This window comes from Paramisgurnus dabryanus, chromosome 9 (assembly GCF_030506205.2).
Source record: "Paramisgurnus dabryanus chromosome 9, PD_genome_1.1, whole genome shotgun sequence".
NCBI lineage: Eukaryota > Metazoa > Chordata > Actinopteri > Cypriniformes > Cobitidae > Paramisgurnus > Paramisgurnus dabryanus.
Genome location: NC_133345.1, coordinates 39,827,553 through 40,827,552, shown reverse-complemented (window position 1 = coordinate 40,827,552; position 1,000,000 = coordinate 39,827,553). Strand labels below are relative to the sequence as shown.

Here is a 1,000,000-nt window from a genome sequence, read left to right as displayed (position 1 = left end):
GCTTGTAAATACGGCTTTAATGTCCTAATACAAATAGGGCCTAGTCTTGAATTCATCTTAACCCTGTCCAAATAACTGTCCCTTAATGTAATGTTTAACAATGCAAAACCTAAAAACTTTTATGTGAAATGTTTTTCTTGAAACATGTTTTTCTATCTTTCCAATGTTACGTTTAACGTCCACTTGTCCAACGTTATGACATTTATAAATTTTTATGTGTGATTTAAATGTTTCTCCGCAGTATAATTTAGCGTAACCTGACAGTACCTGTATGTCTTGTGTGCAGTACCGTCAGTGGCTCCTGCCAGTGTAAGAGGAGGAAACGGTCGCAGACACGAGCTGGTCATATCCTGGGAGGTACGTTTGAACTCAGCATGCACACTGAACTCCCTACTGTGATCTCATGCTATGCTAATGAATATGGCATAAAAGACTCGCGGTTCCCAGCCAAATGGATTCATGCAGCTAATTGACTTGAGCGTTCGTAATTATATTCATGCATAATTGCCACCATTGCAATTTGCCTATTGAAGAATGGCTACAGTTAAAGAGTTCACTAAACCTACAGGAACAGATGAGCAATTATATTCTAAAGAGAGTTTTATCTTTTGTGTCAGTACTGCTGGATAGACAAAGGATTTAACACTGCTATAGGTTTATGCTAGACATTTACCTAGCAAAGGTTTTTGTAATTAGTTTGGCTGCAGGAAACAAATTGACTTCATTTGTCAGAGGCTGAATAGGACACTTTATAGTATAGATACATACATAAATAAAAGCAGACGTGGGTCATTCAAATTTGGCTGGGTGGTTAAAGGGATACTCTAGCCAAATATCAAATTTTACTCTCATTTGTTTGCAGGCTACTGTTGCCACAGCAGCTGACCAAAGCGAACAATGAGCGGTCTAGTTATTTATTATGTCTATTGCTTCAGCATAGTGAGTGTTATTATAGTTTATTATGTTTGAAAAATATATATATATATTCTAATAAAATTCCATCGATTACCCGCAGAAGACCTTTATTAATTTGATATAAATTTTATCGCTTTAATAACACATTATTTTGTGGTGTGACAAAGTGAGAACACATTTATTATTGGACTTTACACGGACTTTAAACTTAGTTTAGGTCCTTGATGCTGATTGGTCAATTCAGTAACTGTGGTTTATTAAGGGGGCAATCATGGCCTAATGGTTATAAAGATGACCATAGATGACCATTAACTTAATTTATCTGTTTTCTTTACTGTTTATATGTCAGGGACTATGTCTTATAATGAAAGGATGACATTTAATGATTATACTTACAAAAAATGTTTTATTATGTGGTAACAAAGGATTAAAGGGTTTTTATACTTTTTACTTTTTATACTATTGTTATTATTATACTTGATTTTTTAATTAAGTGTATATACAGATAAAAGTATGAATTTCTTTCACTGGCATAACTAGAGCTAATTAAAATGATTAGCCTACCTTAAATTCATTTTTTAATAATGAATGAACTTTACTGTTAAGCTGCTTTGAAACCACATGTATTGTATAAAACACTATATAACTAATTATGACCAAATTTAGCTCTGCCTTTAAAATTCTTATTCATCTCAATGGCAGCAACTCCATCATTTTAAGTCGTTATGGTTTGGATTTTGTGACCTCAAGAATGAAAAGTCAATGAAAAAATGCTTATAATGATAGTATTATACTTTCTATTCTGAACCATTGCAGAGATTTATTCATTAACATGTTGGCTAAGATTTTCTTTTATACCTTAAATGTGCTACTGGTTCAAAGTGACTTCATTTTTAAAATCGAAGGTTGAGAGGATATTTTGATGGCCTTGTACTTTTGTGGCCATGGCCCAAACTGAACACTTGATGTGGGCTGAGTATAATGCCAGAGTATATGATGTTTAATATATTATTTTTATTTGCTTGTTTCTTGTGTGTGTAGTATAAAGTTTGGTGTGATGTGTGCACAGTAACACATTCAATGTGGTCTATATATACAGTTAATATATGTTTTATTAATCACTGGAAGCAATGTTTGCTTTTAGCATTATTCTTTATTGAAAGTTAGCAGTTTTTCCATGTTTGTACGTCTTTGGTAGTCAATTAAATCTGTTGTGTTATTAAATAAATTATAAGTTTGGTTAAACAAGAGCGAAGTAAATGACAATTAACCTTCAGCATTTAAAATGCTTCCCCTGCTGCGGATGGATGTGAAACATCTGTTTGTAATCTCAATCCTAACAATGCCGGAGCAAACTCCAATCAGTGTTTCTCACCATTTAAAGATAGGACAAGCAGAAAATGGTTGTTAATAGTCAAATCACCTTTAGCTCTGTGCAGTGCAGATACACATTTAAAACCGAGAAAATAACAAGTTATCCAAATGAGGTCAGTTAAAGGTGCCACTGTCTGGTGAGTGTGGAACAGATGCAGGCTGTAAGTGACGGTTATTAAATGCTCAGACGCCAACTGTCGCCATCTAAATAACTTTCATACGGAGACAAGTGTACCTCAGTGGAAAATTAAAAAAGATAGGGTTCATTCCACATGCAATAGAATATGCTTACCGAGATGACGACCCCTTGAGAAAGCCATGAAATGTAACTACACAATAATTGTAGTTTTAAATTGTGCTTTTGTGCCAAGGGTTCGGTAATACGCCCAGTTTGGTTATATGCTCAGAACATGGTTAATGTGTCTATGGACAAGGGACGTTTTATGTAGATGTTGTTCAGAGTCATTAATATGTTTCACGTGTAATATTTGCCTTTTAAATGCACATGAGGCTTGCCATTATTTCTCCTCTGCTGTATCACATTAAGAGACATTCTAGTAGGTATCTTGACAGGGGCTTCAGGTGCTATTTAGAGACCCATAGTACATCATATTAAATTACATATCATTTAACGTGCGCTTTTAAACCCAAAGCATTTGCTGTGCATTAATTGGACTGTCCCTCTGGAGCCTAAGTGCTTTGCTCAAGGACATAATGATGACTGAGCTGCCTTACGAGTTTTGTAATTCCTCAGTAATTTAGTAATTCTCTGAGGTCTCCCGTACCTGAATTTAACCCCTAACCTGTTTAAGCCCAGATCCTTAACATTAACCATTAGAGCACCATCACATGCATCCCTTTTGAATGGATGGTATCACTGTCACTGCTGCTATGGAAGTATTTGACTCTTTACCTAACTCCAACACTCCAACCAGCATTTCCTCAGATCATTTCTCAGATCATGCGATTTGTTTACTAGATGTGTATTATTACTTTATGAAAACAAAAGACTTAGATTAAAGGTCACATTCTTTCTGAACTCGATACGTATTTACGTATTGGGGTAATGCATTACAAGTAATGGGCATTACGTAATAATATTACTTTTCTGAAGTAATGAGTAAAGTAACGCATTACTTATTAATCAGATTAATATTTGAGTTACTTTAATAAAAAAAAGTAATGCAAGTTACTTTTTTAGTTTAATTAATTCAATAAAAAATGTACTGAATTAAACTAAACGTAGTCACATTATGCACTCTATGCGTACACGCCTGTGTGGGAACAGTTTGAGTCTGAAACTGAGATGGCAGGCCAGAGCTTGACATTTTTGTGATGAAATATGTAATTTCTGAATGAAGAACTTTTCAATCATGAATAAACACCTGCAAGGCCTGAAAGAGATTAAGCCTCAGCCAAGAAAAAGTAATGTAAAATGAACTAAAAAGTAACGTAAGCATTACTTTCCATGAAAAGTAACTAAGTAATGCAATTAATGGGAGTAACTTAATATTGTAATGCATTACTTTTAAAAGTAACTTTCCCCAACACTGCGTATTTCTGAAGGAGGGACTTCTTAGAACGAGGAAGACATCAGCCCGTTTTGAGGACAGTGAAAACAACAAGTAAATTGTGTGGAAAAATACCACGTTTTTTTACATGTGAAACATGAACACATGTTATAGTGCGCGTTGTAAAAACAATTAAAGCTTTAAAAACACAGAAAGAACAGGACCTTTAGAAGATTGACTTGAAATATGTAACAGATATGTCTAGTGTGTAAACTTAACTCTTTGTTAGAGCTCTCGACTCCCATGCCAGACTGATCGCCGGTTGGAGTCCCACAGGGGTTTGAGATGGGGCCGCTAATAGTCATATCTTGGGATAAGATATCTGGGCTCTTCTTGGGCTTTAATGCAGATCCTACCTAACAAACATCTTGTAAAACTGATGAATCACATAACCACACCCTCAAAAAACCACTGCGATGCCTTGGCAGCCATGAATAACATCATCATGGTGTATTACAGTATATATCTACTTTATGTTAGTTTACTATTTTTTCTTGCATGTTTTATTCCCATTGCTAATAATATACGTCTTTCAATTGTATACTTTGCCATTAACATTTCCTTTTTTCCCATGAGGCTTTGGCTGAGGTCACAGAGAATTAATTTAATGGATATCAGTCTGTGTGATCTATATTAACTGCAGCTGATAGATCATTATGTCATGGGTAACCCACCCCCTAGCATTTTAAAAGACCTAATAAGCCCATCTTTGATAAATCATGACCACTGAGATTATGTAGAACATCACCTTCTTTAGATCATTCCCATATAGTGTTTCAGCTCCGCCCCATTTATCTGCAGTCTGGTTAACCACTTTAGGGCCATTGAATTGGCTCAGCATTTCCAATCAACGTTGATGAATATGGGACGATACAGAGCAGAAGAGGTGCTGCTTTGGCAGTCAGGACATGTGAGCTGGCCGCTGTGCTGCCTCTCCAATAATCTCTGGGTGGTTGTTGGAGACTCGGGCGGCTGGGCAGAGCTCTGCTTATTAAATAGGATGAATGACTAAACAGCCCTGCACGGCTGCTCATTAGCCGCTGCAGAGAGAGAGAAAGAAAGAGTATTACAAGCTCCAGAAGCGATGGACTGAACCATAACGGTCGCCCTACTTCTGCGTGACGTCCACCATGCATGCCAATATGAGACTGCCGACAGACTTCATTGCCACCGCGGCTGATGCCTTTTCTATGGCCCAAAGCCTTTTTAGATACTTCCAGTTCCAGTCCACTTTGTAGCCAAACTGATTTCTTTGTTTTAAAACAGCCCTTTATTGGTTGCCTCATGCAGAAAACCTCAGCAGGCGGCAGTATGGTTGGTATTTGCACACACTCTAAAAAATGCTGGGTTGTTTAAACCCATATGTGGGTTATAAATAACCCTCTGCTGGGTTGTTGTTACCCAACTATAGTTTAAATCAACCCAGCATTTTTAGAGTGTGATGTCTGGGAGCTACAATAGACAAAAATTGCCTCATCCCAGTCTCGTGCATTTGGTTGAGACGACATTTCATTGTCGGTCTGCGGTCCGTTTCCCGAACAATGAAATAACTCGCTAACTAACTAACTACCTACTCAAGACTGTTTCCCGGAAACCATGTTCAACAATGTAGTTGATGATGTCACTTTGGAGGTGGAGTACTTATTACTCTGTTTAAATCGATTTATTACCTATTGGTAATAAATAGGTAGACCTATTACCCATGTTTTTGTGCATATTAAAGTAGAATAGAAGAAAGTTAAACCTCAAACAAAAATGACAAATTTCCCCTTTAATTAGTGCTGTTTACACAGTGTTTAGAGTGTGATGGTACAGCCAGTTCTCTCCCATCATTCCTCTGTCTCATTTTGGGTGTCGCTGTCAGGGGACGAGACAATTTGGAAGCGGGTGAATCAGTCAAATTATGGCGTGACGGACAGATTCATTGCCAGAAATGGAAGAGAATACAGGTGTTTGTTAATTATTAAATTTGCCCAAGATTTAATTCCACCAACTTACATTTTAATTAAATTTCAATCTCCCTTAATAGATTGCATTTCATTCTATTAAACGCCTAGCAGGTGTTTCAGACAGAGTTTCTTATGGACTCACAGAGAAACCTCAAGCAAACGTCAAACTTTTTTAAAAGAGAAACGGAGGAAATTGTCAACATCTGGACAGCCAAAATCAACAAATGTGACCAGCAGACTGTACACACATTTAGAAAATTAGTAATTTGGATGGAAGTTATCTTTGCTTGCGTAAAGATTGATTTATAGTTCTGCGCAGGACCTACACTGGAAAAAATTACTTTCTTACTTAGATTATTTGTACTAAATACAAAACAAAAAAAAATATTAAATCGAGATGCTTTTTTTCTTTAGAAATAATCATATTCAAATATCAACAAGCTTAAAACAAGCAAAAAATCTGCTTATGGGGTAAGAATTTTTGGTAACACTTTACATGAACATGAAGGAGATTTATGCACATTTATTACAACTGTCATAAAGGGGCTGTTTACACTTGGTATTAAGTTGTGTTTTCATCGATCGGATCACAAGTGGACGAGAGAGACACATTACGTTTACACCTGGTATTTAAATCCGTCTCCTTTATCCACTTTCGACCGCTTCTATCCTGAATACTGTGAGGGGGTGGTCTGTGAGACGGTGGGCGAGTCTCTCTGCTGTCATTCAAACGCGAGCGGGAGTAATTATGAGTTTATATGGACGCAAACTAATATTATGTCGGAGTCCACTGCTTGTTTAGCAAGTAAACATGCTGCACAGAGTTTTGTACGTGTGTATGTAAGAACTTTCTCTGAATTTTCAGCGCAATTGATGAAATAGGATCGCGCAACTTTCACACGCTTTCAAAACGAAACTATGGAGATCAGACGCTTTAGTTTTATCAATGAAAGGCTAAAAATAGCGCTGTTCACCGTATGTTCACGCCAGAAGTCGAAAAAAGACGTTAAACTTGTGTTTAATACCTCAGATTAGGTAAATGGGTGGAGAGAAGGCAGTCGCGTGTGGCTGTTCGAACGCATTCAACCACATATGCGTTCCACAACTCCAAAGCGATCCGATCGAAAGTGGTTTTGACTACCTCTGGATGTGGTTGAAAGTGGTCGAAAGTGGACGAGCTCAAAACGTTTTGAACACCGTTTACACCTGGCATTAACGTCGTCCACTTGTGATCCAATCGACGAAAACGCATGTTAATGCCAAGTGTAAACAGCCTCTAAGTGTCATTTGTTAAATTATGTTATTTTTCATGGAAATATGACCGTAGTCCCTCTCACACATGCAGTCTTTACTGGTAATTTACTGGTAAATTGCAGTTTACAGATTATATGTGAACAGAAGCTTTCTGGTAATCACTGCTGCCAATTTACCAGTAAGAGGGGTTGTAAGATTACCGCTATGTGTGAAACAAAAATATAGATTAGCGGCATTTAGAACGGACGATGTCATACCTCGCTGACAGCTTCGGGCTAACCATAACGTTTTGATACAGATGACGTGTTTACCCCCACATTGTTTACGGACGTTTCCACACACACGCTGCTTAAAAGTCGACCACACCTGAAGTTAACGTCCACATTTCTTCACCAAAGTTGTTTAAAACAGTTTACCATCTATTTGCCCAATTGCTGATATCCTTAGCACATTCTCTGTGAAGCCTAATGTGCGAACAGTACTGTTGTTTAAGACACCGTTTTCGTTTGATGTTGCCTAATGCGCAATGTTGTTTGGTCACGAGCAACTTCGCAACCGTCAGCGTTTGCCATAGCGTTTGGCATAGTATTAACACTTAATGACATTTAAATGACAGTTTAATGTAATGTTAACCCATACAGCTAGGTAGTTTCTTAAAGATGCAATTTGTATGATCTGTGTGCTAGATGGCGCCAGATCAAATCAATAACAATGGCGTTGTTTAATGAAGCTCTGAAGCAGCGTGGAATTATTGGATTTGAAGTCTTAAACTCAACCGCTGATGGCCATCAATCAGACGCGAACGAGAAATCACGTAAGGTAATCAAGTCTTATAAATGTTGCGTTTGATGACATCGTTTATTTCATTATGTAAGTTAATATGTAATGTTCAAAACGAAATTGTTAGTCATAGTATTAGTCCAAAGTCCACAGTATTAGTCCAATTCGATGGTTAACACAGCACAGAATTAAGTTTTCAACTTACAATCTACAATGATTTTTCACAAAATGTATTGACAGTACAAATCTTATTGTGAAGTGTCTTAAAATGACCATTTATATTGCTGTACAATACCTTTTGATGTGCATATCGTCCGCGGGAAGACGCGCTAATGTTGTGATCAATATAATAGCATACGTTTTTTGAAGGGTTACGAATCAAAACAACTCACCCATCGCGTAAAACACAAGCAGGATCAGAATCTCTGTCTAGTTAAATGTTGTCGCGAAGCTCTCTCTATCCAGATGCAACACCAAATTAATCCTCATTCTTTCTCTCGTTTTGTTCCAAAGTCTTCTTGGGTCATTTGGTTGGCCCGTACGCTTACGGGAGCTGTCTTTGCTGACAGACGGTAAAGAGTAATCCATAGTCCATATGGCAAGCGCGTAGCCCGACAGGCGCAAATGCATAGTTCCGCATTGTCCACGACACTGGCTGCGTCCGAAAACTCAAGGCAGTGTTTGTTGCCTCGCTGCCTCATGAGGCCATGATTTCGGAGGCATGAACGCAGCTCAGAGAAAGGCTTTCAGACGCACTTCAAAGGCAGCGTGTTTGAAATATAAACAGAGAGCGCCTTTGTGATAACTAATCACATATTTGAAAACTACAATACTAATTTCTCGCTAGAAATGCCATTAAAATGTGTAAAAAGTGAAAATATAAGTTTATTTACACTAAATTTGTGCTCCAGTCGCTTCCTTGGCCGCCATTTTATTTTTTCGAGCTCGACCACTGTTGTCATGTGGTTTTTACGTCAGTAAAGGCAGTGACAAAGGGTCACATGGATATAAACGTCATTGACATGAGACTGCACTGCCCCGTGTCAATGTTTTGAATGGAAATTTTCTCACGATTTACAAGTAGTTGAAAACATTACAGATATTGATAGTAATCAGCTGGACAAAATATATAACACTGGCCTAGTGGTTTTTGGACATTTTACTGCAAATATCTTACAAATTGCACCTTTAAGTTTGATAATTATTCTGCTATTTCAAGTTGTCACAACAAAGAAATTTCAAACAATGTAATCTTTGTCAAAAAATGACATAATTGAACAAATGACGCTTAATGACAGTTATCATAAATTTGCATAAAATCTCCTTCATATTATAAGTGGTGTCTTGTTAGTTCTATGAACTGACTTATGATTTAAGTAAAGAAAAATACTTAAAAATAGTTTACATGATTTTATTATGCACTCTTTGTTTTAGGACCATGCCGAAATGTTACCATCACACTGTGTGAATGACAAATGAGAGTTAACCAAGTAGATTTTAATTTATATGTCAACACTGGTCTCTACATAGACATTATGGTATGGGATAAACACAGTATACTTGGCTGTTTTACCAAATTTTTGCCACTGTATTTTCACAAAGATTTCAACATTGATTTTCAAGAGTGAATGGTAAAGGACTTCAACCTTTAGCAGAGCATTGCAATATACGGTTCACTTTCACCAAGTGATTTTCAGAATTACTTCCAACGGAGTGCAGATAAATTGATATCACATTTGTTATTCACAAAGCGTCGTCACCCGAACAGCATATTTACCAGAGGGCCCGAACCAAACCCCCTTGACATCCCGTTGATAGGGTTCAGAGAACAGTGCCAAGCTCTGGCTTTATGGCGTTTCTTGGATGTGCTGGATTAGCGCATGTTTAATTGATGTGTTTAGGCTTGGCATCAAAGCGCTTGACATTCACAAGTGATTTGTTTCATTACAACAGAAAATCTCCAGGAGTCTTTTGGGACTGACTGACATTTAATGTAATTCTCTGCCATTTACTGTTCCTTCTTTCTTAGAAACGGCAAAACAAAAGATGTTATTTAACTAGAAAAATATGGAGATTTAAATTGTCTACTGAATACATTTAAAGCTTCTGTTTGTTTTGGCAGCGTTATGGTAGAATTAAAGCTTTGTCGCTCCGTCAAAGACTGAACTGATTTGAGCATAAAACACATTAAGTTTAGGTTATTTTCAATGAGAACTATATATCAAAAAAATCTGTAATGGAAATATCAGAAACTGTAATGGAAAAATGCATTTCTGAATTAAAAGTTGCATATTGATTGTTGTTACAGTACACAAATTTGATGCTGGGAGAATAAAAAGGAACAATGAGTGTTAATGTATCTTTCGTGCTCTATGACAGTCAGGGTGGACATATAATAACTTGACATGTTTAATCGGAGTGATTTCTGAAGTTATTTACGCCTGCCGGCTGTGTACGAATGTTGCTATGTTCCTCAGTTTGTATGGAAGTCTATGGGAAGTCTAGTTTGTTTTCCCCCAAAAGTGGGTTTGAACCTGTTCACAGACATTCTATGACATTGTGTCGGTTGTACATATAGAAGAATGGTGAAAAATTCCCATAAACACACTCCTAAACCTTGTAGAAAGTCTTCAACAAAGAGTTGAAGCTGTTGTAGCCATAGATATGTATAAAAGCTAGATGTGTTACGGTGGGGTCTCTAACGTCATCACCTGGTGGCCATCTTACCTCAGACAGCTCGCTCACTCGTAGCATTGAGTTTAATGGTGCAGTTACTTTTAAATGACCATAACTTGCTCATTTTTTGACCAATTTTAAACGGTTTGGTTTCTTACAAACGTTATTAACGTGGCAATAATTCTGGATGCTTTTTTTGTATAAGTATGCAGTGTCATAGGTACATCTTGATGTTTATAACAAACCACACATTAAGAAAAAAAATTTAGAAAGTTATGGTCATTTAAAAGTACCTGCATCGTTAAAACTCGATGCTACGAGTAACGAGCGCCCTGTGGTAAGATGGCCGCCAAAATGCGGACGTTCCACTCAATTGGCCAGCAGCATGGGCAAGACATCTAGCTCCATATTAAACCTTATGGATATAAAAGTAGGTGTCCCAATTCCCCACCCCAAAAAAAATAATAATTGTTTTACTTTAATAAAACATTGTATTTTTGTGATTTTTTAATTGTAGCTTCAAGGAGAAACATTGCAGATTTATTTTTGCATATTTCTTTGCTTATCTTTACCAAGGGCGCCAATATTTTTGTCCACAATCGTAGACTGTGCCAGCTTAAACTTTTTTAAACTGTTTTTAATAAGAACTAATATTTGAGATATCAGCATTTTTGCATTTCTGTCTGGACATTTCAAAGATTATATGAATGTAACAGTCAGTTCCATATAGGATATTTTGGGTAGTCTGTATCTAATTTAATTCTCAACTCTAATTCAACGAAACAGCAGAGCAGCCAGACTAATGCAAAACTTGCAAGCGAGATGCCTCGGACAAAACTTTAATTTAAGCTGAACTGGAAAAAGTTATGCTGCCACAAATTTTCCACAAATAAGTATAAATACAAGGCCGTCCAGACTACATCTAGAGGGCTGATAATATCCCCTGCAAAAGTCTTCATAAATTACCTACTGCATGGCCGCTTACCCTGCCCTCATTTCACCAAGCTCAGCTGGCTACATATTATTAAGATACTTTTCCAATTTCACTTGTCTCTTTGCAGAGAAATGTTTATTTCCCTCAGCAAATTGAGATATTTGGAGCAATGTTATCAGAAAGAATGTAAACAATGTTTATATTTAAATGTAATCGCTTCGGAAATAAATCAACGGCCCACGTTAATGTGTATTCTCTCTCGCCCTCAGCCCGTTTCTGAAGAATTCCAAAACGGGGAGGGTTTCGGCTACATCGTGGCATTCCGGGCCAATGGGACGCGTGGATGGAAAGAAAAGATGGTGACCTCGGCAGACTCCACCACATATAAGTACAGGGACGAGACCTTCCCCCCTCTCACCCCATTTGAGGTGCGGGTGGGAGTGTATAACAACAAAGGCGACGGACCATTCAGCGAGGTGGTCACTGTGTTCTCAGCTGAAGGAGGTGAGAGACCTCCGGAGTTTATTGCTATATTACGTAACTTCAATAACAGGCAGCTCAACGGTACGAAAATAATATCTCAAACCTTGAAAGACATCACACAACAGCTAAGCCAGGGCTTTGAACGGATGTACTGTCTGGATTTGTGTCTGGATTTTGAGACATTGTGGCTGACGTTAAAATGCAAAAGTGTCAAACATAACATCAAGGAATTTTAACCTGATGCCATCACCTTTATGTCATTAAAGGAAAACACCACCGTTTTTCAATATTTTACTATGTTCTTACCTCAACTAAGATGAATTAATACATTAGAGCTGTGACAATACATCACATTCCCCATTAAAAAGACCTGCCTGAAATCGATTCTGAGTCGCAAGGCTCCGATTCTATGTTTTATGCACAGCTTGTGCGTGTACTACACTGTAAAAAAAATCTGTAGAAATTACAATGTTATTGCAGCTGGGTTGCCGGTAATTTACCGTAGATTTAAATGTATGTTATTTACTGGCAAGAGTTTGTTCAAAGTTAAATATATTTTAAATATTAACAAGTCTTTATCTTTACAGAATAAAACTATACAATAACAGCCTCATGCAAAGCATTCTGGGAACCAGAAATCATCATCAACCTTTTTCTGTTTTTTGCTTCAAATTTTGTTTCCCAGAATGATTTGCTTGATGCTGTTTTTTTACTTTTACTCTGTAAAGACAAAGACTTGTAAACGTTTAATGTTCATTTAACTTTGAACAAAAATGTTGCCAGTAAAAAACATAAATTTAAATCTACGGTAAATTACCGGCAACCCAGCTGCAATTTCTACGGAAATTTTTTACAGTGTACGGCTCTGTGATCAGTAGAAAGTCCTTATCAATCTAAAATCACTATGAGTCAGAGTTGTTTATAATGTGAATTTAAAAAAGCAACACTCGTCAACACAATCATTCAAAACATTCTTTATCAGGGCTCAAAATTTACTTTTTTATTTGGTAGCACTGGTGCTCCCAACTTTAAAGAGTTAGGAGCACCAGAAAAAAATTAGGCGCATCCATCCAAAAATTTAAAAGCACCACAACTACAATGTATATGTTAAAAAATTTATTTTATTTAAAATAAAACACCACCATCGAGCTTTACACATCCTATGGCCAGCATTTAAAATTTGGTCTTCTATTTTATTTATTTATTTTTTGCTGCATAGTTTCCTAAATTAATATCCAAATGCTGTTTAAATAGTATAGCAGCAATAATAATTTAACAATTACAGGTAACATGATTAAGATTACAATAGAACATCTAGCAAACACATAAAACACTGATTAATTTTGACATTACAAAAGTGACCTTATAGAAAGCTAATATATTGGTATTGATAACTGCATTACCAGGATGCTATTACTACTAAATAGGCAATGTTTTTAAAAATACAACAAAAACATACCATCAGCATTGTCGTGTTCCACATCAACATGGACCACAAGGATGTTTGCCGGATGTCCATTCATCAGCGCATGCGCACTTACACTATCAAACACTATTTGATAGACAGGTCGGTGTCTCCATCAATAATGAACACATCTGTAACGACACGTCTTGTGTTTTTGGCACTTTCGCCATGTTTAAGCAAGGTCTGGCGCTTTAAATGTTTTGACTCCGTCACCAACGCCGTTTTACTGGATTTACAGTAAACACAGTAAGTTACATTGAGCCATTTTCATAGCGGAGACACTCGAAATCTTTAAGCCACTCTCGCTGAAAGGTTTAACGTCAGGTCTTATTTTCTGGTAGTGGAGTCGCATTTGAATCCGGATCATCGTCATTAATTACAGTAGTAACATTGGCTGTAATCGGCTCGTTCTTGTCATGCTCGCAGTTCGTCTTTTCACATTTTCGCGCTTCACGTACCAACTTAGCACGGCAACAAGGAATGACTGACGCTCATATTAGCCAATCTGCGGCATGCAGCATCACAATGTAAATCAAGTCGAAAAACAGCAAAATGGAAAGTCGCACAAAAGCTCCCAAATATATTTTAAGATTGTACAGATTCAATTTCGGTCACATATGCGACAAAACTAGTCGCAATTTCGAGCCCTGTTTATTATCATGAAAATACCTGAAACAATCTGTGGCACAAATGGCGTTTCAACACAAGAGCGCCCTCTGGCTTTTGGATGTGGCAGCATTTCACGTAATTCATTCAAATTCAATCATTGAGAAAACGCGCATTTGCACGATCAATCGACACAGCCCTATAGTTCATACCTATTTTTTTCAATGCATGCACTTTTAATCTTTGTAAAGTGCTTCTTAAATGTGTTAGCATTTAGCCTAGCCCCATTCATCCTATGGTTCCAAACAAAAGTTTTATTTTGTGCCACCATACTTACTTGTGTAACTACTCATGTAACAGTCTTTAAATTGAGAAAACATGGAAGTGTTTGGTGGCTTCTATTCATCCCTGTTTGGATCCTAAGGAATGAATGGGGCTAGGCTAAATGCTAACACATTCACAACGCGCTGTACAAAGATTAAGTGCACGCATTGAAAATCTAAGTTAAGGTAAGAACATAGTAAAATATTGAAAAACAAAAATGAAAGAAATGGATATTCTTGAAACCTTTGACAAAAGGTATGAGGCACCTTTATTTATAATTGCGTATATTACTTCATTATTAAGGAGCCCCTAAGGGGACATGGAGCAAAAATTAAATAAAGTTTAGTTTCATGTGCTTACGTGAAACTTTCATGTGCTTACGTGAAACTTCCATGTACTCACGTGAAACTTTCATGTGCTCAAGCGAAACTTTTTATTTGCTTACGCGAAACCTTCATGTGCAGAATTTTTTTTTAAAGTTTAGTTTTGCGTGCTTACGTGAAGCTATCGCGCAAGCACGTGAAACTATCGCGTGCTCACCTGAAACTATCGCGCTTTGTGATAGATTCACGCGATAGTTTCACGTGCGAAACTAAACTTAAAAAATAATTCTGCACATGAAGGTTTTGCGTGAGGCACATGAAAGTAAACTTTAGATTTTTTTACTCCAATGTCACCTTAGGGGCTCGGTACATTATAATCTGGTCTTGTCTACCTTTTTATTAAAGTATATGTAAAGTTTACACAGTTTGGTCTTGGCAGACTGAATCTGTTAACGTAAAGTTTGCTAACTAAACTAATAATTTGTTTTCGCCTTTTTGTCCTTTGAAAAATATCACTGGCCAGATGGAAATGATCAAGATGGCCAAACAGTTTTTTTGTGTGCTCACACCATGTCAGTCTGTTTTGATGCCAGGCATCAGAGATCTGTTTCCTGTGACTGCTGCTAATGTGATGGATGTCCTGTGTCCCTGTCAGTCTTCAATCTCGCAGCGTTTCTCTCATCTCACTCTCCTCTGGGCAATAATCTCCATCACGCCGCTCCACCATTTACATCTGTTTAGACTCTTCACACTTACGGTTAACACACAAGAGATGAAGTTTGCGTCCCAAATACATCATCAGCCATGTGTGCAGTTATTTGTTCTGTATAGAGACGATTTTGGTGAGGAGTCTGAAATGTGCCGCTTTTTAATGCAGAACCCAAGGAGCCTCCTACTGACCTGCAGGCGATTGCAGTCTCCTCCTCAGAAATGAGAGTGATGTGGAAGCCGCCCGGTCCCGGTCCTGGAAGACCCCAAGGCTATGAGGTTAGAGAGAATGAGAGAGAAATAAATTGATCGATGGCTCCGTTCCAAAATCTGATAAGCTGCCTAGATGGATAGCATTTTTGGGCATCATAAGGCAACGCAACATTGAGGCTGTACCAATAGTTATGCTGAGAAATGTCACTAAAATGTATTGATAGAAATTAATTAATGAAGATAATCTGGTACAATATTTATATTTGAATCTCTGAGGTTTTTATTGCAGACTTTGCAAGGGGTAAGACATTGCTATTGACACATGAGTAAAATCTAAACTTTCTCACATTTCTGTTATGAGAAACACATTTTTTTATTTATTAGATTTGTGATTTTTATCTTTTATGTGGGCATGTAGGCAGTTGACAGCTTTAGAGGAAAGCAACATTCATAGTCATGACCCCTCACTATTCCTCATTAGTGTCTTCTCAATAGTCAACAGTTATGCTTTCTGAAGAGAGAAGGAAATTATTCAAGGCAACAAAACTGTACAGTTGTGCCTCCAGAGAGAAAGATTATTGTGTTTCATCGCCGGGAGATATTACATGCTCGGCTATTATGCTCTTCATGCAAAATGTATGATGGTTATTTAAACCAAATGATACAATATTGCGTGAAATTGGCGGAGCCCTGCTTTGTCATTTATTGAGGCACCTCAATCTTGTTTTCTCATCGCTGCGAAATATCTTTGAGATTGAGGAACATTTCCTTGTTGGGTACAGGTGACTTACTGGAAGGACATGGAGCAGGAGGAGACGGGGAAGAAAAGGAGGACGGTGGGAAATGAGACGAGCATGCTTCTGTCAGGATTGGAGGGAAACACGCAGTATTTGATCTCAGTTAAAGGCTTTAACAGCGTCGGTCAGGGCCCATCAAGTTCGCCCATCAGAATCAGCACTAGAAAAAACGGTGAGTCCCGGCACGACTTGTATGACTTAGGACCGGTGTTACACCAAATTCTGTGATTCCAGAATTATATGACTCTTATTTGATAATAATTTGTTACATTTTAAATAACGCTTTTCTGCAGACCTCAAAGCACTTTACATATCAAAGGGGGATTCCTCTCAACCACCACCAATGTGTAGCATCCACCTGGATGATGCGACAGCAGCCATATTGTGCCAGAACACACCAGCTTATTAGTGGAGAGGAGACGTTTTAAAAAAGCATAAAAATATCTTCGTCCACACACGACCATAAAAACATATTTGTCTAATAACAGTTTACCTTTAGTTCATGTACTGTATGTAGCCTAGGGGTGTGCGATTTTGGAAAAAATACATATCTGGACTGGATCATTTAGCCTGTATGATAACAGACAATATTTTGTATCCTTCAAAAATGTGTTTGTAAAAAGTCTTATATTGTTCTAGCTCCCCCCTACAAACATTATTATGATCAATATGTTAATGTTATTAAGGTCTTTGTGATTTAAAACGAAAGCATTTAAATAAAGAAACAGTAGCATATATAAAATACTGCAAATGCAAACTTCCATCAAACATAAGAGTTGATGTATAGCTTTAGCCTATGCAAATGCTTATTGTTTTAATGTAGCGAGTTAAGCCATTTCACGCTGTTATGTTTATATTAATTCATTGTTCAGAGTTCATACTGATGATCTTGTAGTCTAAAATTGAAAAATACCAAAAAACTTATCTTTCCTTTACCTGTCGCTGTTCTTTGTGCGTGTATGGTGTGTATTCCCTCAAAAAAAGCATGGCCTGCTAAAAGTATTTAAAATTAATATGACGTTAATTTTTAAAGTGCGCCACTAATTTTAAGTTTATTAATCTTGATGCAAATCAATTCAAATCACATTTATACATTTCAAAGGATTCACCCATTCCACAGAATTCACACATCACTGTTTGGCAAGCTTATTGTCCTCTATTTATAATGCTAATATCACCTTTACCCCCACCCCACATTCCAGAACATTATCACCTGGCCCTCATGCAGCAAATAGATATTTGAGCAAACAAAGCCCGGACAAGAAAACGATTAGATACAGATAGTTTAAAATATTGCCACATAATTACTTTCATAAATAATTGATTTCCTATAAACGTATTAAATACTCTTAAAACTTTGATTAAAACTCAAAATAGACATTTAACATCAATATTATATTTTGTTGCTACAAAAAATGATTAAAAAAGTAAATTTTTTACAGTTTAGAAGTACAGCAAATTCGTGTAATGTGCAAGGTGGACAGATAAATTTTGTTACCCTTCAGACCCAACTTTGTAAAATTACAACATTGACATAACAAGCTCAAAATCTAATATAATCAAAACATTCAGCTGTATCTTAAAATGTACATGATCTAGACACATTACTAATCACAGAAAAATTGTTATATTTATATTTACGTATTCATTTTAATTTGTGTCAATCATGGTTAAACATTAAATTTGTGTAACTATACTAACCTTGCTTTTTTATTTATTTGTAGTTAGTTAAAGCATGGTTAATTTTCGCAAGGTTTTGTCACAGTGCTGTGTCCATTAAAGTGGGCATCCTATAGCACTAGAGTAAGATTGATGTACTGTACTGTATGTATAGAAAATACGTGTGGAGAGATGAAAAATAAATAGAAAATTTCATTGAATGTGTGATCATTGCACATTTCAGACCTTCCTTATTTAATAGGTATTTTATTTTTCTCTCTTGGTAAATTTCACTTACACTCTCTCTCTCTCTTTCTCTCTACAGCCCCTAGTTTACCCCCAGGCAACTTAATGTGGATTCAGGAAGGGAACAATGTTTCTTTATCCTGGGATCCAGTGAAAGCCAGGGACAATGAGTCAGATGTCATCGGTTACAAGGTCGGTCACGCACACATTGCTGATATAATGCTGAATTCAACATTGCCACACACGCATCTATTGTTTCCGTTTCACATTGCAGGTGTTACTGCGTCAGGAGGGGCGTGGCCACAGCCAGGTCACGAGAACTCCAAACTCGGCCATCGTTTTGACCCTTCCTGAGGGAGGGACGTACATCATCGAGGTGCGTGCGGTGAGCGATGGAGGCGAAGGGGCCGCCAGCGCCCAGGTCAGACTGCTTACTTCTTCTGGTAAGTGTACACTGCTGTCACATTTTGAAGTTTAGCACAGCATGGTTGACCTGACTGCTTTTCTTTAGCTCTTGTTAAATTTCCTCCCCATGCACAAGCCAATTATCCAATCCAATTCTCAAAACATAAAAAACATGTTAAGTTTACCATCATTATACCACTAGGACTAGTGACCCATTATAGTGCAAATACCATTAAGTTCCTTTCTGGATTTCTTTTTCTACCGCGTCGTAATTACAGTCTTCACAACCTCTGGTACAAATCCGTCTTGCTGCTTTTTCCGCTAAGCGATTTTTCCCTTCCACACTTTTCTGCAATTAGTTCAGCTCGAGCCATTAACCATATAGCTACAGACTCCATTCAAATGTTGTTTTGTAGATAATTTCAGTCTTAAGATCATTTCACGCTGACCGAGATTAAATTGCTGGAGATTGTTACGTTGTTAAGTTGACACTGTTTTTATATTTGCATTAATAAAAATAAAAGTCCCTATAAATATTTTTTTAACCTTTTCTTTTTGTATAACCAAGTTAGGCTTAAAGGAACAGTATGTAGGATTGTGGCCAAAACTGGTATTGCATTCACAAAACTTGTGGCTAAAACTGGTACTGCAATCACACAACTGGTGGCCAATACAAAAAATGACAACATAAACATCAGTTGAGGGCTGCAACTCCACTTTTTAAATTGCAATATCCTGGCCAGACCACTGTTGTCAGTGATTTAAGTATTTGAAATGAAAATGATTTCTTAATGTCTAGTAACACATCAGGGCCATTTTATGATTAATTGATATAAATTTCTTACATACTGTTCCTTTAAGGAACTGGTATGATCTAAAACGCTAAACTCTATTAGAAGATATAAGCATTCAAAACGTACAATTTGGGTGCCTCCCAATTCAGGGTCTGGATCCTTTTAAGGCAGGGATGGTCAACTTCGGTCCTGGAGGGCCGGTGTCCTGCACAGTTTAGTTCCAGCTTGCCTCAGCACACCTGCCTAAATGTTTCTTGTATGCCTAGTAAGACCTTAATTGGCTGCTTCAGTTGTGTTTAATTATGGTTGAAGCTAAACTCTGCAGGACCGAAGTTGCCCATCCCCGTTTTAAGGCTACGGACTTTGAAAGTCGCAAAGCCATGACACCTTATTATCATGCATTCTTGATTGTTGGCATTTTTACTGTTGATCACCATGTGGCACCATTAACCCTTTAGTAGGCCTGTACAACAGAGCTTAATTTCACTTTATGTCTCGCAAACGCTTGTGTTTTCCTTGTGGACATACAAGTCTACCTTTAAAACCCACTGTCAAGTTATTCATCCTAATGTTACTATATTAGTCTCATTTCCCCCTCTTTTAACTTTATTTCCAGGAGTGCGTGCAAAGAATGGGCAGATCTCCGTTCATTATCTGCCTGCAGGCTTGGCGTGGACTTCTCTGTTCCTGTCATTATTGGTGCCTTCTTTTCCCTTGTGAGGCTACTGAGTATCCTGAAATCTTCCCATCGCCTGCCCTGCGACAACCACTCCCAACTAAGCCTATATGAAGGGAACGGGCCTGCCTGCTGTGGCCCGTACCATCGACAGGACCTAAAGGCCAGCCAAATGGAAGTGCTTCTTTTCCAGGCAAATATCACGAACTTCAACTCTGGACGACTTCTCTGTATTTTTTCTGTTTCCGGGTTTCTTTTCAGGACACGTTTGTAGTATTGTGCTGTGCAAAGTTCAGAGACGACTGTCTGAAATCGTGTACGCCACGATGCCGTTAACAAGACATTTTATAAAGTAGGGACTTCCAGAGAAGTTTGCAAAGCTGCTGGGACCGTCCGCTGCTCTGTGCGAACGTGGCTTCCCTCATTACGTTACCGCATCCATTTTTACCCTTCGGCTGCCTAACAAGCGACGCAGAGTAAAGCTCAGTAGAGATAAGTGCATTGTTTTCTTACTCACAAACGGAGCGAGAAGTGAGACATTTTTATAGTGCTGAAAATCTTACTATTTCCAGACTTGCTTTTTGTACATTGTGTTACCTTTAGAGAAACAAACAAACAAAAAAATACAGTGGTGTGTTTCGGTCGGCTGCGTCAAAGTTTTTGAACTTCCGTTCACGTTTTTGTTAAGTTCGTTGGCTTTTGAGAACCAGTGAGGTTGCTGGGCAACAGTGAAGCTGATGGAGGATCTGAACTCAACTTGTCGTGCCCAAACACTTCAGTAGACAAAGACCACGGCCGATCTGTGACAGTTGAAATAAATGTGATGTATATTTTTAAAGGGCTCTTGTGTGTGTCTGTTCTGGGTGAAGATCTCTTGATCTGATTGCTATCGATTCGTTCTATCAACAGAGTTTGTTGCGGCCAAAATTGAGTTGGAGACAATTACATTGGTCAGGAATGATTCTGTTCTTACTTCAGCTGCTCAGAGATCCCAGAATTCAATAGTTACCCTGAAGCATCGCTTAGAAATCTGCTCTGGGCTTTATAAAGTCTATAGCCAGAGGAGCAAATAGCAGGTGTAAATCATTTGAGAATGGGATGCCAAGCCAATATATAGTTAGCTCTTGAATAGATTCAGTCATTTTGAAAGGCTTTTATTGAAACAGTATGTTCTGTAACCTTCAAATACTTAATACTATTCAAAAGCACTCAGCTTGAATAAATACAGTTAATTATGCATTAACTTGTTAACTACAAATATGTAAGAATTTGTTTTAAAACTGAATCCACCAGAAATTTCTATTCATCACTGTTTGCAGATTTTAAAGAGCACCTATTATGCAAAATCCACTCTTGCGAGGCGTTTGGACATAAATGTGTGTTGGCAGTGTGTGAACACAACAATCAATCCAATCTCATTAGACATGATGTTTTGATTATTTTGTTAATGTGATGTCACACTGATAAAGCCCCGCCCACGGCTACTGACTGACTGGTTAATTTTACCCAAAAGCTTTTCTAAATGTGTTTGTTGGCACATTGTAGCACTAATGCGGCTAAATATACTGTCCATTGCACTCACTTTGCGTTTATAAGGGAGTGAGGAGCTGTAGCTCATTTGCATTTAAAGGTACACACATGACAACTTTTTTGCTCTTAACCAAATAGGGACATTTTGGACATGCTATAATAAAAGATGTGTGGAGTGTTTTGAACTGAAACTTCACAGACACATTTAGGCACACCTGAGACTTATATTACATCTTGTAAAAATTGGCATAATACATAGGGGAGAGCGGGGCACAACCTAACGCTTTTTGGTTTTGTCTCAATCATTCAAAAAATATTTGAGTTTGAATAATTATATTTTTACACAAGCAACACACACATCTCTGCTACAAATGAACATTTGAAGTTTGTTTCTAGTACTTAGCATTCTTGGACAATTACACCAAACATGACAGAAGTGCAAACGTTACAACTTACCCCATAGGTGGGGTTAATTGTAACAGGCAGGGGGTTAGTTGTAACGCTTGCTAAAAATTAAGTTTGCAGGCAAATATTTCAAACTATTTTGTCTATATACTTAAAGTGGATATTGTTTATCTATCTGTCTATAATAGACAGGTATCCACACTGTATTCATTCATCCAGCCGTTTTCTAACAATAGTTCAATTATAAATGAATACAAATGTCTAAATATGTGAGAAAAAGCAGCACAATTATGACAAAAAAATTTTATATGTGACCCAGTCTGTAATAATCATACTACAGTTTCAAAAATCTAATTCTGAGATAATGAGCCTCAAAGTCTGATTTTAGCCATTCATTTCATTATGATTTCAATCTTTGATGTGACCTTATTCAATCAATATTAAAGATATGAACAAAAATACATTTGACACACAATTTTTGAAAAGACAGACACATTTATTTTGTTGGCAGCCAGCAATCATTTGTGTGTAGCCTATTTAAAACAACAGCAAGAATTACGCTAGCGTTAGCGGTTTTGATATCGTAAGTGCAGAGGGGTTAGTTGTAACACAGCGTTACAATTAACCCCGCTGGGACAAAATATTTTCAAGCCCACCAAAAAAGTTGCTAAAGGCTGCAGACATATTTCAAAATAATGCTATGTTTTAGTCAACAAGACACTGATTAATATGATATAAATTTGGTTTTGGTATCTTACACACCCATCTCAGAAACCGAAAAAAACATATGATGAAAAATGTACTTAATGCCACCAAAACACTCGTTCATTAATAACTCTCTGGAAAAACATGATACATTTCCATAAATAAGCGGGAGCCCATCTTTTGGCAGCATAAAAAACAATACCGAATAAAACTCGCTCCACCCAGTGCTACAATCTAAACAGTCCATGATACAATTAACCCCGCGCACTCCTACCCTTTCAAACAATCATCATCTTGTTTAAGACTGGTTGAAATTTAATTTTTTTTACGTCTTGACGCTGTCATGCTTAGCTCTGCTTCACTGCCAATCCCAAGATCCCTTGCATGAACCGCTGGCTCAAGTCCAACAGAAAATAAGTCGAAAACTTTCGCTTGTCTCTGCACCAATGCACAAATACGGTAAGAATCAAAATAAGTGACTCAAACTGAAGCGGCAGTAATGACTTCAAGTTTTATTCTCATAAATCATTTGGCCAAGAATATCTAAACCGGAGATTTAAAGGCCTAACCTGTCCTCCATTTCAAAATTGGTAAATCTTCTATTTCATTATGCTTTCAAATGACTTTACCCCCAACTGCTTCATACAAAAAATATTGATTTGTTTCTTGATTATTCACATTGCTGTGCACTCTCTGTATAATAATAAATCCTCCAGGTGGTCCATGTCATGTTGTTCATGCAGTGCATCTCATTGTATTCCAGGCATGGGGCTCAGAGATCAGCTGGTCCCTACAGTAGCATTAATGATTGTCTTAACTTTCTGCCTGTATGTCTCAAAGCTTCTTAAACTTCCCAAACATTATCAGATCCCCTATGCATATAACAAGATGTAGGAGCTTTAATAATCGTCTCCAACGTAAATCTCTTTTCTTGGACTACAACAAACACATGGATTGTAGGCAACAGTTTACTTCCTGCGATTGGTGATGTAGAAAAGACCGACATTATCATAATTCATCCCACTTCAGACTCACAGCCTATAAGTTAAGTCCTTTTAGCATTGCATTGTTAGCGAATCTTTGAAACATGGTAAGGAGCGTCACATTTCCGGCTGACGTCAGAGGTATTCAGACCAATCACAACGTATAGATTAGCTGGCCAATCAGGGACACAGAGCTTTTCAAACCAGTGCGTTTCAGGAAAAGCTTACAATTTTGGAGCTCCAAAAATATAAGGTATGTGTAAAATGTATTTTTAACCATAAACCATGCAAACACTTTGCATTATACCAAACACACAAAAATTCATTGTTTTTTAGCAATGAAATAGGTGCTCTTTAAGACTTTTCATAATTTCCTCAACCCCATGAGTTGTTCTGACAAGCACTTTCTTTTCCTGCCTTGACACTTTTAGCAAGCTTTGACAGGACATTACTTTAAACAGCCATTACCCTTTAGTTTACGGCAAGTTGGTTTTTGCTACTGCTTGTCAGAGACAGCAGAGTGAGGGAGATTCTCATTCTCCCATTTTACTGGAGATAAATTAAATCCATGAGGGTGTATGATTTGTCCAAAGTGTCCACGATGAGTCAGTAACATTTTTGATATGGAAGAGAAATGCGGCATTCTGTGTTGAAAATCTCCTTTATGTTTTGTTTATTATGTCTATTTTTAAGAGCACACTGGCAAATGCAGTATAGTAATAGGCGTAAAAGTTAATAGACAAAAAAGAAAAGTTCTGTCTTTGTTTTATTTTGTAAACTTTAATGAGTACACTAGCATATTCAAAGCGTACTAGCATTTACAGTAGTATGCCTAAAAGTAAAAATTAGATATAAAAGTGAAAATTTGTTTATTTTGTAAATATTTAAGAGTGCTAGCATATACACTCACCTAAAGTATATTATTATTATTTTTTCAATTATCTAATCAACCAATCACATGGCAGTTGCTTCAATGCATTTAGGGGTGTGGTCCTGGTCAAGACAATCTCCTGAACTCCAAACTGAATGTCAGAATGGTAAAGAAAGGTGATTTAAGCAGTTTTTTGCGTGGCAAGGTTCTTGGTGGCAGACGGGCCCGTCTGAGTATTTCACAATCTGCTCAGTTACTGGGATTTTCACGCACAACCATTTCTAGGGTTTACAAAGAATGGTGTGAAAAGGGAAAAACATCCAGTATGCGGCAGTCCTGTGGGCAAAAATGCCTTGTTGATGCTAGAGGTCAGAGGAGAAAGGGCCGACTGATTCAAGCTGATAGAAGAGCAACTTTGACTGAAATAACCACTCGTTACAACCGAGGTATGCAGCAAAGCATTTGTGAAGCCACAACACGCACAACCTTGAGGCGGATGAGCTTAAAAGAGGCTACACCAAAATTTAACAGTTGAAGACTGGAAAAATGTTTCCTGGTCTGATGAGTCTCGATTTCTGTTGAGTCATTCAGATGGTAGAGTCAGAATTTGGCGTAAACAGGATGAGAACATGGATACATCATGCCTTGTTACCACTGTGCAGGCTGGTGGTGGTGGTGTAATGGTTTGGGGGATGTTTTCTTCGCACACTTTAGACCCCTTAGTCCCAATTGGGCGTCATTTAAATGCCACGTCATTTAAATGCCATGTCGTTCTCTTCATGACCACCATGAACCCATCCTCTGATGGCTACTTCCAGCAGGATAATGCACCATGTCACAAAGCTCGAATAATTTCAAATGGGTTTCTTGAACATGACAATGAGTTCACTGTACTAAAATGGTCCCCACAGTCACCAGATCTCAACCCAATAGAGCATCTTTGGGATGTGGTGGAACGGGAGCTTCGTGCCCTGGATGTGCATCCCACAAATCTCTATCAACTGCAAGATGCAATCCTATCAATATGGGCCAACATTTCTAAAGAATGCTTTCAGCACCTTGTTGAATCAATGCCACGTAGAATTAAGGCAGTTCTGAAGGAGAAAGGGGGTCAAACACAGTATTAGTATGGTGTTCCTAATAATCCTTTAGGTGAGTGTACAATAGTAAGCCTCGAGGTTATTAGACACAAAAGTCAAATTTTGTTTATTTTGTCAAAGTTTTGTTTTAAGGGCATCATAGCATTTACAGTATTAGGCCTAAAAGGTAACATTTTGTTTTTCGTGTAAGCATACTAGCATTTACAGTAGGCGCAAAAGTTATTAGACAAAAAAGTCACATTTTCTTATTGTATACTTTGAAAAGCATCATAGCATTACAGTAGACCAATTTTTGTTTTTGTATACTTTGAAAAACATACTAGCATTTACAGTAGGCCTAAAAGTTATTAGACACAAAAGATCACATTTTGTTTTACTTTGTAATTTTTAAAAGCGTATTAGCATTTATGGTAGGCCTAAAAGGTACAGTAAGACACAAAAAACTCAAATTTTGTTTATTGTTGCATTTTGTCAACTTTTAAGAGCATCATAGCATTTACAGAGTAATATGCCTAAAAGGTAAGTGCAATGTAAACATTTACTGTAGTTATGCAGCTGTTTGCCGGTAACTTACTGTAGATTTAAACAGTTTGTTCAAAGTTAAATAAACATTAAACATTAACAAGTCTGTATCTTTACAGAATAAAACTAAAATAACAGCCTCATGCAAAGCATTCTGGAAATCAATTTTTTTTCCTTCAGATTTTGGTTCCCAGAATGCTTTTCATGCTGTTATTTTAGTTTTATTCTGTAAAGATAAAGACTTGTTAATGTTTAATGTTCATTTGACTTTGAACAAACTGTTGCCAGTAAAAAACATAAACTTAAATCTACATTTATTACTGGCAAACAGCTCCCAGTAATACTGGCATTTCTACAGACATTTTTTACAAGCATTTAAAATGAGAATAATGATGAGACAATAATAATTGTTTTAAATAACGTATCAAAACCAAATAAACACATGGTTTTATTAAACAACAAAATATTGAAATATATAGTGGTGATTTCACAGACAGGGTTTAGATTATTCCAGGATAAGGCTTTATTTATATTAGGATATTTAAGGAGTAATATTAATGTACAGGTTTATTTTTTGATGGGTCTGCACGTGACGCATGCATCTTGAGAGAGGGAGAGAGAGAGAGAGAGAGAGAGAGAGAGAGTGAGTGAGAGAGAGCACAGGCAAGTGTGTGAAAGGAGGAACAACACTCATTTGTCATCTATTACATGTACGTAATTATTTGAGACATAGAACAGCGAGTTGAAGACTTTTTAAGACCTTAACTTTTGATAAAACCCTCTCAAGGAAATTACAACAAATATGTACTGTGATTTTACTGATCCCAGCTGTGAAATTTAAGAAAACCAAAAAGTGTCACCATCCACCCACACAATGCAATTAAATGGAAGTAAAGAGCAGAACAATAATAATTATGCATGCATTAGCTGATCATTTGGAGGTTTCTGGGCATAAATGTCATTTATCATTGTTTGTGAGTGGACCTGTTTTAGGCCACAAATTTTACCGTATTTTCCTCACTCGCCGAACGACGCAGGGTGCCTCTACGTTGTTGCTAATGTGGCAACCTTTAATTATTCATGCAACACCTGTCTATGTTAGTGATTCTGATTTATGTTAATGGATTATCTTCCCCGCAAAGAGGACTGCATGTTTTCGAGGGCCGAGAGATGTGGCGTCAGCAATTAGAACAGCTTTCCCAGCGGGCGCGTGGAGGATCTGGAAATGAGTAGAAAGTAAGAGCTACTGTAAGGCACGGAGTGATGCTCTTCAGACACTCATCAGAGCCCGGCATCTGAAACAGATGTTATATGAACGAGACTAATGCTTTCTGAAAGCACCTTCACAGCGGGGGCATACTGAGACCAGAAGATGTTTTTTTGCATAGAGTCAGGTGGACACTACAGCTCTTGATTGGTACAGTTCACCTCAAAAATAACATGCTTTACTCAGTGGGGCATACAAGCAACTATAGTATTTCATACAAATGGTTTCTGATTTGCAACTTTCATTAACTTTTTTAATCATTCGCAAATAAAAAGGAAACCCGGTGCACACGGTAAGCAGCTGGTGTCTGATTCGACGGCTTCGTCTTCAACTCCTCCCTCGACTGCAAGTGGCAAACCTCCCAGATTGGTCTGCGAAACGCTGCATGAACTCAAACACCCCTATTAACAACCATGATTGAATAAAAAAAAAGTCACATGGGCTACTTTTAGGGTGCTTTATGTTGGTTTCTGCTTTGCTTTATAAAAGAAGCTCCATAAAATAAATATCACAGAATATGAAGTGATGGTGAGTAAATGATTACAGTATTATTGCTAGTTAACAGGTTGTTGTATTGAGTGCTTCATTAAAAGGGAGGGGGCATGCTGTTCGATAAACTCACCATAACTTTATGCAATCCAATCTCATTCGAACTCTGCCTCTAACTCAATTGAATATTCAATATTTCTTAATTAGCTTTTGCTAATTGTTTGTAATTAGTTTTTATGTCCACTAATTTTATAAATGAAAAGCTCAGCTTCTATGTAAAGCCTGTTACTATAGGGGAATGTGGTAAAGTTTAAATAAAAGTCAATTCACGGCTATTAAACTTTCTGTAATGCAAAGTACTTCTACTGGATATTAAGTGAGACATTTTTTGCTTTTAGACATCAGAAATTGATTGAATCATGATAAGTAAGTGGACATTAAGCTATAAGTTTTATTGCATAAAAATTGTGTTTAACCACGCAATGTAGTTCTTCAGAAAGAGTTGTGGGTGCAACAAAGACAGACGCAGCCACAAAGAGTGGATACCTTGCTTTAATATGATGCCACTTAACACGCAGGTGTGACGGGCTAAATGCAGCGGGCAACGCAGAGCAACGCTTCACTTATTCATGCAAGCAATCTGAGTGCATCACCCCCAGGCAAATGCTGCAAGCGTGGCTGAGATAACCGAGCAAACAAGCAAACCCATAGAGAACACACACACACACACACAGTTGCACAGTAATACTGATGTAATGTGATCAGAAGTGTGGTACGAAGCCGTTGTAAAGCACCCAAATTAACCAATCAGAATCCAGGATCATAACTAAGTTTTTTAAATTGCAAGATTACAACACTGAAAAAATAAAGGCTGGATTTACTTAAAAATATAGTGCATAATTTTTGCATCCATTTTTTTGTAAGTTTTACATGGAATTTAACTTAATATAATTGCATAAGTTGTTTAAGTATTATTATGTAATACTTAAAAAAAAGTTGAAGCAAAAATGATGCACTATATTTTTAAGTTAATCCAGCGTTTAGATTAAAACTTGAACAACTGTTGAGCTACAAGTTGTATTTTGAATTACTAGGTGACATTTTTTTTAAATAATATGCACTTATTATACGTGTATTATGAATATAAAGAACGAGTATTTCATTTTCGTAAACCAAACTACCTGGTTGGGAAGATGGCAGGGGGCATGTACTATTAAACTTGCACAGCTGAATATGCAAATGTACTCAGGAGGTGGCAATCAAAAGTTTTCTTTTGTGAATTTATTAAATAAATACTTTTTGTTTGTGACCTCCTTCCCAAGGCAGTTTTGAAGACATCCAGAGTCAGCATGGGGTTTGGATAATACAGATGTGTATTGCAGGAGAAACACTGATGCAGAACAATCAAATAATCTATGGGGCTGTTTACACTTAGTATTAAGATGTGTTTTCATCGATCGGATCACAAGTGGACGAGAGAGACACATTACGTTTACACCTGGTATTTAAATCCGTCTCTTTTGTCCACTTTCGACCACTTCTGTCCTGAATACTGTGAGGGGGTGGTCTGTGAGACGGTGGGCGAGTCTTTCTGCTGTCATTCAAATGCGAGCGGGAGTAATGATGAGTTTATATGGACGCAAACTAATATTATGTCCACTGCTTGTTTAGCAAGTAAACATGCTGCACAGTGTTTTGTACGTGTGTATGTAAGACCTTTCTCTGAATTTTCAGCGCAATTGATGAAATAGGATCGCGCAACTTTCACGCTTTCAAAACGAAACTACGGAGATCAGCCGCTTTAGTTTTATCAATGAAAGGCTAAAAATAGCGCTGTTCACCGTATGTTCACGCCAGAAGTAAAAAAAAAGATGTAAAACTTGTGTTTAATACCTCAGATTAGATAAATGGGCGGTCGCGTGTGGCTGTTCGAACACATTCAACCACATATGCGTTCCGCAACTCCAAAGCGATCCGATCGAAAGTGGTTTCAACTACCTCTGGATGTGGTTGAAAGTGGTCGAAAGTGGACGAGCTCAAAATGTTTTGAACACCGTTTACACCTGGCATTAACGTCGTCCACTTGTGATCCGATCGACGAAAACGCATGTTAATGCCAAGTGTAAACAGCCTCTAATAGCAGTTGGCCAGTCCTCTGAGATTAAGAGAGTTGCAGAGATGTAATATGTGTACCTACTATTTAACTACATCAAAGTTTTGTTTACTGTGGCACCACCATGAAACTACCAAAACGTGTTCTTCCACAGTAAATGTCCAAAATACCATTAGACTGCCATGTACATTTTAATACCATTTGTTGTTAGATGGACGGATCCAAAGACAATGCTGTTTGTAAAAATAGATTTTTATTTAGTATATTAAAGTTTCAAAAGTTTAATTAAATAGCAATGACTTTATGAAGAATGACTTTTGCCTAGGTCTCCAACCAAGATGTTTTCTCCCGAGTAAAAATACCCCAGTAATGTTACATTTACATTGATGTTTTCTAGCCATTGTAATTTGTCATGCAATGATCATCTACAGATATTTGGTAACCACTCCAACTGTGAAACATTAAGTAAACAAATTTAATCTTAAAAATCCACATGGGGTACAAACAATGTGTCCAATTTGTCTTTGTCCTTAAAGATTTGTCTTTAAATGCATTTTGCTAATGGAACTGATCAGCAGGGGACCTTTACCTCTCATATGTAAATAAATGGCAACAGATCCCGTGTGGATAATGTTTGCAGGATAAAAAAATATGCTCACACTGAAAAAAATTATTCGTTCAATTTACTAATTTTTTTTAAGGTAAGTGGTTGCAATCAGTTTATTTAAGCTACATTTAAACAAAAAAGATTAGTAAAGTAAAATAAAATAAAATAAAAAACGTTTGTTTAAATGTAGCTTAAATAAATTGATTGCAACCACTTACCTTAAAAAAAAAAAGTGTAAATTGTATGAATAATTTTTTCAAAGCATTTTCCAGATCTCCTAGAGTTAAACATTTCATTTTTATCTTTTTGGAATCCATTCAGCTGATCTCCGGGTCTGTCGGTACCACTTTTAGCATAGCTTAGCATAATCCATTGAATCTGATTAGACCATTAGCATTGCGCTAAAAAATAACCAAAGAGTTTTGATATTTTTCCTATTTAAAACTTGACTCTTCTGTAGTTACATCGTGTACTAAGACCGACCGAATATTAAAATTGCAATTTCTAGACAGATATGTCTAGGAACTATACTCTCAAACTGGTGTAATAATCAAGGACTTTGCTGCCGTAACATGGCTGCAGCAGGCGTAATGATATTATGCACCTAAAAATAGTACTCTGCTTTTGAAAGTTACCAAGGGGACTATATTCGGGCACTGCGTAATATCAACTACAGAAGAGTCAAGATTTAAATAGGAAAAATATCTAAACTCTTTGGTTATTTTTGAGCGCGATGCTAATGGTCTAATCAGATTCAATGGATTATGCTAAGCTATGCTAAAAGTGCTAGCGCCAGACCCGGAGATCAGCTGAATGGATTCCAAAACGGTAAAAATCAAATGTTTAACTCTAGGTGAGCTGGAAAATGAGCATATTTTCAAAAAAGCCATACGTCCATCTGTCTCGTGCTAACCTTCTGTTCTGTCATTTTGATAAAGTAAAATACTCTTCACAGCCTGTAAGGTTTTTCAAAGAAGTCTGTTTAATGTGGTCTAGATTGGGACGGGAGTTTATGTCTGACTCTTTCTACATTCTTAGTAAATGTGAGGACATTAGCATTCTAATGTGTTTCTCTTGTGTTTAGTCGAGTGCTTCTCTCATACGCACTGTCAACAACAGCCATAACATCAGACAAATGTTTTTTGCATAATAGAAAATGCTCTTATGCAAATAGGTATGTCCAGAAAAAAATTTATAGATCAATATTTTTATACTCACTTTCCACTGATACACTAAGGGGGTGTGCGCACCAAAACTTTTAAATGCACTTTAAAACACCTGGAGGATGCCGAATGCCAGTTGTTTTTCAACTGAGCGCTTTGGTAGCTGTGATACTTCAGCTGTGAACCAGCTGGTTGCTGTGATAATGTCCTGCCCTTCCTCCACAGTGATTGGACGGCCGGGTAAGAACGGACATTGACGAGCGGAGCTTTTCACCCAAAGTTGAATATTTTTCAACTCTCGGAACTCAGCGCTCACACATAAAAAAACGCTAGCTGCTGGCTTATTAGAAAAACGCTGAGCTTCCATTGGAAACAATTCAAAACATTCGCCGGCCGCAGGTGTATAAGCTTTGGTGTGCACGCCCCCTTACTCAGCATTGATACCAAGGTATAGTTTACTGTGAAATGAAAATGATCAAAAATGGTGGCACGCCAGCTAGCTCCATGTCAGTATAACAATTATTGGTTTCTGCAACAATTATTGGTAGCATAGCTTGTTATCAATTCAATCACACGTTATTAAGTCAATGTTCATATCTTGAAAAAAAAACATAACAGAGAAAATGCATGAGACACACTCTTATGATCTATAGACCAATTTAGAGTAGACGTCACAGTTACGTCACTGCAAGCTGCGCGCGCAATGCGGTTGCAGAAAAACAGTGGAAATGAATTAGACACGAGTGAAAAGAGCAAGATAACTCACTGGAAAATGTCATGTTGTGCTGTTAAGTGTCAGAATAAGAATGCCAAAAAAGATGGCTTTCATTTTTATAGAATAACATCGTCAAAGACATCATTTGAAGATAAACGTAGGTGTTTATGATTACAATAAGCCCTTAAACGGACAGAATGGAGGGAGGAAATCATCTGGAAATCTTTTAATAATTAGAATAGAAAATAAGTAGAGAAGATGTCCGGTGTTCTGTCGAAGTCTGTTCCCTCCATGTGTTTTTATCATGTTACAATTATAATTTATTAAGGAAGAAATAATAAAAAACAGGAAAATTATGAAATATTTAATAAACGCTATTATATATAATACATGATAGTATTGCTTTTACATGTACTTTAGCGATTCAGACTGTAAAAATATTTGATTTAGCAAAAAAGAACAATACATATACATTACATACATGCATATCAGTAGCCAAGCCATTTAAACTTTTGATCTATCTAAAAAAATAAACGTAATGTGATTAAAACGCTATAAGAAACATTGCACTAAAGGGAAACATAAAGGAATCAGACTTCGACAGAACACCGGATCCATCAAAATCACGGTTAAATGCTAAAACACTTCACAACCCTACTGCGGAGCAGTCACTTTCTGCAACCAGTTTGGCTCCGCCCACAAAAAATGTCATCTCTGTTTGCAAACACGAAATTGGTCTATACAAACTGGAGATTAGTACTTAGTTGTTGTCATAAAATAGTGTATTGTTGCACTATATTTGTGTCATAAAATAGTGTATTGTTGCACTATATTTGTGTTTTAAAGAAAAGTAAACTTGCTTACAACATGAGAAATTAGCGATTAGCCAACATGCTAATATCCAAAACAGATATAACACACAATTCGCTATTCTTATCTCAAATTAGGTCATATGTCCCTTCTAATTTTAACCATCCACAATTTCCAAGGTTCTTGTCCTGTGGAAATTTGTCAAATATTTTCTGTGTTTTGATGGCTGAATGACCAGCATCCCGGTACAAAACAACAGGTTTAAAGTGCACGCTCTGGACGTCCATCGCTCACAGCCTCGCTTTAGAAACAACATGGCAGCAGACTGAGATGTATGGTAGTCTTAGGGATGTCCCGATCAGGTTTTTTTGCCCTCGAGTCCGAGTCATTTGATTTTGAGTATCTGCCGATACCGAGTCCCGATCCGATACTTCTATAATACATAAAAAAAAAGAATAAAGAAGAGCGAAAAAAAAGAACCAGTCCAGGATGTTCCTTATGTCATGCCGCACGCATTGCTGTTTCTGTGTGGAGTCAAAAGAGTCTAACTCTGTGCCAGCGCATAACTACAGATGTGTTAAAAAATAATGAATATATAGTATATATGTTCAGGGGTTAAATTGGGGTTTGTTTTGTGGGGAGGCTCTGTTGGGAGGGAGGGTTCGAGGGGTAACATGTTTAATCCTGATGACAGCAAAGCCACTGGGTGTGTTTCAATGACATTTTGTAGCTCTGATAGGATTTTATAAGTTTCAGTTTTAAAGCTGTGCCACATGTTGACCCAAACTTTAAAACCTGAACTTTAAATTATGCAAATCTATGAGTCTGACACCCTATATGCATTTGGTGCACATGTCATTATGCACAATTGATCAAACTTTGAATGAAGTTATAAGACTTAACCTCCTTGACTCATTCTAGGCATAAGATAGGCTACCCAAAAAGACTCAATTAACAAGAAAAACAACATACTGATTCAGCAATATGTCTTATAAATTAGCCATAGAGATTCCCTAAGCTGGTCAGCAGTTAGTTATAAAATACCTATAGTTAGGTCGTGATTCATTTGTATAATCAAAATACATTATTTTATTAAACTATACAATCAGTTGTATCCAGTTATCTAGTTAAAGGGACACAAGGCAGCATTTTTATGTTAATAAATCATCTTCGTAAGTCGGTATATGGTTAAATGACTCATTACATGACGAATGAAGACTCTCTCGCTCGCCCCTACCGTTTGTAGGAAGAATACCCCACTTGCAAGTTCGCTGTATCCGACCCGGTGTCCTTCAGTCTCCTGTCTTAGATATAGAACGCATTTACTCCCAGACACTAGGGGGAGCTAGTAGAGACATAATACTCAGACTTGCCTTGTGTGCCTTTAACATTTTGTAATGAGATGAGTGACATGGCTATACATACTTTAATACTTTGTTTCTAGACTTCTATTAAGTTTTTTCGACATGGGCACCATTCTTACCCCTCTCTCTCTCTCTCTCTCTCTCTCTCTCTCTCTCTCTCTCTCTCTCTCTCTCATCTCTACAGTAATGTCAAATGATCCTGCGCGAATGCGCGTTCTTGAGGTTCTGAGTGAGATGCGGAACTGCGTCTGAGCACATGTTGACAATAACGATCAACGCGTCGTTTAAATGAGCGGTAAAAACGCGGTTTTGTCGTGGGTTCCTTGCACGCACGAGTGTGAAGCCTATGAGTGAAAGCACATCAATAGGCTTGTTCGACTTCATGCGGCGCTGCAACAATCGACAGCCGGATGACGTCAAACTACCGGGAGAGTGATCCGCGAAATCATACGGAGGAGTTTGCTTTTAAATCGTTCTCGCGGAACTTTGACGTCATGCAGCACCACAAGAACCGGCAGCCGGATGAAGTCGAACAAGCCTATTCTCTTCAGTTCACACGCACCAGCGCAGCGCGTACACTGGCGCGGAGCAGAGCGAGAACTTAATGGATTTTAAACCCTGCATATGTATCCGAGTCCTGATCGGGAGGTAACGTCCGATTCTGATCGAGTCTGAAACCACGTGATCGGGGCCGATTTCAGTGTTGCCAGATCTTGCGAGACAAATAAGCAACCAGGCCTGTGAAAACAAGCCCAAAACAAGCGACTTTTCTACACCAACACCCCCCCCCGTCCGTAAGCCTAAAAAACACAAAGCTGATATATTTGGTCAAAGCTGTGAGTGATAAGCACGCGAGACGGCAGAACGTTGCTATGGTAATTTCTGTGTCAATCATGTCATTCTCGAAAGTTTGCAGTGTGTACGAGACCATTGAGGAAAACGGGGCTGCATTTTTTATGTTTCTATGTGCTATCATCATGTGGTACGAGGTCCGCATGGTGTGCACGTATTTCACACTTAACTGATATTCTGCACAGTGCTTTGAGTCGTCCAGCACAGGTTGAATCCATTCTTTTACTCCTTTCTCTTTCTCCCAGTCTTTTCCCACTTTGTCCCAGGCATTTGTTCCTCCAAAAAACTCTCCTACAGTCCAGTCAGTTAACATCAGTCGCAACTCGCGCGCATTCATTTAAAGTTTACATCACTCATACTGACTACGTTATCCTAAAAACAGGTTGCCCTGCTCTGCCTTTGATTGGCTAGTACTCGTTGCCATCTGGGTCAGAGCCAATTAGAAACAGGTGTGGGTGGGAAAAACTGGTGTCTCCTGTGTGTATGGGGAAATGGGAGAGACGGAGAGAACAGGCTAGACAAACTCCTACGTTTAAGTAACATATAGAAAATATCTGATTGACAACTTATTATGGAGCTGGGATCAAGCCCAAATAAGCAACTACACTTTAGAAACAAGCCCAAAATAACGCGGCCCGCGACTACCAATATTTGTAAGGGACTTTACAGAAAAGCAAGCCCAAAGTCGCTTATAATAAGCGGAATTGGCAACACTGGCCGATTTCCGATCACGTGATCGGATCGGGACATCCCTAAATGAGAGCAAGGATTTTATTACTAAAATTGGTTTACTTTTAAACTAAAATACTTTTTCTAATTTCCAACAACTGCCTTTGCTCTGAATCTGAATCATCAATGTTTGTTTTCTATTAGACAAAGAATATATAAAAAGATAACTATTTTCCTAGGGAGCCAAGCTTCATTAATTCACCCTCTGAATTTTTGCAAGTTGGTAAAAAAACTCTAAAAAAATAAATAAATAATAAAGTATGATGTCTCTCCTGTCTGACTGCAGAATGTGCGCACCGCCTTCCAGTGCCTCCCTACACCTCTTACATCTTCATGGTTTAATCTAAAGTAAAACCTTTGTGTGCCAGTTGTGCATCTGATTTGAGTCATCCTCTGGGCCTGCAATAGAGACAGTTTAAGCTTTTTATCAACGACCTGACAAAATAAAAGACAGCATGTTGTTATGGTCCAGAACAAGTTGGATGGATTACAGTTCTTATATGGGTCGGATGTAAACTGACTTTGATTTGAGATTGTTCGGTAGCTTGATAATAATCCTGCAGAGAGCAAGACTTTCATAATGTTGAACTCTCTGCTATCTACTCGGAAACTATCGTATTGATTTGACTACAAAAACACCACCGTTCTGGGCCGACCCTTTGATTTGATCAAATCTCTCCTGCGATGTACTGTGAGTAAAGAATTTTCTTACTAAAGAAGAATCAATATCACCCCTCCAAAAAACAATGTTTTCCTATTCATCTCCTGTATCTATTCATAGTGCTCCTGTATAGCTCAGTAATATGACAAAAGACACAAAGTGTCATAATGTAAATGCATAATCTAAATGAATTTGTCTGGTTTAAATAAGATAACCTACTCTAAAAAGTGCTGGGCTGTTTTTAACCAAGTGTTGTGTCACTATTGTACAGAACACACTGCTGGGATAAAATGACCTAACTGCTGGGTTGTTTCAACCCAACTGCTGGGTTATTGTCAATAAACCAGTTGAAACAACCCAGCAGTTGGATCATTTTAACACAGCAGTGTGTTCTGTCCAATAGTGACCCAACCCTGGGTAAAAACAGCCCAGCATTTTTTAGTGAGCTGCCTTGCTTTCTACCATCATCCTAAATGAAATAGGCAGCTTGCTAGTTTTTGAAACACCTATGGCGTTTTTGCTAGACCAAGTGCTAAAGTCACTTTGAAAGACAGACTGAAATGAATCAAATTGAACAAATCCGAGTCTGTGATCTATATCAGGATAGAAATTTCAATCAGTTATTTTTTGGCACTATGAATCACTCCGGGTCAGGTCACGCAGCTTAGCGCCAGTTTCACACTAGAGTGAATCTGAAAAGGGACCTGGAAATGATTTTGTGCTTTCAGTCCTGTCCATCTTCACAAAGCCTTCAAGATGAAACTTGTCTCTATCAGGATGTGATGAATGACCGGATCTGCTCAACTGACCGTTTGAAGAAATCAATTAAGAGCATCACATAAGAGCCTGCGGGTCCTGCCATCGTTCATCCTATGATACCTGTGTGATAAATTGTCATTGTGTTAATGTCCATGCTTTTTGATGCGTCTATATTGGGTAAGCATTATAAGATTTGGGGCTCTATCATACACTAAATGTCTTTTGCTAATTTCGACCCGGCGCAATAATCATTTTCACGTTTAGCGCCACGTTGTTTAAATAGCAAATGCATTTGTGCCCATTTTTGCTGCAATGGGCGTTCTGATCTAAAAACGAGGTGTCTTCAGGCGCATTTTTGGCGCGTTGGTATTTTGTGGCAACTAAAATAGACTACGCCATTGACCAAATAAAACCTGGTCTAAAGTCTAAAGTCTATGGTGCAATATTGTTTTTGTTATATGATGAGCGTGTTAGTAAATATGCGCTTAAACGTGATGAAAACGTGTTTGCTCATGGATGCGCAGCAGCACACAACCCTTTTAATAATATAAAAAATTAAAGGACTAAAATTTAAAAGATTATTATTGAGTCTCTTGGACATAAATGAGGACTGATTATGAGACGTAGCTGGTAAGTAAATAAGTGCTTTGCTTTAAACAAACGCATGTATTTTTAAATGTTTTTTAAATGCTACCTCACAGATTTGGTGGTCATAAAGGGATGGACAATGGTCAGAAACAATGCTCAGGTAGGCCATGGCATTTAAATGATGACCAATTGGCATTAAGGGGCCTAAAGTGTGTCAAGAAAACATCCCCCACACCATTACACCACCACCATCAGCCTGCACAGTGGTAACAAGGCATGATGAATCCATGTTCTCATTCTGTTTACGCCAAATTCTGACTCTACCATCTGAATGTCTCAAGAGAAATCAAGACTCATCAGACCAAGCAAAATTTTTCCAGTCTTCAACTGTCCGGTGGGGTTTTTTGCTGTTGCAGCCCATCCGCCTCAAGGTTGTGCGTGTTGTGGCTTCATAAATGCTTTGCTGCATACCTGGGTTGTAACGAGTGGATATTTCAGTCAAAGTTGCTCTTCTATCAGCTTGAATCAGTCGGCCCATTCTCCTCTGACCTCTAGCATCAACAAGGCATTTTTTTGCCCACAGGACTGCCACATACTGGATGTTTTTTCCTTTTCACACCATTCTTTGTAAACCCTAGAAATGGTTGTGCATGAAAATCCCAGTAACTGAGCAGATTGTGAAATACTCAGACCGGCCCGTCTGGCACCAACAACCATGCCACGCTCAATATTGCTTAAATCACCTTTCTTTCCCATTCTGACATTCAGTTTGGAGTTCAGGAGATTGTCCTGACCAGGACCACACCCCTAAATGCATTAAAGCAACTGCCATGTGATTGGTTAATTAGATAATTGCATTAATGAGAAATTGAACAAGTGTTCCTAATAATCCTTTAGGTGAGTGTAATATAATGTAAATGTAATGGCTGTATATATTTCAATAAGTTTACTTTTTTTCTTAGTTAATTAAAAACAAGAATATAAAAAATTCTAAACCCATTGGAAGATATTTTGTATATTTTTTGTCTACAAACTAGACTCATTTTACTTATCAAGAAAATGCATCTTGATTTAAGAATTTTTTGATATTTCTACTGAAAACAAGACAAAATACTAAGTAAAAAGTATTTTTTGCAGTGTAGGTTGAAATTGCACTTTCTGGACGTCCATCCCTCACAGCCTCGGTTTGGAATCATTATGGTGGCGGACTGAATAACGTGTATACTGTTTTTTTAGTATTTAGCTTTCCTACCACAAACTCTACCCTGTTTCTCCTGCAGTATGTAACACATTTATCATTAAAAGTAGGCAGATGACACCTAAACGTAAACAATTTCCTTGTCAGATCTGCCATTTAACTGCAATGCAAACCATTTACCAAATTCATTTATTTCTCAATAGAAAACTGCTTAAAGAAAATGCTTCAGACATAAGCAACAAGACCTGGTGCAATTAGATGCTTCAATGACACTCGTAGGATCTATAGAGGATGTCGATAAAGAGGCGTGGAGGGGTCGGTCAGGTTTTAATGAGTTTTGCTAATGGCAACGGCCATTTCCTTACTTGGACAATGAAGCACTCGATGAATCAACGCGATCTTCTGCAAAACTGAGCCAACAAAATGGTCCTTTCTTTGGACTGAATGAAAATATCAAATGAAGCCATCTTAAATAAAAGACTTTATATCTCAGCTCAGAACATTTACTACGGACTGCCAGGGAGAGTGTTTTTTTTTGTAATGATGTCTTACCGAGGGCCCCCGATGGCCCCTGTACTCAGCAGTGAACAAAATACTGAGAATCTCTCCACTCATACATAGACATACCTGGAGCACAGTCGAACCTGACAGAAGTGTGTGCGCTTAGCAAATGTAGTCATTTAAATGTGAGACTGTAGAGGTTTATCACCCGGTGTGAATGTGAATCAGCTCTGAAGGCAAACTAAAGGAAATTCAATTCAGATTTAATGAGATGTGGGATGGGAATCAACATGGCTTGATCCTACTCCCTGAAAACTGGCTGATTAATAAAAACCTTTTCTCTCTACTCAGAAGTTTAGTGTTTTTCTGAGAAATCACATCTTTGTTATACGCAACCAAGTGTTTTCTCAGAATAAAAAAAAAAACGGGAATACCCCAAAATAAAAATTCTGTTACTTACTCACCTTCATGTTTGACTGACTTTCGTCAAATCCAACTTCAAAATATTCAATATATGTAGTAAAAAGTAATTTTTAGTAGAAAGAGTAAATGTATAATTTTGTGTCTACACTCTCAGAAATAAATGTATAAAAGCTGCAGCGGGGGCGGTACCTTTCAAAAATGTACAACTTTGTACCTAAAGGGTTCATATCAGTACGTCAAAAGGTACATGTTGGTACCTAAAGTACATATCAGTACATATATCAGAATCAATTCTTAGGTCCCAATTTGATTTGAAATCAATGCTTGATGTACCAATTAGCATATTAGTGATGTCATTATGTCATATTTGCCCTCAAGGTCAGACAACTGTTTGCACAAACTGCTTTTGTGGAACTAACACAACTTCCGGTAAACTCCGCAAAGAATCAATAACAACAGAGTCCTTTTAGAGTAGGTTATTTCGGATAACAAGCAAAATAAACATGTTGATTACTTTAAAAACTACACGTACAGCAGCTAACGTTACTGTGTAAAATGTGTATTATATAATGTATTCAATCTTAACTACAGATCAGCTGCCAAACCTCCCTTCACATAGCAGTGATCCATGATCACCATCTCCCCTCATCTTTAGGAAACCAAAACATTTGTTATTTTCGACGAGGTATTTGTTCCGAAGTTCAGTTTAGCCACAAGCCAGACCATTAAACAAGCAAGATACCAGAAGTGAAGTTAAAGCAACACTATGTAGTTTTTTTACCTTTAAATAATGTCTCTAAAATTATTTCAGTGATAGAACAACTTTTAACTGGACAAATTGTACTGTTGCTGCAACCTGAGCAGCCTCCTAGCTGCTACAAGCACACTCTGAAAGTGGCGGTGGAGGGTAGGAAAAACAGCCCCGCCCCCTCCCCCGGCCTGCAGAAGAGTGTCTGATACCAGGCACTGTTGCGCTTTTCAACCACATGGGGGAGCTGTAAGTCATTTTTACATGGAAACTACATAGTGTTGCTTTAAACCGCAACAACGGACGTGCATCCGATGAAATCGTCTATACTGTATTGTAATGCCACTAAGTGCTCAACAATGCCATTCTCATTGAGATACATATTTTGGGTAGCAGTTTATTCTAAAGTATGTGTACTTACCTTGTACATATATGTAAATATGTTGTAATTACAGACAAATGTGTGGTACTGACTTTTGAGTATCCACATGGTAATTAAATGGTATCATTACTGTAATTACCAGTGGTACATGCTTGGTACAGTACATGTAGTTATTATTTAACTCTAGATAAGTACTGGGTAATGCCAGATACATACTTATAGTGTAGGTATACTGTAACTAACAAGAAACACTACTGTACTTACAAATGAATGTACAATTTAAGTTTTTAGTACTTACAGGCAAGTGTGGGTTAATGACAGGTACTTATAGTGTACATATATGATAACTAAAATAAAAACAAACACTACTGTACTTACATATTGTAATATGGTAGGTGTATAGTACTTACAGGCAAGTGTGGGTTAATGGCAGGTACTTATAGTGTACGTATATGATAGCTAATATCAAACCAAAGTGTGTGGTATATGCAGGCAAGTGTAAGTTAATTGAAGAATTGTAATGTCGTGTACAAATGTAAGCTTAGACAACATGTGTGAGAGTGGTCAATATAATAAATTAATTTACCCATTCAAGTGTGGCAATGAGTTCCAGTATTATTCATACGATTCAATACTGTTTTGTACAGAATAATGTTCATACACACACAACACACACGCCACAAGTATATGTACATGTGTAATAAAATGTAAATAAGACAACTCACAAAAAACCTCTGGGGTTCGAACGGTCTCACACTTAAAGTGAAGTGCGCACGTGACCAAGCAGAAAGTTACGTGTCATTGTTACGTGATTCTACGTTAACAATATAAGCTTCGAATTGAGGTTTCATCTGGAACGCCAATTTTTGCTTGACACAAGCTCTAGTAGTTAGTTTTTCCAACTATGGTGGTTCAGCAGCGGGTTACATCATCGTTTAGGAAACGCACCCCTGTTTGGTAAGACATTTGTAAAAGTTTTTTTTTCTTTTCTGGCATCCTGATTTTTCTTGTTTGCTCATTATACGCATGGGGTTGAATTTAACACATTGAAATGACTCTGCTTCTTTCCATTCAGATGAATTCGCTCTCCTTCACAACCAATCAATCACAGTGCTTTGTATTGTTTCTCAACAACCAATCAAATCTTGCACGTTGTGTGCATGTTGTGCTCATGGGAGGCATCCATAGACGTGTATTAAGTGTGTCAAACAGAGAATTAGCACTGAAACACATTATTATTATTATATTAAAGCATAATTTCAAGATCTTCAAGGGCCCCTTGCATGCTAGGGCCCTATGTCCTCAGCCATCCGGATCTGGCCCAGAGTCGTCTGCTGTCTGGGTTGAAACCCTGGTTTGGTGTGACTGTGAGCCTCAAATCATTGAGCTATTTAGATCTCTAAGCATTGCATTGTGTTGGTTTACATGCTTGAGTGAGAATTTGATTAATTGTTTAAAGCGAGACTAAAGTTTATTGAATTTCTTCTGTTTGACTTGTTCACAGACTTTTAGCATTTCTAGTGTGAAAATCAAAACCATTTCAGGGGTAAACGCTCACTGAAGCATTCATGCGATGCTTTCTCTGTCATTTAAAGGAATGCAGTTACGTTTTATGTGGAAACTCAAATAAAAATATCCTCCACCAAAGGAGTGAAAATAGGCCTCAAGAGATCGCCCTCGGATGTTAGGTGTTTATAAAGCCAAAGATGGAGCCATAAAGGATAACAATTTTCTTGAAAAGCCCCTCTGGGATCAATATTGTTAATGTCTTTTCTGATACTTTCATGGGTTATAATAAAAGATCAAAAGTGCAAACATTAAAGTCATTAATAAACTGCCTCCATATGATAACAGTGATATGGTCAGTATAATGAAAGACAAGACCTCTGTTATTTTGATGATTGTGGTAACATTAGACGGAGCAGCTATGTTTAGATTGTATCATCTTCGGCATGTTTACATATCAAGGCTTTCTTTTGGGACTTTTCATGTAATATTTTCTTTCTCCCTTTTATTGAATAAAAGGTTTTCCAGGAGACTTATAAATAATTCAGCACAATGGGAACTGTGAGTTTTTCTGGTTAAGGATAAAATGCTCAAATTTCATAAGATGCTCTGAATAATTTCTATCAGATGGACAATGACTGTGGCTTTCATAGAGGCATCACCAGACTAAAGGTTTCCATGGATACAGATCAAGAGTTTGGCACCATCTTTGTACTGTAGTAGTAAGAGAAGATGTAAATGTGCAGTACGGAGATCACAGGAGAATCAGATTTTAAAGATTCAAAACTAAAGCAGGTGCCCAGACATTGAAAAATTAACATAATGAATAAATAGTGGCTAGTGTCTGGGCTCTCCTCCACAGACTACCCAGCATGTCAAATCCCTCACAGACTCTATTGTTTCACCAGCCATGGGAAAGAAGCCAAGGTTTGGATGTTTGGGTGGAAAAATCATCTGTTATCATCAGTGTATTTGTTTTCCTTCTGTTGGAGATATTGTAATATGCAGATGTCAATTCCACAATTTTGGGCTCTATCATACACCCGACAAGGTGCGACGCAAGTGTTTTTTAGCCCAGCACAGTTATCATTTTTACGACAAGCGACACATTATTCAAAAAGCAAATGCATTTGTGCCCATTTGTGCACCCTTGGGCGTGCTGGTCTGAAAACAAGGTAAGTACAGGTGCATTGTTGGCGTGTTGCGATTTTAAGGCAAGTCATTTTTTTGTTATTAGTAATATGCGACTATAAATGGGACGACACAACACACACATGGACACACAGCAGCAAACATTTTTAAATATGAAAAATTAAAGGATTAAAATGCAAAAGATTACTAATGAGTCTCTTGGCAATAATTGAGGACAGTTAACAGGACTTTAGAAAGCATGAAGAGCTGCTTCACCTGTAGCCTGGTAAGAGTGCATTTATTTTGATTTTTTAAATGCTACCACATGGATTTATTTTATATGATGATTTTGTACCTCTAGATATGGTGGGATGAGAACCATTTTTTATTTTATTTTTTAACAGGGGTGCAAACTTGTCACCTTATAGGTCATTCTTGTGATTTGCTAGATCCGATGAGTTTTTGAAATGAGAGGTGAGGGGGGTCTGCGACAGGGTCGCAGTAAATGAAATTATGAAAATCATGTGTAGCTATTGTTGTTTTACAATTTATAGTCACCTTATTTGCTGCCAAAGTTTAAGCAGTCTGTGCAGATTGAGCGCACACACTTAAGTCATTTGAGGTTACGCGCCCACGTCACATTTGTCTTAAAGGAATATTCCATTTTCTTAAAAGAAAAATCCAGATAATTTACTCACCACCATGTCATCCAAAATGTTGATGTCTTTCTTTGTTCAGTCGAGAAGAAATTATGTTTTTTGAGGAAAACATTGCAGGATTTTTCTCATTTTAATGGACGTTAATGGACACCAACAATTAATACTTAAATCAACACGTAACAGTTTTTTTCAACGGAGTTCCAAAGGACTCTAAACGATCCCAAACGAAGCATAAGGGTCTTATCTAGCAAAACGATTGTCATTTTTGACAATAAAAATAACAAATATACACTTTTAAAGCACAACTTCTCGTTTAAATCCGGACGTGATGCGCCAACATGATCCCACGCAATACGTCATGACGTCAAGAGGTCACAGAGGACGAACGCGAAACTACGCCCCAGTGTTTACAAATGTGTTGAAAGATGAGCGTTCCTTCTTTGTTGTATGTCAACTGATACTAATTAATGTCTTTGTGTCAGTTTATTGTTTACAATGGTCCGCAAATGTGCGTTTTATATATGTAACACGTGACCTCCCTACGTCACTACGCATTTACGTTAGGTCACGCTGGACCGGATTTAGACGAGAAGTTGTGCTTTAAAAGTGTATATTTGTTATTTTTATTAAAGTCCATTAAAATGAGAAAAATCCTGGAATGTTTTCCTCAAAAAACATAATTTCTTCTCGACTGAACAAAGAAAGACATCAACATTTTGGATGACATGGTGGTGAGTAAATTATCTGGATTTTTCTTTTAAGAAATTGAACTATTCCTTTAAATGGGAAGTTACCACATTAGTAAATGCATTATGAACAAAAAATGGACAATGTATTGTATATAAACATTTATTAATTCTTGTTTATGTCTTTACAGTAATTGATGTTAGTTAAGGTGTATTAATTAATGTTAACAGTTTCAATTTTGATTAAAAAATTAATAAGATATATATACACACTCACCTAAAGGATAGTTCAATTTCTCATTGATGCAATTATCCAATTAACCAATCAAATGGCAGTTGCTTTGATGCATTTAGGGGTGTGGTCCTGGTCAGGACAATCTCCTTAACTGCAAACTGGATGTCAGAATGGGAAAGAAAAGTGATTTAAGCAATTTTGAGCGTGGCATGGTTGTTGGTGCCAGACGGGCCGGTCTGAGTATTTCACAATCTGCTCAGTTACTGGGATTTTCACGCACAACCATTTCTAGGCTTTACAAAGAATGGTGTGAAAAGGGAAAAACATCCAGTATGCGGCAGTCCTGTGGGCGAAAAAGGCTTGTTGATGCTAGAGGTCAGAGGAGAATGGGCCGACTGATTCAAGCTGATAGAAGAGCAACTTTGACTGAAATAACCACTCGTTACAACAGAGTTATGCAGCAAAGCATTTGTGAAGCCACAACACACACAACCTTGAGCCAGATGGGCTACAACAGCAGAAGACCCCACCGGGTACCACTCATCTCCACTACAAATAGGAAAAAGAGGCTACAATTTGCACAAGCTCAACAAAATTTTCTGACCATGTCCATCCCTTTATGACCACCATGTACTCATCCTCTGATGGCTACTTACAGCAGGATAAAGCACCATGTCACAAAGCTTGAATCATTTCAAATTGGTTTCTTGAACATGACAGTGAGTTAACTTTACTAAAATGGCCCCCAAAGTCACCAGATCTCAACCCAATAGAGCATCTTTGATATGTGGTGGAACGGGAGCTTTGTGCCCTGGATGTGCATCCCACAAATCTCCATCAACTGCAAGATGCTATCCTATCAATATGGGCCAACATTTCTAAAGAACGCCTTCAGCACCTTGTTGAATCAATGCCATGTAGAATTAAGGCAGTTCTGACAGGCGAAAGGGGGTCAAAGACAGTATTAGTAGGGTGTTACTAATAATCCTTTAGGTGAGTCTATGAATACTTGTGTCTTTGTCACCTTTTTCACCCCTGATGTGATGAGTTTGCACCCCTGTTTAAACACCCAGAGCTGAAACGGCTCTTCATACGTTTGCAAATTCTTGTTTGTTACAAATATAAAGTATTTATACTTTGCAAATTATTCTTATAAAACCATTTATGAGATTACAGTGATCATGCATCATACTTTATTGGCTTATGTTACTTATTACTGTATGACTGATATAACGACTTTCAAAGAAAACCAATGCTTTAACTACAAAATAATAATTTGAATATTTATAAAACGCAACACAATTTTTTACATCAATCTTAAACTGGTGGTCTTCTTCCTCTGCTTACAGTTTATCCGCTTACAACTCTCATTGGTTTATTGCACGTTATGCCCAAAATACACCCAATACTCATTACGAGAATAGGAACAACTATTTTATTCCTGTGGTTAAACTAGCAAAAGTGGATTCAGACCCATTTTAAGTGCACTTGCGCCATGCTCTTTAGACCATGCACTTAGATTGTTAAAATAGGGCCCTTTGGGTTTAAGGTTAAAAGTATTTAAAATACAGGTTTTAAAGTTTAAACTTTTCATGGACAAGTGATAATAATGAATGATCTGCAAAAACTTCAGCGTTTTCCATTTAAAAAGCAACATGCACATTAATCTGTTTGACCAAATATGTATAATCTGCAGCTTTTGTCGGTCACAAGACGACTCAATCAGAGGCCTACAAAAATCTCGGTCTTCGTTTGAAGAAACCACATCATCTGCTTCAGAAGATGGTCTTCACAGCCCAAGAGATAAATTGTCATTTCGAGAGATTCTCAGGAGGCTAACTTGGAGGCTGGCCGACCACAGCTTCTTATCTGGGTTTAGTATTGGCAAACAAAAGCCAGTCTTTAGATATTTAAGCTGAAACAAGCTTTACAAGCCTCGAGTCACAGCCTCTGTGTGTTCATCTGCTCCGGCTTTATGCTTCGGGCCCAGAGGTTTGCGGTTCAAAGCTCAGACTCTGAGCTCTCAGCTTTGGTACTTCATTGACCGTCACCTAAATATCGTGTTTACATAGCTGATGCGGTAATCGCGTGATTCGGCAGTTCTCTTGTGTTCCCCAATGGTAAAACGCTCTTAGTAATAATGCCAGTTACACTTGTAAAAAATGTTTGATGTTAGCTAGACAAGCAAAGACAGTTTTTAGTTTGAAAGAAATAGCATGGGTCATTTTGATAAAAATGATGTAAGAATGCTTATTATCTCAGAAGGTGATATTACTTTTTTAAACAATTTGGCATTATTAGAGATTAGAGTTGGTATGTTAACATAAAGCAAATTTTTAAGTTTGGTACATCACCATGCAGTTTATTAACGAAAATAAAACTTTATTAACGTAAATAACTACCTTCCGGTAGCGCCGCCATCTTAGTCGCGTCCGCATTCAGGATGAGAGCTTACGCAGCTTACAGAGGTTACTCTGCTGCTGCTCTGTGCCCCCGCCCTCCGAATTTGTCATACGTCACTAAGAAAAGTGCGTACACTACGCTAATACTCTCTCCTGAATACAGAGGATTGTAAGATGGTGGCGCTACCGGAAGGTATTTATTTTCATTAATAAAGTTTTAAATATGGAAATTTCTACAACAACACCATGCGGATTACCCTCAGAAGACCTTTGTTTTTATCCTGGAGCCTTTTGGATTTTATTTGTGAAGGATGGACGCACTTTTTTTGGACTTGAAGGTCATAGACCCCGTAACATTTAATCAACTGAAAGATCTAAAACATTTTCTAAAATATCAGAAATTGTGTTTGTCTGAAAAACGATGGCCATATGCAACTCAGACAGCTTGGGGGTGAGTAAATCATGGGTTTAATATCATTTTTGGCCGAACTATCCCTTTAAAGGGTACCACCCAGGTACCAATGACCCAAGAAAATAAGACTAGTTTTTAGATTAAAAAAAATATCAAATTTAAGTGATTTTGTGCATAAAACAAGCAAAAAAAAATCTGCCAATGGGGTAAGCTATTTTTTCTTGAATTTTTCTTGAATTTAGTGTTTAAGGAAAATGTTCAATAATTTTGTGCTTTTTTCCAGATAAAGCATCTTAAGTTAAGTATTTTTAGATATTTTTTTACTGAAAACTTGAAAATATTTTTTTGCAGTGTAGTCAGTACTATTGACCTGAATCGTTTACTGGCTGGTTGTCTGAATTGTGTAAACTTGTATCTTCCCTTTAAATTCAAGAAACAGAAACTTAAAACCAAACAATTGGATTTTGCAGACTGAATGTTTTGGAGTAATGTCCTGCATTCGACAAATTTCCATTACATAATTAACAAATATTAATAATAAACTTCATTATAAACTTACCTCAATCATAGTGCTGGCCACTCTATATGACTTTTCACGTTGTGTTTTCTCCAAAATATGCGAACACTCATTGCAGAGCATTTTTATACACCCATCTGGGAAAAGGTTTGCGGAAAAGGATTTATAAATTGTGTGATAATTCATCATGTTAATGATTATATCTGTGTGCCCTGCTAAAGATGCCATTGCCGTATCTGCTTCCCCAGCCTTAGTAAGACTCAGTAAGATTGTCAGACAGAAAAATTGATCAATTCCTATTCTTCTTCTTTTTATTATATGAAATAAATTGCAATACGATTTGTTTTTTCGTTTTCTGTTTTTTGATTTTTAAACAAATATGGAATGATTGAAAAATACCCTAAATTGTCTTTTATTTCATTCTTCTTAAAACTAAAAGATGAAAATCTTAAATAGCTCCAAAGAGTTTCATTTTCTCAACTATTGGCAAAGATGACAGGAGCAGCAAAGCAAAAAAAAAATGAATGCTGGTCATTTATTATGGGATCTATAATAATTTGATTATTAAGAAGGGTTAAAAACAGACCTTTGAAATATTTATCTTATAATAGACTGTTTTTAAGCCTAATATGACTTGTATAAGAATACATGATCCATTTGATGGCACTATTCATTGTGATTTGTGAATTCAGGTGACCTAATTCTGGTTTTATTTTTGAAACTATATGTTTAAATATTCAAACCTCAAATGGCAGAACGCCTTTTATGAATAAAAGGACCATCACCTTGACCAGTTTGATTTATGAAAGTTTTTGTCCATTAAGTCTCAAGTCTGCGACTGAGGAAGGATGGCTATTTCCAGTGAACATGCATTAAGAGTTCCTGCCGGTTGACTTGTTTTAGAGGATTTGTGAAAACTTTCAGACACATTTGGTCACATTTAATATAACTTTACAACTCTATCCCCACAGAATTAAAAACACCCAACTGTGTCTGTTGATAACGGCCCATGCCATTAGATCAAGACCATCATGGATTGTAAATTGTTTTACAGTATATCACAGACCAGTGCTTCTCAATCTTTTTAAGCGTGCGGCCCCTTGTGTACCTTCGTAGACTCTTAATGTACATTTATGACATAACTTAAAATTTGAATTAAACAAGGGGACATTTCACAAGACTTTTTTAAGATGTCAAATAAGTCTTTGGTATTATAACATGTTAAAACTGCCAATTATAGCACTTGGAAAAAGTCAGATTTTCGTAATATGTCACCTTTAACTTACAATGCAGTGCGGTTGCTTAATAGCCTTATTTGTCTGAATTTTATTTGCACAGAATTTATGCTAAAATCTATGGGTTTTATTAGCTCGGTAATGCTTGATTCTGATTGGCTAATCGCAACATTACAAGGTGTGTAATTCTGAGATAACAACCGACTAAATCTAATAACACATGGCAACCCAGATGCTAAATACAGTTGATACAGTTTAATATTACACAAAAAATATGACTTTTAATAACATGAAATTATATTTACTAGTGATTCAACCAAATAGGGTGTTCATAACATTTGGCCTTCTTGTCTTATTTTAAAACCGAAAGTAAATGTGTTTTTTGCGGAAGGTCTGTGTTAAATAAATGAGCAAAAAGAAAGACATTCCAGTTCAAGTTTATTTCCAGTTGAAACTAGATTTGTGAAACCGTTTGTTGCTTTAATTGGATGGTTTCACACATAGGCATGTTCTGTTGACAAACACAAAAGAATAAAGCCTTATAATGCTTATATCTGACTCAAACAACACTCTATGCTGATGTGCGAGTTGTTTCACAATTCAGTTTAATTCTTTAAACCTTGCTTGAGTTCTTGCGTCAACACTTTACCAGTGTTACATCCTTCACAGTTCATTAGCATTAAACACACGAGAGAACAAACCCTATAGTTTCAGACTAGATTTTAGTTTAGTAGATTTTATTTCATTCTTTCAGTGGCTTCACATGCCTACAGATTTATTCTGTAAAATAGTGAAGAAAAATACTAATCTAGACTTTAAAAAGGCTTACAATTCCTAAAACTGATGACCAGTTATGAGGATATACAAATATATATAAATATATTTATAGTTTTAAAAGGGAATTTTTTTCTACATTTCTTTCTGAATTTGAACAGAAAATACACAAATTGACCTGATAATTTTAAATTCTTTAGCGGGGGTTTATTATGTTTTGAATTTATTGCGCCGAATGATGAATTTTTCACAAGTGTTTATAGTTTTGGCATTTGAGATTGACCTGCTTAAGCCATAATTGCTACACACTAGATAATTGTTAAATAATTATCACAATTTTGTTTGCTTCTGACAAAACCATTCTTACGAGGATATTAAGAAAGCTATTTTCACCTCGCCATTTTAATACAAGCCCAAATGGATTTGAGTTAATTAAGCAAGAAGTGAGCAATATTAGATAATTGCTCCTCTAACTTCCCAAAAATAATTTAATTAGATAAGACACTCGAGAGATAACTGAGATAGGTCTTGATCAACATATGTTTATAAACTGTTGCTCAATTTCATATTTTTAGTGTCCTTATGATCTTATAATTCAATGTGGAAATACAGTCATTCTTCACAGAGACAAAAAACACAGACAAACAGTAATGTACTAGAACTTTACAGTATGTAGCAGTGTCACTAATCAATATTTTCGGTTAATTTGACTGAGTGTCAATTAAGGAACATGAATATAAAGTATATTGTTGTACATGTTTGACCCTGCATATAAAAAAACCCATGATCAGGGTCACATGTGTATTTATAGTTTATATTTCCATATCTTGAGCTTCAGTGGTCAGTTTAATGGCTCAGATAAAAAAAAGAGACATAAAAGCTGTGATTTTATGTACATTTCTTCTTGTAATATTGACATATTATGTGTTTCTGTATAGCTTGGTAGTAGCATTGCTTAAGCAGCTAAAAAAATTCATGAGTTTAAACCCAGGGAACAAACATACTGATTACATCAGTATAATATTATGTATAATACACTGTAACTTGCTTTAGATAAAAGTGTCAAATGCATACATTTATTAATTTAGCTGACATTTATTCATTTAGCTGATGCTTTTATCCAAAGCGACCTTCAATTGCTATATATGTCAGAGGTCGCACGCCTCTGGAGCAACTAGGGATTAAGTGTCTTGCTCAGGGACACAATGGTGTGTCACATTGGATTCGAAACCGGGTCTCTCACACTAAAGCCATTACCACTTCATAAATTAAACATTTGGATGATTGTGTGTACAGTAAACTGACATACAGTATATGTCTGTATAGCTATTTAAAGAGTTAACTTTAGACTTTATGGGCCCTATTTTAAAGATCTAAGTGCATGATCTGAAGTGTATGGCACATGTGCACTTAATGCATGTCTGAATCCACTTTTTCTAGTTTAACGACTTGCAGAAACAGTCGGTGTGCCAGGCGCATGGACCAACATAGTTGTTCCTATTCTCTAAATGAGTCATGGGTGCTCTTTGGGTGTAATGTGCAATAAACCAATTTACAAAAGCTAAGACTGAATGCTTCTCCAAAGAAGAAATGTCCCCTGGATTCATCAATACTTCAAATTTGTGAAACTCATATTGGCATCTGAATATTTAATTAAGTTTGAGCAGTTTACTTGGTGTAAAAGGACAAGGGCGCGGCCTGCGGGTGCTGCAGAATTCCCAGTGTTGCCAGATCCAATTATTACAAATCCTCTTTAGACGTAGCGTTTTAGCATGTGACACTTTGGGATATTTATAAAGTGATGATAAGGTGTAGATTAGTGTTAGCAGTTTCTCTGACTTATTTCCAAAAGACTTTAAGGTTTAAACTTACTTTGTTCTTTATGGCCTATTATTTTTGTACTAATATCTGGCAACACTGGTTGACCAACACCTAAACTGACAGTTATCAAATAAGGCTAATTATTTAGAGCGGGCAGGTGATTGTTAACAGGATACTACATTCGATAAGACAAAAATATTGTTTGATGTAGAACAATTAGGTTTAAATTAAATATGCCAAATATATTAACACCCCAAGCATAAAACAGTAAAGCTTATCTCAACAAAAAATGAGCATTAAGAATTCCATGTTATTTCATTCGATTTAGGAGTTAACCTTTAACAAAGTCATCCTGAAAACATTCATAAGAGCACTAAACAAAGCTCTTGTTTAGTATCTTGTAAAGTTCTTGTTAATAATATTGCTTAATAAAATGATTATAATAATAAGCATTGATGCATGGAAAATAAATAAATAATTCACCCTTAGTCAACAGTCTATCCCCATATTCCAGTCTATTTTACACAGTTATTACACAGGAACCAGTTCTCAACAACAATGCATCTTATTTTAAGGTCTTACTAGTTAATATAATGCACAGTGGCATATGTATACTATGCTAAGGTATATCCTAGGTGGTAGTTCCTAAGTAATAACTAGGGATGCACCGATACCACTTTTTTGGAATACGAGTACGAGTACTTGCATTTCAGTTCTTGCCGATACCGATACAGAGTACTTAATAAAAAAACATGATTTAAATTTACAGGTAACAGCTTTTAAATCAATAAACATGATTTAAATTTACAGGTAACAGCTTTAGTCATATAATTTAACAAAAAAACAAGGGACTAGTTTTCCAGGTTGTTGTAAACTCTGCCTCTTTGGACAACACAAGAGGCATTAACCCCTTACACGCCGCTCAAACATAGACATTTCTCAGACCGTGGTATCGATCCCTGGTATCGGGGGACTTTTAACGAGTACTTTAGAAAATGTGGTATCGTGCACTGTTAACGATTTCCCTGTATTTTTACAGTACGGTACTGGCAGCACGGTTGCCAGTAAGTTACTGTATTTTGGTTTTACAGTACTGTACTGTAATACCCTTTTACAGTACACAAACTAGTACTGTATAGTTACAAAGCAGTACTGTACTGTAATTTTACAATATTTTATTACAGTAGTCTATTTTTACAGTAATTTACTGTAATGTCTATATTGACCCATAAATACTATTTATTACTTATTACAGTTAATACAATAATATTATATAAAATAGCTAGAGATTTAGGTTTAAATCTATAGTTATTAATATGGTAAAAATGCTAAATTAAAACATAATGAATTAAAAGGCAATCCAAGCAATTTATGTATCAAAATTTTATTTAAAAAAACATTTAATTGAAACAAACATATTTAAAACAAGATTTTAAACAATAATAAACATATAATCAAGTAACAAAATAAAATCAACAAGTATAAACAAGTTTGGAGACCCCTGCTGTAACATATTTAACTCTGGCAAATAGAACACTGGTCCATAGTTTGAAGTTTTCAGTTTAAAGTCCATCATCGACTAAAAGGTAACATTTCACTGTGGTAAAAAGAACACTGGCCCATAGTTTTAAATATTCTACTTAAATTTCATTTAACACTAAAAATAAATGCATTAAACTGTGGCAGACAGACCACAGTGGCCTTTACTTTGAAGTCGTCCATTCGAACTCAATCAGGGACTGCATGAAGCTGTTCACATGGGGGTTAATGGCCACAGCTTTTCTCTGCACCAAGTTCCTTGTCTTTTTGCTTGCTCCTTGTCTGGATGTGCACTTTTTCCCATCTTTGGAATTAATTCTATCCAGAAACCTGTTAGAAATATCATAAACATTAAGTCAACAAATATAAGATAGAAAAAGATTCTTAAAAAAACTAAACTCAGCCTTGAATTTACTCCTATTCTGAAACCTTTTGCTCTTATTCTACTGTTCCACACCTAATTACATAAAAATACAGAAGATTCACTTACCTCGGAACAAACTCTTTCCTCAATGGACAGCATCCACCTGGATCCTGTCATGATTGAATGTCCTGAACAGAAAGTACAATTGTTACTGATTTGGACACAACTTTTTATTCTGAAAACAAAATATTTTGTCAATAAAGTCCAGCCGTAATACGGTGGCTCATTGCTGCCACATACATATTATTTTTTTCACTCAGTTATGTCGTTATAACGACATCTTTTCTCGTTAAAACGACATCTTTTCTCGTTAAAACGACATCTTTTCTCGTTAAAACGAGATATTATGTCGTTAAAACGACATCTTTTCTCGTTAAAACGAGATATTATGTCGTTATAACGACATCTTTTCTCGTTAAAACAACATCTTTTCTCGTTATAACGAGATATTATGTCGTTATAACGACATCTTTTCTCGTTATAACGAGATATTATATCATTAAAACGAAATCTTTTCTCGTTATAACGAGATATTATGTCATTAAAACGAAATGTTTTTCTCGTTATAACGAGATATTATATCATTAAAACGAAATCTTTTCTCGTTATAACGAGATATTATGTCATTAAAACGAAATGTTTTTCTCGTTATAACGAGATATTATATCATTAAAACGAAATCTTTTCTCGTTATAACGAGATATTTTCCCTTGTTAACGACGTCATTTTTCTCACGCTGTTTCATTATCATTTCATTTCAACCATAACAGAGCAGCTTTTTGGAGTCATGGCGCATTTAACTGACCTGATTTACTTTTACTTTATTCTGGGTTTAAGTCACGCAGACATTTTATTGGCATTAAGTCATATCGACAGAATTATTATTAGCATGCGTACTCTGCGTCGACATCTTAAACAACTGAGACTGTATAGACGTAAGAATCACACGGACCTATTGGAAGTTGCGTTATTCCTTGTGGATGAACTTGCCCGTTATGGGAAGCTACATGGATATAAACTACAACATCTGAAATGTGTTCAGGCTGGATTTGTTGTCAGTCAAAGTGTAATTCGACATTTATTAAATATCCTGGATCCCTATGGAGTGCAACTGAGAAGGAGAAATCGCTTAAGACGTCGGATGTATCTAAATCCTGGCCCAAATTTTATGTGGCACATGGACTCCTATGACAAACTGAAACCTTTTGGTGTCTGCATCAATGGCGCGATTGATGGATTTTCTAGAATGGTAATTTGGCTCCATGCCTATACTACTAATTCTAACCCGAAGGTTATCGCGGGATATTTTATTAATGAAGTTGGACTGAGAATGGGGACACCAGCCAGAGTGAGGTCAGACCTGGGAACAGAGAACTGTTATGTGGAGCAAATGCAAAAGTTTCTACGCTATGACCACCGTGACGAATATTCTGCAAACTGCTACATTTACGGTTCAAGCAACCACAACCAGCGCATTGAGAGCTGGTGGGCATTCCTGAGAAAACATCATGCTCAGTACTGGATAAATCGTTTCCAGGATTTGAAGGATAATGATAATTTCACTGGTAGTTTCCTAGACACGCAATTAATATCATTCACCTGTCTGAATATCATTGAGGTAAGATGTTAGCAAGCTGTTTGATTCTGGCGTGTACTTTCGCGTCCATTCATTTTTCATTTTTTTCCATGACAAGAAGCATAATATAAATGGTTGTTGTATTTTTAAAATGCAATGTTAAAGGTTAAATTTAAATTACAACTGTATTCAGAACATTCTAACAAAAATATTGACGTATTTTCAGATTTTTGTTAATGCTTCATGCACATTCATTATACATTTTAAAACTTCACAAATAAATATTGAAAAAAAAAGATGTGGATTAAATCCGTGTATCGTTCGTTCAATCGATTTTTCAAATTAAAAACAAAAATAAAACGAATAACGACTTGTTTTTCGATTTATGGATTGTGCATTCAGATAAAAAATACAAAATATGAATAACGGGATTATTTTTAATTTAATACCTTAGCAGACATTTGCCAATGAAATCATTTTAAACAGATCAAGTAGGCCTACTATTGTGGTAACAGATTACACACATTTTAATAAGGTTGTGCATATGACAGAGCAACGAGCAATCATACTCTCGTGTAGTCTTATTCTCTTACACAGTCCGACTCTTGTAGGATTCTTGTGGTCCCAAAGATGCACGTGAAACGATCGCTCGCAGCTGGGTTTTAAGTGCTACTTACGAGTCGCTATCCGTTTGTCAAGTGCTGAAATGTCCCCAATAGAATGACTCAAATTTGTAGCAGAAGCTTGTTTAGGCTAATGATCTTTAGCCGATGTGCACTAATATTTTTTATAATATTTTTATTATTGTTCAATGACTTTTTAAATGTTTTAAAATGTTCATAATGAAATATTATTTTCCGTATTCAGTTAGGACTCGTCCCACTGCAAAATGCCTTCTGCATTTTATATTATAGTTTAGATTATTATTATTATTTGTTTTTATTATCTATGTTTATTTATTATTAGGGATTATTGCATTGTACCGTAAATATTTATTTGGTTTCTTAAATCAGATGCCATACCCTTCAAAACATTTTTTTACTGTAGCCTAGATGAATTATAGCAGCAATTGGTAGGAACCATTTATCCATTTGCTAGTACCAACTTTTACAAAAATTGTACCAAATACGTTTATCTTCTTTATTAATTTATGTTTGGTCATTTAAATTTGATTTCTCATTTGAATTTTAAATATATTATATTAAAGTAATTTAAACAAATAAACAATAATGCTTCCGATGCTTCCGGGTTTCCCAAAAGCATCGTAAGGCTAAGTAGATCGTAAAAACGATCGTTAAGGTACACTTAACCAGGCTTAATGAAGTATGCAGCCAGCATATGCGACCTCCGGATGCTGCAGCTTTCTGTTTAAAAAAAACGGCCAAAATCTTTAATGTTTTTTTTTAAATGTTGAGTAGTAGCGGTGCCATTGGGCCAAAATGTTGTTGATTATCCAAACAGCGTTTTAAAAACCTCACGTAACAATTTTTTATAATGGGTCATTTTTTATCAGCAATAATACTATGGAAGCCTATATTTTAGCATCATGTAACGCCGGTAGGTGTCAGTATAAGCAAGTACTACTGCGGGCAGAGTTTACGGAGTATAGCTTCTTACTAACTGTAAGAAATAAATGATCAAAATATTCTGTATAAATAAGTAAAAAAGGTAACAAATACAAATGATAATAATAATAATAATAATAATAAACAATAATGATATATCTATACAGTATGGAGAATTTATAATGCAACCATAATGGTCTACAACCTAACTCCTATAAAGTTGTCTTCAAGCCTGTGCATTATTTATTTTTATAGTAAATGCCTATTTTATAGTATATTATTATTATAGGCTAGTATAATTTATTGTGTCCTTCGCTACCTAAAGTGTACTGCGACATAGCAATAGCAACCAATACGTGATAACCACAAGAAAACAGGAATTCGTTATATGGTCACGAAAAAACTCGGAAATTCGTGATAATATAACGAAAAAAGAATAAAAAATGTACGTGACTATATCACGAAACCTTGTGAGACTGGGTAGGTACCTGCTTATACTGACACCTACCGGCGTTACATGATGCTCAAATATAGGCTGCCATATATTATTGCTGATAAAAATTACCCATGATAAAAATTGTTACGTGAGGATTTTAATAGGATAATCAACAACATATTGGCCCAATGGCACCGCTACTACACAAATTAAACATTTTTAAAAACCATTAAAGATTTTGGCCGTTTCTCAATCTGACGGCTGCAGCCTCCGGAGGTCGCATATGCAGGCTGCATACGGTATCAAGCTTGGTTTATTTAAGTTAATAACTGAGCATTACATTCGCAAGTCATACGCACATTACAACAATTTATTGACTAAGAATAATAGTCAACTTTATAATTGTTAATATTCTGAAATAAGTCTTGATGACGTATGCAGCCTAGAAATGTGACCACCGGAGGCTGCAGCCTTCTGATTGAGTTTCTTACTGACTGTAATGATCTAGCTAGCATGTTGTATTAATTAGTAAAAATATTTAACACATTCAAATAATAATAATAATATAATAAATGTACAGTATGAAGAAGCCTATGGGCTGTTCTATATATATAGTATATTATTATTTTTATAGTATAATAATGTTAAAAACTCTACTTTTCGTGATAAGGTTGACATTTGCATGGATTTGCCCAACTTATCATAATGAATAGAATGTGATGATGTTTTGCATAAAGCAGCATGCTTGCAGATTCAATATTTATTTGTGAATTTTTAAAATGTATAACAAAGGTGCATAAAGCTATTAACAAAAATCTGAAAATACGTCAATACTTTTTGTTAGAATGTTCTGAATACAGTTCTATTTTAAATTTTAACCTTTAACATTGCATAACATATGTTTCTTGTCATGGTTAAAAAGGAAAAATGAATAGATGCATAAGTACACAGACCCATTCTATACTACTAAATCATAAAGTATGTTAATGTAATTTCCTGTTATAGGAAGAGCTGCAGCAAGTTCAGCATTTGTGGAACACTCACATAATTCGCCAGAGCCGAAATGCAGTGGCTCCAAATGGCCGTCCACTCATGATGTATCACCTGCCACACCTTTTTGGAGTAAGAGATTACCTGAAACAGGTTACTCATGAGACTGTGGAAGCCTGTAGAGAGGAATGTCTTCAAAGAGGGCCATATTCATGTGATGAGACAGTTTTTAGTTTATCATGTCTTCTCATGGAAGAGAACCATCTTCATCCACCCACATCACCAAATGAAGCTATTGAATTGTATCTGTTCCTTAGAAGCTGTATAATTGCACATTTGTAAGCAACAATTGGAATCATCCATGCTTTAATCTTTCTTCTTTTTTTCTAATTTGCATTTGTTGTATATATAAATCTATAAAGTACCATACTTTACTGTACAAAGGAAAGGTTTTTGGTCATTTCAATTAATGTTTACCCATCTGTAAACAAGTAATTTAAGAAGCAACTTTTATATACATTTTAATTTGTTTACGTAAAGCATAAGAACATTTGGATTGTAATGAAACTATACACATTAAAAAGTCAAACTGTAATAAATGAAAAAAATGACAAATTGACTCATTGAACTGATTTCTTTTTATTTATGTCACAGTAAACTGAACCCTGACCATTCAGCATCTTTTAAGGAAATATGAACTGTTAAAAGACATTTGAATGTATAAGTACACTAGTTTGCAGCTTTAACCAAATTACATAGTTATTAGAAGGTATAAAAAAAGTAAATGTAAATGCCATGAAAAATAAAATAAGCAATGACTTACAAACTAATGTAGCCATTATTCAATTACCTCTAACCATGGACGTAAGTGAACACAAGAGCTAATAAAATTCTTAAAACAATTAACTCAAATATTGAAATCAATAACAAATCTTAACTCTCATAATGCATTTTTGTTTTGGTGAAATCAAAAATAAATCTTAATTCTCATATTTCTTTTTGGTGAAATCAATAACACATCAAAACTCTCATAATGCATTTTTGTTTTGGTGAAATAAAAAATAAATCTTAACTCTCATATTTCTTTTTGGTGAAATCAATAACACATCTTAACTCTCAAACTGCATTTTTGTTTTGGTGAAATAAAAAATAAATCTTAACTCTCTTTTCTGCAAATTCAATAATAGAACACCATATAGCATTTATTATGATTTAAACAATGTCCATGACAAGTGCATGTGCATTGGACAATATACTTTCCAATTCAGAGCGCAGCTCTGGGTAAGAGCTGTAGGTGGAAGGAAGCTCTAGAACTGGGCCACAGGTGTGAGCGACTGGCCGTCTTGCCAGACCTTCCAAAGATGTAAAAATCACTTGAATTTTTTTGACGCAGACAACATCAGAGCCTGTAACAAATCTAAGCATCTTTCTCAATCCCACTCCATCCAATCCCCTGATGTACTGCTGTAAAAAACGCAAACACTTGCTCTCTGCTTGATTTTGAGGTGAGACATCCAGTAACTTCAAAAACCTTCTTGTTGTGGGTCTTTTGTCTTCATACATCTCTAGCACATCCACTGGATTGTTGAAGGTTTCTCTGAAAATCAAATTGGCCTCTCCAGACATGTTGTCTAAGGCATATTTTGGCAGTTGAATGATCTGTTTGTGGGCAGCTTTAAGCATCAGTTCTTTTAATGTTTTGTTGTGTTGGAATGGTGGTCACACCCAAACGATCCAGAAGATCCAGCAGTTCATCTTTGTCATCACCAAGGAGATTTTCTTTGAAAGCAAGGGAGACCAGATCCCTCTCCGATTGACTCAGATATAAGAGAAATGAATCAATCATAATTTCATCTGTGACTGAATGCTCTCCAAAAATGAGTGCCACTGTGAAAGCTGCAGCCAGACGAGTTGGAAAATATCCTTGGTCTTTAAATCCTTTGGCCAAGATCCTTCCAATTGACTTCCAGTCCTCCTCTTGCCATTTTGGAGAGAGTGATGGCACTCTCATATCCTCACCTTCTGCTGCACGATCCAAAAATTCAGACCAGAAGCCTGCGTACACATCTCTGGACACACCATCTTCATCTGATCCTTTCTCATCTATGATGCTGTACTTCAATTTGTATGTCATGATCCTTGAATCTTTAAACTGGCGAATCATCTCATCCAAAAGAGTGATCCTATGCAGCTTTAGTGTTACATGTAGGAGTTCATATGGAGTTGAAGACATGGCCCCATTAGCTGTAACATCTACTTGATGTACGTTAGTACTGAAAGAATCCTCTGCAAAACTCAAATCAATCATACTGACAGCATCATTTGTTGAGGGATAAATGACATTAGTTATTATCAAGTCAGAGTCATGTGTGACAGGCAAGTGCATGGGTTCATACACCAAAGTGTCTTCCAAACTGCATGCCATAGGTTCACCTGAATATGTGCCTATTATAACTTCTGATGATGACTGAGATAAAGAGTTGATTGAATCAACAGAAATGACAGGAGTGGCACATTGTTCCTGTGGTTTATGCATTTCTGCTTGACCCTCAGTATCACTTGCATGAAGTTCATCATCATTTGGGATACACGTTGTATTCAGGTAAAATCTTAGCACTCCCATTTTAAGTACTGTGTAGAGTTCTCCAACACTGACATCATCTTCAAGCACTGATTCTTGAAAATCATAAACGTCATGACTAAAGTTCTCCCATGGTCCCTTTTTGGACACACCTCGTGGAAAGAACAGTTCCTTAGCTTGACTTAAAATGTCAGATTTCTTTGCATGTTTACAAATATTGACGGTTCTAGTTCCTCCACCTGAACGCTTTCTTACTTGTTTACCTTCATGAAACCATCCTATCTCAATTTTTCTTGTTGTTTTTTCAGCCATCTTGTTGTTCCTCAAATGTTGTCTACGTTTAGGTTCAAATTCCTCAGAAGAACCAGCCTCTGTTCTGTTATTTATTCCCATCTTCTGTTTTAACTTTTCAAGTAGAGTCTGTCTTGTACGATTTGAATCACTTTTTCCACCATTTTCCTTGCAGAAGCGTCTTGCAGCAATCCTGTCACCATAGATGGGAATGTAACTTGACAAGCTGTCATCATCAAGCTCCTCTATAGCGCTATCATCTATCTGTTAAAAAAAAATATATATATATATATAAGATTTAATAGGTGTAGATCCACAGAAAATAAATGTCAGACCACATTAAATAATATATTTCAATGGTAAGCTAAGTTAAAGTAACAGTAACCTTTTAACTAAATTTGCCAATGTTGTAGTGCTGTTTTGTATATGACAATAGACATATACACACATCACTATTAATTGTGTGTAACCTCAACATATCACTTACTAGTTTACACACATTCTACAGAATACTGATTTTTATTTTTCAGTGCAAATATTATACTCAGCAGCATTAAGAACCGTAGCATTTGCATGATGTTATTTTCTACTCAAGGGGGCGCTGTTGTTTAAGCTGACTGATTGATTGAAATTTACATTGCTACGTATTATGTTGCTACGGTAACTTAGGCCTATACACAATAAAACTATACATATCGTAAACAGTACAGTTTGGCTTGTGTGACAATTGACTTCGATTCATTCAATTTCTAAATTTCAAATGTTCAGATTTTTTTTTAAATTATGGAATTCACATAATGTATAAAAAGATTAAATGTGTTTTAGATCAATTTTTGCCTGTAAATCGCGCATAACGAACTAACGTCCTACTCGAAATATGTAGGAATTGTTAGATTTAGCATGAATGAGAAAACTTACCTTGTCCAGTTTCATTTTTTGAATATATTCCCCAGAAACCCCGCGATTCTGAAGAAAAGTCCAGAAATCCATGTTGACCTTATTTTTTATTTCTTTAAACACACTTTATCATCATAACATGCGTTCGATCTGATGAGTGTGGCTGCTGTAAGTTAGACTACCATACAGCAGGACGCCAGGACCGCGTGGTTCACCAATGAAGCTGCTGCAAAATTATGGCAAGCGAAAAGGGTCATATTAACGCAATAAATGAATCGCGTTTACATCCAAACGCCGTATTTAACGGCGTTTAAAACAGAATTTGCGCCGCTAAATACGCCGTCGGGATTCCAAACGCCGTAAAAACCGCGCGAAAATCGGCAACAACGCCGTTATTTACGGCGTTTTATAATCCAATCAATGACGCCGTTTTGAGACGCCGTTTGTCTTGCCATTTACGCCGTAAATAACGGCGTTATCTTCTGTCAAAGACGGCGTAAAAAGCGGCGTTTGCTAGTGGTATAATGAGCCCCTCCCATCAATTTCCACAGCCAGTAGGTTTGAACCGTTCTTACCCAATCAATGATGAACTGAGTCAGGCCAGAGCAATTCTGATCATCCATGATGAAATAAGTGTTTAAAGATTACATGCATGCGCAGCATATCATAAATGGGCAGCAAATTATAGTTTTTTCTCTAACGTTACTAAGATTAAATATATTACTAGCTTAAGGAAAATACTGCATCTCTGTATCATGTTAAAATAGGAGCGGTAATAGCACACCAACCTCATTTAAGGTGTCCCAATTATTAAGTAAATACATTTACCCAAGACATTAAGTAAGGGGTTGAAATATTTCACAGCTTTGAATAAACATGAAATCCCACCTGGTCTAACAGATCAACTGTATTAGTCGATTTATGAACTGTCTCAGTTAGCCTGGTGGTTAGAGCATTCGGTTCTAATGTCGATGCTGCTGCGGTTCAAGTCCAGTTTGGAGCGGATTTAAATTCTTTTAATTTTGTTTTGTTTATCAACATCGCTTATTTTTTTAATGGCTGTCAATAAAAAGGAACGCATAGAATAAGAGATTTTTAATGTTCATGCAATTTAGCAATTTCGTAAATAGTCTATAAGTGATATTTCAAAAATATTTTATGCAAAAGTGACAACAGTGCAAAGTGTATAAAAAACAGACTAGAGAGCAGACGTTTCAATCCATGCTTTCTTCAGTGCTCATCATGAAGTATGCGGACAATTACTGGACTTAACTAACTTTTTGTTCTTCCTTAGTCATTTTTGTTCATTTTGAGTGCATTGTACTTGAAAAGTAATTTAGGCAAATTCAATAGGCAAATTTATGTGTTTATATTTATGTTTATATTTATGCATATTTAAAACCACCGAACTTACGGGAATGCCCACACCTCCGCTGACTTTCTTGGACGAACGGCCAGCGGGTGTGCATGTTTCTAATAATTTGATCGACTGCTGTTCCGTTTAGGCTATACTATCCACCGCCATATGCTGGTTCAAGACAATTGTAAGATTTTTGGAATGAAATGCTTTTGTTGGTATTGCTTTTTTATGCATCTCAAACGCCATATAAGCCATGTGGAGAGCGAGAGAGAGAGAAAGAAAGATGGAGAGAGCGCAAGAGAGCTGTGTTTACATGTATAATATAATGAGACAGAACAAATATTGGTAGGCTATATTCGTATATGAATTATCTGCAATAATATATAAAGAACCTATTTGAACTATATATCAACATGTATTCACTAGTTCGCCTGCGCATTCAGGTCTTAATGATTAATGGTAAACAAACTTGGCTTGCTGTCCTCGAAGGGAGCTCTGTACCTGAGCTCTGAACCTTCAGAGAGAGCGAACCTGAGGCTGGGGCTCGAGCCACAAGTTCAACCCCCTGCAACTGAACTGCAAAGAGGAAGAAGGAGAGAGTGAAGGAGGAGATGGGGAGGAGGAGGGATGTCGGAAAAGAAAGCAGCTGGACAGGAAGGCCTGAAGGCTGCCTTATATACGCCCATGATGATGATGATTGACAGGCCTGAATGTTTAGGCTCCTCCCGAACCTACGTTTAGAACTGCATTTCACTAGTTCGCCTGCGCATTCAGGTCTTAATGATTAATGGTAAACAAACTTGGCTTGCTGTCCTCGAAGGGAGCTCTGTACCTGAGCTCTGAACCTTCAGAGAGAGCGAACCTGAGGCTGGGGCTCGAGCCACAAGTTCAACCCCCAAAAGAGTGTTTGATGGACAGCAAGTTGAGCAGGAGCCTGCGAGTAATTAAGGTCTGTAAGATTTATCCTCTCTCTCCCCCCCAAAAAATGGGTAGAATATCATCAAACCATTTCTTCTTCCTCTTACTGAATTACTACTGCGGTAGTAAGAGCGAAGATGAAATCACTGCTGCGGCAGTGAAAGAATTGTACAGAAAAAGATGTGCAAAGTTTCAGCTTAAGACTCCTGCGGGAGTCAATGGGAAGCGTGCGGCCTGGGGCTCCTGCGGGAGCAAGGCTGAATCACTACTGTGGTAGTGCAAGCGTTATGAAATCACTGCTGCGGCAGTGAGCAAAGTTATACAAACGAAGCTGTGCGAAATTTTGGCTTAAGACTCCTGCGGGAGTTACTGGGAAGCGCACGGACTGGGGCTCCTGCGGGAGCAAGGCTGAATCACTACTGCGGTAGTGCGAGCGTTATGAAATCACTGCTGTGGCTGTGAGCAAAGTTATACAGAAAAAGCTGTGCAAAATGTTTGGCTTTAGACTCCTGCGGGAGTTACTGGGAAGCGAACAGACTGGGGCTCAAAGGGGAGCAAGGCTGAATCACTACTGCGGGAGTGCGAGCGTTATGAAATCACTGCTGCGGCAGTGAGCAAAGTTATGCGGAAAAAATGTGCAAAATTTGGGCTTATTTTAGCTCTAGCTATAGACACTATATGCTACGCATCAGTTACGGGCTATGTATTGTAACTGTGTTTGCTTGTATAGTCCCTGTCAAATAAACAAATAATAACTCCTGCGGGAGTAGGAAATGCGCTGTCTGGGGCTTCGGAGCGAGCGGGATAAGATCACTACTAAGGCAGTGAGAAAAAAGGTTGCGGCAACTGTTAAATAAGAGCGCGATCGGCTGGGATCAATACTGTGGTAGTATGAGCGGGACAAAATCGCTGCTGAAATCAATGCGTATCGAGCGAAAGGTTGTTAGAGGCTGATTGTGGTTGATAATTAGCCAACATGTTCATTAGATTTTTGTTGACAAATAACTGCGCAAAAAACACACGAACATTGGAAACAATCGTGAACACGTTTTTTGGAGCAACGGACTATATTATTTAGGATAAATTTCTATAGGAGGAAAAACGCAAAATAAGAACATCTTGTGACTATTTTGTGGGCTCGTCTGCTTACTTTAGAGAACTGTGTTAAGAGGTTGGTATCCGGTGGGACCAGCGGGACCCAACTCGAACCTTGTGGGAGCATGCAGCTTACCTTTGCTGCGGGTGGGACTGGGCAGATAAAAAAGCTAGTGGTCCCAGGGTTTCTCTTTGATATAAGTGTCAACAAATAAGAATAAAGAATAAAGAATAAGAATAAAATTAAAACTGGAACGGAAGACTGACATTTTTTGTTACATCGCCTTGCAGATGGCTCTGCGAGGCGATGCATAAATTGAAAAAGCGTGAATATGTATAAAAAATATATGGACGTTATAGAATATGCATCTGCGGCCGGTCAGTTTATGGGAAAAAAGCAGTGTTTCTCGATTGTTATAATACGTGAGATCAAAGTCCAAAGACGTGATCCACTTAGCTTTGCAGCTAGCACGGCACCCTTTAATCCCAGATAGCACGGGTACGACTGTAAGATGTCTGATAAAGATCTGGAGAAGTGGAATACATTTGGTGTGTTAAAACATCTTATAAAGGTCTTAGAAAGAGCTGCTTTACATGAGCACTTTACATACATTATAAATCAAAAACATCTTTAATATGTCTATGACATCTTTTAGGAAACGTCCCAGAGACGTATTGCAGATGAGCAAACAATCTAAATAATGTGACTTGCAGATGTAAACACAGACATCAAATAGACATCTTTGAGATGTACGTGTGCTATCAGGGATGCGTTTGAAATGACACCTCTGGACACCTAGACAGCACGGGTACGACTGAAAAAGCATGATAAGGATCTGGAGCTCTGGGGAAAAAAAAAAAATTTGGGTGAGTAAACATCTCATAACAACCTGGAATAAAATTTCACGGCAGCCTGCCGCCAAATTGGCTTGCTGCCAGCCAGCCGCTTTGCTTTTATGAACCAAAGTCAAACTTTCCGAATTTGGCATTCAATAGAAAAATCGTTGATCAGTTTCACGAGCAGAGCATTCGCGTCGCGCACGCACAACATCTCTGCAGCGGGTATAGTGAGAAATTTGAGAAGGGCGAGTCATGTATTGCAGATGTGCAATTTAATCATCAAAAATTACATATTGCAGGTGAAAATGTAGCGTAGACATCAAATAGACGTGTATGTGTGCTATCAGCAATGTAGAAGCACTCTCATATGAAAAAATTATTACAAACGCAAGAGCAAGCGGCTCGTTTGCAGACTATCGACCGGTACACGGAGACGCACCCACATACATGAATACTGCGGCTCAGCCATTGTTGTAACTTTGACTGTGCCCTAGATTGCAAACGTAAGGTGCTCTCGTTTTGTGAACAATTGATCTTTAATCTGTGATCAATTCTCAAAAGTAAAGTTTAGCTACACAAAACAAAAAATCCAAGAACGGAGCTAGAAGTTCATAAACTATATTTAAGACTGTCGACGACAGGGGAAAGTTCCCTCTCGCCCCTAACATTTTTTAAATTAAAGCTTATTGAAAACTGGCCGTGAGGACGAAGGCCAGGATCTGCTGCGGTAAAGAGAAATAAAAATTCTGACAAATTATAGTGAAGTAAGCAGCCGAAATCATTGCTGCGGCAATGAAGTAAAATTTATTTAAAAGTTGGGTGCTAGGACGAAAACAGAAATCGCTGCTGTGGTAGAGAAATTTAAACATTTTCTAACAAATTATTGTGAAAAAGCAGACGAAATCATTGCTGCTGCAATGAAGTAAAATTTATTTAAAAGCTGGGTGTGAAGACGAAAACGAGGATCATTGCTGCGGTAGAGAAATATAAAAATGTTCTCTGACAAATAATCGTGAAAGAAGCAGCCGAAATCATTGCTGCGGCAATGAAGTAAAATTCATTTAAAAGCTGGGTTTGAGGACGCCAACAGGAATCACTTCTTCGGGAGAGAAAATTAGAACATTTTGTGCCAGATTATAGTGAAAAACCAGCCGAAAAATAAATAAATGCTGCGGCCATGAAGTAAAATTAATTTAGAAACTGGGAGTGAGGACGAAAACAGGAGTCACTGCTGCGGTAAAGAAATATAAAAATTATCTTTGACAAATGATTGTAAAAGCAGCCAAAATCATTGCTGCGGCAATGAAGTAAAAATAATTTAATCAGCTGGGTGTGATGAAGAAAACCTGGATCACTGATGTGGTGGGAAAAAAAAGTTATTTTCTCTGACAATTATCAAGGGAGAAACAGCCGAAATAATTGCTGCGGCAATGAAGTAAAATAAATTTAAAGCTGGGTGTTAGGATGGAGGCTGGATCACTACTGTGGAAGAAAAATTGTAAATTTACTCTGACGAATTATTGTGAAAGTGGCTGAATTCATCGCTGAAACAATGAGGTAAAATTAATTTAAAAGCTGGGTGATAGGACGAAACCGGGATCACAACTGCAAATAGAAAAAATTGACAATTTTCTCTGACAAAGTATCGTGAGAGGACGAAATTACTAAGGTGGAGAAATATCAAGTTTAACTGGGGCTGGTGAATGATCGGAGTCCGGGAACACTGCTGCGGCAGTGAGAAATGGATTTTAACTGGCGCTATTGCGGTTGATCAGATAACTGCTGTTGGCCTTGAGATTGAAAATGAAATCAAGTGCGGGAGCGGTGTTTGTGGTTGCTGCTGCGGCTGAGGGAATGAACTTTAGGTGAGACAGGTGGAAATTATTCGATGGTAAAGAATTATGTGCGCTTCTAGTAGAAACCGGCGTTTAGGGATGAAGTCCTGCAGTTGGTTACGAGGTGAGTTAATACAGACAAATCTTCTTTAGTCCATAAGTCTATAAAGTTTATTGGCATAACTCCGCGGCGTGATATTTAATGACCTGATATCAATTTAATGGTGCGGCGATGAGAGACAATACCGAAGAACGATTTCAAATTGCGAAGCGTGTTTAAATGTTTTAATAAACACTGTGGTTTGGCTGTTGGACAAATTGTGAATAGCAATGAGACCGGGGTTTGGTCGCCTGTTAATTAAGCACTAATTAGCATCAACCGAACCGCGTTTTTTTTGAGATGTTCTAATCAATTATGAATAATATTTAAAGCAATGAAGAAGCAATATATTTAACGAATAAACATTATATGCTTATTAGGTTGATGAAAGTGGACTAGCTTACCGTGATAGTGCGAGCGGCGGTTCTGTAACGGAGAGAAACGGAGATCCCTACTGCGGTAGAGATAAAGCGACAGAAAGATCAGCTTTAAATAATACTTAACCGGACTCGTGGCGAGCCCGTGTGAGCAGGCAAGCCTGCAACAAATCTCTTTGATTGATCCATACAATACAATGCTATTTAATGTATATGCGTCTTTACTATGAAGTATAGAAACGTGCCATTTAAAACACGAGATAGGCTATCTTATATTTATAAAGAATGTACCCTGGATGAGGAAAATAACTACAATCCGATTTCTGCATTGCTTGAAAAGTAAAAACGTAAATGAAATGAAAGTTTAATAAAGACATATTTATGAGATTGTTATTTTGTTCATGTTCTTATATGTGTCAAGTTTTTGTGTTACAACAATAGGGTTGTTCCGACAGACGACTTTTTCTATCCTTAGCTTTGTGTTGGGTTTTTTGAACTCAATTGCTCGATGCTGTCGGTTCAAAGAAAAGTGCATCAGTTAGCGCGTCATGCCTTTCGCCTTTTGGGCTGCACGCGGCCGCGGACCCTCTCGATGACGAAAATGACGTCATGCGGACGGCGCGCATACGCGGACGTCCCTAGTATACTTTCGGCTTCGTGTGCGCGAAAGCGGAGGCTCGTTGTAGACCATTGCGTGGGATCCTTGCCCGTCCGCGGAGACTGTCATATCATGTATGCGTGCGGGGCCAGTGGAATGCGGTGTTGCCTTGGATGGAAGAACGCGGGAGCGTGTAGCGAATTCTTCTACAGAGCTGTGAGAAAAATATAAACTATCGAGAAGAACGAAAAAACGAGCAGTTTGATTGAATTTACAATAAGGTAGGTTTCACTACGATTAACTCTGGATTATAAAGCTCCGATAATTGTTAGCTTTGATGGAAAATGGATTAATAAACGCGAAAACAAGTGCAACACAGTCCTGTGGGCCGCCATTGTTGTTTTGGGTCGATCGCGCATGCGTAGACGGAATTAACAGAAGCGCATGATGTCACGTCGCCGTTGACAAACAGCGTTTGCAATCGAGCATGCGGTTGTCGTGTAAAAGAACATCCGAAATGCAAAAATATTGAGCACAGCCCCTGACATCAACTACAGCGGTAGTGAGAGCGGGTACTAAAAAGCTGCTGCATTGGTATTTAAAAATATATTTCCCAAGTTAGTAGGAGCTGGAGCTCGTTGTGTAGACGTGATTCCGGAAACGGGCGGGGCCAAAATCCGGAAAAGAAAGCAGCTGGACAGGAAGGCCTGAAGGCTGCCTTATATACGCCCATGATGATGATGATTGACAGGCCTGAATGTTTAGGCTCCTCCCGAACCTACGTTTAGAACTGCATTTTATTTATTTGCTGGATTGTATCAGCACTAATCAGCATTCAGCACTAAGCGAAAATTGATGGAAATATAAACATGCGGTCCAGCAAAACTAAATATATTCAGTTTACGTGTAGGCCTAAATGTATGCTAATATTTTGACTATTATGTGCACTTGTAACCCCTTGTCTCAAATTAGTGTAATTAATAACTAATTTAAGTATTAGGAAATGAGATCTGGGCTAGTATCAGAAGCTCTACGGAGCCTGAAATAGTAAAAGGTTAGCAGAAAACAGACAACACAAAACAGGTAAATTTGAAAATTTATTATAAAGTGTATTATAAAAAATAAATTAATTATTTACATTCCCTGCCTACCTAAGTCGGCTTCCTGAGTGCACAGTGCACAATACACTCAAAATAAATAACTCAAATGAAGAATGAGTCCATGGAATTTCTCAGTGTTTCTTGAAGTATATGTTCTCTTCACTATCTGTTTTTAAAATGAAGGCAAAGGATGATGATGATAGGTCCAAAGATGCCACGGCTGGCCACACCAGGCTCTTGGTCCATTCACTTCTGCGGTTGGCTCACCACTGACCGCCAGGGTAAGATTCAGATCTATCCCTTTCTAAAAAACCAATCGGAGGTATCTTGAAAAACTCAACATCCTGCAGCTTAACTTTCTCTCTCACAGCTTTCAAACAGTTCTTGATACTTTCAAGCAACGTCTTCAACCGGAGGAAAGTGTGTTTGTTTACTAGTAGGTTGCCTGGCAACCTGCAGGCAGAGTGATTTCCCTGCGCTAGCTGCAGGCGATAAAGAGAATTGCACTCCAGTAACCTTGTGTGTTGTGTGGGTTACACATTCGTTAAAACGATGCATTTTATCTGACACTCAGCACTTTTGTAATACGCAGAAAAAAAGTCTTATAATTTTGTCATGACAAAGTATTGGCACGCTCCTTAATGAACAGGTTTGACTAATAATTTCCGTGAGTACAAATTAATGCTACAAAATATTTCACACACATGTGCTTCTTATTTTATAACAACAATGTATGGCCTTTTTCTACTCCAACATGGAAGGTTATATTACAACCAAGGTCTAAAAAAAGTATTGCTTGAGTCTGTGAAGAACTGGTCTGCATAAAACTCAGACCTGAGCTAAAGTTTTCGATCAGCGCTGCAGATTATTACTAAAAGTGATCACAGTTTTAAGAATTTTTAAACAATAGCCATTTGTGTAATACACTTTAAAAACTTTTCATTTATACACTTAAAAATATGGAGTAAATTTGAAATCTGTTCATTTAGTATATTTCAATAATTAAATGTATTTTCTATCACAAAAAATTGAGTATATGTAATCAAAAATCCTAAAGAAATGTTAAATAGATGTAGACATTTTTGTGAGTATTATTTAACTAAAAAAATTTGATTTACTTAATGTGAAGCTTATTAATTTCATACTGAACCATCAATTATCAATGATAAACAAAGCGACAGGTTATTTTATTGAACATTTATTTGTCAAATTTGACAAGTTAAACACATGCACCTGCACACATTGAAAAGGTAACGTTATTTAAATGAACATGTTTTAAATGCAGTCAGTGGAGAGTCATGAAGAGACGGGTGAGATCAAAGCTTGTCGCAAAGCAGGAGTGAAACGCGTCTGAAGGGCACACCAGACGAAAAGCGCAATGTAATTTAAATACAAACACATTATTTTCTATATATACACACACTGGGGGCAACTGACGGCGGCTGTCTGTTGTGATTCTGGACGTTGCTCAAATCCCTGTAGCGCCACAGAGCGCCACTCTCACAGTTTAACATTAAATAACATATTTGTCCAAAATCCTTAAGCTGCATACAGCCACATTGTGCAGTAATAAAACGATCAGAAATTGATTATTTGACACACATTTTAAGTAGCACAGCTGTATTAACAATTTGGTGACCTGAATATATACGTAAAATAAAACGATTATTCTAGCAGTATGTGCAAAAAAGCTGCTTGTTACTGTACAGGTAATATTACAGAATCCGAAAGTATTTAGATAAATGCACCTTATGTTGTATACGCAAGGAAACAGACAATATTTCATTAACAAAATAGACTACATATTGTAAGGGTAAAATTACTTTCCTGCGGTGTTTGTTGTCCAGCAAGAGGCGCAGTTTGCTGCTGATTAAAAACCTTTGGCCCTGATGTGATTTTTAAATTAACATATGATCTACTTTTTTTGCTTCCTTCATTTACTCAAATAATAAAATGTTAACATGTTTAACCAAAAATATTTAATAAAAATCATAGTTAAAGTTTTTTTAAGTTGATGTTAAATACAAATAATATTGATTTTAAATAAGCAATTATTACAGTTTTTAAAACTTAAATAGGCTAAGTGTGACATTCTCAAATATATTGATTAAAATACAAGAAATTTACTTTACAAGTAATCGAGTAAGCTGCCCGGAAAGACCAAAGATATGTGGACCAAAAGTATTACTTTATTGTACAATAATAACCCATGTATTTTAACAGTATTTAAACAGGTGGACTCCATAAATTATCCATATTGTGAGCAGTCTGCTGTGTTTTTTTTAAATAGTTCAATGAAGTTTGGATTTTATTTAAGGGAGAGCAGTGACGAAAGTACAATTTTTCAGAAAAACGTGATGTTAAAAGAAAATGTTTTAGACAGAGAATATTTTTGCTGTTGTCAATAACTCACAAGAGTGTAAATAAATATACATGACTATGACATTGTTAATATGTAACTGCAAACATATTTTGTTATATTCTAATGCTCCCCGAGTAATACACGAGCAGGGCCGGCCCTGGCCAATTTGCTGCCCTAGGCAAGATTTCACCTGGTGCCCTTTAGAATCACAGTTGTGCTCCAATCATTTTGTTCATAAACTTACACAGAAACAAACTGCACAGATTTGTCTTGTTTTTCTTTATTTTGAAAATATTTTGGAAACACACACAAACACACAAACACATATACAATAGCTGTTACTCAGGCATTTGATCTTGACATTGTTAAAATCTTTTTTTTTACATGTTTTAACACTGTACATTTAACTTAAAATATTTAATTGTGTACAAGAAAACAGCTCTTATTAATGAATTATTAGTAGCATGTTGTAGTGTCTCGGGAGATTGTGCTCATTGTTAAATAGCTTTGTGGCTATACTGCACTGAAGCGGCAGTTTAAAATATAAACCCAGAATTCAGCGAAAGTCAAAAACAAGAAAAAAACAATAAGGCCAAGACGCGGGTGGTTACGTTACACGGACCATGTATAAATTTCAATGTTTCTGGACAGAAATACCAACTTTGTCTGGTATTAATAAGCTGCACATTGGAGTGCTGGCTGCTCCCCGCGGTGCTGAAGACGCGTGATGGCACATAATACACAGATATCTACGTGCGATCTATTGGAAAGCGGAGAAGTCATTAGTTGGGTTAGTAAAATAACGAAATTACAGCTTTTAAATATAAGAAAAAAGTTTTTTTGTAAAGAGATATATATTTTTAGTTTAAAAGTGCAGAACTCTTCTCAAGGGGAAGAAAGCTATACTTTTGCCCTTACGTGCAACCTATCGGAAAGCGCAGATGAGTTAGTTGGGTTAGTAAAATAATGAAATTATAGATTTAAGTACAAAATAGTATTTATATAAAGAGAAATATATTGAAATAAAAAGTGCAAAACTCTTCTTAAGTGGAAGTAATAAAGTAAAATAACGAATAATAATTATATAATAACGAATAATAGTTTCCAATAGTTTGCACGTAAATATCTGTGCTGCCACCAGTACTCCGTCCGAGCGCGTCTTCAGCACCGCGGCCAGCACTCCAATGCGCAGCTTATTAATACCAAACAAAGTGAACAAGTTGGTATTTCTGTGCAGAAACATTGAAATTTAAACATGGTCTGTGTAACATTATGTAAATTCCGCGTCTCTGTCTGATTGTTGTTTCCGTTTTCTGGTTCTTGACGTTCGCTGAATTCTGGGTTTATATTTTAAACTGCCGTTTCAGTGCAGTATAGCCACAGAGCTATTTAACAAGCACGATCTTCCGAGATAATATGCTACTAATAATTTATTAATAACTGCTGTTTTCTTGTGCAAAATATTTATATTATAAAATATATAAACATTTATAGTTAAATGTTTATATACATATATAAAAAAAATTGGGGCGCACGGACGCCCCAAGGGGTCAGAGGCGCCCTTAGCATTTGCCTATTCCGCCTATGCCCAGGGCCGGCCCTGTACACGAGTAATATTTTCACATTTCCATCCAATTGCTAGATAATACAAAATGCTCTATGCAATGATATTTAAAACTATTACACAAATGGCTATTCTTTGGAAAATCTCAAAACTTTGCAGTAATAATCCGCAGCGCTGATCGATTAAACTTCAGCCCAGGGCTGGGTTTTATGAATGTCAGTTCTTCACAGACTCAATCAATCACATTTTTTATCTTTTTAAAAATTTTAATCTTGTATAATAGAACCTTCCGTGTTAGAATAGAAAAGGGCCATATATTGTTGTTATAAAATAAGAAGCACATACGATGTGTGAAATATCATATTGTAGCAATAATTTGTACTTACGGAAATGATTAAAGTAACCAAGATGCGTCCCATCACAAATGCTGATTGTCAGATAATGCATTTATTTAACAAATACACTTAATAATTAAAATATTAGCCTACATGATCTAAAAATATTTAGTTTTTTGGCTGGACCGCATATTTCCATCAAGTTTAACTGACATGACAGAAATACTGCGAGTCCGCCCGTTCCATTTAAATGGCAAACTTTAAAATCAATAAAAACATGCAGATTCATTTGATAAAATAAAGCATTTCCAAAACAAATATAGAAATAAATACAGTGAATTAATAAAATTGTTTAATAGAAAAAGAGACCGAATTAACCACTGATAGCTGGGGCACACTAGTTCATTTACTTATTGCAGTTCAGTGTTAGTAATTTTTCGCTTAGTGCTGATACCATCCAGCAAATGAATAAATACATGTTGATATATTTCAAATGGATTATTTATTGCCGCAGATAAATATTATAAATATTCTCATTATATTATTATACAAAGTTTGTAGCCTCTTACAAACACATGTAAACACAGCTTGCTCTCTCTCCATCTTTCTTTCTCTCTTTCACACGGCTTACGGCTTTATGTATGGAGATTAAGATCCATAAGAAATAAGCAATACCAACAAAAGTATTTCATTCCAAAAATCGTACAATTGTCTTCAAACAGCATATGTCGGTGGACAGTAGCCTTAACTTTTGCGTATGATAAATAACATATTTTTGAAATATCAATTATATATACAAACTATATTATACTTATTCTATGCGTTCCTTTCTTATTGACAGTCTCATTAAAAAATAAGCGGATAAACAAAACAAAATTATAAGAATTTCAATCCGCTCCATACTGGACTTGAACCGCAGCAGCTTCGACATTTGAACCGAATGCTCTAACCACCAGGCTAACTGAGACTGTTCATAACTAATCGACTTATACAGTTGATCTGGGCTCTGTTACACCAGGTGGGATTTCATGTTTACTCAAAGCTGTGAAATATTTCAACCCCTTACTTAATGTCGAGGTATTTACTTAATAATTGGGACACCTTAAATGAGGTTGGTGTGCTATTACCGCTCCTATTTTAACATGATACAGAGATGCAGTATTTTCCTTAAGCTAGTAATATATTTAATCTTAGTAACGTTAGAGAAAAAACTATAATTTGCTGCCCATTTATGATATGCTGCGCATGCATGTAATCTTTAAACACTTATTTCATCATGGATGATCAGTATGAATTGCTCTGGCCTGACTCAGTTCATCATTGATTGGGTAAGAACGGTTCAAACCTACTGGCTGTGGAAATTGATGGGAGGGGCTCATTATACCACTAGCAAACGCCGCTTTTTACGCCGTCTTTGACAGAAGATAACGCCGTTATTTACGGCGTAAATGGCAAGACAAACGGCGTCTCAAAACGGCGTCATTGATTGGATTATAAAACGCCGTAAATAACGGCGTTGTTGCCGATTTTCGCGCGGTTTTTACGGCGTTTGGAATCCCGACGGCGTATTTAGCGGCGCAAATTCTGTTTTAAACGCCGTTAAATACGGCGTTTGGATGTAAACGCGATTCATTTATTGCGTTAATATGACCCTTTTCGCTTGCCATACAAAATGACCTATTATTACAGTGTAATTTTACCGAGAAAAAGATGTCGTTTTAATGACATAATATCTCGTTATTATGAGAAAATATGTCGTTTTAATGACATAATATCTCATTATAACGAGAAAAACATTTCGTTTTAATGACATATAATCTCGTTTTAACGAGAAAAGATGTCGTTTTAACGACATAATTATCTCGTTATAACGAGAAAAGATGTCGTTTTAACGAGAAAAGATGTCGTTTTAACGACATAATTATCTTATTATAACGAGAAAAGATGTCGTTATAACGAGAAAAGATGTCGTTTTAACGACATAATATCTAGTTATAACGAGAAAAGATGTCGTTTTAACAAGAAAAGATGTCGTTTTAACGAGAAAAGATGTCGTTTTAACGAGAAAAGATGTCGTTTTAACGAGAAAAGATGTCGTTATAACGACATAACTGAGTAAAAAAATAATATGTATGTGGCAGCAATGAGCCACCGTACAGGGACACCTCTGCTAAATAAATACAATTATTAAATTTCTTATAACCAAAGTGTGAATATTTCTGTTTGTATATTTCTACATGGCAAACTAAGACAATTGTGTACATGTTGTGTATGGTCGTGTTACAGTGTTGTGTGTGGGAATTGTGAATGAGTGTATACATGGGTATTTAAAGAAACTGTAGTGGTAAAGTGCAAACTTACCGAACATAATGTGCTTGGTGTGTGTCTGGTATCACCCGTTGTGCCTCCACATCTGCCTTAACTCCTGATAAAGTGCAATGACACTCATGTAAACTACAAATAAAAAGTCAGCCACATTCCTGTGTAATTTTGCATGTGACGTGAAAGCATTTAATATTGCAGTCGAAAAAATACATGACTTGTAACTGTACATCATGTACTTGCCTGGTGCCTTTAAAGATGATCCATCTTACCCAATCCAGCTTACAAGCAATGGTAAGACTGTAAAAAAGACAAATGTTACAAAATCTGTTAGCCATAGAAATAAGTAGACATTGTGAAGGAAATGGTAAAAGAAAATTTAGTAACACTTTACTATAAGAGTTTATTCCTTAACATTTGGTAATGCCTTAGCTAATATGAACTAACAATGAACAATATATTTTACAACATTAATAATATTTGATAATGTTCATTGTGCAGAGACAAAGTGATTGATTTAAAAATTTATGAAGTGTTTAAATCTAATATCATGCTATGCTAACAAATAAAACATTACTGTAAGTGTTTAGTCAGTTGTAAAACAAATATATATATATATATATATGAAGAGTTTGGTTCCAAAACGCAATAAATGCCATTTTTGAAAAAAATGAGTTACTGCCAGAATCAGTATTATATCAGGTCAGTATTAAAAAGTAAATTCTTAATTTGACGCAAAATCCATTATCCGCCATGTTATTCTGTCATCTTTTCTCCCTTTTTTTCCAAAATGCAATAAACGCCACTCCCCCTTTTCTACAGAATGCCATAAATCCACTCCACAGATTGCAGCGCACCATTCACGCAATGTAAACAAACAATGGTGGCGCGCTGAGTACACGGAATCCTAGTTTTCCTCATCTACTATGTACTTCCTGATCAGCAAACAAACAAAAACAAAATAATACTTTAATTGCATTGATAAACCTGTGATGGTTTTCTGTGACGGGAAAGAAACGTAAGCCATCAACATCTAATAATTTTCGCAAGAGACGGGTGCTTGTTTGTCCGGGCCGACAGCATCAAGTTTCTGTCATGATAACACATTGACCCCATGGGATCTTATGAAAAACTTTCCATAATTTTACTCAAAGTCAATGAAAATCGAGCAGGACCAAAACATTTTACAGCTGATCGCTGTGAAAAACGTTAAGCCACGACGTCATAACCGCAGCAATGACAGTGTTCTTAATATGACAAAGTAAGTGTTTTGATTAATGACATTAATGTTTATATTTTTAATTAGTGTGTACAACTAGTCAACTAAATGAATATAACATGGCAAAGATGAATGCACATTTATATATTGATTCAATAGATTTATAGCATTTTGAATAAAAACTTGTTATGGATTTATTGCATTTTGTGGAAAAAATTATCAGTTTTTATAATAAATCTTTGAAAATCAAGTTATGGATTTGAATTTTTTATGTTTTTATAACCTAAAGATGCTATGTGAAAGTTTGTAACAGAAAATAGTGGTTTTCATCTTGTCACTTTCTTGGTATAGAAAACACGTTTTTACCAAAATTTGTCAAAATGGATTTATTGCGTTTTGGAACCAAACTCTTCATATATATATATATATATATATATATATATATATATATATATATATATATATATATATATTAGTTGTTATATTATATATTATATCTAAATATCTAAATAAGTCTTTTTTTAATTATAACATCTTGTCTACAGAAAATCTCTGAAAATGTCTCGTTTAGTGCAGAAAATAGCGATTTATAGTGACAAGGTAAAAAGACTGTCCCTTTAATGTTTTACCCGGACCGGCTGCGGTGTAACACGCTATTTCACGCAAAGTTTTTTAACAAGTTAGTAGCTAGCTGCTCACTTTAAAGATAAACATGATCGCCTAAATCTGAGCAATCCTGGTGATGCCAGTTTCCTACACGATGTTATAATGGACTATTTTACATCCAGAGATGAAGGATCAGATGACAGAGACGAGAAGACAAAGGTACGTAAATGCGGAGCCCATTCTCTTTTCGTGCATTGATTTGATGTGTTTTGGAAACTTATATATACTGCATGTAATGCATCTGAAGTGGTGGAAACAATATGCCATAAAAATGTATTGGACAACTTACTGGACGTGTAAAACGCTTTAGAGAAGATATTCTCTGCTTTTGCGGATATACCGTAATATAATAACAACAACAATACGTGCGGCAATCCCTTTCGTTCATCTGATATTAAGATGGTCTGAATGATATTTGGTCGAAGTTAAAGCTGCGATGAGTTCGATGCATGTATCCAGTTAAAAATGAGGTTTCTTGTTTTCACTTCTGTGGAGGAGTTCGGTATGCTGTGTACGGCGTGTCAAGTCCTGTCTGTTTACAACCACAGCCTTACCAAACAGTCGAACTTAATACTTTTCTCTGACGCTAACTGAACGGATGAAACGCCGAGATAAACGACCGTTATGCTGGGACCGCAAGACCGCGCTGGCGGGTTGTCTTTGTCCATTTCGTTAAAAATAGTTTCATTGTCACCACACTTTCATCACAATATAAACTCACCAAAACCCTCATAATTTAGTTAAAACAACCCTATATTCATTAAAAAAGGTGTAAAGCGAGTTAAAGCAGCGGTAGACATCTGTGTGTAACGTTAGCTTACTTTCTGAGGGAGATTGAAACTTTGTTGGCGACCGTTTTTTTCTCTCATTGCACGTTTAAAACAATATTGTGACAAACTATTGACAACATTCTTAAACTAAAAATTAAGTTTTCATGAAACAGAAATATTTCAAACTTACCGAACTGCCAGAAATCAATCGTCCTCCTTCAGCTGCAGCCAGGAGTTGTGCTCTCTCTCCCTCTGTGTGATTTGACTCTGGCGCACTTTCTCTGATTATTGCAAGTACACCTGGCACATTACAGCAATGGCTACAGCAAGGTTACATCAAGACCAAAATATACTGTAAAATTTTCCCGCTCAAACAAATTTACCCAGAATGCATTATGAACTGCAGTACTGTACTGTAATGTATACATACAGTATAGTACTGTGGATTTTTACAGTAATGTACTGCTAAATCTACAGCGACATCTAACAGTGTGGCTGATACCAGATACCCTAGTAATAACTGTTTAAAATGCAGCACTTTATTTTACAGTCCTGTTTCCATGCAGTTACTGTGTACGTACTTGTGAATGTACTTAATAGTTATGTGTACAGTATTCAATGGTTGGGGTTGCCTCACAGTGGCATATGTATGCTATAACTTAGGTCGTAGGTACTGTGTAAAAACTGTAAAATGCAACACTTTATTAGGTGCCTTTTATTAACTTCCACTTGCCTGCATGTACCACACACTTACCGTGTATATACACTTTGTAAGTACAGTAGTGTTTCTCATTAGCTACAGTATATACATACATTAACCCACACCTGCCTGTAAGTACTAAATACTTATATCGTACATTGTAGTACAAAATTAGTGCCCGAAAATAGTATCATTTACTAATAGTACTAAGTGTATTTTGTTAACTCTTAACACCCCACCCTGGACTAATTTTCAAACCCTGGCTACGGCCATGCACATATCTAATTCTGATACATGCAATGACTATCCATTATTACATGTAGGCATTTTTGTCTTTATGTACACAAAAAAATCTTTTCCATTGTTATTGTAAGGTTAAGGTAGACGATAATGTTAATGTAGCTGCAAAGTTACTTACAGTCAGTTGAATTTATGTTAATGGATCAAAACAATACAGTGTTAGTAGATATAACGCAGGCAGTCCACTAATATTTCATGTAACACAAAGGGTCTGTGGTGCTACAGTATAAAACATTCATTTCAACATGAATTTCTTTTTGCCCAAAAACTGAAGCCAAGTGAAATGTTTGAAACTTGTAAGAAAAGTTGAAATCAAAAAAAGTATATTTTATATCAAAGCCTGCATTTGAACAAACGAACAAATCTAATGAAAGAAAGATCGGTTTGCAGCCTCGCTCTTGCACAGCTCAGTTGATAAGCCTTGTGTTGAGAGTTAAGCCTCTGCCGATGCACCACTGCCATGTCTAATATATCACACAGCAAACTCAATTAATGAGCAGCCAGGCTTCAACACTCCCGAAACACAAGCTTAGTTGGACTCCTTACAGGTTTGTTTCACAGCATGAACCACATGGCTCCAAGTGCTGACCGTATCAGCTGTCCACTGAGCATCAGGAGTGAACATGGGGTGAATGAAAGAGAAGTCTGTCATCCCACAGTGCCTGATACATCTTACGATCTTCAACAGACTCTTGCTCGGACCATTTGATAGTGGATTTCACTCAGTTGTTAAAGTACTGCATGACTTGAGTTCTTATGAGGTGGAACATGTAAAGAACAACTACTGGACATTTGTATGTTTTGTGACATCATTTTTAATGACATTAAACACACATAAATAAAATTAAGCATATTTAACCCTTTAAGGTCACTGTTAAAAAATTGAAGTGAAAAGCACAATACAAGTAAAAAAAAAAACTTCAAAAGTAATTGTCATAATATAAAATAGAAAAAATTCCCAAAACAACATCCCGTGGCCGTGACTTCCATAAGATTTAGCCTAAGAAAGAGTGACTGAAATAGTTGCCGTTTAAGAAAGTCGAGACGTTTTCACAAACCAAAAACAACAGCAAAAAATACAAATGCATTTTTTTTTAAAGGGGACATGTCACAAGACTTTAAGATGTAAAATAAATTGTTGGTGTCCCCAGAGTACGTATGTGAAGTTTTAGCTCAAAATACCATAAAGAAAATTTATTATAATATGTTAAAATTGACACTGTAGGTGTGAGAAAAAATGTGGCGTTTTGGGTGTGTCCTTTAAAATGCAAATGAGCTGATGAAATTCAAACACTGATCGCAATGATGGTGGTTTGTTGCAATTGAAACTCAATTGTGCTGTCAATTATTTTCTCTCTCTATCTTTCGCTCCGCATTAAATGGCTGTGTCGTGGTTGGATAGTGCAGATTAAGGGGCAGCATTATTATAATAAGATCTCCTTCTGACATCATAAGGAGAGACAAATTTCAATTACCTATTTTTTTCACATGCTTGCAGAGAATGGTTTACCAAAACTAAGTTAATGCATTTTAGGAAGGATTGTTCCAGTGCACCTATATACCCATTGTAGAGGTGGGAGGTGATAGAACAAACACCCCAAAATTCTCGGGCCAGCATCATATGTCCAAATTTCAGTCAAAACCGTTCTATTTCATCATAAACAATCTGAAAACAGGGCTTTAAGTGTAAAATACCGAACTTGTCCTTTAAACATGGAAAAAGTCAGATTTTCATGCCATGGCCCCTTTAACACTTCCCTGTTTTATTTATATATTTATTTTAATTAAATGCTGGAAAACTAAACCACTTTACTGAAAAAAAATGCCTTCATAAATAGCGAAAGCGATGTAAAACATAAAAGCCAAACTTTCATGTTTCGTACAAAACACGAATGGCACTTTGAAATGTGTAAAGCTTGTGAGTTGAATGCATACGGTGGCAAGTCTCTGGAGGACGCTTTGTTGTTCTCGTTTCTGTGGAAAATAACCATTTGAGATTTCTGTGAAGTAAGGTAACTTGCTTTTCGATAGCAGTCATGATTGTTGAAGACAAAGTTTCACATCTGATGTAACTAAGCATCCAGCCGTCGTATGCGATTGAGGACTGCGTGAAATAGCATTAAAATCAGTACATTCAGTAGCATTGGCCAAGAGATTTTATGAGCCTTGGAAAAGATCAACCGTGTTAGACTCTGTCATAAGAGGCATCAGCTAGCACAATTTACAACAATCATAACCGAACACGTACACCGTGTTAAACATGCAAACATATGAAGTGTGCTGCTCAGGAAAAAATGATTTTCTTCAAATGATCCAATCAAAAACGGCATTTACTGCATGAATACATTTACTGTACAGTATTTCTTTAACATGGGCACTAATGTGAGTAACAGCTATTGTAGCTACTTTAAGTAGAGAATTGGGAGAAGAAGGAACCAGCTTTGTTTAATTCAGTTTTAAATCTTAACATGCACAGATCAGCACTTCTGTCTACAGTATCTTGTAAGGAGATGTAAATAATGCAAGCTGCTCACTTAAAGTACTATCTCTGGAGATATGCTGCAATGTGAAATCCATTGTTCGAAACTAGGAAATCTTTATATCATTATTAGCGGCTTACTTTTGCACTGGTTTAGGGCTGGAACGACGCGTCGACGTAGTCGATTACGTCGATTACGTAATTACGTCGATTTGCCGGAAATGCGTCGATGCGTCGCACTGTTTACATTTTGAAATGAAGGCGGCTTCAGCTCCAACCGGGTGATACAAGTGTTAGACCAAACAGACAGAACGCGATCAAAAGTGTGGGAATACTTTAAGCAGAGACCAAATAAAACACATACTGTGTAAAACTGAAATGGCATACCACAGCAGCGCAACACCTGTGTATGATCATCTTAAAAGAAGAAAACCTGGAGCTCTCCGACCTCAAAATGACGAGACGTCAGCGTAAGAATTTGAACTATTACAGTAAGTTTTTATACTTACTCTATAAATAGAATCAATACATATTGTGCTTAATACAGCTGCGTTTACATCTTCGTTTAATACGAGCTGCGAGACGCCTGACAGACGTGACATTGCATCGCTTCTGGGCAGTATGTTGAAACAGTAAATAAAGAGCAGGACATGTTTTTATATTAAGAAGTTATGAAATAATAAGTTACTGTCACATTGAGAACTGATAGGCATGTGCCCGCGTGCACTGAAAGCCAGCTGGCAGTGCGGAGTTCCCAATGAACGTCTTTTTTGCGAATATGTGCGCAGATATTACAGAAGCTCGTCTTGTAAGGTATTCCTGACATGCGTTTATTTAAAGTAACAGCGGCGTAAACGCTGTTTATAAAATATTAGAAGATCATACTAACTGAACTTGTTTTTTACCCGGAAGTTAAGAAAAGTTAAATGTTAAAGTTAAATGAGAATGCAGTACTACTAATAGTTATAATATTAACAGTAATAATATAACCATTACATCTTATATAAGGGTTCATGAATCACAATGAACTTATTTTTACTTCAGTCTGAACTAATGCTGAGTTAATGCATGTACTAATCATAAACTAATGTTTAAAATATTAATATATGCCTATTTTATTGTTTAAGGTGAATAATGCCTCTTTTAAAGTGACACTGCCACTTTATTTTTCATGTTGAAAATTTTGGTTTGTGTGTTTGTTTAATTAAGAAAATGCTTAAATAAAATGTTGGCGTTAATGGCAGATGTTACATTTATTATTTGTTGGGGAATTATATGTATAAAAAAATCATTAGACTATTCGATTAATCGAAAAAATAATCGATAGATTAATCGGTTGAAAAAATAGTCGATAGTTGCAGCTCTACACTGGTTTTAACCTTTACTGGTTTCAGCTGAGAAATGAACACAATCAGAGAATCAACAGATTTTACTTTAAGACCTGAAATTTGTTGCCTATGACCCTCAATTTGAGAAGAACATACAAATCCAATTAAACTTATTTTTACTCCAACCAAGTGAACTGACTTGAACAGCGGCAACACCGTTATAGGGTCTACAATGGGTTACAATACCTTGGCATTTACATAAATCTTTAATTGTGCCCTGTCAGTCACTTCCATTGTGCAGTGCGGCTTCTGATGTCAAGCATGAATAAGTAAAGTCCTTAACTAAGCTTTTTGTCCCTCTGTTAAATGTCGTGCCCTTGAGACATTCCCAGCTCTTGTTATATTACAACCAGTGGGTGACTCAGACGTTCATGCAGAATGTGCATTATAAGAAGGAAGGTCTCATCGAGTGTCCCGCCAACAGTCTGCTAACCGACCATCTGGTTCATATTGCGCACAAATCTGGAAATCACTTTTTCAATCATGAGCTTCAATTTGATGGGTGAATTCTACATGACGTTTGGTTAGGCGAAAGCATTAATAGAAAATAATCGAAATACCAGCGAGTATTGGCCAATGACATCTTACGTGTACCCAAAGTAAAGAACATACTGAGTCTGAGTTTAGTCTGGCGTCATTTGATTAATATACAGAACATGTGAGAGGTCTGCTGTTCGGTTACTACCGCCATAATCAATCTGGTTTGCTCCTCCATTAAAAGCTTTTTGTCAGAAAACCGCCATATGCAATCTGTGAGCTCAAGTGTCCGATGACTACTTAAAAACTCTTGCCATGTGGCAAACCCCTTCTGTGGTTTTTACAGGGTCTCGGAGGAAGTATCGTTTTAAAGATAAATGGGTGGTGAAATTGCTAAGGGACCTTTAATGGCGAAGTGACAGCATAATCCACACTTGCATTTTCAAATGGCACAACGGGATGTTTTTAGCATTCCCTTACGGTTTAGCGTAACGTTTAAATATGCACGCAGAAAAAACATCAGCACACTTTCACCGAGGTGCACTTATCAATCCGAAAAAACTTCGAACATCAAAAACCATTATGCTATTGATTCGCTATTTAAAAGGTTGTAAATCGGACATCTTGTCACAATATGATATTGATTCTCTATGATAATCATGTACAGTTTCATTTGGATTTAAAGTATTGATTTAAAGATATTTAGACAGTATCCAACACAAAGTTTTCAGCGTCTGTCTTTTCACTGCTACCATGCATGATTTCATAATCCCCACATTTTCGTAGCAAAAATCAAATATATCTTAGCAGAAAGTTGAAAAATGTTGCATCTACGTCACACAAGTGCAGCCATGTCCCCTGTTGCCATGGGAACGTTATGAAGTGGCGTAATTATGTGATGTGAACATCAGTGGAAAGCTGCAAAAGCAGCAAAGCAAGTTCCCGCAATTTTTGCAAGTTCCCGCAATTTCATCGCATAAAATTGCATTAATATCCCGCATATTACAAATGAATTTTTAAGAAAATGTGCCACAAGATCAAGGGTTTTTGCCCGCAACAATCACAAAAAAATGTGTTTTTCTGGAAGGACTGATATATGATGTAAACAAAGTCCTGCAAAGGGACTCCAACCCCAATCAAACACAGCTGAAGCAGCTAATCAAGGTGTTCAGAGTTGCTTAATAATTACAGACAGGTGTGTTGGAGCCGGGTTGAAACTGAAGTCTGGAGGACAGTAGCTCACCAGGAGCAGGGTTAGAGACACCTGGCCTATACAGAGATCTCATTTAATGACAGTTCTGCACATCTATGAGGAGAGACTGATTACACGTTTAAAATCTTTAACAAATCCCTCAAGTTTCACAAGGAAAGCCGTAAGAAGCAGATGGATGTGCCTCTGTATGTGTGTGCGCTCCTCAGCTGCAGAGCGAGATACGCAGAAACAGAGATGAAAAGGCACATGATTTGATATACGACCCCGCCTATTCCTGGCCAAATTACAGATATGCCGATTTGCACTAGACTAATATTATCACAGGACCTCGGTGTTCAGCGAAATATGGTATGTCATTTGCAGGGGAATTTTTACTTTGCAAATTACAGACATGGCCGATTCGCACGGGATTAAGATCACAGACAACCTCCGCAATTATTACAAATCAAATGAGGTCCCCAGATAATAATAATCTTGTGCGAAAAGGGCTTTAGTCACATAGTTTTGATTCTCTAATCTGTTTGTGATTGTGCATGGTGGTATTTGGGAGTTGTGTGAGAAAAATAAGCAGATTTTTTGAAAGTCAAAGTGTCATTTTCTGTGTTTCTAAGCTTTTCTGTTTTCAGTGTGTGTGAAGCAAACAAAAAGTAAATCACTGAAAATTCGAAAGTGGAGCTTTGGCGGAGAGATTGACAAATGTTTTGGGAAAATTATTATACTTGACAAATGAGAACTGGTGTTTTGGCTCCTGTCTGAACAACTTTTGTTGTTGAGAAATGTAACTCTCCAAATTTGGTCTAATAATTTATTATTTACAAAATGTTACAAAATAATAAATGAATACTAATCGTATTAGTATTGTCATATGTTCATTTCAGTTTTTCCATGGTACCATCGAGCCTGGACTTCTGACGCTGTAAATAAATCTAATGGCGCTTTTCCATTGCATAGTACCCCACGGTTTGGTTTAGTTTGGGTCGAATCAGCTTACTTTTGGGGGCTTCTCCATTGGATGCAGTACGTAGTACCCAATACTTTTTTTTGTACCACCTCGGTTGGGGTTCCAAATGATCCGAGTTGATACCAAATCGTGACGCGAAAACACTGTAGATCACTGATTGGTCTGAGAGAATCGTCACTACCACGTCATCGCTATTATGTAAAAGATTAGCTTTACCTCAGTGCTAGCTTACACGTTATCATCTGTGCTCTGCTATAAGTTCCCAAACTCCCTTTTAGCGATGAAAAACCACAGGTTGATAATCAGGGACACCAAAACAGTTTTTTTCCAGACTTCCAGTTTGTGGCAAAACATTCGCGACGAGCACGTCAGCATTATATACGTTTAAATGCAACTTAAATGAGGCTCAGCGGAGCGCCATCAACTGACCCCACGGATGTTTGAACAGAAACTGTCATGTGAGACATAGGTAGTGATAAACGTGATCTACAAACATCTATTTGTGGTGGCCAATTTTAATTTTGTGGCAGACTGAGAAATAAATAAATGTATGGGAATGTACAATGATGTATGATGTCACAGCAGTAGGCAGCGCAAATATAACGACACGCCTATAATCCCTCCCACTCCGAAGTGTTACTAAACTCAATGGAAAAGCTAACCAAGCCAAAGTAGGGTGAGCTGACCCGACCTGACACAAACCAAACCGTGGGGTACTATGCAATGGAAAAGCGCCATAAGAGTGATGCGAGTGCCTGCTGCAGTCTACTTCCTAATGTTCTGCTTTGATCACAGATATTTTCACTTTAAGTGCATGAAAAGAAAAGTCGTCTGCATTTATCTGTTAGTTTACAGACTTTCAGACAGTCTAACAAAGACTTCATCAGTCAATTGTATTCTTTAGAAGTGCCAGAGGGATAAATTCCAGGCCACGAGGCTTACTTAGGCTTTGTTGTAACTTCACTTCATAAAAATCCATTATGTGTCTGTTTTTACACCTACTGCTTCAGTTGAATGTGTGTTACAGTTATTGGCTTATTAAAGCATTTCAACAGAACGAGCACAGAAACACGAGGTTAGGCTGAATGAAAAGCAAATGCCATCCCTATACATCGCTTGAAAGACTGATGTGGCTTTTTAAGATGCATGAATATATTTAAGAGCACTAGAACAGAGCCACTTACAAAATGTACCACTTTAAATGACCTTGTCCTGAAATATGCACTGAAATCCAACAAATGGATGTATGTGTCTTCATTCACACCTGTGAATGATGTCGCATCACCTTAAACTTTTTTCATCGGGTCCTCATTTGATGTCACCGGCCCCTCAAGTCCTATTGCTCCGAGTCGGTGACATCATCTTTCATTGTTCGGGTGATGTGAGCACCGAAGCTTTCATTTATCTGTTTCACCCCACGAGATTAAATGCACTTTTCCGACAGGGTGCTAGACAGGACGCTAAACTAATAACCCATAAATCTGACCATGAGAAGAAGTCATGATTAAAAAGTTTGCAGAAGCCTCAAGGCTCAGGGACACCGAGAAAGTGGCCTACGGGGACGAGCAGAAGGGGCTAAAGGCGCCTTGTGTAATTCTGTGGCTGATGAAAACTCCTAATGCCATTTCTATCTTATCAAGGTCCTCTTCTCATTCCCGGCAATAGAGTCATCGTGTGAATGCTAATGTGGTGGTATAAGGGCACGCTAGACTTCTATTAAACAGAAAGAAATTCACCGCACACCTGAGCTGAGTCAAACTCCTCATCAATTACAGCACTGAATCCCCAAACTCTCTTAATTCTCGTCCTGCCAGGCTGACAGATTGACAGTAAATTGACTTTTTATGATTGTTAGGGAAGAGAGAGCTGTGATGACGGGAAATATACAGAATATTGAGCTTTTTAATGTTTTTGATGTCATCTTTTTATGAGATCAAACCTGATGCAACTCTAAAGCCCTTCGGGATTCTCGTCCCTGATTTTTAAGGTCAACATGAAACGCTGTTCGTAACCTTACTGGGGAAGGTTTTCGGAAAATTAGCAGTATTTGTGTCAAGGATTTGCTGGTTGGTTGAAATGATTAGCTGGTTAGTTGAGGCGGTTTGCTCCTCCTTGTACACTGTAAAAATTCCTTGTTGCACTTACGGCCAGGAGCCATATCACCCTGTAGCCTAAGACTGGTTGCACACTAAGCTAAGTAGGGTTGAGCCTGGTTAGTACTTGGATGGGAGACCTCCTCAGAAAACTAGGTTGCTGCTGGTAGAGGTTAGTGAGACCAAAACCCCATTCACATAGACCTTTGGTCCCAGAAAATACCCGTAAAATTGCCAGACAAGCGTCTGTGTGAACACAAACTCCCGTTAATCTTCTGGGATCGTTGCCGGAAATAGGACCTAGTCAGATACACGGAAAACCCTCTGTTTGAACAAGAAGCCGAAAGAATGCCGTAATGGGCGTGTTGTAGTGAGGGCGCGTGCATCATCACAACACAAGTTATGGTTCAGCTCCTTAAAACAAGAGATAACATGCATATAAACATCCACCACGAGAAATGTTGCAAACTATTAAAGCAGTTATCAGGAAATGATAAATGAGACTCATAAACAATGACGTACGTGCCGTAGTGAGGACGCGCGTGTCATGGCAACATGAAGTTGGTTCAACTCTTTAAAATGAGGGATTTACAACATTCATGAAGAGAAATGTCAGCAAACTGGACTGAAGCAGATATCAGGTAATTTAATAGCTTGTCACTTACTGCGTTGAAACGGAGATCATTCAGCAGCATAAAAGAATATCGCGTCACATGCTCATTTGAGCTATAATAAACGAAGATGCCCGCGCGTCATCCCAACAAGATATATCGTTCAGCTCCTCAAAATGCGGGTTTTAAATGCATATAAACAATCATGATGAGAAATGTCTGAAAACTGTATTAAAGCAGAAATCAGGGAGCTTGTCAAATATCCACTCTGAAGCTGAGATCATTCACCAGCATAGAACTGTGCGTTCACGCGCTCCTTTATAATCTTATCATAAACAAAAATGCACGCAAGTTGTTTCTGAAGAGAGAAATAATAAATAATATGCAAACAAAACAATGTCTGTGTGAAAAGGGCTCAAGTGTCCTTACAGCTGACTGGGACACTATATTGTCAAAAGGTCCTTCAGATGAGACATTAAACTGAGGTCTTGACTCTCTGTGGTCGCTAAAAATCCCAGGATGTATTTTGAAAAATAGTTGGGCTGTGCCCTGCATCCTTGTCCAAACTTTCCCATTGGCCTACTAATCATCCCTCATTTATTAATGGGCTATACCACACTTTAAAGGGGACATGTCGTGAAAATCTCCTCATTGCTTATCAACGTAGAAAATGTGAAAAAGATCAACCCAGTAATTTAGTTTTGATAAACCATTCACTGCAAGAATGTGAAAAAATAGGTAATTGAAATTTGGCTGTCTTTGTGATGTCAGCAGGGGATGACACGGCCCCTTAATCTGCACTATCCAACCACTGCACGGTTATTTAATGCAGAGGTCAGCTCATTTGCATTTTACAGGACACACTGAAAAACAGCACATTTTTGCTCACCCCTACAAAGTGGCCATTTTAACATGCTATAATAAATTATCTAGATGGTATTTTAAGCTAGAACTTAACATACGTACTCTGCGGACACCAAATATTTATTTGACATCTTAAAAAAGTCTTGTGAAATGTCCCCTTTAATAAAATGCAGCTTATGTTACTTTAACTTAGGAAATTTACAGCATTTTGAGGAGTTGCTAAAAAAACACTTGAAATAACTTAAGCTAATTCAACTTTATTTCTATAATTTATAGCAACTCCTTTAATCCAGAAAGTTTAAATGAATTGTAAATTCAAGTTAATTAAACTTAAAAATGTAAGTGCAACATTTTTTTTTACAGTAAATAAGGGGTTTTATCATTGTTTAAAATGTAAAAATACATAAAAAAGCTAAGCTAATATAAAAAATCTAATAAATAAATATTACAATTGAGGATTATTGGTAGAATGTGCTTTGGCGGGCAACTCACAGACTGTTGGAGACCACTGGTGTAGATGCTTTAACTTTCTTATTCTCTGTAAAAGGCAATTGCAAGGCATTGTTGATCATTTAAAAGCATCTGTGTATTCCAATACAAATCTATATCTAGCGTTTCGTTATATATAAGGGGGCGACTTGGTCCTATTGCTTGGAAGACATTCAATAATGCAATCAATCACATTTAAAATTTAATTTGTATTTCAGTAGCTTTCATTAGTGTCATTCTCCAACAGAGCATAAAGCACATATACATTAATCACATTAAAGCAGGTTTTAATTAATAATACTGTTAAACGTAACATAATGGCATAGCAGAATCTTTCTGTATCTAACACCCCACCTGATCTAATACCACATACTGGTAGTCACTATAAAATACTGTTATTAAATATAAAAGATAAACCAGTCAGGATCGGTGTCTATGGGATGAAATCTGCTTTAATCCGTATGAACATCAATGGAGTACGAGTTCTATAAATGTTTCTCCAGATACAGTGTTTCCGCTATATGCATTCAACCGTGGCGGCCCGCCACGCCTAAAACATCCCCGCCACGCCTGCGGTTGTGGATAGAAGGGATACAGCAAACGAAATCTCGCCGGATGAGGACTGTTTAATCCTAATCCTTCACCCAAACCCACCTCTAAACACAACATTTCACAGGATTGTAGGATGTATGTGTATCTTATGTAGCCAGAGCCGCTGTTTTCATCCTAAAAATCCTACCTCCAAATCTAATCCTAAACTTTTTGGCATTTTCTGTATCCCTTCTAGACAAAACCCGCGGCGGAAGCTCGCAAAATAAATAAAGCTATACCAAAATGTCCGCCTAGCAAGAAAGAAAAAAATTCCTTTCTGGATTCGCGTTGTTTACTCATTTATAAATAAATCTCCTAAAATATCATAATTTCCCCCATGGGTTTAGTTTCATGCACAAATAGATTTAAATCAACGGATGATGATTAGGCTACGTCTCTGTTTTGAGAAATAATAATAAAATAAATAAGCCTACACGAAATATGTTATAATTATCAGATTGACAAAACGAATAAAAAAAGTATTTGAGTTTCTGTTCTTTTTTTGTGATGCGCTGTTAAACCAAAGCAGCAGAAATCACGTCATGTTTTTAATGATTTTAAATAAGCACAAGGTTTTCTCCTTATTGTGAGTTTACATAAATAAAAATACACAATTTACAGATTCGAATTTTATTTTACTTTTATCTGTCTGGCAATAAATTAAGGGTAATTTAAGTTGCAAGGTCATCACGCGTATGCTGTTCACAGGCGCATGTACACGGACGCAGCGCGGGGCTGCGAGAAATGACATTTCGATTAAACATATTAAGAGGTTTTAGGACATTAATTTGTAATCACTGTACTCATATTATCAACTTATCTGGCCATTAGTTATTCAGAATATAGGCTATAAGCGCAGCGCGCTGCTGACCGCTCAGCTGTCAGTCAATCTTCTGTGCTTTAGATCGACACTCACAAAGTTTCACATTAAATGATAAGATGTTTGTCCAAAAACAAAAGGCTAAATACTGAATACAACTCATATAGGACTGCAAGACATTAGTCGAATCTGTTTGGAAGGAAACTTATTCCCGTGGAAGAGAAGGACGTTGGTAATAAAAACTGGAGGCAGACGGTGAGACTGTTTCATCTGTTTTCAGACGAAACAACAGGGTCGGGGTACCCGCGGGTGAAACTTCTAATATTTGATGTAACGGGTGTAATAATATTAACGTGTTATATGCGTTGTAGATCCAGGTCGGGACTCAATATGCGAGCGTGAACTGCGGGTCTAACATCCAAGAACAGAATTCGACTCGATTCCGACAGGTAACAGTTTTTAAATGTCCCCGTGCTTATTTGTGTTTAAGATCTGTCTGCGAAGAGCATAAAGGTTTCTATAACTGCGCGATTTGCAGTATGACCAGGTCGGGCTCTTTATGTCAAACAGCCCGGGTGTGGAATAAATTGCTGCAGATGTCGGGTGTTCTGTCAATCACAGCGGTTCGGATTATCAGACAGTACTGTGCGTGACTTTGCAACAGCTCTGTAACGCTAAACCCGAGCACGAACTTGCACACTACATTAAAACTACAATGAAAGATCCGTATGAAGCTATAAAACTTACGTATTTTTTAAGGAAATACAGTTTAGATCAAACATAGAAAAGCAATATGCTATAAATATAAGGAAAAGTAAATGACAGCATGAAAATGATAAAAAACACATGTTAGTTTACTGTAGCCTATTTTCTACATTAAAAAAATAATGTACATTTATAATCATCATGGGCGCCCCCTGCCGCCACAGCTGGAAAAAATCCTAGAGGAAACACTGAGATATGCTTCAGCAAAAAAATTGTTTCAGCACCAACTATTCCCATATCTAATATTATCAATCACCTTTCAAATTCAGATCAAGCCGCTTAAATCGAACCTGACTAAATGCATTTTAAACAACAACATTTTTAATTAAGTAAAAGGAGCTAAGGGATGTCAGAGTACAACTGTAAGACAACGCAATCTCACAGCAATCCATAACTATATTTCATAGCGGCTAATTCATACAGTCTTCAGTACGATCTGCTTTCACCCTAGTTACTTTGGGTTTAGAGGTCGCTTCACATCTTACAAAATCTTTCAAAATTGCCACCTCGTAAAATAGCATGGGCGTCGGAACCATTATACGTGGGTGGGACAGGACCCACCCACTTTTTAAGACCAATGATAATGGACCCACCCACTTTTTCTCTAATTTAGCGCATTTGTCTGTTCACTTATCAAAGCGCTGTTAGTCCAAATCCATTCCACTAGAGCAGGGATCCCTAACCTTTGCTTTTTTACACCGCGGACCCGTTTCAGCTTTTAAACATAATTCGCAGGGGTGAGTGGACGCTGAGTTGCTGTTCGAACATAGTGCTGAAAAGCCAAATTTGCTTAATGTTTTAAACAGAAGTAAATGTCAAACAACCATGCATTAGGAAAATTTATAACTGCTTTATTTATAGTATATTTTCTATAGACGTGTAAAACCATATTATAGCGGATTATTTTACTTTCATTGTTTCACGAGTTTGCCTGCCCATTTAGTCTTAATAATTAACGGTAAACGAACTTAGCTTGCTGTTCTTAAAGGCAGCTCGAACCTAAGGTCGGACTCGAGCCCCAAGTTCAAGACACAGAAGAAAAAAAGGAGGAGATGATGAGGAGAGATGCCAGAAGAATTGCGTCTGTCGCGGAGGCACAGAGACTCCCGTTTTGCTTTTAATGATAATTAACACAGCACTAAATGTGGTTCCTTTCAAACGTTAAAAGTGTAGGCTAATCGTTAAAATATTATTACTGCTGTAAAATAGTTTATTTTGATTATGGTCCCACGATCGCTGGATAATTTTCAAGTTTTTTTTTACAGAAGCCTGCAATTACTTTTCATTCGCGATATGAACGTCTTCACGTATTGTTATTATTTGCGAGGTACATTTGCAGAATTCATAAAGTCATACCTCTGTTTAATCGATTGTGTTTTAGAAGTACACATGCTCAAACTCTTATGACAGCATTGTTTCCCGACGGATACCATAAAATAAAGTGATCTCATTTCCAGAATCTCACATTTATATTTCTCCAAGAGAGAGAAAGAGAAATTGGGTATAACAAATAAAAAAGGTATACAAAAGTTGTATCAGTTTACCTTCATTCGTTTTTCTTACCTTTTATTTCCTCAAAATAAAAAATAAACATTGTAGCCTACTGTCAGCAGAGTAGAGAAAAAAAATGACACAGAGAAAGATAAATGAAACATGACAGCTGTCATTATTTGCAAAATATTTAAAGGGCTATTACCAGAATTTCGACCGTAATAGGCTACTGTCTTTAATTTAATAAACGCAAATGTTCAGGCTAATTAAAAGGAAACATGAAAATGTCATCTATTGCAGTAAATGTATTTTTCGGGGGGGGGGGGGGGGGGTTATGTGGGGACCCACCCACTTTTCATTTGCTTCCGACGCCCATGTAAAATAGTGTCGGGTTGGGCCAGCCAACAGAATCTCATATTAATTTGCACGTATTTTACGAGGTGGCCAACACGTGCAAATTTCGTATGGTCTCATTTGTACATTTATTGCGGTTTGCATTCACCCCTGTGAAAATGAGGTTAGGGGTTGTGCTTTTTATTGCTTTTTTCTAGTAATTGTATGCTTTTGTACGATTCACATTGTAGAAATTCATATGATTTGGCCACCTTGTAAAATACGTAAGAATTCTTGGGAGACCAGGTTGGGCGAGTCTCAATCCTTATGAAATAAACAGAAGGACATTTCACATACATGCATTGCAAGCTGCCGTTGCAAATACAGTATGGTTTGTTTTTGTTGCAAAAGTGTTTTGGTAGACGTCAGCGGAGTGTCATAATGTCACAGACTGTCAGCACTGGTGATGGATTCTGCACAGAACCTCATATTGTACCTTGGTCACGCTGTCAGTCCATATCCGATTTTGGTGCATATCCGATTTGACAGACTCACTGTCCATATTGTGTATCACAACTGTTCAGATCCGATCTGTGCGTCCTATAGCGTTCTGCCATGTTCTGGAATATCGGCACTGTTTCTATGGCAATGACGTCACGCTGGCATGACAATCTGCCTCGACATCAAACGTTATTCCCAATACATGACTTTTCCAAACACCCCTATGATTTAGTAAGAAAGGGAGTGTTTCGAAGTTTGCGCTGGGGTTGCGTTTATGTGACCTGTCAGCATGACGTACACATAAAGCTACACAAATGCGATCAGGGCAGTCAGACTGAATTAGATTTCCGGAAATGTGATTTGAAACGAATTTCAAACCACGTCTGGATGTAGCTTGAAACGGATTTGAAAAAACGCATTTCATGGCCGTTCACACGTTGAATTCCAATCGCATATGCACCAAAATCGGATTTGGACTGACAGTGTGAACAAGGTCTTAGTGTTCTAGTATTTACACTCCCTGGCCTCCCATACAGTAGGATAAAGATGCCATCCATGCTATCTATAGATATACAACTTGCAAAACTATTAGTCCAATGACACTTTCATTTACAAAAATGCAATAAAAAGCACATTAAAGGAATATTCAATTTTCTTAAAAGAAAAATCCAGATAATTTACTCACCACCATGTCATTTAAAATGTTGATGTCTTTTTTTTTGTTCAGTAATTATGTTTTTTGAGGAAAACATTGCAGGATTTTTCTCATTTTAAAGGACTTTAATAGAGCCCAACACTTAACACTTAACTCAACACTTAACAGTTTTTTTCAACGGAGTTTTAAAAAGACTATAAACGATCCCAAACGAGGCATAAGGGTCTTATCTAGCGAAACGATTTTCATTTTTGACAAGAAAAATAAAAAATATGCACTTTTAAACCACAACTTTTCGTCTAGGTCCGGTCCAGCGTGACCGAACGTAAATGCGTAGTGACTTAGGGAGGTCAACAACGTAGGACATACAACAACGTAGGAACGGTCCTCTTTCAACACACTTGTAAACACTGGGGCGGAGTTTCACATTCGTCCTCTGTGACCTCTTGAGGTCATGACATATTGCGTGCGATCACGCTGGCGCATCACGACCGGATCTAGACGAGAAGTTGTGGTTTAAAAGTGCATATTTTTTATTTTTCTTGTCAAAAATGAAAATCGTTTCGCTAGATAAGACCCTTATGCCTCATTTGGGATCGTTTATAGTCCTTTGAAACTCCGTTGAAAAAACTGTTAAGTGTTGAGTTAAGTATTAAATGTTGGGCTCTATTAAAGTCCATTAAAATGAGAAAAATCCTGCAATGTTTTCCTCAAAAAAACATAATTTCTTCTCGACTGAACAAAAAAAGACATCAACATTTTGGATGACATGGTGGTGAGTAAATTATCTGGATTTTTCTTTTAAGAAAATTGACTATTCCTTTAAAATCATTTGCATCAAAATGTATTGGCAACAAAATGATCAACATAACCCTGTGAACAACAAACAAAAATGAGGTATCAAACATAAATAAATTCATTAAATCACTGTAAAAGTCTGCTTTGGATTTAATCTGTGATATCGCTAAAGTTTGACAAGATGTATTATGCATATTTTTCGTTCATACCTGAATCTATTTTCTATCTGAAGGGTGAAGGGACAGTTTCAAAAGAGAGATTTGTTTGCATTTGAATAGACAAGAACATCTCAGAGACCTCCATTATTTAAAGTGCGATTATGTGGAGATTCGGTGTTCGTCAGGAGGATATTAAAAATGTGGATCGTCTGTTTGCTCTCTGATAATTGGAAATATCTGGATGGCTTTTTTGACTTCAAAGGGATGTAACAAGAAACCCGAGCTTCTATTGCACAGATCTGTCACTGCGTCTGTCTCAACTGAAAAGAAGAAACATCGCCCCCTAGAGGTTTAGAAGTGAACTGATTAATGCACATTAACATTGCACATACTGTAGCATGTAATATTTTAAAAGAAATCATTTCCTTCTCAATTTAGTAATGTCTTCCCCCAAGAGACTACTGTATAAAGTCTACACACTTTTCATTTAAATAAATATTAAATACTTAAGTTTAAAACCCTGCAGACTCTGCCAGGTGTCTGCTACACACGGTCATCCATTCCACGAAAGGTTACCTCAGCTATTTATCATCACAGCCTCGGATTGGCTCAGGGGGCCTGAAGCAGACGAGCCCCTCGATGTGAGAGTCATGATATGAGGTAAAACAAAACTGCAAACACTTTTAGGTCAAACTTCTCCTTGAGCAGATCTAAAGGCCTCTAATTACTACATCTTTATAGTCTCGGATGCATTAACGCAGAGAACAGTGCATTTGCTTTAAAAGCCAAGAGGGAAAAGAGAGCAAAGGCAGTCTTGGAGTAATTTCCGTTCTTCTTCTTAATGTCCTTTAAGGTAATAGATCAGACTGTGAAAGTTTACTGCTGAGGGGAAGGCAAGCAGCTTATAATGTATTTCCGTATGGCAGGGTGTTTCTCTGGACGCTCTCTCAAAGTGAAAAGCAATAAACACAAGCGCTGTTCCAAAACCTAGCAAGTAGCCTACCTAGGCATCATAGCCACAATTTTACACAAAGGCTCAAACTGAATGCATGTGTTATCACAATCGATTGATAAATAAGCTCATGAGGAAGTCACATACACTTAGAATGGCATTAAGGCGAGTAAATAAAGGGATCATTTTAATTTTTCAGTGAACTTGGCTATAACTATGCTATGCAATGCAAGTATATACTTTGCAGGTGTATTGTATGTGCATCACCCAAATAAAATCAAGGTCTGATTCACAAATTCAATTTCCTTATATTTTATTGCTTATCTTTAACAGTGTGCCATGTTTGCATAACATCCTGCACTACCATTGGTTTCCAGTCTACCAACCCTACTCTGTTTTCCACCCCGTTTCAACCATTAACCCCCATCAAACCCTTTTTCAACATAGCCTTTTGTGTCACAAACAACAGTCTCTTTTTCTGTGGGAAAAGAACTTGGTTAGTGTCAAGACACGAATAAATGCGGGTGCTTGCGGGGGAAACTTGTCCGCTAGTAAATGCCACCCTCTAATTGATAAGAAATGAATCTCAATCAGGGTCATTAATCAAAAGGAGAGGCAACTGCTGACAGGCTGGGAGCTCCGCATGCTGCCGCAGCAGAAGAGTTGAGCGCCGGAAATTGTGAAATTACCTTAAACGTCAAGCCGTGGAAGAAAATGCGATGCTGTCAGTGACAGGCGCCAAGACGATACAACCTGGTTGTAAGATTGCACGATGTTACAATAAATCTGCGAAGAGGGACTGCTGTGTTTACGCGCATGAGTTATTTGTTTGTTAATCAAGGGCTTTTGTCGTACAGAGACTCACGTGTAGTGCTCTGTAAATAATTGAATGCAAATACGGTCTGTGCAAAGTGACATTGTTGGCATGAATTAACAAACAGTTTCTTTACAGTGTTGATCTTTGAAAACTGCTCATTGCTTGAGGAGCCAAAATTAAAAACTATTATTCATATATTCATACTTCATCAAAGGAAATTAAATAAACTAAACTTTAACAGCCAATAACAAATCACTGTAGCAAAAGCACCAGAAAGAAACAAACTTTGAAAAAGTAAACCATATAAAAATGACAAACAACTTTCAAGTTTTAAAGTGCACCTATTTCATTGCTAAAAAAAAAATATTTTGTGTATTTGGTATAATACAATGTGTTTGCGTGGTTTATGGTTAAAAATAGTGCTGGGAAAAGATTAATCGCGATTAATCGGATACAAAATAAAAGTGTTTTTTGCATAATATATGAGTGTGTACTGTTATGTATATATAAATAAACAAACACATTCATGTATGTATTTAAGAAACATTTATCATGTGTATATATATTTATTTATATTTTTAGATATTCTATATTACATATACATTTTAAAAAAGTATATATAAATTAAAAAATCTGAAATGACTATATGTATGTGTGTGTGGTTAAATATACATAATAATTAGTACACACACACATATTATGCAAAAAATCACTTTTTTTTAATGCGATTAATCGCAATTAATCTTTTCCCAGCACTAGTTAAAAAACACATTATTTTCCACATACCGTACATTTTTGTAGCTCCAGATTTCATTCTCTTCCTGAAACGCACAGATTTTGTACAAATCTCATTTATTTGAAACACTCTGTGTCCCTGATTGGCAGGACAATCTGTACGTTGCGATTGGCCTGAATACCTCTGATGTCAGCAGGAAATGTGACGCTCCTTACCATGTTTGAAAAATTCGCTCACAATGCAATGCTAACAGGAGTTAACTTACAGGCTGTGAGCTGAAGAGGGAGGAATTATGATAATGTCGGTCTTGGCTGCATCACCAATCCCAGGAAGTAAACTGTTGCCTCCATGAAGTAAACTGTTGCTCACTCTTGCTCTCGCCTTTTCTCTCGCACTCTCTCTCTCTCTCGCACTCTCTCTCGCTCTCTCTCTCTCTCTCGCTCTCTCTCTCTCTCTCTCTCTCTCTCTCTCTCTCACCCTCTCGACTACAGGGGATACAGCTGCGGCCAAATCTTGCGAGATGTTGGGTTTAGGGTTAGGTTTGGAGGTAGGATTAGAATGAAAACAGTGCTCATCGGGCGAGATTTGGCAAGATTTTGGCCATAGCTGCATACCTTCTAGCCACAACCTTAGTGGCTGCATCCAAAACCACCAACTTCACTACAGATATACAGTAGTAGGGAAAAAAGCAGTAGGCGAGGCGAGCAGTATGTCTGAAAAGTAGGGGGAAAAGTACCCTACTATGATTCAAAGTATGCATTCGATGGACACTTTACTATCCTGTGAGCCCAAGGGAGAGGAGTCACCAACAAAGAAGTAGATGTGTTGTCATATTCAAAAATATCGGAAAGCGGTAACACGTCTCTATAGGAAATTTATTAATTTGCACTTGTTCAACATGATACAAGTTAATGGCTGCCCTGTTGTTATGACAACGTATGTCACATAACGTATCAACATGGCGAATGTAGTATGTACCCTACCGCCTTAACTAGGTCGTAAAAAAAAATCGCTGCAAAAAAGGCCGTGAAGCGGGCAAGCGAAAACATTTACATTTAATTAACATTTAATTTATTAATAATCTAGTATGTGTTCATTTTCTGTCATAGTTACTTCAAAATTAAGTTTTATTTGAGTGTTTTAAATAGAAATATTTTAATTTTCCTCATAACGTGTACGCCCCACCCCTTTGATTGCCACGCCCTCCGGCCCCGCCCCCTGTCCAACCCTACCAGCTTAACTAACAAATTTTCTGCTGGAAACCCTGTATGTCCAAATTTCATTTACACTTCTCATATTCATACTATATAGAACATCATGTTTTAACAGTCAACAAGTAGGTAGGCCTACTTCATCTAATTAAGTACATACTGTCATAGTATGCGGTTTGACTGCAGGGTCTCTCTCTCTCTTTCTTCTTCTGGATCTAATTTGAATAAATGTGCTCATAACTAGTTTTGCAAGCATTTGAGGTCCAAAGCCTGATAAATGTATATTTGATAATTGACTTTAACCAGCATTACTACACTGGGTGTGATTTAATTTTGAAATGGTTTTACAGTTACTCAGTAAATGGATTTAAAGTGACAGTAAATATTTAGGCTAATTTATTAATATTCTCAACTACCAATAAAAGCAAAGAACTAATCAAAGTTTCCCCACATCTGCAAAATTTAGTAGACGTTTCCCCACATTTAGCATGAAAAATAAAGAATGTGCAATTTCCATTTAGGCTTTTACTAAAGAAGACACAGAAGAACGTTATCCGGTAGCATTCTCGTTCATCTCACTGTTGGGCTTTTATATCTGCTGTTTACAATACAGTCATTAAAGCAGTTGCAAGGAAGTCACACTTCTTGATCTTTCCCCAATCTGCCTCCTTTACGCCTCTCACTGAGCATGACAATTAAATCTGTGCTAAAGCCTCTTCACTGACTCATAATTTCTTTGCTCATTACATTGATGAATCAAACAGGACCCCTGGGACAGCGCGCCCACACAAGACCATTCACACAGGAGACCCGATAAAGCCTGTGATCACACACCTCAGCCAGGATGCTAAATAATGCATTGACGCCTGAGGAAATCTAATCAGGAGCTGCTTGGCTCGCAAATAAAAGATCCGCACGGGGAAGCTAATCAATGCGGTTTCTGCATGGTGCATTGATATCTCACCACAGTGCACGCACGTGCCTTATACAAAATAACGGAAGGATTTTGGATGATTATGGGGACGGTGAGCCTCTGGTGGTAGATGACGTAAATGCACCACTCCGAGGGCCAAAAGCATCCATCCACATCGATGGGCTTTAATAAACATGTGCAGACAAAATTCTGTCCTCTGTCAACTGAGCAAGTACTACGATGATTGCAAATGCTGATGGTTAATTCTCTCCAGTTATTACAGACCTGTCTGACTTTCACCGCATTCTGCCTAGAAATTAACGGTGATGAATACCATTCGGCTACACAGCGTGGGTTTGACGTGGAGTGTGTTTGTGCATTCTGTTCTTATTTGTACAGTAGATATGCATGCATGTGGGTGTACTGTAAGTGTGATCTCTGTGGTATTACAGTTCGGTTGAAATGTTTGACTGTGTGTTTGTGGATTAAACAGGCTATAGTTGTTTCCTTGCTGGTTATCATCCTAATTAAAGGGAACTGCTTTAAAAGACACTGCAGGCAACCGGGCTATACTGCAATTAGCCCAGCCTCATGCCGCTCGCCTTTTGCATGATTCCTCTTTAAATTATTTTTACCAAGCAAATTTTTACTGACTTCTCCTCTAGGCAACACAATTAGATTAATGCGTGTATTCACAGAGCAATCTGTCAGCCGTTATCCAATCACGAAAGATTTTCTTTGCTTCAGGGTCTGAGAGGGTCTCATCTGAACAAGAATGTTTATGTACAACACACTTAAATAGCTCCACTTCAGCCAGTCAATAGAACTAACCATTGCATAATCAAATAGACGGTATACTCATTTGTGATCTGCTGAACCTTTAGCGTAAAGAGTTGGATTCCTAGCTGAGTTACGTTATTACTTATAGGCTACACGGCTGGTTGCACTTAATTTTTTTAATTAAAAGTTTAATCAATTTGAAATTACAATTCATTTTAACCTTCTTGACTAGTGAGGAGTTACTATAAATTATAAAAATAAAGTTGAAATAACTAAAGCTTATTCAACTTTTTTTATTATTTATAGTAACTCCTCACTAGTCAAGAAAGTAGAAAGACTGACATGACACCTTCATAATCATGACATGACACATCTCATAAACATGAAGATTTTATGCACGTTTATGATAACTGTCACTAATGTCATTCGCTTAATTGTGTCATTTTAATGCAACAATGACATTGTTTGAGATGTCTTTGTTATGACAACTCGACATAAACCAATATATCATAACTTGTCATAAATCTGTCATAAACATGACCTAGCAGATTAATTATCAAACTTAAGAAACCACCTAGCTTTACAGGTTAACATTACATTAAACTGTCATTTGGTCGGTTTTTACATTGGCTGTCACGAGGCCATTATAATTGTGTCATTAATATTTTTCTGAGGTGATAAAAATTGAATTTGTCATTAAGTGTTAATACCCTGTCAAATAATTTTATAACAGCGTCATGAATATTCTTCGTTGGATAATGTTTTCTGCCAGGTGTTAGAGAATAAAATCAATCATCCAATAATAATACTAATTAAAATTGATTAAAGTTTATTTTTATTGCTTTCACCTGAAATTTAATGAAAACAGTACAATGGTGGGTTAAGCCAAACGGCCTTTGGTCCACATCGCTGCAAAAAACAGTTATTTACATTAAATAAATTGAATTAAATTTTTTTTTCTTTTATGTCAGAAAATTTCGGAACTCTCTGTTTGAGAAAAAACAAGTAATGCAAGTTGTCCGTTTTTATGTATTGTGCACATACATAAAGTTTATGATAGATTAGTTGTTGTTGTTTTTTCCGTGTCTGTTGCATTTTGTTAAGGTATTTAAAGTTATTTGACATAGTATTAACACTTAAGTTAAATTTGTACCACATGCAGTAGTTGAGGTCAAGAAAAATATTCATGACGCTGTTATAAAACTATATGACAGGGTATTGTCACTTAATGGCATGACTTTATTTTTATAATTTAAATTCCTCACAAGTCATGAAAGTTTAAATACATTGTAAATTCCAGTTAAAATTTAAAAATGTAAGTGCAACAAAGATTTTTTTACAGTGTAGTTCTGATTCCTGTGAATACAGACTAAGACAGCTGCATTAACACTACAGTGTGCTAACAAAACCATTTCCAAATGCTTTTGAGAACAACAAACAAGTCAGTCAAACCTTGAAAAAGTGGATTTTGCATAATATAGGAGCCCTTTAAATAACATTCTGGCTCTTTTTAGCAACACAATGTGATTGTATAGTGCCCTAATTTTAAAAAAGGGAACCTGCCATCAAAAATGAATCAATACAGTCTTTCTAGATAAAAAATGAAAAAGGAATGTAAAGAAACACATTCTTTTTTCATGTTTTGTGGGGACATTCCATATATGTAATGCATTTACAAACTGTATATTCTATTCTTTTCCACTAACCCAAACCATCACAGAAAACTTTCTGATACTTCACATTTACAAGAAACATCATTCTGTTTGATTTATAAGCTTGTTTCCACATGGAGACCTCAAAATGTCCCCACAAGGTCACAAATTTACTGGTATTCCTATCTTTGTGGGGACAATTGGTCCCCACAACATGATAATTACCAGGTACACACACACACACACACACACACACACACACACACACACGCACGCACGCACGCACGCACACATTGCACTTTATAAACTACCCTACAAAACTAAACCATGTTTTTGTGGTAAAAGTGTAGTAACCATATTTTTTGGGTGCATTGATTACTATTAGCAAAAGCATGGCTTTACCAGTAACCATGGTGTAACTATCTGCAAAATCATACCCAGTAGCTTGAAATATTAATATTGATATAAGCTTATCGTTGCAAAAAATCCTTGAAAATGAGAACAATAATGTAAAGATTTTCCACACTCATGTAAAGAAAAATTGCCAAATCGCAAACGGTTGCTTTGTTACTACACTTAGAATTTTTGCTTTTTTGAGGGGGGGTGGGTGGAAAAAAACGGGGATTCAGGTTAACAACTAAGAGATTGTCTGTGATGCTACATGCTAGCTCTGCTAATTGCATCGTTGCCTATTTCTGCAATCTCCTCCAGAGTTGTGCATGTAAATGAGATAGCTAAAGTGTTTGAAATCATTCTTCCTGCTTTGCGTCGACTAAACGCTCGGTATTTGCCATCATTATCGTCCCTATGTGCCCTGTATTTTGTGGCCGAATCTACTGGCTCCAATTAGACTGAAGTCTAATTACTTTCATTTAGCAAGGTATTAATTCAGAATTCACCCTCTCCCCACTCTCGTTAGTTCCGGCACGATCTATCAGACAGTATAATTACAGTCTATGTTTGGAGTAGAACGAGCGCCTTACAGTAAATACTGCCCTGTTTGACGTGGCCATACTCATTGACTGACATAAAGTATAATGTGATCGCTGTGACTTATAGTTCAATTTTGTTGTTTTATTTCCTCACTGGACATTTTTGTGATTTTGGCAGTTTTTACATCTGGGTTATAGATGGTTCGAGTGAACCGTATAGCCCTTTAAGGAATTGTAGGGAGGTCTGCTTTATTGTAGCCACATATGTCTCTCTGTTCCATCAGACCTTGAGAAATGCTGCAGGTCATCATCAGACGTCTGGCAGCTTTACAGATGTCACGTGCAGATAAATCTAGCCTGCTGTATGGCCCTTCAGGCTGTACGAGCTGTTGTCAAAGCAATGCAACAGATATGCTGCTCTGATTCTCTGTCTCTTGCTTTATTGGGATCAGGTAATTTACTTCTTTGTATTTTTGTTTAGGCATAATGTTTTGTACTTCCATATGCGATCAGGCCAATGCATCTATTTGTGTTAGGTTGTTGTTGTCGTCACTTTAGGCCGCATATTTTAACAATCAACAGAATGAGCTTGCACATACAATGCTTCCAGTTCACAGGGATTACAAACAATAAGGCAAAGATATTAATAATTATAATGATTGATATCGATAATTTAATATGATTAATGTAGAGATGGTTTTAGCAGCAACAACATCAACAAACGGCTTTTGTGGACTAAATGCGACTTCCTGTAGACTTCCACATAGAATCAATAACAACAGAATCCTTTTACGGTAGTTTATTTCTGAAAAATATATTAAATGCGTATCAACTATTACATTGAAATAATGTTACTGTGTAAAATTGATGTGTACAATGTTATTCTGCACTACTTCCTGAACTTCAGCCAGCTCCTTGTTTCCTGTCTGCCATTATTGGACAAACTGATTAACTGAGGTCAAACTGAGGTCAGGCACAGCTGGATTAATCAGTTTGTCCAATAATGGCAGACAGGAAACAAGGAGCTAACTGAAGTTCAGGAAGTAGTGCAGCTGGGCATAAAGCCTATTGTCGCCTGGCGTTGGGGTTAGAATTGGGTTTGGGTAGGGATGTCATTTCATGTAAATCTAACCCTAATCCGAAGCGAAAATGGTAAGATAATAGGACAAAACAGTTGAGTAACCAGAACCTAACCTGGTCGGGAGCAGGTTTTATTCCATAAACTCTGAGTTTCTGTCAGTTTCCTCCCCTTTTTAAATGATTAGCGTTGTTTAACTATCTCGTTAATTCATTTAGTACATTTATTCACTGCATAAGTTAGATTTTTATTATGTACACTATAAAACATTTTTAGCTGTCTTTAAGTTATAATCAAATTGCCAGTGCAAATCATTTTAACTTACCACTTTATATTTTTATATATACAATAAACTTTCAACTAAAAATTTTAAACAGTAAATTAAAATGACTTGTAAAGCTAATATGAAATACTTAGGGGCAGAGACTGTCTAAGTGACTAAAATTTCATGTGCTTTTATAGAGGATCCTGTCGATGATGATGTTGCATCCATTTGTAGGAAGTTAGATATATGTCCCGAGTGGATTTTGAGACATATCCATTTGCATTTATGTGAGTGGTAATATTATTATTTTTTGCAGTCATTTTAGATATATAAATATCCTTAAGTGACTAATATCAGCCTTTGTAGCTGTGCTCTTATATCTGAACAGTTGCCTTTACATTTCTTATGAATCTACTGATCCGAGCTCCTGGTCTAGTCTGTAGTGCTGTGCGTAGTGGTCAGGGCAGATGTACTATTGGCAACGTGAGTTTGAATACCGGCTTGGCATATTTCAGTTTTATTCATGACAAACATTTGTAAAGTTTGTAGCCTTTTATGTCTTAAACCTAATTTCAGCTGAGCTGCTGTCATATTCTTCTTGTCCATTGGATTGCATCTGCATGAAAATGAATACACTCTAAAAACAAACGGCGCTAAATAGCACTAAAAGTGGTTCTTGGCTCGTAATCATAGAGGAACCATTTTTAGTGCCATATAGGACCTATAAAGCACCTATGAAGAACCATACGGGGGTCATATAGTACCACTGTAGCACCACATATGGTTCTACATAGCACAATACGGTTCAACACAGGTACTTCATCAGTGCTATATGGCACTTAAAATGGTTCCTCTATGATTACGAGCCAAGAACCACTTTTAGTGCTATTCAGCACCATTTGTATTTAGAGTATATAAGGTGTAATAATGTACAATCCAGTTTATTTACTTCCGATATTTTAACCGTGATGAAGAATTATACGCATTTACTAGAGTAGCAATTTAAAATATGCTCGTAGTTGCTGTACACTTGCAGCAACACTTTCACTTTTAGTAGTAAAAAGGATTTAGACCTCTTTGTCATGTGCTGTTGCCATGGTGAATCGTAATATTTGGAGCTCCATTGATGATGGCTTTTCATAGTGGCTGTGCACGCGCTTAACTCAGAGTCAGCCTACTCAAAGTCGATTGAACTAACTCAGATCAGCTGTTCTGTATCCGAAAACTCAGTGTTTCCCATCCCAAAGTCAGTCAACTCAGAGTTTAAGTTTTAACTCAGAGTTGGTTGATCCTCCTTACTGAAACAGGCCTCAGATTAGCCACTAGCAAGACTGATAAATAAATACAGACATAAAGTTCACTTTAGTTCAAGCCCGTAACTGCGTATAATGAAACCCTCTATAGAAAGAAGCATATTTTAGCTTGATGTATTTACAGTACTTGATTCTGATTGGTCAATAGCTGTCCTTTATTTACCATAAAACACAGCTATTCACATACATCCAATGATTCTGTGTATCTGTGTATTTAACAGTGTAAACATGTGAAAATGTTCACTGTTGGTCAGGGACTATGTTTGAAGCAGAAGAAAGGCATTTAGAAATTTTCTTCATGAAAGTTGTTAGTCCAGTCTGTCATTATTTTCTCATCCTCATGGGGTTCTAAACCTGTATGAATTTCTTTTTTCTGATGAAAACAAAAAAGATGTTTTGATAAATGATGGCAAGCACGCAGCTGATTGTAACCATTGACTTCCATGGTAGGAAAAATAAATATTGAATTTACTGTGTGCTTACCATCATTTATCAAAATATCTTATTTTATGTTCATCAGATTTCATACAGGTTTACAACCACATGGAGATGAGAAAATGATCACAGAATTTTCATTTTTTGGGGAAATATCCCTTTAACATTAGTATTCCCTACTAAAAAATCCAGCTAAGACCAGCATAAGTTGGTGAGCAGGTTTTAGCTGGTCTCCCAGCTTGGTTTTAGCTGGTATTGCTGGTGTAGCAAGCTGGTCTAGCTGTGTTTTGGTCACTTTTTTAAGCTGGTCTAGCTGGACTTAGCTGGTCATGCTAAAAAGACCAGCGGACCCACCAGCTTGACCAGCTTAGACCAGCTACTGCCACCTTAAACCAGCTAAAACCAGCAACCAGCTTATGCTGGTCTTTCCTGGATTTTTAGTAGGGTTGTGTGGTAACTAGGGATTGGACGGTATGAAAATTTTAGATCATGATTATAGTGACCAAAGTTATTACAGTTATCAATATGATCATAGTTTTGTTAAAATGAGATGAAAATGTTTTTCATGTTTTTTAATAATGGTAATCAAACTCGGTTGTAATGATTTTTAAACTTTAAGAGATAAAACTAACCGTCAGGTCATTTTATCGTGGTTAATCGTGAACCCGGTAATCGTCCCATCCCTAGTGGTAACCATGGTCAGTTATTCCACATTACACCGACCACAGCCTCCCACACCTTATTGTTTAAATATGCTACTGTATCTAATAAGAATCATTGCTACACAACCCATGCAGGGAATAACACATCACCTCCAAATAAGGATAAATATCAAATGTAGTAATAAATAAAAACTAGATGTATATTAAAAAAATATAATAAAATTAATGTACAATATAATATAATAACAATATAATACAATACATTTTTTTAAATATAATAAAGTGAGTGAGTGAAGTGAGTATTTGCCAATGTATGTTAACCCATACTTGGAATGTGACCTCTGCATTTAACCCATCCAGTGAATAGTAAACACACGCACTGCAAGTTGTGAACACACAAACACACTACACTTTTACATAATATACACTTTACATAACAATACACTTTTATATAATATTTATATATTTATAAATTTTATATTTTTTTATTTATTCCTCAGATAAGCATTTATTTAGAGACAAACTGGATCTTAAACTATTATTATTATTATTATTATTATTACTACTACTACTACTAATATTACTATTATTATTATTATCACTGTTATTATTATTATTATCATCACTATCATTATTATTTTCAATTATTGTTATTATTAGTATTATTATTGCAAAAAACAAACAAAAAAAAAAAATCCGGATTAATCAGGTACAGCAAGTTAACCAGTACTACTTATATGTTTAATGTATCACTCCGCTGTCTCTTTTCCCATACCTGTATTAACATTACCAAAATAAGTCCCGCCAAAATATTTCAAATCAATGTCTGTCTAAATATTTACTCATGTGACAAGTAGTTGTATTATAAGCAGGACAACCGATCTCCAGCAAAATTGTTATCACAAAATGAACAGTCCAATATTAATATGAAAAATCAAAGAGTGAACAAATGCAATGGCAGATCAAACAAACAAAGGGGGGGAAATATTGTGTGTTATTAAGACGAAGAAGGCTAAAAAACCTTCAGAATGTTTTTATCTAATGTAACCACCAGGGGTCTCGTGTGCTCAGCTCGAGCTGTTAGAGAAGTTCAACTTTAGGAAAGTTTGCGCGGAAGTGAAGAGAGGGAAGAAAAACTTTCACAGAAAAACTTTCGGCGTCATGATGAGGATGATAGTGATGATGATGAACCGGATCAGCCAGACTCTCTGAGAAAACATTTTGCGTTGCGTTTACTGTTAAGACTTTGCTACAGATCTCATCATCATGGGATTGCCGACTCTGGAGTTCAGTGACTCTTTTTTGGACAGTCCGGACTTTAGAGAAAGACTCAAATGCCATGAAATCGAGCTGGACCGAACCAACAAGTTTATTAAAGAGTTGATCAAAGACGGAAACCAGCTGATCAATGCGCTTAAGAGTAAGTACACAACACATCAAACTACAACGTGCATCTCATAGCGCTATGAGTGTTGGTTTGTGTCTTAAAAACTAACGAGACGCCTAAGTTACATAGACAGCACTGCAGGGCATCATATAGCCTGCAGTAGGCGCGTTTGAATTTTGATGATGGTGTCCAGTTAAGCAGCTGGACACAAACAGCATTTGAACTATATTTTTAATGATTTATTCCTATTGTGACAACGTAATGTACGAAGTAAAGTTAACAATAGGCTAGTTATTTATGTTCATTCACATTGCCAAGTATTTGAAAAGTATAATAAACTCTGACAACACAGAAATATATATGCCATAATATAATGTAGTGTCATTATTAGCTTTGGTTCTATTGTAGTACAGTATATGTGCGCACGCGTGTGTTGTTGTATGTGTGTGTGGGGGATGCACGTCTATTTCAGTTCATGCTTGAGTGTTTGTGTGGTTGTATCTGTTCTTGATTTTTCTGAGCTTATAAATGACAAATGGTTTACAGATCAAGGTCACGAGAGGCTACTGTGACTCTCGTTGTAGTTTGTCACTGTCAAGCATTGGTTTGTTGTTACCTGGTTGTTGTTGTTGTTGTTTATTTGTGGTCACGGTGAAATTATAATGAAGCAAAGTCCTGCTTCCCAGTTCTCACGGTATGCTGAAGATAGTTTTCCACAGGTGTTTGGATGGTAAAGCATGTCCTGTGAATTTTAAAAGTGTGATATTTAGTCCTATATCGCCTAATTTAGTCCTAGTGTTTCTCAACTCAGTCCTCGGCCCCCTCCCAGACTTCCCATGTTTTAGATGTCTCGATGTCACCTGATTTACCTCATCAGCTTATTAGTAGGCTTGTGGCGCCGAAAGAAATGACAGGCGTATGACGTCAAAGTACTGCGAGAGCGAGTTGAAATTAGACTTCTCCGTATGATTTCCGAATCGCTCTCGCGGTATTTTTACGTCATTCCCCTGTCAGTTCTTTGGGCGCCGCGTGAAGCCGAACGATCGGACGTAACTTACAATGCATGTGGATAGGGAGCAGGGTAGTACATCTCCATCCATATTAACATAATAAAAGCAGTACATAACATAACATGGTCTCGCGCTATATTGATTTCAAGTTTCGAATAATTTAAATAATTATATGAATTTAAATGATTGTTTACTGAAAATACTGCCATTCACTTTCTTTGTGTGGAGCTAGACATTCTGATATTAATGACTCCTATTGTGTTTCACAAAAGAAAGTGTGCATTTTTTTATTGTTATGCATTGTACAGTTTGCATCCAAACACAAGAAATAAAAAGGTCTGTGGTAACAGGACACAATGTAAATCACATGTGTAGTAAAGTCAACAGAATGTTACCCAGCAGCCAGGGACTTTAATGGGATAAACTTCCTATATCTTCAAATATTGGGGACTGCTAAATGTGAATGTGTATAACTTGAATGCATTGTAAGTTGCTTTGCATGAAATGATAAATGAATGAATAAATGAATGTAAATGTGCTATGTGTTGGAAATGTTATTCTGGAGGGGTTGTGGGTAAAGATGAACCACTGCCACCCATCAAGGCTCCTGGAATATCTTGTTTGTATGTCAAGGGCAAGGCCATGAAAACGCTACTGCTTCTAATGATAATATAATACACCAATGACCTCAGACTGAGAAACAACAGATAACAATTAGACTTTCTGTGATAAAATAAACACAACAGACAATGCAGCAACTGTTTTAATGACGTATAGACGGTTGCCTGAAGTTATCTTAACATTGTTTTGTTTGTTTTTGAGCCGTGCTGTACTAGACTGGAATAATACAAAGGACTTATTATGCTAAAAAGCTTTGTTTAAAATATGTTTATGATCAGAGGTTGTGCTATAAACATTTCCAACTATTTTATTTGTCTGCGTACATTGTTTAGTGTCAAACAGCAATGGGAAATAAGAGATTATCGATGCTTTCGACATTCTGTAAATGTTAAAAAAAAACTTACAGTAAAGGCTATTCACAAACACCCTCATTATTTTTGAAGCTTTTTACCTCAAATGCATTCAAACATACAGTATTTTCCATTTAAAATATTTTCTTCAGTCAAATTCAATACTGTGACAGTGCTATTTTTTACTCACTTTATTTCAAAGCAACAGTGGGGTGCATGTTTTTGGAAAGGTCACGTACCTTGTGTTTAACTGTGACACAAAGTTCCTGAAGTTTAAATCTGTGTGGCTCTGTTGCATTTTTTAATACAGTCATTGTGCTTCTAAAAGCTCACATAACACTCGCTGTTTCTGCTCATCCCATGTTAATAATGAGTACCTATAGAGTAGTATTAAATCCTTCATATATCCAAGTGTCTTTAGTTTGACCAGATTTATAAAAGAAAAATCAGCTGTACAGATTCTTTAACCCCCTTGAGGCATACCATGGGCAGAGCGAGTCCCAAACACAAAACAAAATCTCACTATCTCTGGACAATTGATGATTCACTCCATGTTTGTGTCGTTTACATTATATGCACTTACGCGCCAAATGGCAACAAAACACAGACATTTGATGCCGTTTTACTTGCCACCTGCAGCTCATGGGCCAGTTGGGACCGCCCCATTTCAACGAAATCCAGCGTTAAACAAACACACGCACTGATCCCCCGAATAAACAACCTGTATCCACTGACACTGATTTTGTGTCAGCCCTTGGTTGCTGTGTGTACTATTCCAGTTAAATGCATGAAATACAATGTCATGCAGTAGAACAATTACAATTTATGAAACATTATATAAAAAATAATAATAATAACTGATCACATAAATAGTGTAGTAATAACATGAATCCATTTAAGATATAATTCATGTTATCTATAGTTTACAGGTTGTTGTTATGCAACCATGGGTTATATCAACCCAGCAGTTGGGTTAAAACAACCCAGCATTGGGTCAATTCATTTTTAGAGTGCGTGTTTTAAAAGCAGGTAGAAGTACCTGTGTGCCCCTGACACAAATCAAACTTTGATGCAGACATGTTCTCCATTATAAGATATATATCTAAGGGTGAATATCAGTGCATGTGCTGGTGCATTAGGGCCCTTCATAAATTGTTGCTTGGAGTAGTAATGAAAGGATAGGGGTCCTCTGTTTCACTGCTTAGGACTGCTGGGAGTTGGTAATCCTGGCCTTTCTAATTGTATCTTTAGCTGTGTCCCAATTCAAGGGCCTGCAACCTTATAAGCATGATACCTTAAAAGGTGAGCACTCTGCCTTTCAAGGTGGAAGCCTCAGAAGTTTGCGAAGAGAACTGAAATGAGACGGTCCAAACTTCGGACGACCCATAATTTGCATCACCTGCTGCACGCGCCCACCGCGCCTGTCAGCAGGACACAGCGGAGACGTTTCTGACTTATTAAAATAACTATGAAATCAGAAAAATATATTAATTAATTTAAGAAAATATGACACGTTGATGTAGATTAAACTATTTAACAGTATATCAAATTAATCAACCTTAGAAATATACGCAACATAAAAATAATAATATTAACACAAAACATAACTTATAACACTAAAAATGTGAGATTTTTTTCTGATAAATATACTTTTATTTAATAAAGGTTTTAATTGTTTATTTTAGAATATTTACCCATTATAGGCTGCTGTTGCAGACGCGCAATGACTGTTAAGGATCCATTCGTTCTATCCTTAACAGCGCGGAGAAATGAGGACGCATTTTGAGGCTTCATTCCTTTGAATGCTTCATTCCTTTGAGGCCATCCCCATCCTTTGAATTGGGATGGCCTAAGTAGCCTCAAGTCGCGCTGCTGTGACGCGGTCTTAAAATACGTCCTTAGAAGGTCGCAGCCTTTGAATTGGGACACACCCTTTGTCTTATCTTGTTGACACTTTAAGTTAGATATCTTTGTTCTGATGAGCTTTCTACAGACTTGATCGGATTATTTTTAATCCATATTTAAATAAATTAACTTCATAAAAAGCAAAACTTTCGTTTGAGTTTTAATATATTGGTAGACATTAGGGCTGGGTTTCGATTCAAATTTGAAGAATCGATTAGATTCCGATACTCAAGTTCTTGAATCGATTATCATTATTTGATTCGATTCGATCCGATCTTCGAGATTTAGATAAATGTTTTTGAAAAAAGCTTTTTTTCCCAGCTGTTACCTGAATTACAGTTTTCAAAACAACCGCTTTTGTTGCTTAACGTTACTGACCGCCATATTCGTTGTTTTAATGTCCTTCCATCTCGCGCGAATGCATGAATTCAATGACGAGGCAAGTTTAAGTTATTAATTATTAAGTCGATCCTCTGAATTACGGATCGAAACTAAAGCTCCTGTTCTTTTTGAAGCTTTGATTGTGTTTATAGTGGGCAATATAACATGTGTTCATGTTTCACGTGTAAAAAGACGGGGTATTTTTCACACAATTTACTTATCTGTATAGTGCTGTTTTCACTGTCCTCAAAACAGGCTGATGTCTTCCTTATTCTATAAGTCCCTCCTTTAGAAATACGTATCAAGTTCTGATTGTGTAGTTTGATTAGTGTGTTGTGATTCGATAGCAGCTTAGCTTAGCAGAGCCGTTTGAGCCAAAGCTGGTGACTGACATATTCATGTGGGCGGAGTTTAGTAAAAAAAAAAAACGTTTTACTAACGTCATTAAAGCAGGAAATGGAGGGCTGTAGTCCAAACCAGCCGTTCGTTGTAGGCTTTGAAAGAGGAATTCTATTGAAGAAAATATATCACCTGGCAGTGAACTTTGAGCTTTATCATTTTACAGGTATAATTTATCCTATTATAGCAACATTACACACTAACTAGGGTTTAAAAATGGGATCAGGAAGAACGGGACCTTTAATATGAAAATCGATTCAGAATTGGTGAATCGATTTTTTTTTCAACACAGCCCTAGTAGTATATTTAAATATTCCTCCAATATAAATGCTAGAATAGGTAAGAGAATAATAGTAGTGTTTTTCATAATATCCTTTAACAAGTGTTTAAAAATTGGAGACATATTGGTTTTGCCGGTTGTTAATGAATAACTGTGAACTATCACAACGAGCTTAAGCAGTCACCTTACAGGAAAATTAGTGAACGGTGTCCCAATGTGAAGTGAACTAGGGTCCTTGTGCCCGAACCTGTGTACACAATATACTGATTCACAACCTTAGGAATTAGGGAGCTGATTAAGACACACCCATAGTGACGAAATACTCTCTGTAGAGCAGTTTGTACGTTTAGGGCTACTGTAGAAACATGATGCTGGGAAATGGAGACTTCCTTGTAAGGGGACCCATGATTTTTTTTTAGATAAAAATGTCTCATTCTAAGGCAGGGGTGTCAAACTCAATTTCATCCCGGGCCACATCAGCATTACGGTTAATCTCAAAGGGCCGGTTGTATTTGAAAGACTGTATGAATGTATCAACTCTTTTATTACTGTACATTGCATAATTTTCCCTGCATTTGCTTACTTTTGGTTTTGCTAATAACTCAATTAATACCTAGCTTTGAAAGTAGAAGCCCAGGCAAATAATGACAAAGTGTATAGAGTACAACTATTCTACAGATTATTTTAAAAATAATTGTTGTGACAAAAACACATGTTGTATGTGAGTACAGTACACTCAAAATATTCTGTTATCCTTCATTGTGCAGGTCAGAAAATGAGAGGCATTTTAGATACTAATAAAGAGTTTTACAATCTCCACCACAAAATTATGCATTTATTAAACACATCTACCCTCGCTTGTCATTTCTTGCCCTCTTTACAAAAAAGCTGTGATTTTTTTTACCTGGCTTTGAGTGTCTGACTGAATGACGTCTCATGAGTTCAGTGTTGTAGGCTACAGATCAATAGTTTCAATCGTTTATTAAAAGTAATCAGTTCAGATGAGTCATTAGTTCGCGTATTTAGCGGGAATAGACGCGTTGTAAACTAATCCCAACTGGACATCGCGAAACATTTCTGTACACGAGACGGAAAACGTTTTCTCGCTGGATCCGCGTGAGCGGGCGCGAGAGAGGGAGAGAAAGAACGAGCAGATAGTGAGTCCGTTTCCATGCGGAGGTCGCATAAGCAGCATCATCAAGCCTGGTTTATTTAAGTTAACTGACCATTACATTCGCAAGTCATACGCATATTACAACTATTTACTATAAACAAAGAATAATATTTAACTTTATAATTGTTAATATTCTGAGTCTTGATGACGTATGCAGCCTGGAAATGCGATCTGCGAAGGCTGCAGCGTCCGCATTCAGACACGCCCACTCTAGTAGTTATAATAACAATAAAATAATCTGTAAACTCTCGCGGGCCACACAATAGGGCTTGGGCGCCGCGTTGCATTCTGGGACGTCGCGGCCATGTTGGTGGCCTCGCGAATGTAAACATACAGCAAGTTGAACGAGGAGAAGCGGCGGAGTTGGGAGAATTAAAAGAAAGAAAAAAGATGTTAAAATCCGGAAAAGGATGTGGAATTTACTGGGATACGTTAAACAGGGAAGCAGGGATTTCATGTAAATAAATGTTTTCATGTAAATAAATGTTTTCATGTAAATATTTTCCTGAAATTCAAACAACAAATGATGTTTTGAAGCTTTTTATTGTAGCGTGACAAATTGTAGCTGCCAAAAAGTACAACGCCCAGCCCACTGAGTGACATTAAAACAAAGCTAATCCAGCTCCACTTCAAAGCTTTATTTCCATTCTCATTTGCTCACCTGGCAGTCGAGTTTAGAAATAAACCGCGGTCCTTCTGCAAACATGATTAGCCTCATCTCATTTCTGAGCAGAGAGTCTGTCAAGGTAATTATGGGGAGATCTATCTGAAGGGACTACTTACCGCCCTAATGGGTTAGAGGTGCCGCCTGATCAAAAAGCCTTTTGCTTTATGAAGATGATTAGTGATCTGCAGCTCAGAATAAGAATGATGACAGGGCAGGATTTCTGTCTATGTTAAATATAATGATGTGTGTGCAAGTAGGAGAGGAAGTTATGAGAGGAGCTTTAATATCCACACTCACTGAAATGCATTTATGTTTACCCTGCGTGATGTATTCATTCAATAATTAAGTAATCTGTGTTCTACGCAAGTAAAGCTTTGTCAAGTGCGTTTGTGATGTGCTGTCGATTACGACAGAAAGCAATTTCTTACACATGTCAGGTTTTTTTTTTAAACGAACAAAAATTGTTTGTACAGGAAATTGTGGATATCTTTCAAATAAACAGCCAATAGTTTACAGGATGATAAACGTGGCTGTTTGTTGTTTGTTTGGAGACCTCTAAGACAAAATGATCTTTTATTATTTCCTGTCTGCTGACATCACAGGCCTGGTTGGTCACTAATGTGCAGGACTGTGTGCGTTCTCACCAGCCAATCAGCATTGACGTCATATTCCTGTGATAGTGATTCTCTTATTGTACGATAACTCAATTTGTGCTCACATAAATAAAAAAAAATGAAAAGTTTTATGATCTATAAAATCGCACAGATATTTTGAAACAAAGATTGCGTTATGTTTATTATGAAAGTGTCAGTTCTTTATGAAGCATGGTATTAACAGCAGTGTCCGAAATCACTCACTCATTTTCTATCACATTTTTTCCATCCTATATAGTAGTGAACAAGTGAGATGTTTCGGACACAGCATTTGTCTCTGTGGCTTCAGAGTCACATGGCATTAACGGCTCAGGTAATTCACTACACAAACATGGTCTGTCTAGTCAGAGATGCTATTGAAATAAATGGCTAGATGGATAGATCTCTGTCACCTGTTGTCATTTCTGAATGCTATAAAAATGAGGATGATGAGATGCAATTATTGTGTATTATTGTCTATATACACAATCTATGAAGATTTTAGAAGCAGCAGATACCCCAAAACATTGAGAGAGATAGACAAGTGGTGTCTGTGCTTCCTCACTTTTGTGTACCAGTAATTTTCTCTCTTTCTCTTCTCTCTCTCTCTCTCTCTCACTCCTCCCCTCTATGCATTAGTAAGATATTTGTTTGGATTTCACTATTCTTCTGGGATCTATGTGTGTTTATGTGAGAGAGAGCATCACTCCGGGGGCTTTGCCACAGGAAATGCACTGTAAACAATGTTGTGTAACCTTGTCCTCTCCTCTAGCTGATAACTTTTCTTATTAACATTGACTGGGTTTTTGTGTTTGGGTATGTTTGTGTATCAGTAAGACTCAGGATGCTGGGAACTAATTAATCAGAAGGATTTAATTGTGGATGGAGAAGCTGTCACGATCCTGACATTTCTGCCGAAGATTAATTATACAATTATGATGAACGATTGAATGGACGTTTTTGTGCATGCCATTTAACCTATGCACATACTCTATACATTACAATCAATTACTGACATATTCAGATTTTTTGCAATGATCTATCAAATATAAACATATATCATTCAATATCATACAACAGTATCATACAATGTAAATTTTGTTGCAGGTTTTGCACATACAAGTGTAGGTAGAATAAGTAAATTAACGTTTACCCACATCATCATTTAAGATACTGGCCTTCATTTATCAAACGAACATAGAATCCAGCGTACATTCAAGCGAAAATATCTGCTTACTACAACGCTCACTTTTCACAATTCATTAAAGTTTTGTATGCAGCCAATTCTGTCGCTCAGTTAAATAATCGTCATTCAAATATTATGCCCATATAAATGAAGCCTCGCCCCTAGAGTTACCAAAATTAATAAACGTAATCGGGATATGCAAAAATACGTCTCCATGAATACTGAACTTTGACCAAACGAAATAGATTGAAGAGCAAAATAAGTCGGGAAAATGCATTTTGGAACCAGATTATGAAAGAAAATCTTATGTTGAAAATGTTTGTAATTTCCAACGATTAACACATTTATTGAGTATTAAATGTAAAAATGTATATTTACTATGGTACATTTTTAAGATAATAGTGTTTTAGACTTCTATATTAGGTCTGTGTTGTATAATCATTTTTATGATGAAATATTCTGCATCGATGCATACAAATATAAATAAATGTACATAAAACACATACAAGTGCAGGTAGAATTAGTAAATTAGTGACAAATTATATAAAATGTGTTTATCTTTCTTTTCAGATAGACTGTAAAACAAACTCTCTTTCACTTTCTCGCACAAAGGATGCGTGTAAATTAAATACAGTCTTATATATTTCTGAGCTTGAAGGCCTGTTTAAAACTGTTGTTAAATCATTAAAGCGCTAACTATAGTTATTAAGGGCCCTATTTTAACGATCTAAGCACATGGTGTAAAGTGGCGTCTAAAACATAGTCTAAAAGGGCGTGTCTGATTCCACTTTTGCTAATTTAACGACGGAAAAATGGTTTGTGCGCCTGGCACACAGTCTAAAGGGTTGTTCCTATTCTTGTAATGAGTAATGGGTGTGTTTTGGGCGTAACATGCAATAAATCAATGAGATTCTCATCTCCCATCCCCATTAAACGGCTCTTGCCAGACCGATTCCCTATTAAGATGGCAGAATTTGTAAATTTTAAAGAACTAAGCGAATTAAAAAAGACCACCAGTTTTAGATTGATGTTAAAAAATTGGGTTGTTTTTATTTGTATAGAAATTGATATTTTTTGTACTAAAATCTTTGGTTTCTTTTTAAAAGTCGTTTTCTTCCATGTATGGATAGCCTACATGATCGGTGTAATCTCAAAAAATAATGTAAAAATAATGCAAGAAAAGGTTATACTCTAAAAATACTTTATCTTCTGTTTGTTAAAAATAAAGAATTTACAAATGTGTGAAAAGCTGAAATGTTTCAGCACACAGTGTCGTGGTTCTGAAAAAAAAAACATTTCAAAATATTTTTTTAAGCAAAACATTTAATTACTTTCCCAGTCTTAAGGTGAAGCAGCTCTTTACGCCTTCTAACGGCTCATAATCGGTCCTCATTTATGTCCAAGAGATTCAATAATAATCTTTTACATTTTTATTATTTAATTTTTAAAATTTAAAAAATTTTAGTTGCCTCAAAATAGCAACACGGCAACAATGCACCTGAACACACCACGTCTTCAGACCAGAACGAAGATATCAAGGTTGTAGGATGATTTTATGTGATAAACAGTAAGTCACAAAAAATAATGACTTGCTGAGCTGTCACAGACTGGGTCACAAATTTTCAAGTCATCCCATTAAGCACATGACAATTCCAGAACAAATAAAAGTAATAATGTATAATTGTTCAATATCAATACAACTGTTTTCTTTATTCTTTGATATTAACTATTAAATCAATGTTTTTAAATACTGACAATTACATCAATATTCAGTTTGTTGCTTGTTTTTGTCTGAGGATTTTTTAATTCTGCTGTATAGTTTTGACTAAATCAGGTACCTTAGCAGGAGCTCACAAAGTTTTATAAACAAGGTATATTACTATTCAAAATGAAGTTACTCTTTTTTTCTACTGCTTACACAGCATTTGTCTTTTTGTGCTGTTATTACGGCATTTCTAATATCGGCGACTCCATATGATTTATCCCTTGTGTTTGAGTTTTTCATCATTTCGAAGTCACCTTGGAAAGTGTTTTCTAAATGAATAAATGTAAATATATTAAAACATTCTGTACCCTTGCTACTCATCAAAGTCAGTTTTATTGTCAATTTTTACATTGCAGAATGACAGACAAAAAATAAAAAGGGCAAGCAACTAACATAAAGTAAATGTTACTTACACTAACATGTAAATTTGATATTAAATTATACAAGCACTTTTACTAATGCACATTGATTTAAAACAGATTCCCTCAAAAAAATGTGTAAGTCTTGTTCAACTTCTGACTATGGCAGAACCAAAAACTCAATAATGTGTTAGTAGTGGAGAAAAAAAACATTGTAGAAACAATTTAGGATCATCCCGCCAGAAACACAGTGTCATTGGCAGTTAAAAGGTCATTACAGTCATATTTCAGAAGATAAATGTAATATTAATAATAATATATTATTCCATTATTACATTTAATTAATATTCATAACATTGAGAGATGTTAGAGATTGTGATATAAGTGAAGTATTTAGCTTCCTCACACAAATTAAAAGATTTTATTTGGCTAAGGGCCAGGGGCGTGCATACCAAAGCTTTTACGCCCGCGGCCGGCATACGTTTCAATTGTTTCCAATGGAAGCACAGCGTTTTTCAAAAAAACTAGCAGCTAGCAGTTTTTTTCTCCATTGAAAGTTGGCGCTCGGTGGGTCCAACTTTTTCAGCCATGTTTAAAAGCTTTGGTGTGCACACACCCTAAATAACAAGCTAGCGGGATTGTTAAATGAGTCAGTTTAGTTGGTATTTTGATAAAATCAAAATCTCGTATATATAAATGCAACGACTAATATAATGACTAATAGACACTTTGTATATCTCCGCCTCACATGCACACTCCATGTCAGAATAAAGGTTTCATTATCATCAAGTGTTATTTTTCTAGTTCACCTTGATTTCCGAATCGTTGATAGGCTGTTTGTTGTGATTATATCCAAGACGCATACGTCGTCACTTCCAGCTTGGACTTGCGGTGCATTTTCAGCAAAGATAATTTAAATATGGGATAGCAACCTTCGGTGCCATTAGAAAACCCGTAACGGTCAGATGCCAGAAAACAAGCACGCCAAATGAGCCAGGTGTGAAAACAAAAACACCACTATAAAATCTTTTCTTTTCTGTTTATGTATTTCCTGTTTGGGCAACAATACAGGAAGTTTGGGCAACAATACCAAACAGCATTCAGGGTCAACAAATGACCCCTTTGTTGTAAAATAGCCAGTAGGCTTTAGTTTATGTCATAGTCATAAACCATGATTTACTACTCAGTTGTTGGTAGTTACAGGGACAGACTTTTCCAGTTTTATTGGAAAAAATTGTATACAGCCTTAAGTGCAAAATGAGTCAGCAATACACTGGTCAATTTTTCAGAAAAGCAAGATGTAAAGTTTAATTGTGTATAACTATAAAGTTTATTATATCAATATTTATGAGCCCACACCAGCATATAGATGCCTTTAAAGCCGAAAAATATTTATTAAATGTAAAATTTTCATCAGATTTAATTTAAATTGGTGCCCATTTTAAGTTTTTATGTTTCTTGAACGATTATCCCTGTGAGACAGATCTGTTCAGTCATTAGTAAGCAGCACATTTCCATCAGGTCTCGCTGAAGCCACCCGGCCACATCAACTTAAACATCATTAAATCTTTATTTCCTTCACGTTTCATGTTGGTCAGGTTTCAAGCGCGTGTTTTAGGGCGTTGTCATTACGGAAATGCGACTGGCGGATCAATGCTCAGATGCGTATGATTTCCTCCTGCAGACATGTGCGCATCTCCTCTGAGACACTGATGAGCGATTGTCATCTTTACGTGAAGCTAGACTCTTCTTTTCTCGATCCCCTCCGGGTGAAATCAAAGGACAGGATCTCCTACGGTTAGATGAGAGAACAATCCCCTGTCTCTTGTTAAGATCGGGGTAGAAAAGGGTCTCTTTGATGGCCCTCAGTCACTGCAAATCAGTATGGTCTTCCAGTCAAGAGCATCTGATTGGGCATCAGAGGAATACAAGTTCTCACTGAGTCATACCCTTACAGTCTTCAAAAAAAAAACAGTATAGTTTGGTGTTTTTTTCCATGAGTTTTAAATGAACCTCAAGCTGTGAAAAAAACAGTAATTATCCCTTCACGTGAGTAGTGCATAGTCAGTAATGGACAAATAAATTATGTAATGAGCAGGGCTTGTGGTGGAAATAGACGGACGTCTATAAAGTGCTGTGGAATTTGACCACAATATTTTAGCACTTTAGTTTTTTTTTTTTTTTAGAAAGGGTTAAGTGCCTAAAAGTGGTATAATCATTTTTACTGACTCGCAAATGGTTTGACGTGAAGTAATTTCAGAAATGCATGTATTTAGATTATGCAAATAAATGTTTTATTACGCAGGCTTTTATGGTAATTGTCTGAAAAGTCAAATAAAAGGTGAAAACCATTTTTCTTATTTTCACAATTAAAACACGGCTTAAGGTCATCCTGTATGAAATGTTCTGGTGATGCATTTGTCCTTCCTATGTTGACTTTCCTGATGTCCTCCAGACATCTATTAGATGTGCGTGTTTATATCTAAAAAAACACAACTTTTTTTATTGGCAAGTCGCCTTTTTTCCTTGTCTGTAAATGTTAAAGCATTCAGCAGATGCCAGCCAAAAGGTTTTCTGTTTAGTATACATGCAAATCTTAACATGCATACAATGTTTGTTAAAGGATTAGTCCATTTTCTTAAAAAAAATCCAGATAATTTACTCACCACCATGTCATCCAAAATGTCGTAAAGAAATTATGTTTTTTGAGGAAAACATTGCAGGATTTTTCTCATTTTAATGGACTTTAATGGACCCCAACACTTAACAGTTTTTTTCAACGGAGTTTCAAAGGACTCTAAACGATCCCAAACGAGGCATAAGGGTCTTATCTAGCGAAACGATTGTCATTTTTGACAAGAAAAATAAAACACATGCACTTTTAAATCACAACTTCTCTTCTTCCTCCGGCTGTGTGAAAAGAAAGCGCAACCTCACTTTATTGCGTAGTGACGTAGAAAGGTCACGTGTTACATATATGAAACGCACATTTGCGGACCATTTTAAACAATAAACTGACAAAGACATTAATTACTATCATTCTACATACAACAACGTCGGCACGATCCTCTTTCTCCACACTTGTAAACATTGGGGCGTAGTATCGCATACGTCATCACATCAAGAGGTCACGGATGACGTATGTGAAACTACGCCCCAGTGTGGTCGCGCTGGTGTATCACAGGACCGGTTCTAGACGAGAAGTTCTGGTTTAAAAGTGGAGATTTTTATTTTTTGTGTCAAAAATGACAATCGTTTCGCTAGATAAGATCCTTATGCCTCATTTGGGATCGTTTATAGTCCTTTGAAACTCCGTTGAAAAAAACTGTTAAGTGTTGAGTTAAGTATTAAATGTTGGGCTCTATTAAAATCCATTAAAATGAGAAAAATCCTGGAATGTTTTCCTCAAAAAACATAATTTCCTCTCGACTGAGCAAAGAAAGACATCAACATTTTGGATGACATGGTGGTGAATTATCTGGATATTTTTTAAGAAAATGGACTATTCCTTTAACTGTTTGTTTACAAGAATCTTTAATGTCTGCTATCTTTCTTGTTAAAAGAAAAAAACTGTATGTAAGGTCGATAAAGTTTTACATTAAACTAAGTATAATGCAACATTTTAATTAGTTTTTACCTCAATCTCTCATTCTCAATTCACCATCGCAAGTGTTTTTCTGAGACTTGTGTGCGAGACTATATTAGCACTATAAAAGGTGCGATTTGCCTTATTACTAGGCGTAAGATTCCAGCTGATGCAACATCGACTAATAATAGCAATAAAATGCCTCTTTACAAAGCCTCGCACTCCCACGCTCGTGAAAAAACATATATGCGTATCCGAAGCCACCATTCGCAATGCGCTATTAAACACAAAATGCCATCCGTCTCTTCTTCTGTACGGGTTGTTGTTGTAGCAGAGACTGGAGGAAAAGTCACTTTCCTAACAGGCAGTGAGCGGTGGAGGCACTTGTCCATGGCATGTGTGGAGGTGTGACATCAGATGAAACCTGTGATAGAAGCAGACTGGAGGCCTGTCATATACTTAATGCACACTGTCAAGTTTTAAAGCATGGCCTGTAATTAGGCTCTCAGAAAAGATTACATGTAAAGATGTAAATAAACATGCTTGTTAATGTCATAACAGCAATGTTCCTTTGGTTCCTATGTGCACGTCTTTACCATTTGCAATTTAAATTGTCTTGTGTAAAGAACAGTTCATCCCCAAACCATATTTGCCAAACTTGCATGCTGTCTTTTTTATTATTATCAGTTTTCCTAAAGCAACAGTTGATATCTTTGGAGAAATGTCACATTAAAGGCACATTTGCAGAAACACATCATCACATGTCAAATGTAATGATCATTATGTGATAAACATGTCACCAGTGTTTCAAATGTGACATATTTTTATTAATACAAATATTTATTTTAAACAAACAAGCACTTTTAACAAAAGCACACAAACAGTTCACTGAACTGTAAACAATTACTAAACTTCCATAACCCTGACATTTTTACCTTTTTTTTTTTTTTTTGATGGAAAGTCATTAATTCAAATCTGTCCAGGTATAACACAAGGATAATTCTTATAAAATGTAAAGCAAATGCTTTGAGAGAGAGCCAAAATGCACGAAAGAGACCAAGTCTGTGCGCGCGAAAGAGACAAAATGCACGAAAGAGTCTGAGTCTGTGTGTGCAAGAGAGAGAGAAAGAGAGAGAGAGACAGACATAATGCGTGAAAGAGAGAGAGACAAAATGCACGAAAGAGTCAGAGTCTGTGCGCACAAATCCGGCACACAACATTAAAACTACAATGAAAGATGGGAACAAAGCAATGTAATAAAAGTATTTTTAGGAAATAGATTTTAGAACAAACATAAAAGCAATAGGCTAGGGAAAAAGGAATCACGGCATGAAAATGATTAAATACATGTTAATTCATAGTCTGTACATTTAACCACCATGGGCGCTTGAAAAACTGGGGTGTATAATGCAATGCAGTAAAAAAATTGGGTGCACCTAACTTTTGTACTGGTGCACCTAAGAAAAAAAGTTTGGCGCACCGGTGCAAAAAGTTAGTGTAGAGCCCTGATAAGTGTATCTTTTGCACGTTTTTCTTATTTCTCTTTTCTCAGCACACGATGGGTTAGGCTAGACCTTTTCTCCCCCTAGATAGTTTTCATAGATTAGAAATCTGTTTCCTACTTCACACACTTTGCATTGGACGCTTTTCACAGACTGTGTCTGCGTATGACGGAAGAAAGAAACTGTTCATGACTTGCTCTCTGTGTATATTATGTCATATGCAGATCGATCTGTGCAGCGCTGCATAGAGTCGAATGCACCACCTCTGGTCTTGGGGGCAGGGTGCACGCTCCTTGTCCCAAACAGGTGACATAAAATTAGCTGTAAAAATCCCAGTCGCACATTTCCTTTATTTTTCCCCCTCTGCTAAATTGCGCCCTAGGAGGCCGCACATCATACCCCGTATGATGTCTCCCATATGACTCCCACCCCCTTTCCATTTTGTTACTTCTCCCGGAAAACTCCCGTAATTTAAACGGCCATACCTCATTATATGTATGATCACATTAATATACTATTCTAAGGTTGTCCAGTTGCCAGATCTTGTTTAAAACTCATCCTACTTGCACAAAAGACACATCATACAATTTTTAAAGGGATAGTTCGGCCAAAAATGATATTAAACCCATGATTTACTCACCCCCAAGCTGTCCGAGTTGCATATGTCCATCGTTTTTCAGACAAACACATTTTTGGATATTTTAGAAAAGGTTTTAGATCTTTCAGTTGATTAAATCTAATGTTACGGGGTCCACCCATAGTCCACGACATTCAAGTCCAAAAAAAGTGCGTCCATCCTTCACAAATTATATCCAAACGGCTCCAGGATGATAAACAAAGGTCTTCTGAGGGTAATCCGCGCAGTGTTGTTGTAGAAATATCCATATTTAAAACTTTATAAACTAAAATAACCACCTTCCGGTAGCGCCGCCATCTTAGTCGCGTCCGCATTCAGGATGAGAGCTTACGCAGCCTACGGAGGCTACTCTGCTGCTGCTCTGTGCCCATGCCCTCCGAATTTGTCATACGTCACTAAGAAAAGTGCGTACACTACGCTAATACTCTCTCCTGAATACAGAGGAGTTAGGCTATATAAAATCCATCTTACTGTAGTTGAGGCATTGGGAGGTTGCTGAAAGTGGAGAATATGCATGATATAATTTTAATGTCATAAAATCGAATGCAAACAGTCACTCTGCAAACCCCCCTACCGATCCCCCCCCCCCTGTTATGAGGTCTCCCTGATTTTGGAATCCAAATGTTGACAGGTATGCCGCACATGTTGCCCAAGCCTGAATCAGCCACTGCATGTGATCATGTGTTTTTGCACATGTGAAATTTATATGAACATGTAATGGCTTGTGAAAATGTGAATTTCATGTGGTTTGTCTGTGCGGGAAATAAAAAAAACTGAGTAAAAACACTCCATAAGAGTGGCTAGTATATGACTTTTTTAAAAAGGGTTAAGTGTCTAAAAGTGGTGTAATCATTTTTACTGATGTACTGATGAAATGTTTTATTGGGTAATTGTCTGAAAAAGTCCAAATGAATGTGACCACATGTTTGTATGGGAAATCAAAAACTGAGTGAAAAGATTTAAGATTCAAAGCATTTATTGTCATATAAAATACACCAGGACTAAACACACATACACGAACTATACATGCATACATACATGCAATGTAGGAAACATAATAATAAAAACTATTAGAAGCCTCCATAAGCAGCTGTTATGACATCAGAACTCATGCTGTGTGATTATTTTAAAATGGGTGACCCTCACAACGAGTCCAAGACGTGCACTTGCGTACAAAAAGGAATTCTCTCTTTATAAGCTCTCCACGTAAAGTAAAGCCCACAAGCCCTCATGCGAGGAAAAGCATGCAAAACTATGATGATAATAATAATAACCACCACTATTGTCATGACTATCGCCATGAAAGCCTGCCATTGGCGATATGTCTGAAGATCGCCGATACACAATACTATCTTCTATCGGCACAACCCTATACCGAATAAATTCTGACGTTATGAACGTACCCATGTGACTGATCGTCTAACTGTATCAGCTGGCGTTGTCTTTACCTTATATGGAGCTCGAGGTCATCGTTATGCCCTTGCGGCTAGTGCCTGCATCAAAAATGCTTGCATTCCTTCTTCCGTGCACAGCATTCAGTTTGGCAATTACAAGCTGCACTGCTAGTAAAATTGTAACTTACCCAAACATAACTAAATAAATTTTTGTCTCTATTTAAAACTAAGCGTGCCTTGTTTTATTTACTGTTGGTTACTAGATTACCATTACCGCTAGGGCTGCACGATTAATCATTTTTAAACCGAAATCGCGATGTGAATGGATGCGATTTTCGAATCGCAAGAAATGCGATTATTTCGATTCAAAACTATTAAATATAACAATCATCTAGTACGCAGTTTTTGACAGTTCGCTTCATGCGCATTTTACGTTTGATGCAGTTTAGACCAATACAGTGCATGAACACTGAGGTGCTGACTACACGTCATCACACCATTTGGAAAACATGAGCGCGAGCAGCAGTTCAACTCCTCAACAAAGTGTACGGCCATATGATTTCCGCGATGCGGAAAACACGGACAGAATCGCGAAATGCATATAAATGGAATTAACTGCACAACGCGGAATGTCATGAAGTTGGCAGATTTTGGATTCAGTCATTTCAAAAACGCATTATAACTCATTAACCGGCAAATGAAAGGACAGAAATGCGCGAAAACATTTCCCTTTTGTGTAATGTTGGACTTAAAGAAAGGTGTATATACGTCCGTTTCTTGTCATGCATCGCAAACAATGGCAAGCGCCTCATCAGACTATAAGCAGGTTTCATTAAAGCCCGGAACACAGCAGACGAAACAGGTACATTATACTTTCTTGCACGCGCACATCTGCACCGCTTTGAATATTTACAGGCATGAGGGTTCATGAAGCGCGCACACAGAGAGCAGTCAGCACACGCGTGATCACTAAACTTAAGTTTTCTTTCTTGTCTAAGTGAACATAAACAGCTGGATGTTTATCAGTAGGCTATATTGAAGCAGAGCAGTTTAGCTGTCTTGTGTCTTAAAGTGACAGTAACCTGGTGCTTTCTGTGTCAGAAATGTTTATTACACACCAAAAATTAAAATCAGTCCTTACTCTTAACTGAACAAGCTTCTGCAGCTCCACATTTAAAATCCTACAGTGAGGACTGTGCAGTCTTTTATTTGTATTTTTTGCTTATGTTAAATCATAGATTCTAATAACTAATATATTTACACTTATTACAGATGCCTGAAAAGTAAAACAAGATGAGTATAGTCTTATGATTAAAAGAAAAACTAAACATTTGCTTGTCAGATGCATTGTTGTAGTGACAGCCAAAATACATTGGCCTATATGTTATTTTAAATAAAACTTTCAAAAAAAAATTTAAATTGTATTTTTTTTAATGTTCTTAGATTAAAAAAAAGTGTGTCTGCAGAATAGCAAAGTCCTGCAGACAACTTGGTACAATGTTTAAGAGGTTTTAAATAAACAGTAGCACAGCATCTTTCTTTGGTGCTATTAAAACCACCACAACAAACCTGGATGTACCTCTTTTATTATATACTAATGAATCGCACTTTAAATCGCGAATCGCAATTTTGATCAGAAAAATCGCAATTAGATTTTTTCTCCGAATCGTGCAGCCCTAATACCGCAGCATTCTCTCAAACAACTTGATGGAAACGCAACTAAATCACATTTTATTCGTTTTTCTTTTATGCAAATTTTGAAAAGATTCGCGTCACGTTTAGATGGAAACTCCATATAGGTGGTGTATTTAATGTGAGAGCTTCGATGAAGAGGAAGTATGGCTTCAAAGGATTACGGGAGATTCTTCCAAATTTCTTTTTTTGTGTTTCACCAAATCAAATAAACACTATATAGGTTTGAATCAACCAAAGTAACATAAGTCAGGTAGGGTCTGACTCTGAATAGGCAGCAGGTAAGATGTCTGTGACCTTTTGTGAAATGTCCTCGAAACATTCCCCTTTTGCTGCTCGCTGGTTTTGCCCTTTGAGCTCTGATTGTTTTGTAAAGGAATGTTTTTTATGTTCTTCCCTGCAGCTGATACACACACACACACACACACACACACACACACACACACACACACACACACACACACACACACACACACACACACACACACACACACACACTGTATATGTGTGTTTTACGGTGTGTGTGTGTGTGTGTGTGTGTGTGTGTGTGTGTGTGTGTGTGTGTGTAGTATATTAGAGTGACTTCTTCCAGCTGGGTTTATGTTGACTTGCAGTCTGTCTGAGTCAGTTTGAGTGTATAATACATTGTGACAGCTCATACTGATCTGTCATCATTCTTGCATCCAGTATTCCATCTTTCCACAGTCATTTGTTATTGAAGGCCGGTTGGAACATACGTGATTACGCATACTTGCAGGCGCATGTCCCATCGTGCAATGGTGAGAACAGCTAGCGTTACTCTACTTTACACCAGCTGCTTTCTTCCAAAACCTCATTATTTGACATCATACAGTATGAGACAAAGATTGTGCCTAACAGTGAATGTGATTTAGATGAATGGTATATGTGTTCCTGGATCAACATACCTGCTTACTGGAACAATATACAGTACCTGTCAAGAAGACGGACTTAATTGGACCCTTAGAGGAAAATGATAGGTTTAGAAGAATGTTGTTGATGTCCCAACCCAAAAATCAAATCGATTTTTGTTATAGAACAAACAAGAAAAACCTCACGGTGTTTGCAGTGGTTAACAGGAAATTCCAAACCTCAGAATGTCGCAACTTACCAATCAAAATCAAGCATTCCAGAGTACCATATAATAAACCAATGCTATTTCGTGGAAAAATTACTTTACGAGTTGGCTAATTTATCTTAATTCCTACAGCCACATTCGTACATTTTTTTTTGTATGAATGATTTGCCTTAATCTGCACTATCCAACCACAGCACTGCCAGTTAGGGATGCACCGATACCGATACTGGTATCGGGTATCGGCCTCGATACCACATTTTCTAAAGTACTCGTACTCGTTAAAAGTCCCCCGATACCAGGGATCGATACCATGGTCTGAGAAATGTCTATGTTTGAGCTGCGTGTAAGGGGTTAATGCCTCTTGTGTTGTCCAAAGAGGCAGAATTTACAACAAACTGGAAAACTAGTCCCTTGTTTTTTTGTTAAATTATATGACTAAAGCTGTTACCTGTAAATTTAAATCATGTTTTTTATTAAGTACTCGGTAACGGCAAGTACTGAAATGCAAGTACTCGTACTAGTACTCGTATTCCAAAAAAGTGGTATCGGTGCATCCCTACTGCCAGTGCCATTTAATGCAGAGAGAGAGAAAATAATTGACAGCACATGCTATAATAAATGATTTATGGGGTATTTTGAGCTAAAACTTCACATATGTATTCTAGGGACGCCAAAGATATATTTGACATTAGGGCTGCAGCTATCGATTCTTTTTGTAATCGATTAATCTAGCAGTTGATCGATTAATCGATTAATCTGATAAACTTTTTGTATGTGTTTTTAAACAACCAAAACAAATAATGCATAACGAAAATGATGTGGCTGTAAAATGATCAAGCATTTGGCTTTTATTTCTAAAAAATAGAAATGCCCCCACTACTTGAACCGGCCCTATGAGGCAATTTAATTTTTTGTAATTGTTTTTTGGAAAGTAATAACATGTTCGCATCTGGTATTTGTTGATTTTTAAAGTAAAAAAATTATATTTTTGTTATAAAATTAACTATATGCTCGTGATCAAGCGGTGACAGACAAGCACATGCAGATAACTGTCACAGAACTGGAAGTGTTCAGGACGGCAAAATAGCTAGCGTTAAACGAAAAGTTGATAAGAGAGTTTTCAAAGAACAGTGGACCAACGTAAGGACCAAACTCAGCTTAATCAGGCTGCTGTCCGAGCTAGCTATAAGGTAGCTTACCTACTAGCTACCCATGGAAAGCCGTTTACTGATGGGCACTTTGGCTGTGCCAGGCCTGTAATCTCTACTGCTGATGGTCATACAATTGGTCTGGGTCATACAATCCTATATAGCTGACCCGGCCCCCCATCACAGTCAGGAACGATAATGTGGCCCCCAGAGAAAAAAGTTTGGTGACCCCTGACTTCCATTATGCCAGTTTTCTTTCCCATCGCAAAAAGAGTACATACCATGGTTTCTGCAGGTTTCACAAAGTCTAATTTAAGACCTTTTAAAGACCATTATGAATGAAATTTAAGACCTATATCACAACAATGAAATCCAATTTTATAGTCCAGTGTGCCTCAGCTCATGTGTTTTTTAAGACCTTTTATCTTTCATGACAAAAAAATAAAGATGTATTTTCTTGGGGTGGGTCGAGACTCCTCAAAACGAAACTAGACATGAGACTGGGTTCACAAAAATAAGACAAGAATAGCCTTAGAATAGAAAATAGCATTTTATTTAACTGAAATCACAAAATTTTTAAACAATCTAGGGTTTTCACTAACAATTATTTTGGTGATCAATAATGATCAAGTAATCTGATCTTTTTTGGTAATAAAAATAGGCATAAGTGGGCAATAGAAGTCCAATCACGTGATTCATTGAGACTTTGAAATACATTGAGTTAGTTTAGATGTTTTAAGACCCTGCCAAAACCCTGACATACTTTTAGTTGATAGTACTGTATAACTAGGCGAACTTGGACGCAGCATATGTGTGATGCACGCATAAGTGAACTTTAATGGAGTGTGTGTGCATAAAGAGCATTTAAAATCAGTAACTTGTGAGGTTTCATGATTTTAGATAGTGAGGCAACTCACTACAGGTTGGAACGTAGAAAAAAAATCCCTGTTTACAATATAATTCTGTAAGAGATTCCCAATAGACATGGCGGCTGTTGGTTGGGAACTGCAACATGTTTTATGCTGAATAGGCAGGATAAAAAATAAACAGAGCAGCACTATGTGACAGGGGATCTCTGTGGAGATGGATAGCCGATCTGTGACCCATTACCTGGAGAAAGAGAGAGACAGTTTGGACAGCTGTGATAGACAGGATGGAAAGTGGCCGATTGTTGAAGAAGCTGCCTTGTAAAGAAGATGCACACTGTTCTCCTGCCACATGGAGATCATCCAGGAATGCTTCAGATGTTATTTTTTAGTAAACTGGGCCAGGATAAATACTACAACACTTGGACCAGACTTAAACTGTATAGGGCGACTGTTAATGTTTGCATTTCTCTTCATTGTCTGTGCAGAAAACACACCAATGATCAGTTTAACACCTTATGCACATCCATTGCTCCTTAATTATGTGCATGAAAAAATGCATTTACGCATTTCACAGATGCTTTTATCAAAAAAGGAAATTTAAGGTGCATTCAATCTGCACTTTTTAATCAGTATGTGTGTTCCCTTGGGATCAAACTCACTATACACAATCTGATTGAGCTATAGAAACACTGTATGAAAAGTATAAAAATCATTCACGATTCCTTCATTGACATCATATGTTTTGAATCACGAATCATGTGAATCACAACAGAAGGAAACATCCCTCTACCATCCTCACCACAGGACATCCATTTCCACTTTACCCGAGCTCTGATCTGAGAGCAGCCAGGCCTCTTAGACGTTAATGCTCTCACTGAAGGTTTGACGGAAAGCGAAAATACCCGTGGCTCAGAAGATGATGTGTGTTGGTTCGAGAGGTGAAGGCTGCTGCATTATTGATGGGTCTCATTCAGCTTGACTGAGCAAACTGACAACTCAAACAGATTATTGACCAGAGTCACAGAGCTGATGCATGCCATCAGATGACGTTCTCAATACATCAGCGCATAACCCCGTTATGGGCCTTCAGTGCTGTGGGAGTCACAGAAGGAACCTGTTACTGGGGTAAAACCTTTTATTTTTTTGCCAGTTATTATATCCAAGCCGTATTATTATACGGCTCGAATTTCTCTATCGACGTAAGTCTGGGAAATTTTATCACCTGTTTTATTGCCCACCAGTGCAATTGCTTAGGAGTAACACGACACCTTTTCTGACCTCGGCAAACCCCATTATTGAAAGCATAGTTCGAGACTATAGCACAAAATAATGAGAAACACAATTAGAGAAGACTTATTTTACAGTATTATGATAATTTAAAATAAAAATTCGATTTGTGCACTCGGCGCAGATCCTTATATCCAAAGTGACTTACAATACATTAACATTTCATCAGATTTTGTGTTTCTAATATATTGAATCCATGACCTTTGTACTAATAATAAAATGCTTTTGAGCTGCAGAAGCAATATAACATACTTTATTCTTTTTTTGCTTCATATGCATAATTTTACAGAGACCTTGTAACAGACTTTTTGCATATTGCGTTGTTTGAAAATGTCACATTTTGACATGAGCCCAGGGCTGGACGCTATATTGCATGGGATTATCATGCGCATCTCATCAGATTTCTTATATTTCTTATTTTATATTCTTATTAACGCTGGATTTGTTCAAATGGGGCAGTCCCAAGCAGGTCATGAGTCGCAGGCGGTAAGTAAAACTGCATCAAATGTCTGTGTTTTGTTGGCAATTGACGCATAAGGGCATATAATATAAACAATCCCGGCGCCGTGGGCACCCTGTGAGTAACTAGTGCCTGACCTGGAAGAGCCTGAGGTCTTCCTTCACCTGTTCACCAGCTCCATGTCCCACCAACCTGCAATCCTTGCTTGCTTGCACTTTTTTACTGCAGTATAATAAGTGAGTTTAACTCACTTTGTGTTTGCTGCGCTTATTGTAAATACACTCACCTAAAGGATTATAAGGAACACCATACTAATACTGTTTTTGACCTCCTTAACTGCCTTAATTCTACGCGGCATTGATTCAACAAGGTGCTGAAAGCATTCTTTAGAAATGTTGGCCCGTATTGATAGGATAGCATCTTGCAGTTGATCGAGGTTGTGGGGTGGGATGCACATCCAGGGCATGAAGCTCCCGTTCCACCACATCTCAAAGATGCTCTATTGGGTTGAGATCTGGTGACTGTGGGGGCCATTTTAGTACAGTGAACTCATTGTCATGTTTAAGAAACCAATTTGAAATTATTCAAGCTTTGTGACATGGTGCATTATCCTGCTGGTGGTCGTAAAGGGATGGACATGGTCAGAAACAATGCTCAGGTAGGCCGTGGCATTTAAACAATGCCCAATTGGCACTAAAGGGCCTTAAGTGTGCCAAGAAAACACCCCCCACACCATTACACCACCACCACCAGCCTGCACAGTGATAACAAGGCATGATGGATCCATGTTCTCATTCTGTTTACGCCAAATTCTGACTCTACCATCTGAATGTCTCAACAGAAATCGAGACTCATCAAACCAGGCAACATTTTTCCAGTCTTCCACTGTCCAATTTTGTTGAGCTCATGTAAATTGTAGCCTCTTTTTCCTATTTGTAGTGGAGATGAGTGGTACCCGGTGTGGTCTTCTGCTGTTGTAGCCCATCCGCCTCAAGGTTGTGCGTGTTGTGGCTTCACAAATGCTTTGCTGCATACCTCGGTTGTAACGAGTGGTTATTTCAGTCAAAGTTGCTCTTCTATCAGCTTGAATCAGTCGGCCCATTCTCCTCTGACCTCTAGCATCAACAAGGAACTTTCGCCCACATGACTGCCGCATACTGGATGTTTTCCCTTTTTACACCATTCTTTGTAAACCCTAGAAATGGTTGTGCGTGAAAATCCCAGTAACTGAGCAGATTGTGAAATACTCAGACCGGCCTGTCTGGCACCAACAACCATGCCACGCTCAAAACTGCTTAAATCACCTTTCTTTCCCATTCTGACATTCAGTTTGGAGTTCAGGAGATTGTCTTGACCAGGACCACACCCCTAAATGCAATGAAGCAACTGCCATGTGATTGGTTGATTAGATAATTGCAATAATGAGAAATTGAACAGGTGTTCCTAATAATCCTTTAGGTGAGTGTACATTATGATAAAGGATGCAGAATCATTACGGCATTTTGGTGATTGTTATTGGTGTTTTAATCAGGCTAGGCTACTAATTATAAGTTATCTAGCTATACGCTTTATCAGAATGTGTGTTACCTGGAAAACAAATCCATGAGCAACCCATAATGCAATGTTGTACCGGTTGAGCTACAGGAATCTCTGCTTTATCCATACAGAATCTGTAACTGCACCATCCATTGGAAATGAACCCTAGAAGTGAAATATTTCTGTTGTTTACTCTCTAAAACATTTGGAGGGGTTTATTTGAAGTGGTGCATTCTGGGAATTTGTTTGTTGCCATGTGCCATTCAAAGCCAACAGAAATGAAATTTTGGTCTATTGTTGTTGTTTTTTTTTTTTTGTCAAAAGCAGGCACAGAATGACCACAAATTATGCTTTGATGCGACTTCAAATAAGTGTAAAATAGAAGAAAATGAATCTGACAAAAAGTAAACTTACTTATGTAAAATTCGGTAGGTGTAAATGAAGCAATGTTGCCTCGAATAAAACCCTTTTGTTCTCATTTTTTATGCTTTTCAGCTTTTTTAGCACATTGTCAACCGTAAGCATAAATTTAGCATAATGTGTAAAACATAATGGCCCAAATTGAACTGAGACTGCACTTAAAAGCAAAACAGCCTTGGTGTTGTGGATGGTACGACAGTGAACTGTTGATCTGTCTGCAATGACAAGCTTTAAGACCTGTGTCAGTCGCTGTGTCAGCTCTGGTCTATGTAATAAGCATTACAATGCTTTCTTGTGACCTCTCTTGATGGATGTCAATGAGAAACTCTAATGTTCTTCCCTGACAAATCTTGTGCTTTTAAGTTCAAAAGGACGATTCTCCATCTCCCAAACCATGCGTTCACCCAAACAGAAGATTGAGGGGAAATAATGAGTCTACCTTGTCAGTTTTGGAAGACTTGTGGGTGTTTAGAGAAGCAGTCTGGTCTATCACCTCTTTAAAAGATGATGAAACGGCTTTCTGCTTATGTCTCATTACCGTTTTTGATTGAGTTGCTTAGTGATTCCTGCTCAAGTTTTTTCCACCCACGGCTAATGACTGAGATTTACGTTTAGAGCTGCAAATGAGATCTCGTTAATTCTCAACAGGGACACAAAGATTATGCACTACTTGCTTTTATGTACAGACCCCCATACGAGAGAAAACATCTTTGAATAAAATATTGCAATACTGTACTGTTTTCTTATCGTTTCTTTCTTATGTGAATCATGCTGTCTAATTTTGAGCTCCAGGTAAAGAAGGTATACATGTTGGTTTTGGTCGAAATAAAGTTTTTAAAATAAATACATTAAGCCCTCGTCTACAATCCCAATGCTCCAAATAGTCATTAAACATTTAAAATCATCTTTATTTGTATGTTTTCTGAGCGATGTATCATCCTAAATGCTTAACCTATTCAAAGATGCGTGTCCATCCACATGTGCGTCTCACATTTTGGGATTGGTTTTAAAACATGCAGGAGTTAAAAAATAAAGTGCAGGACTTGATTGATGTTAAATGAGTTATGAAAAAAGATAAAGTTTGGGACCTGACTAATGTTAAAAGAGTTATTAAAAGTAGGGATCGACCGATATGGATTTTTCAGTGCTGATGCCGATACCGTTTTTTGTTTCATCAGCCTTAGCTGATGACCGATACAGGCTGACGATTTTCTTGAGCCGATATTTGGAGCCGATACTGCTTTTGCTCACTCAATTTACATCATAAAAATGACACAATGATGATGCCAAATGTTACAAGTCTCAATTAAAAAAAGTTACATTTACTGAACTTAAAAAAACAATATTTAACAAATAGTAAAAACCGGTGAGGGTGCTATGGAACCATGAACTGCACAATGACGGGGAACTATCAGCAAATATTGATTTCTAGCACTTTACTACTACAAATAAATATAGGGGTGGTTTCCTGGACAGGAATTATCTTAAACTAGGACTAGAGCTTAGTTTAATTAGGAAATATAACTAGTTTTTACAAAATTCCTTACTAAAAACATTACTTGTGTCCATTTTGAGGCAAAACACAGGGCACTGATGAATTTTAAGATATGTTAAAAACAGATGTTATTAGTTTGGACAGTTCTTACATTTATTTTAGTCTAGGACTAGTCTAATCCCTGTCAGGAACCCCCCCCCCCCCCATAGAGATGAGAAATAAAAACCCGCTTTGTTCAGCTATAATCAGCCGTTAGGCCGAGCTTTTGATGTTGTCATAGAAAGGTTGGTTCATTTTAGTCACATGACCTGCAATCGCTTGCGGCTTACAGCACTCTGTCTGTAACTAATGTCGAAAAAAAAATTGGCGAACACGGCACCACGTATTGACAGATGCCGATATACATAAAACTCGCAAATATCGGCCCGATATATCGGCCGGCCGATATATCGGTTTATCTCTAATTAAAAGTGATAAGACATGTAAACGACCTTCCTCGTGCTGACACATCTGAACACAGATGTGCGAGTGTGTGACCCTGATATATACACAGATTTACAGCTTTAAAAATATCTTTTGACAAGAATTCACGCAGATATAATCTCTTATGTCTTAAGTAAATGTTTCTTTAACTGTTGGGGAAAAATATCTGATAACATTATATTAGATCCTTGGGCAACACTTTATTTTACTGTGTCTTTGTTACACATGCTACTTGTAATTATTATAGTTATAACAGTTAATTTTGCATAGTTACATGCAACTTACCCTAAACCAAACCCTAATCCTAACCCAAACCCTATAATAAGTACATGTTGTTAATGATTATTACTTAGTACTTAAATGTATAATAACACTGTAATAATAATACCATACAACAGGGGCGGACTGGCCATCTGGCAAACCGGGCAGTTTCCCGGTGGGCCGACGTACTTTTCGGGCCGATACATCTCATACTATATTTGTCTGAGCAGCCCAGTTAGCGTCTTTTTTTTTTTCAAGACAGACCGGCCCACTGACATTTAAGCAGCAGCCCATTGGTTATTTTTTTTAAACGACATTAAGCTGGACCAATGACTGACCAGCAAAGTCATCATCCTTTCTTTTCCTAGATAGACCGGCCCTCTCACATTTAAGCAGCAGCCCATTGGTTATATTTTTTGAATGACATTAAGCTGGCCCAATCACCGCTTTGGTCTCTGTGCAAGCGAGCGTGCATCGTCGGTCAGTTCACGTGTCAAAACAGAGAGAGAGAGAGAGAGAAAACGCAAGGAGGCGCAGAAAAACTGCGCGACAAAAAGAAGCAAGCCCTTCATCAGACGCTGCAAAATGTGTTAAAAACACAAAAATATTTTCTGCGGCAGCAAGACCTTCATCTCGCATCGCTGGTGATGATGATGATGGTGGCGGCGGTGGCACTGGCAGCACCAGCACGCAAAGTGTCAGTGAGGAGAGGGAGAGAGACGAGGGAGAAGTAAGTGTATGACTGCGGTAAGCAGAACTGCTTTCAAAACACAAGTTTAGATGGATACCCCTTGATAAAGCTGAGTCAAAAACACAAAATATGGTGATAAAGCTCCAATAAAATAATTGCACTCTTTGCTCTGTGACTACGAGAGTGTATCTGATTCATAGATTTTTCGTTGATTGTCTGTTTCAAAACGTATGATTTCTCTTCAAGCAAAATCAAACAATTCAGGAGATCTGCTTACAGACAAATATATGTTTATTGTATATAACAACACACTTGACAGATAATGTTAAAAATCTCTATTACTGTAATCACACTACTTTAGTTCAGTGAATGTAGTGAATACTTTGTAAGTACCTGTAAGTACTGCAAGTAATAATCAGTTTTCAATATTACTGTAAGCAGCACTTGTATTTTGTAATAAGTTAGCAATCCAATGGCAAATTTTGCTAATTGCATGAAACTTGTTTTAGGGTTCATAAGTGTGGATTATACAGTTTTATTGCATTAATAAATAACACGTTCTAGAAGTGTTTGTTGTGTCAACTCTCACTCTTTTCTACCTGCTATTAATTGGGTTTAGTGCTTTTATGGAATTCGAGTTGCTATTGCTATACATATTTAAAGGCGTGCAAAGATGGGTGGTATTTGTAATTATACACTGCAAAATTATTTTCAAGAAAAAACATTCTTAGTATTTTTGTCTTGTTTTCAGTAAAAATATCTAAACATTCTTAAAATAAGATGGTTTTTCTTGATTAGCAGAATGACCCAAGAAAATAAGTCTAGTTTTTAGACCAAAAATTTTAAATTTTAGTGATTTTGTGCATAAAACAAGCAAAAAAATCTGCCAATGGGGTAAGCTAATTTTTCTTGCATTTAGTGTTTAAGAAAAATGTTCAAGAAATTTTTGCTTACCCCATTGGCAGATTGTTCTGCTTGTTTTATGCACAAAATGACTTAAATTTGATATTTTTGGTCTAAAAACTAGACTTATTTTCTTGGGTCGTTTTGTTCATCAAGAAAAAGCATCTTAATGAATTTTTAGATATTTTTCTGAAAACAAGACAAAAATACTAAGAACATTTTTTTCTTAAATCATTTTTTGCAGTGTATGTAGTGTGGGCCGGTTTGGGCCAAAATGCCAGGGCCGAATTTTTGTCCCAGTCCAGCCCTGCCATACAATAAAGTCTGACTGATCCTTGCATTACATTAGATCTTAGCTGTCTGTCTCAATGTCAATAAAACATAAATAAAAAGTTGAACAAATATTTTTCCTATAGGTTTTGTTTTCGACTTTGTGTTTGCCAAATCTATTCGTTAAATCCAGTCATTTTAAAGTATGGATGTGGTGATTTTTTTAACCCTCAAAAATCTTAAAGAATTATTCCACTTTCATAAAAAACTGATAATTTACTCACCCCCATGTCATTCAATATGTTTATGTTTTTTCAGTGATAAGAAATTAAGTTTTTGGAGGAAAACATTCCAGGATTTTTCTCCATATAGTGAACTTTAGTGGACCTCAATGGTTTCAATGCAGTTTCAAAGGGCTCTAAACGATCCCAACTGAGGCGTATGGGTCTCATTTAGCAAAACGATCGTCATTTTTGCCCCCCAAAAATAAAAAAGAAGTACTTTTAAACCACAACTTCTCGTCTTGCACTAGCTTTCTGATGCATGACGTATGTAAAACTACAGCTCCAGTGTTTATAAGCTTGGAGAAAGAGGACTGTTCAGACATTTTTGTATGTCGAATGATAGAAAATAATGTCTTTTTGTCACTTTATTGTTTAAAATGTGTGGGTTTCACATATGTAACGCGTGACCTATCAACGTGAATGCGCTATACGTAAAGTCGCGATGGTGCATCACACGGCTAGTGCAAGACTAGAAGTGCAAGTACTATTTTTTGTGAAAAGATGATAGTTTCACTAGATAAAACCCCTATGCCTCATTTGGGATCATTTAGAGCCCATTGAAACTGCAAACTGTTGAGGTCCACTAAAGTCCACTATATGGAGAATGTTTCCTCAAAAAAAAAAAAAACATATTTTCGACTGAAGAAAGAAAGACAAACTTCTTAAATGACATGGGTGAGTAAATTATCTGGAATTTTTTTCATGAAAGTGGAATAATCCTTTAAATCAATTTTACACAAAACTGACTTTTTTAACTATATCAACTAGGGTTGGGCAATGTCCCCTAAATTGGCAGTCGATGATGGTTGCATTAAACCATCGCGATAGACGATGATATCGTTAGGTGCGGGGGTATTTTAATTTTTCGTTATTATATAATTATTATTCCTTTTTTTAAAATATCTCTTTACATAAATATTTTTTTCTATTTAAAAGCTATAATTTCGTTATTTTACTAACCCAATGACTCCTCCGCGCTTTCCAATAGGTTGCTGGTGAATATCTGTGCATATGATCCACCATTACTCCATCAGAGCGGGTCTTCAGCACCGCTGGGAGCAGCCAACACTCCAATCCGCAGCTTATTAAAACTAGACAAAGTGAACAAGTTGGTATTTATGGCCAGAAACAACGAAATTTAAACATGGTCTTTGTATGTAAATCCCGCGTTTCAGTCGGAGTGTTGTTCCCGTTTTCCTGAATTTTGGGTTTATATCTTAAACTGTTGCTTCAGTCCAGCATAGCCACATGTAACAATGAGCACGATCTCTCGAGACACTAATAATTTTTTAATATGGGCTGTTTTCTTGTACAAAATTAAATATTTTAAGTTAATTGTACAACATGTTAAAAGGCAAGATTCCAGCAATATCAAGATCAAATGCCTGACAGGATATTTTCACAGACTAACACACGTCACGTCTCAGGCATAGACTACAGTATTCAAAATAGCATATATGCATTAGTTATATTTTCAATTTAATTTTTATAGAGCAATTCCCGCAAAGATTTAAGGTTAACTATAGTCTATAGAAGAGAGTTAGTGTATGTCGACTCGCAGCGGAGTGGGGGCGTGGCATCATGATGGTGTCTCTCCATCGTGAAGTTCAGTGAACCATCACGATGGACGATGATATCGTCCATCGGCACAACCCTAATATTAACTTCAAACAGATGTAGCTCTGTCATTTTTTATAGAGAATGTCAAAATATAAATAACAAAATTTTTAAATAAACTCATTCTGACTCAGTTTGCCGGTATGGGTCACATTTTTGCACCTTGATGGTTCCGTATAACCATCGTATAACCTTCACATTTTTCTTCAGTGTTACGGGAGATACAGTCAATCTCCAACTCCTACTAGTGGTAGATTTACAATGAGATTTCAGAGTATTTTCTTGTTCTTTCTGTTTCAGGCCTCTCTTCAGCGGTGCAGAAGTTCTCTCAGTCCTTACAGGAGTTCCAGTTTGAGTGCATCGGTGATGCAGAAACAGATGATGAATTAAACATCGGTGAGTGTGCTCAATAGGCCATTGTTCTGGAAATAGATCGGAAAGAAAGATTTCTTCATTATCTTACTTTTTTCTCCAGCATTGCAATGGAATATAATGAAGAATTTTTTTTTTTGCTTCTCAGATGTTTTTTTCTGATCTCATTATAGACCTCTTTCATGCTTCTCATTTGGATTTTCAGACGATAAACTCAGAAAAAAAGTTTAGATTTGGCAAGATAAGTCAAAGTTCTTAAATTTTAAATTTAGAGACAAAGTGGATTCTTCAATAAAATGTATCTGAGAACTCCATTAAGCCGTCTGAGCTATGAAAGATGCAATAAAATATACCTCTAAACCCATTATGAGACGGTCTGCTTAACCAATCTAAGATCAGTTTAATGGAAAAAGTCCCCCTAATGCTCTGAGGAGATGTTTCCCCTCCCTTCCCCGCCCAGATCTCCTGCACACTGAATTTTTTCCGTACCAGATAAATGGGATTGTCGTTTTAATCAGGTGCTATGCGTTGAAATTCCATACGAGTTCCTTGGAAGAGTCGCCTCTCTGGAGAGCTACTGCGGGACTTTAGGCCATTGATCACAAACTTTCTTAAAGTCTTCGATGTGCAAGCTGTCTTAGATTTAATGGTTTTGATTAATAAACATATTCCAGTATGAAAATTAGCATCTAGCGCAACGACATTCTGTCCCATTCCGGATTTAGCACAACAAGCTGAAGGCTCAGTGAGACTGGGCCGGCATGCATAATGTATTGTATTGATTTGCTTACATTCCAGACGGAGAGGTCTCTGCTTAGCCCTTTAAGAGATCAGAGTAACTAATTGTGTGATTTGTATCAGAGATTAAGGAAAATGCAGACCGCTCACCCTCAGCAGGCGCAGAGCAGATGTGAAGAGAGTATATATGCCCTGATGGGTTGATCACTCATCCTGTTCTGTCTCTTTACACACCCATTCATCTCTCTCTCTTCTTATCTCTCTACCTTTCTCTCTCTTTCTGTCCCTTATGTGTCATTACTTTGTTTATTATCTTCCTGTCTTGCTCTGTGCAATGTGGGCTGGCCTGACACCCGGACCATCTGTATCTAACAATTGGCTTCCTGCCTTTTGATCGCACGATTGCCGCTTGTCGTTTAGCCCGGTACCTTTTCCCTTATATCCAAGCAGTCTTGATCAGAAAAAAAGAGAATTAAATGTGTTGATGTGCTCATAATGCAGCATCTAGTGCAATTTGGCCCTTTTTCTGCCCACGTCTGGTCGCCAAATAGGAATGTGATGAATTTCGCAGTTGTTCCTCTGTTGTCTGGTTGAAAGTGATGTCGGTGGTTCAGCCACGTTGAGTTTTTTGGACGGCAGCACTGTAAAGGCATTGTTACAGCTGTTTAGCTAATGGACAAGTTTAACCATTGTGCATGGTTTTGTGATTCAGAACATGTTAATGGGTAATTGTGCTGTATCCATTGATTTACACAGGTTATGCTGCAGAATGATCTTTGTATAGATTTCATGGATGAAATCTGGCTCTGCGTGTTAGTGCCTCTTTGATATGGATCCAGTCCTCTGTTTTTTGGGATCTGCCAATCCAGGCTTAAAAAATAAGAGTCTTGCCCACCATCTGTTAATTGACTAAACTAAAATGATTAGCATTTAGCAAAAATGGCTCCAGTGTTCATGTTAATGCTCAAACGTATGCCTAGACAAACACTACTGAAATAGTGATAGATAAATACTGCACCAATCACATTATGGTCAAAAATAGTCAAACACACAAAGTGTGAGTACTAGGGCTGTGACGGTATGGGATTTTTTCTTTGGTGACCCATTTTCTTTTGATCTTTTGTGACCCATTTTTTTGTAAAATACATTTCATAGAATAACAAGCTGAGAAAGCTGTAGAAAGAACATGCCAAGCTCAACATTGCTTCTGGTGAGTTGTGCAAAACTAAGATTCCTAGTTTAAGCATTGTTTTTTGGGTAACAGTCCGTGGATATAAACTCACTCCTCTAAACGCAACTTGTGAAACTTTGAATAATTTATTGTACAAAAAATGGGTTACAAACAATCACAGAAACTGTTCCATAATTCATATTAACCTCAAAAGAAATCGAAAAACATTTAATGTTATTATTGTGTAATTAGATTTTTTAAAGTGGATACGGACTGCAATAGCCTATTGCTTCATCACATACAGTAAATAACTGGGCAAAACTTAAAGGATTAGTCAATTTTCTTAAAAAAAATTTAGATGTCAACCACACTGTCATCCAAAATGTTGATGCTTTCTTTGTTCAGACGAGAAGAAATTATGTTTTTTGAGGGAAAACATTAAAAAAAGTGTGACAATGATGACCTCAGCACCATGGTAGGCATCTCATTACTGCGGAGATGTATATAATTAAATTTAATCACATAATTTAATAAATAATCACAACACCATCTTTGGCGGTGGCCATTTTAAAACCCATGCCGGGTGACCACTGGAAAGAAGTTCTCATCTATCACACTTCACAAAAAGTTTTCAAAGTGTCTGGTATTGTTGTTGTGCTCCCCTAGTATCCAGCCCTAAAAGGGTAAGATTACTCTTACAGAAGAAAAATGTAATTGTCTTTTGGAATCAATCTGGTCATCGATGAAAGCGAGTGTCTTGACCGGACCCCATGTGTGCGGTGGGACCAGAATCTTGATGCAGCCGTGCTGCAATCTACTTTGAAGCTGCAAGCAGCTCACGACGCATCAGCGGTCTGTCTGGGTGTATAGACGGGGTCAGCTGACCTCCTATCGATTTCATTCCATGACTTCCTGCTGTGACATTCACAATCCACACCAGTTATCCTGAAATCAATCCCACAGAGAGATTGATGTAGCTATAGAAATATTAATTGTCCTCAAAGTACAAGACTGGCTGATGAGACGATCTCTTCCTATCTTTCTCTCTGTTTAGTTTCTCTATCTCATTCCATTACACAATTTCTATTTACTTCGTTTTTTTTATTTAAATTTCTTACATTCCATTTGTACTAATTGTTTCTCAAACAGATTGTTTTTCACCTGGTGCCCACTAAAACTTTTATTTTAACTTTGAGGAGTCTCCAATGCAATATCAAGTGGACACAATAACATCAGCTTGATTCGAGACAGTAACCACCTAGCAACCATCCGAACAACCGTTTGGCACTTACAACCTCTCACAACACTCTAGTATCTTGATAACAGGTTTTTAGCATCTTGGTTTTACACCTACATGCAACGTTCAGATTTTCTTCCTAAAATGGTTTTAAACTTGACTGGATAGTTTAGTTTTTAACTTAAAGGCGCCGTATAATGGAAAACTGTATTTACATAGGCATAGATAAATATGTACATGGTAATGACATTGTGAGCCTTGAACATGATTGTTTTCTCCTCCTTATATAAACCTTGTGCATGCAAAAGTCCGCTGGAAAACAGGCCAATCTCAACATAACACTGACTGTAACATTACAGCTGAGATGTATCACCTTAACATTAAATTACACATTTCATTTAGTACAATGTTGTTACAATGCTAAAAACAAAGTTGTGACTGCTGAGTTAGCGCTATATGCTAGTTAATGCTATATGCTAGCGTTTAGGCTGAAGTTCTACTATTGACGTTACAGTTACGTTTTGCAGGTTCATTCTGAAAAAATAAATATATAATAGACCTTTTTATTCTGGGAAGAAATCCTATGGTTGTAAATGGACATGTAAAACCATCTCTGGATCTTTTTTGCACTTAAAGGTCACGTTCTTCCTGATCCCAGCTCAAAGTTCACTGCCAGTATGTACTGTAGATATCAGAGAACAATGTAACGTTTTATTTTAATGCATTCTTGGGCACCTTTAAGCCATAATATGTATGCTTTTTTAAATGAAATGTCCAAAACCACTTGTAAAGTGTGATGTATTTTAATGCAGTTGTGTACCTGCATTATCCCAAAAGTTTACAAGATAGGTAAATCTAGATAAATTCCTATTTAGAGGATTAGTCCATTTTCTTAAAAGAAAAATCCAGATAATTTACTCACCACCATGTCATCCAAAATGTTGATGTCTTTCTTTGTTCAGTCGAGAAGAAATTATGTTTTTTGAGGAAAACATTGCAGGATTTTTCTCATTTTAATGGTATTTAATAGAGCCCAACATTTAATACTTAACTCAACACTTAACGTTTTTTTTCAACAGAGTTTCAAAGGACTCTAAACGATCCCAAACGAGGCATAAGGGTCTTATCTAGTGAAACGATTGTCATTTTTGACAAGAAAAATAACAAATATACACTTTTAAACCAAAGAGCAAACTTCTCGTCATGTAGATCCGGTCGTGATGCGCCAGCTGACCCCACGCAATACGTCATGACGTCAAGAGGTCACAGAGGACGAACGCGAAACTCCGCCCCAGTGTTTACAAGCGTCTTGAAAGAGGACCGTTCCTACGTTGTTGTATGTCAACTGATACTAATTAATGTCTTTGTGGCAGTTTATTGTTTAAAATGGTCCGCAAATGTGCTTTTTATATATGTAACACGTGACCTCCCTACGTCACTACGCATTTACGTTAGGTCGCGCTGGACCGGATCTAGACGAGAAGTTGTGGTTTAAAAGTGCATATTTTTTATTTTTCTTGTCAAAAATGACAATCGTTTCGCTAGATAAGACCCTTATGCCTCGTTTGGGACCGTTTATAGACCTTTGAAACTCCTTTGAAAAAACTGTTAAGTGTTGAGTTAAGTATTAAATGTTGGGCTCTATTAAAGTCCATTAAAATGAGAAAAATCCTGCAATGTTTTCCTCAAAAAACATAATTTCTTCTGGACTGAACAAAGAAAGACATCAACATTTTGGATGACATGGTGGTGAGTAAATTATCTGGATTTTTCTTTGAAGAAAATGGAATATTCCTTTAATTAAAGGCTGCGCCTTGTCATTAGCTGCATTTCTATCAAAGATTTGAGCAAAACTTGGCGTTATTTTATAAATATTGACCCTTCATACGGCGCTGCGCAGACCAACATGCAGATGACAATTGCGCAATTTGAAAGGTAATGGAAATGCAGCTACTGTCGCCTATCAATAAAATAATATCCACGCTATCTTCAGATATCTGGTTTTAAAAACTATGGCAACATGTGTTTACAAATGCGTAAGTGGTGGTTATACAGCATCTAGCACTAGGGCTGTCACTATAGCTACTTTTCATCGGTCGGTTAATTGCCCCAGAAATAATGGCGATTGTCGATATTGACCATTTTATGTCACTGATAAAAAAAATTGCATAATAATTCAAGAACATCCTTTCTAAGAACACAACTTTGATTTTTAAGAACATTATGATGAAAAATATGAAATATTAATAAGAAATTGAAATGAAAGAAAAAAATAATATTCTAAATCAATGTTTCCCAACCTTTTTTCTACCACGGCACAGTTTTAATAAAAAATCATACGGCACATCACTTTCACAAGAAGCATTAACAGATCTGCACAAACATGTATTGCAATGCTTAAATTATTTGTTAAACTGGAATCTGTAAGGAATAATTGAAGACGGGCCATTGAATTATAAGAAAATAATGCACACCCAAGGTGCAATGCGCGGAGTGCCGTTACACCGCGGGTGTGCATTATTTTCAAATAATTCAAAGGACAATTATTCCTTTTGTACCACGTTTAACACAAACATTGCTGGTGCCTATTTTTAAGACACTTGACAAGTTAGGTGTGCGGTTATCAGAAATTAATGCATACCCACATTTCTCAGCCAATCAGAATACAACATTCAACAGACCCGTGGTATAAAATACTGTATTAAACATAGTATTCACATTTAATGTGAAACTTGATCTTGTTTTGATGAACACAAATGAGCGCTTTTTCAAACACTGTGGCAGTGTTATATTTCCACGGACACTACACAAGTGGTCACGGCACATAAGTGTGCCGCAGCACAGTGGTTGGGAAACACTGTTCGAAATATTAAAAACATAAATAGATATTATAAAATATGCATTTCAATTTAAACTGCTAATAGTGATTGTTCAGGGTAAATCCCAGCTTTACAGGGTTAATTGATTTAGACGAGTGTTACTCTGATCGCATCTGTGAGTATGCGCCATTACGTGCAGTCACAATTATAATAGCTACACCTCAGATAAAAAAAAAAACACTAGATGTTATGGTTGTTTTCATTGCCTCAGTTTTTGAACAGAGTAGAAATGCTAGCTTGTTTACTTTAATTTCCTCTCCTCACTTCGGAGATGCGGGTTGTAACTTAGCTTTAAATCCAATTCCAGTCAGATGTGCCACTCTTCGTAGACAGACAGCAGGCAGAAATAACAGAGGCAATCGCGATCATCTAAAATGCTAATGATATTAATTTATTTTGCACATAAACACACATGAAAACACTGTGGTAATATATCGCCTCTCAAAAACTAGTTTTTTACCGACGTCGTGTTCACCTATTGTTCAACAAGTCGATAAAGTCATTGTTGCTAAAGGCCTATCTAGCACGCAACTGTTGTGCCTCGCAGCTAATTCATTAGAATGGCATAAAAAAATGTGATTTAAAAAAAATCATAATCTATGTTATTGTTTTGAAAGTGTGACCTCTAGTGGTGAAATCCTACATATTGTGTCTTTAACACTACAACACATAATTGCACCTTTTTAAACAACATCTCGTTGAAGCTCTGTTTCATTTCAGTCTTGATTTATGGAAAACACATGATGGGTTTTTAAATGAGAGGGCTGTCTGTTACAGTCTGTCTCATCAGCCTATTTCAAATGTGTGCACGTCCTAAGCCAGAAGCTCATTTCTGAGATTGACTCATCAGATCTGTCATTTTCCCCATTAACCTGTGAATGATACTTATGCTTTTCTCTCATATATCCTGCCTTAAGTATCTCATCTCGTTCAATGGCGCGTCCATCCTCGGGTTCTGTCCTCATCTTCTACATCTCAATTTCTCTCTCTCTCTCTCTTTCATTTTCAGTCTTTCTCTCCTCCTTTTTAAAGGAGCAGTATGTCATTTTTTTATGTTGCGAGACTCTCTCCTGTCCCAGTTTAATATGTTGCAACAAGCCATTCATGGGTTCATTCATCCCAAAAGTGTAAACAGTGCATCTCTGTTGAGCTATCAAAACCATTGCTGTGGTTTTTAGCATTATGACCAACCTATAATAAAAACATTAGTTCAGCCAGTGCCGTGAGATTAGGATGGCGCCACATGTTAGTACGACCAAAAGCAGAGGATACATTATTTTCATTATTGTTTAATAGATAGAAATGCCTTCAAACCTAAATAATAATACACATGAATCTGCATTTTTTGGAATCACCTGAGTTACCTGAAGAGCATGTCATTATGCATTTTTTATTTATTTTAAATGGCTTATTTAAGTGTAAGGGCCCTATCTTGCACCCAGCGCAATTGACTTTGTCAGTGACACATGTATCATTCGCATTTTGCAGCGGCGCACAGCGGGTTTTTCCCTCCACAGACGCATGTCGGCAAACTAGGGAATGAACTTGCGCTCCCTGGGCGGTTCAGCGCAAAAAAAGGAGCCGTTTTTGATGCTATTTTGCAGTTTCAAAAAACAATTGCGCCACTGACCAGATAAAACAAGTCTAAAGTCAGTTGCGCATTGTTCATTATGCTATTTTAAGGGTGCATGCTTGACCATAATGTATAGCGTGCACAACGCGCACACACTTTGCTTATCTAATCTACACAGATGCAACAGTTATTTTTGCAAATCATAAATTGTTACAATAAAAAATATTAACACATGAGATAAGGGAAATCATAGTGGTGAGCATTGTGGTGATAGTTTTTATTTATTGTGTGGCTGCGTTAAAAAATTATCATGCAAATAACGATTAAAATATTTTCATACGTTTGTTGTGTGGCTGTATTACGTTTATTTTATGTAAATAATAATTAAAATGTTTTCATAAGAAACCTTAATGTATGTGAACTTGATTTGTAAGTGTACTTTGGGGTTGGACTGCTTGCGTTTCTTGGCTTTCAGCGGTGAGGGTGGACGCAGCGATGTCCTCTGCTGGCGTCAGGTCATGTGTAGAGGCAGATCCACCTCCTGTTACACGACGTGGCCAATATATGCTGGCAAGCTTGGGATTCCCCCGTCTCCTGACATCATTGTAGCGCTTGCGGCGCAAGGTCCTGGGGATGCCAGCTGATGAGACAATTGCGGCTATTTCCTCCCACGCCTGTTTAACCTACGCTGATTCGGGCGGGATTCTCCTATCCCCATACAAAACAACTTCTCTGTCTTTGACTGCTCTTACAAGAACGTCGGTCTCCTCGGCTGTGAACCGCTCCTGGCGTGCGCCTGGTAAATCCGTCATAATAATAGCAACCCGCCATGGAACTAGCGCCCTTGCGTTTAAAGGGAATGTTGGATGACATTCTGATTGGTTTATTTGACGTTACGCCCAAACCACACCTATGATTAATGAACCTACTTCAGACCAACCCCTTCTTGATTTGCGCCTGGCGCAAGAGTTATTTCTCCCACCAGGAAAATAGCAACAGCGCCCAAGATCCGCCCACAAAGTCACTTGCGCTTTGCGCTTCTCACTTGCGTTTCAGATCGTTAAAATAGGGCTGTAAATATTTCTCTGTGATTTCTTTTATTTGTATCGCTGCAAAGAAAATTATTAAATAGCATTATTGTTTATTATTCAGTGTGAAAAATTGCCCAGCACTAACAGTAAGTCTACCCTTCGTTCAGGAATGAATGGGTATTTTTGGAGCATTTTGAGACACGGCATGTCTGGGTTCAGCTGTCCGTAGTCACTTAAAGTCAGAGAGCGTAAATGCACAAAGAGAGATGGGTTTGCTATCTGTACCGCTGGTATGATACTTATGTTGGCATACTGGACATGACCAAATGTCCAAGCCCAAGTCCATCCAGGGAAAGAGAGCCGCTATCGGTTTCCAGCACACCCTGTGAAGCATTGAATGGCACACAATTGCTGTTCTGAGCTTTCATAGGCTGCCATGAAAGAGACAGAGGCTACTGCCATTTTACATTTTAGTTTACATTTTAAAGTACTTGGTTATGTGTCATTTAGTGTACATCCAACCATTTTTTTTATACCATGGGTCTTCAACAGGGGGTTTGCGGCCCCTTGGAGGTCTGTGGTGGTATTACTGGGTTCCTGCATCCATTACATGGGGCCGTGCATTATCATGCTGCAACATGAGGTGATGGATGAATGGCACAGCAATGGGCATCAGGATCTTGTCATGTTATCTCTGTGCATTCAAAATGGCATCAATAAAATGCACCTGTGTTCATTGTCCAGTGTTCATAACCTGCCCAAACCATAACCCAACCGCCACCATGGGCCACTTCCACAACGTTGACATCAGCAAACCGCTCACCCACACAACGCCATACACGCCGTCTGCCATCTGCCCTGTACGGTGAAAATGCCATTGAATGTAAGGATTTGCCCTCTCAAGTCAGTTGCAACAACGAACTGCAGTCAGATCGAGACCCTGATGAGGACGACGAGCATGCAGATGAGCTTTCCTGAGGCGGTTTCTGACATTTTGTGCAGACATTTTTTGGTTATGCAAACCGATTGTTGCATCAGCTGTCTGGGTGGCTGGTGTCAGATGATCTTGGAGGTGAAGTTGCTGGATGTTGAGGTCCTTTGCTGGTGTGGTTACACGTGGTCTGCAGTTGTGAGCCCGGTTGGATGTACTGCCAAATTCTCTGAAACGCCTTTGGAGACGGCTTATGGTTGAGAAATTATCATTCAATTGCGGATTGCATTCTCCCTCAAAACATTTATCCTGTCTGGGGTCACATGGAGTGCTATCTTAAAGCATAGAAAGGGAAATGTCTTGTACATGATTCCAAGCATATATTGTTATTTAAAGTAGCTTATATTGCACTAAGTCCATGTGTACACAAAAGCATTAAAGCACGGCTGGAAACGGCAGCCACACCTCTAAAAATGACGATTGTGGGTTCTTGGCAGCGTTTTTATAAAACTTGGGTGCTATGATACTCTGTGCCTGTTGGTTGGCATATGGCATTTGTCCCACCCCTCTTACACTGTGATTGGACAATGTAAAAAGTTCAACATTTTTAAACTCTAGGTGACCGGTTCAAAATGCAAACGGTGTTGCCATTTTTTTTAAACATGGCACTCCCTTTACAAACATCAATTAAAAAATACACTGACCTCTGGAAAAAACGTTGGTGTACATATGGCCTGATTGCGGCCCAAGTCTCACTGCTATAACCAGTGATTAAGTGCTTTACTCCTGCACTTAATGGGGATTGTGGAAATTAAAGTAATTTTCAAGTAATAAATCTCCTACCCCCACCTGACATAAAACCTGCCCTCAAAGCAGCCGTACAATATATGTAATGGTATGTTGTGGGAGGATTACTACATGTATGAGAAACTAAAGGAAAAATAAAAAAGAAAGCAGTGTCAGTTTTTGTGGTTTTTAAGAAACCTTTTGGTAAAAGAAATTGAACTAAGTATTTTTCCCACTGATAATTATGGCTAATGTGCATGTATGAAATAGTAAACTGCTATGTTCTTATCTTATCTTGTTATAAACATTGTAAAATGAGCTGGTCAGTCAGTGAATCTGAAAGGTGAAACCTTTAGCACCTTTTTAAGTGCACTGTTTAATATAGATACATTATTAAATACTGCACTTTCTTCATTTTAGGTGGCCGAAAGTGGACGGAGGTCTTTTTATAACTGTGCTATATTGATTCAAATTCATAAAATCGTTTCTATTGTTCATTCTGCATTCGCCTTAAACGCTGAATCATTCATATAAATAACCATGGCAATAAATCAATGCTTACCGCGTCTACTTAACCGCATTTCTATTGACCCACATGAATCAAATTATTATATGTTTAAACTTTAACCGGCAAATGCAAATGGATTAATAACTATATTTTTCTGTTTCAGCTCAATCCTTTAAAGAGTTTTCCCAGCTGCTGAACACCATGGAAGAGGAGAGAAGACGACTGGTAAGCATTATGACATTATGCAAAATATCAGCACATTTGCAAAGCTTAATTTACCTGGTCATTGTGATATACGCACAACCGGCGCAACGTCATAGAATGTTTCTGAACAGGTTCACGCCCACTTTTGGGGGAAAACAAACTAGACTTCCTATTGACTTCCATACATAGGGGAACAAAGCAACGTTTGTACACACCCGGCAGGCATAAATAACTTAAGAAATCACTCTGGTTAAACATGTTGAGTTATTATCCGTCCACCCTGCCTGCCATAGAACGCGAAAGATACATTAACACATTTAATTTGGTCAATATAGAAACATGTCTCTTTCATTCTTACTGCGTTTAGATGGGACTTGGAGAATTGTCAGGTTTCTCGCAGGTAGTGACGTCACCGCCTATAGTACATAACAGTCGTTAAAAAGCCGACGGCATATCTGTCTTAAGCTATACTGTTGTATCTCTTATCATGTCTGCAGAACCTGTAAATGTAACAGGAGCTTTTATTTTCACAGTTTTTCTGCCAACTGCATGAGTCGAGCGGAGACTTTTATGCGTTACTTTGCGCTTACTTCCACGTGTGACATTTATCTTTCACACGCGGAGACATGCGCACATGGATAAAACCGTGAGAAAGCCGGTTAAGGTGTTTACATGCCACACGAAATCGGGGTAATGAGCAAAAAACTATCTGTGCCGATCGTTTTTTGCTTACGCTGTTTATGGGCTTTCCCCCATAAAAGAAAAAAACGTTTTACCCGTTTACATGGCCCCACGTGTTATCAGTTTATTAAGCATAATCGGTGTAATCGATTCTTTCGATTCCAAAAACAGGAATCGTAATTGAAATCGATTCTGAATTTTTTCAGCCCTACTGTTTATGTACAAGCCATGTGCAGTATTTGAACATGCTATAGAAACACACAGTACATTGGTAAATTCGCATAGTACCACCACAGGACCTATTTGTAAAGAATGATACACAGAAGTGTGTTGCTGTTGTTATCTATTATCAGATTAACACCTCACAGCATCACTTTGATTAACTGATGTGCTAATGAGAAAACAAGCAAACAAACATGTTTATTTTTTCTCTGATTGGTCGGTAAATCAGCAGGCGGATATCAGCGTCTCTGTGTGTTTTTAATCAACACATTGTAGTTGACAGGTGAATGTGGAAGAAGGCTTTTAGAAGGCCTCATAAAACCAACAACTTACAATAATGTTAGTCTCTGTAGTACATTGTATCTGGATGTTGGTGGGTGTTGTGCCTTTGAATGCTCAGAACAGACACTTCATTGAAACACACTATTCCAGTAATACAATGAAATATTACAGCAATTTGAACATATTAGTGTATATTTTGACACAAAGGGCTTTTGATTTCATTTGTATCCAGTTCAAGCTTCTTTTACATTTAAATAGTCTTGTTAGCATTCTATGCGCGGTACTGTGCAGTAGTGCTGTGTTCAAAATATTGATATGGCGATACATTGTCATGAACTCCTGGTGATGCGAGCATCGATACAGCACCTTTCGTATGGATCCTGACACACTTTTAAAGGCAGCGTGAAAGGTCGTATAGTTGATCCGAGATCATATGGAAGTGACGCGGAGCTGAACTTTTATCCGCTCTCTTATAATACAGTAACGCATTTGGGAAGAAAGACAAGAAAGAGCTGCAGGTGTAACGTGTGTCAATAATAATCTTTTACATTCTATCCTTTAATCTTTCATATTTAAAAGCGTTTTTGTGCTGCTGCGCATTAGGCATGGGCCGGTTACCGGTTTCAAGGTATACCGAGGTTTAAAACAGTCAAGGTTTCAAAACCACTAAAATGTTCTGTGATACCGTCTCCAAGGTATGAGCTGTGCTTATACAAAATTCATTAAATCATGAAGTCATGTGATTGATTTGATGTTTACATTTAATATACATTACGAAAATATTATATGTGTTGAAAGCATATTATAATTTAAAGGCTTTATTGTACCTGGCATTTGAAAATAACACATTTTAGTGTTGCAATGGCAAAACCGCAACACCGTGAAACCGTGGTATTTTTGCTAAAGGTTATCATACCGCCAGAATCTTATACCGGCCCATGCCTACTGCGCATTCATGTATGTGATAAGCAAACCCGCGTTGTCGTCACATTTATAGGCGCATATTACTAATTACAAAAAACATATTGCGCCATATTAGTCTATTTTAGTTGCCTCAAAATAGCAACGCACCAACAAAGCACCTGAACATACCTCGTTTTTAGACCAGAACGCCCATGGAGGGCGTAAATGCATTTGCTATTTAAACAATGTGGCGCTAAACGTGAAAATGAAAATTGCGCAGGGTAAAAACTAGCAAAAGACTGCATTGCGCCTGGTGTAAGATAGAGCCCATAATGTTTCTAAATAAAAATGTAATTAAAAATTTTCCTGTATCGTGATACGGATCATATTGTGACCTAGTATCGGGATACGTACCATATCATGGAATTGTTTTTGGTGATACACAGCCCTACTGTGCAGTAGAGGTCTTCTCAGGTCCAAAAAAATGTTCCCAACCCAAAATGTCCTGAATCAATTTATACCCAAACCCGACGAACATAAATATTTTATTTTTGAAGAAAGACCCAACCCGAGAAAAACATGAGAAAATTACACTCGACCAGAACCAATGGCAATTTTTTTAACCCAAGTGTAAAACGGCACTGACGTGCAGCCCCACACCGCCTCCATCCCCAGCTCCACATGCCCAGATCTGTTTACACAGCAGCAGTAGCATAAACAAATTTAGCTCTGCCAATAAGAAATATATCTGCATGTCCACAATACCATGCCAAAACTTTCCTCCTTTATTCTTGTCATGACTGAACTACTTTGATGAGCTTTACTTACTGTAAAAGCTCATGCATATCTGTCAGAATGTACGTGTTTCGTAAATGTCAAGACGATAAGTAATAGGGGATAGGGTAAAAACAATGACATTTCAGTTTTAAATTCATCGCATGACTCCAATGATTTTGGATTCATTTTGGATTCAGTTGCTGCACGACTCCGGGTTGCACATCCCTGATGCAACAATTATTTTTAGTGGCTGTTAGTGCTAAAAATACTACTTTGTGAAATGTACAAAAGTAAAAACGATCAAGGTCATCTGATGCCGGCTCTTAAAGGGTAAAACACCCAATAAAGCTATTATTTTGCTATTACGCAAATTTTTCCAGCACGTTCTTGTGTCCTGGTAGCAACTTGTCCATGACCCAGTGGTTGGGGACCTCTGTCCTAAAGTATTTAAGAAGATACAAGTGAGACAGATTTAACCCCTACATACATATTTAAGGCTCTAGTGCAGAGGTGGGTAAACATTTTAGACCAGAGGGCCACATCATGTTTTGGAAACCAAGTGAAGGGAGATAATAAATTTGTAATAAATTCTTAAATTGTATTTACAATGGAGGTATGCATGAAAATATAGCCAACCATTTGAACCATTAAACAACAATTATCATTTAATATTTATTGTTGAATCAACTTTACATCAGACATAATCTCATGTGCACTGCTATTACTACTGTAGTACATATAGGTCATCATAAAACTATGTCTGCTTAAAGCTGAGGGAGAACCTTTTACCTTTCCAAGCCATGCTATGAAAGTGTTAAGGCCAGAGTATAGTTTTTACATGTATGCGAACTTTTAATAGTAATATGATTCAAATAAAAGAACTAAACATTTGGTTGTTTATCAGTAGCATGGTTTGGTTGTAGTACATTGCAGTTACAGTGACAGCCAAAATACATCGGCCTATATGTAATTTTAAATTAAACTTTTAATAAATTTTTGTTAAATTGTATTTGTTTAATGTTTTCAGTTGATAAGATATGCTGATAAGTTATGCTTTTTGATTACTAAAATTTAATGTAACTATTATAAGCAGAATCCAGAAAATGTAAATGGAAAACACAGAATAAAAAAATAAATCAAACGGAATTTGGAGAAAAAAATTAAATTGATTTCATAGGGCCCTACTATTTGTTTAATTTGATTTGCGGTGGGATTTGCTGTAGTTCATGACTGGGTAGATTTGTTCACACATACAGGATTGTGTAAAAGTCTTACCGTGGGTAACACTAGCCGCGTTTGAGGCATCAAATTCGCATCTACGCGCATGGCCGCGGGAAGTGGGGGTGCTGAGGTTGCTGTAGCACCCCCTATTGGGGGGAGGGAAAATTTTTTTAAGTAAAATATTTAGCACAATTTATATATTCCTAATGAATATTTTAGGAAATTATTTTGACACATGTAGGCTATTACGTGTATTTTGGATTTTAATTTCATTACTGTCTGTGCCTACCCATCTCCGTGGCCTCATCTGAGCGCACTTTCTCCACCTTGCGTCTTTTGAAGACTTCATCTCCACAACCCCTGAGCGCACCTCAACATTTGGACACCTGTAACCAGGGCACCACATCCTCAAAGTAAGAGGTGCCGCCGCGCTTGTAGCATTTATTTTTAAAGATCTATATAAAAATATATTAGGTATGTTACTGTGAGAATAATTTACCACCAAATTCTAGTCATCGAGACATTCACGCTAAAATTCGCGTCATGGGAGGGGCTTCTGCGACTCTGCTCGCATCCTGTAATCACCTCACTACTAGAGCAAGCTCGTGATTGGTTAACGTGGCACTTTCTTCTGCCAAAGTTCAACAATTTAACTCGTGCGTTTGCCGCGGCAACGCTCAATTTTCGCAATTCGAGCGTTCTAGATGTGAAAGTGAGGCAGAATTGGGTCTACCGTGCCGAGCTAAACGTCTCATTCACCCTGCGAGACCTCATTCACATTAGGCCACCATGCTACCATTATATTTGTTGTTTTTGCAATGTTATAGTGATCATATAAGTATTTCTCAGTCTCTTTATAAGAATACATCCAGAAAATACAGGAAACTGGTATGCAGTATAAAAAAAAGTATTAAAGTATAAGCTGAATTGTCAAGTATTTAGGGTAAACTCCCCTTCCACTTGAGCAATAGCAGGCAGCTGCAGGATCTCTTACACATAAATAAAATTAAATCCTAATTTCTAATTCTAATCAAATGATTTCAAGACTTCAATCTCCTCAAAAAAGCTCAAGATGTGTTTATTGCCAATTTTGTGTACATATACCCTGTATTTTTTTTTGTATCTTAATAAAAAGAGTGAAAAATAAACATGGATAGATATATAAAGTTTGCCAAAACAGTTTGGCTGGTGGTGGTGGCCTGAGACTTTTGCACAGTACTCTATACGTAGATCCAAATAAAACAAGCATTCTTTGGGAATTTTCTTCATCCAGGATTGAGGTGAGGAACGTTGCTATCTCACCTTTTAGTTTTCAGACAAAGTGAACACATTGCAGAGGCTCAGCCAGCACACATTTGAATGATACAAGAGGTCATGGTGCTCTGCCTCTGTTTCGTTAAGCAGCTGAATGAATTACAGATGGTTTCTGCCCTCTTGTTCATATAAAGTTGACAAGCTTCACAATCACTTTGACAACGTTTTCTTGCTTCAAAACATTTTTACACAAGGCTTTCCGGTGTAAAATCCAGTGAAGAAATATTCGCTTTTGTGATATTGTTTCATCCTTTACTTTTTCAGCAGTCTAGTGTTTTTACTGGTTAGAGTTGGCGATCCATCTGTTGTGATTCTTGTAGCTCTTATCCACAGCAGGTTATTTTTTCCAAGCAGGTGGACACGCTCTCATCCAAACCACGCCCCTGATCGTTCCCTACATTCATTCCATCCTGAGTAGTTCCTTTGTTATTATGAAATTTTTGTTTATTCCTTTGACAAAAATCTAAAGTTGAGCAGTGTCTGTGAAGTGAAAACCGACTGAAGTTGTCTATTTTTTTAGTTAAAAGAACATATTTTCAGCAATCACTTCTGCATGTTCTTATTATTTTTATTGTTATTATTTCCTGAAATTGTTCTTAGCGATAAGCTTATTTTTTAAAACGGGCTTTTAGAACCAGGACAAGGTATGTCAGCACTCACCCATATAGTCTTTAACAAATTCCCCATCTGAAGGCTTGCTATGCTTTGCGATTTTCATGTGCCAGTACATAACTAGCTTTCGTTACAGATTCTTGAATAGAGCACTGTTTTGTAATTGTATTTTGCTGGGCTTTTAAGTTAGTGGCAAGTTTTAAAGCCCTCTTTGCCTTTTCTGCAGATGACAGGTTGACAACATAATTTGAATTCTTGCTTGAAAAATGAGACTGAGGTTATATTCTTTAAAAACTGCAGTACTTTCTTGGCATATTAGACACACCGCCTTCTGTCCAATACTGGTGAAGAAATATTTTTATGGGAGTCAATGCCAACTTTACAGTAGGTTGCACCATGGCACCTCTCTTTTATGTGCACGCTTGCTTATATTTGAAATGTTTAATGCATTTCATGCGAGGTGAGGCAAAACTATCCCACGCATTTAAAATATTAATAAAGTATTAGTAGCTCTAAAGACACAAAGATCCTCTTTTGTCTTTAAGTCCTTCCTGTATTTCATAAATCCCTCCAGTGATAAAAAGTAAAAAAAATTCCTGTAACCCATCATGACAAAATGATCCGGCCATGCAAGGACGCAGCGAGTTCGCTGAGAAGAGCTTCAACTGATATTTTTTCGAGGGGGAGTAGTGGACATCGGGATCTGCGAGCTTCGATGTCCCTTGGAGCTGACTGAGAGGTATTGCTTGGAACTCCAGGATGGGCTCAAGCTAGCGGTTGCCATGCCAGATTGGTTCCCCTGTTGGTCGAGTCTTCTGGGTCCATGCTCGATTCGGTTTTTGGGACAGCCGCCATGCTCAATGTTTTCCCCGGCATGGTTGTCGCCGTTTACCAGCCTGTCTCCCCGAGATGTTCTGAGTCGGTTCCCGGGTGTATTGGATCCCCATCGGTTCCCAGGAGGGTGGAATCTCCAGAGTCAATTCCAGAGATGGCCTCTCCAGTTTTTCCGGCTTTGCTCCGGCTTCCTGTCCTGCCAGTTTCAACCCGGCTCCCTGCCCTGCTGGCTTCATTCCGGCTCCCTGCCCTGCCGGCTTCGCCCCGGCTCCGCGGAGGTCTCCAAGCTCTCTGTCCCTACCCCCAGACTCACCTTCCCAGACTTGTTTATGTTTGGGTGGTGTCTGGAAGCCACTCTTTAAGGGGGGGGGGGGGTTATGTCACGGTTAGTCCGTGTTAAATTTAGTTTCTGTTCCGATCGTCGTCACCTGGACATTCATTGATTATTCATTGATCTGTGTGTATTTATATCTATGTTTGTGCAATACTCACTGCCGGATCATTGTCACCGTTCCACGTCTGTTCCTTTATTTCCTGTTCATGCCACAACTATGATAAAGATACAGTGGACAATATCGTTTGGATCACTTTCTGAGCGATTTTGTCCCACCTGCTGAACGATAAACCATTGACAGCCAATCAAATCTATTTTAACTTTAAGTGCATGCAAACTTGAAATGACAATAGAGAAGCTCATTGCTATAACATAAAATTACCTCAGGTAATGCTTTTACCCTACCACACTGACTACGCCAAAAGGTAAAATTAGATTACACAAACGACTTTTTTCACTGTTTAGTTACGCGAAACGCAGCGTGCTGAGGTTACCCGCTGTCTGCAACAAGAACAGCATATTTACAAATTCAGTGACATGTAAACAATTGCAAAAAAGTTTTTATTACAAGAAATATCCAATATTAGGTAGTGCCATTAAAGGCAAGTGCTTAGCATGAATTTATCGTTATGATGTGGTCACTAATATATTTATCGTTATAGTTATCGTTATAATGCCCCTTAAAGGAACAGTATGTAAGAAATTTATATAAATTAATCATAAAATGGCCCTGATATGTCACTAGACATTAAGAAATCATTTTCATTTCAAATACTTATATCACTCACAACAGTGGTCCGGCCAGGATATTGTCATTTAAAAAGTGGAGTTGCAGCCCTCAACTGATGTTTATGTTGTCATTTTGTGTATTGGCCACTAGTTGTGTGATTGCAGTACCAGTTTTAGCCACAAGTTTTGTGATTGCAATACCAGTTTTGACCACAAACCTACATACTGTTCCTTTAAGGGTTTTATACGCTGATGTCATGTTATTTAAGCTGTTTACGTTTAAAAAAATGTGTGCATAAGGTACGTGACTAAATCAAATGCGCACTTCAGTAAGTGCGGTATAAATGCGCTTAAAGCGTTTACGTGGATGCATACTGCGATTAAAATGACGTATGCCACCTCTTTTAATATGATTATACTTACAGCGATTATGAGCTTAATTTTGGCATTATTTTTCTCAAAGTATCGTGTTTACATGAGGTAAAGTATAATCGCAGTGTTGCCAAAATCCCATTATAATCGCATGTTAAATATAATTGGGATTATGATTTTTACTATAATCGAGCAGCCCTACTTTACAGCAGAAATAAATATGTTTACACATTAATTTTTTGTAACTCGTCCATTTAAATTATATTAATCCTTAAATTTCTGCAAAATCAAAGGCGTGGCCACTTGATTGACAGGTGAACTGTCACTGCTGTCACATCCGTTGAGATAGGCGGGTGTGGTTATCTGCGAGTGATGCGAGGTGACGTGCTGCCCACATGCTGACGGCAGGCTCCACCAACTATTAGCTTCAAAAAAGCTCTTCACAAACTTACAGATGACGTCACAGACACTACGTCCACATTTTTTGCAGTCTATGATCCAGACACACAGGCTGTTAATATGTTTAAGCTGCCGTCTATAATGTTAACTTTTGTGCTAATACGAATGCAGCATCTCAGATATCCCACAATGTTTCACGATGCATTTTAGGACAGGAGGGGGAAATCTGAATATCATAACTGAAAAGTATGCAAACGTCATACCAAAATTGAGTCCATTCTTTCATGCAGTTCTCACTAAGTGGTATTTTTAATCCTGCTTACGTACAGCTTTATAAATCGGTCACTTATAAGGTTACATTTCCTTATAAGTTTACATGCCCTTAAAAACAACTGACTATGTAGGCAGGAGACAGCTCGGCTATAGGTTTTGGAACAAAGCCATTGCCTTTTGTTTGCATTGTGTGGCTCTGTTTCAACAATTGTCTATCCTTACGGTTTAATCAGACCGTAATCCAGGGCCAACCGTGGTTAATGAGAAACCACGTGGAATGTGACTGAAACTTTAACTCGCTGTTATTCACGTTGGGTTAGTGTTTCCAGTCAGCTCAGTGTTTCATCACCTCAGCCTACATAACTTTGCCTTTACTAGGATACAATTGCTGGTCGGCAAAAAAAGTTTTCTTAAAAGTCTGAAAGGGAGATTCAAGGTGCCCTCATCGTGCCATCTAACAACACCTTGCGTCATACATTTTTGAAGAGAGAAATATGAGAGGCAAGAAAGAGATTTTCCAGATATTTTCCATGGTGGAGTGCAATCACATACGATCCACAACATGCTCTGCTGTCGGACCGAATTCAAGGAAGCCATTTATACAGGCAAACTGTCAATTCTCTACAGTCACGTGGGATGAAGGCCAAGCCATTCTGATGCAACAATGCCAACCAATTGACAACATCCCACCAGGGCAACATTGTTCAGAGTCTAGTTTAATATTTGATTTCTGTGAAAACTGCAATGATGTGTCAATGGTTTGGGGGATTAACAAAAATGCAAACCCAAACATTTCAAAATATCTGGCTTTGCCCTTGGTGAGCTGTGTGCTTCCACAAAAGATTTGAAACGCAATCCTCTGCCCCCCAACCCCCCACGTACCCCAGTCACATCTGGACTCAATCTACGGAAAGACAATGAATGATAAGAAGCTGCTTTCACTGGCAGCCCAACCTTCCACATCCTAACTGTGATACATGTGTCTCAAATTAGTGCCACTTCCTCTTTGAGTGCTTTATTAACTAAAATATATATTTCGGTGCCAGTGCTAATTCCGGAGAACTCTTGGAAGAAGGTTTGGAGCGAGCTTGGAGAATTTGCGATGCTCAGATGTGAAGGTTTTATTACCCTCACGATGGTTTTGTTGGCTCGCAGCCACGTAAAAAATCAGTATCCGTGCGCTTGTGCCAGCCACCCAAGTGTGTTATTGCGGAGTACAGACTTGTCAAATTCCACCGTTTTAAAAAGCAGTCTGGTTTAATTCCCTCGGTGCGAGAGAGCGAGCTTCCTCAGCAGAAAGATAGATGTGTGTGTGTGTGTGAGATAGAGAGAAACAGTTTAGTGTTCTGCAAGGATAGATTGTTCAAGGCCACTGATTTCTGATGGTATTCAGGGGCCAAGGGCCCGATGTTGTGGCACTTTTCAAAGCTGATCATATCCTTTTGGGAAATCCTCTCCAAGCTTTTCCAGAACAGATCTGTACCTTATAGATGATAATGTTTTGAAAGCAAGCGAAATTCCGCTCTCCTTTCGACAGCATCTTTTCTCCGCACACCCCGCTCGCTCTACACTCTTCCTCTTAGCTTGTTCTGTGTTTTAAAAATCTCCAAACGTGATTTTACATCCCGTCTTGCATTAAGAAGACAAGCTCTCAGCTGCTTTTGTTGTTATTTTATGTCTGGAGTTACAGGAAATACTCACTGACATGTTCCGGCCTAAACCACTCAAACCTCATTACTGTACATCCTCGCATCCGTATTAAGCATCAAATGGACCGATTTGCATTTGAAGGCTCTCTTTTCAGGAGATCAGGTTTGTCGTGAAGCTGTATTGATGTTTAAGTGAGTGTTAAGGTTGAATCTCACAAAGCAGGCTATACTTTACTATACCATACTTCCCTGGATAAATACAAGCAGATCACTGATGACACATTTGTGATTACATGAAATGTAGGGCTGCATAACTACTAATCGTAAATAATCGTTTGCAGAATAAAAGTTTTTGTTTATATGTGTGTGTATAATAATTGAGTATATATAAATACACACACACACACATGCATGTATAAATGTAAGATTTTTTTATATATTAAGTATTCATTTTTATATATAATATAAAATATATATAAATATACAAATGTATATACATATGTAAATATTTTTTAAATATATACAGGCATGTGTCATGGGTATTGTGACCCGTCACGGAAACCAGTGACACAAGTCGGCAGCACAAGTTTCGAGCAAATGAGAAACAAAGTTTTTTTTTCAAAATTTGTGATTTTCGTTTTATTGCAGAATCTGTTAGTTGAGATCACGAAGAAGCCTCTCCATGTTTGAGATAGCAGTTTTGTATATTTAAAAGGGTAAATTTTGCGGTTAAAATCGGCTTGTTTTTCCGGAGATTCTAGCGTGCAGCGGGGGGGCGTCATTGTCTGTGTGTATATTTACATACTGTATAAGCTTGTGTTTTCGCCTCCGCCCCCACAGGGAACAGCGTGACTACTGAATAAGGATAGTTCGCCCAAAACTAAAAATAATGTAATTAATGACTCACCCTTATGTCGTTCTAAACTCAGAAGACCTCCGTTCATCTTCGGAACACAGTTTAAGATGTTTTAACGTTAGATTTAGTCCGAGAGCTTTGTGTCTCCTCTATTGAAAATCTATGTACGGTTTCCATGTCCAGAAAGGTAATAAAACATCATCAAAGTAGTCCATGTGACATCAGTGGGTCAGCTTGAATGTGTTGAAGCATCAAAAATACATTTTGGTCCAAAAATATCAAGAATTACGACTTTATTCAGCAAGTCATGTGGCTGTAATGACGCGGCTGACCTGTCCATCAGACATGTTTGCTAAGTTTTTTTTTCAAATTAAAAAATTGTGCGTCTCCCCAGACTTTAAACAAAGCTCGGGCGCACAAAACAAAAGAAAAATAAAAGAAGCTGGGGCGGAACAGATAACAGTCAGCCGCCTCGTACGTCAGTCGCGTCACTGACTTTATGCGGCGCCACAGTTGGATGACGTCAAAGTACCGCAAGAGCTCTTCAAGAAATCTTACGGAGTAGTTTAATTTCGACTCGCTCTCGTGGTACTTTGACGTCATCTCTCTGTCAGTTCTTGCAGCGCAGCATGAAGTCAAATAGATAATTTACACAGATTGTTGAATTCTTTATATAATTGGCTACATGTTTTGTCTAACAATATTTTCTATGAAGTCATTGGCTGATGGAGGAATGAGCGCGCGATTGGTAACATCTCTAAAGGACGTCACGTTTTCGACGGCGCTGTTTGGATGATCTATTATACTACCTCCCTATTTTAAATACAAACTTTGAGTGTAATATCATATACCCTTACATGTTACGATGTAAATAGTCCTCAGATTGTATATTATATTGTATTACCATACAGTCATGCGAAATCTGATGTAAACAATAGACTATAAATCTATATTTCACGGATTATATGCATTTGTGGACAAAAAGATCATTGGATGATTCACACATCTGAAACAGACTGGATTCGACTTGTGATCCCCACAAAGGTAAAAAGGGTCATGTTTATTTTTGTTTGTTGTCATACAGACTTCTTTCACAAAATACTACATATGATGCTAGAACATCTGTATCTCATAACGGCTTTACAGGGGGTATGGCTTAGCTAAATGAGATGTAAATGAGCCCTATTGTCTCTCCAGCCAGGGAAAAGTGTTAACTCTTCTTTCTCAAATTTCTCAGCATTCTCTTTCTTGAATGTGTTACATTCAAATTCAAACTTCTCCAAAATCTTATCAGATTTTCATGTGTTACACATCGTTGGAAAGCTTAGAAACTGCACTTTCAGAATCTGTGAATAACTCAAAATGCCCCAGACTTGTGTCACTACTTTCCGTGACTGGTCACTTATATTATATACAATGCACAAACATATATGATGTAAACAAAAACTTTTATTCTGCAAACGATTAGTTGTTATGCAGCCCTAATGTACTGCCTTTTTAAAATGTATAATAAAAATGATTTGATATTTGACTTGCAGTTTCGGTGTAGCTTCAAAGGGCTCTAAACGATCCCAACCGAGGCATAGCTGTGGGTTCACACCAGCCGCGCTTGAGGCGTCAAATTCGCGTCTACCACGTCTAGTTTGCCGCATGAACATTTTGAGTTTACTCGCTTTGTTTGCACATGAAATTCTAGTCATTGAGACATTCACTGGGAAATTCACGTCATGGGAGGGGCTTATGCGACTCAGCTCACTTTCCTTAATCACGTCACTACTAGAGCAAGCTCCTGGTTCGTTAACGTGGCGCGTTTTTACACCAAAATAAAAAAAATCAACTTTCCCGTGGCAACATTCAATTCGTGCAAACCGAATCGCGTCTACCGCGATGCGCTAAATGCCTCATTCGCACCGTGAGACCTCCAGACGCGGGTCAATGCATCTTCACATTGACTTAACATTGAAATCACTCGCGCTTGACACCTCTACCACGGCTAGTCTGAACGCACCATAAGGGTCTTATCTAGGAAAACGGTCATTTTTGGCAAGAAAAAATACACTTATAAACCACAACTTCTCGTCCTGCACCAGCCGTGTAATGCACCAGCGCGACCTTATGTATTACGTAATCGCGTCGAAAGGTCAGCGCATTATATATGTGAAACGCACACTTGCAGACCATTTTAAACAATAAACTGACACAAAGACATTCATTATTATCATTCCACATACAACATTAGCCTCTTTCACACAGTAATACTGGTAAATTACCATGAATTTACCAGAATGAATTTACCAGTAAATACAAAAATGTGCTGTTCACACATGCAGTGACATTCCGTCTTTTTACCAGTAAGACATCATTCACACATCAGTATCAAAATACCGGTAAATTCGTTGAGAAAGCGGAAGTACCTGTGGCGCGCGGCAAGCTCAGTGTTGTATTTGTAAAAAATCCACGTCGTTCATATCCACGGTCCGTATTTTGTTGTTTTCACGTCTGTGGTAAACTCTGACAGTCGCGAAGTTGCTCATGACCAAACAACATTGCATGAGGCGACGTCAAACCGATGGCGTTTTAAACAACAGTACTTTTTGCACAATAGGCTTCACATAGGGCGTGCTAAGGACGTCGGCAATTCGACAAGTAGGTGGTAAGATGTTTTAAACAATTTTGGTGAAGAAATGTGGACGTAAACTTCAGGTGTGCTCGACTTTCAAGCACCGCATGTGTGGAAACGTCCGTAAACAATCTGGGCGTAAACGCGTCATCTGTTTTAAATCATTATGATTGGCCCGAAGCTGTCAGACGTCGTCCGTTCTAAATGCCGGTAATCCTATATTTTTCGTTTACACATAGCGCTTACCGGTAAATTACTGGTAATCTTACAACCTGTCTTACTGGTAAATTGGGAGCACTGATTTACCGGAAAGGTTCTGTTCACACATGATCTGTTAACTGCAATTTACCAGTAAATTACCAGTAAAGACTGTATGTGTGAAAGGGACTAATGTCTGAACGCTCCTCTTTCTCCACACTTGGAAACACTGGGGCGGTAGTTTCGCATACATCATGTGTGAACTTTCGACTTGATTACTTAATACGTAAATTCACTCTGGCGCGTCACATGGCTAGTGCAAGATGAGAAGTTGGGGTGTAAAAGTGCGTATTTTTCTTTTTCTTTCCAAGTGTTCATTTGGGTTTCTTTTTTTCCATATTTTTTGCTCAGATATTTGCTTTTTGCAGATAAACTCCTGTAGCTCAAACTCCTGTAGAGCATTTCAGTAGCAGCACAAAGGTCATGGGTTCAATTCCCAGGGATCACATCTACTGATGAGAAATGTATGGATTGAATGCACTGTAAGTCGCTTTGGACTATGGCATCTTTTGGGATTATAAATTGATATGTTGACAGTATTTGTGAGATTGACCCACGGTGTTTCATCAGTAGTAAAGCAGAGCTCACATGCCTGTATAGTCTACAAGTGCTGAATCGTCCGGTATCATTTTGCTTTTGTTGATCTTCATTGTAATTGGGTTTTACTGTGTGCTCAGGTCAGTCTTATGGAATGTCACATCGAGCGTGACTACAGGGAGGGCGGTAGGACTTAGAAAAGCACCAATTGTTTCCAAGGATTGTTAATGGGACTCTAGAGGGCCTTTGACGGTGAAACACACATGAACTTTACCGTCTCCCACCACGACTACAAGAATCAGGCTGAAATAACTTCTCTTTACAGCTAGAAGCAGACATCCAGACTTTATTTGAACAAACTGTATCTACAGAAACACCTCCATTAAACAAAGGGCACCACATGCCTCTTACAGTTAAATAAAACTGAGGTTACACGGTTATCTTGTCAAACACTCAGAGGACACTTTTATTGCTTGGAAGTTTAATATGCTTCTCAGATGTGTATCAACCTTGTCTCGTGTTTCTCTAAAATAGATACATTTGAGACAGATATATAACGAAATATATTAAAGGTATGCAGCATTAAATAAACGTAGATCGTACATTGCAAAGATAATATGGTTTGGGATAAATCTGAATCATACTGAAATCCTAAAATGCAATTATATTAACATATGACTGCTGACTGCATATCTGAGCTTAATTTGTGACTCTTTTGAAACTCAAGCGGAGATGTATTTGTGATTTTTAGGGCATTTTCTCAGGATGTAGGAGACTTTACGTGTGACGAATTTAAGTCTGCCTACACTTACAAGTCAAATAAACTATACCTTGCACTGCGCTGTGCGTTCAACCGTGCGCATACCTTCGGATACATGTAAAAAACTAACTATACTCCGGGCTTTACATTAGTAAATTTTTCCATCTGCTTTCCATTCAATCTAGGTCTGTCAAAATGAACACGTTAATAATGCGTTTACGTAAATTAATTTTAACAACACAAATTTTATTAACTCTTTCCCCGCCATTGACGAGATATTCCGTCTTTCCGCAATACCGCTATTATCCACCAGGTGGCGCCCTTCCGCAACTTTTTAAAACCGGAAGTATTGCTCTATGGCAAGCGGCTGCATGTCCGTGTCTGTTTTAAAGATCGCTCTGAATGGGATCTCTATGAAAAGTCCGTCATAAAAATGGAATTATATCTGCTTTTTGCTCAAAATATGGTGTTTTTGCAAAAACCTACCCATATTCAAAAGCTGATTGCAAAAGAACCACTAAAGGTAGGATGAAACGGTTTTTTTTGTTTGAAAGCAGAGGGTCTGTTCTTTCATTTGGTATATTGTATGTTTATATATTTAAAGAAGAACATTTTCTGGAAGGAATTAAACTTTGGTGAAAATCATGAAAAACGCTGGCGCTGGCTGGCAACTTTTTTTAAAAACGCTGGCGGTGAAAGAGTTAACGTACAATTAATGTGAAGAGCAATTTCTGACCCTAGGCATAGAACATTGTTGCCAGTACTGTAGACAGTAAATTGTCATCAAACGTCTAAAATCATCTTTATTTGTACGTTTTCTGAGAGGTTTACGGTCCTAAATGCTTAACTTATACAAAGGATGCTTGTCCATCCACTTGCGCGTCTGACTTTTTGGTTTTAAAATATGCAGGAATGAGAAAATAAAGTGCGGGACTTGCTTGATGTTAAAAGAGTTATTAAGACAGATCAAGTTTGGGACCTGATTGATGTTAAAATAGTTATTTAGTGCGATAGGACATGAAAACAATCTTCCTTGCATTGACTGGCAGATCTGAAGCATTTACACAGGCACGCGACCCCGATATATTACACATAGACAGAATTACAGTTTTAAAAATATCTGTTTTGACAATAATTTACGCAGATATAATCTGTTATTTCTTTTGAGGAAACATATCTGGGGCCCTATCTTGCACCCAGCGCAATTGACTTTGTCAGTGACGCATGTATCATTCGTATTTTGCACCGACGCACAGCGGGTTTTTCCCTCCACAGACGCACGTCGGCAAACTAGGGAATGAACTTGCGCTCCCTGGGCGGTTCAGCGCAAAAAAAGAGGCGTGTTCCAGCGCATCCCTGATGCTATTTTGCAGTTTCAAAAAACAATTGGGCCACTGACCAGAAAAAAAAAGTTTAAAGTCAGTGGCGCGTTGTGCGTTGTTCATTATACTATTTTAAGGGCGCATGCTTGACCATAACGTATAGCGTGCACAACGCGCACACACTTTGCTTATCTAATCTACACAGATGCAACAGTTATTTTTGCAAATCATAAATTGTTACACTTAAAAATATTAACACATGAGATAAGGGAAATCATTGTGGTGAGCATTGTGGTGATAGTTTTTATTTATTGTGTGGCTGCGTAAAAAAATTCTCATGCAAATAACGATTAAAATATTTTCATAAGTTTGTTGTGTGGCTGTATTACGTTTATTTTATGTAAATAATAATTAAAATGTTTTCATAAGAAACCTTAATGTATATGAACTTGATTTGTAAGTGTACTTTGGGGTTGGACCTTGCTTGCGTTCTTGGGTCCGATTTCAAAGCCCTCAAACCCTTTCAGCGGTGAGGGTGGACGCAGCGATGTCCTCTGCTGGCGTCAGGTCCTGTGTAGAGGCAGATCCACCTCCCGTTACACGGCGTGCCCGATTTATGCTGGCAAGCTTGGGATTCCTCCCCCCCGTCTCCTGACATCATTGTAGCGCTTGGCGCAACGATGGGGATGCCAGCTGATGAGACAATTGTGGCTATTTCCTCTCACGCCTGTTTAACCTACACTGATTTGGGCGGGTTTCTCCCATCCCCATACAAAACAACTTCTCTGTCTTTGACTGCTCTTACAAGAACGTGGGTCTCCTCGGCTGTGATCCGCTCCTGGCGTGCGCCTGGTAAATCCGTCATAATAATAGCAACCCGCCATGGAACTTGCGCCCTTGCGTTTAAAGGGAATGTTGGCTAGCGTTCTGATTGGTTTATTTGACGTTACGCCCAAACCACACCTATGAATAATGAACCTACTTCAGACCAACCCCTTATTGATTTGCGCCTGGCGCAAGAGTTATTTCTCCCGCCGGGAAAATAGCAACAGCGCCCAAGATCCGCCCACAAACTCACTTGCGCTTTGCGCTTCGTACTTGCGTTTCAGATCGTTAAAATAGGGCCCCTGATGTGTAACATTATATTAGATCCTTGCATTACAGTATATGTCAATCAAACAGTTAGAGAAAGAAAAAGTTTCTTAGATGGAGTTTTTGGCTTTGGGTGTGCCAAATCTATTAGTTTACCCGTGATTTTAAGGTATGGATGCGTTAATTTATTTTTGAACCTTAAAAAAATCTTCAACTATATATGTTTTTATTATTTTTGCAGACTCTTTAACTAATAATAAACATACACTTGCATAAAGCATCCCTAAGACTAAAGTATTATAAACTTGAAAAGTGTTAAATTAAGGTAAAAATGTGCGATTAGGTTGCAATTAATCAAGAGATATCTTATGACAATCATACGATTAATCTAGATATGGGGGGTTCAATGGTATTTCATGCATTCTGACTTATTAACACAGTTATAGAGTTGTTTCCTCATGCTAAACATAGTTTTCAAAAACGTAGTTGGGCGTGTTACAGAGTATTTCTGTGCCGAATGCACTTTGCCAGGGTTTGTACAAGTTTTTTCGATTACAGGTCCAGCTGACGTTTAGGGTTTTCTATACGTATCACTTCTTTTTATGGGCGCTTCCCCCTGAAAACCCCGCCCACCCGTCAATCAGCGGTATACGCTAGAACTTACAAACATCTTATCACGCATCACAGCTTTGTTTAATTTCAAAACTCAACAATGGCACGAAGAAGTGTGTTTTTGGATGTACTATAAGGAGAAGAAAGCCAGCCTTATGGAACAATGGATATAGTTTATTATTCGGGGTAGCAGCGGAGTTTTGCGTGTGTTTGATGCACTGGATTTCATTGAAAAGTCCCAAACGGGTCATGAGTTGCATGCGGTAAGTAAGACTTCTGTCTTATGTTGGAAATAGTCGCGTGCATATTATATAAATGACACGAACATGTAGTGAATCATCAGTTAAACAGTGTTGTATAGTGTTGCATGACTCGTACTCGCTCCTCCCGCGGTAGTAACTCATCCTTCTTCATTGTTTCGTACGTTAGTGGAAAGATTCGGTAAAGCTAATCTTTTTTTTATAAATCTGATTAAACTAAAGACTCTTCGGAGATATAAAGGATGTAATACTACTCTATAGGTACTCCAGAAATGCAGAAACAGCTTGTGTTATGTGAGCTTTAAATATTTTAATCGATTAACAGCCCTAATTCAATCTCATTACAAGCTTCAATTCAGACCTTATTCTGCCGAAACTTTTAGGCGAATGGAATTTCAGTGCATCCAAATGAGTAATGTTAGACATAAACACTTTGGTTCATTTGGTCCAGAGGGAAACTACCTGCCACATTTGTCCATTTTCCTGCCCCATCTTTTAGATCTGACAAAATCACACACATTCACATTTTACTCCTGCCCAGGAGAAATATGAAGGCAACTTGCATTATCTTGACTTGGGTCGGCCTTGTGTTTTAGAAAAGAAAACATCTTATCCACTCATCTAATCTGTCTACAGATTGATACCCCCGAGTATCCAGCATCTGAAAAATGTGAGCGTTTGTTCAGGAATCAGGTATTAGACCTTATCATCGCCTGAGGTACTGAAACAAGTCAGCTCGCTGAGATTTGTCTTACTGAGAGCGCACTTAGCTTAACAGCAACATAATTGATATCTTCGAAAAATGCCGTATTGAAAAATCAATACGACTTCATCATAGAAATTAGGTTTACCTTGACGGTAAAATGCCTTATGGGTAGTGCCACAGAGCTGAATAAACTCTCCCTTCTTAAATTTATCGGCAGCGTATGTACTTTGAGATCCGCTGAATGCCATCCAGATCATTTTAGAAGACATTCATTTTTTTTACATCAAAGAAATGTTTTGCTTTCTGGCACCAATTATAGTTAAATATAGATCACAGAGTATAGCAGGGTCAACCAGGTAAAAACACTTTTCTATGTTTACTTTGATGTTTTAAAAAAAGTTTTTATGAGTAACTTTCTGATGATCTTATGATTAATGCTTGGCTAATTACCAACATCTTCATATATTTTTTATTATATTTCAAAGACAGAGTTGAAAGTCTTAAATTAATAATTGATCACAGATTTCATATTTAGTGGATGTGGTAAGGCACGTGTTCATAATAATATTGCTCATACTTAAGGTTAAGAAATGAATCTTTGACCCTTAAGAGTTATTTCTGAGTAAAACTCCTACATAAATTGTGCTACAAACACAATTACCTTAAATTGCGTGTATTTTGAAGACGTGTAAGCAGTTTGAGTTTACTGTAATGATTTTTACATCACTTGCATGCATTTATAAATAAAATAAAAAACTAGGAATTTTTTTGTCTAGGTATGTTTCCTAGGGATTCAAAAAAGTTTTCAGCAAGAGCAAAGAGTTTAAAGGGCACATATTATGCCCATTTTATAAGATGTAATATAAGTTGTACCTAGAAAGATTCTGTGACGTTTCAGCTCAAAATACCCCACAGATCATGTCCAAAATGCCTCTATTTGGGCAATATTATCCAGCTGCAGCCCCGCAGCGCCACGATTCAGGGTGCTCTTTTCAGGGCGGAAGTGGGGGCGGTGTCGTGAGCAATCCAGTCCCCCCGAGCAATTCTGCCCCCCTAGGACCCCAATTGGTACCTAGCAGTAATGCCTGGTCAAAAACTTGTCATCGCGATATCTTGATGCTAATGGCTAATCGAAGCTGCGTTAGTGGTGTAGCAAGCTAGGTACTTTTTACAAAATAGAAGCATACAAAATATTTTTAAAATAAAAGCTTACAAAAATAATATAATTAATGAACTAATATTCATGTTGCAAACACGTGAGCAGCACGTAATGACACACGTAATCGCCTAAAAACCCAATTAATTGCCTTACACAACAAAAACACATTTCAATTTTATGTTATTGATTACTAAGTTATCTGAACGTGAAACATATTTTTTTAAACCTCAGGATTAAAAAAAATGACATTACGTTATTACGGTGAGTGCAACTGGTGTTTGTGTTAAGCTATTTTACCCGATAGCTGTATGCTAAGCTGGTACGTCACGTTAAGCTAATTAAAAAAAATCTAAGAACGAGATTTGGTAGATCTCACCACCTAGAGCATCAGTTATATACTACTATATTAAACGGATAATTTAAAATAGACCAATTGTAATTTTAACAACATTCTAACGATATAAATCATCACGAAATTTTGAAGGAATTGTAATAAGGCGCTACAAAGGCTACCCATGAGGAGTTTTTTCAGCCAATGGAATTACGCGGGGTCCTAGGGGGGCAGAATTGCTCGGGGGGACTGGATTGCTCATGACAGCGGCACCAAAGCACGCGATTCAGGACAAGCGCGGTTTGTTTATTATTATATTTTTTATATTTGATATATGTATTTGATAGTCTGTTCACTGTTCAGAATATTGGATTAATAATAATAATTTAAAAAAGGACAAATGTGGAAGTGAGGGACAGTTGCAAAAACCTAACAGCATGGCGTTTTTTTTTTTTTTTGTGGTGCAGATACATTTACTTAGGAAATATATATTTTATTTTATGTTGTTGAAATTCTAAAAGAAATAAAGTTTATTTGACATTCAAAAATTATGCTCTTTGTCAATGTTTATTTTGTAACATTTACTTAGGAAATATATATTTTATTTAATGTGTAGTTGAAATTCTAAAAAAATAAAGTGTATTTGACATTTTTTTAAATTATGTTCTGTGTCAATTTATTGTCAGTAGCAAATATTTATTTATTTTGTAGCAAATACTTAAGTAGATACTGATAATGAACATGAAGTAAATGTAATTTCTTTATATGAAATGAAAAAGTATGTAGTGACATTACTTAATTATCTACATTAAAATGCATGTTAATAAGAAATATTTATATTTGGCTATATAATTTAGCGAATTTTCATGTATTGTTTTTAATTACCATATATATGCTTCAAATGTTTAGTATTTCTATCAAAATCCATGAGAAAATTAATAATTGCGCAAATAAATGTTGGTTTTCACGACTTTAGACCGGTTGCGCCAAACCATATATGGTTCGACTTCCGCCCTGAAACGAGCGCCCTGGAACGTGTGCCCTGAACCGTGGCACTGCGGGGCTGCAGCTGGCTATATATCTATTTGGGTGCGAGCAAAAACATGTTGTTTTCATGTGTGTACCTTTAAATGCAAATGAGCTATGCCTTCTCACTCCCTTACAAACAGGCAGTGAGTGCTTTCAATTCAAAATAGATCTGATTTCTGTGAATAGAGTCTGAGACAATAGTAGGGATGGGCATGATTAATCGACAATCGATAATTGATCGTTAAGAATTTAGTCGATGACGTTAATTTGTTATTGATTAATCGAATACTTTTTTTTATCTAATGCAGGTTGCGTTGCCTAGCGTAGCGTGTGTCTTGAAGCAATTAATTGAATTTCACTGTGTGGCAGCAATTCAACATTTTACCACCAGGGTGCAATATTTGACACCATACTCCGTTATCTGTGACTTTCCGTTTTGATTTCAAAAAAATAATTATTAAGAGGTCATGATTTTTTGGAACAAATGAGGTCTCTGTTTAACTCTTTCCCCGCCATTGACGAGATATCTCGTCAATTAAGAGAAAACGCTTCCCCGCCAATGACGAGATTTTCCGTCTTTCCGCAATACCGCTATTATCCACCAGGTGGCGCCCTTCCGCAACTTTTTAAACCCGGAAGTATTGCCCTATGGCAAGCTGCTGCATGTCCGTGTCTGTTTAAAGATCGCTCTGAATGGGATCTCTATGAAAAGTCTGTCACAAAAATGGAATTATTTCTGCTTTTTGCTCAAAATATGGTGTTTTTGCAAAAACCTACCCATATTCAAAAGCTGATTGCAAAAGAACCACTAAAGGTAGGATGAAACGTTTTTTTTTGTTTGAAAGCAGAGGGTCTTTTCTTTCATTTGGTATATTGTATGTTTATATATTTAAAGAAGAACATTTTCTGGAAGGCATTAAACTTTGGTGAAATTCATGAAAAACGCTGGCGCTGGCTGGCAACTTTTTTTAAAAACGCTGGCGGTGAAAGAGTTAAGAATGCGGCTCGCAGCTGCAGGTTCCGCTGCTTTAGAGCACCGCATATTCAAGCGTATATATGTTCCGTTTGTATAAATGTAGTTTAACTGTTTGCCACAAGTTGATCTTGTAATAAAGGTCTCATGGAAGAAAACACGCTGAATTTTTGTATTCAACATTCTTGAATTATAAAACTTAAATAATTCTTTTTTATTATAAAAATATTAATGATTAATCGATAGTCGATCGTTAATTCTCCCGACAATTGACTAAAAAAATGTAATCGAATGCCCATCTCTAGACAATAGTATCTTTAGCCACGTTAGCTCTACAACATGCTGACAAACACATTAAGAAAACTTTTGGGTAAAATTAATTAGTCAGTCAGTAGCCGTCGGGGGCTTTATCAGTGTGACATCACATTAACAAGCATGTCGTGAGACTGCTTTGGTTTAATAGGGTGAGACTGCTTTGGTTTAATAGGGTATTAAAAAAAGGAAATGGTGGATTTTTGTCATCATATAGGGTTGTTGTGTTCATACACTGCCAGCACACATTCATGTCCAAACACCTTGTTGGTGGATTTTGCATAATATGTGCCCTTCAAAATGTTCACTACGTTTTTACTTTGTAACACATTCAATTCAGTAACTGCTTCAATCACAACCAGTTTACAGGGAATTCACGGTACATCTTATCAGTATTTGTGCTAGCTGAGAATCAAATCCATGACCTTGGTGACCCTAAAGCCAGTCCAGCTACAGAAAAAGCATATTTTACTGACCCAGGCAGGTTTTTAACCCAACGCTCTATAAGGCAAGAGCTATTCAGCTCCACAGCCCTAGCCAGAAAAAGTGGAAAATACATATAGCAGGGGCCAAAAGTGATGTCCAAAATTTGTACAATATTTGCTTTTAATGCTCCCTCAGGTTAGATAAATCCATCAAAATATGATGTGTATGGTACAAAATGGACAAAACACTATCCTTTGAAGGTATTAGATCAAATACGTTTGCAAAAAGGCAAACCACAGTGTGTTAGGAAGTATGTTTTTTTTTTAAAAAGACAAAAAAATGCAGAGAAAAGCAAAAAGCTCACAAGTAATAAAGCATATAATGACTAGTTATTTTGGGGGTATGATAACAATAGTTTCATGGTGTTGCGGTATTGCCATTGCAACACTACAATGTGTTATTTTCAAATGACATGCGTATACAAAACTTTTCAACTGGATACAATACATTTTATTTTAACATACAACAAGTATGACATGTAAAAATAAAGACTTTAAATGATATTATTATTTCAAAGAAAATGTATATATATAAAGGTGACAGAGAATGAAAAAAAAAAACGTTTAACCTTGTCTTAGTTGAATAACGGAAGTCTAAACGCATTCACGAACATACAAATGACACTCTGGACATCTCAGTTTCACAGAAATTCCTCCTTTAGAAATGTCCACCAGAAAATGGCCCAATCTGAACAACGGATACATATCCCCCCACTCTATTAAAGTTTTTTTTAGATAATTCCTGCCTTTAAGTTTGATTTTTTTTTGTAATTGTAATTTTGTGGAACACAATGGAACATGACTTTATTTCCCAGAATGCTTTACTTTAACCAAGTATTCAAAATGATTGCCAAACAATTTTCCAAAGTAACTTTCCTAACCCTGAACACTGTAAAACCTAAAAGTTAACTCAACTCAAACCATTTAAGTAAACCGGTTGCATTAGTTTTAAAACACATACATTTGAGTACTGTGAACTTAAAACAAATTGAGACATATTAAATATAAGTGTATAATGCACATGACTCAAGTTCACAGTACTTAAATGTATGTGTTTTAAAACTTAAATGGTCTTATGCAACCGGTTTACTTAAATGGAGTTAAGTTAACGGTTAGGTTTTACAGTGAATGTATGTGAAATTATTTCTGTTTTTTTTTTTATTTAATTCCACTTCCTGTCATTCCAATTCCAATACCAATTCAACTTCCTGTAGGGCGGAGTCAATTCAATTCAATTCAAATTCCAGTTCATGAATTGAATGGAGGCCAATTCTGTAATTCTGAATTGTGCACAAGCCTGATGTGTTGTGTGTATTTTTTGCCAAGCCATTTTAAAATTCTTCTTAAAGGGACACAAGGCAGCATTTTTATGTTAATAAATCATCTTCGTAAGTCGGTATATGGTTAAATGACTCATTACATGACGAATGAAGACTCTCTCGCCCGCCCCTACCGTCTGTAGGAAGAATACCCCACTTGCAAGTTCGCTGTATCCGACCCGGTGTCCTTCAGTCTCGTATAGTCTTAGATATAGAACGCATTTACTCCCAGACACTAGGGGGAGCTAGTAGAGAAATAATACTCAGACTTGCCTTGTGTGCCTTTAAAGCTGAGTTTTATTTTATACTCCAAACTCACTAATGCAACCTGCATATAAAACTTTTAATGTATCTTTAATGAAATATTTGAATAAGGAGTAAAGATGTGAATTGTTCAAAGTTGGACATCACTTTTGGCCACTACTGTACATATGCATACTTCAGCAACACCCTGACAACCACCCACCTCATCTACAGAGTTTTGCACAGACAATAATTATTTTCCTGTGAAAATATAAATATCTAGTTTAACAATACTATGGCATCCAGCCACAAAGCACTTCCCATGCCTACAAATATCCTACAAATATTTATTTTTTACAAACATTTCACATTCTATTTGTTGCTAAATAAAGACTCAGGGTGTGATGTATTGTTTATTTCTTAAATTGTTTTAAGGAAATGAAAAAAATCAAAGCTATCTGTAATTTTTTTAAAGTTACAGTAAAGTTTTTAAAGTTAAGTCTGAAAGGAAACTTTAACATGTGACTCACTTCATGATAAAGTAATTATTTATTTTTTATCGAAACCATTTTTTGATGTCCCTGCTCGACACTGCCTGCCCTACAGGTGAGACGTTCTTCAAAGGCCAAGTCAAGACGCTCCATTCCTGATAAGAATGATTACCTTTGCTCATCCTGAAATGAATTCCACATGTCCTGAGAACTGCCTAGTACCATTTTCCACAACTACAGAGGGAAAAAATGCAAAACCCTTTACTGTTGATCTCAAGTAATTCAGATTCAGATTAGCCACAGTGTCTGAGCACTGCGTCGTAAAATGTTTTGGTCTTCAGCACGGGAAGTTGCATGAAATCAACCGTGAGGACGTTCCTATCAAAATAGGTAATAAAGTGAAGTGAAGGTGCCGGTTCAGCTCATGCATTAAATTCAGCTCCATCATATAGATGTTGCCCTGTCCTGTGTACACACAGAGAGAGAGAGCTGTAGCCTCATTCTGCATAGCCCCATTTGAGACATACGCATAGTTTATCCATTGATCATTGACTAATAATTTAGCTTTTTATTGAGTTATACTTTTTAGTTACCTGCATATTTGCCATAGGGACGACATTGGCATCATAATTCATCAAATGTTTTGTATTATTAATCCAACCAGTAATTTCTTAGATTAAGTTATTGTTTCAAACTTTGAATTTTAATGGATAGCAGTGAGTAGGGTTTGCAGCTGTTTCAATGCAGATGAGTTTTGCTTGCCTTTGCCAGGCACAGCTGAGGGTGACCGTGTGTTTCGAGGGTTTTTTCAAGACAATGAAAACAATTCTCTTGATTTATGAGTGGCGAAGGAAGCTCTCCGGAGATGGTGGAGGAAAAGGATTTTCTAAAATTAGAGCCGGTATTATGGGCCGTGTTATGGCTTTATCTCACATTCTCATAGTGCTGAATAACCAGTGTGTTAATCAAACCGAATGTCGTGTCACCCCGCCACTCAAGAGACACAGATGTGCGCATCCTGACCTGATTTGTGTGTTTTGGGGTTTGAAGCTGCTTAAAGTCGACCTGAAATCATTTGCATTAATGTATTTTTGATAGATGCTGTCCACATCCCTGCAGAAGACAAGCGGGTTCAGATGTGGATTTGTGTTTATTTTTGACAATCCACTTCCCTAGCAGAAATTATGTTGGCTATACAAACTTTGCAACTACATGTCAACTTATTCTACTGATCCAAACCAGAAGTCTTCACAGGTCCGACAGGTCTCGTGTTTGTGCAGTCCTTTTCCAACTCCTCCTCTGTGATGTTGTGTGGCTGGCTAGGGGTTAATTAATCCAGACTATATACGTCAGTGCCGTTTACATTCGGGTCCAGTCAGGTTACAAAAAACTGCCACTTGAGTTGGGTCGGACTCGGGTCTAATTTTGTCTTGGGTTGGGGTCTTTTTTTTTAATATATTCATGCACGTTCGATTCGGGTAAAAGTGATTTGGGTCATGTCAGGTCGGGTACATTTCTTTAGACCCAAGAAGACCTCTAAGCCAAACACCTACCCTACCTAACATTAATAAAGCCTGGAGTATAGTCTGTTTTTTTTTTACATTTATGCAAATATTTGTGTTGAAACCACAGCCTTGCAAAGCATAGTTTATTTGACAGATGTTCGACTCATGCACATTACGACGAAATGCAATGCATCTCCTGTGGTACATACTACATTTTTCTAGTATGTTACGTGGTTACGAAAAGCTATTACGTCACATGTACTCTACGCGAAACCTTACGTATGTGTAATAACAGGACTATACTTCTAGCTTAAGAGTTAGTTAACATGTAGTTGCCATGTTATTTATGGTTACTAAGGTGGACTATCGAAATAAAGTGTTACCTTACAGGGCTCTACAGTGCGAGTATTTATTATAGAGCACTGAAAAACAACGTAATGTTTTTATATGGAGAGACTGTGGTAGCCTTGTCCAACCAGACTCTCGTACATTCATTTCATTTGTACAGAGAGTCTGGCCAGGCTCCATTGCAAAGCGTTACTTCCGTTAAGGAGGGTCCTCTGTTGAAGTTTAAAACTATTGGATCTGCCCAGAGTCACTCAGGATCTGCCATAGAAACCGGCCAGAAACAACAAGTCAGAATACTCAGACCAACAAAACTTAGCAAACCTGGTTCTTGCTCCGGCTTTAACTTCTGTATATTCGGCAGTTTTGCAACAACGGACAGAATAGCTTTTCTCACGTCTTTCTCCGCTGCCATTACTGAACTACAACTCAAACTGGCGCACAACCTTAACGTCATCGTTCTTAGCCACACCCATCTGTTCGCTGATTGGACCTGCAGATTTTTGCAGGAGAAAACGAAAATCTACACAGCAGTCCCAGACGTTGTACTGAAGCGAAATGAAAATTAAGCGGAAGCACGTAGGAGGGCGGAGCCAGACTAAGACTGTGGGCCTGTTTACACGCTCTAGGGTAAAAACGTACAAATATATTATCGGATGTGCCTTTTGTTTACACGGTGACGGCGTTTTGGTGGCTTAAAAACGCAAAAAAGTGAAACCACCCTCCAGAGTGGAAATCTTAAAAATGATCTACCCTCGCATTCCCATCTAAAGGGTAAAAATGCAAAGTCTGCTCACGGTGGCTCTCGTCACGTACGCTTTAACGTCACAGGCATACGCCAGTTCAGGAAAATGACAACAAACATGTCAGATTATTTCCATACGTCGGACCTTCAAGTTGCCATAGCTAGTATTACTGATCAGAGAAGGTGCATTAATTACATCTAGCAAATTGTCGGTGCGCCAATTCGTCAGCAGTAAACCAGACGGCTATGGACGAGACCTGGGAGAAAAAGGAAGAGGGTTGAACGCATGCGCGCGGACTTGGTGTTGTTTTGTGTCAGTGCTTCACATTGCCACCTAGCCGCCTGGAGTGCATCAAATATCACACACATTTGCGTCAACATATGCACGCAGATTTCCTCCTCAAAACGCCCATATAAACGCGGAATAAAAAGTGATAACGCAACGCCACTTTTGCGTTTTCTTTTCAGATCGTTTCCGTGTAAACTTAGCCTGTAGCTGCGCCGTTTCCAATTCACCCTAATTTTTTATCCAAATATATTTTTGTTGAGTATTACTGATTTTTATCCGTATGTGTGTTCCCTGTGTTTGAATTCATGACATTTCACTAATTCTTGAAACTTTGGCAAAAACATGTCCCACTAAGAAAAGTGCTAATTCTGTTGGAAATCAATAACATTTTCATGAAGAAAAGGAATCAATGTTATAATCAGGGGGTCCTTTGCACATTCCTTTATAGGTTTATTTTTATTTTTTATTAATTTAATGATTATATGCCGGCCCATTGCCTACAAAATCAGTTGTGCTTGGTTAACAGATAATCATTTCAACTTGATTAAAAAAGCCAAAAGTAATAATTGAATTGAATAATATATTTACCACATGAAAGAGTACATTGTAATATGTACTAAAAACTACAAACAGTGAGTTTTGAACAATATTTACTATTATTTTGTGATTGCTCAAAATCTGTCCCACATATTCGTCACCACCGTCAGATATTTATAAAAAGCAATAAAATCAGACAACTACAGGGTCAACTGCATTCCTGAGGACCCCATTTTCAAACCTTCAGCTCTACTGCATCCTTCAAGATCACTCAAGCTCCTGTATGTTTGCTATTTTCTTTTAAACTTGTTCATATTTTTGGACAGTGCTACTGTGACAACCATAACATGTCAACACCATCATCTTTGTAAAAAAAATATTAGATTCGATTATGAAATAAATGTATCATTTTTAAGAAGAGGTCTGAATTAGCTAGCAACAGAGGGGAAACAAGATGGCTAATGTGAACAACTCATCTATTTTTTTAATCTATATTAGGTTTTTGTCACCACCGTCAGATGTCACCACCGTCAGGTTTTCTGTCTTTTCTGTCAGGTTTTATGTATTTTAGGAGAAGTTATGATTTGATATTTGTTCATCACAGTGCTCAGGATTGTTATTTTTTAACCAAATATTTACATAAAGTTTAAGTAAGAAGCCATTGATTTGAGTGGTATACATTTTGGAATAATGAGGCCAATGTCACCACCGTCAGATTATTGTCACCACCGTCAGACAGAGTTTTATTTGTTTTAAATGAATTTGCTTAAAACATGTTTCTTCAATGCTGTTGAGTTATTAAATTAATAGTCTCTATTAATACAAAAATATGTTTATTAAATAAAAAAATCATTACTTTTTCTATTTAGGCTTAAAGTAAATGTTGTATGAGTAATAACTGGAAAAACGCCTATTTTATGAAAAAAATACGAACAGGGGAGGTTGCACCAGTAAATTGCTGAACAGCCAAGACCTTGGTCTATAATGGTATACCTTCATATTTTGTAATTTAACTAACTTTTTTTTCCCCAAAATTTAAAGCTGTTTTATCCAAATTCCCAAGAATCAGTGATTTGTGCTACTAAGGCTGTACTTACACGACAACTATTTTTTTTCTTTTGCGTTTATGCATATTTCATATACAAAGGACAATGCAGGAGTAAAATTGCTGTATTATGTGAGCTAGGCCAGTAGATGGCGATGTAACTTTGTAATGAAACACTCATTTCGGTGCACGTACACATCTCTATACAGAGCAATACATACAAACAGTCAAGAAGGCAAAAATATATTATTTGTTTAAACAAATGACAAAGTAGATTTATTATTACAAGTGACCCTGGCAACAAAATTGTATAAACTTTTTTGTAGGGATAGGTGCGAGTACTCGAATGTGTCATTAACAATCGATCACTAAAACGATGATCACATGGGTTTAAATTGTTGTTGTTGTTGGTTAAAGCGGCATTTATGGTTAGCATTACAAATGCTTGTTGACTATAGTAAAGACAGGGGATGTGTTTGACTTCATGCTGCAGTTTGCAAACCGATCATCATATGACATCGCAGTACTGCGAGAGTGAAAGCACATAGAGAATTTCCGCTTCCAAAGAAACATCATTCCAACCAATCCAGCTGGATTATAGTCCCTCCCTACATTTTGTCCCCTTAAATGTGCCTGTTTCACTCTCCACATTTGATTATGGGAGTGAAATGGATTGCGAATGCAGTTTCACATCAACTTTAATGATACGATTCTGTTCAGCTCAAACTCTGGAATGATGCACACAGAAAAACGCGCACAGACGTTTGCCGTAATTGACACAATCTTCTGTTGTGCGTACAACGTCTCTGTGGCTCAAATGAGCATGTGATTTTACCCCGAGGGTCTTTTACAGTTCACGCAGTGATACCCGCCAATATATAGAGAGTAAAAACTCATCCCCGGTTGTTGATGGGCGTATTTCTCTCCGCTCTGTCAACCTTCATAGCCCTTATAAAACAAAACGCCATTTTCTTTTTTCTTCATTATTTGATTTCATGACATCTGCATTAGAGCCCATTTTGCTTAATTTTCACGGCCGATCGGCTGTCGGTGTCCCCTGAAGCTCTCATTAAACGAATGCTGATGAATCAAATGGCATCGCTCTCATCATTACTGTTCCTCTAAAGTGTGAATGTTCTCACAAGGCCTGCGCAGAAACAAACTCACATCACACATTTGCTCACCATAGCGAGCTTGTTAAAATTCTGAGCCTTGTTAATGAAGCTTTTGCTCTCTAACTTTCATTTGAAGTACATTTTTAATATGTCGTGTTTTCCTCAGATATCTTGATCTGTTTGTGTTTGATCAATTGCAGATACAGAATGCAGATGATGTTTTGATCACTCCTTTGGAAAGATTTCGGAAAGAGCAGATCGGAGCAGCCAAAGTAAGTCATAACATGGTATGACCCTGGACCACAAAACCAGTCATAAGTTGCACAGGTATATTTCTAGCATTTGCAAACCATATGTTTGGGTTTTATGGGGTAATATGTTTTGCTAAGGACTTAATTCGGACAACTTTAGGCGATTTTCTCAATAAAGATTTTTTTGCACCCTCAGATTTTCAAATAGCTGTATATCGGCCAAATATGCAGGGTTCTCATGGGCCCTAGAAAGTTTGTGAATCTGGTGGGGGGGGATTCAAAGCCTTGGGAATTTTTGAAAATATACATACATAGATACAGGTCATTGAACGTGCTTAAATCTATTTTATGCAAGAAGTTTTCTGGAAAAAAAATCTATTCCCTGTGTAGTGTAGGATAATATCATAAAAATTCTCGACTTTTTAAGCACACATACTAAACTGTTCACTTTAGATGCTTATATCTTCTGTATGCGAATGTTGATTCATACCAAAATGCTTTTTTGCATATTTGTGTTTGACACATGAAAACATCTCTGGTTACGTAACTGTTGTTCCCTGAGAAGGGAACGAGATGCTGCGTCTCCCTTGCCATGCGTCCTGCGTCCCTGTCTTTGTGAATATTTCAGATAGTGATATACTTCCTGGCTCCCACGTCACCCTGTCTTTGTCGTTAAGCCTCACCATTGGTTGAATTTGATATACACATTCAGACGCACTTACCCCAGGAGGCATCCCCAAAGTGTCACTGCAGTGACGCAGCGCTAGTTCCCTCAAAAGAGAACTGTAAAAATGTATCTTAAAAGGTAACACAATGTTACCTTGCTCTCACTTGAAATGTGTCCCCATATTTAGTCCTTGAATTTGAGGGAATTGGACCTGGAAAGTCTTTGAAAGGTCCTTGAATTTGAAGTTAACTAAGGTCTGGGAACCATGAATATTGTCCTATCCTAACAAACCATACATCGGTGGAAAGCTTTTTTATTTAACTTTCAGATGATGTATAAATCTCAATATAAAAAAGGCCATTATTGACTGGTTTTGTGGTCCATGTTCACATTTACATTTTATTTTTACATTTACATTTTTATGTATTTAGCAGACGCTTTTATCCAAAGCGACTTGCTGTGCATTACAAGCTATACAGTTTATCAGTATGTGTGTTCCTTAAATATCCAACCCACAACCAGTGGCGGATTTTGCAAATTCGGGGCCCAAGGCGAAGGTATGTATGGGGCCCCCCTATCCTATCTATAAAAGTTTTTTTAAAGTTTTATTAAAAAGAAAGAGTTTTACTTCTAAATGAAGATGGAAAGCAGAGAACACAAACCAATAGAGAATAAGTTAATGGGGCAAAAACAGCCATGAACAGTAAATGAGGGAGAAAAAAAATGAAATCTGATGCCGCACAAAAACTAGCAATGCATCAAAGCCAATGTTGTTACTAATCTTTTACATGCCCAAGATTGTGATAAAAGGTAAAAAAATATAAAAGGTAAAAAAAATCCAGTCCACAATCACTTTTTATATTGAGAATAAGTAATTATATTTAAGTAAATCATTGGCAATTAAAAAGTAAATTTTTTGGATTTTTTTATTAAACATTTAGCAGTTTTAATCAGGACAGATTTATGCAAAAAAAATGTAAACCAAATATTTATCTGATTTTTACAGCAGTTTAATTTAGTGGATGTTTTCTTCACAAACATATTGAAAGGGTTGTGAACTTGCCCACGGTTTATTTTTAAGTTTTTGAAAAATATTCAATGCATTTTCCCAAAATATGTGTGAAAATAATATTTGTCACCCAAAATCATTCCATTTATTAGGTTGGTTGGGGCCCCCCTAATTAGACCACTGGTAGGGGGCCCCAAGCAGCCGCCTACCTATGCCTCTAAGTTAAGACCGCCTTTGCCCACAACCTGGCTTTCAGAGATCATGGACCCCGCCTTTAAATCATTTATAAATCAAAAACAATAGTAAAAGAAGAAGTGCAATTTAATTCAAATTGAGTTAAATAAAAGAAACATTCACGTGGTTTTACATTTTACACCAAATTGCAATACCATGTGACTTATTTGTACACTGTGGTACCAAATGATGGTTTATATTGTATGGTACTATGGGGCGGTTTCCCGGACAGGGATTAGACTAGTCCTAGACTTAAACACTTTTAAGAGCTCTCCAAACTGAAAATAACTTGCACTGACATATCTTAAAATACATCAGTGCCCTTTGTTTTACCTCAAAATGCACACAGGTAATGTTTTTAGTAAGGCATGTTTGTTAAAACTAGTTATATTTCCTAATTAAACTAAGGCCTAGTCCTGGATTAAGCTAATCCTGGTCCGGGAAACCGCCCCTATATGTATTGCTACTGTAGGTAATTCAAAGACTAATGAAATCAACAAGGTAACGTGGCATTACCATGGTACCAAAAACCATGTGAACAGAGTCCAGTTGCTACTTTTTATCAGACGTATAAAGGCAGACTCGTAATAGTTGAACATTCATAAAATATTATTAGCTTCTGGTATTTACTACATTACATCATGCTTGCAGCATTACAGCAAACCATATACGGTATATTTGAAAGCATAATCTAAACATATACTCTCCAAATATGCACACACACACACACACATCACTTCTCTGACTTTCCAACATTAGCACACGCTCAACTTTTGGCTTCATTTCTCAAAGGCGAAAACTCGTTGCACATTAAACTTGGCAACATCAAAATGTTCGACTGGGGTCACCCTTCCACCCGCGGTGCTAAAAAGATCACACACACATATTCAATCACACGTGTGAACACGAGCACTCACACCTACATAAATAACAACCTACACACACGCATATGCCGCTTGCATTTCTTAAGGCTGGGTGTTGGGTTCACTCATCTGTACATAACCCCAACCCTTTGATTTATATTCCTACCTCAAAGCCACGTTTGATTTATTTTGCATGAAAAGGCCATGAAAAGGGTTTGTGCTTGTGGATGGGGCTTTGTGAAGGTTCACTCGAGGGACCAGGGCACCAGGATTCGCGTAGCTTTTCAGCGGATGGGTGGACACACTGTAAGAAGAGACAGATGCTTATAAATCGAGATCAACCTGCGTGCCTCACGGTCGTGGGTTGTCCAGAAGCTGGACATTTAAAGAAACGGTTTACAAAAAGTGAAAAATCAATGACACACACGTAATTGTAAACCTTTTGTAAACCTGACTTTCTTTTATGGTACACAAAAGGAGAACGTTCAATGCTTCATGCTGCTTTTTCTATACAGCGGCCTCATTCACAAAATTACATTTCGTATTCCTTCAGAACGAATGAAAGAAATTGTATGGAGTAGTAATCTTTTTTTTTAGGCATTTTAGAGCTCATAGTCACTTTTTGTCTTGGTTGTATGGAGCTCATTGTATACAACCAACATCTCATTTATTGTTTTATGAAAAGAAGACACAATGGGGTTTAAGAGGATTAATAATTGTGTAAATGAACACAGAATTTTCATGTTAGGCTAAATTATTGGTTTAAGTCTGGGACTAGGTTAAACCCTGTCTGGAAAACCACCCCATATTGTTTTAGAGGGCACTAATCCCTTACACGTACCTTGTTGTCGAATTATGGTGCTTTGCACAAACAAACTATTATTTGTCATTATTTTTGGAGGACAGTCTCTATTTGCAACCTAGGCACTATTGCCATATCTCTGCCTACATTTCTGCATAGCCTAAAATACGTTTCTCCAGGTATATACCGCTGCATCTTTCAATGAAATGTTCACTAGAAGTGTTTGTTTATTGTCCATTTTGATTTTTAAAGTTACGAAGCAGACCCATACCAAAGAGTATAGAAGCACAAGAGGAGAAACTCTGATTTGTTTTTGGCAACAGTCACTACATGGCACTTCAGCAGCGCGGCCGCCATTTTGGAATGAAAATTCTCACAGCCAATTCATTCTCAGCGAATCTCACAGCCAAATCAGAAGCGCAATAGTAAGTTTCTTAAATTAAAATTTTGTTCACCTGCTACACCTACACGAAATGCTGTATTGTCTTGTATGTATGTGTTGTGTTGTTTTTGTTATCAGTTGTGGAATCCAATCATTAAATAGATAATGATTTTTTTTTACTTAATCCATTTCGAGCAATTCACAAATGTATATTTGTGTTGTGTGTATGTATATTGAGCCGAAATATTATGTGTGGATGAGTTTATGTCGGTATGTATGTATGTAAAATTAGCCTATATAAAAGTGGAAGACTTGTCTAAATATCTGAAAATAAGCTGTAAAAAGGAATTAATGATCACTGGTTTGATTGTATGTTATTCTGTGTAATCATCATTCAGTTTGAATTTGATCTTTTAATGTACAAAGTAGCTGATATTGCCATTACTTCTAGTTGACTCCCGATTCGCTTTCATTCCAAAATGGTGGATTCGTGGGGCTGCTGCTGGGCGCTGGTGTTGCAATGGAACGTTCTATTGAGTTTCCCCTCTTGTGCTTCTATACTCTTTGCCCATACACAGATTAAAACCTGCTTGTCTTTGTTAAGTAGATTTGTGCCGTTTGGTACTTATTTATAGTCATGTGTGCTAGGGATGTGCATTTATGTCATTTTTTCATTTCGATTAATCCATAGGTCTGAAGAACGAGTACTCGATTAACTGGGGGCGGGGCAATCAAAGGGGCGGGGCGTACACGTCATGGTGAAAATGAAAATATTTTTATGAAAAACACTCAAATAAAACTTAATTTCGAAGAAACTATGACAGAACAATGAACACATACTGGAGTTTTAATGAATTAAATGTTTTTAACAGAAACCTCTAACAGGAAAAGCTGCGTGATGGAATGAAACTAAAGGGTTAACAAACACAAACCGAAGCGCTCTGCATAATATTAAGCCTTTATACAACATAAATGTACAACGTGCATCTATCTGCATAAATGCAAGACTTCAACTAAGTTTTCAACTAAGTTATCTAAAAAAAAGAAAGTTTAACTCCCTTTGTGGATGTGCATCATAAACAGCGCACTTTTAAACACGTCCAACGTCCAGTCAAAGCACAAGCTTCATAACATTAAGCAGCTTTAAGTGTTTTGCTATCATTTTAGCATTTAGCTGTGTCGTGTCGTCCTCTTACCTCAGTCAAGATGTAATGTAAATGCTCGTATGGCTCTCTGGTATCTCTTGACATTTGATGTTTAAATATGAGATGATAACCCATTGAACTTTTGACGGCGCTGTACATTTTGCAACTGACTGACTGTATTTCCGAAGATCACGGCATCCTTTTAAACCATAGTGCCTCCGTGATGTGAGGTGTGACCGGCTTCGCGGGCTCGCGGGCTGCCGCGCATTACGCAGACCGGCGGGTTGCTGATGCGCGGTCGCGCGGAATCTGTTTGTTTTTGAATCACGCATGGTAATGCTACTGATGTCATACGTCGGTCTGCGTAGCTCGACACGACGTCAAACACGCATCTCCAGACCCAGTCTTTACTACCACATGCGCTCGTAACGCTAACCAGACACCCAAATGCCGCCATATCCACAATAAATAAATAAATACACCCACATGATCATCGTTTTCGTGATCGATCATCGATGCCACGTTCGAGTACTCGAGCAATCGAGTACTCGTGCCCATCCCTAATGTGTGCACCAACGCGTGGCATGCCTAAGTGACTTATGCTGTCCCTGCGGTTCAATTTTAATAAAAAACAGCCGACTAAAACATACAGATGTATTTTGATCATTTACTACGGTCCCTTTTGTAAGGCGCCACTGTGCTTCCTGTAAACAACGAGTTCTTGACATACCTCGGCCGAACACGATCGATTCTGACAGTAAAGGCCTCTGCCACGGTTACACAAGCATGAACTGAAGAATATACGCCAATAGTGTTCAGTATTGTCTGCTTTCTAACCTTGAATAAACCCACATCAAAACAGAGAAAAAACAAATGACTTCAGTGCCTCTACTGCAGGGCTCCCCAACCTTTTTTAAACCGCGGGAGGGGGGATGCTGGGGTGCTGTGCGAGTGAGACTCACGTGTTACACATACCTGCTCCATCAATTATTTTTAGTGGCTGTTAGTGCTGAAAATACTACTTTGCCAAATGTATAAAGTGAAGTGAAGATCAAAAAACCATAAGAATGGAAGTAGAGATTGTCTTACTTTCCCCATGGTGACGTATATCCAAGTGAAATGGCTTCTGAATTGAAAAAGATAGGGCGAGACTTGAATTCGTCTATCGAGAACTGATTAGATCGTTTGAAGTTGGGCATGTTGATATTTGCTAATCGCAGCGATCTTCTCCCGGACCCCGCCCACCTGCCATACCATATGAACAGAAGTAAAAAGTGATCATTTCGAGGAGGAGATTTGCTTTTTTGATTAAAAATTATGAGGGCACATAAATAAAAAAATTTAAGCTCACACATAAATCATTTGTAAAAAAAAACACAATATTCCAAAAAAAATTCTTCATTTTTCATTTCAATATATCATTGTGACTAAATAATGGCTTTATTTTAGTAGAAGTGCCGAACCACATTTTGGCAGAATGTGTTTACTTTCAGTGTTTCACAAGTTCATATTCAGTCGTAATAATCAACTGTAAACAAACTTGGCTTGCTGTCTTCAAAGGCACCTTGAACCTGAGGCCGAAGTTCAAGTAGCAGAGCTGCAAAGAGGAAACTAATGAGGAGATTGGGAAGAGGAGGGATGCCGGAAAAATTGCCACTGTGCGGAGGCATCGAGACGCTTATGTGCTTTTAATGATGATTGACACAAGACTGAATGTTTAGGTTTCTCTAGAGCCTACGTTTAAAGTGTACCCATTAAACTATAGTTACTGCAGTAAAAAGTGTTTTCCAGAAGCAGGGGTGATGCTTTTCAGTTATTTGCGATGTCACAGAGTTGAACCTCTTCACGTAGTGACGTATTCGGATTTGCGTGGTACATTTGCAAATTATTCATACAGTCATAGCTCATTTACATTTAAACTAATCTATTGTATTTTATGTTGTTGGCTATCACAAAACGGAATATATTATGAAAAAGTACAGCGGTTTGTAATGATTCTCCTTTCCCCCACAACGCACTGCATTACTGTACGTCACGTTGGGGAGAGAATTTACCAAAGCCGCCTTAAGAGCATTGAGAGTGACTAGAGAGATGAGTAAAGTACAGTATTCAGATTATAGATAAATACATAGATATAGATAGACTAGACAGACAGATAGGCAGGCTAGTATAGAGAGATAGGCAGACAGCCAGATAGCATAACGTTAGCATAACTTTGTGTAGATAGTAAACAAACAGTAAACATACTCATGCGTGCTGGCTTGAGGGGGACCATAATCCTGCTGAAATGGGTGTATGCGATCTTCAGCACAAACGAATTCAGGCAGCATGACTCAAATCCTGGAAGCTGAGTGAGGCGTCACGTCGTCACATCTGGTCGCAGAGTAAGCGCCTCGAACAGCGACCAAAACGCACTCACTTCCTTACAGCTAGTAGTGGAGTGGCATCGGTAGATTCGGGACTTTCCTGGTGTTTTACATTGTGAGTTATTTTAGCAACACCGTCTGGCGGCGTGATGTGCGACCGCTTCCCGCAGCCTGCTGGTCAAACTGTGCAGCCTCTCTGCTCAACAAAGTATAAAAAAGTGATAAAAGTTATAAAAATATGGGGATCAGTGCCAAATGGCATAGCTTGTCGTCCGTTGATGTAAAAGCCGGCAAACGGCTGTTTATTGCAGTATGTATGCGGTCGGATCCGAGTGCGCTTCAGTTGCTGATCGCTGCTTCTGTGTATAAAATGATTGTGTGATTCGTTAAGATCGCATAAACAATATAACAAAGCATCATTTTTTTTCATAAAACAATATATTTTAGATATTATTTGATAGACTATTAAGTATGGATTAAGGATTTTTAAAAATCTCTAGCCTGGTGGTCAGGACATGAATGGATTGAATCAGCAGATTTGCAAAGTTTTATTTATCTCCACAGATATCATAAATAATCATTAGCATGGTAACTTTGCAGTATACCACATTATATATTTCCTATTATGTATATGATTTCCATATTATATAGATAAGTATTAAACGGCAATAAATGTCTCATCTATCTCTATGGCTCTGGCTGAGGCTTACATCCACTTCTCCCCAGCGTGACGTCATCACCAAATTGAAAAAAAAAAGTTAATACCATAAAACATAAAAAAATGGTCTTTAAGACCATTTTTGAGACATTTTAAAAATGATATACATATCTTGAGTGATTTATGTACCCATTAATCCACAGTGGTGGTTAACCTGCAACACGCCCTTTAAAGGGTTAAACACCAGATAAAGCTATTACGTAGCTATTATACAAATTTTTTCCAGTATGTTCTTGTGACCTGATGGCGAGTCGGTTGTTGCGGACACTCCAACCCAAATATGTAGCGAAATGTACCAGGAGAAATGTATTTATGTAGGCAGAGGGATTTAATTTCAATGAGTTGTATAATTTGTCTGCCTCAATTAATTGAATATGAAAAATAATGACTCAAACTCTCCCCTTGTATCCTGATGTTTGGACAAACAGCCACTTTTGCTTTTTTGGGCCTGGTCAATCTAACAGAGAAATGTTTTGTTACCACCACAGAGCAGCAGTGTTTACACTTTTCAACCTACAAATGGCTTACTCATATTTGTCATGGGTATTATGCTATAAAGAGTTTAATTTATAATAAAATGACACTACGTTTCAGATCATCTTTTATGTGTGACCAACCAGAGCGTAATGGTGTCACGCATCTTTGTATTGTGCATTTTGGCCTGTTCATCTCAGTCTGTTACTATAACAGCAAAGCAAAATACATCCCATCAGATTTATGGCACTTTAACCTCCCTCCATCTCCAGAAAGGGCACTTATCAAAACCATCACCCGTACCTTTCCTTTTTAACCGTTTCCCTCTAATAGCTTATCTATTTCTCCTTTGCTCTAAACGCACATTTTACCGAAGAGAAATGATGAGATCGTGGACCTCACTAAAGGATTATGGGAATGTGGATGACCGGCAGGTTGCCAGGCAGTTTTTAGGCAAGCTGGGAGGTGAAAACTGCCTTATTTTGGGAATTACAGCCCTGCTGCAAATCCAGTTGGTTAACACGGTGAGGTCCGTAGCTAAAATCCTTGGGTGTTTATTTCCTATTGGCTAAACTTTACCTTCTACCTTACAGACAAACCACGTTAAAAATAAAGGTGCTTTGTGATGCTATAGAAGAACCATATTTGGCCATTTTGCAAACTGTATGCCTTTTAATAATTTTAATATACATTATTTGAGTTTACAGTGCAATCTTCGTATCAGAACTGTTTAGGTCAGTTGACAATGCATTAAAAGCTGCAAACCAGAAGTGTTAAGCATTGTTATGCAGTGTTATGCTTACGTGGACATGCAAAGCATAATGGGTATTTTCAAATCTTGTGAAAAGGTGGATAGGCCACAGCTCCAGTGCAAATTTATAATGGTTTATGGAGAATAATGCCGATCCATTCAACCTGGAAAGTTGGACTACTTCTTTAGGCTACTGATCAAGCAGATCTCTCTCGTATCCGACTTTACAACCAAACATTAATGCCATAAAATATTATGTTATCCTAAAATGAAAATTGACTTACTGGTGTGTTTTGTTCTCAGTTTTCATAGCGGTTGATTTTATTAATGATTTTGAGTTAATTTCCTTTTTGCCGCCTTCTGCAAATGTCATGAATCTACCCCAGGACAGAAGTTAATGATCTCAGGCATGCAGTCGCAGCGAGACTGACTTACTGTGCAATACTCCGCCAGCCAGACCTCGTAAAACTCACAACACCCTCGAGCTGGACCCCAAACTTTCAACATATGCCGATACATTTATTACTGTGTTATCAGGACCGTAATGTATTATCTAGACCATTGAACCAGAGACGGAAAGCACTCTTTACCGTGGTCATAAAATAGGTTTGCATAGTTTATAGATAGTAAAAATGGCACTAGAGAAAGTTACCTGAAGTTATGACATCATTCTTGCTTACTGAGAAAGATTGATGCTGGCCAGCGGCTGTCTGACGTACAGACGCCTGGAGACATGAGGAACGTGTGCGCACCTGGTCTGAAAAAGGATGGAGCAGATGAAAGAGAGCAGGAGGTGGATGAACATCTGCCCTGACTGGGACTTTGCTAATGAAACATGTGGTTATGAGTCGTGCTAAGTGGTTAGCCAGACAGTTTTGCCTCAGAATAAAACCTATAAATAACCTTAAATCTGTTAAGCGGATACTGCTTTTAACTGGTTATCAATTAATACACAATAATTGTGACGCAGCCTCTGTAAAAAAGTCTTATTTTGTAATTTCCAGTTGTAAAAATTATTTATTGTAAAAATATTTTTTTTATGTTATACTGATTTTCTAATTTATGATTTAAATTTTTCAATTTATACTTTTAGTTTATATATATGTATATTTAATCTATTCGTTTTCCACTATACACTATTAAAAGTTAAAGTTGGATCTATTTAAAAAAATCACTAACATTGGTTAAACACTTAAGAATTTTAAGCTTTATCAACTTAATTTTTTACTTAAAGAGTAACTAAATCCCTGTTCAGAGCCTGACTCCACCCACTGGCAATATTTGAAAAATGCAAGAAAAGTGGGCAGACCCCAATGGAGATAGAGGGGACGAACTAAGCTCGTACCAAGGGTGTGGTAAGATCGTAATAAGGGCATGGTAAGCTTGAATCCTGCTTATGTAGGATTGTACCGCTTACATCGTGCGGTACCGCAACATCCAACAGGAAAATTCAACTGCAGTAGCCACCGTTAAACCTGAAGAGGGCAGCACTCAGACGTTTTTACACCAAGTATTGTAGCATTGAAACACTTTATACTCACATGTCAAAAAAGTTACTTAAATCAATGAACAGCACTAATAAAGCCCTATTCTTACAGATCATTAACCAAAAAAGTTGGTTCAGGGTACTCTTTAAAGTGAGAAAATTTAAGCTGAATTTCTTTTTTTCGCATTACCAATTGAAGTATTTTTTTTAAGTTGATGCAACTTAAATCTGACTTTAAAATCTGACATTTTACATTAACTTTTTACATAACTTTTCTACTACAACAATTTTTAGGGTTTGAAACACAGAAAACACAAAGTGAAGCTTTCATTTCAAATAAATATTTAAAGCGGCCATTTTTCGTGATCACATTTTTCAAACTTTAGTTTGTGTGCAATGTTGCTGTTAAAGGAATAGTCTACTCATTTTCAATATTAAACTATGTTATTACCTTAACTAAGAAGAGTTGATACATCCCTCTATCATCCTAGTGCGTGCACGTAAGCGCTGGAGCGCACTGCTACACTTCGATAGCATTTAGCTTAGCCCCATTCATTCAATGGTACCACTCAGAGATAAAGTTAGAAGTGACCAAACACATCAACGTTTTTCCTATTTAAGACGAGTAGTTATACGAGCAAGTTTGGTGGCACAAAATAAAATGTAGCGCTTTTCTAAGCGGATTTAAAAGAGGAACTATATTGTATGGCGGAACAGCACTTTTGGGAGTACTTCGACTCGGCGCAGTAACACTCATTATGAGAGGGAGAAGGGGAGCAGACTTTTCAGGCGAGTTGAACGTTTGTCAGATTTTATAGCCTGGATGTCCCTGCCTTACAAGCACAGGTCTTATCGGCTTAATGATTCACGCGACTGCGTTTCTGTATGCCTTCACGGTGCGTTGCGAGCTCACCGTCATGGCTACCTATTAATAAATCATGCACAGCTCGCGGCGCGCTCAGGGAACCCGCAGTCTCGTGCTCTATTGTATATGCATCATGGTGCGTTTAGAAACTTCACTGTATGCGTAATACTGTCTCATATTTGGTGGTTACACTTGCGCTCGCTAGAGCTATGTATATGCTGGGTTAGGGCCACATGCAGTGTCTCTCCGGTAAGGGCAGCTCAGTCCGTTGTGTATGCACGGCGGGATGGGATTACGTTCCCCCATAGCGTCAGCAAACTGACGCAATGCGAAGTGAACCGTATTGAAAGGGAACGCTTAGGTTACTCACGTAACCCCGGTTCCCTGAAATAACGGGAACGAAGCATTGCGTCGCTGGCCGTGCTACAAACGTCTACGCAGCGAGTGTTATTCGGCTGCGCGCTTCAGTCGAATAATAATATATTTATTACTTATATAGAGACGTGTGCCACGCCCCGCGCGGGCTCAAACGTCATTGGTCTGTATTTTCTACAGACGTTAACCAATAGGCTTCAATCACGGAGTAAACAGGAGTTTCCCCCCATAGCGTCAGCAAACTGACGCAATGCTTCGTTCCCGTTATTTCAGGGAACCGGGGTTACGTGAGTAACCTAAGCGTTTTTTTACACACAAAACATGAACATGTTATATTGCGCACCATAAACACAATCAAAGCTTCGAAAACATAGGAAAAACGGGAACTTTACAGTACTGTTTGCATCCTTAACCAATCACTTCTTAACAGAACCTCACACCTTTAACCTCAGCAGACTTCTCACTTCCCTACACAGACACATACAGTACACGTACTGTATCTGATGACAGACCACAGAATTTAGTGTAACATTTTGCAGTCAGTGAAAGAAGTCTGCTGTAAATGGTTTGGTCACTTTCCCGACCACCTATTTATCATGAACAAGAATTGCAGTTTATGAGCAAAACAGTCTGCACTGTAAACCCGAACAGTACAATGTACTCATTTAAAATGAGTGAACTGTACTCAAACCAGTGAAAAAAGTTTATTTAACTTAAAAGTTTTATGTTTGTTCCATGATTTCACCGCTTTGAGTTCTACCATAAAGACTCAGAAGGCAAGTGAACGTTTGAATGACATTTATTCCATGTTGAATTAAAAGACAGAAATTCAAATCAATCTCAAAATTAAATAGATGCTTAAGTCTCGTATAGATTCTTTTGGCGTATGCCCCGCCTTTCGTCCGGGTCTAGCTGTAGTCCGGCAGATCCTGCCTGATGTTGAAGTCAGGGGCGGTGCCTACCCCCGGACAAAAGAACAGGGAACAACCTGGTGGTGGTGGGGAGGATGGAGGCGAACTTCAGCTACGACACCTACGGGGCAGCAGGAGAGAGTGTTAGTTCAGCGTTTAAATAGTCGGCATTGAGCTGTGATTGGTAAGCCGATTTTATGAATGAATGACGTGGTATTAGAGTCTTCCTGGTAGAACTTACGCTGACGCTTTCATTTCCACAAACTCAAATAAAATCAGTCAAAGAACTAACTCAAAACTTTATTTATTACTTCCAAGCGGAGTCATTTCAACATAACAGGCTTATTTTTAACAAACACTGCAAATAATTGCTAACTTTTGGTGGTTTATGGCATTCAGTCTGCCAATTAAGCTAAGAAAGAGTCTGGCACTGCAAATGTATTTCATTTTAAAGTTAAATCAACACGATTGTTGAGAAGGATTTCCAGTTCCTAGCATGCTTTGCATGAGCCCGCATTATAAGAACTTTTTTTTAATTAAGTGATATTTTATGTCTGGAAGTTCGGGGAGGAGTCTCTCCAACCATTTCCTTCTTCATAATCTTTATTTCTTCTTCTTTCTGCTCCAAATGAGTGCACATGCAATTTGTATGGTAGGCGTCTTGTTTCCTTCACCTCCCTTCTTGCGTGTGTTTGGTTGTGAGACGTAGTTTGCGGACCGGGACAAAGTTGTCGGCGATTTTTCCAACGGTAAAGTCATGCAGTATGAAAACCCCTGTCGCCGATCCATCATGCAGTCTGAAACAGCAGCGACTGAACGCTACCCCAGATAGTCACGCAGTGTGAAAACATCTGTGACCCGACTAGTTTGAAAATCATGCAGTCTGAACTCGGCATAAGTTACATGGTCGGGTTGGAGCACACAGACCCGCTACTTACACCCCAGCAGGCTACCTACTTCTTTGTTGACATGGTTTTCGAATGACCTGCCCACGGCGAGGCTATACAACAACAGTTTTTATAACACTGATAACAGACAATTGCACTTTTCAACCACACAGGGAGCCATGATCCGTGCAAATTCTCTTTTTCGCATCTAACTAGGTTTTAAAATGTATCTAATAATCTTTATGTTGGAAGAAACAGAGATGCCTCTTGAATCTGACGTTTGTTTGTTGACCTCCTCTAGAGTTTTAAAATTGATAATGAAAGGGTTTGTATGCGGGCATCTGGACAGCATTTCAAAAGCCTATGTATCTCTAATGCACTTCCCGTCTAGTGCAGAATGCTGTGCATTGTGCTTTTCGATCTCAACGGGGGCCGAGAGATTCAAGGATTTCTGAAAAGCTGCATCAGAATGTGGGCTGTCAGCGGAGCTTCTCTCCACCAGAAATAGACTCAAAAATAAGGGGTGTGAAGTTAACCTTTCCCCTCTTGTGCTTGGCTAGAAACAATAGCTTTTATGTCTCAGAGTTAGATCAGTCACTGCGGGATGAACAGTTTTTCAGTGGTTTCTGACATAAAATGAGAACTGCAATCCACTGTGGTTTGTTAGCATTCAGTTCTCTGATCGCAAAATCCTCGTGTTTGCAATTTGAAAACAGCTTTGTATTTCGGATCAGTTACTCACCCAGATTAAAATTTTTCCTTAAAGTATCAGTTAAACACAAAGAAATAACTTAATGCAAAAGCTGTAATGTTATGTTCTTATATGGTGCTTAACATTGTGCAACGATGCACATAAATCCATTATTAAAGTAATCCAAATGACTCCAGTGCGTTAATATTTGCTTTCTGTAGTGAAACAATACATTTTATAATTGGTTCTACAGTAGTGTCTTTTTCGCTTGTGTTCAACTAAAACATAAAAATCAAACACATCTTCATGTCATATATTAAATTTCACCTGCTGCCAGTAGAGGCACTAATTTATTAAACGCTTCTGTGGGTCGTATTTGGGGGAACGGAAAACGACCTACAGTCAGATTGGTTTCTACAGTGGGGATCAAAGTTTGGACACCCTTGGTAAATATGAAAATCTTTGTTTCATATGTCCGCAAAACCAAGTCCTATTTAACTCATTCACCGCCATTGACGAGTTATCTCGTCAATTATGAGTTAATATTTAACTAATAAATATGCCTTTCTGGACGAATTTCAAAGTGAAAGTGCTTTTATCCACTAGATGGCGCCAAACCAAATTTATCAAAAACGGAAGTTAAAAAGATTTAATGATTTATTTTAACTGCCTTTATGTTTGATAGTCATTCTGAGTCTGATCTCTAACATAAATTCCTTTACAAAAACGCAATTTTTTAAGCTTTTTGCTCAAAATGTTGTATTTTTGAAGATAAATATCCATATTTCAGTGGTTAAATTAAGTGGAAAAAGTAAATATATAATGAAACGTTTTTTTCCCCTTTTTGTTTGTTTGTTTGTTTGTTTATTGTTTGTTTGAAAGCAGAAGGTGTGTTCTTTATTTGGATATAATTTGTATGTTTATATATTTATAGAAGATAATTTTTCCTGCAAGGAATTTTGTGAAACTTTTGTTAAAATCACAAAAATGCAGGTGGGCAACTTTTCTCAAAAAGGCAGGTGGTGAATGAGTTAAAGTTCCAGTTTGGCAAATTAAATAGGACTTGGTTTTGCGGCCATATAAAATAATAATGAAGAAGAGTGTTTTTGGCAGTAGGAACACAATATGGTTTTGGTGCACACATGGATTAAAAAGTGCTCCATGTCTACAGATAAATATACTGTGCTGGATCTTCATTGTTTTGAACCTACTTTTATACCAGAGGTCCTGGACATCAGACACATGGCTTCATGAATTATATCAAATACCAACAGATAAAAAAGTCAAAACCTGACTTGCTCTGCTAGAAATCTTATAATGGGTCATGGTAAAATGTTTCATCAAGACATTGGTTTAAAACCAACATCAAAAGCAAATCACAAAATCAGGGTCCTGCCATATCCATCCCAGTTCCCTGACCTGAACCATACAGAAAATGACTGAAGAGTAGAGAGCAGCAACATATGAAGGGTCTGGAGAAATTATGTATGGAGAAATAATCTAAGATCACCTGCCATGATTTATTCAACTTCATCAGACATTATAAAAGAAGACTCTGAGCTGGTATCCTTTCAAAATTGAGGTAGCAAAGAGGATTAAATAAATGGGTGCCCATATTTATGTCCTGTGAGTATTAGAGAAAATAATTAATTTGTAATGGAATTTCCCCTTTACTTTCAATTGTACATTATATTTTTGATATTTTGAAACATGATATTTGTTTATATCGTCACGGCTGTGATTAGGCCAGAGGAGGCAATCACAGCCGTGACGATATAAACAAATATCACACGACTCCGAGAGCGGTATTGCTTTTATACAACAGTTCGACGGCACACGTTTTAAAAAAACTAAAACTAGAAAACAACAACTGAGTTATTTTAAAACCAGTAGGTGGAGGAATGACACAAACGGTGAAACGATTACTGTTACGTTATCAGTGCAATACCACACGCCTTTTAGCCAATCAGATTCGAGAACCAGAAAGAACTGTTGTATAATATCACATATGATATGTTTTGTTTACTACACTGTTCTTTAGTCTGTTAATTAAAAACTGACTGTCAAGTCCTTTATGTTAAAGTTTTGTTTGTGTTTGTCTTCTTCTCATCACTACGTTCTTCCTTTTCCTGAGAGAAGAAAGTGCCTGGAGTATATAGGCATCAAAATAGCTTATCAAGACGAGGTGTTATCGTTTAATTACCATCACTGGACTGTGTCCAATTAACCGTGCGACAGTCTAAAAAAGAGCTGTTGCTTTCTAAAACACACACACAGAGAGAGAGCTTGAGATGTTTCCAGCCCACTGCTCAGGCTCTTGTAACGTCCTACCAGCTCTTATTTGGTAACTGCGGAGTGATTAGTTCTTAATGAGTGTAATTGAAGTGTTATCTGAAGATGTCACAGCTCATCATGAACCTCAGCTCTCCAGAGATCACATCAATACAAAGACTTTCAGTTATTCATTCTCTCACATCTTCTCGTCGTTTCTCTCAGCTCTTATGCTCTTGTTTTCTCTTTTCCTCTGTTCTCCTCTTTTCTCGCTTCATCTTGTTGACAGTGTATCGATTTTGTCTCCACTTTTTTCATCTCCTCTCTGCTCTCTCTTACTGTATCTCACTTCTTTCCTCATCTCATTGTTTCTCTTCTTTCAACCTCTGTTCTTTTGTTTCATCCTATCCTTTCTTCTGATCACATCTTGTTGTTTTCATCTCCTGTTCTACTTCCCTCTTTTTTTATCTCATTCCCTCTCCTTTTCCTTCTTTCTTTACACCTTATCATATTTACGCCCCTTATGTCATCTGCTCTTCTTCTCTTCTCTCAAATCATCTTTTAGTTTTGCTCCTCTATTCTTGTTCCCATTTTTCTGTCTTTTTTTCTCATCTCCTCTCTCCTCTTCTCACTTCTCTCCATTCACCCTTTGTGTTTTTGTTTTCTTTCTATCCTTTCTTCTCATCTTCACTTCTTACCTAATCTTGTTGTTTTGCTTCTTCCATCTCCTTTGTTTTTTTTCTTTATTTTCTCTCCTCTTCCCTTTTCTCCACTTTTCTCATCTCCTTTTCTCTTATCTCACTTCTCTCCTCATCTCATTGTTTCTCTCCTTTTATCCACTGTCCTTTTGTTTCCACTTGTCTTTCTTCTCATCCCTTCTTACCTCATTTTGTTGTTGTGCTTCTTTCGTCTCATCTCTTCTTCTCTCTTTTCTCTCCTCTCCTCTTTTCTCCACTTTTCTCATCTCCTCTCTCCTCTTCTCTTTTATCACTTCTCTCCTTTTATCCTCTCTGTTGTTGTTTTCTCCTATTCTTTCTTTTTATATCTTCTTACCTCATTTTGTTGTTTTGCTCCTTCCATCTTCTTCGTCCTTCTCTTTCTTTTCTCTCCTCTTCCCTTTTCTACACTTTTCTCATCTCCTCTTCTCTTATCTCACTTCTCTCCTCATCTCATTGTTTCTCACCTTTCATCCACTGTTCTTTTGTTTCGACCTGTCTTTCTTCTCGTCCCTTCTTACCTCATTTTGTTGTTGTGCTTCTTTCATCTCATCTGTTCTTCTTTCTCTTTTCTCTCCTCTCGTCTTTTCTCCACTTTTCTCATCTCTTCTCTCCTCTTCTCTTTTATCACTTCTCTCCTTTTATCCTCTCTGTTTTTGTTTTCTCCTATTCTTTCTTTTTATATCTTCTTACCTCATTTTGTTGTTTTGCTCCTTCCATCTTCTTCGTCCTTCTCTTTCTTTTCTCTCCTCTTTCCTTTTCTCCACTTTTCCCATCTTCTTTTCTCTTATCTCACTTCTCTCCTCATCTCATTGTTTCTCTCCTTTCATCCACTGTTCTTTGTTTCGACCTGTCTTTCTTCTCATCCCTTCTTACCTCATTTTATTGTTGTGCTTCTTTCATCTCATCTGTTCTTCTTTCTCTTTTCTCTCCTCTCCTCTTTTCTCCACTTTTCTCATCTCCTCTCTCCTCTTCTCTTTTATCACTTCTCTCCTTTTATCCTCTATGTTTTTGTTTTCTCCTATTCTTTCTTTTTATATCTTCTTACCTCATTTTGTTGTTTTGCTCCTTCCATCTTCTTTGTCCTTCTCTTTCTTTTCTTTTCTCTCCTCTTCTTTTTTCTCCACTTTTCTCATCTTCTCTTATCTCACTTCTCTCCTTTTATCTTCTGTTCTTTTATTTCCACCTGTCTTTCTTCTCATCCCTTCTTACCTCATTTTGTTGTTGTGCTTCTTTCATCTCATCTGTTCTTCTTCTCTCTTTTCTCCACTTTTCTCATCTCTTCTCTCCTCTTCTCTTTTATCACTTCTCTCCTTTTATCCTCTCTGTTTTTGTTTTCTCCTTTTCTTTCTTTTTATATCTTCTTACCTCGTTTTGTTGTTTTGCTCCTTCCATCTTTTTTTGTCCTTCTCTTTATTTTCTCTCCTCTTCTTTTTTCTCATCTTCTCTTATCTCACTTCTCTCCCTTTATCTTATGTTCTTTTGTTTCCACCTATCCTTTCTTCTCATTTTTTGCTCCTTTTCTCATCTTTTAGTTTTTCTCATCTGTTCCCTTTTTCTGTGTTCTTCTCTTTTCTTTTCTCATCTCCTCTCTCCTCTTTTCTTACCTCACTTCTCTCCTTTCATCCTCTGTTCTTTTGTTTCCTCCTATCCTTTCTTCTCATCACTTCTTACATCATCTTGTTGTTTTGCTCCTTTTATCCACTTTGTCACTTTTCTTTCTCTCCTCTTCTCTTTTGTCCACTTTTCTCATCTCCTCTCCCCTCGTCTTTTATCTCACTCATATCATTGTTTCTCTCCTTTCATCCTCTGTGCTTTTGTTTCCTTCTATCCTTTCCCCTCATCTCTTCTTACCTCATCTTTTTGTTTTGCTCCTTTCATCTCATCTCATTTCTTCTTTCCTCTTTTTTCCTCTCCTCTTTTCCCCACTTTTCTCATCTTCTCCTCTTTTCTCATCTCCTCTTCTCTTATTTTGCTTCTCTCCTCATCTCATTGTTTCTCTCCTTTTATCCTCTTTGCTTTTGTTTCCTCCTGTCCTTTCTTCTCATCCCTTCCTACCTCATCTTGTTGTTTTGCTCCTTTCATCTCATATGTTATTTTTCCCTTTTTTCTCTTAATTTCTCTAATTTCATCTCATTGTTTCTCTCATGTCATTCTTTTGTCTTCACTCTTTTCTCGCCTCTTATCTTTTCTTCTCTCTCCTTTTCCTGTTCTTGTCCCCTCTCTTCTCCTCTTTTTTCCACTCTTCACATCTCCTCTCTTCTTAGCTCATGTTCAGGGTTTCCCGCAGCACTTTTCAGGTCGGGCGGCCCACCTAAGCTGGGATAGCCTACCACCTTAACAAGGTCATCCAAAAAAAAAAAAAAATCACTGCACAAAAGGCCGTCAAGTGCATCTCGGAGAATAGCGTGGACGCACTTCACACTGCGAGCGGGCACACGCCACATGGCCGAAATGAGAGAAAGACATGGTCCGTCAATGTCTGGAGGATAACTAGCCTGTTGATAAAACATTTAATTCATTAATAATCTAGTATGTGTTCATTTTCTGTCATAGTTTCTTCAAAATTGAGTTTCATTTGAGTGTTTTAAATAAAAATATTTTCATCATGATGCGTATGCCCCGCCCCTTTGATTGCCACGCCCCCGGCCCGCCCACCTGCACAACCCTACCACCTTAACTAACACATTTTCTGCAGGAAACCCTGATGTCATTGTGATCTCATATCCTCTCTACTCTTCTCTCACTGTGGTAGTAAATCCAGACATTGTTATAATACAGTCCTAAGCAATTGTAAATAAAGACAGATATTTAGATGTAGGGAATGCTAATGTATTCGCAAGGCAGCAAAAGCAAACAGATCTTGAAAGTGCAAGAGCTAGGGCTGTTTGTGCTGAGATCCTTCGGTAGGTTGGGGTGGGGTTCATTTGTTTCCCCCTGGAGCTCTCAGTAACCGAGGCACTGATGGCTGAGATTCAGTGGCATCAGTCCGTCTGGCCAGGTGGCTACGGCATTCCTTGTGCTTGTCCATGCACATATGTCTGTCTGCCTGGCTTTATTGTCACTCTGTGGGGAATTTGAAGTCTGTCTGTTATGTAGGGTCCCTTCTGTGGTGCAGTGGTCTTTAACCTGGCCAAAATCCCAACCGTCCCCCTGAACAGAGGTTGTGTGAGGTCATTCAGAAGTAGATGGCAGTAAATCGTTGAAAGTCTGAGAAGAAGCCCTGGTGATTACACCGATGGTCAGGAGAGACCCTGCTGGGACAACAGAACAGAATCTCACTGGATGTCTTGGTGCATTATGGGTAGTCCTGTGTGGAATCTTCACCTACCAAAAGATGCACAGATTTACACACATTTCAGAAGTGCACTGTTGACTAAATTTGCACATCCATCTAATATAATATGATTGTGAAGCATGTATAGAGCTGTTGTATGGAGTGAGGTAGGCGGTGATTTATATAAGTGACCCATCTATGAAAACCCAGATGAAGTCAGTTTTTGTTTTCAGAAAATCATCGTAATGCAAAGAAAATTCTGTGACAACATAACCTTGATATATGTAATACTGACTGACTAAAGTCATGTCAAAGATTAAAATTTATGTGAAATCAATAAATGCAATCAAACTTTAATGCTCTGAATCTCATCATTAGATAATGAGACTGGATTTTACGGATAGGATCTCATTAGCTTGTTCTAGCATTGTGATTGGTCAGATAATGTAAAGATTACAGTATGATTATGTAAAGATTATCTATATAGCCTACTGTCTACAAACATTAATAATATTAACATTACTATACATCATTTAAAAGGTCTACGGGTTTAGCATCAGTGTATGGTCTCTGTTTTGAGATACAGATGCTCTAGCATCATAAATGTAGTATTTTGTGACAGAAGTCCAGATGACAACATGCAAAATAAAAACAGGACGTCTTACCTTTGTGTTGATATAACGATCGCGAGTTGAATCCAGTCTGTTTCAGATGTGTGAATAACCCATAAAAACCGTCTAATAGAATACATCCAATGACCATTTTTGTCCATAAATCTGTTTAATCCATGAAATATAGATATATAGTCTGTTGTTTACATCAGATTTCACATGAACGTCTTGTAATAGAATATAATATACAATCTGAGAACTATTTACGTCGTAACACTGTATATGAGATTACACTTTAGGTTCCGCTAAACACATAAACCCGCGTTCAAACTTTGTCTCTAAAATTAGGCAGGACTATAATACATAATGTATGCATGTAAGAAAAATACTTTTATTTTGGGGCTAACTGGCACTAAGAAAGGCACTAGAAGATGTTATGCACATTTTTTTATTCCAATGTACTTCAGCCTCTCTAACTTTTTTAATTTGTAACTTTATGAATCATTTTGAAACCTGAAAAAATAATGCCCAAGGTGTCTTCTTTCTAATAATACCATAGTTATGCTTATACTCTAAGGGGTGGTTTCCCGAACAAGGATTAGCTTAAATCAGGACTAGGCCTTAGTTTAATTAGGAAATATAACTAGTTTTAACAAATATGCCTTCCTAAAAACATTACTTGTGTGCATTTTTAAGCGAAACAAAAGGCACTGATGTATTTTAAGATTTGTCAGTGCAAGTTGTTTATAGTTTGGACAGCTCTTACATTTAGGACTAGTCTAATTCCTGTCTGGGAAACCACCCCTAAATGGTTTAGTAAAACAACCCTTTTAGTGAAAGTAAATCTTTTCATGGTTTGGGCTAGAGTGGAGGTGCTTTTCAAGATGTTAAGAAAAAAACATTTGCATGAAAAGAGTTTTTATGATTATCTGTAATACCGTGATATACGCACTTACCCAATTTATAAAAAACTGAAGCAAAAATGTTTCTATTAATTTTACACTCCGTGTATGTTTTGATAATCGTTATGAATCTGATCTCCAACAAAAATGCAATTATTTAAGCTTTTTTCTTAAAAAAAATATTTTTGATGAAAATACCATATTTAAGAATTTATAAGAAGAGAAAAAATATAGATAGGATGAAATGTTTTTTTTTTTTATTTTGTGAAAGTTTTGTAAAAATCACAAAAAGGCTGGCGAGCAACTTTTCAAAAAAATGCTGCCGGGGAATAAGTTAAATGCTCCTCCTAAATTTTTGTTTTGAGCCCCATTTAAGACCATTTCACAGATTTTTCCAAAATGTCTGACTATTTGCTCAACTAAAGAAAGGGAACATCTGACATTCATTCCTTGCCCCTTGTGTGTTTGTTTATTAAATAAACTGAATTAATTGTATGCTTTCAGTGTATATGTGTCTGCTGTATGTTAAAATGTAACATTATGTAAATAATTTCTCATAAGTTTGCCAATTTTGCCCTAAAACCAGTGCAGAAAATGACAAAAGTCTATGTTAAGTGTCACATATGTTTGTTTATTTTTGAAAGACTTCAACTGTATGTAAATGGTTATAATAAACTATTTTGGTGTCTTTAATTGCTCTGTGAGAGTAATTGTAAAATCCCATTACAGTACATTTCAAGCTTTTCAGTTGAATTCATTTATAGCTTTCTGTCTGTCTCTCTGACTCTGTGTATAAGAGAAAGAAAGAGAGAGTGTCTGTGTTCATCATTCAAGATTTTGCAACATTCAGCTCAAAAGAAAAATATCTTTAGACTCACAGATGCTCTATATTGTCTCTCTGTCATCCTCCTATATAAAGCCGGTAAATCAGGGGGGAAATCTATTGCCTGTCATAACACGGTCTAATATATTTATTCATTTATTTGTGTGTTTTATTATTTAACTCATATCCCATAACGTCTTTGAGATGTAAACTCAACAGTTTTTTTTTTCTTCTAAAAAATATATTTTTCCCAGACACAGTATAGCAAGCTTGTAAAGAGGCGATGATAAAATTATTGATTTCGGTGAGGACTTTGGCCGTGTTCATAAGCTCAGTGGATGATACTCAGATCTGTATCCTCCCTCATTGATGCAATCAGTTCAGCGACGTCATGTCAGTAGCACTTTATGAAGTCAAGGGTTAATTCAGGGCCATGGGAATGAAAATACACACAAGCTCGGGTTTCACTGGTCATTTCCTTTCAGCTTTGCGTAACTGTCCATGACTTTGGATGTTACAGATGTGTTTAGAAGAGCATTTAGCTGTTTCTGCCATGCAGTAGCTACTGTATACTGTACAGTCCTACATTAAAAATGTGTTTTATTCAACAAAAGTGTAGGCTATTTATTGTTTTTTAATTCTTATGTATATATATATATATATATATATACACATTCCTACATTTCCTACATTTCAATTTCATATTAATATTTCATATTTTTCATCATAAAATTCTTAAAAATCAAAGTTGTGTTAGAGAGGAAGTACTTGCATTATTATGCCATTTTATTGTCATATCTAATCTGTGACATAAAATGGTCTTATCGACTATCGCCATTTTTTCTGTGTCAATTAAAACCGACTTATGAAAAGTAGCTATCATGCCAGGCCTAACGTGGTTGCACCCTAGTATTGTTCATTGTTAGTGCATGTTAACTGATGCATTAATGCATTAACAAATACAACTTTATTGTAAAGTGTTACTGATTTATCAAATTGGGCTGCTTGTTATTAAAAAGTTTTTACTTAATACACGCAAAAGACCTACGATTTTCACCTGGTAGCTGATAAAATGTAACAAAATAACATGGATTGCGGAAAGCGACCTGGGGGTCAGTTAGAAATCACCTAAGGGATTACTCACACTATCCAAACCGTACTGCGCCTGAGCGTGTTTGACTCCCAATGCCTGGTTCGTTTAACTAGTCTGAACGTGTACCGTGCCCGGGCATGGTTTGGTTTGGTTTATCGCACCCTGAGAAGAGTAGGGGAGCCTGATGTGAGTGAGCCCTAAAATTCAGAACCCTGTCACCTTAAACATCTTGTTTTTATGTTTTTGCACTTTATTTTTATTATAGTAGTACAATAGAAGGTGAACTGAAAATAATGATTAAAATCTGTACACAATGCAGGCTACAATCAAACTTTCGTATTCTGCATAAGCACCAGAGCTTAACATGTTTAAAGCACACCTAACCATTAAAGCTATGCCTCCAAAAAACTAACAACTCTCTGTTACCTCGAATGCTCTCAGAGGAGCTCTTGAGATGCAGTAAAGATGTACTGCACTTTGAAATTTACATATGACCTTTGAATACATATACGATAACTCTAAAATTCACAAATTGTATCGCAGTGTGAACGGCCTCGGGCGGGAACTCAGTGTCTGAATGCAGACAGGTCCATTTGAGGATGCCGTTTTTCTCATCTCATAAAGTTTTTCCAGCGTGAAAAAAGTTTCATACCCAGATATGAAGTAGTACTTTTAAAAAGTAATGTACACAAGTGTAGTGTACATTTATTTTGTCATAATGTATATGTATGTGTGTGTATGTGCATTATTTACCATTAGTGTTTGATAAATGTACTTGTTTGATTTATTGCACTAGTTTACTAGTTTAGATTTTCATCAATACGAAATACTTTTGGTTTTAAAGAACACGTATTGGCCGACTTACGTTTTTCATTTCCTTTGGTGTGTAAGTGTGTATTAGTACATGTTAACCGTATGCAAAAGGTACAAGGCACAAAGTAATCGATGACGTGATCGGTCATCGTTTACAAATCACTATGTAACTCCAAGGGCCCTATCTTGCACCCAGCGCAATTGACTTTGTCAGTGACGCATGTATCATTCGTATTTTGCACCAGCGCACATCAGGTTTTTCTCTCCACAGACGCACGTCGGCAAACTAGGGAATGAACTTGCGCTCCCTGGGCGGTTCAGCGCAAAAAAAGAAGGCGTGTTCCGGCGCAAACCATCCCTGATGCTATTTTGCAGTTTCAAAAAACAATTGCGCCACTGACCAGAAAAAACTAGTCTAAAGTCAGTGGCGCGTTGCGCGTTGTTCATTATGCTATTTTAAGGGCGCATGCTTGACCATAATGTATAGCGTGCACAACACGCACACACTTTGCTTATCTAATCTACACAGATGCAACAGTTAATTTTGCAATCATAAATTGTTACAATAAAAAATATTAACACATGGGATAAGGGAAATCATAGTGGTGAGCATTGTGGTGATAGTTTTTATTTATTGTGTGGCTGCGTTAAATTACTATCATGCAAATAACGATTTAAATATTTTCATAATTTTGTTGTGTGGCTGTATTACGTTTATTTTATGTAAATAATAATTAAAATGTTTTCATAAGAAACCTTAATGTATATGAACTTGATTTGTAAGAGTACTTTGGGGTTGGACTGCTTGCGTTTCTTGGCTTTCAGCGGTGAGGGTGGACCCAGCGATGTCCTCTGCTGGCGTCAGGTCATGTGTAGAGGCAGATCCACCTCCCGTTACACGGCGTGCCCGATTTATGCTGGCAAGCTTGGGATTCCCCCGTCTCCTGACATCATTGTAGCGCTTGGCGCAACGATGGGGATGCCAGCTGATGAGACTGTGGCTATTTCCTCTCACGCCTGTTTAACCTACACTGATTTGGGCGGGTTTCTCCCATCCCCATACAAAACAACTTCTCTGTCTTTGACTGCTCTTACAAGAACGTGGGTCTCCTCGGCTGTGAACCGCTCCTGGCGTGCGCCTGGTAAATCCGTCATAATAATAGCAACCCGCCATGGAACTTGCGCACTTGCGTTTAAAGGGAATGTTGGATAGCGTTCTGATTGGTTTATGTGACGTTACGCCGAAACCACACCTATGAATAATGAACCTACTTCAGCCCAACCCCTTATTGATTTGCGCCTGGCGCAAGAGTTATTTCTCCCGCCGGGAAAATAGCAACAGCGCCCAAGATCCGCCCACAAAGTCACGTGCGCTTTGCGCTTCGCACTTGCGTTTCAGATCGTTAAAATAGGGCCCCAAATCTCTTTACTGCTATATTTTCGGTTAAAGAGAACTAGATTCTGTTTTATATTAGCAGTGCCTTAAATGGAAAAAAAATCAACCATATGAGTTAGTCCAGTAGTCAATGCAATGTGCTGTGCATATCTTTAAAATAGATAATGAGATTTACACCCTGAAGTGAGGGATATATCATTATGTATTTTTAATATAAAATGATAAGACTACTTTCATACCTTTTTACTTTTGGGATTTGTCAGAAATGGTCATTAACACCTATCGCTGTATATAAAAGATCCCACTGAAGATTTTACAGAGGTTGGCAATGACATGAGGGTGAGAACATGATAATGAAATATTCATTCTTTACCAATCCTTCCCTTTAATGAGGCTAATACAGACCTAGCTTTCTGTCTCCACCTGTCAGGCAATGAAATCTTATTAAAAGTTGACCGTAAGACCTCAGACGAGTTACACTCAAATGGCAGTCAAGGTGACTGCCCGTATTTTCAATATGAGATTTAAAGGAAGTTTTAGGTTTTGCTCTTCTGCAGTACATCTGTACTGAGAACAGGGAGCCATTCATCTTGTGAGCTCATGAGCATGTATGATGAAGTATAATATCATCTTTAAGCTTAGTTTGTGTCAGTTTATTTCCTTCGGGGTGACTGTTCACTTATTTGCATGCAATACATCAATTATGGCTTAAACTGTATGTATAACACTACCTACTTATCTTACTGGGGTACAAGAAGTGTTTCTACTGTGTGATAGTGATGAAGCATTAGAGTGCCACCTAATGGGCTGGTAGGCACATCGCAGGCATACACTGGCCCTAAAACGTAAAAACAAATGTGCCATTGCATTACACAACAAAATATTAAACCAGGTGACATTTATTATAAAGTAAGGTGTGCACACATTGCAGGCTAAACATTACACAAAATAAACAATGAAGTCATGGTAAAAGAAGTTCTTAAAAACATAACATGATAACATCTAGTTCGATATTTAGTTATCTGTGACTTTTTAATAGGGCCACTGTGTATGCATGTCTTATTTTATTATAATGTGTTCAATAATTTTATATAGAGCTTTGATTTTAGACTTTTAAAATGCAACATGTTCTCTATTTTATGTTTTTTAAAAGGAGGGGAAGAAGAAATTTGACAAGGAGACAGAAAAGTATTACTCCACACTGGAAAAACATCTTAACCTGTCATCCAGGAAAAAAGAAACAGCTCTCCAAGAGGTGAATCATACAGCAAACACTAGATTTATAAGACTAGATTTGCATTTCCTAAAGGAAAATGCCTGCAGGCAGCAAAATGATAGTGTTTAAGTTTTGAACTTTTGTTTAAGCGATGGGCTTTGCCTTTAGACTTTAGATTTGTATAAATGCAATTTTGCACAAAGACTGCACACAGGAATCTCCGTACGGTGTAGTGGAGGCTATTGTTGGTTAAAGACAATAAGAATTCAGTTTGAAGATTATAAAGTCATTGCTCATGTTGGATGAATATAAACTGAATTTAAAGAGCACCTATTATGCAAAGTTTGGACATAAATGTGTGATGGCAGTGTGTGAACACAACCATCCTACAATAATTAAAAAAATCTATTCACCCCTTCTTTTTTAATCCCCATTAAACTAAAGCAATCTCATTAGATAGGCTGTTTTGATTCTCTTGTTAATGTGACGTCACACTGATTAAGCCCTGCCCACGTCCACTGATTGACAGTCCCTCATTACCATAGCTTTAACCCCCAGCGAGTTGTACGCTGTGTGCCATATCTCAATAGTGATACTATTGTCTCACACTGTATATATGGGAACCAGATGTATTTATAACCAAACGTGCTCACTTTTTGGTAAGTGAGTGAGTGAGGAGCTGTAGCTCATTTGCATTTAAAGGTACACACTCGTAAACAGCACATTTTTGCTTGCACCCAAATAGGGGTGTTTTTCACTTATTAAATGATCTGTGGGAGCTGAAATGTCACAGACACATTCTAGGCACACCTAAGACTTATATTACATCTTGTAAAAATGGGCACAATAGGTGCCCTTTAAATAAATAAAAAATACTAGCATAGTCAAAATGATCGACAAAAACAAATAACAATACAGTTGTGCCCAGTAAACATAACAGTGGTGTTTTATACAGATTTACAATATATAGATTTACAGATATACAGTAAAGTTGCAATATCTGTAGTATCTTAGCTGAAACTATGGTAAATATGTGTGCGTGCATTTGAGCATGTTAAAGCTTTAGTTTGTGTGTTTTGTCTTGATTCTTTCATGTTCCCAGATCAGTCTGTTTAGCCCAACATAATTCCCTACACGGAAAATCCTCTTAAACCAGAGCCAGACATTCTCAGATGTAACCATTAACCAAAACCCAAACACATCCAAATGAGTGTGTAAGCTGGGCAGTCATCACTTCTGTCTGTTTCCAGAGTAACAGAGCTCTGTCTTCACTTTGCAGGCTGACGCTCAGATTGATAAGGAACGGCAGCTCTTTTATGATGCCTCACTAGAATACGTCTTCAAAATACAGGAGGTTCAAGAGAAGAAGAAATTCGAATTTGTTGAGCCGGTAAGATCTTTACAATTCATTATATTGACAGTTTTTAAATATTCACAAAGAAATATTCTTTAAACTCTTTTAGTCTTAACCTCATACAGATAGACTCCAACAATGTGTCCTATATATGATTAAGGGTATGTCCTTATAGACGATCAGTTATAATGATTTTTATTTAATGGTGGGGTGCATGATCTCTGAAAGCCAATGTTGATATTTGAAAACACCTAAACAAACACGCCCCTACCCCAATAGAATCTGGACCTTCTTTTGATAGACCCGCCTCACACATACGCAACCCATGCAACGATGTCTGTTAGTAGACACGCCCCTTACTGATAATTGGTTACAAGTGTGTTTTAAAAGTCTGCCCGATTCCATTTTCCAAAGTGTTTTTCAAAAATCATGCATCTATTTCATGCATGTTGACTTATTAACATTGTTTAAGAGTTGGAATCCTTATGCTAAACAGGCAAATTGTCAAAAAAAAAAAAACGCTGGACATGTGACCGAGTATTTCGGTGCCGAATGCACTTCACCAGGGTTTGTACAAGTTTTAGAAAGATTTGAAAAAGATTCATACGTAACTATCTGGCTTTATTCATTTTAAAGACAATTTCAGTGCAGGAAGTAGCGGAAGTCCTTTTATGGGCAATTTCAATGCAGGAAGTACAGTGGAAGTCCTTATATGAGCCCTTTAATCGGAATAGGGCACGCACTAACCAAAGAGTTTTTTTTTACCTTAAAATAACGTTGCCAAAAAGGTTTTAGTGGTTCTTCCACTCAAAACAGGGTGAATGGCACTTTCACATTCGCTTTGCAGCCCTCTATCGGCCAAAACCGCACTAAAGAAGTTTCCAACCGTCGGGTAGTGGTCCTGTAGTTCGAGTGAACACTACAAAAACTTGCTTTACGGCAGACCTACAATCCAATCAGAGCCAGCTATGCTGCAGTATTTACGACAGTGCTAATGAACAATTACGCGTCTAACCTGTAGGGGGAGCAAAGAGCAATAACTCTTTAGTGTTGCTTTAAAGCTGATCTGTCTTTGGACTCTTTGGATATATAAAGGATGTAGTACTACTCTATAGGTATTGAAGATTAACATGAGATAAGCAGAAACAGTGTGTGTTACAGTATGTGAGCTTTAAACCTCAGATGTCATCACCAAGCTACCAAGACCCTTTATATAAAAATGTGCATGACCACATTTTAAAGCATTTTACGTTACTGTATTCCTGTCCCTGGTATTAGACCTACAGTAAAACAACTTTAGATACAATTTATCTCTTTCTTTTTCATTTGTTTTTATATTTAAAATTACATGAAGAAAGAATGCACCAGATGTCTAAATTCCCACTCAGCAACCTGGCATATGAGCACTATAGACATAACTTACACAACTCATTTCGGCATTAAGCGTATTTATGCTTGTAACTGAGAGGGCTGATGTAAGCCAGAGAATGTGCGGTGAAGATTTAAAGGAGGTTTTAAAGAGTTTATCACCTGGCATGAGGTAAACAACACACTTAATCTCCCGGAAGCACTGCGGTCGGGTCTAATGTCGAGTCTCTGGGTGTGATTTCCACGTCTTTGAAGTATTCAGTGAAAACTCTGTATTGCAAAACTGACTGTAAGCACTGTGATGAAAGTCTACCTGTGTCGAGGCCGAAGAATTTGAAATGAAATGGAAATGCTAATGAAAATGCCTAAGCTTGTATTGTCAGCAGAATAATACTAGATTATTACATCCTGCTTGAGAATATTTGGATAGATTGTAAGACATCTATTTATCTGTGACACAGTGTCGATTACTGCAGTAAATTAGTTGAACAATAAACTACTTCTATTTAAAGTCTATTCATTGCACTATTTTTTTTTTATTAACCATGGCTGCAACAATGCATATTAAACAGACCGATCTTGTTTAGACATTATGTGTACAGACAATATAACGTGTGTATGCATAATTGTATCTAAAGATGTGGCATTAGTAGTAAATAATGTTGTAAAAGGCATTGTTTGAATTTTAATTCTGGGTATTATATTTATTTACTTGGAAATTTTAACATGGTATTTTTTTGGAAAACTATATTGTAAAAGTTTGAAATAATTATGTTAGAAGTTACTAATAATTTATTGGCAAGTTAGCAAAAGGATTTATCAGCTAATAAAAAAGCATTTGATTATACGGATTGATTCATCGACTAATCAGAAAAAGAATCAATAGATGTGTCGACTTCTTGGAAAAATAATCAATAGATTAGTGGACTAATCGGAAAAATAATCAATAGATTTGTCGACTAATCGGAAAAATAATCAATAGATTTGTCAACTAATCGGAAAAATAATCAATAGATTTGTCGACTAATCAGAAAAATAATTAATAGATTTGTCAAATAATCAGACAAGTAATCAATAGATTTGTCGACTTGTTGGAAAAATAATCAATAGATTAGTGGACTAATTGGAAAAATAATCAATAGATTTGTCGACTAATCGGAAAAATAATCAATAGATTTGTCGACTAATCGGAAAAAAAAACAATAGATTAGTGGACTAATCGGAAAAATAATCAATAGATTTGTGGACTAATCGGAAAAATAATCAATAGATTTGTCGACTAATCAGAAAAATAATCAATAGATTTGTCAAATAATCAGAAAATTAATCAATAGATTTGTCGACTTCTTGGAAAAATAATCAATAGATTAGTGGACTAATTGGAAAAATAATCAATAGATTTGTCGACTAATCAGAAAAATAATCAATAGATTTGTCAAATAATCAGAAAAGTGATCAATAGATTTGTCGACTTCTTGGAAAAATAATCAATAGATTAGTGGACTAATTGGAAAAATAATCAATAGATTTGTCGACTAATCGGAAAAATAATCAAAAGATTTGTCGACTAATCGGAAAAAAAAATCAATAGATTAGTGGACTAATCGGAAAAATAATCAATAGATTTGTGGACTAATCTGAAAAATAATCAATAGATTTGTCGACTAATCAGAAAAATAATCTATAGATTTGTCAAATAATCAGAAAAGTAATCAATAGATTTGTCGACTTCTTGGAAAAATAATCAATAGATTAGTGGACTAATTGGAAAAATAATCAATAGATTTGTCGACTAATCAGAAAAATAATCAATAGATTTGTCGACTAATCTGAAAAATAATCAATAGATTTGTCGACTTAGATTTGTCGATTTTTCCGATTAGTCAATAAATCTATAGATTATTTTTCTGATTGAAAAATAATCTATAGATTTATTGACTAATCGGAAAAATAATAAATTTGTCGACTAATCGGAAAAAGATTCAATAGATTCTTCGACTAATCGGAAAAATTATCGACAGATCCGTCGACTTATCAGAAAAATAATCGACAGATCCATCAACTAATAAGAAAAATAATCAATAGATTTGTCGACTAATCTGAAAAATAATCAATTGATTTGTCGACTAATCGGAAAAAGAATAAATAGATTTGACGAATAATCAGAAAATGTATAGGCAGATCTGTTGATTAATCAGAAAAATAATTGACTGATCCGTTAACTAAATGGAAAAATAATCAATAGATTTGTTAACTAACTGGAAAAAATAATCAAAAGATTTGTCGACTAATCTGAAAAATAATCAATAGATTTGTTTACTAATCAGAAAAAATAATTGATGGATTCGTCAACTAATCAGAAAAAGAATCGATAGATTTACTGACAAAAAAGGATAATAATCTTACAACCCTGAAATAAACACTTAGTAAAACACAAGACAAAATTTCTAACATCACAGCAGAACCTACATGACATAAAGAGACGAATGATAAAAGTATGCAATTTCCTCTCAAATCTGTCCTGAAACTTTAAAATATAAATCATTATTATATAATATATGCATGAAATTTCTTATGATTTTTAAAAGATAAATTCTTATGTTTTCTTATGTTTGTTGTTATAAAAAATTAAAACAACCTGCTTTGAAACCCTTCAGAATGACTTATCCCAAATGTATTACCATGCTCATTTTTGCTCGTTTTTACAAACTAAAAGATGAGTCAAAACTATTGTCCGTAGTAAAGTCCCTTAGATTAGTAGTTTTGTTTTAAGAACATCACTCGAGCCTGGAGCTAAAGTTTTCTTTAAGTTTTTTGAATAGATACAGCATGTCACCCCTTCACTTACTTACAAACTGACACAAAGCATTGTGAAATCCTTATTTGTGCTGAGAAAACGGGAAGAACTGTGTTATATTTGCTGCTATGTTGTGTAACATAAATGTCATGTCTGAGTTTTCTACATGTTTTTCCCCTTGCAGCTTTTGGCCTTTCTGCAGGGCCTGTTCACGTTCTACCATGAAGGTTACGAGCTGGCCCACGAATTTGAACCTTACAAACAACAGTTACAGTTTAACCTGCAGAATGTAAGTACACACATCTCCTATACGAGTCCCACATTTTCTCTTTCATGTTTTCACTTAGGCACCTCTGTGACCAGAAATGTGTTAAAGTGCTTTTGAAAATAATCACAGAGATGCATACATATACTGTAAAGGGGTCAATGACACAACATGCATATTTTTGTGTCCAGGGGCTTTATGTACTATAAAATAACTTGATATATTTATGAAATGTGTCAATTTATTCCATATAACCTATTTAATTTTAATACATTTTCAGTAGATTTTAAAAGCAAATATTTTGGTATCTCAAACTTAAAATGTCAGGTGGGGCAACTGTTCATACAAATAAGCAATTTAAGGCAACTGTTAAAAATGGTGTTTAGTTAAAAATTCAAAATAAGATACTTTGGCATTATTTTATTTTTTTATAAACAAATTTTACAAATATCAGTAGCTGTTGGGATGGTTGGATAATTGAAAAACTTATTTCCAACAATCTGGATGTTTTCAAATGGCAAGGTGGTACAACCGTTAACATAAGTATGAACAGTAAACATGATTTCACATCATCCAGAGGACCGCAGGTGCTCTTTATGGCTGAATAAAAAGTGTGTAGATTTCTCTCCGAAAAATACTGAATAAATAGCTACTTTAATGTAATGGTAGTCTGGTACACTTTTTGTGTCAGGTGGTACAACCAATGTAAAACTGGAAAAAATGCTATTTTATTAAACACATTTAAAAAAAAAAGTATATTTATGAATTTGATATCGCAGGCAAAGCTGCAAGTAGAAGTCTGTTAAATGTAAATTCATTGCGGAGGTCAGGTGGAGCAACCAGAAAGTCAAAGGGTGCAACTGCTTTGAATGCCTCTAAAATAATAATAATAAAAAAAAACATTAAGCTGTATCATTTTAATAAGCTAACTTTAGTTTTAATAAATGGAAGTTAAGGTTGTCTATAATTGTTATTATCCTTTTTTAAATCATTGTTCTTAAATGTAAGTTTTATGGTAAAGTTGTTTTACACTTTCAAACTATTTTCAGGATTATAATTTTAAATGCCACTATTAAATCAACAAAAAAATCAGCCTGACACAAGGAGCGCATTAAAACTTATCTGGCAAATAGACAATGATTGGTTGTACCACCTGACGGTTCATTAAAAATATTGTGAAAAAATCCTTAAAATGTACTGAAATGTTGTTCAATAAACAAAACTTTTTAAATGCATAGTTCCTGACAAAAAATATGCATTCAATTATTTTTAAAAGATTTTCTTAATACATTTTCAGGAGCTTTTTTGTCAATGAGCTAAAGGACAAACCTTAATATGACTGTAGGTTCCTTACAATGTTAACCATTCCACAGAGAAAAATGGTGAAATATAGGCCTATTCATTTTGTTTCTTTCAGCAACCTGTAACAGGTTGAGTATTAATGCATCTTATATTAATGGTTGTCATTAAATCTGGATCTTGAATGAGAGCAAGATGCATTTTGTCCAAAAATTTTTTTTCACAACCAAAAAATATTATCCTATCATAATTATTTTGTCTGACTGTCAGCGGTTCTAATTACACTGAATTTATGATTAATTTATTTATTTTATAAAATGTGAGATTGTGCCAGGGCCCCCATGATACCATCTCAGGGCGCCCCAGGGGTCCACGGCCCCCAGTTTGAGAACCACTGCTCTAAGGGTGGCTGATATTAAAGTACCATGATGTCATCATCATACCATGGTATCACAACAGTATGCCGCCTTGCTAGACAGCATTATAAGTCATCATAAGTGCACTAGTTATAGCACGTTCTGATCAACACGCTTGGCTTGTCTCATTCAGTATGACCCTTACGTATGTTGTTTCTATGTGTCGGTTTCTTTGTGGGATGAAGACAAGGAACAACTTTTTGAGCACAAAGCAGGAAGTTGAAAAGCTGATGAAGAGAGTTCGGTCTGCAGATCAAGACCAGAAGCCCCCGGGACAGTGGACCATGGAGGGATTCCTCTACGTCCAGGAGAAACGTGAGTATTTTACTGAGAGTCTGCGAGCAAACAGGTCTGTGGCCTTCAAGTCCAGACACTTATCATGTGTTGTTTTTCATGTAGATTTATTTTTATCTTTTATAAATGACCTTTAAACAGTTTCCTCAAACTGTAGAGGAAATACCAAAGTAAAATTGCTGTTCGCATATAAACAAGATTAGATTACATTGGGTAATGATATCATTTCAGATGAAACCGCCTGGTCTATGAAAGAAAACATTGCCCCCTGGTGGACTGATGTATATTGCAGTCAAGTCTTCATAGCATGTATATGGGAAATAACAAATATATTTGCACAATTAATTATATAAAATAAATTAATTTTGAGATTTGGAGCATCAGAGTTTGATTTCAGTCATGATATGATCTTTCTCAGTCAATATTAAAGATATCAAGATCGTATTTTCACAGAATGTACTTTACTTTTCGTACAAAACAATAAATGACTTGACAAAAAATTACTTTAGGTGGGTTTTTTCCCGCAGGGGTGACATCTTTTTTCACTCTATGGACATTTCAGATTTTTGAGTATGGAAAGATGCACATTAAAATATTGTATGTTACACCTACATGTAATGTTTGTGCTGCAGGACCTTTGGGGTGCAATTGGATACGGCATTACTGTACATATGAGAAGAGCCTTAAGGGCTTCAGCATGTGCAACACCGAGACGAAGGCCACCAATAAACAGGTACAGAACTGATCGTGTGACTGTCAGCTGTAGGACGTTATTGTATCGCCTTATTATTGTATCATCTTATTGTCTTTTATCAGAATGGAGTAACAGCGAATCTCCCAGAGACATTCAAACTGAAGTCCTGCATCAGGAGGAAGACAGACTCCATTGATAAACGCTTCTGTTTTGATATTGAAGTGGTCGAAAGGTGGGTGTGGTCGCTGAATACACAGTAGCTTTTTAAGAAACATTTCGTGTCACCCAAAAATTACAGTCGACTGCAGAATAATTCATGACATAGTTTCTGATCCCTTTCATTTCCTGTTTTAAGAATGGCCTGTGTATTTTTTGCATGGTCCATATGTTGGTTATGCACTAACTAATCATATATCGTTCATTTTTTACTTACATAAGGTGACAAATAGTGTATGTACTGTACAGTATGTGTATAACAACCACATGTGCACTTATTTGTTTGCACACTTGTGCATATTAACACTCGACCAATCAGATCTGTGTTGGTAAGTAGCATGCAGACGTTCATTGTGTTTGTGTACATTGCCACCTAGTGTTTCGTTTTCTGACAGTTCACTTTGTATGTACCTTGTATGTCCCCTGCCCCTTCTCTGTTTATTTCAATGTAGAAATGCCACCTATCGTGGAACACTTTTCAGACAACTGCAATTTTTCTTTAAAGCCCGGTATGTGACCAGCCCAGTGTCTTACAGCGCAGATGCATGCCGAAACTCCGATCTCTTGCATTCTTATCAAATCTCACCCAATCACTTTTAAAGGATCGCATGTTGAAAACCCACCCCCTGCACCCGTAATTGATGCAATAACAATGTGATTTCATTTAACTGGCTGTGTGTGGTTTAACCCTTTCACCATCACGTACAGTATGATTTTAAAGCACTCACTTGACGTTTCTTATCAATGCAACAGGGTGTTCGGCCAGGCAAGATAGTAAAAAATATTATTTACAGCATAAACTCTAGGTCACTAGGTAGGCATCACAGGCCCTTTCCGAAGGCTTTTCCAAGGATAAGATATCTCATTTGGCAGGTGCTTTTATTCAAAGTAAATGTAAATGTGTTTTTTTTACACATACCATCACACTGCTCACTTTAACAAGCAGGATGGTAAAATTTAAGCTTTAACTGAGCATATAGCTCATTTATAGACGCTAAGACATTAGTGACAGCTGTTAAACAGGCCTGGTCGGGCTGCATGTGCAGCGAGAAATGCTTTAATGGCTATAATCTTACCTTACAGTTACGGTTTGCACAAATGCTGTCAAATCAAGTGTGATCCAGCGTGATTTATACCGTATTTCCGGGTGACTTAATTGGTGCTTGCGATTCAAAATGGTGTGAAACCGAGAGCCGAGATATATGGAGACTGATAATTTGACATTTATGTAAATGAAGTAGCACTTAATTTACATAAAGTAGCACGGTGTATATTGCAGCGCTTCTCATTTCCTCTAGTTTGTTTGATTTTGATGTAACCCTTTGAGGATGTGAGATTGACATCACATGATACATTTCAAGCCGTGCTTCTCACACTGTGCCAATACATGATGTGGCCTCTTCATGTGAGAAACTTACATTATTTAAAAATAATGGAATTGTTTTTTATTCAGATACATGTTTTTGGATTTTCACATCTTGTCTGTTTTTGTACCGATTTAGAAGACGGATTTGTTCACTTTTTTACACATTTGTGTATCTGTTTTAGTCTCTGACCTTATAAAATCTATAGCCGATCGTCCAAGACAAGATTAACCAGGACATGATTTCATGCATGATATCAATGATGTAACCAAACATTATTCCGAACAATCATGAAAGGTTTGCAGATTAAGAGGTCATGAACCGAAGAGTTAAAGCTGGTTTAAAGTTATTTGGTTTCCCTCAGGCATGGCATCATTACCCTGCAGGCACTGTCCGAGTCCAACAGGAGACTTTGGCTCGAAGCTATGGATGGCAAAGAGCCGGTGAGATCGAATTTTTTATTTCTGTATTACTTCAAAACACCCAGCCATGGGTCAAAAAGGGACAAACCCAGCCGTTGGGTTAACATATTCATATATGACCCAACAATGGGTTAAAACAACCCAGCATGGGTAAAATTGCAATCTAATGGGTTGGGATTGTCCTTCTTTTTAAAAAAATTCCCAGCATTATACAGGGTTTCCACAGGTCCTTGAAATCCTTGAAAGTTTGTGAATCTGGGAGAAAAAATTCAAGGCCCTGGGAAAGTCAGTTATTTTTTTGAAAATAATATACATACATAAATAAAGGTCATTGAAAGTGCTTGAATATATTTTATGCAAGAAATAAAATTCATATTATTCCCTGTGTAGTGTAGGATAATATCATACAAAATTCTAGACTTTTTAAGCACATGTGCTAAACCGTTAGCTTTAAATGCTTATATTTTCTGTATGCGAATGTTGATTCATACCAAAATGCTTTTTTGCATAGTTGTGTTTGACACATGAAAACGTCCTGGGTTACGTATTTAACTGTTGTTTCCTGAGAAGGGAACGAAACGCTGCGTCTCCCTTGCCATACTTCCTGCGTCCCTGTAATGACGTCTTTGTCAATATTTAACATAGCGATATACTTCCTGGCGTCCGCGTCACCCTGTCTTTGTCGTTAAGCCTCACCATTGGTTGAATTTGATACACATTTAGACACACTTACCCCTGGAGGCGTCCACAAAGTTTCACCGCAGTGACGCAGCGCGAGTTCCCTCGAAAGTGAACTGTAACAATGTATCTTAAAAGGTAACACGATGTAACCTTGCTCTCACTTCAAATGTGTCCCACATTTAGTCCTTGAATTTGAGGGTATTGGACCTGGAAAGTCCTTGAAAGGTCCTTGAATTTGAAGTTAACTAAGGTGTGGAAACCCTGATTATAAGAGTGTAGCTGGCAAACTTCAAGAACACCATAGAAACCATCAATCACTCCCTTAGCAACCATCCATAACAACCTACAGTCGCATCGTGATAAAGGATGTTTGCACAAGCAACCACCGCTTCATGCATCTTCTTCAGGATTTATAAATCTTGTTTTGCATTTTTGCAACAAATTAAAAATTAAAATAATTTTTCTTTTAGATCTACAATCTGCCTGCTATTCTAAGCAAAAAAGAAGAGAGTAAGTATTCATACTGTCATTTTCTATAGCACTGCTACAGTTTGATATCTTATTTTAAGTTTATATTATTGTACAATGCCTTTACTTTCATGGTATTTAAGTTTTATGGTGTTAGACCTCACATACTCCATGTTTAACACATTCAGATTTGTGTTCTGTTTCCCTACACTACATCCCTTATCTGTCTCTACTCTCTTACTGTATTTCTCTTCACAAGGTCATTATTATTACATTGTGTAAGGGCAGAATAAGCCGTATCCCCTGAGTCTGACACCAGCTAAATCCACCTATTGAACATGTTGCTTTTCATTTGCTTGTCTTTTGTAGCATCTTTAAATGAGGCTGGCTTTAATTTTGTGAGGAAGTGTATACAGCTGGTGGAGATGAGAGGTGAGTTGGGTGATGATAAATTCCCTCAACGTTTTTGTTGCATCTTTATTAGTACTACAGAAAGAGAGGTATACTTTTACTACTAGTAGCAATAATAATAATAATAGCAATTACAATAATTAAAGCATTTTATTTTATATATTTAGTAAAAGGAAATATAAAACACTGATAAAGATGTAAAATTACAGATTTAAAAACACTATTCAAAAAAGTAAAAGTACACAAAAAAACTACTCCATTACAATAACGTGAGTAAATGTAATTTGTTACTTTCCACCTCTGTTTATTAAAGCAATAAGCCCCAAGAAGCAGTGGGTTACCAGTTTTCTAACAGCTAAGGGGTGTTGTTAGTGCATAAAACCCCCTTAGCTGTTATAAAATGCACTGTAACCCCACTGCTTTGCGGGGCTTATTGCTTTTATAAAACGGTTACTTCATATGCATAGCAGGATTTCATAAAATAAAACACAAATAAGTTGTAATTATATTAGTACACATATTACTCTTCCGCCAAACAAAGTAGTTCCTCAGAATCAAGTGTGACTGAAACAGAGCGCAGTTCCCAACCAACAGAGATGCACCAAAGACACAATGAAAATATGATTTAAGACTGTGGTGTTTATTTTATAAATCACCATTCATCTAATTTATACATTAACATTTATATTGTGCATCTGTTGAAGTGATGATCAAATATGCTTGGAAGCATGCTGAACTCTTTCCCCGTCAGCGTTTTTTTTTTTTTTTTTAAGTTGCCACCCAGTTTTAGTTTAATGCCTTACAGAAAAATGATCTTCTTTAAATAAACATAAAATATCAAATGAAAGAACAGACCATCCGCTTTCAAACAACAACAACAACAAAAAAAGTTTCATCCTACCTTCAGTTGTTCTCTTATCACATCTCAAATGTTCAGCTAAAAGCGGAGATAATTCAATTTTTGCAAAGAACTTTTGTAAGAGATTCAGATCAAAACTTCGGTGTTTTTAGTGTTGAGTGAATGCGTTAGTGTTTAAGTTGGGTAAGATCCCCACCCAGTGGATAACGGAAATATGAATTTGAGGTAGAAACTCCTCACGGAACGTTTTCTCTTTATTGACGAGATGACTCAACGATATTTATTGACATTATCTGGATATCGCCATTAATTGTGCAATTGTAGACAAATTAAAAATGTGATTAAATACTGAGGTGTTTATTTTCATTAATCAGATACTTCTGTAATGCGGTCTGAACCGTGGGTTTACCAGGGTATTTTATCACGGCTTAAAACGTGTTTCCACCAATCAGAACGAAGAACCAGAACTGCCCGTTTTATAAAATGCGTTTTGCCCTTTAGGCACCGACTAAGATAACCTCATTTTCACTTTTGAACCGGGCCGCTCTCACTCTCTCTCCCTAGGGCACCTGTGATCACATAGCTTTGCTGTTGTTATAGTTTGAACATACTTCTAAAATACAATCGATACAAGAATTGACAGGAATGGCTCCATGAATCATTTTAAAAGTTATCCCAAGAAAATGTCACTCCTGTTGGCAGTTTTCCAGCGGTAGCGGCACCAGTATGAAACTAAATCTGCATTGTATTTCACTTTAAATTTGAAACAATGAAAGTAAAAGCAATCTGCCAAAACATGGTTCTACATTTCTAGTAAAATGAAACCATTTATAATTTTCCTAATTTATGGTTTAATGGTTGCAAAGGAGTATTTTCAACACTAATAGCCACTTAAAACAAGTTAAAGATATGAGGCATTTGCAATATGCACTCGCACAACATCAAACCAACCTGCAAACCACCCCACCCATTTTGCAAAAATAAAAAATAAATGAAACGGTAAACAGTCCACGGTGTATAAAAGTTAGTTGTGAGTGGGATGATGTGAATATGTGTTGTGTTAATGTGTGTGCAAAATTTTCCTCTCAGCAGGGCTCAGCACTACAGGTTTGTACAGAGTTGGAGGAATAAACTCAAAGGTGCAGAAGCTCATGACCACTGTCTTCTGTAAGTCCTTTCTATTGTTAATTCATTATCTAATAAATGATTTATGCATTTGGTAGACACCTTTATCCAAAGCAACATTTCAGCATGCCCCCCTGAAGTGTATTGCTGTAAATTGCTGTTGGTTAGTAGCAATAGTACAACCCAGCATAGGTTTATTTATTAACCCAACATGTATTCTATTCAATATTTACCCAATTATTATAAAGTAGATATAATATAGATAATATTTTACTTTTTATTTGTTTATTGCTTATAAAACAATATGTTTAAATATAATCAAAATATAAAATACAAGGAATACAAATAACAGCCTGACGTATGCACACGACTAACATTTCCTGTGTGTTTCCCCTACAGCACCCAAAGCTCCTCCAGATATTGATCTTGACCCAGAAACATGGGACAACAAGACCATTACCAGCGGCCTGAAGAACTACCTCAGGTTAGCATGTTCCTCGGGTTACACACTGACATTATTGCTAGTTAAGGAATACCCTGTGCTTTCTTCTGTTGAGCAGTCATGAGATGAAAATGTGTTTTTGAGAGAAACTGTTCTTGTCTCTGTCCTCTAGATGTCTTTCTGAGCCTCTTATGACATACAAGCTCCATTCAGACTTTCTTATGGCTGTCAGTAAGTTACAAAGCAATAATGTGAAATGTATTATCCATGGAAAAAAATGTTCTGTTAAGGTTATTGTTTATGTGGTGTGTCGTTTGTTTGTCTATTTTTTTTGTACAGAATCTGATGATCAGAACTACAGAGTTTGTGTGGTTCACGCGCTGGTGCATAAACTACCTGAGAAAAATAAAGAGATGCTGGAGATAATAATCAAACACTTGCTCAAGTATGTCCAAGCCTTTAGCTTTATTCTTATCTACATTTAATAAAAATACATTTTTTCTTATACATGAATCTCCTTAAATGTACTTTTCTGTTACATTTGTATAGGATACATTTCCAATCGCTCTATTGTCACTGTGTGTCATTCCAGTCATTATAATGACCATTGTGTTGTATTTATTTTTACAAGTCCTATAGTTTATCTAAATTAATATTCAATTCAAATAAATGTATTAAAGACATAACCAGATTCCCAATTTAGCATATTAATATAAAAAATGTCTATCATTATATATAATATTATAAAACCATTTTTTAAGTTAAAATAGAATCATATTTTTCCAGTAAATAATATTGAAGTATTCGTAGTCCGTGTAATAAGCTGTTTGTTTATTTATTATTGTTTTGTTCCTGCAGTGTGTCCATTCACAGTGATCGAAACATGATGACTGTGTCTAATCTGGGTGTGATCTTCGGCCCAACACTGATGCGTTCACAAGAGGAAACGGTCGCTGCCATGATGAACATCAAATTTCAAAACATTGTGGTAGAAATACTTATAGAAAATTTTGAAAAGGCAAGTGATATTTAAAATAACAAATGTGGCACTTACAGAAATGTTTAGCACTCAACTTGTTTTTGCACAGAACCATTAAAGTTTAAGTGTTAGCTTTTACACCAGTAAAGAATGAGAAAAGACATTCAACTTGGGACACTAACTAAAACAAAGCCACCTTTAAGACGTGCATTGAATTTAAATGCATGGTCAACTTTTTCCCCGTCATTGACGAGTTATTTCATCAATTTAGAGAAAATGTTTCTCTGCCAGTGACGAGAAAACGTTTCTCCGCCAATGATAAGTTTTTACGGTAATCAATTTTTCTGCTGTTATCCACTAGGTGTTGCTCTTACACAACTTCTAAAACACTGAAGCATCCACTGATCCAAAAACAGTAAAAACTCTGTATATTTTGATCATTGCTCTGAATCTGAATCTCCTTTAAAATGCAATTATCTCAGCTTTTTGCTCAAAATGTGGTATTTTGAAGAAACTTACCCATATTTGAGAGCTGATAAAAATGAAGATAGAATAAAACGGGTATTTTTCTTTCAAAAGCAGAAAGTCTGTTCTATCTTTTGATATATTGTATGTTTACATATTTAAAGAAGAACTTTTTCTGAAAGGCGTTAAACTTTTGTTAAAATCTTTTTTTTAAAGGCTGGTGCTGACTGACAACTTTTTTTTAAAATGCTGGCGGTCTACCAATTGATGTCTTAATTGCATTAACTCTTTCCCTGCCATTGATGAGTTATCTCGTCAATAGGCTTTATGGCCAGCTGCACTACTTCCTGAACTTCAGCCTGCTCCTGGTTCCTGTCTGCCATTATTGGACAAACTGATTAATCCAGGTGTGTCTGATTATTGTTGTTGCGACCATAGATATGTATATAAAGGCTAGATGGCTCAAGGCGTAGTCAGCTGTGTCGTCACTTGGCGGCCATCTTAGGTCAGTGCTGCCATAGTGCTGCTCCCTGCTGCTGTGGACGGAAGGTGAGTGACATACGCCAAATAAAATGCTCGTAACTTCCTGAATTCTTGACGGATTTACAAACGGTTTGGTTTTTTACAAACGTTATTAACGTGGCTATAATTCTGGATGCTTTAACATGTTTCATGAATTTTTTATTTATTTTTAGTATACGTATTCAGTGTCATAGGTACATCTTTGACGTTTATAACAAACCAATCCGTTTGAAAATCGGTAAAAAATTAAGCAAGTTATGGTCATTTAAAAGTACCTGCATCATTAAAACTCAATGCTACGAGTGAGCGAGCGCCCTGTCCTAAGATGGCCGCCAAAATGCGGACGTTCCACTCAATTGGCCATCAGCGCGGACGAGCCATCTAGCCTTTATATACATATCTATGGTTGCGACTACTGAGGTCAGGCACACCTGGATTAATCAGTTTGTCCAATAATGGCAGACAGAAACCAGGAGCAGGCTGAAGTTCAGAAAGTAGTGCAGCTGGCCATAAAGCCTATTGAGAGAAAAAAATGCATAAAAAAGTGTTCCTGATGAAGTTTTATAAAAATCTGTAATACCGCCAGTATCCACTAGATAGCACACTTACCCAATTTATAAAAAAAACTGAAGCAAATTTTAACTCATTTTAAACTCTTTGTATCGTTCTGAATCTGATCTCTAACAACATTTCTTCACAAAAATGCATTTTTTTTTTCAGTTTTTTACTAAAACAAATTGTATTTTTAAAGACAAATACCCATATTTAAGAGTTTATAAGCAGAGAAAAAATATAGATAGGATGAAAGTTTTTTCCCCCATTTTGTTTGTTTGTTTATTGTTTGTTTGAAAGCAGAGGTATTGTTCTTTCATTTGATATAGGTGTATGTTTATATATTGTTAGAAGAAAATTTTTCTGGAATGCATTTTGTGAAACTTTTGTGAAAATGGCGGGCAACTTTTTTTTTAAAAAAAGGCTGGCAGCGAATGAGTAAAAAATACAATGGGTTCGGTCGGTTCCCAGGGAACACCAATACTGATCAAATGTATAGATTGAATGCACTGTGTGCTGTTTTGGATAAAACACGTAACTGTTATGTTTTATTTATTTGAAACCTAAAAAAAATATATTTTTGTGAAATGTTTTACTTAAGTGCTTGTGCTAAAAATTTATTCAAACATTTGCTTAAACATTCAAATGCATTTTACCACTGTATATTACACACCAATAAGAAATATTTTTTGTCAGTTATTAAGTTCTTTTTTGTCCTCACAGGTATTTCACCAGGCTCCAGACCCCAACATCCCCTTGCCACAGCCTCAGTGTCAGGGTGGGTCCCGCAGGACCAGAGCCATCTGCCTCACGACTGGACCACGTAAACCCAAGAGTCTCTACACACCATCAATGTGTCTGGCAGATGCAGACAGTGAGTCTTACACAACCAGTGCTCTTTTCATCAACATCCCTTAAAATAAGATAACGTGGTGTCTGTTGGTCATGCAGGTGACACGTTCAGCAGTAGTTCTGGCAGCACTCCAATGGGAAGCATGGATTCGCTCTCCTCGCACTCCTCGGAGCAGAACAGCTCCTCCAAGACCCGCTCTTCACCGCAGCCCAAAGAAAAACCCCCCTTCCCCGACCTGCGACGGAGCCCTTCCTCCCTGTCCTCCGGTGAGCCACAAGCTCCCACCTGCACCAGCAGTCCAGAGCCCAACTCCAGAGAGGATGCGGGCCGTGGGGATGGAGACTCAGAGGATTCCCGAAGCGTGGGATCAATCCCGGCCACAGCCAGGTCTTTATCGGCACCTGCCAAAGCGCCTCACTTGGAAATAAAACTCAGATCGGCACAGCTTAATCGCTTTAGTGCTCCGTCTTTGAGGTCCTTACACACCACTGCTGGTAAGACACAAATATACATGTATCTGCAATTTACACCTAGATACACTAGTAGTAGCCACTAGTAGAGCATCAAGATACTGTATATATAACATATATAACAAAACCAAGATCATGGCTTACCAAATGTGTACATGTGTGACAGTTAGCATTTAAGCAGAAGCGCAAATAAAATAGATATATACAATAAAGATATTTAATGGGGTACAAAGTTATGAGGTAGAGAAGCAGAGACCAGCACCAATGCAAATGACTATCAGGTGTACATGAGAAATAAGATCCATTTAAACTGCATTTTAAATCTCTTTTTCTTTGAAAATCTATGTAAAAGTTAAAATATGTTGCTCTGCATAAAAAAATGAAGTCTTAAAGGTCATTTAAAGGTCCAGTGTGTAGAGTTTTTGCGACATCTAGTGGTGAGATTGTGAATTGCAATCAATGGTCAAGTCCACAGCTCACATAGAAAAGCTATGTAGACAAAAATGTCTCATTCAAAGGTAATAAAAACAAAATAGTTTGTTTTGTTGTTAACCACTGACAATATAGTTATCAAGTTTTAAATAAAAAAATATCACAACTCTTTGGTTATTTTGAGTGCGATGCTAATGGTCTAATCAGATTCAATGTATTGTGCTAAGCTATGCTAAAAATGGCAGTCAGACCCGGAGATTGGCTGAATGGATTTCAAAATGTAAATAATCACATATTTAACCCTAAGGGGGCTGTAAAATTAGCATATTTTCAAAAAAAGTGGAGTGTCCCTTTAAAGGGCCAATGTGTAGATTTTAGCGGCATCTAGTGGTGAGAATGTAAATTATAATTACTCACATAAAGAAGCTATGGTAGCCGCCACAGGACAAACATGTGGCCGTCTGTAATAATGTGATGTCAAAATGCACCCTATAGAGCAGTTTGTTCATTTAGGGCTACTGTAGAAACATGACGGCGACTTCTGTGTAAGGAGACCCGCGGTGTATGTAGATAAAAATGGCTTATTCAAAGGTAATAAAACAATACAGTTTATTATGTAAGGTCTTTATACACCACTGATAATATAGTTATGTAGATTATATTACATTTCTGTCAAGAGATCCTTCTGAAAGTTACACACTGCATCTTTAATACCAGTTAACAATATCATTAAATTTATCGCAAAAATATTTTTTTTACATTGGCCTCATTTATTTCCTAAAAGAGGGTACTGGTGATTCATTTATGTTTATATTTAATAAAAATGTTTCATATTGTCTGTAATTGTATTTTTTGTTAAGGCAACATCTAATAATTTGTCTTTCTTCTGTGGATTCTGTTCAGTTCGTAGGAGTTGTGTGGGCTCTGTACAGAGTCTAGCATGTGGGGAGCATAAAGATGTCAACAGGGCCATTAACTACCACGATCTGCCATCTAAAATGGTTCTGCGTCGAAAGCAAGATGACAACAAATCCAGCAATGGCTATCAGAGGCCAGGATCTGTGTAAGTCAAACTATTCATCTGTATTTAACCGCTGAAGCTAAAATGTGTCCAGGATTTGTTTTTGGACATTCTCTTCCCTGTGATCAAGATTAGTTGATTAAAGCATGAATATCTTATTTGTATAGTGTACGTATGATGTTAGAGAAGACGTTGTGTTTATTACTTTTGATAAAATCAGACGTTTATGGGTCAGGAACAAATAAGGATGTCGAAGATGATGAAGGGAAGTACTGTAATATAAATCTGTAAATAAAATCTCATGTAACTGTCATATAACAGACTGAAGCCCTATTCGTACGGTAATTGTTTCTCATAAGGATGTCAGTCAAAGTACATTTGCATGGCTCTTCAGTGATAAAACTCCTGCGTTGGGATAAAGATTAAATCAGGGGGATTTGCGAGCCTATAATTCTGCGAACCTGGAAATGCCTTTCTCATGTAGTTAATCATAAGATTATAATGCTATAAACATGTGTCCCTGTAAACAGAACGTAAAAAACATAATAAATGGTGCTTTTTCATAGATTTGAGACGGCAACAGGTTTTTGTGATGGTTGGGGTTAGGGACTGGGGTAGGTGTGTGTGTGTGTGTGTGTGTGTGTGTGTGTGTGTGTGTGTGTGTGTGTGTGTGTGTGTGTGTGTGTGTGTGTGTGTGTGTGTGTGTGTGTGTGTGTGTGTGTGTGTGTCTGTTTGTGTGTGAAATTGAATACATTTTAAAATTGTATTTAATACCTGTTGCTGCTATGATAATGGGTCATTTTAAAATGTTTTTGTACGTTTTTTTCTTTACTTTATCAGCTCCCACTTGCTGTAGTGGAGCGATGATGAAAGATTAGCGGGTTAGTGACGTGACGTTAATTATTTGGTGTCCGTATGGTTCAATTAATTGTAAAAGGGTTAAAATTTCAAAATAAATTTGCAGATTACTAGCACACATTCTTTTTTTTTTTTGAGGAAGAAATATTTGAAAGAATATTTGGGGGATAATTGCAAAAATTAAAATGTAAAAAAATTACATGTAAAATTAAAATATAAATATATTCAGACAAAATGTGTAATAAAATATAATCATCTAGTTTAGTGTAATATGATTTTTTTACATACATTTCTACATCATTTGTCAAAGATTATTTAGAAAACAGAGCTGTTTTCAGCATATGTCAAGACAAACATTACAAAAACTCATTAGAATTTACATTTAGAAATGACTCCTAAAATTATATTTTAAAATGATTATTATTTTCTTTTTTTAGGGCTGGGCATAGATTAATCTAGATTAAATTTTTTGCATAATATATGAGTTTGTAAATATTATGTATATTTAAACACACACAAATACATATATATACATTTAAGAAATGTTTTATTTATATATCATAATTTATTTAAATATAATATGGAATATATAAAAATATTAATAAAAATATAAATAAATATATATACACATGTAAATGTTTCTTAAACATGATTATGTGTGCACTTTTATTTTGAATGAGATTAATCTAGATTAATCTATGCCCAGCTCTACTTTTTTATGATTACGCTTATATGCCATCAAGGTGAATAAAATATTGGATATTTCTCATTCTTTGGCGCAATTGGCGGTTACACCATTTGAAATTTTTAGGTCCATTCAGTCTAAACTTTCATAAAAATGGTGCAAATTTATTTTTTATTGTATAAAATTAACATAAATACACTATGGGCTCTATCTTGCACCCAGCGCAATTGACTTTGTCAGTGACGCATGTATAATTTCCTATTTTGCACCGGCGCACAGCGGGTTTTGGGAATGAACTTGTGCTCCCTGGGCGGTTCAGCGCAAAAAAGAGGCGTGTTCCGGCGCAATTCAGTTTAAAGTCAGTGGCGCGTTGCGCGTTGTTCATTATGCTATTTTAAGGGCGCATGGTTGACCATAATGTATAGCGCGCACAACGCGCATACACTTTGCATCTAATCTACACAGATGCAACAGTTATTTTTGCAAATCATAAATTGTTACACTTAAAAATATTAATACACGAGATAAGGGAAATAATAGTGGTGAGCATTGTGGTGATAGTTTTTATTTATTGTGTGGCTGCGTTAAAAAATTCTCATGCAAATAACGATTAAAATATTTTCATAAGTTTGTTGTGTTGCTGTATTACGTTTATTTTATGTAAATAATAATTAAAATGTTTTCATAAGAAACCTTAATGTATATGAACTTGATTTGTAAGAGTACTTTGGGGTTGGACCTTGCTTGCGTTTCTTGGGTCCGATTTCAAAGCCCCCAAACCCTTTCAGCGATGAGGGTGGACGCAGCGATGTCCTCTGCTGGCGTCAGGTCCTGTGTAGAGGCAGATCCACCTCCCGTTACACGGCGTGCCAGATTTATGCTGGCAAGCGTGGGATTCCCCCGTCTCCTGACATCATTGTAGCGCTTTGCGCAACGATGGGGATGCCAGCTGAAGAGACTGTGGCTATTTCCTCTCACGCCTGTTTAACCGACGCTGATTTGGGCGGGTTTCTCCTATCCCCATACAAAACAACTTCTCTGTCTTTGACTGCTCTTACAAGAACGGGGGTCTCCTCGGCTGTAAACCGCTCCTGGCGTACGCCTGGTAAATCCGTCATAATAATAGCAACCCGCCATGGAACTTGCGCCCTTGCGTTTAAAGGGAATGTTGGATAGCGTTCTGATTGGTTTATTTGACGTTACGCCCAAACCACACCTATGAATAATGAACCTACTTCAGACCAACCCCTTATTGATTTGCGCCCGGCGCAAGAGTTATTTCTCATGCCGGGAAAATAGCAACAGCACCCAAGATCCGCCCACAAACTCACTTGCGCGTTGCGCTTCGCACTTGCGTTTCAGATTGTTAAAATAGGGCCCAATGTGCATTGAAATAAACCTGATGCATGCGTTTAAAACAAGTTTTTAAAAGATTTTTGAATTTCTCATCTTGCCAAACGTTTAATTTTTTTTTGTCACTGACCCCACAGAGATTATGGATAATGCTTCCAGGATTTGTCCGGGATCATTTGATTTTTGGTTTATTCACACAGGGTTCAAACGGGTCCTTGGAATCCTTGAAAGTTTGTGAATCAGGGGGAAAAAATGTAAGGCCCTGGGAAGTTTTTGAAAATATACATACATAGATACAGATCATTGAAAGTGCTTGAATCTATGTTATGCAAAAAAATCCATATTATTCCCTGTGTAGTGTATGATAATATCATAAAAATGCTAGACTTTTTAAGCACACGTGCTAAACTGTTCACTTTAAATGCTTATATCTTCTGTTTGCGAATGTTGATTCATACCAAAATGCTTTGTTGCATAGTTGTGTTTGACACATGAAAACGTCTCTGGTTACGTATGTAACGTTTGTTCCCTGAGAAGGGAACGAGACGCTGTGTCACCCTTGCCATACTTCCTGCGTCCCTGTAACGCCGTCTTTGTCAATATTTCAAATAGCGATATACTTCCTGGCTCCCGCATCACCCTGTCTTTGTCGTTAAGCCTCACCATTGGTTGAATTTGATATACACATTCAGATGCACTTACCCCTGGACGTGTCCACAAAGTGTCACCGCAGTGACGCAGCGTGAGTTCCCTTGAAAGGGAACTGTAACAATGTATCTTTAAAAGGTAACACAATGTAACCTTGCTCTCACTTGAAATGTGTCCCCATATTTAGTCCTTGAATTTGAGGGTATTGGACCTGGAAAGTCCTTGAAAGGTCCTTGAACTTGAAGTTAACTAAGGTGTGGAAACCCTGTTCACGATTTGATTCAGAATCGATTCTTGACGTACTAATTTGCATATTTGTGACGTCATTATGTCACATTCGCTCTCAAAGCCAGGTTAATGTTTGCGCTTTTGCTATTAGTCTCTGAACTGATATACTGTACTTTAATGCAACTAAGTGATCAATAATTTTATTCTTATATACATATATTGTTTCTGTTGTAGAACACTAAAAACCAATAAAACATCGTAATTAAACGTGACATTAATTCTATAACGAACTGACTAATGTTAAGCATCTAGCATCATCATCATACACAGTGATTGGCAGTATTACTGTATTTATATAATGCAGCGCACCCAGCGACTGAATAACAAACTATGTGCATATTTTTACAGAAGTATATTCATGTTATATCTAAACAATCAGCGGATGGTTTAGGAAAACGCTGTTTTCACAGTCAGAAGAGTCATTAAATTAAATGCGCTGTTTCTCCCTTGCACTCAGTGATCAGAGAAAAGGCAGAGAAAGACTATCCCAAAGTGTTTCTTGCAGTTTAGAATGAGTCAAACAGGGCTGTTCTAGATTTTATTTATTTCTCTTCTGCTCTTGTAAGCTCCGCTCTGGGTGCTCGTGCAGTGCGCGCTCTGTTAAGTTGTCCGTGTGCAGCACCCTCCCGCAGTTGAGTTCCACCTTTGGTTCTGATAATAACGTCATGTTATCATTTTGTAATCGATTCTGGACATTTGTGAATCGATTCAGAATCGGTCACGTCCGCATCGCGATGCATTGAAGAATTGATTTTTTTGTCCCACCCCTAGTTACTAAGTCCTCTTTACGGGAGCGATCCCAGAACACAAGACATGTTTGTGTTCAATTTTACGGATATTTTCTGGCATCAAAGTGCTGTGTGAATGGGGTTATTGTTTTTCCCTTAAAAGTTTACAAATCACGAGCTATGATCTCAGAAGGAAATGGGGCATAGGGATGATCACTTCACCCACTGATTCACGACCTGGAGAACTGATTGAGAGACACAGGGAAAAAAACTGCCCTTTAAAAACAGCGTTTGTGCAAATTAATGTGTGAGCCAATATAACCATCCGGTCTGGGGTGAGATTTGTCCAGTCGCTCAAGTGGTTCAAGCCTCCCTTTGTCACGCCGGGAAACAGGAATCAGGACACATACGCAGGGTTCACATAAAAGGATAACATTTAATATAAATAACATAGAAAACAAACACGGGAACCAAACAACGGGCATAATAAATAAACATGAACAGACAGGATGGAGACAAATGGCGACAATGATCCGGCAAGTGAGTATAGCACAAACAGGGGTATGAATACAGACAGACTAACAATGCACAGGTGTGATGAGGAAGGTAATTAATCAATGAATGTCCAGGTGACGGTAATCGGAACAGACACAAAACATGACACGGATTTAACCGTGACATTACCCCCCCTCAAAGAGTGGCTACCAGACACTCAAGACAAAAAAAAAGTCTGGTAGGGTGGATCCAGGGGAGGGACGGAGGGCTCGAAGACCACAGCAGAGCCGGCGGAAACTGGGGCGAAGCCGGCAGGGTAAAAGCCGGGGTGAAACCGGCAGGGCAGGAAGCCGGGGCAAAGCCGGGAGAACCGTAGCGGCCATCTCAGGGACCGGCTCTGAAGACTCGATCCTCCTGGGAACCGACAGGGATTCGATAGTCCTGGGAGTCGACTCCCACCATATCGGGGAAGCGGGCTCCTCCACGGTAGCGTCCATCACGGGGAATAATCGAGCATATGGCGTCCGTGCCGAGCCCTAAATCGATCATGGCGGTGGACCTCCCAGGAACCCAGACGACTCGACCAACAGGAGAATCACAGGAACCGATTCGACCCTCACATAACCCAGCTTGAGTGTCGCGGCCACCACCCCGGGGAATGAATCGGGCGTGGCGACAGCTATCTCGAGCCCGGCATGGAGTTCTGAGCATTCCCTCACAGTAAGCTCCAAGGGACCTCCTTTTTGAACCCGCTGCGTCCTTGAAAGGCCGGATCATTCTCCCCGGGGTGGCTACCGAGAGAGGGTCTCCGTTTCCGCGAGGGGATGGGAGATGACTTCCGGGGGCAGCTGATCGTCGGCGATTCCCAGGAGGGGGGTAATTCGTCTGCCTTGGTTCTCGGAGCGATCGCTCCGGTTCTCCTGGCGCAGTCCGGCCAACCGTTCCTGTTGGTCTCATCCCGGCGGCTGCTGGCTTCGCTAGGGTCCCCAAGCCCTCCACCCCTCCCTTGGACTCTCGCTACCAGACTTTGTTTTTGTTTTGTGTTTATGTGAGTGTCTGGTAGCCACTCGTAGAGGGAGGGGTTATGTCACGGTGATCCGTGTCATGTTTTGTGTCTGTTCTATATTGTCATCACCTGGACACTTGTTAATTATCACATCATTCATTCCACCTGTGTGTCATTAGTCTTTGTGTATTTATACCAGTGTTTGTGTCACACTCATTGCCGGATCATTGTCATTACAACCCTGTCTGTTCCCTGTGTTGGATGTTCCTGTTTTACTTACCTGCCTGTTGTTTTACTCCTCGTGTTTTGTTTCCTGTTTTATATTAAATGTTATTTATTTCATGTGAACCCTGCGAGTGCGTCCTGATTCCTGTTCCCAGTCGTGACACCCTTACTCTAAAGGGGCCTCAGTTTTATGACGTTTTATAAAATACATTCATTTTTAAAATTTCTGTGTGATAAAAACCTCTTTTATATTATTAATTCAACTTAAAATTAAAAAAAGTTTCATACATTTTCTTTGGGGGGCATGAAGCAATGCACCGCACACAAGGGGGGCCGCACGCCAAAAATGTTTGAGAGCCTTTGCTCTAAAATAACCAGTGGTGGAATGATACAAAATGGTAAAGTGGTTCCCATGATGATACTGGCGGAATATGGCATGGCTGGAAAAGGCTCTCAGCCAATCAGATCTGAGAACCAAAAAGAACTGTTGTATAATGTTGAAATTCTTGATTTTGATTGGCTGGAAGGTATGAAATAAAATCTTTAATTTACAGTAACTAAAGAAAATAACTGTAATTTCTACCCATTTCGTCAAATACTACGCCGCAAAGAACAGTACTAGTTTTAACATGTCTTTTATCATGGAATAAGCGTGATAACTAACGGCATGCCGTGCATTAAAGGATTTTAAATGCACTTCACATCATACAGTTAAAAATCTATAATGCATGGCAAGCCATTGATCATTCCTTACATATGACACCTTTCTGTCCATTATTCATGAATATCAGTCATGTGACCTTTTATGTCATTCCCATTGCCTGCCGCCATCTTGAGTACCTAGCATTGGCTAGCTTGCTACGATTTACGGATTTCTTATCTTTTACTGTCTATGATTATAACGGATACAGTAAAGGGCTACAAAAGACAACATTTCGCACCTTGACTGTCAAGAAAAAAAACGTTACTTTAAAAAAATATCTTTGTTAGGGTGTGATTCCTACTCGATCCCTGATGCGTTCTTCCAGCTGCTGTTCGCTGCTACCAAACTACCACTATTTTTACAACACTAAGAAGCGCGACACAACATGAAACTTTGCTCGAAGTATCACCTGTGTCTCTACACATGAACGCGAGCATTGAGAACATTCGTTATGGCGTCCGCTCGTCATCTTTGAATGAATCTTTTATGAGGTTCCTTTTTCAACCAGAAGGTCAATATTGTTTTTCACTTTATCCATGCATTTATATGGAACTATGCTTTAGGAGCTATCCATCTTTACTCTCCTCCCTCCTTACGTCGTATTCGGACTGGCAAGATGGCGGCGAGCGGACGCCAAAACAGCTAAAATCTGTTGTTCAAACCTTCTTTTTAGTAAACTCTGTGTACACAAACAATGTTCTCAATGCTCGAGTTCACGTGTAGAGACACAGATGATACTTTGAGCGAAGTATCATTTTGTGTTGAGCCTTCTTAGTGTTATAAAAATAGAAATTTTGATGCTCACAACATATTGAAGGCATAGCTTCTCTTTTGCGAGCACTTCAGGTCCTCAAAATGGCGGAAGATAAGTTTGAGATGTGAGTGACGTCAGCTGATATTCATGTATAGGTTGTGATATATAAATTTAAAGCAAGAGAAATACAAGATAGATAAGTTAACATTAGGATGTAATTACTGACCATACACTTTTAGAAAAAGGTACACAAGCTGTCACTGGGGTGGTACCCTTTTCACAAATTACACACTTAAACCTAACTTATGTACTTAAAATGGACCTCAAAGGTACATTGTGGTACCAAATGTATACATATACCTAAACAATACATATTATCAGTGCACATTATGTGTTAATCATAAAAGTCATTCCCATGTACAATGTCAGTCTTCCATCCACTGGACAAAATAGTCCCTGATTGGCTGTGAACAGCAACATAATGTTTCTCATATTGTTTACATTGCCAAGGGTGCAGCGCAGTGATACACAGAATCGGTGTTTTGGCGTAAATGATGTTTTTACAGTACAGTGAGCTATTGAATGCAGGTAAAACTGATTCCTGAGGAACACATAAACACGATGACACATATCATTGTGTAGTATTTTATAGTGTATGTTTTGGCTCAGAAAGATAGATGGAAGTGATTGATGGTTGTTTCCTTTGTTGAAGTCAGCTGTAATTACACTGTGAAAGGGTTGATGTGACCCAGCGCTGGTTTTTACAGCCTCTCTCCTGGGAAAGATATATTGTTTGACTTGTTATGACCGAGAAGAAAATGAAACATCACGTCTCACTCAAGTGGGCTCAGTTCAAACGCATCTATGAGCTACACAGTTTCAAGTGTTAGGAACACGTTGATAGGAATTTTGTTTTTCTAAAGACTTTAAGGCTAACTGTTATCAGTCTGTGAGTTTAAAACATTTCTGTTGTACCCCTGAGATTCTGAGAAGTTTGTTGATTTTTTTGTGAACATACAATATTGGGTTGCATATATTGTCAGTCTAATTCTTGACAGAAACTGTAAGACGTGCTTGTATTTTCCAGGGTGGCAGCCAGAGCTTTGCTTTTTGAGAACCCATCAGCTGTAAAAGCTCCTCCTATTGGAAGGTAAAGCACTTTGAGTACACACAAAACATCATTTCACGGCATCATGTCTTTAAAAAACAATGCCAACACATTTACTTAGGATATTTTTGTACACCTCATGAATGAATGCCTAGAATGTTTTTATTTGTGATTTTCTTTTATTTATTCGCAGAGATGCCAAAGCGATATATTCCTGTAAAGCTGAGGACCACAATGAGCTGAGTTTCCCACAGGGGGCGCACTTTTCAAATGGTAAGTTTGTATTCACTAAGTGATTTAAAGCAGAACCAAAGTTGTGTTCCTGCTTGGCATTGACTTTAAATAAATCGTATCTGCCAATGAACCTTCAAAAATATGAATAAACTCTACATAATGTAAAGAACATTCTGTGATAATATAACCATGATATCTTCAATATTGACTAAGGTCATGTCAAAGATTTGTTTATATAGCTTTCTATGTTTTATTGCTTAACAGCAGCTTTACAAGCAGGACGAAGAAAAATGTACAATCAGTGATTAAAATTAAACTTTGATGCTTGCAATATCATCATTAGATTATGAGCCTTCAGCCTGGACTCCAGAGATTGATATTGTATATATTTTTTTGGATGCCATATTAATCACAAGTAAAAGGGTGTCTTTTAAGGGTCTTAGGGTGCTTTCACACCTGCCTTGTTTAGTTCGGTTGAATTATACCAGAGTTTGAACTCTGGTGCGCACCAAAAGCGGACCGAGACCTCCTTGAAGAGGTGGTCTCGGGACACTTTCAAATGAACTCTGGAGCAGTTAGTTTGTGGTGAGAACATGATCCGAGATCGAACAGACCTAACTGCAAGAGTACTGCACATTTTTGGACCAAACCAGCTGCCATAGTCAGAAGGTTGGTGGCTTCGTTGCTTGCAGTGCATTAAAACTTTGTTTTCAAGTCGCATCCGCGTTTAATTCTGGATGCTATCAGGATGTGAGGAAACTTTTGATGTTTTTAATGTTTCTGGATCAAATCAGTTACACTGCCTTTAAGCCCATTTAACTTTAATAATTTTTTTTTTAATACCAACCACTCACAAGTCAAACATTTAAGTGCAATAAAGAATTATTTACAGTTTAGAGGATTAGTCACATAATTTCCTTTTCCGGTATAATCTTTAATGCAAGACTATTGAAATGTCCATTTCCTGCAATAGGGTTGCATTTCATGCAAGCTATATATATATATATATATATATATATATATATATATATATATATATATTATTCAGGGCTTGACATTAATGCGGGTAGATTTCGGCTGTGGCGGGTAAGACAGCCAATCCCACTAGCCACTTTGGCAGGTTGAATGTAATTTTTTAATGGTAGTTTTCTTAAAAGTTATGCGAAATGATAAATTATGCGCAATGCGACACTAGGAAACTACAACTCCCATGAGCACTCCCTGCACCCAGCACAACGCACAGAGACCGTTTGTTGAGACGTGCGCGCGATCAGCGGAGCGTTGCGGACCAAAGTGCCACCTCCCAGAGAGCGCGCGAGAGCTGTTGGATATGCAAATGCACAAGAGGATGCGCGCAGTTTGAGTCGATGACTTCTTTTTTCGAGGGCGCACAAAGTTCGTCACATGTATGTAGCCGTCATGTGTTTGGTTCGTAATTTCAAAATATGTGTTCTGCGTGCCGAGAGATCCTGTGTGCATCAAGTGTTTTGTCAAAATAAGTGCCTGCTGCAGACGCGTCTAAAGGGTTTATGATAAAAGAGACGCTCGCGTTTGCCAGATACTCACGTGATGCACATAATTCACATGACTTAACAAACACAGATTTTAAAAACACGAGCAACACATATTTTCAATTTGCGCCCCTCAAAAGAGCACTCACGAGCCGCCAATGCCGTATTGGTAGATTTTGCTACATACCAAAATGTTAAGATTGATAAAAAGTGTCGCATTTTGTTTTGTGTTCTGTGCAACATCTGCTGTTAATCCTCATCTTTGTCAGGACTGTTTTATAGCCTGTTGCATTTTCCTCTTAAAATAAAGCTGGCTGGGCACCAGGGTATTCACACAGGTCACAGTAACCTCATGAAGGCAACGTCTTCCCCTCTCGAACACTCAGCAAACAGTTACCGCAAACACAAACCACCTCTTACCGAATGAAGAGAGTTAGCTTATTAAAAACCAATGTAGAGATTTTTTCTGTTTCGTCTGTCTAATGCCTTAATGTCTAAACAGACACTTTGCTCACTCGGTGTTAAATGTTGAGTCATTAAAGGGTGAGTCATTTGTGGGGTCCTTTTAAAAGCTTTTTAGGGCTAATTTATAAGAACACAGTGACCTGGCTTGATTTGTCATTTAGTAAAACCCTGTGTGTTTGATTCAATGCCCCCCTCCATTGCTTGTTATTGTTTTGGATATAAAATGAAGGTACAGTGCTGGATGCTGGATAGCGCAGGTTTCATTGTTTCTTTGCACCGTCATATCCTTAACATTTATACTGTTTAAATAATTCCTTGCCAATAAATGTGACCCAGTCTGTGAAAACCCAAGTGAAGATATAATCAAAATATTAAATATAATCTTTGACTGATTAAGGTCATGTTAAAGATTAAAATCAATCTTTAGATCATTAGATAATGAGACTTTAATTTGGATTTCACAAATCTTCTCCACATTAATTTTCCTTTGTTGTTTGTGTTGTATTTAGTGTATCCCTCAGTGGAACCCGGCTGGCTCCAGGCGACATTTGAAGGGAAAACAGGACTCATTCCTGAAAATTACGTGGTCTTCCTGTGAAATCACCCAGGCGAAGACGAGTATTTCATGGTATCCATGGCAACATCACTTTCCGATCTAAAGCTTTTAGTATATCACAAGCATTAAGGGATCAATCATAGCTCATGTGACATCAAAAAGTGATATTGAATAATAAGAGGTTAGGGCCCGGTTTCACAGACATGGCTTAAGGCTAGTCCCAGACTAAAAAGCATTTTTAAGCTGAAAAAAACACAACTTAAAATATGCTCAAAGTGCATACCAGTAATGTTTTTTTTTCAAGACACATATATAAAATCAAGGTACTTAAAGCAATTATTGGTCTCATGAACAATAAAATTCTGTAATTTACTCACCCTCAAACCTGTATAAATTTCTTTGTTTTGCTAAACACATTCTTAATAAAATAAATGTTTATAACCAAACAGATCTGGGGCACCATTCACTTCCATAGTATTATTTTGTCCTACTTTGAAAGGCAATGGTGCCCCACATCTGCTTGGTTGCAAACATTCTTCAAAATATCTTCCTTTGTATAATAAACCAGAAAAAAGAAATTTATACAAGTTTGAAGCAGCTTAAGGGTGAGTAAATTATTTTTTTCGGTGAACTATCCCTTTAAATGTCCCAAATTAACTAAGGCCTAATCCTGGCTTAATCTTAGCCTTGTTTGTGAAATCGGCTCTATATACTGTATGATACGCAAGCTTTAATTGTACAGCACAAGAATGTGTAATGTCTAAATCACAGCTGTAATTCTGCATAAATACATTTTAAACTGTAAGCTGCTTGTTGGAGCCAAACTGAATCCCGTGATGCTCTAATTTGCATACATTAAGATCAGGACGTGTTAACGTGTGAAGCACCTGTTCTTTTTAATTCTGCTGTCTGTTCAAATACTGTAGTTTAGTCATCAAATGCATCAGGTTGGAGAAACTGGTTGCTTTTTATTTTAGTTAAAGTGCCTTTACTGTGTTTATGCATTATCGTAATTAACACTGATTTGAGATGACAACACATGATATTCACATCCTTGTTTCTGTAGCAACAGTAACAATATTAAATACATAAAATACTGTAAAATACATAATTATAACATTAAATTACATTTTAATGCTTCTGCTAAATATTACATAGCACAGAAAGTGCAAAAGTAACAGTAATGGCATACTGGAAGTGCTTCCGCATGGGTTGCTGCGGTCATGTGGTACAAATCATAGCTCTCAGAAAACTCCCAGTTCACAAGCTGTAATTACCAAGTGTACGAGGACACGAGCGCTTTATACACGTTGAAAGCTTGTAATTACGATAATTATGATATGGCGCGAACGCACCACTTTTTGCCTAACAGCTGTCAAATGAACAGAAAGACGTTTAATTGAAACCTCAGCCGTAAAAATGTAAGATGATTGACACATTTCACTTAAATCAAAGCATCCTGCCATGTGAGCATCTCTGAAGGTCTACATGACAAATGTTTGTAATGTCTTTTCAAGGAAAAATATTCAATTATTTTAATTTAACTGTATTTAACACATAGTACAAGGTCACCTGCAAAAATGAATGAAAAACAATCAATGAGAATTTTCTTTAACCATAATAATCATTATTTATAATTGCAATCAGGGAATGAAGACAAAAACGGAGTTGAAATAACGTAAGCTTTATTTTTATAATTTATAGCAACTCACTGTAAAAAGGGAAAAGTTGGATTAACGTTACTTAATTACTTCGGTTGGTAACACCTAAACATTATATATATTTTCAACTTATATGTGAAAAATACTTTAAATGAACAATTTAAGTTGAATTTTTTTTTTGAGCTGTTACTAATTGAAGTAATTTTTAAGGTTGATCTTTTCAACTTTTTATATCAACATATATTTTTATGTTCCTTTAACTTAAAAAAAGTTAAAATTCTTTAACTTAATTAGTTAAGTTATGTCAACTTGTAAGGGATCCCAGGTTTCAGAAGGGGAACAAAACTGCAATCGTTCCCGGGTTTCTGACACAATATGTCTGAGAGCGTTGCTAGAGTACGAATATATTGTATTGCAATATGGAGCGTTTAAGTGTTAACACTAAATCAAAACTAAACAACAGATTTGTAAATGAAAAGGTTTAATTACAGTACTGACTTAAAGTTACAGTTGAAATGGTTACACTATAAATGCATGAAATGGTAAATAATACAAACAATTGACTGTTTCCAATGTATGTGAGATATTACCTGATAAAATAGAGAACAGAGAAAGAAAGAAAGTTTAGAAGAAAGAGAACTGGAACCTGGGCCTAATGGCCTGAACCCCAGTGAAGAAGAAAGGAAAGGGAAAAGGCCAATGCAAAAGCCAAAAAGCCAAAGCAAAAAGCCCAGAGCTCATAAAAACATTGACCTTTATCCTCTATCTCTTGACCATGTGACTAAACCTAACTTGATACATTCAAATTGACCAATCAGAAGATCACCTTTAACCCCCACTGTACTTGACCAAACCCAACAAAATACATTCAAATTGACCAATCAGAAAACCACCTTAAACCCCCACTGTATTGGATAAACAGTTGTGACAATAGTCTTTGATCACTATCAGCATGGGGGGCTGTGACAAGTTGTGACCAGTAATAAATTCCTATATTTATTTTTAATCTTACAATCCGCCCTTTGGCAACATGGGCCATACATAGAAAGATCCATGATGACACAGTTCATAAGATTATGCTTTCAGTTGTGTGGAGTGGTCATCTTCAGACTTATTGTCCAAACTGGTTGCTGGTTGATGAGACTTGAAGACGTCCTTCTCCTTTCAGCCCTGCATGAAAGGCTTCATCGAATAGAATTGCACCTTTCATAGTTATGCAGATTTCCATCGATACTTCACACTTTCACAAGAACAGGCCCTGAAGGGGGACTTCACTTTTGTCCTTCTCTTTGAGGCAACACCCAAGATGTAAAACAGCAGGAATCCTCTGATTTAAGCAAATGGCACAACATACAGCAAAGCATATGGCATTTGTTACTCAACTTTTAAATGGTCAGATTGGTCTTCAGCCTTAAATCCCTGTCAAATACATTAAAACATGGTCAAGGTGAGAATAAAAGAAAAACTAATAAAAGCTCTTGCATTGGTTTTAGAAACATGTAAATGAAATGCTTCTTTTTAAACTTAACCAATGTTAGTTTTAACAAACCACTTTGTCATAAGAAGCAATAACAACAATATATTCAGTGTAACCACATGATATTTAAAGATCTTAATTTTCCAGTGTAACCATTATAAATGAAATGAACAAAATAAAAACAAAGAACATGATAGTTTTAAATGTCTTACATAAAAAGCAAATTAAATGTCAAAATAATAGCAAAATTAATGAAATTATTAAACATAAAAAACTCTTTATCAGGATTTCAATACTTGAGACATAAAACTTATCAAACTTTATGAAAAGAAACCAAAACAGATGCTTGACATCAGACAGTTTAAAATAATGACTGATGTGAGGCAAATTTTGTTTGCTATGGGATTGAATTTAACTGAGGCTATGTGTGAATACCATGCTGCAACAAAGGTGAGAAAGATAAAATTGTGATGCAAATTTGTTCCTGTTGTTAAAACAGGGAGCCAGTTTGATATTATAAGTATGAGATTGTAATCTGGCTCTGTAAATCTTCTCACACCCGTATTTTTAGTTAGGAAGCATGATAAAAGTGCTACTGGATCCTGTTGTGAGGTAAAACATTTTCATTAATGCAATTATATAACACAATGTAGCCACATGGCATTTTTGTGCTCCTCTTTAGGGTCTTACTGCAGCTATACAAGGAATAGCAGAGTTTACCACTTAGGAGACAAATCTTTCAACATAGAAACACATACAACTTGAAACTGGTAGACAATTTCAAGAGCAACAGTTATTCCATTAACACAAGACGACTGGTCTAGAATACATGTAGCTTCAACAACCTCTCACTTAAATGTTTTGTCTAACACTTACAGTGGAAACAGTCAAGTGTTTTAAGAAATTAACTTCATTAGCCTATGTGTACATACAGTACAACAAACAACTAGAATTTGTGTTCTATAGAAACAACAATGCATTACGAGCAATTACAAATCAGAAAATGCAAACAGGATCATCTATGAGAATGTTAAACACATGCTAACTGGCTGCTAAGCCACTAGCAAGTGAGGTTAACAGCTGGAGTCCTTGCATGAACAATGCAGTCAACTCAGTAAGAGTTTTACCTGCAAAACCAGATTGCTTACATCTGTCCTTAGAAAGTGATTTCCTACATTTCAAATAATAAGGTGGAGGTCTGCCCCTGCCCAGTGACCAGCATTTCTCCTCTGTATGGCCTATTTTATGACAGGAATTACAAAGCCTGTTCATTTTGCCACCGGGTTTGTAGCTTGGTTCTACTGGAGTTTCAGGAGGTCTGTGACTCTCTAATGCTTCATTCACATCATGCGGTTCTGTTCCAGCATGTTGATGCATCACCCCAATTGCTGAAATAGGAACACTTTTCTGGATTCTGGAAAATACATTCTCTTTAGTACAAGTAGCATCTTTTTTAGTCCCATTGCTGTTAAGCGTTTGGGGAGACTTAGTGTCTCGCACAATTAGTTTAGCCCTTACATCTGCAATAATGTCTTTATATTTCTCACACTGTTTAGCCAGGGCTAACTGCTCAGATGATAGTTGATCTATCTGAGTTTGAAGATTTTGGATCTTTGCCTCTGACTTTTGTAATTCAGCATTTTTGGTTCCCAATTCATCACTTTTAGCATTCAGGGTTGACGTAATAATTCCAGTATTTTTACGTAGCTGCTTGCACGTCATGAAATTCAAAGCCTCAATGGTGTCAGCATGTTTGGATTTTCTTTGTTCAACACCAACCATGCGCCACCATGTGAGAATATCATCAGTGGTAGCGTAGTAATCCAGACCCTTTCTATATAATTTATAAAGTGTAGATTCAACTTTCTCGCTCCATAAATCAAACAATATATCATTACTGGAGTTACTCCCTTCCATCCCCGAGGAGATAATCTGAAATAATCTCTAACTGTACAACAATGTTAGGATATTTAAGGTCCTTCTTCTGTTTCATACAATTCATGCAAATGGAGATTTCACTAACCATGCCATGAAACAATTAAACAGACTTACCCACTGTGTGGTCAGAAGGCCTTCAACACATTCACAGGATTAACCGTGATAAAGTCCTCATTCAGTTGATCAATCAGAGTAAAACTCAGAAAACTCACCGCAAGGGATCCCCGTACGGGCCACCAAACTGTAAGGGATCCCAGGTTTCAGAAGGGGAACAAAACTGCAATCGTTCCCGGGTTTCTGACACAATATGTCTGAGAGCGTTGCTAGAGTACGAATATATTGTATTGCAATATGGAGCGTTTAAGTGTTAACACTAAATCAAAACTAAACAACAGATTTGTAAATGAAAAGGTTTAATTACAGTACTGACTTAAAGTTACAGTTGAAATGGTTACACTATAAATGCATGAAATGGTAAATAATACAAACAATTGACTGTTTCCAATGTATGTGAGATATTACCTGATAAAATAGAGAACAGAGAAAGAAAGAAAGTTTAGAAGAAAGAGAACTGGAACCTGGGCCTAATGGCCTGAACCCCAGTGAAGAAGAAAGGAAAGGGAAAAGGCCAATGCAAAAGCCAAAAAGCCAAAGCAAAAAGCCCAGAGCTCATAAAAACATTGACCTTTATCCTCTATCTCTTGACCATGTGACTAAACCTAACTTGATACATTCAAATTGACCAATCAGAAGATCACCTTTAACCCCCACTGTACTTGACCAAACCCAACAAAATACATTCAAATTGACCAATCAGAAAACCACCTTAAACCCCCACTGTATTGGATAAACAGTTGTGACAATAGTCTTTGATCACTATCAGCATGGGGGGCTGTGACAAGTTGTGACCAGTAATAAATTCCTATATTTATTTTTAATCTTACAAACTTATCACAAGTCAAAACTTAAAAAGTATGTTAAATTGTTGAAATGAACTGTAAATTCAAGTTGATAAAACTTACAAACTTAAGTGGAAAGAGTTTCTTACCATGCAGACGCACATTCACACCTTTAAGTTAGAGGTTGTAATGGGTTGTGTAATTTGTGTAACTGAGGGTTTTGCTGGACAGTTGTGATAAATAAGAATTGGGGTGGTTAAAAAAGTTTTGGCATTCACTATTTTTGTATCCATCAGTTTTTACTAATGCAAAAAAGTCCAGTTATGTTTTTAGATTCAGTTTCCGTGTTTGTTAATCTTCCAGCTGTCTTAACATTAAATGTGGTACGGTCCAAACATCCCCCTTTTTTAAATGTGGACTACAGTGTGAACTTATGTGATGTCATCTGCACTGTACAGTCATACAAAATTGTATCATAAAAGCAATATACATTTGAAATGTTCAAGTTTTATATATAAATATGATTTTTTATTTTGTGAATCATGTAATTTTTGTCCGCCAATAAATTTGTTTGCAAAATGAGACTCAGTTCTTGACTCGCATGAAAAAGATGCTAAAGCTAAATCAATATACGTTCTCCCTTAGCAGTAAAAGACGTCAGAAATATTTTGAATCGAGGTTATTGCCAAGATCTCGGTGTACTTTCCAATCAAAAGCACAAGAGCTGTGTGACCTTGACTGCTAATGATGCTCTGATACTCCCTTCAGATACATCAACAAGGTTAAGCTCCAAAATGCTATCAGCTCCAAAATGCTTTCCAAATGTAATCTCTTGTTTTTTTTAATAGCGCTTCCTATTCCAATGGGAATGTTTTAGTCAGTTGACATGTATACAGTGTAAAACGTTTATTACTTTTAACAGTACATTACAGTATGTACACTGCAAAAAAAATGACTTTCTTAAGTAGCATTTTTGTCTTGTTTCTAAAAAAATCTAAAAATAAGTTTGTGTTTCTTAAAAGCTTAATTCAAGAAAAAAATTCTCACCCCATTGGCAGATATTTTTGCTTGTTTTAAGCACAAATTCACTTAAATTCATTCATCTTGATTTAAGAATTTTTATATATTTGTACTGAAAACAAGACAAAAATACTAAGTAAGAAAGTCATTTTTTGCAGTGTACACAATATATGATCTCTAAGCTCCTGTGCAATTGAATTATATTGCCAGTCAGATTACACAATCATTGTTTTTATTTGACAAAGTAAATGTACAATCACAAGGCATTAGGAGGATATTTGAAGGTTAGTTTTGGATAAGTTGTAAGATCAGACCATAAAAAATGTGAACGTTCTCTTTTACTGTATAATACATGAGCGATAGATCATATTTCCTTATCCTCACACTCGGGAACTTTTCCAAGATGCCTACATTACAATAAAATAACATTAACAACAAAAAAAGTACATTTAAAAATTAAACCGAATGATACAAATGAATAAAATGATATGTGTGCACAATTATGACTATATATATATATATATATATATATATATATATATATATACTGTCAAATAAAAATTCAGAAATATTTTTTGCAAGTGTCTTAAAAGCTAAAGCAATTTAATACTATAAAAGTTATATTCTGTCTTTATAATTTAGACTATGGTAAAATATCTTTAGTTTGGTAAAATATCTATGGTGTTTTTTTTACAAAACAAATGTCTGGTTTGGATTTTCTGCTTCGATTAAAAACTCCTGTATTTTTGCTGGTAAATTATGGTGATTATCATTATAATACATGTATATATTTTTATTAATTATCAATTCTAAAAAACTGAGCACTCGCATACCTACTAGAAGTTCAACCTGAGACCATAAGGGATTCAAACATATATGATTTGGAGACCGGGGCTAGTTGTCACACTGATTTTTTTTTATAAATGCTTATTTGTGAACATTAAGGTTATTTCAGTTTTATTTCTATTGACTCTTGCTGTCATCACAAATCAGCTGTTTCACATCAACAAAATGGTGTTTTTTAGCTAACAGATATTACTGAATTGTGTACAAACACATGACATTTATTTAAAGAAAAACTTTTTTTAAACACAGTTGACTGGTTTAATCATGTTTGCTTGTTTACCCAACAACTATTAGAAAATTCTGATGATATTGGGATCTTATAGATAAAAACATTCATAACAGTTCATGATGGATTTTTGGATGCAAATTTTTATAGACAGTTGTGTAACCTGACTTTTAACTCAATCATTATATTTTCATAGATACTGGCCCCAGTCTATACAATAAACATTGTAATAATTAATATATAATAATAACTCTTCCCATTATCAGTTGGACTGGTCTGCCAATTTTTTGGGTGCAATTGCAATAAATATACATTCATCATAGGGTCATCCAGGCACAGTGAAATAAATACTGGTACTGGTAGGCCTCCTCTTGAGTAAATGTAAATTAGGATTAAAACGATACACCAAAGTTGGGTGTCGTACACATAAAGCATTGTAAAATAATATATCTGGATGTTATGACATCACTTGTGAAAGAGGAGGGGTTTGACCATGCCGGCCAGAACTTTAGGCAGCTGTGATGCGATGACCTCTGACATCATCTCAGGAAACTCCACCTTCATGGCGTCTGCTTGGATGTATGTGCTCAGACAGTAGAGGTTGACCTTCTTCACAATCTACATGAAGATAAAGACGAGTCAATGTCACAGTTAAAGCTATCCTATCATGTTTTGTGACTCATTAGTGATGTGCTGTGACTTGTTGTTTTATATTATAGATCTGATAGGTGTTATATAATTTGGGGTGTTATCGGTTAGTTTTACTTTAGTTTGGGTTTGTTGTTAACAAGTACACTGAGGTCAAATTAATATTGTTTGTACTAACATCACACATCATTTGTGTACTAAAGTAAGTGATTAAGCTAAGGTGGCACTTTTTCTTGGCATTACTACAGACTGCAGTACAGTACATAACAAGATTTCACTGATCTAGACTAGATCATCTATTATACAGTAAATAAAATTAATTATTTTTCCTAATTCCGTGTCCGCCCCATCTGCCATTGGTCAGACACCAAAGATGGTCCCGCCCCTGACTCACACTATTGGCTACGCTGTAAGATTACATATCAGACGGAGTTGCATATTAAACTGGAATAGGAGAAAGTATTTTACATTGAAAAAAAATTAATCAAACAAAATAATTCTCACCTCAACACATTAACCCATAATGGAACACTAAGCCCTTACAGAAAACAGCTACAGTATTGAACTATGATCATGTGATGCCAATGTTAACAAGCTGTGCTCACGTAGCTGCACTGAGACTACAAACCACTTATCATCGGGTATCTGATATCATTGCATTAAAAATAGGAGTAAATTGCCAATTGCAAACCTTAGTAAATCGCATTGGCAGTGGAATTTTTTGCCCAAAAATCTAATTCCTTAATAACCGGTACAATTGACGATAGAGCTGTCAAAAGATTAATCGCCATTACTTGCATTCAAAATAAAAGTTGCATAATACATGTTTGTGCACTAATTATTTTGTACTGTATATATACTGTGCATGCATGTATTAATACAGTATATATTATTTATTTATTTATTTTTGATATTTTTATATTATAAATAAATTATAAAGATACATAAATAAAATGTTATACATTTTTTATATATTTTTTTAGTTTATATCAGCAAAAGAGGCTTTTGCACTTGTGCAAACTGTAACTAAATCTGTCCATAAATGTTTTTCTCAAAATAATTTGGTACAATGTTTCAAAATTATAATAATATGCGTTATTTTTATATTTGATATTTTCTTATGCAAGACAATTACAGATTTGTAAGAGTGGCTAAAGATATCCTGTACTGTATATTTATCATTCCTTCCAGAAAAATGCTTTTTTGTGATTGTTGCGGGCAAAAATCCTTGATCTTGTGGCAAGTTTTCGTAAAAAATATTGAATATGCCGGATATTTATGCAATTTTATGTGATGAAACTTAAAAAAATTGGGGGAACTTGCAAAAACTGTTTGCAGCTTTTGGAGCATTTCAATTATGTTCACGTCACGTCACATAACCATGTCACTTCATAACGTTACCATGGCAACAGGATACATGGCTGTGTGTGTGTGTGTGTGTGTGTGTGTGTGTGTGTGTGTGTGTGTGTGTGTGTGTGTGTGTGTGTGTGTGTGTGTGTGTGTGTGTGTGTGTGTGTGTGTGTGTGCGTGTGTGTTACTTATGCTATGTACCTCATGCATAGAGTCCATTAGTTTGGTCAGATGGTAAAATCTCTGAGAACTGGCCACCACTCCTTTCTCCTTCAGCTGGATGGCTTTAGTCAGCTCACAGATGTAGTTTTGTCTCATCTCATCAAACTGCGACTGACTCTTTAATCCTTCAAGAGGAACTGACATACACATTGGAAACATTACTGATGGAGGTCATACTAAAGCAATACAGTGTTATAGATTTATTAAAGTAATATCAGTTGTGATCCAATTCTGTCTGGTTACAAACATTGCTCAAAATATATTTTGTGTTTAGCAGAACAAAGACATTTATACACGTTTGTAACAACTTGAAGTAACTTATGACAGACTTGTCATTTTTTGGGTGAACTATCCCTTTAAGACGCCTACATAGCCAACCCTTTATCTTTGTTGCAACAATTCCAAATCTCTTGTTTTACACGAAATACATGCGGAGACAGGCTGTGCTTCGCCATTTTGCTTGGGAAAGGTTAACTAGGAATGCATAACTAACTTTGTTTGAAACCTATAAACAGCCGATTTCAAGTTCTGGCTGTCCATTTGCTGAAATCTTATCAACAGTTCTGGTCAGTGAGAGTTGTATTTTGTTACCAGTATTGAGCAGCATTAAGGCCTTCATGCACAGAAACTCTTCTTTGGTCACTTGCAAGTTGGCAAATTCTTGTGGAATGAACTGCATGCCCAAACACAAGTCATAGATCGGAGATCTCCTCAGCTGATCACTGAAATTAAACAGCAATATGAACATATTCAATTGTGTTGGTTTTTGTGTTTATTTGTAGCCATCAAGATCCGTGACAAAATGCCAAGGACTTTCTATCACAGTACAAAATAAGACTTGAAATACAAACAAGTAAGAAAGTATCAGTAAATGAAAGTTCAAGAAATGGTGTTTGTCCAAGTCGAGAGGTCAAACTAAATGTTAAACATGCCTTTTTAGTTTAAATGTACTTTATCAAAGTCCATGTAAAGTGATATTAAGTATGTGTTCTGGCTTTGTCACACCACAGAAAAATTTGTTATTAACCACCCAGACACATTTGAATGATAAAAAGGCTGTCAAGTAAATAAAATATGCTATTAAAATCTTGGAAAAACAGGCAGGATTCTCTGCTCTCAAACTTTGGGGGCGTGTCCACGTTCTCGCCCACTTGCGGGAAAGCTGCCGTCTATCTAAACCTTTAAATACCACTATAACCTTAAAGGATTAATCAATTTTCTCCAAAAAAATCCAGATAATTTACTCACCCCCATGTCATCCAAAATGTTGATGTCTTTCTATGTTCATTCGAGAAAAAATTAAGTTTTTTGAGGAAAACATTCTAAGATTTTTCTCATTTTAATGGACTTTATTGGACCTCAGCAGTTTACAGTTTCGATGCAGCTTCAAAGGGCTCTAAACGATCCCAACTGAAGCATAAGGGTCTTATCTAGTTAAAGGATTAGTCAATTTTCTTAAAAAAAATCCAGATAATTTACTCACCACCATGTCATCCAAAATGTTGATGTCTTTCTTTGTTCAGTCGAGAAGAAATTATGTTTTTTGAGGAAAATATTCCAGGATTTTTTTCATTTTAATGGACTTTAATGGACCCCAACACTTAACAGTTTTTTTTTGACAGAGTTCAAAGTACTCCAAATGATCCCAAACGAGGCATAAAGGTCTTATCTAGCAAAATGACTGTCATTTTTGACAACAAAAATAAAAAATATGCACTTTAAAACCACAACTTCTCGTCTATCTCCAGTCCTGTGATTCGCCAGCGTGATCTCACGTAATTGCGTAGTGACTTAAAAGGTCACGTGTTACATATGTGAAATGCACATTTGCGGACCATTTTAAACAATAAACTGACACAAAGACATTAATTAGTATCATTCGACAAACAACAACGTCAGAACAGTCCTCTTTCTCCACACTTGTAAACACTGGGGCGGAGTTTCGCATACGTCATCCGTGACCTCTTGACGTGATGACGTATTACGTGAGGTCGCGCAGGCGCATCACAGGAACGGAGATAGATGAGAGGTTGTGTTTTAAAGTTTCATTTATTTATTTTTCTTGTCAAAAATGACAATCGTTTCGCTAGATAAGACCCTTATGCCTCGTTTGGGATCGTTTATAGTCCTTTGAAACTCTGTTAAAAAAAATGTTAAGTGTTGAGTTAAGTGTTAAGTGTTGGGGTCCATTAAAATGAGAAAATCCTGGAATGTTTTCCTCAGAAAACATAATTTCTTCTCGACTGAACAAAGAAAGACATGGTGGTGAGTAAATTATCTGTTTTTTTTTAGAAAATGGACTATTCCTTTAATTAGTATCATTCCACATACAACAACATCTGAACGCTCCTCTTTCTCCACACTTGAAGACACTGGAGCAGTAGTTTCGTATAAATCACGCTTGACCTTTTGATGTGATGACGCAGACCCAGCTGGGTCTCAAACCGGGGACCTCCTTGTTGTGAGGCAAAAGTGCTACCCACTGTGCCGCCCTATTCTGTGTATTTAAAAATATAAACAAACACAGGGACTGCATAGTGCTCTTATTTCAGCATCCCAACAAGCCAGGGTCCACTATTGGAATAAGTCTGGGACGTGATGGCAAATGGGGAGAGGTTTGAAAAATTTGTTGTAAATATTTTGGACATTCTATTTGCAGGGATTGCAAACTAACACATGCCATAAATTACACTTTTTGATGGGAAACGCCAGCAAAAAATAATCTCAAACATATCAGTGTAAATGTATTCAGATTTCAGAATAACATGTAAGGGTTGGTTAAGTTTCATTACTCACTGACTTAAGACGAGATCTGGAGCAAAGTACATATAATCTGTGGTGACGTTTTGAAACGTCCTCCAGCCCAGTGAGAACACCATCAAATTCATCCAGGAATACTGGATTAGTGTCATCTGATCATTAATGTGCAAACTGCGAAAACCTATAAAGATAAACATAAAGAGATAAATAAACGTGTTTAACCCTTTAGTACTGCATTGCTTATTTGAAATGAGATGTTTATTTGGGTACCTGGAAGAGACTTGGACCACCTGACAATCCAGAGAAGCTGCCTCTCGCAAAGTCTGTTAAGACTGTTGAGGAGAAGGTGGGGAACCTCCGGTTGCGAGTTGTCAAAACCAGAGTAAACCACCTGCGGTTCAATGCTTTCCAGAATACTGATCATCTGTGGAGACAACTGAAGCTCACGGAGGGCCGGGAGACATGGCAGGGAGGACACGGTTTGAAAATCGGTCATCAGAGACAAAGGACTCTGAAACATCAGAGATGGACTCAGACCCATCACCTTTAAACCTCCGAAGCGTTTCATCTTACGACCTGAAACACACCAATGTGCTTTAGTGAGCATACAAGGTTTCGGTGGTTCAAAACAAAGGCTTGATTATTTTATCACGCATACTGAACTTCAACAAGTCACTACAGGTTAAAACAATCTCCTAACTGATCTTAAATTAACGTTTCTTGAAATAAATGTGTTTATGTATAGCTTCTTGTGTAATTTAGGAAATAATATATTTTACACAATAATATAAAATCTTGCATTGCCTTTTAGAAAATTGGTACCATATTATGTTAAAGAAGCTTAAGAAAATAAGTGGTTGTGTTTGTATGAAATAAAAGAGTGCATGGTTTAATACAGGAGACACTGACCAATCAGAATAAAGTATTCCAGAGATACGTGTATGAAACATTTTCCATATATTATGTCTAATATATAAACAAGAGGTTTATTGAAAACTATCAAATATACCTCCGAGCATCATTCCCGCCTGGTAGCACTTTCTAAGACGACACGCAGGACAATTTTTCCTCCGGATTTTATCAACAATGCAGTCATTGCGTCCGGCACACAGGTAATTATGGTGACCTACGCAAAAGAAAATCCAGGGAAATATATTTATGATGTACAAATGAAAGTGTGTAAAAAATAATGCGACAACACAAACACACAGAGAAATAATTTCAGTATTTTTAAAGAAACCATGATCATATGGGCACTGAGGGAGAGAGGAAAAAGAGCAAGGAGGTTGAGTGAATTGGTTTGAAGGCTGACAGGGCAGAGTGACATGGCCATGGTCAGACACAGTGACTCTTACATATCTATCCTCAAAGATAAGACGAATAACAAGGGTTTGGGAGGAGGAACATTGTGATCGGTGGTTCATATGATAATTACCGTCTGCTGGGAAACTCTATACAGTATGACTCATGATCACTGAAACATGATATTAAACTTGCGGTGTAAAACAATATGTTACCAAACACTGCAATTATTCATCCACTTTGATACATTATGTAATTTAGCACACAAAAACCTTTGTTCTCACCCTCCACGGCTCTCTTGAAAAACACCTTGCAGCTTCCACAGGTAAGAACTCCATAGTGGCAACCGGACGCTTCGTCTCCACATATGACACACATTCTTTGAGAGGTTACCCTAAATGTAAACAAGACGACAATGTTGTCTGGATGGCACTGTACAGCACAATCACAAAACAACTACTTAGATCAGATGATTTAAAAGGAATTGAATAAATGATTAAGAAAAAAGCCACTTCGTTGTTTTTTTTTTGTCTAATGCAGTCATCCTAAAATGAAACCTCATTATGTGATTACTTACCCATCTGACATTAAATCTCCATGGCTCTCATTAAAATTCATAAATGGAAAGTTATGCAAAGATTTTCAGGCAATAACAGTAAGTTTGGAGCATCATTAAATAACAGCAAAATTGTTATTTTAGGATGAACTATTATGTTAGGCACAGGCATACATTTGGGGGGCATTTTTGCATAAATAAAATTTTATGGGCTGCCTGCCACAGAGTTAAGTGGGCAAATAACAAGAAGAAAAGTAACAGATTTAGTAGACGCCCTTTGCACTTTTGGTGTCTGCCCCCTAATGGCGTGTTTGCTTTTACGCAGCAACACTGTGGACCTCATCATAATTGTGGCAGTCGTGAAGAATTTGAAAGAAGATATTTTGACAAATGATGGTAATCACACAGTTCACACAGTTTGGCAAAATATCTTATTTTGTGTTATATACTGTACAACAGCATATACAAATTCATACAGATTTACAACAACATGAGGGTGAGGAAAGATAATTTTTGGGATGTTTTGCACGTTCTGACCTTTACTCCAAATGCACCCCTGGGGTTTTTATAAACTTTTGGATAAATAATGAGATGGCCTTCAACCATAATCCATTTAAAATGAATTTACTGCTTATGAAATCTAAAATGTGTTAATGTACATATTCAATAATGATGAAGTAAATGTACTATAAAATGTTATTCTTACCCTGGGAACAAACTGTAGGCTGCCTGTGAATGCTGAATGAAACCATCTGGGGATGAGTAGCCTGCGTGCTCTTCATTCGTATTAGCGGACTGATACCAGAACTGAGAGTCCGCAGGAGACTGCTGGACCACCCATTTAGAAATGTCCGTTTTGGACATGATTTGAGATGCGCTCGTACCATTGAAATTGAGCATAGCTCTACCGAGAGAAGGCGATGCTCTCCTCTGAGGTGGCAAAACCAATGCGTTAGACTGACTCACGTCCAGTTGAAAGTTAGAAGAACTGTCCACTACTACCTGTTGGGCACCTTGAGATGAAAGCAACGCTGTTGAATCTTCAATGTACCCACACTGTTGTTTGTTTTCGGGTTCGCAGCAGCTATCCAAAGCGCTGAGGTCGAAGTCATTGTTGGGGGGCTCCATGATTAGGGATTGCTCCTGCTCGTCTTTGATAAACGCGCTCATCCCGGATGAGCTCTCCGGTGCAAATGTCTCTTTAAGGGCTTTGTTTGATATTACGCTCCACTGTCCGGGTTCGACTTTTAGAAAATCATCCATGTGATCGGTATATGGTTTGGTGCCGAGGGGCAAATCGAGGACAGAAAGATGAGCCACGGGGTCGATGCTTAATCCAGGCGCGCTGCTGCGTAAAGACCCCGACTCTCCAAAATTACGCACGGAGACTTTGGCGTGCGCCAGCATCTCGTCCGTATATTTCTCCATTAAATCACTTACCTCCCTCATTTCTGTGGAATCGGCGATGGAAGTGTTTACAGTGTCCATTTTATTATGGGTTTTTCGTGTTTTAGTCAGAGTTAAAACCGCAAATCTGCTCGACGAGATGCGTTTTCAAGATTCGGTCGGAGGTTATGATGTGTTGCGTAGCAGTATAAAAGCTTCTCCAAGTATTCCTCCTTGTGGTGGGAGGCTGTACAAAATTGTTCCTGTCACCTATCCTTAAATCTACAATCACTCAACAATATACTTTATAAATCCTTAATACAAAAAGACTGCATTTTGACATTTTGATATCATATTGAATGTATTTATATTTATATGTTCTCAAATTTTCCTCAAACTGAAATCAAAATAATTGTCTACCTTTAAAAAAAAGTAATTTTTAGCAAATTATACAAAAACCTCTCAACCTTTGAATAAAACTCACTGAAATATAATCAAACCCAGTCTGGTGTTGAAATTTGATGGACATCCAGTTAAAACACAGAAATGTCATTATGGAGAAGCAGTGGTTATAAATGATGTAATAAAATAAAATGGTGAAATGTCATCCAACATGCCCAGATATTCCTACAAGGTCCACGGAGGGTGTTCGGCACATAGCCTATGGGAGGGGAAAGCATGTCCTTCTGCTTTTATCAGCATGCTGTGGCTTTGACAATCAATTTGTAATTCATCATTTTAGGATGAAATGCATCCATGCAGGCGTTGTGCTGTCTGTGACCTTTGTGTCTGTTTTTTTTTTTTTAAATAAGAATATGGGCTGGTTTTACATTCATCTCTGTCTGAGCTCACTCATTAATGTGAACACCATGTACTTCTGTGCTTAGTTCCAGAAGAGCAGTTAAGACCTCGCTTTGCCCTTTGAAGCCTATTTTACTCACACCAAAGCATCATTTTCCACCCATTTTCACAACAGGCAATTTTCCACACTTAAGGATTATTTACATATGTTAAAACCCAACATAAAATTGAATTAATTAAATAAAATCATTGCAAATTGGTAATCAGTAATAATCTTACTTTTTTTATGTTTGACTAATATAAACAATGTTTTGTGATATCCTAGTAAATTGTCGAGGAAATCATTGACAAGTTCTATCTCTGTTTTAGGCCTTGTGAAAACCTAAATTATTATAATCATTAAAACTATAACTGCAACAAGTAAAAAAAATCTAGTAGCCTTAATGACCTTAGTTCAACTCTTTGATAAATGTATCATCAGCTATAGAAATTAATGTTACTGTGTAAAATTAAACGTAGGCTAGGTACTGTATATATTTGTTAGCTGATCAGAGGTCGCTTTAAACTAAACTTTTGGGGTTTGGCGGAATTTTTTAGCAATCTGAAAGCATTTTGACAGATTACATACATTTCAAACCTGTAAAAGCTATTCCCATTCCTGTCCAGCTGGTGGCACGTGCGTATTTTAATTAATGCAGCACTGCGCAAACTTATCTACGTGAAGTTCTGTGAGAGAGCACTGATCTCGAAACTCTCTCGCGATACTTTGATGTCATACACTGATACATCTGTGCAGCGCTGCTAAAGCTTAACACACCAGCGCGAGAGAAGAACGCGGAACACTAAAACTGCAACAAGAAATCGTCTGTCTGAGGTAAAAACACGAAATTTAATGCCAACGCCTTGATGCGTTTATTACACAAAGACGAGCAGTCAAGATTAAGTTTCTGGGAAATTAAGTGTGCTTCAACCATAATCCATTCAAAACACATCAAGTTGGAAACATTGTGTCACTGCATCCGATGAAACTTCCAAAATTATTATGCACATGCCATTTTGTTTATTTTTCCAATACAGTCAGTAAGTTTACAAATTTTATTTTACCCTCGGTTATATGACAGTGTGGATGTTATTCTATTTTAATCAAATAAATGTTTAAAAGGTATTTTAATACTTTGAAAAATATACAAAATATGCTGTTCCAAATTATTAAGCAAGTTGTACTTCTCAAGCAATATGGGTTATGGGTATGAAAAAAAAGATCTTTCTAAAGAGAGTAAAGTGTGCATTATTTTAAAAATCAAATTATTTCCTATAACATATTATATTTGGTTGACCTAAACAAAAATCAGTGAACTATTATATACTACTAGGCAAGAAATTAAGTTATCCTTGGTCACTTTTGAAGGCTTATTCCGCCGATTTAACTCCTTTGAAATAGAATAAAATTGTAGTTCAGGGTTTCTCTGACGACTGTTGTTACAGCCAACATCACAACATATCCCGGGCAAATTGTAATCTTGTTGTGAACCTCCTGGAGTGTTTTATTGCTCTTTATCTGGTTGTGGCTGCCTACTATAGAATAAAACAGAATGCGCAGCTGTGACCGGACACAAACAGCGACGACACACAGTGACGTCACGTGGTCCTGGTGAATAGGGAATTAAGATGTTAGGTCCCTTTAGGGTCCCTGAGGGGGTCAAAATGACATCAAGAGGATGTTCAGGGTTCTTAAAAATATGTTTTTTTCACATTGGGATATGAAGGGTATCATGTCTTCTGAAATAAATTTACTTTGATGGAGGATAATACACCATCCCATGGTGCAAATAGCACCACTGACTATTTTAATTAATATGGGCATAAAATAAGACAGAAATCAAGGTATTACCACCATCATCCTCTGATCTTAGTCCTATTTAAGAGCCTGTTGTGCATCATTAAATGAAAGATCTGTGGGATGGACAGCATTCAAAACATCAACTCTGGGATGCAATATACTAGCATCTTCAAGTGAAATATAGACAAAACCTATACTCGTATACTTGTTACCTTATGTGTGTGAACTGATCTTTTAGTTTACCGCATTTACATTTAGACAGTAACAGACACTTTTATCTAAAGTGCCTTACAACAATGAGGAAAACATAAAAGCCTTAGTTACTGTTAACAGTTAGGCTTGGCAGCATGATATCACCTACGTCACATGATCACCACAATCACTATCGCTGTAAGGACCAATAATCAAATCTTTTCAACAGCTTCTAATAGCGACCGCCCAAATCAGACTGAATTTTCCTGTGCCCAAAATCTAATTCAAAGCCCCTTTCTCATACACTTACATCTATGTCTTCTTCTGAGTGGGTCAAAGTGACCAAGGATGATGTTCCCGTCCTCCTCCTGCCTGTACAGATATTATTTCTGGTCACCTTGACAACTGATTCAATGAGATACCCGCATCAAACTCACAAAACACACAAGAAATGCATCCTATGCTACAAGATTAGAACATTTTCATTATGTGGGTTTAAAGGGATAGTTCACCCAAAAATGAAATGAATTTATTCTTCAAAACCCAGATGCAGATTATTTTATATTCTATTGGGTATAACTAAGCTAAACTCCACTCGTCTTGTGCCATATATTTAAAATGTCCTGAAGGCATAGAAAATGTTTTTTTATTCTGGTTATTACTACAAGACTCAAGACAAGATTACAAGACTTTTATTCTGGTTATTATAAAAAACACTTAAAGCAACATAACATATTCCTTTAAGTTCATATTATAGCTTATATGAATAGACAGAATATGACTACAGGTATTACAGCTATGTAGTAGTTTTCCAGATGTGTGGTTAGTTTCACACCATCACTTACGGCCGGTGGCCTCTCTTGTGTAGGATGCATCCATCTGCGGCTCTCTCAAAGAAAATTCATGACATGAAACAATCTCAAGTTTTAGAATTTGAATGAAACAAAACATATAAAAGTATACAATGTAGTGCTGTTGGTTAATTTTACACTGAATTTATGATAAATTAATGTCGTTTTTAAAAAATGTCAAAAAACCCTGCACCATCTCATAGCCCCCCACAGGGTCACAGCCCCCCGTTTGAGAACCACTGCGTAAGCAATGGTCAATGTTTAAAAAGCCTGTTCGCTGAATCCTGCAATTGAACAATATGAATACGGTATTACAGAAACTGTGTAATAACACAAAATAAACACTGATACAAAGTGAATATATATATATATATAGTAATATGAGATTCGTGTCCCTATCTAATCTGTTATACAATAGGTAATCACAAGCTTTCGTGTATGTTTTGGATGAGGTCATGCATTTCTCAGTATTTCTTTAAATGACGTATGTAGTCAAGCAGCGTGCTGTCGAGGTCACAGCTGATAAAAGCTCTTCACCTCTGCTCTCCACTGATTCTCATTCATTTCCAGGCAGAGTAATAGCACCGGCTAAATCTGATCTGTATGTGGGCCGCGCACGACACACCGGTGGCAGGTGAGAAAACAAGGTGTGAGACTCTTGAGAGGTCAGGTTGAACTAAGAAACAAACAGCCTTGCCTGTTACTGTGAGACTTGAGTCAAATACTAAACTGCAGTACCCACAGCAACCGGGTTTCAAATAATCACCGAAAGACATCTATTCAAAAAGAAAACTCTGGCCCAAAATATACAATAACATAACTGTGTTGAAACTACCTCCAGGATTTTTTTTCCAATAAACTATACATGTGGAGGTGCCACGCACTCTGGTGCACGAAAAAAAAACAGTAAGTAGAATTAACTTAATTTTGTTACTCAAGTTTTTGCACTAATATTTTTCAAGTAAATTTCACACATATTGAAATTATGTAAATCTACTTAACTAAGTAAAGTAAAATCACTTTGGGTTTACGCTGTACAAAAAAAACAAAAAACAAATGCAATACTTGAATAGGGGCATTTTGTTTACACAAAAGAGTTGCCGATGCACTGTAGCGTCTATGAACATAAAAAATATCACATTACAACACAGATTAACTGCATACTGTACATATATGAAATATAGCTGCAATTAATATGTGCTAATAGACAATAAACAAATTGTAGTAATTTACCAACATTTTTTATTTGAAAATTAACCTATAACATCAAAGAAATAATATAGGTAACAGGACAAACAATTAGGATTGCATTCACAGCCATAGCATCAATATCATAAAATATACAGAAAAGAAAATGAGAAAAGTAACTTTTGATCTTCACATGGCCATACGAAGAACCAGATGATGTCACTTCCTCTTCAAAATGTTACTTTTCAGAGAGTGGAACTTGTTGGGTGAGTGAAATCCTGGGGCCATGATTAAAATGTGAATTTTATCTAAAATATAATGACTTTTTCAATGTTAAAAATATTTAAAGCAAAGTTGCAAAAATAAAGATATCTAAAGAATTTTATGCTTTATATTTAAAGGAACAGTATGTAGGATTGTGGCCAAAACTGGTATTGCAATAACAAAACTTGTGGCTAAAACTGGTACTGCAATCACACAGCTGGTGGCCAATATACCAAACGACAACATAAACATCAGTTGAGGGCTGCAACTCCACTTTTAAAATGACAATATCCTGGCCGGACAGCTGTTGTGAGTGATATAAGTATATGAAATGAAAATGATTTCTTAATGTCTAGTGACATTTCAGAGCCATTTAATGATTAATTGATATAAATTTCTTACATACTGTTCCTTTAAAGGTAAAGTATCGAAATAGAGGGCAGGGATGGAAAAATATGCTGTTTTTCATTGTTCTTTGTAGTTTTTATTCATGTTTTAAATTATATCGTTTAAATTTTAGTGTTAGATTAACACTTTGCTTAATAAAATGTATTTTAGAGTTAGTTTTCTTGCATTTCGGTGAAATGGTCCATATATCACACTTTCACTTATTTAAATGTTCTTTCTATCTGGTCATATATGGATCCAGAGCTCCTGTAAAAAAGCACACTTGGCCAATAATGCTCATTTTGATTCTATTATAAAATCCTTTCTGCTGTGTTCATGTGGTACTCCACTAATGTAACATTAGTTATAATGCAACATGTTGATAATGGTTGTGCTGTTGAATGATGTTTGGAAACTTAATGTGTTTTGAAAATCATAACATTTCACTAGGGTGAACTAAACTATTATATATTTATAAAAAGCTTAAATGAAGTCTACTTTGGTCACTGCTACAAGTGGAGAAATCTTTGATGAACATAAACTCAGAACGTGCATTTAGAATAGATGTAGTTACTTGTAAACATTATACATATATTTACAGTAGTCATTCAACAATTTAAGTAGCCTTTGTAAGTCAAAAAGTATTTTATTTTTGAAAACATAAATTAATCTAGGACAAAAATGTCCTAAAACATTTGAAAAGTATTGAGTGAACAATACCTGTCCATTTTTCTTACATTATAAATCAACAAATGACTATTGTATAACACTAACAGACTAATCTGTCAAATAAATAAATAATTTTATTAATAATGGATAATTGTGCATGTTTTGTAGAATTTGTAATAGACCCTGATACAACAACATTATAACATCAAAAAGCATTAAAAACACAACAGCAGATGGCAGCATCATCATAAATAACAATTTACAAAAACTTCAAATATTTCACATTGTACTTCCAATATTGTCTTCTGCATTTTTCAACCCAAAAACTGTGCACTCACATACAATTTTGAAATGTAATGAAATATTAATAAAAACGTAGGAATGTATAATTATTAATTTTGTCTGAATAAAGATTTGAGAAACACTAGAGGTTGTGTTGACTGCTTAATCTCTCTCCTAGTTTTCTGATAAGCTCTCCTAGCTCCTCGGTCTGTCTCGACTTCTCCTCCAGGAGCTCATAGCGTAAGCTCGAAATGTCCTGCTTTATCTCCTTTAACTCACCTGCAGGAGACAAAACAGGTCCTCTATAATGAGTCAAATTTTTAGCTTCATTAGCACTAAATCAGACGTCCATGCCTACGTTTAAACATTTTAAAACAACTGAAAACTTTTATCGGTGTGATCCAATACCACATAGAACCCACAACATTGTAATTTCTACTGCCACGTTCTACAGTAGAAACCAACGTATATCAGTTTCCTGGTCTTAAACTGATTCCTGTAGCTCAATTTGGAGAGCATTTGGTTAGCAACAGAATTCAATTCCTATGGAAAATATGCTGTAGTAAATGTATAGATTGATAGTCTGCCAAATACATAGATGTAAATGTAATGCCATCTTTACTAAACTCAAATGACCACAGCATGTAGACATTATTTATTTACTTAACACCTACACACTATGAACATTGAATGTGAACACATTGAATGTGTGCTGAAGTGCAACAAAAATGAGGTCACACTGTTCTGTACGGTACCTTCATTCACTTCATCTCCCTCTTTATCAGCTTGTGCTTTTATAACGTATCGTTTGATGAGGCGTTTGATGATCTTCTGTGGTCAGAAAAGAGAACAAGTAAAGCATTTTTAATAAGTGTGTCAGAACAGATGCATTTAAAAAAAATCAATAGTTGTATTTATAACCTGGTATCGACTTGGATGAGGTGAATTTTTCTCATAAGACTCCTTCTGTTTCTCTGACTAAAAGTTTGGGAAGTAAAATGATTGTTATTAATAAACTAATATTTTCTTCTTTGCGTTATTGCACAATCTGAACATAAGAGGGCGCCAAAAACCAATAACACGACATAAATAAGCAGCTCAATTTAAAGGGGACATTTCACAAGACTTTTTTAAGATGTCAAATAAATCTTTGGTTTCTCCAGAGTACATACGTAAAGTTTTAGCTCAAAATACCATATAGATAATTTATTATAGCATGTTAACATTGACACTTTGTGGCCATGAGCAAAAATGTGCTGTTTTAGATGTGTCCTTGCAAATTTAATTGAGCTGATCTCTGTACTAAATGGCAGTGCCGTAATTAGATTAAGGGGCGGTATTATCCCCTTCTGACATCACAAGGGGAGCCAAATTTCAGCTATTTTTTATGAGCTATTTTTTTCACATGCTTGCAGAGAATGATTTAACAAAACTAAGTTACTGGGTTGATCTTTTTCACATTTTCTAGGTTGAAAGAAGCACTGGAAACCCAATTATAGCACTTAAACATGGAAAAAGTCAGATATTCATGATATGTCCCCCTTTAAAAATCAAACAGATCATTATTAACTTTAGTTGTTTTTTGCAACTCTTATTATTTTTCTGTAATAAAGCAGAGTATTAGTGAGTTACTTGTTTGACCAGTGTATGTTAAAATCCATCAGCGTGTTTAATTTTGAGTCTGACCTCATTGAGCTCAGTGTCCTCCTTCAGGTCCTCTTTATGCCTGTGTAGGGGTGTAGGCAGCAGTCGTTTGAGTTTCATGGCCAGGCTGATGATGGATTTGGGGCTGGGGATGAGGTTGAATGGCACAGGAAGTGTTCCCCCTTCCTCAAAGTAAGAGAACCACAGCTTAGCCCTGGCAAACTTCCACTCCACATCTGCATCGTCCTGTCACCAATCACACAGTTATATGTCAGATCATATATATATAGTTGAGTGGATATCTTTACATACACTTTCCTAGTTGTATATGACTTCCTGTCTCATAACTGTGGCACACTGTGAAAGTATGTACTGAATTAGATGAAGTACCTACTCATCGACCGTTAAAACAGTAGGTACTATATAGTATGAATATGTTATGTATAGTATGAATGAATTCAGATGTACTAGATCTGCCATGTTGATTCACGTGACATACATCGTCATAACAACAATTTAGTCGTTAACTGGAATGGAAAGGGAAAGCTGTAGATATATTTGCATTTGAATAGAGCCGTGTTACCTCTTTCAGGCATTTTTAAATAAAACAACGCCATCTGGGTACTTTTCCCTAACTGTTTTTGGAATACTGTGAATTTCGCCTACTATATAGACGGTTTCAGCAGTAACAACATAAACAAACGGCTTTCGTGGAACACACTTCTGGTTAACTCTGCTAAAAATCAATAACAATAGATTCCTTTAAAAGGAGTTTATTGTTGTTTATTTAGCACAAGCACAAGTAAATTACCTTAGTTATCATAGCTAAAGCGTATCAAAACTACATTGAGCCAACATTACTGTGTAATATGAATGTATACAATGTTAACTACAGATTCACATCCTCCTGTCAACCCTCATGGCTTTGGGTGTCTCTGACACAGCACTTCTATGGTTCAAGTCGTACCTCTCAGATAGGTCATTTCGGGTATCCTGGAGAGGTGATATCTATGAACCCCAACGTTTCGATACCGGTGTGCATCAAGGCTCTGTGTTTGGACCGCTGCTCTTTTCGATATACATGACATCCCTGGGTTCTGTCATTCGAAAACATGGCTTTTCCTACCATTGCCACTTGACGTTTAACCCTGATGATCCCACGGTTTCTTCCCCCATCTCAGCATACCTAGGGGACATCTCACTCTGGATGAAAGATCACCATCTTCAGCTTAACCTTGCGAAGACAGAACTGCTTGTCATATCATCTGAATCAAAGATTCAGCACAACCTTTCCATTCAGCTAGGTTTCTCGACCATCACACCTTCCAGGACAGCCAAAAACCTGGGAGTGGTCATTGATGATCAGCTTAGCTTCACAGAGCATGTTGCCAGCACCGCTCGCTGTTGTAGATTCATCCTCTACAATATTAGGAAAATAAGACCTTTCCTAAATGAGCATGCTACGCAGGTCCTAGCCCAAGCTGTTGTCCTGTCCAGGCTGGACTAATGCAATGTGCTACTTGCTGGACTTCCAGCCTGCACGACCAAACCCCTACAAATGATTCAGAACGCAGCGGCAAGAGTGGTCTTCAATGAGCCAAACAGGGCGCATGTCACTCCTCTCTTTGTCAAGTTACACTGGCTTCCTATAGCAGCTCGCATCAAATTGAAGGCTCTGCTTCTGGCCTTTAAAATCACCACTGGGTCAGCACCCCCTTTCGTTCACTTGCTTATAGAGCCTTATGTACCCTCTCGATCCCTGCGCTCTGCCACCGAGCGACGGCTGGTGGTGCCATCTCAAAAAGGGAAAAAAAACACCAACCCTTGGCTATATATACTGTGTTGGACTTGATGAGACTATTTCCAGTGCACTTATGTATTGCTGTTCTTGTGTTGCTATAATTGCTTCTATTGTTTACCTCATTTGTACGTCGCTTTGGACAAAAACGTCTGCTAAATGACTAAATGTAAATGTAAGTGCTAGGAGGAAGTAGACTTTTTAACAGCATGATTGATATATCATCATATAAATGACTTTGTAGCATCGATATATTGGTGTGTTATTCAGATTTTTCTCAAATAAATCGGCCTACAATAAACTGCAAATGATGCTTGTGGAAAATAAAATGTATTAAGAGGCAATATAACAGTGCACTGTGTTGCCATGTTATTAATGTTCAAATCCCCAAATGGCTATAAAATCCATTAAATAACTTTTCTGTTTCCTGTTACCTCCTCTGACCTCTTTTATGGATTAATAAAGATACTCTTGGTTTGTAGAAACTATTTGTTGTGCATTTCATTTAATGCATGATCAATTTATACCTCATACCGATCTATTTTGATGGATGTTATTAAAATGTTAAAGGCCACGAGATGTTTTTCTTTGGCATACACAAACAGACTGTAATTCAAAACATTCAAAAATCTTTAAGTGGTGTAACCAGGATGCAGGACTTTCCAATTGCATGGCAACAAATGTCCATATAAAAGTAGCATAGAGGGTAATACGTATCTCAGTTGTAAAGGAATATGATTGGGAAATGATGGGGTCTGGACATTTACTGTATCTCTGGCCTGTCCTATCCCAACGCCTGCTTGCTCAAAGATTGGATTTTGGATTCTGATTACCTCAATTTCCTGAAATGAGCTGTTGATCATTGCGATGAGCATATTGAGTAAGACGATAACCATGGTAACGTTGTAGACTCCGTACAGGACATAGCCGATATTCTCAATGAATTTGTGCCCGTTGTTGATGACGACAGATTTGACCTCAGAAAGGCCAAAAATAGCCCAGAATAAAGTTTTGAAGCTTTCTTCAACACTGGAGAGAAAGAGATGGTGGGGTCATGTGTCAGCATTTTGATTTTGCATCAATCACACGCAAACAGATGTACAGTATGTATTTGCATATACATACATAGCCTACTGTATATACAAAATATAACTTTTTACAGTTTTTTGGTTTAATTAAAGTCTAAATGTTTTTGATGTCAAAGCTCAAATTTGTCTAACTTATTGTTATCTATTTCCTGATACCCTGAACCTCTTTAAATAAAGAGTGACATTTTCCGCAGTTGTCTTATTCGCTTTCATGTCCACATGGACATGGTCGTGGTGTGGTGTTCATGATAATTGAATTTGCCAAACGCCTACAACCAGTATGTCCCTGTGTATTGTTGCCAGTGGCTATGGACGTTTTGTAATCGTATAACAGATAAAGGCTGGGGTATGATATGATTATAAAGAACAAGGTTAACTATCATCAAAGCAGACTCAAAAAGATGCATTCAGTGCTTACGTCGTGAAGGCGTTGTTCAGCTTCGCTCCAAGATAGTACGAATAGAGATTAAACATCCCTATCATGAAGGCCACGAACACCATTATAAAGATTACCATGAATTTAAATATGTCTTTTACAGTCCTGCCCAGAGAGATCTGCAGGGGTCCAAAGCTCTCGTTGGCTGGAAGGATGTACGCGATTCGAGAGAAGCTCAAAACTACAGCGATGGCATAAAGTCCCTCGGAGATCAGCTGAGGGTCCGAAGGAACCCAGTAGATACGAGCTAAAATAAATCAAAAGGATTATTCAATAAGAGGCTCATGAAAAGTCTTGATTTCTACTTGTAGCTGTACAGGTTTAAATATAAAAATGTTCTCAAACAGGTTTTTCCAAACTGTATACCACTGATCAGACACACAGATAATCCTGTACTAAACACACACATCTGGTTAAACCAATATTGCTGGATTATTGTCATGACACTGGCAAAATATTTTTTTTTATTAATATTGCTTACCATGGAAGTTTTTAACATGCCGTAATATCTCCGAAATGTAATGTTGCATTGTGCAGTTAATGCATTAATATATTGTATTTTTCTTTAGATTTTAAACAGCAGATGTTATATCTAGTTTATCTGCACATTTATTTATTTTATTTCTTTGGCCAAAAATATATTTTAAATATAGGTGCTGGTTATTATAATTAGAATATCATCAAAATGTTGATTCATTTCACTAATTCCATTCAAAAAGTGAAACTTGTATATTATATTCATTCATTACACACAGACTGATATGTTTCAAATGTTTATTTATTTCATTTTGATTTTAATATAACTGACAACTAAGGAAAATCCCAAATTCAGTATCTTAGAAAATTTAAATATTGTGAAAAGGTTCGGTTTTAAAGCAACACCAAAGATATTTTACCTTAAAATAACGTTTCAAAAAAAGTTTCAGTGGTTCATCCACTCAAAACAGGGTGAATGGCACTTTCACATTCGCTTTGCAGCCCTCTATCGGCCAAAACCGCACTAAAGAAGTTTCCAACAGTCGGGTAGTGGTCATGTAGTTCGAGTGAAAACTACAAAAACTTGCTTTACGGCAGACCTACAAATCCAATCAGAGCCAGCTATCCTGCAGTATTTACGACAGTGGTAATGAACAATTACGCTTCTAACCTGTAGGTGGAGCAAAGAGCAATAACTCTTTAGTGTTGCTTTAAAAAGACACCTGGTCCCACACTGCTGACTTGACAGTTGTCCAAAAGATGACCATTGACACCTTGCACAAGGAAGGCAAGGCACAAAAGCTCATTGCAAAAGAGGCTGGCTGTTCACAGAGCTCTTTGTTTAAGCACATTAAAGGTGCTCTAAGCGAATTGAAGCGTTTTAGACCATAAAACATTTTTTGTTACATACCGGAAACATCTCCTCACTATCTGCTTGCTGCCTGTCCGCTGATCAAACTGTAAAAAAACGCGATCTCTGTAGACAGTCCAGGCTTCACAAACGGCAATATCAACAAATGGCCAAACCTACAAACAGAAACCATAACAAAGTGTTCCAGCCAATAAACGACAAGAAGGATTTGGGGGTGGGGGTTGGGCGCGTTCATGAAAGCACGGAAGGGAGGGGGAGGGGAGGAGTTAGCTACGCGCTGTCTGTTTGAAAACAGTTCAAACATCAACAGGAAGTGACGTCGCACATTATTCGCTTAGAGCGCCTTTAATAGAGAGGCGAAGGGAGGGAAAAGATGTGGTAGAAAAAAGTGTACAAGCAAAAGGGATAACCACACCGTGGAGAAGATGGTGAAAGAAAACCCATTCAAAATGTGGGGGAGATTCACAAAGAGTAGACTGCAGCTGATCACTATGCACAGACATATACAAGACCGGGGTTTCAGCTGTTGCATTCCTTGTGTCAAGTTACTCTTGAACAACAGCGTCTCGCTTCTGGACTGCTGCTGAGTGGTCCAAAGTTATGTTCTCTGATGAAAGTAAATTTTTGTATTTCCTTTGGAAATCCGGGTCTCAGAGTCTGGAGGAAGAGAAGAGAGGCACACAATCCACATTGCTTGAGGTCCAGTGTAAAGTTTCCACAGTCAGTGATGGTTTGGGGTGCCATGTCATCTGCTGGTGTTGACTGTGTTTTCTGAGGTCAAAGGTCGATGCAGCCGTGTACCAGGAAGTTTAAGAGCACTTCATGCTTCCTGCAGCTGACCAACTTTATGGAGATGCAGATTTCATTTTCCAACTGGACTTGGCTCCTGCACACAGTGCCAAAGCTGTTTAAGGACCATGGTATCCCTGTTCTTAATTGGCCAGCCAACTCCCCTGACCTTAAACCCATAAAAAATCTATGGGGTATTGTGAAGAGGAAGATGCGATATGCCAGACCAAACAATGCAGAAACTCTGAAGGCCACTATCAGAGCAACCTGGGCTCTCATATTTTTTTTTTTTTTTTTTTTTTTTTATTTGTCAGGGACAATGCAGAGAGACACACATTGTAACAGGTTACAGTAACTTGAACAAATGTGTTGCACACAGGGTTTCTAACCGAAGCTAATTTGCAACCCCTGTCCCTGTCATAACACCTGAGCAGTGCCACAGACTGATTGACTCAATGCCACGCCCTATATACATGCTCATACTATTCATGATCATACTTTTCAGTTGGCCCAGATTTCTAAAAATCCTTTCTTTCTATTGGTCTTAAGTAATATTCACATTTTCTGAGATACTGAATTTAGGATTTTCCTTAGTTGTCAGTTATAATCATCAAAATTAAAAGAAATAAACATTTGAAATAAATCAGTCTCTGTGTAATGAATGAATATAATACACAAGTTTCACTTTTTGAATTGAATATGTAAAATAAATCAACTTTTTAAAGATATTCTAATTATATGATCAGCACCTGTATTTCAGTATATATATTTTTGCCATTTTTTTTTGTATATTTTGAAACATATTTTTAAATTACAATTTGAAAATATATATTTTTTGTCGTATGGGGTAGCCTACTGCAAAAATATTATTGATTTTTATAGATGAACATTGTATTATTTGTCCTATCAAAATTCACTGAAAAAGTCATACTCACCGAGTCGATAATACTCTATCTCAAAGGGCAAGGTTAGGTTTGATAGATCTGTGTAGTGTTTGTCAACATAACTCTGTGCAAGATATGCATGCCAATATGCCATAAACCGAGCAATGAAAGAAGTCACAAAAATGGCCAACATTCCAAAGTCCAGCAGATTCCAAGGCTCCAGCAGGTATTCCCGAGGACCCTGAGACCAAATCTCTTTACATTCAGCCCAGATCATTCCTTAAATCGGAAAAAAAACATATCATTAGATTGTATACCTTTCTTACAAAAGAAAAGAAAAATACCTTTATATAACACTAAAGGAAATAATTTAGTGTTAAATTTCGTTTAAAGGGATAGTTCACTTTAAAATGAAAATTCTGTCATCATTTACTCATCCTCATGTTGTTCTAAACCTGTATGAATTTCTTTTTCCTGATGAACACAAAAGAAGATATTTTGAGAAATGATGGTAAACACACAACAGATAGTGACCATTTACTTCCATAGTAGGAAAAAAATATTTTGGAAGTATTGTTATAAATTATAAAGAAAATATTTTGATAAATTATGGTAAGGACACACTTGACTGTACCCATTAGATTCCATCATTATTTTTTATTCCTACTATGGAAGTCACTATCTGCTGTGTGTTTACCGTCATTTCTCAAAATATCTTCTTTTGTGTTCGTCAGAAAAAAGAAATTCATACAGGTTTAGAACAACCTGAGGATGAGTAAATGAAGACAGAATTTTCATTTTAAAGTGAACTATCCCTTTAAATTCCAAAAGATAAAAAAATCTGTGACTCGTCTATCAATCTATTCATTAAATGTATGTTGACATGACAATATGTTAAAAGTAAAAAAAATTCTGCTGTAAAGTTGGCCATTTTGGGTTAAATCGACAGCTGAATTCCCGTTTGTTGGCTTCATCAGGGAGATTGGAAGGTTGCCCCTCAATTAAACCATGCATACACCTTAAAATCAATGTTAAAGGCAAAAATGTTATTGTAATGTAAAGTTGTACAGTATAACACAATGAGACATGATGTCTAACCTATGACCCAGGAAATTATCAACATTTCCATCCATGTGAACGATGTGGTTTTCATGCGAAACAGCTGTGAGGGGTGATCGTGGACGGTCATGTTTGGCAGGAGAGATGTTCCCTCAAAGCGGTCGGCAGCATTCATGATGAGAAGCCCAAGAAAGATGGTGAAGGAAGCTGCATGTGCCACAAACTTCAGGAAAGGTCCACGTATGATTTTCCCCAACTACAATTATGTAATAAAAAAAATAAAAAAAAATTTAACATTATTAATGAACTTTGGTTGATTGTGTTCTCATTTAGACTACACTTATTCACCAGTTCAGTGATATTACATAAGAAAATAAAATTGCCCATGCTGTTCCTGAATTTTCAATAAGTTAAAAGTGCAGGTTATCGCAGACAGACCTTGCTTGAGGGTGCAATCCAATACAGTAAAGCCAAGATGGGAAGTCCAACCACCACCCCCAGAACCACCAGTAACTTCACAGCCGTGGTCTGCTGCCTTAATCCAGATAGATTCTCATACCATATAGACAGGAGCTGCTGTTGACAGTTTGGATGAGCTACAAACTGTGTGGAAAAACATTGGAACAGGAATGCAGATATTACAGTATTGTGATATAACGTATACTACACATCCATCCATCCATTCAAGCACATTTGTGATTCAAATCTGTTTCACTAACAACTGGATGACTGGTGAACCAGCTGTGTGTGAATGTTTGATGTTTATTCACCTTTTTCAGCTCGTATTTGATGGCCAGTTTTAATCTAACTAGACTGGGTCTGCCGCCGGTATCAAAGTGGCCACCTGTCTCTGTGTCTCCATTTAAAATGGCTTCCACCTCCTCTGTGTTTCTGCATAGGTCCAGAAGCCCAACTACAAAATCTTTGCATTGCATAGACAGCTTCTTGTAATCATTCTGTAAGAGCAAACACAAATCCATACTGTATAGTTGGTCAATTAAAAGTATGATGCATATTTTTTTGAAAACCTATGCAGTTGTAACTTGGTACAGGTGAGCATCATGAATTGGTTACTCACAGTACATGAATGACTTTGGATTGTTGAGGGACAAATATAAAAATATCTCTACCTAAATAATACAAATTAGGACGTTTTTAAAGGGTACTGCCCCTATGACAGCTTAGGGCCAGTATTTGACCATTTTCTTCTGATAGTGTGCTGCCAAGGTTACAGACCACCTTTATCAATAAATGATAAAGTACAGTACAGTCACAGTTTGACATCTTTGTTAAGCAATATACAGTAATGTAGCTGCTTTGGCAGGCAAACATTTTTTTTTTTTTTTGAGAAGAGCAAACATAGTGCCATCTGTTAATGACTGAAGCTTCACCCAAACCTTAAGCTAAACAATAATGATGTAGCACGCAGAGCTAAGTCGCCCACTCCACGTCAAAGGCTACAGATCAGCTATCATACACTAACTGTCAGGCAAAACTATACACCCACATACATATGCACTGAAAACTTACTAAAAACTAAAAAGAGTCATGACTCTTAAAAGTCACGTTCTTTCTGACCCTTTTTTTCAAACTTTAGTTAGTGTGTAATGTTGTTGTTAGAGCATAAATAATACCTGCAAAATGAGTTCACTGCTAGGCGATATATTTTCTTTAACAGAATTCCTCTTTCAAAGCCTACAGCGAACCACCAGTTTGGACTACATCCGTCTACTTCCCTGTTGAATGACGTCAAAAAAAGAGTTTTTGACTAAACTCCGCCCACAGGAATACATCAGTTGCCAGCTAAGCTAACGATAGGCTAAGCTGCTGTCGAATCACAACACACTAAACAAACTTGTTACGTATTTCTGAATGAGGGAAATCATAGAACAAGGAAGACATCAAGTAGGGTGACCATACGTGCATTCTTCCCAGACGCGTCCTGGCCAGGATTTGTCCACCGCATACGTCATAGAGGATTATTATTATTATTACAGAAAAGCAACCGTTACATTTTAAGGTAAGAATGAAACTACGATTGTATGTCATATGTTTTTAACTGAATGGCGTATGCGGTCAACAAATACGACTTCCGGAAGACGCACCAAAATCCTGGCCATGACGCCACCGGGAAGAATGGCAGGTATGGTCACCCTACATCAAGACCTCCTTTTCAAAGCGCTTGGGTGCTCCAGAGCGTCTGCCGTTGCTAAGTAACCTAAACATTGTTTGACCTTATGATGAGCACCCATCGGCAGAAATCGGCGCCTATGAACATGCATCTTTGTTAAGAAACATATCTGATCCTTGTTTACATTTTTATATTTGCCAGCTACTGGCCTTGTTTCATAATGCAGCATTTTAGTTGTCTTCATGGGTCTGTGTGAACTGGGATTGTTTTGATAAAGTTGTTATCTGTACCTTATGTGAAAACTTTTCAAAAACATGACAGATACTTTTTTATGCTTTAGTATGCTCTAATAAGTTGTGTAAATGTACCCTGTGTATACTGAGATTGTCTATCATTAAATCAAATTATAGGCACTCCATCTTCATTGTTACTACCTTAAACTCTTTCTCTATGTTGGCCAGCACAGCTAGTTCATTACTAAGCTCTAGAGCCGTCAGCACTGGGTCCTCGCTGGATAAAGACAGGTAGGCGGGACTGGCAAGCCCTTTATAGGCATTGATTCTTGAACATGAATGGCTGAAAGAGTCATGCCTCTGGTGATAAAGGCAGCTGTTACATTTGCAGAAGTACTCATGTGGCCGCTCAATGCAGGCACCCTTCCGTAGAAGAACGTGCACAATCTCGTATTCTTGACAGTGAGAAGCTAGTATAAGCGGTGTGATATCACGGGAAAACCGAGTGCCGTCCTCATCATAGGCGAAGAAGTCGTCTTGCGTTTCTGCCTGGAGGGGGCCACTGGTGAGTTTGGTTGTGTCTGCAAAGGCTGGGTGACCCAAAATGGCCTCCACTATGCGAATGTACCCTTTACTTATGGCTAAAAGCAGGGCATCGCCTATCCGGGCCAGGTTGTCTTTCCTTAGCAAGAGTTCTGTCACTTCCAGGTGCTCATTGGCAACCGCAAGCTGCAATGCATTCTGGTCCATGTAGTCCACACAATTGACATTGAGTTCTGGTAGTTCTTCAAGCATTCTGCGGATGACAGGAATATTTCCATACTCGGCCGCCTCTAGGAAACGCTCCTCTGTTGAGGACAAACTATTGTAGCAAGCTTTAAACATGTAGGTCGGTCTCCGTGTAGCCATGCGCCGGCTTTTACCCAACGCATGCCTGTGAACGTCATCGTTGCTCCACCTACAGTATATCAACAAAGAAGAACAGTTGTTCAAAACATGCTTATATTAAATATGTCTATATTTAGCCAATTGCAAGTTTTTCCTCCAAAAAAAATCCCCTCCACACATTCTCGGTTTAAAAGATATCTATGTCCTCTCATAAAAAAGCAAAAACATGCTATCAAGCACTGTCAAGAGCATGCCACACCAGCAGGCGACGATATAACTCAAATCGTAAAGCCACCTTGGCCAATCAGAAGCTGAACAAAAGTGATGTGGCAAGGCAAAAATCCCGGTTTAACTGTTTACACCAGTGGTTCCCAAATTTTTTCAGCGTGTGGCCCCCCTTGTTTACGGTGCATTTCTTCGAGGCCCCCCAAAGAAAATGTGTGACAAAAAACTGTTCTAAAACTCAACATTTTAATAAAAGAACATTAAATTATACAAAAAAGTAGTGCTTTTGGTTAGTAGCCTTATTTTTTAAGTTTAATTACACAGAATTCATGATAAATTAATGTATTTCATAAAATGTCATAAAACTGGGGCACCCCGGCACCATCTCACGGCCCCCAGTTTGAAAACCACTGGTCTACACGACAACACTGCAACCGCAGTTTCTTGAAATACTCACCCTGGCAGGGGTTTCAAAAATGTTCGGTTTCAGTGCTACTGCGTTTTCGAACCGCCTAAAAAAAGTCACGATTATAAAAAATACCCGTGTCCGTGTGGACAAGGCCTTAATCTTAGGTTTTTTTGGGGGGCCAACATAATTTTAGGGGAGAAAGCCACAAACTGTCACGCCGGGAAACAGGAGTTAGGACACATTTGCAAAGTTCAGATGAATAAATAACATTTATTAACAAACAGAAAATAAAACACGAGAAACAACAACGGGCAGGTAAGCACAACAGGAACACTGACATGAAGCACAAGAACAGACGTGGAATGGCGACAATAATCCGGCAGTGAACATTACACAAACAAGGGCTTAAATAGACAGACAAAATGACATACAGGTGTGATGAGGTAAGTAATCAGTCAATGAATGTCCAGGTGACAACAATCGGAACAAATGCAAAACCTGTCACGGAATATGGTGACACAAACAAACATTTTAGGTTTTTGATGATCTTCCTTCATTTAAGTTAAATGACACTGAACTTTACAGGTTTTAGAAGGAAGATGATAAAGAAGCCTCTGCTTGAGTCACATCTGATAACATAATCTACATCCAACTGATTCACTGTCATTTAATCCCCATCTGACATGATGACACATATCAAATGGCACAAGTCACCAGCTTCTGATTTTCTAAGTAATACTAGATTACAATTTATGATCTGAATCTTGAAAGCATCAGTCCCTTTTCTAAATAAGTTAGTTTTTGTGATTTACTGTTTTCTAAATCATCCAGACTAGTGGTCTCCAACCTTTTGTAAGTAAGGGCTACCACAATGAATAAAACAATCTGGAGGCCTGCATTTTTTATATAGTCTACTCAAAACATTTTTCATTTAGTTGTTGATTTTATTTCATTCTACTTGTTGGTATTTTTTATCATTGTTTAAAATGTTAACATACATTAAAGAAGCCAAGCTAATATAAAAATATGTTATAAATAAATATTAAAATTGAGGCTATTAATAAAATGTGTCTGCAGGCACCATGCTGGAGACCACTATAGACTATTCTATGAAAAACCTTGATATCTTAAATATTGCAAGATCATTTCAAAGATTGAAATCAGTATGAAGTCAATCATTTAAATAATTTGACTATGAGACTTTACCCTGCATTTACAGACAGGATCACATTTCTTTAAGAACATTGGTGACAGTTTATCATTAAACCATACTTTATAAATAAAACATACTTACATGACGCACAAATAAAAACACACTGTAGAAACACACTAAAATAGTCACATGTCATAGATTTGTTGTCATTAATTTTGCAACAACCATCATCATTGCATGACAACGTAACCCAGACGTCTGAGGTTGTGGTCGTAAAACTCCAAACACTCTTAACGTTGTTATACAAGGCTACGAAATTAACTCACCTCTTATAAAATCGCGGTAAATGGTTGCTGTCAGTGTTGGTGTTCATCTGTTGATGGACAAAAGTTTGTTGACCAGAAGTGCTGTGATCAGTGGACATTTGTCGGCTGTTTTCTTCATTAAATCTCTTTCACTCTGACTGATGCGCCCAAGAGCGCAAAGCGCGACACTCACATGAGCGCGCATGCAAAGTTCATTCTTGGACTCTGAGAAGCGATTTCTGTTTTTGGGGTTTATTGTAAAAGTACATGTTCATTCTTGGGAAGGTTTTGGACGGTTCAACATCTCTAAAGGGTAATGACGTCATGGATACCTTTTTGTCTTTTGTATTTCATAGGCTACTGAACCCCGTGTTCTATAAGGCAATGTATGACGATAATAATTTGAATAATGCAAAAATAATTAATAAAATAAATATTTTTTTTTATAAATTACTCATCTGATATATTAGGCTACTTTCAATTATGAAATAAAAATGTTTAAAAATAAACATTTTAAAAACAAAATAGCCTGTGAACTTTAAACTGCCTAATGCTTTTAATTTTATGCTTACTTTACTTTCAGTGTATTATAAGGCAGCTACTGATAGTAATATAATTTTAGTAATAGAGTAATATAATTTTGATATTTAAAAATTTTTTCATTTCAAACAGAGCTGGCCTTTCATGGCTAGTGGCTTGATTTTCGTCACCTGGCTTTTATTGACCCGACAAAAAAGCATAAAGTAGCCTATATTTATAAAGGTCATGCACTAAATTAACCTTGAAAATCATCTTTATGATGAAAAATCTCATTTGGTCCGTATAGGCCATTTATGCAGTTTCTATGTGATATGAGAAAATGAGTTATTAAAAAAAAGAGAGAAAATGAGTTATTGGTTACCTTTAAGAACAGCGTTTCTTTAAAAAAATAAATAATTAGGACAATGGACAAATGGTGAACATTAACATGACTTAATGAATTTGAATACACGTTTAAGAAATCCAGTCAGGGGCCTGTCCACTGACAGCTCCAGCGAGAGACCGAACTGCTTGTCTGCAGACCGGAGTCTCAGCCATTTTGATTCTGCGCCTCTTCGCTATGGCGGAGATGGACGACGGCGACGAGCCGAGTTTAGTTCACACGCACAGCGGTTCGTCCGGGTCCAAGTCCGGAGCAGATAAGATGTTTTCCCTTAAGAAATGGAATGCAGTGGCGATGTGGAGCTGGGATGTTGAGTGCGACACCTGCGCTATTTGCAGGGTTCAAGTAATGGGTGAGTGTTTTTTAAGCTAACCGGCTAACTCAGATAGCATTGCTGTATTTTCATCTTACTGTGCGTGCTTGTTAACCTCTTGTCATCAGGCATACACAACAAACTATAAGGTCACTTTTCTAGAAAAGTAAGAAACGTGGTTGAATATGAAAAAAAACAGTAGATTTAAACACGACTGTTTTTCAAAATACCAAGTTGCCGACCTAGACAGCAGCACCTATAGTGACGAATGTTAAAGTTACAGCGCACCTTTGATGTCCCCAAAAGGGTCTTTGAACTCATCAACGCAAATATGATTACCAAACATCCACAATTTAATGCTTTAACACATCTTAAATATCTTATTGTATCTAAATCAAATGTTCAAACTTTTATACGATGTGTATTAAATATTGACACGAGCACGTTTATGGAGCTCAAAATGCTGAGTCAAATGCTGTTAAATGTCAAACATTTAAGTATCAGATGCAACAGAAATGCTGCATAAAATGTGCAAATGCACAGCTGATGCCCAAAAATGCTGAAGGGGGTGTTTCAATGCGCCAAATGATGGCAAAAAAAAAAAGAATTGAACCTTTTAATACGCTTTTGGATCCCAAACACGTCTATTTAATGTTTAAACGCCCTTACCACACAGAAGTTTGATATTGCTCATGCCATGGTTGCCCAAAATTATAAATGTCTAGATTAGCATTAATAAAAAATAAATTGCGTGTGCCTGTAATGCACAATAATATGATTGAACAATTTTGGGCATGTACCAAGTTAATGCTTATGAATGCATAAATGACCAATGTTGTTTAGGTAGGTGGCTGGATATGATTCATGCAGTGAGTGTTTTTGTGCGTGAATGTGTGTGTATGCAGCAGATCATAACCTCTCTGAATAAGTCGGAGAGTACAGCATAGTCTGTCCTCTGTAAATTTAAACAAGGTTTATGACTCCGATTTCACTTAGATCTCATGTAAGATAATATATTGAATGTGCTGAGGTTGTATTTTTTATTTCATGTATTTTTAGATGCGTGTTTGAGATGCCAAGCTGAAAACAAGCAAGAAGACTGTGTTGGTAAGTTAACCATAACATCATTGCAAGTTTGCTGATAACCTAACAAATAATTAAATTACAATAAGCCCCTTAAGACAAATGGTCAACACTGTCTTATCTGATGTTTCCTTTAATTCATACATTTGCACTTGGCATTTATTAAAAAAAAAGTCAAGTCACCCTTTTTTATGTAGCACTTAATAAAAACAGACTTCATTCATTTATAATGCAAACGTTATTTAAGCATAGCATGGTTACATATAATAAAAATATCTTCTTTTGTGACTATAAACGTTTACACCTGTTATGAACGGTGTACCTTATTCATATGTTGTCATTTGCTGGGTATTAAAGGCTGGATTTAAACTGTAAATCTTGATGCCCAATTCCAATTTGTTGACACTATGCGATTTTTTTTAACGACCGCTTTAATTCATCTTTTAAAAGCTACTGGTATCCAATATCAGCATTTACACTAAACACTTAACGAAACAAAAGGTAGGCATACTAACCTGGAACAGCTTAAACCACAGAGGAAGTAAAACGTAGCGATATGCAATGGACACAGACGAAAAGATTATAGAGCTTTATTTCAGTAACAAGAAATAAAACTTCAACAATACTCCACCAAAGATGAGAAGAGTCATGTGATCATGGGTGGTGTCCACCTGAGTTAACGTCATGTGCTAACATCGCATTTTCAATGATGCACGAAACGTCTTGACATGGGAATATTCGATTTGTCCGCTTACAATGAAATTGAGTCTTACTTCAAACAGCCAGTGTTAAAGGCGGGGTGCACGATCTTTGAAAGCCAATGTTGACATTTGAAATCACCTAAACAAACATGCCCCTACCCAATAGAATCTGGACCTTCTTTTGATAGACCCGCCCAACACATACGCAACCCAGGCAACAATTCCGGTAGGTAGACACGCCCCTTACTGCTGATTGGCTACAAGTGTGTTTTGGTACTCTTTTCCAAAGCGTTTCTCAAAAAATCATGCACTCCGCCTTTAATGCGACCTTAGGGGCTCAAACCATTACCCATGCCAGTGAACATTCCTCTGACAAGCATCTCTGTTTATTTCATATTTTCTGTCTTTCTGTTTGTCTTTCAGTGGTATGGGGAGAGTGCAACCACTCTTTCCACAACTGCTGTATGTCGCTCTGGGTGAAGCAGAACAACAGATGCCCGCTGTGCCAACAGGACTGGGTAGTACAGAGGATCGGCAAGTGAGGATTTCAAGCCTCGTACCCACACCTCCTCCGTCCACTTTGGCACCGCTCTGTCTATGGAGAACAGGACTGATTATCAGAGCATCTCTCTTGCCACTGAATGTGTAGTTACACCTGTGTGCATGTATGTTACTGTCAGAGTGAAATCATGGATGTAGGGAGAAATTCGGGTGACGCTGGTGTGTTATACCCCTCGGTCACTGAATACAGCATTAACTTGAGCCAGCTTGTGGAGCTCCGGGTTTGTAGCATCACGTGATGAACTGAAGAACCGTTGTACTATGAATGTGTGTTGTAAGTGTGTTAGAAATAAATAAAATACTCAGTGTATTATAGGTGTGCTTTACTTACCGAATGTACAACAGTTATTGGCAGAAATATTTTAAATATACTGCGGGGTGAATAAGGTATATTCTGTGCACAATGCATTGTGTTTACATTACAGGTTGTGCCATTCATAACCATTTCTCACCATACACATCCAAGAATGAATGTAAACACCTGAAATCTCTTTCAGACTTTTTATGCTGTGATGTCATTATCCAAAATTGCCCTCATTATGATTAACCTAAAGGAAAACATCACCATTTTTCAATATTTTACTATGTTTTACCTCAACTTAGATTAATTAATACGTACCTATCTTTATTCAATGTGTGCACTTTCAATCATTGTACAGCGCGTCGTGAATGTGTTAGCATTTAGCCTAGCCCCATTCATTCCTGTGGCTCCGAACAAAAGTTTTATTTTGTGCCACCATACTTACTCGTGTAACTACTCATGTAACAGTCTTTAAATAGGAAAAACATGGAAGTGTTTGGTGGCTCCTAAATTCATCCCTGTTTGGATCCTAAGGAATGAATGGGGCTAGGCTAAATGCTAACACATTCACGAGGCACTCTACAAAGATTAAAAGTGCATGCATTGATAAAAGATAGGTATGTATTAATTCGTCTAAGTTGAGGTAAGAACATAGTTAATTTGAAAAACGGTGGTGTTTTCCTTTAAAACTGAATTTTCACTGTTAATACATCTATTTTTAATTATAGCACTTTTTCCATATACCTTAATTTTACATTTTGTATCTTACCATCTCAGTTATCAACTAGAAGCAGCTATAATAGGACTGTCTGTGACCTCTTGGCACTGATATACCAGTACACAAGTTTGGGCTAAATGTGGTCATGAGGGCATCTTACGAAGATGTTTACACCAAATGAAAGCTTATTGTCACTTCATGGCTGTCTTGTGCTTGTATAATGAGCTTTGAAAGCTTTTTAGATTCATACTCTCCAACAAATGTATCGTCATATAAAAGCATTGCGTAAATCTGGGCTTATTGAACTCACACAATCACCTTTTGCTAGATGTGAAATTAGATGTGATCTAGTTTTATGGTATTTGTTTGTTGTCTACTACTGTATGCAAAAAATATGATTAGTGAAAGTGGGTTGATTGTCAAGTATGCTAGCCCTTTGTGATTTAAACCCATGATCCCAGTGGTAAGCACATACATACACTTTGTATATTAAAAGACACCTATTATAAGGTATGAGAAGTTTTAAAGGGCCATATTATTCCCATTTGTACAAGATGTAATATATGTCTCCGTTGTGCAGGGCTAAACCCAAACATTTTTTTTATACTGACCCAGTCCAGCCTGTCGTTCAGGTTTTCACTTAATATTTCAGTCACATATATTTAAAATAATAATTAAAAAGTCAAATATAATCGAATACATTTACGTTTTATTCATCATTTGTTAAGATGATATCCTGCAAAGTTTAGATCTAGCCTATAACCTGAAGGTCATTTCCAAGCAATCCTCCAGCCTTTGATTAGATTTTTCAGGTGTGTTTGATTAGAGTTGCAGGGCTAGAGCTAAACTGTACAGGACAGTGGCCCTCCAGGACCAGGAATGCCCACCCCTGTGTTAAGACAATTGGCAATAAAGTTCAGTGGACCAGATGAAGGGCAATCGGCAATCCTTTAGACACCACGGACACTATGTGCTGTCGGCTTTTCTCATGAGTTTCGTGTTTTGTTCATGTTAAGCCCTTTTCACACAGACATTCCGTAAAATACACGGGAAAGGCATCCTGGAATTTTCCAGAATCGTTAGATTTTTTGTTCATTCACACTGCCATGATTACCTGGCATGTGATGGTCCCGGAAAGACACGTGACTTATAGAAAGTCCTGCCCTCTCTTCTACGCAGCGTCTGAAGTTTGAATATTATATATTATTTCTCTCTCCAGAAACCACTCACGTGCATTTTTGTTTATGATAAGATTATAAAGGAGCACGTGAACTCATTTTGAACATTTTGAGGAGCTGAACGATATATCTTGTTGGGATGACGCGCGGGTATTTGCGTTTATTATAGCTCAAATGAGCACGTGACGCGATATTCTTTTATGCTGCTGAATGATCTCCGTTTCAACGCAGTAAATGACGAGCTAACTTACCTGATATCTGCTTCAGTCCAGTTTGCTGACATTTCTCTTCATGAATGTTGTAAATCCCTCATTTTAAAGAGTTGAACCAAATTCATGTTGCCATGTCACGTGTGTCCTAACTACGGCACGTGCTTCATTGTTTATGCGTCTCATTTATCATTTCCTGATAACTGCTTCAATCTAGTTTGCAACATTTCTCGTGGTGAATGTTATATGCATGTTATCTCTCCTTGTAAGGAGCTGAACCATAACTTTTGTTGTGATGACACGCACGTGTCCTCACTACAACGCCCAGTACTGCATTCTTTCGGCTTCTTGTTCACACAGAGGGTTATCCGTGTATCTGACTAGGTCCTCTTTCCGGCAACGATCCCAGAAGATTAACGGGACGAGTTTGTGTTCACACAGCTGCTTGTATGGCAGTTTTACGGGTATTTTCTGGTACCAAAGGTCTGTGTGAATGGGGTTTTAGTTGCTTGTTCCAACGACAAAGGCTCCCTACTTGTCTGCTTTACCTGAAAACTGACGGCAAACTGCATAATTTCATTTGTCGTGTTTACCCAAGTAAATGTCTGCTTTCAAAATTATATTTTCGTTTGGCCTCCTAATTAGAGGTCGCCGCTGTCTTAATGTCTCTTTGCTCTACAAGCTGACGTAACACACAACAGTGTCCACAACAACCAAAAAGGTAGGAGAAACCTCATAGCATTGCTGAAAAGTTAATGTTTGCAATGCTTAAATTTGTCTTGATGGTAACTACAAAATATATTTCATTGACTAAAAGCATCGTGCTCTCACAACAACCACGCTGTTTTCTTAAAAAAGGCTCTTTATTCACTCTTTTTTCATATGGATCCAAACCGTTAATAGTTCTGATTTTGTCCACATACCGGTCCCTGCTTCCCTGTTTGGCGTATCCCAGTAAATTCCACATCCTTTTCCGGATTTTAACATCTTTTTTCTTTCTTTTAATTCTCCCAACTGCTGCTTCTCCTCGTCTGACTTGCTGTATGTTTACATTCGCGAGGCTATAAACATGGCCGCCACATCCCAGAATGTAATGCGGCGCCCAAGCCCTATATGTCCCTTTAAAATAAGAGTGTAAATATAATTCAATATTTTTACATTTTAAACTGATTTCGATATCATTATTAATCATAAAATCTGATTTCTTAAGCATCTTCTTTATCTCTCTTTATGCTTTCTTGTCCACAGTTCCTTCTCTCCAACATGCATGCAGCAAGCATCAGCACTTATATCGTATTTCACTTTGTGGTTAACAAATCCTCTTGAATTGCATACCTTTCCATAAGCAGCATTCATGAATTAGTTTACAAACCGCTTCCTTAAGAGAACATCCCTATTGGGATTTTTCATTCTGACCGACTAATTACGTGAATGGCCCGCAGAAGATCTGACCCTGCTGTACTAACACCTCAAAAGTGATACGAAGCTTCAAATAGGCAGTTCATCTAAACCTGCACTCCAGTACACTTCACTGTCACAGAGTTTCTGGATGAATCAAGTGTCTGCAGAGGCAGGTGCGGAGGACAAAGCAAGACAAAACCTCATCAACAAATATTGCAGCTGATTCCAAGAGCTTGTCTTATCTCACAGGGGATGTGGAAGAGAAATGTAAATCTGTCTCAGAGAATGACTTTGAGGAGGTGAAAGACATCATGCTGGAGATTCCCAAAGGAAAGCCTTTCGCTGAATATAAAAGCAGGAAATTATTTGATAGATTTGTGTATTGGAAGGAATTTAAGAAGCAGGCGATCACTGAGAAATCCTTTGATGAGTTCAGGACTTTGGGGAAAAGAGGATTTGGAGAGGTGAGTGTTTGGACCTCCTTTCTTCCAATGCCAACATTTGGGGCCTAGAGGAGATATCGTAGCATCTTGATGAAAGACACTCTCCTGTAAGCGTTAGCCGTGTTGTTAACTTTTAACATTTTATCGGGTTAGATCAAATCCTACTGTCCTCAGCCAATCTGAATGCCTAAAATGAGTGCCTAAGCATTAGCTTGCCTGTGATTTTTTAGGACACCTACCTGTCAAATACAGCTACAGTAATTCCAAGTATATGGGCTTAATAGGAAGTGCATAAACTCGGGTAAAAGACCAAGTTGCTTTGCAGGTATTGTGTGTGCTTCAACATGAAGACTCACCTGTGTTTGGTCATGATGACTCTGATGAACAGAGGAAATCTGAGGTATCACATCTACAGCAGTGGAGAGCTTGGCATTAAGATAAAGCAGATCATTCACAGACAGTCCAGTGCACCTACATTCCATGGATATTGTGTACCGAGACATGAAGCCAGAGAATGTGTTGTTGGACAGTCACGGTCAGTGCAGGTTGTCGGACATAGGCCTGGCTGTGGTGCTGTCGAATGGGAAACTAATCTTTTTTGTTTAAGTTTTTGAGTGCATTCTCTATAAAATAATGTTTTATAAATCATTATACAGAAGCAACTAGAAAAGTTACGGAAAAGGAAATAGTTTTGGAATTCTGATTTATGTTTGGGTGGTGCCGCCTAGTTTTTATGACCCTGGTGTCCTCAAAACAAGATCAGGGACCTAATTTAAAAAAAATCTTATGATAATTTATCAAAAATGCGTCCGTGTGATTCATAAAATGAACGTACGCACAGAAAACGCATGTACCCCTTTCTCTAATATGTAAAATCTGTAAATTGCAAATGATCTTAAACTTGTGCGCAGCTGAGCTCAGCTAGCCTGGGTGCCAGCCGATCTTAGCCCCGCCCACCACATTTTGAAGAGGGGAAGATCGGTCTGGGGTTTTTCCGTTGAGGAGATACTATGCGAGTCCCAAAGCTGGTCGAACCAATCAAATTGTGAGAGCGGGCTTTATACGATGATGGACAGATGTTTAACAGTAACGTAATCAACCGCGTCACCAAAGAGCTCGTGTGTTAATCTGTTTACAACGAAATGGCTGCCGCTGGAGAATTCAGATGTGTGGATTCTGACATTGAGTCTGATCTAAAAGATATCGACAGAGCATTGATTTAAAAAGAGGAACAGAGAAACGCGAGCAAGGCATTTGTTTATGTTTTTGCCGTCTTTCCTACGCGATTCGGAAAAAGTTGGTCGCACTTATGGAGGACAAAGTTAAAGAAGCAACTGAAATGAGTGTCACGGCGATGCAACGCGGCGTGCACGACGAGATGGATATAATTAGCGGTCGTTGCCAGCTTCTTTTCGGAACCCCGGAATCGTGACTGCTGAATAAGTGGAGGGACTTGCTAGTCTCCGATATTTTTTTCAAGCCAACGTAACGTTAATGGGTATCGTTGTGGATGAAGTTCACCTAACATACAAATGGTAAGAGATAGTCTTACTGTATGACTTAGTAAATACTTAATGTTGTGATATAAATGAAATGTTGTAAACATAGTAGGTGTTGATGTACGTTCGCTAACTCAGACTTAGTATAATCACAATGATGTTAGTATCATTGTAGCGAAATAACTAGCAGTTCGGTCAGGCTACAAAAGACGACATTTCAACATACGTTACACACTCCGTTGCTCTGATTGGTCGTAGGTCTATCCAATTGAGTGGAGAGGCATTTTTCGGTTGAGACACGCCTCATAATTATAGCTCAATGGAGCGGTATCAGACTCAAATTCTGACTAGAATTGAGTATGACAACGTCAGGCTAGAGATCAGCCTTTAAATGATGTCTAATTAAAGGACAAGTTCGGTATTTTACACTTTTAGCGTACCGCGACGCTCATTTGCACATCTGTTTAAAAATCAGAGGTTTAATTTAATCATTTGGCTGCGCTGCTGCTTTTCAGAGCGCCCTTAATGTACGCTTCCTAATTCGTCCCACCGCGAGCAGAGACTACATTACCCATACACCCTTGTTTGTGTGTGAAACGCGCAACCATAGCTGCTCGGTTAAAATGAAAATACAATGAACACATAATATGCCCTCCTTGTTTTAGACTCTGAGTAGTAAAAGAACAAGGTCAGAATCCGAGGACTCGCTGACATCCCACGCCAGAATTATAGCTGCAGGTCAGACGCAAGCCTTGTAGGTACGTGATAATCTCTGTCATATACTGTCAGTTTGGTTCCCCTCGAAGCAACTTCGGATTTCCTCAGGCGATGTGCAGAAAACATTCTTGAAATTGTAATATACATTTAGTTTAATTGCTAAACTACAAGTAAACGAAATTTCAATGAATTTGAACGACGTGCACAGTAGTTTTACCACCAGCAAAATGGAAAACAATGGGACAAAATAAATGACTTTAGAGTTTCAAATGGCCAGTATTTTGTTATTCTTACCCCATAGACATGGTCTTGGTGTCATTTTAAAGCTTTCTATCTGAACAACTAGTTTTAGCATTTAACCATGCTGAAAATTGTACTCACATATCTACCTTTTGCACATTTTATTTATGTTCAAAAGCTCTTTCTACAGTAGCTCTTTCTAATGGTATTTTTTCGAAATCCTTTTGCACATTTTATTTATTTTCAGTAGCTATTTCTAGCTCAAGTAAATCCACAAATTTATAAAATGATTTATTATTTTTTACAAGGTCGTCTGTTGACTGCTGAATATAAAACCCCTTCAATATAGGAGTCGAGTCAGCAAAAAAAAAAAAACAGAGTACCGGCACCAGAGTAAAGCACTGCTTAAAGCCCTGTTTTCAGATTGTTTATGATGAAATAGAACTGTTTTGACTGAAATTTCGACATATGATGCTAGCCCGAGCAAAAATTGCTGCAAAAGACGCATTCCAAAAGGTTTTATCGTAGTTTTGTCCAACTCCATTGACTTGTATTAGATGTGCTGTGAGGTACGGTATTACTCTGCGCCGGGAACTTTGTTTGTATTCTTGCAATTGACAAAGGCGGATTATCGCATTCGCCACCCACTGGGCTGGAGTGTCTATTATTCAAGCTCTCAACGGAAGAATATATGGGTGTGAGGCGTTTGGAAAAATAGGTCCACAAGTAACAAGAATGCTAAAACACCAAGCATCTTTGCAGTGATTTTTGTGTGAACATATCAGTGAACACCCCTGACCACTCTGTGAGTTTCACGTCTTTGTAAACGAAAGTTTGATGCATTTTAGGAAGGATTGTTCCAGTGCACCATTAAACCCATTGTAGAGGTGGGAGGTGAAAAACAAACACCCGAAAATTCTCGGGCCAGCATCATATGTCGAAATTTCAGTCAAAACCGTTCTATTTCACCATAAACAATCTGAAAACAGGGCTTTAAGTGTAAAATACCGAACTTGTCCTTTAATTTAAAAGACATAAAAAAGAGTTCTTGTCAATGTCTAGCAGTCGGACAAGCAAAAGTGCGTACACCTGCTCAGACCTTGACGTGGCGCTAAGCTCTTTTCCACATCAAAGACAGTTTTTATAAATATGGACTTTGCCGTGGATTTTTGCGTAAGCATGCTTTACGATCAAATCTGTGCATACGCACGCTTTATAAATGAGGCCCCAGGTGAACTATCCATGCAACTCAATATGGTACTGAAATATAAAAATAAATAAATGTTGGATATCATTTGCTTCACTGTAAAAAGTTGGATGAACTTAAAAAAATACTTTAATTGGTAACGCTTAAAAAAAGACAACAAGGAAAAAAGTTTTTTTTTGTTTATCCAACTGTTCAACACTGATGTTAAAGGAACAGTGTGTAGGAAAAAACTGATATTGCAATCACAAAACTTGTGGCCAAAACTGGTACTGCAATCACACTGGTGGCCAATACATAACATGACAACATAAACATCAGTTGAGGGCTGCAACTCCACTTTATAAATGACCATATTTTGGCCAGACCACTGTCAGTGATATAAGTATTTGAAATGAAAATTATTTCTTAATGTCTAGTGACATATCACTGTCATTTTATGATTAATTGACATACATTTCTTACACACAGTTTCCTAAAGTTATTAATATTTTACCAACACAATAAAATTGCTAAATATTGCATTTCCACAAAGTATAAATTGATCATTTTCAGTAGAAGGTGCCATTATTATAAAAATTGTATTATTACCATTTTTAGTTATTTTGAATTTTTTTAACAACTTAGGCAACTTGGGCATCGTAGATTTACTTTATGAGCACAATAGTATTCTCGTTGCTTCATGATATAAAGATTGAACTATTGTAGTCACATAGACTTTTTTAACAATTTTAACAGGGTGTGTTATTTATGGGGGCTTAGGAAGCTCATTTGTGTTACAAAGATGAACAATGCTCTTAAATGTGTGAAACGACACAAGGGAGAGTAATTAATGACAAAATTTTCATTTTGAGGTGAACAAACCATTTAAAAATGATGGAAAGTGCTTATTCTAGACCACTGACTGTTTTAGGTTGACAGTTCTTCCAAAGCTATTTTTCTCATAACCTCTCCGTCTCTCCCATACCCTCTTGCCTCTCTTGTTGTCTTTTCCATTGCAAGCTGGCAGCTGCCAATTCTAAAGCAGGAGCTTTATTGTACTGTATGTCTGTGAACTGGTGACCTGTAGCATCTATGAGATGGTTTAGACCGTCTGCCTTTTAAAGACCATAAGAAAAGGTCCAGAAAGAAGAGTTGATGAGAAGATGAGTGCACATTTGAACACAAGGGTTTCATCGCTTCCACAAATAAGTTGGAAAAACAACGCAGAAGAACGTCTCAGCTGCAATTAAGAAGCAGGGATTCTGTGTTTCGTGGCAAGAGTTTCCACAGCAGGTCATTATAAAGACACAAGCAGTCCAGCTCTGCCATCTGCCTTCCAAACATTGAAGCAAAAGCGTTCCTGTGTCAGCGCTCCTGTGCCAGTGTGGCAGCAAATCTAAGAAACAGGCTTTCTCAGTAAGAGCGTTGGCTGTGGGCTTGAAGTCTAAACAGTGGGTTTAGATGGAGACAGACGTGAATGTTAAAACATATTAGCATCGGGTCTTTTCATGCTGTGGGTGAAAACACCAAAAGAAATCCAATATGTATTTCATTCCACAGGCACATGGTTAAATGACATATCATCATAATATTATTCCAAAAGTCACTTGGTGAAATGATTTTAGCCGATTATAACATCTATTTTAGAGCTGGTAAAGATACAGTTTATCCAAATTAATAAAAACTTTATTAATTGCTCACCCTTGTGTTGTTCCAAATCCATTAACCCTGGAGAACCCACAATTTGGCCAATGTTAATTGCTGCTATCCAAAATCTTCTTGGGTTCTTAAAGCTGGAAAGCACACAATGGGGTACAGTTCATACATGCACAGATAGAAAGATTCTCTTTTATTATATATTAACAGTTTTAAATGTCTAAAGTATAATTTTAAGAATTGTATTTGTCCAGTAAAAAACCTTTTGTGTTTTTTCAGAAGTAAATGTATAAAACACTTTCAAAATATCTCAAGAACCGAAAAGTTATAATGTAAAATAAAAGTATATGCAAGGTTCTTTACTATTTTTCAGGACGCTAATCAAATTCATTTAAATATTTTTTTTTATATTTTGACACACACAATGGATCTTTTAAAGTAAAAGGGGACATACAAATACTACAATAAATTATTTTACATTCACTCAAATTGTTATTGTAATTTGTATTCAGTTAGAAATATAAACTTTATTTGTGGTCTTTGACTTTTAGTCCATATTTGCTCCAAAATCAATAAGTTTATATAATTTTTGCACATATTTAAAGAGCTTAGTGTTTAAAAGAACCAACTCATGTTCTAACATTATTATTACTTTTTTATTATTAATATTTTACAGATTTTAGAATAATACGAGATGAGATTTACGTAAGGGATAATGACATGCAGCCGGTTGTTATCGCAGAAATAAACCCATGATTAGCCTTTGGTCTTGTATCACCCTGAAAGGGTTTATTTTGTGATAATATCGGCTGCCTGTACATTATCCAGCTTAATACACGGCTATTTACCTCATAAGTAAGGTAAGGAACATTAAATATTTATTTGAAATATTTCACTTGCTCATTTTTAAACGAATGCAGACCTTCCACAAGGAAAACCCATTTATTTGGTTTTACAATAAGACAAGAAGTTCATTTCATGAACACACTACAGTATTTGGTTTAATCATTTGTTAATTTAATGTCATTTTTAATACAAAGACATATTTTTATTATATGTCAGTGTAATATTAAACTGTACCGGTCAAAATGATTTGAAACATCCTATTGAGTGGTTGTTACATGGGAATAACAAACCGGCAAATGTTGTGACTAGCCAATCAGAATCAAGCATTCCAACGAGCCGTGTAATAAACAGTGTTAGTCTCTTATTAACCGCTTTACTGTCACCCACCCCTTTTGACTGTGGGGGTGAAAAATTGATTTGAACATTCAAATGAATCTAACTCTGGCATTTTTCATTTTTTTACTAAAGTGTCTGGAAGTGAAAATATTAAACAAAAAAATTTGTTATAGCAGTTAAATTTATTTTAGTAATAAAAAATAATGCATTAATATGTATTTATATTTAAATTATATTTATACATTTATTATTTATTTTTATAAAATTATAAAAATGTAAATATTTCACAAAATAAATGATGTTAACATAAAGCCATAAGTCTCAAGTAGTTATGATCCAAATTTCAAGTAAAAAATCACAAAAATTGTAACAGTTTTAGTGGTTTTACCAACAAAGGCCACTAGGTGTCAACGGTTTCCTGCACACTCTTGTCACAAATTATTAAATGACTGTCACTGCATTATAATTACTGCTAAAAGATTTTGAAATGTACTGCATTCTTACAGCTTTACAATGATATATAGTTTGTCAACAACTTATATTAGAAATATAGTGTTATAAATATATACAATTAATATACATTCCTATGGGGGGCGGGGTCATGAAACATAAAAACTGTCACTACATCATTTCATACATCAAATCATCAGATGACCTTGAAATATGAAAACTACATTCTGAGAGCTTTCCAAGGATATAGTTTGTCAAGATTGTTTAGGTTTACAACAGGGTATTAGTGATCCAAATATGTAATAACAAATTGGGCCCACCTGTGTCCCATGACATTTTAGAAAGTGACTCTCACTACATCACAATTTTCTGAAATTAGTGATGAAATATGAAAACTAAACTCTTAGAGCTTTCCAAAGATATATAGTTTGTCTAATTGTTTAGGTTAAGGATAGGCTGTTAGTATTATAAAAACAATGTGGGCTCGCTTAAAGGCCCTGACCTTTTAGAAAATGACTCGCACTATGTCAGTCTTTTGCCAAAATGATGATGATAAATGTATACTACACTCTTAGAGCTTTCCAACAATATATAGTTTGTCATGATTCGATAAGAATTCACATGCAAAACACTGAAGTAATTGTAGGCGTCCCGCTAGCAGAACAGTGATATTTAGCAGGAGGATTATTATGTTTTAAGGCACATTCTTATCATAAATGAATCGCTTGCTCTCCTAACATAATTTATTTTATAAAAATCTGAAGATATCTGTATTCTAGAGGCTTAGGTCTTTCCAACAATATATAGTTTGTCATGATTCGATAAAAACGTACATCCAAAATATTGAAGTAAACTTCTTGAGAGGAACGGGTGACAGTTTAAATCCAATGCATTCAGTTCAAAAACCTTTACGAAGTTTAGCTTTCTAATGAAAGAAATTAATATGGGGGTAAAATAATATTTTTGTTGTCTACAAAACTAATTTGAAACATTTAAGCATGCAGCTTCAGATCATGAGAAACATTGCACTCAAGTGACCCTAAACTTTTGAACATTGTGGCCAACAAAATACTTTTTATATAAAGAAATAAATGATGAGGTTAATGCCTCTGTTTATTGCGGTGTTCTCTGGTAATGAATCAGCCAGAGCTCACTGGAGTTTCATACCACTGTTTACCAGTGCAAACATGCTTGCCAAACAGGTGTTGTGTAGAGACTTTACTGACTGCTATTATATGACTAACCAACAGAGGTCACTGTTCACAATGAGATACTTATTTAGACCACAATGATGAGTAACACCACTGATAAACCTGTACAAGCATAAGACCACTTATCTTTTTATATTTTTATGCATTAAATGTTTTCTTATGTAGATCACGAATCCAGTCATGGGGTGTGTTTATTAATGTCATGATGAAGGACGGGGCAGACACAGCATGGGAAAGAGAAGCCTGTGGTTTTGGACAGGGTACAGATATCTGCCCTTCTCCTCCACGTTCCTGGATGACACTTCAGCTGTGAGATAAACAGGCTTTCCTGAGGCGGGTGGAAAACTGTGGGTGCGTCCCGACCCCGGCGCGATGTGGTCTGGCTGAACTTTCAGGACCGTTGCCCTTCACCCTATACCACACGCCCCTGTGCTTTGTCCTCTGCCACTGGGCATCAACTGAAATAGCCTGTGGTTTCATTAAGAAAATAAGCCTGTGTGTTTGTATTATGTGTCAAAGGCTGATGATTTTACACATTCATATTTTATGCTTCGCACTTCATCACCACACAGACTGCTCTGAAGTTTATTGACTCTGATCATCTTTTGAGTATTTGAAAAGAAAAAAGGATCACAGGTTACAATCTCCTACATTACTGCTTTTTGTAAGTCATAATAAAATTATATTATAACAATGCAGCATCTTTATAAATAAATACACTCTTGGAAGTATACAGTATATCCGGGTCCAACTGCTCATTGATTTCATAGAGAAATGAAAAAAATCACGGCTATAATACACTCGTATCATAATGAAAAACGACCCAAAACACCCGATCCTAATTTTTATCTCCATAACAAAATCCAAGATGACCAGACATGGATTTATGGATGTGTATTTTTTATGAATTATTAATGTATTTCTGTCTTTGATTCTGGGAGCTTGAGGGGCCAATCACACCAAACGCGTTTATGGCATATTCTATTAGCAGTGAGCGTATGCGCTCTGCTTATTCCCGCCGAACGCCTTGCGTGTGCGGCGGTCAGCGCTGTAGAAAACCGCTAGCTGCTGGCTTATTTGAAAAACGCAGAGCTTCCATTGGAAACAATTAAAAACATGCGCTGGCCGCGGGCGTAAAAGCTTTGGTGTGCACACCCCCTTAGACACTCACTCGCGAACTTCCCTAAACACTTCCCCTCGGGGGAATCCCTGTCACCATTTTGAAGTGCGTTCCACTTCGTCAAGTGAACGAGGGAAGTTTATATGGACAGACCCTCGCTCCATCAATTTTGACACTTCAGGCAGCTTCATATACCACTATGCAACACGATTGTGACGTCACTTCAGCAGCTCACGCTTTGCTCAGTTCAAATGATGGAGGGGGCGATCTCCACTTTCCATTCAATCAAGGGCTTAGGGAGATCCATTTAAAAACACTTCGAGTCTTCCAGCAGTAGTCCATCCAGACGTACATCCGAGTGAACGAGACTGAGGGAAGTTAGCGAGGGAAGGTCGCAAAAAAAGGAACTGGTACGCATAGCCGGACTGACTCCACTCGCTCACTCTCTGCTGCGTGTTTGTGCTCCTCTCACCCTCAAACAAGGTCAGAGAAAGCGCCCTCTTTTTAAAGTTTCTGCTAATATGACAGTTAACAGCAAAAGAGGGCTCACGCTTCAGTATTTGATTGACAAGACAGCTGACTCGGTGGTTGCCTAGCAATAAAAAGTCGCGCCTTGCGTTTCCAAGCGTTTAATATGTGTTTGGTGTGATTGGCCCCTGAGACTGAATAAAATGTTCCACTTAAATGTGTGATATGTATAAATAGTGCTCATAGTCGGCTGTTTAAATAATATACTCTATCGAAATGAGTGGAGGTTTGGACCCCTAAACCGTATTCCTTACGTCATCACTTAACAAGCAGATAACATTTTGATAAAATTTTAATGTGTGTTACGAGACCAGCATCATCCCTACAGTATAATGTGAAACTATTCAGTAAGTTTGACATTAAATGACATTGTGACCGTACCCTTGAGTTTGATACCATTCTGCAGCTACTAAGCTCATGAAGCAATTTAGGGTTCGAACTTGTCCTTATTAAACTGGCAGAAACACAAGAATGCTTTATATGAATGCAGACACTCTCTCCAGAGATCACTGACATATCTTACATCTCCAGGACTTTAGTGTGGTGTCAGCACCTCTCGCAAATGATCTTGTCTGGTCTAATGCTTGTTGAAAGCAACCGATCTAGCTTTTTTGAATACAAAGGCCATACTTGTGAAACCGGACGTGCGTGGAGATTTTGCTTGTGTTGGACTAATTCGCTGTTTAGTGGTGTGTTGTTTGCCAAACCGCCGTCTGAAGGCCCCCTATTTCGGTATCTTCTTTTACAATGAAATGATGAGGTTCAGATTTCACCTCTGTGGAGCTCTCTAATCTCTTTTAACAAGCTGACATATGGCCGCTAACACAGTACTCTCATGAAACTCTCCACCAGAGCCTCCTGCCTCACACTTTGACAGACTGTGTCCGGCACTATAGCATTACATGTGGTGTTATAGATGGGTTAATGTACATTTATGTGCATGCACACAGGTTTAGATACTTTTATTATGTTTGCAAATGATTTAATGGTAATGTGAGGCACTACAATGAATTTGGCATAATGCATTACAGTTTACTTTGATGCGTTTACTATGAAAATACGTTTTCCACACATGCATCATACAGAACCAGTGAAAATGTCTAGATACCAACTTTATATTTCTTGGTGGTGCTTACGGCATATTGTACCGAGCCCCTAAGGTGACTTTGGAGTAAAAAAATCTAAAGTTTAGTTTCATGTGCTCATGTGAAACTTTCATGTGCTCACGCAAAACCTTCATGTGCAAAAACTTTTTTACCGTTTAGTTTTGCGTGCTGACTTGAAACTTTCGCGTACGCACGCGAAACTAAACTCAATAGTTTTTACATGCGCACACGATAGTTTCACGTGCACACGCGAAACTAAACTCAATAGTTTTTACGTGCGCACATGATAGTTTCACGTAAGCACGCAATAGTTTCACGTGCGCACATAAAACTAAACTCAATAGTTTTTAAGTACGCACGTGAAAGTTTCACGTAAGCATGCAATAGTTTCACGTGCACATGCGAAACTAAACTCAATAGTTTTTACGTGCGCACACGATAGTTTCACATGCGCACGTGAAACTAAACTCAATAGTTTTTAGGTGCACACACGATAGTTTTTACGTGCGCACGTGAAAGTTTCACGTAAGCATGCAATAGTTTCACGTGCACACGCAAAACTAAACTCAATAGTTTTTACATGCACACACGATATTTTCACATGCGCACGTGAAACTAAACTCAATAGTTTTTAGGTGCACACACGATAGTTTCACGTTCACACGCGAAACTAAACTCAATAGTTTTTACGTGCACACACGATAGTTTCACGTGCACACGCTAAACTAAACTCAATAGTTTTTACGTGCACACACGATAGTTTCACATGTGCACGCAAAACTAAACTCAATAGTTTTAACGTGCACACACGATAGTTTCACGTGCACACATGAAACTAAACTCAATAGTTTTTACATGCGCACACGATAGTTTCACGTAAGCACGCAATAGTTTCACGTGCGCACATAAAACTAAACTCAATAGTTTTTACGTGCGCACGTGAAAGTTTCACGTAAGCATGCAATAGTTTCACATGCGCACACGAAACTAAACTCAACAGTTTTTATGTGCGCAAACGATAGTTTCACTTGCACACGCAAAACTAAACTCAATAGTTTTTACGTACGCACACGAAATTTTCACGTGCGCACCTGATAGTTTCACGTGCGCATGCGATATTTTTACGTAAAAAACTAAACTTTATTACATTTTTGCACCATGACCCCTTAGGGGCTCTGTACTATTGCATAGGTCATAATGCATAAAATGCCTCTGATGATAGAATTGATACAATGATACAAAGAATTTTTTTTACTTTGCATTAATGGAGGAATCTAACGACTGAGCTTTCTTCATCCGCACCAAAAAGCTTCAGTACTACAGTAACCACCCATAAACATTTAAGCAACCACCCTAGCAATGGCATATAGTGGCATGAAGTTTTGCATGGACAAGCACTAATAACATATTCAACGTTCAGAAAAAAATTATGCAATAATTTTAAAGGTTAAAGAAACATCTAACTTATATTTTAGCTTCTTTGAAGTTTTCACTGTTTGCAAAGATTACAGCTCTACACACTCATTAAATGTCATGAGGTGCATCATGGGATACTTTATAGTGGACATCTGTTTTGCGGTGGATCCATAAAACGAGTACATTTGTAAAAAAATATTTTATTTTTGTTCACTAATTGAATCATTCAGATATTACAGAGTAATTTCAAGCATGTAAGCATGATCCTCCATGGCAGCACACATTAAAGAATGTATTTATAGTTTGAAACATACGCTACAACAAGAGGAGATCATATGCACACCGAAAGTATTTTAATGTAGGCATGCACTGAAAGATTAGTTTCTGATTAGGGTTAATGGGGCCAGAGACTCGTGTCCTCTAAAGTGTGCGTGTGTGAAGGACAAGAGTGCTGAGAGTCACACTAATGTGTCCAAAGATGTGAAGACGGAAATCCAAGATGCCGCATTTAGGCTACATAACCAGCGGGACATCTGTGGCTGTCGATGTGACAGCTGTGAAGATCTCAAGACGTCTTTCCCATGCCTGGTGTGTGAAATTGTGATACTCTTACAGAGACCGTCTCTCTTGAAAGTTGTTGATCGAGTAACTAGAAGAACGTTGGTGTTGCTCGTACACCCCCTGTTCTTCCACATACACACACACGCACTGAAGCACACATTCACACCTACTTGTATATAGACACTAAATGTTTACTCTCTCTCAGCATGCACTCTAAAATGTGCAAAAATCATAAACACGTGCACGCTTTTAGCCGCTTGAACGTTGAGATCAAAGTGACAGTGAGAGCAATTTAGGAGTCTTGTTGGAGACATGATCTGGCTTCACTTCAAAGAGTTGAATAGTGCTAAAGCTGCACCTCACCGATCTTCAGATGATAGCAGGAGAGTCTCTTATATGGTTTGGTACGTGATCATGCCAAGGGCAGAGAGAGAGGAGCATGTTGTTCAGATGGGTTTATATACCCGACTTGTGTGCGCTTGCATATGGGTTAATGATAAATAATTTATGTCACATATTATTAAATACATTTTATATTTTCTAAAACATTTCAATACTTCCTTTAAATATGTATTTTAAAGCTGCAATCTGTAACTTTTTAACGTAATAATGAACGAAAATCAATTTGTTCAGCCAGGTCCAATTTCATTAAAAAAATTGAAAGAAGGGGTCCTGGTTACTATATCACATGCCTGTATTGCTGGTAAAGAGTTTGTAGTTTGTTGCTTAGAATTTAAACTTGTCATGATGGTGGTGCATTGTAATGGCGATCCAATCTAAAATTCTTTATTCACCATTTCCACATTGTTGATGCACAAAGGATTTGACGCGTGAATCGTTGCTTAACTGTTTACTTTTCTTGTAGTCAGAACACGAAATATGAAAAACAAACTTATTCAAAAAACAAATACTTATTCCAGTTTCAAATTATTCTATTCCACTTTTTCACGGTCAAAAGACTGTCCAGCACCAACTTATCTTCTTCGTAATTCTACTTCCTATTAGCTCCGCCTTCGCAACACTTAAAAGTCACGTTATATAAAATAAAACACAGAAATATACATTTATACAAAATATAACTACACCTAATATAAAACAAATCCTTAACATATAGTTATGGCTCTAACACTCCGGCCCCTAATTGTCTATGCCGGTAGCATAACAATTATTCCTTTTTTATAGAGTCATAACCCTGATTCCTTTTCTTTGAAATAGATCTTAAAGAACTTATAATGTCCATATAACCTATATACACAGTCTTTATGCTAACTTTAACCTTCTGCTTCCTGCAGTAAGCAGAGTTTTGTGATTGGTCTGTCCAATTGACAAGTTTTTGTTTGAACACAAGCACGCCGAACAACACCAGAAGCATCTGGTATGGTATTGAGGATTCTTCCCATAATCCAGGAGTTTCTTGGAGCAGAATTATCCACAATGAGAACGATGTCTCCTGGCATCAAGTTTCTATTCAACTTCTGCCACTTCTGTCGCTCCTGTAACAATGGCAGATACTCCTTAGTCCATCTAGACCAAAAAAGGTCTGCCATATATTGAATTTGCCTCCATCTTCTGCGTGAATAACAATCCTGTCTGATAAATACTCCTGGCGGCAAGACTGGTTGTTTTTTCATAAGCAGGAGATGATTTGGGGTCAAGGGCTCCAAGTCATTTGGGTCATCCGATGCTTTCGTAATTGGACGATCATTTATGATGGCTTCGACTTCACACAAAATTGTGTACAGTCCCTCATCATCCAACACCTGTTGATTCAATATGGAATTCAGAATCTTTCGTACTGAACGAATCTGTCTCTCCCACACTCCTCCTTGATGTGATGCGGTTGGAGTATTAAAAATCCACTTTATTCCTTTTTGTACAAGTACTTCCTCTATTTTTGACTGATCCAGTTCTTGAATAGCTTCTTTAAGCTCTCTTTCAGCACCAATAAAGTTTGTGCCATTGTCAGATCGAATTGTACACACCTGTCCTCTCCTGCAGATGAAGCGTCGAATGGCATTTATGCAGGATGAAGTATCCAGACTGTTTGCCACTTCTATATGAACTGCTCTTACCGTAAGACACGTAAACAACACTCCATACCTTTTGATCATGCTGCGTCCACGTTTTATGAAGAAAGGACCAAAATAATCTACACCTGTATGTGTAAAGGGAGGATTATCTGGCAACAGACGATCTCTTGGTAAATCAGCCATTTTTTGTTCGTTGACTTTGGCATTTACTCTTCTACATACTGTGCATTTAGAAATCAGCTTTCGTATGGCTGTGTTTGCAGATGAGACCCAAAACTTACATCGAAGCTTTGCAAGCATTTGATTTCTCCCACTGTGTCCTGTGTTTTTATGTATATCCTTCAGAATCAAAGAAGTTATATGTTGCTTTCTATCAAGAATCGCTGGATGCTTAGCAGATTCTGGCATTGCAGACTTATTCAAACGACCACCTACTCTGAGGATACCATCTTGCACCACAGGGTCCAGTTTGTACAGAGGACTACTTCTTTTGACACCTTTGCTGTTCTGCAAACACTTGAAATCATCAGGAAATGTTTGTTTTTGACTGTAACGAATAAGACTGAGTTCTGCCTTTTCCAGATCTTCAACTGAAATAGATTCTTTGGTCAATGTCCGTTTCAGCTCGAGCATTTGAGTTTGCAAACGATCTTGTTGTTTGCTCGGATCATTTTCAGTTTGCCTTATGGTAGCTTGCATTTCGTGCCTCTTTTTTGATAGCCGCCAAAGGATTTCCTTGAGCCTTAACATCCATGCGATTGCTCTCTTCAATCTGTACCAGTCTGAATAATACTCAATCAGTTTATCCAGAGGGTTTGCTTTTCCTGTAGCACTGATGCAGTTAACTACAACTGGCTTTTTCAATTCAACCTCTATTGCACATGATTTGTCTGGTCGCGATGGCCATTCACTCTCAGGTTTACAAATGAACTCTGGTCCTTGTATCCAATCTTTCTTTTTCATAAAGTGTTCCACTTTTATGCCTCTGGATGCCATGTCTGCTGGGTTCAGTGAAGAGCTAACATATCTCCACTGTGAGGGCTCAGAAGCTTCTCTGATGAACGAAACCCGATTGGCAACAAATGTTTTAAACCTTGAGGATTCATTCTCAATACATTGTAGTACTGTAAGGCTATCTGTCCAAAACACAGAGCATTTAAGACTTAACTGCAGCTCTTGTTTTAGCATTCGGTCCATTTTTGCTGCAACGACTGCTGCAGTCAACTCCATTCTGGGTATTGTAATTTGTTTCAGAGGCGCAACTCTGGATTTTGCCATTACTAATGTACAGTGCTTTTGTTCCTGTTCATTGGTGAGTACTAAATAAGAAACGGTTCCGTATCCATTTTCACTCGCATCTGCGAAATGATGTAACTGAGCAGACTTACTGTGTCCGAAATTGTCTGGCCTGAAGCATCTGCTTACTTTGAAGTCTGACAGCTGTTGTATGTCGTTTTGCCACGAAACCCATTTCAGTGCCTGCTTCTCCGGCATGTTCTGATCCCATCCTATCCTGTCCTGGCACAGTTGTCTCAGAATGAGCTTTGCAGGAAGAATACAAGGTGCTACTAGACCAAGGGGATCGTATATAGAGTTCACAACTGAAAGCATTCCTCTTCTTGTTGCAGGTCTGTCTTGTACATTTATAAAGAATTTGAATGTATCAGATTCTGTGCACCAACGTACTCCTAAAGCTCTTTCAACTGGTAGATTGTTCTTGTTGAAATCCAAGTCCCGAATCTCTTTTGCTCTCTCTGCTTCTGGAAATGACAACAGGACTGCTCTACTATTGCTTACCCACTTATTCAGATGAAATCCGCCTTTAGAGCATAGAGATTTCAAACTTTGTGATAGTTTGATTGCTGCATCCTCAGAGGTGACAGATTTTAAGCAGTCGTCCATGTAGAAGTTTTCTAGAATGGTGTTGGCAGCTTCAGCTGTTTCCTCTGTTTTTCCGTCAATTGCGGTCTTTCGCAGTGCAAAGCATGCACAACTGGGAGATGAGGTGGCTCCAAACAGGTGCACCTTCATTCTGTATTCCTCTACAGGCTTAGTAAGATCCCCATCAGGCCACCACAAAAATCGCAAAAGATCAGAATCATTGTCTGGAACTCTTACTTGGTAGAACATTGACTCTATGTCTGCCATAATAGCAATGGGTTCTTGCCTGAAACGATTCAGAACACCAATGAGAGTGTTAGTCAGGTCTGGTCCCTGCAACAGCTGGTTATTCAGAGAGACGTTTTGGTAGGTTGCAGTGCAGTCGAAAACAACTCTTATTTTGTTCTTTTTTGGGTGATATATCCCATGATGTGGAATATACCACACTCTGTCTGCACGTTGCAGTTGTTCTGAAGGGACTTTTTTAGCATAGTCCTTTTCAATTATGTCTGCCATGAACGACTTATAGTCTTTGTGGAAGTCTGGATTCTTGCTGAGCTTTCTTTTTAGACCAATAGCTCTTTGTTCTGCAATGCATTTGTTATTGGGCATATTGACAGGATGACTCTTAAAGGGTAATGCAATATAGTAATGTCCATCCTTAAGTTGTACTGACTGTTCAACAGACTGCAAAAATCTCAGGTCGTTGTGTGACATTTCAGTTTTGTCGCTGTAGTTGCGTTCTGGGAAGTCAGCATTGAATTGTTCTACCAACAGCGTTTCGATGTCTGCTACTGAAATCCTGTTCACACTGAAATTTAGAGTTCTGTTCTGTTCGTAATCTGCATTCACGTCGGTTCGCAAAGGTCCATTAACTATCCATCCAAGTGCTGTCTTGATAGCGTAAGGTCCGCTTCCTACACTATTTATTATTTGCCATGGTTCTGTAGCTCTATGTGCATTAGCACCAATCAACAGGCCTACCTCCGCTTTGAGATGAGGAAGCCTTACTTGTTTTAAATATGGCCATTTTTCCAAGTCCTGTTGTTGAGGGATATTTTCCTGTTTTACTGGAATCTCTTTCTGAGTAAATACTTTAGGCAGTTCTATATAGTTTTCACTTTCCAAACCGCTTATTTCCAGGTCTGACAGAATGTGACTATGTACAGGTTTTTCTTGTCCCATTGTACGAAGAAGAATCTCCGTCTTTCTGCCTTTCAAATTCAGATCTCTCATTAAAGACTCGGTACAAAATGTTGCCGAACTTCCTTGATCAATGAAGGCATATGTCTTTACCGTTTGGTCACTTTTCTTTGATTTTATCTTCACTGGAACTATAGCAAGAATGCATTCGCCGTTTCCGGCCCCAGTGTATCCACAAGTCTCATGTTCTGTGGAAGTGGTTCTTGTGCTAGTTTTGTTCTCCTCAGAATTGCCAGATGGGAAACTGTTTTCATTTGTAATGTGCAAAATGCTTGGGTGCATCTTGGAACATTCTTGACAAGTAAGCCTTTTCTTGCAATCTTTGCTTAAGTGTCCTTGTGTGAGACATCCAAAACACAGTCCTTTCATTTTCAAAAACTCAATTTTGTCCTTGTGTACTTGTTCTTTAAACTTGAAGCAAGAATTTAAGGCATGATTCCTCTGACAGAAAATACATGTGGCCTGATCTGCTTTGTCAACTTGAGGTTTTCTTACTCTATTTGTCTCCTTATCTCTTTTTGTTTCAATACAAGCACTTGTAACAAAACTACTTCCCTTGGTTGCAACATGTTTTTGTTTAAAGTCAGAAGCTTTGCTTTTCTTGCTCATGTCAGCACTTGCTAGCTCATGGAGATCTCCAAACAATGGGTCATTTTTCACTTTGGCTTGACGGTCGATATATTGCACTAAGTCTCCAAATCTTGCTCTTCTACCTGTCTTTTCATGGATATCATATGCCACGTTTCTCCAATTTTCTTTCATTTTGTAGGGAAGTTTGGATATAATAACCCTCATGTTGGTAGGGTTGTCCATCTCAGCCATATAATCTACATCCTGCATTGTGTTGTGACATCCAATTAAGAAAAGAGCATATGCACTTAGCATCTTCCCATCTTCATATTTGATTTGAGGCCATTTCAGTGCTTTCTCAATGTATGCTGAGGCTATTTTGAGTTCATCACCGTAATGATGTTGCAACAATCTTCTTGCTTCCTTGTATCCATTTTCTACACTCATATGTCCGCAACTCCTTACCAAGTCTTGGGGCTCACCACAAGTATATTGTTCCAAATAAAACAGTTTGTCTTTAGCATTCTCTGTTTTGCTGTCTATGCTATTGTCAAAGGCTCGCATAAATGCTATGAAGTCAAGAGGATCACCACGAAAGACTGGAACATCTCTTTGAGGTAGTTGTGAAAGATTTTGTTGTTTTACCAGCATTTGTGTGATTTCATTTTGTCTTTTCATTATTTGAAACAAATTATCCTCTGTATTTTCAGATTTTGGAAAATTTGAAGCAACACTAGTGTGCAGTCGAAGTTGATTGGTAGTAGGTGTTTGATCTCCTTTTGTTGCAGATGTAACATCATATCTGTCATCATCATCAGGATCTTTTTTAAATTCTGACTTTCTTTCTTGTATTACTTGTTTTGGTTGTACACATCCTTGCACTGATCCACCAGAACTTTCATGTTCCTCATACACTTTCAGTTTTGCATTAGAAATTGCAATTGCTGTCTGCAGTTCTAATTGTTCCAACCTACTTTTTAGGTTTACTTCTTCTATCTGTAAGGCTTGTTTCTTTTTTAAAGCAGCAGCTTTAGCTAACAGGGCAGCTTTCTCTGCCTCTGCTTTCATTCTCAACATTGAACTTGAACTGGTGTTTGATGAGGCAACAGAACTACGTCCAACTAATGAACCTGTTCTACTCTTTTTTCTCACAACAGAAGCCACTTCAGAAACACTATCACTTGGAGAAATTTCCTTATTTTTAGCAGCACTTGCATTCCTTACATGTTCAATCCACTGTTCAGTAGTAAGAATAAAATCTCTGATGTTTGATGATTTGGGCTCAAACCAGATTCGCTGATCATCCTCCTTTTCCTCATCCTGCAAAAGCTCTTGTAGCTTTTCATTTAACTCCATGAACTCCTGATACAATTTAGTAAGAGTAGAAAGAACTTCTTGTTTAATTTTTTCCACATTTTCATCATTTTCTTTTAACTTGTCAATTTCTTTCATTTGTATGGTAATTTGAGCCATTTTTGACTTTCTTAAATTGACGAGCCTATTCAAACGCTCCTCCAGTGCCTTTTGCGTGTACTTGGGCTCCCTCTTCTGGCCATCTTTATCTGGGTCAGCAATTTCTTCTGCGTCATCCATCATTTAACGAGGTCAGCACAATAAAAAGATAATGTAATAGCAAAGTACAAATTACCTTTCAAAAAGTCCAGCCTCAAGAAACAAATGAAATGTCTCTAATTATCCAATGAGTCCAGAGAAATTTGCGCACCTGACTCTTCTTTGCTTTCACTTTCGTCCGTCGTCATCCACTTTTTGCTTCGCTTCCACCGCATCTATAATGTTCCATTTCCAGAAATCCTGTTATAGCTTCACGCAATTCCAATGTGAAGTAGTCTTTTGACTAAATGTAATGGCGATCCAATCTAAAATTCTTTATTCACCATTTCCACATTGTTGATGCACAAAGGATTTGACGCGTGAATCGTTGCTTAACTGTTTACTTTTCTTGTAGTCAGAACACGAAATATGAAAAACAAACTTATTCAAAAAACAAATACTTATTCCAGTTTCAAATTATTCTATTCCACTTTTTCACGGTCAAAAGACTGTCCAGCACCAACTTATCTTCTTCGTAATTCTACTTCCTATTAGCTCCGCCTTCGCAACACTTAAAAGTCACGTTATATAAAATAAAACACAGAAATATACATTTATACAAAATATAACTACACCTAATATAAAACAAATCCTTAACATATAGTTATGGCTCTAACATGCATTATCTGTAAAGTTTTAAGCGACAATCATCTGTTATCATCTGGAATCATCATCATTTTGTGTAAATATGTCCGCTCAAGCACAACAACATGAACTCGGGTAGCGTGCTGTTTTGACAGTTTGTGCGTATTTGCATGCTGTCTGAAGCATTGAGATGCGGCTTTCTGGGCACACGCCTTAGAGATTAACCATGTTTTTTGTGGTAAAAGTGTAGTAACCATGTTTTTTAGGTGTATTGATCACTATTAGCAAAAGCATGGTTTTACTACAGTAACCATGTTTCTTCTAACTGTATTAAAACCATGATTAATTTCCGTAAGGGATGCACAACAAAAAAACTGACATTTTTTTTTGTTGAATTAACTCAGATTTACAAGTCATTTCAACTTACTATTATTTATCTTGACTAGTGATGAGTTGTTATAACTACAGATGAGTTGTTATAACTTATAAAATGAAGTTGATTTTTTTCAACTAGATTTTAAAGTTGTAGCAACTCATCTCTTGTCAAGATAAATAATAGTAAGTTGACATGATTTGTAAATCTGTGTTGATTCAACAAAAAATTTAAGGCAGCAAGTTTTTTGGTAGCACTTTATTTTTTATTTTTACTACACTGTAAAAATTGAAAAGTTGGTTACACTTAAAAAGTTACTTCTATTGTTAACACCTAAAAAAATTAAAGTTTATTCAACTTAAATGTTTCACCTAAACTGAAACTAAAGTAATATAAACTTACATTTTTAGGTTTTACCAACTGAAGTAATTTTTTAAGTTGATCTAACTTTTTACTTTTTACAATGTACTTAAAACTTAATAGATAAATTATAAAAAATAAAGTTGTAATAACTTAAGTCCATTCATTTTTTATTTATTTATACCAACTCAATAATCAAGAAAGTTGAAATGACTACTTAATTCAAGTTGTTTAAACTTAAACATTTAAATGCAACAAGGAATTTTTACAGTGTATGTTTACTTACCTTGTACATATATGCTAAATAAGTTGTACTTACAGACAAATATGTGGTACTTACTTTGATTATCTACGTGGTAATTAAAGGTATCATTACTTTACTTACCAGTGGTACATACTCAGAGGTGGGTAGAGTACCCAAAATCTGTACTCAAGTAAAAGTACAAGTACTTATACAAAAATGTACTCAAGTAAAAGTAAAAGTATCAATCTAATTATTTACTTGAGTAAGAGTAAAAAAGTATTAGATGAAAAAACTACTCAAGTAGTTAGTTAATCCTTACTTCCGATCTGATAGAGAAGTAGCGCAAAAGCACTGAATTTCAGACTACTTGGAGGATTTTAACAAACCTCTCCTTAAAAGTCTCATTGTTCTGCTTATATACAAGTAAAGCAGCCTATCTCAGTCCTGCAATGGGTACATTAACATCACATAACGTGTCATTTGTGAAAAAATCTCAAACACACACAGATGTTTTTCTGACGGTTAACTCTGTATTTATTTTCATGTTCACAACACAAACTTGTCAGCATCTGCTTTTAAACATGCAAACAGTAAAAAAAAAAGTTTACTGAAAACATGTTATCATGTTTTTATATGAATAGGTTATTTTCATTTCCATTAAAGTGCAATTACTGAACATAAACAGGAGCTTAATAAAAATGATCATTTTAGAAAATCTGTTTGTGCAAATCAACTCTACATTTATTATAATATATAATACATGTTTCTTTAAAATCAAACTTTATTTTATTCATTCATTCTTTAGGAAGGATTTAAATAAAATACAATCCCGTTTTTATTTGAATGTATTTTCTACACATTAGTGAGGTGTCCGGATTTGTGTATAAATGCAAGACGTCCTTACATTTTGCTATTCAGTTTGTTTAGTTGTGGGGAAATTATACGGAAATGTGCAGATGAACGTGCTGTTTGTATGGTTTAACTTACACTAGGTTTTGTCATCGCTTGCACAAGAGTGCATATGGCAAAAAAAACTCGGACAGTGTGTGAAATGACCATTAATAGTGTTCAAATAGACAATACTGTGACACTTACTTCAGGTTGGATCTTGAATTCCTGTACGCTGAGATGTCAGCTCGTTTAGTGAACAAAGCATGCATCGCATCATGAAACTATTCTTTTTGACCTCTTGGAGTGAAAACATAGACCGAACTTGAAGCCGCCTTGCATGATCTGCCTCCGATATCTCGCAGAAGCACACGTGCCTTTATGTGCTCCTATCATCTACGCGCGGCCGCGCGCGCTAAAGAGTGACCGCGCGGTCGCGCGCGCTAAAGGGTGATGCAGCCTCGCGAAACTTTCGAACACGCCCTATAAACTTTTAAAAATATATATATTCATTAATTATTACCATTTGAAAGTAGCGCAGTAACGCCGCCGAATGTAGCGAAGTAAAAGTACAGTTTTTTCACTAGAAATGTACTTGAGTAAGAGTAAAAAGTGCCTATCCTTAAATTTACTCTAAAAGTACTAGTTACACAAAAAATGTACTCAAGTACATGTAACGAAGTAAATGTAATTCGTTACTACCCACCTCTGTACATACTTGGTAGTTATTATGTAACTCTAGATAAGTACTGGGTAATGCCACATATTTATGGTGTATTTATAGTGTAACTAACAAGAAACACTACTGTACTTGCAAACGAATGCACAATATGGGTTAATGACAGGTACTTACAAGTGTGGGTTAATGACAGTTACTTATAGTGTACATATATGATAACAAATAACAAACACTACTGTACTTACAAATACTTAGTTATCATATAGGTACACTATAAGTACCTGTCATTAACCCACACCTGCCTGTAAGTAGTACTAAATTATTTTTTTTTACTCAAATTAATTTAATTACTCAAAAGTAATTTATTTAAACATATTTACCATATATGTACAAGGTAAGTACACATACTGTAAAATAAAGTGCTACCAGGTTTTACAGTGTTCTGTTACCCTATAATCAGACTTTTTTTCCACTAGGGTCAATTTGGGCTCCAGAGAACACAGATGTTACAAAATGTTTAGAGGACATTGAAAAATATCATCATGTACATTTTAGGTTTACCGATCTGTCCTTATTAAATAAGTAAAAGTAATTGAATCTGAAGCAAAAGAAAATTATGTCAATCATGTATTTGCACACGGTAAACTTTGAATGGGGTCAAAATGACCCCAAAGATAATAGGAGGGGAAAAGGGAAGGCCTGAAAGCATATGAAATGATAAACCTCTGTGACGATGCAGCACTGGCTCTATCAGGTGTTTGAAATGTGTTTAAAATGCATTATTTTCCCCATAATTAATAAATCAAATTAATGTGTTAAATTAACAGTTAAAAATTTTTTGTTTTCATTTAGTCAGAACAAACGAGGGCAGATATATTTCTTGTTCAGATCACATTTTTCGGATACATGACTTTTAGGATGTAGCCTACTTTTAACTATCATGTGGATGTACAGTATAATGACAGATTGGTGTTGATGCGGTGATCACAGACCTCAGATTCAACCGCACAAAATAGCGAAGTGCAGCACAGTGCATGTACAGAAAAATACTGTGCAAATAACTGCAATTTTATGTTTTAAACAGAGGAGGCGGTATAGAGGCAAATGTTACAAATTGCAGCTTTAACCCTTGTATTGTGTTTGATTTCTGTTATGTTTCCTTTCACACATAACAAATACTTAATATTAAAAAGAAAACCAACATTTTTAACATATGTTTTAACAAATGGACAAAACAACTGTTTAACGTTTTGTATCATTTTTTTTTTTTATTTGTATGTTTAAAACATCCTAAATAAACAATTTAATATTGCTGTGAAATAAACAAAACATTCAGGCTCATCTTTTGTTTATAAGACTCACTGATCAAATTCACTCATTGTTGACATGATGTGTAAGGATGTGATGAATTGCTGTAACTGTATCTTTATAAGTTACAGTAACTTATCACTAGTCAAGATAAAAAATCAAAAGTGCACCATTTTTTTACAGGAACTACAAGAATGAGATTTTTCATTTTATGGGTTAGTTAAACCCCTTAGACCCAGGAGAGGATAACAGATAGAAATGGAAAGACACAAGACTAAATTAAATGAGTTGACAGGCCTGAGTTTTGCTGCTGCTTGCTTTATTTTTTGTGTTTGACTCTTATTGTAGAGTCCATTACTTGAATTTCCACAAATAAGTGAATTCCATAACTGAGGCCAAAAGCAACACAAACACTGGTATGTTTCTCTCTCTCTATCTTTCTCTGTCATACACTGGGATTAGCATAAAGAAACAAATATAGCTTGTCATGTTCTCATACTTTCTCTGCTAGATGTTAATCTACAGCATGAACCCTCTGACTGAACCCTCTGGTGACACCACCAACGTCTCATAGTTCTGAACTTCATGATTTCTAAATGAGTTTAAGTCAAACACATTTTCCCCATAAGCAGGCAGATTTTGAAGCATTTGAATGAGTTTTCGTTGGTTATATAGAAACATCCAGAACATAAATGTTCATTGTTTCTGAGGTCAAAGTGTTTATAGCAGTTAAAATATTGCAAGTCTGTTAAGTAAACCTTGCTATCACTTACTTGCTAAAAGTGAAATGTTAAAACAAACAATTTCAAATCTGGACAATATGTCCTCTATTTCTGTCTTTGTCTGATCATTTTTGTCTGTTTGGTTTGTTTTTCCTGTATTATCGTACCACTGAAATGTAAAGATCCCGAATCACAGAGATATCAGTTGTTATACTAGCGAAATGCAAATGCCTTACGCTGCAAATATTTCAAATAATGGAGTCGTGCAGCCAAGCAAACTACGAAATGAATGGGAATATTTGGAAACCACACACAATAATTACACGGTGTTACATGCTGTCAAACCTAGCACAGAGATATTATTACATTGCAGATTTACTCAAAACAAACTGCTGTTTCCCGCTTATGTGGTCCAGAGGTTTGGCAGCGCTTGTCTGCGTGTCGTGTATGTTGGAAACAGAGAGATGATAACAGAAAGATAGACATTAGCCTATTATTAAAGCAGATGTTAAAGGGGTCCTTAATTATGATTTCATTTTTTTTATCTTCAGCTAGTGTGTAATGTTGCTGTTTGAGCATAAACATCATCTGCAAAGTTACAACGCTCAAAGTTTGACGGAAAGGGAGATTTTCCTTAACAGAAATCACTGCTAAAAACTGCAAACCCAAACTTTCTGGGTTAATGACATCAGGAACACTCAGCCAATGGGGTGAGGCCATGTTCGTCTGCTTTTTATGTTGTAGGTCTTCTCAAAACATACACAACAAGTTGCTGTTTCTTCTTCGTTTGTGCGTAAACTTTCCATGCTTCTTCTTCTCTGACGGACGCGCTGCTACCGTGGTTACATGCGCGGTTACTGCCTACCAGCGGTTTGCGCGTGTGTTTGCACTTGACGCGGACGACGACGCAAAAGTATAAATGAAAACCGACGCGGAACCTATGCTGTCACAGTTATGCCGTAGGACCTATGCACAACTATAAACCGTGGTTTTACTACAATAACCACGGGTTAACCATGTTTTTTTACTAGAGTAGCCATGTTTTTTTTACTGTAGTAAAACCATGGTTAATTTTGTAAGGGCGGCCCACTAAACATTCTTTTTTGTTTTGTTTGGACACTGTATATAGTATGTTTTTTTGCTTAAAGAGTCCGTAAACCCATATGGAAAAAAATGTCTCTGTCCAAAAATGTATTTTAAATATATGCTAAATACATTTTGTAGAATGTTATGCTTAAGATATTTAGTTTTAAACTTCATATATCAACATATATTAAAATGTATTTCAAGGGTAAGCAAATAAGGAATTTTACATCCTATATGGCAAAAATATTATCCCATATTTTTGCCTAAATATATTTTAAATATATGCTTAATGCATGTTAACTTTATAAAGTATATTTTAAAAGTTGAAAATATATTTAATTTGAACCTTTTAAAAACTTTTATGTTTACAGGTTCATAACATAAACACAGTTTTTTCTTCCAGTGCAACGCGAATACATTTCCTTACATTTAAATACATGGAGGGGGGCTACATATATTTGTATATTTTTAATGCTTTAAAATGTATTTACTTTTGAAAAATGTCCAAAAAATGGAGATGGTCCTCACTGCGGAACACAACATCCAGGGGGCGGGGTTGGATCTAGATCCAACTCCTCCCACTTTATATACTTTGTTCCGCCAATGAACCAGTATATTTGCATTGTTGCAGCCCGCAATTAGTTGCAACCTGTGGTCGCCAACGTTTGCTCTTATCAATTTAAGTGTACATTTGATTAATAATATAGTTGAGAAAGATTCATAATTTAGAAAGTATTAGGTGTAAGGAGAGGTACGGACACGTTCCCGACAGTTTGATATCACTGAAGGGATTTATTTGTACATTATCCCACTTATTACACAGCTATTCCTATAAGAGTAAATATAAAAACAAATTTATTTGATATCTTTTATTAGCAAATAAAAAAAGTAAACCATCTACGAGGGAAACCTGTTTCCTAATGGCTGTAAGCAAAGACGTGTTAAAACAAGTTCAAAGTCCATACAAGATAAACATTAAATTTATTAATTTCTAAATAACATGCCATAGCCTATATATTTTAATAATTATTAATATAGGTCTTAAACTGCATGTGGTAAGATTACTCATAGTAGGCTTACCCGAAATGTTTTACTCCAAAACATTATAGCAAAAAACTTACATTTCACCCTAAAGGCACTACTTTTATTGTAGTCATAAGTAAAGTTAGTTTTTATGTCAAAATAATGACTTAATTTAGTTACGACTTAATGCGGAACTGGTAACGCCGCAACACGTGTATGACGTGTCTTGTGGTAAAACTGCCGACCAATGGGATCTCTGGATCGGGATCCAGCTCCGCCCCTGGATCTAAATCCAACCCCGCCCCCTGGATGTCGCGTTCTGCAGTGAGGCGCTACTGAAAAAATGGTGAGAAATATATTTTTGTAAACATATATTTCAGTAAATATATTTTTTTGGCCGTATAGGAAAAACAATAATGATACGCCTCCCCTAACCCCAACATCACAGGGGTAAAAGCAAGTCATATAAAATACCGTAATACAAATTAGCCACCTCATAAAATACGTATAAATTGGCAAGAGATTGTGTTAAAAGATCCCACTTGTACCACCTGACCACTTTCAACATCATGAAAACACTAAAAATGGCATCGACTTCGAGAAAGAAATATATTTATCTTAAAATATTTAGGTTGAATCAGATTCTATAACTGACTCTTGTCAACTTACAGGTCTTAATGCAAAATTAAAGGTCCCGTTCTTTCGGTGTTTATGAAGCTTTGATTGTGTTTATAGTGGGCAATATAACATGTGTTCATGTTTCACGTATAAAAAAACGTGGTATTTTTCACACAATATCCTTATCTGTATAGCGCTGTTTTCACTGTCCTCAAAACAGGCTGATGTCTTCCTTGTTCTATGAAGTCTCTCCTTCAGAAATACGTATCGAGTTCTGATTATGTACTTTGTTTAGTGTGTTGTAATTCAATTGCAGCTTAGCTTGCCGTTAGCTTAGCTTGCGACTGACGTATTCCTGTGGGCGGAGTTTAGTCAAAAAACTGTTCTACGGACGTCATTATAGCAGGAAGTAGAGGGCTGTAGTCCACACGACGTTCGCTGTAGGCTTTGAAAGGTGAATTCTGTTAAAGAAAATATATCGCCTGACAGTGAACTTTGAGCTTTAGCATTTTACAGGTATTATTTATGCTATATATATACACTAACTAAAGTTTGAAAAATGGCATCAGAAAGAACCTGACCTTTAATGTAAACATAATGATAATATAATAAAATTCATGTTGTTGCCATAGAAACACAATTATTTAAATCCGATAACAGCACCCATTTTGATTACGAACACAGGCAGCAATAGTACAGTATAACTCAGTTGAAAAAAAAAACATTAAACAATCATGAAAGATTGATTGAACATAAAACTAGGCTAGACCAGGACCAACAAAGATTTTGTACTTTAGGAGCTGGGAGACCAGCTAAGCAATGATATCAGAGAATCGACATGGAAATAATGTGTCAGAGATCAAACATACGAAAGACGAGAAGTAAACTATGACAGCCAGGCAAGATTCTTCTTCAGGTGTGGAAATTGAGGTATCAAATGTTAAGCTTATCATACAGCACTTACATTCTTTCTCAGTGAAGTCATTGTAAGCAAAGTCTAGAGGACTGGAAACGTCTCAAAGCCATTAGCATCGCTGTCATCTGTACATCTGCCTTCACTGTCTCACAATCTGATGTATTATGTCATTATTAGATTTAACGTGCTGTAATATATTACCTGAGACGCTTGGTTTTATCTCTCCTCTTTTTTTCATTCTTCAACCAGATAGATTGAATTATAGCTGAGTGAAAATTATACTGTCATTCACCTCATTCTCATGACATTTTTATATGGCTTTATTAATACAGAATACAGAATTGTATTATTAATACAAGAAGAGACATGTTGATGCTGCTCATTTTCAATACAGTCAAATTGTATTGTCTATAGTCAAGTCTCACATAAACAGACTTTTGACCATCTGCATAAAATCTAGTTGACTTTATGTTCCTAACCTAATGTAAATATACTCAAATACATGGCCATTCCTTTGCTTACTTCTTCAGTCTACACAACCATAACACCACTTGAAAAATTAAAGGAATCATTTTGGATGTTTTTCAACAATGATTTTAATGTTAAACTCCTTTTTAAATAGTTAAAAGTATGCCTCGAGTGTCATGTGAATAGACTGCATGGTCGGCACAGCCAGTATGAGTCCGTAATGCCGTTTGGATGATCAGAGTCCCATGTGTCTATTAAAAATGCTTAGCTGATGAGACCTATGTTTAGTGCTGCAGAAAGTTAATATGTTGGTCATATTTTTAGGTTTCTCTGATATGTGGTCATCATGGTATTTGCTCTTTCACAGCAGTGTCTGCTTGGCCCCTGCGTGACCACTGGCACCCCAAAGGAATGTGACGTAAGTCATGACAGTCAAAGTATCAGAAATATATGATGAGAAAGACATTTATGCTAATGTTGCCCTAAACTGAGACAGCATGACAGAAATAAGGAGACCACCGAGACTTGGGACATTTTAAGAGAAGGAAAAATTTCATTGAATTCCACAGCGTTTTGGTCTGGAAACACACACACACACACACACACACACACACACACATAAATGTTGCTGTAGGTCTGTTTAACCGCTGTGGGCCATTGACATTCACTATTCTGCTACACAAAGGTCCTGTGTCCACTTTTCCACTGTACCATTATCCACACATACATACATTTACCTGGGCTAAATGTCATAGACTTCTGCTGTTTTCATATGAAACTATTGCAAGTGGGCCTGCTACTAACTTACCATTCCACTTTTTACATAGCAAATAAATAATAACAAATAAAATCAAAAGAACAAATTATTAACAGATAATTTGTCTCCAAATAAAGGTTTTGCATTAGACATACAGTATAGGAAGGGGATACGATATTACAAGGAGAAGAATATAAAGACTGAGATGAGCACCAGAGCTCAATAAGCAAAATGCTAGGCCATGGATCCAGTGTTTATATAAAGGAAAGGAAATGTTTCTTATTTTAAGGTTCTGGTTCATTGTGTTTATTTTCCCTGTGCTTTTACAGCATGACATTGGCTCCCATATTTAGGTCGAGTGAATACACCATGACCTTCAAGTAATCTGTTTAATCAGGTCATATAAACACACGGGCGAGCTGTGCAGCGTTGGGTCACTCTCCAAAGATGTCCTTTCCAAGTGCAATGCAATGCAAAAACACTTTTGAAACTTACCGTATGTCTCTTCTTGAGCTCTAAACAAGTGCACTATACTTGCTATGGTCCTGGAAAAAATTGTTATACGATCACGAAAAAACGCGGAAATTCGTGATAATATCACGAAAAAGAATAAAAAAAATTCATGACTATATAACAAAATTTTGAGAGACTGGGCTGACAAAAACTGTCTTGAAGCCGCACCTGATTGAGATTCACTACAGTAAAATAAATCTCAGTCATTCATTCTTATAGGGAACCTTAAAAAAGTACCAGCTGGGTAATGACCACAAGGGACACTGGAGAAGCACCAGGAGGATGCACCACACACCCCTCATATATTCACATCATTGGTCCACATTCAAGTTCAGTTATAACCCCTTTATAAGTTCAGTTTTCTAAACATTTTATCTGTGGGTGTATAAGAGCAGGCAAATGGATCGTCTCCTCTCACTTAGGCCTCAGTCGGCACTGGGTCAGGTCATCATTCTGCCCAAATGAGACAGACAGACAGACAGACAGACAGACAGTTTTAAGTTTCTTTTCCTAAATGTTATATTTTTTGCTTTCTTTAACATCCGTTATCTATTATTTCCCACAGTTTTTTTCCTTTTTGGCCTAAATTATTTCTAAGCACCCCTTTCATATTTATTTTCATCATCATGTTGACACCACTGGTACCATTAACTGAAAATGACTCACCTAATGTTGAAGTTAAAACATTTAAAACTGCTGTGACTGCTTAAGATCAGGGTTGCCAAGTCCATGGTTTTCTTGTGGAATTGGGCTTCTTTAACACTGTTACCACAAGCTGTTTTTCATGTTCACGGTTTAAAGTGACCCCACTAAAGTGATATTTAACACTCAATTGGTCCTTGGGGTCTATATGACCTCAAATGACATTTCATTAGTTAAAAAAAAAAAGGTTCCCTTCATCTCAGAGATGTACAACTTTGTGACTTTTCCTAAATAATCTATCTTTACATACACAAAAAAAACTGAGCTTGATTCGGTTGTTCTAAGTATATAAAATTTTTTTTTTGATCAATCTGTCCCTTGGGGTCAATATGACCCCAATTGAAAGTGAATGGGTAATGCAAAAAAATTACTTTTTTTCCATTTGTCAAAAAATAAATAGCAATAAATCCAGCATAAATCTGAATATTTTGACATAGAAATGAAGGCCTGGTACTTGTGCACAAATGCAATGCAAAAAACACATCCTCACACAAATACACACACAAACACACACAGTTATGACTGCCACAGAGAGCATTTGTGTGGAATTTGGCAAATAAAAATCAGTCACAAATGCAGAAAATAACACATAAAGGGGTGTGACCTAATGCAAGCACATGTACACTCACAAACACGTACACACGCACGTACACACGCACACACACGCATGCACGCACACATACACACACATGCGCACACACACGTACACACACAGACACACTTACACTCAGTCAAATTTCTTTGTTATTTTGTAAAAACAGACATTTCAAAATGCATCAAAAACTATAAAAAATGACTATTTTAAATAATATTGATTTTTAATATCCTTTCTAATGTTTACATAAACATACATTTCCAAAATGTATCAGAAAAGTAATGATTTGAGCAGTCGTCCCTATCCAGGAAAATGAATGGGTCTCTATGGAAATCTGCTGGTCGAAATATTTTATGTTTTTTTTTTCTAAAAAGCGATGCCTGAATTCAACACCTCACACCTATATCAATATCTGAAAACAATTTAAATCAAATTTAGATCATAATTAATGTGAATTTTCATAAAAAAAATGATATTTTTCAGGCAAGCCAGTGGTGTAGTTGAGGAATTTAGTGGTAAACAGGTACAAAAGTACTTCAAATCTCTCAAAACACAGCTTTATGGTATAGATAAGAAGTAAACAAAAATGTTTTTATACATTATTTGTAATATTGAAAATGTATTATTTTTCTTACAATTATGCTTTCAATTTTGGGGTCATATAGACCCCAAGGGCCAGAAGTGTAAACAGAAAATGAGGAGCGTTTGAGGGTTAAATGAATTTAAGCAGATAAACCCTGCTAAAAATGCAGATTTACCCCTAAAATGTAGTTTTTACCAAAACCTGGCAACCCTGCTTCCGCTCTACAATACAGTTCTTTCTCCATGTGTCACCAGCTCCTTTCAATGCAGAATATTGTATACAGAAGAATGCTGTAGTATTTGCAGCAGCAGTAATACAAATGTAGGCATCCTTGGCAATACTATTGTCAATCATTTGGAATTTATTATTTGAGATTATAGACTGGATTTATAGATAATAGACTATAAGCAAATTTTGTTTTTTATTTCATTCATGTCACACCCACCATAAAAACTGGTCTAAGCCCATCCTCACACAGTGTCAGATTAAATGTTCAGATTGACTTTAGTTCGTCTGCATTCTTATCTGCTCTTATATGAGTCTGTGTTAGTTTAGATCATCCACTTCCAGTGTAACAACCCACCCATTCCTCATTCATTATCTGTGTGTTTGTGCAACACAGAATTCTGTCAGAGTTTTTCAAATAATCCTGTGTAAATAGACTCTGTGACAGGATGATGTATGCATCCAGGAAACATTTTTCAATGTTTCATTTTCACTGCGGTCAAGTCGAAGTTAGCTGGAGTTCATCTTATTAATGTGTTCTTAGTGGTCCACGTCTGTAAATTGTATAAGAAATACTGTAGGTGTGCTACAGTAAGACTAACACTAAATGCCACATTATGAATAAGTTACAGCTCTCAGATATATTAAACTGATATGACATTGTGCTTAAAGCGGTTGGATATAAATGGCTCTTTTACATTAACATGAAAATACAGAGAAAAATATGTACTTTATGGTTTACTTTGTATATTTCTTTAAAACAAATCTTGTAATATGTTCAAAATAACTTTTTTGCTTTCAGCGGGTCATGGATATTTTCAATACATTTTGTACAATTATATCTAACATTACATGGATGAGAAAAATGATACATTTTGTGTTAATTTACCCCAATGATCGGGTTGACCAAATAACATTGTTACCAAGAACTCAATTGCAAACCCAACTGTGTATTGTTTTATTTAACAAAATATATTTTAATTACTAAGTGTAAATATAAATAAAAATACTTTTGCTCCTTTATAGAAATCATCTAAAAATGATAAGGAAATACAAACAGTGAGTATAAGTATAATTTTATTTAAAAAGTAAAATAAAAAATATTTGTGAAACATGATCGCATTTACTATTTGAGCAAAATGTCATTTTAAGATACGTTTTAAAATGCTTTAATGTTTAAACTTTCTTGGTTATTATTTTGGAAGTTTTTCATCATTTCCACCTGTAGGATATTTCTCTAAATATTTTAGTTTGAGCCATGGCAAAGTAAAACTGTTAAATCTTAAATAAACAAACATCTCCATGTGTATATCATTAAGCAAAATGATTCAGTCTAAGTTATTACATTTGGCACAATAACTTTAATTTTAGTATGACTTACAGGAGTGTCCTCATTTCACTTCACACAGAGAGTGAATCAGAAATATAAAAGCAAACTGTGCTATTTCAGGACAGCTCACCGCAATGTTTTGTTTGAGACACCAAAAACTCATAGTCAAAGATCTGTATCTCTAGGTGGATACATTTCAAACCACAGACCTACTGTATAATTTCCCCTTTAATCTTCTGACATGAGACCTCTATACAAAGACCTGTGGGCCTTCCTCACATGCATACTACTAAATAAAATGTCCAGGTGAACGTTCAGCTCTGAATACAGAACAGTTGTTCTGCTTTTAACCCAGGAGCGTTTTATACCCAGACTACAAAGCAAGCTACGTGTTATAACTTTAATTCAGAATGCATGTTTTAACTTGCCGCAAAAGAGTTTGCATAAGGAGGTAACCACTGCAACAGTTGGCTGATAAAAATGGTTTTGTTATTTAGCACTGTTTAATACATTTATACTGTACGCACACGAAAAACATACAAGGTGTTCAAGATACTTGACCTGCAGATGAGAATTAACTGGAAAGTTGTAGAAAGTTCATTTAAAAAACCTAAACACTGAAGGTCATTGTAAACAATTTCACAACACACTACAAGATTATATTAAACATAACTTTAATTATCTTTTTGTTTGAGTTATGAATTTTCGTGGAGCCAGTAACTCAATTCAGTACAGTAATAGCCCTCATGACTGGATAGAGGATCCATTCCACACCCATAGATTGCAATTGATTTCAATCTTTGATCTTACTCAAGATATCAAGGTTATATTTACACAGAATGTTATGATGTAGGATAATTTTATGTAGAAAACATTAAATCACAAAAAAAACTACAGATTGAGTCACAATCCCTCTCACTGTTATTATCGCTAATATACATAATATTTCCTTATTAGCACTATAAATAAAATGTTTAGTTTGCAATCATATAGATTATTATTTTTATTATATATTATGAAAAATATAAATTTGTATTTGCTCTGATTAATTTAACTGACTGATTGCAAACCACTAATATTTTGGCAGATGGTATTGCTAATGTAAATTAATTCTGCAATAATACCATGAATTTCATTAACCTCTTATTTGTCTTTTTATTTACTGTAAAACTGCTTTGCAACAATTTTGCAAATTATGAAAAGTGAATAGAAATTAAAAAATGAATGTTGTGGGCTGTGTTGATAAAACAATATCAGCAAGCACAGTTTATACACCATCTCATGGCAATTTATACGTATATTGCGAGGTGGCTAATTCAAATGAATTTGTATGACCACATTTATACATTTTTTGTACGATTTGCCTTTGCCCCTGTGACTTTGGGGCTAGGGGTGGGTCTATCGGATGGGTGGACAATTAACTTCATATGAATTTATACGATTTGGCCAACTCGTAAAATATGTAGAAATTCTTGTGAGATCAGGCTGGTATATAATGTACCACACTTTTTTATTATTTTTTAATTTTCTTATATGTAAAGCAGTATGCAATATGCAACAATTAACATTTCAACTGTAGTATGCTACGTTGTCCTCATATGACTTTCCCACATTGCATGTTTATTATTGTCATGCACTGCAAAAAATGATTTTCAAGAAAAAAATTCTTAGTATTTTTATCTTGTTTTCAGTAAAAATATCTAACAATTCTTGAATGAAGATGCTTTTTCTTAAGGAGCAAAACGACCCAAGAAAATAAGTCTAGTTTTAGGCAAAAAATATCAAATTTAAGTGATTTTGTGCATAAAACAAGCAAAAAAATCTTGAAATGTTTTCCTAAACACTAAATTCAAGGAAAATTGCTTACCCCATTGGCAATTGGTTTTATGCACAAAATTTTTGGTCTAAAAACTAGACTTATTTTCGTGGTACATTTTGCTCATCAAGAAAAAACATCTTAATTTAAGATTTTTTTATATTTTTACTGAAAACAAGACAAAAATACTACGATTTTTTTTTTGAAAATCATTTTTTGCAGTAAAATGACATGAATTGCTACTCAAACCTAGCCAAATCACATTTTGAGGGGTGGTCTTTTGGTAAAAATTAAATTTCGGCAGTAAATCTGCATTTTTGGCAGGGTTTATCTGCTAAAATTTATTTAAATATCCATGGACTTGAAAAACAGCTTGTGGCATCAGTGTTAAAGTAGCCCAATTCCGCAGAAAAAACATTGACTTGGCAACCCTAAGTATGGAAGATCTCAGCCTTATGCAAATGAGCTGTGATGTGATGCAGCGACCACCAATAGAAGTGCAGATAGTGACCTCTGGTTGAATAATGCACATTTTAATGAACACCATACATACTTGTGCACTGCAGTAGCCAGTGAAGCTATTCAGATCCCAGCCGAGGAATACTGGATCGAGGAAGCGAATGAGACGGGTGCTGTATATAACACAGTCCAGGCAAAAGGCCTAAAGACCCAGAGGGAGCGAGAAAGTGCCATTAAACTCTGGACTGAGAAACAAATTCATAACTCAATACTCATTTAGACCCGGTCCCCTGTTTACACACGACAGCAAATTTATCTCATATAGCATTAAAAGAGAAGGCCAACTGGAAATTACTGATATTTATAATAGAGAAGATACGACTGTAAGCCAAAGAAATAAAACTTGCAGATAGCGGGTTATTTAAAACTTTTATGAGTTAGATAACTCTTTGGATTAAGAAGCCAATGTTAAACTGAGCCCCTGCGTGCCTTATTGCAATCCAGTTTTGTTTGAAACCCATAGTATGGACACATGCAGACGCAGCGCAGAATACTGTATGCTGATTTAAACACAGATGAAATTCATGACTACCCCAATCCAAAATAAGCCTCTGTGTGGGGCTTTGGTAATGTGGTAATGAGATGTTGGGTTCAGCACTCCGTAATTTTGCGGTCATCACTTTGTCACTAAATCTACCACATTGCGTCCACAAGTCAACGCAGTGACACACGCTTATATAAGGACTTGAGTTTGTCTTATATGACATGAAGACATGTCATACATATAAAATAATTTACACATCTGAAATGAGTATAGCATATATACAAATGAAATGAGCGAATGTTAAAAGACAAAGGTTAGAAAAACAGAGAGCATGAATAACATTAAAGACATGTTAAAAAGATAATATGAATACATTTTATAGAAATTACAAGAAAACATGTTACTCAAATTACACATATAAAGACTTTCGGACTGAAATATAAGTTTACATTTCTTCAATGTCATGCCATTATGATTTAGTAACATACAGTACAAAAGCAGTTTAATTATTTGTTTTCACCTCACGACAGCTATTGAGAGATGTCTATTCAGATAGTGTTTAAACATGCATGATCTTCCACCAGTTAAAGCCGACAAGTACAGACACGTAAACGCTTTACGTGGCAGGTCTGTTCTTTTATCAAGAAAAGGTTGTAAACAGTTTAAAACTCCATTAACAATTTATTTCCTGTTACCCTGATTTACATTTGTTGTACTTGTAAATGCACTAAGTGTTGAAATTCAAGTTGCAGGTTGTTTAAAGTATAAATAAAGTTATATTGCAGAATACACATAACATAAATGATGTTAGTGATGCACAAAAGATTGCAAAAGTATAATGATTTAAACAGTTCAAATAAACTTTGATTTTTTTTTTTCAAATCTTAAGTACAGTGAGTCTGCGGTTAATCATGTTTGGGCTGTATTACTTCCATATATCTCAAAAACATCTAGCCATAAGATTGGCATCTTACAGTAAAGGCAAAGTACGATAAGGCCATCTGTGAAGCAAAAATGCATACAGTCAGACATGATGCTATCATGTTAAGATGTAAGGTGTATTTTGAAAGCTCCAGGCGTTTCCACACGCCATATGCAAACATAGATTAACATAACAGGTATTTGCCTTACCTCCTGTATTTAGGGGTTTTGTTGTGAATGCATTTCAAAAGATATCAAATACGTTGTACGGTTAAAGGAATAGTCTACTCATTTTCAATATTAAAATATGTTATTACCTTAACTAAGAAGAGTTGATACATCCCTCTATCATCTTAGTGCGTGCACGTAAGCGCTGGGGCGCGCTGCGACACTTCGATAGCATTTAGCTTAGCCCCATTCATTCAATGGTACCACTCAGAGATAAAGTTAGAAGTGCCCAAACACATCAACGTTTTTCCTATTTAAGACGAGTAGTTATACGAGCAAGTTTGGTGGTATAAAATAAAACGTAGTGCTTTTCTAAGCGGATTTAAAAGAGGAACTATATTGTATGGCGGAACAGCACTTTTGGGAGTACTTCGACTCGGCGCAGTAACACCCTCCCTCTCCCATTATGAGAGGGAGAAGGGGAGCGGATTTTTCAGGCGAGTTGAAGTACTCCCAAAAGTGCTGTTCCGCCATACAATATAGTTCCTCTTTTAAATCCGCTTAGAAAAGCGCTACGTTTTATTTTGTACCACCAAACTTGCTCGTATAACTACTCGTCTTAAATAGGAAAAACGTTGATGTGTTTGGTCACTTCTAACTTTATCTCTGAGTGGTACCATTGAATGAATGGGGCTAAGCTAAATGCTATCGAAGTGTCGCAGCGCGCCCCAGCGCTTACGTGCACGCACTAAGATGATAGAGGGATGTATCAACTCTTCTTAGTTAAGGTAATAACATATTTTAATATTGAAAATGAGTAGACTATTCCTTTTACCCTAAACTATAATGGAAACAACACTTATAAATCAATTTGTTGACCAGATTATGTTACAGCAATTCTAAATACACAATTTGCACCAAACAGCTAAACCATACCATATTATCCAGTCTCAGATCTGTTTTTATTGTAGTCCCACAGTTTCTGTTTAGTTGTACCCATTCAGCCCAGTTTGTTGACCTTGCTACTGAACCCTCGGTTGCCCAATCAGTGGTCTGAAAACACTGTGAGGTTTTCACTGTGAGTAATCTTGAAGTTTTTGTCAGATGTAATTGCACTTCCGACCCCAACCCCCCTTCAATCCAAGATCTCCTTTCTTTCTTTCTCTCGCTCTCTTTCTTTTCAAATCACTATATTGTCTTATTGTTTGCCTCTTTGTCCGTCGAGGAAGTCTGTGGCAGTTCCTGAAAAACAAACTCTCACTCGCAGACACACCTTATCGGTTCTTTTATCTCTTCGATCTATTTCCTGAGGAGAGGATGAGGGCTTTCTATCGCGCTCTCTGTTGACTGTGTTTATGAATGAAGGGAGCATATGAAGGCAGGTCTGAAATGGTCTTGTTTTGAACGCCTGAACTCCTCCGCTCAACAGCGGCTTACAAACGTTCTTCTATGAGCTGTGACATAATTGCTTACAGATTTTACGGCACAACACTGTAACATCCGCAGCGGAGGTCAAGCTTCAGTTCTGTGCTGAATAAAAGAGACTTTTGAATGCGTGTTTCGTTTAATGGATTTGAGGTTTAGGATGAGGTGGGTACTCAAAGGGATGTGGGCATTCTCTCACTTTTTCTCTCGCTCATACCGGGATTTCCTGTTATTTGGTAGAATATGGGACCTGTGGCTATGGAAATGTAGAGGATTATATTTCCATTGATCTACATGATACATGCCTATATACATATATACATATATATATATATATATATATATATATATATATATATATATATATATATATATATATATATATATATATATATATATATATATATATATATATATATATATATAGCGGCATGTGATTTTGATAAGGTCAGATGTGGGACCAGGTGAATGATGGTTTTTCTATGTAACTGTATTGCTTTGATCATGGATCCTACATGTTTGTACATAATAGCTCTGCATCATAAGGGCAATTGTTTTTGACATGAAGTATGACAAAATGCATTTTAGAAAATCCATTCACATTTATCGCAATAAATTGGAGTATAGCAAAATATCGATTTTACATATAGTTCACAATTTAGGTATTTACATGCTTTTGTCCAAAGCAACTTACAAAAGCGAGGAAAGCATTTATGTAGTTAAATATATGTTGTTTGGATATAATAATATTGCACTGTAAAATATGATATCAAATCAAATATCAAATCATATGTTTTTATGTTACTTTAAAGGCGCAAAGAGACTGTGTTTAGTTACTGGAGCGTGCATGTCTCTCACAAGGATCGTAATGGCAGTGATTGACAAGCCAGAGGGCCAATCGCTTATGCGATGACCGCATGAGCAATTGGCTGATGTTTTTAAGGCCCTATCTTGTGCACAGATGACGTATATTAATAATATTACTTTCAGTGCAGCTAATAAATAGTCTTTTATCATTTAGTAAAGACAGTTTCAAGTATTATTGCAAAAATGTATTAAACAAACATCCTCTTATCCACCTTTAACTTAACAAATTTGTTTTTTATAAGTTATGTCAAGTTATCACAACTAGCCCCAGCGCCAGAACATTTGAACGGGGTGCGGGGGGTCTATGCCTCCTGCATAGGGGGCACACAGTGACAATGCCGAGGGGCAACCTTCTAATCTCTCTGATGAAGCCAATACGGAAGTGACTTAAACTGCAATTCATCAAGTGGCCACTTGAGGCTGGCTCCAAAAGAGAGTCAATTCCCATAGACCTTCATATTAAAATGGCCAACTTTACAGTAGAAAATAATATGGTTACAGCCTGGTACAAAAAGTGTTTATGGTCTTTATAGCTAATTTTGCCCTTCATGACAACTGTGAGGGAGTGAATATTTTTGTAACTGATCCGTTTAAATTATTTTAAGCCTTAAACTTCTACATAATTAAGGGCATGGCCACTTGAGTGACGGTTGAACAGCCACTGCCTTCACTAGAATCGAGCTAGGTGGGTGTGGTTTCAGCAACCAGCCACCTCAGCTTCACCCATGTCCCACCTCTTTACCCATTTTCGGTTTTCCGCAAGTGATTCGCGGTGACTCGCGGCCAATATGGCGATGGTAGGCAACACCTACTTTAAGCTTCAAAAACAGTTTTCACAAACCAATAGGTGACGTCACGGACACTACGTCCATATTTTTTTACAGTCTATGGTCAGTGCCAGTGGACGTTTAGCAATTACATTAGTATTTTTTAATTTAAATCAATTAAGTCCCGCACTTTATTTTCTATTGCACATTCCTAGACGTGCTTTACTTCTGATGGACATGTATTAATATGTAGGTCTAACGGATGTACTTTATTTAGTCTACAATAAAGCTGTGCATTTATATGTAATATATGCATTTTAAATTATGTTTTTTAAAAGTCAATTCTTTTATTTGTATGCATTGATGTGGAATCGACTAATTTTGCCTGGACGAATTGCAATCAGAAGTGATCATCCGAAAGGCAGTCAACTCTTTGGATTTGTCACTCAAAGGCACTTGCCAATATCCCTTACAAAGATCAACTGTACTCAGATATTTTGCTTCACCCAAGCGTTCAAGCAAAAGGATCGCCCAAAGTACAGTGTGAGTGCATGATTTTGGGGAGTAGGGAGGGGGGACAATGGTGCTCAGGCACGGTTCGGTTTGGTTGGGTATGATATGAGTGAACGCTTGCAGAGTTGATGCCTATTAAAAACTGTAAGGCTCAATGACAAATAGATGCTGCTTTAGACGGCAGATGCTGTCAGACAGCGATGCAGCTCACACAGTTTTCAACCTGAGCTCATGTGCGCACAGAGAAAGCAGTCTAAACTATTCAAGCTAAGAATCTATTTCTAGTAAAACCTTGGCTCGCTAAAAATATTTTGCTAAATGTACCATGTTTCATGTTTCAATTCATTATGGTTTGTAATGCATATGTCTGGTTTGTTTGAATTATTATTCGTTTATTTTACACGTTTACATGAAATGAAATTAGACGTTCAGCAGTGCATTTATCCTCTAGTGGCACCATCGGCGGTTTTGCCTGTCAAAGCAAAGTATTCGTTTTCAGTGTGAGGGATTTTTCATGGTGAAATAGAGTTTTTTCAAGGACAGATTATAATTTTGATAAGTATACCCTTTATTGTCTTGTATAACAATGCACAAAAGACTTGATCTAAGCGCAGCTTGCCCTGCACCCCTGTCCTTGTTTTTTTCATGCCTGGGTTTCTTTTTCCAGTGGTTTGGCAGGGCCGACTTGATGGTTGTATAGCGGGGTCTGTGAATGGGTGAAAAGTAGCAGCAGTCTTTGGGACAATTACAAGAGAAACAGCCGGCGGCTCCTGTGTTTCATATCCCCCCCTAAACTCCTGCAGGTCTGCGTCTAGCTGGCCTGTAGTGAATGGCTGCTTTGTCTTCTCACACCTCACGTAATGAACTGCTGCATTATGGACTCAGTCTCCACCGAGTGTGGAGGTGTCCACACTCACAATATAGCACACAAGATGTCAATTACCACCGCGGGCCGAGCTTGCATTCATGCTTTGTATTTTATTTATTTTCGTTGGATGCAATTATTTTTGACACAGGCTTCATTGGCATGATTCGTGCAGCGTGGCTATAGGCTGCGCTGTGATTGGCTGTTGACAGGGCTGGTCGCTGTGTCCTCAGGGACCTGGGCTGTGTCACATTTCATCTTTGGTTGTGAAATTGACATGTTATTGTTCTGCGGAGACTCAAAGTTTGGTAGCTGTACCCTGCTGCCTAAAGTTAGAAACAACTTAATCTCAGTCTTCCTGTGGAATAAATTTATGGTCGAGGGATTTGTTTGGTTAAAATATAGCAGGGTACTTATAAGGTATATTGGATTCGGAACAGGGGAGGCACAACAGTTTTATCTGGGATATTAATGAAATATAAACATACTTTTTTATTTGTCTTTCCTAGAGACTAATAATAGTACTGAAAGTCACCATTGTGTCCTCCAAAATACTAGAGCCCGACCGATATGAATTTTTTTGGGCCGATGCCGATACAGATATTAGGGAGTAAAAAAACACCGATAACGATATATCGGCCGATATTCTTTATGTGTATATTATAGTACAGTACACATATACTAAAGTATATTATACTACAGCAGGCTACTGTACATATAATACACTATATACATTAACAGAATATACTATATATAAATACTTTTTTTGCAATGATCACTCACAAATGTGGTGATCAAACACTTAAAATGATGTGACAAAGATATGTAATATAGGCAGGTGTGTTTTACAAGTTAACAATAAACTTTATTATCCAAAATGACTCTGATATAAGTGCACAAAACAGTAAACTTGAACTAATTATAAATAACTTTAAAACACAAACAAAAAAAAATACATATAACTTAAATGATTGTCAGTTTTGACGAGAATAATGTTATATTGGGCTTATTTGGAAAATGGAAACGTATAAAGTCATTGTTTATTTGCTTTACAGTAAGTTATGTACTTCACAAATTAATTAGAAACGTACCGTTAAGACGACAATGCTTGACTTGCTGACAACATAATGATGTAGGCTTATGTTTAATGTACTGCACAACGTTTTTATAACACGAACCCACAGTGTTCTGCCGGGACTTTAAACTTTTATAAAACTAAAGCGTCTGCTCTCCGCCTCTTTAATTTAGCGAGGGTGTAAAGTTGCGCGAGCTTATTTAATCAATTGCTTTGAAATGAGCATGTTCAGTAACAGCACAAGCAGCTGTACTCCCACAGACTGCGCGGCAGTTAAAGCGCGTCCTTTCCCCGCCTCGCGTCATTTCTTCCGCTTGCGTTTTAAACAACTCGCAAGTGGACAAAAGAGACGGATTAAAAACACCAAATGTAAACCGGAATGTGTCTCTCTCGTCCACTTATAATCCAATCGACCAAAGCGCGTCCTAATATCAGGTGTAAAATGTTGTGAAGAAACCGCGTGACTGCCTCCACCTGAACTGAGGGACTGACTGAAGTGAAGGGGGTGGGGGATTGGCTGGTGTCACTACAGTGAGTGACCTGGGTCACCATTAGCAACCAGTAGGGCGCACTCTGCTGGACAAACAAGTACTTACATCTTTCAAAAGCATTTAATGTCTTCTGTAAGGAACGTTCATATCGGCTTCATATCTGCGGCTTATACGCCGATACAGATATATCTGCGACAGGGTCATATCGGCCGATAAAATCGGCAAAACGATAAATCGGTCGGGCTCTACAAAATACCATAGGGTTTCTTAAAGGAAAAGTTCACACCTGTTTAAACCCTCTTGACTTTCATCCTTCTATGATTTTATTGTTGGCCTTAAGGGATGATGATTTAATGCAATAATTTTATTTATACTTATTTAAATGAAAGATTTTGACACCCCTAAATAGCATCAATGAAGAGATTTTGGAAACAACCCCACATTTTGTTTTTTGAGTGTACATTAGTTAGCTTTTTCTTGGATTACAAGAGATAAGGCCATCTTGACAAGTTCACCTCAATTTTAAAATGAAACAATTTTTTAATTGAATTACACTTTTTATTTAAATTTATTTACATTTACAACACAGTGGTTCTTAAACTGGGGGCCGCAAGATGGTGTCAGGGGGCACCAGTTCTATGACATTTTATAAAATACATATATTTATCATAAATTATGTGTAATTAAATCCAGAAAAATTGGGCTACTAACCAACAGAACTATATTTTATATAATTTAATTTCATATGTTTTGTTTTGTTTAATTAAAAGGTTAAGTTTTCTTTGGGGGGCCACGAAGGGATGCACCGTACCCAAAGGGGGCTGCAGTCTGATGGTACTAAAGTTTGAGAACCACTGGTTTAACATACACTACACTATCTGAAAAAAATGGTCAAAAGATTATCTTTAGCTGTCACTGGAGTGGTACCTCAGGCAAGCTCTTTTGGGTACCAATATGTACCCCTGAGGTAGCCTGATGTTGTCATACTCAAAATTCTAGTCAGAATTTGAGTCTGATACTGCTCCATTGGGCTGGGATTATTGTGGCGTGTTTCACCGAACCAGGACAAAACAATGCATCTGCACTCAATTGGATGGACCTACAACCAATCAGAGCAACGGAGTGTGTGATGTATGTTTAGCGACGCTTACTTGTTGTCAACAGAGCTCAACTGCACGCTGGAAGTAGTTTTTTTAAAACTACTGTTATTGTTTGGTTGGCAGATGCTAGCTATCAGTCAAAAGAAGGCTCCTAGTAATGAGCGGTCAAGCAATTTACTTACGTGAATGTATTTTCCCTAAAGTACAACAACAAAAGCACTTGAACACAACACACTGGTAAATACCAGTTCATAAATGGAAATTATCATCTTTCCAAAGCACGTGAAGGCAGCATAAGTCTGAGTTAGCAAACGTATATCGACACCTACACTGTAAAAAAATTCAGTAGAAATTGCAGCTGGGTTGCCGGTAACTTACCGTAGATTTACATTTATGTTTTTTACTGGCAACATTTTGTTCAAAGTCAAATGAACATTAAACATTTACAAGTCTTTATCTTTACAGAGTAAAACAAAAAAAAACAGCATCAAGCAAAACATTCTGGGAAACAAAATCTGGAGCAAAAAACAGAAAAAGGTTGATGATGATTTCTGGTTCCCAGAATGCTTTGCATGAGGCTGTTATTGTATAGTTTTATTCTGTAAAGATAAAGACTTGTTAATATTTCAAATTTATTGAACTTTGAACAAACTCTTGCCAGTAAATAACATAAATTTAAATCTACGGTAAATTACCGGCAACCCAGCTGCAATAACATTGTAATTTCTACGGATTTTTTTTATAGTGTACTATGTTTGATTCACATCACGACATTGTGACTTATTTACTGAGTCATACAGTCAGACAATCTCTTACCATTTGTAAGTTAGGTGAACATCCACGACGATACCCATTACTTTGGCTTGAAAAACATCAGAGTCTATAGCATGTCCCTTCTTATGCAACAGCCACGATTCCGGGCTTCCGAAAAATCAACGACTGCTAACTATATCCACCTTGTCGTGCACAACGGGTTGCATCGCCGTGATACCCATTTCAGTTGCTTGTTTTTTAACTTGGTTCTCCATAAGAAAACAGATTCAACACACGCTCTCTTTGGTGACGTGGTTGATTACGTTACTTTTGATCATCTGTCCATCATCGTATAAAGCCCGCCCTGACAATTCGATTAGTCGAACAGTTTTTGTCCGAGCATAGCAGCGCCACAATGGAGAAACTCCAGAACGAACTTCCCATCCTCAAATGTTGTGGGCGGGGCTAAGTTCATCTGGCACCCAGGCTACCCCAGAGGTACTCTTTTGGTGCTTTCCGATTGCATCGTACCCCACGGGTTGGGTGTGGTCATCTTACTTTTGGGGGCTTTTCCACTAGTTACAGTACATAGTACCAATACTTTTTTATTACCACCTCAGAGATTCCAAGCAAGCTGTGCTGATACTAAAATGTGACGTGAAAACATTGTAGATAACTGATTGGTCTGAGAGAAGTCTCATTGTTTAATGCAAGATAACTTTATCTTCATGCTTGCACTTCGTGCTCAAACTCTCTTTTAGAGTTGAGAAACAGGAATACCATACCTGTGTTTTCCTTGCAGTTTGTGGGAACACATCTGGCACATCTGACTGACTTTACGAGCAGTGTTGGGGAAAGTTACTCTTAAAAGTAATGCATTACAATATGAAGTTACTCCCAAAAAAGTAACTAATTTTTCAAGGAAAGTATTGCTTACGTTACTTTTTAGTTACTTTTGCTTTACTTTTTCTTGGCTGAGGCTTGATCTCTTTCAGGCCTTGCAGGTGTTTTGCATTCTGCATTCAGAAAGTACATATTTAACTAAAAAAGTAACTTGCATTCCTTTTTTTAAAAAGTAACTCAAATATGAATGTGTACATTTAAAAAGTAATGCGTTACTTTACTCGTTACTTCAGAAAAGTAATATTATTACGTAATGCACCTTACCTGTAATGCGTTACCCCCAACACTGTTCACGACTATTTATACAGAAACTTCAATGTAAGACAGAGGTAGTGATAAATGCAATGTGCAAGCACTTATTTGTTGAGGTCAATTTTGATTTTGTGGATGACTGACAAATTAATGAATGTATGGGAAACACTGCATTCCAACAATGCTCGCTCATTACCACTTTTTGTATGATGTCACAGCAGTAGACAGCGCAAATATAATGACATGCCTATAATCCATCCCACTCTGAAGTGGTACAAAACTCAATGGAAAAGTTAACCAAGCCAAAGTAAAGTGAGCTGACATGACCTGACCCGTGGGGTACTATGCAATGGAAAAGTGTCAATTGGGTACAAAGCAGTACCTTTAAAAGGGGCACCGCCCCAGTGGACATTTTTTTACAATTTTTATAAAAGGAGCTTCCCAAAACGGACCTGTGGTAGCTTTGTGTTTTGTTTTACCTCTTAAAATAAAGCAGACGATTAACAGACCTCATGCTGATAATCATCCATTACCTCCTTTAACTTTACTGTATCAGCATGCTGTCATGCGCTGTCCTGTTTATTCTCACTGTGTCTCTGTTATCTAATCCTGTTATCTTTGCACTGTATCATCCTCTGACCTGGTGGTGCTTGTTTAATATATGTCTGCTCTCGGTTTATTGCTGCCTGTTGAATGATCTTAAAGGGATTTGTGGGTAAAAATGACTCGTATGATGCTGATTTTGTGTAATTTTATTTTCCTGTAGCTCGGTGGTAGAGCATTGCATCAGGGGTTCGATCTTAGGGAACACACATACAGGTACTGATAAAATGTGCACCTTGTAATGCACAGTAATTCACTTTGGATTAAAGTGTCAGTCAAATGCATACATTTAAATGCAAACATGTCTGTTTCTCTCAATCATTTGCACATAGAAAACAGTGGAAAGAGTAAAATATTTGTCTCTTTTTAGTATTGTTTCTGCAACAGCACAAACATGATTGCAAAAATAATGTGATTGCAGATTGTGTTGAGTTGCTAGATGGCTCAAATTTTCAATGTAAAGCTATGGTGTTGTTAAAGCATTAAACCAGGATAGCAGGCACAAGATAACACCCCGTCACCCAGCACAATGACACGCTCTGCGGAGTGTCCCGAAGACACGCTCTCGCTCTACCATCAAGTCTTTTGGTTCGTGACGTGTGTCAAGTTTCCAGATTGTACCTGGTTTAAGAGAAACTGCTGTCAGCCTGGCACCAGGCAGCCTTATATAAACATCACCACCTGGCACCCAGCAGTGAATATGAGTCGTGAAAGCTGCCCTTTTTTCCAACCACGCATCGCAGACAAGCAGAGACAAATCCTGGAGCGCTTAAAGGAGACGCATAACTATTGATGCTCAACATTACAGTAGCTTAACTCATCATCAACTACAGTAGTAATACATTTCAAAACTTTCATTAATAATACATAGTTTTGTACGATATATAATAAACATTAACATTTAAAAAAATAAGCTACAGTGATAAAAACAACTAATCTCAATGAAGGTGACAACACAATAATCTAACTAATAAAGCTCACTTATATAAATAAGAAGAAAATAGAATAACATAACAGTTAAGTTACTGTAATTAAACGTTAGTTACTGTAAGTTAGTCGCTTGCTGTTTTAAGTTAGTTTTTTTAATCTTGCAGGAGAACAAGGAACGACAGTGTCTCGTTGGCCACCATATGCCAAAAATTATCATACAGGTTTGCCTTTGTATCCATTTTTAACACGCGAGACAAGAATTGAGCCTTTATTCGAACCGGGGTTTCACTGTTTACCCCTCTGCCTTCAGGGCCAAGGGGACAGAAAAAGAACGAGAGACTCTGGTTTGAGTAAATGGAGGGAAAGGTAGAGCTACTGTAAGGTACTGAGGGCAAAAAAGGGGTGGAGGGGAGAAAGAAAAGAGCTCTTTGAGTGACAGTAATTTATAAAAACTGTGCTTTTTTATGAGTTTCCTGGTCTTAGCAAAACATTCACAGAGAGCGAGAGAGAGAGAGAGAGAGCGAGAGACTGATTTAAAGTGCATAGGACTCTAGTCGGCTCTGTATATTTGTGTATGCTGAATTCCTGGGAATTTTGTGTTGTTTGCGTCTCTAGAAATACTTTTTACAGCGTTATATACGTATGTGTTTGTTGTTGTTTGGGGTTAAGGATGTGTATTTTTGTGCCTGTTATGTGTAAGTGTGGTAGTGCTGTGTTTGACTTTAAGATAGATGCAGTACAATGCAGTTAGCTTTTATATTTATGATTTTTATCTGTTTTTGAAAGTAAACCTAAAACAATATAGCCTTTGCAGACCATATTTGGGGAACAGAATATTTAAGCAACCTCTAAAAAGACCTTAGCAACACCCTGGCAACCATCCACAACCCTTAAACTGCGGCTGCATCCAAAATAGCCCCTTATTCGCTATTCCCTACATTAGTCCACTCCAAAGTAGTAAACGAAAACGAGGGAATTCAGACACTTAAAGGGGACATATCATGAAAATACTTTTTCCATGTTTAAGTGCTATAATTGGGGCCACAGTGCTTCTATCAACCTAGAAAATGTGATAAAGATAGTATCTTGGTTTTGGTAAACCATTCTCTGCAAGCATGTGAAAAAATAGGTCATTGAAATTTGGCTCCCCATTAGATGTCAGAAGGGGATATTACCGCCCCTTAATCTGCACTATCCAACCACGGCACTCACATCAGCTCATTTGCATTTAAAAGGACACACATTTTTGATCACACCTACAAAGTGGCCATTTAAATGTGTTATAATAAATGATCTATATGATATTTTGAGCTAGAACTTCACATATGTACTCTGAGGACAGCTCTGGGGATTTATTTGACATCTTAAAAAAGTCTTGTGAAATGTCCCCTTTAAACTTGACTGAAGTACTGCCATCTTTCGGGAGCCTCAGTGGACGAGTAGCGGCTAGCTGTGAGTGTACATCAATTATACATTTATTATTGCGGTGCATTGTGGGGTTGAATGTGTGCACTCAAAAATGTTGAAATATGATTTTGGACACCACTAAAAATGGATGTTCCCTTAAATAGTGCACTATATAGGGGTATATGGAGCTATTTTGGAGACAGTCTGTTTCTCATTTTGAAGTCTTATTTGTTGGCACTCTGATTTTAGGAAAAAACATTATAAAATTAGCATTTATTCATCGTAAGACATATCGTTGTAGTTTCCATCTTACTTTGAAATGCAACAGTTGCTTTTCTGAAATAAGACCTGAAATAACAAACCTTGATGACGCATGCGGCCAACAAATGTGACCTCCGTATAGGACGCAGCCTTCAAACATGACGCAGATGATAGTTCACCCAAAAATGAAAATTCTGTCATAATTTTCTCATCCTCGTTTTGTTTTAAATTTGTTTGAATTTCTTTTTTCTGGTGATCACAAACGAAGATATTTTGATAAATGATGGTAAGCACACAGCTGATTGTAACCATTGACTTCCATAGTAGGAAAACAAATATGATGGAGTTCAATGGGTACTGTCAACTGTGACAAAAGTTTCATTTTTGTTGTGTTGGCAAAGTGTGTATGTAAAAAAATCTTGTTTGTTATGATCCCTATTCAGTTATATTTCAATGTAAAAAATTGCTGTAATTTTGCAGCTGGTTGCCAGTAACTTACTGTAGAAGATAAAGTCTGAAAATATTTCATGTTCATTTAACTTTGAACAAAATGTTGCCAGTAAATAACATAAATGTAAAATCTACAGTAAGTTACTGGCAGATAGTTGCCAGTAATACCCAGTAATATTGTAATTTCTACAGAAATTTTTTACAGTGGTTATTTGAACTGCTGTATTAGACTGTATTTATTTACAAATAAATGTATTCCTAAATTGATGCAAATTTATTCCCAAAATATTTGAGGTACACATTAATCTGAGAGTTTATGTTCGTTTGTAGTGTGATTGACAGGATTAGATGAACAACACAATGTTTGAATGAAATGTGATCTTTGACACATATGACGCTCAAACTGATTTTGCCAAGTGGTTGATGTCCTCAGGGCAACATATTGTGTTGACCCAAGGACAACATTTTTCTAAATAAAACCTAAACCCACCCCAAACCCCAACCATAACCAAAACCAAACCCTAAAATCAGAGGGACATGGTAAGTGAAAACAATGCTCTAGAGCTAATCCTGGTTGTAAGCTTAAACTTAAAACAAACTGTAAACTTATTTCTGAAATCTAATTGGTTGATTGAAATGTTGTCCCAGGGTTGCCCTGAGGACATCAACCACTTGGCAAAATCAGGAGAGCCGTCATAACACACAGCACATCTCTTGATTACATCTCTTGTGACCTTGGCGACAACCATCATTGTCCGGCCAAGAATTCCATCTCTAAATGTTATAAATAAAGACTTTCCTATGTATAATGTAACACGAGGAGGAAGTAAACGCTTTAGTTTAGTGGTTTTCCACAATACTTTCAGCTACATAAAACAACACAATTCAACTCCAAAGCTAACAGTTGGTCCGTTGGAGGGAACGCTGTGTTAAAGCTGTAAGAATGACTAATGAGATGCTGCAGGCTTCCAGCTCTTAATGCCTCCCTTGATTGATTCGTATTTTCGTGTTCAGTAAGGAGACACAGTTATGAGGTTGTTCTCTCTTGGGGTCTATATGCCGAAGACCAGGAAGAGTTTGTGGATTTGAGGTTTTGAGAACCTCACTGACCCAAACTCCCCCATGTTTCCAGGCCTCAAGTTGTGTTCCGTGAAAAGCAACGCTGGATAAATGATCACCCGTTCTGAAGGCAACCTTGTTCCTAAGAAGGTGGGGAGAAAAAAATGAACATAGTGATATTTCCACAAGGGTTTATTTTAATTTAAGACACTCTATGTTCTCATGACAGGATTGATGGAGAGGCTTTAAAATGTTTGTGTGTACAAGTTTGACCATGACTTGGGAGGAAATTTACGCAAACGTAGCATGCAAAAATTGGGTAATACATAGGCCAAATCATGTTTTGTATAAAAACAATAAATATGTCACTAATATATGAAATCCAAAAATGCAAGCTAAAAACATTTCACTTCTCAGCATGTTAAAGTTCAACTTTGGAGAACTTTGACCTGTGAATTCATATTATGTGAAGACAGATGACCAATAAATGATCGATACATTACAATGTTCCTAAGCCCCTAAGGTGACATTGGAGTAAAAAAAATCTAAAGTTTAGTTTCGTGTGCTCATGTGAAAATTTCATGTGAAACTTTCATGTTCTCACACTAAACCTTCATGTGCAGATTTTTTTTAAAGTTTCGTTTCGCGTGCGCACGTAAAACTATCGCGTGTGCACGTGAAAGCGAAAGTTTCACCTGCACATGCGAAAGTTTAATGTGTGCATGTGAAACTAAACGCGCTAATTTCACGTGCGCACGCGATAGTTTCACGTGCTCACGCAATAGTTTCACATGTGCACGCAAAACTAAACTTTATTTAATTTTTGCGCCATATCCCATGGGCTTCGTAACAACATGACCTTTTGAGGTGGAACAAACCCAAACAAAATACAACATTTAATAATAACAAAATCTACCATAACAGCACAAGCATGCAAAAAAATGACTTAAGAAAATAAATCTAGTTTTTAGACAAAAAATATCAAATTTAAAGGAACAGTATGTAGGATTGTGGCCAAAACTGGTATTGCAATCACAAAACGTGTGGCTAAAACTGGTACTGCAATCACACAGCTGGTGGCCAATATACCAAACGACAACATAAACATCAGTTGAGGGCTGCAACTCCACTTTTTAAATGACAATATCCTGGCCGGACCGCTGTTGTGAGTGATAGAAGTATTTGAAATGAAAATGATTTCTTAATGTCTAGTGACATTTCAGGGCCATTTAATGATTAATTGATTTAAATTTCTTACATACTGTTCCTTTAAGTAAATTTATGCAGAAAACATGCAAAAAAAATCTGCCAATGGGGTAAGCAAAAACTGAAATTTTTTCTTAAACACTTATTTCCAGAAAAATTTGCTAAGTTGGAAAAGAAATGTTGTGCTTGTTTTAAGCACAAATTAACTTAAATTTGATATTTAGATTTTCTTAATGAGCAAAATGACCTAGGAAAATAAGTCTAGGTTTTAGACAAAAAAATTAACTTTAAGTAAATTGGTGCTTAGACTGCGAAAAATTATTTTCAAGAAAACATTTCCTAAGTCTTTTTGTATTGTTTTCAGTAAAAATATCTAAAAATTCTTAAGATTAAGATTCTTTTTCTTGATGAGCAAAACGACCCAAGAAAATAAGTCTAGTTTTTAGACGAAAAAATCAAATGTAAGTTATTTTGTGCATAAAACAAGCGGAAAAAAACTCCCAATGGGCTAAGCAAAAAAATCTTAAAATTTTTTCTTAAAGCCCCACTGTGTAGGATCTACTCCCATCTAGCGGTAAAGCTCTATATGACAACCAACTGATTATTAGTTTCTAGCCCCCCCCATTCGGAACGCGTTTTAACTAGTACGGTGGCCCTGTCATGCCAAGGTTAACATGGCTTCCAGTAGCTAAAGCAAAAGCAATGAAAAAAAATGAACAATTTGCATTGTCCTTTGCCTGTGATCCGTCAAAGCACACAGATTTATGTTAAACATGTAAAAAGTCTGATTGTCATGATATGTCCGCTTAAAATCACATAAGTTACAAAAAGCAATCATAAACGTAGCTTAGACACTCCTTTTTCATCCACGCGAGGAAAAATATCACAGGGGCTGTTAAACTTGGTATTAAGATGTGTTTTCATCGATCAGATCACAAGTGGACGAGAGAGAGACATTACGTTTACACTTGGTGTTTAAATCGGTCTCTTTTTGTCCATTTTCGACCGCTTCTCTTCAGATTACTGAGGAGATGGTCTGTGGACCAGTTCCTCTCCTGTCATTTACTCATGAGCTAGAGTAATGACGGGTTTAAATGGACGCGAACTAATATGTCAGAGTCCAATGCTTATGTTTAAGTAAACGTTACATGTCCGTGTATATGTAAGAGCTTTCTCTGATATTGGTAATAAGATCGCTCAACTTTCACACGCTTGTAAAATGAAACGAAAGACGCGCAGATCAGACGCTTTTATCAATGAAAGGCTAAAAATAGCGCTGTACACCGTGTGTTTGTGTTAGAGTTCAGAAAAGATGAAAAACATTTATCTCAGTACCTCAGATTACATAAATGGGCAGAGAGACGGCGTGTGGCTGTTCCAAGACATTAAACCACATGAACGTTTACACTAACAAGTGTTACGCATACCCATGCTATAGTTAGCCAAGGAACTATAAAACTTCAAGTTTACAACATAAACTGTATAGATGTAAACGAATATGCTGAATTACCTGTGGTGAAGATAGAAAGTAACTTGAGTCCAATGAGCCCCATCTTGGAAAACTAACTCCAATAGTGACTTTGGTCTTGATGTTTTTCCTGTCGCGTTGTCGTTTAAAATCCCTGTTTCGCTTCCTTGGCGACTTGTTTTAATGTCCTCGAGAATAGTTCTTCAACAGGCTTTCAAAGCATTAGATCGCAGGTTTATCACGGCGTGCGGCCGAAGGATTCAGTCTAATGCAGGTCGCATATCCGGGCTGCATACGTCATCAAGCCTGGTTTATTTAAATTAACTGAGCATTACATTCGCAAGTCATAAGCATATTACATCAATTTACAATTAACTAAGAATAAATGTCAGCTTTATAATTGTTAATATTCTGAAATAAGACTGTCTTGATGACGTATACCGCCTACACATGCAACCTCCGTAGGCTTCAGCTCGCGGCCAGCTTGAGTGTGCTCTGAAAGCGCGAAAGGCGGAGCTTGAATTTCAGGAATGTCCCTCGTCGGCGAATGTATTTCAAAGATGGAGGCACAACATGGATTCAGCCAGAGAGCGCTACGGCGGTATGCATTTTAAATAGCAGATTCTACACTTACGAGAATACTTTGATTAGTGGGGTGGAAGTAATTACACATGAATGAGCACATACTTTTGGAAGAAAACATGGGTTTTTGCTAAGAATTAACTAAAAAAAGTACACACTGGAGCTTTAAACACTAAATTCAAGAAAAATTAGCTTACCCCATTGGCAGATTTTTTATTTTTTTGCTTGTTTTGTACACAAAATCACTTAAAGGAATAGTCTACCCTTTTGCCGTATTAAACTAGTTTTTACCTCAACTTAGACAAATCAATACATATTTATCTTTTTTCAATTTGTGCACTGTACAGCGCGTCGTGAATGTGTTAGCATTTAGCCTAGCCCCATTCATTCCTGTGGTACCAAACAGGGAAGCCACCAAACACTTCCGTGTTTTCTCTATTTAAAGACTGTTACATGAGGAGTTATACCAGTAAGTATGGTGCCACAAAATAAAACTTTTTTTTGGTACCATAGGAATGAATGGGGCTAGGCTAAATGCTAACACATTCACAACGCGCTGTACAGTGCACGCATTGAAAAAAGATAGGTATGTATTAATTCGTCTAATAACATAGTTTAATATGACAAAAGGGTAGACTATTCCTTTAAATTTTATATTTTTGGTCTAAAATAAGGTGACCATATGTGCCATTCTTCCCGGACGCATCCCGTCCAGGATTTTGTGTTCGTCTTCCGGAAGTCGTATTTGTCGACCGCATACGTCATAGAGGATTATTATTATTACAGAAAAGCAACCGTTACATTTTAAGGTAAGAATGAAACTACGATTGTATGTTTTTAACTGAATGGCGTATGCGGTCAACAAATACGACATCCGGAAGACGCACCGAAATCCTGGACGGGATGCGTCCGGGAAGAATGGCACGTATGGTCACCCTAGTCTAAAAACTATACTTATTTTCTTAGGTCATTTTGCTCCTCAAGAAAATATGTATACATTTAAGAATTTTTTGATATTTTTACTGAAAACAAGACAAAAATACTAAGTTAAGTCATTTTTACAGTGTACACGTGGTACAACTACAACATAAAGTGTAGTAAAAATGCACACTTATTCTCATGAGATCACGTTGCACTCCGAGTGACAGCTTTGGTACCAGTTCATTTCTTACAGTATAGATATAAGCAATAGTAACAGTAATGCTTGCCTTAACATACACCATAGAGACACAGGGCTGATACATCTGCAGCTTTTTTGCAGAATTGATTTATCTGCATCATTACGCTGACATGACATACAGACATGAAGTGTCTGGGTCAGTGTTTAATATAGTTATGACCGCTGAGCTGGATCCTGTACTGACAACATAAAGAGCTCTTAACTGTGGCACCTCTCCCGGCCTGTGATGCAGGTCAGCAGCGACTCTCTGGATCTGTCTGAGAGGCCGTTTGTCATTCAGTAACTGAGCCGTGGGCCGTCCGTCCTGTGATGTCTACCCCCGGGCCACCTGACTCTGCCATCCATCCACACATTATTAATAGGACTTGCATGGCTCGACAGAACCGCTAACAATCCACAAGAGGGTGGGGGTGTGTGTGTGATGGAGAGGTCTTACATGAAATGCTGGGGTACGTTATGAGTAAAGGGTGCAGACGGTCATGCATATTCAAATGTGTGTGTATTCGGAAGGGGTCATTTATTTTGATCTCTATCTTTTTAAAGATAGACACTATCACATCACTTATGTCCTCCAAGACTGTACTGGCCTGATATACACACAACACTACACTGTCTGCACGCTTCTGATTTATCGAAAATCTTTTGGCAACATCAGTAAGTTAACGCTAAGGTTTTGGGAGTTGCTATGGTATCATGAGCCCAAGTCAATGCATCTCACTCCAGCATCTCTAGGATATTTTGGTCATTGGATATGGCTCAGATTTTTCCTTTAATGTCTAAGGGTTATTTAGGTCTCACATCTTTTATTGTCCACCCAAAGTAACAGCACTACACAGCAAGGTCAACTATTACATTTCTCATTCATGCATTTACAGATTGGGATTGTGCTGATGCTTAACTGATCTCTAGTCCAAATTGAAGCTCCAATAAGCTAACACAGTGGTTTTCAAACTGGGGGGTACGAGATGATGCCAGGGGGGCCCAAGTTTTGGGACAATTTAGGACCTACAGAAACATAGCTGCATGCCAACATACACACCCAGTGACATTGACCAGGAAAAGAGAGTCAGTCTACTTGTTTTCCCATGTTTCTGTCTTATTTATAGCTCTCTCATATGTGTGACAGCGGTGGGCAATTGAAATGTGGGTGTGTGTGTGTGATATAGACAAAATACAGATAGCGCAGTCTCTCTCTCTCTCTCTCTCTCTCTCTCTCTCTCTCTCTTTCTCTCTCGTGTGTCTCAGCACCAGCTGCTGATGGGTGTTGGAGGGCAGAGATGATTGGCCGTTATTCATGTGTCCTGACAAGCACTTTTTTGATTTATGCTGTGGCCTCAGCGCCGAGATTTGCCTCCCGCTTTGACACTATATGTAATGCTGATCAAAGGAGCTGATGGAAAGATGAGATATACACAAAGAGTGAGAAAGAGAGAGAAGATGCAACTGACACTTGCTGTTATCTGCTACTGTCAGAGGAGGCATCGGCCTGACACATAATAGTATAAATATCCACATTTCTCTTACATCACTGTTGCTTTAGTTTAGAGTTAGGATTCATGGATAACTCATTTCAAAATGTTAAAAATCTTATAGACTTACATTAAAACAGAGCATACCTGTCAACATTGGGATTTGAAAATAAGCGATTCTTCCCAACAATAAACCCTCCAACCACCCCATGGGTTGTTGTGAAGTGGTTACCAAACTTTTTTATTCCATGGCCTACTTAGACACCAAAATATTTTTAATAGAGATGCAGAAAAAAATACATTTAGAAGTACAAAAAGAAATTTGTTCTGTTTTGCAAGAGAGTAGTTTATATTTTCAATGTATGAATTAAATGTATACGTTTAATTTCAATCCCAAACTATCTGACATCAAAACCATTGCTATACATTTTCATTAATAGTACAAAACAGTGACAAAAACGGTTTGGCAGGATGAGAAATTCAAAAATCTTTTAAAAAAACTTGTTTTAAAAGCATGCATCAGGTTTATTTCAATGCACATATTTTCTTTATGTTAATTTTATGCAATATTTTTTTTTATTTGCACCATTTTTATGAAAGTTAAGACTGAATGGACCTGAAAATGTCAAATGGTTTAACCGTCAATTGCGTCAAAGAATGAGAAATATTAAATATTTTATTCACCATATTGGCATGTAAGCGTAATCATCAAAAAATTATAATTATTTTATTAGTTATTTGTAAATCTTAATTGTAATGCTTTTGTGTAATATTTGTCCTGACATATCTGAAAACTACGGAGCCCCTAAGGGGACATGGAGCAAAAATTAAATAAAGTTTAGTTTTGCGTGCTCACGTGAAACTATTGCATGCGCACGTGAAACTTTCGAGTGCGCACATGAAACTACCGTGTTTAGTTTCGCATGCTCACGTGAAACTTTCGCGTGCACGCATGTGAACCTTTCGCTTTCACATGCACACGCGATAGTTTCACGTGCGAGTGCGATAGTTTCACGTGAGCACGCAATAGTTTCACGTGAGCGCGCGAAAGTTTCACGTGAGCGCGCGAAAGTTTCACGTGAGCACGCGAAACTAAACTAAACGATTTTTTTTACTCCAATGTCACCTTAGGGGCTCGGTAGAAAACAGCTCTGTTTTCTAAATAATCTTTGACAATGATGTAGAGAAATGTAAAAAATCATATTACACTAAACTAGATGATTATATTTTATTTATTCATTTTATTAATTTCCACATTTTTATTAATATATAAATTTTTCATTTAAAAAATACTAGTTACACCAATTGACACAGACCGGTTACACCACATTGACATTTTTGCAATTATCCCCCAAATATTGTATATATGGAAGTAATCTGCAATTTATTTTAACCCTTTTACATTTAATTGAACCATACGGAAACAAAATAATTAACGTCACATCATTGACCCTTTTGTCTTATTCACTACATCATCCAAGTGATTTTGCGCAATCCACTAGATCAGGGGTCTTCAACGTTTTTTGGGTCTGGGACCCCTTAGATGATGCCGGCTTAAAAACGGCATGGAGCAGGGACCCCCTAATACTAAATGTGTAAAACAGAGATATTTAAGTAAGCAGTAAGGTACGAGAGGCTGCTTTTTCGTATTAGGCACAACGCAAAGTGGAGTAAAGTACAACTGATGACTAATCAGAATCAAGGACTGGAACTGTTTTATAAATAGAAACAAACCATATTGTCACACAGCCATACTATATTTACATGCATATTTTTTTTGTTAAAGTAGATTTCTTTTTTATATTAATAATAATAATATTATATTATTTTAAGGTATTTGCAGTGTAATATATTTTCATTTTACTGTGAATTGGACAAGGGCTTTCAGTTTATAAAGACGACTGATCATGGTGAATGGCACAAAGAGAGGCTGTGATACTTCATAATTCTGAGGTCTGCCTTTCTCGTGTATCATGATTGTCACTTTTCATTGAGTTTAAGTAACGCAGGTTTATTTTCTGTATAGCTTCATATCAGACTCAGGATAACAACATGCAACGATCGAGTCCGAGCGCATCTCTTTGGGGAAACTTTTTGAGAGGCGGATTTCAACCTGACTATGAATCTTGCACCATTACGGCATGCGATTCATTAATTTTTAAATGCGAGCGATAGTTTTGTCACAGTTTAAAATGCAGACGCGGTGTGTTGTCATTTGCCTGTTGAATTAGCGCTTTAAATCTGAACCGCGTGAAAGCCGTCCAAGCTCAGAAATATTGGTGAGAACATGTCGCACTGATTCTAAAATGACAATCTGAAAGATATTTTATTTTGGTCTGCTGGCTAAACTGAACGCGCGCCTTCAAACTTATGCGGCCACGCACGTGCACAACTTAAAGGGGACATGTAACGTTTTGTACATAAATTTTACGTTTTAAGCAAAAAAAGCTTGTTGTTAAACATCATTTGGCGGACCCCCTGCAGTTCCGTCACGGACCCCCGGTTGAAGACCCATAATTTAAAAATCCCCTGAGAAGAGAATGGATGTGGGATACCTTTTTTCCTTTGTTTTGTGGCTTTCCTGAATCTGCAAAGGACCTACGCAATCTTTAACACCTAATAAGTGTATTTGTAAGCTTAACCAGTGTGATTAATTTTATAATGTAAGATTCAGATCAGATTTCACCACAGTAACATTGTGTTGCATGCCTATTTTGTTAGTAAACATCAGTGGTGGAAATGACTCAATGACTCCCATATAAAATCTGATGTAAACACTAAATAGCTTATATCAAAACTTTGTATATACATCAGGCCCACCCTTGTGAATTAATTGTCTTATGAAAGCTTTTGTAAGATTTTTTATAAGTAGGAAAAATAAGAAAGTTATATGTAACGTAATCCATGTAAAGGAATTTGTAGCGGGATAGAATGGTAAAATACAGGACAAATCCTGGAAAAACCGGTATGAACCAAATCATTTACATTTAGTCATTTAGCGGATGTGTTCAAACAACTTACAAAATGGTAAGGATGAATCATTTTACTACAGCAATGATAAATCCTGTAAGCATGGTGTCTTACACTTACGGTAAGTTGCTGTGCAGGGAGTTGGCATCGGGAGTTGGCATCAGGGATTTGGAAATATCTCTTAGTCTGTGCATGGCTGGACATTGCAGATTGCAGTGTTGTCGTCTCACACAGGAAGTCTTGAACCTGTAAGTATTGGCCTGAACCTGTGAAAAAATAACACTTACATGGTCACTATGCCATCAAAAAAATCTTAGCTATGTTAGGAATGAAACACAAGCACACTGCTTACTGAATACTGTGGAGTATTTATCACATGCTACCTAATGTTTTTTATATAGCATGTCAAACTTTATACAGCATTGATGTGTTGCATGCTTAATTCAGTGAGCGGCATTACGTTACCAGCACAAAAAGTGATAGGTTTGATTTTCAAGGAATATGTATACTCCGGAAATGCATAGGTAATATGCAATGTATGGCACTTTGAAAAAAAAGCATGTAAAAATGAAATGTAAAAACACAATTTAAAAAAATCTGATACGTAAGTGCATTTTTGTAAAACGTACAATATTCAGACAGAACTGGCTGTCCTATATGCAGACACACACTCACACACGTGTCCAGCTACGGTAGTCGAAATTTCCATTACACAACCTCTGGGAGGTTAAAAGCAGTTGTGTGTTTGCCCAGAAAGTTCAGCTTTTTAAAACAATAAGGTGAAGGCTAACAGCAGTAAACACTCGCTCTCTCGTTTATTCAGTTCATTGCCTTTTTCTCCTGAATCTCTCTCTGAGCTCTGGGAGTCTTGGTTCAGTATTAAATACCTGTTTAAAGGACTTCCCAGCTCTTCCCAGTAGCATTGATATTCATATATTGTGCTTGTGCGCCTGAGAACACAGATATTGGGGTAAAATGCCCAAAAACTAAAAACCATCCATTTATTTTTCAAAATCCCTCCAAGATATTTACTTTTCTCAGTTTAACACATTCTGAACATATATTACCAAAGCCATACTGTGTGCAGTTTTTCCTTTCAGGCCTTTACAGAGGTAGATACGAGGACCTGTGCAGCGTTATTTCCCCGTTTACCTTTCACTATAATGTTGTAAATGCTTTTGTCTGTCCATGTGATGGGTAGAATGAGTGGAGAGACACATTTATCTCTTTCACCCTCCCTTTCTCCTTTTCTTGGCCCTAAATACACGTTGAAGAAACTGATTGCTTATCAGCACACAACTCTAGTGAGTGACGGACGCTGTGCAAACACACTGATGATGAGGAACAAACTTTCCCTAACTGATCTGAGAACAGCTCTGAATTTTCTTTTACTTTGGAGGAATGCCCTGACTGAAACGGCTTCAAATGAGCAATATAAGATCAGATGGCTTATTATTTATAAAGCATGCATACTCACAGATTGATCGTAGAGTGCGCATACGCCAAAATTCATGACAACGTTCACATAGAAACAGTCTTTGACGTGAAAAAGTGCTTAAGTTGAAAGTGAGGCGATTTCGATGCGTATGTTCATTCTATAAATCACACATATAGCCTTTGAGAAATTGTCGTAAGATCATATTTAGGACTGTTTCTACCTACCCGTTCTCACCAAGTTGCGAACAAATGACACGCAGTGTGATTATCGTGCAATAGATACGCCAAATTCCGATTTTGCGTGCATATGATACGCCAGTCCTTCCCATTCACTTATATGGCGAATCGTTTCGTCACGTTTTATTTATTGTTTTCTCATTTGTTTTCTGTTTTTTAAACCATTTTCGCTTGGGTTTAGGGTTAGATTTCAGATTTGTTTAAGTAGGTTATTTAATATACAGGTTTCTCTAAGTTTTTATCTATATTTAAGCCATGGTCGCTTGGAGTTGGGGTTAGAGTTGGGGTTTGGGTTAGGATGTCATTTTTATATAACAAAAAGTTGTTCTAACCCTAAACCCAAGCGAAAATGGTAAAAAAAACAGAAAACAAATGAGAAAACAATAAATAAAACGTCACGAAACGATTCGCCATATAAGTGAATGGGAAGGACTGGCGTATCATATGCAGGCAAAATCGGAATTTGGCGTATCTATTGCACGATAATCACACTGCGTGTCATTTGTACGCTTTTTGGTTTCTACGCAGAATTTTATAAATGAGGCCCATGGAGTTCTTCTGTTGGTAAACTGGAAAAAAAAATAATTCATTCAATTTACTCAAGGTAAGTGGTTGCAATCAATTTATTTAAGCTACTTAAACAAAAAAGATTAGTAAAGTAAAATAAAATAAAAAACTTTTGTTTAAATGTAGCTTAAATAAATTGATTGCAACCACTTACCTTAAAAAAATTGAGTAAATTGAATGAATCATTTTTTTTTCAGTGTAAACATTTTGTTTCAAAAGATGTCTGTAATAGCTTACTAGCATTCAAAGTAGTAATCCACAAAAAAGTGAAATCTTTTAGGCCTTGTTTACATGAGAACGCTCTAGGGTAAAAACGTAAAAATATTTTTTTGGATGTGCCTTTCATTTACACGGCAAGGGCATTTTTGGGGCTTAAAACGCAAAAAAGTGAAAACACCCTCCAGAGTGGAAATCTTACAAACGCTCTACAGTCACGTTCCCGTCTAAAAGGTAAAACACAAATCTCTACTCACGGTGGCTCTCGTCGCGTACGCGTTTACGTCACAGGCACATGACAGTTCAGAAAATTAACAACAAACATGTTGGATTTTCCCATATGTTGGACCTTAAAGTTGCCATAGCAGCTCTGATAAATGTACAAGTGTTACCAGCAGTTGTACGAAATATTCACAGCTAGTATTACTGATCAGAGAAGGTTCATTAAATTGTTGATGCGTCAATTCTTCTGAGGCAAACCAGTTGGCTTTGGACGAGACCTGGGAGAACAAGGAAGAAGGTTGTACGCAGGTGCGTGGACTTGGTGTTGGTGTGTGTCAGTGCTTCACATTGCCACCTAGCCACCTGGAGTGCATACTACATCAAATATCACACACTTTTGCGTCACCATATGCACGCAGATCCCCCCCCCCAAAACGCTAGTATAAACGCGAAATTAAAAGTGATAACGCAACGCCACTTTTGCGTTTTCCCTTCAGATCGTTTCGTGTAAACGTAGCCTTAATTTTGCTTAGTGTTTCTTTTCCAACGCTATCTCACGATAATTCGTACATATTTCACGAGTTGGCTGATTCGTATTCATTCATATTCCTGTGACGTTGGGGTAAGGGGTTAAGTTTTGTTGTTGTTCTTTTCATGAGAAACGTATGTTTTTGTACGATTAACTTTGTATGAATTCATACAAATTAGCACACTCATAAAATATGTACGAATTCTGGTGAGATCAGGCTGTCTTTTCCCAACACAATGGCAATTCGTATGTATTACGTGATGGTATTTTTTCGTACTACCGCATTCGTACGTTTCTGTATGGTTTGCTTTCGTCCCGTGATGTTGGGATTACGGGTGGTGTTTAATTATTGTGTTTTTTCTAATAATCATACAATTTTGTATGATTCACTTTGTACGAATTCATACAAATTAGCCAACTCGTTAAATACATACAAATTCCCATATGATCAGGCCCCCTTTCAACTTTTTGAAAAATATAAAAGTATATTTTTTTTTCAGCTAATGATGCTTCTATATATAAGACCAAATAAAAATAATACAAATTTTAACTCTTTAAGTGTAATTTTTGTCCATTTCACAAATTAACACTTACAAATAAGTTTGATATAGTTATTGGAATGCGCATTTGGCATGCTGTCCGAGGAGAGGGCTCAGGGCTCGACATTAGACCCAAACCCAGAATATCCCCCCTCCCTGTTCTGGGGTGCTTTTCCCAAAAATTTTGTTAGTTAACTAACAATACCATTAAACTTTATTGGTAACGACAGAACTTGCAACCATGCTTTCGGGAAACGCAACCCTGGTTATGAAGGTGACCAGGCAAGTGTGAGGAGATTGGGTGGTGGAGGGATGCTGAAAATATCGAGGAACATGAGTGAGTCGATTCCCAGTTTATATGAGGTGGTTTCCTGGACAGGAATTAGCTAAAGCTAGGACTCGGCCTTAGTTTAATAATGAAATATAACATGTTTAACAAACATGCCTTACTAAAAACATTTCTTGTGTGCATTTTGAGGCAAAACAAAGGCCACTGATGTCTTTTAAGAAATGTCAGTGCAGTTGTTTTCAGTTTGGACAGCTCTTATATTTATTTTAGTCTAGTACTAGTCTAATCCCTGTCTGGGAAACCACCCCTATATGTTTACATTAATGCTGATCATTTGATTGTTGACAGCTGGTCACAATTACAAAGTGATTAGGTAGATTATTTGAATGTGTTCCTCCCAAACTTTGTTAATAAAACATAATTGACGTCAGGTCAAAAAAGTAGTACCTTACTTCACAAAAATTTACCAACATAAAATAAAATAATAAACATAAAAATGGTTGCTATATACTTTAAGCTTCTTCTCAATCGTCCAGTCTCATGGACTTCAGACTTTAGGTGAAATGCTCCAGAAGTAAAAAAAGACTGATATCCATCGAAATGGATGCAAGGTCCAATTAAAGACAAAAACCACATTAGTCTCATAATCAACGTTTGATTCAATCAATAATTTTACATTAATTTTAACAAGACAGGTGTCCTAAAGGAACAGGGTTGGAGACCCATGATGTAGGATGATTTATGCATAAAAACAGTACAACATCACAAAACCAATTTAGCTGGGACTGTGTCACATATTCAGATGTGGTATGTCAATGCGTGTTGATTTACTGACACCACTTTAGCACTTCCTGATGTGCATTACTGGAATGTAATGGATAAAAATAAATGTGTGTACTACATTTTAAGAAATAACAACTTGAAAATGATGCTAATGATGTAGTTCTGCTTATTTCAAAGGAAGACTATAAACCACAATGTTTAGACAATAATTTTACATAGTTTTGTGATTGATCAAATGAACGGAGTCATCATTACTTGGGTATTAGTGCTGTGTAAATAACTTCAAAATGATGTTGTTGGTGCATCACTAATGTTGAGCCAGTCTCAAAACAAACACATCCCACAATCCTTTCCTCTAACTCCCTGCCACCAGCTCTGGAAGAAAACTTCCTTGGCATTTACCTGGAAACATGTCACAGCAACCAGACTACGCAATTTATACTGCGGGACTGTGCGACTTGAGCAGACCAGAGGCAATTACATAACACAAGCAGAAACAGTGTTAGTATTGTGCTTTGTGTGTGAGTGTATGTTGACTCCAGATGTGAGAGAGACGTTCTCCTGTTACACTCGGTGTTAATCACACCAATCCATCAGTTTCTACCACACACGCTCCTTCACACATTTACTGTGAGCGCCTGACAGAAACAGAGATATATAATCATATGGGATAGGATGCAATTACAAAAACACCTCCATTGTATTAGTATGTGTACGTCATTTATGAGCAACTATGAAATCAGATCCCTAATTTTCTGATAACAAAATGAAATCATCAGAGTTTAATATGAATACTGCCTTTTATTTGATGGGCTCGTTTATGAAGTTGTAACAAAGTTATACTGTATGTGTTGGTGCATGTTAATAATGTGTCTGTTATGACATAGCAAAGACCCATGCATGGGTGAATTATATTTAAGTACAAAATCAACAGAAAAACTAATACATTTAATTTATTTGCATGAATCATATTCAAGGGTGTTTACACTGTACAAAATTCCTTATTGCACTTAAATGTTTAAGTTTAATCAACTTGAATTTACAATGAATTTTAATAAAAGTATAAATTATCAAAGTAACATTGAAATACTTACAGTAAGCTTAAAGGTGCAGTGTGTAAATTTTAAAATAATCTTTTGACAGCAATGCAATATAATATAGATAACTATATTATTTTCAGTGGTGTATAAAGACCTTATATAACGAAATTTTGTCACTATGTTGTCTCAGATGATAACATGTCTGTCCTGTGATGGCTATCGTAGCTTCTCTATGAGCTTCGAAAGGGAGAGGTGCAATTCACAACCTTACCACTAGATGCCGCTAAAATCTACACACTGCACATTTAAAGGAACAGTATGTAAGAAATTTATATCAATTAATCATAAAATGGCCCTGATATGTCACTAGACATTAAGAAATCATTTTCATTTCAAATACTTATATCACTGACAACAGTGGTCCGGCCAGGATATTGTCTTTTAAAAAAAGTGAATTTGCAGCCCTCAATGACGTTTATGTTGTCATTTTGTGTATTGGCCACCAGCTGTGTGATTCCAGTACCAGTTTTAGCCACAAGTTTTGTGATTGCAATACCAGTTTTGACCACAATCCTACATACTGTTCCTTTAAACTTAATTTATAACAAATCCTCACTGGTCAGGACAGTTGAAATCAATTTTAAATTCAAGTTTAAACTTAACAATTTAAGTGCAACAAGGAATTTCTTACTACACTGTCAGAGAAAATAGTAAAAATATGTTCCCTAGCTGTCACAGGGGCAGTACCTTTACAAAAAAAGTACACCTTTGTAACTAAAATGCTTGTCCATCAATGCTTATAGGAGTCCCGGGATCACCTCAGCAAGCCCATGTATTTAAAGATAATGTTTTGCATCAAATTTGCTTACCTGCGCCACCTGATTTGATATTTACTTGTTAAAAGCAAAAATTTAATAAAAATGAATTTGCATTATTCATTTGAACAATGATTATATTACGAATCACTGAATTACAACAATTTTATGTAATTTATCTTCATTATGGGAAGTGATATTGTTTGGTCATAGTTTAAAGGGACTGTAAGTAGGATTTACCCCCATCTAGTGGTGAAATTGTATTTTGCATTCAAACGAACATTGCTCTCTAGCGCCTCGCTTTTCCAAATGTGTGCTGCAACTACGGTAGCCGTTATGTACTCACTGATCTCCTTGTCCGTGGCAGCTGGTTTACGTGATTGAATGAAAACGCATTGTGGAAACGCATTGGTAGGCTTGTGCTTTTTGTCCCTCTCATAGTTTACCAATACGGCGGAACGACATGGAAGCCTCCTTGTACTTAAACGTTCAATATAAGTAAAGAGAAGAAATTCTAAGCTTACAAAGAAAAGTCAGATCACTGGCAGAGGTCATTTGACACCAACGAGGAAATATTTATGAATAAAGACATTGATTTTGATTAATAAAATACTTAAAACCCTACTTACTGCTCCTTTAAGAATAGCAGTGATCGTTCAAATTAGACTTTATTTCTTTGTGCACACCTTCATTTTACATTTCTTTTTTAGATATTGGAGTAAAATATGACCATATGTATTTTGACAGATATAATAGGATTAGCGACCTGTGTGTGTGTGTGTCTAAGCAATATTTCCCCACTTGTTTCTATAATGAGACCGCCCACTGCTCTGTAATCACCTTGCGTCTTATTTAAAATATCACTATGAACACATTGACAACTTGAGTTGATTTTGTTTTAGGGAGCTTTAAGAGATAATCACATCCCTCTGTTTCTCTTTCCTCTATTCCATCATCTTACGCACAACTGATTTTGGCTGCCGGTCTGCAATAACCTGTAATCCCATCATTTATTTCAGGACCTCGGTCAAGACACAGAGGATTTAAAAACTGGAGTATAATGAACTGCTCTTTGATTTTCACTTAGGCCACGTTGACACCGCTGTTGAATGTGACTCAGATGTCATTATTTTTTCCTTACACATGTGACACACATCTGCTGACAGTATGAACAGCAATTGAATTACATTCAGAGGAAGAAATGCATTGGATTAAATCAAAAGAACGTTTGAATACCCTCAGGTGAGAATATATGATATTTTCACCTATTATAAGATGAGATTTGAGAAGTTTCCCCAATAGTATGGTGGTCAGTTTAAAAGCATTGTATTCAAAGACATGTTAAATATAATAGTTATTTTGAGCTATTTCCATATCTTAAACTGCACACGTATCTTGAATGCACACAAATCTTTACACTTTAAATACATTAAAGGGGAAATATCATGAAAATCTGACTTTTCCATGTTTAAGTGCTATAATTGGGTCCCCAGTGCTTCTATCAACCTGGAAAATGTTAAAAAGATCAACCCAGTAACTTAGTTTTGGTTAACCATTCTCTGCAAGCATGTGAAGAATAGGTTGAATTTGGCTCCCCTTTTGATGTCAGAAGGGGATAATACTTTACCTGCACTATCCAAACACATCACTGCAATTTAGTGCAGAGAAAAAGAAAAAAGAATAATTCACAGCACAATTGAGTTTCAATTTCAACAAACCACCATCACAAGACATTGTTTGGTTTGGTGGTTTGTCCTCCGCTGCAGTTGGGTTATGTTTAGCTCTGTCCTCCAGCATACAGTACTTAACCCAATGGAAAGTCGTTTAAGTGCCCATCTGCCCACTCCTAATTCCATTTGATGACATTTTCTCTATCCCTCTTTTATCCCGGTCAGACCTTACTCCTTTCAGACATTGATATCTTACCCTGCCACGTGTCGGACAGCCTGACACATCTACACCACCCTCAGCGGTCACATTGTCCCTGCAGACAGCGAACAGTCTTGTGATTTCCATCATATTTTAAGAAGTACCCTCCCGCACAGGGAATTACACTTCCATTATGTCAGCGTTCCCAGAGCGAGCCCATAATAATCTTTCTCCATTCACGTACAATGGGAAGAAAAGTGAATGCCGACGACGGAGCTCTGTTGACTTCCAGTCACAGAGGTTGCAGACCATTGCAGCTTAGTCAGAGGACGCGGTGACCGTTTGATAAATACTGACAGCTAAAGTGCTCTGAGTCCCATTAGCCTGAGTGAGAGAGATACTGCCATGGCCTGGCTTCTCAAACAGGATATGATGTCATGAAACAACATCACATCACTTTAATTCGTTTGGCCGAGCGCTAATTAAAGCTCCCATCTGTCACCCGCAATTTGTAAAGTTACTTTTTGGCCGCGTGGCCCTACTGCTCAGACGATGCCGCCTCGGAGAGCCGTGTTCGAGTTCAGCATTTTGCGTCAGTGGTGAATAGTGAGGTATGTCTGAGTGGTGAGATAAGATTAAGAGGATGGAAATGTTTCTGATAGGTGGCACGGGAGTCACGTTACCTGATAAAAATCTCATATCAGTCTTGGTAGGCTCCATCATCGTATGGCACCTGAGACCCTCTCTGTCAAATCTCTTTCAAGTTTCGAAATAGCATGTATGTTAAATGAAAGTGGGCTGGATTGAGGTCTGACGTGCAAATGTGTATGGTGATAAAAATCGCTCTGTCTGGTATGTATTTCCTTCACAGTTGGAGGGGTATCGGGCTCGCTCTGCGCTCTTTCAGGCTAAGTGAGGCTTACTGTGCCAAATCCAAATCTGATAACTAGTCACAATCTAACACCACGGGTGAAAAGGTTTAAATGCCCACTGTAACCACATCAAAGGAAAGGGATTTCTAACCTACCTTTTTTTATTGTGATCAAATGTTTTGGCTTGAGAAGTGCGATCAGTGTCGGGTTGGATAAGTGAGATTTAGTCATTTGTTCAGCATGTTCTGATGATATAACTTTATATAAATTCTTTACTGCTGTGTTATATTTGTAAATCAAGAAAGGTATTTGAAAACTTCAGTAACATTTTTATGAATGTCTTCACATTTGATTAAAGCTCACGTAACACACGCTGTTTCTGCATTTCTGATATTAATCTGGAGTACCTATGGAGTAGTATGACATCCTTTATATCTCTGAAGAGTTTTTAGTTTAATCAGATTTATAAAAGAAAGATTAGCTTTACCGAATCTTTCCGATAACGTACGAAAAAATGAAGAAGGAGGAGTTATAACACGGGAGGAGCGAGAACGAGTCATGCAACACTATACAACACTGTTTTAACTTATGATTCACTACATGTTCGTGTCATTTATATAATATACACGCGCCTATTTCCAACAGAAGACAGAAGTCTTACTTACCACGTGTAACTCGTCACGAAAATCCACCGCATCAAACACACACGCAAAACTCCGCTGCTAATCCGGATAATAAACTATATCCATTGTTTCCATAAGGCTGGATGTCTTCTCCTTACATCCAAAAACACACTTCTTGTTGTGCCATTGTTGACTTTTGAAATTAAACAAAGCTGAGTGGCGTGATAAGCTGTTAGCAAGCTCTAGCGTCTCCCGCTGACTGACAGCTGGGCGGGGTTTTCCGGGGGAAGTTTTCCGGCGGAAGCCCATATAAAGAAGTGATACGTATCGAAAACCCCTGAAACGTCAGTTAGAACCGTAATCGAAAAAAATTAGCCGAAACTTGTACGAACCCTGGCGAAGTGCATTCGGCACAGAAATACTCTGAAACACGCCCAACTGCATTTTTGACACTTTGCCTACGTTTAGCATGAGGAAACAACTCTTAAACTGTGTTAATAAGTCAGAATGCTTGAAATACCATTAAACCCCCCCTTTAAAAAAGTGGCATAAAGATAGCAAGGCCTACCTTTAAAGTTTCATTTTTTGCCTCGTCTTTATGAAAGTGTTTTACATTGTACTGCCACTAGATGGTAATAATTATCTTTTTGATGTGAAATCTTCCATTTAAAAAAAATCAGTACAAATAAAGTTTAACAAAACACAGATTGATTATTTTCAGAATTAAAGTTGCTTTTCTTTCATTAACGTTGGAATGGACTTCATCTCTGAGTCTCAAAGGGGTTAAGTATCACACACTAGCCTCACAATTTGCTTTTTTTTAAACTTTGTACAAGTTGATCATCAAGTGCACAACATCAAAGCAAATTCTCATAATTTTGGACAAATTGCAAATGCTTTGGGATTATTACATGTACAATTGTCTGCTGTTTGCTACATTTTCATCAAAATACATTTTACTGGTTTATGTAGTCTTACACTTCAAAACATTTAGGAATTAGTTCATCGTACGAGTCATGTCATACAAAATGTTTGACCTTTATGTCATAATCTGTTACTGTTAGCATGCTTTCCATAGGTTTTTGTAAATGTGAACTGAATTGATAAATCTTTTTAAGGTGAATCTTAAAATTTTGAGTTCAGTAAATTTGACATTTCTTACAGTGTACAGTGAACCTTTCTAATTTTATTTTTATTTGTGCTGTAAAATATGATTTTTTTCAACACATATAATTTTGTACACTTGGTATGCTGACAGCATGGCTAAATATTTTCATGTTTATGAACAATGACACATAGACTTGCATTGGGATGAGACTGACAAGTTCACTGATGTTAAAATGTACTTTTAAGAGATGAACAAAGGATTTTGAACACATTACAGGCTTTTGCTGAACATGATTTTATGCAGTTTTAACAAATTGTGCTGAGAAATGCACGCATTATTTTATATGCACATTTTAAAAAACGATTTGAGAAATGCTGAAAAACCATAATTCATTGCACCTTAACTTTCATCAGTTTTACTGCCTCTGCCATAGGGGGAAATTTAATATAAGCTTTAATTTGTGTTTAAAATCTCATATGCATGGATTTACAATATTTTCATTCATGATAAAGATTGCAAATGATAAATGAGTTTAATGTCTGATTAAACAAACCATTCCATGTTTTGGAAATGTTAAAGTTTCCAATAAATTATAACATACTACAGTTATTGTAACTAATTGTTTTTTCTCAAAAAATAGACACAATATTTAAAAGTATGTTATAACAGTATGTATATATTACATAAAAATATACATTGTTTATTTTAAAATTATGTTTTTACTCTATAAACGATAAATAAGGTATTTTTTCATTTATTACAGTCTTACAATAACAAAACTATAAAATGTCCCGGTATGTCTAATGTAATCCTTAATAATTTCAACCTGTAGTTTTTACATCACGATAATAAAAGCAAACCGAATAGTTTTAGCGCCTCTTCTGTTGTAGATGGGCGGAGTTACACTATACGCTATGTATTTTAAGTTGTAAGTAGGCGGAGCTCGATCTTTGCATCAACCATTGTTCAGTATCGTGTGGGCGTGGTCAGACGAGTGCGTCGAGAATGTCCCGCCCCCGCATTAGAGCGCATTGAGAGAAGAGGCGAGCGAGAGTTCAGTGAGCGCCAGTAGAGATGAGAGGAGAGCGCTGAAAACACCCTGCGTGCTTCACAACGACCGTATGCTTTTCAGAGGTTTGGAAATAACCGGAGATAAGAAGAAATGTGTTGTTTATCTTGTTGAACTCCTCCACGATGCTGTTATGATTGCAAATGCGGCGTTGACTGACGCGAAATATCACTTATTTTTCCGTGACAGTGCACGCGCGCGTATATGACGATCCTGGACTTAAAGCATCGTATTGTACGATGTGAAGACTTTGTTTGAAAAGGAATAAGAGGGATATTCAACTTTCTGGCGTTTTTTAATTGGATGACAGTCACTGAAACACTGTTAATGTAAGCGGGGTCTATGGAGCTATACAATCACTCATAACTCACCACCTTTACAAAATTATCTTCACTTCAGACTGTTTATACCAGGAAAGTTTTCTCATTCAAAAAGAGTGACTGAAAATCCAGCATGGGACCTTTTATAATTTTGCTTTCTCTATGGTGTCAGCTGGTTATAGCTGCCTACAGCCTTGAAATGAGCTCTTATGACCTGGAGAGAGGGAGACCAGCTAAATGTGAGCCTATTACCATCCCCATGTGTCTAGGCATTGGGTACAACCTCACGCGGATGCCCAACTTTATGGGCCATGATAGTCAGAAGGAGGCTGAGAGAAAACTCAATGAATTCTCCTCGCTGGTGGAGTACGGCTGTGATGTGCACTTGAGATTTTTCCTCTGCTCCCTTTATGCCCCCATGTGTGCGGACCAAGTGTCCACGTCCATTCATGCCTGTCGTCCGATGTGCGAACAGGCACGTAAGAAGTGCTCGCCCATAATGGAGAAGTTTAATTACGCCTGGCCGGATTCGTTGAACTGTTCGAAGCTGCCCACCAAAAACGACCCCAACGCCCTGTGCATGGAAGCGCCGGAAAACGATACCAAAACCGAGACCAAGAAAGGAGAAGGTATGTTGCCCGTGCCACACAGACCCAGGCAGCAAGGCACTGTGAACGGACGCACTGGGGGCGGCGTAGGAGTTTGTGAGAACCCGGAAAAGTTCCAGTACGTGGAAAAAAGTGAGACGTGTGCCCCACGCTGCTCGTCTGCTGTGGACGTGTTCTGGTCCAGACAGGATAAGGACTTTGCATTCATCTGGATGGCGGTGTGGTCGACTTTGTGCTTCATATCCACAGCTTTCACAGTCCTCACCTTCCTTCTTGACCCTCATCGCTTTCAGTACCCAGAGCGGCCCATCATCTTCCTCTCCATGTGCTATAATGTCTACTCGGTCGCCTTTATCATTCGGTCCGTCGCCGGGGCGGAGAACATTGCGTGTGACCGTGAGAATGGGGAATTGTACATCATCCAAGAAGGCCTGGAGAGTACAGGTTGTACCATAGTCTTCCTCATACTCTATTATTTTGGCATGGCAAGCTCTATCTGGTGGGTTATCCTCACCATCACCTGGTTTCTGGCCGCTGGTAAGAAATGGGGTCATGAGGCTATCGAATCGCACAGCAGTTACTTCCACATGGCTGCGTGGGGCATACCCGCACTGAAGACCATCGTCATCCTCACTATGCGGAAAGTCGCAGGCGATGAGCTCACCGGACTTTGCTACGTGGGCAGCATGGATGTGGGCGCACTAACAGGCTTCGTCCTCGTCCCGCTCTCCTGCTACCTCGTCATCGGAACGTCTTTCATCCTGACCGGCTTCGTGGCGCTCTTCCACATCAGAAAGGTGATGAAGATCGAAGGCACCAACACGGAAAAGCTGGAAAAGTTGATGGTGAAAATCGGCATCTACTCTATCCTCTACACGGTCCCTGCCACCTGCGTCATCATATGCTACTTCTACGAGCGACTCAATATGGACTACTGGAAATTCAGAGGATTGCAGAGCAAGTGCACCACATTCCCAGGCCGCAGGAACGAGGACTGCTCCCTGGAGTCTTCGGTACCCACGGTGGCCGTGTTCATGCTGAAGATCTTCATGTCACTGGTGGTGGGCATCACCAGCGGTGTGTGGGTCTGGAGCTCCAAGACATTGCAGACTTGGCAGGGACTGTGCAGCAGAAAGTTGACAGACAGGACTTGCAGGAAACATTGCAGTGGGAGTTGCAGCACCAGTCACTGTCACTACAAAGCGCCTGCCGTCATACTGCACATGTCTAAGACTGATCCCTACTCGGATAGTCCCACGCATGTATGAGCGCAGCTCATGGATCTAATCTATGATGTACTGTATAGAGGCAGAACCCAGGCCTCTCTCTTTCTCTTTGTGTCGGACTTCAAGAAAGGCAAAGTGTGTGCCGTGAACTTAAAACCTAATGGATTGATTATCAGTACTTGTTATTTAATAGGGGTTTGTTTCATTGCTTGCCATAGAAAAGCAAAAATGAGAAATATTTACACCTGTTCACACAGTCTAGTCAGTTTTTATCTACAAAGCCAGTCATTCTTGCATGGAGATATTTACTTAAACTGTTACTTCAAACTGCTTAATTTCTTGTTAAAATGACTTTTATTTATTGTAAATATATATATATATATTTAATATTTTTCTGTCTTGGTTTCTCACAAGATGGCATTCATGAGTCTTCAGTCTGTTAAAAAGTGCCTTTTTGGAGAAGAAAATAAAGTGTTATATATTTTCAACAGTTGTCTTAAATTTTTTGCAGTACTAAAACTTTTTAAAAGGGTAAAGTGCTCCACTTTGCGCTAGTAGAAATACACTATTGTGTTGTGCTGTTGCTACAGTAGTCAAACTATTATTTTAATTGAAGGCGAGCAGTTGTTGGCCGACAGTTTCAGGTTTTGTTTAGAGGAGGAAGTTGAAAAGCAGCGTCATGGTGAGACTTTTCGCATGGATTGGAACGAGAAAATGCGTCAAAGCAATGCAAATATTTTGATGAAGAAAGCTACGTTTGCATCTGAAAGGTTGCCCCGGTTCAAATGCAAATCGATCCTTGAGGGACTCTTTCAGAAGCCCTCAATAGGCCCGGGCTACCCCCGAATAACACTTTATGTGCCGCGGTCCTGTGGCTTTGTAAGCCCCTGACAGAAATAAATCTCTGTTGACCGTTTTTAGGGACTAAGTTGTCATTAATCGTGTGGATTACGCTTGTACGGCTTAAACAGATTCAGGCACTTTACCGTTTATAATGCATCACGTTGTACTCCATGTTCACTTCTTTTCTTTCAGGCTTTTACTCTGTTTTCTCTTTATTTTACCCCTGTATGACAGACCTCCATTGAGCGCGTTTGCCAAAAAAAGAAATCCCTGGTGATTTTCTCCACTTCATCCTCAAAAGGAATTGTTGAGCCGAGCGACAGACAGTAGCATGGATTTCACATCATCACCTTTAAATGTAAAGGTTGTTCTGGAATTATATTGCATTAATGAGGGACAACACACACACACATCCAGGTTCTCCTATTGTTGCACGTCGCTTTGATGTCAGCCACTCATGCAAATAAAGGCACTTTTCTCCGACGCTTGATCTGGAGCATGCAGAGCTCCGATAGCTGCTTGAAATGTATTTTCTTCACCCAATCCAATCCCCCAATGCTTGTAACTTGCAGATCCAGGTTTGATGATTTGTTTATATGCCATTGCATGCCTGCCTCCACTCATTTTCTTATTTATTGGCTTAAAAACACATTCACTCATTTGCCAAACCAGCAGATGGGTATTCATGCATAAATATTTAATACATCTGTGACCTATAGGAGTAGCTACATTACAAAGCCCTTAAACCAGCGGTCTCCAACCTTTTTGTGAGCAAGGGAGGGCTACTTTTTTTATTAGGTCTTCTCTAAACTTTTTTGTTTTACTTTGGTTGATTTTATTTACTTATGTTTTATCATTGTTTAAAGGGTTAACATACATCAAATAAGCTAGACTAATATAAAAATATGTGATAAATATTAAAATAAGGTTATTTATAGAAAAACTCACAGACTTGCAGGCAACCTGATGCCCGCGGGCACCATGTTGGAGACCACTGCCTTAAACAAATTGGTTAGCTGGATACTGTTTGGATATTGGTTGTAGGGCTGCATAACGATTAATCTTGACTAATCGTTTGCAGAATAAAAGTTTTTGTTTATGTCATATATGTGTGTGTACTGTGTATAAAAATTAGGTATATATATAGATACACACAATTATGTAGAATTTTAAGAAAAAAATATATATACTAAGTATTTATATTTATATATAAAATAAATGATGTATAAATATAAAAATTATATACACAAGTAAATATTTCTTAAATATTAACATGTATATGTTTGTATTTATATATACATAATTATTATACCAGTACACACACATATATGACGTAAACAAAAACTTTTATTCTGCGAACGATTAATCGCGATTAATCATTATGCAGTCCTAATTGATTGCAATTCCAAGTACAAAAAAGGGGACCAGGATTATTATTATTTTTAGAAGTGTTTAAATGTTTGATTATTGGTGACCAATTAATGAAACAGTCCATGTCTTGTTCATTCATCCTAACTGTGTCTACTTTGTTTTATAGGCCCACCGCACATATGTGATGCTGCCAGCTATAGTAAAAAAAATCTAAATAAATTTTACTACATTTAAAGAACATTTTGTAAAAATATAACCATGATATTTTTACTATTGACTGAGTTTAGATTATGTCAGAGATTGAAATCAATGTGAAATTAACTAGGGCTGGGCAAATTTTTTTTCGATTAATCGTTTTTTAAAACGTGGTCCATTAAAAATCGATTCTCAAAGATCAGAATCGATTTTTTTTTCATATTTATTTCCGCAAACATTGAATAGAGGTATGGAAGCATTTTAGATTTCGCAAGCAAGACGTGTTGTGGCTTTTAATTTCTTTTTATTAATTACCCACTTGTAAACTGCTGTTAAGTGTTTTTTTTTTATTAATATAGTATTTGTATTAAATCTATATTCATTGGGTTGAATCGAGAATCGAGTATAAAAACCTACCTAAGAACCGGAATTGAAATTAAATCGAAATTGAATCGATCTGGAACATCTGAATCGATACCCAGCCCTTAAATTAACTATGTCACAGATTTCAGTAAATTGACTACAGTTCATGTAAATAAGGATATTTTTCACATATGATTCAGTAGAGTGCCTACGTACTGGTCTTAAGCATATTTCTTGTATAAAAATGTTTCTAACCAAGCATGCTCTGTAAGAGTAAACACACACTTTAATAACACAAGTTGCCCAGTGACTCTCACTGAATTTGGCTGTACCTGACCCCAGTAAAGCCTCTGTTTGCTTTTGACTAATGTTTCCCAATCGTACACTAAAATGAAGTCCATGGTCCATTTAGCAACATGTCCAATAGTGCCTCAGCATTTCCATGTAAATGATGTTTGTTTGCACATCCAAACCTTATTCAAATATATTCCCGTTACACGAGCCACGTACATTGTATGCTTTGTTGTCGAAACTGACAGCTGCATGTGTCATTTACGCAGTCATCAAAACAGGTACCAGAGTACCTCCTCTGAGAAACTTTTGGCATGTACACGAATCCTTTCAGCAGCCATTTGTTCAGAGCGGGCCGCTGAGCTCTGTTAGTGTTTTATGACAGTGTTTTTAGGATTTTTCTGCTCAGGTTGCCTCTCTGGAGTCAGCAAACGGCATCTGGTACGAGACTAAGTGTGTGTGTGTGTATGCGTGCGTGTGTCCAGAGGTCTCAATTAAAATGACTCAGTCCATCGGCATACATATGAAGGCACCTGCCCAACCACAAACATGTGATCAATGCTGGAGCAACACATGCATTTAGATTTACTCACATCTTATTCACTTCTCTCACACAGACACTGAAAATAAACACAGCATTTAAAACAAAAAAACAGCCTAGCAAGCAAATGTTAATTTCCCAAAGATATCCAAAATTCTGGCATTGTTTACTCACCCTGTGTTTCAGAGGAGCACCCTTATATTTTGTTCAAATTATTTTCTTGCACTTCAGAAACTGTAGGGTAGTTTTGTGTGAGGAACAGACTTTTTATAGGGTTAAGCAACTTCCCAGCAAGCAATTTGGGCTAAAACCAGGCTAAATTTGGGCTGTCAGTGAAAATCTAATAGACGTCTACCATAGCCCAAGAATAGACGATACGTATAAGTTTAAAACAAATGAAAGCAAACACCTTGAACACCTGTTGGAATATCATACATCTTCAAGTCATTTTGGCAAAAATGGCATGTAACCAAATTCAAAGCTATTTAGGGTAAAAGTGGGTTACTCATAGCCGGTCTATATTGGGTCTACAGTTAGCCGTCATTTCAACGTCTTGGTTTTTGCTTGCTGGGTTTTAAGCATCATTTTGCAGATGCAACATACAAATGAGGGAGAATTTAACACCCTTAAGAGCCGACAAAAACAGTTTAGATGCAAGTTTAGAAATAACAGCTAAAATCTAAATATCTTTACCTTTACACTTAACTATTTGAGATGAAGAGGATATTTTGTCAGTTCTCTGTCTTAGCAGAGTAACCACAGATGTAGTTCAACAGATTAACTGTTCATTTAATGCTTGAGTACCAAAAAGCAAATGTGAGTGCTTATTTTTGTAAAATATATATATATATTTTTAAACTGTGCTTTGTATTGTTATGATATATTATCTAACATTGTACCACGGGTCTGTTGAATGCTTTATTCTGATTGGTTGAGAAATGTTTCATGGGCGTTGATTATTTTTCAATAACCGCACAGATTTAAAATGTCTTAAAAATAGGCAGCAGAGCAATAATTTTGGTAACTGTGGTATAAGAGGAATAATTGACTCTGGTCCTTTGAATTATTTAAAAATAATGCACAGCCATGATGTAACCATAGACTGTAAAAAAAATATGGACGTAGTGTCCGTGACGTCACCTATAGGTTTGTGAAGATCGTTTTTGAAGCTTAAAGTAGGCGTTGCTGTTGCTTGCCGTCACTATCTTAGCCGCGCGTCACTGCGCATCACTCGCGGATATCCGAAAATGGGTAAAGAGGCGGGACGTGGGTGAAGCTGAGGTGGCTGGTTGCTGAAACCACGCCCACCTAGCTCGACTCTAGAGACAGCAGTGGCTGTTTAACCTTCACTCAAGTGGCCACGCCCCATAATTATGCAGAACTTTAAGGCTAAATATAATTTAAACGGATTAGTTACAAATAAAATCACCCCCCTCACAGTTGTTATGAAGGGCAAAATTAGCCATACAGACCAAAAACACTTTTTGTACCAGGCTGTAACATATTATTATCTACTGTAAAGTTAGGCATTTTAACATGGAGGTCTATGGGAATTGACTTCCTTTTGGAGCCTCTAGCGGCCAGTCGATGAATTGCAGTTTAAATCACTTCTGTATTGGCTTCATCAGAGAGATCGGAAGGTTGCCCCTCGGATGTAACGGTTTAAAACCCTGGGTGTGCATTATTGTCTTATAATTCAATAGCCCGTCGTCAATTATTTTAGGTTTATCATATGTCTCCAGATATTTGCTGTATGTGGTGGGATGCGGTCGGTGCTCTGTCCGTCCATCCGGCCGAGTGTGAGAGAGCCTGTCCGGTCATGTGTTTGATTAAAAGAGGATCTTTATGAGATGTTTACCCCACCTCCACCCGAACCCCAGCCATGCTTATCAGTCCACATCCACCCACCCACCCCTCAGGAAAGAAGAAAGCGAGTGAGGGAGAGCAAAGAGAATAAAAGAAGCCCTCATTACGCTCATCCACCCCCTCCACCCTCCCCTGCCCTCCAGAGAACTATCCCTTTTCTGCACTGGTTTGATGTGTAAATGAGCACATTGAAAACCTGCAGGCCTAAAAGACGAGCTTTCCATGAAAATGTGCAAGTGGGGTTCACACATAGATCCACTTGCTCTCTCAGCGCTGATCTTTCAGTTTTACCCAGACATATATAGTACACACACAGGTGTGGGGCATTTTTAAACATTATTTTAAACTGATACATGTTTAAACATTGATCACATGTTATAAAATAAACATCTGATCATGGCCTAGACTAGATTTTCATATCCCTCATGATGTCGATGTTTGACATTGTGATTGATATAACTGCCATTAAAGGTCACGTTCTTCCTGATCCCATTTTTTAAACCCTAGTTAGTGTATAATGTTGCTATAATAGCATAAATAATACCTGTACAATGATAAAGTTCACTGCCAGGGGATATATTTTCTTTAACAGAATTCCCTTTTCAAAGCCTACAGCGAATGGCCAGTTTGGACTACAGCCCTCTACTTCCTGCTTTAATGACGTCACTAGAACAGTTTTCTGATTAAACTCCGCCCACAGGAATACGTCAGTAGCCAGCTTAGCTAACGGCAAGCTAAGCTGCTATCGAATCACAACACACTAAACAAACTACACAATCAGAACTCAATGCATATTTCTGAAGGAGGGACTTCATAGAACAAGGAAGACATCAGCACGTTTTTAGGACAGTGAAAACAGCGCTATACAGATAAGAAAATTGTGTGAAAAAATACTGTGGTTTTTTTACCCGTGAAACATGAACACGTGTTATATTGCCCACTATAAACACACACAAAGAACAGGAGCTTTACATTTTTCACTTTTTTGCAGAGACGGATAGCCAAGCTTTGAAATTGTTAATACAAGCTCCATACAGACAGAAATGAACTGATTTTTATTAAATTTGCTGTTATGAACTTCAGTATCATATCAACCAAATGTTAACCTTCATGGAAACGTAAATGTTATCTTACGGCTGATGTGATGGTAATGACAGCAGTAATGGGGACACCAATTTTTATATTAAAATAAATGACTCAGTTAAACATATAAATGCCAGTTTTATCACAGCAGACGACTGTGGGCCGGAACCACACTGGATCTGTGCCGAAGACAGCAGCTCTGGTGCGACTCTGGCCTGGAATCGTCTGCTGTCTGGGTTTTTAAAATGATTTTTAAAAAAAACTACAAATGTGAGGGTCGACCACAAAGCCATGTGGTCACCTAGTGGCCACAAAATATGAAAAATGGTAGTTTACAACTACTGCAAATTTAAGTTTAATATCATGAGAGTGGTCTTGTTAGATCTCATAAGGCATGACGAGTCAGTTGATACCAAATGGTTTTCGGTTTGCCATTTTGGTTGTCGGCCATTTTGAATTTTGTCATTAAAGGGATAGTTCGGCCAAAAATGATATTAAACCCATGATTTACTCACCCCCAAGCTGTCCGAGTTGCATGTCCATCGTTTTTCAGACAAACACATCTTCGGATATTTTATAAAATGTTTTAGATCTTTCAGTTGATTAAATGTAATGTTACGGGGTCCACGATCTTCAAGTCCAAAAAAAGTGCGTCCATCCTTCACAAAATAAATCCAAACGGCTCCAGGATGATAAACAAAGGTCTTATGAGGGTAATCCGCACAGTGTTGTTGTAGAAATTTCCATATTTAAAACTTTATTAACGAAAATAACTACCTTCCGGTAGCGCCGCCATCTTAGTCGCGTCCGCATTCAGGATGAGAGCTTACGCAGCCTACGGAGGCTACTCTGCTGCTGCTCTGTGCCCCCGCCCTCCGAATTTGTCATACGTCAATAAGAAAAGTGCGTACACTACGCTAATACTCTCTTCTGAATACAGAGGAGTCTAAGATGGTGGCGCTACACGAAGGTATTTATTTTCGTTAATAAAGTTTTTGTTTGTCATCCTGGAGCTGTTTGGATTTATTTTGTGAAGGATGGACGCACTTTTTTGGACTTAAAGGTCGTGAACCCCCTAACATTACATTTAATCAACTGAAAGATCTAAAACATTTTCTAAAATATCCAAAAATGTGTTTGTCTGAAAAACTATGTACATATGCAACTCGGACAGCTTGGGGGTGAGGAAATCATGGGTTTAATATCTTTTTTGGCCAAACTATCCCTTTAAGTTTCACGAATGCAATAACGCGCCGCTAAGAAATTTGGAATGATTCATCAGAAACATGGTCTGAGAGCACTTGCAAACCTTTAGGCCGGTGCCTCCTAGTGGTTACGAGATGTAAATAAATGAATAAACTGTTTATAGCATTTTATTAAATATCTGTCATAAGACTTCACTTTATGCATTATTTTGCTCATGCTGAGTACGGCACCAAATATGTCAGTCAAACCTACTTTCTGTCCGCCATTTTGAATTATATTTTAAAGAGGGTATGCATCAACGTCACTTTAACACATGAACATGCCCCCTTAGAAAAGAATGAGTGGCAAAACATTGAACAAAATGCCTGGGTTTAATAGAAAGTGGCAGTAACTGACAATTATAATCATTAAATTGAATTTAGTTGGCCTTGACAGCGACCCTAACAACTTGCCAAACAACCATGTATAAACGACTATTTGAAAATCTGGAATCTGGGGGTGCAAAAATCAAAATAATGAGAAAATCGCCTTTAAAGTTGTCCAAATGAAGTCCTTAGCAACACATAAAACTAATTATAAATACATTTTTTATATCTTTACAGTAGGGAATGTACAAAATATCTTTATGTAGCATGACCCTTACTAAAATTAACCATGGTTTTATTACAGTTACAAAAAATGGTTACTATAGTAAAAAAAAGTTTGCAAGGGGATCTCTACTTAATATCCTAATGATTATTGGCATTAAAAAATTGATAATTGTTTGTGACCCATACAATGTATTGTTGGCTATTGTTACAAATATACCCGTGCGACTTATGACTGGTTTTGTGGTCCAGGGTCACAAATGATATCAGATGTAAAATTTAAGCATTTTATAAACGCTTGTGTGTGTGTAACAAATGTAGTATTTTTTCAGTTCTTTCTCCTCTGAAACCCTCTTCTCTATTTCCAAATTACCTTCAATTTTTCAACCCTGAAGAACCAACAGAACTGTAAATGCCACAGTTTAGTTCAAGTCAACTCACTGAATTCAATTAAACAGGTGATAAAAACACACATTTAGCAATAAAATCTTGATGAATGTGTTGCAGTGCATTGTTTTTGGGTTATCGCCAGTGCTATCACACTCACATAAACTCAAATATTGCATTGTACACCCAAAAAAAACATAACCTACTGACTGAGTTCATTTCTAAAGCTGCCAAAGGTAAAACAGCCCAGGATTTGTTGAAAAAAAGTGGTCTCTTCGTGACAGGAAAATATGCGTGAAATATCCCCAAAATATTGTTTAAACAAACATTGAAATTTTCTGAATAACACGAAATCTACCCAGATTCCAAAACAGTGAAACAGTGCAGTCTTTGTCAGAGTTAATGTTAACGAAAGACCCCAAAAATGTTTCAGAAACGAACCACAGTAAAGAAACTTTAGTGGATTTAACAGACCATATCACGTCTACCTCATTGCTTATAACCACATCGTTCTTCTCATGTGCTTGTTCAAGTGTAACTCTCTTGTTTGTAATCGGGCACAACGTTTTGAACTCTTTGAATCCGACTGACGCGTCTTTATTAAACCACAATTAATCCACTAAACCTACATTAGATTTTACTAAGGCGTTACTGGAGACGGCACAAATACATATGGTTTCCACCACCTTGACTCAGAAGCCCCAAAATACACAAAAATAATTGCAAAAGCTTGCTTTCATTTGTCACTGTATGGGTCTGAATTCAGGTACATGGTGCATTCTCAGTGTTGCCACTAGGGGAGCAATAGCTGGAATATGTGTATCATAATATAAGGGATAAGTGTTTCTCTGTTGGCAGTTTTACTGTCATAAAACAGTTTGATCATTATTTAATACCTTAGTTACATCAGTTCTGGAAACTTTGCATTTAGATGTGTTTGTCTGATTATTATCTAATTAAATACACAAACACAGCAATTTAAAGGGCACCTATCATGTCAATTTTAAAAGATGTAATATTAGTCCCAGGTGTGACCAGAATGTGTCTGTGAAGTTTCAGCTCAAAATAACCCATAGATAATTTATTATAGCATGTCCAAAATGTCCCTATAGACCGTTTCATCGGACGCACGTGCAGTGATGTGATAAGCGTCTGGTCTGTTTTCTTGCGTGTGACTTTAAATGCAAATGAGCTACAGCTCCTCACTCCCTTTCCAACGGACAGTAAGCCCTTTTGGTTAAAATAGATCTGATTCCTGTCAATACAGTCTGAGACAATAGTATCTCACTATTGAGACATGCATAAAACTCACTGAGGTAATGCAAGACTGTCAGTCAGTGGTTGTGGGCGGGCTTTATCAGTGTGACATCACATTAACAAGAGTTATAGTCACGAAAAATGTTTATTTGTGTCCATGAAATTCAGCTTTTTTCGTGCCTTGAGCACGAATGTCTTTTTCGTGTCAGTCGCACAAATTTCTATAAATAGTTTTTCATGTCGGTGGCACGACTTTTTTGTGTCATTTTATGTATTGTTTTCTCATCATTTTTTCCTATTTTCTTACCATTGTCGCTTGGGGTTAGAATCATTTTCTGTTACATTTTTAGACATCCTAACCCAAACCCCAACTCCAATGCATAAAATGACACAAAAAAAAAAGTTGTGCCATGGACATAAAAACATTTTTTTATAAATTAATGCTGAATGACACGGAATAGACATTCATGCTCAAGGCATGAAAAAAGCTGAACTTCATGCCATGGACACAAATAAACGAATCAAATTTTTTGTGACTATAACATTGGAAATGTAGCTTGTTGTTGAAAAGGCTTCACTATTTTGAAAACAGGTACGATACTGTCATGTTTCTTAAAAAGGTGTAGTAAAATTTGCATTGACAATAATTTTAGTCATTAACCCTCTTAAGGTTTCATTATACTACATTAGTGGACAATGCACAATGGTACCACATAATAAACAATCTATTTATTTGCCAATTATTTGCATCCGTATTTGCAAACGAGTCTCTGACATTACCACAACTTTAAATGTTTTTGCCATCCGTCTAAGTGATGAATTGATTTGCATGATCTCCATATATGCGAAACTCAGTAAATCAAAGATCTGCGTCTTTAAAAATCAGCCTTTCATCTTTTCAGTCGTTCTGAAGAACCGGATTAAAAGGAACGTAAAGCTTAGCACAAATTTGCAATCTGTTTCATCATGTGGTTCAGAAGCGGCAATAAATAGCATAAGATATGCCAGGGGTTTGTCAAGAGATTTGCGAGTGCCATCTTTATGTCTTCCCCATCCCTGAGAAAACCCCTTGTTCTATTTTAGTATTTAACTGTATTCAACTGTCGCATTTTAATATCAGCGTGAGATATTGTTTGTCAACTCTTCTACGTTTTACACGTAGCCCTCAGGAGTACAGATCCATCAGTGACTGCGTTCGATTGACACGAGGTTGCTGTTTCCTCTCCCTGCTCCTCAAAGTGACGCGAGCGCACTGCGACGGCAGCCGTTTGCCGGTGTGACAAAGTGACGGGAGCTCGACGACGCCTTCCATCGTGGGTTGTCGTGAAGCATGATCACAGGCGATGTGTTATCTAGGTCAGGCGTTTTAGACACGCAGGCCTCTGCCATTTTGATTTCAGTTGCTAGGCAGCAGACCTCTCTAATCTCCAGTACCAAAGTCTCTCCAGAGAGAGCAGGAATGGGAGAGATCAACAAAGGCTGAAGCAGCAAGGGGCTGTAAACATTGCGTGTCATCGTCTGCTTTTAGAAAGAGAGCCAGGGATTGGGGGTCAATGGTGTGAAGATGCAAAAAAAGACTCTCATCTTAAAATACATCTCTGGACCTTTTAGTGATATAGCTCACACAAACTTCCTTAACATGACTGACAATTAAGATGTAACTACATTGCCATTTTTAAACTAGCTGCTTTTCAATCATTCAAGCCTTTTATGAGTATCCAAAAGTATCCAATCCCAGGTACATGCTTAGGTCTATTTACACGACAACCTTAATTTAAAAAAAATTATGCGGTTTGGCTGTAAATTTTAATTTTGGGGTCATAAAAAACGTCTCTTTAAGATAACAAAAGTTTTTGAAAAACGATGCCTTGTCGTCTTTGTGTGAACTACGTAAACGCAAATCTGTGATAACGTTGACATCATGCACGTGTGTTAATTCAGTCTAAAGGCATCCGCGAGTATAACTAAAACAACAATGGCGGCCTACAGTACATACTGTACATACAGTCAATCTAAACAAAGGAAAAACTTTTTTATTTGTCACTATACATTTTTAGTAACATTAGTTAATGCTACATACACACCAAATGCGTTGCTCGCTCTAGATCACTCGCGGGATTTAACTTTGTATCATGCAAATTTTTAGCTGGAGTTGAATATTTTCCACTTGCGCTCAGGCGCGTTTGAGGCAAGTAGTGCGTGTTTTCGCAACAATCGCGCCGCCCAATTCGCGTTATTCGCATCGCCCCGCGCGAGGACGCATTTGATCGCGTCTTTGCATTGACTTTGTATGTAATCTACTCGCGCAAATCGTTGAACTTGCGTTTGGTGTGTATGCCCCATTAGACAATATGCATGTTGACACCCAAGACTACTCTCAAGACCCTTTTTTTTTTGTTTCAGGTGACAACTCAAAGCAGATGACTGTCCAGCGAAGTCAGCGAATCTGGTGTGGATCTGGTGCGGATCAGGTGCAGCTCTGGCCCAGAGTCATCTGCTCTCTGGTTCAGCATCAGGGGCTTGATAAGAGATTAAACTAGCCAAACTATCTCCTTGGTTTCTCTCTTTTCTCTGTCTCTAGAGATCACTCACATATTCTCTATATATATGTGTGAGTGGAAAGTGAGGCCAAGAGAGATCGAGAGCATGCGCTTGATGATGCACTTTAATCTTTTTTTTCTGTTTCATGAAAACGTGGTTCAAAGCAGACTATTTTAAAGCCATGAAGCGCACATCAGTTAAAACTGCATTCAAAGGGAACTGAATTCACTTTAAACTGCACCACTGTCTCTCTGTACTTATTTCACATCAATTTAACAATGGATTGCAGCAGGAAAATATATAAAGACATTTTAAGGCATTATGACACTCAACTATACTGAATTTTACTGTACTATACAGTCAACAGTCTTTAAATGAGAAAATGATCTCAATCCACTCTCTATTTAACATTAATGTTATCTAGAAGAAACATTTAAGATATTAAAGCAATTTCACTTTGATTTGTTTTGTGGGTTAAAGTTCATGCATGAGAGTGAAGTCATCTCATCAAACAGACATGCGCTCATATCCGAGTGAACGCTGATGATGGATATCCAGTCCTCCTCACATTGCACCTCCCTCTTTTTCATTTAAAGCCAACTTTAAATCCACTAAAGTTTATTATCTTCATTGTCAAGGTCAGAGTTGCAAGAATCTGTTATGAGCACAAAACTTATTTTATTGCACAGACATTTTGGACAAAGATAGCGTCCTTAACAACATTAAAAGATAATGTTGTACTCCCTGACTGTTCATGTTTTAAATAATTGTACACATTTTGCAACTTTGTTTCAGAAATTTGAAACAGGTTTCATAGGTTTTAAAATATGCAGAGATGTTGTTCACTTTAAACACTGCAAAATGTGACTTTCTTACTTAGTATTTTTGTCTTGTTTTCAGGAGAAATATCTAAAAATTCTTAAATTAAGATGCTTTTTCTTGATGAGAAAAATGACCTAAGAAAATAAGTCTAGTTTATAGACAAAAAATATACAATTTAAGTAAATTTAAGCTTAAAACAAGTAAAAATATCTGCCAATGGGGTGAGAAAAAAAATCTAAAAATACGTTTTCTTTTTTCTTAAACACTTAATTTAAGCAAAAATTTCTCACCCCATTGGCAGATAATTTTGCCCCTTTTTAAGCACAAATTCACTTAAATTATTAGTTTTTGTCTAAAAACTATTTTCTTGCTCATCAAGAAAATACATCTTGAATTAAGAATTTTTTGATATTTCTTCTGAAAACAAGACAAAAATACTAAGTAAGAAAGGCTTTTTTTTTATTTGGCATCCAGCATTTTATAGTGGTGTCTGAAATCTGAGTGAACAACTTCATTCCCTACATTCGTTCACTACTTTTTACCCACAATGCACTCTGATTTTGAAGGTACATTTGATGTACACTCGCTCACTCACTATTTCTCATGATACAGCAGGAGATGGACGCATAACTGGAATCAGCTATAGGATACTGACAGTCAACATCACAAATTTACGTTTATACAATTTTCTTAGTTCTGTTTAGTTTTTAAAAATAAGCACATTTTGTGTGATACCTTTTATTTAAAATATAATACTATTAAAACTAAAATTAAATATAATTAATAAATGCAATAGTAAATAAACATGACAAGCAGTTGTTTTGTTTTCTTTATTATCAACTAATACAATAAACAATGTGACAAATAGTAAGAAAGTAAACTGTACAGTTTCACAGTATAATCCATTAAGCCTTACACAGGTGTAAGGGTGTGACGAATCTCTGCGACAGGTATTTACGTCTAGGGCTGGGTATTGGCAAGGGCCTCACTATACATATCACGATACAAGATGATACGTTGCATGTTTTGGTACATTGCAATACTTTTTCTTTTTTTTTCATATTAAAAATGTAAAAAAGTGCTTCCACACGTCGACTTTAAAAGCTGCAGATTTTCTGCCATTTTCTCACTCCCGCTAACTTCTGAGACATTGGTTGAATGGCCATATATGACAGACAACTGGACAGCGACAACTACAGCAGCGGCGGAGGAGGTTGTTTGATGCACACAGAGGGATTTGATGGTTTAAAAAAAAATTGATAGTAGAGATTGTAATATCGATACACTATCATGGAAAAATGTATCACGGTATCGATATTTTGCACAGCCTTATTTGTGTCAAAAATCGTTCACTCATTTTATTTGCCCCTTTACCATACAGTGGACTCAATTGTCTTCTGCTATATAGGAAATAGTGAATGAGTGACCAGTTTCAGACACAGCATTAGTCTTGTTTTCAGTAGAAATATCTAAAAAAAAACCTTAAATCAAAATGCATTTTCTTGATAAGCATGAAGAAAATAGGTCTAGTTTTTAGGCAAAAAAAATATAAAATATAAGTGAATTTGTTCACTCAAAAAATTTTTGCCAATTTCTCCATTTCCCCAGATTTTTTGAGTGAACAAATGGGGAGAAAAAAAATCTTAAAATAAGTAAACTTTTTTCATAAACATTTAATTTAAGAAAAAATCAAGAAAAATGTTCTTACCCCTTTGGCAGATATTTTATAATTATTATTATTAAAAAAAAATTATATATATATATATATATATATATATATATAATTTTTTTATATATAATATATATATATATTTGCTCATCAAGAAAATGCTAATTAATTTTTAGATATTTGTAATGAAAACAAGACAAAAAACACAAAGAAAAAAATCATATTGCAGTGAAAATTAACAATGGATTAATGGATATATTTTTATAGAAGACGACTCCGGGGCAGATTCGTGCAGAAATCAGCAGCTCCTGTGCAGATCCGGTGCGGATCCGGCCCGGCGCCGTCTGCTGTCTGAGCAGTTTTGTGAAAGTTTTATTGTGCTAAATTATTGCACTGCAAAAAATATTTTCAAGAAAAACAAATCTTAGTAAAAATTTGCTTACCCCATTGGCAGATTTTTTTGCTTGTTTTATGCACAAAAGCACTCAAATTTGATATTTTTGGTCTTAAATCTAGACTTATTTTCTTGGGTCTTGTTGCTCATCAAGAATTTTTTTTTTTTGATATTTTTACTGAAAACATTTAAATAATTTTTTTGCAAGACTTTGTTCATTTTTAGCAATAAGCACTAAATAAGCAAACATTAAAATTAAATAGACAAAATATCTTAAATAAAAAAGTAAAAACAGAATCAGTGCACTGCAAAAAAATAATTTTTGAGAAAAAAAATTCTTAGTATTTTTGTCTTGTTTTTAGTAAAAATTTAAAAAAATTCAAAATGCTTTTTCTTGATAAGCATGAAGAAAATAGGTCTAGTTTTTAGGCAAAAAAATATAAAATATAAGTGAATTTGTTCACTCAAAAAAAATCAACAAAGTGAACAAATGGGGAGAAAAAAATCTTAAACTAAGTTAACTTTTTTCATAAACATTTAATTTAAGAAAAAATCAAAAATGTTCTTACCCCTTTGGCAGATATTTTATAATTATTATTATTAAAAAAATTTTTTTTGCTTTATTTAAGAACAAATTCACTTATATATTTTCTTGATGAGGAAATATATATATATATATATATATATATATATATATATATATATATATATATATATTTGCTCATCAAGAAAATGCTAATTAATTTTTAGATATTTGTAATGAAAACAAGACAAAAAACACAAAGAAAAAAGTCATATTGCAGTGAAAATTAACATAAGGGATTAATGGATATATTTTTATAGAAGACGACTCCAGGGCAGATTCGTACAGAAATCAGCAGCTCCTGTGCAGATCCGGTGCGGATCCGGCCCGGCGCCGTCTGCTGTCTGAGCAGTTTTGTGAAAGTTTTATTGTGCTAAATTATTGCACTGCAAAAAATTATTTTCAAGAAAAACAAATCTTAGTAAAAATTTGCTTACCCCATTGGCAGATTTTTTTGCTTGTTTTATGCACAAAAGCACTCAAATTTGATATTTTTGGTCTTAAATCTAGACTTATTTTCTTGGGTCTTGTTGCTCATCAAGATTTTTTTTTTTATATTTTTACTGAAAACATTTAAATAATTTTTTTGCAGTGTGAAACCCTGACTTTGTTCATTTTTAGCAATAAGCACTAAATAAGCAAACATTAAAATTAAATAGACAAAATATCTTAAATAAAAAAGTAAAAACAGAATCAGTGCACTGCAAAAAAATTATTTTCGAGAAAAAAAATTCTTAGTATTTTTGTCTTGTTTTTAGTAAAAATTAAAAAAAATGCAAAAAAACCCAAGAAAATAAGTCTAGTTTTTATACCAAAAATATCAAATGTAAGGGATTTTGTGCAAAAAACAAGCAAAAAAATCTGCCAATGGGGTAAGCAAAAAGATCTTGAACATTTTTCTTAAACACTAATTTCAAGAAAAATTCAAGAAAAATTTGCTTTACCCATTAGCAGATTTTTTTGCTTGTTTCAAATGTTGGTACTTTGTAGTTTTTGACAATCAAATATTTAACTTTGGTAACAGTTTTAAATATTTTGGCTTTGTGTAACTACAAAATTTTGATCTTTTCTGACTATTTGTTTAAAACAGTTAAAAATGTCAAACCTCTAAAGTGGTACAGGCCAAACCCACCATTTTTAAGCATTTGCTGGGTTTGAATGTACCTACCTTTGATAATTTAATGTTAGACAATTAACTACCCTTACAATTCTCTCAAAAAACAATACCCAGACACTTGCACACATCTAATACCAAAATAACACCATACAAACATGAACTGGCATAAATCAGTAATATTATAGCAATATGTTGGTGAGATCATCTTTGTGAATGCCTCACAGCGTGCGTAAAAAAGACATAGAGACATAGAGAGAGCTGAGGGACTTTCATGTCCTATTCACCCATTCATTCACTCACCCATTTCTTTCAGGCTCTTGTTGTGGGGAACCGTGTAGGGGTGTAGATAATGCTATTAGAGAAGTTTATAATGAAGTTAACCCTCTCTTTTCCACTTCATTCTAACATCGGCCATTATTTCACCAAAACCCTTGAAGAGAAGAGAGGGGGTCGGAGGTCAAACTGTATGTGTATGGTGAGAAACGGTACGTATGGACCTTTGTAATTAAGCAGAGCTTCTATAGTAGTAATAGAGGCTTACACACAGACAAATATAAGTGAACTCACTTTGGAGTTAGCAGACAAAGTTGTTATGAGCAATAAACACAACTGTAACGTAACAGTGGCTGAAAACACAACACTGTAGTCATGTAGTGACACTTACATACAATATTTATAAATATTTGTAATTCACAATATACTTAAATGTCCGGTAAACATTATACACGCATACACAATGTTTCCTAACATTTTAAGAGCTTTAAAATACTAAACATGTATGTTATAATAGTGCTTAGGTGTTGTTCGTCTTCATACATTTTCTGAACAGCTCCCCCGCTGAAGAAGATCTTTTGCCGAACGCTGATCCCCTGCAGTGCAGTATAGGATGTAAAGGGAGTCTCTCATTTAAAACGCAACCCATGAAGACCTCTGTGCACAGTGACCTGTAAAATGTGCTGTGTGGAGTTCAATACGATGCTATGGGGTGGATGTTGACGTCTTTATGTCCCCTCTTCCAGAGAATAGTCCCATTTCTATGGTAAAAGACTGAAATACGGTCCTATTCATCTGGAAAGTTCTCATTTTGCTCTTAATTCTTTGTGCATCGATCATCATCTTTATCTGCGCCTTCCTTCAAAACAAAGGTTTGGAGAATGTTCATATAATTCAAACAATCAGAACAAAAGAAATCTGTAAACAATGCTTATTTCAGACCTTCCTATAATTTACCGGCCTTAACTTCACTGCAAAAAATGACTTTGTTCTTAGTTAGTATTTTTGTCTTGTTTTTAAGTACAAATATCCAAACATTCGGATGGATATACAATAAGTCTAGTTTTTAAAATATCAAATTTAAGTGATTTTGTGCTTAAAACAAGCTAAATTATCTGCCAATGGGGTGAGAAAAAAAATCTTAAAATAAGATTAATTTTTTCTTAAACACTTTTCCCAGATTTTTGCTTGTTTTAAGCACAAATTCACTAAAATTGTATAAAAACTAGACTTATTTTCTTTGGTCATTTTGCTCATCAAGAAAATACATCTTAATTTAAGAATTTTTAGATATTTCCACTGAAAACACACAAATGACTCAACCTTTATCTTCTTTTTTTCTGGGTTCTTATTTAAATATCAATGTATATTTAAAGGGACACTCCACTTTTAAAAAAATTTAAAAAATATTTTCCAGCTCCCCTAGAGTTAAACATTTGATTTTTACCGTTTTAGAATCCATTCAGTCGATCTCCGGGTCTGGCGCTAGCACTTTTAGCATAGCTTAGCATAATCCATTGAATGTGATTAGACCATTAGCATCGCGCTTAAAAATAACCAAAGAGTTTCAATATTTTTCTTCTTTAAAACTTGACTTCTGTTCTGTAGTTACATCATGTACTAAGACTGACAGAAAATTAAAAGTTGCTAGGAACTATACTCTCATTCTAGCGTAATAATCAAGGACTATGATATTATGCAGTGCCCGAAAATAGTCCCCTGATATTGAAAGTTACCAAAGTGGCTATTTCCGGGTGCTGCGTATTATCATTGCCTCATGAAGAGTATTTAAAAGAGAAGTTTAAAATAGGAAAAAAAATTGAGCGTGATGCTAATGGTCTTATCAGATTCAATTGATTGTGCTAAGCTATGCTAAAAGTGCTAGCGCCAGACCCGGAGATCGACTGAATGGAACGGTAAAACTCTGATGTTTAACTCTAGAGGAGCTGGAAAATGAGCATATTTTCAGAAAGAATTGAGTGTCCTTTTAAGTTGCATTTATGTTTATGCGGTTTTTAAGATTAACATTTACTATTATGAATGAAAAAAATTATTTTATGAATTGTTAGCTGGCTCTCCTGATTTTGCCAAGTAATTAATGTCCTTAGGACAACATAACTTTTCAATCAACCAATCAGATTTCAGAAATAAATGTACAGTTTAAGCTACAACCAGGATTAGCTGCCATTGTTTTTCACCCATCATTTCCATCTGATTTTAGGGTTCAGTTATGGTTAGGAATGGAGTGTAGAGTTTAGTTTTCTCCTGCAAAAATCTGCAGATCCAATCAGCGAACAGATGGGTGTGGCTAAAAACAATGATGTTGAGGTCGTGCGTCAGTTTGAGTTGTAGTTCAGTAATGGCAGCGGAGAAAGACGTGAGAAAAGCTATTCTGTCCGTTGTTGCAAAACTGCCGAATATACAGAAGTTAAAGCCGGAGCAAGAACCAGGTTTGCTAAGTTTTGTTTGTCTGATTATTCGGACTTGTTGTTTCCGGACGGTTTCGGCGCATGATATACCGACCACACGTTAGCTATCGCCTATGGCAGCTCCAGAGTGACTCTGGGCAGATCCAATAGTTTTAAACTTCAACAGAGGACCCTCCTTAACGGAAGTAACGCTTTGCAATAGAGCGTGGCCAGACTCTCTGTACAAATGAAATGAATGTACGAGAGTCTGGTTGGACCAGGCTACTGTTAAGTTTTTTACATTAATGCATTTGCAACATGTTTACATTGCTTCTATCATAAAGCTAGAATACCATAGTAACTAGGAGTAGGATTATTGATACACATTGATACAGTTCTGAAGTAAATGTGTAAAATATTATTTCCGTTTAATCATTTCTGTTATACTGCTATTCTTAGTAAATAGCTTATATCAGTTGCCCCGCCCACTCATCTCTGTTCTTCTCACAGCGTCCACGCCCATTTAAGTAGCATTTTTCAAAATGACAGTAAGGTAGACTGGAACTGAAACAGTGAAAGAGAAAGAGAGAAAATAATTGACAGCACAACTGAGTTTCGATTTCATTGCGATCCGTGATTGCATTTCATCGGCAAATTTGCATTTTAAAGGACACCCCCAAAAACGGCACATTTTTGCTCACACCTACAAGTGGCAATTTTAATTTTAACATGCTATAATAAATTATCTATCTGAGCTAAATCTTCACATGCATACTCTGGTGACAACGAAGACTTATTTCACATTTTTAAAATTCTCATATAATGTCCCCTTTAAATGAATGATAAGTGAGCCCATTAAACCCAAAGACTGTAATTGTATTGATGGTGCCAGCATTTATCTACTATAAGCTGACAGATCTATCTGTTTGATTGATATTTAGTGATATTTGTATTGTTTTTGGCCTAATTCATTTCTCATTCATCTCTCTCCGTCCAGACCAAAGCCCCGCTCCATGCCAGGACATTACAAACACAGATACGCACTATCTTTTGTACCATTGAGTATAAACCTGTTAACATGCTGACCTGGCTCAAATCTGCTGAATCTCTTGGCATAGTTCACGAATCCTTCAAAGGCAAATTGTTGAGTAAGTGCATACGTTTAGCTATAAATGTCCAACAGTCGTTAAAACGTAGAGTACAAACATCTGCAACTTGTGTTGCGTGCACAACAACAACTTGTTCTGTTTTCCCAGGTAAGTTTATTTGGAGGCAAGCGACGGTGACCTTTGATCTTTTCCGCGGGGCTCCCAGGTTCCCAGGGCGAGGCTGCGTGAGAGCGGCGTTCTCTCCTGTCGCGTTTTACGCCGCTAAGCCGGACATGACTCGCCATTCTGTACTAATTACACCTTTCCTGATCTTCTTTATGAGCTGTGTTTGCTTTGTGCGCTGCATCTGGCTCTGTTTACCGCGGAGCACGGTTGCTCGTAAAGGCCGCCTGCTCCGTATGGGGCCGTGTCAGCATTAATGCCCATTAGCGATTCCCAAACCTCAGACTATACACTAACCGCAAAAAAGCGCCTGAGACAGCTCTGATACACAAGAGGGAACATCTTACTTTAAATATAACATCATAAGCAACCGATTTGATGGATTCTCGCAGCACCAACGGCTTTACAGATTCACTCGCATCTGTGTTTTGCTTGGCTCGGTTACAGGGTCAGTACAGTAATGGTCTCCTGTCTTCTTTCTGCAACTTTATCATATCCTCTGAATCACAGTTTACAGGAGAGGCCGCAGGGAGACAAGCGTGTATGTGTGCACGCAACCATGTGTGATCCTGTGAAAGTGTAAGTTTGGATACAAAAGAGAAGAGGGCTGGTATGCCGAGAGAGAACTCGGGCTAAGCCCGTCAGAAAACACGAGATGAATTCTGCTGAAGTCTCAAGTGTCATAAAGGCGGCGTTGGGCCAGGGGTGTGTGAGTGTCTGTGGGTGTATGATACGGTCAGGGATTAACAGCTGGTATAAAAGTCTCAGGGCTGCTACACGCACACAAAACAAACGCAAACACTCTCCGTGTAACACAATCGAATCTGTGGCAAGAGATCGGCTACTAAAATAAATGTAACAGTGAGAGAGAGAGTGTGTGTATTTATATTTGCAGACTTAAAAGTCTTGCAGTTAGCACGCATAGAAAAAGAATATAGAGACAAAGTAGACATTTTCAATATGAAGGATATTCTGGTGCATAGAAATGAGGCCTTTGAGGACCTCTGCACACTGGACCAAGTCAAACTAGTTTACCCTAAATCTTTATGATATTTTAGATATCATAAATGTAGATTTTGTTGGTGCCCCTCACAAGGGGGCCTGTTCACATGGCCCTTGCTGAATGGGCCCACCTCCATGTTTATGTATAAAGTGTGGTGCTACGTGGTTGCACATAGAATAAGTGGTTGTATTACAAGGTTTGTTTATGCAAAAAAAAATTTTTTGTCATTATGTACTCACCCCCTTGTTGTGTAAACCCCTTTTTAGCTTTATTTGTTTTTCCGATCCAAAACGCAAGTTTTTTTTTAAGTGTTGTTTTGTGTTTTCTGATATCAGTGGGAGAGGATGGTGACCAGTGGCAGCCGGTGACTCGATGCGAAGTTCGTCACAACATGAATTTATCCAGTCATGTGTGTTGCTCGTCATGTCAAAATATGAGTTTGGCGCCTGATATGAACCTAGTGCATCATGTGTCATGTCAAAATACAGTGGTTTATGCTAAATTTATTTTTGAAAATATACATTGATATAAATGTTAAAACTATATATATATATTACAAAATGTATTTCAATGGCAAGCAAAAATATTTCTAATTTTACAACTCATATGGCAGGAAATGTATTCTGGGACAAAATATATTTTAAATATATGCTAAATACATAATTTTCTAATTGTATAAAGTATTATTTTAATCACAATTTTAACCTTTGCAAACCTGGTATGTTTACAGGTTAGTAACATAAACATAAAGTTTTTTTTCCAATGCGAGGTGAATATAATTATTTTTTTAAATATATTTCAAAATATACAAAACATGGACGCAAAATTTTGATATTTTGGATATTTTGAAATATAAAAAAATATTAAAATTATAAAATTAAATTTAAATTATAAAATATTTTTATATTTTCTTTTTCTATGCGTGCTAACTGCAAGACTTTTTAGTCTGCAAATATAAATACACACACTCTCTCTGTGTGATTCAGCTATGTGTGATTCGTAATCATGTTTTGTATAAGTAATTTATTAACTTTACGCAGTACAAAAGTGGAAAGGGTACAGTATATAATATCTAAATAATAAAATGATTTAACAACGTTCTAACTACATAAATCATAACACAGTTTTGTAGGAATTGTAATAAGGTGCTAAGAAAACTACCCATGAGGAGTTTTTTCAGCAAATGGAATCACACGGGGGTAGAATTGCCAGGGGGGACCGAATTGCTCATGACACCGGCATAAATGTTTTGGTGTGCACGCCCCCTATAGTCAGTAGAATGTCTGGTAGGAAACCATCGCATTAAAGTGTTAGTAGCCCTTATGGCAAGAAATATTTTTTTTATATTGAAATTATAATTTATAAGCCATGATTACTACACTTTTAATATTAAAAAAATACATTTCGTAAGGTATGTTAAAAATTTACAAAAATAAAAGTATTGTTTTTGTAAAGCAGATGATGACACAAAAGTACTGGCGTGTCTGCAACATGAATATTCTGCCCTACAAAGGCAAAAGGCAGTAACTTTGTTTTTTGGTCAAAAATTACTTATTGATATTTTTGAGATATTCAAAACCTCCTTTATTATTTGCATTAGTATCTTGAGTCAATTTTATGTTTTTTCGAGAAAATAAAAATAAAGAAGAAATTAACTGACAACTGAAGAAGTCTAAACTTTAAAGTAATTTTTCTCAGTTTCACACTCTAGCGTGTTAAGGTCTTTTGCCTTTGTAGGGCAGTATTAGTTTATTATATTATTTTTTGTTAACTTTTATGTAAACAAAAAATTTATGCTTCTATTTTGTACAATGCAATTAGCTTGCTAGACCGCTAACGCAGACGAGATATCGCAATGACAAATTTTTGACCAGGCATTAGTGCTAGGTACCAATCGGGGTCCTAGGGGGGACCAAATTGCCAGGGGGGACCGAATTGCTCATGACACCGGCAACTGGTGTATGTTTTCAATCGTTTCCAATGGAAGCGCAATGTTTTTTCTGCGCTGAAAGCCGGCGCTCTGCGGCTTTTTCCCTTTGCATAACAACAACCCAAAATTGGGTCAATTTTAACCCAGCATGTTTTCTGTCCAATATTTACCCAGCCATTTTTAGAGTGCACGTGACATTTTTTTAAAAGTCCAAAGTTAAACTTTTTTTACTATAACGACTAACAAATTAATGCATCACCTGGATTATATGGTATGAATTTTGGCATTATTAAAGGTCCACTCTGTAGATTTTTTGCCAACAGCCCCGTCCACAGCTCGCAATCGCATAGTAAAGCTACGGTAGCCACCACATGAAAAACACGTCATCATCTGAGACAATGTAGAGCAGTTTGTTCGTTTAGGGCTACTGTAGAAACATGACTGCGATTTTCATGTAAGGAGACCCTCGGTGTATGGAGATAAAAATGTCTCATTCTAAGGTAATAAAAAAAATACAGTTCATTATGTAAAGTCTTTATACACCACTGATAATATAGTTATGTGTAATATATTGCATTTCTGTCAAGAGATTCTTCTAAAAGTTACACAATGCGCCTTTAAATGATGCTATTGAATGAAACCCAAAAACTCAAAACAAAGCTTTTCTTAAATAATGACAAATGTTTAATTTTTCCATGAAAGCAATCTTCAAGGTGGCATTTTTAAGACATTAGCCATGTCCCAATTCGAAGGCCAGATCCTTCAAAGGTCACATACTTTGAATGCGAGGACTCGTTCTTTGAAGGTCACAGCCTCCGAAGTCTATGAAGAGAACTGAAATGAGACTACTAGCCCAGTGGTTCCCAAACTTTTTCAGCCTGTGGCCCCCCTTGTGTACGGTGCATTCCTTCGCGGCCCCCCAAAGAAAACTTTTGACAAAAAAATGTTCTAAAACTCAACATTTTAATAAAAAAACATTAAATTATACAAAAAAGTTGTGCTTTTGGTTAGTAGCCTTATATTTTTAGGTTTAATTACACAGAATTCATGATAAATGAATGTATTTCATAAAATGTCATAAAACTGGGGCCCCCCTGGCACCATCTCGCGGCCCCCAGTTTGAAAACCACTGTACTAGCCTATGTAATGTGTCACCTGCTGTACGCGGTTCTGATTTATTAAAATAAATATGGAACCAAATTTTTTTTATTTTATTTTAGAAAATATGACATGTTGATGTAGATTATACTAACCAACGAAAATCGAATTAACCAACCTTAGAAATATACAAAAATAAAACATTCATTAAAACATTAAAATAGTATTAATACAAAACAGTGACCAGGAGTATTTTTCTCCAAAATACACACTTTTATTTAACGGAGGTCTAAATGTTTATTTTAAAATATCACGCCATTATGTTTAGCCGTTACATGCGTGTTTTGAATCTCAGGATAGCTTAGGCTGTAAAGGATCCATTCGTTCTATCCTTCACAGCTCGGGGAAAGAAGGATGCATGGATCGCATTTTAAGCATCTTTCGAATTAGGACAGCACAATAATTCTTACGCCCCATTCAGACCACCAGTGACAAGCAGTAGCAGAGCGACGCAATCTCATTCATTTCAATGGAAGCTTTGGCGACTTCCGGCGGCGCGAGCAAAAGTGACCTTTGGTGACCGGATGGGGCGTGTCCAGCGACGCAAGAAAGTTAAGAAAAGTTTAACTTTATGCAAATGATGAGTGATTTTCGGGAGTGACTTCCAATCGCCCTTGCAAAAATAAACCATTGTTTTAGTTAAAACCATAGTTACTATAGTAAAACCATCCTTTTGCTAATAGTAATCAATACACCAGTTTATTTTCGTAAAGTGGGGGGGTACATATTATCCTTTTCTTGTCAGTAAGAGACGGGTGACACACAGCCAGAAAGTCGCTGGTGGTCTGAACGAGGCGTAGGAATGTAGTCTTCAAATTGGGACACAGCTATTGCCATGCAATTGCTCTGGTCAGGTTTGGCCTGTAAGGTTGATAGGTGTTTGCTTACAAATCACAAATACTGCCCGCCCCCACGTCTCTGTAATATTCTGGTTCCTGAGGTCAAATCACTTAGAAAACTAATAGCACAGCTCTTCTTAACAACTACTGATGCTTGACTGTTATTTCTCCCACTAACATCTGGCCTTGCCGGGGACACCAGGGTAACAGGCATGAAGCTCTGTGTGTGTGTGTTTAAACAGTGCCATTAGGTGTGTGGTTTCAGTGTAGGAGTGCTGTGCGTAGGACAGGGGTTAAAGGATCCAGACCCCAATTTATCTGGGGTGTTAGTTTTTAATTAAAAGTGTAAGTGATGCCCCGCAGTGAGGGCAGTGCATGTCTGTGTTTGTCTACCGAATTGGTGTCAGATGAGATTATGGGATGGCATATGTCCGTGTGTGTGTGCTCAAGTGGCTACACTTGAAGGGTGCGAAATCACCTCTCTGCTCCTTATTTCTCCTCCATCTCGCTTCTGTTTGTTTTTTCTTCCCCGGCCGAGCGGAACACCGTCACGGTTTCACACAGAAACACTTTTGTCCCAAAGCCTCCTCCTTTCTCTCCATGTCTCTATCCACAAATAAATGAGCAGAGGAACAGAGTAAGCGATGATGTGGCCCGCATCAATAACGTTCTATATTAATACGATTCGTTACACACACACTATTAATATTAAATAACCCTCGGTATAGCAGACGAACCGCACAGAGTCTTTATTGTTGCTGAGGTTGTGTAAATGTTACAGATCCAATTTGGAAAGCCATCCATCACCACGTCTCTCCGTATTGTGTGCTCTTGGGGATGAAACTGAGTTTTCCCATGCGCTCTCATGTGAGTGGGCTTCTGTGTGAGTAAGTGGTGCACACCGGTGCGGTTGGAGCAGTGAAGTTCGGTGCGTGCGGATGGAAAGGGGGTCTTCAATCGACTCATTCAGAGAAATGTGTTTTTAAAGAGACTCACACTCATACAGGCTGTTAACACGACCATTTAAAGTGTTCATACCATAGTGGATATACTTGTTGATCTTGTTAAAAAAGATATCATTCAATAAGTCAATTATGAGATAATTTTGACATTTGGGTGAACTGTTCCTCGTGTGTTAACCTGGCACGTTTCTTACGAGATGTTTACATAAAAACATTCCTGCATTCTTTTGAAAATACATGGAATTACGCATGATCCCTCCAACATTTCGACGCTTGTGTTGAGGTGAGGCGCTGTATTAAAGTTGTCCCGACAGAGGTGCTTTGTCTCACCCTGGCTGTGCCCAGGTCGGTTCTCCTGTTGCTCGGGCTGCAGCCTCCATCAGCCCTGTCTGGGTATGATTACCTTCACATCTGTAATGGATTACAAGTCCCTCAACCATTCAAAGAGGCTTTTATGGGCTCGCAGGTCCCTTAACACACACTAATTCACACTCATGAGAAGTCCAACAGCACAAACACACTACTCACTGAAATTATCCTATGCAAACAGATACCTTTACAAGAAAAGAAAAATCACAGACACACGCATGAACTGAAAGGTCTAGGTTCCGTAGGCTTAAATGTGCATAAAATCCTCACTTTTCCTGTAGGCCTTACTAGACAGCTGCTTCTGTCTGTTGCTTTAATGGCATGTTTGTGCTACTCTATGTGTGTGTTCGTTTCTATTGTCACATACTTTAACGTCTTCATCTTTAATTCCTCTTAACCGTGCTGCAAACACACACAGTGCTAAGTTCTGTCTCAATCTGTATAATAATACAGAATATAGCAGAACTATATCACTTTATATGTGATATTACCTGTATAATGTAAAGAACATGCTGTGAAAATATTGAATTCATACAAAGAAATCAGAACATTTAAGTATACAAGTTGAGTCATAATAAATAAAGTGAAATGACACAGGGAATAAGTATGAACAGAACAAGGTGCAAACTGGCATAGAAAGCCAGGAGATCACCTAAGATCTGTCAGTATTCTGAGAGAAACCCTGACCCTATCAGTACTAATTGATATTAGCTGCTTTAGTCCTAAATAATGGCCTATAAAGGCTTCTCATTACCCAGGAGTCACACAGGCAAGACTTCATGATGGGTAAAAGCAAAGAACTCTCTCAAGATCTTCATAAAGCTTATAGTTGAAAAGCATTTTGATGGGAATGGTTATAGGCGCATTTCCAGAATGCTGAATATTCCTGTGAGCACTGTGGGGGCCATTATCCGGAAATGGAAAGAGCATCACTTCACCATAAACTGGCCACGATCAGGTGCTCCATGTAAGATCCCTGTCCGAGGAGTGCAAAGAATAATCAGGAGAGTTCTCCAAGAGCCAGAAACCACTCGGGCAGAACTTCAGAAAGACCTTGCATCAGCAGGTACTGTTGTTTCAAAGACAACCATAAGCAATGCACTGAACCACCATGGCATCCATGCACGCTTACCATGCAAGACTCCATTGCTGAACAAAAAGCATTAAAGCTCGGTTAAAGTTTGTGAAAGAGCATTTGGAGAAGCCTGTGGATTAATGGGAGACTATAGTATGGACAGATGAAAGCTAAATTGAACTTTTTGGCAGTCATTCTACACACCATGTTGGAGAAGATATGGCACTGCCCACCACTCCAAGAACACCATACCAACAGTTAAGTTTGGGGGTGGAAGCATCATGGTTTGGGGCTGCTTTTCAGCAAGGGGTACTGGCAGTCTTCATATTATTGAATGCAGGATGAATGGAGAAATGTACCGGGAGATTCTGGATAAAAATCCAAATGCTGCCATCTACCAGAAAGCTGAAAATGAAAAGAGGGTGGATATTTCAGCAAGACAATGATCCCAAACACAAGGCCAAGGAAACAATAAAGTGGTTTCAAAGAAAGAAAATCAAGTTGCTTGAATGGCCCAGTCAATCACCTGGCCTAAATCCCATAGAAAATCTATGGAGAGAACTGAAGATCAAAGTTCATAAAAGAGGCCCAAGGAACCTTCAAGATTTAAAGACCATTTGTGTGAAAGAATGGGCCAGAATCACTCCTAAGCAATGCAGACTACTGGTCTCTACATACAAAAGCGTCTAGAAGCTGCAAAAACCAAGGCTTTTCTACAAAGTATTAAATAAAGTGTGTTTAATACTTATTCCCTGTGTCAAATTTCACTTTATTTATTATGACTCAACTTGAATACTTAAACGTTCTGATTTCTTTGTATGAACTCAATATTTGGCTTGATGGCTACATCTGCTCGAAATTTTGTGTCAATAGCCCACTTAGAAATCCCCTTACTGATAAAAATGCTGATGTGTTAAATACTTATTTTCCCGCTGTACATTTTTTGATGATTTGAATGTACACAAAATCTAGTATGCATACAAGTACGGAAAGGTGCAGACATCATCTAAACATCTTCATTTTTAAAGATTCGGACGAACACAAAATCTAGTATGCATACAAGTATGGAAAGGCACAAACATCATCTGCACATTTACAGGTTTTTTTATGCACATTTCTCAATTGCAATTTTATGTGGACAGATAAGAAAAATGCTCAAGCCTTTTTTTTTTAAACTTGAAAACAAACACCAAATGTTTTTGATCTTCAAAAGGGAACCAGGAGTGAGACAGATTTTATACTTTCAGACATTTTGTAGCAAACTCATTGAGCAAAAGCGGGTCATTACTGGTGGCATTTAGCCTTGAAGTTCTGCCAAAAAGATATTTTAAACATGATATAAAAAAACTGATGGACCAAAAATGATATTAAAGTGTGCTTTCAGTGAGGCCTTCACCTGCTGGCAATGTCAACATATAATTCAATCAGGAACATTGGCAGGTGTTTAAAAGGAGCATCAGTGCTCACTGTAGCTGCTATTTTTCTCTAAATGTTCCCATTTGGCACTTCCCATCTCAGGCACCTCACCTTGTTCCCTCTCATGCATTACCGTCATTTACACGTACGCACGTTATTGTATCGTCAGGGCCGCGTCTGTCTTCACGCTTTCTGCTCTTCCAACGTCCTCGCTTTCCAAGTGCTTGAAATATTCATTTCTATCTCAGCTTTTAGCCCTCAGCGGAAAGTCTGGAGCCAGGCTGGCTGAGCAGCGACGTGAGGAAGGCCAATTACCTTCTGCCACCCGAGACGTCCAACAAAAACACCAGTGTGTGTAATTAAAGAATGAATGGAGTACCTCTTTCGCTTTCATGATTAGGGCCCCATTACGCGTGGACAGGAGGCGCAGCGGGGGCCGGTCCGGGAGCACGAGTTAAGACAAGCGTCTTTCATGGGATACGAGACAAAAACCTCTTCAGAATATGACAGCTGCACTTTAACATGTCCAGTGTTCCTCAAAGTCAGGCTTTGAGATGAGCGAGATGCTTTGTAGTACTTGGGGATCATTCAAAATTCATTGTGCGTCTAGCAAAGAATACACGCAATTAGAAGGCAACGTTTTATTTTAAACCTATGGTGCCTTAAAGCTCCCGTTCTTCCTGTGCTTTTGAAACTTTGATTGTGTTTACTGTAGTGATGTGCGATTTCGAAGCACGCTTCATGAGGCTTTAAAACATTTACAAATCTTTTGTTTTTTTAATCATTGGTTCGGAGCTTGTTTTAAACTGGCCAAAGTCACGTGATTTTAGCAAACGAGGCTTCATTACGTCATAACTGTTTCGATAATTCGACGATTCACCGCTAGGGGGAGTTAATCACAAATGACCAGTGTAGGTGGTGAACTCGGGTCAGTTTGATTATAAAAGTTCTTGAAACATTTATCCTTCTGACTAATAACACTACAAATTTGTCTACTTTTTGTTTACAGACAGATTTAATGACAAGAATGTGCAGAATTAAAAGGAGAGTTCGTTTTAATGATGTGTTTGCCATAAATAAAACTAAAAACACAAAATACACGTTTAATAATTATGTCTTAATTAAATTAAATACTTTATTTTTATTAAAAACATATTTTTAGAACAACCATGCTATTATTTTGTATAAAGTGTAAAATGTTTGGACAGATCTTGCTGCTTTTACACTATTTTGACCAGCAGATGTCGCCAGCGTGTATGGTGTTTCGAACGGTTCAAAAAACTGAATCAATTTGTGAAGCAATTGGTTCAATTGATTCGAAGCTTCGGAAAGCTTCGTTTCTCCCATTACTAGTTTACGGTGCGCAATATAACATGTGTTCATGTTTCACGTGTAAAGAAACTTATCTGTATAGCGCTGTTTTCACTCTCCTCAAAACGGGCTGAAGTCTTCCTTGTTCTCCCTCATTCGAAAGCAGCTTAGCTTCCCGTTAGCTAAGCTAGTGAGACTGACGTATTCCTGTGGGCGGAGTTTAGTCAGAAAACCGTTCTACTGACGTCATTATAGCAGGAAGTAGAGGGCTGTAGTCCAAACGGATCGTTCGCTGTAGGCTTTGAAAGGTGACTTCTGTTAAAGAAAATATATCGCCTGACAGTGAACTTTGAGCTTTAGCATTTTACATGTATTATTTATGCAATTATAGCAACATTACACACTAACTAGGGTTTAAAAAATGGGGTCAGAAAGAACGTTACTCTTAAAACTTTATAAGGCCCAGTAGATTATAAAGTGCAATAAAGTCTTTGGATCATACAGAGTTTTTATAATAGTCTATTAATATTTTTATGGCTCAGGGGTGAGAACAAGAGAAAGGAAAGACCATGACAAATGTTGAACAATGTACAATGTTTTATTAAAAAGTAAAGAAATTACATAAAGAAAAAAATCTGTCCCCAAAGCTACCGGCCCCCTCCCTTTTATATAACACAAGATTGTACAACTGGCAGTGACACTGAAAGCGATCTTTATAAAAAGAAAAACACTTTCGGAAACAAAACTGAAAAATCTCAAGATTCCTGCTGCGGGTGAAAAAGGAGATCCTTAAAGTTTAAAGTTTCCCTAACAGGTTGCAGAGTTATAAATCCATACGAAAGCTGTATTTGATCACCACTGGCACCTCCACAACCTGAAAGAAAGCATTTACACCTGTGAGACTTTTTAACCCCTGAAGACAGAAGCTATGTGGACATTCAACACAGATCGTGTCCATTCTGCGATGGAAATGTGAAACAACAATCACGAGGGTTGTAAAGCGCAAACAAAAATGTAGAAAAGTAGAGAAATAGTGATATCAATCAAGCATAGGATGTTCAAGCAGAAACCTCCATTGGGTCATCCAGATGTGGATGAGGGGATATGATTTGTGGAGAAGCAACATAACTACAGACTTCACACATAAACTGTATCTACGTACAGTTAGGGGGCAAACCACTAGGGTGCTTATGTGGTCATTGTAATCCTGTAAAATGTTAGAGGAATAATTATAATAAACTGATATGTGGACATCCAGTCTGCACCCATCAAATGCTGGTAATATTGTGTTTTTTAAAACAGGCAACAGGAAATACAATGTATGTGATGAATTAGTTATTTATAGTAATTTAGACTTTAGTGGGGATGTAACATTCAATTGTGAAGTTAACAACAAGGGGAGAGCTCCAGTAGATCGCCATCTACTGGAAAGTAAGAACATTGTACGCTTTCAAATAAATGGACCATCCAAATGCCTGCATAATCCAGCTTTAAGCCATTTTTATTCAAAAACAGGGCCACTACACCCAAATAAACTTCCAAAATAAATGGAGATACCTTCAAATTCAAGATCATACCACCATGGGGGTTTAGTGCCAATTAAAGAGCTCACAGGAGAGTCAGATGACATACAAAAAGTCACAAAGTCATTTTTTTTACATTCTGTGTCTGGTGTTGAATAGTCAATATGGTGACTTCACTTGAAAAGGCCGCATATTGAGGTGTACGGTACCAGCCCTACCGGTTTCATTCTGGTAGATCATTTTGTTAATCTAAGGTCAAAAAAACAAAAACTTCTTCAGCTAAACTTTTAATCAATGTCCTCAAAGTGAGACACGACTACGTGGCATTGCAACCCAATTAGTTCATTTGTTTGGGTGTACAAGTGGTTTTTCCTTTTTGTTTGTTTGTTTTTTTAAATCAAAGTCGAAATGAAAAAAGTCTTAAGAGCTCAAAGCAGATGACATCTCAATTCCAATGCAAATCTTAATGTGTCACCATTATTAATCAACTTAGAAATATAAATCAGTTTTCTCCAAAATATTAACATAAAACCTCAAATAAACAGAAATAATCTACACTCAGGGTAAGTGTAGCGGGGTAGTTTATGTTCTGGATAACAGAATGGGTTACGATAAAGAATACAAATGACACAAAAGGAGCACCACCCTGGGTCTTCATGAGCGTTTTTGCCTCTTGGAATGTCGCTGAACGGCCGAGTCCTCATCGCTGCTGGCGGCTTCCTTGTCATACGTTACGGTTCGTGTCGGCCGCCTCAGTCCGGTTCTCCTGGCGTCCCTCTCGTTGTCGCTGTCCTGTTCCCGATAATCCTTCCTGTTTGTCCGCTTGCTCTTTCTCCGAGAGTCATCTTCGTCTCCCTCGCTATCCGATTGGTTTTCGCTTCGTCTGGCGCTCTTCCTGGTCTTCCTCTGGCCTGAGTATTCTTCTTCGTCATCGTCATCATCATCATCTTGTCTGGAACTTGCATGCTTCCCGTTTTGTGTCTCCTCTTCCTCCTCCTCCACCACCATCACGTCGTCGTCTTCCTCAGAAGGAGTGGGCAGGCGTTTGCGCAATCGACGGCGCAGGTAGTTGACCCCGGGAAGGCTTTTTTGCAGGAGCTCAATGAAGGCCTCCTCCGTTCGTTCCTTGCAGGTCAGAACGTTGCTGGTGGGCTGGTTGTACTCCTCTGCGTTTGAGAAGATGAGCTTTATGTCCTCCAAGAAATCAGAGATGTTGCAGTACTCGGGGGCTTTGAACTTCTTCGCCATGGTGGTGAAGTCCATTGGGCGCCTGATGATTTCTCGATAATCTTCAGCCTCCTCGGCAGACACTGGATCCCTGGACGAGGTGGGATTAAAGGACAGAATATTAGCAATGATGACCCAAGATTCGTTGAAGATCTCTTTCAGTTCACTTTTAACAGTGTATATTGGATTTATTGCTCAAACAAATAGTAGCCTAATGCTTATTTGGCACCACAATGTTTACACCCATCAAACAATTTCTTACTTCTGATCTTTTACCTTTAAAATCTTTTAACCAAAAAATTTCATTAAACATATCTACTTCATAAGTGCCCCAGAGCACTTCACCAGTGAATCAGCGCCATCTGCAGGACAATAGGTGCAATACGCACTAAATCTCTGTAAACACCATTGATTCTCATGCGTCACATGATAAAGTATGGCACATGTTTGACATGGCACTTGGTTATTATAAAGTTCCCATCAAAGCGGCAATGAAGGGCAAGATTACGCAATGCTAACTACAATCCCCTTTCATTGTACCGGAATAGTTTACATAAATAATACATCCTAATCCAAAATGGTAATCTATAACTTTGTGTGCATACCTGAAGGGCCAGCTGTGGCGAAATTTTATGAGCTTATGAAGGATCTCCTCACATTTCCCCAGCTCAGCCACTTCTTTCTTCGTCCAAATCCTGGATCTCTTTCCGACCTGAACACGATCAACAACATCATCAGTTTTGACTTGGTTTGAACTAGTAAACCCTGTTTTGTGCTTGACATGAATGATGTACATCGTTTAAAAATTTAATCATTATTTTGACTAACAATGTTAGAGTAGGCGATATGTTGATATCATAAATGAACCAACACTTTACAGAAGCTATACAATTGAATAAAAAACAAAATGCATGTCAGGAGATTTAGTGAAACAGGAACCTTTTCAGCCGGTTCATTACAGCAGGTTTAGAAATTACAGATATGCTGTTTGAGTCTTTTAATAAAGCACAGTTGACTTTAGGAAAAGGTTTCTTCTTGTGTCACTCACCAGTTCATCAATGTCAGCAGGGTTACTAGGTGCTGGTCGTGATTTAGACGCTGGTTTGGCAGCCGGCTTGGCAGCCGGCTTGGCAGCTGGCTTGGCATTGGAGGGTGAACTCTTCTGTTGTTGTTGTTGTTTCTAGAGATATTATCACAGATTTGTCAATTAGATTAAGACTCTCATGTTTATGTAATCCAAACGTTTAGTGCTGCAATTAACGATTATTTTCATAATCGATTCTTCTGACAAAAACCTAAACATTCATTTATTAGTTTTCTCACTTATTTATATTTAGAAGTGTACTTTATAAACCCCACATAGAGTTTTAATAATATCATATTTTTGCTTTTGATATATTATAACTCTTTGCCCGTCAGCGTTTTTTTTTTTTAAAACTTGTCAGCCAGTGACAGCATTTTTTAAGATTTTCACCAAAGTTTAATGCCTTCCAGAAAATTTTCTTCTTTAAATAGATCAACATACAATATATCAAATGAAAGAACACACCCGATGCTTTCAAACAAAAAAAGTTTCATCCTACCTTCATTAGTTCTCTTTTATCACCTCTCAAATATGGGTAGATTTATTCAAAAACACCAGATTTTGAGCAAAAAACTGAAATAATTACATTTTGATCGAGATCAATATTTCCAGCATTTATAATTTGGGTAAGATAATAGCAGTATTGCGGAAAGCCGGAAATACTCCACATTCGCAGGGTATTGATGAGTTAACTCTTCAATGGCAGGAAAAGTGTTACGCTTTAAATGGAACAATATTGTGCAACCTTAGTTGTAGGGGAGTGAAATTCATTGACAACCATTTTCAAAATCATTTACTATTAATTTTATTGTTTAGTTGTTGCAGCCCTTCAGTGGTCAATTTCCTACTGAAACAGAAAACTGAGGTATAACACCAAAGGCTTCTGCTTCTTGTAAAATAGCTTTTGTCTACATCTACTTCTTCATGTGTCACTCACCGGTTCATCAACTTCAGGAGTGTGACTCTGTGATGATCGTGTTTTAGGTGCTTGTCTGGTAGCAGGCTTGGCATTGGATGGTGAATTCTTCTGTTGTGGTTTATTCTGAAGCACGAAGACATTCGGATTAGCAACAAATCAAAATCATAAAGGGAAAGTTCGGCCAAAAATGATATTAAACCCATGATTTTCTCACCCCCAAGCTGTCCGAGTTGCATATGTCCATCGTTTTTCAGACAAACACATTTTCAGATATTTTAGAAAATGTTTTAGATCTTTCAGTTGATTAAATGTAATGTTACGGGGTCCACGACTTTCAAGTCCAAAAAAGGTGCGTCCATCCTTCACAAAATAAATCCAAACGGCTGCAAGATGATAAAAAAAGGTCTTCTGAGGGTAATCCGTGCAGTGTTGTTGTAGAAATATCCATATTTAAAACTTTATTAACGTTATAAACTACCTTCCGGTAGCGCCGCCATCTTAGTCGCATCCGCATTCAGGATGAGAGCTTACGCAGCTTACGGAGGCTACTCTGCTGCTGCTCTGTGCCCCCGCCCTCCGAATTTGTCATACGTCACTAAGAAAAGTGCGTACACTACGCTAATACTATCTCCTGAATACAGAGGAGACTAAGATGGCGGCGCTACCGGAAGGTATTTATTTTCGTTAATAAAGTTTTAAATATGGATATTTCTACAACAACACCGTGCGGATTACCCTCAGAAGACCTTTGTTTATCATCCTGGAGCCATTTGGATTTATTTTGTGAAGGATGGACGCACTTTTTTGGACTTGAAGGTCGTGGACCCCGTAACATTACATTTAATCAACTGAAAGGTCTAAAACATTTTCTAAAATATCCGAAAATGTGTTTGTCTGAAAAACGATGGACATATGCAACTCTGACAGCTTGGGGGTGAGTAAATCATGGGTTTAATATCATTTTTGGCCGAACTATCCTTAACTTAATTGACAAAACTGTGATAATATCTCCAGTAATTGCTTGACAAGCAGTGTTGTGTAGTAGTCATATTTATATTGAAACAGAAAGCTATGGTATAACAAAATAGCTCCTGCTTTTTGTAAAATAGCTTATGTCTACAGCTACACTTTAGGGAAAGGTTTCTTCATGGGTCTCTCACCGGTTCATCGGTGTCAGGCGTGTGACTCTGTGATGATCGTGTTTTAGGTGCTTGTCTGGTAGCAGGCCTGGCATTGGATGGTGAATTCTTCTGTTGTGGTTTACTCTGAAGCACAAAGACATTTGGATTAGCAACATGAGAAAAAACTTCAGAAACTGATTGACAATTAGTTTGTGCAATAGTCAACTTCCTGTTGAAACAGAAAGCTGACGCAGAACACCAAAAAGTCCTGCTTATGTCAGAGCAAGTATCAAAACACATTTTGTGGCTGGAAGTTGTATACTAGAATACAGATGACGCTATCAATTTCAAACACTATTTAAATGTATAATAAGTCACCACAATAAACAAAATAGGGATTGTTCACACACTTCCCATATCTGTTATTGATATTGGTCCCAAACAGCCCTGTCCGTCTGAGCATCCCAACCAGCTAAACCAAACTACTAATTGTGATGTGCTGTTCAGTTCACATTTATGGGAAGGCTTTTCTATGTATTACCTGCTCATCAATCTCCACTCGTAATCTAGGAGGTGGTCTGGGCGCAGGTTTGGCACTAGGAGGCGAACTCTTCTTCGGTGGTGGTTTACTCTGTGCTTTGGGTTTTGCAGTCTGCTGCTTCAACTTTCTCCTTGGCCTCACTGTAAGCAGTAAAAAAATACACAGTCAGAATGATAAATCAAACCATGGAGAACATTAATAAAACAAGATTTGTGGAGGGTCTTCTCACAGCTGTGGCCTGTGTCCCTGTATTCCTCTTCCTCCGATTCCTCCTCCTCCTCAGACTCTTCCTCTTCTTCCTCAGAGTTGTCCTCCTCCTCACTGTCCTCTTTGTAGTTTCTGCAAGATGTGAATAAATGTAACAACTTTTAGATTTTTTTCACAAAAGACTAAGGCACCATCTTTTTTACCTACTCACTTTTATTGGATTTGAAATTATAAAAAAAAAAAGTTCTCCTGATGTTTTGTTGAGCCAAATCTTAAACATAATCAAGTATGCAAATCTATTCATAGCACTGCATTACAAACAAAAGTTGTGGATTTGCTCCCCAGAAAAAAATATACACTAATAAAATATTGTATAGACTGAATGCCACCTATCTGCTAACTGTTTAAATGTAAACATAAATGTGATGCTATTCTAACACTAAACCAAACCCCTATTTTACAAGAGTATCATAGTCTTGATGCAATAAATAATATATACAAAAAAAGCACTGCAATGAAATAATACACTACAATACCTACAACATCAAGAGGGTGTGTGTATCATGTTGCATACCTGCCCCTGGAGCTGCGTCGGGCGGTCATTGGCTGGCAGGCCGGGCACCGCCATTCACCCGCCGGTATGCGATACAGTGCAGGACGCAGACAGAACAGGTGGAAAGCTTTATTACACTCATCACACAGAATGAGCTTATCATCCTCCCCTACAGACAAACACATTCACAAAGCAGACGAGTTACACACATTAAATCCATCTGGGAGTGTTACACAGCGACAGGTGACAATAACGCCCAGCAGACACTTGATCTCTGATGGTTATTTAGTGAAGTCAAAAGAACCGATACTGGATTTCTTTCACGTCTTCAAAAGTATGACAGGATGCACCTTCACAATCTTCATATTATTTGTCTTATTTATTTAACATAAAATGCCACTTGTCACTTCATTTAAAGTTGATTTTTAGGTGTCCTACCATCTTTTTTGCGGCACACTTTGCAGCGGGAATTTTCTGCAGACATGTCCCATTTGATGCATGAATCCAGCATGCCGAGCAGCACGTGCATGCGGGAAAACGTCTGAGCTTCACGCACGGCAGATTTCCACTTCTCCACCGCCGTCGCTACCTAAAGATTTATTACACAACTGTTAGATGATGCACTCAAAGCCTACTGACAGGACCGCATTAATATAGACTTTCAGATGATGTGTGCACAGGTGCATGTATTTAGATGTTCTTATACGTTTTACATGGCATTTAAACAGCACTCACATTATAAAAAATAGACCATAGTTATGTAGGGCTCGACAGGGCAAGCATTTCATTCACATTTGCAACTAAAAAGAAACACGTGCGAATGTATTTGTATTTGTATTTGAATGTATTTGCGAATGAAAAATGTATTTAAGGAGCACTTGTGCAAAAGGGTGTGGTGGTGACACATCTCCATGGCTCAATTTGAGAAGAACTTAATGTTTTGCAAGTAACAAGCAGGAAGTACATGCTTAAATAAAGAGCAGCCCACTCTCGTTTCCCTATATTTTGGTTGTTTGCAATGGCAGACACTTTCGGAGATCTTTGGAGAGAGCGCACGTTTTAAGGGCGTGAAATGTAAACGACCCCATACAATCCAAAAACACAACAATTTACAAACACATGCCATGTGCAGAGATGAGTGCTTCATGAGAGAAAACAAAGGCATGGGAACCTTGCAGTCAGCTGTGGACTGCTGGCTAAGCTCCAAGCTAGCAAGACGACCGGTTCACAAAAGCTGCTGGACCAGTGATGATGTATGTATCATTGTGCACATGAGCCACAAAACTCACCCTGGCCTCTTCAGCCAGCTTCTTCTGATCATCCACCTCCTCGGCCGTCGTGCTCTCCTCTCCTCCGGTCTTCTTTTTCTTCTTCTGTTTGGGTGCCATGAAGCCCTGTAGAAACTTCTGGATGACGCTCTCCTGCAGGGTGATCACGCGCTCTCCAAAATCCTGCAGTTTTTCCAGCTCTTGCACCTGCAAACAACCCGAGAGTTAAGTTGGATTGTGTAGTTAAGGAGACCCTTATATTATGTTTAAGGCGGGTTAAACTCACTCACCTGGTCTTCAAACGTGTCATCCACGTATCCAAGACCACCTTTCTGCAGACGAGAGGCCACCTCGATGATGTCGCTGCGCAAGAAGTTGAGCAGCTCCTGGTGTCCGTCAGAAGTCTTTAGATCGGGGTTTCCTTTTTTTGTGAGATTGATAGAGTGCAAGATGTCCTGATATCTAAAATCATAAAGTACAGTTAACTCGATTCTTCGTTGTTTGTTTATTGCTCATCATTAGCACAAATGTGACAATCTGAAAAGAAGGGCATATGCGTGTACTTACTGGACCTGTAACCTGAGTTTGAGTTCACTCTCTCTCACTCCCTGAGCGTGAAGACACTCTATAAGTTCATCTAGATCTTTTGGTGCGTCACACACAAACCTGTGTAAACAAGCATTTGTGTTATTGTCCAACACTATTATTTACGTGAATACTTTGATAGATTTTTCCAAAGCAAAGTGTAGACTCAAGGAAAAAGCAAATGAAAGCTCACCAGAGGTTCTGGCCTTGTTTGGGCACAGTGGTCTCGATGCAAGTCTCGGGCACTGGCGCCCCCTGCTGGCCGTTTTCATTCGACGCACTTGCTATGCTGCCTTCATCCTCTTTCTCTCCATCTAATGCGGCAAAGAATGAATGCAATCACAGTCAATCTACCATTAAGATAATGCATACATAAATATAAAACTAGTGCTGCAACTAACGATTATTTGAATAATCGATTAATCTGTCGATTATTTGTTCCATTAATCGATGAATCGGATAAAGCATTCATTTCCAACCCCTTATTCAAAACAGAACTAAAATCTTTAGAAATTGCAGAAACATGTTGCTCCTTGAACACACCTGAGATGTTACAATAATAATAAAATAAAATAAAAATGGACTAACACAAAAAAATACACATGTATGCTTTACATCTGCCAAATATATAGACTTTTTATGATGCAAAAAGGTACACATTTGTACCTAAAAAGTGCATATTAGTACTTCAAAAGTACATATTGACAGTTCAAAGATACATATTTGTACCTAAATGGCACATATTAGGACCTTTTATAAAGGGTACTGCCCCAGTGACAGCTTTGTACCTTATATTTGACTTTATGTGTTTTCTCTGATTGGATGGCTATCTCATTTGTTAAAACTGTTCCATTACATTTGGCCACATAAATGCGTCTTGTGAAAACGGAAACTGCGTCTTCTACTCCCGCGCAAAATGCAAATACACCATTACATTTAAAAAATGTAAGACAATGTTTATGCATCAAAAGGCGGCACTTACTGTATGTTGTACTGTATGTTGGGCCGGGCACGCGCGTCTCCTTGCTCGTCATGAGCTGGAGCGCGCAGTACAGAATAGCAGGAGAGTGACGGCGCGATGATTTAACATACTGGTCCATGACGGGGAAAAGCGTTCATACAACTCTCTCTCAACGTTTTATTTCTTTGTTTAATATCATTGGAGTTTTTTATTCGTTCTAGAAACTTTTTTTACTCACTGTCGTCGCTCCATAAAGCATAAGCGTGTCGTCTTTGTTTGATTACCTCTTTGCCGGCTATAACTTCCAGGTGACCCGCTTACGTTTGGGAGGAGTGAAACACTAACATGTGGTTTTCCTCTACCTTTGCTGTTTTTTATCTTTTCTCTGCCCTGTGTATGAGGCGCCGAACTCTGCAAGCAACAGTGCGCGAGAGAGACCAACGCTTACTTCCATACTATATAGTAGGCGAAAAGCACTACTTCTCGTACTCTTTGCCTACTATATAGGATGGAATTAGGCGGTTTGGAACGCAGTGCGAGTGTGTTCACTCCGCTCCGCGTTTAACTGAAGTTTTTCCTTTTTTTATTAAACGTCTCTGCGTCACGCAACACAACGAATCGATTATGAAATTCGTTGCCAACACTTTTAGTAATCGATTTTTATCGATTTAATCGATTCGTTGGTGCAGCCCTTTATAAAACTATATATAAACACGAGTATGTGTTGGCACTTATGAAAGGATTGATTGGTTTATAATAAGTATATGATGAACTAACCTTCCGTTTCCTCTTCTTTCTTCACCTCTTCATGTTCCTCTAATGGCACCGGTTCCTCTAATGGCACTGGTTCCTCCTGAGGCGGCAGGGTGAAGGTATAGTCTATACTCTCATGCACCCAGCCCTTCTCAACGTACAGCCCGGGAACAACGTCAGAAAACAGCCAGTATCTGCGGAGCATCACACTATACTGTTCAATACTGCTTTAAAGGTGACATAGAATGATTGAACGGGGTATTTATCCTTGTTCTGTGATGTGACATGTAGACAAACATTTTTTTTGTTTGGGTCTGTAATGCCTTAGAAGCTTCCTAAAAACCTCTCTCAGATAGCTCTATTAGGGTGGGGGATTTTAAAGTGGTTTTGCACCTATTTGGCTTCCCCTACTGGCTTAACTTGCAATCTCATTACTGATTGGCTGACTTTGCTGCCACTCAAAAAATGTAGCCAATTATTTTAAAGTGGAGGGGCAGTGAGATGCCTGTGATGTCATAAGCATCAGTTTTTCAGATTGGGCCGTTTTCTGGCTGACATTTCTAAAATAGGAATTTCTATGAGACTGAGATATTTAGCATGTTTAGCACTTTTTGTATGTTTGTGAATGCAGGTAGACCATTATTCAACAAAGACAAGGTAAAAATGGTTTTTCATTCTCCGTCCCCTTTAATACAGGCAGATGACTGTAAATCAGACTAAATGATGGGAAGTTAGTTACCGGTTGTGATTGCGGTCTGTGCCCAGCGGTGTTCTTCTCAGGACCAGTTTGGCTTTGGTAACCCCATCCTGAAAAGCTTTCTCTATAGCCACCATCTGCCTTCTGATGCGTTCCTCCTCTGCCTCCTTCTCCATACGCTCTTTTTTTTGCCGGTCCTGCTCTTCTTTATCTTTCTTGGCTTGAATGGCCAACAGGCGTCTACTCTTGACCGTGCTGATCATGTCTTCTGCCTCCAGCTCTACTTTTTGCACCTCTTTTTTTACGTTCACCTCCTTCTTTTCTCCCCCAGCATCGGTCTTCGCCTCCATCTGCTCTTTGCGTTTCTGCTTTTCAGCCTTCTTGCGGTCGTTGACCTCTTTAAGCACTGCGAACCGTTCCTTCCACAGCTCGGCTGATCGCTGCTGTGTGGCCTCCATGTGATCCTCCACCGAATACGTCATGAGGATCCGATGGCACAGCGCCACCAGCAGGCTGACCTTTTCCTGAGGCGTCAGTTCAAACACCTCTGACGTGTCGAGTTTCTCCAGAAACTCGCTGCTAACCACATCATCATAGCCGCCGCCGGGCGGCCAGTCCTCCGAACTGCGGACGCTCTCCTCCCCGTGAGCATCTGACGGCCGCAAGCAGAGGCGCACAAGCTCGGATACTGAGTGCAAGGTTAGAGGAATTTCGGATAGCGACATGCCAAGTTCACTGTAGCCTTCGGCCAGCTCGTCTTGAAGTAAAGTTTGAAGCAGCACAACCAGCACACGGTTCAAGTAGAGAAATCCCTCCTTGTCTCCGGCTAGCGCCTCTATCAGGGCGATGGAGGTGATGGGATACTGGTCGTCAGGCATCAGGAGACCGGAATAGCAGCTAAGGAATTCCGTTACCATGGCTATGTCACCAAAAAGGGCATTGGGAAGGCCCTCGGGCATATCGAACAAGCGGAATGCGGGCAGGGGCTTGCCATCGAGCTCCTGATCTTCAAAGCGTCGTGACATCTCCCGCCTCACCTGCATCTCCTTCTCGCGTCTTTCTTTTGCCTTTTCACGCAGCTTCCGCTTCATTTCCTGACGCTTCTGCCGAAGCATGTCCTGTTTCTCCTCATCGCTCAAGAGAGCCCAGCGCCGTTTCTGCTCAAAAACCTCCCAACGCTTCTCCACCAACTGCTTCAGCTCCTCGGGGAGACGCCCACGATCCTCTGCCGACAGAGTCTTTGCTGCCTTAGACAACAGGGATGACAAAGTGGACTTTTTGTCCTCTTTGCCTTTGTTTTCCTTGTAAAAGCGAAGAAGATGCAGGGCCATCGGTGGCAAGGGTTTGCCCAGCTTGGGGGTGCCAGCACTTAAACTTCTTGCCCGCTTTTTTGGGCTTGCCGTCGCAGGCGAACCTTTGGCGAGATCCAAGAGAGTCATCTGCTTCATTTTTGGTTTCTTGGAGTTTTTGTCCTCTTTTTTGCCGGACCTCTGGCCATTGGGAGTCTTGTGGACTCCACTCTTGCGGCTTCTTCTGGCATCAGTTTGTTTCTTGTCCCCCTGCTTTTTGCTGGATTTTGGAGTGGTCAGGAAGCTTTCATCATCGGATTTCTTTGATGTACCTGAGTTTTTGATTTTTAAAGGAGATCCATTCACTTTTTTCACCTGGCAAACAGAAAACGTAAGTAAGATGTAGGATCTTTGTTTACAAAGACACAATACTTTCAATTGAATTAAAGGTCCTACTAACGAACGCAAGATTGACTTCAGTCATCATCAATTATAAAAATAACTAGAAAACTTTTCATGGCCTCAAACTTTTAACCATTTTGAAGTCCAGAAAACAAAATTAAATGAGCTGATTTTCAGGTTTACATGCTTTTTAACCCCTTCAGACCTGAACCAATCTGTAAAAGCACTTTTATTGGTTAAAACCACAAAACGTGATGTCCATTCCAGTGGCCACCGGGTTTGAAGGGGTTAAATAATTGGTATATTGTGAATCCTGCCAATTAAATGCATTTCAATTTAGTCACTTGTGAGGTTTTAAGTTCATTATGTTTAGTTTTTTCTTTTATAAGACATGTTTATGCCCAGATTTTATTATAAAGAATAGTTGATTAAGACTATTGGCCTTGGTCATCCCATCCTGAAGCCTGTAAGACTCAAATTGAACAACCCCTTAGGTTCCAACGCACCTGCATGTGTTCCCAAAGGGTTGGACTAAGTGGTACGTTCTGTGAATCCTTCTTTTTCTTCTCCCCTTTAACGTTCATTCCCTCGCCATCTTTTCCCGACTCACCCGTTTTTTGTTTCTTATTGTTTTTAGCTTCGGGCGAGCACATGCTTTTCCTCTTAGCCGATGGGTTTTCTGCCAAAAACTAAAAAGGAAATATAATATATATAACAAAACTGTAATTTTTGGCAACGTGCTGATAAACATTTTCGCAAGCATCACACACACATAAACTCTACCTTATGTGGGTCCAGTAAAAAGTCACTGAATTTGCTTGGCAGGTTAAACTTTTTAACCAGTTCATCCTCCACCACCCAGGGGGCGCTCTCACCCGTGCCCAACCTCAATGCGTTGTGTCTGATGAAATACCGCATGATTTCTTTGTTGGGAGGTCGCTCCGTTCTAAACAGGCTGTCTACGGGGACGTCGCTGATGACTTTGTCCTCGTTCACAAGTTTGACGTCATACTTGTGGGGCAGAAATTTGGGCATCACCCACTTTTTCTTCTCTTCTTTCACACTGGTGGCGCTTTTTCTGGGTGAGCGACGCATCCTATCAGCTACAATCAAAACGGCAAGAAACAAATTTTAACGAAGACATCCACAGTAAAGCGTAAGGAATGATAGGGTAATGCAAATAGCGCTAGCTCACCGAGACTCTCTCTTCTGTTCTCCTCTTCTTTGGATTGGGGCTCCTGCTTTAGGTTCTCCTGACTGGCATTTTCTTTATCACTGGATGGAGAATCACAAGCACCTTCCATCTTTTTATCTGCATGTTCTTCTGGTGGGGTCTCCAGAGGATGAATCTTTACCACCTTTACACGCAATGTTTTTTCCTTGCCAACCTTAAATAGAAAAATTACATTTAAAAAAAACATATCTTAGTTTGAAAAATGTTATCTCAACATGCAACATTCTGCTTATGAAACAAAAGGCTGTGTGAAGTGGTTTCCAGGAGGTTGTTAAAATGTTCTGGGTGGTTGTTTTCTGGTGTAACTTAAAAAGGCCACACCCAAGTTCAGGTTAGGGAGTTTATCAAACCTTTAACCTTAAGTATGTGCAATAGTTGCCACTAAAAAACATTTTATAATGTTATTACTTCTATCACAAAGTTTGTTGTAATTACTGGTCAAAACAAAGTCAAGTTCATACCAGAAAGTCACACTCCTCATCCACTGCATACTTTGTGAGAACCTCCACCCAGGCCAGATCAACTAGCTTATCAAGAGATACTGTGTTATGGTGCACGATCTCCAAAACAGGCTTCTCGAACCACACTGGATACTCCTCCTGAAGCCTGCGAAAGCAAAACCATTTAGTGTTATTGGTGCAATATAATGCTCACTTTGGATTTAGCATTTGAAAAGTGATAATAATTGGGAACAACATATCCTACTTTTTCCTGAAACATCTAACAGCCTTTGTTTACAATATATCCCGAGATATACCCTACTTGATATTTCTAGAAGCTGGCAGGTAGCTTAGAACACTAGTATGCCCTTGAAGCTAACAGATAGACAAAACCAAATTATAAAATATCAATGTCAGTGTTTCCGCTATATACATTCAACCGTGGCGGCCCGCCACTCCTTAAACATCCCCGCCACGCCTGCGGTTGTGGATAGAAGGGATACAGCAAACGAAATCTCGTTGGATGAGCACTGTTTTATCCTAATCCTTTAACCAAACCAAACTCTAAACACAAAATTTCACACGATTGTAGGATGTATTTGTATCTAATTTAGCCAGAACCGCTGTTTTGATCCTAATAATCCTACCTTCAAATCTAATCCTTAACTTTTCGGCATTTGCTGTATCCCTTCTAGACAAAACCCACAGCGGCAGCTCGCAAAAAAGCTACCGAAATGTCCGCTCTGCGAGACTGGCTGTCTAGAAATAAATTCCTTTCTGGATTTGCGTTGTTCACTCATTTATAAATAAATCTCCTAAAATATAATTTCCTCCATGGGTTTAGTTTCATACACAAATAGATTTAAATCAACAGAGGATTATTAAGCTACGTTTCTGTTTTGAGAAATAATAATAAAATAAATAAGCCTATACGAAATATGTTGCACTTAAATAATTATTAAATTGACAAAACGAATAAAAAAGTATTTGAGTTTCTGTTTTTTTTTGTGACGTGCTCTAAAACCAAACCAGCAGAAAGCACGTCATGTTTTTAATGATTATAAATAAACACAAGGTTTTCTCCTTATTGTGAGTTTACACAAATAAAAATACATCATTTGAAGTTTCGAATGTTGTTTTACTTTTATCTTTATGACTATAAATTTAGGGTAATTTAAGCTGCAAGGTCATCACGCATATGATGTTCACCGGCGCATATCTACACCAACACAGCGCAGGGCTGCGAGAAGACATTATTAAACTTTTGATTTAACTTATAACGAGTTTTTTGGACATTCATTTGGAATCACTGTACTCATATTATCAACTTATCTGGCCATTAGTTATTCAGTATAGGCTATAATCGCAGCGCGCTGCTGTCCGCTCAGCTGTCAGTCAATCGTCTGTGCTTTAGATCGACACCATGGGCGAGGCTAGCCCCTTTTTAGGGGTGCTTCAGCACCCCTAAAAAGGAGCTCAGCACCCCTAAAACTTGGGGCAAGAAATTTAATTATTCTAAAATGTTCGTTTTTGACCAGGTTAAATAATGTCCAAAACATACTCCGTAGTTTGTGGTTTAAAATGAATAATAAGGTAGAAAATGAAAACCTCCCCGCTTAGCAAATGGTGTCATCCTCTTCTTCTACTTCTCTGTACCTGCATCGCTTAGCCCGACCATTCAGTGCGAAACACACGCAGAGAGAGAATCAGTTAAAAGTGTTGTGTTGCAACTTTTTTGTTCAAATCTTACAAAATGTTTACGTTATGTTTATAATGAGCGAGTACATCACGAATCAATCTTTCAAGCCGTGTTTTTGTCTTATAATGAATCACCATGGTACACGTATAATAATTGTTTATTTTCGTATTATTTTAGTCCGGCGGGTACCCGCGTGCGGAGTAGCAAAGTACCTGGGTGACTCGTCCATTTAAACGGAGAGAAGTAGCGCCGGTAACAATGTTCTTCCGCAAGACGCATGCAGTGCGTCTCAGTGGGTAGTTGCATGCGTGTGTCTCCGTTGTTAAAGTTTGTTGTATGATTTATCGTTAATTTGAGACTTATTTTAACAATCGGGAGTCATGTAAACATGACATCACGTGCGTCTTTTCTGTTCAGTTGTTATGAAAACATGGCGTTTGGAACAGAGTGAAAACAAACTACATATCACTGTATACCACCAGTAGGCTACCGGTAAGTTATGTGTGAAATCACTAACTGTCTGACTATCAAACTAGACAATAAATATTTTTTTAGTTTGTCACATATAGACTAATATGAAGGGGATAACGTTTTTAACCCTTAGTACAGGAGTCACAAGTGTTTTGTTTTAGACATATTGTAAAGGTAATGTAATGGTTCAATTAAAGGACTGTTAAAAGAAAAACTGCAAATTAACAAACTATTAATAAACCTACCATATGTTGTAGGCATAAAAGTTATAAATTAGGAGATTTGTCATTTTGACAAAAGCTTAAAACGATACACTGTATATTCACATAAAACCACACTGCTGGTGTAGCCCACCTTTTGTCCTGAGACTTTAATATGGCACTAATGGCAAAAATGTGCTAGCTCACCATTAATTAGAAATAAAAAGGTTGGCAAAAAAGATGCATCTGAAAACTTATCAGATTGATGCTTTAAAATGTTATTTTAAAAAAATTCTAAGGGGGAGCATGCTCCCGGACCCTAGAGGGGTAATATTCTTCTCATCTTTTTCACCCCTGACCCATTTTCATGCCTGAAAGGTCTCCAAAAAAATCTTTATTTTGGAGTTAGTTGAACCAATGTTAAAATGATAGCTATTTAACAATAGACATATTATTGGTTTCTGTAGGAAAAAAGAGCGGGTGGTGGCAGCGGAGCTCATTGGGTGCTCAGCACCCCTAAAGCTCTAACCCTAGAATCGCCTCTGATCGACACTCACAAAGTTTCACATTAAATGATAAGATATTTGTCCAAAAACAAAAGGCTAAATACTGAATACTACTTATATGCGACTGCAAGACATTAATAGTCGAACCTGTTTCTAAGGAAACTTATATTATTCCCGTGGAAGAGAAGAACGTTGGTAATAGAAACTTGAGGCAGACGGTGAGACTGTTTTATCTGTTTTCAGACGAAACAGCAGGGTCGGGGTACCCGCGGGTGAACCGCATAATATTTGATCTAATGGGTGTAATAGGCTATTCGCGTGTCATTTGTGTTGTAGATGCAGGTCGGGACTCAATAGACAAGAGTAAAATGCGGGTCTAACATCCAAGACCAAAATTCGACTCGTTTTTAAATGTCCCGTGCTTATTTGTGTTTAAGATCTGTCTGAAGACCGATAAAGGTTTATATTTAACTGCGCGATTTGCGGTGTGAACGGCTCGGGGTCACAGTCTTTATGTCAAATGGTACGGGTGTGAAATAAAATTGCTGCTGATGTCGGATAACTGGTCGGTTGTTCTGTCAATCAAAGCGGTGCGGATTATCAAACAGGACTGCATGACTTTGTAACAGCTCTGTACGCTAAACACGAGGACGAACTTGCAATGCACACTACATTAAAACTACAATGAAATATCCGAACTACGTACGTAGCTGTGTAACGTTTTTTAAAGAAAATACAGTTTAGATCAAACATAGAAAAGCAATATGCTATAAATATAAGGAAAAGTAAATGACAGTGTGAAAATTATAAAAAAATACATGTTAGTTTACTGTAGCCTATATTCTACATAAAAATTTTTTTTTACATGTATAATCATCATGGGCGCCCCCTGCCGCCACAGCTGGAAAAAATCCTAGAGGAAACACTGAATGTAAAGTATAACATACACGAAGAATAAAGTCAAATGAAAAGATTAATTTTCCAACTTCAAAACTGCTAAGATTAACATTCTCAAACATCAATAAAACAATCATTTTGTCGTAAAAAAACCTAATAAAGGGAAATCAAGAATTCTGGAAGGTCTCATCGTGGCCAGCAGATGGAGACACAGAGCTTTCACAAATATACAATTCATATACACACATAATGCACTGACCACAGGTCTCTAAAGGCATCTTACATAAGCAGCTTATGACTAAACCGTCCTATTCTCATCCCCATACACATAATCCATCCGATCAGAGTCATTTTTTCCACAAAAAGAGCGTTTTTTCCCCAATTACTGAAGAGAAATCACTTTTAAACTTGAGGGTCAAAAGGCCAAACACTCAGGAGAGGTCCTGTGACTTTACACTATAATAGATCATACACTGCAGACATGCCGTGTATTGCCGAGTCAGTAATAAACTAAATAAATTAGTTTTTCGTAAGTCTTCATCTGAGGTATTTGTGGGGTTTCTCAACAAGTATTTATATATGCAATTAAACTAATTCAGTACTCTGCATGCTATATAATTATTTCATGAAGTGTGTCAGGAAAAGACAAAGTAAACACAACGGAGGCCTGATGGCTGAAAAGATGGTTTCGTTACTCCGAGTTCATCCATTCACTGGATCTGGTTACTTACAGCTCAGTGACCTCCTGCTCCTCCTCCCAGGCCTCCTTGTGTGTCAGCTGGTTGCTGCCGGTGCTCTTGCACGTCCATATCCGCTCCCCATATCTTCGCAGCCGAGCCTCGTACTCTCTGAACAATGCCGTTAAGGACAAACATCATACTCAGATACTAAATTAGTAATGCTTCAAGCTGTTCTGAAACTAAAGTTTGGGTAAAGTTTGCATTAACTGACTATGCACCGTCAGACTGAAACTGTGCCAGTCCACTATGAGAGATCTTCATTCATAATTAACACGTGTGTACTGTAACACAGTAGCTTAATAATTAAAACAGCAGCACTCGATGATGAACATGTTTTATACATTTAAATAATATAAAAAGCACTCTTGGCGAGACCTGGGAGAAAAATATCACATTAAATGTGCCAAATAATGCATTGAAATAATATGTTAAATTGTTAAGTTCAAATATTATCCAGAAATGATTTTACATGTCCATTTACAACCCTAAAGTTTGCTCGGTCTATAACCTTATTTGGAAGGGTCATGAATAATAATGTTGAGCTCTGCTTATTTCAGTAGCTCTGTGTGTGTAAACAGACGTTATGTTTGGGCCTGTATCAGACGAAGATACAAAATTTAAGGAATAATCAATTACTTGTAGATTGGAAATTGACAATTCTGAGTGGTAAGTGTGTGGTTTTTTTTCTTCAGTATGGACCTGCAAAACGTAACTGTAACGTCAATAGTAGAACTTCAGCCTAAACAGCAGCATATAGCTTTAGCTAGCATATAGCGCTAACTCAGCCGTCAAAACTTTGTTTTTAGCATTGTAACAACATTAAATTAAGTACAATGTGTAATTTAATGTTTGGGCGTACATCTGGACTGTAATGTAACAGTTGGTGTTATGTTGAGATTGGCCTGTTTTTCTGTGGTCTTTTGTATGCACCAGGTTTACATAAGAGTAAGGAAACAATCGTGTTTGAGGCTCACGATATGCCATTACCATGTACAGAGCTCTTATTATTCATCTTTGTTTACAGTTTTACATTCTACGGCACCTTTAAACATTTATAACAATCTTTTAATTAAATATTTTCCATTTGAGCTTATGTTGTTTTTAAACACAATATTAAGAAGCTCTTATAAATTAATTTCGTCTGACACGATGATACTTTTTTTATACCTTTAACCATATCAATTAATCAATCAAACATGTAAAACTCACTGAATGATAGGGAAAACAGACGCACCATCACAAAAACCCAAGCATAATCACTTCTAATTTCTAGTCTCAGTGTGCTGAGATTTATCTGCTAAAATCATGATGTTTACACACCCAATAAAATTACACTTCTTCCAGATTTAAACCTGTGAATTAAGCCCATCCCTTTAATCTGACGCCCCTTCTTCCAAAACCCCGCCCCTCGTACATATCAGCCAACCCGATGGCGGCAACCCAGAACTTGCTAAGTGACTGACAGACGGTACATTGTTTCCGATTGGCCAAATATTCCAATTAAAAGATTATTTTGCTTTTGTGTCAGTACAAAGCCAATTCACAGAATATTTCAGAGCAAATGTTTATTTTAATTCGATTACTATGATAACAACATACAAAAGCAACATGTGGTTGAGTTAATGCTGCAGAAACTGACTGAAAATCCAGCGTGCACGAGTGCCTAAAGTTCAGCTTTACTGTACTGTCAATCATGACAAAACTCACGTGGCGGGCAGAAAACGACCTCGGCATACTGTACGTCTATTAGTACAAATAATAATGTTCTTAACATCACATTAACGTTACATAGGACCATCTCTCACACACACACCAGGTTACGTTATCAGCTCACATCACAAGTGTCTTACACAAGCTTATGTCATGGCAGTTTGGATGGGAAACTGTTTAGCCAGACAACACACACAAACTGTGCGCCATGGAGTTAGCATGCTAACATTAGCTTGCTTTGAAATGCACAAGACTAAAAAACGACATGACATTCACCACACTTCATCACTTTAATCCAAGCCAAAATAACACTCGGACGTGTGTTTAACCACGAATAATAAGAACGTCATGGTCACCTTCAGCGTGACAATAAGATCCAGCGCGCGAGGGGAAACAACAATAAAAGCGTTAATATACGGCGATCCCACGACGATCCGCCTGTGAATGACGGATCGAGACCCTCGCCCGAATGTGTTTGTGAAGCGTACAAATGTACGGTACAGACGGTCATAAAGGATACTCTTTGTTCTTGAAGGCCTCTTTAGTGTGCTCGATGATGTACACCTCCTCTCCTGGGCCCGGCGGCTCCGACAGCGGCTTAACGAGCGGGTAGGGCCTTCGTCCTAGCAACGGTGCCATCGCGGACTGCTAGGTTTCTTGAGGTATCTGTCGGTAATGTGAACTTCTCGATCACAGCTTGAACTGAATATCCCGTGAAATCCTTGCGTCTCAGCGGCGTAGCATCGGGGCTAAGCTAGCGCGCGTTCGCTTTACTTTTTCCGCGAAGCGAGTGAAAACAAAACCCAAACAAACTGCGGCTTTGTTGATCAGTTACATCTTCTCTGTGAAACTCGCTGGTTCGGAGGAGCCCATGGGGTCATGGTGATATGGCTGTAAAAGTGTTGTGAGGGAACGGAAGCTCTTGAAGTGCCGGGGTAAACGCGCGAAACGCGACTGGAGCGGAGGCGGCCCTTCAGAGCTGGTATGGCGGGCTTTCTTCAACCACTCAACTCCGTGTTGTGCAGGCCAGAGAGACGTACAACTTTTTCTATCTTCGGCGAGCGCAAACCGCGTATATGTTGTTTTGAAGGAAGTGTCGATTACATAAACAAACAAGAAGGTTTGTAGGCGATTGAAAAAATGGCGGGAGTTCCTGCTACACCGGCAACATTCCGTACAACCTCAAAACTCCGTTACCCCGGTAGCAAGCAGCGTCTCAAGCGTAAGCACCGCCCATCACATACAGCTATTGGTCATTAAAGAACTACGACACATACCGAGACGTTTTATTGGTTGATTTAACTGTCAGTTCTAACTACTCCACCTTTTGTCGTAGCAAAACACACGCCTCCGATCAAAAATACAAGGGGTGTTTTGAAGCGTGGTTAGAGGTCAGGTGTGTGGTAAATTCAATATATTATTTTTTTAAATGAAAGTATACTCTTTTTTTATTTTTGATATTAATATAAAAATATTTTTTAAGCTCGGTAGTTATATGGCCAAATGCCTTGTTTCAGATTAAAAGAGATTGCGGTAATGAATTTAAATGGAGACAATAGAGTGCACACGACACTTTTGTTCCAATTAAAGAGACAGTCTTGATGAAATCAATTTTAAGTATTAAAGTAAAACTAATATTCAAGCTTTAAATTTTGCTGTACACACCGAATGAAATCTTATAAGATGTATAAATCCATATAAATAAAGTTCTGTAAAATAAAGACTTTAATTTCCATCACAAGAAGCCTGAGTAAATAATTATAACTGGCAACATTATATGATTCATACACATCTTGTTTATTGTCTTTTTTATTATTTGAAAAATACCTCAAAGACTATGGAAAGCCTAGACCTTCATATTTGTTATACAAAAGTGACCTTTCCTTATAAAAAAAGATAAGCATTTCTTTTCTTTTAGTAAAAACTGACAAAAGAATGAGGATTAAATAAGATAAAGGTTGGGTTTTACACAAAAATGTGTCCTAATTTGCATGCATTACCATGTATGAATACAAAAAAATGTTTTAAATACTAATAGAAGATACTGTAAACATAAAACAGATTACTTTAAAAAGAAATCTTGAATATGTGAAAAGATAAGTTGTATGTATGAACATTACTTCATGCATTACATGCGTGTTCCACTTCTGAATTTCATTCTATATTTAGACATCATGCATTTTTTTTTACAATTTCTTTTCAATGTGCAATACAAAATCCATTATCTTCATTAGAAAAGACCTAAAAAGATCTGAGTAAAATCTTGTGAAGGACATAAAAACAACAACAAAACATTCGAGCTTGTTTCTTGATCAAATAAAGCTGTAGAAATGTCTTTTCAATGTGCAGTTTAGTCTTCTTTGTTGAAACTTTTGACCAGTATGGTTTATCATAGCGAGGTTAACTCATAGCTGAGTTTTGTTCAGTGCAAACTCTTTTAAGCGGTGGGGCTCCAACAACATCATCCTCCTCCTGAAACAGGAATAATGTTAAACAATGTATTCAATCAACAGCTCATTCTAATTTCCAGTATGCACAAGCTATTTCCAATGTATTTATATAAAGATTGGTGGATGTTACCTGAGCGGATAGAGACAACACATCTTCTTTAATGAGAGTCGGTGGCTCATCTGTGACTTCACTGCTGGTGGTTGATGTCTCTAAATATGAGGTTTGATCACGAGAAGCAGAGAAAAACATTCAAATACAAAGTAATGATGCACTTAATCACATGATTTTGGAAGAATTGCGTAAAACACTACATGCAACAATATGTCAGGATTATATTTGAAAATGTTTATGTTTTATTGTAAATAAATGGGGGCAATATGCTTGTTTAACAAGAAATGCAACGCAAAAAATAAAAGTAATAATCCTTTATGCAAAGAAAATAAATAGTTTCATGTCTTCATGTCAAGATTTTTTATAGAGAGGGTATTGGCATATACCTATAAATTGACAAGTATGTTTTTAAATTACTCTAAAGCTTATTACAAACTAGACTTGCAGTATACAACAAATCTAAATTTGCTTTATCGCCCATGAAGACTCAATTCTGCTTTAATACTTTGCCTTATCAATAACACTCACCAGCTCACACATAGCTTGGCTTAGGATAAACAGAAATGAGTGTTTGCACCAGCCTTGACATGTTATGGATTATATGATACTGTTATAATAAAGATTGGGATTTCTTTAAATTTGACTGAAGAATATGGTTTATTTCACCTCTCTCAGCCTCCATAGTCTCTTGTCCTAGGGTGGGTGGTTGGGAGTCCTCTGTGCGGAAGTAAGGTGCATGAGACGGACTCACGGCCTCACTGACATGCTGTGGACTGGAGTTTCCACTGCTGTCCACTTTTGTATTAGACTGATAGGCATCTGATAGGAAACTCTGGTTACTGTTGTCATCTGTTTGTAAGAATCAAAGTAATTAAGATATATTTGTGGGTAGTTTCATGAGTAAATGTGAGATTTATAGTAGCTATTCAAACCACATATTGTGAAGAGCAAAGACTGTAATGAAGGTTAGTCCAGTGTTGCGTTACATTAAATAAGGGATGTTTAGAATTGTTTACAGAGGAAATATCAAGCGTGAAGTTTACATAAATATCTCCTGATAGGTGATGTATTACCTTGAAAATCCAGTAGCACAGAGCGGGCATTTTCCAACACTACATCTGTAGGAAAGCCTTTCAATTCCCTCACTGCAGTACCTGGCCCTTTAGACTTGTAAATCTAGAGATGCAAAAAAATGAACACTATATTTATTTAGCTTAATAAACATTTATTTGTTTGTTTGATATCTGTATAAGATGATTTTTGATCTTTTTCCCACTAACCTTTTTAGTCTCTGTAACAGGGACCCATTTAAATATCCGTAAAGATGTGTCTCCCACTGTAACCCACTTCTTTTCCCTTAGAGGAGAAAGGTGAGAAAACATAATTAAGTTACATTGTATTTCCATGACATTTTCCTACCAAATTCTCATTACCATATGAATTTTGTAAAATTGTAATTAGCATATACATGCATATTAACTATTTGATATACGGTAAATTCATAATAAAAATGTACTTACAGTACAGGCAGAATGACACTACTATGCTACTATGATAAGATTTATTTAATAATTCCCCCTTTATAAGTTGAACATTATAAAAATTGTCACAATGAATAAACCAATAAAATTCTTTCTTATGATTCAAAGTAAAATCTGACGCAGGCACGTCCTTTTAATGAAATTTACTCACCTGTTTTGCATGTTGGTATGAAAGTGCGTATGATGTCAGGATCATGAAGAAAATAATTAAATAATGCCTTTTACGTATATATAATTTAAACCAAACATTCTGCAAAGGAAATTTAATGTAACGAAATCTTTAAAAGGCTGTTTAATCCACGTAATTGACATACGCAAGCCACGCCCATTCCCTGTGTACGCTAAAACTCATTGGTTGACGCAGTTGTCTGTCACGTAAAGCTTTGGCGTAATCCTCCCCGCCGCTATGAAGTTTATTTTTGTAATGCTAAGCAGCACAGAAACTTCCCTCGTGAAACAGGCAACTTACCACCTACGGACTCTTTCAATTGCCGCCATGACTTTTTTGATGTCATCTTTGGCTCTGCTGCGCGTCTCCGCTCGCACGGATCGGCCCGACATTTTAACAGCTTGTGTTAGTTTGTCAAGATCTGCCTGTTCCTTGCCTTCCTTCGTCTGCAACTTGATCTCGCGCTGTGCTCGTTCTGGTCTCGCGAGACTTCACAGCGCGCCACTAACCCAGCCTCTCGGCGTTTATTTTACTTTCCTAGTAATTGTTTTTTATATTTTTTATTGACGTTATCAAATATTAAAATTTACATTTTTTATAATCATCGCATGGCTGTACAACATTTATAAAAGGCTGGTACACTTCTGCAATGCCTTCACAAAACCACCAGATGGCAGTTGCATTTTACCAGTTGAGTTTTACAAGCTCAAGACATGAGGATTGATCGACTTCATGCGGCGCCGATAGAACTGACAGGCGGATGACATCAAACTACCGCGAGAGCGAGACGAAAATAGACATCGTATGATTTCCCAAATCGCTCTCGCGGTACTTTGACGTCACTCCGCCTGTCGGTTTTTGCAGCACCGTAGAAGACGAACAAGCCTGTGAATATGTATTTTTCCCATTCATTTATGTATTAACATACTGGATTAAACAGTAAACTCACAATTTTTATTCATAGTGTTTACACAAGGTGTCTTTACCACGATGTCAATTTCACCACCACTTATAGTTTTTTTAATCTTATTTTTAAAAATCATAGTGGTGATGTAATCTTCCAGGAAGTTACACATTTTTGGAGGTAAAACAGAACAAATACAAACAAGCAATGAAAAACAATGGAAACAAATGTTATAAATAACAGATTCCTAAAACATTCATTGTATTAAGATCTTCCTCTTGCATACTTCATCCTGTACATAAAGAGAATTTGGTTGTCTCAATGTTTTATTCCACATAAAGGCGCGTTTGAGTTTTTTTTTTTTGACATGCCTGAACAGCACCACACCACTGATCAACAATCAAAATGAATGAACAAGTTCAGTCAAGTTAAACCATAGAGCTCCACTGCAGTGATGAATACACCACACATCCCTCATCCTTTCCCATCTGAGGAGAGCAAAGCAACACTGTTTTCTTCACATTAGAGCCCAGCCGAGCTATAGCTAGAATGTCACAAATCGGTATCTGTTCATCAATGGGCATACACAGCGCAATGAAATGAGCATGAAAGCGTAGAGGGTCACCTGTGGCAAAAGAACATAAACATCTATGAACCAGTTTAACATAAAATGTATATTTTAATATGGCTTTGTTTTATCACAATCCTGACTGTAATCAACCTACCAGGATATACCAAAAAATCTCCTCCAAACTTCCCTGCGGAGGTCAGATAATAGCCTTTACTTCTCAGATCCCTGTATACATGGAATCTGGTTTCCAGGCGTTCATCTCTAGGCATCGGCCAATCGGTGGACAGGAAACTGCGTTCCTCCAGACACTGACTGAAGCCGGAGCGAGCAGTACAAAGCTGGACTGCCATGGCTGACCGTGGAAAACTAAAACCTTGGTCCAGTGCAGTAAGACGATCTTTAACTGCATTCCCAGAGTCATCGGAACCTATAGGATCAAGAAGAGTGAAATATTATACATCTTCAATCAGTAGACAACTCTCTCACCGTGAATAAAGGACTGTTTGATGTTGCGAGTCATTTATAAAGAAATTTGTAAACACTTGTTACTAATTTACTCATCACCATGTCATCCAAAATGTTGAAGTCTTTCTTTGTTCAGTCGAGAAGAAATTATGTTTTTTGAAGAAAATATTCCAGGATTTTTCTCATTTTAATAGACTTTAATGGAAGAAAAATAAAAAATATGCACTTTTAAACCACAACTTCTCGTCTATCTCCGGTCCTGTGATGCGCCAGCGCGACCTCACATAATAATTCATCATGTCAAGAGGTCACAGATGACGTATGTGAAACTACGCCCCAGTGTTTACAAGTGTGGAGAAAGAGGACCGTTCTGACGTTGTTGTATGTGGAATGATAATAATTAATGTCTTTGTGTCAGTTTATTGTTTAAAATGGTCCGCAAACGTGCGTTTCATATATGTAACACGTGACTCTTCCATGGCATTACGCAATTACGTGAGGTCACATTTTAGTTAAAAATAAACATCCTAAGGAGCCGATCACACAGAACTTGCCTTTTTTAAAATGATTTTCTATTTGCAGTGAGCATTATGCTGAACTAAAATCTGCACTAAAAACCTCGCGTTTTGGCCGGCTCCGGCCACACGCATTTTAACAGGAGCGCTCTGAGACGAAAAACGTCTGACGTCATTGGCATTTTTCCATTGTCCAATCAAACGAGAAGAGAGGCGGGCCTTCCGTTGTGGTGACAGGAGTTTACAGTTATTTGGAACAACCGGAGACTGAACTCGTTCACTGTCTCCTGTGTGTTTGTGCACCTCTCGCCCTCGATCAAGGTCAGAAGCGTCCTCTTTTTAAAGTTTCTGCTAATATGACCGTTAACAACAACACGCTTCAATATTTTATTCTCAGGACAGCAGCATTGGTTTTCATTTTTGGGTGAACTCTCCCATAATGTCATAAATATGCAGATGTGAGGAAGACATTTGTCAATGAGTCATTTTGAGCTTTTCCTTACCATGGTCCTTCTCTTGCATGATTCTTCTCAGCACTGTCTTCTTATCCTCCAGGGCCAGAGCGCACTGCTCCTTATAACTGCTCTCCTGTCCTGCTTCATACTGTCTCACGGCCTGTGAATGCACTTCCTCATCTTCACATTCCTGATGAAGATAAAACACATGTCACTAACACAGTACTGCTACAGTAATGTCTTTAAAGTAGTGATGGACCGATATATCAGCCGGCCGTTTTATCGTGTATCGGCATCGTCCGATATTCTGGCCGCTTTTTTCCTGCATTATTTACAGACAGAGTGCTGGAGGTCGCAAGCGATTGCAGGTCATGTGACTAAAAACAACCAACCTTTCCATGACAACATCGAAAGCTCGGCCTAACAGCTGATCATAGCTGGACAAAGCGGGTTTTTATTTCTCATCTCTATATATATTTAAAGTAGTAAAGTGCTAGAAATCAATTTCCTTTGCTGATAGTTCCTCATCATTGTGGAGAGCGCAGTTCATAGTTCCATAGCACCCTCACCTGTTTTTATTATTTGTTAAAGGGATAGTTCGGCCAAAAATTATATTAAACCCGTGATTTACTCACCCCCAAGCTGTCCGAGGTGCATATGTCCATCGTTTTTCAGACAAACACATTTTCGGATATTTTAGAAAATGTTTTAGATCTTTCAGTTGATGAAATGTGAATTTACGGGGTCCACGACCTTCAAGTCCAAAAAAAGTGCATCCATCTACGCGCATTCGCTTAATTCGCGTCTGGTGTGAGCGCACATTAAGGGGGGGGGGGGGGTCGCACACCGGACGCTCAGAACCGCGTTACGTCTAGGACAACGCGAAGGTATTGCACACCGGAAGTGCACATTAAATAGCACGAGCTTAGTCAGATAGCGTATACTTCAAAATGCAAATCATGCGTTAGCAGCCAATGTTAAACGTTAATGATTAGGGACAAATATGATGTTATTTAATGTTAAACTATGTGAGTGGCGCGACAGGGACTTGAGCAACTTCCTGAGTCGTAGCTGGGCGCAGCGGATAGGCACCACCTGTCGGCGCTATTGTGCGTATACTCGTAGAAAACAATGTGTTCGGGTTTTTTTAGAGCGGCGCTGAGCTGCGTGTCCGGTGTGCGACCCCACTAGAGTGTATAAGACCTGAGTGTGCAGTGATGCTGTAGCAGCGCTCGTCTCCTCCAGCAGCAGAGCCTCCTCCTGCATCAGCTCCAGCGGTCTCCCCAGTCGAACATTCTGCCGAGGCTGACGGGCCAGAGAGCCAACAAGAGCCCCGATCACACCTGCACCTCTGCACCTCTTTATATCCGACACCTTCCACAACAGAGGGGTGGAGCCACAGAAACTGATGTCAATCACATCATCTCCGGTCGTCTGATGCTCACTGTCACTCTCAGCATCCATGTCCCCCTTTACATCCTCCATATTTCACCAGGGTACCTGCATGTTTGAGAAAGAAATTTAAAACCTTTAAGACATTTAATAGTAACAAATTCAAACTTTTGCACAAGAACACAATGTGCACATTATGACAAAAATGCATATTAAGTGAGTGTGGTGAAAGCTTTACCTACTGGTGTTTGAGAAACTAAACAACAACCTCTCTCCTTTACAGCAGAAGACAGTAAAGAGCCATACAGTTATTCATTTAAAAACCATTGGCTCATCATAAACAAAAAAGGTTATTAGATATCTAAACAGATATCGTTCATTCAACTACGCATCTGATGGCATCCTTTTTGAATTCCCAGTTGGGTTTGTGTCGAATGGTTTCGCTGTGTTGTTCTTTTAAAATACATTTAATAATGCAAACAAGAAAAATGTATCAAGCCTTCTTACACAGGGGAAACAGGAGGTGGCAACGTTCCCTGATCCCACACCAGAGCATGAAGATAGCAGTCAGACCACTGTAGAGGCTCGATAAATTACCATTTCTTCACAAACACATACTGAAAGAGAGTCATGTCCACGTGTTGTATCAAAATGGAAGGCTTTTAAACAGAAATTAAATTAGTAAACACTAAAAACAACTTTCGCTGCACACGCGTTTCGCTGTACACATTTCCTTGCCACTTCAAATCACGTGACGACAATCAGACCGAGAGACCGTCTATGGCGCCCTCTAGTGCTCAAGTAGTGATGATGGGCGATTTCGAAGCACGCTTCATGAGGCTTCGAAACATTTACGAATCTTTTGTTTTGAATCAGTGGTTCGGAGCTTATTTCAAACTGGCCAAAATCACGCGATTTTAGCTAGCGAGGCTTCATTACGTCATAACTGTTTCGAAACGTTTCGAAAATCCGACGATTCTCCACTAGGGGGCGTTGATCACAAATGACCAGTGTAGGTGAACTCGGGTCAATTTTATTATAAAAGTTCATAAAACATTCATCCTTCTGACTAATAACACTACCATTTTGTCTACTTTTTGTTTATAGACAGATTTAATGACAAACAAGTGCATAATTAAAAGGGGAGGTCGTTGTAATGATTTGTTTACCATAAATAAAACTAAAAACACAGAATATACTTTTAATTATTTTTTAATTAACTTAAATAATTTATTTTTCTTAAAAACACATTTTTAGTACAATCTTGCTATTATTTTGTAAAAAGTGTAAAACGTTTGGACAGATCTTACTGCTTTTATACTATTTTGACAAGCAGGTGTCCCCAGCGTATATGATGTTTCGAACGCATCGAAAAACTGAATCAATTTGCGAAGCAATTGGTTCAATTGATTCGAAAAGCTTCGTTTCTCCCATCACTATGCTCAAGTAATGGATTCAGATCTACGAGCATTGCTAAATCATATGCATTCTTTCAAGATTAAAGTGCCAATGGTAAAGGTGGCACAGGTAAAATTGCTAGCTAACATTTAACATTACTAACATTTACGAATCTTTTGTTACGAATCAGTGGTTCGGATCGTGTTTCAAACCGGCCAAGTCACGTGATTTTAGCAAAGGAGGCTTCATTAAGTCATAACTGTTTCGAAAATCCGATGATTCACCACTACGGGGAGTGGATCGGGTCAGTTTTATTATGCAAGTTCATAAAAAACACTTATACATTTTGCTAACTTTTTGTTTATAGACATATTTAATGACAAACATGTGCATATTTAAAAGGGTTGTATGTTTTTAATGATTTGTTTCTCCTAAATACAACTAAAAACACAGAAAACACTTTTAATTATGGCTTAATTAACTTAAATAAATATTTTTTCTTAAAAACATATTTTTTTTATTAGAAAAGTCTTGCTATTATTTTGTAAAAAGTGTAAAATGTTTGGACAGACCTTGTTGATTTTACACTCTTTTGACCAGCAGGTGTCGCCAGCGTATGTGGTGTTTTGAACCATTCGAAAAGCTGAATCAATTTGCGAACCAATGGTTCAATTGATTCGTTTCTCTCATTACTAAAATAGCATCTTTGTTTACAACTTTTGACCAAGAAACAGCAACACATTTACACATCAAATTATACATTTTATTTTAAACTCAAGTATAAACAAATATAAAAATGATCCAAAATATATAAAGTACATTTTTGCCGTGTATGATTTATTTATTTATTTGAAAAATGAATACCTTTACTTTGAATTGTATAGATCTTACACATTTATATTGCAAAATACCTCATGGTAAACACTGGGTGGAATGAACAGTTTAATACGATGAAAGACAATTAAACATGATAAAAAAAGAAAAGAAAGAGACAGACATGGACATAAAGGTTAAACAGAAATCTAGTTAGTTCTTAAAGCATTATTAACAGGATTAATTTTCAGATTTGGAATACACCGAAAACAAATTTTAGTAATGAATACAAACTACTGCGCAAAACAGGTAAAACAATGCATTTAAACCTGATTTGCCCCACTTAATTATTAATCAGTCTCTACAGAATCACTGCAGCTAAAATTTTCCTCCATACTTCAAACCAAAGACAGCTGAGCTGCTGTGTTAAAACCCAATGAATGGTGAGATAGGCCTGGACATCCAGTCTGCACCAGCACACATACTGCCTTCAGTACAAACCTTCATTAATGCCACCTCACACAACAAGATCTTACACACCTGTAGAGATAGAGAGAGAGTGATGCAAGGATTCAGAAAGCTCCACATTTTTTCTCCAATTTTTTTTACATGAATTGTGCTACCCACAAGCCTCAGCCGTCTGCTCAGTTACTGCAGGATTAAGCTCGTCTGTTGGGAAGAGAGTCCAAGTGCGCGCTCAACTTCATCTCATTCTCCAAAATCTGCACCAGCTGCTGCATGGAGGGCAGGTGGCCTGACTGAAGCTTTGACCATACAGGCACATCTGTGAGCACACAAACATCTGTTAAGCAGGAGCTGGAAGGCCTGTACTTGTGGTCCCATCAGTAGCAGAAATATACAAAAATGACATCATATCTTACCATTAAGTGTGATCTCAAAGGCGCCAGTAGACATACATTGGTTTTCAATCATGTTGCTGAGGAAGAACACCATCATGCAGGCGTATATCTTAAAAAAAAAACACAAAAAAACTAACCTAAATCAAACATAACACAAACATGGACAATAACACCACGTATACGGACATCCAAGCCTGAATTTTGACTATAGTCTTAAATGCAATTGCTTTAGACATGAACTAAAGGTTACACCAGTGTTTTGCTACAAAAGGTTCCACTTTTCCAACCTTATTTTCTTTTGCCCAAAGCCAGATTCCTGGAGGCTCCATATGGAAGAATGCAAAAGGATCTTTACCCAGGATAATTAAACCAATTACTGCAAGCTTGAAGACAGACAGGAAGGATGCTAAGTGCCTGAAAAAAAGAAATAAAAAAGATCTAAAAATCACAGGAAAGATCTTAAGAACAATGACATTTTACAAAATTAAATTATAAAGTCTCAAAACAATTATTTACGAAATAAAAAAGATAATAACTGTGTTTTTTAATATATTTTCATTAATAACGAACATTCAAATCTTTTAAGCGAGATAGCTCACCTGTATATTGGCTGAGGCAGGTAGTTTTCTCCCTCGATGCGGATGTCTGGGTACCTCTGGTTGAGAACCTGAGTGTACTCTTCAAACACCCGCCTGTATCCTCAGGATACACTGAAACATAAGAGGCACTCAACCCGTGATTGAATAAAACAGGTTAATCATTTACATATGACAAACTGATAGAAAACCATCCAAAAACTGTTACTAAATAACAAGAGGTTAACCTAAGGCAGTAAAGATACACAAACAAAATACTTAAACATTTTCCTTATTTATAAAAGGGCTTGAACTGCAGACAAGAGATAACTATATCAAAAAATTTATGTTTGTCCTGCAAAAAAAAAAAATGTCTGGTCTGTAGTTCAGTAGTTTAGTGAATTACAGAGTTGTGTCTGTTTAAATCAAAAGTAGTCACAAGAAGTGACAAAAATATACAATCTTTAAAGGATCTTTAAACGTTTATTAGATCTCACACAATGGCATTACACAAAGTACCTTACATTTGAATATGATAAAACATGAAAGTAGTCTATGAGTCAATGACATGCATATTTTGTGTCCGGGGTCATTATGTACAATAAAAATAACTTGATGCATTTATGACACACAACACTTTATTCTATAAAACCTATTTAGTTTTAATACATTCTTAGTATTTTTTTAATAACAATTTTTGTTTTGTTTCTTAAAACAAATGAGAAATGGCAGATGGAACAAATGTCTGTACAAATTAGCAGTTTAAGACAGCTGTTAAAAGTGGTGTTTAAATTATAAAAAAATAATAAATGAATTTTATGTTCAAAACCTTTCCTATAAACAAATTTACAAATATTAGTAATTGTTAGGATAATTGAAAAATATTTCCAAATATTTTGGATGTTCTCAAATTTCAAGGTAGTACTACCGCAATCACTGGCCTTTTATTAAGTTAACAAGTATAAACGGTAAAAATGAAAAGGTTACTAACTCTCTCTCTCTCTGTGAATAGTGAAAACTTGATACAAGCCTCCCTATGATAAATCGCTTTATTGTTTCCTAATCTTTGCAAGTCACTTTGGATAAAAGTGCCTACATGTAAATGACATGATATCACTTCATCCAGAGGACCCCATGTGCTCTTTATGGGTGAATAGTTTGTAGATTTCTTTCAAATACTAAAAAAATAGCTACTTTAATGTAATGGTAAGCTGGTACACTTTCTGTGTCAGGTGGTATAACCAATGTAAAACTGGAAAAATGCCATTTTATCAAACACATTTAATTGTATTTGAAAAGTATATTTATGAATTTGATATCACAGACAAAGCTTAAACCAGCATGCAAGTAGAAGTCTGTTTAATGTAAATTCATTGCAGATGTCAGGTGGTGCAACCAGAAAGTCAAAGGGTGCAACTGCTATGAAACCCCCTAAAAATAAAAAATTAAGTTATATAATTTTTATAAGTTAGTTGATAACTTTAAATTTTAATACATCCAAGCTAAGGTTGTCTATAACTGTTATTATACTGTTATATTGTGGTTGTTCTTATATAGTTGTATAGTTCTCAAATGTTAGTTTTATGGTAAAGTTGTTTTACACTTTCAAACTATTTTCAGAATTATAATTTTAAATGCCACTGTCAAATATTTAGCATGACACATTAAAACTTATTTGGCAAATAGACAATGATTGGTTGAACCACCTGACATTTTTTAATGGGGATACATATTGTGAAAAAGTACATTTCAAATGCTGTACAATAAAAAAAACTTTTAAAAACATTGTTCCTGACTCAAAAAAATATGCATGACATCCATTTATAATTTTTTATTACTTTGAAAAACTTGTTTTGTCGTTGACCATAGTCTAACTTTTAAACAATTATTTGTATGGTAAGACAATTCCGTTTTCGTGCACAATAGGTCATTAAAGACGATTAAATCCGCACTAAATGCTTTCAAGAGCACCTGCTGATCGAACCAATAACAGAAGTTAAAACAGTTGCTGTCAACATACATTGACACGCGCATTCACAGGAAACGGAACGGCATTCGGGTCGCATTTTCTGTTTGCTTACCAAATCTGAAACTTTAGAAGTGGCATTCCAGTAAACTGCATTTTCATCTTTTTAACGTTGACGTTGTCTGCTGTGACATGAAACACAGACAGCACACAGAGCAGCAGAAGAGAAAAACACCGCTTCTCCATAATGCAAAGTCCAAACGGCAACCCCGACTACAACCGGAAGTTCCAAACACAACTCGTCTTTCAAAGTAAAAGCCCTTTTTTAAAAATACTTTGGACTTGACAGACCTAGTGGTTCTATACAAGCGAATGATACTAGTAACAACATACTGTTTGATAAGCTACTTTGTTTGCTTTTGTACTCACCCTGGTTGATAAATAAACGAGCATTTTTTGCCCCTATACATTATTACAGAATATATGGTGCAACCTCGCTTTTTGCTTCCTTCTTTTAATTCTTTTAATTCAATTCAATTTGATTTATATAGGGCTTTTCACAATTGTTTTGCTGAACGTAAATAGTTGATTTGAGTTTGGCAAATCAGGTAATTAAATTAAAATAAGTAGTAATTAAAAACGACTCGATATATTATATTATAAATACAATAAATATAACAATGATTTTAACTGCATTGAGCAGGTCCTATTTACCAAAATAGGATTTGGAGTTACTAGGACAATGCTACAGTAGTTAATAAATTGATTTAAAGAGTTTGAGAAACATTCAAATTTATTTCAGGTAAAAATTCTCTTTATATCACTTAAAATGAATCCAAAGTTTCTAAAAGAAGTAAAACAACAACAGCTGACAGTCACTTTTATTACTTTTATTGAGTAAAAATCAGATGTGAAGACGTGCAGACTAAAAAACAGTGAACAGAATCACCATGATCAAAATAGTCTGCATCCAACTGTAAAAAAAAAGAAAATACCATTTTCGTTCAATAGTAGACCATCTCAATTATTCTTATAGATGTGCAAAGTGTTGTCCTTCCTGAAGAATGTTCAATTTTTTGTAACTAGTGATTTTCCCACCTTTTAAAAAAGGTTGCTTTTATAAATCAAAGCATGTCCCATATTACATCAGTATTTAACCCATCTTTACACTGTAAATATGTAGTTTCATAACCTCTTAACATTTAAAACTAAAACTGCAAAAACACATGAGAAATCAAAAAAAGTCAAACAGACAAGCAGCAACCGCTCAACTCAGACAAACGCATCGGCAGTCTCACAGAAATGACCCAACAGAGGAAAGCGTGCTCAGCGTCTGTGACGACTGTGGCTCGAATGGCTGCTGCTGTGGTGTTTGCTTTTATGAGATCTTTCATACGATCGCGAGCGTTCTCGTCGCTCTCTGTGATGCCCGCTGCGATCGTGTTTGTGCTTCTTCGACAGCTCAGACGAGCCTCTGTCTCGCTCCCTCTCTCTTTCCCTCTCTCTGTCACGCTCACGGGGTTTGCTGACGGAGCGAGAGCGGCTGCGTGAGCGCTTCCTCTTGTGGCTGTGCCTACTGTGCGTGTGCAGGTCGTCCGAGCGCTGCTTTGACTTCAAGTGTGGCAGTAGCGGAGATGGAGGGCCGTGGTTGGCGTGTCGTCGTGGAGACGGGCTGCGGCTGTGAGAGCGGCTTCGGGAGCGAGAACTGTAGGTGGCCGAGTGGCTGCGTCTGTTGTTGTAACTGAAGGAAGAGATAGTGATTAAGTACAGATACATGAATAACCCACACAACCATTCATAGACAAACTAAGCAGTGTACTGCGGGAGATACTTACTGTCGTCTGGGAGAGCGTGACCTGGACCTGGAATGAGATCGACTTCCGCTCCTACTGTTCCGGACCAATTTACCGTCCTTCCTGAGTCTAAGAAAATAAATATGATTAATGCCTTATGAATAAATGCTCTATAATTAAAAACAAAATTCAACATTTATATCAAACATATGTATCCTACAGACCAGGTACTGGGCTTGCTGGACTGGGGGGCAGTCAAGAATTTTGGGTGGGCAGCCATAACACTCAATGTAAAATATATATAAAACAGATCTGAAGGTTTTACTTTGTCTCCCCCTTAAACAAAAAATGTATCAATGTCAGCAAACGCAGAAGGAATAGTCTATAGCAGTGGGCCGCGTGATGGTGCCCGGGGGGCCCCAGTTTTACGAAATGTTACAAAAGACATTTATTTATCAAATTCTGTGTAACTCACTCTCAGAAAAAATAAGGCTACTAGCCAACAGCACTACGTTGTCTCATTTAATACGTTTTGTTTAATTAAAAATTTAAGTTTTAGAATTATTTGTGTCATACTTTTACTTTGGGGGGCCGCAATAAGATGCACCTTACACAAGGGGGGCCTCACACTGAAAAAGTTTGAGAACCACTGGTATAAGATAACCAGACACTGGTGGGCGGGAGCTAATTTAAGTAGCGTTTGCGTGAGAAGTTTTTTTTTATAGTTGGCTCGCTGTACATTCATGGGGGGCAGAGGGAAAATCTGGGGGGGCAATGCCGCCCTAGCCCCAGCCTTGCTGCAGACACTGAATGAACACAAGGGAGGCATCAGGTGTCAAAGACTCACCCATTGTGTGGGCTCTTGGAGCCCTGAAGCCGATCTTCTGATTCCTTTTTTATTACCTTGAGAGTCTGAGAGTTTGGAGATTTCTCATCTGCTTTCGTTATATTCGGTGAACCTGACAGAAGTAGAAAATAGCAAACACAGTTTATTACCTCTTTTTAAACAGACAGCATCCTATTGCCTCAGTTTATCATGGCTATGTTTGGAACCAGATCCCAGTTTGCTGAATACTGTGCAGTATATAATATATATATTTATTATATATTATAGACCAGGGGTTCTCAAAGTCCGGACTCCGGTCCGGATCTGGACCCGACGGCAACTTGATCCGGACCCGCGTCCACTTCATATTACAAGTGCATTAATTTCTATGTGATTGATTAAATCTGTGCATTTGCTATTTACAAATGCATATTAAACTTTTAAATCTAAAAAGAAAAAAAACTAAACGAATGGTTTACGAGTATTCCCGGTCATAAAATAGAACGAGTTATTTAAAAATTTCCTGTGTGACGCTGTAGCCATCACACCCAGATATTATGCACAGCTACTTCATGTACTACGGCTTTTGATCAGTCCTTACCAATCACTGTTGGCTTGAGTCGTTTAAAACATGCATTTAAAAAGCAACACTCGTCAAACATAATCTTAAACATATTCTTTATTATCATGAAAATACCTGAAAAGGTTTGAAGAACAGTAATATAAATAAATCCTTAAGCCATTTCCTGGAGCTCCATGTGTCTGGTTCTTCGTCTGCAGCGCATATTAAGTTTCTGCACAAGACCGCCCCCTGGCTTTTGGATGTAGCGGCATTTCACCGTAATTTATTGAGAAGCATAGCAAGCATTATCAGCCAATTTATAGGTGCACCCCTAATTTTGGTCAGTCTCTGCCTACCAACCACACTTGTTTTGCCATGGTTTATGCATATGATGGAGAACAAACTGTGCCATTTCTCTAATTAGGTTGCTCTGTATTTTGCACCTGGTTACTTTTGGCATATTTCTTGTGTTTATTTTTTTTTTTTACTTTAAATGCAAAATACACTTATGTTTTTCCCAAACTATTTGTGTTGATTTGTTATATAAACAAATGATTTACATAAAGTTTTTCCGGACCTATGAAAATTATGGGAATTCAGATTTGGACCTTTGAATGTAAACTTTGAGAACCCCTGTTATAGACAAACTGCGAGATAGTTGGGGTCGTCTTGGGTCTCTTTCGGCAAAAACACATTCATTTTAAATTACACGATACCTGATGCCACTAATATTGTACCTGACCCATGTCCGAGGCACACATTAAAGGTCTTTGTTGAATAATGGTAGTCTACCCGCATTCACAAACATACAAAAAGTGCTAGACATGCTAAATATCTCAGTCTCATAGAAATTCCTCTTTTAGAAATGTCAGCCAGAAAACGGCCCAATCTGAAAAACTGATGCTTATGACATCACAGGCATCTCACTGCCCCTCCACTTTAAAATAATTGGCTACATTTTTTGAGTGGCAGCAAAGTCAGCCAATCAGTAATGAGATTGCAAGTTAAGCCAGTAGGGGGAGCCAAATAGGTGCAAAACCACTTGTTTAAAATCCCCCACCCTAATAGAGCTATCTGAGAGAGGTTTTTAGGAAGCTTCTAAGGCATTACAGACCCAAACAAAAAAGATTTTGTCTACATGTCACATCACAGAACATGGATAAATACCCGTTCAATCAATCCATGTCACCTTTAACCTTTTTTTTAGGTCTGACCTCAGTTTTCAGATCTAAGTGACCTCTGAATCAAACATGGTTATAGCTAAAACTGCTACAGTACAAAAAAAGTTGAAAGTAACAACATACATGGTTTGGATCCAGGAGAGAATCCACCAATCAAGAGAGCAGGAGTGCAATCAGGATTCAGGCCTTTGGCCTTCAGCTTGGCTTCCTGCAGTGCCACCTTCCGCTTGTCCACCTCCTTCTCCAGCAATTCATAATTTGGCTAAAAATGCAAAACAAACCAGCTAAATAAAATCATAAAATGGGACTTGTTGATTGGATAACAACATTATCTTTTATTTAGGTCCATCGAACAGATAGATCCAGTTGGATGCAAAAAATAAGCAATAGTAAAAGTGCTGATTGTCTTAAAGGTCACGTTGTTCCTGATCCCATTTTTTAAACCCTAGTTAGTGTGTAATGTTGCTATAATAGCATAAATAATACCTGTAAAATGATAAAGCTCAAAGTTCACTGCCAGGCGATATATTTTCTTTAATAGAATTCCTCTTTCAAAGCCTACAACGAATGGCCGGTTTGGACTACAGCCCTCTACTTCCTGCTTTAATGATGTCAGTGAAACGCTTTTTTTTTTTTACTAAACTCCGCCCACAGAAATACGTCAGTAACCTGCTTTGACTCAAACGGCTCTGCTAAGCTAAGCTGCTGTCGAATCACAACACACTAAACAAACTACACAATCAGAACTCGTTCTGTATTTCTGAAGGAGGGACTTCATAGAATAAGGAAGACATCAGCCCGTTTTGAGGACAGTGAAAACAGCGCTATACAGATAAGTAAATTTTGTTAAAAATACCGCGTGAAACATGAACACATGCACTTTAAACACAATCATCAAAGCTTCAAAAACACAGAAAGAACGGGGGCTTTAAAAATGTGAAACAGGTCTAACCTTCTTTCTGGTGTAAAGTTTCAGAGTGGTTATACAGATTTCTTTGAGCTCCTCTTCAGTAGCACCAAACACCAGATACCAGTGCGGCCTTGTTGGTAACGATATCTGAAAGAAAGAAATCATAGAAATATAACGCAAGAACATCACGTGTTACACAAAGACTATAAGTAGAGACTATAAAGGACAGAGTACCTGTAGCACTCGTGCAGCGAGGTAAATGCAGGCACAGGCGATGGTCTCAGCTTGAAATCTTACAAACACGTTTGTACGAAGGCTGTCGTTCATGTAGTCCCTGCAACACAAGAGTTAAACCACAACATTGCAATTTCTCCAAGTGCCTTGATTTTTATCTGTAACTTCCCTTTAATGTACGAGGCTTCTCGCATGATGCAGGAAGACCAAACAAATACATGGAGACTTGAGTTTAACTTTGTCCTTTTCCTCTCTGTGTCTCATGGTCCCCGGTCGTTCAATGCCAGCGTTAAGGCATGCATGCAATGTGGACAGGCACACGTACAAGTTCAGTGCACACCTGTGCACATAGACAAGCTTGTGGGGTGAAGAAACGGGAGGTTTGTCAAATACTAAACAGACCTGTCTTTGCTTGCATGCACGAATGCGACAATTTACTACAACGAAAAGGCCAAAACCATCCTTTTTACAGAAGGCTAAAAAACAGTGCCATCTTAAAATAATAACTTGACTTTCCACCATAAAGCACACGAAGGGTGTAAAATTGAAAATAAGGCAACATGGACATGACACTCATGACACATGCAACTCACAGAATGGCATGCAAGGCACATGATGATCAGTCAAAGCTGGACTGAGAGGCCATTTTAAGAGCAGTTGCCATACATAAAAGTATTGGACAAGAGTCTAAACTTGTGGACAAAAAAATGCCAGAAATGGGATGCAGAAAGCTCTCTGGAAATTAAACAAAAAGATGGGGACAGTGTGGACCCAAACCTCTTTCTATCATCAACAACAACAAAAATGAAGAATGTAGCAGCAGTGACATGTACTATGCTGGAATACAGACACATCTCAGATCTTAGTGATGTATACACTGAATGCCTTAAAGGAATAAGTTCACACAAATAGGAAAACTTTCTTATAATTTTCACCCCCATGCCATCCCAGGACTTAATTTCTTAAGATGAACAACAAGTTTAATTTTATAATCATTACATTAATGCCATCATCATCTTATACAGGCTCCCCAAAAAGCTCCCAAAAGCACACATGTTCTTCATTAAAATAATCAATATAAACTAAAAATTATCAATTTTTTTGAACTTATTTAGTGAGTTATGCATTTAATAATGGGAACATACAAATTAGCACATCAAATTTAAATGAATGCCATTAGTTTTTTTAAAACAGGTATGACAACAAGTCACACAGACACATGAGAACCAATGTGTTTCTCAGTTATCATAAGCCATTTTTAATTTTCCCGTACTGATTTGATTTTATCCCACAAATATACTAATTTGCTTTAGAAGACATTTATTAACCCTTTGTGGTCAATGGGATTATTTTAACTTTCCTGGCGATTAACGAGTTATCTCGGCCATTTTGAGAAAACGCTTCCCTGCCAATAACGAATTTTTATGGAAATCCATATTTCCGCTATTAACCACTAGGTGGTGCTCTTACATGGAAACATCCACTGATCCCAAAAACACTAAAAACTTTTTGTATGTTTTGCTCATCGCTCTGAATCTAATCTCTGTCAAGTCCTTTACAAGTCCTTTTTTGCTCAAAATGTTGAACTTTTGAAGAAATGTACCTATATTTGATAGGTGATAAAAGAAAACAAATGAAGATATGATGAAACTTTTTTTAAGCAGAGGGTCTGTTCTTTCATTAGATATATTTTTTGTTTATGTATTTAAAGAAGAACATTTCCTGAAAGGCATTAAACTTTCGTGAAAATAAAAAAATCCTAGCGGGCAATATTTTTTTTTTTAATCGCTGGCATGGAGAGAGTTAATGATGAACCTAAGTGCTTTTTGAGATTAACCCTTTTTAGCCTTGTCTTAGGATAACATGCTAGCATTTTAATATAAAATTATTAATTTTTGTTCAGCAGAAGATATATAGTACTGTGCAAAAGTCTTAGACCAAAAAGCCACTATTGGATTTGTTGTATTCGCAATAATATAATAACTACATATATAATTATTTCAAACTCTCTTTATAAGAATACAACCAGAAAACAGGAAATTTGTTTGTATGCTGTATTAAAAAACACAGAATAAAATCATAAGCTAAAGTGTCAAATATTTAGTGTAAGCTCCTCTTACACTTGAGCAATTGCAGGCATCTCTTAAAGGTGCATTGTGTAACTTTTAGAAGGATCCAATATAATAACATAACTATATTATCAGTGGCGTATAAAGACCTTACATAATATACTCTATTGTTTTTATCACCTTAGTATGAGCTGTTATGTACAAACACAGCGGGTCACCTTACAAGTCATTGTTATGTTTCTACAATAGCCCTAAATGGACAAACTCTTCTATAGTGCGCGTTTAGTCACTACATTGTTTCAGGCGTCAACACGTTTGTTCTGTGGTGGCTACCGTAGTCTCTCATTGCATTTCGAAATTAAGGTTGGTTGCAATTCACAATCTCACAGCTAAATGCCACTAGAACCCATACTGTACCTTTAAACTTAAATTAAATCAAATCCTATTGTCTAATTCTAATCCAATGACTTTAGTCTCCTCAAAAGAGTTCAAGATGTGTTTACTATTAAGAGATGCCAACTTTAAATACTGAAAAAATTATTATATTTTCTGTACATACTTCTTGTATTTTCATTTGTTTGCATCTCAATAGAAAGATTGAAAAATAAATATGTATGTCATTAAACCTTTGCTAAAACAGCAAAGTTGGTCATGAACTAAGACTTTTGCATAATACTGTATATCTGAAATGGCACAAGGTAAATTTCCAATGAGAAAACTACTCCTTTAAAAACCATAATAAAATGGCTTTCTGTACTAAATAACTACCTACTAAATGCTTGTGTATATATATATATATATATATAAATGCAGCGTATTATTCAACCATAAATGTGCAATGTACTCTGTTATACAGTGTTGGGGAAAGTTTCTTTTAAAAGTAATGCATTACAATATTAAGTTACTCCCAAAAAAAGTAACTAATTGCATTACTTAGTTACTTTTCATGGAAAGTAATGCTTAAGTTACTTTTGCGTTACTTTTCTTGGCTGAGGCTTGATCTCTTTCAGGACTTGCAGGTGTTTTTTATGACTGAAAAGTTCTGCATTCAGAAATAGCAAATTTCATCACAAAAATGTCGAGCTCTGGCCAGCCATCTCAGTTTCTGCATAAAGTGACTACGTTTAGTTTAATTCAGTACATAATTGTTTTACATCGAAAAAATTTAACTAAAAAAGTAACTTGCATTACTTTTTTGAAAAAGTAACTCAAATATTAATATGTACATTTTAAAAGTAATGCGTTACTTTACTTTTTACTTCAGAAAAGTAATATTATTACGTAATGCACGTTACTTGTAATGCGTTACCCCCAACACTGCTGTTATATACTGCATGTTTCAAAAAAGTATAGGTCACCTAGGCTTACAGAAATACATACAGACAGTAAGGCATGTTAAAATTGTTGAGGCAACAATTTTTCATCCATTTCCATGAATAGCTTAAAGTTAATTTTGCCAAAAAACGTTTACGAGCTCACTAACAGATACATACGAAGCCATTAAACTCCTGACAATCATTAATTTAATTTGACCTACATCAAATCCATATCGTACGGCTACGAATAAAAAAACACTACTTGTATCTAATCAAATTTAGATATTAGAGATGGTTCAACGAAGTGCAAATAATCAGACTTCAAAACTACCTTTGAAAGGTCAAACCAAAAAAAGCAATGAAGTAGAGGTAAAACGTGAGACGAAGCAAAACCAAAAATACAAATCCTTTTGGACAACCCCAAGAAAACAAGATGCTGCTGGCAGCTGGGAAAGGCCCCCTTCAGTGATTCTCGGGCAGAGAGCTCTCACTGGATTGGCTGTCTCGAGAAGGGCAGCCAATGGGGGGAGATTCCTGAGGTCATGTGGTTGGAGGAGCAGAGTTCAGAGGTTCTTTATGACACTTACCATCATGGACTACCCTTTAATCAAAGAGTAGAGAGAAAGGACAGAGTTAAACTAAGCTCTCCATTTTCCGCAAGAAATCACAGCCATGAACAAGAGATTTAAAACAGCAGACATACACAAACACATACACACGAGCCAAGAATAAATCCATCCATCAGAAGAGAAGGACAGGAAAGTTACATAACAAAGGTAGAGAGTTCAATACTGGGCTGATCAGTGTCTAGACTTTAGGGTTGTAACGATACAAGATTTTTATGGTATGATAACGGTCACAGAAAACACCACGCTTTCATGGTGTAGCCTATGAGATATTAAACAATCACTGTAATCAGTTATTATGACACCTTAAAGGGATAGTTCGGCCAAAAATGATATTAAACCCATGATTTACTCACCCCCAAGCTGTCCGAGTTGCATATGGCCATCGTTTTTCAGACAAACACATTTTCGGATATTTTAGAAAATGTTTTAGATCTTTCAGTTGATTAAATGTAATGTTACGGGGTCCACCCATAGTCCACGACCTTCAAGTCCAAAAAAAGTGCATCCATCCTTCACAAAATAAATCCAAACGGCTCCAGGATGATAAACAAAGGTTTTCTGAGGGTAATCCGCGCGGTGTTGTTGTAGAAATATCCATATTTAAAACTTTATTAACGAAAATAAATACCTTCCGGTAGCACCGCCATCTTAGTCGCGTCCGCATTCAGGATGAGAGCTTACGCAGCCTACGGAGGCTACTCTGCTGCTGCTCTGTGCCCCCGCCCTCCGAATTTGTCATACGTCACTAAGAAAAGTGCGTACACTACGCTAATACTCTCTCCTGAATACAGAGGAGTCTAAGATGGCGGCGCTACCGGAAGGTATTTATTTTCGTTAATAAAGTTTTAAATATGGATATTTCTACAACAACACCGCGCGGATTACCCTCAGAAGACCTTTGTTTGTCATCCTGGAGCCGTTTGGATTTATTTTGTGAAAGATCTAAAACAATTTCTAAAATATCCGAAAATGTGTTTGTCTGAAAAACGATGGACATATGCAACTCTGACAGCTTGGGGGTGAGTAAATCATGGGTTTAATATCATTTTTGGCCGAACTATCCCTTTAAGGAATGAAAACAATGTTTTTTTAACGTAACAAATGCTTTATTGCAACAAACTCTAAACTATTTTATGAAAGATACATACTTAAACGTTAAAAAGTATACTAAGTTTAGAGTGGGAAAAACTATTTAAATAATGCATTATTAAGAATATTATTGTTATTTTAACTTTATTGTTGTACACCAAATTGTATGTCTTAGTTTATTTCTGCACGGTTCCCACTCCAAGTCAAATTCCCTGACTAAAAGCAAAATTTCCATGACCTATATCCGGGCCTGCTGTGAGCCTGAATAACGTACTGTACACTAGGGTTGTGCCTACAGACAATAGTATTGTGCTTTCATACACGATACATTTTGATAAATGAAAAATAAAATTCAAAGCAACAAAAAAAACCCTGATATTCCATGACTTTCAATGTCTGGAAAAGTCCATTTAAAATTACATGATATTCCAGAAATTCCATGACCCATGGGAACCCTGTTTCTGTCATCATTTTATCTAACTTTTATTTTGATGGGGTGTAGTAAAGAGTATTTTTGTGGGCCAACCCGGAAGTTAGCGGGATACTGGCTCGCTAAAAAGTCCATTGAATTTTCCCATTGACTTTTGGCAAAAAAAAATAAACTCTGCATTTAACAGAAGTTTATGACACTTACACGTTTTGTCCAAAAAGTTAATCTTGACAAATAAACACTACTTATGATTTTTAAGTCTAAATGTGTTAAAAAAATAAGTTTTGAAAATTCAAAAGTTTTCATCTGTAAAGATTCTCTTTGCTGGACAAACTCTCTAAGTGTCAAACTTTTGTTTAACACAGGGATTTTTTATTGCGATAATCCAAAAAGCTACGGAAAAAATGTATGGCCATTTAGTAATGGAACCAGTGTCTGGCTAACTTCCAGGGTTGGCCTACAAAAATACGTCATCACTGCGGTACTCTATTTGAAAATTATTTTCCTCAATGGTTTCCTATGATATGCTTGCAAATTTAGCTTGTAAGCAGCCGAATGGAAATTTATGTATGGGAAAATATGAGGAAATGTTCATAGTGCATGTTCAAATCGTGATAGACCACCATACCATTACAACCCTACTAGACTCCAAACTGAAGATGCTCATTTACTCACCAGGCTGTCTGGACCAGCGTCTGGTTCTTCTCACATTCAAGCACTTGCAGGTACATGACTATAATCTGGAAAACAAATAGAGCGACACGTTAGGGTCTTCATTTTCTCTTAACCAGAACTTTAAAAACCACAAATAACCAAAGTGGACGTACCTTGTGTGGATGTTTGACGTGTACGCAGAAGCCAAGCTCCTTCAGCACGCGCCGTTCAGCTTTTATCACCTGGTTTTTGGTGTTTATGTAGTTCTGATCAAGAATCAATGGGCTTGGACTCCTGATTTATGAGGGAACGAAAAGGAAATTGTTTCCCTGACCCAAAAACTAGTCAAGACATTGAAAGTGCCTTGTGTTTGCTTTATTTACAGTTTAAAATCTTTTTCCCCTTTCAACCAACTAAAGGCAACAGGTCCAGTTTTTTACAGACTCCTGTAGTTTCAGTGTAAGACTTTTAGTACTGCCAAAAGTGACAACAAAACGTCATCTCACCACATCACAGCTTCAACAGAAAAGAAAAATGTTGACACACCCAGAACCAATGTTAAAGAGCACTAACCAAAACAAACCTAAACCCCCAAAATGTAACAACAACAGCAAAGTTGCTCTCTCTCTGTATTATTTTGACAAAAACTCTGAAAAAAACTGCCTAATATAAAGACCAAAACTTTGTGCTGTTTGCGATAACATCGTTTTATAGCTTTAATGTCAGCGTGCAAACATTTAGTCCACTTTCTTTGTTTAGGAACCAAAGAAACAACTTGTTTACAAAATAAGCTTAGGAGTCATGTTTAAGCTATATTTAACCCCAAGCACCCAAACAGGTTTACTATGCAAACATTTCAATACACCACCTTCATCATCACATGAACCGAAAAACGGCAAAGCAAACCAGAATTCCAGGAAAATATTGCTCAAACTGAAAATTATTTATAGAAACTTTCTTCTAACACTCCTGCTACTACCAAAACATCAGTTGGGCCACCATTATCAAAATACAAAAAAAACTTTAAACTTTATCTAACAATTGCGATTTAAACTTAGCAACTATTCAATTAAAAGTCAAAACTACAAACGATTAATCAACGGTTTTAATCAATTCACTTAAAAGTAAAAACTACAATTGATTACTTCAACGACTTAAAACAATTCACTTAAAAGTAAAAACTACAAACAATTAATCAACGGTTTTAATCAATTCACTTAAAAGTAAAAACTCCAAATGATTACTTAACGATTTTAAACAATTCACTTAAAAGTAAAAACTACAAACAATTAATCAACGGTTTTAATCAATTCACTTAAAAGTAAAAACTCCAAACGATTATTTAACTATTTTAACAAAACTACAACTATTAAAATATTATTTAGCAAATAAGATAATAACATTTATACATTACCTAACATGATCATCTAAATTTTACAAATGCAATTAACTCCTTAACGTTCACAAATACATGAATATTTAGTCAAAAACCTGAACAACATTTGAAGTCGCATCAAAATAATCACGTCTGAATAAAATCAACACTCAAAAGCTTGATTAGTGCTTTCTGAGGCTAAACATAAACAAATGTGCTCTTACATCACAGCTCTAACATCCAAATATCAATGAGGTTTCAAACTGCACGATATTAACGATTCATTTACTCAAAATATCCTCAAAATATGCAACCCTAGCAGGCCCTTTCATGCAGACATATTGGTCTCAGGTGTGCAGCATGTGATATTTCCGTGGCAGCCATGACGTGTGTGGTGAGGTGTCTTTCGTGACAAAAAAAATTAAAATTTGGATCGTCACCTGTGCTGCCAGAGACAATAAGCTTACACTGAGATACAGGAGTCACCCAGACGCTTCGGACCAGCGGCCAACCTGTCGATCCCCGATTTCCCAGTGACCGCTTTCAGACCACTGGCTTCTCCCGGGGGAGGGGGGAAGCGACACCTCTGTTGCCATGCCGACTGCTTCATCTCTACGTACCATTCCACATCACCCAGGCATTGGTAAATGTAGCTGGTCGCTGTTAGTTGGTTGCAAGGGAAAAGAGAATTCAAGTTAATACCGCGGCCTTGGGTTTGAATGAACAAGTTTTCCATGTTATCCTCTTTCAAAATGGTTTGCTAATTCATTTCGGAATAAAACGTAGACTAGTCGGTAATTGCAAAGGTATAAACTAATTGTCATTTAGGTTTTTTGAGCGGTTTGAAGGCATTTTACTTGCTCAGGTAATGAGAGGACTATATCCTGCTGTTACTACCAATTATGACTGATGAAGAAACTGAAAAGCTTTGAAATGGTTTAGATATGCATAAAGCAAACAAAATGGCACTCAAATTAACACATCATAAAGACAACACACAGAACTACTCACAGTTAATATGTTTAAGTGTACCTGAATCATTTACAATTTAAGGTGATGACATTAAAGGTGCCAAAGAATGCACTGATATAATATATTACATTGTTCTTTGATATCTATATAGAAGGTATTTGGCTTTTAATAAGTACAAAAATTATCTGGAAATGGTTTTACATGTCTATTTACAACCCTGGGATTTCTATTATTACCTTTTTTGAAAGGGTCATGAATAATAATGTTGAGTTCTGCTCTGATTGGCTGTTTATCAGAGCAGCTCCTTCAGTAGCTCTGCGTGTGTGTAAACAGACTTTATATATTTACATTTGTATCAGATAAAGATACAAATTTTGAGGAATAACCAATTATTCAGAGATTGTTAATGGATGTTTCTGAGTGGTAAGTTTGCGTTTTTTCAGTATGGACCTGCAAAGCGTAACTGTAACGTCAATAGTAGAACTTCAGCCTAAACGTTAGCATATAACATTAAATAGCACACAACTCTAACTCAGCAGTCACAACATAGCCCTAATTTAATGTCATGGTCTACAGCACGGCTGTAACGTGACACACAGTCAGTGTTATGGTGAGATTGGCCTGTTATCCAGCTGTCTTTGTGTGCACGAGGCTTACGTTAGGATGAGGAAACAATAGCGTTTTTACTATGTACATAACTCTTATTATTCATCTATGCCTAGGTTAAAACAGTTTTACATTCTACGGCACCTTTAAATGTTTTTAAAAACATAATAATATCTGTTAAGGTGGAAGGTTGCTTTTACGGGTAACAAACATTTGCGAGACTGAGCCATGCTTACCTTTTGCCTCGGAGCTGCCTTAAATGATGAAAGACGTTGATGACGTCTCGTATTCGCCGAGGGGCTTCTTCAATCTTTGAGGCCAGATTAACACAGGCCATGGCAACAATCTAAGGAGCAGGAAAGAAAGCAAAAAAGTTGAAACCAATCAATTCCCCCTGTAAACATTAATTTCAATAGACTTTCAGTGGTGACTTCTATTGTTCTGTTAATAAACCAATATTTTATTATGAACTTAACTGTTTAACATATCAACATAACTGGAAGTTAACTGATAACTCTCAGAGATAAAATTTATTTCTGTGAATAACAAAACATATCTAAAGGTGTCACACATTTCAAGTATATGCATAATAATGTATATTGTATATAAATAATCTAAATTAGTTTGGCTTATGTCTACATCATTTCCCACCATTTTGGTCTAATGCTAAATATTGCTAACTGCCAATGGGTGTCTCATTTTACATGAAAACACACGTTTAGGCAGCATTCTGGGCACCATAGACAACATGTTTATTACGTGCCAAAAGCGTTATCTAGTCAGGCAGCTCACTAGTATATCTATTCTAAGAATGAATGACAACATTATGTCGTACAGTAACGTTAAACTGTTAACGTTATATGATTTGTTTGTGGCGTTTCAGCGGCCAAACAACATGGCTGCCATCAGCAATACTTATACATTAGATATGGTCTCTTACCTCAAAACTGTGTTTCACGAAGGACTTCGAGTAGAAGAAGCGATGAAAAAGCACTTGCCCGGTCGCCATGGCAACCTGAAAGCCAGAATAACGAATATAAGGAGATTTCTCATCAGCGCTCCCGTTCCGATTTCAAAATCAACGTCCGCCATTTTGTTTTTGTCTAGCCGATCCGTCGCGATGACAAAATCACTGTTATGATCCAATAACTTACATACTCAATAAACTAAATTGACACTTTATTAATCCGTACAGTGAATATATTTACCTGCGGTAGGCGTAGCAGGATCCCGGCAGACTGGATAAGCTCGCACCCCAGAATCCGGAGGTCGGTTTCGGTTTGCAGGTCTAGGCCATCCTGCATAGACGGGGTCGGGGAGAGCTTTTCTTCTGGTATTAACGAATAATCTATAGTGAGGAAGACTTCGGAATAAACTTTATCGCCTATTAATATGCCCTCGCTATTAACAGGCGCAGTTGTGGCAGGACCGGTGGCCATCGATGCCTCCATAATCGCCGTCGTCGGTGCCTGCCTGCCAAGGATGTTCCAGACTACTAGAACATAGAAATAGATCCAGAACATAGAGCGGACAGCAGCGTTTCTCACGCGAGTTCACCGGCTAATCGCTGATTGGCGGAGAGATGTCGTCATGTGATCACAAACGAATCAATTGCTAGTGTAAAAGTGTTACTTTATTCAACGCTGACAAAATACGACCAATCACAAAGAGTCGTAACCATAAACGTGATTTATTTTGCGTTGCTTAACAATAAATAATTTTATAATACACTACAGCCATTCTGCTAATTACAGTGATATAGTAGCGGGGGAAAAAGCTATTTTACATTATATTTAAACGTTTCAGTTGAATTATTTACGGTGTGAGAGACCGTATTGTGCCTCCTACCGACGACGTTCGTCAAAACATCTTATGGAAAAATATAATTTTCAAGTGGTTAGATTTGAAGGTACGTTACTGTGACGTAAGCCCGGCCTAACATGTTTTGTATTCTTCCGCGGACGTTAAACTTATATAGAGCCGCATATATTTAATTATTTGCAGCATATTTCATTTTACCACGATAACATAAACAAATACATACAATTTTCTACGCTGTCGCACTTAACTTAACATTTATAAGTATAATAGATTTAATAAGCTGCTCATATTGAGTCAGTTCTACATCAATGCTTTCATGTAAGATTTTGGTGGATTATATATTGTTTTGTTTATATATATTTTGTTTCAGATAAACTGTTAAAGTTTTTTCTAACATATGCGTATTTTACGGTAATTACTGTGTTTGTTTTTTATTTTAACAATTAAATTTAATCTTAACGGGAAGTCCCACTGACGTCAATGACAGGAACTGAAATCAGTGCACCGTACATATCAATCCGCGGGGACGTTCTGTTACAGGCAGCATGTGACGTGAATCATTTGTAATAAAAAACTGATGACATCTGCTGGGCCAACACGTGTAACTGCAATATTTATAAACAGTTTAGTGTTTTTTTCTGCCAGTTTTCTACTCGATCCGAAGTGGGGAGAAAAATGATTCATGGACAAATAAAAGAGGTAGAGCACCTAAAGACTAGAGATATTTATCTTTTTTTAATAAAATAGGCAGTCTGGTGTGTCTAAATGTTAAAAAATTATTTTATTCTCATAGACAAAACATCACAACGGTATCCATACATTCTGTTGAAATGCCATACGCACTACAGCTTTTTGTGGCCATGGTATTGGTCAACACTGTTAAACATTTCTCAAATATTTCCCTATTAATGTACAGCATTGCTGTATTTTTGCAGAAATGATCATTACCACAGCAAATGTTTTGTAAGTGCAGATACAAACAATTAAGCCTCCCAATGCTGTTTAATGTCCAGTCAAGTTGGATGAGCAGAAGTTACTGTTGTATAATTCAGCGTCATTTCATTTCTTTGGCATCCTGGTCCTGATTCCTCCTCCGCATCATCTGATGTTGCTGAAGGAGCTGAAGAATACAGGGCTGATTGTGTATCCTTCCAACATCTTCTGCCGTCTCTCTCCAGCTGCTCTTTATAAACGGATCGGCACCTTTGTCTAGCAGCACTTTCAGTACCTGTGGATTGAATACCCAGTCATAATTACTGACTCGAAGAAAGGTGCCACATTCATTCTCATGTGGTAAAAAGCATTGAAGTAGAACTGACTCAATATGAGCAGCTTATCAAATCTATTATTCCAGAACAAAAGTTGTTTTGTTTCTGGAAAGCATATGCCCTTAAGGAAGTAATAGACATTATAAGGTGAACACACCTTTAAGTGACCTCTCTCAGAGGCCAGGTGTAGGGGTGTCTGCCCTAATCTCTCTCTAGCATTCACATCTGCTCCATAGTGAAGCAAGAGCTTGGCAGCCTCCACATTGTCCCTGAGTGTCGAGTAATGCAGTGGTGTCATTTTGAGATTGTCCCTGTCTTCAAGTCCCGAGCCATTCAGAATCAAAAGATGCACCACAGCGCTGGAACCACTGCGGGCAGCCAGGTGCAGTGGAGAAGCTAGGTCTCCATCCCTAATGTCAAGCCTGGCCCCTCCTTTAAAAAGATGTTGGAGGATCTATGAAGAAGAAGAACCATGGTTTGGAAGAGACAAGAAGAAAACGTGTTAAGGAGACTGAAACAGTACGGTATTGCCCTTTACCCAACCAAATACCATCTGTTTCACAGCGTGTAACTGGCATGACTCTGATGACAAAAGGGCAAAGAGACCTTGAATTCACAGCTTTGGAAAATGTAAGTTATGCTGCAGAGATGACAATAATAAGAAACAAAGTATTTGGGTGTTCAGACAGCTTTGGCATAAACAGATAACAACATTATAATAACACTTGTTAGTATCTCAATTATATATTTATAAGTGATTATGATTAGTCACACACCTTTTTGTCTCCAAAAGAAGCACACAAGTGCAGGGCCGTCCGCCCATTAGGTCCCCTTGTATTGACATCTGCACCTCTCTGGATCAGCAATCTCACCCCTGCCTCATTCCCCACAAGCACCGCCAGTTGCAAGGGAGTCATCCCCACACCCCTTCCTCCATCTACATCTGCTCCATTATCCAGCAGGAGCTCTGCTACGTCCCCCCAGCCCCCCAACACCGCCCAATGCAGGGGGGTCCACTTATTAAAATCCTGAAGGTTTGGTGAAGCCAGGTGCTGGAGCAGAACACGGGCTGTGCTCAGGTGTCCGTCAGCTGTAGCCAGGTGAAGGGGTGTTTGGCCGGAGCAGGACCTCGCTTCATGTGACGCACCTTTCTGGAGGAGAAACTCTGTGGTTTCGGGGTTTCCTCCGCTACAGGAGCGGTGCAGGGGGGTGCAGTTAAAGAAGTCCTGGCAGTTTACCTCCACCTGACATGTTTGCAGTAGGAACTTGATCAAGGCGAGATGACCCTTGAAAGAGGCGTGGTGTACGGCTGTCCAACCATATGGATCTCTAAAAAAGGACAAAATGGCACAGGTGGCAAAAATACATCTGTTACTGTATTATAAAGACTTTAGCTTGGATTTCACAGATGGGAATGTTATGTAAGATCCTTCGATACCCTTAATATCCAATGTAGCCATGTTGTGCTGGTAAATATGCTCAACCACATGTGTTTTGAAAGTGCTACAGAGCAGTGTGTATAGACATTGGACACTCAACCAGACTTAAAGCTCACTAACTGGCAGTTAGCAGGAACTCCACGTTCCAGTATGGCCTTGACCTGATCCAGGCAGCCTTCCCAAGCAGCATAATGAAGCCTGCGCTCATCAAAGAGAGAGTGTCTGGGTTTGGGTCGACGATGGATCCTCCACTGTCTGGACCCTGCAGCGGTCCGGAACCTTCTCTCCACATTTCCTATAGACACAGAGTCATGAAGCTCTAACCACCTCCACTGCAAATTTGGGCCTACACTGGACATCACAGGAGGATCTGTGAACAAAAGGTCATAATGCAAATTTACAATAACGTGTTTTTAATACGTTATTAAATATGTTAATTCAATATGTTTTTAAATTTGTTAAAGAAATGTATTGCTGAAACACGTTACAAAGAATCGTGGACTTACACCGTTGGTATGTCCACATTTCTGTGTTCAGGATTATTTGGGCGGGGCTAAAACAGTGGTTTGATGACGCACCGAGCCACCGAGCATTGCCCTGCGTTTCCCAAAAGCAGGGTGCGTTTCCCAAACAACGACGTAACTCACTGCTTAACCACCACAGTATGATGCATAGTTGGTGAAACTATCTACTCAAGACTGTTTCCTAAAAACATAGTAACTTTATCGCACATTTGTTGTTTGATTGTTAGTTTAACAATATAGTTGATGATGTCGGAAGTGGCTGTACTAATTCATTTGTTCAAATTGATGTAATGTCAGATTATTGCTGTAATTAGTGTACATTCAATCGAAAGACTGATTTTGTTATCGTCTTTTAGCGCTCTGTTGTTTTATTTCACAATATTTAATTAATGCGCAAGTTCCCTCTTACGCCACTCCTCCCAGGGATTCTCCAGGGTCCCAAAGCTCGTAGGTCTGTGAACATGCGCAGTTTACAAAAACACAAATAATTTAATATATATTTTGTTCAAAAGCATGATCAATGCTTCTAACCACATCTGGAGATTTCAAAGTTTGCGATGCAGTTAATGTCCGTTGGAACAATGGTTTCGGGAAACACCTGAATTGTTAAACTATGCTGAAATGACGGAACCAACTTGCCACCATTGTTGGTTAACAATGCTTTTTGGAAACACACCTCAGGTTGTAGTGGCATTAAAAAATTTAGAGAGATATCCACCCTTCTGAGGATATGCATCTTTCCCGTGGGTGGGTGTGGTTTCAGCGACGATAGCAGATATGCCCCCAGCAGAGAATGCTACCTATCTTTCCAAGACTTTGATAACTTATTTATTTGCTTGTCGTTTTTTCATCATTCAAATTTCATTTTTCTGTGGTGTGACAAATGTAGAACACATCTAATAAACAGACTTTACACAGACTTTAAAGGAAAACACCACCGTTTTTCAATATTTTACTATGTTCTTACCTCAAATCAGATGAATTAATTAATACATCCCTATCTTTTTTCAATGCATGCACTTTTAGGGCCCTATCTTGCACCCAGCGCAATTGACTTTGTCAGTGACGCATGTATCATTCGTATTTTGCACCGGCGCACAGCGGGTTTTTCCCTCCACAGACGCACGTCGGCAAACTAGGGAATGAACTTGCGCTCCCTGGGCGGTTCAGCGCAAAAAAGGAGGCGTGTTGCGGCGCAAACCATCCCTGATGCTATTTTGCACCACTGACCAAAAAAACTAGTCTAAAGTCAGTGGCGCGTTGCGCGTGGTTCATTATACTATTTTAAGGGCACTTGCTTGACCATAGTGTATAGCGTGCACAACGCGCACACAATTTGCTTATCTAATCTACACAGATGCAACAGTTATTTTTGCAAATCATTAATTGTTACAATAAAAAATATTAACAGTTTTTATTTATTGTGTGGCTGCGTTAAAAAATTCTCATGCAAATAATGATTAAAATATTTTCATTAGTTTGTTGTGTGGCTGTATTACGTTTATTTTATGTAAATAATAATTAAAATGTTTTCATAAGAAACCTTAATGTATATGAACTTGATTTGTAAGAGTACTTTGGTTTTGGACCTTGCTTGCGTTTCTTGGGTCCGATTTCAAAGCCCCAAACCCTTTCAGTGGTGAGGGTGGACGCAGCAATGTCCTCTGCTGGCGTCAGGTCCTGTGTAGAGGCAGATCCACCTCCCGTTACACGGCGTGCCCGATTTATGCTGGCAAGCTTGGGATTCCCCCGTCTCCTGACATCATTGTAGCGCTTGGCGCAACGATGGGGATGCCAGCTGATGAGACTGTGGCTATTTCCTCCCACGCCTGTTTAACCTACGCTGATTTGGGCAGGTTTCTCCTATCCCCATACAAAACAACTTCTCTGTCTTTGACTGCTCTTACAAGAACGTCGGTCTCCTCGGCTGTGAACCACTCCTGGCGTGCGCCTGGTAAATCCGTCATAATAATAGCAACCCGCCATGGAACTTGCGCTCTTGCATTTAAATGGAATGTTGGATAGCGTTCTGATTGGTTTATTTGACGTTACGCCCAAACCACACCTATGAATAATGAACCTACTTCAGACCAACCCCTTATTGATTTGCGCCCTGGCGCAAGAGTTATTTCTCCCGCCGGGAAAATAGCAACAGCGCCCAAGATCCGCCCACAAAGTCACTTGCGCATTGCGCTTCGCACTTGCGTTTCAGATTGTTAAAATAGGGCCCTTAATCTTTGTACGACGCGTCGTGAATGTGTTAGCATTTAGCCTAGCCCCATTCATTCCTATGGCTCCAAACAGGGATGCATTTAGAAGCCACCAAACACTTCCACGTTTTCCCTATTTAAAATAAAACTTTTGTTTGGAACCATAGAAATTAATGAATGAATGGGGCTAGGCTAAATGCTAACACATTCACAATGCGCTGTACAAAGATTAAAAGTGCAGGCATTGAAAAACATAGGTATGTATTAATTAATCTAAGTTGAGGTAAGAACATAGTAAAATATTGAAAAATGAAGGTGTTTTCCTTTAAGTAAGGCTATGCAATGAAAGCGTATCATACAAATACATTTAATGTCTACTTTTTTTCCACTAGTGGTTGGTAAAACTTTACACCAGTTAATAGTTTCTCGGTCAAGTTTCCTGGCTACATCTTCTGACCTACATATATAGTTAAACGTGTGATAAATCCTCAGTCTTGTGTAAATCATCGGACCACTTGCGAAACCCATCGAGTCATTGTACTGATGGCTCCAAAATACTACACTGATCAAACCATTGAACGTTATCCAAGAAACTTCTGATCCATGGGTTTTGACGTAATTCCATCTAGAGACACGGTCAACATGGTAATAGTGCTAATACTATTTTAGAGGTTTTCATTAACTTTTCTGCCAGTATTGGGGAGCAAACGCATAAATCAATTCAAACAGATGGGGGAATTCTGATGATGCAGAAAAAAAGTTTAAAAACATTTTAAATAAACATTACATAATGCTTAACAGACCAGTAGTTCATGTGGACATAATGAAAAATCACGAAGAGATGATAAATGCAACTATAAGTATAAACTGTATTGTAACTATAAATTTGAATATGTGTCATTTTTCTAGTAACGCTTGCCTTTCCCAAACCTACCATTATAGAAGAGAGATGCTGAAGTTGCTAAGGTGTTCAGAGTGCTTTAAATGCATTGCTAGGTTGTTCTAACTGATGCCTTTTTGGCCCAATCCTTGTTTTTTTATATGGTACTGTAGTGTATGTTTGATCATGGAGAAATAATAGCATGCTCTTCATTTATACATGCTCGGCTTTACATTACCATGCTTGCCAGTGATCTGTCGTGATATGTCACAATCATGAGATGGTCTCCATATGTAAATATGCTTTTTTAATAACACAGCACATTTTTATACTTTATAGCATATTATTATATATCCCCCCTTGGCTATGGATTGCGAACCACCAGTGGTGCCTGGACCCCACTTTAAGGAACCCCTGATCTAGAGCATTGTGAAATTACTGTACAGTCCGATGTTTAAGAGACAAAGGCTGTTTAAAATGATCACAAGTGTTATTTTCACAGCGTGTGCATGTTCTGTGCCAAATCGAGCTGTGAGCCGAAAGAGAAGTGGAGGCGTGAACAGCCTGTCATGTCGTGGGAGTTTGGGTGGAAAGCTGCCTCCTGCCTCCCTGCTTCTCATTTATCACTTCAATGCATACTCTGACGAACGATCAGCAATGAGACAACGAATGCAATGTTGGTATTTTTGCTGTCTGAGTAATAAGCAGATGAGTATAAGCTATCAAACATTTCAACTTGCGCAATTATCAGTATATAGGATTATTACATGACTGATTTGTAATGGTTGCGTTAAACACACATTACCGGAGCGACTGCGATTTTGCACATCCATCCAATTGAGTTCTCAGGAAAGCATACAGAAGTTTACCTCTGAGTGTCAGTTACTCCATGAAGTCATGCATCTCTGTGGGATGTTATGGAGATCTCTGCCTCTTCTCAATGTGCCATAACATGCAGGTCCAGTTTTTCCAGCCTCTGATACTGATCACGATGTGTTGTATGTTCCTCTGAGGTTGCTATGGTGAGCATGGGTTTTTGGAGCAATGGTATTGTATGATGAGAGGGAGAGAGAGAGAGAGAGAGAGAGAGAGAGAGAGAGAGAGAGAGAGAGAGAGAGAGAGAGAGAGAGAGAGGATATTTGAGGTTATGTGCGAGTTCTGGCACTGCGTATGCCTGATGGTTGCTGTGGCAGTGGCATCATCACATTCTGCACTGTGAAAAAAAACTTTGCTGCCTTAAAATTTTTTGTTGAATCAACTCAGATTTACAAGTCATGTCAACAGAGATTAGTTGTCACAAGTTGAGAAAAGTCAACTTAAATTTATAAGTTATAACAACTCACCTGTAGTTATAACAACTCATCTCTAGTCAAGATAAATAATAGTAAGTTGAAATGACTTGTAAATCTGAGTTGATTCAACAAAAATTTTTAAGGCAGCAAAGTATTTTTTACAGTGTGTGAATGATGTCATTGCCCCCCAATATAAGTCATAATTTCATCGTCTATAGATCCAATACAGTCCAACTATGAGTTGAGTAACCAATTACTAGCCAAAATAAATCTGAATTAAAATAACTTGTGAGATGTAGCTTGGGTTTCCCCATGCTGCCTTGCGCCCCATTTTTTTTACTATGAGACTGGTCTGGTGTTAGCCAGGCTATGTGAGATGTCTGATATTCTGTCATGTAAGCAAAATCAACAGTGATTACAAGGTGTTTGATTTCATTTATTATTTATTGTATTGTTAGGCTATGGTTTGGCGCATTGACTGCCTTGTTTTAAAGGGAACATATAATGAAAATCAGACTTTTTCCATGTTTAAGTGCTATAATTGGGTCCACAGTGCTACTATCAACCTAGAAAATGTGAAAAAGATCAACCTAGTTATTTAGTTTTGGTAAACCATTCTCTGCAAGCATGTGAAAAAATAAGTTATTGAAATTTGGCTCCCCTTGTGATGTCAGAGAGGGAAAAAAATCCCGCCCATTAATCTGCACTATGCAACCACAACACTACCATTTAGTGCAGAGTTCAGGGCCGGGTTTCCCAAAAGCATCTTAAGGGTAAGTAGATCGTAAAAACTATCGTACAAATCATATTAGAATTACGGGCCGTTTCCCAAAAGCTTCGTAACTTAAATAGCACTTGAAAATCATCGTAGATCTACGAGTGGTCTGGAGTAATTGTTCATTCATAAGTGCATCGTAAGACAGCAGTGTTACAAGGGCTTTTGCAGGACAACCAGCAAATTGCACTCCAGCAATGACGATAATGTAATGTTTTAAATGTAGGCTATATTTATTGGGTTCTTCTTTGTTTATTTGTTTAAATTACTTTAATATATATTCAAATGAGAAATTTATTTTAAATGACTAAACATAAATTAATAAAGAAGGAAAACGTATTTGGTACAATTTTGGTAAAAGTTGGTACTAGCAAATTGATAAATGGTTCCTACCAATTGCTGCTATAATTCATCTACAGTAAAAAAAAATTTGAAGAAGAATGGCATCTGATTAAAGAAACCAAATAAATATTTACGGTACAATGCAATAATCCATAATAATAAATAAACATAGATAATAAACAACAAATAATAATAATAATAATCTAAACTATAATATAAAACGTAGTAGGCATTTCGGGGTGGGACGAGTCCTAACTAAATACGGAAAATAATATTTCATAAAAAGTCATTGAACAATTATGAAAAATATTATACAAAAATAATAGTGTACATCAGCTGAAGATCATCAGCCTAAACAAGTTTCTGCTACAAATTTGGGTCAATCTATTGGGACATTCCTGCACTTGACAAATGGATAGCGACTCGTAAGTAGCACTTAAAGCAACACTAAAGAGTTTTTGCTCTTTGCTCCCCCTACAGGTTGGAAGCAGAATTGTCCATTACCGCTGTCATTAATAATTTAGCCTACTGCAGCAAAGCTGGCTCTGATTGGATTGTAGGTCTGCCGTAAAGCAAGTTTTTGTAGTTTTCACTCGAACTACAGGACCACTACCCGACGGTTGGAAACTTCTTTAGTGCGGTTTTGCTCGATTGAGGGCTGCAAAGCGAATGTGAAAGTGCTGTTCACCCTGTTTCGAGTGGATGAACGACTGAAACTTTTCTGGAAACTTTATTTTAAGGTAAAAAAAAACTCTTTGGTGTTGCTTTAAAACCCAGCTGTGAGCGATTGTTTTACATGCATCTTTGGGAAACGCACGTAAATGAACAACGAATGTTTGTTAAGTAGCTCGTAGAAAGCGCTTTTAAGTGCTAAGTTCAATTGTTATCGGGAAACCCAGCCCAGCTCATTTGCATTTAAAAGGACACACACGCAAATTTTTCCTTACACCTACCAACCGGTTATAACAAATTGTCTATATGATATTTTGGGCTAGAACTTTACATATATACTCTGGAGACACCAAATATTTATTTGATATCTTAAATGAAATGTCCCCTTTAACCTAGGTGTCTGGGCTGTGATTAGATGGCTATTAGATGTCTTTTAAACGCAAAATTGCTATCATGTTGCTTATTTGGTTCGTTTTGCTTTTTCATTTTATGGTGTTTTCACACCTAGTTCGTTTGAGCCCTCCAAACGCTCTCAGAGCAGTGAACAAATCAAGTGATCTCAGACCCCCCTAAAAGGACCCAAAAGTGAACCAAACTCAGACCACGTTCTTTTGTGGTTCGATTTATTTTTGAGATGCGAAATTAATGAGGTCCCGGTCCGCTTCGCGTGTCTTTTAGACATTGTATCAAAATAAGCTGCTGCACAGAAAGCTGGGGTCTGACGACTTATGAAGTTGTGATGTGAACAAGAAAGGGTCTGAGATCCCTTCAGTTCTAAAGATGACCAAAAAAGAACCGGGTTCCTTTTTTGAGTCCACTATATTGTGAACACCAAAAGGATTGAGGTCACATTCGGCTAGATCCTTTTCGGGTTCACTTTAAGTGAACTGGGTTTGGTTCTTTTAAAATGAACTACTGTATATGTGTAAACACCCTTAGTGTCCCTGATTTAGTGTTAACCATATTTGCTTCTGAATGGTTGTTTATGTTTTGTTGGTACATCCATTATACATAAAGGAGACTTTTATAGTTTCTGGTGAAGAGTAATGCTTGCTCATATAAAATACAATGCTAAAGTGTTCTGGGTGGGTGCCAGGACATTACAGTTCCTAAGGAAATTTTTTGAGTTTTATTTTATTTGTTTGTTGTTATGCAGTTGCTAAGGACTTAGGTGTTTTGACACATCGCTACAGTATAAGGTTGCTAAACTTTGACTTCTTACGACCAGCCAAGTCTCTGTGATATTCTCATCTTTACATATGGCTTTAATCTGTAGTTAAAATTATATTTTTGGAAGATCATCTGCCAAGTTTGATGACCGCTTAAAGTAAACTCTTACCTCCCATCAATAGGTTAGATGATTCAAGGTCTCATTCATGTCTGCAACACACATACTGTGCAGGAGGAGTTTTGTTCCTTTAGGCATTTGTTCAAGTTATGAGCAAGAGTGTCAGTAATCGTTGCCATACAAATTACTATTAATTAAGTGTGAAAATACAGCTTTTCATTTTAAATCTCAAACACTTAACAAACAACAGACTCTAGCTAATCCAATAATCACTGAATTCAGATCACTGAAATCTTGAGGCCTGACAGCTTTGTTTAGTGTCCCAATTGGCAAAGCATTGTGTTAGTGACGCAAAGGTCAGGTGTTCAGTCCACAGGGAACACACATGTATGGATTCAATTCCACTATAAGTCACTTTGGATAAAAGCATCTGACAAATGTGTAAATTAAAAAATAATGAGCAATTTTTGGAGGAGACTACCATTGGAGGGAAGCAGAGGAGTTCACGTGATCCTTCTCTCATCAGTTACTGGAATAGACAGTACTCATTTGTTTATGACAACCAGATTTAAAAAATGTCTCATTGAAAGAGACTGGCGACACACAGCGAGAAAGTCACTGGTGGTCTAACCAAGGCGTAAGGCGAATAGCCTGGTTATCTGGCAATCGTGCCACCCATTTCGCGTCATTCACATCGCCCCGCACGAGTTTGCGTCTATTTGCATGTTTGCATTGACTTTGTATGTAATCTACTGTAAATTTTTCACTTGAGTTGAATATTTTCAACTTGCGAAAAGACGCATCTGAGGCAAATAGCACGTGTTTTTGCGGCATTAGGGACGCGCAATTCGCGTCATTCGCATCGCTATGTGCAAGTTCACTTATATTCGCGTGTTTCCATTGACTTTGTATGTAATCTACTTGCACAAATTGCTGAATTGCATTTGGTGTGCACGCCCCATAATGCTGCGTACACATCAAACGCGAACCATCGCATTCCTCACTCTAGATTACTCTAGGGATTTACCTTCATGTCATGCAAATTTTTCTCTTGAGTTGAATATTTTCAAATTGCGAGAAGACGTATATAAGGCGAATAGCACGTGTTTTTGCGGCATTACTGTGGGTTCACACCAGATGGGAGATCAATGATTTGCGCGAGTAGATTACATACAAAGTCAATGCAAAGACACGATCAGATGCGTCCTCGCGTGGGGCGATGCGAATGACGCGAAATGTGCGGTGCGTTTGTCGCGAAAACAAGCGCTATTCACCTCAAACGCGTCTTCGGCCAAGTTGAAAATGTTCAACTCGAGCGAAAAATTCACATGACACAAAGTTAAATCTCGCGAGTAATCTAGAGCGAGTAACACGAAGCCCCGCGTTTGGTGTGTATGTAGCATTAGGGACACCCAATTCGAGTCATTCGCATCGCTATGTGCAAGTTCGCATCTATTTGCGTGTTTGTATTGACTTTGTATGTAATCTACCTGCACAAATCGCTGAATTTGCATTTGGTGTGAACACCCCATAATGCTGCATACACATCCAACCCGAACCATCGCATTCCTCGCTCTAGATTACTCAAGGGATTTACCTTTGTGTCATTTAAAATTTTAACTTGAGTTGAATATTTTCAATCAGCATCTGAAGTGGAAAGCGCTTTTTTGCGGCAATCGTGTCTCCCATTTCGCGTCATTCACATCGCACTGTGCGGAAAGTTGCATTGACAAAGTAGACCTTAGCTATATTAGGAAATTGAAGTTGTTTTAACAAAAATAGCTTACAAAAACATTACTAGCATGCATCTTGAGACAAAACAATGGCTGGTATATTTTAGTATATTTCAGTGCAAGCTGATTTCAGTTAGGACAACTTAAACAAGCATTTTAGTCTTTGACTAGACTTAAGCCCTGTCCAGGAAACTGCCCTATAGAGTATGTATGTTTGATATACAGCTTTATCAGTCCATTATTTTTCTGGTAGTCAAACCTTGGCTTTTTAGTGACATGCATGTTCTAACACGAACACCTCGGAGTAAATCGTTCATCATACTAATAAAATGGTAAAATAAACAAAGTCTTAATATTAAGGACATGAAAATGACATCATGTTTCCTACAGTTTATTTAAGCTTTGAGCTTTGAACTCAATGTTGTATTAATGGTGTTAATGGTTTTGGGCGGTGATGGGATGGGTGAGGAAAACACTTTTCCAAGGTCATTTTTCATGTGGCTCAAAGGGTAGTCAACAGACTTCAGCATCACTGTTTTCTTTCACAGCTGGCTTATGCAGTTAACCTTCATCAAAGCATGTGTGTTGACCCACAAGAGGGCAATGTCTGTCCAGTAAAGATTGATTATTACAGTGAACCACCAGAGGGTGCTGTTTTATATATGAAGTACTTTGGTGGTCCAGTTATAAGGTAGGAGTGGAAGGCTCTCCTGATTTTGCCAAGTGGTTGATGTGATGGCAACATTATGTTGACCCTGAGACTCGGTCAATCAACCAATCAGATTTCAGAAATAAGCTGTTTGTTTCAAGTTTAAGCTTACAACCAGGATTAGCTGCTTCTGGACCATTGTTTTCCACTTATCATTTCCATCTGATTTTAGGGTTCTCTCACTTGGCAAAATCAGGTCGAGCAGGAGTGGACAGCACTGATCTGAGACCTCTGATTGTCCAGTGCGGTCCAGTGTAACATAATGTTGTCTTTGTCCTTATTTTTAACCGACCACACCTGTTTTGTTCAGTATCTGATTCAAAAAAACGTTTGAACTTTGATAAGTTTGTCTCGTCATTCAGAACAAAAGGCTAATTTAAAGGAAAACACCACCGTATTTTTTATATTTTACTATGTTCTTACCTCAACTTAGACAAATTAATACATCCCTATCTTTTTTCAACGCGTGCACTTAATCTTTGTACAGCGCGTCGTGAATGTGTTAGCATTTAGCCTAGCCCCATTCATTCCTTAGGATCCAATCACAAATTAATTTAAAAGCCACCATACACTTCCATGTTTTCCCTATTTAAAGACTGTTACACAAGCAAGTATAGTGGCACAAAATAAAATGTCTCCTCTGAAGTTTGAACGAGAGGTGGAGCATTCAGGAGTGATGAGGTTACTGCGCGCCGAGGTCGAAGTGCTGCAAACCAAGTGCTCTTCCGCCATCCAATATAGTTCAAATTTTTTATCCGCTTAAAAAATCGCCACGTTTTATTTTGTGCAACCATACTTACTCATGTAACAGTCTTCAAATAGAGAAAACATGGAAGTGTTTGGTGGCTTCTAAATTCATCCCTGTTTGGATCCTAAGGAATGAATGGGGCTAGGCTAAATGCTAACACATTCACGATGCGCTGTACAAAGATTAAAGTGGATGCAATGAAAAAAGATAGATATGTATTAATTCATCTAAGTTGAGGTAAGAACATGGTAAAATATTGAAAAACTGTGGTGTTTTCCTTTATTCTGACAAGAAAGCAAGTTTGCTCTATCTGTACATTTTAAGTATGTATTATGGTTGTGCTACTCAAACTAGGCACAATGCCATCAGCCTCAAGTCACACAAAAACCAATGCCACTGACATCACTAACATCAAACCTGGTGCAACATGTCTTAATTTTTCAAGTTTACACTTGCACCGTATAAACTGTTCCTTCATCAGTATAAACATTGACATTAACCATGTTCACAGTTAATCCTTAATGACTAAATGTGCTTTGATCAAACTGTCCATAAACAATATATCGCTATTGATTTGTGATGATAATAATAACAGGATGCTTGATGAAAACATGTTTCAACACCATGGCTGTATACGAGAATGCTATATTCTGTCTTTCACAAGTTATTTATTACTTCACTGCGAGAGAGCTTAGTCTATATAACCACTGCATATCCCAACCCATGATAATGACATCCATAGGAGAAAAACATAAATCGTCAAAAGCATTGAGCAAGGTCTTCTCAAAGGGTTTGTGGTTTTATACATATGCAGAGAAACTGTAAACTCTGTCAGTGCGCTTTATAAAGGACCCTGCCTGCTAGTATATGCTGGGATCGTGCAGATGAGGTCTTACACAACGTCATAGATCTGAAAATAAATCTTCAAGTTAATGTTATTTAACCATTTGGCTGACTCAGCACTTTCAGTCGAACAGATGGACCGAGTTAAAATTCACATCATATTATGAGAAGTACGCAGGGTTCGGATTACTGAACGGACATGTATATGTACAGTTGGTTAGTATACGACTATGCAGCTTTAATAAATCAAATAGAAAATATGCAGTGATTATGTTGTTTATTAGTGTGGAATTTTACAATGGCCTTTCATTTTCAAAGGCATTTTTATTGGATAGTCTGCAGTCTGTTAAGGGTCTGTCTTGCGCAACCATCATTTGGAATCAGTTGTACAGTTAGCCAAATGTCAACTATTTTAACAAAATTTACCTAAATGAATCTGATCCTATTTATATTACTATTGCATGTTTCTCATCATGAGCAATATAGTAGTGGATGATATTTCAAAGAAAACAATACAATGTGATTTTTATCCAAATTACAATGACTTACTTCACTTCTAAAACAAATTTCCTATTTGAATGATGTCACCTTGTTGCTTGTTTTCGTATTAAAGGGGTGGTCACACTACACTTTCCATTTCATTGAATTAGACAGGAAATGCATCAAACTGCATACTAAAGTACAAGTCTGGTGAACTCTGACCTGCAAATTTGTAAAACATGGAGACATGTGACAAGTAGAAAAAAGCTATGTTACAGCGTGACCTTTCGAGCTCCCCAACCATATTAGTGGTAACGTCCGAAAAATATTAGCATCCTCAAAGTCTACCATTTAGGACAACTTTTGAGGACCCGAACAGTACATACAGAAATCGGTTCCTAGGGTTCTCACACATACCACAAGATTTTATCAAATCAGCCCTGTCCTTTACCTAGGGTTCACACCAGCCATGTCTACCATGTCTAGTTTGCCATTTGAACATTTTGGGCCCTATTTTAACGATCTGAAACGCAAGTGACTTTGTGGGCGGATCTTGGGCACTGTTACTATTTTCCCGGCGGGAGAAATAACTCTTGTGCCAGGTGCAAATCAATAAGGGGTTAGTCTGAAGTAGGTTCATTATTCATAGGTGTGGTTTGGGCGTAACGTCAAATAAACCAATCAGAACGTCATCCAACATTCCCTTTAAACGCAAGTGCACAAGTTCCATGGCGGGTTGCTATTATTATGACGGATTTACCAGGCGTACGCCAGGAGCGGTTCACAGCCGAGGAGACCGACGTTCTTGTAAGAGCAGTCAAAGACAGAGAAGTTGTTTTGTATGGGGATAGGAGAAACCTGCCCAAATCAGCGTCAGTTAAACAGGCTTGAGAGGAAATAGCCACAATTGTCTCATCAGCTGGCATCCCCAGGACGTTGCGCTGCAGGCGCTACAATGATGTCAGGAGACGGGGGAATCCCAAGCTTGCCAGCATAAATCGGCCACGCCGTTTAACGGGAGGTGGATCTGCCTCTACACAGGACCTGACGCCAGCAGAGGACATCGCTGCGTCCACCCTCACCGCTTAAAGCCAAGAAACGCAAGCAGTCCAACCCCAAAGTACACTTACAAATCAAGTCCACATACATTAAGGTTTCTTATGAAAACATTTACATAAAATAAACGTAACACAGCCACACAACAAACTTATGAAAATATTTTAATCGTTATTTGCATGATAATTTTTTAACGCAGCCACACAATAAATAAAAACTATCACCACAATGCTCACCACAATGATTTCCCTTATCTCATGTGTTAATATTTTTTATTGTAACAATTTATGATTTGCAAAAATAACTGTTGCATCTGTGTAGATTAGATAAGCAAAGTGTGTGCGCGTTGTGCACGCTATACATTATGGTCAAGCATGCGCCCTTAAAATAGCATAATGAACCACGCGCAACGCACCACTGACTTTAGACTAGTTTTTTCTGGCACAATTGTTTTTTTAAAATGCAAAATAGCATCAGGGATGGTTTGCGCCAGAACACGCCTCCTTTTTTGCGCTGAACCGCCCAGGGAGCGCAAGTTCATTCCCTAGTTTGCCGATGAAGGGAAAAACCCGCTGTGCCCCGTTGCAAAATACAAATGATACATGCGTCACTGACAAAGTCAATTGCACTGGGTGCAAGATAGAGCCCTTTGAGTTTACTCGCTTCATTCGAAATTCTAGTCATCCAGACATTCACACGGAAATCCGCGTCAATTCTTGTGACTCTACTCGCTTCCTGTAATCACGTCACTACTACAGCAAGCTCCTGATTGGTTAACACGGTGTGTTTTTTCGCCAAATTGTAAAATTTTTAACTTGAGCATTTGCCGCAGCAACGCTCAATTCACACCATTCACGCAAACTAGACACGCAAATGAGGCGGAATCGCGTCTATCGCACTGCGCTAAACACCTAATTTGCGCTGCGAGCCTCCAGATGCGCGTCAATGCGTCTTTACATTGACTTAACATTGAAATCACTCGCACTTGATGCCTCTACCGCGGCTGGTCTGAACGCAGCATACAGACTACATTGGCTTTTTGTTCATTTTTGTATTAAAAATTACATTTACTCTTTCCTCCATAGTATATCACTGATCCTATTCACACCTACAGTACACCCCTGCTTGCTCACTTAGGTCATCTAAATTTGGCCTACTACAAGTCCAGAGGTACAAGTTAACAGCTTTCTGTGTTGCCCCCCCAAACATATTCAGAATCTGTCATCAATACATGTATTTAAAGTTCAACTAAAAACATATATTTTGTGACATAATCTCTCTATTTTTGATGCATATCTATGTAAATGTATTTGTATGTCATGTATTCTTTTTCTGTTTTTCCTGTCTTTTGTTCTGGTATTGTGTGCGAGTACGTTTCACTAAATGTATCTTCTGTACATATCTTTTTTTCTTTATCCTGATGGATTTTCGATTGTAAAGCATCCTTGAGTTTGTGGAAAGGCGCTAAATAAAATAAACTTTTTATTATTATTAAAATACCTTTTGACCATGTCAACTTCCGATAAGCTTGTATTTCCTTCATTCTCATGTGTATGATTGGAACTCAATTGAGTGAAAAGTCTAGCTTGAGCTGGGCATGATGTTTATTCAACAACAACAGTATACCACAAGTTTATAGCCCAGTAAGTTTATAGCTAAACATTAGTGGTTACTGAAAGATTTAAAGCATGTAACATATATATGTACAGTTGTGTTAAAGTGCAACAACAGTAAGCTGATAAACCACTGTTATTAGCAGTAGTAATATTTCTGCATTGACAATGATTACTTACAGATGTAGTTGTGTAATAGATAAACAATAATAGAGCCATTGGTAATGATATTTACACTACTTCTTCTGAGTTATAGACTTAGTTATTAAAAGTGTCACAATCAAAATAATAGCAGTGTGAAGTTTAATTAGAAAATGTATTTATTTTGTGAAAAAACAGGTTATTTTTGTCCGTTATTAAAAAAAATGGTGAAGCAAATGTTGGTTATAAAATATATCTGCTGCTGAATTTCTAAGTAAAATGGGCCGTACCATTATTGCTCGCAGGAACAATGTAATTTGATTAAATAGTTGATTTGAGAGGGGGAAAAATATAAAGAAACGCAGCAAAGTTTAGGATGTTCAGCTAAAATGATCTCAAATGCTTTTGTGTAGGGGGGTTAATGCTATTTCATGCTTTCTGACTTAACTGAGGTAACAAAGATTAACATTAGCAAAAACGGTGTGTGTCATGTGAACTTTAAAATGGCAACAAAAACCCAAAGCACATGGCAAAAAACAAACAACTACCGTTTAAACAGATCGAATAATAATCAGGATGAGACTTCATCACCTCTAGAAAGATCAAAGATGATCTAAGATAATCTGTAAGTACAGTCAGAAGATATCTGATTGAAGCTAAACTGTTTGCAACCCCAGCAGTGTTGAAATAAAGGCATGAGCACAGAATCACATCAACAAATCAACTAGCCCAAAGAAACATGGCGTAACATTTTGTAGTCTCATGAGATTAAACTTGTTATTTTGAAGTCTGGTGGTTATCAACAGTACCTCAGGCGACCCCCGGGTACTAAATTCTAGCCACAGTACACTGGAAAGACAGTTAAACATGATGATGCAAAAATCCTGGTATTGGGATGTTTTCATAAAGTGTAGGGCTGATTTATATGTACAAGGGAACGTGGATCAGTTTGAATACATAAAACTACTTGAGATTACACAGAATACTTGATTTGACACAGATGTGCAGCAGTTATCAACATAAATGCTTATGTAACTATAAATATTAAAAATTCAATAGTTTAAAGTCAAGTAAAATCTTAAGAAATTTATTCAGTGTTAAGTGTCAGAGAAAAATGTTGAAACTGTTATTTTTTGAACAGATTAATATTCTTATATAGTATATTCGTACTATATATATATATATATATATATATATATATATATATATATATATATATATATTTTTTTTTTTTTGCTTCCCTTTAAAAGAACAAGACAGACTTGTACATTTTGTTAATGCTTTGATTTGAAATTGAATGTTTAATGTTTTCAATAAATTTGAAATAAGGAAATAAAATCTATTTATAACATTTCCGCACTTTTTCACTTTTATTAGTATACTTCTATTTTTTTACACAACTGTACATGTTAAAAGTATGTAGTTATAAGACCCCCAACCTATACCTTTAAACCAGGGATCACCAAACTTTTTTCTCTGGGGGCCACATTATCATTCATGTGATGGGGGGCCGGGTCAGCTATATAACATTGTATGACCCAGACCAAAATGATTACCAGCAGGCCTCATTGTGTAGTAGAGATTACTAGCCAAAGTCCCCATTAGTAAACGGCTTTCCATGGGTAGCTAGTAGGTGAGCTACCTTATAGCTAGCTCGGACAGCAGCCTGGTTTACCCGAGTTTGGTGAAGGAATACATTCTGTTGTGCAGCCAGTCTGCCTTTCATCCTCCGAATCCTGTCTTCTCTTGCTTGCCCTCGCTAGCTAGCATACATTTTGTGGTGGGTTTCGTGATGACGACACAGATTATATTCTTTGAAAACTGCCACACTTTCTTTACATATAATACAAACTGCACGGTCCTTACACTGAACAAAAAAATAATCGTTGGTCCACTGTTCTTTAAAAACTTGAGCATGTCGGGTGACGAAAATTCTGCAAATATAGTATATTTTATAAATAAAAATAATTTTTTTCCTTAAGAAAATCAACAAAATACCGAATGCGACGTGTTATTACTTTCCAAATAACAATTACAAAAATAAAATTGCCACATAGGGCCGGTTCAAGTAATGGGGGGCAGAGGGGCTGGGGGGCCGGTCAAAGGGGGGTGGCGGGCCTGAGTCGGCCCGCAGGCCTTAGTTTGGTGACCCATGCTTTAATCTTTCTTAAAGGGTGTTGAAGATCAACCCCCCCCAAACTTTTTTGCCCTTTTGGCTCTGTCACAATCAAATTTACATCTGTATTGTGGAATATTTCTGAGTGAAAAGAATAATAACAAGTAATAAATAGTGGGCGTGGCTTGTGATTTCCACTGGGAATTGATTGGATATAGAAAAGTAGGCGTTTCATTCAGAAATTAAACTCGCAGGAGACTGACAGGGGCGGAGTTAACGAATGTGCCACCCAAGCCGTCTAGTTAAGGTCATCACCACAGGAGAGCAGAAGTACATTTTCAGATTTTGATTAAAAATTACATGAATTAAAAATAATAATGACCGACATGAATAAATTGTTTATAATGACAAACAAATTTTTATTTCACGGGGACTGTTTTTAATAAATGCTGTTTTTAATAAAAATGCTGTTTTTAATAAAATGTATATTGCAAAATAACCCCCACATCACAAAAAATAAATATAATAAAATAAACATCTTATAGTGGAGACCCCCATAAGGCTTGATTGAATTCAGGCCCTGCACTACACATTTTGAAGAGGTCATAACTTCAGCAAAATGATGACACGATATCAGAGCCGTGCTGTTACATCATTCATTGCAGGGGATCAAGCGTCAGAAAAGTTGGGAAATGCTTCACGTTATGCAAATGAGGGAACAGAGACATCGTGTGGCAGCCAAATGTTGTGAGGTAAACGCACGCTAAAGTTATGATGTCTGTTCTGAATAACAAGCTTATGCAGGACATTCTTACATATAATTCAAATTTTAAATAAGGTTTGCATGCTTTTAGTGAAACCAAATGAAATAAAATTATAATAACTCATACCATGTGTACAGATTTGGCATTCAAAAACAAACTCCATTTTACTGTCAGCATGCATATATGATGACTTTATAGATTGTATATTAAAAGCACTCATACTGAAGACAACCATATTGTCTACACATTTCTTCTGCGCAGGACACTATGGACTACACGTCTGCTATATACATCACATACAGGTCATCACTGTAACTCATTCACTTCCAGCAGTCCAATCAGGTAGAAGCAAAGCTTCACAGAAAGGCCTATTAAAGCAGAATTTGAGGTAATTAAGTCACATGCTTGACCCCACAGGGCCTCTTAGCAAATCACAGCCAGAGGACCCGATTGAAAACACATGTTGCAGCTTAGTGTGAAAGCGTACTTCAACACACGCTGTTTTTTCATTGCTTCACCCCTATCCACTCGAGGATTCGTACATGTACTGTATGTGATATGCCTCTAAAGCATTTGCGAAACGTTTTTTTTTACCGGAATTCCCGAAATACAATGGATTCTGGAATTTACGGAGGAGTCGAGTAGGCATATCTGACTTAAATAAATAAAGATGTATCATCCCTGGAGAAAAGATGGAGCTCTTTAAGCGACCAATTTTAGAGCTTTGTGGTTTTAATGCCTGTACGTGTTCTGGCAGCAGACGTGTCCAAAAACAACCCCTCAAAGTCTCAATGGGAAAGAAAATATCTGGAATTCAATTTCACATTCTGGTTATTAATACATTCTGTTACTTTGAAGTGTGACGAACGCTGTGTGATGAAACCCCTTAAAAGGCCACCAAATTATTGGCTTCATGTATGTATGTAAAACAAAAACTGCACGAACAGATCCTTTCGATCTTAAATCATGCACATGCTCTCTACACATATATGCAAATGCAGATAAATGTACATTTTGTGTTGTATATGGCAAGTGGAAATTGAATGCTTTTAACACCTTATAAAAAACCTCAAGTTGGTGATTTAAGTTTTAAGATTTAAGTTTAAATATCTGCACCAATAAATCAAATGCTATTATTCAGTAAGCTGGCTACCCATCCACAGCTCAATTACATTTAACAACTTTCAATCCATACACATCAATTTTATAAATATTTGTATTTCATTGACAGTCATTTAAATTTGATTGGTAATGCAATTATCCTGTTAATGATTTAGATAAACATCAGAAATTATCCGAGAGACGCAACAGTAAATGTTGACTTTGGCCTCACATAATGGCTTGTGTGTAGCCGGTCAAGATAACACAACTGTCCAAAGTACCAAACTGCACATGGTAAAAAAAACCTAGACATTGATATACAACTTAATCTTACTTGTTTTGGAATAGAGCCATTTTATGTATGGCAAGCAGACTGTTTTAAAAGTCTAACGCTGTAAGTTGCTGTCAACTGCAGCCATTTACATATGGCGCTCCTAACATATAAAGTGCATTAATACAACTTATCTATAGCAAAGAATTTAAAGTTAACATGTGGATGCTGAGCAATGCATTATGGGATTTCCTCGCAAAAGATGCATCGTGCAATGCTTCTTTGCAATGTAACCAGCTTAAAAAGGCAGCTTAATAATACTACTTATATTTCTTATATTACTTATACACTCACCTAAAGGATTATTAGGAACACCTGTTCAATTTCTCATTAATGCAATTATCTAATCAACCAATCACATGGCAGTTGTTTCAATGCATTTAGGCGTGTGCTCCTGGTCAAGACAATCTCCTGAACTCCAAACTGAATGTCAGAATGGGAAAGAAAGATGATTTAAGCAGTTTTGAGCTTGGCATGTTGTTGGTGCCAGACGGGCCGGTCTTTCACAATCTGCTCAGTTACTGGGATTTTCATGCACAACCATTTCTAGAGTTTACAAAGAATGGTGTGAAAAGGGAAAAACATCCAGTATGCGGCAGTCCTGTGGGTGAAAATGTCTTGTTGATGCTAGAGGTCAGAGGAGAATGGGCCGACTGATTCAAGCTGACAGAAGAGCAACTTTGACTGAAATAACCACTCGTTACAACCGAGGTATGCAGCAAAGCATTTGTGAAGCCACAACACACACAACCTTGAGGCGGATGGGCTACAACAGCAGAAGACCCCACCGGGTACCACTCATCTTCACTACAAATAGGAAAAAGAGGCAACAATTTGCACAAGCTCACCAAAATTGGACAGTTGAAGACTGGAAAAATGTTGCCTGGTCTGATGAGTCTCGATTTCTGTTGAGACATTCAGATGGTAGAGTCAGAATTCGGCCTACCTGAGCATTGTTTCTGACCATGTCCATCCCTTTATGACCACCATGTACCCATCCTCTGATGGCTACTTCCAGCAGGATAATTTCACAAAGCTTGAATCATTTAAATTGGTTTTTTTTTGAACATGACAATGAGTTTACCGTACTAAAATGGCCCCCAGAGTCACCAATAGAGCATCTTTGGGATGTGGTGGAACGGGAGCTTCGTGCCCTGGATGTGCATCCCACAAATCTCCATCAACTGCAAAATGCTATCCTATCAATATGGGCCAACATTTCTAAAGAATGCTTTCAGCACCTTGTTGAATCAATGCCACGTAGAATTAAGGCAGTTCTGAAGGAGAAAGGGGGTCAAACACAGTATTAGTATGGTGTTCCTAATAATCCTTTAGGTGAGTGTTTGTCTCAAGGGTTTTTCCTACTAGGACTTTTTCCTCCTGACCAAAAAAGCCAGAAGTTTTTTCCCTTAGGGAGTTTGTTGACATTGGCTTAACTTAGCACTCTATCTATATGTTACATTATTACTATGCTCGCTAGTACAGTTTAATCTTATCCGCTGTACCTTGTTGCTTATGTTGTCCATAGATTTTTCAGTGTTTTCTCCTGTTTTTATTAATGTAAAGCTGCTGTGAAACAATTTATCAATTGTAAAAAGCGCTATATAAATAAAATTGAATTTCATAACAGTCGTCATATATCGGTAGCATGCCTATTATGACTTAAAATATTGCAGGGGAACCTGTGAAAACTTAAAGCCTGGACTAAAATCACACAAACACAAATTTCAGACATACGTTAGATATCAGTAAACAACTTCCAACTTATTTCTGTTTGTTGATATTCATCTTAAATCCTTTATGTACGACATTAAATCTACCTAAAGTTATTTGATCATTTTCATACTGCTTGTTCTGAATTATGCAACATTTCACAGCAACTGTGTAATTGATGTAACAGGGCATCTGGCCTGGGATGTTGAAGAGGAGGTTTATCAGATTTACAGAGGCTCTTCTTTACTGATTGCATCACTTTTTTAGGCAAAATACAAAACAGAGTCAGACAGAATCAAAGTATCGTGGGTACAGAGCCGACTTAAACCGAATTTAAACAGCAGCTAAGCTTACACATCCTGCATATATCAGAAGTGACCATAAGAACAGTTTTCATCCAAATACATTATACTGTAAAATATGTGGGGGGGGGTTTCAAAATCATAATGTGTGTAATTTGTTTACAGAAAAATGTGAATTCGTCAACAGTTTACATCAGAAAATCCTGACACATATAATTGTGTACACTTGTTGTATTGACAACATGGCTAAATATTTTGACATGTCTTCTTCATGAACAACACATGGACTTGCCTTGTTCACCAATGTAAAAATGTCCTATTGAAAGATGAACAAAGGATTTTGAAACAGTTATAGGCTTTTGCAGGACATCCATAATGTTGTGCAGTTTGTACAAATTGTTCTGAAAAATGCACGCATTATTTTGCACATTTTAAAAACGATTCATGAAATGTTTCAAAGCGACTGAGAAAAACTTAAATGAATTAATCTTTAGATGTAAATAAGCTCCACTTCATGTCAAATTTCATTATGATCGAGATGTTTTCGGTATACTGTAATAACCCAGAAATATCTTTAGGCCTGTATAGAATCACCACACATGTAGGATGTATAAAACCTGTCTTTCTTGTGCGGTTCAGATTATTATTTTAGTATAGAAACGACTTTGAGCAAACACTTGGGAATGGGGATGGATGCAATGCAGAAATTGCTCTCAGTTTGGTTTGTATGTGCTGACTGTCAGAGGCTTTACAGAAATACCTCTGCCAATTCATCCCAATCATAAGACTCTAGACAGAAAACTATACTTCCAGAGGGTCTTATATTTTTTAGGTTCAACACAAATCAAACTGGCTTTAAGGCAGATGTAATTAGCTTGGACACACACATACAGTGGTATTATGCATATACAGTACATATGGTTTTTATATTTATTTTGGATTAGACTCATGATCTCATTGGTCTGTTGGCTGTGACTGAATATAGATGTGTATTGGCAGAGCTGCTGTGTCTACTCAAAGGTGCTTGACCTTCTATTATTAAGGTTTTGATGTGTGATGTGACTCTAATTGGGCTCACAACAGCAATTCAGTGAATACTATGTGAACACTCTGTTTGAATAACACAAACACCTTTACTGCGGAAATATGGGAAATTGATTTTTTAGATAGATAGATAGATAGATAGATAGATAGATAGATAGATAGATAGATAGATAGATAGATAGATAGATAGATGGATGGATAGATGGACAGACAGACATATAAACAGGTAGACAAACAGACATGTAGGCGGACAGATAGACATACAGTATAGACAGGTAGACATATAGATAGGTAGACAGACAGGAAGACAGATACATAGATAGATAGATAGACAGACAGACAGACAGACAGACAGACAGACAGACAGGTAAATATACACACAAACAGGTAGACAGATATATAAATAGGTAGATATACAGACAGACATACAGGGACAGACGGGCAGACAAACAGAGACAGATAGACAGATAGATAGACAGACAGACAGACAGATAGATATACATACAAATAAATAAACAGAATAGACGAGTAGACATACAGAAAGAAATTTAGAAGGGTAGACAAATAGACATGTAGACAGACAAATAAATAGACTGAAAGATGGACAGACATTTAGACAGGTAGGTAAATAGACAGAATAGATGGTAGACAGACAGACAGAAAAAATAGACAGTTACCCAGATAGAGGGGTAGAGCGACAGACAGACAAACAAGTCGGCAGATAGATAAATGGGTAGATAAAGAGACAGACAGGTAGATAGAAAGATATAGACAGACAAATAAATAAATAAACAAACAGAATAGACGAGTAGACAGACAGAAAGAAATATAGATGGGTAGACAAATAGATAGGTAGAGAGTCAGACAGACATATAAATAGACAGATGGATGGACAGACATATAGACACACAGACAGATAGACAGGTAGACAGACAGACAGATAAACAAACAGATAGAAATATAGACAGGTAGACAGATAGATAGGTATACAGAAAGACAGACAGACAAACAAACAGGTTAACAGATAAATAGGTAGATAGAGAGGCAAAGACAGATAAATGGACAGACATATAAACAGGTAGACACACAGACAGATAGACGGGTATACAGAAAGACAGACAGACAAACAAACAGGTAGACAGATAAATAAATAGGTAGATAGAGAGGCGGAGACAGGCATATAGACAGACAGAAAGACAGCTAGGTAGATAGATGGACAGACATATTGACAGGTAGACACACAGACAGATAGATGGGTATACAAAAAGACAGACAGACAAACAAACAAACAAACAGGTAGACAGATTAATAAATAGGTAGATAGAGAGGCAGAGACAGACAAATAAATAAAGAGATCGATGGACAGACATATAGACAGGAAGATATACAGACAGATAGAAATATAGACAGGTAGACAGATATACAGTATAGGTATGCAGAAAGACAGACAGACAGGTAAACAGATAAATAGGTAGATAGAGAGGCAGAGACAGACATATAGACAGATAAATGGACAGACATATAGACAGGTAGACACACAGACAGATAGACGGGTATACAAGACAGACAAACAAACAAACAAACAGGTAGACAGATAAATAAGTAGATAGAGAGGCGGAGACAGATAAATGGACAGACATATAAACAGGTAGACACACAGACAGATAGACGGGTATACAGAAAGACAGACAGACAAACAAACAGGTTAACAGATAAATAGGTAGATAGAGAGGCAAAGACAGATAAATGGACAGACATATAAACAGGTAGACACACAGACAGATAGACGGGTATACAGAAAGACAGACAGACAAACAAACAGGTAGACAGATAAATATTAGGTAGATATAGAGGCGGAGACAGGCATATAGACAGACAGAAAGACAGCTAGATAGATAGATGGACAGACATATAGACAGGTAGACACACAGACAGATAGACGGGTATACAGAAAGACAGACAGACAAACAAACAGGTAGACAGATAAATATTAGGTAGATAGAGAGGCGGAGACAGGCATATAGACAGACAGAAAGACAGCTAGATAGATAGATGGACAGACATATAGACAGGTAGACACACAGACAGATAGACGGGTATACAAGACAGACAAACAAACAAACAAACAAACAAACAGATAGACAGATAAATAAGTAAGTAGATAGAGAGGCGGAGACAGGCATATAGACAGATAAATGGACAGACATATAGACAGGTAGACATACAGACAGATAGACGGGTATACAGAAAGACAGACAGACAAACAAACAGGTAGACAGATAAATATTAGGTAGATAGAGAGGCGGAGACAGGCATATAGACAGACAGAAAGACAGCTAGATAGATAGATGGACAGACATATAGACAGGTAGACACACAGACAGATAGACGGGTATACAGAAAGACAGACAAACAAACAAACAGGTAGACAGATAAATAAGTAGGTAGATAGAGAGGCAGAGACAGACAAATAGACAGACAGATAAACAGACAGACAGACAAATCAATAGACAGATCGATGGACAGTCATATAGACAGGTAGACACACAGACAGATAGAAATATAAACAGGAAGACAGATAGATAGATAGACAGATAGACAGGTATACAGAAAGACAGACAGACAAACAGGTAAACAGATTAATAGGTAGACAGATAGATGGACAGACATATAGACAGGTAGACACAGACAGATAGACAGACAGGTCCAGACAGATGGGCAGACAGACAAGAGATAGATAGACAGATTTATAGACAGACAGGTAGTCAGACAAATAGATATGTATACAGACAGATAGATAGACAGATAAATGTTTATTTATGGAGAAATAAATCATTTTGCATGTCTTCATCAACACACAAAGAATTACATAGATAAAAAAATTATTCATTACATTAGTGAATAAAAAACTATTGTAATGTATTATCCATTTCTATATTAAAGGAAACTATTTCAGCTTTAACCAAATGTTAATAAACATTCATCTGAAGCATTACTCTACATCTTGTAGTATTTAGTCCTATACCTCAACACATAAAATAAATAACAGTCGAAAATCAACAAACTACAAAACCAAAACATTTACTAAAAAATTATTTTACCCAGGTGTGCTCTTTTTGTTTAAATAACTTTCTTTATACGTCATATTATAAAGGTTTCAATCAAACTGAATGTCTTTGAAACATCAGTATTCTTCTGAAGTCAGTAGCTCATTCAGTGTAAGTGTAACACTGAGAACCGCACCGAAGAGGAAAAAACCCTCCGGCCTTCAATAAAGAGAAAATAAACATTCTTCCCTCAGGAGAAACAACGCAAACATCAGTCATTCTCAGGTCACAGAGGTGACGTGCACACATCCGCACCTTCATTTTGCCTGTAATTGGACAGATATTTATACAGCTGCCTGGAAGTGCATTCGAAATGAGATGACAAACAACACGATTTCGACTCGGAGACCTCGACGCGTGAAAGAAGCGGTCGAAATGGGTTAAAACCAAGATGTGATGTACTGTAAAACACTACAGAAAACTAAATGCAACAGATAGAAAAGGCTCGTATTTCAGACATATGTGTGAAAGAACATGGGGTGCGAGATAAATAAATGCTACAAGACGCTGATGTGCAGCATTCTGCTGCTGACTTAAGTAAATAAAGCGAGTAACTCTACGCTCTGAAGCCAAACAAGAAACATCTGTGCTTATACCTCTGTTTGTTATATGGACGCTGAAAATCCAGCTTTCCTCCGTCCTCACGATTAACCCTGGGTTAACACCACGTTGTGTTACGTGCTTGCAGTGCTGACCCTTAACAAAGAAACAACTTCTGACTTTGAAGCCCAAAAAAGTGCATCCATCCTTCACAGAAGTAATCCACACGACTCCAAGGGGTTAGTAAAGGTCTTCGCTAGAAAAATTTCCATATTTTAAACATATAAACTATAATAACAACGCCATCTTGATTGTATCTGGGCAATGTACCTATGGCAAACAACGCTCATTACGCTAAAACTTCAAGACCAAGACAGCATCACTACCAGAAGCTAGTTATAATCCTGGAAGAGCAAGGAGATTTACTAAAATAACTCCAAATGTGCTCATCTGAAATAAATTGGACATATGTATCTCAGATTGCTTGAGTGTGATTAAATCATGGGGTAATTTTGATATTTAGCTGGCGTATCGCTTTAAGCACCTTTATTTTTAAAGGAACACGCCCACATTTTGGGAATTTAGCTTATTCACCGTATCCCCCAGAGTTAGATAAGTCCATACATACCTTTCTCATCTCCGTGCGTGCTGTAACTCTGTCTGACGCAGCCCCCGCTAGCTTAGCTTAGCACAAAGACTGGAAGTGAATGGCTCCAGCTAGCATACGGCTCCCAATAAGTGACAAAATAACGCAAACATTTTCCTATTAATGTGTTGTGATTTGTAAAGTCACACCGTGTACAAATAACAAGGTGATATGAGACACAGCCATCTTTTAACACTATACATACTGGGAACTATATTATCTGAAGACGAAGCACTGCTTCTTGGGTTCTGCGATCAAATCACTCCGCCCAGTAGCAGTGCTTCGCCTTCTGAGAATATAGTTCCCAGTATGTATACTGTACTGTTAAAAGATAGCTGTCTCTCATATAACCTTGTTATTTGTACACAGTGTGACTATACAAATCACAACACATAAATAGGAAAATGTTTGCATTATTTTGTCACTTATTGGGAGCAGCATGCTAGCTGGAGCCATTCACTTCCAGTCTTTGTGCTAAGCTAAGCTAGCGGGGGCTGCGTCAGGCAGAGTTACAGCACGCACGGAGATGAGAAAGGTATGTATGGACTTATCTAACTCTGGGGGATCCGGTGAATAAGCTAAATTCCCAAAATGTGGGCGTGTTCCTTTAAGAGTGTAACCCATGAGGAATTATTTTATTGTTAAAATACAGATTTAAGGATTCATTTTCAATAATACATTTTCTTTGTGATTATTGCAGGAAATTCTCACCTATCCCGTAAAGTAAATCTTTATAATAGAGTAAAACGACGTATAAAAAATGTATCATGATCTGTTTCGCAAAGAAAAGAAATTTTAAAGGGTAAACATGAAAGATCAGCATTAAAGATTCCAGATGTGTGAGAACTGTGTACTGCTAACAATAGCCATTGCTATAAATATAAACAGGCTTGTATCTGAGCCATTGTTACAGTACAGCTCCAGTGTGGTATTTGGTCTCGGATCAAAAGTGGAAAAGTTTTGGCAGTAAGATATGAAACACAGCTATAAAACTCAAAGTGGTGAAACAAATGTCTTTAACCATCAATGTTCTCAGGGTCCCTCAAACTTTGAAGTGGTCCTCAGATTATTAAAGAAGGCATACAATCAAATACAAGTTCATGGGTCTGAGAACAGTGTGTACATTTCTTGTGCCATCTGCACTTAAAGTTTGACTTATCCCCTTGGTAAATGTGGTGATTATTAAAGGCACTTGTTGTTGCGTGTTGTCACGTTGAAAGAGATTGTTCACCCAAAAAAGAAAATTCCGTCATCATTTTCTTATCGTCATGTCGTTGTAAACTTGTATGAATAATTTTTTTCTGATAAACACAAAAGAAGATATGATGAATGATGAAGATTGATAAATGATGGTAAGCACACAGCTGATTGAAACCACTTTATTTATCAAAACATCTTCTTTTGTGTTCATAAGAAAAAAATATTCATACAGGTTTAGAAGGACATGGAGATGAGAAAATGAATTTTTATTTTTGGGTGAACTATTTAAATTTGAAAATTAAATATTCCACATTATTATTGCTATAAAGATCTTTTTTTAAGTTTGTCATTGGGACTGGCAGTAATATACAGGTTTCTACATTTACAGATACTGACCCCAATGGATAGCAACACTTATTATAATAACCATGTTCCTGATCCCAAATAATTCCAACTATAAATACTTCCATAAAATGATCAGGGGGTATGTGTCCACATCATTCAGTTTAAACATCAGTCTTCCCTTTGGTCTTATCCCATATACACTTCAAGTTTCTGTTTTTTATGTATTAACTGTTAAATCCATGAGATGTGCAGGGTTTGTCAAAAAAGGGTGCTCGCAAATAGCGCCCCATTTTTGGCCTTTTACACGTCGATTATCAAAGTGGGCAGCGACAGTAACTGACCGTCTATGCAGGATTATTCCAGTGAAGAACCATAAGAGACGTTTGATGAAGTGTTAAGTTCACATGAGCGTGATGCGTCACAGGTACGTGGTGGCCTCCCGGTTCTCTCGCTCTTTGGCTTGGGCTACGGCCACATTGATGCACTGGAGCCATTCCTCCGCATGTTTCTCATCTTGAGCTTTCAGCACGTAGGTCTTGCTATCGGTAAAGATCTCGAAGGCCCTGGGCAGCCCACGGTCGCGTCTCTTCTTTGGAACAACCTTGACGCTTTGAACTTTGCTCAGTTCAATTGTGCTGTTGTCCAGCTCGTCCTTCTGTGAGTACAAGAAGATGGAGACGCTTTTTATATTGTAAACTGATATAAAGGCTTTTAACAATGAGTTTCTTCAGGCCAAATTTACTAACAGCTTCCGCAAACGCCTGTATCCCACAGAAAAGCGCCCATCAATCAGAGCGGTCACACTTTAAACGTGAACATTCGTAGTGGTCTGTACGGACCTCAGTCGTATCCGCCGGGACGGTGCACCCAAACCCGACCCTGCCATTCATCTCTTGGAAAAACCCAAATCTGCTCTTCATTTGCTAGTCATACAGGTTTAGGGATGGGTATCGTTAAGGTTTTAACGGTATTACTACTCTTACCGGTACTGCTTAACGGTCCGGTGCTTTAACGGTATTCTTATTGGTACTTTGGCCAATGTTAACATTTGATCACGCACCTATGTTCACATGATTAAGTTAATTATGTGTCTGCATTTCATTATTAAAAATTAATTTCTGGATATCATTTCTAAATATTATACATATATTTATTAATGCACCAGCGTGAAAGCTGCAGAAAAAATACTCTAAATAGGATATTTAGGCTAAATAAATGTTTACATGCTGATTTTTCTTTATTTGGGATTTTAAAAAGAAGTAGAAAATATGTTGAATGGATAACGTTCAGCATTTCTCCCAAAAGAAATCAACAGAATTTCAACGTAAGGTAAGCAAACCAATTAGGGAGATTGTACATTTATTTTAAATGACGTGAACAATGTTGATTCAACATGATTTTAGCATACATGCCTGACGTTGATGCGGCAACCACCAGAGATGATGGTTGAATTTTGCAGGCTGCGACCTTCTAAGGACGTATTTTAAGACCGATTGCGTCACAGCAGCGCGCCTTGAGGCTGTGACTTGTGTTAATATTATTCTGTTTATGTTGCGTATTTCTAAGGTTGATTAATTTTATATACTGTTGAATAGTTTAATCTACATCAACGTGTCATATTTTCTAAAATAAATGAATATTTTTCTGATTCCATATTTATTTAAATAAGTCAGAAACGTCTCCGCTGTGTCCTGCTGACAGGCGCGGTGGGCGCGTGCAACAGGTGACGCAAATTATAGGTCCTCCGAGGGTTAGACTGTCTCATTTCAGTTCTCTTCGCGGACTTCTGAGGCTGCCACCTTGAAAGACAGAGTGCTCCCCTTTTAAGGTTGTATGCTTAGAAGGTCGCAGCCCTTGAATTGGGACACAGCTTCTTTCTGCACGTAATACACTTTTGAAAGATGCTTTGACAGATTGCTTGTGTTTCCGCCCTTACATGCAAACATCTTGTTGCACTTACCTGTATGACAACGAGCGTTGTCTGCATCAACTCTAGTGAAGTATAACCACACTTTTGAATGTTTTGCTCTATCCGCCATCGTCACTCTTTGTATTAAGCGGTAGTTTTCGTGCTGTTATGCGTGTGCGTGCGCCGCGCTCGTTGTTGTGGTTGTGTTTGACAGACAGACAGCCTCCGCGGCGCGCATGAGAGATCTCGCAGGTCTTACAGACAAACGTCTTAATCGCAAATTAGAAATGTTTGGTGAGATAAAATGTGCACGAAAACATTATTAAGCAAGAATACATAGTACATTTATTTTTATTTTTTTCTCCAGGACCGATAGCAGAACCGATAGCGTCAGATCTTACTGATACTACGGTCTTTCATAATTTAGCCCCGGGGCCAGTTTAATACCGGGTTTCGGTACCCATCCCTATACAGGTTACAGCTGGGATCACTGATACACATACTGTAGTATTGTGAATGGGGTTGAGGTTATGGGATTAGCTCATGGGAACACCGTGTGGATGTTTCTCTCTCGATGGTTTTAATTCTCCCGCTATACTGCTCTTCCTGTTCATCTAGCAGGACTGTACAAGGGATTAGACGCGTTGCCAAAAGATTCATGGGGATTGTACCACAAAAGACACTGTCTGTACCCAATTACAAAGACTGTTCCTGTTCTCAGTCTCCGTGTCGCTGATGAAAGCAAGAACTACTGAGTTTAAAAGGAAAAATTGTAAAACTGTGAGTAAATTGCAGATTTGACAAAAAACAGGAAACTATGACAGAAGCCAAAATGTGCTGAAAATTATAATGAAAGAGTCTGTGTAATGTCTGATAAAACAAAAGCTTTGTGAGGACATTAATAAAAATAAAATGAAATTATATACTATATATTTATAGTAGCGTCTCACTTTGCAAAAATGTGTACTATTATGTGTCATTTTATCATAAGTAGGCTATGTCACGATTTTTCATAACACTTCATTATATTTTCCTATGGTTGAAGTTTGGAGTTGTGATTTATTGGTTATGGGTTTGCTTGGTGTAATAATCTGAACAATTCATAATAATTTCATGGTAATTTAGAATGCAAAAGATCACATATCTTTGTGGGGAAAGGTACAAATGAAAGGAGCTTTATTATCATGCAAAATATTACACCATAAGACAAAATAAGCTGATAATTTAATCAACCCATGTCATCCGAGATGTTTACGTCTTTCTTTGTTCAGTTGAAAATAAATTTTTGAGGGAAACATTCCAGGATTTTTCTAATTTTAATGGACTTTAATGGACCCCAACACTTAACAGTTTTAATGTAGTTTAAAATTGCAGTTTCAAAGGACTCTAAACGATCCCAAATGAGGCATAAGGGTCTTATCTAGCGAAACGATTGTCATTTTTGACAAGAAAAATTCAAAATATGCACTTTTAAACCACAACTTCTCGTCTCTATCCGGTCCTGTGACGCGCCAGCGCGACCTCATGTAATACTCCATCACGTCAATAGACGGTTTCATCGGACGCACGTGATACACGTCTGGATCCGAACCTTACTTCCGGTTTCGTTTTTTTAATGGTCTGACTAGTTACTAAACTGATCTCTTGAATGAATGCCTCGTCGAAAATAACAAATGTTTTGGTTTCCTATGTAATCTATGTGTTGTTTTTTTTGCTTGTTATATAAATAAACTATGTTTAAAGAACTTTGTTGTTATTTATTCTTAGCGGAGTTTACGGGAAGTTACGTGCGGACCGCGACAGCTGCTTGTTTATGTTGTTACTGCTGAAACGGTCTATAGATCACGGAGGACGAATGCGAAACTACGCCCCAGTGTTGTTAAGTGTGGAAAAGGAGGACCATTCTGACGTTGTTGTATGTCGAATGATACTAATTAATGTCTTTGTGTCAATTAATTGTTTAAAATGGTCTGCAAATGTGCATTTCATACAGTATATGTCAGTGGCGAACCGTGAGTACTACAGCTGGGCCTTCAAAATATGCAATGAAGTGCAAACGCCTCTCCATGCGCAATTACGCATGGCGCAATAAATTACAGTCACAATTTTAATGGATAGGTTCTACTTACTACCCCGCCTTAATTCTTAAAAACAGGGAAACGGAGACAAGTGAACATGGGGGGAATAAACACCCAAATAAAGAGTATTTTGTTTTTCGTAAATTTTTCAGTTCAGAATATAATACTAGGCTATTCGTATTTCGTTAAATCATACAGTGAACGTGTAAAAAGTCTGAGCACGCAAAGTTAAATTACAGAATGGGCATTGTCTGCCTTTAAATGCAATTTTAAAGTTTAAAATTACTTTAACTGATCAACACAAATACAGACCCTGCTGCTCTGTAATGACAGAGGCTCTGTAAATTTGCATTTAACAAGCTTAAATTATGTTCTTTAATTTATTTTAGTTTTTGGTAAATATATATTTAGCTGTAGGATAGCTTGTTAATCTTGTTTCATAAGGGGAAATATAGCACCCTGGGTTCTCAGTGCACCTCCTTATGGCTTATAACTTATAGGTCCCGGAGCTATTGTGAATTCTTGTCGGTCTACCAAAATGTATCCCCGCCCTGCCCATCGGGTATATGGTGGAAAAAAATATTTGAATGTTTTTGCATTCTCTCAGATTTAGTTAGGTAATTATATTGTATGTAATTCGGCGTTGTCTGTCAGTCATTACTATCCTCACGTAACAAGTAAACTGTCAGGAAATGAAAGTATAATTAAACCCATTATTTTTCTTGTGTTCACGTCTGATATGCGCACATTGCGCAGCGCTTCTCTACACGGCTGTGCTCTTCACGAGTACGCGCTTAAGTAATTTCGTTTTTACCTCAGCCCTATCAAGCTAACCACAACGTCAATCACGTTTTCCGCCATTTACCTCAACCACTCTCACCGCAGAGATTCGGGCCATTAGACTGTATTAATATTAACGGTCTATGATCTTCGTCTTTGGTGTTCTACGGCTGCTCGCATCCAGTTTGTTGCATGCTTAGGACTTCATGAAGGCTTACAATAGCCGTTTCTCAAAACCAAGTACGCCGAACTCGGACTTGTGTCCTTCGTAGTTCGAACTTGCAAGTTCAGACTCGGAAGAACGAACTCCTGACGCGAAATGCATTCTGGGAAACATCGCTGTCATAAGTCCACACAAGTCTCCTCTGATGCATCCTCTATAAAATGGGCGGATCAAGAACACATCTGGGGATTTTATGTGAACTTGGGCTTGATGCGAACTTTGAATTGGAACAGTACTTGGGCCGCGACTGATGACGTTTCACAAGTCCACAAGAACACAAGTACAGACAAGAACGCATATTGAGAAACGGCTAATGTTTTGCTTTTTACCCGCCCACTTGAAATCAAAGCGTGATTGGTCGATTTGCCCGTCACTCTCCACACCAAAACACACAGCTTGGCCTTCCCTGGGATTCGTGAAGTCCTAACCAATGAATGAGCCAGCTAACCGGGCCTTAATAGAGACAGACGATTTTGATTGGATTAGATGTTTTCATGACATGAACCTGACAGTAAGCTCGACGTTAGAACATAGATGAGAGAAAATATATTGCATGTATTGTATTAAATTAAATTAAATAGAGATTTAAAAATTTTAAAACATATTTTTATTGAAAACTTTATTATTTATTATTATTATTATTATTATAAAAAATTATTATTAATTTTTTTAGGCCTTCTCTGAAGGCGTAGAAGGCCCTGAAGGTTCCCCACTGGTATATGTAACACGTGACCTTTCCTTATCATTACGCAATTACGTGAGGTTGCGCTGGCGTGTCACACAGCCGGAGGAAGACAAGAAGTTGTGATTTAAAAGTGCATTTTTTTTCTTGCCAAAAATGACAATCATTTTGCTAGATAAGATCCTTATGACTTGTTTGAAATCGTTTAGAGTCCTTTGAAACTGCAATTTCAAACTGCATTAAAACTGTTAAGTGTTGAGTTAAGTGTTAAGTGTTGGGTTCCATTAAAGTCCATTAAAATGAGAAACATCCTGGAATGTTTTCCTCAAAAAACATAATTTATTCTCCACTGAACAAAAAAAAGACATCAACATTTTGGATGATATGGTGGCGTGTAAATTATGTTTTTTTAAGAAAATTGATTAATCCTTTTGCGGTTAAAAGAAAAAGAATCAACACCCATTGAACATTTCTCAGCCAATCAGAATAAAGCATTCAACAGACCTGTGTTATAACAGTAAACGATAAACAGTACACAAGGAAGAAATAACATGAAGAGGGCAGTTTTTTCATAAAAAAACTGAATATAAAGCAGCATGAAGCTTGACATGTTTCTTGTGGTAACAGAAACAAGGACATTATAGAAACTTCGTTTTATATTTCAGCAGAAAATAATTAGGCCAGGAAGACAGAAAATGCTGACAAAACTAGGTGAACTGTTACGGAAGAGCGCATTCATGACTTTATAAATAACACATGATGTGTGATTGCAAATGAGACACCTACTGATTTTCCTCTTCTGAAGAGAAGTTGGTTACCAGCCAGAGTAAAGTAACGCGTTTTCCACCTTTTGATGAACTTCCAGCGCACCTGTTTTTCCTTCAGCTTGCCCTCAATGAGCGGCTGACCATCCTGATTAACACCTGAGAAAAGAAAAGAAATTAATATGTGTGTCACTGATTAAATGTTAGAATAAAGAAACTCTCTTACAGAGACAGAGAGTATTTAGGCTCTTAAGTAACAATTCACCCAAATAAATCTCTCTTAATTCAGCCCTCATGTCATCCCAGATGTTTTATTCAGCACTGTATGAAATAGAGCAGTTTTTTAAAAACTCTTACTTGAAAAAAATCAAGTTTGAAATTGCTTAAGACTTCATCCACAAGAAAAAATACAACACAGCCACTTTAGATTTGGAAAACACAAAACTCTGGACCCGTGTTATAGTAAATTATCTTCACAGAGAGGGATTTATAGGTCAAGTTTTTTTTATTAAATAAACACTAAACGCACGCTTACTGGACAGTGTTTATCACTGCTCTGAACATTGTGTCTCCTGCCTGTGTTTAGCAAGTTTGTCAGATCTACACACAGAGCATTGGCAGATCTCTCTCCTGGGTCTATTTTAAACAGGAAACAGTGTTATAGACCTTTCATGATGGTACAAAGCAACCCATTGTCTGAATTTTCTTTTTTCCAGCTGAAAAAGCACAAGAGATTATGCAACGCTTTTATAGCCCACTGAAATCTGCTCTCTGATAATCACTAAACTAGTACAATTGGCAGAAGCTGTCCATTACAGTTCACCAAATAACAAACCTTGACCTATACATGTTCCTTTCTGGACAAGACCAACATTGTTTGTTTATTTGGATAAATTATACTACTACTCCTATTATGCCCTTTACAACGTCTTGATTTTTTTTGGGGGGGGGGTCTAATAAAATAGGCTTTCATACTTGACCTAAAAAACATTATTTCACATTTTTTACACTATTGTAGCATCTATGAAGACCCTCCTTCAGGACTGTTCAAGCTGTTTTAGACATGTCACATTCCCTTTATGATAACCACAAATTTCAGCTTCTCAGGTAAAAACAGTATAGCTGGTCCGTTTTGCTTTAATTTGAGCTAGATTAAGATAATAAAAATATATAACAAGTGGATTGACCAGAACTACACAATAATAAAGCAGTTTTACCAGACCTTCTTCAGGGTTTCTGCAAGTTTCACCAGGTTAAATTTAAGACTTTTTAGGACCTTTTAAAGGCCATTATGAATTAAATTTAAGACCTATCACGACAATGAAGTCCAGTTTTATAGTCCAGTGTGTATGCATCAATGTGTTTAAAAGACTTTTATGACAAAAAACAAGATGTATTTTCTAGGTGTGTGACAAGAAATGTACTGCGGTCGCAAGATAAACCGAGACATGAGATTGGCAGACAAGATTTTTACATTTTGCTGATATTACGAGACAGTTGTTCACCTTGAGACTTCAGAACGAAGTTTTAAGAAATCCTCAATGATGAAATATACACTGTAAAAAATCTTTGCTGCCTTAAATTTTTTTGTTGAATCAACTCAGATTTACAAGTCATGTCAACTTTTATCATTTATCTTGACAAGAGATGAGTTGCTTTTACTGATAAAAATAAAGTTGACTTTTTTCAAATATATTTTATAAGTTATAACAACTCACACTCAAAAAAATTATTAATTGGATTATCTCAATAAAATTGTGGGCAGGATTTCCATCCAATATGAATGTGTACCACTAACTCATAAAAAACTGCTTTGCACAATAAAAATATATTGAGTTAGTCCAACTCAATGTAAAGTAAATGGCAATACTCAATTAGTTGCCTCAACTCAATTTAGTGTAGTCTGAATAACTCGATTTAGCATAGTTTGAATGACTCAATGTAGTGTCTGAATAACTCAGTTCTGTTATTTTATATAAAACATTTTAATATCAAACTAATTAGCATAAGCACAAGTTAGCATGCTAATAATAATAACATACGATACTTTGAATGAGCATGTGAGAAGAGACTGATCTCCAAACAGGCATTAACACAGTTAGTGCTCATTGAGAGAAATATGTCACATCCACAACCTAACCACAAGCGCCACTCTTCTGCACGATGGTAACCAAACAATTTGAAAAAATATAACACAAACGCTTCTAAATCAATAAGATAAACGGACATTAAGCAATATTAAGTCTTTCTCTTTACCTAAAAATGCATAAAATAACACTTAATTAAAAAAATTACTCTCCAAAAGCAGTTGCATGCAAAGCATGCTGGGAAATTCTTTTTCCAGAACCCAAACTCAAACTAATTGTGTTAACGCAATTAAAAAGAAATCAATAAATTATAGTACATATTCATTTTGTGTTAGACTAATTAAATATATATACTTATTGCTCCTAATGAGGTATTTTAAATTAATTGAACAGAATTTTAATGTGTCATTTCTGAAAAAATTATTCATTCAATATACTCAATTGTTTTAAGGTAAGTGGTTGCAATTAATTTATTTAAGCTACATTTAAACAAAAGGTTTTTATTTTATTTTATTTTTCTATTTTTTTAATGTAGCTTTAATAAATTTATTGCAACTACTTACCTTAAAAAATGAGTAAATTGAATTAATCATTTTTTTCAGTGTAAATAATAAATAATGCCCCCCCCCCCCAAAAAAAAAAATAACAACAAAACTAGGCAATCTTGGATTGATATTTTTTTACTTCAATCCAAAACTTTATGCAGATGTGTGGGATGAAGTGTTGGCAATGCTAAATAATTTAATTTGTGTTGCGTGTTTATCCCATAAGCAACATAATAATTCTCTATTATGAATTCCAAATCTTGTTGTGTATAAATCAATGCACTAGTGTGTAGATGGGCAACAAAAGTGATGTGCTCTGAATCCCACAATATTAAAAGCATCTGCGTTGCATTATTTTTCACTATAAATGATCTCTGTTTAAAATATTGTCTATATCAGGGTTCCCCAAATCTTACCCTGGAGGGCCGAAGCACTGCAGAGTTTAGCTCCAACCCTGATCAAACACACCTGAACAAGCTAATCAAGGTCTTCATGATCACTAGAAAATGTATTACATGTGGGTAAATTTGATTGGGGTTGGAGCTAAACTCTGTAGTGCTCTGGCCCTCCAGGGTAAGATTTGGGGAAACCTGGTCTATAAGATACTATATTCGAAAATTTGTTCATGCAAATTAGCATGAGAGCGCAATTTCATAAAAGTGCAGATGGGAGTGGTAATAACTGAAGGTTATTTACTAAAAAGACGCAAATTACATAACACACGTGCAACAGCTGATGACCAACACAATCTACTAAGAGCAGCGCAAATTAGTTCAGGGTCGCAGAAAAGCAGAGCTGATGCTCCTCATGTGCGGGTGATCTACTAACGCCTGATGCACTTGAGTTCAACGCCACAGACATCCCAGCTGAAAATTCGGGGTGTGAAATTCCAGCTAACAAAGTCATACACTGAAAATAACTGGTGGACAAAAAATGAAGGATTACAAGAAGTTTTGAAACATCTGGTATTGTGTGACTTCTCCTAGTGACTCCTCTTTTATATCCTCCAGCAAACAAAAAATAACATGGCTTGGCAAACAATATTTTGGATAATACAGTATGTTCCTCTGGCATTCCAAATAAACTGCTGATGCCTATCCTATCAGCAACAACTGCAGTTATTTCAAGCACAAAATGATTTAAGACATGCTTTTTTTCGGCGTTAAATAATGATCCAAATACCAGTCATAACGCACATGTGCATGAATCATTTTAATACTTTCTTACCATAAATATTGTGTCTGAAAGAGAAACTCATAGAAATGCATATTCAATAAGGTCAGTCGCAAAAAAAAAAACTAGACCACACCTTTTAAATCTTGGTTACCTATAGAGTAGTATTTAATCTTTCATATGTCCAAAGAGTCATTCAGATTATTAGCACCAAAAGTGGTTCTTTGCTCGTAATCATAGAAGAACCATTTTTGTGCCATATAGCACCGTTTGTTTTTAGAGTGTTGGTCTCAAGTAACACAATTCCACTTGTGGTATTCAACTTAAATGATTATCCGCTTACAAGAACGGATTGTTTCAGATCCTGCTATGCACCTACGGCAGTGCAGAAGCTCTGTTAGGCACATGGAAAATGACATCATGCCTCAGTCATATCAGTGCCGGTGCTCAAAAAGACCCTTTTCATTTTAAAAGTGTTCAAATATCTATAAATGATCTCAGATGAAATAGACACTTTCCATCCGCACCGATTCACAATACGTTTCATTGTTGCCTGTAAAACATTCAGGCCACAGGCAAAGACCTTCTCAGTCGTATCTCATTGCTTTTCTTGTGGAAAAACCACCAGTGTTTGAGCAAAAAGGCACATCTGTGTGCATGGAGAAGATGCAAAACAGCAATTATGGATGCACCTGAATAAGATCAGAAGACTTAATGAAAGAGAAAACCATTGAGGAAGATTATCATGCAGAACTGAGGTACTTCAGTTACAGAAAAGCCACCTTGTACTCATATAATTTGTTTTATAGTTTATGCAAAGCTAATTATTTTTTTTCATTTTGGTGTATTGCTTCTCAGTAATGATTTTAGGGAGGTGAACAACAAAGCATCTGGAGTCCTTATGTGCTTCTGTACGGGCATGTAGCTCCTTATTATTGACTTTAAAGGATCAACTCTTACAGTCTGCTAAAGATGTTTTGTCAGCACAAGTATTTTATAAAGCAAATGTTGAAATGTGTGATAATGTAGATACATTACCTGATTTATTACATCCGCTAAAATGATATTATGCTTCAACAAGTTTCCTCTTTAAGGCCCAAGACCACAGATTTTTATCTATGTACAGACAATGTTTTAAGTTCATCAATTTTGTTTGCTAGCTAATTAAAAAGCCTGATTACACAAGTTTAAGTGTGTTGTCTCATCACTGTTGTGGGTCTTTTCCGAATGTCAACACCAATATAGGGTAACACAAGGTGGGGGAGCCCAGCTCTGCTCCTGAAGGGCCGCTTTTCTCTCAATCAAACACACCTGCTTGGAACGGATCTTAAAGATTTATCTCAAATTGCATGTAATCTCTTAGACCTCAGAGGATTCAGAAAGGCCCCGTACACACAGCAGCTAAATTCATTTGTCACTTCACTTCCTTTTACTGCATGATCCAGTTCTGTACACACACACTTCAGTATTTTACGTGAGTGACAACTGCATTTTACAACCTATTTAACTCCCACAAAATGCAAGTACTGAAAACCGTATTTACAGAAACTCTGCGTTGGGTGTACAGAACTGAACTAAACAACAAGTTGTGATGAAGTATTTAAATGTGCATTATGGACATGACAGATCTCTCTTCTGAAAAAATAAATACCTAGAAGGGGAAAATGTCCTTTGTATGCGCGGTGCAGAAAAACACAAATAGGGCCCTTTTTTAAGTGCATTGTCTAAAGCGCATTTAGAAAGCGTCTAAATGGGCGTGTCCGATGCCATAGTCGAAAAGGGTTGTTCCTAAACTCGTAATGAGTAATGGGAGTATTTTGGGCGTAATGTGCAATAAACCAATGAGAGTCTTATCTCTCATCCCCTTTAAAAGCCAGTTGCGCTGGCGCTATGTCTAATCCCTATTTAGATGATGGACTTTGAAAACTGAAAAACTAAGCGGAGGAAGAAGATCCCCAGTTTAAGAATAATGTAAAAAAATGTGTAGTTTTCATTTTTATTAATAATCTTTTACATTCAATCCTTTAATCTTTCATATTTAAAAGCGTTTTTGTGCTGCTGCGCATCCATGTGTGTGATAAGCAAACCCGCGTTGTCGTCCCGTTTATAGGCGCATATTTCTAACGTGCTCATTAAATAACAAAAACTATTGTGCCATTGACTTTAGACCAAGTTGTAGTTGGTCAATGGTGTAGTCTATTTTAGTTGCCTCAAAATAGCAACGCGCCAACAACTGGGGGCAAATGCATTTGCTATTTAAACAACGTGGCGCTAAACGTGAAAATGATCATTGCGCCTAGCAAAAGACACATTGCGCTGCATTGCGCGGGGTGTATGATAGAGCCCATAAGGTACAAGTGAATGTTTAAATTTGAAATATATAGACCGTTTCATCGGGAGCACATGCAGTGACACGATAAGTGTCTGGTCTGAACTTTACTTCCGGTTTCTGTTTTTTTAATGTTCTGACTAGTTGCTAAAACTGAACTCTTAAACAAATACCTCATCAAAAATAACAAAAGTTTTGGGTTCCTATGTAATCTATGTGTTGTTTATTTTGCTTGTTATATAAATAAACTACTTTAAAAGGACTATGTTGTTATTTATTCTTCGCAGAGTTTACCGGAAGCTACGTGATGACCACGAAAGCCGCGTGTTTATGTTGTTACTGCTGAAACCGTCTATGTGCTTGTTTTTGACTTTGCCAAATCTTTTAGTTTTACCAGTGATTTTGTTTTTGAACCTCAAAAAATCTTTAACTGGATTTTTCTCAAAACGGACTTGGCTGACTTCGTCAACTTCAAACACATCATTCGTTTTTTTGTCAAATGTAAAAATAGCACGGTACCTGTGGCTTTTTCAGGGTTACTGCACATGAAACAGAGCCAGCCGCCCTCCTCTTCATTGTAGCTGAAAAGATCAAAGAAACGCACTTCTTCCAGAAAGACCTGCAAACTGTCCACATCCTGAAAACATACAGAGAAAGAGATAAAGTGAGCAAAACAGGCCAGCAGATGAAGCTATTTACACATACTCTAGACAGCACTAAAGCTCTGTTCCTAATTTAATGTAAGTGCCTTTCTTACTGCATTTTACATCATAGGTGTGCTCTCAATGTTAAAAGTACTTTTAAACTTAATTGTATAATAATAATAGTTAATGCCAAACTCTACTGGAATCAAATGAATGTTTATCATGTCTCTTGAGCTGGTTTGTGATGCATATAAATGTTAAGGCAAGTAATAAATATCAAAACCCAAAAGAGCATTTGAATGCTGCCAATGAGTTAGATACTGTCAATATGGATTAACTAAATTACTTGTGTCAAGAACAATCAATGATGAGATCTGACATTCACATGTTCTTATCGGCTACGGTGTTCAAAAGATGTGAAGGTGTGTGGCCTCTTCCAGAAGGAGCTTTGCCAAGATGAAGTTGAGCAATGAAATTAGAAAATTCCAGTTGTACAGATACACAGATAAAAGTTTGTGGCCACCCAGATAATACAATCATACAGTATGTGCTTGCTTAACTTTGATATGTGCTTGTTGAACTATGAAACTATAGGCATTGGTACTGGCAGTTAGGATCATCCCGTCATTCACACGACACATTTAAAGTCACTTAGTTTCTTCTTTTACTGTAAATGTTTATCTAAAGAGATAGTATGCTTGATTTTATGCACCTGTTAGTGAATGAACTTCATTTATTGAAAGCAGTGTCTACATACTTTTGGTGATGTAATATATCAACGCCAATGAAGATGACAAGCAGATGGAATTTTGCAAAACATTACACAGAAAAATGATTCTTTTTGAGATTACAATAACTGATTCTCAATTTTCTACAGTGTGTATAGTTATAATACAGCTGGTGATGAACCACTGCACCGTTTGTGTAAAGGAACATGTTTCAAATTTCAGCAATGCATTCTTCAAACCTGCCTGTCCTATTAAGCGTCATAAGGAGCTGGTAATTACCTCAACATTTTGGCGCTAATCGTGCGTAGTTGGATGCTTGAACATTTGTGTTTACTTGCTACATTCGCGCGTGAAAGCCGCACGTGAAATTCTAGTCATTCGAGAAATTCAAGCTTACATTTACGTCATAGGAGGGGCTTCTGCGACTCCGCTGAGACTCCGCTCGCTTTCTGTAATCACGTCACTACAACACAAGCTCCTGATTGGTTAACGCGGCATGGAAATCCGGCGAAGTTCAGATTTTTCAACTCGCGCATTTCCCGCAACAACGCGGCCCGCGCCATCTGTGCCGCGCCTTCCGCACGTTCCGCCCCATTTGCGCTGCGCCTCTCTCCCGCACCACGCCGCAGGATGCATTGACTTAACATGTAAATCACTCGCACTTGCCACCTCACACGTCTGGTGTGAACACTGCATAACAGTTTTCTTCTTATCTATAATGTTTTTTGGTATTAATAAGGTTCTCCCCCTCTCTCTATGGGCCCTATCTTGCACCCAGCGCAATTGAGTTTGTCAGTGACGCATGTATCATTCTTATTTTGCACCGGCGCACAGCGGGTTTTTCCCTCCACAGACGCACGTCGGCAAACTAGGGAATGAACTTGCGCTCCCTGGGCGGTTCAGCGCAAAAAAGGAGGCGTGTTGCGGCGCAAACCATCCCTGATGCTATTTTTCCAGTTTCAGAAAACAATTGCGCCACTGACCAAAAAAAAACTAGTCTAAAGTCAGTGGCGCGTTGCGCATTGTTCATTATGCTATTTTAAGGGCGCATGCTTGACCATAATGTATAGCGTGCACAACGAGCACACACTTTGCTTATCTAATCTACACAGATGCAACAGTTATTTTTGCAAATCATAAATTGTTACAATAAAAAATATTAACACATGAGATAAGGGAAATCATTGTGGTGAGCATTGTGGTGATAGTTTTTAATTATTGTGTGGCTGCGTTAAAAAATTCTCATGCAGATAACGATTAAAATATTTTCATAAGTTTGTTGTGTGGCTGTATTACGTTTATTTTATGTAAATAATAATTAAAATGTTTTCATAAGAAAGCTTAATGTATATGAAATTGATTTGTAAGTGTTCTTTGGGGTTGGACCTTGCTTGCGTTTCTTGGGTCCGATTTCGAAGCCCCCAAACCCTTTCAGCGGTGAGGGTGGACGCAGCGATGTCCTCTGCTGGCGTCTGTGTAGAGGCAGTCCACCTCCCGTTACACGACGTGCCCGATTTATGCTGGCAAGCTTGGGATTCCCCCGTCTCCTGACATCATTGTAGCGCTTGGCGCAACGATGGGGATGCCAGCTGATGAGACAATTGTGGCTATTTTCTCCCACGCCTGTTTAACCTACGCTGATTTGGGTGGGTTTCTCCTATCCCCATACAAAACAACTTCTCTGTCCTTGACTGCTCTTACAAGAACGTGGGTCTCCTCGGCTGTGAACCGCTCCTGGCGTGCGCCTGGTAAATCCGTCATAATAATAGCAACCCGCCATGGAACTTGCGCACTTACTTTTAAAGGGAATGTTGGGTATGAATAATGAACCTACTTCAGACCAACCCCTTATTGATTGCGCTTCGCACTTGCGTTTCAGTTCGTTAAAATAGGGCCCCTTATCTCATCTGTACAATGTCTAATGACTTAATGCTTTGTCGCAATTCTGAGTGAGATGTGTTAAACTTCATGTGGGGTTGCGTAGACCCATCGGTAGATTAAATGACCGCATGGTAACAAACGTTTGACTGGCGTGCAAATGAGCGTCAAAACCCCGGTGGCACATTTGTTTGTTTTTTGGCACACCCAACAACCCAAATACTTGAGCTGTCTTAAAAACTTGGTCGCAGTCTGGAGCCCTTGCTGCCCCCTCATTGGCTGGTGCTCCTGGGCACTCACCCAATCCCGTCTATGGATAATCCAGCCCCGGTTAGTACATCACAGGGCACTTTTATAATGTCTACCTACAAGCCAGGTTACCAATGAAGGTTTGGCACTGTCGCAAGGGAGATGAAAGCCAATGCATCAGACATTTTATGTTTAAATATCTCTTTAGATTGATGCTGGGCATTATTGAACCCCTGCAGACCGACTCTCTGGCTACAAATAGCCGAGTCATCTTACTAGTGCTGTCACAGCTAATTTCACGCTAACTAAATCAGTGTAAAACTGAGAAGGAACCTAATGTGCATTTCATTAGGGAAATCTTTCAAATGTCACTGCATCTATTTTTTACATCAAGCACATAGAGCTAAACAAGGGCCATATGTGTAGAAAATGAGGCGCATATACATCTGAAACGGTTTATGTTTTCTCATGCAAAGTGTAAAAGGAAATATTTATGCTATTGTTTAAGTTCATAAACATCGGGCTCAAAGAAATCTAAGTTGAAGAATTGGCCCAAATCCAATTTTTTCTCTGGAAAGCTGTATGGCATTGTGAGCAACTGAAATGCATTTTCGTCAGATGGGTTTTGTTTTGCATTAAAGGAGCAGTTTGCACAAAAATAAACATTTTGTTTCGCGTTTCACTCAGCCTGATGTTGTTCCAAAACTGTGTGTTGTTGCTTTATTTGGAACACAAAATAAACAGTTTCCCATACAACACTATTTCTGTGGCAAAACATCATAAAAGTATTTGTTTAGTTGTTTATAAACATCATATGTTTTTACTTCACAGTCTAATGAAGCCATGCAACCGTTTTGTGGGGATTGTATGGGAAGTGGTAAAGATTCCTTTATTTTATTGTTTCTTTGTCAAGTTTAAGGTCATTATAACGATAAACAGACATAAAGATTGATTTTAAGTAAATAATGTGTACAGACACATGATTTTATCCTACATTACAACAATGTGAACACTCTGGGAAACAGCGGTGAAACTGTCAGCAGTGGGCTGCTTGCCATTGCTGGATGAAGGCTATTAAGATGTTTACTACAGGAAGAGACGTTGAAATCAGTATACATTTATCTTTTAAACTGTCGACTGGCCATGTGGTGGTGTCCTATTTCAACATGCAACCATTTTACTCTAATCACGCTCACCATAAACTTGACATACTGATTAGAAATAGATGATAAAACTGCTATTGTCATCATGTGGAAAAAAGGGAGGTGTAGTCTTCGACAGAAATAGACCGACAGGACTCACAAATCATGTTAATGGATGATGTAATAAAATAAAGTTTCATACTGTAATCTTTACATTATAATTTAATATAATAATCTCATATCCACAGAAATGTACCCGACCCGAAATGACCCATATCACATTTAACCCCAACCCAATGTGCAATAATAATTTTTTTTAAAGAAAGACCCAACCCGAAACAAACCTGAGAATTTTTGTTAACCCAGATGTAGACGGCACCAATCAGTAAGACAGAAAGAAACCCAGTGGCTTCCCAACCAATTCGGCCCGCTGCTCCATTTATTTTAAGGTCTTATCTGACGACGACATCAATGTACCTGCTCAAATGTGCTTTTAAAATTGATTGACAGGTCTGGCCTAAACTAAAATTACCTACCGCCAGCCACAATGTAGAACTCTTCGCAAACAAAGGAGAGTTTGGACTCGATGCACACACGTGAGATAGGTTGGGTCATCTGGTGTCTGTTTGTAAAAAAATACATTCATTTTAAATAGCCGCTAATATTATACCCGACCCGTATCCACACCAAACGTGAAACTTTTATATGGAACCCGCTCGGGTCTCAAGTCGGACCTTGGGATTTTGGATCTAAGTGGACCTGTGAAGACCTCTACAACAAGGTGCCTTGATAGAAGATCCCTGACATGATGACAACATTGACAAGAGACCCTATAAGGCCGTGGCGCTGGTTTAAACTGACCAGCATGTGCAAGATCTGTGCATATCTACATTTAAAAGCCACAAAAGCATGCCTGTAGGGCTGTGTAACACTTTCATGCTCTCTCCTTCAGCCTAATCTGTATACCGATGACTCAAGATGACAGGAAATGATGCGTCAGTCCAGTGATTCACAAAAAAATGATTCATAAAGAGTGGCTGGATAATTAACAGATATGTCTGTCTCCATTTAACATGTAAACAGCGTTAAACATGCACGAGAAGTCAATTTTCACTGATTCAAAGTGTAATCCGTTCCGGCAACCTGCCACTGTTAGGAAACAGATTCGAACAATGTGACCACGCTATTCTGATATGTCAAAAAAACCCATGTCAATATCAACCGTGACTCTCAAAGCCCCAGTGTAACAGACTGTAGTGAAAAGCTAAGCCTCAGATGTGCCATGGGGGGACAGGCAGATCCACAGGGCCTACACACTATAGCTAACATGTCATCATTACCATGCAGAGAGTAGAAAAAGTAATTGTGGTCCTTCTGTTTGTAATGGATACTATTGCAACACTGTTCCCAGAATCCTTTTATAGAGCCTTAGCCTACCTAACACATACATGCATACGCGCTCCCGCAGAGATGGTAACCGGATCTCATCCGCCAGTCAGTGAAACCGACGGTGATATGAAGTCGAAGGGGGGTATTCGCTTTTCTCCAAACAGTTTCCATTATATACTGTTATTTCGCTGTGATCTATCATTAGAGAGATGACATACTTATAATGCCTTCAAGATGTTGCGGGGTGGAAATTCCACTAAGACCTCCTGCAACTTTATTTTTCTGTCTACTTCATCTTTCATGAGGACAGATAAAAATGGCAATTATTTCACCGGCATATCATGGGTAAGCTCCAATCTCTTGTGGTTTACTGAATGGTGCCTACTTTAGGAAATCGGGAACTCGCCTGTCGTTTTTGTCTATTAATCAGCTGGAGGTACAATGTGTGATTTTGCACTTGGCAAAATAATGATTTGTAAAAAGCACCCTCCCCACACACGGCCGTAGACAGCTACGAGGCCACCGAGGTCTAGACCTATTTTTCATTTAAAAAAAATAAAGTTTGAAATTCTCTGAAATGACTTATTGGTCATTTAAAACGCCTGGCATTGGCATCTGCGTATAGAATTAAGTTTGGAGAGTTTACTGTATAGTTTAGCGTAAAATGATGGAGATTGACTCAAGCAGATGTGAGACACTGGCAACCGCCGGTGCAGCATTTGCAGTGTTGCCAGATCCCATTTTGAAAAATCCTCTTTAGATGTAGCGTTTAAGGTTTTAGCCATTAATGTGACACTTTGGGAAATGTATAGTTACATTTACAGTAAAATTACAGCACTTTAACGGCACATCATTCAGTTATTGCTGACATAATACTTCATTTGTTAAGACACACGCAATAATCGTCATGATTAGGTATGAAAGAAATGCTTTTAACAGTAAAAATCTGTAGAAAATAACAACTGGCTTTAAATGAAATATGCCAAATATGTAAACATTGGCCATTGGCTATGCCATCTTATTCAGTTAAGGAGTAAGCATTTAACAAAGTTGTGCTGAACAGTAAACAAAGTTCTTGTTTATATAGCCTAATATTGCTTATTAAAATGATTAATATAATGCTATAATAAACATTGTTGCATGAAAATAAATAAATGATCCACCTTAAGTCAACAGTAAAGTATTAACAAATTGATATCTAATAAATATGGGATAATATAACAATGCCCACCCCCAAAACATATAGACAGAGTGTGTATCTACAGTGTAAAATAGCAAAAAAATGTTAAGACAGAATATAGGTATTACAAGTATACTTGAATATATTATATATATACAGTTAAAGTATTTTGTAAAAGCTATGCACTATAAATATACTAATGAAAAGTATCTAATTCTTCTCGAGTAGTACTTCAATGCACCTGAAAAAGTATACAATACCAGTAATACTTAAATAGATTTAAAATGAATGGTGTCTCAAAATAGCACAGTTAAGTACACTTAAGTTTATCTTAAATACTAAAGACTAATTTTTGGTATATTAACTACTAATACAAAATTAGTGCACTAAATACTACATTTACTACAGTAAGTAAGTATAGGGGAGAGCGGGGCACAACCTAACGCTTTTTTGGCTCTATCATTTAAAGCAACACTATGTAGTTTCCATGTAAAAATGACTTACAGCTCCCCCATGTGGTTGAAAAGCGCAACAGTGCCTGGTATCAGACACTCTTCTGCAGGCAGGGGGAGGGGCGGGGCTGTGTTTCCTACCCTCCACCGCCACTTTCAGAGTGTGCTTGTAGCAGCTAGGAGGTTGCTCAGGTTGCAGCAACAGGACAATTTGTCCAGTTAAGAGTTGTTCTATCACTGAAATAATTTTAGAGACATTATTTAAAGGTAAAAAAACTACATAGTGTTGCTTTAAAAAATATTAAAGTTAGATGAATCATTTTTATACACAATCAACACTACAAATGTTAGTGCTACAAATTAAAGTTTGTTTGTGGGACCTACTGTTATTGTACAATTACACCGAAAGCGACAGGAATGCAAACGTTACAACTTACCCCATAGGTGGGGTTCATTGTAACAAACAGAGGGTTTGTTGTAACACCTGCTAGAAATTTTTGTTTAAACACAAATAATTCCATAAAATTCTGTCTATATACTAAAGGTGGATATTGTTGATGAGGGATGTAAACGGTTAATTGATTATCGGTAAATTGTCGACAAGAATTCACTTGATTAAATTAATTAAATTGTCGGGAAATTGAACAACGCCGGCGGCGAGATTCTCGCGGGCCGTGAGATTCCCGACACAAACTTGAGGCGGCAAAAAAGAAACCAAACATGAGGCGGTCAAAACAGGGTGGAGTGTGGGAGCATTTCAAATTAAAAAATTATGAAAAAGATGCCCAAAGTAAACTACAATGAAGTACAACTGCTCTAGTTCGCTAAGAACCACCTTCATAACTTAACGAAACACATCAAAACTTTTCACAAATTCACAAGAGATCATCTTCTGACAGTAAGAGAAAAAGACCAAAAGCACAGATTGCTAGGCCTTGTATAAATATGTAAAGTAGCTGTGTTACAATTAACCCCGCGTTAGTTTGTTCCCCGCTAACCCCTAAATAGCAATTAACTCTCGACACCCCTGAACCTCACTCATTTTCAAACCCTGGCTATGGTCACGTCCCCACATCCTCTCTGCCAGATAGTCTGGACTGAAACTTGTCCTGTGACTTTTCTCTGTAAACTCTGTAAAATAATTTTTGTCTCTTTAAATTCTTCAAAAACATCCTTAACAACATTTTTAGTACAAAATGTGTTAAATGTGTGTTATTTAAAGTATATGTATCTACTGTACTCTAGTCAAAAGCACATCTTGTGTGACTTCACACATCTACTCCAGTGAATACAGCAAACTTTTGCTCTGTTTGGGGTTCTGTTCTTGGTTGTGAAAAACATAACCAGCAGACAATGGCAAAAAAAAGAGAATAGTGAAGATCGGGGTCAAAAGTAACGAAAGACGAAAGTAACAAAGCAATTTTCTCAGAGCCATGACTACATTTGCATTCCAAGCTATGACAGCACGTTCAGCAGGTACGACTGCCAAATATCTCATGATTTTGTCATCATTTACCGCGAGCAGGTCCGGAAAGCATTTTTTGAGCATGAAAAGTAAAGGATTAAAGCTGTAAAAAGGGGGTTTAACGATATTTCATGCATTCGGACTTTTTAACACAGTTTAAGAGTTTTATTCCTTTTATAGAGGCAGAAGATGATAGCGCATCAGTCGATCTAAAGGATGAGATGCACACTTTAGGTTACACAGTGTAGGAGAAAGAATGATTGACAGCTTGATGGAATAGTGTCCTCATATACCAAACCGACAAATAAAACATGACTTGTACAGTAATACTTTTTTTTAAAGTTTTATGGTAACTTTGAAACACGCAAGCATTTATGGTTGCTGCTGCCTTTCATGTCTTGTTAAATGTGTTTATATTATGAGCGAACTGTGTCGAAACTACATCACGTGATGCGGTGTCATGTGCGTGACTGCTGCAACTCAGTTTATATAGTAAGTTCAGAACTTCATTTCTTTCTTGCATTCAAATATGCCTCTTTTAATGTCTAACTGTGTACCGCTGTCTTTTTAAGAGTAGGCCGGTGAATAAATCAAATGCCTGTCTGGGGTTAGGGCACCATTGGGGAGATGTTTATGAGTCTGTCTGAGAAGAGTTTGCATGTACTGCCCAACACAAACAGATTCCATATGTGTGATAGGTACACAAAATTCTTCTGTGGACCCCAGATTTAGAAAAATGAAGGAAGACACACAGCACAGCAGCTGTACTTCATAATTATTCTTGACTTGACATTTACAGTGTTTGATCAGATCAGCCGCCATTATGAGGATATGACCTGAGGTAAACATCCTGGTCTTACAGGCCATCGTGACCCTTGACCACTCACTGTCTGTATTATTGCTACAGAGAGACGGTACTTTAAAAGGATTCATTGCATAAGGAATGGTATTTGTCTTGATTGTTTGACATACCAGAGATTATTGTGCTGCACTTAGAACTCAAAACGTCCTTGGCGCATTTACTGAAACCAAAATGATTCATTTTCTTTTTCCACAACATTGTGAAATCACACGGATGAATGCATCAGCACATGACTGCTTGGGAAGCAACAAATCAACGCCTACATTACCATCATCAACTCTTTGGTTGGAGTAGTACTGGTGTAATAAAAGTGTTCAGCACAATGTTCTCCATGCAGCTCTCGTCTGGTTTCTCACTTACTAAGTTAAAGTAATACTCCAGTCAAATATCCAAATCACCCCGTGGTTTCCTCACGCTCAAACAATCTGAGATACACATGTCCATCATCTTCCAGACGATCACATTTGGAGGTATTTTAGTAAATGTCCTTGCTCTTCCAAGCTTTATAATGGTAGAAAACATGGACTGCATTTATATAGCGCTTTCAATAGACCCATGGCCATTCAATCATTGTTCATGAGATGCCTGTGGAGAGTGTCTAAAAAGATGAAAATTTACCAATTCAGGACAGATTTAGGAAAAATGGGAATGTATAGAAATATGCTCCACATATTATGACAACTTGTTCAACCATTTTGCATGTAAAGACTTATGCTACTGTATGAACTAATGCCTAAATGTTGTGAGGGGTGAGACTTTTCAACAGAGACGCATTAAAATACATTTTGATCAACGATTGATAGGAAACATCAGAGAATTGTACATAATCATTTGCATGGATGTACCAAAGCAACTTCTTCAAAGAAATGAGAAACTGCTTTTTTGATATGCACAAGTGCAACATTCAGGTGTCCCGAGGTGACCGTTCTGTCATTTTGTTTCTCTGTGTATGTTTTGTGTTTTGACAGCTCTACACGTGCGCGTCTGTCACCAGGGTGATCTCATTATCGTATATTTACAGCTTGGCGGTCATCTCTCCCCGACAAAGCTCAGTGGTCATCTCTTCTAAGCTCCCTTCAGTAACTATCTCTCCCTGGCTTCTCCCAGTGGTTTCTCTCTCTCTGTCCCAGCTTTTCTAATTAAAGTATTGTGTCATCTGCATCTGGATCCTTGCCTTGTGTGTTTTATATATTCTGACATCAGGCCTGCCAATCACAATCATCATGGGCATAAGCAGCCTTCAGGCCTCCGCATCAGCTGCATTTTTTTTCTGGCACCCCTCCTCCTCCTTCCTTCCTCTTTTCAGTTCCGTTGCAGGGGGTTGAACTTGGGATTCAAGCCCCAGCCTCAGGTTTGCTCTCTCTGAAGGTTCAGAGCTCAGGTACAGAGCTCCCTTTGAGGACAGCAAGCTACGTTCATTTACAATTCAGGGTTTCCCGCAAAAAATGTGTTAGTTAAGGTGGTAGGGTTGTGCAGGTGGGCGGGCCGGGGGCGTGTCAATCAAAGGGGCGGGGTGTACGCGTCATGATGAAAATATTTTATTTCATTACTAGATTAGTAATGAATTAAATGTTTTATCAACAGGCTAGTTATCCTCCAGACAGTGACGGACCATGTCTTTCTCTCATTTCGGCCATGTGGCGTTTGGAGGAATTTTTTTTTTGGATGACCTAGTTAAGGTGGTAGGGTATCCCAGCTTAGGTGGGCCGCCCGAACTGAAAAGTGCTGCGGGAAACCCTGCCATTAATCATTAAGACCTGAATGCGCAGGCGAACTAGTGATTTAGCTTCCGCTAACGCCGCCATCTTGGAGACACACATAGTGAACATTGGTTGCCATTGGTAAGAGGCATTGTTGTAGGTAATCCATCCATTCGCTGTAGTTTTTTAGAAGTGATTTCTGTTAAAGCAAATATCTCCCGTTGCATTGAACTTTGAGCATTGCAGATGTTATTTATGCTAAAACAGCAACGTTATTCACCAACTGCAGTTAAAAAAGTGGATTCAGAATCAACTTTACCTTGATTAAATATCTTTATTTATTTACCCAAAACTCTCTCATCATTTACTTACCTTCACGTGTGTGTGTGTGTGTACCTGGTAATTATCACGTTGTGGGGACCAATTGTCCCCACAAAGATAGGAATACCAGTGTTTTTGTGACTTTGTGGGGACATTTTGATGTCCCCATGAGGAAACAAACTTATAAATCAAACAGAATGATGTTTATTGAAAATCTAAGGTACAAGAAAGGTTTTTGTGATGGTTGGGGTTAGGGAATGGGGTAGGTAAGGGGAATAGAATATACAGTTTGTGTGGTATAAAATGCATAACGTCTATGAAATGTCCCCACAAAACATGGAAACCAGAATGTGTGTGTGTGTGTGTTTGAGAGAGAGAGAGATATGTAGAGAGAGAGAGAGACCGTACCTTCTTGTGAGGAACAGCAGTCTGGGTGATGGCCAGTTCAAAGCTGTGAGCTCCTGTCAGCTGTGTTTTCTCCCACAGTCTCTTTAACTGTTGAACACATTCATCCTGAGAGCACAGCACCTCACTCATTTTGCTCTGCAAACACAAACAAATTCATTCATAACACCATAAGTCATCAAACTGGAGAGCGGTGTTGCAAACTATTTTCAATGGGAAGTAGCTAAAACCTGCTTGGAAAGTCGCTATATTACATCATTGCATAATATAAGTGACATCATCATGTTGTATTTGCATTATGACTACACTGCCACTTCCAATCTGTTTCACATTTCTCTTACTTTCTGAACCATCACAAACAATATCTTAATATAGCTGAAAGTCTAAAAAGATTTTAGCATTTGTTAATTCTCTGCTTCTGTGAATGTATGAAATAGTGGCTGAATTTGACCAATTAAAATGACTTGTTAACGTACAGATTGTTAACCAGCAATCTTATTTCTACTAAATTGTTAGTCAGACTTGGTAAAAAACTGTGCATTTGAGTTATTCGTCCAAACAGTCCAGTTTAAAAACAAATGAGGAGCAAACAACAGCTACATTAAATTGTAACAGCATAGCATCTTCATCAGAGTTTACTCCTCCAGTCTCCACTCTGATCTTGTCTGGGATTTATGACATAACTGTCAGCAATTTCGCAATTCCCCTCACTATGTACGCAATCTATTTCATGTTTAAGCTTGCTGCAGGACATTTCACTTGTTATGTGAGGATAATAATGACTGACAAGATGACGTTTGGAGGAAATTGTTTGCAACAGATCCAGAGCATCAAAGACAGATCAGTACTGCCTATCTCTATACAGTTTGAGTGATCATGAAATCACTTTTTTCCTCCATAAGATAAGCTGACGGCAGGGCAAAGATACATTTTGGTAGCCCGACTGAAAGGCACAATAGCCCCGGGACTAGGGCTGTGCAAAAATATCGATACAGCTAACTATCGTGATACATTTTTTCATGATAGTGTATCAATATTTCAATCTCTACTAATGATATTTACAAATAAATCAAATCCCTCAGTGTGCGTCAAACAACCTCCCCCGCTGCTGCTTTAGTCGTCACTGTCCAGTTGTCTGTCATATTTCATACTTTTACTTTAAATTTTTTTTTTTATTCAGCTGTATTTATTTTTCATTTTTGATAAAAAAGAAAAAGTATTGCAATGTATCGCAACATGCAATGCACTGTGTCGTACCGTGATACATTGCTCCATGAACTGTGATAGGTATAGTATCGTGAGGTCCTTGCCAATACCCAGCCCTACCCGGGACATCGGGCTAGCGATTTTGCGGCTCGTGCAAAAAGTCGCCCGATTTTTCTACGGCTCTTCCAAAAGTCACTAGATTTGTTGCTAGCCGCTTTTTTGTAAAAAAAAAAAAAAAAAAAGGGGGAGCCACTAATGGCGCTTTTCCATTGCATAGTACCCCACGGTTTAGTTTAGTTTGGGTCGGGTCAGCTCACCTCACTTTGGCGTGGTTAGCTTTTCCATCGAGTTTAGTATCACTTCGGAGTGGGACGGATTATAGGCGTGTCGTTATATTTACGCTGCCTACTGCTGTGACATCATACATCATTGTACATTCCCATACATTTATTTATTTCTCAGTCTGCCACAAAATTAAAATTGGCCACCACAAAAAGATGTTTGCACATCGCGTTTATAACTACCTCTGTCACATGACAGTTTCTGTTCAAAAACCCGACCCGTGGCGTCAGTCGACGGCGCTCCGCTGAGCCTCATTCAAGTTGCATTTAAGCATATATAATGCGCACGTGCACGTCGCGAATGTCTGGAAAAAGTCTGGAAAAAACTGTTATGGTGTCCCGGATTCTCAACCTGCGGATGTTTTTCATGGCTAAAAGGGTGTTTGGAAACTTATAGCAGAACACAGATAACAACATGTTTGCTTGAGACAGCGCAAGCTAGCAGTAAGCTAAAGCTAATATTTACATTATAGCGATGACGTGACGATTCTCTCAGACCAATCAGTGACCTACAGTGTTTTCGCGTCACGTTTGGTATCAGCTCGGGTCGCTTGGAACCCCAACCGAGGTGGTACGAAAAAAAGTATCGGGTACTACGTACTGCACCCAATGGAAAAGCTCCCAAATCTAAGCTGACCTGACCCAAACTAAACTAAACCGTGGGGTACTATGCAATGGAAAAGCGCCATAAAGGATCTAAAAAGTCGCTAGTGACACTTCTGTAGACTACACTGGCAACTTTATTTAACAACAAGTAGATAAATACACAGAAGATACACTTTGAAAAATCTATATTAAATGATATAACTCTATATAAAACACATTAATTTAGGAAAAAAGGCAAATATAATGAATTAAAGCAGAAGACAAACTAAGAGTACACACTACTAGAGTTTTTGCTGATGGGTCATTGAACTGTAAGATATACTGTCACATTTGGAAACCTTTTTGACATCTCCACTTAAATAAACACAGATTATTTTGCTACAAGAAGAGCTTACACACAAACCTGAATCAGTGTAACAAATTTTTTGTCAAAGCAAATCTATTTGCTATAGTGAACTGGATCTTTCAAAGCTAGATGATAAAGAGAAGTCCTTCCAGAAGGATTTTTATTATAACTTTACCTTACTTGTGCACAGTAAAGACATAAACACAGCAAAACTCTGTCACTATAGTTCTGTTAGATTACTTTTATCTGGTAAAGTTAAACTATTTGTAAAAATATCTGAAAATGTTTACACTGACACCGGATAGCAAGTGTTAAAGGAGGGCTTGGCGATTCAAGGTGTCCTGCTGTAGCTGCAGGTGTACAGGACCTTCAACAATAACTTCTGCCAAAATGCAGTTCAACCTTCATGGCATGTAACATACACACATATACAGACTGTTACCTGCAGAGTGAGCAGCATGATTTGGATCCAGAGGTGCGGTTGACGGCTGTATAAGGAGAAACTGGACTTCCCATAGAGGCAATAGTGTCCTTTCATTGGACAAGAGAACGACAGCTTAGCTACACAACCACGCTGTGACTCTGAAACAAACACACAGGCATGAGTTGTTTGTGAATGCCATGACATACTGGTCAAACAACACACATCCTAAAATAACAATTTAATGCAATTAATGTATACGTGGGACTCATGCCCATCAGTATTGACCACTGGTTAACTTATCTCAGTAAAGCACACTGCCTATTGATTTTACAAAGCATGCATGATCAGTTGCTATATAAAACATATATTTATTTTACTGTCTCACACACCTAAATCGCAGTTTGAAAAGATTCACTTTACGTTTCAATGCAAGCCCAGCTAGTGTCTATGAGTGTCAGGTGAAGTGTTTTTTATGCGTTTACAGTATATGTTTGGGTTTGTAGATATGAACATGCTGGTGTCCCGAGTCTGCCATCAACCTGAAGGTCTCTCGACACTCCAGATGTCTCTTTTAAACATCATATAGCTTGCATTTTAGCTCATACTTTCCTCTTTTAATGTCTGTTGGTGACATGTAGGCATGTAGTGAATAATTTTATCATTTAAAATTCATCTTTGAGCACCATAATAGCATATATAAAAGTTTTACATGTTACATTAATTTCTTCAAGCTTTAAAACAGCTTGTCTCATTTACTATATCCAGATCTATGAATATGCAAATTAGTTCCCGATTCCACTCTTTCACACAACCTAGGCCCATATGTAAATAGACATTACATTCTTCGGTTTCAGACACATATAATCGCTTCAGCACCGAGTCTATGCGGCATCCATACATAATATCTTAAATATTAATAACTTGAACTACTGATCCACGCGTTTAGCTGTGTTGATATGATTGGTTACATGTTTGTGATGATGGAAACTAATGCGGGAATGAGACAGCCTTTAAATTTTATAGAGAAAATACTCAGCAATGGTGTTAAATGAGGAATTTGCCCATGGTTTGTCTTAAAACATATTAAAAACACCACATAGGCATTTAAACAACAATAAAAACTTGATTTTGCCCACACTGGGATTCAAAAAAAATGTTGAATGTTATATTATAATTTGTTTGATTAAAGCAGGGGTGTGTGGGGCAAAAACTAACTATACTCTAATGACAGTTAGTTGACGTATAGTTGCAAATTATTGAAAGTTAGTTGACATGTAGTTGCAAAGTTGTTTATAGTTAGTAGAATGTCTAAAGTGGACTATCAAAATAAAGTGTAACCAGATTCACTGACATAAAATGTTATAGTGCATTATGATCAGCTGTGTACTGTAATGTGAATGTGCCAAAAAAGAGAACACAACCACATCTGACTGGCTGGGATTTATGACTGCGTTATATCTAACATTGTCTTGTCATTTGGTTAGTGTCAGTACTACAACAACAACATTAATTTGTATAGCATATTTAAAACAACACTTGTTGACCAAAGTGCTTTCAACTTCAATTTACCCAAGGGAACAAATAAAACAAAGAACATCACACATAGAAAATACACTAAAAACAAATCCCTCAAAGGAAATTTAAGTCAGACTTCACCACTATGTGCAGTTATAGGCAGCAGAATAAAGATAAGTTTTTGGTAAAGATTTAAAACATTCCAATGAGTTGCAGGCTTTTATAGGGGGTGGAAGGCTGTTTCAGAGGCGTGGAGCGGCCACTGAGAAGGCACGATCCCCTTGAATTTAGGGACATTCAGTTTGAAACCAGAGGACGACCGCAACAATCTAGCAGGGTCACTGCAGTTCAACAGGGCAGAGATATAAGACCAAGTAGTCCTTTACCAAAACCATTAGCAAGACCTTATACTGTACTATAAATTTAACAGGCAGCCAATGAAGAGAGGCTAACACTGGAGAAACGCTTGCATATTTCCTTGTGCCTGTCAAAAGTATTGCAGCTGCATTTTTAACTAATTGCAGTCATGACAGCTGATTTTTGGGCAGCCCTATATATAAAGCATTGCAATAATCGAGCCTGGATGATATAAAAGCCATCTCCAAATCTTTAAAATAAAAAAAACCCTCTTTAAATTGGCAATAACCTTCTGTTGAAAGAAACTGGCTTTTACCACCGCCTATATATTTGTTTGTATAATTTCAACTCAGAGCCAAAGAGCACCTCAAGATTCCTCACTTAAGAGTGAACAATGGTGGCTAAGGGACCAAGGTGAATTGTAGACCTATCAACTCCCTTCGACTGGTCAAAAATCACCTACTCCAACATGCTTTGACTTCCTCCAGACAGTCAAGTAACAAGGTGAGATTTAGACCCATCACCACACTTCAACGGAAAGTACAATTGGGTATCCTCGGCATAACAATGGTACGCTACATTGTGGTTTTTACAAATCGAACCCAGAAGGAACATACATAAGCGGAAAAGAACAGGGCCCAGACACGAGCCCTGAGGAACCCCTGAAAAAACTGACTGAGCGGATGATGTAGAATACCCTAGTTTCACAGCAAATGTTATTTCATGCAAGTAAGATGAAAACTATTGTTATGTATTTTCATGTTCAGTGTCGATTAATTTTTATGTTGTCTTGTCATTTGGTTAGTGTCAGTACTAAAATATTAAATGCAATGAGGAGATACAATATCTGACATTATCAAGTGACATCTGCTAATAATCTCCCACTGTAAAACAAATCTGATATAAAATGTGACCCGCTCTGGCGAAATGAGTCAGAAGTCGCAACGTTCCATTTTAAGATAATATGGGCCGATAATGTGGAAAAACAATGAAATTATAAAAAAAAATGTTTTAGCTAATTTCAAAGAACAGACATTCAAAAATAATCTCCCAAACTTTTGTAGTCCAAATAATTGTGTAAAGGTATTTAAATGGCTATTAAAGTTTAAAAAGTTATACTAAATTCTCTGGAAATGAACATTGCTTTTCTCAAATCCTCTCGTCATCTCGGAGCATTTCTCGGGTATCCCCTGAAACGTCACTATCTCTCCAAATATGGTGTTACACATAATATATAAAGCAAATCATAAATCTACATAAACGCTGATCATTTGTCAATAGGAAGCCCACGCGATTGGTCCAGCAATCCTCCTGTCAGACTCGCAGCGCTCTGTGTAAACAAATTAACCCAATATTGAACTCCTTTATGAATTTGTTACACTGTTATTGTCAACTATCCTTCACAAAGATATGATCGCATAAGCTAGCATTATTTGTTTTCTTTTTGCTTGACTCTCTGCCTCTCTCAATTTCTCTCTCTCTCACACGTGTGCATGCACAAGGTATGTCTAGGATTTTATTTGAAAGCTTATGATCTCCTCTTTCCATTGATACCAAAATCTCAATTTTGAAATTTGGGTCACTGTGACTCATTTTGCTGGATCAGGTCACAAATTCGTTTTCGACAGCTTAAACACACCTATAGCAATATTTGGACGGGATTAGTTTTCCAAATGACGTTATGTTGTGAGTTTCAACGTGTCCCCCATGACGTCTGTGATTTTATGTAACGATTTGTACAAAACTAAAAGTCACAGGCTATTCCAGAGGTGGGAGTGTCGTTTCGTGCGTTTGGTCGTTGCAGAAGATCACATGCTCTGGATTCACATGTTTGTGATGTTTGAAATTTTGCTTTAAATTTCAGAACATTAAATTAATTAATTTCATTTTAACTAATCAAAATAACTTATACAAAGTTTTATATGACTGCCTGCTTATAATAAAGCCATAGAAATGAAAAAAATCTTAATTAATAATTTATTATCTTCATTAATTAACTCTTCCGCCACCAGCATTTTTTTTAAAAAGTTGCCAACCAGCGGCAGCATTTTTTATGATTTTCACAAAAGTTTAATGCCTTCCACAAAATTTTCTTCTATAAATATATAAACATACAATATATTAAATGAAAGAACAGACCCTCTGCTTTAAAAAAAGTTTAATATTATCTTCATTTGTTTTCTTTTTATCACCTCTCAAATATGGGTAAGTTTCTTAAAAAATAAAACATTTTGAGCAAAAAGCTGAAATAATTGCATTTTTGTAAAGGACTTTGGTTGGAGATCAGATTCAGAGTGATGATCAAAACTTACACAGTTTTTTTATGTTTTGGATGAGTGGATGCTTTAGTGTTTTATAAGTTGGGTAAGAGCGTCACCTAGTGGATGATAGCGAAAAATATAGTTTGAAATTATGGTTTCGTAAAAATTCGTCGTTGGCAGGGAAGTGTTTTCTCTTAATTGGTGAGATAACTCGTCAATAACAGGAAGAGAGTTAACATTGCGAGTGGACAAAAAAAAGTTATAACAGTGTACAAGATTAGATTTTTTTTTCTTTGAATGTAAAAAAACATCCATGTCTAAATGAATGGGACGCATAAAGTACAATATACGCGCGTTTGTAAGACCTTACAGCAGATCACGTTGGCCAAAACATGAAAAGAAACGCATTTTCAAAAGACAATGCTTGTAAAAACAGACATTTTCATTCGGATGGGATTAAATTTTTAGATGACCTCTGAGTTCGGCGAAAAACAGTAGGTAAATTGTTTTGGAATTTTTATGGAAGTCATGAGAGAAAAACACAGTCATGGCGGATTCAAAAGGGATTAAAAACACAGATGACCTCTGAGAAGCACGGTTTTCTCAGAGGTCCCCCAGTAAAACTAATCCGGTCCGAATAAGGCCCATGACTTTTTCACCTGAAATGGTGGCTATGAATTTTTCATGCTAACATGCAGACAGTGCTTATGTTCACACATGCTCATGTTTCGTGCCATCGCAGCAGGTCTAAGGCTGATCTTTTACTCTTTCTCAGTTGGAGTGCTGTTGAATAATGTGAAGGTGGGCAGAAACCCGGTTCAATGCAGAGCTCTGGATCTGGAGACCAGAACCACAAACCCTCCCAATTCAGTGTGCTGTCATGCCCACAACCCTTAGCACTAAATTTAACATGCAAATAAAATAAGGCTGATGTACAACATATGCATATACAGTAAGAAATTTGACATCTGATTAATTCTGTAACCTGAAATCAGCCTTGATATCATCTGCTTTCACTATCTGTCAAGACAAACTAATGTAATAAAATAAACCTTTGGTCAATAATGATATAATCACTAATGCATCATGCACTTATTCAAATGATTAAATTTTTGGTCCATTTAACTGCAAAGCTTTCAAAGACCTTTAGGGTCTTGGTGGTTATACAGTATGGACAACTTTTTTTGTCATTTTAGAGCTTGATAACCCCAGTCCCCCTTTACTTTCATTTTACTGAATGTAACCATGTCCAGGATATTTATCATTTGAGTTTCATGCACAAAAGAATGTGGTTTGTAACAGCATGAGGCCGAGTAAATGATAGCGCACAGTACTGTGATTTATCAAACTATTGTATCCCTTTAAGACTGGGAAACGTTATTTGGTGATATTTACAGGTATTGCTACATATAAATCAGGGACATTTTTATTATGATTTCTTTTTTATTACCTTCAATGACACATTGGTCAGGAATAGGGATTTGTTTGATCATTTCCGCACAGAAGGTTTTAATTTCCTCCATGTTGTCTCGCAGGTGGGTCCACAGGCGATCTCCCTCCCGGGGATCTCCAGCTTCTACCGTTTGCCCGTCATTGTTTGGAGATGTGTCTTGTTTGGTCTCTGTGGTGCTGGCGTGGTTTTCCTGTGGAGATGAGGGGGCAGAGCTGGTCTCTGGGCTGGGATTGGTCACACATGGATCAGGTTTTGGATTAAGCTCCACCCCCTCACCGTCTGGGCTGCTGTCAGAGTTAATGGATCGTGTGCGGACGACATGAAGAGCTAGACTCTTTGACCTGAACATAACAGAAGAACAGCACGAATCAAAACATAAAAGTACAATTTTAAAGGTGTCTATACCTCTGTAGCATTTTTTTCTCTATTTTACTTTTTTTGCACAAATTGCACATTAAATTTTCCACTCTTTGAATGTTCCACATTCACACAGCACTAAAAATACGGTTGTAATTCCTGAATTTAATGTTATAACCCCAAAATATGGTTGTGTTTACACACAGTTCGGTTATTTATGTGACAACAGCCGACCTGTAAATGTTCAGGACTTCCGTATTTAGAAACAGATTTCCACAGACTTGGGAATCTAAACGGTAGGTATGGCCATGTAACGGGCGTAGACGACTCTGCATAGTGGCAAATGATTAAAAAATGCAGACCCACCTGTTAAACCTCATCTCTCTGCGCTCGTCTCGTGCTCCCTGGCACAGGCTGTGACGTCTCTGAGGCCCTGGAGACACGCCCTCTTCCTCAGACTCCACCTTCTCATCATCCAACTTCTCCTCAAAGCCCTGGATCTTCACTTGCAGCCGCTGGTCCTCGGTGAACACTTCAGAATTAAACTTAACGTCACATGGTCTGGTCATTTCATGGACCTTCTCCTCTCTTCTGTAGATACACAGAAATTGTTTCTTAGTCCACCTCATCCTCCTCATGTGTCTGTGTACAGTATCACATACAAGCCAGTCTCTCTGTAATCCAACATCATTAAAACACCATGAGTTGTTGACTGGATTAGTCGTCAAAGTACTGGGAGAGCACAGTTTTCGACTAATTCTCGCGATACCTTGATGTCACACACATCGGTCTGCGCAGCGCATCATGAAGTCGAACACACCTGTTAGAGCCGTGCCTAGAATTCATGTTACCTACAGTATATATACTCGCAAGTGCTGATTTTTCCTTGCATAAGCCATATTCAGTCTGTATAAGTTTTGTATAAGGATGCTGGTCATTCAGCCATTAAGCACAGACCATTCCATGTCACAACTGATAAAAAGTAGATTACATTTTGATGAAAGAAAAATATAATTTTAAGCAACATACAAAAATCCTTGATATTCCATGACTTGGACAAAAATATATAAAATTCCATGACTTTAGATATTTGGAATAGACCTTTAAAATTTAATAATATTCCAGAAATGACAATTTCTGACAATAGGTTTAAAGCGCACGCTCTGGACGTCCATCCCTCACAGCATCGTTTTGGAATCAACATGGCGGCAGACTAAATAAGGCAACATGATCTCACAAAGTTCCGTGGGATAGTCACGGAATTTTTTGCTCATTTTTCCGTGGCATTCTCACGGATCTCCGCATATTTCCGTGGCCCTGCCACAGACTTTCTTTTCCGTGGCATTCTCACGGATTGGTTACTCAACTGCTTTTTCCCATTTTCAAACCATTGTTGCTTCGGTTTAGGGTTAGATTTGGTGTTTGCGTTAGTTTGTCACTTTAACTATTGGTTTATTCAATTTTTTCTGATGTATTCTTTTATATTTTCTAAACTTTAATCAATTGTTGCCTGGCGTTGGGGTTAGAGTTGGGTTTGGGTAGGGATGTCATTTTATGTAAATCTAACCCTAAACCGAAGCAACAATGGTAAGAAAATAGGACAAAACAGTTGAGTTACCAATCCGTTAGAATGCCACGGAAAAGAAAGTCCGTGGCAGGGCCACGGAAATATGCGGAGATCCGTGAGAATGCCACGGAAAAATTAGCAAAAAATTCCGTGACTATGCCACGGAAATTCGTGAGATCAGGTTGGAATAAGGCGTATTGGGCGCATGGTGAGTGTTCATTTTAGGCCCTGCTCTTGCTTAATTCAGAAAGTGTCCAATTGTCATCTTAAAAAGAAAATGGTTTCTGCAATCTAATCCAGTTTTGTGTAACTCTTGGCAGTCCATGAGGAACTGAGGTAATAAATAAATGAAAGTTCTTTCAGTTCATCTCACATTTGTCACAGTGGACATTTGTCAGAGTAGATCATCCAGGTATTTCAAGGTGTACAGAAAATCTGCATACTAGGCACAGTGCAGATTAAATTCAGGGATTGGATCGCTTTCAGTTTACATGAGATAAAATGTAAATTGTTAAAATGTTTGATTTGATTCTGAATTGGAACAGTAGGTAAACAAACACATTTTGCACAAATATATTCTGCTACATCTCAGTCTATTCAGGAAAGCGTGTGTATACCTAGCAGCTGGACTTTCAGCCTCCAGCTTGCGTCCCAGCAGTCGAGCGATGGCTGTGAAACTGTTGCTCATGCGGTAGATGTCTTTACCTCCGCCCCCCAGAATGGAGGTGTAGCGATCGGTAAGAGAGCGAATCTCTAGCAGCAGTGTGTGATGGACGCTGTGCTCCATACTCTCTAACAGAGACACCAGATACTGCAGCGCCCCACGAGCTTGTGCCTGCACAAAACACACAGTCATATATGTTGAGTTTGTTGTTTTGGTGATAAATAAAATGTATACTTTTACTTCACAGTAAGTTATAAAAGATTGAATTTAAAATGTCTGTGTTAGTGAAGATTTTGTTTTTACATTCGATACGATTGGATAAACAATCCAAAACAATCCGGAACAAACCACTGGCAATATTACAGGACATGAAGTGCACTAAACCCTTTTATTTTCACTTTAACCTACCAGAAAAGGTCCTGTAATATTATTATATCACAACATCATCAATTCTGTGAAAGATGTTTTAATGAACGTTCACAACAGGGAATACATTATGTATTGCACAATGGGTTGTAAGCCTTTTAAGTTTCTAAACACAATATTTCATTGGAATCGTAACCTAATATGTGATTCTGTTTCAAAACACGTTTTCAAATTCAAAGTGGTGATTCAAAGGAAATAATAAATCAGGCACACGTATTCCCCTTTGAAAGATTAAATTTACATCCTGATCTGTCAGAACGGATGTGTCAGAATGTGCGAAGGTCAAACACAGATTTTTTTGTATTTACATTGATCTTTTTCCATCCCTTAGTGCCAAAGCTTAGGGTTTGATCAAACAAATATCGAGATTTATAAACAATAACAAAAAATACACGGGCCACTGATTGTTAACAACACAATTAAGCTGAATTCAGTACAACAAATACTACCTAATAGTGACATATGAAAACTTAACATAGTGTAAATAATGTATAATTTATCATACATAATGAAATTTTGATTTTTTTTAATGAGTATCAGGGTAGGGGTCATCAGTTGCCATTTTAACCCTCTGGGGTCTAAGGGGTTTTTAGGGCCCTGGGGAAATTTTGACATGCACTGACATTTGTGCTTTTTTCAGTTGCTTGAAAACATATTAATGGCAAAAGTCTCATAACACTGTGTTCAGCACAAACTGGGCTTCAATATCATATAATCAACATGTATGTACATGTTTGTATTTTTGAGAGAAAAATGTTTATGCGTGGTTTTTGAAAAAGCAAAATTTTTAAGTCACTGATATAACACCACAAAACTCATTCTTAACATGTTTTCCCAAGACTTTTCAAAAAATCATCTAGTAGTCTAGAGTTTTTTCTTCAAAATGATGTGAAAATCATATGGCCTTATTATTCACATAAAGCAAAATATTGATTTACAATTTCTAAGACACTTTTGCTTGGGAAAGGCTGTATGCGTGGAGGCGGGAAAGCTCCTGAATAATCAGTGATTGACAGCTGAGAGACAAAAGAGTTGAATAATGAGCCACTAATGAGCCTTGTGGGGATGTTCAACAGGAATGTAACCCTCAGTAAAACCATGATAAGGTTTACTTTTCAATACAATGTAAACACACACACACACAAACACACACACACACACACACACATATATAGAAATATTTTCTATTAATATCACAAGTATAAGTTACCCTTTAAAAACCATAGTAGCCTAATCATGGTAAAGGTACTGTTTGGCCATCGTAAAGTGAACACAGGGTTTGTGTTTGGTTGGCCAGCCAGAGGTTTACTTTTGTGCAGTTTAAAGCTCAAAAGAACAACTGCCTATCGTTGTCTGGACTCCTATTTGTGTTTTTGTAATCATTATAGTAGAAACACAACCAGGGACACGCGTGATAAACTTATCAATGTTTGTTTACAGCCGCAGCCATTACCTCACGTGTTGATCATGAATGCAAACGTGTGCACATGCGAGTGAACCTGTGTTTAATAAACTTGCTGTGCGGAGATATGCGCTTAGACACAACTAAATAAGGATTGTACTGTCTGCAATCGCGTATTTTATAAGAATACCAAAAAGCGCGTCGAGTTTCCTGACTCGCGTGTTTGTGTATGTGTTCCGGTCGCGTCAACTGACGGAAGACAAAGAAAACACTCGCGTCTGGAGAAACTGACACACATCCGCAAGTAAATAAGGATTTAGATGTCGGACATCGATCCCGTCACACTGACGAAGCACACACACTCGCGTCTGTCTGGAGATTTAGGCGCGAGTAAACAAGTATGTGATGTGTGCAATCGCATCTTTTATAATGATACCACAAAGCGCTTCAAATATGAGGCATTGTGTGTTTGTGTGTGCGTTTGGACGTCGATCTAGTCACACTCGCGTTTGGAGATAACTTTAGTTACAGTCACGAGTAAACAAGTATATGTCATGTTTCCAGCACTCGGATTAAAACTCAACACAGCAGTGAATGACTGCAGAGACGGAATGGAATGTCCATTGACTGTGGGGTTGACTAATGAATATGGATGATCTCTGCTCTTTTCTTCAATGGAGCGGGGCGTGGCTCATTATAGATAATAAAGCAACAGAAGAAAGACGGTACATCTCTCTCTTCTAATAAAGTTAACAACGAATTACAATATTTGTTTTCGATTTCACTTACATCGTCCAAAAGCAGACATTCCAAGGATTATGTAGACATTTATATTTTGTTTCTATGAAAAATATTCGTTATGTTAGAGTTAATTTTTCTGACGTGTTTCTGAAAGGACTTCACTGAGGGAGAGAGAACAAAACGCGCATCATGTTTATTTTCTTAATTTTGCGAAAAGCACAACATGCTGCTTTTATTGGGAGTGGACAGAAAAAAACTAGACAATTTAACGTTTTAAATGATGTATAAATCATATCTGTATGTCCAAAATCAGCAGAGTTATCTAAGTCTCTTTGGGGAGTGATTTAAAAATAAAGAGTTTGCGGCGCCCGCGCCGCAGCCGACCCCAGAGTGTTAATGATGATATATTGCAAAAAAAAATCATAATGCTGATATAACTAAGTTCGTTTTCTTTAACCAAACCATTTATTTTTGATTCAGGGGTGAAATATGATCTGCATATGTTTTTGACAGCTTTCGTGAGACCTGTTTAAACGGTTTACGCAGAAATCAATAAACAGACAATAAAAAAAAAGAATGAGATTTTAAAATAAGCGAATAAACATGCAGGACAAAATATGAATATTTTCGATGCCAAAACCTCTAAGTGCATCCAACATGTTTTCTTGTAAATAAGAATTTTTTTATCAGGGTCTTAATGGATTCTACCAACCGGTATATCTGAATGACCTAAGTGGATTTAAGGTTAATACCATTATCAAATTTTTGACAGAGGTGGTGTTTAGGAGCTCTTGCAATTGTTTCCTTACATTTCCCTGTAAGCAGGGTTTGAGATGAACTTTTAAAGCCAATTTGGCTAATACATTTTTAAATCACCAGCCATTTAGAACTTCTACTAGCCAAAAAAAAGAAAGAAAATATACGGATTAAATATGTCACATTATTTATAAACATTCATTAAACATGCTATTATTATTTATTATAAAATCTGAATGGCACATCATTCAAGCAAAATCTGTCATCCTGCCATCTCCTTTTTACCCTTGTCCTTTTCACCAAAACTGTCTTTTAGGTGAGCAATAAACATCAAATAAAGCATCAAATAAATCCCATTACTTTTATTTTAATATACTGTTTCGTTGGCGCATGAAATGTTGAGAAATGTTCAACTTCTGCCGCAAGCAACGCCAGTGACAATTAAGTTTGGCAACGCATGACGTCACCCATTCAAAGTAAATAAGCTTGATGCCCTGTTAGGGGCTTAGCGGGTAGCATTGTTGCCTCAAATGAAAATAGTCCCTTGTTCGAACCCCAGTTGGGGCGGGTGGTCTTTCTGTGTGGAGTTTGCATGTTGTCCCTGTGTCAGTGTTGGTTTACTTTAGGTACTCTTAGGTTTTTTTCCTTAGGTTTTTTTCCTACAGTCCAAAAACTTGAAGGTTATGTGAACTGGAGATGCCAAATTGCATTTTCCCAAACGTGTGTATAGATTGACGCGTGTATAGATTAAGGTGCGTATAAATGAACGTGCGTATAGATTAAAGTGCATATAGATTAAAGTGCGTATAAATTAACGTGCGTATATATTAACGTGCGTCTAGTTAAACATGCATATAGATAAATGTGCATATAGATAAACGTGCGTACAGTATAGATTAAAGTGCGTATAGATTAAAGTGCGTATAGATTAACGTGCTTATATATGAACGTGCGTATAGTTTAACGTGTGAATAGATTAACATGCGTATAGATTAAAGTGCATATAGATTAAAGTGTGTATAAATTAACGTGCGTATATACTAACGTGCGTCTAGATAAACGTGCATATAGATAAATGTGCATATAGATAAATGTGCGTACAGTATAGATTAAAGTGCATATAGATTAAAGTGCGTATAGATTAACGTGCTTATATATGAACGTGTGAATAGATTAACATGCGTATAGTTTAGCGTGCGTATAAATTAACGTGCATATAGATTTACGTGCGTATAACTTAACGTGCGTATAGATTAAGGTGCTTATAGATTAACGTGTGTATAGATTAAGGTGTGTATAGATTAACGTGTCTATAAATGAACGTGCGTACATTTTAACGTGCGTATAGATTAAAGTGCGTATAGATTAACGTTTGTATAAATGAACGTGCGTACATATTAACGTGCGTATAGATTAACGTGTGTATAGATTATTGTGTGTATAGATTAACTTGCGTGTAGATTAGCGTGTGTATAGATTAACGTACGTATAGATTAACATGCGTATAGATTAAAGTGCATATAGATTAACGTGTGTATAGATAAACGTCTGCATAGATTTACGAGCGCATAGATTAAAGTGCGTATAGATTAACGTGCGTATAGATTTAGCATTTTCCCCAAAGTGTGTATAAATGAACGTGCGTATAGATTAACATGCGTAGGGATTAACGTGTGTATAGATTAAAGTGGGTATAGATTAACGTGTGTATAGATAAACGTGCGCATAGATTTACGTGCGTATAGATTAATGTGTGTATAGATTTAGCATTTTCCACAACGTGTGTATAAATGAACGTGCGTATAGATTAACGTGCGTATAGATTAAAGTACGTATAGATTATTGTGTGTATAGATGAACATGTGTGGGTATAGATTAACGTGTGTATAAATGAACATGCGTATAGATTAACGTGCGTATAGATTAACGTGTGTATAGATTAAGGTGTGTATAGATTATTGTGTGTATAGATTAACGTGCGTATAGATTAACGTGTGTATAGATTAACGTGCATATAGATTAACTGGTCTATAGATTAACCAGTTCTCGCCATAATTATAGCCATAGATGCTGGAATGGCGGTGTTAAGAATAAATAAATAAATAAATAACAAAGCTGTGTGCAACCAAAAAGTGCAGATGACAAAAATGAAAAACAGAAAAGTGCACACAACAAGATGCATAACAAGGTTCAGTTTCTATTCAAACTCAATGATAGTGCATGCCGTTCAAAATGTTGGCATCCAAGTGGGAATTTTACAGGTGGAGTGCATACGTAACATCTGGTTGTGTTTAAATCACAAACAACCTCTGGGACGTAGAACTGTGCTGCAAGTCAAGGGTGCCAAAAAAGCCTCGGTCAGCCAACCCTGTCCCACAGACACAGGGGTGAGCTCTGGCTCACACTTCATCTTACTGTAATCTCTGCCTACAGTACCACCAGCACAAATCTAAACATAATTGCTCTGTTTCAAAATCTAGTACGCTACCTATGCAGACAGCATTTTCAGCATAGTAAATGCACTTCCGACACAAAGGCTTTGAAAAAACATGATGACTCATCTAGCACTTCCCAAGTTTCGTCCAATCAAATGCTCTCTTACATGTAAAAAGTAAAGAAAAGAAGCTAATTCTTTTCAAGTCAAAAAACCTTTTGATACAATCCACCCAAGCTTCATGTTTAATATGAAATTAATGTCATATCATCATATTACATTCATCAACAATTTCACAGCTGGCTTGTGTGTAGTTTGAAAAGCCCTGAAGAGCTGTCATCAAGGCAGCTCACTAGGTTTTGGAGCAGAGTTGGTATTGTTTTAGGAATGACAATAAAACAATGCTTGGCTAAAGAAAAAGAGGTGATGGTAAGTGATGTCAGGAGATTATATTGATTAGTATTGATCAGAGTCAGGAGTCTGTACTGTGATTTACAGTCATTGATTTCTTCTCAGTTAAGAGTCAGCTAAAAGTTCAACTGAGCTAATTAGGAAAAAAACTTTTTTCAAATTTGCCAACCAGAAACAATTTGGCCCTTTTTACACTGGCACTGTATAAACATCCGCCTCTTGTGATCTGAACACAAAACATTTTTAATATGCATGAAGAAATGTGCCTCCCGTGACCACACAATTCCCTTTAAGAAACAGTTCAGCCAAAAATGAAAACCCACTTATTACTTTCATTGTTCTGTGTAGCAAAAATACAATTCATTGCAAAATTGGCAGGGCTGTCTTTGTCATACAGTATAATGAAAATAAATAGCGACTGGGGCCATCTAGCTCAAAAAAGTATCAAAATGCATCATAAATTTAATCCATGGGCACTGTTTCAAGCCTTCTGACAGACAGACCAAACATTAAAGTTATAATTCACAAAAACTATTCCCCTTACACACCTATGCTTACGTGTCAAGACATGTCTGATTAGATTATTGCGTGTTTCCTCTTTGGCATCGAATCTGTAAGCAATTAAGTTAATGAGATTTTCTCTAGGCCAACCCGACCCCGAGGAGATCAGCAGTAGTGATGCGCAGCTCGGGGTTTTTTCAACCTGCGGGTCCCATTTTATGAAATTATTTGGCCTGCCCTAGCCTATCCCGCACCACTGTATCTACTTTTACAACCCACCTAAAAGCGCCATTATAGTACATTCACCCTGTAAACTGGCAACAACATAGACTTATGAACCATAGAAACCAACATGGTGATATTAATATTTTTTCTTTCGTCTTTTAAAAATGTATCAGTGTCACTTAAAGTTCACCAATCATTGTTACTGAGAAATGCTAATTGCTAAAGCTAAAAAGCCAACTTCCAAGCCTGACCAATCCCCATTTCAAGTAGTACCAGATACACATGTGCAGGGAACTGTAAACAGAGTGCATTCTTCCAAATTTATACTTGGACCTCTGTGTGAAGCTGTAAAAAAGTCCAGAGCTTGACAAACAAATGTAATCGAACTGTGTCTAAATGTAAGGTTTGACTCACCATTGCATTTGCAGGTTTTCTCCTCGATCATAATACAAGGCAACATACAGTACGCAGTACAAGTGTGTTTATAGAGCAAGAGGGTAAAGAGGGAAAAGGTGACTCATGTATATTACACACAGTAAGTATGTGACATATTATCCTTTTTTATATATACACAGTCAAAAGTTTGGAAATAAAAAAGGTTGGCGTGTACACCAAAGCATATAAATGTGGCTGAAAACACCAGGTTGATGCCAACTGTGAGTGCTTGCCGGTTCTGGCTAGAGGTGAGACATCTACAGCCAAATCTCATGGGTTTAGGGTTAGATTTTGGAGTAGGATTAGGGTGAAAACAGCGGTTATGGCTAGATGGGATACAGCAACAGACAAATGTCACGAGATGTTGGGTTTAGGGTTAGGTTTGGGAGTAGGATTAGGATGAAAAACAGCGGTTATGGCTAGATGGGATACAGCTACAGCCAAATGTCACGAGATGTTGGGTTTAGGGTTAGGTTTGGGAGTAGGATTAGGATGAAAAACAGCGGTTATGGCTAGATGGGATACAGCTACAGCCAAATGTCACGAGATGTTGGGTTTAGGGTTAGGTTTGGGAGTAGGATTAGGATGAAAAACAGCGGTTATGGCTAGATGGGCTACAGCTACAGACAAATCTCATAAAATGTTGGGTTTAGGGTTAGGTTTGGGAGTAGGATTAGGATGAAAAACAGCGGTTATGGCTAGATGGGATCCAGCTGAAACGTTTGCTCGCCTTGTCTGTTTTTATATTCACTTGCACTCTGCACTTTATAAATAAAAACCATGTTTTTGTAGACTTTTTGTAGACTTATTGTCACAAGTGGATCAGTGTGCGGTTAGCCACTCTCTTTACTCAATTACTCGCTTGGCTCCACGCACCTGAAGTACATGGACTCAGGGTGCGATTTGCTGGGGGGGATGCGTGGGATTTCCCCCTTTCTGGTCAATGTATCCCTGCCTCTGCTTAATAATTTTTATCCCCGGTGGGGATAAATTTATCCCCCCCTCAAAGTGATCAGTGCTACTACACTAGTGGCGAGACGGATCACAAAACTTATCACGGATCCGTGGTTTGAATAAAGTCAATTTTGTTTTAAAATGCGCTGCTTTGGCTGGCTCTGATACAGCTGCCGCGCAGCCTCTCTGTATTCACCACTCTGAAGACTTGCTCAATGTCCCGCCCACGGCGCTACCTGATTGGTTACAGACCCGGTTACACCTCACGAGTAAAAGCCTATCAACACATGCGAGATGGTTATGGAGCTGTGTGTCGAAACGATAGAAGGCAGCATATTCATCCGCATATTAATAAAGCGAGAATAAACATCACAATCTGATAATCTGTTTATGATGACAAGCAGAGTAAGTGTCCCAGTCACACCACTGAGAATGGCAGAAGTGACACATGATAAATGCAGATGAGGCGTTTAGCGAGGCGCGGGCGCGTCCAGTTTGCGCAAATGAGGCTAATTGACATAATGCATCTGTCTTTTCTATCATTTCACTGTAGCTCAGCATTGCGGTGTAAAGTTAATGTTATTACTTTAAAAGCAGCAGTAAAGCTGTTTCTACTGTTATGGTTTAACTTTGCAATCAATAGGCTACATTGTTCATATATGTTTAAGTTGACACTACGTTGTGCCATACAGTTTTGCCATTCAAGATTTAATTCTTGCGTGTTTTTTCGTTGTGCATGATCACAGTTCATATGTGTGGGGAAAGATAAACTATTAGTGTAAAAATATTGCGTTAGGCTGCTTCATGAGTTAAGAATTTTTTTACAATTCCTGCAAATGCAGTGATGAAGTTAATGTTCTCATGATTTATTTTTATGAATTAAAATGTTTTGAAATGTGCTGTGAACAGACGCATTATGTCAAGAATGATAAAAAATCGTCAATAAGCTCATAATTTGCGCTAAAATAGTCTAAATGTTTAGTTTACAACCATTTTAAAAAGCTGGTTATTTTGATGTTTCTGCGCAAGTTCAGCAGACAGTGAGGTTCGGGTTTGTTCCGATCAGAGCTCGTGAGCGGAGAGCGCATTTCTGAATATTAGAAATATTTTAATTAGAAATATATATAAAAAAAATATATTATAATGGATTTTTGTTAGGTCGGACAATGATTACCAAATTTCTCTCTCATATTGCTCTTCATAACCACTGAAAACAGTCAAAAAAGTAAAAACTAGTGGTGGGTTCAAAATAACTCATGACGAAATATGGTGAGTACCCACCGTCGCCGAAATCGACGCCTCTGAAAACATCCCCCCCTCTGTTTTTTTCACAAATCGCACCCTGCATGGACTTATAACTAAGTACACTTTTTTGGTTGGAGCGCTACATATCTTCCTTAGATGGGATCCAGCTACAGACAAATCTCATAAGATGTTGGGTTTAGGGATATTGTGATATAATAAAGAAATGGGTTAAAAGAATGGAAAATAATTTGAAGTCCCATAGTTACTAAAATTGGGGTTAGGGAAGGGGGCTGGGGAGGGGGTTATTATCGTACAATGATATAAAGACCACTGTACAAGCATGTATTTAAAAAAGCTTCTTTGTGTGCAGGGGGCAACTGACATTGACACTAATACAGCCCGGGGCAAAAGATAATAAAAATTGGTTTAAAAATCATAAGTGCAAATAAAAAGAAAAAAAGGGGGAGGGGGAAGGGGAACATTTATTTGGGAAATTGGGAAGTGCTTTCTACAAAATGTTGGGTTTAGGGTTAGGTTTGGGAGTAGGATTAGGGTGAAAAACAGAGGTTATGGCTAGATGGGATACAGCTATAGCCAAATCTCATGAGATGTTGGGTTTAGGGTTAGGTTTGGGAGTAGGATTAGGATGAAAAACAGCGGTTATGGCTAGATGGGCTACAGCTACAGCCAAATCTCATAAAATTTTGGGTTTAGGGTTAGGTTTGGGAGCAGGATTAGGATGAAAAACAGCGGTTATGGCTAGATGGGATACAGCTACAGCCAAATCTCACGAGATGTTGGGTTTAGGGTTAGGTTTGGGAGTAGGATTAGGGTGAAAAACAGCGGTTATGGCTAGATGGGATACAGAAACCGCCTAAAACTCATGAGATGCTGGGTTTAAGGTTAGGTTTGGGGGTAGGATTAAGATGAAAATGGCTACTGTAGGCTAACTACTTGTTAAAGGGCACTAATGATCTGATTTACATTTCCTTTGGTGTGTATTAGTACATGTTAACGATATACAAAAGGTACAAATCCAAAATTAAACGATAACGCGAGTTATCGTCTCCAACAAAAATCTCTTGGATTACAACAAACACACGGATTGGCAACAGTTTACTTTCTGGGCCTATTGACATTGACACAATGGTCATTATCATAATTCTAATGCTTCTGAATCACAGCCTGTAAGTTGTTTTTATATTTAAAGATGCCCTTCCTCTGTCGTTTTTATTGTTTTATACTGTTGTTTGAGGTCTACTCATGACGTTTGCATGGTTTTTACATCCAAAAACATCAAAAGCAATAAGTAATAGGCCATTTTGTACCCTGATTTTGAAGCTGGTTAGAGAAATCCGTTTTATTGGGCGGGCTGCATTGACGACTTGGAAGTAAATGCCCACTGCTATGATTGGATACCAGTTTTTCGTTCAAACTAACTTTCAATTTAATCTCATGTGTAATCAGTTTAATGTTAAGTGAGTGTCTTAAGACACAGTGTCTTTCTTACACACGCATATTTTATCATAAACCCTTTTGACACACATGCGTGTCTTTTATCGTAAACCCACGCACAAAAACACACACACAAACACACGTGTCTTTTATCGTAAACCCTTTCGATACGTGTGTAGCAGCGCACGCACAAACACACACGTCTTTTACTAAACCCTTCGATGCGCGTGTTACGAACGCACAAACACACACACACATGTGATGCGTGTGCATCATGAATTCGCGTGATTCACGTTCCTCTGAAGAGAAATCTTGGCCGCAACTGATAGTGACACATAGTACTAAATTGTTTTACTCACACAAACACGCGTGTCTTTTATCATAAACCCTTTCAAAGCGTGTGCAGCATGAATTTGAATCCCTCGGAAGAGAAAACACCGGCCACCATAGTGACACATAGTACTAAAGTGTTTTACTCACATAAGCTGCGCCACCATTACGTCCGGATCCAATATTGATTGAGGAGCATTGCTTTTTAATCGCAGTCTCTCTTCAAATCCAGCGTTCTTCTGAACATCCAAACATGTAGCAACTGTTATGATTCCCTCGTTTAATAGAAATGATGTCTCGACGAAAAACAATGGCCCGAATATGGTACGATTGACGTTTAGCCATCCTTGCTGTAACTTGTTATGAAAACTAACTCAACTACACGTAATATGTGGGCGCGGTCTCAAGTTGAAGAGCTCATGAATAGTAATGACCAGTTCCACGTCACACTGATAAGCTTTTCTAACTGACCTTATTTCTCCGCTTATTTCTTTTCAGTGGCTAGAGCTGACAGAGGAGCTGGAAGTTAATTTTCACATTCACGACACAACACAAACACATATGGACCTAACACATATCAAAAAATACAAGTAAAAATGGTTTTATGTGGAAGGGCCTCTTTAAATAATTTACTACTCACTAAACCATGATTCAACACGAGTTTTGTGCAGTGCAGAGTAGCGCTTGTTTGTCGTTTATACAATCACAAATGCAGACATGGTTTTATGTTTTAGTATCCATACCTTATTAATCTGTTACTTTCTGCCCAAGCCACGCTGGCAAAGTTGATCAATCAGCTTGGTCATCTGCATTTTCTAGATCAGATTCGTCTCGTATTGATAAGGTAGTAAAGAAAATATTAACTCCTGTTAGCATTGTGAGGGAATCTTTCAAACATAGTAAGGAGCATCACATTTCCAGCTGACATCAGAGGTATTCAGGCTAATCACAACGTACAGAGTGTGTTTCCCAAACAACGACGTAACTCGTTGCTGAACGACCATAGTACGATGCATTTTTGGAGAAACGAACTACCTTGTCACGACTGTTTCCCGAAAGCATAGTAACTTTGTCTCACATTCGTCATTTGAACCATGTTGGTTTAGTTGATGATGTCACGTGGGAGGTGAAGTACTAATTAATCTGTGCAAATCGATTTAATGTCAGATTATTGCTGTAAATAACATATATTGCATCGGAAGACTGATTTTGTCATCGTGATTTATTTATCTGTTGTTTATTTTCAAGATATTTAATTCACGCGCAAGTTCCCTCTTACGTCACTCCTCCCAGGGATTCCCCAGGGTCTTAAAGCTTGTAGGCTGCGCACGTGCACAGTTTTCAAATGCAGCGCTTTCATTCTGTTTACACATTTAAAGACGTAAAATAAAATTGTAATATATTTAGAATGATGGATATAGACTGTACTACATGTTTTTTGCTTATTTTGTTCAAAAGCATGATCAACGTAAGTCTACATATGATAATAACAAAGAACGATGCTTCTAAGGACAGGGGAAGAGCTGTTGTTCCAACGACACAAGTTAGTGATGCAGTTTGCTAATGTTTGTTTGAACAGTGGTTTCGGGAAACACCAAATCGTTGAACGATGTTAGTAACGATGGAACTTACGATGTTCGTTGGCTAACGATGCTTTTGGGAAACGCACCCTAGGGTAGCTGGCCAATCGACGCTTTTCAGATCAATGACCTTTGTAACCAATCAGAGTGTTTGTGGAAAGCAGTATTATCTGGAGCTACAAAAATGTATGGTATGTGAAAAATAATGTGTTTTTGAACCATAAACCACTCGAACACATCGTATTATACCAAATACACAAAATAATGTTATTTTTTAGCAATGAAATAGGTGCACTTTAAATAAAATTTATGTCAGCTACAAACAATAACACTGTAAATAAAATCTGAATGATTGCATTACAACTTGTCTCGATGTGTCCACAAAAAATATCGTTACACTGCTGGATCAATGGGGACCATATCATTTATCCCAAGCCCCACGCATTTTAGCCACAGCTTTTCTGTAGAGTTTCTAAGGCACTCTTCTTAAAAGTCACTGCTTTGAAACATTATGTTTCGTAACACACAGCATTCAAATATATTGAATTTAGCAAAGCAGATCCCCTTAAAATGTGCAAGCATTTAAATGAGGCTGTTATATAATTTTTGACATCCTTCCAAAAGTGAATAAATTCTGAGTCATCGCAGGGGGGATTACCCCCTGTTTTCAGAAATTCATTTCAGGCCGTGAAGACAGACTTATATGATGTTTTTAGTCATTTTTAGGGCTTGACTCACTAACTATGCTTTCCACATCAGAAAATAATTCAGTGCCGCTGTTTGACGCAGACATCTCACACTTTACTTATACCTGATCCTAAAATATTTACAGTAATAAACTTACACATAGCATGTTATTACACCTGGTTATTTCAGCATCTAATGTCATTCTTCATCTTTTTCTCCAATAGATTAAAACAATCTCTAATGAGGTGAAGCTATAAAGCTGGCACGTCTCCTCGCGTCCTGTGAAATGTTGCCAGTAAATGAAGTTTGTTATTAATTATCACCTGAGCTCAACCATAACCGGTAGGTGTTGGTGGATATAAAGCATTTCGAGTAAATATGTAAGGAAAGTTTTACACATGTCTGGACGGACATCAAGCATCCTTCAAAGATGACTTCGGTTTGACGTGTTTTAATGGCTGCTGAGAGGTTGCAGTCCTACCATTTAAGCTGTATATTTGAGTTAGTTATTTAAGAATGATTACAGCCCATTTAAATCCTGCAGTTCGGTGGTTTAGTTGGTATTTTACTAAGAGCTGGGAAAGCTAATCATAACATTTAGCACAGCTGGATGCTTTTGTGAATTTTCTAAATGTTTATATTCAGCCTTTCAGCTAGTGTTGTTGGAAAATCACTGCCTTGACAAAGGCCTAACAAAATAGCTATTTTACATATACAGTTTTAAAAAATTGCTTTACACTTTAACTTTCTGCATTCTAGTTGGAAGTAAATCGTAATTTTTTTAAAAGGTGTAATAGCATGTATACACCAAAAGCGAAGCAAATATGCTCTGGATTACTCGTGGGATGACTTGTTTTCGAGCAAATTTAAACAATGTTTTCTTATACAATCAGACACGTCAAACCGAATGTGTCAATATACTCTTCGCTGAATGGCTTGCGCGACGACGTGTTTAGCAAACTTCACACTAGAGTTAAAATGTTACAACTTGCCAAGAAGACGCAATTAAGGTGAGCATTGCGCACTCGCATCATCGCTTCACGCAATTCGTGTCTTTTTTTCGTAAATTTTTGTAGCTCCAGATTTCACTCTCTTCCTGAAATGCACAGATTTTATACAAAACTCATTGATTCAAAAAGCGTTGTGTTCCTGATTGGCCAGCTAATCTGTACGTTGTGATTGGCCTGAATACCTCTGACGTCAGCCAGAAATGTGACGCTCCTTACCATGTTTGAAAGATTCACTCCCAATGCAATGCAAACAGGAGTTAATTTACAGGCTGTTAGTCCGAAGCAGGAAATATAATAATGTCGGTCTTTACTACATCACCAATCCCAAAAAGTAAACTGTTGCCTACAATCCATGTGTTGGTTAAGCGTGCAAAAGACGCGATATGTAAACCGGCCCTAACATTCTAGAATCCAGTCATTTTTCTCTGTGTGTGTTCAGGTGGCACACTTAGAAAAAGTAGCCAAGTCTCGTACCGCTCAGATCAAGGGAAGTATTTTTAAAAAATAAATTAAACTTATTTTGCCTACATTTGTCCCTAACACGGTATGATGAAGGTTAATGGCTACTTTAGCTATTATTACATTAGCTAACTACCAACTAACTAACCAGATATTAACAAATTGACAAGCACTTACTGGGCAGAATGGCTCTTCAAATGACAGATGATATTGGAGGTTGTCGTATGGCTGCCCGTGATTTTTATGTTGCATGTCTTGCAACAGACTGTTCGTCTTTTGCCATCTTGTTGAAGCCGAAAGCGATGACCCTTGCTACCCCTCTGACATGTTGATATCTGTTCTGTGGTGTGTGGTGTGCATAAGGTACGAGAGGGCATGACCTGCGCTCCAACTGGGTCAACTTTATTTTTTTAAAATAGTTAATATATTACTATTATAATTATATTCAAACTGAAAACATGATGTGATTAACACTCAAGTCATTCAAGTCATCGTGTCTCAAGTCAAGTCAAGTCCCGAGTCTTTAACTCCCAAGTCCGAGTATTTTATTTTTTGTCAAGTCACAAGTCACAAAAATAGCGACTCAAGTTGACTCGAATCCAAGTCACCAAGTCACAAGTCCCCATGTCTGGTACACACCAGAAGCGAATTTAACTATTTGCGCGAGTTTACATAAAAAAGTCAATGTAAAGATGAAAATAGACGTGAACTCGCACAGGGCCATGCGAATAACACAGATAGGGCGGCGTGATTGCGGAGAACATGCGCTGTTCACTCCAAATGCGTTTTCCTTGCAAGTTAAAAAAATTCACCTCAAGCGGAAAATTTGCATGACACGAAGTAAAACCCAGCGAGTAATCTAGAGCAAGGAACGTGATGTTTCGCATTTGGTGTGTACGCAGCAGTTAAACATTATGAAAGATATTTAAAGGTCCTGTTCTTTCTGTGTTTTTGAAGCTTTGATTGTGTTTACAGTGTGCAATAACACGTGTTCATGTTTCGCGTTGAAAAGCATATTATTTTTCACACAATTTACTTAACTGTATAGCGCTGTTTTTACTGTCCTAAAACAGGCTGATGTCTTCCTTGTTCTATGAAGTGCCTCCTTTAGAAATACGTAACAAGTTTTAAATGGGTAGTTTGTTTAGTGTGTTGTGATTCGATAGCAGCTTAGCTTGCCGTTAGCTTAGCTGATGACTGATGTATTCCTGTGGGCGGAGTTAAGTCAAAAACTCTTATATTGACGTCATTAAATCGGTAAGTAGAGGGCTGTAGTCCAAACCAACCATTCGCTGTAGGCTTTGAAAGAGGACTTCTGTTAAAGAAAATATATCGCCTGGCAGTAAACCTTGAGTTTTATCATTTTGCAGGTATTATTTATGATCTATAAGCAACATTACACACCAACTAAAGTTTGAAAAATGGGATCAGGAAAAACGGGAGCTTTAAACCAAAGAATTTAATGTAAACTCAGCCTGGTGTTGTTAAAGCTGTTTATAACAAGAAAACAAAACATTCACGAAATCGAAATGCAGACAAGGGCTTTTTGTTTTCCCTATAAGGGTTTTTCCTACAAGCCACCCACCCTGCCTAAGACGTAACACTGTTTGCGTGGTTTATATCAACAAAAAACAAAAAAAATACTGAATATATTAATACACTGAAAGTAGAAGTCTATACATTGTGTGGTAAAAAATATATTTATTGATTAACCCTTTAAAGTTCCGTGGGAGGAACTTAAAGGGATACTTCACCGATTTAGCATTCAGCTTTGTATCTGTAGAAACCCGGCAGTATTACTGAATGACCATGTTTCCCTCCATCATTTCCCCCTGAGAGGAGAGATATCTGCATTTTGGTTCTGCAAAAAAGTCCTCCGATGATGCAAAAATCGTCATATTACATCATCGGAGGACTTTTTTGCAGAACCAAAATGCAGATATCTCTCCTCTCAGGGGGAAATGAGGGAGGGAAACATGGTCATTCAGTAATACTGCCGGGTTTCTACAGATACAAAGCTGAATGCTAAATCGGTGAAGTATCCCTTTAAATGACATACAACAACTCAAAAACAAAAAGCTAAACATGTCACATACTGTATATTTGGAAAGCTGGGATTCTTGTGATTGGAATGATGTAAACGATTAAGATACAATCAACACAGCAGGTACAATTAGTGTCCTTTTTAAATTTTTTAACCTTTTACAGGAATGCTATGTGGTTAAACTTTCCTAAATTATTGTCCTTTGAAGTAAAACTACTTTTTTGGAGCTGAAACCATTGGCTGATTGTTGTGTTGGTTGAGCATGTTCAAACAAACAAAGAAATGTTTTGATAGCACCACAGGGGCACAGTGTTTATACGTTTCTGAAAAACCAACGTACAAACATTTTTTTCGTTGTTGACTCTACACTTGAAGAGGAGGAAGCATTGTAATACTGACACAAGTACACATGTTCAAAAACATAAAATGTCTGGGTCAAATACATTGAACAAGTTGTTTTTGGAAGTGAACGTGGGATGTTACGAAACGATCATGCCCGCAAAAAACCTACTGTAGTCATAGGACATAAACAGAATTTAAAAATATCACAGCATGGCAAAACACAGACTATTGCACAAGCGAATGGAAGCTGGCACTTTTGTCCTGTACTGGTACCAGTAAAATGGGCACCGTTCAGAAATTTCTATTCACTGCCTGCGGGTGCTGTTACGTCGCACAAACAATCACTTTTCAGTTTCATCATTCAAACGGGGATAAACTTCCCACAATTCTAGGAAACATCCCTGCAGAATTGTCCGGAGAGTGTGAACATGAGCCAGGCTTACACGTTGGACTATATACACATGCATACACACAGAAAAAAATCCCAATTTTTTCCCAAAATTCCCTTAGCCTTCCTAAAAAACTACATTCCATCTTACCCCCAGCACACACAATCATCTCAAAATCACCCCCATAGAGGAACACTTCAGAGGTCTACTATAGGATACTTTAAGACTCCAGATGGGTTTCATAGAGGTCAATATACTCTACCACAGGCCTCAAAATATGCATTGCACCAGGGTCCAGATGATAAACTTCACAGGCTTGCACTGAGATGAATACATTCAAATTTCAGCCTCCTAGCTGGATGGAAAAGTTTCTGAAGAGATTTAAAGCATATGTACATGTATATTTCATTATAGATGGTGAAATCCTCAAAAAACATGTTCAAAATTCACCCTAAGATGAAATATGTCGAAACATCAGTCTCCCTAAAGCACTTTGAAAGAGATTCAATTATATAATATTTTTTATTGTAAATGTTAAATTGTTCAGTTTACAATAAATTATTTAACAACAACTGAAGTCTTTCAACATCAAACCCAGTCACGATCCAAAACTAAATCAGTGGCAGCGGGCCGTTTAACAAAAATAGGTCAAAAACAAAGAAAGATCTAAATGCTTTCGAAAACAAAAACGTCATCAAGCCAGGCTTTAAAACCCACGTACAATAATCCCCCCACGACATTAAGATGACGCGTGTAAATAAACAAGCGCATGGGGTCCGTTTGCTTGTTCAAATACGTACAAACACGTAGCTCGACCTGCCATTGATGTTTGTTTGGGTTTGCATTACGATGTGTTGCTTTAAAAAAACAACGCGTGGTTAGCGGCCGCAGGGTCGGTGGTGTGTTCTGCTGCTCATATGGGTTTAATAGATGTTAGTCTTTGTCGCTCAGCGTGAGACTGAATCCAGTAAAATGTTACACATCTTCAAGAGGAAATGAGAGGCAGGGCCAGGAGGACATAAAATTAATCACTTGTAAAAAAGACGTGATTATTACTTCAAGTTTTAGTGAAGGGAAAGTTACCAAAACAGTCCATAATAAAACTCACAAACAAGCACTGCGGTGGAGGGTTGTCACGATAACTTGGTTGTGTCTGCGTACATCTCTTCATATTTCAATTAGTGCCGTTTGTTTTGACCATAGACTGTAAAAAATATGGATGTAGTGTCGGTGAAGTCACCCATAGGTTTGTGAAGCGCATTTGTGAAGCTCAAAGCAGGTTGAACCTGTCGTCGCCATTTTGGCAGCGCGTCACTGGAAAATCGAAAATCGTCAAAGAGGCGGGACTCGAGTGGACCTATGGTAACTGGTTGCTGAAACCACGCCTACCTAGCTCGACACGAGTGACAGCAGTGGCAATTCACAAGTACAAATCATTTTAATACAGCTGCTGAAAAAATTAAGAGACCACTCCAGTTTTGCATTTTATAATAATTTCTACATGTATTGTGAGCATTTTAGACCAGTGTCTGTTGACTTCCAACAAAGGCTAATCATCTTTTTGGTGTTATTCTGAGCAAATTTTTCCTGTTTCAATTTTCAGTAAATAAATGCAAATAAAACATAATGGTATTTTTATTAGGAATTTGGCAGAAATGTTTTTGGTACACTCTAAAAAAACAAACGGTGCTATATAGCACCAAAACTGTTGCTTTGGATCGTAACCATAGAAGAACCATTTTTAGTGCCATATAGCACCGGTGAAGCACCTGTGTAGCACCTGTGTAGAACCATATAGGGGCCATTTAGCACCACTATAGCACCACATATGGTTCTACAAAGCACTATATGGTTCTACACAGGTGCTTCATCGGTGCTTCACCGGTGCTATATGGCACTAAAATGGTTCTTCTATGATTACGAGCAAAGAACCACTTTTGGTGCAAAAACAAAAACTTCAAGGAATAGTCTACCCTTTTGCCATATTAAACTATGTTATTACCTCAACTTAGACGAATTAATACATATCTATCTTTTTTCAATGCGTGCACTGTACAGCACGTCGTGAATGTGTTAGCATTTAGCCTAGCCACATTCATTCCTATGGTACCAAACAGGGAAGCCACCAAACACTTCCGTGTTTTCCCTATTTAAAGACTGTTACATGAGGAGTTATACAAAATAAAACTTTTTTTGGTACCATAAGAATGAATGGGGCTAGGCAAAATGCTAACACATTCACAACACGCTGTACAGTGCACGCATTGAAAAAAGATAGGTATGTATTAATTTGTCTAGGTTGAGGTAATAACATAGTTTAATATGGCAAAAGGGTAGACTATTCCTTTAAACACGTTTTACTTAAACGCATACCTTTAAATAGTAGGCTACATTTAGATGAACTGAAAACAGTCTTAAAGAGATCTCTTAATTTTTTCTGCCGCTGAATATTTTAACTTTTACTCTTTCACCCCCATTGAGTTATCTGGTCAATTAAGAGAAAGCTCTTACCCAATTCATAAAAAACTGAAGCAAAAACTAATTTATTAACATTTTAAACTCTGTGTATGTTTTGATAATTGTTCTGAATCTGATCTCTAACAAAATTCCTTTACAAAAATGCAATTATTTCAGTTTTTTGCTCAAAATTTTGTACTTTTGAAGAAACCTACCCATATTTAAGAGGTTATAAAAGAGAACAAATGAAAATAGAATTAAGCTTTTTTCCAGTTTTGTTTGTTTTTTGGAAAGCAGAGGGTCTGTTATTTCATTTGATATATTTGTATGTTTATATATGTATATTGTATATTTGTATGTATATACATATAGAAGAAAATTTTGTAATGGTGCGTTCACACCAGACGCGGAAGAGGCGGCAAGCGCAAGTTATTTACATGTTAATTTTATGCACAAAAGAAGCGAGTAAACTCAAAATGTTCAAGTGTCCAACTACACTGCAAAAAATGACTTTCTTATTTTTGTCTTGTTTTCAGTAAAAATATCTAAAACTTTTTAAATTAAGATGTATTTTCTTAAAGGTAGGGTTTCACATTTAGAAAAATGCTAACGGTAGCCGCCTAGCAATGAAATCCCGATCCCACCCTCAAGTCAAATCGCCATCCAAAGTCACGCCTATTTCCAAACACATGAACACGCACAGATCAGACGGTCACGTCTCATGTCTCATTCACCAGTGAGAAAACTTTGCAGTACAAAGTGAATAACATTTCCAAAATAACCAACATAAACAACTGGTTTACATCAGAATTAGTTAAAGCACACTTTCGGTTGTGTAGACGTAGTAACTATATCGTTACGCTAATCCGTAAACGAGCACAAATTTCATAAGCAACACAATGTTTCATCAAAGTAGAATATCTGAATCCATCTGAATACAAACATATCGCGTACCTACCTTACCAAAATAAACAGTGCAACGACCCTTTCAGACCCTTTGCCTCCTGCAGCTGTTTGCAGCTCGTGGTAAAGCAGTAAAGTTACCAATGTTCATTTGGGTTTTTGCTCTTTGCTGATCCAGGCAGTTTTTGCTGTTGTTGTTATAAAAGATGTCTTTTGTTTTGTGGCGCACGTGTGAGCGCACGTGAATGCGCTGATGACGTATGGTGTCTGCGTGGACTTGGAATTGTGGAATTACGTGGAATTACGCTTACGTATGAGGGACAAAAAGGAAACGTCCGTTCGGACCAAAATCTATGATTGGTTGAACATTTTTTGGTCCTATGCCTTTCACAGATGACATACATTTTTACAAATACATTTAAACAACTTAACACAGCGATTGCTATCAGGATGTGAGGAGACTTTTAACCACCATAACAAAAAATGATTCAGGATCAAATCTGTTACCCTACCTTTAATGAACAAAATGACCTATGAAAATAAGCCTAGTTTTTCCGACAAAAATATCAAATGTAAGCAAATTTGTGCTTAAAACAAGCAAAAAAATCTGCCATTGAAATAAGAAAAAATTTCTTGAATTAAGTTGTTTATGAAAAAACATTTTTTTTTTGCCTGTTTTAATTTACTTAAAGTTTATATATTTTTGTCTAAAAACTAGACTTATTTTCTTAGGTCATTTTGCTAATCAAGAAAATAAATCTTAATTGAATAATTTTTTTATATTTTTTTGTGTACGCGCAAATAGCACGTTTTTGCCGCCTCTTCCGCGTCTGGTGTAAACGCACAGTAAGCCTAAAAGTCCACCTTTACATCTTCCACTTTAAATGTTATTATTCTGTTCGAAATGACACACATGTGGTTTGTTTTTTCTATTGGAAGCAATGACATGCCTCATTCATCTAAACAGGTACCACCTTTAGCAACTTTAGTGACGTGAAAGGCATGTTTAAATGCATCGTTTTTCTGCATTGATACTCATGTTTGTAAAGGTGGTCCTCTGAATGTTTTTTTTTTAAGGTTGAGGGTCTAGACTCAGCTATACTGTACACTTAAGGAACACTAAGAAATTCAGTGTGACAGCATGACTAAAACCCATTTTTTGCATTTTATAATGGAGATAAATCACGGCTCATAAAGGAAATCACATGACTTGAAATGTCAATGTGATTAACTGATGCCTCTGAGGTTTACAATGGACTGCTTTAATAACATACATTGCGAAAAAAAGCTGCCCCTTACACAAGCAGTTCAAAAGATGACGCAGGGCTTTTCGGTTACATTACTCGAAGAAACCCTCTTGGTTATTTAAGTCTCTATAAAACAAGGTAAGCACTTACACTAAATCATTTCAATCCTTCTCTTTATCTATAATAGCTTATTCATAACAACAGCAGAGTAGAAACACTTTTAGAAATGTTATTTCGCAGCGCTACATGGGAAAGGAAGCAATTTGGCCCGTCTCAAGCCTCGCCTGCGGTCTACAGTATAACACAACAATGGTCCGGATCAATCCTCTGTGGTGTTCAAGCATGTGTGCGCTACTGCTCACGTGTGCTTGCTTTGTGCGTCTAGATGTTTAACACTTTATGCCTCAGTGAGGCTTTACTAAGACCGCCTAACCTTTCCTTTTTGTCCTGTCTCTTCCAATTTTGCTTTCACAAATATGAAGAAAGAAGCCACAGTTTTTCAGCATTCAGCAATTTGGCAATCATCCCCATGACTGGTTAACAAGCCAAAATAGGGTAGGTGTCCACGTGAAACCATTTCTGTGCAATGCCCTCATGTGCATAATTATATATATATCTGTACATTTTTTCACTAGGTTTGTGATTGATGCTTGACGTTGCTCCAGGGCTACATCATCGCTGTACAGAAGTGCCATATTTCCTTGATTGTTTTCTTGCTTGGGCTTGTGGGAGCTCTGAGTAGGTCTGTTCAAACCGTAACTGGACCAAATGGCGTCCAACTTGTGGCATTTCATCTCCACATGGCTCTGATCACAGCTGGTCAGAGTATGGACCTCCTCCAACGCAAACACATTAAGAAACATTGAGGAACGGCCAAGTATGCTGCAGGTATCAGTTTACCAAACAGACGGAAAACAAGAGAAACAACAGTGCCTGATTAAAAATCCCACAAAATTTCGGTAAGACTTTATTTTGACACTTTAGACATTCTACTGACTGTAAGTAACTTACATGTCAGCTTATTCTACTAGCCCTTAACAGCCTAGTTGACATGCGCATGCATTGAAAGTCTGTGTACACGTACGAGTTAAATAAACTATACTTTGCAAGGCTGTGCATTCGACCGTGCAAGAACGATCACGTACACGTAAGAAAAAAAACTACACTACGGGCTTAACACTCTCCAGGCCAAAGAGATGCATTGAATTTTGTTGCATTGCGGATTCGTCGAACTTCTGTGTACACATACAAGTCAACTTTGCAAGGCTGTGCATTCGACCATGATGCTAACTAGAGTAAAAATGTCATTAGTTGCACGGTATATGTAGCAACAGCCAAAAATTATCTACAGGTTTATATATTATTTCAAATCATCACGATATCAAGTAAAGTTCATGTTTTATAATGGTATTTTGTAAATGTCCTACCTTAAATATCTAAAACATTTATTTATCATTAGCATTAACTTTTTCTCAAGGCGATTTTTTAAATATAAAATTTTTTGAGACCCTCAGATTTTCAAAAAGTTGTATCTCGGTCAGATATTGTCATATCCTGATTTGTTCAGCTTTAAGATAATGTATAAGCCTTAATTTAAAAAAATGACCCTTATGACCGGCCTTCAGAACTCCATGGCATTAATTCAACAAGGTACTGAAAGCATTCTTTAAAAATGTTGGCCCATATTGATAGGATAGCATCTTGCAGTTGATGGAAATTTGTGGGATGCACATCCAGGGCACGAAGCTCCTGTTCCACCACATCCCAAAGATGCTCTATTGGGTTGAGATCTGGTGACTGTGGGGGCCATTTTAGTACAGTGAACTTATTGTCATGTTCAAGAAACCAATTTGAAATGATTCAAGCTTTGTGACATGGTGCATTATCCTGCTGGAAGTAGCCATCAGAGGGCACATGGTGGCAGGGACGTGCACAGGGGGGTTGCTCAGGTTGCCCGGGCAACTGCCCATATGCCCTTCTCGACTCAAGTTGCCCTTCCGAGGTGGAAAAAAATTAATTGTACTTTTACTTCGTTTACACTATGCAGCGTTCCTTCGTTACTGTGTATTTTAATTAATTACGAAATTTGTATTTTATTTTTAAATTGCTATCTCCTGTTTCTGGCGCATTCGCGAATTAATGACTCGTTTGAGACGATTCCTTACAAAGTGTTGAAAATAAATGAGTCTTTTGAGTCGGTTCTTTACAAAGCGAATGGGCCAAGCGTTTTAAATTGGTTCGCGAATCAGTTTGAATGAATTGTTCAGATCGCTGCCAAAACGGAATCGTCCGAAGCTGTTTTACTCGTAACCTATGTAGAAACACGCAGAATATAACCAGTTTTGGGTGACGTGGAAATGAATTTACCAATCTTTTAACTAAAAGCAAAACTTCACACATGTACCCGCCATTACATACACGCGACCTGTTCGTCCATCGTCAGACACAGTTAAACGCGTGCAACCTCCAGAAGCATTGTAGCACAGATTGAAGAAAATCCATCGATGATTGACGTCTGATTCGCTGTATACTGTGCTGTATGATGTAAGTGATTATCACAAAACACACGTGACATGACAACGTAAGAAAACATGAGTTTTGTCTCAAATCATTTTTATGTAAGTGTAAACTGTCAATGTCCTCAGACCATCTGAGGAGATTTCTAACTTTATACATATGCAAAACTTTTGTCAGTTTACTTGTCTGATATTTCAGCTATAAGCTACATCAACATTGAGACTAGAGTTAATTTGTTAATTTGAAATGCTTGTCTATTCTGTGTTTGTATTCTTTTTTCTGTACTGTTTGTGTATGCTGCAGTTTTACACATAGGCCTACTGTAGAAGTGCCCTTCATAAGTAACGTTATTCTTCTGTTTGTTGTGGAGTCAAGAAATGTCTAAACATTAAAAGATGAACATGAGACAAAACTACAGAATCTGTCACATAATTTTTTTTTATGGTCACTTAGCTGTGTCCTGATTGTTTACACATGAAAAGCATAAATTGTGTTGGATCAGTTTGATTCACTTATGTGCATTTGTGTACAACATACATAAGTCAGCATTTAATGCTGTTGTTCTTTGTTGTTAAAGCATGTATGTGTTGAAACATAAACAAAGGTTAATAAAATGTGACATTCTAAACTTCTGACATAATGATATTTATCTTACCAATTTCTGGTCTCCACAGCAAACAGAAAAATCTTGTCTTTACAGTTCTGATACTTATGGAGGGCACTGTATTGTGTGTGTGTGTGTGTGTGTGTGTGTGTGTGTGTGTGTGTGTGTGTGTGTGTGTGTGTGTGTGTGTGTGTGTGTGTGTGTGTTTGCGCGTGTATATCTAGATTTATTTTTTCATGAGTAACTCGCTACTTGAGTATTATTTTCATTGCATACTTTTTACTTCTACTTGAGTAATTATTTATTAAGTTACTTGTACTTTTACTTGAGTAAAGTTTTTGGCTACTCTTTCCACCTCTGTTAAAATCTTCATGAATCTAGGCTGAGTTTGCCACGTTTAAGCCTAAATAATCAGACAGATAGCAGCTACCTATCATAGCTTGCAGACAAGCAGCCTAGGCTACAATTTTTTTGGTAGGCATTAGGCAAACATGTTTGCTGATTTTAATAAAGACCCTGTTATTCCCAGTCCTTCATATAGGCCGTGAGTTTAAATAAAAAAAATTTAGGGGGAGGGGGGGGGGTGCCCTTTATATAGGTCAGAGCAACTGCCCCTAAAAAATCCTGTGCACGTCCCTGCATGGTGGTCATAAAGGGATGGACATGGTCAGAAACAATGCTCAGGTAGGCTGTGGCATTTAAATGATGCCCAATTGGCACTAAGGGGCCTAAAGTGTGCCAAGAAAACATCCCCCACACCATTACACCACCACCACCAGCCTGCACAGTGGCAACAAGGCACGATGGATCCATGTTTTCAATCTGTTTCCGCCAAATTCTGACTCTACCATCTGAATGTCTCAACAGAAATCGAGACTCATCAGACCAGGCAACATTTTTCCAGGCTTCAACTGTCCAATTTTGGTGAGCTTGGGCAAATTGTAACCTCTTTATCCTTTTGGTAGTGGAGATGAATGGTACCCAGTGGGGTCTTCTGCTGTTGTAGACCATCCGCCTCAAGGTTGTGTGTGTTGTGGCTTCACAAATGCTTTGCTGCATACCTCGGTTGTAACGAGTGGTTATTTCAGTCAAAGTTGCTCTTCTGTCAGCTTGAATCAGTCGGCCCATTCTCCTCTGACCTCTAGCATCAACAAGGCGTTTTTGCTCACAGGACTGCCGCATACTGGATGTTTTTCCTTTTTCACACCATTCTTTGTAAACCCTAGAAATGGTTGTGCGTGAAAATCCCAGTAACTGAGTAGATTGTGAAATAGTCAGACATGGCACATGGGCAATAAATAATTGTTTAAAAAAGTGTGAGAGAGCAGACATTGGTGGACAATCTGAGAGAAAATGAGACTTGAGAGAGACACAGACAGACAGACATACAGATAAAGAACCATTGAAAGCTACAATTTTACGCTCTCCTGATTTCAATTACACGATGTAATAAATGTGATAATGATAGAAAACATGCAGGAACAAACAGCCCAACGTGCCAGTCCTATCTATGTTGTATCCAATGAAGATCACACCAGCCAACCGCATAAAAAGTTTGTTTTTAAACTTGCTTCAGTTCCTTAATCATCTTCAATAAGACACTAGAGTGTCACAGTTTAGTTCGTTTTTACCAAGCAGACCTTAACGTGTGAGAATCAGCACCTGTGTTGTTCTGCCAAAGATGCATTTAAGGAAATGTGAAGAAGATGCCATGGAAAGGCAATTTTTGGAAAGGCAATTTCTGAGACGAACAGTAATGAGAAATGTTTTGTAACTTACCAGAAAAGACAATAAATCATCAGAAGCAGCTCACATCAGCACATTATGTTTTTTTGGCATGAAAGGTTGCAAGGACTTATGGGTAATATGTCTATGCACACACTCGCTAAATGGTTTTGGAGCCGGATAACACAGAACATGTTCTTGTAGAGAACAGTAGTTGTTTGTTTATTTAAACTCTCCTCATTTTTAAGACTTAAGAGTACCTATCAGATAAATCTAATTTAGTTAGAAAATTTGTGCTGGTAAATTCCCACCTCACAGGTAAGACCCACTGCTCCATGGATCTTAGCGATGTGTCCAAGTAGCGCAGGGTTCTGTTGACCGACACCTCTCAGCATTGACAGGAAGGGTGCGAGGGAGGCGGGGCTAGACTGAGCGACATTCACCAACACGCTCAGAACAGCATCACTCAGATCACAGTCGCTGAGGTAACCAATCAAAGACGGCACCAAAGCAGACAATACCTAAAGAAAAGGGAGATCACTTAGAAGTACATATAAGGCCTGGTATTAAGGGTTGCAAAATTCTGGAAATCTGGAAACTTTCCATGAAATTACACATGAATATGGGAATTGCTGCACATAGAACAGGATGAGTAAGATGTTGAGGAAGCTTATGTTTGAAAATCATTTCCTGTAATTTTTTAAATTTCAAAATAATAAAATAATATAACAAATATTCAGGGTTTGTGCCTTTAATGCGGGTCACACGAAACCAAGATTTACCAAGAAAAGCTCAAGAACAAACACATTCATCTAAAACTTCTTTCAAGTCTCTTACAGTATGGTTCTAATACTGCCGTGTAAAGAATCACAACACTCTCATTGGTTGATTTCAGAGCCACCCACCCATAAACAAAACCTATGGTCATACAGCAAATGGGCTTGACACGGTAACAGAAAATAGAGAAAGAAACTCAAGAAAACTCATCATCATCATCATCCGGAGACTGACAGTTCATCTGAATTTATAGATGTGTTACTGTGATGACCTCAAAACAGACCTCATACTAAAACACAGTGACTCAAAGAGAAAAGGAGAAAACACGCAGTAGATCATCAGTGAAATTTCGCTTGACATTCACTCTTGACAAATCTAATTGACTTCAATGAAATGGCACGAGTAGAAAGGCATGAGTCATTTCACCTTGGTTCGCCAGCATGAAATAAATCTAGTAACACCCTTTTGCTAAATTTTCTTAATCCTTAAATATCCTCTAGTGAAATCCATTACATTTGAATCGACACATTTGAGATGGACAGGACGGACTGGGAGTGCAGCAGACGCAATGCCCTGTGAGAAGCAGCGTTCCCAGCCTTACACAAGAAAATTCTAGGTTAATCCCAATTTATCCCAATTGCTTCCCAATCAGTATTTTTCAGCCCATTCTTATAAAATGTGTACGTATTTGAAAAGTGCAATATATACGCCAAATTCCAATTTTATGTGCATATGATATGCCAGTCCTTCCCATTTACTTATATGGCGCATCTTTTCGTGTCGTTTATTTATTGGTTTCTCATTTTTTTAGTTATTTTTAGTATTATCACATGATTCGAGTTTTGTGACATGGTGCTTTATCCTGCTGGAAGTAGCCATCAGAGAATGGGTACATGATGGTTATAAAGGGATGGACATGGTCAGAAACAATGCTCAGGTAGGCCGTGGCATTTAAACAATGCCCAATTGGCACTAAGGGGCCTAAAGTGTGCCAATAAAACATCCCCCACACCATTACACCACCACCAGCAGCCTGCACAGTGGTAACAAGGCATGATGTATCCATGTTCTTACTTGGTTACGCCAAATTCTGACTCTACCATCTGAATGTCTCAACAGAAATCGAGACTCATCAGACCAGGCAACATTTTTCCAGTCTTCAACTGTCCAATTTTGGTGAGCTTGTGCAAATTGTAGCCTCTTTTTCATATTTGTAGTGGAGATGAGAGGTACCCGGTGGGGTCTTCAGATGTTGTAGCCCATCCGCCTCAAGGTTGTGCGTGTTATGGCTTCACAAATGCTTTGCTGCATACTGACTTTTCACACCATTCTTTGTAAATCCTGGAAATGGTTGTGTGTGAAAATCCTAGTAACTTCAGTTTGGAGTTCAGGAGATTGTCTTGACCAGGACCACACCCCTAAATGCATTGAAGCAACTGCCATCTGATTGGTTGATTAGATTATTGCATTTATGAGAAACTGAACAGGTGTTCCTTTAGGTGAGTGTACTTCAGGGTTCCCCAAATCTTACCCTGGAGGGCCGGAGCACCGCAGAGTTTAGCTCCAACCCTGATCAAACACACCTGAGCAAGCTAATTAAGGTCTTTATGATCACTAGAAAGTCACAGGTGGATAAGTTTGATAAGGGTTGGAGCTAAACTCTGTGGTGCTCCGGCCCTCCAGGGTAAGATTTGGGGAACCCTGGTTAAAAGCTAAAAGCTTAACACAAAAAGATGTGTACAAAATTAACACATCCTTTCTAAGAGTGTACTTTTGATATTTCATAAAGTACATTTATCATTTGAACACTTTATTTTACTCTAAAATTAAAAAAATGAAAGATGAACAAATCCCCGAAAAATGCTGATCTTATTCAAAAATTTCCTTTCTATGTCAATAACAGAAAGATATTTTAAGATGTCTCATTTCCTTTCTCTTCAATCTTACAATAAAACACTCAGTTTTGGGGTATTTTAGTCATGTTACCCAATGCACAGACACTGTTAATTCCTCATGACTACTGCATTCTTTACTGCTGGCTTTGTTCATCTGCTATTCACTGGCAAACGACCCACCCTCCTATCCCCCCAAGAAAAACATTACAAAATGCAGGAAACCCGGATGACTGTTCTGTTCTGCCAAAATCGTGTTTCCCCGTTTTCTCTTCCAGTAATGGTTTTTTTTCATTAAGCTGTGGGGAGGCTGTGTATTACGACGTGTTTTTTGATATTACGACATCCGTTTGTCTGTTTTATATTGCCACAGGTGTCCATTACCAAACCATCTGACCATGAAGAGTTTTGTTAAAACAACTGTTAAATCACTCACTCTTACGTTACGCCTTTGGATCCACCCATCCTTGGTCACCTGCAAATTCCTGTCTTTGTTACCCAGAATAACTGTGCCCAGATCCCTCGTTTATTCTGTCATGCACTCATCCGTCCCTCCCTCCCTCCCTCCCTTACTCACCAGAGGGTTAAGGTCAGAGATCATCTGCAGCAGTCGGAGCAGATGCCGTCTGCCGGTCTGGTCCAGCTGTGACATCAGCGCAGTCAGTTCGCGCACGTGATGGTGGATGGGCTCCGGTTGGCGAGGATACAAAGATGGCAGCACCCTCAACAGCATGGAGTTACCTATCAAAACCATTTATTTATTAATACTGCAGAGATTTCTTACAATCAGAATATTTCACCTTATATTGGGCTGCCATGAAATTAACCTCTTTCCACATTTCAGAAGCCGTTTTAGGCAGATATACGTCACGATAGGGAAATAACACAACCACAACTTTTGTTTCATGCTGACTTTAAAAGTATACTGATCAGAAATTATGAGATTTAAGAAATCCTTATCGCCCTTTAATGTTTAAACAACTTAAATTAACAAGTCATTTCAACTTTCTTGGCTAGTGAGGAGTTGGTATAAATAAAAAAAATAAAGTTAAATGGGCTTAAATTCTTTTCTTTTTTTTATTGCAACTAACTAGTCAAAAAATTTGAATTGATTAATTAATTCAAGTTGTTTAAACTTAAACATTTAAGTGCAACAAAACATTTTTATAGTGTAATGAGGCGTACACACCAAAGCGAATTCAACAATTTGCGCGAGCAAATTACATCCGAAGTCAATGCAAAAATGCGATTAGACGCAAACACCCACAAATGACGCAAAATTGACGGCTCGTTTGCCATGAAAACATTCGCTATTCGCCTAAATCGCATCTTCACACAAGTTCAAAAGATTCAACTCAAGCGAAAAATTTGCATGATACAAAGTCAAATACCGCAAGAAATCTAGAGCGAGAAATGTGATGCTTCGCGTTTGGTGTGTACACAGCGTATTTATGTGACAGCGACATTAGCTGCATTTAATTACTCTTCAAAATGTGCAAATTGAAAATGTGCCTAATGGAAACCACAATTTTGCATAAACTCGCAATAAATCGTAAAAAAGTTTTTACGCTTGACTGGGGTGGTTTTTCAGGCAATTCGCGAACGGAATATATTGCAAAACTGCAACGGAAACACAATTTTTTCGCATATACAGGTCACCTGACTTACATAAAGGTCACGTGATCATTCTTAAATTATGGCACGGTATGTTTGATTTGAGAACGAGACAGAAGAGGTCAACTTCATGAGGCATCACAAGAACTGACAAGCGCATGACGTAAAAAATACCACGAGAGTCGACTGCTCTGTATGCCTCCAAATCGCTCTCGTTGTATTTTGTTGCCATCCGCATGCCGGTCTGCGTGGCACCATATGAAGTCGAACACACCCGTCTCCATGGATTTTGGAATGACTTACCGCAAGACAACTAATAAAAAAATTTGTCGCATAACATCGTTTAATGGAAACAGCAATAGTTTTTGTTGACATTTAGAAAATAACGCTAAAGTTTTGCGCATATCTTTAAAGCGTCATGAAACCCCGCTGTTTCAGCTCCAGTCTACCTCACTACCATTTTTAAAAAGGCTACTTAATGGGCGTGGATGCTTTGAGAAGAATGGCGAAGAGTGGGCGGGGCAACTGATATAAGCTAAGACTTACTAAGATTAGCAGTATTACAGAAATAATTAAACTGAATATAATATTTTACACATTTACTTCAAAACCGTATCCATGTGCGATTATCCTGAGCCCCAGACATCCCGCCCCCGGATGACCTGGCCGCACGAAGCAAATTGATGCGCACACACACAAAAGCGAAACGTCTCTGCATTGGATAAAAACACGCTATCTTATAAATATTAATGAGACACTGACGATTTATGATGTAATTTGCCACGAAACAGCCTGTGACGTTTACACGATATGGAGTTTAAACCCGGAAGACAAAAATATCACAAAAAGCTCAAAATTAACTAGTTTTCTCCTAATGTTAAAATGAACAGATACTAACATTGTCTTCTATGATGTGCAACACAACTAACTTTGTAAACATCTAAAAAAAAGTGTTGGTTAGTGTTTCATGACGTTATAATGGAAATGCATCTATTTACTCTGTGTTTCACTTGTACTTTGATTACTGTAAGTAACAATCAAAAACCCTGCAGGAATGAGAAATGGAACCCCCAGGATACTAATAACTTGTACTCTGGAAAAATATCTACGCTATTTCCCCCAAATAACATTGTGGTTGCTGATTCATTATGTGCTGACTTCTAAATAACAACAACAACAACAGGCCTATTCTTGTTAATAAAGGCAACTGTTGTTGTTCACATTTTATTGTCCTTAGTTTCTTCATTTGCTTTGTTATAAATGTCAGGCAGACTACTTTTGTTGATACACATGTGGAGGGGTATAAAATACAAAGAAAGACAAAAAACAGAAAGAACGAACAAAAGAATAAACCAAAGAAAGACTACATTGTAAGCAGTCCTATACAGGCAGTAATGTCAGGAGATAAACCCTCTTCATGTGGAAATGATCTGGATCCCAAGGTGACTGTGAGCATGAGAAAGCTCTTTATTTGTAGTCTGGACACAACAAAGTTACACTGGAGTAAACAAAATAAACGTGTGGGAACCATAGATATACACATAGACGCTACAATAGAAAATAATTGGATAAAATAATTTATTGGTGCAGTCTCTCACTCTGCATGCATGAAAGATTTTGCCCTAGAAACAAGTCAAGACTTTATACTAGACGTAAGATTTAGTCTTGGACGTACAATACGCCTAGATAAAGCAACAGGTGTAAATTTTACGTAGGACAAAAAGCGCATTTTACGTCCAGATTATTCTTACGACCAGGTGTACGCCCAGCTGGTGCAACCGTCCCCAGGTGTTAATATTCATAAATCCTTTCTGAAGTTCTCAGCCCAGTTCTGTGTAGGTGTGCTACCGCAGTGGGACACACACCACCATTTAAACTTCAGATTATAGGAGCTCATTGTCATCAATGATGGTGTAGGTGCTCAAGGAATTTCACATCACCAGCACTTTTCATTCCAAGGTGGCAGATTGACGGCATTAGTAGAGGCTGACCTTCCTTTGTGTTTCCTCAAGAGAACAAGACCAGTCATTCACAGACGTACCGTCCCATAATCCTGCTTGAGTTCACATTCAAAACGCCTTTGTAGCTTTTCCACCGGGCATCGGTAGGGAACCACACGTGAGAAGTGGCATATGTACAGGACATGAGCTCATGCAAGTCCAACAGATATTTTATGTGTTGATAAGATAAATGCCACTGTTAATGGGCTGATGATTCCTTAATGTAAAGCCCAAATTTTTTTAATGATTTGTTGGCTGACATAAGCACAAAAATCATTAAAGGCGTTTTTCTGTTGCAGACATATTAATGTCGACCTCCTACTGGATACATGTCATGACTGTGAATCTGTTTCCATAAAACTTCACTGGTGTCGTGCACACGAAATATATCATTCCTTCATCGGCCCCAGAGAGTCTGCAAGTTTAGAGGGCACAAAATAATTTGCAGTTGGGTGTGGAGTCGTTGTTTCTGGGGAAATGCGCGTGACGTAAAAGGGGCAACAAACATGAAAGCATGTTTTTCATGACCCCAACAGCACCCAAAATCCTGACAGAGAGGGGGTTGATTTATAATCCTTAATACCTTAGTCATCATAAACAACTTTTTGTACAAAAAGCAGGTTGCAGGCACTCGGTTAAACATAAAGAGATGAGAGTGAATGAATAAAGCCTTTATTAGGTATGGCTTAAGTCATATTAAAATAAATAAGCCAACATGTTTCAACCAACAAGTGGGCGTGTTCAGGGCAAAGCACCACAAACAATGAGAATCTCAGCAACTTATAAGTTAAAAAAACCCACCCATCGTCAGAATACATCATGCTTAATACAATCAATTTGACCCAATAAGGTAATCAGTTGTAAAGGATTAGGAAACCAATCTCATAAACAAAACAAACCTCATGAACCGGTTGCAAATTTTTGTACATTTTCATGTCCCGTACAAATTAAATAATTTGTCATATTTAAAATGTAAACCAAAAGGGAATGAGAATCAAGTCCAATATTTCACGGCATGAGAACATCCAACACAACACAGTATCAGTTAGGGCATGTTTAACACATTACCAAACAGGACATGGTACTAGATGAAAATCCTTGTTGGTACTAGAAGAACATTTTAATGAACCAATTTTTGGGGGTGTGGTTTAGGGTTAAGGTCAAGTTTTTGTAATGTGAGTCTTAATCGACAAAGGGAAACCAGCAATGGCACCATGTGTGGCTTTTTCAGTAAAGGATCATCATCTGGATTGGGTGTTAATACTAGGAAAGAAGTTTTAATGGTATTAAGTAGAGATTGGAGTTAAAGTAAAAGTAAGATGAAGGGCAAAGGGTGTGATTTAAAATGGGCCATGTTTCCAACAAGGGGTTAAAGTTAGAATTTTGGGTACAGAGTAGAGGTATAGTTGGATTAGGCTTTCTGTCAGACATACACCTGTGCAATTTCGAAAATGTTTTTGTTGAATAACAGCTCACACCAGTGATGTGCAGGTCAATGTATTCATGAATATCAGTCATGTGACCTTTTAGGTCATTCCAGTTGCCTGTCACAAGCATTGGCTAACTTGCTACGATTTATGTATTTCTTATCTTTTACTGTCTATGATCCTTACGGATACGGGAAATGGCTACGAAAGACAACATTTTGCACCTCGACTGTCAAGAAAAGAAAAGCCACTTTAAAAAAATATATCTTTGTTAGGGTGTGATGCCTACTTGATCCCTGATGCGTTCTTTCAGCCGCTGTCCGCTGCTACGGAACTACCACTATTTTTACAACATAAGAAGGTGCGACACAACATGAAACTTTGCTCGAAGTATCACCTGGATCTCTACACATGAACGCGAGCATTGAGAACATTGTTTGTGTACACAGAGTTTACTTAAAAGAAAGGTTTTGAACAACTGGCTTTGGCTGTTATGGTGTCTGCTCGCCATCTTTGCCAGACATAAAGAATGAATGAATCTCATGAGGCTCCTTTTTCAACTAGTAGGTCAATATTGTTTTTTTACTTGCGACAAAACAACAAATTATCCGTGCATTTATATGCAACTATGCTTTAGGAGCTATCCAGCTTTACTCTCCTCCCTCCTTACGTCGCATTCGCAGATCGATACATCTTGACTAGGAAGATGGCGGTGAGCAGACACCAAAACAACCAGTCAGTCAGTTGTTCAAAACCTTCTTTTTAGTAAACTCTGTGTTCACAAACAATGTTCTCAATGCTCGAGTTCATGTGTAGAGACACAAATGATACTTCAAGCAAAGTATCATGTTGTGTCCAGCCTTCTTAGTGTTGTAAAAATGTATATTATTATATTAGTGTTCAAACATACTGAAGCATAGCTTCTAGTTCTTTGGGGAGCACTTCAGGTACTCAAAATGGCGGAAGACAAGTTTGAGATGTGAGTAACGTCAGCTGATATTCATAAATAAGCAACCCGCACCCGACCGACGTTTTCAACTAACCCCCTCGCAACTCAGACGGCAAAAAATATATACATATATTGTACCCAACCGCTTCCTGGCCCGCACTTTTTAAAAGTAGTAATTGTTTAAAATAGTTAATTGGGATCTTTATTTCAAATGACCCGACTGACCGCGACCTGAATTTTCATGATTTCCACAAGGAAGGAACAGGACCCAAGAGCAAGGTAACGTGAACTCAAGCGGGGTTTATTAACAAAAAGCCCACGCTTAACCCCCGAACAATGGCCATGTGCTGCTACACAAAACATGAGTAGCCTACCGCCACAATTCTGCCACATGACTATGAACAACTATGAATAAATATGACAGGACGGCAGGATCATGAGATGAATATCATTAAAAATATTTTTGGATGACTCATAACCGCAGGTTACCATTTTGGATCAACCCGCCATCCCTGGCTCACACTGTATGAGTAAATTGCAAGCGATGTTAAGCCAAATCTTGTGATTTGTGTCTTCGCGTTATTACTTGACTGCTCATGCTGTACATGTAAAATAAACCCATGGGACCCAAATACTGGGGATGTGTGGTGGTTTCAGAAGAAGAAAAATGCTTCACCAGGAGAAACACGCTGCCTTTGACAGATGTGCTGTGAGGGAAGAAACATCGGCTATGTTAACATGCACAAATGTTGTCAATCCGACTGAATTTAATCCGATTGCAGGTTACGACAGTACAGTTTCCATGTACCCTAAACATCACAATCTGATTAAACATTCTATATTATCCAAATCATTGACAGATTCGTGTATCAAAACCAGCCCAATAGACATTCAAAACTAGCCCAAAAGCACCCAAATGACTATTCACAGCCCAAATACCAACAACTAATGAACGAAAATTCTTTCATCTTTAAACCGCAGAAAAAAACTGCTTTAAAGTACCCCAAATCTCAACTGCACCAAAAAGCAGAGGACTTGGCAACACAGTGCACCGCATCTCTCGTCGAGTTCGCGTTTTATCTCTGGATGAATGTACAAAGTCAAAGTTGATTTGGAGAAGGTTTTTCTTGGGAAGTTTTCAAATATAGGCAGAGAAAACACAACTTTCGAAAGGCAATTTACTTGCGTTATGTAATGTTATGAAAGTACACGTAAACCCTGTAGAATGTACAGCTCGTGACTCCATTACCTTAACAATGAACATTGCCATTGCCTTGCTATTGCATGTTTCTGTGACAAGAATGATGTGATACATAAATAAGAAGTAAATATAAAACTTGAACTTAAACACAATGCTTTTGGGCATGCGCACAAGGTATTAAATGTGCAGTGTGTAATTTTTAGTAGGATCATTTGACAGAAATGCAAAATAATAAAAAACTAAATGATCAGGGGTGTATAAAGACCTTTCATAATGAACCATTATGTGTTCATTGCCTTAGAATGAGACGTTTTATCTACATACACAGAGGTTCCCCTTACATGGAAGTCGCCATTTTGTGCAGCCATGTTTCTACAGAAGCCCTTAACGGAAAAACTTTTTTTACTTTGTTAGTCCGTTGGCGGCTACCGTAGCTTCTCTATGTATGTTAAAAGCAAGAGGTGAGCAGTGGACTGAGCCGTTGGTTGCAATTTGCAACCTCACCACTAGATGCCGCTAAAATTTACACACTGCACCTTTAAGCATCCGGTTGACAAAATACAATGATTCGTACGTTAACATGCATACTCTTCTCCTGATGATCGGATCACAGATCGGACTACACCACCCCTTTCAATACTAGGGGTGAAACAATTAGGCGACGTTGTCGACAACTTCTTTAGTTGTTAGTTAATATTAATAAACAATGAATTCATGTGTTAAGTCATGTTATAGTTAATGATGACTCTTCATTAGTTTATGATTAGTACATGTCATAACTCAGCATTACTTCATACTGTATTTAAGTAAGAATTCATTTAGATCAGTTCATTATGGTTCATGGACCCTTATCATAAAGTGTTACCAATATAATTACAGTAATCTGATGATTTATTTTTCATAGAATAAAGCCTGATCGAGTTTAAGAATCGGGATAGTAATAATAAATAGTGTTATTATAGTAACACTTTTAGATCTTATAGTGGCGGTTTCCCGGACCAGGATTAGCTTAATCCAGGACTAGGCCTTAGTTTAATTAGGGAATATAACTAGTTTTAACAAACATGCCTTACTTAAAACATTACCTGTGTGCATTTTGAGGCAAAACAAATGGCACTGATGTATTTTAAGATATGTCAGTTCAAGTTGTTTTCAGTTTGGACAGCTCTTAAAAATGTTTTAGTCTAGGACTAGTCTAATCCCTGTCCGGGAAACCGCCCCATAGTCTGTTTTAGAAAAGAAGCTCTTAATACTGCTGACAAGAGATGTTTGTATTGAAAAAAAGTTGTCTGTATTGCTGTTTAGTGTTTATTTTTTTAAGAGAAAAGAATATTTAAACAATGCTTAGAAAGCATGTGTATGTAATTTGAGTTGGACAGAAATCCGAAAACTTAAGAGAATGATCTGCTCAAACAACTATTTCAAATGCTGGAGTGATTTCCTTTTTTCATTTATTAGTTAGAACATGTATAACTTAATGTTTTAACTAATTGAAAAAGCTGAATAGTCGCTCAAAACGTACTGATTAGTCATTGAAATAATCGATGATTAGTCGATTAATCGGTCTAATAATCGATAGATTAGTCGATTATCAAAATAATCGTTCGTTGCAGCCCTATTCAATACGATCAAAATTTGCCTCCGATCGACCACAATCGTATTAATTAAGGTGTTTACATGAAGACTTTTCAGTCCGATTGAGCCACCAATACGATTAGAAACAGATTATTTGGTTGCATGTAAGCATACCTACTGATTTTAGTAAACTAAGATATACCCTCATGAGGGCCAATCAGGAAAAAAAATTATAATCGCCTCCTGTTCCCCTGTACGTTTCATGCAAAGCTGTAATTCAGCTCGATTAAAAATGAAAGTCATACAACACAGAAACCGTATGTATGCCAAACTTAATGTTAGAGACTTCAATCCTGTCACCGAATTTGTAGATATGTAATGTTTAGCATTAGGGGTAGGGTTATGTCTATTCTTGTTTGACAAAATGTTTCAAAAACAACATGCTGTATACAGGATCATTTCATACAGTTGCAGTTCAGATTATTATAGACTTTACAATAAATAAAAATGATGCGAAAGAACAGAAAACTCTAAAAGTGTACTATAAGAAATAAAAGAAAAACGGGGTACAATAAGTAATGTCATATGGTACATGTTACCCACATTAAAGAAAGGGATATTTCAAAACATGAAAAGCACAATAAATCTCTGTTGTAAACAGAAAGCCGCTCCTGTCACTACAAGAAGAGTCAAAAACCTTGAAGCATTGCTTTATTTCACTATTAAGCTCTATCGACCTCTCTCACTTTTTGCCTGCAGTTGCAGGAGAGGCACAATTTACCACTCATGACTACCTCCAACGAAGAACTGCTTACTGACGCTAACTCTCTCTCTCTCTCTCTCTCTCTCCTTATGTTTATAAAGACCACAGAGCCCCTCCATCCAGCTCAGTTGAATCATAGCTGCAGTTCACTAAACAAGAAGGAGTGCAGCCAACAGATTGCTCAGCATCTAACCAGGAGAAAAAGAACCTTGAGTCTTGAATACATTCACACATGGCCAGCATGTGGACATTACTCCGGGTTGCGTGTCTGCTGGGTTTATTATCCGCAGTGGTACCTGACATTTACGCCAAAAATATTGATGTGCGCTTACACAGCGATTACTTGAATGAGTTACTTGAGGCTGAACAGACAGAAGGTGAGTAACTTACAGTAACCTACAGTTACAGTCTATGAGTTAAGATTTACAAGTACTGACAGGGCAGGATTAAAATTCATTCATTCATTCATCTGTGTGTGTCTTTAAGAAAGGATTGACATAAAAGAGAGAGTGATTCACCTGAATCAGGACTATAGGAATTTATGAATGAGGGGATGTTTGCAGTTGTACGTGTTGTGTACTTAAAGGGAAGGGATAGTTCACCCAAAAATCATTTACTAACTCTCATTATGTAACAAACCCATATGTTCTTATTAAGATGTTCTTGTTATTTTGAGACACCATGAATATGAACTAAAATGTTCTTTTAACACGCTATCTCTCTATTAAACAAATGTATTTAGTTAACACTTGGATTTGAACCCAACTTTCATACATAGATGGGTTGAAGTTTACTACAAATGGTACCTAAATAAATTTTTAGGACATTTTGGTTCATATTCATGGTGTCTCAAAATAGCACAGAGAAGTAAAATTAGATGTTCTTAAAGGTATAGTTCACACAAAAATGAAAATTCTGTCATCATTTTTCATCCTTGTAGGAAAACAAATACGATGGCATTCAATGGGTGCAATCTGCTGTGTGCCAACCATCATTTATCAAAATATCTTCTTTTGAGAAAAAAAAATTCATACAGGTTTACAACAACGTGAGGATGAAAAAATGATGACAGAATTTTCATTTTTGGGTGAACTATCCATTTTAGATTATCCTAAAAAGTACTAAAGAAGATTTTGTGTACATAGATTTTAAGTTACATACCGGTATTTATTCGAAATAGTTAAAAGTTATTATTTAAGTATTTTCTAGTGAGAAAATCCTCAAAATGTTAAAAGCAACTGAAAAATAATGCATAATAAGATAATAAATGTCTTTATTAAAATCGAAACATAAAATATAATATTTTTGTAACAGATGGATCATCTTACCGGTGACGTAATAAGAAAAGGATCATCTTGTTGCAAAAAAAACAAAGCGTCATTTATTATTACATTTATTTTTGTCAAATCAGCATATATTTTTATGTTACTTTAACTTAAAAAATTAAGTTAAACAATTTCAACTTGTTTTTATAGGTTATATCAACTTATCACAAGTCAAAACTTAAAATAATAGGTTGAATTGATTTGCAAAACCATGTTCATGCTGCATTTTTTCCCTAGTGTGAGGCATTTTGAGTTTTTTTTGTAAACTATAAAAGTTTTACTACACTGTAAAAAATTATTGCTGCCCTAAAAATTTTTGTTGAATCAACTCCGATTTACAAATCATTTCAACTTACTATTATTTATCTTGACTAGAGATGAGTTGATATAACTACAAATGAGTTGTTATAACTAAAATGAAGTTTACCTTTTTCAACTATATTTTAAAGTTGTAGCAACTCTTCTCTTGTCAAGATAAAAATAATAATAAGTTGACATGACTTGTAAATCTGAGTTGATTCAACAAAAAGGCAGCAAAACATTTTTACAGTGTATAAAAGAAAGTTACCATCTATGTTTTAGTCTCCTCAGACTCGTAACTCTTCACTGGTGACCCCCAAACTCACTGCAGGGTGTCACGTTACGCACGTACACGAACCATGTCATGTAACTCAACTCTATTTTTTTGTCATTTCTTCTCTTTCGTCATCTGTTTCGCTTTTAGGGGAGACCCCCGCACCTTCCCTAGAACCCTGCAAGGGCTCAGCCTTCAGCAAGTGGGATAAACTCTTCACCATGCTGGAAAATTCCCAAATGAAAGAGAACATGCTCCTGCAGTATACCGATGACATCATCAAGGTGGAGCTGCAGTCTCTGAGAGGAGACATGCTGCAATTCGTGGCGCAGTACGGCGGCTCGTGCGCGGTGGCGATTGAGAACTCTGTTCGACGGACTGGAGCGCAAATGGACGCGCGACTGCAGAACGAGCTGGATCGTTTGCGCAAGGTCTCTGCTGACCAGTCCGCGAAGTGCGACGAGGTCCTGCAGCAGCTACTTGTATCTAGTGGGAACCAGGCTGCCAAGCTAGAAAGGCTGGAGAACGTCTGCCTAAAATCCACGCAAGCCAAGAGTCTTCAGGCCCGGCATCTCACGCACGAGGTGACTGATGCAGGAAGGCTGGAGAAGGGTCTGACAACCATCTCCAGTGAGCTACAAGCCCTTCGGGAACAGATGACCCTGTACATGCAGTCACACCTTGCAAATGGTCTCCCATCAGGTGAGAATATCCATGTTGCACAAACTAAAGCAGCCCATGTTTATTGGCACTTGAAAAGAGTAAAGCTTTGAAGAATTTGGAAAGGGAATTGTTGCTAGCTTTGCGTCAAACCACATGGGCCAACTGCTATGCCGTGACAGGTCATCTTTTAGATGAAAATGCTAGAAACACAAAAGTGTGTCAACGTTTACAAGCAAAACAAACCATAATGTTTCAATTACAACACCTTTTGCAAATGTGTTGTTTTGCGAAAGTTAATCCCTTAAATGCAATCTGAATTATACTCCAATGTTATGATTCTGCATTTGTGTTGTAAATTTTGAGCTGTAAATCTGTGATTTACGCAAACCACATGTTATCATCAAACCATTAGCCAGCTAAGCTGACTAACACAAATACATCAAAAAACGTTAACCTATATGACCCCCGAACATACCACCCCATTCCAAGTTAGGATGTGCATTTTCTCAAAATCCGTGTTCAGACCTCCCTGAGATGGGAACCAAGCGTTATCCGAATTTAAAGAACCTATTACCTCGTCAGTAAGCCGGATACGGTCTCCTTTCAACATTGGCAAACAATGATTTAATTTTAAATGCCCTTGCTTTCTGTATCAAAAGGCTTTGCAGAGGTAGAGTAAATGAAAGACAGAGGAAAGTATAATCATTAACAGCTAAGCAGACCGACCACACCAAAGAGTCCGGGGGGAAAACGGAGCCAGATGAGACTGTTTAGAGAATGAGTTAGTCCCCCTCCAGCAACCCCAAGCAGGAAACCTAAGATAAATGAAATGAAAATGTCGTAAGCTACGGTAGGAGAGTTGTAGCCTGCCATAGCTAAGCAATCACGCATAATAAGTGGAACGTGACGGTTGCATTAACCTAACCCCCTTCGATCATTTCCAACTGTTTTACAAACGGTCTGCTGTAGTTTTGCTTCCTTTTGATTGTAGATCCTCTTAGTGGTTTAACAAGCATCAGAAAGACCATTGTTGGGTTCATATTCAGATACAAATAGCCTAGGTAAAAAAGTTTCAATCGCTGTCTTTGTTTTGGGAGGGAACAAAAACTGGACGAGATCCCCGATGACGAAATGTTTGTAGTGAAGAATATCACTCTAAGAACCACATAACACCATAACAACTTACATCACTGGAGGCTGACCTTTCAATATTTGTAAAGAATGGTAAATGGACTGCATTTATATAGGGCCATCCAAAGTGCTTTACAAGTTCCCTCACATTCACCCATTCAATTACTTATTCATACACCAAATGATGGTGGTGTCAGCCATGCAAGGCACCATCCAGCTCATCGGGAGCAGCTGGGGTTAGGTGTCTTGCTCAAGGACACCTCGACACTTGGTCAGGTGGAGCCGGGGATTGAACCACCGCCCGTATTAAAGATAATAATACATTACACTTCTAGTATTTTCTGTGTTGTAGAGCATCTACAAAAATACTAATCCTAAAATGAAGAAGCCTCCTTGAAAGACAGTCGACAGTGTGAAGATCGTCCATAAAAAAAATTGTAGTCAACTGCAGCACAATTGTACGTGATGGGTGGAGTTTCTTCACTATTAAATGGGTCATATTATGAGATTTTTTTAAAGATGTAAAATAAATCTTTGGTGTCCCCAGGGTGCGTATGTGAAGTTTTAGCTCGAAATACCCCACAGATAATTTATTATAGCATGTTAACTCTTTCACCACCAGCGTTTTTAAAAAAAGTTGCCAGCCAGCGCCAGCGTTTTTCATGATTTTCACAAAAGTTGAATGTCTTCCAGAAAATGTTCTTCTTCAAATATATAAACATACAATATACCAAATGAAAGACCAGACCCTCTGCTTTCAAACAAAAAAAACGTTTCATCCTACCTTTAGTGGTTCTTTTGTAATCAGCTTTTGAATATGGGTAGGTTTCTGCAAAAACACCACATTTTGAGCAAAAAGCAGAGATAATTCCATTTTTGTGACGGACTTTTCATAGAGATCTCATCCAGAGCGATCTTTAAAACAGACACGGACATGCAGCCGCTTGCCATAGGGCAATACTTCCGGTTTTAAAAAGTTGCAGAAGGGCGCCTAGTGGATAATAGCGGTATTGCGGAAAGACGGAAAAACTTGTCATTGGCGGGGAAGCGTTTTCTCTTGATTGACGAGATATCTCATCAATGGCGGGGAAAGAGTTAAAATTGCCACTTTGTATGTGCGAGCAAAAATGTGCCATTTTTGGGTGTGTCCTTTAAAATGCAAATGAGCTGATGAAATGCAAACACTGATTGCAATGATGGTGTTTTGTTGAAATTGAAACTCAATTGTGCTGTCAATAATTTTTTCTGATTAGATATGGTAGATTAAGGGGCGGTATTGTTCTAATTAGAACTGCCACCTACATCACAAAAACAGGCGAAATCTTTTTTTACGTGCTTGCAGAGAATGGTTTACCAAAACAAAGTTACTGGGTTGTTCTTTTTATATTTTCTAGGTTGATAGAAGCACTTGAGACCCAATTATAGAACTTAAAGGAGCCATGGCATGCAAATCTGACTTTTTCCATGTTTAAGTGCTATGATTGGGTCCCCAGTGCTTCTATCAAACTAGAAAATATGAAAAAATCAACCCAGTAACTTAGTTTTGGTAAACCATTCTCTACAAGCACATGAAAAAATAGGTCGTTGAAATTTGGCTCTCCTTATGATGTCATAAGGAGCTCTTATTATAATAATACCGCCCCTTAATCTGAACTATCCAACTACATCACTGCCATTCAGTGCAGAGAAAAAGAGAAAGAGAGAGAAAATAATTCACAGCACAATTGAATTTCGATTGCAACAAACCACCATCATTCTGATCAGTGTTTGCACTTCATCCACTCATTTGCATTTTAAAGGACACACCCAAAAACGGCACATTTTTGCACACACCTACAAAGTGGCAATTGTAACATGCTATAATAAATTATTTATATGACATTTTGAGCAAAACTTCACATATGTGCTTTGGGGACACCAAATATTTATTTGACATCTTAAAAAAGTCTGGTGCCGTGGCCCCTTTAAAGATGGAAAAAGTCACACTATGACCCCTTTAAGATTGCTCATAACGTCTTTCCGTTCTCCCTATTCTTTTGTTCCAGGCTGTGACACTGGTCTGCTCTTCCCGATGCGCTCCTCTACATCTCATGTTGAAGTGACACCCAAAAGACCCTTCGTGACCAACGCGGTTACCATCTGCCTGTGGGCAAAACCGACTCAGGTTCTTAACAACACCGTCCTCTTCTCCTACAGCACGACCGGCAACCCTTACGAACTACAGCTGGTCCTCAATGGCCAAAGTGTCCTATTTACCGTGGCTGGTGAAACCCATTTGGTGGAGGCGTCGGGAGCGGTGCAGGAGGGTCAGTGGGTGCACCTCTGTGCGGTTTGGAGCTCATGGCAGGGCCTGGCCTCTCTGTGGGTCAATGGTCAACGGGCAGCGAGCTCTCCCGGAGTGGCCGAGGATCATGAGCTACGCAGCAAAGGAAGCATACTTCTGGGGCAGGAGTATGGACGTTACTTTAGGCATACCAGTGTCCAGGACACTTTTGATGCGGATCAGGGCTTCACAGGGAAGATGACCGGAGTGAACATGTGGGATCGTGTTTTGGATTCAAAGGAGATTTCCCAGCAGGCACGGTTGGATGGGAGTGGTTGTGGTACACGTGGTAATGTGGTGGCCTGGGGCGTGTCTAACATCGAACCAAAAGGGGGTGTCAAGTTGATCTACTAAATTCTCCTTGGCCTTAACCTCCTGAGCCCTGTACACCGATTAGATGAGCTCCTACAACACATATTCAGAGACTGCTTTGCTACTCGTGCACACACTAATTTTCTTTCATTTCAGGAAAATATGTTGATTTAAGATGGATAAGTTAAAGCAGTTATATTGTAATATTGATGCCATTGGAGAGACGTCATATCATTTATTCATCATTTTGAAATTACAATGTTCTGTTTCCAACACATTTCTCTATCATCAAAGTATTTATCTTGTTTGAAAATGTTTACATACTGATTTGATCTATTTGTAATGTAATCGTTTAATGCATTGTGCTATTTTTCCTTCTACAATATTTTTAAACTTACAAGCTTATCTTATTTGTGAGAATATTTTTATTTTGCTACATAAATACTGCTTATGAATGCATTTCTTTAAATATTTTGAAAACGTTTTTAGCTACTTGCTATATTTTAATGGTGAAAATGTTTACAAGGTCAAGTGTGACTCTTTTGCTTCCCTTGATGTGTGATGTGTATTATAATGTAAATTCCTTTTTTTCTGTTTGTTAAGATGCTAAGATGAATGTATAATGTATATAGATATTTTTCAATGAGGGTCAGAAAAAAGCCATAATAAAAGATTTAAATAAAGAAATATCATTGTCATTTGGGATTCAAACTTGAATGTGACATAATACATACAACATATATATATATATATAAAAAATGCATGCAAGAAAAACAATATATAATATAGCACAATACTAAATAAAGACCTTCTAGTTAAAAATGAATGTAATAAATTTTACAGGATATATAACAAGATGAAATAACACATTACTGGTCTTATTACATTGGATGCAATAAAAACTTGTAATGTCATAAAATATATAAGAAGCATGTTGTAGTCCCAATGAGAAGGTCGTTTTTAAACAATTTTGCTTTTAATGGAAAATATCTCTATTTGGGATAGGAATTTATGCTTGGTTAACTTTGCAGATATTTTTGAAAATCCAGTTGCCTAATAAGTTGACTGAACTCATCAATTCAAATTCAAAACGTGTATATTTAAGTTTACTTAACTTGGTCGTCATGTAGACAGACCTTAAATACTGTAGTTGTACAGTGCACTTAAACAATTAAGGTCACTGATGTTCATAAAGACTGAACTTAAATTGTCATTTAAAAAGAAATTGATAACTGACTTTGTGTCAATCATTTAATGAACTTAATTCGCCACAAAAACAGATCTTCATTATAGTGGAGAGAAATACAATAAGATTCCTGATCATTTTAAGTTCATTGCACTTGAATTTTTTAGTTTAGAGCTTTTGTACGTTAATAAGTTAAATGAAATAAGATTGTTTAGTTATGGATCCAAAATAAAGTAATGATTAGGCATGATTACTTTACTTTTCAACCCTTTACCTGGCAGAGCCCTTTTTGAGTGGGGGGATGAAAAGGTGATGTACCCCTTCAAATTAAAGCAACAATAAAGACTTTTTGATATTTGCTCACCACACAGGTTGGAAGCGGAATTGTCCATTACCATTGTCGTAAAAATTTTAGCCTACTGGCTCTGATTGGATTGTAGGTCTGCCGTAAAGCAACTTTTTGTTGGCCGATAGTGGGCTTCAAAGCGAATGTGAAAGTGCAGTTCACCCTGTTTCGAGTGGATGAACGACTGAAACTTTTTTGGAAACGTTATTTTAAGGTAAAAAAACTCTTTGGTGTTGCTTTAATATAACACTGGCATTTTTTGGTCTAGTATCTTAATTTCGGTCTTGTTTTGAAGAAGACACTTTTTTATGGAAGTGTCTGGAGGTGAAAATATTAAATTTATTAAAAACATTAAATATTTAAAAATTAAATATAGCAGTTTCAATTTATTGTAATAAATAAAAATAATGCAATATAGTATTATTTTATACATAAAATTATAAAAAAAGAGGTTTGGTGTGAGGTTTGCTGCATACTCTTGTCACAAATTAATTAATTAAAGTCACTGCTGTCAGAATCCTGCCGGATCCTGTTGGTATTTAGATCTAGTTTAGCATGGCAGGGTTCTGACAGTATATATGTTCTATGTGGGAAATGTGTGGTTGTATATTGGTTTATTCTGACCACGCATTTCCCGGGTCTCGTCACTTTTTCCCCCATCCCTTACTCGTGATTATTTTCCAGGTGTATGTAATTTACTTTGTCCCTATTTATTGTCCGTGTGTTTGCTGTTCTTTGCACGTTCGTCTTGTCTCTTGCCTTGTCTCATGCCCTGTCGATTCCTGTAAGTTTGTATATCTCCAAGTCTAGGTCTGTTTTGTGTTTAATAGTGATGGGCAGTCCGGCTCTTTCCATTGGTTCGGCTCTTTCGGCTCAAGCTCTGGCTCTACATTTTAGTGATGGCAGTCCGGCTCTTTTCATAGATTCGGCTCTTCTGGCTCGGCTCCCTTAGAAGAGCCGGCTCCCCTGCATGCGCCTGAAGAGTCGGCTCTTCTCGTTCGCTACAAAGAATCAGCTCTAAGAGCCGGCGTTCGCGAACGACCCATCACTAGTGTTTAAGAAGTTTATTGTTAGTATTGTTAAAGTTTAGTGTCAGTTTAGTGTAGTGTTGTTTCCCTTGTCTTGTTTTGCCCCCTCGTGGGTTTTGTTTTCCTGTTTTTCCCTGTTTTTATAATAAATCCCTTTGTTATTTATGTCTGCATTTGGGTTCGTGTTTTGTGTCCTCTAAACTAGAGCCCTGCACGGGCTTAAATCTCCAGCCCTAACCCGGCCCTGACCCGACGTGTTCAAGCCCTACCCGACCCCAGCCCGACAATGCCTGCAATTTTTTCAGCCCGAACCCGACCTGACCCGAGACCAATATCAATTACTTTTAAGCTCTGTCTCTGACGCGCGCGCTGTTTGATGCGCGCTCTCTCTCTCTCGGACGCGTTCTCAAACGTAATAAGAGGTGAAGTAAAGCTTTAGCCTACAGAAATGCTTATTGCTTTAATGTAGGGAGTTATAATAGCTCATTGTTCACAGTTCATATTTATGATCTTATAGTCCATTTAAACATTTTTGTACGAACTGACTGTATTCTTCAGAAAGCACTAAATAACTTCCCTTCCCTTACCTGTCGCTCGCTGTTCAGTGTGCAATTAATAAATAAAAATTAGTATGACGTTAATTTTTAAAAGTGTGCGAGGTCCGTGCACGTCCTCCGCTAACACAGAAATGGCAAAAAGCTCTAAAAAATCGGCTAAACGAGGATTAAATATTAATATGACGTTGATTTTTTGTTTTATTAATTTATAGTCACAAAAGTTATCAACAAAACATCAATTAAAATTAAGAGACAAATTATATGAAACAAAATTTATTTTAAAGTAGCAAGAAAAACTTAAATTAAACTCGGAAATAATGTCTGACCCATTACAATTCTACCTTCAAATTGACCTTTACGCCCTATATGGCGTTTAAAATTACGGTCTCTCTTTCGTATTAAGCTAAACTAAATTTAAACAAAACATAAACAACATTACAACAATATTCAAACCCAACAATACTCAAACATAAATATAAAACAGACATTATCTATAAGGATACATAAAACAATCTGATATAGCGTTTATAATAGCTGGTTGGTAGATGTTTACTATTTCGCAAAACCTCCGTTGCAAACCTCCATTTACCTGAATAAAAATTATTTTTACTTTGAAAATGATGCGCTGTCACGTTAACATCAGCTGTTCGTTTACATAAGACTCCATCTACGTTCATTTACACTGCAGCGCAACGTCTGAGTTCTCAAACTAAAACAGGGTCTGCAGCTTTTGCGAACGAATCCATTTATGAGGGATGAAAGCGGTGGTGTGTAAATGAAAGGCATAAACGTAGTAAAAGTAACGTTTTAAAGGACAAACGCATTAATGTAAACATAGCCTCAGATGGGCGCTGTCTCTGCTACACACGCAAACACACACACACAATGAGGAGAGACGCTAAAATAAGCCCGAGCCCGACCCGAGCCCGGTCTGTAAAAAAAAAAACGGCCGGAGCCCGGCCCAAATGGGCTTAGCCTGTCGGGCCCCGTCGGGCCCCGACGGGCTTGCAGGGCTCTACTCTAAACCCTGACAACTGCATCATTATTACTGCAAAATTATTTTTAAAATTGAAAACACCATTCTTAGACCTTTCCAACAATTAATCCCTTAATCGCTTATATCACCGTGACGTCACCGCTCTAGCTGGAGGCAAAACAAAGTTTGAGGTTTTTAGTTTAAAATGCTGTCATATTTCGGACAGTTCCGAACCTTCTTCTGCATCCATGTTTAACAAAATCCCTCCTAAAACATGATAGCTTAGGCTTGTCAACACTGCATCCACAGCTCCCTTTTTGCCCCCAGCTAAGCCCCGCCCACCCGGAGACTTTGCAATGTTTACAAACTTTTAAGGGGTCTATAGGATGTTGTGATTGATTAAAATTTACATAAAAAATATTTAAATAGACAGTGCCAGTTAACGGCTTAAGCACAAACAACATTAGTGCTTTCAATGTACCCTTTCAAAAAGCACACATCAGAGGTACACGTTGGTACCAAATTTTTTGCATATCTATACGTAATGGTACATTTTAGGACCTTTTTAAAGAGAACTGCCCCAGTGACAGCTGGGCTACATATGTAGTGTGCCAAAGGTTAACTCACACAAGGTTAACAACACAAGATCATGATAACATCAGTGTTCTGGATGTTAACCTACTGCAGGGGTGTCAAGCTCATTTTAGATTGAGGGCCGGATGGTAAGCAAAGTCCCCATATGATGTGCTGATAATTATAAAATTTAGATAAAACATACAATTTAGTTAATATTTCTACAAATTAATTAACAGGAAAACTGGAAAAACACATTTCAGAAATCCTTAGAAACATTAACATACTCATACTAAACAATAAAAAATATAGACACAAATTTACAACTGAAAACCCAACTGGTCTTGGGTTGAAAAACATGGAACATTAACTGAATTATTCCTTATACTTATACCTTATCCTCTCTGTATTGTCAAATAATGCCAAAATCATTCATAAATTCATAATACTCTAGTCTACAACCATCATGTTGGCCGGATTGGATACTTTTGTGGGCCGTATGTTTGACACCCCTGACCTAAGGATATTAAAACAGAATGAACGTGGCCCTGGTAGAGACAAAATAGCACAGGCAACACAGAACAGCATCTGTCATCATACAGTACTGTATATAACATGCAGCGTATATGAGGAACTGGATGGGATGGATCAGTGTAAAGGAAATGACAAATCTGAGGCTTAGCAGCAGATCTCAGGTCTCTGAATGATTAGTGGATCCAGATGGTGTTAAAAAGACTGCATTTTTGAAGGGATATTACTAATAATGATCATAGCTAGAGGGGCTTTGGGATCCAGTCGGGGGCTTTAAGGTTTCAAAGACGGTCTTTTCCACCTCTGCTTCTCCTGCTCCTGTAAAGACTGTACGCACCAGGAGAGCTGTGTCTCTAATACACTCCAGACCCCTACAAACGCTCACGTAGTTCCTCCGACATAACTTTAACATGAGATCCCCGTGTCGAGTCAGCCGGAGGACACGTATGACATTTTGAAAACCTTTAAGAGAATTGAACCACAATTCATTCCTGATGGAAAAACCAAGATATGTATGGATGTGCATACGAAACTGCTTTACTACAGTATCTTGCTGTGGTCGACCAGCTTATACCAGTTAGACCAGCACGAAACCAGTTCTGTAATGTGTAAAAATGTCAGTAGTGAATGCACAAGGATGCTTTTTTGTACCTCACTTACCTTGCAAATGTTTGCTTTATATGAAGACATTAGTCAATATAAGTCTAGTTCTTTGAAGTGAAAATGGTAATAACTTACATGTGGTACTACTAAACTATTTTCCATAATTATAACTTGACCCTACTTACTGCACTTACAACAGCCCTCTATGGTACCCCACATAACCTAATCTGAACCCCATTACCTCACCTCACTCACTACCTCATGGACTATGAGAAGGTCACACGTCTTTAGTTCTCGGTGGAGTTCGAGAGAGAAAGGGATGAGAGAGAGACAAAAAGGAGACTGATTGTAAAAGAAATCCCAATGCGAGGTCTGAGGAAGAACGAGGCAGGACGAGGATGAGCTATTAAGTTGTTATAATCTTATTAGCTGGGCGTTTGTCGCTGGTCCGCCTATAACGTATAGCATATGCTAAAACCACAAAACCTAATGCTCTTATACTGGAAATAAAGATCTACATCAAGCTTACTGTAAACTTACTCACTGAATCGTATTAAATTCTGGTAAAAAAGAAATTGAGTACCTAGGTCTGCCTAGCAGTAAAAACAGATGAAGTTAAAGCTGAAGTTTTTGTCCTGCTCTGCGTCACACACATTCTGAGAAACAGTGAGTTGAGTAAGTGCTGGTCTGGTCTAAAACAATGGTGTATCTCTTGTGCAGCTTGGGCTCAGGCCAGAGTTTCTGCTGACTCATGTTTCGCTTTTCTCTTCCAAACCCATCCTGGTGTGATGGTACACTTAACCAAAGAGGCCTAACAATAAACGGCATGTATGGGGAATATGCACTCGAAAAATGAATTTTGCTCTGACCAGTTTGCTAAACTTAAAGGGACACCCGAAAATAGTCCCTAGCTATTGAAAGTTACCAAGGGGACTATTTTTGGGCGCTGCGTAATATCCTTTAATCATGAGAGTATAGATGCAAATTGGGTGGTGTGACCGCCACAATCGTGCATTATTCGTTATGATCACGCCTTCTGCCAACATAAAAAAATGTAACTTGACTGGAAAATTTACATGACACTTTGTTGAGTAAGCCAATTAGTAAAGAGCTGACACAGCAATGGCTTCAGAAAATGGAGGACATTTTTTTCATCAGTGTGAGTGACATTATTGAGATTAATATTGAGCAGGGCTCGACATTAAGGCTTGTCCGCTTGTCCGGGACAAGTGGATTTTTTGAAGGACAAGTGTAAGAGAAAATTAGTTGTCCGACTGGACAAGTTAAATTTCAAACAATGTTACTTCACGTTATGTGCCGTTAACGAGAGAGCAGAACACGCAGCGCAAACACCGAGCGGAATATTGAACAGAGAGCGCAGCGCGCCGACACAAACACACACACGTTTACACCTTGCTGTTATTGTTACTAAACAAGCTGCGCGCGCATGAAACCTGATCGCCGAACACGAGAGTGATGTTTCTTCAGGCTCCGGCGTGAATATAAATGACAGACACTTCAACCGCAGTCCATATTTTTTCTCTTCTAAAGTTCGGTAAAACACATAATGGGCTTAAAATCTTGTTTAAGAATCTGTTTTATAATGAGAATCTCTTTCAGCACGCCTGCGTGTGTTTGCGCCGCGCAACAGCCGATTTGAATCTGACAGAGTTCGTCACTGTACATTAAAAAATCCCACACAATCATTACAGCGTAAATGCTAGGATTAAGATTGATTTTATATATAACAGATAATCTGGATACATTTACCCTAATACGTTTTTTAAAACATGGTAATGTTTTAATGTTTTGCTTTAGTGTTTTAATGTCAGACAATCATTGAAATGTGGGAATAATGAAGAGAAAGGCAGCAGATATAGCATCCTTCTTCAGAAAGAGTAACAAGAAGCAGCCAAATGAATCTTAGTAAAATACATTTCAGTGGCCTACAAAATTCACGTGATTTTCTGCAATGGGGGATATAAATTCTTGTTTCAAAGTAAATTTCAAAAGTTTCATTTGATTAAATAGTTAAACAAAACTTGAGGTTGAATTATGACTATAAATTGTATGTTAATCTCAATTAATTTTTTATTGAAATTAAAGTATTGTAGCAATTGTATGTTATACATTATTCTGATTAACACACTATAATACTTAAAAGTATTTTAAGGTTGGATGATAGAGATTTTATGTGCCACCCCAGAGTAACTGCTGGCCCCTGCCTGGCCACCCCTATGAAAAATCCCTTGCGCCGCCACTGATTAGCAAAACACAAAAAATAAATTTTATTATAAATCTTTACCCGGACAAGTGACTTTTGTGCATGGACAAGTGAAACATAAATTTACTTGTCCGAAGGACAAGTTCCTCAAAAAGTTAATGTCAAGCCCTGTTGAGCGACTAACACAATGTGCATTCCCTTCACTTTTGGTGTGCCAAAACACACACCATTAGGCTGTGGGTATTTTGAAGCAGAGGAGCTTTGGTTGCTTTGAAACTTCTGCTTTGTCTATCAGTAGTTGTAAAATACAGCGGTTGGTTGGTGGGGTGTTCGCCCCGACCCTCGTGTACTGTGATTGGATGGCTGAGTAAAAAGTGAAATTGACGGTCACAGTGTATTACCAAAAGTTTTAAAAATGTTGTAACTTAATGTCACCGGTTGATAATGCTGAGCACCCTGCCTGCTGCCACCATTTTTTCATTCCACCTATTTCATTGCTAAAAAAACAATGTTATTTTGTGTATTTGGTTTAATAAAATGTGTTTGCGTGGTTTATGGTTAAAAAACTGATTATTTTCCACATACCGTACATTTTTGTAGCTCCAGATTTCACTCTCTTCCTAAAACACACACATTTGAAAAGCTCTGTGTCCCTGATTGGCCAGCTAATCTGTATGCTGTGATTGGCCTGAATACCTCTGGCATCATCTGGAAATCTGACGCTCCTTACCATGTTTGAAAGATTTGCTCACAATGCAATACTAACAGGAGTTAACTTACAGGCTGTGAGTCCAAGTGGGAGGAATTATGATAATGTCGGCCTTGTCTGTATCACCAATCCCAGGAAGTAAACTGTTACCTACAATCTGTGTGTTTGTTGTAGTCCAAGAAAAGAGATTTACATTGGACATGATAACTCGTGTACTTTGGGTTTTGTACATTTTGTATATCGTTAACGTACTTATATACACTTACACACCAAAGGAAATGTAAAATCATGAATCGAACCATTGGTGCTCTTTTAAAAATTGTGTTAGTTTTGTTTTAGGAGGTTGCCATTGTGCTGAAAACAGACTTATTGACAATTCTGAATGTGTCTCCATTATTGGTAATGTTAATAATGATCATGACATGAACAGCTCTTGCTTTTGACTTAATGTCATTGACAATTGTTAAAGAGGCCCTTCCACATAAAACCGTTTTTACTTGTATTTTTTGATATGTGTTAGGTCTATATGTGTTTGTGTTGTGTCGTGAATGTGAAAATTAACTTCCACCTCCTCTGTCAGCTCTAGCCACTGAAAAGAAATAAGCGGAGAAATCAGGTCAGTTTGAAAAGCTTATCAGTGTGACGTGGAACTGATCGAGGTCATTACTATTCATGAGCTCTTCAACTTGAGACCGCGCCCACATATTACGCGTATTTGAGTTAGTTTTCATAACAAGTTACAGCAAGGATGGCTAAACGTTAACCGTACCGTATTCAGGCCATTGTTTTTCGTCGAGAGACATCATTCCTATTAAACGAGGAAATCATAACAGTTGCTACATGTTTGGATGTTCAGAAGAACGCTGGATTTGAAGAGAGACTGCGATTAAAAAGCAATGCTCCTCCATCAATATTGGATCCGGACGTAATGGTGGCGCAGCTTATGTGAGTAAAACGCTTTAGTACTATGTGTCACTGTGGCGGCCGGTGTTTTCTCTTCCGAGGGACGCAAATTCATGCTGCACACGCTTTGAAAGGGTTTATGATAAAAGACACGCGTGTTTGTGGGAGTAAAACAATTTAGTACTATGTGTCACTATCAGTTGCGGCCATTGAATGTGATAAAAAACACATGTGTGTGTTTGTGCATTCGTTACACGCGCGTCGAAGGGTTTATGTAAAAGACGTGTGTGTGCTGCTACACGTGCATCGAAAGGGTTTACGATTAAAGACACACGTACATTTGTGTGTGTGTTTTTGTGCGTGGGTTTACGATAAAAGACACGCGTGTGTGTGTCAAAAGGGTTTATGATAAAATATGCGTGTGTAAGAAAGACACTGTGTCTTAAGACACTCACTTAACATTAAACTGATTACACATGAGATTAAATTGAAAGTTAGTTTAAACGAAAAACTGTTATCCAATCATAGCAGTGGGCGTTGACTTCCAAGTCGTCAATGCAGCCCACCCATTAAAACGGATCATTTCTCTAACCAGCCTCAAAATCAGGGTACAAAATAGTACCAAACACAGGCCGGATGTCTAGGCTAGAACAAGGCAAAATTTGGGTAGTCAGTTTAATACACATCTAACCAAAGAACAAAATCAAACGAAATGAAATAAATAAATAAAAGCCAACACCTTGTAATCACTGTTGATGTTGCTTACATGATGGAAAATCATACATCTCACAAGCTATTTTGAGCAAAAACTACATATCACCACATTTAAAGTTTATTTTGGCTAGAAGTGAGTTACTCATAGCTGGGCTATATTGGGTCTACAGTTAACACCCAGGCGTCGACTTCAGCACGGGTGGTAACCCCACGCTTTTTTCTTATTAATGCAAAATGGACTCAAAATGTCAGATTTTGAACATAAAGCTATGATTTATACATCATTCAAAACATTACAGCTTCTAGTTTTTTTTATCCATTCCCATTTAAAACAAACTGTTGTGCCTTCTTGAAACGCCTCTGCGCTATTGACAAGTAAAAGAGCTGAGACGATCCATATGCATAACTCACGTCCCACAGTCAAGGTTTCATCCAGTTTTATTCAGTGCTGTGAATCTGTGTTGTTTTACTCTGATTCTGAGTGCAGCAAACATCCTTATTTACGCCCGTCTGTCTCTTCACTTTCATTGCGAACACAGCCACTGGCATTCCTTTGTATTTCTTTCAAACAACGAGAGGCGCTGGCCACACGGTCAAGCACACCATATTTGACGTGCTTTGTGCTATTCTTATAAATGACACGATTGCAAACCGGACATCTAAAACCTTGTTAATTTGCGTTCCATCAGTCACACATTGCTCTAGACACAAGGCAATTCAAACAACAGGATATGATGGAGCAATGGCGTATGTAAACAAACACATAGTAGTGATAAGTTGACAATGCGCTTCCCTTACTAAATTAACCATAATTTTACTATAGTATTTGAAGCTAAACCACAGTAACCACAAATGTATCATTGTCTTATTACAAAAACCATTTTAAATATAGCTGCAAGCAGTAATTACTGGGGTCAAGCCAAAATGTGCATGCAACCTCAGGTCATAACTGTGTTACATCTAGCTAGTTTCATGACTATACACTTTAGTTTAGTGAAGAAACAGTTTTATGACCATAGGGTTGCTTGATTTCAAAAGTTTTGTTCAATTATAAGGCCAACTAGTGGTGCACGAATAAAAAAAATTTTGTGTAGCCTCTGACTACATCAGCGTATCAAATCTGGTGAAAAAATCTCTTGTCGTTGCGAAGTTATAACCATTTATGTGTAAAAAAAAAATTATTGGAGGTAATTTTTAGTTTTTTTGCAATTTTCGGATATTTCTGATGGAAATTTTAATGTAATGCCAATAGTTTTTTGTTCAGAAGGTAATTTAATGTTCTTCCTATGGTGTTTTCGAGTCGATTGGAATAACGCTTCCGGAGATATTCGCGTGTGTTTATTAAGTGCTATTTTGCTGCGCAGGGATAACCGTAAGACAGATTCAGGCATGTTTGGTATGGTTGGACTCAGCAACTACACAGGGCACGAAAGAATCAAGTCCTGCGAAAATACGTTGATCGCAGCCAAAGTTATAAGCATGTACAACATTCGTCTGACCACTAGGTGGAGCTGTGACGAAACTCTGCATGCCCCCTCAGATCCTGACTGGCATCACAAATACCAAGTGTCGCGTCAATAGACAAAAGATTGGCGATGATACAGACTAAAACCTGTTTTTTGCGCTCTATATAAAATTTGTTGACGCGCTATACGACAACGGATTGGTTTATCGAAATTCTTTTAATAACTTTTTGGCGTGAGTGTCTCAAGATGCTACATACTGCTTTTCATGGCAATCGGGCAAAAGCTGTAGGACGAGTTCGCAAAAGTAGGTTTTACGAATAATTCAAAATTACATCATATGGTCCAGTCAAATCGTCTTGAGCCAAGGAATCAGAGGAACCAAGAATTTTGTTCCTAGGACTTACGGATCAGAAGTTATAAGCAAAACGTAAGTGCAAATTTGTACTGTTGGTGGCCCTAGCGAGTTTGAGATAGAGACTCCAAATCTGCGGTGGATATTATATGGACTGTCCTCTGTCAGTGTGCCAAATTTCATAACTTTCCTATGTACGGTTCTATGGGCTGCCATAGACCGCAATGGAACAGGAATAATATTTTTTTTTAAAAACTAACGGATACAATAGGGGTCTTCGCCAATTCTGGGCTTGACCCCTAATTATGATATATATGTGTCTGACCCGTATTTGTTTGGATTATATTTTTAGCTATAATTCAAATGAACCAGAAACAAGTAGGGGAGAGTGGGGCACAACCTAACGCTTTTTGACTTTGGCTCTATCATTAAAAAATATTAAAGATAGATTAATATTTTTTTACACAATCAACACAAACATCTTTGCTACAAATGAACACTTAAAGTTTGTTTGTGGGACCTGCTTTATCGTACAATTACACGGAAAGTGACAGGAGTGCAAACGTTACAACTTACCACATAGGTGGGGTTCATTGTAACAAACAGAGGGTTGCTGTAACACCTGCTAGAAAATTTAGTTTAAAAACAAATAATTCAATCAAATTCTGTCTATATACTAAAGATGGATATTGTTTATATATCTGCCTATAAAAGATAGATATCCACACATTCATGATCCTTCATCTAACCATCCTTGTATTATGCATCAATGCATATACATTTTTGAAAGGGCTGCACAATTGAGCCAAAAAACATATAATTGTAAGTTATTTCCTCTGATATTGTATAAACAGTTATCATTTTGATGAATAGTATTTACATACTAATATTTAATTGTAACACTGTGTGACAACTAACCCCGCTGACCTTTTTTTTGTTAAACAACTGAAAAAACACGATGTCAGTGCAGGTCAAAACTTCCCCAGGCCTCGAAAACCCCACTTAGACCTCAGAGGGTTAACCCATACGGTAAAATGACAGCTATTACTGCTGGGAAGTTGTATAAAGCTTGTTGGTTTAACCTGATTCAGTCATGTTCTACCTGATTCCGTCATATTTTAGTAGAGTTTACGTGTTAATTTCAAGTTACACACAAGATTCAAACATGTTGAATCAAAGTTCATGATTAAATCATTTGAGTATGGCTTAACATAGCAATGCATGCTGTTTCACTGAAGAGGCCAGATTATTGTTGACCGTACAAAACCTGAGCAACTGCTGAGTGAAATTTGTCATGACAGTTTCACAACTGAGTTACGTAAACAGTTCCTAGATGCGCATGATGGTCAAGCAGTGATCGCAGTTTTAAATCAATACACTTTATTTAGACCTCAACCCCCTATCGACAGATGAATAATACGACTCAAAGCCCATGAGGGTCTTTCCTCAGCTGAAGAAATATGTGTTAACAGTCAGTCGAATAACGAATCTTGTTGAAACCAACTGGGGCACGACTGGATCGATAAAAGCTCATTTGCTGAGTGCCTAAAGTCTGTGGTGGCTGTTTTCGTAATGTGGGGTGAAAAGTGCTGCATATTGACAAATATTAAACACTAAGATCTGTCTAAAGATCAGCTTTCATATATCTTTACTGAGAGACTGTGGTGCTAGCAATGGCAAGGTGATAGGTTTAATACCCATGGAAATGCTGAGAAAATGTATAGATTGAATGCAATGCGCTTTGGGTAAAAACATCTGATAAATGTTAATCCAATCAAGACACTCAAAGTTGGTCAAGTACTGTATTGTCTTTAGCAAAACCAGTGAACCAGATATCAACTCGAATAACTTTATACTTCGCAACGGCAATAATTTACAAAGATTGCACACTCTTTTTCGTCTGAAATTTTTGCATGTTAAAAAATAAATATGACGTCATTTTATGTCAATCTCGTATACACACTGCCTCCGTTGAATGTCCGACTGTGGGAAAAATGTCCTTTTATCTGCTGATTCTGATTATAGACCGATAAACTGATGTGTCCTTCGTTAAAATACTAAAAAATTTTCAATGCATTATTTCGCACCAATATTTAGGCATAGATAAATAATAATAAGACTTCTGTACATGTTAATGACATATCGTGAGCCTTAAACTAGGGATGCACCGAATCCAGATTTTTTGGGTTCGGCCGAATACCGAATCCACTGTTTGAAATTTGGCCTAATCCGAAACCGAATACCGAATCCTACTCGCATCCTTATTCCATTAACACAGTAAAACACATTTATAAGGTAAACAACGTCCACAGCAGTGTATTTTTCATTTTATTTAATTTTAACTGTAAAAAAAGGATTGGCAAAATTATGCCAGGATGACAAGTGGGAAAAACTATTTTGACAATTACCATAAGCCTATGCATAGCGAAAGCGATGCGGTGCGACACGCTCGTTTTTTCAGGTGCGTCCGCGAAAAGAAAAAGCTTATCTTCACGTCAACACCCGATGTGTGTAATCAACGGCCACGTGACGTCGACCAGCGTATAGCGCAAGCCTAGGTTTCGGTTTGGTGGGAAAAAATTTAGGATTCGGCCGAACCCAAACCCTGTCAAAAAGCCCAGTATTCGGCCGAATCCGAATCCTGGATTCAGGGCATCCCTACCTTAAACACAATTGTTTCCTCCTCCTTATGTAAACCTTGTGCATGCAAAAGACCGCTGGAAAACAGGCCAATCTTAACAATCTTTGGTGTTATACCAACTGTGACGTTACAGTTAAGATGTACGCCCTAAACATTAAATTAATTACAATGTAGTTATGACTGTTGCGTTAATGCTATATGCTAGTTAATGCTATATGCTAGTGTTTAGGCTGAAGTTCTACTATTGACGTTACAGTTACGTTTTTCGTTATAGGTCCATACTGAAAAAAACACAACCTAACCACTCAGAAACGTCCATAGCACACACACATAGCTACTGAATGAGCTGCTCTGTGAAACAGCCAATCAGAGCAGAGCTCAACTCAATTATTAATGATCCTTTCAAATTAGGTAATAATAGATCATGTCATTCAAAGGACAAATCCTAGGGTTGTAAATGGACATTTAAAACCCTCTGTAGATAATTTTGCACTTAATAAAGTCACATCCCTTCTATGTAAATATCAGAGAACAATTTAACTGATTATTTTAATGCATTCTTTGGCACCTTTAAATAATTTTACACTCTGCCATATTGTCATGTAGATTTTTTTTTCCATAAGTTGACCATCTTTAAACCAATTCATCTGTTAACCTCATGTGAAATAAACATGCTGGCGGTCCACTATTACACTTATAGGAACCCCACATGAAAACAATTGTGATCCTTCAATGAGGTTTCTCAGGTGACCTCTTTTGGAGTGCCAAATAACTTTTACTGGCAGTATCCAATTTACGTCCCTTAACTCCAACATGATTACATTATAAAAACATGAGTGCTCTTTATGTTGTAGTCTTTTGCTTTTCTAAGGCTCAATCAAAAGATCGTCTCAATGATGTTGTCCTTTGGCTGACCCAAACTATATGACAATGAGTTGAGGTCAATGTACATTTGAATACGCTGTTCCCTAATGAAGCCATGTTTGTTCTCAGCCTCCGATGGCCCTGGCCAACAATCTCACATACCAGCCTTTCTTTAATGAGCAGACTGCTTCAACACAATAAGTTGACCCAAACCAATGAGATCTTTATCTGCGAAGGGCAGAAATGCGTGCGTGTGGAGTATTTGAACAGCTGAGATGAGTGTGTATTTTGGCATGGACGCAGGTCAAATATACTGCGTGTTCGTCATACAATGGACCAATCTTTAAAAAAATGCAAATTTTTTATTCGAAAAGCATTGAATAACATGCACTTCAACTTAAGTAGAGCAATGGATGTAATAAAGTTTGCTTCATTGTGCATGTCTCAAATGACCCATTTAAACTGTCGTTTTGGGACTAGAAACGCACACTGTGGGCTTAAAAGACCACACGCCCTCAGTGCATTGTGTAGATGTGGTGGGTGGCAGATTTGCAATGTGGAAACTAAACAGTCACTGGTCGTTGTGTTTGAAAAGCACACTCCTCGAATTATCAAAAAGGCAATGATGTGCAGGGCAAAGGAGTGACTCATGACCCATACGATGGTTTAATACCTTCCATTAGTCATCAATGTATTCAGTTTCCTAATAAAATACAATACAGTACATGGTGACCGAGACTTTGCCAAGTGAAACGTGTTTTGGAATCAACAGTGTTAACTCTGATTCATTGGTAATTTGATTTATTTGTCCACACTGACTGCGGGAGGTGATACAATCACAACCAAATCAGGACCTTATTTAAAGGATTGTTCACTCATTAATTCACATTCATTTTCGTAAGTCTCCAATTTGTAATATGTCCAAAACTCCCCAGATTAAGTTCCCATTGAAAGATTTTTTTTTAATTTACCAGAAACATTCAGCCCCTTTGCAACCCTAACAAATGTTCCTGTTAGTCATGCAAGTTAGTAGACAATATAAACCTGACCCTAAAATCTGATAGGTTGATAGGAATGTTGGATGAACATAAATAAACGCATCCAGCAGGTGAGGATGTTGTGTGGTCTGCACTGTTTTGGTGACCCCTGACCTACCTCCCAGAACGCTGCGTGTGATGGCCTGCGTGTGTTGGGCCAGAAGTTCGGCTTTAGCAATGGCAGCCAGCGACAAGTAGCTGGACATGTTTCTGCTCAGCTCTTGGTTCCCCTGCTGCAAGAATCGAACCGCCACAGGCACTGCCAGCGCCATCACTGGAGCCCTATTGTAGTTCTGCAAAAAAGACGAATATTGTTATTGAAGTTCACCCAAAATGAACATTCTGTCATCGTTTTCTCAATCTCATGTTGTTATAATGAAAACGAAGAAAGATATTTTGAGGAATGTTTGTAACCAAACCAATCAGAAGTCCCACTGACTTTCATAGTAGGAAAACTGAATACTATGGAAGTCAATGGGGCTTCTGATCAGGAACTGCTTACTGTTACTGGTTGTAAATGAAACAAATGTTTAAAGAGGAACACTCCACACCCCAGACTGAAGTGGAAAGCAAATAGTTTATTTAAATGAGGCAAAGACAACACTGCAAAAAATAACTTTCTTACAGAGTAGTTTTGTCTTGTTTTCAGTACAAATATCATTTTCTTGATGAGCAAAATGACCTAAGAAAATAAGTCTAGTTTTTAGACAAAAAATATACAATTTAAGTGAATTTGTGCTTAAAACAAGCAAAAATATCTGTCAGTTGGGTAAGAAACTTTATTTAAACACTTAATTCTAGAAAGAACTTTTCTTACCCCATTGGAATTTTTTTTTGGTTTGTTTTAAGCACAAATTCATTTAAATTGTTTGTTTGTTTTTTGACTAAAAACTAGACTTATTTTCTTAGGTCATTTTGCTTATCAAGAACATCTTGATTTAAAAAAAATGAAATATCTTTACTAAAAACAAGACAAAAATACTAAGTAAGAAAGTCATTTTTTGCAGTGAATGTGCCACTTCTGAATGCTGTATATGACAAAACAATCAATAAAAGTGTTTTGGTGTACGCTTTCCAGTTTATTAATGAATAAAAGAAAAACTGTATAAATCATAAAAAGCTAGAGTAAAATTTTTAAAAGAGATCTGACTGAAGTGTGTAGGACGCCATTTGAAATGTTGTGCTGCCCCCTGGAGCAACAGATATGAATGTGTTAGGTTAAAACAGATATGTAAATGCATTTTATTATTTATACAGTAGTTATTTAAAATTTTATTTTATTAAATGGCAGGCTGTTTGTAATAAAGAATACAATTTTAAATTATACCACACCAACATGACATTTGACATACATGGTCAAAATAAATTATTGCATATTTTAAAATATCATTTGTATTAGAGTTTCTGCAGCCAGGCATGAGATCTACTCCCAATTACACTGAGACTTTTGCTATGAATTTTTATTTTAAGTTACTCAGAACGTCAATGTTGGCTTTATAAGGATTATATATGGGGGTTGACATATGATTGCAGTTGACATGATTTTTTTCTGCTTTTTTCAAATGGTTTCAAACTAGAATTATAATTTGGTACTCATTGTCATAGATCACAAGATATCATAGGCCATAACAATATAATATTTTTGTAAAATGTGTTCTATATAGCTAAAATCATTATATAAATATCATCACAGCCTTTTTTACTTAGTATTTTTGTCTTGTTTTCAGTAAAAATATCTAAACATTCTTAAATTAAGATGCTTGATGAGCAAAACGACCCAAGAAAAAAAGTCTAGTTTTAGCCAAAAAATATACAATTTAAGTGAATGTGTGCTTAAAACAAGCCAAAAAAATCAGCCAATGGGGTAAGCTAATTTTTCTTAAATTTTGTCTTTAATTTCGTGTTCATGATTTTTTGCTTACCCCAGTGGCAGATTTTTTTGCTTGGTTTATGCACAAAATTACTTAAATTTTATATTTTTGGTCTAAAAACTAGACTTATTTCTTGGGTCGTTTTGCTCATTAAGAAAAAGCATAATAATTTAGGAATTTTTGGCTGCTGATTTTTCAAGCAAACGTAATGGGTATCGTCGTGGATGAAGTTCACCTAACGTACAAATGGTAAGAGATAGTCTTACTGTATGACTTAGTAAAAACTTAATGTTGTGATATAAATGAAATGTTGTAAACATAGTAGGTGCCCAGATAGCATGCAAACCATTGAAACAATGTTAAAAACAGTTGATTTGTCAATGTTAACTGCATTGAATCAATATCAGGTTTGCACCCTCCGTTAATATTGAAAAAATATTGAAATTTCAACAAATCACCATTATTGTGATCAGTGTTTGCTTTAGTTGGGTCATTGACTCTTCACATTCACTAAGTTAAATATTTATTTTCTTTTTTGGTGTTTGTATATGTTTATGCATGTGCATTGGAAAAGAAAGATACGTTTCAAAGTTAAGTTGAAACTGATTGCTTTTTGTGAAGATGTCAAGATGATATAAAATTAAGCAACTTTATAAGATTATGTTGATCCATTTTTGACCATTATAATTGTTCTGGTTTGTAAATCCACTGTGACAAGACAAACAGAAAAAATGCTGACACATTCAGATATCATTACTCATCCTACAAATCTCAACAATGGTGACAATCGTCAAACAAATTCAGATAAAATGATCAACTGCAATGCATGCTGGGAGTTATAAATTAGTTTAGTACTACGATGATACCCAGCATGCATTGCAGCATGAAGCTTTCTTTTGTTGATCGTCACCATTGATGAGATTCATAGACCGATTCATGATGTCAGAGATCGATTCAGCAGTTTAACTTTTTAAATGTGTTTTTATAATCCTCAAAATAACAGACCTGACAATGTCTCCAACTAGTACTGTAATGTCCAGTTCTTACACATCTTTAACTGTATTTTACTAATATTATTTAGGTATATCTACAATAATTAAACTGCTTGATAACATTAGATCTTTGATTACTTTGCAATAGCAGATGTATATTAAAACACTGCTTCAACAGGCAAAGAAAACTTAAGATTAAAACACAAGAGTAAAGGGCCCAACTAAAGCAATCACTGATCACGGTAATGGTGATTTGTTGAAATTTCAATATTTTTTCAATAGTAATGGAGGGTGCAAACGTGATATTGATTCAATGGTATTAACATTGACAAAACAACGATTTTTAACATTGTTTCAATGGTTGCATGCTATCTGGGTGTTGATGTACGTTCGCTAACTCAGACTTAGTATAATCATAATGTTAGTGTCATTGTAGCAAATAACTAGCAGTTCGGTCAGGCTGCAAAAGACGCCATTTCAACATACGTTAACATAATCATACATACGCTAACATAATCTTAGCCCAAATGGAGCTGTATCAGACTCAAATTCTGACTAGAATTGAGTATGACAATGTCAGACTAGGAATTTTTTGATATTTTTACTGAAAACATGACAAAAATACTATGAAATGTTTTTCTTGAATATAAACACATATATATATACACAATAAAGCATTAAAAACGCAGGACAAATAAGCACACCAAATGTACCTGCTATTATATATTCAACACACACAACTGGAATGTTACATAATACGCAGGTCAATTTAAACAAAGACTAAAGGGAGACATTTTAAAAGGGTGATAATGCCTTAGTCCATCATCTTACTGGGCAAAATATATAAAAAAAACTAAACAACAAGCGTTGTTCCCCATTTGTCCAGCAAATTGTATCATATCTGGACATGTTGCCTGTCATACATCGTCTTTACCAGAAACTATGTAACAAGAATCATCACTGTGAAAAGTTAAACCATAAGAAGTACATTCATCACTCGCCTGAAGGTAAAAGTCCTTGAGTAAAAATGTTAAAAGCGTGACTTAAGGCGATTTGGTAGAGAATTATAAAAGCACCCACTAGTACTGTGCATGCAGATCATATGAAGTTGTGAAGAGCTGATGCAGAATAGCAGCCAAACAGCAGTTCTCTAAAGATTTTCACCATTACCCAGAATGCATCACTCTAACTCAAGCGCTCAGTAAGCCCTGCTCTGAGATTCATATGTGACTTATTATATAAGTGAATGTGTGTGAGAAATGAAGAGAGGAGGAGAAGCTGTGTGGATGGATGTGGAAAGTGAAGCAAATCTCTATAGAGGAGGAGAAATGAATTATGTAACTACCAAAAAACTTCTTAAAGGGGCACTCCACCTTTTTTGAAAAAAATCTCATTTTCCAGCTCCCCTGAAGTGAAACATTTGATTTTAACCGTTTTGGAATCCATTCATCTGATCTCCGGGTCTGGCGCTACCACTTTTACTATAGCTTAGCATAATCCATTGAATCTGATTAGACCATTAGCAATAACCAAAGAGTTTGGATATTTTTCCTAGTTAAAACTTGACTCTTCTGTAGTTACATCGTGAACTAAGACAGACGGAAAATTAAAAGTTGCGTAATGTAATGCAGTGACATTCATCCTGTACACATTCATACATTGAACATGGCTTTACAGATCGTTGGGCAATAAGGAGGCTGTGAGGAAAAAGCAGGAAAGTATTCTGTGTGGCAACTACTTGCACCTGCAGTATGCAGCTGGTGATGTCAGAGGCGATCTTGGCATGCGGTGTGTCTTCATCTTTGCCCTGTGGCTGGAGGTTATGCTCGAGACACGACTCCCACAGTGACACGAGAGCTGCTCCATGCCTCTCGATTGAACCTGTCTCCCTGATGGCTGTAGTGATGCGAGTGATGCAGATCTCCACCACCGCCTGATCGTTGTCATTGGTCAGGTAGTCCTGCAGGCAACCATAGCATTAATCAGTGAGGTCTTTCAGCTACATAGACACTTGTTGTATGTCATTTATCTCTGACAACATGTATATAGTTCCCACTTTATCCATATATAAATATGAAATGAAATTTGGCACACAGATTAGGGACTTTCTGAAATGTTGCCACATTAAATTTGTCAAACCCTCTAGTGCCACCAACAGTCCAAAATTTCACTTATGTTTTTGCTTATAACTTCTGATGCGCAAGTCGTAGAAACAAAATATTTTTTTCTTCTGAATCTTTGGCTTTTTAGAATAAAAAAACAACTTTTCAAACTTCTCCAAAAGCTTTAGTCCGATTCTCGTAAAAAAATGTTTTAAAATGTAGCATCTAGAGCATGGGTCTTCAACAGGGGGTCCTCCATTACTAGGGGTCCTCCAAATATTGTTTTTTTTTTGGGTTTTTTTTTTTTTGGGGGGGGGGTGAAATTAAGCAACAAATGCATTAAAAAGCCAATAATTAAAGAATATTAAATGATAAAATCTTGATAAGATGAAGGTTCCCATGTTAAAATCTATTCAGTAAATTATGTGTTACTGCATGTAGGTACTGTATGTAGTATGTTACCAGAATGTGTATATCAAAAATAATAATTTAAATATCTTTGTAACATAGACATCATAACATAGTTTATAAATCCAGTCTGAATTTGATACATGTACAGCACTGGGGGTCCCTGGTCCTCCTCTCTATCCATTAAGGGGTCCTTGGCCTGATAAAGGTTCAAGACCTCTGATCTAGAGACAACCAGGGCAAAATGTTATGGAATTCATGTTGATTGGCCAATCTGTTGTTGTATATCGCAGTAACGAAATGAAAAGGTTATTTTTGTGACTAATCTTGTTGCATATGCATTTCTAGAAGTTTCTCTTTCAGATGCAACCTTTTGGGGAGGAGAGGATTTAAATGATTCGTGCAATGCAATTAACTAATGCTTGCACATGTTATGACTGGTATTTGCACCATTATTTAACGCAGAAAAAGCATGTCTTAAATAACTTGAAATGGCTGCAATTATTGGTAAAAAAAAAGAGGCATCACCGAGAGATGTGAACGTGTGATACAATGCAGAGGAATTTTTTTAAACATGTGAGAGTTTATTTGGAATGCCAGAGGAACATATTATACAAAATATATCTGTTTGCCAAGCCATGTTATTTTTTATTTGCTGAAGTCACTAGGAGAAGTCACACAATAGCAGACGATTCAAAACTTTTTGTAAACCTTCATTTTTTTGTCCTCCAGTTCTTTTCAGTCTACTATGGCTTTTTTAGCTGGGATTACACACCACATTTTTTCCGGTGCGATGTCCGTGGTGCCTCTGTTATTTAATTTGCGGCTTTTTAGTAAATAATCCGCAGATATTACCACTCCCATCTGCACTTTTTTGGAATTGCGCTCTCACGCTTATTTGCCCCGTTTAGTAAATCTGGCCCTAAAAGTCTACAAAAATGTTATTGTAATATCTGGTATCCATGTTTACAAGAAAATCAATAAATTATTGATTAAAATAAATACATAAATCAAAGCAAACTAGCAAACAATATAGTAAATAAACAAAAAAAGCTTGCCAACTCGCTGGCAAGGTGAATGTATGATTCCCAAACTAAGATGAGACAAGAGAGGAGAGCTGCTCCATCTGGATGAGCCAACAAAAAGTCCATTGGGATAAGATGAACTGCTTCACATGTGCTCAGTGGCATCAGGGTCCCTAATTTAAATGTATAATACAGCAGGTGTGAAAATGAAGGGTCACCTTATTCAAATTATTCAGATTCGCACTGTTGAAAACATTTCATATGCGCTCTTTATTTTAAAGGGGACAGAGAATGAAAAATCATTTTTACCTTGTCTTTGTTGAATAATGGTAGTCACAAACATACAAAAAGTGCTAAACATGCTAAACATCTCAGTCTCATAGAAATTCCACTTTTAGAAATGTCAGCCAGAAAACGTCCCAATCTGAAAAACTGATGCTTTTGACATCACAGGCTTCTCACTGCCCCTCCACTTTAAAATAATTGGCTACATTTTTTGAGTGGCAGCAAAGTCAGCCAATCAGTAATGAGATTGCAAGTTAAGCCAGTAGGGGGAGCCAAATAGGTGCCAAACCACTTGTTTAAAATCCCCCACCCTAATAGAGCTATCTGAGAGAGGTTTTTAGGAAGCTTCTAAGGCATTACAGACCCCCCCAAAAAAATTTTTGTCTACATGTCACATCACAGAACAAGGACACATACCCCATTCAATCATTCTATGTCACCTAGTCATGTAGAAAAAAAATCATTTTTCTAATTGTTTTAAATAAAAGAGTCTTATTATTGAAGTGCTCATGCAGCTTAAGTAGATCACTGCATCAGCAGCACAAAGGTTATGGGTTCGATCCAAAGAAACACACATACTGATAAAATAATCTATACTGTAGCTTGAATGCACTGTTATTCGTTTTGTATAAAAGCACCTGCCAAGTGCATATGAAAAAAAAGCTTTCAGAAATTCATACCCTATTAAAAAACTAATTCATTAAATGAGTGTTTGTGGTTTGTGATAAGAGGATGATTTTCATTGCTGTAATACAGATAACATTATAGGCAATTAAGATTTAATGTAAGCATAACAGTCAATGAGAGCTTATTTGCTATTAAAATAAACAGCAAAAAGCTAAAAAAAAAAAAATGGTCCTATAGGCATAATTTATATTTTAAAATTTGACAAACTGTTCGGTGAATCATGCCAAAACATAATGCAGACTGCTAACAGGCTGTTATTGAATCCTGTGATTGTTTTTCATTTCAGATACAAAAAGGGGGTTTACATTAAACACCCTCGGAGTTAGAAAGAAAGGAAAATGGTCATTTAAAAGTTGTGCACAAACCTTGATAAACTTTGAAGCAAGTGGACCTCAATGTAGATATCTGTCATTTTTTAATAATACCAGGGTTTCCCGCAGCACTTTCCGGTCGGGCGGCCCACCTAAGCTGGGATACCCTACCACCTTAACTAGGTCGTCCAAAAAAAAAATTCCACCAAACGCCACATGGCCGAAATGAGAGAAAGACATGGTTCGTCACTGTCTGAAGGATAACTAGCCTGTTGATAAAACATTTAATTCATTACTAATCTAGTATGTGTTCATTTTCTGTCATAGTTTCTTTAAAGGAACACGCCCACATTTTGGGAATTTAGCTTATTCACCGTATCCCCCAGAGTTAGATAAGTCCATACATACCTCTCTCATCTCCGTGCGTGCTGTAACTCTGTCTGACGCACCCACCGCTAGCTTAGCTTAGCACAAAGACTGGAAGTGAATGGCTCCAGCTAGTATACTGCTCCCAATAAGTGACAAAATAACGCGATAATTTTCCTATTTATGTGTTGTGATTTGTATAGTCACAGCGTGTACAAATAACAAGGTGATATGAGACACAGCTATCTTTTAACAGTACAGTATACATACTGAGAACTATATTCTCTGAAGACGAAGCACTGCCGCATGGGCGGAGTGATTTGCACAACTCTGACCGAACTCTCTGCTCCTCACCAGGGGCTTCTCGTGTGCTGCGAGCAAATCACTCCGCCCACGTAGCGGTGCTTCGTCTTCTGAGAATATAGTTCCCAATATGTACACTGTTAAAAGATGGCTGTGTCTCATATCACCTTGTTATTTGTACACGGTGTGACTATACAAATCACAACATATAAATAGGAAAATGTTCGCGTTATTTTGTCACTTGCTTAGAGCAGTTTGCTAACTGGAGCCATTCACTTCCAGTCTTTGTGCTAAGCTAAGCTAGCGGGGGCTGCGTCAGACAGAGTTATGGGACGCACGGGGATGAGAAAGGTTTGGACTAACTCTGGGGGATACGGTGAATAAGCTAAATTCCCAAAATGTGGGCGTGTTCCTTTAAAATTGAGTTTTATTTGAGTGTTTTAAATAAAATATTTTCATCATGACGCCCCTTTGATTGCCACGCCCCGCCCCAACCACCTGCACAACCCTACCACCTTAACTAACAAATTTTCTGCGGGAAACCCTGAATACAATAATTAATAATAACTGACATGATCAAGTGTAGTAACCAGAGGTGTAAAGTACTTGAGTAATTTTACTTGATTACTGTGCTTAAGTATTATTTTTGGGGATTTTTACTTTACTTGAGTACAATTAAAAATCATTACTTTTACATAATTACATTTTTTTAAGAAAAAAGTACTTTTTACTCCTTACAATTTTATTTACAGTCAAAAAGTACTTCTATTTTAGAGATCTGTTTTCCCTTGCTCTATCAAACCAATTGAATTGCACTGATGGTCAGTTTAATTTAAATGTTATTTATTCTGGATCCTTTGGACCACACTAAGGAATTGTCCAACAGTTAATTTAATGATGAAGATTTTTTTGCTTCTTTGAAATCGACAACACATGAAGTGTGACACGTTCCCAGCTGTTTGCAGCCTCTCTATCGAGACTAATACCTTGTTCACACTGTCAGTCCAAATCTGATTTTGGTGCATATCTAATTTGACAGTCTAATGATACATTGACACGGGGCGTCAGCGTTAACGCTTCCCATTCACTTTCAATGGGTGACATCATGTGTTGCCAAACTGAATTGTGGATCCATCTGCGTCGCGTCACTGCCATTGCTTGTGGCAGAAGTTGAACATTTCTCAACTTTTCAAGCAGCGACGCGTGTGTCAGCCAATCAGAACACCTTATGCAAATACATAGACTGAGCCAGCCAATTACGTTTATGGAAGACCGGAGCATGTATTGCGGCCACTGTGATTGGCTGTTGGCCACACTTTAGACAAGCCTTCCATTAAGCGTTAACGCTTACGCAACGTGTGAATGTAATGTTACTCTCCACTTTGTGTATCACAACTGTTCAGATCCGATCTGTGCGTCCTGTAGCCGTTTTCCCGATTATCTGCACTGTTTCTATGGCAATGACGTCGCGCTGGCACGGCAATCTGCCTCGACATCTGATGTGTTTTATGTGATGTGACAGCATGACATAATAACCGAAAAGCTACACAAATGTGATCAGGGCGGTCAGACTGAAATGGATTTTCGGAAATGCAATTTGAAAAGGATTTCAAACCACCTCTGGATGTACTCTGAAACGGATTAGAAAATAACAGATTTCATGTGGTTTTTAGTCGTTTACACGTTCTAAATCTGATTCCTATAGGATATGCACCAAAATCGGATTTGGACTGACAGTGTGAACAAGGTCTAATACACCTCTTCCTGCATCGGCTGTCTGTATAAGGCTTGATAGAGCTTGAAATTTAAGTTAAATTCGATGTACAATTTAAAATACAATTTTGAGTAGCATGTTGCAAACTGAAATTCATTGTCACGAATCTCTGCATTTTTCTTTGTCTGTACCACAGACTTTCATTTCCGTGTCAGTTTCACGTATTGGTTCCTCGATAGTTTTTCCTATTTTCTCACCATTTTCGCGTGGGCTTGGGGTTAGAACGACTTTCTGTAACATAAAACCCAACATCCAAACCCAACTCCTAAAAATAGTTTAAACCAATCGTATAAGTGACATCCTAACCCAAACCCCAAATCTAACCCCAAACCCACACGAAAATAGTTTTAAAATAGGAAAAACAATTGAGTAATCAATACGTGAAAGCAAGGCTTTGAACCGGTTCACGAAACGAAAACGAAAAGCAGAAACTTTTGATGTTTTGAAAGGAACAGAAACAAAACCAGAAACTTTCAAAAAATAAATGTTCCGGAACAGAAACGTTTATTTAAAATAATGGTAACCGGTTAATAACGTTAGTTTTTTCGTTCTTTGACAAGATTTCTGTGCAATACTCGCTGTTGGCCAGCTTCTCATTTCTCCGACGAGTCAATGACGACTGAAGTAGCCTACTTAAGCCCAAGTCTCTAATGTTCAATCATAAGAGGTAAATATTGTAGGCTACCAAGTATCTCAAGATATTTGTTTTTTAATAATTAGTGTTTGGCTCGCATGCGATTCGCAGATTATTAAGCAAATTTAAATAGGGTTAAAGTTGATCATTTGCACGTGTTTCAAAGGCTTGCAAATGTTAACACTTAAGTGATTTTAACCAATTTAACCACTAAAAGACGCTAAAGTGAGGAATTTTCTGTAACCACATGCGGTTGAATATGTCCAGTCCAACTCCACCCTTCAAAGATCAAAACTTTTGATGTGTAAACTTGAGAGTTGCGCTACCAAACTGTAGTCCATTAAAATACATTTGGTGAATAAAGCTCTGAAAAACAACTTAATTTTTACTTTATGTGGAGCGACTGTTTATGCTGCATTTTCTTCCCGAAGCGCCGTTTGGAATTTCGTCCTCCGTCTGTGTGTGTGCGCGTGTTTAAGTGCACTCAACAAATGTAGGCATGTCAGAATTACAGTTATGCCGCTTATATAATGTAGCCTTTTTTAATGTTTGATGACAAGATAGAGACTTAAGGAAAATTATGTAGACTTATTATTTAAGTTTAATGTCCTAATGATTAGCCTACTTATTTGTATGTCCCACAGCTGACATGGAACATTATTAACCAGTTTGAGAACTTCATTTTTTTGTTCTAACCGGTTCAGGAACGTCAATTTTTTAAAACCGAAAACGTTAAAATACTGTTTCTGTTCCGAACGAACAAATTGGGAAAAAATTCGGGTTCAAAGCCCTGCGTGAAACTGACACAGAAATGACTGGAAGTGACGGAAGTGACTATACCACGGAACTTTGTGAGATCATGTTGGAAATTAGGTAGTAGTCTTATAGTTTGGTAATGAAATACAATTAAATACAAACAGTTTTAAAGGATATGTGGTTCATTCACTTCATGTTTTTAGATATTAAAAGTTTAACATGAATCTTTCGTTTTCATTCTTCCTGTTACTTTTACTTTTTTAATACTCAGGTACAATTTTAATGTGGTACTTTTTTACTTTTACTCAAGTATAATTCTGTCCAGAAACTTTTACTTCTAATTGAGTACAATTTAGACTCCGTACTTGACGTGCGTGAAGTTGGCCCCCCACCCAACGCAAAACGTCGGCAAAATATGCTCAATCGTTTGTGCTCCGTTCGTGCTGTTTTGTGCCGCAAAAATGTTAGTTTGTGCTGCTTTGGTTTTTTAGATATTAGAAGAACATTTATAGGTCATACTGAGGTCACGTAGCCCCCCAACATGCTCCAAATTTACCCAAAATAGTCTTAAACGTTTGTGATTCGTTTGTGCTGGTTTGTGCAGGTAAAATTTTCGTTTGTGCTGCTTCGGTTTTTATAATATTTGACATTGAAATAAGGCGATGAAGTCACTCAGCCCCCCACATGCTTCAAGTTCACCCAAAGTATTCTTGTTTGATTGTGCTTCGTTTGTGCTGGTTTGTGCAGGTAAAAATTTCGTTTGTGCAGTTTTCGTTTTTTAGATATTAAAAGAACATTTATAGGTCATACAGAGGTCACTCAGCCCCCTACATTCTCAAAATTCACCCAAAATAGTCTTAAACGTTTGTGCTTCGTTTGTGCTGGTTTGTGCAGGTAACAATTTCGTTTGTGCAGTTTTCGTTTTTTAGATATTAAAAGAACATTTATAGGTCATACTGAGGTCGCTCAGCCCCCCACATTCTCAAAATTCACCCAAAATAGTCTTAAACGTTTGTGCTTCGTTTGTGCTGGTTTGTGCAGGTAAAATTTTCGTTTGTGCTGCTTCGGTTTTTATAATATTTGACATTGAAATAAGGCGATGACGTCACTCAGCCCCCCACATGCTTCAAGTTCACCCAAAGTATTCTTGTTTGATTGTGCTTCGTTTGTGCTGGTTTGTGCAGGTAAAAATTTCGTTTGTGCAGTTTTCGTTTTTTAGATATTAAAAGAACATTTATAGGTCGTTCAGAGGTCACTCAGCCCCCCACATGCTCAAAATTCACCCAAAATAGTCTTAAACGTTTGTGCTTCGTTTGTGCTGGTTTGTGCAGGTAAATTTTCCGTTTGTGCTGCTTCGGTTTTTATAATATTTGATATTGAATTATGGTGATGATTATGGTTGGGAGGGGGTCAGACCAGGTACAAATTGATAACTTTTATTTTCTTTCACAAGCAGCACACATAAACAACTTTCTGATAAAGTGACCAAAAACTGTCTTTCAAGTGATAAACGCGACAAAACTGACGATGCATTTATATATTTTTAAGGTAAAATGTAAGGCAACATTTGTTTAATTATTCCTCATAACATTTTAAAGCGACGATCTACAGAACATCACACAAAACATTTTGATAACTAAACCTAAAAATATAACAAAGGTGATCCTGCCTTGGAAACCTCGGCTAATTCAGTGTTTTTATTTAATTTGGAGATTAAGCGCGTCAAAGCAGTCATGACCAAAAAAAACGACAAATGACAAATAATTTGTGATTGTTACTGCAAATTATAAAAACTAAGCTTTATATACAATTCATAAAAACACTGAAATTAATTATTTTATAGACACTACGCGTTATTTGCACAGAAATACCTGCTTGCTTTCACTTTGATCATCTCCATTCACTTTAGATACAGAAACAACTGAAGATATAATTTATTTCAGGAATCTCTTTTCTATCATTTGAAAGTGAACACCATAATATTAAATCACAAGAAAGACAGTCTTGTCATGCATAAATATAGGTTCGGTGCAGATATTTTCCGTTTCATCTCGGAAATTTAAAGAAATGGCTTGCCTATTTTGTAGTTTAACTTTTGACAAGATAACCACTATGTTTTAAATACATTTTAAAAACTTATACCCGTCGAAAACATCCGTTTTTTAATGTTTAGTTTGATGAACTTCTAAACATGAGATGCAGAGAACCTAGCACGTTCGGCTAAATTGCATGCGCAAGCATGGCCAGCACGCAATAGTGCAAAATCTATACAACGAAAAGCAATCCAAAATGTACAGACTTAATGTTTGGAAGTTTCTCCTCTGTCCAATTGCCACGCCCACTTTGCTTTTCAGTTTCCCATGCAGCTCACCACACCTGTAATTAATTGGCCTCAATCACCCACAGGCTTTATCAGACAGCACCTGTGCACAGCCCCTGCCCTTCGTTCATGCTACATGGAGGATTTTTGTGTGGTGCTGCTGAGAGATTGTGTGCCTTGTGTGCGTTATTGAGTTATAAACCACACACACGCATACAAATACTTGCCTAATAAATTAAACACTCTGTAATTAAAGTGACTGGACTGGATTGTTCTTACCGACACCGCCACTGGTCTCAAGCCAGCCACCTACCATCCCTCTTAAACCTCCTTTTCATGGTCCTTCGAGCCGGATCCATTGACGACCAGTGGAAATGTCCAGTCACTCCCTGCCTTCCTTATTTCAGCGTCCTCACCGCCAAGCCTCGCGTCCTGCACGCTATGATGACTACGTCATGGAATATGATCAGCGGCCACAACGTACTACTGAATTACCAGAGCCACCACCGCTTCACTCTGCAGACATTTGTGGTGTTGGACCTCAGTACCAATCACAGTCCGAGTCTGAGGAGGACCAAGAGCCACCTCAACTATCCAGTGAGGAGGATGAAGAGGAAGAGCCGGAACCACTGGCAGAGCCAGCAATGAACCCTCGCTCACCTGTCCCTTCTGGAAGAGCCCTAGCCCCTGAGTACCCACATGTCCCTCATGTAGCCCCAATTCCTGACCGTCAAACTGAGCTCTTACAGCAGTTACTAGATGAAGTAAAGAATCAAGGTAGACTAATCCACCGCTGCATGCTAGACCAAGGTCACTCTTTGCTGTCTCGTTCAGTACTATTCCCTGAAACCTTTGGCCCTCCGTTAGTAGCATCACAAGCCCAGCATGCTGCAATGCCACCCCAGGCTACCACTCGTGACACTAAGCCCTTTCCTGCTCCACCTCGGCAGCAGCTTCCTTATCCACCTCCTATAAGCCATGCCCCTGCCAGTCAGCCCTTAGTTCAGTACTGGCAGCACACGATTCCTTCTGACAATAGTCAGTTCCCTGTCACGGGTCAAGTCCCAGTCTCGCGTAACCCTTTGCTCCCAGCCTACATGTCGTCATCTGAAATTCAGCCTAGAGCTATGGCCCACTCTGCCCAGCCAGCGTACCAGCTCCAAAATGTGCAGCATCACCATCATACTTCTGCAGCCTCACCAAGCCATTTAGCCCCCCCTTTAGGCCGACTGCACCCTTATAGTAAGATAGAAGGTCCCTCATTCCCTGATCTTACTAGAGAAGATGAAAGCCAATATATGATGTTAAAGATGGCCCTATCCAACCTGTTAGACCCAGGAGAGTCAGAGCAGTATAAATATCACATCTTACTGGATCACTTAAAGGTAGATCAGGCAAAGCGGCTTGCCTTAGCTTATGTTTATGCTCCAGATCCTTACACTCAAGCTATGCGGGCCCTAGATGAGCGTTATGGCCAACCCAGACAGCTTGCTCTCAGAGAGCTCCGGGCTATAATGGAGATGCCTGCTATCCGTATAGGTGATGGTAGAGGCCTAGATCAGTTTTCCCTTAGAGTACAAGCCTTAGTGGGTCTCCTCCAGTCCATGGGTCCCGAAGGTCACTCTGAGCTTACCTGTGGCTCACATGTCGAACGCCTACTAGAGAAACTACCCAGTGAGCACTTTTGTCAGTTTAAGAGAAGCATCAGTTTGAGTAGACCAGGTCCCCTATGCTATAACCTCCTAGATTTTTCCTCCTGGTTGCAACAGGAAACCCGTTGCCAGCCCAGAAGGGAGAGAACCCTTCAACCTGTCCGACCAAAGCCAACACCTTCTCACCCATTCAGAGCTACAGCTATACTCCATGGTAGCAAGACTTCCCAAGTGACCTTCCCTAAAGTCCAGATAGCTCCTCCTAGGGTCAGTCAGCTTCCCCTCAACCCCACATCCACGCATTGTCCATTGTGTGCTTACTGTAACTCACCTGAACATCACGTCAGTAAATGTGATGACTTCCTCACGCTCACTGAAGATCAGAGAGCTAGTTGGATCACAGGACAGAAACGATGCTGGCGGTGTGCACGAGACCACTTTGCAAACCAGTGTGATCTGAAGGGACGTTGCAACCAATGTAATGGGAAACATCTGCAGGTCCTATGCAACATCAATCAGAGGCAAGTGCAGAATTTATACCTAGACTATCCTAGTGATTGCAATAAAGTGCTGCTAAAGGTAGTTGAAGTGACCCTACGTAATGGAAACAAGTCCTTAGACACGTATGCCATATTAGATGATGGATCAGAACGTACGATCCTTCTGCATCCTGCAGCCCAGAAACTTCAGTTGATAGGAGAGTCTGAGAGCCTGAAGCTGAGGACAGTGAGACAGGATGTCCAGACTCTAAACGGTGCCACTGTGTCCTTCACCCTCATTCCAAAGGCCCATCCAAAGAAAACCTACGCCATCAGGCATGCTTTCACTGCAGATCAGCTTTCCTTATCTGAACATTCTCATCCTGTGAAATCCCTCCAGCGACGCTACCCTCATCTCAGGCAGATTCCCTTGAAGCAGCATGATAATATAAGACCCCTCCTACTCATAGGAGCTGATCATACCCACCTGATCACTCCAACACTGCCTGTAAAGTTAGGCCCCCCCGGAGCACCAGCAGCTATCAAAACCCGTCTCGGCTGGACGTTACAGGGCCCTGCTAGAGATATTGTTAGCTCTCCCTCCATAAAGTGTCACTATATCTCCTTTAAATGTCCACCTGATGACATTCACCACAATGTGCAAAAACTGTGGCAGCTGGACACAGTACCTCTGAGGAACACAAAATTGGTTGTCCGTTCTAAACAGGACAGAGATGCACTTCACCAGCTGGAGACTCAAACCGTTCGAATTCCTGTTGATGACGTCCTAAGGTATGCCACACCTCTCCTCCGAGCAGATCCCTGGCCCCCCTTAAAGGCCCCTAAGGAAGCAGTTATGTCCCGTCTTCGCAGCTGTGAGAGGAGACTGCTCCAAAATCCCTCACAGGCGGAAACCTATACCAGAGAGATCCAAAAGCTAGTTGATGCTGGGTATGTCAAGAAGTTGACTCTCTCTGAAGCAGCGGATGCCCCAGAGTCTTGGTATATACCTCATCACATTGTGCGTCATAATGGAAAAGACCGCATTGTATTTGATTGTTCTTTCTCCTATCAGAATCAATGTCTGAATTTACAATTGCTTCCTGGTCCAACCCTTGGGCCTTCCCTCCTTGGAGTTCTCCTTCGTTTCAGGCAGCACAAGATTGCCATCAGCGGTGACATTAAGTCCATGTTCCACCAGGTGCGCCTGCTACCCCAAGATAAACCCCTCCTGCGCTTCCTTTGGCGTGACCTAGAAATTAAATCCCCTCCAACTATATATGAATGGCAAGTAATCCCATTTGGCACCACCGCCAGCCCATGCTGTGCCATTTATGCCCTCCAGAAGATTGCCAAAGATGCACAGGCCGATGAGCGTGTTACCTATTCCATACAACACTGTTTCTATGTGGATAATTGCCTTCAAAGTCTCCCCACATCAGATGAAGCTAAGGACCTCCTTCACTCCCTGCGTGCAACCCTCTCCTCTGGTGGCTTTGACATTAGACAATGGGCCAGTAATGACCCCAAGGTTATTTGCGATCTCCCTCCCGATGCTAGGTCAGACCAGGCAGAGCTCTGGCTGTCACACCATCCTTCTCTTGACCCCATGGAATCTACTTTAGGCCTTCATTGGAATTGCCATACAGACACCCTGAAATACAGGCATAGAGCCATTGAAGCTACTACTCCAACCATGCGTCACATCTACAGAGTACTTGCAAGCCAGTATGATCCTCTTGGTTACATCCTCCCCTACACAACAAGAGCCAAGATAATAGTCCAGCACCTGTGGGCAAAGGCAAGAGAATGGGATGACCCAAACCTTCCCCACAACATCCTAGAAGCCTGGCTTTCCTGGGAAAGAGAACTCCCTAATCTCTCCTCAATAGTACTCCCCCGTTGTTTTATACATTGGACAGCAGACAACCCCTCAGCCATCCTAGACCTGCACATCTTCTGCGATGCGTCAGAGCAGTCTTATGGCGCTGTCGCCTATATGCGCACTGAATATGATCAACAGGTGAATGTATCCTTCCTAATGGCGAGGTCCCGTGTTGCGCCCAAAAAACAACTCTCTATCCCTCGACTTGAACTATGCGCAGCCCTGATTGGAGCTCAACTGTTCAACCTCCTCCAAACCGAGCTCACCCTCAAAATCAGACGGGCTACTTTATGGAGTGACTCTACCACAGTCCTCTATTGGCTTCTCTCAGACTCATGCCGCTATAAGGTCTTTGTTGGAACCAGGGTGGCTGAAATCCAGGAACTCACCAAAGGCCAGGAATGGCGCTATGTGGATTCCCCGAACAACCCAGCTGATGATCTGACTAGAGGAAAGCATCTATCTGAGCTAAGTGAGCCTTGCAGGTGGAACCAAGGACCTGCCTTCCTCCTGCAACCCCCTGACCTGTGGCCAACTAACCCCACAATAGATCAAGCTGAAGATCCCATAGAGTTACGTAAGCCCAGTTTCTGTGGTGCCGTATTTCTTAACCAAAAGCCCTCCATCTCTGACCCTACCCAATTCACCACCTTTCAGGATCTCCTTGACTCTACCGCTGCCTCCTATCATGGGTTGACAGAGCCTCCTGCAACACCATCAGCAGCAACCTACCTCGATGCAGAGATTGCCATCCTAAGACAGGCCCAGCTGGATTCCTTTGGAAATGATCTAGCATGTCTTCAGTCTTACAAACCCCTTCCACATTCCAGTCGTCTTCTCTCTCTTGCTCCAGAACTGGATTCAATGTCAGGTCTCATTCGAGTAGGCGGAAGGTTACGACAAAGCAATGACCTACCCCCTGATGTTATACATCCAGTTGTCCTAGACCCTGCCCATCCAATTACAAAACTTATAATTAAAGATTGTGATGACCACCTACATCATCCTGGGCCAGAAAGGCTATTCGCTGAGCTAAGAAGGAAATTCTGGATCCTGAGGGGTCGTGAGGCTGTCAGGAAACATCAGCACAGGTGTACTAAGTGCCAGCAGTCCCGTGCCAAACCCCTTATTCCCCAAATGGCCGATCTTCCTCCTGCTCGCCTACGCCTCTGTAAACCTCCCTTTTATTCCACCGGGATAGATTGTTTTGGGCCCTACACTGTGAAAGTTGGACGACGGAGTGAGAAAAGGTGGGGAATTATCTTTAAATGCCTGACAACTAGGTGTGTACATCTAGATCTACTTAGTCACATGAATGCAGATTCCTTTTTAATGGCACTAAGGCGCTTTATAGCGCGCAGAGGCAAACCTTTCGAGCTGCTCTCCGACAGGGGTACCAACTTTATCGGGGGCAACAGAGAGCTACAGGAAGTCTACCAATCCCTGACCTCTGACCTCCAGGCAGTCCTGGCTAAACAGAGAATCTCCTTCAAGTTTAATCCCCCCCACGCACCCCACTTCGGTGGGACGTGGGAGCGTGAAATTCGTTCCATCAAGATTGCCCTACAGACCACCCTAGGTGCCCAAGCAGTCACTGAAGAGGTGTTACGCACTGTGATGATTGAAATTGAAGGTATCCTCAATTCAAAGCCCCTTGGTTATGTCTCTTCTGACATTGCAGATCCTGATCCGGTGACTCCTAACCTGTTGCTCATGGGGCGGCATGACTCTTCCCTCCCCTTAGTAACGTATCCTGACTCTGAGCTAAGCAGTCGCCGTCAATGGCGTCACAGTCAGATTCTTTCTGATCACTTTTGGTCCCACTTCATTAGACATTATCTGCCTTCTCTCCAGTCTAGACAGAAGTGGTACACTGATAATCCTAACATTCAAATAAATACTGTTGTTCTCATCCTTGACCCTCAGCTCCCCCGATCTCTCTGGCCAGTAGGGAAAGTGATTTCCCTTCATCTTGGTAAAGATGGCCGTTGTAGAGTTGCAGATGTCCAGGTGGGGGACAAACGGTACACAAGACCCGTTGCCCGCCTCATCCCACTCCCTGCCCTACCTGAACCCCCATGACTCTCCAATCCAGCAAATTTGCAAGGCAAATTTGGGGGCGGCTGTTTGGAAGTTTCTCCTCTGTCCAATTGCCACGCCCACTTTGCTTTTCAGTTTCCCATGCAGCTCACCACACCTGTAATTAATTGGCCTCAATCACCCACAGGCTTTATCAGACAGCACCTGTGCACAGCCCCTGCCCTTCGTTCATGCTACATGGAGGATTTTTGTGTGGTGCTGCTGAGAGATTGTGTGCCTTGTGTGCGTTATTGAGTTATAAACCACACACACGCATACAAATACTTGCCTAATAAATTAAACACTCTGTAATTAAAGTGACTGGACTGGATTGTTCTTACCGACACCGCCACTGGTCTCAAGCCAGCCACCTACCATCCCTCTTAAACCTCCTTTTCACTTAAATTAGATCAGAATTTACGTTTATAATAAATACAATTTTTTATAAAATAAGGTCAGAAGTAACAAACTGCAGAACAAATGTGCAAAATGCCTCAAGTGCACGAAAACAAAACACAAGCCAAATAGTTAAATCAGATAACCCAAAGTGATTTATAAATAAAATAAAATGAAGAAATTATTAAAACAATGAAAGTATAGCCAGAATTTCCAGCTTTTTCTTTTAAATGTAGAAACAAAGAGGCAATGGTTTATTAACATAGGAACCTCTTATGGACGTGTAGCTCGGTCACAGGGGTTGCTGGATTTATTAATGCATTTTAAAAATATTTATTGAAAGCTGATAATTCACAAATTATTTGCAGAATTATAATAATATGCTGTATATTAATATATTGGGAGAAAGCTGTTATATGTGAAATCAGATAATGTGTGCACCCATATACGGCCAAAATTAAAGGATCCTCATTTCATAACACATCTGCGACGATTCGACTGTGAGATTGGTAGTCGAATCAGGGTTCTCCTATCGATGCATCGAATCTTCGACTATTCCGGGTCACCCCTAGGCGATAACCAGAAATCAGATAAATAGTATTTTAAGCCTTCAGAAAAGGTTTAAGTCTTTCTCCATCTTTATACTTGTGTGAACATTGTTAAGCAAAAAAAAAAAAAAAAAAATGAAATAACATCAGACTCTATTGACTATAGACTTTATTGAAATTAACAATACCATAATTCAAATGTCAAATATTATAAAAACCGAAGCAGCACAAACAATTTTTTTACCGGCACAAACCAGCACAAACGTAGCACAATCGAAAAAGAATAGTTGTTGGGTGAACTTGAAGGCTGAGTGATGTCATCACCATAATTCAATGTCAAATATGATAAAAACCGAAGCAGCAAAATCGAAAATTTTACCTGCACAAACCAGCACAAACGAAGCACAAACGTTTAAGACTATTTCGGGTTAATTTTGGGCCTGTGGGGGGCTGAGTTACCTCTGTATGACCTATAAATGTAATTTTAATATCAAAAAACGAAAACTGCACAAACGAAGATTTTACCTGCACAAACCAGCACAAATGAAGCACAAACGTTTAAGACTATTTTGGGTGAATTTTGAGAATGTGGGGGGCTGAGCGACCTCTGTATGACCTATAAATGTTCTTTTAATATCTAAAAAACGAAAACTGCACAAACGAAATTGTTACCTGCACAAACCAGCACAAATGAAGCACAAACGTTTAAGACTATTTTGGGTGAATTTTGAGAATGTAGGGGGCTGAGTGACCTCTGTATGACCTATAAATGTTCTTTTAATATCTAAAAAACGAAAACTGCACAAACGATATTTTTACCTGCACAAACCAGCACAAACGAAGCACAATCAAACAAGAATACTTTGGGTGAACTTGAAGCATGTGGGGGGCTGAGTGACTTCATCGCCTTATTTCAATGTCAAATATTATAAAAACCGAAGCAGCACAAACGAAAATTTTACCTGCACAAACCAGCACAAACGAAGCACAAACGTTTAAGACTATTTTGGGTAAATTTGGAGCATGTTGGGGGGCTCCGTGACCTCAGTATGACCTATAAATGTTCTTTTAATATCTAAAAAACCAAAGCAGCACAAACGAAAATTTTTGCGGCACAAACCAGCACGAACGGAGCACAAACGATTGAGCATATTTTCCGACGTTTTGCGTTGGGTGGGGGGCCAACTTCACGCACGTCAGTACTTGTACTTTCACTCGAGTAACATTTTTGAGTGCTTTTTACACCTCTGGTAGTAACTATAGTATCAGTTTTAGTGTAGTGTTTAAGTAATAAACTAAAATGCCCAGGTGAATGTGCTTTGTACTAACTGGAGAGCAGGATATTATTTTGATTTCCTCCAGGGCTTCAGACAGACAGTCTTCAATCTCACAGTCATCCAAAGAGAACAGATCTCCGGCACGGGACAGGTCCCTCTGACCCAGCACTAGACGAAAGAGCTGGTGCATTCTGGGACAGACTCAAGCTTCAGCAGACGGCCTCTGCTGCCCTGTGTTACCACGACAACCTGACATCATCTTGAAAGTGATGGGAATGCACCCGGCACACGTCTGCCAGAACACAAACAATCAAAAACCAAAAAACAGAGAGAGGAAAAGAAATATGACTAGGATGAAAAACAAGAACAAACATTCATGAACGAGACGTCAAAAGAAAACTACTACAATACATTTAAACCTCATTATACAGACAATTTAGTTCACAAAGAAGGCACGCTGGCCATTTTATGGGATTTAATACATCTTATGCCTCCAAAGTGAACCTGGATGGAATTCCAGGCTGTCAAACTTCCTGTTTTATTTGAGAAAAAAACAATTGTCTCCGTGTTCCCCTCTGAGGTCCTGCAGTGCGATGCTAAACCTCTGTTAATCTGTGATGTGTTAAATCCGTCCCGCAGGAATTTAGTTATTTATTAAAAAGTGACATGTCACACTTTTAGTCGCAAACTTTAACATGAAAACGTTGTAGCAGATGTGTTCAGTCGTGTCTGAGGAAAGCCTACACAAACCATTTCACACAGACTTGAATTATTTTTATTACAAGTAGTCTGATTGTCTTACAGTCACATTTAGTGATCCTTCTCATCACCCGGGACTATGTTAAGAATTTCCATCCCTGAAGATGAGTCAATGCTTCAGTGTCCTCCTCAGCCTGCAATCCCAATCTGTTCACAAGAATAAAACAGACAACATCCCAGTCTTAGGCCTCTTGTTTGTTCAAGCATCAGTCGGTAATCACAGAAGCTGCCAATCAGACGGCTCTGTCAGCCAATAGCCTGTTGTGACAGTCTGTAAAGAGACCAGATGCACTTCATGTTAGGGCTGGGCGGTATGACGATATATTCCTCTACCGTGAAATAAAATGTTAGACATAACATACTTTTCTTATCCGTGCATGTTAGACTGAGTGTGACAGAGAAACATAATAATAATCCACTCATAACAAATGAATAAGTAATTTCTATAATTTCATAATAAGCACCAGTGAATCCACCGCGTGTCTCTTAGTTTAGTTTATTCATTCATTTCACACTCATCATCATTCTAACTCTCTCTCTCTTTCTCGCTCGTTCCCGCTATGCTCACGCCCCATTCAAACAGCCAACAACTAGCAGTAGCAGAGCGATGCAATCTCATTCATTTCATTGAAAGCTTGGCGACTACTGGCGACACAAGGGACAGTGACCGTTGGGGATCGTATGGGCGTGTGGGTGTCAAGTAGAGCCCGACCGATAAAGGATTTTGAAGGCCGATACTGATACAAATGTTTGTTGGTTTTAAAATCCGATATATCGGCCGATAGTTTGGAAAATGCATATATATCGGTCGGGCTCTAGTGTCAAGCGACGCAAGAAAGTTAATAAAAGTGTAGGCTGCGTCCGAAATCGCATACTGTGACAGTAGGTACTGAATTAGATGAAGAACCTGCTCCTCGACAGTTAATACAGTATGTTTTATATAGTATGAATATGGATGGTATCCGGATGTATTCATTCGCCATGTTAAAACATTACATGACATTAGTCGTCGCAACAACAAGTTAATCGTTAACTGCTGGAATGACATTAAACTAGCACAATTTCCATCGAATGAACACTTCGGGATCTTGCCGAAAGTAGTGGGTCATCCGCAGTGGTGTCAAAAGTATTCATATTCATTACTCAAGTAGAAGTATAGATACTAGGGTTTAAAAAGACTTTTGTAGAAGTTGAAGTATCAACTCAAGCTTTTTACTCAAGTAAAAGTGAAAAAGTACTGGTTTCAAAACTACTTAAAGTATAAAAGTAAAAGTAATGTAAGGAAAAAAATTTCATTACGGAAAAAAGCGTAGGCCGCGCCACAGGGGCCTATTGTGCACTACACTATCTCCTCTAAAACATGTTTCTAAAGGCTGTAGTGTTATATTAAAAATGTTAATGTTAAAAAATTTGGGATGCACTAGGGCCAGGGGTAGGCAACGTCCATCCTGGAGTGCCGATGTCCTGAAGATTTTAGCTCCAACCCTTACAAAACCTTGGCTACCTGTAGTTTCAGGTGACTTTTTAGACCTTGATTAGTTAGTTCAGGTCTGCTTGATTAGACCTGGAGCTAAAACTGCTAAAAACTGCAGGACATCGGCACTCCATGTTGCCTACCCCTGCACTAGGCCATCTGTTTCAACCACATACGGTATATGCCCATTAAAAATGAACGCATTTTAATACAACGCAAACAAATACATTAAAGCAGTGGTTCTCAAACTGGGGACCGCGAGATGGTGCCAGGGGCCCCAGTTTTATAATATTTTATGAAATACATTACTTTATTATAAATTCTGTGTAATTAAACTTCAGAAAAATAAGGCTACTAAACAAAAGCAATACATTGTATAATTGAATATGTTTTGTTTAATTCAAATTGTAAGTTTTAGAATGTTTATGTCATACATTTTCTTTTGGGGGCCGCGAAGGAATCCACTGTACACAAGGGAGGCGCGAAAAAAAAAGGTTTTATAACCACTGCATTAAAGAACCATATATGTGTACTACTGAGCATTAACATGTGTCCCATAGAGAGGAAGATATGATGACTAGTTGCCTATAAATATTGTAATGGTGCAAAAAGTCAAACTTCAGAGCAGTGGTGCCCTCTTTAGTTAAAAAACAACAAAATCACACACAACTAGTATGTGTAAGAATAGAAATATGCTATTGTTATCATTTGTAATTTTATTTTGACAGCAACACAAACTACAAATATGCAATTATATATTATAGCCTATATTTCTGCATCTGTACTTGTGTTAGCTAATGGACTTTAGCTTAATCTAATGTGAGCTGAACTTACATGTCAGTATACTTACATATTTCTTGTAAGTAAATTATAAGTCAGGTTTAAGGAAACAGCTGATGTCTATTAACAAAAGCAAAAGTTGGTATGTATGGTTATGTGTTTTGATTGATTTAACACTCATGCATTCAGCTAAGTAGGTTTTGTTAATGCAAATAAATTTTAGGACAGTTATTAGCATATACAAAACAACAGATGTCTTTGGCATAGATTTATTTGCCATGCTTCAAAACGCAACGCAGCAGAATGTCATTTAAGTTGAATAACTGAAGTTACGTGATATAAATTGGTATTGTTACACTATTTAAATCACACAGATGAGTTGGTGTCAGCAGCCAGCTATATATTTACACAGGCTTGTGAATGTGAACTGACCTGAAAGTGATGCGCAAGTTTTATTTCGTACTTTTCCATTTGAAGACAGAATGCCGCGTTCTGTTACTGTACAAACGGATGGCGGATGATATCAAAGCATCGCGAGAGCAAACTGCTCCGCATGCTTTCTAATCGCTCTCGCGGTTCTTTTATGTTTATCTTTGCAGTGCTATCGAACATACTTTTGATCATCTGCAGTCAGCTGGGGGGCGGGGATTGCGTACAAACCAATAGGGTGTCGGAATGGTGTATGTTTATACTTCTCATCCAACCACATTCGCATTCATCCGGATGATGCAATTTATCAAGATAGGTTTTTTTAACTTTGACAAACCGGAATGTAAAAAAAAGAAAACAAGCCGAAATAATAGAAGTAACGAGGCGATTTTTAAAATGTAAGGAGTAGAAAGTACAGATAATTGCGTGAAAATGTAAGGAGTAGAAGTAAAAAGTCGTCTGAAAAATAATTACTTAAGTAAAGTATAGATACCCAAAATATCTACTTAAGTAAGGTAACGAAGTATTTGTATTTGTACAAGAATTTGTGAAGTATTTGTACTTCGTTACTTGACACCTCTGGTCATCCGGGTACATTTTGCCTACTGTTTTTAGAGTGCTATGAATTTGGACATGCTACTTGCTTCACCTACTGCTTTTTGCCTACTATATAGTATGGAAGTAGACGGTTTTGGACGCAGACTATATTTATGCAAATGATGAGCGATTTTCGGGAGCGACTACCAATGGGAGCGAAGCAGTGCAGTTCACGTCATCCTTCTCTAGTCAGTTACTGGATTGGACGGTACTCATCTGGTACTCATCAACCAGATTTAAAAATGCTTCTTTGGGGCCCGTTTACATTGGAGCATTTGCGTTTTGAAACGGCATTTTGAAATGAAAACGATCCTCGTTTATACTGGCAATTTAAAAAGAATTTTCATCCACACTATACACGACTATAAACGCATGCAACATGACCAATCACATAACTGGGCATGCTCATAAAAGTGTAAAATAACTTATTACTCTAATAATAGCTTACCTTTGCGCATTTATGCATCCTATGGGTGTGCGATATTGACAATAATTCATACCTTGATCCTTTTACAGCAACTACAACAGACACTATTTTTGAACTTATAAAAATGTGTTTGGGAAAGTCTTATATTGTTCTAGCTCCCCCCCATAGCATATTAATATGATTAATAGGTTAATGTTGATGTTATAAACCAAACAGAAAGGTCTTTATGATTTAAAAAGGAAGCATTCAAGTGAACAGTACTAAACAGTAGCGAACTTGAAGCAAAAATTAATTTCAGCAAATGCAAACTTCAATCAAACATAATAAGAGGTGAAGTATAGCTTTAGCCTACCAGAAATGCTTATTGCATTAATTTTTAAAAGTGTGCGAGGTACGTGCATGTCCTCCGCTACCAACACAGAAATAGCAAAAAGCGCAATCGGCTAAACAAGCATTAAATATTAAAGGTATTAAGCTGGTAAAATTCTCATCACATCCTGATAGCAATCACTGTGTTAAGTTGTTTAAATGTATTTGTAGAAATTTATGTCATCTGTGAAAGGCATAGGGCCAAAAAATGTTCAACCAATCATAGATTTCGGTCCGAACGGACGTTTTTCTTTTTTGTCCCTCATACGTAAGCGTAATTTGAATGCCCACCGCGCAGCGAGCCCACGCAGACACCATACGTCATGGGCGCGTTCATGTGCGCTCACCTTCTGTCTGTAGAGCGAGAATGACAAACTTTTCTGCTGAATTGACAACCTACACAGGAGCCACAAAACTAAAGGCATCTTTTATAACAACAACAGCAAAAACTGCCTGGATCAGCAAAGAGCAAAAACCCAAATGAACATCGGTTACTTTACTGCTTTACCACGAGATGCAAACAGCTGCAGGAGGCAAAGGGTCTGAAATGGTCGTTGCACTGTTTATTTTGGTAAGGTAGGTACGCGATATGTTTGTATTTAGATGGATTCAGATATTCTACTTTGATGAAACGTTGTGTTGCTTATGAAATTTGTGTTCGTTTACGGATTAGCGTAACGATATAGTTACTATGTCTACACAACCGAAAGTGTGCTTTAACTAATTCTGATGTAAACCAGTTGTTTATGTTGGTTATTTTGGAAATGTTTTTCAATGTGTACTGCAAAGTTTTCTCACTGGTGAGATGTGACCGTCTGATCTTTGCGTGTTCATGTGTTTTGAAAGAGGCGTGACTTTGGATGGCGATTTGACTGGAGGGTGGGATCGGGATTTCATTGCTAGGCGGCTACCGTAAAAAATTTTTAAAATGTGAAACCCTAAATTGATTTATTGTTTTTATACATTTATTCACAAAACTTTATTCGTTTAAACAACGATTAAAATTAAGAGACAAATTATATGAAACGAAATTCATTTTAAAGTAGCAAACAAAACTTAAACTCGAAAATAATGTCTGACCCATTACAATTCTCCCTTCATATTGGCCTTTACAACGCCCTGTATGGCGTTTAAAATTACAGTCTATCTTTCGTAATAAGCTAACAAAATTTAAACAAAACATAAACAACATTACAACAATATTCAAACCCAACAATACTCAAACATAAATATAACGTGTAAAGTGTATAGTGTAAATGAAAGGCGTAAACGTGGCAAAAGTAACCCGTTTAAAAGGATTAACGCATTAATGTAAACATAGCCTGAAAGAGACAGGCGATACACAGCAAGAAAGTCACAGGTGGTCTAAATAGACTCCATGGTCATCGTCTCATAGCACCTGTCAGTCATATTTATAATATATCCATATCTAGAGCTCCGTCTCTTATATACAGGGGTTTGTGCATATTTTCATACTTTTTATTTTACATATTGCCTATTTTTAAAGGGACATTCCACTTTTTTTGAAAATATGCTCAGCTCCCCTATAGTTAAACATTTGATTCTTAGCGTTCTGGAATCCATTCAGCCGTTTTCTGGGTCTGGCGGTATCACTTTTAGCATAGCTTAGCACAATCCATTAAATCTGATTAGACCATTAGCATCGCGCTAAAAAATAACCAAAGAGTTTCGATATTTTTCCTATTTAAAACTTGACTCTTCTCTAGTTACATCGTGTACGAAGACCGACAGAAAAATAAAAGTTGTGATTTTCTAGGCAGATATAGTTGTTGGAGTTTTGGTTTGGTTGTTCCCATAAAAATAAAAAAATCTATTAGATGTAAGAATATGAGATGTCAGTTTATTTAAATTAGTAGATTATATTACTTATTTATCATTTAATTTCCAGTAGGCTATTGTTGTAATAAACAGCATCATTGTGCAGGCAGCAGGTCACTTGTTCTGGGCTCTTTAACAATCATCCTTATACAATGAATCTCCAGGTTACAGCCCAACAATCTCTGGAATGTTGATCTTAAAAAACTCGCTCTCATAGACACGCATGAATGCACATACACATGCACTTATACGTTTAAAGATCCAATACAACACCTACAGCATTTCAGACCAATTTGACCTCTTTAAAGGTTATTTTTTGCATGCAGAGTAAAGTTTAAGTTAGCCATCTGTAGTTTCCTTCTCTTAAGAGTTAAACTCTCCTTTAAACCTCCATCAGATCCATCGGTCATTAAAACCCAGGGGGAAAGCATCTGTGTGAGAATACATAAGTAAAAAATCTTTTCTTTAGGAGAGAGTATTTTGTGTTTCTGTCCCCTCCTTTACTGATACAAAGGGCACCTGTTGATCAAAGTTTCCCTCGTGGAGACATCCAGGCTGCCAAATATCAATAGAAGATCTTTATAATCACAAATATAATGATAGACAGCATACCTGCTCTCTGTTTCACCTTTCTCTCCACAGTCATACAGAGTCTGTTCACATCATCACACGGCTTGTGTATGCCGTCCCAGACATGGTGGGAGTGGGTTTCCCTCCAGACTCATGGTCAAAGAGAGGCTTTGTGTGGCTGAGATGAGGGTGGGACCAAACTAGGACCATTCATACATTCCTCTACCATCACAATCAAAACAATGAGGCCAGCCAGATAAATGACCTTGAAATGATACCACTCACGGTCAGATGTTGCAAGCTGTAAATGTTTACAGCAAATCTCCAACCTGGCCGGAAAACTGCTTATACAACTAATGATTATACCTAACCAAATAGCATACATACTGTGGTTGTACCAAAAGACGATACTATCGACGATAGTCAGAAATATGGCCAATAGCGGGCCTTCGTGACAATAGTTCACATGTTTGCCCATTATAGTTTAAAATGATTATTATTATTATTATTATCATCATAGTTTCACATTAACATGCACATTGCGTGCTTTTTCTCACTTTGCACGAGAGAGCTTGTAACGCGTGTGGCACGGATTTCTTCTCGCATCTGAACTTGTAATGTGCGCGTTTTGAATAGCGGTGTGCGATATTTGCAGATAACAGGTAATCAAATGTGTTGCTACATCACACCCTAAAAGCGCATCAAATTGTGATATACTTGATATTATCATTTTGCACATCATTAAAACAACAACGGCAATATTATCATAAACAATTAAGGGTGTCACGATTTCGATTTTAAATCGAAATCGATCGAAATTAAGTCACAACCTCGAACTTCGAATTAAAAAATGGGATCGTCGATGCTGCCACGCCCCCATGTCACGTCCGGTCGGCTTGCCAAGCGGGGGAAAAACCTCTCAGATATTTATATTTTAAATATGAGGGATGTATTGCTACAACTCCTTGAAATGCATATCATAAACCGGATTACTACCTACTGATCTGCGTTCGGACAGAGCGCAGCTCTCTGCACGTTCGTGAGAATGAGGCGCCAAGATGCAGCGGATTATATTTTAAACAAAAAGGATAGTTTGCCTCAACTCGCATGAAACGCATAAAACTGAACAAATACGTAAGGATTACTACTTTAGTTTATGTTTAGACTTCGGACAGATGCGAGACAGAGAGAAGCGCAGCTGCTTATGACGCACTGGATTTATTTCAGATGCTAGTCGAAGACGTGCGCATTAAGTCCATGTGCGTGCAAGAAGGAATCCTCTCTCTACAAGCTCTCTCGCAAGCCCGCAAACCCCCATGCGAGGAAAAGCACGCAATGTGCATGTTAATGTGATTGTGAAACTATAATAATAATAAATATTAATGGCATAGCATTTTTTGTCTTTCAAAAAAAAAAAGTAAAAATCGAGAAGTAAATCGAATCGTGACCTTAGAATCGAAAATGTAATCGAATCGAGGATTTGGAGAATCGTGACACCCCTACAAACAATATATCTTGACTTGCACACTCCCATTCTTGGACTCTTGCTCGGACCTAACACCCGTGTCATGGACTCACTTGTACTTGTAATGTGCATGACTCGTACTCTTCCTGGCACCTGAGCTTGTAATACGTGCGGCTCTGACATTTCCTTGCACTAGGTTATTGAACAAGGTTATTTTTATGGTGCGTTCCCACAAGAAGCGAATAAAGTTAAAGCGCAAGTGATTTACATGTTAGTCAAGGCAAAGATGCGACAGACATCCTGCGGCGCGAATGACGCTGTGCGAATTGAGCATTTCGGATGTTTGACGCACGTAATGAATGATTTGCGCAAACTGCACTGCATTAACAAATCAGGAGCTTGCTCTAGTAGTGACGTGATTACAAAGTAGCAAGGGGAGGCAGAAATACGAAACAACAATGAAGGACAAAATCATCATCGCTGTATGTGGACACCCGGAGCTGTAAAACACATCTTCATACTTTTATAGAAAGAGGAACAAAACTGATCTTGCTTGGAAGAAAGTAAGGAGGTAAGTTGTAAAAAACGCTCTTTCCTCAATTTATATATATATTAATGGTCTGAGAAGTTGCTAAACTGAACTCTTGAACAAATACCTCATTGAAAATAACGAATGTTTTGGTTTCCTAGGTAATCTACATGTTGTTTATTTTGCTTGATATATAAATAAATTACTTTAAAAGGACTTTGTTGTTATTTATTCTTAGCGGAGTTTACCGGAAGTTACGTGTTTTCCATGAAAGCCACTTGTTTATGTTGTTACTGCTGAAACTGTCTATACTTGATAAAAATGTATTTATGATTTTTTTTTCAGTAATGACTATTTGATCATGGTAATAAGTAAAATTGGGTTGAGGTATGGTAATAATGTCACACTGCAAAAATTCTTAGCTTTCATTTATTTTAACCAAATCTACTTTATTCCTTAATTTTGACACTGAAACAACGGCTGAAAAGTGAAAATGTTTTTGCTGAAAAGTGGGTCACACACACGGGCATCAGAGATTTGTTATTCATTATGCATGCTGCTAAAACGTGCGCTGAACAAGAACCAGCAAGAAACTGATTTACTAAATAAGCAAATATTAAAAGCTGTAATATTTGCATGAATAGCTGGCTGCACTTCAACAGAAGATGTTAAATTATTGATCGTGTACAGTACTGCATGAAGAGTGAATGAATCCAGGACACGGTCAGATACTACAGCTGAAGTAAATACACATAATACATGCACACACATCGCAAAGAGACTTAGAGAAATGGCCTGTCTGTCATTCCTCTGCATGTATCAAGATAACTCTCACCATGTGCTACATAAAATATGTTCAGCTCTGCAATTGAAATCAATGTATGTGGGACACTATTACGGCACTTAATGCATACATACATGCGGGCTGGCGTAATCACGCAGTGGTCTAAGGTGTACCAACAGTCTTATGTAATATGCGCAGTAACACTACAACAATAATAAAAAACGATATGAATAGTGGCACATAGTGTGTCACCTGTTCTACAGTTGTTCACGTTTAATGTGTGTGTATAAGATCTAATGTGTGGTATGTGTTAAACATTACGTGTAAAAGTTCTTCGAGCGCGCGCTGTCATGACTGTTACCTAGACAACGCTCAGTGGAATGCGCGCGGAAACCTCGCGACACGAACTGCAATAAGAGCAGCATTCTTTACTGTGTCCTTCATGAGAAGATGTTATATATCACAGCCACTATAAACATAAACAGTGTCCATCGCAAAGCATGCATTGTGGTTTACATTTATCCTTAATTCATTGTACGTTGTATAGCAAAACAAATTGAATATGATACTAGTTTGATTTTCCATAAAGAAGATCACGTTTACATTTTTAACTTTGGAGAGCAGAGATATTTAAAAGAAAAATATTAATAGACTGAATCTGAAGCATTTATAATGAAAGCAGACCAAACACATATCACAAAACCTGATCCTCGTCTCGAGGGTGACTGTTGCGTTAATAAATAACAATAAAAATATATTTAAAAATCTATGCCCAGACATTCACGGTTGTCTACATAAGGATACCTTGATTTAACAGAATCAAGGCTTTATTGCAGGAACACATGGGCTCTTCACGCGCACCACTGGCTAAGTTTGCTGGGGCAAGCTGATATGAGCCAGACACATTTTTGAGCATCATGTGAGCAAAACAGCACGATCTTAAAATCCTCAAGGTCACTTACCCTTTCCGTCCAACGAATCCGTGTCTCTAGAGCTGATCTGAAACCAAAATGTCGACGATTAAATGTTATGAATAGTCCAAAGAGAGATGCACGCTCTCTTTGTCAACTTCTCCCACAGCACGATATTTTATTTACAGTCAGTCACTTATGTGCTGGTAGTAAATTTACGCCACCCTGCGATCTATGCTGGTATTACATTCAGCAACAGGTGCATTTCTGATGTACATTGGAGCGAAACAGAATTACAGCGTTGACCCTACAAGTAAAAAAATATATATTTTACTCTATTTTCTACATAAACACACCCTATTTGACACCGAATATGATTACTTGTTTTTTTTTTTATTAGGGGCTCGCGTTCAGGGTTTTAGTGGGCATTAGTGCATTGTAGTAGTTTTTATGTGAACTATTATTTTAGAAAGCCACCAAATGCCATTGTTATACAGACAATAATCTAAATACATGCTATAAGGAGCGTGATATCACTGAATTAATCTGAATTTTGGTGCAGGTAACAATAATGAAGTCTCTTGTGACAACAAATTACCGCGAGAGCAGACAGCTTCTTTAAACGTTATCGAATCTCGCGGTACTTTGATATCATACACCGAACAGTCTGCGCTGCGCAACGCCGTGTGACATTAAATACAGGTTTTTTTTGTGGCACAGTCAGTACTTCAGTGTTTAAAAAATCTCGTTGACAGTAGCGATGTTTTACCCACATTCTATAAAACATCACGTTAATAAACTTGTACTCGATTTGACAGCGGCTTAAAAAAGTTTAAGAACCACTGCCCAACAGCCAGAGGGCTCTCTCGTGCAGAAACTCAATGCACTGCAGACGAAGAATGGCTAAAGCATATGTTTATATTTTGCTGTTCTTCGAACCTTTTCAGGTATTTTGTTGATAATAAAGAATATGTGTAATGATTATGTTTGACCAGTGTTGCTTTTTCAAATGCATAACGACTCCCTACTTAAATGATGCATGTAGATGTACACATATACCTCAATGACATTGTTTTTTATTGCGTTTATTCTTTTTATATTGATTGAATATGAAAACGTTATTTAATCTGACTGAAATTTGTGTTTAATACTGATTTATTTTGTTTTCTGTTTAGTGTGTCCTGTTAAACGTGCTCAGAAACATGAAGATTACAGTTTCTACAGAGCCCAAGACTCTGAGGCTATTTTTTAATGGCATCCACTGATGCATAATCTGCTCACCTAAACAGGTAATGTATAAATATTACAAACACAATGAATTCATTTATAAATATTAATTTCATAATATTATTATATAAATATTATTAGCAATCATTATTAATAACTTGCATATTAAAATTGCATTATACATGTTCAGATGTTCTGTTAAGTTCTTTAAAGGACATGAATGGCAGATCACATAGATTATCTTTCACACTATCTATAAGCTTCATGCTATATAAATGTTTTACATAATATTTAATGCTCTTTTACCTTGATTGTTAGGGTTGTGTTCATACCAAGCATTTGATTGCTCATCTGCTTTGTAGAAAGTTGGGGCTTCCTGCTGCGATTGTCTGAAAGGTCTAAATTCTGAAAGATGAAAGCCGTGAGTCATAGGAAGTCTGTTTTAATAATGTTTATTTACAGTGTATTTTATTCTGCTTACCTGAATTGTGCAGAATTCTGCTTGATGTTTAGTCCACCTGTTGGCTGGCACTGGCGCCTGACAGTTTTCTCCATCCTTTGAATAAAGGCCACCACGAGTGGTCATGTTAACCAAATATTTTGAATCTTAGTAAGTCTGTCTACATCAAAACATTAAATAAACTGACAATGTGTTAGGTCATTTAAACACATAATTTTTCTTTTATAGGGTAAAGCCTAAATGGCAAAAACTGATCTGCACATGTTTTGCCTTTTACACAGATTTTTATGTTGCATGTTAACGCTTTAACCATTGTTTTGTTTATGTGCACATGTCTCCTTCTGTAAAAGATAAACGTCACAAATGGAAGTAAATAAAAAAGCTTGAAAAGTGTTTTTGTTAAAAGCTGATTTTTGATAGTTTTCCTCTTATCATGTGCATGTAAACATATTCAATGTCTTTGTTTAGCCTGGCTGTGTCCAGAACAGTCGTGAAATCTAATAACAACTGCAACTCCAACAGTCTAACATGATGGTTGAATTCAACACAGATAAACACACACTTTATGTCCATATAGACCACAAGATTTGAGTTCAAGCAGATTAAGAGAGTTAAGTTGATTGAGTTAAGTTGTAATTGTTTGGCTCATATTATTGTATTATAATTGATAATGGCAATTTTCTTACATCCCTTGTCTGTCAAAATGACAAACATTAAGAAAGTATAATGCAATCTTTGGTTGTAAAGCAGATTTTAAACTGATGATCTCCATTCTGTCACTAGGCCGCCATAATCCATGTGCACCAGCTGTGAAAAGTGCAGGACAAACATCTTCCTCCACCTGTGAGTCTCTTCCCACATGTAGATAAGGTAATGAATTATTTGAAAATATGCTGAATGAAAGCTTTGTTTTATTGGGGTGCATTATTTTAATTATTAAATTATTTTGCAGATGAGTCACATTTGATTTTCCATATATATGAAAAACAACTTGTTCCACATCCAATGTTTATCATACAATGTGAATTGAAGACTATGAGAACAAACACATATGTTTGAATGTAGGTAATGCAACAAATGAAAGAGGATTTAAAATGAATGCTAAATACCTTATTACTCATTGATTATTGACTTTATACTATGGTCACTTGCATTTGTTTATATGCACCATAAAATAGGACTGGGATGATAAGAGAACCATTATTTGCATTATTATTTTATATACAGTTTTAGAACTGTGTTTAAATGTTTTTATGCCAGCGGTTTTAAGACCATGACATATGATAAAACTTTTGTGAAGAATTCCTATTCCAAAATAATAATATATCCCCCTCTATATATCTGTGTTTATAAAGAAATATTTAAACTGTGTTGCATAACTATTCTTATGGAAATAAGTTAGCAAATATTAATGTTAATGAAAAGTTAATTTCTGTCACTGGTGCAAAATATCTGCCATACAGAACATGAAGAATAGCCAAAACTGTGGTATTGAACCAGACATAAAACATTGTGAGAATCTTGATGTATCACGGTGGGTTGCATCTATTATTTAGGTGGTTGACACGTCTGTTTGCATTGTTAATAACTTGATGTTAATAGTCCAATATTGATTGTGAGGATTATTAAAATTTTCCTTAATGTTCTAACATCTTTTTCCTTTCTTTTCTTCATGCAGCACTTCAGGATAAACCAGCCTGTGATCGGTTAAGATGCACAGATTCAACTCTGGCCCATTGTCATCCCAACACCTCATCTGCCCATGAGTTTCATTTAGTGTCGGTCTATTGCAAAAGTTCTTATAAACTTGAATGAGACTTTGTGTAAAGCAGGGGTTTCCAAACCTTTAATTCCACAACCTTTTAAGCCCGGGATACACTGCAGGATTTTTGCAATCCTATAAGATCATTACTAGGCATGGGCCGATTACCGGTTTCAAGGTATACCGAGGTTTAAAACAGTCAAGGTTTCAAAACCACTAAAATGTTCTGTGATACCGTCTCCAAGGTATGAGCTGTGTTTATACAAAATTCATTAAATCATGAAGTCATGTGATTGATTTGATGTTTACATTTAATATATATTACGAAAATATTATATATGTTTTGAAAGCATATTATAATTTAAAGGCTTTATTGTACCTGGCATTTGAAAATAACACATTTTAGTGTTGCAATGGCAATTCCGCAACACCGTGAAACCGTGGTATTTTTGCTAAAGGTTATCATACCGCCAGAATCTTATACCGGCCCATGCCTAATCATTACCTTATCATACTGTGTAACATCGCTTAAACTTGGGTACGACAAGCATGTGGAAGACTGTACGATGAAGAACGATAGACTGTACGATAGAGCGAATAGAAAACTATTGTAGGCTGTCTTTGGTACCAAGACCAGCAAAACGTCCGTCTTTGAACCTCTCTCACTTGTACGACATGGGACCACCGATTAAGAGCCATGATCACAGAAAACTCCATTGTTTTACACACACAACAATTTTTTTACAATGGTAATCTTACATTTGGGACATTTGGTTCTTTTTATTTTCTGAAAAGTAAATATACGGTTTTTGCTATACCAAAATAACTTATGGTATATCAAAGCCATTGCTAATAATTATTTGGGCAAGTCGTTATTCAATGCAACACTCCTTATCTTACAGTTCAGCCCACAAGTGGATTCTTAGCCACAGTTTAAAAACCCCGGTGCAAGAGGATGTTGAGTTGTAATTAAATAAAGTCACATCTAAGTCTTGTGGTTTCTCATTATATTCACAGTGTAACTCGGTTCTTTCAGGGGTTACTACGTTACAGTGCTCTTAAAGTCTCATGATCAGCTCTGGGTCTTGTGAAGTTATATAATGAGAATGTGATCAATAGCTTTGCAGTATTTTTGTAACACTGTGGCTGTAAATGTATGACCAATTATCACATAGGTTAAACATTTGATTTGAACTAGTTAATATAATTCATGCTGTGACTCTGGATTACACATGGTCAAATAAATATGTCTATTGTGTCTAATTGCAGTCAGCATTAAAGCAGGGTCACCTAAAATATTTAGCCTGTTTGCAATTGTTTTATTTATTTAGATGTATAAATGCAGTTTTTGTTTATTACAGATTAATGAAACCGTCAGAGGTGCAGTGGCTGCTGGTTATAAATGGGAATGCTTCCCAATGGGAAATTACATAATTTCCTATAATGTTTGTGCATAGCATCAGTGAGTTTGCTTTAATATTATGATGTAATGCTTAATGAAGCGTTTATTAAAGTGATGTCATAGGCGATGATGTTTGGCGTCGGGTATAGTGACATCATCATGCTCGCGTTCCATTAGACGCGTAAATATAAAGAGCGCGCGCAGAGCTGCAGTCACTCACTCATTTCTGGTTATCTGAGCGGAAGCAAAGACAATCATCGAAAGAGACGAGACGATTACAAAGCTATCAAAAGCATTGAGAGTGTGAAAGTTCCGAATTACACAAGTCTACAACCACTTCTACTGAAGAGTATTGGTGTTTGTTCACAAGTGTTTTTTGACTGCTTGTCCACTCAACTTTATCATGGCCTCATCCAGGTGGTCCCTCCATAACACCGAGGGCGGAACCGATGAGAAGAAAGGCGACCATGCGCTTCAAGTCGGCGATTGTAGCGATCGTTTCCCGGTTCTGACCATCCATCAGTCACGGGATTCATTGCTCTTCGCTGATGGAAAGTTTGTCAAGGCGTCTCTTATACAAACTCTGGACGAAAGTCCAAAAGGTAAGATGAACTCAACGTGTAAACTACATTTATGATGATCTTAGATTAAATCTCAGACTAACTACGACAGGGTTTATCCTAGTCCGAGACTAAAATGCATATCTAAATGTAAAAATGACATGACTAATCTTAACATAAAAGTGCCAGTGTTTTGTCTCAAGATGCACACCAGTATTGTTTTTTGTAAGTTATGTTTGTAAAAGCTACTTAAATGTCAGATTTTTACTAAGGCCTAGTCCTGGATTATCTACCCTGCTAAAAAACAATAGACACCATCACAGAAATCCCAGATAGCACACGTACGTCGCGGAGACGTCTGCTAAATATCGCTTCATCTTCTGTAGATCGGCTGCGAACATTGAAAAGTAAGACGTCTGCAATATCTCTGCAAGACGTCTTGGCGAAGTCTTGAAACATTCGAAATCTTTGCGAGCTGCATGCATCTTCTGGAGATCTTGAATCCGAGCAAACGCAGACGAATAAGCTGACCTCAATGCTCAACTCATTTCATTGTTTACACTTATTTCTTGTTTAATTGTATTGAACACAAACTAAAGATTAAAAAAAACAGCTGCATATAATTTGCCAGTTTTTTAAGAGTTTGGCATTTAGTTTGCATTCATAAAATATAATTTTTATATACCCTACCTCGTATCACGTGTAATTTAGAAACCTAATATATGAAATCATACACGTATGTATACTGTATGCGTTAGTCCAGTTTCACTTACATATTTTGCAGTAAGGACGAGAGGACTCCTGCATTTAAATTGCGTTTATGCTTTAAGTGCAGAATAAAACACATAAAGGTTCTCAAAGAAAGTACCTTGTGCACGAAAATAATCTCACTGGCAACATTTTAACAAATATACTGTAACCAATAATAGATAAGCAGTCTCTGCACCGTTCTCTAACAGATGTCTGTATAGATGAAGAAACCTTATACAATGTTGAAACACATTATACATGTATTAATTTGACCAGGTATTATCCAGCATCACAGCATGAATTGTTCTGAAAAGTTTGTTTACCAAATTAAATTTATGAAACCTATGTGCTGAATGTTCTTTACATCCAGAGCCTCCTACCCAATATACTGCAAAGCTATGACATTTACCACCTGTTCATTTAATCACTACACAAGACCCAGAGCTGGTCATGACACTTTACATTTTAGACTTTGCATGTTCTACATAAAGAAGGAATTCTTTAAAAATGAATGAATTTATAATAAACCTAAAAATTAATGCATTAAAAAAACTGTGATGCAGTAAGTGCTGAAAGTACCATGTGACACTGTGCATATAATCACAAATATTGGAGACTGTTACACAAGACTTTGATGCGACTTTAATTACAATACAACATTCAGTACACCAGGGGATTTTAAACTGTGGGTCAGGAGGACCCACTTGTCGTTCACACAGTAGGTTAAGGTGTGTTGCACACCTTAATGATGCAACAACAGTTTGGCCAATTAATAATTAACAATGACAATGGTTTTGAAAGAATATACCATAAAATTTTTGGTATTGCAAATAAACTTATATTTACTTTTCAGTGGTTCTCAACGTTATTCCTCGAGGCCCACTGCCCTGCACATTTTGTATGTCTCTCTTATTTAACACACCTGATTCAAATCATCAGCTCATTAGAAGAGATCTCAATGAACTGAACTGAATCTGTCAGATAAAAGAGACATACAAAATGTGCAGAGCAATGGGCCTCGAGGAATAACGTTAAGAACCACTGCTTTACATTATGAAATATTATGAAAATAAAATGACTCCACTGAAAGAGAACAAATGTGTTTTACCCCATTAAAAAAATTTATATTTAAAAATATTTTAGTGGGTCTAGAATAGATTATACTTGTCTAATAGGTTTTAAAATGAAAAGTTTGGAAACCCCAGCTTTACACAATACTAGTCTCAAAGTAAAGTTAATATTAAGTTGTAATATAACTGAAATAGCATTTGCAATTGACAGACATTAAATTAAATTGATGGCAGATGAGGTGTGGGGATGATGCTGGGCCAGAGTTGAATCTGTGCATCTTAGTAGATCAGGGTGGTTCATCCTTAAGAGCTGCATAAAAAAAGAGAAAGGATCTAAAAAGAAAAAGAAAAAAATATTTCTCTCAAATCAACATTGGACTATCAACCCCAAATTAATAATAATGCAATTACATGCAAACAAACCTGTCAACCGTCAATATATAACAGATACTACACACCTGTGTCCAATACATCAAGATTCTCACAACATTTTAGGGCTAGCTTAATACCACAGTTCTGGCTATTCTTCATATTCAGTGTGGTGGTTAATTTGCAACTGTGACAAAAATGAACTTTTCATTAACATTGCCATTTGTTAACTTAAGCTGACTTCCAAGAGCACAGTTATCTAACACAGTAAGTGTTTTTTAACATTAAATATAGATTTCTTTTTTTCCTTTTTTTTGAGAGATACAAAGGACAAATTTCTCTGCTTGCTGCCTTCATCCGCTTGACCAATCAATGGTTGTGTTAAAAACATGGGAGGATAATCAGGTGGTGACAATTATGTGAAATATTGTGCAGTGTTACAGACAACTCGGATTTCTGATGTTATGTCATTAAATATCCTACCTCTGACCTCAATGCATTCCAGTCAATCACATATCACATTTGCGTGTTTACCACATAATGAGACGCCAGGAGAAGTTTGTGCTCTTGTGCCAATTATGGCAGAAAACGGTTACTGGATAATTTAACATTCATGTTCATAAATATTATGTGCTGTAAAAATAGTTTAAAGTTTGTTTGCGGTTCATGTAAGGCTGTGAAAGGCTAGCCACCACCTTGTCTGCAATGTCAAATGACGCATCTCGTTGAGGTCGTTGTTGATCGATCTGTCCCAAGTTGAGAGGTCGGATTCTCAACTTTGTTTACTGTTCCAGACTTCTTATGGGTTTGAGGTCAATAATATCAAACATCCAAGTTGTCTCGAACACAGCATTAGTTCACAGACTCCAGTTCAGTTCTATCTGTAACAAAAGAACGCAATGAGAACATTATCACATCAGACAAAGTATTTCATTTATATAAATTGCACCCAAAGAAAAACCAAAATATTAAAAACATGAAAGATCAAAATCTTCATTTAAACCCAAAGGACTAGCCTGGTAATACCATTCTCTGCTACTTTGCTTGAGCGGAAGTACGAAGTCTGACGTAGTCAGGCTTAACGGGGACATGGTCTTTAAATAAAACACCCAAAATGACTCTCTTTGTAAGAGTTTTCACTATCTCCACCACAGTAAGAATTCATTTCTTTCTCAATACTTAAACATTAAAGGTCACGTTTTTCCTGATCGCATATTTCAAACTTTAGGTAGTGTGTAATGTTGCTGTAATAGCATAAATAATACCTGTAAATGATAAAGCTCAAAGTTCACTGCCAGCCAGGCGATGTATTATCTTTAAGAGAATTCCCCTTTCAATACAGCGAACGGCCGGTTTGGACTACAGCCCTTTACTTCCCGGTTGAATGATATCAAAGCAAGTGTGTTTGACTAAACTCCGCTCTGGCTAAGCTAAGCTGCTGTCAAATCACAACACACTAAACCAGTGGTTTTCAATTTGTCCTAGGGGACCCACAGCTCTGCATATTTTGTTTGTCTCCCTTAACTGACACACCCAGTTTTGTTCATGGATCTGTCCCTTAATGCGCTGATCATCTGAATCAGGTGTGTTAGATAAGGGAGACATGCAAAATGTGCAGGGCAGTGGGTCCCCTAGGACAGTGGTTCTCAACTCCAGTCCTCGGGACCCGCTGCTCTGCATATTGTGCATGTCTCCCTTATTTAGCACACCTGATTCAGATCATCAGCTCGTTAGGATTCCATGAACTGAACTGAGTCTGTCAGATAAAAGAGACATACAAAATGTGTAGAGCAGTGGGTCCCGAGGACTGGAGTTGAGAACCACTGCCCTAGGACAAGATTGAAAACCACTGCACTAAACAAGCTACACAATCAGAACTCGTTACGTATTTCTGAAGGAGGGACTTCATAGGACAAAGAAGACACCAGCCTGTTTTTAGGACAGTGAAAGCACTATATAGATAAGTATATTGTGTGAAAAATACCGCATGTGAAACATGAACACATGTTATATTGCGCACTGTAAACACAACCAAAGCCTCAAAAACACAGGAAAAACGGGACCATTAAAGTTGTTCAGTATTATGGTTGTAATCAATAAAATGACAGGCAATTTTATTTAAAGATCATATCCCCTTTGGGTTTAAATGCAGATTTTAATCTTTCATGCCATGAAGGCAATAACACCCAAACATCTGTCCTTGTATTGTTTGATTAGAAAAACAGGTCTAAGCACCTAAAGCTGGGAGAGCATGGTGAGGGCGTTGATTGAACTAGATCCATTGACCCCTCATTGATCTCATAGACTATGTTTACACTGTCAGTTTAAATCTGATTTTTGTGTATATCCAATTTGAATGACTGACTGTACACACTGTGTATAACAACTATTTGTGTTTGATTTGTGTGACCTGAGGCGCATTATCTTGTATCCAAAATAGCTGCATTGGTTTATAGTTCATGCAGCTACAACCAGTTGTCATAAATGAAAAATAAAATAATGTATTTTTATCCATTTCATCCGAGAAATCATTTGGTAATTAAAATAATGTACCTTAAAAAAAACTTTCATTTGTAAGACTGCATTAATTACTTTATGTGGGAAGAGACTCATAGGTGGAGGCAGAAGTTTGGTCTACACTTTCCATAGCTGGTGCACAGGGATTGTGGTAGGCTAGTGACACAATTTAAGAAGACTGGTTCAAAATCTGCTTTACAACCAGAGGTTGAATTAAACTTTCTTATTGGCTGTCATTTTGACAGATAATGGTGTAACAAATCTGTCATAATCAATCAGGACTAAAATATCAACAAAAGACTTAGAAAATGAACAAAACCAACTATCTGAATCAGTTTGAACTCTAACCTTGAGGTCTGGATAGACAAAGTGAGTGTTTATCTGTGTAAAAGTTGAAGACTGATGCAGTTGTCATTAAGGCTGATTTAGTCAGACCTACCCCAATGCCTCTACACAGTAGGCTATGTGCCACTTTTCATTTACACGTTTGCGTCGTTGTTCGCATCGATGTGCATTTACACATGCAGAACGCTAGTAGCCAATGTCCATAGGCATTTACCAATGTAAAATACAATATCAAGGCAAAAGCTGAAAAAATAAAAAGCGGCAGAAAAAACCCTTGTTGGGGGCCAATCACACCAAATGCTTTTTAAAGATGTGGAAACGCAAGGTGCACCTTGATTTGGTCACTTTATAAAAAGCAGTGCAGCTTTTTATATTGCAGGGCAACCACCGAGGCTGCTGTCCTGTCAATCAAATGTTGAAGCGTGAGCGCTCTTTTGCTGTTAACTGTCATATAAGCAGAAACTTTAAAAAGAGGATGCTTGCACTGACTTTGAACGAAGGTGAGAGGTGCATAAACACACAGGAGACAGTAAGTGACTGAAGTACGGTTGTTTCAAATAACTGTAAACATCGGTCCCTACAACGAAAGGCCCGCCTCTCCCCATATTCAATTGGACAAAGGAAAGACACAAATGACGTCGGGTGCTTTTCCGCTCTTAGCGCTCCTTAAAAAATGCATGTTGCAGGAGAGGGCAAAAGGCATTCAGTGCGCATAAACCGCGCACATAACGCTCAATGCTGCAGTTAAAAAAGATTTACCTCATAGTAAAGACCACTGGATCTGCAGCGTAATGATGGTCTTCAGAAGGCCTCTCATGGTGGCCTTGATTCAGAGGTTTGAGAAGACTACCAAGCACCAGAGCCAGCTAACAGGTGGACCAAACATCAAGCCAGAATTCTGCATGAGTCAGGTAAGCAGAATAAAAGACACTGTAAATAAACAATAATAAAAGATGGTCATTAATGACTTTCATATTCATGTTAATGCTTTGAAAATTATCTTATTTCTTTCAGAATCTTTTGATAATATTGCCAAATGCAACAAATGGAAAAAAGCATGCTTTATGACAACCTCAGCAGCAGAACCCATGACTTTCTCCTGGGTAGACGAGAAAAAAAAGTTTGGTATCAACACCCATCTAACAATTAAGGTAAAAGATAAAGTTTTATGATCCCTGCATTCAGGTTAGAGTATGGGGTAAGTTGACCGTTCTATGGGTGTTTCTCAAATGCAAGGTTGCATCCTATGGAGGCCATTAGACCTGTCCTTCTGAGATTTCGAGGTTAGAAAAAAGCCAGAATGAGATGGTTTAGTTTGAAGTCCAAGGCAACGTCATGGTTTCCGCCCCAGTGGTCATGGCATGAAAACTTTAAAGAGAGAAGTTGAAAATTAGCAATGCATCACCAAAAAAAATCCAATACTGTACAGTGAATAAAAGTCATGTATCAACTGTCTTTACAACATGGACAGTTGAACATTTTGTAATAAAAAAAAAGAGAAAACAAGCAGATTGAGATGTTCCTCGACGATGCTTGATGACGTGGCAGCCGAGACTTTTTTTTATTAAACAATATTCATGTACAAACAATAAGGCAATAATAATAGTTGTTAACATTAAACAACAATACACATACACAAAAATTATATATATATATATATATATATATATATATATATATATATATATATATATATATATATATATATATATAAATTAAATAATAATTAAATGCAAAATAATAAAAAAAATAATAATAATAATAAGGGGCTAGGGTTTTTCTTCTAAATCATATTCACATATTATGGACAAAAGACTAGTTGCATTTTTCTTCTTAATTGCTTTAAGGGCTTTTATAAATGAAACAAATTCAGCATGAAATGCATAAAACGTGTCAGCCGAGACATGCAGCCTTCTAGGACGGAGCATTTTTCAAAAAAAAAAAAAAAAAAAAAAGGACGGATCATTATTTATTTTTATTTTATATATGTATAATGTACCCCCTGACTGAACTTGTATTTCTTATTATTTAAAAAAATATAAAAAATAATTTTAAAAGGACGCAGCTGTGCGGTTGAGAAACGACCGGAAACGACTTATATGTCGCAAGGCCATCACGTGACCACAATATTTACCAGAAGACCGTTATTTGCTCGATTACCCTTAACTTTTTTGTCGCAAATAACATCATTAATAACCTGTAAATAATCAAATTTGTACACATTCCTCTTCACTTTGTAATAGTATGTTTTTGGTTTAATAGTCTGCTTTTAGTTAGTTTTTCTGTCAGTTTGATCGTCAAAATCTTGGTAAGTATAGCTTGTCATTACTGGGTTTTAATTGTTAGAAATACGAATTAAAGAACAGATATAACTAATATAACTGAGACAATTAATAAATACAATTATCGAACCACTCCAATAGAACAACGTTAACGGTTTTGAGTGGTTTAAGGTCTGACTGACAGTAACGTTATCCGTATAAGGGCCATTTTAACGTAACGTTACAGGGCGGGAAAGGTTTGAGACATTTAATAACTCTATTAAACTGGCTGGTTTATCCCCACCAATGCGTAACATATAAAGTTAACGTTACAACGTGGCTTCGGGACTTCGCAGCGGCCAGAATAGCATTGTATTGCTAAACGTTAATAAGCTTTTAATCGCGTATAGAACGCGATAATTAAGACGATAATTCTGTAGGTCGACTAACTTACATGCATGCATAACATATTTTCTGTTTAAATGGTTAACTTACCACACTGAAACTCCGTCACTGAAGCACTGTTGCTTCACCCGTTGGAACATCCTACTAGTTTAAGGAGTTAAAAATCGAGATGGAAAAGAACAAAAAATCGTTCTGTGATCGTTCGACACGACACCCAGAAGCTGCAAAAACCGATTGAGGTTACACTCTACTGAATTAACGCAACGTTGAGTGCAGGCAGCCCACACATCTTTCAGATGTGTTCGACTTCATGCTGATCTACGCGCAAACCGATCGTGACATCAAGTACCGCGAGTTCAAACCTTTTCCGGGGCTTTCCCAAAACTCTCGCGGTACTTTGATGTCATACCACGTGCTGTCTGCGCATCTCGGTGTTAAGTCAAACACACCTGAATGTATTTGTTGGCTGCACTCCCTTGCGCTCAGTGATGTAGGTGTAACGAAATAAATGTATTAAATTGATATTATATAAATAAATATTGTTATAAAAATCTTTATACAATGATTAGCTGTCATTAATAAATTAATCTTTGATTTGAAACATCAGTATACGTAAATTTCCCTCTCAAGTTATGAAATGCCTAAATAAGATCAAAATGGTGAAAATACAACAATGTATATTTGACCAATTTAGCATTTATTAACTTTTGCCTTTTTGAATTGAATTCAGAAAGTTATCTACAGCCACACATCCACTGTATACCAAGTTATGATGATCAATTATGAGAATGCAAAAGGATTGATAGATCAGTAAACAAACAACAAAAAGGTAATGTCTTAATAGATTTCTGCTTTTGTTACTTATTCATGTATTTGAATTACATAATTCAAAATCAAACATTAATAATTATAGGGTTTCAACTTGTTGCAGCTTTACAAAAAATGTAGAATTTGTAGGAGCATGGACAACTGAGTAACAAAGTCATATTATGCAGATGGGTGCTCATGGTGGCCTCCGAATAAATACATGGACAGGCTGCTAAAGAGGGTCAGGATGATGGAGATGCAAGAGTCAAAGACAGCACGGACCAAACACCAGGCCAGAATTCTGCATGAGTCAGGTAAGCAGAATCAGTTACACTGTATTAAATTATTAATTAATAGACAGTACAATTAATAACACATTTTTCATAGCTGTAAAAAACAAAAGAATGAAACAGTACCTGCATTTTAGTTTCCAGCCTTTTTCACAAAGTTGCCGACAACTGGAGGAATGTCCCAAATTGCTGAAAAAAGAAATTCAGTAAGTCCTTATAAAAGAGACAGTTTAAAAAGTAAAACGGCTTCATTTAACTTCAAAAATACCCCTAAATCCTTAAAGAACACGCCCTTATTTTGGGAATTTAGCTTATTCACCGTATCCCCCAGAGTTAGATAAGTCCATACATACCTTTCTCATCCCTGTGCGTGCTGTAACTTTGTCTGATGCAGCCCCCGCTAGCTTAGCTTAGCACAAAGACTGGAAGTGAATGGCTCCAGCTAGCATACTGCTTCCAAACATGACAAAATAACGCAAAAAATTTCCTATTTATGTGTTGTGATTTGTATAGTCAAATTCACTACCAGTCTTTTGTTCTAAGCTAAGCTAGCAGGGGCTGCGTCAGACAGAGTTACAGCACGCACTGATATGAGAATGGTATGTATGGACTTATCTAACTCTGGGGGATACTGCGAATAAGCTAAATTCCAAAAATGTGGGTGTGTTCCTTTAAAAATCAGCACCCCTAGTTAATCTGGATGCTAAAACCTAAGGCAGGTCCAAGCCTAGGATTTAGTGTGTTTATTTGTAAATGTAAAAAATGCAGCTAACCATTCCCAGATCCAGTGGGCAGGTTAAAGAGTATTTTTTAATATGAGAAAGAAACCAGAAACACATTTTTAATGGCATTTAAAGACAACATACCACTTCATAAAACTAAATTTTCTGTTTAATCCATAGATTGAGTAATTTTCACTCTAGAGACCCTGGGGTGACCACCAAGGACGAATGCAAAGTAAGTGACCTACAAAACAAAAAACATTAATATTTTACGACTGTTTCGAGATAAGTACTCTGCATATCTATAGCAATATGCAGATTCTTGAGTAAAATTTCTCTCAGACAATATAGACTCAGATGGCTTCATGGTTGACCATACTGTATTTGTAGTTTAACAATTTCTATCATGTTAAAGTTCTCACACAAAAATTGCTAGTCTAAGAATTCTACAAGAAACCTTGTTCCCCACAAAGGCTTGATGGGTTGTGCATCTTACCGGCTTCCATTTACAGCTCCAGTGAGTGTCTCTAAGGTAGATCCTAATGCAGATGGATGGAATGTTGATCCGCCTAACATGCAAGGTAAAAGAGCATTTGATAGCATAGTGGATAAACAAATAGCTTTTTTTCATTTTCACAGCATTTTCAAAAACCACATAACACTTGCTATTACATTGATATATATATCATAACAATGTCTAACTCTGATCCATACAAAACAGATTTTCTGTACCGAGAACTTTGGATGACCATCAAGACAGTAAGTTTTCAAAAATCTGACCTCAATTTTAGTAACCATTTAAGGATTGTTTTTCTTTTAGTTTATTTAAATAATACCCTAAAGTCCTCCGTTCATCTTCGGAAACACAGTTTAAGATATTTTAGATGTAGTCCGAGAGCTTGCTGACCCTCCATTAAAACTGTATGTACGATATACTGTTCATGTCCAGTTAGGTAATAAAAACATCATCAAAGTAGTTCATGTGACATCAGTGGGTCAGTTACAATTTGTTGAAGCATCAAAAATACATTTAGGTCCAAAAATTATGACTTTATTCGGCATTGTCTTCTCTTTCGGGTCTGTTGTGAAGCGTGTGCATGACACTGCTGCCGTACGACGCTGCTGGCGTGTTATCTGGTGCACCCAAGCTTTTTTTTTCGTTTACAGTCTGAGGGAGACGCTGTAAACAAAACAATCTTCGCAAACATGTCTGAGGATAACACGTCAGCAGCGCCACTGTGCACGCGCATTCGCAACAGACCCGGAAGAGAAGACAATGCTGAATAAATCGTTATTTTTGGACCAAAATGTATTAATGATGCTTCAACAAATTCTAACTGACCCACTGATGTCACATGGACTACTTTGATGATGTTTTAATTAACTTTCTGGAAATGAGACAGTATACAGCACATACATTTTTTGGAGGGTCAGAAAGCTCTCGGACTAAATCTAAAACATCTTAAACTGTGTTCCGAAGATGAACGGAGGTCTTACAAGTTTGGAACAACATGAGGGTGAGTCATTAATTACATTATTTTCATTTTTGGGTGAACTATCCCTTTAAATGGAAAACACCACCGCTTTCCAAAATGTTACTATGTTTTTACTTTAGACGAATTTATACTTACCCATCTTTTTGCAAAGCGTGCACTTAATCTTTGTACAGCGCGTTGTGAATGTGTTAGCATTTAGCCTAGCCCCATTCATTCCTTAGGATCCAAACAGGGATGAATTTAGAAGCCACCCAACCCGTTTTCCCTATTTAAAGACTGTTACATAAGTAGTTACACGAGTAAGTATGGTGGCACAAAATAAAATGTGGCAATTTTTTAAGCGGATAAAAATGAGAACTATATTGTATGGCAAAAGAGCACTAAGTTTGCAGCACTTCGACCTCGGCGCACAGTAACATCATCACTCCTGATTATTCCACCTCTCACTCAAACTTAAAAGAGGGGGAGTTGTCAGGAGTGATGATGTTACTGCGCGCCGAGGAATGAATGGGGCTAGGCTAAATGCTAACACATTCACGACGCGCTGTACAAATATTAAGTGCATGCATTGATGAAAAATAGGGATGTATTAATTTATCTAAGTTGAGGTAAGAACATAGTAAAATATTGAAAAACTGTGGTGTTTTCCTTTAAAAGCAGCACTCCTATTTATTTTAAGTGCTAAAAATATTTGCCACAGACAGTTTAAGGCCTTATGCTGCATTCACACCGCCAACAACCTAGTCACTGTGTGTCAGCCATTTCTTTTAATGAGTTTATCAGAAGGCGTTCCCAATTCTGGTTGTCCTAGTAAAAACTACAAACAAATGAGTAACAATCCTCTCAGTAAATGACAAAAGAGTGATGACATGAACTTCACTGCTTCATTCTCATTGGTAGTTTCTCCCAAAAGTCCTTCATCAAGTTGAACTTTACTCAAAGTTGTGGCATAGCTGGACATGCCCACTTCCTGTTGTCAATGGTCACAGTTGCTCATGTTGCTGAATGGGGCAAAGCTTCCATTGGAATTAACGAGATTGTGTTGCTAGTCGCTGGTGGTGTACAAGCAGCATTAGTGTGTGTGTCTTTAAAAATATATCAAATGCAAATTACCTGATCTAACATTCCCAGCTACAGAGGGCATCCTTTTTTCAGTCCCTAATGCAGATGGTTGGAGTGTTGATCCACCTAACATGAGGGGTAAAAGAGCGTTTGTTAGCATAATGAGAAAGAAAACAGAAACACATTATTAGTGGCATTTAAACACATTAACACTTGTTTATACTACATTTTATGTTCAATCCATAGAGCACTCGTTTTGAGTCCTGAAACCCTGGGGTGACCACCGTGAACAAATACAGAGTAAGTTACCTAAAAAACACAATAATAATATTTATTTATAAAAAGTTCTTATAAAAAAGCATCATCATTTACTCAGATGAAGTGTTACCTTACCAACATGTTCAAGGAAGGTGCAGGTCTGATGATCCATCTAACATTGTACCAGTAAATTTATACTTGGTTACATCTGAAACAGACAAATGCAGTTATAAGAATTTTACCTAAACTACACACCTATTTGATTCTTAAGTTTAAATAAATCAAAATAATGCATTTAATAGTAAAAGCATTTTAAAAGCTACACTCCTAATTCATTTATCTTTGCTATTGCAGCTGCAAAAAGGCAGTCTTGACGGTACTAGGATGAATGCAAATAAAGACTAACCACCTGACTTCAGAGGTCCAGTCTCTTGTGGGAAGCAGGTGTTTGTTACCCCAAATACGGATGAAGAGTGACGAAGAGGATGATGATTTTTTTTCTCAAACATCTGCTGAAGATCTTGACAGGCGGGAGACAAAATTAACAGACTGAGGGTTTATACAAAGAATCTTACTCAGCCAATATTAAAGATAAGATATTTTTACAAAATGTTCTTTTCATTGTTTAGGATGATTTTATGTAGAAAACAGTACATCACAAAAAAGACTTTAGCTGTGTTTTCACAGGCAGAGCCTTACACACACACTAACCACAATTATAAACGCAACACTAACACAGATTTAGACAGATTTGTGAATAATATTTGAGAGAAATAGGCCTTTTGGGGACATAGAAAATATTTAAGTTCAGCTCATGAAATGAAAAATGGGGGCAAAAACAAATATTAAAAAGTGCAATACAAATATCAACCATAATACTGATCGTTTAAAAAAAGTAAGCCACTATATCTTTCTAGAATCTTACACAAGACTCGTGTAACTCGTGTACTCGTGTTACATGAACGATCAAAATAAATTAACGTCAGACAGGTGGGCGAAATATCAATATTAAAGCATGAAAAACTGTTATCAACCCAATTTCAAGGTATTATTGAAATGATCCCACACCAAACAGTTTATTATTTAAATGCATTATTACTACATACCTTAAGCAAATGTTCCACGCCTTTCTTCTTCATGGCATTGCGAGGTCAAGCGGATGTTGTTATGTAGAATCACGACCTTGACGTAAAGACGCACATCCGTAATTTATTTAACAATAACAACACTTTCGGGTAATTTTATCTTCTAGATCCTAATTAAAGCTATATAGAAAGAACAGCCTTTCACGATTATTTCCTGGTAATTTTTTGAAATGTTTTATTTTAGAATGGAGATTAATAAAGCAGACGCGGAAAGGTTTTGATTATTTTAAATATGTTATGTTTATATGTTGTTGTTTTCGCATACTGTCATGTAAAAAATATATTTAAAGATAAATGAATGAAAGTTTTCATTGTTTAATTTGAATAAATGTGTTTTATAAAATCAATAACTGCTTTAAGATCAATTGAAAATGGTGTTTTAATTACTTAATATCGATGACACAGCATGCATGTGTAGATGTGTGTAGAAATAATTTGCTGTAGTTTTGGGCAATTCAATTTGTTAATGAGGGATCTTGTAATCTTACAAACATCTGGGAAAGAGCGGCTTACCGTCTTTCTAAGCTCTTCTAAAGATCTGGGAAAGAGCGGCTCGGCATCTTTTAAAGCTCTTCTAAACATCTGGAAAAGAGCGGCTCCGCATCTTTTAAAGCTCTTCTAAAGATCTGTGAAAGAGCGTCTTGCCGTTCTAACATCTTGTAAAGATCTGGGAAACGGCGGCTCGCCATCGTTCTAAATAACATACATCTTGTAAAGATCTGCTGGGTGTCTTGCAAACAGCTGGGTCGGACGTCTCGGCGACGCCTTCCAGATGAGCAAACGCCCTATATAATACGTCTTCCAGACGAAAAAGAAGACATCGCGCAGACATCTCCGCGACGTACGTGTGCTATCTGGGATTCAATTGGTTTTATTGGGACTTGTATTGGTTCTAATGGAATATGGCCCAAAACACTACAGTGTAGTGGTTTTAATGGTAAAAGCTAATGGTTCCTATTGGTATTTTAATGGAAACCATTAGAATTTTCTGTAATGGTTTTATTGTTTTTTTTTTAGCAGGGTAAACTCTGTCCAGGAAACTGCTTGTGTGTTATTTTGATGACATAAATTATGTGTAAATGCACTATTGCAGGAAATGTACAAACATAAGTGTTTACTCATTTAATCTCATATTTAACTTTATGTCCTCAGGATGTTTGACCCTCAGTAACACCGAGGGTCGCATCAATTTGAGCAGAGGTGTCAGCGGACCGAAGGTCGGTGGTTGTAGTGATCGATTCCCTGATCTGACCATCCATCAGTCACGGGATTCATCGCTCTTCCCCGATGGAAAGTCTAAGACACCTTTTATTTACACCTTGGACGACAGTCCAAAAGGTAAGATGATCTCAATATAATTAAAATACATTTATTGTACAGTCATGACAGCAGATGGTCCAGCTTACTGTAATATTAAAGTAAAACAAGTAAATATTTTATTGTAAGAAAATCAGAGTCTTGGGGAAGTCTTGTGAAAATCTGTAAATATTTTACAGTGCAGATTAAATTAGAGATCATGTCTTTATTGTGTTCGGTTGATCAGCGACTAAGCAGTTACTAAGCATTATTAATACTGTAAATGCATGCCTTTCTATTGTTTTAAACCAAAAAGTCATGTCTTGAAAAAAATCACCCCTGCGTCGTGTTTGTGCTGTAGGCAGTGTTTATGTTAACCATGAGAAATACATTAGCTGGTACATATATCACATACATTTAAGAAGAGCCGCCTAGCTCACATTTTTCTTGACTTTATAATTTATTTACCTTTTTACATTTGGCGGTTCAGAGAGAAAAGTGCCCTCATTTGATCTCTTATCTAACTTCATGTCCTCAGCATGTTTGACCCTCAACAACACCAAGGGTGGAGTTGTTGATGGATTGAAGGTCGGCGTTTGTAGCGATGGTTTCCCTGATCTGAACACCTGTCAGTCACAGGATTCATCGCTCTTCGCTGAAAGAAAGATTGTGAGAGAACGTTTTATAGACACTGTGGACGACAGCCCAAAAGGTGAGATGAACTGAATGTCTGAACTACATTTATATTAAATAGAAGATCTTTACTATTAATAGATTAACACACTAAAGAGAACTACATCTGTTTATCATTCATTCAGATCTGCTTATCTGTGTCTCAAATATATTAAAAGTATTTAAATATCAAAGTATTTCAGTGTCATTTTAAAATGGACTGTTCACATATAAGACACAAATGTAAAGTAACGTCTTCATCTAATGTAGATTAATGGGCTTCATTATTTCTATCTTGATGTTTTATTCTGAAAAAAGTTTTTTGTGTCATTGTGTTTTCTGGAAAGACTGAATCAGTTGTGGAATTAAAAACTAACATTATGTATATATGTATATTTTTTAGTGTTGCAGATAAAATAACATTTAATTGAGATTATTACACTTAATCTGTGATGAGAGATTTAACCGTTTACTGTCTGGTTCTTCTTGTTTCAGTAGGCCGTGAGGGGAAGGGGGCAAGGATCCGTGGGCTCTTCAAAAGAGCTTGCAAGGCTGTAGCGCGCCCCTTCCTCAGCTGCCGGAGGAACAAAGTAAAACCTATTGTTCCTCCACTGAAGCCGGACAAATCTTCTTCAGGGCTGTCTGTCCAGTATGCATCCAGCCCCGAGGACAGTTTGGACTCAGGTTCTTACTGGGTCGGGGATACATCAGATGCATGTCCGGCTCAAGTGAAAAGTTCAGCCAAAGTTTGGTCTATGGCTGATCAAACTTCTTACACGGATTCATTTGAGGAAACGCATGTATTGAATACATCGGACATAGCGTCCGCTTCCTTAGATGACAGTGCCGATCACAGGAAAGGCGTTGAAGAACTGATGAATGCCCCATCAGGTTCCATAGAGACCTTAAGTCTCGATGCTCACAGTGCCGTGAAGGCATCTAGTAGAGCTGTGAAGAGAAGATCTTTATCAGCTGACAGTTGGTCCAGTGGGATGACATATGAGTCATCAGAAGCCGCATACCTGGACTTTGAATATGGCATGAATATGGCAGAGATCTGCCCAGAAGGTAAGATGAAATGATGATGTCATTATTAACACCTGTAATGAATCATTCAGAGATGTTTTTAATGCTTTACTGTTTGTGTTTAGAACAATGTGCCAAAAAGAAGGCAGGAAAGTGGGGGATCGTAAAGAGAACCTGGAAGGCTATAGAGCGAACCTTCCTCTCCTGCGTCAGTACCAAAGTGGAGCCTTTTGTGCCTCCACTGCAACCAGACACTTCCCCATCTTATCAAGAAAGTTTTGATGGTGAGTCTGTGATCATTATTACTGCTTATTGTCTAAATATCATTGCTTTAGTTTTCAGTTTGATGTCACCTCACTTAAAGTAACTGCAGACATTAACCGCGTCAGTGGTGGTTCATGCAAGACAAGCAGAGGTACTGTACTGTATATATCGAATGTATTGTCATGTGTTATGTTATGTGTGTGTGTTTCAGATTATGTGGAGACTTACTATAACGTGGGGGATGTTTTGGGTGAAGGTTGCTTTGGAAGTGTCTGTGAGGCCACACGTATATCTGATGGCCAAAAGGTAGCAGACTTTTACCAAATTTAACATTGTTCCCCTTTTATGCACTTGGAAATCTGTCTATGTACAGACTGTGGATGGTTATGTGTTTAAAGGTCATGTTTTTAATAGTTTTTTATCCTTTGCAGGTCGCCATCAAATTCATACACAAGCTTGGCGATGACCGTACTCTTGCTATTGTGAGTGACAAAACATGTTTAGTTATTTAATAGCTTATGATACAATATAATGAATAAACCTGTATCTAACATGAGACTTGACTGAAATACTGTAGAGAATAAAGACATCTGAATATATTAAAGTGATAACATTTTTCCCTGTTTTTTCCAGCCTGGCTATTCTGAACCTCTGATTACAGAAGTGGCACTCATGGTTAAGATGAGTGAACCTCCCTTAAGCCCAAATGTAATCCAGATGATCGAAAGTTTTGAAGACGATGAGAAACTAGCAATTGTTATGGAGTACCCCCAGCCCTGCATAACCTTACATGATTACATAACAGAGAATGAGATGTTATGTGAAGAAATAGCGCGTATATTAATGCGTCAAGCGGTGCAGGCAGTAATAGACTGCATTGACCACGGTGTCGTTCATACTGACATCCATCCTGGTAACATCCTGATCACCAGCACTTTAGGCCTGAAGTTAATTGACTTCAGTTGTGGTCAGCTGTTTACCAGAGATGTCTATGACATTAGTCAGTATGTAGGTGAGCTGGGTTTTTTGTGTCCCTGTAGCACAGTAATGGAAACTTATTTATTATGTGACACTTGTACAGTTTGGCTAAACTCTGAATCTGTCTCACTTACAGGAAACCGAGGGTACTGCCCACCCGAGGTCACAGAGACGAACAGATTTCATGCCATCTCTGCCAACGTCTGGTCTCTTGGTGTGCTCCTCTTTGAAATGGTCAACGGATGTTTGCCGGATCCAGAGTCGGAGGAAGTCCTGTTTGTGAATCCTGACTTATCAGGAGGTGAGTGAATGAGAAATGTTGATAAACATGGACAGAAATAATCTGGGAGAGTGTCACATGCAGGAACAGACAAACAAGACAAACCCAAAATGTTTAACTCTTTGAACTTAAAGGTCATGTCGCTTATGTCATCTGATGCTATGATGATGACATAAGAATGATTAGTTATGCTTGAGTTATGTGTATCATGACTAACCAGCTCTCCTCTTTAAACCTCTTCAGCATGCCGTTGTATTATTAGACAGTGTCTAGCACGTGATCCAGCTGATCGACCCACATTACAGCAGATCTTACGGTACAGATGGTTTAATCCATAATGAAGTCAGACAGGGTCTTCTGTTCATCACTGCTGTCAGACGTCAGGTAGTGTTACAGACAGAGTAGTCAGAGGTTCAGATGAAGTTTGAAAACAGTTGTTGAAGTCAACGGAGCTCATGGTTCAGTCAGAGTTTCTGTTTGATTATATCATACATATAATGACTGACTAAATGAAGATTTTCCTGCTTTTTCTTCCTTAGGGTTGGATCTAAAAGTGCTGGACACTACACAGGACTGAGCAAACCAGACCAGACCTCATTGACCTTATAAAATACTGTAGATATAGAAAGTAGATATATAAAGCAAACATTGTATTATTGTAAAATCTCTTAAACACATTGTTAATAATAAGAATAACAAGTTTATTAAGGCTTATGATGATATTTATTGTTTTCTTTTTTATTTCATTCTTTTTTATTGTGTATTGGATTTTGTATTTGTATTTCTTTTGTCTTGCAATAAAACGGTATTAATAAATACAATAAAAATAAATATATTTGACTTATCTTTCCTTTGTTATATTTTTTCAATAATTGTTTATTTTTTCCATTTACTTTCCCATGTGTTCTGATGACATTGAATATTCTTGATAGAAAGTGAGTGGGGCGAAAGTCAGCTAAATGGGCCAAATAAGGTTGTAGCGTCATCTCTTAAACTTTTTACTGCCAATCACAATGACTGATCTATCTTGCATGTTGACATGTAACAGCCATTTTGATTGGTCTGAGTTTTTTTTTAAAGCGGGCAGAGTTTCACATGTTACTTGTCAGATAAATTAGACTTAATTTCATGCTTTGCGGTAAGAACATGGGGGTGACGTCAACGTACCGCGAGAGCGAATCAAAATTAGACTTCTCCGCATAGATATGTACACTAGATGTCGCCTTGGCTACAGCAGTTCATTGGACCGAATGTGTCAAACAGAGCCGCCATCTTGAAACAGGGGAATCCCGCATCAGCGTCATTGTAGGCAATGGTGTAACAGAAATAAAATCACCATAAATCGTCATGAACGCGATTTTCTTTGTTTTCTTTTGGTTCGTTTCAACAGTCAGACATGTATTTAGCGTTTAGTCCAGGAAAAAATAAAAGTTTTAATTTTATGAAAATTTACTTTTTTTAACTGTAATGCATAGTGCTAGTAGCCCTTTCATCCATGCGCAGCACAAAAGTCCGGCATCGTTCATGAATTCGAAGTACAGGCGGAGATAGCTGCTTTACCTAGATACTTCCAATGACAAGACCCCTGTTCTAAGATGGCGGCGGTTTTGACGCATGCTCAGAGCCCCAAGGCGACATCTAGTGTATATATCTATGACTTCTCCGTATGATTTCTTACCGCTCTCGCGTTACTTTGACGTCTTTCGTCTGTCGGTTCTTGTGGCACTGCATTAAAGGTATAGCGGAAGATTTTCGTTTTCCGGGTGGATCATCACTGTTATTGGTCATCCCAGATATCAATCATTCTGATTATATGTTGACGTATGCTGCGTTCCAGGCAACCCGTAACCCGTAACTCACGAGTTCAAAACCACGCCTCACGACTCTGAACTGGGAGTACATCGATCTAGTACGAGTTCACGGGTGGGAAGTCACGGGTTTGACTGCCGTTCCAGTGCACTTTCACCGGTAGAAGGTTGTAAAAACACGAGTTACGGGCTGCCTGGAACGCATAAGGTCGTGAGTCGTGGTTTTGAAGTCGTAACTCACGGGTTTAAAAACCTGCCTGGAACGCACCAGTATAACCGTCGCACGTGCTCGCCTCTACGTTTGCTTCTGCACATGCGCACTTTCACGTGTATGTGTGTTGTGCTACGGTTTCAACCATTCATTGAAGGTCGCGTTCTCACTGTGTTTTTTTCAAAATGTCTGAGGGTCACAAGAGAAAAAGTGTCTACGAATTGTATGACAAGAAGAGAAAGGACTATAAATAAAGAAACAAGACCAGAGTGTTTATGGGAGACTATTTCACACGCTGGCGTGAGCTAAAGGACAGGTTGGGCTTCCCACGCGAAGTTTCTTCTGGAAAGGTACATTTTGTCATGCTATTTGGAGAAATCCATTTAAAATCACTGCTGGTAAAAGTTGATGTAAGCTATGATTTGCGATGCTAGCCCTGGCACAAGTCACGAACCGCACAGACACGGTAAACATGCCGACAGAAACTTGTAAACAGAGCGAAGAGAAGAACTTAGCTCCTGCACGCTCTCTCTCTGTCTCGTGCACGCGTTTAACAGGCGTTCCCTCTCGGGAGCATTTTTTAAAAAATATCGAGGGGCGGTTCTTTTAAATAATTTGGGAAAATCTTCCGCTATACCTTTAAGTCGAACAAGCCCATTGTAAGGGAAGGGTTAGCCTGACATAGACATTTTAATTCATCACTAATAAGTGCACTAAAGCAATTATAAATAAGCTAACCAACAAAGCAAATCTTTTTGAACAATATTTTGACAAATAAAAAGTTACATTTAAAAAAAGGGGCCAGTTGTTCAAAAGTAATCCATTTGGATTTTGGCTGTCGGATTAGATCAAAATTTTAAAATGGGTTGTTCAAAACATTTTAGTAAGATTGGGATTTGTTTGATCCCAAAAAGTAGGATTATTCTGATCCCATCAGAAGGGTGGATTTCAGGAACAAAAATGTAATAAAACTTCAAATAAAATGTTACTAAAACTTAGAAACCTTCAGTTAGTCTACAATACAATATTTCTATTATGTAATATTATACATTTATCCTTTGTTTGTTGAAATTTTGTTCAGTTCAGTTTAATGATAAAGTATTCAAAGTATAACATTGGGCTAGCATTTAAACCTTCCAGTGAATTAAGAAAGAAAATGTCCATATAAATCCCTCAGACTAAAATATTTACCATTTAATTTGAACAAAAGTCATCATTAACATTAACTGTCATTTGGCACTGTACAGTATATTCATTAAAATCACAATCATCAGAAACCAAACAGTCACAAGTTTTAACAACCGGCATTTCTACAAATGTAAACTACCATGTTTCAATGTGTTTGTGTATAATCTATGTTTATTTTTTGAGGGCCAGAAGAACCGACTAAATGTTCAATTGAAATAAAAAGGGACAGTTGTGTTGTTTTGTTGTCTTTTGAAGTAAAAACACTTAGGGGCGGTTTCCCGGACAGGGATTAGACTAGTCCTAGACTAAAACATTTTTAAGAGCTCTCCAAACTGAAAACAACTTGAACTGACATATCTTAAAATACACCAGTGCCCTTTGTTTTGCCTCAAAATGCACACAGGCAATGTTTTTAGTAAGACATGTTTGTTAAAACTAGTTATATTTCCTAATTAAACTAAGGCCTAGTCCTGGATTAAGCCCTGTCCGGGAAACCACCCCATAGTGACCCCATACAAACCAAACTACTTGCTGTTTCTTACATAGGTAGTCAACACTGACAGGTGATCTCATTTAATCCAGATTTGCTATCAGATCTGAAAAAGTGTGTATCTGGATCAGGGTGATCCAATCCAATTTTGCTTTGAAAAACCAGGACAAAAGTGAAATGGTTTACCTGATCCTGCAAAACATGGGATTTCCAAATCTGGATTATTTTGATCCAGATTAAACTTTCTGAACAACTGGCCCATTGTGTTAATCTGTCATATAAATAGATATTAAATCAATATTACAGTATTGTGCCATTCTGAGCTTAAGGAAAGAATTTTACTTACACAGTTGACCATACAAAATGGGAAATCTGTGTTTTCTTCATTTCTTTTTCATGCTGCTTTGGAATAATAAACAATTGTGAAAAGTGCTATATAAATAAAACTGAATTGAATACACTAGCTCACAATATCAGACGATGTGCAATATTGTTTTCAGGAGAAGGCAACAAGAAAGTATTTTAATAGCTTATTATTTTCAAGAAATGTGCAATATATTACTGGAAAATTGACATTTAATCACAAAATGCAAATCAATGCAGGTGCATTTTCAAATGTTTTCTCTAGAGCTGTCAATAACGGTTATTTTCTTATTTACCGAAGATTTTATTTATTTATAGATTTGGAAAGTATCAAAAGTGAGTAATCATACTGTTTTAGTGAACCTGTTAAAGTACAGAAATAAATGTATTAGCAATAAACTTATGTATATTATGTATTATAACAAATATATCAGCAGAGGGCGCCAGCGGCCTGATGATTGTTGTTAAACTTTACATCAAGAGCAAACCATTGTTTATTTAATGTAATGTTTGGCCACATCTTTATGATAGAAAAGCTACAATTTCCTGAATAAGAATGTAAGTGTTTAAAGTTTTATAATGAAACCTCAAACACCAAGTCCTAAATAAATATTGTAAAATGTGACTTGCATTCAGCACCCCAACACACACACAAAACACGATCTGGGTCAGTAAGAGGACAAAGTGAGTCAAACAATTACTTTATTTATGTTCAGGTAAAAACATGAACCTGATGCAGTAAATTATTGCAGATCTTAGAAACCAGCACATGAACAATGAGGGCAGGAGAGCAAACAGTGGCGCCTCCTCCTGGCCACAGACTGCAGTGCACACCACGGTTTGTTCCAAGCCAGCAGTGCAAAAATAAACTACAGCAAGAGGAAAAAACAGGAACGGAAAATAAAAAATCATTTCAAAACAAAAAAGGCAGCCACCTCAAACCGGGTGTGAAAACTGCATATAAACTTTATATCATTTAATGATTTTTTTCTCTTTTTTTTTTTGAAATGCAATCTGGCCACGAAACCATAAAATAAGACCAGCCAAATCTTTTAAACTGAATTTCTTGTGCTCGGCTACATAATGGGATTAAAGCCCGCCTTTACCAGCCAAGCAACTTCAGCAGGCCCATCATTAAGTCCCCAGAAGTCCAGCAGAGGCACACTACTATAACCATATAAGAGTCTATTTTATCCAACACAATGGATAGATAGATCTTTTCAACAACGAGCAGAGGCTCGATGTGAAATATTGGCCAGAAAACTATTTCAACTCGGGTTAAAAAAACAACAATAATAATAATAATAATTATAATATTATTATAATAATAAAGATACTACGCTTCCAACACTACCCGCATTCAACCAACTGGAACTCTCTCTCTCTCTCTTACACGTTCAAAAACTCTCTCAAATAAAAGAAAAACGACACACGAGAGGAAAAAGAGAAATTGAACAAAGTGAAACCAAAATGCGACAAGACCAGAGGGGTATAATACAGAACAGGGGGCTGCTAGTCTATCAAATGTGTCTGCAAATGTTTCTCTGTACAAATGATCTTTGGAGCTATAGGAACCCTTGCCTGCTTGATGGATGCCCCCTCCCCAATAGGAACACACAGTGAAGATGTCATCCACCAGGAGAGAAAAACATCCCCTATATGTGACACAATAAGTTTAAAACATCACCCCAACCTTAAGCTTGAACATCTCTCAACTACTGATATATTTTATAATCTGCTCTCCTTTGTGTTTCCTTTATTTTGTTTCTTAAAAAAAAAAAAATAATGTCACGTAACACCCCTTCCTCCGGTTCGGATTCAAAATGAAGTCTCTTACGCTCTATGGTTTAAGGTTTCTGCAAGCTGCTTTTTTTTTTAAACAAGTAGGCTGTACATATTTCGCCTCAATGTGGGTGTTTACAAAAAAGAAAACGTGGGAAAACGAAAGAGGAAGAAGTCAGGATTTCTGTGGTTCTGCAGTGAGTCGATTGAAGGCCATTTCTGAGTGAGAGGGTGCAGGACGTGAGATCAGGACAGGTGGAAAGACTGCTGACCCTCACGGGCGGCAATCAACAGTTTCTCGCGCATGATCTCGATGCTGGAGTAATCCGGCAGTTTCAGGTAGTTCACGCACGTCATCACGGAAGGAAGAAAGTCGTCCGGGTTCTCCGTCGACTCGAACGTCTTCCGAACGATGGTGAGAGGAGGGTTTAAACTCCGGAATCCTGGAAGGAAAAGACAGGTTAGCGGGGAACGCGTCGCAGTGTTAAAATCTGCAGCGAGGATGGATACGATTTCTCACCTCCGACTGGAAGTCTGGGGCTCCCTGTGACAAACTGCAGGAAAAGCCTCTGTTGCTCCGCATCGAAACTGCTCAGCACCTCGAACAGGAACCGCACTGCACGACTACACACGAGGAAAATAGCGAAATCTCATTTATTCTGTTCGAGTGAATGAAATACATACGTGTGATTAGCATGTGACGGCGTACCTGTCGTGCGTGTAGCCGTGGTCCGGTCTGCAGCACTCCATCAGTGTCTTTACATCCCAGGACTCTGATTTGCTACCACAGAGTAACTGATCCAGCTGTGCGAAATGAAAATTCGAGTAAATACTAAAACTAGATTGAAATGGAAAGATCAGTGGCGAATCTCAAAGCACTCACCTCTTCAGGATAGAAGTACTGCAGGTGATGAAGAGGGAACACGGACTCGAATCCTTCCCTAAAAGACTCGAACTGTCGGGACACGCCCTCATTGAGGGTCCAGTAGACCACCAACTAGTTAAATGAAAGGGGTATCCGGTTAGAAACGTGCAGTGGGACTACACAGACATGCAGAGTTATTTAGTTGCGTACTCTGAGGTATTCCTCCAAATTGTGAATGGTGACTGGCACATCTTTGCCTCCCTTCTTCAGCTCGATGTTGGGGAATCCGGGCAGAGTGAAGTCGAGCCCCAGGTCCTCTACTGAGCAGCCGTTCATGTTAAGACTCTCCAAGGCCTGCTGCAGGGTCTCCCGCGTCTGAACAAAACAGAAACGGCAATTCAAGAAGGGTTTCATTGCAGATGGACTCAATTTTGATGTGTATTAGACATGTGCCGGTTACTGGTTTAAAGGTATACAAAGGTTTTAAAGAGTTCACCACTAAAATACTGTGTCATTTTATTGAATTGATGTTTTTTTTCTTGTTTATTCTGAGTTTATACTGGGAAAACACTTTCTATAAGCGGATAAATCAAAATTGCACTGCTACTAAATCATGTAATTCATTTGATGTTTTAATTTAATATATTTTACATAAAAAATATTATACTTTAAAAAGTCAAAAGATTAATCGCGATAAATCAAATACAAAATAAAAGTTTGTTTTTGCATAATATGTGCGTGTAAATATTTGTATATATAAATACACACATACACATGTATTTAAGAAACATTTACATACATACATACATACATACATACATACATACATACATACATACATACATACATACATACATACATACATACATACATACATACATACATACATACATACATACATACTTGATATATTTTGTATTGTATAAATTTAAGAAAAATTTTATTTATGTTTTTTTACCTTAGTTAACTTCAAATTCAAGGACTTCTCAGGTCCAATACAATCAAAATCAAGGACTAAATGTGGGGACACATTTCAAGTGAGAGCAAGGTTACATTGTGTTACCTTTTAAGATACATTGTTACAGTTCCCTTTCGAGGGAACTTGCGCTGCGTCACTAAAGTGACACTTGGGGGGCACCTATCGCTATCTGAAATATTGCCAAAGATGGCGTTACAGGGATGCAGGAAGTATGGCAAGGGAGACGCAGCGTCTCGTTCCCTTCTCAGGGAACAACAGTTACATACGTAACCCGAGACGTTTTCATGTGTCAAACACAACTATGCAACAAAGCATTTTGGTATGAACCAACATTCGCATACAGAAGATATAAGCATTTAAAGCGAACAGTTTAGCACCTGTGCTTAAAAAGTCGAGAATTTTATAATATTATCCTACACTTCCAGAAAACTTCTTGCATAAAATAGATTCAAGCACTTTCAATGTCCTGTATCTATGCATGTATATTTTCCCAGGGCCTTGAATTTTCCCCCAGATTCACAAACTTTCCAGGATTTCAAGGACCCGTAGGAACCCTGTTTTTATTTATATATGTATTTGTGTATTATTAGGGCTGTCAATAGATTCAAATATTTAATCTAGATTAAGGGCATTATTGTCATGAGTTAACTCGTGATTAATCCCAACTTAATCACGCATTTTTATCGGTTCTCTATTTACATTAATTTAACACTTTTCAATGTTTTAATACTCTAATCAACATGGGCATGGACAGTCAAAAACAATTTCAATATATATCAGTTTATAACACACACTGACTTTACTTAGGGGGGCCGCCCATGGATATTAACAAGCGCCCAAGTATATTTGGCACAAATTTGGTCTTTTTTGTTATCTTGTGATAATGACACTCTTTTATAATGACATTTTGCGTGCATTAATGCATTAAACTTTTGTTTACAAAGACATGAAACTCACCGAGTGGTCAGGGGTGTTCACTGGTATGCTCACACAAAAATCGCTGCAAAAGATGCTTTCCAACAGGTGTTTTAGCATTCGTTGTAAACTTGTGGACCTATTTTTCCAAACGCCTCACACCCGTATATTCTTCCGTTGAGAGCTTGAATAATAAACACTCCAGCCCAGGTGGTGGCGCTAATCCGCCATTGCCAATTGCAAGAATAGAAACAAAGTTCCCGGCGCGGAGTAATATCGTACCTCACAGCACAACTAATACAAGTCAATGGAGTTGGTAAAAACTACGATAAAACCTGTTGGAATGCGTATTTTGCAGCGATTGTTGTGTGAGCATATCAGTGAACACCCCTGACCACTCGGTGAGTTTCACGTCTTTGTAAACGAAAGTTAAATGCATTTTAGGAAGGATTGTTCCAGTGCACCATTAAACCCATTGTAAAGGTGGGAGGTGAAACACAAACACCATAAAATTCTCAGGGCAGCCGCATATGTCGAATCTTCAGTCAAAACCGTTCTATTTCACCATAAACAATCTGAAAACAGGGCTTTAAGTGTAAAATACCAAACTTGTCCTTTAAAGGCTTTATCCAGTAGAAAAGTTGTTTGTATACGAAGACATATGTAAATAACACATTTTAAGTGTTGCAATGGCAAAACCGCGAAACTGTAGTATTTTTGCTTATGGTTATCTTACCGCCAAAATCTCATATCTAATAAATCGAGTTTCTCATGATGGGATTTGTTTGGTGAATGTTTCACAATGGTTGAATACTTGTATGCCTGTGGAGGTCCTGTACTCACATGTGATCTGTCCTGCTCTATTCTCTTCTTCTGTCGGATGATGTCCTCCAGATGCTGGATAGATTTGGCCACACCAGGATCGATGTTGACCAGGTCGTGAGAGCTGATTGATGTCTCGTGTCTCAACATCCACTTATAGAAGGGCAAACCTAACGGCAAATCCAACTGAAAACAGAAATATAATGCAATGTTAACGTAACCAGCAAACAACTACTGTGCCACCAAAATATAAAAACATAATTTAAAAAAACCAAAATGTGTAAATGGTTACATTGTTGATGCGTTTTAAACATCCTTAAGCCAGATGTATACTTCTGTGTCAGACCTACGCCTACTATGTGTAGCACAGATGCGCAACTGTCCAAAAATGTAACAAACGCTGTGATTGGTCTGCTAGATTGGTCTCCCTTACGTCAAAAAAATCTGTTTCCTCATACACATTTTTGCCTGTGGCAGAAAAAACAAAAGTTTACCAAGTTGAGGAGCGATATTTCAATCATTACTGCTTTTAAATGCTTCTCTAACAACGGCTGCGTCCGAAAGCTTGTGCAGCTGACTTGTTGCCTCTCTGCCTTATGATGCAATGAGTTCGGCGGCATGAAGGCAGCTCTGGGAAACGCATTCGGACAACCTTCATAGGCAGCGTAATAGAATTATGTTTGAACTATAAACAGAGAGCTCCTGGGACTCCCATAAAAAACAACACTAATTTCTCACTAGAAATGCAAACAAATGGTCTAAAAAGTGAAAATAAAACAATTTACAGTATACCAAATTTGTGATCCAGATGCTTTCCAGGCCGACCAATCACATTCCCCACGCAAAGAATTGTGGGACAAGACAATAAAGGTATGTAAGGAATGTAGACTGTAAAAAAATTGGACGACGCGACGTGCCTTCTTCCATTGTAATGAATTGAAGCACAAAAAATGTTCGACCACAGACGCCGCCAGGTTACGTAAAAACGCCAGTTTAGAGCCAGGGCATGCACAGAATGAATCATCCGTGGAGCCAAGGGAGGAGCCCCGGTATCAAATATCTGCCCAAACACCCAATTCAACCACGCCAATTATAACGACACGGCCAGTTTCTATAGCATCAAATTACTGATAAAATGAAACTTACCAAAATGAACAAATTAACATATATCAGTGTGATAACAACTACCTTAAAGTACCAAAACCATCTTTCAGAAATTTTTATTGGAAGTGTAAATATTTTTTTATTTAGAGCAGAGTCCGGTTCGATTGCATGGAGAGAGCAGCAAGCTACCAGGGGGCGTTCAAAGAGCCAGCTTCACTTTTCAAGATGTATAAGGCACAGACGGTCAAACATTGGATTTGGACGTGCCTTCCTGCCTTGAAATAAAGCAATAAACCCCAAGAAGCAGTGGGTTACCAGTGCATTTTATAACAGCTAAGGGGCTTTGTTAGGCACGACACGTTATAGCTGTTATAAAATGCACTGTAACCCCACTGCTTCGAGGGGTTTATTGCGTTTATAAAACGGTTACTTCATATGCATAACGTTAGCGGGATTTTATAAAATAAAACACAAATAAGTTGTAATTATATTAGTACAAATATTACTCTTCCACCAAACAAAGTAGTTCCTCAGAATCAAGTGTGACTGAAACAGAGCGCAGTTCCCAACCAACAGAGATGCAGCAAAGACACAATGAAAATATGATTTAAGACTGTGGTGTTTATTTTTATAAATCACCATTCATCTAATTTATACATTAACATTTATATTCTGCAACTGTTGAAGTGATGATCAAATATGCTTGGAAGCATGCTGAACTCTTTCCTCGTCAGCGTTTTTTTTTTTTTTTTTTTTTTTTAAGTTGCCACCCAGTTTTAGTTTAATGCCTTGCAGAAAAATTATCTTCTTTAAATAAACATAAAATCAAATGAAAGAACAGACCATCCGCTTTCAAACACAAACAAACAAATAAAAAAAGTTTCATCCTACCTTCATTTGTTCTCTTATCACCTCTCCAAATTTTCAGCTAAAAGCGGAGATAATTCCATTTTTGTGAAGAACTTATGTAAGAGATCAGATTCAGAGCCATCAAAACTTACACGCTGTGTTTTCAGTGTTGAGTGAATGCGTCAGTGTTTAAGTTGGGTAAGATCGCCCCCCAGTGGATAATAGCGGACGTATGAACTTGAGTTATAAACTCCTCAGACAACGTTTTCTCTTTATCGACGAGATGACTCAACAATATTTATTGTCATTTATCCGGATATCGCCATTAATTGTGCAATTGTAGACAAATTAAAAATATGATTAAATACTGTGGTGTTTATTTTCATAAATCAGTACGCAGCAACAGTGGCGCAGTGATACTTATGTAATGTGGTCTGAACCGTGAGGTTACCGGTGTATTTTATCTTGGCTTAGAACGCGTTTCAACCAATCAGAATGAAGAACCAGAACTGCCCGTTTTATAATGCTGCAATTTGGAGGTTTTGGACGCAGGCAACAGACACAACAAGGTTGTTATTCTTCGGCTTTCACCTTGATACGGTTAATACACCAGTAACATGTCCTTGGACACTGACTACTAATGTGTAATAGCACATAGACACAAACAATGACGCAAGAAATAAATGAAATCTGATGCGTAGCCTAAATCCTGGAGTTTAAGCAGTTTTTTTACGGGTATGCTAACATAGGCGCATAGCCGAACGCAGAGCCTATAAAAGCATAGTTTATTTAACTTGTACGCAAAAATCCGGCGGCGTACATACTCTAATGACGAAACTGTATGTGGACCCTCGCGTATGCTTAAAAATGTATACTGTGTTAGACTTGATGAGACTATTTCCAGTGCACTTATGTATTGCTATTCTTGTGTTGCTATAATTGCTTCTATTGTTTACCTCATTTGTAAGTCGCTTTGGACAAAAGCATCTGCTAAATGTTAAAACTGAACTATACTTTTAGCTTAAGGCATATGGCGTAGGTCCAACGCAGAAGTATATATCAGCCTTTATTTGCAGTTGCCCAGACAAGTGATTTTTAAACAGCATCGCCTGCAGAAGTATTATTATAATAAATTACAATAAAAATGACTTAAGTGCACATATATATTCGAGAACGTACCAATCTGAAGTCCATGACTGCTTTAGCCATGAGCTTGCCAAGAAAACGAAACTTCATTTTGATCTTGGCGATATGAGCTGGTTTGGTAGTTCGTCCGAAAGGTACTGCGAACAAACCCCTGGAGCTGAACATATACTTGGTAGCCTCGTGACTCCCTACAAAGAGACCAGACAGACACAGTGAGACAAACTTAAGAGCGTGACTGACCAAAATCTAACCTTTGGGTAAGTTACCTTTTGGGTTGGACAGAGTGACTTCCTCTCCTCGCCAAAGTCCCAAATCTGCCCTTTGCAACTCCTGAGACACCAAAGCGTAAAACTCTTGTGTAGGACCGAGACCCGTTCCCACCTGAGACACATGGGTCATGAAGTTAAAAAAAAGACAAAGAGAGACCAATAGGAAGAGTGAAACATGCATTTTCTTCTGTTTGCGCATCTCCATCAGATAGTGTTTGTTTGGTAAATAATGATGAATACCTCATTCTCATACTGTATCTCCAGCATGGCTCTGGAGCTCCCGAGGTCCTGCATTACAGACTCTGCTTGCTTCAGGAGCTCATCGCGATTTATCGTTCTCTAAACACAAGAATACAGTGCAGGAAACTAATTTAGACAATCGTTCACTTGGGATTTCCTGTCACGACCATTACATCATGCAAAAAACTTTAATGGGAATGGGATGGCAACCTTCTTCCTGTCGAGACGGGGAGCGACACGGCTGTCCTGCGAGTCCGACTGGTTGATCTCAGGGTTGGTGTCGAGGAGGCGTTGCATGGCGCGGTCCCGGTCGAATGCAGTTACGTAGAAGAGCATCTGCCGTGTGTCGAATGGGAAGAAGAACGGGCTGGAGAAGAGAGAGAAGGATGTTTTAAAAATTACAAAATAATCACAATACAGCGTAGAAGTTATGAAAACACGTGTAAAGAGTTTGGGTTACCAGGTCTTGCCGAGCTCGGTGAGCCAGGTGGGGATGTTTCCAGTCATTATCACCAGAGGATCTTGTAACTGTCTGTTGGCCTTTGCTGTCAGTTTACTGTTAATAAACTCACTAGTGGGAATGATCTCCTTACATGCAGCATTCTGACAGAACAGAGACAGACACGTGCTTAGGAAGGTGTCATATAGTGGCACAACCCTAGTTACAGTAGATTATGTGCAGATGTTGGTGTATGTTAGTACTTACATCGTACAGGTAAAACCAGTATCTGCTGATGGAGTGCAGGACCCTCAGCAGCAGAATCACCTCCATTGAAGGATCATCAAATGTGATGCCCTCCGGAGGGTCAGATATGAGGTATGACTCTAATGGGTTTGCCACACTGGGACACACACCCTCTGAAAGGAGCAAAACGCACACATGTATAAAATAATGTATTCATTCAGAGTACATTTCACAAGGGTTTCTTCCTACCGTGCCACAGTTCGTCCTGTTTCTTGGCATTTCGAGGGGATGTTTTAGTGGGTGCCGTCTGTGCACGGCCTCTCTTTCCTCCAACAGTGTCTTTAGAGCCCTCTTCGTCCTCTCGGACCGGCTTATACCTGCAACGTCCCCACAAACATTAAAACAGCATCTGTGACTAGCACTTCTTATAAGACAAATTCTGTCCTAATCTCTTCTTTCATGAATAAACAAAGACATTTCAACTTAAAACTGTGTAAGCATGTTGTGTACCATATAGTGTGTGTTTTGGTCCAGATGCCGGCGCGTCCCAGAGGGTTTGCTTCATCATCTGTGCTCTCTCGCTCTTCTTCGGCCTGTAAACTGAACTGCCTGACGGCCTGGTACACGGTCATGTTGTACGGCAGCAGGTGCTCGCCTATGTAAAACTGTAGCCTGTGACGCACACTTCCTGAATTCAGGAACTGAGCCGCCTGTGGGAAAGGGTATACACACTTTAGTAATCTTTTAAAGATACTTTAAATAGTGTACACCAGTGTTCTTCATTGCAGGTATATGATCATGCAGACGTGCTCTTTTTCTGCTCCGGACGCTAACATCAAAGTGGGTGATTCTCACGAAACCATTGAAACACCACGGCACTAATGATTTTAGCTATAAAATGTGTAATATAGTAATATTAAAAAGCATCAGAATTAACACAATACTGTGTTCTACCTTGCACAACATAAGAATTTATAATTTGTCAATTTTATCTCATTTTCTGCTGAAATTCTCATTACCGGAATGTGTCCGGCTGTGTTTGAACATGCGTTATGTTGTCATTTAATCAAATTAACACAAAAATATTTAGAAAAAAAATAAATGGACGTTTTGCTAGACTACTTTAGATGACAGAAAAAATATTTACTGAATATTCATGTATAATAATAATGAAAAAAAAAATTAGGAAAATGATGTGTCCATGCCTGATGTTCTCATCCTCCGCAACACTTTTTGAGAACAGTTTAAGCACACATACAGAATTTTAATAAAGTTTGATTTTGAGTGACCAAGCACATGGACCAGTTACTTCAAGATGGCTACCAGGTAAGATCATTTTTTTACAGTTAATTTGAAATATTGTCTTGTCAGAATGCTTACACGACATTTTGATTATCATTACCGCAACAGATGCTTATTTAATGTTAATTTAATTAATAGAAGCATAATACTTTGATTATAAATGCATGTGCAGAATCTCCAAATTATGTTCTTTCAGGTTTGTCATGTCATTTTGAAAATATGTCAGTGTTGATGTTTTCTGACTGTTGCGGTAATGAGATTTTTTAGGACTAATTTTTTTAAATTATGTTACAAAAAGTGTTAAATGATAAGTAAAAGTGTTTAAATTAATGTTCCCATTTACTCCAGACTTTGTTTTTCAATGTCTGGTGGGAAAAAAAGTAAATTTAAGCAATTTTTACATTTTCATGCTTGACATTTTTAAAACCAAGTTTTCATGAGAATCACCCAAGTACAGTGAGATCAAACTGCTTCTTATACTTTCGAATTGGTCTCACGGCACAGTAATGTCACTCGCCAAAGTGTCTGTGCAGCATGAGATTAAGAGAAAGGTGGGCCCCTAGTGGGTCGGGGGGCACTGCATACACATATTAAAAGAATGCTTAGCATTAAATTCCTGTTTGTGTCATTAAGGGAAATCATCTTGTCTCAGTTACAAATTTGACTGGTAAATGATAAAGAATCATTTGGCCTCGAATTTGTTGCATTGCAACAGATTGATAAGCAGACATGCTATTTTTGACGAAATGTAACGTTTGATACTTTGCATTAAAGGTGGCTCTTCTATTGACTCTGACCTATCAGTGTGTCTCTTGAAAAAAATAGTGAAGACCACTGGTGTTCGCCATTTTTTGAAGTGAAATACTAGCTTACTATGTAGAAAATATTGAAGGCTTTGGTAGGTGGTTTTGTCAAGAAATACTTTTTGTTAATCTTTGTCACATTCTGATGACAGTCTAAAACACACTAAAGTGGTTAAGTTTTATTTACATAAATATTTGTCTTCTTTGAAAGGTGCAGGACCATAACATTTTTGCCCAATCATTGAATTAGGTCCAAATGCAATAAAAGGATGTGTTTCTTGTGCAACACTACCTTTTTGTGAAAGCAAAGTGTTGGTCTTTAAGCTGTGATCATTTGGCTTAATTTGATTGGTTGTGTTGGCTTTGTTAAGCAGATCTGGCAACCCTGCACTACCTTACGCTCGACTACCTTGAATTCATCCTGAACCGACAAAGCATGGAACAAAAATTGATGTTAAAATGACCTTAAAATAATGAGGGTGGTTCACATTTCGCGTCTAAACCTGCTTTTATATTTTTTTCTAATGTGGTATTTTAAAAAGTTGAAGTATTTTCAACTGGATGCAGCGTCCCATGCCTGAAAAAAAAAACTGCCGCCAGTAACGTATTTGACACGTGCAAATGATGCAAAATGTGAACTGTCCCTTAGATGCACCTATGAAGAAAAACGTCTGGATCAAGAAATAGCTATAAGCAGAGTTTATGCGTTTTGGAAGAGTTGTGGCATTGGAGAGCGCTTTGAAGGGAGGGTGGGATCTTTAACTTTAAAAGCTAGCTTGCTATGGCTAGCTTCTAGGAAATTACTCATCATACATTTAACCATTCAAGACAGTACTTTGCTATTATAATATGACCTCAACATTGCAAAATAAAATATGAAAGTTGAGTCAAAACACACTGCATTGTGGGTAACGGTACACAAACTACATAAATCAGAAACCGAAAAGATAGCATGATAGTATGCTAGTCCAAATCTAAACGGATCAGATAAAAATGTACTTCATACCAGAGACTCATCAATCTCATCATCTGAACCATCATCATCACTGTCTTCATCTTCCTCTCTTATCCTCCCGTACCCTGAGCAGACAACACAAAATCAATCATCTCATCTGAAAGTCAAGCACAGAAATGACAAAAGAGCTTATTCAGATTCTTGTGTGTGTGTACCTCTAACAACAAGGTATCTCTCGATGGCCTGTACTAAGGCCAGGGGGTCGATTTTGACCGGGCCGCCCTTCCACTGCTTCACATTAGTGCAGTCTGGATGTCTCTGCAGCTGACACTTCAGCTGATGGGTATTAAAGAACTTAAGTGCTTGTGAACCCCTGCACACATAAAAAAAAAATAACGTACAAAAATCAGATTAGCAACACAAAAATAAAGTCTTTAGGTTTCTAAAGTGTGGTCATGCCAGACAAGAGTCATTTACATGTTAAGTTAAAGGAACAGTACGTAAGAAATTTATATCAATGAATCATAAAATGGCCCTGATATGTCACTAGACATTAAGAAATCATTTTCATTTCACATACTTATATCACTCACAACAGTCATCTGGCCAGGATATTGTCATTTCAAAAGTGGAGTTGCAGCCCTCATCTGATGTTTATGTTGTCATTTTGCGTATTGGCCACCAGGTGTGTGATTGCAGTACCAGTTTTAGCCACAAGTTTTGAAGCAAGTTAACTCAAAATGTTCAAGCGTCCAACTTCTGCTAAGTTATGCTTCTGCTAAGAGTCCTATCAAGTTTTTTTTTGTGTGTTTGGGCATGTTGCTTGGTAGGGTTCTGGGTATTTTGTGATATTATAGCACTCAAATCTGGTTAAAGTCTGATCACTGACAATAGCAATAAAAGCAAATATCTCATCCACAAGCCGATTTCATTTATGTCTGCAGCATAAACAACGTATTCCTTGAAACCAACCCCTTTCCTACAGTACATTTCTGTCTGAAAATGTGTCTTACTAAGACCTCTATGAAATGACATATTACCTGCTGCCATTGCCGTTCCCACTTGGAAAGTCATGCACTTTAACAGGAAACTGCTCCATCTGACTGAGGCAGTTATTCATCTTGTGCACCAACGACAGTAGAGGAGCGTTTTCGGTTGGCTCCAAACGTCCAAGAGGTTCCTGTCCTGGAATCTGAATCCCATAACATAAACAATAAACTACAGAGAACAAAAAGAGCCATCTATTGACAAATATTGCCATGCTAAGGAAGAAACGTAACAGATGATTGTTTGAGTAAAGAATCTGCATCAGTCTTTAAAACCGGTTCAACCATCACCCTAACTCACCGGGCAGCCGAAGAACACATTGAGGAACCTCTTGATCCTCACATCTCTGCTGACAGCGTCACGATCGCTGTTTGATGTCAGATACAACAACATCTGCTTCACGAGTCCACTGTGCTGGATCTCAAAGGACGAGACGTCTGATTCGGACACAATACTGCTGATCTCCTCTAAGCACTCCACACCACGGTCGACCTGAAACGCACACGTGCAATAGTTTAAGACAAGCTAAAAAACTAAAGGCTTTTAACTGAACTTTGGTTATAAAGGCTATTTTGATTAATGAGAGAAATAAGAAGGTTACCTGCAGGTTGAGCTGTTCTGTAGCAGTACAGAGTCTCTGCAGGACATTCAGTGCTGGGTTGCTTCCATCCACGCTCTCTGAGTTAAAGTAACGCTCTACAAACTTACTGGCTTGCTCTTTTATCCAAGCCTTTATCTTATCCCTGTAAGAAGAGGAAAACATTGTAATTATCATCAATAGCTGTAAATTGCAAAGTGTTAAGACAAAAAAAGAAGATTTTTGTTCTATAGTTTATTATTCACACTTAAAGGTGCAGTGTGTAGATTTTAGCGGCATCTAGCAGTTAGATTGTGAACTGCAACCAACGTCCCAGTCCACCATCGACCAAAATGCATAAAGAAGCTACATTAGCAGTCACAGGATAAACATGTTTTTATCTACGACAAAATACAATGGTCACAAAACGCGCTCTGTAGAGCAGTTTGTCGGTTTAGAGCTACTGTAGAAACATGGTGGCATAAAATGGCGACTTCCATGTAAGGGGACCCGCGGGGTACGTAGATAAAAACAGCTCATTTTATGGTAATAAACACGCAAGTTCATTTTGTATAGTCTTTATAGAAGGTTTCAGCAGTAACTACATAAACAAGCGGCTTTCGTGGTCTTCACGTAACTTCCGATAAACTCCGCTTTTTTATAAAGTCCTTTTAAAGTAGTTTATTTATATAATAAGCAAAATTAACAACACATAGATTACCTAGGAAACCAAAACATTTGTTATTTGCAATGAGGTATTTGTTTAAGAGTTCAGTTTAGCAACTAGTCAGACCAATAAACAAACAGAATCCGGAAGTAAAGTTCTCACCAGACGCGTATGGCTTCACCGCACCTGCATCTGATGAAACGGTCTATACACAACTGATAATATAGTTATGTATATTGAATTTCATTTTAAAAGTTACACACTGCACCTTTAACTTAAGTAACTATATTGGCATAAATGAGAAATACTGTGAGCATACATGCTAATATTTTAAATAAATGCACGTTAAATTGAATATTTGCTTTGGTATGGTATAAAAACTATGCAAAAACAGTGAAACATTACTGATTAAATTGATTTTGTGACATTGTCATTAAAAAGTACAAAACAGATTGTAACAGCGTATTTATTTTATGCTATCAAACAACACAGACCAATGCTAGTTTTAATGGACATATAAGCATACCTGTTATTTGAGACTGAGTCTTTGGGCGGCACACGTGCCAGACCGCTGACCCCTGCGGTGCGTGAGGGCTCGGAGTTAGCGCTGTTTGTCTGGGTCCCCAGTTTACCCCAGGTCTTTGGATTCAGACTGGCCAGGAAAGAGGACTTGGGGGACTGTGTGGTGGTCGGGCTCTTAGCTGTAGGGGAGAAACATACAGTAGATTGAGATAATGTAATGGCCACGTCAAAGCTGTGGACCAATGACAGTGTACTGCTCATCATATGATACAATGCAAACTAAAGGTGAAACTCAAATTAATATGCATTTTTTAATCCCATTTCAATGTACACATAATTGAAACAAATGCATGGTTGTCTGAAACACTGTCCCACGTCATGTGACCAGAACTTCTCTGAAAACACTGCTTTGTAAGGCACTGTTCTTTATAAAACTGCTTTGAAACAATATGTATTGCAAAACAAGATCAAGACGTTTATAAAATCAAAATAAACGCAAATAAACAACTCAAAATGATTAATTTAAAGGGGATTACCTCGTTTTAGGAAACAAATAAAAAGACTTTTGAGACAATTGTCAAAAAGATAAATTTATTGCAGATTTGAACTGATTGCTGCATACCCTGATTATCCCCTTTGTCGTCGTCTCTGGGTGGGGAATACTTGGGGCGCCTTGGTCCTCTTTTAGGAAGCCGCTTTCTTTTAAGCACATCACTCAACCTACTAAAGAAGAGACATATTTGTTTTTCACTCATTCTTGGATGCCACCGGGCCGACAAACTTTCGATGGGTATGTGTGGTTGTGTACCCTTGTGGGCTGAGGTCCAGAGAGTCATCCATGCTGTGCTGGAAGCTCGGGGAACCCAGGTCGGGCGTGACGTTGGAGGCGGCTGTACTGGTGGCTGTGGTGATGGTGGTGGTGCAAAGACTAGCCGTGCCGCTTGTGCATGCTTTTGGAGGGCTGGTAAGAAACGCTTCCGATTCGGCAAGGTTCTTTACTTGGTGCATCACACCTGTACAACAAACATGCATAAACAAGTTTAAAACATTCAGCCTTGAACTGTGGCTCAAGCTAGAAATACTTGGAATTTTAGAATGCATACATATAAATAACATGCATGTAATGACGGTTTGGTCTTAATAAGCCAAAATGCCTTTAGCTGACGGATATATACATTTTTTTGAAACAAAGCGCAGTGTTGTTCAAATACTAAATAGTCATACACAAGGATATGAATTGATTCTTGTAAGAATTATGAAAAGGTATGAGGAAATAATAAACAACACATGAGAGGAAAGATACACAACAGAAAGTGTAATACACAAGCAGTGATATCATAAACTTTTACTTCCCTACAGGCATTTACTAAAACCAGATTCAATACCTTCACGTCTGAAATAAACACTGAATACATCGGGAAGCTTCTGCATGAGAATCTCAGCCATCTGCAGAGAGCCCACTACAATCTTCAGATCCTGACTGGACAGCATGGAAGCTATGTGACTGCAGATATAAGACACATTCACATATTAGGACATAAATGAAATCTGTATGTTGCAATCACACATAGAGATGCACCGATCGACCAGCCAGAGACCGCAATTGGACGATTTTACGCATGATTGGCCTGACCGGTTACAGAGCCGTTTTTTTTTTGCCAGTTAAACTTTCTGTCCAGTGCATAACTTGGTTTAAGCCTCGCATGTTGAGCAAAAAGATGCACTTTGTAGAATATATTTATATTGTATCAAGACTGATATGTGAGGTGCTACGGGTGCTCTTTGGGACCTCTCAGTTTGCTTTTAAATAATGGTACTGATGTCATACACCGATTGGCCTTGCGCATCGCAACACAACGTCAAACACACCCAGTATTTACTTTGGACCTCAGGTGATTGTAACACTAACCAGTCAGACCTGCAAATGGTGCCACAAAAAAAAAAATAAAACCACACAATCATCATTTTCATGATCGATCATCAATGCCACGTTTGGGTACTCGAATAACTTACTTGTGCCCATTCCTACTCAATCACACCCGCAGCCACAAGGCATTTCTGAAGCAGCAATCAGTGTCATAACAGATATTTGGACATGTAACAATGTCATTGAGCCTGACGGAGTCTGAAAGCACTTTTTTTTAGATCCAATTATATAAACGAAGATCCTTTAATTTAATGCAGTTAAAAGTGCAATGTTTAATATTTTTTATGAAGAAAATAAAGTTTTTTATTTGTAGCCCATATGCTGTCAATTATAAAACTTAATTGTCAAAAATCGATAAAGGCAGGTCACACCTACAGAAAAATCAGTCGAGAAAATTGCAATCGGTGCATATCTACCCATAAACATATGCTCCATGCATTAGTTTACATTAGGCATGACCCTAACAATGCCAGGGTCATGGGTTTGATACCCACCAAATACAAATACTAAATAAAATGTATCATTTGAATATACTGTCAGTCTTGATAAGACTATATAGATATATTAATTTCAAGAGATGAGCAAAGTATACTTTGCTCTTAACTGACCTGGACACAGCATGGTTGCGTAGCACATCTTTAAGCAGCTCTGCATCTGCAAAATAGATGATCCGTAGGATGGCTCTAAGGCACTTGTGTCTGACAGCAGGCCCGGCCGAGGAGCTGTACACCTCATACAGAACCCCAAACAGAGTCTTTATGAAACACTTAGCAAGCTCAGGGTCCTCTTTCATCAGCTGAGCACGTGCATCTTCTCTCCGCACCTCCAGGTGTCCTCCTCCTGTGGGGAACCAGTGACATTTGTAAAAACTCGAAATACATCATCACATTTATGGCAGACGGCCAAAAAAAAAAATTTGAAAATGCACAGACATGTAGTTGAAATGATCTGGAATGATCTGTTAGGCGTGTATGTACCAATATTAGGGTTGGCCAGAGGGTTGGGTTTTCTCTGAATGGCTCGGGCGGTGCCAGTATCTTCATTTATCTGCTGCATAGAGTTGAAGTCGATGGTGTAGACTCGACCGAGAGTAGACAGACTTATCTCATCTTCTCCATTCTGATGAGCGGTCTAAGAAATCAAGACGTTTAGGAAAATGCAGATATACTGAAAGCCAGATCAAGGACATGTACACAGCGCTGAGTGTACCTCAATAATGCGGCTGTCGATTCGGTTGTACGGGTGCCACAGGCCTCTGTCATCTCTCCACTGCCAGATGGCACCCTCTGTGGTCTGGGCACTGCCCTTTTTTAGCATGGCATCCACTGCAAAGATGCCCTCTCTGGGCAGACACGGCATCAATTCACTACAAGAGAGAGATACAAATTACATGGTGCTCAAACATACACATTCTTTTACATTTTATAAAGTTTGGAGCTCTGCCTGTATACCTTTATTTCATGAGTTGGAAGCAGGATGAGAAATCAGCTATATAGACAACTAGAAATTAAACATGAATTACCAGATGAGCGAGGTGAGTTCATAAAGCTCCTGAGGGCTTCTGGGCACAAGGTCGATCTGCTCTTGGCAGCTCCCATTAGATGCTCCACAGAGCAAGAAACGCAAAGTCTCTGCGATATCTGCAAAACACATTAATTTATCGTTCAAAAACAGTAGGATATCAATAATCACAAACGCTATGGATATGATATGCGTGACTCACTTTGTTTCATGAGTTGTACGGCCAGACAGGGGCAGTTGGAGCACATGAGGGAGAACATGCGGACCACCATGATGAACATGCCCGAGCTGAGCACAGGTGGAGTGAGCACCAGCAGCTGCTGAATATTGGTCAGCAGGTCCCGGGACGCCACTTGTTGTAACAGGTTCTGTGACAAAATGACACACAGAGCACTCTTAAAGACCTCACGAGAAATTCATTAGTAACGACACTTCAATTTGTCTGATAATATTTGCTATGGGCGTGTGATCATCTCACCTCCTCGTGCTGAAAGTTGTCCACCAGCCTGGCAAAACAGAGACAAGTGCTTTCGACGGATTTCTTATCCTGTAAAACATGTTTCAAGATGATGATTCAGCAAACACCGCTGTAGATGGTGTTGATTTAATAGTTTACACCCAAAGCCAACGTACTGCCATGGCTGAATTTTAGAAAACGCGTCTAAAAGCAGTGACACAACAGTAAACACATGTGATGATGAAGGGGCCGATCACACAGAATGCATTTATGGCAGTGGCAGGCGCCTTTTTTGAACGGTTTTCTATGGGCAGTGAGCGTTATGCGCTCCCGTTTTGGCCACCTCATGCGTTTTAGGGAAGCACTCTTGAATGAAAAAAAGATGCTCACTGTCTCCTGTGTGTTTGTGCACTTCTCACCCTCTTTTTAAAGTTTCTGCTAGTATAACAGTTAACAACAAAAGAGCACTCACGCTCATATATACACCAAGACATTTCTGTAGAAATTACAGTATTACTGGGTATTATCGGCAACTAGCTGCCAGTAACTTGCTGTATATTTTACATGTATATTATTTACTGGCAACAGTTTGTTCAAAGTTAAATGAACATGAAACATTTTCAGTCTTTATCTTCTACAGTAAGTTACTGGCAACCAGCTGCATAATTACAGCAAATTTTTTTACAGTGTTTACAGTATAAAATTTGCTGTAATTACGCGCCTTGTATTTCCAAGCATTTAAAACATGTTTGGTGTGATCTGCCACAAAGTCTGCTAATGTGGAGGCATACTATGTGCATGTTAAAGGCAGGGTGCATGATTTTTAACTCTTTCCCCGCCATTGACGAGATATCTCGTCAATTAAGAGAAAACGCTTCCCCGCCAATGACGAGATTTTCCGTCTTTCCGCAATACCGCTATTATCCACCTTCCGCAACTTTTTAAACCCAGAAGTATTGCCCTATGGCAAGCGGCTGCATGTCCGTGTCTGTTTTAAAGATCGCTCTGAATGGGATCTCTATGAAAAGTCCGTCACAAAAATGGAATTATCTCTGCTTTTTGCTCAAAATGTGGTGTTTTTGCAGAAACCTACCCATATTCAAAAGCTGATTGCAAAAGAACCACTAAAGGTAGGATGAAACGTTTTTTTTTTTCTTTCATTTGGTATATTGTATGTTTATATATTTAAAGAAGAACATTTTCTGAAAGGCATTAAACTTTGGTGAAAATCATGAAAAACGCTGGCGCTGGCTGGCAACTGTTTTAAAAACGCTGGCGGTGAAAGAGTTAAAAAACACTTTGAAAAAGGGAGTCTGGTCAGGTACCAAAACACACTTGTAGCCAATCAGCAGTAGGGGGCATGTCTACTAACCGACATTGTTGCCTATATGTCGGACAGGTGTATCAAAAGAAGGTCTCGATTCTATTGGGGTAGGGGGTGTTTGTTTAGGTTATTTCAAATGTCAACATTGGCTTTCAGATATCACGCACCCCTACTTTAATGAGATATTTTCAGTGTTTCTGTGTATGTTTCAGGTCATCACCTGGTGTGTGAGTCTCTGAGTAAGCAGGGGCAGAGAGTCAGCGACGAAATGAAACTCATCCGGCGTGATGCTCTGACAGCAGTTAGCAGCGATGGCTAATGCGTTCCTCTGAGCGTTGATGCTGAAGAACTCCAAGTACAGCAAACAATCAGCCAGACCTCCCTGTAGAGAAACACTTTCAATGTTACATCTGGATAAAAGCAGCAAACAATAATAGCACTGACTCAGCATTCTAATTAAATAAAAAATTATGGTTTGTTTGGTAGCCCCTATACATAAAATATTAAGATTAGCATCTTAGCAAGCACATTAGAGGTCTTAACTGGGATTCGTTGTGTGTAATAATACTCAAGTCAATCGGAAAACACCGGCCGTGAGCAGTCAGTTAGCAGCAATGCACGAAAGCACATTTGCAGTCTAAAGCGTGCCTTTTGGTTTCTATGGCGACAGACAACTGGCTCTTGTTTTGAACAATTTCGCGACCACACGCTGCACCTTCCTTTTCCGAACCATCTTGTTATATCTAAAATGTTTGCTCTGAGAGCACAGAAATGGTAGCAAATAAGTAACGGTAATGTCTAGCCCATTGCACTGAACGAGCAAACATTATTATAGTTCAAACAGACAAACAGTCCTTATTATGTAAGCTTACTCAAGATAAAAAAAATGCAAAGCTGTAATGTAAAGTCATCCTTCAGCGAGACAGTAAGTACATTTTTTTATCTGGAATAATGAGTGGATTAAGCTCTTTTAGTCAGTAAGAGAGGAATAATATGGATATGCATCAAAGTCAGGTATAAAGGAGTACGCTGCAAAGGTACGACAATGTTTTACAACTTGCTTATTGACTTAATACTGTAGCAATGTGCTGTGAAACTTGCTGAAGCCTCGGTTCTGCATGGGTCTGGGTATCACATTCACAGATCTCAAATATTTGGACCTGTGAAGACCTCTAATGCACATGGGCGACCCTCACAATCTTATTGCACAAGATGATGTCGGTGAATGTAAGTGTGAGCATTAATCTTTAATTTCAATCTCATTTTACCGCATGAAAAAAGGAAAATATTGGCTAGTAAAAAAACAACATGGCAGAAAACTTTACATTAGATAAAGCATATGTGTGTATATATTTAAACGCTTATGTTCTTCTACAATTGTTAATAAGCCATGTTTTACATCTCAGACTAATGGCTTTTTTGACTAATGACATTACAAAGGCAAGACAACCACAATTTCTAACCAGACCACATTAGGCAGAAATGTTTGTCTTAACCAGTTAGTACTTACAGCCTGCAAGATGGCTTTACTGTGCCTCCGTGACAACATCTCCAGTGCGGTCAAGGCTTGTTCTGCAACATCTATAAACTGAATGACCTGAAGCTGTGGACATAATGAGACACACAGATTTCAGATGATACACAAGCAGACTCGCAAATACAATACCAAATACACATTGATAACTCCTTTTATAAAATTAGTGATTTCTAAATGCTGATGACCTGGTATAGACGGTTTCATCGGACGCACGTGCGCTGACGCGATACATGTCTGGATCCGAACTTTACTTCCTGTTAATGGTCTGACTAGTTGCTAAACTGATCTCTTGAACAAATGTCTTGTCGAAAATAACATATGTTTTGGTTTCCTAGGTAATGTTTTTTGCTTGTTATATAAATAAACTACGTTTAAAGAACTTTGTTGTTATTTATTCGTAGCGGAGTTTACCGGATGTTACGTGCGGACCACGACAGCCGCTTGTTTATGTTGTTACAACCATCTAGAGTTAGCTAACCTAGTGTGAAGTCACTAAAAATAACATGGTTTAAAATGTGGAATACTAAATATGATGACTGTTAAAGATGTTTATGATGTGGGCAGCCATATGTGCTCATCCTAAAGTTTTAAGAAAATATCTGTTTGGCATTGGAGTTAGTGTGAAATACACAACTTATAATTTCTTTTAGTTTAATTATGTTTTGTTCTTTTAAAGTATTGGCTAGACAGGTTTTCAAAAGAACAGTAAAATGTAATTTACCTTTTCCAGGAAGACGGGGATTGCGTCCACCACCACAGCCGAGGAGCGCGGCAGAGCCTCCATCATGTAGGTGAGGGCGCGAGACGCATGATTCATCTGCAGAAAGGACAGACGAAGTGGGAACTTATTACATTATTATCCAATTCTAAGTGTGTTAGATTTAACTTTTTTTAGCCTTCACATTGTTCAGACTCTGTAGTGGTAAAAACACACCCACACAACTGTAGCTCCTAATACTTACAATATCAAAATTATGCTCCATCTGTAACAGTGTGATCTGCAAAAATAGAGAACATAAGGGTGAGCGCCATTAAAAGTACAATTCAGTCTAAACATCATTCACTGGCAATCTAATGCAAGTAAGTATATAAAACTGTATAGCACCATCTCAACCTAAAAAAAAGCTCTCTGACAAGCTTTAACAACTTCCAACAATACAGGCATCTCATGCACAGTGGCGTAAACACAAATCAGAGGACCAGTCAAAGTATTACGTTCACAAAGTCTCTTTCTGTCTAACTGGGCGGTTCCTGACAAGAATAAGCTGACCACTTTCATAGGTGTGATTGGCAAAGGACAAAAAAGCAGGAAAATATATGGCACACCTACCATGACGTGGCGACATATATACGCATGCACTCACGCACACACACACACACACTATAAAATGAAATACAGTTGAAATATAATTTGAGCTCAAAATTGATTGATCTGAGTGGCCAATCGTCAATCTGCGTGGGCAAGTGCCACCCTGACCATTATGTAGCCTTGCCACTGTTTCAGACTGAACAAAATCAGTCACTTTGTGCATTTAAAGGTAAATATATCAGTGTGGTGCATTTTAAGAGTAAAAATAAGTAACTAGATCTATGAGGATTTTTATGTTTTTGTAAATAAATGTGTGCCCTTTTAGTAAAATCTTTGGTTGCATATGGTAATAATAATAAGGCACACAAGCCACATACACAACTTGATAAATGAGATTTGTCATTGGTCAAAACATGTTTAATGTTTATAGAATAATTAGTGGGGGCATTTAATACAGATTAATTATTGATTACAACACGCTGAATTTAAAGTGGATACTGTAACACTAAAGTTATTCAAATGTTGTGACTTTCTGGAAAGGCAGTCAAGTGCATTTGTCTTTTGCATAGTTCTTTTGGCACAGTTGAGCTACGCGTTTCACACACACACACACACACACACACACACACACACGCACGCACACGGGCAAACCAGATCCATGAATGTGTTTGTTTGTCATTATATTATTCTGTAATCGCAAGATTCACAAACCATTAAGAGGAGCAAATACAGGCGTGTGTTCGTCAGGATGACGTTGGATCTGATTCGTGTATATGCGTGCGTTAACGTAAGTGATTACAGAATAATAATGCAAGCAAACGTTTTGACACAAACGCAACTTTATATTGATATTGCGAGACAGCATTTCACCTCGACGAGAAATCTGATATTTACATTACTGGCATAGCTTGATTTGAAACGGACAGTTTTGTCAAAGCAGCAAACACCTGGCAGGTTCTCTTAATTTTGCTGTTTGTCTCTGCCTATTCCTTCTATCCAAGCCCAGCGCCACTGATTTAAGTCCTTTATATATAAGGTCGTCTTACCTAGGCTAGGCTTCATTTACTTAATCTTCATCCTGCTGACAACTTGTTGTGACTTTTCCGCAGCCGCGCGGCATCTGCAGCTGGATCTCAGCCACACATCAAAGACCCCTCCCCATTCTACCTCTGATTGGCTAGTTTGTTAGTTTGGTTGAGAGTGAAAGATGTGTTTCTCTCATTCTATTTGTAGGCGAACGCATGATTTTTTTTTAATTCGCAGCCAACACCACACGCCGGTGATCCGACTGCAAGCTTTTTGGTGAGCTCTGCTTTCGATCGTGACAAATAAATAAACTACTTGCGGAGTGATATGAGGTCATTTATAACGGTGCCTTGCAACCCCCCCCCCCCCCCACATACACACAAAAAAATTGGATTTGCATGATTCACGAAAGCCTCATTTTCAGGTCGGAAAAGCCGGAATTCCGGATTTATCCGGAAGAATCACACCCCTGCACTTTATGTCAAACTCCATGACCGGCTTTGAGGCGAGAGACAATTTCCTGTCCCGTTTCAAAGAGGGCTGCACTCACCAGGGCCGGTACGACGCTCTTGACAGGAAAACCCCCCAGTGTCTCCTCATTGCCCATCACTAAGAGCTGGCACATCTCTATAGCAGCTTGGAGCTGCTGGGATTCATCTCCAGTAGCCTGCAGGCCCTGTAGCAACTGTTGTGCCTTTGAGCCTAAAGTTTGGAAGGAAGCAAAGGGGTTAAGAAAGCCAATAACATACAGAAGTGATGAGCAATCATCTCACCAAAACAATGTCACAATCACAATCGAGGTCACTTACTAGCTCCACTCCCTATGGTCCTGTGAAACAGCTGAGACATACGGGGCCCAAAGGGTCCGAACAGGTGTGGAGGAAGGCCCCTGGCCTCGAGTAGAGCTGTAAAGAGTAGAATTTTAACACATTAGATACAATGATCGTTTCATTTAGAAATCATAAGAGGTGCCTGCACATGCAACACAATGCTAGGGTGTCGAGTGTGGCTCCCAGTGCAATGGCATGCAGTTGCAAGGGCATTCTGGCTGTTGTTAGGTTGTTTCTGGGGTGCTGTTAGGCAATGAAATGATCCCTAGTTATGGTTTGGGTCAAAAACACCACTAACAAAAATAAACAACACCCTTTTTAAAAAGATTATGGCGCTTTTCCATTGTATAGTACCCTACAGGTTGGGTCAGGTCACCTTTTAGGGGTACATATGTAGTACCACCACGGTTAGGGTTCCAAGCGAGCTGAGCTGATACATAAACGTGACATGAAAACACTGTAGATCACTGATTGGTCGAGAGAATAGTTATTACCAGCGTCATCACTTAACGCAAGATTAGCTTAACCTTCGTGCTTGCGCTGCCTCGAGCAAACCTATTGTGATCTGTGCTTTGCTGTAAGTTCACAAACTCCTTTTAGCGGTGAAAAACATCAACAGGCTGAGAATCAGGAACACCATACCAGTGTTTTCCTTGCAGTTTGTGGCGGCACAACCGAGGCAGGCACGTCCGCATATGTGCACGGCATTTTTGCAACATAGCGGAGCGCAATGACTGATGCCATGGGTGTTTGAGGCAGAGGTATAGTGATAAACGCAATGTGCAAACATCTGTTTGTGGTGGTCAATTCTGATTTTGTGGCGGACTGAGAAAAATGAAATGAATGCATGGGAAACACTGCATTCCAACGATGCTTGCTCCGACTTTTGTATGATGAGACGCCTATAATCCCTCCCACTCAATGGAAAAGCTAACCAAGCCAAAGTAAGTTGAGCTGACACAACCTGACCCGTGGGGTGCTATGCAATAGAAAAGCACCATTATACAAACTTATATCACGGGGCTGTTGAATGCTTTATTCTGATTGGCAGATAAATGTTTCATGAGTGTTGATTATTTGTCTGTAAAGCGCACACCTAACCTTTAAAATGTCTTAAAAATAGGCACCAGAGCCATTTTTGTGGTAACCGTGGTATAAGGGACTCCGATCCTTTGAATTATTTGAAAATAATGCCCACCCACGGTGTCCGCTTTGCGTCGTGCCACATTACCACCTTGGGTGTGCATTATTTTCAAATAATTCAACGGCCCGTCGTCAATTATTCCTTACTTGGTGTATTAATATAAAAATCTGGCTTATCTGCAATCATACACAACAAAACAACCCCCCCAACCCCCCCCCCCCCCCAATTTTTTAGCAAGTACTTTAAATCTGTGATTAAATCAAAGCAAAAGCAAACATGCCTTGCAGCCTTCCCATTTCTGAGTCATCTGATTCGCTCTCTCCAGAGGTGGTCATGCCCACCGCTCCAGCCACTGAGCTAGAAGCTGCACAGCAAAAGACAAAAAGGGAAAATGAAGCGTGTAAAAGAGCAAGTTTCCATAGGCATGAATGTATCGGGGAATAGTCATGGTGTTTATAGTTGTACGTGCATATATGCAATATCAGGCAGCAGCTCCCTTACCTGACGCTCCTTGAGGCGTCTCCTCTGTGCGCGCGGCTGACGAATTGGCCCCGTCCTGGTTGTTGTCGGAGTCGGCCATTTTCTCCTGTCGGCGAGCTTCGGCTGCTCCGCGCTTGCCCAGGCCTGAGCCTCGCCGACTAGAGAAGGCAATCAAAAAGGACAGTGTTATGCTTGTAGATTAGGGTTGGACCGATACCAAAATTTTGGCTTTGGTAGGGTACCAGAATATAGTATCATTGTATTGAATATGTACCATTAGCACCGCAACCCTGTAATAGAAGTCTATATGCATATATGAGCGGCTCAGTACCTGGTGCTGGCGCAAGAGCCCGTGGTCTTCTGCCGTGTGCTCCTCCTAAAGCTGGGGAGCTCTGCTGGGGGAGACTCACTACGCTTCTTAGTGGACTTCCTCAAACCTAGGGAAAGAATGACAGTGAAAGTAGAAAGAGTTGCTTTCACACTGAGTCCAATCAGTCATCACACGACAGAGAGCAGTACTTTATTTGAAATTTTTATGTTCAAGTAGGATGTTAAAAGTAGAAGGTATAACTAAGTTGCCAGACTGACAGCATGACGATGATGTGCAAGAAAGTTATACATTTTAAATGACCTTTATTTCATTTTCTGTATTGATATTAATCAATGGATCAGCCTTTGAACAGACTTAAGCAGTGCATTACTGCTCACCTACATTAAGAAAGTTGACTAGAACATTAAATCAGGCCAGTAATGCTGGCTAACTTATGTACAATCAATGACATTGAAACAAACACTGGTTTTACTATTTAATTACTCCTAATGTCAGTATTGTTGATATGAAAACCACCATTAATTTCAGTGATGAATCATCAAACAAGGAGATTTTCTAAGTGACTGACCGCTAAAATCATTTAAGACTCATTTTTGTCTCATAACACAAAACAAATATAGATTTTGCTGGATGTCTTAGTACAACGCTGGTTCTTGGGTCAATGACAAAACAAACAAAAACCCCAACAACTTATTTTTTTTCTTTTAAAAATGCATGTAATGAATATTTTTGAATCAGGAGAAATGTGTTTAGAAAGTTTTGTTTATTGAACACTGTTTCAGTACATTTTAATGATTTTTTACGCTATTTTTGATATCCAAATTCAAAAAATTTGATTATTAAAAATATTTAATTTCTAGCAGTTACACGCTTTGACTTTCTGGTTGCACCACCTGACCTTTCCAATGCATTTACATTTAACAGACTTCTACTTGGAAGCAGGTATTAGCTTTTGCCTGTTATATTAAATTCACAAATATATATTTTTAAATACAATTAAAATGTGTATTATAAAATTATATTTCTTTTTTGGTTTTACATAGGTTGTACCACCTGACATACCCATTACATTAAAGCAGCTATTTTTTTCAAAATTCTTACAAACTTTTCATTCAGCAATAAAGATGGATGATTTTCTATCATATTTACGGTTTATACTTGTTATTGTCTTAATAAATAGCCAATGGTACTACCTTGACATTCGAGAACATTTAAACTGCTGGACAAAAGTTTTTCAATTATCCTAACATCCCAGCAACTGCTGATACTTGTGAAATTTGTTTATAAGAAAGGTTTCCAACATAAAATAATGTAAAAAATAAAGTATCTAATTTTGAATATTTAATATTGGCATTATTCTGACAGTGATATTTCTGAATAAACTACTCCTTTAATATGTTATGGAAATGAGAAAATGCCTGGAAAAGGCGTTTCATTTACACTTGCACAAATCGGCTATAACAACACCTAAAACAATTAGGGATGCACCGATACTGGTATCGGCCTCGATACCACATTTTCTAAAGTACTCGTTAAAAGTCCCCCAATACATGGAATTGATACCACGGTCTGAGAAATGTCTATGTTTGAGCGGCGTGTAAGGGGTTAATGCCTCGTGTTGTCCAAAGAGTCAGAGTTTACAACAAACTGAAAAACTAGTCCTTTGTTTTTTTTGTTAAATTATTTGACTAAAGCCATTACCTGTAAATTTAAATCATGTTTTTATTAAGTACTCGGTATCGGCAAGTACAGAAATGCAAGTACTCGTACTCGTATTCCAAAAAAGTGGTATCGGTGCATCCCTAAAAACAATAATGTTCAATGAACTCAAATTATTTTGCAAAGCACTCATTTTAAATATAATTAGACCAATCAACAAAACACAAGTCTATGTAGTGCAGCTCCACTGTGTACAAATAGCAACAACTCCCTTAAACACAATACTAAACACCAAATAGAAACATCCACCAGACTCTTATCAGGAAAATAAAGACAACTATAAATATGACATACACAATAGGAGAAGCGGATATTAAAATATAACCAACACCATCATTTGGCTATGACTTTTGACTACTGTCCATAACGAAAACATTTACTTGAGCACGATCTTTGAGGACCCATTGACCTACCCAACACATATGGAGTCTGTTGCCACAGAAACCAGCATATACTGCACGTCATCGCACTAGCAGGTAAATCACATCATACATCTTGCATTTAACAACATCAGTTTCTCAACAACTAATGGCAGAACAAAGACCTGAAACACCAGGGTCAGAAATTAACTATTCCATTAAAGGGAAATATTAGCATATTTTAGCTTTTTATATGTTTTAATGCTTTTCATAATTACCTTACTAAATGTTAATGGGTTGTTTTATGACAAATACCTTAATTAAATCAATTAATTCAACAAAATCTATTATAAAAGCAAATGTTTATGTGAAGCACATGTATTTGCAGACGCATCTGATTGGCGGTTACATGCTCAGCAAACACGTCTGTGATTGGTTGTAAGGCACAGGACCGCAAAAACATGTAAAGAAATCTTTGATGGATCATGGATTGATCTAAAAGTGTAATGCTATAATCAACAATTGCAATTTTGCTTAAAAGTAGGTATGGGCGGTATGACCAAAAATCCATTATAAGGAATGAGTCTTATCATCACAGTAACAGTATATATAAAAAGTTGCAGAATTTGCCACTCACTATAGCTTTTAACTAAATGCTCAGCACAATTTTAAAATATGGGCTAGTTAAAGTAAGTGTTACAGTGAAAATATCTACAAGTTAAAGTAAGTGTTACAGTTAAAGTATCCAGAAGTTAACAACTGATTAAGTCTTAATAGACTTAATTTAGTTTTAAATCCTTTATTCATTTTATAGACCATTGAAGCTGTAGTATGCATTGTATTTTGTATTTATGCATACACTACGTTAAAAATAGGTAATATGCAAAATGAACGGGTATAAATATATGCACAAACCTGTATATGAGAGACGGATGTCTAGATACAGATATTATAAATATGACAGGTGCTATGAGGTGATGACCATGGAGTCTGTTTTAAGGTCTTGACGCTCTTTTATTTCATTAGACCTTAACGGTTGCGTCTCTTTTTTTTTCTGATCAAAGATGTTTGTACTATGAGCAAATGGTGCATCAAACTGCATCGCTCCAGCAGTGCATGTGTCACTGATACAAAAACATTTGTCTAAGCTCGCTTAAAGTTCAGAAAACGTTTGTGTCCGAGAAGTGCTTGCGTTATTTGGCGATTCAGCTCCTTGCATGCGCCTCGATCTCCGCACGCAAGACATCTGCGGCATGAGCACAGAGAAAGCGAGCAAGAGACCCACAGTGGATTCACTGGCGCTTATTATGAAATTACTTGTTCATTTGTTATTTCTCCATCAAACTCAGTGAAACATGAGGGAGTGACGTGTTAACCACACCTACATTTTGCGGAAGGCACGCAATAGAAAAATCGTTTACGTCTGACATTTTATTTATATACTATTTTATGGAAGTCGCAATGCATTAAAACTGAATTGCTCACTTTAAAATCAATAAAGGCTCTCTAAACCAGCTCAGCCTGCTCTAAATAACTGTAACAGACTGCCAAGTTTTCTGCATGGTGCCACAGATATATATACGGTATGGCAAAGCTTTACTAGTTGACAAGTTTTTTCGTTCATGTACATTTACGCCATTCGGCAGATGTGACTTACAGTGCATTCAAGCTATAGTATATATCTCATGTGTGTGTTCCCTTGGATTTGAACCCATGACCTTTGGCTGCTAAAGCACTACTTTACAAAATGAGCTACATGAACAGAATTGTTCATGTCGCTCAGCTGTACGGACCATATAAAGCAAGAAAAAAAGACAAAACGTTTAAAAGACCTATGACAGCACTTTCCCTGTAAAGACAGATGAATCACAACAGCTCCAGTCTGGTGGTCAAACCTTAACAGCGAGGGTCTATTCTGGGCAATGCACTGCCCCCTGCCTCTGTCCATTTGCCCTACTGTGACTCTTCACATTAGAGGTCTTTCTTCCATAACTAATACAGTCTGACCATTCTTAACCAAGGTAAACACTTCCAGCTAGCTTGGTCAGAATGCTTAAGTCGATCAAAATCAAATCATTCAATCAGTGTCAATCTTAAACATCTAACCAACTCGATTCCACATATGCCAGCGTTCTGACCCAACTTTGGGCATTCTCAAACCCCTAAACTATGCCAGGCTCATCCGCACAGCAAACAAACTACACCAAAAGCCCTTCCTACCTTCACATACATCCAGCCAGGACTCTTGTCCATACAATACTGTAAGGCAGAGGCGGGCTGGTATTTTTAGCCTTGGACACTGGCACTGTACTAGTTTGAAACCTGAGCCAGCTCCCCCTGCCTTGACCAGAGCATAAACCCGTCCACTATTACTGAGGCTAGAAACAGACTGAAGATGGGTCAGAAAATGATCAGTTTGTGCCATTACAGAAGAGAGCCTCTCAAACCGCCCAAGCTATTAACCTTCAGGTTCAAGGACAGCCGAAATGATTGTAGTGAAAAACCACCCATTTATAACACCCATGAAGGTTTAATCGAATGAATCTACCATAATAAACCTAAATGTTTATTATTAAGCATTACATTTTGTATAAGAGTTGGGTATCTGGAACCGGTTCCAAACTTCAAAGAACTGGGAATTCGATAGGATGTGCGCATTTCGAATTCGTATAGCAATTGCTCACTTGTTTCAGTCACTCTCGCACAGGAAACAGCTGTACCCATTTTACAGTTGTACCTATCTGCCAGGACCTGTGACAACAACCTTATCTCATTGAGCACATGCGCAGTTTATTACAATCGGCACTAGGACCTCAGCAAATGTTTAAAAGTTTGGTCAAACTTTCTGAAGAAAGATGATAACATTGCCAAAGCAATCAGACTCTAAAATTATGAAACATTTGCTGCAACACAAGCCGCGAGTCCTGATACAACACACCAGATACAGCCAATATTAGCAATTGATTAGTCTTGCATAGCCCTACTAAAGGTTTGGTAACCATTGCAGCTTTGAATGGCCAATAGGCCACATGACATACACGTCAAGCAACCAATTACGTTTCGCTTTGTAACGGGTTATGTTTAGGGGCTTGGAAATGTTGCCACAATAACAGACGTGTGCAACCTTCATAAACAAACATTTCTAAAGTGTATAAGAACCACAGCAAACATGTTCAAATACATGCAGTGTTATTCGTCATTGATGAAGTATATTGTCACCGATGTAAACAAGACAGCTTTCTTCTTTGATCAGATGGCTTTGTGTTGTAAATATCTCAACATGCACATCTCCTAGAACTCCTGTATAATTTAACCAATCAGACGACGTTGAAATCTGCTGAAGTGTTTCCCAAAAAGTATTTGCTATCTTTTCTCTCCCAAACAATATTGGAACCAGAACGGAGAATTGATACGAACCGAATTCGATAAGAAGTGGCACTTCAGACTGGCATGCTAGGCTTGTTGCGCAGCACAGATCAATCGCCGTATGACATCAAACTATCGCAAGACAACTTAACAGTACTTCTGTAAAGGTACTACCTTTGTTTTGTAAAAGAGAATTTTTATGTAAATGAGAATTTCTTTAAAAACGAATACATAAATGATGGCATGACACTCACTTGCTAGTTTGGCCTGCAGTCCGGAGGGCCCAGGCTTGGAGGAGGTCTCAGCCTTGGCCGATCCTGGCAGGGACAGTTTGGGCTTTGGCAGGTTGACTTTGGAGTTAAAGCGGGACGTCCAGTCGAACTTGGAGGAGCCGGCCGCCTTGCTTTGCTCTTTATCTCGGCTGCTTCTGCGGGGAGAAGGGGAGGAGGCAGAGCGCGATCGTCGCGCTTTGCTCTGGTCCTTGCCCTGTTTTAGCCTGGCGCCCTGTGGGGCACAGCTGTTGGTGCCTGTGACGGCTGAGGAGGAGGAAGAAGAAGAGGACGAGGAAGAGGCAGAGGAAGAAGAGGAGTCAGTTACAGTGCTACACCCAGCTTTGGCTGAGGCGGCCGATTTGGACGCCAGCTTGGTGGGTTTGGCTGCCCGGCTGGCCTCGATGCGGGGTGGCAGGGGGCCTGCCGCGCTGGTTGAACTGGGGAGGGAGGAAGAGGATGATGATAACGAGGAGGCGTCTGCCTTCTTGCGCTTTTGAGAAGGGCTGCTGCTGCTAGGGCCCCCGCTGGGGCCAGGGTACAACGCGCTCTTCTTGCTCAAGGCTCTGCTGGACGTGCTGGGGGTCGGTTCAGTCGCTAACCTTCTCTTTTTAGACTTAGTGCCTGGAGCCTTCTTTTGCTCTGTAAGTTCGAGTGAGGCCGTGGGAGGCGTTTGCCCGCTGGATGCACTCTCCGAGGGGTGGTTGGACAACGCTTTGGGTCGCTTGGCCGCGCTGATGATGGGGTCTGAAGCGGAGCTGCGTTTAAGAGCTCGGGTGCTGCTGCCCTCCCGTCTCCCTTGCTGGCCTGAAGTCCCTGCTGCTTCTATGTCTGGATCTGGAATCGTATGTGAACTGGCGGATATAGAGAGACTGTTTCTGTAAAATACGAGAAAAAAGACTTCTGAAAATCAAAGACATATCAAACAACACAATGCTGTGCTTTTCTGATGCGAACTTAAAAACACACATCGTTCATTTGCGCATGTTCACCAAGACCCACACGCAATAGACGAGAAAAATGGATACCTTCGAGAGGCGTGGCCGCGGGCGGAGCCGGCGGCTGAGCTGGGCGGGGCTTTGGAAGCCTTAGAATTAGATCTTCTACTTTCAGGTGGGGAATTTGCTTTTTGGTTTACTTGCTCTGACTGCAACCTGGAGAGGTTGGAAATTCAACAGTAGAGAGCAGTGTGGGATGGGGAGTCAAAGAGGAACACCTCAAATTCAAGACTACACCAGCAGATCTACACTCAATGTTTTCCACCCACCAATCTTCCCAACAGAATAGGCTAGACATTTGTGCAGGTTAGGAGCATGATCCTGCGCTGGGCAGCTAAACTATTACTTACTGGAGGAATTCGTTATGCAGCATGGTTAATAGAGCTTTGATAAGAAAATGCAAATATAGCAAAGAGGACCAGACTTCAGATAAGAAAACATGGCACATACAATGCCAAATATCTGTGTATAATGGCACCAAGTACATTTCTGAGATTCCCCTCTTTATTCTTATGGGATGCTTCTTGTAATGAATCATACTAGCTCATGAGCTACTAGTCTCAGTGAGTCAGTCTAATGAATCTCTTGCTAAATCTATCAGATAGGTTACTCAATTAACATCTGACTCATTTACTAACTCAATGTTTATATGACATCACACAGTAAGAGATACATAAATGTGTGACATTTGTTAAATACAAGTGTTAACCATGTGGCAAATACAGCTCCTTGTGTCTCCGTAACACAACCAACCAAACAAATATAGAGCCAGGCTTTGAGCGACATTACTGTAAATTGTTTTAAGGTTTGACATTGCAAACTCACCTTCCAGCAAGTGCGTGGTCTAGTGGCTGGGCCGCGGCTGTGTTCCTCTGTGAACGGCGCAGTGACCCCCCTGGATTGGAATTAGGCCGGTTGGACATTGGCACCTCTCTCCTGAAGGGACATACCCTTTCTAGATACTACCATTCACTGGTAACAAGAGAGAAAATAAAGGAAGATTAGTTAAGTTGTTGGGTTCTATCCTATATTTACAGGTTTTTGTGAACTGCGAAGGACTCATTATTAGATTAAAATATGCATTTTGTGTCAGTAACTAATGAAGAACGGGATGAGGGAGAATGAGACCGCAAGCTAAGGGAGGGGCTCTATATTGCTTTTGCTTTTGGATGCAAAATAACCAATATAACAACACACAAACCTGACACAAAATACAGGTGTAAACGATGCGTATAACGCTTTGAGCTTGCCCAATTTCTAGGTAGAACAAATCATGCACAAAGTCTAACACGGCTCCACATTCCAACAGATCAATGACCTTACTCAAGTCTCATATTAATATATATCACACCACCAATGCACAAATGACGCATGAAGACACCCAGACAGTGATGTAGAAAGTGAGGGAAGATAATTTATACAATTGAAGTTTAAAAGAAAAAGACATACACAGAAAAACAACAAAGACTTCTACGCTAACCTGATCTGCATTGTGTGTCCATTTCTAGTTTAATGTATGATGCCATTAAGCTTGAGGCGATACTGACAGTGTTTTTGGTCTGCATTATAACACACGGTGAGATAAGACACATCCTGAGCATACACAGAGAATGGCCGCGGGGATGTCTTTGTGTCCTCCACAGTTCATTGCTAAAGAACAACAAGAAGCATCAATCACCAAGACACCACCGAGATGCACACTCCCAACGCACCTACATCCTGCTGTTTGTGTCTGATTAGATCATTATAAACTAAATGAAAGACTATGACAATAGGTGCCAATGCATTTTAACAGGGTCTGATGAGAACTGAGAATCAAGCTTCTGTGCTTGATCTAAACTAGGGATGCACCGATCCGATACTTACAATCGGAGACGATCCGGAACTTTTTCATCATTTTATTTTTGTCACCAATACTTGGTATTGAAGGATATTGCAGTTAATACCGTACAGCCCTAGTGTTAACATTCTTATTTGATTTGTTTTATTTCTAAAGCCTTGAAAAACAAACAAGGCATTAAATCAACTACACAAGGCTTTGCAAGGCTAACACAAGTCAATAATTGAAAGCCACCGTTTATATCTTAAAACATACCTCCCCTTATAATAAAAAATACTGAATCTTATTTGCAAATATAAGAGATTGATACAATTCAAGTATAGGATAAATGCAGGAAAACATCAAATATAGGTGATACTGGTTGTCAGCTGTATTGTATTTCTGTTAAAGGAAACACTGCATGTATATATCGCAATCCTATAATGCGTCAGGCTCAGTGGCTCAGGAAAGCAGAAATGGGAAAGGAATAGAGGCTAACCAGTAAATCAGGTTCACAGGAATCTAGACACACAGCCTAATCTAATGAATATTCTACTTTAATGCAAGAATGGCAGAAATGTTGCGGTTTTAGATTAACAACACAACATATTTAACTCTTGATTACATGCAAATGTACCTCATAAGTTAAAAGGCTTATGTGAAGTCTACATTTTGAGCTTTATAAGGGCCTGTCCTGCCTTCTACAAAACTCTGTCAATTTCTGTCACAATAAAATGCTATATTAGTCCAGTGTCAGGAAAAAAAACTTGTGACCTAGATATATAGACTCCTAGATATTTTTCTCTCAGGTCAGTAATGTCATGTTAAATATGGATGCTCTTGCCTCCAAAGCTATCCTCATTAGCATTACTTACAGCCATCTTAAAAACATTTATCATAGGGGGCAGCTTACATTTTTTCACAAATTCCGTTTTTTCCCCTTTTAATATCTTTGGATTTCATTTTGTTCTTTTTTCATTTTTTTTGATTCTGTAAATTGAATCATTCTAATTATGTAACTTATTTTACAATTTAAACAGTTTATTGATGGTTTGCATTAAAAAAAAATTCATAGTAAAAGTCAACATTGAAAATTTTCTACGTTTCCATGAATTTTCACACTATAGAGTAAATTCCGTTTTCATGTATCGATTCCGTCCCTGTTTTTCCTGCATCACAGAAATCATAGGGCCCCATATGCCCCAGAGTAAGACCTTGCTATCGTCAGCCTGTGAGACCAGACAGGTTTGAGGGAATATTAGTTTATGCGTTTAGTTTATGTATAGTTTACTCCTTCGTGTTTTTTTTTACTCATTTATCAAGCATTTAAAGGGGTCAGAGAATGAAAAACCATTTTTACCGTGTCTTTGTTGAATAATGGTAGTCTACCCACATTCACGAACATACAAAAAGTGCTAGACATGCTAAACATCTCAGTCTCATAGAAATTCCTCTTTTAGAAATGTCAGCCAGAAAACGGCCCAATCTGAAAAACTGATGCTTATGACATCACAGGCATCTCACTGCCCCTCCACTTTAAAATAATTTGCTAAATTTTTTGAGTGGCAGCAAAGTCAGCCAATCAGTAATGAGATTGCAAGTTAAGCCAGTACGGGGAGCCAAATAGGTGCAAAACCACTTGTTTAAAATCCCCCACCTTAATAGAGCTATCTGAGAGAGGTTTTTAGGAAGCTTCTAAGGCATTACAGACACAAACAAAAAAATGTTGTCTACATGTCACATCACAGAACAAGGATAAATACCCCGTTCAATCATTCTGTCACCTTTAATATCGTCTATCAGCACAACCCTAATCCTCATAGGACAAGAGCCTGAAACTCTAGTGTATTCATGACTTCTATTGTTCAGACACTTATGTGACAACTAGTAAACAAAATACAAAGTTAGACTAATGCATACCAGGGCAGCAAGATTTATCGAAATTACCAAAATACTGTAAACGGTTTATAATACAATATGTATATTGCAATGGTATGCAATAAGTGAATAACTTAATACTTAAAAAAGTTAGGTAATCTGAGTTTTAGGTAGAGACAAATAGCAGAGAGACTGGTGAGACGGTGTGTTTTTAAATATATTCTAATATTTTTTTTTTTTCCAAAATTTTGCACCACCATATCGCATACCGTATACTGCATAGTGCATAACATAGTAAGTTATTGGGAATCTCAATATCCAGTATTCTGTAGTCATATAAATGCCTGTTTCAATCAGTCATCTTGTTAAGTGGCTGGCACTGATTGCATGTGCTGCAAAGAAAAACGAATTGAATTAATTACTTTACCCCTCTCAAACCCAGCAGTATAAAGGTTACCCAACACGAAAAATTACAGAAAACTGCAACCTATCCTGAAGGCTATTGAGAAACTATATAAAGGGGAAGTAAAAGTAACCTTACCAATAAGAGAAATCAACTGTACTTACTAGTAGTGTCACGCCACGAAATTTCAGTGGTCGGTACCAATACCAGTAAAACTCAAAGTTGTTGGTACCAATTATGGTACCAAAGCAAAGCACAAAAACATGCCCATTAAACAAAACACTATTTCATTATTTAGGGTTAAATATTAATATAAAAATTATATAAAAGCATTGCCATTCTATATTTGTTTTACATTTATACATCAAGTACAAAATGTATTTGTTGCTGAAAGGTTTAAGCGGCTGTTGTCTGTGTGTGTTTGCTAGGGTCCTTCATGCTGATAAACATCATCCTCAATCTGCTGCTTTAAAAGACAAATACAATAAACTTCAGTAAGACAACTGGTGGAACATAGATGCATATACAACATTAAATGACTGACACAGGTGAATTATTCCGTTTTAAATAACAAAACTGAACTATTATATTACTAGATAAAATTATAGTACTAGATAGTTATATATATATAACTATATATATATTATTAGAAAAGACTACATAGATGTAAGTACCTAAAGATAAAAAAAAAGTTGCGATGCGCGATGACATTGTTTAATGTTGCGATGACGATGTGAGTTGCGATAAATGTTTTATATTTTTTCATGTTTTAGTGGCCATTCACATGTCGCTCATAAAAATGCGTGGAAAACGCTAGACACGTAGGTTATTGTCACATGACCTGCACGCTGCGCTTGTGTCATTCTGAAAAGTTAAAATGTTTTTGGAATACCTGGAAATTATATCGGAAATTGATGTATCGTTCAGCCCTAGTACGTACCTTAATTTTTAAGTCACAGTTCGGTTCAATTTTGCTAAAGTTAGGGAGAAGAAATGCGAAACATAAGAATTTTTTTAGTTTATAGAAAGTTTATTAGTAACAATTGTAAACATCTACAATTAAACAATAGCACGCGTGACAACAAACACTTCCATCTAGCATGCGTTTACACAGAAAAATAGTAAAAAAAAGAATGAAAAAAACGTAGCTAAACAAACTTGTGGTCTACCACTCAATATGTTCGTTGGGAACTTGGATTTGAAGTATCTTCCACACGTAAAACTAGGGCTGCACGATTTCGGAAATTTTTCCCATTGCGGTTATTGATGCTAATATTGCGATGTGCGATTGCGATTATAATAAATGGTATCATGAGTCAACTTGATGGGTTTTAAGCAAAATCCACACACAGTTTAGGGATAATGCTAAAATGTGTATTTGTAAAACTAGAAATGTTTTGGTATTGCCACGTGATGTAGTAACTGCTCAGTGTCAGTAATCCTAAATCCAAAATACCGCCATACAACAGACATAGAGTTTTTTTTTCAGCTACCATATCACTGTCAATCTCCTCTGCATCCATCTTTGCTCTGTTATTTCCGTGCTGCGCACACACAAGTAACAACGCACGCAACACACGTGCATGCCACACGTGCACTGCCTTTTTTGTTCATTTTTCTTTCTTTTTTTAAACAGCAAGAAAAATCATCAAACTGTTATCAGAAAGTTTGTGTTAACAAGTCCACACATTTATTTATTTAATATAATTGCAACATTTTGCTGTCATATAATTGCACAGGCTGACATCACGATTGCGATGCGATTAATTGTGCAGCACTACGTAAAACAAGACTTCCGTTGACTACTACTGATAAAGATTGCGTCCGTTACACTTGTGCACCTAACCGAAGTCCTTTACCAAGTTGGTTTGGTAAAAATGCATGTACAGTTAGACCCCATACCCATTTAAAACATTCTATTTATTAAAGCTATGGTCTACGATTTCAATGATTGTTCATTATTAATAACCTTGTTTAGATGCTGGTTATGGTTCTACAGTAAAATCCTAACAATATGAAGAGAAAAAAGAAAGAAAAAAATTAATTCACTCTATTGGGTGTACAGCGGCAGAGAACTTGACCAATGTAAGCTGTCCGGCCGGACAGCTTACTGTGGGTTCACACCAGCCGCGGAAGAGGTGGCAAAAACGCGCTATTCGCGCGTAGTTGGACGCTTGAACATTTGAGTTCACTCGCTTCATTCTCGCGTGAAAGCCGCGGATGAAAATTCTAGTCATTCGAGAAATTCACGCGGAAATCCGCGTCATGGGAGGGGCTTCTGCGACTCAGCGGAGACTACACCACTCCGCTCGCTTCCTGTAATCACATCACTACTACAGCAAGCTCCTGATTGGTTAACGCGGCGCGGAATTCCGCCAAAGTTCAGATTTTTGAACTCGCTCGTTCCGCGCCATCTGCGCCATGGCTAACGCGTGTACCGCGCCGCAGTATGCCTAATCGCGTGTTTGCATTGACTTAACATGTAAATCATCCGCGCTTGCCGCCTCTTCCGCGGCTGGTGTGAATGCACAGTTATATTGGTCGACTGCTCTTATCCAATCCCCGCTCCACTTGAAACACCACCTTGCGCTCGCGTCTCCACCCCACCCGCGACATGAAATTTCTGACAGTGTGTGGTAGCTAGCAAAGTAGCAACAGCTCACAAATGGAGAACAAAACAAACCGACAGCAGCAAGCGGCCCCTGCTTGAAAGAAAGAGCAAGTCTGTAGAAGAAAGAGCAGAGATAAAAACGGAGACTCAAACACCGGACTCAAAGTCGAATTAATATAGGGTCCGCCATTGACCGTTGAGGAAGCTTCAGGGAGATATGGGACTGAAAACCGACGCTGACACGGCAGATTTTTTGTTGAGCAGGAACGTATTTATTTATACTTTTATGGTGTGCGGTGTTACATAAATATCGTAATATCAGTCTGACAACATGCTCATGGCGGACGTTTTGTTGAGCAGGTACGCATTTATTTATACTTTTATGGTGTGAGGTGTTGCGTAAATATCTTTAGTCTGACAACATCTTCATGCTGCCGGTCGGCATTGGAATGATAGCCGTTTAGCATCGCGTATCACGGGTCAAATTATATTTATTAAAGTGCTTGAATTTCAATAGGCCTAGCGGGTTTCTGTTCGAGCCGAATGGAATTTGAACGAGATGCCCTGTGTCCTGCTATAACAATTGCTCAAAACCTTAGCAATACTAACTAATAATTATTGTGCAATTAATGTGCGCTAGGTTGCACTTTTGACCAGAGGAAACGGGGCTCAGGAGAGGAAACGTATGCCAAACGTTGTTGTGAAAGTAAATAACGTCAATCAGTCATAATTGTAAGTGTTCATTCCTTCAAGGCTTTATGTGTTTACTGCTCGGTAAATCTCTGTTCTGATGTTTACTACCGGTGATCACAGCTTGACTGAGTGACGTTGTTCATGTCGTTTCCCGGTGGGAGGGATCAGGTAGCACAGAGGGGGGATGAGTTTTTTTAAAACTTACTAACCGTCTCAGGCTTTCTCGACCGATTTTCAACATCGTAGACTACAGCTTTAAAGTCCAGAAAAAGTAGTTTGTATTTAAGTGGCACAGAATAATCATAAAGAAAAATAATTTTCTTTTAAATGGAAAAATTGATGTCCTTTCCAATTACCTACGAATAACAATCAATTAGCTATTTACTGCTATTCTTTAGGCAATAGGTAACACAAGAACCCAACAGGGTAAAAGACAAAATCAATAAATTAACATCCTACTTTAAAGTGTTTGATTATCTTCGTTTTGAAACATTATGGTTCTAACAAAAGTTTACACATTTGTCTAAAATTGATTCCCTTACACAACCTTCATATCAACTATATACTCCATATACATCTAACGGTCAGCTCAATATCATACTGGGACTTGGGGGTTAAATAGGACAATGTCCGTCCATCGACTGTGTCTCACACTGGACTCATGTCCAGTATGCAGATGACAGCATATGCTATACAAACTTACCAACCATGTGCAAATACCTAAACCACAGCCTAGTGTCGCAAGAAAGTGGGCAATCATGGTAAGGGGAATGGGGGATGAGGTATGAAGAGTTTCATTGCGGTCTCCTCATAAAATGTGCCATATCATAAATGATACAAATAAAAATCAATATCATTGAGGAATTCAATTACAACTGCAGATTAAGGAGGCAGCCATTTTGTTCAATAATACAGGTAAAATCACTGCCAACTATCATTAATTGGTATGCAAGGCATTTTCAGGAAAAAAAACAAGAAGGCTTAATAAAATCTCAAATAAAGAGATGAGAAACATTATAAGACGACTCAAAATAAACAGTCTGCTGTATTGGCCCTACATCTCTTACCTTACCAGTATTATCAAATAAACATCAAAACACATTTACCTACACAGCCATTATTTTTAGCATAAAAACAAGCTACAGCTTTTCTAACTTTGCCACTGTAAGTCACATTAAATATATATACATAAATATTTAGGTAATGTGTATATTCTTATATTAGGTGCCCAAAAAAAAAAAAAGAGTATAGATATTTTTATGTCATGGCTTTCGGTGAAACAATAATAACATACATATAGTTTCCCTCGTTATTTAATATATATATATAAACCATTCATGTATGCAATACGTCACATTTCACAAATACAGACGATCCGAACCTGTGACGCGCGACTCTGACGCGCAATCTGCTGTTTGGATTGACATAATCCTTGATTTCGCAACACACAGTAACTAACATCAAAACATATATTTGTATTAACATATTTTGATGTTAAGATCTAGACATAACTTGGTGTGTGTTTTAACTTTAGATGTGCTTAAAGGCCTTCCTCTTTAAGCTACTACAGCAAGCCAAGTCACGTACATGACATTCAAACTATCAGACAACAAAAACGCCCAACATTAATAGAAAGGCACAATATATTTTTTATTCATTACTTATTTCTATCATAACCACATTTGATTCACAAACAGGCCCTAAACATGTCAAAATCCCCCGGACACATCACTGAGGCTCATACTTCCCAGAAGACATTATGAATTGATCGCGCTATGATTAGGAGTTTAATTTCTTCATATGTCGATAACAACAATAAAAACCATATCACTAAAAACCATCGACGCCAGTTTTAATGACGTTTTCCACCAGTTATTTCTGATGTTGTGTGTATTTGGACTGTTGACATGAAAATACGACATGATCATGAAGGCCGATCGCCAACACAGGCCTGTGCAGATCCTTTTGTTTATTTTGTACAGTCCGTGAAACAAACAACTATTAACAAAAAATACGCTTACGGTCTTTACACGACCAAACCATCAACACCATTACACCACGAATGTACATACGCGTTTATTTTATTATAAATAAACAAAATACAGCACGATAAGTTGATTTTCTCATGACGAGGCCCTGAACACCGGTCTCGCGTTTTCTGGCCCTTCACAGAGGCTTTTGCTAATCCAAAACATGTGTGATTGGCGACTACAAAATACAGAAACATTGAAATGTATCGCTGTATAAAGAACCAAGAGGGACAAAACGTGATAAAGGGTGACTTGAAGTGAATTACATCAAAATGTTTACGGAGTCAAACTGACAATCGTGTTCGGCTAACGTTAGCATCGTGCTAACCATGCTAAATTAGACAAAATACTCATTGTATTTACCTACGCATAAAATTACCGAGCAATTACGTCGGACAAGCTTTTTCAAGTAGTTTCACGTGCTTAAATATCAAAACAAGGTTTCGTTTGATTTCAAGACATCTGTCTTTGATGCTAATGCTGTTTGTATGGCTAGCCGATGCTAATCTGCTGAAGGGACGAAGCGTGACAAGCGATTATCAAACAAACAACAAGTCTTATTTACATCAATAAAGAAAACACACATCACAATACGAACATTAAGTTTCATAGAGATGAGAAAGAGAAAGTTTGTACCGTTGATGACAGTAATTGGCCTACATATGGTAAAGCTACAGAGCCAAGCCGGTCTCCTGTCGACGTGTATGCGGGCAAGATCAGGTCAAAGTGACTGAAGACGTAAACAAACTACCAAAAACTACCAGCACCCGCAAACTACACTCCTCAACATTTCACCTAAACAGGCCTGGATGGCACAATAAAAAATCTCTACTCGTGATGCACGACACCTCCACCATTTCAGACGTTTACTGGCATTACCAACACAAAAAAAGAAACAGAAGTAACGTTAGACACAAACTTGGATTAATTTCTCATTTCCTACCAATCTGGTGGGACAATACAGCTCTATTTTAGCACAGTTTTAAATCGGACCATACATTAAAATATTAACAAAAGTATGTAAAATGTGACTATATATTCGTTGAACTACTTAGCTGGCCTCTCAGCTAATGGTTAATAAATGTTGTGTATCTATTTTAAAGGGCCTATAAATGGGTCTCATTTCGCCTTCGCGTGCAATTAACGTCAATATGATTCAAATAGTTTATTGCTTCCCCACCAAAGCAAATGACAAAAAGCATGTGGTCTTCTTGAATCGAACACACACATAACCCAAAAGAAAGAAACAAGGCACGTAAGAAAAGGGCTCGAGAGATGACAACTGGAAACCATATTTTCTTTTTCGTCTGGTTTTTCTCACTCATATTACTCGACAGCTGATTCACACGAAGGGCTCCGATGCGCATAAGATCCAAGACGTCTCCCTTGCGTTGCAATCAAACGTATATGCGTGTATTTTTAGTGTTGTTGTAATTACCTATTTGTTGCAGTGTTGTAGTAGCTGTTAGACACAGTGCAGCAGCAGCAGTCAGCGGATTTACCTTCATCAGCTGAGCGACCTGCGAACTGCCACCGCATCACCTCCGTTACCACAGCGTCTGCTGCTTCCGCCGACGCACTACTTTCCGCAGACAAACAACGACAGTATCCGGAAAGGCGGAACAACCACATTAACGGCAAAAATAACGTATATCGCATTTATTGTGACTAGTGTGTGCTAACATCAACCTTGCGCTTGAGAATATAAAGGTTTAAGGAGCATACGTCAGGATTTTATATTATCCATCCGCCAGGTCGTGACCCCCCCCCCAAATTTTGTTGAATGTTAAAAATACTTAAATATTTTTATTTAAAAAATTTAATTGTATATAGTTTATATACGTCGCAAAATATCGTTACATTTAATAGATAACGGTACAGAGCTTCTTTAGGCATCCTAGTTGTCATGGCAACCGCTGAGCGTCCAAAAATGGCGTCTCTGCTAGGTGAAGTCCTGTTTGAAGTCGATGGACAGGGTCCAGCTCCCTCTAAAGACTTTTACCAACTTGTTATCACACAAAAAGAGGTATATTACTATTTAACAGGATTTATTACAGATAAAATGTATTGGTATTAAAAGAATTATAGAACAAGTGTGAATTTTCATAAAATCATTTTTATAAAATGCATATGGGATGTTTTCAGAAATATTTGATATTAGCCTATATTGGATATCTGAAATGCTATTTAAACTATTATGTGTAAGAACATTTTTTGTTTGTTTGTTTTGAATGATTGCCATTACCTGTTTGTCATTCCGATCCAAATTCCAGTAAAATTTGTGGGTTGTATTTCACTGCAATTCAGATTAAAAAGGTTGCCAGTTACTAAAATCTGAAGTTTACACCCAACCCTAAAGTATTTTTACAATTGGTTTTATTTATATAAATATATATTTATTTATTTATATTATATATATATATATATATATATATATATATATATATATATATATATATATTTTGTTTGTTTGTATATATATGTATATATATATATATATATATATATATATATATATATATATATATATATATATATATATATATATATATATATGTGCATGTGTGTGTGTGTGGGGGGGGGAGTATTACCATACATAAATGTTAAAAATATACTTTTTTTTCTTAAATGTACATATGTATGTACATAATAATTACACACATAATTTCCAAACAAGTTTTAATATCTTTATTTCATACAGGTTATATGGAGGTGGTGGAAGATCTCAATCCGGAGTGAATTCAGAGGGACACCACCAGGAGAGATAAAACAGTCCCACAATGACTTTGTACAGGATTCAGCACTACAGGGTAAATCTATTCACTTTGTGTTATTAACACACTCAACATTAAAACATTAAGTATATTGCAGCTGCTTGTAACTTATGCTTTAATAAAAAAAAAAAACATGTTTTATGATTGTAGAGCAGTTAGGTGTGGTGTTTGGACGTAGGATTTTGGATTACACCTTGTCTCTGTGCCAAGGAGTCTTTGACTACCTGGAGCGTTTACCTGACCAGCTGCTCCTAAAAGTTCTTTCTTATGTGTCCGTCCAGGACATTGGTCATCTCAGCCAAACTTCAAGAAGGTTTATGAAGGTCAGAACAACATTCAACACTTAAGAGAACTACATTTTGATTGTGTTTTATTATTAGTGATCTTTGCTCATATCAGCTTCACTTGTACCATTGATCTTCCTTCAGATAGGAATTTGAACAAACCACATTATGCTTTAGTTTATTTTTGTACAGTTTGTGTTACATGCATGCTATTAGTGTTAATCATTGTATCTGCAGCTGTGCAGTGAAGAGTTTTGGAAGAGCATGTTGAGTCATTTTAATGTGATAACTGAAGACATGGAGAAGCTGGGAAAAGCTGTGGGCTGGAAGAAGCTCTTCATCATTTACTATAAGCAAGAACAGCACTGCTTGGCAGAGGAAGATGAACCCAATCCTGTTGATTCTCCAACAACACTGTAAAACAGTTCCACAGCAATCAATCAATCAATCAAAACTCTCAGTATTCATATTATTTGATTCATTTATTTGCTTCTGGGGGTATTGGTGGGTGTTTATATTTGTGGCTTTGATCAGAGGCAAGCTTATAACTCAAAAATCACCCTTGATGTGCTATGAATGACAGAGTTTTTACTAATGTTATCTATTTTTTTCAAACCATATTCTTTTAAAATATGTATTTTTTTAAGTATTAAAATTTTTACTATTAAATGTGATAACACTATAATTGGCCAATTTATAATTTGCAAAATATTTTTAAAACATGTTTACAATTTTAAATAGTATAGATAACGATAAAGTTTATAAGTAAAGTTTATAAAAAAAGTCAAATGATTACCATTATCATTTTTAAACAGCTATCACAAGTCGAAGTGTAATATCACATGTTGGTGCTGAGGCAGTTTTGCCTGCAGTTTTAATTCAGCAATATCAATAATGTCCAGCAGATGGCGCACGAGCAAAGTGTAAAATAAAGTGAAAAATGCTAAATGTAGCCTGAACTTGAATAGCATGTAATCACTCAAGTATTCATCATAAAACTGCACAATATAAATGTTTTGACATAAACTCTCTTATTTGCAAAAAAGATAATTTTATTTTTAGGCAAAATATCTGTTATATGAATATTTAATATTTTTTAACATACAAAAGCTAGCAAGAATAAAAATGCAATGCGTATAAAATGATATTGAACAGATTTAAAAAAAAATATTGAATTGATATTAAAATATATTTTATCTACATCCTACTTTTATGAACACGTTCACTACTTTCGTATTTTGAAGAAAAAAATCTCTTGTATCCTGTGGATACATACAGTTATATGTGCAGTTCAGAAGAAAACATCATAGTATCACAGTTTGAGTAATATATTTAGCATAGTAAGATTATGAGCCATCACCATAAGGAAAAGCCTCAATCTGCTAATGTTAGCAGATTAAATCACATTGTATTGCCACAGTTTTACTACAAATGAAATGGTGAGACCATAGTAAATTTGTGGTTACAACAAATAAAAAATATGCTTAATGTACTTAAAGGATGCTTAGTTTTCTTAAAGGGACACTTCATCCATTTGCATTAATCTTTGTATAGTTAGAACCCCAGTCATGTTTTTGAATGGTTGTGCATCATTTCCTCAGTTGCCACTGAGACAGGAGAAATACAGATTTCAGTGTTGCACTTCCTTCTTTCAATGATGTAAAAATCATCATTTTGCATCATTGAAAGAAGGAAGTCCAATATCTTTGTTGAGACAACAAACACCCCTTTTCTAGGTCAAATAGGCACCTAATTCTAAATGTATGTTACATTTCGACTACAAATATGACACACTTTCAATAAAGATTAATGTTTCTATGGGTGAAATGCTCCTTTAAAGGAACACGCCCAGATTTTGGGAATTTAGCTTATTCACCGTATCCCCCAGAGTTAGATAAGTCCATACATACCTTTCTCATCTCCGTGCGTCCCGTAACTCTGTCTGACGCAGCCCCCGCTAGCTTAGCTTAGCACAAAGACTGGAAGTAAATGGCTCCAGCTAGCAAACTGCTCCCAATAAGTGACAAAATAACGCAAACATTTTCCTATTTATATGTTGGGATTCGTATAGTCACACCGTGTACAAATAACAAGGTGATATGAGAGACAGCCATCTTTTAACAGTACAGTATACATTCTGGGAACTATATTCTCAGAAGGCGAAGCACTGCTACTGGGCGGAGTGATTTGCTCACAGCACTCGAGAAGCCCCTGGTGAGGAGCAGAGAGTTCGCTCAGAGTTGTGCAAATCACTCCGCCCAAGTAGCAGTGCTTCGCCTTCTGAGAATATAGTTCCCAGTATGTATACTGTACTGTTAAAAGATAGCTGTGTCTCATATCACCTTGTTATTTGTACACGGTGTGACTATACAAATCACAACACATAAATAGGAAAATGTTCGCGTTATTTTGTCACTTATTGGGAGCAGCATGCTAGCTGGAGCCATTCACTTCCAGACTTTGTGCTAAGCTAAGCTAGCGGGGGCTGCGTCAGACAGAGTTACGGGACGCACGGAGATGAGAAAGGTATGTATGGACTTATCTAACTCTGGGGGATCCGGTGAATAAGCTAAATTCCCAAAATCTGGGCGTGTTCCTTTAAGGGCAAATTATTTAATGTGCTTTGCTAGATAATTATTACATATCACCATGATGTTAAAAACAGAGGTGACCAGTTTTGAAACTTTAAAAATGTCTAATAACACATACCAGCTTCTGTCTGATGTTGGTGAAGTATTTTTCTGTTTGTTCTGTTTCAAACACGCAACATTCAGTGTCTATTTTTCTATATTGTTGCCCTTTTCTCATTTTCTAGAAGATTTTTTTTTCTTTTGGACGTTGATGGTATTACATTAAATGAGTCATTCTGGACCAAAATCCTACCAGGTCCTATCATACACCAGGTGCAATATGTGATGCAAGTGTTTTTTGCTAGTTTCGGCATGATGCACTTGTCATTTTATCGTCCAGCATCATGTTTTAATTCCAAATGCATTTGTGCCCAATTGTAAGCCCATGGGCGTTCTGGTCTGAAAACAAGGTGTGTTCATGTGCTTTGTTGGCAAGTTGCTTTTTTGAGGTGACTAGGCCATTGACCAACTAAAACCTGGTCTAAAGTCTAAAGTCAATGGTGCAATATTGTTATTGTTATTTAATGAGTGCATTAGTAATATGTGCCTATAAACGGGACGACAACGTGTTTTTGCTTATCACACACATGGACAGCACACAAACGTTTTTAAATATAAAAATTAAAGGATTAAAATGTAAAAGATTATTATTGAGTCTCTTGGACATAAATGAGGACCGATTATGAGACGTTAGAAGGCGTAAAGAGCTGCTTCACCTGCAGCCTCGTAAGTAATTAAATGTTTCGCTTTAAACAAATGCAAATATTGCATCAATTTTTAAATGTTTTTTGATGCTACCCCATGGATTTATTGTATATGATGATAACTTTGTACCTGTGAAAATGATGACATGAGAACAAAGGCGCTCTCTGTTTATATTTCAAACACGCTGCCTTTGAAGTGTGTCTGAAAGTCTTTCTCTGAGCTGCCTTCATTCCTCCGAAGTCATTTCCTCATGAGGCAGCAAGGCAACGAGTCACTGCCTTGAGTTTTCGGACGCAGCCAAGGTCTTCATGATCACTAGACAGTCACAGGTGGGTAAGTTTGATTATGGTTGGACCTAATCTCTGTAGTGCTCTGGCCCTCCAGGGTAAGATTTGGGGAACCCTGATGTAGGCTATCCATATTTACAGCAATTGAAAGCCTGTTATTTTTACTTCCATGACAGAAAGAAAACGACTTTTAAAGGAACAGTATGTAAGAAATGTATATCAATTAATCATAAAATGGCCCTGATATGTCACTAGACATTAAGAAATTATTTTCATTTCAAATACTTATATCACTGACAACAGTCGTCTGGCCAGGATATTGTCATTTAAAAAGTGGAGTTGCAGCCCTCAACTGATGTTGATGTTGTCATTTTGTGTATTGGCCACAGTTGTGTGATTGCAGTACCAGTTTTAGCCACATGTTTTGTGATTGCAATACCAGTTTTGGCCACAATCCTACGTACTGTTCCTTTAAAGGTTTTAATGCCAAAAATAAAAATTTCAATACAAATAAAAACACATTTTTTTTAACATCAATCTTAAACTGGTGGTCTTCTTTTTCCACTTAGTTTACAAATTCCGCGATGTAAATAGGGAATTGGCATGGCGCGAGCGCAACTGCTTTTAAAGGGGATGGGAGATGAGACTCTCATTTATGTATTGATTGATTTATTGAACATTACACCCAAAACAAACCCATTACTCATTACGAGAATAGGAACAACCCTTTTAGACTGTGTGGCGTGCGCTTTAGACCATGCGCTTAGATCGTTAAAATAGGGCCCACAATTTTTAATATAATTATAAACTGCTTCATGAGCTGGATAAAAGTGCCTGTGGGCCCTAGTTTGGCCACCTCTGGTTTAGGCTACATAAATGTTTTAGTCTTATAAACATTAAGGGGCAGTTTCCCGAACAGGGTTTAGATTAATCCAGGACTACACTCTAAAGAAAAATGGTTCTTCAAAGGTTCTGAAACGATGATAATGGTTCCATATAGAACCATAGCTTACTGAAGAACCCTTTTTTGCTGAAATGGTTCTTTGTTTTGGCAAAAGGGTTCTTCATTTCCTTCCTTTTTTTATTTTAAATTTAGTCGTTAATTTTCAAGCTGCCTCCTGATTATTTTCACCTGTAAAAGCCCTGAATCATCAGTCCTACTGAACCGCCTGCAGACTAACAACACAAACAGGTAAGATAGTAAAATAATCATCATTTACTGTTAAAAACATTTTGAAAATTTAATTGTATTGTAATTTATTTATTTTATAACAGGCAAACTTTATACTGTAAGCTTCATTCCCTTTATAAGAGGTAAGCTTCATACTGTTTTAAATGATATATTTGACTCTGCTTTAACAATAACTTAGGATAATGATTTGTTAAAGTGTTTAAAAGCTAATACATGTATATTGTACATTAACTTTATTAAACTAATTATCAGAAGAATGTGGTAGAATCTGTTTTACGTACAGTATGTACGCAAATTCCAGGCGAATATTAACTTGTTTTGTCTCAATGTTTTATTCTTTCACCCATGACCGACAGATCAAAATCTTGTTCGGCCTGATGCTCAACCTTGTACAGTCCACCAAATGAAGACCACTGCAAAGTGATGGAAAATCTCAGGTAATCACAGCCTGTGTCTTAAGATCAACATGACAATAACAGACCATCTCTTATCTTACTCTTATCTGAACAAATGTTAAACGTCACTGCCACAAATCAAAGAACATTGGATGGAGTATTGGAGTATGTACTGTACAATGAGCCAGCAAACAAAATATGGACTTTTTTGTTAGCTTCTATAAACATTGACACAATCCTATTGACTTTTAGTTAGTAATGTATTATTAACATCCCATTCATTTGTATTCTATGCCGTCTATCTGTTTGTGCTAAAGTGTTTACATCTGAATGTAATGCCATAATATGTTAATATTCAGTAATTATTATCATTTGCATGTTTTGATGTGGCATATGTCATGATTTTAATGATTATTTGATGTAATTGTTGTCTATTTAGAGTCATTGTCTTTGCCAAATTTTATTGTTAATTTATTTAATTTTTAAAGCAGTTATTTATCATCCATATCTCATTTGAGTAGTGATTTGTTATATTTGCATAATAAGTCAAATATTTATTTTGATTGTGATTTTAATACACATATTTATTATTGTATGACACCTCATGAATTTTTAAGATTCTCTTACCTGTTTGTGTTGTTAGTCTGCAGGCGGTTCAGCAGGACTGATGATTCAGGGCTTTTAAAGGTGAAAATAATCAGGAGGCAGCCTCAAAATAACTGACTAAATTTAAAATAAAAAAAGGGCGGGAATTAAAGAACCCTTTTGCCAAGACAAAGAACCATTTCAGCAAAAAAAGGGTTCTTCGGTAAGCTATGGTTCTATATAGAACCATTATCATTGTTTCAGAACCTTTGAAGAACCATTTTCTCAAGAGTGTATGCTGGGTTGTTGTTAACCCAACCATGAGTTGAAACAACCCAGCATAGGTTTATTTATTAACCCAACAAGGCCTTAAATTTACACAATGGCAGTATTGCAGTATTTTATATTGCACAAGTAAAAAATAGCAGTTCAGAATGAAAACAAAAAGTGTCTTCTGCCTTTTGGGTCATCTTTAACCCAGCACTGTGTTCTGTCCAATATTTACCCAGCGTACATGGGTTAAAAACAACCCAGACATTTTTTAGAGTGTACATCAAACTAAATGAACAAAATATTAAATTATTAAAATAGCATAAATGTAAAAAAAGTTATTTGCTTGCAGATGCCATTTGGTTTGTCATTTGTGTCCCAGTCGGTGTCATTTTTTGTGATTTACTGTTTTTTACATAAAATCATCCACACTCTAAAAAATGCTGGGTTGTTTTTAACCCAGGGCTGGGTCCACTATTGGACAGAACACACTGCCGGGTTAAAATGACCCAACTGCTGGGTTATTTTAACCCAACTGCTGGGTTGTTTCAACATGGATGATTGACAATAACCCAGCAATTGAGTTAAAACAACCCAGCAGTTGGGTCATTTTAACCCGGCAGTGTGTTTTGTCCAATAGTGACCCAGCCATGGGCTAAAAACAACCCAGCATTTTTTTGAGTGCATACATAAAGACCATTCAGTGAAAATATTATCTTGATATCTTTAACCGAGTGAAATCACGTCAAAGATTGATATCAATGAGTTTTTTTTTATAAAATTATATAAATTATGATTTATAATATATTACTCTTTAAATATAAGGTAAATAAGAAATAAGACTTTGTGAAAGATAAGGCCCTTAAACAAATATCAAAAAACATTGATTTTACATTTAGGACTTTCAGATTCCATGTAGGTAAGCTATTCACAGCTTGACTTTATAAAGTTAATGTACATTTGTATATAGTGTCTCTTTACAAACACTCAAAACAAAAAAGATGGGTTATTTGAGTCAAAAACGCACAATCCCAGCCGTTGGGAAAAAAGTGAACCCAGAAAGTTTTTATACTTGGCCAAACAATGGGTTAAATTAACCCAGCATAGATTTAATTACAATAAGACCCAACAAGATTGGGTTCGTGCCTTTTTTGGGTTGAAAATAACCCAGCGAGTGCATAACAACAAGAGGCTCTCCTTAACCATCACCTGGATGATGCAATGGCAGTCGTACTGCATCACTTTGAGAGCAGAGCGATACTCATATGAGCTCCCACCCCTTTCTGGTCCCTAAATATGGCTCGGGTCTCTCTTGCAATGTAAGCATGTAAGATTTTTACTGCCATTTTATCTTGCACAAATATATCAAATCGGCAAGAAAAGTGATAGCACACCTCTCCACTGGTGTCTGCAGCACATATGGTGTGAATTAAACTTAGCAAACACCATTAAGAACAATGATGAATGCTAATGGATGGTTAGAGAGAATGAAAGTAGGTCTCTTTTTCTCTCCCTCTCTTGCTCTGGGTCAGGAAAGCGGCTTGATGACGCAGCAGGGACAGAGGCGTTTGGTAGGACGGCCGGGTTGGGAAAATAACAGAGAGGCGCTGCTTTGGCAGGCCTTAACACTCACATAGACATCCACACACAACAACACAAAGGAAGTACTGCAGAGAGAGAGAGAGACCAGCTGATCAGGCCCTGAAGGACAAACAGTGTTGCTGACACGCTCGCTTTCTCTCTTAATCTTCCGGTCTCATTTCAAACACAGCAGAACAGACTGATCTCCACCAGGGCCAGACTGTTTCCATCAAATATGGAGGAGGAAGACTAGATCAGGTACATGAAAGCCCCGCTGAATATTTCTCTCATTCGTTGTATTACTCATTCTACTAACAATACTGAGAGTTGTGGGCGCTGTCCTCAGTTAATACTGAGTAACAGGCTTTCCGCTATGGAAACAGTGAGCAGATCAAGTGTCCGTGAGCGACTGCGTGTTTGTGTGCGCAGGCTTGTTTTGGGTTTATGCTGTGGGAATCTTTCCAAATGGACATTGCGGAGCCGAGCTTTTACTAGGTCACTGAGCGTGTTTGTCTTGATGATGTTCCAATGGGGAAGGCTCTTACTGTAATGCAGTGGTTCTCAAACTTTTCGGGGTGCGCCCCCTCTTGTGTAGAATGCATCTTTTCGTGCCCCCCCCCAAAAGAAAATACAAGACATGAAACTTAGAATTTAAATTAAACCGAGCAAAACAAAACCAATGATACAGTGTAGTGCTGTTGGTTATAGCCGTACTGTTTTGAGGTTTAATTGCACAGAAGTTATGATCAAGTTATGTATTTTTACAAATGTCTGGGACCATCTCACGCCCCCTAAGTTTGGGAACCACTGCTATAATGCAACAACCTAAATGCAAGGAGTATGAAACAAAGTGCTGTCTGCACTGTAACAGAATAAGTATGAATGATAAACTACTGTGAACATAAATAAATATACGCAACCGTTCACATATACTGTCAAAAAATTAGTAACACCTAAATTCTTTCTTTTTTTTAGAAAAAATTGCCAAAGAATGCATTGATATATTATGTTAAATTGTTCTCTGATACCTACATAGTTGGTATGTGGCTTTATTAAAGGGACTGTAAGTAGGATTTTCCCCATCTAGTGGTGAAATTGTATTTTGCATTCAAACGAACAGTGCTCTCTAACGCCTCGCCTTTCCAAATGCGTGTTGCAACTACGGTAGCCGTTATGTACTCGCTGATCTCCTTGTCCGTTTCAGCTGGTTCACGTGTTCTGAATGAAAACGCGTTGTGGAAACGCGTTGGTAGGCTAGTGCTTTTTGTCCCTCTCTGCTATTATAGTTTATCAATACGGCGAAACGACATGGAAGCCTCCTTGTACTTAAACGTTCAATGTAAGTAAAGAGAAGAAATTCTAAGCTTACAAAGAAAAGTCAGATCACTGGCAGAGGTCATTTGACACCAACGAAGACATATTTATGAATAAAGACATTGATTTTGATTAATAAAACATTTAAAACCCTACTTACTGCCCCTTTAAGTGCAAAAAATATCCAGAGACGTCCATTTACAACCCTAGGATTCGCCTTTAGAATGAAACGGTCTATTATTACCTTGTTTAAAAGGGTCATGAATAATAATGTTGAGCTCGGCTCTGATTGGCTGTTTAACAGAGCAGCTCAGTTCAGTAGCTCTGTGTTTGTGCAAACAGACCTTATGTATAAGTCTGTATCAGACAAAGATACAGATATTGGGGAATAATCAATTGTTTGGAGATTGTTAATTGACGTTTCTGAGTGGTAAGTTTGTGGTTTTTTGTGTGGTTTTTTCACCGCCTATTATTGGCTTCAAAAAGCTCTTCACAAACCTAAGTTGAAAAACTAAATTTTTTAGGTGTTACCAATTGAAGTTTTTTTTAAAAAGTTGTTCAAACTTTTCACTTTTGTAGAAAGAGAGCACATTGAGTTTCAAAAACAAAATCTGGATATAATGAAAAAACCTAATATTATGTAAAATTGAAAAGAAATTGATTCGGATAGAATTTCTACTGCATATTACAGATTTGCACAAAATGTCAGATTTCAATTGGCACACAATATGATCTCCAAAAAATTCTCAAAATAATGGGATAACATGAATCACATGTGCACAAACTCATAGTGTCTGTGCTGGATTGAGTTCATGCTGTAACACTAGGATGAACCAAACACAAAGATATTCTGACTGAACCTTTCAATCGATTTGCTTTCACAAAATGTATTATTAAATGAGAAAAACTGCTAGTAAAATGTTGTTCAACTTTTGGACTCAAACCTATTGGACTGTGACATGTACTGAGTTTACTGCATCATGACCACCAGGTGGCACAGCAGTGTTGTTCTAAAGACGCATTTGAAGGCACGAACTGGGACCAGAGGACAGACGATCTTGAATATGAGGAGCAGTATGAAGAAACAGAAGGTTGGTAAAGAGATTTTTAACTCGCCCTGATGTTTACTTTTAGGATTAAATCTAAAGTTATATTTTCCTGCATCGAGTCCAGCCGACTACAACAACTACAAACTAACATTTGTTGTAGTATTGTTTGATGTTTATCTTCATCTAGTTTCTCTTCATGTATTCACATTTAAGCTGAATAATCTTTTGCTTCTGAATGTGGTTTCACGAGCATCATAAGTTTCTGTAATTCATTTTGAAAGACAGCAGCCCACATATCAAAGCTAGGCCTCATTTCGCTCATCAAAGCCATTTGTTATAGTCCTCAGTTTGTTTTCTTTCTTTTTTCTACTCTTAAACTCAGGCTTTGAGCGGAAGGTTCACATGAAGAGCGGGGGCGTAGCATTAGCATGACTTTACCTAGCGCAGCTAGGCCTCTGAGCTCAGATCGATCTGTTAGCATCTCTGATGTTCTCGTAGAGGAAATTCACATGTATTATTAAATGACAAAGAACAGAAGTACTCGAGTCATGCAGCACAAGTCTGCTAGCTGTTGGCTCTGAACATTTACTGCATATTTGTAATGACTCATTAATGACATCTCAGGGTTATTTAGAAGCAGCTCACTGTGGTGTTTGAGAGTTCTTCGCAGCCGTGCTTTTGCAGAAAAAATTCAAGTTGAAACTGAAGCAAAGAAACTGCATTAAAGTTGGGTATTTTTATTCAAATGAAGATTTTGGTCAAGTGTGTTGTGTCAAAGCACAAAGTAGTGGTAACAGGAAATGGCCCGAGCTGAAACAGAAATGCAGTCTTTCCTTTTATGGTCCAGTGCTCTCATCAATAAACTGCTGTAACGTCTGTGTGATTATACTAAGAAGATACACGGAAACATAGGCGCCGAACGCTCGAGAAATGTATCACATCCACACCACAAATCCAGAAACATAATATTTTATTCAATATTTTATAAATATACAGAAATATCAGAAAATGTATTACTTTGGTGTATGTATTTTTTATAAACAGACCAGTCTTAAGGGAAGAAAAAATAAATAAATAAATACATTTAAAACTAAAATAAATAAACTAAACTTACATAGGACCTTAAAGGGACACTCCACTTTTTTGAAATTATTCTCATTTTCCAGCTCCCCTAGAGTCAAACATTTGTTTTTTACAATTTTTTAATCCATTCAGCCGATCTCCGGGTCTGGCGGTATCACTTTTAAGATAGCATAATCCATTGAATCTGATTAGTTGGCATCACGCAAAAAAATAGCCAAAGAGTTTCGGTATTTTTCCTATTTAAAACTTGATTCTTCTGTAGTTACATCGTGTACTAAGACCAACGGAAAATAAAAAATTGCGATTTTCTAAGCAGATATGGCTACTCTCATTCTGGCGTAATAATCAAGGACTTTGCTGCCGTAACATGGCTGAAGCAGGCGCAATAATATTATGCAGCAGCCGAAAATTTCCCCTTAGTAACTTTCAATAGCAAGGGAATATTTTCGGGCACCGTGTATCACTTGCACTCTCCTGTAGCCATGTTACGGCAGCAAAATCATTGAGCACGTTTACATGCACAGAATAAGCGGATAACTATTAAAAATCTGCTTATTATAGAAAACTGTTTTCATGCGTTTACATGCAAATCAATAAGCCGGCTATGCAGTCAACTGTGTTTACATGGGACTTGGAGAATTATCAGTTTTCTCGCAGGCAGTGAAGTCACCACCTATAGTACACAATAGTCGATCAAAAAGCCGACGGCATATCTGTCTTAAGCTGTATTGTTGTATCTCTTCTCGGGTCTGCAGAACCTGTAAATGTAACTTAAGCTTCTATTTCAACCCAGTCTCACCCCATGTCGTCAATATTTGACGACACTTGACCATTCGTCATATGTTGACGCGAAGGGTATACCTTTCGCGTCATTTTTTGACGAACTGGGGACTTCAATACTATTACGTCCGTTGTATTCTCTTTCCTATTTTCTTACCATTTTCGCGTCGGTTTAGGGTTAGATTTACATAATGACATCCCTACCCAAACCTAACTCTAACCCCAACGCCTGGGCTTTCCCCAATTAAAGAAAACCGCTTTACACGTTTACATGACCCCACATGTTATCAGTTTATTAAGCATAATCGGCGTAAGACTGTGCATGTAAACGCACTCATTGATTATCATGCCAGAATAAGAGTATAATTTCTAGCCATATCTGCCGTGAAAATTGCAACTTTTAATTTACCGTCATTCTTAGTACATGGTCCCGTACACACTGCATATTAATTCGGTTGTCACTTCACCTTTTAATGCTTAATCCTGTTCTGTACACACACAGATCAGTAATTTACGGGACTGACAACCGCATTCTACAACCAAATTAAATTCTGCAAAATGCAGGTAGTGACAACCGAATTTACAGAAACTCTGCACAGTGTGTACATAACCGAACTGAACAACTAGTAGTTAATCAAGTGTTATAACGTTCATCTTAAACAGGACAGGTCTCTCTTCTGAAAAAAAAGGGGAAAAAATCTTCTGTATGCGCAGTTCAGAAAATGATAGAGGCACAAGCGTTTGCTGACTAGTGTTGCCAGATCTTGCATTAAAAAAACAGCGAACAAGAAAAATCCAATTATAAACCGAAATAAATCTAAATGCTTTATTCAAAGATCAAAATATTGGGACCGGCACCCTCACACTTGATTAAAGGGGGGGTTCAATGGTATTTCAAGGATTCTGACTTCTTAACACAGTTATAGAGTTGTTTCCTCATGCTAAACGTAGGCAAAGTGTCAAAAAAGCAGTTGGACATGTTACAGAGTATTTCTGTGCCGAATGCACTTCGCCAGGGTTCGTACAAGTTTCGGAAAGTTTTTTTCGATTACAGGTCCAACTGACGTTTCAGGGGTTTCTATACGTATCACTTCTTTATATGGGCACTTCCCCCGGAACACCCGCCCACCCGTCAATCAGCGGGAGACGCTAGAGCTTGCAAACATCTTATCAAGCCACTCAGCTTTGTTTAATTTCAAAACTCAACAATGGCACGAAAGATGAAGTGTGTTTTGGGATGTAAGGAGAAGAAATCCAGCCTTATAAAAACAATGGATATAATTTATTATCCGGGGTAGGAGCGGAGTTTTGCGTGTGTGTTTGATGCACTGTCTTATGTTGGAAATAGTCGCGTGCATATTATATAAATGACACGCACAGGGAGTGAATCATAAGTTAAAACAGTGTTGTATAGTGTTGCATGACTCGTACTCGCTCCTCCCTCGGTATAACTCCTCCTTCTTCATTTTTTCTTACGTTATCGGAAAGATTCGGTTAAGCTTATCTTTCTTTTATAAATCTGATTAAACTAAAGACTCTTCGGAGATATAAAGGATGTAATACTACTCTATAGGTTCTCCAGATTAACATCAGAAATGCAGAAACACCGTGTGTTACGTGAGCTTTAACACCAAAAACTTGATCGCTTCATGAGCCAAAAGCTATGACCGGTTAAGGGCCAAAACGGTATTTACGTACAAAACAGACGAGGACCTGGCAACACTGCAAGACCGCGCGCTCCGCGCTGTGAAGCAGCCTCACAATTGCGTAAAATACACAACGCCAAGACGGAGATTTATTGCAAAACACAATGCTGTTATTATTTTGGTCAAAGCTGTGAGTGATAAGCACGCGAGACGGCAGAACGTTGCTATGGTTATCTCTGTGTCAATCATCACATTTTCGGGAGTGAGTCTTGTTCCGTACTGACAAGAAGTGTGTTTAGGGGATTCACTCCCGCATTTAAATGCGGTTGTCACTCCCGAAAGTTTGCAGTGTGTACGAGACCAATGTAAATACAGAAGAGTTACTATTTGGTTATTTTTGAGCGTGATGCTAATGGTCTAATCAGATTCAATGGATTGTGCTAAGCTATGCTAAACGTGCTATCACCAGACCCGGAGATCAGCTGAATGGATTCCAAAACGGTAAGAATCAAATGTTTAACTCTAGGGGAGCTGGAAAATGATCATATTTTTTTTTTTAAATGGAGTGGCCCTTTAATAGCAGTTTCACAAGTCGATATATCATCTGGGTGGATTAAACATTATTAAATGTTAAAGCTCTTTAAGCAAAATGTTTAAATTTATGTCCATAGAAAATGTATTGTTTTTAACTCATTTAAACAAACATTTACAACATTTAAAGCAGAGCGTGTGTGACTATTTATAATAATAAAAACATAATATGCATAGAAATATAGTTTTTTTAATAAATTATTCTTTAACATGAACACAAGAGACGGCAGGACTCGAGCTGTGTTACAGCTGCTTGCGTTCACTCGGGTAATCTGCACTCGGCCCTGTTTCCAGAAATAACCACTGCTATCTGGGCATTAGCTTCATAGTCTTAGGCGTCACACCCATGGGCCGTTGGCTGAACGTCTGATGCATACTGATCACTTATCTGGAAACACTTCAGCGGATTTTGAAGTCGTCCTCTGGTTGAATTATACAGGATTTTATGTTTACATCTGTGACAATATGCAAATAAACGCTGCATGTTTAAAAGTATGCAAGATATTTTAACGTGTTTGAAATTGTTGTTATAAACGTATGAGACGTTTATGAATGATGGTGAATGATGCACACCGGTCTGTCATCTCCAATCCCTTAAACATGACATTGCACATAGCTTTAAGTGTCAGTCATATGGCTTCTGGGCAGCCCTTGGCCATTTTAAGATGAATACTCCCTAAAAATCGGTTTGTAGGTTGTGCAATTTTTCAGACAGATATCCATGTCTGGGCCATGAAACATAATAACCTGCAGATGGAATGTGATCCTTTTTCTTTTTATCCTTTTCTTTTTTCCTCACATTCCCTCCCTCCCATCTCCCTCCGGTCTCCTCCCTCTCTCTCGCTTTCTGCAGCACAGCCGCATCCATCAGCAGCCATGTTGGTCGTCGGAAATAATCCAGCATCTTTCCAATTCTCCTTCATCTCTCATTTCCTAGTTGCGCTTATTGTTTAATGCATTTCCCCTCCTAACCCTATTTACCATTTCTCTCTGTTCGTCCATCCGTGTTCTCCATTTTCGTTTTCTGCTTCATCACAGCTGCCGCCTTCTCGTCCTCTTTCAGTCTGATAGCAGAGATGAGTGTTCAAGAGGCAGCTCTCTCTCTCGCTTTCTCTCTCTCGCCTCCCACCCACCGCCACAGACACGCACACATAAAGATGTTGTAGGAGAGTAGTAAGGATATGCCTTCATTCGGTTGTGCGTATACATACCGAAACAGACAAAGAACGGGATGTGTGTGAGGGATGGAGAATATGGGTGTGTGAATTTATATTCATAGCCGGTCGCAATCATCTCTCCTTTGGAGGGGGGACATCAGAAATAGCAGCACCCATATCGATGTTATTTATGACACGCAATAGAAAATATCAAAATCTGCCTTGCAAAAACCAAGTGTTGTTTATGTTATGACACCGGTTGTTGCGTCGTTGCAAATGCATCCACCTCGCATGCATGCAGATGATTTCCTGCATTCCACACGGTTCTGTCGTATTAGCGTGCCGATCCGTTTTTCTTCCACTCTTTCAAACCAAGTGTTGTTAATGAAGTTGCGGTTCTTTGCTAGCATGCAGCATCTCTTTTTCGCTGCTAATAATGCACCGACAGCAGTGGAGCTGACTATTTATAAACTCCACAGTGGGCGAACAGCTAGTCAGCGTACAGGACGAGTGAGACTTATAGCTGGGTGCATTGGAGCAGACTGATGCCCCCTGCCACCTCTGGACTGGGCGTCTTACGCAGAGAGGGCACTGGGACTGGGGTGAACGAAAAGAGAGAGTGTGTGCAAGAGAGAGAGAGAGAGAGAGACAGAGCGAACGAGCAGGATAGACTTATAGTAGAGGCTGTGATCGCAGCAAGTGACGAGTCAAACCTGTACCAAAACACTGTAACACCTGCGAACGAAACATCTTTCTCCAACCATTAGTGGATCGCAGGAACGGTGGAGGGAAGCGAGAACGATGTTTTCCGCTCTCCGTCCATTGAAGCGCTTTCTCTGATGCACTAAAATAAAGGTACGTTCAGCATGCTTTACCCTCCAGTTTCAAACAGTCACAGTCGAGGGTGTTTTTGCAGGGCAGCGCAAGACGACTGATGTGGTTTTATCTGTAATAATGAAAGGTAATGCTTTCGCTTTGTGTTTGACTGGTCATAATCGTAAGCATTTGTTTCTTTGCTTTTAAGCTGCATGCTTAGAAGAATGATGAGGGATTTTTATTTTAAAACCGTTTCGCCCACTACGTTTCAGATGGTATGGTAAGTCATGTTAAACAAGGGTGTGGCAGCAGGCAGATACATCCAAGGCAACGAATGCAATTTTTACGCCTGTATTAAAATGAAATTTTTACCAGTGTCAAGCCAGAGCGGGAAACCATCGAGCACAACAACAAATAGCGGTTCTATTATTTGTATTTTAAGGTGAAAGGGGCCCTTCGACTCCGAATTAGCATTGCTGTCCAGGTCCTTCTGCAAAGGGCTATGCTTGCGTACTACTCCTCTAAACACATACACACAAACATACATATAACGGCTATCCCTGATCTAAATCTTACAGGGGCTTTCCAACATGGCTCCGTTTTTCTCCGGACTGCCTGCTCATCCGCCATTCATCCAAATCCCAATAAGTGCTGCGCCACAGCATGTTGCCGTGACAACAGAGGCCTGTCAGACAGGGAACAGGCGGATGTTTTCCCAGCGATTAAGAGCGAAGTCTGCTCCTGCTCAGCACAATAACACACAAACAGTACAAATTTAAATAGATCAACGGCATGGCGACTTATATCCGGTATGCGTTTACATACAGACCGCTTCCAGCTGTGATGTTGAATTTAAGCGTACGGGTTGAGCAATAACGCTGAGACTTACATACTGTAGAGATGCGGTGGACATCTATACTGTGTGCTTGTGCTGTTTCCTTTCTTGTTATGAGTAACGTTTAATGCATCAGGGCGACCACAGACTGTGAAAACTCTTCTCTGAACTAGTTTGTTATTTTGGTGATTTATCAGAAATTAAGACTAAACCTGTGCTTTTTTAATCAGTGTAATCGAAGATTAATAGTGAAGATTAATCATAATCACTATTTCACAAAGAGCGTGCATGCGCAAGCGGCCATCTTACTTCATGCCAAGATGCTTTTCATCATGGTTTCAAAATGGCTGCTCTGTTGCAAGAAAATAACCTTTCAGCAGAAGCATGCAAAGCTGACCGAACTCGTGCATCATTTTTTTTTTGTGCTTAGAATACACCCAACTTGCAGCAAATGTCCCACAGCGCACATCCTGTATCTGCTTGCGATGACATAGTATAATTACGTCGTATAAAAATGTTGATGCTTTTATCCTTACTACTACTTGATTGGATCCTCAAAATGTAGAAAACTTAATGTTAGTGTGGATTTAAAATAAAAATGAAAATAAAGGCTTTTTATTTTATTGTATTGCATTTTTTGAAATACCTCTTATTTTCCAGATCACATTCATGTTTTTCCATTAAAATAAAGTGTGTTTCAATATTTTGTCCTAAAAAATGTGACATCCTATGTGCGTCGCTTGTCGCTGCATGCTGGGTGAATAACTCTGATCCCGTTAAGATAACTATGGATAAAAAAAAATGAAAAGTTTTCTGAACGTTAAATACTTCATAAACAGATTCATTTAAATTCACTTATGACGATGCTGGCTTACTTGTATGCTTTATATATGGTGAAAATGCATTTGCAGAAAAGTACAAAGTGGATCAAGTCTATAAATTCAACTACAGTTATTTGCTAGTTTTGTGGTTGCTCAGGAAATTGTCAGACGTGGAAAGTTGGTGTACAATACATATATCAAAGAATCGTACATAAAAATATCAGTGCGTCTCTTCTTGGACTTGAAAAACAAACATGAAAATGTTCAGAAAATTACAGGATGTGCCTCTCTCCGCAAAAACGGTCAAGGAGAGAACCATAAAGTTGGCAGCAAACTTCACCATTAATTCGGCTTCAGCGTACTCAATCGACTGTGATGCGTCAAAAGCACATGAGGGAATGGAGCTGAAGTCTGCTGGTACACAGGAAGAAATCACAGCCTCACAGATGTCCTACGCCCAAACCTGTATTTGATTGGTTAAAAGCCAAAGAAATCAACACTACATGGGGCAGTGTCTAATGATGGAGCACCGAGTATGAGAGGAGGACTTTACTTCAGACTTTTCTGCTGAAGACTGCATTCTGCTTCAAGAAGCATTTCTCCCAGAATGCACAGAGGTGATGATACTTACCTTGTCATTTATATTGGCAAAATGGTTAAACCGTGATCTGTTCATTATTAGAATACTAACAAAGTGAGTATTAACAAAGTCTTGTGGCTGTCCAGGGGAAAGGCCCTGAAACGGTTTGCTGTGTGTCTGGAACATGTGAAAACATTGCTGGAAAGCAAAAGACGGAGGAGGTTTTGTCATTCAAGTACAAGATGACAGTGTTTGCCAGTGATGTACAGAGAGGAGTGTCTCTTCTGAAGTTGAAGGTATCAGACCTCTGGCCTAGTGGCTTCTATTTCCTCATTGCTCAGGAAATTGTCAGACGCGGAAATTCTGTGAATTTATCGAAGAATAAAAATATCAGAGTGTCTCTTCTTGGACTTTAAATACAAACATGTTTAATGTATGCCTCTTTCTGCAAAAACTGTTAAGGAAATCCCATAAAGTTGGCAGCAAACATCACCATTAATTTAGCTCCAGAGTACTCAGTCGACTGTGATGCGTCAAAAAGATGTAGTGGCTTTGTTTATTTTCTCAAGAGACGCTTTCACTAAGTCAATGATAGAAACCACATTTAAAAGAATTTGGTATAAGTAGGGGTGAGCGGGGCACAAACTAAAGTGGGGTTAATTGTAACACAGCTACTTTTCTGTAAAAAGATGATCTCCTGTGAATTTGTGAAAGATTTTGATGTGTTTTGGTTAGGATATTGAACAATGAGTGTTTTGGAGGCATGAAAGTAAATTTCTTCATCTTATATTTTTTTTACATTTCTGAGTCACCAAATCCAACCTTATATTATTTTAATCACTGTCTTGTTACCTAAACCATTTTAAAACATGTCAGCAACTCCTAGTAACTGATAGCTGGGATTAAAAACATTTTTACACAGCGGGGTTAGTTGTCACACAGTGTTACAATTAAGCCTCATGTGTATGATGATAATGAAATGAAAATAAGGTAAATACTATCCATCAAAATGATAACAATATCAGGGGAATATTATATTTTTGTCTTAATTGTGTAACCCTTTCAAAAAAATCTATTTCTATGCATTGATGGGTAATACAAGGATGGTTAGATGCAGGATCATGGATAGATGAATGTGTGGATATCTGTCTATTATAAGCAGATAATATATAAACAATATCCACTTTTAGTATATAGACATAATTTGATTGAATTATTTGTGTCTAAACTAAATTTTCTAGCAGACTAGAAACAACAAACGGTCTGTTCGTTACAATGAACCCCACCTATGGGTTAAGTTGTAACGTTTGCACTCCTGTCACTTTCAGTGTAATAGTACAATAACGGTAGGTCCCACGAACAAACTTTAAGTGTTCATTTGTGGCAGAGATGGGTGTGTTGATTGTGCAAAAATGATTAATCTAACTTAAATATTCTAGATAATCTATAACCAAAGCCTTACTTTGTGCCCCGCTCCCCCCTACGCATTATTTACCAACAAAAATATAACATTATACAATGAGATATTTGTAGACGTTATTGTCTAGACATGAGATGAAGTGCATTGTCCTATCAGTAGGGTAAGAGGTGAATTAAGCTTTTGAAAAACAATGTATTAACTACTGATATAGTTTTCCACTATTATAGCATTAGTTGATCGTTTATGTGAATGTGTACTAAAAAATATGACAAAGACTATTTTTGTTTAGTTTTATTGTTATGTCAAGTTAAGAGAATTTATGTAAGATGTAAGTTTTTAGTATTCTGTGCCTTAAATAAAAGCTGTGTTATGATTCAGTACTTCAACTGGTCTGTGAGGATTCATACGTCTATGACAAAAGACAAAACCCAGAGAAGAGAAGAAGAAGGAGAGCAGGAGCACATGTCTTTGATGCTATTAGCCTGAGGCTTCACTTTTATAAGGGCTGTGTGTTCATAAGATCTGTCACAGCCTAATCTCTCTCTTCAGTTTCTTTTCATGCCCTGATTCTGTTAATCCATGCATGTTTCTTGTTGGCTTTGTTTGTCTGTGCTGCATGTAGTCTTGATGTCATATTTTCCTTTTTGTTATTTATGCCTTTTGCAATAACGCTTCAATCAAGGACAATATTCTACAGTGGACACTTCCCATATTGGGGAAGATGTGGCCTAATGGTTAAAGAGTCTGGCTTATAACCTGAAGGTTGTCAGTTTGAGTCTCATGGCCGGAAGGTAGCGACTGAGATGCCCCTGGGGAATTTATGGCCTACTTGACAATGACGTTACTCCTTATCTAGAGTTAACTTCTTATTTTTCCCTCAATTTACTTTAAAAATATACAATTTACAGCCACTTAATCATATTATCAATATTATCAATCATCTCATTATTACATTTAAAATATAGTTATAGTTTTTTAGTACATCAATTTTTGAGGTCACTCTTAGAACACTTTGGACAAGGTTTATACAGTTATAGTTAGGGATGCACCGATACCGATACTGGTATCACGTATTGGCCTCGATACCACATTTTCTAAAGTACTCGTACTTGTTAAAAGTCCCCCGATACCAGGGATCGATACCACGGTCTGAGAAAAGTCTATGTTTGAGCGGCGTGTAAGGGGTTAATGCCTCTCGTGTTGTCCAAAGAGTTTACAACAAACTGGAAAACTAGTCCCTTGTTTTTTTGTTAAATTATATGACTAAAGCTGTTACCTGTAAATTTAAATCATGTTTTTTATTAAGTACTCTGTATCGGTATCGGCAAGTACTGAAATGCAAGTACTCGTACTCGTATTCCAAAAAAGTGGTATCGGTGCATCCCTATTTATAATCAATATACATAAAATTGCTTATACATTTCACTTTTTCAACTTTAACTGATTTTTAAGTAGTTTAAGTTTTTAATGTGTGTCCTTCACATCAAATTACACAAAATATATTATACTCACTGTAAATCCCAATAAAAAAGAAAATATAAAAAAATTATCCTTTGTAATCACAAAAACACAGTTTATTTAATGATTTACATATTTAATAATGGAATTTATTTTATAGGCACTAAAATGGTTTGAATTAAGTAAAGACATTTTATCATTAAAATATATTTTTTGAATTATTAATGTTTCAGTTTATATTTTTTCGTTACACTGTAAAAAGTTGGTTCAACTTAAAAAGTTACACCTAAAAAGTTTATTCATCTTTATTATTTTCATCTAAAGTGAAACTTTAATTTGAATAAACTCACAATTTTTAAGGTGTTACCAATTAAAGCAACTTTTTAAGTTGATCCAGCTTTTTATAGTGTACAAGAGGGACTGTATATGTATAAAACTAAATACAGCTGTTCAGACAGGCATTAACTAAAAACATCAACTAAATATAATGGCAATAGTCAAAACTTTCAGTATATAAACTAAGTGTCAGGACAGACAGCAGTTTAGTGGAGCTGTAATAATGTAAGAATAAACTTTCAGCCCACTTCCAACAACACAAGTCTAAACTACAATATTTTTTAATACAACCTACAACAAAATGCATTTGTTTAAATCTGTTTTCACTAAGCTTTACTGTTATATGACTATGCCTTTTAACAGATGTCTGTATAAAGATTGCAACAAATATATTGAAAGTATATTGCAATATGAATACTGTAATGGTTCGCGATAACGGAATGTTTTAATTACTTTAAAGTTATGTATGGTCAAGGTTTAGGTGAATGTGAATAGCAGATGTGAATAGTAATGTGTTTGTACGAGTGCATGAGTGTGCTCTGATTTATGGAAGATGATCAATTATCAAAAAAAGTGAAACATGCATGTTGGTCATGAGTTTCAATTTCAGTATAATTTTCATAAAGTTTAAATGGATTGAAACTTACAGCATAGGTGCTGACTTCAATCAACAAATTAGATTTCAGAAATAAGTTTACAGTTTGTTTCAAGTCTAAGCTTACAACCAGGTTGATGCAAATCTTTGCTTGTAATATAAAATATTAATATGGCTTAGAAACTATAGAATGATCAATTATGAATGCTCTTAAACTAAGATCACTAGACTAGAGAAAGGTTCAGTCACTTAGGGGCGGTTTCCCGGACAGGGTTTAGCTTAATCCAGGACTAGGCCTTAGTTTAATTAGGAAATATAACTAATATAAACAAACATGCCTTACTAAAAACATTACCTGTGTGCATTTTGAGGCAAAACAAAGGACACTGATGTATTTTAAGATGTATAAGTGCCAGTTGTTTTCAGTTTGGACAGCTCTTAAAAATGTTTTAGTCTAAGACTAGTCTAATCCCTTTCCGGGAAACCGCCCCTTATTGAATTATGTCACGGTTGTCAATCCATTTCAACTGCTATAAGCCACCCTCCAGATATTAGCTCCTGAACCACAATATTAAGGTTTAATCCTGAAGGAAATTGATGTGGCTCCAACTTGAAAAGTTTGAAAACAAAATGTTGTTTGAGAAAGTCTGCTTTCGAAGCATGCATACTTGTTAAGATCTGATGCCATCTAGTGGTTTGCTTAGATAGTTTCACTGAATATTATCACCCTGTAGTTTAAAATATATCAGCTTGTTTTTCACTACTGTATTTTAAATCACATTAATTCACACAAAATGAAATTGACATAATCAATAGCCTGCAATAAAATTACTCAACCCCATTCCACCACAGATTTACATTATTATTTTATTGCTTTTATGTTGTGTCTCCCCTCTGCAGATGACTGTGGTCAACCCCAGCACTCTTGCCCTGATGGACAGCTCCCATCCCCAAGCTGTCCTCAGTCGTCTGAGTGAACAACGTTCACAGGGTCTTTTCTGTGATGTGATAATCGTTGTGGAAGACGTCAAATTTCGTGCCCACCGCAACATACTGGCTGCCACTAGTGGATACTTTCGTAATGCTTTCAAAACACCTGATGTCTACACATCCAGCCAGGTACTGGAGCTAACAGACCTGAAATCTGAGGTCTTTGCTAACATCCTAAACTTTATCTACAGTGCCAAAGTGGATTCAAGCAGTGCAGAGGACAACAAGTCTCTAGTGGCAGCTGGCAAGCGTTTAGGAATTCCCTTTCTGGAGAAATTGTTGGACTGTGAAAGGCAGAGCTCTAGCCTACTGCAAAGCCAAGGAAGAGCAAACAATCATTCAAAGTTGGCAGACACATGCACACTGAAAAAAGAGACCCTCAAACCAGAGGAGTCAGACTGCTCCAAAGTCCCGAGAATCACCAATGCTTTCTCCATCAATGAGGTTGGAGCAGTAAACAACCCATTCTCTACACTGGACCAGGGCAACAAAGTTATAGAGGCACTGAAAGAGGGCCATCCCCCATCCAGCCCGCGAACTACAAGCATATCACCTACAGAGAGCGAGCCTGCCCATGCTATATCTGAGCACTCGTATGCAGTGAGCCAGGGGCAAGACTCAAATGATATCAGAGAGCTTAGTCAAGGGAATGAAAATACAACTATCCTACCTGCTGTGGTTCCAGCTAAGAGTTTAATTAACCATAGACTTGGCCCCTTAAAAAAGCGGCATATACTTGGTAAGGCCCTTCCACCCCTCACACAGGATCTAACCACAACTGTGCCCAGCACTGGTGCTACATCTACAGTGGAAAAGACTGCTGTTGCCCCAGTATCTTCCTCCCAGATGTCCTCCGATGGAGCACCAGAGATACATTCCAGCCTCAATCTATTGCCACCACTTGATGTTACACCCCCTCAGGACGCAGAGCCACCATCCCTCAGTCCTCAGAATACCACCAGTGTCCCCACCTTCTCATGCCAGCAATGCTCGGAGACCTTCAGCGACTCAACGCTTCTCACCATCCACATGCAAATACACCGGAGATTTGTCAGTCATTTGTTTTGCAAGTACTGCCACAAAAAGTTTATGCACTTGAAAAGGTTACGCAATCATGAGCAGGTTTGTGTGAAATCTCTTAAAGGTCCATCAGAATTGGAGACAAACAATAAAGAGTCTTCACGGGTCCCGGTCTCTAATGATACACAAAATGCAAATAACGCGCAACTCTCTTTACCTCCACCAGATCTCCACCTCCCCTTAAGTTTGGACCCAACATTCACCAGTCCACTCGAAATGCCTCAGGATCAAGTTCATGGAACTGTAAACACTAATAGTACTTCAAGAACATATAAATGTTCTGTATGCAAACGTGCTTACGTGACCATCTCCAGTCTGAAAAGACATGAGAATGTCCACTCTTGGCATAGAGCTTACCCTTGCCACTTCTGCAACAAAGTTTTTGCTCTGGCTGAATACCGTACCAAACATGAGATCTGGCATACCGGGGAACGTCGGTACCAGTGCATTTTCTGCTTGGAGACCTTCTTGACCTACTACATCCTCAAGAATCACCAGAAGTCCTTCCATGGCATAGATCCACAAATGGCTGTGAATAAAAAATCAGCAAATGGTGGACTTAAGAGCAGTGTCTATCCCATAAAGCTCTACAGGCTTCTCCCAATGAAATTCAAAAAGAAACGATATAAGTCCTACAGCCATATGTACTCAGAGGGAATTGAGAGTCAAGAGGATTCCTTCATTGCACCGCTGGGCAGCTGTTCCCCCCCTGCTCTTTTTGACAGTACAGTACCTACTGCGAATTCAGATGTTATCAGCGCTCAGTCATTATTTTCAATGCCAGTCACATTTATGGCCACTCCGAAAATGATGGCAACAGAAATGCCCCGTATAAGTTTTGACAAACCATGTGACCAAAATGTGGATTTGATGCCATCTGAGATAGAAAAATCTCAAAAACACATCTCTGCCATCCCAGGATTTGATGGCAAAGGGTCACCACTCTTCAGCTATAGATTTACAGATTCTTCAAAAGCAATACAGAAAAACACAGGGTCCTCTCTTTTCACGAATGGAAATGACACACCCTCAACAGAGAAAACCACAGAAAACAGCACAGACAATCTTCCATTCCTCAACATACCATCTGTCTGCTCTTTTGAAGGGTTAAGCAAGCTAAGCGAACTATCAGCAGCAGCACGAACCATCGAAGACATGGCCAATCAGCTGCTGCAAGCAAGGCCTGAAAGTATAACGCAGGATCAAGCACCTTGTGGAAAAACAGAAACATACATTGCAAAGCCTGCTTGTCCTGGTCCATCAGTTGACAGCCAGGTCCTCCCCCTCTGTCAAATAACAGTAAAGATTGGCAATGAGGCGATTGTTCGACGTAAAATAAAAGGCTCAAAGTTGTTTCCAAAGAAGAGGAAGAGGAAAAGCTGGAGGCCAGAGGTCATAGCTCAAAGTACTCCTGTAGAGGATGGTGTTGGAAGCCCAAGTTTAAGGCTGAGAGCAGAAGTCATGACGTCAGTTGCAGAAAATGAAACATACGATGACCCAAATGAACCTGAAACTGACGAACCATGGCGTCCGTATTACACATATAAACCTAAAAAGAAAGGTAAGAAACTGAGATGCAAACAGAAGAGGATAAAACCGATGAGATGCTACACCAGACCCTTGTCACCTGAAGCAAATGAAGACTTAAGAGAAACACACTTTTATCCAGAAAGGAAGATCTCAGCAGAGAACTCTGGAATCAGGAGGGAGCTAAGACCAAGCAGCCAAAAGGAAGCTTTCCCCTGCCACAGCTGTGACAGATCTTTCGCTAGCCAGACCTCCCTCAGCATGCACATCATCAGCTGCCATCAACCATGCTGCAGAATATGTGGTAAACAATGTGCCCCTGAAGACACATTCAGCACAGCTGGTCCCAATGCAGAAGGCAGCGGTGACTTTATCTGCAAAAGCTGCACAGAGGACGGCTCCTGTTTCAGCTCCGATGCAGCGCCCCACAGCCTGAGCAGTGAAAAGCGCTACAGATGTTTGTACTGCCCACAGCGGTTTCTTTACCTTGCCACCAAGAAAAGTCACGAGAAAAAACACTTAGAGAAGTCAGGTAAAGGATACCATTGCAGGTATTGCTCAAAGATTTGTAAATCGGCAGTGCTGTTGGATGTGCATGAGAACAAGCACTTCAAGGCAAAAGATGGAGAAGATCCCGACATGAAATATAAAATGTCCAGTTCATTTCCAACAGGTAAAGAGCGCAAAGGGCACATCAAACTTGAGCCTTGGGAAAACCCATATACCTGCTCTGAAATCAAGCCAAAGATTCGGGAACCCATGGACAGAGAGGCCGAGGGAAGTGACCCTCCACTCACCAATATCTACAAAACAAAAAAATCTCTGTTGTTTCCCTATACAGCAGACAAGTCATTCTCTCCTCTTTCTCCAGAAATAAAGAGGAGAACCTCTAAGAAAAAAAGCATTTTGGAACGTTCTAAAGGATTTGGATTTGAGGGGCACAGACGGGACTCTGTGGGGGCTGTGATGTGGGGCCCACAGGACTGAGTGCACAACACAGGTACAATCCAAACCCTAAGCCAAGAACCAAGTGTGTGTTACCAAAGGACCCTCCCTATACAGTTGCTCAAGTCAGAGCGAAGCATTTGTGTAAAGAGGAACCTCTTTCACACCCACAACAGGAAGGAAATGCGTCCAATGCTGATGTCACATTACACTGAAATGAAATGATGTAAATGACACGGTAGTCAGTGTGATGTTTAAAATGAATCCACAGATACGCACAGATACAATTATTTGACGTTGATTTTAAGAGAAACAGAGTATTTTTGTTCACAGACACGAAATACTATTGGTAATTTTCCATGTTTTTCTATGAGAAGAGAAGTGGTTTTATTTTTATAAGTTTTGATTAGTCTGGGTGATCCTCCCTATTTCATTGCTCATTGTGTATATTATATCCATCAAGTAAAATTAACAGCTAGCACCTTAACGTTAAATAACTGCAAATGATTGTACCTTTTTTGTAACAAAGCATCATTAGCACCATTTCGATTTGTTGCACAAACATTTTAATGATGAAAATTGTCTTTTTGAATGTACTTACATTTTACCTTTCATTTAAATCATAACATTATAATAAAATCATTCAAATAAAACATGTTAGTAAAAAAATACCATTGTTGTTAAATGTAAAAATGTTTGGCATAATAATGAACTCTAAGTCAAGATGCGTTATTAAATTGAACTTCATTGAATGTCTGACATGCATTAAATTATGTCGTCATTCACATATTATATGAATATTTTTCCTACTGGCATTAAGGTACATCACAATGTACAGACCTGTTTTCATCCTCATCAAATAAAATATGACAACAGAGTTTCCTGCAGACAATAATAAAATATCAAAATCAGCCTAAAAAATTTAGCCTACATTTTTAAACGACACATCATAAGAATCCTTAAAACAACCAACGACACTGAGAATCTGAGAGGTGTGTGAAACAATGAGAAAAACAGAGCTCAGAGTTCCTTTTCCTTTTGAAACGGCTGACTTCAAGTGGGAAGTTTATTCATTCAAACTGTCCTCGCTCTCTCTGCATTTGGGCCTAAATGCTGACCAATCTGAGCAGCTCATTCCCATATTTCTGTCGTCCCTCCACACAATGCAGCATTCACAGTGTCCCATCCAGGCCCACGTGACACCAGAGCCAGATGTTTTGACCCCACCCTCTGGTAGCAGGTTTGTGCCCACAACCGAAAGACTATCATTCATCCAGGTCACCATGAAATGTCTGGTAACTCATTCATCGGTAGCTGTACTTTGTTCTGCATTTTTTCCAACAACTTTACCAGATTTCACAAGCCTATCAGATATTTGCATGTCTTATCCATCAAGAAGTCATTTGCTAGTCTAGCCAAATATAACGTTTCCTCACTTACTGATTCAAACATTCAAGTAAAACTTGAATACAATTACAAAACATATGTTGCAAAAAAAATGGTTTATTGTGCACTTATCCCACAGGGGCTGTTGAATGCTTCATTCGAGACTATTGGTCGAGATATGTTCCATGCATTATTTTTCAATATATCTTAAAATAACCACCAGAGTAATGTCTGTGGTAACCGTGGTATAAGCTAAATAACTGACTCCAGTCCTTTGAATTATTTGAAAATAGTGCACACCCGTGGTGTTAACGGTACGACGGCAACATCTTAGCTGTGCATTATTTTCTAATAATTTAATGGCCCGTCATCAATTATTCCTAACAGGATGTGCATATTCTCAAAGGTAAGATGGAGTTGCAACAACCCATCAAACGCATCCTAAATCCTTGCAAAATTGCATTTTGTTTAATTTTATATCTTTTCCTGTACACCTTGTCCAGTGTATGATATATTTATTGCATAGCATTAGTGTATTAAAAATTAAATATAAAGTAGTTAAGAGCTACTTAACAAACATAACTACTTGAAAAAATATGGTTATTCTATACCAGGGGTCTCCAACCTTTTTCTGGGCAAGGGCTACCACAATGGATAGAACAATCTAGAGGGCTAAATTTTTTATATAGTCTACTCGAAACTTTTTTGTTTTACTTGTTGATATATTTTAGTATTGTTTAAAATGTTAACATACGTAAACCAAGCCAAGCAAATATAAAAAATATGTAATAAAAAAGTATTACAATTGAGACTATTAATTAGGGATGCACCGATACCACTTTTTTGGAATACGAGTACGAGTACTTGCATTTCAGTACTTGCCGATACCGATACGGAGTACTTAATAAAAAACATTTACAGGTAACAGCTTTAGTCATATAATTTAACAAAAAAACAAAGGACTAGTTTTCCAGTTTGATGTAAACTCTGCCTCTTTGGACAACACAAGAGGCATTAACCCCTTACACGCCGCGCAAACATAGACATTTCTCAAACCGTGGTATCGATTCCAGGTATCGGGGGACTTTTAACGAGTACGAGTACTTTAGAAAATGTGGTATCGAGGCCGATACCCGATACCAATATCGGTATCGGTGCATCCCTACTATTAATAAATAGTCTCACCTCACGTTGTTGGAAACCCCTGTTCTATACATTTCTATACATACATTATATGTTTTGGTTTAATCAATGTTTTTATGTCAGATGACACACGGACACATGATAAAGGTAATTGAATCAGAAACTAGTTCAGCGCTTATTAAGCGTAATGTAATAGTGTTTGTTTAATGTTATTAATGGTTACATAACAACATTATCTGACCCGGTCCTGAGATCAGAAACTGTTCTTATAAATGCAGATCAGCTGTAAGAGGACTGTGTTAACAGTGCAAAGGCCATGGGTTTAATTCCCAAGGATGTTAACCTCTTGTGGTGACAGACATCACATGAAATGCCATTGTGTCCCTTTAGAGATCGTACTTTACTAATAGGAACACATTAAATAAATGTAAAAAAATACAATTTGCACTCTAAATTTGTATTTTGTAAATTAAGATACAAATCTAAATCTGAATATCCTATATGCATATACCAAAAAATTTAAATATGTTATTATGTTATAAGTGCTTATTAATTACATCTCATTATTTACTTTACATGCAAAACTCAACCTTATCATGAAAAATAAAGATTTCACCCAAAGATTTTACTGATATCTCAAATGTAAACATTGGTGGTACCAATGCAAAATCTCTGTTAAAGTTTTTAAAGGGGTCATAGCTAGGGGTGTAACGATTAACCATGCAAATCATAGACAGTAAAAAAAGATGGACGACGCGACGTCGCCTCCCTCCATTGTAATGAAATGAAGCCAAAAATGTCAGACCGTGGTCGCCACCATGTTAAGTAAAAACGTCAGTTTGGAGTCAAGGCATGCCCAGAAGGAATCGTCCGTGAAGCAAGAGGTGGAGCCGGGGTATCAAACTTCCACCCAAACGCTCGCGCACCCAATTCAACCTGGCCAATCAGAACGACACGCCCCGTTTCTATAACATTAAATTACTAGCTAAAATAAAACTTATCACAAAAATGAACACTTGCACAAATATCGGCGTGATTACAACTACCTGAAAGGACCAAAACCATCTTTCGGAAACTTTTATTGGAAGTGTAAATATTTTTTTTATTTAGAGCAGAGTCCCATTCGTTTGAATGGAGAGGGTGGGGTTTATGAGTTGTACTGCAGCCAGCCACCAGGGGGCGATCAAAGAGAAAGAGGCTTTACTTTTCAAGACTTATGAGGCACACCCAGTGCAAATGCACGTTTTCTCAATTAATTATTAAATTTAATGAATTACGGTGAACTCCCGGCACATCCAAAAGCCAGGGGGCGCTCTCGTGCAGAAACTCCCTTTGTGCCACAGAAGTAGTAGCATTGCAAACGCTATTTCAGGAAATGTCTACAGGAATATTTATATCACTGTTCTTTAAATAGTTTCAGGTATTTTCATGATAATAAAGAATATTTTGAATGATTTTGTTTAACGAGCGTTGCTTTTTTTAAATGCATGTTATAAACGACTCCGACTCATAATGATTTTAGATTGATAAGGACTTCCTACTGACCAAATGCCGTAGTACACGCACAAGCTGTGCATGAAACACATAATCACAGCCTTGCGATTTAAATCGAATTCCGACAGGCATTTTTAATGGGACACACGATTAATCGTTACAACCCTAGTCATAGCATGAAATTCTGACTTTTTCCACGTTTAAGTGCTATAGAAAATTTGAAAAAGAACAACCCAGTAACTTTGTTTTAGCAAACCATTCCCTGCAAGCATGTAAAAAATTTAGTCGTTCAGATTTCGCCTGTTTTGTGACGTAGGTAGCAAGTCCAATTACAGTAATACCGCCCCTAATCTGCACTATCCAACCACAGCACTGCTATTAAGATAGAGCGAAAAAATTATTGACAACACAATTTAGGGGCTGTCCACACGGAGACGCGTATCACTGTATACGTATAAATTTGTTATAGTATTGGCGTTTCATCCACATGGATCCAGCGTTTTGGGAGACTGACTCCGCTATTTTTTGAAACCGGGTCCTAAAGTGGATAAATCTGAAACCGACACCCTTGCGGTTTCGTCTGTACAGCCAATCCGTATATTTTGTGACGCGAAAACGTCATCACATCACGTGTCGGAAGCGTCACACGTAACAGCAACAAAAATAACGGCGGACTACGTGATTGTGTTCGTGCTACAGAAGCTAGTAAAGCCTACTAGCTTTATTACAGCAAAATCTTTTGCTTCTATGCAATTGTGGTGACCAACAAGCGATAATGGACAACACCATACGTTGGTTATGCGCATGCTCAAAGTCTTCTTCTCCGTGTATAGTGTATATCTGTGGCAGAATTACAGCGCCCCATACTGGTCCAGCATATATACTACACCGCTTTCAGTCGGTTTCAGTGGTTTCGTGTTTACGGATAATTTTTTTAGAGCAAGGAAAAAAATGATCGGATAGGGAATGCACCGGCTTCGTGTGGACATTTTTCAAGTTTCAATTTCAACAAACCACCATCAGGTCGTTCAGTGTTTGCATTTCATCGGCTCATTTGCATTTTAAAGGACACACCCAAAAACGGCACGTTTTTGCTTGCACCTACAAATTGGCAATTTTAACATGCTATAATAAATGATCTATATGGTATTTTGATCCAAAACTTCACATAAGGTCACACCAAAGATTTATTTTACATCTTAAAAAAATCTCATAATATGACCCCTTTAAAACATTTTTTTTATGATTTTCCATAGTAAAGGGCAAATTTCACATCTATCCCACTCATAACAGAGATATTCTTTGAAGAGCCATCCCTTCTTCATCTGTTGGGTGTTATTGCTTCTGGTTTGTGCATTTTAATTACCAGAATTTCTACAAAGTATCTCCCCAAATCAAATATAAAAATATTATAAAGAGATTGTTTAGTATATTGGTAATAAATGCATTATCAGATCATTTATATTTCAAGTTGTAAGTTTAAATGTAACATCCATAACGCTGGAATTGCTAATTTACAGTCTTTTAGAATGTACACATTTGATTTCTAGCATGAAAGCTGTTTTTACATTACACCATTAAATAAACAGCTATCTAATTTAAACACTGAAAATCAAAAGCTCATCAAAAATTAAAACTATTTATAAATCACTGGACTGCTCACCAGTTCACCCACACGACGCCTACAATGGCACAAACAGCAAACAGCGTGTTTCGTTCAGGGGTCTCATTTGCTTTATCGCTCGCCCTCCACTAGGGCTTCCGTTTGTTTTGACTAAATGATGTTGCCTGTGTGAGTTGATTCACACAAATCCCCGGTCTAGCGTCGCGACCAATCGGGCTATCGCGCTGCGCCGGTGACGCTACGGAGGGCCGTCCATCCGCGCGCCTGCATTCATAAACGGATGTGATAAGTGTTGAATGTACTGTACAGAGACGAAACTTGGACCATGGCGGAAGAAGACGACACGAAAATCCGGATTTTGCAGAGCCTCCGAGGGAAGATCTGTAAGTGCGACGGCTGTATTTCAGTATATGTGTGTATGTGTGTGTTTGGATGGCTTTGATAGAAAAAGAGACGAAGCGAGAATAATCGGGCGCGGGGGAGAAGAGGGGCGCGGTACGAGCACCACAAACACACGTACACATATGAACACACACATATACACACACGCACACATACGTACTACTACATAGGTCTCTGAGAAACCTGTGTTGTCTGCCAAATTTTGCTCGTATTACATGGTTTACTTGTGTAGTTTTTACGTTTGTTTCATTTTTAAGGGTTAAATCATTTTCAGTTCAGCAGTGACAGATACATTCAGCCGTTGATGCGCGAGTTAGCAGCAGTGCTAACGTGATCAGTAGCCTGATTCCCCTTCATAACAACTGTATTTATTGACTGGATTTAAGCTGGTATGTGTGTGAAAGCTCGTCATTTATTTACCCGCTTTAAGTAAAGCAGCTTTGTGTCATTTGAGATAGCCGGTTGTTTGATTCATTCTTACCCGGACTGAGGGTGTGAAACACACGGCGGGATCCTCGCTCAAATTCTGACCAAACTCCGAGCCTGACGGAAGTTGTTGCATCGCTTTAAATGCACGAGCACTGCGACAAATAATTATAATATTTGTAGTTTGCTTTAAATCGATTTTTAAAGGTGTATTATACTACCCTTATTATGTTTTAACTGTAATATGACATTTATAATATGTAATAACTAGTTTAAATTTGAATTGACTTACTTAAGTTTTATAAAACAAAACGGTAGTTTTACACGTAAATTTTACTTTAATGAACTGTGGTAACTTGATATCAGTAATCAGTAATACTTTAATACCATAGTTTACTGTGTAAAGTAAATGTCATTGTACAATACATGTGCAATCATATAGTATTATACCGTAGTATTACCTTTGCTGTAACAAGTTACTGCCACAATACTTTCTTTTCAAGGGATATGACAGATGATATTGACTATAAGGCAATTGAATGGATGTTTTTAACGAATAAGATGAACTTAATTCATTTAAACTGAAAGAGACGAACTGGTAACACGGTTAAAGATATTGGTGCTTACGTATATAACGTCTCCAACCCCTCACCCACCCCAAAAAATTAATGAACTGAAACCTTCTGTGTTGCAAGTAACTTCGTGGTAAATCAAAATGCGATGTTAAGCTCACTGAAAGCATCATATCCACAATATTGCATAATTCCTGTAGTATTCGTTGTATAACATCTAATTTTAACTGGAGCACAAAAAAGTATGACACAAAAGAAGTTTGATATCAGATTTTGTTTGATTTGATTTTTAACAAACGTTTGTTAAAATACTTTTATTTGCTACAATTTTCTGCTTTACTATTGTGTATAACTTTTAATGAACATTTTAAAACGGTGTGTCTGAGACAGAAAGCATATTATCATGTGAAAGAGATTCCTTTTATCTTGCCACCTGGATCAGGGTAGGGTTTTTATGATTACAGTAACCACTCAATAACCGGGGGTTTGCCACTGTACTGAAACAGCTGTTTACATTAGGGATGTAGGGGTATTTTACTTAGACACGGGAGAATATTTTTTGGAAGTTGGTGTAGTTGGGACTTTTGAGGCATTTGGCTGGCTTGAAAATCCCTACCTCAGATCAGGTCATTTCCGATAGTGTTAAGTAAAGTGATGATACTGGGAATAATATTGTCGGAAACTTTGGTAGTATTTGTACCGTGCCAATTTGTATTGAAGTTTAAAACCATAAAAAATGGTTTGTTGTATTAAATCTGACAGGATTGCAAAAAATTACAAAAATACAAGTTTAGCTAATAGCTTATTTACTCATACATGAAACCTATGTACTACTTCAACAAAAAAAATTCTTGTTTTAAAGCTGACATTTGATGATAAGAGAAAAACTATTCAGAAATTCTCTGAAAAATCTGTTTTTGTAAAATGTCTTTCAAAAGCACAGTTTTTTAGATCGTAAACACTTCCTACTCTGCCTTTTGCCAACCTGATTAAAATATATTTAGAGACTGAATGTAAACAAGGCTATGAACAGAAACACATCCCATGACATAGATCATGTGCTATTAAATTTTATCTGAGCGTATCTGAATCTTAAATGGCACTGCGTGACACATGAGACAAAGCGATTGATCAATTTTTGAGTCATGTAGTTAAGTCGGCGAGATATATTGGGCTTAATACAGTTTGTGGCGTTTTTGGCTTCTGGTATCATCAGTTTTTATTTTGTAAATGGAAGGACATCAAATTTGTTTTTGTGTCTTGTGATATGTAAATGTTTGATGTAACTGTTGTTTTTTGAATATGGCTAAGTGCCCATTGGTCTGTGAATGAATGCAAACCAGTAGCTTTTTCATTCACAAAAGCACACCACAGTTTCAGAATGACTGTTATGTCTGTGCAGTCCATAGTTGAGCCGTGGTGGCTATCGTGTGTAGTGCGTCACACTGTTGTGATGACTCTGTCCACGTAAGAGCCCTAAACAGGACGTATGTCAACACTAAGCATAACCACAAAACAGCCACAACACACATAAATAAAACATTCAACTCATGCAGCGTTTATTTCTGCTGTTGATTTAACAACTACAAGGTGCTGCTAATTCTAAATATATATCAGTTAAAAATATGGGACTAAATAAGTGAGAATTTGATTTGATTTTGATAGCAGATATGATCAAAAATAAGATTTAGCAAACCAAGGGTTTAGACACAATATAATGAATTGATGGTTGATGTAGTAAATCGGATCAGTTTTCTAATGGACACTCTCAAGACGTTTTAAAGATTTGTTGTTAAGTTGTTATTATCAGGTTATTAATATCTGGAAAAGTAGCCGTATTTCAGAAAGTGTGCAAATAAAAGGTTTTGATACCATTGTTTTTATTATAATAACCGCATTACATAATAATTGTAAAAAATTTTAACAATAGCATCTGTATTACTATTGCCCATGCACAGGCTCATTTGTTTGCGTGCCTCACTTTGCATGCTCAAAACAGTGCATGGGGATGGGCCTTTTTCAGTAATATAATATTCAAATATTTGAGCTCATTAAAAATAATATTCGAATATTCGTTTATTTAAATGAGGTTAATTAAGAAATAAGTTTGTTACATTTTTTGTATTTTTCATTTTCACGGTTTTCACAATTTCACAGACGTTTTATAATTAGGAAATATCCACAACAAGCTAGGCTTAAATTCTGTATATATATGAAGAGTTTGGTTCCAAAACGCATAGAACACTTAACGTAACAGCGTGAGGTGAAGCCAGTGCAGAGTTCGAGCGGCCATCTTGGTATACCCAACCGGCACAGGGCGTCATTGACTTCCATTCAAAAACAAGATCTTATTTCACCCGCTTTACAGCATATCAGTCACACAAGGTTAACTTTTCGGATATGTTTACGTAAAATAATAGTTAATTCTGGTGTTATTTGCAATGTTTATGTTTAAATATGGCAGGATAATGGATTTATAAAAAAACGTTAAGGTGAGTGTGTCTGCAGAATTCTGTTAATGACACAGGTATAAATAAAGTTTTTTGACAATAAGCTGCACAGTCAGCATTATTTCTCTGAATACGTTTAGGTAACTTGTAAAGATAACATAACATGTTATATTCATTTAGTTGACTAGTGGTATACACTGAAAAAAAAACATTAATGGCATTAATCAAAACACTTACTTTGTCATATTAAGAACACTGTCATTGCTGCTGTCATCCTTGGGACGTTGTCGCTGAACTTTTTTGACAGCGATCAGCTGCAAAATGTTTTGGTCCTGCTCGATCTTCGTTGGTTTAGAGTAAAATAGTGAAACGTTTTTCATGAGACCCCTTGGGGTCAATGTGTTAGCATGTCAGAAGCTTGATGCTGTTTGGAGAAAAAGCAACAGCCGACATTTTTCCATCTCTCGAGTGCCTCTTTTTTTATTAAATCTAGATTTTTTTCAGAACATTTGACCAATTCACGATTCAATTTTCTATTATTTTTACTAGTCAACTTAAAGACAACCACAACAATACTGCAGTATTTCTCTTTTAACTATTCATAACATTCTCCTATGATTTTATTTGGTTTTTCATTAATAATTTTGTCAACAATTTGGATAATGTATGCTATGATTGACTTCTTTTTACCATTCTTTAAAATTAATCTGTCATTATTACTAATTTGCGAATCATTCATTTCTGGTCACGCTGTTCACCTTGCCAACAAGGACATTGCAAACTTTTTGTTTAGGCTATATTTACTGTTTTGTTTGCTGGGACCATTGCATTTCATTCAGACGAGCACTCTCTGTGCAGACACAGTGCATTATCTGCACTGAAAAATATGCAGTCAGCGCAGACATGTTTCATATGCAGCTATAATTCAGCAGGTACAACTGCCACGTGAGGTTTAGGTCATGGTTTCAGTCATCTGTACCTTTGTTTGTTGCTTTTGAAGAAAAGAGCTGAAGTACAGACTAGAGCGTGAACGCGGGAGGGAGAGTGAGATCCGGGCGCGAGCACGGGAATGCGCACAAAGATGGATAATGCCGCTGTCTTTTACTTTTCCCACAGCATACACAGAACAAAGCGCGTAAAATAATATAGTTTAATTGGTTTGGAGTTCTGAAATTTTGCCTGGGTGGCTGCCGTTTAATTTTCAATGCAGTATAACCCTGCTGTGTAATCAGATGATGTCTGCACTGTTTCACTTTGACTGTAACAAACTTCTATTTCATTTAATAGAATTAAAATCATGTCAAAACATAAATTCGAATTAATAAAAAAATGTGGAAAATTGCCCTACCCAAACCCCAACCACAAGGGAAGTTTAAAGTTTGAGGACTTGACATAAAGTACGTTATGATTATGTAAACAGACTCGAGGACCAAATGAGAGCCCTAGGTGAGCGAAAAAACATAAGGATTTGTTCGTTTTTTCTTATGATTATGATTGCAGATCGAATATTCGACTATTCGTGAACATCCCTAGTTTGAATCAATTCTATTTTACTTTTGGCAACCAACAAAAGTGTAAAACATTTGTAATCTGTTCACCAAAAATAAATGCAGAAAATGCAGAAAAGTCAACAGAATACATCTACACATGCTAATGTGTGAAACTCGTCTCACACTGTGCTACCAACATAAACAACACATCAACATTGTGGAGGATGACAAGAGATGTGCTGTTACTTTTCAAAGTGATCATCAGACTTTACACATTTACATTAAAGGGGAGACCCAAGCCATCTAACATTACCTACTGACGTAGTTGCCAGCGTACAGACACAGAAGACGCTGGCAAGTAATTTGTGCATTTATACCGAGGGGCAACTTTCTGATCTCTCTGATGAAGTCAATACAGAAGTGACTTAAACTGCAATTCATCGACTGGCCGCTAGAGTCTGGCTCCAAACGGGAGTCAATTCCCATAGACCTCCATGTTAAAACGTCCAACTTTACAATAGAAAATAATATACAGCCTGGTACAAACATTGTTTTTGGTCTGTATAGCTAATTTTGCCCTTCATGACAACTGGGAGGGGGGTGAATTTTTTACACATCCGTTTAATTTATATTAAGCCTTGAAGCTCTGCATAATTAAGGGCGTGGCCATTGAGTGGCGGGTGTGGTTTCAGCAACCAGTCACCTGAGCTTCACCCATGTCCCGCCTCTTTACCCATTTTCAGTTATCCGCGAGTAATTTGCGGTGACGCGCAGCCAAGATGGCGAATGCAGGCAATGCCTACTTTAAGTTTCAAAAATGATCTTCACAAACCAATGGGTGCGTCACGGACACTACGTCCATATTTTTTACAGTCTATGATTTATAAGGGTAGGGATGCTTAACGATTAATCGCGATTAATCGTTAGCAGAATAAAAGTTTTTGTTTACATCATATATGTGTGTGAACTGTGTATAATAACTTTGTATAAATAAATGTACACACATGCATGTATATGTTTTAGAAATGTTTACATGTGTATATACATTTGTATATTTATGTATAATTTATATTATATATAAATATAAATACTTAATATATAAAGTTTTTTTTCTTAAAATTATACATGAATGTGTTCATATTTATATATATATATAAATATTTATTATACACAGTTTACACACATATGTGATGTAAACAAAAACTTTTATTCTGCTAACGATTAATCGCGATTAATTGATTAGCATCCCTATATAAGGGTTGTTATAAGTATTGTTTACAATGTTTGCATAATGAATTAAATAAAACAAGCAGAAAAAAACATTGGTTACTACGTTAGCAGGTAACATCAGCAGCATGTGCCATAGTCTGCTTGTGAATGCGCTCTGAACAACCGAGGAGAACAAGTTGTTAAATAAAATCGTTTGTTTTGGGGTTTTTTTGCGCACAAAACTATTATTTTCGCTTCATTATATTATTATTGAACGACTGATGGAACAGGAACCTTTTTGCCGTTGTCTTTCGTTTTTTTTTCTGGGGAAAAGTCAATGGGATAGACAGAAACCTCATATCCCTTTAACAACCTGTAGTTACGTTTCAACGTTTTTCGCCTTATACATCAGATTAAGATGCATTTAATGTTCTGCATTTGTAAAAGTAGATATGGTTTCATAAACATTTATGGTTATAAAGATATTTTGCACCCTACCCTAAACCCAACCACTTCTCAACCATACAAAACATATAGAACATATTTATTGCATAAATTGGCTAATTAAAAACATTTTAAAATTATTACAAACAACTTGCATTTTAAACCTTGCAAACCGAAGCCATACAATAACTTTATATGAAGAACTCAGTTAACGCAGTGCACACAGTAAGATCTTATCAGAGCATGGCGAAATCGGTCACGAAAGCCAATAGCATTTCACATTGCAAGCTGACGTAATGATGCAATCGGCCTCGAGATGCACAGGAGCAAAGCTATTTCACAATCAAAGACGAAGTATCACTTTTTCTGGCAGTGTACACCGGATCTAAGATTTTCAGCCGATTGTGATCACTTTTGCATCTTTTCCTCCTATAAATCGTTTTTCATTGGAGTATAAATGAGTACGTTGTTTTTTTCAAAATCCCTGAATAGTGTAATGTGTAATACAAAATGTGCAATTAACCCTTTGAATAAAATCATATACCATCACATGTCATCATTACAAAATTATATCCCAAATATAATTTCATACGACCATACCCTGCGAAAAGTTTCACCTGTTGCCGGTAAATGCATCTTTGTGTCGTATTTGGAGGAATGGACAAGCGACCAAAACAATATGGATATGTTGATCTTTTATCTGAAAAGTGTAGCATAATGCGTACCCTCATGGATTAAAAGGCTTTGTTTGTCACTCATATCTGATGTTATCTTGTTTTCTTTTTCCCTTTATTTTTGTGCACAAACAGACACATTTACATGTGGTCACCAGCACCGGTGCAGGTGTGTCTGCACATATACAAACATCAGGAGGAAATGTTTTGATGTGCTAGAGAACCGTGAGGCATTTAATAGTACGTTAAGAGCAGCCAGTGAAGAGGAACTGCTTGAATGACAACCATCTTACAACACTCTTACCACTTCATACTGGCCACAGTGTTCCTGCGTCAAACAATTTCAACGCCCTTATTAGATCATATATATATATAATACTTCAGAAAGATAGTCTGTTAAATTTAAACTAGTTTTTGTTTGGTGTGGTGGTGGGTATGTCCTTTCGTTACTCTGCATTTCTGCTGTCTAAAAGGTAGCAAACATAAGGTTGATTGTTAAAAGCTTGTGACTGTCACTCATTGACTCATAACCTTTTGACCACATGTTTGCTCTTTTTCCTTTTTATAATTCTTTCTTTACAACATTTAACTGTTTAGGTAGCAACAGTAATTTTGAGCAAACTATCCACACACATATCAGCAAAGCATACAGGTTTATTAGTTGATGTGTTTCATATGACTACTAGTGCAATGTTGCTATTTTCCCAATAGCAGGAATAACGGACATGCTATTGCACCTAATAAACAATAATAATCTGACAAAAATATTAGTTGAGAAGAAAAAGAAAAGGCCTTAATCTAAAATAAATGCTTTTTTTCTATTCACTGAATACCAGGATCACCTGCTGCATTTGTCAAAGTATGCTTAATACATGCAGACCCTACTGCTAATAATATTGTATGTCCCAATATGCAGTTTTATACTTTACACATATAAATACATTCTGCTCACTTCAAAGATTTTGCAAAAAAATAGACACAGAAACCCAGGTAACATCTGAGCATGCTTACGGGAAACGTAATGCTCTATCCCATAATGCATTCTGCCATGCACTTCCAAAACTGGAGGTAAAATCATACCTGATTAGACATAAACTCCTTCACAGCTTTTTTATTCCCAGTGTTTTTACACAAATATGGATTGATGAACAGAGTTATCATCAGTATTGGTCTTGTATCACCCTGAAGGGGTTTATTTATGACCCGTTTGAAAAAGAAAAAGCCAAATGAAAGCCTTGACACTAACAAGTTATGTCGAACATTTTTTTGTCTTGGGGATGCTCGATCAATCGGCCACAGATCGGTATCGGTCGATCATCGCATTAAATGACTCGATTGGTACTCAATAAATTTGCAGATCTCATGAAATGATCTTTCTGTTTACTTTATTCATCATATGTGATATGTGTATTTTCTACGAGGACGCGCTTCGGTACTAACATGCAGCTTGACGCGTCTTCACATCCCCATCAAACAGCGTATATCTATTGCTGACATTGCATTTTTATTGTTCTTCAACTAGTTATAGTTTATGGGTTATTTGAAAGCAATAAACAACTGACCAATCAAAATCAAGTATTCACAAGAGCTGATTTAATAGAAATTGTAATAATTTAATACTAATTTAATTGAATAGGAACTATTAAGGCGTAACAATTTTAAAGTACGTGACTTAACGTGACTCAGTGACTAAGTGTGTGTTGTTCAGTACAGCAGAGCTTAGTCCACACCTCAAGAGTCGCTTTAGTTTTCACTGTCTGTGGCAGTGGGATTAGACATTAATAGTTCTTTAAAGAGCTGAAGTAGATTGACGATGTCACCTCTCATGCCCCTAACAAGATGTTGTGCTTACATAGCCAACACTGAACCAGCTGCTGTGTCCAATAGCCTCTGCGTTTACTGTCTGAGCCATACATCATGAACAATCTTCAATAGTCATGTGGTAATATAATGATTGTATTTTGCACAAAAAATGAATGGATATTGATTCAGACAATTTCAGTCAGTGGTCAGTTATTTTATTTCTGCCTAAAATGAATCCAAGTGGGGTTCATGCGAAAATATGTTTTATTGGCCATTATTATTATGTTAATAATCAAAAATAGAATCTTATTTCATTAAAACAATAATGACACTTGAGAGTTGTGTAGTAGATCATATGCAAGGCTAAGTTTGGGGAATCTGTTTAATTATGCAAAATCACTTTTACAAAGTGTTTGGACATAAATGTGTGTTGGCAGTATGTGAAAACACAGCAACCCTACAATGAAACTCCTCCTTTTTTAATCCCCATTAAACCAAAGCAGTCTCATTAGAAATGCTGTTTTGATTTAATGTCACACTAACAAAGCCCCGCCCACGTCCACTGACTGACTGGTTAACTTTTCCCCCAAAGCTTTTCTAAATGTTTTTGTTAGCAAGTGTAAAGATTAGGGGTGTAATGATACATCGATATGGATTGATATATCGATTATATTTCTAACGATACGATGCATCGATGCACACATAAAATGTCGATAAGAGGTATCTCTCCACATCCTCATTTCTTGACGGAACGTCCATCTACACATTTACGCCAAAGCGAGCATTTTCATTCATTTCGTCTGCTAGCATCAGCAATTGAATGAGATGCAGCAACAAAGCTGTTGTAGCAGCAAAAAATGCAGTAAAAGAGACATAAGATGAGCGTGTGTTTAGCACTGCAGGTGAAATGCAGTTTTTATTTCTCAACTTGTTGATTTTTTATAAGAAAAATCTCTCAAAAGAGATCACTGCAGCACTTTGACTATTAAATCTAAAGTTGTGTAATAGATCAAGTGTAACAGCTTTATTTTTTATATTATTATTTTTTTCTACAACTACCTCAGTGATTGTCACTATTGCACACGATAGGCACAATATACTAAAAGACTTTGGCTCTTGCCATCATAAGCCTGATTTTATATGACATTTTGCCCCTCATTATTTTTTTTTCTTCATTTAAATGTATTTTTGTTAGTTTGTTGTTGTAAATGTTCCAATTGGGACAGAGATTGTGCCATTTTCAAAGAGTTTAATTAAACGTTCATGTTATATATTTTGGTTGCATTTGTAAGTTATTAAAAGTGTAACTTAAAAAGTGTTAATAATAATTGCGTAATAAAAATGTATAAATTAATCGAACCAAATCACAATTTGGCAAACCGTCGGTGTATGAATAAGTGAGTGAATGGGTGAAAGTGAGGCAACTTTTAAAGCGCTTTGGATGGCCATGAGTCTGTCGAAAACGCTAAATAAATGCAGTCCATTTACCATTGCATCTTTTAAAAATGTAAAATGTAAAATGTGCTGAACAGAAATGTAAGTACGACACGGTTTCTTTCGCTACATGGATTATCAAATTTGCACAATTATTTAAAGGTGCAGTGTGTAAATTTTATATGCATTCAGTGGTGAGTTGCAACCAACGGCTCAGTCCACTGCTTACCCTTCGCTTTTGAAACACATAGAGAAGCTATGGTAGCCGCCACTGGAAAAACATGTAATTGACGGAGACAACTTGGTAAAAAAAGTTTGTCCGTTAAGGGCTTCTGTAGGAACATGGTGGCATAAAATGGCGATTTCCACGTAAGGGGACCCTCTGTGTATGTAGATAAAAACGTTTCATTCTAAGGTAATAACAACGTAACAGTTCATTATAAAAAGGTCTTTATACAACCCTGATATTTTAGTTTTGTATATTATTTTGCATTTCTGTCAAGAGATCCTTCTAAAAATTACACACTGCACCTTTAACTCCAAGGTTTCTTTAGAGTTCTGGGGCTAAAGATTTATGTTTTTTATTACAAATAATATTATAAATTATATATATTTTTTCCTGACCTGCCTGTTTGTTTGTTTACCTCCCTCTGTGTATGTGTATGTAGGAATATGAGGGCATGTATGTGTTTTTCTGTCTGTCTGTGTGTGTGTGTATTTCAACAGATCTGTTTATCTTGTTTGTTCAGGCCTCACGGTTGCGGTTTGCGTTTACTTCCGTTGCTAAGCATGTAGTACTACATACACTTACTTGTCTTGATCGCACCTGTGTGTGTGTGTGTGTGTGTGTGTGTGTGTGAGCAGAAGGGTTAACTGTAGGGCATTGCCTGCTATCACGACTCCCTGTGGCAATGTGCATTTGGGAGTTTAGTTTCCTCTGCGTTTTATCTGTGTCGCATTATTTGTTACTCAGTGTTGCATGTGCTGTTGTTTTCTCAATGGTTCAAGGGAAGAAGTGTGTGCCGGAAACAGGAGAATGTGTAATCGCTATAGGTGTGTGTTGCAAATTTTTTGTGCATTCACAAAGCCAATTACAGCTTATTATCTTAAATAAATGGATTTCTTGTATGTTAAATTTTAGGGCAAATATTTGGTCATCTAACTTAATATTAAGAGTTAAGAAAGTCAAAGAAAATATGTATATTTTTGGCATATTTTGCCTCCGAATTTTCATTACTGTAATAAAAAATCCTATTCTCCTTAACGTTATACAGAAACAATCATCAATCATCCCGTAGACACAATGATTTATTTTGAATCATCAGCTAGTGAAAATAATGCAACAAACAATATCACACATTATGAATAAAAAAATACAACTTTATTTCTTAATGCAAAACATATAATTGAAGTAAATTTGACCGTGCATTTCTCTTGAGTTTGTAGATATTTAAGCTGTTATGTAATATAAATCTATTGATTTTAAAAGTCTAAAAGGTTGCTTGTTCATTTTTATGAATTATTCTCGTCTTCTGTAGCTGCGTCATCCGGATAAGGTTTGATGTGGTCAGAATTCGTCTCAGAATTAAGCCTACATCTGCCCCCTGACACATTAATATGTGGTCGTGTATCTGCGAGTGTCTGAATTTGATCTTTTGAATCAGCGCTCTCCTGGAAGCCCTGGTGCATGCTGGGAGGAAGTTAATGCTTCTCATCTGAAACCACATCTGACTTGAGCTCCACGTACATCGGCCACATCCTCCTCCAGCCTCTGCATCACCACAGCGCTCCTGCAAGCTTGTGTGTGTGTGTATATGCGCACGATAGTGTGTGTTAGTGACTGTACATTGACAACCAACCACACAACTGACAAACCCCTAATCCAATTGTGTGTAATGTTCAGCATAATTAATATCCTCTGCAACTCAATGATGGTATGAGCAAAAAAAGTGCTTGTGTGTGCGTGTTTGGTTATAACTGACTGCATAATAATTAAACTTAACTTTATTATGTCTAAAAGAAGCCTTGGTTTAGCACAGGAAAATTTCCTTACAAATATGGTGTATGTAGCAGAAACCAATGCATGAGTTTGTTTTTGGTGCACTAGTAGTCGACCCCTTGTTTACGTGTGTCCTCTCTCGACAGGCGAAGCGAAGAATCTGGGTCCGAGCTCAGGGCCGAACCGTCTCCGTGACCTCTGCACATTTTGTACCATCAGTCTGGATCAGGAGGAAGTGTACCGCACTAAAGTCTACGAGAAGAGCGTCAGGTGAGACGACACGCACGCTGGTCCACATAAGCACGAACGCATCGCTTGACATGCAAAGCCTTATGCTGATGATGATGATGTTTATCTCTGTACAGCAATTCTCATATGTGTGGTTTCTATGTTGAATTACTGTAATGTACATGTCATACGGCCTATATTTGCCTTCCTGCTTCTCATTTATACAAAATACATACTCTAAAGGGCAAACTAAACAAAATACTGAGTAAAAATAAAATATTATAAGTAGGATTGCAACTAACGATTATTTTCATAATCGATTAATCGACTAATTGAATAAAAACTAGTGCTGGCCGCGATTAATCACATACAAAATAAAAGTTGATTTTCGCATAATATATCTGTGTGTGTGCTATGTCTAATTATTATATAAATTTAAACACACACACATACATATATACAGTTCAGAATTTTTTAAATGTATATATTATTATTTTTTAAATGTATGTTACACACAGCACACACTTGTATAATGCTAAAAATCACTTTTATTTTGTATGCAATTAATCGCGATGAATCTTTGCCCAGCACTAAAAAAACAAATATTTGCTAAAAAAGTAATAAAGCTAAATAAGGAATTAAATTAGGGTATTCACATAGAAGTGTACTTTTAAAGTGCAAAAGCCACACACTACTACAGAATCTTTTTCATTTTGTAAAAAAGTTTCATCAAATAAAAAAGTTTGTGCAGCTTTTAAATTGTCAAAATATAAATACACAAAACGAATTGAGTCTTTAGGGATGTGCTTGTGAGGAAATTTTGCCACAGATTTATACACTCATTTTATTCTTCAACTTTAGACCTTGATGAGAATTAACATTATTCGTTATTAACAAAATAAATAAGCCATCATTATATGAATGTGATATACGTTGTTACAATAATAAAAACCTTGATTACTCTATTACTTTAAAACAGATGCTTAGTTTGTTTTTCATACTATTTTTATGAAAACCCAACAACAATTAAACAAAAATTATTTTAATTATTATATTAAAGGACGAATCGTAATCTTTATAAACCAGCGATCGTTTGAGCTTTAGCTTCCGTCGTTTTCCTGTCAGGGTTGCCAGATCCGCGTAACAAAACAAAATTGGGCCATTCAAAATTAATTTAAATCATCCCAATCTTCCAAATCACATTTTGAATAACTAATGAACCAAATCCTTCTATCTCTAATAAAAAAATTGTGTTGCAAAGTATTACCCATATTATTTTACAGTGCCTTTAGCACATATCTTAAACCTAACCCTGTTATTAATTAATAGTAGTTAATATTTAAGTACATAAGTCCACTGTAACAAGGACACCTTAAAATCAAGTTTTATATTTTCTGAAGAAAATTTTGCTATTGTCTCTCAGTTTAAACACACTGCTGTACTCTGTTGCCAAAGTGTCTAGAGCGTTTTTTTTTTTTTATTATATATATATATATTTTATTTTATATATTTTATTTTCATTGTTGTTTCGGCTGTTTGCCCAGAAGTTGCTGGGGTATTCACGGTTGTTGCTAGAATGATGTTAAACGGTTGCTAGGATGTTTTGCTTTGCCACCAAGCAACTGTTCTCGTGGTTGATAAGGGATTGCTAGGGTGTTGCTAGCTGGTTTGCTTTTGGGGTTTTTTTTTTGGAATGTTTTAACACTTCTCAACAAACCACATGATTTGGATTGAATTGTGTTTTATCAGTTTAAAAAAAATTAGTTCACATCTAAAAAAGTTTGAAGCAGTACTTGCATATACTGGAATTTGTTTTGCGAATCGGCCCACAATAAAATTGTGTTTGATGGTGTCAAGTTGTTTAAGTTTCAGTTGCAGAAATGTCTAGTCACTAAAAGAAGATTTTCTTTACATCTCTCTTTTTCTTTCTAAAGGCTTTTCCTCTCTTGGTGTTTCACAACAGTTTTCCTCTCTGTTCAAAGGGCTCTGTCGGCTGTGTCTAAGGAAGCGTGTCCACCTACACTTTCCTCACTATTCTCTCTCACACTCGCTATCTGTCGTTTTCTTTCATTCACACACTCGCTCACAGTCGGACTCTCTCAGAGCGTGAAGCTTTTCCTGAATCTTTATTTAGCTTTAGTAATCTGGCTTATTATTAAGCACAATTTCTTTACCCTTTAGTAGTTCGAGGCCATTTGCCCGTTTTATTTGGCTCTGTTTTGTGTAGGTACAGTGTATCTGCGTTTGTGTAGGCAGGAGCACAAAATATCTTGAACACAGAAGATATTTTGATGAATGATTTTAGGTACACTGTTGATGGTACCCATTGACTTCTATAGTATTTCTTTTTCCTACTATGGAAGTCAATGGGTATTGTATTGTCAACTGTGTGGTTATCATTGTTCATCAGAATATATTTATTTGTGTTCAACAGAATAAAGAACTCATACAGGTTTTAAACAACATGAGAGTGAGTAAATGATGACAGAATTTTAGTTTTTGGGTGAACTTTCCCTTTAAGGAATATGTTTTGGTAATAAGCTTAAATATAAGTTGTTACATCTTAATTACTTTAGTGATTTTTGTGTGTTTTTTGAGTACCATATAAGGTAACATGATGACATTTTTATTTTAAAATTATTCATTTGTGTTCCTTAAAGGAGGTCATGTACATCTGAGATGGAATGAGTCCAAGTAATTTGAGAGGATTTTAATTTTGGGTGAACTATTCCTTTAATCTAGACATACAAATGTATATGAACACCATAGCATTGGTAAAAAATAACTTCTTTTCTGAGATATTTTTGCAGTAACTTAAAGGTCAGTTTACTTTAAGTTCATGAAGATGTCCTAGCAGAAGAGCCACAGGTGTAGTTGTGGTCGTTCCTGTAACTCAACAAGTAGTGCATGCCACAGGTTCACTTCCCAGGAAAAACGCACCTGCCAAATGTAAAAATTCCTAGTGAAAATTTTCCTAGTGGAAAAGAGCAATAAAACCTCATGTGGAAATTGACAAGTGTGTGCAGGTGTATGGTCACAGGAACATGATGGCATTCAATGCGATATAGACACATAAACAAAGAGACAGGTGTGTTGAGCAGTGGTGTAGTTTTAACTAAAAAAGTGGTATGCTAGTGCTACCCAGTGCCGGCGCCATTAGCATGCTGGCTCCCATATAAGAGGATGATAATGACATTTTAATATAAATTTACTTGTATGGTAACACACATATACATCTGAGAAAGCATGAGAGTTAATCAATTATGAGAGAACTTTCATATTTTGGTGAACTATTGCTTTAACATCCAAGATGTGTCAGAATACTTTGATTTGATATGTTTATTTGATTATGATTCACCAAAAAAAACCTCACAAACCTATATACATATTTTTTCTGCTGAACAAAAATACATTTTGTGAAGATATTTTGAAAAATGCTAATAAGCAAATAGTTCTGGGGCACCATTCACTTTCATAGTCTTAATTTTCCAGCCCAGTCTCATGAAATTTCGTTATGTAGTCACATATTTTTTTTTATTCTTTTTTCGCTTCGCATAAAATGACATCCCTACCCAAACCCAACTCTAGCCCCAACGCCAGGCGACATATAAAAAAAATAAATACGAAAAAAGTGTATAAACCAATGTATAAAGTGACATTGTATTGCAAGCACCAAATCTAACCCTAAACCAAAGCTGCAATGGTTTAAAAATAGGAAAAAGCAGTTGAGTAACCATGATCACGAAAAAACGCGGAAATTTGTGATAATATCACGAAAAAAAAATCAAAAAAATACGTGACTATATCACGAAACTTTGTGAGACTGGGTAGTAATTTTCCTATTATGGAAGTCAATGGTGCCCCAGATCTGATTGGTTATAAACAATATTTAAAATATATTCCTTTGTGTTCAGTACAAGTTTGGAAAACCTTTAGGGTGAGTAAATGATGACAGAACTTTCATTGTTGTACTATTCCTTTAACAAACATATTTTTGATACTTGTAGTTTGATCACTGTCTGTCACAGAACTGTACTGTTTCCTGCGCTTATTCTCTTAGCACATCTGCTGTACTCAGTCAGCCAAAGGTCACACTTGAGCCCTGTTAAGTAGACAATATTTTAGTTAACAACAAGCTTGCTGTTTGCATAAGGAAAATGTTATTGCTCATAGGTAGCTCAGGAGAGTTATTAGTTACTGTATGTTGTATTTACGCATTAGCTTTGCCTCAACTTTACTTAAACATATAACACAAATACCATAACATTATAATGTCATAAATTTTCCACATACATTTGGAGTTTCTTGCTTTTATGTTCCGATAATCCAGTCTTAAACCCTATTCAGACAGTAGTTGTTTCTTATGAGGATGTCTGTAAACAATACATTTGCATGCCTCATCCATGATAAAACTCAGATGAAGATACATTTGGGGTGGATGTGTGAGTTAATAATTCGAAACACCTGGAAAAGCGCTGCTTATTCACATGACCCGGATACTTGATTTTATGTATACGGAATAGTATTAATTTGTGTAAATTAATACATCTGAGAAAAACACTACATTCTGGATTCAAATGATAACAAAAAATCACTGACTACCCCTTGTAATTATGAAAATAACTTATGTCCTCATGAGAAACAATTAACGTCCGAATAGGGCTCTGGAAAAATGTGATAAGATATGTTTGATTTTATGAGGAGCTCTGATGCAAAGCTATCTTTTCAAAAATTATATAATGGTATTTATCGATTGTTCTCTGCACATTATACTTTCGTCAGATCTGCTTAGTCCAGGCCTCAGGTCATGATTTGGATGAACTATATTGCACAAAATGACAGCGAGTCACATTCACATTTGTGCTATATAAATAAAATTGTTTTGTATTGAATTTAAACTTGTGTGAATTTGCCATTGACATGGATGTGTGTTAGAGGTGTTCACGGGACCACTTAGATCCAAAAACCTGAGGTCTGACCTGAGACCCGAGCGGGTTCAGGTCTAAAGTTTCATGTGTGCCTCAGACACAGGTCGGGTATAATATTAGCGCCATCTGGTCTCGGGTAATTTAAAATGAGTTTGTTTTGACAGAACGGACACGAGGGACCCAAACTATCTTGCGTGTTTGCATCAAATCCTTTTCCAACCCACCCTCTGTTTGCCAAGAGCGCTTGTGACATTGTGTGGCTGGCGGTAGGTTAATTTTTGTTGAGACAGATCTGTCAATCAATTTTAAATGTACACTTTAGCGCTTGGTGTCGTCGTCCGATAACAAATGAAAATAGATGGAGCAGTGGGCCAAACTGGTTGCGAGGCCACCAGTTTTTTTTGTCTGACTGGTGTGCGCGGGGCTGCAGACTGCACACACGTCAGTGCCGTTTACATTCGGGTCCAGTCGGGTTAAAAAAAATTGCCACTGGGTCAGGTCGGATTCAGGTCTAATTTTCTCTGGTCTGTCTTGGGTCAGTTCTTTCTTTTAAAAAAAAGTATTTATGCACCTCGGGTTCGGGTAAAAAGTGTTTCGGGTCATTTCGGGTACATTTCTTTGTACCCGAGAAGACCTCTACTGTGTTGTTCAGTTTTTTTTTACATTCTGATTAATAGGGATGCACCGATAGGATTTTTTGGACCGGTACCGATTTAAACAGACAACGTCTGACCGATACTGATGCCGATACCGATATTAAACACTTGTATACAATACTATACAGGTGGTCTATTAGCTAGTTTATTTCTGCATCAAATTATTTTTACTGAACATGGATTGGATCTAATTAACATAATAAGAGAGGCACAAATTAAGCTAAAACAAATATAATAAGACAGCATGACAACCTTCAAATGTGGTTTTTGCTATTCAGCATTTATTTTATTAACAACGTTAACTCATTTTTTTTTTACATATAATGGATTTCTTTATGCAGTTAATTAATAAACAATCGGTATCGGCCTTTCTCGTGCTATTGCCGATATGCCGATGGTTTCAAATTCATCAAAAATCGGCCGATAAATATCGGCGGCTGATACATCGGTGCATCACTACTGATTAATCATTTGCAATGTTATTAGTTGCATATTTAGTGATGTCCAAATAGTCCAAATAGATTTTTTAAAAGTGTAGGTTTTTGCCAAAAAGCTTGAATGCATTTTAAGGGTTTTAAGTGACTAAAGTGACATTTGTGAATATATATATATATATATATATATATATGTTACATTTTCATAAGTGCCAAAATGCTAATTTACAAGAAAACATGATGCACTTAGAGGGTTTTGTATCTGTACTTATATATCAAGTTTGTAGATCTTGGTATCTTGAGAAGTCTGAGCAAAGAAAACTTTAGAAAAGTCTTTAGAGAAATACTCGAAAAGAAGGAGATCTTCATGTATTCCTTATTTTTTTCTCTAATCATTAACCCTTTGATTTTTGTGCTTCAGTCCGTTCTTTGGAGAGGACTTCTACTTCGAAATTCCCCGCCCGTTTCAATGCCTGTCCTTCTATGTGTACGCCAAGAGCATGTTTCAAAGAGATCTACCTGTAGGTCAGTATCTCTCGCCCTTGTTTTCTTTCATTTACCCATCCCTTCTGACGAATACACTGTGTACATGTCAACTAAACCGTGCGTGTGTGTGTGTATGTTTGTAGGAAAAGTAGCCATCAGGAAGGAAGATCTATATAAGTACAGCGGGAAAGAGAACTGGTTTCATTTACAGCCCGTGGATCCACATTCAGAAGTTCAGGTAAGTGGACGAACACATCTGACTTTTGGATTGGATGTGAATTATCATTCCACACAAACACACAGCTAATAAAAAGCATGGCCCTATACTTCCCTTATGTGGTTAGTCTTCAGCTGTGGTTTAAGCCAATCGGGTGAGTTTATAATTACTCATCGCCTCTCTGTACCCAATGAGATCAATACATGATTAGTCAGCTCTTATATGTGGTCCAATGAGTTTAAAGCAGATGCAAGCCCCGCTCCACATCCTGTTTTTGTGTATGGTATACGCACAGATCTGTTTTGTACACAAGTGTGATTCACCGTTCAGCAGAACAGTGGCGGTTGTGAAGGTGTGGGTTTGCTGTATTAGAAACAAAAAGTGCTTATGCAAAAGAAATTGCTCTCATAAAAACGCATGTTTACAAAAAACAGAGACGATTTTAAATAGCGATGTCAAAAATATTTGACTGTTTACGGTTTTAGACACCAATAGCTGTGACTGATAAAAATACATTTATTTTTAGCTATTTAGTTTGTGTAAAAATTATGGTAACACTTTCTATAAAGCCCATGCTTATAATGAATTAGTTTATAGGTAACTAATACTATTCTATAAATAGACACACCTTTATAAATGCATTAGTGATGGCTTTAGGTAAAGTGGAAGCATATGATACAAATGTAAGGAATGTTATTCATTATCCATTTTAAAATGTTTATTTGCAGACTTAACCAATGAAAATAAAAATACATAAATTCTATTCAAACCAACAATTTATAGCAATTTAAATACAAGTAAAAAACAACAGCAACATTTTTTAATGAATAACATCTTCATGATTTCCTAACATTTGCATTAGGAAAACTGTATTGTATGCTTTCACTTTACTCAAAGCCATTAATAATACAATTCTTTTATTTGACAAAGAACTAAATCTGCATTACTTATATGTTATAACTAGGGCCGGGACTTTAACGCGTTAATTAAGATTAATTAATTACACAAAAAATAACGCGTTAAACATTTTAACGCATTTTAATCGCACTTATTAATAGAGTCATTCGTAAATGCTGCAGACCCTGTTTTAGTTCGAGAACTCCGGGGTTGTGATGCAGTGTAAATTAAAGTAGACGGAACCTAAACGAACAGCTGATTTTAACGTGACAACGCATCAATTTCAAAGTAAAAATGATTTATTCTGGTAAATGGAGGTTTGCAACGGAGGTTTTGCCCAATAAACATCTACCAACAAACTACAGATTATTTTAACATGTATCCTAATGTCTGTTATATGTTAATGTTTGAGTATTGTTGGGTTTAAATATTGTTGTAATGTTGTTTTGTTTCAATTTAATTAGTTTATTACGAGTTTAATTTAAGTTTTGTTTGCTACTTTAAAACGAATTTCGTTTCAAATAATTTGTCTCGTAATTATAAACAATGTTTTGTTGTTAGGTTTTGTGAATATAAATTAAAAAGAACATTAAAAGCAACACCGTGCATCTCATTGATGCATATGCTACCGAATGCCAAAACATGCAGTGAGTAGCCTATATCACTTACTTTTCAAAAAATCAGCCTGGCAGTGCCCAGAAGTTAAATTTACACGCGCAAGAGCATAATGTAGCAGCACGTTTGATTTGCGGTGTGCTTAAGACTTTTAAAAATCAACTTCATATTAATTTTAATAGGCTACTTTGACGGAGGACACGCACAGAGAACAGCGACAGCAGGTAAAGGAAAAAAGTTAAACGAATAGAGTCAGTTTGTAAGAACATTTTTAAATTGACTATAAGATCATCAATATGAACTCTGAACAATGAACTATTATAAACATAACAGCAAGAAAAGCTGAAGAGTAACTCGCAACATTAAAGCAATAAGCATTTATGTAGGCTAAAGCTATATATCACCTCTTATTTTTTTTATTTAGTTAAGTTTCAATGGTAACACTAAAGGCGCGTACATTATGCAGCGCTTTTCACATCCGAATCCCACTTAAGAAACTTATAAACGATGTGCAACCAACTTAAAAAATATATTATGCACATTTTTATATATTTTAATTTTAATATAGGCTATATAGTATATTATGTTTTGTTGTTTTTATACGCGAGGTGGGGCATCCGCGCACATAGGTACCAGAACACAGACAGTCAAAACCTGAGAAGTCCCGAACCCTGCAATTATTAAACAAATGACTACTTTAAGAAATGCGGGCCAGGAAGCGGGTCGGGTATAATATATATATTTTTTTTCTTTTCGGTCCGAGTTGCGGGCGGGTTGTTTATACATTGACCCGCGCATCACTGGTAAGCGTCGATAAGAGCATGGTTGTGTGTAAGATATGCAACAAGGAATTCACATATCACCGCAGCACATCGAGCCTCAAGTATCATCTCAATGCAAAACATACAGCAGCTAGCGTGGACATTAGCCCCACTCCGGGTACAACGACTTGGTTGAACAAAAATAAACAATATTTTGTTAAGCTTATGTATTCAGTCATTATTCATAAAAATCCATGTAAAAATACTTCTTAATGTTCTCAGGTCAAATATTTATATGAGATTAAAATGCGATTAATTTAGATTAATTAATTACAAAGCCTCTAATTAATTAGATTAATTTTTTTAATCGAGTCCCGGCCCTAGTTATAACTATAATATAATGACATTATGTCTTTAAAATTACACTTATTGATGTATATGACTGAGTAATTACTACGTTTAAATCTGTGTTTAATGGATTATGAGCATGCGCATTGAAAAAGCAAGTGCGTTGCTTATAAGTAATAATAAAAATATTATAAATGTAACTATAAATGTTCTTATAATGGGGTATAGGTGTTGTTGTGTCTTTATAAATATATTGTAAGTTAACATTTCCAGGCAGCTCGCATGTTGCAACAGGGTGAAAAACACAATATTTGACTTTAATTATTATTAGACTCTGTTTTTATGAAGGTGTTTGTGACTTTGTTTTTGTGACAGGTATTTGTGTTCAGATATATATTCACCAACATGCTGGCATTTTATTTTTTGTGTGCGCACAGTATAATTTGAAAGAAACGCGTAGGAGTTTGTGGGTGTTTTTATTTTGTTTTTCCTCTCTCTGCTTCTTCTCTTTCTCATTTTAACATTATCAGCTTTATCACGTTTGACTAACTCTAAAAGGTTATTTCAACATGTATCATCATGTTATATCATAAACATTTGTTATTTTATCAGTCCACACACCACAAGCAACACTTTTTTCTGATGTTGACCTTCTGGTGTATGCCCGTGTAACTCTCAAACTACGTTTTTATTTGTGTTTTATTTTACATATTTACTTTAAATACTTTAATATTTATTTATTTTTAGTCAGATGCTTGGTGGAATAGATCATTGAATAGTCTAAAGTTCAGATAGAGTCGCCTCTTACAATATAACTGCACAAGATAACAATATAACATCAGATTTCACAAGAAGTTTGTTTTTAATATACAATAGATAACATGAAAAGGATTTGGTCACTTATATGTATATGTTGTAAAACATTATTAGTCATCATATTAAATGTGATGAACTAAACTTGTGATCACTCTGTTCGGACACCTGTTTGAATTTAAGAGGAAGTGACTTCACACATCCAACAGAATGACCTTAACGTCAGATGTTTAAAGGTCATTGCAAAAATAGCCAAGAAAAGTGAAGTTAGTTTTGACAAGTTTGGCATGCAGATGGCACTTGCTGTCAATAGTTCAGTCACAATTAATTTGATAGTTGGTAAAAAAAATTGTGTTTGCATATTTTAAGTATGTATACTATATGTAATTATTATGCATACATTGTATAAAGCAAATTATTTATTAAGATAATTAAAATAATTTGCTTTATATATTAATTATATATATATATATATATATATATATATATATATATATATATATATATATATATATATATATATATATATATATAATCTTTTTTAAATATATACATGAATGTTTGTGTATTTATATATATATACATAATCATTACACAAAGTTCACACACACATGAATTATGGAAACACAAACTTTTATTTTGTAAGTGATTAATTTTGAAAGCCCTAAGTGACTATATTTCTCAAACAGAATCAAACACACAGGGAATATAAACACTGATCTCATTGTAAACTTCACTTAACAACTTTATTTTTAAAGAATGACAGAGTAAAATAATAATTAAAGCTGTGTCTTAATTCCAAGACTGCGACCCCCGAAGGCATTCCAAGAACAATTGCGTCACAACGGCTGGATATTTTAAAATAAATATTTAAAGCATTTGTTAAATAAAAGTGTGTATTTTGCAGAATAAAAAGCCCACTATTTAGTATTATTAAGAATGTTTTGGAATAATATTTTTCTTATTTTTCAATATATTTTGCGTTGGTTATAGTTTAATCTATATCGTGTTTTATTTTCTAAAAATAAAATAGATGTTTTTCTGGTTACAAACTTATTTTAATACGTCAGAAACGCAATGGGAGGGAACAGCAGGTGACGCAGGTGTTATGGATCCTCCATACTAGTCTCCTTGTGGACTTCGGAGGCTGGTCCTTCAAAGGATCCAGCCTTCGAATTGGGACACAGCTAAAATGTGTTAGTTGCCCTTTATTTTACGGTGTTACTGTTATAGCATAATTATACATTTAATTACAAATTAATAATGATTAACAACATGTACTTACTAAATGTGTAGGCTTTGGTTTAGTGTTAGGTGCATGTAATTATGCACAATTTACTGTTATTACTATAGCAAATACAAATGTAAGGAAGACACAGTAAAATAAAATGTTATCAAAGCGTTATAAAGCATCAGCAATGCTAAACATATTTAAAGAAATTTGTAATTGTTGCTTCAGTGTCTGAATATTTTGTAGAGGGGCCACAGTGTAAAATCGCTTATCAAAATCATGTTGTCAAGAATGCATAAATATTCACAGGAATGTTTTTGGCTCTTTTATGAATGAATGAGGTCAGTCCACCAAACAATGTCCATTAACCAAAGACAATATATGACAGGCTGTATAAACCACACTGAGTCCTGATGACTGTTTGCTTGTGTTATCCAGTATAAATAAACTTGAATGCAGTGTAATGGATCTGTGTTGAAATGAGTTTTTTCTGTTCTGGCAGGGGAAGGTTCATTTAGAAATGAGATTGAATGAATTGATCACAGAGACGGGATCTGTTCAGCAGCTTGTGGTTCAGTAAGTAATGTCTCTCTGTCAAACTGTATGTGAGTGTGTGTTTGTGTTTGTGGTCAATTTCAGTGTTTCTAATGTCAACATGCAACCATTTTTACTTCTGTATTGCGACATATTTCTATGTTGAAACAGGACATTTAATTTATTAAAAATTTAATTTTAATATAGACATATCATGACTTTTCCATCTTTAAGTGCTATAATTGGGTTCTCAGTGCTTCTATCAACTTAGAAAATGTGATAAAGATCAACCCAGTATCTTAGTTTTGGTAAACCATTCTCTGCAAGCATGTGAAAAATAGGTCATTGAAATGTGTCTCCCCTTGTGATGTCAGAAGGGGATAATACCGCCCCTTAATCTGCACTATCCAACCACTTTAAAGGATACACCCAAAACTGCACATTTTTGCTCACACCTAAATGGTCATTTGAGCATATGTACTCTGGGACACTAAAGATTTATTTAACATCTTAAAAAAGTCTTGTGAAATGTCCCCTTTAAATCTGCATAGTAAAAAGTGAGGAATTAGCTGAATAAGATTTGGGTCAATAGTTAACCCCTTCTGTAAAAAGCTAATTTAGTCATGTATTGAATAAACCATATTGTAATGATCAGTGTTTTCAGAGACTTTCAGAGAGCGTAATTATATTTTCACCAAAGGATTTAAAGATGTTATTTGCAAAACAGTATATAGGGTCTATTTTTAACCTAAGTGGATTTGAATATTCAAACAGGGGCATATAATGCACGTAACATACATACTGTGTGCGGTCTCATCTCGCATGGACGTTGTGTTGCCGATCGCTGCTTCAGAGATGTGTGTGTTATTGAGAGAGGAAATAAACCTGTGATATTCACTTTCACACCTCTACAGGGTGTGTATGTGTATTCATTTAGGTGTGAAAATTGTTTGATTCAACACTGAGCTGTTGTGTGTTTAGCGTTGCCCTTCATTCACACTCTCCCACAGAGCAGATTGACGAAAGAGGAAGTGATGTCGTGACGACAGGAAGTCCGCTTTGCACTGTTCCTGTGGTTTTGTTTTGCCGTCACACTGCTTTTTCTCGTTTTCATCTTCTCTCCCTCTCTGTCGCTCTTTTACACCTTCCTCCTTACCGCTTCATTGGCGAGTTCGACCGTTGCCATGACAACTACGAGTGTGAATTACTTCCTGCCCTGGATAACAAAACCTTCTCCTTATTCATCTGAGACTTTTATTAATGCGTTTTCTCTTTTGACGCTTCCATTCATATTTTTGCATGTGACAAATCTCAGAGTAACATCGAAATATATCCTGTTTTTCTTTCTTAAAGAGTTAAATGAAAATTCTCTCATCATTTACTTACCCTGAAGTTGTTACAAACTTGTACGAATGTCTTTGTTCTGCTGAACACAAAGGAAGATGTTTTAAAGAATGTTTTTTCAACCAGGGGCACCATTCACTTCCATAGTATTATATTTTTCCTACTATGGAAGTCAATGGTGCCCCTAATCTGCTGATCATTATGCAAGTGCTTGAGTTTTGGTGAAATACAAGTCGTTCTTTAAGTGCACACTCACACTATTCAAACCAAACCGTCCCCAAGCGTGTTTGACCACCAAAAAAGGTTCAGTAACATGCCACACCCTGCCCTGGTTGCAGAGGTGGTCTCGGGCACCGTTCGCTTGGGCACGAAACGCACAGTGTGAGCACAAATCACGCTGGATTTCGGTTCAAAACAGAGAGATGGTAGTTGCCTGAAAGTAATCAATCCCTCCAGAATAACGTGATTATGCGTTTGCATGATTTAACGCATAATCAGCCAAAGTCTGCATATTTATGCGGGTGACGCATTTTTTCAAATACGCCGCATTTTCGCAGCATGAATTGCAGATTTTCGTGCGCAAAATATGCTGGGTTTGCATAATTTCATAGCAAAAAATCACATATATCTTAACAGAAAGTTAATTTTTTTTGCTTTTACCTTACACAAGCGCAGTAATGTCCCCTGTTGCCATGGGAACGTTATGAATTGACGTGATTATGTGACTTGAACATCATTGAAAAGCTGCAAACAGTTTTTGCAAGTTCCCGCAATTTCATCGCATAAAATTGCATAAATATACCGCATATTCCATCGCATTTTTTAAGAAAACGTCTTGCAAGATCAAGGATTTTTGCCCGCAACAATCACAAAAAAAACTCTTTTCTGGAAGGTCTGAGTATTTGAATAACATCTAGCACTTCCTGTTTTTTTCAAAACAATCACATCATAATGACGAAAGCGTGCTCGGATCGAACAAAATACAGTGTGAAGGACAATCGTGTGCCAAATGTGAATGCACCCTAAGTCATTTTACAGGAAAACCATTGTGGTCACTATTTCTCTCCTGGCTGTGTTCATGAGAAGCTTTGAACTCCCCTACCAGTGTAGATTTTGGTTTTAGTTTTTGGTAGGTCAATCTTTCAATAATCCATTTAAGTGGGTGCTGCTGATGTGTCAGGAAGGGAGTCGTCCTTCACACTTCACTGCAAACTCACATTTACCTCTGACTCAACTTTTCTGTTGGGGAATATCTGGAATGATGAATAAAAGTCCTGCCTTGCATTTTTTATCATTAAATATCCTGTTTCACTTTACTGAAGTTGAATGCCGTTTGTAAGATTGCAGATTAACGGTCGGTATTATTATAATAAGATCCCCTTTTGACATCACAAGAAGAGCCAACTTTCAATAACCTATTTTTTCACATGCTTGCAGAGAATGGTTTACCAAAACTAAGTTAATGGGTTTATCTTTTTCACATTTGTTTTATTGATAGAAGCACCGGAGACCCAATTATAGCACTTAAACATGGAAAAAGTTAGATTTTCACGATGAATAACTGTATTACCATTAACAAAATGTTGAAAAACTGTATCGTTTATCATTTGTTCATTTTTGTTCATTTGTGTTTCTTTGCAGGATAATTGCATGTCAAGGTTTGCCATTAATAAGCGGACAGAACTGTGATCCATACGCCACAGTAACGCTTGTAGGACCCGCCAGGTGAGTTTACACACATCCGAAGACCAAGTTAAGTGTATTGTGCGTACGTTGTATTGGAAACAGTCAGAATGAATTGTGATCTGAATCAGTCAGATGTCATAAGAAGGTTTTGGTCTCTGTCTCTGATCTGAGCTGAAATGAGTACAAAACATCCGCTCTGATTCAATAACAACATCCTGATGACTGTCTCATTTTTTCTCACAGGTCTGATCAGAAAAAAACTAAAGTAAAGAAGAAAACCAGTGACCCTCAGTTTGAAGAGACCTTTCATTTTGAAGTATAACCTTATTGATATTCAATGTGAATTTTGTAGACTTATCAGACCTTTTCATTCATTTTGCTCACATCACGTTTAAAATCTGTATCACTTTCCATGAAATTCAGGTCACAAGGTCAAGCAGTTACAAGGGAAGATCACATTTTCAAGTGGAAGAGGAAGACATGGAGAAACTAGAGATCAAGTGAGTTTTTCATGTAGATTTTTGTTTTACATTAACTTTTTACATCCTCTGACTGGATGCAGACGTGTTTTGTTCAAATCATTTTTAATTTACATTTGCCTGCATAACTATTTATAAATGCTTACGGTTATCAGGGTTGAGTGTTTATTTGTTTAAATAATTGTATGTTCTGTTGTATATGTACTTGATAAATGTGGCAATGATCTGATTCGACATATATGTGCCACTTTGAATCGCCCCATATAGCGCTCGACAGAAGCTGCCAGGTAAGCGTAAGTGAAACCATCAGGCGGCACATTAGATTATCACACTAATGTGTGTGTATGTGTGTGCATGGGTTTTTGGTGTTTTGGTTTTATTGTTTCCCACTCAAAAGTTATTTATATTTGTGGGCATGTTTGACGTAAAAAAAAAGCTTCTTTCTTACCAAGAGCTTCGGACAGTAATGAAAAGAAAAATGACTAATCCACTTCAGTGCAACTGCATCTGTGCTCTGCGTGCTCAATTTCAGATTCAGTTTGACTGAAAATGGGAGAAGTTGAAGCTTGTGATTCATACGGGGGTCTGAGTATATTGAAACAGAGCCGTGTGTGTGTGTGTGTGTGTGTGTGTGTGTGTGTGTGTGTGTGTGTGTGTGTGTGTGTTTATGTGTGTGTGTAAAAGTGTACATTTAGTTAATGCATGCTTTGTTGTTGACTCTTTTGCAGGGTTGAGCTATGGAATAATGGTAACTTGGCACAGGACGTGTTTTTAGGGGAGACACGGGTATCTGTGAAAATCCTGAGAATTGACCATGTGCACAAAGCCTGGTAAACACACACACACACACACACACACGCACATTCTGGTTTCCATGTTTTTTGGGGACATTCCATAGACGTAATGCATTTTATTCTGTACAAACTGTATATTCTATTCCCCTTACCTGCCCCATTCCCTAACCCCAACCATCACAGAAAACTGTCTGATACCTTAGATTTTCAAGAAACATCATTCTGTTTGATTTATTAGCTTGTTTCCTCATGGGGACATCAAAATGTCCCCACAAGGTCACAAAAATACTGGTATTCCTATCTTTGTGGGGACAATTGGTCCCCCCAACGTGATAATTACCCGGCCGCACACACACACACACACACACACACACACACACACACACACACACATATGTGGTTTTGTTTGGAACATAATAGACCTAACCCTCACAGAAACTTTTTGCCATTTGTTTTTAATTTATAAAAAGTTTGCATTTAGTTTGTTTAAAGACAATTGGTTTACGAGGTAATAGGAAGTGTGGTTGCACACATCATGTGTCATCATACACATTTCCTTGTAAAACACACACTTACAATTTAGTTTAATAAATCAGATTTTTACTATATGGTTTTGCTGAACAGACATGAATATAAAAACGTGAGTATCATAATGATACATAAACTGGCTGTGTCATTATAGCAGTTTTGAAATGTCACGTTCATTTCAATTCCGAGTTCAACTGTTAAAGGGGTCCTTGATTATGATTTTACATTTATAACTTCAGTTAGTGTGTAATGTTGCTGTTTGAGCCTAAACAACCTTTGCAAAGTTACAACGCTCAAAGTTTAATGCAAAGGGAGATATTTTTTGAACAGAAATGGCTTTTCAAAAACTACAAACGAACGACTGGTTGGAAACTTCTTCCTTTAATGTCATCACAAACCCCAAATTTTACACAAACAATACCTCTGCGAACACGTAACAAATGGGGTGAGACTATGTTCAGCTACAAACTTTTTTTGTTGTAGCAAGAAAGTAAACACTTTTTGGCTCTGCTAGCCAGTTAGCTAAATGCCAATTCATACTTTTCTGACAAACACCTGCAAACTTCTTTTTCATCCCACCAGCGTACTTCATATGGTTGGTTGTGATCATTGTACCGTACTTTCCGGACTATAAACCGCCGCACCGGAGTTTAAGCCGCATCATTCAAAAATGCCTCATTAAAGGGATAGTTCGGCCAAAAATGACATTAAACCCATGATTTACTCACCCCCAAGCTGTCCGAGTTGCATATGTCCATCGTTTTTCAGACAAACACATTTTCTGATATTTTATAAAATGTTTTAGATCTTTCAGTTGATTAAATGTAATGTTACGGGGTCCACCCATAGTCCACGACCTTCAAGTCCAAAAAAAGTGTGTCCATCCTTCACAAAATAAATCCAAACGGCTCCAGGATGACAAACAAAGGTCTTCTGAGGGTAATCCGCGCGGTGTTGTTGTAGAAATAACCATATTTAAAACTTTATTAACGAAAATAAATACCTTCCGGTAGCGCCGCCATCTTAGACTCCTCTGTATTCAGGAGAGAGTGTACGCACTTTTCTTAGTGACGTATGACAAATTCGGAGGGCGGGGGCACAGAGCAGCAGAGAGTAGCCTCCGTAGGCTGCGTAAGCTCTCATCCTGAATGATGTAAATGATTCTTTGATTAGTGATTTAATGTAGTGTTTACTAAAATGGTTCCCTTTAGCCACAGACACACTAAACATGGTTCTGTGTTTTATTTGGCTAGTGTAGTAAAGCCATGGTTAGTTTTCGTAATAGGTTTATAATTCTGCCGACAGATATTTGGGTACACTCGTTGTATAAAGACAAAACTAACGGTGCTATAGAGTCAGTAGAAATCACTGTAGATCCACAGTTTGTAATGGACAAAAAGCATACCATTCTAAAACATCATGTAAGGTTCTGCTCTGTCATCTTCATAATGTTCCCAGGGTCTGATTTAGGCTTAAATTGATATGGCAATATTGACACCATTGTTTACAGCAGTTTTTCCCAATCCAGGTCCTCGAGTACCCCCTCCCAGAAAGTTTTAGGGATGTTTCAGGGTTATTTAAAACACCTGATTCAGCCTCCTGCCAGAATAAGAAACATGTTTCTCAAGCTGTTGAGTTAAATCAGGAGACATCTAAAACATTCAGTGAGGGGGACGTGAGGACCAGGACTGGGAAACACTGGTTTACAGTACACTGGAGCACATGCAGAGATGACATATTTTTTAAGGCCAACCCGGAAACTCTGGTTCCCTCGCCAAAAAGCCCATTCCTAACCCTGTGTGTAACAGAAGTTTATGACATTTGCACGTTTTGTCCAACAAGATTATCTTCACAAAAATAAACACAACTTTTATGAATGTGTTTACTAGAAATGAAAAGCTAACCTCAGGCTACAAGCGAGACCAAACCACGATCTCTCGACAGCAACGTCATCACCACAAAGTTTCTAACTCTTTTAAACTTTTATTCAACGCGTTTAAAAACGTGTTTCCTGATAAGGAAATACTCTGTGGATGAATCTTTATTGGGAATTGTGCCCATGTTGTGCTGTTTTTGAGTTCTTCATGCGTGATGAAGTTTAAAGTCCTCGACAACGTCTATAGTCCAATGTAGCAACTTACTCCAGCCAAATATAAAAATTATGCCATAATGTACTCTCACATAAGCAATCCGAGAAACATATGTCCGTCATCTTTCAGTCAAACACATTTGAAGTTACTTTAGTAAATTTCTTTGCTTTTCCAAGCTTATTATGGGATCAGAGAAAAGTTTGAAATGTAAATATTTTTCTTACAAAATCACATCGATTACCCGCATATTAACTCATTGGAGCCTTGTGGATTACCTCTGTAAAGGATGAATGTGTGGTTTAAAGTCAGGAGTTTTTTCCTGATCCCTGTTTTCTAATTTTATAAAGCTTGGAAGAGCAAGGACATTTTGCTAAAATAACTCTAAGGGCCCTATTTTAACTATCTGAAATGCAAGTGCCAAGCGCAACGCGCAAGTGAGTTTGTGGGCGGATCTTGGGCGCTGTTGCTATTTTCTCGGCGGGAGAAATAACTCTTGCGCCGGGCGCAAATCAATAAGGGGTTGGTCTGAAGTAGGTTCATTATTCATAGGTGTGGTTTGGGCGTAACGTCAAATAAACCAATCAGAACGCTATCCAACATTCCCTTTAAACGCAAGGGCGCAAGTTCCATGGCGGGTTGCTATTATTATGACGGATTTACCAGGCGCACGCCAGGAGCGGTTCACAGCCGAGGAGACCCACGTTCTTGTAAGAGCAGTCAAAGACAGAGAAGTTGTTTTGTATGGGGATAGGAGAAACCCGTCCAAATCAGCGTCGGTTAAACAGGCGTGAGAGGAAATAGCCACAGTCTCATCAGCTGGCACCCCATCGTTGCGCCAAGCACTACAATGATGTCAGGAGACGGGGGAATCCCACGCTTGCCAGCATAAATCGGGCACGCCGTGTAACGGGAGGTGGATCTGCCTCTATACAGGACCTGACGCCAGCAGAGGACATCGCTGCGTCCACCCTCACCGCTGAAAGGGTTTGGGGGCTTTGAGATCGGACCCAAGAAACGCAAGCAAGGTCCAACCCCAAAGTACACATATTCAAGTTCATATTCATTAAGGTTTCTTATGAAAACGTTTTAATTATTATTTACATAAAATAAACGTAATACAGCCACACAACAAACTTATGAAAATATTTTAATTGTTATTTGCATGAGAATTTTTTAACGCAGCCACACAATAAATAAAAACTATCACCACAATGCTCACCACTATGATTCCCCTTATCTCGTGTATTAATATTTTTTAGTGTAACAATTTATGATTTGCAAAAATAACTGTTGCATCTGTGTAGATTAGATAAGCAAAGTGTGTGCGCGTTGTTCACGCTATACATTATGGTCAAGCATGCGCCCTTAAAATAGCATAATGAACAACGCGCAATGCGCTACTGACTTTAAACTTTTTTTTTCTGGTCAGTGGCGCAATTGTTTTTTGAAACTGCAAAATAGCATCAGGGATGGTTTGCGCCGGAACACGCCTCCTTTTTTGCGCTGAACCACCCAGGGAGCGCAAGTTCATTCTCTAGTTTGTCGACGTGCGTCTGTGGAGGGAAAAACCTGCTGTGCGCCGGTGCAAAATACGAATGATACATGCGTCATTGACAAAGTCAATTGCGCTGGGTGCAAGATAGGGCCCTAAATGTGTTTGTCTGAAAGGTGATGGACATATGTATCTCAGATTGTTTGAGAGTGAGTAAATCATGGGGTAATATTAATATTTGGCTGGAGTATCCCTTTAAGACCCGTAAAAGCCGGTTTTAAGCTGGTTTTGTAGAATAAAACGTGAAAATATCTTGGGTTGATGTTAACCCAAGATCTTATATAAGGAGTTTAACCAAAACCCCATTCAAAAAAATTCATTGACTTTGGGATGACGGAACTAGGTGCTAACTCGCTTCCGAAAAAATATGCCATCCCTGCGGCACTCTATGGTAAGAAGCAACATGTGGTAGTTGGTTAGCGGATAGCAACACATTGGGAATGAAGCATGAACACATGTTACAGTGCACCGTAAACACAATCAATCCTTCCTAAACACCCCATTTACCACACATTTAACAAATTGTATGCAATTGTCATGATCAGTAAGTTCGTCTACAGAGTGTCTAGATTTCTATGTATGAAATGATTTGGTTCCACTTAATATTACATGTCTTTAACCATCTGTACTTATGGTATATAATGTAAGTACATCTTTAATGGATAGTTCAGTGACAAAAAAAATTCTGTTATCATTTACTTACCTTCAAGTTGTTGTTCCAAGCCTGTATACATTTCTTTGTTTTGCTGAAGACAAATGAAGATATTTAAAAATTTTTTTACAACCAAACAGATCTGGGGCACCATTCACTTCAATACTATTCAGTGAATGGTGCTCCAGATGTGCTTGGTTACAATCATTATTCAAACGTCTTCTTTCGTTTTAAACTATCCCTTTTACACATACCGTATGTACATGACAATTACATTGTTTATACTGTATTGTCTATGTACGCATTATTTGATTTTAACCATTGCAAGACGTCAATTTGAAGCATGAAGATAAATTATAGAGATATATATTGAATATAATGAAAAGGCTGATGAAAGTACAGGTTATATCGTGCACTTCTGGTGCGTATGACTGTGTGATTTCTGTCAGCTGTAGGGTATGCAGCCAGTAGTCTGACTGAATCACATTGATGAACTTATGAGGAAGAGAGATAACAGCCAGCCAATCCTTGCTCTCCACCGCTCTTATCTGCCCAATCAGTCATGAGAACGCTGCCTGTCGGACCTTAAAATGAAGATACTTTACTTTATATAATACCGTAGGCCTTGCATAAAGAAAAGCGTGCAGAGAGGTGACGACTGTGATGGATGCTTTAATGTGTCATCTTGTAATTCATTGCGTGCTATAATCAATAGTTTATTGTTTGAAAGTTCAAACAGCCGTGGGTGAGCGTAGGTGTGTCTGTGTTTTGGGCAGATGACTTCCCATGTGTCCTGAGACTGCAGATCACAGCGTTCTGCCAGCAGTGTTGTGTAAACATTGTATGTGCGTGCATTTGTGTATGTGTGTGTATGTGTAAGACAGAGAGGAACTTGTTGATACTGATCTGCATGTTTTGAATGAGGGCAGTGAGTTTACTGCGTGGGTGAGCGTTTGCATGAGCTGAGCATAAAACAGAGAGAGAGAGAGAGAGAGAGAGAGAGAGACAGAGAGAGAGAGAGAGAGAGAGAGACTTATGAACACAATCTTACCACACCATTTCTGTACTTTGCAGTGTGAGCAATGACAATAAATGGTACATTGATCCGACACATGTACACAATACAGCATATCACAATGACAGGAAATTATTGGTATTTAAAGGAACATTCCACTTTCATAAAATCAATCCTGATAATTTGCTTACCCCTTTGTCATTCAATATGGTTATGTTTAGTCGAGAAGAAATTAAATTTTTCTCCATATAGTGGACTTTAGTGGACCTTAATGGTTTGCAGTTACAATGCAGCTTCAAAGGGCCCAAACAGTTCATCCGGGTCATAAAGGTCTTATCTAGCGAAACGGTTGTCATTTTTGCTAAAAAATATAAATAATGTGTACTTTTAAACCACAGCTTCATGCCTTGCACAAGCCATGTGACGCCCCAGCAATACCTTATGAATTACATTATCACGTCAAAAGGTCACGCATTGCATATGTGAAACGCACACTTGAACACCATTTTAACAATAAACTGACACAAAGACATTAATTAGTATCATTCCACATTCAACAAAGTCTGAACGCTCCTGTTTCTCCACACTCGTAAACACTGGAGTGGTAGTTTCACATATGTAAAGCGTGACATTTTAATGTCGTAGACGCAAATTTCCGCGTGAATGTCTCGAAAGACTAGAATTTCACGCGCGAAAGAAGTAAGTAAACTCGAAATGTTCAAGCGTCCAACTATGCGCAAATAGCGTTTTTTTTTGCTGCCTTTACCGCATCTGGTGTGAACGCATAGTAAGGTTACAGATACGTAGGTTGCGTGCACATCGCTTGTCGAGCGCCTTGCGTGACTGTATAGAGCCCCTACCTCAGTAAATCATCAGTCAGACAATTTTAGGATCAATTTGTACCAATTTAACAAAACATAGTAATAGACTGAAATATTTACAGTAATACATTTTTATGAATTTTTTTATTTGAATGAGACTTTAGCTAAATTTACCGAACGATGATGCAAACTCTTTTATTTCGAATAGAATCATTGAAACTAGAAAAACTAAGCTTGAAACTAATCTTGTCACACAGTATTGAAAACTTGAGTGAACAAAAGCATCAATGATCATGATATTCACAATGTTGCACAGTTTAATTTCCTCAGTGAAATCACTAATATATTGGGAATATTTAAATGGTTGTCCCACACAATAATTTAACCATCAGACTGAACACAAATGAAGAAAAAAATTTGCCTATACAAATTTCTTTTCCTTTTATTTCATAGGTACTTGCTGCAGCCTAAAGGCAACGGTACGAAATCTAAGCCGGACGATCTGGGTTCATTACGTCTGAATGTAACCTATACCGAAGACAATGTCCTGCCCTCTGAATGCTACACTTCCCTCCGCAACCTAATGCTCAAATCTCCAGATGTCAAGGTACAGCAGCGACAGCTTGCCACTTGGAGGATGTTTCACACGCATTATTTTATATTTTGGAATAAACTGTGTTTTTTTTTCGTCTATAGCCCATCTCGGCGTCGGCAGCTCATGTATTGGGAGATGTTTGCAGGGACAATGTGGGGTATGAAGCCCTGCTTCCTGTGGTCAGACTGCTGCTCCATCACAACAGACTGCTGCCCTTCCTCACGGCTGTAGCGGGCCTGGAGCTGGAGAATACACAGTTGAGTAACGCAAACACACACATACACACGTCTAAATTGGGACGCATTAAAGACTTCTATTGTTTTTTAAAAATGCATACGAGTGAAGACATATTTATACATAAAGTTAGGGTTTGTTTTAAAACCTTTGTGTGTTTGAGCAAACATTTTAAAATGGTTTATGCCATAAAACGTTACACTTAGACCCAATATAGTCCAGCTATGAGTAACCCACTTCTACCCTAAATAACCCTGAATTGTTTTTGCCGTAATAACTTTGAGAAGTAATATATTCCATCACATAAGTTCAAGGTGTTTGTTTGCTTTCATTTATTTTACGTTCTAAGCATATACCCACCGTCTATTCTTTATCTATGGTTAGACGTCTATTAGACTTTCACTGAAGGCCCAAATTTCGCTGTGGTTTAGCCAAAATTGCTTGCTGGGTTAGGGGGCATGCACACCAAGGTGTTTAAACACAGCTGAAAATGCCAGGCGGACACCGACTGTAGGTGCTTGCCAGCTTTTTTCATCTCAGCGCTTTGGTTGCTTTGATACTTTTGCTTTGTTTATTAGTCATTAAACGATGCTCCTTTTGGTTTTTGTGAAATTTTTCCCACCCTTCATCCACTGTGATTGGTCGCCGAGTGAGAAGTGACATTGACAAGATGGGGTGCTTTTTCCGAACAACAATGTGCAACGAGATCTCACGAGATTAAATGTGTTTCGCGAGATTAAATGTGTCTCGCGAGATTTCTTGTGGAGGTGCTGGCCGTTTCTCAAATAAAAGACTGCATCCTTCGGAGGTCGCATTTTTAAACTACTTTTACTTCATAAAGACTGTCTTATTAGAGACTATTAACAAATATAAAGTTGACTAATTATTTAGTTAATCGCAACTTGTTGTAATATGCTCACGACTTGCGAATGTAATGCTCAGTTAATGATCTGAAATAAACCTTGATGACGAATGCAGCCTGCATATGCGACCTCCGGAGGAGGCAGCTTTCTATTTGACCCTTTTACAGTGCATGCATTATATTTCTCTTTTACTGCGTTTTGCTTTTTTGTTTGGGTTTCCAATAATGTTCGTTTGTGAACTTGTGTGAAGTCTGAGACGCGATGTGTTTGTCTGTTGATCAGTGTCAGAAGTCTCAGCAGATTAAACCCTCACACAGAGTTTACATGATTTAATGCCTGCATGTTCTTGCTCAAAAATGACAGTTGCTATATCATTTATAGTGTAAAGAAATGGACATATATTAAATATTAATATGGATTTAAACATTGTTTGGCTAAAAATAAGCGTTTCTCTGCGTTTAAAGTGAAAGTGAAGATAGCATCCGCGAGACGAGTCCACTATCGCCCCCTGCAGGCATTTGTTATAATACATACATAATGCTTTTAATTTATAGGCCACAAATGTAATGTGTTTGTTAATGTTGTTTAATGTAACTTGGTTTTAATACTTTATTTGAACCAAATATTATTGCATCTTCGTTATTATGTAATTTTAAAGGCTACTGCTCACTTGGGTCTATTTTTATTACCCAAAAATAACAAATTACTTCATTATCAGTTAGCAAAATAATTGTTAGGGACAGTCCTTGATTAGTTAAAACTTTTTAAAATAACATGATTTCAGTTTCTTATTCATTTATTTAATCATTGAGGATTTCTTAAAAAGTGTAAAAATATCGTCTCGTCTCGTGAACCCAATCTTGTGTCTCGTCTCGTGGATTAAGTGTCTCGTCACATCCCTACAGAATAGGCAATTTAGTTCATTGCTTTGCATTTAAGCATTTTCTCCTCCATGACTAACTAGGTTAGAAACACACATTTTTTTTATGTCATGTTATGTCATGAACTGTTCCCTGTTTCATACAGAGAGGCCAACACCATATTCAGAGGAAATTCTCTGGCCACCCGCTGCATAGATGACATGATGAAGATTGTGGGCCGAAGTTACTTGACTGTCACTCTCAAACCTGTTCTCAATGAGGTCATACACCATTTCTTCATCTTATCATTTATTTTTGACCTTAACCGAATGTTTTATATACACTATCAGATTTGTGGTTCTAAAGTTGTTAACTTGTCAATATGGATGAGCATTTAAATGGCTTGTTTTTTGTTTTCAGATCTTTGAATCCAATAAAACCTGTGAGATTGACCCCATTAGATTAAAAGAGGGTGACAACGTGGAGGTCAATAAGGTAAAGAAAGTTTTCTTTCTTTATTTTTTCAAAATATAAAACAAGTTAGTAGTCCTAGATTCTGATTGGTCAATAGATGTGTTGTATTTATGATAAAACACTCTTGTGACTGCTGCACCCAACAATTCTGTGTATCACTTCACTGCACCCTTAACAATGTAAATATGTGTGACCAGTGCTGGCAAAATAAGTCGGAATGCGCACGGTTTATTATTGAGCTAGAGGCAAAAGAAAGTATAAATGTCGATTTTGATCGAAATTGAGGTTTAAAAAAAAAGTACATTAAGCCATCATACAGTGATCCCAATGCTTTAAATCAGGGGTGGGCATTCATGGTCCTGAAGGGCCATTGTCCTGCAAAGTTTAGCTTCAACCCTGATCAAACACACCTGAATGTCATTTCCAAGTAATCCTGCTGTCTTGGATTAGGATTTTCAGGTGTTTTTGATTAGGGTTGGAGCTAAACTTTACAGGACAGTGGCCCTCCAGGACCAGGAATGCCCACCCCTGCTCTAAATAGTCATTAATTATATAAAATCATTTTTATTTGTACGTTTTCTAAGAGGTGTACCAACCTGAATGCTTAAACTATTCAAAGATGCGTGTCCATCCACATGCATGTCTGACATTTTGGTTTTAGTTTTAAAACATGCAGGAATTTGTAAATAAAGTGCAAGACAAGATAAAGTTTGGGACCTGATTGATGTTAAAAGAGTTATGAAGAGCGACAAGATATGAAAACGATCTTCCTCACGCTGACTTAGTTTCACTTTGCGTGCCCAAGGCTTTTCACACATTTGCTGTATGATTTAATGAAGTATGAATAGCTTAGTTTTAGATTTTGATTTGAACATTTATTATACATGTATGATGTGTAAAATAAGAAGGGCGTAGCTTTATTAATTTAACGTGAACATTGCGGTTTTGTGGTCGCTTGTCATCCATGCGGTAAGCTTGTAAGTAGTGCGGTACTACGAGATTGCGGTTACTCCTCAGATATACCTTGAAATATCAAATAAACTTTATGTATTTCGTGAAACGTATTTTCGGTCATACTGCCCTCCACATATTTTAGCTTTAATATTTGTATTGTGTGGTAAAGGACTTTTTAAAGAAATAAGGTTCTCGAGGCTAGTGCTGTTTTGTGAATGAGGCATTGCTAAAGGGGTCGCATTTTAATAAATTGATTCACATTCAAAATAAGTTAATCTGTATTAACACGATCTATGACATGCTGTAGATTTCCACAGAAATGAATTCATACTACTTATGACTAATTCATACTAATGAAATTGTTAAAGGTGACATAGAATGATTGAATGGGGTATTTATCCTTGTTCTGTGATGTGACATGTAGACAAATTTTTTTTTGTTTGTGTCTGTAATGCCTTAGAAGCTTCTTAAAAACCTCTCTCAGATAGCTCTATTAGGGTGGGGGATTTTAAACAAGTGGTTTTGCACCTATTTGGCTCCCCCTACTGGCTAAACTTGCAATCTCATTACTGATTGGCTGACTTTGCTGCCACTCAAGAAATGTAGCCAATTATTTTAAAGTGGAGGGGCAGTGAGATGCCTGTGATGTCATAAGCATCAGTTTTTCAGATTGGGCCGTTTTCTGGCTGACATTTCTAAAAGAGGAATTTCTATGAGACTGAGATGTTTAGCATGTCTAGCACTTTTTGTATGTTCGTGAATGCGGGTAGACTACCATTATTCAACAAAGACAAGGTAAAAATGGGTTTTCATTCTCTGTCCCCTTTAATGTGTGTGTTCTCAGGAGAACCTTCAGGGCTACGTGCAGAAAGTTTTTACATCTATAACACAGTCTAGCTCCAGCTGTCCTCCTTTAATGTGTGACGTCTTCAGGTCACTACGCCAGCTCGCATCTAAACGCTTTCCAGGTATGGCATGAAGCACACACAAACAAATGGCTTTCCTGTAGCTCAATTGCACTGTAAAGTGATATTTTTTAAGTACATGTGCAAAACTGTATGTGTTACTTCATTGTTTAAGTAAATATAATATTTGGGTTACCAGTGTGGTAGAGCATGGCACAAAGGGTTGGGTTTGAGGGAATGCACATACTTATCAAATTTATAGCACTGTAAATCGCTTTGCATAAAAGCGTCTGCCAAATGCATAAACAAATCAGTGCCATTATTTCATCTCAAATTGAAACAAATGTGTTTGCACTTGCAATTCATTCATTTCCTGACAGACTGTACTATCTGAACACTAGGAGGAGCCAGAGACAAAATGTCTACTAAAAGAGATTCTCTCTCTCTCTCTCTCTTGTTCTTTCTCTCTCGTGTAGCCGATCCTCATGTGCAGTACTCGGCCGTCAGTAGTTTTATATTTCTGAGGTTTTTCGCAGTGGCCGTTCTCTCTCCACACACGTTCCAGCTGCGCTCTCATCATCCTGTGAGTGTGAAACACAACCAACCTGTTGTAACAAACACGATTTACTTCCTATATTTATCATATGACTCATTTATTAATGCAAGAAAACATGCTTGTTGAGACAGTCATGTCTTTTCTCAGAATGATAAGTCACATACAAATATCCAAACTAGAGGTATGAAATATCACCGGATAAAAATAAGCTTATGGGAAATCTCTCTTTGAATTCCTCTCAGGACCCTGAAATTTCCCGTACACTAACTCTCATCTCTAAAACCATCCAGTCTTTGGGCAGCTGGGGCAGCCTTTCCAAGAACAAACTGGTACGTCAACTATTAGTCATATAATCCACAGCAAAACTTTGGTGTTTTCCAAAGTTTTCCCTGGCAGGGCTTTACCTTGATGTGTTTTATTTTCTGAAACTCCCCGTTGTTGTTCTGACCTTCTGAATTGTTTTTCTCCAGTCTAGCTTTAAAGAAACTTATATGTACGATTTCTTCAAGTTATTCCAAGAAGACGAATGTATAGAAAAAGTAAAAAAGGTAAGTACAGCAAACCAACTCGAGTTGTAACACAAAAATGATTTCCTTTGTCATGTGACAGTCGATAGAGGTGAACGCGTGTGTCTCTCAGACGTAGAAAATACTAATTTGTGTTGACGGTAATGCACTTACAATCGAACCCTATAAGAAAAAACATTACACCAGATAAACATTGAAATGCACACAATTACAACATAACTATTTTGATAGGACCGCTCAACAACGTAAGTGCAGTAACTACACCAATAGTAAAACATGGCTGTAATTCCCATGCAAAGCCACAAAATCTGCAAATTTTTGTGTGTTGCACACAAATATACCACAATGCATGTGATGTAACCATCCATAAAGAATTAATTCATCAGTTTAGCCAGCCAGAACAGGTGTATCACTACTAAAAGACTTGAAAACCATACATTTCTCTTTTGGATAAATTAAAATGTGCATTAAAGTGCTAAAATGCACTTTTATATGTGTTTCTAGCAGAAAATGTGTCTGCAGAAACATCCTGTTATCATACAAATCCATATATTCTTCGTTTAGTCTCCTTTAAACCACAACAGTCACACAAAACAGGCTGTTGGGGATCTCCTATCAATGTGATGTCACATTGATTATGCCCCACCCATGACCGACTTCAGACTCCGCCTTTTAAGCGCATAGTTCAACCTTCTGCCAGGACACATGTTTTGATGTAATTCAAAGCACATTTGTAAGCGCCCTACCGCCTACGTTACCTACTGGGAGGGGATCCGAAGCTTTATTTTGCATTTAAAGAGACACACACAAACAAGCCATTGTTTGTTTACATTGCGTGGAATGGTGCGCTGTAATTTGTGGAGCGGATTTATTGCATTCTGTAGAAAAGGAGGAGTGGCGTTTATTGCATTTTGGGAAAAAAGAGAGAAAAGATGACAGAATAACACAGCGGATATTGGATTTTGCGTAAAATTAAGAATTTACTTTTAAATATTGACCTGATATAATACGGAGTTTGGCAGTAACTCCTTTTTAAAAAAAATGGCATTTATTGCGTTTTGGAACCAAACTCTTCATTTCTTTTTAAAATCTGAAAGATTCAATAAATCACTAATAAATATGTATTATTACTCGATAAAAGAAGGTTTGCCATAGATCGTAAACATTAGGTAGCGTGCAAATCAAAGCATTTATGCCGGTGTATGTTTTCAACTGTTTCCAATAGAAGCACCGCACTTGGAGATTGCAGGTTTTGTCACCGCTGAATGGCGGCAATCTGCGTTTTTGCGGCACTAAGCACCTAAAATTGAAAATGTTCAACTTTGGGTGAAACGCTCAGCTCATCAATGTCACTCGGCCCTCCAATCACAGTGGAGGAGGGGCGGGACCAATATCACAGCAACCAACCGGCGCATTGTTCAATGACTGATAAACAAAAAGTATCAGGGGCGGTTCACTTTTTGCGTCTTAAACCGCGCTGAAAAAATGTGACTATCTGTTGGTTCTTGTCACATGACCTGCTTGCGGCATTCTAAAAAATTGACATGTTTTTAAGGGCGGATTCACACCGGATGCGTGGCGTGTCTGTTGTGTGTCTGTCGCATGGCAGCTGCGTGGCGTTTTCTATGCCCTTGCTAACCAGAAGCGTTTTTGACGCGCTGCTGCTGCTAGCCTATTCTGTATACATGTATGTTTCCTATTGATAAACTGACCTGAAAGTGTCCGGTTTCAACTACAAAAACGTCACGTGATTTGGATTGCCCTTGTTCGACGTATGGAAATGAACTACCTGCAATAGGCTACTTCATGTTAAGAATACATATACTGATTTGATTACACAAAGACTTTCGTTCTGTAGCCTGTTGACAGATTTAATAGTTGGAAATAGGTTTTTATTTACATGTCTGCATTTTTGTCAAACAACTTCGTGTCAAATTGACATATAAACCACTTTTTGTGTTCTGTTTTGTCTGGAAACGCTTCCAAGACGCTTGCGTGTGGCGTGAAAAATAGGCGACGGTTGTATTCCTAGAATGCACGCGTTTTCGGTGCGGCTCGAGTCGCGCCTGAGACACACGTGTCATGCAAGCGGTGTGCACGGTCAAACCTGCTAACATGGGAGCCTAAATAAAAACGGACACGTCACGCAGCTGAGACGCTCACGCCACGCATCCAGTGTGAATCGCAACCGTGTCGCTTCCATTATGAGTGCGCATACCGCACGCCTACATTTGAAATAACGAACTTGATCACGCAAAAGATGTGAAATGTGAATTGCCCCTCATAGGTACTAAAGCTCCAAAAAACAAACGCTGGCAATTGCCCAAAGTCGCCATCGGCCTGCTGTTTTCAGCGAAGTTTTTAAAGTCGCAATGAAATTGAAATGAAAAACTATATATATATATTTTATTATATTGTGGTATTATTAACAAATGACTTATCTGTGAGCTTCATTATTTTTAAAAAATTTGTGTGTGCTCATAATCTTTAATAAAAAATGCAAATCTCCTCCCCTCCTCAAAACGATCTCTCTTCACTTCCGGTTATAAGTATGGCAGGTGGGCGGGGTTCGGGAGAAGATCGCAGCGATTAGCAATTAGCAACACGACCCAACTTCAAACGATCCAATCAGATCTCGATGGACAAATTCAAATCCAGCCCTGCCTTATTTCATCTCAAAGCCGTTTCATTCGGATATACGTCACCACGGGGAAAATAAGGCAATCGCTATTTCCGTTTAATGGCGACTTTAACGTTTTGGTGTACACGCCCCCTTAGTGTTTATATGTAAACTGTAAACTATTACCCCAGTACTTCTGTGATGATTTACATATTTTAAATATATAATACAGCAAGGAATAATAATACTGCGTGGTTGAATATTGTGATTGAACTAATTTCTTCTCTGTATTAGTTTTTAGATGAGATCTCCTCTAATGTCTGTAAGGAATCCAGCGGAGTGGAGGACTCATTTGTGTTGAAGGAGGGGTGAGTGAAAGACACCACAGTTCAAAGTCTGGTTCTGTGATGGTTATGGTTATGTGAAGTCCAGCAAACCCAAGATTGAGTCAAATGCATATGTTTGTTTAACAGAGAGGTACATAAACGGGCACAGGGCAGAAAACGGATAGGAAAGAAGAACTTTAAGAAACGCTGGTTACGCCTGACCAATCAGGAGCTGTCCTATCATAAGCAGAAAGGTGAGTGATATCAGCTATGAGGACCATGATAAGGAACTTTCTGTTTGTGGGCAATCCTCCAGATCAGCTTTGAATGAATTATAAAGTATGGCTGCCAAAATCCCAGAGACTTGTTTTCACTGGCAGTGTTACATATAGCAAAGGTTATGTTGAAAATACATGAACCAAGAGTCACAAATGATCTTGAAGCGCCAGTTCCCAGTCTCACATTCTTGTTTGTGTAGCTCCTGTTCGTGTAGTGTGGTCGGTCTGTTCTGGATGTGAAACAATCTGTTTCCCTTATTTGACTTATGCAATTGCATTTATGTCATGGGTGTGGACTGGTGTAAGTGTAACTTGTGTATTAAGCAATGGCAGAGTAGTGAGTGCTTGGTATTTACTTGTATTTGTCACAGTGTGAATATTGTAAAGTAGCAGTGTTTTTGTTTTCAGTGGTTAGTGCCAGTATGTATAAAACAAGGGTGGGGGGTTGGCCAATACAATTCTGAGATAAGAGAGTTTTAGAAAGGGGAACTGGGGAAGCTAAGGTATATTTATAGTTTTTAGCTTTTGAAAGATATGCAATATATATCTTTATGTATATGCTTTTTAATGTCTTTTTTATTTGTCACAGGTTAATAAAAAAATCCAAATGACATAAAATCAAATGAACCTCTAGTTAAAATAATGAAGACTTTTTAGCACCGTTTCACATTTTGTGTCTAAAAGCATGCATACAAATCGACTGTGCGGTTTTCTTCCTTCTTTCTGAAGCGCTCTGGCGCTTGCACTTCTGCAGCGTCCTCCATTGCTAAGCAAACATGAGTCGCACTCTCCATAGATCCAGTAAAACGCCTCCATGCATTGTTGTAGAAATATTATAGCCTCTTGACAGATCATACAGCTTTGGGTATCCCTGTACAGCTATGATCAGGTGTTACTCTATCTTGAGTTAAGAAGTAATGATACAATGATACAATATTGATAGATAAAGGGTAAAGCTGCTTGTTTGACAAATAGGTCACATCAAAATAACACAAGAGCATTTCATAGACTCGTACGAAGAAGTGCATTTTGAATTGCTCTCGAGATAATTTGACATCAACCACCTGTCTGTTCTTATGGCACCACATGAAGTTTTTCACACCTATATTCAACTGTCTGTGGTGCAATTGTGGCTAGAAGATACAGCAATGGCCAAAATTTTGTGAAATCTCACCAGATGAGCGTCGTTTTTATCCTAATCCTACCCCCCAAACCTTACCCTAAACCCAACATCTTGGGAGATTTATGCTGTAGCTGTATCCCATCTAGCCAAAACCCTGCTCCGCCAAAGCACCTGTATAACAGAGCGTAATGCACCTATATAACATAGTGTAACACAAATTGATAAACAAGCATAACGCACCTGGATAAAAAGAGCATAACGCATTTGTATAATAGAGCGTAACACTTATTGATAAAAGAGAGCTAACTGCGTGTAAAGCAGACTCTAACAGAGTGTAACACACATGGGTAAAATAACATAACGCACCTGTATAAAATAGCGTAAAGCAAATTGATAAAAGAGCATAACTTACCTGTATCCACCAGTTTGTTGACGTAAATGTGGGCGCCGCCATCTTTAAGCTTTCTGGTTTATGACTTCCGGTGAGCCACTAAAGCTAATGGTAGTCTATTGTGAAGAACTCAAGTGTGCTGTTTTGACTGGCTGTTTAATGTTTATTATGAAATCCAGGAAGACCGACATAATTTGTGCAGTTAGGGGTTGCCATAATAGCTAATACAAATGCAGTAAATCTCTACAAATCATTTTTTTAACCATAATCCATACACAAGATCTGAATGTGTATGTGGCGCACATGCACTCATGATCTGTATTTACAAATCCATCCAGTAAAACCTTTCATAGAAACTACCAGAAAACAATAAATACAATTATTGTTTAAAAACAACTAATATTATGCTGATAAAAATATGCTGATTTATTTATTCTGCTACTATACAGTATATTATTACAAAAATGCGATTACAGTACAGAATATATACGACATAATCTGCTTAGTTAATGTTTATAATAGTTTGTAACGTGTTTGAGCATACTTCTGTTATGTTTTAAATGAAAAAGCAAAGTAAGCAAAAAATAATTTCATAAGCTCATGTCTCCACCTGCGTAAGAAGCAATGTAATAATATTTTCATAAAATGAAAACAATACTCAATACATGTAGTAGTTTATATGTTTATTAGGGTTTGTTCAAATAACTTACTATGTGTTGAATGAGAAAGATACTGCTGACTGTGTCGGACCGCGTGAAGCTCGACGTGTCACCATAAACAAGTCCATTAAAAATTGCAGTTAAAAAAAACTCACACCAGAGGGACAGTTGTGACATTTTAAACCAGACCCTGACAAGTTAAAAAGTGTATCATACACTGGAAGTGCACATTAAATAGGGCGAGCTTAGTCAGATAGCGTCTACTTCAAAACGCAAAATAAACGTTAGCAGCCAATGTTTATCGTTAATGATTTGGAACAAATATGATGTTATTTAATGTTAAACTATGTGAGTGGCGCTCTGTGGTGTGACAGGTATTTGAGCAACTTCCTGAGTTGTAGCTGGGCGCTGACTGACTTATTTACACAACATGATATTTATATTCTACATGATGGTTAAATGGTAAATAAAAGTACATTTAATCATAACTACATTCACAGTGTTAGTTAACATTATATAGCCAGCAAAAGAGTAAAGAATGATTAATATTTAAATCTTTCACCCAGCACTATGGAGAACAGTCATTGTATTACTGGCCACTTCAAATGCCCTCAGGTATGGAAAATTTCATTTGATTAATCAGCTTGGCCGGTCCACTGGTTTATCATTACTGTAAATGTGATGAAGTACATGCTGTAACACAGAAAAATATTTATAATGTGATCAAATTACTGCAAGTTCACAACTTCATAGCATTCCAACCATAATTCCCACAGTTCCTTTGAGGGAGCTGACTCTGAAACAAGAGACACAGAAATTCCCAAGATGTGACATAGATGTCAAGGTCACAAACTGCAGATCTCGGTGACCCGCACGATGCGTGTTAGTCTTGTTGTAAAAATAAACATCTTTAGGTGTTGTAATCTCACAGCATGGTGGTTTGACCTTTTTTCTGACGGACTGTTGTTAGTTTCAGCAAGCGCTGGGTTATAAGACAATGATATAAGCAGAGTCAGTGAGTTCAAGGGCAAAGTAAAGCTTTCTTTACATTAGTGATATATTTTAAAGCTATTTGAACAAAGCCTACTCTGTTTGTGAAATCCAGGATAAATCTCATAATCCAATGATGAAATGAGGAGCAGCAACGTTTGATTTCACTCATTGATTTCAATCTTTGACATGAAAGCAATCCGACCCAATGAACAGAGTATATTATTGCTTTTTTAACCATGAACTTACCTGATAGCACCTTGGTGCCAAATTGTGGTGAGCACATCAACGCCATTCAAAACCAAAGTGCACCTGTTCCTTATAAAATGTCTTCTAATTGATTCCTGCTCACAATAATGAAGTAATATAACAGCAGTTACCAACAGCCACAAAATAATCCCACAAAGCTCATGTCAGTCCTGAAGGGAATCACGGAAAATAAACAGATGCACTCTGACCGATTAAAGCAGAGTTTACTCAAACCTGACTTGTAAGTCAGGTTCCTTTGGAAATATTGCCTTGTGAATGCAAACAAAACCAACATGAAATTGCAACATTGTAGCCATTTAACCCCAGGTTGCAAGTCTGAAAACACCTTTAATTAAGAAAAAAAAAACGGAGTGAGAGACCTGAGCTACAAAACCACACAGGTATATTTGTAGCAATAGCCAACAATACATTGCATGGGTCAAAATGATTGAATATTTAATGCCTAAATTCATTAGGATATTAAATCTTTCTGAGTGTTATTTTTATTTGCCAGCATGTTTCATGATTTTTACAAAAATGTTATGTCTTCCAGAAAATGTTCTTCTTAAAATATATAAATATATATCAAATGAAAGAACAGACCATCTGCTTTAAAAAAAAAACAGAATCATCCTTCCTTCATTAATCTCTTTTTATCACCTCTCAAAAATGGTAGGTTTCTTCAAAAACAACACATTTTTAGCAAAAAGCTGAAATAATTTCATTTTTGTGAAGGACTTTTGATAGAGATCAGATTCAGAGCAATGATCAAAACTTACACGGATATACAGCTGTTTGCCCTAGGGCAATACTTCCAGGTTTTATAAGTTGCGGAATTTTCCACCTGGTGGATAATAGCGGTATTGCGGGAGGTCGGAAATACTCGTCATTGGCAGAGAAGCGTTTTCTTATAACTGACGAGTTAACTCGTTAATGGCGGGAAAAGAGTTAAGTAAAAATCATGTTCCATGTTCCAATTTCCTATCATAAATATATAAAAAAATCATCATTAGTAATGTGTGTAGTTGCATGTAGTCCACAAAAGCCATTTGTTTATGTTGTTGCTGCTAAAACCGTCTATACAAACTGGATTTTTAACTCTTGCCAGTCAGCGGCAGCATTTTTTATGATTTTCACAAAAGTTGAATGCCTTCCAGAAAATGTTCTTCTTTAAATATATAAACATATAATATATCAAATGAAAAAAACATTTCATCCTATCCTCATTTGAGGATCACCTGTCAAATATGGGTAGGTATCTTAAAAAAAAAAAAAAACTTTTGATCAAAAAGCTGAGATAATGGCATTCTTGGTTTAAAGCAGTAATTCTCAAAGTGTGGTCCAAAACCCCCCTCCAGTGGTCTGCCAAAAGATGACCTAAACTAGGCAAGTGTTTATACAATCGTCACTTTTTTAAGTAGATTTTTAATGCACTTGTGATACTGTGATATCAGTTCTTGCCATTCTGTTTTAATAACGTAAAAATGGATTGGTGGCTAAACCAAAGAGGAGTCAAAATAAAAGATCAAGCATCAACTGAAAGCAGCTAAAATCCACAGATCTCTTAGTTTTGTAATGTACTAGTTTTTGTTTCATGTGTAAAATCCCTGTAATTTCAGTGATTTTGGACATTAAGGGGAACATTTGTTTTTGCATTTTATTGTTACCATTGTTACAACCATAGACTTCATATGCCCACCACCTCAGTTATAAACTACTGGCTCTTTGGAATGACATTAAGTGGGACCTAGGCTGTTATACAATGTTTAATTGCAGTTTTTTCATATGTGCAGTTTGTTGTTCACATTTACTTGTTCAAATGAAATAAAATTGATATAATAATTTTTGAACATAGCATTGCATATGTGTTTAAAAAATTAGTTTTGACTTGAAACAGTTGCATATTAAACTTAAATTTAGCTTATCCTTCCTATTTTGTTGTTTTTGGGGGGCGTGTTAGTGTGGGATTCTGTTAAGTGGTCCTCAGAAAAAAATTGGAAGATAAAGTAGTCCTTGGGCTGAAAAAGTTTGAGAAGCACTGGTTTAAAGCATCTACCAAATGCATAATGTCAATCTAATATAGAGAGATTCAGAAGTTGATAGTGTTAAATGTCAAATCGCTGTTTTTTTATCTTTGCCCTTTTATCATAGGAAGTTGAAAGCCATGGCTTTCTGCCACAGTAGTTTATGGCTCCCTTGAAATACTACTAAAAATGTTGATTACAAAGTTACAAATAAGATTAAAAAGAAAGTTACACAGTGATTTTATGCATAAATTATGCATTAAAAATGAATTGCAAATGCATTTTAAAGTGATATTAGGGACTTTTTTATATATAAAGCAAAACAGCATTCGGGACTGGAGAAATTATTTACGGATAATGTAAATGTTTCATTGGAAAGTCAAGCATACTGATATAAAGAATAATTTTACCAGAAACCATCCAGCCGGTGGCAATTAGGCATGGGCCGATTACCGGTTTCAAGGTATACCGAGGTTTAAAACAGTCAAGGTTTCAAAACCACTAAAATGTTCTGTGATACCGTCTCCAAGGTATGAGCTGTGTTTATAGAAAATTCATGAAGTCATGTGATTGATTTGATGTTTACATTTAATATATATTACGAAAATATTATATATGTTTTGAAAGCATATTATAATTTAAAGGCTTTATTGTACCTGGCATTTGAAAATAACACATTTTAGTGTTGCAATGGCAATACCGCAACACCGTGAAACCGTGGTATTTTTGCTAAAGGTTATCATACCGCCAGAATCTTATACCGGCCCATGCCTAGTGGCAATACAAACCTTGTCGACGTTAGTACAGAAAATCATTTTAAAGAAGAAAGCCTGACATCTCTCAAACCAGCTGAAAGCATTTGTCTGTGTGTTGCTGTGGTTCTCAGGCATTTGCATATTTTGGCTGTGCTGTGGTAAAAATATTGTACATCAGCAGAAGTGATAAAAATAAGAGTTTGACAAATATGTAGAATGTGCATGAGAAACAACCGTCTGTGTTTGTATTGGCATGGACGGGCTGGTGTGCTTTCAGCTCTGTGGGTCATGGGCCATCACAAGATTCTTGAGCAAATTTTGTATTTGTTTAAGAGACACAATCTCCAGATGTTGTGTCCGCTCTGTAATTGTCTGCTATTGTAAATTCATTTCATAGTGTTGCTGATAAAGTGTGATTTTAATGTGAATGTGTTTGTTTTTGTCCAGGGAAAGAAGCATTGTGCACCATTCCTGTAAAAAACATCCTCGGTGTGGAGAAACTAGAAGAAAGTGCCTTTAACCGCAAAAACGTGAGTATTTAACAATGAGGTTTGTGCAGTGCATATTCCCAATGGTCAGTATTCTGATAAAGTGTGTACCTCAAATGCACATATCATGAAAATCAAATTTTTCTCATGTTTAAGTGCTATAATTGGGTCCTCAGTGCTTCTATCAACCTAGAAAATGTGATAAAGATCAACCCAGTAACTTAGTTTGGGTAAACCATTCTCTGCAAGCCTGTGAAAAAATAGGTTATTGAAATTTGGCTCCCCTTGTGATGTCAGAAGGGGATAATACCGCCCCTTAATCTGCATAATCCTACCACGACACTGTCATTTAGTGCAGAAGGAGAGAGAGAGAAAATAATAGACAGCGCAATTGAGTTTCAGTTTCAACAAACCACCATTATGGTGATCAGTGTTTGCATTTCATTTGCATTTTAAAAGACACACCCAAAAATGGTAATTTAAACATGTTATAATAAATTATTTATATGGTATTTTGAGCTTAAACTTTAAATATGTGCTCTGAGGACACCAACGATTTATCTTAAAATGTAAATTGTGAAATGTCTCCTTGTGAAATGAAATTTCAAATATTTGTGTCCAGATGTTTCAGGTAATCCATTCAGAAAAGCCTCTATATGTTCAGGCGGGGAACTGTGTGGAGGCCAACAGCTGGATAGAGGTGTTAAGTCAGGTCAGTCGCTGTAACCCGGGCAGACTCAGTGTGTTTCACCCCTCTGCTTATGTCAATGCGTCCTGGTTATGCTGCAAGGAAGCGAACGAGAACGCCCCGGGCTGCAAACCCTGCACAGCGTAAGACATTTTATTAACTGAATGTATGAGAGGTGGGCAGGGAATTTGCATTTGGTTTCGGTTTAAACATGAACACATAACTGTTAGTTTTATATGACTGTGCATGACATGTGTTACCTGTTTATTCGGTGTCCTATAGGACAGTGTTGGCTAATATTCAACTTGACATCGACTGTGACCGAGAAACGGAGCGAATCTTTTTCTTCTTCTCATCTAACCTCTCCAGACTACAGAAGATGGAGGGTGCGTATGAATGCATAAAACCTAATGCGTTTACCTGGTTTGCTTTTTAATCATTTATTTTGCACAATTCAATTATTATGAAATAATAATGAAATAAATGTAAAAAGATTTCATCCTCTGCAATGCATTTTCTTTTCTGCTGACAAAATCAAGGCCACACAGGTGGGAAAAAATACTATTAACCAATAAAATCCTGTCCAGTATTTTCATTTACAGTCCATCCAATCAAACCCAGAGTCCCACCCTTTTATTCCCATCATTGAATATATTTTACTTGGAAATGTAGTTTGTCAAAAGTTTAGACACGCATTCATTTTTTATTAATGATATTTCCCACAGTCATCAAAACAATTCCACCATGTTGGAGATTTAAATAGATGAGTTAGAAAAAAATTCACTAAGCTGTAAACATATTTATTTCTGCAGTAAAGTTGGGAATTTTAACATGGGGGTCTATGGGATTGACTCTCTTTTGGAGCCAGCCTCTAGTGGCCAGTCGATGAATTGCAGTTTAAGTCACTTCTGTGTTAGCTTTAATAGAGAGGCCAGGTTGCCCCTTAGTGTACATATGCAGGGCTCCAGACTGCCCCCAAATGGTGGCATTTTGCCCCTAAAATTTGAGAGTGTGCCACTGAATTTTACATCCAGTCCCACATGTGCAACAAGTAAATTTGACCTTTTTTTCCAAAAGTGCACAATAAAATGTGACACTGAATTTGAAACAGCACATTGTACTTCTATCATCTATCATTAAAGTATTTATTAGTAATACAGTGGAAATTAGTAGAAATGTGAATATTTGGTTAGCATGTTGATTTACGGTGTGTGCCCCTAAATTTTCTGGTTGCGCCCCTAAAATTTTCAGTTGGGGGCCACTGTGCTCCTAGTGAAAAAAGTTAGTCTGGAGCCCTGATATGGGTATTTTTAAACTGAAAAAAGTAACTTGTAACGTTCTTATAAAATGTTTAAACATTAACAGGAATTCCTATGTGATATGTGCAAACGAAGATATAATAAACGCTCTTGCCATGTTATAAATTGTGTTGTTATTATTGGGGACGCATCTTGTTATCACTTTGTCTTTGGCCGACTTGCTTTCACATTTAAGTCGAATCGCACCAGAGTTTTGGAAGCGGATCAAACCCATATTCAGGTGGCAGCGTTCACACTTACTCCAATGAACTGCACCAACTGAGCAATCGAACAGAGTTCATTTTGATCAAACCAAAAGCGTGAACATACTCTGAATAAATGTTTAGTAAAAAAAACATGCATACATAGGCACAAACACACTATATTCAAAATGCAAAAAGTGTTTAGGACCACAACAAAAATGTAGTCAAGCGTGTCCAAATTTTTGACTGTAACCGTTAAAGCCACATTAAGTTAAACGCTTCTTTGTCTTGTGTTAAAAATGATGTTAGACGCTTCCAGGTGAGCACATGGGCTGCGTTTAATCAGCATGTGACTGAATCCATGTGTCTGTCCGCAGATGCCTGTGCCGGTATGTCTGTCTATCTTGGGCAACAGAAGGAGCAGGAGGAGTATTCGGCCTTCACTATACAGGACCCTAAAGAGACCTTCCGCACCATTACAGAGCTCAGAGCCGTCCTAGAGGAACTGCAGGCTCATCACGACTTAAAGGGAGCGCTAACCGATGAGCCAGGCACTATGTAAGACAATCACTACATTATTTAAAGGAAAACACCCGTTTTTCAATATTTTACTATGTTCTTAACTCATATCTATCTTTTTTCAATGCGTGCACTTTTGTATAGTGCCTTGTGAATGTGTTAGCATGTAGCCTAGCCCCATTCATTCCTTAGGATCCAAACAGTGATGAATTTAGAAGCAACCAAACACTTCCATGTTTTCTCTATTTAAAGACTGTTACATGAGTAGTTACACGAGTAAGTATGGTGGCACAAAATAAAACTTTAGTTCGGAGCCACAGGAATGAATGGGGCTAGGCTAAATGCTAACACATTCAGGAAGTGCTGTACAAAGATTAAAAGTGCACGCATTGAAAAAAGATAGGTATGTATTCATTCATCTAAGTTGAGGTAAGAACATAGTAAAAATATTGAAAAACTGTGTTTTTTTCCTTTAAAGAATAGCATACGGCTTTAGGTCTATTGTGCATAGTATGCAAATGTGATGTGTTTGTGAATATCAAGATGAGCTTCTACATTGCCAAAACGTGGTAATATACAGGACAGTGCATACTGTATCCCACAATGCAGTGCACTAAGTTTGACTTTCCATGTTCAGTACACTGTTAAAAGTAAAAGTTGGATCAGCTTAAAAATGACTACTAACACCTTAAAAGTTTTGTTTTACTTTTTAAATGTTTAAAGAAATTTTTAAAAGTTTTTTTTACCTTGAGAAAGTTTATAAAACATTTTTTTTAGTTGTGACCAAGTGAAGTAAGTTTTTTTTTAGTAGCAGCTTTCACTTTGTGTGAAACCACAATTATTTTTAACATCATGACTTGTCTCATAGTCAACAAATAAACATACAATCAATAATATCTAAATATATAATAATATATATTTTTACACAAAATTAAAATGCAAAATAACATTTTATTTTAAAAGCAACTAGATTTATGGTATTTAAATGCAATATAGTGTATAGGTCTTCTCGGGTCCAAAGAAATATACCCGACCTGAAATGACCCGAAATCACTTTTTACCCGAACCCGACGTGCATACAAAGTTTTTTTAAAGAAATACCCGACTCGAGAAAAACCTGAGAAATTTAGACCCGAGTCCGACCTGAACCAGTGGCAATAATTTTTTTAACCCGGCCGGAGCCGAATGTAAACAGTGTGTGCAGTATGCAGCCCCGCATGCGCCAGTCAGAGAGAAAGAAACCCGGGCATGGCCTCGAAACCAATTTGGACAGCTGCTCCATTTATTTATTATCTGACGACGATACAGAGGTAACCGCTAAAATGTACATTTAAAAATGATTGACAGATCTGACTCAATGAAAATTAACCTACCGCCAGCCACACAATGTCACAAGCTCTCTTTGCACATTTACTTAAAATGACTCGAGACCCGATGCCGCTATTATTATACCCAAGACAGACATGAAACTTTTAGACCTCGGGTTTTTGGATCTAAGTGAACCCGTGAAGACCTCTATAGTGAGGTTAATTGTCATCATTGTAAAAATATTAGAAGAAAATTTAAAAGTATGCAAAAGAGAAACTTAACAAAGTATTTTATTGTTTTATTTTTACATTAAAAAAACATTATTTACTTTTTTTGGAAGTATCCCTATAAGGTCAAAACATTTCCCAATAATATCTTTTGAGCCATTCACTTTTGAATGATGTAGTAAAATGCAAAAAGTCTAAATTTTCTCCACTTCTATCTTTTGCAGTGAGAATCCTATAGTGGGAAAGACAGCGTAACACTTTGGCTATGGGACCAAGTAATACAGATACAGCCACACCAGCAGATGGCGCTGTGTTTGTCAACACGGAGGAGCACCGTCCAGGCAGAACCTCTGAGAACATTTAGACAACAGGTGCCAGAGTCCACACGTGACTGAATCCAGTGTCACGGCATACGTGGAAGAATTTGGCCAGTCGAGAGTCGAATGAAGTATCCGTGAGTCGCTGTCGATGGGAACATCTGAGCTCTTTCCTGTGTGTTTGTGTGCAGAGATATACATTATTTAAGATTGTTCAGTAACCTCAAGGGTCGGTTCGCACAGCAAGAAACGATTCTCAGCACCTCTTATTCATTCCTAACCAGGCTGTGAAAGTCCAGACATGGCAAATTTGTCTGAGAAATTATAGCTGCTAAAATCCTCTATGAAAGAACTCCACCTTAGATTTATTTTCTTTTTCCATCAGTTAAAGATTAACTCCGTCAAAGGGAATATTCATATTTTTATTCCTATTGTCATTATCCCTTAATGTCATTTCCTTTTTTTGTGTGTGTGTGTGTGATTTTCTGTCTGGTTGATAAAAATAATCTGCCTTATAAATTCAGTGGAGGTACGTACAGTCCCACACTTGTGTATGAATTAGGGAGTAACTCAGAAGCACTTTAGATATTTGGAAAGTTCCAGATGAGGTTGTTTTAGATACGTGGTATCAATCTTTTTTCCCAATATTGATCAGTTACATGATCAGCTCTTGTGTAATGTTCTGTAGATAGCGTCGTTCATATCCGGTAGAGTTTTACTAGCTATTTTTCTTACGCCAAAGAAGTTGTTTTGTAGGTTTTCATGACTTGAAAAGGGTATACATGTAGTTTTATAATTATAGAAATGGAAAATGAATATCTATATTTCATTGATGTACATTTTGGGGGCATCATACATTTTGATAAACCATGAAGAAAAATTTTATTCGTTTTTGTAAGCATTGTTACCCGTAACTACCGTGACAAACATTTGGATATTTTATTGTATGCTGTCTTAAGCTCTGTGCCAAAACCTAGTAAGCCAACCAACATTTTAAGGCAGGTGCATCTTTCAAGTTATTTTGCCACCATCTAGCCTTTAGTCAAAGAGAATGCAATTCCATAATACCTTGCAACAAAGTTAAAACAATTCAATATGGTAGACAAATCAAGTATAAACATACTCTTGCTTGACAAAACTTTGCTTAAACCCATTAACTGGCGCCGTCCTGTGAGCGGGACACCTGAATTTACATCAATATTTTTCATGTACATTTTAGTCTATCAAAACAAACTATATAGCATTGGAAAGGTCTAAGAATTAAGTTTCATATTTAAAATATTTTATAATACCAACGCAGTTATAATAATGCAGTGACAGTAATTTAATAATTTGTGACGAGTATGCAGCAAGCAAACCGTTGACACCTAGTGGCTGTTGTTGGTAAAACCACTAAAACCTTACTTTTTGTGATCATTTTATGTATAAAATAAATACTTTATTGAATTATTTTAATTTATTAAAATATAAAAAAAAATATTTAATATTTTCACCTCTATTTTATTAAATATAAAATATATTTTTTAATATTTTCACCTCTATATCTATATCTTTATATATATATATCTATATCTATATCTATATATATATATATCTATATATATATATATTAGGGCTGTCAAAAGATTAATCGTGATTAATCACATCTAAAATAAAAGTTTGTGTTTACATAACATATGTGTGTGTAGTGTGTATAATTAATATTTATATATAAAAACACACACAGTCATGTATATATTTAAGAAAAATTGGTTATATTTCTATATAAAATATTTATATTTCTATATAATATAAATTATATAAATGTTTATACAGTATATAAATGCAAATATTTCTTAAATATACACATGAATGTGTGTGTATTTATATATACATAATAATTATACACATTACACACACATATGTTATGTAAACACAAACTTTTATTTTAGATGTGATTAATCGCGATTAATCTTTTGACAGCCCTAAATATATATATATATATATATATATATATATATATATATATATATATATATATATATATTACTAAATTAATTAATGTTATATTAATTTAAAGGTGTACATAACTCCCCCCTCAAGAAAAGCTGCGCCAGTTAAGGGTTAACATGAAACGGTTGTTTATCCGTGCACTACTACGTGAGTAGTTTAAAAGAGTATTTGTGTGAAGCGTACGCCGCCTATGTAGACAGCAAGCAGCTCACTAAGGTTTGGAACAGAGCTACAAGTAGTCCCTTTCACACATACAGTCTTTACTGGTAATTTACTGGTAAATTGCAGTTAACATGTCATGTGTGAACAGAACCTTTCCGGTAAATCAGTGCTCCCAATTTACCAGTAAGACAGGTTGTAAGATTAACTGTAATTTGCCGGTAAGCGCTGTGTGTGAACGAAAAATATAGCATTACCGGCATTTAGATGACGTCAGACCGCGCTGACAGATCGGGCGGGCCAATCAGAAAGTTTTTTATACAGGTGACGCGGTTTCCCCCAGACTGTTTACAGACGTTTCCACACACATGTTGATTAAAAGTCGAGCACACCTGAAGTTAACATCCACATTTCTTCACCAAAGTTTAAAACAGCTTGCCATCTAATTGCCAAATTGCCGACGTCCTTAGCACACCATCTGTGAAGCCTAATGTGCAAACGCGCAGGTTCCGTTTGACGCCGCCTAACGCAATGTTGTTTGGTCACGAGCAACTTCGCGACCGCTTGCCACAGATGAGAAAACAACAAAATACGGGCCGTGGATATTAAGTCATAACCCGCCGTTTACAAATACGACACGGACGGAGCTCGCCGGCCGCGCGCCACAGGTAACTTCCGCTTTCTCTCCGAGTTTACCGGTATTTTGATACTGATGTGTGAATGATGTCTTACTGGTAAAAAGACGGAACGTCACTGCATGTGTGAACAGCACATTTTTGTATTTACTGGTAAATTAATTCTGGTAAATTCGTGGTAATTTACCAGAATTACTGTGTGAAAGAGGCTACTGTAAATTGTTTGGTGTAAAGTCACAATCACGTGTGTCATGTTTGTGATGTCACAGTTTTTCCATTGGATTGTCCTGTTATGTTCGGATAGATTACAGGTCTACACTTACAATCAATCTAGTTTGATATACGTCACAGATCTCATAAGAGAAGGGTTTTGACTTGCTGTATTGTCTTTGGAAATAATATGTCACATTGCTTTTCTGCCTATAGCGGTCTATATCAGTCATTCTCAAACTGGTTTTTTATTATACAAAAACAGGGCACAGATCTGTTCTAGTAGGGTGGAAGAGAGCACAGAAATTAAACTAAATAAAATCGATAAAAATTAAGGGCTGTCAATCGATTAAAATATTTAATCATGACATGATTGTCATGAGTTAACTCGTGATTAATTGCAATTTAAACACACATTTTTATTTGTTCTATATTTAGATTAATTTAACAGTTTTTAAATACTTTAATCAACATGTGCATGGACAGATATGGATGCTTTATGCAAATGTACGTTTATTATTAGTGAAAGAGTCAGCAAAAATTATTTTGAAAAAAAAAATCACTGCATCCATACCTTAAAATTACTGGTTAAACTAATAGATTTGGCACACACAAAGTCAAAAACAATATCAATATATGTTCAACTTTTTTCTTTGTTTTATTGTTTGATTGACATTGAGTTTTAAGATCTACTGTAATGCAAGGATCTAATATCAGATATTTTTCCCCAACAGTTAATTAATCATTTACTTAACACATAACAGATTATATTCTTGTGCAAACAGATATTTTTAAAACTGTAAGACTGTCTATGTATGCATATATCGGGGTTGCGCGCCTGTGTGCATGCCTCAGATGTGTCCGTCAGCGCAAGGAAGATCGTTTTCGAGTCTTTTCGCTCTTATTAACTCTTTTACATCAAGCAAGTCCTGCACTTGTTTTCTAATTTATGCATGTTTTAAAACTGAAAATAAAATCTGAGACGCACAAGTGGGTGAGAACACATCCTTTGTATTAGTTAAGCATCCCAGAAAATGTACAAATAAAGATCATTTAGACGTTTGCTGACCATTTACTGTCTAAGGCTGCTTCTCAATTTATTTAAAAACATGCTAGGTCAAATAGAAATTGTGCATTAATCACAAAACTAGTGTCATTAAATGAATTTACATTAACATGTTATTGATGCGTTACTTTTGACAGCCGTAATAAAATTGTACAAAAAAATAAGATAACAAAATTAAGCTTATCAATTTTTATAAGGGACATTTTTTATTGGATTAATTGTTGGATAGAAGGTGCACTCATAATTATTTACATAAACCAAAATGGTTCAAAAAGGGACAAACACAATGCTGACATTCATCAACCCAAAATGCTGGGTTGTTTAAACCAAATTTACAAAGACGCCAACATGACCAGGTTGCACGACGTGCCCTCTTCTTCAGAAACCATTAACAAGACATCACAAAGTACTCTGATTATATTAAAAGCAGGTTTAAATGTATGAATTATGAAATGCAACGTTGTATAATAAAACCAGTTGAGAAGCACTAGTTTAGATCTGCTAAAAGCTAGCTAGTATATGTGTGTTAGCATGCATTTGAAGTGTACTTAGCGTCATCTTTAATTTGACCTTTTGTATAAAAACATCTAATTCTTTGATTTAAATCATAAGGGAGTGCAAGACCTGCAAAGTGTTGATATTTGATGAAAAATCGATTGAAGTTTTTTATTTTATGCTGTCCGAATGTTCTGTTCTGAACAAATGCTAGTTAAAAAAAGGATTGTGTATGTTTTGTAAGAAGATATTTTCTTAATCAAGATTTAAAATATTTATAAAGCATTGATAAAGAGACGAACATGAACGGTTTATGCAATATTCACAATTTTCCATTCGATGTCAGAATTTATATTTGTCTAGTTCCTGTTCATTTGTCTTTTTTATGTTTTTGTAACACACTGTGACCTGAATGTTCATATGATATGTCAATGCATTGACTGAAAGGTACATGAATGTTAATGTGGTACTGTGAGGCTTCAATAGAAATGTGGTAGTGGTCACCCTTCATTCATATCCACTGTCTGTGGTAGAGACTAATTGTCACTTGAGTTCACTTAACACTGTGGTGGTACCACAGACCTCCTTTATTCATTCCTCTCGTCTTGTGTGGTTTCTGTCTACTCATTCAGTTCCACCATCATTCATCCAAGCATAAATCCATACAAACCAAACATGCAGAGAGCATTTTAACCAGCATCCAGTGGCCTTGACCCCCAAACCAGATTATCATTCCCAATATAGCACTTAGCTTAGACTCGTGTCATTCGACAGAACAATAATTCAGGCAATGTCATTGTATTCTTCAACTTTGAACTGGTACGAATCTACAATCCCCACATCTTAAATTCAGATTGTCGTTTGCTTGTGTTTCACAAACCCCATCCTGTTGAGCTCAAATGGCGTATTGGGTCAAATATATGTAAGTCTTATTGTAGTTAAATGATGCATTTCTTAAGTTATTATATTTTAGATCAATAATGTAAGTCTGTAAAACTGCTATAAATATTTGCACAAATTTGACCACTTTTTTTGTCGACCCAATTCTTCTTTATCTTCCAGCGTATTACTAACTGTACTGGACATGTTTGCTTCGTTTTGTTATTTAAATGTTTTTATACTTTTATTTTCACAACACAAGCTCACATAATTCCTCTGTTATTAGTTCTGTGGAATTAATTTGCAATAAATATATTGTTTGTGTGTGTTTTGTCATGACATCAGTAGTCTTTGCACTTTTATTGACACAGATCGGGTAAGTTGTTGGATTGGATACGAGGTCCTGTGCATGCAGTTTGGCAGCTGGTTGTAAAAATGTAAGCTACCATTGGATCTGTGCAAAACAGTAAGCGTTGTTGTCAAATATGTGCATGGTGTAACTATAAAACATCACTTGAATTGGTTTTAGATCATTAGATGTGATGTGAAACTCAGTCTCGCTGATGCGAGGGTCAAATTCTTCGGGGTCCTCTGTAAAAAAAAGCTATAAAGAAACAACAAACACAATTAAATATCAGACTTGACTCTTGAAAATTAACTCAAGTTTTACCAAAATGAAGGAAACAAACAAAAGCAGCATAGTAACAGTGAATCTCCCATGTTACGTTAGATAGACGAATTTACTGAACTGACAAAAAAACAATTAAACCTCTTCATAGCAATAAATATCTTGAATATGAAAGAGCAAATATGAGTGAGTTCCATCACTGTAAAAAATAATACCTAGATCTAACTTATAATTAAAACTGCAAGCAGTGATGGAAGGGCCCTCGCACACCTGACACCGCCACGCCGTGGCATGAGAAGAATTAAAGGGAACAGTAGTAAATAGGCATTTAAGCATGTAAACATAGGTGAACCATTTAAAAGTGTAGTATAATGTGCCACATTTCCTGTTGCTAATTACAAATGACAGCGAGGTAGCATCGTGTAAGATAGCATGAGAGAGAGAGAGAGAGTGAGTGAGTGAGTGTGTGTGTGTATCAGTGACTACATGTAAATATTGGCACGTAGATGTGTTCTGTCCAGGACTCTTATCAATCATGTGAAGTTTGGGACAAATCTGACATTGCATTATCATTGTAAACATGTTACTTCCTGTTACCAGCTGGTGGCGCTATGACCGTAACTGACTATTGGCATCATAAGTGACTATCAGTGATGGGAGTAACGCGTTACTGTAACTCCACTATTTTTTTAAATCAAGTAACGCAATTACAATTACTGAAATTTAAATGAGTTCGTTACGCGCGTTACTCTATTTTGTAAAAAATAGACAAGACATATCTGACGTCGCAGGACTGTAGTTGGCGGCGCAATAATTCATTACACTTCATCATAGCTGACAGTGCATATAGAATGAACATGAAAAATCTAAACGGGACAACATACCTTTGTTTAAAAATTGTGCGCAAGTCATAATCCATCCGGTCTCATGTTTGTAAATTATCTTCACCAAGCAATCGCAGTATGACATCAACTTGCATTTGTAGTCCACTAAGGTAATAAATCTAAGAAATGATCATATATTCTTAGATGTTTACATCGGCTTCATGGAAGAGAACGATCCGCGATTGTTGTTTCCACTAAAATATTCACACTGCGGTGTACACCCGTGTTAAAACTCCATAGTATGTGTGAGCTCGCTTTTAGTTTTAGTTTCAGTCTCTCCGTATCCGAACAAAAAATCCACTCGCTCTGTGTCCATCTGACAAAACAATCCACTCGCTCTGTGTCCGTCCGACATAACAATCCACGTAGCCTACTCCGTTTTCTGAATAAATATCTTCCTTTAATCCTGTGTATCATTTAAATCCAACAGAAAACAAACAATATATGACCAAAGAGCGCAGTCCCTGTTGCAAGCTTTACAAGCTGTGTTCCAATTCAAGTGCTGCACCCTACTAAGCATGCAATAAAAGGTGAGCACTTGCCCATTCAAGGCGCTCAGAAGTTCGCGAAGAGAACTGAAATGAGACGGTCTAACCTTCGGAGGACCCATAATTTGCCTCATCTGCTGCACACGCATCGTGCCTGTCAGCAGGACACAGCGGAGACGTTTCTAACTTATTAAAATAAATATGAAATCAGAAAAATTATAATTTATTTTAGAAAATTTGACATGTTGACACAATTGTCTCCAAATTTTTAAAGAGACACTACACAATTTTAACACATTTTATATTTTTGTAAACATGCAGAATATTTGTCTAAATGGTCTAAATGATATACATAAATAAACTAAGTTTAAATATTAAGATAATTTCTTTTCTACATTAATGTAGATGTGTTCAGTCCAGGACTCTTATTAATCATGTGAAGTTAGGGAAAGATCGGACATTGCATAATCAGTGTAAACATGTCACTTCCTGTTGTCAGCTGGTGGCGCTATAACCATAAGTGACTATTGACATGTAGATGTGTTCAGTCCAGGACTCTTATTAATCATGTGAAGTTTGGGACAGATCAGACATTGCATAATCAGTGTAAACATGTCACTTCCTGTTGTCAGCTGGTGGCGCTATAACCATAAGTGACTATTGACATGTAGATGTGTTCAGTCCAGGACTCTTATTAATCATGTGAAGTTAGGGAAAGATCGGACATTGCATAATCAGTATAAACATGTCACTTCCTGTTGCCAGCTGGTGGCGCTATAACCATAAGTGACTATTGACATGTAGATGTGTTCACTCCAGGACTCTTATTAATCATGTGAAGTTTGGGACAGATCAGACATTGGATAATCATTGTAAACATGTCACTTCCTGTTGCCAGCTGGTGGCGCTATAACCATAAGTGACTATTGACATGTAGATGTGTTCAGGTCATGACTCTTAGCAATCATGTGAAGTTTGGGACAGATCGGACACTGTATGCCTGAGTTCCAGGAACCTGTTTCATAGCGAAACATCAAACTTTGGCTGGCCGAAACAGACACAAATGTTAATATAGAATCAAATCCTTCGCAATTTAGCATCACAAAGGCCTTAAGATGACACTCGCCAAATATGATGATGATCCGACGAAAACTGTAGGAGGAGTTAGTTAAAGTATGACTGCTGGAAATGAGAAAAACTGAGCCAAAATCTGAGAAATAATTCAAAATAGCTGACTTCCTGTTTGGTTTAGGGCATTGCTCCAAGAGACTTTTTTGTAGGGCTTGTAATAATACATGAGCATACCGAAATTCGTACATGTAAGTTAAACACAGTCCAAGGGCTGCTTCATTCAATATTTGAAAGTGGCGCTAAAACATGTTCCTTCAGGTTGCCAGCTGGTGGCGCTATGGCTATAAATGAAAATTGTTATGTAGATGTGTTCAGGTCAGGACTCTTAGCAATCATGTGAAATTTGGGACAGATCGGACACTGTATGCATGAGTTCCAGGAACCTGTTTCATAGCGAAACATCAAACTTTGGCTGGCCGAAACAGACACAAATTTTAATATAGAATCAAATCCTTCGCAATTTAGCATCACAAAGGCCTTAAGATGACTCTCACCAAATATGAAGATGATCCGACGAAAACTGTAGGAGGAGTTAGTTAAAGTATGACGCCTGAAAATGACAAAAACTGCGCCCAAATCACAAAAATAACTCAAAATAGCTGACTTCCTGTTTGGTTTACGGCTTCGCTCCAAGAGACTTTTTTGTAGGTCTTGTCATGCTACAGACGCGTACCGAATTTCGTAATTGTACGTCAAACACAGTCCGAGGGCTGCTTCGTTGAAAATTTGTAGGTGGCGCTATAGAGCCATTTTCTCACGCCTAATTCTAAAGCATACACCACATGTAAATTTTCATCACTCTTGACATCTGTGCAAAATTTCATGAGTTTTCGAGTATGTTTAGGCCCTCTAAAGTCCCGCTGAAGTCGGAGAAAAAGAAAAAAAATAATAATAATAACTCCTTGAAGAACAATAGGGTCCTCACACCCCGGTGTGCTCGGGCCCTAAAAAGTGAGGCAAGTGATTGCATGGGAAGTTTTAGGTTGAGTCAACTTGCAACCTTTTTTAAGTATAATAAACATTGTAATATTACTTAATACAAATGCAACAAAATTAAGTTTAGTTAACTAATAGTTGTAGTACTATTTTTTTTGTTTAATTAACTTTTCTTGGTACAGGTAACTTTTTATGATTTGTTGTTGTTTCCATAAACATTGATTTAGACTTCATATTTCTGTGAGATGAGGACATGAATTGTTTGTTCTAACAATACGCCCACCCAATTTCGTTTTGGGCAGCTGTAAAGCGCGACATACTTCAGTATGCAGTCTATGCACAAGCATCAGCCTTCTAAACAATGGTAACTACAAAACTCAAAAGAAGAAACAGAAACTCTTCCAAATTTCGAAGATAAATGAACATTCAAAACTAACAAGTCTTTCTTTTTAGATAAAAAAAACCCCATAAAATAGAGCAGGGGTTTTCAACTACTCTTCTTCGGGGGCTAGATTTTAAAATTGTAAAAGTGAAGAGGGCCAAACTCCTATTTTTTTACTTTTACCATATATATATATATATATATATATATATATATATATATATATATATATATATATATATATATATATATATATATATATGTGTGTGTGTGTGTGTGTGTGTGTGTGTGTGTGTGTGTGTGTGCGCGTGCGTGTGTGCGTGCGTGTTGTTGTTGCATTTCATTTTATGCAACTGTTTAACTTTCATTAATTGTTACATGTCAAGTATTCACAACATATAGCCAGTTTTCTCCTAATGACTAAAATTGCACTACATGTTTTCTTTTTAAAATATTTTATAGATATATCTAAACGCTTAGGTTACTCACGTAACCCCGGTTCCCTGAGATAACGGGAACGAAGCATTGCGTCAGTTAGCTGACGCTATGGGGGAAACTCCTGTTTACTCCGTGACTGAAGCCTATTGGTTAACGTCTGTACAAAGTACAGACCAATGACGTTTGAACCCGCGCGCGGGAGGAACGCGTCCCTATATAAGCGCGGTTCAATCGTCAGGAGCTCATTATATTCGACTGAAGCGCGCAGCCGAATAACACTCGCTGCGTAGACGTTTGTAGCACGGCAAGAGACGCAATGCTTCGTTCCCGTTATTTCAGGGAACCGGGGTTACGTGAGTAACCTAAGCGTTCCCTTTCAATACGGTTCACTTCGCATTGCGTCAGTTAGCTGACGCTATGGGGGAACGTAATCCCATCACGCCGTGCATACACAACGTACTGAAGTGCCTTACCGGAGAGACACTGCGTGTGGCCCTATACCCGGCATATTCACAGCTTTAAAAGCAAATGTGTAAGCACCATATAAATTGTTGACGCGCACACGGTGGGGTTTTAAACGCACCGGGGGCACATAACATAGCACAAGACGGCGAGGTACCGAGCGCGCCGCGGCTGTGCGAGATAAGTAAATTCAGAGTCACGTTGGTGAGCTCGCTGAGCGCACCGTGGTGTACACATAAAACGCATGAGCGTGCATGATTGAGCCGAGAGAACCTGCGCTCGTAGGGCAGGGACGTCTAAGCTGTACAATCTGACAACGTAGACGGCGAAGACCAGCCGGCCGCGTAGCAGATATCAAATATAGATATAGATACCCCTGTAGACCAAGTTCATGAAGAAGCCAAACTCGCACAGAGTGGGCTCTATATAGGACATAGCTCATAGAGGGGCGTGAGCCAGTGCGATTGTTTCAACGATCCATCTAAATAACCACTGTTAGCAACAGACATACGTAGTGAGTGATCTGCGCAGCTCACGAACGGCCGGTCTGACTATAATATGCGGCAGAACGGTTCGTAACGTGGGATTATACAGATACCACAATAGTGTGAACCCAGGTGCACCCTCGAGCGCATCGGGATGCATATAGGTAGTATTATAGTGCACAGATCGGTGAGCTTTCCAAGCGCGCCGTAAATGTGTATTGACTATAAATTGCACGGGCACAGGTGAACACTTGAATACATCGTGAATGCATATAGCTGAATCAGAGTGTTATAATGCACAGGCCGGCAAGATTCTCGAGCGCGCCGTCATGTGTTCTGATAATAAATTGTGCGCACACGGGTGAACTCTTCAGTGCACCGTGAATGCGTATAGATAAATCAGTGCACAGAACGCGCCGTGAATGTGTACAGATATGATTGATGAACGTAACGGTGGGCACCCAACGCACCGTGAACGTACACAGATGAACAACAATGTATGTGTCACAAAGCATAACACAGCTGTGTATACAGGTGAGCTTTCCCAAGCGCATCTTATTGTATACCAAAATGTTATAGCGTGTACATGTGAGCTTCTCTAAGCGCACGGTGGACGCATATAATTAAAAACCATATCGTGCATACAGGTGAGCTAATGGGCGCACCTTTAATGCAACAAACCTCAGTAGTGCGCGAAGCAGGGATGTCGAAGCTGTAAACTGACAACGTGGACGGCGGGGACCAGCCGGCCGTGTCACAATTGTCAATGAGAAACCTCTAAGACCATGCCCATGCTCTAAGACAAGTGAGCATAATTGTCACGGGAGGTGATAACGTCAACGATCCATAAATAGCCTGTATTGACAGGTGCTCTAGTGAGTGATCTGTGACGCAGATGAACAGCTGATCGTCTGATGTACGTCAGACGTATGTGTCATACAGGACCTTGGACAGTTCCAGAGCGCTGTGCCTCGGGCACCGTCCGCATCTGAGAAATGACAGGCTTATGAATAAAGTGAATGGCCAGCCGTAAAAGCATGGTTCGCTGTTACCGCCGCCGTCCGCATCTGAGAGATGACAGGCTTGTGAATTAAATGAATGGTCGGTCGTAAAAGCGTGGTTCGCTGTTATCACGGCCACATAGATATAGGTAGGGGAGAGAGCCGCCGTGCCTCTGTAGTGAGGAGAAAAGTGTTCCACCGGCGATTCGCGGGGGGTTTTGACTTTCAAATGTCACTAGACAGAATGGATCAGACTTTGCATAAGGACGCCTCGTGAAAGGGGTCCTAGCAGCTTGTGTCAATGTGTCATAAGGCACGTAATGTAGGTCGTGTCCCACGGATGCCATCTCCGCACGCCCATCGTAATGGGTTAATATTGGTAGTTAAGCATGAGATGCGTATCACTCTGATTGAACATAGCTTATAAAGCGATGCAATGAGTTTATAAAGGAGATGACTCGTCAGCTTGTTCAGGGGGCGAGATCTCAGTCTGGTTCGGTAAATAATGAAACCACCGTAGATTGCCCGACCGCATTATCACAATAACACGGTCGAGAGTGCTGCAGTGCTAAATCATCCTCTTAATGTACCGTATTCACAGTACAAGGTGATTTATATGAGACAAACGGCGTTCCACGCGCCGAAGGCTGATTGCCGTCGTAAAGCGTGTTCAACCCACAGCAAATGCTGGGCTAGCTCGTAATGACAGCACTTCATGCAACCGTGTGTAACTTAAGCAAGCTTCCCGGCCGTCAGCTCGGGGCGGGACCTTTGCTTAGTCAAACTGAAGTGGACTTATGAACAGAATGCCACGATATTCAGCTTTCTGAGGCTCGTTAGAGGGGTACGTGTGCCCGTCTTAAACGAGATGCCGCGCGCGTCTGACTGTGCGCGCGCTTTAAGCTTTGAAACTTATTGTGGCGGGTAGCAAGCTCACTTGAGGTTGATATTACCCTTAATATCTCCGAGTATTGGAGCGGAGGTGTGAGCGTCTTCGGATCCGCTAATATAAATCAGCTATATGGCCGAAAAACGTCATAAACCGCTTGGCTGTAAGCCTTTGAGTGGCCGTCCGGAGAGGGCGCGATTCAAACGCTTGGAGCCATGCAAAAGTCTGAGGCTGTCCTTCCTCTAGGAAGAGAGAATAACAGCCGTAAGACCGTGCTCGTTTGCGCCATCAGCATCGTAGCGGAGAAACTGAGGTGGGCTGCGAGCGAATTTGGCAGAAAGGTGTTAGAGACACCGTACAGTCGTGGGGTGTCAATACACAGTATATGGCCAAACCGGGGTTTTTTCGGCTAGCGTCGATAGAATTATGGACAGCGGGCCGTGTGTGCGTATTACTGATTGCTTGTCAGTAAGGCGATAAAGTGTTTAGAGACACCGTACAACCGTGGGTGTCAAAACACAGTATAGTAAGCACGGAAATTACTCTTTTTAGAGGAATTAAATACCGTTCGCCACTATAGTGAGGTCGCATAGCCGACAGTATTACACAGTATGTTTGGATAAACAGCACACAGAAAACATTTCAGGGCAGTCCAGCCGAGGCGCGACATAACCCCTTTTCTCCCAGACATGTTCGTTCTCTGTTGATGCAGCTGTGCTGCGGAGACCAGAGCTCAGCCGTTCAGGTGCACAAGCCTCAGTAGTGACGGTGACCGAACGGCTCACGGAGCAGGGTAGTATGTCTAGGTGGTTTAATGTCAGACTGAACCCATCGCAGAGAGGAAGTCTGCCGTGAGGCCCGCGGTTTTGCCGTTTATTAAAAGGGCAGAAAAACCGGGTATATATATAAGAATGTACCAATATTCAGCGCACTGATATAGGACGGGACTGAATAAAGGGAGGTATTCGGGCCTCAGTATATTATAAACAAATTCGTTCTGCCTCTGATTCCGTCTAAACCAGAGAGAAATTACCAGGCAGACAAAGAATGAGCTATCTGAAGTGAGATCGGCTCAGGCCAGTAAAGCTCTATAATAAGTGTTTTAGCGCTCCAATAGAGGCGTGTCCGCCTTATCGAGCAGACGAATGAGATCGTGCCGCTCCAGGAGGGGAGGGGCATGAAGCTCTCTTATAATGAGTGTTCTTGGTGCTCCAATAGCGGCGAATCGGCCCTATCGAGCAGACGAATGAGATCGCGCCGCTCCAGGAGGGGAGGGGCATGAAGCTCTGTAATCGTTGAACACTGGACAGCTGCATTTAGAGGCAGCGAGCCGTAATACCGCGTGCTAGCTAAGCCGTTAAGAGACCTCACCACTGTGGGGAAAGGAGCGAGGGACTCCGCGAGCGTGGAGCACGAGTGGCTGTGCTATGACAGAGACAGGGGCAGACCGCCCGTGTTTGCTTGTCGTATGCATCTATCCAGGTCTACGGTTCCCCGCTTGTTCATCTCAACAAGAGAGGAACGGCAGAGGGGAGCAGCAACACAGACAGAACAGCCATGCGTCGTGACGGTATCACCCGATGCACTCGGGGGATTAATATATGTGCCAGAGATCTCGCCACTGAATTTGAGAGGAGCGAAGGGACTCTGTAAGCATGAACGGTTGCGGTGTGACAGAACACAGGGGGGGTTAGTCCGTGTGTGCTTGTCTATGCATCCATCTAGTCTCATGGCTCGCCGTGTGTTCATCCCGGCGAGAGAGGAACAGCAGGGGGAGCACGAAACATGGATAAGACAACCAAAGCATAAGCGCGGTCCCGGCGTGGGAGGTGCCAGACCGGTAACGCGCTCGGAGGAAATTCATAGCAGAGAGGCTCACCGAGCCGCTGTGCTGGACGCTATTACAACAGCGCCTGCTCTTTTAGCTTATAGCTTTATATTAAAAATATTGATCTTACCGGGCGGCCGCAGGGGAGACCTCGTCAGGCGTGTGTCCGCTGCACAGGGCTCGTACCACGGCAAGCGAAGGCTATCTTCGGTTCTCGGCCGGAAAGCGGCAGGGGAAGACGCTAGACCTGGACTCTGCTATCTTCGGTTCTCAGCCGGAAAACGGCAGGGGAAGACGCTAGGCCTGGACTCCGCTGCAGGGCTTTTGTCAACGGCGAGGTAAGGCTTCTTCTTTTTCTTCGGAGCAGCGAGAGGTTCGCGCTGAAGGAGAAAATAATGAGCTCCTGACGATTGAACCGCGCTTATATAGGGACGCGTTCCTCCCGCGCGCGGGTTCAAACGTCATTGGTCTGTACTTTGTACAGACGTTAACCAATAGGCTTCAGTCACGGAGTAAACAGGAGTTTCCCCCATAGCGTCAGCTAACTGACGCAATGCGAAGTGAACCGTATTGAAAGGGAACTCATTGTTTTGGTATGTGGTATAATTCTCACTGTCAGACTGATATGATCCTGTTTTCCTACTGTAAACCTGTTGGCAATATTTGACATTGTTTTGAAAATAAGTCCTTTGTTTATATGTCCAACCTTGATTTTATTTCTCAGCAGATGAAGTGGATTATGACGGCTATTGATGATCTACCCAGGGGGTGTCATCTCAATCCACAGAAGATTACTACAAGATAATGCAAAGTGGATCATAACTCAAATGTAATATAGTACATGCCATTTGTGGTGCAAAATTTAAATACAAAAGGTCCTAATATGTACAATTAATTACAGACATTTGGTACCAATATACATCTTTGAGATACGAATGGGTATCTTTAAGGTAATAATGTGTATTTTTGAGGTACAAATGTTTTGAGAACATATGATCTTACAGTACACATTCAATGAGTACAAGTGTTTACACATTTTGATTAATAAAACACTTAAAACCCTACTTACTGTCCCTTTAAATATACAACCATGCTGTATTTAAATCATTAAAAATGCAAGCCCTAAAAATACAAAGCATTAAAATTCAAGCATGATTAATATAATGAATTTTTTTTCAAGTGTATAATTCAACAGGCTGTTTTTTTCCAAAAAATGTATGTCATTGTTTTTCTTCCATGGTTTTTAGTGATCTGTTAAGTGCCAAAATGGACCAAATAATAAATAAATAAAACAATAAATTTATATATAAAGCCCATTTGATTCATGAAATATGTTTGAGCCTTGTGACGCAATATGTAAGAATGTTAGGATCAGAGGAACTGTCATGTACAAGATAACAACAAAAACAAACATTTCATTTTTTTTCCTCACACAGACCTATTTTTGACCCTCAAAATATTTGAATATGTAAGTTTTGTGAACTATTTCTGGTGATGTATAGCACTGTTTGGGTTAGACAGTTTTGGTCATGAAAGGTAAAAGTGAGGAGCGCTAGTCATTTTAATATTATTTTTAAGTCCCAGCCTAGAATAATGGTCCATATAGTGATGTTAATTAATATAATGGTATTTTTGTGTACAGAAATTACAATTGTTTATGACATGTTATTAAAGGCAGATGCTGGATAGTGCCAAAACGACTTTACTGAAACCACATTTCTAAATTGCATTACAGATAAAGCTGTTATTCCTGTGCTATTTCAGAGTCTGAGGTTTTCTCATGGAAATTAGTTTTAGAAATGTGTTTATTTGGAGGTGTCTCTGTGTACTTTGGCCATTTGAGCTGACTACATTTAATTTAGTTTTGGTTCGTGACAAAGGACTATATTCTTATTTCTAAAATGGATGGAAATTAATCCTCATTGAAACTTCCTGAAGCATGTAAAAATGTCTTATAGTTAACTCTGAAATCAAATGAAACTCACTATAAAAACAGTGCAGATATCAGTAGTCTTGTGCACTGAAACAACACAATGCTGTAAATTAGTTTTTGTTTTTGTCTTGTACTGTGTACAATAAATGTAAGCACTATAATTTGACTTTATCTTCATGATGATGTCACTTACGATAATTCCTGATGTGTATCCTGTGACACTGACGCTTTCTGTCCGTGTACTGGTGTAGATTCCCAACACAGCAATGACCAACGACAGACTTAACATCCCTGAGACCAGCCATCGAGCTTTCCTTTTCTTCATCAGAACACTGTCTGAGAGAGAGAGAGAACATATCTATTAACAAGCCTACTAAAACTGAAACACACTCACACACATTAACAAGATATAAAAACATAATGTTTGTATCTGCATGTTCTCTAACATAGATGCATGTGCTGCCAACATCTGCCTGAACATCTGAACATCATCTGAACATCATTTGAACACTTGCTTATTTAACATGGTCAGTCCAAACTCATTTTCTACAGGGAATACTTCTCCTTCATCTGCACATTCCCACATGTAAGACTTTATGCTGACTTTTATTCTGTTTGGCAGTTTGGCTAAATTGAAATTATAACTAACTACTGATAATCTCTTTGTACCTTTCTGGGCGAAAATCAAGAGGCAAATATATGTTGTAAAAGTATTTTAAAGTATTACACAATTAAAAATGATTTGGGTGAAAATTCTGATATATGTTGATCAACAATGTATATTCCTTTATCAAATGAAACAATGATAATAAAAAATTTAACTAGCTGTAGTTTAGCTATTTATTTTTAACAATAAATTACCAAGTTTTATATAGCAGAAATATTGTTGCTCTAGTAAATTTGATGGTTTAAAGTGCACCTATTTCATTGCTAAAAACAACGTTATTTTGTGTATTTGGTATAGTACAATGTGTTCGCTTGGTTTATGGTTCAAAAACACATTATTTTCCAAATACCATGCATTTTTGTAGCTCCAGGGCGGCTATGAAAACTTAGGCAGCTGACCTGTTGCCTCGCTGCCTCATGAGGCAATGACTTCGGAGGCATGAAGGCATCTAAGAGAAAGGCTTTCGGACACACTTCAAAGGCAGTGTGTTTGAAATCTAAACAGAGAGCGCCTTTGTGATAACTAATCACATATTTAAAAACTACAATACTAATTTCTTGCTAGAAATGCAATTAAAAGGTGTAAAAAGTGAAAATATTCATTTATTTACATTAAATTTTTGCTCCAGCTGCTTTCTTGGCCGCCATTTTTTTTCCGAACTTGACCAGGCTCGACCAATCACATTCCCCATGCGTGCACACACATAGAATTGTGGGACAAGATCTCAGGAGTCAGGAAGTAAACCTAACATTGGATTGGGACATGCCTTGATGCCTTCCTGCCTTGGAAAGCTGCCACAGAAGGAATCAATTTAGAGTTTTCGGACGCAGCCCAGATTTCACTCTCTTCCTGAAACGCACGGATTTGAAAAGCTCTGTGTCCCTGATTGGCCAGCTAATCTGTATGTTGTGATTGGCCTGAATACTTATGACGTCACCTAGAAATGTGACACTCCTTACCATGTTTGAAAGATTGCTAACATGAGTTAATTTACAGGCTGTGAGTCCAAAGCGGAAAGAATTATGATAATGTCGGTCTTGTCTACATCACCAATCCCAGGAAGTAAACTGTTCCCTACAATCTGTGTGTTTTTTGTAGGTCAAGAAAATTGCATATTTGCATATTGTTAAATACACACACCAAAGGAAATTTAAAAACGGGAATCAGACAATAGGTGCTCTTTAAGGGTTTGGTGCACATCTGGGGCACGTTCAATCTCACACCGGTGCGCAACGTTTTGCTACGGTTTCCGGGTTGAACGACATGTTTCCTGGAAACGGTGTGCAACGGAATGCAACAGGTTTTAGAAGCGTTTTCTCTTGTTTGGTGGGTGTGTCAGAAATGTCGGCCCAATCAGCGGCAAGATGTATAAAACCACGCGGTAGTAAAGAGACAGCTCCCTCAATGGGTTCGAGTTGGAATGTTATATTTCATTCTGGACGGCAAGGTCAGTGACTGTAACATCGAGGGTATTTTACAGTATTAAACACACATTCATAACGATTTCATCAGGCTTTAGAAACAATTAAAAAAGAACACAAAGAATGGCCTCTCAGCTACCGTAGTTGCAACTCTTGCGTCATCACAACAGGGTGTTCAATGCATCACCGTTTCTGTTTAATAAACGTTGTGCAACGTTTTGTCGGGGCCAGAAACCACTTATGGTTGAGGACTTTTCAGCAGGTATGCTTTAATATCAAAATAAGAACTTTTAATAAAGAACTTTTACTTATTTTTTTCATAGCACTATTTGTCGAGGATAAATGTTATTTTAATTTTTTAAATTTATTTTAAAAGTTTTTTTTCTTTTCATTTTTGCAAAGCAGCGTCACATTATTAAATAAATATATATTATTAAATAAATAGACAGTAAGGAAGAAAAATATCAAATACATAATATTAATGTTTTTATTATAAATATATGTGCAAACACAAAGCGGAAAACATCTTTTCTTTTACTTTATCTTTAAGAAATGTAAGTTGTTAACTGAAATATGAGTTATATCACACTTATGAAAACAAACGATTATTTTTAGATGTCTGCAATTATGTTATCCAGATATGAACATTATATTTATTACAAACATTAGTTTATCATAAGTTTGGTTTTGGTTTATGCAAAAAACGTTTATTTCGTTTTTGTAAAACAATTGTATTTACACTTAGCCTATTTGCATCAGATTTCTGTAGGCTACCTCTGTCTGGAGAGGTAGTAATTTTAGTTTATAAAAATACTACAATAAAAAGATTGTCCAGTTGTAATCTATTAAAATGCGTTTAAAATCTCACACACTTACCTGTGACAATGAGTGCAGGAGCGGCGTTGTGCCGGTTCAGTGTTTCCTGTGTCTGCATCTGCGTCCACACAAGCTCACTCACTGATTTCACTGTGCGCGTAACCGACACTGCTCTTGCTTTTATACTCCTGCATGCCGCGCGCTCAGGGGAATTCACGCGTCTATGAAAACACGAAACTTCAAGTGGACATCAAAGTTACCGAGGCGACTTATGACACTTTTTATTACTTGAGTGATATCTTCCAAACAAAACGATTCACAATACTGTTACGTTAATGTCATTTTAGTTTGAATGCGCAAAACACAATTGAATATTTAACCTTTTAACTAAATGTTTGAAACCACCATACAAAACTAATTTTTCAGCATATAAATTGTTGGACATATCATAGAGATCCAAAACTAATGATATCTTTACAGAAGAAAAAAATCATAATATGACGTTAATGCCCAATTAATGCCCACTTGATCTTGGGTTGGATGTGCATGACATTTAATTGTACTGAAAGCTGTTCCATCAATGCAAGACTTCAAAAAATTCAGTTCAAAATTTTACACAGACTGCATTATTCTGTGTCCCCTATGTGTGATGGATGTCAAGTTACAGAGGGAACTTTATCTCATGCTTTTTCTTCTTGCCTGAAAGTCCAGAAATTCTGGGAAGCTTCTCTTGGTATTCAGTGGCATATGATCATACTCTTCCTCTTGAAATGCAATTGGCCCTTTTTGGCTACTCTGATACAGCTTCCTCTGATAACCTATGCATATTAAAGAGGAATAACATTGTTTGCCCTACCAATATGTTTGCTTAATTCATTGTTATGAAATGGATAGCAATTTATGCCTACATAAAGTGACATTTTGTGGTGTGCTATTCTTACTGTAAATAGTTTTCTAAGATGCATACTTATATGCATCAAAGCATCCTAACACCATAACCTCTTGAACTTAAAGGTGGATCCTACCAATCCTTAAATGGTCAAAGGCAAAATGTTAAAGTACTTGAAACTCCACAAAACAAGCCCAAAAGTGCTCCGTAAATCTGTCGTGTTTAATTTCTTTTTATGCTTATCTAACGTTTGTTTGTAATTCCCCAGCATCTCTTCTTTTTTTATACCATCTTTCATGAGAGGAGGCACCTCAATGAAAACATTGCATAGAAATATTATAAATGATTTATAAATGAAGATTTATGAATACATGAAAACAAAATATTCTCTAGCTTATAACAACAAAAAAGAATATTTATATTAATCTGTTTGTTTGAAGTTTCAGTGCCTGAATGTTGCCATTTTAAAAGACCCTGATATTCGCAGGTTTACCACAATCACACTATAGGTGATCCGTAAATGTATACTTGGATATTGTGAAGTACACTTTATTTTACACAGAGACATGAATATCGCATTGAGTCTGGTCAATAACTATGGTTTGTTAATGGTATACAGCACAACTACTGAGCTTCTATGTATCACAACACCCACAGCTGACTATTACTAAGTGTACATAGTTGACACATCATACAGACCTTTGCAGTCAAGTCACAAACCCAGTGTATTTGGCTATAGCCTAATACCAGATACTAGATTCAGATTTCCATTGTTTATGGGGTATCATCAGTGGTGGACTCCCTGGTGGAGTGCAGCAATCATTAAGGCTGAGGATGAATCGGCTCTGACTGGGTCCTCTGGGATCTTGTCTCTCACAGTAACACCACAAGAGCCTGCATGATTCTTTGGTTTCCAGAAAATAATCATTGACAACCTGAGGAGGGTTAGGAGATATTTAATTCAGCCCCTGCCCCAATCAAAATGACCACCTTAGATAAAAGGTTTTAACATTGGATGGAAAGCAAGTTAGGTGTTTATGAGAGTACGGGGAATTATTATTTTTTTTACTGCGGTTTGGGTATACCTGGAGCGCCAATGAACTTTCTGCTATGTTTTTATTTGATTTTATTACTACCATGTGGCTCTTGTGAAGTTTTGTGTGGTATCAATCATTTCTGTGGTTTCAATAAATGTGTCTCACAGCAGCAGTCAACAATCAGGGGAACGTCCCATGTTGTTTTATCCAAATCATTTGGCAGAAGCAGGTTTCTGTTTTTTACAAACATGTTTCTTAAAATTGTTTTTTTATTATGGAGGAGAGCTGAAAGTAATAGTTTGTTCCCCTAAAAGAAAAACAATTGCTCCATGGCAGAACATACAACTACACTCTTAGAAAGGATTTACACATCTTGTGCGCTAAGCTTTTTAACACATTACATGTCAATGTAATTTTAACACATTATGTGTTGAAGTTGTGTTAAAATGTGTTGTTTCAATAATAACACAGAGATGGGTGGATTCTGGGACAATGCATTTAGTGTGTACTGTATGTTAATTTACTTTGATTGCAGATTACGACAGTATAGATTCTCCAACATGTGTGTAATCTGATTAAAATGTGCATTTACATGTACATTCTATATTATATGAAACAAAAGTCTGCGCAAAGCATCCCAGTGACTATTCCCAGCACAAATACCAACAACTGATGAACAATGGATATTTCATCTGTAAACCGCAGAAAAAAGTAAACTCGTGGAAACATTTTAAACAGTAGCCCGAATCTGAAGTCGGGAAAAAGCAGAGGACTTAATGGGCTGCGCATAGCATCTTTTGTCGAATTCACGCTTTATCTCTGGAAAAATTTACAAACTCAAAGCTGAGTTGAAGTTGTTCTTGAGAAGTTTTCAGATATAGGCCATTGATAGATGCAGCCATTGAGATCGAAAGGTTGCCCCTTGGTTTACATGCATACTTTTATCCTGAGGATCAGATTACAGTTTGGACTACACCACCCCTTTACAATCGAAATTTCCATCCGATCGACCTCAGCCGTATTGATTAGGGTGTTAACTTAAAGGCTTTTCAATCCAATTGAGCCAGCAATACGATAACAAACTGATTATTTGGTTGGTTCTCAAGGTTATTCCTGGAGGCCCACTGCTCTGCACATTTTGTATGTCTCCTTTATTTAACACACCTGATTCAAATCATCAACTCATTAGAAGAGATCCCCATGAACTGAACTGATTGTGTCAGATGAGAGAAACATACAAAATGTGCAGAGCAGTGGGGCTCCAGGAATAGAGTTTAGAACCAGTCTATGTCATTGCAATAGATGAAATATGACATCTGCAAGCAATTAATCCGTTTTTAACAAGCTTGTGTCTAAGAAAGTTTGTACAGGGTGTAAACATTATTCTAGCAAAGTAACATTTAAACATAGACAGACAGACAGAAAGAAAGATTGTCCTCATTGAGGAAAAGTTATCTATCTGTATCTACATGGACATGGATGTTTTTTACTTTCTGTTTTAAATTTAAACACAATTCATCTTGTTCAAGGAAGGACGTATATTATATCAGTATTTGTACAATAGAGAAAAGTTTGCTTTTAATAGAAAAGTTTGCTTAAATACGGCGTGAGTGAATATTTTGTTTCCTAATTACCGAATTACGCAATTAAAAAACTACAGACTAAGTTTGGTTTTGCTAAATTAAGTTGTGCAATTTATTGTCTTCAACAAATGTTGCGACATAACTATTATTAATTCGTTGATTTAATATATAACATGATTTTAATGGTTATGTTGTTACTAAACTTTGTGACAATTTAATGTGAAAGCCAGCAGCACACAGGTTCAGTGTCCTGATTGGCCCGCGGAAGTATCACGTGTTGGGTTGCGTTGTTGTTGCTACAGCAACACATAAAGCTTCAGTACTGGTGCGCTACGGAGCGATGTTGAACAGACGATAAAAACGGTGAAATACTTACATTTCTTAATAAATAATACATCAGCCTCTAATGAGTTACTGAAAAACTTTTGATTTTCGCGGGCGTATAATGCGTAAAGCACAGGCAACTTCGCGCGGCGTCAATGATGAAGATGATGATGCAGCAGTTGTACAGCTGCGCGCGCTCTTGAGGAGATATGAGCATTACTGCGTGCAGACTGACAGCAGTCCCTGTATTCTGCTCAAACACGACATCCTCCTCAAAATTGACCAGCAACAACATCTAAAAAAGGTGAATTGTGGTTGATTCATGTACAGGGGTAAAAAAAATAGTACGACAATAGGGATTGTTAATGTACGTCACCGCAGTGTTGCATTATGGGACGTGGGCGCCATGTTTAGAGGCACCGCCGACCGCTATGCCATTTAATTGTGGGTGTGTTAAGCTAAAACTAGGTAAACTTGAAGAAGAACCGAAGAAATTTAGGAGTTTGAAAGAAAAAGAGAAGGGACCCTATCGGGAGAAACTAAGTGCTACTGCCAAAAAACTTTATTTGGACAAATAAACAACAGATCCATGTGATTTAGCAGCCCATGACTGGATTACGGATCCAGACGCAATACCTCCGCTCACTTATCTGTTATTATTACCTTGTTTTTGGATTGAGTGCATACACTTTGCAGGAGTTTAAGAGCTATAAATCCCTACAAGCTCATAGTAAGATGACATTCTTCTTTCGGAGTTTAATGACTGTTGGCAAACCAGCTAAAAGATATATGCCATTTACTTACAATGTATACGTATCTTAATGAATCTATAAAAAAAATATCCGTTTTATTCTGTGCAATGAATCAACACATGTTCATAAGATGGCTCTTCTGTTCTTGGCCAAGTTATTAAAACAAACAAAATGCTATTCAGCTAACGTTATGTTATTTCAAAGAGTCACAAGCAGTGGGTTTGAGCAGTTGCATTTAATAAAAAATATTTGTTATAATCGTCAAAATTGTCTAAAGATTTATTTTTATAACTCTTGTGGTTATGTTGATCAGAAATGAATGAATAACGTTACATAATTTACATTTACAAGTTAGTTTGACAGTGTTAGCATAAAAACAAGACAATTTAAGTGGTTCTGCTTTTATTAATCACAAATTACTGAATGACTGAAAATGCAGCAAACACACTCTATAGCTGATGCAGGGATTTTTTTGAAAAGTAAGTTTTTTCTCCTGATTGCGGCAGGCAAACCACGCGATCCGGCGTCTTTTCGTCAGCTCCTCCACCGGCTTCCCCCAAATAAAAGCTGAAAAAACGTATTCCGTTGTTCAGTTTCCTCCCTGAACAATCGTGTGACCTGCTGTGGCAGTTTTTGATCGAGCAGTACTGACCAAACATATCGAAGTTTATTAAAATCTCGACAGAAAATACAAAAACAACCTCCAACACACTAACTCCAATACAGCGGGATAGGAGGCGATCCTGCAAATATGGCGGATTACTCATAATGCCACACGGCGTGACGTCAACTCCACATTCCCTATATAAGGCTTTAATGACCACAAAGAATGTGTGCATAGTTTTCATGAGCATTAAGCATATTTGTTTCACTGTACTTTTTTATTATTATTCTTAAAGGTCATTAAGGAAAAGTAAGGTTGTTCCTGTATTATAGTAAAAAAGCTACTACAGTGATTAAAAATGTACTAGCTCATATTTGTTCCTAATTGCAGGAATGATGATGATATATATATGTGGGGATGCGGTTTCTGCTTAACTGTCATTTAATTTCAAAATAAATGTAATTTCTTACCCTGTATTTTGTGTGTAATCATTCTCATTAACCCAGTTACATAAAGCAAATGTTGGTACAACTGTCTTTCTCAAAGTCCTTTGTCTTTTCTTACTCTGTAGATCACACTGTCATTTCCAGAATACAAGCCATCAGATGCAATTTTGCCAAGCCTCCAGCCTCTGTTAATGGCTTTACGAGATGAACGTTACATACACGTTGAAGAATTAAACATCTGGAGTCTTTCTCTCAAACAAAAAGACATAGTTGAGCTGGTGAGGACTGATACCCTTTTACTACATTTCCTGATCTTTTTATAAGATTCTTATTCATTTAAGACAACCATTTAGCATTGAATTCCTTTTTAGGAATCTATAAATTTCATAATTGTTTACATGTATAAAACAAAGAAAATGTAACCTGCCTTTAGTGGTTTCGCAAAGCATGCTACAGAACTGTGACTGTTAACAGTTGTTGTAAACATAGTAGTGTGATATTTGCAGGCAATTGTGAGAAATAAGAAAATGCTGTATGGCAAGTTTCTGTACACACACACCACTACACCACAATTCTAGTAAATCATAAATGATGAGATAGAGGGATTTTTGTACATACTTTATTTTCAATGAATACCCTGCATAGTCCTTTAATATAATATGATATAATAAAAAAATAATAATAATGGCATGTGATTGAGGAGAGATGAGGAGACAACGAGTAGTGTGTATATATAAGAATAAACTTTAATTGGTGTTTTGGCAACACCTTACGCAAACACAAAATGTGTTTCATGTGAAAGTGACGTGATTGTCAAGTATGATAACTGATACTCATAATGTGACCTCTGCATTTACGCCATCCCAGTGAGCAGCACATCTAGTGTAGTAGGAAGCATCCAGAAAGAAACTGGGAGAAACGTGTCCCGCTCATAGGCACCTCAGTCACTTCCTACCGGCCATGAGAATCAAACCAGTGACCTGCAGTTTACAAGCCGACTCTCTAACCATTAATAAAATGTAGCCTTAACGCTGTAGGCTTCGTGTCGGATTTCATAAATGATTCTGCATCATTGTCTGTGTCGACATGCAATTACACTTGTAGGCAATATCCATGTGTTTAACCCACAGTAGCAGTGCAATAGCCAAAGAAGAAGCATCTTGACCAGGAAACGCCCAAATGAAGAAGAAGCAGCAGCTTGTTGCAGTAATAGATGTAAATAAACATTGACTTTTGTTGCAGTTTGAGTTAAATCACTCCTCAACTTGGCCCATCTTTGTTTCTACTGTCGCAAGTGGAAATGCTTATGAAGAAATGCGACGCTGATTTTTTTACCTGATAGGGGTTATAGCAGACCAATCACAATGCTTGCGGTCCACATTAAAATTTTGGCGAGGTGGGCTCAAAGCCACGCAGATCCTATGCATAACCTACGGCATAGAACCAACGCATGACTATAAAATAAACTTTTGGACATGACTCCCTTTGATTACATCTGCAAACAGTAATGGGGAATATCTGTTGCAATATCTTGGCATTTTAGTGCAAAACATTTTGACTTAAGATTTACATGCATCTGCTCTCTTTTTAATACAGGTCTTGTTAGGCAATAACAGTCTTTTTGTTTTTAAGAACATTTTCCCTGGAAATGACATTACAATGGAAATAAATATCTATCAAAGACAATGTTGTACAGAAGTTTGGCACTTAAAATTGCAAGTTCATATGCAAGTTAACTGGTGTGTACATCAGAGTAACTATATGTAAACAACCCACTGTAACTAAGGCTGGATTTACACTGCAAATCTTGATGCCAAATTCCGATTTGTTGCCTGTATCTGATTTTTTTTTGATGACCCGCTTACGTCATCTTTCAAAAGCCACTATTAACCAATATCTGCATTTACACTAAACACTTGGCAAAACAATTCAAGGTAGACATACTGACAAACAGCTTAAACCACAGAAGAAGTAAAATGTTGCGATATGCAATGGACACAGACAAAATTATTATATGAGATTATAGAGCTTTATTTCAGTAACAAGACATAAAACTTCAACATTATTCCACTAAGTGGAGCTGTCGTCCTTCATTGCACTGCTAAGAAGAGTCATGTGATCGCGGGTGGTGTCCACCTGAGTGGACTTCATTTGCCAGTGTCACATTTTTAATGATGCAGTGAAGAATATTAACATGACACATCCATATACTGTGTTATGATAATAAATGGTTGCGCATTTAATAAAAAGTTCTCATTTTTACTGTTAGATGATCCTTCTAGGTCATGACTAGCATGTGGAACATATAAAAGGAGGTTCATATAAGCTGAAATGTATATTTGTACAGAGCTGATATTTTTCCTAAAAGATGTAAGAAATAACACATGGTCAGTTGTTTCTGTTACATGCAAGCTGTCAGAAGCTCTTCAAGGTGTTCTTCCCTCTTTCTCCATCTATATTTTCTCTACAGCTTATTCTTTGTAGGGTCATAGGAAGTGTTGGAGGCTATCCCAGCATACCTAGGGCCCAAGAAGACTGAGAAACACAATTGACTGCTGGGCAGTTCATAACAGGGATATTTAGGTCTCTAGAGATCAACATTTTCCCTTCTTCAATGCAAATGTGTGGCCTTTTTAATGATTTTACCTCTTTGGTCATATTCTTACTTTAATCTTTTCCACAGTATCCGTGCTGTTTTTTAAGGGGCAGTCATGGGCTTATGGTTAGAGAGTCGGCTTGTAACCTGAAAGACGTTTTGAGCATGACCCCTTTCCCCTAGTTGCTCCCCGGGTGCTGCAGTGATAGCTTTTGTGTGTATTTATGACTTGTAGTTTATGTGTTTACTACTCACTGAATGGGTTAAATGCAAAAATCATTCCAAGTTTGTGTTATCATACATTGGCAATCAAATCGCTTTCACTTGTTTTGACAGTGTCTTATGTTGGAAAGAGGGGGAAGGACAGTGTATCCCATCAGATCGTTGGAGATCCTCGATTGTAAACTCGATGATTGGTGTCTGGAAAGATTAGGAAAGGCTTTGAACAGCAGTTACATCACCACACTCTGCCTGGACTACACATGGTAAATTATTTACTGATCAAGTGTGTGTAGGAGTGTTGAAAACGTGCTGGTAAATAATGCTGCACACCGTTGACAGTGGTAAAAACAATACTGTATACGTCTGTCGGGACTAATGAAGAAGTGGGGGGTCAGCAAAAAGACTTTTGCACACCATAATTATGCATAATTTGACCCAGGGGTAACATGTAGATAGCAAACAAAAGGGGACCCAAAACCCATCCCTGAGGGACCCCACAAAGTAGAGCCACACAAGATGTTTGACAAATAAGAAATTTACCAATCCAGAGCTACATCTCTGATACCCAACAAAAGTCTTTATGTGGTTGATCAAGATATTATGGTCCACTGTGTCAAAAACTGAGCTGAGGTTAAGAAGAATTAAAATTTAAGTACAAACCAGGATCTTTTGACTTTGGGTAGTAAGAAACCACATGGTAACCACAAGCCACTCAAAAACATTAGCACAGTATTGGTGGCTTTCACATGGGCAAGCACTTACATTTTCTTTAGATTTTGTAAAGGTATTTTTTAATTGTATTATTATGTTATCACAATAAAGCTTCTTGAATTGACTTGCTCTTTTTAGCCATTTCCTCACTTTCTTTTCACTTTCAGTCTGTACATTCAATGTAATCTTTAAAGAATTTCAATGGTTTATTTATGGCTTCCTAATTTTGTCTGTCTATCTTTTTCGTAGCATGAGCGAGGAAGGGTTGAAAGGTCTGCTCAGCAGAGGTATTGGGTCTTGTCAAGTACATTCTCTGAGTTTGTGTTATTGTGGTTTGGGTTTGTGGAGTGGAACTTTGCTGGCTTCACTTCTCACCAAAAGTTCAATAAGGTATAAACTGTTACTGTATGATCATCTGTGCTTATGTTTCCAATTAATCCATGGTATCCATTAGCTTCTGGTGAAACGATCACATTGGGAAAACATTATTCCCTTCACAAAACAGACACTGTACTGTAGCTAAAAAGTGAAATAAAAGACAAGAATGTACAAAAGAAAAAATTTAATATAAAATAAAATACAAAATAAAATTAAGTAATCGAGGCACATTTTCACACTGTTATTTTAAATAAACGAATGTAGGAAAACCTTATCATTTCATCATTTATCATTTATATGCACCACTATAATGATACATAGTAATAAATTGCAGCATTTTCCTATGCACATTTGTGCCACATGATATATAAATATAAATTCATTTGCCTGAAAATTTTTGGATAATGACAAATTTTAATTAATATAAAAAAATTTGATATGTAAATAAATATTGCCACATATGTGCAATAAGTTGTTAATAAAAATTGCCAGGTGGATGCTGCACATTGGTGGTGGTTGAGGAGATTCCCCCATTCATATGTAAAGCGCTTTGAGCACTGGAAAAGCGCTATATAAATGTAACAAATTATTATTATTATTTTTAAATCTCTTTAGGGAGCTCTACATTAATGGCAATGAGTTGCAGTGTATGGGTGCCACTGAACTGCTAAGACCTGTAGCTGAATACTGTCAGAAAATAGCAGAGACCCCAAACAAGACCACATCCATCACAGGTGGGTGCATGTCTGTTTTTTTTTTTTCAAATAATTCACTGTACACTGTAATAACATTTTGAGTAGACTTAAAAACAATAAGGCAACCTATTACAAGTACTTTTGCTTGGCTCATGGGGTTGTGGGGCTCTAGGCAAGATCATGATAATGGACCCCAATGGTTGCACTGTGAAGGAGTTTGCACACCGGATAAGAAGCACAACGCCACATCGCACCCTAAATAAAAACACATTATTTTCTATGAATGTACACACACCGGCTGCGTCTGGACGCTGCTTAAATCCCTGCTGCACCACAGAGCACCACTCATAACATTAAGTAACATCATATTTGTCCTAAATTCTACAATTAATATAGGCTGCAACGCATATATAATATCTGGAATTAGACTCTGTTTGTCCAAGCTCGCCCTATTGAATGTGCACATCCGCTGTGCCATACCTGCGAGTTGTCCTAGATGCAACGTAATGCTGCGCTACTCCTTGGTGTGCGACCTCCTTAATTCCTTATTTATTATTTTCAGTAAATTTTCATGAGTGGAATATTCAGACATTATTCTAAAATTTTATCTTGGGGCTCAATGCAAAGTATTTTCCTGCTGGCCTGGTCAGGCAAGTGGTCAAAGTTTTCACTTGCCCTGACAAAATATTCGATGGCTGCACCACAAAAAGTCCAAATTAAATAAATAAAAATTCCCCTTACTTCTGTTCTTGGCCCGACTGTTTACTGTATAGGTTACTAATACCACCACATCCACTCGAAGAACTGGATGGAAACACACCTAATTCACACTATACGCAGCCAACACTGTCATTGACACGTTTCCTTCTTTTAGATGAAGCTGAATTGATCAATCAACTAAGCAATAAGAAGTCTTCCATCCAAAGGAAATCAGCACACAAAGGTAATACAGATTTTCTAAACCTCCGAGACACCAAAACACACAGATTCATGTGAACTACACACAGTTGACATGTTGACATTATTGGAGTTAAAGCAAATTCACCTTTTCCAGCTCAAAATGGAGCCTACAGTGATCAGTATATGGCACAAAATTTAATGGCACAAACAACAAAACTATTGACTGAAAAATGTGACATGTTTTAAAGGAACACGCCAACTTTTTGGGACTTTAAGGATTTGTATATTTTTTGATGTGAATGACTCTTGACATGAATGACTCTTGAGTTACTTAACTAAATGAAACATTATAAACACATTAATAGATGATTAGGCCAAAACGGAATTTGTAGTGGTGTTTATGCCCGAAAGGGTTTAACTGATCTATGGTCTTTGTTTATTTTTGTGTATCCGAATTCTTTACTTAAGTTTTGTGGTGTAAGTACAGTATATATTTACCTCTTTTACCACTGTGCTGTGTTTTTATTGTGTTGTCTTCAAAATGATTTTTTTCTCATGATAAGGGGGTGCAAAGTGTGTGGTCATGTGATTTTGATGGATGCCAGATTTGTCTCAGCTACAGATGTCATCTTGTGATTAGGAAAGAAGACAAAAAAGAAAAGAGGAAAAACTAAAAGTCGTCCCAAGGTGAAGGAAGGGCCCTGGCTAAAGAAGCTGCATATGTTTGATAACTCTATCGACAACCAAGTGCCAACTCAGCTAAAGAGATTAATGGAGCTCATCTGCATGTGAGTATAGACTTCACAGAGCTGCTTTCATCATAACTTTTACCTTGACAATTGAAAGTGCATTTGTGGTTAAACCAACAATGGTTTAAAATTTTTCTTTTAACAGCCCTTTCTATGAATTACCAAATTGGCACAAAATCAAAAAAGTGACTCAAAAAACATGGGATTTGTTTCTCTAATGGTTTAAATGTGTATTCATGGAAAGTGCTTTATGCTTTTTGAATGAATGTAAAGGCTCATGTTCACAGTCTCATTATGCTGGGTACACACCAAAAGATAATCGGGCTGATTTTTGGCCGATTTCCCTCCTTCCAACAATGTCCCGATTATCATGATGGTTTAATATTAAACATGTTGGGGGGAACCCCGAGGACAAACGTGTGCACGCTCTTGAGAATATCATGTGAAACGAAACAATATCCAATCAGAAAGCGAGATGATGGAAGGATGGACATTTTTACCTGCATATCGTCCGCCATCCTTATTCTGAAGTCTTGATTTTTATCCTCATGTTTGTGGTCTATCACATTTGGAAAATCTTATAAGATGTTAAAAATCCATTGGTGTGTAGCCAGCATTATATGTGTATCTGTAAATGTCTCTCAGTCTGGTTAAGTTCTCCAGTGATCTGACCGAACTGGACCTTGGTGAGAATCATGTCGGAGAGGATGGTGGGAAAAAGCTTTTAGAGGCCCTGAAAGACAGAAAAGCAGGTGTGGACTTTATAAATTTGATTGAAATATGGCTATAATAGACTGTGTGTGTATGTGTGTGTGTGTGTGTGTGCGTGCGTGCGTGCGTGCGTGCGTGCGTGCGGCCGGGTAATTATCACGTTGGGGGGACCAATTGTCCCCACAAAGATAGGAATACCAGTATTTTTGTGACCTTGTGGGGACATTTTGATGTCCCCATGAGGAAACAAGCTAATAAATCAAACAGAATGATGTTTCTTGAAAATCTAAGGTATCAGACAGTTTCCTGTGATGGTTGGGGTTAGGGAATGGGGCAGGTAAGGGGAATAGAATATACAGTTTGTAAAGAATAAAATGCATTACGTCTATGGAATGTCCCCAAAAAACATGGAAACCAGTGCGTGCGTGTGTGTACCTGGTAATCCCTATTGATTTGGGAACCAAATGTCCTCGCAAAAATAATAATACAAGTCAATTTTTGGCCTTGTGGGGACATTTTTTGGTCCCCATGAGGAAACAAGCTTTTAATCCATTGCATGATGTTCTGATCTAAATAGCAGAAAGTTTTCCGTTAGGTATAAGAGTTGGATTAGGGAATACAATAGTTTGAACAGTATATGGAAATTGGGCCCTATTTTAACGATCTGAAACGCAAGTGCGAAGCCCAATGCGCAAGTGACTTTGTGGGCGGATCTTGGGCGCTGTTGCTATTTTCCCGGCAGGAGAAATAACTCTTGGGCCAGTCACAATTCAATAAGGGGTTGGTCTGAAGTAGGTTCATTATTCATAGGTGTGGTTTGGGCGTAACGTCAAATAAACCAATCAGAACGCTATCCAACATTTCCTTTAAACGCAAGGGCGCAAGTTCCATGGCGGGTTGCTATTATTATGACGGATTTACCAGGCGCACGCCAGGAGCGGTTCACAGCAGAGGAGACCCACGTTCTTGTAAGAGCAGTCAAAGCCTCTACAGGATCTGCCTCTACACAGACGCCAGCAGAGGACATCGCTGCGTCCACCCTCACCGCTGAAAGGGTTTGGGGGCTTTGAAATCGGACCCAAGAAACGCAAGCAAGGTCCAACCCCAAAGTACACTTACAAATCAAGTTCATATACATTAAGGTTTCTTATGAAAACATTTTAATTATTATTTACATAAAATAAACGTAATACAGCCACACAACAAACTTATGAAAATATTTTAATCGTTATTTGCATAAGAATTTTTTAACGCAGCCACACAATAAATAAAAACTATCACCACAATGCTCACCACAATGATTTCCCTTATCTCGTGTATTAATATTTTTTATTGTAACAATTTATGATTTGCAAAAATAACTGTTGCATCTGTGTAGATTAGAAAAGCAACGCTATACACGCTATGTGCACGCTATACATTATGGTCAAGCATGCGCCCTTAAAAAAGCATAATGAACAACGCGCAACGCGCCACTGACTTTAAGGGCTCTATCTTACACCCGGCGCAATGCAGCGCAATGCGCGACGCAAGTGTCATTTGCTAGTTTCCACCCTGCGCAATTGTAATTTTCACGTTTAGCGCCGCGTTGTTTAAATAGCAAATGCATTTGCGCCCCCTTTTGCGCCCATGGGCGTTCTGGTCTGAAAACGAGGTGTGTTCAGGCGCATTGTTGGCGCGTTGCTATTTTGAGGAAACTAAAATAGACTACGCCATTGACCAACAAAAACCTGGTCTAAAGTCTAAAGTCAATGGCGCAATGTGTTTTATGTTATTTAAAGAGCGCATTAGTAAAATGCGCCTATAAACGGGGGACAACGCGGGTTTGCTTATCACAAATTACATGAATGCGCAGCAGCACAAAAACGCTTTTAATTGTGAAAGATTAAAGGATTGAATGTAAAAGATTATTATTGAGTCTCTTGGACATAAATGAGGACTAATTATGAGACGTTAGAAGGCACAAAGAGCTGCTTCACCTGCAGCCTGGTAAGTAAATAAATGTTTTGCTTTAAACAAATGCATCTGTTTTTAAATGTTTTTTTTAATGCTCCTCACGGATTTATGGATGACTCTGTACCTGCGGATATGGTAAGATGAGAAACATTTTTAAGTAATGCTTAAAAAAACTCTTTGCTAAAAAAATGCTGTCCAGAGTGCTGAAACGTGAGGGGAGGGAGAGCCGTTTGTAAATTCTTTATCTCCTGTTTGTTACAAATAAAGTATTTTTAGAGTACAAACCTTATCTTACATAGCCTACTTGTAAATTATTTTTTGATGATATTGGATAGTCATACATTTAAAGCAATTGCCTGCTTTTTACTTCCATGACTAAAAGAAAACGGGTTTTAAAGGTTTTAATAAAAACAATTTCAATACAAGTGAAAAACAACACAATTATTTAACATTAATCTTAAACTGGGGATCTTCTTCCTCCGCTTAGTTTTTCAGTTTACAAAGTCCGTCATCTAAATAGGGATTAGACATAGCGCCAGCGCAACTTGCTTTTAAAGGGGATGAGAGCTGAGTCTCTCATTGGTTTACTGCACATTACGCCCAAAATACTCCCACTATAATAGGACCTACCCTTTTCGACCATGCGCTCGGCGCACAAACCATTTTTCCCGTCGTTAAATTAGCAAATGTGCATTCGGACACGCCCATTTAGACGTTGCGCTGTGCGCTTTAGACAATGCGCTTAGATCGTTAAAATAGGGCCCTAAACTTTTTTTTTCTGGTCAGTGGCACAATTGTTTTTTGAAACTGCAAAATAGCATCAGGGATGGTTTGCGCCGGAACACGCCTCCTTTTTTGGGCTGAACCGCCCAGGGAGCGCAAGTTCATTCCCTAGTTTGCTGACGTGCGTCTGTGGAGGGAAAAACCCGCTGTCCGCCGGTGCAAAATATGAATGATACATGCGTCACTGACAAAGTCAATTGCGCTGGGTTCAAGATAGGGCCCATTATGTCTATGGAATGTCCCTATAAAACTTGGAAACCTGTGTGTGTATGTTTGGAGGGGGGATGCAAACGCAAAGATTTTTAACTGTAAAGTAACACATAGTAATCCATAATTAGGGATACGCAGTCCAAATTTGGTCCAGGGTGATTGTTTTTATTCTTTACCTGGCCATAATTCGGTTACAGTAGTTTATTAAACATGAGCTTGCAGCAGTAAGTTAGACATAGTTCAGTGTGTGTCTTATCTGATTAAATGTATTCATGCAAATAACTAGGCTGCAGAAAATGTCTAGCATTAAAAATATATATAGCAGCACAATGTGCAGGATGTCTTATTCAATAAGGGTTAGGCCAATGAAGAAAACTGAATCTTGAAATTAATCTTACAATAATTTAATCTTGTTTAAAGTGGTAAAGCGATGCATCATTAAATTTGTATACATGCAGTCGTTCAGTGTTTGGTTCATACAGATTTTGAACAGCAACACTCTTAATCTAATCCTGAACATCATCAAATCAGTTTTCCCATTGGAGTGTTTCTTACAATAAAAGTGCTATAAACTAATAACTCTCTTCTCCCCCTTGAATTTTCATTAGGATATTTATAGAAATAAATTACAGTTAAAGAGCCCTGGCCATGACTCTGCACGCGGCTATACTTCATGTTTTACTTCCTCTTTTCTACAAAGTAACACTCTTTAATGAATAACTAGTACATGGTTCTCGTTTACATTATGTGGTGATAATCTTGATTGTTAGTTTATTCAACACTATCAGCAACAACGTTTGGGTGCTCAGTAAGCAGACTACAGTATAGTGGACATGCCAATTTCTAGTCATCATGGCACTCTTACAAACATCACTCCATTGGCTGATCCTGTACCACCAAAACACTTTTTTTTCAAATAAAATGATGAAATGTCAAAAATGTGATGGACAAAACGCAATCCTTCAAAACATGTATAGGAAATGACAATGTTTTGTGCAGTGAGATTGTAAATCAGTTTTTTGCTTTTTTAACAGGTAAGCTCTCGCCAATAAAAATCCAAGTTTCAACGCGCATGTCCACGGAAACTTTCAGTGCGATTTTGAAAAGTTCAAAGGAGCTTAAATCTAGAAAAAAGAAACGACAGAAGAAGGTACAGTACACGTTTTTTATAATGAAGCACGTTAATGCAAAATGTTGTATAAAATGGCCCAAAGAGGTATTTGGACACCTAATCCACTTAATTAAATGCCTGAAGGTCAATGCATTAGATAAATTATTCTAGAACTTTTTTTATATTTAACCAGCTGGCCCCAGGGTGACTTTTGGTGAACGTATCCTCAAGTTCATACAGGTGTAGTAGAGTAAATCCCATTAACTGTGGTCATTGTCCACTCATGTTTTACAACCAGAAAATGAACAAATGCTTTTAGTCTCATTAGAAAAGTGCCAATGTAATCTTTCTTTAATTTAAAGCCACTTGTGTTAAAATTTTATACGCACATTTTTGTTATTGTGGCTTTCTGTAGGCTTTAATTGTGGCTTCATCAATATGGCTGTCACTGTATTTAATTTTTGTAAAAGCTGTAAGAACTGAATTTCTGTCTGCTATCATAATACTCATTATTTTCCTGTTTTATAATTTCTTTAAGGGAAAAATAAAATAGCGCTGGATCTCTCCCGGGGTCTTGACATGGACGGCTGCTCTGATGGACTATAAACAAATGTTATATGTTAGCATTTGTGAAATCTTTTTCACCATGTTCTCAATTTGTTAACTTCAGAATCTTCTTTATTATGGACTGAATTATGTTTGATGATCAGAGAGTGAAGATCAAATGAAAGCTAACCACAGAGTTCCAGATGATAAAACATTCATTTCTCATTGGTTCATCACTGAAGGATCCTGGATCACATGTTCTGTTTCTTCAATGAGAACTGGTGTTTGCATGAAGATGTTTGTTCTTCGTCGCTTTTTGTCTCTTGACAATTTATTGTGAAAGTTCATAAAAATTAAACATATTATTATTATTATTATTGTTGTTGTTGTGAAAATTGTGCTTGTTATTCCATAAGAGTTTAATGCTTAAAATGTTTAGAATTTACAAATGATTTTTATAGATTTATTGGTAGCACTTTACATTAAGGTTATATTTGTTAACATTAGTTATTGCATTAGTTAACATGAACTAATAATGAACAATACTTCTACAGCATTTATTAATCTTCACTCTTAAAAAGATATACACATCTTTGTGCGTTACGATTTTAACACGTTATGTTTAATTTTAACACATTATGTGTCATTTTGTGTTAAAATATAACACTAATATAACACTAATATAAGTTTTGTTCAAATGTGTTTTTTCAATAATAACACAGAAATTGGTGGATTTTGGTTAATTGTAAAGTGTAATTATATAATCTAAATCTATATTAAATCAAAGTCTATTTAATAATAATAATAATAATAATAATCATTGATTGTAATAATAGTATTGCTGTTACTTTAAAATTAAATGGTAACGTCTCTGGTATAGTTTAACTCTAAACTTTCAACTACCTATCATGAAAGTTTACAAATGTGTAAATAGTTCGGCGATCATTATGTCAAGCCTCGGAGAGAAATTATATGAATGATTTCTTTTGTTTGTTTTTTTGGTTAATTTGGTTTTGTCGCCATCTTGTGTGCATTCACTATTATTGCAGACACTTTCAAATGATTGTGTCTTACATGGAAAATGAATGAAAATCTGTGATTGTTTGATAATCTTTTGATGTTTGTTTTTTAATATCTACACTCTAAAAATGGCTGTGTTATTTTTAACCCATAATGCACTCTTAAAAAGAATGAGTTATGTTAAAACAACACATGTTGTGTCTAGTTGTTCTTAACTAGACACATCTCTCTGCTATTTTTGGAACAACACAATTTGTGTTGTTTTAACACATCTTGTGTTGTCCCTTTTATTTTTTTAACACAAAATCAACACGAGATTACAAATGTGTTAAATAGAATAACAAAAAACAATGAGTTAAAAATGAACACATCCATTCTCAGAGTGTGCACTCTTAGAAAGGATTTACACATCTTTGTGCGTCAAGCTTTTAACACAAGTGTCATTTTGTGTATATTTTGTGTTAAATAAAACACAAAATGTGTTGTTTCAATAAGAGATGGGTGGATTCTGTTGTTTTTACCACATTCGTTCTAAGAGTGTGGATAAATACTGGAACACATTCTGGGTTAAAAATTACCCAATGTTGGGTTGTTATGCAACCAAAAAAATGCAGCATGAAGTTAAAACAACTTGGTTTTGCAAGTCAATTCAACCTACTAATATAAGTTTTGACCTGTGAATAGTTGACATAACTTGTTGATTTTTTTTACTTATTTTTTTAAGCTAAAGTCGCAATGGTAATTGTTGATTTGACAAATTATGGTATGGCGAGGTATGGCAAAAAAGCGTACTGTATAATCTCTAAAACAACAACTTTCCCTTTCTTTTCTAATGTCTGCAGCAACCTTACTATTCAGTATAGTTTATGTTTTTTTTTTATGACTTTTCTGCAATAGGTGGGACAGCCCAATATTATAATTTTAAGAATGGAAACAAACATTTCTGGTTCCCTTGCCAAAAAGACCCCTTTTACGCTTTATCCAATAATATAAACAAATAAACACAGCTTTTCTTAATTTTGAAGTCTAAATGCACCACCAAGCTTCTTGCAGCTCTTTCAAACTTTATTAAAAACATGTTTCCTGATTAGGAAATACTTTGAAGAATTTTTTTTTTGTTGGGAATTGTATTGTGTCCATGTTGTACATAATATCTTAATAATTAATATAGGTTATTATAAATAATAATAAATAAAATACATTTGTACAATATAAATGCACAAATAACCAAATAATTAACCAGTTTAGGAATATGCAATACCTTTGCAAAAAAAACCTTTACAAGATAGTCCTTCAGTTCTTGATTAAAGAACCCTGCCCTTGAGTGATAGGTTTCTCAGAAGCCACATATAAAAAAACAAAATTGGTTTAAAAGTTTGATTATCTGATTGATTTTTGCATATTTGTTACTTCAATGGAGTTCCTCATTAAGGAAATCTATAACTTTTATAACCTGCATTTAATTTTGATTTAATTAAGACTATTTTTACAATGTGAAGACTTTAGTTCATTGCGTGTACATTACATTATATTACATTAGGTATGCCCCCGTAATCCTATGACAAGCTACTTTTCTAAATCTTACCAAACGAAACTCTAAGCAACTGTAGGCTAAACATTTAAGTGCATCACAAAGCATTAAAATCGGTTGAGAAATGTAAAAAATTATTCTGCCGTATATCTAAAAAATGTTGCTCCCCATTTACTTGCATTTATTTGCATGCTAGTCTTGCCACATCTAATATGGCAGCGCTGATGCATTTTTGCAGGTTTGATCCTCCATACCACGAGGAGGCGCTGTGGTTTATTTGGCCAACACTGACCGGAGTTCACGCGTGCGCACAGTGCACTGTTAGTCAGTTTCGCCAGTGCGTTAAGGATTTGCCTCTTTTCTCAGCATTAAATACTTTAAAAGAGCTATCTAAATCAAATCTGAGATGGAATTAGAAGGTGGCACGTATGAGCCTGGGTTTGTGGGCATTAGATTCTGTCAGGAGTGGTGAGTTTTTGTTTTTTGTTAGTTAAACGATTGTGTGTTTATCAGACTCGTGTACCACTTATTCATTCAAGCTTGGTTCTATAGCACTTTACACAATTTTACATTGTTGCAAAATAAATTTTACAGTTCATACACATTCGTAAAGACATAGAGATAAAATGAGAAACTATAAAAAAAATGTACGGCATTTCTGCATTTTATTTTCACAAAAGTTGTACATTAAGTTAGCTATGCTTAATTTAAAATAATCGTCTGTTAGAACTGATAGCGAAGTGTGTTTGTGGCTGTATAAAGTCTTATGTTGTGTTATGTGTTTTTTTTTTTACAGTAATAACATGTTGTATCCTAAAGAGGATAAAGAAAACCGCATTCTACTCTACGCTGTAAGTCGTTTGGCATATATCTGTGTCAATATTAAAGGGTACCCCGTTTACGAAGACTTGTGTCGTTATAATTGTATAGATATTAGAGATCGACCGATGTATCTGTTTCCCGATATTTCACCGATACTTAACCATTTTCCCATTATCGGATATCTGTTTTGTAATATCGGATTGAACGCTAAACGCCGCCATCTTGTGGACGTTTTGAGATTTGCGAGTAAATGCATAGGTAAACAGCGCCTTGTCAACATAAACTATAACAACAAAATATGAATTATTGTGACACAAAATACCAGTTAAGAAATTCAATGACATATAAGCTGTTTTGTTTGTTACTTTCCTGACAATGTATTTATTCCAGTAATATTATTCATTAAATTAATATTATTCTTTACTCTTTCAGACCCCATTTACTAAATTGTATGCAAAGAGAGAGGAATTGTTGTTGTTGTTGTTGTTGTTGTTATTATTATTAGGGTTTGTTCAGATCAGTAGTGTTGTTGTAATTGTGTCAAAAACTGAAGTAAAAATCAGTTCAGCATATTAGTTATTGGGTACACAAGCATCCAAATATATGCTATTGGTTTTAAAAAAGTCAGTATCGGACGGTCGATCTCTAATATATATATATATATATATATATATATATATATATATATATATATATATATATATATATATTTTACATCTTTGATAAAAAAAAGAAAAAGTATTGCAATGTATCGCAACATGCAATGTATTGTATCATATTGTGATACATTGTATCATGACCCATGTGAGGCCCTTGCCAATACCCAACCTGTGTATGGATTAACTAGTTCTCGCCATGAATATAGCCATAGATGCCGGAATGACATGGAGAATAAAGAAAGAAAATAACAATGCATGAGCCATATTTTCATATAAGACAATGTAGGGTGTTTTCCCGGACAGTCCTGGAATAATATGCATGTTTAATTTAAAAAGAATGTGGATGCACACCTGTAATGTTTAGTTGTAAGGTATGTTTGTAAAAACAATGTAAATGTCCAAATATAACTAAGGCCTAGTCCTGGATTATTCTAAACCTTGTCTGGGAATCCACCCCTAAAGTTAAGAAACAAATCCATGAGCAAACTTTTACTAAGCTCAAAATTAGCTTTACGGTTGTGTACAGAAGGTTGTTTTGAGTAAACTAAGTAACTATTTTATAAGTAAAACAACAGAAAAATCAATTTAAAAGACACGTGAACCTCAAAATTCAAATGTATATATATCTTGTGTTTGTTCATGTGTGTACATGTATGTTTTCAGTGCAGAAACTGTGACTATCAGCAGGAAGCAGACAACAGCTGCATTTACGTGAACAAAATCACCCACGAGGTTGAGTGAGTATTTTCAGTGTGTTTGTCAGTCCCTGACAATCCCTATGTGGTTATGTTTAGCATATAGCTATTAGCAGCACATGACATACCATGATCAGTCTCAGGTGGGCAGGCAGAGAAACTGGAGTGCCAGTGTTGATAGATGATAAATATGTCAATAGCAATGTTTAATAATAATGAGTTTTAATTGACACACTCGGGTCAATTCAGTGAATAACGAAAAACGAAAAAAAAATTCGTTTATGTTTTTAAAGAATTTTGTGTACACCTGACAGCAAACGATTCATGCAAACGATGGATGAATAGGTGGGATAAATACTACAGGTGACCCTGGACTATATAGCGCCAACATTTTGTAAACATTGTTGGAGATTAGTTAATATACTCAGTATCTTGAGCAGCACAAACACAGTCCTGTAGGCAACCATTGTCGTTATGTTTGTCAAGTAAAGTGCAGGCCTGTAGACTGAACATGTAGTACTAGTAGGCACCTAACCACCTCCATGTTTTATCTCTTCTAGTGAACTCACTCAGATTATTGCAGACATTGCCCAAGATCCAACTTTGCCTAGGACAGAGGACCATCCGTGCCCCAAGTGAGTGTTGGATATCTTTTATCCATGTCAAACACATTTGGATTTATTTTCTTCACATCAACACTAACGTGTCACTACTGAAATGTCTATTGTTGTTGGCTGTGCACAAAACTATTGTTTATTTTCAGTAGTAGTGTTTATAGTTGCATTTATACTTTGATTTATGCACTACAATCCCAAAAAGCATATTCAGTTGTTTTGAATTGTTCTCTAACACAATCTGTTGTTTTAGGTGTGGCCACAAGGAGGCAGTGTTCTTCCAGTCTCACAGCATGAAAGCTGAGGTAATAATAATAATAATAAGCATTATCACTGTTTACTACTAACTACAGTACCACAACAACACTCCCACATGTCTGTAAGGATTGTCTAGTACAGGAACAGTTCTTTCCTCCAGTAGCTTCTAGTCGGGATGCTTTATCAATTAGGATATGCTGACATTCACATGAACATGTTCTTGAGGTTTTTTGTGCATTAATCTTAATCTAACATAATTTAATGTGTTTAAGAAACAAAAAAGTCATAAAACCGTCTTAAATAATATAAAGAATATTAACTGAGTTAAATATTGAAATCAATGAGTGAAATTAATCTTTGCTGCTCCTACTGTGTATTTGACTAAAGTTTAACACAATGAAGTGAGTCATTACAATTGCCAATTTAAAATTTGACTGATCTTTTGTACAGCAATGACATATAAATATTATATCAAATGTTGCGCATTATGAGCTGTATCTTGACGATTCCTTTGTTCTAATTCTGTATTGTAGGATGCCATGAGGCTTTACTATGTCTGCACCGCTCCACACTGTGGCCACAGATGGACAGAATGAGGAAGATAAAGCAGAGATCTGATGTTAAAGGATGTCTAATGCATTTGTAAATTATACATTGGTTTTTATGTTTTGCTTAATCCTTTTGTGGAAGAAGATTTGCAAACATGCCAGCATGCATTGGGAGACGTTGTTTTTTCAGTGCGTTTAAACTGTATTGTCCGTCATTTTATTTTAAAATAGTGTATTTTTTTGGAAAGTTTGTAATAAAAATACAAAAAGGAGTTTGTTTTATTTGTCTGACACTTTTAAAGGCTTAAACGTATGAGCTTTTAAGAAGCACCAAAAAGTATGCCTATATGAACACTTACATTATGCATAAATGCCATTGCATGAGATAGTAAAATATATATACTGTTACTGCTCAGCTTGCTTAGATGTTATAAACTGCTGCTGGTTAAAATGACAATATCTGAATTTGCTACATTTTTTAAAAGTAATTGCAGAAATGCTTATCTAATATGCTTTGAGTACTTTTAATTTATTTATTTATTTCAAACCTGCATTCAAAATTTTCTCACAAAACAACATAACAGACATATTATACAAGTGCATGGTTTGAAAAGGAGGTTTGAGTACTTCTGTGTTATTTTTTTAAAGTGTTGATATACACACCGTTTAATCGTGTAGCTGCCTGTCTGTGTTATGTAAAACTTTAAAATACTTAACTCATGCTCGACTAGTAATTTGTGTTATTTTTGCAATGACTAAACAATCACCTCTTCATACCGGCATTTCCACTGTGCCCTGTGAAAGGCGTGATCAGCAGATCTTCAGCATATTGTTCTGTAGGACTCACGCCTTGATTTCCTGCATGTGCTGGGAGGTTGCGAGCGCGAGGAAAGTACGCGGAAGCTCGTGAACGCGTTTGTTCCGCTCCCTCCTGTCAATCAAAGATAAAAAAAAAAACTGGTCATGTCGCAAGCCAAGTCATTTATTTTCATCGGCTATAATAAAAAGTTACTCTCGCGTAGTCGCAGATATGAACGAACACGCGCCCGAAGGAAATGTGAACACGAGCGAAGGTCTGCTCGAGCACAGGTTGTGTGATGGTCTCTCATCGGATGGTGTGATCGCTCGGTCTGTTTGGAAGGCTGCTGATCCTCGGATCCGGACAGAAATGAAAGGTCCCGCACGGATGGTGATCTTGCACCACACTGCGCTCCGGTACTGCGTCCAGCCGCGTGACAGTCTCGCTCAGCTCGCGTACATCCAGAATCTGCACATGCACGAGCGAGAATTTGACGATATCGGTTACAAGTAAGATAAATAAAACTGCTCACGTTGTTCTTATTTCAGTGTCATTACATTGACTGCAAAAGTTAAGGAACACACACTAAATGTCTTTAATAGGTGATTTTTATTTTGTGTTCATATTCTGTTAGTATTTTTAATTATTGTAAATATTTAATCAAATATTTGTCTCTTTGTATTTATTTAAAATATGTATTTAACTGTATTATTTGAAAGACACGTTCAAGTATCAATATAGTGCAGATGTGTAATAATATTTGTGCCGTAGACAAAAACAAATAGTTTGCTAAAATAAGCAATGTCGGCAGTAACAACATAAACAAGCGTCTTTCGTGGAAAACACGTAACTTCCGGTAAACTCAACTAAGAATAAATGACAACAAAGTAAGTAGTTTATTTATATAACAAGCAAATAAACATCACTTAGATTACCTAGGAAACCAAATTGTTATTTTCAACAAAGGTATTTGTTCAAAAGTTCAGTTTAGCAACTAGTCAGTCCATTGTCTCGGTTATACGTCTGGACCGAACTTAACTTTAATGTTTAACTGTTTGTTTAATGGTCTGGCTATTGGTTAAACTGAACTCTGGAACAAATACCTCGTCGAAAAATAGCAAATGTTTTGGTTTCCAAAAACATGGACCACCGCTAGGTCTGTATTTAACATTGTATACATTCAATTTACACATCAACATTAAATCAGTGTAGTTTTTGATATGCTTTAGCTATGATTTATTAATTATTTGCGAAAGTATACCAGAAGTTAACATTTGTTCCACGAAAGCCGTCAGTTTATGTTGTTACTGCTCAAAACAGTCTATACATCCACCTACAAAATGTCTTTATCTCTCTCTCTCTCTCTCTCTCTCTCTCTCTCTCTCTCTCTCTCTCTCTCTCTCTCTCTCTCTCTCTCTCTCCCTGTCTGTCTGTTTGAAGTTTTCTGATCTCAGGAGATGGATCGGTGTATGAAGGGCGTGGATGGGGAGTTGTAGGGGCTCATGCAAAAGAATACAATTGTGATTCTGTTGGTATAGCCTTCATGGGTAACTTCAATGGTGAGAAAGCCACCACCACCATAACAGTTTCATTTTCATTTTGCTCATAGTTACGTGTTCACACTGTATTTATTTTATTGTTCATGCCATTGTCATGGTTTTGTTTGCAGAGGAATTGCCTACTCCTGCATCACTGACTGCTTTGCAGAGATTGTTGCGTGTCGGAGAGATTTCCGGACACGTGCGGCCTGACTTTGTGCTGGTGGGACACAGAGATGTAGCAAAAACTGAATGTCCGGGTGAAAATGTATACTCCGCATTAACAAAACTAAGAACCCAATTAGGAAAAAGGTGACTTTACCAAGCATATTTGCTGTGCTTGAATTGTTGTATTTGTTAAAGTGTGTGAATGATGATAGCACACTGTGGTTGTGCATTAAAGGAATTAAACATGTTTATTTTTGTCTCAGCTCTCTGTTTGTCCACTTCTCTAATAAAATAATTGTTCATAAAATAACTGAGCATTTAAGCTATCTTGTGAGTCTTGTTATAGTCTTCCATATATATATATATATATATTATGAATGTTACTTCGTACATATCCTCAATAATTAAATCTGACAGTCCTGACATTATAAAATTAAATTAAATTGAAAATGTTGTGTAATACACAGTGTGTATGCTTTTTGTTTAATAGGCTATTTCATTCTGGAAAAAACATGCTGAATCAGGATATTTTATTTATTGTAAAATTTGCTTCCTGAAATTTCCAAATTCATATTGAGCTGCTGTTTCGTGTTTTTTTCTTTTTTGATGCAGCTAAGCAGTTATCTGTTTGTTTGTTTGCCTTCCTGTCACAAAATGTATGTTATTTCTATTTATGTAATATATTGATGGAGTCTGCAAATTTACATTAAATTTCTTAATATATGATGCGTCATTAACTTTTTAATTTAAATTGTTACCATTTTAGTGTAAAAAATGCAGCATTTTTCTTAAATCAACAAATATATTTATGCTACTTTAACTTAAAGATAAAGTTAAAAAAAACTTCAACTAGTTTTTATAAGTTATGTTAAAATAGTAGGTTGACTTGCAAAACCAAGTTGTTTTTACTTCAAGCTGCATATGTTTACACAGTGTACACTTTTTGCATTCTTAAAGGTTTGCTTTATTTTATATACATTGGCTTTATAATGCCTTTATGTTAAGTTAATATAAAAAGATTACGCTTTTTCAACTTAAAATTTGTAAACTGAAGTATTTTTTATAACTTTACCTTTTTACATCGTACATTAATTATTTATCAATACATTTAAAAAAATGTATTTGCATCAAACAAAAACGTCTGTTCTTATCCTGAAGTAATTTTTTTTAATAAAAACTTCAACTGAAAACAGCTAATTTATAAGGTCGATGAAGGAAGCAGTATCATTCTCCAGAGATGTTGAACTTAAGCTGTTTGTTTACTCACATCTCCAAGTGTTGTCGTATCTGTTCTCAATAGCATAACATATTTTTGCCTCACTCGTTTTTGACAGGCATTCAGCCAGATGAATGTGTAAACAGATGGGAAGGGCAGAAGCTGAGAGGCGGTCTAAGGTGAGAGGCTTGAGTTTCACGAGCTTCCGAAGTGTTATAATGGAGCCTTTGAGTTCATTGATCAGTCAGAGAGATTGGCTGTGAGGGAAACTTATCAGATCTTTAATTTCAAGCACTTTCTAAAGCATGAACGCGCATCCTCTGGGCGCGCAGGTGCCGCATTGTTTCCTGAACTTGAACTTTCAAGTACTTTTCTAGTGCGTGATTTGCATTGTTCAACATGGAGGAGCTGAAAGCACCCGTACGTTTTTTTCACAAGTCTTCCTTCAGCATCAGCAGCCTTCTGCTCCGACACGAGCGGGTGATGAGCGACCGTGGAGGCGCGCCGGGCGCACCGCGCGTCCGGGCCGCGAAGACCCCAACCCGCTCCCATCAGTCGGGTGGAGATAATGGAAAATATTCCGATTTAGGTGTCACTCTAGAGCGTACCCGATGCGATCCAAAAGAAAATGGACAAACGGAGCCCAAGGGTGTTGGAGAGACCGAGTGTGAAGTAGTAGCAAATGAAAAGGACAAGAAGAACAAACCCGATAAACCCCCGTTTAGTTACAACGCGCTTATCATGATGGCCATCCGCCAGTCACCGGAGCGACGGCTCACCCTCAACGGCATCTATGAGTTCATCATGGGTAACTTCCCGTACTACCGAGAGAACAGACAGGGCTGGCAAAACTCCATCCGACACAACTTGAGTCTCAACAAGTGCTTCGTGAAGGTCCCGCGACATTACGACGACCCGGGAAAGGGTAACTACTGGATGCTGGACCCGTCCAGTGATGATGTGTTCATAGGCGGAACAACGGGTAAACTCAGGCGCCGGTCAACAGCTGCGTCCCGGGCCAAACTGGCCATGAAGAGAGGCGCGCGTCTGTCCTCCACCACGGCCACGGGATTGGCGTTTGCAGGCTCGTTTTATTGGCCCGTTTCGCCCTTCGTGACCCTCCAGCATCCTCACCCTAACCCATCATCAACACCTTACATTGGAGCTCACCAGAACAATTACGCAGGCTCTGTTTTGTCCCAGAGTGCGCATCACTATAGCACCGGTGCTGATAGACTTCTGCAGTCGGGTCAAGATGCTGCTTATTATGGGATGGGCGGTGAACACCGCCGGCACCATCACCAGATGAAATCCACTTTCACAGCATCTGCCTCTGTCCCTCTGTCTCTCTCTGCTCCGCGCTCTTTTAATCTACTCTCCAATCAGTCCAGTTACTTTTACTCTCATCAGGTGCCTCACGCGGCTGGACTTTCCACGTGGCCGCAGGACGAATCTTTTCTCGCTAAAACATCTCCTTCTGGACAATTTATCAGTGGGAATGATTACATTGCAGGACTATGTACAGACCTTCCCAATTATTTTCCGCATTTTAACACTGCCAACTCCCTGTACTGAATAGTTAAGTAGTTTGTTTTGCATATAAATAGGCAATCAGCTATCAAAATATGAATTTATAGCTTAAGAGCAGCGGTTTAACATTATTTTATCCATGGGTTGAAACAACCCCTGATTTTTTTTTTTAAGTGAATATATGCAGTACCAGCTTGACAATTTGCATAAAATGTTCTTTTATAATGTTTTATATTCTATATTATTTTTATTATTATAAACAAACATGCTCAGTCAAGATTTGTATCCATAAATTAATTTCTTGAGGTTTACAGTGTCAATTTGTTTATTAAAAAGCATTATACTAAACCAGCTGATAAAACCAGACATAAAATCTTCCAGATCTAGCAATGGAAACATTCTTTTTTTTTGGACCATATGTCTCCGTTGATGATGAATATGGGCAGCTGAGTTGATAAGATGTAATACATGAAAAAATAACTGCATGAGTTTTTCAGATGCTTTTCCATGTGTCAGGTATTCTTCTGCATTTATAGTCATTCACTTAATCTGTATAAATAATGCTCAAGGGACTACAAAACACTATTTAAAAAGAAAATCATTTCTTTCCAGAGCCTTCAGAACACAGTGTGCAATTTGTGCATAGACATGTATTCACTAAAATAAAAATGAAATAAATGTTTTGAAGAGAAAAACTTCAAGCTTCATTAATTGTTCACTGAAAGCACTAATGCTGTTTGTACTCAAAATGTCAAGCAATCATGACTTACATTTTGGATCCATAACTAAACTATCTTTGTTTATTGAACTTATTAACTTACATAAACCATAAACTTAAAAAAATCAAGTGCAATTAATTTAAGATGATCAGATCAAAAGGCTGTGAGGAATACCCATAAGCCCTTGTGCCTGAATATTTTGAATGATTTGTCTTTGGTCCAAGATTAACAACGGATGGGACAAACAGTTGATAATAAAATTTCTTTGAGTTTTACACTCTTTGTAAAAGTATTGATATTCTTTGGTAAATTACAGGTTTTTTTTGTGAAGTCACCATTCAGGTGATCAGTTTTTCCTTTGGTATGCATGCACCACATTTGTATTTCTCTTCGCTATATGAAGATAAATGTGAACAGAGGAGTTTGTTGTGTGCTTCTGTGGTTCATTGATTGTCATTGATTGACAGAGTCAGTCCTGAATACCTTTCATTACACATTGTTATATAAAGTTAAATGAAAATTTAAGTTCAGTCTTTATGAACAACCAGTGAACTTAAGTATAAAAGGTTTGTGTAGACAAATTGAGATCAATTGTATTTTTTTATTTGTACTAAGGAAAAAAGTAAAAATAAAAAACAAACTAAAACATGTAGATTAAGATTTTAAATAAATATATTGCATTTTATATTTTAGAGTTTGTACAGTGCACTTAAACAATCATGTCTGAAAATTTTAAAAGTGAAAATTGGTTCATCTTAAAAAGTTACTTCTATTGGTAACCTAAACAATTACATTTATACAGCCTGCATGTTTCACCAAAAAGGAAACTAAGTTTAATTAAATTACATTTTTTAGGTGTTCATTTTTTAAGTTGATCCAACTTTTCACTATTTATATATATATAGAAGACTCTTATCCAGAGCGACTTCACAGTGCATGCAGTCCATGTGTTTCTTGGGAATCAAACCCACAACCTTTTCGCTGCTTACACAATGCTCCAGCGAGCTATACAGCAAAACATAAATATCAATATTATTCATCTTTATTATGCAATTCACTATTTGTTTGAGTGTTTAAAATGTCCATTCAGTACACAACAGTAACGCCATTGCATACCAGATTGCATGTAGTTGTATTGACCCGAGCAGGCCAAAAGGTAATCTAATCAACCTTAAAAAGAAGTGTTTATTTGTGTTTAAGAAGTGATTTATGTGCCAACCCAAGTTTAGCTTCAGTCTACAGATATAAAAATGCAACGCTTTTCTCTATTGTCTCCATGTCTCTCACACATACACACACACACACACAATGTCTGACGCTCCCTAGAGTCCGATCAAAACCTCGGCTCAGTAATGAAGTGCATCTCCTTTTTCAAATGGCCCAGGAGCAGAGAGATAAAAAGAGAAGATATGGGGAAGTCAGAGAAAAAGAGAGAGAATTCAACCACAGCAAGCTAGAAATAAAAATCACTTTCATCAGATTACACCACTTCAAATAGACACAAGTGGTTTTTCACATTTGAACAAGTTGCGGTAATTGAGTAACCTAGATTAAAATTGTTGCCCTTGAACCAAGGAAACCCATGACTGGGTACAGATCTCACCCCACAAAATAATTGATCTGCGAGCAGACCTTATGTGCCCTCATCATTCTCAAACATTCTTTGCTGTCTCAAAAAAAGTTAACTATATAAATAAATTTCCTAAAAAATCTAACTAAATATAAATCTTATGTTTAAAAATTTTACTATACACATACACTTACTACAGTATGCACATTTTCTAGGCATATGCATAAAAAACCTGCATGACCTGTCCTATACTGTTTGCCAACTCTTGCATTGCAAGGCCTATAGGCCTATTATACTGGCAGTATACTTTAATGTATGTCAGTACTGCAGTCCTTGATCTTGCATTTCCATTAGGGTGAATTAACTGGAAGTAATATCTGCCACAACATTTTGCCTCACTCATTTGATAGACATTTGTCATGATCTCACTGCCAGGAATTAGCACAAAACTTGATTGAAATGCATAACAGTTGTTCTTTTCTAAGATAATGATCCCACAAAATAGTGTTCATACTGTTTATTGTAAGACTGTGCATACAGTATATGTTTAAAAATATAGATTACTAGTTAAAACTTTACTGAAATTCTTATCATAATCTTTAAAAAATTTTATCTGAATGCATATTCAAAGAATGCTTAACATTTTATTTATTTATGTTTTTTTGTCACAACACAATTCTTGAAGTTACATTACTGTTATTCTATTTCCCTGTTTGTTCTTTAAAAACAATATTTATAAAGAACGAGTACCCAAACTTTTGATCTGCAGTTTTTAAAGACCATTATGTACATTAAACATTAACCGCAAAAACATAAATCTAAACGCTCAGTTGCAGCTACACAGTAATATAACATAATATATCTGTGGACTTTGCCTTACCTCCCCACAACACCTGATACAAATAAACTCCAGTATTAACATAAAGCATACAGATGTTTTGAGATGCCACCCAAGACAAGCCTTTGGAGCCTTTCCCTTATCAAACAATGAGAGCTTTATTAGGCTGTTTCACCAGATCAGATCCCGTCTCACACATGCAGACGACTGCGGTCAATAGCCAAACACGGTTACCTTCAAGCACAAGTCAGTGTAACCTTAAAACTGTTGGCAAACTGCAGTCGGATGCAGGAGATAACCCAAAAATTTACAGGATTGCTGAGTAATTGCAAAATCTGTCTGTAGGTGAAAGAAGGGTGGAAATGAAGAAAGATAAAGAGTGAAAGAGATATACAGCACAAGTGAGAAGATGCCCAAAGGCCGTTGTAAGTTGATACTTTTTTCCTTTAATTTGTATAATAAATAACATCCCCTCTTTGACAGGCATAACTAACCATTCAGTCACACCATGTACAGGCTGCAAAACAAGCAAGCAAGATATAAATCAAAACTTTTCGATGTTTTTCTTCACATGATGTCCTGGGGCAAGAACAGTATACAGTAGCCTATATAAGACCACACACACCCATCTCATGTGTTACTGAACTGTTGAACTAGTGAACTTCCCATTCAACTTCTATTACACAGACTATTATTTTATATTAGGCTATAAAAAAAAATATTTCCCTGTTTTTTCATCAGATATAGTCTATACACAAACATTTACATTTATTTATTTAGTCGATGCATTTATTCAAAACAAAACATTTGAGAGCATCTAACATCTTAAACTAGAGTTAGAAAGCAACATAAAAGTCAGAAAGTATAAAAAATATTTAGATATGTAAAACAGAGTTTGACTGATTGACAATGAATGTGAAAAAAGGTACAGACACACACACATATAGGTTTAAACGAGACCAGCTTAGACTTTCCATCTTGGTAAAAAAAATTTCTTGGTTTGTGTTTGTAAGTATTGTATAATGCTTTTAAGATGCTTTGTGGAAGTTGAGAGGAAAACAGGGGAGGAAGGAAGTGGGCTGGAGGGGTGAAAACATATAGACTCATGTACCTGAAGCTCAACGTGCATACCCTTACCATAGTTAAGCTTTGTAAACCAATTCCACAGACATGATCTTCCAATCTCCACACTATAGGGTGCGATTATCCCCGGCAAACTCACCACCCTGTGAAATCACATGGGTGGGATTCTGGTCTGCGGGCGCCCGCCTGTCTCTAAGCAGTAAGCCAATCCCCTGGAGTCTTAGCGTCTCACAGACACACATCTTTGTCCCTCGCTATAACTCGCCCCATCATACAGCCGTCTTCCCTGTCAGTCATGACACATAACAAAGAGATGTCTGTTCGGACTACAGACCTGACCTGCTGGCCCATGAATATCACCCCACACCGCAGCTATAAGAGGCCAGGAGCATTCTTGTGTTATCTGTACATGAAATGCTTTAATAAAGGACGCATCACTTGATCAAACTCAATTTCAAGAGCAAAAGATTTAAAACATCTTTTAAATAGTTACAAATAATATTAACTAAAGGTAAAATGGATTGTTTAAAATATCTGTAACATTTTATTTTTGCGGTGTCTTTGTGACACATGTTACCTGTAATTATTATAGTAATAACAGTTAATTATGCATAGTTACATGCAACTAAACCTAACCAAACCCTAATCCTAATGCGACCCTATAGTAAGTACATGTTAATGATTATTACTTAGTACTTTAATATATAATTACACCGTTACAGTAATGCCGTAAAATAAAGTGTTACCAAAATATCTTACATTTGTTTAAAATATAAGTTTCTTTCAATACCAAACCATTTCTGTTATTTTCTAAGAAAACCATATAGTTGGCAATAACGTGACACTATATGGGGTAAATAAAATTCTGTAATATAATTCACGAACCTTTCAAGGAACATTACAAAGTAAAAGCTAGAAATGTTTAAACAATTCACAAAAGAGCAAAAATATAAAACAATACAAAATTATATTTATTTAATTTAATTAATTTTAAAACATAAAAACACATTACCCCAGTGAATGTGTAAGCTTGACACCAGTGCTTAACAATTAACCTGACTTTCTCCATCATTGTCGATTATATATTCATGTTATGAGCACTTTTGGCCCTGTATCAAAATGTTATCCCTAGAAACACACCATTCGCAGGGTGTATTTATTTTTAACAGTAGACATATGCATCAAAGAAGAGTTCATTGTTTTTTAAAGTCATGCACATATAGGCTATCACATAATGCTAATAAACACAACATATAATTTAATTTAAGAATTTAATTTAGAATTCGTTTATAACTACATTTTCATTTAAAAATATGTAAGTATTTTTAATATGGCCTTTGTCAAAATTAGGCTACATGTATGCAAATTATACATGATGAAATGTATGTATGTATATGTGTATTTTTTACATTTTAATAGTCTAGCTAAAGATAATACACATAATGTATAATTATATGATATTTTAACAGTACAATAAATAATACAAATAACATGTTTATAAATAAAACATAAATACATTTATAAAATATAAATATTTAGAATTAATTACATATTTATAATTTCTTTATTAATCGCTATAAATAAGCAATAAACTTCAATGCATTTTATAAATGCGTTTTACAGGGAGTTTCTCAATCCGAAGGTTGCAGCCTCCGGAGACTGCAGCCTTCTTATTATTATTTTTATATAGTAAGTTTTACATTCATATATGCAAGTGGTATTACCCAATTTAAGGTTCAAATGAAGATTTATTTTTAAACATTGAAAGGACTTTTAAGTCGTAAAGCTACCAGGACTATTTCATATTACAATACGTTAAATTCCTCCTTTTGAAAGGATTTTATTGTATACCCACCATATTCTTTTAGCCTTTTATTTGTTTGTTCATTTATTTTCTTCTTCTTCTTCTTTCTCTTATTCCCTTTACTTCAAATGTTATTAGTAATTTATAACGACTGTTTGTTTACAATGTTGTTGCATGATGCTTTGGTTGTAAATGTTTATGACACAAAATAAAGCACAATCATGCAAAAAATAAAGAAGAAGAAATAAAGAAAAAGAAGCTGTAGCCTTCGGATTTTGGCTTTATTCTTTATGGACGCGTTGACACCGGAAGTTTTGCGTGAGGCGGTTTTGACCCGGAAGTAGTATTAACGTTGTGGAAACGTGATTCGAGCGGTAGCTCTGCGCTTAAACATTTGAACACAATTGAGAAGAAGAAAGCTATCAAATATGTAAGTTCAATGTTTTTAAACTATTAATTTAAATGCATGTTTTAATAAGACGCTATTAGAATTGAAACACTGTATGTGTAAACTATAGACAGCAGATGAAATGTATTTGAACAGATTAATGCTAATGTTAGCACACAATGAACCTTCCTGTATGCTGTTTGTTTCTGAATAAATATAAGCGGTTTCGGTTAAAATCGCAAATGCTTTTTTCAGTAAAAGTTTTATGTGGCTCTATGTTGTGTTTATTAGCAGTGTGCTCTGTGTTTCTAAACGAATAAGTGCTAATGATCTGCGGTTGATTTGTAATGTAACGTTATGTTAATTACTGGAAGCGCTAACGTTAGATAGAAGCTGCTTGATCTCATTCCCTTTTGTGTTGTTAACCCTCGATTTATCTGGTCTCTTTATTCATTTGTTTAATTTTGTCCTTTTGTTTTTAGGAGTTTGTTAAACAAGCCCAAATCTGAGATGACCCCAGAGGAGCTCCAGAAGAGAGAGGAGGAAGAGTTTAACACCGGTCCCCTTTCAGTCCTCACACAATCTGTGAAAAACAACACACAGGTTCTTATCAACTGCCGAAACAACAAGAAACTACTAGGCAGAGTCAAGGCGTTTGACAGGTATTTGACTAAACAGAAACCTCCTGGTAAATTTCCAAGACAACACTTTGCTGATATTTCCCAAACATTTCAGGTTAGGGTTTGATCTTTAGTGTTAAGTGAGCATAGTGGGGATACATTTGTCATTGCAATGACCTTTTCATCGCATACGCTAAAAAAAAAAAAGATTATTTCTACTTAAAAGTGACCTGGTTACCTTAAAATTTTGTGTTAATTCAACGTAAAAACATTTTTATAGAATTTAAATAATATATATTTTTAAGTTAACTTAACTCAAAATTTTAAGCCAATCAGGTAACTTACTTTTTAAGCTGAACCAGAAAATGTTATTTACAGTGAGTTATTATCATGTAACTCTTTGATGGGGTGTTTTAAATGCAGATCAATGTTCACAACATAAAAAGAGATGAGGGAGCTCCTTACCATCCATGCTGTAGCTGAATCATTCACCAGTTTAATGGAACATCACATAACTGTTTTAAAATACATTAAAATTAAAAATACATAGCGTGGTTTCTCGAAAAGAATTTGGAGATAGTAAGCCAGGGTTGCAAATCATATAGGTCATTGTGATTCAGTATCGATTATCTTCGCCAGCAATGTTTGCAAATACATCAAACATTTCTTCGGTGCAATTACGATTCCGTTAATTTAGCGCTACTTTAATATTTTATAAGTGCCTATTTAAGCACATTTTTAATAATTCATAAACGCAACCAAAATATATAACATAAAGTTTCATTAAACTCTTTAAATAAAGACACAATCTCCATCCCAATTTAGACATTTAAAAACAACAAACTAAGAAAAAAATACACTTTGTAAATAAAGAAAAATAAACCATAAGGGGAAAAATGTCACAAAATCAATCTTATCAGGGCTCGAGAGTCCGACCAAATTTCTCAATGGTGCGACTTAAAAAGATATCAGGTCGCACTGGTGCGACCAGGAGTTCGAGGGAAAAAGCCATAGTCCAGATCTACGCGTGTGTACGTTTAAAAATGCGTGTGCGCTCCAGTCAGACAGAGAGGTGAGTAGCCTTGGTCCGTCAGATAAACAGAGTGGATGTAGCCGCGGATGATAAGAGAAGAGGAAAAGAACGATTGACAACTTTTTCGTTAAGAATGTTAAGTTAATGCCTGATCCGTCCGAAGATCATAACCAATGCTCTGACATCAACCTCCCGTCACATCAGCCCTGGTCCCAACCCGAAGACGGAATTAGGTAATGAGCCTCTTACAATCGAGTCAGAGCCAGAGCATCATTATTTTTTGAAGAAAATTATTTGAACGTAACCCCGAACAGCAATGTCGCGTGCGCCCAATTTATAGAAAAAAGCCAGGAGTCAGGACCGCTGTTTTCTTCATAATCTTACTTCCAGATCTAATCCTATAAACTTTTCGGTGTTTGCTGTATCGCTATCAGCGCCCTGCCAGACAGTCTTAAATAGAGAAATAATTTAGTTCCTTGATTTGCGTTGTTGATTCATTTATAAATAATTCCCCCCAAGGCTTTAGTTTATGTGAAAAAAGCATTAAAATGAATACAACATGATGATTATGTCTTTCTTTGGTGAAAAAATAATAAAATAAATAAGGCTACATGAAATGTGTTTCACTTAAATAAGTAGCAAATTAACAAAACGAATTCAAAAGTAGCCTATATGAGTTTATTTATTGTGTGACGCGCTCCAAATCCGATGCAGCACAAAACACTTTTGTTTACCAATTTAAAAAAGAACAATGTTTTGTTATTATTGTGAGTGTAGCTTTACATAAATAAATGTACACCATTACAGTTTTTAATGTTGTTTTACTTTTATTTGTATGATGAGGATAATTTAAGGTAATGCAAGATGCAAGCTCATCACGCGTATCACCGGCGCGGGTTTACGCAGGGCAGCGAGAAAGAGACATTAAACTTTAAACATTTAACATTCTACTGGAGTTTTTTTTTGACATCCCTTTCGGAATCACTGCAATCATATCATCAATTTATCAGGTAATTATAAATATAAGCGCATCGCTTATCAGTGTTCAAACACTGCTGACCGCTCAGCTGTCAATATGCCGACCCTCACAAAGTTTCACATTAAATGTTAATATATTTGTCCAGTCATGGTCCTGTGCTTATTTCTGTCAATGTTCTGCATGAAGATCTTTAAAGGTTTCTACTTACTTCACGATTTGCGGTGCGGTCGGTCGCAGTCTTTATGTAAAACGGGCGGGTATGAAATAAATTGATGCTGATGTCGGATAACGGGTCAAGTGTTATTTTAATCGCGCGGATGCGGGTTATCAAACAGGACTGTGCATGACTCGTATAAGGAAAATGGAATGACAACATGAAAATTATAAAATAGCCTACATGTTTATATTCTGTATTAAACCACCATGGGCGCTAAACTTGCGGTGTTAAAGGGACAGTTCACCCAAAAATGAAAATTCTGTCATCATTTACTCTCCCTCATTTTGTTACAAACCTGTATAAATTTATTTGTTCTGATAAACACTAAGCAAGATATTTTGAGGAATGTTAATAACCAAACCAAGCATGAGCCCCATTCACTTCTAAAAAATAATACTATGGAAGTGAATGGGGCTCATGAATGGTTTGGTTACAAACATTCCTCAAAATATTTTCATTCATGTTCACCAGAACAAAGACATTTATACAGGTTTGTAACAACATGAGAGTGAGTAAATATTACAGAATTTTCATTTTTGGGTGAACTATAAATCCGATGCGGTCAAAAATTAGGGTGCACCTAACTTTTGTGCTGGTGCACCTAAGAAAAATTTTTAGGCGCACCAGTGCAACCAGTGCAAAAAGTTAGTCTAGAGCCCTGCTTATGATGCAACATCAAAGTCTTTAGGGTTTCAGCTGGTTCTGGCAAAGGTTTTCTGCCAATCTGTTTGGCCAGACCATTTTCCAAATACAAATATTTCCAAACCCATGATTTGCGTCCGATAGCAGCTTCAACGTCTTCTGCCTCTTTCACTGTGTGTTCACTGCTTTGTTGCTGCATTGCATTCACTTACTGACACTAGCACACGAAAATGCATGTTTTGGCAGAAATGCGTGGATGGACGTACATTACATTAAAGAATGAGGACGTGGAGCGTGTCAAAATAGAGGGACCTCATATTAATATTTTATGTGTGTCCTCGATGCATCGATTAAATTTCTAGAAATACGATGCATCGATCCATATCGATGTATTGTTACACCCCTATAGTAAGCAAACTTATGTAAAATATTCCAACAAGTGCATGATTACAATTACATTACACATCCTAGTGTCATTTGTCTTTACGTTGTGTGCTTCAACACGTGCACAGATTCCTTAAAATCGCTAGCAGTGCGAATGAACCAAAATGAAATGATCTCAGACACATTTTCTGTGTATTTAAAGAATTTTCCAGCTTCTTTTATGAGGACACAACATGTGTAACCGCTGTTATAAATATCTGCCTCACTTTTACTTTGCTTTGGATTTGCAGGCATTGTAACATGGTGCTGGAAAATGTCAAAGAAATGTGGACTGAGGTGCCCAAGAGTGGTAAAGGCAAGAAGAAATCCAAGCCAGTCAATAAGGATCGCTACATCTCAAAGATGTTCCTGAGAGGTGATTCGGTCATTGTGGTCCTGAGGAATCCACTCATCACAGGGAAATAGGCCTGATGTGTGACACTTCAGTTCATACAGGAGACTTCAAGTGCAGGTAGTCTCCTGGGAAGCCAGCTCTACTCTACAGCTGACCTCAACTCAAATTGACTTTTCTTTTACACTTGAGACAGTACATTTTTTTACCACATAATATACATTGTGCTGTGTCACATACAAGATCATCATGACAGAATGCCTGCTTTGTCGGCCTGAAAAATGGCCAAAGTTTCATTTTTTGTTTGTTTTGAACCTGTCATATAGCAATGCCTATTGTTAAGGCATACTGGAGTTGACTTTTTTTCTAAATAAAGTTTTGGATATTCAAACTTCTTTATCTGTTTCTTGGTTATTTCAGAAATGAACTGTTTACTACCAAAGTTAATGGGGTTTCCATCAGTCAAAAGTTTGAAAATGCTGTTTGTCCTCGTTCTCTTTTACTGTCTAATGGCCCTCTAACCCCCTCCCCTCTGATTCTGGGTTGGTAAAGTCCCCCGGCAGCAGCTTGGGTGTCAGTGTAGATTTCAGCAGGCAGCACTCAATAAGTGACAAACTGCCGTTTAAAGGTCTTTGCATTATTAATGTGACCAGATGTGCTGACTGTCACTTCACACCCCTGCCCTCCACTGTGGTCTTCACTGACCCCTGGTACCTATTAGTTTTTTTTTAATAATTTTTATAGAACATTTGAATATTTTTATTATGTATTTTAATAGGAAGATAAAAGTTGCTGCTGCAAAACGTTTGTAGAAAATTAACTGAACAAATTTTTATGAGTTTTATACGAATGGACAGACGGGTTATCTCAGGACTTCACCTAAGAGGACAGTCTCAGGAAATCACTCAGTCAGGATGTTTAAATATTCAGCGGGAGAGTGAAAATTCATCACTTTATCCATTTGTGTTATTGTGTTCAACCGGGATTCAATTTATTCTGTTTGTCCATTTATTTTAAATGTGTTTTAAAACAAGACTGAATAAAACAAATGTCAACCAATAAAAATATAACCTTGACATATTGACTTTAATGCTCCTAATCTTGTCATTAAATTATAAGACTTTAGCAGACTTTGTTTTATAGATAGGATCACAAAAATAAACATTACAATTAAATAAAATTATGTTATTTAAAGTTTAGCAAATGCTTTATTTAAAGTGATCTCTAGAGTATCTTACAAGATTGATTGGTAAAAAAGGGCTAGAAAATTATTTCAAATTCAGGATGGTATCATTTTTTCCAAGTTTCTTTTTAATGACCATACACATTTAAACTCGTCCGAGACATTTTCCCAGACTCCTGAGTTTAAATCAGAATGGTCCTGAAGCTCGAGGCGCTCGAGTCTCCTTGCCCAAAAGTGAAACACGTATCCTGCAGTGGTCTGTCTGCCCCTGGGCCGCTGCACCTGGAGACTGCGTGTGGCAAGCCTAAGGGTCCGAATGCTAAAGTCATAACTAACAGGTGACGCTTCTACCTGAGATCTTATCATGATGAGCTGGTGTCAGATTTGAGCTGGTGATTTAAAGGCAAAGGTCTGTCATGTTTGGGGTCATTTTTTTGGTGAACTCTCCATTGGAGCATGGTTTGTTTATATATTTGTAATTTAAAACAAAAAATACACATCACTCAGAATGAATCCCTTGAAAAAATGCTTTGCTGATGTTTTCTCTATTATGTATTAGCATTATACGTTATTTGTGATAATACTCTTCCTGGACAGCTATCTTTGTGGTGTTCCCAATAAAAGGTAATAAAATAATGTCACTCGGTCGGAGAAATCCAGGTTAAAGTTGCATAGTCTAATGATGAGATTTGGAGCATCAAAGTTAAATTTCACTCATTGATTTTAATCTTTGACATGAACTAACTCAGTCAATATTAAATATATTAAGGTTATATTATATTATATAGAATGTTCTTTACATTATGTAGGATAAGATTATGATGAAAACAGAAAATCACAAAAAATTGCTTTCTTGCTGTTCTTTCGCCATTGTCTCTTGCTTAAAAATTATTGATGATTATGAAGTCATCGCCTTAAAAACCAATTTGATTTAAACTAATTTAATCCGCATCCTTCATGATCTAATCAGATGATAAATGGTATAGAACTGAGTGAGTTTGCTTTACTAAACTTTATTGTGGTTGCCATGGTATTTCTACCAAAAACAAGGTGACATCAGCTTACCTCAAGTCCACACAGGTGTCCCAACAGAGATGTTTCGTGATGAACGCAGGTGTCCTGACATAAACAGGAATAGCTCGCTATGGGGTGGTTTCACGGACAGGGTTTAGATTAATCCAGGCTTTAGTTATATTAGCATATTTAAATAGTTTTTACAAAAAAACCTTATAAAAAACAATACAGGTGTGCATTTTGAGATAAAACAATGGCACTGATATATGTTAAAAATATGTCAGTACAAGGTGTTTTTAAACTAAGGTAGCTTAAAAATGCATTTTAGTCTGGGACTAAAATAACCCCTATCCGCAAAAATGCCTCCAAATTTTCTATGAACATGTTTCATGTTTGACCAAATCCTTTTTGTCTTAAGTATTTATTACTAAATACTTAAAATATTTAAAAATGGCATTAAATAATTTACAAGGGCACTATGGTTACATTAACACATATTGGGGTGGTTTCCCAGACAGAGATTAGTTTAAGCCAGGACTAGGGCTTAGTTTAATTATGAAATATAACTAGTTTTAACAAACATGCCTTACTAAAACATTACTTGTGTACATTTTGAGGCAAAACCAAGGGCACTGATGTATTTTAAGGTATGTTAGTGCAAGTTGTTTTCCGTTTGGACAGCTCTTCCTTATTTAAGTCTAGGACTAGTCTAATCCCTGTACCACCCCATAATCAAAAATGTATAAAATGATAAAAAATCTTCTATAATCTTCAATAATATCTATAATCTTCAAAGGACATTTCACATTTAGTTTCTTTGGTTCAAATGAAAAACCGTGTTAAATGTACACTCCAGAAATAACATAAAGGCAACATCAAAATTCTGATTAAAAAATTAAATATAAAACAACTAAAATCATTTTTATGCCAGGGTGAATTCCCCCAAACTTTTGTTTTAGTATTTCTACTATTTCTTTAGTAAATTTGTATATGTCTACATGTCTTGATACAACTTTTAACTTTTTAACTTTTTATTTTAACACATAATAGCATATCATAAAAAATTGTTTATTGGTGGTGAGACAGATACGCTCAGAAATTATTGTTAAAGGTTATTTGTTTTGCTTAAGCACTATAGTTTAATGTTACACATTTTCTTTAGTTTCAGATTTTGTTCAAACACAATTAAAATGCATAAAACTGACATAAATAGGTAACTCTTTGACATAGCTTAATCTTTTATTAAAAAAAAAAAAAAACTCAACCTCCTTAGTTTACTTAATTAAGATGAGTCAAAGGTTTACTTAATTCATTTGTGTTGAGACAACATTAATTATTTTCATTGACTAACATTGAAATTATAGATTGAGGATTGAGTTCCCAGCATGCTTTGCTCTAATGACAAATGAAAACGGTAATTGTGTGTTTTTAAGCAAGATGAAAGTTATAGGGAGTGACATGTGATTGTTTGTTATTCTGTAATGATGAAATTCAGAAGTTTTCTGTTATGTATAAGTTTTGGGGGGTTACCATTTAGTTGTTTTTCACTTAGTTTCAGGACGAGCGTGTTCATACCATTTTGGCATGAATGCAGCTTAACTCAAAGAGCAAATTCTCATGCAGTAAACTCACTAGTGCTTCCAGTCAGTACCATGGTAAAAAATAAACTGTACATTCTGTCACTGGGGTGGTTCCCCAAGGTTTTGTTTCGTATCTTTACAGGTATAAAGATTCAATTCAATTCAGTTTTTATTTATTTATTATTTTCACAATTGGTAATTGTTTCAAAGCAGCTTTACATTAATAGAAGCAGGGAAAAGCAGTACCAAGTAGACAAATTATGTGAATGCTTTTTTAAAGAGATAATACAATCTTGTACCTATGGGTACATTGCTGTACCTTAAGGATCTTGTGCACCTTTAAAGGTACAGTTAACTGTTTTTTTACCCCTAAAAAATGTTAGATTATGTTTTATTTCTCAAGCACATTTAAATTCAGCTCTTGCTGAGGAGTTAAGGGGTTAACAGTCTATTAAATATCACTACATCATGCCAATTTTCTGTAGGCTATATCCCTTTCCTAACAAAAATCTCGATGAGATCATCGTCCAGAAAGTGACGTAATTTTAAGAGTGTAAAAATGTCTGAAGAGTTTGGTTCCAAAACGCAAAAAAATCAATTTTGACAAATTTGGGTAAAAACGTGTTTTCTATACCAAGAAAGTGACAAGATGAAAACTACTATTTTCTGTTACAAACTTTCACATAGCATCTTTAGGTTATAATAACATAAAAAATTCAAATCCATAACTTGATTTTCAAAGATTTATTATAAAAACGAATTATTTTTTCCACAAAATGCATGACAAGTTTTTTTTTTCAAAATGCTATAAATCTAATCAATCAATGTATAAATGTGCATTTATACAGTTGTACACACACTGATTAAAAAAAATAAACATTAATGGCATTAATCAAAACACTTACTTTGTCATATTAGGTACACTGCTGCGCGGTTATACTTGATGTCGTCGCTTAACATTTTTCACAGCGATTAGCTGTGATTCTCATTATTGACTTTGAGTAAAATTAAGGAAAGTTTTTCATAAGATCCCTTGGGGTCAATGTGTTAGCACGAAAGAAGCTAGATCCTGTCGGTAGAACAAGCGATCGTCTCCCATGTGCCTCTCGCGTAAATTATTAGATGTTGATGGCTTACGTTTCTTTCCCGTCACAGACAACCACAGGTTTATCAATGCCATTAAAGTATTATTTCGTTTTTTGTTTGTTTGTTGATCACGAAGTACAAAGTAGATGAGGGAAACTAGGACTCTGTGTACTCTACGTGACGCCATTGTTTGTTTACATTGCGTGGAATGGTGCGCTGTAATTTGTGGAGCGGATTTATTGCATTCTGTAGAAAATGAGGAGTGGCGTTTATTGCGTTTTGGGAAAAAAGTGAAAAAAAATGACACTAACACGGCAGATATTGGATTTTGCATACAATTAAGAATTTACTTTTAAATACTGACCTGATATAATACTGATTTTGGCAGTAACTCATTTTTTTTTTCAAAAATGGTGTTTATTGCGTTTTGGAACCAAACTCTTCATCTGTTACCCAATGTTTTATTATTAATGTATTTATTTATTAATGAATTTAATGAATGAATGAATGTGTTTTTAAAAAGACAAAACATTACAATTCATTTCGAGTTATAAAGTTTTTCTCACAATGAATCAAAGCAGTCGATGTTGTTATTTTATATTATATGAAGACTGTTTTAAAAGTTTGTTTTTCTCTTTTCCGTCATGTGAACTTGAATAAATGTGTTTGGGGTGACAGGTCTTGGCAGGAGAGTGCTGCTATGTTTTATTCAGGACACTGAGGTGATAAGAGGGGAAGTGTGATTATGATAGAGATCGGTCACGCGTCGATACAGTCTCCCCCGCGCGCGCAACGCGATACTGTCGCCCGGCACGCGGGGCCATCGATTGCGCGCGCGTGGTAACTCGAGACGCCGCAGTTTGTTTCCAAGCAGTTTCGTAGCAGTGAGATCAGGTGCATACTGAAGACAAAGTGTGAAAGGACTATGCTAAAACTGAACTATAACTTTACTGAGCTTTAATTCTATTGCTGTCAGCATTCACATTTACTCTCTTACAAAAATTCACCATTGTTTAAAACATGGTTACTATAGTTAACACAAAATGATCATGTTTTTTTCTATAGAAAACATAAATAAACCATGCTTACTGTATTAAAACCATGAATTTGCAAATGGTAATCAAAACCCCAAAACCATGCTACAAAACAAGAACATGGTTAATTTTTAGGCCTAAATATCTGATACTCTGTTACTTTATAAAAGGAGGATACATGTTTTTATTTGTGGTACATATTTTGTCAAAGTAAAAAAAGAAGACGCATTTGTCCTGACCTGAACTCATGAGATATTCTGATATGATCTAAAATCCATAAGCAACTCTGAAATACCAATGATAAACAGCCTTCAATAAATCATCATTGCTGTGCAAACTTTAGCTAAAAATATGTTGGCCTTTGCAAGTAATTGGTAAGGAGGTAAGTAACTTATATGGGTTCTTTAAAACTCCACTAAGTTGTGCACATGCACTGAAGAAGGCATTAAGCTGAAACATCTGTGTTTTGTCCCCCGGATGTAAGATGTGAAATAAAATATCCAAAAATTTGTTTTGAGTGCAAATTCTTTTTTTTTATTCTTCACAAAATTTGTTTCGTCAAATGGTTTGAGTTGATTTAATTTATCATGTTTTACAGTTTTCATCTGAGACAAATAACCATGACAAAATCCGTGAAGCATGATGAAGGTGCACAAATACCAATGTAAGGGGAATTTATATTTTAATGCACAGCTTAACGGTTCAGTTGAAATCACTCAGTTGAAAATTGCTTTGAAGTAATCAGACCTCAATACATTAATACGAAACATTACTAAAAATAAACATTATAGAATCAGAAAGATTTAAAATTTACATTTTATGTTGACAAACTCTTATTTCATCTTGTAAAACATAATACAATACTTTAAACAAATAATAATGCTGTAAAAAAGTATTAAATGTGGGTGAGCTTTCCAATGTTGACTTTATCACATGGTATTTTTGGGGGTACTATTAGCACAAAATACTTTTTATGCCTTTTTAACAATCACCCTGTTAAACACACAGTCCATGTTAAATCATTTAAATTATTTAAAAAAATTCAAATAAACAATTATGATTGTTAACTTTATATTAAATCAGCCTGAAATGAAATTTAAATAATGTATGGCCACAGTACTTATCTCATAAATGCTCTGCTCTTCTCTCTGTCTCTTTACTAAATTAGTACTGTATTATTTTTAAACGGTTCATTTTGTTTTCATGGACAATATTTTCAGAGCTTTGTCCCGGATTAAGATCACTTCAGCTATAACACTTACCTCATAATAAATACATACACCTGGCAGCTATCTGTGTCAGTAAAGCCATATTTAAATAAGCCTGAAATAGATTATATTGTAATGATATTCTTGATATCTATGGTAGTTTTATAACTTTTTAAAAAAAGCTCTGGTACATCTCTGACCCTATTTTATTAATATCACATTACTTCCAACATCCAAATAACAGGCTAAATTTAAATTTTCTGATCTATTCAAATGATCTCTTACTGTGTGCTTACAGCCCCATCTACAGGTAAACACGTAAATGGCTTAATGTCAATGTACAGCCAATGATTGTCCACTAGGTGGCATATTTCTACCATGCACGATTTAAATTTCCCAAACACTTGAAAATTAGAAATGAGAAAAAAAACTAATTTGTAATCGTGTTTTGCATGCATGGTTTGTGTCATCAGAGATTACCACCGATTAAATTGTACACTCCAAAAATGGCTGGGTTATTTTTGACCTATAATGGGTAAATATTGGACAGAACACATGGTTAAAAATGACCCAATGTTGGGTTGTTGTTATGCAAACATGGGGTATAATAACCCATCAGTTGGGTTAAAACAACCCAGCATTGAGTAAATTTTAATCCAGCGGTGTGTTCTGTACAATATTAACCCATTGTAGGTCAAAAATAACCCAGTGTGTCATAAATTATATCTGTGCTTTTCTGGGCCCTCCTTAGAATGTTATTTTTTCTATTAGTGGTCTGCTATGGACAAAAACAAACACTAAAAATGATTAAATATTATTTTATGGCTGCTTTTTGAGAAAAAAAAACTCTTTTACCATATAGATTGCTTTGATTGTCTCATATTTGAAACAATCTTAAAATGTACTACAATATTGACTCCATAGATTGTAGGCAATATTTTAAGGCACAGCAGGGTTGAAAAAGGCCCGAGGAAACTGTTGCCATGAGGGAAAGCCAGAATGGGTGTACATAAAAGTGGCTCATTGGAGGAGGGGTGAGCCTAAAATTACAACTCACTGGTTTCCTTTTAGATAAGACACTTACAAAGCAGTCAGATGCGTATAATGCAAATTATACATGCATAATCCAACGCAGATGCATGAAACTTTTTGCTAGTTGATGCCCTTTATTTTCTCTGAACCGAAAGAGAATGAAACGCGTCACTGAGCAAAAGTCTGATTATGTAATTATCAAAGGCTTACATAATTAAAATGTTTACTTTTCAAAAAAGTCATGCCTGCAAGTGAGACAAACTGCCTGCAGCAGGATTATGGATGCTTAGAAGTGCAGAATTAGAAAGAGGAATTTATTATACACGTGTGTGTGTGTGTGTGTGTGTGTGTGTGTGTGTGCGCGCGCGCGCGCGTGTGTGTGTGTAGGATAGAGAGCGAGAGAGTGACAAGTGACACACATAGTAAATATTTTTGAAAGCTTTGAATACAAATATTTGGAAATGGGATTTTTTTTACAAATGTTTACATTTGCAAGTCATTTTTTGTTTGACATGTGGATACATGGTAAACGTCACAATGTTCCTGGAACACCAATCTATCAGCCAATCAGGTTTTAGGATAAGGGTTAGTGTTATGGTTGTACATCATTATTATTATCCTGATCTACAGGTACACTGTATTTGATTTCTCTGATTTAAGGAACAGATAATGCGTAGGGCTTGGTTATGGGTAGAGTTTGGATTTGTGTAAATCTTAATATTTTTTTTACAGAAATGTTTTCCAGAAACAAACAAAAAAAGATGTCACATGAGTCTCTTTATTACAATACAACCAGAAATTTGTATGCAGTTACTAAAAATAGTTTTATAATCATAAAAAATATCTTTATAAGCTAAAGTGTCAAAAATGTACACCTGCAGGCTCTTTTAAATCTAAATGAAATAAATTCCTAATTCTAATCTAATGACTTCAGTCTCCTCAAAAGAGGTTGTTTTTAGTGCCAAAAGGTGTTACCTGAAAAAGCCATTTTGTCTTGAAAGTTTTGTTTTTTTATGTTGTGTAAATATTTTTCTGCATTTCTGTCCTAAAAAAAGAGACTGAAAAATATATAACAAATATGGTCATTAAAACTCTGCTAAGACAACACAGTTGTGGGTGGCTTCACTTCAGAAGATATTTAATAACTGTATGATTAGTTTTTGATGTTTTTCTGGAGCTTTAAAAATGTGACACTACCCAGCAAGCAATTGTCTGGCTAAATTTGGGCTGTCAGTGAAAGTTTAATAGACATCTTACCATTGCCCAAATAATATAAACTATGCGTATACGCTTAGAAATTGAAGCAACACCTGCTAAATTTGCTTAGATGATGGAATACAGTACACCTCCAATTTATGGGCAAAAACGGCATGTAACCAAATTCAATGTTATTTAAGGTAGAAGTGGGTTACTCAGACTATTGGGTCTTGGTTTTTGCTTGCTAGGTATCCAATTCCATTATAAAGTTGAAAAGAGCCAGGATATTATTTAATATATCTCAGACTGTTGAAATAAAAAAGGTCATGGCTTAAAAATGTGGGCTAAATTTTATTTTGGGGTATCCTCTAAAGTGCACCTATTTCATTGTAAAAAAAAACAACGTTATTTGGTGTATTTGGCATAATACAATGTGTTCGCATTGTTTATAGTTAAAAACACATTATTTTCTACATACTGTTCATTTTTTTAGCTCCAAATTTCCCTCTCTCCCTGAAACACACAGATTTGTAAAGGGTACTGATGTATTATGTCAGTGCAAGTTGTTTTCAGTTTGGACAGATCTTACATTTATTTTAGTCTAAGACTAGTCTAATCCCTGTCTGGGAAACGGCCCCTATACATTTCACATTACAGCATAAAATATAATATGGAAAGGACACTAAAAAATTGTGCTAAATAGCACTATAAGTGGTTTACTGGCTCGTAATCATTAAAGGAACCATGCGATTTTGGGGATCTGGGAATCACACCAGATATTTTGTAAGGTATGTTTGTAAAAACTACTTAAATGTCCTAATATAACTTAGGCCTAATCCTGGATCAGGTTCTCTTTATTAATCAAGCAGGGCTGGAGTTTTGGAGCTTGACCGCTAGGGAGTGGAGGAGTGAATTTCTCTCCCTGTTTCTCCGCTCGGGAGGGGGAGTCAGATGAGAATGAAAGCTTTTCCTCGGAGTTGAGGAGCAGGTTGGGCTTCGATCACGAATAACCGTGAACAGACCGGCGAACAACAGTGCCGTGGCGCGCTTCGATACTTCACAAGCCGAGCCGAGCGCATGGAGACATAACGACATGAAGCGGACTTTGTCGGTATCTTTGGAAAGCAGCGAGCGAGCCATGAGTCCAGGATACTGATTAGAGTTGACACCAGCCCAGCTCCAGTAGCAACTCTATTCACACTTCACCTCCAACCCCCTCCTTCACTCCTAAACCAGGAAATCAACGCTTATCCTTCGTCCCATAGATTCAACAAAAACACCAGAGCCTGGAGTGGCTTTATCGATGAAGATCTCGTCGGTGTCGTCGCTTTCTCTGGTGTCGTTGCATTCGGAAGTTCGGCTTTACATCTGAATCGGATCCGCGCTGTCTGCGAACAATGAGGTAAAGCGTGTCAAATCAGATTTGTTACCCGCGCTTTTGTGTGCGCGCTTCACTGTAAACATTTTATGGGGCGCCATAATGATCGAGTCCAGTCGCATGTGTGTGAGTTTATCCCATAGCCTATAGAGTTCACTTTTTGTTACTCGCGTCTGCTATGTGTTGGTCTTCATAGGCGCAAGTGTTTCTGAAGGTCTACACAAAAAGAGCAGATCCACCCGTGTTTTGTCTGTCTGTGACAGCCCGTCAAATGTTTTTGTTTGTTTGTTTCTTTAATAATGTTGCTGCTGTGTTTGGTATTTAAAAGTGTATTTAAATTGTTCCGTTTGTTTGTAGTAACTTATAAGATTTTTTTGGAAAAGAAAATTTAACGAGATATTCATATTTATTCATTTGACAGACGCTTAACACGACTTCAAACCATACAATTTTGTCAGCTTGCCTGGGATCGAACTTCTGACCTTTGCGCAACTAATGCAATGCTCTACATGTTTTAATATATGAATATAAAAATATCACAACGAATATTTAAACTGGTTTAAATAGTAGCCTAACTTAGTTGTTGTTGTTTCTTATTAGGGTGCACCTGTAATGTGTACTAGATATGTACTTTTGCATAACACTAAACTTTGATTCGTACAAACATGAGAATAAATAAATTAGTGTCGTTAATCGTGTCCTCAGGCTGCCTGATCGAAGTTGTTTATTGTACATGTTCAAAAAAGTTGCTGTCAAACGGTTAATTGAATACCTGGATCTTTGTAACACGTAGCCAGTCCTCTTTTATGAGTCCTCCCTGATCTCTTTAAGCAAAGTATCGCGAGAGCGATTTAAAACCTGTGCTTTCAACTCGTTCTCGCGGTACTTTGATGTCATATCGATCGGTCTGCGGAGAGCGTCGCATGAAATCTTTTCCATGGGAGTTGGCCCAGACTAATCATATTATGGTCAAGGCGTGTATCATGAATATTTATGAGGCTTTGCAACGTTCAGCCAATAGACAACGTCTAGTAACCTAATAAATATATATAAGTCTAGCCGGCACTATAGTATTATTGGTGAATTGGTGGTCAGATGTAACTTATTACTCCCCCCCCCCCCCAAAAAAAAGAAAAAGAAAAAAAAAACTTATTACTACCCGGAAGTAACCTACATTGTGGTGCACTGGAGCCTAAAATCCAAATCCTGCTCCAGCCTGTGTAGTTGCAGAGATACTCTTTTATTGAGTACTAAACTAGTTTAGTTTATTGTTATTCTAGTCTCAAGTTAGAACAGATAATTAAAACAAAAAACATAATGCAAGTAATAACATACTATATAAACAACAAATGATTATTTTAGAGATCAAGCTGTTTTACCAATGGTTATTTTGGCATTTAAGTAAATTATATACAATATGCAGAACTTAACTTTGGTTTTTGACAAACTAATAACTGTAAACAATCATATCACTGCAACATTTACGCCCAGCATTCATCATTCACTGTTAAGCCCGGGATACACTGCATGACTTTTGGCTGTCCCAGATGAAAGATTGCCATCGTGAAACAATCATCACGATTTCTGTTTTTCGTGTCTCTTAATCGGTGGTCTAATGTCGTACAAGTGAGAGAGGTTCAAAGACATCTGTTTTCTTGGTCTTGCGACCAAAGAAAGCCTACGATAGTAGTATGTGTACCGTTTACCGGTAGTGCATGCTGATGACGTTGCATTAACGTGTCGCAGCCGTCACAACCTACGATTCAATAGGTGTCATCATTCTACAGTCTACATGCTTGTCGTACCCAAGTGTGAAACGATCCATGTCGCACAATATGATAAGGTAATGATCCTAAAGGATGGCAAAAATCCTGCACTGTATCCCAGGCTTTAGACTTTGCTGTAACCTCTACAGTTACTTACCACAAAATGCCCAGTAAAATACTATAATTATTACAGTTTTTACTGTAATATGCGCACTGCATTTTTGGACATTTGTGGTATTGGTACGGTATTGACAGTGGAAGTAGTGGTACTGTGCTAAAAACACTTCTAGTAGTGAAAGATTTCTTTGGTAAAACAATAAGATGACCATTTATTTAAAAAATTTTTTATAATACAGACTTTCTCCTAACTTAATTTTGCATAATATCCAAAATATTGGAATAATATTCACCCACAGAGTTTAACAGCCATTTAAGGCTGAAATAGGTCTCTGCAGCATGGTTGCCATGTACGTCCGCGGTCTCCAGCGCAATTGGACTACTTTTAAACTTTTGCTCTCAATCTCAAGGTAAGATAATTTGGTTCATGCAAACAACTTTTTACTATGCAACGATTTTCGCCAAAAATTGTGTGTAATTCATAACATTAAAGGTAAAAAATGTATTTTAGGTAAGTAAGTGTCAAGGAGCAAGTTCAAGTGCAAGTAAGTGTCGGGAGCAAGTTCAAGTGCAAACTGCATATGTAAAGTCATTGTTTGTCTACGCTCGAGTGGACTGACTAGAAAGTTCAGTAAAAGGTAAGAAGTGCATTTAAAATCTGATAATTTATTTAAAAATTTGTCCACCTTATGATATATCCAGAAAATTGTGTGAAATCATTTCTACCGTTAATAGTAGCCATACATTTAATTTGCATTGTTGTAGTTTTCAGAGGTTGTGTTTCAATCATTTCCCTTGTTCAATAGTCAGGGCACTGATCAGGGAGTCGGACATTTTAAGGGATGTCTCGATAGCAAAATCCTCTCAATACACTGTAACGTTCGTTCCTTTAGAAATTTCCACAATACAACACAAAAAACAGTGAGCATTGATCTTCTCCTTCCATTTCGAAAGCTCTCCAACTGAAAATCACGTGAGCCAACTCAATAAACTTCATGAAATGCGAACTTTTTAGAAGACAAACGTTTGTTAAGGTTTTAATAAGCACACATTGCTAGACAGGAAGGGACCACAATCTACTTCGAGAGATGTTGGATTTGGTGGTTGTTGATGAAAGACAGCCATGAATTATTGCAACGCGCTTACGCAGCCACATCACAGGAAAATAAATGAACAGTGTTCCAATGTGAAGTGAGCTCAATGAAATATTACATAGCATGCCGAATAACTCCTATGACAACAAGAGACAAAGCATGTAACGTGATAAACACTTAACGTGCATTAAGACAGTAATATTAAACCATGACTAAATCCACTACACCTTTTTATAAAGCATATTATGTACAGACAAGCAAAAAAGAGTGTAAACTAAAAGCGCGGAAGGTACGTTAAGTGTTCTCCACCCCATGCATATAACATGTATGTAGTAGTTTTGTTTCTATAAAGATTGCAATGAAAGATAATGGTTCACTCAGTGCAGGGAAGATGTTTGACAGCATGATGCGATCATTTTAAACTGTAGTGTACTCCCAAAGCTCACGCAAGCCAGAAAACGATGTGTGGAGCGAAGATTCAAACTAGGTATTTTATTGTAAAATTTGCCACCTGAACACCCAAAATAGTTGAGAGAGAGAGAGAGAGAGAGGGCGAGTCTGTATGTTGCTTTTAATGAAAGCATCTGCAAAAAGCATACATTTGTAAACTTGAGGGGTTTTACCTCAGTGAAGATTATTATTTAAAAAAAACATGATTCTCTACTGAACAGTGCAGTTAGGGTTAACCTGACAAAGAGGTAAAAGGCTGTACAATTCAAACAGTTAATGAACAGAAAAACTAACAACAATGTAGATGAGATAAACTTTCCTTACACATTTTCTCTCTGATTTTTTTTCTTCTTAGTTCAGCTGTCAGCAGTACATCATTCCCAGCATTCCTGTCCACAGTTGTAATGCTTTTTTAGACCTTGTTAAAAATCCATATTGAGTTTTTATAAAACAACATTAATAAAAATATAAATAAATAAAAATATTACTGACTTATGTCATTTATTTGAAATTCGGTAGCATTCAGTAACATTGTGGCAAAAGATCATTATCATTAAGCAATTTGTAAATACAGTACAGTTACTGTAAGCTGATTATACTGTAAAACTAAGCGTAAATTGAGATAAGGGCATCATACTCTAAGGCCCTGTTTCACAGACAAGGCTTAGCTAAAGCCAGGACTAGGCCTTACGGTGGGTTCACACCAGCTGTGTTTGATGCGTCAAATTCGCTTCTTGTTTGCCGCTTGAACATTTTGAGTTTATGCGCATCATTCGCGCGTGAAATTCTAGTCATCGAGACATTCATGTGGAAATTCGCATCATGGGAGGGGCTTCTGCAACTCGCTCACTTTCTGTAATCACATCACTACTAGAGCAAGCTCCTGATTGGTAAACGCATTGTGTCGCGAGACCTCCAGACGCGCGTTAACATGTCTTCACATTGACTTAACATTTAAATAACTCACCCTTGACGCCTCTACCGCGGCTGGTCTGAACGCAGCATTAGGTAAACTTAAGGGTGTGTACACCAAAGCGTTTAAACGCAGCTAAAAACGCCAAGCGGACACCGACTGTAGGCATTTGCCAGCTTTTTTTCAGCTGAATGCTATGATACTTTTGTCGTTGAACACTGCGCCAGTTGGTTGTTGTGGTATTTGTCCCACCCCTCCATCACTGTGATTGGACGGCCGAGTGAGAAGTGACATTGACAAGCTGAGCGTTTCACCCAAAGTTGAAATTTTTGTAACTCTCGGCACAAAATAATGTGTTATTAATACTAATAATACCCGTAACAACAGAAAAAACCCAATCTCATTTCTGAATGCAGTTGTTTTCTTCTGTTAGAGCTATGCATCATTCATTGAGAATGAATGGGTGTTATGTAAAAAGTTATGTAATTATCAAAACAATCGTACAAACATATTACTTTATGCACACTGATGTAAATGAAGTTGTTTAGTGTTCTTTTTAAGAAATAGGAGTATGTACCCTGTCTTTGATGCCCCTGATCTCATCATTAGATTAGAGACTTTAACCTAGATTTCAAAGTTTAATTTCACTTTGACGTGACCTTTCTCAGTCAATATTAAAGATGTCAAAGTTATATTTTTACACTTCACAGGCAGCGTCACATGTATATCTATTTACGCTATAAACCGATTACCTAGAAGCGAGGTGTCAGTTCTGCACAACCACTGGTCAAGCAGATAATGCAGGTGATAGGAAATGACTCAATAGGTGCAACAGGAAAGCGTCTGTTCTATAAATGTATATTCTGTGCTTTTTAAAATGGGGAAACGAATGCATATAACACATGTGATTTTGCCCAACAACAGTAACCTGCATGACAAGGGTTTTTTAGTCAGTGCCTCTCTATCTTGCACCAACATGAAAATGTGTTCAAATAAGCAGTTCCTGTAAAGCCTTCACTTTGCTTGTCTACGGCCATGCAAATGATAGTTTTGTGAAGCTATGAGCCAGCATGTCTATTGTGACGCACAGGAAACTAGACTTGACCGAAGCTTGATGGGTCCACACAAAGTGCATCAGGGTCAGTGCTGATGCATAACTATCAGCTTACTTACATAATAGGTGTTAGGAATGTTGTCGTGTTTACAAGTTTATTGTCCCGTCATGTTGAATGTCAACACCAGAACGCAGTGGAGTGGTTAGCACCTCATATTCACCCAGCACAATGATGGTTTGCTAACTGACCTTGTCGTTTGGGAGGCCGGGTGTTGAATTCGTGAGAACTCGGGCCATGTCAATGACCTTCAGTCTCTGGGTTAAATTCACAAAGTAATCAAAGTTCCAGTGTTATATCAACACACTGCATTCTTACTCTTTGAAAAAGGGGAAGTGTGTAAATCCTGGGCAACTGGCAGTGGTGAACGGGCATGTCAGGCTAAAATAAAGGATCTTTTGTAGATCTAATAATTTTTTTTTTCAATGTCACCTCAACAAAATTATATTTTAGCAATCTTTTTTCTTTTTGCAATTCACTTTGGTGATGCCATTGAAGTACAACACCGGCAAGCATGTGGTCCACATCTGACGTTCACCGCTTGTTCCTGTGTGTATTTCTGTCACTCAGAAAGCCTGTCGCTCTTAAAGTGTCGGCGTGATTAATAACAGCTCTGTGATTCACTGCTGTTATCAGGCTGGTGACCGTAAGGGACTCGCCCAGCATATCTTTATCTTAATGACTTCTACACTATAATGCTTCTCTAGGTCAAAGGGCTTTAGGGTGGCGCTGGTGGCTTTGTTCCTCCATGTCAGATGCTTTAGTGCTGGTCTTCTGCTGACTGTATTAAATTTATCTTGATTCAGAGTGGTTACAGATATTGAAATAGTGGTGCAGAATGTTAGTGGTTAACCAGTATGTGTAGCTAATATCGATATAGAGATTAGGGTGGCTGATGGGAGATGTATGCATAGTATATTTTAAATCATTGCAAATGCAGTGTGCTCATAGTGGAAATGTTTATTTTAATGCTGTTTATATCACTAGTTATGTTAGGTACGCTAGTATAGTAGTAGGCTAATGCTGATTTGAACAGTTTACTAATACTACACATGCATGGTGTTGGTCCACATGTATAGGATGTGTCCAGTGGCTTTTTATGGTATTGAATGCAGTGATAAACACTGGACAGATGTTTTGTCCACACATCATCAGATGGGCTTTACTTGAACTCGATTTCTCTCATCTTGGCAGGTTTCTTAATCACCAGTGTGACTTATAAGAAGCTGCATATATTTGTTTTTATTGACTTAAGCTAAGTGTACGATTCCATTAGGGCAATCGCTCATGTCCGTTAGGACAGTAATTGTGTAGATGTAGTGTGAGATAAAAACAAGACATTAAGACTCAGACATTAAGTTTAATTTTGGAAGATAAAGTGGCAATAAAACATGAAGTAGGAGTGGCTCGAATTAATGGCGACTAATTGTTTGCAGAATAAATTTTTTGATTTACATCATATATTATGTGTGTGTATTGTATATAATAATTTTGGGTAGATAAATACACACAGATGCAAATATATATTTAGGAATTATTTACATGTGTATTTACATTTATACATTTTTATGTTTGCACCATAATATTTAATTCTGTGTAACTGGAACCTGTTGTACACAAACATGGACAAATACACTGCTTCATGTTCTGAGAAAACTATTTGGTTATTATATTTATTGGTTCTTCCTAACTCCAAAATAGCTGGTAAAAATCTGAAAAAAAAGACAAACCAAAATCTGGGTCTTAGGAGGATAAACATATGTATATATATATATTTTATTATAAATAATTATAAATAGTTAATATATAGATTTATTTATTTATTTATTTATTAATTTTTCTTAAAATTGTGTGTATGTGTGTATTTATACATAATTATTATACACAGTACACACACATATATGATGTAAACAAAATCGTTTATTATGCAGTTAGGGATGTGCATGTATGTCATTTTTCATTTCGATTAATCCATAGCTCAGAAGAACGAGTACTCGATTAACTCGGGGCGGGGCAATCAAAGGGGTGGGGCGTACACGTCATGGTGAAAATTAAAATATTTTTATTAAAAACACTCAAATTAAACTTCATTTTGAAGAAACTATGACAGAACAATGAACACATACTCGATTTTTAATGAATTAAATGTTTTTAACAGAAACCTCTAACAGGAAAAGCTGCGTGATGAAGTGAAACCAATGGGTTAACAAACACAAACCAAAGCGCTTTCTATATGACGCGCTCTACATAATATTAAGCCTTTATACAACATAATTATACAACGTGCATCTATCTGCATAAAATGCAAGACTTCAACTAAGTTTTCAACTAAGTTATCTAATAAAAAAAAGAAAGTTTAACTCTTTGTGGATGTGCATCATAAACAGCGCACTTTTAAACACGTCCAGTCAAAGTTCAAGCTTCATAACATTAAAGGCGGAGTCCATGATGTTTGAAAGCCAATGTTGATATTTGAAATCACCTAAACAAACACGCCCCTACCCCAATAGAATCTGGACCTTCTGTTGATAGACACGCCCCACACATACGCAATCCGGCATTTGATTTGATTTGATTGGCTATAAGTGTGTTTTGGTAGTCGGCCCGTCTCCTTTTCCAAAGCGTTTTTCAAACATCGTGGACTCCGCCTTTAAGCAGCTTTAAGTCTTTTGCTATCATTTTAGCGATTAGCTGTGTCGTGTCGTCCTCTTACCTCAGTCAAGATGTAATGTAAATGCTCGTATGGCTCTCTGGTATCTCTTGACATTTGATGTTTAAATATGAGATGATAACCCATTAAACTTTTGACGGCGCTGTCCATTTTTCACCTGAAAGACTGTATTTCCGAAAATCACGGCATCCTTTTAAACCATAATGCCTCAGTGATGTGAGGTGTGGCCGGCTTCACGGGATCGGCGGGCTGTTTGTTTTTGAATCACGCATGGTAATGTAACTGATGTCATACGTCAGCCTGCGTAGCTCGACACGACGTCAAACACGCATCTCCAGACCCAGTCTGTACTACCAAAAGCGCTTGTAACACTAACCAGACATCCAAATGCCGCCATATCCACAATATATAAATAAATAAACCCACATGATCATCGTTTTCGTGATCGATCATCAATGCCATTGCTCGAGTACTCGTGCCCATCCCTGCATGATTAGTCGCGATTAATCATTTTGCAGCCCTAAAAACCTTAAATATTATTACAATCTACTTCTTGAAAATCAAATCAATAAAAAAAATTTCCACTCCATTATTGTGCATTTAGAAAAGGCTGTTCTGAGTAGGGTTGCCAACCGTTCCGTATAATAAGGAATCGTCCCGTATTTGACACATAAAATTCTTGTTCCGTATTGAACTGATACGGAATGAACTTTGTTCCGTATTTTGTTGAAAATCATTTCAGTGGAAATACATGACAGACACACAGCTTCTAATATGTCAGACGATGAACGAAGACCCCGCCATCTGTATGAGAAAACCCTGACGGTGCAGTCATTTCTCCCCCTGTTTGTCTATTATTAGCATAGCGTTTTTAAGAAATATAGAGGCCAATATAGTGTATAGTGTATAATGTATCAATTAGTTTCCACAATTTTTACCAGAAGTCATCATTTTAGGGGTTATTTTATTCCAAAGTTCTCTTCCGTGGTGGCATGTCACCGACCCAAGCAAACGCCCCCCCCACACCCCCTGAATAGGGGGCCAACGTGCTTTCTGTTCCTTATTTCCATTTCAGAAAGTTGGCAACCCTAGTTCTGAGATATTTGAATTAAAGCCTGACCTAGGGGAAAAAGTACTTGTACTTCGAAAAAAAGTACTTTCTTTACAAAAACATTTATATCTGCTGTATATCATCATTATTCGGAACATGAACCAAAAGATACAAACAAATTGTCCGACATCAAAGTCTGACATCTTTGCAAAAATATGTGCAAGTTGTGGATAAACAATCCACAAAAACTGGACTTTATCCACAATACAGTTACAGCGACTTAGGAAAATAGGCAAATTATGCAAATGTGTTTGCCTGGTGTTATACTAATGGAGTCCAGTCCTGAACACGGCTTTAAACACAGATCAGTGGCTGAAACAAGACATATCTGTTACTGGTTGTTTATTTGGCATTATTGTTAGTTTATTATTGTGATATTTTATGCCTCAAAATATAAAAAAAGTATTTATATTACAATGCGACACAATGGATTTCAAAATGTGACTTTAGGGCCCAGATTCAAATTGTTTCCAGCCATGCTAAAAACTTGTTCTGATGGTGTACTTGTAGTGCAAATTGATATTTTTTCGCAACCTTGCGTGACCAAGAGAGAAGATTTTTCCTCATTGTTCTGCCCCAAGCCAGTGGGTCATCACTGATATCAGTTGCCTCCCCTTGCACAAAATTATGTGCATACCACCACAGGTCGCACTTCACCACCGCGGTGGTTAATGGTTAAAAAATTTTTACAGCCCAAAGGAGGGCATTTTAAATTATGAATCTTACAGGATGTATTAATGATAACAAGACCTGTTAAGTCGATAGATCAAGGCAAAATTGATTCCCAGATTCCTCATAATTCCTTTAATAATACCATGCACATAGGACCAGTTTGCTTGTAAATAACAAATTCGATTAGTAAGGTTGACCATGTTTTAATGCATTGGTGGTGCTATTAATGGGAGAGATAATTTTTTGTCAAATAAATGATAAGTCACTTGCTGTGAGAAATGTTTTGTTTCTGTATGCTGTGTCATACACTGCCAGGTGTCTGTTTGAATGCTAACAATCATGCAGACAACCACTTAAAACATAGTTTCAGTACAAAATGCTAAAACTAGATGATCCCCATTCCAAAACTCATAACTGTGAGCTCAAAGAGATCGTATCTGCGCTGTAAGGTTTCTCTGAAAGCTCAAGCTCTCCAGTTCTGCTTCTCTCTTAGGAAGAGTTTTAGCAATAAAATCTTTTAGGTTGTTTATTTGTTTAATGTTAAATGCAGACACAAAAGTATGTTGTTTTGCACACACTCAATCCTAACTATAAACAGTTATAAAGTTTGTTGCAATTTATTATTGCACTTAGCATTGACCTATGACCTATTTTGGGGTCACTCACTGCCTTGTAGTCGAGAACCACAAGAGAGTAGCGTATGCATCCTCTCTTCACGTAACTACAGCAGAGGATTGTGGGAAACGATCAGGCTGAGGTCAACTACAACAGCTCATTTGGTCTCCATCAACCTCAAGTAGAAATCACTGAATGTAAGGGGGCATTTACACAACAACATTTTTAACCAAAACATGAAAGTTTTTATGCATTTTGGCTGTTCGTTTACACAAATTTCTTTTTTGGAGGGGTCCTGAAAACACAAACTTTTGAAGATGGGTTAGGTTTTAAAGTGCCAATTTTTCACCTTGTTGTTTAAAACCTGTTTGTATATTAATTTTTTACGTTTACGCGCATGGTCGAACGTAGACCCTTGCAAAGTATAGTTTATTTGACTCATACGTGACGTGTACACAGACATTTGATGCATGCGTATCTCCTGGGCTACAAACTACATTTTTCTGTAGGCGCATGTGCAACCTACATATACAGTGTATGCTCGGTTTGAAAAATTTGGGTGGTACATGTACAGTATGTGCGCACTCGTCTGATGACGAAATTATGTCACGTTTACTTTACTGTACGTGGACCCTCGCGTATGCGTAAAAATGGACTATACTTCCGCTTTAAGTGAAAATGTGAATCTGTGATAATGGTGACATCACCCGTTTAAGCAAAGCTTTCAGTGCTTTCGCTGTCTTGATTTTTTTAATTTTTGCTCTTAAGATAAAACCGGGGGCCAATCTTCTGATCTCTCTGATGAGGTCAATACGGAAGTGATTTAAACTGCAATTCATCGACTGGCCGCAAGGACTGTCTCCAATAGGAAGTCAATTCCCATAGACTCCCATGTTAAAATGGCCAACTATAAAGCAGAAATTAATATGTTTACTGCCTGGTACTAAAAGTGTATTTGGTCTATATAGTTAATTTTGCCCTTCATGACAACTGTGAAGGGTTGAATTTTTTTGTAACTCATCTTTTTAAATTATATTAAGTCTTAAGATCTGCACGTTTAAGGGCGCGGTCAATTGAGTGACAGGTGAATTGCTGCTGCTCTCACTACCGTCTAAGTGGGCGTGGTTTCAGTAACCAGCCACATAAGCTTTACCAACCTCTTTACCTAGTTTCAGTTATCCACGAGTGACCTGCGGCCAAGATGGCGACGGCAGGCTCTGCCAACTATTGGCTTCAAAAAAGCTCTTCACAAACCAATGGTTGACGTCACGGACACTACGTCCATCTTTTTTACAGTGAATGAAAAAACCCATATGTGTGCACAAGTGTAATGTTATTTTTCAATGCCTCATACAGCGTTTTTTATTGGTGCAGTGTGTACGTGAAATTTTCCAAAATGCAAAGGAAAATGTTTAGTTTTTAACCAAATCGTTGTGTAAACATAGCCTAAGTTTTCATTGAAGAACATTTGCGGGAAACTATTGCTGCCAAGAAAGATCCTGGAAGAGCCACAAACCTCAGCGTATAATTTAAGCCTCATAGTTAAAGAAGCACATAGTAATTCCAATCATAACATTTCTGATGTTACGACTCGCGTCTGTTTCATGTCCGTTGAGTGTTGTAGCAGACTTGAGTAATTATAGCCTTTCTTGTCTTGGCTTGTCCCGATTCTCCCTGGTATTTTTTTGTTTCATTGGCTCGTCGTAAATCCTGTGAAATACAGCCCTAATGCCAACTCTGTATCACCCGCAGGTCCTGCAAGCTCAAATGGATATCGATCTGACCGAGGCCACAGATATTCGAATGGCTAAAAATAATACTTTCTTGAATAAGAGGGACAGTGCTGTGTTTTGATATATTATTGCGTTTGTTTCGAAAAGAGTAGGAAAAACAAGTAGCACATTAAAATAAACAGGAGAATGTTGGGTGGTGAAAAGTATAATACTACCAATCGACACAACTCTTATTTTAGCAGGCTTACCATAGTTAAATAAACTGGCAGCATTTTTAAACATAAAGACTTGGACTCTTTTATGCAGTACAGGTCATATAACCTACTTCTATTTTTCAATGTAATATAATTCAATACAAGTCATCTCAGATTTCCCCAGCTGTGAATTTCACTTCTCTTCCTGTATTTCGAATGCAATACGAAGTCTCGGCAGTGCTTTGAAATCTATTTAATATGTAACGTTTAGATCGGTAGTGGGGGTCGCCCTGCACCCTGCGGCGGGTGAATTTACTCACTTGGCCTCTGTTCTGTAGCCTGGCACTGTGCCACACTCGTACTGCTTAGCTAGACCTTACAAAGCCTCTGTCACACCCTCGCTGCTTTCTGATTGGCCCATTATCCGTCATTATTGCTTTGAATGGCTGTGAAACGGTCCTTGTGCGGGATTAGCTGCATGAATTGCCACAGTTGCTTACAGAAGCATTTAGTATCAAATGCTGGCAAAATCCATCTTGTTTATTGTATATGAAACACTTGTGGTTGTTGATAACACATTGACTGTTTTGAGGCTAAAGCTGTGTAAACAAAGTTAAACACCTCTGTGCACATCATCACAACTGTTCACATCTAAAGACTTGAACCAGAGGGTTTTGTAACTGTACCCTGCATGGTTTCTATGCCTGACCTCTTAAAACACATGCCTTTTTAATATTAACCCCATACAGGCAAGCCAAGACATAATCTGCATTTTATTCACATTTTCTTTTGTAACAGAGAGAAATGTTGTTTATTTTGTTGATTCGCTTGTAATCGTGCATGCATATAGACTACATTGAAACCAATTTGCATGACATCACCATTATCAAAGATTCACATTTGTGTAGTTTACACAAGATGACAAGGCGTTGTTGTCAAAAACGTGCACATTGAAATCTGTCTTCAGGTTCTTCATCTGTCCCAAAATGACCCAGTGTCGTGTAAACAGACATCCACTACATAAAAACATTCCTGTTTACTGTTCAAACATTGTGTAAATGGCCCCTGAATGTCTACCCTGCGAATCATACAAACATACTATTATTATACGCGTCAACCCTCCCGTGTTTCCTGGGATTCTCCCGTATTTTACCATTCTATCCCGTTTAAATAATTTCCCGTATTTCTGCCATATTTTTCCAATAAGAAATCCCACTGTCCGTATTTGATGTTTGCTGCATTCACCTCCGGTAAAGCAGGCAGCAGTATATCTGTAACATATCACTTACACGACACCCACCAATAAAACACTAAGAATAAGAATAGCGGTCGAAGAAAAGCTTCCCGAGGGAGGGTGGAGGATGACGGGCTGTGCGCACAAAGCTATAACCGCCACGTGCACATTTTTTATAACTTTGTGGGAAACACTGCTGTTTGTGCTTTACTAAGAAGGTGTTAAGGAATGCAACGTCTGCGGCCTATGTGTATAACAACTGCAAGAGAGCCATACAAAAAAATTATACAAGGTATACCCATCCATTCCCTTGCGTAGTGAAAACGAAAGGTATGTGACGTGTTAGGGTTTGGGAAATTGCCCTTATGTTTATATTCCCTTATGTTGACAAGTATAACAATTATTTAAAAACATAAATAAAGCTCCAACTCTAAACCCAGCACCACTAGTGCGTACAAATAATTTGTACACATATATACATACAAATGAGGTCATATAAATTCATTTTGAATAGATACGAATTGCCACACGATTGTGTTTTCACTGTTGTCTACTTTTACACGCTCTATAACGTTAATTCGTTTAAAGGCTAATGGAGATGCTGAGACCCAGGTGCCGTGATGTCATAATGGCCAAAATAGGATCTGTATATTCACAGAAGAAGGGCAGTAATGGGCTTTAATGGGCAGATGGTAGATTGTGGTCTTTATTAGGACGGATCGTGTGTGTCTTGAGTGTGTCTGAACAGATGCTCTGAGATCCAGTAGCACTGGAAAATAATGCTTGTTGGTTTTAGGCATTTAGTGGTATTAGATTTAACATGGTAGAGATGGTACGAGTTAAGTCACTTCAGAAGCACTTTATCCTTTAGTCCTGCTGCTATGGTTATATTCTTGCGTTCATGCAATCAGCAGGAGCACATGTGAAGCACATGTGTCATTTATAATGTTAAACAGGATATACACTCACCTAAAGGATTATTAGGAACACCATACTAATACTGTGTTTGACCCCCTTTCATGTTCAGAACGTGGCATTGATTCAACAAGGTGCTGAAAGCATTCTGAAATGTTTGCCCATATTGATAGGATAGCATCTTGCAGTTGATGGAGATTTGTGGGAGGCACATCCAGGGCACGAAGCTCCCGTTCCACCACATCCCAAAGATGATCTATTGGGTTGAGATCTGGTGACTGTGGGGGCCATTTTAGTACAGTGAACTCATTTTCATGTTCAAGAAACCAATTTAAAATGATTCGAATTTTGTGACATGGTGCATTATCCTGCTGGAAGTAGCCATCAGAGGATGGGTACATGGTGGTCATAAAGGGATGGACATGGTCAGAAACAATGCTAAGGTAGGCAGTGGCATTTAAACGATTCCCAATTGGCACTAAGGGGCCTAAAGTGTGCCTAGAAAACATCCCCCACACCATTACACCACCACCACCAGCCTGCACAGTGGTATCCAGGCATAATGGATCCATGTTCTCATTCTGTTTACGCCAAATGCTGACTCTATCATCTGAATGTCTCAACAGAAATCAAGACTCATCAGACCAGGCAACATTTTTCCAGTCTTCAACTGTCCAATTTTGGTGAGCTTGTGTAAATTGTAGCCTCTTTATCCTTTTTGTAGTGGAGATGAGTGGTACCCGGTGGGGTCTTCTGCTGTTGTAGCCCATCCGCCTTAAGGTTGTGCGTATTGTGGCTTCACAAATGCTTTGCTGCATACCTCGGTTGTAACGAGTGGTTATTTCAGTCCAAGTTGCTCTTCTATCAGCTTGAATCAGTCGGCCCATTCTCCTCTGACCTCTAGCATCAACAAGGCATTTTTGCCCACAGGGCTGCCGCATACTGGATGTTTTTCCCTTTTCACACCATTCTTTGTAAACCCTAGAAATGGTTGTGCATGAAAATCCCAGTAACTGGGCAGATTGTGAAATACTCAGACCGGCCCGTCTGGCATTGAAGCAACTGCCATGTGATTGGTTGATTAGATAATTGCATCAATAATAAATCAAACAGGTGTTCATAATAATCCTTTAGGTGAGTGTAGAGTCATTGTGAATATTAACTCTAGTTTCAATATTCGTTCAAGAAAATGGAAAAAATTTTTCCAGGTCATAAAAATCTATTTAAAATAATTAATTTCAAAAACATTCTGAAATTTTGGATGTAAATTATTCACTCACATATTTGCATGTTAAGAGACATGCTCACCATTTGTTAGATCACTATTTGAACTCAAGGTTTCTTTTCTCTAGTAGTTTGTCTCTTATTCAAATGAGAAGCTAGATCTACAATACAAATGTTTTAGTGAGGGTGCTGCTGTGATGGGACGTTCGGTATGTGTCAGTCAAATTCAGGGAAATGGAGAGTGTTGTCCTCTGATGTCTTGACTCCAGCTCTGTTTATGTTTGTTTTGTTACAGATCTTGGTTGTATTTGTTAAAAGCATTACTTACAATGAGCAATATAGTTTTATAGCATTTATTAATCTAAATAGTTAACTCAATGCTAATGTTAACACATAAAACCTTACTGTAAAGTGTTACTCGGATCTTTGTGTTCAGACCAGACAGATCCCCAGTAATACATTTGTATTTGCTTGATTATTAGCTCAATACATTTCATATTAAATTCGTATTTGCACTGGCTTAAGAGATAGTTCAACCAAAAATTTACATTTTATCATCATTTTCTCATGTTCATGTTGTTGTAAACCTGTATGAATTATTTTTTTCTGATGAACACAAAAGATGATATTTTGATAACTGATTGTAAGCACACAACTGACTGTAACCACTGACTTCCATAGTAGGAAAAACAAATGGAAGTTTTTTGGTAAATAATGATATTTTGATAAAATATGAGCACATAGTCAATGGTTACAATCAGCTGTGTGCTTATCATCATTTATCAATTTTTTTCTGTTGTGTTCATCAGAAAAATAGAAATTCATACAGGTTTACAACAACATGAGGAGGAGAAAATGACAAATGACTATCCCTTCAATTCAGTCTCATTTGATTTAAAGTGAATATTACAGATGAACGTGTTTGGACAGCATGGAGCTGAGCTATTTGCTGTCTCATCTTGACTCCCGCTTCCCTGTGGGCGGTCTCTTTGGAAAAATTTCTGTCGGGGGGGAATGTGCGCCAACCTGTAAAAGGAATTAGGAGCGAAAACATGTCGTCGTGTTTGATCAGCCAAATATGGCTGTATTGAGTGCCAGCCAGAGCCGTAGAGGAAAAGGATTGTTGTTGTTCCATCACTGCGTCCAAATGTTAAGGAAAAAGTTTCTTAAAGTAGTAGTTCACCAAAAAAATCATCATATTGTTTCAGTCCTATATGGTTTGATTTTTTACACGCAATGCAGTAGGAAATATTTCCTGGCCATTGCTTTCTATTTGTCCATAATATTTAGCATATTCCAGTCCTCAATCACTTTGTTAATACTATGTGTACTGGGTTTGCCAGGCTTCTAAAAAGCACCATAATAGTATCTTAAATGGACTTATTATATCTTAATATAACTATATTTCTAGTCTTCTGAAGTTATTCAGTATCTGTGTCTGATGAGCAGATTTAAAGATGTGCTTCTGAGGAAATGTTGCACTTTTATTCACAAGATTTTTCAATGATGTTAGACCTGGCACACATTTCTAATGACACCACATTTCATTTCAGAGTTTGAATATCAGAATTCAGATAATATTTGCACATGAGGAGAAATAACTAAGATATTTACCTGCCTGATTCAGTGCATCTGATAGAGAAAGCGGTAGCCTGCAGCACTTGAATCAACAAGCCAAGACTTGTGTTGAGAGAAAAAGTTACTTTAACTAGAGCAAAACTAAGCTCTTTACATTTGCCTAGGCACTTTAAATTCAGCTTTAAATGATCAATCAGTCTTAGTCTTCAATCAAATTTGAATGTGTTGATTTTGGGCCACCAGGGCTTTAGACTGTGTTTCACTTTTTCAGTCTTAATCTGAATGGTGAAAAATCGTAGTTTTGCCATGAGACTGTGAATACAGGAACAAAATATTGCAATACTTATGTTATTATTGGCATTGGGGGGGTTGTAAAGTCACATGATGGTTAAAGGATTACTCCACTTTCAAAATATCCTGGTAATTTGAAAGATGTTAATGTTTTTCTTTGTTCAGTCAAGAAGAAATAAAGTTTTTTGAGGAAAACATTCCATGATTTTTCTCCATATAGTGGACTTTAATGGACCTCAACCGTTTACAGTTTCAATGCAGCTTCAAAGGCTCTAAACGATCCCAACCGAGGCATAGGGGTTTTATCTAGCAAAATGATCGTCAGTCCCCCCCAACATTTAACATATAATCACATCGGAAGATCATGCGTTAAAGACATAAATTAGTATAATTCCACATACAACAATGTCGGAACGGTCCTTTTTCTCCACACTCGTAAACACTTGGTCGAGAGTTACACATACATCATGTGTGACCTTTAGACGTGATTACTTAATACGTAAGGTCACGCTGGTGCATCACACAACTAGTGCAAGAGGAGAAGTTGTGGTTAAAAAAAAAATTGGGGGGATTTTTTTTTTTTTTGGAGAAAATGACGTTTGATAAAACCTTAGTGTCTCGGTTGCGATCGTTAAGATCCCTTTGAAGCTCCATTGAAACTTCAATTTTAAACTGCACTGAAACTGTAAACTTTTAAAGGAATAGTCTACTATGTTATTACCTCAACCTAGACGAATTAATACATACCTATCTTTTTTCAATGCGTGCAATGTACAGCGCGTTGTGAATGTGTTAGCATTTAGCCTAGCCCCATTCATACCTATGGTGCCAAAAAAGTTTTATTTTGTGGCACCATACTTACTGGTATAACTCCTCATGTAACAGTCTTTAAATAACATGGAAAACATGGAAGTGTTTGGTGGCTTCCCTGTTTGGTACCATAGGAATGAATGGGGCTAGGCTAAATGCTAACACATTCACGACGCACTGTACAGTGCACGGATTGAAAAAAGATAGATATGTATTAATTTGTCTAAGTTGAGGTAATAACATAGTAGACTATTCCTTTAATGTTCACTAAAGTCCACTATATGGAGAAAAATCCTGGAATGTATTCCTCAAAAAACTTTATTTCTTTTCGACTGAACAAAGAAAGACAAACATCTTTGATCATATGGGGGTGAGTAAATTATCGAAATGATTCTTTTTTTGTAAGTGGCGTAATCCTTTAAATATGTGGAATTTTACAGTAAGAAATTCTTCATTTCCTGCCGATGACTCTTGTGTTTGTCATCTCAAACCCTTGATCACCAAGCCACCGCAACAGACCCAGTGTCCACTACAAGAGAAGGAAGAAAAGTTATTTGAGTGCATTTTAAAAATGCTGTTTTGTGTATCTTAGTTAATATGCAAATTTAGTTAATGATAAACGCAGCAGTTGACGTGTTGCAGGCAGTAACAGATATTACAATCGGTCTGTGTGCTGTGATAGGAAAGTTCAAGTGTTTATTTTTCTTCAAGATTAATTATTGTATTTTAATCATTTTAATTCTAAACAATATGGGTCTACTACAATATAATAAAGTATTTGGTTATTATTAAGGACAGCTTTATCTGGCAGGGGCAAGTGTTATGCAAACTGTACACCTAATTGTGTTGTGTACTTATTAGGGGTGGGCCGATCCAATACTTTGGATCGGATATCGGGTCGATCCGGACCTTTTTTGCTGGATCGGATATCGGAATAACGGGGCCGATCCAAATTCGATACTGTGCGTTACTCGTTGTTGTTACTATCATGCTATAGAAAAGTCAGACTATAATAACCATAAACACCACATAAGCACCATAAACAAACACACTATATTCAAAGTCTTCCTAATATATTCAACAGCTTTATGTGAAAAACAATTGCATATATGAAGATATTTAAGGTCACAAAAACTCTGGTTGGTCTGGTGCTCACGGAGTTAATAAACTGGAGTAGCGGTGAATTAAACGCGTCATACACACACAAGACACACACAAACACAATGACCGTATATATATTTATGTGTGTACACACACACACACACACACACAATTCTAAATGGATCAAGAAAAATACTAGAATTGGATCGGTATCGTTATCGGTATCGGTCGATACTCAGAATTTAGGAATCGAAATCGGATCGGTAATGAAAAAAGTGGATCGGCCCACTCCTAGTACTTATAAATATTTATTTTCCCTCAAGACAAACATGCCTTACTTTTTTTATTATTGCATTTTAATTATTGCAGTCTTAACTTTCGCCCGTACCGTATATTCGATATACTAACTTTACTTCAATATTTTTGATGTAATTTTAATCTATCACGACAAACTATACATCTTTGGAAAGATCTAAAAGTGAAGTTGTCATATTTGTGAAAGAAATGAGGTAGTGGGAGTCAGTTTCTAAAAGGTCACAGGCCCACATGAAGGCCCAACACTAAACCCCTACTCTAAACCACAAAAAACTTAATAAACTATATATCACCGGAAAGCTCTCAGGATGTTATTTTTATATTTCAAGGTCATCTGATGATAGAAATGATGTAGTGACAGTTGTTGTTTTTTTTACACGACAAGCCCCCCCCCCATAGGAAGGCATATTAATTAATATATATTCATAATGCTATATCCTATTATAAATCTGCAACATTGTTGAGAAACTATATATTATTGGAATAATGTAGTTTTCATATTTCAAAACCCTTTTAGCAGTAATAATAATGCAGTGACAGTAATTTATTAATTTGAGTTTGCAGCAAACCATTGACACCTAGCCTTTGTAGGTAAAACCACTAAAAGTGTGACACAAAAAATTATTAAATAAATAAATAATAATACAAAATTAAAAACTACTTGAGACTTATGGCTTCATGTTTACATAATTTATTTTGTGAAACATTTACATTTGTATAATTTTATTTATGAAATGAATATGTTATTGCATAATTTCCATTTATTAAAATACATTTAAACTGCTATAACAGTTTTTCTGTTTAATATTATCACCTCCAGAACCTCCAAACCTTAAATTGTCTTTTCAAAGCAAGACCGAGATTAGGCTTCTAGACCTAAAAATGCCAGAGTTTTATTCATTTAAAGATGCACATCAACTTTTCACCCCTCCACTCGAAAAAGGGTGGGGTGACAGATATAGGGTTAAACCATATAGGTCTACTACAATAGGAGAAAATAGTCTCTCTTTAAAAGAGGGATGCATTTTAATAATGATGTGTATATATTGCATTTTATATTATAGAGATGCGTGCACTTAATCTTTGTACAGCACGTACAAACTTTTGTCAATATTACTGTGCACCGGGGTCGAAGTGCTGCAGACTAAGTGCTCTTCCATCATACAATATATAGTTCTTAATTTTTTATCTGCTTAAAAAAATCGCCACATTTTATTTTGTGCCATCATACTTCCTTGTGTAACTACAGTCTTTAAATAGGGAAAACATGGAAGTGTTTGGTGGTTTCTAAATTTATCCATGTTTGGAGCCATAGGAATGAATGGGCTAGAATAAATGCTGACATATTCACAACACGCTTTACAAAGATTAAGTGCATGCACTGAAAAAAATATATTTGTATTAATTAATTTAATTTGAGATAAGAACATAGTAAAATATTGAAATACGCGTTCAGCTCTGATTCTAAAAATACATTCTGTTATTGTCCGAAAACCTATAAACATTTGGTAAAGCGTGAACATTTGAGTTTATTTAAACCCTGTACATAATAAAACAGTGTAAGGAAGACCCGACAGCTCATGCAAACATCTATAAACCATGACACATTCTGCTCGGGGAAAGACCCTTAAAGTCCCTTCAGGTCACCATCTTTTTCTTCTTTTGTGTCTGCGTGTGCTTTATTCACACGGGTAATGACACCATGACTGTTCAACATTCCCATTATCCCATCAGTGAGATGATAAAACAGGTAAACAGAGGGGAACAGAGCACGTTTGTGCTGTTTAAGTTGAGATGAAAGTGGAAAAGAGGGTTTGAGACAGATTACTGGGCTTGACTCTACTTGTCGGTGTTGGAGGGCAGTTGCCTTATACAGATATTTCTCCGCTCGGTAATTTCCTGTTAACTCCTTCATTGTTACGAGACTGTGGCAACTCCCGGTGTTATGGTGAAATGCCATGCGCTTTGAATTAGTGGTTGACTGGTCTGAATTTCACTTCACTTCTGATGTGGGTTACATTTTGGTGTTTAAGTAATGCAACGTGAGATTAAAAAAGCACATTTTACGCAACATCAATTCAAAACATTTTTAAAACAAAAGACACATGGTCAACATAATAAATGCAACTAAAAACTGTTGTTTTTGTTTCTGAATGAGCTAGCTAATGCATATACTAATGTTAACAAATACAGCTTTATTGTAAAGTGTTGCCATTAAATGCAAGTGTTGAAGTGTTCAGTCCACTTTAATTCACATTTCTTCATTAAGCAACATGCAATATGACTCACAAGGAAAAGCACAGGATGTTTATTGTCAAGATGGTAACAGTGTTGCATTACAACAGAAATGTCACACAGTAGCTTCACATTCAGCATTTGTTGTCGTATTGTTGTATCATTGCTTTCTTTTCATTAATAATTCACAGCACATTTAGTTTATAGTTCTCTGTTCCAGCTCAAGCCTCCCATATATTAAAAATGTATTATTTCCCAACAGTATGACAGTCTATATACAGCCTGAGCTCATCCTTATCTTTGCCCTTTGTTCTCTTATCCACAGTTTTTCTCTTATTTTATCCCTTCTTTCTTTCCATCTGATTACCCTAAGCCCCATGTCCAAAAGTAATCAACATTTGCGCTTGAAGTGTGTGTGTGTGTGTGTGTGGGTGTGTGTAAGTGTGTGTGTGTGTGTGTGGGTGTGTAAGCATGTGCTCGGTAGTCCATGGAGTCAGTCCTTATTCGGCATTTCTTGGAGCAGGAAGTGGGTTGTGGCCTTAATGTGATGTCACAGGAAGGAGGAGATTGTATCTCCGTTTGGAGACTGAATATGTGGGAGAACAAGAGAATGAGGAAATGAAAGGCAGAAAGAAACTGTTGAGAGACGTGTGTGTGTGTGTGTGTGTGTGTGTGTGTGTGTGTGTGTGTGTGTGTGTGTGTGTGTGTGTGTGTGTGTGTGTGTGTGTGTGTGTGTGTGTGTGGTTTATTCAAGAGAAGAGCTCCTGCATGAGTGTTTGTTCAACCTGTGCTTTTAGATTTTTCCATGTGTTTTTTTTGTATATAAAGGTCAAAACAAAACTGGAAACTTTTCATTTATTTTTGCTACGCTACAAAAATATTTTATGCACAGTTTTAACAGGCTGTTACAACATCGAAGTGTAAAACAATAATTCATACCAATTATTACACAACATTTCCTCTGCATTCAACACGCCCTTACGTGTGAGATTAATGTGTTTTTTGTGCGTATTTGGGATGTATAAAATGTTGAAATTACCATTAAGCTACTTAGTTTTCTTCAATTTTGTTTTCTCTCAGATTCAGAATGTTGACACACCAAACATCATACTTCAGAGGAAATTAGTTGGTGCAACCAAAATGACAAAAATGACAGTGTTGTCTTGTCATGCATGTATGTAGTTTTGATCATTTGATAATAGTCAAATTAAGTAAGGATGTGAAAAGTGTGCCAACCAAGGGTTTAGTTTATAAGCCTCAGTAATCAAAAGTTAAGTAATAGTAGTAAAACAAACCTATACAGTACATGTTGAATACTGAGGAAGTGTGTTGTTAGCTGAATGATATGATGTTAGCATTTTGACAATAGCAGTGATAATAACCATAATTATTGATATTAAGTTAATGCTACGCTTGTAATATTATACATCAGCACAATGACATGGTAAGTGGTGGTACTGCACCCTTTAAACATTTTGCCTGCCACAAACTGTCTTTGCCTCCCTACACTCATATTTTGAAAAAAAAACTCAGAATAAACAAATTTAAGATAGTTTGATTGATAACAAATTTTACATTAAATATTTAATATATTTCAATGTGTATCTCCACTATAAACAGTCCAGATCCAGATGTGCAGTGATGTGTGCACGCACCTGATGATGTCACTCAGCACATCTCTTTGCTAGATGACATCACGTGTCCTTGTTTGTATTTGCTTGTGACAGTCAGACCCAGCCTTACTGTTTTCCATCTGCTGTCAGTAAAGGAACAGTTCACCTCCCCCAAAATTCATTATTTATTAAGCTAATATATTCCATTGCGCATACAAACAGGTGTTTTGCAAAAGTTGCTCTTAAAGGAACACACGACTTTTTAAGAATTTGCTTTATTCACCGTATCCCCCAGAGTTAGATAAGTCCATACATACCCTTTTCATCTCCGTGCGTGGTGTAACTCTGTCTGACGCACCCACCGCTAGCTTTGCTTAGCACAAAGACTGGAAGTAAATGGCTCCAGCTAGCAAACTGCTCCCAATAAGTGACAAAATGACGCCAACATTTTCCTATTTATATGTTGTGATTTGTGATTTATGAGACACAGGCATCTTTTAACCGTATACATACTGGGAACTACATTCTCAAAAGGCGAAGCAATGCTACTTGGGCAGAGTGATTTGCTCGCAGCACCTGAGAAGCCCCCCGGTGAGGAGCAGAGAATTACGCTAATCATTCCGCCCAAGTAACAGTGCTTCGCATTCTGAGAATATAGTTCCCAGTATGAATACTGTTAAAAGATGGCTGTGTCTCATATGACCTTGTTATTTGTACATGCTTTGACTATACAAATCACAACATATAAATAGGAAAATTTTGTTATTCAGCAGGATGCTAGCTGGAGCCATTTACTTTCAGTCTTTGTGCTAATCTAGGCTAGCGGTGGGTGCTTCATACTGACTTACAGCAGACACAGAGATGAAAAAGGTATGTATAGACTTATCTAACTCTGGAGGATACGGTGAATAAGCTAAAGTCGGCGTGTTCCTTTAAAGGGATGAAAATCATTTATCGTCATCATCAAGTTGTTTCAAACCCGTGTACATTTTTTTTGTTCTGATAAACACAAATGAGGATATTTTTAGCAATGTTTATTACCAAATAGATTTGGAGCACCATTGACTTACATAGTATGTTTGATACTATGGAAGTCGAGGGTGCTTCCTGCTTGATCACAAAAGTCGTGGGTTGGATCCCAGGGACACACATACTGATAAATGCATAGCTCGATATGCAAGTCACTTTTGGATACAAATGCATACCTGTCAAATCTGAAATCTACGTGCACACTTTTAAACATAACTCATATTGACATCGGTGACAACAAATGACTCTTGTCTCGTAACTGAATGTGTCAAGTTTAAAACCTTAGATGTCAAGATATGAAACTATCATATAACATCTAAGACTAAGCTGTGTCTATGAATGTATGTAATGTGTAGTGAATGTGATATGCGGTTCGTCTGAAGGTTTTACAATCGTCTGTTTCTCCTGAGCAGTGGAATGTCGAACACTTCCCGTCTTTGTCCACCTCTATTGTTGGTACTCGCTTGGCCTGTTTCAATCAGACAGACGTCTACTCCTACCACACAGATTTCGAAGCACACTTGTCTCTTTGTTTCATTATGTCTCAGTGTGTCTTTTTCAACCCTTTGTCATTTTTTTATTTCTCTCTAACGGTATTCTTGAGCCTTGCAGTTTTAATTCAGTGCCGTGACGCTGTAAATTATTTTTTAATCACATCTCTCTCTCTCTTTCTGTTTCTCATGCACAGTGAGTCAAGTATCTGTCAGGCGCGGGCCACTGTGATGATCTATGAAGATGGCAGTAAGAAGTGGATCCCGGCAGGCACGGGCCCACAGGCTTTCAGCAGGGTCCAAATATATCACAACCCAAGCACTAACGCCTTCAGAGTGGTGGGACGCAAGATGCAGACTGATCAGCAGGTGAGCGAGGCATCATCTGATAGATACCACGTCTAGCTGCGGACAAACAAACATTTTTATTAAAAGTAATACTTGGCGATGTTGACGTTTTCAGGAATGATGATAATAAAAAATGCCTGTCAGTTCATAAACTTTCACATTTATTAAGCAATAGGGACGGCTGTAGATAGACACCGTCCTTCTTTGATCACACTATTCAGCCCAAAAATGAAAACCAGTATCGTTTACTCACCTTTATGCTACTGCTACTTTATCATCTGTGAAAAATGTCTTTTGTTGGGGGTTGAATAAATGTATTTTTAAATGATTTTGTTAGGGCTGTAACGATTAATCCTGTGTCCCATTAAAAATGCTTGTCTGAAATCGATTCTGAATCGCAAGGCTGGGATTCTGTGTTTCTTGCACAGCTTCTGCGTATACTACAGCATTTGGTCAGTAGGAAGTCCTTATCAATAGGGCTGGGCAAAAAAAAATAGATTTTTCGATTAATCGTGTTTTTTTACAGGGTCGATTAAAAATCGATTCTCAAAGGCCACAAATTGTTTTTTTTTAATGAAATAACCTAATCCTGTTTGATCAAGGAATGTGACTGTTCTGACTTTTTTAAGCATACATTTTTCATCTTTCATCAAAATTGTTTTGTATTTAACAAAATTGTATGCATTCGAAAATAAGAGATGGGTTCTGTTTTAATGTACCCAAGTGTACCTAAGGTTTGTGGCTCCTTATCTCTTATTTAATTAATTACCCACTTGTAAACTTATGTTCACTGTTCTTTTTTTAATAAATATTGTATTTGTATTAAACCTATATTCATTGAGTTGAATTGAGAATCGAGTATAAAAACCGTCCTGAGAATCGGGATCGTAAATCGAACAGAGAATCGAAATCGAATCGATTTAAAAGGGGTTTTTAAATCGAAATCGAATCGATCTGGAACATCTGAATCGATGCCCAGCCCTACTTATCAATCTAAAATCATTATCGGAGTCGTTTATAACTTGCATTTAAAAAAGCAACACTTGTTAAATAAAATAATTCAAAATATTCTTTATCATCATGAAAATACCTGAAACAATTTGAAGAACAGTGATATAAATATTCCTGTAGACATTTCCTGGAATAGCGTTTGTAATGCTACTTCTTCTGTGGCTCAAAGGGAGTTTCTGCACGAGAGCGCCCCTTGGCTTTGGGATGTGCAGGAATTTCGCCATAATTCATTCATTTAGAAAACGCACATTTGCACGATTAATCTTTACAGCCCTAGATTTTGTGGTATTTATCATTGTAATATATCTCAATAATGTGAATTCAATACAAATTTATTCAAATAGCGCTTTTAAATATTGCTTTGATACAAAGCATCTTTATATACAACAATGGAAAACACACAAGAAAGGAAAATTATCAAATATATGTGACGCTGGACCACAAAATCAGTGATAAGTTGCACATTTGTAGCAATAACCAAAAATATATTGTATGGGTCAAAATTATAGATTATTTTAAGCCAAAAATCATTAGGATATTAAGTAAAGATCATGCTTCATGAAGATAGTTTATTACTGTAAATAATGTATTTATCATTTGTAATATATGTGTTGCTAAGGACTTTATTTGGATAACTTTAAAGAGCACCTATTTCACTGCTAAAAAAAACTTTATTTTGTGTATTATGTGTTCCCGTGATTTATGGTTAAAACACATTATTTTCCACATACAGTACATTTTTGTGTCTTAATGAAACTTTTTTGCACCCTTGGATTCCAGATTTTCTAATAGTTGGATCTCAAATATTGTCCTATCAAACCATACATCAATGGAAAGCTTATTTATAGGGGTGCACCGAAATTCGAATAAAAAATCCAGCCGAAAATGTAAACCGAAAATGAATGTCAACCGCGCCCCTCCCATCTGTGCGCTAGCGCTTGGGTTTCACTCACGGTGATCAGTCGTCTCCCACCCCTCCCCTTCGTGCTCAAGCAGGTTTCACTCACGGTCGAGCTGTTTGCACGCGTCTGCAAAGATTAAGCATGTCTTGATGTGTAAACTTTAGAGAGAGTCGCGCTAATGTGTCTCATACTGTAATCCATTAACATACATTTGGCGAATAAAGCAATGAAACACAACGTAACGTTTTTATGTGGAGCGACTGTTGCGCTGTTTGGGATTCACCCTTGGTCTCCGTATGTGCATGCGTTTAAGTGCCCTCGGTAGTGCACATACGAGAGAAACGCGTTTAAAAAAAAAAAACAAGCAAACATAAATTCTCGCTGTTATTGACAGGGCACATATAAACAAAATTCTCTCCACAGTATTCTTTTTCTAATAAAAACATTTGTTTATGTCTTAAGAGTATGTATAGATTACAGTCAGATTAACCTACTTAAGGCTGTGTCATTTATGTTAATCAAACAACCCATGACAAAGAGACAAATAGCTCTAAAAAATAATTATATATTTAATTGATTGTGTTATGATGCATTTAATTTGATTTCTGTACCTAATGCTAATTTCAGACCTTATTAATGTACAACTTTGTTCTCTTTTATAAATGTTTGCAATTTCATTATTGTTTATTAGATTTTTCCCACCTGTGCCTCAAAAACTGTAATGTGATCCGAACTGTGAGTTTTTTTATTCGTCACACACCCCTAGTAAAGTTAGTACACAGTGGTGGCCATAAATGCAATTGTACTAATAATTGGCATAATAATTTATTTCGGTGTTTCGGTTTTTCGGCCTTGGTTTCCTTTTTTCGGTTTTCGGTTTCGGCCAAGAATTTTCATTTCTGTGCATCACTACTTATTTATTCAGCTTTCAGGTGAGGTATAAATATTAATAAAAAAATGTCTGTCAATTAATATGAACAATGATAGCTATTAAACCAGACGTGACTTTTCATCTTACAAGAAAATTACACTTAAAAAGATAAAAAAGATTATTAAAAAACATGAGTGTAAAATACATAAACAATTTGCTGTATTATCATGATCAGGAGTGCAACATTAATAAAAAAATTTGCCATAATATACCATAAATGTCCACAAGCATTACATGGGTAGTAAAAAATGGGTAGTTGGATCATTATAATAAAAGTGATTTTAAAAGGATAGTTAATGTAATATTAATTCTGTCATCATTTACTCCTCACCTTTATGTTGTTTCAAACCTGTATAATACATTTCTTTGTTCTGCCAAACAAAGGATGATATATTTATAAGTGTATATAGTAACTGAATAAAGTTATGCAAGTAGACAAAACATCACCCTTATCCCAACCCAACAAAAGAAGATATTTTGAAAAATGTTGGTAATCTAGCAGATCTTGGGCACCATTGACTTCCATTGTGGGGAAAAATGATACTTACAGTACAGAACAGAAGTCAATGGTGCCCTAGATCTGTTTGGTAATTACCATTTTTTTTAAATATCCTCATTACTGTTCCGCAGAACAAAGACATTTATATAATATCCGTTTACAGAACTATCCCTGAATATAAGAGAATAAAAACCCTTATTAATATTCTCATACCAGGAAATATTACAATGTAGTTACAGTGAAGATAAAACTGAAGTGAAAGTTTGGCAGAAAGACATTTGGACTTTGAATGATGTGAGCATCAGTAAATCATAACATCATTTTTATTTTTGGTATAAACTACAGTTTAAACTGACAGATGGAGAGAGTCTTTTCTCTACACCACAGGGTACAATCGGTCCATCACCTACATCTTTCCATCATGTCTTCGGTCTGTCTCCCCCCGTTCCCATCGCCCACTATACATGCAGACACAGCTGCTCCCCAGAGACGACTCCTAAAGTGGATGCTGTTTCCTGTAAGATAGCTGGAAAGCCAAATCATTTCCTGTGCCAGTTATTCCCCCCACCCCCATTGCCATGACTGTACCTCTTTTACTACCCATCTGTCTGTCAACTCATTTCTCTTTGTCTGAATGACTTTTGTCACTGTCTACACAGCTCTTTCTCTCATGGACCTGTGACTTTGTCTGTCTCACTCTCTTTCTTTTTTCTCTCTCTGTCTGTATTCAGCACATTCACTTACACACACACACACACACACACACACACGCACACACGCACACACACACACACACACACACACACACGCACACATGCACACACGCACACATGCACGTGCTCAAAAGAGGTGGAGCCCCCTGCTGGATCATCTGTGAGACACACATTCTTTCCTGCTAAAAAAATACTTACAAATAAGTTTATAATTTTTTTTAGTTTATCATTTTTATTCAGCGCATAAGGGTTGCATTATTTCAAGAGTAAGTAGAAGCGTATGTTATAGTGCATTAACAATAAAAAGTTACAATCAATGCATGAATCTTAAAAACATCTGGGTTATTTCACTCCTAAATAATTAAACTCTTCGTTTTTCATGCAATCTTAAAAACTGACCTTGACAGCAAGGTCAATGTGTGTCAGTAATATCATAAGGATGTTTTATTGGTTTCAGGTCACAGAAATAAATCTCCCTGTATGTTGGTTACACTACACTGACTTTGATAAAAAAAGTAGTTTTCAAAATATTAATATTTTAAAACGTAAATAATTTATTATTACCTTTTAATACAATTTAGAAGTGCAAAAAAAGATCTAAACAATGTAAAGTTTCAGTTACATTTGCAACTTAACCTCTCTTATAACATAGTATGGTTGCAACACCAGACCAGTGGTGCCCAACATGGTGCCCACGGGCACCAGGTTGCCCGTACGGAGTCTGTGAGTTACCGCCAAAACTGCTGATAGCCTCTATGTATTTTATACTTATTTATTATATATTTTCCTAAAAGCTTTGCTTCTTTTTGCATGTAAAAATTTTTGAGTAGACTACATCAAAAAGTAGCTCACAAAAAGGATGGAGACCCCTGCCTTAGACATTCTTGATATACACCCCCTAAAAATACTTCAAAATAATTTATAAAGCTACGACTGATGATCATAGAGTATAAATTCAAGTGTTATATGTATGTACATTGTATTTATTATATTGTCCAACATCTCTCGTGCAGGTGGTGATAAACTGTCCTATTGTAAAGGGGTTAAAATATAATCAGGCCACACCCAACTTCCACCAGTGGAGGGATGCTCGCCAGGTTTGGGGTCTGAATTTTGGCAGCAAGGAGGATGCAGCACTGTTTGCCAACGGCATGTTGCATGCGCTTGATGTCGTTAGCGCCATACCTGATGCAGGTGACAAATACACAGACACTATTTTCACACTATCATAATGGCAAAGCATAATTGGTCATGTATGATGAATTAAATGAAGTTAAAACAACATTTAAATACTTGCTTTAGGATACCCCACGCGACCTGTGTCAAACGGACCGTCCCCTGAAGAGATGGAGCAACAGAGAAGGTATAAAGATATTAGTGGCTGATTTCTAACCATGTTTAAACAACAACACATTTCATTTTCAGCCGTTCACTTCCTGTTGCATCATGTGAACTATTTTAACCCTTGTTTCCTTCTCTCACTCTTTAACCTTATTTATGCACACACAGACTTAAAGACCAGTAGTAAATACCAGTAAATAAACAGGATTTACTGGTATTAAAATTCAAGTTTGTAGCTTTTCTGAGCCCATGAAGTGATGGACAAAAATCTGGGTTAAGACTGCTGACACTTAAATCCTCCTCCTCCTCTTCATCATCCTCTCTTTCTTTCTGTTTGACTTTATTTTTAAATGCAGGTATCACAAATAGACTATAGAAGCGGTTCAGTGATGTTTGACATCATTTGTGTTTCTTGTATGACATGAAGGGCTTATGTTAATTCACAGGGCTTGGGACACATGAATGAAAATGTCTCCCCTGGGCCCAGAATATAAAGGGTCACAGTGCGTCATCCTCTTTACAAGGGTTCGAGACATTGTCTCCTAGTTGCCTGACAGTTTGAAGATCTACAGCTTCTTATCAAAATCAGCACTCAATTCATATAAGAATAAATACAACCTAACCACAGGTATAAACACTGCTTGTTTCATTTAGTCAGTAGCTGTTTTAATTTTGTCAATGACATTAGATTTTTTTCAGAGTGAAATTGACAGAAATTGATCCCCCCTTCTTAGAGGATTTGTCCATTTTCTTAAAAAAAAATCCAGATAATTTACTCACCACCATGTCATCCAAAATGTTGATGTCTTTCTTTGATCAGTCGAGAATAAAAGGATTTTTCTCATTTTAATGGACTTTAATGGACCCCAACACTTAACAGTTTTTTTCTAAACGATTCCAAATGAGGCATAAGGGTCTTATCTAGTGAAACGATTGTCATTTTTGACAAAAAAATAAAAAATATGCACTTTTAAACCACAACTTCTCGCCTATCTCCGGTCCTGAAGTGTGTAGTGACGTAGAAAGGTCACATGTTACAAATATGAAACGCACATTTGCGGAACATTGTAAACAATAAACTGACACAAAGACATTAATTATTATCATTCATTCACATATAACAACGTGAGAACGGTCCTCTTTCTCCACACTTGTAAACACTGGGGCGTAGTTTCGCATACGTCATCTGTGACCTCTTGACATCATGAAGTATTGCGTGAGGTCGCGCTGGCGCTTTTCAGGAACGGAGATAGACGAGAAGTTGTGGTTTAAAAGTGCATTTTTTTTTCTTGTCAAAAATGACAATCGTTTCTCTAGATAAGACCCTTATACCTCGTATGGGATCGTTTAGAGTCCTTTGAAAAAAGTGTTGAGTTAAGTATTAAGTGTTGGGTCCATTAAAATGAGAAAAATCCTGGAATGTTTTCCTCAAAAAACATAATTTCTTCTCGACTGAACAAAGAAAGACATCAACATTTTGGATGACATGGTGGTGGGAAAATTATCTGGATTTTTTTAAGAAAATTGACTAATCCTTTAACTGGGATAGATATACCACCTAAGAAGGAGGCAATAGGGTGGAGGAGGGATGCTGCAAAAAACTGTCACGGGACAGAGGTGAAGGACGGCTATATTTAGATACCTCTTTTCACTGGTTGTATTACATGACCATGCTCCACCCCAACTTAATTACATAAACTTCTTAAAATGCAGATTAAACTGTTGGTAGGCTAGTTTTGCAAATACTAGGACATCGCAAATTATAAATTATAGAGCAAATTACATTTGCAATATATCACTTGTATATTACTCAGCTGGGCTTGCAAATATGTGCAAGGGTCATGGATTTTCTGGAATATCATGGAATTTTAAAAGGTCTATTTCAGACATCCTGGAATATCAGGGATTTTTGTTTGTTACTGTAAATTTTAGTTTCCATTTATCAAAACATAAGCTTGCTTGTTATGTAGTAAGGTAAGGAATGCCGGGTCCAGGGCTCCACTGATTTTAAGTGAGCCTACAATCTAAACAGCCATTTTATACCCATTTCAGGCATTTAAGCTTTTTTATGTACACTATATTATCCAGGCTCAAAGCATCCTGAACATAGGTCATGAAAATTCAGCAGTCAGGGAATTTGGCATCTGGCTTAGTGTGGGAACCTTGACCTCAGTTCATTTTAGGCTGGGCTCCCTGTTTTGCCCAACCAATAGCAGATATGTGTGGAGCAGAGGCCTTATTCATAAACTATAGTCAATTTCACAGTTTCTGATGGTGCCAATATCGGTGCTGCAATTCCACACATTTGTACATGTACCAAAATTGAGTTGTGCGCTTTAAAGCAAACATAACAATTGTGTTCTCTCACTCTCTCTCTCTCTTTCTTTCTTTCTTTCTTTCTCTCTTTCTGTGTTGTTATGGTTACCTTGTTAAAAGGCTTTAAGTCGAGTGTGTTGACTCATGTCTTAACTTGACTGAAATGCTTTGAATGGTTCACAGATAGACTTGACTAAACATGAAACTTGACATTGCAGTCTTGTAAGTGTTATTTCTTTGAGTATGTACGTTGAAGTGCTTTTGTATGCGTGCATTCATACTTCAAACTATGAATACACGAGACATAGCATTAAAATCGGACGTGATTTAATTAAGTGTGATTTATTTGACTAAGTCATCCGTGTGCTTTGCATATGTTTGAAGGCGCGGGACTCTTGTTGTCTCACACGTGACACATACTCGTAAATGTTTGTGTTGCTTTTGAGTGGCTGTTTGCATACTTGGATCCTTTCAGGCGTGTAGCCGTGCTAACAGGTTAAAGGGTGAGAAATAATTTTAACAGAACTGATGTGGAATGTGTTACGTTGAGTTTAATGTAGGCTTTTTTATCTAACAATAAAAAAATTATTCATCCACAAGTTTGTCCTGTGCGATGCACGGATTTTTATTGTTTTAGTCTGTGGTTTTCTCCACCCTTGCCAAAAATCTGATGCACTACTGCTCTGTTAAGATTTGTTTATACTTGTGCTTTGCTCCACACCGCGGGCGTCCGCGCACATTTCAAACAACAGACGAGGCGTTAATAGTTGCCGCGCTCACTGTTGCACTATTCTTTGAAATGACAGGGGGCGACTCGAGGCCCAATCGAGTCCAAAACCAGCACAAAGAAGAATATGTAAATATGAGAACATGAATAAAATAGTGCTGGGCATAGATTAAAGGAATAGTCTACTCATTTTCAATATTAAAATATGTTATTACCTTAACTAAGAACTGTTGAATCATCCCTCTATCATCTGTGTGTGTGCACGTAAGCGCTGGAGCGCGCTGCGACGTTATGATAGCATTTAGCTTAGCCCCATTCATTCAATGGTACCACTCAGAGATAAAGTTAGAAGTGACCAAACACATCAACGTTTTTCCTATTTAAGACGAGTAGTTATACGAGCAAGTTTGGTGGTACAAAATAAAACGTAGCGCTTTTCTAAGCGGATTTAAAAGAGGAACTATTTATGGCGTAATAGCACTTTTGGGAGTACTTCGACTCAGCGCAGTAACACCCTCCCTCTCCCATTATGAGAGTGAGAAGGGGAGCGGACTTTTCAGACGAGTCGAAGTACTCCCAAAAGTGCTATTACGCCATAAAATATAGTTCCTCTTTTAAATCCGCTTAGAAAAGCGCTACGTTTAATTTTGTACCACCAAACTTGCTCGTATAACTACTCTTCTTAAATAGGAAAAACGTTGATGTGTTTGGTCACTTCTAACTTTATCTCTGAGTGGTACCCCTGAATGAATGGGGCTAAGCTAAATGCTATCGTAGCGTCGCAGCGCGCTCCAGCGCTTACGTGCACACACACAGATGATAGAGGGATGATTCAACAGTTCTTAGTTAAGGTAATAACATATTTTAATATTGAAAATGAGTAGACTATTCCTTTAATCTAGATTAATCTCAAACAAAATAAAAGTAATTTTTTGCATAATATATGAGTTTGTGCTGTGTATAATTATTATGTATATATAAATGCACACACATTCATGTATGTATTTAAGAAACATTTAACTATGTTTATATATTTATTTATATTTTAATATATTCTATATTCTATATAAATAAATTTAAAAAATATATAAATAAAACATTTCTTAAATGTGTATATATATGTATGTGTGTGTGTGTTTAAATATACATAATATTCACTGTAATAAATACTTTGCTGCCTTAAAATTTTTTGTTAAATCAACTCAGATTTACAAGTCATGTCAATAGAGATGAGTTGTCACAACTTATAAAATATAGTTGAGAAAAGTCAACTTAATTTTATAAGTTATAACAACTCACCTGTAGTTATAACAACTAATCTCTAGTCAAGATAAATAATAGTAAGTTGAAATGACTTGTAAATCCAGGTTGATTCAACAAAAAATTTTAAGACAGTAAAGTATTTTTTACAGTGTTTACACACAGCCCAAACTCATATATTATGCAAAAAAAACTTTTATTTTGTATGAGATTAATCTATGCCCACAGGGCTCCAGACTGCCCCCAAATGGTGGCATTTTGCCCCTAAAATTTGAGAGTGTGCCACTGAATTTTACATCCAGTTGCACATGTGCAACCAGTAAATTTGACCTTTTTTTCCAAAAGTGGACAATAAAATGTGACACTGAATTTGAAACAGGACATTGTAATTTCTGCATCTATCATCAAGTATTTATTAGTAATACAGTAGAAATTAGTAGAAATGTGAAGATTTGGTTAGCATATTGATTTATGGTGTGTGCCCCTAAATTTTCGGGTTGCGCCCCTAAAATTTTCAGTTGGGGGCCACTGTGCTCCTAGTGAAAAAGTTAGTCTGGAGCCCTGGCCCAGCCCTAGAATAAAACAACAATCTCTTAAATATGTCTTTATTAAACATTATCACTTCATTAACGTTTTTACTAAACGAACCATAAAGAAATCTCAAGGTTTGTATTTTATTTTTCATCCAGTGGTACATTCAGTACAAATATTATGAGCCAATAATTCTGAATCACATGTAAAGGAATTCATGTTTTAAATGGCAAAGTTTCCACACTTTAATTTAAGAGTAGTACATGCATTGTTTTGCATGGATTGATGCAAAAGACACGTCACAGGCTTGCCTGTTCGGACAAAATCGCCTCGAGGTTGGTCATTTTTCGGATGCGGAGCCATGCGAAGCTACAAAAGTTGGCATGCACACCTCCATGCAAAATGAGGTCTCGCGTACACAACCTGCATGAAATTGTCAAAAAGTAATTAGGAATTAAAAAACTATTTTTTACTAGAAAGGTGAATGTTTCAAGACATGTTAACAAACAAGCTTTTTCCCGAGCAGATCAGATCAAGAACAAGATGTCTCGCTTTACCACACCACATTTTTCTCACCTCATCGCTGTGGAAACTAGATGGGAAAAGATCCATGATTGACATTCCTTAAAAACCAGCCATTTGCTTACATGGGCAAATATGCTCAGTTAAATAAAGATCATCAACACATCCGTCACCTCAATTTAAACATGTCAACAGAAAAAAGTAGTTTGCATTATAGAAACGCTTAGGATTTCCACATTACACCATATATGAACTGTAAGCGATTGACACAAGACAGCACAACAAAACTAGAAGTTGTAGTCAGCCTATTTTTGTCTGTTTTAATGGTTGTATTTGTGTATGTGCACATGGTCATTGTTTTATTTGTGTTGTTTTTAAGTAGTATTAAGTGCACAAAACTTTGTAAAATGTGTTTTGAGACCCCTCTGTCTTGCTGTTTTTAACCCACAAATGTGTCCTGTGTGAACACACTTGTACTCTTTCTTAATCGACTACATAAAAGATTTTTCTTGCTTTTTTTTACATGAGAACTGCTTTGTAATGTCATTTTTATCAAATGCTTTAAATTGAATGAAATAATTGCAACCTGTTTTCGTTTTTTATGTGCAGCGCTGTTATAAAACTCTTTAATGTGTGACCTGTCCTGTAGATTGGAGCAGCAGCGTTTGGAGCAGCAGGAAAGAGAGAGACTAGAGAGAGAGAGACAAGAGCGGGAACGCCTGGAAAGAGAGAGACTGGAGAGAGAACGACAGGAAAGAGAACGCCAAGCATCCTCGGGTCAGTACATCACTCACAATCCTTACAGCAATAATACACCAAAACAATACAGTTTCAACTCTTCAAGTCTGTCTTTCTTCTGTAGCGAAGATACAGTTTAAGTGAATGGTAAATGTAGTACATCATGTAGTACTTTTCTTTTAACAGAATGTGTACGAAAAATATTTTCTGAAGTTGTTGGGAATCAGTGTTGCACTCCTTGACTTTTATCGGTCACCCAATATCTGTTTTAAGCGTTACATTTCTCTGTTAATCAAGCCGTTTTTCTTCTGCCGTAGTTGCTCCCCCACCACCACCACCTCTGGCCCCTGGAGGCCCTCCGGCTCCCCCCGGACCTCCACCTCCCCCTGGACCCCCTCCATCTGGACCTCCCCCACCACCTGGGCCTCCTCCATTTGGAGGAGGAGGAGCTCCACCACCACCTGCTCCTCCTTTGCCTTCTGCCGGAGGAGGCGGAGGTGGGAGCGAAGGATCGGGTGGTGGCGGCGGCGGTCTCGCAGCTGCCCTGGCAGCAGCCAAACTCCGCAAAGTGGCTAAGGTGAGAGAGTGACCGTTAATCGAAATAACAGAAGGTTCTGGTTCAACATCTTGTGCTATTTGGTGTGCAAAAACATTTTAATTTAAAATGTTTACTTTGGTGAAATGATGGAGGCTGAGCTCATATCAAGTGAAAACTTGTTGTTATTGCTGCCCCCTGCAGGATGATGCTGGTGGTGGTGGCAGTGTTGCAGCCAGCATTGCTGCAGCCCCTAAACCAGACAGCAGTCGCAGCAGTGTGTCTTTGCCCAGTGGAGGCGGAGGAGGAGGTGGAGGAGGCCTGATGGGCGAAATGAGCGCAATACTGGCCCGACGGTCAGTCACATTTCACAACATCAAAAATTATCTTGTAACTTAGTCAAACCACCAAGTTGCTGTCGATTATTACACGCAATACTTTTGTTATGTTCGTAAAATGTGTTTACAGTTGTGAACATTTAGTGCAGGTGTATTGAGCAAATATATGAAGCCTATTTATCATGCACAAATAAAAAAAAATGATTAGGGACTTTATGATGTAGTTTCACGCCACAGTACTTTGCAGATAATAATTTTTTTTTTTTAACGTGAGCTATTCTAATAAAATTATTCTAAACACCAGTCTCACCCTAAGATGTGTCTAAACATTAAATATACTCTTCAAAGCGTAATTATATTTCTTATTTTATTCCAAGTTTTTGACATTGGCAGGGTTAAAACACAATTGGCACATCTGAGCCAATACAAAATGCCCAGGTGGCTATACATTTAAATTCCCTACAAAGTACAAATTAAAGTACATTATAAAAATAAATTATAAAAACGTAGCGTAAAAGAAACCAAAATACCAAAATATTAGATCACCATTAGGTAATTATTCAGTCTTTCCATGCCAGGTTCTGTATTCCCAGCTCTAGCAGATGTGTCTCTCCCGCCCCAAGATAATTAAAGAAGGGGTCCCATATTTTATAAAAAGGTTTATGTTTTAATGCTGTTAAGAAACCTTCATATGGAATAAGGCCTTTGGCCATGTTAATCCACTGTGCTATTGTTGGGGCTTGGTCTGTTATCCAACAAACAAGTATGCATGTAATAAAATTTCTGTGAATGATTTTTTTTTTAAACGATAAAAATAATGGCTTTTGTTTGTACTGACTGTTTTCCTGATGTATGTTTGTACAGGAGAAAAGCAACAGATAAAGGAGAGAAGCCTCCTCCTAAAGTTGAAGAGCACAATAATGTAAGAGCAACTTTAATCTTAGGGTTTATTCACACTATGCTAATTGCAGACATTTGACCCCAAAAGTCTGGGCCCGGTTTCCTATATAACGCTCACTCTGAGCGCGCTAAGAAGACTCAAAAAGATATATCTTACCAAAGTTGTTGATGTTCCTAAGTGTGTTCCCCGAAGTGTCCCTTAGGAAGCTTCTTAACACGCTGCCCCTAAGTTCGACGTACAATGGCACTGTCCCAAGTGAAGGTGCTAAATTATTTGCGATCGATCTCTCAGGGATCGATTTTCCACTTCACCCGAAGGTGCATTACGGCGTTAAGAAAGACAACACGTTCTATACAAATGGAACATTACTCAAATTATTCCAGTCACATTTATTTTAACATAGTTTAAGTTATCCGTAAAATATAAACTATTAATTAAATTATCAAAATGTCAGTAATACGGGTAGACGAATCGGGTATCCCTCGCTAATCATTCATCCTCCTTATCCCGTTGTGCCACTTGTGCCGCTTCTTGACATGAGTTTAACGACTTAAAAAAATTATATAATACACTTTTATACTAATGGTAAGGTAGTTAACAATCAGAATTGATTGCAGTATTTCTGTTTAATGCGGTATTGCTTGCCATTAATGTTTTCAATAAAAACAACCTATCTACAATAAACAGAGAGAGTTAGATAGAGAATATGATCTGAGAAGATCCAGCAGCTCCATTATGAGTTGTCTTGGGAGGCTTTTTTTTTTTTATTTAGCCACGTCAGGCAAATTGTCAAAAGGTTTTAAGTGTTGCCGAATAAAAAAAATTGCCATGGACTAAACGGTTAAGGGGTTACCGGTGTTTTGTGGAAGTCTGTTCCCTCTATGTTTCCCTTTAGTGTTTTTATAGCGTTTTTATCACATTATACGTTTGTTCTTTATATGCATTGAAAGTTTTAATGGCTACTGAGATGTATATGTGTGCATTTATGTAATGTTTCTTGATTGTAAGTCAATTATTTTTACAGTATGAATCATATTATATGTATAATATATATTTATTATGTTTGGAAACATAACAGTTCTAAAACAAACAGTAGAGAAAAAAAAGGAAAAAGACAGGTTAAAAGACATAAAAATTGTATAATAGAATACATGATATTATTGCTTTTTAGTATAACCAATTCAAATCTTTAATCTTTCTAAATAAATTATAAATGTAAACGCTATGAACAAAGAGGGAACCAAATAAAGTTCTGATACCAAATAAAGTCAACTGCATAAATAGTCCTGTATCCATTGCAAACATATTTTATTATAAGTCTTAAATGTCCATAACATAAAATCATTGAAAACATACCCTAGTTGCGCTGATTTCTAAAGACTGCGGCACAGTGCCGGCGATAGTGTTTTGCGCTCAAACAACGTTAAGAGAGAGCTTACGGGTGGTCCAGACCAACCTTATGAAAGTGTGACTTACAGAAGATATACTTATCGTACGAACGTTTTAGGAATCGTGCCATAGAGTTAAGAGAGAGGTTAAGGGTAGGTTAATAGGTTAAGAACTACTTAGCGATAAGAACTTTTTGGGGAACCGGGCCCTGGTTTGTTTGACTAGTGTACTGTACCTTAACCGTGCCCTGGTACAGAAGTGGTCTCAGGCACGGTTTTGTAATGATCTAATCAGATTCAATGGATTGTGCTAAGCTATGCTAAAAGTGCTAGCGCCAGACCCAGAGATCAGCTGAATGGATTCCAAAACGGTAAAAATCAAATGTTGAATGTCCCTTATAGGCAACCGTACCCAGTATGAGTACACTATTATAATGTCAAAAAAATATGATTGGTTTTAAAATGGTTTCTTTAAAGTGCTTGCAAGTGAACTGTAAAACATCTTATAAGGGTTGTTAAGATACTTAACACAAAATATGAATACTTTTACTGTAAGTGCAAGAATAACAAATTGGGTTATGCCCCCAGCAGCAGGACTAAAATCTAAATAGACTTTTTAAATAATTTTATCAATCTGTCTCTCTCTTTGTCTATGTCTCTTCTCCTTTTGCCTGTCGATCTTCAGGATGAATCTGAGACCCAAGGTAAGAACAATATGGTTGATATTTGTAATCTCTAAATATTTTTTGAAGTCATTTCTCATGATCTGTTCTGTCTTTCTTAACAGAGTTTAAGAGACCATGGGAAAAATCTGCCACTATGCCTAGGTAAACATTCATTCACATACATCGTGTGCTTTATTTGTCAAACAATTTGGGCACATCAAATGAAGATAAGAATGTATTTTTGGTTTAAATATTTTGAGGACCCCATCTTTTGAAAATGGTCATCCGTAGGGCCTTATAGTTTGAAGTGAAGTGTATACACGGTACATGTTTTAAACAGGACTAATTCAGCACCCAGAGGTCTGGATTCACCCTCTCCCTCATCTTTCAGGTACCTTTACTCTAATAACTTATTTGGTTGCGGTATAATGCCATTAACCCCTGCCCAGTTCCCTGCTTACATAAACACGCACATACACACATTTACTTACTTGTATAATACAGGAATAATATAATAATTATTTTTCACAAATACTTTAATACTTTATTAATTCATATTATCAATATATATATAGCAAATATAATCTATTTTAGACATGACATGACCCACTTTTTAAATAAGGACACATTTGAAATTATATTTCTGCAAATAAAGCAAAGTACTTTTCATTTATAATAAAAAGCATTAATTGTATGAAATACTTCTCTATTTAGGAATCCCTTTGTCAAATTCTAATACAGATTTTCTCAAATTTAATTATATTGTCTGTGTGCCCTATGTTTATAAACTAAGCCGGTTTGTGGCAACTTAACCTTACCCTGTTATTAAACTGGAGTGAAGTTTCTAATCTTGTTTGGTATTGCTGCCTGTGCTGGTGTTTAATCTTTAAATTCTTCATAAAGCTTTGAAAAACTCTTTGGCTTTCTGAGTTTGCAGGTGTATATAAATACTTTTATAAATACACTGTTACAATACTTTTACTACTACTTTTTCTATGGTTGTCTTTAGGCATGGGATTATGTGAATCAGTTGTAATTCTCTTTTTGTCCGCAGGTGCTCTGTGCTTTCAGTTTATGCTTTTATTTTCATCTGTGTGGACCAGCACATCAAAAAAGCGCTTTCAGCATCCATGGTGCACACCAGGGGTCTCCAACTTTTTTGTGAGCAACCACAATGGATAAAACAATCTGGAGGGCGACTTTTTTATAAAGTTGTCTTTTACTTGATTTTATTTTATTGTTCTTGATGATATGTTATATCATTGTTTAAAATGTTAGCATGCATAAAAGAAGTCAAGATAATATAAAAAATATGTAATTAATAAATATTAAAATTGAGGATACAATGTGATTTGGTGGGCAACTTGTTGGAGACCACTGCTGTACACCATGCATCATATATGACATACATGTATATGAGCAGTTTTGGCAGTGATGTGAAACTTTAATGTTGGTTGGTCTCGGGGTAACTTTACAGGTATCTGATTATACTGATTTGATCAGTTACTATGGTAATAGTTACTTTGGGTCATTTGGGATGGTGTGCAAAGGATTGCTTTCTCTTCTTTGCTTTCATTCGCCTTACCCCTTTATTTCAACTTTCTTTTCTCATTTTATTCATGAATTCCTTGTCTTCATGCCATCTTAGGATGAAACCTGTTAACCAATCAGTAGAGGCAGAAAGTGGAGAAGGAGAGTCAGAAATGGAACGACTTAAACAGGTCAGAATTAAAAATATTAACATTGATAATAAACAAAAACCTAGCCTTTATATAATCATGATTTTTTTCATGTCACAAAAGGCCTAGTTTTTCATGTTTAAAGGTGCAGTGTTAAACTTTTAGCAGGATCTCTTGTCAGAAATACAATATGATATAATATACATAACTATATTATGAGTGTTTTATTTTTTTATTACATTAGTATTAAGGGTGTCACGATTTCAATTTTAAATCGAAATCAATCGAAATTTAGTCACAACCTCGAACTTTGAATAAAAAAATGATTGCGTTTTCTTGATGAGCAAAATTACCTAATAAAATAAATGCACTGCTAAAAATGATTTTCAAGAAAAAATTCTTAGTATTTTTGGTTTGTTTTCAGTAAAAATATCTGAAAAATTCTTAAATTAAAATGCTTTTTCTTGATGAAGAAAAAATATCTTAAACATTTTTCTTAAACACTAAATTCCAGAAAAATTTAACAAAACTTTGCTAACCCCATTGGCAGATTTTTTTTTAGCTTATGTACAAAATCACTTAAATAGGGTATTTTTCGTCTAAAAACTAGACTTATTTTCTTGGGTCATTTTGCTCATTAAGAAAAAGCATCTTAATTTAAGAATCTTTAGATATTTTTACTGAAAATAAGACAAAAATACTAAGACAAAAAGGGACTTTTTTGCAGTGTAGTTTTTAGACAAAAAAATATTGAAAAAGAAAAATATATTTTTTTGCTTGTTTTGAGCACAAATTTACTTAAATATTATATTTTCTTATCTAAAACCTAGACTTATTTTCTTAGGTCATTTTTCTCATCAAGAAAATGCATCTTGATTAAAGAATTGTTTGATATTTGTACTGAAAACAAGACAAAAATACTATGTAAAAAAGGACTTTTTTGTGGTGCACCTTTAAGTAATACTGGGATCTATTGTGAAATCTACTGCTGTAGTATCTGAACATATTCATAATATAGCATGTCTTTGAGTGTCTCATTGAATTTATTTTATAGTAAAGTTTATGCATTTGTTATGTGTGTCTGTGTGCTTCTGTAGGAACTGCTGGAAGAGGTGAGAAAAGAGCTTCAGAAAGTTAAAAACGAAATCATCGGAGGTAAGAACTCCAGCATTAAGACCTTATGAAATTGTGAAGTAATGTGGATAGTCATTTATAATGCCATCAGAAATAACAAAATGGAAAACAGACTTTTTTACTGTTAGATGAATAAAGCCATGACAAACCACTTGTGCTGTATCAATAACAAAAGCGCAGACTTAATACTTAAAGGGATAGTTCACCCAAAAATGAAAATTCTGTAATCATTTACTCACTCTCATGTTGTAACTATCCTGTATAAAAGTCTTTATTTTGATGAAGACGGAGGAAGATATTTTGAGGAATGTTTAGAACCAAACCCCATTCACTTCCATAGTATTCTTCTTTCCTACTATGGAAGTGAATGGGACTTCTGATCGGTTTGGTTACAAACATTTCTCAAAATATCTTCTTCGTAAAAAGAAATGTATACAGGATTGTAACAACATGGGAGTGAGAACATGATGACAGAATTTAAATTTTTGGCCGAACTATCCCTTTAACATTTATGCTTAGTATTTAACAAAACATTAAATAATACATGGTTGGAATGAAATAAATAATACTAAATAAATAAATATAATTTTTGTGTGAATTATTTCTTTATTAATTATTTTGCTCTTGTTGTGTTCTATTACAGCTTTTATTCAGGAGTTACAGAAACGAGGATCTACATAGTCCCAATGAAATGAATCAGGGATCAACTTCTGAATAGCCCAGGGATACAGACACACGCACACGCGCACACCACACACACATACTTATGTACCCAGGGACTACCCCTAATCATTACCATTCAACCCAAGATGGGTTTTGTTGTAGCTTTATCTCTGCCATCATTTCGTCTTTCATATTCAACCCTTTTTTCTTTCTCTCTTCATTTAGTCTCACCGAATGCTTTACACATCGCACACACTTGTTTCCCGTTACGTTAAGCCACACATCCTCACAGTAAACTCGGTAATTGCCTACATTATATGTATTCAGGGAATATTATCATATCACTCATCCCAGTGACTGTAATGGCCATATGCAGATCCCTGTATGAACGACAGGGCTTTGGTGGCAAATACAAGATGGATTCTGGAGACTTGCACCACAGCGGACCACCATCTCAGGTTCCACTCTTGAGCTTTCCGTCAGGAAGATTTTCATTTCCTGATTTGGCGGATCTTTCTCGGTTCTGGGAATAAATCACATTTTTCTGATTCGTTTGAGGCTGTGAGCTTTGTTGTGTGTACATGCCTCCCTTTATTCTGACCACACAGTTGTCCTAAAAACCATCATTTGAGATATGTTTGCAAACTTTGTGTCAAGATACAAAATATTACAATGGCCATGATAATTTTTGTCCTTAGGTCATGCCAAACTGCCTTGGAAAATGCATATAAATTAAAAACTATATATATGGTATATATTTGTTTTGAGGGAAAATGATAGTTAACTTGAGATAAGGTTTCTATTTTAATTGATCGGTGACATGATTGGTGGATGGGGACTTATATGTGATTATAATGTTATCTTTTCAGAGATGATTATTTTGGGTTTTCTGTTATTGTTTTTGTTTCTTTTCTATAGATTATAGGCTTTTTACACTGAAATACAGAAAATTGCATAGAGACACTGGATTAGATGCCTTTATAGTCAAATACAGCTGCTTCCTCTACTGCATTTGTGTCTGCCTCGTATTTTTACTGTTATGCACCTCACATCACAAGACTGCAGTCATATTTGCCTTTTATGTCTATGGCCGTTTTATGTATTTAACCTTTCTTTTGTATTGGCTTAAACATTGCACATGATAAAGGTTCATCTACCTCTAAATAGTGTTTCAAGCCACATTCAAGTTTAGTATGTAAGACACAAACTATCCAAATCTCTTGAGATGAAGCAAAACATGTTTGGAGCACATTTATTTTCCACATAAACTGTAATAAAAAAAATTCGTATGAAATCCAGGAAACAATTTTTTGACCATGTAAATGTTGTGCTGTGTGGCTGTGAGAGAAACAGAAGAAAGATAATGAGCTGTTGTTTCCTGTTATGAATTGACTCGAGCAGAGTTGTCAACAACTGCTGCTTTAAAACCAGAGTCCTGATAAACACATTTAGATCTCACTGAGGATCAGAATAACCTCAACAACAGGCCCGACTAAAGGCAATAGCAATACAGAAATGTTACAATTCTTCAGATAATATCTGTTGTGTATTTTTCTTCTCACTCGTGTTTTCTTATAAGATCCATTGGCCCTGGTCTAAAATACAAGAAATGTGCCATATTATTATAAGTAGGATGCTTTGTATTATGTGGTAATCATTCAGTACCATTGACTTATCATTTGATACTTCAATTTTTCAAACTTTTATTTGTATAGCACATTTAAAAACAAGCTTGTTGCCCAAAGTGCTTCTAAATGTGATTTTAAGGGAAGAAATCATCACTGTATGGTATTACCACAGTACATTTGTAAGGGTCTATTAAACGCTCAAAACAACAGTGGCGGTAGCTACGTCACAACCCACAATTAACCATGGTTTCACTACGGTACAGTTACAATAGTTTATTTATGGTATTCGTATTAAAACCATACTAATCACAAATTTACCATGTTCCTGCTACAATAATTGATTTTAATATTTGAAGAGTTTCGTTAACTCCGTTTTTAACATTTTTGTCAAAACATGTTTATTATTATGTCATGTTATTATTTTGTTTATGGTGCTACTTAGCTGTATTTTTTAAGTTATGAAGTTTTAAAGCAAAACAAACCAACTGCAGTTGAATTGATATTAATTGTAATGCACAACCAAAAAATGAGATTTCTGGAAAAAAAACGAGTCATCTCGTTTTGCAACGAAACTCTTCATTTGTAGTAAAACTATGGTAATACAAAGGCAATTAATAACTTGCATATTTAAATACATTTCTAAAAAAACATTGTTAATTTCCCCAAAGGAAGTTACTAAATAAATATATTCACGCATCTGAATTTATTTCCTCATTTCCTTCAAAAAGTGGTGAGTGATGTTATCATGGTAAAAATACTATGATTACTACACATGTTAGACGAAAAATTAAACAATCTTAAATGTACATAAAAGCACAATTCTTAACAAAACACCCAATAACTTTTTGTTTTGCAGTACCACAATTTTTACTGATTACGTACACAAAACGCGAAATGTTTATATTTTTTGTAAAATTAAGAGACAGACGCTTTTGAGTAAACAAATGTTATCACACAACCCGTACCATGGCTTTAACTTTGAAAAGTAAAAAAAAAATGTAACCAAGTCCTATTATTATTAAAAGTATTAATCTCATAATTAAATCGCAATTACTGTTTATCTATGAAAACGGTCCTTATATGTGTTGACTTCATGCGCGGCAGCGCAGACCAAATATGACATCAAAGTACCGCGAGAACAATTCAAACGCGTACAAAGCACTCAGCTCAAAAGGATCTCGCGGTACCTCACTGTCATAGAGCGATCTAGCTTGCAGCGCTGCTCGACTCTATGAAATCGGACGTTACTGGTGACGTAACGCCGAGCGTGCGCTGAGGTCATTTCCTGTTTGTGCTCCCGTTGAGTCGCTAGACGGAGGCCTATCCGCGATAGAAGCACCACCGTAAAATCACTCACAGACCAACAGAACGGACAAGGCGGTGGGTTTATAGCGATAAATGCGCAAGACAAACCCCGTGGGATGTGTTTGAGCAACCGGGCTCGTGTTTTGGGCCTTTGAGGGGGAGTTTGCGAAGATAATTGAGCGACAGGGTGTTGTTATTTTTGGGGCAGCTGAGTGGTCATTGGCAGAGTTCAATACACACCAGCTCGCGCGAGGAATAAACACGCACTTCACGTCTCTAAACACCCCGATTTTACTTCACTACATGGGCTTTTGAGGATTTTACGCTGCATTTTACCCAATCAATTTGAAGAATACAAGTAAAGGTAAGGAAATCAAACATACATCGATGATTGATGGCTAGCGTGATGCCTAGCCTAGCATCTCTATGTATATTTAAATACGACCGCATATTTTTGGTCCTTATTGTGTGTAACTGGCAGATGCAACTGTACGAGCGCGTGTTTCTTTGTTTTACTGTACACATCAACCATATTCACCATCATAACACACGTGCTCGTCCCTATGCTTGCGTTATATTAACGTAATGAATAACAGTACACTCGTAGATTCATTTAAACCATTATGCATCTTTCACGTATGGTACTTGCTTGTTGATTTATATTATAAACATATATTTAAGAGAGCCTTCAAAGCAGTCCATCAAGTAAAAAAAAGTGAATTAGTGGAAATGAGAGTATATTATTGATCAGGCCCTTTACACGCGGTACAGATGAATGATGGATGTGGGTCTATAGGACAGGCTCACTGTACATACTGTATGATCGATCAAAGTGCTTTTATTAATAGGCCTGCTATCCGGTTCAGCTTTGTTTGCATGTTTAAAACATTGCCGCTTTAAGTGGTTAGATGTTTGACAACTGGCAAACAGTTGCGTCTATCAGGTTTGAGAATAAGTATAATTGATGCCTGAAGGTTATTTGGGTTGAAAGGGGTCAGGTTTAAGTCTGGAATCTCTGCACTCAGCACTGGAAGTGTGTAATCATTAGTTTGTTGAAATGGCCCCAGCTCTTGTTTGTCTTTCACCTTTGGGCTTCAAAGTGTATGTTTGTGTCTGTATAAGGGTTGTACAAGACAGAGAGAAAGAGGAACAAGCATGCAGACCACTGACCAACTCATACACGCACACTAGTTGCATACTGTATGACAGCGATGCAGACCGTCGGTGTGTTTTTATTAATGCCTGTTGTGTTAAGCTAAGTTGTGTAAGGGACTAGCATGGGCTGTCACAAGGTGGGGATTTTATGTTGCAGGGATAATCCAGTATTGTGATTGGATAGCATGCCGGATCTATGCTAGATGCACTGCGATGCCAGGAAACCTTACTGATCGTTGCAACATTAGAAATAAGTACAAATTGAATGTGTTAAGGTAGTCTGAGTATTGTTTATTTATAAAAATTATATAAAATAAACACGCATCAATACTCCCTGAACCGTACATAAATTCTGTCATGAGGAATTTTCCTACTAGCGGAGCAATTCAAGCTTGAAGGACCACCTTCATGTTTTTGCAAGTCTACAGTCAGCGATTCAGCGAACACCCAGCTGCTACCACAGGCAATGTGCCCTGCTAAAACACAGAGCCGTTCCCACAGACTGCGATCTTGTGTGCGATCTGAGTAAAAGACAACTGTTTGCATGTTTCCCTGAATGGAGTCATGTCATCGTTATTTACATTTTTTTCAGCCAATGTTGATTAGTGTTAAATGGAATTAAATTAATCATGTCAACATTCATTAATTATTGGCATGTTATGCACTATACTGCCAATTTCTCATATTTTTTAGACCTCATATTATGAGACTACTTTAAATTTATTTACTGTCCTTAATGTTAGTGAGCTGCATAAAAATGTTTCACTTAACTCTTTCCACGCCAGCGTTATTTAAAAAAAAGTTGCCCGCCAGCATTTTTCATGATTTTCAAAAAGTGTAATGCCTTCCAGAAAATGTTCTTCTTTAAATATATAAACATACAATATATCAAATGAAAGAACAGACCCTCTGCTTTAAAAAAAAACAAAAAACCTTTCATCTTACCTTCATTAGTTCTCTTCTTGTCACCTCTCAAATGTGGGTAGGTTTCTTCAAAAACACCAAATTTTGAGCAAAAAGCTTAGATAATTCCATTTTTGTGAAGGATTTTGATAGAGATCAGATGCAGAGCGATCCTTTACTCTTTCACTGCCATTGACGAGATATCTCGTCAATTAAGAGAAAACGCTTCCCCGCCAATGACGAGATTTTCCGTCATTTCACAATACTGCTATTATCTACCCTTCCGCAACTTTTTAAACCCGGAAGTATTGCCCTATGGCAAGCGGCTGCATGTCCGTGTCTGTTTTAAAGATCCCTCTGAATGGGATCTCTATGAAAAGTCCTTTACAAAAATGGAATTATCTCTGCTTTTTGCTCAAAATGTGGTGTTTTTGCAGAAACCTACCCATATTCAAAAGCTGATTTCAAAAGAACCACTGAAGGTAGGATGAAACATTTTTTTTTGTTTGAAAGCAGAGGGTCTGTTCTTTCATTTGGTATATTGTATGTTTATATATTTAAAGAAGAACATTTTCCGGAAGGCATTAAACTTTGGTGAAAATCAAATGAAAATGGCGCTGGCTGGCAACTTTTTTTAAAAACGCTGGCGGTGAAAGAGTTAAAACATACAGAGTTCTTTCACGTGAGGTGTAACTTCCAGGTTGTATAAGTTGCGGAAGACCTGGTGGATAATAGCCGTATTGCGGAAAGACGGAAAACTTGTCATTGGCAGGGAAGCGTTTTCAATTAATTTACGAGTTAACTTGTCAATGGCGGGGAAAGAGTTAACATCAAAATATAAATAAATCAGCTAATCTCTATCACCATCTCTGTTTGAAACATATAATCGTAAGGTACTTGTGCAGATATTTTCTTTATGTGGGTTGTGATTTGGCACGGCTACTCTGCACGATTTAATGTGATTTGCCGACTTTGAGCACAACAGGGCTTTACCCGTCATTGCTCATTGATGACCATTGGAAGTACTTCCTACAAAGTATATTCACAAAAAACCGTACATTTTCTTGCTTACCAAATGAAAATATAAGACATGAAACGGTATGAAAAATGTTAAATCACGTTTTTATCTAGTTTAGATCAGATTTTCATATAGACACAGTACAAATCAGCTTATGACGCAGGAGTGAACTGTACGACACCTGTGCTCCAAGCAATCGCAGAAGAAACAAACAGAGTAACACTGTGACACTGGCACGGTTAAGCGTAATGAAAAAATATGCTGTTAGTAGTAATACTAACCGTTGGACATTTTTATCCATTAAATTATTGTTACATCTCTAAAAAAAAATATGCCTTAGGTGGGGGATCTTCATATTGACCTGTTAACCCGAAGGTATGAATTTACGACCAATTAATTTTATCAGTTAATAGAAAAAAATATTTGTTAACGCACTTTAGTGTTAGGCGATATGCCCTATTTTGAGATCGTCCTATCGTCAGCCTGTGAGATTGCCGATACATGATATAGCATCAGTGGGTCGGGGCAATAAATTACTAATTACTATTTTTGTTCATTTGTTACTATTTTTTGAAAAATCACTGATTGTTGAACAAAAAGGAAGCTAATTTACTCTAAGGAGCAACACTGTCATGACCGCAAATATCTTTTTGAACTGTCCTGCTTTAGAAATGACTACTGTGGTAGATGAAAAAGAGACAATCCGTAATTTTGTTTGAAAATTTGATAATGTATCAATTCTGGTTCCATTGTTGATCTGTTGCTGCTGTTTGCACGTTCAAATGAAATGTTTGTATTGTTTTTCCCGGGTCACAGACAACCATCAACTATGTTTTTACTTAAATTAAATCTTATCAGTTAACGGTTAATGTTCGGTTAACAAGCTGTGGATGTCGGTCAGGAAAATGAACTGAAATGGACATCCCAAAAAAATCATCCGTGTATCAGTTTTTGATCCCTGGCCCTGCCGATCTTTAGGACAGACTTTGTCAGTTTTCTTTTCTGACTGCAGGCTGTCTGCAGATCGAGCTTTCTTGGTTTTGACAGCAGGTAATTCCCCAGATGTAATCAGAGTAGTAACTTGATAATTTAAGATGTTTACACGATGTTCCTTAACTTTCCAAATTTAAAACCTCTCTCTAGATGACAAGTTTAAACTTTGAACGACTGTAATAAAAACAAGCCAAATGCTCCACTATCCCATTATATACCACACACATACTATATAGTAGCCGGATTCTCTTCTCATCGTTTACTAATTAAGAACATTTTGAAGATTCATTTTTTACGCACTTGCTTTGTAATTTTTTTTATAAATAATAATGGTTTTAATAATGTAAATTATGGTTTGCAGCTGTAATGTTGTCATTGTGAACATCAGGTTTCATGTCTTGTTCATCATATATACAGTGGTGTGTTCACCTGTGTGTCCAACTGGCTTCATTGTAGTCTAATTGGCATCTCTATGGTGATAGAATAGAAGTGAGTCCTCCAGTTTCCTGTTGGTAATGATTTCAAAGACATTGCAGAAAATGAGGCTGACTATTTGTGTTGTTCTGTTCACATTTTACCTATTTTGATTATAAAATTGCAATTGCAACCCCGACTGCTAAAGAAAGAGAGGCTTAGTCACACTTAGGAAATTATATGTACAGACAAATTAAGGCTTTTGTTTTCTGTCGTCAGTAAGCGTTTTGCACGCTGTTTATGCGTCCTGAGCGCCTCTCATTTTAGCAGCCCGCTGCGCCTTGCATTTTTTGCAGGAGCAGTCTGAGCACCTGAAGTTAAAAAAGTGAAGTCTCAGAGGAAAAGCACCAACACCTTTTAGTTTGTTCTATTATCCAGTCAAATGAAAGGAGAGGTGAGGCTTCCGTTAGTGACAGAAATTTAAAGTTTGCTTTAAAGTGCTTTGAGTGATCTCCCGTTTAGGTTTTAAGGCAGAATCGATTAAAAGTCTGATAAAAATGCTAACTTACAAACAATCATGCTAGACGCACTTAGCAGGTTTTGCATCTGAGATCTTTACAAGCTCTTGGATGTGTTAAGAAAAACAACAAAGTTAGTGTTAGTTTGAGAAAGGTCTGGCTGCATAAGTTGCACTTGCACTCTCAGACACATGCGCTTCCTGGCAGTGACGTCACTTGCAGTTTCAAGCAAGATAAAAAACTGAAAAGTTTACATTACCAAGAAGTTGTAATGCAATACAAAATTATATTTTAACCTAAAGCACATTTTCACTTCGCTTTTATTTTTTACAAAATGTTCAAGGCAGGGTCTTAACGGCGGGGTGCATGATCTCTGGAAGCCAATGTTGACATTTGAAATCACCTAAACAAACACGCCCCTACCCCAATAGAATCTGGACCTTCTTTTGATAGCCCCACTCCACACATGCGCAACCCAGGCAACGATGATGCTTAGTAGACACGCCCCTTACTGCTGTTTGGCTACAAGTGTGTTTTGGTAGACGGCCCGACTACTTTTTCAAAGTGCTTTTAAAAATCGTTTACCCTGACCTGCCTTTAAAGGCACTCTAAGCGAATCTGTGTGATGTCACTTCTTGAATTCGGTTAGAGCACCTTTAAGAAAGCAATAATATTAATTTGTGTAGATAAGAACAGGACAAAAGAATGATATGCATTTTGTTGATATAGACACTAAATTTAATTGTAATTTCACTTAATTAAGTACATCAGTACATTAACATACATACTTCAACAGCACTATCATTTCCAATTTCATTGCAAAAAAGGGACAAACATGGACAAAATATTTTTATGGTTGGCAGGTTGTAATACCACAATCATTTTAAATAGTCTAATGTTTAAACACGAAATCTGCAATTCATAAACCAGTATATATTACTTAACATTAGGGTTGCCGCGGTGACAGAATTTTCCCACCGGTTAATCAGCGCGTCACAAACCCGGTGATCCCGGTATCACCGGGTGGGAGGGGCTTATAAATTTTGACTTTAAAATATTAAACAACTTTTGAATTACGCAACTGTTTAACTGCAGTGCTTACGTATGCTGCGTTAAATCGCAATGCGAGTGCAACAGCTGGTAATTAAGTGCTTGAGTCAATGTGCGCAGGTAATTCAGACAGAACCCGCCAGTCCCAAGCAGAGCAACTACTTCTACTTCTCCATAAAGCGCTGCTTGAATGATGGGTTTATTATTTTTCTTGATGAAAAACACAACAACAAAACGATCTCGCTTATATTAAACATCATATATGTATATTATAACAAAAACGAGTAAGCACGCGGCTTTTGCCATCGTCAGCTCGTCTCGCACACTCTAATAAGAATAAATGAAATCTGACACCTGCTGCTGTGACGTGACGGCAGCAGACACATTCAGTTGTTAGTGTGTTTGCTCTCTCCAACGAAACTAAATGATTTAATTACACGAAAATACCAAAACGACGATGAAAGACAGTGTCACGGTTGGCAAGTGATCTAACCGGTGAGAGGCTGAAGCACCGGTAATCACCGTTTCACAGACTATTGCAGCAAGCCTACTTAACATCTTTAAATATTAGAAAATAAAATACTTAACAAGTAAGGGATAATGTAGAGGCAGCCGGTAGTTATCGGGAAATAAGCCCCGACAGTGTGATCAGGACCCGACACGAAGCGGAGGGTCTTATATCACACTGAAGGGGCTTATTTCCCGATAACTACCGGCTGCCTCTACATTATCCCGCTTATTACACGGCTACTTGCCACATAAGAAAAAAACTGGACATGAATATGAATTTGAAACATTTTATTGGCATATTTGTTTTAAATTAAAATTTTTATCCTTCCGCAAAACTTTGCACAGATGCATAAAATGATCGTAATACCTTATTAAGATCCTCTGCTTCATACTTGTCTGTCTCCATTTTTTTCTCTTTGAGCCAGTCTTTGAGAAGTTTTAATGCCCATTCTGTATTTTTTTGTGTGTTTGCTTCGTAGTTGTCATGCTCTATTTTGTCAAGTTCAGTCTCAGTAAGCTCTCTGTGTCTTGTGGTTGTTCGTTCTTCTATCCACTGTTAAATGTTTAGTTTTTTCCGTACATGTTAAAATTAATGTCAAAATGTTCCATTCTTATAATTGTGGTTGTCCAGTGTTTGTCACAAGATGGCACCAAACAGTAATCTTTATTGGCGAGGAGCGATTTTAATCGTACAAGTAGTACCGGCTATGCGTTATTACTTTGGAGCGGTTGTTATTTGAAAAGAACGAACCTGCAAATGTCTCAACCGACCAATCAGAATCAAGCATTCCGGAGAGCCGTGTAATAAAACATAAATATTGTACACATTACATTGATGTAGCGATGTTGACAAGTGCATCAGATAATGTCATAAATGCAAGTGACGTTACTGCCTAGAGGCGCATGTTTGCAAGTGCTGCAACCAGACACTCTTTGTTAGTTTAGGGACAACACGCTAAATGTATACACACATCTCTGTGGTATTAACACAAAATGACACATAATATGTAAGAAACATAACACAATAAAGTGTAAGAAATGAACACATCCTTTCTTAGAGCATACATCTATACATACATTTATTCATTTGGCAAATGCTTTTATCCAAAGCGAATTACTAGGTATACATTTTGTCAGTGTATTTTGTTTCCTTGAATTGAATGCATTACTGTTTGTGCAGCATTTTGCAACCTAGTGCTCTACCACTGAGCTAAAGGAACATATCTGTTCCTTATATATGTATAACATGGGTCTTTTGAATGTTTCTCAAGAGTGTGCATTATTTTTAGGTAAACACACATATATGAAGTAGTTCCAGGTCGACTGCATTAACGTCCCATAAGACTACGGCAAGTTTAACTGAAATAATTGATTCATTTGATTTCAAAAAAACAATGTGTGTGTTTGTGTGACTGTGCTTTCACACCACCATAGGCGAGAGCGTCAAAGTGGCCGGAAGACATTCATTTTCAATGAGAGATGGCGGCGAGCATCTAAAAACACTATGAGTTTGAGTCGTTTATAATGGGCATTTAAAAAAGCAACACTTGTCAAACACAATCATTCAAAATATTCTTTATTATCATGAAAATACCTCTAGACATTTCCTGTAATAGCATTTGTAATGGTCGATACAGCACCTACCGTATCAATTCGGTGCACTTTTAAATGTATTGTGACTAAATGCAAAGGATGGATGTGGTCCGCGGAGTACGTGGAGTCAAAGGTAGTGGGGTATACTTGACGTATACTTGACACATCTGCACACATACTCGCTCTTTCTCTCTTGATGAGTTCAGTATGAAAAATATTTTAACCTAAACTGCTGCATAGGATGAGTCATGAAGTTAATGTAGCGTTGCACAAAAATGACTGCATGTCGTCTCGTACGCGATCCATAATAAAGCTATTGCGCGCATTTCAAATCAATGAAGCACGGTTTATTAGCCGCTCTCATAATACAGTAACCCATTTGGGAAGAAAGATGACAAAGAGCTGCAGGTGTGAAGCATGTGTCTAGGAGAAGAGATATAAAGCTACTTCAGACTGTAGCTGTCACATTAATAATCTGATTTCAATAGAGAAATTGTGAGTGTGTTTACATGCAGTCTTACGCCGATTATGCTTAATAAACTGATAACACGTGGGATGATGTAAACGGGTAAAACGTTTTTATTTTTTCGGGGAAAGCCCATAAACGACATAAGCAAAAAACGATCGGCACAGGTAGTTTTTTTACTCATTAGGGCCGATTCACACCGGCTGCGTGGCGTGAGCGTCTCAGCTGCGTGGCGTGTCTGTTTTTATTTAGGCTCCCATGTTAGCAGGTTTGACCGTGCACACCGCCTTCATGACACGCACTTATCAGGTGCGGCTCGAGCCGCGCCGAAAACGCGTGCATGCTAGGAATAGGGCCGCCGCCTATTTTTCGCACCACGCAAGCGTCTTGGAAGCGTTTCCAGGCAAAATATATGTCACCTATAGCAACAGCAGTGCGTCAGCGCCGCGTCAGGCATGCTTCTGGTATGTACAGACACAGAAAACGCGATGCAGCCGCCACACAACTGACATGTAACAGATACGCCACGCAGCCGGTGTGAATCGGCCGTTACTCCGATTCGATTTTGCATGGAATGTAAAAACCTTAACTGGCTTTCTCACGGTTTTGTTCATGTGCACATGTCTCCGTTGCGCATCTCTATGTTTGCACTTACTTTTGCGTGTGACATTTATCTTTCACACGCGGAAGTAAGCGCAACGTTACGCATAAAAGTCTCTGCTCGACTCATAGCAGTTGGCAGAGAAATTGCGAAATTAAAGCTCATGTTATATTTACAGGTTCTGCAGACACGATAAGAGCTACAACAGTATAGCTTAAAGGTACAATAAGTAGGATTTTCCCCCATTTAGTGGTGAAATTGTATTTTGCATTCAGTGCTCTCTAGCGCCTCGCTTTTTCAAATTAATGTTGCAACTACGGTAGCCGTTATGTACTCACTGATCTCCTTGTCCATTTCAGCTGGTTCACGCGTTCTAAATGAATACGCGTTGTAGAAACGCGTTGGTAGGCTAGTGCTTTTTGGCCCTCTCTGCTATTATAGTTTATCAGTATGGCAGAACGACATGGAAGCCTCCTTGGACTTACCCGTTCAGTGTAAGTAAAGAGAAGAAATTCTAAACTTACAAAGAAAAGTCAGATCATTGGCAGAGGGAATTTGACACCAACGAGGAAATATTTATGAATAAAGACATTGATTAATAAAACAATTAAAACCCTACTTATTGTCCCTTTAAGACCGATTTTCCATCTGATTATTTTGAACGACTATAGACTGTATCAGCAGTAACAACATAAACAAACGGCTTTTGCGGAACACACGTAACTTCCGGAGTAGTTTAATTATATAACAAGCAAAATAAACAAGAAGTAGATTCATAGCTAAAGGGTATAAAAATGACACTGAGCTAACATTGCTGTGTAAAATGTGTACTATAATGTATACAATGTTAACTACAAACCGGCTGCCAAACCTCCCTTCACACAGTGGTGATTCATGATCGCCGCATCTCCTCTCGTCTTTAGGAAACCAAAACATTTGTTATTTTTAAAGAGGTATTTGTTCAAGAGTTTATTTTAGACACAAGTCAGACCATTACACAAACAGAAACCGGAAGTAAAATCTCGACAAGACACGTAACCGCATCAACGCACATCTAATGAGACCGTCTATATGTGCTATAGGCAGTGATGTCACTACCTGCGAGAAACATGACAAATCCCATGCGCAGTTTTCTGCATAGCCGGTTTATTGATTTGCATTTAAACGCAAGTTTTCTTTAATAATCAGATTTTTGATAGTTATCTGCTTATTCTGTGCATGTAAACGCATCCAGTATTGATTCTGAATGCATGTTTATACATATATTTATAGATAGCAAATATTTGATAGAAGTAAGTAATTTCTTTATTAAAACTGCTTTTGAATTTTTTTTTCTTTATAAAGTTTGTTTTTTCTTTATAAAGCTTCTTAATGTTTGGCAAAAAGAGTGCTTATTAAATGTACAATAATCAGATAATAATGTTACTAAATTCTAAACAAAAATGTAATTCAAAATCTTCTTGTATTGTGATGCGCATCGTATCATGGCCTTGTATCAAATTTCTACATGCAGGTCTATGAAGATAGACCCTGATCCTAGATCAGCACTTTTTATCCCTCATATAAATATGAATACTAGACTCAGCAGCACTTGATGTTCATCCGTGTACAGTAATTTTCCATTAAGAGCTTCATACGCACCACACTGTAACTTCAATATTAAGTATATGACACACTGGCTATTATCTTGTAAAATAATAAGTAAATGCCACTGTTTCTTTTTCATTACATGTGAGATCATGTGAGATACAGAGCGCTGAAAGCAGCATTTATGTCAAGTTTACATTAGAAACGTATCTGAACAGGTGGCATTTCAGTCAGGTGACCATTTGTGGAACATGTGTATTACCTCTATTAATAAGTTCACTGTGTATTACCTGGTTATTGGTGTTTGCAATACCTTTAATCACATATTGGCCTATTATTAAGTACAACAATTTATAGGCCCAGCACCACTTACAGTGCATGTTCTTTAAATTTACGATTTTGTTAGCCTGAAATACTTTGCTTCGTGTTAACTTTTTGACATGACATTGGTTTAATCACATTTTGTTTTCTTTCCCAGGTGAGTTCCCAGATCTGTGGTACTAAACGTCTGCCAGACCCGAGATTCTGTGTTCCCCCTTCCCCAGTCTCCCTGTCACCCTGCCCTGCGCCCCACACAGCCCCTAACCCAGTATGAACGAAGTCAGCGTCGTCAGGGAGGGCTGGCTCCACAAGAGAGGTGAGAACCTTAATATTCACTCTTTAGTTTTTAAATGTAAACCATTTTTTTTACCACCAGACCAGACTGTGTGGCCTTTTATTTTCCTCTTTGACATTTCTTGTTCCTTCTATCTACTTCCTTGTATCTCCTCCTCCTCCTACCATCTACTTCCTTGTATCTCTTCCTGTTCCTGTCTTCAGGTGAATACATTAAGACTTGGAGGCCTCGATATTTCATCCTAAAGAGCGATGGCTCTTTCATCGGCTATAAGGAGAAGCCTGACACGTCAGACCACAGTCAGCCACCTCTCAACAACTTCTCAGTAGCAGGTATAACACACATTTTTGAAAGGTTCAACCCACACACGCCAAATTATTGGCACACCTGTGGCTTTCTGAAGGCAGTTCAGTATTTTTGGCATGCTGAATTATCGGTCTTGAGGTTTCTTACCAGTTATTGTTTACCATCTTTGACTCTTTCAAAACATTGTTCTGTTTGTTGGGAAACGCTCTTGGATTTTGCAATTCTCTAGAATGACACAAGTGGCTCAGAAATGGCACGGTTTACAAAATAACTAAGATGCCACACACACCCACACAAAAGTGTTTTCAAAAGAAGGTAAACTAAACTGACACTGTAAATCTGCACTACAATGTGAATAAAAACAAAAGGAAGATTTACTAAAAATAAAATCTTGTCAGGTTTAGTTGATCTAAAATATCTGAAATCACAAGAATAAAGCAGCATGCAGCAAATTGTAATAATCGACTTCTGAATTTTGTTAAACTACTGAATTCTTGATAAGCTGAAACTTGATTCAAATGAAATTAAATCATAATCATCTTACCAAAGTATTTCTTCCCTCTTTCATACAGAGTGTCAGCTGATGAAGACTGAAAGACCTCGGCCGAACACGTTTGTCATCCGCTGCTTACAGTGGACCACTGTTATTGAACGTACCTTTCACGTGGATAGCAATGCTGAGAGGTGAGGATGCTTTGAAAGAGCCATGTTGGAGTAGTAATAAGCCTACTTCATCGTCCATCTAGGGGTGTGCGATATAACAGTATTTGATTGTGAACGATTAAAGTTCTCCACAATCAACTTTTTCGGAAATATCGTTGTATCGTGCCGACATCAAGTAGGAGACAATTGCAAGTATACAACAAACTAAAGGGCCGGGTATACTTTTTCTGAGTCTGGCTCGCACACCGCTTTCCAAGTATAGACGGTTTCATCGTAGCTCAGTGTCGTTTTTTTTATTCGCTGTAGCTGTGAAATATGAACTACGGTAATCTACTTGTTGTTTATTTTGTTTGTTATTAGAAATAAACTACTTTAAAATTACTCTATAGACCTTTCTCACAACATCCGTATTTGTGACCGGAAATACGCAATCATCGTGGTAATCTACTTCCTCCGCAGTCAAGGCAACGTAAACAGCCATATCTGTTCCATTCATTCCCTGTTGATGGTGAAGTTAGACAGAAATGGCGGGAAGAAGGACCAAACAAAAAGGGGAGCACTTATGTATGCAGCAGACACTTCACTAAAGACGACTACATTTTAGGGCTCACTGTTCGCCGTTTGTAACCACATGCTGTCCCTAGCCGTTTTCCTTGGAACGAGTTCACCCTGACACGCAAACATACGCGCACAGACATTACCAGACAAAAATTGTAACTGATGATGATAGCATCCAGCTAACGTTATTGTTGCTACACACACAAGACGTTCACTTGGACAACCATAGACAGTAATTGAAGGTAATTGGTACCATGGTGCTTCATTCAAAGCAGATTATAATGTTTTAGTAAGGTAGTCTATATCATATATACTATACATACATTATGTCCATAGATATGTACACTAGATGTCGCCTTGGCTACGGCAGTTCATTGGACCGAATGGGTCAACTAGAGCCGCAATCTTGAAATAGAGGAACCCTGCATTAGCGTCATTGTAGGCAATGGTGTAACGGAAATAAAATCAACATAAATCGTCATGAACCCGATTTTCTTGGTTTTCTTTTGGTTCGTTTTAAAAGTCAGACATGTATTTAGCATTGAGTCCAGAAAAAAATTAAAGTTTTGATATTATAAAAATTAACTTTTTCTAACTATAATGCATAGTGCTAGTAACCCTAACATCCATACGCAGCACAAAAGCCCAGCGTTGTCCATGAATTCGAAGTACAGGCGGAGATAGCAGCGTTGCCTAGCTACTTCCTTTGACAAGACCCTTGTTCCAAGATGGCGGCGGTTTTGACGCATGCTTGGAACCTCAAGGCGATATCTTGTGTATATATCTATGCATTATGTCTAAGTGGACACGCTAAAAATGTGTCGTGTTACTTAAAAGTTCAGTAACAGTAATGGATAAATTATTTTTCGTTTTTATTTTGTAGTTTTCCTTCATGAGTTGTGTCACATCAGCAAATGTAATATTTGGCAAATCCGTTAATTAAGTTGTGTAGACTCTTTTTAATCTTGCCCGGGTTTATGTTTTTCTGGTGTGTTGACGCTTGACAGGAACTTCGCTTCCACAACGATTACGTATTTCTGGTTATTGTGAGAAAGGTCTTTGTTATTGATTCTTTGGAGAGTTACGTTTGTTCCGCGAAAGCTTTTGTTTATGTTGTTATCGCTAAAACCGTCTATACTCGCCGCGGCTATGCGCGGATGGGCGCGTTCGACACATCCACAATACAAATGATTTCTTATTCAAATTATTACTCCACCAGGCCATACATTTTGATTCATTGACATTTACAGTACATTAAAACAAATAAAATAGCAGGTCAACTATTCCAAACAAACAACAAGAAAACAAAGAACAGAAATCAAACATTATGATGACAAAAATGCTCCACAGCTTTCTGAAGAAGTGAAAATAAAAGAAGAAAAAATGAAGGTGTGCGTGCAAAGGGAACAGTCTCAACATTTTTTAAGCACTTGCGCTGGCGTACACGGATTTGCACTTACATTAAATCTACACTTGATTAAAATGTACTTTAGCCAAAAAAAATTGTGTTCCCCTTTTTTTTTTACCCTGTAGGACTGCATTTTTAAATGGGGGGGGGGGCATTCGTATGGCTGTATTAAGGCTCAGTAATGGCAAAATGGTCTTTAAAAAACAACATGAAAAGAACCATGTTAAAATTGTGTAACAGTGTTTTTCCACAAGAAAAATTGTGATATTTTTAAGATATCGCCCACACCTACATCCATTTCAACAAAACTGCTCAATGCTTTTGCCATCTAGATTTAGTGTATTTATCACTCAGTAAAAGAGTGTAAGGGTGTTTTCACATATACACTGTTTAGGTCGGCCCAAATGACGTGTCGCTCCGAGTACGGTGCGTTTGGGTCAGTGTGAACACAACAGCCGCACTCGGGTGCGCACTAAACGGCCGCTCCGAGACCGCTCTAAACAGGTGGTCTCGGAGCGGCTGTTGCCGAACTCTGGGGCGACCCACCTGTGGTGTGAACACTGCTGGACCTCAGGCCGAACCAAATACAGGAAGCGTGAGCCGGGTGTTATATTGTGGGTTAACAACAAACAAGCCAGTCCTGGTCCGTTGCATAGAGATTCGCTGTCTCCTTTACGTTTGAGCTGATGATTTTATATATGCATAGCTGTCCTCGACACACAAATAGTGACATTACGGGCTTTTAGCAAACGGCTCCGTGAGAAAGGCTTTAATAGAACAGCTACGCAATTTCGCGTTAAAGCAAAGAAACTTCCCAAAGACGTGCATCGTTTATCTCCACATCTTGATAGCTGTGCTCTCCCTGTCAGGCTGGTTGTCGTGGAAACGTGGGGGTGGTCATGAGACGGTAAGAGCTGTCAGAGACCAATGACAGCGCTGACCGTTGTCACATGGTGTACGGTGCGGCATTTCGAGTAAAGGTAAAAATATATATATGTGAACACGGACCGCACTAACTGAAAAATGATACAATGTATTTTGGTGAGCTCCGAGGCCGCACCACGGTGCGCACCAACATATGTGAAAACAACCTAAGTGTGCGGGCTTTACAAAGTAACATCGCCATCTTAGCCCAAGCATGGTTTTAAGATTTTTAGAAGAAATAAATTTGAAACATCTTTTTTAATCATCCTTTGATTTAATTATACTTTATTCTCGCCTTGAATATAGCCTTTGAAGATGGTATGGCGTTAAAAAAGAAAGAAAGAAAGAACATCGTCATCTTCTGACCCCGCATAAAGCGTTTTAAGCCATGTTTGCGGATCTGTGTAAACACATGGCACATCTTTTATTTAAGGCAGTGTTGTTCTGTGTATTTAAAATATTTCATAAAGAAAATTTCCGTTTTTTTATTACATTGTTGTTGTGTAAACACAGCTTAAGACACAAAGAGAGAGAGCAAGTTTAAAAGTATAGTATACTGTTTTTGAAGAAATTTCATTAATGTGTCAGACTGTCAATGAGAAATTTTCATAAACGTTGACTGAACTTATTGACCTACATTCCACACTTCAACATACCAAGTCTAATGAAAAGTATTCACCACCTGTTGCATAAAGTAAACAAGAATGCTTTGGTGACCATGAAAAAAAGACATGTTGAATGTGAAAGGAATAAGAGGAACATTTATTTGCCAAAAACTTGTTTACGTTTAATGAATAATGGTTTTATGTTGATACACATTCAGAGAGGAATGGATACGTGCCATCCAGGCTGTGGCCAATGGGCTTAAATCCCAGGAAGAGGAAGAGCCGATGGAATTTGGTTCTCCTGGAGACAACAGCTTGGAGGGGATCGAAGCCGCCATTGCAAAGTCCCGCACCAAAGTGGTGAGTGCCTTTGGGTAATTTGGGTCATATTTGTGTTTAACGTGCTCTTAAAAAAACAAAACTTTTGGTGGTTCGACTGATGAATGCCCAAACTGGTTATTCTGAGGGGAACTTTTTGTCTAATGACATTATAATAAGATCATTTCAACTCACCATCGTTATATTTTATGATATTCTAATGTTAATGTTTCTCCTTAGACGATGAGTGACTTTGACTACCTAAAACTCCTGGGTAAAGGCACATTTGGCAAGGTGATTCTGGTGAGGGAAAAGGCCACTGGCATGTACTACGCCATGAAGATCCTACGAAAGGAAGTCATCATCGCCAAGGTGGGCAGCACACAGATTTAATTTTTTTTTAAAGCTCTTCGCTGGCTTGTTTGAGACTCAGTTTGATCGTTTGTTTCAGGATGAAGTTGCGCACACAATCACAGAAAGCAGAGTCTTGCAGAACACACGGCACCCTTTTCTTACGGTAGGGTCCGTCAGGCTTTATTTTATTTGATATCATCTTTGTTCTTAACTTCAATTACATGATTTTGTTATCTCTGCAGACACTAAAATACGCCTTCCAAACACGTGACCGACTGTGTTTCGTCATGGAGTATGCAAATGGAGGCGAGGTTTGTCGCAAGCTGTTGTACTTTTTGAAGAAAGCTGACCTTTTACCAATCTTTCTCTTTTTACATTTTCTGCTGCCTCTCTTTTGCGTTTTTCTCCAGCTGTTTTTTCACCTGTCACGAGAGCGTGTTTTTACGGAGGACCGAGCTCGCTTCTACGGTGCTGAAATTGTTTCCGCTTTGGAATATCTGCACTCTAAAGATGTCGTCTACAGGGACCTTAAGGTTTCCTCTTTTTAAAACTTTTTAATTTAGGTTTTGAAAATTGGGTCATTGCTTATGCATTTTATTGCTGTCTTCATTTTTTGGTATTGATGGCTGTTTTTTTATTCTCATTGCGTTTCTCTCCACAGCTGGAGAATCTAATGCTGGATAAAGATGGTCACATAAAAATCACAGATTTTGGCCTGTGTAAAGAGGGCATTACTAATGAAGCCACAATGAAGACGTTCTGTGGGACTCCAGAGTATCTCGCCCCTGAGGTACAGCCAAGTACAAACTCCTTTGTCGATGCCATTGCCCAAATCGCACTGTGTATTTTTGACATGCATTATTAACCATATTTTGCACCTTAATTATTGACTAAAGCTGAAAAAAAGTACATCTTGAAATGAATCCTATGTACTGAAAAACCAAGAGACAAAAAAGTCACTAATAGAAAGTAACAGATTAAAATACTCTTAACCATTAGGGTTCCTATGACGCTCTTAAAGGGCACGTATTATGCACATTTTTATGTCTCGGGTGTGCCTAGGATTTCAGTTTCAGCTCAAAATACCCCACAGATCATTTATTATAGCTTGTCCAAAAGTCCCTTATTTCCTCTGCATTCAGCTCCACTGAGCTCCATAAAACGGCCACCTTTCATAATCCAATAAATTCCTAAAGGTACATTCACATTATAAACGACTTTGTCGCTGTGTGTCGCTCGTCTCTTTCAAAAGAGGTGTTTCTATATCTAGTTGTCATAAACAAATGAGTAACGTCCACTCCAGTAACTGACGAGAGATGGATGACGTAAACTCCCCTGCTTTGTTGTCATTGCTAGTCGCTTTTGAATGTCGCTCATAATTTGCATAAACACTGTAAAAAATGATGACTTAACACGTTAAATGGCATGACACACACAATGTATAAAATATTATTTCATGTTAAAATAAATGAAAGGGACAACACAAGTTGTGTTAAAAACAGTGATGGGAGTAACGCGTTTCAAAGTAATTCCCTTACTGTAATTCCATTACTTTTAGCGGTAATAAACATGTAACGAAGTATTTTTTTAAATCAAGTAACGCAGTTAAAATTACTGAAATTTAAATGAGTTTGTTACTCGTGTTACTTTATTTTGTGATAAATGAACACTTTGCAGACAAGACATTTCTGATCTAATGTCGCAGGACCATAGTGGGCGGCACAATGAATCATAAAATTAAAATTAATTTTAACGATCTGAAACGCAAGTGCGAAGCGCAATGCGCAAGTGAGTTTGTGGGCGGATCTTTGGCGCTGTTGCTATTTTCCCGGCGGGAGAAATAACTCTTTGCGCCAGGCGCAAATCAATAAGGGGTTGGTCTGAAGTAGGTTCATTATTCATAGGTGTGGATTGTGCGTAACGTCAAATAAACCAATCAGAACGCTATCCAACATTCCCTTTAAACGCAAGGGTGCAAGTTCCATGGCGGGTTGCTATTATTATGACAGATTTACCAGGCGCACGCCAGGAGCGGTTCACAGCCGAGGAGACCGACGTTCTTGTAAGAGCAATCAAAGACAGAGAAGTTGTTTTGTATGGGGATAGGAGAAACCCGCCCAAATCAGCGTCGGTTAAACAGGCGTGAGATTAGATAAGCAAAGTGTGTGCGCGTTGTGCACGCTATACATTATGGTCAAGCATGCGCCCTTAAAATAGCATAATGAACCACGCGCAACGCGCCACTGACTTCAGACTAGTTTTTTCTGGTCAGTGGCGCAATTGTTTTTTGAAACTGCAAAATAGCATCAGGGATGGAACACGCCTCCTTTTTTTGCGCTGAACCGCCCAGGGAGCACAAGTTCATTCCCTAGTTTGCCGACGTGCGTCTGTGGAGGGAAAAACCTGCTGTGCGCTGGTGCAAAATACGAATGATACATGCGTCACTGACAAAGTCAATTGCGCTGGGTGCAAGATGGGGCCCTATATGTATTGTCCCTATACTAACACACCCTCTGTGTTACAGTGAAGTTAAACATTTCTCAACTTTGTTGCGTGACTGGTCATGCCCATCCAGCCGTCAATGGTCACTGTCGCTCGTGTCGCCAAACTTCCATACGCTTTATTCAGCGCTCCGCCATGTTGATTCCAAAACGAGGCTGTGAGGGATAAACTTTTCTACTACTTTTATACTATAGTATTGTTTTTACATTTAAAGCGCATGCTCTAGACGTCTATCCCTCACAGCCTCGTTTTGGAATCAACATGGCGGCAGGCTGAATAAAGCGTATTGAAATCAATGAGATTGCGTCGCTCTGCTACTGCTAGTCGCTTATAATGAGAATGTACCTTAAGGGATAAAATCAAGTTTTTCCTCATTAAATATCATGCTTCACTCAAAAATATGTCAAGTTGCGTTACCATTTTAATACTAAGTCTTTATATAATGTAACCCAAATCCAGATTTTCTGTTATCTTCAGCTTCCTGTTTTGTCTTTTTAATTCTACTTTAAAGGGGACATATCATGAAAATCTAACTTTTTTTCATCTTGAAGTGCTATAATTGGGTCCCGAGTGCTTTTATCAATCTAGAAAATGTGAAAAAGATCAACCCAATAACTTGGATGTGAAAAAATAGCTAATTGAAATTTGTCGCTCTTTATGGTGTCAGAAGGGGATAATACCGCCCCTAAATCTGCACTATCCTATCACAGCACTGCCATTTAGTGCATAGATCAGCTCATTTGCATTTTAAACACACCCAAAACAACACATTTTTGCTCACACCTACAAAGTGGCAATTTTAACATGCTATAATAAATTATTTATATGATATTTGAGCTAAATCTTCACATTTGTGCTCTGGAGACACCAAAGATTTATTTGACATCTTAAAAAGGTTTTGTGAAGTATCCCTTTTAATTCTTCTTTGTGTTCTGCCTCCCGTTCCTGCTGTAGGTATTAGAAGACAACGATTACGGGCGTGCAGTGGATTGGTGGGGTCTCGGAGTGGTCATGTATGAAATGATGTGCGGTCGCCTGCCGTTCTACAATCAGGACCACGAGCGTCTGTTCGAGCTCATTTTAATGGAGGAGATTCGTTTTCCTAGAAACCTCTCGCCCGAGGCCAAAGCCCTGCTGGCTGGCTTGCTCAAGAAAGACCCTAAACAGAGGTAAGAGGAGCTTTGTTTTGACAGTTGAGGGTCTTGATGATGTCATTTTTACTATGTGGGTTTGGTGTTATGAAGGCTTGGTGGAAGTCCTGAGGATGCCAAAGAAGTGATGACACACAAGTTCTTCAGTTCCATCAACTGGCAAGATGTCCTTCAAAAGAAGGTAAAGAAAAAAATACAAGAGTCATCATTTATTCATCCACATGAGGTTGCTCCCAACCTGTAGGACAGAGGGGCCCAAGCTCGGTCCTGGAGGGGAGGTGTAGGACACTGGCCCTCCAGGATCGAGTTTGGGCACCCCTGCCGTAGGACAATCTTTTATCCATGGCACACAGCAGCAGAAATCTTACAGAATGACAAAAAAAACATTTTCTGTAGACACACATTAGTTTAAACAGACTGAAATATAATCTGTCATGTCAGGTTTTTTCTTCACTCTTATGTCGGTTTGTGTCCGCAGCTCATCCCTCCCTTCAAGCCACAAGTGACCTCAGAGACAGACACGCGCTACTTTGATGATGAGTTCACGGCACAGACCATCACTGTCACGCCACCTGACCAATGTGAGTACCTCAGCGCATTTTTGTTAACCAATTTCTCGAAATGGGGTGGAACATTCTCAGTACTCGTGTTTAACACTCTTCAAGCAAGAAGAACGGAGTCAATTTGTACTTTTTAAAGCTTGGCAAGTTCATTCACGAGAATAGCGAGTGATCAAACGATTTGATTTTCTGTCGGCAGATGACAGTCTCGATGCGGAGGACCCGGATACACGCACACATTTCTCGCAGTTCTCCTACTCGGCCAGCGTGCGGGAGTGACCATCCTCTCCCACTCTCTCTCTCTCACCCTTACCAGCGAACCAGACGCCCCTCACATATACACACAAACAAGGACACATGCACCAGCAGCCCCGTCCTCCCGAAGAGCGGGTCCTAGGCGGGAGTACAGCATCTGTACACGTCCTGAACAGGTGGTACCTTCGGGCCAGTCCTGGTTTTCGATTGGCTTTTCAACTTGCCAGTCGTAGCCCGACACACTACACGATCGTCATAAAACCATACAACCAATCAGGTACCAAGAAAAGAACGGCTTTCCACCAGCAGGTTTTCGGACACGCGTGCACTCAAAACACTGGACTGCAGGACAAAATCTTCATATATTTCAACACGGCTTGTGGGGAGAAGAGTAATTGGATCATTTGGACATTTTCCCACAGATTGTTACAGATTGTCTAAAGCCATATTTTAAAGTGCTCTTTCTGGAACTAGCTGTTACCGAGAGTGTTTTTCCAGCGGGAGTACTGACGATGGGTAACGCAGAGAGATAAAGTGCTGTTTATCTGCCTGGATGCTGGGCGTGCGTGTGAAGCTGTGTGAATGTGTAGCGGTGCGAACGCTGGACCGTGTGTTCTCTACCTACATCTTAATCTGTGTGTCTTTTTTCGTGTTTTGGTTTTGTACATGGGCATAACGTTAGGGAGTAGAACGGGGAGGGGTGGGCGGGATCGATAATGGTTTCGGGGAGGGGCTCACACACTCACTATAGACGTGATGGCGTTTGCGTTATAAAAGGGAAGAGCGAGAGACAGACGGCTTCGGCTTGTACATAGGGAGGTCAACTGGGAATGTTCTGGAGGGGCATTTTTTCAGTTTTCATCTGCTGCCCCGGCGGGCTGTTTGTTTTCTAAGATTACTAGTGTATGATAGTCGCAATCATCATGTTGTTGCCATCCTATTTACAGTTTCACAGGCATTGATGTCGAGATTTAGAGATGCAAAAATGATTTGAATGTCCTGTTATTTAACAGAAAGAGCTACTGGGTTAGCATGCCGTAATAAGACTTGCAGCATGTACCATTGTCATCGCAGCCTTGACACTTTTTAAATTTTTCATTAATGTAGTAAAAAAAACACGTTTAGGATGCCCGAGAGGAAATGTTCGTCTCGGGATGTTTAACGTTTGTGTCATTCTGTAGACAGCAGCTGTCAGAACACATCGCTTTGTGTGAGTTACTTTTGCCTTTTTAAAGATGCTTTATGTAAGCAACATCAAACTGTTTTGTTTTGTTTTGTTTTATTCATTATTTTATTGGATCATTTGTTTTTTGTTTTTTTGTTGTTCTTCCTTTGTCCACCCACTCCCTGAAATTAAATTGTCTTGATAAAGAATATATATATAAAAATATATATTACAATAGTAAACTTTTTTTGTTTCTTTTGTCCTTGGTTTGTATGTATGTGTGTGTGTGTGTGTGTGTGCGTGTGATCGAGTGTGTTTGTGTGTCTCAATGTGTTTCCTTTTATTGGGATATGGCTGTCCTTAAAGCATGATGTGTATATATATATAATATATTGCTATCCCTTCATCAAAAAACATACAGTAAGGTCCAATGGTACAACAGAAGAAGGGCTGAACCGAAGTGCTCCTGTAGGACTTACACACTTAAGCTTTGTCACTAAATCCAGAGAGCTACGTACCAAGATTAAATTTGTGTCTTGGGTAGGCATCTCTCCAAGTTTTGGGACAGAGCCCTGATTGCCTTGACACATAAAGGCCGCTGGATGACATGCGATCATGTGATTGAATACAACATTGCACCTGACATCATAACATTTGCCATGCGCACTGTAGTTCTCACAGTTTTAAAGGGGACATATAACTTTTTAATTGGGTCAACCTAGAAAATGTGAAAAAGATCAACCCAGTAACTTAGTTTTGGTAAACCATTCTCTGCAAGCATGTGGAAAAAAATAGGTAATTAAATTTTGGCTCCCCTTGTGATGTCAGCACGGGATAATACCGCCCCTTAATCTGCACTATCCAACCACGGCACTGTCATTTAGTGCATAGATCAGCTCATTTGCATTTTAAAGGACACACCCAAAAACAGCACATTGTTGCTCACAAAGTGTCAACATGATATAACAAATTATCTATATGATATTTGAGCTAAATCTTCACTGTGTACTCTGGGGACACCAAAGATTTATTTAACATCTTAAAATAAGTCTTGTGAAATGTCACCTTTAAAACATTTGGGCACATTTTTGAGGGGCGAAGATCTTAAATGGTCTGCAGTGGTGATTTCACCGTTTTTCTCATCGGCTTTGAAGCGAAATTATTTTGAAGCTTTAACCATCGACTCGTCTGTTTCTGAATGTGATAAACAATCACGAATGTCATCATTGATGCTCATTTGCTTTTCTTAGTGCTGGGGATGAAAAACTTCTTATATTTAGCAATCTTCTGAGAGATCTGTTTTGCTACAAATGATGAATATGGGTTATGTTTTGCTAATAGGACATTCACGCAAGTAAATTCTTTTACCAGAAACTGTTTGTTTGTGTCTTACTATACCCAACAGTGAAATTTACCCAAATGTAAACGTGTAAAAGCATCTTGTAAATGCTTGGTGTAGCTGGTATCTTCCCATTAGGAACTTTAAGCTTTTGACCGCCAGGGGGCGCACTGAATCTTTGACTGAGCTTAAAAAGTCTTTTGGACAGTTGTATCATCTTTGAAATCTAATAATTTAAAGTATTTCTACCTGCCACGCAAGTGTTGGTTTTCCCCAGCAGTCTCTATGAAACGATTACAATACATATCAAATTAAAAACAAGCCTGATTTGGGTTATTATAATACAGTACTATAGCGAATGTAGGAGCCCTTATGATGCAAAGGACCCCCAGATATAATAGACTTTTTATGAGGGACCCCCTTCTTAAAATAAATGTAAATTTTCATGTATTATAAAGAAACTGTTAATCTGTATTAGATAAATAGTGTGATTTTATACGGACTTAAATAATTGGCTGCACTTTATCTAATTTAAAGAGAAACATATATAGTTCAAATGTGTTCAGCAACATTCACATTAAGTATTGTTGTATCTTTCCAAAGACCCTTTAAAGCCCAGGGAGTGAGATAAAGGACACTGTTAAAAAACAGGGCTTTCTCTGTGTTAGTTTATGAAGGTGAATTTCTGTACAGATATCTTTTTAGTCACAAAATCAATGTATCCCCAAGTATGTAATTCATTAAACGTGTTGACCTTGATAGTGGGTACTTATGTAGGTTAAGTTGTCTCCATACAGCCTATTACATGCTTTTCACAAAATATATATTAAAAAAGAAAATTAATAAGCAATGAACGAAACGACAAAAAATATCAAATCAGGGTTTGACTTCCCATCCAGTAGTTCAACAATTTAATTAAAATCTGCTTTCATATATTGTGTTCACTTGCAACAGCTCACAGTTGACTTAACCCAAAACATCATGATATAGAAGTGCTGTTTTAGATGATAGATTTGACAAAGATCAGTAAAATATCGTTCAGATATTAGGGTTGTTCGACTTCATGCGGCGCCGCTAGAACTGACAAGCAGATGACGTTAAAGTGCCGCGAGAGCGAGATATAATTACACTTCGTATGATTTCTCGAATCGTTCTCGCGGTATTTTGACGTCATCTGACTGTCGGTTCTTGCAGCGCCGCATGAAGTCGAACTAGCCTTAAAACTGTGTTAGAATGAAGTGTTTATAACCACTATTTGTGTCATTGTACTTTTTACACGAATTACTTTTTACTTGGACTTTTGTGTACATTTGAGAATGAGGGCTCACCCATGCATCTCTAGCATAGACTTTTTTAAATTTATTTTAAGAAGATTTTTAAAAAAAAGTATCCTGTTTGGGCACATTCTTAAAATAAAGGTGCCTTAAACGTGATTTTAAAACACTTCAAACAATCCAAACACAGAGGACTTTCATGACAAGAGCAAGAGCCTTTATCAGACATCAGACTTGTTCGACTTCATGCGGCACCTCAGGACTCGACAGCCGGATGACGTCAAAGTACCGCGAGAGTGATTCGTGAAATCATACCGATGAGTTTGCTTTAAATCGCTCTCGCGGAACTTTGACGTCATCCGGCTGTCGGTTCTTGCAGCACCGCATAAGTCGAAAAAGCCTATTGACAACAGTTCTCAGGATTGGTCAGTACGGTTTTTTAAGGCGGGGCTTAACAATGGGTCAATTAGTAAGGATTATTAGTGGCGCTGGTGTTAATTTAGTGCTGGTGTGTCAGTGTGCAGCTGGAGTTTCAGTGCGTGCAGGTAGCTGCAGTGTCCACGTGAATCATGGCTCGAACTGGGTTTTGTGATTCCAGGCAACTGTTGGACCTTCATATGGTGAGAAAACACGATTCAAAATGAATTTCTTAACCTTAATAGCCTTGCAAATGCCGACCAGTGAGACAATTTTAGGCTGTTTTATTAGTATCTTCAAACAAACAAACATTCTTGCACATAATCTTAATTACTGAGTTGCTGTTTGTAATTTAACTGGTAATTTGGTATAAACTAGTCAGTAAAGGGATAGTTCATCAAAAATGAAAACTCTGTCATTTACTTACCCTCATGTTCCAAAACTATACATTTCTTTGTTCTGTTGAACACAATTTGACTTCCATGGTAGGAAAAATAAATACTATGGAATATCAATGGTGCTCCAAAACTATTTGATTAAAAGCTAAATATCCGTTCAGCAGTTTGGGTAAACTTGAGGGTGAGTAAATGATAAACTATCCCTTTGGTCGATCATTATGAACCTGCAAGGAACTAACTTTGCACAAACAAAAACTTAAAATAAAACTGTGGTTTTAACTTCATGCTGCATTTTTTACACTGTAGCTGAAACCTGCTACCGTGTTACCAACACACTTGTTCACAAGGGTAAGAGAGATTAGGTTGTATATCCTCCTAAGAACCAGTAAAAATGTATCATGTGTTAGGGTGGTACCAAACACATTGCGAAGAATTAAAAAACACACTTATATTTAATTTTACAACATTTTCACTCTCTAGTGGACAATGGGACTTTAATATTCTAAATTGCATCCATCTTGATTTAGTGTTTTTTCCATTTTGATTACATTTTTATTTTAAAATTTATTTTCATTTTCACCACAATGTGCATTTAAGGTTTGAGTTTTAAATTAGATATTTGATCCGAGATGATATTTGATGTAGCATTCAGACTTTTTGGAGACGTACAGGCATGCATACATGTTCCTCTTATTCCATCACACAAATGTTCTGCTTTGCATCCAGGGATTCTGCATCTAGAAACATTTTGGAATGTCCAGCATTTTAGAGGACCCATTTCATTGCTAAAACATTAATTTGTGTATTTTGGTATAATTCAATGTGTTTGTGGGGTATATGATTAAAAAATTGTATCTCCAGATTTCACTCTCTTCCTGAAACGCATGGATTTTTGTACAAAACTGAAAAGTGCAGTGTCCCTGATTGGTCAGCTAATCTGTATGTTGTGATTGGTCTGAATAACTCTGACGTCAGCTGGAAATCTGCGCTTCTTACCATGACATCAAAGTCGTGTTTCGAAAGGGTCAGAATTATTGTACATCAATTAAATACTGATAAATTTATAATCTAGACCCTCATGTTGAAAAAACAATTGATTATCAAGAAAAATACATGTAGGTTAATGTAGGTGTAGATTTCTTGTAAACCAAGCATGTGTGGAGGGGATTTTGTTTTAAACCACAGGAGGAAAACTCTTGTTTATTAATGAAAGCATTTTGCACTTTTAAAGACTGAGGAAAGACAGCTGCCCCTGAGGACGTGGGCAAACTCTTGTGTTCTGAGGGAGCGCAGGACGTTTGCTGAAGGGGAGGAGGTGCGGCCTGGGCATTGCTACAAACCTGCACAAGAAAATCGATGGGTAATCTTAACTCCTATCACTTTGCACCAGGACGTAGCTCTTTAAACCGTTTTGTAATTTCTGTGAGTAATGCATAGAAAGTCATGCACATATTGTTCTCATCACGTTTGTCCTCAGTATAGCTGTTTCTGAATTTTGTTAAGGTTCAAAGGCTTCCTATATCTGCCGAAGATGGGATCATAATGGACTATGCCCAACAGGATGAGTCTACACATACAGGTGACTGACTGGATGGCTTTCTACCCAAACACCACCATATGGCCTAACCTTACAACTCCTCAGTCGCTCATTTCTTGTGTCTGCTAGATGTCTATGAAGAGGAGGCTTTGCTGAAGTATCTGCACAGGTTGCCTGGTCCATCTAGTCTGGGAGAACTGCTGCCTGGTCTTCTGCGCAGAGAGGTGGAGGTGGCCATCAGCAAGCTGGGGCTCCTCTACGACAAGACTTACGCCTGGGACATCTTTTCAGATATGATGGTGAGGTATATTCAGTATGGATCATTTTGAGCTTGAGATGCTGTGTTTGTACTCGCGTCTGTCTCTCGGTCACAGAGAAGTCAGCTGCTTTGCACTCTCCCGAACGCTGACCTGCCCAGGCCTTTCACAGACACTACAAGAGCTATCCTGGTGGACTGGCTCATTCAGGTCCATGTAAGTGCTGTTAGACGCATTTAGAAAATTTCCTATTTATCCAACATGGTTTAAATGTTTCTTTATGCATAAAATGTATAAAAAAATCCTTCCATCACAAAATTTCAAAGTGGGTAGCGGGCATATCTCGTTCTGGCAAATGCTGGATATGTTCCATAGAAGTTTAATGCCGTTATCTTGTATTTGATTTAATCCATTCATTGAAACCGCATGTATGAGTCGTCTTCATAATCCACACGTTTGCTTCTCTTCAGGAAGTGTTTCAGTTCTCCGAGGAAACGCTGTATCTGGCAGTGCACCTGTTGAATCGAGCACTAAAGCTTATTAAAGTGTCCATCTCTGGCCTTCAGTTGCTCGGCGTGGTTTGCCTCTTCCTAGCTGCCAAGAGAGAGGAGTGTCTCTTACCAGAGGTTAAACTACATAAACTTGCTGTAAAAGGGAACATTTTATCACCATGTCCGGGTTTAACCGGTTATGTTTGTTAGGTGTCAGAGCTGTGCTATCTGATGGAGAACGCTTACAGTAAGAAACAGCTGCTCCGGATGGAAAGGAGAGTTTTAACCGGGCTCAAGTTTGATCTCTTTCACTGCCCTCCGCTTCACTTTCTTCTCATCTCCGCTTCGATAGCACGTTGCAGCGATAAGGTCAGTTAACATCAGATTGTCCCATAACCTTAAAGCATGGGTGGGGCATTCCTGGTCCAGGAGGGTCACTATCCTGCAAAGTTTAAATCCAACCCTAATCAAACACACCTGAATGCCATTTTCAAGATATCCTGCAGGGATGTGTTTGATTAGGGTTGGAGCTTAACTTTGCAGGACAGTGGACCTCCAGGACCAGGCATGCCCACCCCTGCCTAAAATCATGCATGTTGGTTCAAAATCAATTTGACTGAGCAATCAAATCAGATAAAATGATGGTGCCACCCCAAACTTGTTGTGGTGCTAGGTTGCTCAGGTTGGTTTGTGAAATCAAATTTGTAGTTTGAAACTTAAACCATAACACGCACACCACCTCTGTCCATTCGTTTTTCTATTTGTTGAGAGATTGGTGTGCATGTGGCATTTTAATGCAAGTTTTAATTAAATTTGTACGGATTTCATGTTTTAATTTGGTTTATCTTTCCTTTTCAGATGGTATGGATGGCACGATATTTATTGGAGCTCTCTCTTCTGGAGGTACAGTGTGTGGTTTATTTACCTGCTCAGCTGGCGGGTGCTGCTCTCCGTCTGGCCCGCAAGATCCTGCAGGAAGCTCTGTCTCCTGAGGGAGAGACCGCCTGGTATATTGCCTCCAGTATCCACATTGGAAGGTAGGAAACAATGCATTTTTTTTTATATATATATAGATGGTTTGTCTTACAGTATTGTGATATTTGGCAGTTCATAATCAACCATCAATCCTATTTTTTTCCAGTTTTGACAAGGTACACTCTGAAATTAAAGTACAAAAGCTGTCACTGAGGTGTTACAAGGTTCACCTTTGTACTTAAAAAGTGCATATTAGTAGCTCAAAGGTCCATATTGGCACAAAAATGTGTACCTAAAGGGTACATCTGGGACCATTTTACTGCCCCTGTGACAGCTTTTGTTTTTTTCTGAGCATGTACATGTCCACTTTTCGGAAATAAGTTACTACTATTTATTGTACTGACACTTTTTGGGTTTTTATATTGGTAGTATTTTCAGTTTGGGGTGAATTTGACCCCTTGTAAAAATGCACTTTTTTTTTAGTAGATTTGCAGTCTTTCCAATATTAGAGAGGCATCTGATTTATAAATTTAAGCCATTTTCTGCAGTTTAATATTTGGGGTCTCTGAGCCCAGTAAACAAAATGCTTATCAATAACTATATTAACACTTGCCTGCGTTGTAAAAGGTCTCATTAACCTGATATTAAATATTAAAAAGAACAATAAATGAGTGTTAAAGTTTAAATGCTTTACTGTTATCACTGATGTTATTCTTGAACTGTCAGAAAATGGTCAAGGAATTGTCCCTAGCTATCACTGTCACCCCTTTAAAATCCACATTTGCACCTAAAAAGTACATGTAATACATCGAAGCCTCATAAAAGTACCAAATGTTTACATATCTGTACCTAAATTGTCCTCAAATGTACCATTTTAATGCATATTGCCCCAGTGACAGATTCAGACTCTTAATTTGTTTGATCTTTTTCCTGTGCATGAGAACTGTTAAGGGCCTGTGTTTGGAAAATTAGCTTTTATGGCAACTATAACACTCCGACTCTGTCTTTTTAATACATGCGTTTATATACAGTGCATATTAAATGTGCAGTAATTATTATTGTATGCATTTAAATGCCCCCAAAGAAAGTTCTTCTGTTCCAGCTAAATCCTAAATTTGGGACCCTTTCTCTTATAAGAGATCTTACAGCATTATTTTTTTTCCCTGCACTTTTGTAGTGAAGCTGCTCTCTTCAATATAATGCGGATCATGGCTATGGCAGCAGCTAGAGCACATGGGCATGAGACTCGTGCCACCTTCGTCAAGTTCTCCACCATACAGACACTCCACGTCAGTATGCACCCGGCCCTGAAGACCGCTCCTGGCTTACTGGGCCTGCCCTGCACCCAGACGTGAAGCTCCATCAAAACCACAAGGAAGCTGGACTGGAAGTGTTTCGGGACGGATGCATAAACTTGGCCAGTCGGCAGTACAGTGTTTCACTGCACATCGGTGGATGCAAAGTACCCCTGTTTGAAAATGGATTACTTATTGGACTGTATTTTGTTGTCCGTTACGTTTTATTGTATTCTTATGTCACTTGATGTAAAAGAAAGAATTGTGTATTTATGTCTTTGTAGCTTTTAAGTGTTTATCATTGCATTTGGTGAAGACTTTATCTATTGCAATAGCTGTTATGTCTTATGGAATTAAAGCACTTTGAAACGTTGCGTTTTTAAGTGTTTTGAAAATGGTTTGTAAAATTGTGCAAAATAAAAAATGTTTTGGAAACTGCAAATTGGGGTCTCATTTTCTTTCAAGCCATCATGTCACTTATGTTAAACATTTGTTTAATGAAGAAGCTGTGTATGACACTTCTCAATCTCAGCAGAGGCCTCAGGGTTGCCAAATCTTTGTGAGGAAGATGGTCCAATAATAACAAACAAAATGTACTAACTGGTACATGGGGAGTAAACTAGATATTTTAGATGGTTTATCAATTGTGATTGTTTGGCCATTTCCGAAATAAAACAAGTTTCAAAATCGATTTATTTTGTAATTAACTTAAATCTACACCACAGGAGAATGCAGTCATGATCAAATGTCTCATATTTGTGCTGCCTAATAAGTAACCTGAAAAAAGTAACCTGTCACCTGTGCACGCTTTGCATTTGCCCTTCTCTTACATGGAGTGATCAGTTTGGTAGGAAATAAATTGATTAAAAGGCCATAATTTCGCTTACGTAAATTTGTGTGTGTGTATATAGGTTATGTGGGTACGTAAGCCCCTCTGACGTCATCTGAAGTTTTGAACTGGCTCCAGTGCGCAGCTCTGAACATGTGCTCGTCCGCCCCTACTCGTTCGCCCTCACATGTCTGCGCACACCCTCGCTGCTGATTGGCTGGCCGGAGCGCGCTGCGTCATTCTGCTCTGCGCGAACCACGTGGCGCTGTAGTAGAACAGCTGAGCGCTCCAGCACTGGCACATTGGAGAGCGCGTGTGATGCGCTACGTTTAATCTTTGCGCTTTTTGATTCCCGGGACAAATGCATTTTGGTTAACTTTAGCTAAACCGTAAGAGATTTTATAAACCTGGCTTAAAATCATTGGTGTTTGCAAAACTGACTACCCATGTGGTGCCTGGAGAATTTTTGCTCCCATTTTTATATTATCAGTCTTGCATATTTACTTCACTCCACTTCACTTTTTTGTGCTTGACTTTTCAGCATAAGGAAAATTATGAAATTAATCATGTAATTTTTAGAAGTGGGTATACCCCATGCCTTCTAACAAAAAGTGGGTATAGACCACTAAGGTGGTCCCCAATTGGTTCCCAGAGGAACGTGAATCCCAGAATTGACTGACGTATAATATAGATATTACGCCTATATAAAATTAAATGTAATATGACATATAGCTAAGGTTGCCACCTAGATCAAGCTAATAATTTTAACGCACCGTAAAACAACGATTTGTCTAAATGCACCCTTCAGTCGTAACACGTTGTCTGTGGTCAAGATTACAAAATATTAAACACATGGGCAACCAAAACTAGTAACCGAACACGTCGTCACTCCTGATTTGATTTTGTATCGTATCGTGTTCATTCAGTTTCGAGCTGTCATCCATCTCGTTCCTCCTCTCCACGTGCCTGCTCACAAGATTGGCCATGCCACAGACTCTACAACGTCACTAATCCCTTGTCGCTATTGATCAAGAGATCTGTCAATCACACCAGTGGGCGTTTCTTCTCTGGAGGCGGGGCTTCTCGCAGGTGGAGATGTACGGAGTACGGAGTGGAGGAAGATTCACAGCGTGAGCTGGAGACGAGCAGAAAAAGTCTATTCGAAGGTTATGCGGCGCAGGGTGGTCGTCCTCATTGTCAGCGAGATGACGGGACGACCGGTTTGCATTCGGACAGGCAGTTAGGAGCGCGTGCTCCCCTGCACAGTAAATCCCCAAATACTCGGGACCAGGACTGCATTTTACCAAGGTAGGCAGTGCTGTTGTGGTTTATTATTATTATTATTATCCTGCTGTTTTAAACCCGTACGTTGTTTACCCACTCGCGTTGATAATGTATCTAAAGGGTATTTTGTAAGCTCCACAGTTGTACTTGAACATACAGGTCCAAATCATTTTGTCCTGGCACGTAATGTGTTATTTTAATAGGCTGTATCTGGTATAAACAGAAGGAAGTGGAGACTGCTGTCTGCTGTTGTTGTATTATTACATAACAGTCTGATGAAGGGAGGGGGGCTGAGCTCTCCATGTGTGTGTGTCTGTATGCATGCGAGTTATGTGTCGAAATAAATAATCCTCCTGCTGGTGGGACAAACTAAAGCAAGAACACTTCATTTAACAGTGCTTAAAATTCTGTATATTGACAATAAGTAGAAAATCAGTCATACAAAATTAAAGTTATTGTGTTAATCATTATGTGAGACATTATTGTTACTATTGACTTATTTACAAACTGTAAAAAAAATTGCTGGGTTATTTCAACCAAATATGGACAAACACAGCTGTTTGTTTAAATTGGCCAGAATGTTGGTTTGTTTCAACTCATAGTGGATTTAGATATGGACAAACAATGTTTTTATTTGTGCATATTTCTCCCAACCATCGCTTGAAACAACCCAGCATTTTTACTGTGCAGGAAACTGTAATATAAAACTTGTTAAATGAACAGTCAGAAACAATGTTGTTTCACCATATTCAATACAAAATGTCAAATGTGGTCGCCATTCAGATGGGAATACTTTTACATGAGGTGATCATTAAAATTAAGAATGAATTATAATAATAATAATCATTATTATTACAATTATTTAGTAGTATTGTTACTAGAGCTTTTGTGTGTTGAGCAAATGACATTAAGTAAAAATGGCATTAACAACAGCAATATGAATAAACAGGGCCTATATGAATTTATTATTGTTAATAATAATGATCACAATAAACATTTATTCCACTTCTCTTGCCAAGCAGTAGCATCAAGGTGTTTAAAAAGACACAGGTGTGCTTCAATCGTGACGTGAGTGACCCTTTGATTATAATTTACAGACTGTAAGATGCCTGTTTACTAAAAGCGTCTTTAACTTCTACATGCAGACAAAGCCAAGCCTCTTTGCAAAATGAGACGCTGGTAAAATCTCGTGTCACGCTTGTAAAGCACTGTTATGCAATTCAACTTCCCAAGTGTTAGTCAATAAGAAGCCACTAAAGTATACAAATTGTGTAGAAAGTAGAAACTAATGTATACAAACGTATTCTCAAAGAGAAATTCACTTGCTGTTGCGTATGGATTTATCAACTAAAAAAACACAGTTATTAAATCAGATACAAATGAAAAAAATTGAGGGCTTTGTTTTATGATTGGAGGTAAACAGGACTGTTTTTTAGATTTAAATATCAATAAACTTGCTCTAGGATGTGTGTAATACACTGAAAAAAAACATCTTGTAAAATTTACTTTAACAAGCAGTAAATTTTATCTTAAAGTTTTTTTTAAAAGTACAACTTGCAAATCAAATAAAATCTATTTCACGCATGAAAAGGGGACAGAGAATGAAAAACCATTCTTACCTTGTCTTTGTTGAATAATGGTAGTCTACCCGCATTCACGAACATACAAAAAGTGCTAGACATGCTAAACATCTCAGTCTCATAGAAATTCCTCTTTTAGAAATGTCAGCCAGAAAACGGCCCAATCTGAAAAACTGATGCTTATGACATCACAGGCATCTCACTGCCCCTCTTTAAAATAATTGGCTACATTTTTTGAGTGGCAGCAAAGTCAGCCAATCAGTAATGAGATTGCAAGTTAAGCCAGTAGGGGGAGCCAAATAGGTGCAAAACCACTTGTTTAAAATCCCCCACCCTAATAGAGCTATCTGAGAGAGGTTTTTAGGAAGCTTCTAAGGCATTACAGACCCAAACAAAAACATTTTTTTGTCTACATGTCACATCACAGAACAAGAATAAATACCCCGTTCAATCATTCTATGTCACCTTTAAATAATTAATTAATTTTATTTTAGAAGTTTTATTTTATGATTTATTTTAATTGTTTAGGTAAAGTCTATTACTTTTTTTGAATATTGAAGCATTTTTAATACCTAAAAATATGAAATAAATCTAATTTACTGGTAGATTGTATTTACTGTTTATTATATTCTTTAACATTGTATAGACTTAGTTACTCTTAGTGTTATAAATGGCATTATAACACAAAATTCATGGACTGACTATAAGTGACTATAATGTGATTCTCCACATAAACACACACATAACTGTGTTTTTGACATGCATTGTAAGTACTGTAGAGAGAAATACAATAAAATGTGCTGAGCAGGGTTCATGAAACACCTGAACGGTGACTTCACAAAATGATCATTTACAACAAACAACATTATTAATATAAGAGCTTAAACCTTTATGACATTTCTTATCAGTTCTTATTCTGTGAAAAAGCTTTAAAAAAAATCCAAATGTACAGCATTTAAAAAATACATTTTGGGAAAGCTCATTTCACTTGAATGTTTAAGTTTAATGGATTAAATTAAATTTAGGTTTTTTATTAAAATGTACTTAATTATTTTAGGACTATGTGCCAGTGACTATAAAACAGTTAAATAATACAAGAAAATATATAATATGCTTTACTATTCCCACACAGTTCATTTTGTACATGAATTATTGTGTATTTATTATCATTTTACTTAGTAATATTAACATTTATTGAGAACTAGATTTTCCTATGTAGAAATTAAAATATATATTTTACTTAACGAAAAAGTATTTTTTTCAGTGTATTTTAAAAAGTCCTATTTTGCACTTTTACAAATCATGCTTGATTTTTCCCTGAAATCATAGTGTTCCTGTAGCTCAATTTGCAAAGCATTTTATTTTATTTTTTTCATTTTTTATTTAATTAAAAGAGGACAATGTACATTAATCAACATTACCATAATGTAAATATACCCGAGTTAGCTCAAAGTGCGTATTTTCATCGACAGTCCTCCAGCCAGGTGTAAAAAAGGCAACCTTAAAAAAATGATCACAATTATAAAATCACAAAATAAAATTACATACAACACATTGAAGTAGCAAGTATTCGTGGAGAATAATTATAAATTAATAAATACACACAAAAAGAACTAGTGCTCACAGGTTTGGCTCTCTACAAGCCATTTTTTTGCATTCCTTTTGAATGAAAAGAATGACAAAGACTCTCTGAGGCATTATCTCAGCAACACAAAAATCATGTCTGTTTTAAATTGTTTAATCTGTGTGATCATTGTAAATTAATGATCTATAAACTGGCATTTAATCTGTTTGTTTACTTGATAAAAAAGTTAAGTTAATTTAACTGCGTAAATGATTTCTTATAATGTATGAAAAACACGGAGAACTTTAATAAATGAAAATTTGAGGGGTGCGATGGGCCTCCAACTGTCTAGAACTGGCCCTGGCAAAAGGTCATGGGTTCGGTTCAAGAATAAACACACGTAATGCACTGAAAGTCGCTTTACAATAACAAGTCTGCCAAATGTGTAATTGTAAACATAAAACACATTATTCACATATTTTATATTGTCCCAGAACCTTTCTTCTCCGTCCGTCTCGGTTGTGGCTCCTGTCTCTTTGGAGCCTTTACATTCCGAAATGCTCAGTCTGATTAGTAAAGCTGGACCAGTCTGTTGTGATTGGTCCCTGCTTACAGCATGTCGGAAAAGTCCCGTCCCTCACCTCAACAGCAGGCTTCAGCTTTTCAGTTTGTGCACAAACAGTAACATTATACTGTACACTAAAGCTGAATGAGTCAAAAGGCAATAATAGTTCTGTCATGTCTGTGACCGATGCTCCATGAGGTCTAAGTTCATTAAGAGCTTATGAATAATAGTTTATATTTTTAATTTTCACTCAAAGTTATATACTTAATGGGAAATTCATGAGTTAGATTAAAATTTTTATGAATATGTAAGGAAAATTGCATAATTTCAGGTCATGGTTTTTGATTTTACCTTTTAGGTCACTTTGACCACTTCTTAATTTATGTATTTTTATTGCAGTTTAATAAAATCATCCTGCATCAAAATAAACAAAACTAGTTTTAAAATGAAAAGGTAATTTTACAATAATGAGAAAATGTTATTTAAAGTAGTTTTAGGTTAAAATAGTGACACACTGTACCATTTGAATCTCCATTTTGTACAGAACTGTAACCTATTGGAAAACAGTTCCTACGCTGCTTTTTGTGATTGGTCATAGTTTTGATCCCTTTACCATTATCCAAAAAGGGTTACAATAGTAATACGGTAATAAAGAAGTTTTTATGACTGCAAAATTTCACTGTACACAGGGTACACGCTGTACACAACCATTAACGAAAGACTAAAGTTATAAAGGACCCCTGACCAGACTGGGATCCATTCAGAAAGACGGTTTGCATGCCAGGATCTTGATAACTAGCTTCAGGCCACTATCTGCCCAGCTGTGTCTCTCTGCTCTCAGGGCCCAGGATGCCCAAGGAACCAAGGGGGAATGACCAAGGGTGTGTAGGGGAGTGGGAACGCACCTCCCGCCCAGCCAGTAAAAATGCTAAGGACATAAGCAACAGCGCCGCCCTTTTGGCCTCTAGAGCAAGAGCACACACAGTACAAGAAACTAAAGGACGCGACTCTGGCTGCTCTGAAAAAGATTCTGGTTACTCTGGTGAGTCTTTGATGACAGACCTACACCATCAAGTACATGAAGTCAATCAGAGATTTTAAAATGGCCATTTGTTTTGGATTTTTTTTAATAACAACAGCATAAATCACAGATAATTAGAGTTAAGTGTGATTTTACGTAAATAATGCACACCCTTGGTGTAACATTATCAACTTGGGTGTGCATTATTTTCGAATAATTCAACGGCCTGTCTTTAATTATTTCGCTTATACCACGGTTACCACAGTCATTGCTCTGGTGGTTATTTTAAGACATTTGACTGGTCAGGTGTGCGTTTATTGAAAAATAAAGCATGTCTGTGGAGCATTTCTCAACCAATCGGAATAAAGCGTTCAACAGGCCCGTGGTATAAATTATATTATATACAGCTGCTTCACAGAAGTTATAAAACATTTCAAAGTAAAATCTATTAATCCACAATAATAATATTTGCAATTACAATATCAAGGTTAATAATCAACCATTATGATTTTAGTTATAATCGTGCAGCCCTATACACTATAGTAATGTATTGTAAATGCAATAGCACAGTCTGATGTATTGCACAAGCTTTCAGGTTTTCACTCATAATGGATTAAATGCATTCTTCAAGAAAAGACGAATGGAAATACAGGGTTGCTTGTGCATGTAATCGAGTTTAAAAGGTAAGCAGGTATAGTGGCTCCCCAAGCACGTAATCTGTTTTCAGTCCTCAGACTTTCACACACGTGGTCCCACATTTCATCATGGATCTTCATGTTGTCACGTGGACTCGCAAATGCTGCCTGATACATGATTTGAAACATTTAGGGGCGGTCTCCAGGGCTTATCCTAGTCCCAAACTAAAATGCGTGTTTGAGCTGCCTTTATTTAAAAACAACTTGCACTGATGCATCTTAACATTTATCAGTGACGTTGTTTTGTCTCAAGATTCACACCAGTATTGATTTTTGTAAGGTATGTTTGTAAAAACTGCTTAAATTTTCTAATATAACAAAGCCCTAGTCACGGATTAATCTAAACCCTGTCCGGGAACCTATAGCATAACATGAAACACGTGTTTATCTCAGCACTGTATTTTCTGTATTGTCATTTAAAAATAACTATTTACTTTCATCAATGAATGAAGTACATTGATTATTATTCACAATCCTGTTTGCAATAATAGTCAGAGTAAAAAATAAGACTTTATCAAGCAGTTAATGGTCCTGCATTTCACCATCCATTGTCATTAGCAGAATGAGACATTTAGCACGATACAATCTTGTCTCTGTCGTTTGTTTCCTTTTTTTTGTAATTTCTCTCATCTTTTCTTTCTCTCTTTCCTTAAGACACTGCGTCAGACTCATTGCAGACAGATGCAGATGACCAGCAGAGTAGTGTCAATGAGCATCAGGTTCACAAGGGTTTGGGTGGGGCAGACCAGGGCCCTTTACAGGGAAGACACCTCCTGGTGCCTGGGACGTCTGAACTCACTCCCATATTCATCATTAAGAATGTGGTGTTGAAACAGGTGAGACAATGTTTAAATAATGTTTGTCCCCTAATTGGCTTATCCACATTTTAAAACCAAATTCTATTAAAGGGACAGTCCACTTTTTTTAAATATTCCTATTTTTTCAGCTCCCCTAGAGTTAAACATTTGATTCTTACCGTTTTGGAATCCATTCAGCTGCTCTCCGGGTCAGGCGCTAGCACTTTTAGCATAGCTTAGTATAATTCATTGAATCTGATTAGACCATTAGCATCGGGCAAAAAATAACCAAAGAGTTTCAATATTTTTCCTATTTAAAACTTGACACTTCTGTAGTTACATCGTGTACTAAGACCGACAGAAAATGAAAAGTTGTGATTTTCTAGGCAGATATGGCTAGGAACTATACTCTTATTCTGGTGTAATAAAATAATAAATTTTCTTTAAAAAAATCCAGATAATTACTCCCACCATGTCATCCAAAATGTTGATGTCTTTTTTGTTCAGTCGAGAAGAAATTATGTTTTTTGGGGAAAACATTCCAGGATTTTTCTCATTTTAATGGACTTTAATGGACCCCAACACTTAACAGTTTAAATGCAGTTTAAAATTGCAGTTTCAAAGGACTCTAAACGATCCCAAACTAGGCATAAGGGTCTTATCTAGCAAAACAATTGTCATTTTGACAATAAAAATAAGCACTTTTAAACCACAACTTCTCTTCTATCTCCGGTCCTGTGATGCGCCAGCGTGACCTCACATAATACGTCATCACGTCAAGAGGTCACGGATGATGTATGCGAAACTACGCCCCAGTGTTTACAAGTGTGGAGAAAGAGGACCGTTCTGACGTTGTTGTATGTGGAATGATACTAATTAATGTCTTTGTGTCAGTTTACTGTTTAAAATGGTCCGCAAATGTGCATTTCATATATGTAACACCTGACCTTTCAACGTCTACGCAATTACGCGAGGTCGTGCTGGCGCGTCACAGGACCGGAGATAGACGAGAAGTTGTGGTTTGAAAGAGCATATTTTTTATTTTTCTTGTCAGAAATGACAATCGTTTCCCTAGATAAGACCCTTATGCCTCGTTTGGGATCGTTTAGAGTCCTTTGAAACTCCGTTGGGTTGGGGTCCATTAAAGTCCATTAAAATGAGAAAAATCCTGGATTGTTTCCCTTAACAAAAATATTCTCGGCTGAACAAAGAAAGACGTCAACATTTTGGATGAAATGGTGGTGAGTAAATTATCTGGATTTTTTTTTTAAGAAAATGGACTAATCCTTTAAAGCATAATAGAGAGAAACAGTATCAATGTATTCCTTTTGTCTACATCTTCTTCAGCATGCATTAGTGTACTGATGTATAGTATGATGTATGTGGGCATAAAAGTCCCTCCAAATAAAATTCGAAGACAAATGGTCACAGCAGATTCACTTTAATGCAGGGTTTAAAAGTTGATGTGTCTTTATGGCCAGTTGTGTTTGGATCACCTGAAACACCTAAAGCCATGTGTAAACAGGTTTGGCTGCTATAGATGGCAGTTCACTCTTTCTTGTCAGAAAGTAAATATGAATAAGTCAATAAGGTTACAAAGATATCTTAGAAAGACTAGAGAAACAAAGCTGTTGTATGGTGCTTTGATCATAAAAGGAGTGTTTCGTGTAAAAAGCAACTAAATAAGATATTTATGTTCATGTTACAATACAACCATGCGCTCTGTACAAGAAGAAATTCTGTCTCTGCTCCTCTTTTTCTCTTCTTTTAAGCCTGGGCAGTCTGGTCAGGAACACATCCTCCCTTCATCTCTGTCCTGGGGAGGAGGTGCTACAGGCCGTCAAGGCCCCACCCATGTCCTCCTGCTACAACAACCTGGCATCAATCAAAGCGCCCCGTTGCACGTTCTCAAACCTCAGTCACAGAGAACCGACAGCAAGAGTGGAAAGAAGAGCAAAAACACTTATCTCCCCATCCTAAACTCTTACCCTCGAATCGCACCACACCCGAGTAAGAAAACACAGGAGAAGACTTCCACCAGCTGGGGGAGTAACACAGAGGAGCACAGATTGAGTAAGAGAGTATGCACAGGGAACAAGCGAGAGGAAGTGTCCACAACCACGCAAACGCCCAAGCAACATGTGCATAAGCAGCAAGAGTGCATAGCATCACTTCCTCATCAGCACCCGTGTCGCACATCTAGTCCCTCCCTCAGCGTTAGCTCTCCATCGGTCTCGAGCACTCAGACTCCTTCTCCGCCCTCCTCTAATGATCCAACCGTGCCTCACATCCAGGCCAGGAAGGAGTCCCATAAGAATTGTCAAGTACCGCCTGGTGACCCTGGCGAAAGATCGAAAGCTCCTAATGGGACGGGGCGTCATCGACGGTTCCTCAACACGGTAGAGATTCTGAGACAGTCGGGTCTGCTTGACATCACACTGCGGACACAGGATCTCCTACGCCAAAACGCCACCACCGAACGAGACATAGCTCAGCTTAGACAACATGCCCAGCTACTTTGCCAGGCCGCTCAAGTGGGTGCTCAAGAACCGGCTGTCTGGGAGAAGCTCCATCAAGTCATGGCTGACTCAGGGCACTATCCCAGCCTCAAGTGCCTATGTATAGACAGCAGTGAGGTTGAGGCGGCAACCAGCACCAAACCTGATACTCCTGTCATTTATGGACTTAATGGGACTGAAGACATGGCACCCCCGTCTCCCATCCTAGCTCTCATTTCTGATGCAGAATGGCGGTCGACTGATGATAGCGGCATCACTCGAGTGCATAAAGGAACTGCAAGTTCTCCAGAGGAGCGAGTGATGCCTCCAGATAGCTCTACACATGGAAACTCGCATTAGGACTAGGCTTAATAATAGCGTTTTGACTGTAATGTATACTGTACCTTCCATGTTTATTCTCTTTCTACATCAATCATGCATGCATTCACATCAGCAATTGTTCAAATTGTCTGATCAGAGACATGCCGAATGTAATGCGTATGTTAGATACCACTTCTTAGTTTTGTTATCTTTTTAACATAGCCAGAATGATCAGACACAATCCGTTACCTACTTGCTCATCTTTTATCGAAGTACCTTGTAATGAAATCCCATTTTCAAGAGCTACAGGGTGGTGCATGAATTTCCAAAAGTCAAATGTGAAATATGGAAAGGCAAAACTTGGACAGTATAATATGGAAATCTCAAAGTGATCTTGGCTGGCATTGCTAAGGTCTGTAAAGCTTGTTTCTATGCGCTTATATAAATCTTATTGCATTGATCTGTTTTACATTTTCATTTTGGACCAAGACACTTATTATTCAAGTTTGGATTGAGTTTCTATCAAAAGAAGGGTTAAATCTTAATGTGAACTTTTGTTTGACCACAAAGTCTTTGTATTTGGGATATAATGGTGTTATGTGCCAGACTTTATGTATTCTGCAACATGTTTTGCATTACATCCTCATTACTGCACCATTTTTGGCCACGTTTGATATAACACGGCACTAAAAAGATTAGTTTAGTTGACGTATTTTCCATTGTTTACTTCCTATTCATGAGTCATATGTCACTGATCTTTGTCTAAGGAAGCTGTCAGGCAATCAAGTAATCTGCCCACAGATTTTTACAGCATTAAATTGGCTGTCACTCACACAGCCGGTTGTACAAGTCATTAACCCATCTGTGTTTATTTAGATTTACACGTTTAAATTTAGTTATAGATGTAGCTCAGTCTGTGGAGCATTGTGTTAGCAGTACAAAGGTTGTGGGTTTCATTACATGAAAGAAACATTTACTCTAAAATATGTCTGCAAATATGTTTATGTAAGACACTTCAGCAACAGACATGTAATCACTAAACACATTTTACTATTAACCATTGATAACATTTATCAAAAATGACATGATATATGCAGACTCTGTCTTGGAGCGATTGTAAGGTTTTGTGGCCTGTGACTTCTTGATTATGATTGACTGATTTTCCATTTTTTCTTTACATAGATTTTAAAGGTGCACACAGTTTTATTTCTGCTCAGAATAAATAGTGTGTGTGTGTTTGATGGACATCTGAAGCAGAAATGTCTGTGTTTAAAATAAAATACAGAAAAAAATGCTATTTAAGTGGTCAATATTTGTGCCTCCTTGATGCATTTATAGAGCGTCTTCAGTGTGTACAGTTAGGTGTATGCCAGTTTGGTTGTGAATCTATTGGCTGTTGCCATGTCAAGGCAAATAAAAAGCAACCTTTGTAAATGTATGCCACATTATGGGGACAGGCATAAAAAAAGACAGACCATTTTATAAAATTGTGTTAAACCTCTCTGTTATGTATTTAAAGCTTTTTTTACATACAGTCATTGTATTAAAAAAATATCCTGTAAGTTTCAGCACTCAAAACTTCCTCATTAGTCCAAAAACAGCTTTTTTAAAGGATTAGTCATTATTAAAAAAAATCCAGATAATTTACTCACCACCATGTCATCCAAAAAGGTGATGTCTTTCTTTGTTTAGTCGAAAAGAAATTATTTTTTTTGAAAACATTCAAGGATTTTTCTCATTTTAATGGACTTTAATGGACCCCAACACTTAAAAGTTTTAATGCAGTTTAAAATTGCAGTTTCAAAGGACTCTAAATGATCCCAAACGAGACATAAGGGTCGTATCTAGCAAAACAATTGTCTTTTTTGACAAGAAAAAAAAATTCACTTTTAAACCACAACTTCTCATCTTCCTCCGGTCGTGTGATGCGCCAGCGTGACCTCATGTAAATACGTTATGCCGCTCGCTCACTCGTAGCATTGCGTTTAATGGAGCATTTACTTTTAAATGACCATAATTGCTCAATTTTCTACCGATTTTCAAATGGTTTGGTTTGTTATAAACGTCAGAGATTTACCTATGACACTGCATACTTAATAATTTTTATGAATCATGTTAAAGCATCCAGAATATAGCCACGTTAATAACGTTTGTAAGACATCAAACCATTTGAAAATCGGTCGAAAATTGAGCAAGTTATGGTCATTTTAAAGTATCTGCACCATTAAACACAATGCTACAAGTGAGCGAGCTGTCTGAGGTAAGATGGCCGCCAGGTGATGCCGTTAGAGACTCCACCGTTAGACATCTAGCCTTTATACATATCTATGGGCAGGCGGACGAAACACAGCTAGCGATTGTTGCAAATGGCAGAGAAAATTTGAAGCAGCTGCATAAATAATATATATTTATTTATTTATAATTATATTATTCTCATGCCCACTCTCCCAATAATAAACAAACCATGAAAGCAGTAGTTTGCCTCGTTCATATCGGTTGTTCACGGTAAAAATACTATTATGCATGACAACACAATTCAAAAAATCAGTTGGAAAGGAAATATTACTTACCTAACTTAGATAGACATAACTGGATTGGAAATACCCGGTTCCTCTGCTCAGATGGGTTGACAGCTGATAAACTGGGTTTGCGAGGGGGGAGGGACAACAGTTCGTTTTTACAACAGTGTGTTTGAAAGCATTTACTCCCAGACACTAGGGGGAGCTCGTAGAGAAATAACACTCAGACTTGCCTGGTGCCCCTTTAAACAATAAACTGACACAAAGACATTTGCTGCGTCAGAAACCGCGTACTTCATACTATATAGTATGCGAAATGCAGTAGGCGAGGGGAGTAGTATGTCCGAATACATAGTATTCGAAAAACAGTATGCGAAAAGTACCCGGATGACCTACTACTTCCTGTTAGATTTTGCAGTGTGCATACGATGGTCACTTCACTATCCCATGATGCCCTGGCAGAGGAGTTATCCAACGAAGAAGAAAAGGCATGCCGCTGTTTTCGCGCTGAAATGACATTACGTGATGACCACGTATGTCACGTGATGTAGCAACATGGTGGATGTAGTACGTCCAAATCTCATTCATACTACCAGGATTCATACTATACAGTACCTACTGTTTTAACGCCAAGTAATTCATCTTATTCAGTACCTACTATACAGTATGCAGTTTCGGACGCAGCCATTAATTGGTATCATACAGCATTGGAAAGGCCCTTTGGAACAGCCCTCTTTCTTCCCACTTGTAAACCCTGGAACGGTAGTTTTGCATATGTCATACGTGACCTTTTCGACGTAATAGCGTAATACGTAAGGTCGTGCTGGTGCATCACATGGCTATTGCAAGACGAGAAGTTGTGGTATAAAAGAACATATTTTTTATTTTTCTTGGTGAAAATGACGATGGTTTCACTAGATAAGACCCTTATGCCTTGGTTGGGATTGAAAAGCGTCATTTGAAGCTAGATTGAAACTGTAAACTGCTGAGGTCCACTAAAGTCCACTATATGGAGAAAAATCCTGGAATGATTTCCTAAAAAAAAACTGGTTTGGAAGCCTTAACCTGTGTTACTCTATATGAGAATGGTTTTAATGACAGAAAAATCACAAGTAGCTATACAAGAAATGCAAGGCAGAAGTTAATTCCTATCGCACAGCTTTTCAAGTCATCTGGTAAGGACATTTAAGTAGTTTTCAGGGCATTTCAAACATGCATTTTAGTCTGGGACTAACATAAACCCTGTCTGGAAAACCACCCCATTGAGTCTAAGAGGCTAACCCTTAAGCTTAGTAATGAAGAAAGATTTTATTAAACACAAATCTCTTGAATACTTTTGTTAGTTTCCTCTGTCTTGACTAAGTCTTCCATTTCTTCAGCACAATTTTTTTGCTGTATTTCAGCCAGCTGCTTACAGGTGAGAGGGAGGGTTGTATCTGGAGTACACAGGTGATGCCAGCGCTGCCAATACAGACAGAGAGTAACAACATTAACCCTTAAAACATTTTAATAAAACTACATTTTAAATGCATTTGAAGTAGATTCTTTGTTATGTCATTTCACTTTGCCTTTAACTATTGAACACTTAACATCCTCTTCAAGGCATATTGAGGACTTTTAAATTTTTAAGAAACCAGGGTGGGCAAATTTTCATCCTCACCTGATTTAGGCTCCCTTTTTCAGTAATCAGTCTGCCCAGTGCCCATACAGGAACCAGCAAAATGGAGGACAAGGCCAGTAACCAGCCAAGTGCATACGCCCAGTCTGGGTACACATACCAGCGGTTATATGTCAGGGGCTTGTACTGTACCAGAGAGCAGACAAGAGACACCTGACAAGAGGAATAAATGTTTGTCATTAGGTATTTGGTTGACCTTGTAACTAATATAAACCATCTGTCCGACCAAACAAATGCATGAAATGCAGATTCGATTACCAGGGACACAAAAGGAGTCAGGTATTTCCAGCACAGCATGAATATGTAGTTGGGTCGTGTCTTTGTCATGTCTTCAATGATGTCAAACATCCTCTCAGCACCTGTGATATGAGACTCTCGTGTGAAATATGAAACAGATCTGAAGGGGTTAACCAAATTTTTTTTTTGCTACACACATCTCTTTCTCTGCAAGGAACCTTTTGTTGCTTAAGTTTACAGAAATGCTGGCAGAAATTAAACTCTATGGGCTGACATGTTTTGGGGAGTCATCCTTTAGTATAATGGGGATAAAATGCAGTCTTCTGATTGGTCAGTTTGAAATGTCTCAGTCACACGGTGAAGAAAAGACAAATCATAATATCTGTAGCTTGTCTGTTACTTACCATAGATCCAACCCATGGCTAGAGATTCAAAGACAGCAATGAAAAGAAGACTTGCTCCACTGTAACCATAGTAGTCAAACAACTGGAATACATACATCCCCCCCTGCAGGTCACAATATAACATTACAATTTAAATATTTACAACATCTACAGTAGGTATGGAAATGAGGACGAAATGAGTTAAAAACTCAACGTACATTATTGGCTCAGAGTGATATCTCGAGGCAAATTTGTACATTATATGCCCCTTTAGATTAAGGTAAACCATCAAAATATGATGTGGATGGTACAAAATAGATAAAACACTAAACATTTAGGGTATTTATTTAATAAAATAATTTGACAAAAATTAGGTTTTATGTAAATAAACATAAAATAAATTGCAAAGAGAAATAAAAGGTTTATAGGTAAGGTAATAAACACAGACTATATAATCTGATTTGATATTAATATTGGATCTTCATTTGTGGTAATATTTTGTAGTTCTGGGCTATGTCTTTATAAACTTTGCACATGTTTATATTTCAAACACACCAATTCAACATGCATACAAAATGTATAATGCATCTTTAATCAACATTTTAATAAAAATACAGAAAAATTGTTGAAGTTAGACGCTAGCTAGCTTCATTACGGAACATACATACACATTACATACACAGTCACATAAACTTTCCATTTAAAGAAAACATAACATACAACACGCAAACACACACACACTTTTCTGACCTCAGTAACCATGATAAGTTGACTAAAGAAGCAGCCAAGACAGAAGAGCAGGAGAAAGATTTCTCGTCGTCCAGCTTTGCGCAGCACCATGGGGAACTGGTCTGTCACAGACGTCATAAAAACCTCCATCGCAACAAACTTGAATGTAGCACAACCCAAGTGTATTAGTTCTGTGCAATACAGTTTTCAACTTTACCCCCACTCCCCCAAACACACACACATAAAGACTAATGGTCATTTCTTGTATTTTTCTATTAATATACACACAGGGAAGTTGTTACAATGTTGTCACATTTCTAATATTGTGTTTTATCTAATATTTTATTAAAATGTTATATTATTGTCCGCATGTGTTAAAAGTAGCGGGGCACCGATAAATCGGCCGATGATGCTTGCTATCCTCCCTAATGAATTACAGTGAAATGCCGCTACATCCAAAAGCCAGAGGGCGCTCTCGTGCAGAAACTCAATATGCGCTGCAGACGATGAACCATTACACACACAGCTCCAGTAATGCTGCGTTCACACCAGACACAAATACATGAAAAGGCATCCTTCGGTGCATTAAGCGCGAATGGAATTTAGCCCGAGTTGAAAAATCTTAACTTTGCAATATTTTTGCACAGCGTTAACCAATCAGGAGCTTGCTTTAGCAGTGACGTGATTACAGGAAGAGAGCGGAGGCAGAAAAACAAAACAACAATGGAGGACAATCATACACGCGAGACACCTTTATACTTTCACAGAAATTAAAAAGATCTTGTTTGGAAGTGACTGAGGAGATTGAACAATCTGGTAAGTTTACTCAATTTGAGCTATATAAGCCCCTCCCATGACGCGAATTTACATGTTAATGTCTTAATGAATCGATTAAACTCAAAATAGCGCGTTTTTGCCACCTTTTCCGCGTCTGGTGTGAATGCACAGTTAAGCATATGTTTATCGCTGTTCTTCAAACCTTTTCAGGTATTTTCATGATAATAAAGAATATGTGTAATGATTATATTTGACGAGTGTTGCTTTTTAAATGCGTGTTGTAAATGACTCAAACTAACAGTGATTTCAGATCAATAAGGATTTACTGATCAAAAGCCGTAGTACATGAAATAGCTGTGCATATTATCAGCTGTGCGATTCAGAATAGTTATCGGCCAGGTATTATTAGTGTGTACTGACATTTATTGTCGCATCTCTAGTTAAAAGGAATCTTTTTCCTTTCAGCAATTTATTTAAGCTTTATAACACTCAAAACTTTACTGTAGTTATATGACTACGCCAAAACTGATTTAAAAAAATGAACCTACCCTGAGAATTATTACATAAAAAATTGAACAAATTAAAAATGAAAGCCATTGTCGCTCCTATATTTGTTATTTAGGTTTACACCTCTGTATGTATATGTGTGTTAAAGTTCACCTGTGTATCTAGGCCCAGCAAAATAATCATGATGAAGAAACATACAGCCCACAACTGAGGGAAAGGCATCAAAGCTACAGCCTGTGGATAAGCTATGAATGCTAGACCTGGACCTAAAACAGAAAAATACCTGAGGTTGAGTATTTAGTACTTTAAATAATTTCTTTAGTATATTAACTCATTACACGTCTTATATCAAAGATATACCTGATTCTGCCACCATCTCAATGGGGACGCCCTGCTGATGGGCCATGAAACCCAGCACTGAGAACACAGCAAAGCCAGCCACAAAACTGGTACCACTGTTCAGAAGGCAAAGCCACAAGCAGTCCCTTAAAGAGAAGACATAGATTATACACACATACATATTTACCTATACTGTGAAATAGGGGAACTCCATAGAAATGTTTTCATAAAAAATGCTATAACCTATATATAACAGAAAACTTCCTTACAATTGAGAATGTCTCAGAAAAGCGGCATTTAGTCAAGTTTTATCTTCTGGCTTTGCACTTTACATTTAAACATTTGACCAACACTTATTCAGAACCAATTACAGTGCATTTTATCAGTCTGTGTCTATCCTGGGATTGAACCCATGGCCTTTGTGTTGCTTAGGTAATACTCTACCAACTGAGCTGCAGGGGTAATTTCAAAAATAATTTATATTTGTGCCTGTGCAAAACCAGCTATAGTCATTTTTGTGATTGATGGTTTTCTACATAGAACTTTATGACATTACAGGACAGGTGCTGGTCATATAATTAGAATATCATCAAAAAGATGATTTATTTCACAAATTCCATTCAAAAAGTGAAACTTGTATATTATATTCATTGATTAAACACAGACTGATATATTTCAAATGTTTATTTTTTTAATTTTGATGATTATAACTGACAACTAAAGAAAACCCCAAATTCAGTATCCCAGAAAATATTAATAAAAGTTAAGTTCAGGCGAGTTTGCTGGCCAAATAAGAACAGGGTTAACATGGTCCTTAAACCAGGTACTGGTAGCTTTGGCACTGTGTGCAGGTGCCAAGTCCTGTTAAAAAATGAATTCTGCATCTCCTTAAAATTGGTCAGCAGCAGGAAGCATGAAGTGCTCTAAAACTTCCTGGTATACGGCTGTGTCGACCTTGGACCTCAGAAAACACAGTGGACCAGCAGATGGCATGGCACCCCAAACTATCACTTACTGTGGAAACGTTACACTGGACATCAAGCAATGTGAATGGGGGGCATCTCGTCTCTTCCTCCACACTCTGGGCCCATCCCTATTGCTTGTACACTTTTTTCTACCACATCTTTTCCTTCCCTTCGCCTCTCTATTAATGTGCTTGGACACAGAGCTCTGTGAACAGCCAGTCTCTTTTGCAATGACATTTTGTATTGCCCTCCTTGTGCAAGATATCAATGGTCATCTTTTGGACAAATGTCAAGTCAGCAGTCCTCCCCATGATTGTGTAGCCTACAGAACTAGACTGAAAGACCATTTAAAGGCACCGAGGTCTTTTCACAATATTCTAATTTTCTGAGATACTGAATTTGGGGTTTTCCTTAGTTGTCAGTAATATCATTAAAATTAAAAGAAATAAACATTTGAAATATTTCAGTCTATGTGAAATGAATGAATATAATATACAAGTTTTACTTTTTGAATGGAATTAGTGAAATAAATCAACTTTTTGATGATATTCTAATTATAGGACCAGCACCTCTATATAGGATTATTTTGTGAAAATATAACATCTTTAATACAGACTGAATAAAGGTCATGTCAAAGACAGGAATTCACAGAAAGGGTCACAATTATTATTTTAGCAGATGTATTTATAATTTTAGAAATTCTGCAAGTCAGAAATGCCTTGAAATAACTGATTCATCTTAAGGAGGGATCTGTTTATTATTTTAAAGAGAAGTAAAGTTGCATACAGATAATCCATATTGCCTGGTTAAAAGTTTTCAGAAATATTGTGTACATTGGAAAGAAGATGGGGCAAACACCAAGACATGGGGTACCACGAGGCTTTGACTCTCAAATGAAGCAGTATATAAAGAAAATATATCAAAGTAAACTTAATTTATCAGTTTGCTAATTCATTCATTCATTCATTTGTTTTATACAGAGCACTAACCTGTAGCAGTTGTTGTTGTATTTATTGTAGCTGCCTAATACAGTGAGACAGGCTGTACACAAACCATAAGAAAAAAAGATCTGAGATCCTGCCTCCATCCAAACCTGAACACAAGAACACATGAAGTTAGGACTCAGAATAAAGCATTCAACAGCCCTGTTTCATAATGTGGAAGGCAGATGGTGAGGGTACCTGTGGGTCAGAGAGACGGGACGGTTCAGGGTACAGGTAAAACCTGATCCCCTGAAGGGCTCCAGGAAGAGTCAACCCACGAATTAACAACACCACTAGCATCACATAAGGAAATGTGGCTGTGAAATACACCACCTACAGACACAATGCAATAAATGCTTGCATTTCATTATTGCAACTTTCTGCATCTGTTCAAGAGATCTTTATGTTATAATAAAAATGACATAATATATTCATAATTTCATATCAAAATTTCTAGGTTTAACAAATTACCTTGAAAATACCTGACCATGGTATTACAGACAATATTCTTCAATTATATCAATTTTTTTATACCTTCCCTGTAGATTTGACTCCTTTCCAGGCACAGAAATAACATATGATCCACATTGCAATGAGACACAGAAGAATCTCCCAGTTGATTTTACCCATCTGTTCAATACCACCAGAGAGAGACAGCACTCTGTGTCTGTACAATGTGACGAGAGAGATACAGAAAATAAAAGATTAAGTTTGAATCTTTTCACAATAATTCCAAAAATGAATAATAATTCCCCGTGTAGTTGATAATTTTATCACTTTAAACTCATCTTTGAGCATAAAAGTTTATCCTGAGACAGTAATTTCTTCATGCTTTAGCTTGAATGTAACTGTACACACTTTCCTCATATGCAGATCTATAAATATGCAAAATAATCCCGCCTCTACTCAATCGCACCAGCTCGGACCATAGATACATGTACATACATGCTACATTGGGCAGTTACCTGTAGATGCTAAGTCCGGTTTCACAGTGTATATATGATCTGATGTTAACAGGTTAGGGAATTCACACTGCATGTGTAAGCATCACCGAAGTTTAAAGGGACAGTAAGTAGGATTTACACCCATCTAGTGGTGAAATTGTATTTTGCATTCAAACGAAGAGTGCTCTGTAGCGCCTCGCTTTTCCAAATGTGTGTTGCAACTATGGTAGCCGTTGCGTACTCACTGATCTTCTTGTCCGTTTCAGCTGGTTCACATGTTCTGAATGAAAACGCGTTGCGGTAGGCTAGTGCTTTTTGTCCCTTTCTGCTATTATAGTTTATCAATACGGCGGAACAACACGGAAGGCTTCTTGGAATTAAGCTTACAAAGAAAAGTCAGATCATTGTCAGAGGTCATTTGACACCAATGAGGACATATTTATGAATAAATACATTGATTTTGATTAATAAAACACTTAAAATCCTACTTACCGTTGCTTTAAGGGAAAGATTTACTAAAAGCTTACGCTAGCGCAAATCATCATTATGGTGTTAAATAACGACTGTCGGGATTTACTAAAGACACGCAGTGGATAATTAGTGCTGAAAAGTTATTTTCATGACTGACCTTATTGCATATGCATTTCTAGCAGTTTCCCTTATAGAATTAGCGATTAACTAATATTTGCGCATGTGGTATTTGGATACTTCTTTAACATAGAAAAAAGTATGTCTTGACTAATTTTGCACTTGAAATGGCTGCAATTGTTGCAAATAAAAGGAGGCATCACACAGATTAGAGAGCGTGTGGTGCAAGGCAGAATATTTTTTTACACATAACAGAACATAACATTTTTTAAAGCTTCGTTAACTGGGATTCTACACCCTGAATTTTCAGCTGAGATGTCCGTGGTGCTGAACTCTAGTGCATCAGCGCACCTGCAGGAGATCAGCTCTGCTTATTTGCAACAATGAACTAATTTGCGCAATCTCTTAGTAGATTACGTTGGTCATTATGGAAATCGTGCTTTGACAAATTTAATTTTTAAATTTGTATAAACTTTTTTAGTCAATAACCCGCAGATATAACCACTCCCATCTGAGCTTTTTTGGAACTGCACTCTCACACTAATTTGTCTCGTTTAGTACATCTGGCCCTAAAGGTTAAATTGACAAAGGTATTCTTTATGGGTTGTGAATATGTGTATGAATAAGGTTAAGGGATAGAAACAATAGTCCCAACTAAGGCACCCAAGCAAACATGTATGTTTATTTATTTGTGTTTATTTACTCCCAGAACTCAGTAGTTGCAGAGGTAGAATTTATTTTTGTTGTCCAGTTCAGGGGATTATTTGCAGCAAGATTAACACAGTCATCTAACAACACAGAGATAAAAGAAGAATGTTACCTTTTTATTACAGCATGTTCTGATTATATTATTATACAAATATTGTTTGATTTGTTTAGCTTGATTCATAATTTATCACCTGTATTCCAGGTGTTGTTACAGCTGGCCCATGGCAGTTGAGAGCTAAAAGAGAAGAAGAGGTAGAAAAGCGCCCAGGCCAGAATGATGATGTAATAAATGCAGCTGTACAGCACCAACAGCTGTCCTGCAAAACCAATACCTGACAAAAGAAAACACACATGGACTTGGAAGAGCACTTAGTTTGCAGTACTTCGACCTCGGGCGCAGTTATACATGGGTTTCAGCTGACGTCACTCACTTGTCTTCCGCCATTTTGAGGACCTGAAGTGGTTGCAAAAGAACTAGAAGCTATGCCTTCAATATGTTGTGAGCATCAAAATCGCTATTTTTACAACACTAAGAAGGCTCGACACAACATGATACTTTGTTTGAAGTATCACCTGTGTCTCTACACATGAACTCGAGCATTGAGAACATTGTTTGTGAACAAAGAGTTTACTAAAAAGAAGGTTTTGAACAACTGACTTTGGTTGATTTGGCTTCCGCTCGCCGCCATCTTCCCAGTCAAGATGTATCGATCTGCGAATGCAACGTAAGGAGGGAGGATTGTAAAGATTGATATCTCCTAAAGCATAGTTCCATAAAAATGCACAGATAATTTGTTGTTTTGTCACAAGTAAAAAAACAATATTGACCTACTATTTGAAAAAGGAGCCTCATGAGATTCATTCATTCACATTCAGAAATCGATTATTTACGTCTGGCAGAGATGACAAGCGAACATCATTACAGCCAAAGTCAGTTGTACAAAACTTTCTTTTTATTAAACTCTGTGTACACAAACAATGTTCTCAATGCTCGCATTCATGAGTAGATATCCAGGTGATACTTCGAGCAAAGTTTCATGTTGTGTCGCGCCGCCTTAGTGTTGTAAAATAGTGGTAGTTCGGTAGCAGCGAACAGCGGCTGGAAGAACGTATCAGGGATTGAGTAGGCATCACACCCTAACCAAGATATATTTTTTTAAAGTCGCGTTTCTTTTCATGACAGTCGAGATGCGACATGTTGTATTTCGTAGCCATTTCCCGTATCCATAAGAATCATAGACAGTAAAAGATAAGAAATCCGTAAATCGTAGCAAGCCAGCCAATGCTTGTCAGTAGCCTACTGGTACTCGGTAGGTCCTCAAGATGGCGGCATGACGTAAAAAGTCACATGACTGAAACCCATCTATAGTGATAGAAGTTTGAGCGAGTCGTCAGGAGTGATGATTTTACTGCACACTGAGTTCGAATTGCTGCAAACTAAGTGCTCTTCCGCCATACAATATAGTTCTCATTTAAAAAACTGCCACGTTTTATTTTGTGCCATATCATTCTTACTTGTGTAACTACTCATGTTTCCCTTTAAATAGGGAAAACATAAAAGTGTTTGGTGGCTTCTAAGAAGAGCGCGGGTCACTGGGGTTCCTCAGGCAAGTCCACTCCTTTTCTCTATCTACAACACGTTTTGTCATCGGACGCGAACAATAAAGTCAAAAACAAACTCAAAGAAGAGGATAGAAGAAGTCGTCCGCTGGAACAACCCTGGTGCATTTGAAAGTAGCGCAGTAACGCCGCCGAATGTAGCGAAGTAAAAGTACAGTTTTTTCACTAGAAATGTACTTGAGTAAGAGTAAAAAGTACCTATCCTTAAATTTACTCTAAAAGTACTAGTTACCCAAAAAATGTACTCAAGTACATGTAACGAAGTAAATGTAATTCGTTACTACCCACCTCTGATCCAGACCATTATAAAATGACAAAGTATTGATGACATGTTTTTGTTATTGATTCCCTTCATCAATTTGGTTTGAAATAAAGCCAGGGAACATATCACGAAAATCTGACTTTTTCCATGTTTTAGTGCTATAGTTGTGTCCCCAGTGCTTCTATCAACCTAGAAAATGTGAAAAAGTTCAACCCAGTAACTTTTTGGTAAACCATTTTCTGCAAACGTGTGAAAATTTGACTCCCCTTGTGATGTCAGAAGGGGATAATACCGCCCCTTAATCTACACTATCCAACCACGGCACTGCCATTTAGGGCAGAGATCAGCTCATTTGCATTTAACAGGACACAGTGGCAATTTTACCATGTTATAATAAATTATCTATATGATACTTTGAGCTAAAACTTCACATACATACTCTGGGGATACCAAAGTTTTATTTGACATCTTAAAAAAAGTCTTGTGAATGTCCACTTTAAACTGTTTAAGGTATGTTCAACAAAGCCATGAATATCTGTTATTTGTTTATTTACTATGAAGTTAAAAAGTTGGGTAAGCATCATTAAAGTGTAGTGATTTATTCATTTTTGCCAGGGCTTGGTTGTTGTTTCAGTGGTGCTTTAATGTTTTGAAGGTCTTTTGAAAGCCTGAAAGTCACGCTGTTTCATGTCACCGAGCTCATACTAGTAAGATTTTTAGGATAATGTATTATTTTGTTACATAATTTTCCTGAGATTCTACAGTAATAAGTCACATAACTTTTATAAGACGTGACAGATTAACATTTTGGTTATTATGCAATATGTTCTTTGACGCATTTCCAAAATTACAGTATAACCATCTTCTTTATGTCTGAAGATTTTGTGAAAGTTTTTAATTTTACTAGTTGCTGCTACAAAATAAAAAAGAACAACGGAATTAATAATATTAAAATTTTTTGTAACTCTTACCCTCAGCTAATGGACAGAGGCGATGCCAACATGTAATTCCACCTTCCCTTGTGTACTGTCCCATTGCCGTCTCTAGCAGGAACAGAGGAACCCCACAGGTAACCACAAATACCAGGTAGGGTATCAGAAACGCACCTGAAAACACAACAGTACAAAAATACATTGTTTAAGTACTATATACAAAAGGCAAGAGCTTTTCAGAATAAAAAATAAGACACTTATTTTATTTATGTTTATTAATATATGAAATCATTCATATTGTGAAATCTGAGGATGTGGTCTCTTACCTCCTCCATTCTTGTAGCAAAGGTATGGAAATCTCCAAACATTACCCAGACCAATCACAATTCCTGCTACAGACAGAATAAACTCTGCTTTACTCCCCCAGTATCCTCTCTCCTGTATCTTTCCTTCTGATCCGCTCATAGCTTTAAAGTGTTTCCAGCGCTTCTGTAGAGTCCTGATATCCAGATCGCTGTAGTGTTGAATGTAATGAATTGTGATCAGCTGTAAATATTTATAAATACATCAAGCTACACATTCATTGACTGATCATACACTCCTGGCTGACAAAGTACAAAGTAAATGATTTAAGAATCAAATAAGTCATTTATGCAGTCTAAAGCTCATATAGAATTATATAATAGCTGTCACTCGGGCAAGAGCACCCTTTAAAAGGGTCCTAATAGGACATTTTGCTGTTGGCACCACAGGAACTGGGGACAATTATAGAACCGGGACCCCACGTTTCAGGGACTAAATTAGCTCCTACTCCAGAGTAGGGTCTAACCAGCAGAATGCAAACTATTTGTGACTCATGTGTATGTTTGCTGGCCAAAAGCATGCCAATCAAAACACTAGCAATAACCAAACTAAAGCATGGTTATTGTAACATATGTATTTTATATACAGTAGCTACACAGGGCTGAACAATCTATGCTTTTGGTTTTTTTCTTACTGTCAGAAATTGATTTCCTGTGCATTTGTTTTGATGTGTTTTTGTCAAAATACTGAACAAAGAGTCTTATGGAAACCTGAAAGTAAATTTCTTCATTTTTTTCCAATTCAGTGTTTAAGTCAACAAATCCAACCATATATATTTTTTTATCTCTGTCTTGTTACCTAATACATAACAGCATTTTGAAACATGTCGCAACTGCTAGTAACTGATAGCTGGGATTGAAAAAAAAATGTAAACAGCAGGGTTAGTTACAGGAAAACAGTGTTACAACTAAACCTTAAAGAGCCAGTAAGATGCCAATTTTAAGCGTCCTATCACTTATTATAAGTCCCGGATGACAGGTTTAAATGCATGCAAGGTAAAAAAACACTGAAATTTTCGCAAAATATAAATTTAAAATTAAATTACCCAATTTCTCAGCGATCCCCAAATGAGTCATGTGAAGACATTCAATGACTCAGTCTGCCTAAACCACCCCTTTTCAATAGCCTACACTGCTCTGATTGGTCAACTGGTCAACTGTCTCCGCACAGACCACAGATCAGTGGCACAGACCAACAATAGTGCAACATGTATTGACCTAGTGCTAACATGATTTACTGAGAAGACATTATCGACATCAATACATATCATTCATCATTAATCCAAGCAATAAAAACGACAATAGAAACGTAAATTTTACCCTCATTTAAGCATTTATGTAAGCCAGCGTTTCTCAAAGTGTGGGGCGGGCCCCACTGGTGGGGAACAGGAACATTACAAGTGGGGCGTGACAAATGGGAGGAAATTTGGTCATTTTTGTGCCCATCTCTATTAACTTCTTTTAATCATTGACCATACACTCAAAATGATACATTTAAATATAAGCCTAACTTAAAGCAACATCAGACTGTGAAGAAAATGTCACCCGGAACCATAGTCTACAAGAATGAATTAAGCAGAATTGAAGTGGAACAAAAACTTTAATGTGGAGAGGCGGTATAGGCGGTAGTGGGTGTAAAAGTAAACAATGGATACGTTTGTGACAAGGAATGAAAACTGGAGATTCTGTACTAGCAGAGAAAACCAAGACAGACAGTCGACCCAATCAACCAAAACGCCAGCCGAAAAGAAAGTATGATGACTTTTGTCAGAGACAAAATGCAAACACAGTTGCAAAAGTTTTTTTTTACATTTGCACATTTGTTTGTTTTTTTCGCATTTCTCCATTGAAAGTGTTTAATGCTGTTATGTTTTAAAATATGATGGGATTAAACAAATTTTGTCAGGGCAATTGGGGACAGGTGGGGCTTGGAACCCTTCCCTACCTCCAAAGTGGGGAATGGCAGAAAAACTTTGAGAAACACTGATGTAAGCTAACCGGGTCGTAGCAAAACCGCAAGTGAGCATGCGTTAGCCACTTGCTATCGTGACTCTGACAGTATATCGAGTTTAAAAAACGGCATCATTCATCATTAATCCAAGCAATAAAAACGACGATAGAAACTAACATTTTACACTCATTTAAGCATTTATGTATGCTAACCGGGTCATAGCAAGCTGTAAGTGAGCATGCGTTAGCCGCTTGCTAAAGTGACTCTCTGACAGTATATTAAGAGTTTAAACAACAACATCAATACACATCATTCATCATTAGTCAAAGTTATAAAAACGACGACAGACATTAACATTTTTACACTCATTTAAGAAAGTATGTAGCTATAATCATACTTATGCGGCTTTCACATAGGATGCGGTGTGCGCTGCACTGCGCTATGAAACCCATTCATTTCAATGGCTTGCGCCGCGCGAGGGCGGTTTTTTGTTGCGCCGAGCAAAGCGCGAGCGCAGCGGTCAAAGTTCAAAATAGTTTAACTGTTGCGCTGCGCTCTGTGACGATTACCCGCGCGGCCAATAGAAACAGGGCATCCAAACAAGCAAAATGGACGAAAGCTTATACTCGGGATTCTCAGAGCTTTATAATACAAGTTTATGCTCCTACAGAGACATCGGAAGGAAAGCCGTGTCATGGAAACACGTAGCAATTCAAGTTGGCATGTTAGGTGTGGTTTTAGTCAAGCAGCTTGTTGAAGGTATGATTAAAGTTACGCGAAATGGAGATGATCAACATCAGTCTCTGTATTCCTCGTCGACTATTTAACGCAAATATAAACATTGTAGTAATTTATTGAAAACCCCGCCTACTTTGGTCTGGCCATCAGAGCACAAATCACTTGGCTGCGCCAAACCCAGCGGCGAGGGCAGCGCACACCGCATCCTATGTGAAAGCTGCATTACAGGTTGTGGTTAAGACGCATGTTGTTCCAAATAAAGTGGGTACGGAACCATCTTTCATTGCCAAAGGTCTAGTAAATCCCTACAGATTCTTCATATATCTTCATTCTTTTGTAGTGAAAACAACACAAACTAAAAACACAGCGTGATATGATGTTTACACACTAACTAGCTGTGGGCAGGTCATAGTTTTCGTTTCTCCCGCGGGCAAGACTGTAGGCGGAGATTATTATGCAAAGTATTCGTATTACGTGGATAAAGACAGGCAGTAGATTGAATCCATATGACTACTCGTTTCTGCGATTCAGAGTCGACTCCCTACTTTAGAAGCCAATAACTTCATTATTATTAATCGTGCACTTTTTGGTTCGACTACTTTGCACATTGTTTACATTGATGGACAGCTACATGACACACTGCAATACAGGTCAGTTTTGATATTGGATCTGTGTAGCTCTTTAACTATACAATAAAACACAAAATTAATCAAATTAAATGTTAGGTAAACCAAAAGCCATTACCAAACAAGCAGGGTCTATAGGGGCATTGCCCCCCCAGCTCCCCCCCAAAATGTCTAGCCAACCATAAAAACAGAGTGACTTGATGAGTTTTTGAATTTTTCAACATGGCCAAGCTGACCTCTCTCACTGCTGTCCCTGTCCACTGTGGTCTCCAGTTCTGAATTGTTTCCTTTCTCCACCGGTGCCTCTGGGGCCTCTAGTTTTTTAGTTTTTGAGAACATCTGTAAGCCGTAGTTAAGGGGGTGTGGTTCTGTCACAGTTCTGTGTTATACGGACATTTAGTTTGCATTGAGGTTCTGTTCTGTATTCCCAAGTCCTGTACTTTTATTTTGAAGTTCTGTGTTCTGCTGTTTGCCATGTTTTTAGTTCTGTGCAGTGCTTAAGTGCATTGGTCCTCGTCTGGATTGTTTCTCAGGTGTGTCTTGTTATCTTGTTATCCCCTGTGTGTCCGAAACCGCATACTGTACGGTATGTACTGAATGAGATGAAGTACCTACTTACTGACCGTTAAAACAGTAGGTACTGTATAGTATGAATCCTGGTAGTATAAATGAGATTTGGACATACTTCATCCGCCATGTTGATACATCACATGACATACGTCTTCATCACGTCAAGTCATACCAGCGCAATGCAGACGCATCACTGCTTTCCGCCATTTCCTAATATGATGACGCCTCTTCTTTGTTGGATAACTCCTCTCCCAGGGCATCATGGGATAGTAAAGTGTCCTTCGTAGGCACACTTAAAAATTTAACCAGATGTAATAGGTCATCCGAGTTCTTTTCACCTACTGTTTTGGGAATACTATGAATTCCGACATATTTCTCACCTCGCATACTATTTTTTGCCTACTACATAGTATGGAAGTAGACGGTTTCGGACACAGCCACAGTGTTCCAACTGTCTTTTGTCAGTCATTGTATGTGGATATCTGGGTTGAGGATTACGTGTTTCTGTTTACTTTACCTGGTTTTGTATCACCTTTGTTTGCTGTTTTATGATGTTTTTATTTTTGGTACATATTAAGCAGTTTTAATTTTATCATTTAAAAAACCTAACCTAACCTCCTTTTTACCTCTTATTAATAAAAAAAAACTTGACCGCAGCTGGCCTGTAGATTACAATTTAATTTTGCATGCTAAAATTACTTGACTTAAGAGTCATTTTACTTGATTTAGCTAGATTTAAAACCTTATCAAATGCAAAGTGACCCCCTAAATTAAGACTACTTCACACTGGTTCCCTGGTTTAACACTGGTATAACATGCAGTTTAGTACGGCATAAATAGAGTATCATCTTATAAAAGTGTATAAGATTAATTTACATAATAAAACTATAAAATAACAGCCTCATGCAAAGTATTCTGGAAACCAGAAATTCTCATAAACATTTTTCTATTTTTTTCTTCACATTTTGGTTCCCAGAATGCTTTGCATGAGGTTGTTATTTTAACGTTTTATTCTGTTAAGATAAATCCTTGTTAATGTTTAATGTTCATTCAATAAAATGGCTATTAACCAACAACACCAATTTATATAATTTAATATGTTTTGTTTAATTAAAATGTTACATTTAAGAACAGTTTTTTTGGTCATACATTTTCTTTGGGGGCATGAAGGAATGCACTGGACACAAGGGGGGCTGTTTGTTGAAAAAGTTTGAGAACCACGGTTTTAATGTATTCGGTGCACACTCAAACTGCTTCCCATGCGTTCACAAGTCCATCATTGATCAAGCTCTTTATGGTGAAAAACCACTGAAAATTAACAACTTTCGACTTTCCATGGAATTGTAGTGGAGTAAAAAGTTATTTGTATTTCAAATGTAGTAACGTTTCCAGAAAAAAATAAAACTCAAGCTCAAGTACAGATAAGCAAGGGTGTACTTAAGTACAACACTCAAGTACATTTACATTTAATCATTTAGCAGACGCTTTTGTCCATAGCGACTTACAAATGAGGTAACAATAGATTCAATTAGAGCAACACCAGAACAGCAACACATAAGTGCACTAGAACTTATCTCATCAAGTCTAATACAGTATACATAGCCAAAGGTTTAATTGTATAAGCAAGTGAGGTGTTGGCAGAAGAGATGAGTTTTTAGCCAATTCTTAAAGTCAGCAGATCTTGTCACAACCAGCAGATCATTCCCCAGAGAAGGTACGCGATAGTGATTTTTCCCTTTTTGGGATGGCACCACAAGCCATCGCTCAGTGGCAGAGCGCAAGGATCTAAGGTACATAGTTTGTATAAGCGAGTGAAGGTAAGGGGGTGCTGACCCAGTGGTGGTTTTAAAGGCCAGGAGCAAAGCTTTGAATTTACAATCTTCAGTTTCCTAATAAGAGAAACTCTGAGGATGAGTATTTGTTGGGATCTATACTCATATTGCATTGTGTTTGAGATCTTCATGTGTGAGGACGTTTAAAAGTTCCAAAATTGGTCCCCACCAACGTGATAATTACCAGGTACACACACACACACACACACACACACACACACACACACACACACACACACACACACACACACACACACACACACACACACACACACACACACACACACACACACACACATTCTGGTTTCCATGTTTTGTGGGGACATTCCATAGACGTAATGCATTTTATACTGTAATAATAATAATAATAAACTTTATTTTCTATAGCGCCTTTAAAGTGCACATCTCAAAGCGCTTTACAAAAACAATTAAAACAACAGAGATACAACACACATAATAAAGATTAGGATTAAAAAAACATTATAGAATATAAAACAAAGATAAGAGCAAACAATCAATTAAAAGCTAACATAAAAAAATGAGTTTTAAGCTGAGATTTAAAAATACCCAAAGAATTTGCTTGCCTAATCTCAATCGGTAGAGAATTCCAGAGTTTAGGAGCTGATGAGGAAAAAGCCCTGTCTCCCATTAGTTTTAAACGAGTTGAGGGAACAGTTAAAAGACCAGTTTCTGAGGAACGAAGATCACGTTTTGGAGTGTATGGAATTAAAAGCTCTGTCAAGTATTGAGGCGCCAAACCATGCAATGCCTTATAAGTAAGCATCAAAATCTTGAAGTCCACCCTAAACCTAATGGGTAACCAGTGCAAAGACTCCAAAACAGGAGTAATATGTTCTCGCATATTAGTTCTAGTCAGAATTCTTGCAGCCGAATTTTGCAAAACCTGCATTCTGTTTAGGGTAGCTTTTGACACTCCAGCTAACAAGGCATTACAGTAATCAATACGAGAGAACACAAAAGTGTTAATCAATTTCTCCGCAGTATTAAAAGACAGCATAGGACGCAACTTGGCAATATTTCTAAGATGAAAGAATGAAATTTTTACAGTATTCAGAACATGAGGTTCAAACGTTAGATTGGCATCAAAAATCACTCCTAGATTCCTCAACCTAGTCCGAAACTCCACATTTGAACCATCAAGAGTTAATGTGCTTGGCTCTACTTTGCGTAGTTGGTGAGGTGAGCCAACAAGCATAATCTCAGTCTTTTCACTATTAAGACAAAGAGAGTTTTCAGTCATCCATTCTTTCATCTTAAAAATACACTCAGAAAGAAAATTGACTGGCACAATTTCATTAGGTCTAAAATGAATGTAAATCTGTGTATCATCTGCATAAAAGTGAAATTTTAGACCAAGTGATCTCAAAAGTTGGCCTAGAGGATAGACGTAAATATTAAAAAGAAGAGGGCCCAAAATTGATCCCTGAGGGACACCAGACTGCACAACATTAACATCTGATCTAACAAACTGTATATTCTATTCCATTTACCTACCCTATTCCCTAACCCCAACCATCACAGAAACCCTTCTACTACTTCACATTTTCAAGAAAGATCATTCTTTGTTTGATTTATAAGCTTGTTTCCTCATGGGGATATCAAAATGTCCACAAAAGGTCACAAAAATACTGGTATTCCTAAATCTTTGTGGGCACAATTGGTCCCCAACGTGATAATTACCAGGTACACACACAAATTAAGCTCTGTGTTTTGCACAGGCCTACTAAAGGGTTAATGGTGCCACATGGTGATCAACAGTCAGAGGTATATAGTATTTTAGTATTTTTACTTTCTACATAAAAGTAAATTTTTCAAGTATTCGTATTTAATTAGAGTATTTCTTTGGAAAACATAGATTCCAAAGCATATTATCAAAATTTTTACTCCACTACATTTCATATTTTCAGGTTTTTGGTTTATTTTTAATATTTAAGTACATTAAACATCTAGTAAATTTTTTTTACTTTTACTTAAAGATACAATTTGCAATTATGCGCCGCAAGATGGCGCCAGATCAAACAAAAACAATGATGTTGTTTACCGACACTCTGAAGCAGCGTGGAATTATGGGATTTGTAGTCTTTAACTCAACCGCTGATGGCCATCAATCAGACGAGAACGAGAAATCAAATTGATGGATAAGGTAATCAAGTCTTATAAATGTTTCTATGATGACATCGTTTATTTCATTATGTAAGTTTATATGTGATGTTCAAAACGAAATTGTTAGTCATATATATTACAGTATTAGTCCAAATTCGATGGTAAACACAGCACAGAATTAAGTTTTCAACTTACAATCTACAATGAGTTTTCACATAATGTATTGACAGTACAAATCTTATTGTGAAGTGTCTTAAAATGACCATTTATATTGCTGTACAATACCTTTTGATGTGCATATCGTCCGCGGGAAGATGCGCTGATTACAATCTACACACTAATGTTGTGATCAATATAATAGCATACGTTTTTTGAAGGGTTACGAATCAAAACAACTCACCCATCGCGTAAAACACAAGCAGGATCAGAATATCGGTCTAGTTATATGTTGTCGTGAAGCTCTCTCCATCCAGATAATGCAACAACAAATTGATCCTCCCTCGTTTTGTTCCAAACTCTTCCTGGGTCGTTTGGTTGGCCCGTACGCTTACGGGAGCTGTCTTTGCTGACACAACCAGCGACAGACGGTAAAGAGTTATATCCATAAGTTCATAAGCAAGCGCGTAGCCCGACAGGCGCTAACGCATAGTTCCGCATTTGTCCACGACACTGGCTCGCTGCGTCCGAAAACTCAAGGCAGTGAGGACTTGTTGCCTCGCTGCCTCATGAGGCCATGACTTCGGCCTCGGAGGCCTGAAGGCCGCTCAGAGAAAGGCTTTCTGACGCACTTCAAAGGCAGCGTGTTTGAAATATAAACAGAGAGCGCCTTTGTGATAACTAATCACATATTTGAAAACTACAATACTAATTTCTCGCTAGAAATGCAATTAAAATGCTTTAAAAGTGAAAATATACGTTTATTTTCACTAAATTTGTGCTCCAGCCGCTTCCTTGGCCGCCATTTTATTTTTTCGAGCTCGACCACTGTTGTCATGTCGTTTACGTCAGTAAAGGCGGTGATAAAGGGTCACATGGATATTAACGTCATTGATAAGAGACTGCACTGCCCCGTGTCAATGTTTTGAATGGAAATTTTCTCACGATTTACAAGTAGTTGAAAACATTACAGATATTGATAGTAATCAGCTGGACAAAATATATAACACTGGCCTAGTGGTTTTTGGAGATTTTACTGCAAATATCTTACAAATTGCACCTTTAAGTAAAAAGTACTTTTCGTCATTATAATGGAAGTCAATGCTGCAAAAACAGCCACGAACATTAAATGAGGGAGAAAAAAATAAAATCTGATGCTGCACAAAAACTAAAACTGCATCAAAGCCAGTGTTTTTACTTATCTTTGACATGCCCTTTGAAGACTGTGAAAAAGGTACAAAAAATCCAGTCCACAAACTCTTTATATTGAAAATTTTCAACAAATCAGTGACATCATTTATTAACTTGGCAATTAAAGAGTTAAAATCAAATTTTTTTTTTAAATATTTGATAGTTTTGATCAGTACTGAGGTTGATTAACAGATTTATGTAAAAAAGGGGAAATATATTCATCTGATACATTTATACAGCCGTTTAATTTAGTTGAGGTGTAATCCACGAACATCACAAAAAGGCAGTAAATTTGAACAATGCACAAGGGTTAAGGTGCAAACCTTGAAGTGCTAAAATGCTAAATCACTTCCAGTTTTTGCCAACAAAAATACGTCCTCCCTGTGGCACTCTATAACTATTGCAATTAAAATTGTATTAGCTTGTTATGATAAGTCAAAATGATTGTGAGTTATTGTGATCACTTGGTATTATGCAGAACAGTATAGAAAAGAAAATAATAATGTTAATAAAAAATTCAAAAAAAAAAAAATGCAACACAAAGGGGCATAACATAGAAAACCAGTAAAATTAGTTATTATTAATAGTAATATGGACTAAGACATTAACAGCAAAGAGTAGTAAAAATGAACAGAAAAACTCAAAAACCTACCTTACATGAAGAACTCCACATGCAAGTATCAAAACATTATGGGTGTGTTGTTTGGCATGGAAAAAATGCAATATTGATGTGAGCATGTGTGGTAAGCCCTGGTAGGACAATCTGACAGGTACTGTAGGATAAAATAATAATAATAAAATAATGAATGTCAGGAGACCAGTGGTTTCCTAAACTGAGGCACTAAATAACCTGTGAATTGATAATTACTCCAGGGTCGACGCTACCTATAGGCAGAGTAGGCAAACGCCTAGGACCTCAGGCTTGGAGGAGGGCCATGTGCACTACAGTGTAGTCCCCCAATCACTACTGACAGTAATAGACAAAGGTTTAAGGGTGAGTTTAACTTCATGCTGGTTCCACTTCCAGCAGCAGCTGATTTTTATGGATATTTAAGGTATATATAAAGTATTGCAATACATAATATGAATAGACTATAATAGATAACTGTATACTCTATTGGTTCAGTAAGAATCCTGTTCATACCCAGCTAAAATTAAAAAAAACTATAAAATATACTGATGCTCATTTACTGAAATAATGTCTAGGAGGTGTTAATCTGTAGTTTTTAAGGGTTAGGGTTTTTGCAATGTAGTGTTGTCCTTTTAACTTTACTCTTTGGAGAAAGCAAAACTATTATCCTGTGTTATCCCAAAAACAGTATTTTTACAGTATTACTGGGTATTAATGGCAACTAGCTGCCAGTAACTTACTGTAGATTTTACATTTATGTTATTTACTGGCAACAGTTTGTTCAAAGTTAAATGAACATGAAAAATTTTCAGTCTTTATCTTTTACAGTAAGTTACTGGCAACCAGCTGCATAATTACAACTATTTTTTACAGTGTGTGTCTTTAAAGAAATTACTGCATCCACAATAACAACACAAATTATACCTGCCTTATAATGTTTAACATACGTGGTTTGCATAATTTCTAATTACATTTTAACATAAATTGAATCCATCGTTAACTTGATAAAAAAGAAAAACACTCTATGACACTTTCTCACATTATTCTGAAAATTAGAGGGGTGCAAGGGGCCCTTCACACTACCTATAGGCAGGGCCTTTATAACCACTTAATCCATGTGCACTAATCCACCAATCACTACTGTCAGCAACAGAGTTATAAGGTGAGTTTGATTTCATACGGCACCACAAGAACCGACAGGTGGATGACATCAAAGTACACCGAGAGCAACTGATAAGCAGATTTCTTCGTACAAGTTCTCAAATTGCTCTCAATGTAAGTAAAGAGAAGAAATTCTAAGCTTACCAAGAAAAGTCAGATCACTGGCCTACCCAGTCTCACAAAGTTTCGTGATATAGTCACGTATTTTTTTTATTCTTTTTTCGTGCTATTATCACGAAATTTCGTGTTTTTTCGTGATCGTATAACGAATTCCTGTTTTCGTGTGATTATCACGTATTGGTTACTCAACTGCTTTTTCCTATTTTTAAACCATTGTCGCTTCGGTTTAGGGTTAGATTTGGTGCTTGCATTAGAAAGTCACTTTATATATTGGTTTATACTATTTTTTCTGATTTATTTTTTTATATGTCGCCTGGCGTTGGGGTTAGAGTTGGGTTTGGTTAGGGATGTCATTTTATGTAAATCTAACCCTAAACCGAAGCGACAATGGTAAGAAAATAGGACAAAACAGTTGAGTAACCAATACGTGATAATCACACGAAAACAGGAATTCGTTATACGATCACGAAAAAATACGAAATTTCGTGATAATAGCACGAAAAAAGAATCAAAAAAATACGTGACTATATGACGAAATTTCTATGAATAAAGACATTGATTTTGATCAATAAAACACTTAAGACCCTACTTACTGTCCCTTTAAGTTAAACAAGCCTGTATTATATACACTGTTAAAAATATTATGTGCCTTTTACTACAATAAAACTATGGATTTTTTGTAAGGGAGATAATAGTAAAATGTAGAATGGGTCCTGTTGGACAGAAGGTAAAGTGTTTGGGACAGTGGGTACAGACAAATGTTCATGCATGTAACATGGTGTATCCTTGCGGGATTACAGCAAGAGCAGAAGGACAAAACTCTGACATGCATCCATCATATATGTACAGACATATATACAAACACACGCATGCACTCAGAGTGAATTTACACAGCACATTTAATTTTTACACTCTTATTAACCCCGGGTCCAGTGGACCCGAACACCACAAATGTAATATAAATGTGTAGGGGGGGTGTACAGTGTACAGTCATTATAAAGCTGTTTATTTTTATGTTCTTCATAGAAAATGAGCCAAGGCCAATGAATCTGTGGTTGAAACAACAATTAATTGCATAGTTTTTCTTTCAGTAAACATTAAAAACAGGTCCCACAGACCCGAACACCACACAAGGGTTAATCATGAACGCTGCACATCCGGTGTGCGATCCCCTTAGGCCTGTTAGTATTTTCACACTGAACATTTTTTTTTAAGCCAGTTATTTATATCTTTTGCTGTAGTGTGTCAGTGGGAAATTTCAATTTACATTTCCAAACATTCATTTTTCCATTCATTTTGAGATTTTGGTATTTACAAGGAGTCTGACAAACACCAGTACGATCCATTGGGGATCTTTTGTATTGAATATAAATATTTGTCTTATATGTTGAACATAATCCACATTGGATAGCAAACAGAAATTAAGTTAAGCTGAAATGTTATTAAATGTCTTTGATGCTGATGTTAACTGATAATATGAAATGATCTGCAGCGCCGACCAATATAGTACTTGTACATAATCCCATCAATTTCATATCTGAACAACTATGTAGCTGTAACAACCAAAAAAATACCTCTGTATGCACACACTATAAATGTATGTCACTGTGCACAAATAACCTGCTTCACTGGACTCTGCTTGAAGACATTGCCTTTTCAATAGTGAACCTCCCCCTCTCAGTGGTTGAGCGCTAAAAAAACTAATAAAAAGAGATGTGAGAGGTATATTATAGAGGTAGGTAGATATAGTACAGAGTACAGAGTAGTGTTTAATGTAGGAACATTCTAACAGCTACATACATTTGCGGAGTTAAGTTGTCCAGGAGAACAGCACACCACCACCTCCTAATCAGAGGCATCATTCTGAAAAAAAAAAAACATGATAACACACACACACACACACACACACACACACACACACACACACACACACACACACACACACACACACACACACACACACACACACACACACACACACACACAATAATCGTGTATGTCTGTTCAAATAACTTAAAAAATGTAATGACATGAATTCTGTAAAATCAAATTCAAGACCTAAAGCCATGTACAGAGTGTACTGTTACAATCCACAAAGAACAAGAAAATTTGCTGGTTATAACTTACAATTTTTAACAATAACTATTCAAATTTTACCTATTAGTATGTAAATTCCACAGTGGTTCCCACTTATCTGCTTCGGGAATCCCTGTGAGGTTTGGGTTAAAACAAGCACATAGTTTTACCTTCACAGATTACTATCACATCAGTTATTGTAAATGTTAGAATTTATGTCATGAAATAGACTTTTGTTGGCATTTAAATAAAATGTTTCACTTCAAATGTATTAGCAGTTTTCTTGGTCCAATCTCTGCTGTAGGTGAGTTTTGCAATGTTCCTGTAAAGAAAATGTTAGGAATGTAGTACTCAATGTCAATTTACCCATCTATATTTCATTTTTAAACCAATGTCATATATGTGGTTTGTTTATACATAACTGTTCATGCACTGAAATGTTCAATAAACAAAAAAATACATGATTACAGTTTAAAACAGAACCACTGTAATCTCTGAACACATTCTGAACATTTCTATAACCTGAATGTGTCAATGCACAGTCCAAATTCTGCTTGTTGCGTAGGGTTGAGAAAATACATTTCTCGTGTCTTTGGTTTCAATAACATCTCTGTAATGGTTTATGTAATTAATGGCATTGTGCATCTTAATAAAATAGTATTGGATATTACTAAACTGACATTAGGCTAAAATATGTAGAACCAAATCAAAGCCTAGGAAATATGTTGTTTATATTCAGTGATAGTACAATCATTCATAAGATACAACATTCCAGAACTCAGAAAAGACAACTCAGGGAAACAAGAATGTGGTGAAAGCCAGGTCACTATCATAGCACGTAATAATTAGCAACATACACATTGACCTCCTGTAACAAAGAAACAATTATCAGATACATACTCTATATCTCGTTATCAATATAATTATTTAGACTGTTACTTTACCATGCGGTAAGCGATGTGCTTTATGATTCTTAGGCAACAAATAAAATTAGTTCCTAATAAATAAGTATTTTTCCATTGCTTCCACTTCTTCTGACCACTTCTACTCACCTCATGCAATCAACTTGGTTAATATTACTCTTCTGCCGCAGTTGCCACTGTTTCAATGCTAGCTGCCCCCTGCTAGGTCGGGGAAAATGCCAAAGGCGGGGGGAACAAATATGGGCGTGGCGACACTCCGCCCCATCGTCCAGGCTGCAGGGGGGCAACCTTCCGATCTCTCTGATGAAGCCAATACGGAAGTGACTTAAACTGCATTTCATCGACTGGCCATTTGAGGCTGTCAATTCCCATAGACCTCCATGTTAAAATGCCCAACTTTACAGTAGAAAATGATATGTTTACAGCCTGGTACAAAAAGTGTTTTTGGTCTGTATGGCTAATTTTGCCCTTCATGACAACTGTGAGGGGGGTGAATTTTTTAAAACTCATCCGTTTAAATTGTATTAAGCCTTAAACTTCTGCATAATTAAGGGTGTGGCCACTTGAGTGAGGGGTAAACTGCCACTGGTGTCTCTAGAATCGAGCTAGGCGGGCGTAATTTGAGCAACCAGCCACTTCAGCTTCACCCATGCCCCGCCTCTTTACCCATTTTCGGTTTACCGTGAGTGATTTGCGGTGACGCGCGGCCAAGATGGCGACGGCAGGTAACGCCCACTTTAAGCTTCAAAAGAGATCTTCACAAACCAATGGGTGACGTCATGGACACTACGTCCATATTAAAACAAAGTATTATGTCCAAAGTAAAAACAACACAAAAAATTAAGTAATTCTAAATTAAGACATTATTGAGTAAATTTAACTTAATTTTATCATGTAAAATCCACAATTTTTTTAAAGAAGGAAATTAACTTAATAATTTTGTGTTGAACTTGAATTATTTAAGTAACTGACTAGGCAGTAGACTTGTAGTTCCCAGCATGCTTTGCATGGGACTGCATTTGGAGAGTAAAATTTGAAATTAAATGCTGTTTTATGTGTTTTTAACAAAAAAGAAAAACATGATCGTGTTTAATGTTAAATTATCTTTGAGATTTAGAAGAGTTTCGGTTTCTGTTTTGAGTTTTGTGGTTACCATCATTCAAAAGAGTGGTGATTGTGTAAATACTTACAACATATGCAGAGAAAACATTAAACTCTCAATACAAGCATAATACACAAATAAAGAAAAAATGGCCCCTCTCCTGGACTCCTGCCACACATATTGCAGACAAAAATAGAAAGTATAGTAATATAGTATATACAAAATTATGTCAAGTTGGTTATGCACTTACTGATAGCACTTTACTTTTCAGATCGCTAATAACTGGGTAATGTTATGGTAATATGTATGTAATTTCATGTTAATGTTATTTTTAAATCACATATTACAAGTTTTCAAACAATTATTGTGCAGTTTCCAGACAATAACAATGTAAAATGCATTGATTTAAAGGTATAATAAAATGGTAATAAAATGTAGTAAATATGTACTTACTGAAATAATAAATGTTCAGGATTTACTTCTTGTGAAGTAATATCTCTGTAATTACACAGCCTGATGGTGTTATGGATGAGTAAAATAATGGTACAGTAAGTACATGGTTACACTGTAAAAAAAACTGTATAAATTACAGTATTACTGGCAACTAGCTGCCTGTAATTTACTGTAGATTTTACATTTATGTTATTTACTGGCAACAGTTTGTTCAAAGTTAAATGAACATTAAACATTTTCAGAATTTATCTTCTAAAGTAAGTTAACAGAAATGACATGACATAATTTAACAGAAATGACATGGTATCAAGGCTGTAAAATACAGTATTGCCTGTTCCTACTTAATTTCCCAGCTGTATTGATACCCATAAAGTATCTTTTTAGTGATGCTCATTTCAATTAGTGCATAGTTACTACAATTATTACCATTTTATTATACATTTTAAAAAGGAATTTACATTTGTGTTGTCTGGAAACTTCACAATAACTACTTAAATTTGGTTTAAAAATAACATTACCATGAAATTAAATCAACAGCACAGTACAAACGTTTTGTTATACCCCTCCTGACCCTTTTTTTTTTTGTCATTTCAAGAGTTAAAACATTCTGTCTACAAGATAAGATTTTAACCAGCCATGAGTGCAACATGTAATGCCCACACATTCAAGGTTTGATATAAGGATTCTATTATCAATGGTATCGAACGCAACACTTAATCTAATAGTAGAACTATCACAGAATCCCCTGAATCTACAGCTAATAATATATTCTTCAACACTTTTAAAAGTGCAGTCTCTGTGCTATGATGTTTCCTAAACCCATATTAAAAAATTTCAGCAATATTATTTAACTCTGCAGTTGTAATAAAACAGCCTTTTCTAAAGCTTTTGAAAGGAAAGGTAAATTTAAGGTAAAGTTTTGGGTATTTTGGAACAGTCGCTGTTATTTGACTTATTATAGCCAGAAGACTTAGCCCAATAACATCGAACACCTGGGGCAAGAACTGTGTGGGTATGATGTTGTAATATTGGCAGGAAGGCAAGCTGAGGCAGTGGATCCAAATACTAGGTTTTTATTTAACAAAACAGAAAACAAACTAGATAACACAGAAAACATGATAATAACAGGAACCGGGAACCAACACATTACATTAAACATTCAAAGACTGACAAAAGACAATGGAAACACTGGCTATATACAGAGTTATCAAGGATAACAAGACACACCTGGTAAAACAATCAGCACACGGACCAATGAACAAAAGAACTACAAAGAACTATAGAGAAGGGCGGAGCAGGCAGAGCAGGAACCAGAGGCCAGGGTGGAGCGGGCAGAGCAGGAACTGAAATCCAGGGTGGAGCCGGGAGAGCAGGAACTGGAGGCCAGGGTGAAGCCGCAGGCGGAACCAGAGGCCAGGGCGGAGCTGGCAGAGCTGGGACCAGAGGCCAGGGTAGAGCGGGCAGAGCAGGAACTGGAGGCCAGGGTGGAGCCGCAGGCGGAACCAGAGGCCAGGGCGGAGCCGCAGGTGGAGAGAGAGAAAAGATGAGTTATGCAGCAACAAAATGAGCTCCTGGTTTGATAATTTTTGACTCAAACATATAGTACATGATTGGCTACTAAATTAAGAACAAAAGAGGCAGAAGATAAAAGTTCTTAATTTAGTAATACCTCTAATTATATTTTTGGAAACACCTAAAGTTTATATAGTCAATATACAAAGCCATGACACAAAGCTGATTGTGAACCTTTACCACAATGGCACAGTTATGGTGCAAGGACCAAAAAAAAGTCTTGATGGATTTCAGAAATATTTTAGACACTACAAAACAGTGGTTCATCATCTTAAGGAAGAGACTAAAGGGAAAAGTTACACAGAAGATGTGTCCTGCAAACCATCAGCTATCATTATTGAAAAATTAACAGTCCCATCTCTACTAAGATCAAAGCCTTAAGACAACATTGCTGAACTGGAGCAGGACTACCGGACTACTGTCTGTTTAAAGAAGACATCACTAACAGTCTATGGCAACTACAGTGTCAAATACACCACACCGGCAGACAGCTGAAAGAGTCCAATGAGGAGCTGAGACAAGAACTGAAAATTATTAAAGAGGAGCTGGTCAGGAGAAAACAGAGGCAACAGTGACCTCAGCCAGATAAAGAACATGCTGAAAATTATATGTAATAATCTTTTAACTTAATTACCATACAATGCAACTATGGTAAAAATAAATTTTAATCTGTAATTAATAATTTTGAGTTGTTTCACAAAGATATATTTAAAGGTATAGCGGAAGATTTTCTTTTTCCGGGTGGATCATCAAGACTATTGGTCATCCCAGTTGTCAATCATTCTTATGATATGTTGACGTAAGGCCGTCGTACATGCTCGTCCCTATTTTCACTTTCTTGCACATGCGCACTTTCATGTAAGGATGAGAAAGAGAGGAATCTGATGCCATAAAATGTTTATTAGAAATAAACAGCAAGAGGGGCATAAAGTCAATAATCCACTGGAAACTTCACGAACACTATCCAGTCTGGGTTCAGAAACTCTGCATACAATAATCCACCAGAAGGTCTTTCAGGAACATGAAGTTCAATACACAATCCACAAAGGTGCTTTATCAGGATCTCTGCTTTCAATACACAAACCACAAGGGTATCAGGAACTTGGCTTTCAATACACAATCCACGAAGGGCTTTCAGGAACTCGACTTTCAATACACAATCCACGATGAGTGATGAACACCATACAACCAATCGGATCTTGTCTGAAAACGAGACACACCAATGAGAAATGTACATGAGACATTTAATGTTCGCGGATCTGTACTGTACCGAGTTCAAAAGTGTCAGTCCCAGTCTAAAGGCGAAACTCGCTGACAGAGGATAATCCGATATGTCCAAACAGGAAATATCCACAAAGAGAGAAAAACAGAGATCCAGAACTACCAGGAGAGAGAGCAGGAACCGAGCGAGAACATAAACCTCAACCGAGTCCTGGAGGCAAAACACAGTGAGTACAAAACTAATAACAGGAGCAAAGACCAACATGAGCCAGACAGGACATGGCAGCGATCTCCCGGAAGAACAAAGTGAACGCGCACAGAACACAGCACACCTGAACCTAATATAGAAAGAGACAAACACGCAACAGCTGTAGAAAACAATCAGGGATAACAAGAAGGGAGGAGACAAGGAGTGCGCACGTGCAAGACAAAAGATAAACAAACAGAAAGTGCAGCCGATCACACCGAAGTCCTAACATTTCAGGTGTATATGTGTGGTGATCTTCGGTTTCAGCCATTCACTGAAGGTCGCGTTCTCATCGTATTTTTTCAAAATGTCTGAGGGTCGCAAGAGAAACAGTGTCTACGAATTGAATGACTAGAAGAGAAAGGCCTCTGAAAAAAGAAACAAGACCAAAGTGTTTTTGGGAGACTATTTCACACGCTGGCGTGCGCTAAAAGCACAGGTTGGGCTTCCCACGCAAAGTTTCTACTCGACAGGTAAAGTTTGGCATGCTATTTGGAGAAATCCATTTAAAATCACTGCTAGTAAAAGTTGATGTAAGCTATGATTAGCGATGCTAGCCCTGGCACAAGTCACAAACCGCGCAGACACGGTAAACATGCCAACAGCAACAGCAACTTGTAAACAGAGCGAAGAGAAGAACTAGGCTCCTGCATGATCTCTCTCTCGTGCACGCGTTGAATAGGCTCTCTGGAGCAGGTTGAGTGTTGCGCATGTGTTTTTTTTTAAAGTGGAGGGGCGGTTCTTTTCAAAAATTTGGGAAAATCTTCCGCTGTACCTTTAAGTAATTTACTATGTTTAAAAACATGATTGGTTCATGAATTCATACATTACTCTGGTAAAAAATACACGTAATTGCTAATGCCATCATTTAAAATAACATGTTATAATATTCAGGGGATGTGCTCCTCTGTATTTGGGGACAAAAGTACTTACCCTGATCTTCCTAATATAGATTTTCAAATATAATGATTTTAATCGAGACATGGAGTCGTTCAGACTCAAGCTGTTCTCCTTACCCACTAAATTCATATGGAGTAAAGACAGGCCAGCCCAGTGTGGCATCACAGACTTTTTCTAAAATTAATACAAAGTGGAGTCGTAGGAAAAACATATAACATCATAAAGGACATATACAGCGGGAACAAATACTGTGTTAAAATCAATGACAAGAGGACAGATTATTTCAGACTAGAGGAGTGTGACAAAGCAGTAGTCTCAGCCCAACTCTGTTTTATATCTTTATTAAAGGGACACAAGGCAGCATTTTTATGTTAATAAATCATCTTCGTAAGTCGGTATATGGTTAAATGACTCATTACTGGACGAATGAAGACTCTCTCGCCCGCCCCTACCGTCTGTAGGAAGAATAACCCACTTGCAAGTTCGCTGTATCCAACCCGGAGTCCTTCAGTCACGCAAAGTCTCAGATATCGCGAGAAGCAGGATCACTTTACGACAAACAACACAGAGGCAGGCGAGGGAAACACGTGCTAGCGATTGTTGCAAATGGTAGGAGCATCAAAAACCCTTGATGGAAGATTCCAAGAAAAAAAAAGAGCTTCAGACCTAATATATATATTAGGGTGACCGTACCATTGCATCTGGGAAGAATGGCACGTATATATATATATATATATATATATATATATATATATAATAAAGTAAAACTACTAAAAAATCAGTTGGAAAGGAAATATAACTTGCCTAACTTAGATAGACATAATTGAATTGGAAATAAGCTGATAAACTTGGTTTCGAGGGGGGAGGGACAACAGTTTGTTTTTACAACAGTGTGTTTGAAAGCATTTACTTCCAGACAAGGGGAGCTCGTAGAGAAATAACATGCAGACTTTCCTGGTTTCCCTTTAATGAACTGGCCACAACACTTGAAGAATCCTCTTGCCCTGGTCTGACTCTCAATGGTGGAGAAATCAAATGCCTCACGTATGCTGATGCTGATGCTGATAATCTTCTGCTACTGTCACCAAGAGAAACACGGATTACATGAAAGCCTCTCAATTTAAAAAAAAAGTACAGTAGTGACTGGGCATTACCAATATACATGGAGAAGTCCAAAGTCATGATCTTTCAGAAAAAAAACTCGCCTTATGGACAAGAAGCATATTTTTACACTTGGTGGAACAATTCTCATGTCACCCTTTATAATTATTTGGGTTTGACCATCTGAGCTGTTGGGAAATTTGATACAACAATAAAACAGCTGACTGACAAGCAGGGACGGATTGGCAATCTGTGCGCTCTGGAAAAGTCCAGAACGGCCGTTCAACGGAGGGCCGTCGCCCGGCCGATGGCAAAAAAGTCTAATAAATATGAACAGCCAACAGCAGAGGCACTAATACGATCACTTATATGCTGCTACGTGTAAAAAAACGAGGGAGAAGAGTCGGCCTACTAGTCGTGATTGGTCCACGGATTCCCGGAATTCGCGAGCGTCTATGTTTGCGAGCCTGAGCATCCACAGCCTGGTCATGATGAGGGACAGACCGAGTTAACTTCACATCAGCAAGAGCTAAGTGCCAGTAGTAGCAGGACACGTGACATTATAATATAATATACACGATATAAAAATAAATAAAACTCGCGTGAAAATTAACGTAATGCGCAACTAGTGTTAGAGAAAGACGTGATGTGAGTGTGTGCGCGCGCGCGTGTGTGTGTGTGTGTGAGAGAGAGAGAGAGAGAGAGGCGCGGGCGCGATTGAACAGTGGAAACATAAAAACAATACATACTCTGTCATTTTGTTCATATGGGACATAATTCAAACGGCAAAGTGTTTGCTTAAATTTGTATACAGTCGCAATAAAACAAAACATTTTGCTTTTGTCAAACTGTAAACTCTTGTCAAACTGTAACCTACTGTACAACCAACTGTCATCTAACCAAAATCACACACATCAAAGCAAAAAATATTTATCCAACCCCGTTTAAAAACAGTCTGTGGGTGGACATTCATCGTATTGCATTGGTTTTCATTTTTTTCATTGACTTTATTGTATATGAGAAGTTGTAGTGAGCTCACATTTTCTGCTACAATGAAGACTATTGAATTAAACGGGTAAATATCAGGCATGCATTGCAACCACTCTAAACGTGCTAATAAGAAAGGGGGCTAAATAATTGACCAAATATTAGTTTAACAAAAAAATCCTAGCTTGCACTTTCTGTCTGTCTTCCATCAGAGTACAGTTTTTCCTTGTCTTTCATATGTTTTTAGTATTGTGGAATTGGCAAAGACCTGGTGGTTGTTTGTGAAAGCTGTACAGACAAAATTAATAGGCCTAGCTATTTTCATTATTTCACAGCCTTATTATACATCAAAGTTTAATATGACATGGACAAAATATTAAATATCCTTGTCTAATAGTCTGACAGTATTGTGGCATAGTATCAGGACATCCTTGTGTCTGTTGTGCACGGCTAGGGGTGAATGGCCGGATGATGGGCCTATTTGGGAAAAAGTCCAGGGCTGTTTTTTAGCCCCAGTCCGTCCCTGCTGACAAGGCACGCAGGACGTATTATAGCATAAGAAAATCACTGTTTAAATTCAACCCTCCAATTAAACTCTGACTGAAGATCTTTGACAGCATCATTAAACCAATACTTTTGTATGGCATTAAACTATGAGACCTGGGACAAAAACCCATTTTTTCCACATTGAGTTCTGCAAAAACATTTTGGGAATTTATAGAAATGCTCCAAGTCTCAGCTGCAGGGCAGAACTGGGAAGACTTCCTCTCCTAAGTAAAATTCAGAAGAGAGCCGTAAAGTTCTGGTTCCATATGTCAGATACGCTGCCTGAAAACTACCATGACAGTGCTTTTATATACAGAGCTAGAGATCAACCCAATGCACTATTTAGAAGAAAAACATCAACTAAATTCAACAATTCAAACCAGAAATGCCAAAGTCAAAGAAACAAAAAGAATAACCAAAGAAGAGTACTTCCATTATTGGCAGAACAAAGTCACACCGATAATGTAATGAACTTAATTCCACAAAATTAAATCGTATTATAAATTGGCATCATATCTGATTAATATTAAAGACTTTACTCATAGAAAACTTCTAACAAAGTATCGCGTGAGTGAACACAAGCTGTCGATAGAGACGAATTGACACAAGCAGAACTGGAGATCAAGAGACAGACAGACTCTTTCTTCCTGCACTGATGGAGTCATGGAAGATGAGCTGCACTTCCTCACAGAGTGCAGGATATATACAAACAGCAGAGACAAATACTCTCATAACTCATACTCTACCTGAGTTTCAGTTTATAAGTAATTTAATAAAACTCCCATACATTTTGGGAATGAAGGAGGAGTGTGTCCACTTCAAAGTATTTGGCGTCCTGCTGTCAATCAAGGGAAAAGGGTTGAACTCACTTTTCCCTTTACAACTGCTCTCTGTTGTTTACCTGTTGTTGTTTACTTGTTTCATATAGTTTTTTATACATATGTTTTTTTCCCTTATTAGTATACACTCACCTAAAGGATTATTAGGAACACCTGTTCAATTTCTCATTAATGCAATTATGTAATAAACCAATCACATGGCAGTTGCTTCAATGCATTTAGGGGTGTGGTCCAGATCAAGATCTCCTGAACTCCAAACTCAATGTCAGAATGGGAAAGAAAGGTGATTTAAGCATTTAATTTTGTGCGTGGCATGGTTGTTGGTGCCAGACGGGGCGGTCTGAGTATTTCACAATCTGCTCAGTTACTGGGATTTTCACACACAACCATTTCTAGGGTTTACAAAGAATGGGGTGAAAATGGAAAAACATCCAGTATACAGCAGTCCTGTGGGCAAAAATGCCTTGTTGATGCTTGAGGTCAGAGGAGAATGGGCAGACTATTATTATTTTAATCCATTCATTTTGATTATATTATTTTTTACGTTTCATTTTTAATTTATGTATTTTACTATTACTGTTGTTATTTATTTATTTATTGCTAACGTTTTCCATATTCCCTGCTTGTTGCCAGGTGTGTTGTTGTTTTGTGCACCTGCATGATTAGCCGGCTGGCTAACACTGGCACATTTGAGTACAGTGAACACATTGTCATGTTCAAGAAACCAGTCTGAGATGATTCACGCTTAATGACATGGCGTGTTTTCCTGCTGGAAGTAGCCATCAGAAGATGGGTACATTGTGATCATAAAGGGATGGACATGGTCAGCAACAATACTCAGGTAGGCTGTGGCGTTGACACGATGCTCAGTTGGTACTAATGGGCCCAAAGTGTGCCAAGAAAATATCCCCCACACCATTACACCACCACTACCAGCGTGAACCGTTAAAACAAGGCAGGATGACTGTACCAACTGAATGTTGCAGCAGGAATCGCGACTCATCAGACCAGGCAACGTTTTTCCAATCTGTTATTGTGCAATTTTGGTGAGCCTGTGTGAATTGTAGCCTTAGTTTCCTGTTCTTAGCTGTCAGGAGTGGCACCCGGTGTGGTCTTCTGTGCTGTAGCCCATCCGCCTCAAGGTTCGAAGTGTTGTTTGTTCAGAGATGCTCTTCTGCATACCTCATTTGTAACGAGTGATTATTTCCTATGGTGTTCCCCAGGGCTCTATCTTGGGTCCTTTGCTTTTCTCATTGTATACAGTATGATTCCACCCGGTTATATCTTTCAGAAACATAATTTATCATATCATCTATACGCTGACGATACTCATTTCTATTTTCCTGGTAAAAACAATAAGTGCTCTATGTCCACTCTGTTTGCATATCTTTAGGACATTAAGTGCTGGCTGGATCTGACTTTTTTACAGTTAAACAATGACAAAACTGAAATAATAGTTTTTGGTCCAACAACTGTGTCTTCTGGTCTGATAAAGCAGCTTGGCCCTCTGTCTGCAAATATACGTGATCATATTAAAAACCTTGGTGTTGTCTTTGATCCTATGTTGTCCTTTGATAAACAGATTAGCACTGTGGTGAAAAGAAGCTTTTTTCAGTTAAGATCAATTGCTAAAATCAAGAAGATGCTTTCTATGAAGGACCTTCAAACTATAATTCATGCTTTTATAACTTTGAGATTGGATTATTGTAACTCTTTTTATTTTGGCTTGCCAAAATCATCTCTTGGCCGTTTACAACTGGTTCAAAATGCGGCAGCTAGATTACTGACTGGTACCAGAAAACGTGAACACATTACCCCATTACACAGGCTCCTGGTTATTCTGTATGTTTTTACTCTGTTTGACGGTGTAGAATTTTATGTGGTTTCTTTTTGTTTGTTTGGATTGTGTTTTTACTTCTGCACTGTTCTTTTTGTTTTTACTTGATGGACAGCACTTTGGCTGCAACGGCTGTTGTTTTAAATGTGCTTTATAAATTAATAAACTAAACTAAACTAAACTTCATTCTGATGGTGTGATAAAATACCACGGTAACCCTGCGGTTCAGACCGCATTACATAGCTTAACTATCACTGCGCCACTGTTTCTAGGTAATGATTTATGAAATTAACACCACAGTCTTTGATCATATTTTAGATTTTTTAACAATTGCACAATTAATGGTAAGTTATCTCATTGATTAAGAGAAAACGCTTCCTTGGAAATGTTTTCTCCCAATTTATATTTCCGCCATTATCCTCTAGGTGTCGATCTTACCCAACTTAAACACTGACGGATTTACTCAACACTAAAAACTCTGTGTAAGTTCTGAATCTGATCTCTAACAAAAGTTCTTCAAAAAGAAAACATGCCATGGATTTTCACCCTTATGCTCACTCGTCCTACAGCGACACCCCATAAGCACCACCACACTCACAGATGCATACAGTATACAGCATCTTCATGTAATTGAGAGCATTCTGAAAGTGTACTTATAAACACATAAACTGAAAGTGTTATCAACATTTAAGTTTATTATAAGACTTTAACAGCCAATGGCTGTCATGACTGGGTAGGAGTGACAGGACGCAAACGCAAAGTTCAAAATAAATAACATTTAATAATAAAAACACGAGGGCTGACATGGTGAATACAGGAACATCCAACACAGGGAACAGACAGGGTTGTAATGACAATAATCCGGCAACCAGTGTGACAGAAACAAGGCATATAAATACAAAGACAATTAAACACAAGACAGGTGTAGTGTATTGGCGTAATGAGTCAATGAGTGTCCAGGTGAGACGGATCAGTGCAATACACAAAACATGACACGGACTAGCCGTGACATAACCCCTCCCTCTACGAGTGGCTACCAGACACTCACATAAACACAAAACAAAAACAAAGTCTGGTAGCGAGAGTCCAAGAGAGGGGTGGAGGGCTTGGGGACCCTGGCGAAGCCGGCAGCCGCCGGGACGAAACCAACAGGACGGTGGGCCGGACTGCGCCAGGAGAACCGGAGCGATCGCTCCGAGAACCGAGGCAGACGAATTACCCCCCTTCTGGGAATCGTCGACGATGAGGTGCCCCCCAGAAGTCATCTCCCGTCCCCTCGTGGAAATGGAGACCCTCACTCGGTAGCCACCCCGGGGAAATGATCGGGCGTGGTCCGTTCCGGATCCCCCTACGAGCGGGACGGTGGTCCTCCGAGGGACCGTCGACGACGACTCAACCGTTGGGCGACCGCCTGGGCCGATCCTCCTCCCGCAGGAGCGAGCCATCGCTCACGGTGGTCCCCAAGAGACATCGGGGCTGATGGGGAATGAACCCCGATGTCACTACTCCCCCTCGACGAAACTCCTGGGGGAGCCGCCCTCCGTGAACTTGCTGCGTCCAGTTTGGCCGGATTATTCTGTCATGACTGGGTAGGAGTGACAGGACGCAAACGCAAAGTTAAAAATAAATAACATTTAATAATAAAAACACGAGGGCTGACAAGGTGAATACAGGAAAACAGGAACATCCAACACAGGGAACAGACAGGGTTGTAATGACAATAATCCGGCAACCAGTGTGACAGAAACAAGGCATATAAATACAAAGACAATTAAACACAAGACAGGTGTAGTGTATTGGCGTAATGAGTCAATGAGTGTCCAGGTGAGACGGATCAGTGCAATACACAAAACATGACACGGACTAGCCGTGACAATGGCATTTAGAGCTGGGGAAACTGGACTGATTTTTAGACTGGTTTAGTGTTAATCAACATCCAACTCAGGGCCAAAATTTTACCAGTTTATTACATTTAAAAATAATTTAATAAACTGTTTACAATCTTCATGGCTAACACATGCATGAATAAAAAACAAATTCACTCTTTCAGTAGCTATTATCTGACAACTATGGCCAACATTAACATTCAGTAATTCAATGGTGTAAATGTTTTTAATTACCCCACAGAAGTTTAAGATCCTATACATTAAAATCTTGAACGTAGATATTAAAATAAACAGAAGGGAAATTTAACACTGTGAAGCACAAGCAAGCATGCTGAAAGAGTGCGTGAAATGTGTCACTGAACTGCTTTCGCCTCTTCGACATCTCAGTGTTTTTGGCGCTTTCGGCTGACATGCCAATCATTTTCCAGATAGTTGTTGTGAGCGTGACTCTAACTTAGCGTAGATGCGTGACTTATGTCTTAAAGAACAAGTACTTCGTAATTTTATAAAATTAAAACTTTTATTGCTGGTTTCAGTTGGTGCCCCTGGGTACTCGCCCAGTTTGCCCACATGGTTAATCCGCCCCTGTTAAAGGACATACTCAAAAATGGCAAATTTTAGAGCTAAATGTTTTTTTTTTGGCACCCATGTTAACAAGTGAAAGCATGTACACCGCACGCGTGAGCAGCGCGTTCTCGCATGGCAGGAGCATCACTGAAGCAGCAGTGCTGCTATCGTTTCGGCGTCGGCTCTATTTTTGCTGCGTTGCTCATGCTCAATTAAAGTGACAGTGCATTGTTTATGGTTTAAATGTTCGTGGATTGACGCTAAAATTTTTTATTTTACAATAAAATCACGAATGTGACGCCAAGTGTCTATATCTGTCATTACACGGACCAGAACAGCACGAAAACCATGTGGATTAAACAAATCACAGTTATATAAATTACACTGACCTTCAAAAAGCATCTTGAAGAGGTTTTGCTCATAAATGCATGTAAAATAATGTAATGTGAACTTGAGATTTTTATACTGTTATTTAAATCGCACAGTATGCGCTGCAAACGCAGCCGGTGTGAAAGCACAATGGCCACGCGCAGCAAACGCTCTCTTCACGCGCTGCTCATGCTACCCCTACGCGCTGCTCACGCATGCGGTGTGAAACCGGCGTAAGTGCTTATCTGCCATACAATATAGATCTCATTTTTTATCTGCTTAAAAAAATCACCACATTTTATTTTGTGTCACCATACTTACTCGCATAACTACTCATGTAACAGTCTTTAAATAGGGAAAACATGGAAGTGTTTAGTGGCTTTTAAATTCATCCCTGTTTGGATCCTAAGGAATGAATGGGGCTAGGCTAAATGCTAACAGTCACGACGCACGGTACAAATATTAGGTGCACACATTGATAAAAGATAGGGATGTAGGTAAGCTGAGGTAAGAACATAGTAAAATATAAAAAATGGTGGTGTTTTTCTTTAAAATGTAAAACATTCAAGGCAAGCTTTTTTTATAAACATGCATTAGAAAAGACATTACTGGTGTGTATCTTGAGACAAATCAAAAGCACTGGCTTGTTTTTAGATCTGTCAGGCAGAGGTGGGTAGTAACGAATTACATTTACTTCGTTACATGTACTTGAGTAAATTTTTTGTGTAACTAGTACTTTTAGAGTAAATTTAAGGATAGGTACTTTACTTACTCAAGTACATTTCTAGTGAAAAAACTGTACTTTTAATTCGCTACATTCGGCGGCGTTACTGCGCTACTTTCAAATGATAATAATTAATGAATATATATTTTTTAAAAAGTTTATAGCGCGTGTTCGAGCGAGACAGACTGCGTCACCCTTTAGCGCGCGTGACCGCGACCGCGCGTAGATGATAGGAGAAGCAGATGAAGGCGCGTGTGCATTGTGCGAGATATCGGAGGCAGATCATGCATGGCGGCTTCAAGTTCGGTCTATGTTTTCACTCCAAGAGGTCAAAAAGAATAGTTTCAATAAACGAGCTGACATCTCAGCGTACAGGAATTCAAGATCCAACCTGAAGTAAGTGTCAATAATGTCTATTTGAACACTATTAATGGTCATTTCACACACTGTCCAAGTTCTTTTGCCATATGCACTCTTGTGCAAGCGATGACAAAATCTAGTGTAAGTTACCATACAAACAGCACGTTCACATCTGCACATTTCCATATCATTTCCCCACAACTAAACAAACTGAACAGCAAAATGTAAGGACGTCTTGCATTTATACACAAATCCGGACACCTCACTAATGTGTAGAAAATACATTCAAATAAAAACGGGATTGTATTTTATTTAAATCCTTCCTATGAATGAATAAAAATAAATGAATAAAGTTTGATTTTAAAGAAACATGTATTATATATTATACTAAATGTAGAGTTAATTTGCACAAACAGATAAGTTCCATATGAAATTCTAAAATGATAATTTTTATTAAGCTTGTGTTTATGTTCAGTAATTGCACTTTAATGGCAATGAAAATAACCTATTCATATAAAAACATGATTACAAACAGACACACACGTTCTTTTTTGTTTACTGTTTGCATGTTTAAAGGCAGATGCTGACAAGTTTGTGTTGTGAACATGAAAATAAATACAGAGTTAACCGTCAGAAAAACATCTGTGTGTGTGTGTGTGTGTGTGTGTGTGTGTGTGTGTGTGTGTGTGTGTGTGTGTGTGTGTGTGTGTGTGTGTGTGTTTGAGATGTTTTCTTAAATGACACGTCATGTGATGTTAATGTACCCATTGCAGGACTGAGATAGGCTTCTTTACTTCTATATGAGCAGAACAATGAGGCTTTTAAGGAGAGGTTTGTGAAAACCCTCCAAGTAATCTGAAATTCAGTGCTTTTGCGCTACTTCTTTATCAGATCAGAAGTAACGAGTAACTAACTACTTGAGTAGTTTTTTCATCTAATACTTTTTTACTCTTACTCAAGTAAATAATTAGATTGATACTTTTACTTTTACTTGAGTACATTTTTGTATAAGTACTTGTACTTTTACTTGAGTACAGATTTTGGGTACTCTACCCACCTCTGCTTCAGGGCAGTAACACGGGCTGCTTACACAAAGCGAGAGTGAGACGAATCCATGGCAGGAGGTTTATTAAAAAGTAAATTTCACAGAGTGACTTTTAGGGCGGAACCAAAAAGTGAGAGGAGAGGTTCCGCCCGGACTGAAATTTCGAAACACCATCACTTCCTGGTTCCCCATTGCAACCCAAATGACGTGTTATCAGTCACAGGTGTGGATGATTAGCGTGGCAAGGTTTGATTGGGCAATGCAGTGGAGAGGACAGATACAAATAGTGCACCAAATATACAAGAAGAGCGTCGATTTCCGGGCAAACTCACTTCCGCCATGGGCACAGCCACAACACGCTCCATCTGAAGAGTCCGCGAGCCCCGTTGATCCGGCAAACGCTAGGAGCGAGCAGAAAGAGTGCGGGGCCGTGAAGGATGAAAGGAAGGAGTCGTCGTTGTCTGGGAAGTGTGGAAATCATTACAAGGTTCATTGTTTGATCCATTGTTTCCTGTGGATGTCGGAGCGGGTGTTGTGGCAGAGCGGTGTGTTTCTGTGGCAAAGTGGATGATTAGGAGCCAAAGTGAGAATCTGTTGGAGGAGAGAAAGCAGAGAGACGAGTCACTGAAACAGGTTGGGCAGAGGACGAAACTATCTTAAAGGAGTACTTTCTTATCTGTGTGTGTGCATGCATATGGAAGGCCATCGTGTTACACGATCTTTGGCGGAGATTTCCTAGAGTCAAGCAGCCTTGGAGAGCCGTGAGAAGAGGACGGACGTCTACAGAGGAAGAGAGATACAAAGAAATTATTTATATTCACTGAGACATTTGAAGAACAGACCGTAAACTGTTGTGTGGAGTGTGTTGTCATATAAGTGGCCCCACCGTGGAGAACGAAGCCGGTGGGCGAGCCAACAGGTTGCAGAGCGTCTGGACCGCTGTGTGGGGACTCGTGTCAGCTACACCAATCGCCTGTGGCAGCGACTGTAACGTCTTTCCCCAGTGGAGTAATTGACCCAGTGTGGAGGTATGGGCCTTTTTCTGTCACTAAATAGTGTGGATTGCCGTGGGTGAGTGTGAATTATTGACGTGTTTGCACCTGAAGTATTTGCAGTGTTGTGCCGTGTCCTTGTCTCTCATACCGCTCCCAGGTCAAGCCAATCACTGTGGAGCTGCTGTGGTGTGATCACCATCATGGACTCACCTCCCTATCTCCCCCACCTGTGTGTCCAAGCAACGAAGGAGATCGTGTGAGTACAGTATTGACGTGCTGTGGAAGAGATCATAGTGGAATTAAAGGAAGTACAGAAATTGTGAAAATGCAGAATTAACTGTTTTGTACAAACCCTGTGTGGAGAGGAGGCCTGGCCGTCTGTTCCATCAATTAAGGTGTCGCTCTGGCCTTGGAGAGGAAGAGGAGCTGACGGGTCGGTTACGGACGTCATCCTACAGTTCCATCTACATTTCCCTCCATCTCTCCGGACGGCACAGGCCGTGCCTCGGCCAACAGCAGCCGTGTGGAAGTGGGTAACGACTGTACTCTCGCAACGTGTACCAAGGTTTGGTGATGTATAGATTCTTTCACCCACATTGTAATACCTACCTGTACTGCCCTTGAGTGTGATCGAGAGAGAGACAGAGCTAAAAGCTATACATTCCCAAACCGTCTCGTTGAACACAGAGCAGCACGCCCAGTGAATCGCAGAGCCACACTAGAGCCAGGGCTAAAAGCTATATGTACCCAAGCTGTCTTGTTGACCCAGAGCAGCACGCCCATTGAACCGCAGAGCCACACTAGAGCCAGAGCTAACACCCATACGTACCCAAGCTGTCTTGTTGACCCAGAGCAGCACGCCCATTGACCCGTAGAGCTACACTAGAGTTGAGCTAAAGCCCTACTTACCTGTGGAGGCAACAGCCACACTTACCTGAGACATCTCCATGCATTACCACCGCCGTAGTAAAAAACTGCCACCGTCACAGCCCTACATTTTCGCCCACAGGACGGCCGCATACTGGATGGTTTTCCCTTTTCACACCATTCTTTGTAAACCCTAGAAATTGTTGTGCGTAAAAATCAAAGTAACTGAACAGATTGTGAAATACTATTGTGAAATACTCAGACCGGCCCGTCTGGCACCAACAACCATGCCACGCTCAAAATTGCTTAAATCACCTTTCTTTAGACTTTCTAAATCTCTCTTTAACACACCTGGGATGAATTATTCATACGCTGTTGGAACTCATTTGAGCTTGAACCAGGGGCACTGCTAGACATAAAGCTCTACTGGGGCACAGGCCTCCCATTTTTTGCTGACTTTTTTTTGAAAGCCTGCTGTGTGAAAGAGGTGTGCAACACTTCTATACAATGTCCTTTGCTTAACCCACTATTCTACAGTGCAACAGTTACTGCGAAAGATACATATATACAAGTGTATTCTTCATCATACCTAACATTATTAACATGTTTGGAGGCATAAATGGCATAACATGTTTGGAAATAATGACAGCAGAGAAATATTTTCTATATTATACAATGATAGCAATGATTAATAACTTATTTTTACAAGAATATTTTAAGAAACCAGTCATTTTATGACTGCTATACTATATAATCTCAGTCACAGTTACTGCTAACTGTTTGTGTTATGTCCTAGAGTTAAATATTAGTAAACTAAATATTAATTTCATATCTGAAAATACAGAACACTATAACACATAAATCTGTTGATTTTCTCAGCAACAATGCAATTCTATAGACTTGACAAGAGGTTTTCCTGAGATTTTTCCTCTAATGTTTGAGACCTGACAGGGTCAGGATGTAGTTTGTCTAACCTCCCTTAAACGTTTCATCTCTCCTTTCTTCTTCCCTTTCCCTGCTTTGCACAAAACATTTCTGATGTCCATCTACAGAAGCCAATAATGATCAAGTCAAAATAATATTAGCATTATTATTTAGAAACTTACTTTAGTTTCGTTATGCTTTCGTAAGCACTCGCGTGGCGTCACCTTTTGAATGCGGTTGTGCGCGGTGAACGCAGACGCGCGCGGCCATGGACACGTGCGTGCACGCGTCAATGCGAATGCTTCGTCGCTTTTACAAGCCTAAATTGAGTAACTACTTTGCATAAAGATCCGTTTTTGCCACGATTGTCTTTGTAAAGGATTGCACTAGTAAACAGTAAAAGGGGTCTAACGACGCCCCTGGCTTGAACTATTTCATAAAGGGGGTGGTCCTTTTGGCTCATCATAGAAACCAATTTATCTCACATTCTGCTCTGAGATGTCTCCTCTAAAGCGGGAAACACACAACCGAACCGGCCTTTTTAAGCTTGTTTAATTTGTTCTTTTCATTTTCCAAAAGTCCCCCTCCCCAACACGTAATGGCATACATAACAACAGATGATACAACAGAGTCATAAAATGTCTTAAGTAACAGATGATCTACACCAAACGATCTCAGTCGTCTCAACAGATGAATACTTCTTTGGCCTTTCTTGTTTATTTGTTTATTTGCAAAGGATCTCCATTAGCTGACGCCGAAGCGACAGCTAGTCTTCCTGGGGTCCAAACAATACATATGTAGCAGAGTAAGGAAGGTTATCTGCTCATTAGGTCACGTGATGTGTGAATCATTATATAAAGGCATGTATTTGGTTACCTGGCTATGCATCATCCTTGTCACCGCCCTCTTGTGGGACCTCATTCATGTTTTCTCCAGGTATGTGCGTTAGCAGCGTGTAACCTTCCGGCAAACTTTATGTGCGTTTGTTTACGTTACTTTGTTTAACACTACAGGATAATTTGACTACTGTTGTTGGCGTGGGCTGTCTGCTATCCCAGGTATGTGCGCTCTATTTGTTGGACTATGGGAACTGGTGTACTGAAACTTACATGCTGCACCATTTCAGCGTGCTTTGGCGTCTGGTTTGTGAACAGTGAACAAAGTTCATTCTAGCGAAGACGCTTTCGTTTAGTGAGTTACGACCGCTAATCTTTGGTACGTATTTTGTTTCTATTCGCGCTGGTTTGTCAATTTCTAACCTTTTAAAATAATAATATCCTGTTATATGCTCGGCAGGTTGATCTGGTCTTCCGACCACTTTCCGGGGAATGAGAGGGTTATTTTCGAGAGTTTGACTGCGCTGCTGTTTTGCCTTTGAAACTGTATGGGTCACTTTTGAATCCGATTTTAGGCAACGGGGCTTCACTCGGTATGCCGGTATTTGTGTCAGCGACTTTGTGTTTATTCACATGAACTTCTTGTGTCCATGGTTCACTGATAAGTCGCTTAGTTAATGTGGGTTTATTGTTTTACTACATTTATTTGTTTTTTTTTCTTGTGTAATTGAGATTTTTTTTTTTTATTATTTTGTTTGTTTTCTTATTTTGTATGTGGTTTAATACCACTCTTTCTTTGGTCCTGTTTGGGAGTCTGCTGTGTATTAGTCTGGGCCTAACTATTATAGTCTGATGTTACGGCCCAGTTTCCCTGTAAACCTTTAATGCCTGCCTGTGCATCAGTCTGGGCCTAACTATTATAATTTGATGTTACTGTCCAGTTTCCCTGTAAATCATTAATGCCTGCTTGTGTATTAGTCTGGGCCTAACTATTACAAATTGAGGTTATTGCCCAGTTTCCCTGTAAACCTTCAACGTCTGCTGGTGTATCCGTCTGGGCCTAACTATTATAAATTGAGGTTATTGCCCAGTTTCCCTGCAAACCTTTAACGCCTGCATGTGTATTAGTCTGGGCCTAACTATTATAAGTTGAGGTTATTGCCCAGTTTTCCTGTAAATCTCTAATGCTTGCATGTGTATTAGTCTGGGCCTAACTATTATAAGTTGAGGTTATTGCCCAGTTTTCCTGTAGATCTCTAATGCCTGCATGTGTATTAGTCTGGGCTTAACTATTATAAGTTGAGGTTATTGCCCAGTCTTCCTGTAAATCTCTAATGCCTGCACGTGTATCAGTCTGGGCCTTACTATTACTACCCTATAAGGCTTGCGTTTCTTATTGGTAGACTATAACCTCCACGTGTGCATCAGAGCTGGCTTGATGATTTGTAAGTACTACTATAGGTGAGTTTACTGTCAGTTTGTGCCATCAAGTCCGCTGGTGGCGTTTGACTCACAGCATATGTAAAGGTACTGCCTCTTTTGAACGTGGGCTATTTAATTTTCTTTTCCATTTGTATCAGTGTTTAGTAGTTTTTGTTGTTTTTGTTTTGTGATTTATATTTAATATTGGTTTATGGTGTGTAACTAATTGTGGGTTTGTTTTCGTTGTATTTTTGTTTGTAGATGTGTTTGTTTTTGACGATTGTGTGGGGTGGGTCCACTGCATGAAAAGTGGGATTTTCGTCCCCGTAAGCGCCTGTAGGCTCCCGAAAATCTCCCTAATTTTCGGCAGCTTTCCTCAATTTACAGGCAGCGAGCTTCGTGTTTGTCTGTGTCACATATTGTCATAAACGAACCATGACGTAGGTGGAGAGCCCCGCGCGGGTGCGATGCCTCTAATTAGCATATGAATAGCAGCGAAACCTCTTCCGGCCAGGTAGTAGCGTCTCTGGCCTAATTAGCATGTGAATAGCAGCAAAACTAGAGTAACGGCCCGACTTGAATGTAATCACTCAGTATTGGCTGAAGCCACAACTTTTAAACAAGTAAATTCCCCTGTGAATGGTTGGCAGATCACTTCAAGCCAATCACAAGGGATTTTTCTTGTTTAAAAGTAGTGGCTTCAGCCAATACCGAGTGAGTAAATTCAAGTCGGGCCGTTACTCTAAAGAGGGGGGTTATTGGGCACCCTGGCTCATTATAAATGTAAACCCCAATAATAATAATAAATAATTTATGTTATAATCATTTTTTATATATTAATGTCATTGTGCTATGTACTACATTATTCACAACATCAAGGAATATAAGAGAAAACAAAGAGGTTTATTTATAAACACACAGCTGTTTATTCAAAGAAAGAGCTTTATTTATAAACACACAACTATGTACAAAGCAGCATAATGTCTCTTATATTGTCCTCAAAACACGTCAAAAAGTGCTTAAGACGTTCGGGAAAGATCCCTAAAAATCTTTTTCAAAGTGATCAAAGTGTTGAAAAAAAACAAACTCAAAAACGGTGTAAAAAAAAGTCACTTTTTCAGGCGTATATGGTGAGTTGCCCTGTACTTTGGTATCGCCTCTAATCTGGATTTCAGCGTGGCACAGAGCCCGGAGAGTTCCAGGCTGCGAGAGGGCGGTTGCCGCACAATCCATCCAGACACCCCGCTAACAATGCCGTCTTCCTCATCAGATATGAGATCTATGGTGGCGCACTTCCAAATGTCCATCTCATCCTCAGCCAGCACACTTCGTCTCGCTTACAGCAACTGTAATACAATCAATAAAGACAATAAATGACCTGAAAAATACTCACATTGACAAAAAACTGATCTAATATAATAAATCTTACCCTTTTTCTTCTGGATCGACTCCGAGCTAAACTTTTCGCATTTTCCGCCTGCGATGCGAGTTCAGGTTGTTTGTATCTGAAACTCCGGCGTACCGACTCATAATACGTCTTACGAGCAGCTGGAAAACAATTAAATGAGACTGGTATTAATAAAAAGAGTCACGGTACAATTAAACAAGAAATGAGGAAAAACATTAGAAGTTATACTTACAAACAATGTCGTCATTCTCAGCAGTAAATCTGGACTTGCTGAAATAGCCCCAAGCAAATCGGAGGTCACGGCTTTGTTATGAGGCGACGTTAGTCTGTGAAAACAAAATGTGCGGTTTTAAGCTCGGATCTATTAACGTATCTATTTCCTTATACAAGAATAAAAACATATTCTTTAAATCTTAACGTTACCTTTGCTCTGGTTCATAGCGCCTGCAGTGTGCCTCAGAGACGCCGTACAGCCTCCTAAAAATTACAAGACAAAAAACACCTCTTAGTTATAAAACACACAGCTTGGGCTACTTCAAAAAATATGCTTATACATAAAATTATTCTTACCGCAATCTTGGGATTGTGCACCCGTCTTCTCTTCTTGGAGAGTTACAAACACCAAACCAAACGTCTGTTACGCTCATCGACACTGCTGTGTGTGTGAGCCGTGGCCATGACCTGGCGGGCTCCTCCAATCACATGCGAGGTTATTGATATAAGGAAAATCTTGTGAGACGTGCGCGCATGCGTATGATATAAACAACAAACGCGATGTGCCGGAAGCTCTGTGTGATATCAACACAGTGTGCTGTCAGTTGAAAGATGGAAGTCCCAAGACTGAAGAAACGACCTCGGCGCTTCTGTAAACATTGCAACACTAAACTGTGTCATACACAGTATTTTGACCACAGAAAGCACTATTTCAAAAATGGAGTTTGGGAGAAAAAAATCCAAAAGGGCTACGTCAGATAACGTACAGAGCCTGCTGCTATCCAGTCATGAATCCGCTGTGAGTGATGTCCCGTCATGTGTAAAGACCCGGAAGATAACTTTACTGGAGTTAGAGAGATTGGTGAAAGTGAAATGCACTCCGAGGACCCAGAAAAAGAAGTGATTGAAGAATTTGAAGAAACGCACCCAGCGAATTGCAGTTCAGACAATGGTGAGCATAATTACATATTTTTTATAAAAGCTTGGCTTGCTTTACGTATGTTAACATTTTAAACAATACTAAAACATATCAACAAGTAAAGTAAAATAAAATCAACAAGTTAAACAAAAACTTTTGAGTATACTATATCAAAAAGTAGCCCTCCAGCATGCATGTTTTATCCATTGTGGCAGCCCTTGCTCACAAAAAGGTTGGAGTTAAATGTGGTTGATTATCACTGTTGTTGTTATTTTAATAGTAAATTATAATTGGATAGGAATATCCCGTTATAATGCATAACGGTATCTTCTGTTTGTTGTTTTTCAGACGAAACAGCAGATGACCAAAGCATTCATCTTTTCCTGGACATCTCCTGTTGTGTGGTAAGCATGAAATTATATTTGGATATAGTAGTATAAAGTTCAATACATGCTAATCCAGAGCTGAAATGGGAAAACCTAACAATTTCACCCACATGATTGTTTTCCACTCTTAAATTTCTGTTAGTTAACTAATGAAAGCAACTAAAGTATAAACACACTTTATAAAGTATTAAAAAATCCTAAAATGAAGTTGAAGTGGATGAAGTTCCCACAAAGTACCTAACTGGTTCATTGCACTAAAGCTAGCTGTTTGAGATGCACATGATCTTTTTCAACTACAGTTTTCAAATCTTTTCATACTCAAATGGCCATATTGATGAGAAATGAACATATTAATTATGATCTTTTTAAATCTCAAATGACCATATTAACGATGGGCTTTTCAATCTCAAATGGCCACATTCATGATAGACTTTTCAATCTCTAATGGTCTAATGGTGGTGCTGAGTTTGTGCATTGCATGTGTTTTAAATATGTCCTTAAAATTTTCATAGCATGACTATGTGGATGAAGTGGGGGAAATCCTTGCTGAGGAGCAGAGTGAAGCCTATCCTCACATACAAGATGGGGAGGAGCATGGAAGTGATCAGGCCATGAACCTTTTGGCCATGATGAAATTGACTGGTATCCTCCGTGACGACTTCTTACAGTATGTGGGTTGTCCAAAATGTATTATAATGTACATGCTTACTGAAACCTATGAGCTCAGATGGGATGGTACAAAGGTTTGCAGGACTTGTGGTCACATCCCATTCTACAATCACCCACAGCAGAGGTCTGCATTAAGGAAGAAATGTGGCTCTGCCTTGCTAAGCAAGGCTACATATTTGAGCAGTGAAGAGTATGTCCATCCAATACGTTCTTACTGATACAAGAGTGTTGTGCAGTCTCTGGGAGGACTTGTTAAAAGACTTGGATTTGAAGAGAAATTAGATGAAAGGCGAAAGCGGGAAATGCCAAAGGGTGTGTTAGGAGATGTATATGATGGACAAGTATGGCAGGATTACCAGTATGTGAATTCAATAACTGGAGTCATGCCACTATGCACAGTATTTGAGCTGTGATGTAATTGCACAAGTTTCCTTGCTTCATTCGCTTCCAGACAGACATTTTGTTGTTTGACATGTTGTTTGATGTTGTTTGCATTGAATGCACAAATTGAGCCTGATTAAAACTCTGTTAAAACAATTAAAATTGTTGAAATAAATTGTTTTGTGTATCTTTTTTTTAACCTAACATTGTTTATTGCTAATGACATACAGAGATATAAATATATACTGTTAGCCTGGACAAACTGAATCTACTTAAAGGGATAGTTTAAAAAAAATTGGGAAAATATTTTGAAAGTATTGTGATAAATGATGAAGAAAATATTTTGATAAATGATTGTCATTAAACTTAAAGATGATTTTGAATTACTCTGTCCAACATCTCCGCTTAGTTAACTGAGTTGAAAGATTTTCTATTTTTAATTCATTTATAATTATAATTCTCTTAGTATTATAAATGGTATTATAACACAAAACTCATGACTAAGTCAGTCATTGAATAAACTTGATTCTCCACTGAAACACACACAAAACTGCAAAAAATACAATACAATGTGCTGTTTATGTCAATAAACACTGATCACCTGAACAGTGACTTTCATTAACAAAAATGGTAATTTATCATTTAAACTAAACAACATGAATAATATTAGAGCATAAACCTCTATGACATTTTAACAAATATTTAAGTAGTTAAAGTTCTTATTAATTCTTAATTCTGTAAAAAAGCTTAAATAATCATAATATTCAAGGACAAAGGATTATGTGTATAATATATTTTTAAGTATATGTCCAAAACTCAAAATATTAAGTAATGTTTACAACATTAAGACAATATCTGGGTTAACAGTGTGGCATACTTTGAAAATAAATCAATTCAAGATACAATTTAAGAGTTTGTAATTTGGCTATACTGCTACCAGAGATTTTATTAAAATCAAAGTTTAAAACCTCTCAGAATGTCACCTGAGTAAAACTCCCCCAGCTGCTACCCTGATTTGCATTTGTATAGCTCACAGCATGTTCATTTACATGTTAAAGCCTCCCCTAGAATTAGGGGAAGGGGGGACAACTTCAGAGCAAGACCCACGTCAACTTCTGACAACTTACGGCAGTTTTCGGTGTTGGCTGCAAATTGTCATGCGCAGTCGTATACTTGGAGTTTCACAACAATCTACAGTGCCACATTCTGACGAAAATTCCACTTTTCATGCAGTGGTCATTCTTTTGGATGGGAGGAGATAATTTTGTATTTTTCTTTTTGAGTGATTTTTACACTGTGTGCTGTGCTGAATCTATACCTTTCACACGTGTGCCGTGTGTGTGCGTGGTGTTGGGGTGATTCCATGTGTAACTGGGGGTTGTTATCTCCTCTTGTTTGAGTTGAGGCCCAGCCAATGTTAATTGTTTTGTATGTGTTGTGCTGATTTTATAAGTGACTGAAGACCAGTGTTTGATACTCTTTTTAGCTAATACCAAATAAAGGTGTATATTTTTTATTATTCTCGTGCTCTTGTCTCTTGCTCACTCCTAAGGTAACGAACCTGTGTCCTTTTTGGACTGTTCCCCCGGTATATTTGGGGGTGGCGTAGTCGAAAGCTGTGCCCTTTTTGGGCCTTGTTGGTATTTCATAATCTTCCAATAGAGAAATTATATTTCAACCTGACCGCTCTGCTACATTTTGGCGTAGTCGGCAGGGCACCTGTGCTGAGCAGAGACAGGGGTATTAGAATATTTCTTTTTTTTGTATTCTGTGGTGTTTGTGTGTGTTTGTTCGTGTGTCGTGTTTTTTTTCTTTCTCTCTAAGAGGCAAAACAGCAGCGTTTGTCATTTCGTGTTCCATTGGTTCATCTTCTCCAGAGTGCTTCTCTCTACTAGTGGTGAGTAGTTGTGTTTTTTTTCTCGATATGGAGGAAGAATTGTCAGAGTTGCGAGAATTAGTGGCCCAGTTGAAGGCTGATAATGAGAAACTACGTCAGGAACGCGCCCTTGTATTGCCCAGTTCTCAGGTATTGTCTCCCAGCATTGCTGGGACATCTACTGCTACTGCTACACCTCCAACCCAGGGTACCGGTGCCACTCTGCCTGAAAGGCTGGTTTTTTGTACCGCGGGATAGGAAATGTCCAAGGTTTAATGGTAAGACTGGCATCGGTATTGAAGAGTGGGTTGAAGAGGTACAAGCATGTATGCAGCTTCGTCACCTTTCTACCATCGATCAATCATTGTTTTTATTTGACCACTTAGAGGGGGAGGCACGGGAGGAGATTCGTTATCGCTCCGATGTCGAAAGGGGTGATCCAGCTAAAATTATCTCTGCATTGCGCGATTTATATGGTTGCTCTCAGTCATATGTATCTGTCACAAGGTGACGATCTTTTGGGCGGAACCGAAAGTCGGGAAACTTTGGTTCTGCCCGGATGTTTCCGCCCAGACCGGGAAGAGGAAACACCGGACATCCGGTAGCATCGCGAGGGCTGTAATCAGCGAAATAGAGCGCAGCTGTGGGCGTTTAAGAGAAACGCCGGTTGATTGGAGGATTACAGCACACAGAGGAGTATTTTAGAGCAGTGTAAATCACAGTTTGGGTGTGTAGTGTGTGAGTTGAGGTACGGAGCTGTGCTCGTCCGGTACACGTTGGCAGTTGGTTGCACTTTCTCTCTTTCTCTCTCGTAGTTCTCAGTGGATGCTACCGTAAGAGGAAACCCTGTGGGTAGAAGAAAACAACGATAATTGTGACACGCTTGGAGTAACCAAGGAGGAAGGAAATGAAGCAGTTTGTAAACTATTTACCAAGAGGACCGCTGTGAGTATTGGCTCTGGATTTAACTGAAATATAACTACTAACCTGTGTATTATCGAACGCCTCCAGGAAGGCGGCCCTACCCCTGATCTAGCGTGGTAGGTGAGCCGCAGGAATAAGTGGATTTAGCAGCCGTAGCAGCAGAACCAAAAGCTCCGGCCGTAGTACCATCGCCCCCATCTGGCCTTAGCGAAGTGGAGGACGTCGGGCGTCTCGTGTGTACACTTGTAGTGTGGTGGGTGAGGCTATGCCATTTTGAAAAAACCTTTCACGTTGAAGTGGTGCTGTGTATTTGCTGTGGGTTGCTGTGCAAGTGCTGTGTGTCTTGTCAGACGTACCCCGCGTCATCCCTTCTATTGAGGAAGAAAGCAGAGAGGCTGACGGTTGTGAGTAACACTAATTATTGTATGCTGGGTGCGATTCAAGTATAAAGTGACGGCGTGGGCTTTGGAAGTCGCCCCGTCTGTGTGTCGACAGTTACAGAGTGTGGCGGTGAAGACTTGGAAGCTGGCAGCGCGTGTGTGAGTACAACCTCGAACTTGTATATTGCTATTTTACCTGTGTGTTCTATCTTGTGGCAGAGCGAGAGGCGAAGCAGTTCCGCCGGCCCGTGGCCTCTACAAAGGGGCGCCCCTGTCCGGTATCCGATCGGCCTACGGGCATTGAGGATAGGGCAGCGCTCGGCCCGGTGAGACGGTGTGACAGTTCGCCCCCTGCTGATCAGCGCATCCGCCGAGAGGGTTTTTGCCCCCGGCGACCCCTAGGAAAACCATCGTCGTTTGCCCTTCTGTGCAGGCCCGCTGTCGTAAGCCCGCCCCCGTACATGTCGATCACAACGCCGTAGAACGAACTGTGGACAGTCATACATGCCCCGAGCTGTAAACAGCAGAGAGGTGAGAAGTATCCAAGTAGCACTAACTGTGTTATTGTGTCCAAGCTGCCTGTAAAGGAAGAGAGGACGAGAGTGAACGTCAGTAGAACGAACTGTAAACAGTCATACATGCCCCGAGCTGTAAACAGCAGAGAGGTGAGAAGTATCCAAGTTGCACTAACTGTGTTATTGTGTCCAAGCTGCCTGTAAAGGAAGAAGAGAACGAGAGTGAACGTCAGTAGAACGAACTGTGAACAGTCATACATGCCCCGAGCTGTAAACAGCAGAGAGGTGAGAAGTATCCAAGTTGCACCAACTGTGTTATTGTGTCCAAGCTGCCTGTAAAGGAAGAGAGAACGAGAGTGAACGTCAGTAGAACGAACTGTGAACAGTCATACATGCCCCGAGCTGTAAACCAGGGGGTTAGGGTTAGGGTTAACCCTAACCCTAACCCTAACCCTAAGCTGCCTGTAAAGGAAGAGAGAACGAGAGTGAACGTCAGTGGAACGAACTGGGAACAGTCATACATGCCCCGAGCTGTAAACAGCAGAGAGGTGAGAAGTATCCAAGTTGTACTAACTGTGTTGTCGTGTCCAAGCTGTCTGTAAAGGGAGAGAAGAGACGGGAGTGAATGTCAGGAGAGTGACCTGTGGAAAAGACCCATACTTACCAAGAGCTCTCAGCAAACCGACCGGTGAGGACGATCCTAGTCCAGGTTAAACGAATCTTCGTGTCCCAGTCGAAGCCTGTGGAAAGAAACACAAAGTGGAGTGAGAAGTGAAGTATCGGCCAACGTGACACAGGTACCGCAGCTAGAGGGAGAGATAAAACCCCAAGTTCACACTATTTTGTCTTTGCCTCCAGGAGAGAAGAGGAGGGCGCCACGGATAGCGGAGTTGGCAGGAGCCTGTGTTCCCCGTCCCCTCCCCCCTATATCTTGGTCACCAGCCCCTGGAACCCCCGTTGCCCTCTTCCCCTTTCTGCCACTTTTCCGTGCTGTGGTCTGCCTGGAAGGCAGAGAGGCAGCTAGTTTTAATTGCCCCTTTCCCCATTCCCCCAGTTATTTTAAATATTTAAATAAAGTTTGTTTTAATACTTACCTGCTCTCGTGTTGTTTGGTCATTGGGTTGGCTTTGGGGACCTCCTCGAGGTGGAAGTTGAGAAGGGGCGTGGCTTTAGGTTTGGTAGCCAGCCCCTAGCCGTGACAGATTTTGGCGTAGTCGGCAGGATTCCACCTCGAGTTGAGTAACCAGGGTCGCCCAATGACCGACAACGCGGGGCCCGCAGCCCCACCCCGTGCCACGTCCATCATCATGGGTAGCCCATGGATGCAGAAGTATGGAGGAGCGGAGTCAGAGGTCCGACTGACAGAGTGGAAGGCCCAACTAGAATATTTGGCCGACCTGCAGGGCCTCAGCGCCGCCCAGCGGCTCCAGTTTGTGTTAAACTCCCTAGAGGGAGAAGCCCGGCGAGAGGTGCAAGCCGCCCCTGAAGCAGTTAGAGCCGCCGCCCAGACCGTATTCCAGTTTCTCACCGAACAATATGGTGACCACACCCCTGTAGCTGTCCTTCGGTCCCAATTTTTTAACGTTAAGCAAGGCCCCCGACAAACCATTAGAGCATTTGCCCTGAGGCTGCGGGAGCAGTTCACCCGATTACAGGCCCGACGCGACCATGGGCTGGGAGACGGGGAGAACCTGTTACGTGACCAGTTCCTCCTGGGGATGAAGGAGGGCCCCGTGAGACAGAGCCTGCGGGTCCAGTTTCGGAGGGACCCCGGGCTCACCTTCGAAGACCTTAGGAAAGAGGCATTGGCCTTGGAAGGTGACGAGGTCGAAGTCAGCGAGGCTCCAGTATGCGCAGCGGTAAGCGAATTGGCACCCACACCACCTGAGCGGGCGGATTGGAAGCAGGCCTTGAAGGCAGAATTGCTGAAAGACGTCCAGGAACAGATATCGGAGCTGTCTAAAGCTCTCCTGGGAGAGTTGCGCCAAGGAAGGGCGCGGGAGGAACCGAGGCCGGCCCCCCGAGAACGAACATACTCGGAGCGAGGCCGAGAGCCGCCCGGACGTCCAGACCCCTTTAACCGGCCCCGTTTTGAATGGGATGACCAAGGGCGGCCTATTTGCAATCGCTGTGGTAAACCAGGACATATCAGTCGCCAGTGTGGGCCTCGTAGGGCATCGGAAGGGGGTTTTTAGATCGGCCGGCCACAGTGGGTCGTGTGGCCGGGAACCCTCGGGAAGACCCCAGAAGAAATAATCCCAGGCACCAGATGATTGGGCATAGCCCAATAGCGGAGGTAAAAGTGTGTGGCAAGACAGTACAATGCCTGGTAGATACGGGCTCTCAGGTAACGTTGTTCGCAGAAAGCCTTTCACAAGAAATATTTGGGAAGGAAGGAGCACAAGGGGCAGAGGCCCCCTGGCTGACGTTGCGGGGCGCAAATGGCCTGGAGATCCCTTACGTCGGTTACCGACTAACGGACTTGGAAGTCCATGGGGTGCTAGTCCCCCAAAAAGGTGTGATCATTGTCAAGGACAGGTGTTTGGGTGCCCATCGAGCCCTACTGGGCATGAATGTCCTCTCCGAATGTTGGGAAGAGTTGTTTCAGGCTAGGCCTGGCCCCAGGATTCCACCTGCCGAGAGGCCCAAATGGGAGCTTGTAGTTGCCGACTGTCGTCGAGTCCAGTTGGCCCAGGTCCGTAGAGACCGAGAAGAGGTAGGAAGAGTGATGTGTCGTTTTGCTTTGTCTATTCCCCCTAGAAGTGAGGCCATTGTGTGGGCGAGAGTGCCCCCTCGAGAAGTCGACCCTGAGGAGTGGGTATTGGTCGAGCCTCATGCAGACTGCCCTCAAGTGGAGGTAGCACGGGGCCTAGTGGCGGTCCGCCAGGGGAGAGTCCCCGTGAAAGTACGAAACGAACACCCCTATGCAGTCCATTTACATCGACACCAACGGCTGGCCCGACTAACGGCGGTCGCGCCCCATCAGGTGAGAGAGGAGAGAGACGTCAGTTTCCGTCAGGTGTGCCCCTCCGTGATTGAGGTGGCCCTGACACAGATGGATGCCCCCATGAACGACAGCAAGAGTGAGGTGCCGGAACATCTCGAGGGTGAGTCGCTACGAGGGAAAAAGTTGGAACCAGTACAGACGCAGAAGCTCCAGGCGCTTCTTCGAAAATGGCAGCATGTGTTTGCAAGTCATGAGGAAGACTATGGGTGCACCAGAGTGGTGGAACATCATATCCCGACTGGGGACGCCGGGCCGAGCAGAGAGAGATATCGGCCGATTCCACCTACCCTATACACAGAGGTACGCACACTCTTGCAGGGCCTGCTGGAGCGAGGCATTGTTCGGGAGAGCAGTAGCCCGTGGGCGGCCCCCATCGTGCTTGTACAGAAGAAGTCAGGGGCCTGGAGGTTCTGTGTGGATTATCGTAAGCTCAACCTGGTAACCAAGAAAGACGCTTTTCCCCTACCGCGGATCGAAGACTCCCTTACCAGCCTCACGCAGTCCGCATGGTATTCCACTCTGGATCTGGCCAGCGGGTATTGGATCTGTTGTGAAAGACTGGATTGCACCCAAAACCGTGAGGCAGGTACGATCATTTCTGGGATTTGTGGGGTATTACAGACGATTCATCAAAGACTTTTCAAAGATTGCTAAACCTCTTAACCAGCTGCTGGTTGGTACAGGGCGAAACCGGGGACGTGGGTCACCCTCAATCAACTGGGATGACCCTTGTGAGGCTGCGTTCCAGAGACTAAAGCAGGAACTGTTACAGGCACCCATTTTGGCATACGCAGACTTTACTAAACCCTTTGTTCTGTACACAGACGCAAGCAACCTGGGGCTGGGGGCCGTATTGGCCCAACGACACGAAGGAAGGGAGCGGGTGATCGCCTATGCGAGCCGAAGCCTCCACCCAGCGGAGAGAAACGATGCAAATTACAGCTCGTTTAAACTGGAGTTGCTGGCCTTGAAGTGGGCCCTAAGTGAAAAGTTTAAAGACTACCTTTGGGGTGCCAAGGTGACGGTAATTACGGATAATAACCCTCTGGTGCATTTGCAGACGGCGAAGTTGGGGGCCGTAGAGCAGCGGTGGGTAGCCCAGCTGGCCAACTTCGACTACCACTTGCAGTACCGACCGGGGCGCGAGCACACAAACGCTGATGTCCTTTCGAGACTGCCGGAGATGGACGACCCCGGGTGCCGGGGAAGGGAAGAGGAGAACAGCCCGAGGGAGGACTATATGATAGGGGCCGTGGATGCCCCAGGAGGACAGCAAGAGGCCGTCCCCGGGAACTGGGGGTGGGACCCCCGTCGATGGATGGAGAGGCAAGCCCGGGATCAGGATGTGTGTCAGGTGAAGACGTGGGTGGAGCAGAGGCGACGACCGACGTCGCCGGAAAGACTAGCCCAGACGGAGACGGGGAGAAAACTGCTGGGGCAGTGGGACAAGCTAGAACTGCAGGAAGGAGTGCTGTGCAGAAAGGTCAGTGACCCGAAATTGGGCGAGGAGGTGCGCCAGATTGTGGTGCCCGCCGATCAGACGACAGCATTAGTCTCGGCCTACCATGATCAGCTGGGGCATCAGGGACAAGAGAGGACCATATCGCTGCTGCGCAGATTTTTCTATTGGCCAGGGCTGGAAGCCACGGTTCGTAGCTTGATCCAGGCGTGTCCCAGGTGTATGCTGTTCAAATCTCGGCGAGAGGCTCGAGCGCCGATGGTGCCCATCCAGGCTAAAGCCCCCCTCCACATTATGGCCATGGACTTCCTGACTCTGGGCCGGCCGCAAGACCGCTACCAAAACATCTTGGTAATTACCGACCTATTCACTAAATACGCATGGGCAGTCCCCACCCTCGACCAAACAGCTAATACCACCGCGATGGCCCTCTGGAGGAACGTCTTTCAGACGTTTGGATGCCCGGAGTTCTTGCACTCGGATCAAGGGGCCAACTTCGAGTCAAAGGTAATCCGAGAGTTATGCCAGTTGTATGGGTGTACCAAGACCCATACGACGTCGTACCATCCCCAGGGAAACGGCAGCTGCGAGAGGTTCAATCAGACCCTGTTGGGGTTACTGGGGACCCTGGATCAACGGCAGCAGAGCGACTGGGTGAGTGCCTTACCGAACCTACTACAGGCATATAATAATAGTGTACATAGTACGACGGGGTATGCCCCTACTTACCTGATGTTCGGCAGACATGTGCGGATGCCCACGGACCTGGTCTTAGGAGTGGCAGCCGGCCAGGAGGAAGTGAGCGTGACCGAGTGGGTGGGACGCCATCACCAGCGGCTACACTTTGCCTATGAACAGGTATCGAAGAGAATACAGACAACAGGGGAGAAGAACAAACGGTTGTATGACCGGACGGCCCGGGACGCCCCCCTGCTACCAGGAGAGAGGGTCTTGGCGAGGGACAACAGGCGCCAAGGCAAGGGAAAGTTAAGCGACCGCTGGGAGACCATCCCGTATGTGGTTTGTAGGCAGCAGAGACCGGGACAGCCGGTGTACACCATCCGGCCGGAAGGAAAGGCCGGCCCTGAGCGGGTGGTACACCGGAACATGATTCGCCCCTGCCCCAACTATCCCGAAGCAGCAGAGGAAAGGGTTGTGGAGCCGGTGCCGGCGGCCCCCTGGATGGGAGGATGGGCTGTGGTACCAGGCCGACCCGTGTTGGCGTTGCCCCCGGCTGCCCCGAGAGGGCGAGAGTTGGCACTTGAGCCAGCTGAACCCCCGGCCGCCCAGAGGCAGCGAGAGTTAGCACCCGAGCCAGCCGAACCCCCGGGACAACCAGAACCGGCACACGAACCAGCTGAACCTGATTCACCCGTGAGACGCTCCCAACGGGAGAACCGAGGCCGCCCCCCTGCCCGCTACGGTGAGTGGACAGCCCCGAGGCATTCTAGGGACTAGAATGCATTGGCGGGGGAGGATGTCACAAGGTGACGATCTTTTGGGCGGAACCGAAAGTCGGGAAACTTTGGTTCCGCCCGGATGTTTCCGCCCAGACCGGGAAGAGGAAACACCGGACATCCGGTAGCATCGCGAGGGCTGTAATCAGCGAAATAGAGCGCAGCTGTGGGCGTTTAAGAGAAACGCCGGTTGATTGGAGGATTACAGCACACAGAGGAGTATTTTAGAGCAGTGTAAATCACAGTTTGGGTGTGTAGTGTGTGAGTTGAGGTACGGAGCTGTGCTCGTCCGGTACACGTTGGCAGTTGGTTGCACTTTCTCTCTTTCTCTCTCGTAGTTCTCAGTGGATGCTACCGTAAGAGGAAACCCTGTGGGTAGAAGAAAACAACGATAATTGTGACACGCTTGGAGTAACCAAGGAGGAAGGAAATGAAGCAGTTTGTAAACTATTTACCAAGAGGACCGCTGTGAGTATTGGCTCTGGATTTAACTGAAATATAACTACTAACCTGTGTATTATCGAACGCCTCCAGGAAGGCGGCCCTACCCCTGATCTAGCGTGGTAGGTGAGCCGCAGGAATAAGTGGATTTAGCAGCCGTAGCAGCAGAACCAAAAGCTCCGGCCGTAGTACCATCGCCCCCATCTGGCCTTAGCGAAGTGGAGGACGTCGGGCGTCTCGTGTGTACACTTGTAGTGTGGTGGGTGAGGCTATGCCATTTTGAAAAAACCTTTCACGTTGAAGTGGTGCTGTGTATTTGCTGTGGGTTGCTGTGTCAGACGTACCCCGCGTCATCCCTTCTACTGAGGAAGAAAGCAGAGAGGCTGACGGTTGTGAGTAACACTAATTATTGTATGCTGGGTGCGATTCAAGTATAAAGTGACGGCGTGGGCTTTGGAAGTCGCCCCGTCTGTGTGTCGACAGTTACAGAGTGTGGCGGTGAAGACTTGGAAGCTGGCAGCGCGTGTGTGAGTACAACCTCGAACTTGTATATTGCTATTTTACCTGTGTGTTCTATCTTGTGGCAGAGCGAGAGGCGAAGCAGTTCCGCCGGCCCGTGGCCTCTACAAAGGGGCGCCCCTGTCCGGTATCCGATCGGCCTACGGGCATTGAGGATAGGGCAGCGCTCGGCCCGGTGAGACGGTGTGACAGTTCGCCCCCTGCTGATCAGCGCATCCGCCGAGAGGGTTTTTGCCCCCGGCGACCCCTAGGAAAACCATCGTCGTTTGCCCTTCTGTGCAGGCCCGCTGTCGTAAGCCCGCCCCCGTACATGTCGATCACAACGCCGTAGAACGAACTGTGGACAGTCATACATGCCCCGAGCTGTAAACAGCAGAGAGGTGAGAAGTATCCAAGTAGCACTAACTGTGTTATTGTGTCCAAGCTGCCTGTAAAGGAAGAGAGGACGAGAGTGAACGTCAGTAGAACGAACTGTGAACAGTCATACATGCCCCGAGCTGTAAACAGCAGAGAGGTGAGAAGTATCCAAGTTGCACTAACTGTGTTATTGTGTCCAAGCTGCCTGTAAAGGAAGAAGAGAACGAGAGTGAACGTCAGTAGAACGAACTGTGAACAGTCATACATGCCCCGAGCTGTAAACAGCAGAGAGGTGAGAAGGATCCAAGTTGCACTAACTGTGTTATTGTGTCCAAGCTGCCTGTAAAGGAAGAGAGGACGAGAGTGAACGTCAGTAGAACGAACTGTGAACAGTCATACATGCCCCGAGCTGTAAACAGCAGAGAGGTGAGAAGTATCCAAGTTGCACCAACTGTGTTATTGTGTCCAAGCTGCCTGTAAAGGAAGAGAGAACGAGAGTGAACGTCAGTAGAACGAACTGTGAACAGTCATACATGCCCCGAGCTGTAAACAGCAGAGAGGTGAGAAGTATCCAAGTTGCACTAACTGTGTTATTGTGTCCAAGCTGCCTGTAAAGGAAGAGAGAACGAGAGTGAACGTCAGTGGAACGAACTGGGAACAGTCATACATGCCCCGAGCTGTAAACAGCAGAGAGGTGAGAAGTATCCAAGTTGTACTAACTGTGTTGTCGTGTCCAAGCTGTCTGTAAAGGGAGAGAAGAGACGGGAGTGAATGTCAGGAGAGTGACCTGTGGAAAAGACCCATACTTACCAAGAGCTCTCAGCAAACCGACCGGTGAGGACGATCCTAGTCCAGGTTAAACGAATCTTCGTGTCCCAGTCGAAGCCTGTGGAAAGAAACACAAAGTGGAGTGAGAAGTGAAGTATCGGCCAACGTGACACAGGTACCGCAGCTAGAGGGAGAGATAAAACCCCAAGTTCACACTATTTTGTCTTTGCCTCCAGGAGAGAAGAGGAGGGCGCCACGGATAGCGGAGTTGGCAGGAGCCTGTGTTCCCCGTCCCCTCCCCCCTATATCTTGGTCACCAGCCCCTGGAACCCCCGTTGCCCTCTTCCCCTTTCTGCCACTTTTCCGTGCTGTGGTCTGCCTGGAAGGCAGAGAGGCAGCTAGTTTTAATTGCCCCTTTCCCCATTCCCCCAGTTATTTTAAATATTTAAATAAAGTTTGTTTTAATACTTACCTGCTCTCGTGTTGTTTGGTCATTGGGTTGGCTTTGGGGACCTCCTCGAGGTGGAAGTTGAGAAGGGGCGTGGCTTTAGGTTTGGTAGCCAGCCCCTAGCCGTGACATATCCTTACAAGAGGCTTTCTTTTCTAGAAAGCAGCAGGAAGGGGAGACCCTTTTGGAGTTCTCCCTTGCCCTGATGTATCTCTTGGAACGTGTTAAACAACAGTCACCATATCCGATGCTAAATTCTGAGATCGTTTTGCGTGATCAATTTGTCGAGCATGTTGCAGATAGCTCTTTGCGTCGGGAACTTAAACAGTTAGTGCGGCGTCATCCTACTTTTCAGTTGTTGGAGGTCCGTAAGGAAGCGATCAGGTGGGAGCAGGAGGGACTGCCGGGGGGCGCACGTGGTCGTAGCCAGTCTGTTCCTTTAACTCCGGTAATTCAGTATGGGGTTCAAGGTGGGGCCATACCAGATGGCGGGGGTCCATTGCAGAAATCTGAATTGAGTGAGTTGAGGGAAATGTTTCAAGCACAGCAGGTGCAACTAAACCAGCTTACTCAAAGTCTTTCTTTGTTACGGGGTCCTGTTGCTTATCAGTCCCCACGTTCACATAGTCCAGTACCGCGCTCGCATAGTCCCTCACCACACTCACGTGGTCGTTCGTCGTATTTGAGTAACCCCTCTCGTGGTGGTTCCGTTATATGCAGACGATGTCAACAACCTGGCCATTTTGCCAGGGAGTGCGACGGGGAACGCGTTCCCCCTCGTACTCAAACCTCTTTGCTTACGCACCCTTCTGTGGCGGGAGGTAGACAGCCTGGTGTTCAACAGCAGTCGGAAAACTAATTCCCACCGTGTTGCAGAGTCACAGCTCGGTTGGGAAGGATATTGGCTCTAGTGTTTTTCAGAGTTCTAGTTCCGTGTCCCGGTTAATGTCGTCATGTCCACATTTGGATGTCCTTATTGGTGGAGTAGAGATACCCTGCTTGATTGACACTGGTTCAATGGTGTCTACGATTCGGGAGAGCTGTTTTGTTCGCCATTTT

General features: G+C 37.7%; 29 protein-coding genes, 5 long non-coding RNA genes and 1 other non-coding gene across 56 annotated transcripts in view; 19 read left to right on the top strand and 16 right to left on the bottom strand.

Moving 5' to 3' along the window:
- cntn5 (contactin 5) overlaps positions 1-21,502 on the top strand; it is a 286,113-nt gene extending 264,611 nt beyond the window's left edge. For both annotated transcript variants that reach the window (XM_073815840.1, XM_073815839.1), the window contains exons 18-24: positions 287-357; positions 11,723-11,957; positions 15,532-15,641; positions 16,358-16,544; positions 18,357-18,469; positions 18,552-18,720; positions 20,093-21,502. In XM_073815840.1, the coding sequence (XP_073671941.1) occupies positions 287-357; positions 11,723-11,957; positions 15,532-15,641; positions 16,358-16,544; positions 18,357-18,469; positions 18,552-18,720; positions 20,093-20,196 (989 nt within the window). In that variant the 3' untranslated portion in view covers positions 20,197-21,502. The remainder of the gene's footprint in view (positions 1-286; positions 358-11,722; positions 11,958-15,531; positions 15,642-16,357; positions 16,545-18,356; positions 18,470-18,551; positions 18,721-20,092) is intronic.
- Positions 21,503-54,487: 32,985 nt separating this feature from the next.
- On the bottom strand, positions 54,488-81,264 carry LOC135746441 (uncharacterized). The gene is made up of 5 exons (XR_010531567.2): positions 80,966-81,264; positions 78,364-78,420; positions 78,160-78,223; positions 55,045-55,106; positions 54,488-54,884 (listed from the first exon to the last, which is right to left on the bottom strand). It is a non-coding gene; the product is annotated as an uncharacterized lncRNA (long non-coding RNA).
- Positions 81,265-111,310: 30,046 nt separating this feature from the next.
- arhgap42b (Rho GTPase activating protein 42b) lies at positions 111,311-252,868 on the top strand. 5 transcript variants are annotated; one of them, XM_065265128.2, is made up of 25 exons: positions 111,312-111,628; positions 144,256-144,351; positions 155,345-155,406; positions 187,134-187,205; positions 214,866-214,967; positions 216,208-216,318; positions 220,632-220,736; positions 222,613-222,742; positions 223,354-223,454; positions 223,538-223,647; positions 224,084-224,140; positions 225,360-225,438; positions 226,569-226,608; positions 226,936-226,998; positions 228,929-229,003; positions 229,361-229,445; positions 229,576-229,634; positions 229,743-229,848; positions 230,262-230,421; positions 232,645-232,795; positions 232,873-233,268; positions 234,580-234,739; positions 243,528-243,590; positions 243,742-243,821; positions 246,268-252,868. In XM_065265128.2, the coding sequence occupies exons 1-25, from the start codon at positions 111,475-111,477 to the stop codon at positions 246,354-246,356; spliced, it is 2,706 nt and encodes a 901-aa protein (XP_065121200.1). In that variant the 5' UTR covers positions 111,312-111,474; the 3' UTR covers positions 246,357-252,868. The 5 variants fall into 5 exon arrangements, with proteins under 5 accessions (XP_065121203.1, XP_065121200.1, XP_065121199.1 ...); XM_065265127.2 differs by having other exon boundaries at positions 228,926-229,003; XM_065265130.2 differs by lacking the exon at positions 224,084-224,140.
- Positions 252,869-253,584: 716 nt separating this feature from the next.
- pgr (progesterone receptor) lies at positions 253,585-262,918 on the bottom strand. Its single transcript, XM_065265095.2, has 8 exons — positions 261,926-262,918; positions 260,948-261,057; positions 260,371-260,487; positions 259,632-259,937; positions 259,398-259,542; positions 257,193-257,323; positions 256,581-256,738; positions 253,585-254,999 (listed from the first exon to the last, which is right to left on the bottom strand). The coding sequence occupies exons 1-8, from the start codon at positions 262,705-262,707 to the stop codon at positions 254,847-254,849; spliced, it is 1,902 nt and encodes a 633-aa protein (XP_065121167.1). The 5' UTR covers positions 262,708-262,918; the 3' UTR covers positions 253,585-254,846.
- A 5,544-nt stretch (positions 262,919-268,462) lies between these two features.
- Positions 268,463-283,849, bottom strand: trpc6b (transient receptor potential cation channel, subfamily C, member 6b). The gene is made up of 12 exons (XM_065265057.2): positions 283,491-283,849; positions 280,691-281,447; positions 278,896-279,081; positions 278,564-278,728; positions 278,165-278,381; positions 277,118-277,345; positions 274,028-274,292; positions 273,355-273,550; positions 270,766-270,969; positions 270,001-270,057; positions 269,835-269,910; positions 268,463-269,358 (listed from the first exon to the last, which is right to left on the bottom strand). The coding sequence occupies exons 1-12, from the start codon at positions 283,586-283,588 to the stop codon at positions 269,222-269,224; spliced, it is 2,586 nt and encodes an 861-aa protein (XP_065121129.1). The 5' UTR covers positions 283,589-283,849; the 3' UTR covers positions 268,463-269,221.
- A 683-nt stretch (positions 283,850-284,532) lies between these two features.
- On the top strand, positions 284,533-287,359 carry rnf7 (ring finger protein 7). Its single transcript, XM_065246618.2, has 3 exons — positions 284,533-284,743; positions 285,764-285,811; positions 286,912-287,359. Exons 1-3 carry the CDS (start codon positions 284,569-284,571, stop codon positions 287,028-287,030), a joined length of 342 nt encoding a protein of 113 aa, XP_065102690.1. The 5' UTR covers positions 284,533-284,568; the 3' UTR covers positions 287,031-287,359.
- A 55,573-nt stretch (positions 287,360-342,932) lies between these two features.
- Positions 342,933-362,520, bottom strand: LOC135746475 (uncharacterized). Its single transcript, XR_010531578.2, has 3 exons — positions 362,026-362,520; positions 352,066-352,211; positions 342,933-343,212 (listed from the first exon to the last, which is right to left on the bottom strand). It is a non-coding gene; the product is annotated as an uncharacterized lncRNA (long non-coding RNA).
- A 925-nt stretch (positions 362,521-363,445) lies between these two features.
- On the top strand, positions 363,446-366,745 carry fzd9b (frizzled class receptor 9b). The gene has a single exon (XM_065265072.2). It carries the CDS (start codon positions 364,614-364,616, stop codon positions 366,354-366,356), a length of 1,743 nt encoding a protein of 580 aa, XP_065121144.1. The 5' UTR covers positions 363,446-364,613; the 3' UTR covers positions 366,357-366,745.
- A 31,279-nt stretch (positions 366,746-398,024) lies between these two features.
- Positions 398,025-419,696, bottom strand: baz1b (bromodomain adjacent to zinc finger domain, 1B). The gene is made up of 21 exons (XM_065265145.2): positions 418,993-419,696; positions 416,754-416,870; positions 412,271-412,415; positions 411,771-411,963; positions 411,359-411,678; positions 411,082-411,264; positions 408,927-410,548; positions 408,212-408,381; positions 406,667-406,787; positions 406,456-406,554; positions 406,179-406,350; positions 405,910-406,095; positions 405,059-405,209; positions 404,642-404,789; positions 404,090-404,199; positions 403,861-404,000; positions 403,359-403,463; positions 402,217-402,321; positions 401,244-401,375; positions 400,801-400,907; positions 398,025-400,286 (listed from the first exon to the last, which is right to left on the bottom strand). Exons 1-21 carry the CDS (start codon positions 419,109-419,111, stop codon positions 399,623-399,625), a joined length of 5,109 nt encoding a protein of 1,702 aa, XP_065121217.1. The 5' UTR covers positions 419,112-419,696; the 3' UTR covers positions 398,025-399,622.
- A 549-nt stretch (positions 419,697-420,245) lies between these two features.
- bcl7bb (BAF chromatin remodeling complex subunit BCL7B b) lies at positions 420,246-423,207 on the bottom strand. Its single transcript, XM_065265046.1, has 6 exons — positions 423,045-423,207; positions 422,315-422,390; positions 422,108-422,210; positions 421,701-421,883; positions 421,053-421,132; positions 420,246-420,944 (listed from the first exon to the last, which is right to left on the bottom strand). Exons 1-6 carry the CDS (start codon positions 423,134-423,136, stop codon positions 420,873-420,875), a joined length of 606 nt encoding a protein of 201 aa, XP_065121118.1. The 5' UTR covers positions 423,137-423,207; the 3' UTR covers positions 420,246-420,872.
- Positions 423,208-423,701: 494 nt separating this feature from the next.
- On the bottom strand, positions 423,702-428,354 carry tsen34 (TSEN34 tRNA splicing endonuclease subunit). Its single transcript, XM_065265122.2, has 5 exons — positions 427,554-428,354; positions 426,858-427,154; positions 425,703-425,844; positions 424,374-424,646; positions 423,702-424,273 (listed from the first exon to the last, which is right to left on the bottom strand). Exons 2-5 carry the CDS (start codon positions 427,137-427,139, stop codon positions 424,077-424,079), a joined length of 894 nt encoding a protein of 297 aa, XP_065121194.1. The 5' UTR covers positions 427,140-427,154; positions 427,554-428,354; the 3' UTR covers positions 423,702-424,076.
- An 831-nt stretch (positions 428,355-429,185) lies between these two features.
- On the bottom strand, positions 429,186-432,954 carry selenot1b (selenoprotein T, 1b). The gene is made up of 6 exons (XM_065265080.2): positions 432,774-432,954; positions 430,717-430,827; positions 430,405-430,531; positions 430,139-430,226; positions 429,885-430,041; positions 429,186-429,797 (listed from the first exon to the last, which is right to left on the bottom strand). Exons 1-5 carry the CDS (start codon positions 432,902-432,904, stop codon positions 429,917-429,919), a joined length of 582 nt encoding a protein of 193 aa, XP_065121152.1. The 5' UTR covers positions 432,905-432,954; the 3' UTR covers positions 429,186-429,797; positions 429,885-429,916.
- A 579-nt stretch (positions 432,955-433,533) lies between these two features.
- Positions 433,534-448,821, bottom strand: ccnl1a (cyclin L1a). Of its 4 annotated transcripts, XM_065246623.2 has the most exons (11): positions 448,513-448,809; positions 448,245-448,319; positions 447,541-447,650; positions 444,525-444,645; positions 444,373-444,437; positions 438,165-438,264; positions 437,973-438,077; positions 437,144-437,282; positions 435,299-435,410; positions 434,494-434,580; positions 433,534-434,399 (listed from the first exon to the last, which is right to left on the bottom strand). In XM_065246623.2, exons 1-11 carry the CDS (start codon positions 448,753-448,755, stop codon positions 433,985-433,987), a joined length of 1,572 nt encoding a protein of 523 aa, XP_065102695.2. In that variant the 5' UTR covers positions 448,756-448,809; the 3' UTR covers positions 433,534-433,984. The 4 variants fall into 4 exon arrangements, 3 of the variants coding, with proteins under 3 accessions (XP_065102695.2, XP_065102696.2, XP_065102698.2); XM_065246624.2 differs by lacking the exons at positions 448,245-448,319; positions 448,513-448,809 and adding an exon at positions 446,194-446,386; XR_010525630.2 differs by lacking the exons at positions 433,534-434,399; positions 434,494-434,580; positions 435,299-435,410; positions 437,144-437,282 and adding an exon at positions 442,137-442,150 and having other exon boundaries at positions 438,038-438,077; positions 448,513-448,821.
- Positions 448,822-449,887: 1,066 nt separating this feature from the next.
- ankrd67 (ankyrin repeat domain 67) lies at positions 449,888-456,506 on the bottom strand. 2 transcript variants are annotated; one of them, XM_065246628.2, is made up of 5 exons: positions 456,316-456,506; positions 451,953-452,202; positions 451,170-451,722; positions 450,562-450,847; positions 449,888-450,353 (listed from the first exon to the last, which is right to left on the bottom strand). In XM_065246628.2, the coding sequence occupies exons 2-5, from the start codon at positions 452,189-452,191 to the stop codon at positions 450,139-450,141; spliced, it is 1,293 nt and encodes a 430-aa protein (XP_065102700.2). In that variant the 5' UTR covers positions 452,192-452,202; positions 456,316-456,506; the 3' UTR covers positions 449,888-450,138. The 2 variants fall into 2 exon arrangements, with proteins under 2 accessions (XP_065102700.2, XP_065102699.2); XM_065246627.2 differs by having other exon boundaries at positions 450,551-450,847; positions 456,316-456,503.
- Positions 456,507-479,801: 23,295 nt separating this feature from the next.
- On the bottom strand, positions 479,802-612,207 carry veph1 (ventricular zone expressed PH domain-containing 1). Of its 3 annotated transcripts, XM_065246633.2 has the most exons (15): positions 612,079-612,207; positions 601,897-602,000; positions 601,147-601,386; positions 583,552-583,767; positions 579,063-579,237; positions 546,955-547,118; positions 544,020-544,229; positions 516,383-516,600; positions 514,565-514,789; positions 513,839-514,182; positions 508,274-508,413; positions 505,336-505,470; positions 493,437-493,554; positions 486,806-486,942; positions 479,802-481,002 (listed from the first exon to the last, which is right to left on the bottom strand). In XM_065246633.2, exons 3-15 carry the CDS (start codon positions 601,282-601,284, stop codon positions 480,766-480,768), a joined length of 2,457 nt encoding a protein of 818 aa, XP_065102705.2. In that variant the 5' UTR covers positions 601,285-601,386; positions 601,897-602,000; positions 612,079-612,207; the 3' UTR covers positions 479,802-480,765. The 3 variants fall into 3 exon arrangements, with proteins under 3 accessions (XP_065102705.2, XP_073671939.1, XP_073671938.1); XM_073815838.1 differs by lacking the exon at positions 601,897-602,000 and having other exon boundaries at positions 612,079-612,191; XM_073815837.1 differs by lacking the exon at positions 612,079-612,207 and having other exon boundaries at positions 601,897-602,112.
- Positions 556,019-562,921, top strand: ptx3a (pentraxin 3, long a). Its single transcript, XM_065265079.2, has 3 exons — positions 556,019-556,283; positions 557,956-558,507; positions 561,645-562,921. Exons 1-3 carry the CDS (start codon positions 556,139-556,141, stop codon positions 562,274-562,276), a joined length of 1,329 nt encoding a protein of 442 aa, XP_065121151.1. The 5' UTR covers positions 556,019-556,138; the 3' UTR covers positions 562,277-562,921.
- A 6,981-nt stretch (positions 612,208-619,188) lies between the features above and the next one.
- LOC135746438 (uncharacterized) lies at positions 619,189-625,568 on the bottom strand. 3 transcript variants are annotated; one of them, XR_010531563.2, is made up of 4 exons: positions 625,246-625,568; positions 623,249-623,857; positions 620,323-620,508; positions 619,189-619,591 (listed from the first exon to the last, which is right to left on the bottom strand). It is a non-coding gene; the product is annotated as an uncharacterized lncRNA (long non-coding RNA). The 3 variants fall into 3 exon arrangements; XR_012337355.1 differs by having other exon boundaries at positions 619,189-619,568; XR_010531562.2 differs by having other exon boundaries at positions 619,189-620,508; positions 625,246-625,564.
- Positions 624,682-630,284, top strand: LOC135746439 (uncharacterized). Of its 3 annotated transcripts, none has more exons than XR_010531565.1 (8): positions 624,682-624,797; positions 625,886-625,984; positions 626,151-626,276; positions 627,155-627,209; positions 627,487-627,555; positions 627,696-627,733; positions 629,779-629,832; positions 630,145-630,284. It is a non-coding gene; the product is annotated as an uncharacterized lncRNA (long non-coding RNA). The 3 variants fall into 3 exon arrangements; XR_010531564.1 differs by lacking the exon at positions 624,682-624,797 and adding an exon at positions 624,824-625,007; XR_012337356.1 differs by lacking the exons at positions 624,682-624,797; positions 627,696-627,733 and adding an exon at positions 624,824-625,007.
- On the bottom strand, positions 626,140-631,003 carry LOC135746437 (uncharacterized). The gene is made up of 9 exons (XR_010531561.2): positions 630,897-631,003; positions 630,200-630,310; positions 629,926-629,998; positions 629,759-629,841; positions 629,584-629,658; positions 627,471-627,543; positions 627,119-627,218; positions 626,379-626,441; positions 626,140-626,263 (listed from the first exon to the last, which is right to left on the bottom strand). It is a non-coding gene; the product is annotated as an uncharacterized lncRNA (long non-coding RNA).
- An 892-nt stretch (positions 631,004-631,895) lies between these two features.
- Positions 631,896-636,098, top strand: LOC135746457 (uncharacterized). The gene is made up of 9 exons (XM_073815666.1): positions 631,896-632,273; positions 632,770-632,943; positions 633,399-633,971; positions 634,055-634,213; positions 634,405-634,499; positions 634,625-634,675; positions 634,827-635,205; positions 635,308-635,472; positions 635,991-636,098. Exons 1-9 carry the CDS (start codon positions 632,015-632,017, stop codon positions 636,026-636,028), a joined length of 1,893 nt encoding a protein of 630 aa, XP_073671767.1. The 5' UTR covers positions 631,896-632,014; the 3' UTR covers positions 636,029-636,098.
- Positions 636,099-640,196: 4,098 nt separating this feature from the next.
- trip12 (thyroid hormone receptor interactor 12) lies at positions 640,197-684,620 on the bottom strand. Of its 4 annotated transcripts, none has more exons than XM_065265114.1 (42): positions 684,510-684,620; positions 674,463-674,609; positions 673,668-673,793; positions 672,625-673,517; positions 666,927-667,032; positions 666,617-666,753; positions 666,396-666,479; positions 664,951-665,046; positions 664,692-664,843; positions 662,769-662,804; positions 662,528-662,623; positions 661,780-661,872; positions 660,490-660,651; positions 658,967-659,035; positions 658,691-658,856; positions 658,490-658,607; positions 658,177-658,333; positions 657,945-658,098; positions 657,576-657,807; positions 656,426-656,544; positions 655,849-656,053; positions 655,663-655,763; positions 655,045-655,219; positions 653,876-654,017; positions 653,575-653,766; positions 653,268-653,419; positions 652,443-652,600; positions 652,279-652,352; positions 649,678-649,877; positions 649,417-649,544; positions 649,189-649,340; positions 648,943-649,085; positions 648,693-648,849; positions 648,483-648,581; positions 648,240-648,354; positions 648,007-648,161; positions 644,896-645,060; positions 642,369-642,533; positions 642,177-642,290; positions 642,003-642,097; positions 641,814-641,917; positions 640,197-641,736 (listed from the first exon to the last, which is right to left on the bottom strand). In XM_065265114.1, exons 2-42 carry the CDS (start codon positions 674,558-674,560, stop codon positions 641,540-641,542), a joined length of 6,282 nt encoding a protein of 2,093 aa, XP_065121186.1. In that variant the 5' UTR covers positions 674,561-674,609; positions 684,510-684,620; the 3' UTR covers positions 640,197-641,539. The 4 variants fall into 4 exon arrangements, with proteins under 4 accessions (XP_065121186.1, XP_065121189.1, XP_065121187.1 ...); XM_065265117.1 differs by having other exon boundaries at positions 655,663-655,760; XM_065265115.1 differs by lacking the exon at positions 684,510-684,620 and adding an exon at positions 683,708-683,865.
- A 381-nt stretch (positions 684,621-685,001) lies between these two features.
- On the top strand, positions 685,002-686,225 carry fbxo36a (F-box protein 36a). The gene is made up of 3 exons (XM_065265140.1): positions 685,002-685,097; positions 685,773-685,881; positions 685,996-686,225. Exons 1-3 carry the CDS (start codon positions 685,002-685,004, stop codon positions 686,190-686,192), a joined length of 402 nt encoding a protein of 133 aa, XP_065121212.1. The 3' UTR covers positions 686,193-686,225.
- A 7,556-nt stretch (positions 686,226-693,781) lies between these two features.
- zbtb38 (zinc finger and BTB domain containing 38) lies at positions 693,782-713,687 on the top strand. 2 transcript variants are annotated; one of them, XM_065265049.2, is made up of 3 exons: positions 693,782-694,032; positions 696,080-696,179; positions 709,156-713,687. In XM_065265049.2, the coding sequence occupies exons 2-3, from the start codon at positions 696,153-696,155 to the stop codon at positions 712,837-712,839; spliced, it is 3,711 nt and encodes a 1,236-aa protein (XP_065121121.1). In that variant the 5' UTR covers positions 693,782-694,032; positions 696,080-696,152; the 3' UTR covers positions 712,840-713,687. The 2 variants fall into 2 exon arrangements, with proteins under 2 accessions (XP_065121121.1, XP_065121122.1); XM_065265050.2 differs by lacking the exons at positions 693,782-694,032; positions 696,080-696,179 and adding an exon at positions 701,105-702,249.
- Positions 713,688-718,634: 4,947 nt separating this feature from the next.
- rasa2 (RAS p21 protein activator 2) lies at positions 718,635-776,421 on the top strand. The gene is made up of 24 exons (XM_065265083.2): positions 718,635-718,827; positions 731,494-731,617; positions 738,015-738,118; positions 738,223-738,317; positions 743,464-743,537; positions 746,481-746,564; positions 746,769-746,841; positions 746,949-747,025; positions 747,733-747,834; positions 754,910-755,063; positions 755,153-755,307; positions 757,175-757,289; positions 757,429-757,503; positions 759,281-759,404; positions 759,818-759,924; positions 760,140-760,226; positions 760,368-760,445; positions 763,339-763,412; positions 763,518-763,624; positions 770,287-770,369; positions 770,950-771,158; positions 771,298-771,401; positions 772,894-773,074; positions 774,795-776,421. The coding sequence occupies exons 1-24, from the start codon at positions 718,770-718,772 to the stop codon at positions 774,823-774,825; spliced, it is 2,475 nt and encodes an 824-aa protein (XP_065121155.1). The 5' UTR covers positions 718,635-718,769; the 3' UTR covers positions 774,826-776,421.
- A 14,069-nt stretch (positions 776,422-790,490) lies between these two features.
- On the bottom strand, positions 790,491-794,927 carry LOC135732874 (uncharacterized). The gene is made up of 3 exons (XR_012337284.1): positions 794,773-794,927; positions 792,002-792,144; positions 790,491-790,669 (listed from the first exon to the last, which is right to left on the bottom strand). It is a non-coding gene; the product is annotated as an uncharacterized protein (transcript).
- Positions 794,928-798,536: 3,609 nt separating this feature from the next.
- On the top strand, positions 798,537-812,290 carry LOC135746428 (uncharacterized). Its single transcript, XM_065265089.2, has 10 exons — positions 798,537-798,849; positions 800,473-800,625; positions 803,280-803,428; positions 804,126-804,266; positions 804,870-804,988; positions 805,824-805,892; positions 806,490-806,637; positions 807,244-807,350; positions 811,293-811,408; positions 811,908-812,290. Exons 1-10 carry the CDS (start codon positions 798,667-798,669, stop codon positions 811,920-811,922), a joined length of 1,200 nt encoding a protein of 399 aa, XP_065121161.1. The 5' UTR covers positions 798,537-798,666; the 3' UTR covers positions 811,923-812,290.
- Positions 812,291-814,762: 2,472 nt separating this feature from the next.
- On the top strand, positions 814,763-818,334 carry polr2i (RNA polymerase II subunit I). The gene is made up of 6 exons (XM_065265069.1): positions 814,763-814,934; positions 815,263-815,317; positions 816,611-816,684; positions 817,203-817,277; positions 817,510-817,561; positions 818,048-818,334. Exons 1-6 carry the CDS (start codon positions 814,873-814,875, stop codon positions 818,108-818,110), a joined length of 381 nt encoding a protein of 126 aa, XP_065121141.1. The 5' UTR covers positions 814,763-814,872; the 3' UTR covers positions 818,111-818,334.
- A 435-nt stretch (positions 818,335-818,769) lies between these two features.
- pglyrp5 (peptidoglycan recognition protein 5) lies at positions 818,770-821,290 on the top strand. The gene is made up of 3 exons (XM_065265090.2): positions 818,770-819,370; positions 820,302-820,420; positions 820,531-821,290. Exons 1-3 carry the CDS (start codon positions 819,093-819,095, stop codon positions 820,713-820,715), a joined length of 582 nt encoding a protein of 193 aa, XP_065121162.1. The 5' UTR covers positions 818,770-819,092; the 3' UTR covers positions 820,716-821,290.
- A 778-nt stretch (positions 821,291-822,068) lies between these two features.
- foxg1c (forkhead box G1c) lies at positions 822,069-823,387 on the top strand. Its single transcript, XM_065265147.2, has one exon. The coding sequence runs from the start codon at positions 822,183-822,185 to the stop codon at positions 823,356-823,358; it is 1,176 nt and encodes a 391-aa protein (XP_065121219.1). The 5' UTR covers positions 822,069-822,182; the 3' UTR covers positions 823,359-823,387.
- Positions 823,388-829,655: 6,268 nt separating this feature from the next.
- Positions 829,656-834,376, top strand: snrpd2 (small nuclear ribonucleoprotein D2 polypeptide). Its single transcript, XM_065265102.1, has 3 exons — positions 829,656-829,757; positions 830,198-830,377; positions 833,881-834,376. Coding segments are annotated over exons 1-3 (357 nt in total). The 5' UTR covers positions 829,656-829,755; the 3' UTR covers positions 834,056-834,376.
- Positions 834,377-844,266: 9,890 nt separating this feature from the next.
- vaspb (vasodilator stimulated phosphoprotein b) lies at positions 844,267-890,130 on the top strand. 2 transcript variants are annotated; one of them, XM_065265047.2, is made up of 14 exons: positions 844,268-844,717; positions 870,175-870,346; positions 875,395-875,575; positions 875,684-875,744; positions 881,728-881,855; positions 882,134-882,393; positions 882,556-882,707; positions 883,554-883,611; positions 885,664-885,682; positions 885,766-885,805; positions 885,984-886,034; positions 887,292-887,364; positions 888,420-888,477; positions 889,100-890,130. In XM_065265047.2, exons 1-14 carry the CDS (start codon positions 844,713-844,715, stop codon positions 889,135-889,137), a joined length of 1,296 nt encoding a protein of 431 aa, XP_065121119.1. In that variant the 5' UTR covers positions 844,268-844,712; the 3' UTR covers positions 889,138-890,130. The 2 variants fall into 2 exon arrangements, with proteins under 2 accessions (XP_065121120.1, XP_065121119.1); XM_065265048.2 differs by lacking the exon at positions 885,984-886,034 and having other exon boundaries at positions 844,267-844,717.
- Positions 890,131-892,037: 1,907 nt separating this feature from the next.
- akt2 (v-akt murine thymoma viral oncogene homolog 2) lies at positions 892,038-914,487 on the top strand. The gene is made up of 14 exons (XM_065251280.2): positions 892,038-892,416; positions 903,339-903,497; positions 903,680-903,808; positions 904,355-904,466; positions 908,159-908,300; positions 908,499-908,630; positions 908,710-908,775; positions 908,855-908,923; positions 909,023-909,145; positions 909,274-909,402; positions 912,069-912,283; positions 912,359-912,446; positions 912,744-912,846; positions 913,025-914,487. The coding sequence occupies exons 2-14, from the start codon at positions 903,452-903,454 to the stop codon at positions 913,102-913,104; spliced, it is 1,434 nt and encodes a 477-aa protein (XP_065107352.1). The 5' UTR covers positions 892,038-892,416; positions 903,339-903,451; the 3' UTR covers positions 913,105-914,487.
- A 2,873-nt stretch (positions 914,488-917,360) lies between these two features.
- On the top strand, positions 917,361-922,301 carry ccnp (cyclin P). The gene is made up of 9 exons (XM_065265085.2): positions 917,361-917,478; positions 918,905-919,033; positions 919,177-919,252; positions 919,340-919,509; positions 919,585-919,683; positions 919,938-920,093; positions 920,169-920,327; positions 920,817-920,995; positions 922,111-922,301. Exons 1-9 carry the CDS (start codon positions 917,428-917,430, stop codon positions 922,286-922,288), a joined length of 1,197 nt encoding a protein of 398 aa, XP_065121157.1. The 5' UTR covers positions 917,361-917,427; the 3' UTR covers positions 922,289-922,301.
- Positions 922,302-924,120: 1,819 nt separating this feature from the next.
- LOC135746453 (CLOCK-interacting pacemaker) lies at positions 924,121-934,802 on the top strand. Its single transcript, XM_065265107.1, has 4 exons — positions 924,121-924,365; positions 928,892-929,092; positions 930,421-930,602; positions 932,336-934,802. Exons 2-4 carry the CDS (start codon positions 928,900-928,902, stop codon positions 933,419-933,421), a joined length of 1,461 nt encoding a protein of 486 aa, XP_065121179.1. The 5' UTR covers positions 924,121-924,365; positions 928,892-928,899; the 3' UTR covers positions 933,422-934,802.
- A 2,165-nt stretch (positions 934,803-936,967) lies between these two features.
- Positions 936,968-948,995, bottom strand: LOC135746452 (sodium- and chloride-dependent GABA transporter 2-like). Of its 2 annotated transcripts, none has more exons than XM_065265105.2 (15): positions 948,962-948,995; positions 947,880-948,067; positions 947,593-947,727; positions 944,931-945,071; positions 944,735-944,819; positions 943,034-943,166; positions 942,698-942,832; positions 942,506-942,609; positions 940,573-940,697; positions 940,366-940,478; positions 938,950-939,087; positions 938,221-938,323; positions 937,838-937,938; positions 937,562-937,732; positions 936,968-937,362 (listed from the first exon to the last, which is right to left on the bottom strand). In XM_065265105.2, exons 2-15 carry the CDS (start codon positions 948,016-948,018, stop codon positions 937,213-937,215), a joined length of 1,773 nt encoding a protein of 590 aa, XP_065121177.1. In that variant the 5' UTR covers positions 948,019-948,067; positions 948,962-948,995; the 3' UTR covers positions 936,968-937,212. The 2 variants fall into 2 exon arrangements, with proteins under 2 accessions (XP_065121177.1, XP_073671937.1); XM_073815836.1 differs by having other exon boundaries at positions 940,573-940,667.
- Positions 948,996-1,000,000: the final 51,005 nt, after the last annotated feature.

What these genes read in the sequence shown, in the direction of transcription:
- polr2i (XM_065265069.1), top strand. Translation starts at nt 814,873, where the DNA reads ATGGAATTAGAAGGTGGCACGTATGAGCCTGGGTTTGTGGGCATTAGA. An exon ending in AAAATCACCCACGAGGTTGA is followed by an intron (nt 816,685 to 817,202) that starts GTGAGTATTTTC and finishes TATCTCTTCTAG; the next exon opens with TGAACTCACTCAGATTATTG. An exon ending in GAGGACCATCCGTGCCCCAA is followed by an intron (nt 817,278 to 817,509) that starts GTGAGTGTTGGA and finishes CTGTTGTTTTAG; the next exon opens with GTGTGGCCACAAGGAGGCAG.
- veph1 (XM_065246633.2), bottom strand. Translation starts at nt 601,284, where the DNA reads ATGCACCAGCTCTTTCGTCTAGTGCTGGGTCAGAGGGACCTGTCCCGT. An exon ending in CAGTGGGTCTTACCTGTGAG is followed by an intron (nt 516,601 to 544,019) that starts GTGGGAATTTAC and finishes TGTTTTGTGCAG; the next exon opens with GCACAAGCTCGTGGGGCGCT. An exon ending in GCTGAAAGTCCAGCTGCTAG is followed by an intron (nt 514,790 to 516,382) that starts GTATACACACGC and finishes GTGTATCTACAG; the next exon opens with AAGAGAGGAGAAGGTCCATG.
- ccnl1a (XM_065246623.2), bottom strand. Translation starts at nt 448,755, where the DNA reads ATGGAGGCATCGATGGCCACCGGTCCTGCCACAACTGCGCCTGTTAAT. An exon ending in ACGTCAAACATCCACACAAG is followed by an intron (nt 444,438 to 444,524) that starts GTACGTCCACTT and finishes TTTGTTTTCCAG; the next exon opens with ATTATAGTCATGTACCTGCA. An exon ending in AACTTTACACCAGAAAGAAG is followed by an intron (nt 437,283 to 437,972) that starts GTTAGACCTGTT and finishes TTGCATTTTTAG; the next exon opens with CCAAATTATGAATTGCTGGA.
- akt2 (XM_065251280.2), top strand. Translation starts at nt 903,452, where the DNA reads ATGAACGAAGTCAGCGTCGTCAGGGAGGGCTGGCTCCACAAGAGAG. An exon ending in CAAAGTCCCGCACCAAAGTG is followed by an intron (nt 908,301 to 908,498) that starts GTGAGTGCCTTT and finishes GTTTCTCCTTAG; the next exon opens with ACGATGAGTGACTTTGACTA. An exon ending in CACGGCACCCTTTTCTTACG is followed by an intron (nt 908,776 to 908,854) that starts GTAGGGTCCGTC and finishes TTATCTCTGCAG; the next exon opens with ACACTAAAATACGCCTTCCA.
- trpc6b (XM_065265057.2), bottom strand. Translation starts at nt 283,588, where the DNA reads ATGTCCACTGATCACAGCACTTCTGGTCAACAAACTTTTGTCCATCAA. An exon ending in TCAAATACGAGCTGAAAAAG is followed by an intron (nt 278,729 to 278,895) that starts GTGAATAAACAT and finishes TTTTCCACACAG; the next exon opens with TTTGTAGCTCATCCAAACTG. An exon ending in AGGACACTGAGCTCAATGAG is followed by an intron (nt 270,058 to 270,765) that starts GTCAGACTCAAA and finishes CCAAACTTTTAG; the next exon opens with TCAGAGAAACAGAAGGAGTC.
- vaspb (XM_065265047.2), top strand. An exon ending in GAGATGGAGCAACAGAGAAG is followed by an intron (nt 875,745 to 881,727) that starts GTATAAAGATAT and finishes CCTGTCCTGTAG; the next exon opens with ATTGGAGCAGCAGCGTTTGG. An exon ending in AAATCTGCCACTATGCCTAG is followed by an intron (nt 885,806 to 885,983) that starts GTAAACATTCAT and finishes TGTTTTAAACAG; the next exon opens with GACTAATTCAGCACCCAGAG.
- arhgap42b (XM_065265127.2), top strand. Translation starts at nt 111,475, where the DNA reads ATGGGATTGCCGACTCTGGAGTTCAGTGACTCTTTTTTGGACAGTCCG. An exon ending in CAATTTTTCTTTAAAGCCCG is followed by an intron (nt 224,141 to 225,359) that starts GTATGTGACCAG and finishes GGTTTCCCTCAG; the next exon opens with GCATGGCATCATTACCCTGC. An exon ending in ACAGCTGGTGGAGATGAGAG is followed by an intron (nt 226,999 to 228,925) that starts GTGAGTTGGGTG and finishes TTTTCCTCTCAG; the next exon opens with CAGGGCTCAGCACTACAGGT.
- pglyrp5 (XM_065265090.2), top strand. Translation starts at nt 819,093, where the DNA reads ATGAACGAACACGCGCCCGAAGGAAATGTGAACACGAGCGAAGGTCTG. An exon ending in TTTGACGATATCGGTTACAA is followed by an intron (nt 819,371 to 820,301) that starts GTAAGATAAATA and finishes GTCTGTTTGAAG; the next exon opens with TTTTCTGATCTCAGGAGATG. An exon ending in CTTCATGGGTAACTTCAATG is followed by an intron (nt 820,421 to 820,530) that starts GTGAGAAAGCCA and finishes TTTTGTTTGCAG; the next exon opens with AGGAATTGCCTACTCCTGCA.
- tsen34 (XM_065265122.2), bottom strand. Translation starts at nt 427,139, where the DNA reads ATGGAGGATGTAAAGGGGGACATGGATGCTGAGAGTGACAGTGAGCAT. An exon ending in CAGCATCACTGCACACTCAG is followed by an intron (nt 425,845 to 426,857) that starts GTCTTATACACT and finishes TATCTTCATCAG; the next exon opens with GAATGTGAAGATGAGGAAGT. An exon ending in CATGCAAGAGAAGGACCATG is followed by an intron (nt 424,647 to 425,702) that starts GTAAGGAAAAGC and finishes TTGATCCTATAG; the next exon opens with GTTCCGATGACTCTGGGAAT.
- rnf7 (XM_065246618.2), top strand. Translation starts at nt 284,569, where the DNA reads ATGGCGGAGATGGACGACGGCGACGAGCCGAGTTTAGTTCACACGCAC. An exon ending in TTGCAGGGTTCAAGTAATGG is followed by an intron (nt 284,744 to 285,763) that starts GTGAGTGTTTTT and finishes ATGTATTTTTAG; the next exon opens with ATGCGTGTTTGAGATGCCAA. An exon ending in CAAGCAAGAAGACTGTGTTG is followed by an intron (nt 285,812 to 286,911) that starts GTAAGTTAACCA and finishes TTTGTCTTTCAG; the next exon opens with TGGTATGGGGAGAGTGCAAC.
- foxg1c (XM_065265147.2), top strand. Translation starts at nt 822,183, where the DNA reads ATGGAGGAGCTGAAAGCACCCGTACGTTTTTTTCACAAGTCTTCCTTC.
- snrpd2 (XM_065265102.1), top strand. An exon ending in AGAGTCAAGGCGTTTGACAG is followed by an intron (nt 830,378 to 833,880) that starts GTATTTGACTAA and finishes TTGGATTTGCAG; the next exon opens with GCATTGTAACATGGTGCTGG.
- LOC135746428 (XM_065265089.2), top strand. Translation starts at nt 798,667, where the DNA reads ATGCGTAAAGCACAGGCAACTTCGCGCGGCGTCAATGATGAAGATGAT. An exon ending in AGCAACAACATCTAAAAAAG is followed by an intron (nt 798,850 to 800,472) that starts GTGAATTGTGGT and finishes CTTACTCTGTAG; the next exon opens with ATCACACTGTCATTTCCAGA. An exon ending in CTCACCAAAAGTTCAATAAG is followed by an intron (nt 804,267 to 804,869) that starts GTATAAACTGTT and finishes AAATCTCTTTAG; the next exon opens with GGAGCTCTACATTAATGGCA.
- LOC135746452 (XM_065265105.2), bottom strand. Translation starts at nt 948,018, where the DNA reads ATGAGCGGATCAGAAGGAAAGATACAGGAGAGAGGATACTGGGGGAGT. An exon ending in TTGCTACAAGAATGGAGGAG is followed by an intron (nt 947,728 to 947,879) that starts GTAAGAGACCAC and finishes TTGTGTTTTCAG; the next exon opens with GTGCGTTTCTGATACCCTAC. An exon ending in CCCGTCTCTCTGACCCACAG is followed by an intron (nt 942,610 to 942,697) that starts GTACCCTCACCA and finishes TCTTGTGTTCAG; the next exon opens with GTTTGGATGGAGGCAGGATC.
- zbtb38 (XM_065265049.2), top strand. Translation starts at nt 696,153, where the DNA reads ATGAGGAGCAGTATGAAGAAACAGAAG. An exon ending in GCAGTATGAAGAAACAGAAG is followed by an intron (nt 696,180 to 709,155) that starts GTTGGTAAAGAG and finishes TCCCCTCTGCAG; the next exon opens with ATGACTGTGGTCAACCCCAG.
- fzd9b (XM_065265072.2), top strand. Translation starts at nt 364,614, where the DNA reads ATGGGACCTTTTATAATTTTGCTTTCTCTATGGTGTCAGCTGGTTATA.
- fbxo36a (XM_065265140.1), top strand. Translation starts at nt 685,002, where the DNA reads ATGGCGTCTCTGCTAGGTGAAGTCCTGTTTGAAGTCGATGGACAGGGT. An exon ending in TTGTTATCACACAAAAAGAG is followed by an intron (nt 685,098 to 685,772) that starts GTATATTACTAT and finishes TATTTCATACAG; the next exon opens with GTTATATGGAGGTGGTGGAA. An exon ending in ACAGGATTCAGCACTACAGG is followed by an intron (nt 685,882 to 685,995) that starts GTAAATCTATTC and finishes TTATGATTGTAG; the next exon opens with AGCAGTTAGGTGTGGTGTTT.
- baz1b (XM_065265145.2), bottom strand. Translation starts at nt 419,111, where the DNA reads ATGGCACCGTTGCTAGGACGAAGGCCCTACCCGCTCGTTAAGCCGCTG. An exon ending in GAGCAGGAGGTCACTGAGCT is followed by an intron (nt 412,416 to 416,753) that starts GTAAGTAACCAG and finishes TTGCTTTCGCAG; the next exon opens with GCTTCAGGAGGAGTATCCAG. An exon ending in ATGACACGTTTGAAGACCAG is followed by an intron (nt 406,096 to 406,178) that starts GTGAGTGAGTTT and finishes GGTTGTTTGCAG; the next exon opens with GTGCAAGAGCTGGAAAAACT.
- trip12 (XM_065265114.1), bottom strand. Translation starts at nt 674,560, where the DNA reads ATGTCCAACCGGCCTAATTCCAATCCAGGGGGGTCACTGCGCCGTTCA. An exon ending in GGCTCTTGCGCCAGCACCAG is followed by an intron (nt 666,754 to 666,926) that starts GTACTGAGCCGC and finishes TGCCTTCTCTAG; the next exon opens with TCGGCGAGGCTCAGGCCTGG. An exon ending in GGGAACGGCAATGGCAGCAG is followed by an intron (nt 652,601 to 653,267) that starts GTAATATGTCAT and finishes TTATGTGTGCAG; the next exon opens with GGGTTCACAAGCACTTAAGT.
- ptx3a (XM_065265079.2), top strand. Translation starts at nt 556,139, where the DNA reads ATGGCCAGCATGTGGACATTACTCCGGGTTGCGTGTCTGCTGGGTTTA. An exon ending in TGAGGCTGAACAGACAGAAG is followed by an intron (nt 556,284 to 557,955) that starts GTGAGTAACTTA and finishes TTTCGCTTTTAG; the next exon opens with GGGAGACCCCCGCACCTTCC. An exon ending in TGCAAATGGTCTCCCATCAG is followed by an intron (nt 558,508 to 561,644) that starts GTGAGAATATCC and finishes CTTTTGTTCCAG; the next exon opens with GCTGTGACACTGGTCTGCTC.
- ankrd67 (XM_065246628.2), bottom strand. Translation starts at nt 452,191, where the DNA reads ATGTCCAGTGTAGGCCCAAATTTGCAGTGGAGGTGGTTAGAGCTTCAT. An exon ending in GGAGTTCCTGCTAACTGCCA is followed by an intron (nt 451,723 to 451,952) that starts GTTAGTGAGCTT and finishes GTCCTTTTTTAG; the next exon opens with AGATCCATATGGTTGGACAG. An exon ending in CTTCTTTTGGAGACAAAAAG is followed by an intron (nt 450,848 to 451,169) that starts GTGTGTGACTAA and finishes TCTTCTTCATAG; the next exon opens with ATCCTCCAACATCTTTTTAA.
- LOC135746457 (XM_073815666.1), top strand. Translation starts at nt 632,015, where the DNA reads ATGCACTATTGCAGGAAATGTACAAACATAAGTGTTTACTCATTTAAT. An exon ending in CTTGGACGACAGTCCAAAAG is followed by an intron (nt 632,274 to 632,769) that starts GTAAGATGATCT and finishes TCATGTCCTCAG; the next exon opens with CATGTTTGACCCTCAACAAC. An exon ending in ATGACCGTACTCTTGCTATT is followed by an intron (nt 634,676 to 634,826) that starts GTGAGTGACAAA and finishes TGTTTTTTCCAG; the next exon opens with CCTGGCTATTCTGAACCTCT.
- pgr (XM_065265095.2), bottom strand. Translation starts at nt 262,707, where the DNA reads ATGGACACTGTAAACACTTCCATCGCCGATTCCACAGAAATGAGGGAG. An exon ending in TTTCAAGAGAGCCGTGGAGG is followed by an intron (nt 260,488 to 260,947) that starts GTGAGAACAAAG and finishes TCTTTTGCGTAG; the next exon opens with GTCACCATAATTACCTGTGT. An exon ending in GGCGGGAATGATGCTCGGAG is followed by an intron (nt 259,938 to 260,370) that starts GTATATTTGATA and finishes GGTGTGTTTCAG; the next exon opens with GTCGTAAGATGAAACGCTTC.
- rasa2 (XM_065265083.2), top strand. Translation starts at nt 718,770, where the DNA reads ATGGCGGAAGAAGACGACACGAAAATCCGGATTTTGCAGAGCCTCCGA. An exon ending in GTATAGAAAAAGTAAAAAAG is followed by an intron (nt 760,446 to 763,338) that starts GTAAGTACAGCA and finishes TCTCTGTATTAG; the next exon opens with TTTTTAGATGAGATCTCCTC. An exon ending in GGCTGCAAACCCTGCACAGC is followed by an intron (nt 771,159 to 771,297) that starts GTAAGACATTTT and finishes GGTGTCCTATAG; the next exon opens with GACAGTGTTGGCTAATATTC.
- LOC135746453 (XM_065265107.1), top strand. Translation starts at nt 928,900, where the DNA reads ATGCCCAAGGAACCAAGGGGGAATGACCAAGGGTGTGTAGGGGAGTGG. An exon ending in AAAAGATTCTGGTTACTCTG is followed by an intron (nt 929,093 to 930,420) that starts GTGAGTCTTTGA and finishes TCTTTCCTTAAG; the next exon opens with ACACTGCGTCAGACTCATTG. An exon ending in AGAATGTGGTGTTGAAACAG is followed by an intron (nt 930,603 to 932,335) that starts GTGAGACAATGT and finishes TCTTCTTTTAAG; the next exon opens with CCTGGGCAGTCTGGTCAGGA.
- ccnp (XM_065265085.2), top strand. Translation starts at nt 917,428, where the DNA reads ATGGCTCGAACTGGGTTTTGTGATTCCAGGCAACTGTTGGACCTTCAT. An exon ending in GGATGAGTCTACACATACAG is followed by an intron (nt 919,253 to 919,339) that starts GTGACTGACTGG and finishes TGTGTCTGCTAG; the next exon opens with ATGTCTATGAAGAGGAGGCT. An exon ending in TCCAGTATCCACATTGGAAG is followed by an intron (nt 920,996 to 922,110) that starts GTAGGAAACAAT and finishes GCACTTTTGTAG; the next exon opens with TGAAGCTGCTCTCTTCAATA.
- bcl7bb (XM_065265046.1), bottom strand. Translation starts at nt 423,136, where the DNA reads ATGTCGGGCCGATCCGTGCGAGCGGAGACGCGCAGCAGAGCCAAAGAT. An exon ending in ATTGAAAGAGTCCGTAGGTG is followed by an intron (nt 422,391 to 423,044) that starts GTAAGTTGCCTG and finishes TTCTCCTCTAAG; the next exon opens with GGAAAAGAAGTGGGTTACAG. An exon ending in TGTGCTACTGGATTTTCAAG is followed by an intron (nt 421,884 to 422,107) that starts GTAATACATCAC and finishes TCTTACAAACAG; the next exon opens with ATGACAACAGTAACCAGAGT.